We start from the raw sequence: 1,115,694 nt of genomic DNA, 5'->3' as shown, positions 1-1,115,694 counted from the left end.
CATTTATTTATTTTCGGGACAGAGAGAGACAGAGCATGAACGGGGGAGGGGCAGAGAGAGAGGGAGACACAGAATCGGAAACAGGCTCCAGGCTCTGAGCCATCAGCCCAGAGCCCGACGCGGGGCTCGAACTCACGGACCGCGAGATCGTGACCTGGCTGAAGTCGGACGCTTAACCGACTGCGCCACCCAGGCGCCCCTATTTTTTTTATTTTTGAGACAGGGAGAGACAGAGCATGAACAGGGGAGGGTCAGAGAGAGGGAGACCCAGAATCTGAAACAGGCTCCAGGCTCTGAGCTGTCAGCACAGAGCCCGACGCGGGGCTCAAACTCACGGACCGCGAGATGATGACCTGAGCCGAAGTCGGCCGCTTAACCGACTGAGCCACCCAGGCGCCCCGCAAAGGTTTTTTTATACAACAGCAAGAGTGGACTGCTGGGTCATAGGGAAAACACATGGTTTATTTTTTTAGGTTATGCCAAGATAGTTGTACCAATATACACTTCTACCAGAAATGCCTAAGTATTCCTGTTATTCTACATCCTTGTATTCTCAGACTTTTTACATTTTACAAAGGAAAGGGCTTTAAAATGATTATCTCACTATGGTATTAGCATTTCTGTGATTACTAATAAAGGGGAGAATTTGCTATATTTTATTCAACATTTGTCCTCCCTTTACAGCACCGGTCAAAATGAAGCTCAGGCTTATACTTCCTCCTGGAAGCCTTTCCTGACTTCTGATCTTCTGGCTAGGGTAAGTGCTACTACCAATACTGTGCATGTTTCCATCATAACATTTTAACAAGCCATCCATTTTTCAAGGATACGTGATCATCTCTTCTTTATAGCCCAAAGCATAGTCCATGGAAAATTGCCTTTTGTGGGGCACCTGGGTGGCTCAGTCAGTTAAGCTTATCTAGTTTGAGAGCCAGCACACGTGGGGCTGCCCCTCGGCAGAGACAGAGAGAGAGAGAGAGACAGGGAGAGAGAGAGAGAGAGAGAGAGAGAGATGGAGACACAGAATCCAAAGAAGGCTCCCGGCTCTGAGCTGTCAGCACAGAGCCTGATGCAGGGCACCGCCCCCACAAACTGTGAGATTATGACTTAAACTGAAGTCAGACATTTAACCGAGACACCCACGGCATCCCCATTTTGCTACATTTTAAAGATATGCTGTGATTTAAAAAAAAAAAACACTAATATTTTGAATATTGTGTGTCTAGCTTGCCCATTTAAAGGTGAATAAACACATGCTCCCTTCCTTGAAAGAACTCGGTGTCTAATATACGAGAAACGGACTATCATACAGTGGGATATGTCCTGAACGATGACGCAGGGGCTGAAGCTACATGGCTGGGCTTTTGGGAGATTAGATAGCAGGATATTGCTTTAAATCCAGCAGTTCTGATGACAGCTCAGGTGCTTGACAAGAATTCCAAAAATTTCCTCCTCTCAATCTAGGGCACAAAGGTGCCTATTCTAGTGACTTTTTGTTTTTCATATGATTCACCTATGTTATCACCTATAACTAACTACATTTCCCTTTTGCTGTCAGTTAATTGACTCCTCTGCATCTCTGGTTCAAATTCTTGGGAGGATATGTGTGTGCCAACTAAACAATGTTTCTCTCAAAAGTCACAGGCTATGTTGCTGACCAGCTGTGGCCATAGGAATAGGGTCAGAATGCACATAATGTGGTCATCAATATCCGAATTAATTATCTCCAGTCATTTTCCTCAGCGAGGGCCTATGAGGAAAAACTCCTCAGGAGGGGGAGGCCTGTTATTGCAGGTGAATGGCCCGACCTATTCTCTACAAGTGACATACAAGTGAATTGTTTAGGGCGCTTTCTGTTGAGGGGATAGAAAACTCCATTCAAACTGATTTCGGAAAAGGAATCTATTGGCTTCCACACTGAGAAGCCTAGAAGCATCATGGTTTCAAGAATGGCTGAATCTATGTTCTCGAATGATATTGTCAAAAATCTCGCACCTTCTCTTAACTCCGCTTCCTTCTGTGATTGTTTCATTCTTACCCCCACTAGTTCTAAGGTGAAATCCTCCCAGATTTAAGTTAAGTAAAAAAGATAGAGTCCCCTCCCCCAGCCCCTTTTAGCATTATTCCTGCTAGATGAAGCAGCATAATGTGATGGTTGAGACCATGGACTCAGGAACCAGATCAGCTCCATCACTTAACTGGTATTGTTTTGTGTTTGAAGTAGGCTTCATGCCAAGAACAGAGACCAACTCAGGGCTTAAACTCATGACCCTGAGATCAAGACCTGAGATGAGATAAAGAGTCAGATGCTTCAGCAACTAAGCCACCCAGGCACCTCCATCACTTACTGTTCTTAGAACTTTGGACAACTTACTTTACCTCTCCAAGCCTTGGTTTCTTCACCTGTACCACAATGGTTCCTACGTCAGTGGGTTGAAGTTTAAAGTTGTTGATACTTGCAAGGTGCTTAAAATAGTGCCTGGTACAACAGAAATACTCAATTACCAGGCTCTGATTGGGTTGCAACTTTATCCCTGTGCTCTAAGGTTGGGATGTTACATCCAAATTACAAAGATCTAGAGTAGTGGAAGGATGGAAGTGGAAGTACAAGTAGTGGAAGTACAAATTTCTTGTAAGAAATTTGGAGTGTCATTACCAAAGGCAGGGGAATGGCTGCCAGGTCAATATAAGCAACAAATGTCTGCTACAAAAAAGTTGGCAAACTTGGTGGAGACAACCCTCTAAGGTTTTATTTTATTATAAAGTAATACAGGAATTTGTATAAAATGGTTCTAGCAAAACAAAGAGATATAGAATAACCTGAAAGGATTTCTGTTCATGCCTGTAGTTGTAAAAAAAAAAAGGACAATTGATTTTTTTTTTAAAGTTTATTTATTGTTTGTGTGTGTGTGTGTGTGTGTGAGAGAGAGAGAGAGAGAGACAGAGAGAGAGACAGAGAGAGAGACAGAGAGAGAGAGAGAGAGAGAGAGACTGAGAAAATCCCAAGCAGGCTCTGAGCTGTCAGCACAGAGACTGACCAGGGGCTCAAGCTCATGAACCCAGAGATCATGACCTGAGCCGAAATCAGGAATTTGATGCCCAACTGACTGAGCCACCCAGATGCCCCAACAATTCGCTTTTATTTGCGAAACGTAACTAGCGTTTGACTAGCACGTCACTGAAAAAAGCACTTTCACATGCATTAGTTAATTTAATCCTTGCAACAGCTCTGGGGAATAGATATTTTAAAAAAGTTTTTTAGTGTTTAATTTAAAAAAATTTTTAACGTTTATTTATTTTTGAGAGAGAAAGCGCAAGTGGGAGAGGGCCAGAAAGAGGGAGACAAAGGATCTGAAGCAGGCTCTGTGCAGCGAGCGCAGACCCTGACGCAGGGCTCAAACTCATGAACTGTGAGATCATGACCTGGGCCGAAATCAAAAGTTGGCCACTTAACCAACTGAGCCTCCCAGGCACCCCAGTATTTATTTTTGAGAGAGGGAGAGAGACCAAGGGCACAAACACAAGGTGGGCAGACGGGAGGAGCAGAAAGAGGAGGAGAGGGACAGAGAGCGAGGGAGAATAAGAATCCCAAGCAGGCTCCCTGCTGACCATGCAGAGCCAGACTTAGGCCTTGATGTCATGAACTGTGTGATCATAACATAAGCCGAGATCAAGTCAGAGGCCTAACCCAGTGAGCTACCCAGGCACCCCTGGGGAATAGATATTATTAGCCCTACTAACATTAAGAAAATCTAATGAGTGGAAATACAGATGGATGTAAATTTAACAAATGGTAGTAATGTTATATAGCCTTTCCTGTTAGTGTTCCCATTGCATTTTAGGTTCTGTTGGTACTCATGTATAATCATTTTTTCTTTTTATTTTTAATGTATAATCCTTTCTTTCATTCAACAAATATTTATTGAGCACTTGCTATATGCCAAACCTTGTCTTAGGCACTGGGCACTGGGACACAGCAGTGAACAAAACAATCCCTGTACTCCTTAAGTTTATATTATGATGGGGTAGGGGAAGACAAACCAGAAAATAAATAAGAAAAATATAAAGTTAGTAAGTGGTGATAAACGCTGTAGAGTAAAATCCAATAGGAAAAGCAGATAAAGAAAAGGAGTGTGTTTCAGTTTTACACACAGTGGTCAGTCTATCATCTGATGTTGTTTGTGGCTCTTCCCAAACAAGGATAAAATCTTACTTGCATTTACCTTCCAACACTCAGGGAGCCAACAACTTTATGTCCAATAAATGATAAGCCTGAGAAGAGTTGGGAAACAAAGGCCTGTAAAAAGATATTGACCGTAAAGGGCATAAATTGAAGAATCATTTATGACTAGTTTCACTTAGTTGCATTAATTTAGTTTCATTTCCATTAATAAGTGAATTTCTTTTCAGCACCTTTGCATTACAGAATGAAAGTTGTGTTCAAAGTTCTTACAGGCTATTTTAGGTATTTCAAGTATCTTTAGCCCCCTCTTTGGCTCTACTAGTGAGCACAAGGGGTGTGCGCGTGCACTTAAAAAAAAAAAAACAACACACCACGCCCTCTGGCAGTTATTTCTTGGTATCAAGAATAGCTGTTTTCCAGGGGAAAGTTAGCATTTGGGAGTTGGCACTAACGTGCTAGGTGAAGCCCCGTTAGCAGTCCATCCCACCTCAACGAGCCACAAAACAAGCCTGTACGCCCGGAAACACAAACTACAAAAAGTGAGAATCTAACAACCCCAGCGCCCCGCGCAGCGGAACCTTGACCTCAAGATGGCGTCTCGTAGTCATAAGATTCAATCAGCTCCAATCAAAAATGGCAGGGTGGGTCGTAATTTACAGTTCGAGCCTTTCTAGTCTCCACCAGGCTCTCCTTCTCTATGGTTATTGGCCGCTGCGTGGTGATTCAGAGCCAAAGGGAAGACTATCTATACACGTTCTTCTCTATGATTCTCCTCTTCAGTCGGCCTGGCCGCAGTGCATGCCGGGCAAGAGGAAGACCTCCAGAAGCTCCCCGCGCAGCGCGGCTGTGTTTGCGGCCTGTGCGAGTAGGCGCTTCGGAACCAGTCTCCCGGCGAGCGGTGCGCAGAAACCTCGAACCGGTGGAGCCCACTCGTAACCTGGAGCCCGGAAGGCCGCGAAGACCGTACTGTTTTCTCAGCGGCGGTGAGTCCACGCCTCTGAACGCGTGTGGGAACCGGGAGACCCGGGAGACCGGGAGTAGGGGAAACCAGGGAGGGTGCGAAAGGGCCGGGGTGGGATTGGGGGTGAAGAGGTGTTGGGGTGGGGGAGGGGGCTGGCACGAGGCTTGGGTTTCTTCACTTCTCTAAGGCCTCGAAAACCAGTGGGCCCAGCAGGAACCCGTGGAGGCCGGGACCTACTGCCAGAGCTTTCCTCCTTGCATTGTCGCCCACTTTCTCTTTCCCTCCCACGGCCCGTCACTGAGTGGATCGCCTGGGCCTTTTCTGGGCTCCACGTTTGCCACAAAACGATCGGTCTGCCCCTGGGGAGCCCTTCCCTGAGGCCCCTTTCTAACCCGAGCCTGGGGAACCTTACTGTAGATTTTCCGGGCCTAGGACACTCTTGCCCCAGGCTTTGCCCACAAGCCAGAGAGCAGCCACCCGTTTTAGCGAGGTGCCGGCCACCAACGGATTTCTTTCCCTTCCTCTTTGGTCATCCAGAGCCCTCCACCGAGTGCACTCCCCCACACCCACTCCGGATTCAGCTAATGCCCACCTTTTTTGGCACCCTCTTGGTTTGCTTGTCTAAGATTGTGATGAGTATTGTGGTCCTGCCCCCTTCCTCCTTTGGAGGTTGCAGTAAACTATATCCCCATTCATTCTAGGCGATGACCAAGCTCCACATTAAAATGTGTTACTTCTTTCTTACTCTTCTTTGGTCTTCAGTACTTTTTAAATACGTTTTTCGAAGTAGATCTAGGAGTACGAAGATTATTTTGAAGTTATGTAATGTGGATATTTATATTGCCATGGAAAAGCCATTTTGATCCTGGGCAGAGAGGAGCAGACCAAAAGGAGGGAAGAGATTGGACTTCTCTTGTACCAGACTGCTCTAGTATGAAGTACTGTGAATTAGGTAGTTGGCAGTGGAGTATAAACAATTTTTATATGGTCTTGGGAACTTTGATTTTTAAAAGCTTTCCAAAAACATTCAGGGGCCTTGAAAGACATTCAGTTGGTCCTCATGATTCAAGCAGATACTATACTATTCTAATCAATCTAACTTTTCTTGAAGCTTTGGTTTTTCTTCATCTGTAAATTGAGGATTATAAAAGTATCCACTTCATAGGTTATTGTTATTAGGGATTAATTGAGAAAGAGTATGTAAAATCCTTAGTGCGATGTCTAAGTCACATAGTGTTTAGTTTGCATTAACTGATACTGTTATTTAAGAGATTTCAGTGAAGTACAAGAGCCTGATCCTGACTCTTAACGTTTCGTCCAATGTACTCTGAATAGACTTTTCTAAATAAAATCAAAGTTAACCCTTAATAAAAAGTTTCTTCTTGGTATGTTATTACTAGAAAGAGGCATTGTGATACAGTGAAAACAGCCTTTGGATTGGTAATTTCAGGATAGTGGGGACCTTGGAGTCCCCACTCACTTATTGTGTTTCCATGGACAAAATAGCTTCTTCATCTGTAAAAGGACAATAATATATCTACACCAGGTAATTTGGGAGATTCAGTGAGATAATGTATGTTGAAGGCTTTTGTAAACAGAAATAAATAAAATGTTAGTTAATACTTTTATTAAATAATAATTCTTCTTGGAGTTACCGGATTCCCATTTCTGGTCTCCAAAATATGGTTTTTCCTGTATGTATGTATGTATGTATGTATGTTTGAATGTTTGATTCCAAAACATTTCTAGTAAGAAAATGTTTTCATTGTCCCAATGTTGCATATAGGCACTATATGTTAATAATAGTTTGGGCCAAGTTGTTTTTTTTTTTTTTTTTTTTTTTTGTGGTTTGGTATCTTTTTATTTTACTGTGTTAAGGCTTTAAATCTGTTATTAAAATAAAATGAGTTCATTTTAATATTGGTAATTACTTCAGACCCGATATTAGTTTGGGATTTTCAAGTAACTTCTTGGGTCACTGATTAGCTATATAGTTTTTTCATTTATATACGATTTAAATTTTTTTTTTTTTTTCAACGTTTATTTATTTTTTTGGGACAGAGAGAGACAGAGCATGAACGGGGGAGGGGCAGAGAGAGAGGGAGACCCAGAATCGGAAACAGGCTCCAGGCTCTGAGCCATCAGCCCAGAGCCTGACGCGGGGCTCGAACTCACGGACCGCGAGATCGTGACCTGGCTGAAGTCGGACGCTTAACCGACTGCGCCACCCAGGCGCCCCTCATTTATATACGATTTAAAGAAAAATTGTATTGACTATTTTGTAACTTTGGAAGCAGAAGTAGTCATCAAATCTTTTAACGTCTTACAAAAACATTCTGTGTATTTTGTTGAACCTCTTGATAGTCTTTTCTGACAATTACCACTGCCATTCCTAAGAGGATTTCGATTGATTATCCCTTAAAGTTTTTGAATAGCTTTTCTCTTGCTTTTTAAAAAAATTTTGAAACTTCAGAAAATAAAAAGAACATAACATTTACACCACCAGAATTACTGATACTGCTTTTTAGAACTTAATCAGCACAATTTCAAACTTCAAAAAAGTTGCAAGAATAGTAGAAAGAATTCTTAAATAGCTTTTCACCCAGATTCCCCAAATGATAACATTTCACAAATTTACTTTATCCTCTCCTCTTTTTCTTCATAGTTTTCTTCTGAAATGTTTTGCTAGTAAGCCACAGATGAGGTGTCCTTTAGCCCTTAAATACTTAAGTGTATATTTCTTAGAATAAGGGTATTTTCATATTTAATAGCAGTACAGTGAACAAAATCAGGAAATTAATATTGATTCAATATTATCTAATTTACAGGTCTTAATTGGATTTAGCCTGAACTTGTTCTGAATTGATATTGCTTTTTTTTTTTTTTTTTAAATTTTTTTTGAACGTTTATTTATTTTTGGGACAGAGAGAGACAGAGCATGAACGGGGGAGGGGCAGAGAGAGAGGGAGACACAGAATCGGAAACAGGCTCCAGGCTCCGAGCCATCAGCCCAGAGCCCGACGCGGGGCTCGAACTCGCGGACCGCGAGATCGTGACCTGGCTGAAGTCGGACGCTTAACCGACTGCGCCACCCAGGCGCCCCTGCTTTTTTTTTTTAAAGCAACTTTACTAAGGTGTAATTGATACATAAAATACACTTGTTGTAATGTGCAATTTGATGATTTTTAGTAAGTGTTCAGAGTTGTGTGACTGTTACCCCCAAAAGGATCCTTCTTTCCGGTTTGCAAGTCACTCCCTGTTCCCACCTCAGCTCCAGACTACCACTGATTTTTCTCTGTAAATAGTATCGCTTTTTAATCATTGAAAATGGTAAAACCGCAAAGTGGAAAGCTAAGAAAAAGATCACGTCCCTTTTTTGGAGACTTAAAACACGAGTATTTTCATACCTCTGAAAAGCTTTCCTGCAAAAGAAACATTTTGTTAATCAAGCATTTCCTATTCTTCTTTGGATATGGAATACTCTTTCCTAGGAATAGTTCCCGAAGACCACTTCTGTAGAAATTCAGTTTGAGATGCGGTTTTGAGGGGCTTGCTTTCCTTAGGCTGGGACGGGTATGTCAGTCCATTGTATCTTGTAGGCTGTAAGCAGAGCAGGGAACAATACACGCTACAGTATTGATCACTTATATTCAATGAAGAGCTACTGGACTGGCAGTGTAACTGTAGGAAAATAATGTTTAGAAAAGAATCTGACACACAATTGGAGCTAGATATTTGTTGAATGAATGAGTTGTATAAGTATTTGTTCAGGAGAATCTGTTGGTTCATTTGCCTCTTACCATTTAGAAATTTGGCACACTGGGTCTGGATGGGGTTAGCCAGTAAATCTATTCTGGGTGAAATATTTTTTCTATTGGGATAAATCTGCAATGGAGGAATGGTTATTAGCAGTAAATGGTGTGAGAAAAGGAGTGATTTAACAGCATAAGGAGAAAAAAAAACATAAAGAGGAAAAAGTGAAAAAAAGAAAAGCAGAATGCACGCGTATGTTGAGTGGTAGGGGTACATGTTATTTAAAGTTTTTTTTTTTGGACAGAGGAAACTAGATTTATTGAGATAAAATTTACATACAATAAAATGCACCCATTTAATTTCAGTGAATTTTGACAAACGCGTAATAAATCTGTATGACCACTGCCACACTAAAGTAGGCACTAAAGATAGGGAATACTTGCATGATAGGTGCTCATTTTGTTACTTTGGGCTATAAGGTTTCATACTGAGCCGGTAAAAATGCTTTGAGCCTTCTAGGGGCGCTTGGCTGGCTCAGTGGGAAGAGCATGTGGCTCTTAATCTCGGGGTTGTGAGTGTGAGCCCCACGTTGGGTGTAGACACTGCTTAAAAATAAAATCTTACTAAAAAAAAAAATGCTTTGAGCCTTCTAAAAGTGAAGCCCTCCAGAGTGAAAGTGAAAAATACAAGTATTTTGTAAATGTTACCTAAATCATTTCAGTGCTAATAAAATAACCTTTGCAACTCTCTTTTTCTTAAACTCCTTGTGTGATCCCTCAGCAATTGGCTACACTTGAAATACGTACATCCAGAATCTAACACTTTCACCACCTATTCCAGACCACCCTCTCCTGTCTGTATTATTATAGTAGTCCTTTGCATCTCCACTTGTTCTCCAGTCTCATTAACACAGTGGCCAGTGACGCTATTAAAATGCCAGTCTTACTAACACAGTGGCCAGTGACGCATTTAAAGTGTAAGTCAGGTCAAAAGCCTTTCAAATGTTTTCCATCTCAGAGTAAAAATCAAAACCGTTGCAGTGGCCTACTAAGTACTACATTCTGTGAGCCCGCTCCCCCAAGTAATACTTGGCATTTATCTTTGCTTTCCTCAAGTACTCTGCTCCAGCTGTTGGCCTTGTTTTTCCTCCCACAAAACACTGCATGATCACCTCAGGCTCCTATATTTGCTGTTTTCTTTGCTTGGAAGGCTGTTGCCTCCATATATGAGGCTTCCTGTCTTGGCCTCTTTGGAGTCTTCGTTCAGTTTGCCTATCTTCTTTGTGAGGCCCAACCACCATATTTAAAGTAAAGTGCTCCCATGTTCTTTTCCCTACTTTATTCTACAACGTACCTACCAACTTTTTGTTGTTGTTATTTTATTTTTTTAACTTACATCCAAGTTAGCATATAGTGTGTCAATGATTTCAGGAGATTCCTTAATGCCCCTTACCCATTTAGCCCATCCTCCCTCCCACAACCCCTCCAGTAACCCTCTGTTTGTTCTCCATATTTAAGAGTCTCAATGTTTTTTCCCCCTCCCTGTTTTTATATTATTTTTGCTTTCCTTCCCTTTCCTTGTGTTCATTTGTGTCTTAAAGTCCTCATATGAGTGAAGTCATTTGATATTTGTCTTTCTCTGACTAATTTTGCTTAGCATAATACCCTCTAGTTCCATCCACATAGTTGCAAATGGCAGGATTTCATTCTTTGTGATTGTTGGAGTAATACTCCATTGTATATGTATAGTATATCTTCTTTACCCATTCATCCATCGATGGACATTTGGGCTTTTTCCATACTTCGGCTATTGTTGATAGTGTACCTACCAACTTTGAATCTCCATATAATTTATTATGAGAATGTTATAATTTATCAACTGTAGGTAAAAACTGATCAGCTTTGCTTACGGTTATAAAAGTATTCTTAGTCATTTTCACACATGCCAAAACATAAAAGTTTATGTTGAAAAAAGTGGTTGATACTCTCACTTTAGGGTGTTTAAAGTGAACATTAATATTGGTCAGTGATCATCAGAATTGTTTGTTTTCTGACCATAGGAGGGACCATTATCTTATTAAGATACCTTTCTTTACCTTTGAAGTTTCACCTATGAATAAGCAAGTTTTGGATGGTTTTAAATGAAAGGGACATATAACAAAAATTAGAAGTGAATAGAATGCATACGTTAGCATAAAACATATAATCTGGTTATTCTTACAGAATGAAGTATACATTTAAGAGCCACGAAATACAATTGAAACACCAAGAACATAAAGGGTTTTAAAAAAATGGTTACAGCTTAATACTTGGCAATAAATTCATGCTCCGGTCTTTGTAAAAACATTGTGAGGCTAGACACTGGGTCATTGCTAGCATAGAAATTGGCACATGGGAGCTTGTTAATAAATTTGTTTACTGATTCATTCACTAATTTATTTATTCAACAGGTATTAATACCAACTGCCCTCCTAAGAAAGTGCTGAGATAGAGTATTATAATGATAATAGAAGAGCTTCTGTAAGTAGGACAGTAGCCCTCTTTTGAAAGGAGATACACTTCTGCCCCCTCCTGTAGAATGTTTGTTTTTATTTTTGGGCAAAAAGTATTACAAAAAGATTAAAAATTCAACACATTTATAATATTAAATTAGTTCCATTTTTCCTTTTTAATTTATGCTGATGCTTAAGATTTTAAAGCATTTTCCAGTACCTTATTTTCTAAGTGTATGAAATTGTAGGAATTTGTTTTACCTGTAAAGCTTTGTAAATATTTTAAGTGTACTGTGTTTTCTGAAATGGAAGTTTAGACTTTATAGAATTATCCTAAATAATCCTGTATTATCCTAACTTATTAAGTCAACACTGAGGAAGAACAGCTGTGAGCCTGAAGGACATGCTTATCTAAGACTGTTTTAAAGAAAAGTCTAATAAACAGGTAAAAAGATACTCAACCTCATTAGTGATTAAGGAAATACATATTGAAATGAGAGTATTTTTTACCTATGAGACTGTTATAATTTAAACACTGATTTACTCCAGTGATGTTGAGGATCTGAGGAAAGGGCATACATACCCATGTATTGGTGGTGAGGATATAAATTTGTACGTTAGTTTTGGAGGATGATTTGGAGGTAAAGTGTAGATGCATACAGTACTAAGCTGTGTTATAAAATTATTTGCACAGGTGCATAGATTTATATATCCAGTATGTCTAGGAATGTTCAATGTTATTTGTAAGAGGCAAAATGTGGAGCCAATCATCCTTGTTGATTGAATGATTATTGTATACCTGTATTATGGTAGTTTACTGCATTATAAAGGTTGGGATAGAACTTTGTGAACTGATATGAAGAGATGTTAATGATAATGAAGGAGAAATGCACGTAACAATATAGTATGATTATACTGTTTGCAGAAAAACACAAATAATTATATGTTAGTTTGTGTATAGAAAGCTATTTAGAAGAATACAACGGTATATACCAAACTGTTGGGATTAGGGGGCGAGGAAGTGGAAGACATGCACTTTTTATCTTCTCTCTTCTGAAGGGTGAGTAAATCAGTGTATGAAATACACACACAGAAATAGTACAAATGTTCTTTAAAAGCTTCAAATAACTCTAGACCCCTTCAGTTGTAGAGTGTAGGTGAAATTTTTCCTAGTATCCAACAAACATCCTGTTCATTAAATTGCTACTATTTAGTGCCATCACTGATACGGGATCACTGATTTTGGCTGCTTTTTAAAATTGGTACATGTAATCTTCCTAGGGCATCACATTTTCTTTCTACTTTTTCTTATAGTTCTGGACACTCAAGTATGTTGATGAAAATATAAAATTTGGTCATAAAGGAGTCTTAAATACATTCATTTAGCTAAAACACAAAATTAAATTTCTTTTAAGTAATATAAATCAAATGAAGCGATTCAGTGTATTCTTACATTAAATCAAATGCTAACATCTGATTCTTGAATTTCATTCATTCATTGAATTTCATTCAAGAATGGTTAAGAGTTTTGCTTTTATCAAAAATTATGACATCTTTCTCACTGTCACAAATTTTATGTTCTTTATATCTGAATGGTTACCATGTGACCTGATGTCAGGCGGTTTCTTCCCCCTCAGGTTTATAGTTTACTGAGACAGTCATTTGTCCTTGAGGAACTGGCCAACATTGAGTCAACAAATACTGCGTAACTTTGTACATTTAGTTTTCAGGGTGCTGATGTGTGTAAAAAATGACTGCGTCAGAACACCTGAAAAAAAACTGTTAGATAACCTTCCTGGATTCTGAGTTTGGTTTAAAAAGATTCGTTGATGTTTGGTTTTTAATTTTTGGATATTAACTGAACCTCAAAATTTTTTTCTTCCTTTATATGTATTCCCACATGATTGTAGGAGTCTATCCTGAATTTAGATCGTGTACATTTTGGGAACTTATTTTAGAAAAGATCTAAGTTTTAAAAATTCTCAATGGACAGACAGAGAAAAGAGGGTCTTTGCCAACTACTTTGGGTAAGAAAACTTTAGAATTTTGCAGATACTCTAAAAATGAAGGCCAACAAACCAGGCATATCAAATTGCAAAGATTTCAAATAAAATGATTTGTCATGATTTTTTTCTTTAGACCGCTGCAGTAAGAATGTCTTTTCCCCCTCATTTGAATCGCCCTCCCATGGGAATCCCAGCACTCCCACCAGGGATTCCACCCCCACAGTTTCCTGGTTTTCCTCCACCTGTACCTCCAGGTAAGTTTGTGGATATTGTTGTTTCTTTAACCTGCAGTTTCATCATTACACTGTTAACTTTAGGAAAATGATATGTGTTAGTAGTAAAGATGTCTGTTAGCATCCTTTTGTAAATGTGATGTATCATTTTCCTGTGGCAGTACTTTTCATCTCTGGGTGAGTATCAAATTCATCTGGGGAGGTTAAAAAAAAAGAAAACCCTTTATTTAAAAAAAAAATATAGGGGGGTGTCTGGGTGGCTCAGTCAGTTGAGCGTCCGACTTCAGCTCAGGTCATGATCTCTCAGTTCGTGAATTCGAGCCCCGCATCAGGCTCTGTGCTGACAGCTCAGAGCCTGGAGCCTGCTTCAGATTCTGTGTCTTCCTCTCTCTGCCCCTCCCCCACTCATGCTCACTCTGTCTCTGTCTCTCTCTCTCTCTCTCTCTCAAAAATAAACATTAAACAAAAATTTAAAAAGGCAGTACGTTCGTATGGTTCAGTCATCAAAAAGGTATACAGTGAATACTTTTCCTTGAATTCCTACATAACTTACTACTATCTCTTACCGAAAGAGGGAAACTTATTTTTATTTAACTTTTTTGTATTTAAAAAAATTTTTTTTAACATTTACTTATTTTTGAGAGAGACAGAGACAGAACGTGAGTGGGGGAGGGGCAGAGAGAGAGGGAGACACAGAATCCGAAACAGGCTCTAGTCTCTGAGCTGACAAAGCCCGATGCAGGGCTCAAACTCGTGGACTATGAGATCATGACCTGAGTTGAAGTCGGATGCCCAACCGACTGAGCCACCCAAGCGCCCTGAGAGGGAAACTGTTTTAAACAGTCATTAGTTTCTTTATTCTTCTAGATACTTTTTAGTACATATTACATGCCATCACAAGTATATATTCTTTTATCCAATGTTTTTTTTTTTCTTAATGTAGGTGTATAGTAGCATCCTATATGTACTGTTCTACCCCGTTTTTTATGCTTGATAATATATTTTGGAGAGCTTTCCAGATAAAAGCTTCCTCTCTCCAAAGCTCTTTGAGGTCCAAAGAAAAAGAATTTTTTTTTTCAGGCCCTACTCCAACCCACTGATTCAGATCCTCAAGGTAGTGGGGCCTAGGAATGTTTATTTTCAGTAAGTTCATAGGCGGATCCTAAGGATCTATTTAAGCAAAACTAAGAGAACCCACATTTGAGAACCATTATCTTTTTATTTTTATTTTTTAACATTTATTTATTATTGAGAGACAGACACAGAGTGTGAGCAGAGGAGGGGTAGAGAGAGTGGGAGACACAGAATCCGAAGCAGGTGAGAACCATTATCTTGAGGTACATTTTAACATTGCTTGGCCTAGAGAGCAAGAGTTTTCCTTTGGTTTATGGGCAGTAGTTCAGATATTTTTAACAGGGCTGAAAAAATTTTATACAAAATCACCTTCTCTTCCAAAAGACAGTATCTTAAGAGCTGTCCTTAATTTGTATGTGAAAAGTTTTGCTTTTCTTATGTTTGCTTTTTTGCTGAAATCAGCAAATGATCCTGTAAATAATCCAGAAATATTTGAGGAAAGCTTTTTTTTTAATTAAAAATTTTTAAAATTAATTTATTTTGAGAGTGAGTGAGTGCATGCAGGGGACGGGCAGATGGGGAGAGAGAGAATCCCAAGCAGGCTCTGTACTGACAGCACAGAACCTAATGTGGGGCTCGAACTCACAAACGGTGAGATCATGACCTGAGCTGAAATCAAGAGTCAGATGCTTAACCGCTTAGCCACGCAGGCATCCTGTTTGAGGGAAGCCTTATATCAGAGACCTGTTTTTAACTATTGGATTATCTATTTGAAATTACAGTGTTTTACTGTTGAGAGATCAACAGTACATTGAAGTTGGCTCATAAGATGGGTTGTTAATTCACAACACATTCTATGGACTCAGTTTTGAGGCCTCCTACTCCTAGGGCAAGTATATAGCAGTGTTGGAGTAGGTATGAAAAGCCACAAGATAAACATGGCTGAGAGAGAGACAACGCGAGTGGGGTAGAGGCAGAGAGAGAGGACACAATCTGAAGCAAGCTGTCTGCACAGAGCATGATGCTTGAATCTACGAATCTCTAGATCATGACCTGAGCCAAAGTCAGACACTTAACCAACTGAGCCACCAGGTGTCCCCCATGATACATTTTTTTTTAAACAAAACCCTTGTGTTATATAGATTTATAGGAAAGAATAGTTTACTTTTTAAAAAATTTCTTTATGAAGAAATTTAAGGGATTGGGAATGAAGCATAATCACTTATTCAGAATCAGGAAAGATGACTGAAAGATCAGTGCCTTAATATCCCTACTAGTAGATTGGTTTTATAGAAAAGATTTAAATTCCTTTGATGGGGTACCTGGGTGGCTCAGTCGGGTTGAGCTTCTGACTCTTGACTTTGGCTCAGGTCATGATCTAATGGTTCATGGGTTTGAGTCCTGCATTGGGCTCTTCACTGACAGTGTGGAGCCTGCTTGGATTCTCTCTCTCCCTCTCTATCGCTGCCCCTCCTTGCTTGTGCGCACGCGCTTTCTCTCCGTGTGTGTGTGTGTGTGTGTGTGTGTGTGTGTGCGCGCGCGCGTGCGCGCTCCCTCCCTCAAAATAAATAAACTTTAAAAAAAGTTTAACTCCTTTTTTTTTTAAAGAGCAAATACTAAATTTAACCTTTTCTGATGAACATTATACCAAATTATTAAACGGAAGTAGAAGATAAATGAAACCTGTTTCTCTTAAGACTACTTTCTGCATATCTTTTAAAATGGGTCAGCAGGGGGCACCTGGGTTAATTGTCCAACTGTTGATTTTGGCTCAGGTTGTGATCTCACGGTTGGTGGATTCAAGCCCCGTGTGGGGCTCTTTGCTGACAGTGTGGAGTCTGCTTGGGATTCTCTGTCCCTCCCCTGTTCATGTCTTCTCTTTCTCTCTCTGTCTCTCTCTCAAATAAATAAGTGAACATTTAAAAAAAAAAAAAAAAAAAAGGTGGGTCAGCTGCTCCTGAAACCAGATTGTAAGTGTTTCTTCTTGCCTGTTTGGTCATTGCCATACTAATGTGGGCATTTATTCAGAATAACACTATTAATTCTGATTCTGTTTATAATAGCATACAGTATCATTTCTGTTCAGGGAAATATACTTGGGTGATAAATCAGACTTTAGTTGCAACTCATTGTGCATTCTTTGTAGAGCATCAATACTTTAAAAGGTAAATAATAAAGTAGTATGCTAAACTCGTGTAGTAATTCAAGACCACACATAACCCATGTTCATGAATCATTTTCTTCTCTTGCTTATTAATGCAATTAATTGCACTTTTAAGTGTGATGGTCAAATTCTATATTAAATTAGAAAATAAATTTGAAAAATAACCGTAATTTTTCCCTAAAGAGTAATATATGCATATAGAAAAAGAAAGTTTTTTCCCCATAGTTCTTGAGAATTCCCTTCCCCAAACATAGCCTTTCTTACCAGTTTGTAGTGTGCATGCTTCAGAGATGAACTATGCGTATCCTGATGTGTTTGCTTATGTATACTCTTTCCCTGCTTCTGTTTTTCTTTATTTTCTTTTAAATTAAAAAAAATTTTTTTTTGAGAGAGAGCAAGAGCATGGGCACACATGCAAGCCAAGGGAGTGATGGAGAGAGAGGGAGGGAGAGAATCTTAAGCAGGCTCCATCCTCAGCACATAGGGCTTGATCCCACAACCCTGGGATCATGACCTGAGCCAAAATCAAGAATCCTACACTCAAGCGACAGAGCCACCCAGGTGCCCTCCCTCTTATTTCTGTTTTTTAAAAACAGCATAGTATTGCACTGTTCACGCTTTGTATACTTAGCATGTATATATAGATCTTTGTAATGAGTAGTAATACATTCTCTATTATGAATTTCATACTGCATGAAATTTAGTAAGTTGGGCTAAGAAATGTATTATTCAGGGGTGCCTGGGTGGCTCAGTCGGTTGAGCGGCCGACTTCGGCTCAGGTCATGATCTCGCGGTCCGTGAGTTCGAGCCCCGCGTCGGGCTCTCAGAGCCTGGAGCCTGTTTCAGATTCTGTGTCTCCCTCTCTCTGACCCTCCCCCGTTCATGCTCTGTCTCTCTCTGTCTCAAAAACAGATAAACGTTAAAAAAAAAAAAATTTAAAAAAAAATGTATTATTCAAATTTTAGTAACTATTAAAAAGGAACAAACAATGGGGCACCTGGGTGACTCAGTTGGTAGAGCATGTTACTCTTGATCTCAGGGTTGTGAGTTTGAGCCCCGTATTGGGTTTAGAGCTTACTTTATTATTACTATTTTTATTTTTAATGTTTATTTTTGAGAGAGAGACAGAGCCAGAGTGGGGGAGGGGCACAGAGAGAGGGATACACAGAATCTGAAGCAAGCCCCAGGCTCTGAGCTGTCAGCACAGAGCCGAACTAGGGGCTTGGACTCACAAACTGTGAGATTGTAACCTGAGCCGAAGTTGGATGCTCAATCATGGGAGCCACCCAGGCACCCCTAGAGCTTACTTTAAAAGAAAAGGAAAAAACATTTTTTTTCTACTATGTCTTTCTGACTTTTTCTTTAACAGCTTACCTATGGAAAAGGTGCCATATAGATTACAGTTGATAAAAAGGGGGGAGGATTTATTTTTTTGTTTTACAAAGTGAAAACTTTAGATAGGTTGATGAATTCTCGTTTTGAGCATCCACTGTATTTAAGTGCTGCACACAAATGATCTCCGTAAGTCTCATAGGTACTCCGAAGAAATGATTACCTTACTACAGTTTAGGAAACTAGCTTAAGAGTTTGGCCATGGTGCATAGTTAGGCATGACATAACGATGAGTTGAACCCAGGTTTGATTCCGAAGTCTTTTATTTTTTTTTTAAGTTTAATTACTTAATCTCTACATTCAGTGTGATCTCACGACCCTGAAATCAAGAGTTGCATGCTCTTCCCACTGAGCCAGCCAAGCACTTCTGTGTTTTTTCCGTTTTTGTAATATTCTTTTGGTGTATTGATAGGAATCCTGATTTTTCTCATTTAAAAGTTATTTTAAGTGAGTTATATTGGAAGATAAATGGATAATGTTAAATGTTTAAGAATTTATTACCAGTCTTAGCTGGAGGATTCTTTTAAGTTGATGTTAAATTTGAACTGAAGAGCGACTTCGGAACTTCTTGAGATGTATTTAGAAGCATTTTAAAATTTATGTTAGAAAACTGGACAAAATCTTTCACTGATTTTTGCCCTCATTACATTCTTTTTCTTAGTACTCACATGGTAAGATTTCATTAGTTATATACACAAGGACACTTTATATAGTAGCCATTGATTGGTAAACAATATAGTTAAAAATGCAGATTTCACTACGATGTCAGTAATAGCCCATTAATCTCTCTTAAACCTTCAGAGCAGCAGATACTTGTCTTAGAGATTTTCTTTGACACTGACTGACATTCCTGGTCATATTTTTTGCGTGATTTATTTTGAATTTTTTTAAGTAATTAATTTATTTTTAATTTCTTTAAAGTAAGCTCTATGCACAACGTGGGGCTTGAAAACATGACCCCGAGATTAGGAGTCTCATGCTCCACTGACTGAGCTACCTAGGCTGCCTTATTTTTTTAATTTTTAGAGAGAGTGTGAGCAGAGGGGCAAAGGGAGAGAGAGAATCTTAAAGCAGGCTACACACTCAGTGCAGAGCCTGACTCGGGGCTCGATCCCATGACCCTGGGATCGTGATCTGAGGTGAAATCAAGAGTCGGACACTCAACTAACTAAGCCACCCAGGTGCCCCTGATTTTTGTTTTTATTAAAGAACCAGCAATAACACGATTCTATGTAGGTTTCCAGATTCGTTTCTCATTTGATACCTTTTTTTTTTTTTAACCTTTTGAAGGATTCATTAATACTGTTGTTTACCCATAAGTGAACTTGTATTTGTGTAAGTTACTGGCTTTCAGGATGTACTGAATCAGATGAACACGAATCAACAACTATAGAGTTTTTTAAACTTCTGAGACGAAAGCATATTGTGGCAGCCTTTTTGCTTTTTGAATAGCTTTTTTTTGTTGTTATGTAAGTTTATATGGACTGGTCTGATGCCCCATTGCTTTTGAAAATAAGGCATTCATCAATATCTCATTGTCATTAGTCCTGCATTTTTATCTGTTGGTATGGCACGTAGTTGATATAGAATGTAGTCTTATATACTTGTATTCTTACAATTTATTATGCTTTTTTCCTCAGGGACCCCAATGATTCCTGTACCAATGAGCATTATGGCTCCTGCTCCAACTGTAAGTACAATTTTAAGGAGGAATGAGGAGATACAGTAGTAATACTTCTTTTAAAGCTAAACAACTTGATAAAGTATTTTAATGTTTAAAAGAATGATGGGGAGTGAGAGCATCCATGTATTTGAGTATCATTTTCACTCAGCTATGCATATTATGCAGTTGCCCCTAAAATAGGCTCCTTAAATAGTTTTATGATTTCCCTCGTATTCTCTACACTCTTCATTTACTTGTTCTTTCAGATTTAGGACATTGGTTTTTTTCACCATTCTCTCATTTTGTCTTGGTCCTGGGAGATAGGAGAATGATCTGACATGCCTAATCTCATAAAAGAAAGAAAAAATACTGTAGGAATGATCTTAGCAGAAATTTAAATTCTGAAGTGAAATTTGAGTTGAATATATTTCCATTCTTTCCTCATAGCTACCTAATTTTTAGCCCCTTCCAACCTATTTTTTCTCTGTTGTCTGTTATGGTATCTTTAAGCTTTGTAAAGTTTTATTGAAGCCTTTACTCTGCTAAACTGTTTCATTTTCAGTCTTCTTAAGCCTTAATTCTTCACATTCATCAAAGCTTTTGTACATTCTCAGCATCTTCATTAAGAATGCTAACATGCTACTACACATGAATAAATAATAATGCTCTTAACTGTTATTTAGCCAGAATTTTTCTTTGAGTTAACTGGTAGAATATGAAGCTTCATTTGGAATTCTATGAGGGAGGGTAGATCTCATTACTTTCAACTGTTTCTCTACCTGTGGATTTTGAAATGGGAGGGAGAAGGAGGTGTTACCTATATTAAAAAGGAGATGGTAACTCTGTGGGGAAACAAATCTGCTGTGAGGCCAACCACTAAGAAGATACGGTTCTTCAGACCAAGGGGAGGTCTAATTTTTCTTGGATCAGATACCCATTGTTGGGGTATTTTGGAAAACCTCCACCTGACAGGTACTTACTGTCTTGCATTTCAGCCTAGGAAAAGGTGGGACTTGGGGTTTGGAGCAGCTCCCTCAGTTCACCACTCTTTATTCAGTGCCTTCTGTGGATGTTTTGCTAAATTCAGTTTCAGATGTAAAAATGAGTAAGATTGGTTCTCTGGGAAGTTGAAAGTTACAAAGGAAAAGTAAAAAATGCAACTGATAAAGGTAAAATTTAAGTTTTGGAGAATGCTGTGAGAGTATTTGAATACTCTTGTCAGAGGATTAGCAGGGATAATTGAAATTTGCTTTTATGTTTGTACAGAGTAGAGTTGTGACGGATCTCCTGGATATATTTGATAATTTTAAATGACTTATGATATCGTGGACATTTAAGAATTAGGTCTTAAATGTAAAGAAATTTCCATCCAAGTTATTTTTATTTTCTTTTCCAAGTTGTTTTTAAAAGAAAGGTTATCTAATAGTAGAACTTGTCGCAAATAATTTTGTGTTAATGAAAAATGATAGGAGCTTTAGATTAGGTATGTAGAACCTTTACTAATTGCTGTGTATGCACTACTTAAAAATTGTTGTTAGCTTAATGTTACATTAAACGTGATGGGAATTTAATTGCCAGGTCCAATTTTACTGCCTTTTTTTCACTCTAGGTTTTAGTACCCACTGTGTCCATGGTTGGAAAGCATTTGGGAGCAAGAAAGGATCATCCAGGCTTAAAGGCTAAAGAAAATGATGAAAATTGTGGTCCCACTACTACAGTTTTTGTTGGCAACATTTCTGAGAAAGCTTCAGACATGCTTATAAGACAGCTCCTTGCTGTAAGTGTTAAACTGTTTTTCATTTTTAAGTTTTATTATCGATTTCAAATTTATGAAAACGCAGAAAGGACTGAATAATCCTTTTCTGCTTTTTATTTTGAAAAATGTTCAATCCTGCAAAACAGTTGAGTGAATAGTATAGTGAAACACAATTTTGTTTTGCCACATTTATTTTCTACCCGCGCGTACACACACACCCCACACACATTTTTTCTGAATGATTGGAGATTAAGTTGTGATGTGATGTTTCATCTCTAAATACTTCCTGTTTTTCCTAAGATGGAGGACATTCTCCTATATGATCACAAAACCGTCATCATACTTAAGAAATTTAAGGCTGGGATACCTAGGTGATGCAGTTGGTTAAGCATCTGACTTGGGCTCAGGTCTTGATCTCAAGGTTGGTGAGCTCTAGCCTCACTGGGGATGAGCTCGAGCCCTCCCACTCCCACTCTCCCTGTCTTTGCCCCTTGTGGAATTCTCTCTCTTTCTCTCTTTCTCTGCCCCTCGCTCACTTGTGCGTTCTCTCAAAAAAAAAAAAAAAATTAAAGGCTGATACAGTATTTTTTCCCCCTGATATAATATTGTTAACTGAATGTATTTACAGTTCATATGTAATTTTCCCAATAATCTCCATAATTGCTGCATTTTGTTTATCTATGATTCAGTCAAGGATTATACATTGTACTGAATTGTTGTACTTTGTTGGCAGGGCAGAGACTGACATGAGGCTCATAAGAGCATAAGGTCACGACCTGAGCCTCATGACCTGAGCCAAAAATCAAGAGTTGGATGCTTAACCACAGAGCCACCCTGGCGCCCCTAGACATCTTCTCTAATACAGAATAGCTTCCTGTCTTTTGCTTGTTTGCTTGTTTTGTTTTTGTTTTTCATGACATTGACATTTTTTTAAAAAGGTTTATTTTTGAGAGAGACAGAGGGAGAAGCGCGAGCACAGGGAGGGGCAGAGACAGAGGGAGACAGAAAATCTGAAGCAGTCTCTAGGCTCCAAGCTGTCAGCGCAGGGCCCAGCTCAGGGCTCAGACTCACTAATTTTGAGATCGTGACCTGAACCAAAGTCAGATGCTTAACTGACTGAGCCACCCAGGTGCCCCTGACATTGATGTTTAAAAAAAATTTTTTTTAACGTGTATTTATTTTTAAGAGAGAGAGCATGGACAGGAGAGGGGCAGAGGATACAAAGTGGGCTCTGTGCTGACAGCCTGATGTGGGGCTTGAACTCATTAACTGTGAGGTCATGACCTGAGGTGAAGTCAGACACTTAACAGACTGAGCCATCCAGTTGCCTCATTGGTTTTCTTTTTTTCTTAGTTTAAAAATTTTTATCCTGGGACGGGTGGGTGGCTCAGTTGGTTAAGCTTCGGACTTTGGCTCAGGTCATGATCTCGCTTGTTAGTGGGTTCGAGCCCCATGTTGGGCTCTGGGCTGACAGCTCAGAGCCCTGAGCCTGCTTCAGATTCTGTGTTGCCCTCTCTCTCTCCCCTTTCTGCTCATGCTCTGTCCCATGCCCTCTCTCTCTCTCTCAAAAATAAACAGAAAAAAAAAAAGATTAAAAATTTTATCCTGGTGATAAATGCACTTTAAGTGAAATAATAATGATTTTATAATAAAAAACAACAGTGCCTGTACTCTCTCCCTCCATAATCTCCTCTGTTTTTTAAAGAAGTGATTTTAAAATCTTCTCCTTTTTGATTTTATTGCCATTTCTATTTTGTAGAGTGTATGATCCTTGAATTTAAAAATGTTTAGGAAATAAACACCACAAAACCTAGCTTCGTCAGATTCAATATTTTGTGATACTATCTCTAGATTTTTTTCTTAAGAGATAAATCATTACAGTTGGCCCCAATTCTCACTTCTTTTTTCACAGAGGTAATTATCAGAGGTAAACCACTATCCTAAATTTGGTGTTTATCATTCATGTGTGTATTTCTTACTTTAATTACATATTTATACATTCAGAAAATTTATAATTAAATTTTAATTCTATACTATATAACTTGTTTTTTTCACCTAATATATATATACCTTTAGTTTACTTATTGCTATGTACCATTGGATTGTAGTAATGTACCATGAATTTTAAATTTTCTTTTTTTCTTTAATTAATTAATTAATTAATTTATTTATTTATAGACAGGGAGAGAAACAGAGCATGAGCAGGGGAGGGGCAGAGAGAGAGGGAGACACAGAATCCGAAGCAGGCTCCAGGCTCTGAGTTGTCAGCACAGAACCCAATGTGGTGCTTGAACTCACACACCAAGAGATCATGACCTGGAATTTAAAATTTTCTAATGATAGTCTTATGGATTGTTTCTATTTCTTGACACTATGTTTTGCTGTATGATTACTGGTAATGTCATGTCTTCAGTGAACATGAAAAACTTCTGTCATGTATTCTCTTAGAAGTGGAATTTCTGAGTCTTATAGCATGTTTATCTTCAGTTTTACAAGATAATGCCAACTTTTTTCCGAAGGAATGTTGGGAGGACATTTTTAAAAAAAACATCTCTATTGTGACATAATACTTATACTTTAAAATTCACCCTTTCATAATAATTCAGTTGTTTTTAGTATATTCACAAAGTTGTACAAACATCACCACTAACTTCATTCTAGAACATTTTCATCACCCCAACTACAAAACCTGTACCCTGTAAGTCACTTCCCATTCTCTTCTCTCCCCAGCGTATGGCAACCACTATCCTACTTTCTGTCTGTGTAGTTTTGCCTATTCTGGGTATTTTACAGACAGAGAATCATAGGGTATGTGTGGCTTTTTGTGTTTTGTCTTTTCTTTTTTACTTAATGTTTTCAGGGTTCATCTACATTGTAGCTTATATCAGTATTTCGTTCCTTTTTATGGCCAAATATTCCATCTGATGGACATACCTCATTTTGTTTACCCATTCATTAGTTGATGGGCAGTTGGGTTATTTCCACTTTTTGGTTGTCGTGAATAACGGTGCTGTGAATATTTGTGTACAAGTGTGTGGAGATAATGTATATATTCTATTTGAAACATCTTTTTATTTTTATTTATTTTTAAAGTTTGTTTATTTTGAGAGAGAGAGAGAGAGAGAGATTGAGAATCCCAAGCAGGCTCTGTGCTATCAGCACAGAGCCTGATGCAGGGCTCGAACTCACTAGCTGTGAGATCATGACTTGGGTCGAAGTTAGATGCTTAACTAACTGAGCCACCGGGGCTCCCCTTTAAGTTTTTTTTTTTTTTTTTTTTTTTTTTTTAACGTTTATTTATTTTTGAGACAGAGAGAGACAGAGCATGAACAGGGGAGGGGCAGAGAGAGAGGGAGACACAGAATCCGAACAGGCTCCAGGCTCTGAGCTGTCAGCACAGAGCCCGACGCGGGGCTCAAACTCACGGACTGTGAGATGATGACCTGAGCCGAAGTCGGATGCTTAACCTATCAAGCCACCCAGGCGCCCCTCCCCTTTAAGTTTTAAGTAGGCTCTGTGACCAATGCAGGGCTCAAACTCACAACCCTGAGATCAAGTTGCATGCTATACTGAATGAGCCATCAGGGTACCCCTTATTTTTCTTTTAAGGCCTTAAATGTCTAGTGATCCTTGATTGTTTACATTTAAGAGTTAGGGATTAAAAGTCTTTTTGTGTGGAAATGCTGGGTTTGTAAAATGTTGAACATCATTGTAGGGTAATTTAGCCATCAGTTGATTGGTTTCATGCCTAGTGAGTATATGATTGGCTGCCCTTGTTACCCATTCTGTGTCCCTTCCTGATCTTTCATATCTGTTCTGTTCACTTTCTTCATAACTTCATTCTGTCTTTACCTGAGGATGGGGATAGTATAGTTTCTTATAAAGATAGCAGGCTATCTTCTCTGGGGGTGGAGATTAGAGTAGTTGCTTGAAAAGAACTCTGAAGCTTTGATTGTTCCCTATTCATATTGTCAGGCAAGCACCTGTTTTTATTCAGCTTCATTCTGCAACTCCATTCTCTACTGTACGCACCTTTTACCTCTAGTCTAGGTCCACTTGGCTTTGTAGTATCCATTAACCTAATTCTTTCTCAGTAGTATCTTCATCTGTTAACACTTGGGAGTTATGGCTTTCTTTGATAGACTGAATGAGTTCCCATCCTTCCATTTGCCTTTTGTCTTTTAAAATTTTTTTTAATGTTTATTCATTTTTGAGAGAGCATGAGTGGCGGAGGGGCAGAGAGAGACTCTGAAGCAGGCTCCAGGCTCTGAGCAGTCAGCACAGGCACAGGCACAGGGTCTGATGCAGGGCTCGAATTCACGGATGGGCAGATCATGACCTGAGCCGAAGTTGGTCGCTTAACCAACTGAGCCACCCAGGCGCCCCTTGCCTTTTGTCTTCTTAAAATTTTGTTGAATTCTGGTGCTGTTTCCCCCTGCAATGTTTGATCTCCTGGGTTTTTATCTTTTATATTCCTTGATTTTCATTTTATTGGTTTCTGTGAAGGAAGATGTGAAAAATACATGCATTCTCTTAGTTTTGACAGGCAGTCTTCAGTCACCATTTTCCACAAATAACTTTTTTTTTTTAACCTTCTAGCTTTTACTTTAATAATTAGAAATAATGTTGGGGCGCCTGGGTGGCGCAGTCGGTTAAGCGTCCGACTTCAGCCAGGTCACGATCTCGCGGTCCGTGAGTTCGAGCCCCGCATCAGGCTCTGGGCTGATGGCTCAGAGCCTGGAGCCTGTTTCCAATTCTGTGTCTCCCTCTCTCTCTGCCCCTCCCCCGTTCATGCTCTGGCTCTCTCTGTCCCAAAAATAAATAAACGTTGAAAAAAGGAGGATTTAAAAAAAAAAAAAAAGAAATAATGTTTAAAAACTTTGCAAGTAAACAAAATAATGTTCTACTCTTCAGGTAACCTGCTCCACTCATATTTCTGATTTATCGAAAATTTTTTTCATTGCATAAATTCTTACTGTATATTTGCAATTTCATGTCCCATGTTATTTTTGTATCCTTATCAAGCATTTCCCCCTGTTACTAAAAGACTTTTATGATATAGGGGCGCCTGGCTGGCTCACTGGGTAGAGCATGCAACTCTTGATCTTGGGGTTGTGAGTTTGAGCCCCCACATTGGGTATAGAGATTACTTAAAAAAAAAATCTTTAAAAAGTTGTTTATAGTATATACATGTGTTTTAAAACATAATTTTTATGGACTAATTTACTTGAATTTTTTATAGTTTATTTTAAATACTATGATATTGGTAATTTTGGCGTTTTATATATTTTGGATAAGGTAAATAATGCTGTAAAATTTCTATATTAAAAGGTAGCCAATTTTCTGCAAATAAGAGAATCTGTAAGAATTTATTATTTTTCTTTTAAATGATGTATTATATATTTCTTTTATATAATAAGCTTGTGGGAATTGAGAGAATGTTAAGAAATTTAATAGCTGGTAAGATTTTTTTCTTTTTTCTTTTATTTTTCTCCTGGTGGAAATATGATTGTGTTCTTATTTTTATTACAAATTAATTTATTTTATTAAATGGTAATGATCATTTTTTGTTTTTTATTTTGAAGAAATGTGGCTTGGTTTTGAGTTGGAAGCGAGTACAAGGTGCATCTGGGAAACTTCAAGGTAGGTAATTCTTTCTTATTAAGATCATTTTAAGCTATATAGATAGCTTCTTACATGTTTGACTCTCATTTCCCTTAACCATGGAGTATTCTGTTAGCACTCTTTGTCTTCCTTCTTACTGGAATAGGATTAAAGGTGGTTGGAAAGATTTAGCTGGGAGTTGAGATTAGAAAGTGGAAAAGCATTAACAGGAAAGAGGTAGGAGAGAAAAAAATATTCAGGTTTTTTTTTTTACAGTATTGTCTTGAAAAGTCTGTTTTTCTCGGAGCAGGAGTGTATGATTAGCATTCAACACTTAGGAAGGAAGCAGGAGAACTGATGGTGAGATGACCTGTTTGTCTTAGAAGCAGGCTGTTCTTTCTTCTTGGTAAAAGCACCTGTTTGGTGTACATTATTCTTTTTTTTAATGTTTATTTTTGAGAGACGGGGTGGGAGTTGGGGGTGGGGGGACAGAGGATCCGAAGTAGGCTCCACATGGTGACAGCAGAGAGCCTGATGTAGAGCCAGAACTCATATACCATGAGATCATGACCTGAGATGAAGTCAGATGCTTAATGACTGATGTACATTCTTTTTTAAAGATTTTAATTTTTTTTTAACGTTTATTAATTATTAAAAGAGAGAGTTAGAGCGTGAGCAGGGGAGGGGCAGAGGGAGAGGGAGACACAGAATCTGAAGCAGGCTCCAGGCTCTGAGCTATCAGCACAGAGCCCGACACGGGGCTCAAACTCACAAACCGTGAGATATGACCTGAGCTGACGTTGGACGCTTAACCGACTGAGCCACCCAGGCACCCCGACTGATGTACATTCTTGAAACACTTTTTATTATGGAAAAAATCATGCGTATATAAAATTAGAGTAGTGTGATGAACTTCCACATACTCATCACCTAGCTTTATCAACTCATGGTCAGTTGTGCTTAACCTGTACCCTATCCATTTCCTCCTTATGTTATTTTTAAATTTATTGTTTAATTTCTTTTATTGTTTTAAAAATATTTTTGAGAAAGAGAGGCAGAGGGGATAGAGGGAGACAGACTCCCAAGCAGGTTCTGCACTCTCAGAGCAGAGTCTGATGTAGGGCTCAAACTCACGAACCATGAGATCACAACCTAAGCCGAAATCAAGAATCAGATGCTTAACCATTGAGCCACCCAAGCACCGCCTCCTTATATTATTTTTAGGCAATCCCAAGCACCCATCACACCCCCTCTTTATATATTATTTTTAAGCAATCCCAAGCACTCATCCTATTTTAGTGTGTATCTCTACAAGATAGGAGTTTTTTTAAAAATTTACTGAAAATACTATCATAAGACCTTCAAAAATTAACTATTTTTCTTAATATTGTAAGTCAGTGTTCAGATGTCACAAATACCAATTTTTAAATATTTTGTTTAATTCAGGATCTATACGTAGTCAGCATATTGCAGTTGGCTGGCATATTTTTAAGACTTTTTAAAAATATTTTAAGTTCTCGCTCTCTTTTCCTTTGCAGTTATTTGTGGAAGAAACTGTGTCATTTTCCCAGTAGTGTTTCTTTAGTCTAGATTTGCTGATTGCAGCTCCACGCAGAATAATATGCCAGTGCTTCTCTGTCTTCTGTATTTATTTTATTTATTTATTTATTTAAAAAATTTTTTTAATGTTTATTTTATTTATTTATTTTTAATTTTTTTTTTTTAACGTTTATTTATTTTTGAGACAGAGACAGAGCATGAACGGGGGAGGGGCAGAGAGAGGGAGACACAGAATCGGAAGCAGGCTCCAGGCTCTGAGCCATCAGCCCAGAGCCCGACGCGGGGCTTGAACTCATGGACTGCGCGATCGTGACCTGAGCTAAAGTCAGACGCCCAACCGACTAAGCCACCCAGGCACCCCAATGTTTATTTTTGAGACTGAGACAGAGCATAAACGGGGGAGGGTCAGAGAGAGAGGGAGACACAGAATCTGAAGCAGGCTCCAGGCTTTGAGCTGTCAGCACAGAGCCCGATGCGGGGCTCAAACTCATGGACCATGAGATCATGACCTGAGCCGAAGTCAGATGCTTAACCGACTGAGCCACCCAGGCGCCCCTGTCTTCCGTATTTTATGTAAACTGGTTGGTAGTTGTATCTTGAGACTTCGATTTGAGTTAATATGTGTTATTTTTTTGATGCTTTTATTTATAAGAATTTTCTAAAGGTATTGTTCTTCCATCATCAGACACTGGATTATTATTTTTTTTTTTTTAATTAAAAATTTTTTGTCGTTTGAGATGCAGCTGTTGATTATCTGTTCCTGGATTGATTTATTCATTGGAGGATTGCAAAATGCGCTAGTCTAATTTGAGGACTACTATCATTCATTCATTGAAAAATAAATCTTCTTGTGGTGCCTGGGTTGCTCAGTCAGTTAAGCGTCCCACTTGAGTGTCCGACTTTGGCTCAGGTCATCACCTCACAGCTCATGAGTTCAAGCCCTGTGTCAGGCTCGGTGCTGATAGCTCAGAGCCTGGAGCCTGCCTCAGATTTTGTGTCTTTCTCTGCCCCTTCCTGCTTGCCCTGACTCTGTCTCTCTCTCTGTCTCTGTCTCTCTCTCTCTTAGATATAAATAAGCATTAAACAAAATTTTTAATACTTTTTTTCAAGTTTTTATTTATTTTGAGGGAATGAGTGAGAGAGGGGCAGAGAGAGAGGGAGAGAATCCAAGCTGGTTCCACAGTCATTTCAAAGCCTGATGCAGGGCTTGAACTCACCAACCATGAGAACATGCATGACCTGAGCTAAAACCAAGAGTCGGATGCTTAACTGACTGAGCCACCCAGTGACCCCCAAAACATTAAAAAAAAAAAAAAAAAGAAAGAAAAGAAAAGAAAAGGAAAATAAATCAGGCACCTGGGTGGCTCAGTCAGTTAAGTGTCTGTCAGCTCAGATCATGATCTCACAGAGCCTGTTTCAGATTCTGTGTCTCCCTCTCTGCCCCCCTTCCACTCACCCTGTCTGTCTGTGTTTCTCTCTCTCTCTCTCTCTCTCTCTCTCTCTCTCTCCCCCCCCCACCCCCGTGTCTCAAAAATGAATAAATGTTAAAAAACATTTTTAAAAAGTCTTTATTAGACTACTGCTGTAAGAATAAACCTCTATCTCCATCTAGTATTTGGTTAGAGGTATAATTGATATAAGGAAAACAGGGTAAATGCTTTGGTTCCTTGATTTTTTTTCAAAACAATGAGTTTGTGTCCTCAACATTCTTTAGCAGTGACTTTTTTAATTTATTTTTTTATTTTACTAAAAAAATTTTTTTAACCTTTATTTTTGAGAGAGAGTGAGAGAGCATGAGTTGGGGAGGGGAGAGAGAGGGAGACATGGAATGTGAAGCAGGCTCCAGGCTCTAAGCTGTCAGCACAGAGCCCGATGCGGGGCTTGAACTCATGGACCATGAGATCATGACCTGAGCCGAAGCCCAATGCTTAACAGACTGAGACACCCAGGCGCCCCAGCAGTGACTTTTTTTTAAAGAACCATCGTGAACTTAAGGATTGAAACCTATTTGGTTTGTTGTTATACTTAATAAGAATTTATTATCGTTATTGCTAGTGAAGCTTAAATTGCTTAAGTCGCCTCTGCAAGTTGGATTTCCAGTGGTTTTGTCACCAGCCTGTTTTTAATAGTTACCTTGTTATTTGGAATCTGGAATCTAAGCTTATCTAGTAGTTTTTCCGTCCTAGACTTAGGGTCAGCCATTTCTTTAAGGAACTCTGGTTTTTTTTAGTGGTAAATTGCTTTAAAAATCACAAGCTGGCAATTAGGTATATTCATTACAAGACTTGTTTATTAGTCTTTGCTTTTACATTTTTCCAATGCACGTTAATTCACATTCAGGACTAAATGGTTTTTATTTAAGCTTTTCTGTTATATCTGTATTCCCATACTGAGAATTTCAAGGAGTTTCAAGGACATTGGGATGATAGACTGTTAAATAATTACTGGCTTGGTTCATCTCATATTTCATATACAACAATGTAAGACTAATAACATCAGCAATATAGTGATAGAAGTTTTCTGTTGACAGGTCTTTTGTCTTTATGATATATCACACTAAAAAATCTAGAGTCAAATTTACTGCTTTAAAGGCGCTCAGAAGATGGGTGCCTGGATGGCTCAGTCGGTTAAGTGTCCAACTTTGGCTTAGGTCATGATCTCATGGTTTGTGAGTTTGAACCCTGCATTGGGCTCTGTGCTGACAGTTCAGAGCCTGGAGCCTGCTTCGGATTCTGTGTCTCCCTCTGTCTCTGCCCCTCCCATACTCACTCTGTCTCTCTCTCAAAAATCAATAAACGTTAAAAGAAAAAATTTAGGGTCACCTGGGTGGCTCAGTCGGTAATTGTCCGACTTCAGCTCAGGTCATGATCTCACGGTTCGTGAGTTTGAGCCCCGCATCAGCCTCTGTGCTGTCAGCTCAGAGCCTGCAGCCTGCTTCGGATTCTGTCTCCCTCTCTCGCTGCTCCTCCCCTGCTCACACTCTGTCTCTCTCTCAAAAATAAACAAACATTTAAAAAAAATTTTTTTTAAAAAAGGAAAAAAGTTTTAAATCACTCAGAATAGTTCCTTTCTGTGTGGTTATTTCCTTAACTGTATACGTATTTGGATTCGTTTGTTTTTTTACTTTAAGTTTTTAGATTACTCTTTTAAAATTTATGTTTTAATATCTCTGGCTTAAAGTCATGGTAATAATGCTTAGAGTAGTTACTAAAATGAAACAGAAACAGAAAAATTAGACTCATAACTAGGATAAAAGTTCAGTACTTTTGTAGTTTAACGACTCAGAGTTGAAAAGAGCTTTAACAGGTTCAAGCAGCCTGATGTCATATAATTGTCGCTAACTGTTAGGAAGTCTGGGTGGAATGAATTCAGGAAATAATTAAAAGACTCCATTATGAAATTTGCTGGTTCTGCTAAATATTTTATCAGCACTTCTAATAAGTAAGAATTTCCCTGATTAGAATTTTTCTTTCCTGTTTTTCTTTTTTTCTTTCGGTTTGAGGGTGTTAAAATAAATCAAAGGTAATTGAAGGAAAGAGAGGAGTGACAATGTGAAAAATCTTGGTATTAAAAACATTTGGTCTCTAATTATTTTAATTTTCCATAAATACTGTGTTTTCATAACTATTGATATTTGATGAATTCTTTACACCCATTTTTAGCCTTTGGCTTCTGTGAGTATAAGGAACCTGAATCTACCCTCCGTGCGCTCAGGTTACTGCATGACCTGCAGATTGGAGAGAAGAAACTACTTGTTAAAGTTGATGCAAAGACAAAGGCACAACTGGATGAATGGAAAGCAAAAAAGAAAGCTTCTAATGGGGTATGTTTTTTATAGTGCTGTCTTTTTAGGCTTACTGTGCTCTTTCAGTGTATGTACTTCTTATAAGGGAATCTAATATGGAGCTTCACAAGATCATCCTCATCATAATATGTACTTGTGGCTAAAAGCAGGAGGGTATTTTTGCAATTTATCGAAGTCTTTTATCTACCCATAGGGGGTAGATGATGGTTGGTTTGCTTGTTCCAGGTTAGGATAAAGGTAGTGAGGGAGGCTGGACAAGGTTAAGTTGCCAGAAAAAACACTGGTACAGACTGTTCCTAACAGCTAATTCATTAAGGTAGCTTTGTAAGTAAGTACAGCAAAATATAGTTCAGCTTACACAATTTTAATTAGTTGCCCTCTGTTTTAGAAGTACACAGGTTCTGGGGCACCTGTGTGGCTGTCAGTTGGGCATCTAACTCTTGACTTTGGCTCAGGTCATGATCTCACAGTTCATGAGTTGGAGCCCCACGTCAGGCTCTGTGCTGTCAGCACAGATTCCATCTCCCTCTCTCTGTCCCTCCCCTGCTTGCTCTCTATTTCTCTTTCAGAATAAATAAAAATAAACTAAAAGAAAAAAAGAATCACACAGGTTCTGGGTGCCTGGGTTGCTCAGTTGGTTGAGTGTCTGACTCTTGATTTTGGCTTAGGTCATGATCTCAGAGTCTTGGGATTTAGCCCCGCTTTGGGCTCTCCGTGCTGGGCGTGGAGCATGCTTGGGATTTTGTCTCTCCTTCCTCTGTCGTCGCCCATATGAGTGTGTGCTCTCTCTCGCTCTCAAAAAAAAAAAAAAAAAAAAAAAAAAACAAACCACAAGCTCTAAAATAAGTGAAAATAAATCTTACTACTTTCCTCAGTTGGGTCCCATATTAAGTGAAGCTAAAGTAAAGGAAATTTTCATGTGTTGTAATGTATTCATCATTGCTCCCTTTCAGCAAAACAAAAAATAGCTAAAACCTGAGTATATTTCCTATTTCCTTTTGGCATCTCAAACTTGAATGGATTTAAAATGGATTTATTGTTACCTTCATTCTTCTACAAAAGCAAAAATGCCTTTTTGCTCTTATGCTTTCATTGTCATTCAAAATAGAAATAGCTTTCGTGGTATTACTCTTCCCTCCTTTACAAAAACACTGTATATTCTTTGTCAAGCAAACAAAACCTCAGAAAATGTTATTAAGAAAATCGTGGGGGGAGCCTGGGTGGCTGTTGGTTAAGCGTCTGGCATTGGTTCAGGTCATGATCTCACGATTTGTAGATTCAAGCCCTGTATCAGGCTCTGTGCTGAGAGCCTGGATCCTGCTTTGGAGTCTGTGTCTCCCTCTCTCTGCCCCTCCCTTGCTCACGCTCTGTCTCTCAGCAATAAATAAACACTAAGAAAAAATAAATAAAATCTTGGGGCACGTGGGTAGCTCAGTCAATTAAGCATCGACTTTGGCTCAGGTCATGATCTTGCGGTTCGTGAGTTTGAGCCCCACATTAGTCTGTCTTGTCATTGTGGAACCTTTTTTGGATTCTCTGTCCCTCCCCCCACTCATGCATGCTTTTTTTCTCTCTCTCTCTTAAAAAAAGCGTTAAAAAAAACCTTTATAAAGCAAACTGTTATTTTAAGTACATGCCGTCATTTATTGAAAATGTTTTTTTTACGGTTTAATCAGCATTTATTGTGAGTTCTGCCTAGACACATCTATTTACTTTTTACTTTTTAATTTATTTAAGTTCAAGTTAGTTAATATACAGTGTAGTATTGGTTTCAGAAGTAGAACTTGGTGATCCATCACTTTCATATAACACCCAGTGTAAAGCAAACTATTTCAAGAAGAAATTCAGTAGCACCCATAATCCTAACACCATTGGGAGCCCCTGTATATGTTTTTGTTGCATATTCTTCCAGACTTTTTTCTCTGTATGGATGAATATAGTTTTAATTGGAATATGTGAATTTGTTTTTCTTTCATAAATAGAGATTGATTCTCAGTATTCTGTAAATACTTTTTTTTATTTCTGTCTTTTCTTGGACTTTTAGTAAATTTCAACTGATTTCTCTGGATTTCATTCCTCTCATCTGATTATTCTAGCACCGCCTATATTTCTAAAACATAAGTATGTCAACTGTGTGCTCGTACATCCTTAATGGTTTTGAATTTCTCATAGTATAAAGCCTGTCTTCTTAGTATGGCATTCAAGGCTTGTTCAGTCTACCTTTCTAGCTTCTCTCATCAATCCTTCTGCTCATGTCAATCCTATATCTCCATGAACTTCCTTTGTGCTTTGCTTTTTTTTTCTTAATTTTTTTTTTTTTTAACGTTTATTTTTGGGACAGAGAGAGACAGAGCACGAATGGGCGAGGGGCTGAGAGAGAGGGAGACACAGAATCGGAAACAGGCTCCAGGCTCTGAGCCATCAGCCCAGAGCCCGACGCGGGGCTCGAACTCACGGACCGCGAGATCGTGACCTGGCTGAAGTCAGACGCTTAACCGACTGCGCCACCCAGGCGCCCCTGTGCTTTTCTGACATCTCGTGTCCTTGTTGTCCATCCAAGCTCCCTGTTGCAGTTCTATCCAGATCTAATTGCAATGTTACTTGATTCATACAGTCTTTGTCAGTCCTATCCTGGATTTCTCTCAGGCAGAATTAATTCCTCTCTTCCCATCTGTTTCCAGGTTTTTACTGGTGTTAGGACAGTCTGCTTTGTAACATATATTGTTGGTATCTGTCTCTCATCCCCCTTGTGCCCTGTTTGATTTCCATGTCTCTGATTACAAACAGGAAGGACAATAAGCTCACAGACTGTGTTTCTTCCTCTTGTACCTCTGCAGAACCTAGGACAGTATGTTGCCCATAGCAAGAATGGGATGCTCATTTATTGAGTGGCAGTTGCAGTTACATTGCTCACCTGGTAATCTTACTGTCTTCACCTAGTTTTGTAAAGAAATAATAAAATGCAGCTTCTCTGGAGTAGAAGCTGTATTTCACTGCAACAGTCACTGTTGCATCAGTCACTGTCACATCAAAAAACCAACTCTGGGGAGCCTGGGGGCTCAGTCGGTTAAGCACCTGTCTCTTGATTTTGGCTCAGGTCACGACCTCACAGTTAGAGTTTGAGCCCCACTGTCAGCATGGAGCCTGCTTGGGATTCCTTCCCCCACCCCCTCTGCCACTCCCCCGTGGGCGCCCTGTGTTCTCGCTCTCTCCCAAAAAAACCCACAACTCTAAAATAAGACTTTTTAGATTTTCCTTGCAGTGATAACTGAATTCTTAGTTAAAATAAAGCATGGATTTAATGTCTTCACAGTTTTTATATAATTCCCTGGGTGTCTTTCTTTTTTTCCCTGTGTTTAATCATTAGCTGGTGAGGTGGTTTAATTTATAACATTTGCAGATTGTGTACTCTGTATATGAAGCAAATCACTTTATTTGTATAAGGAAATGCACAGTTGTGACTTTGATTTAATTTGTAATCACTATTAGTGAGAGGAACCATAATTTAAATCTGTTTGTATCTTTAAGAATAGAATTGTAGCCACCTCCAATAAAAACAGAACAATTATTTCAGGTAAGATGAAATTTAAAACATTCACAGACCTGCTGTCTGGGTGGATTTGGCATAGTGCCCAGAGATACTTGAAGTCACAAGACAGGGCATAGTTTCCTAGAATGGCAACTTACTCAACAGTATTGGTGAAAAGAAAAAGCAATGCTGATCAGATAATTTTTGATCTTCTCAGATATTTTTATCAGATCATTTTTTCAAATAACTTTTAAGTAAATGTAACTTATGGAGTAGATTACAGATTTGTCATGATTTTTCAAGGTAAAATATGAGAAGGGATTTGTTGTTCTTCTTTATTGTTGATTGTTGTGGAGAAGTGTAGAAAACTGACCTAAGATGGATGATAACAAGAATGAGACATGGAGTGGGTGCCTGGATGGCTCAGTTTTTAAGGATGGCTCAGGTCATGATCTCACTGTTCTGAGTTCGAGTCCCGAATCCAGTGAAGCTTGAGCCCCACTTTGGGCGAGGTCGTGCCCCGCTTGGGGTGAGCATGAGCCCCACTTCGGGGTAGCCCTGTTTCTCTCCCCGTCTCCCTTTTTCTCTCTCTGCCCTTCCTGGGATTCTCTCTCTGTCTTTCTCTGCCCTTAACTCACTTGTGCTGTCTCTCAAAAAAAAAAATGAGACATTGAGGAACTCATGATAATGTATTCAGGCATTTTCCTGATTCCCAAGCAGAAGACAAAGCACAATTAGTTGTATAGTTCTTATTGGGTAAAAAAGAAAAGAAACACAAGTTTGTCTAGAAAGAGAGAGATTTTTCTTGACCCAGAATTTTAGTATATGTGCTGCAGAAGTAAGCACTTTCACCCAGAATTTCAAGAGGAATTATGTGTGTTGTCTAACAGCTTGATTGAAAGTTTTCATATAGATTTTGCAGAATTTGTAGAAGCAATCTTTGGCCATTAGTAAAAGTCTTCCTTTTGGGGTAGCCATACTGGTGTAGTTCATGCCCTGTTGCTTTCTGGCTGTTCAGGAGTAGCAATTAGGAGTAGAGAGATTTGCTTGATCGTCACAAGTAGTGGTTGTTAACCACACATTCAAGAATGACTTCTGGAGGTGCCTGGGTGGCTCATTTGGTTAAGTGTCTGACATTAACTTAGGTCATGATCTCATGGTTCGTGGGTTCAAGCTGTGCATTGGGCTCTGTGCTGACATTTCAGAGCCTGATTGGGATTCTCTCTCTACCCCTTTCTCTCTTGCCCTCCCCCACTTGCTCTCTCTCAAAATAAATAAACTAAAAAAAAAAAAGAATGACTTCTGACCAGTGTTGGAAGTACAGATAATCTCTGGACAGAGCCTCTTGGCATTGCATTTTAATTGAGGATGCATGCTGCAGATAGGGACATCTTTAATTTTTACATCTTTGCTGGAGATTAGTCTGGTTGAATCTACATTTTCTCAAAAGAAAGTGCTCTGCTTTTACTTAAGTTCCCAAAGAAGTTCTTGTTTTGGACCCTAGAGTCAAAACCAAGTCAGTGCCAAAGAGTGAGTCTGGAAGAGGTGTTTTTCAGCTTTACTACCAGTAGCTTTACTATTGAAGCTTTTAATTCCTCTGAAAAGAGCTAAATAGGTGGGCCACATAAACCTCTCAGATATTCAGTTGGTTTCTGTGGTCCTCTTGTACTGCTAACCCCCTCATCTTTTGCTGCTCAGTGTTACTGAACGTGCTTTCTGTTTCTGAAGTGAAGAAAAAACTGGAAATCAGAAAATTGTGTATTGTTGAAGACCCAGAAGTAGGCCTTAAGTTGAAACCAAAAAGAACTTTTCCTTCCATGATATGTCTGGTTATTTTTGGTTTTCTTACATTAACAATTGGTGAAGAGATTTGGGCTAATAAGCTTTCCTTCTAAAAATACACATTAAAAAAAAAAATTTTAACTTTAGGGGCGCCTGGGTGGCTCAGTTGGTTGAGCATCCCGATTTCAGCTCAGGTCATGATCTCACAGTTGTGAGTTTGAGCCCCACGTCGGGCTCTGTGCTGACAGCTTGGAGCCTGAGCCTGCTTTGAATTCTGTATCTCCCTCTCTCTCTGCCCCTCCCCCGCTTATGCTCTGTATCTGTCTCTCTCTGTCAAAAATAAATAAATATTTAAAAAAAATTTTTTTTTTAAAATTTTAACTTTATTTGAGATAGAATGAGTGAGCGAGCATGCGAGCAAGTGGGGGAAGGGGCAGAGAAGGAGGGAGATAAGAGAATCCCAAGTAGGCTCTGCACCATCAGCATGGAGCCTGATGTGGGGTTCGAACCCATGAACTGTGAGATCATGACCTGATCTGAAACCAAGAGACAGGTACTTAACTGACTGAACCACCCAGGTGCCCCTAAAAATGTACATTTTCTCTGTAGATCAGAGGACGGTAGTCGTTCATAAGGTGTGAATTCATTTCAAATGCTTTACTCCTAACTTAGGTAAGACCAGCTATACTAATATTTAAATTTGATTTGGGATGGTGGTGGGAGGGACCTCAGGGGCTTCTGAGTATTTTTAAATGACCAGGCCTTCAGATTTATAACCCTACTTCTAGTCTTATGCTTAGGAAAGCATGGAGATGTAGAGGGTTCGTGGAAAGGAGTTTAGAATGTAGGGGAAATGCTAAAGACAGACTTGATGGTCTCTCAGAAAGTGTGTTTTCTTTCTTTCTTTTTTTTTTTTTTTTTTTTAAGTTTATTTTGAGAGAGAGAGAGAAATAGGGCAGGGTGCACGCATGTGGGAGAGGGGTAAAGGGAGAAGGGCTCAAATCTGTACTGTCAGCGTGGAGCCTGATGTAGGGCTCAAACCCAAGAACTGTGAGATCATGACCTGAGCCGAAGTCAGAACTTAACCAACTGAGCCACCCAGGCACCCCAAAGGTATTTTCATAATACAGAATTTAGGTCTCAGCAGTTGAGGATTTGGGTTGAAATGGTTCATGTGTGTCTCCGGACCTACAGTTTCAGTGGCAACTTACTGGCAGGTTAATTATTTAATTTAAAACCTGTGGAGAGGGCACCTGGTGGCTCTGTGCTGACAGTGTAGAGCCTACTTGGGATTCTCTCTCTATGCCCCTCCTCTGCTCATGCTGTCTCTCTCAAAATAAATAAATAAACTTAAAGAAATTATTAAAAAAAAAAAAAAAAGACCTGTGAAGAAGCAGAGCATTACTGAAGGGATTTTAGTGAATGCTGCACAGAGACCTTATTGCCATATATTATCGATTTAAAGTAAAAACACATCACCACAGTTATAGATTACAGTGTTTTTGGTAAATAAATTTTAAGTTTAATTACTGTTCTTGCGTAAAGCTTCTTTATCCAAGATAACCAAGTAAAAAGTTGGTGCAAGATTGGATCAAGAGGCAGGTTTGGGAAAGTGAGGAACTTCGAGTGGTTAGTTTTATACCACACTTTATAACTTAACTTGAAGTTACCTGTATCGTAACTTCTTATCCTATTTACTAAATACTTAAGGGCAAGGTCATTTCTTTTCCCCATATTGGATTTTTTGCCATCTAGCCTAGTACCTACCTTGCAGATAGTAGTCTCTTAATTTCTTGAGCCAGGGGGCGCTTGGCTGGTTCAGTCGGTAGAGCATGCAACTCTTGACCTTGGGGTTTGAATTCGAGCCCCGTTTTGCATGTAGAGATTACTTAAAAAATTTTTTTCCTAATGAAAAAAAAAAAATTTGTTGAGAAAATTAAGAAATAAATGCCTGTTGGGTGCCTGGGTGACTCAGTAAGTGTCCTGACTCTTGATCTCAGCTCAGGTCTTCTTGATCTCAGGGTTGTGAGCTGTTAAAAAAAAAAAAAAAAAAAAAAAAAAAATTGCCTGTTGAAGAAGTATCCATTGAAGGTTGCTTTCAGAATTATGAAATCTGACATCACTAAGTTATATTAAGGAGCCACAAGATGTGAAACTTACCTTGAATAGTTGTATGCAGTGTGACAAGAGCCAGCATTTATGCAGAAGAGCATTGTTCTTATTTGAATCTGAAAACACATAACAACATGTTTACCAAGTAAATAGATGATTACTTTGAGGCATGTGTGTGTACAGTTTTAAATTACAAAAGTTTTTTTATACATCTTTATGTTTTTGCTTGTCATACTTTTCTGTTTTTCCTAGTTTTAAGAAAAGACTGAGAGTAACGAAATTACCCAAAATTTTGAGGTCATTCTCTAAGTTTTGTAGTTTGGGAACACCTGGCTTGCTCAGTTGGAAGAGCAAGTGATTTTTGATCTCGAGGTCATGAGTTCGAGCCCCATGTTGGGTGTAGAGATTACTAAAAAACAAACAAACAAAAAAACTTAAATATATATGGTTAAATTTTGTAGTTTGAATTGAATTAATTCCTTTACCAGGTGCCTTTTAAAATAGAACTAAGATAAAAACAAAAAGAATTATAGTACATTAGAAGTCAGTAATTTTTTTTTTTTTCACATCAACACAATTAGTCTAGTTTTCTTTTAAAATATAATAGAGTCCTAGGGGCACGTGGGTGGCTCAGTTGGTTAAGTGTCCGACTTTGGCTCAGGTCATGATCTCACAGTTCGTGGGTTCAAGCCCTCATGTCAGGCTCTGTGCTGACAGCCCAGAGCCTGGAGCCTTCTTCAGATTCTGTGTCCGCCACCCCCCCAACCCCCCCAACCCCTTCCTGTCCCTTCCCTGCTTGTGCACACTCTCTCATAAATAAATAAATATTAAAAAGTAATAAATCCTGCAAATAGTTACTTGCGAGAAGCATTACAACATGAATTTTGTGTTTTTATTTTTTGTAATACTACATGTGCAAGTCATGGGAGAAAGACTTACGTAGTATTTAGAGTTGGTTCCTTCTTAGACTATAAGTACCTGGTTTTTTTTTTAAGTGGTATTTCCACATTCTAGAAGGCAGAAGGGGAAAAGAGATGCAGTTGTTTCAGCCCCTGACCTATCTGATGCTTGCGTTTTGTTTTGTCTTTTTTTTTTATGCTTGCATTTTGTTGTATATAGCTACCTAATGTTTTTCATTTGTTTAACCTGCACATGCTTTTGTTTATTTTATTTTTATTTTTATTTATTTTTTGCTTTTGTTTATTTTAAATGGTGTCTGTAAAGGTGGCTGTCATAGTGTGCGTACAAGTGTATTTTGTTTTTTTCACATAATTAAATTTTCAAGTCTTAATTGGTTAATGTAGTAAATATCGTTAGTTTGTGGAAGTATTTGAGCAAGACAGTCTGAAAACCTGAAAGCTTTGCAGATGTATTTGTGTACTATGTTAGTCCTGTGGTTTAATCTTCCTGTAACTGGTTGGGGGTCAGAATATTAGCTATTAAAGGAAGAAAGCAAAAGAAAATGATAAAGTATCAGTATCTGAGAAAAATCAGTAAGTCAAATGAAGTTTAGTTTTGTGAAGTTAAGAACAAAACCAAATCTGCATTTACTCGGACTACAGAGATGCTCTTTTGGAGAAAAACATGTTTGTTTTGTGTACTACCTTGTTTTAGAATGATTTTAATTTTCTTGTTTTTTTTTAATTTTTTTTCTGCCTTCCTGCCCCTGAATTTGCCTTTTTTTTTTTTTAAAGAATGCAAGGCCAGAAACTGTCTCTAATGATGATGAAGAAGCCTTAGATGAAGAGACAAAGAGAAGAGATCAGATGATCAAAGGGGCCATTGAAGTTTTAATTCGAGAATACTCCAGTGAGCTCAATGCCCCCTCACAAGAATCTGACTCTCACCCCAGGAAGAAGAAGAAAGAAAAGAAGGAGGACGTATGTGTTATTTGATTTCTGACAACAGAGTCATTTCTACGGTTTACTTTTTATGGTGTCACTCTTGTGCTTTCATTTCATTTTCACTTTCAAGGGGAAAATAAAATGACTAGCATTTATAACAATACACAGTTAAGCCTAATTTGACCATGGTTAATCAAGTAACTCATGAATTTTTTTACCAAAATGTTTGTTTTGTGTGTTTGAAATGCACTGGCATGGATGCTTGTATTTATCTGTGGATTCAAATTTCATAAAGAAAAAACCTTAACTCACGAAGTAGAAGCTGGTACTAAGGGACAAAGGAAGTTTTTTTGTTTTTGTTTTTTCGGCCGTGAAGGGGCTGGCTTTGCTTTGTCTTACTCCCTGATATTGTTCTATCCCTGCTCTAAGCAGGATACCAGATGTCCTTCACTGAGGATTTTCACCCATTCTTTGATTCTTAGCCATGTTTTCTTATAAACTACTGCTTATTTCCCTCTGTGGACAGTAACACCATTGAACTTCTAACTGGAGGACTGTGAAAGAATAGTACAAGATGAAACACTCCTCCCCAGGGTATTCTAATTTACCACTCTTTGCCTGCCTAAGCTAATTAAATAGTAAGGAGTCCAGGTTGAAAGAAAATGTTTGGTTTTTTTTTTAATATTCATTGCTTTGGATAAATTTAGAGCATTATGGGGAGTATTTTTTTGAAATATTGGAAGTATCTTACATGCATAGATTATATGTGCCATGAAAGAGTACTGTGAAACATACACTCTAGTTTTTATTTTTAAAAAAAAATTTTTTTTTTCAACGTTTATTTATTTTTGGGACAGACAGAGACAGAGCATGAACGGGGGAGGGGCAGAGAGAGAGGGAGACACAGAATCGGAAACAGGCTCCAGGCTCTGAGCCATCAGCCCAGAGCCTGACGCGGGGCTCGAACTCACGGACTGCGAGATCGTGACCTGGCTGAAGTCGGACGCTTAACCGACTGCGCCACCCAGGCGCCCCAACACTCTAGTTTTTAAAATGAAGGGGTAGTTACAGCCATTTTATTTTGAATTTCAATGCCTTATTTTATTTTGAATTTCATTTTCAATTAGCTTTCTGGACAAATACATTTTTATCACTTGGCTTGTTTTTCCTTATGTGACCTTAAAAACCTGTCTAGTGAAATGCCAGTTGTTGGGAATGGGAATTGATAGTCATAGGGTAGTTGATGTTTTAGAGTTTGTTCTTCCTCTTCCAGCGTTAATGGGAAGGGAAAAAATTACTAGACATATTTGTTTGTTATGGGCTGGGAGGAAAGAATCAAATCCTGCTGTATGGCAGGAATTATGGGTGAATTTTGTTGGTATGATTTTTTCCTGGGTTTGGAGGAAAAAATCCTGCTAGTGAGACTTTGCTTATTCCATTGCCTGGGGGAATTGGAGGGTGAGGAGGTGGTAGGTGACAGGAGGGATTAAAGAGAGTGAGTGAAGTCTTTTTTATTAAGTAATTTGAAATCAAGAAAATGTCACAGAAATCTTGCATTGCTTATAGTATAAACATACAGAGCATTGTTGTGCAGAGTAATGTTAACTCATTGCTTTTTTTTTTTTTTAATCTTTGTGGATTTTTCCGCAGATTTTCCGTAGATTTCCAGTGGCCCCACTGATCCCTTATCCACTCATCACTAAGGTTCGTTTACATTGACAATGACTGTTTACTGCTAATGGCCAGATTTGTGATTCTTGTTCATCTGACATCTCATTATTTAACTTAGATCACTAGATTTCTTACTATATAAGTTCTGTTTGTTTAGTTACTATCTGTTTGTAAGGTGTACAGAATATCTAACTTCTAGTTTTAATATATTTGTATTGCTAGTTTTAATATATTTGTATTGATGTAGATTGATCTATAATGCGTTCTCTCCTATCCCCCCCTATCTTTTTTTTAGGAGGATATAAATGCTATAGAAATGGAAGAAGACAAAAGAGATCTGATATCCCGAGAGATCAGCAAATTCAGAGACACACACAAGGTAGTATTCTTGTTTTTTCACTTGATACCAATCTAGACTTTTTACAGAATCCAAAGCAAACAGACAAAAAAAAAAAAAAATCAACCTTACATTAGAATATAATTTTAAATGCTTTTTATAGGTTAATTAATATCTAGATAGAGACAAAGAAACAGAAGACCATACCATTTTAAAGTGGTCCTTGACATATTGTGCTTAGTTGTTGCAGTTACTGACTACTCTACAGTCACCTCACTTGAGTATGAATAAAAGCTAATTTTACTTTTAGATTTTAACATAAACATCAAGATCAGATTTAAACTAGATTCAGTGGGGCAGCAGGATGACCTACACTGTAGTGTATTGCTGGGGGCATTTATTTAACTTAATCGTAGGAAAACCTTTGCTTTAGGGCCGAGATTGAAATTTAAGATTTATATTTGTGTAGATTTAAGTTGAGAGGGGGAGATTTTAAAAAGTAGGTCAGTGGTTACCAGACTTACCAAATTTTAGATGCATGGAAGAACTGTAAATTCCCATAAAGCTAATCTATTCATTGACCCCCACCATTATGATAGAGATCATATGGTGACTAATGCAAGATGAAACTCTCAGCTTGGAAAGTAACAAGGAATAGGATGTAAGTATGAGCTTCTGTTTTTTATTATATTTATGGATGCCCCCTCAGAAAAATATGCAAAGGGGTAACTGGCTTGGAAATGGGTATTTGTGCATAGTAAATCCCACTCACGAGTTTTGCCTATTGAAAGCTTCTCTCAATGACAGTGCATCTGTGAGTGTTCGCTGGTGTTGAAGGTGATGCTTATGGACGGTAAAATGCAAATATCGCATGAAATGTATTTTCATGTTAGAGGAATAAGATGTTACTGGTTATTACTCAAAATACTGAGTGATCTTTAACTCAGTGAAGTGTTAAGTGTTCATTTTTTCTTTTATACGATCTTCTTTTTTCTTACTGCTTTCCAAATCCCAAGTTGACAATTAATGCTATTGAATCAGTGCTGCTGAACACTTATTATCCAGATGCCCAGCCCTAGCTCACATACACAGTGCTTTTCCGGGAACTAAGTATCTAAAAGCACAAATAAATTTTTCCCAAATTAATTTTGAGTTTAAATGGTAGTCTGTGGGAAGTCATTAGTTGGGATACTTTTGGGATACTGTGGGATACTTTTGGTTAGGTTCAATACACAAATTCAGGGCCTGAGTAAGCTTGAAAATGGTATACGGTTGTGTGTGTGGTTTACCCCCTTGTTGTTATTTGTTAAACCCTGTCATGTCATTGGTAAAGTATGATGAAATTGTGTTTTTAACAAATTAATTCAAAAGATATTTGCTTCAGAGTTTGAGAAGCTGTCAGGCATTTGACTGCCTTAGACTTATTTCACTGTTGTTGGGGGTGGGGTGGGGATGTTTTGAATTTCCAAAATGTATTTTAAAAAAAGATCAAAATGAAAACAAAATATAGTTCTTTTTGTTGGGTGGTATGGTTAAAGGGGACATTTGAAACTCCAGTAACAAAAAATGAGCTCAGTGAACCTTTGCATGTTTTGGTATGAGTTTATTAAATAACCACGGACTGTCAGGGTATCAGCGTGGCAGGGGGCGTCCATTTACAGCACGGACGAGTCTGAAGAGAGACTAAGGTAAGATTTATGATTTTTTTTTTCCTGTCCTTTCCTCTTCATTATTTCATTACTTTCTTACATCCTTTTAGACTCACTTCCATATTCTCTTTCTCTAGTGTTTGTCTTAAAATATATATGTGTGTGTGTGTGTGTGTGTGTGTGTCTACCTACTGCATATAGATTGTTTTAGAAGTGCATTTAGTATGGTCCAGATTCACTCACTTGTTCATTTACTTAGAACAAAACTTTTGAAATGAGTTCTGAAACAAATTATTATTTACATTAAGTGGAACTATACATCTAAAAAAGAAGTAGTGCAGTGAATAAGCAAAAGCAAAAACATTAAATCCTACAAAAGAGATTATTATTGGAACAGCTAAAATAGATCTGTAAGTATCTATTATCTCAGAAATAAACATTTCTTTATAAGTGTATGACACTGAGGTAAGTTTTGTGTAGTCTAGCCTCATTTTACAATACAAATTTTTATAGTCCATTAGAACTGTTTCAGACATTCTAATTTGCCCCTTTAAATAGTTTTCAGTTTCTGTCCTCTTTCTACCATTTCTTTTCTCTTCTCTTTGTAACTTCAGTGTATTCAGTCTTGGCTTTGCCTACGTTCTCCTTTGATATAGACTGGCACAGCAGCTGAATATATTGATTTCTCATGCATTAGCTTCTCTTTCATAATCCTCTGTCAGTTCTCTGAACCATGAGCGAGAGAAAAAGAGTATGACAGGTAAGATTGCTTTTTAAAGTTGTTTTAAATGCTTTACATGACTGAGAAAAGACAAAAAAAAAATGCACATTTTATTGTTGCAGTTTAAATTTCTTTTCGGTGACACTAAACATGGAACCAAAGGGATAAATGTATTCTGTTTTTGTTTTGTTTTTCCTGTTTGGGTTTTTCTTTTTTTTCTTTTTTTCGGAGTTTGTGTAGAAACCGTGTGGTACACTGGTAATCTTGTCAGGGTACAAACTTGGTCTGACTCTGTTATTTGGTTTATTTGTGAACCATGTACTTGCTCTTCCTCCCAGAAACATAGCTTGTAGGCAAGGTTAATCCAGTGTTGGCGATCCATGTCCTAGCACAGCATCTGTAAGTTCATATGCAATCGTTCCTTCCAAGGATGGATTTATCACTGTTGATGTATTTTTATTGTCTTATAGGCATAATGGGCATAAATATGTTGCTTTTAAAATTAAGTGAAATGAGACTATTACAATTATGTACATTTTTGCTTGAAGTGAGTGTATTTTCAAACTTTTTGTATTTGGTGGGCTGTCCATCTTGTAATGGTGGGAGTAAATGTTTCCATTGAGATAATAGGGCAAATCTTGGCTGAATTCAGCTTATCTTTTGGAGGGTGGGCAAACCAGAGGGTAGAAGATTATTTGTATTACAGTGACCTGACTCTCCTCCCCCACCTCCCCTTTAAAACCTTGAAGTAGTAACCTTTTACGTAATGGGAAGTCTGGGGGTTATATTTAGTATCAGTAGTAAATCAGTAGTTGCACTGGTTTACAGAAATTCATAATGAGAGGAATTACATTTTAGCTAAGTGATTGTATTTCTAGATGTTATTTTTAATCACCACATTCCTCATGGTCATTTTAGTTGTTACGTAATCATTGAGTGGCCAGCCACACTTGACGCAATCTCCCAGCATCCAAGATTGGAGATTCCTGGTCTGTGTAGAGTATCTGGGTTTGCACGCAATCTATATAGTCTTGTGATTGCTTCAGTTTAATTTGCCAAGTAAAACCACAAGTACTTAATATTAAAGTACCAGTGGTTTGGTTATTTTTGTTCCCCATATTGGGCATTGCGCCGGGAAATATCTGAATACTGGAGCTACAGAGTTAACTCTAAAAGTACTTTTATTGGTTTCTAGAAACTGGAAGAAGAGAAAGGCAAAAAGGAAAAAGAAAGACAGGAAATTGAGAAAGAACGGAGAGAAAGAGAGAGGGAGCGTGAAAGGGAACGAGAAAGGCGAGAACGGGAACGAGAAAGGGAAAGAGAACGTGAACGAGAAAAGGAGAAGGAACGGGAGCGGGAACGAGAACGGGATAGGGATCGTGACCGCACTAAAGAGAGAGATCGGGACCGAGACCGCGAGAGAGACCGGGACCGCGATCGGGAAAGGAGCTCGGATCGGAATAAGGACAGGAGTCGATCAAGGTAAGGTTTGGTGGAAGTCACTGTTTGCTGATTGCTTCAGTAGAACTGTACGTTGTTACTCTCCACACTGTTTATGTTTCTGTGAGGAGAGAATTTTCTTAGCCACAGAACGTGCCTGGCTTCCTGTCTCACGCACGTAAGCATTGGTTCAAGTAATGGTTTTCAACTTCAGAGTTAATTACTGTCTGAAGCCAGGATTTACACGGACCCAGAATGCAGCCACTCTCCACCCGGTGTTCTGGGAAGACATGAGTCCCTGTTGTCTCCCTGGGTCGGTGGGCATCTTTTCTATTTACCGTTTCATTGAGGTCCCATGTCCTGGGAAATCAGCTCTAGGACCACTGCTTTTAGCCACTCATGTCTGTATGTGGTCCTGTAGCCTGCTGTATGGCCACAACTCCCCCTGCCCGGCCCAGCTCTCAATTTACTCTCTATTTAGGACTTCTAGTTAATTTCACCTTGTTTTATTATTTTTCTCCTTAATTTTGTTGAATTTGATGAATCATCTTAAATTATTTAGGAATGAGGTAAAGAAAAAATGAACAAAGGAAGCAAGTAGGGAAGGATGAAAAACTCACCTTTTTTCCCCAAGCTGGTTTTCAGATAATACATCTCTGTGTTGTAGGTTTTAACCTGATTGTAACCAAAAGGAGGTCCACTTTTAGTCCACCAGTTGCTGAAACTAGAAATCCAGTGTCCTTAATCTTTAGTGGGCATTAAAATCTTTTAACTTCCTCTGCTGGAATAATCATTATCCTCTTGAGTAACCGTTATTGAGAATTTGACATGTATACAATAGCATACTTTTACTACAGATATGAATACATAAACTATTGTTTTATGTACTGTGTACATACGTATATTTGTATTTAATGAGATCCATGGCATCATACTACATATATTCTGCAATTTTTTTTTTTTATCACTTTGACTTAAATATTGGAGGACACTTCATTGCTGGTAGATACAGTTATGATTTATCCATGCAACATGCCAAAGTGCTCTTCTCTCCACATCTTTGCCAACATTTGTGTTCTTTGATCACTAGTGGGGTAGACTATCTTTTAACTTGTTTGTCAGTCCTTGGTATTTCTTATATGTGGGTTTGTCTGTTTTCTGAAATACTGATAAGCATTAACGCTGAATTTAGAATGCAGTTTAGAATTAGGGACTAGAATTATATTGTGTCTTTCTGGCGAATGTAGAGGAGTTTATAATTCTGCAGAAATCAAATGCTAAATTCTGGCCTGTGATTTTGTGTATTTTGTAATATACGTTGTCCTCCTTTCCCTCAGTTTTAAAGGAAAACAGGGATTGACAGACTTTGTAAATCTTTTGTTTATATAGAGAAAAGAGCAGAGATCGTGAAAGGGAACGGGAGCGGGAAAGAGAGAGAGAGAGAGAACGGGAACGAGAAAGAGAACGAGAGCGCGAGAGAGAGCGAGAAAGGGAACGGGAACGAGAGAGAGAGAAAGACAAGAAGCGGGACCGAGAAGAGGATGAAGAGGATGCTTATGAACGAAGAAAACTTGAAAGAAAACTCCGCGAGAAAGAAGCTGCTTACCAAGAGGTAAATTGAGGAAATGCTTTAAATTTTTTTTAATTAATTAAAAAAATTTTTAACGTTTATTTATTTTTGAGAGAGTGTGCGCGTGCACACGCGTGAACAGGAGAGGGACAGAGAGAGAGAGTAGTGGGGGACAGAGGGTTCAAAGCAAGCTTTTTGTTGACAGCAGAGAGTCTGATGCGGGGTCGAACTCCCAAACCTTGAAATGCTTTCAGTTTTAAAGCTTTGCTAGTCAGTAAGCTAGTCAAACATGTCGGGGCCCTTTGCTTACATTTGTGAAGCTTTGGCAATTTATTTTTTTAGCGCCTTAAGAATTGGGAAATCAGAGAACGGAAGAAAACCCGGGAGTATGAGAAGGAGGCCGAAAGAGAAGAAGAAAGAAGAAGAGAAATGGTAATTATTCTAGGTTGATAAGTGATTTTTCAAATAAAAAGCAGATCAAATTCTTTACCATTAATTAGAAGTAACTTTACCAGAATTTACCAGATTTACCAGAATTAGAAGTAACTTTATAATTAAAATGTATAAGCTCTCAGTATAGATAACTTAATTTTTACATATTTCAAATAATCTTCCGACAATTCCAGACCACCAAAATCTTTCTTACTCTTATTTTTCACATTTTTGCTGCCTATAAACAAAATTACCTTTTGGCAATACCAGTGAAGTGAATCTGTCATAGAGGAGGAATGTGTAAAATGATTAGTTATAGAACATTCTTTGATTAAGAATCTGCAACATTTTCAATTTGAAGAGGCATTGATACTGTTCTGTATTGGTGTAGTATATGTGGGTGAAGGGAATCGTGCCATGAGAAGACCTGTTTTTTTCCCTCTTGATGTTTTTATTTAAATTCCAGTTAACATACAGTGTAAAGAAAGACCTCTGTTTTTATAAATCAAAATTATTGTCTTCAGTATATAGTATTTATGAATTACTTTTTTCCTTATGTTCTGTTTCTTTTAAATACATGATAATCATAAAAATGAACCTTACATTTTGCATTCACGCTATTTGATAAACGATAACAGTAAAGCAGTTCGCATAGGCCGTTACTAAGTAGAATGACAAAAGATTTTATGTAGTATTTGTTTTAGTGGCATGTTCCATGTGTTCTGTCTTTGCCAGAATTTCATGAAGGTTTCTTTATCTCCAGTTTGGAGATTATTCTTCCAAAAACGTCACAGAACTTAGGAATTTTCAAATAGCTTTTGAACATGAAACATAGAGGGAGTATTTGTAAGTAACCAAAAGAGGGTGCATGCAGCAACTAGATAGGTAGTATGGGTTTTCTGTGTAGTAGATCCATAATGCCAGAGAATGAACGTAATTTCAGTTGTCCTGAATTGGTGCTCCCATTCTGGAATTTCTTTCTCATCGCTAGGTTAGAAAATAGGAAGAGAATAACGTAGTGAGAAACAGTTAAAATAAGAAATGTTTGCCACGAACAACATGGTGGAATAGATTTGAAGTGATTCTGCTTCTTAACAAGCAAATCTGAAATCTGTCTTTCTAGAGAAAAACTTCCTATTATTCTTTGAGAGCTTTAAAAAAGTCCAGTTACAAAAGCAGTTACGTGCTCATTATATAAACATACGCGAGTAACAAGTATATGATGTAAAAAGTGAAAGTTTCTACTCCTCAAGACTGGTAACTTATGTTTGTATTTTTAGTATGTGCCTCATGCACCATCCTGTGTTTTATTTAGATATTTGTAAATTTTGTCATTTCTACTTGACAGCCTGTTTTCGTTTATTTGACCCATTTTGTGTGTACATTATATCCCAGCCTTGGGCTTGTGCTGGGTACTGGGCACACAAGAGTAACTATTACTTCTAACTTTAGGTAGGTAGTTACTGTAGTGTGTGCGTGAGTGTTTAAGGTATGGTAAATGTGTGTTTACAGTATTTAGGGAGTACAGAAAGAATGACTAATTCTGTCTGGGGGTAGGAATTTGTGACGGATAGATGGTTAGGTTAGGGAGGTTTTTACAGAGAGGTAACATTTGAACTGGATGAAATTATTAAAATTTTACTTTAGTCGGGGCGCCTGGGTGGCGCAGTCGGTTAAGCGTCCGACTTCAGCCAGGTCACAATCTCTCGGTCCGTGAGTTCGAGCCCCGCGTCGGGCTCTGGGCTGATAGCTCGGAGCCTGGAGCCTATTTCCGATTCTGTGTCTCCTTCTCTCTCTGCCCCTCCCCCGTTCATGCTATGTCTCTCTCTGTCCCAAAAATAAATAAACGTTGAAAAAAAATTAAAAAAAAAAAAAATTTTTACTTTAGTCAAAATAATGAACTTTTATTATATTTAGAAGCCTAGCATTATCTGCTTTGTATGTAGATACAAAAGTTGTTGATATAATAGATGAGAATATAAATTCTAAGTAAATATTTATCTACTTATATTGTATAGCTTTATGTAATTGTTACCTGTAAGTGCTATTAAATATAATAATTATATTTGAAATTCCAAAAATAAGAGAGAGTCCTATACTTTAATGGTTTGTGCACTCAGAGTTAGATAGGTATTACATTGATTGATTTAATTGAGGGAAAGCGTGCGCATGCACAAGTGGGGGAGTGACGGGGGTGAGGTGGGGAGAACCTTATGCAGACTCCATGTCCAGCACATAGCCCAATGTGGGGCTTGATCTTATGAACCTTGAGATCATAACCTGAGCCAAAGTTAAGAGTTGGGCGCTTAACTGACTGAGCCACCCAGGCACCCCTAGATTTTTATGCGTGAACATGATTTGGATTTTCAATTCTACATTTTATAAAAACTGCTTTCTATAGCATAATACCCTACAAATGAAATGTAGAATTTTTTTTTTTTAAGTTCATAGATTCTATAAAATAGCTTACAATTTTGTTTCTTCGTATGCTCAAGTTACATTACCATATGTTGAAGATTATATTCAGGGAGTAAATACTATATGTGGCATACTGTATGTGCTTTTTGCAAGGATAAGTCCTTAATCTGACTTGTTTCAAGAGTAAAGGATAGAATATATCTAATGTTATTTAAATTAAATATATCAAGTACATGAGAATTACAGTATTCAAGTGATATGGATGAGAAAAATCTATTTCCCAATAAAGGAGGAGGGGCTAACAAATATGACCTTTTAAGGGGGTAACCTAACATTACCCACATGTTAATTTTGTACACTTTGTCTTCAATTTTCTCATAGGCAAAAGAAGCTAAACGACTGAAAGAATTCTTAGAAGATTATGATGATGATAGAGATGATCCCAAATATTACAGGTAAATAAGCCTTGCTTTATGAGCTCATCTTTTAGTATTAGCCTTATGTTCCCTACCAGAGCAGACAGGTTCACTCAGTGGGATAATAAAGAAAATCTGCATGTTCTACCTTGTAATCACCCCCATATTTGATATGTTGTTTTGGGGAGTACAGGGGAGAACTGTTGGCAAGAGATCAACAATTCTATCTTTTTTGGGGGGTGTCCATAATAGTATTAAAACCGCTTAACTTTTTTCATGTGTTTTAAAGTGGTCCAGTTTTTATAACAAGTTATAACTAGTTTTTGTTTTTTAAATTTTTTTAACATTCATTTTTGAGAGTGAGACAGAGCATGAGTGGGGGAGGGTCAGAGAGAGTGGGAGACACAGAATCAGAAGCAGGTTCCGAGATGTCTGTACAAAGCCCGAGGCGGGGTTCAAACACAGGAACCACGAGATCATGACCTGAGCTGAAGAAGTTGGACACTTAACCCACTGAACCACCCGGGCGCCCCAATAGCTAGTAATAACTATTTAAGGTGGTCTAAAAATTTTTGTCTTCAAGGATTTCAAGAATGTTACAAAGCCAACCAAACACCATCCCATCCACTGCCCAGTTGACATATTTTTCTGAAGTGAGCGTTGTAAAGCCTACCTTTCCTCCTCCTGTAAAGTCATGTTCCCATGGCATTTCTAAACTACTCTTACTTTAGGGGCGCCTGGGTGGCTCAGTTTAGGGTCCGAATTCAGCTCGGGTCATGATCTCACCGTTCGTGGGTTCGAGCCCTGCATTGGGCTGTGTGCTGACAGCTCAGAGCCTGGAGCCTGCTTTGGGTTCTGTGTCTCCCCTGCTCTGTGCCCTCCCCCACTTGTGCTGTCTCTTTCAAAAGTAAACATTAAAAAATAATAATAAACTACTCTAATTTTAGTGCTGTGACAGTAGTGTAAATTTGTTTGCTTTGTTCCCCTTCCTCCATCCCAAACTATAATTTCCCTGAAACTATGGACAATATTGTGATTTTTTTTTTTTTTTTTTATCTCATGTACCTGACGTGATCCAGGCATGTAGGGAAGGCATTTAATGTGTAATTTTAATATACTCACTGCACATAATTAAAATATTGGAATTAACAAATTTTTTTTTTTTTTTTTTTTACATTTCATTTTATTTATTTTTGATAGAGACAGAGCATAAGTGGGGGAGGGGGGCAGAGAGAGACAGAGACACAGAATCCGAAGCAGGCTCCAGGCTCTGAGCTGTCAGCACAGATCCCAATGCGGGGCTTGAACTCACATACTGAGAGATCATGACCTGAGCCCAAGTCGGACGCTTAACTAACTCAGCCACCCAGGTGCCCCTGGAATTAGCAACTTAAGTGCACGCCAAGGATTTGACTTTTTAGAAAAGGGGAAAAAAGTCAGTAAATTATTGAATTGTAAAATCAGTATTACAGAATTTCAACATTCTGGGATATATAATAAACTGCTGGGTAGGGAGAATCTCTTGTTTTCTCTTGATTCTGCACTACTTCCTTCTAGGATGTTTTCCATTATGGAAAGAATTGATTTAAATTGAAGATAAAGAACGGGGCGACTGGGTGGCTCAGTCGGTTAAGCCTCTGACTTCAGCTCAGGTCATGATCTCATGGTTCGTGGGTTCAAGCCCTGCATCAGGCTCTGTGCTGACTGCTCAGAGCCTGGAGCCTGCTTCGGATTCTGTGTCTTCCTCTGTCTCTGCCCCTCCCCCACTCACGCTTTGTCTCTTTCTCTTAAAAATAAACAAACATTAAAAAAAAGAACTATTCTTCATGGTATTACTACTCCTTGTATTAATTTTTCACAACTTGGCATCCAAAAGAACACAGGTTATGTGTCAGGGTTTCTCTCTGTAATAAGTACAAAATGAGAGCTTTCTTTCATCTGAAAACTGCTTTTCTACTTGTTTTAGATACTTAATTTAAAATGACTTGAGGCATCTGAGTGGCTCAGTCAATTAAGTGCTGACTCTTGATCTCAGCTCCAGTCGTGATCACATGGTTCCTGAGATCGATCCCCGAGTAAGCACTGAGCCTACTTGTGATTCTCTCTCTTCCTCACACACTGCCCTTTCCCTGCTCTTGCACTCATGTTCTCTCCCTCTCAAGATAAACTTAAAAATGAACAAATAAATAAAATGACTTAAGAATGAGTCATGGTGGTAAATGAGAAGACAATGTTTCCTTATTAAACATTACCAGGTGGCACATTGTCTTGGGTGTTGGTGTTCTGCAGATAAAGAACAGTAACACATTTTTCATTCTTTTATCATATAGCTTTTAGTATTTAAAGAAGATACCTCTGGAGAAGATACTTCTGTTAGGTTTATTGGCTGATGTGAATGTTAAGGCCTGTTATGTTTTACTTTTGCAGAGGAAGCGCTCTTCAGAAAAGATTGCGTGATAGGGAAAAGGAAATGGAAGCAGATGAACGGGACAGGAAAAGAGAGAAGGAAGAGCTAGAGGAAATCAGGCAGCGCCTTCTGGCTGAAGGACACCCGGATCCAGACGCAGAGCTCCAGAGGGTGAGATAATATAACATTCACAACAGTATTCTTATAAGGGAGATGCAGCTTATGTTTCATGTATCTTACTGGTTTTGGGGAGGATATTGTCTTTTTCTTTATTCTGTCATACAAATCACCAGTGTTAGTTGATTTACAACTTTAATTCTAAACATCTTCCAGCTGTTTTCTTCCTTAATTTCTGTGAATATTACCTAAGTTAAAGGAATGTCATCTAAGAAAACATTTATAGAAATCTGTCCTTCCTGTAATGTGCGTTGACACTTCCTGACTTTTGTGGGTTGAGTTCCTTCTCTCATTGCCACCTGAAATCTTTTATTTCTTAAATAAATTGAAGATGTTTTCATGAACAACTTTTCACTTTAAAAGGAAAACAGGGGTGCCTGGGTGGCTCAGTCAGTTGAGCATCTGACTTTGGCTCAAGTCATGATATCACAATTTGCGAGTTCGAGCCCCATGTCGTGCTTTGTACTGACAGCTCACAGCCTGGACCCTGCTTTGGATTCTGTCTCCCTCTCTCTCTCTGCCCTTTCCCCATTCATGCTTCGTCTCTTTCTCTCAAAAATAAGTAAACATTAAAAAGATAAAAACATTTTAAAAAAGAGGAAATGACTTTGTTATAGGACATAGCATATCCCTTTCTTTTAAGAATAGAGTGTGTTGGGCACCTGGGTGGCTCCATCAGTTAAGCGTCTGACTCTTGATTGCAGCTCAGGTCATGAGCCCAGGGTTGTCAGATCGAGCCCTGTGACCTGATCCGCACAGGGCGTGGAGCCTGTTTGAGATTTTCTTTCCCTCTACAGCTGGTGTTCTTTCTCTCTTAAAAAAAAAAAAAAAAAAAGAACAGTGTGTCACTTTAGAAAAGTGCTTAGTTCTTAATATATTATGAAGCTAATAGTATTGTAAACTTTTTTTTAATGTTTATTTTGAGAGAGTGCATGAGCAGGGGGAGGGGCACAGAGAGAGGAGAGCTAGAATCCCAATCAAGCTCTGTGGTATCAGCGTGGAGCCCACTCTAGTCTCGAACTCACAAACTGTGAGATCATGACCTGAGCCGAAATCAAGAGTCAGACGCTTAATCAACTGAACCACCCAGGTGCCATGATTTGTGGTTGCTTTTTAAATGTCATCACACTGGCATATATATATCCTACTCAGATAAGTTTTGTAAATGGGATTATAATTTACATGCTATTTTCTAATGTGCCTTTAAATAGAGTATAATCTACCACCCAGAATTTTGCCAGTGTATAGCCTTTATGTCTTTTTTTTATACCTTGACCATCGTAGTGTGTTAGTCTTTTAAGTCCTTACTATTGTAACATTCAGATTAGGTGTGTTTTTATGTTTTGATTCTCTGTCAGTGAGTTTGAATGCCTTACATTGTTTAGTTGTCATTGTCCTACTTTGTGAGTTGATAGTTTTATGGCGTTGAGTCATGTCATGCACCAATTATTAATTGTTACATAGTTAAGGATCTTTTTGCCCTGTTTTTCTGTTTCATGCTTAGAGAAATTATTGATCTATTCACTCAAGTTTTTATAATGCTTTTAATGGTTATTGTGTGTGTGTGTGTGTGTGTGTGTGTGTGTGTGTGTGTGATCTTTCATGATTTCAGGGAGAGTGTTCATTTTGACATATAGGCTTTATTTTTACTTATTTATTAAAGTGTGGGTTGGGGAGGGGAAGAGAGTCTTAAGCAGGCTCAACTCCCAGCTTGGAGCCCGATGCAGGGCTTGATCTCGTGACTGTGAGATCATGACCTGAGTTGAAAGCAAGAGTTGGACACTTAACCAACGGAGTGACCCAGGTGCTCTGTTAATAGGCTTTTAACTCCAAAAAATGTTCCCCATTTTTTTTTTTTTTATATGTTTAGATTTGAGAGAGGGAGGGCAGAGAGAGATGGAGACAGAATCTGAAGCAGGCTCCAGGCTCTGAGCTGTCAGCACAGAGCCCAACGTGGGGCCTGAACTCACGAGCCGTGAGATCATGACCTAAGCTGAAGTTAGATGAGTAACCAAATGAGCCACCCGGGCGCCACCCTCTCCATTTCTTTTCCTGTTCGTGAATACAAAAGTGACTACCGCCCTTAGCCATGACCTAGAAAGAACAAATAAAAAATCTTTTAAGATTTTATTTTTAATTGATCTTTACACCCACTGTGGGGCTCAAACTTACAACCCCAAGATCAAGAGTTGCATGCTATACTGACTGAGCCAGCCAGGTGCCATGGAACAAATGAGTTATGACCAAGCTAGGGTTTGAGTTCCCTCTTATGTATTATCTATACTGTTCTAAAATAAAACTTTGGGGGGTGCCTCGGTGGCTCAGTCAGTTGGGCGTCTGACTCTTGATTTTAGTTCAGGTCCTGATCTCATGGTTGGTGAACTTGAGCCCCGCGTCAGGCTCTGCACAGCGCACAGCCTGCTTGGGATTCTCTCTCCCTCTTTCTTTGCCTAACCCCTCCAGTTCTCTCCCTTTCTCTCTCCCTGTCTCTCAAAATAAATAAACATTAAAAAAAAAAAAATGAAACTTTGAGCTATAATTTAACAAAAATATAAAAACCTATCTTTTCATTTTGAATTAGCCACCTATTATGTATTTACCTTTGTTTTATCTGAAGGGTATAAATAACTGTATATATAAATGTTAAAAATGAAAAAACATTTTGCAGAGTACCTAACATACAGATTTATGAAGCTTTCTGATTATAGAAGCAAGCAGTGTTTCATTATTCCTAGTGAGAAAGAAAAAGATTTTTTTGAAAGATAATATAAAATAAAAAGCTGGTTGAGTATAGTTGTGATCTGTTAAAGTTAGTCACGTTATCTTTTGGTTTTAGATGGAACAAGAGGCTGAAAGGCGCAGACAACCACAAATAAAGCAAGAACCAGAATCAGAGGAAGAGGAAGAAGAAAAGCAAGAAAAAGAAGAAAAACGAGAGGAACCCATGGAAGAGGAAGAAGAGCCAGAGCAAAAGCCCTGTCTCAAACCAACTCTGAGGCCCATCAGTTCTGCCCCATCTGTTTCCTCTGCCAGTGGCAATGCCACTCCCAACACTCCTGGGGATGAGTCTCCTTGTGGTATTATTATTCCTCATGAAAATTCACCAGATCAACAACAACCTGAGGAACATAGGCCAAAAATAGGACTAAGTCTTAAACTGGGTACGTTAGCATTTTCTTCCTTCTTTCCTTTATTTTTCCCCCCTGTATACACTTAAATTTTGCCTTAAGGAAAAAACATAAGTAATGTGCTGCTTGGTAGGTAGATAGAAAAATACTCAAAAATGCTTTTCTAGCTCACGATTGTTTTCGTAGTTCTACTAGTGCTCCTATATCTGCAGCTGCCTCAAGTTCTGAGAAGAAGTGAAAAGTTAAATTTTCTAGCACTTGTGAGTAGTGAGTTATTTTTTACAGTTGGGATCTTTCTCTGAGATTTGTGAAAGTATATTATGCAATGCTCTTGAGGGATGGTGGGTTGTAAAATGAAATGAAAGTTGAAGAAGTCATCATGCTAATATAGAATTTTTACTATAGGTGCTTCCAATAGTCCTGGTCAACCTAACTCTGTGAAGAGAAAGAAACTCCCTGTAGATAGTGTCTTTAACAAATTTGAGGATGAAGACAGTGATGATGTACCCCGAAAACGGAAACTGGTTCCCTTGGATTATGGTGAAGATGATAAAAATGCTGCCAAAGGCACCGTAAACACTGAAGAAAAGCGCAAACACATCAAGAGCCTCATTGAGAAAATCCCTACAGCCAAACCTGAGCTCTTTGCTTATCCCCTGGATTGGTCTATTGTGGATTCTGTGAGTAGCAAATTGTATTTCATTTTTATTGGAAGTAGTTTTTGATCATAGCATACAAACTCAGTTGATTCTATTAATGCCAAATACCGATGATAATTTGGCTGGCATCTTGACCTGCCAAGGAATTTAGGTAGACGATTCAGGAAATTCTTGGTGGTACTTAAAGTCTTCATAAACTAGAAGCAAGTAATTGTATCTTGATACCTACCTGTCTTAGTTCAACTTGTGAATGATAGCATGCTATAATTTAGTCTTATGAAAAATCACTAACATATTAGACTTTTTAGTAAATGTAATAAAAAGTTCTTTTAATTGAGTAACCATGCTTTATTTTGCAGATATTGATGGAACGACGGATTAGACCATGGATTAATAAGAAAATTATAGAATACATAGGTGAAGAGGAAGCTACATTAGTTGATTTTGTTTGTTCTAAGGTTAGTCTTTTACTCCCTCCATCCCCAACATTTGCGTTATCTTTGAAATATTAGACACTTTCGGGGTGCCTGGGTGGCTCAGTCAGTGGAGCATCTGACTTCAGCTCAGGTCATGATCTCACAGTTTGTGGGTTCAAGCCCTGCATTGGGCTCTGTGCTGACGGTTCGGAGCCTGGAGCCTGCTTCAGATTCTCTTGTCTCCCTCTCTTTCTGCCCCTCCCCCACTCACGCTCTGTCTCTCTTTCTCAAAAATAAACAAACATTAAAAAATAAAATAAAATAAAATAAAATATTAGACACTTTTTAAAATAAAAAAGTCTAGGGGCGCCTGGGTGGCGCAGTCGGTTAAGCGGCCGACTTCAGCCAGGTCACGATCTCGCGGTCCGTGAGTTCGAGCCCCGCGTCGGGCTCTGGGCTGATGGCTCAGAGCCTGGAGCCTGTTTCCGATTCTGTGTCTCCCTCTCTCTCTGCCCCTCCCCCGTTCATGCTCTGTCTCTCTCTGTCCCAAAAATAAATAAAAAACGTTGGAAAAAAAAAATTAAAAAAAAAAAAAAAATAAAATAAAATAAAAAAGTCTTGCAAAATTAAGTCTATGGTAGTTTCAGGTAAGAGATTTCATGGCCTCCACCCTATCTCACACCCTTATGCCATATGCTTTCATTTCAGAGGGTCAAGGAGAACAGATTTGCTGACTGCTGCCACTTTTGCTCTCTTCTGCCCCCAAGAATGCCTTGCCACCACCTTCTTGTCTTAACAGTTAGAATGCTGCTGAAGTACAGTTGAGGAAACTTTTTTTTGTTGTTGTTTATTTATTTTTGAAGAGACAGCACGAGCAGGGAAGGGAAGGGGCAGAGAGAGAGAGAGAGAGGGAGGGAGACACAGAATCTGAAGCAAGCTCCAGGCTACAAGCTGTTAGCACAGAGCCCGATGTGGGGCTTGAACACCTGAAACATGAGATTATGACCTGAGCTGAAGTCAGATTGCATAACTGCCTGAGCCACCCAGGCACCCCAAGTTGGGGAGGTTTTTGTGGAGACAGCTGATAGGTTATCTCATCAGTTTGTCAGTCATCCGTCCTTAGAAAGAGGAGCAAAATAGTTTCCTTCATAGAATGATAATGGTCCTTTTTATTGATTGATTTGCTGTGTGCCGAGCTGTGTTCTTTGCAGGTACTGTGTTAAGCATCTTATGGGAGTTTATGTTCTTTAAACCTCCCAACAACCTTAGGAAGTATAAATTACTATTGTTATCTCCATTTTATACATGAAGAAATTGAGGCTTAGGGGGAGATTGTATCTTGACCATGGTTACATAGTAAGAGCCAAGTCTGTATAACTTGTAGTTTTAATACTCTTAACCACCAAGGTATACTACATCCTTCTGTTGTCTCCTGGAGGCAAAGCTTTATTATTGTTAATAAGCAGTTACTATAGTAGAAGCACTATATTTCTGTTAAGGAATAACTAATTACATTTCAGGGAGGTGCTTATTTTTCTACCACTACTGTTCTAGCAACCTTAGGCTGCCCTTTCCACTTGTAATTATTGTAGCACTGAAATTTGTACTCCAGATTTGAATTAGAACACATAGTATAATGATCGCGATCCCAAGTTCTGGTGGAAAACTTCCATTGAAGAGAATGGGGTTCTGGGAATTAAGAAATTTATAGAAAGTTTCTTTAGTCACAAGAAATTCCCATATTAGTTTGAGGGCACTTTAAAAATTTCTTGACTATATTGCTAATTTTGAATTCATTTTCAAAATGATGATTATTTGTTTCTTTTAGGTTATGGCTCATAGTTCACCTCAGAGCATTTTAGATGATGTTGCCATGGTAAGTCACATTTATTATTAGTACTCTAATCAATATCTGTAAACAGACTAACCTTCTCTGTATTTGGTTAAATTTTTACCTTTGTTGGCTCCAGAATCTTTCTTTTTAGAAGTCTGAATTAAAATGTGAATCTACATTAAAAGAAGTTAAAAAGTACTCACGTCAAGATGTCATTAGACAACATTAACAGTCTTCTCTCCCTCCCTTGCCTTTGTTGTTTGTATGTATCGTAAATATAAATCCTGGATCTATCCATACCTTTAGAAAACATTCATTAAGTGCTTACTGGGTCTGTTCTTAAAGAAGTAGCAGGGAGATAGGTATACTAATTCGGATACTGTAATATACTTGTTATCATGGGGATATGTAAAAAAAAGATGTGGGGACAGAGGAGATGGAGCAGTTAGGACAAGCATCACAGGAATTACCATCTAAACTGAGACTTGAAGGGGTGCTTGGGTGGCTTAGTTGTTTGGGTGTTTGACTTCGGTGTAGGTCACGATCTCAACGATTCATGAGTTTGAGACCCACATCAGGCTTGCTTCTGTCAGTGCAGGGCCCAGTTCGGATCCTCTGTACTGTGTCTCTCTGTCCACCCCCATTCCCCTCTTGTTCTCTCTCTCTCTCTCAGAAATAAATTTTAAAAACATTAAATAAATAAAATAAGCAGACTTGGAAAGACTTCTGTAACTTTTGTCACTTGGACAGGTAGTAGTTAAACTCAAGTCCGACTTACATGTAATTTGAATATTAGAATCAAGTCAGTAGTTGCATTTATTTCACATTGTGACTTTGTGAGAAAACAAAGGAGGAGCAGAACTGATGGTGGAAGTGAGAATGGTTGAGTGGACTGTGAACTCCAAGCTAGGAAGAGAAGGCAGTAACATCGGAATGAAGCTGGTGGTTGCATGAATGAAGGGCTGGTGGTTCCAGTGACACTGTGGGAAGAGCGGTTATAGTGAGAGAGCAGAATGTTTAAGAAAGAAGTGATGTATTCAGACAATCAGACAAGTGATCCAGACAATGGTGTGTTGCAAATATTGCCATGAGAGACAGTTTCTGGGGTCAAGCTGATGTCCTGGTTTAGACTATACGTGAATTTTCTGCCTGGGTCATACACATAGAAGTGGAAATTCCTGTGTGTTTGGACAGAGATTGAAGAGAAATACAGGAAGCAAAGCTAGAGTGTTCCATCTGTTGTGAGTGGAAGACTAGGTATTTGCTAGATGGCTGTTATCGGAGTGGGAGGTAGCGTAGTGAGAGCTCGTGAACCTCGGTCAGAATAATGTTTGCAAAGAGAAACAGGGAGGCCCCAGCAGCTTCCCCTCTCTGAGACTAAGGCTTCGAAAGTAAGGAACTTCCTGAGAAGGCTACAGGAATGTCAGGGTCTTTCAGGGACACACCAGGTTTACAGTTAAGGTGAATAGGTGAAAAAACTAATTAAAGAATTTGAGAGTAGTTAGTAGAAAGAGTAATGGAGTCCAAAAGGCAGAGTGGGAAGGCAGGAGTAGAAAGATGAGTCGGGGAAGAAACACCAAGCATGTTCTTAGATGACAGGTCCCTGGAATAGCTCATATTTCTAGCTGCAGAGTTGTCAGGAAAGGGCGTAGGGGGTGCCTAACCAAAGGGAGCTCTCAGGTCGAGCTCCTTTGTGTCTGGGCACTATGTGATGTCTAAAGCCAGGTAACATTAGTTTTCTGTTATCCAGCCAGCCTGATGGCAGCTGTTGTTTAGAATTTTTTATAAACTATTTGTGAAAAGCTTGTTGACTTCATAATGCTGATCCTCAGATGAAAGGAGAAATGTGAATAGATCCCTCCTTGGGGATAGATAGAATCTGAATTTCCCTGACCTTCAGGCCTCTTTAAAAGGTCATCCTTGGGGTTGAGAGAGGGATTTTATAGTTGGGTCTGAGTTAAGGAATTAAAACAAACAATGTTCTAGGGGTGCCTGGCTGCCTCAGTCAGAAGAGCATGTGACTTTTGATCTCGGGGTTTGCAAGTTGGAGCCCCACATTGGGTGTAGAGATTATTTTAAAAAGTAAAACTTTAAAAACAAAAAAACTGTTGTAGTATTTGCCCTTGGCAGAGTTGCAATCTCTGTCAGAGAAGCTGTCGTGTCAGTGTCCATCCATTTTGATCTGTTGAAATATTTTGATATTTGGAGTATAATTAGGCTCTTTTTTTTTTTTTAAAGTTTATTTATTTTGAGAGATAGCAAGCGTGAGCATGAGTTGGGGAGGGGCAGAAAGAGAGGAAGAGAGAGAATCCCAAGCAGGTTCTGCAGTGTCAGCATGGAGCCTGATGCAGGGCTCAAACCCATGAACTGTGAGATCATGACCCAAGTCGAAATCAAGATTTGGATGGTTAGTCCCCTGAACCACCCAGCTACCCCCGGAGTATAATTAGACTCTTCACTGGTCAATTATTTATGTTGTTTTAATTTTCTGGCTCATTGTTGATCAGAGTAGGAAGCAGCTAATTGAGCTAGTTTTGTCAGTTGGTTCTGCAAAAGCTCACCCTCTAAATATTTCCTGAATAAATGCAATTGAATTTTTTTAGCTCAAGTAGTATTTTGTTCTTATTAAAAATCTGGCTTTTTCAAACTGTACCTTTCCTCATTATACATAAACTAATGAACTTTGGTTGTATTTTGTACCTAGTTCTATATTATTTCTAAGGTATATTTTTCACATTGATTAGTGTTGGTGCACATTTCTCTTAAACTGTGGGACAAGTCTGGCTCATAGGAGTCTGACTAAGTTTTCTTATTATTATTTTTTTTAAGAATTGACTCTTTGGGGCACCTGGGTGGCTCAATTGGTTGGGTATTTGACTTTGGCTCAGATCATGGTCTTGCATTTTGTCAGTTCGAGCCCCACGTTGGGCTCTGTGCTGACAGTGTGGAGCCTGCTTGGGATTCTCTCTCTAGCCCCCTCTCTGCTCCTGTCCCACTCTCTCAAAATAAACAAACAAACAAACAAACGAACAGAAGTATTTTTAAAATAAAAATTTTTTTTTTTGTATTTTAGGGTGGGATAGGGAAGAACAGAGAGAGAGAGAGAGAGAATCTTTTTTTAAAATTTTTTTTTTCAACGTTTATTTATTTTTGGGACAGAGACAGAGCATGAACGGGGGAGAGGCAGAGAGAGAGGGAGACACAGAATCGGAAACAGGCTCCAGGCTCTGAGCCATCAGCCCAGAGCCTGACGCAGGGCTCGAACTCACGGACCGCGAGATCGTGACCTGGCTGAAGTCGGACGCTTAACCGACTGCGCCACCCAGGCACCCCAGAGAGAGAGAGAATCTTAAGCAAGCTCCACACTCAGTGCAGAGCCTGATGCAGGAATTGATCCCACAACCCTGGGATCATGACCTGAGTCAAAATTAAGAGTCAGCTGTTAACTGACTTAGCCACCCGGGTGCCCCAGGAGTTCTTTAATTAATTGTCATCACTGAAAAATTGAAGGGAATTTTTAAAAATTTTGTGTGGGATTTTTTAAGGGAATTGACAAAGTATTGTGGTGTTAGTATTTGATAGGCCATGGAATTTTCCTGAATGCATTGCCTTTTCTTGTGTGTGCAATTTAAAAAAAAAAATTTTTTTTTTTTTTACACATTTATGTATTTTTGAGAAACAGAGTGAGACAAAGTGTGAGTGGGTGAGGGGCAGAGAGAGGAGACACAGACTCTGAAGCAGGCTCCAGGCTCTGAGCAAGCGGTCAGCACAGAGCCTGATGTGGGCCTCAAACCCACAAACTGTGAGATCATGACCTGAATCGAAGTTGGTCGCTCAACCGACTCAGCCACCCGGGCACCCCTTGTGTGTGCAATTTATTTGTACTACTTAATACACTTCTCACACTAGACAGATTTCCTTCAAGTCATTTTAATGAAAGTAAATGTTTGTCAATGTATAAAAACCTTTAAAAAAAAAAAACTACAGTCACCAATGGGAGATGCTGATGATTGCTTTATATCTGTTACTGTCTTTTCAGTTTTTTCTTTTCCTTTTCCAGGTACTTGATGAAGAAGCAGAAGTTTTTATAGTCAAAATGTGGAGATTATTGATATATGAAACAGAAGCCAAGAAAATTGGTCTTGTGAAGTAAAACTTTTTACATTTAGAGTTCCGTTTCAGATTGCTTCTTCTTTCCCACCCTTCAGAGGACTTTGACTTTTTCTTTGTCTTCAAAGACATTTGTGAGATCTGTAATTTTTTTTTTCAATGTAGAAAATGTGAATTTTTTTGTCCTCTAATTTGTTGATGCCCTGTGTACTCCCTTGGTTGTAAAGACATCTGAATCCTACCTTGGTTCTCTTTATACTCACCAGGTACAAATTACTGGTATGTTTTATAAGCCGCAGCTACTGTACACAGCCTATCTGATATAATCTTGTTCTGCTGATTTATTTCTTGTAAATATTAAAATGACTCCCCAATTCTTTTGCAGAATTGCACTTAATGTTGAACTGTACTGTATAGGAACCTACATGAATGATTTTAATTGAAAGAATACCCATCATACCTATTACCTTTCCCACCCCTTGATCAAAAATGGCAAGCCCTCCTGAAGGCATGGAATTTAAAATTAGAGTGCTAAGATTAGCAGACAATCCATTCCTGCTGTATCTCTGTATGAATGTGTTCGTGTGAATGTGTATAAATGTCTTACTTTTCCCTAATTTTCTTTGGAGGGCTCCCTTAAACATTTCCTTATTGAAGAGTAGAATTCTAAAGGAAACGTGGTATTATGCCAAGCCAAATGTCTGGGATAATTAGGTTATTAGTGTCCCAGAGCATGGTATTCTCTTGTGGCCAGCAACAGTTTGGTGAATGGAATGGGGCTTTCCTGTTGATAGCTGGCTGCTTCAGCCTGTCTTTTTTAAGGGAACATGAATCATAATGGTTTTCCCCTTAATTTCATTGTTCAGAAATGAGGCAGATCCTTACATTCTGGAGAACGTTATTTGATGCATTTTTGCACTAATTGGTCCTTAGCTTTATTTTGGTGTATTCTTTTGTTTAAAAAAAAACAAAAACAACAACAACAAAAAACCCTTAATCTGCAAAGCATAGATGAAAAAAATCATTTTTAAAAACAAAAGGTAAAATTAGGTAATTTTACAGACTAGGAAAATCTGGAAAAAAGACCAACAGGAATTGAGCATGGCAGTTTGCAAAGTTTACATCTTATTTTTAAGGGTGTAAAGTAAATCATTTATGGCAGTTACCACTAATTTTTTGTTTTCACTTTTGTAAAGGTTTATATCTTATGAGTGTATATGCACGCACACACCTCGTTTACCTCTGCTCACCAATGTTTAAAAAATATACTGATGGTGTTCTTAGAGACATATTATGGGGCTTTCTTTATTGTAGAACAGAATTTCACCAGGGAGCAAAATTACCTGAAAATGTAACAGGTTTTAAACAGTTCTTAACACAAATTAGGTGCAGTTATTCCCATGTCTGAGTATTTATTTAAAAGAAAGATAAAAATTGGGGGTAGTGGGGTTTGTTATAAAAGCATAACTGAGCTTGAGTTACTAGATTTTTTTTTTTTTTTTTTTTACATCTTAAAAGGAATTTGAAACACTGTTCTTAACATTGAACCTTGAGGTGGTTCCATTATGTACATATTTCCAATATTAAAACTGTATATATTTGATCTTGGGGACCCATTCTTTCAGAGTCTTGTTAAATAAATGGTATCATGTTGTAATTGTGCAGTGCATACTAGAAACAGAACTTGAAAATGTGGGCTGAATTTTTGATGTACTTGATTTTTATGAGTATTAGTAACTGAAGGTCAAAGGGGCCATTTGCCTTATTTTGGATTAATCTATACATTTGTGGAGAATACAGTCTTTTAGTATTACCATTTTTAAGTTCTGGTTTCTCCAGGGAAAATTTCAGAAAGTTCATGCTCCTTGCCATCTACAAATTTATTTATTAGCCTTTTCTCAGATTAATCCCTCCAGCTTTGTACCTTGTTCAAACAGTTTATCATTCCTCTCTATCTTACTGTGTTACTGCTTCTAGGGCATCATATTAGGTTGTGTTTATTTAGCCAGCATTAGCATGAAGGTTTATTCAGATAGGTTTAATTTCTTTTGCTTTTATCTTCTCCAGCTCTCTCACTGTATTTATCTTGAGGGTCCCTATCTGCAATTCTTGGGGCACATACCATATACTGTTTCACATCTCCACTAAGATTTGTGTTGCGATCCCAAACTCATACATCACATTTCTGCAGTGGGACAGGAGTGATCACAGTCACTGGGTTAAAGATCATTTATAATGGTTTCCTATCCACTCAAGACCAGGTTTGCCACCAAGCTTAAACTTTAAGGTTTTCAGTTTCTTGTTTTTCAGATTTGCATATAAAGAATCGGACATGTATAAACTAGTGTATTCTAGTGTTTGGGAGAATACATGTAAGAACATTTCTAATAAATTACTTGAGCTTTCTGGGTTATCTTTACCGTTTGCCCATAGATTAATTTCAATTTGGAAATCTTTATAGTGCCCATTCATTCAAGTTGTTGTAAAATTACATGAAAATCTTGAGAATCATTCTTGATCTGGCAGAAAATAAATCATGCTTTTTCCTCATTTGATCCTATAAAATTAAATATGTACATTTGTTAATGGAGGAAAGATCATTTGTTTGAAGTAGTTTTTCCTCAAACTTTAATGTGTACCTAAATCAGCTAGGGCTCTTATTACAATGTAGACTCTGATTTAGTGGGGCTAGAGGGGGGCCTGAAAATTTGCATTTCTGACCAGCTTCTGGGTGATGCCAGTGTTAACTGACCTAGGGACTACATTTTGATTAGCAGTTTAAGGTATGTTCTCAGTACAGGTTTCCCGTGCTATTGAAGTTGAGCGTTCCTGTGAAACATTTGATGTTTGTTTATTTTTGAGAGAAAAAGAATGCAGGCATCCGCGTGAGCAGGCGGGGTAGGGGTGGGGAATAGAGGGAGAGAGAATCCCAAGTACAGAGTTCTACACAGAGCTCAATCCCAGGAACCATGAATCATGACCTGAGCCAACTGAGCCACCCAGGGGCACCCTTGTGAAACGTTATGAAAGCTGAAATGGCATAAAGTAAAGACACAATAACCATTAATTTATATGGAGAAATTATTTTGAGTATTTATTCCTGGCCCAAAGGTAACCTCTGTCACACTTATCTGATATCTTAGAATACGTCTTGCTAACAGACACACAAAATATATCCAGATAAATCAGGGACACAGTTCAAAGCTGTGGTGGCCCTATGCTGAGTGTGGTCCCCCAGGAAGGAACTTGGTGGCACTTCTCTTGCTGCCTCTGTAAGGGCTCACTGTAAAACAAACGCAGATTGCTATTTTTGCTGTATGTTCCCTTTTCTCGTAAAAGCGAAAATCCTGTTCAGATTTCTTTTGGTTGGGACAAAAAAGGTGCTAATGTAGGTCTATGTAGGTCTTGCGTAAAAGTGGAGTAACTTGACTTCTGAAAAGCCAGGGAAACCTGTACTAGTATTTTGTCCTAACAGTACACAAATGCAGTGTAATTTTCTTTTTAAGTGGACTTTAAAGAGAGAAACATTTTTTTTTTTTGAGGCAGATAGATGCACGTTATGTATGTTCATGAACATAACATAATCTTCCAAAAGTGGTGCCTGAGACTGACTGTAATATTCTAGGCTTTATTCCCAGCTAGTCCCAGAACACTTTCTCCTTAGAGAACTGTTTTCACTTATTCTGGTTCTTACCATAACACTTGCATATGTAGTAGAGGCAAATGATTTTGTAGAGAGTGCTGTTTCTAATCAGGTACCAATCAGGCACCAGTGCTAGATATATGCTGGACAAATTGAGAAACAGCTCGCAAATCATATGAAACTAAACACTTACTGTCTCCTTCCATATGAAGTAAAAAAAAGTTGTAATGCTAATAAATAGTAGTGTGTATATGAGGCTTATTTACTCAGCTTTTCCTGATGAGTTCTGTAATCGTTTTTACTTTCTACACAAAACTACTGAAAGTTTTTATGTCAGAATGGTTACAGATCTTTTCAGGTCATATATCAGACTTCTTTTAACAATATGAAATTGAGAAATAGTATTGCTCAACAAGGGATGTTGAAATTGATCTCTGAATGCCACTGCATATAAAAAGTATGAGATAGAATCCCAAATAGGCAGAGAAACGGTCAGTCTAGGTGTCAGGAAGGAAACTGGGAAATTCACATATATGTATTTCAAACCCAAGAACTATTACTATAATATGCATACTGTGGGCCAAAGTGAGCTTATAATTTTTGATAAATGGTAGAATTTTTGAAATGTGATTATGTTGAATTATTGATGTAATTTGTTTATTTACATTTGAGTGCTTACAGTTTCATCTTTATTCGACAGTATTTTTGCCTTTCATTTTATCACTTACCTCGTATGAAGGCCAAGGTTAGGAATAGCAATCTAAAATGCCCAGGAAGAGGGGCGCCTGGGTGGCGCAGTCGGTTAAGCGTCCGACTTCAGCCAGGTCACGATCTCGCGGTCCGGGAGTTCGAGCCCCGCGTCGGGCTCTGGGCTGATGGCTCAGAGCCTGGAGCCTGTTTCCGATTCTGTGTCTCCCTCTCTCTCTGCCCCTCCCCCGTTCATGCTGTCTCTCTCTGTCCCAAAAATGAATAAACGTTGAAAAAAAAAAAAATTAAAAAAAAAAAAATAAAATGCCCAGGAAGAAAATAATTTCTATAAACAAAAGTAAATAAAAGTTTTTTTCAAGCCATGTTGTCTGCATTAAATGACACTCCCACATCTACCTACTTTGCCACATCACATAGTAGTTGGATTTATGACCTAGCTTCTCGTGTCAAGTGGTGGCTGAATTGTTAAGAGGCAGTCCTTTTGCTTTTTGGTGTATAACTTTTTATTTAGCCATTGAAACACAATATGTGGCATTCATGTTAAAAGGTAGGTAGACTGATAGACATTAATAAGACAAGATTCCTCTGCTAGCAGACAGTAATGGTGAAGAAGGAATAATGAGAGGAATGCTAATATACACACAAAGTACTGTCTGAACTGTTGAACTAACTTCATGGTTGAGAGGAAAGGGACATTAGATTCTTAGCAGAGGTAGTAATATGTAGAAGGGAACTTAGAGATCACATAGTCTACCCAATGCAACAGTGTTCTTGACAGATAGGTGTCTAGAGGCCTATATATGGGATTCTAATTCACCATTTAGATCTGCACTATCAAAGATTTTACGTTTGTTAAATAATTTTGAAACTCAGTTCTTCAGTAACACTAGCATATTTCAAATGTTTGAATGTCACGTGACTAAAAATATTTTTTTTTTTTTTTTGGCCACACTATATTTCAAGTGCTCAATAGCCATATATAGCTAAGTGGCTAGCAATACTAGATGGACTGCAGATCATAGAACATGATTATGATTGCAGAAAGTTACATTGGACAGATCTGGTCTAGATGTTGATATCAACCTAAGGAGAGGGAAGTGCTTGTTAATAAAATTCCTCCACATGAAACATTTTTCGCAAATCTTTGAAGCAATTAAATAGTTCTGAACAGCTATTTTTCCTGTTTTTTTAATAACAAAAGGAAAAATTAGTGAACACTACGTTGTAGAATCCAAAAACTACAAAGCTTCATTTCTTTCTTGTCAATTGAAAAATACTAGTAAATACACCCTAGTGAAGAGACTAGTTGTTACTATAGGTGAAAAGTCTATATATTAAAGTTTAGTTTTTAAGTATTTTATTGAGGCACATTTTTTAAAAGGAAGGGCCCAAGTTCTTGGTTAAGGAGGAGATTAGGGGTGCCTGGGTGGCTCAGTTGGTTAAGCATCCAACTTTCGCTCTGGTCATGATCTCGCGGTTTGTGAGTTTGAGCCCTGCATCAGGCTCTGTGCTGACAGCTCAGAGCCTGGAACCTGTTTCGGATTCTGTGTCTCCCTCTCTCTCTGCCCCTCCCCCACTCACGCTGTCTCTCTCTGTCTCTCTCTCTCTCAAAAAAAAAGAAAAAGATTTAATAAAATACAAACATACACAAGAACTGAAGGCTAAAAATACAAGATAAGATAACTAGCCCTTGGGGAGCCTGGGTGGCTCAGTTGGTTGGGTCCCTTGATTTCATCCCAGCTCATGATCCTAGGGTTGTGGGATTGAGCCCCATGTCAGTGTGGGCTCCACTCAGTGTGGAGCCTCCCTAAGCTGTCTCTCTCCCTCTGACCCTCTTTGCTCATGCATTCTGTTTCTCTCTAAAAAATAAAAAGTAAAGAGATGACTAGCTTTTTATCTTCATCAGGTCCAAGTCTCAGGAGATGTTCCTTGCAACGAATAAGACTGATGTGAGAGCTAATGAGATAGTGGCCAAGCACGAAGCTCTGATGACAATTTATTCTATTTCAATTCTTTATTCCCATAGGAAACGGGGCAGTGACATTGTATAAATAAAGGGCCACCTGCGTAGGTCAGTTGGTGGATCCAACTGACCAACTGGTGACTCTTAGTCTCTGGGGTCATGAGTTCAAGCCCCACGTTGGGCGTAGAGCTTACTCAAAAAAAAATGGCAACTTGCTTTTGTGTAGAAAGTGTTGAGTAGGATTGCCTTGGAATCAGTGGCATAAAGAAATGGTGTTGGTTCTCTGACCAGGTCTTAACTTTACGTGCTAGTGACCAGTGACTGCTCTAGCCTCTAATCTGTAATAGACTGTTTCCACCAAGTGGTTCTAATAGATCTGGCACTCTGGATTTCCATCTGCCTCATCTTTCACCACTCACTACTGTGGGTTTTCATTTTATTTTTTTAAGTTTATCCTGAGAGACAAGAGCTCAAGTAGGGGAGGGGAAGAGAGAGAGGGCAACAGAGAATCACAAGCCGGCTCCTGGCTGTCAGAGCAGAGCCCTACATGAGGCTCGAACTGAAGAACCTTGAGACCATGACCTGAGTCCAAATCAAGAATTGGACACTTAACCAACTGAGCCACCTAGGCGCTCCACTTAATACTGTTTTTTGCCACCCTTCATATTATTTTGCTTCTCCATTCCTGTCCCCAAGTTCCAAACCCTTGGGAAAATATAAATGCAGCACTGCAGATATTTTGGATCCTCGGTGCTGTATTTCTTGTTCTTTTACTGAACTTCAGTTCCTTTTCACAAACATTGCAGCTTTTACTGTTTTTGAACTTCCAGTACTATACAGTAGGTGTGGAAAAAATATTCACTGAGTACAAGTCATTTGATTCCCCCAACCCCCACCCCCTTACTCAGCAACTAAGTCTCAAGTTTAATAAAACCTTATCTTTAAAAAAGTCATTAGGCGGGGCACCTGGGTGGCTCAGTAGGGTAAGCATCTGACTCTTGATCTCATTGCAGATCTTGATCTCAGGGTCATTAGTTCAAGCTCTGAGTTGGGCTCCATGCTGGGTGTGACGACTAAAAAAAAAAAAAGAAGGCATTAGGCATATTCTCTAGTTCTAGCCTTCCAGTTTATGAAGATATGCGTCTTAAACCTTATTTTCTGTAGATAATTATAGATACCTCCACCTATCCTATCCAGGAGATCTCCACTGCCCTACTTTCTAACTATATTTTGCAATTTCTTGAGCCTTGCTCAAGTATTCCATTATTTTCTTTCTTCAGTCTGGACTAAAAGTTTTAAAGAACACGAAAACTTAACCTTTCCTACTCCTTTCCACTATTGAGATTCCACAAAGAGTAGCTTATAGTTATATGTTCCCTCCAAATGCCTCAAGTCTCAAATGTTTATATCACCATCCCACTGATGACTGGTGATAGCCTAAAAGGAGACTCTGATGTGATAGGCTCTACCCTAGTCGATCAGTTAGCACCATGGACGTTTGCTCCTTATTTGGGACTCTTCTTCCTTGATGCCTAGGATTGTCATTCCCAATGTCTTTGCTTGCTTTTCGTCAGCAAATCCTGGATATGTGTATTTTTTTTTAAAGATTTATTTACTGAAGTAGCCTCTACACCCAACATGTGGCTTGAACTCGTGTCCCAAGATCAAGAGTCACACGCTCCATGAACTGAGCCAGCCAGGCACCCCAAAAATGTTTAAATTTCTTTTTTAAATTTTTAAATGTTTATTTATTTTTGAGAGACAGTGTGAGCAAGGGAGCGGCAGAGAGAGAGAGAGAAACAGAGCTCGAAGCAGGCTCCAGGCTCTGAGCTAGCACGCCCAATGTGGGGCTCGAACTCTCAAACTGCAAGATCACGACCTGAGCCAAAGTCGGATGCTTAACCAACTGAGTCACCCAGGTGCCCCAGGATGTTTATATTTCTAAGATGAATAAATCCCAAAAACGAAAGGAAAAATTATCTGTGGTCCAGTTACTCAGTCACTGGTGGCTGTTTTTAAAATAACCGTTTTGTTTCTTTTTGCAGGATTATGTTTTGACATAGTTGTATTTATACATACGCATAAATCTTTTTTAAAATGTTTGTTTATTTTGAGAGAGAGCAGGAGCAGGGGAGGGGCACAGAGAGAGAGTGAGAGAGAGAATCCCAAGCAGGCTCTGTGCTGTCAGTGCAGAGCCCAATGTGGGGCTCAGTCTCATGAACTGTGAGATCACGACCTGAGCTGAAATCAAGAGACAGAGGCTAACCGACTTAGTCACCCACATGCCCCCATATGCATAAATCTCATGTCTGTTTTTTTTAACTTAACAGAATCAGAACATTTCTGTTACACATAACCTTCATAAACACTTTTAATGGCATTTTGTGAAGTGGATGAACCATAATTTGTTGTAAGATGTGAATAATAATTCATGAACATCTTTGCACAGATATTTTGAGATTGTTTCTAAAAATAGTTTACCAGCATTTTAAGACTTTCTACACATATTACCAGATTGCATTCAGTGAAGATTTTAAAAAATATCTTTGGGGGGTGGTGCCTGGGTGGCTCTGTCAAACATCCAGCTCTGGATTCTAGCTCAGGTTATGATCTCACAGTGTGTGGGTTCAAGCCTAGCATTGGGCTCTGCTCTGATAGGATAGCTCTGAGCTGATTGGGATTCTCTCCCTTTCTCTCTGCCCTTCCACCCTCTCTCACTCTCTTTCTCTATATAAATAAATAAACAAACAAACAAACAAAAAACCAAACTTAAAAAAATATTTTGAGGGGGCACTTGGGTGGCTAAGTCGGTTAAACATCAGGATCTTGATTTCAGCTCAGATCATGATCTTGCAGTTTTGCACTGAGACCCGCATTGGGCTCTGTACTGACAGCATGGAGCCTGCTTGGGATTCTCTCTCTCCCTCTCTCTCTCCCTGCCTCTCCCCTGTTCATGCTCCCTCTCTTTCTCAAATAAACTTAAATGTTTTGAAGGGGTAGTGTCAACATTTTTATTCCTCTAACATATCTCTTTCCTGTTCATGGAAAAACTTCTAAATCTGTCAATGTATTGCGTGGGGAGAGGAGGGAGGGATTGGGGACCCATGCTTTAGGAACATGTAGGGCTATATTGGGGGACGAATTTAAAAGAAGCAAAAGATATCATTTGACCAGATGCCATGCATCATTGATTTCATTGTCAGTTTTCAGATTACCTGTGAATTTGAGCATTTCTCTATTCTTCACCTTTGGTTTTACATGGTAGTACTAGTTTTACTCTTAGCTTTCAGATGAGTGTCTGAGTATGCCATACTACTTAAGGAGTTAGTTATTGGTACTGTCTTTATTGCAATTTGGACGAAAAGCTGGCAGACGCGGAGATTAAGTGACCGCTGAGCAATTCACTGTGTATGAAATACTCTGGGCATTTCAAAAATAGACACATTTTATGCTCTCTGGAAGCCTATTATCTAAGAAGACTGGATTTTAACTTTGGAGCTTAAGAATCCCGGGCTGTTTAATTTTTTTTTTTTTTAATGTTTATTTACTTTTGAGAGACAGAGAGGCAGAGTGTGAGCGGGGGCGGGGGGGTGGGAGTGGCTAGGGGCAGAGAGAGAGAGGGAAACAGAATCCCTAGCGGGCTGCAGGCTCTGAGCTGCCAGCACAGAGCCTGAGGCGGGGCTTCAACTCGCCAGCCACAAGATCATGACCTGAGCCGTAGTCCGCCGCCCTTAACCTACTGAGCCACCCAGGTACTACCCGGCTATGTTTGTTTAAAATGCAGTTTTTCAGGTTCCACCCCCCTCCTCCCATAAGTTTTGATTCATTGGGTAGGGTGTGGAGGGCACAGATGTTTACAATTTTAATTAGTATCCTCTTGACTGTGGTGCAGCTGATTCGCATTGAGAAACACTATAAATAGGTACTATAGATAAATGAAAGAAACGTTAGATTTAAGTTGCCATCACTTGTAGGCCAGAAGAAGCACCCGCTGGGCCCAGGTGAGGTAGAAACGTTGATCCTCAGCTCAAGAGCAGCCTCGAATCCCTGACAATCTCAGACTCAAGCTAGCACTCTGGGCGGGTTCCTCTAGTTCCCTGGGCCGGCTGGAGCGCAGGGTTTGCCCCGCAATCTGCACTCGCGCTACCGGAAGCCCCACCCTCTTTCTCTAGGCCCCGCCCCTGCACCGGTGGGCCCTGCTCTTGCCCTTACAGGTCCCGCCCCTCCCCCGGCGGGCCGCCAACGACGCCAGAGCCGGAAATGACGACGCCAGTGAAGCCTTTTGGGCGGGGCCTAGGCCGAGCAGCTCCAGAGGCTGCGATTTCACATCGGAAACAAAACAGCGGCTGCTCGGGAAGGAGCCTCCCCTGCCAGGGGCCGGTGTCGGCGGCGAGGGAAGAGTAGGTGCGTGACGGGGACTTAGGGGAGAAGGGAAGGTGCCCCTCACACGGTGCAGACACGGGCGGTCGCGGGCAGGGCCCGGCCCTGTGTCGCTGCCCGGGCCGTGGAGCCGGTGTCCTCGAGGATGAGGAACGGGGCGCGGCCGAGCGGGGACTGAGGAACCCCGAGTGGGGAACGAGGAGGGGCGGCCCGTTTCTCTTGCTCCCGGCGCAGCACGCGGTCAGGTTGAAGAGATTCCCCTCCGTAGATTTGTTCCGGAAGTGCTGGTTTCCCGAAGACGTTTCAGGGCTCAGGTGCCCTGGGCCGGGATTGCCGGTCTTGAGTGGAGCAGGAGAAAGAGGAAGCTCCTTGCCCTCGGTCTGGTTGAGCAACTAGTGAAACTCCACGCCTCATGCCCTGAGTGTGTCCTTGTCTGGGGAAGCGAGTGGCACTCAGGGCTAAGTTCCTTGTGTCTGACGCTCGAGGAGGAAAACAGGGTCTGATGCTTTTGCCTTGGTTGGAACTGTCGCGAGGCATGATATTCATTGCTTTGCATGTGTCTTGGATATTTACGTTTTGTTCCCGTTCGGATTCTTTTCAAATAAATATGTTTTTTGTAAGAGAGAATTTTAATAATAATTTTAAAAGCACTACTTGCCTGCTTTGGGCAAGATTAATATAGTATTCAGGATTTTGGGAGATAAGGATAAGATGCAAATAACTGTGGCATATATAACTATATGACAGAGCACGCTGTAAAGCTTGTAAGATTCTCTGAAGTTTCAGGCAAGTAGAAACCACATCTGGTTAGGGAGTCTTGTTATTTGAGTTTCTTTTTTAACAGTGGAAAGGGAAAGGTTTTCACTCCTGGAGTTAAAGTGGGAAGGGTATTATAATCAGGGTGTATCACAAACAGGGATTCTCTGGATCTTAAGCCTCTAGTGACCCACTCTGACCATTAAAATAACTGTTATGAAGGAGAATAAAACAGCAAAGTAGATTGGAGCTTGTTGCATTCGGCTAATTTCAGTCATCTGCAAAAAAGCCTGTTTGTTTCATTTCTCCTTAACTCATTTGCAGAGTTCAACCAACTTAAGCCCTCCCCCCACCCCCATTTAATAATAAACCCTTAACAATGAGAAAAAGATCATATATATTGAGTGCATGGATTCTCTCCCTACCCTCGCCCAGTAGATAATAGAAGTGGCATCTAGTATCTGGTTTTCCATTCTTCTGGTCCTAGGTATACTTTCTTTGAATGGATGTGATTTTTGCTGAATTTTAAGTTAATGGCTGTACCTGTCCTAGACTGCTGCAAGGATTTTCATTTAGGGGAAACTGAAGATTGAAGTTGGTCTCTGAGAACCACCCTAGCAGGAAAGTACAACATATGTTACCAAAGCTTATGTGATCCTGTTCCTCTCTCAGATCCAGGCTTCCTCTGCTCCTGCTTTCCCACTAATATTATTTTATTAAAAAATTTTTTTAACATTTATTTATTATTGAGAGATAGACACAGAGCGTGAGCAGGGGAGGGGTAGAGAGAGGGGGAGACGCAGAGTCTGAAGTAGGCTCCAGGCTCTGAGCTATCAGCACAGAGCCCGACTCGGGGCTCGAACTCACAAACTGTTGAGATCGTGACCTGAGCCGAAGTCGGACGCTTAACCAACTGAGCCACCTAGGTGCCCCACTAATATTATTTAAAAAAAAAAAAAAAAAAAAAAATTTTTTTAACGTTTATTCATTTTTTGAGAGACAGAGAGAGACAGAGTGTGAGTGGGGAAGGGGCAGAGAGAGAGGGAGACACAGAATCTGAAGCAAGCTCTAGGCCCTGGAGCCCGATGTAGGGTTCAAACTCATAGACTGTGAGATCATGACCTGAGCCGAAGTTGGATGCCCAACTGACTGAGCCACCCAGGTGCCTCTCCCACTAATATTATTGAAGATTATAGGGAGAGACTTCTTCATGGTATATTCTGAAAAACCTTTCAAAGACCTTTAATACTGACTCTTCATGTGATGTTAGGCAGATTTGGAATGTGTTTTACGAGTGACACTGTTGTGGTCAGAACTTTAGGCACATTAATAGTGGGGGCTAGAATGGATAAGAGAATTGAGGTGGCTTTTGCATAATTCAGGTGAGATATGATGGGAGTTTGATCTTTGGTGATGACAGGGGCTTAGAAAGGAGGAAAAACATGAACAGGACATGGCATCCAGTAGAGAAGGAATAAAATATAAAGTTGAGTAGGAGGTTTTAAGTTTGGAGAAAGGGGGAAACGATTGCAGAAATAAGGAAGTAGGAGCAAAGAACTAGTTTAGAGAGGAACATGAGGAAGTGGTTTGGAAGTATCACTTTGGAAGTGCCAGCAGGTGAAGATGTCCCATGGACAGACCTGGAGCTGTAAATATGAGAGTCACTGAAATAGACTCTCTAGTTGATGTTGGAGCAATGCCTAATGAAAGGAAGGGGACAAGGAGGCCCACGCAGACCCTAGGAACACTTAGAATGAAGGAGTGGAAGAAGGGCGAGGAACCACCTGAGGAGAATGAGTGGCGGGAGGAGAACCTCCAGAGTTCAGTGTCACAAAGGCTGAGGAAGGGAGGGAAGCTTCGGGAAGAAGGCTGTTAGGAATTTTCAGTATCTGGCCTGGTATAGCAGAAGGAGCTGAAGATTTAGAGCAGCACTGTCTGGTAGAAACAGTATGAGGTACAAATGTTAATTTAAAACTTTTTTTAAAAGTTTGTTTATTGGCAGAGAGGGGCAGAGAGAGGGAAAGAGAGAATCCCCAGCAGGCTCTGCGCTTGATCTTACAAGCTGAGATCATGAAATGGACTGAAATCAAGAGTCAGACGCTTAACCCACTGAGCCATCCAGGTGCCTCTCCCCTAAAACTTTTTAATGAACAAGTTTTATAAAGGTAGAAGGAAATAGATAAAATTAATTTTAATAGCCTATTTTATGTAACCTAGTACATCTAAAAGTTTTTATTTCAACATGTAATTAATATAAAAATATACTTGTCTGACTTCTCCTCTAGCGAGTTAGCCCCTTAAGGAAACAGAAGCATTATCTGATTTGGTAGCATCCCCAACAACTATCACAATGTCTGGTTTTGTAGAAGAAACCCTGAAAGTGTGTGTTGATTAAAGGGTATTAATGTTTGGTTTTCACACTGCCCCATACAGTTCCTTAAATTGATGTAAAGCAAAAGAGAGAATGCAAGGATTGCTGAGTATAACCACTGATTTACAAATTAGTTAGATGTGAGTAGTCATGTTTTCATTAAAGATTACTTGTATTCAACCCATTTCCACAATGAATTTGAGACAAACTGGGAGTAATCATACCTTCCATGTAGAGTTACTGAAAGTAAAGGTTTCTTGGGGAAAGATTCTTTAAAATGATTACAAATATTGATAATATAAGACCATAGTCCCATGTCCACAATTATGAAATCCAAAAGCCCCTGAAAAAACCAAAAGGCTTTGTGTCATTCATTTGATAGAAAAATCTAACCTGAACCTATTGTTGTAATTTAAGACTACTTATATGTTTCACTATATAATATATATATTTAAAAAAAATTTTTTTTAACATTTATTTATTTTTTGAGAGACAGAGACAGAGCGTGAGCAGGGGAGGGGCAGAGAGAGAAGGAGTCACAGAATCCAAAGCAGGCTCCAGGCTCTGAGCTGTCAGCATAGAGCCCAACACTGGGCTCAAACTCACGAGCTGTGAGGTCATGACGTGAGCTGAAGTTGAACACTTAACTGACTGAGCCACCCAAGCGCCCCTCACTATATATTTATTAATGTGTTTATTTTGTGATTCTAAGACTTTGAGGGAGCACTAAAAACATACAGTATTTGCATTGTACTACCTTTATAAAATCTGAGAAAAATACGAATTCCAAACACATTTAGTCTTAAGGGTTTCAGGTACAGAATCCTGGATTTGTAAGTCTTTTTTCGTTTTCAGTGCATCTTCTGAGCACATGTAACCATTATTATTTAAAAACAATTATAGTAACTCTATATAACAGACCTCCCCAAAACCCAGTGCCTTAGAGTATTTGACTCCGTATTTGCCTCAAGTTGCAGGACTGTGGATCAGCTAGGGTAGCTCTGCTTTGCATGTCTTATTCTGGGGCTCAGGCTGAAGGGGCAGTGGCTATCCATGGTAAGCTCTTCTCAAGGCAACAGCAGAAGCAAAAGAAGACCAACTCCACAAGCAAAATTCAGCAGTCTGCTTGTGTCACATCTGCTGAGATCCCTTTGACCAAAGCAAGTCAGATGATTGTGCACAAAGGCACAGGGTGGCTAGTAGGCTGCACCCACCTTGACGCCAAAGCAAGTCACAGAGCCTAGCTCGATATCCCGGGCGTGGGGAAGTCTATTTTTCCCTGGGAGATGCTGGGGAGGGAGTGAATATTTGCTGAATAATAATCTAATCTACCACAGATGGCTCACAGAAGTAGAGTGGGACGGAGGAGGGAAAAAAATCACCAAATAGATATATCACTATCCTTGCTCTTTTTGGAGTCTACCACCTTCACAAAGCCTCCTGTAAGACTGAGGAAATTGTTTGCTCCCAGTCTCTTAAAATTCAGAGTCTTTCCAGTATATATATATTCTTGAAGTTTTAAGTTAATTTCAAATTATTTTTATTAAATTTAATTATGAATGCAGTTTGGAGATTGGTTACATTTATTGTTGGATGTGAGGTTTTGAAAACTCAAATAGAGGCTCTCCCAGCCCAACCATATAATCAGAACTTGGGTGGCCTGTCCAGGAAGAAGCTGTCAAACTAACATCAAAGCTGATAAATAACTTTTGTGGAAAATAAATCACAGTCTCATTTGGCACTTAAAAACTTCTGGGGCGCCTGGGTGGCTCAGTCGGTTGAGCACCCGACTTCGGCTCAGGTCACGATCTCGCGGTCCGTGAGTTCGAGCCCCGCGTCGGGCTCTGGGCTGATGGCTCAGAGCCTGGAGCCTGTTTCAGATTCTGTGTCTCCCTCTTTCTCTGACCCTCCCCCATTCATGCTCTGTCTCTCTCTGTCTCAAAAATAAATAAACGTTAAAAAAATTAAAAAAAAAAAAAACTTCTTAGCATCACGATACAAAGGTACTTAAAAAAATACTTTTGGTGGGTTTTTTTGTATTTTTTTTTTTTAATGTTTATTTTTGAGAGAGAGAGAGTGCAAGCAGTGGAGGGGCAAAAGGAGGGAGGGAGACATAATCTGAAGCAGGCTCTTCACTGTCAGCACAGAACCAGATGCAGGGCTGGAACTCATGAACTGTGAGATCATGACCTGTGCTGAAGTCAGATGCTAAACCAACTGAGCCACCCAGATGCCCCTATTTATGGTGGTTTTCTAAGTGAAGAAGAAACTAGTCAATTGACTAGAGTCATTAAACCACCAACTCTTTGTGCTGGACAAGATGGTGATAAATTTCACGGAGATGTTTGTTTATGTGGAATACAAATTTTGTTGGAGTGCCTGGGTGGCTTGGTCCGTTAAGCATCCAACTCTTGATTTTGGCTCAGGTCATGATCTCAAGGTTTGTGGGTGCAAGTCTGGAGTCAGGCTGTGGGAGCCTGCTTGGAATTCTCTCTCTCCCTCTCTCTCTGCTCCTTCCCCAGCTTGTGTATGTGCACTCTCTCCTCAAATAAATAAATAGACTTAAAAAAAAAACACAAATTTTTACGTTTATCTCTGACAGCGAAGAAAGAAATATCAGTAACTAAGTAAGCTTACTGTAAGAGTTTGAGGTTTAGTTGTTACCTTGAGATGGAGTGAGAGACAGAAATGTATGTTTCTGTTGGTGCTTCCTTAAATGGGACTTTTAATAAACTTATTTTTGGGATTCTAAACCTTTGCTCTAATGATACTTTTTGAAGTGCTGATGGATAGGTTTTCTGATTAGATGGACTTTTGTTCAGCATATGTAAGCTTTGAGATTATTTGTATTCTTCTGGGGTTTTTTAGTATCATTGTGTATAATGGAAATTTTAGTTGCCCATCAGAGGATTTCTTTTTCCTTTTATTTGATTGAGCAGGTGTCTTGAGAAAAAGGAAATGGATGGCAGTGAATTCAAGTGCTGTGCTCTGTCAGTCTCAGAAAATCTTTAGCAGGTGGCCAGAGAGAGAAAACAGCAAAATCTACTTCCGTCCCCTTGCAGTTCGGGTCACAAGATCTTCACTTCCCAACAGCTATCTTTTGGGGTTTTTTTTTTGTTTGTTTTTTTGTTTTGTTTTGTTTTTTGGTTCTCAGGGCAAGAATGCTAAGAATGTTATAAAATCAAGTAGTGTCCTTTGCCACACTGCCTGGACAGTTGGACAGTTGGGTCATTGGCCTTCTTCATGCAGTACTCAATTGTTTTCAGCTGTTACTGGACCAGAATCAAATCAGGCTTTGCCTGTGCCTTTCTTTGTACCAACAATGTTTGTTTGTTCACCAGGCCAGGCTGGTGCTTGCCTGTGCTTCCTGCTGAGCTCCATGTAAAGAGCAGCCTTTCCAAGAAGGGTCACCCTGTAGCTTTGTGATCTTCTAAGCATCAGTGGAAGCATGAGCTTTCTCTAAGTGAACTGGAAAAGACCTGGTCTGGGCATCAGAATACTTGGGTTCCGGAACCGGTGTTACTTGCCCCATAATCATGCACTGGCAAATTCTTTCACCTTTCCTGACCCTTAATTTTTCACATGTAAATACAGGATGTGCCTTTGAAAGTGATACTGGGATATGCCAAAGTGACTACCACATTATTGATGCTTCTTACAAGACTTGTCTGAGAAATCTCCAGTGTGATAATCAGTTTGTGTGGTTTCTTGTAATACCTGAACAGACCCTATAAACCTAAAGCTACTAGTAGAAACTACTAAAATTAAAATGACCAGATATGGGGCGCCTGGGTGGCGCAGTCGGTTAAGCTTCCGACTTCAGCCAGGTCACGATCTCGCGGTCCGTGAGTTCGAGCCCCACGTCGGGCTCTGGGCTGATGGCTCAGAGCCTGGAGCCTGTTTCCGATTCTGTGTCTCCCTCTCTCTGCCCCTCCCCCGCTCATGCTCTGTCTCTCTCTGTCCCAAAAATAAATAAACGTTGAAAAAAAAAAAAAAATGACCAGATACAAATACTAGGAGTATATATTGGGAAAACTTTTGACACTTCAATTTTTAATTTAGAGTTAGATCAGTAATTGAAGTTTAAGATCTCATTTACTAGGTTTTTTTTTTTTTTTTAAAGATCTCATTTACTTCTAAGCAGCAGTTCTAGTAGTAATAAAAATCAGCTCACTATAACTTTTTTTGTTTCATAATGTAACTTAATGCTTATTGTAAACTCCCAAAGGGCAGGGATGGAGTTTGTTGCACAGAGGCAACATAATGTAGTATGTGAGCCGTTGCTTTGCTCCTTTGCTTACTGGATGTGACCTTGTGCAAGTTAGTAGACTTCTGTGTGCCACATGGCTTTCATATGTAAAGTGGATGAAGTGAATGCAATTAAGTAAATCCCCTCAGTGTCTGTCTCTGAGTTTTGGTGTAAATAGATAGCCAGTAGGGGTGCCTCGGTGGCTCAGTTAAGCATCTGACTCTTGATTTCAGCTCAGCTCGTGATCTCACAGTTAGTGAGTTTGAGCCCCAGTTGGGCTCTGTGCTGACAGCGAGAGCTTGCTCTCTGCCTTTTTCCCCGCTCGCGGCTCTCTCTCTCAAAATAAAAAAATGAACGTTAAAAAAAAAAAAAAGCCAGTAAACTACTATTTAGTAAATAGACAATCACTTTTCTTTTCCTATTTTATCTGGTAATATACTTTACTTACTTTTTATTTATTTTTGCCCGCATGGCCCCTTCTTGTATTTTGCTTTTTTCATTTGGCTAACACTCTCTTATTTATTTGTTGTTTTGTTTCTGAGGGATTATATGAGAATATTAATGACAGATTTCTGAAGGTTTTTCTGTAATAGAGCTATACTTCAAATGATCTGGTATAGCAGGCAATCAGTGGAAGTGACCAACTTGTAGCTTTTTCTGTTTGCCATCCTCTGGCATTTCTGGGTTAGCTGAGGTGATAGGTACTATACTGGATGTTTTTGTGGGAAAGAAGGGAATAATATGTGCTCTGTTTGCTGATCATTAATGCTACATTAATGTTAAAATTTCAATGAGATAGTCAACTTTAAAATATCTTAGAAGCATAGATCAGAATATTTACTTTGAATGTTTATTGGACTTATAAAAAATATATCTGTTCTATTGGCATGCAGCTCTCTTTTAGGTAAGCTAACATACATGTTGCCAAGTCTTAATTTTATTCGTTTTAAGAGACAGGACCAATGGTATGAATAACCATAAATGTAGGTTTACTTCCACAAAAATCTCTGAATTTTTAAATTGAAGCATATAGAAATGTGCACACATCATAGGTACAGAGCTGAGTGCGTTTTCACAGACTGAAATCCCTGTGTAACTAGCACCCAGATCAAGAAACAAAACATTACCAATACTCGCAAAAACTTCCCAAATATCCACTTTGAGTAAATAACCACCATAAAGGTGACTGTTGTCTCTATTTGTATGTTTAACCTTATTTTTAAAACAAATTTACATTAGTTATTTCTTATTTAGTTAATATTCATTTGCAGTCCCCTGATTTCATGTCAGCTACCCATGGGCTGAAGCTGGAAGGGAGGACAAAGGTTGGCATGGTATTTAAAAGTATGTAGGATAGGAGGGAAGCATACCTTGATTAAAAATTTGTCATGATTTAAATGATCTAGGTATAGGTAATTAAGGGTTAATTTGAACTCAGTACTAGAGGAGAAAATTACTTTCTGTGTGTGTGTTTTTAATCTGCCTTCGGTGTTTTTGATGAAAAATCACTAGAATGTAAAAAGTAGAGTATTTACAGGGTAGAGGATACCCAAGTTGAAAGTGAAAATGAAACCGGACATTGACAAAATACTTTCGTGTGAGTGTGTAAGTGGTAATGTCTTACTGTGTGTAAATGAGAATACTGCTTAGGTATACAAACAGATTTTTTTTTCCTTCTGTATTTCTGAAGACTTTCTATGAAAAGGGAAGTTGAAATAAAAATATTGGCTGATGGAAATTAAGGCAGACAGGCAAATGGGAATGTGTCCCCACCCCCCCTCCCCCCAGGGTGAACTCTGGGAGACCGAATGGAATGTGTAAATAAGGCTGGGCCTGGATGCAAAGGAGAGATCTAAGGCTGGGAGTTAGTTAGGAGTCTGTGATTTTTGTCCTGGTCTGCCCAGTTGTGTGATTTTAAGCAAGTCGCTGAACTTAGGTCCTCTTCTGCATTTGTAAAATGGGTATGTTACCTGCTTCCCCTGGCTTGGGGGCATTGTGGTAAGGATAAATGAGACGACAAAGAGAATTTTGCAAAATTAAAAGCCCTAGACAATTTTACAGAGATAGAAAGGTTAATTTGGATTAGTCATCATAGGAAAAGGAATGTTGAAGAGAACATTCTTTAATATCATTTAGGTCCCTTTGCTCTAAGTCTGAAATCATTAGATATATTTGTGATTGAAAATACTTGGTTTCTCAAGTAGATTTACTCATTACCAAACTGACAAAAGTTTGTCACTTGAAGTTGATGGCAGATTAATACATTTCTGGTTTACAAATTGGTATTATAAGTGTTTGATTCATGTGAATAGATTTACAAGGGTTTGATCAACTCTGGGTGACCTGGTAAAATCCTATTTCAGACCTGGTCCGGGAGCCTGCAAATGACAGCAGCCTGAGAGGTCCTTAGAAAGCTTGGCTTGGAGGAGAACACATGAAAGAAAGGTTTGTTTTGGCTGAATGTAATTTATGGAAGTGTTTGAAAATAAAAGTATAATTGTAATGCACAAAGGATTGTTTTCTTTTTCCTTTTTCAGAACCCCAAGAGGTTTTGTTTTCTGTGAAAAAGTATTTCTATACGCTTGCTCCAATGACAGAGTTACCTGCACCTTTGTCTTACTTCCAGAATGCACAGATGTCCGAGGACAACCACCTGAGCAATACTGTACGTAGCCAGGTACAGTGTCAACCCCTGAAACTGCCCTTGCCAGACTATGGATTCAGTGACCACCTTCCCTCATTTCCAAGAGAGGCTGAGGGGACTGAGCATGCTTTTTCTGCTTTATCAAATTTACCTGTTTGCTGAACTTCAACTGAGGGCAAAGCATTGTACCATTTAGTGCTGGGGACACAAGGCTGTGTGAGACGTAGGTGTTAATATAGTTTCTCCCTGCCTCAGATATCGCCTCCTCTATTAAAGCCTCTCCAACTTCCCCAGCTATTTGTTATTTTACATTAACTTACTCTTACTCTTCCATGGGCCGAGTACATTTTATTTACTTTTATTTTTTCAGTACCCGGCATGGTTCCTGACAGTGCCCAGTAAATGCTCATTGGGAGAATGCACAGTGATGAATGCAAGACTGAGTGTAGAAATCCTAAGAGAGTTCAAAGGAGGGGCACCTGGGTGGCTTAGTCGGTTAAGCATCCTTCTTTGGCTCAGGTCATGATCTCACAGTTCATGGGTTTGAGCCCCAAGTTGGGCTCTGCGGTGACAGCTTGGAGCCTGGAACCTACTTCAGATTCTGTATCTCCCTCTCTCTGCCCCTCCTTGCTCATGCTTGCTCTCTCTCTCAAAAATAAACATAAACATTTAAAAAAAGAGTTCAAAGGAGAGAATCAAGAAAGGGGTGTAATTAGTGTTATGAGACACAGATGTCCAACCTGCCTGCAACTCTGTTAGCTAATCATTACAGATTGAATGTAGATCCCACAGATGGACTGTGAGATAGCTGGGAAATTGGTAGGATTTTTAGAGATGGAGCCAGAATGGGGGAACATAGAAGGCCAACTATAAACTATGCAGGCTGTGAGGGGTCAGGTCGGGTGGGGTGGGATCAGACTTTCCCCTGTTAGAACCAGAGAGCAGAACCAGTGGTGGAAGGAAACAGGTTCTGGGTCAATAAAAAAGAATTATCTCATAATTTGTTGTACATCTGAAAGGGTGCGGACTGCCTTGTGGCTTATTGTGTTTGTCACGAAAAGCAGTTCCAGAGAAGGCTGGAAAACTACCAACCACATCTGCAGAGAGTTAGTCTGTGGAATGAGCAATGAGCTAGAGCACTAACTAGATGGCCTGGAAGTGCCCTTCACACTAAGATTTAGGATTCCAATTAAGGGTCAAAATGTGAGGAGGAAGGCTTCACAAAATGTTCTTTGATGAATGGGTAGGATTAGAGTAGAGCAAACTTCTATCATCACTGATAGAAGAAATAACACTAGTGGAGGAAGAATTTTCCTAAAATATAAATAGACAGGGAAGCTGTATCCAGAGATATGTCATCAGAGGCAGGTCACACTGTACTGCCAGAACATTTTTAATCAAGTGAGATCAAGTTAAAATAATTATCAGGGGAAGCCCTAAAAGGGAACACAAGCTGTAAAGGGTAGTATGTAGTCCGAGGGGTGTGTGAAGGAAGGGAGAGGAGAAGAGTTTTTACCTCAGTTCTTGGTTGATAATGGGTGTTACAAAGACTCGTTTTTGTGGAAACATGTTTCTAACAGCAGCTCGATATGCTCCTTTTTGCTATTTCCCTGGAATGGATTTAAACCAAAAAAAATTTTTTTTAATGTTTATTTATTTTTGAGAGAGACAGAGCATGAGCCAGAAAGGGACAGAGAGAAGGGGAGACAGAATCTGGAACAGGTGCCAGGCTCTGAGCTGTCAGCACAGAGCCTGACGCGGGGCTCGAACTCACCAACTGCGAGATCATGACCTGAGCCGAAGTCGGAAGCTTAACTGACTGAGCCACCCAGGCGCCCCTCCCCGGAATAGATTTTTGAAAAGTTAGCATGAGACCAGATTATGAAGTTCCTTGGTAGTTTCAATGCCACAGACTTTGTAAAACTTTTACTTCAGAGTAGGGAGAGGGAAAATGGGGGACAGTCCCAACTTAGTTTCTGGGTACCCCTTCCTTAACTAGAGCAGCTCCTATTGTATCTTTTTACATATTGATCTTCTGTGTATCCATTTGAACAAAAGATTCCACCACTAACAAATTTTGGGGAAAAACAACAACAACAACACAGTTATATGTCACCTATTTGTTCCAAACCTTCCAAAGGTATCTCATCTCAGAAAAAATCAGGTCTGAGGTCTTGACCGGATTCTTCTCCTTTGCCCCCATCTCTGTCTTATCTCTTATTAACCTCTCCCTTACTCACTGCTTCCTCATTTCTGTCTCTGGGTCCTGGATTATTCTCCCATTCTTCTCAGATGGCTTTCTTCACTTGCTTTATTTAGGTCACCTCATGAGTCACCCTATCAGTGAGGCCTTTCCTTCCTCTACTCCCCTTCCCCACCCTACTACCCCTTATACCCTTCCGTGCTTTACTTGTGCATAGCACATATCAGCATTTCTACCATACTGTCTACTAACTTGTTAATGTGTTTATCTGCCTCCCTTTACTGTGTAACCCTGTATCCCCAGCTGTGGGAATGGTGCTTGGCACATAGTTAGCTCTCCATTGTTAATGCAGTATTACTTACATCCCTCACACTCAGGTTTTGTGGGGCTTTCATGGTATATATATATATTTTTTTGTCTGCCTTGTTTTATACCTTAGTAATTGATAAATTGAAATAAAGGGTGCTGTAGAGGAGTTACAGTTGACATGGGATTTTTACTGATAATTACATATACTCGTGTAATTTTAGCAAGTCTTAGTGCTAATGTTGTCAATGGTACCTTCCAGATCTTTTAGGGGACCACTGCCTAGAAAACCAGGCCTGATTTATTTAATTTTAACCCTGCCATTGATTATGGGATATCAAATAAGTTTATCTTTTGTTTATCTTCTTAAAAGTGTCTTCTGCAGCTTACAGATATCTTCTGTATACATTCTCATACTTTCCAGTTACCATGGGATAGGTATTATTCCCATTTTGCAGTTTAAATGCTTGTCCAAGATCACATAGAAAATTATAGGACAAACCTGGTACATAAAACATAAAACCTGGTACCTGCTTTCTAATGTCAAGCTTCCTCCAGTGTTCTTTCTGTTCTTACAACTATCTCTTACCCCAGGAAAATGTTACAATACTAAAAGGAGATATTGTATGAAAAAATTCTGGGGAAGGAAAATACGAAGTCTTGTGTATTCATTTTGCACCAGTGTACTTGAAACAAAACAAAACCAAAAAGGAAAAGAATCTCATTGTTAAGTTTTTTTTTTTTGCTATAAAGAAGCCATTGTGTACATGCTTTGGTTGGTTATGAAAAAATGGGGGTAAGTCCAAATTTAAATTGAATGTAGATGACTGTTTTTGTGGATTAATTGAAAGCAGCTCTTTTATTTCCCCTCTCGGAGAGTGGATTTGTTAGATACAAGCACATGAAGACAAGCCTCTGCAGGCATCAAAAGTCCTTATCAGGCTTATTTCTTTATTTGCTCAGTGGCTAGTTTAGAAGAATCACAAGGAAATTGAGAGATGTGGAAAGTTTCAGTCTTTCCATGCTGCTCAGGAAAGGAAACTAACATATTGAATGTCTTCAGTGAGTTAGACCCTGTGCTAGATACTGTCACAAACATTATTTAGTTTTAGGGCCATATATTTAGGGCCTCTGAATTAAAGTGCTATTAAAATGTTCTGTTAAGGTGCTTATCTATGACAATATATCCCCTAGAGTGTGCATATAGGTTATTTTAAATATTATAAAAATAAATGAACATTCATTTAAACATATTTTTGAAACTAGAAGGAAAGTAACTTTCTTACAGAATTTATTCAGATATCAGTGTAAAAAATGGACTTCTATTCCTTTACTCTGTCTCTTCCTCCAACGTCAGGAGCATCTGTAGTCTTGAACTTATGGGGCAATCCTTTGGGTTTGGGGGACCTATGAGGATTCAGGAACAGTGATGAATTGGCAATTAGCGGTTGTGGCTGAGTGACCTATAAATAGGCCCTTTAAAGGAAAGAACTCTCATCCAGGTGTAATTTGAAACAGCTGTTTGTAAGTTGGTTTAATTCACTTAATTTCTTAGTACCTCATTTTTCCCATCTGTATAATTAAGATGGTTTATTAGACAAATTCTCTCTCCTAAGTTTCGTTGTGACAAGGAGTTAGGGTGGCCAGCTGTCCTGGTATGCCCAAGACCGAGAGGTCCCTGGAACACAGGGCTTTCAGTTTTAAAACTGGGACAGTCCTGAGAAAATAAGATCAAGGTGATTACCCTATGAGAAGTATAATGAAATTAAAATCATTTGGATCTGATTAACCCAGTCTTACTCAGTTAGATGACTTTGTTGTGTAACTTCAAGTATAATTGCAATGGTATATCGTTAGTGTTCAAGTAGAAGATAACATTTAAAACATTTCTGTCTTTCCAGAAACAAAATGTTGCCCATGACTTCATTCCTCCATCCTTAGCGGATAGATGATGGGCTGCCTTAGCCCAGAAAAGAGGTTTTCCTTTTGTCAGCTATGGGTAATCTCATTCACAGTGAAGGGAGTTAGAGTTTGATGAGATTAGTCAAGAGAGCTGAAAAATTGTGGTCTTGTTTTAATCCAAATGTTTATTTCTGAAATTTTTAATATGAAATATTTTAAGCGTATGCAGGAAGTATGACAAATAATGTAATAAGTACCCATTTACCTACCACCCAACTTTATTAAACTTTAATGTCTTGTCATGTTTGCTTTGTATACTTTGTTAATTTTGAAGAGTATTTTCACTAAGGTTTTTCTGTTTCTGTTATATATTGATCGTACGTGAAATGAAATCCTCACCAAACTAAACAAAATTTGCAATTAATTTGGACAGATGGTCTAATTATATAACAGAAAGAAATTAAAGATAAAATTGGAGCCTCTCTCCCATATTCCCTTCTTATTTTCCTGGCCTTTAGTTCCTATCCTGAATTTAGTGTTTGTCATGCTTACTATATTTATGAACATAAGTGATATTTAATATATCACCACTTTGCAGGTTTTAAAACTGTGTATGAAATATATGTGTGTATGTGAAAGTTGTAGAAGAAAATTCCCACATTTTTGAAATGCATAAGTACATGTTGCAGAAGAGACCTGTTTTTGGAATTTATGTATATATAGATGCATAAAGCTCTAGTTCATTCGTTTTTTATTTATTTTGTGAACATATAAAAATGATCTAGTTTTTGTTTATAAATATTTAATAGTTTCCAGTTTTTCACAGTAACCAGCAGTGTTGCAATGATACTCTTATTCATTAATCCTTCTGCACATGTAAGAGCTTCTCAATGATAATCACTATGATTGGGTATATGGATCTTACATTGTATTAGAGTTTGCCAGTATGTTTTCTGAAGTGGTTATATATCAAGAGCATACAGCAGTTTTCATTCTTTTATATCCTGGCCAGTTTTTGGTATTGTCTGACTTCGTGTGTATCAGTTGGATGGGTTTGAAATGACTCCTCAGGTTACTTTAATTGTATTTTCCTAGTTTCTAATAAGGTAGAACTTTTTTCCTTATGCTTATTGGCCATTTGCATTTCCTCTTCTGCGAATTGCCTGTTTATGTTCTTTGCCCATTTTTCTACTAGTTGTCTTTAAAAAAAAAAATTTTTTTTTAATGTTTATTTTTGAGGGAGAGAGAGAGAGAGTGAGACAGAGTATGAGTGTGGGAGGGGCAGAGTGAAAGGGAGACACAGAGTCTGAAGCAGGCTCCAGCTCTTGAGCTGTCAGCACAGAGCTCAACGTGGGGCTCGAACTCACGAGCCATGAGATCATGACCTGAGCCAAAGTCGTACGCTTAACTGACTGAGCCACCCAGACGACCCTAGAAAATTATTTTTAAAAGAAGTTTTTGAATGTGAAGAAAAGTTGCAAGAGGACAGTGTGCTATTTGAGGAATATCTATGGAAAGGGGAGAAGCATTCAAGGTTCTCTGTGATGAGTGAGGAAGAGTAGTAGGAGAGTTAGAGCAACTGATGTAAAAGAAACTAAAACAGCATGCTAGCATTGGGTCTTTGAAAGCGCCTGTATTGATCGCCATATATTACATTATGCCCTCGAGGTATGTTTGTCAGTCTCCAGTTTAAAAGACTGAAATGTTTACAATGCATTTTAGAAAATTTTCCTTAAAAAATAGTAAGTTTTGGGGTGCCTGGGTGGCTCAGTCTGTTGAGCGTCTGACTCTTGATTTCAGCTCAGGTCGTGATCCCAGGGTCTCCTGGTTCGCATGCTCAAGGCCTGCACTGGCGCTGTCAGCCGTACTGTAAACACGGAGCCTGCTTGGGATTCTCTCTCTCCCTTTCTCTCTGCCCTTCTCTCTCTCTCTTTTCTCCCTCTCTCTCTCAATAAGTAAATAAACATTAAAAAAAGGTAGTTTGGTATGTCACAGGAGCTAAGTGGAGAATTCATTTTATTCTTTTTCCCTCAAGAAAGTTTGCCTTGCTTACTTAGAGGTGGCATTCTATCAAAAGTTTTTACTTTTTTTCCATTAGTTTACTCACCATCTCTAGAAGCTAGCTAATGAGTCAACTATTTCTGACAGAGGCCAAAGCTTACAAGTTGTGAAATAGTTGAAGTTCTTGGTTTCCTAAATGTATTGTATAGTTTGGATATTAAAGTAGCTCTAACAAGAACATTATTTGGGCCTTTTTCTGTAGTTTGTGATCTGTCATAATCCTTAGGTTTACTTTTACTGTACCTGTTAAAATAGTTTGTAATGTTTTTTCTGGTGCAAAATTTTGATGAGTAGAGCTCTTTTTCCTTGACTTGTCATCGTTTTTTGCCAGAAGCCTCCATTTCATCTGATGTGACAGGAATATACTGGAGCTAGAGGAAATTGAAAGTATAAACTTCAGAATAGTGAAAATTCATGTTTTGAGTTGGTGTAGATTTACATCTTTTATGTGGATTAGCTGAGACCTTAGTTTTCTAAAACATAGAAGAATTTTTTAGAGTAAGTCTAGGATTTTTTTATATTGTTGATTAGCCTTTTTAAAACATATATTAGAGGGGCGCCTGGGTGGCTCAGTCAGTTGAGCATCTGACTTCAGCTCAGGTCATGATCTCACACTCCATGAGTTCGAGCCCCCACATCTGGCTCTGTGCTGACAGCTCAGAGCCTGGAGCCTGCTTCGGATTCTGTGTCTCCCTTTCTCTCTGCCCCTCCCCTGCTCATGCTCTCTCTGTGTCTCAAAAATAAAATTAAAAAATATTAAAAAAAATTAAAATGTATATTGGAGCAGGGAGTTTCAAACCTTCTTGTGCATTGGAATCCTCTGGAAGAACTGTTAATAAAAATTATTTGACTCCCAACCCCAAAGTTACTGATTCTGTAAGTCTGAGATAGGGTCACAGAGTTTGCGTTTCTGATCCATTCTCAGAATTTGCCAGTGCTTTCGGTCTGGGGTTTGAGAACGAATTATTTAGGTAAAGAAATGAAGGGAAAGTGACATCAGAGAAAAATGATAAGATTCATAAATGGGATTTTGGAATTTTTATTCATGTTCCTTTATTCTGACCTAAATTTTCTAGACCTTAAAGAGATAAATTGTCAACAGCCTTTTTGATTTACACTAGAAAATGTCAGTCCTTTTAAATGAAATAGAAATAAATAAAATAGAAACCTTAAAGTAGTAATCCATTGAAAGATCAATAATGATTCTCTATATAAAGCAATTGCTGAAGCGTACTTATGTGAGTCCAATACCTTCAGTTGCTAAATTTATAAAATTACAGCATGTTTAGTCTTTAAAAATAAAGGTTTTCTGCATTATCTTTTTTAAATTCAAAACATTAAATGCGAAGAACTTTATTAAGTTGTTAGCAAATCATAGACTGATAGAACTAACCTCATTTCTCTTCTCTTCTCTTCTCTTCTCTTCTCTTCTCTTCTCTTCTCTTCTCTTCTCTTCTCTTCATGTTTATTTTTGAGAGGGATAGGAGAGAGAGGGAGACAGGATCCAAGCAAGCTCTGTGCTGTCAGTGCAGAGCCCAGTGCAGGGCTCGAACTCTCGAACTGTGAGATTGTGATCTATGCCAAAGTTCGACGCTTAACCAACTGAGCCACCCAGGCGTCCCAGCAATATAAAATTATACACTTAAGTGTGGCAATAACTGCCATGAATAAAGTAAAAAAATAAACTGGGCAAAACCAAAACAAATAGAAACAAACAAAAAAAAGAAAAAAAACTGGACAAATTATTATTATGCTGATAATGCATAATGACAGATACACCTTAATGTACAAAGAATTCTTATGAAGTCAAAAGAAATATGAACAATTCAGTAACAGCATGGCCAAAGGATTTGAACAATACTAATATAAGAAGAAATATTAATGTTTGTAAATATATGAAAAGACTAGTTGATCAACCTTAATAATAAGAAACACAGAAGTGAAAACTTTTCATTTTTCACCTATCAGTGAGCAAGGATTGAAACCCACTATGGGGTGCCTTGCTGGCTCAGTGAGTAGAGCATGCAACCCTGGGTTGTAAGTTCAAGCCCCATGTTGGGGGTAGAGATAACGTAAAAAAAAATAAAAGAAACTCCTTGCTACTAAAGATATGGGGAGATAGGCATTCTCATGTGTTGCTCATGGGAGTTTAATTTGTGTTTATTTGGTTAAATTTTTTGATGTTTATTTTTGAGAGAGAGAGACCACATGCAAGCAGGTGAGGGGCAGAGAGACAGGGAGGCACAGAATCTAAAGCAGGCTCCAGGCTCTGAGCTGTCAGCACAGAGCCTGACATGGGGCTTGAACTCATGAACTGCAAGGTCATGACCTGAGTCGAAGTTGGATGCTTACCAGATTAAGCCACCCAGGCGCCCTAGTTTCTGTTTATTTGGAAGCAAGTTGTCAATTGAGTCTGCAAATACATAGGCCTTTTGGAGATAATTTGGCAGTTAAGTCTAAAAATGTACACACATTTTGACCTAGGATTTCCACTTTTGGAAATTTATGTTATACAAATATTACCATAAGAGTGCCAAGAAATGTAGACAAGCATATTTGTTGAAGCATTATGTGTAACAGTGAGAATTTTGAGATAATTTCAATCGTGTGTTACTTATGGCTTATCCAATCAGTAGTGTAAGGTAATGGTTAATAGTAGGCTTTTTTTTTTTAAGTTGATTTATTTATTTTTGAGAGAGAGAGCACGTGAGTGAGCACACAAGCCAGGAAGGGGCAGAGAGAGAGGGAGACATAGAATCCAAAACAGGTTCCAGGCTCTGAGCTGTCAGCACAGAGCCCGACATGGGGCTTGAACCCAGGTACCCTGAGGTCATGATCTGAGCTGAAGTTGGATGCTCAGCCGACTGAGCACCTAGGCACCCCCTAAGTATAATCTTTTAATTACAATAGTAAAACTTAAAGAAAAAAAAAGCAGGGGTGCCTTAGTTGGTTGAGTGTCCAAGACTCTTGATTTTGGCTCAGGTCATGATCCCAGGGTCATGGGATTGAGCCCTGTGTTGGGCTCTGTGCTGAGCCTGGAGCCTGCTTGGGATTTCCTCTCTCCGTTGGCCCCTCTCCCCTGCTGGCTTGCGCAAATGCTCTCGCTCTTAAAAAAAAAAAAAAAAAAAAAAAAAAGGCAGACAGAAAACAAGGTTCAAAACAAAACAAGCACTCCACTGAATTAAAAATACCTCCACAATTTTTGCTGCTTGAGAAGTATTCTCCCTGTTTGAGGATTCACATGCCTTGGGTGGCTGGACTTGTACTTGCATCCTGTTCTGAAGTAAGGAGAAGGGAGAAGGAATTAAAACAAAGCCTCTGAGTTTATCGTGTAGGAGATGTGGGGAATCTGGCTTCATAGGAACTCACTTCCCACATACTTACCATTTCCCAAAGGACCCCACCCTCCCTGACACTTACAACATTTATATAGTGAGTAATCCTTCCCTCTGCCACTGAAATGAAAGCATTTATAATGGCTCTAGCACTTGTTTTTCTGAACCTTAAAAATAGCTTAAAAAAATTTTTTTTAGCACTTATTTATTTTGGAGAAACAGAGCACAAGCAAGGGAGGGGCAGCGAGAGAGGGAGTCACAGAATCTGAAGCAGGCTCTATCTAGGCTCTGAGCTGTCAGTCAGGACAGAGCCCGATGGAGGGCTCAAACCCATGAACCATGAGATCATGACTTTACCTGAAGTCGGACGCCTAACTGACTGAGCCACCCACGCCCCCCCGAAAATAGCTTTTAAAGGCAAAACTATGGAGGCGGTTAAAAAAAAAAAAAAAAAATCCGTGGTTTCCCAGAGTTGTAGTAGGGAGAGAGAGATAAATAAACAGAATATAGAGGATTTTTAGGACAGTGAAACTATTCTATATGATACTATGGTGGATACATATTATTATACATTTTTCAAAACCCATGGAATGTGTGACACAAGACTGAACCTTAATGTAAACTATGGACTTTGGATGATAGTGACATGTTAATGTACATTCATTGATTGTACACTCTGGTATAGGATGTTGATGGGGTAGAAAGGCTGTGTGAGGGCAAGGGGTATATGTAAACTCTGTACTTTGTTTTTTTATGTTTATTTTGAGAGAGCATGTGTGCACCGGCACATGGGGGCTGGTTGGGGAGGGACAGAGAAAGAAGGAGAGGGAGAATTCCCAGCAGGCTCCACGATGTCAGCATAGAGCCGACCTGGGGCTCAATCCCCTAACTGTGAGATAATAGACCTGAGTCAAAATCAAGAGTCAGAGGCTTAGCCAACTGAGTCATCCAACGGCCCTATGAACTCTGTACTTTCTGCTCAGTTTTGCTGTGAACCTAAAATTGCTCTAAAGAGTAAAGTCTATTTTTAAAGATAGAAATGACCTACCAAGCTACACATACAAAAGGCCTATATGTTCTTTATCTTTTAGAAGTCTGTGCTAAAATATCTCTGAATGAAATGATGCATCCAAATTTGCCTCATACACAGGCGCAGGATGTATGGGAAAATAGATGAAATAAGATTACCCATGAGTTAATAACTGAAGCTGAGTGAAGGGCACATGGGACTTCATTTTACATTTCTGACAGTATTTGTTTTAACTTTTTTCCATAATAAAAAAGTGTTTTTTTTTTTAATTAATGCTAAGTCATCATCTTAATATTTAGCTGCGAAGATTTTTCATTTTGGAAATCTATTAGTAGTTCTAGTGTTACTCTCCTTATTTAACACTTTGAAAGCACCTACACACCCCTTTGAGAAAGACCCTTTATTTTTTAGAACAGCTTTATCGAGGTATAATTGGCATTCAGTAAACTACCCATATTTAAAGTATGCGATTTGATAAGTTTTGACATGTAAATTTATCCTTGAAACAACCACCACAGTCAGTGAACTTAATCACCCTCAAAGTTCCTCGTGTTCCTTTGCAGTCTTTGCCTCTTGCCTCTCCGCAGCTACTCCTCATCCCCAGGCAAGTACTGATCAAATTTTTGTCACTATACTCTAGTTTTCATTTCCTAGACTTTTGTACAGATGAGATCATACATACAGTACATACTTTTTTGTCTGGCTTCTTTTTCTTTTCTTTATTTTTAAATACTTATTTTTGAGAGAGAGCAAGCAGGGGAGGGGCAGAGAGGGGGACAGAGGTTCCGAAGTGGGGTCTTCACTGACAGCAAGCAGAGAGCCCAAAGCAAGGCTCAGACTTAGGGAACTATGAGATCATGACTTGAGCCGAAGTTGGATGCTTCAGTGGATGCTTGGTGGCCAACTGAGCCACCTAGGTGCTTTTCTTTTCTTTCTTTTTCTTTTTTTTTTTAATTTTTTTAACATTTATTCATTTTTGAAAGGCAGGGAGAGAGAGCGCGAACGGGGGAGGGGCAGAGAGAGAGGGAGACACAGAAACAGAAGCAGGCTCCAGGCTCTGAGCTGTCCGCACAGAGCCCGATGTAGGGCTCGAACTCACGGACCGTGAGATCACAACCTGAGCCGAAGTCAGACGCTTAACCGACTGAGCCACGCAGGCGCCCCGTTTTTATTTTCTTAACAGAGTTTTTTGAGAAGTGGAAATATGTTGGTTTAGATACTGATGAAATCTTTTGTATCAGTTTTTTCCTTTGTAGACCTTTTTTTGGGTGTCATATCTAAAACATCTTTGCTTAACCCAGGTTCTCAAAAGTTTGTACGTTTTCTTCTGGAAACTTGACAGTTTTAGGTTTTATATTTAAGTCTGTATAGTATAATTTTTTTGTACATCATATGAGATATGGAAAAAGTTCATTTTTCTCCATTTGGATTTCCTATTGTTTCAGTACCATTTGTTGAAAAATTCTCCACCAAATTGCCTTTGTACCTTTGGCAAAAATCAGTTGTCTATGTATCTTTTTATTTCTGGACTTTCTGGTCTGTTCTGTTGGTCTGTTTGTCGGTCTTTGTGCCACTACATTTTCTTGATTATTGTAACTGTATAAGAAGTCTTGAAATCAAATAGCATTAGTTCTCTAACTTTGCAAGTTGTTTTAGATAGCATAGGTCCTTTGTATTCCCATATGAATTTTGCAAGCATTTCTACAAAAAAGCCTGCTGGAATTTTGATTGAGATTACATTGAATCTATAGATCAGTTGGGAGTGAGGTATTGGTATAATTGACACCTTAACAGTAATGAGTCTTGGGGAGCCTGGGTGACTAAGTTGGTTAAGCATCTGCCTTTGGCTCAGGCATGATCTTGTGTTTCATGGGTTTGAGCCCAGCACAGATCCTGCTTGGGATTCTCTCTCTTTGTCTCTCTCTAACCCTCCCTCACTCACGGTTTCTCTCTCAAAATAAATAAAATTAAAAAAAAAAAAAAAAAAAAAAGATGGGAATGCAAGCTGGTGCAGCCACTCTGGAAAACAGTATGGAGGTTCCTCAAAAAACTAAAAATAGAACTACCCTACGACCCAGCAATTGCACTACTAGGCATTTATCCATGAGATACAGGTGTGCTGTTTCAAAGGGACGCATGCACTCCCATGTTTATAGCAGCACTGTCAACAATAGCCAAAGTATGGAAAGAGCCCAAATGTCCATCCACGGATGAATGGATAAAGAAGATGTGGTGTATATATATACAATGGAGTATTACTCGCAATCAAAAAGAATGAAATCTTGCCATTTGCAACTACGTGGATCGAACTGGAGGGTATTATGCTAAGTGAAATTAGACAAAGACAAAAATCATATGACTTCACTCATATGTGGACTTTAAGAGACAAAACAGATGAACATAAGGGAAGGGAAACAATATAAAATCAGGGAGGGGGACAAAACAGAGGAGACTCATAAATATGGAGAACAAACTGAGGGTTACTGGAGGGGTTGTGGGAGGGGGAATGGGTTAAATGGGTAAGGGGCACTAAGGAATCTACTCCTGAAATCATTGTTGCACTATATGCTAATTTGGATGTAAATTAAAAATAATTAAAAATAAAGAATTAAAGAATTAAAAAATTAAAAGAAACAATAATGAGCCTTTCAATCCATGAACACAACGTATCCATACATTTATTTAGGTCTTTAAAAATTTTTTTAAAAATTTGTTTATGTTTATTTTTGAGAGAACGTGAGCGGGAGAGGGGTTAGAGAGAGAGGGAGACACAGAATCTGAAATAGGCTCCAGGCTCGGAGCTGTCAGCACAGAGCCCGATGTGGGGCTCGAACTCATGAGCCACGAGATCACAACCTGAGCAGGAGTTGAACACTTAACCAACTGAGCCACCCAGGCACCCTCCCAAAAACATTTTTTTTTTAAGTTGTGGTAAATAATATATAACAAAATTTAAAACTTACTATCTTAGCCATTTTTAAGTGTCCCGTTCAGTAGTGTTAACTGTACCCACATTGTGGTGCAACAGAGCTCTACAAATTTTTCAACTTGTAAAACTGAAACTCTACACACTGAAGAACAACTCCTCGTTTCCCTCTTCCCCCAGCTCCTGGCAATTGCAATTATGCTTTCTGTTTTTTCGAGCTGATACTTGATACTTCAACAAGTAGAATTGTACAACATTTGTCTTTTTGTGACTTGTTTCACTTAGTATAATGTCCTCAGAGTTTCATCCATGTTTTAACATGTGACAAGATTTCCTTCTCTTTTAAGGCTGAATAATATTCCATTATACATATGTACCACATTTTCTTTATCTGTTGACGGACATTTGAGTAGCTCTGTCTTGGCTATTGTGAATAATGCTGCAGTGACCACTGGTGTACAAATATCTCTTTAAGATATTGCTTTCAATTATTTTGGATATATACCCAGAAGTAGGGTTGCTGGATCATATGATAATTCTGTTTTTAATATTTGTCTATAAATGCCATGCCATTTTACATTCCTACCCATAGTGCACAAGGGTTTCAGTTTCTCTGCACCCTAATATTTGTTACTGTTTTGTTAGTAGCCATCCTAATGGGTATAAGATGATATCTCATTGTAGTTTTGATTTGTATTTCCCTAATGATTAGTGATCTTGAACATCTTTTTTTTTTTTTTTTTTTTTAAGTTTATTTTTCAGGGAGAGGGCAGAAGCGGGAGACGGTCAGGAGCACCCGGGTGGCTCAGTCAGTTGGGCGTCCAACTTCGGCCCGTCATGATCCTGCACTTCGTGGGTTCAAACCCCGTGTCGGGCTCTGCTGATAGCTTAGAGCCTGGAGCCTGCTTCAGATTCTGTGTCTCCCTTCCTCTCTGCCCCTCCCCTGCTTGCATTCTGTCTTTCTGTTTCCCAGTAAATAAATAAATACTTAAAAAAAAAAAAAAAAAAGCAGGGAGGGACAGAGAGAAGGAGAGACAGAATCCCAAGCAGGCTCTGTGCCTTCAGCCCAGAGCCCAATGTGGGGCTTGAACTCATAAACTGTGAGATCATGACCTGAGCCCAAACCAAGAGTCAGACACTCAACTGACTGCGCCACCCAGGCACCCCAAAAGCTATTTTTTAATGTTTTATTTATTTTTGAAAGAGAACGTGCGGGGGGGGGGGGGGGGGGGGGGGGCGGGGCAGAGAGAGGGAGACACAGAATCCAAAGCAGGCTCCAGGCTCTGAGCTGTCAACACAGAGCCCGATGCAGGGCTTGAACTCATGAACCGTGAATTCATGACCTGAGCCAAAGTTGGAAGCGTAACCGACTTAGCCACCCAGGTGCCCCTTGAACATCTTTTTATGTGCTTGTTGGCCTTTTGTCTATGTTGTTTGGAGGAATGTCTGTTCAAGTCTTTTGCCCATTTTAAATGAGATTATTTGTTTTTTGTCGTTGTTGCATTACATCCAAATATATTCTGGATATTTACGCTTTATCAGATACATGATTCGCAAATATTTTCTCCCATTCTCTGGTTCTTTTTTACTCTGTTGATTGTTTTTTTCATGCAAAGAAGTCTTAAAGTTTGATGTAGTCTCATTTTTCTATATTTGCTCTTGCTCTTTAATTTCTCTGAGCAAATATTTTGTAGTTTTCAATGCACAAGTATATTTGGGGCTCCTCAAGATCATGCTCATGTTCAGTGATTAGCTAGAAGGCCTCACAGAACTCTGAAAAGCTATTATACTCACTGGTTATAGTTTATTATAGAGAAAGGATACAAATTAAAATTAGAAAAATGCATGTAGGGCAGAGTCCAGGAGATACCGGGCACAAGCTTCCAGTTGTTTTCTCCCAGCGGAGTTGGAGGAGCAGTACTTAATTCTTCCAGGAACAGCATGTGACAACATGCAGAGTATTGCCAACCAGGAAGCTTACTTGAGCTTTGGTGTCCAGGAGTTTTATTGGCTGTTGGTCGTGTAGACATGACTGACCATAGTTCTCCAGCCCCTCCCAAGGTCAAGCAGATACCTTGTGGCCCAAGACTTCCACCATAGATCACATTGTTAGCAATGTGACCCAAAGCTTCATGTAAATAAAAACACTCTTAACAGGCAGGATATTCCAAAGGCTTAGAGGTTATCGCCCAGGAACTAGGCCAAATCTTTCTTCGGTATGTACAGGGGTTGGACACCCCTTGACCTGCTGAGTTCATCCTTTACAGTAGGCCTTTCATATCTTTTCATCCTTCAGGTCTCAGCTCAAATACCACTTCCTCAGGAAGATATTATCTGACCACATTATCTAAAAGTAGTCCCATCCCACGTATTTTTTTATCACATCACCCTGTTATAGTACCATCCCACATTTATTACCTCTCTCCCCCTGTTTGAAATCAGTTCATGAGAACAAATACCTTATCTGTCCTTTGTCTCCTATATATCTGGCATTCACTTTTTTTTTTTAATTTTTTTTTAACGTTTATTTATTTTTGAGACAGAGGCAGAGCATGAACAGGGGAGGGGCAGAGAGAGAGGGAGACACAGAATCTGAAACAGGCTCCAGGCTCCGAGCTGTCAGCACAGAGCCTGACGCGGGGCTCGAACTCACAGACCGTGAGATCATGACCTGAGCCGAAGTCGGAAGCTTAACCGACCGAGCCATCCAGGCGCCCCGAGCATTCACTTTTTAAAAAATTAATTAGTAAGTGTAGTAATTATACCTAGAAACTAAAACAAAGTACCAAATATGGTTCTAAGTAGCATAAGCCAATGGCAAAGGATATGAATACTTAGTTAATAGAAAAAAAATGCTCATCTTTCCTAATAATAAAAGAAATAGAAGTTAAAATTATACTGCGAGCCCATATTTAACCTATCAAATTGGTAAAAAGCCAAGCATTTCATAGTTTACTGTGTTGACAAGGGCTTGTTGAGATAGGAACTCTTCTATACTGTTGAGTCTTTAAATTGGCACAACCTGTAGGGAGTGGGGTTTGGCAATTGTATCAGGACTTCAAATGTGTTTGTACTTTGACCCAGCAGTTTTAGTTCAGAAAACTTACCTGCAAATAAATATGTTCCGCACATGTGAAATAACTTGCAGGGGGACTTCATTGTAGCAGTGTTTGTAAATGGCAAAAAGTTGGAAGGAAGTTAAATGTCCGTCTTTAGGGATTGGCCTAATAAATTACGATACATTCATACACTAGTTATGTAGCTGGTTTAAGTTGTTTTTTTTTTTCAAGGAATGAGGATGTACTTTATGTACTGGTGTGTAAAAAAATCTCTAAGATCCGTAGTTAAGCAAAGAAATAAAAATACAGAGTGCATTTATTGTGCTACCATTTCTGTGTTAAGGCAGAATGAGAATATATATTGTATTTGCTTGTATATACATAAAGAAACTTTGAAAGGATTTGCAGAGAACAATGACTGGTAACCTGGAGGATGAGACAACTAAGTAGAGAGTTACTGGGAGATTTTCTTACTTCTTATACTCTTTGACTTTAGAACCATGTGAAAGTTTTACTTGTTTAAATAAATTTTATTAAAAAAATTTAAAACCTATAGTCAGTTTTAAGAATAGTATCTGAGGTACTATAAAGAGGAAGGGTTCATTAGACAGTGCTCTAGCATCCCATATCAGCTTCAAGGGCAGGGCAGGGTGGGGTTGGCGTTCATTATAAACTGGAACATCCAGTTGAGTACTGTGAAAGAACATATTATGATTGCCTCTTTCATGCTAGACTTACCCAATTACACTGTTCATGGAGCCTAATAGGACAGCTGTGGTGCCCTAGAAAGAACAGATTTCAAAAGCAAGAGACCTCAATTTGATTCCTGCCTCTGCTGTTGGACTTGAGATTTTGAACAAATTGTTTTAGTGTTCATCTACCAAAATCTTTTTCAACATAGGAAAAGAATAAATGAGATGATGTGAGCATGTTTTGTAAATGATCAAATACTATATAGAGAGAGCTATTATTATTTGTATTTTAGGTTTTTTTTTTTTAATGTTTATTTTTGAGAGAGAGAGAGCAGGCTGGGGAGGGGCAGAGAGGGAGACAGAGAATCTGAAACCGAGAGGGCTCTGCACTGACAGCAACAAGTCTGATGTGGGTCTCTAACTCAGAACCTCAAGATCATGACCTGAGCCAAAGTTGGACGCAACAGACTAAGCCCCCTAGGCACCCATATTTGTATTTTAGTTTATTCTGCACATTAATCGACCCATTAAGTTGGTTATAATTGTATTGCTGAACACTAGTCACAAACATAACATTCTTATCAGCATATGACTTCATCACCTCCTTTAGAGAAAATAGAAATATGAATTCCCTCAACTCTTTGCTCCTCAGCTACTTGTCACACTGTGTCCCTGTCTTCCCGAGCCTTCATTTCCTTCCTACTGGACTTGGTCACTCCAGTGATGTGTGTTCAGCAAAAATTATCTTTCTTGTTGAGTGGTATATATATTTCTACCTTTGGTGCTTTGGAATAGTTTCCTTCCCATTCCTCATAGGGTTTGAGAGTCTTCATAAATACTTTCTCTGTGAGGTCAAAGAGTTACTTCCTGACCTCCAGGCTGAAGTAGAGGGCATCAGTTCCTTTGTAAGGCCAACTCCTCGATCCTTTGTTCCCCCCATTTATCCCCTACCCTATTCCCTGGCTGATATCATCAGTCTCTTCCACTAGTCCTAACTCTTTACTGTGACTTGATAAGTACATTCAAATCTCTAACACCCCTAAAATGTTTTCAAATGTGAATCCCTTCTGTTGTCACATCTTTTAAAAATTTTTTTGCTTCAAAGAATGATTGCCTTTAATTTCTCAGTTTCCATTCATTCCCCAGTTTATTATGATTTATGATCTGACTTCCCTTTTTATTACTTTTGTAAAAATATTGGCCAACTTCCTGCTGCTAAATTCGGTGGCTTTTCATTTCTCATACAGCCTGACTGTTGATGACACCTCTGAAATGTACTTCTCCTTTGGCTTCTGTGATGTATTGGTTCCTGGAATTTCTGGGTTCCTGGGTTCCTCTCCCCTATTCTTTTTTTTTTTTTTTTAATGTAGCATTCTTTTTTTCTTTAATACTTATTTACTTTGAGAGAGCTAGAGTCAGAGTGTGCATGAACAGGGGAGGAGCAGAGGAGGAGCAGGAGAGAATCCCAAGCAGGCTCCGCACTGCCAGCACAGAGCCCAATGTGGGGCTTGAAAACCCACCAGCAGTGCGAGCGTGGCCTGAGCTGAAATCAAGAGTCAAACACTTAACTGACTGAACCGCCCAGGCTCCCCCCTATTCTCTTAATCTCTTTGGCTGGTTTTTCTCCTATCACCTGCTGCTGAAGTTTAGAGGTTATTCACTTTTCTCCTTGGTCGTCATCCCCCTTTGTCTGCCGGCCCCCCCCCCCCCCCCCCCCGCCTTGTTGCATTACATAATGACCAGCAAGTCCATACTGTTCCTGCTTTCCATCTATACACTGTCCCTGAGATTTCATCCATTTACATAACTATAGAAACTAATGACTTCCCCCAACTCCCTTCTGAGCTTGGAATTTTTTTTTAACTTTTTTTTTGAGTTTTTTTATTTTGAGAGAGAGCGTGTGATCTCTCACACGGCAGAGAGGAGAGAGAGAATCCCAAGCAGCCTCTGCGCTGTCATTGCAGAGCCTGATGAGGGGCTCGAACTCAAACCTGAGCCGAAATCAAGAGTCAGACATTCAACTGATTGTCACCCAGGTGCCCTTGGGCTTGGTATTCTTAACTACCCTTGGACTTTGCTGCCTGGTTGCAGGTGCCTCACATAAACCTTTCCTCCAGCCTGCCCATCTTCTTGTGTTCCTTGCTCTGTTAGTGCCATTACCACCTTCCTAATCCCTTATGCTAGAAACCTCTAGGATCATCCTTGACTCCTTCCTGACCATCCACATGGAATTTGCCACAAAACCTGGTCAGTTCTGCTTCTGAAATACCTCTTATACATCTGTTTTTCGTCATCACTCTACCAGGTTTCTCCAAAATGAAACATAATCTAATGTGTCGCTTCCTCAACCTTAACAATTTTTATGACTTTTTAAATTAATTTTTAAAAATTTATTTGTGGTAGATGGGGGGTGGGAGGTAGGGGAGGGTGGGTGATGGGCATTGAGGAGGGCATCTTTTGGGATGAGCACTGGGTGTTGTATGGAAACCAATTTGACAATAAATTTCATATATTTAAATAAAAATAAAAGACATGAAAGGAAAAAAACCTAAACCTAAAAATAAATAAAAATCCAAAAATAAATAAATAAATTTTATTTATTTATTTATTTTTGAGAGAGCAGGGGAGAGAGAGAGAGAGAGAGAGAGAGAGAGAGCAAGAGCTAGGGAAGGGCAGAGAGAGAGAGGGAGACACACAATCCGAGGCAGTCTCCAGACTCCCAGTTGTCAGCACAGAGCCCTGCGTGGGGCTCAAACGCACAAACCGTGAGATCATGACCTGAGCTGAAGTTGACACTTAACTGACTGAGTTGCCCAGGCACCCCAGCAATTTTTATGACTTTTTATTGTCTACAGGACAAAGTCTAAAGACCTTGGGCATGGCAAATGAGGTTCTTTACAACCTGTTCCTAACCTTTTCCTGCAAGCAGCCCTGACAGACTGTTTCCCAGCCAGCTCAGGCGTACTCACTGGTTTTCTGTGTAGGCCTTGCTCTTTAACTTCACACCTCAGTCCCACAGTCATGTCTGCTTGGAGCCCATTCACCTTCCATTCACCACAGTCACTCTTCTGCTCAGGAATTGTATATTTACCTTGCCTTTCTTGACCACATGGAATGATCAGTCCTGCAGCACTTTGTTCATGTCTCTTTTGTAATAGTTATCCTGTATTAAAGCTAACTTTATGATCTTTTTGAGGACAGCATCTAGATCTTTTTAATTTCAGTATTGCCACAGTATAGTACCTAGAATATAGAATTTTGATAATTACTTAAGGGATGAATATATCCAAATGAAGTAAAAGAGAACTCAGCCCACACTGAGTCTGCAGAGCTCCCATGTTGTCTTGTGAACAGCACATTGAGAGGTGGTTAAGAGCTTGTTTTCTGGGGGGCTCCTGGGTGGCTCAGTCCATTGGGCATCTGACTTGGGCCAGGTCATGATCTCGTGGCTCATGGATTCAAGCCCCATGCTGGGCTCTGTGCTGTTTGCTCAGAGCCTGGAGCCTGCTTCAGATTCTATGTCTCTGTCTCTCTGCCCCTGCCCACTCAGGCGCGCGCACGCGCTCTCTCTCTTTCTCTCTCTCTCTCTCAAAAATGAAAATAAAAAAAAAATTTAAAAGAGCTTGATATCTGTAGTTGGGCATGCCTGGGTTCAAACCCTCTCTGTAATGCTTCCTAGCTATGGCCATTCCCCTGTCTATAAAGTGGTGATGACGAGAGGCTGTGAGAATTTAACATAAAGCACATATCACAATCTCCAGTACATTGTAATAATGTTGAGCTGTTATTAAGATTATAATGTATTTTTAATGAATAACAGTAATACTTAGTCAAAAACAAGGTAAAAGTGGCATGTTCTCACATGATTTTCCCAAGGGAACCTGTTCTTTCTTTATTTTGAGAGAGAGAGAGAGCGCGCACACGTGCACATATGTGCAAGCAGGGAAGGGGCAGAGAAAGAGGGAGAGGGAGGATCTTAAGCAGGCTCCACACATGGGGCTCAATCCCACACCCATGAGATCAATCCCATGACTGTAAGATCATGACCTGAGCCAAAATCAAGAGTTGGTCACTCAACAGACTGAGCCACCTAGGTGCCCCTAAGAGAACCTGTTGTTGTTGTTGTTGTTGTTCTTCTTCTTTTTTTTTTAAGTGTATTTGTATATTTGGAGACAGACTGACACAGTGTGGGTAGGGGAGGGGCAGAGAGAGAGACAGAGAGAGAGAGAGAGAGAGAGAGAGAGAGAGAGAATCCCAAGCAGGCTCCAAACTACCATCACAGAACCTGATGTGGGGGTTGAACCCACGAGCCGCGAGATCATGACCTGATCTGAAACCAACAGTAGGGTGCTTAACCAAGCAGATTACGTTTTACCAGCAACAGTGACTATCAGTCTGCTTTCATCTCCTATTCTGTACTTATCTGGGAAGAGGAGTGTTGTTCTTTTTCTCCTGTTATTTATTATTTTTGTTACTGTTGTTAATACTCTTGGTATCCACTCTCCCCTTTACAAAAACTGAGTTTTAGATATGAACAGTGATAAGCGAAGTAAGACAGAGAAAGACAAGTATGTGGAATTTAAGAAACAAAATGGATGAACATAAGGGAAGGGAAGGAAAAATAAAATGTGATAAAAACAGAGAGAGAGGCAAACCATATTAGCCTCTTAAATACAGACAAGAAATGGGTTACTAGAGGGGAGGTCTGTGGGGGGATGGGCTAAATGGGTGATGGGTATTAAGGAGGGTGCTGTTGGGATGAGCTCTGGGTGCTATATGTAAGTGATGAATCACTGGTTTCTACTCCGGAAACCAATACTGCACTGTATGTTAACTGACTTGAATTTAAATTTTAAAAATATATGAACAATGATAACAAAAAGGAAGTTGAACTTGAAGAGTAAGAAAGGGTAAACCCAGGGCAAGGATGAAAATAGTGTTTGGATTAAGAGACTGAGGAAAGTAGAATCTAAGGAAGGTTCTAGTTTTATTCTGTCATTCATCAAATATTTATTGTTGCCTCTAATACAGGCAAGGTGAGGGGTATCAGAATTGTATAAGGCCTAATTTTATCTCTCTCTAAAGATTTTTAAGAATCCTTTAAATAATTTTTGTACACTTTTTTAAATGTTTATTTTGAGAGAGAGAACACAAGTGGAGGAGAGTCAGAGAGAGAGGGAGACAGAATCTGAAGCAGGCTCCAGGCTCTGAGCTCAGCACAGAACCCAATGCAGGGCTGTAACTCATAAACCATAAGATCATTACATGAGCCAAAGTCAGACGCCCAGCTGACTGAGCCACCCACATGCCCCTAAGTAAATTTTTTGAGAGAATTGTAGATTTACATGAAATTGTAAGAAATAGATCCCTTGTATATCACTATAAGGATTTTGTTTATTTTTTAACTTTTTTTAATGTTTTATTTTTTGAGAGACAGAGCGCCAGCAGGGGTGGGGCAAAGAGAGAGGGAGACAGAATCCAAAGCAGGCTTCAGGGTCTGAACTGTCAGCACAGAGCCCAATACTGGGTTTGAACCCATAGACATGAGATCATGACTTGAGTCAAAGTTGGACACTCAACGGACTGAGCCACCCAGGTGCCCCCAGCACAGGGATTTTAAATCTTATTAATAATGAAGGTGAAGGGTGCCTGCCTAGCTCAGCGGTGGAGCATGCTACTCTGGATCTCCGGGTCATGAGTTCGAGCCCCACATTTGGTGTAGAGCTTACTTAAAATTAAGAAGGTGAGACAGTTCCTTGTAAAACTGGTATGAAAGAAACCTCAGATAGAAAGCACTTTATAATTTTGAGAAAGGTGAGATTACTGTGCTTGTAAGCATTAGCAAATAAAGTTTTCACACAGGTGTCAGTTTTTAAGCCAAACCTCAGAGGATGAGTACAATTGCTTTAGGTTGAGAATGGAAGGTGAGAATGAGGTAACCTAAGAGCCAGGTGAGAGAGAGGACCTGGGTTCCTTCACTGGTCAGTGGCGAATAAAATCTAGACTTAAACTGCACATCTCTTGTGAATTGATTCTTTTTGCCTCAGACTTTCAGAACTCAAGTAATGATGGGCCTCTTCTTAATCTCAGGTCTAATTGTTATGTTTTCTGTGTTTAATATAGAATACCTTGATTCTGGGGAGTCTGACTTACTGAAAATAGTTCCTCTTGTGCTTTTAGAATGACAGTAGAGAACGGCTTGAGCATAGCAGTGAAAGGCGGAGGCGTGGCAACCCTGAGCTATCTAACGGACGACCCCAGGGTAACTCACGGCAGGTGGTGGAACAAGATGAAGAAGAAGATGAAGAGCTGACGTTGAAATATGGCGCCAAACATGTGATCATGCTCTTTGTCCCGGTGACCCTCTGTATGGTGGTGGTCGTGGCTACCATCAAATCAGTCAGCTTCTATACCCGGAAGGATGGACAGCTGTATGTATGAGTGTTTTGTTTTATCATTCTCAAGGCTGATACGGCTTTTCTTCATTCTGTGTCATTATCACTTTGGTGGCCTCTGCTCTGAAGGGACACAAAGGCTAGAGAGTTCATTCTCTCTGACAGCCAGAAGCAGTTGAGATAATGAGGGGTGATTATTACTTGATGCTTTAAGTAGAGAAAATGAGAGCTACAGAATTTTATTTCATGTATGGTATCACTGGATAGAGCTGAATTTATTTGGAATTGAGCAGGTAAAGAATTGAATACTGGTTTTTTTCCACCTCAGGGCCATTGGTCCCATTGTTCTGCTGGAAGGTTCTTTCCTTTTCTGGCTTTTTAAAAAATGTGTATTTATTTGAGAGAGAGAGAGGGAGGGAGCATATGTGTGTGTGATTGGGGGAGGGGCAGAGAGAGAGGGAGAGAAAGAATCTCAAGCAGGCTCTGTGCTCAATCCCATGAATCACAAGATCATCGTGACGTGAGCCAAAACCGAGTCAGATGCTCAACCTATGGAGCCACCCAGGTGCTCCTCCTTTTTAACTTTGATGGATTAATTCCTCTCATCTTTCTCATCTTCCCTTAAATGTCTAAGTACTCAAAGATAATTGCCCTGATCCTCATAAGAGAATTAGGTCCTTCCTGATGTTCTTTCTCATAGCAACCTGTTCTTTTTCACCTGTCACAAGATGCAAATCTGTTACTTATTTACAGTATTTAAAGCCTGGTTTCCTTCTATACTGTAAGGCTTATGAGGGCAACTAGTGTCCAGGGCTAGTTATGTAATAAATGCTCAGTAAAAAGTCATTAAATGAAAGGATGAAGAATTAATACAAGCTGGCATTCTCTAGACTCTTGGGAGACTGTTGTGTTGATTCTCTGGTGCTGTTGGTACGACCCCTTTGCCTTTAAGAAAAATGCTTTCAGATTCACCTAGTTCTGTCTCAGGGACTCCCATTGGGCTCAAACAGAGTTTTAAGTGAATTTTAGAATTTGAAATTAGCGAACTGTGTGGTGTTCTGAAAGCCAAACTTGTAATGATTTGGAAGAAACGCTAAGATAATGAGTAAAGGGCAGGGATTGGAGACAGTAGCCAAAAGAGACTAGGTAATATTATCTGTATACGTTAGAGTTAGTTTGGGCTACATGTTATAGAACAAGGGTTAGTAAGCCATAGTCCAAAGGACAGATCCGCCTGCCACCTGTTTTTATAAATAAACTTTTACTGAAACACAACCATGTTCATTCATTTATATATTGTCTATGGCTGTCTTCATACTGACTTCACACTACAGTGGCAGGGTTCAGTGGTTGGAACAGAGACCATATGGCAAAATTTAAAATATGTACTCTCTTGGGGTGCCTGGGTGGCTCAGTCAGTTGAGCATCCCTACTTTTGATATCAGCTCAGGTCATGATCCCAGGGTTGTGGGATCGAGTCCTGCATTGGGCTTTGTGCAGAGTGTGGAGTCTGCTTAAAATTCACTCTCTCTCTCTCTCTCTTTCTTCTCCTCCTCCTCCTCCTCCTCCTCCTCCTCCTCCTCCTCCTCCTCCTCCTCTCTCCCACCCATGCCTGCACTCTCTCTGTCTCTAAAATAAATAATGAAATAAAATAAAATTTAAAAAATGTGTACTCTCTAGTTCTTTACAGAAAGTTGCCTGACCCTGTTACAGGAAATGAAAACAAGTGGTTTAAATGGTATACATATTTTTTCTGTTTCCTAGAGAGTGGTATTGGGTACTCAGTCCAGATTGGTATAGTGACTTCACATTTTTCAAGGATTCAGTCTTCTTTCCTTTTCCTTTAGCTTCTATCATTTATGTTATTCAAGGTTCCTTATTGGTACTGGAGCTCTAGGCTTCAAATCAGACAACAGGAAGGAAGGAGTGGCAGAGAAGAGGATATAAGACATCTCAGCAGAATTAACGCCTTTCTTAGAAGTTCAGCACAACATATCCGCTTATAACTCATTGACCATATTTAGCCTCATGGCCACACCTAACTGTAAAGAAGTCAGAAAAAAGTCTTTTAGCTGGGAGACTGAGGACCTGGAATAAAAACATGTTTATGTGAATGAGAAACCAAGGGGAAGATGGATATATTATATCAGAACAGTTCCTATAGGTGAAAAAAAATAATTGTAAGCCACTGTATTATAAGCCCTCTTCCTCTGACAACTGTTTGTAGCCTCGGTATATGGCAGAACCCAGTTCTTTAACAAATTGCTAATAAGCTATGGAGAAAGAACATTTGAGGAGTAATTATTTCAATATAAAGCATCCACTAGGTGGAGCCAGTGTCTGGTTCACGGAAGTCCACCTCTCCATATTTTGGATATCTCTTTTTATCTTGAAGCACTTTATTTATTTATTTATTTATTTATTTATTTATTTATTTATTTATTATTTTTGGAGTTTATTTATTTTGAGAGAGAGACAGCAGGAGTCATGGAGGGGCAGAGAGAGAGGGAGAGAGAGAGAATCCCAAGCAGGTTCTGCACTGTCAGCACAGAGTCCAACGTGGGGCTCAATCTCATGAACCATGAGATCATGACCTGAGCTGAAACCAAGAGTCAGATGCTTAACCGATTGAGCCACCCAGGCGACCCTAAAGCACTTATTTTAAAGTATAGCTAATTTTCTTAGCTAAAATTCTTGGCTAGATTGCTGAGATGGAAGAAAGGTCACTTAAAGATACCGGTTTGAATCAAAGAAACAAGACAAGGAGAGGGTATGTGGTTTGACCTGGGGCTTTTGTGTTTTGTTTTATTACAGAATCTATACCCCATTCACAGAAGACACCGAGACCGTGGGGCAGAGAGCCCTACACTCAATTCTGAATGCTGCTATCATGATCAGCGTCATTGTTGTCATGACTATTCTCCTGGTGGTTCTGTATAAATACAGGTGCTATAAGGTGAGCGTGAGATATGGAGCTTTGGTTTCTACCATGTTCTTTTTGTGATTGGGTTTTCCTGTCTTGTACAAAAGGGTCTTATGTTGTAGAACTGATTTGATTTTGAGTTTTAATTTTTTTTTAATTGTTAGTTTAACTTTAAAAATTTGATTTTTAATTTTCAGATTTTCTTGAGTACAGGCCAGTGGAGCCTCCTTCAGACCCTGGTGTTAAACTCATTGGTGACTGGTTATATTCCCACTTCTGTATTGGGAGCCATCCATCCCTTACTGTCTCTCCTGCAGGAGCACTAGTTCTTTCCTCGGGAAATAAGGGCAGGGGAGATTGTGCGGGAAAGACACAGGCCCAACACTCCCAGCCTCTGCCCACTTAGCTCACCTGCTAGCTAAGGGATTCACTCTTGAATTTTTGCCACCTGGCACATATTTCAGATGCGTGCCTCAGAAAAATCACAAATTATTATAAGTCATGAGCCTTTAGGGTCTTTCTCAAAGAAATGAAATGAATGATAACTTTCCAAATATTGAAGTCTACTCGATTTCCTTCTATTTATTTCTGTATATTCTTTAACATGGTTAAGATAAAATGTATAATCAGTATGTGTCCTTTCTTAACTTTCACTTTGGGATAAGCATTTTTCCATATTATAAATTCTCAGAAAATATGTCTAAAGGCTACATAACATTTGACTCAATGAGCGTATTGTAATTTACTTTCCCTAATCTCCCTGATGTTGGACATTTAAGTTGTTTCCAGTTTTTTGCTATTCTAAACAATGAATGTCTTTGTGGAGCTTTTTCAGTTTTTCACATTATTTCCTTAGGGTAAAATCCTAGACACAGAATTTCAGGGATGAATTATCTACATATTTTTAACCATTATGGTGTGCAAAATTCCTTTTTCAAAATGATAGTATCAGTTTGTACTTAACACTAGTAGAGAATGAGAATGTCTTACCCTACATTTACCAGCATTGAATTTTAATTTTTATAGATGAAACAAAATGCCTTAATTTGCATTTGGCTGGTATTTAGTAAGATCAAATACCTTTCCAGTGTTCACGAACTTTAAAATTATGCAGAATTTAACCTTGCTTGTTGAAAGTTTGAGTGGGTGGGAGTGTTAACCTAAGTGTTGGCCATCTGTAGTCTTGACATTGTTAGTAAGTGGAAAAGATGGAAGACAGGTGTGTATGATGATGGCAAGTGTCATTAATACTCAGAAAACCAAAGAGCGAATGATGTAAACCCTTGCTGCAAAGCCTTCTCCTCCCCGTTTAAGTATCTTCATGACAATAACTTTGTCTGCCTGTGTTTACTTACTAGGTCCATGTTTCTGCTCTGCTGGACTCACTTTGTGACTCTTATCTAGATTACATGCTACTTTTCTTCTTTGTGTTTTATGGGGAGTCTGTATCCTGTTTAGGGTCATAACCACACCTGTACACCTTTAGGAAGGACCAAAAGTTCATAACAGCTTTAAAAGTTTGCTTTCCTAAGCTTCTTCCTTTCTGTGATCTCCCTGGTATTTTTTGGGTTTTTTGGCCTCCCTTTTCCATTCCTCCAGCTAGAAATGACTTTATTTTACCAATGACGGGGCTTTGTTTTACCAATGATGGGGCCATGAAGTGGGAGGACAGAGAGAAATGAAAGAAGTGCAGTGTGCCCCACTCTCTGGGAAGTACAGCTCCTCCAGGTTACAGAGGAAACTTCCCCTCTGAAATTTAGGCTCCTGCAACCCCCACTGCCACCCCCACAGGATTCTTTGGGGGCTGAATGTGAGAGAATGGTGAAAGGAAAAACCCAAAATTGATATTTTTGCATTCTCTTTTTTGTTAGGAGACCTCTTTCCTGTTCCTTTCCAGAACTAGGCTTCTAGAGCTCTCACTGTCTTGCTAATGCCCAGTCAGAGCTGCATTGAATTCTAATGGAGGAGGATAGTACTGGAGGGGAAAAAGTGATCAACTTATTTCTCATTCCCCAGCCCACCTGACTCTGTTCACTTTTCAGAGTCCTCACCTAGCAGCTGCATGCATTCTCTCCAAGTTTTATGGTTGCGTTTGGCAGGAGAGACAGGATAGGTGTGCTTTTACTCCATGGCACCTCGAACCTCTCTTGATACATTTTTGGTCAGTTTTGTGCATCTTTTAGTTACATCTCATATAACTCTTTTAGAAAGTATGCAAGGGTTTATTTTCAGCCACATTTCTACATTTATTTGTTCATGGGTGTTGCTTTGTTTTGCTTTTTAACATTAAGTTCAAGTCTTAGCAGGCACAGCCAATTCTATAGGAACAAGTTGTTTACTTTGATTCCTAGAGTAAAATAAAAGGAGCTTTTGAGTCAGAAATTCAGAAACTTGCCAGGACCTGTTTGGAAATAAACCCTGAAGATTTGTTATGTCAGTGGTTGGTTGTGCAATGTCTGTGAGAAGCACAAGAAGCTAAAAGACCAAACAAACTTTTAAAAAGGTAGAGACTGAAAAGGCAGTTAATTATTACATATCAGGTTATAGATGAAACTATATAACTTACCAAAAGCACATGATTTCCGGCCTGGCTAGTTCAGGGTTTAGAGGAGATGCCTGCTGTTCTACACTGAAGCATGGCTCTTTTCTTTCAGAACATTTAGCACAGGAAAGCTGAACTAGGGATTTTTGCAAGATGAGAAAAAAAAGCCTGTTTTACCACCTGATGTTCTAGAAAAAGGGCAAGTGCTATTTAGTCATCATCAGAAGAGGCTTTGAATTCAGGTAATAATTCAGAAAATCATAACATTAGTGACAAAAAACCATTATTACAGACAAAGGGCTAATATCTTTACAATATGAAGAGCCCTTTCAAACTATTAAGAAAATTATGAACATCGTAGGGGCGCCTGGCTCCTACGTAGGGGCGGCTGCCTTGGTTGGTAGAGCATGTGGCCCTTGACCTCTGGCTTGTAAGTTTGAGCCCCACATTGGGTGTAGAGATTACTTTTAAAAAAATGAAATCTTTATAAAAAGAAAAAAAAATTAGGAACATCCTATAAATTTTTAGAAACCCAAGCCACAGGAATTACAAAGGAAATGTAGATGGCCAGGAGAGAAACAGAGAGATGTGTATATATGTTTCCTCAATAGAAAAACAAGAAACATTAGAATAACAAATTGATACATTTCACCTATTGACTTGGTAAAGATTAATACAGGCTTTTTTGTGTGTGAAGTCACTAAGCCAATATATATCAATAGTCAGTAATAAGAGTCTGTACACTTTGATTCCATAATTTTCCTTTCATGATATATCTGAAATAAAGAATTTGAAATGCAGGAAAATATGTGCATGCTAAGATATTTATCCTAGCATAAATTACAATTGAAAAAAAATTGGAAATTGTAATTCCCTAAGAAATTGGGAATAAGAAAAGGTTAAGGGGCACCTGGGTAGCTCAGTTGGTTAAGCATCCGACTCTTGATTTCAGCTCTGGTCATCTCTCACAGTTCATGAGATCAAGCCCCTCATTGGGCAGAGAGAGAATTCCAAGGAGGCTTTGCACTGACAGCACGGAGCCTCCTTGGAATTCTCTCTCTACCCCTCTCTTGCTTGCTCGCTCTCTCTCAAAATAAACTAAAAAAATTTTTAAAAGGCAGAATATTAAACTATATATTACTTGATTCTAATATTGTTAAAAGGTCTTTATACATGTAGACAGAAAACATACCTGAAAAAAAAAAAAAGTTAATTAACAACTTTGTCCCCAATCAGTGGGAATTGTTTCCTTCTTTTAGTGTTTATCTTCTCAATATTATGCGTGTATGTTGCTTTTCTTTTCAGATAAATGCTTTCTTAAAATAATGCCCCCATGTTCCCTTGCTGAAAAAACAAAGAGCTTATCTCAAGAAAGATGAGAATTTCTAGTATTCAGTGTTTACTCCTGCTTTTTAATTCAGCACTTAATACGGGGTACCAATGTACATCTTCCACTTGTTAAAGCTCTTCTGTTTTGTAATATTTTATATAACTTTTTAGTTTTGTAATGGATTATTTCTGTAGCTGAGATTTGGGAGCGAGGGACTGGGAAGCCCTCAAGGAGGTTGCTTTTTGCTCTTTCAGCTTTACTGGGTTTTCTGCAGACCAACCAGAGGAAGGGCTCCCTTTAGAATATTTTGCTAAAGTTGAAGTATTCAGAGGGAAGTGTATAGGTGTCTTCACTTTACTTTGATATGTATTAAAAATAAAAAAGACTAATAGATGGCGAACTGGATAGAAATGCTGCAAAGCCAAGTATAGCAAAATGTGAATGGTAGCTGGATATTCACTGTGAAATTCTTTAAACTTTGCTGTATGTTTGAAAAATTTTTTATAATACATTGTTGGGGGAAATTTTTGTGAAAGAACACTAGAAATTAAGTTTGTTGTATTCAGGTAGTCAGTTTAGAATATTCAGATGTCCAAGGAATACCAGCTTCCATGTAAAGCCATTCTTTTGACTTTTCCCCAAATTGTACCATTTTATAAAGTTGTTCTAAAGAAAAAGAGACAGCAGAAATCTTTCAAGACAATCATAGATCACCTTGGGTAATCAAAACAGAACCACAAGAGAAAGAAAAACTAACATACATTTTAATCACAACTAGATTTTGATAGCTTAGAGCCTGATTATTGGAACAACTGGATCTGGGAGGTGGGTGTGGGAGGTTTTTTTTTTTAATGAAGACAAAATAATACTCTGGTAAGAGACTATGTTTGGAAAATTTACTGGTTAAGTAACTTCTGTCATTAAACAGTAAGCTTCATTGAAAGATTGAAGCATATGGGGCGCCTGGGTGGCGCAGTCGGTTAAGCGTCCGACTTCAGCCAGGTCACGATCTCGCGGTCCGTGAGTTCGAGCCCCGCGTCGGGCTCTGGGCTGATGGCTCAGAGCCTGGAGCCTGTTTCCGATTCTGTGTCTCCCTCTCTCTCTGCCCCTCCCCCGTTCATGCTCTGTCTCTCTCTGTCCCAAAAATAAATAAACGTTGGGAAAAAAAAAAAATTAAAAAAAAAAAAAAAAGATTGAAGCATATAATGGGTGTATCCACCTCAAAATAATTTCAATTTGGTTAGAAATTACTTGACAGTTTTTTTTGTGCTTCTCCATTCTGTTCTTAAAATCTCCAGGCTCCCTGGGTTGTATTGTATTTTCCCAAATACACCTGTTACATAAAATTAACATTTAAAATGTTCATCTTGTGTAACAGATGAGAAAAGTCAAATTCTGATTCTATCATATTCATAAGCTGTACATGAGTAACAGTGACTAATATTTGTATAGTGCTGTTTGAATTGTGCATGATGATGGACTTAGAAGTGTTCCAAAGAATTCGTAATATTACTACTTAGTAATGAACCATGTTAAATAAAATAGAAAGTGTTCTAATACTTACTGAAACTTTAGATTCTGAATATTTCATCAAATGGTTATATAATTTAAAGGCTTATTTTTGTTAATACAGTTAATGTATGCATATACAAGTCACCTAATGGAATATCTGATTTTCAATTTTATTGTATTCAGTTTTTTCTATTTATTTCAGAAATACCACGAAAAATTTCCATTGAAAATATTGCTCCTTTAAAGTTTAAATGTGGACCTTTGGTTCCCCAAAAGTCAAATGAATTGATAATTCATTTTAGACTGTATTATTTTTAAAATTTCACATATTTCTGGGGCACCTGAGTGGCTTAGTTGGTTAAGCGTCCGACTTTGGCTCAGGTAATGATCTTGCAGCTCGTGGGTTTGAGCCCCACGTTGGGCTTTGTGCTGACAGTTCAGAGCCTGGAGCCTGTTTCAGATTCTGTGTCTCCCTCTCTCTCTGCCCCTCCCCCACTTGCACTCTGTCTCTCTCAAAAATAAACATTAAAAAAAAAATTTTTTTTAATTTTCATATATTTGTAAAGGAACAAGGTCTGTATATGTCTTGCTGAATTTTCTCTTCTGCAGTAGTTCAGCACCAAAGAGTTCTAATAGAAGTATGCACTGATCCCAAAATCAGTTTGAGTTCTGCCATTTGAAAAGCATAACACATACAGAAATAATACATTATTTTTGAAGTAAGAAATTTGCCTTTTTGTAGGGTTATGGTATCTGTCAGTTACATTGAACTGCTTTCTTTTCTAGGTCATCCATGCCTGGCTTATTATTTCATCTCTGTTGTTGCTGTTCTTTTTCTCATTCATTTACTTGGGGTAAGTGGTGAAATATTTGGTCTGTTTTTCAGGAATTAAATCTGTTTGATCTATATAACTGTGACTTAAAGCCACGTACTTTGTTGATGAATTACTCTTAAATTATAATTGTTTTTATATATAGTTTGTACCTGGTGTATATAAGGCTGGTTAGTATTGTAAAATATCTATGTATATATATATTTTTAATGGCTACACTAAATTTCTTGATAACATCATATGTCCTAGCTATAAAATTTATTTTGCGTGTTTAATTTTATTATTATCATTCTTTATTTTTGAGAGAGAGTGCGCACGAGTCGGAGAGGGGCAGAGAGAGGAGAGACGCAGTATGCAGAGCAGCTCCAGGCTCTGAACTGGCAGCACAGAGCCCCATGCAGGGCTTGAACCCACAAGCTGTGGGATCATGATCTGAGCCGAAGTCGGACACTCAACTGACTGAGCCACCCAGGCTCCCCACATGTTTAATTTTTTAATTAATCTATTTTAGTTAAATATTAAAGTTTATTTTTATTTATTTTGAGAGAGAGAGATCAAGGAGGGGAGGGGCAGAGAGAGAGGGAGAGAGAGAATCTCAAGCAGGCTCTGTTCCATCTGTGCGGACCCCAACACGGGGCTCGAACTCATAAACTGTGAGATCATGACCTGAGCCTAAATCAGTATCTCAGCTTGGGGCACCTGAGTGGCTCAGCTGGTTAAGTACCTGACTCGTGATTTCGGCTCAAGTCATCATCTCATATTTGTAAGATCAAGCCCCATGTCAGGGGCTCTGTGGTAGGTGTGGAGCCTGCTTAAGATTCTCTTTCTCTCCTTCCCTCTGTCCCTCCCCTGCTTGTGCTCACTCTCTCTCTTTCAAAGAATTATAAATAGGGGTGCCTGGGTGGCTCAGTCGGTTAAGCGTCTGTGTCTCCCTCTCTCTGACCCTCCCCCGTTCATGCTCTGTCTCTGTCTCAAAAATAAATAAACGTTTAAAAAAAAATTTTTTTTTAATAAAAGAAAAATAAATAAGCTCAACTTGAGGGGACAAGTGAACTAATTTAAAGGAAACTATTAATAGCACAGTTGATAAGATATGAAAATATGAAGGTGAGATAGGAATATCTAATTTGGAGGAACCATAGTTCTAAACAATGCTTTGATGAAAATTACTATATATAAATCTTTTTAGATTTCTGTTTAATTTTTTTCAGGGAAGTGTTTAAAACCTACAATGTTGCCATGGACTACATTACTGTTGCACTCCTGATCTGGAATTTTGGTGTGGTGGGAATGATTGCCATTCACTGGAAAGGGCCGCTGCGACTCCAGCAGGCATATCTCATTATGATCAGTGCCCTCATGGCCTTGGTATTTATCAAGTACCTCCCAGAGTGGACAGCATGGCTCATCTTGGCTGTGATTTCAGTATATGGTAAAACTCAAGACTGACATTTTGTTCATCACAGAAGTACCTCACTGGTGTGTTTCCCTTCCTTTTCCAGTTATCTTGACTTAGGAAAGTGATAACTGTTACATCCCATAGCTCTTCAGTAAATAAGTAATTAGCTATAGTATCTTTTTCATATAAAGATCTCCATTGTTTTGAGGTTAAGTTCTTTAAAAATGTTTTCTGAGTGCCCCCCAGTTGAACCCAGTGATGGATTAGTGGAAGGATCCATAGACTTCTGGTTAGAAGTCTATAGGACTCAGATTTAAGTCCCATCTCTAGCACTGAGTATCTTTGTGACATTAGGAAAGTGCCTCAAACTCTTTGAGCTTCCGTTTCCTCATTTGGAAAATGGGAACGATGCTTCCCAGAGTTGTAAGAGTTCAGAACATATGTTGAAAAACACTAGCAGAGTACTTTATACACATAAAATGCTCAGTTGGTTTTTAAAATCAAAATTAGGTTACCTACTTCTTATAAGGTAACCTGGGTAGAATTATTCTTTTAAAAATAAAACGTATGTGGGCAGTGTGAGATTCAAATTCATGAACAACCAGTGTGACATGGGTGCTGAACAGTCAGAATGTGCCGTTGCCATGAATAACAAAAGCAGCTGTATAGGTATGTACTTCGTGGCTGTCACCCTGCACGAAAGCCAAAAAGAGATCCATTTTCAGAGGTCAGCATGTGGTCTCTGATTATAATTAGACAGTGCTCTTTTATTGCTATTCAAATGCTTATTAAAATGTTAGGTGACCTGTAGTAGGAATCCTAACCATCCCCACTTGATTAATAAAGAAAAAGTCTGTGGAAATAGAATTAATTTGGTTCTGTTCTCATATTTGAGCAGTCCTAGAACTATAGAAGTCATATATTGTTTGTGCTTTTCGTGATGATCTTAGGTTGTACAGTACTTGATGGTTTGCAGAGTACTCATCTATTATTGCATAGCTGTGTTCTGGCCAGTTCTGGCCCCCATCTAATCAGCAGCTGGTAAATACTTTGCAGAGATTTTACTAATATGTTCTTCAGTGCCTTTTCAACAGCTGCAGTTTGCTTTCACCTTCAAAGGGACACATGCTAGATCTTTACCTAGTTGCTCATGGAATTCTTCAGCAGTGCAACCGTTGCGTATTATTTTTGTTGTCTAGATCTTAACCACATCCAGCTTTCTCCAGGAGCACAGATACAACATCACACTGATGATATTATCCTCTGAAGAGATTCATTTGACATACTCATTGGAGATATACAAATAGTCACAAAGGAGCTAAAAAAAATGGGGTGGGCATTGCCTATACATAGTACAAGGCTTTGCCACCCCAGTTGAATTCCTGAAAATTATTTGGTGCGCTGAGGTGTAGCCGCGCACTGAAGAGAAAGTTCTCAGATTGAGTGGATGTGCAGGGCTGCCTCTACCGGTGAAACAGCAGCAGCACCAAACTGCACATAGTCTTTATTTCATGTTCGCCAGGTATAGACATCAAAGAATGTGAAAACATGGGAGGAAAACCCAAAGAGCCTCCAGACGTAGACGAAACACACATCTGGTGTTTACGGGAAAGCATGTAGGGAAGATGTGCAGTTTCGAGGACTGCTAGGCAATTAGAGGGGTCTGGTTCCCTAACTGGCTCCTGGGAGATCAGGGGGCTCTGTTCTCATTGTGCTATCGCATTTGACAGCCTTGAGACCAGAACATTGCTGATGTTTCAGCAGTTACCCCATTCACTTACCCAGGGCTTACAGTACAGTCTCTGGAAATAACTCCACACTGAGGCCTTCTACATCTCTGACACTGTCAAGAAATAGCAACAGAGCCTCCCTATATCCACAATGTTAAAATAAGCCCCGTATTTTTTTAGGCGTTTTTGGGATCTGGAGGCAACCTATCACTCATTTACAAATTTTACTTAAGCCTGTTTATACTGTTAATAACAAATTGGCCCATCTTGAATTGGGGCCTCCTACAATAAAGGGCTCTAAGAATCTCCAAATTGTAATAGAACAGTCACTTCCCTTAATGTCCCCTCTCCCTACCTCCAGAGAATCATTCACTGTAGGAGCTCTGGCAGCCTCCTTTCACACCTGAAATCTCTGGACCACTTATGATCAGAAGTTGCCCGTGGATTCTGGTGTGAGAAACTGCCCTCCTCAGTCTCCTGCTATATACCATTAGAGTGGCAGTTGGAGAGTACATATTGAGCTCTCCTGGAAACAAAAGTTTTTCACAGGCCCTGAACCTGTGGAGCTCCATATCTTTCTGTGTGTCATGGAGGCAGCATTTTGCAAGTTCAAGACAACTACCAGGGCCTCCCTGCTAAGACAGAAATGTTACCTACAGGATAGAGCCAAGTCTGGGCCTTCTGGAGCATTGCACCTACAAGAGAGGTGGCCCCTTCTATCCTTAGTCCCCTGCTGGTTGACAGGGTGCTAGAAGAGGTCACCCCTCTCTCAGACCCGTGGCTACCTGGGAAGCCCTTTGGGAACAAACGAGTGGACGGCAGTGGGAGTTTGTACACCTTATGGACAGCATCAAAGTTACACGTAATGAAACTTACTAAAGAACTCCTTCTTTTCGTTCCCTAACCCAGACATCCTTGATCAGAGAGTGGGATCCAGAGGTCAGCAAAATTAGCTGAACTTTAGCCAATCATCTTATCCTAGCCAACAAGTGACTTCATCTCTGCATTTTTACAGACGCCTGGGCCATTGCCAATGGTGTAGTCATCTGGTTCCACCAATGGTAGCAACAGCGATTACTTATCCAAGGTTTTCCTCTTTAAGGAAAATAACTGTGAGAATCTCTGGCCTCACAGATAACCAGAATATATATCAAGGTTACACATGTCTCTGTACAAATTAAAGCCACAGTCTAGGCCTCACTTTATCCACTGTGGAGTTCCAGACATTGTTAATAGTGACTATCTCACCTGTAAAAGTACACAATGCTGGGCTCTTGAACAAGGGTTTCAGTGGGACTTTCACCATCCCTACCAGCCCCAGGCTACAGGCCTCACAGAGCACCATTGTGACATACACAAGCAAGTTAAAATTTAATTAAATGGAACGTGGCATTTTCTATCAGTAGACATTACAGGTGAATTGTAATAATGAGTCTGGTGCTATTTTTTATGTCCAAAAACAAAGAGTGCCACTTATGGAGGCAGCTGCCTTCGGTTCAGAACCAGGCTCCTCTCCTATCAGTTATTGGCCGTCTGTTATTAGTCACAATGCTCAACCCCTAAATCTTAGTTATTGTGAAGAGTAAATGAAAAAATACATATAATATATTTAGAACAGTATCAGTAAATGTTAGCTGTTATTTTTCAAAATATAAAATCCCATAATCAAGGCAGTAATTCCTGTTTACTGCTAACAAACCTGAAGTTTAGAGAAGTAAAGTATTTGCCCAGGCTTACAGTGTTTGATCTAGAATCTGAATCCCAAGTCCAGTATGCTTTCTACTGTGTTACATTATTTCTCCCATTTACCCCTCTTTCTACCATACATGATACAAATTATTTCTACAGAGCTTTGAGTTCCTTTAAGAGATTGTATCCATCGTTTAGTGATTCTCAACTCCCTTTTTATAAGGTCTGAAGATTTTTTAATTTGTCACACAGGTTCTAAAAATTCTTAAACAAAATTAAGTCACTTTAATTGTTCTAAAAATAAGGGAGTTTATCATTTAGCGATTCTGTAAGGGGCAGCATGTCATAAAACCGAGATAGTTACAGGACACAGCCCCTTCAAACAGGTTGAAAATCTCATTATTTCAGAGCACGTCAAATTTCCCTTTTGTCATTCAAAACAAATCAAAGTGGAAGCAGTGAGAGCTGAGAATTCTTTGTGTGATTTAGTATATTAGTGGTAGTAGTATAAAAGGAGACATGACCACTTGCTGGTGTGAGGGTTTTTTTTTTTACTTAAATGCATCTGAATGATGACAGTGTCAACACAAGCTGTCAAGTCTTCCTTGACAAATGTAGCTACCCATTTTAATAGTGTTAAATATTTGAAATTTTCTGTACTTCTGTGTTTTGAATTTTTATGGCAATAAAGAAAATGTAAGAAAAATTGCAGTTGATGGAAAGAGATAGAATTAAAAATAGCTGAGGCAAATCTCCTCCTCTCTGAGTTGCTATTTTTATGAAATAGGCCACTTTTCAGATCCACATGCATTCTAAGGCTTGCATATTGTGAAATGCTTTTGACAGGAGAACAAAAGAAATACTAAAGTTTCTCATGCAAAGATTTATTATTTTGTTGTGTTTAAATTTACTTCCCTCTTACTTCAAGTATCCCTAAGTAGTACCTATACTGTTTTTAAAAAGGTGAGGGAATGAATCTTTTACTCTCCATATTTTGAAAAATGGAGTAATCCCCTCTATTAAATTCCTCTCAGTATAAAGCTTCCATCTGTGGCTCCTGATAAGATTTGTTTGGAAATGGCTTGTCTTTGTTTCTGCTTATTGGAAATTGGAAATTCCAATAAACAGAAATAATGATCTTGTCATTATCTCTGCCTCTTTTCTTCAAACTGGGAAGACTTATTCAGTAATGATACACTGTTAACCAACTAGCAGGAAAAACCAAAATGAAATTTACATGGATCTTCTGTATGGTTTTGTGTATCTTGTTTAGGTTGTCCCTCCCCCACCCCCCCCACCAGTTTACCTGCTGTTTATTTCATATTCATTCAACATCTTCCCCTCTAAATAAGACCTTACCCCTTTTCCTTGGTTAATTCCTCCCTAGCAGACCCATTTACAAGTTGAGCTGATATATTTTTCCAGATTAAAAATAATTTTTTTTTCTTTCTAGATTTAGTGGCTGTTTTGTGTCCAAAAGGCCCACTTCGTATGCTGGTTGAAACAGCTCAGGAAAGAAATGAAACTCTCTTTCCAGCTCTCATTTACTCCTGTAAGTATTTTGGAATAATGTTAAGTTAGTAATCAGCTTAGAATTTATAGGAACTCAAACACAAGTGGTTGTGGTCATTATCGTCATACTTTTTCTCATTTTAAAAGCATAGATAACATTAAGGGAACTTCTACACATTCCTGTTTCCTTGGTAACTATTGTCTTCCATTTGAATCTAGTTCAAGACAGTTTTCAATAGATACAGAACTAGAAGAAATAGGGGTGTGCCTGGGTGGCACAGTCAGTCAAGCATCCGATTCTTGATTTCACCTCAGGTCATGATTTCATGGTTCGTGAGTTTGAGTCCTGCATCGAGCTCCATGCTGATGGTGCAGAGCCTGTTTGTGATTCTCTCTTTTCTCTCCCCGCCCCTCCCCAGCTCACCCTCTCTTTCTCAAAAATAAACTTAGAGAAGAAGAACTATTTAGAGAATGGGGAGCCAGTGTTCTCATTTAAAGTCTCGTATGTCAAGAATGAGCATTTGTTATGTACACTTACTGCCAGTGAAGCTTGCCCTAATTCATTGAAAGAATGGTACTGTTCCTTCACAATCTGTTTGCCCCTCTTGTTGTTATTTTGGGGTCATATTCTTCCTAATAATTTGGTACATAAGCATTTGGGCTTTGACCAAACCTGCCAGAGCACTGTGGGGGACATAAAGATGTTTAAGATACTTTGCCTTCCTTAAAGCTCCTTGGCTTACAGTTTAGAGTGTATAAATAAGCAACATCCAAGGCGTTCTTACCTGATCCAGAAGTGGCACAAAGTGTCAAGAGAATTCGAAGAGGGAAAAACCTGGCTGGGGGATCAGGAAGGCTTCATGGATGTGATAGCATTTGGATTGATTGAACCTTTTAAGGATGGTAGGATTTCTGCAAACACAGATGGAAGAGTTGATTCCATAAGGGGGTTTATCACAAGACTGTCTTTGAGACATAAGAATGGGGCATCTTTATCAGATTTCAGATGTTCAGATTGACTAGAACACGGAGTACAAATTGGAAAGGCAGATTAGGGCAAGATCAAGGATAGCTTTGTGTGTCTGGCTTAGATATCTGTATGTGATCACTGAGGAATCACAAAGGTTCTTGAGCACAAGAGAAATGTGATCAGAGCTGTGGCTTTATAAGCTTGCAGCATTGTGCAAGATGAATTGGGGGCAGTGAAAACTGAGGTAATGGGAAGCATAACTAAACGGATAATGCTGTAATTTAGGTGGGAGATGATGAAGGTCTGAATTTTGGTGTTGGGAATGGCAGTCAAGGGAGAGGACTGACAAGAGGTTTTGGAGGTAGAATTAGTAGGTAATTCCTAGCAACCGATGAGAGAAGTCTTAAGCCTGAAGGAAAGGTGATGATGAAACATTTCTCTTGTGTGAGGAATGTTTAGTTTTGTCTGGGCACATATCTTATTTAGTTGATGGGACCTCTGAGTCATCCAGGGAGAAATTTCCACCAGAAGTGTAGAAGCAAAGTGCTAGTTCTTGGGGAAAGGTTGACATTAGAAGTGCAGAACTGAAAGGGTCATTGTGGCGGTGGTAGTTGAAGCTTTGGGAGTGGATGAGTGGTTCAGACAGAAGTGGATGAGGAGAGGTTGTCAAGGAGAGAACTTTGTCAACTCCTGTGTTTAGAGAGTGAGAAAATGAAGAGACAACAATTAAAGAGAGGAAAATATCAGACAATTGGAATAGCCAGGACTTTCCACTTCAAAAACCAGTATCAGGACTTGTTTTCCTAGTCAGTGTGTGAAGTGGCTACATAGTATTCTCTTACATAGATGCTCAGAAATAGGTGTCCTTATTGGTAGACCTGTAGATCATTTCCATTTCTTTTTTGTCACAAACAGTGCTTGCAGAGAGCATACACTTTTGTGAATATTTTTGTAAGATGCATTCTTAAAAATGGAATTGCTGTGGCGCTGGGGTGGCTCAGTCGGGTAAGCATCCGACTTTGGCTCAGGTCATGATCTCACGGTTTGTGAGTTCAGCCCCACATTGGGCTCTGTGCTGACAGCTCAGAGCCTGGACCCTGCTTCATATTCTGCGTCTCCCTTGTTGCATCCACACGACTCCTGAAACAGAATGCTACGGGCACCAGTGACAGTCACAACAAAGTTTATTGCAATGAGAGGCAAGGCTGTCCGTTCGGGACCAACACTCTTGATCAGAGTGCAGCCCCAAACAGCCGGGGTACAGAGTTTTTAAAGCCGATCACATAGTTTTATCATTACCTGGGAACAGAACAGAGAAACAGTTCCCAGATGAGTTAGAAACAGTTCCCAGATGAGGTGATTATTTCAGACTTTCTTCGCTAAGTTGCAACCAGTGGATCTCCTTGACGTTGCCTCTGATGCTCTTTTCTTTGAGCTTTTGTTTCCTTCATTGGTAAAGCCTGATTTACAAGAGTACGAAGCATAATTTACAAGAGTAAAGCAAGGCTGTTATCTCTTGACCTTCAGTGTCAGAACAAAGCTCTTATTTTTCAAGCTACGAGTTAGCCCTATACTACAACTTAACCCTTACACCCTCTCTCTCTACCCCTCCCCCCTCATGTGCGCGCACTCTCTCTGTCTCTCAAAAATAAATAAACGTCAAAAAAATTTTTTTAAAAAATGGAATTGCTAAGTCAAAAGATGTATGCCTTTAAATTTTGATAGATCCAAATTGCCTCCTAAAAAGGCTATACCCGTTTCTATTTCCTTTAGTAGTGTTAAAGTACCAGTTTTGTTATACCTTCATTATTACGTGTGAGTGAAACAAATCGGCAAAAAATAACCTCTTATTTATTTTGCATCTTGGGTTATTAACTAATAACTATTAGTGATTATTTGGACTTTTTTTCATGTTTTTCTTAGCTATATATATTTCTTATTTTGTGACTGGGTATAGTATTGTTTTACATGTTTTCAAAAGTTTTAATTGTGCAACTGATTATGCTGGAAAATATTAAATATGGTAGATAAAGCAGAATTTCACTGTAACTATCATCTCCAATCATAATACCTTACTAGCAGTTACCCCTATAATCAATATGATACATATCCTTGTAGGCTTTTTTTTTCTTGCCTATTATTCTGTTGGGTTATTAGAAAAGCAGTTTTAAGGAGAGAATGTCAAATGCTACAAAGAAGCCAAAGATAATGAGGACTAAATAAACCATATAGATTTGGGTGCCTTGGACATCTTCAGTGGCAATTAAGAGAGCATTTCAGGGGCGCCTGGGTGGCGCAGTCGGTTAAGCGTCCGACTTCAGCTCAGGTCACGATCTCGCGGTCCATGAGTTCGAGCCCCGCGTCAGGCTCTGGGCTGATGGCTCAGAGCCTGGAGCCTGTTTCCAATTCTGTGTCTCCCTCTCTCTCTGCCCCCTCCCCCATTCATGCTCTGTCTCTCTCTGTCCCAAAAATAAATAAACGTTGGAAAAAAAAAAAATTAAAAAAAAAAAAAAAAAAGAGAGAGAGCATTTCAGTAGAGTGATAGGACCAGAGGCAATAGCTCCTAAGGGAAGGAAGTGTGTCTGCTTTGCTGTTGCCGATCCTGGCAGTGGAATTGATGGTGTGGCCAGAGAATGGGTGGTGCAGGAGGGTTGGGACAGTGCACATCACCTACTGCTGCAGATTCCTGTCTCAGAGCCAGGGCAGTGGTGACTTGAGAGGAGAGCAGCTCTGAGGAAAGGTGTTGGCAGGAGACAGAAGATGTAACTGTGTTTCCAGGGTTGAGAGGAAGGAGCCTGTGGAGAAAGCCTTTGAAACGACCAGCAAGAAGGAATGATTAATGGAACAAGGTTATCAACAAAGCAGGTAGAAATTGCTCTAGGAGTTCAGGAAGAGGAATTAGATGAGAACAGGGAAAGACCTGGAAAGAAGGAAAAAGGAAGACGGAAATGCAGAGGGTAGTGAGACATAGTGAAAGATACAGGTAAAGTTGAGAGCACGTGTTAGTTGACCTTAATCTTCTTGTGAACTCGATGTGAAGTCACTTGCGGGAGGTGGAAAGGTGGGGACTGTGCTTGTAGCTAGAGAAGTCTGATAAAGTGTTAAGAAACCCATTGTCTGGAATGCAAGGATCGTTGTGTTACTCTTTCTCCAGTATAAATTTATTATCATCTGCTTCCTGTGTTTTTTAACAGAAAAGAACAGATGACGTTTTGAACATTTTACTCCTAATCACATTTGGGTGTGAGCTTCTTATGTGTTATTCCTGGAAATAAAAATCCATTTATGTTTTTTATATTTGTGCATACAGAATGTTCCACCAAATGTTAATAATGAATGCTGGTTGGAAGTAACCTAAGTATCCATCAAAGGGAACACTTGCAAATAATTACGGTACAATCATAAAATAGATAACTGTACAGCCATTAAAAAGAATGAGGCAGTGGGGCACCTGGGTGGCTCAGTCAGTTAAGCATCTGACTCTTGATTCCGGCTCAGATCATGATCTCAGGGTTGTGAGATCGAGCCCAAGTTGGGCTCTGTGCTGGGGCTTGGAGCCTGCTTGAGATTCTCTCTCCCTCTCTCTTAGCCCCTCTCCTGTTAGCATGCTCGCTCGCTTTCACTCTCTCTCTTTCAAAAAAAAAAAAAAATGCAGTAGCTCTGTATATGTCCAGTTGTGTTTTTTTTTTTTTTAATGTTAAAGATGACATACTAAAAACAGAAAGCAAGATTGAAAGCAGTAATGCAGTGTCCTGTGGGAGGAGTAGGGGAAAGGAGCTGTCTATGGAAGTCTGTATACATGCAATCCTGATGATACTTTTTAAAAACTGACAAAAGGCTAGTAGTGTTTACCTCTGAGAAGTGGGATTTAGAGATTTGGTAGCTTTTATATTTTTCTTTATACCTTTCTCCACTTGTAGAGTTTTAATTGTCCCTTGTGTTTTTTAAAAAGTTAATTATGGATGTCAAAGGGGAGGGATTTTGAGTTTTTAAATTATTATTTGTGTTTTCATAATTTTACATTGTTTTACTGTTCTGTCTACTGTTAGCTTCTGTCACAATAATGTGGTGACACATTTAAGGTGGTTTAAAACTGAAACCTTAAAACTTTAAAACTCAGTGCCTTAAAAATACGAGTCACTTATCACCGCCCTGCCCCCCCCCCCCCCCATATCTGCAGGTGGTTTGATTCACTGAGCTGATCTGAGTTGGCTGTTCTAGCCCAGCTCCACGTGCTCCCTTTCTTCCAGCAGTGGGCTCCTGGAAGACCTGTTCTTACTGGCTAGAGGAACGACAGAGCAGCAGCAAGGCCTTTGAAGGCCTAGGCTCGATGTTAGCATGCCATCACCCCTTCCACATGTCATTGGTTGAAGCAAACCACATAGCTGAGCCCCAGGTCAGGAAGAGGAGGAGAACGACATGCCGTTCACAGTAGCCATGGCACGAGCATGGGTGCAGGAGGGGTGAAGAATTGGCAGTGGTTTTTCAGTTTGCCACAACATTAAACATACATACTGATTTTATACAGCAAATAAGCATTTACTTTGTTGTTTTAAAATATCATTTGCATGTCACATTTTTAAAAACTCAAGTCTGCATAACATTTGACATTCTAAGATATTTTAACAGTAATTCAACATATGTGGAAAAACATTAAACATAAACCTTTACCTTCTGTGTATATCAGACAGGTCCAAGAAAGCATCTGTTCTATGAAATACTAAATCTGGGGGCGCCTGGGTGGCGCAGTCGGTTAAGCGTCCGACTTCAGCCAGGTCACGATCTCGCGGTCCGTGAGTTCGAGCCCCGCGTCAGGCTCTGGGCTGATGGCTCAGAGCCTGGAGCCTGTTTCCGATTCTATGTCTCCCTCTCTCTCTGCCCCTCCCCCGTTCATGCTCTGTCTCTCTCTGTCCCAAAAATAAGTAAACGTTGAAAAAAAAAAATTTTTTAAAAAAAAGAAATACTAAATCTGTCATGAGGATTTTATAAATCACTGAGTTTGAGAGGGCTTCTTTTTTTTTTTTTTTTTTTTTAATATTTGTTGTTTTATATTAGAGTATGAGTGAAGGAGGGTCAGAGAGAGGGAGACACAGAATCCGAGGCAGGATCCAGGCTTCAAGCTGTCAGCCCAGGGCCTGATGCAGGCTCAAACCCACAGACCGTGAGATCATGACCTGAGTTAACCAGTTGAACCATTCAGGCTCCCCTACTATTTGCTCTTTAAAAATGCTGTCCTTTGGGGCTGCTTGGGTGGCTCAGTTGGTTAAGCATCTGACTCTTGATTTTGGCTCAAGTCATGATCTCACGGTTTGTGAGATCGAGTCCTACATCAATCTCAGGCTGCACTGGCAGCTTGGAAGCTGCTTGGGATTCTCTGTCTCCCTTTCTCTCTGTCCCTCCCGCCCCAAAATAAAAAACGTTAAGAAAATAATTTTAAAAAAAGCAATCCTTTTTTGCATTTCTATACTCTTCCCCAGTTAATGATAATTTGGTTTGCAAAAGCATCTTATCCTCACAAAATGTGAGCAGCATTTTTTGTTTTCTGTTTCCATCATTCTGACAGGAAAAAATGTACACCTGGCTTTGGAACTAAATCATTCTTCCCTAGTAGAGGTGGTCTACTCTGGTAGCTTATCAAAAACTGAGGCTAATAGTTCCTTGAGGGTAGATCATTTCATTCAAAGCATTTCTTTGATTTCATATCAGTTTGGGGGAGTTTAGATTATGTTAATTTTTAAAATTGCATATTTTTCTAATCTGAGATGTTTGGTGTTAAAAGATTCAGAAGTGGGTTTTTAGATATTATTTTAGTAGTATTAATTCATTCAACAACTACATATTCTGTTCATGATAAGTTACATCAGTGGTTAGCAAATTACTGCCTGTAGCCAAATCTGGCCCACAACCTGTTTTTGTACAGCCTGTATGCCAAGAGTGGTTTTTACAGTTTTAATAAAAAAGAAAAGAAAAGAGAAGAGTATGTGACAGAGATTAGATGTGACCCATAAGCCCAAAACATTTATTATTTGGCTCTTTATAGAAAAAGTTTGCTGACGCCTGATTTCCATGGTACTATTAATTTTTTTTTTTAATGTTTGTTTATTTTTTGAGAGAGAGAGACAGTGCGAGTGGGAGAGGGGCAGAGAGAGAGGGAGATACAGGATCCAAAGCTGGCTCCAGCTCCAAGCTGTTAGCACAGAGCGCAATGTGGGGCTTGATCTCACAAACCGCGAGATCATGACCTGAGCCGAAGTTGGATGCTTAATTGAGTCACCCAGGCGCCCCTCCATGGTACTATTAAATGTTAAAACAAAAGAGTTTGTTGTTATATTTTTTCATACTTGAATTGAGAAAATCAAATAAATACTTGCTACCTTCATTGCCAAGAAGGCTACAGAAATTCATAAGCCTTATACAGAGTTTCTCTTCTTTGGGTTTGAATTTAAGAGTGTATTGCATACCTGGATTATGTTGACTTTGACCACTTATTTGGGTTATCATACAATGAAACTTGTTTGACCTTAAAATCCTGAAGCCTCAGTAAACAAGAAAGTGTAGCTGTTATAGAATTTTCAGCTTCTTGGGGCGCCTGGGTGGCGCAGTCGGTTAAGTGTCCGGCTTCAGCCAGGTCACGATCTCGCGGTCCATGAGTTCGAGCCCCGCGTCAGGCTCTGGGCTGATGGCTCGGAGCCTGGAGCCTGTTTCCGATTCTGTGTCTCCCTCTCTCTCTGCCCCTCCCCCGTTCATGCTCTGTCTCTCTCTGTCCCAAAAATAAATAAAAACGTTGAAAAAAAAAATTAAAAAAAAAAAAAAGAATTTTCAGCTTCTAGGGGCACCTGGGTGGCTCAGTTGGTTGAGCATCCGACTTTGGCTCAGGTCATGATCTCCTGGCTTGTGGGTTTGAGCCCTGCATCGGGCTCTGTGCTGACACCTTGGGGCCTTGGGCCTGCTTTGGATTCTGTCTCCCTCTCTCTCTCTGCCCCTCCCCTGCTCATGCTCTGTGTCTGTCTCTCAAAAATAAATAAACAGGGACACCTGTTTATTAAACAGGTGGCTCAGTCGGTTGAGTGTCCGACTTTGGCTCAGGTCATGAGTTTGGCTCAGCTCATGAGTTCGAGCCCGCCGTCGGGCTCTGTGCTGACAGCTCCGAGCCTGGAGCCTGCTTCAGATTCTGTGTCTCCCTCTCTCTCTGCCCCTAACTCACTCACATTGTGTCTCTGTTTCTCTCAAAAATAAATCTTTAAATAAATAAACAAACAAACAAACAAACATACATTTAAAAAAGGTAAAAAAAAAGAATTTTCAGCTTCTTTGGTTGTGTATTTGTTTCATAAGTTATTCAGAAAGCCTAAGGGTATTAGGAACATGGATATAATTATAAAATCAGTGATAACAAGCCAGAAATTCATAGATGCCAAGTGTCTTATTTAAAATTGCTTACTGTGACCATAGATTAGACTCAGGTTGCTGCTAGCATTTGGTTTCTGCTATAGCCCTATATGCACATGTTTATAAGTATTTTTGTATTATTGTTAGTGTATTTTGGGGATATTTCCCAAAAGTGGTATTCCTGAATAAAAGGGTTAATGCACAGGTAGTTTTTTTTTTTAATTGAAGTATAGTTGACATACAATATTATAGTAGTTTCAGATGTGATTCAGCATTTATGCACATTATGAAATGCTCACAGTGGTAAGTATAGTTACCATCTGTCACCTTACAAAGTTCTTATATTACTGACTTATTCCCTGTGCTGTACTTTACATCCATATGACTTATTTTATGACTCAAAGTTTGTACCTCTTAATACCCTTCACCTGTTTTGCCCATCCCCCGTCCACCCTCCCCTCTGGCAACCACCAGTTTGTTCTCTGTATTTATGGATTTGCTTCTGTTTTGTTTTGTTTATTCATTTATTTTAGTGTAGTAGCATAAACATCTAGGTTCGTCCATGTTGCAACTGGCAAGATTTCATTTTTTTTTGGCACATACAGTTTTATTAGAGGTTACCAAATTCTCTTTCAACAGGAGCTATATAAGAGCTATACCATTTTTTTTAACCCACCTGCAATGTAGGAGAAGCACCATTTTAAAGTATTCATGTTGTCCTTTAACTAAAATGTGACAGAGATGTGTGTATATACCTAGATCTATATAGATATATATGTTATTTTTATGGAAGGGACATAGAATAAGTCAGTTGACTATCCCCTTTATGTTTGTTGCTTTTAACCTTTTTTTAATACTTGTATATCATGTAATTTAGCATTATTGAAAATCCAGAAGTGAGGCATAATGTGAAAGAAACTTATTCAGTCATCCTTAGAATCATCATGATCAACTGATGCTTTTGTGAGCCCTGGTTTGTTCTTTGATTTAGTTCCAATAAGTAATTTTCATCAGTGATTTCACACTGTTTTAGGAAATTCAGCTAGTCCAGCTTGAGTCTGACTGGCCTGAACAGTTTTCTCTCTGGTTACTTTGCAGGGACTGGAAATAATGAGGAACTGTTTTACAATAGCAGCTGCAGTTGGGAAGCTAGAGTAAATGCTCAGTTTTAGGATTTTTTCTTTAATCTGCCCAAATCAAAGAAAACCTTTTATGGTTTTTAATCTGCATTTATTTCTGATTGTTAACGATACTTAAGGCAACATTAAGAAGATTGGTGATTTGTGTAGGAAGATAATGGCCTGTTCTCTAGTCACATACTTTCTGTGTTTAAAGTTCTTATCTGGACTTTCATCTTTCCCAACAGCAACAATGGTGTGGTTGGTGAATATGGCAGAAGGAGACCCAGAAGCCCAAAGGAAGGTATCCAAAAACTCCAATTGTAATGCACAAAGTAGGTGACTTTTATTTGGTAATTTCCTGTTTTTTCTGGGTCATTGTCCTGTTATATTGGCCGACAGTGAGCTAAGAAGCAATGATTTTAACCTCTGTCTTTGGTCATGGACTCTTGAGCACCTCCTGAAAGCTGTGGTAATATCCAGTAAATACAGATAAATATTTAAGGAGTTCAGACACTCTAAACCCAACTGCACACCCAAGGCACCCTAGGTGAAGAACTTCTGCCATTCAGTGCCCTTAATACCAGTATGGAAAGGTTCAAATTGAGGCTATGATTTAAAAAAGGAAAAATAATCTTGGTTTCCAAACCTGTAAAAATGAGAGCCTCTTATCTGATATGGCCAGGGTAATTTAAGTATAATTTGACTTGAGATGCAATCATGTTTATACCAAGAAGATAAAATATTCCAGGTGGACAGGACTTTCTGGAGGAGAATAAAAGCAATGATCCAGGGTGGGAGATCAAAAGGCCTCTGTGGGTACTACCGAAGATGTTAAGGAGAACATAAGGTAGGAGTTGGTGGAGAGAACTGGAATAATAGCACACCATAAATAGTCAAGAAGAAAGGAAAGTTATTTTTAAAACAAAAAGAGCTAACCTCATGAGGAAGCTGAAAAACAGGCAGAGTAAAGATTGGTGAGAGAAGAAAAAAGGGCCTTAATCGAGTTACTGTTTGTCAGGAAAAGGGAAGTTGGGGTTTTATGGAGCCAGGAGATCTGCCGAGTTGGTGCTGCAAGGAGGGCACTGTCCCCTGAGAACCCCACAGCAGTCCAGGTAGAGAAGTAGGAAATACGTTGGAAACAGTTGTTACAAGGCCAGTTATTATGTTAACCTGTGTGAAACTAAAGAAAATTAAAAGATTGTTATCTATGAGTTATATATGTGAGTATGAATGTGGTTTTGGTACATCAAGATTTTATTCTTCTAACAAATAGTGATTGAGCTCCTGTGTGCCTGGTATTTTTCTGGGCACTGGGGTACAGCCCTGAACAAGATACCTTGTCCCTGTGGAGCTTCTAACCTATTTGGAGAGATACAGATGTTCAACAACTAATTCCACAAATAATTCATACACTTGTGATCAGCCTACAAAGGAGATGTATAAGTTGGTATGAAAGTTTATAGAAGAGGAATTTCCTTTACTTTGGAAAATCAGGAAGGCTTCCCTGAGGAAGTGACAGTAGGTGATGAACCAGCTGAAGATTTGAAGAACTTTCTAGAAGAGGAGACATGGGGAGAGGCCTTGTAGTTAGAAGGACCTGGCTGAACTTCAGAGCTCCTCAGCGGGAGTGCTGTGGTATTTTGGGTGGGCAATTCTTCATTGTGTGGGACTTCCCCTCACTGCAGGATATTTAGCATTCCTGGTCCTCCACTCACTAAATGCTAATAGTGGCTTTGAGGTGTTGCAGTAACCAAAAGGCCTCCATCCTGGTTCTTCAAACACCCCCTGGAAGGGAGGTGCTACCCCCTCACTAAAAACCACTGTGTTAGAAGAACTAGAAGTTACATTGGAACAAAAAGACACAGGGCTCCCAAGAGGGATGTCTGAAGGTTTGGAAGTAGGAGTGAGGAGGGATGGGGCAGAGCAGGCAGTGCAGTTTTTATTTATAAAGCTTATGTTTAGCTTATGTTTATATGATTCTGTAAACTCCAAACCATAGAAGATTCAGGTTTTGTGAAGACCTGGTTAAGAAAAAGAATACAAATTACAAATACAGAATTGCTCTGGCCCCTCCCAGAATTCCATGCAATTGAGAGGCTTGAAGGATGCAAGCTTTACTTGTTCATGGTAAACCTCCCTCTGCTATGAGCATGTTTTACCTTTATTAGAAATAATAATAAAGGAGAGAAAAGGTATTATCAACTTCACATGTATTTTAATTATTTTTAATGTATGGAAGTTTCTCAGGACTTTCATGTTATGCTCACAGTTTTCAGTAAGATTGATCATCGTCACAAAATGACTGGCCCATAAAAAAAATTCACCCCCACTTTCCTACCTCACCCCACCTCCCATAATGGTATGCTTTTTATCCTGGTCACTGAAGCCACTGGTGAGCGCCATCATTTAGGAAGCTTTGGGCAGCCGAGATCAGATCTTTGTTGCTTTAAACAAAGAAGAGTTATGTTCTCTCTTGTGTTAACTTAGAGTTGAGTCCTAAGGTGTAGGCATTTGTGGGGTTGGGGAATTTTATGGTTCGTTGATATCATCAAGGGCCCAGGTTCTTTTCTTCTTCTGGTTCCGTCATCTTTAGATACAATCTAGGTCCTCAGTCTACTGCTTCTCATGATCAGAAGATGGCAACTGCAGTTCTAGGCATTTTATCCAGATAAGACCTCACCCAGGGTTGGAAAGGGGCTGTTTGTTTCTTCCTTGAGTCTCAAAAGAGTGAGAAAAACTTCCCCCCAAATTCAGAGCAGACTTGGCCTCAACACACATTGGCTAGTACCAGCCTCAGCTTTAGAACTGTCATTGGGAAGGGGCGCCTGGGTGGCGCAGTTGGTTAAGCGTCCGACTTCAGCCAGGTCACGATCTCGCGGTCCGTGAGTTCGAGCCCCGCGTCGGGCTCTGGGCTGATGGCTCAGAGCCTGGAGCCTGTTTCCGATTCTGTGTCTCCCTCTCTCTCTGCCCCTCCCCCGTTCATGCTCTGTCTCTCTCTGTCCCAAAAATAAATAAACGTTGAAAAAAAAAAAAAAATTAAAAAAAAAAAAAAAAGAACTGTCATTGGGAAGAGTCATGTGCAGGATAGGTGGAAACCCAAACAAATCCGGACTCTGCCCTCAGGAAACAAGGAGAGAAATGACTATCGGGTAGGCAACCTCCAGGTACTTTTAGAGCTTGTGATTTGTGGTTTAGGAGCCAGCTAACCTAGTTGCAGTCAGTCGGGTAGTTACTGTTTCCGTGTAGTTTTCTTAAAGGTATTAACATTTTTTTCTAAGTATTACAGAGCTGTAATTTCCACTTTCTCTTGAAGGCACAGAAGGTGAGTCCCAAGACCCTGTGACAGAGAGCGATGATGGTGGCTTCAGTGAAGAGTGGGAAGCCCAGAGGGACAACCGCCTAGGGCCTCATCACTCCACGACTGAGTCACGAGCTGCTGTGCAGGAACTTTCCAGCAGCATCCTAGCCAGTGAGGACCCAGAAGAAAGTATGTGTGTTACTCTATGTTGAAAAGTCATGAGTTCCTTTAGGTGCTACATTACCAAACTCCTCAAAAATAAAATGGATCAAGAGTGGTACAGTCTAATTCTGAATAACAGAGTATAGCATTTAGTGGGAAATATTAATAGTTATTGCTTTTCTCATAGTTACATTTGTTAATGGGCCAAATTCTGCCCCTCAGATTTTTGGAAATGGCCTTTTACAGCCTGAACTTTGGCATTTGTTTTAAAAGGTAAAAGATTTTTTGGAAATTAGTATTCCAGTAAGACTCATGACTACAATATTTATGTACAAAAATTTCATTAGTATATTTCCTCTTTGCTGTGTAGAGACCTGTGAGTTTGAATGTTTCAACCTTTTACATCATTATTCCCTTTGCGGGCAAGCACTGTACTTTATTAATTTTAAAGACAAAAGGATTTTGGTTATTGGGAGAAATGCAAGCATTTGTTCAGTGTCTAAGATATGTTGTCACTTAGACTTTGGTTAGCAGTTGGGGTTTCTTGGGAACATTATCAGCCAGTAGAGCCCCTCCCCGCCCCCCCCCCCCCCGCCCCCGCCCCTGGTTAGGGCTCAGTCGTCTCTTCAGTCTTAGAGATGTGATTTATTAAGAGATTAGCACATTTTCCAACTAAATTATTCTCTGTGGGTTTTTTTCCCCAGAAAAGTGAAACTTGATTGATTACAACATTACAGTGAAAATATTAAGTACTTTTAAAGAAACAAACACCTAAATTTCTTAGCTTCTTTACTCACTAATCACTAATTGTTATGATCTTGACATTATCCTTGAGCTTCAGCAGAACACTTCTTACATACAGTCAGCTCAGGTTTAGTCTTTTAACTGGGTCAGAACTTGGCACATACTTAACTTTGGTGCTTGGCTGAGTTTTCCAGATGTTAGAGTCCGCTACAGTCTGTGACTTTCACACTCCAGGGAAACTAGACACAGTTGCCTCGTCTTACAGCCAGGCTTAAGCTTGCCTTTGCTGATATATTCTCTGCCTGCAAAGTTACCACCATAATGAGGTTGCATCTTCTTTTCTCTTTTCTCAAAGGTGCCTACAGCCAAAAGAAAGAAGTAATACAGCTGTTGAGTATATAGCAGTCTTTCATGACTGACCTTGCAACTTGAGTGCTCTCTCCTGATCATCTCTCATGTTCTCTTTTTCTCTACTTTTTTTTTTTTTTTTTTAAAGGAAAACCCAAGTATTGCCCCTCCTAACTTCAGAATGATATTTTCTTTATCTGGGACCACTATAAACTAATAATTGACATTCTTTCATCATCTTAGCATCTGATAACGTAACCATCTCTGAACAACCTTTTAAAATCATTTAATCGAAAACTGAAGAGTTTTTTAATTAGAAATGTAAAATATTAAAAAAAATTTTTTTTAAACATTTATTTATTTTTGAGAAACGGAGAGAGACAGCATGGGTGGGGGAGGGGCAGAGAGAGAGAAGGAGACACAGAATCTGAAGCAGGCTCCAGGCACCCCTAAAATATATTTATCCCATGTGAAGGCTGTTGGTCTTCCTTTTAGTGAATTTCAGAATATACTTCCCTCAAACATCATGCCAGTAGCAGGCTCATCCTAAGTGTACTACTAATCAGTAGACTTAAAATTTATCAACGTAGTAAAATTAGCCTGTTGTTTTCAGGAGTGGAAATTTGAGTCTACAGATTCTTTTCTGTAACCTCAGGGGAAGTGAGGGAGAGGAATTTTACTATTCAAGTAGAAGAAGAGATTTTAGTAGTAAAAAGGTAAAATAGTACATTATAGGCAGGTTGTTTTTTTTTTTTTTAAGACTTTATTTTTGGGTAATCTCTGTACCTGACATGGGGCTCGAACTCACAAGCCCAACATCAGGAGTTGCATGCTCTACCAACTGAGCCAGCCAGACACCCCACGGTTAATTTTAAAACAGTCTCATTACTTCCAAAAGAAATCCCACAATCCTCAGCTGTCCAGCTCTCCAGTCCCTCCCATCCCCCCCCCCACTTAAAGTACACAATGCAGTGATTTTTACTGTATTCACAGAGCTGTGCAACCATCACTACAAGTGAATTTTAGAACATTTTCATCATCTCAGAAAGCAAGTCTATACTCATTAGCTCCCATGTCCCCCCTACACCAGTAAATATACTATCTTAGATTTGCCCATCCTGGACATTTCATATAAATGGAATCCTACACTATATTATCCTTTGTACTAGTTTCTTTCACTTAGGCCAATGTTTTCAAAGTTCATCTGTGTTGTAGTGTCAGTACTTCATTTATTTTTGTAGCCAAATAATATTACATTTTATGTATATACCACATTTATCCATTCATCAGATAATAGACATCTGAGTTGTTTCCATTTGGGGCTGTTATGCATAATGTTGCTATGAACATTCACGTACCAGTTCTTGTGTGGACATGTTTTTATTTCTCTTGGGTATATACCCAGGAGTAGAATTGCTGGGTCCTATGGTAACTCTGTATTTTACCTTTTGAGAAACTGCCAGACTGTTTTCCAAAGCAGCCATACTATTTTACATTCCCACCAGCAGTGTGTGAATGCCCCAATTTTTCCACATCCTCACCAACACTTACTATCTTTTTGATTATAATCTAGAGTAGGTATAAAGTGGTGTCTCATTATGGTTTTCAGTTGCATTTCCCTAATGGCTAATGATATTGAGTAATTTTTTGTGTGCTTATTGGCCATTTTTATCTTTTCTTTGGAGAACTATATTCAGATTCTTTGACCATTTTTATTTGCCTCTTTATTGAGTTGTAATGATTCTTTGAATATTCTAAATACATATTTGTTTTCAGATAACTGCAAAATTTTTTCCCTGCATTATTTTAAAAATCTCATTTCTGTAACATTTTTTTTCTGAAGAACTTAGTTTTAGTTTCTTACAGCATTTAACATTTGAAATTGAAATCTAAGTCTTTCTAAGGCTGTTATATATTTTAGCCTTTATATGTGCCAAGAACGTTTCCTGTATTATTTTTTAACTCATTTTTTTAAATGTTTATTTATTTTTGAGAGAGAGAACGTGAGCAGGAGAGGGGCAGAGAGACAGAGAGAGAGAGAGGGAGGGAAATGGGGACATGGACACAGAATCCAAAGCAGGCTCCAGGCTCTGAACTGTCAGCACAGAGCCCAGTACGGGGCTTGAACTCATGAGCCATGAGATCATGACCTGAGCCTAAGTCAGATGCTTAACCGACTGAGCCACCTAAGCATCCCCACCCCGGCCTTTTTTTTCTTTTTGTTTATTTATGTTTGAGAGAGGGAGACAGAGCACAAGCAGGGGAGAAACAGAGAGCGAGGTAGACACAGAATCCGAAGCAGGCCCCAGGTTCTGAGCTGTCAGCACAGAGCCTGACACGGGGCTCAAAACCACAAACTGTGAGATTGTGACCTGAGCTGAGGTCAGACACTTAACTGACTGAGTCACCCAGGTGCCCCTAATTTTTAATTCTTGATAACAGCCCTATGTAATAGCTCATAATCCCCATCTTAGAGCTGAGGAATTTGAGGATTAAAAGAAGTTAATCAACTTGCTCTGGATCATACAAGTACTTAAATAGTAGCACTGGCCTCTTCTGTACATGTGAAACTGGTGTGTATATTCATCAGTCTGGGAAGGTTAGCAAGTTAAAGGGTAGCTGACCCAGTAATTCATAGCATTGGATTTCATGGGTCATATGTTTATCTTTTCCACTAAGGAAGACTTCACTCTGGCTCCCACAACTCAAGAACACTGGTTTCTCTGTAATATCTTATTAACCAGCCCTCTGCTTATTTCTCACCCACATGTGGAACACACTATACTTCTCAGGGCCCTCTGCCTCTCTCCCCTGGAAGTGGTTTGTCTAACCCAGGCAACTGAACGTTAAAACCAGGGTCAAACTTCAGTTGGGAATAGTTACTTAACAGAAAAATGAAAGCCACTTTTAGTATATGTGCTGCCGAAGCGAGCACTGAAAGCCACTTTTAAAGCTTTATGGATGAATAATGGATCCCAAGTTAAAACATATCTTTTGAATCCATATTTTAGCCTTTACTTTTTTTTTTTAACGTTTTATTTACTTTTGAGAGACAGAGCATGAATGGGAGAGGGGCAGAGACAGAGGGAGACACAGAATCTGAAACAGGCTCCAGGCTCTGAGCTGTCAGCACAGAGCCCAACGTGGGGCTTGAACCATTGAACCATGAGATCATCACCTGAGCCAAAGTCAGATGCTTAACCGACTGAGGCACTCAGGTGTCCCTAGCCTTTACTTCGTTGTATATTTTTTTGAAAAGAATTTGAAGGGAAAAAATGTTGGATAACAGAAAACCTATAGCCTTTGCATTTCTTGTAAGTTTTAGGATCAGCGTGTCAATGTCTACAAGCTACATTTCAAAAAAATGGGAATGTAAAGAATTTTGAATACCCAAAACAATTTTGAAAGAGAAGGACAAATTGGTGGATTTATACTATGTGATTTCAGAACTTACTGTAACACCATAGTAATTTGGTACCTGGGTGGTTCAGTCGGGTAAGTGTTCAACTTCAGCTCAGGTCATGGTCTCATGGTTCATGAGTTCAAGTCCGCATCTGGCTCTCTGCTGACAGCACAGAGCCTGCTTCGGATCCTCTGTCCCCCTCTCTCGGCCTTTTCTCTGCTCATGATCACTCTCTCTCCTTCAAAAATAAATAAACATTTAAAAAAATTAAAGCCATAGTAATCAGTTCAGGCACAAGGAGAGGCATATAAATCAGTGGAACAGAATTGCTAGTCTAGATGTAAATACTTACATTTATGGTCAATAATTTTTTTTACGAAGGTGCTAAAATAATTCAGCAGGAATAGGGTATGTAATCTTTTCAACCAGTGGTGCTGGGACAATTAGATATCCACATGCAAAAGAATGAGTGGAAACTCCTGCCTCACCCTATCCATCCATCATGCCCACAATCAAAAATGAACTCAAAATGGATCATAAACTGAAATGTTAAGTGGTTAAAATAAATTTCTAGAAGAAAACAAAAGAGAAAAACTTATGACCTTGGGTTGGGCAGAGTTCTTCAATACAACACTGATACATAGAAGAAAAAATTGATAGATTGGACTTCACCAAAATTAAAAACTTGCATTCAAAAGATACCATTAAGAGGAGAAATATTTGTACACCCAATTTCATAGCATTATCCACAATAGCCATGAGGTGGAAGCAATCCAAGTGTCCACTGATGGATGAGTGTATAAATATGTATACACACAGTGGAATATTATTCAGCCTTAAAAAGGAAGGACAGGGGCGCCTGGGTGGCTCAGTCGGTTGAGCGCTGACTTCGGCTCAGGTCACGATCTCGCGGTCCGTGAGTTCGAGCCCCGCATCGGGCCCCTGTGCTGACAGCTCAGAGCCCGGAGCCTGTTTCAGATTCTGTGTCTCCCTCTCTCTGACCCTCCCCCGTTCATGCTCCATCTCTCTCTGTCTCAAAAATAAATAAACGTTAAAAATTTAAAAAAAAAAAAAAAAAAAAAAGGAAGGACATTGTAACATGCTGTATAACATGGATGAACTTGAGGACATTATGCTAAGTGAAGTAAGCCAGTCACAAAAAGACAAATACTGTATGATATGAAGTACCTAGAGTAGTCAAACTTAGAGACAGAAAATAGAATGATGGTTGCCAGAGAATGGAGGGAGAAAAGGAGGAGGAGTTTGTGTTTAATGCGTACAGAGTTTTAGTTTTGCAAGATGAAAAGAGTTCTGTGAATGGATGATGAGGATGGTAGTACAACAGTGTGAGTTTACTTAATGCCATTAAGTTGTATATTTTGCTATTAAAAAAAATTTTTTTTAAAGATACCATTAAGAAAAGGAAAAGAGGGGTGCCTGGGTGGCATCAGTCAGTTAAGCATCCAGCCCTTGATTTCGGCTCAAGTTATGATCTCACAGTTCCTAGGATCCAGCCCTACATCAGCCTCTGTGCTGATAGTGTGGAGCCTGCTTGGCATTCTCTCTCTCCTCCTCTCAAATAAATAAACATAAAAAGAAAAAGAAAAGAAGACACAGACTGTGAGAAAAGCTATACAAACCACATTTCGAGTCTGTTCAAGACTTGTGTTAAGGATATATATATGTAGAATGCTTACAACTCAATAATAGGAGATTACCCATTTAAAAAATACAGACATGCTTTGGATAAACATTTCAGCAAAGGAGAAATATAAGAGGTAATAAACACATGAAACTCTGCTCAACACCATTATTCAGAATGGCTATAATCAAAAAGGCTACCAATATCAAGCGTTGGTGAAGGAAGTAAAGAAACTGGAACCCTGAGGTCTTGCTGGTGGCAATGTAAACTGGTGCAGCCAGTATGGAAAACAATTTGGCAGTTTCTTAAAAAACTAAAGATAAACTTCCCATATAACCCAGCAATCCCATTTGTAGGAATCTACCCAATGGAAATCAAAACAATGTCCACACAAAGATGTGTACGCCTGGTCACAGCATGATGTTCATAGCACCATTATTCATAATAGCCCCAAAATGAAAACGTTCCATTGTCCATCAACTAGTGTATTCACACAGTGGAAAACCGACCAGTAAAAAGAAAGTGCAGACAAGTGCAATTTCATGGATAAACCTCGAAAATACATTATGTGAAAGAAGCCAGTCACAAAGACTACATAGTGTTACGTGTCCATTTTATGAAGTGTCTCGAAAAGCCAAATTTATAGAGAGAGAAGACATCAGTGTTGCTTAAGGCCTAGGGTGATGGAAATGTGGATTGTGGTGATGGTTGGACAACTCTACATCTTTTACAATAATTGAACAATGGGTGAATTTTATGAAGTAAATTATAGGGGTTCTTGTGAAGATTTGTTAGAACAAGTGCCAGGTGTAAACCAGGCAGTCAATAGATGACTGCTGTTATTTATTGTTCCTTGTTATATGTAACAACAGCATCTCAATGTTGAAGACCCCAGAGCAAGTCATACAGAATCTGAAACTCATATTGGAGGAAAACAAAAAAGAAAGAAAACCTAGCTAAAGCCAAAATTTATATGTCCTTTACTGCTTTCTCATTCAATACAGGATGGAATATGGCAGTGACACTTTTGAATTGATGGCAAAAAGTAACATTTATATTCATAATCTTTCCTTTTTAGGGGGAGTAAAACTTGGATTAGGAGACTTCATTTTCTACAGTGTTCTGGTTGGTAAAGCTTCTGCAACAGCCAGTGGAGACTGGAACACAACCATAGCCTGTTTTGTAGCCATATTAATTGTAAGTATACACTAATAAAAACATGTCTGAAATCCTCACCTCAGAACTCTGATTATGCTGTCCCTTTAAGGTAGCCTGTTTTATTTTTTGTTTTTTAAAGTTTATTTATTTATTTTGAGAGACACAGAAGACAGCACAAGTGGGAGAGGGGCAGAGAGAGAGGAAGAGAGAGAATCCCAAAAAGGCTCCGCGCTGCCAGCACAGAGCCCGATGCGGGGCTCAAAACCATGAGACCACGAGATCATGACCTGAGCTGAAACCAAGAGTAGGACACTTAATGGACTGAGCCACCCAAGTGGCCCTAAGGCAATCTGTTTTCACCCTAGCTGGGCTGAGTGTGCCATTCACCTGGAGAGCTTTTTAAAAACAAATTAACTGAACCTCACTAAATAGTTTGCCACCTGGCCACCCATTAAAATTACCCATTAAAATTGTGCATCCCTGCCCTGAGATATTTAATGTTTTAATTATGTGGGTTTTTTTAATTCCCTGGAAAGTTCTGATAAGCACCTCTGATTGGGAACAGCTGCTTCAAGCCTGGCAGTGTAGACATGTAGGAAAATAGCTGTGTTAGATCAGTCTTAAAGGGGTACTCATCCTCACTTTGTTCCTGAGTCTGGTGGTGGTTTTGCCTTTAATGCCACAACCTGCAGCAGGCAGTATTCCAGGGGCAGCAAGTCTGAGGCGAGAAAAGCTAACACAGTGCACGATGCCACATAGGTCTTGCTTGTAGCACCACAACATGAACCCCGACGCTTTCAAAACTATAAGTAACTCTTAAGGTATTTCTTACTGGTATTTTTGCTAAAGATGTGATGTCTGATATGTGTCCATGAAGTTAGATGAGAGGTGAGTTGAGAGCCATTACTTACGAGTTTATTTTATGCTGACCTCTGTGGTTTATCATGATCATTATAAACAGTTAGAATTTTCATGTGTTTTATTTTTCTTTATTTTTATTTACTTTTCTGGATGTGTTGTATCTTTTAAGAGGAAAATGACTTATTTTGGATAAACTTGAAATGCTCAGTTTTCAGACATTGTCTTAGTAGTTAGGGTAAAAAAACGGACAATATTATATGGCTGCTCTGTGTTTACAAGAAAGCAACACAAGTGTTCTCCTGCCTTCTGAAGGTGCATATTACACCACTTTGCTGTTTTCGATAACAGAAAGAAATCCAAGGAAGATTTTTGCTTTTACAAAAAGGCTGTTATCATACTAATGAAGGTCTTTCATTAAAAAAAGTGGCATAATTGGAACTTTCAGGAAGTGGGGATATGCTTCGCTTTATGCTGTTTTGGCTTACAAAAGGCTTCATAGGAACGCTCTACTTTCAGATAGAGAAACTTGTATATGCTTCATGAACTTGTATTGGTTTATTCTGTGAGCATCTCTTTGCCCCCGTACAACATAAAGGATGCTTCTCGCCTCCAGGACTTTAGTCAGCCAAACTAAACTCACAGTAGCCAACTCAATATTTTAAGTAGAAATTTCAGTATTATTTAATTTTTTCTTTTTTTTTTTAACGTTTATTTTTGGGACAGAGAGAGACAGAGCATGAACGGGGGAGGGGCAGAGAGAGAGGGAGACACAGAATCGGAAACAGGCTCCAGGCTCCGAGCCATCAGCCCAGAGCCTGACGCGGGGCTCGAACTCCCGGACCGCGAGATCGTGACCTGGCTGAAGTCGGACGCTTAACCGACTGCGCCACCCAGGCGCCCCGAGTATTATTTAATTTTTAAAAAATAGTTTTATTTTTAGATTCTATTCCTTACCTAGAATTAAGTGTGTGCATAATGAACTCTGTATTGTAAAGGAAAATAAATGTTGTTTCCAAACGTAACGAAAAAAATTGCCCTAAATTTTAAGCTCAAAGGATAATATTCAGTGAACTAAATACTTGTGATTGGGTTGTTTTTGCATGAAATACTTTCCTAATTTTGCCTGAGTTTGTGTCTCTCCCCTCTTGTCCACAGGGTCTGTGCCTTACATTATTACTCCTCGCCATTTTCAAGAAAGCTCTGCCAGCTCTTCCGATCTCTATCACCTTTGGGCTTGTTTTCTACTTTGCCACAGATTATCTTGTACAGCCCTTTATGGACCAGTTAGCATTCCATCAATTTTATATATAGTATATTTGCAATTAGAATCCCATGGATTTTTCTCCTTTGACTATAATTAAACCTGGGGAGGACAAAGATGATTTTACTGTGTCCACATCTAACAAAGGCAAGATTCCCAGCTGGACTTTTGCAGCTTCCTTCCAAGTCTTCCTGACCACCTGTACCATTGGGCACTGGAAGAAGATGTCTACAGAAAATGGTTTTGAACACACGTCATCGTGATGGACTGAGTCCCTCGGTGCAAAAACTACCAGATTTGAGGGACAAGGATGAGGAGGAGGGACGGACCAAGAAGTTGCTGTGCTCCCACCAGCAATTTGACCCTTGGTCACAGGTGGATTTTACCAACACTGCAGACTCTCAGGACTCCCATTACCGAGAAGTTAAATGACACGGTTTAAACCAAACAGGACTCTTCATCTTAAACTACATGTTGAAGATCAACCTAATAAACCTGTATTGAACTCTGAACCTTTTCAGGAGGTACTGTAAGGAGAGCAGGCACCAGCAGCAACACGAAAAGGTTTTTGAAAAGGGGCTCTAACTTTCACTTTCAAACCTTTCTGCTGCAGACTTATCATTTTTAAATAAGACTTTTTTTTTTTTTTCACCTTGAGTCAAGTCAGATATGTAGGTTGATTTTGAAAATTTTTGTTTTCAAGCACTGAAACTCATCTATGGTTGCATTTCTTCCCATGGCCAGTCTGAACTTACTTGCTTTATCCTAAAAGTCTTAACCTCAGGTTCCAAATTCAGTAATTTCTGGAAAGAATGGAACTATATCTAAACGGTTTCCTGTCAGCCTTAGGTGAATTCTGGGTTTTCCACCAAATTCTTTATTTTTAGACATACTTGTAGGTTTACTTGCCCTGGTTGCTTCCATTGTTCCCATCTCTCTCTGACTCCCCATAAGCATTCTCTTCTACAGCAAATGAGACAGCTCTGTTGTGGTAGCAGATGATCCGGTTATTCTAGGATTTTACTCTTTGTGTGGTGCAAAGAATGTGTTAATGAATCAGTGCTGTCAGCCTCACTGTCATAATTTCTTCAGTAGCAAATACAATGTGTGCCCAAAGACAGTAGAATTAAAGAAGAGTAAAATGGCTGGTGAAGCACTTCCTGTCCTGTTTTTTCTTTTTTTTTACTACAACCCATTCATTGTCTCTGACACTAGGTCAGAATTTAAACCAATAGCCAAAAGCTGGTGGATTATAAAGTCAGTTGTATCAGTACAAAGTAAGAATTTGGAGAAAGCCATGATTTTACTCGGTGAGCCACGGGAGAACCAAGGGTCAGGAGGCGAACCAGATGCCGAGAAGAGAAAAGATGGGACCACTAACAGCCAATGGGACAAAATGAGTTAATGTCCCGTGGGCAGATCTTAAGGAGGAGAACCAAGTTATTCCTCAGGAACCTCACATTGGGTGTTTTGTGCTTTCCCTTCTGCCTTACCCTTCATTTCAGTGTACCTTTGTACCTTTGAAGTGGGCAGTGGAGTTGAGGTCCTGCGCAGTTCAGCTGGACAGTGCACATAAACGGAGCCATCAGCCTGTGGGCACATGACACCTTTAAGTGGAGCTTTGCTGGGCATAGCCCTTCTTTTACCACTGACCACCTTTAGCCACAGTGATCAGATTATAAGCGTTTGTGAGACATTTAGTCTCCCCCTATGGCTGAAGAAAGGCCAGCTTTTCTTCCTGTTCCTGCTTTCTCTCCAGCCTATCATATGATCTAGTTTGCAGTTCCCTTTGGAGGTTATTTTTGTTTTTTAATGTTTTGTTTTATTTTTTTGAGAGACATAGAGCACCAGCTGGGGAGGGACAGAGAGAGAGACACACACACACACGGAATCCGAAGCAGGCTCCAGGCTCTGAGCTGTCAGCACAGAGCCCGATGCAGGGCTCGAACCCATGAACGCGAGATCATGACCTGAGCTGAAGTTGGATGCTCAACCAACTGAGCCACCCAGGTACCCCGTCCTTGGAGTTTAGAATAGTTGTTTTCTGTCACAGCATATTTTTTTATAAGAAACTAAATTTAGCAGTAGTGTGCTGTTGGAGTATAACTGGAGTTATAAGTAAAAACTGGCTCATATTAGGTAGTTGAGAAATGCAGGAAAAACAAGTCAATGCACAGAAAGAGTGGGGCTTAAAATAGGTTCTCGCATCTCTTTGCTTAGCCCCTTTTTTCCAGGATTCTTTTTCCTCATATATAGCAATGTGGGTATTAACTTCTAGAAAGACACATGATTGAACCACTACAGCAAAGCCACCTGAATATGTTCATGATTTGAGGCAGTCTTGAGGGAGCCCTGATCTAGACTAGTTATTAGTGTGAAGGTCCCAAAAGTACTGTATCTTTCACGAAAGGTTTTATCCCAGAAGAGGGTATGTGGGGGGGTGTGTGTGTGTGTGTGTGATTTAATCCATCCTTTGTATCACTGTCCTATGTAGAAAGATGGCAATAAATCTCGCTTTCTGCAGGACGGACCACAGCTCAGCATAGAACTCTTTTCTTTAAATCGCCAATCTCAGATACAGAACTTTGAACTTTCTTCTTAGGGTCAATTCAGTTGTTTTTGAAATGTCAAAATGCTAGTCTTCCACCATGAAAACTAGATTATCACCAGGGAAAACAGTAGCAAGTCCACTGAGGATGTGCCCTCACACAGGGCAGGGGTGGCTGTGGAGCTGGCCAAACAAAGCAGGATCAGCCCAGGCAAACCTGCTTAATGAAGAGGAGGAAGAAGAGTGACCACTAATGTCTGGGTCTGACTGGCCTACGGAACCAAGAGTGTGTACATACAGAAGGTTGCTACAAACTAGCCTGTGGGCATACCAACCATATTTGGAAGATGACGGACCTTTTTCCAAAGAGGAAGAGCGTGTTTTCCTGTTATTGATTCTCACGAGGTTAGTGTATGGTCGGTCCTAGGATCACCGCTCTCACTGTAAATGATTAAATTTCTTGATTAGAAAAAAAAGCTTTCTAAGCAACTTGAAAGAACAATCATAAGTGAATGATTTATTGATTTTGCTACAGAAGCATGGGCTTTTCACTTTTGAGTTCTTGAATCCTCACTTTTTAAAGTGTCTCTTGTTTTTAAAAACCCTTCTTCCATAACCAGTGTCCATACAGTAAGTTTAGTACTTGGCCTTTACTTGGCCTCAGAAAACTATATAGTCATCCTGGTCATAATTTGTAGAATATGAGACAAAGGTTAAGCTCCCACATAAGATCTTCCAGGGTCAGCGTCTCGAGGAAGCCTGACCTCCAGGGCCTGGCGTTGCACATTTGCCTCATTCATGATCTAGCCCTAGAAGAGAAAGAGCTCAGAGGCCACTATGAAAACATTTATTCAGTGTCTTCCATGTTCCTGGCATGGTGCTCGAGTCTAAATATGTGAAGATGAGTAAGACCTATCCTCAGAATACATCTATAGTTTCCTGTTTCCTGATACACGCCATCTTGAACTTCTCTAAAATATTGGGTACTTGTCAGTAACCCCTTCTTATGGTTACCATCACTTGAGGGCTTATAAAATTGATGTTATAAAGGTGATCTTGATTCTTCCAGAAGCCAACCCTTTCAATGAAGGACTCCTTTTCCTCTATCTGCTTTTGGATAGTCTATAACGGCCTGACCATTCTCCTCACCTCCGGGGGTGTCCACAAAGCTGACTCTGCAAAGGGAACTTGAAAACTGGACATTTGGTCTTGCCCTGGGATGAAACTGTATCATCATCATGAGTTTGAGACCAGAAGTGATCCTTAACGATTTTCTTGCTTCTCTTTAAATGCCCCCAAACACAGATTAAAAACAATGGTTTCAACTCTTCACAGGCTTCAGTGAAATTGCTGAGCAGTGTACTAACAAGGGTGTCGTCATGCTCACCTCCTGAATCCTCTGGATGGCATCATCTGAACCATCCTCTCCTCTGGCAGGGAACACCTCAGATGCGTGCATTAAAAATCAGCCTGGTGCTGAAACAAACCCTTTCTTTGAATGTTTACCAGGGCCTTGGATGCCTGCAACAGTGCCCTCAGGAAGTAGCTGGGTCCACCCTGGGCCCTGGAACGTGGTGTTAGCACTTGAGCCTGGTGTGCGTAGCAGGAAAGATTTCCCAGGAAGCAGTTTTTCTTTGAAGATAAATAATCGTTGCAAGAGGGCAGCTTCGAAATCAATCAGCTGTAGAAAGTAGTACAGGATTGTTCACTGCGGGATTGGAGGTGCCGGTTGCAGGCTTCAGCGGGAACGTTGACATGTTTGTCTTCTCGCTTTTGCTTCTACAGGCACTGCTTTGTACATGATTCAGACAGACTGTGAATACGTCTTTTTTAAAATACCTTTCAGATTCTTGGTGAGATATAATTTTGATAGATTGCAGGTTTTCCTGTGTTTGTCAAATTAATAAAGACTGCATGAATCCAGCTGTGCTAATTTTCTTACGTGAAAGTAGTGTAATGTGTAACTGGGAACTGCTGAACCTTTATCAGGACACAGTTAAGAAACATAAATGCGTTGTTCCTGTTATTCACTCAAAATGGAAGGGTATGGACCATAGCAGGCCACAGCTCTGAAGGATACAGTATTAAGTCCATGAAAAGTCTTGAAACAACTATTCTGAATACTTGGCTTCTGAAAAAATTTTTTTCTAGAAAATATCTAACTCAAATTGATGTAAAAGCTGTCAAAACAGGAACTCACGGGACGTGTATGCTGTAGTGCAGTGCAGATATTTTATGTGCTGGAGGGTTATCTTTTTAAAATCATTATGGGAGTGCCTGGCTGGCGCAGTCAGTAGAGCATGCAACTCTCAGGGTCATGAGTTCAAGCCCCATGTTGGGTGTAGAGCTTACTTAAAAAAAAAAATATCATGTAGGTCACATCAATGGAAAAAAACATTACTTTTATTGATTGTCCTGTCACTTTCCTAAAACTCTCCAAAACCTTTTGTTTCTAAATAGTGAATAGCGTATAAAATGTTGGGAATGATTGATCAGAAATAAGATCGTGGCAAGAAAACGAAATTTGGCCATTGTCCTCAGAAAGAGCATATGGGTGCCTTCCTGGTTATATTGGCTAAGGGCATCAGGAAGCATGGAAGGTGTTCATTGTTCATTCCCTCCTTTGGGAATCGCATCATTTGCTTTTTTGAATCTTGTAGCAGTGTCAGGAAAGTTTGCCACAGAACTATCATGATTTGTCATCTGCTGGGAGAGGTTTCTGGTTTTTAGGGGTACTGACAACAGTGTTCTTAATGAGATGAAGAATGTCCTCTGGCAGAGTTGAGAAGCAAGAATAATGACGCTGGAGTTCCTGCATCACTTGGTAAGTACCACAGTCTTCTGTAGCCCAACCATTCTCTCTGGGTACTTTTCTGTGTGCTCTGCATGTGTGTGTGGTGGGGGGGGGGGGGGGGGAGTGCTTACTTAGGATCTGGTTAGAAGTGAAATGACAGCTTCCATAAGTACAAGCAAGTACAATGTTGCCCCCTTATATTTGGGAGTCCAGAGCAATGGAAGGATCCGCAAAAGGGTTTAAGATGGGAATGTTTTCCAGAAACAAAGTTCGAACCAAATTTGAGAAAAAGGGAAGAATCAGAATTGGCACAAAGACAAAGAACATATGCCAAAAACAAAATCAGGAAGGAGGAGGTATATGAGACACCCAAGGATAATTGGCTTCTGAATTAAAATGATGATTTATCCAGAGGAAAACCCATTTAGCTAACTAAATCTTCCATAGGTACTTAGAATATATCTTCTTCATTAGATGATTTGTAGAAACCATGGAGGATGTGACCTGACCTGCTACACGGGCCTTTCAGCACAGGGGACCTCTTAAAATTTTTTTTTTTTAATGTTTTTATTTATTTAAAAAAAAAATTTTTTTTTTTCCTCAACGTTTATTTATTTTTGGGACAGAGAGAGACAGAGCATGAATGGGGGAGGGGCAGAGAGAGAGGGAGACACAGAATCGGAAACAGGCTCCAGGCTCTGAGCCATCAGCCCAGAGCCTGATGCGGGGCTCGAACTCACAGACCGCGAGATCGTGACCTGGCTGAAGTCGGACACTTAACCGACTGCGCCACCCAGGCGCCCCTGTTTTTATTTATTTTTGAAGGAGTGAGAGAGACAGAGCATGAGCAGGGGAGGAACAGAGAGAGGGAGACACAGAATTCGAAGCAGGCTCCAGGCTCTAAGCTGTCAGCACAGAGTCCGACACCTGACGTGGGGCTCAAACCCATGAACTGTGAGATCGTGACCTGAGCTGAAGTTGGACGCTCAACTAACTGAGCCACCCAGGCACCCCCGGGGGACCTCTTAATCTTGACCAAGATTCATTCTCTTACACAGGCTTGCCCTTCTGTGCCTTGTATGCCACACCCTCTAAAGGGGAGAAATGAAAGGGCCTCAACCCAGGTTTGTTGGAGTCCTAATTTTTTAAGATTTTTTTTTTTTTTTTTTTTTTTTTTTTAGGTAATCTCTACACCCAATGTGGGGCTTGAACTCACAACCCCTGAGATCCAGAGTTGCATGTTCCACTGACTGAGCCAGCCAGGCACCCCAATGGAGTCCTATTTCTTAGGATAAGGGGTGACATACTCTTGCTGCCACTGTTTGCCCTCCCCCCCCCCCAAAATTAACTGCATGGTTATGCCAGGTCAATTCCCTATGCAAAAGAGGAAAGGATTTTGTTACCCCTTTACATAGCATACCTTGAGGTGGAATGCACATAAGATTCTGATTGTGATTAGTTTTCTTGGGTAGCAGACCTAGTCTCAGAGATAGGTATAAGGAAGATCTAAAAGTAGAAATAACACCGGGAGCTAGGTCAGTATATTTATACTACATTTAAATACCCGAATTTATGTGAATTCTTTAAGGGCTGGTGCATCCCCTCTGGACATGGCTAGCACAGTGATGGACACACAGTAGTCTCTCAAATACTGGGAGACACTGAGGAGAGATTTGGGGGACTTTATCCTGCATCTAGATTTTTAAAGATTTTGTCCACCAAGTACCGTAGCCTATTAGTAGTAATTTGTTTTTCTATTTACTAATTAGATTTACCTACACATGCTATAAAATGGCATTAAGCTTGTTTGGTGAGGTGACTGGGTTTTACTTGCATGAGCCAGACAGATGTGAATGTAGGATTTGTTAAGATTTTCTGAAACACTGAAAATGACCTCTCTGCCAATTCTTCTGCCATCGCGGGAATCTATCTGCTTGGGAAGCCTTGGTTTCCCAAGCTTTCTTCCCCTGCCCCATTCCCTCCTAGTTCAGGAGTCTTCTCTGGAATAACCCAGCCAGAAGGTCATCAGCAGACATCATCAGGGGTGCCTTGGTGGCTCAGTCATTTAAGCATCCCACTCTTGATTTCAGTTCAGGTCATGATCTCATGGTTCATGAGATGGGGTCCTGTGGCAGGCTCTGTCCTGACAGCACAGAACCTGCTTGGGATTCTCGCTCCCTCTCTCTGCCCTCCCCTGCTCATGCTCTCTCTCTCTCTCAAAGCAAACAATAAGAAGACATCATCAGGCCTGAGGACTGTAAAGTCCCAGTGGAAGGGGAAGGACTCTTATGTCCTGTCTGACCTCTGCCTTCACTCTTGTCTCTTTCCTGTCTGCTTTCTAGGGCAGGGCTGGTAAAGGCAGAACGGACTTCACATTTTCTTTCTATGGCTACTCTGGCACTCAAATGGCTCTCCTGGCCCTTCAGAAGGGAATTCCGTGAATGTTAAGGGCCTTCAGCCTTTGTGGGAATCCCACAGTGCAACCAGCTAGCTTAGGGGTGAGTGTGTTGACTCTGGTGATGGAGGATACTGCCCCCGAACCGAGGTGCCCCTGTGTCAGATGGGCCCGTAGCAATGACCCCGGAGCAGCCACTGTAGGGAGACCTACGGACCGTCTTCTCCCCACCCCTGTCCACATGTAGCAGGTTATCCTTTGAGGGACTCTTTCTGGCCATCAAGGACCAGATTTTCCCCTTTCCCTCTTGTGCCCTAGAGAAACCGATGAGGTAAATAAATAGACGTGTTACAAGTGATTATGCAACTTTGGTCATTAAAGATGTGACTCACCAAGGCACTCCAAGCCTGTGATAATTGCACGGATTGATTTTTGTTTTTAAGTCAAATGCACTGGTAAACACTTTTGTGAGAGGAGGCAGGTGATCTGACCCAGAGAGGCCGGTCTCAGTGGGACGTCGAGGTGAGCAGGCGGGGCTGCCTGGCAGCTGCGGGCTCCCTGCCCACCTGCTGCTTGGTTAGGGCCCTCCGTCTCCCGCCTCCCCCAGCAGCGCCCTAGCCTGGCGGGCGAGGTGGAGGAAGAGGAGGAGGGCGAGGCCTGGCCACCCCCGCACGGGGCTCCTGCCCCGCCCCGGGCCCCGGGGCCCACCCCCCACGGGGCTGGCCGGCCCAGCTGGTTTCGCAGCCGCGTCCCTAAATCCGCCCCTCCCCGGCCGCCGCCACCGCCTCACCCCTCCCCGGGATCCGACTCCCTCCGTGGGGGCCGCGGGCCTGCGGCCTTGTTCCGTTTCCCGGGGGTCTGACGCTCACGCGGCTCCCCCATCCGCCCGGACACACGCCTCTGTTATTTTGTCGCGGCCCGGTTCTCTGGACAGGGAAGCCAGCAGAGAAGGTCTCTCGTCCACCCTGGCGCCTCTGGCAGGATGAGGGGAGCCAGTGCGGGCAAGTGCACGCAGACCGCGGGGCTGTGCCTCCCAGCTGGCCGCCAGCCCCCCACCCCCCACCCTGCACCCTCTAGCGGTGTGGGGACCAGCGGGCGGAAGCGGTGGAGGGAGCTGGGTGCGTGCACTCACCGCCCCATCCCAGGCCTCCTGGGAGGTAGTTGCTCAACAAGTGTTTGTGAGCCAATGAAGTAATGGTGGATTAGGGGTCCACAGGAGGGGATTTCCATGCAGGACGACGTAAACAGGTCTGTTTAAACAGGGAAGATGTTTTAAGTAGGAACAAACATTTACTAATTTTGCCCTTGTTTATAATGGAGAATGTGGAGACCGGAGGCCAATTAGCCTTATCTGCTTAAGGGACCCTGCATTTTATAGGGGGTGTTCAGAGTTGAATCCAAACAGAATTCCTACCCCAGGCACGCTTGTGATGTTGAGAAATAAATATATGGGTTTGTCCTGGGTCAGTGTCACCACGTTGAATGCAGGAGGAATAAAGGACAGCACAGTTCTTAATACTTGTACTTACCCCTCATTCAACCAAGAAAAGCCCCAGAGGAACCTAGTTGCCTCGTGAAACCAATTCCACTGAGCATTTCCTATCAATGTGCCTCAGACACTACACCCAGCCCATCACAAGCAGTCTCAGGTCGACCACATCCCACCCTGTGAGAAGGGAACCCTCCTCATTTCACAGGTGAGAAAATGGAAGCTTTGAGATGGCGAGGAACAGCCCAGACTCATGCACAACAAAAAGGTGGGAAAAAATAAAAATAAAAGAGGGGCACCTGGGTGTCTCAGTCATTTGAGCATCTGACTCTTTGTTTTAGCTCAGGTTATTATCTCACAGTTCATGGGTTCGAGCCCCATGTCAGGCTCTGTGCTGATGGTGTGGATTCTCTCTCTCTCTCTCTCTCTCTCTCAAAATAAATATAAACTTAAAAAAAAGAAAAAGAAAAAGCAGGTGGGAGAGGCGGCCCAGCCCAGAGCCTGTGCTTCTTAGCTCCAGGATGGAGGGGCACTGGAGACCTGTTTCTGTCAAGTTGGATCACCTCTCTGGGACTCTGTTTTCTCCTCTGTAAAATGCAGAGTCTGACAATGTTTCTGGAAAAAAAAATTTTTTTTCCAAATATAATGTGTTGTCAAGTTGGAAATTTTCTAACTAAAGCTCAACAACAGGGGAACACGAGACCCTGAGCATCTAGGACACTTCCCAAAGTAGCAGCCCCGTGCAGAAACGTCTGGAGTTGAATATACATAAAAGTTACCATCGGAATCATTTTTAAGTGTGCAGTTCATAGGTATTCAAGCCGTTCATAATGTTGTGCAGCTGTCACCACCACAGATGTCCCGGACTAACCAGCCCTCCACCCCGCCCTCCCGGCAGCCCCTGACAACTGCCGTTCTACTTTCTGTCTCTATGAACTAGACTGCTCTAGGGACCTCAAATTAGTGGAACCATGCTGTATTTGTCTTTTTGTGTCTCATTTATTTCTCTTGGCACAGCGTTCTCAGGGTTCATCACGTTGTTGTAGGTTCGTTTCAATAGAAAGATAACCACAACACCATCATAAACCATTACCCAATATATTTCACCCCTCCCCCCCAACATAGCACACTCCCAATCTTAAAGTTGATGTTCCCCCAATCCATGCCTTGTGCTGTGTCTTTGGTGTCTTTCTGCAAACCCTGCTTTGAGAACTTCCTCCCCTACTCTAGCCACCAGTGCAGCCCAGTCACAACTGGAATTCAGGGTGTGTGCTGAGTGGAGGCCTGTGCTGAGAGCCTTCAGGGTCCCCAGGGCCACCCCCATCTCTCTGCTGCCCTCCTTTGTTCTCAGCCCCTGGGGCGGTTGATTCCTGGGAAGTTTCCATTTTAACATTGATTTTTGTTTAATCTATGGTCTTCCTTTTATATTTTTAAATTTTTAAATTTTTTTTCTAATTTTATTTTTTATTTTTGAGAAAGAGCGGAGAGAAAGAGTGCTAGCGGGTGAGGGGCAGAGTGAGAGGGAGACCCAGAATCTGAACCAGGCTCCTGGCTCTTGTCAGCACAGAGCCCAATGGGGGGCTCAAACACATGATCCACGAGATTATGACCTGAGCCGAAGCTGGACGCGTAACCGACTGAGCCACCCAGGCGCCCTGTATTGTCTTCCTTTTAAAAATGAAGAAATTGCCATGCAGGAAGGTTAACTTGCCGGACACATCCCAGCCAGTGAGTACAGATGCCAGATTCCAACCCAGGCCTGGGGACTACATGGACTTAACACCTCTTCCAGCCCCACCGTCTCCCACCGCCTCCCCCACGATGGAATTCAGCAGGCCACCGGCCTCTGTCACCGTCATTAACATTGTGCTAAAGTTGTGAACCCCATTTGTAGTCATGTTGTGTTTAATTTGTGCAGGTCTACAATCCCTTATTTGCAATTATGAAATTCAAAAGGCTCTGAAAACCAAAAGGTTTCTCCTAGGCTTGTGAGTAGGTGTGGCCTGAGGCTATTCAGAGTCTCAGTTTAGCCTATTTAGGTGAATATTTGTATGTTTTGCTGCAGAGGTATCAGTGCATGTAGTTTTGTTGTTGATTTTGGTTGGTTGGTTTTGATTAAAGAAAGCTTCCAGAAAGTACTGGAGGTAGTACGTCATATGCAGTTTAGTAACTTCTAAAATCTGAAAAATGCTCAACCCTGAAACACATTTGGCCCCGAGAGTTTCTAATAAGGAATTGGGGCCTAGACATATGTAATAGGATTACAGTTATATACAGCTGTAAAAATAAAAGGCTTAGACCTAGTTTTATGTCCATGCATTTTTAAGTGGTATCATGCTCTAAAATAAGGGTCAGGATAATAGGTTCACAAATTACTGAAGTTAGAGAAGCTCCCCACCCCACCCTACCCCCCCGACAAAGTTAGTAGAATTTCCCCTTTCATTTAACTTGAGCATTGGGAATTGCGTTTCTGAATTGAGAGGTGCTGGTCCTCTGACTTTGTGAGTAATGTTTCTAGGCCTTTGGCACAAGGCACAGACACTTGTCAGCTTCCAGGCTGAGAATTATCCAAATACAGAGGCTGAAGCGGCAGAGGAGATGAGCCGTGCCCTGAGCGTGCAGTGGAGAGAGACAGAGAAGAAAGGATCTGAAGAGCTTTGGCAGCTGGCCTGTGGGGGTCCCAGTCCCCGGCCCTCCCTGGCAGCCCACAGGGGACAGCAGCAGCAGAGCAGGGGATGCTGAGGCAGAGGCACAGGGGTCTTCAGAGGGGGGAGAGAGGACCTGCCCTGTCCCTGTCACTGCTGATAGGGGCACCGAGGCCACTGCCACTCAGCCATGGGACACCCACCCTGAGCTGAGGGGGACCCTCCGGGCCTGCATGCTGCAGACTGGCCCCACACCCCACATTGACCTTTGTGGGGGCCTGAGCTCTGAAGCCCCCTCCCACTTAGGAAGCAGAGGGTGGGCAAAGTGGGCTCCTCACACCTTCTTCCTTAATGTCTCCAGGAGTTCATGCAGTTAGCTTCTGCAGGAGACTGTAGGCCGACCCTTACGGTGTGTGTGAGCGTGTGTGTGCACACACACGTGTGCAGGGGTGAGTGTGTGTGTTCCCGTGTGGAAGGAAAGGGATGAGATTGAGGCTGGAGCTGCTGGGCAGAAGCCAATCAGGAAATATTTTCTGGAAAGCCCCCTACCTCCCTCCGTGTTGCTGCCCTAACACCAAGCGTCTTCAAATGGCCTCGCCCTCCCTCCTGGTGCCCTGTCCCGGGATCTGGACTGAGGATGGGGCAGATGGGGTGGGTCTGTGTCAGGCCTGATGTCACTGAAGGACATCCCAGGATTTGTTCTTTCTCTCTGGGTGGCCCTCGTGTCTGCAGGAAGTGTCGGGGAGCTGTATTTCTGTCCCACCTTTGAGCATAAACCTCCCCTCTACAGGTCAGGTGGCTTATCTTATGACAGCACTTGTCAGATATACTGAGCTTTGGACTTCTTCTCATGGTCTTGCTCGGTGTTTCAAGGTCCTGACCTGGACATGGCAGCAACAGGGGGAGGAAGACAGATTAGTGTTGGGATCTGAAAGCACAGAGTCAAGTTGAGGGGCAGACTGGCAAGGGGCATTTAACGCTCCCCTCCCCCACCCACCCCCAACTTTGAATGACTCCAGCAAGGGAAATGGATAGATGCATGGGAGGGGGAGGGAAGAAAAGGCAGAGAGAGAAACAGAGAAATCCTCTCATGTGAAGTGTTCTTTTTCCTTTTGGATTTCCTTTTGCAGATAGTTTTATTCTGGATTAACACATAGCGCTAGAATGCAGTGCCCTACTAGAAGGTAAACTCCCCTAGGGCAAGACGGTCTGTGTGTTGCGACAGCTTGGGACAGCCGACCACATCTCTTCCCAGCTGTGTGCTTAGCGACATAACCTTGGTAGCCTGAAAACAGCCATGGAGTATTTACCCACGGAAGTTGATAAAGGCTACTGGGCAGCACTTTTTCCCTCCAGAGAGCTGGGTGTTACTTACGCGTTTGCCACCACTGGACAGGTCTCTCCGCAGCTTCTGGAAGAGGAGGCCTTCAAGTGTCCCTGGAATGAATAAACAACCATCAGCAAGAGAGGGAAGAAGAGAAGCAGCATCCTCTCCAAGTCCAGTTAAACAAGCGCCGTGTGCCAGCAGCTGCACATCGGAATGAGGTTCCCATCCGGGCAACCTGCCGACTCTTGCTTCGTAGGTCTTGGCGGTCAGGGTGCAGCCGTGCTCCTTCCTGTTGGGGTTGGCATCTACGAGGACTATTCAGGGTTTTCTCTGGGGATGATATGGGTCATTGTAACCTGAAAGTGGTGGTGGCAGCTTCCAGAGACCAACAGGACAGTCCTAACCAGAACTGCTCCTGGGCCATGGTCTATGGCATTGGTGGGGACTCTGGCCCTTGTCTGTGCCTGATTCTCCAGGCTTCCTGTCCGTTCCATGAGCTCTCAACGTCCTTACTTAAGCCTCAACTTGCTCAGCTGAGCCTCGCACAGAGGGTGGGTAGAGTAGGGAAGTAGCCGCTATAAAGCGGCTTCCACTTTCCCTGACCTTGCAAGATTCACAATTTAGAGGGAGGAAAGGGACACATTCGTATCACTGTAGTAGTTCCAAAGTGCAATCCTGGCGCCGTGGGAGCACAGAGGTAGGCTTTAAGGGAAGGCCTCCTGGAAGTGGCCTATCCTTGGAGCCTGGAATGGGTTTCCATTCTAACCCAGCCTTACAAGAAGATCTGGCCACTTATTTCTAGGCTGTGTCCCTGGATCTGCAATCTGCTGAGATGATCCAGATGTAAAGAACCCAGGAAACAGGCAGAGGGAGCACGGGGCAGAAGGAACTTTTGCTGAGCACGCACTTAGTAGGAGCTTTATAGCGGCTAAGTACTTCCCTACTCTACCACGCTCTGTGTGAGGCTCAGCTGAGCAAGTTGAGGCTTAAGGAGGTGACATGATTTAGTCCTAAGTTCACACACAGAGCAGAACAGGTTCCCAGTCTAGGTCTGTCTGCCTCCAAGGGCTGTACCCTCTTCTGCACCCTGGGCTTCTCAGACCAGCAGGTAGAAGGGCCAGGCAGAGGGGGATTTACAATGAGAGGGAAGGTCTCTGGTCTCACCCCAGAATCTTCTTTCTAAATCACCATTGTGTGTGTGTGTGTGTGTGTGTGTGTGTGTGTGTGTGTGTGTGTGTGTGTACCAATTGTGCACACAATTTTTGGTGAACAGTTATGTTCTGGGCACCGTGCTCACACATCCCTCTGGGGTAGAGAACTTGAGGCTTGGGAGAGGACTACTTACCCAAGCCAGGAACTGCTCGAGCCTGGCTCCTTCACGCTGTGTGTTGACTCTGCTTCCCTACCTTCTGGTTCTTCTTTGCAGCGGGGGTGGGGAGCAAGAAATCATGGGCCTGGGTGCCTGAGAAGGGATCACTGAGGAAAAACAGGAGCAGACCAGGAAGGTGCCTCAGCGGCCCCACCCCCCAGAGCAGGAGAAGCAGCTTCCTCCCACTTAAGGGACCTTTGACCAAGCCCAGAAAATTCCTGGCTGATGGGGGCAGGGAGTGGGGCTTCTTGAATGGAAGATGCTATTTTCCTTTTCTGGACAGGCTTTGGGTAATTCCACTCCCTTTTCTCTGCCAAGCTTTATCTTTGCCTAAGAATTCACACTAGTCCCGAGGGGCCCCTGCTACACAGCTGCTGCCGCTTCTTTCTTCACTGATGGGTAAGAAATGGGACAGATGTAAAATGCTTATGTTTTAATAAGCGTTTTGTCTGAGCATCAGTGACAACTTAGAGAGTTGATCTACAGGGGCTGCCGCTCTCAATGGGGGCGGGGAGCTTCCTACCGGTGTTTCTCTGCCCGAAAGGAGGCCATGGGAGAAATGACCAGTGCTCAGGGTAAGTAAAGGACGGAAGGTATAAGAAAATGAGGGAGGGGGGCTTGGGTGGCTCAGTCGGTTGAGCATCTGACTTTGGCTCAGGTCATGATCTCGCGGTTTGTGGGTTCGAGCCCCGTGTCGGGCTCTGTGCAGACAGCTCGGAGCCTGGAGCCTGCTTTGGATTCTGTGTCTCCCTCTCTCTGCCCCTGCCCTGCTTGCACTCTCTCTCTCTCTCTCAAAAATAAAAAAAATAAAGGAGATGAGGGAAAAGGACCTGCTGTGTGAACTCCCCACCTCCCATGTGGCCCAGGGCCAATGCTATTTACCTGGGGGTAGGTGATTTTCAGTCAAAAAGGGATGGCAGGCAAGAAGTGCCTTTGCTGAGAAAAAGGACAATGGGGAAAGGAAATGAAGTGTATCACATGTATTGAGTCCCTACTTTGATCCTAACTAGTGCCTTGGGCACAGGTGATGGGGAGGCAAGTTTTGTCCTCAGCCTCTTACAAGGTGAGTCAGGGAGACTCGGGTTCCCACAGAGTGATGCACCATAAACTACAGCAGACAGGGACAGAGACTGAGGGAGCGGGGCGGGCACCAATTCTGCCTGCTACGGTATGGGGAAGGCTTCTAGAAGAGGTGACATTTGGTCAGGGCCTTGAGGGATGAGTAGTAGCTTGCAAGGTAGAGTGGATTTTCAGAGTGCATTCTAGGCAGTGTGAAAAGCTGGCTGGGAGGGTAGCAAACAGCAGCCTGTGTGAGGAGAAACAGCTGTGGCTGAAGAACAGGCATACTTTGGAGATACGCTAGGTTCAGCCCCAAACCACTGCAATAAAGCGAATATCACAATAAAGTGAGTCAAATAGATTTTTTGGTTTCCCAGAGTATATAAAACTTAGGTTTACACTATACTGTAGTCGATGAAGTATGCAATAACATGTCTAAAAAACTAATTAAATTTTTTTTAATGTTTTTAAATTTATTTTTGAGAGACAGAGAGAGAGAGACAGCACGAGCGAGGGAAGAGCAGAGAGAGACTGAGACAGAATCTGAAGCAGGCTCCAGACTCTGAGCTGTCAGCACAGAGATTGACACGGGGCTCAAACTCATGAGCGGTGAGATCATGACTTGAGTTGAAGTCAGACGCTTAACCCACTGAGCCACCCAGGCGCCCCTAAAGCATTTTTTTTTAAGTAAACTGTATGCCCAGCACAGGGCTCAAACTAACAACCCCTGAGATCAAGAGTCGCATGCTCAGCGGGTTAAGCCGACCTTTTGATTTCGGCTCAGGTCATGATCTTACAGTTTGTGAGTTTGAGCCCCACAGGGGGCTCTGCACTGACAGCACAGAACCTGGTTGGGATTCTCTCTCTCCCCCTCTCTCTGCCTTGCTCCCCTCTAAATAAATAAATAAATAAATAAATAGATAGATAGATAGATAGATAGATATTTAAAAAAGAAAAAACAGAGTTGCATGCCCTACCAACTGAGCCAGTCAGGTGCCCCTAAAAAAAACATTTTTTTCTAATTAAAAAAGACTTCATTGATGAAAAATGCTAACCGTCATCTGAACTTTCAGGGCATCCTAACCACTGATCACTGGTCACCATAACATATAATAATGAAAAATTTTGAAATATTGCCAGAATTACCAATATATGACACGAAGTGAGAAAATACTGTTGGAAAAACGGGGCCAGTAGACTTGCTCTAGGCAGGGTTGCCACAAACCTTCACTTTGTAAAAAATGCAATAAAGTGCAATCAAGCAAATTACACACACCAAAAAACACAACAAAAAAACAAAAAACCCCAAAACACAAAACCACGCAACAACCAAAAACCCTCAATCCTCCAAACCAACAACCCAAGGAGGCACAAGAAAGTGAGGTCTGTCTGTACAGAATTCAAGGGCGGAAGAGGCGGACGGCTGGACGCAGAGGTGTGTTGTATGTAAGGTGAGCATGGAGCGGGATGATACAGAGATGGATGGCTTAGAGGAAGTGGGACCGGGGTGGTGACTGGTGCCCCCCCCCCCCCCCCCCCCCCCGTAGAGGAAACACAGAATGGAGGGCAAGCCAAGCTCTGGCACAGACCCAAGGGGATGCAGCACGGGTCACTGCAGGGGGGCGGGGGCTTTCCACTGGGATCGGGGATGGGTGTCCGCAGGGCTGGCTGGGGCGGGGGGAGATGGGGCGGGGAGAAGCCAGCCAGCGGCAGGGAGAGAAAGTCCAACCTCCGCAGGCGTTCCGCGCCGCCAGGCCAACCTCCCATTCCAGGGGCGGGCACCGACGGAGCAGCGCTGCGTGCCCCGCGCGCCCGGAGACCCAGGTAGGAAAGCGGAGGGACAGTGCCCCGGGGGCAGAGGCGGCTCGCTCCGGGGCTGCTGCAGGAACGTGCCCCGCCTGGCCCGCAGGAAGAGCGGTATCGGAGGAAGTAGGGGGTCCCGGAGGGGAACCCGCCTCCGGCTCTGTCCACCGAGGTCACCGCTCCGCACCGCACCTCGGGCGGGGCCGGGAGGTCACCGGCGGGCGGGAGACGCCGGGAGCCACTGGGGCTAGTGGTGGGCGGGCGGACGCAGCCGGAGCCCCGCGCAGACGCCGTCCGCCCCCTCGGACCTTGCCTCGGTGGGACGCCTTTGCCGCGCCTCCCAGGCGCCGGGCCCGGGAGACCGAGCGTGCCCCTCCCGGAGGTGCCGTCAGGGCCAGCACGTGCCCGGTGGCCCTGGCGCCTCGCGTGGGAAGGTCACCTTTCCACTTTGGGGGGGTCTGCGCCCGCGCGTTCCCGGGCGGGCGGGTGGGGGGCGCGGGCACGTCCCCGGGCCGGGACTGCGGACCGCGGGCGCCTCCTCGCGACCGACGTGGGGAAGATTCTTGCGTGGGAGGCAGACGGGGAAGGGTGTCGCACCGGCCTCGGGCGTCTCCGCATCCGCTGGGGACCCTGCGGACACGTGGCGCCTGGCGCGCAGGGACCCCAAGTACGGGTCGCGGGCCAGCCCCCGCGAGGAGGAGCAGACGGGCTTGGCCTCCGCTTCGGCCCTGGTCCGGCACCGCCGCGTTCCTCGGGGACACGGTGTGAAAGGAGCCCCCACTGTCGGGCGGGTGCGCAGCGGGCCCTGCCCTCGGGCAGTTGGGGGAGCCCCGCAGAGTAGTCCGGTGCCCAAGACCCAAGGCTGGTCTTTTCTGCGTTTTTCTCCCAAGTGAATTGAAATAGCCTTCCAGGCTTTCCAGGACCTTGGGATTGCATATGTGGGCCTTGATCTAGTGTAATTGCAGCCGTGGTGGTGGCACCTAGTAGCAATTTTAAGTCCAGTCTTTCTTCTGTCCTTCCGTCTCTCCCTTGGCTCTGCTCACCTCCGCCCCTTAAGGCAGCCGGCTTTAGAGGAGCATCTCCCCAACACTCATCTTGGCATGAGCCCTAGAACAGTACGGAGCTGTTACAGGAGCTGCGGGGCGGGGTGCGCAGAGCAGAGGTCGTCCTGGGCGGTGGGGTGTGGGGAGAGAAGGCCGTCCCCCCTGCCCCCCGCCTGCAAGCCCCAGGAACCTCTGATTTGACTGTGAAAATAACGACCAAATGAATCAGTGTTTGTGCTAAATTAACGAAGCATGTACGTCGCTAAACGTGCCAGGTTACATTTTGCTGAACTTGGCTTGTGTGTGCTCTGTTTTGTCCTTGTAAAATGAAGTCATTTTATGCTAAAAAAAAAAAAAAAATTAGAACATTGGTAGAATTACAGATTTGTAAATTTGAACTTACAAGTCAGTACTCGCTTGCTGTTTTGTACTGAAGGAGCAAATTGCTTATGTCATTCTTTGCTACAGTGCACAGACTGAACACACACACCACACTGGGGTCTACTTGTGGTGACTTTCTTGTGCAGAGAAATGCTGACTTGGGTTTACAGTAGGGTTACAATTGACATTTTTAAAGCATTTGAGCTTTGAAAGCATCTTGGGAGAGTTTTTTAAATGCAACTTTTAAAAATGTTTATTTTTGAAAGAGAGTGCGTTGGGGCGTCTGGGTGGCTCAGTCGGTTGAGCGGCCGACTTCGGCTCAGGTCATGATCTCACGGTCTGTGAGTTCGAGCCCCGCGTCGGGCTCTGTGCTGACAGCTCAGAGCCTGGAGCCTGTTTCAGATCCTGTGTCTCCCTCTCTCTGACCCTCCCCCGTTCATGCTCTGTCTCTCTCTGTCTCAAAAATAAATAAACGTTAAAAAAAAAATTTAAAAAAGAAAGAGTGCGCTGCCTTCGCATGAGCGGGGGAGGGGAAGAGAAAGGTAGACAGAGGATGAGAAGTGGGCTCTGTGCTCATAGCCTGATTCTTTGGGGCTTGAACTCAAACCTGGAGATCATGACTTGAGCCCACGTTGGGTGCTTAACTGACTGGGCCATCCAGGCGCCCCCAGAGAATTTCTTTAAAAAAAATTGTATATATATATATTTTTTTAAGATTTTATTTTTAAGTAATCTCTACACCTAACCGTGGGGCTCAGACTCACAACCCTCTCATGAAGAGTTGCATGCTCCACCCACTGAGCTAGCCAGGTGCCCCTATATTAACAAGTTTTAGAAACAACTGGTGTGATGGATTAAAAAAAATTTTTTTTAATGTTTATTTATTCTTGAGAAAGAGAGAGAGAGAGAGAGAGACAGAGCATGAGTGGGACGGGGCAGAGAGTGAGGGAGACAGAATCTGAAGCAAGCTCCAGGCTCTGAGCTGTTGGCACAGAGCCCGACACGGGGCTTGAACCCACAAACCTGGAGATCATGACCTGAGCTGAAGTTGGATGCTTAACTGAGTCACCCAGGCATCCCTGTAATGGATTTTTAAAAAGCAATCTCTTGGGGCGCTTGGGTGGCCCAGTCAGTGCAGCATGCAACTCTTGACTTCTGCTCTGGTCATGATCTCGGGGTTCTTGAGATAGAGCCCTGCTTGGGCTCTGCGACCTGAGCGTGGAGCCTGCTTGGGATTCTTTCTCTCCTCTCTCTGCCCCTCCCCCACTCATTCTCACGTGCTCTCTCTCTCTCTCAAAAAAAAAAATAAACAAAAATTTAAAAAGCAACCTCTTGCTAAATTAAAAATAGGCTGATTGCTTTGATTCTGAACCGGTCTTTCAACAAGAAGTATTTTTTTAAACGCTTACTTATTTATTTTGAGAGAGAGATGATGTGAGCAGGGGAGAGCCAGAGAGAGAGGGAGAGAGAGAGAATCCCAAGCAGGCTCTGTGCTGTCACCACAGAGCCCTACGTGGGGGCTCCATCTCACGAACCACCGTATCTTCACCTGAGCGGAAACCAAGAGTCCGACACTCAGCCCACTGAGCCACCCAGATGCCCCTCAACGAGAAGTATTTTTAATTGCCCTCTTTTTTTCCCCTTTGAATCGTGAAAGAAGATACTCTTGGACTTTTAGAAGCCAGTAGTAGGCCTTCTCCACTTCCACCCCCCCTCCCCGCCGACATGAGCGCCACTGAGCCCCATGGCCTTCCCTCTGGTCCCCCTGTGGCTCTCTGGTCACCTGTGGGCAACAGGGAGGGAGGGATGCACCCCTGCCCACCCACTGACCGGTCCTGACCCCTGCCCTGCTCACCCCGGCCTCTCCCACAGGCTGAGATGCAGGCCGAGATCCGGATGTTCCTGCTCGTGCCCCTGCTGCTGGCCCCGGCCCCTGGGTCCTCGGTGAGTGCTGCCCTACCTGGCCAGGCTCCCAGCTTGGGAGCAGGGAATGGGGGATGGGGAATGCCCCAGGGTTTAGGACCAGGGAGGAGCCACCCCACCGCAGCTCAGAGCCCTGTCCCTGCAGGGAAGGCCAAAAACAATAAAGTTCTTTTAAAAGCGGATGGCACCTTGAAGGGGTCTAGTCAAGGTGCCCGGAGCTGCCCGCCAGGCTGCAGGGTGCAGTTTGCAGGAATGGCAACTTGCCACTGCCCTCCCCCCACCCAGTAGTCTTCCAGGGAGGAAGGAAGGGGAGGGGGCTGTGCTGGCACAAGCCAAGACGCAGGCTAGATGGCTCATCCCATCTGCAGTCTGCCTGGGACAAAGCGGGCTTCCCCTCAGCTTGACTGTTTGTGCTTCGAGGTTTGTGGGTGCCGGTCATTCCTCCTCGCTGGGGGCTGGCATCCAGGGCAGGGATGGCCAACAGACCTCTCTGAGATGATCGACGTCCTGAATCTGTGCTGTCCCGTAAGATGGACACTTGGTTACTGAGTGGCTACACGTGGCTACTGAGCGCATGACATGTGGCTAGTGCAGCTAAAGAACTAAGTTTTTTCTTTGATTTGATTTCTTTAATTAACTTAAATAGCCACACGAGGCTCATGGATATTGCATTAGTGCAAATTTAGAGGACACAGGAGCCCACTGGTGATCAGTGTAGCTGTTTTGTTAACAGGGGCCCGAAGAACAGCTTCCTGGAGAGCAAACCTGGGGGCCTGAGGTTATATGAAAAATCTTCTAGATGGCAGGACAAACCTCCAGGAGAGGAGGGGCCACAGAGCTGGGCTTGGTCCTGGGAGCTGCTCCTGCCAAGCTCCTGCTGGCATTGACTGGGTGGAAGGCACGGAAGCAGCCAGGTCCCATCCTGCCCCCGGAGAGCTCTTCGCTAGGGGGACCCCCACATCCCTGTCCACCGTCTGTGAGACAGACAGTCCCTGGGGAAGGAGGGGAAATGCCACCTCTGTAGAGTGTGAGTCAAGGTGAGAAGGGGCAGGGCCAGGCAGCATGGGCCACAGTCAGAGTGATGGGTGGGCTAGAGGCCACCTGCCCACGGCCACCTCTGCCACCCCATGGTCCTTGCTCCCTAAATGTCACACCATGAGATCCTTGGCACAGGCTTTCTCTGGTGCCTGGGCATGAAGCCATCGCTCAGGTGGAGGGGCTATGTTGCCAGAGTCAAGGCCCCGGGAGGAGACCCAGAGCCACCCCCTAACAATTGTGTGACCGTAAGCAAATCATCAGGCCTTAGATTCCCTTTAATTGGGGGTTATAATACCCACCCTCAGGTTCCTGTGCAGGTGAAGTGAGTCAAGGTGCACAAAACGACCTGGGTCCTATTAGGTGCTTTCTGTCTTAGGAACACCTGAGCAACCTTTTCCTGCCTCCTCCTCCCCACACCATGTGAGCTCAGGTGGGGCCTAGAACTCTCCTCCGCCCCTCCACTGCACGCACCCAGCTCAGCTGCCTCCTATTTCTGGCCTCCGCCAGGGGCAGAGCCACCACGGGGTCCCCGAGTGCTTCTTGGCTCTTCTCAGTGCTGACAGGGGTTAGGGATGAATAAAGCGGATATGCACCCTGGCCATCACGCCCAGTCACTGCCTGCCAACCCCAGGCTGGTCAGGAGTGGTTTCCTCTGTCTCCGTTTCCACCCACTCACACCTTCTCTCACCCCCACCCCTGCACGGCACAGCACAGCCCTGGGAAGAGCGCAGCAGGAAAGGGGGCCCCTGAGTTGCCCTGGGAGGAGGAAGTCAGAGCAGGAGAGACTGGGTACTGAGAGCAGGAGCAGGTGAGGACAGGCCAGCAGGAGGACGGGCTGGACCCGCTTATTCTGGCTCCACACCATCAGCTTGTGGTTTGAGTAATTATAGAGAAACAAAACATGCCTGTGCTGCCCGTGGCTGAAGCCAAAGCCAAATGTGCTTTCGTTCCTCGGGGAGACAGTGTGGAGGGGTAGGTAGCCCGGCTCTAAGATCTGGCAGGCTTGGTCCCTCCCTCCCATCTGCCGGGCAAGTGGATGTCTGCTTCGTGGGTGCTGGGCACAGGAGGCCAGGGCATGCTTGCAGTAGGGCTTTTGGCCCCTTATGGTGAAAGCTGGTGAGTTCTGTAAATGAATGTTCAGGGTGCCTGGTGTTCTTGCCGAGTCCTTGAAGGGCTTTGGCTCCCAAGGTGAGATCGGGGAATGTTTTTAGGCAGGGGTCCTCTGGGGACCCCCAGTGCCCTTGTGGGGGGCTGAGTGACTCACACTCCTCTGCGTGTCTTTTCCTCCAGGCTCCCAAGGTGAGGCGGCAGAGTGACCTCTGGGGCCCCTGGGGCCCCTGGGGCCCCTGCAGCCGGACCTGCGGAGGGGGCATCAGCTTCCGGGAGCGCCCCTGCTACTCCCAGAGGTAGGGGAGGCTGACCAGGGCCAGCCTGTTAGAAGAGGGCAGGGGGAAGGCTGGTCGGGGAGTCCGCTGGTCCTGAGCAATAGGTTTGCTCTGGGAGCAGCATCGGTGGAATATTTGGAATCAAGTCCATTTCCCACGTACGTACACTCTGATTCCAACAATCAACCTGATTTCAGGGGAACTAGAGACAGGCCTGCCTCACGTGCCGAGTCTCTAGTTCCTCATGCTTCAGGTGGCAGGTGCAGTAAATTCTTGGTGAATTACTGAACGATCTTCAACAATTGCTAACCTGTGCATTTTCTCCACCTGCAGCCTCTTTAAGTATACATGTCTCCCACTTTAATAAGTGAGAGATCAAGCGCCTAGGTGCCCTGCACTCTGATAGGTGCCATGGCGGGTGGGGCACAAAACAAGGGGGTGACCCTTTGCCTGTTGGTGCGTTACCTCACTATTCTTGAGAACCTTGCGTGAAGAGGAAGAGACATGAGCTATTATTCTAAGCACCTTATGCTCATATACACCTTAAATGGCAGAATAACCTTACCAGATGTGCATATATTCCGTCTTATTTTATCTCCAAAGGCAGAATTGGGGTCTTCTTTGGAAAGCTGCTTTAAGAGGCCGAGTAGCCCCGAGTTAGAGAAAGTCCAGAATAGGCTGCTGAGTCCAGCTTCTTCCAAGTATAAACTCGGGGCTCATTACACCTACCTGGGGGAACCTGTGCGTGCACAGGCATCCCTCCTCTGTCCAGCGGGGCCTGCGGGGGAGCCCCAGGAGGAGGAGGGGGTGTTGGTTGGCGGGGTCCGGGCCTTCCCGGTGCGGTGTTCTCATCCTCAGGACAGACGGAGGCTCCAGCTGCGTGGGCCCTGTCCGGAGCCACCGTTCTTGCCACACTGAGGTAAAGCTCTGGGACCCCCTACCCGGCTGACCTCCCAGTCCCCGGGGCGTCCTCCCACTGGTGCACAGCCTGGGCTGCGGGAAGCCCCTTCCTCACCCCACACCGCAAATGACAGCCTCCCCTCCAGCAGCCCAAGGCCCCAGCAAGGAGGTGCTCTGGAGCTGCACCAAGCAGCAAGGAGGTGTGGGGGGGGGGGGGGAGGAAGCGCCCACCTGCCCCTCCCTTCCCTGCTGGCCCCCCCGCAGAGCTGCCCCACCGGTGCCAGGGACTTCCGGGCCGAGCAGTGTGCCCAGTTCGACGGCCAGGACTTCCAGGGAAAGCGTTACAAATGGCTGCCCTACTATGGGGGTAAGTGGCGGTCCTCCGCACCGGTGCCCCTGCTGCTGCACCCCGCCTTGCTCTGCACTGCGCCCCACCTGTTTGGGATCTCCTCCGTACATTGATCTTCCATTACACAATTCCTACCACCATTTTACAGATGCTCTGTCGAATACATTCAACAACAACAACAACCACCTTACGGTGCCACCGTTCTCCCGGCGTGTGCCCACTGCAGCACAACAGCCGGGGTCATTTTGAGGTCTCTCCATCCTTTTTTCCATCTCTGTTTTTCAAACAAAGCCATGAAGGCCACGTCCTTGCCATGTGAAGCGCGGCTTTGTTTGGCCTGCTCCAGAAGTATTCCTCATGGTGCACAGAGGTCCTCAAGGTGCACAGAAGCCTTGGGGAGGAGGAGTGCTGGTAGGGTGGGTCCATGTTTGGGCCAACTGCAGGCTGGGGCTGCAAGGGGCTTGGTATGGCAAGAGTCCATTTACTCAGGATCTCTGGCCCCCAAGGGCTTGCTCTGAAGAGCTTTGAGGAGAGTGGTTAATTTTTAGAGCAATACGGTTTCAGAAAAAACACTTGTAGGTAATGAAAACATTTTAGAGGCGTCAGAAGATTCCTTAGGCTAATCCTGAGTGTTAGTTTTTACTGCCCATTGCAAATGACTCCTGGGAAGTATGGTACTCTGGATTCCGAATCAATGAGCGTTTATATCCTGTGTGTACCAAGGGATGGGGAAGAGGGTCTTGGCTAGAGGAGTGGCCCCAGGGGAGCCTGTTGACATTCTTTGCTCTGCCTGGATAATTTAAATGTATCCGTATTATAGAAAAATAAGGGGGCACCTGGGTGGCTCAGTCGGTTAAGCGTCCAACTCTTGATTTCAGCTCAGGCTGTGGTCTTGCGGTTTGTGAGTTCGAGCCTTGCAGCAGGCTCCGTGCTGACAGCGTGGAGCCTGCTTGGGATTCTCTGTCTCCCTCTGTGTCTCTCTCAAATGTTTACAAAAATTTTTAGAAAGAAAAAAATTGGAACACAGAGGAAAGGTTAGAAAGGGTCATGAAAGGGATGCCTTCTTTGGTGTTTCACAGGATTGGTCTAGCATTCCATTTTAGCATTTTTCACGTTATTTTCTCTATATACATTTACGCATTTATAGTTATTACATAGCACCATTTTGCATCGTGTGTTATAAGCATCTTCACACGTTACCGCATAGTCCTTGTAATTCTTTATAGCAAAGTCAACGTGCATAGTATTCTATGAATAATTTCCTTAGAATAGCTGACTGTTAACACATGGGCTTGTCTATAAGGATGAGGTAGACCTCTTCAAGTGGCTGGCTTTTTATCTTGGGGTTTTTCTTCAACTTGGTCCCCAGGAATGCAGCAATTTTGTGGCCATCCCTTCTCCCTGGGGTGGGGCGGGGTTCTGAGCCACTGGGGGAACTGCTGCAAGGGCTTTCTCTCTCTGCCATCTGTGTGATTCTGGCCCCTGCCCATGCTTCCCTGTTCCTAGGGTAGGACTTGGTGCTTGCCCGGGGTCTCAGCTTTTCCCTTTGCCTGCTCAGCCCCGAACAAGTGTGAACTGAACTGCATTCCCAAGGGGGAGAACTTCTACTACAAGCACAGGGAGGCTGTCGTGGACGGGACGCCCTGCGAGCCTGGCAAACGGGACGTGTGTGTGGAGGGCAGCTGCCGGGTGAGTTGCGCCCCTGCCCACCTCCCACCTGCTCCCCGCCTCCCCCCATGCTGCCCATCCTGGCCTTGGGCTTATTGAAGGATGTCCCCCTGCCCACCCCCCACCCCCACACCCCTGTTACTCAGCCTGGGGCCCCACTCAGGCTTATTGCAGGATGTCCCCTGCCCCACGCCAGCAGGGCCAGTGGCTCTCATGAGCTTGATGTCTTACCATGACCAGCTTCTAAGGTGTCTTTGCATTGTAGATGCCCTAGGACCTTTTTACCTTTGCCCTTTGAAAACTTGAGCACCCTGATAAGAGCAACCCTCTGGGTGGCAAGTTACAGAAGCCCAACTAAAACTGACAAAGGCGGGCGGGGGGGGGGGGGGGGCGGGGAAGCCATCGGGGGATGGGCTGGCGACTTCAGGTGCCTGGATGAGATTGCTGGAAACGTGAGGTGTGTACATGGCCACCAGCAGCTCCAAGCTCTGGCTGGAGAGGGTGCCCTCTTTCCTGGAGTTCCAGTGAGCTGGGGCTCCCTCTGATTTGTCTTGGCTCGGGGCGTCCCGTGAACCACTCTCTTTGAGCAAGGCGTAGAACCTGCTGATTTGCCCACACCCACCGTTGGGGGGTTCTGAGGTGTTGTTGCCAGAGGAGGGGAGACGGGTGCTGAGCCGGCAGAAGAGGTAGATGGCCGGCCACAGGCTAGATCCAGTGGTTACTCGGCCTCAATGGCTGATGAGTACTCACTGCTCTTCCCTGATCTGACCAGCGACCAGCGTTTGGATCCTGGTGTATCTGTGACTCCCTCTAGTCTTTTTCATCTCCTCCTCTGCCCGGTAGGCCGTTGGCTGTGACCACAACCTAGACTCATCAAAGGAGGAGGACAAGTGTCTGCAGTGTGGGGGTGATGGCACCACCTGCTACCCTGTCACAGGCACCTTTGATGCCAATGACCTCAGCAGAGGTGGGGGTTCTCTGGGGGCCCACAAGCCGTTGAGACGAGGGTGTGTTGCCTGTCCCTTCCTCTCCTGCGTTCCATTCCATCCAAGTAACCCTCATGGCACTGGGAGGGTCCAATCTGGCAAGTGTGATCTCACACTGCCACCAGCTGGATGCCCCTGCTCAACCCTCCCCCACGGTCCCCATTTCCTCCCCCCTCCCCCCAATCCCCAGTCAGTTTGGACACCCAAGCCTGCCGACCCTTCTCGCCTTTGCGGGGCCACTTTCCCTTCTGGAGGACTCTTCCCCAAGCTGCCCAGCCCTGCCTGTCCCTGACCCCGTCTGTGCTGCCGGGGCGTGGGTGGGCCCAGAGTATCCTTGCCCCTGCAGGCTACAACCAGATCCTCATAATTCCCTCGGGGGCTACCAGCATCCGGGTGGAGGAGGCGGCCGCCAGCAGGAATTTCCTGGGTGAGTGGTCCGGGGCGAGTCTGGGCTGTGGCAGGGCGGTGGGTCCTGCCCCAGCTGCTGACCGGGCGGCTCACCTCTGCGCAGCGGTGAAGAGCATCCGTGGAGAATACTACCTCAACGGGCACTGGACCATCGGGGGTGCCTGGGCCCTGCCTGTGGCCAGCACTGTCCTGCACTACGAGCGAGGGGCCGAGGGGGACCTGGCGCCTGAGCGGCTCCTGGCTCGTGGCCCCACCTCAGAGCCCCTAGTCATTGAGGTGAGGGGCTGCCAGGGAGCGGGGCCACCTGCTCCCCGAGAGGCGAGGTGGGGGCCACTGTCCTGCTGATTAGGAGGGATCCCACTGGGGGCAGGCCTCAGTGAGGACCCTCCCGCACAGCTCCTCAGCCAGGAGCCCAACCCAGGCGTGAGCTACGAGTACCACCTGCCCCTGGGCAGCCCCCAGCCCGGCTTCCACTGGAGCCACGGCTCGTGGAGTGACTGCAGCACCGAGTGCGGTGGAGGTGAGGGCAGCCCCGGGGAGATGGACACGTACGTGGGACATTTGCATGTCTTGGGGGTCACCTGGAGGAAACCCAGGGGTTGGGGACTCCATGAAGGGTCCCCCCCCCCTTCTAAGCTAAGAGAACCAAAGAAGGCTTCCCCGAGGTGGCAGCAGAGGCTGGGCTCGGAGCCGATGACCATGCATCGTAGTAGGGTTCCATCACCAGCAGATCATACTCCTCAAACCTCACTTTCCTCATCTGTAAATCGGAGATGACGATGGCACGTATCCCAGGGGGTCAGCTGAGAATCAAGATGACACTTGGGGTGTGTCCAGAATGATGCCCAGCCCAGAGAATGCGTTTGGTGGAGGCTGACTGACCCCCCGCTGCCCGCGATGGCCGGGCCTCTACAGGTCACCAGTCCCGCCCAGTGTTCTGCACCACTGACAACGAGGTCTACCCTGACCACATGTGCCAGCCCCAGCTGCGGCCGACTGACCACCGCCCCTGCAGCACTCACCCCTGTCCGCAGACCAAGCGGTGAGGCCTCTGCCAGCCCCCTCCACCCATGGTGGGGCCCGGGCCCTTGGATAGGAAGGCAGTGTGGTCTCTAGGCCACTTGAGCAAACAGTTGGGTTGGTCCAGGTCTCCCTACAGCTGTGGCCAGAGTGGGGCAGAGGCAGCTGCCACGGGGGGAAAGCAGTAGAGGGGCACGGGCATGAGATCCAGGGCTGTTCTGTCCATTCATGTGTGCCCAGTGCTCAGAATGTCCAGGCCGGTGGTGGGAGAGTGGGGAAAGGTACTGGAGGCCCTGTCTGAGCCAGCAGGGGACTTGGCAGATGCCAAGAAGTGGGCCAGGGATCGGGCCAGAGGGCCTGTGGGCATCAGCCATGCCTTTGTTCATGCACCAAGGACCTCTTACCTGCACCAGCCCAGAGCGTGGCACCTTGCTGGGGCCCAGCGTGCCTGCAGGAACAGGTAATCTGCAGGCCACAGGCTCCCTGCCACGTTGGTGCAGTCCTTCCACTCTCATGGCCTTGGTGGCAGCTGGCCTCTCGGGATGGTGGTGGGCTTGGCTTTGCATGGTGCACTCGGGGCTGCCCTGTCCTCTGGTCCTTGTGCCGCAGGGCTGGGCGGTACCACTCCACGAGTGGGTGAGCACGACCCCTCTGGGAGATGTCCCAGCTAAGGTCAGATGCAGTGGCAATGGAGTCTGGCTGGGGACGACAGGGCACCTGGTGAGAAGGAGAAAGGGGGATCGAGTGAGGACAGGAAAGCTAAAACGGGCAGCTAGGCTCCGTGCTGTAGGGACCAGTGCTCGGTGGTGGGAGATGGCAAGTGGAGGGCTTGGCCTTTGGTGCAGAGCTTTCTGCTTCCCCTCCCCCCTGCACCTGTCAGGCCTAGATTGGGGCCGGGTTGGGGGATCCCCAGTCCACTCTGCGTGTGACAGCCGGTGCCAGCTTGGGCCTGGGCTCCGGCTCCTGCTGCTGGGCCAGTCTGACTGGATTCCTGCTCCCTGCCAGCTGGAAGACGGGGCCCTGGTCACCCTGCTCAGCCTCCTGTGGCGGCGGCTCCCAGTCCCGCTCTGTCTACTGCGTCTTGTCCGATGAGGCTGGCGTCCAGGAGGCCACTGAGGAGGCCGGGTGTGCAGGCCTGCCCGGGAAGCCCCCCACCATGCGGCCTTGCAACCTGCAGCGCTGTGCATCCTGGAGCGCGGAGCCCTGGGGAGAGGTGAGGCCCCTGCCTAGAAGGGGCTGGGGTGGGGGTGGAGGGAGGGGAGGAAATCAGGTGCTGGGCCTTGGGGGTCTGGGCGGCAGCAGAGTCTGACTGGGAGGCTTCTCCTCTGCTGGGGAAATAGATCCGGGGAGGTAAAGTGACCTGCTAGGCGGTCTTGGGAGCTGTGGCCAAGGTGGGGGCTAGGAGGAGCTTCTTGGACTCTTCCTCCTTCTCCAGGATCCCAGACAGGGTGGGAAAGCTTTGCCTTGGCACAAAGAAGCAGCTGAGCCCATTGTTTGGGGGCGAGGGAGGAGCTGGTACTGTCTGGGGCTGCTGGTCAGCTGCTTCCGGCACATATATATGTCCAACTTTTGAATGAGGGTTGTGGAAAATGTACCTAAGCTTGGTGTCAGCAGCCCTGGTGTAGGCTGTGTGGCCTCAGAAGAGTGACTCAGTCTCCCTGAGCCCGGGAACCGGACGTGGGCAGTAGAGTGCTGTCCACCCTCCGTGCCGGCAGGTGCGCCTCCAGCTGTCTGCCCTGGCATGGCTCCTCCGGGCGAGGACGAGCTCCTGCTGACAGCCTGGTCCTTACAGTGTTCTGTCAGCTGTGGTGCCGGGATCCGGAAGCGGAGTGTCACTTGCCGGGGCGACGAGGGGTCTCTGCTCCAGGCGACAGCGTGCTCCTTGGAGGACCGCCCCCCCGTCTCTGAGCCCTGCGCGCATGAAGACTGTCCCCCCGTCAGCGACCAGGCCTGGCATGTGGGCGCCTGGGGTCTAGTGAGCACTTGCCTCCTTCCCTTCCATGGCTGCTGCCCAATCCCGGCCCCTTGGGTCTCTGACAGGTGGCCGGACACTTGACCATGCTTGGGTCTGATCTGCATTACCGGGCGTGTTCCCCCTCCCTTCCTTGTGGGGACCCCCAGCCTCAGGGTCTCTCTCCTTCTGTTTGCATGCCTACCCCGCGGGCCCCAGTGCTCCAAGAGCTGCAGCTCGGGCACTCGGCGTCGCCAGGTCGTCTGTGCCCTCGGGCCGCCCAGCCGCTGTGGGAGCCTGGCGCAGTCCAAGCCTGGGGAGGTGGAGCCCTGTAACACACAGCCCTGCCACCTTCCTCCAGGTGAGGACGGGGTGGGGGTGGAGGGGGTGTGGAGTGTGCCTGGCCTGACCTCTTTCCCCACCACGAACCAGCCAGCGCTTCCTAAGTGCCACACGGGCACCGGCGGGGCTCCTGCGTCTCTGTCTGCTGAAGGCTTTGCCGCCCGCAGCCTCTAACTCTGTGCAGCCCCGTGATCAGCCCGGTTTCCCCATCTGAGGCCGTGTCCCCATCCCACCCCCCAAAGCCCACGTAACTGCCGTCACTCTTGGGATTGTTTCCTTGTGCCGCAGTGATTGCATACGGCTTGTCAGGCCTACTGGCTTCCTTAAGTTCCCCCCCCCAGAACTTACCACGAGGTGGGTACTCGGTAAATGTTTATCATCGAATGACTGCGTGATTGAGTACAGAGGAGGGAGGTGGTCCAGGAGAGCTTGTCCTCACACACTGCTCCTGCCCTTGTCTTCCCCTTCCCCTCCCCCTCACCCCCATCCTGACTGGGAAAGACGTCCCAGGTGCGAGGAGCTGCAGGACAAAGGGCCCAGAGGCCGGTACTTGCTCGGTGTGAGGACGGGATATAGAGGAAGAATGTGGGTTGGGGCTCAGCTGGGAGGAGGGGAGTGTGGGTGGCAGCCCCTGATACCGTAGGAAGGTGTGTTTGGCCCTGACGTGCTAGTGGTGAGGGCCCCGTGAGCCACGATGGTAGACCTCCAAGGGAGGCCCCTGCCACGGTGACTAAGAGCAAGTTGTCTGGAGTTAGCAACTAACCTGAGTTTAAGTCTCTACTCTCTGTTGCTGACCAGCCACGTGGCTCTGGGTGAGTGCCTCTCCTCTCTGATTCTCGATTTGCCCACCCGTACAATGGGGTTAATAAGGGTGCTTTTCTTACGATGGTAACTTGGCACTCTGCAACACACAGAGCTTGATAAGCAAAGGGTCGGAAGCAGTGGTGGTGAGGCCGTGTGGGGGCCCCTGGGCCAGGCTCCTGGGGTGCCTCGGCCTGGCCTGGCCTTTGTGGTGCATGAGCAGGAGGGCCCTCCAGCTCCTCTGAGTCCAGCCCCCTGGAACCACTGACACCTTCCTGGAAGAGGTGGCCCTGAGCCTGCCCCAGAGAGGCATTCACATAGGTAGAAAGGAAGGAAACAGAAAGCATTTCAGGCCAGGCTGAAGTGCAAAAGAAATAACCTTCACTGCTACTTTTATAAAAATTATCTGTGTTCGTTGTAGAAAATTGGAAGATATTAGGAAAGTGGCATATAGACAAGTGGGATTGCCTCGATCCCATGCGTTAGTGCGATGAATCGAGTGTGTTTCCTTGTTTTGTGTGTGGGATTTTGTGCATGCTTTCCCCCCTTACAGCCATTTGGTGTGTGAACGTTTTCTCATCTCCTGACTTCTCGACAGAAGTCCGTGATGGGCGGGAAGTTAGAACTTAGGTGGCTTCTGGGGTGTAGGTACTGTTACTAACGCTGTGGTGCTAACTGGTGTGTCCAGGGGAGTCCTGCGGAAGCCTCTGCTCCTTCTCTTTCTAGAGCAGCACTTGCTGGCAGAAATAGAGGGCAAGCCACATCTGTTACTTAAAATGTTCTAAGAATCGCATTTAAAAAGTAGGAAGAAGGGGCGCCTGGGTGGCACAGTTGGTTGGGCGTCTGTTGATCTCAGCTCGGGTCATGATATCAGAGTTCATGAGTTTGAGCCCCACATTGCGCTGATGGTGCAGAGCCTGCTTGGGATTCTGTCTCTCTCCCATTCTCTCTCTCTTTGCCCCTCCCCCTCTTGTGCGCCTCTGCTCACTCGCTCTCTTTCTCTCTCTCTCAAAATAAATAAACTTAAGAAAGGAGAAAGAAACAGGTGAATTTATATTAAATAATGTTTTGTTCAGGGCGCCTGGCTGGCTTTGTCAGTAGAGCATGTGACTCAATCTCAAGGTAGTGGGTTAAGCCCCATGTTGTCGGGTATAAAGATTACTTAAAAATTTCCTTAATTTAAATAGTGTTTGGCAGGAGGCCCCTGGGTGGCTCAGTCGGTTAAGCGTTCGACTTCGGTTCAGGTCATGATATTGTAGTTCGTGGGTTCGAGCCCCACATCGGGCTCTGTGCCGACAACTCAGAGCCTGGAGCCTGCTTCGGATTCTGTGTCTCCCTCTCTCTCTCTGCCCCTCCCCTGCTTGTGCTCTGTCGCTCTGTCTCTCCCCCTCAAAAATAAACATTAAAAACATTTTTTTAAAATAATGTTTTATTTAACCCAATTAAATATTTTTAACATGTAAGCATTATAAAAAATGGCAGGATATTTTACATTCTTTTTTTCACAAGATTAAAAAAAATAAATCTTCTAAATTCTGTGCATCACTCAGACAGCATATCTTAATTCAGTTGCTAAAATTTCACTGGCATACTTGATCTATATTTAGATTTCATAAAATGTACAGTTGGAAGAGTAGACTCGCATACTGAAGTTGTTCCAAACATACTGAAGCATTTTCCACTAAGTGAATCGAGCATCAGTTTTTAAGTGTAAAACTAAGTTAATTCTAATTAGAATAAACGTAAAACTCAGTTTCTCGGTCACTCTGGTCACATTCCAAGTGCTCAGTAGCTAGCTCTGCCTGAGGCCAGTAGGGCCCCAGAGCCAGCCCTCAGCCAGCCTGCGGGGGTGGTGGCAGGAGGTCTGTCCAGGGTAGGTGGGGCTCTTAGGGCTGGGGACCTCAGGCCGGGACTGCCTATTAAATTTGTCCGATAGGGGGCGCCTGGGTGGCTCAGTGGGTTAAGCGTCCGACTTCGGCTCAGGTCACGATCTCACTGTCCGTGAGTTCGAGCCCCGCATCCGGCTCTGTGCTGACTGCTCAGAGCCTGGAGCCTGTTTCGGATTCTGTGTCTCCCTCTCTCTCTGACCCTCCCCTGTTCATACTCTGTCTCTCTCTGTCTCAAAAATAAATAAACGTTAAAAATAAATTAAAAAAAAAATTTGTCCGATAGGCCCAGGGGAGCCATTGAAAGCTTTGCAGGTTGATAGTGACACCGTGAAAGCTATTTAGGAGGACAGTCTGAAGCGGAGCCTGTGGGAGCAGGACCCTGGCGGGGAGCAGGCTGCAGAAACGCAAGCGCTCACAGGGCCCCTGAACAGGAAGGGCCAGGCACTTGCCCAGCAGAGCCTGGGGCCCAGATGGTGCGTGGGAAGGGGCCCCGGACTCCAAGTTAAGCGTGAAAGGTGGGTGAGAAGAGGGGAAGCCGGGGCAGGGTGGGCTGGGCAGAAAGGTGTTTTTCAAGTTGAGCTGACAGAGGGGCCTGCTGGCTGGGGACTGTGAATGCGGTTCTGGGGGTGCCCGCAGGAGATGACGGAACTGGGGAGAGAGAGTGTGAGTCTGCCTTCTCCCGGGGTTCGGCCTGGGTGGGAGAGGCCATGAAACGAAAACAGATTTTACTGCGTATCTGCTAGGGTCTTCCGGCCCTAAAGTATTTTTTGAATATTCCCTGGGGGCTGGCAAGAGCTAGTCCTTGTGGAGATGGAATTTTCACTTAGTTTTTATAACTTTGTTCCATTATGTGGTAATATGCGTATTGTGGAAAATTTGAAACACACAGATAAATAGAAGGAAGTCCCCCACTCCCATCCTGCCACCACACCCCCCCACACACCCCCCCCCCCCCCCACGAAGTGCTCAGAACCTTTCACCAGGAGCATTTTGGGGTGAGTGCTGTTATGCATCATAAAAAAAATATTCCTGTTCATACTTACTCAGCCTTTTGTGGTTTTCTCCATTTTATGACAAAAAATCTTTTTGATAACTCTGAAGTGGTTAAGTATATACCATAAAATTCACCCACTGGAATGGTATAATTCATGATTTTTCGTAAGTTTATTACCAAGTTGGACAATAAGGTGGTGAAAAAAATCTCTCATGTTTCTGAGCAGACCCTCATCTGCTCAGGAAGACAGGCCTGGTTGTTTGTTTAATTCCAGTATATTTAACATATGGTATTATATTAGTTCGAGGTATACAATGTAGGGATTCAACAATTCTCTACTCCGTGCTCATCGTGGTAAATGTGCTCTTAATCTCCTTTACCTATTTCCCCCACCCCCCACCTGCTGCCCCTCTGGCAGCTATCAGTTCTCTGTGGTTACAAGTCTGTTTCTTTCTCTTTTTTCTTTGTTCATTTGTTTCTTAAATTCCACATATGAGTGAAATCCTAGAGTATTTGTCTTTCTTTTATTTTGCTTAGCATTATACTCTCTAGATCCATCCATGCTGTTGCCAATGGCAAGATTTCTTTCTTTTTATGGCTGAGTAATATTCCATTGTGCATATGTACATCTTCTTTATCCATTCATCAGTCGATGGACACTTAGGTTGCTTCCAAATCTTGGCTACTGTAAATAATGCTGCAATAGACATAGAGATACATACATCTTTTTGAATTAGTGTTTTTGTATTCTTTGGGTAAATAGTAGTAGAATTACTGGGGGTCATGTGGTAATTCTACTTTTAATTTCTTAAAAATCTTTATTTTTGAGAGAGAGAGCGCACAAGCAAAGAAGGGTAAGAGAGAGAGAGAGAGAGAGAGAGAGAGAGAGAGATACAGAATCTGAAGCAGGCTCCAGGCTCTGGGCTGACAGCACAGAACCCGATGTGGGACTCAAACTCATGAACTGTGAGATCATGACCTGAGCCGAAGTTGGACGCTTAATGGACTGAGCCACCCAGGCGCCTAGTTTTAATTTTTTGAGGAAGGCTGGAGAAGAATTTTAAACATACAGAATAGTTGAAGAACTGTATAGCAAGCAGCCATGTACCCACACTTAAATTCTATACCTGCTATTTTGTTATATGTGCTTTTTCATGATTTACTCCCATCCCTTCATCTGTCAATCAAATTGTGTGTTTTTTTTTTTTGAAACAAGTGTTTTTAATATGGAATTTTTTTATTGAGGTGAAATTCACGTAACATACCGTTAACCGTTGCAGTGTATGCTTTGGTGCTGTGTACTCACAATGTTGTACGATCACCCGCTCTCCTCTAGTTTTAAAATATTTCATCACCCATAAAAGCATCCTGCTGTACCCCCTTAAGTAATCACTCCCCGCTAACCCTAACTGCCTTCCCTGGTAAGCTGATATGCTTTCTGTCTCTATGGATTTGCCTGTTCTGGATGTATCGTATAAAAGGAATAATACACCTTTTGTGCCTACCTTTCACTCAGCAGGATGTTTTTATTTTTCTCAATTTTATAATTTTGAGAGAGAAGAGAGTGCGGTGTGGGGGGAAGGGCACAAAGAGAGGGGGAGAGAGAATCTTAAGCAGGCTCCACCCCCCCCCCCCAAAAAGGGGTCCGATCCCGTGACTGTGAGGTCATGAGGACCTGAGCTGAAATCAAGAGTCAGATGCTTAACCAACTGAGCCACCCAGGCAGCAGAATGCTTTTAAGGTTCATCCAGGCTGGAGCACACATCAGCACGACCTCTTTCTTATGGCTGATAACAATTCCATGGATATGCCACAACCTGCTTATTCATTCTTCTATGGATGTATATCTGGGTTGTTTCCATCTTTTGGCCCTAACAGATAAGACTACTATAAATGCTCATGCGTAAGTTTCTGTGTGGACATGTGTTTTCATTTCTCTTGGGTGTATGCCTTAGAAAGTGCTAGGCTCTATGATAATTCTATGTTTAACTTTTGGAGGAATTGCCGAACTGTTTCCATGGTGGCTGCACCAATTTACATTTCCACCCGCGGTGCCTGAGGGTTCCGGTTCACCCACGTCCTCACTGACACTTCTTACTTCAGCCTTTTTTTTTTTTTTTAATTTTTTTCAACGTTTATTTATTTTTGGGACAGAGAGAGACAGAGCATGAACGGGGGAGGGGCAGAGAGAGAGGGAGACACAGAATCGGAAACAGGCTCCAGGCTCTGAGCCGTCAGCCCAGAGCCTGACGCGGGGCTCGAACTCACGGACCGCGAGATCGTGACCTGGCTGAAGTCGGACGCTTAACTGACTGCGCCACCCAGGCGCCCCACTTCAGCCTTTTTGATGACTGCCATGCTAGTGGGTGTGAAGGAGTATCTCACCATGGCTTTGATTTGCATTTCTGTAATGACCGATGATGTTGAACATCTTTTCGTGTGCTTATTGGCCATTTGTATATTTTCTTTGGAGAAATGTCTGTTCAAGTTCTTTGCCCATTTTTAAAATTATTTTAAGATTTTCGTTTTTTAAAAGTTCATTTATTTTGAGAGAGAGAGAGTGAGCAGGTGCACAAGCCGGGGGGTTGGGGGTGGGAAGCAGAGAGGAGGAGAGACAGAATCCCAAGCAGGCTCTGCACCATCAGTGCAAAGCCCGATGCGGGGTTCGAACTCAAAAACTGGGATTGTGACCTGAGTAGAGATCAAGAGTAGGATGCTTAACGGACTGAGCCACCTAGGCACCCCTTTAAGATTTTAAAGTCATCTCCACACCCAGCGCAGGGCTCAAACTCACAACCCTGAGATCAAGAGTTGGCTGCTCTACCAACTGAGCCAGCCAGGTGCCCCACTTTGCCCATTTTTTAATTGGATTGTTTGTCTTTTCATCAGTTCAATCTAAAAGTATCATTGCTTTGTTTTACGTAGTTGGGATCAAACACCGATGCTAATTTTATATCTGGCTTTTCTTTTTGCGCAACATGTAACATTAGTGTTTTCTAGGACTAAAGACTCTTGAAAGAGGGGAAGGGTGTATTAGGAAATCACAGGTCTGCTCGTTCTCGCTTCTGCTGTCCTGGGTGCCCCAGGCGCTGCCTGAGTGGTGGGGTGGGACCACGTGGTGGTTAGCGTGGCCACGGCGTGGCCTGACCGCCCACTCCCTGCAGGCGTCCCCAGCATGCAGGACATGCACAGCAGCCCCAGGGATCCTCGCATATCTCTGGGGCCTCAGGCGGCCCCCACCTCAGGTGAGAAGCTCAGTGGAAGCCCCCAACACAGGGCCCTGGAGATGGAGGTTGGGGGGGGGTAGGTGGTTTAGGGGGGCTGGGGAGAGGTAGGTCTGGTGTGGACATAGATGGAGAGGTGTCCAGGCGGACACCTCATGTGTCTTCTGCTTCCTCTTCTTTCTAGATTCCAGAGGCCAGTGGTGGGCCCGTCAAGAGCAGCCCTCGGCCCAAGGAAACCCCACAGGAGCCCAGGGCCTCCACCTGCCAGCCCCAGCCCCCTCTTTTCAGCAATCCCCACACAGACAGTCTGGCTTGGCACCCCACGACTGCAGACTCAGCCCCTATGGGTGCTGTCCTGATGGCCACACTGTATCTCTTGGGCCACAGTGGCAGGGCTGTCCTGGGGCCTCATGTCAGCAGAGCAGGTAGGTGCCTCTTCCTCTTCACCAAGTCAAAGAAGGGAGATGGGGCCGGGGGATGGTATCTGATGGGCAGGGCAGCGACTCCGAGCAGAGAGGGGGTGGGGTTTGCAGAGCTCAGAGATGGGACTTCCGAGGTTGTTATCTCCCAGCTGCCCTGATTGTGCAGTCTTGGGGACTCTGCTTCCTGTCACTACCTTCCTAATGTGCAGAGTGGGGGTAAGAATTTCCGCTTTCGCTACCGAAGTCAGCCCGTTGAGGTGTAGCCTGAGGCTCTGGGAAGGCACGTGGGATAGAATTCTAGCTTCCAGATCCAAACCAGGCTACCGGTCTCTCCGGGGCTGGGGCGCTGAGAGCCCAGACTTTGGGGCCAGCAGCCCGGTGGCGATCTATCCGCTGTGTGCTGCGTGATCAGGGCAAGTTATTCCTTTGGTCTTGGCTTCCTCTGTGAGACTGGGAACAGTGACAGCCACAGGCCGGGTTGCCGTGAGGATGGAACCATCCCAGGGTGCCTGGCACACGGAAGGAGCTCTGATGTGTTCCTCTTTCCCCTTCCTTCCCGTCTTGTGGTTGACAGAGCTGAAACAGGAGGAGGGCTCTGCTCACCCCTCTTTTCCCCATCCCCCATCTACTGCGATTTTGTAAAACCTACCCGGGAAGCCAAGATTTGTGCAGGCTTAGTGAATTTTCTCCTCGGTTAGGGGTTTCCGCCTTGGGTAGGAGTTGAGGAACCGTCAGGTATCAGGAGACACGGCCCTGCTTATCGTGTTACTGCTGTGTCCCTGGCTGCCACTGAGTGGTTGGTGGATGTGGCTTGGCATGCAGAATGGTATGCCCCACGTGGAAGGACATGGTGTCTTCCGTTCGGATCCTCAACTGCTCAGCTCCCAGCATAGGGAGCCTCAGAGCCCAGTTTCCAGGATGCTGGAAGCTCGGGGGATCCCGTGAGGGTGGGGATCAGGGGTTGGGTGGTGACGAGACTGCTGTGTGATGTTTGTCTAGGTACGGGTGCTGCCCTGATGGGGTGTCTGTGGCTGAGGGGCCCCATCAAGCTGGCTGTGCAGCATCTTACAGCAGTGATAAGACCGGGAGAAGGCCGGTGTCGAGAGCAGTGGCTTCCACAGTAAGTGTCTGGTTCACATGAGTGGGCAGGAGTCCCGCACCTGTTCAGCGCCACTGTGATCCAGACTCTCTGCACTTGGGCTTCAGATACGGGCCTAGGCTGGAGTGGGGGTGTGTGTGTGTGCAGGGGGGTCCATCTGACCTTCCCCTGAGGCTGAGGTACTGCAATTCTGTCCCTCCCTCTTCCTGTCCTCCTTCCCCAGGCAGCCTAGAGTCCCCACCAAGAGCCAGACCTATTCCCAACTTTCCCAGTCTGGGTTTCCTCCGCAGGCTCCCAAGGCCCACCAGCCCCAGGCTCAGCAGAAGGAGCCCAGTGAGTGCCAGGGCTCCCGGTTTGGCTGTTGCTATGATAATGTGGCCTCTGCTGCTGGTCCTCTTGGGGAAGGCTGTGTGGGCCAGCCCGGCTATGGTGAGTGGATGCCCCTTCATCCTTCCTGGTGAGTAGGCTGTGGTCCCGCTTTGCCCTCCTTAACCACCACAGAGCCCCACCCAGATCTTCCTACCAGCTCAGTTATTCATTCATTTCTTTGACAAATATTTACTGATCACCTGCTAGGTGCCAGGTCAGAGAACAGTGCCATATTGTTCTTGTTTCCAACAGTTTGCATTTGAAACCATCTGACTGCTTGTGGGAGTTGGGGAGAATTGTAGGCAGGGCGCCCACAGACAAGGAAGGCTTGTCACAGACAAGGAAGGCTTGTCCTGCCCTGCCCCCACCATGGGGGCTCAGCCCCTTCCAGAGGCAGAGATGGTATAGGGTGGTCAGAGCCCAGATGGACAGGGATGTCCCCACCCTGCCTGGGATGAGTCCTAGAGGGAGGTCATTGAGACTGGAGTATGGGATATGTGGGTGGCACCGGCAGGGACCCTCATGGGGACCTCAAAAGCCAGATGGGCTGGTGGTCAGAGTCTGCAGGAGGCTGGTCCCTGGATGGGACCCCCGCAGGGGCCAGCCACAGTCACCTCTGTGTCTGTAGAGAGGCAGAGCAGGGCTGTGCTGGGAAGGTAGGCCATTAGAACAGGCTGGCTGGGGGCTGGAGGCGGGTCCAGAGGCTGGGCCTCTTCACAGATGTCCCTGCGAGCTGAGGGCTGGGTTCTTATCTCGAGCTAAGTACATCAAAGCCAAGCTCGGTGCGGTGCGTGTGTATTCTAGGGACCTGGGTCAGGCATGGGGAGGGGCATGAGGGAGCCAGTCCAGGTTGCTCATGGCCCTGACCTTCTGGAGCGCTCTAGTTCTGTGGGTGGAGGTGGACGGGCTGATCCCGGAGGCTGCTGGTGATCCCAGCCCAGGTAGGTCTGGGCAGTGAGCAGACTGTCCCCAGGGCCAGGTCAGGGGCCCAGACAGGGGTGTAGACCCGCTCTGTGATCTTGGGAAGAGCCTGGCTCCCACATCTGAGGCTGAGGGGGCGGTGGGCACTTCTTGGCAGAGCTCTGCCGGGGCAGTATCTGCAGCCTGATGACCTGCCCCCTCCCTGCCCCTTCCCTGCCCCCTCAGCCTACCCTGTGCGGTGCCTGCTGCCCAGTGCCCATGGCTCCTGCACGGACTGGGCCGCCCGCTGGTACTTCGTCCCCTCTGTGGGCCAGTGTAACCGCTTCTGGTATGGCGGGTGCCATGGCAACGGCAATAACTTTGCCTCCGAAGAGGAGTGCGTGAGCAGCTGCCGGGGACGTCAACAGGAGCCCCCCGGACCTGAGCCTGGGGCCTCTGGCCAGAGCACCCATAGAGACGGTGGTGGCAGCGGTCCTGGAGGCCAGCAAGAGGCCGGCGGGCACAGGACGGGGGCCACAGTCCAGACGAGGCCCTTGCCTTCTGGTGGCCTCTGGTGGCGAGACCGAGAGCCTGGGCCTGGAGAGGAGGGCCACGCCCAGGCCTTTGGAGAGAGGCCCCTGGGCCAGGAGCTTGGGCCCAGTGCCCCTGGACTGGGCGGAGATGCCGGGAGGCCAGCGGCGCCCTCCCACAGCTCTTCCTACAGGTGAGGCCTACCTTCCCCAGGTCAGGAGCTGCGCCCATTGGAGCTCAAACCCTGAAGTCCGCAGATCCTCCCGCCCCATCCCTAACCTCAAATCCTCCAAATGGTCTTGCCTGGGGAGGGGCCTTCGCCAATAGATGGTGGGTGCCTGGGTCTGATCTTGCCGGGACGCCCCGGGGCCTGTCTAGTTGGAAAAGCTTGCAGGCTTCGTGACATTTGGCAACTCATCCAACTTCTCCAAGCCTCCGTTTCTTGACCTGCAAAATGGTGATATTCTCTCTTAGATTTAGTATGGGTTCCACAGTCTTGGGACTATGTCCTATTAATGAGACTTTTGGGGAGAATAGAAACAAATAAGTAAAACTTGAAATTCCAAAGGGATCAAGCAGTGGTTTAGTTCTACACGGGAATCTGGTGTGAGCTCTCTCTCCCGACCTCTCCACGCCCTGGGCTCTGTACCTCCCTTGCTGCTGTTGCAGGACCAGGTTGAGGTAGCTACGTCCAAGGGCATGGTGGGGAGCCAGGGTGGGGGTGGAGTGAATTCCTGAGGCCACGGGCTTCTAGAGCTGGGCCTCCCAGGGGACCCTGTGACCCCAAAGGTGCCTGAGACAGGATGGGCACCGAGCTCTCTGTGGTGGGACACTGATGGAGGGGGAGTCCCTGGCCCTGGCGCTTGTGTTGTTAGTGCAGGTTCTCACCCCCACTTCCCAGGATCAGCTTGGCAGGCTCAGAGCCAGCCCTGGTGCAGGCAGCCCTGGGGCACTTAGTGCGCCTCTTCTGTCAAGACGACACCTCCCCGGAGCCCCATGCCAGGTGGCAGAAAGATGGGCGGCCCATCTCCTCTGACAGGTGATCTCCCCTGGGATGGGAGGGTGCAGGCAGGGTTATGGTAGGAGCACTCTGGTAGGAGCACTGGGGCCTGAGAGGGCCTGGGCTCACTGTCCTCCTCATTCAGGCACAAGCTGCAGCCCGATGGCTCCCTGGTCATCAGTCCCCTGCGGGCAGAGGACACTGGCACCTACAGCTGTGGCAGCAGCAGGCCAGGCCGTGACTCTCAGAAGATCCAGCTTCGTGTCACAGGTCTCTGTCCCCACCCCACGCCCAGCGGATTGTCATGGCCCCAGGTGGGAGGCGCTGGCTGGGAGGGCCTGAGCCAGGGTGCTCCCACGCTGGAGGGGCCCCTTCTGCTGGCAGGGACCACGTGCTCCAGTTGGGCCAAGGTGGATGTCTTCCCCCTTGTGACCCTCATTTTTCCACATGTCCCTGGCCAGCCTCGTGGCCCTTCCTTCCTTCCACTGCATTCCCCCCACAGCTCACCCCTTCTCCTGGCCTCATGACAGGGGGTGACGTGGCCGTGCTGTCTGAGGCTGAGCCAAGGCACTTCCCTCAGACCAGGGACCCAGCCCAGGGCCACAGTCCTCGGGAGTCCAGCCTAGTGGGGAACGCGGGGGGCCTGGGGGCTGTCTCCTCCTTGCAGATTCGGCCCACGACCAGGTAACAGTGCAGCAACGCCATTCTGCTCTCAGCCTACCCCACTGGAGGGCCAGGGCCGATGGGGGCCCCAGTGGTGAAAGGAAGGGAGAGTGGGTGGGGTCACAGGGCTCTGCCGGGCAAGGACTAGGGAGGTGGAAAGGGAGCCCTCTTCCCTTCCCCAAACAGTTGAGACTGGCCCATGGCCCAGGGCACAGGAGCTGAGGGAAGGGAAGCAGAGCAGGAGCTGGAGAGCCTGAGATGGCCTTGATGGGAGTTTATAGAGGGGTTGCAGAAGGCTGGAGGGGCCCAAGTCAAAGTGCCTTGTGCAGGGCAGATGTGCAGGATCTCAAAGCAGATGTGCAGGGCAGGGAGCAGACAGTCGAGATTCTGGGGTGGTGGTTGGGGGTGGGGAAAGCGAGAAAGCTGGAGGTGGCTTTTAGACTGCCCCGGGTAGTTATTGGTGATGTCCTGACCAGCACAGAGCAGCTTTCTTAGGAAGCTGAATGTGGCTGGAGAGGGAGAAGGGGGTCAGATGCTTGTGCAGAGTCCCCCCTCTCATGGCTGTGGGGTGCTTGTTCTGCAGGCTGCTTCTGGACAGGAACCAGCCTAGGGTGGTGGACGCCCATCCAGGTCAGCGGATCTGGTTGACCTGTCGTGCTGAGGGCTTCCCACCCCCAGCCATTGAGTGGCAAAGAGATGGGCAGCCCCTCTCTTCCCCCAGGTTTGTTCAGCTCCTCTCTTCCCCTTCCTGTCCCGCCTTTAGCCCCTGACCCTGTCCAGGCCTGAGGGGAGGGAGCTGCCAGGTGCCACCTCTGGTCAGTCCTGAGCAGGACTCCAGGGGCTCTTGAGAGAGGATACCGCTGGGGGTAGGGCTCCTTGGGCAGACCAACATTTGGGTTTCTGGGTCTTTCCACTGTGGTTAGTGGACAGAAGTAACAGGCTAGCTAAGGAGAGGTGATGGCTGAGGGACAAAATGGAGGCAGACCCATTTCTGGCTGTAACCATAACAGCATGGGCATGTATCGTGCCCATTAGGAGTATGAGGCTTGTTCTCTATCATACAGTCTTCAGGAGAGCCATGTGGAGGTAGGTGCTATTTTATCCCCATTTTACACACAGGAGTTTAACACGCCTTACAGCTCCTAAGTGGCAGAACCAAGATTTGAGTCTACTGAATGAGCACAGCAAGAACTAGAAACCCAAACCAGAATTATTTTGTAATTGGAGATTGGAAATGGTTTATTGCCAGGCTTAAAAGTCAGGTACCTTCAGGTAAACGAGAGAGCTCAGCATCTGGAGGACCTCAGGGCCTAAGGTTAGATTTGCTCAGACCCTACTGAAAGGGCCACTCAGCCTCTTATGGGGAAAGGAAGACCCTGCCCCACCCCCATTTCTTCCAGCCCCTTGGGGGAGGAGCTACCTGACTGTGCTTTGTCTCTAGACACCAGCTGCAGCCCGATGGCTCTCTGGTCATCAGCCACGTGGCTCTGGAAGATGGTGGCTTCTATGCCTGTGTCGCTTTCAACGGGCAGGACCGAGACCAGAGATGGGTCCAGCTCAGAGTTCTGGGTGAGGTGGCAGTCCTGAGGGTCAGGTGGCACAGGTGGGGCAGGACTGGTGTGGTGGCTGACAATGCCTCCTCCTTGCCCTAGGGGAGCTGGCCATCACAGAGCTGCCCTCTACTATGCTGGTGCCAGAGGGTGACACGGCCAGGCTGCTATGCGTGGTGACAGGAGAAAGTGTAAACATCAGGTGGTCCAGGTAAGGCTCTATTCCAGGCAGGCCTGGCCCTCAGAGGCTTGTAGTTTGGAGAAGACACTCACCTTTCTGCAGCGATACTGCTGTTCCCACTGCCCGCAGCCTTCATTCTTCAACTCCTACCCGCAGGCCTGGTGGCAGCTCCCCCTTCCCTACACAGCGGGGCCCCACAGGACTGCTCTCTTTCTTTTGGTTGGGCTACACCAGGGTCTCTCAACCTCGGCACTCTTGACATTTCAGACCTGATAACTTTTGGTGGTTGGGGCAGTTCTGTGTATTGTAGGGTGTTCAGCAGCATCCAGGCCACCCACCCACTAGATGCCAGTAGTACTTCTTCCCAAGTCATGACAGTTGACAGTATCTGGAGATGGGGGTAGAGAACCACTGGGTATACTCAGCTGTGGGGACTTCAATGTCGTTTACACCAGATCAGTTGCTCTTTTATTCGTTCATTCCTTCTTTCAGCAACTTTTTTTTTTGGCCCCCTTCCTCCTTGCAGTGTGTCAGCAATAGCCTAGGCTCTGGGGGTCTTGGGGGTAATCTGAGCCCCCCAGATACTCCCCAGGCAGGAGATAGCCCTGTGTCCCCTGAGCTCTAGAGGTCTGCCATCAGTGCTATCTGTGCACAGAGCGCTGAGGCTGCCTTCTATCTGGGGGAATCAAGGGGTGGCAATGCAGGTGACTTTGGCTGAGCCTTAAAGGCTGAGGAGGGGAAGGATGTTCTTGATCAAGCCTCAGAGGTGAGTACTGGAGAGATGATGTCAGGATGGGAAGGGGCCTGCACGCAGGAGGGAGGCAGGGAGCCTCCGTAGGCTTTTCAGCAGTTGTTCTTGGTGCAGGCCTACCTTGATCAGGTCAGGCCTCTGATTATCCTTTCAAGCTTCTGTCTTCAATTTTGCTTCTCCTTGATCTTACCAGCAGCAAACATGCTCAGGAGCCCCCGCTTTCAAAGCATAACATAAAAGATACCCTCCTCTGACCCTGTATTTCCCTGCAGACCCTGGCCTCATCTGGAGTCTCCCCCTCACAGTATGGCTGTTCATACTGGGGGTCTCCACCTGTTCACCCCCTACTCACAGCTCAGTCCTTGCACAGGGGCTCACATCCACCCACCACTCCAGGATACTGACCTGTTCCTAAACGTTCTGGACGTGATCTCAGTCCCCACATGACCTGAGAGGTGTTCTTCTGCTGACCATTTGCACCTCCTGACATGCTCCCTCCTCTTGGCTCCAGGAAACTACTGTTTTCTGGTGTTCTTCCTTCTCTGGCTGCTGCTTCTGTTTTCCTGGCTGGTTTACCTTTTCACACCAATGTCTCGGAGGCGGATGCACCTCAGGGTCTGTCCTTGGTCCTTGGCTTGTCTAACTTCACCTTGGGCAACCTTGTTGACACGTGGTTTCCAGGGCCACCCAGTGCTGATAGACTATCTGGGTCCAGACCTCAAATCCAATGCCTCTTTGTATCTCATGGGCACCCAGAATGCCAAATGGTGGAAAAGAACACTCACCGTTGACCTGTCCTCCCCACCCTGGATCTCCCCATGGTGGAGGGGCACCGCCATTACCCAGCAACCCTGAGTAACCACTGTGGTCCTTCATTTCTCCTCCCTTACCTTGCACATCCTCCCCTTACCCATGTGTGCACTTCTGTAGGAGTTACTTTCCTGCTCTCTGCTTTCAGGCTTGTCTTAGGCCCAGTCATCCAAGGGCAGATACTCTGTCAGTCCTGCTTAGTTCACACTCTTCCATTCCCCCCAGGGTCCAGTCCAAACTCCCATTGAGGCCTTGTCCACTTCTCTCCCTGCTCTGACCATGGCCTCTGCCTTCCAGCTCCCAAGTCCCTTTGTTCTTCCGTTGCCTGGCCAGCTGCTCCTCCTCATTCTCAAGTCGGGTCTCAGCTCTGTCTTCCTCAGGGAGGGTGCCCCTAAACACCTACCCCAGTACCCTCAAGGCAGAGAGCGGTTACGTCGCTTGCCCAGCACAGGGCCCGGCATCACACAGCTGCTGGAAAGACTGTTGTTGATAAAAAGTGAGAGTGGGGCTTCCCTTGTGGGTAAGAGGCAAATTCATGGTAATTTAGACCAGTGTGCTCAGTTGGGATGAGTTCCCTCTACTTTTGAGTTATTTTGCTCTGATAGTGTTCTTTTTGGCACCTGGCCCATCTCTTTCTTGAAGTGAGGGTCCTCTGTCCACAGTGATTACCTCCTCCCTTTGTCTCTGGGCTCTGGGGCGCTGGGAGTGGCAGCATGGCCTCCTAGGGCCTCAAGACCAGAGGCCGTGGACGGCTCTCCCAGTGTCCTGTCCCCTTCAGGAATGGGCTGCCGGTGCGGGCCGACGGGCATCGAGTCTACCAGTCCCCAGATGGCACACTGCTGATCCACAACCTGCAGCCCAGAGACGAGGGCTCCTACACGTGCAGTGCCTACCGTGGAAGCCAGGCAGTCAGCCGCAGCACGGAGGTGAAGGTGGGCCCGCCGGGTAAGAGGCCCACCCCAGGGACTCACTTGTTCCCAAAAGCCGGCTTTGTGCTGCGCAGGTCTGAGTGACTCTAGTCTGAGTCCTGGCTCACTCTGCCGGTTCCTGGTAGTGTCACCTGTGGCAAGGGGCTCTCCTGAGCCTCCCTCTTCTCACATATACAGAGGGCTATTCCACCACCTGAGAGGGCTGCGGCGAGGTGAGGGAAATAATGCAGATGATGGGCATCTGGTAATAGCTTAATAGATGACGTTAAATATTTAGATTTACTGATCTTGAGAAGTAGGATATGTAATACTTAAGGCAGACCATTAAGTCTGTCCATTCTAATTAGGGTGGCAAAAAGTGCTCCTATGATTGAGAAGTGCCTTCGTGGCCCTTTGACCATATAACTCAGAAAGGGAAGGGCAACTATTAGTATCGTCATCTTACAAATGAGACAGATATCCAGAGACCTTACGTGATGTCTCCACAAGTCACACGGCAAATTAGTGGCCCAGTTGGGACTACAACCTAGTCCTCATATTTAATTTTCTTTTCCCTAAAGTATCACACCTGTTACTGGGCAGTTTGATATTTTAGTTTTATATTCTCTAGCTCTTGCTCTGAGTTACATTTCAATAAACCTAAGCACCATATCACAAAACAATTAGTTTCATACCACTAAGAAAAACATGCTGTTAAAGACACAGTGCTAAGAGACCATCAATTCAGATGCAGTCTAATTTCAGAGGTGTTAATTTGGAGATGCACTTATTTTCACACTTTGAGAAGATGGATTCATAAGAGCCCTATATTCAAATAAGCCAGAGGGAAGGGGGCAGAGGAGGCTCTGCCCTGTGCCCAGCCTGCCCTTCCACGTGTCCTTGGTCTGGGTTCATGGATTGCCTGGACAGCAGGGCAGTGCCCCAGGCTGAGCCACCAGTTCTCAGGAGGCCTCCAGCAGGCTTGGGGGAAAGGTGCCAGGGCCTTTCCTGTCCGCCTGGACGTTCACAGCAATCAGGGCTGCAGCACTGCACCAAGAGTGTTGTTTTAGCAAGGGCTGTCAGGCCTGGCTGCCGCCTGTCTGCTACGCCGAAGGTGGGAATTGGCCAGTGCTAGAGGATGAAGGTCTGGGGTAGAAATGCTGCTTAGTGGATCAGACTGACATGTAGGCTTCCAGTTTGTGAGCTCCTTAGGACAGCCACTGGGATTCGAGTCCTTAGGCCCCCAGGTCAGTGCCTGGCATCACTAGGTGCTCAGGCTTGGTGACTGAGTGCATGAAGGCATTACTTTGGCAAAAACACTGTGCTGCAGGGGCCGCTTCTCATCTCTACTGTGCCCAGCATACTGATCTCTTGTCTACATACCAACCAAACTTAACAAGACTCTAGATAAACCAGAATGCGGATTTATGTGAGAAAAAGAGCTGTCAGAGGAGCCAGGTGTTCATGTTTGTGATTAATTGTAGATCTGTCTACAGGAGAAGCCGAATTATAATCAGAACCTTGTTTGAGGGCAAAGTCTGGTGGGGCTCCTGCTGATGTGTGGTTGTAAGCTGAAATGGTCTGGCATGATGGGCCTCCAGGACAGGACAGGAGCCGTCGGAGTCAGGCTCCTGCCCTCTGCTGGAAGAGTGTTGCTAATCTTAGATATTTTGTGGGCACCTTTCATGCTTAGAAGCGGTCTCTCCTTTGTATTCATTCTGATTAGGCTGCAGACTTCTGCTCTCACCTGTTTATGCTTTTTGTAGGGTCTCACTGCTTGAGGCTGCCTCATGCCTCACTCTGCCCTATTCATGGTCTGGTGGCATACTGCAATTAACGGTAGCATCAGAGTAGGGGGTCTTGACCTAGTCTTGCTCTGGTGTAAGGGACATACTTCTTTTGAGGACCTCTCAACCTTCTTGCCTAAAAGACTTGCCTAAAACACTGTAAGGATAGAACATAGGGCATCACTCACTTTTTTGAATGAGAGGGAATGAGGCTATGGAACAAAACACGGGTAAGCACTCAAATTTTAGCCACAGTTACTGTGTGCCCAAGGTGCTATTATCATCTCCATTTCAGATGAGGAAACACAGGCAGAGAGCTTAAGTAACTTGCCCAAAGTCACCCAGCTGGGGAATAGGAGAGCCAGGATTGTGCTCAGGCCTTCTGGCTCCAGAGCTGGTGTGCTTAACCATCATGTGGGACCCCAAACCTCTGGGCCCTGTGATAGGCCCCCGGGCTGCAACTGCTCAGAGAAAGTTGATGCCAGAGTGACAGATTTCTTAATATGTACGAATGGTTTGCTATTTATGTAAATGTAGGTACAGTTGATGCTTGAGCAACACAGGGATTGACGTGCCAATACTCTTTGCAAAAATCTGGGTATAATTTTGACTCTCCAAAAATTTTACTAATAGCCTGTTGATCAAAGCCTTACTGATAACACATATTGTATATGTATTATATAGTGTATTACAACAAAGAGAAATTGTTGAGAAAATCAAAGGAAATACAGTACTGTATACAGTATTCATTAAAAAAAAAATGTGGACCCATGCAGTTCAAACCCAAGTTGTTCAAGGGTCATCTGTAGTTTGTATTCTTATTATACTGATATACCAAAAGTCATTCACTACTCAGATACAGTCTGTTAGTTGTATTTTTGGGAGGAAGCAAGGGGAGAGAGAAAGATTAAGCCTATGAGGTCTGACTTTAGGGAAGGTGTCACTCTGGCTTAAGCCAAAAGCCCCGTCCAGAAGGGAAAGGGAAGTTAACTAGGTAAGGCCACTTCAGTCCTATAAGGAAGAAGCAGAATGAAACACAGGGGTTGTTTTTTCAATAGTCCTGTTTATTTTTAAAGTAGTCTCCATGCCTAACGTGGGGCTGGAACTCATGACCCCAAGATAGGTAGTTGTGTGCTGTACCAACTGAGCCAGCCAGGCGCTTTTTTTTTTTTTTTTTTTAATTTCTATGTCCAACGTGGGCTCAAACTCCTGACCCAGTTATTAAGAGTCACATGCTCTACTGACTGAGCCAGCCAGGTGCCCTTCTCACAAGGATTTTTAAGATACAGAAGACCCTGGCACATTTGGCGGTGGGTGGGGGTGGGGGTGGCAACCAGCATTTTTGTGCTCAGTGCAGTATTAGAGCCATAGTTCACAAGGCTGTTCTAATCACTTTGCCTAATACTTGCTCTCTCTGGGGGGCGGGGGAGTGTGGGAAAATTGGGAAGATGGGGAATGAAGCGACTGAGACGCACTGGGGCTACTGAAGGCACAACACATTAAATCAGCAATGAGAGGACAGCTCTTGCCAACTCAGAATTTTACTTAGCTTGATCCTACTCCCTTCCCAGTCCAGGGGCTAAGGCAGCTGTCATTCAGCTCTTCAGGTCACAATTGCAAGGGTAGGAGTTAACTTCAGGAGATGTTTAATCATCCGGTCAGTCACTATTTGGGAGTCTGCATTGGGCTGAGTTTGCAGGACAACCGGAGGACCACTGCATGCCTAAATGAGGCCCATGGCGGGGGGTGGGGAGGCACTGTAGACACACGTGTTAAAAGGTTCCAGAATAACTGTACTTTTTGGGAATCTGGCAGATCTAGTGTTGCTTTCCTTTAAGGCAAAGAAAGAATAGGTGGGACTTTTCAGCGTACACAGCTTCCTTAACCACTTTCTCTCCCTTATTTCACAGCACTGGCAGCCCAGTCCAGGGACCTCAGCAGGGCGTGTATGGATCAGCCTGAGCTGGCCAACTGTGATTTGATCCTGCAGGCCCAGCTCTGTGGCAACGAGTATTACTCCAGCTTCTGCTGTGCTAGCTGTTCCCGCTTCCAGCCTCACGCTCGGCCTGTCTGGCAGCAGGGATGAAGGCGAGCTCCAGCCCCAGTCCTGAAGCAAGTCTCAGGCTGCTGTCTCTAGCTGGCAAAGGGAGCGATCTTCTAGAGAATGGGCTCTTTCAGCCCCCGACCCCCTGACCCCCCCAGCCCCCCCCACCCCACAGTGCTGTGCCTCAGCAGCAGACAGCACCTGCCTCGCTTCCGACACTACGGGCAGCGGTCAAGAGGAGTCTGCTTGGATAAGGACACCCTTTACTTTATGGCTTCCTTCTATAATTTCTGTTATACAGGATCAATTCACTGGGTTCTAAAGCAAGCTACCAGGGTTCTCACTTCATTTAAAGCTGGGTGGGGAGGTGTGTAATGGGTTCAAAGTTAACACCTGTCTCACACGGGCACACTAACTCTTGCTGTGTCAGGCAAGTTTCTTTGCTAGAACTCCATCTCATCTAGTGTCAAACAGTGGTCCATTAGTCAACCTCCCCCTTCCAGGTAGTGTAGCAACCAGCTTCAACTCGCATCTGTACATACAGTTAATGGCATGTTTGTGAAGCTCTTGCCAAAGTGGAACACGACATGTAAGGCTCAGTACAGGGATGTGGGATGAAGGAGCGGCAGCTGCGTTATTGTGTGAGCATGACAGGATGGGGTCGGGGGGAGCTCCTTACTTTCATCAGAAGCTGGTGCCTGAAGCCCTCCTCCTGAGGCTGACCTGCAGAGCCTGGTGGTGAGGACTGCCTCACACCTGCATCAAGCTGACAGACCTGTTCTGTACAGTGACCAACTGGGAGCCTCTCCTCCCCAAGCAGGAATCTGTGAAGCAAAATGTTTGCTTCCAGATACAAATCAGACTATTAAAAACAGGCAGCAGCAGGATAGGGGACCAATGGAGGGGAAGGCAATGTATTAACAATGAAGGGATTTCAGTTGGAAGAAATCCTTCTCCATCCCTCAGAACCTCCGGTTCCTTGCTGCTAAACAAGAGGCCTGGATTCAATGAGCTTCCAGGTCCCTTTCCACTTTAACCTTCTACCCATCCTCCAGTAGACTGGCTGGGCTAAGCCAAGGCTAAGCGACAGGTTATTCTGGGACACAGGAAAGACAGGCATTATAGGGAAAGCTTTTATTACCAACGCACTGGCTGGAAAAGAGACAAACTGCATCATGGGTGAGTGATACTTCTTCGTCTACCTCTCATTCAGCACAGGAAACATGGGTTAGGGGCAGAGGTATTTTTTTCTTTCCATTTAAAAAAAATACAGAGGAGCATCCCCTTTCATTTATCATGGCTGGTTTTGCTATACAAATTGGAAACTAAGGGCTATTTTCCTGGACTCCCCAATTCCTTATTTGCCAATTGGCAACGTAATTTAGAAGGTAAGCCTGAGGTTAGCTAGCTCTTCTTAGAACTAGTCACAGAAGAGCGGGCCAAGGTTAGGGAAACAATAAAACTCAATCTAGACAAGTGGTTCTCAACCCTCTTCCATACTGGAAGCTTTTTCTTTAAAAAACAAAACAAAACAAAAAAACACCCTGAGCAGCACCTGGGTGGCTTAGTCAGGTTAAGTATCTGACTTTGGCTCAGGTCATGATTTCACAGTTTGTGAGTTTGAGCCCTTCATCAGGCTCTGTGCTGACAACTCAGAGCCTGGAGCCTGGTTCAGATTCTGGGTTTCCCTCTCTCTCTCTCTCTCTCTCTGCCCCTCGCCCACTTGCACTCTCTCTCTCAAAAATAAATATATAAAAAATACCTGAATGTGGGTCCCCACCTGCTCCCCAACATGAGAATTTTAAAAGCTTCCCAGGTGGTTCTAATACATATCCAATGCTGAGACTCACTGCTTCAGTCAGGGCCTTCTCAGAATGTGAATCTTGTTCTGATTACTAGGTCGGGGGGGGGGGGGGGGGGGTCAGGGGTGGGGCTGAGAGTCTTCACTCCTAGGTGAAGTCCATGCTCTTGTTCCAGACCACACTTTGAGCAGTAAGGATCTGACATCAGAGATATGCTTAGGATGAACCAAAGCCTAAAGTATAAATACAAAAGTGAATTTTAAGAGTAGACTAGTCCTGATGGGCACAATAGATAAAGGGGACTAAGAGGTACAATCTTCTGGTTGTAAGTCACAGAGATGAAAGGTATAGCAGAGAGAATGTAGTCAACAATACTGTAATAACATGTGTGGTGACAGATGGTGACCACACTTATTGTGAGCACTGTGTAATGTATACAATTATCAGATCAATATGTTGTACACCTGAAGTTAACATTGTATGCAAATTATACTTCAATAAAAAAAACGTCCCAATAAAAGATTTTCTAGACATCAAACTGGAATTCAGCAGAATGGAGCAAGAACAGACCAAAAAGAACTAAAACACATTTACTAATAAAGAAAAGGGGAAAGACCAGCCCTTCAGGGGCAAAAGCTTCTACCACGAACATTTATTTTTGTTAAAGCAGATTATAAATTCTCATCAGTACAAATATATATAACTTACATTTGATTGTAAGGCCAACGTTCAAAAGTAAAAATGAGATGGGATCTCACGTCGTTACCAGAGGTCAAGTGGCTACAACTGGCAACGGGATGCTCTCACCACAAGTGGGGGGACCGGCTCACACACAGCTATTAAACCAGAATCTCCATCCCCACAAAGCTGGTGGGGACAAAATCTAAAGGACAAAACAAAACCCGAGACCCACATGACAAATCAACACAGTAACCTGTGCTCCCGTCCATGGATATGATTAAGTCATTGTCACCTTAGTGTTAAAAGTAGAGGATTAACATAAGGAAACTGCAGCAGTATATAAAAGAAAATACGTATTCTCTGTAGAATGTATTCAGACTGATTCCATTAAAATTACATTAGGATTTCATCATAGGTTTAAAACCAGGACAATACTGCTCTTTCATTTTTGTTAAAACTACCACCTAGGGACTGTATTGGTCATACGCATGATTGTTGCTGCAAGGTGCTACTTACAACGAATGATACCAAGTAATAGGGATCCCATCTGCAACTCTCAACCTCTCCTCTCTCCACATCAATAGGCATCACTGATAAATCAATCTTATGTACAATTTCTTACAGCTAACCCTTTTACCTTTGGCAAGATTACTTACAACTCATACAACTTTTTAATATTGAGAACTATTTAAAATATTCTAAATGCATAAAAATAAAGATTTTGGCTTTTTTGATATATATTTATAATATTTATTCTTACTCAAAGTGGAAGCTCAACTTTACCCCTAAAATATAGCTCTGTTGGGCAGCTGCTGTGCCCTCCTGGGAATTCTGGCAGCACGGCCTGCCTCTCGTCCCCAGCCCAAGCACAGGCCACCATGTTCTTGATCTCTAAGACAGGCCAGTGAGAGGCGGCAGGTGAATGGCCTGAAAAATGAAGGGTGATTGTTTTGCTTCCCGTTGTGTTTTATATTCCAGTAAATGTGCTTTGAATACAGATTCCTATTCAGATACTCTGCCTCTCTGCTGCCAGAGATTTTTAAGGGGCTGAGGGAGTAGGAGGGGGACAGAGGGCAACATTTCCTTGACTTCTTTAGCCCAACTGCAAGACAACTCTTCTCTAGGAATGTTTCTTCCATTTTTTTCAAAATCACCTCTCCTAGCACTCTGTGCCTGGACATGCTCCTTAAGACCTTTGGGATTAGTGAAAAGTATACTGACTGGGAACACAAAGTTCCCTTTGCTTCTTTGACCTCTGCCCCTGCCCTTGCCTAAGTATGGGCAAAATACATAAGCCATAGAGACTACTTAAAGTTCAATTTCAAACGTTTTCTGTAAGTCACTGGAGAAAGGGTTGGTGGGAGAGGGGTTAGTACGCTGCTTGGACTTGCTTTCTAATGCAGCCCACTGGGCTTCGAAGGGATCCACCGGGCAGGCCCCTGCAGGAACCTCTGTGTGCTTATCTCCCGAGGCTAACCTGCCATCGTCTACACCATTGAAAGCTGCAGAACCGTTGAGGTGCTGAGCAGGAGGCTTAAAGAAGGGACTGGCAGTAGCACTGCTTGTCTCATACTGAGGGAATGTCTGCTGCTTGACCAGGCCGGGAGACTGATGGGAGTGGGCAGCCTGAGGGTGGCCTGCAGTGCCAAACACGTTGGCTACCATCTGGGAGGGAGTGATGCCCACCACAGGCACATTAGGGGCTGGATAGGGCATCCCATTGGCCACAGGATAGGACTGGGCAGGGACAAAGGCTGGTGGCAGGGGTGGGACCACACCCACTGGTACGGGCTGAGAGGTGAGGAATGCATTCCCTTGGAAAGATGGCGCTGGCTGGGTGATGGCAGTGGGTGGAGGAGGCTGGAGAACTGGCTGCAGAGAGGCAGCTGAGGCCTGGGGCTGCTGCGCCCGGACACTCTTGGACACCTCTTCTAACCAGCGGTCAGCCTCAGAGGGAGTGCGTCTGTGACCAGCCTGGAAGAGACCTGGAGATGCGGCACCAGAAGACTGACTCCACTCGGTCCCTGAAACCAATGAGATCAAGAGAGACAAAAGAATCAGAATCGTTAGGGGCTTCTTTCCTTACCTGATAACCTTGGTTACCTGAATGATCCTAACATGTGGAACAAGTGCCCCTAATGGGACACTTTGTAGTTCTAGCAGGTGTGAGAAAAGTCTCTATTACCAGCTGAGGAGGTTTTGCTTTAGGACAAAGGAAACCTGTCAGACCATGCTGCTATCGCAGCCACACTGAGGAGCTGTCTAGATAGGGCTCAGACCCCATGGAACTAAGGCAGCTGGCTGGCATCTGAAACCCCTTCCTATTGCTGTGGCTCCTCCGTGCTACAGAAATTGGCCTGCACATGCTCTAAAGAGCCCAAGGTGATTCACCTTTTGCTCTAACAGAATAAAAAGAAAATAACCAGGGACATGGTGCTGTACTTTGTGGCCCCTGTCTTGCTTCGAGAGACATGTTATCTTTCAGGTGAACTGCCTTTATTACTATTAAAATTTGTTTTGATTTTATAGTTAACAAATGTTCATTACAGAAAAACTAGAAAGTAAAGCAAAGCAAAAAACAAAGCTTTTTCTGTAGGCCTGCCATTGTAAGAGGCAAGGTTCCCACCCTTGTTACGGGCATATCCATTTATCTCCAAATCCAGTGGTCAGCTCAGGGTTGGGCCCAGGAATCTGTATTTTGTGAAAGTTCTAAGGGGTAGTTGTGTTCTGTAGCCCTAGAAACTATCAGTCTAATCTCTTGAGTTCCTCTCCTTCACCATCCTTTCCTAATAGTTTATTTCCAGGAGGGAACACACTTTTCCTGAAAGGATTCCTCCCCGGTTCCCACTTGGGTAAATGGCTGATTTCTGAATTGGCGTCACTTATCTGATCCCAGAATCCTCACCACCACCCATGGCCACCTTACCCGAACGTGTGGCTGCAATTCCCTTGTTAGCAGCATCAGGGGCATGGGCCCAAGGGTTGGTTTCACGCACAGGCATTGCTATGGGTGCTAGAGCAGTATGGGCTGGCTTAGCAGCAAGCACATGGAAGGCTGAGTCAGTGCCATTAGCTACAATGGGAGCAGACAACATCGATGGAGTTAATTCATGCAGGGTGAATGAGTGACCCCTTGGAGCTCGGTCAGGCCGATGTGCGATAACGGTGGAACAGATAAGACAGAAAAGTTGGTGTTGGGATAACCATGCCATCTTGCAATGGATACACAAACCTTTGGGCAAAGAGGGAATTAGAGGTAATTAAAATAGCTATACTGATAAAAAAGTCAAATGACTGTTCTAGGAAAATATGTGAACAGGGAGAGAGGGAATGAAGCCTAGAGAAACAATTTCCAATTAAGTTGAACAGAGCTGCTCTTTCTTACAAGCAGCAAAAATCAATTCTAGGTATAGCTTAGCCGTTGGCATAAGATGTAGACAAAGCATTTCCTTCTCCTACTACTTTTCCAAAAGATCAAATTATGCCAACAATAACAATGTGTTAAATATAATGATCCTCTATGATGTGCCAGACACTATGTTAACAGTACTTAAGCATTCATCATCCTATTTAATTCTCTCAAAAATCCCATAAGGCTGGTATCCTCATACTACAAATGAGAAAACAAATTTGGTATATATTTTCATTTGCTTAATAAATTTTTATATTTTCATTTGCTTAATGTTTAATTCGCTACAGAATTAATTTCATCTCTTTGAAGTTTTTTTCCCTCAGTAATGTTCATAATATCTCAAAGCACTATTATTCTTTCCTGTCTCTCTTTATGAAAATCTCTTAATCCTTGCTCCTTTACTCCAGACATCTTTTCCATCAGTTTCTATTCCTTATCCCAGCTCTCTATCATAGTTAGTATGGAGCAAGCACCTTCCCCTGCCCTATACTTCAATCACTCCCTCTTCAAGATGGGCAACCATGCTTATGGCATTGGTATTACTTACCCCAGGGCTTGTCTTAAAAGACTAGCTCACTCATAGACTGGGAGCCGCTTGTGGGCAGGGAAAGGACTACGTTCTATTAGTTTTGTACATCCCATTGTAAATAGGCACTGTAAATTCAGAAATAGGTAGCGGAACATAACAGATAACGATATTCAGAAAGACCTGGGTTTAAATCCTGTCTGTGCAATTTGGGAAATTTATTCAACCTCTCTGAGCCTCATTTTCCTGATTTGTATTGCTTACCTCAAAGGGTTGTTGTGGGGATTAAATGAGAAAATGCTGAGTCCTCATCATGATGTGGCAGGCACTGTGCTAATATCTGCTCAATAAATTGTGCCTATCGTTGGTATTATAAACATTTGTTAGATGAAATGAAAAGCCATTTGGTGCACATGATTATAATAGATTTTTTTGTTTTTGTTTTTAAAAGAGACTCTCTGAAGGAAAAGCATTGGTAGCTTCCTCAGAAAGGAATGGGGTACTGTCTCCCCGTTTTGAGCTCTTTCTCAAAAGAAATGAAGAAATGGCGATTATAAGAGTTCAAATTCTAGGGGCGCCTGGGTGGCTTGGTCGGTTAAGCGTCCGACTTCAGCTCAGGTCATGATCTCACGGTCTGTGAGTTCGAGCCCCGCGTCGGGCTCTGTGCTGACAGCTCAGAGCCTGGAGCCTGTTTCAGATTCTGTGTCTCCCTCTCTCTCTGCTCCTCCCCTGTTCATGCTCTGTCTCTGTCTCAAAAATAAATAAACGTTAAAATAAAAAAAGAGTTCAAATTCTAAAAGTCTATTATTTAAGTTATATATAGACTCTTTGCTGACTTCAGAGTCAACACCAAGTATTAACTCAGTATCCTGGAAACAACAACTTTTAGTTAGTCCTCAATGCCTTTACAAAGGTAAATTTTAGGACACTTGTTACAGAAGATGAAATGAACTAAGAAGCCAAAAGAAGTGCCTTTTTCTTTATGAGCCTCTTGTGGTAGGATGGAGATGAGGTGAATCCAAGTCTTCTTAACCTTGGCACTACTGATAACTTGGGCCAGAAAATTCCTTGCTGTGAGGGCTGCCATTGTGTGCACTGAAGGATGTTTAGTAGCATCCCTAGCCTCAGCCCAGATGACAGTAGCAACCACTCCCTACCAGCTTGTGACACCCCAAAATGTCACCAATGAATGCCAAATTTTCCCTGAGAGGGGCAAAACTGCCTCGGGTTGAGAGCCACTCTGCTAAAGAAAGCATATGCTGGAACCAACTCTGATGACTGCTGCTTCTGGAGAACTGGCTGGATACTCTGAATAGTTAAGTGGGAAGTAAAGCAGTGGGTTGGGACTACAGAAGCTCTTAACAGAATGGGATCAAAGACAGAAAGGTACATGCAGTGATGAATGCAGACATTCTAGGAAAAAGGAACGGGAACAAAGCACAAAGACATTGTGGAAAAGGGGTATTAACAAATCTGAGACATCATCCAACAGGGAAATTAACAGGTCCGACCAGCTCTTGGGAAGCTCAGAATGCCCACCGAGAGTCAGTGAGCTGTGCCATGAAAGTACAAGCTTCACAGAGAACAGCTGAGCAGGCTCAGAGGGCACCAACCTTGAAAGGCAGGAGACTGTGGTGCTAGCACTGTCACCGGTTTGGTCATTGGGGCAGATGAGAAGGGATCCTCCGTGGGTGTGCTGAAGGCATTGGTGATCTGTGAGCACAGGGAGCTGATACTCTCTGCCTCCCCTTCTACTTCTGGCACTGCAAGGCAAACAGAAAATGGTTCCAGACAGAAAAACTAATCCTGAAATATAACAGTATGACACAAGGTGGCATTTTATAACACATCCCTTATTTGCGAAAGGAAAAGTCTCAACTGTCAAGTGGGGCTATAAAAGCAGCTTCAAAAATTTAGTATAAAATGTCAACAATTTATGTACCAAGGACTATCTTCCTCCCTGCAAATCCCCAGTTCTTTATTTCCTTTCCTGTGTGAAACTACTGAGAAGTTGGTATTCTTTTTTTGTGTCAGTTAGCTACATTTTTCTGGAAGACATCTGCAACCTGTTTGCCTTCCAACTAATTCCCAAGGCTGTGATCTGCATAGAGTTCTGGAGCCACTTAGTAACTCTATCAGAAGATGGGTTAAAATCAGGGGCACCAGTGGCAGCTTAGTCCTTCTCTCTGTAATAAGCTACAATAATATCATCACTCATTTTTTTTTCCTGAAGTAGCAAGTATGTGAACTGTGATAACATGAAAAAGTAAACTGAAATCCAGGACTCTATAGGCTTTGTTCTTTAAAAAAAATTTTTCTTTAATGTTTATTTTTGAGAGAGAGAGACACACACAGAGTGTGAGGGGGGCAGCAGAGAAAGAGGGAGACACAGAATCTGAAACAGGCTCCAGGTTCTGAGCTGTCAGCACAGAGTGCGACGCAGGGCTTGAACCCACGAACCATGAGATCATGACCTGAGCTGAAGTGGGATGCTTAACAGACTGAGCACCCAGGTGCTCCTAGGCTTTGTTCTTAATATTGACTCTGGGATACTTCTGTCACAGGGGAAGCTGATAATGTGTGGTGAACCTTTGGTTTGCTCAACTATGAAAAGAATGGTTTTTGTTTCCCATCTGCTCCAGAAGAAGACTGAAGACAAGGTATTAGAAGCATCTGGAGTTTCCATTTTTATAGGTGTTGAGAGCTGGAAAGACCCTCAGTAATCATCCAGTCCAACTGTTGTTTAGGCCTCCTTTCATCCGTCAAAAGAACTTAACACTCTGGACTTTTATACCATCACTGGGAGTGTCTTATTGAAACAGTCTTCCTCATATTCTGTTATAGCACTGGCTTGTCATGTCTCAGAGTGAAGTAAAATAGAGCCCAATAAAAGCACTGACCAGATCTGACACTTTAGCTCTGGATCTTACGATGAGGATAGAACTACCAGGGCTGGCTCAGCTGTACAGGGGCCACACAAAGGCCTGTGTGGCAGTTCTGAAAGGTAATGAATATATGTGAGCAAGCTCACTGTCTCTGATGAAAAACAGATTTTTGATTTAAACAGGAGACCCGTTTTGAGTTTCCTCCGTACGGAGTCAACCAGCCACAAGGACAATGAGCACTTATCCATTTCTTCTGGTACATCTGAGAGTAATGCTATTTGAATAGATGTGTTTCCAAAGCCTTTTAAATTAATTCTCTGTTGGGTCCCAAATGGCAGGATTAGAATGGAAACTCGAGACCCTTGATGTCTGGAAGCAGGTTGGCTGAGAGGTAGCACACTTCCATCAGGACAAATCACAAACCTTGTAGCTCAGTGTAGGAATTTCCATCATGGCTCTGATACCTATCTGTTGAAGAGAAATGAAGGATTCACGACCCTCTCCATGAACCTTACTTTTCTCTCAATGGGAAATGACACAAGATACATACAACCATCAACCAGGCTCAGAAGAGAGGGTGGCTAGTTTGATGGGTTTAGTGTTACCACTGGAAATAACGATAGTGCTTCAGTGCAAAGCACTTATGAGTCAGGTGGATGCTGCATTACCTGCATTTTTTATGGGGAAATCAGTCTTCCTCTGCATAGTGGAAGGCAACTCATTGATGCGCAGGGATAGTTGGCGTTTAAAGGGTGACATCTTCTGGCTAAGAGCAGGAAATCCTCGGAAAGAGCCTTGGCGAGCAAGTTGTTCAATGGGCGCATGCCGGCGTGGGATGGCATGAGGATTGTTCGTCTCCAGAGAGGCAGTGGCATCCGAAGTGGGAGAGGTGGGAGAGGATGGGGATGGGGCAGTGTTGCCAGGAGCCACTGATGAGCCAACAGCTGTCTTATCTGTTTCAGCTCAAGAAAGTCAAGAGAAAGAGGACCTTAGCAGTCTTCAAATAATTCCGGCTTATACAGTCAAGGAACTCAAAACCTTCTTATGTCCTTTTACCCATCTGCTTCCCAAAGTCTCTTAAAGGGCAGGTTACAAGCAGGGCTCAGATCTCCTACGTTTCAAATAAAAGGTTTAATATCCTACTACGTGTCACATGATATATCTACTAAGACACAAATATCAGATCTTTGATTCTCATGCAATGATTCATAACTTAAGATTTTCTTTAAGACACTGACCAAGATTAAAAAAAAAACCCCAGCACCTATGAACTCCTAATGTGAGATCGTTTATAGAATGATGATTCATAGTTTTCAATGTTTGCTTGTTTTTTGGGAGAGAGGACTTTGGAAGTGGCAGAGTCAGAAAGGTCTAAACAAGTGTAAGTTTGATTAGATATTAAAGAATGTCAAAAGGCAGTCTTTAAATCACAAACAATGTGCATTTGTGTCTCATTTGAATAAAAGCATACAGAAGCAAAATTTTAAACTTTTTTTTTTTTTTAATCTATACCCGACGTGGGGCTCCAACTCACCACCGTGAGAGTTGCACGCTTCACCAACGGAGCCAGCCAGGCACCCCCATAAGTAAAAGTTTAAACTGGATTATACCTAAATACAAAACTATTTCCATGTAAGTACCAGCTGAGTCCCATTCTGAATGTGGTAAATCTCTACCTGCCTCCCCTCATAATGCTCTAGATGTTAGACTCAACCACTTCGGCAGCTGCTGTGTGTAGCCAAGAGTATTATTTGATGGTATTAAAGAATATGCTTCCAGTCTGAAAAATCACTGTAGCACACTGAATAATAGCTATGCATATTAAATTTTCTGATAAAAATAGCATGGTATTTTATTCTTTGGTATTCTGGCACAAATGTTTATAAAAAATAAAAAAAAATTCACAATCAAGAATTTAATTTCAAATAAAATGTGTACCCTTTTTTTACCTTAAGAATTAGAGTTGTTTGGGTCAATTCAATGAATGGCATTCTTTAGTGGCTGGTTTAGAACTAAAAGCATACAGTAAAAAATGAGCAAGATTTTTATCAAATCTTGTATATTTATACTGAACTTTTTAATTCCAAAATATTGCTTGTGGGTTTCAACTCTAGCTGCACACAAGAATGCAAAGCATTTTCCCCCAAGCCCTATCATTTAGTTTTACAATACACTCAAACCCAACTTTACACAAGAGACTTCTGAGTGACCTGAATTGTCCGCACAGGTATTTCTGCTATGCTGCCACGTGTATCTGCAAAAAAATCACACTTTGCAAAATCACACACTAAAATTTGGCTATGGGAAAAAGAGGGGTTAGCTTCTATGGACTTTTTTCACTAAAGCACTAAAACACAGTAATAATCTAATAAGAACAACATCACTGTGAAATTTCTACCCACATTTGTACCTAGCATCACCATCAGTGGGTCCTTTGTAGCCTAAACCTGCAACTTGTACTTCTTCCTTCAAGAATGTAGGTCCTTAGTAGCATGTACCTCTCACAGAGATCAGATACATCAAAATTAGAAGTCTGTTCCAGGATGTAGATTTCCCCAATTTTGTTTTTAAACATGGGGGGTAATGTCTTTGCAGCTTCTTCAGCTGCACTCTCAGCCTCCTCAGACAGCTTCTGGTAATGGAAAGAGTAAATACTTTGGAAGCCACTAAACCACTTACTGTAAAGGAAAGGCCTTTGTTTAGGTTTTCAGCTTTGTTCTTAAAGTCTTCATATACTGCTAAGAGTTCTCTTTGTGAGAAAGCTTGCCCCTGAGAGCTTCCAAATATTAACCTGCTGGGAAAAATGGCTTAAATAAACATAAATTGTAATAGAACAGATTGTACCTTTCTTGGCATCTTGGATTTGTTTCATAATCTCCTCTCTTTCTGCTTGCTCTGTGGCTGTTGTGACACGGAATGATCCTTCTCTTGTAAAAGTGGTCCGACTGGCATCAAAAGTAGCAGTCACTCCACATTCCTTCTCCCGCTTCTGTTTCCGTTCCAAACAGGCTGCAAATGCACAGCCTACTGCATGACTCAATCTCTCACCCTGTATATAACAGAAGGTTTAAAAAAACTTTTTTAGAGTTACAGTACAATTACAAATAAGCTTGGACCACAAATAAGTCTGTTTTCTTAAATTAAATTTTATTTTTTTAATTTACATCCAAGTTAGTTAGCATATAGTGCAGCAGTGATTCAGGAGTAGATTCCTTAATACCCCTTACCCATTTAGCCCATCCCCCCTCCCACAACCCCTCCAGTAACCCTCTGTTTGTTTTCCATATTTAAGAGTTTCTTATGTTTTGTCCCCCTCCCTGTTTTTATATAATTTTTGCTTCCTTTCCCTTGTGTTCATTTGTCCTGTGTCTTAAAGTCCTCATATGAGTGAAGTCATACGATATTTGTCTTTCTCTAATTTTGTTTAGCATAATACCCTCTAGTTCCAACCACGTAGTTGCAAATGGCAAGATTTCATTCTTTTTGATTGCCAAATAATACTCCATTGTATATATATACCATATCTTCTTTATCCATTCATCCATTGATGGACATTTGGGTTCTTTCCATACTTTGGCTATTGCTGATAGTGCTGCTATAAACATTGGGGTGCATGTGCCCCTTTGAAACAGCATACCTGTATCCCTTAGAATAAATACCTAGTAGTGCAATTTCTGGGTCGTAGTTGCACCCAGTTCTATTTTTAATTTTTTTGAGGAGCCTCCATACTGTTTTCCAGAGTGGCTGCACCCATTTGCATTCCCACCAGCAGTGCAAAAGAGATCCTCTTTCTCCGCATCCTCGCCAACATCTGTTGTTGCCTGAATTGTTAATGTCAGTCACTCTGACAGGCGTGAGGTGGTATTTCACTGTGGTTTTGATTTGTATTTCCCTCATGATGAGTGATGTTGAGCATTTTTTCATGTGTCAGATAGCCATCTGGATGTCTTCTTTGGAGAAGTGTCTATTTGTGTCTTTTGCCCATTTCTTCACTGGATTATTTTTCTGTGTTGAGTTTGGTAAGTTCTTCATAGATTTTGGATACTAACCCTTTATCTGATATGTCTTTTGCAAATATCTTCTCCCATTCCATCGGTTGCCTTTCAGTTTTGCTGTTTCCTGGATGTGCAGAAGCTTTTTATTTTGATGAGGTCCCAATAGTTCATTTTTACCTTTGTTTCCCTTGCCTCTGGAGACATGTTGAGTAAGAAGTTGCTGCGGCCAAGATCAAAGAGGTTTTTGCCTGCTTTCTCCTTGAGGATTTTGATGGCTTCCTGTCTTACATTCAGGTCTGTCATCCATTTTGAGTTTATTTTTATGTATGGCGTCAGAAAGTGGTCCAGGTTCATTCTTCTGCATGTCGCTTTCCAGTTTTCCCAGCACCACTTGCTGAAGAGACAGTCTTTATTCCACTAGATATTCTTTCCTGCTTTGCCAAAGATTAGTTGGCCATACGTTTGTGGGTCCATTTCTGGGTTCTCTATTCTGTTCCATTGATCTGAGTGTCTGTTCTTGTGCCAGTACCACACTGTCTTGATGATTACAGCTTTATAATACAGCTTGGAGTCCAGGATTGTGATGTCTCCTGCTTTGGTTTTCTTTTTCAAGATTGCTTTGGCTATTCGGGGTCTTTTCTGGTTCCATACAAATTTTAGGATTGTTTGTTCTAGCTCTGTGAAGAATTCTGGTGTTATTTTGATAGGGATTGCATTGAATATGTAGATTGCTTTGGGTAGTATTGACATTTTAATATTTGTTCCTCCTATCAAGGAGCATGAAATATGTTTCCATTTTTTTGTGTTTTCTTCAATTTCTTTCATAAGCTTTCTATAGTTTTCAGTGTATAGATTTTTCACCTTTTTGGTTAGATTTATTCCTAGGTTTTTTATGGTTTTTGGTGTAATTGTAAATGGGATCGGTTCCTTGATTTCTCTTTCTGTTGCTTCATTGTTGTATAGGAATGCAACCGATTTCTGTGCATTGATTTTATATCCTGCAACTTTGCTGAATTCATGAAATCAGTTCTAGCAGTTTTTTGGTGGAATCTTTAGGGTTTTCCATGTAGAGTATCATGTTATCTGCGAAGAGTGAAAGTTTGACCTCCTCCTGGCCAATTTGGATGCCTTTTATTTCTTTGTGTTGTCTGATTGCTGAGGCTAAGACTTCCAATACTATGTTGAATAACAGTGGCGAGAGTGGACATCCCTGTCATGTTCCTGACCTTAGGGGAAAAGCTCTCAGTTTTACTCCATTGAGGATGATGTTAGCGTTGGGTCTTTCTTTTTTTTTCAACGTTTATTTACTTTTGGGACAGAGAGAGACAGAGCATGAACGGGGGAGGGGCAGAGAGAGAGAGGGAGACACAGAATCAGAAACAGGCTCCAGGCTCTGAGCCATCAGCCCAGAGCCCGACGCGGGGCTCGAACTCCCGGACCACGAGATCGTGACCTGGCTGAAGTCGGACGCTTAACCGACTGCGCCACCCAGGCGCCCCAAGCGTTGGGTCTTTCATATATGGCTTTTATGATCTTGAGGTATGCTCCTTCTATCCCTACTTTCTTGAGGGTTTTTATCAAGAAAGGATGCTGTATAATGTCAAATGCTTTCTCTGCATCTATTGAGAGGATCACACGGATCTTTTCCTTTCTTTTATTGATGTGACAAATCACAGATTGTTTTGTGGATATTGAACTAGCCCTACATCCCAGGTATAAATCTCACTTGGTTGTGGTGGATAATTTTTTTAATGTATTGTTGAAACTGGTTGGCTAGGGGCGCCTGGGTGGCGCAGTCGGTTAAGCGTCCGACTTCAGCCAGGTCACGATCTCGCGGTCCGTGAGTTCGAGCCCCGCGTCGGGCTCTGGGCTGATGGCTCAGAGCCTGGAGCCTGTTTCCGATTCTGTGTCTCCCTCTCTCTCTGCCCCTCCCCCGTTCATGCTGTGTCTCTCTCTGTCCCAAAAGTAAATAAAAAAAAAAAAAAAAAAAAAAAAAAAACGTTGAAACTGGTTGGCTAATATCTTGAGGATTTTGCATCCATGTTCGTCAGGGAAATTGGTCTATAGTTCTTCATTTTATTGGGGTCTTTGGTCTTGGCTTCATAGAAAGAGTTTGGAAGTTTTCCTTCCATTTCTATTTTTTGGAACAGCTTCAAGAGAATAGGTGTTAACTCTTTCTTAAATGTTTGGTAGAATCCCCCTGGAAAGCCATCTGGCCCTGGACTCGTTTTTTGGCAGATTTTTGATTACTAATTTGATTTCTTTACTGGTTATGGGTCTGTTCAAATTTTCTATTTCCTCCTGTTTCGGTTTTGGTAGTGTATATGTTTCTAGGAATTTGTCCATTTCTTCCAGATTGCCCATTTTATTGGCATATAATTGTTCATAATATTCTCTTATTATTGTTTTTATTTCTGCTGTATTGGTTGTGATCTCTCCTCTTCCATTCTTGATTTTATTTATTTGGGCCCTTTCCTTTTTGATCAAACTGGCTAGTGATTTATCAATTTTATTAATTCTTTCAAAGAACCAGCTTCTGGTTTCATTGATCTGTTCTACTGTGTTTTTGGTTTCGATAGCATTAATTTCTGCTCTAATCTTTATTACTTCCTGTCTTCTGCTGGTTTTGGGTTTTATTTGCTGTTCTTTTTCCAGGTCTTTAAGGTATAAGGTCAGGTTGTGTATCTGAGACCTTTCTTCCTTCTTTAGGAAGGCCTGGATTGCTATATACTTTCCTTTTATGACCACCTTTGCTGCATCCCAGAGATTTGGGGCTGTGGTGTTATCATTTTCATTGGCTTCCATGTACTTTTTTTTTTTTTTTTAAATTTTTTCAATGTTTTTATTTTTTGAGAGGCAGAGAGAAACAGAGTATGAGCAGGGGAGGGGTAGAAAGAGAGGGAGACACAGATTCCAAAGCAGGCTTCAGGCTCTGAGCTGTCAGCACAGAGCCCGATGCAGGGCTCAAACCCATGAGCATGAGATCATGACCTGAGTCAAAGTCGGACACGCAACCGACTGAGCCACCCAGGTGCCTCCCATGTACTCTTTAACTTCCCATATACTTTCTTTAACTTCTTGGTTAGTCCATTCATTCCTTTAGTTCTTTAGTTCTTTAGTCTCCAAGTATTTGTTTCCTTTCTAAATTTTTTCTTGTGGTTGATTTTGAGTTTCATAGCGTTGTGGTCTGAAAATATGCATGGTATGATCTCGATCTTTTTGTACTTGTTGAGGGCTGATTTGTGTCCCAGTATGTGGTCGATTCTGGAGAACATTCCATGTGCACTGGAGAAGAATATATATTCCGCTGCTTTAGGATGAAATGTTCTGAATATATCTGTTAAGTCCATCTGGTCTAGTGTGTCATTCAAAGCCATTGTTTCCTTGTTGATTTTCTGATTAGATAATCTGTCCATTGCTGTAAGTGGGATGTTGAAGTCCCCTACTATAAAGGTATTATTTTCAATGAGTTTGTTTGTGATTGATTTATATATCTGGGTGCTCCCACATTTGCAGCATAAATGTTTACAACTGTTTGGTTTTCTTGGTAGACAGACTCCTGAATTATGATATAATGCCCTTCTTCATCTCTTGTTACAGTCTTTATTTTAAAGTCTAGATTGTCTGATATAAATATGGCTACTCCAGCTTTCTTTTGTTGACCATTAGCATGATAGATGGTTCTCCATCTCCTTATTTTCAATCTGAAGGTGTCCTTAGGTCTAAAGTGGGTCTCTTGTAAACAGCATATAGATGGATCTTGTTTTCTTATTCATTCTGTTACCCTTTGTCTTTTGATTGGAGCATTTAGTCCATTGATGTTTAGAGTAAGTACTGAAAGATATGAATTTATTGCCATTATGTTGCTTGTGGAATTTGAGTTTCTGGTGGTGTTCTCTGGTCCTTTCTAGTCTTTGTTGCTTTGGGTATGTATGTATGTATGTATGCATTTATTTATTTATTTCATCTTTGCTCTCCTCAGAGAGTTCCCCCTTAAAATTTCTTGCAGGACTGGTTTAGTGGTCACAAACTCCTTTAATTTTTGTTTGTCTGGGAAACTTTTAATCTCTCCTATTTTGAATAACAGCCTTGCTGGATAAAGAATTCTTGGCTGCATATTTTTCTGATTCAGCACATTGAATATATTGTGCCAATCCTTTCTGGCCTGCCAAGTTTCTGTGGATAGGTCTGCTGCAAACCTGTTCTGTCTTCCTTTGTAGGTTAAAGACTTTTTCCCCCCTGCTGCTTTCATGATTCTTTCCTGGCCCGAGTATTTTGTAAATTTGACTATGATATGCTTTGTTGAGAGTCGTTTTTTGTTGAATCTAATGGGAGTCCTCTGTGCTTCCTAGATTTTTATGTCTGTGTCTTTCCCACGTTAGGAAAGTTTTCTGCTATGATTTGCTCACATAACCCTTTTACCCTTTTTCTCTCTTTTCATCTTCTGGGACCCCTATGATTCTGATGTTGTTCCTTTTTAATGAGTCACTGATTTCTCTAATTCTTAAGTCATGCTCTTTTGCCTTAGTCTCCCTCTTTTTTTCTGTTTCATTATTCTCCAGAAGTTTGTCCTCTATATCGCTGATTCTCTGCTCTACCTCATCCATCCTTGCTGCCATGGCATCCATTCGAGATTGCAGCTCAGTTATATCATTTTTTATTTCATCCTGACTAGCTTTTATTTCTTTTACCTCCACAGAAAGGGATTCTAATCTATTTTTGACTCCACCTAGTCTCCTTATTACCATGATTCTAAATTCTGGTTCAGACATCTTGCTTGTATCTGTGTTGGTTAAGTCCCTGGCTGTCGTTTCTTCCTGCTCTTTCTTTTGGGGTGAATTCCTGCTGAGTTCTGTGGTTCAGGTTGTGCAGATTGTTGTGTTAATCCTCAATCAGTTTTCTAGGTCTGCAGGATGGTTTAGTGTTGATCTGGCTGTATTTCATGGACACAAGACGCAAAAAATACTTTCATGCTATTCTGCCATCTTCAAATAAGTCTGTTTTTACACAAGGCAAAATGTTGGCAAGTCCAGCTTAAAATTATATTTTATTTTTGAAGCTTATTTATTTATTTTGAGAGAGAGGGAGAGAGATCACACAAGCAGGTGAGGGACAGAGAGAAGGAGAGACAGAATCCCAAGCAGGCTCCGTGTTGTCAGCACAGAGCCCAATGTGGGGCTTGAACTCATGAACCGTGAGATCATGATGTGAGCCGAGATCAAGAGTCGGATGATTAACTGAATGAGCCACCTAGACGCCTCTAAAATTATATATATATATTTTATTTTATTTTATTTTATTTTATTTTATTTTATTTTATTTTATTTTATTTTATTTTTATTTTTGGGACAGAGAGAGACAGAGCATGAACGGGGGAGGGGCATAGAGAGAGGGAGACACAGAATCGGAAACAGGCTCCAGGCTCTGAGCCATCAGCCCAGAGCCCGACGCGGGGCTCGAACTCACGGACCGCGAGATCGTGACCTGGCTGAAGTCGGACTCTTAACCGACTGCGCCACCCAGGCGCCCCTAAAATTATATTTTAATATATATTTTTATTATTAATATAATAATAATATATTTATATTTTATAATATTTATATTTTATATATTTTATATTACATATATATTTATATATTATATTTTATAATAATAAAATAATATATATTTATATTAAAATAATATATTTTAATATATTAATATGGCAAATTAAATGAATAAATTACCTTAGGTAATGCTAATGATACTTTACTGGAGTGGGCACTGGGTAAAGTGACCATGAGTAACCTGTACTTTTGTGACCAGCCACTGAGACCTTCCCAGTCAGGTTCTCTTTGTTACTCATATTAGCTTTAGAGACACTGCTCAAGGTTTGAGGCCCTAAGTCTTGACACAAATCTTACATTTGCCAATTAAGGGAACAGTGGTAATATGTACCAGCATTTCTAAGAAACTACTGGAAAGGCAGGCAAGTTTCAGGAGCTTGAATAGACTGTCAACATATCTAGGACAAAATGTGCAAACCAAGAACAAAAGGTACAAACCTAAGACTTTGGATAACTAATACAACTCCAGCAACGACAAGGGAATTATGAAAAGGAAAGCTTAGCTTTCTCAGTCTCCTCTATCCAAATGCCACACTCCCCTCCCCAACACCCTACCCCATTCTAGACCCTCACTGCTTTGATGCTGTCCCCCTTTCCTATCTTCTAGCTCTCTCACAACTCTCCCTCTCAACCACACACAGGCAAAAATTAAAGTAGGTTTTCACCCACACTGTACACTTAAAAAGGAATTAGATAAAACTGATTTGTCTGTGTGAGAAGAGAGCTTATATAAACTTAACATTATTATTTTTTTTTTTTTAATTTTTTTCAATTTATTTTTGGGACAGAGAGAGACAGAGCATGAACGGGCGAGGGTCAGAGAGAGAGGGAGACACAGAATCGGAAACAGGCTCCAGGCTCTGAGCCATCAGCCCAGAGCCTGACGCGGGGCTCGAACTCACGGACCGCGAGATCGTGACCTGGCTGAAGTCGGACGCTTAACCGACTGCGCCACCCAGGCGCCCCAAACTTAACATTATTTTAAAGAAATGCTGGATTACCTAAATTTAATAAACTCAATGGATTATTTTCAACAGGGTTATCTGTATTTTAAAGCATATCCCTAATTGTGAAATAACAAAGTTAGAGATGATATAGTAACTTTTGGCATCACTAATAGTAAGAAGAGATATTTGACAACAGAGAGCCCTTTGTGGAGTTTTCAAAATCACACCATGTAGATAGCTGTAGCTGCTCCTACATATGGTTCAAGTAATTTCCCTGAATTTTATATGCCAATATCAGATATCATAAGGAGGAGTAATGTCGGAAATGCCTTTTGTCCCTAAAATATCACACAAATGTAAACTGTAATATTTCACATAATTGCTTATTGCTTATTAAAAGAATGAGTTACTTTTTATGAGTCCACATGAGTTTCCATCTACCTTCTTAGGAGGATGATACAAGGGTAGGGCACTGAAGCATGAAATAGGAAAGAGAACCGGAGTTTTAGAACCTGTCTGCTTTTGAACACAGCTCTATTACAAGGACAGAGCTATTGTCCAAAGAAGTTTAATATTGCTCCTAGGCCTAGGGCAGAAGTTCTTGAAGACAGACCCTCCCCAAGGCCCATCTGAGACCCACTGAATGAAAAACTCTTGAAGGTGGGGCCTAGCAAACTGTTTTTATCAAGCCCTCCAGGTGATTCTGATACAGAAGAACCATTGGCCAAGGAGATTCAAACAGCCTGAAATGAAATACCAGGATTTGACAATAAAACAGTTTTTAAATTAATATAAGGAAACTCTTGAACTCTTGATTTTGTGAGTATAGTGATAGCAAAATGCACTGCTTTATGGCTTAAGATCTGAGAGACAAAGGAAGAAAGTGTAGTTTATTTACCTCAACTCATTAACACACTGTGTCAAACCAAGGAGGTACAGCTTTGACAATATTAGCCACGGTTTTCAGAGCAGTTAGCATGTGTCAGACTCTATACTAAGAGTGCTTATATCAATTATCTACTTTAATCTTCACAATTGTTATCTTCATTTTATAGAAGTGGAAACTAAGACTTAAAGAATGTCAAGTAACTTTCCCTAAATCCCATAGTTATAAGTACCAGAACAAGGCCTGAAACCCAGATCTGAGTCAGAGCCTGGACTCTTAACAGTTTATAGCGCTGTCTCCAACAGCTTTGAAAAAACATTTTGGTGAATTTTAGAGTACAGCCACCACTTCCCTTTTAGATTAAACACTGGCAAGATTTTATCGAGTTGTAGCCTTCAGGAATGACTATACTGCCTTATTCTGTCTGGCCTCACAAAAAACTCAGTAAAATGGGATGGGTAGGTGGCTCAGTCGGTTAAGCGTCTGACTTTGGCTCAGGTCATGATCTTGTGGTTTATGGGTTCTGCCTTGCGTCGGGCTCTGTGTGGACAGCTCAGAGCCCAGAGCCTGCTTGGGATTCTGTGTCTTCCTCTCTCTCTGCCCTCCCCTGCTTGTACTTGGTCTCTCTCTCTCTCTCAAAAATAAATAAACATTAAAAAAATTTTTTTAAACTCAGTAATTACAGGGGTGTCTAGGTGGCTCAGTCAGTTGAGCATCTGACTCTTGATATTGGCTCAGGTCATGATTCTAGGGTCATGGGATTGAGCCCTGCATCAGGCTCAGTGCTGAGTGTGGAGCCTGCTTAAGATTCTCTCTCTCTCCCTCTGCTCCTCTGCGCCACTCATGCTCTTTCTCTCTCAAGTAAAAAAATATATAAAACTCAGTAATTACAATTACACATTCAATGCTCTACTGTAGTTAAGATCATCATCATCTGAGAGACTTGTCTTTTAAGTCAGAATTTTGGGTAATTTACATGAAGGATAATAGGTTAATTATTCTCCATTTTTAAACAAAACCAAAAATTTCTACTATGCAACAATTTCTGGCATGCCAGAAATTCAATGTACCATAATTTAGTTTTTTTTTTTTTTCTTTAAATTAATCTCTACCCCCCAATGTGGGGTCTGAATTCATGACCCCGAGATCAAGAATCACACGCTCCACTGACTGAGCCAGCTAGGTGCCCCAATATTTTTATTTCTTAATTAACTGAAAATATACTCCAACTCAGCTCTTTCATTTATAGAATTTCTTTGCAAATAAATTTATAAGTGCCTTTCAATGTCAGTATCTATACCCAGATGTATTAGCAAATAAATACATGTAAGAATCTTGAACACAGTTCTAATAATGAAAAGTTTCAAGTAAAGTTTAGCAGCAACCATCACCAGAGCACTTTTACTTTCCTTTAATGACCTTGGATCTCAGCTAATTATGGAGCTCTGTGGGCTCAGGGTCACACCAAGAGTGTGAACTACTTGAATAAAAGGAGTAAAAGCAGGCTAGTTTGACACTTCCAAGTGCTGTAACAGCAGGTACATGTTAGAAATGTAGTGGAGGGGCACCGGGGTGGCTCAGTTGGTTAAGTGTCTGACTTCAGCTCAGGTCATGATCTCACTGCTCATGGGTTCGAGCCCTGCATCTTGGGATCTCTGTCTCCCTCTCTCTCCGCCCCTCCCCGCACTCATGCTTGTGCACACGCTCGCTCTCTCGCTCTCAAAATAAATAAATAAAACATTTGAAAAAAAAATGCAGTGGAAATTTCTTGGCCAACTGAGGCTAGTCATGATGAAATCCACACTGTTGGACTCACTGTGTCCTTGACAGCCATGAAGCAATGACAGATCCAGCGCCGAGTGGTGCCGTCACGACATATGTAAGAGAAGGCTCTATCAAAGTTCCTATCCGGAGCACAGAAAGAAACTTTTTCTATTGTCTGGTCAACTATGAGGTCCTAGAAAAAGGGAAGCACAAAGGAACAGAGGACTTATCAAGTTATTCAAGCTTCTCAGAATAAACACAGGATGTTCACTTCACAATAGAGTCTCCACAACAAATGAATTGAGACTATGAAATAGCTAGATCTGAGGCCAGCAGCCTGAATACTAAGAATTTGACTTAGGAGAAATCCCAAGAGGCACTCTGCCCAGATGCCTCTCTCACTTCATCTTCTGTTCTAAAACATATGCTTGCTGCTTTTAGTTTTATCATGGTATAGTCCATGCTCAATTTGATAATATATGTAAATCACTATATCTCATTTGATTCCCATATAACTTATATTAACTTAGTGATCATTTAATTTTAACTATAACTTTTTTATATACTTGCTGAATGGCACTGTATACACACAGTATAAACATTACACAGAATGTTTTTTAAAATCTTGAGGCTCTGAGATTCTTCGATGTGATATTCCCAGTCTAGAATCCCTAGATGCTGAGGTGGGGCTGTAAGAGCTAAAACATAAAATCAAACAAAATAGTTTTTATAAAGCATCACCATAATGGCTCATTATGATTTTATTTTGCATAACGTGCTTACTATGAATTTCCTCTTTAGCAAAATGATTCTTCTTTTGGATTGTCTGTCATTTTTCTTATCGATATGTAGGAGTTCTTTATATATTCTAAATATGAGCCCTTTATAGACTATATGCACTGCAAAATTTCTTTTCCATTCCTGATGAGTCCAAGGGTGAAAAGCCACCAATTACTATTATCACTAAAGGTGGAAAAAGAACCAATTTAATACCAGTGCTACAAGTAGCCAGCAGGGGGCAAAATCACTTTCTAACTGGTATAAAACAATTAAAAACATAGCCTCCATGTATAACACATTTCATCCAAAACATTAAAAAAAATACATAAGTTCTTAACAATAAGTTTAAATGATCATTGTTTTCAATAATAATGTACATTTAAGAGTACCACTTCTTGGGACGCCTGGGTGGCCCAGTCGGTTAAGTGTCCTACTTTGGCTCACATATTCCTTTTATGGCAAGCATATAAGAGCAGGGCAGAGGACTACAAAACAAATTTTAAGAGGGCAGTACATTTAAGCTTTTAAAGCTTTAAAAGATGTGTAGAGGGGCGCCTGGGTGGCGCAGTCAGTTGAGTGTCCAACTTCGGCTCGGGTCATCATCTCGCAGTTCGTGAGTCTGAGCCCCGAGCTGGGCTCTGTGCTGACAGCTCAGAGCCTAGAGCCTGCTTGCAATTCTGTGTCTCCCTCTCTCTGCCCCTCCCCCGCTTATACTCTGTCTCTCAAAAATAAACATACATTAAAAAAAGGGTACCACTTCTCTTGAAATTAAAAAAAAAAAAGCCTTACATGGAAGGTCAAAAGAACTCATGCAGCTGTATTAAGTCACTTAAAATGTATCAGACAAGTTACCCATCAAAATTGCTCTTTACCTGTAGACTCCCCCCCCCAACCCTTCAATAATACATGATTTTTTTTTTAGAAAAATTGCCTTCATGTTAAAATTTCTCCAGGCTTTAGGTCTCTTAGGAAATTTTAATTAATGATTAAATGTGCTTATATAACACTTTTATGGTCTCTAAGGTCAGAGTCTATGTCTCTCTCTTTTCTTAATATAATTTATCATCAAAGTGGTTTCCATACAACACCCAGAGCTCATCCCAACAACTGCCCTCCTCAATGCGCATCACCCACCTGCCCCTCTCTATGTCTTTATTCTTTATGCATGTAGGATCATTTTCTTTCAAATGATAAATGCCACTTATGATTTGAGATATTACGTAGATTCTAAGTAAATGTTAACCAAATAAGCCATTTACTAGTCCTTAAGATTTCACTTAAATTGGGTGTTTGGTTAAATGGCAGGTTAATCATTTCAAATATCACTTTCTAAGAATATAGTTCCCTTTATTAAGGAACAAGAAGAAACTTCAGGTGTGGTCTTTTTTTTTTTTAATTTGGTAAAAGGTCCATCATCTTTTACACCAAATCTGTGGGGCTAAACATTTTCTTAAAATGTGTAAGAACGAAATCTTAACATTAAGTTCAAATGCTTACTACATAAACATGCTGTCATGTAGAGCAAAATACTGAGAGAATTGTATTTTTTATAAGGTAAATGAGTAACTAATTTCGTTTCCTGAACACTAGTATCTCAGAAGACTGTACTTTGGACAAAGTGGAAGGATAGAGTGAGTGCAGCAGCTTAATGGCATTATATCTGATCATTAGGGATAAAATTTAAACAACATGAGCAGTAACACATTAAAGCATATAAAATGTTTACCTTAGTTTTTTCATCCACAACTCTGAGTCCATCTGCTGATACCCACAGGACTGCCTTAACTGCTTTCTTTCCAGTCTTTTAAGAGAAACCAAAAAGGAAGGGGGGAGACACACAGATATATAATATTTAAAAAAAAAAAGTCATCTTCAATAGAAAACACTGACTTCTGCCTTCCAAAAGTCACAAGTACAGATGGAGTCCGAGTTCAGGAGGGGTGCCCAAAGCCAGATACTCAAACCAAACTGCAGAAACATTCAGGAAAAAAACAAGCCAAAGCCATTATTGTAGAAACACAAGGCAAAACAATAAGATAAAATTAAGTAAGGGGGAAGGGACAGGTGGACTCAAAACCATGATATCACATTCCATAAAGGGCAAAGAATTCATAAGTAGATTCTTCACCCCTTTAAAAAAATCAACCAAGAAAACCAAGAGTCAGGTAAATATTAATACATAAGGAGTTACACCACAAGTATCTTCTACAAACGTATTTACAGTAAAAAGCAATATACATAGGTCTAAATTGAGATGCTGACCTATCCTCTGACTCCAATGTGTACAGCAGAACCCTTGGTCATCTGAAATTTTCATGTTAAATACCCAAGAAGTCTTCATTATTTCTATAATAATCTTTAAAGACCATTATTTCTTCTCTCAGGATTAACACAGAACTGGTTTAGTTTTTAATTTGACATTAAATGCATGGAGACATTTTGGGGACATAGGAGGATTTAAAAAATTAAAAAAAAAATACTATTATTATTACATGAATTCTTTTTACTGGCTGAGAAAAGACTTCTTTTGGCACACAAGAATCATGTGAGAACAAGCTGATGTAGGATTTCTCTTGTGATGGAATGAAAATGAGACAGTGGGACTTTGTAATAGTAATTTAACAGCTTCCTGTCTTTTCAAATGCTCCAAGGATACAAGCAAAATAAAACGAACGCAAAATAAACGCTGAGAATAGGTGTTAGAACATCATTAAAAAGTATAAATTAAAAGGAAACTGGTAGTAAAAAGTTGCAGCAGCCTCCAGAAGGGACAGAAGAGGATAAAGAAATGTCTACCATTCTCCTCTGTATGTGTCCAAGCCCAGAGCTCCTCCATATGGAAGGCATGGCCTTATTTAAATGAACTGTGTGCTTTACTCTGGGCTCATCATCTCCACTATCAACACACATCTGATAAGAGCCTAGCACATGCCAGGCAGCAGAAACACTTAAAAGTTTACAGCCCACTGAAAGGTGATGATTAAACAAAAGATAAATAATATAGTAGGAAGTGTTATAGTAGAGCTGAAAAATGTATAATGATGTCAGCAAGGAGGCATGGTCAAATCTATTTGTGGAATCAAGGAAGGTTATTCAAAGGAGAAGATCAAACTAGGTTCTGAAATAGTTTCTCTAGATGCACAAGGTAGGGGTAAGGAGTCAGGGAAGTGACAGAGGTTGTGGACATGGCAGGCAAAAGAAACAGCAGCACAGGCTATGGAAGCAAACAACATGGCAAGTCTGTGCTCTTTAAAAGCTTGAAAGTGGGATGGGTAAGCGAGGAGCAGTGGAAGATAAAGCATAGGAAAGGCCTAGCCATGGAGAGCCTTGTACACTTAAGAATTCTATCTTACTTACATAGGCAATTAGGAGCTACTGACTGAATTTTTAAATGCATTTAAAAAATATCACTGTGGCAGCAGTATAGATGGGTTGGAAAGAGACTGAAAAGGAGGCTGAAAGACTACAACATGATTCCAGATGGCAGAAAATGAGGGTTAAGCTCTTTTCATTGAGATTGGGATACAGATGAGAAAGTTTTAAATGGAAAATATAAGAGAGAAATAGGAAGATCCCTCTCAGGTTCCTGACTTGGGTAATTAGGTAAAGATGGTACCACAAACTAAGAGAAAAGAAGGGATGCAAAAACAAGTTTGAGAGGGGAAGAACAGGATTTCAGTTTTAGACAAGCAAAGTTTGGGATGCCTATGCAATATCCAGGTAGAGATAAACAAGAGGTTATTGGATATTTAGGTCTGAATCTCAGTAGAGAATTCTAAGATGGAATTTTAGTTTGGGAAATATCAATCATGGGAGTAAAAAGAGGGCCAAGACCTGGAGAGAATATCAATAATTAAATAATTGGGAGAAAATGAGTCTCTGAAGCATCAGAAAAAGAATAGCCAAAGGGACAGAAGAATGGAGAGACTAGGGTTATTGAAACTAAGTGAGAAGGGTTTCAAGAAACAGTAGGCGGTCCAAAATGTCAAGTGTTGCAAAGTGATTAAGCAAGAAAAGATGTGAAAAGTGTCCACTGGATTTAGCAATGAAGAAGATGTGGTAGAGTGATAGAGTTGTAAAGGTTAATTTTGTGTGTCAAATTGGCTATGCTATGATCACACAGTTTTTTGGTCAAACAGTAGTCTAGATGTTGCTTTGAAGATATTTTGTAGATGTGATTAATATTTACATGCAACTGACTTTGGATAAAGGAGATTACCCTTGATAATATGGGTAGGACTCATCTAATCAGTTGAATACCTTAAGGGTTAAAAACAGGCTTCCCTGAGAAGAGATTTCGCCTCAAGTCTCTAATACAGAAATTCTGCCTGAGCATCCAGCCTGCTGGCTGGCCCTATACATTTCAGACTTGCCTGCCCCAATTCTTAAGCCCCTCCCTCTTTATATATGTATAGATATAGATATCTAAATATATACATATACATATATGTGTATATACATGCACACAGAAAGAGAAAACAGACGGTGGTTCTGTTTTTCTGGAGGTCTTGACTAATACAGAAGTGGAAGTCAGACTAGGTTGGGTTGAGAAGTAAATGAAAGGCAAGAAGAATCTGTAAATGTTAAATACTCTCTTCAAAAAACCTTTCCTAAGCTTTTGCACAGCAAAGGAAACCATGCACAAAATGAAAAGGCAACCTACTGAATGGGAGAAGATATTTACAAATTATATATCCAATAAGGGGTTAATATTCAAAATACTCAACACCAAAAAACCCTAAATAATCTGATTAAAAATGAGCAGAGGACCTGAATGGGCACTTTTCCAAAGAAGACATACAGATAGCCAACAGATGCATACACAGATGTTCAACATCACTATAGTAGCAAGGAAATACAAATCAAAACTACAATGAGATATCACTTCAGACCTGTCAGAATGGCTAGAATAAAAAAGAAAAAAAAATAACAAGTGCTGGCGAGGATGTGGAGAAAAGGAAACCCTCACGTACTGTTGCGGGAATGTAAACTGATGCAGCCATTGAAAAAATTAAATAGAAATACCATATGATCCAGTAATTCCACTACTGGGTATTTACCCAAAGAAAATGAAAACACTAATTTGTAAAGATACATGCACCCATGTATTTATTGCAACATTATTTACATCAGCCAAGATATGGAAGCAACCCCAGCGTCCATCGATAGATGAATGGATAAAGAAGGGTAAAGCACACACACAATGGAATATAAAAAAGAACGAGATCCTATCATTTGTGACAACATGGATGGACCTAGAGGGTATTATGCTAAGTGAAATAAGTCAGATAGAGAAAGACAAATATCATATGATTTCACTTGTAGGTAGAATCTAAAAAACAAACAAAACCCCCCAGCAGAAACAGATCCATAAATACAGAGAACACACTGATGAGAGAGGGGAAGGGGGGAGGAATGGACTAAATAGGTCAATGGGAGTGGGATATACAGGCTTCCAGTTATGGAATGAATCAGTCATAATGACAAATATAGTCAATGGTACTGTAATAGCATTGTAGTGACAGATGGAAGCTACACTTGTGGTGAGCATAGCATAATGTATAGACTTGTTGCACCTCTATGTTGTACACCTGAAACTAATGTAACATTGTGTGTCCACTATACTTCAATAAAACACAATTTAAAAGTTGACAAAAAAGATAAAAAATAGGTGCTGGGACCCAGTATCCACATAGTAGCAGGTGCCTTTACAGAAGAGGTCTGAGTGGGGCTCGGACAGTCACCCTAAGCTTTTGCACCATGGATTTGCTCCATGAGGGCAGGGATTTTTTCCATCTTTATTATTTACTGTTGTAACCTCAGAGCTTAGAAGAATGCCTGACACAGTACAGGAGTTTAAGAAATATCTGCTGGGAGTGCCTGGGTGGCTCAGCTGGTTAAGTGTCCAACTTTGGCTTAGTTCGTGATCTCACGGTTTGTTGGTTTGAGCCCCACATTGGCTCTGTGCTGGCAGCTCAGAGCCTAGAGCCTGGAGCCTGCTTTGGATTCTATGTCTCCCCCTCTCTCTGCCCCACTCCCGCTCACACTCTGTCTCTCTCAAAAATAAACATTAGGAAAAAAAAAAAAAAAAGAAATATCTGCTGAAGGAATAAAGTTGCTAAATATCTACTAAAGGGAATAAGGGAAAGTTGATCAGTAACACAGAAGACTGACAAATGACAGTGAAAATCCTGTGTAAGAAATTTAAATTTGCAGCTTTATCAGTCCACTGATTGTTCAACTGTAGTCTGCAGTGTTCAGCATCTGAGTCAACAGATAGGACTACTTCCAGGTTGGGAGACTGAAAGCAGAAAAAAAATCAAAGGTCATTATTTAAGTAATCTCTACACCTAACGTGGGGCTCAGACTCATGATCCCGAGAACAAGAGTTGCATGTTCCTCTGACTGAGCCAGCCAGGTGCCCCTCAAAGGTCATTTTAGAATGGGATTGTTCCTCATTTAGTCTCCTTACCATATGTAGCAAAATATAAGATTTTCTTGGCCCAATTACACTGTTATGAAAACATCTCTGCTTTTTGAGGTATGCCTATATAATAAATTTTATGGTATTGTACTAATATATCACTGAGGCACTGTATTTATCATATTCCATAGCCTTTGATCTTCTAAATAGGGGAAGAAAACATAGTATGAGTTCTTCTTGTATTTGTTCCCACATTTGGGTGCCGATTCTTGGATACATATAGTTACTTCAATCAGATGTTGAGATATTAACACTCAAAGACACCTGTAGCTGAATTTAAGTCCAGACTTCATCATACATATTCTATGGTAGCAATGCTCCTGTAGTATTTGTGCATTTTATAGTCTTCCATTCTGATAATATAAACTAAGATCGCCAAGCACTTTTCAGAAAATGATAAAAGTCATAGAAGATCAAAGTTTTTGCTTTTATGTGCCCTAAAAATGTCTATTCAAGCCAATATCCTAGGAGGGAAGGTCAAAGTTAGCTAACCGAAAGACTGAAATACAAAGATAACCCAGAACAAGTATGAAATACAGAATTTAGGTACATCTTAGTGATGCAAACACCCCTTAAAAAAAGACTACATAATACTTCATTAACCATTGTTCCAAAACTATTTTTTAAATAATTTCAAAGTTATAGGTAGTTCACATTGATTAGTCACTTATGAAAAACATGGTTTTACAACAAAAAGAAAATTGCTTATTCTTCAAGGAAAGAAGATGCGTTTAATAACATGGACGGAACTTAAGTAACTTCATATTTAAACTGGTAAAATCTGAGAAATCACACTAACCTATGAGTGAAACATGACAAATGTCAAGTATAACTGAGCTAGAAACCATGCAACTCTCTGTAAGTCCAACTTAGAATTTTAAAATTAACATCTGCCATAAGCACTTTTTTATATAGGTAGACATAAGCCAATACAGAAATTAAACAGACTCTGATATTAAGAGAAAATGATAGCAGTTAGTGGATCTATTACAAATTATTGAATTAAGAAACTTGTACTGCAAGTAAGAGAAATGCACAGGTAATGTTCAAATGAAAATATAAGCGAAGAAACAAAATGATTGCAAAACTGACACAGAAATAGTAACTTTAGCTAAGTATACTAAAAGATCACTTTCCCCTAAATATAAAAGCTACTCACAATAAAAGGCAATTGAAATAACTAATTACAACAAAGAACTGTTATCTACCTACCTATCTCCAAAGACTGTTCGCTTGTTTTTAAAAAGTAGATATCACTTAAAGAAAGAAAAAGGATGATGATCACATATTGGTGATAGTCTTGGTAGGCATATCCTTATGGTTGCTCTTTAATTTTACATATTGGTATTATCTAGGGAAGTACTTCAGACTTCCAGTTGTAGAAATACGTTTTTAAACTGTTTAAATCAGAGATTGGCAAACTTTCTGTGAGGGACAAGATGTCAAATATTTAAAGCTTTGCAGGTTATAGAGTCTATGTCACAACTTATTAACTCTGCTACTGTAGTGGAAAAGCAGCCACAGACAATATGTAAACAAATGGGCATAGCTTTGTTCCCGTAAAGCTTTATTTATAAAAACAGTGGGCCATAGTTTGCCAACCTCTGATGTAAATCATCATAATCCCTGAAAAGTAACCACTAATTAAATCTTTTTGGAAAGACAATATTGAAATATTAGACTCATTTGGAATTATATCTCTGAATTATCCTTATTCTTTTTCTTCCCTTTCTTTCCCTTCTCCCTTCCCTTCCCTTTTCTTTCTTTTCTTTCCTTTTTCCTTCCCTATCTTTCCCTTCTCCTTTCCTTCTTTCTTTTACAAATGTGCTTATATGCTATCTATTGTTTCAAAATGCAACTCAGATCTCAGTGCTGCCCAACTCCAAAGTTCTGATTCCCAAGATCACCAATGAGATAAGAACGTGCAATTAATCAACATAAATAGAAGTGATATTTGCAGGCAAGACAATTCTGCTAGATGTATGATAGTAGATAAGAGCAAAAAGGTTAAACAGCTGTTCTAATGTTTAAGCCAAAGCAAATAAATGCTGTAAAGACACGCAGGAAGCATAATTTGGCATAAATGAAATGTTAAGAAGCAACTGCAGCAAACAGACCACTTTGGGCAGGAAAGGCAGAGCAAGTCATTCTTTCTGAGCAATAGTAATTTGCCACTCTATTGTGCAACGTTCTTTCTCTACAAACCAAAATGATCTTCGAGTGTACCCAACATGTAAAGAATCACTGGTCAGTCTTTCTGTCACACCTACACACAGAGATAACCCAGTCATTACAGAGTAATGACATGCTAACAGGCAACTATAACATGGTATGCCTTGTAATAAATGAGTAAGAAGCTTTTGTTTCACAGAAAAATGGGCTTCATTTTTTTTTTAAATCTGAGAAAGACCTTAAAATGATATTTGAATTTACGAACAGAACTGTATAAGGAACAAATTTTGTCTTATAATTCCAAGATACAGTGAATATTCCCTAAAGGACAAAATGGCAAAGGGAAAGAAACACAACTTTCACCAGTATTTGAGGCTGGCATTATCTCTAATGGCTGTTTCACTAACACTACAGTAACCCTTTAATCTGGGACATTAAGTTACACTATATTTCCTGCATTATAAGTGAGAGGAGCCTTTAAAGGTAGCAAACAGCATGAAGGTTGAAACAAACAGCAAAGAAAGATTTCTGGAGGCAGTTCAGCTCTTCCAGTTTGCTAAGTCACTTTTAATTGTCAGAAGGGGGGAACCTAGGGATTATTCTAATACTATGAAGATTCCATAGGTATCTCAAATTCAACCTGTCTAAAACCAAATTCATCATGCCCCTTCTCACAATGAACAATTCCCCGATGCTTGGTCAACCATACCCAAAGCTTGGGGCATCTGTTTCCTTCTGCATATCCCTAGCTTGAATGAATGAGTGAGTAGGAGAGCATGTTTCTCTCTCATCCCAGTGGTCCTGTGAATGCTGTTCCTTCTGTCAGAAATGCCTTTCTCCTCTTCGTTTAACTGGAAGTCATTGTTTTACATCTCAGCCTTAGGTGTCACCTCCTCTTAGAAGCCTTCATCACACTCTCACATTCAATCTTCCTCTCTGCTCTAGTAATACCTGTTTCTGTCACATGATTTGGTAACCATTTCTTTACCTGATTCCTTCCACTACAGGCTGAACTTGAAAGCAGTGCATTTGTCATTCATTCATTTATTCAGTCACTAATTCAAATATTTTGGAGCAGGTCCTATGGGTCACATACTATTTTAGGCATTAAAGATTCAGCAGTGAACAAAATAAATGAAGATTTCAGTCTTAAGAGAGCTTATGTTTTAGCGAAGAAAAGACAAACAAATAAATAAACTGTATGGTATGGCAAATGGTGATAAGCCCTATCAGAGAAAAATAAAGCAAAGAGGAAGAACACAAAGTATGTGTATATAGAGGAAGGTGGTATTTGGAATTTAAAATGAGGTTCTCAGTGAATGCCTCACTGAGAATGGGGCTTTTGAAGAAGGAATGGAAAGAGATGAAGTGAGCCATGCATATATCTGGATGATGTGTATTCCAGAATAGAGGTTACAGCAAGTGCAAAGGTCCTGAAGCGGAAGCAAAGCTAGTGGGTTCAAGGAATATCCAAGAAGCTAGGGTGGATGGAACTGAGGGAGAGTAGAAGATAGGAGAAGGGACAGTGGGAATTCATGTACTATGGCCTAGAAGGCCTAAAAGACTCTGGCTTTTATTCTGAATAGGGCAAAAAGCTACTGGAGGATCTGGGGCAGTGGAACAACACAATGAGCCCTCTGTCTTAAAAAGATCACTCAGGCTGATACCTTGTGAACAGATGGTAAGGGGAACAACAATGAAAGCAGAAGTAGAACACCACTGCAATGACTCAGGTGAGAGGAGAAGATGGCTTGGATCAGGGCAGCAGTGCAGAGGTAATGAGACAGAAACTGTTGATGGAATAGATATAGGGTACAACAGAAAGAGAGGAGTAAAGATTAGATCCAGGATTTTTAGCCAGAGCACAGGTACAGAGTTGTTGTATAGTGAGATGGGGAAGATTAGGGGAAAGTAGTTTGGGAGGAAAAGATTAGGAATTAGGTCTGTGACACGGGAGTATGAAATGCCTCATATAAAGTGTTTGATGATGATGATGATGATGATGATGATAACAATACCTAACAGTTGCCCACTATCGCAGGCTGTTTTGTGCACTTTGCTAATATTTACTTATTTAATTTTCACAATAATCACATGAGGTTGGTATTATTATTATTATTATTATTATTATTATTTTTTATAGAGGGGAAACTGAGATACAGAATAGTTAAGAACCTTTCCCAAAGTCACAAAGCTAGTAAGTGGCTGAGCCAAGATTAAATGCAAGAACCTGACTCTTCAGAGTCTGTGCCCTAGCCCCTATGCTATATTGCTTCTATGATGGAAACACCACTATGAAGTCAAGAGGCAATGTCAAGATAGAAATTTCAGTCATTGGCACAGAGATGGTATTTAAATCTATGACACTGGATGAGATCATCAAGGGAGAGGTGTAGGTAGAGAAGAGTCCACAGACTGGGAAGTAGGCAGCAATATGAGGGAAAACAAGAGCAGGATCCCTGAACTCCAGATGAACTGTGTTTTATAGCAGGGGAGGAATGGACTATGAGAGATCTGCTGATAGGTCAGGTAAGGGGGTAGGTAGGACCTTTAGAATAATGATACAGAAAAAAACTTGACAAGAACAGCTTTGGTGGAGTGGTGAAGGTAAAAAGACTGATTAAATAGGTTTAACAGAGGAAGGGAGAGCAGAAACTGAAGGCACCAAGAAGAAACATTTTTTAAATAAAGACGATTTGTTTTGATCCACTATAAGAAAGAAAAACTGATATGGAAAAGAGTGTGGGGAGCATTGCTGGAGTAATAAAGAACTGGAATAATAAGAATCTAGTGGAGGAGATGGTCTCGGCTAGGAGCTCATACAGTTCATCTCCTGAATAGGAGGGAAAACAGAGCATATGGGCATGGATGTAGGTAGGTGAGTAGATGCGGTGCCAGCGCATGCTAGAGTTTTCTTCTGATTGATTCTATTTTTTCAGTGACGTAAGAAGCAAGGTCATCAGCTGAAAGAGAACAGAGTAAGAAATTCTGGAGGCTTAAGGAAAAAAGAAGTGTCAAATAGTTACCTAAAAATGAGAAAGTAAGAGCTAAAAAAAAAAAAAAAAAAAAAAAAAAGATTGTCTTGCTCATCTTTATATCTAGATAGCCTAGCATACTCCCTAGTATGTTTTACATAGTGTGATTTGAGCTCAAGAACCACTGTGTTTTCATGAATACAAATTAAAAAAGATGACTCCAAAAGTTGATGAATTTGTTTGTAATCTAGAAGAGGTCAGTGTTTGACATATTAGTTGATCATGTTATAGGAAATAATGAAACCAAGGATAATTGGAAATCTTCTGATAACTCTTGAGATTGTCTTTTTTTTTCCCTTCAGAAATTTGTTACAATGGACTTCAAAAGGGGGAAAAAAACCCAAATCATAAAAGGTGCATCTAATAAAATACAAAAGAAGGTAAAATTTACATAAGGGCATGGGAATTTAAAAAACAGGAAGACAAGGAAAGAGGCAGCAGATATTCCCTCTCTCTTAAAGAAAAGGATCCAGAATGAAGGTAAGCAGTAAGTATGATTTGTTACAGAGGAGAAAATCTGGGAAATCTAAAACAGAATGTAGATGTTGAGTACACTGACTTGAAGAGTAGTCATAAATACCACAAAATGTTTTCTCTCAACAATTAGGACTGAAAGTAATATAACCACATATTACTCTTCAACCATGCATTCTCTAAAAGACAACCATTTCTAATTATGCCATTTAACAACTGAAAAAGCAAAAGAACATGAAAAAATATATTTGGCAGGACATTAACAGGATCTGCTAAGAACAGATATAGTATTTTTGGTGATTTTTACACAGTTAGAAGTGCCCTCCCCTCTCCGAATTCAAAGTGACATAATAGCCCAAGGAGGAGTTCATAAACTCAAATATCTATGGGGAGCAGTTCATAAACTCAAATATCTACGGGGTTAAAAGCAGATAACAAATGAGTGAAGCAGGCTGAGTGCAAGGACATTAGGGAGTTGCAGGGATTATGGCAAATAGGCAACCAAAGGGTACACTGGCTACTCAACTCAAGCCACTGCTGCCACATAGAAAGCATTGTTTTACGAGATCTTCCAATTCTTAAGATATTCTAAGTTTCATGTGAAAACTCTCATGTTTGACATTTTGGCAACTAATTCAAATTTATAAACTGTGCAAGGCATACAATGCATGTTTGTGGGAAACATTCAGGCCCTTGTGCTATCTAGCGTACTTCTGAGAGAACATCAATATGGAGTAGGTGAAAAACTCTACACCAAGTTTCAGAAAACCTTGGTTTCAGGGTAGGCACTGCTCTTTACTACTAACTGGGTGACTTCTTTGAGCTTGGTTGTAAAATGTAGTTTCATGAACTATCCTAATTCACTGAGTGGTTGTGAACAGTAAATAAGAAATTAGGTCAAAGCATATCACAAACTATAAAGCTCTATATGAATATAAGCAAATCGCTTTGAGATAATGGAAAATATATACTGGTCTCTGCCCCTGGTTCTGGGCACAAAGTTACTGCAACCCTTGTAACTTCCTAATTTCCCAAGTGATAAGAGCACTATGAGCATCTCTTGTTCTGATATTTGGTCTGTGACTCCATCCCTGACACAGAACTCCTAAAACCCTTGTAAATTCCTAAGAGATAAGGACACTGATAAGGAGCATCTTTTGTTCGATGAGGCAACTTTGGGTAGGCTCCTAGATAAGGGCTGATCAGCAGAAAGAACAAGCCATGATGAGAAGCTTGTTCAGCCTCACCTCAGATCCATCCTCCAGGGAAGGAAAGGGGTTAGAAATCATTAATAATTGATCACGCCTATGTGAGGAAGCCTCCATAAAACCCCAATAGTACAAGGCTCAGACAGCGTCCAGGTTGGCAAACGCATCGTACTAGGAGAGTGACACACTCCATCTCCACAGGGACAGAAGCTCCCGGAACCCTCCCAGACCTCACACTGTGCAGCTCTTCTTCTGTTTCTTTTATCGTATCTTTTAATAAACTAGTAAACATAATTAAGTATATCCCTAAATTCTATGAGCTGTTCTAGCAAATTAAACCAGAGGAGGGAATTGTGGGAACCTCCAGTTTTTAGCCAAACTGGACAGAAGTTGTAGGTAACGTTGGGACTTACTACTTGTGACTGGCATTGGAAGTAGGGTAGGGGAAGTCTTGTGGGACTGAGCCCTTAAGGTGTGGGATCAGACACTATCTCCAGGTAGACAGTGTTAGAACTGAGCTAAAGTGTGGAATAACCAGCTGAAGTTGCAAAAAATTGGTTGGTGTGGGAGAAAAAAAAATCTCTACATATTTGGGGACCAGAAATGAATATTTTATGTGAGTAGTAAAGGAAATTCATAGAAGAGAGACTCACAGGAGGTAGACTGACTGGAATTTTTCTAATACAATAGCCTAAGAACATTTCATATCTCTATTCAATCAGTTCCTCATAAAATGGGAATATAGTTTACCTAGCTCAGAGGGTTCCTCAAATATATTAAAATTATAAAATCCTTTTCAATCAAATGTTAAGTGCCATGTAATCACTTGGGTTAATCAAGTATTTATTTGGTATGGCCAAATACACTAATGAAGCTGTATGCAGTACATCCTAAAAAGTTGAGTACATTCTTGGCTCTCCTAACAATGGTGAGCAATTTAAATTTTTTTTTCAACGTTTTTTTAAATTTATTTTTGGGACAGAGAGAGACAGAGCATGAACGGGGGAGGGGCAGAGAGAGAGGGAGACACAGAATCGGAAACAGGCTCCAGGCTCCGAGCCATCAGCCCAGAGCCTGATGCGGGGCTCGAACTCACGGACTACGAGATCGTGACCTGGCTGAAGTCGGACGCTTAACCGACTGCGCCACCCAGGCGCCCCAATGGTGAGCAATTTAATGTAGCTAGTTTGGAAAATGGTTCTCGGGGTTTTTTTCCTTCTTTCTAAAGACGTGTGTAAGCTTGGGGCGCCTTGGTGGTTCAGTTGGTTAAGCGTCTGACTTCGGCTCAGGTGATGACCTCGAGTCCCACATTGGACTCTCTGCTGTCCTCACAGAGCCTGCTTCAGACCCTCTGTCTACCTCTCTGCCCCTCTCCCACACGTGCCTGTGTTCTTTCTCAAAAAAACAAAACAAAAAGACCCAAGAGGCATATAAGCTTACAATGAGCTAATAATACAGTAACAGACTCAGGTTTATCTGTTCCCTATTGCAAAAGCTTGTGGAGACACTGCTTCCATTAACTGGTGATGCAGGAATAGGGAAGTGACCCATTGGTCAGGTTCAGGAAACAACTTAGGAAAAAGAGGAAGCAATCCTCCTGGCGATGATCTATAAATCCCGATTCAGGGCTAATAATCCTTTCATCTACCTACTTTTATGCAAATGTGCTTGGTGGACACCCCTCTTCCTAACTGTTGTTTTCTTTATCTTCGACCACTAAACCATACATGACATGAAGGCTAAGAAAGTGTCAAAATTTATGAGAAACTGTACTGGATTAAAAACTCAATAGTTAAAAATATTGTAGTAGCATTGTATGGTTACAGAAGATAACTACCTTTATCATAGTGTTTCAAAATGTAATTAACTATAAAATCACTATACACCTGAAACTAACATGCTATATATGTGAACTATACTTTAATTAAAAAAAAAAAAACAAAAAAACAACCCCCTCACCCCCCCCCCCCCCAAAAACCTACCAGGATGCCTGGGTGGCTCAGTCGGTTAGGCGTCCGACTTCAGCTCAGGTCATGATCTCACACTTTGTGGGTTCAGGCCCTGCGTCGGGCTCTGTGCTAACAGCTCAGAGCCTGGAGCCTGCATACAATTCTGTGTCTCCCTCTCTCTCTGCCCTTCCCTTGCTCATACTGTGTCTCTCTATCTCTCTCAAAGGTAAATAAGCAATAAAAAACAAAAACAAAAACAACCCCCCAAAACAAAAAACCTACCTATCATATACCGTTCGATGAGATTCTTCATTTTCAGCTTTCATTAAGTCACAATTGACCTGGCAAACTTGACAAACCAAGTCTCTTCCGCCAGGCAATTTCTTGTAGATTAGTGTGCAAGTGGGTTGAGTAATGGCAATTTGAAAGATTTCAAAGGCTCCAAATTAAAGTTTTTCATTTAAAAGCACATTTCTGCTGAGATTATGGGTAATGCTTCTTCCCCATTGGTTTTTATAATTTTTTAAATGACTTACTATAACATAAAAAATTATACATTAGAATAAAATTGTCCTGCCATAAAAAGAATTCTCCCTTCAATAACAAAAGAATTCTGACAGTCACAATGGTTCACAGATGCTAGTAGGAGATTGTTTAGTATCTTTTTTTCCTTTTTAAAAAAGTTTTTATTTAAATTCCAGTTAGTTAACATATAGTATAATATTAGCTTCAGATGTACAATTTAGTGATTCCACACTTCTATACAACACCTACTGCCCATCTGCTGAGCGTCTTTTAAGGAAATTCTGTGAGAGTAAAACTCACTAGTATGATTTAAATATCTCCAAATAAGGGGCTCCTGTGTGGCTCAGTCAGTTAAGCGTCCAACTCTTGGTTTCAGCTCAGGTCATGATCTCATGATTTGTGAGATCAAGACCCGAGCTGGACTCTGTGCTGCCAGTGCAGAGCCTGCTTAGGACTCTCTCTGCCTCTTCCCCACTCATGCTCTCTCTCTCAAAATAAATATTAAAACAAATTAAAAATAAATAAACATCTCCAAATAAATACAATGTTGGTTTGAACCACTGAAAAAACCTCTTTAAAGCCTTAATAAAAAAAGTGAGTTGAGGGGTGGCTGGGTGGCTCAGTCAGGTAAGAGTCTGACTCTTGATTTTGGCTCAGATCATGATCTCATTTGTGGGTTCTAGCCCCACATCAGGTTCTGCACTGACAGTGCAGAGGCTGATTGGGTTCTCTCTCTCCTTCTCCTTATGCCCCTCACCTGCTTACACGCTCTCTCAAAATAAATAAATAAACAAAAAAACATAAAGTGAAATAAGTTTATAGGAAGCTACTTATTAGCACCTTTTAAGGTTAAATCTTTTTATTTTATTTTAAAGATTTTATTTTTCAGTAATCTATATACCCAATGCGGGGCTTTAACCCACAACCCTGAGATTAAGAGCCACACACTCACCAACTGAGCCAACCAGGCACCCCAAGCTTCAATCTTTAAAACTTTGGTTGTAAATAATAAGAAAATAGAGTGACTGTATAGCATAGTGACTAAGAATGTGGGCTTTAGGGGCACCTGGGTGGCGCAGTCGGTTGAGCGTCCGACTTCAGCCAGGTCACGATCTCGCGGTCCGTGGGTTCGAGCCCCGCGTCGGGCTCTGGGCTGATGGCTCAGAGCCTGGAGCCTGTTTCCGATTCTGTGTCTCCCTCTCTCTCTGCCCCTCCCCCGTTCATGCTCTGTCTCTCTCTGTCCCAAAAATAAATAAACGTTGAAAAAAAAATTTTTTTTAAAAAAAAGAATGTGGGCTTTGGAGTCAAATTATCTGGGTCCAAAATTTTAGCTTCTACCACTTATCAGATCTGTGAATTTGGGCAGGACACCTACCTCTATAAACTTTAGTTTCCTCACTGTAAAATAGGGAGAATAATAATTTCAGGGTTATTTTAAGGATTGAGATGATTCTTAATTTTCTTTCTCATGCCATATAATCATGTTGCAAAATGCAACAGTGTGACCCAGTTCAGCTATACTGTAAGTGCACCCTGACTCCATTCTATATAGCAATGAATATTGCCACTTTGGGATGATTTTGAGTTGAAAGCTACCTTTGTTCCCTAACAGCATGTTGTATAACCTTTTAACAAGTTTTTTCTATAAACCAAATCAATATTTTCTATAACCCAGCCTTCTATGCAAGGTCTATACAAGGTTATTATTATTTATTTTATTTATTTGAGAAAGAGAGAAACCCAAGCAGGGCTCAAACCACAAACCATGAGCTCATGACCCGAGCCAAAATCAAGATGCTTAACCAACTGAGCCACCTAGGTGCCCCAAGGTTGTTTTACTAAAGTAGACATATTAAAAACTGATCACTTGGAAGCTAGTTTAAATTGTATAATAATTATGGTGATGTAAAATTGCTTTGAGAAATTCTATTTGGAAAAGAATAAATATCCACAAAAACTTCCTTAACAATTATGCCTATTTATATAGTTAACCTTTGAATACTGAACTGTGTAAATCCACTTATGTACAGATTTGATAAATACAGTACTGTAAATGTATTTTTTAAGATTAAAAAAATTTTTTTAATGTTTACTTTTGAGAGAGAGAGAGAGAGAGAGAGAGAGAGAGAGAGTGTAAGCACGCACAAGTGGAGGAAGGGCAGAGAGAGGGAGACAGAGGATCCGAAGCAGGCAAAGCAGGCTCCACACCAAGAGCAGAGAGCCCAATGTGGGGCTCGAACTCATGAACCGTGAGGTCATGACCTAAGCTGAATTCAGTCGCTTAATCCACTGAACTACCCAGGTACCACAAGATTTTCTTAATTAACATTTTCCTTCCTCTTGCTTACTTTATCATAAGAATACAGTATATAATACATATAACATACAAAATATGTGTTGATGGGGCGCCTGGGTGGCGCAGTTGGTTAAGCATCCGACTTTGGCTCAGGTCATGATCTCATGGCTCCTGAGTTTGATCTCCACTTAGGGCTCTCTGCTCTCAGTGCAGAGCATGTTCAGATCTTCTGTCTGCTTCTCTCTCTGCCCCTCCCCCACTTGTGCTCTGTCTCTCTCTCACAAAAATAAACATTAAAAAAATATATATGTGTTGATGGACTGTTTATGTTATCGGTAAGGTCAACAATAGGCTACTGTAGTTAAGTTCATGGAGAGTCAAATATCATACAGGGATTTTCCACTGCGGAGAGGGATGAAGGCCCTGATCCCTGGCATTGTTCAGGGTTAACTGTAATGATGCAGATATCTATAGGATTAGTTCTTTCTAGATATAGACTTGTTAATTTAACTCAAACTCAAGATGTCTACTAAGAAATTTTATTGTGACATATGTGGGTAAATTATATGACTTTCTATTTCAGATTCACAGCAGTAAACTGAATCAAGCCATTCAAGCTCTTCAAATTTGTTTATAGACAAATTTATAGTATAAAGGTGACCTACATGAACATGTAAAAACAAGTTACAACTAAAATATTTACTTAAGAAATGGAAACTATTTGTTCTTTAAAACAAATTTCCAAGGTAACAAAACCACCTTGTAAAAAAAAAAAAATTGTGATGGGATTTTTATATTCACATTAACTTTTTATAATTTATAGTCAGTTATCCAATGACAGTAGTGTTTTCTTATGCTGTCTCAGTCTGAATTATTTTGTAGCACTTACTCAAAACTAAACAATGATAAGCTTTGACACAAAAATGTTAGAAATGTATTTAGCTATTTGTATATATATTCTTAATTTTAAGAAACTCTGAACATTAAATAATCATTACTTGAAAAGCATGTACAGAAAGAATATCACACATAATGATAGATATTTGGTAGACTGCTAATTAAGATAATTTTTCTTAGATTAGCAGCCCAGGTTTAAAAAAAAAAAAATCACAGTAAAACCCACTTGCTAAAAACCCAGCTAATATGCTAGTATGAACAGCTTTGTAAGATCAAATTAAATTTAATACCTAGCTTTGAGGAAATAATCCTCTTTTAACTTATCTGCTTTAATTATTAGATTTTAGTATCAACAGACACACAGTTAACATCATAGATAGCAAGTTTCCAATTTATTAATTTCCCTCTATAGTCAAATCATTTCCTGTATTATGAAGAAACCAATGTCAGTGCTATACTAGGGGTGTAACTCCTTATAAAGCAAGCACGAATGTGGCATCAAACTTACTTTTCCAAAGAAGCCTTTGAAGAACTTCCTTTCCTGGAGGAACAGGGGGACAAGTCGAGCGCTATTATTGTATGGGCTAAATGTCCCAGGGTTTCACACCAATAAGCACATACAGAAGTTGGGTAAAGGGCAAAGTAGGAGAAGGGGAGGGAGTGAGAGTTTTAAAGAGTTATCCATACCAGGAGTGACAGGGAAAAAGGAAGGGTGCATGAAAATGCAGGGAAACATACTATATGGCCTAAGAATCCATGAAAGGAGTGAGAAGAAATCAGAACCTGTGTATCCATGCAGAGCAACTAGTTAGTTTAGTATTCTGTATTTACTTTTGAAACAGAGATTATCCAAATTTGGCAGCAGAGAAAAAGATGAACACATATTGGTTTGGCAAGATTTGCATTTTAAATTTCCTAATAGTGAGTAGTAAATACATTTTTCAATTTCCATATACATTTTTTTCAATGTAAACATCAGTGGTCAACTATGTGGAAGTCATGAATTAAAAAAACAGTCCACATTTGAATAACCACATAAAAAATGCAACACATAAAATTAAATTATGAGTATGTAGCAAGAATCCTTGTCAAACTTTTTCTTACTGAGTTCAAGAGGTTACTTAGAGAATCCTTACTTATGCATTAGGATCAATTTGTATGTTATATCTGGGCTGATCAATTCCACAACAATCATGGGGGAAATAATAGATATGTTCTATTCCAAAAAGAGAATAAATCAGCTATAAAGAACACAAAGCTAATGTTTTCATTGCAGCTGAAAAAACAAATATATCTGAGAACCAAACAAGAACCACAAAAGAAATTTTAAAAATAGGGTTTTGTTTTCTTTTAAAATGCTGTTTTAGAATAAAGAAACTTGCATTGACAGTTCTAAGTATACAGCTCTGAAACTATGTAGATAAGAGAGAGCTAACTATGGTCCCAGCACCAATCTTTAAGCATGTACAACTTTGAAAGCTGGCTACCATTTAAAATCAGAACTTGAGGGGCGCCTGGGTGGCGCAGTCGGTTAAGCGTCCGACTTCAGCCAGGTCACGATCTTGCAGTCCGTGAGTTCGAGCCCCGCGTCGGGCTCTGGGCTGATGGCTCAGAGCCTGGAGCCTGTTTCCGATTCTGTGTCTCCCTCTCTCTCTGCCCCTCCCCCGTTCGTGCTCTGTCTCTCTCTGTCCCAAAAATAAATAAACGTTGAAAAAAAAAAATTTTAAATCAGAACTTGAATGCAAAGTAGATGGGTTCTAACCCAAGCTGTCTCAACTTTACATTTCCTAACTCTGGTTGAACTATACGTTAAGCTTTTTGATTTTAAAATCAGCGTTTAATGTTGGATAAGTATCTAGAAAAAGACAAATGTACTGAAATTTTGCTCTCTCAAACAATTTATAAACTCATTCACTACTCTCAAACACTGAATAGTTTGTTTTCTACCTAAGTTTTGAAAATCACAAACAGCATCAAATATTTCCAAAAAATGTTTTGAACTTAAGCTGGAAAAACAATGAAGTAATTGAGGTAGTTATTGTAATAAGAGTAAGTTTATTTCTACTGCCAAGTTTGGTGACCCTAGTTTTGTTAGACTGTGAGTAACCATCAGCTTTTAAAGATGCAGCCCAAGTTAAAAGATTCACCATTCTTGAGGGCTAGGGAGGAGAGGGAAGGAGATCTGTTAATATTTAATTTAGCTCCCAGGAAAGCTCTTGTTAAACATGTAGTTTGCCCTCTTCATAAAAGACTTCAGATGTTAACAAAAAAAGTTGACGTGCAAATGCATTAAAAGATAGCTATCAGAGAATATTAGTGTTTTTTTAAAAACAAGTTATGATTCTTTTACCTGCTAAAACAAGAACATATATTAAAGCAAATATATCAAATAGTGAATAAAAAAACAACATATTAGAAACTGTCAGTATAATGAAACTAGTCTAAAACCCAGACAGAGAATGAGAGACATTCAGAGACAACGGGAAGAAAAGACCTTTAAAAGGAAGAGTGTATTGAACTAGTGTCAAGCAAGATAACCAAAGGCCCTATACACTTTTTACAAAATAGACTGATAAATGACATTACTACTCATCCTGAAACTGCCTATGTCATTAAAGGCACTGAAAATGGGCAATAGTTGTTTCTATTATTTATCCTATACAATCTAAGTCCCAATGCAGCTAATTTGTGCACTCATGTCACAAAATAAATGAGTAGAAAAATACCTTTAACTAACTTTATCATACAAAGTAAAAAGAATTTAAACATATTTATGCTCTTGAAAAGCATTTTGAAAATTCAATTTTGTTTAGTTACAGTATCTTTTTGTTTGAGAATATTAACTATGCACATAACTTCTAGTTGATATTAAAGTAATCCTAAATTATAAGAGACTACATTGAGGAAAAATAGAAACCATACTTGCAAATTATCCAGCTTCCTAAATTATTTATAAATTTAAGAAGCTCTAGAATGTCACATTTTTAGTTCAACTATCATCCAAGTAATAAGTTTACGATGTTTGTTTTGCTACTTAACTGATATATTTGAGCTATATAATTCTTTAAATTTTAAAACTCTGGCATTCAAACTAGTTACATATTTCTTCTTTAATTTTCTTTTACATTTACTTCCATTTATTTGAAAGTCTAAGAAGGAGACATAGCTTTTGGTACAATATAACCATCTGGCACAGCAGATTATAGATGTTTGATGAATGTTTGATAAGGGGCAGGAGGCAACCAGAAATTTCTGCACAGTAAAACTATGAAAAGAACAGAAAAATCATAAATATTTGTGAACTAATATGGTCTAAGAAGAACAACATCCTGAAGAATTCCAACTTACTGCAAGCCTCTCAGTATAGAATTAGAAAGAATATTTGTAAGGGGGAGTTTTATTGACTATAATAAATAGGAAATTGACCCCGATTACCCAAAAATTCAATCTTATTTGTTAAATACATGTTTATCTATCTGAAATTATACACAACATTTGCCCCAAGTCTCTTGGATAGCATTAGTTTGAAAAACTTTAAAGAACTTCTTGAATGAAAAGTTCAGAAGTGGTCAACTTCCCCTGAAAGTTTAAAAGTTTAAGTATATCCAGAAAAGCAATTGACATATATAAAACTTTGTATTAGTCATAAACGACCATAGGGAAATCAGGATATTTTAGAGATACATAAAAGGGTTTCATAAACTTTAAAACACTAAATGTAACATATGGTAATGATAATTGTTAGGAGATTTGATTTGACCACATATTGAGGGCCTAATTATTTTCTGTATACTCATTCTAGAAATATTTTTTGAGTGGCTACTATGTACCAAACACTGTTCCAGGCATAGGCATAATTTTTTAAATGGCAATTTGGTTACTATTTCTGATGAAAATAAAACCCATTAAATTTTATTAACTAAATAGTCCCATACCTCAAATAATCATGTTTATAGTTTATAATCTTCATGGTTAAAAAAAAGGTAAAAATTTCATTTGATTAAAAAAATTAGTTTTTTTTATTAACTTTATACATTTAAGTAATTTCTACACTCAACATGGGGCTTGAACCCACAACTGAGATCAAGAGTCACGTGTTCTTCTGACTGAGCCAGCCAGTTGCTCCTAAAAAAATTAGTTTTAAAACTAGCTGGTGAAGGGGCGCCTGGGTGACTCAGTTGGTTAAGCGTCCAACTCATGATTTTGGCTCACGTCATGATCTCATAGTTCAGTTTGTCAGTCCAAGCCCTGTGTCAGGCTCTGCACTGGCAATGCAGAGCCTGCTTGTGATTCTCCCTCCCTCCCTCTCTCTCTGTTCCTACCCCACTTGTGCGTGCGCGCGCGCTCTCTCTCTCTCTCTCTCTCTCTCCAAATAAAAAAATAAGCTTTAAATAAAAACAAAAATAAAATTAGATGGTGAATAATGGCCATCTCTGGGATTGCAAGAAATTTTATGTACTGTTTTTATTCATTTGTATTTTACACAATTAACTTATGATGTATATAATGAAGAGATGTTTCTAATGAAAAGTAGGCTTAAAGAAAACACTTAAGGAGCACCTGGATGGCTCAGTTAGTTAAGTATCCGACTTCGATTCAGGTCATGATCTCACAGTCTCCTGGGATCGAGCCAGGCCTGGAGCCTGCTTTAGATTCTGTGTCTCCCCCTCTCTCTGACCCTCCCCTGCTCAAGCTCTCTCACCCTCTCTCAAAAAAACCACTTAAGCGGATTCACTACTCATTAAACTAAATACCATTTCTTAATATATTCTGTACAAACTGAAACCATCCCTAGTTTTCCCTTATTTAGAAAGTGAACATGAAGCCACACTCTGAATTAAAAGACTAGCCTTCTAAGTGTAAGTTATATAAGTTATAAGATTTAATAACTATTTGTAGTTTGTTTCAGGTCTACGTAATATATTCACTGATTTGTCTATTGTTTTCGATCATTAGTATTATGATGCTTAAAATATTCTTTAATGACTAGTAGGGCAAATCATTGCATTACTTTAAAAATTTTCTAAGCTAAACTTATTCTTCTAGTGAACTTAGAATTATTTTGTTAAAGAAGAGACTGAATTTATGTTTCTTGGAAAATTACATTACTTAGGCTGTATGTAACTGGAGAATAAACTCAAGTGGACATGACCAATCTATAAATTATAGTTTCACATACCATAATAGATGAATATAATCCCTTTAACATTAATGATGATTAGACTAGGAAGGGCTTCAATCATTTAAGAATTTAAATGACCAAAATCTGAGGTAAATGTTATGTATGTGTGTGTATATGTACATGTGTCTACATATTGGTTTATTTTTAGTTTTTTGCATACTATAATCAGTTATTTTTCTCCTTTCCCTTCTACAATAGATTCACAGACATTTGTTCCAAAATATAATAGACCTCTCTAAGTTGGTTGCTTCTTTTTTATTGTATCTTTTATATTGAGGGATTACAGAAGAGGTCATATGAGATGTACCAAGAAGTAGAAAAGTTTTGATTATTAAGCAAATTGATAAAAAAAAAAGCACTCACTAGTAGCCAGACTTGTGACAGCCTACCATACGAGCAAACCTAAAGCAACAAGTATTTAATGCTGTCTAGGGCAGGGCATGCAAAAGTAATGGTTAATGCTTTCATAGCAAAAGGGTAAAAGGCCACACATTGGAGAGAAGGAAGGTTGCGAAGAGGATTGTCAGAGTTTATGAAACATTCTTCAAATCTATCCACAATATGATATTAACACTTTACTGCAAACTTTTATGAATTCTGAATCCATTCTCTCCTTTTACTAAATACACAGGCCTGTGCCTGGGATTTGTTTTATGGTATAATAGGCAAAGAAAACATTATGTATCCTGGAAAAGGCCTCTCCATTTCAAGTATGCTCAAGTTTGTGCAAAAGGCAGGGGAAATACACTGTTTATGTTAAAGGAGTATATAGAAGGAAACTGGGGAGTAGTAGCCAAAATAGTAAGCCCTCCCCCCAACTGTAAACCTCACTAGCCATCATCACAGGTAACTCTATCTTCTACTTTTTCCTGGAAAGCTGTTTATTGTAGTAAATTTAAAGTCAGTAATTAAAACCCAGTTATCACAGTTAAGACACTAACTCTAATAGTTTTCTCTTGGTTTTAGAACATTATTCATCTGTAAGATTTCATACCACTTGTTTAATTTAGGTTCTGAATCAAAAGTAACTTTTGGATAATGTCTGGCCTAAATTGGCAACATTGGTCTTTATTATTGACATCTTTGGATGACAACATGAGATGCTCTTTATTAGAGAGCCCACATCTTTTGCCTTAAAAGAAATACTGTTATTGGATAGCGAATCATTAAAATTTATTGAGCAAAATCTTTAAAAAAAATATTTCAGCATATAGATCAACCCTGGCAACCATCAAATACATACAGCTTTCAATCTTTTTACAGCATCTTCACAGATGTGCATTCCTCTTGACTCATCAACTTCTACATGGCCGAGGTACTGTAGAAAAGAAGAAAAAAGTTAGGGTTATTGCTATGCTTATTGAGTAGCTACTATATGGCAAGTATCAGTTGGTAGAAAATTGAATATCAAAATTTCTGCACGTAAGAAACCACTACTACAGAAGAGTTAAGATAATGTTTCTAACCCTCAGTGTCCTCATATAAATGAGATTTAGAATAAATGTCTCAAAGAGCTGTTATAGACAAGTGAAAAAGTACATGGTAAGCACTAAATGTTACCTAAATCTATTGGATCTGAACATAATAGCCTGTGCTAGACACAGTTACTGTGTCTCTGAACACAAAAAATAATCCTAAAATCAACTGTGTATGTATACATATATAAATACATGTATGTATATGTATACACACATATTGAAAAAGGCACAAATAAAAAGAACAGTTACTCAAAGGATGAAGAGATCACATATTCCTTTTATGGCAAGCATATAAGAGCAGGGCAGAGAACTAAAAAACAAATTTTAAGAGGGCAGTACATTTAAGCTTTAAAAGATGTGTAGAGGGGTTTGTCAGTTTGAGCCGTGAGCTGGGATCTGTGCTGACAGCTCAGAGCCAGGAGCCTGCTTGGGATTCTGTGTTTCCCTCTCTCTCTGCCCCTCCCCCACTCACACTCTGTCTCTGTCCCTGTGTCCCTCTCAAAAATGAATAAACATTTAAAAAAATATTTATAAGATGTGTAGAATTTGAAGAGGCAAAAATTGAAAGGCTAGAAAACTATTTCAGGCCAAGAGAATTTAACAAAAGTTATAGGTGTAGAAAAGCATAACTATATATCTGCAAGTATTCCTGTTTGGCTAGAACATGAGGTATATACAGCTGGGGAACTTTAATGCTGGAATGTGTCTTTATTTTTATTTATTTATTTATTTATTACAAATGTTTATTTATTTGGAGATAAAGAGAGTGTGTGTGTGAGTGAGGGAGGCGTAGAGAGAGGGAAAGAGAATCCTAAGCAGGCTCTGCACTGTCAACGCAAAGCCCGACAGACGTGGGGCTTGAACTCACACAAGCCTTGAGATCACAACTGCAGCCAAAATCAAGAGCTGGATGCTTAACCCACTAAGCCACCCATGGGCCCCGAGTCTCTCTTTAATCCTAGAGTCCATAGAGAGCTAATAAAGCTTTTTTTTGCAAGGTTACAGTAATGTAATTCAAACTGTACCTTAGCATGGGAATAGGTAAGAGAAAACAGAAGGGATGGTGGGAATATTACAAAAGTACTCTTATTTATGTATTTATTTATTTTGTGACAGAGAGAGAGAGAGAGGGAGGGAGGGAGGGAGGGAGGGAGGGAGGGAGTGCGAGCCTTGCAAGCAGGGGAGGGAGAGGGAGGGAGGGAGAGAGAGGGAGGGAGGGAGGGAGGGAGGGAGAGAGGGAGGGAGGGAGGAAATCTTAAGCAGGCTCCATGCTCAGCACAGAGCCTCATGAGCTCCTACAACCCTGGGATCACGATCTGAGCCAAAATCAAGAGTTGGACACTCAACTGACGGAACCCCCTTGGCGCCCCTGAAAGTGCTCTCTTTTAAAAGGAAATTTATGGTCTGGTTCTGGGTTAACATTGAGTAGACCCACTTTTCTCTGTCCAACCCGCTGAATGAAACCATAAAACCTGGACAGAATGCATGGAGCACCTATCTGAGGTCTCTTTTGTAAAGAGTAGAAAAGAAATTCAAGAAGAATACCAGGATCTTAGATATATATTTTTAAAAAAAAATTTTTTTTTCAACGTTTATTTATTTTTGGGACAGAGAGAGACAGAGCATGAACGGGGGAGGGGCAGAGAGAGAGGGAGACACAGAATCGGAAACAGGCTCCAGGCTCTGAGCCATTAGCCCAGAGCCTGACGCGGGGCTCGAACTCACGGACCGCGAGATCGTGACCTGGCTGAAGTCGGACGCTTAACCGACTGCGCCACCCAGGCGCCCCAGATATATATTTTTTAATATTTATTTATTTTGAGAGAGGGAGAGAGAATGAGTGAGCAAGCATGGATCTGGGAAGGGGCAGAGAGGGAGAGAGAGAATTCCACACAGGCTCTGGGCTGTCAGCGCAGAGCCTGATGCAGCGCTTGAACTCACAAAACTGTGAGATCATGATCTGAGCTGTAATCAAGAGCCAGACTCTCAAGATGCCTAGCCGACTGAACCATCCAGGCACCCTAAAGTACTTCTGAACTGGCAGGGAGTTTACCTCCCATTCTCCTCCTCCTTTTTTCCTCCCTCTCTTTTTTGATGCTTCCAGTTTGAACTTAACACAGCCAGAAATCCAAAAGTGAGTGCTGTGGCAAAGAAAGAACTCTGAGGGAAATAAAAAAGAACTCTGGGAAAAGCACTCTAGCTGTGGCTCTAAGATCAGGAGAGAGTATAGGAATCATACTCCCTTTTATTTATCTCTCTTAATTCTTTGTTGTCTCACATCCCAGCTCCCCAAAATATCCTGTGGTGGTGGCGCTGATGGCAGCAATGGAAACCTGCAAGAGCCACACTTCTGAGGGAGGGGAACTTTCCTCCTGGTTAGTGAAACTGTGATTCCAGGAAGATGGGACCAACACCCTTTCTGCTTTTTTCCCCCTTTGTATATCTCCCACCATTTGGCCCTGCATAGAGGTGAAATAGTGGGAACGTATGGAAGAGCAGAACAACAAGAACCCCAGGAAACACAGGCATAGAGTTTAAGTAACTTGCCCAAGGTCACTGAGCTAGTGAATACTCAAACCCAAGCAGCCTGACCAAGAACCATCTTATAATGCTCATATGTATGGAATTTTTCATTTTTACTCAAATCTTTCCAATACTGCATAAGTGCATAAAACCAGTGTATTACAATCAATTTAGGAAACTATTTGACTTCAAGTAACTTGAGGCATCAATCATAACGATCATTACCTAAGACCAAAATAATTAAATGTCTGAAGAATTTTAACAGCTATAATTTTGAGTGAACATTATATAAATAGGAAGAATCCTCACTTTTTAGTGAATCAAATGATGTATTATATATAGTTCCAAGCTGAAGGAGTCTAACCTCTTTAGGCCAAATCTGAATAATATGAAATCCAACAAGATAAATCTTTACATACTCTATTTTAGATTGTCAAGTACAACAAATTTTGGCTACAAATTTTATTTTCTAAACACTTTCTACCTAGATCCACATTTAGTTCCACTCTTTGGTTTTATAGATGAGAAACAGTGGTAATGTTTTCTCAAACTCAACATCACTGAATCCATTATGGATACTCAGTATATACAAGGGCTTCAAATTTTAGAGAATTTCTAAACTACTACATTAAAAACAATACATAATAGTGTTTCATATCAATAAGAAAGGATGCTGGTAGCAAATTTTCATGTGTACCTTTGTCTGGCTCAACAAAGGATAACTTTAAGACAGATTCCATATTTCGTCATCTTTGCTTACCTCTTTTTTCTACTAAGTTAGAACAATTTTACCCCCAAATTATAGGCTATCAGAAAAGTCAAATGTTTGGTGGCTCTGAACTAGCTCTAGATGTTCAGATTGACTCACACTCAGAAATAATAAAGTACTCTCTCACTGAAGACTGTTTTCATCATTCAGTTAGATGCAATAGTGATAGGTATATTACACTCAAATTCTGGAAAGCTCTATTTTTCAGCTTAGAAGACAATGATGAATGGACTTTTAAATACCTCCTTAGTTGAATTCAGCTCTAGAAAGGATTGCTTTATTTTCTGTTGATATTTGGCCTTTTTCAAAGTCCAAAAACATAATTTTAATTTTGTGGTCCAATAAGCAAAGAAAATAAAGCAGTGGGAAAGAGTAAAATCTTAGCAACTGAACTATTTGCATCATTGTTCTGACATTTTAACAAATTCTGGCAGCTCATTCTTAGTGCCTTGTGACATATATTAAGTTCTTTTTGTTTCTTTACCCTTAATCACTGACTTGAAATGCCAAGTATATATTTTTTAAAATTACATTATCCTGGACTTTCTATTTTGTTCTACTGTTGTGTCTTCCTATTGTGGCACTATAACATGCTATTTTGATCAACGGTTAATTTAAGAATGCATTTTAACATGGTTTAGCATGGTCACTTTCACTAATTTTTCTCCCACAGAATTTTCCTGGTTATTTCCTATGTTTAATTTTTGGTATCAACTTTGGAATAATTTTGTTCAATTCCTGTCCAAAAAAAACTTTGGTGTTTTAATTAAGATCACCTTAAGTTCACTAGTTAATTTGAGAAAAACTGACATTATAATACTGACCTATTCCATCTAACACTATTTATTCAAGTCTTTTATATCTCTGAAGTTTTATAGTAGCCTTCAAATATACTCTTGTACATTTCTTTCTAGATTAATAAGTATATTCCATAGCACTGCACCATTTAACATTCCCATCAAAGTGTATGACGGGTTCAATTTCCCTACATGCTCATCAGCACTTTATTTTCTATCATTTTTTAAATTATACCATCCTTTAATAGGTAGTATTAAACAAGTAGTATCTTGTGATTTTGATTTGCATGCTCCTAATGACTAATGATACTGAGTATCTGTATCTTTTTGTGTGCTAATTAGCCATTTGTATATCTTCTTTGGAGAAATACCAATTCATATCCTTTGCTCATTTTTTAAAAATTGGCCTATTTATATACTTTTTAAGTTTTATTTAAATTCCAGTTAGGAGTGTAATATTAGTTTCAGATGTACAATATAGTGATTGAACATTTCTATACACCACCCAATGCTCATCACAAACAAGTACACTCTTTCATCTCTGTCATCTATTTAACCCACCCCCCACCCACCTCCCTTCTGGTAACCATTAGTTTGTTCTCTATATTTAAGAGTCTGTTTCTTCATCTGCCTCTTTTTTTTCCCCTTTGCTCATTTGTTTCTTAAATTACACGAGTGAAATCATACGGTATTTGTCCTTTTTCTGACTTACTTTGCTTAGCATTAATACTACTCTTTAGCTCTATCCACGTCCTTGCAAATAGCAAGATCTTATTCTTTTTTATGGCTAAGTAATATTCTATTGCATATATACACCACATCTTTATCCATTTGTCAATCGATGAACAGTGGGCTGTTTCCATAATTTAGATATTGTAGATAAAGCTGCTATAAACACCGGAGTACATGTATCTCTCCGAACTAATATTTTTGCATTCTTTGGGTAAACACCTAGTAGTGCAATTGCTGGATTGTAGGGTAATTCTATTTTTAACTTCCTGAGGAATCTCCACTCTGTTTTCCAGAGTGACTGCATTAGTTTGCATTCCCAACAGTGCAAGAAGGTTCCCTTTTCTTCACATCCTTGCCAACACCTGTTGTTTCTTGTGTTCTTGATTTTAGCCATTCTGACAGTTGTGAGGTGTTATCTCACTGTAGTTTTGATTTGCATTTCCCTGATGATAAGTGAGGTTGACCATCTTTTCATGTGTCTGTTGGCCATCTGTATGTCTTCTTTGGAAAAATGTCTATTTATCTCTTCTGCCCATTTTTAATTATTCATTTTTGGGGTGTTGAGTTTTATTTTTTTTTTTTTCAACGTTTATTTATTTTTTTTGGGACAGAGAGAGACAGAGCATGAACGGGGGAGGGGCAGAGAGAGAGGGAGACACAGAATCGGAAACAGGCTCCAGGGTCTGAGCCATCAGCCCAGAGCCTGACGCGGGGCTCGAACTCACGGACCGCGAGATCATGACCTGGCTGAAGTCGGACGCTTAACCGACTGCGCCACGCAGGCGCCCCAGGTGTTGAGTTTTATAAGTTCTTTTTAGATTTTGGATACTAACCCTTTATCAGATATGCTATTTACAAATATCTTCTCCCATTCCATAGGTTGCCTTTTAGTTCTGTTGATTGTTTCCTTTGCTGTGCAGAAGACATTTATTTTGATGTAGTCCCAACAGTTCACTTTTGCTTTTGTTTCCCTCGCCTCAGAAGACGTACCTAGAAAGAATATGCTATGGTCAACATCAAAGAAATTTACTGCCAGTGTTCTCTTCTAGGATTTTTATGATTTTACATCTTACACTCAGGTCTTTAATCCATTTTGAATTTGTTGTTGTGTATGGTGTAAGAAAGTGGTTCAGTTTCATTCTTTTGCAGGTAGCTGTCCAGTTTTCCCAACACCATTTGTTGAAGAGACTGTCTTTTCCCCACTGGATAGTCTTTCTGGATTTGCTGAAGATTAATTGACTACATAGTTGTGGGTTCATTCTTGGGTCTTCTATTCTGTCCCATTGATCTATGTGTCTATTTTTGTGTCAGTACCATAGTATATTGATTACTACAGCTTTGTAATATAACTTGAAATTCAGAATTGTGATGCCTTCAGCTTTTTCTTTCATAAGGTTGCTATGGCTATGCAGGGTCTTCTGTGGTTCCATACAGATTTTAGAATAGCTTGTTCTAAGCTCTGTGAAAAAAGTTGTTAGTATTTTGAGAGGGATTCCATTAAATGTGTAGGTTGCCTTGGGTGGTATAGACATTTTAGCAATATTTGTTATTCCAACCTATGAGCATGGGATGTCTTTCCATCTGTTTGTGTCATCTTCAATTTCTTTCATCAGTGTTTTATAGTTTTCAGAGTACAGGTCTTTCACCTCTTTGGTTAGGTTTATTCCTAGGTATCCTATTGCTTTTGGTGCAACTATAAATAGGACTGATTCCTTAGGTTTTCTTCCTGCCGCTTCATTATTGGAGTACAGAAATGCAACAGATTTCTGTACACTGATTTTGTATCCTGAGACTTTACTGAATTTGTTTATCAGTTCTAGTAGTTTTTTAGTGGAATCTTTAGGCATTTCTATATATAGTATCATGTCATCTGCAAAGAGTGAAAGTTTTACTTCTTCCTTGCCAATTTGGATGCCTTTTCTTTTTGTAGTCTGATTACTGTGGCTATCACTTTTAGCACTATGTTGAATAAAAGTGGTGAGAGTGCACATCCCTGCCTTGTTCCTGACTGTAGGAGGAAAGTTCTCAGTTTTTCACCATTGACTATGATGCTAGCTTTGGGTTTTCCATATTTGATACTTGGCCTTTTTTATGCTGAGGTATGTTGCCTCTAAACTTGCTTTGTTGATGGTAGTTATCATGTATGGATGTCGTACTTTGTCAAATGCTTTTTCTGCATTTATGGGAATGATCAAAGTTTTTATCTCTCTCTTTTTTATCTTTCTCTTATTGATGTGATATATCATGTTGATTGATTTGTGAATACTGAACCACACTTGCAACCTAGGGAAAAAAATCTCACTTGATTAGGCTGAATATTTTTAATGTATTGTTGGCTTCAGTTTGCTAGTATTTTATTGACAATTTTTGCATCTATGTTCATCAGGGACATTGGCTTGTAGTTCTCTTTTTTAATGGTGTCTTTATCTGGTTTTGGTATTGGGGTAATGCTGGCCTCACTGAATGAATTTAGAAAATTTCCTTTCTTTTCTATTTTTTGGAATAGTTTGAGAAGAAAAGGTATTAACTCTTCTTTAAATGTTTGGTAGAATTCACCTGTGAAGCCATCTGGTCCTGGACTTTTGTTTGTTGGGAGTTTTTTTTATTACTAATTCAATTCCTTTGCTGGTTATCAGCTTGTTCAAGTTTACTTTCTGTTTCAGTTCTGGTAATTTATATGTTTATAGGAGTTAATACATTTCTTCTAGGTCTTCGAATTTGTTGGCATATAGTTTTTCAAAATATTCTCTTATAATTTTATTTCTGTGGTATTGGTTGTTATTTCTTCTCTCTCATTTGTGATTTTACTTATTTTGGTCCTTTCTCTTTTCTTTTTGGTATGTCTGGCTAGAGGGGGTGCCTGGGTGGCTCAGCTGTTTAAGTGTCCAACTCTTGATTTTGGCTCAGGTCATGATCTCACAGTTGGTGAGATCGAGCCCTGCAGTGCCTGCTCAGGATTATCTCTCTCCCTCTCTCTCAAGGTTTATCAATTTTGTTGATTTTTTTCAGAGAACCAGTACTCCTGGTTTCATTGATCTATTGTTTTATTAGTTTCTATATATTTTTGCTCTAATCTTTTATTATTTCCTTCCTTCTGATGGCTTTAGGCTTTGTTTGTTGTTCTCTTTCTAGCTCCTTTAGGTGTAGGGTTAGGTTGTTTATTTGAGATTTTTCTTGCTTCCTGAGGCGGGCCTGTACTGCTATACACTTCCCTTCTTAGGAAAGTTTTGTTGCACCCCAAAGGTTTTGAACTGTTGTATTTTCATTCCTTTGCTCATTTTCTAATCGGGTTGTATGCCTTTAAATTGTTGAGTTGTAAGAGTTCTCATTATATTCTGGGTATTAAGCCTTTATCAAATACATGATTTCCAAATACTTTCTCCTATTCTGTATATTGTCTTTTCACTTTCTTGAAAACATCCTTTGTGCAAAACTTTCAAATTTTGATGAAGTTCAATATATCTATTTTTTCTTTTATTGTTCATACTCTTGATGTCCTATTTAAGACTCTGCTACCATATTTAAAATCATGAAGATTTGGGGCGGCTGGGTGGCGCAGTCGGTTAAGCGTCCGACTTCAGTCAGGTCACGATCTCGCAGTCCGTGAGTTCGAGCCCCGCGTCGGGCTCTGGGCTGATGGCTCAGAGCCTGGAGTCTGTTTCCGATTCTGTGTCTCCCTCTCTCTCTGCCCCTCCCCCATTCATGCTCTGTCTCTCTCTGTCCCAAAAATAAATAAACGTTGAAAAAAAAATTTTTTTTTAAATAAAAAAAAAAAAATAAAATCATGAAGATTTACCCCTGTGCTTTCTTCTATGAATTTTATGGTTATTACTCTTATATTTAGATCATTGATTCAGTAAGTTAATTTTTTACATGGTTTAAGGTAGAGCTCTAACTTCATTCTTTTAAATGTGAAAATCCTAGGGCGCCTGGGTGGCTCAGTTGGTTGAGTGACCGACTTCGGCTCAGGTCATGATCTCACAGTTTGTGAGTTCGAGCCCTGCGTCGGGCTCTGTGCTGACAGCTCAGAGCCTGGAGCCTGCTTCTGATTCTGTGTCTCCCTCTCTCTCTGCCCCTCCCCACTCATGCTCTGTCTCTGTCTCAGAAATAAATAAACATAAAAAATTTTTTTTAATGTGAAAATCCAGCTGTCCCAATGGATGCATGGATGACAATTCTTTCCCCCTTGAGTGGACTCTGCACCCTTGTCAAAAATCAATTGAACAAAAATATATCAGACTATATTTAATCTATCTTATTTGCTTCTTCAATCTGAGGATTCAAATACTGCTTTAAATGAATTCATCTTCCTCTCTCCTCCTGTAGCTCCCATTAGGCCTGGAAGTTCTACTGGCCTTTTTAATTTGTTCATCCATGTTTCCTCATCTCTTTTTCATATTTTCTCTTTATCATCTTGTGCTGCATTCTGGGTAACTTTATTAAATCTACCTTCCAGTTTGCCAATTCTCTTTTCAGCTAGGTCTAATGCACTATTGAATCTATCCACCAAATACAATCTCAGTAACAGTATTTTTCATTTTAAGAAGCTCAGATTTGATTCTTTGTCAGATTTAATTCCTTTTTTTCATGTCTTATTTTTTTCTTATGGTTTGAATTTTTGTATGTCTCTAATGATTTTATATATCCATATTTTATAGTGTCCTCTATAGTCTTCAATTCAAGTTCTTACAGAGCTAATCTTGTCCTTTATTGTATAATCCTTATTATATCTGCTGATCATTTCCATATATGATTTATAACTTACTTTTTAAACTGTAAGTTCATCCTCACTGAAGCTCAATTTCACTGAGGGAAATTCATGCATTCTGGAATATGGAGTGGTTTTATATTTGCTTCTAAAAGATACCCCAGGTGTATCAGTAGCCTAAGACCTATTGTAATTAATTTGAGGATTCTTACACCATGCAGGTTTTAGCATCTGAAGTCCAAATCCACAGTTTCAATTTTTCCTTAGAGACTCCTTTTTTTCACCCAGGATCTGAGCAGAGGCAAGATTCTGCTTTTTAATTTTTTTGTTTTGTTTTTTGCTTCTTCTCTTAGTTCTCTATTTCACTGATTATAAAGCCCACTGAAGTTTCTGGTTCTATGCTGGGTTCTCAGTTCTGATGCTCTGGTTTTTATAAGTCCAGGACTTTTAGAATGAATGTTAAAACCAAAGGCTCTAGCTCACAAATCTTCTACCTCCTAGGTTGTACCATGCCAGCATAATTACTGCTGTGTTTGCAAATTCCCTCTTAATTTCTAGTAACTGGAGAGATCGGTCTTTATTGAAAGCTCAGATGTGTTTTAAGAGAAAAAGGTTGTTTATAAATGTATTCAGCATTTCTAGATATTTGTATTGGGAATATTTCTATGTTAGCTTAATACACTTTTTGCAAGAATGAAAACACCTGTCATATTTTTCAACAAAACTGTTTTTGCTATCTATTGGTTTCAGTATATCTTGTAAGTAGCCAAAATACTGGAGTTTCCTATAATTTTAAGCAGTTTTTTGGTTGATTCTCTTGGTTTTTCAAAGATAACATCTGCAGAAACAAATAAGACACAAAAAGTCTTGATTTCCCACTTTTATAACTTTTCTTTTTTTTTTTAATTTTTTTTTAACGTTTTATTTATTTTTGAGACAGAGAGAGACACAGCATGAACGGGGCAGGGGCAGAGAGAAAGGGAGACACAGAATCGGAAGCAGGCTCCAGGCTCTGAGCCATCAGCCCAGAGCCCGACGCGGGGCTCGAACTCACGGACCGCGAGATCGTGACCTGAGCTGAAGTCGGACGCTTAACCGACTGAGCCACCCAGGCGCCCCTGTAACTTTTATTTTCTTATCCAAAGGTACTTATCACCTTTTCTAAATCAGTGTTGAATAACAGTCCTATCTAAGAGCAACCTTGGGGTGCCTGGTTGGCTCAGTTGGTTAAGCTTCTGACTCTTGATTTCAGCTCAGGTCATGATCTCATGGTTGTGAGATTGAGCCCTACATCAGGCTCCACGCTAGACATGGAGCCTGCTTAAGATTCTTTCTCTCCCTCTGCCCCTCCCCTACTCACTCTCTCTAAAAAGAAAAAAAGAAAAGAAAAAGAAAAAAAGAAGAAAAGAAAAAAAAAGAGCAACCTCATCATCCTCCCAAATTCAATGGAAATATTTCACCATGTATGACCCTGGGACAGTTTTTTACTCATTTAAAGAATGTATTATTCTATTCCTATTTTGCTAAGAAGATTTATTGGGATTGAATAATATTTTAAACTGTAAAAAAAAATTGAGATGTAATCCACATCACATAACCATTTCAAAGTGAATAATTCAGTGGCACTTAGTACATTCAGTGTTGTGCAATCACCGCCTTTATCTAATTCTAAAAGAAAAACCAAAAGAAAAACCTGTACACATTAAGCATCTACTACCTGTAGCAGCACTTTCCCGAAGCCCCTTAGCAACCTATAACCTGCATTCTGTCTGTATGGATTTACCTAATCTGGATATTTCATATAAACGAAATCATACAATATGTGATCTTTTGTGTCTGGAGTATTTCACTTAGCAAGTTATTTTTGAGGTTCACACATCGTAGTATATAGGAGAACTTCATTACTTTTTATAGCTGATACATACAATATTCCACTGTATGTATGTACCATAGTTTGTATATCCATTCTTCCACTGAGGGATATGTGGGCTGTTTCTACCTTTTGACTTTATGAATAGTGGTGGTATAAACAAGAATGAATGTACACGTATTTATTTGAATTTTCACTTCTTTGAGGGTATATACCTAGCAGCAGAATTGCTGAGTCCTATGATAACTCTGTGTTTAGCTTTTTGACGAACCACCAAACTACCATCCACAGAAATTGAACCATTTTACTTTCCCACTAGTAACGTATAAGGATTCTGGTTTCCCCACATCCTTACCAAAACTTATTTTCCTTTTTTTTTTTTTAAAGGAGAACCATCCAAGTGGGTGTGATGTGGCATTTCATTGTGGTTTTGATATGTATTTCCCTAATACCTAATGATGTTGAGTATCTTTTCATGTACTTGTTGGCCATCTGTACATCTTCTTAGGAGAAATTTCTATTCCAATCCTTTGCCTATTTTTAAATCATGTTCTTTTATATATTCTAAATACTAGACTCTTATCAAACATGTGATTCCCAAATATTTTCTCCCATTCTGCAGTTTTTTAATCTTCTTGATAACTTCCTTAGTGCACAAAAATTTTACATTTTAATTAAGTCCAGTTTATCTATTTTTTCTTTTGCTGCTCATGGTTTTGATGTCTTTTCTAAGAATCTATTGCCAGATCCAAGGTCATGATAATTTACCACTAAGTTTTCTTCTACGAATTTTATGGTTTATAAGACTTAATAGTCTTATATTCCTTAAAATTTTTTTTTAATGTTTATTTATTTTTGAGGGGGGGGCGAGAGAGAGAGAGAGAGAGTGAGAGAGAGACAAACAGACAGCACCAAGTGGGGGAGGGACAGACAGAGAGGGAGACACAGAATCCGAAGCAGGCTCCAGGCTCTGAGCTATCAGCACAGAGCCCGATGCAGGACTAGAACCCAGGAACAGTGAGATCATTACCTGAGCTGAAGTTGGACGCTTAACCAACTGAGCTGCCCAGGTGCCCCTATTCTTATATTCTTATATTCAATTTTAAGTTAATTTTCTGTACATAGTGTAAGGTAGAGGTCTGGCTTCATTTTTTTTCAATGTAGAAATCAAGTTGTTCCATCACCATTTGTTGAAGAGACCATTCTTTCCCCATTGAATGGTCTTGGTACCCTTCTCAAAAATCAATTGGCCACAGATGTATAGGTTTATTTCTGTACTCTCAATTCTATTACATTGTTTTATACATCTATCCTTATGTCAGTATGACATTGTTTTGATCACTATAGATTTGTACTAAGTTCTGAAATCCACAAGTGTGTATCATTCAACTTTGCTTCCATTCAATGATGAAGTCCTTTTCTTAGGTTCATCAATGTGATGAACTATATCAAATTTCCTAATACTGAATTATTTGTGGATTCTTAAGTTAAACCCTACTTTGGTCTTTATTATACTTTTAGATCCTACTTGTTCTATTTTTCTGCCTACTTTTTTATCCATATTTATAAGTGGAACTGGTCTGTGGTTTTCTTTTTCTTTTAGCTATCTTTGTTATATCAGGATTCTGTTAATGCCATAAAAAAATCTGGAAACCATTCTTTTCTCCCCCAACCCCCATATGCTCTGGTATAGTTAAAGAGCAGAAGAATTATTCTTTGAGGTTTTGAAAGAATCAACCTGTGTAACCATCTATAATCTTTTTGGGGAGATAGTTTTGGGTTTTAAAAACACTATTTCCTTCATGGTTACAGGCCTATTCAACTTTTCATTTTCTACTTTAATTAATTTTAGTAATATATGTTTTCCTAGAACATTCTTTTTTTAAAAGAAGAGGAGGGAGGGGCAGAGAGAAAAGAGGAGAGACCTGACGCAGACCCTGTGCTGACAGTAGAGAGCCTGATGTGGGGCTCCAACCCACAAACTGTGAGATCATGACCTGAGCCAAAGTTGGACACTTAACCTACTGAGACACCCAGCGCCCCCTTCCTAGAACATTCTTAATCTAAAATTTCAAATTTATCACCATAAACTATATAATGTTCACATAACTTAAATCTGTGATTGGGTCTCCTCACTTTCTTATCTCTAGTATTATATATCTGTGTTTTCTTTCTTTTTCTTTATTAGGACTCATTCCTAATACTATATCCAAGTCACTTAATCCCTGTTTCCATTTTTTTTTTTAATTTTTTTTTTCAACGTTTTTATTTATTTTTGGGACAGAGAGAGACAGAGCATGAACGGGGGAGGGGCAGAGAGAGAGGGAGACACAGAATCGGAAACAGGCTCCAGGCTCCGAGCCATCAGCCCAGAGCCTGACGTGGGGCTCGAACTCACGGACCGCGAGATCATGACCTGGCTGAAGTCGACGCTTAACCGACTGCGCCACCCAGGCGCCCCTCCATTTTTTATTAATAATAAAATGACAAAGTAGGGTTTTATGGTCGCTGAGATATGAATATAGGTTTCCAAGTGTTTCCAGAGGATTTTATTCTATCATTGTGGTGACTTCAACTGATCTCTTATGGGTATTTATCCCGGTAAAAAAAAAGGGGGGGGGGGCAGGGAGACTTAATGGAAAGGAGAGAACAAAAATATCTCATATATGGAATGACTCTTAGCTGCAAAATCTATTTTGGAAATGTGGAGATGGAAATCAGTGTTGTGCTTTACTAGACTATGAGAAAAACATGCCCATTGAAAAAAACATTATTAAAGAGGTCTCTTTTCTTTTCTGAGACACTATCTCACTGAAGAATTGCAGCTGACTTGTGTTTTAATGGCTAAAATATTTGACACTGGGACTTCTTTTGTCTGTATGCCTTTTCCAAACTCCTTCTGAGTAAGGGACTTTTATTCACAAAAATGTACTTTAGAAAAACTAGTATGTGGAATTTCATTCTTGGATGAATTAGGTCATTTTTCCTTTTCTTGAAAAAATTATTCAAATAGATTTCCCCCCTTATTTTTGGTAATGTTAGCTATGAGAAGAAATGCAGAGTTCTGATGTGAAAGACTACGTAGTCAACACTTCCCAACATTAGCAAAAAGTAACATAATGATTAATTTACAAGAAAGTGTAAGGCACATTATCAGGTATACATGTCCAGTATTATATAGCAAATATAGGATGTAGATGTGTAGAACATGATATCAAAACTTGTTTCAGGCCTTTAATCAAAGGAGAGTAGTTAAGTCAAATTAAAATGGGTTACTTTTACATATAATTTTGGAGTACAATTACATTTGAACAAGTCATCTGACCTAAATATATGCATTAAATCTAATCACAGAAGTTTAAAGCTGAAAAGAACTTAAAGAGATTCAGAAACTTTACCTTTCAAATGTGGCACAGAGTGTCAAAAAAGTTAAGTGATTTACACAAAGTCATATAACTAGTAAATTAACAGAGCCAGGAATAGAACTTTGATCTTTTCACTTCTAGATCTTTCTTCTTTCAACTATCTCACTATCTTCTGTTTACTATCTCACATTACCTCTGCAACTTTGCTATTCAAATAATGGTTTATAGTTTACTGGTCTTACATACATTAACTTAATGCTAGTCTACTTTAAAAAAAAAAAAAAGGAAGAAAGAGAGGTTGATCAAATAGGAATATCATCCATTTTGGCAATGTTGTTTATGGTTGAAGTGGGTGGGGGGCATTCTTCCTCAGAGCTCAATATTTCCTTCATAAATGAAATTACCCTGACTTTCCTAGTAACACTATTGTACTGCTAACCAAAGAGTAGATATGGGGGATTTTGCTTTATAAAAATATTATAGCTGATAAGTAAAGAAAGGATGACAGAATTAAAGTATCACCATTTTGCAACTTAATGATTTAATAATCCCAGGCAATGATCATGAATGGCTACTGATATCACAAAAAGATAATCAGCTATTGTGCGTCTCCTGATCATAGCCCACAACACCAATGCAGTATTCCTGGAAAAACAAGCAAGCAAGCAAGCAAGCAAGCAAACAAACACAATCTAAGCTAAATCTGATCAAGCCTTTAAGAACCAACCCACAAAAATTATAGGAAACAGGGGCGCCTGGGTGGTTCAGTCGGTTAAGCGTCTGACCAGCTCAGGTCATGATCTCAGGGTTCATGGGTTAGAGCTCTGCATCTGGCTCTGTGCTGACAGCTCAGAGCTTGGAGCCTGCTTCGAATTCTGTGTCTCCTTCTCTCTCTGCCTTTTTCTGACTCACACTCTGTGTCTCTCTCTCTCACAAAAATAAACAAAACATTAAAAACATTTTTTTTTTAATTACATGAAACAGAGGAACATGTTACACAGAATGAATTTTTGGCATTTTCAATTTGCTGAAGAGTGAAGAATTAGAGTTCCAGACCAACTAGATTAACACCAGTGAACACCAAAGTATCTCAATTCAAATGCCAAAAAGAATTCCCTAAAAGTAGAAGTAAACCCGAAGTAGACAGAGCCTTCTTAAAACTGTAATCCAGCTTCTCTTAATATAAAACCAGACAAGGACATTATGAGAAAGAAAAATTACAATCCATTCAGGAGCAAAAGTATAGATGTGAAATTTTTGAACAAAGTATTAGCAAAGAGAATCCAGAAATATACTCAGTAAACTCAACTTGATTGAGTACCTCTAATGATCAAGTTGAGCTTATTCCAGGAATGTAAGGTTAACTATTCAAAAAATCTACTAAGTATAATTTACTACCCAACAGAATTAAAGATAAAGATTATATAATCTCTATAGGTACAGAATACACTTCTGATAAAACCTAGTTTCCACTCATAATTTAAACTATTTTTTAACCAAGAACAGAAGGGAACTTGTTTAATCTGATAAACTGTGGCAAGATTGGGAATGAGGTAAGAATTCTTGTTATTACCAATTCTACTCAGAGTTATATATCAGTCCCTGACCAATGAAACAAAGGGACAAAAAAACTTTTAAGTATATATAAGAAATACAACAATAATTATTCAGAGATAATATAACTGTATTAGTAAAAAACCCAAAGGAATATACAAATAAATTATTAGAATTAATAGATGAGTTTAGAAGGATTGTAGATATAATTTCAACATACAAAAGCCAATTGTATCATTTCACAGTATATACAAATATTGAATCATTATGTTGTACATCTGAAACTAATAAATGTTATATGTCCATTATATTTCAATTTTTTAAAAAGTCAATTGTATTTCTATAACAGCAATAAGCAGAAAATGAAATTTTGAAAAAGACACCAATAACAGAATCAAAACTAAATGCCTGATGTTATCCTTCATTCATCAATCTATTCTTCTAACCACGTCTTTCCTAAAATAATATGGCAACTCTACCCTTCCAATTGCTCAGATCAAAAACGTTGGCACTAGGGATGCCTGGGTGGCTCAGTCAGTTAAGCATTGGATTTCTGATTTCAGGTCAGGTCATGATCCCACAGTTCGTGAGTTCAAGCCCTGAGTGAGGCTCCTTGCTAACAGTGGGAGCTCACTTGGGATTCTCTCTCTGCCCCTCCTGTGTGAATGCTCTCTCTCTCTCTCTCAAAATAAACAAACAAACTTAAAAAAGAAAAAACACCTTGACACTATCTTTGATTTCTCTTTCTCTTTGTCAACACTTCACAAATTTAATAAATCAACAAATACTACCAGCCCTATCTACAAAATACATGCAGAATCTAATCCCTTCTCACCACTTTCAGTACTATCACCCTGATGTAAGCCATCATCATCTTTCAGGTCTGGATTTTCATAACAGCCACTTAACTGGTCTCTCTGCTTTCACCCTTGCTCTTCTCTACAGTAGATTCTTAGCACAAGAGTCAGAGTAATCCTTTTACAATCTAAGTTATATAATGTCACTCCTCTGCTCAAATTTCTCCAGTGGCTTCTCATTTCACTCTAAATAAAAGCCAAAGTCCTTAAAATGGTCTTATAAGACTCTATACCACTGGTTTTTTCAAAGGGGTGTGTTCAGGAAATATATGGAGGCATTTTTGGTAACAGTGACTTGGAAAATTACTCATAGGTATTGTGCACAGATGATACCCTGCTTCCTGTATGACATCTGACTGTGCTACTGGGCATTAGTATCCATTTTAAGTGAATGGATAAAAACTTATTTGTAATTATTTAAATCTAACTCCATTTTACATATATACACAATATTTTTTGCATAATTGCAATTGCTATGTCAATCGAGGAAAGAATTTTACTTTGATAAGAATTTTACCAAAAGCTGTTCACCATTTCAGAAAATAACATCACCACTTACAATCCACTTGTGGTATATGAGTTATCAATATATCGTATCAGTCTACATTTGCAGCTCTCATCCACAGTGATTCTAAGGTAAAGGTTTACTACTTTAGGTCTTCTAGGGTAATTATGTCCAAGCACTCACACACTGGTTTAATTTTATTAACGTTTTTTTGTTTCTTCTTTATATATTTAATTATGTAAGCATAAGTAGGTTATACTATGTATATATTTCATTTAGGATAGTATAAGAAGTATTATAAGATATTTGTAGTAAAAATATAGATGATAGATCTGACCAGTGTGAAAAGTATTAAACTACATGCATGATCAGGCACTCTGCTACTTAGCTGATCTTACCTCTACTTGTACTACCTGCTCTAAATACACTGGCTTCCTTGCTGTGTCTCCAACATACCATTCTCCTGCCCTAGACCCTTTGCACTTGTTGCCCTTTCTGTCTACAATCTGCCTCTTACTTTCTTTGAGTCTTCACTGAAAAGTCACTTTTGCAGTGAAGGCTCCCCCAACCATCTTATTTTAAATTTCACTATCCTTATCACCATGCACTTCCTTCAAACCTAGAACCCTTTTGATATACCAGGTACTTCATACATTTTTATTTTTTCATTGTTAAAACCAACTAGAATGTATACACTGTGCAGGAATTTTGTCTGTTTTGTTTGCTATACTACCCATGCCTAGAACACTGTCCGGCAAACAGCAGGCATTCAGTAAATTGAATAACTTTTAAATGAATTAATGAATTACTAGACTCATAGAGAAGAAAATGTAACACATTACTTAGCTCTACATTAAACAATTAAGAATCATTATACTGAAACCTCTTACACTAAACTTGACAAAGAAAGGGGGACAGGGGCACCTGGGTGGCTCAGTCGGTTAAGCATCAGACTTTGGTTCAGGTCATGATCTCATGGTTCTTGAGTTTGAGCCCCCCCAATAGGTGAGCAAGAGCCCCACTTCGGGTGAGCATGAGCCCTGCGTCAAGTGAGCATTAGCCCTGCTTCTCTCTCTCTCTCATTCCCTTACTAAAAAAAAAAAGAAAAGAAAAGAAAAAAAAGGAAAGAAAAAGGAAAGAAAAGAAAAAAAGAAAGGGGGACAATTTATGGTTGTAGGACAAAATGTAAATGTTACTGACCTTATAATACTAAAAAGAAAAGCACAGTTGACATAAGTTTGAAGAGAGGGGTTTTAGTATTTTTATTTTATATGGTAGAGAATCGAGACATACCATCTAAAATTAAAGAAGAAAAAATTTATGAGTATAGGAAACTAATAGAAAAACCAAAAATAATAATTCCAAAAGTCTGGGTGGAGAAGAGACAAAGAGAAGATGGAAGGACAGGATATGTGGGTTAAATGATCCTTTGTCACCTTTACAGTGGAGAACCAATGATAAAACTGGTAAGTTAAGAACAGACACTAAAATGATATTATCTAAAGAAGGTAAAATATTACCAATTATAGAAGCAGAAATAAAAATGGTTAAATGTCCCTGGGAAGTGGGATTAGTGGTAGAGAAGGTGTTGTTTTCTCACCACAAGCACATATTACTTCAATGAAAAATTTTAAGTTTAAATTAAATTCAACACCATTTTAATAAAATTTTAATTCACATATCATGGTTATAAAATCATAATGTAGTCCTTAAGAACACAATCCTCTAGGGGCGCCTGGGTGGCTCAGTCAGTTAAGAGTCCAACTCCAGCTCAGGTCATAATCTCGTGGTTTGTGAGTTTGAGCCCCATGTCAGGCTCTGTGCTGACAGCTCAGAGCCTGGAGCCTGCTTCGGACTCTGTGTCTCGCTCTCTCTCTCTCCCCTGCTAATACTCTGTCTCTCTCTCTCAAAAATAAATAAACTTTTAAAAAATTAAAAAAAAAGAAAGAAAGAAAAAGAAGACAATCCTCTAAATCTAGACCACAGGAATTCAGTGTTGGCTTCAAATAATCAGATATCACCAACTATTCACTAGCACTATCATGTAACAGAAATCTCACTGCATCATATTATGTCATAAACAAAATCATCAGCTCTTAAGAGATTCTGAATAGAGCTAACACTTCCTTTCAAAATGCACAGCAAATCATGAGTAACTGAAATGCTTGGGATTCATAAACCAATAACATTTCACAGTTTATGTTAAAAAGTTATCTGAAACAAGAAACATTTTTCCCAAATTTTTAATGTTTCAGTAATCTCTACACCCAACCGGGAGCTTGAACCCACGACCCTGAGATAAAGAGTCCCATGCTCCTCTGATTGAGCCAGCGAGGCACACCCAAATTTTTAATGTTTCAAACAGAAAACCAGATTATGATGTATAGTTGTCACTGTTAGCAAGCTAGAGAACTAAGAAATGAATACAATGTATCTATCTATTAACCAACTGGTCACTTCGATTGATTTATTTCATTGGTACCATATATGTGAACCTTACGTTTGGATCACTACCAATCAACTGGAGCATCTTCCAAAAAATTACAGTGTGAGGCAGCTATGAAATGAAACATTATTGCATATGCAGAAGATTGTCACATTCAGACAATAAAATTATAAGTAGCAATAAAAGTCCCATCCCTTGGGATAAATAGAATTTTTAAAGCTGTAAGAGATTGCTGCGACCAATGCATTAAGTCCTCAGGCATCAAACATCTATCAAAAGCTTCTGACTCCTATTCAAGAGAAGATATTTAACTTACAGTGTTAAAAATTCAATTAAGGAAAAAACCCAAGAAATAAGAAATGCAGATTTAGAACTCCAGTATTCAGTTGGCATCTAACAAATAACAATAACAGCAGCACCAAAATTTATTGTATACTATGTGCCAGCAGTGTTGTGTTTTTCATGTACCGTATTTGCTCATTTATTTCTCAGAACACCTATATTAGATAAGTACTATTTCTCATTTTACAGCTGAAGAAACAGAGGTGGAGAAAGTTTAAGTAATTTGATTATGGTCACAGTTAATAATAACTGGCATAGCACCAATACAAACTTGGGTAGTTTGGCCTGAAAGCATATGCTCTAAATGGATAAAGAAATTGTGGTTTATATACACAATGGAGTACTACGTGGCAGTGAGAAAGAATGAAATATGGCCCTTTGTAGCAACGTGGATGGAACTGGAGAGTGTGATGCTAAGTGAAATAAGCCATACAGAGAAAGACAGATACCATATGTGTTCACTCTTAGGTGGATCCTGAGAAACTTAACAGAAACCCATGGGGGAGGGGAAGAAAAAAAAAAGAGGTTAGAGTGGGAGACAGCCAAAGCATAAGAGACTCTTAAAAACTGAGAACAAACTAAGGGTAGATGGGGGGTGGGAGGGAGGGGAGGGGAGGTGATGGGTATTGAGGAGGGCACCTTTTGGGATGAGCACTGGGTGTTGTATGGAAACCAATTTGACAATAAACTTCATGTATTGAAAAAAAAAAAGAAAGCATATGCTCTAGATGCCTCTCTAAAATTTATTACAGAGCCAATGAAGGACAGAAAGCAGGCAAGTGACATAGTCATATCTGCAATTTAAGAAGATCACTATTACAGCCTTAAGAGAATAGTTTGAAAGGGATTAGCCACAAGAAAAACAGTCAAGAGAACTATAATGGTCTAGGGAGAAAAAAAAGCTGAGGACTCGATTAAACAGTAGCAGTAGGAGAAAGAACAAAAAGGCAGAGGATAGATATTTAAGAAGTATAGATATAATGACAGTGACTGACATTGTTAGTTGCCTACATGTCAGCCAGTCTTTCAACGGATTTCCCCTGCCAAAAGAGCCTAACTCCTTGGTACAGGCTGAAAATAGCAAATAATTGCTTTCTTGGCTTTCCTTGCAACTATAGCATGGAAGTTTAATTCAATCCTAGCCAAAGGAAAAGCAGTAGGAAGTCTCTGTGTGTATGTAAGGGGCTGTCCCATTCTGATATAAAAAACATTTACTCCCTAGTCTTTATCTTTAGATAATGATGAGTGAGGGTATAAATTATTCTTTTTTTAAAAAAGTTTATTTATTTTGAGAGAGAGTATGTGAGAGAGAGCAGGGAAGGGGCAGAGAGAGGGAGAGACAGAATCCCAAGCAGGCTCCACGCTGTCAGCACAGAGCCTGATGGCAGGGCTCAAACCCACGAACTGTGAGATCATGACCTGAGCCAAAACCAAGAGTTGGATGTTCAACTGGACTTGGCCAGCCAGGTGCCCTACTTTAAATTAGGTTGCTGGATTCTGTCTGTTAATATTTTGTCAAAAGTTTTGTGTTAATATCTATACAATAATTTAGTTTGTAGTTTCCTTCTCTTATGCTGTCAAGTTTTAGAATGCTACACATATAAAAAGAAATTTCTAAGTTTATAAAATGAATTTGGAAGGCACTGATGAACAAATAAAGCATGACATACTCTCTCTCTCTCTCTCTCTCTCAAAATAAATGAGTACACTTTAAAAATATATATATATTAATAGTTCCCTTGGTATGTTAGGGTTGGAAAGTAGAAAAAGGGAGGTAGGTAACTTTTACATATTACGATATTTCTTCTACAGGAGTTGGTCTTTTTATATTTTGTTTCTTTGGAGTTAGTTTTGGTCATTTATACAACCCAAGAATATTACCAATTCTATCCATGTTTTCAAGTTTATTTGCCTATATTTTTTTTAAGAGAGAGAAAGAGAAAGGGCAAGAGTAGGGGAGAGAGGCAGAGGAAGGGGGAGAGGGAAAGGGGGGGGAGAGAGAGGGAGAGAGAGAAGGAGGGAGAGAGAGAGAGAGAGAGAGAATATATATATGAATCTTAGGCTCCATACTCAGAGTAGAGTCTGATGCAGTGCTTGATCCCATGACCCTGGGATCATGACCTGAGCCAAAATCAAGAGTTAGATGCTCAACTGACTGGGTCACCCAGGCACCCCTATAGAATCTTAATTTTAAAAATGCCATTGGTATCTGTGATTATTTTCCCATTTTATTTTTTTTTTTGTGCATTCGTGCACAAAACTATATTTAGTAACTTCTAATTTAGTATTAACATTGTACATCAAAATACACGTTACATGGTAGGTAAGCCACTGGATCAGAAATACTGAAATAGCAAGAGCCCTACTTTCTGTACCATGGCTATATGCTTACACGCAAAATAAAAAAAGCCTGTGTGATACTGTGATTTATAAGAAACACAGATTTGGTCATTCAGATAACCACAATATATTTCTCATATATATTTGGTCTTCATCCACAGTTCCTAACTCACAGCTCCCAAAATCTTTGGAATTTCCTGAGTATTGAGAGTGATAAAGGCGTCTTTTGTTTCATAAAGGAGGCAACTTTCTCGGAAAACACCTAAGGATGGCAGCTGGTTGCCAGGAGGACCAACCATGTGAATAAAGGGTTGGATCTGTCAGTCTCACCTCCCAACCCCTGGAGAGGGGAGAGGGGCTAGAAACTGAATCAGCCAATGACTTAGTCAATTATGACTATGTAATGATACCTCATAAAAACCCAAAAGGACAGTTTTTTGGCTTTTATTTTTGGAGTGCTTCCATACTTGGGTAACCAGAACATTTTCACATGCCACCAAGCCAGTCCCCAAGCTCCATGAGGCCAGAAGCTACTTTGTTCAAAACCTCACTCTATATATCTCTTTATCTCACTGTTGATTCATACCCTTTATCATGTCCTTTCATCAACTATTAAATGTAAGTGTCCCCTTGAGTTCTGTGGGCAGCTCTAGCCAATCTCTAAGGAGATCATTGGATCTCCAATCTGTAACTGGTTACTCAAAAACACAGGTTAACAGCCTGGGGCTTGTGACTGGCATCTGAAGTAGGGGGTGAGAGGAAAGTCTTATAGGACTGAAGCATGAAACTGGAATCTGATGAATTCTCAAACACTACGCTGGTGTCTAAGAGCTGCTTGGTGTTGGTAGGGCAGGGGGTGGGGAGATGATCCCCCTCACCATGTTCTAATGGACAACACAAAAAACCCTATTATTAAAATACTACCTCTGAAAACTTCTAGCACAATGGCAATCCTTATCTTAGAAAGAAATGGGGCCCAGAACAACTTGGCAGATCACTTAATATAGCAAAATGTTGGTCCAGGAGGTAAACACATCCAATTCCAGCCATTCATGTGCTCAATTCTCCATTTGGTCTATCCGATTTGTACATACCAGCCCACTTCCTGGTTCAGGATTATAACCTTAAACCAATGGAATGAAGTCCTTCCATCTCATTTAGCAGTGAATTGAATTAGATTCAGAATTGAATTAGATTAGATTAGATAAGCATAAATCCTGTATCCAGCCCCTCAAATCTCCCAAATTTGAAGGTAATGAAATCCAGAATCTATCCAACAGAAGGTCCATTTTAGCTTTCTGTATGTATTCTACATAACTAGAGAATTAAGATTTTAATTACAAATCAAAGGACTGATGAATTGGCTTAGATTCCAGCAACTGATTTTAACTGAAAATAACACTAGCATTTTAAAATATAATGTTAGTACGCAATTACAAGTAAACTTAGTATATTACTTTAACTGATGAAGCATACTGGTTTTTTTTGTTTTTGTTTTTTTTTTAACGTTTTATTTATTTTTGAGACAGGGAGAGACAGAGCATGAACAAGGGAGGGTCAGAGAGAGGGAGACACAGAATCTGAAACAGGCTCCAGGGTCTGAGCTGTCAGTACAGAGCCCGACGTGGGGCTCGAACTCACGGACTGCGAGATCATGACCTGAGCCAAAGTCGGCCGCTTAACCGACTGAGCCACCCAGGCGCCCCTGAAGCATACTGTTTTAATCAACGGTTCTCAAAATTTTTGGTCACAGGACCCAATTACACTGAGGACTCCAAAGCATTTTTGTGTCAGTTATATCTATTGATAATTTTACTATATTAGATATTAAAACTAAGAACTTTTAAAAATATTTAATTCATTGAAAAATAATAATAAATGCATTTATATGTTAATGTAAATGGCATTTAATGGAAAATAACTATATCAAAATGAAACGATTTTGTGAGAAGGGTGGCACTGTTTCACATTTCTGCAAATCTCCCTAATATCTAGCTTAATAGAAAACTAGATTCTCAAATTTGGCTAATATCTGGCTTAATAGAAAACTAGATTCTCAAATTTGCATCTAGATTCAATCTATTGGAATATGTCGTTTTGATACATATTTTCACACACAGATATATAGTTGGAAAAGAAAGTACTTCAGGATCTCACGAAAAGATTTTGGGGACCTCACTTTGAGAACCACTACATTAAGTTTTTATAGGTAATACTTCACTTGTAACATTAAAATTCCTCCTCCATTAAAAAAATTATTGGGGCACCTGGGTGGCTCAGTCAGTTAAGTGTCTGACTCTTGATATGTGCTCAGGTCATAATCTCACGGTTCACAAGATTGAGCCCCACGTCAGGCTCTGCACTAAGCATGGAACCGCTTGGGATTCTCTTTCTCCCTCTCTCTCTCTCTCAAAATAAACACTTAAAAAAAAAGATGATCTCTGTTACACTAGCAGAATTGCAAGACAAGGTTTGAAACCTACTTTAATTAATTACTAATTAAATTGTAATACTAAATTGTACTTATACAGGCACCAGTATACTTTAACATACTTGGCAGAGATCAAACTAGTTGCAGTTTCACTTGATTACAGTCTAGTAATCACATTTCTATTTCCAGTAATTGCATATTCTGTATCTCCCATTCTCTGGAGTAGCTATTCTAATGTCTTCAAATCTAATTCCACAACTCTCCTCACTCTTCTACAGATGTCTTCACTTCCTATTTCCTTGAGAAAATATGCCTTTAAACTCCAAATTTAAGCCACCAACACCATAAATGTAAGGCATTTACACTCTGTTTGTTACCTTTGCTACTATTAAAATAGAAGCAGCATCCTTCCTCCATCTAAAACAAATCCACTTTCTACATGCTTCTTAAAGGCCCTTTAGTTATGCTCAAGTCTCTCCTACCTTAAAAACAAAATTCAACATAAAATCAAACTACCAGTGATTTATAGACTTTAACTGAGTAAACTTTATGGTATGTAAATTATATCTAGTAAAACTGGTAAAAACAACAATAACACACAGCTTTTCAACCTCACACTCCCTTTGCTACTCTGCCTTTCTGCTCTCCTTTGAAGACAAACTTTTTCATTAAAAATTTTTTAACTACCTTATTGAGGTATAACTGACATATAATGAACTATATATATTTAAAGTTACAATATGCTGAGTTCTTGCATATACCTGAGAAACCGTGATCACAATCAATATAATAATCAGCCATCACCACTAAAAGTTTCCTTGTGGGCTTTGTAATACTTCCCTTTCTCCCCTCCCCATCTTCACACAACCTTGTCTGACGAACTTCTCGAATTAGTAATCTCTAGATTTGTCATCTTCTTTCTTATTTTGCATCCATTCACTCCTCAATCTAGACTCCATCCTTATGACTCCACTGTAAGTGCTATCATTAGAATCACCAGGACTTTCAAATTTTTAAATTAATGAAGTTTCATTTTCTCCTCGATAGCACTTGACCACTTTCTCCTTCCTTGAAACTTGGCTTCTGAGATCACACTCTTCAGGTTTCCCTTATACCTCTCTGGCTACTCATTCTTATTCTCCTTTGAAGATAACCCATTTCACTGCCTGTCCCTTCTATGTTTGTCCTAGGCCCCCCTCTCCTCTCACTTCTTCTAGGCAATCTCACTTACTCATGACTTCAATGATAATTTATATATAGTCAACTCTCATTATTCAAGGATTCCTTATTTGCAAATTTGCCTACTTACTAGAATTTGTTTGTAATCTCAAAATGAAAACTCATGGTGTTTGTGGTTAAGTAGGTATCTTCATGTCCGTCTTTCCTAGACACCTCAAAAGGAATTCATCTTCCCTACCCTCAAACGTGTTCTTCCTCAGTGAGCATGCTCACCACCTTACTAGCTGTCTACACGGGAAACTTTTTATACCAACTCATCAGTAGTTCAGAATTCAGTAGTCCCCAAGGCAAGGCCAGATAAGACATCATTTGTCCAGCTATATTTGAGGAAATTCATCTATTTTTAGGCTATAGAAAATAATTCAGGTTCTGATTCTCCTATCCAACCATATGGCATTTGTACTTAAGTGCATGGGGTGGGAAGGGAAAGCAGATAAGGGGTGGGGAGCCACAACGTAGAAGAGGGGATGAATGTTTTGTCAAAAGGATTTCAAAACACCATTTGGAGAAGATCATACAAAAAACGTCCTAAGTAAGGTGTCCTGCCTGCATAAGATGTAAATCTTACATCTTAAATGTTTATCTCTAAAGCACATCTAATCAGCTGTTTCTTATGACAAATGACAGTACCACTGAATGATAGTGAACCTTATTTATCACACACAAAACACTTAAAAGTTGTATATTTCATAGCCAATTGGAAGTGCTTCGATTAATTTTACTTCAGTTATTTCAGTACTATATACCAGCCTCTCAGAACCCTGTGAATGAGGTTTTTAAAAATATATATATATATATGTTTATTTATTACAAATATAACATGTTCATGACAAGAAATGTCACTAGTTCCAAAGGATACATAGTGAAAAGTAAAAAGATCCCCAAACCTTCACACCATTCTGTAATTCATATTTATTTGTGTCTTCTTAACAGGTTTTTCTTATATATATAAGCAGATATATAGATTTTTTCTTTAAAAAAATTTTAACATTTATTTATTATTTTTGAGAGACAGAGCACAAGTGGGGGAGTGGCAGAGAGAGAGAGAGAGAGAGAGAAACAGAATCTCAAGCAGGCTCCAGGCTCCGAGCTGTTTGCACAGAGCCTGACGTGGGGCTCGAACTCACAAACCATGAGATCACTACCTAAGCTGAAGTCAGACGCTTAACAGACTGAGCCACCCAGGCACCCCAGATTTTTTCTTTTTAACTATAAACAGAATCATACTATGTATACTATTCGTGCCCTGCTTTTATCACTTAATAATACACTAAAGTCATCTTTCTGTATGAGCATGTCAGAGAATATTCTTTCAGTGTTTCCTCTGTCAGTCAATGATCATCACCTCTATCAGTCTGGGACAAGAAACCAGGTATCAGCCTTAACACCATTCTTTTTCATTCCCTAGGTTCAGTCCATTTCCAATTCCTATTGCCTTTATCTCTTAATTATCTCTCAATTTACTTCATTTCTTTTCGTCTCCACAGTTACCATCTTAGTCCAGACTAAACATGATCTCTCCTCTGGATTATTGTAATAATCTTTCACCAGACTCTTTGCACCTACTATGGACTACCTCCAAACCACACCACACCCACAGTCCCAGTTTGGGAAGAGGAAAAAGTTCTGGAGATGGGTGGTGCTGATGACTGCATAACAATATGAATGTTACTAATATTAGTGTACTATGCACACAGAAATGGTTAAAATGGTGAATTTTATGTTACATATTTTACCACAATAAAATGAACAAAAGATGAAAAAAACCCACACCATTTAGTGGCTTCCAGTAACTCTTAAAGTCCAAAATCCTTAACATGGCCTACAAGGGCCCCACCCTATTTCTTTCCAGGTTCATCTCATATAACTTGTTACACCATAGCCTTCCCTTTTTAAAAAGCACTTATCGGGGCGCCTGGGTGGCGCAGTCGGTTAAGCGTCCGACTTCAGCCAGGTCACGATCTCTCAGTCCGTGAGTTCAAGCCCCGCGTCGGGCTCTGGGCTGATGGCTAGGAGCCTGGAGCCTGTTTCCGATTCTGTGTCTCCCTCTCTCTCTGCCCCTCCCCCGTTCATGCTCTGTCTCTCTCTCCCAAAAATAAATAAACGTTGAAAAAAAAAATAAAAAATAAAAAGCACTTATCTCAGTTTGTAATCATATTAATGCAAATATCTAATTAAAGTCTGTCTTCCTACAAGGACACTATCAACTCTACAAGAGCAAGAACTGTCTTTTTATTTACCACTTAGCATATGTCTGGTGCACAGCAGGTATTCAAAAAATTTTATTAAATGAATACAGACCTACCTTATTCTTTTTTTTTTTTTTGTAACGTTTATTTATTATTGAGAGAGAGAGACAGAGCATGAGCAGGGGAGGGACAGAGAGAGAGGGAGACACAGAATCCAAAGCAGGCTCCAGGCTCTGAGCTGTCAGCACAGACGCTTAACGGACTGAGCCACCCAGGCGCCCCTCTTGTTTTTTAATAGTGGCAAAGAATTCCACTTAATGGGTTCCTAACGTCTTTATCTAATCCCAGAATGATGGGCATTTAACTTGTTTCCAGATTTTTGCTATCAAACGATGCTAAGATGACCACTTTTGCCAGTATATCTGTGAATGTACTTAAATGTAATTCTTTTTTTTAAGTTTATTTTTTTTTAGTAATTTCCATACCCAACTTGGGGCTCAAACTCATTACCCCAAGATCAAGAGTTGCATGTTCTTCCAATTGAGCCAGCTAGGTGCCCCTTAAATGTAATTCTTAAATGTAAAATGTCTGGTCAAATGAAAAGTGCATTTAAAATTTTAACTGATATTTCCAATGCTCTCCTAATAGGTTATAATTTATATTCCAAGCAATCAACAATGTGTAAAAGTACCCATTTCCACACTACTCGTATAATCAAAATGAGCCTATTTTGGGGGGTGAGGTTGGGGGAAGTGAAGAGTGTTAGTTTTTGTATGAGAGGGTTTTTTTCATATCTTAATATCATGCCAAAAATTTTAAAATAAAATATTTAAGTTTATTATCCCTATAAAAGAACTCATTTCAGCGAATAAGTAGCAAAGCTAAGTGATTAGGATTTCTTTTTTTTTTTCTTTGAGAGACTGTGTGCACAAGCAGGGTAGAGGGACAGAAGGCGGGGGAGAGAAAGAGAAAGACAGAGAGAGAGAGACAGAGAGACAGAGAGAGACAGAGAAGAGAGAGAGAAGAGAGAGAAAGCAGGATCCTTACTAAGTCTGGAAACCTATGACCCTGGGATCAATACCTGAGCTGAAATCAAGAGTCAAGACACTTAATCAACTTGAGCCACCCAGGCACCCCAGAAAATGCTTAGTAATTGACAGACTGTGGAAAAATTTGTATATTTTTCATGTATTTATTTAAAACGTATATTCTATAAATCACTTTTCTGTCATATAGATTTTTTTCCTTTCTGAAGCTTCAGGCTATGTTTCAATCAATGGTAGAAAATCACAATAAGACTATGTATACATAAGAATATGTAGAAAATAGAGAAATATGTTAACATTTTATATTAGACTAAATTTTTTTCTGGAAGATATTAACATTTTGGTCTAGTTCCTTCTATTTTTTTATATCCACACTTAATACACCTCATAGCATGCTTATATAATTATAAATTACTTCTTTTCACTAAAGAGTATAACATGTACACTTCTTTCATGACCTTAAATGTGACCCTTCTTCGGAGTGTCAAGTAATAGTAAGAAAAAACACCTATATGGCACCCCCTTCTCTAGATCTTCATTATGTTATTACTTCTTTGAGCTTCCATTTTCTGATCTTACAGGTGAAGGCATTAGTTTAAATGACCTCTGTAAGATTAACAGTTATAAGATTAAAGAGAAAATTCCTTTTGATTTAACTCTTTTAAGATTTTCTAGAACACACCAGGCCTGTATTTAAGAAAACAGACTCCCTATTCCCTCTGCTCCACCACTTAGTAAACATTTACCACTCAAAATAATTTCATTTGTAATAATTTGGGACTTGGGAGCACCTGGGTGGCTCAGTTTGTTAAGTGTCCGACTTTTGGCTCAGGTTGTGATCTCTAGGTTTGTGAGTTCAAGTCCCACATCAGGCTCTCTTTTTCAGATCCTCTGTCACCCTCTCTCTGTCTCTCCCCTGCTTGTGCTCACTCACTGTCTCTCAAAAATAAACAAAACAAGGAAAGCTATCCATTCAAAATTGTTATCAAAAATAATAATAATAATAATAATAGTAATAGTAATAATAATAATAATTTGGGATTTTTAGATATTTCAGGATTAGTTTTTCATCAGAAATAATCTTATTTGTAGTGATTCTAGAGTATATATCAGAAATTCCTATTTAAATATAAAGAGAAAAAAATCACTAATTATAATTGTTTTCCTTATTAATTCTACCTTGAAGCAGAAGATGAAGAGATTCATTTTTAGAGGGTTCTCTTTTAATTGTCCTAATTAATAGGATTTCACACACAATAGACTATCAATTCTTTTCCACATCTAGAATTACAGAAGCATGAGCTCTTACCTTAACTGGGAAGCTACATTTTCCAGTACGAACCCCTTCTTCATCTGTCTGCCACTGATGTGGACGACTGGCCTCTGGAACATAAACATCTTTCTTTCTCCTAAAACTTTGCCGTAGTTTATTCATTTTAATTTTTACAACCTGCAGACAGAGTAAAAGAAATAGGAAAAAGAAGTTATTATCTTCTCATATATTTAAACTTTGGATTACTATGCTGATAAAAAACTAATGTTCCAAATTAAACATTTTGGTTTAATAGAAAATGAGCAATTAGTATCCCTCTTCTTAGAGTAACTCTAAGCTCAAACAAATCATTTCATTTTTCAAAAAAACAACTATAATACTAATTCAAATAACTTCTATGATTTGAAGAGATGTTATTCTAAGAAGTTTCAAGCATTTTAATTGTAATAATCCAATGAATATTCCTATTGATCTACCCCTCAAATCCATTCTAATTCCTGAATAAGGAAATCTGTACATGTAGGTCAAATTATAGACTGCTAACGATTTCTGAAAACATTTTGAAAACTTTCATACTTATTAGGAAAACAACCATTTCTAAACACTAAAATTTAGGACCTTTTTGACTTACTATTAGAAAACATTAAACAAAGTATGGACTGTAACCACCTTTTCATAAAGATGTTTTATAAAAAGGAAGAAAATAAAGTTTCCTTTAAACATACTTAAAGAAGAAGTTCTACTAGGATTAAATTATTCTAAAGAAAAAAAATTCTTGCAAGTAGTATAACATCAGAATGTACTTTCATATCTATAATTATTACAGAATGAAAGTAAACTAATAGCTTTCCATTATAAAGGTCCAAGTCTCATCATTAACTCTGTAAATTAAAAGGGATTAAACTATAGTCATTTTTGGTTTTGTTACTAGAAGAGGTACCTCTCTAATGCCTTCAGTAGAAATCACAAAACTACAGGGAAGGAAGGCCTAACTGATAAAAAACAACAGGACATTCAAGAACCTATGAATAAATGTAATGAATAAGTGTCCCTTTACAGAGCAGGTCTCAAAATCTGAAACCAATATCTCCAGTTTTCTGTTAAGGAGCATAGCATTGTTCATTCTTTCCTTGAAGGGATTTAACCACCTCAACCAGCCTCAAAGAGATCTTAACTTTTGAAAATGATGTGACAAAGGTATAAAAGGAAACATCTCTGTCAGAGTGTTAAAGAGCAAGGAATTGAACATTAGTTCCCACATGACACCAATGAAAAGCTTCAAAAATCAAAGTTAGCATTCTGAGGAAAATAATTTTGTATTTTAAAATGCATAATGCCACACCAGAACTATTACTAAATTAGCTAATTTGCACAGACAAGCCAATCTTACCACACATCTTCTTAAAAGGTAAAAATTCTGACAAATGGCAATGTAAAAACCCCTGGGTTTTCTAAAAATGAATTTATTTTTTCTCAAATCACAATTGATTTGTAGAGTATATGAAGTAGATACTAAATAATCACACGACTGGACAAAAGATAGTCCACTCTTTTGCCTTTAAGTAGATGACTCATTCCTAAACTACTTTAAATAAGAGTCTACCTTAATCTAATAGGCTCCCCTCATTCCTCCCCAAAATTCCACCACCTTTCCTGACAATACATCCTGTTATTACTTCCTCGTATCGTACTTTAAAACATATACACAAATATAAGAAAATAAAAAAAGACCTATATCCTTGCTCAAGTTGGCACTCTGAGAATCTTGAGGTAAAAAGCCCAAGAGCTTCCTTTCTTCTTAATTTCTTTCTCTTAGCAAAAAAAGAGGTGTAGGGGGGTAACCTACACTCAGTTGTCCTGGTCAGACACCTGAAAGTCATCTCCTCATTCACTCTTTCTCTGACCAACAATTCTGCTGCTTTTGCCTCCTTAGTATATCTTGAATTCATTCCCCCACCCACCACATCAGTTCTATCCTCAGACATTTTTGTGTAAATTATTGCCAAAGTCTATTACTTAATGGTTGCTTTGCTTCCAAGAAAGGTCCATTCTAATCTGTTCTCTTGATTACTGCCAGAGTGCTTTATAAAACACAAATCTGACCATGCAATTACTCAGCTTAAAATCCTTCACTTGCTTCACAATACTTTCCAGATAAAGTCCAAATTCCTAAACTTGGCAAAACACAGTCCTTTTTCATCTGGCTTCACTCACCAATCCCCATTGACATGCTAAGCTCCAGCCACACTAAACTACTTACAACTCTCCAAACAAGGCATGCCCTCTTTCAGAGCCTATTTGTGTGTTCCTCCATCTGCCTAGCAAGACCTTTCCCCATTTGCCTCTGATTAAAGTCTACTCATCTTTGGAGAGTCAACTTGGGAGTCTTCAGGGAAGCTAGTAGCATTGTCTTCTTGACAAGCCCCTAGCTGGATGGGGTTAGGCCCTTCCATTTCATATGATTCCCATTAATATCCTTGGATTACTTCTTTTACTGCACTCATCAAACCTAACAGCAATTTTCTATTTCCTTAATAGTAAACTGTATCTTATTTATTTAAATACTACCCCTGCATCTTAACACAGGATCTCTCATATACATGGCACACTATAAATTTGAAGAAATAAAAGATAAAATAGACCCCCATCATATTAGATAATATTTACCAGGTAGGATAAATGTAGACATATAGGAGCAGAGAGAATCACCGGTGTTGGAAGAGACTGCAGAGATAATGGTAGGCCAGCCTCCCACTGACAAAAGAACCACCTTGACAACTTCCCTTAAAGGAAGACATACGGTCTCTGTCTAAATAACTCTAGTATAGGTTTATTTCATCTTTGGGCAGTTACTTATTGTTGTACATTCTGCTGACCAATAAGAGAACAGAATAGAAGTGTCAAGATTTGGAATCTAAATATCTTGTGACTGGGGCCCGAGTGGCTCAGTTGGTTAAGCGTCCGACTCTTAGTTTCAGCTCAGGTTATGACCTCATGGTTCATGAGTTTGAGCCCTGCTTAGGGCTCTGTGCTGACAGTGTGGAGCCTGCTTGGGATTCTCTCCCCGCCCTCCCCCCCCGCCCCCCCCCCCCCCGCTCTCTCCCTGTCCCTCCCCTGTGCATACTGTATCTCTCAAAAATATAAAAAAAAAAAAATCTTGTGACTTTCAGTACTAAAATCATTATCAGCATTTCTACAGAGAGTATTACTTATCAGTGATTTTCAAATTATGCTTTAAGTAGCCCTAGGATTTCCAGGGAGGAGACCCAGGTGCCACTGGTTGGTTGTGGAAATAAAGAGAACAAAGTTAGAAGACTACACTCAATTCAGGAGGGACATCAGGTCCCTGTCACAGCTTCAAACAAACTCCACTTTATCTGATTCACATATTGGGATTCCATATATGTTTAAGGAAAGGGTTTCATGGCTGAAAATTTTTTGAAAATGAGTGATATAATCATAACAGTTCTAAAATGAACTTGGCAAAATGAAAATATAATATCTTGCTTGTTACTTAATGAGTAACTACCAATGGTTTGTAAATAACCAAGGGAGAGACCAAACATTCTGTTTTCAAGTAATCTATATATAATGATTTTGCTTACAAAGACAAAAGAGACAACAAGAAAAAATACAAAACCTGTTAAAATAAAGTAACATTTACTACAGGCCCTCCATAAAGTTAAACTTTACTACCAAATAAAGAAAATCATACCCCTCGAGAAAGTCCTGGTTGAACACAGGTATATATTTTTGTTAGTATAAAAAATGAGAACAAAAAGTCTTACTTTGGGGGCACCTGGGTGGCTCAGTTGGTTAAGCGGCCGAGTTCGGCTCAGGTCATGATCTCATGGTCTGTGAGTTCGAGCCCCGCGTCGGGCTCTGTGCTGACAGCTCAGAGTCTGGAGCCTGTTTCAGATTCTGTGTCTCCCTCTCTCTGACCCTCCCCCGTTCATGCTCTGTCTCTCTCTGTCTCAAAAATAAATAAACGTTAAAAAAAATTAAAAAAAAATCTTACTTTGTACCACAAACTAAATTAAAAAAAAAAAAAAAGTCATCCCCATTGTACTAGCTAGACATAATTGCCAAATGTAGAAAATCTCTTCACAGTTCTCATTCTTAACTGCTCTGCAAAATTTGACACCATGATTCCAGCTCTCCTTTGTACACTTCTTTCCTTGTTGTCTCTCCCCACTCCAATACCCTACACCTCTGGTTTATCTTCTTCACCTCTGTTGCTGCCGATACTCTGAGGGCTTCCTCTACTTTTTCCCACCCACTGAGGGTAATTCCCCAAATATTGGTCCTCAATTTGTACTTCCTTGTTTATACTATCACTCTTGGTGAAATAATCAACTTAAACCATCACTCCAACTGTGATGATTTCCCAATAATAATAATCTTACTCTTGTATTCAAATTCCTCTATTTAGGTGCATTGGTGTTGCCTCAAATACATCAATTTAAAGTTAAATCATCACCTCTTACCTCCCCTTAAGTCCTCCCCTTCTTTCTGACCCAATTTGTTTGGGTTAGTAAAAACTGAGAACTTACTATGTGCTGGGCCCTGTTGCAGATGCTAGTGGATACAGAAATTAATAAGACAATTTGCCTTTAGGTGGCTCTCTCCCCTCGTGAAAGGTTAATGTAATAATAGCACTATGCAAAGTATGCTCTGGAAGCACAATCAAGGTTCAGGAAACATTTCCTATAGAAGATATTGCCCGAGTTAACTTTTAAAGGAAGAACAAAAATTAGCCACATACAATAGGAGGGAAAAGATATTCCAGGTAGAGGCAACAGCATCAACAAACAAATAGATGCAGGAAATCAAATGCTAGGCAGCAATTCAAGAAGAGTGCAGACAAAGATCAGGTACTGATTTCATCCTACGGACAACCAGAAGCCACTAAAAGGTTTTACACACGTCAATGACATGGTCAGAATTGCAACATAGTTAGATTATTCTGGTGGTAGTATGGAAAACAAATCTGAGGGCAAAAGACTATAAATGAGTTAGAAGGAGTTTTAAATAGTCTAGGCAATTTATGAAAACAGCTTGAACTAGGCCAGTGGTAGTGGTGTAGCTAGAAAAGGGGAAAGGAAAAGTTTAAAAGTAAGAGTAGCAAAGAGAATTGAGTCAACATGATATATCTGCTGCAGGAAATTTTCTTTTGCCCAGGGTGATAAGACTAAACCAGTAATTAGCTTCACTGTTTGCTCCAAGAAATTCTTGCAAACTAACTTATCTGGGCAAACAGTGTGTGCATTAGAGCAAACAGGTCTCCTGACAGGATAACAAATTGCTTCAAGACCCTTTTCTTATTATGTCCACTAATTCTAAATATCACGTCAAAACCCCGCCCATCCCAAACAGTTCCCCATCTTGAAGGACGTGCCTTAAAACACATGAGTACAAATCTCAAATCCCTAGAAATACTCTTTCCTGACTTCCCCTAACTACCAAGACTCTGTCAAAGTGGTGCTTGCCCTTGTTGCAGTAAGTTTAATAACCTCAGCTTTGCTGAATCAACAGGATTCTTTTGTTGGGGAAAGTCAATGGCAGGAATTGGTGACAGATTATGGATGTTAAGGAAGAGAAATAAATCCAAATATGACTCCTAAGTTTTAGTTAGGCCTCAGCAAAATGAATTGTTGAATTTGAGGGGGATGCTGATAGGGCTTCCACGTAGGGATGTGTAAAGGCTTCTCTTGGGGGAGAGGTCAGGGCAATGATAGACAGTCACTATAGGTGTAATTTTTCCTGTGAATGTCTCTTCATTTTCCTCTTTTTCCCTAATAGAAGGTAGGATGCAGTAAACAGAATTAAACTCAGCTTACCGAAACATGGTAAGAAGTGCACGCACTACATAATTGGCCAGTATGTACTAATACATACAGCCATACCAGTGATTACATTTTTGCTATGCTTACATTCTAGACAGTAAATAGCCACTGTGCTAGATTTCTCTCCTATCCATCAATTCACCTTCCACAACTCAACAACTAATAGGTTAATACCCAGTTTAACAAAGTACTAAGGCCAGTGAAGGTTTTGATTGGCCAGTAACAATACAAGTCAGATTCCAAAGTCCCATCTCTCCCAGGCACACCCGTTGGCTCCCTACATGGTTCTCAGAGGGTTGCCCTCCCTTTGTGGGCAACTGCCTGGTCCAAAGAGGAAGATGCAATAACTCTCCATTCTGTCCACCATGTGGGTCCCCATCTCGAAATATTCCAGGTGAGATCAGGAATAGACGAGTTAGAGAAGACAGCACCGTAAACAGTGACACTAGCTATCCAGTAGTCAAACAGACCAACTAGCTCTTCATTAATGGATAAAATAGCAAGATCCAATTATATGCTGTCTCCAGTAAACCTACTTTTTTTTATTAAAAAAATTTTTTTAATGTTTATTTTTGAGAGACAGAGCATGAGCAGGGGAGGGGCAGAGAGAGAGGGAGACACAGAATCTGAAGCAGGCTCCGAACTGTCAGCACAGAGCCCAATGCAGGGCTGGAACCCATGAACTGCGAGATCATGACCTGAGCCAAAGTGGGACGCTTAACCAACTGAGCCACCCAGGCGCCCCTACAGTAAACCTATTTTAAACATAAAGACACAAATAGGTTAAAAGTAAAAAGACAAAAAACAATACACCACATTAATAGTAGTCAAAATAAAGCTGGAGTGGCTGTACATTCCCTTCTCAATAACCAATAGAATAAGTAGGCAGAATCAGCAAGTATATAAACAGCAAAACTTGAACAACAGTATCAACCAACATGATCTGATTGACATTTATAGAATTCTTCTATCCAATGATAACAGATTATACATTCTTCTGAAGTGCATGTGGAACATTTAGCAACACAGACCATATTCTGGGCCATAAAACAACTCTCAAATTTAAAAGGAATCGTACAAAGTATGATGTCTAACAACAATGGAATTAAATCACCAAATATTTGTAAACTACATTTCAAAATAGCCCATGGGTCAAAGTACAAATCAAAAGGGAATTCAGAAAGTATTTTGGACTAAATGAAAACACAATCTATAAAAATTTACAGGATGCTGCAAAAGCAATACTTAGCAAGATAGCACTAAACTAGTGCTTTTCAACCAGGGACATTCACTGCATATCTGGACACATTTGGGAATATCTGGAAATATTTTTGGTTGTTCCCAGGGAGGTGTTATTGGCATCTAGTGGGTATTGGCCAGGGACACTGCTAAACATCCTATAGGACAGCCCCACAACAAAGAATCATCTAGCTTAAAATGTCAATAGTGCCACTATTGAGAAACCCTGCACTAAATATCTATTTTTATAAGCTTATTTATTTTGAGAGAGAGGGAGGGAGGGAGGGGAAGGACAGAGAGAGAGAGAGAGAGGGAGAGAGAGTGAATTCCAAGCAGGCTCTGCACTATCAGGTTCTGCACTTGAACTCATAAACCATGAGATCATGACCTGAGCCAAATGTGGACGCTTAACTGACTGAGCTCCCCAGGTGCCCCAAAATGTCTGTACTTTTTGTTTTTAAAAGAAAGGTCTTACTTAACCATGTCCTAAGCTTCCACCTATAGAAACTAAAGGGACAAAGAAGTGCAAAGTAAGCAGAAAAAAAGGAAAGAGCAGAGATCAGAACAGAAAGCAGTAAAAAGTAGGAAAATAAAAACAGAAAAAGGGAAACCAAAAGATTATTCTTTGAGAAGATCAACAAACTGATAAACCTGTAGCCACACTGATCAGGGGGTAAAAAGATACAAATGATCAATATCAAGAATGAAAGAATGTCATCACTATAGAAAAGAATAATAAGGGAATATTATGAACAAGTTTAGGCTAACAAATTCATTGATAACATGGAAAAATACCTTGCAAGTGCCAAACCACCACAGTTCACTTAAGATGAAATAGATAACATAAACAGTCCTATACCTAACCTATTAATGAAATTGGATTTATAGCTAAAAATCTTTCCACAAAGATAACTCCTGGGCTATGGATTCACTGATGAATTCTACCAAACATTTAAGAAATCATACCAATTCTATGGGGCATCTGGGTGGCTCAGTCAGTTGGGTGTCCAACTTTGGCTCAGGTCATGATCTCACAGCTTGTGAGTTCCAGCCCTGCGTCAGGCTCTGTGCTGACAGCTCAGAGCCTGGAGCGTGCTTCGGATTCTGTGTCTCCCTCTCTCTGTGTCCCTCCCCTGCTTGTACTCTGTCTCTGTCTCTCTCTCTCTCTCAAAAATAAAGATTAAAAAAAATTAAAAAAAAAAAAAAGAAATCATACCAATTCTATGCAAACTCTTACCAAAATATTGAAGGGCGGGGGGGGGGGGGGGGATGAATATTTCTCAAATTCTTCTATCAGGTTAATAAGAGTCTCCTGCTTTGGTTTTCTTTTTCAAGATTGCTTTGGCTATTTGGGGTTTTTTCTGGTTCCATACAAATTTTAGGATTGTTCGTTCTAGCTCTGAGAAGAATGCTGGTGTTATTTTGATAGGGATTGCATTGAATATGTAGATTGCTTTGGGTAGTATCGACATTTTAACAGTATTTGTTCTTCCGAGCCAGGAGCATGGAATCTTTTTCCATTTTTTTGTGTCTTCTTCAATTTCTTTCATAAGCTTCCTATAGTTTTCAGTGTATAGATTTTTCACCTCTTTGGTTAGATTTATTCTTAGGTATTTTATGGGTTTTGGTGTAACTGTAAATGGGATCGATTCCTTGATTTCTCTTTCTGTTGCTTCATTGTTGGTGTATAGGAATGCAACCGATTTCTGTGCATTGATTTTATATCCTGCAACTTTGCTGAATTCATGAATCAGTTCTAGCAGTTTTTTGGTGGAATCTTTAGGGTTTTCCATGTAGAGTATCATGTTATCTGTGAAGAGTGAAAGTTTGGCCTCCTCCTGGCTGATTTGGATGCCTTTTATTTCTTTGTGTTGTCTGATTGCAGAGGTTAAGACTTCCAATACTATGTTGAATAACAGTGGCGAGAGTGGACATCCCTGTCATGTTCCTGACCTTAGGGGGAAAGCCCTCAATTTTTCCCCATCGAGGATGATATTAGCATTGGGTCGTTCATATATGGCTTTTATGATCTCGAGGTGTGCTCCTTCTATCCCTACTTTCTTGAGGGTTTTTATCAAGAAAGGATGCTGTATATTGTCAAATGCTTTCTCTGCATCTATTGAGAGGATCATATGGTTCTTGTCCTTTCTTTTATTGATGTGATGAATCACGTTAATTGTTATGCGGATATTGAACCAGCCCTGCATCCCAGGTATAAATCCCATGTGGTCGTGGTGGATAATTTTTTTTAATGTATTGTTGGAGCTGGTTGGCTAATATCTTGTTGAGGACTTTTGCATCCTTGTTCATCAGGGAAATTGGTCTATAGTTCTCCTTTTTAGTAGGGCCTTTGTCTGGTTTTGGAATCAAGGTAATGCTGGCTTCATGGGATAAGTTTGGAAGTTTTCCTTCCATTTCTATTTTTTGGAACAGCTTCAAGAGAATAGGTGTTAACTCTTCCTTAAATGTTTGGTAGAATTCCCCTGGAAAGCCATCTGGCCCTGGACTCATTTTTTGGCAGATTTTTGATTACTAATTTGATTTCTTTACTGGTTATGGGTCTGTTCAAATTTTCTATTTCCTCCTGTTTCGGTTTTGGTAGTGTATATGTTTCTAGGAATTTGTCCATTTCTTCCAGATTGCCCATTTTATTGGCATATAATTGTTCATAATATTCTCTTATTATTGTTTTTATTTCTGCTGTATTGGTTGTGATCTCTCCTCTTCCATTCTTGATTTTATTTCGGTCCTTTCCTTTTTAATCAAACTGGCTGGTGATTTATCAATTTTATTAATTCTTTCAAAGAACCAGCTTCTGGTTTCATCGATCTGTTCTATTGTTTTTTTGTTTTTTGGGGTTTTTTTGGTTTCAATAGCATTAATTTCTGCTCTAATCTTTATTATTTCCTGTCTTCTGCTGGTTTTGGGTTTTATTTGCTGTTCTTTTTCCAGCTCTTTTTTTTTTTTTTAATTTTTTTTTCAAAGTTTATTTATTTTTGGGACAGAGAGAGACAGAGCATGAACGGGGGAGGGGCAGAGAGAGAGGGAGACACAGAATCGGAAACAGGCTCCAGGCTCCGAGCCTCAGCCCAGAGCCCGATGCGGGGCTCGAACCCACGGACCGCGAGATCGTGACCTGGCTGAAGTCGGACGCTTAACCGACTGCGCCACCCAGGCGCCCCTTTTTCCAGCTCTTTAAGGCGTAAGGTTATGTTGTGTATCTGAGATTTATGCTTTCCTCTTATGACCACCTTTGCTGCATCCCAGAGGTTCACAGTTCCTGAGATTGAGCCCCAAGTCAGGCTCTGTGCTGACAGCATGGAACCCACTTGGAATTCTCTGTCTACCTCTCTTTCCACCCCTCCCCTGGCTCACGTGTGTGTGTGCATGCTCTCTCTCTCAAAATAAACATACATTTAAAAAAAAGCTATAGACCAGTATCTCTCATGAGCATACATGCAAAAATTCTAAACAAAATTTTAGCAAATCAAACCAAACAAAACATTGAAAGGATAATACATCATGACTACATGGAGTTTTTCTAAGAAATGCAGTTAAGTAACATTCAAAAATCAATGTAATTCACCTTATTAGCAAAATTTAAATGTCCCTGTCAATATTTAAGTTTGAAGCTATGTCTTTTCTTCCTTGAATTCAAAGATTATACTGAGATTTTTTTTTAATGGGTTAAAAGTCAACTAATTTTAAGCATAATATTTATATATATCATAGAAAGTTAATACCTAGCCCTGATTTTTTGGTGTGAATTACAGTCATGTACTCCCAACTCCACCTCAGATGTCTTCAAATCAAATTCATGTTTCCTTTCAATCAAGCTCTTCCCCCTGATTTTCCTATTTCTACGTAACATTTTTACAACCATCAAAGCTTTACAATTGTAACAGCAAACTCTGGGTGTGGAGCCTGATGCTGGGCTCATTCTTACAACTGTGAGATCATGACTAGAGCTGAAATCAAGAGGCAGGTGTTTGCGCGCCTGGGTGGCTCAGTTGGTTGAGCGTCCGACTTCGGCTCAGGTCATGGTCTCGCGGTTCAGTTCGTGGGTTCAAGCCCCGCGTCGGGCTCTGTACTGACAGCTTGGAGCCTGCTTTGGATTCTGTGTCTCCCTCTCTCTGCCCCTCCCTGGCTCGCGCTCTGTTTCTCTCTCTCTCTCAAAAATAAAGAAACATTACAAAAATTTTTTTAAATAAAAAAAAGGGTAAAATTATAAAAAAAGAGAAAAGAGGTTTCACATTTATTTGAAGATAAGATTTGTTTTACTCAGCATCCCGTAGACATTCGTTCATGTAAATTTTAATTTACATATTACAAAACCTTGAATATTTTAATTAAAACTTATTAATAAGTATTTATTAACTATCTACCATGGCATAAAGCAATAAAAAGAACAAAAAAAGCCTGCCTCTATGAAGATAGAAAATAAGTAGGCAGATGATTTACAGATAAGATCAAATAAGTTTTCAGCATGTTTGCAAACTGGGTATTAAACACAGCCTTTATTAAAAATTAAATTATACACCATATAATAAAATATATTATTAAAAAATTTTAAAGTTTATTTCTCTTGAGAAAGGAGAGAAAGCACACAAGGGAAAGAGAATCCCAAGCAGGCTCTGTGCTGTCAGTGCAAGCCCGACTCAGGGCTCCATCCCACAGACTGTGAGATCATAACCTGAGCCAAAATCACAAGCCAGATAATTAACCAACTGAGCCATCCAGGCGCCCCTAAATAAGTTATTTTATTTTATTATTTTTTATTTTTAAAAATACAATTTATTATCAAATTAGCTAACATACAGTGTGTACAGTGTGCTCTTGGTTTTGGGGGTAGATTCCTATGATTCATTGCTTATATATAACACCCATGCTCATCCCAACAAGTGCCTCCTCAATGCCTATCACCCATTTTCCCCTCTCCCCTGCCCCCCACATCAACTCTCAGTTTGTTCTCTGTATTTAAGCATCTCCTATGGTTTGTCTCCCTCCCTCTCTGTTTTAACTATTTTTTCCCCTTCCCTTCCCCGATGGTCTTCTGTTAAGTTTCTCAAGTTCCACATATGAGTGAAAACATATGATATCTGCCTTTCTCTGACTGACTTATTTCACTTAGCATAATACCCTCTAGTTCCATCCACATTGCTGCAAATGGCAAGATTTCATTCTTTCTCATTGCCAAGTAGTAGCCCATTGTATATATAAACCACTTCTTCTTTATCCATTCATCAATTGATGGACATTTAGGCTCTTTCCATAGTTTGGCTATTGTTGAAAGTGCTATAAATATTGGGGTACATGTATTCCTATGAATCAGCACTCCTGTATCCTTTGGATAAATTCCTAGTAGTGCTATTGCTGGGTCATAGGGTAGTTCTATTTTTCATTTTTTGAGAAACTTCCATACTGTTTTCCAGAGCGGCTGCACCAGTTTGCATTCCCACCAGCAGTGTAAGAGGGTTCCCATTTCTCCACATTCTTGCCAGCATCTGTTGTTTCCTGGGGTGTTAATTTTAGCCACTCTGACCAGTGTGAGGTGGTACCTCCATGTGGTTTTGATTTCTATTTCCCTGATGATGAGTGACGTTGAGTATCTTCTCATGTGTCTGTTGGCCATCTGGATGTCTTCTTTGGAAAAGAGTCTATTCATGTCTTCTGCCCTTTTCTTCACTGGATTATTTGTTTTTTGGGTATTGAGTCTGGTAAGTTCTTTATAGATTTTGGATACTAATCCTTTATCTGGTATGTCATTTGCAAATATCTTTTCCCATTCCATTGGTTGCCTTTTAGTTCTGTTGATTGTTTCCTTTGTAGTGCAGAAGCTTTTTATCTTGATGAGGTCCCAATATTCATTTTTGCTTTTAATTCCCTTGCCTTTGGAGACGTGTAGAACAAGAAGTTGCTGTGGCTGAGGTCAAAGAGGTTGTTGCCTGTTTTCTCCTCTAGAGGTTTGATGATTTCCGGTCTCACATTTAGGTCTTTCATCTATTTTGAGTTTATTTTTGTGTATGGTATAAGAAAGTGGTCTAGTTTCATTCTTCTGCAGGTTGCTGTCCAGTTCTCCCAGCACCATTTGCTAAAGAGACTGTCTTTTTTCCATTGGATACTCTTTCCTGCTTTGTCAAAGATTAGTTGGCCATAGATTTGTGGGTCCAATTCTAGGTTCTCTATTCTATTCCACTGGTCTATGTGTCTGTTTTTGTGCCAATACCACACTGTCATGATGATTACAGTTTTGTGGTAGAGGCTAAAGTCTGGGACTGTGATGCCTCCCACTTTGGGTTTCTCCTTCAATATTACTTTGGCTATTTGGGGTCTTTTGTGGTTCCACACAAATTTTAGGTTTGTTCTAGCTTTGAGAAGAATGCTGGTGCAATTCTGATTGGGATTGAATTGAATGTGTAGATTACTTTGGGTAGTATTGACATTTTAACAATATTTATTCTTCCAATCCATGAGCATGGAATGTTTTTCCATTTCTTTCGGTCTTCTTCATCAATTTTCTTCATAAGTCTTCTATAGTTTTCAGCATACAGATCTTTTACGTCTTTGGTTAGGTTTATTCCTAGGTATTTTATGGTTCTTGGTACAACTGTAAATGGGACTGATTTCTTCTCTTTCTATTGCTTCATTATTGGTGTATAGAAATGCAATTAATTTCTGTACACTGATTTTGTATCCTGTGACTTTGCTGAATTCATGTATCACTTCTATCAGCTTTTTGGTGGAGCCTTTTTCGGGTTTTCCATGTAGAGTATCATGTTGTCTGTAAAAAGTGAAAATTTGACTTCTTCTTTGCCAATCTGGATGCCTTTTATTTCATTTTGTTGTCTGACTGCTAAGGCTAGGACTTCCAACAGTATGTTAAACAACAGTGGTGAGAGTGGACATCCCTGTCATGTTCCTGGTCTTAGGGGGAAAGCTCTCAGTTTTTCCCAATTGAGGATGATATTAGCTGTGGGCTTTTCATATATGGTTTTTATGATGTTTAGGTATGTTCCTTCTATCCCAACTTTCTTGAAGGTTTTTATTAAGGAAGGATGCTGTATTTTGTCAAATGCTTTTTCTTCCTCTATTGACAGGATCATATGGTTCTTATCCTTTCTTTTATTCATGTGATGTATCACAGTGATTGATTTGCAAATATTGAACCAGGCTTGCAGCCCAGGAATGAATATCACTTGATCATGGTGAATAATTCTTTTTATACGCTGTTGAATTCGCTTTACTAGTACCTTGTTGAGAATTTCTGCATCCAGATTCATCAGAGATATTGGCATCTAAATCTCCTTTTTAGTAGAGTCTTTGTCTGGTTCGGGAATCAAAGTAATGCTGGCTTCATAGAATGAGTCTGGAAGCCTTCCTTCCATTTCTATTTTTTGGAACAGCTTGAGAAGGATAGGTATTAACTCTGCTTTAAATATCTTGTAGAATTCCCCTAGGAAGCCATCTGACCTAGGACTCTTACTTGTTGGGAGATTTTTGATACCTGATTCAATTTCTTCACTAGTTATGGGTCTGTTCAAATATTCTATTTCTTCCTGTTTGAGTTTTGGTAGTGTGTGGGTATCTAGGAATTTGTCCCTCTCTTCCAGGTTATCCAGTTTGTTGGCACATAATTTTTCCTAATATTCTCTGATAATTGTATTTCTGAGGGGCTAGGTGTGATAAGTCCAGTTTCACTTGTGATTTTATCTATTTGGGTCCTCTCTCTTCTTTTTGAGAAGTCTGGCTAGGGGTTTATTAATTTAATTTTTTTTTTTTTTTCAAAAAACCACCTCTTAGTTTCATTTCATTCTTAGTTTAAAATCTAGTTTTTCTGATATTCATTGATCTGTTCTACTCTTTTTTTTCGATTCTATATTTTTTATTTCTGCTCTAATCTTTATTATTTCTCTTCTTCTGCTGGCCTTGGGGTTTATTTGCTGTTCTGCTTCTAGTTCCTTTAGGTGTGCTGTTAAATTTTGTATTTTAGATTTTTCTTGTTTTTTGAGATACGTCTGGATTGCAATGTATTTTCCTCTTAGGACTGCCTTTGCTGCATCCCAAAGGGTTTGGACTTTCATTTTCATTTTCACTTGTTTCCATATATTTTTTAATTTCTTCTTTAATTGCTTGGTTTACCCATTCATTCTTTTAGTAAGATGTTTAACGTCCATGCATTTGGAGGTTTTCCAGGCTTTTTCCTGTAGTTGATTTCAAGTTTCAAAGCACTGTGATCTGAAAATGTGCATGGTATGATCTCAATTATTTTATATTTATTGAGGGCTATTGTGTGACCCAGTATGTGATCTATCTTGGAGGATGTTCCATGTGCACTTGAGAAGAATGTGTATATTCTGCTGCTTTTGGATATAAAGTTCTGAATATACCTGTCAAGTCCATCTGGTCCAGTGTATCATTCAGGGACACTGTTTCTTTATTGACTTTCTGCCTAGATTATCTGTCCATTGTTTTAAGTGGAGTATTAAAGTAAACTGCAATTACCGCATTCCTATCAATAAGATTGCTTATGTTTGTGATTGTTTTATATATCTGGGGCTTCCAAATTGGGTGCATAAAAATTTATAATTGTTAGCTCTTCTTGGTGGATAGACCCCATAATTATAATATAATGCCCTTCCTCATCCCTTGTTATAGTCTTTTAGTTTAAAATCTAGTTTGTCTGATATAAGTATGGCTATTTCAGCTTTCTTTTGACTTCTAGTAGCATGTTACATGGTTCTCCATCCCCTGACTTTCAACCTGAAGGTGTTCTCATGTCTAAAATGGGTCTCTTGTAGACAGCAAATAGATGGGTCTTGATTTTTATCCATTCTGATACCCTATGTCTTTTGATTGGAGCGTTTAGTCCATTTACATTCAGTGTTATTATTAAAAGATATGGATTTAGTGTCATTGTATTATCTGTAGGTTTCATGCTTGTAGTGATTTCTCTGGTCCTTTGTAGTCTTTGCAACAATCCAAAGAGTCCCCCTTAGGATCTCTTGTAGGGCTGGCTTAGTGGTGATGAACTCCTTCAGTTTTTGTTTATCTGGGAAAACCTTTGTCTTTCCTTCCATTCTCAATTGACAGTCTCGCTGGATAAAGGTATCTTAGCTGTATATTTTTCCTATTCACAACACTGAATATTTCCCGCCACTCCTTCTGGCCTGCCAAGTTTCAGTAGATAGGTCTGCTACTTACATTCATGCGGCTACCCCTGTATATTTTATTATTTTTTAAAGGTTTATTTTTCAGAGAGATAGAGCACGCATGCTCACATGAGCATGAGCAGAGGAGGGGCAGAAAGAAAGGGAGAATCCAAAGCAGGCTCCAGGCTCTGAGCTGTCAGCCCAGAGCCCAATGTGGGGCTCAAACTCACAAACCATGAGATAATGACCTGAGCTGAGACTGGACGCTTAACTGACTGAGCCACCCAGGTGCCCCCTAAATAAGTTATTTAAAACAAAGGTAATAAATACTAAAAACTTATCACTTCCTGATCATTTTATTACATTTTATTATTTATGCTCCTGAAGTTATTTATGATTTTGTATCTGTATGTGGAAAAAGTATGTAATGCTAGGCTATTCTGTATCTCCACAACATCATATTCAGTGACTTCATGTTGGTGGCTTGAAATCAGCCATAGTGGAAGTATCTACACCACGGAATTTGGCAAAACCTACTAATCATAGCTTGAGTGATTGTTTTATTAATGTCCGGATCTAAGAAATTGATGGAGAAAATGTTAATGTTGACTAAATTCAAAGCATGTGCTGTCTAGAACCATTACATTATGAACTACACAAAAATGGAGAACATATTCTTCTAGTAATTGAAAACTACTATCCAATTCAGCAAAGAAGTTTCTCACATCATCAACATGCCAGGGAAATGTTGACATACACCTTCATTGTTTCACTTTGACCTTAGTCATTAGCATAAACCGAAACATCAACCATCCTTCAAGCTACAACTACACAGAGAACTAGTAGCGACACATTTACTAGCACACCACTGACTAGCATGTTAGAAGATGGTAAGTGCTATACACAAAAAGATGAACAGCGTTAAGAGGGGGATCAGAAGTGCTGGAGGCAGGGATAAAGTTTTAAGAAAGTAACATTTGAGCAAAGAATTAAAGGAGCTAAAAAAGTGAGCTATATGAACAGGATGAGAGTTCCAGAAAAAGAAAATAATCAGTGTGAAGCTCCTGAGGGGCTGGCTTGTCTCAAGTGTCTGACAAAAAGAAAGGAGGTCAGTGTGTTCAGTGCAAAATGAAGACAATAGAGTAGGAGAGAGGAGACCAAATGGTTACACAGGGCAAAGTCATATAGGGTCCTGTAGGCTAAACACTGATTCTTCCTCTGAGAGAAATGGGAAGTCATTCAAGGTTCTAAAAATAGAATTTGTTTTGCAATTGGCTGCTGGGTTAAGAATGGATTGAAGAGGGATGCCTGGGTGGCTCAGTCAGTTAAGTGTCCGACTTTGGCTCAGGTCATGATCGCACAGTTTGTGGGTTTGAGCCTTGTGTCAGACTCTGAGCTGTCTTCAGATTCTGTGTCTCCCTCTCTCTCTGCCCCTCCTCTGTTCACACTCACTCTCTCTCTCTCGCTCTCAAAAGTAAACAAAAATTAAAAAAAAAAAAAGAATGGATTGAAGATTTCCTTTTTGATTTCTTGGTGGAACCATTCATTGTTTATAGCATGTTCTTTAGATTCACGTATTTGGGATCGTTCCAGTTTTTTTTTTTTCTTCCTTGTGATTGATTCCTAGTTTCATAATGTTGTGATCAGAAAAGATGCATGATGGGGCACCTGGGTGGCTCAGTCGGTTAAGCGCTGACTTAGGCTCAGGTCACAATCTTGCGATTTATGAGTTTGAACCCCGCACTGGCCTCTGTGCTGACAGTGTGCAGCCTGGAGCCTGATTCAGATTCTTTGTCTTCCCCTCTACTCCTCCCCTGCTCGTGCTCTGTGTGTCTCTTTCTCTCTCAAAAATAAATAAACGTTAAAAAAAATTTTTTTAAGAAAAGATGCACGAATAGGATTTCAGTTTTTTTGAATCTGTTGAAATTTGTTTTGTGGGCCATCATAATCTATTCTATAGTACGTTCCAGGTGCACTTGAAAAGAATGTGTATACTCCTGTTTTGGGATGGAATGTTTTGACTGTATCTGTTAGATCCATCTGGTCCAATGTGTCAGTCAAAGCCACTATTTCCTTGTTGATTTTCTGTCTGGATGACTACTATCCATTGATGTAAGTGGGGTGTTAAACTCCCCTACTATTATTGCATTACTGTTAATTTCTTCCTTTATGTCTGTTAATAGTTGCTTTATGTATTTAGGTGCTCCCATGTTGGGTGTATAAACATTTATAATTGTTACATTCTCTTGTTGGATTGTTCCCTTTATGATTACAGTATCCTTCTTTGTCTCTTGTTACATTCTTTGTTTTACATTCTATTTTGCTTATATAAGTATTACTACCCCAGTTTTCTTTCTACTTCCATTTGCATGAGGAATGTTTTTTCACCCCTTCCCTTTCAATCTGCATGTGTCTTTAGGTCTCAAGTGAGTTTTATAAGTAAACTGCTACAGCCACTGTGGAAAAGAGTATGGAGGTTCCTTAAAATGTTAAAAATAGAATTACCATATGATCCAGTAATTCCACTACTGCAAATTTCCCCAAAGGAAATGAAAACATTGGAGTGCCTGGGCAGCTCGGTTGAGCATCTAACTCTTGATTTCAGCTCAGGTCATGATCTCACAGTTCATGGGATCAAGCCCCACATCAGGCTCTGAGCAGACAGTACAGAGCCTGCTTGGGATTCTCTCCCTGTGCCCCTCCCTGGCTTGCACGTCTGTGTGTGCTCTCTCTCAAAATAAATAACCTTAAAAAAAAAAAAAAAAAGGGAAATGAAAACACTAATTCAAAAAAATACATGCACCCTTATGTTTACTGCAGCATTATTACAATAGCCCAGATAATGGAAGCAACCCAAGTGTCCATGAATAGATGAATGGATAAAGATATGGTATATGTGTACAATGGAATACTACTCAGTCATAAAAAAGAATGAGATTTTGCCATTTGCAACAACATGGACCCTAGAAAATACAAAGCTAAGTGAAATAAGTCAGTCAGAAAAACACAAATATCATATTATCTCACGCATATGTGAAATTTAAGAAAGAAAATAAACCAAGAAAGAAGAAGACAAAGAAAAAACCTTGTCTCAAATACAGAGAACAAACTGGTGGCTATCAGAGGGGAGATGGTAGGGGGATGGGTGAAACAAAGGGGATTAAGGGTACACTTATCATATTGAGCACTGAGTAATGTATGGAATTGCTGAATCAGTATACTGTACACCTGAAATTAATATAATATGTAAATTATACATAAAAAAAATAAAATGAATGAATAAAAAATGTTTTGGAAACAGAGGTGGTGGTTGTACAACACTGTGAATGTACTAATAAATACCACTGAATTATTCACTTAAAAACAAAAAAGAATGGATTGAAGGGAAAAAGCATGAGGTTAGGGAGACAATTAGGAGGCTACTATAATAATACAACAGATGATGGTGAACTGGATCCAGATGGTTAATAGTAGAAGTGCTCCTGAATCTGATTTCCTTAACAGCTCTAGAAAATGCACTGTTCACTGATACAGTATCTGTTGAAATCACATTAAGTCTATTTAAATGGGAGACAGGTATAGGAGATCCCACTATTAATGCTGAAATTAAACACAAACAGATCAACTGTTTCAAACAGGAAGTCTTATCTACAGTATCAATCAAAAGATCAGCTGAACTGTCCTATTTTTCATGGCAATTTAACTTCATGCTTAACAAAATAAATAAATTTCTTCAACACTGCCTAAGTGTATGAATGTATGATGGATTACATGCACATTTTAGAGTAATTTGCTCTACACAGGGAAGAATAAAGAACAAGAAGATATAATAAATATCAGGCATCCACTGTGTGAATAATACTATAGTAAGAGTTTCATGTGCAAGTTTACAGATTGTTAAGAAGTAACTGTCCCTAACCACAGGAAGCCGGCATGAAAGGGAAGAGACTAATTATAGGATTAACTCCTAAATACCCCCTAAAAACATCACATACAGAGAATGGCAAAATAAAACCCCAAATAAAGGAAAGCATTCTAAACCAATTCTCTGTTAAGAAAAACTTAACTAGTAAGCTAAAGTTCTTTAAGCTAAAAACTTAACTAGTAAGTAAAGTTCATCTGACATGTTCTCAACAACTAAGGAGGTTAAAATTCCTAAAATAATCTTCTATGGCCAGTTCAGTCATGTAAGGTATACTACTATTATGTCTTTAAACAAACAAAAATTCTCTAATATACAATAAGGAACAATAATTGATTCACATGGTGAGCCACAAGCTGGAAACGGTCTTATCTGTTGGAAAAACGTAATGAAACTAAAAAGACCAAGAATTAATGGCACAAAAAGTATAATTTCTAACAATGGCTTAACAATGTGGCATATGTAGTTAGTTTTACGGTAATGAAGTTGGATTATTTTAATATAAAAATATTTTAATAAGAGTAACTATAATAATACAAGACTTTCTATAGTGGTTGTTTACATTAGAATGGACTACTCAGAAAGACTGCATAAGTATCACTTTTCTGAGTAATCAGGAATATGCAAATCAAAACACCATATGTCATTTTACCTCTGTCAATTTAGCAAATATTAAATAATCAAATAATAAAACATGGAGCAAAAGCATTCTTATTCCCTTAATAGGAGCATAAATTGGTGCAACCATTTTGAAAAGTAATCTGGCATTGCCTAGGAAAGTTGAAGACACATATTCCTTTACAATTTACTAATTCCATTTCTAGGTCTACATTCTAGAGAAACTCTCACACAGGTGTACAAAAAGGTATGCAACATAATATCTACGTAGCACTGTTTGTTGTAACAGTAAAATAACACTAGAATCTAATTATCCATTCAGAGAAGAAATACAGAATACTCACACATTAGAATACCCTGCAGAAGTAAAAATGATACCTTGATAAAAAATAAATCTCAAAAAATAAATTAATCAAGAGTAAGAGAAGTAAAAAGGAATGATCTACAGCATATAACATGGATGAATCTCACAATCACAATGTTGAAAGAAGGGAGCAAATTGCTTATAGTATGATTCATTTATATACATACTAACAACACTGAGAAAATATCACCTATATAACAGGCATTGTACACATTGCAGGTAATGATTCATTTAATCCTCAAAACAGCACTATCAGGTAAATTCTATATTTTTTAAGATTATTTATTTTGAGAGAGAGAGAAAGAGAACATGCACACACATGCGGGGTGGCAGAGAGAGAGACAATGTGAGCTGACAGCGCAGAGCCAGATGCGGGGCTGGGGGCTCAATCCCTTGATCCTGGGATCATGACCTGAGCCAATATCAAGAGTCAGATGCCCAGCCAACTGAACCACCAGGTGGCCCAAGTAAATTCTATTTTTAATCTCTTTTTTCATACATGAAGAAGCAGGCACAGAGAAGTAATTTGCCCAAATTACATGGTGGCAGAACCACCTGGCATAAGAATCTGTGTTCTTAGTTTTCTGACAATACACTGCCTCTCAAAAATATGCAAAACTAAACAAGATAACATCAAGGATACATACATAATTAACAAAACTAAAGAAAATAAGAGAATGATAAACATAATTAAGAGCAGTGTTACTGAGGTAAAAGAAAGGGGGACATAACAGGGAAAAGTTCACATGGGGACTTAAAAGTTTTAGTAATGTTCTAATTCTTTATTTTGTTTTTATTTTAATCCCAGTATAGTTAACATGCAGTATTATATTTGCTTCAGGTGTACAACATAGTGATATGACAATTCTATACATTATCCAGTACTTCTCATGGTAACTGTACTTTATTTCTTAAGTTTATTTATTGCTTTTGAGATAGAGTATGCAAGTGGGGAAAGGGGCAGAGAGAGAGAGGGGCAGAAAATCCCAAGCAGGCTCCACACACAGCAGAGAGCCTGACTAAGCTGGATCTCACCAACTGTGAGATCATGACCTAGGCCAAAATCAACAGTGGGACATTCAAGTGACTGAGCCACCCATGTGCCCCAGTAAGGACACTCTTAATCCCCTTCTATTTCACCATCCCCTCTGGTAACCATCAGTTTGATCTCTATAGTTGAGAGTCTGATTTTTAAATCTTTTTTCTTTGTTTCCTTCATTTCTTAAATTCTACATATGAGTGAGATCACATGGTATTTGTTTTTCTCTGACTGACTTTTTCACCAGCATTATACTCTAGATCCATCCATGTTGTTGCAAATGGCAAGATTTCACTTGTTGTTCTGGCTGAGTAATATTCCACTGTGTAAAACGCTACATCTTCTTTACGCATGCGTCTATCAATGGACACTTCCATAATGTGGGCTGCTTCCATAATTTGGCTATTGTAAATAATGCTGCAGTAAACACTGGGGTGCATGTCTCCCTTGGGATTAGTGTTTTTATATTCTCTGGGTAAATACCTAGTAATGGAACTACTGGATCATAAGGTAATTCTATTTTTAACTTTCTGAGGAACCTCCATGCTGTTTTCCACGGTGGCTGCACCACAGCATTCCAGCAGCAGCAGAGCACAGGGGTTCCTTTTTCTCCACATCCTCACCAACACTTGTTTCTTGTGTTGTTGGTTTTAGCCATTCTGACAGGTGTGAGGTGATATCTCATTGTGATTTTGACTTGCATTTCCCTGATGGCTAGTGATGCTGAACATCTTTTCATGTGTGTGTTGGCCATCGGTATATCTTCTTTAGAGAAATGTCTGTCCAGACATTTAGAGAAAGTGGTCTAGTTTCATTCTTTTCCATGTAGCTGCCCAGTTTTCCCAATGCCATAGGTTGAAGAGACTGTCTTTTTGCCATTGTACATTCTTGCCTCCTTTGTCAGAGATTAATTGACCATATAATTGTGAGTTTACTTCTGGGCTCTCTGTTTTGTTCCATTGATCTATGTGTCTGTTTTTTTGTGCCAGTACCATATTGTTTTGACTACTACAGCTTTGTAGTAGGTCTTGAAATCTCCGTTTGTGATACCTCCAGTTTTGCTCTTCCTTTTCAAGACTGCTTTGACAGTTTGGGGTCTTTTGTGGTTCCATACCAGTTTTAGGATTATTTGTTCTAGTTCTGTGAAAAATGCTGTTGGTTATTTTGATAGGAATTGCATTAAATCTGTAGGTTGCTTTGGGCAGTATGGCCATTTTGACAATATTTGTTCTTCCAGTCCATGAGCATGGAATGTCTTTCCATTTCTTCGTGTCGTCTTCATTTCTTTCATCGGTTTTTCAGAGTACAGGTCTTTCACCTCTTTGGTTAAGTTTATTCCTAGGTATTTTATTATTTTTGGTGCAGTTGTAAATGGGATTGTTTTCTCAATCTCTCTTTCTGCTACTGCATTATTAGTGTCTAGAAATGCAAAGGATTTCTGTATACTGATTTTGTATCCCATGACCTTACTGAATTAATTTATCGGTTCTAGTAGCTTTTTGGTGGAATCGTTGGGGCTTTCTATATGTAGAGTCAGGTCATCTGCAAATAGTGAAATTTTTTACTTCTTCCTTACCAATCTTCCTTACCTTTTATTTCTTCTTCTTGTCTCATTGCTCTGGCTAGGACTTCCAGGGCTATGTTGAATAAAAGTGGTGAGAGTGGATATCCTGGTCTTGTTCCTGATCTTAGGGGAAAGGCTCTCAGTTTTTCACTGTTGAGTATGATGCTAGCTCTGGGTTTTCCTTACATGGCCTTTTTTATGCTGAGGTATGTTCCTTCTAAACCTGCTTTGTTGAGGGTCTTTATCATGAATGGATGTTGTACTTCGTCAAATGATTTCTCTCCATCTACTGAAATGATCATGGTTTTTCTCCTTTCTCTTGTTGATGTGATGCATCACGTTGATTGAGTTGTGGATACTAAACCACCCTTGCATCCCGGGAACAAATCCCACTCGATTGTGTGATTGTGGTGAAAGATTTTTTTAATGTATTGTTGGATTCGGTTTGCTAATATTTTGTTGAGGATTACTGCATCTGTGTGCATTAGAGATACTGGCCTGTAGTTCTCTTTTTCTGTAGTCTTCATCTGGTTTTGGTATCAGAGTAACGCTGGATTCACAGAATGAATTGGAAGCTTTCCTTCCTCTTCTGTGTTTTGGAATAGTTTTAGAAGAATAGGTATTAACTTTTCTTTAATTGTGTTGTATAACTCACTTGTGAAGTTGTCTGGTGCTGGACTTTTTGTTTCTTGAGAGTATCTTTATTACTGATTCAATTTCATTGCTGGTAATTGGTCTATTCAAATTTTCTATTTCTCCCTGATTCCGTATTGGGAGGTTATATGTTTCTACGAATTTGTCTATTTCTTCTAGGTTGTTCAATTTGTTGGAATGTAATTTTTCATAATATTCTTTATAATCCTTTGCATTTCTGTGCTGTTAATTCTCCTCTTTCATTTCTGATTTTCTTTAAGTCCTCTCTTGTTTTTTTCTGATGAGTCTGGCTGAAGGTTTATTAATTTTGTTGATCTTTTTGAAGAACCAGCTCCCGGTTTCATTGATCTGTTTTACTGTTTTTTAGTTTCTATTTCATTCATTTCTGCTCTAATCTTTATTTCCTTCCTTCTACTGGTTTTGAGTTTCATTTGTTCTTTTTATAGCTCTAATTTTAGGTGTATGTTTAGGTTATTTGAGATTTTTCTTGCTTTTGGGGTTTGTCTATACTCCAATAACTTCCCTCTTAAAACAGCTTTCGCATCTCAGATTTTTGGATCAATGTGCTTTTGTTTTCATTTGTCTCATTGTATTTTTTTTTCACTTCCTCTTTGACTTCTTGGTTGACCCATGCAGTGTTTAGTAACATGTTATTTAAGCTCCATGTATCTGTGTTCTTTCCAGGTGTGCGTGCGCGTGTGTGTGTGTGCGTGTGTGGTTGATTTCCGGTTTCATAGTGCTGTGGTCAGAAAAGGTGCATGGTATGACTTCAACTTTTTGAATCTGTTGAGACTTGTTTTGTGGCCTAACATGTGATATATTCTGGAGAATGTTCCATACTTCAAAGGAATATGTATTCTGTTCTTTTAGGATGGAATGTTCTGAATGTATATCTCTTAGCTCCATCTGGTCCAATGTGTCATTCGAAGCCACTGTTACCTTGTTGATGATCTATCCATTGATGTGAATATGGTGTTGAAGTCCCCCACTATTATTGTATTACTATCAATTAGTTCCTTTATGTTTGTTATTAGCTGCTTTACGTATTTCAGCGCTACCAGGTTGGGTCATAAATTTTTACAATTGTTATATTTTCTTGTTGAATTATTCCCCTTTAGATTATGTAGTGTCCTTCTTTGTCTCTTGTTACAGTCTTTGTTTTAAAGTATATTTTGTCCTATATAAGTATTGCTACCCTAGATTTCTTTTCACTTCCATTTACATGATAAATGCTTTTCTATCCCTACCCTTTCAATTTGTATGTGTCTTTAGGTCTGAAAACAGTCTCTTGTAGGCAGCTCTTACTTTTTTATGCATTCCACCACCCTGTGTCTTTTGATTGGACCATTTAGTCCATTTACATTCAAAGTAATTGTTGATAGGTATGTACTTACTGCCATTTTGCTATTTGCTTTATGGCTGTTTTTGTAGTTCTTCCCTGTTCCTTTCTTCTCTTGCTCTCTTCTCTCATGATTTTTGCTTTCTTTAGCCATATACTTGGATTCCTTTCTCTTTATTTTTTGTATTTCTATTACAGATTTTTTACTGGTGGTTACCATTGGTTCATATATAACTTCTTAGGCATAGAGCAGTCTATATTAAGTTGATGGTCACTTAAGTTTAAACCCATTCTTTACTACCCACCCCCACCATTTTTTAGGTATATGGTGTCATACTTTCTTATATCCTTTTATTTTGTGAATCCCTTGACTGATTTTTATAGATATACTTAATTTTACTGCTTTTGTACTTCCTAACTTTTCTCACTCCTGCTTACGGTCTTTCCTTTCCATTCAAAGACTCCCATTTAACATTTCTTGTAGGGCTGGTTTAGTGGTCATGGATTCCTTTAATTTTTGTTTGGAAAACTCTTTATCTCTCCTTCTGTTCTAAATAACCTTGCTGGTAAGAATAATCTTGGCTGCAGGTTTTTTTCTTTCAGCACTTTGAAAATATCATGCCACTCCTTTCTGGTCTGTAGAGTTTCTGCTGAAAAATCAGCTGAGAGCCTTATGGGATTTCCCTTGTATATGGAGAGTTGTGTTTTTTCTCTTGCTACTTTAAAAATTCTCTCCTTATCAGTACTCCTTGCCATGTTAATTACTATGTGTCTTGGTATGATTTTGTGGCTCTCTTTGTGTCCTGGATCTGGATTTGTTTCCTTTCCCAGATTTGAGAAGTCTTCAACTATTATTTCTTGAAATAAATTTCCTGTCCCCCTTTCTTTCTCTTCTCTTTCTCGGATCCCTATAATGTGAATGTTAAATAATGTTCTAATTCTCCTTCTTCTTTTATTTTTTTTATTTTTTTTTATTTTTAAGAGAGAGACAGAGCATGAGTGAGGGAGGGCAGAGACAGAGACACAGAATCCAAAGCAGGCTCCAGGCTCTGAGCTGTCTGAACAGAGCCTGATGTGGGGCCTGAACTCACAAGCTATGAGATCATGACATGGGCTGAAGTTGGACACTTAACTGACTGAGCCTCCCAGGCACCCCAGTAATGTTCTAAATCTTTAAGAAAAAAATTTTTTTAATGTTTATTTTTGAGAGAGAGAGAGAGAGCGAGCAGGGGAGGAGCAAAGAGAGAGGGAGACATAGAATCCGAAGCAGGCTCCAGGCTCTGAGCTGTCAGCATAGAGCCTGATGCAGGGCTTGAACTCATGAACCATGAGATCATGACCCAAGCCAAAGTTGGACGCTCAACTGATTGAGCCACCCCAGGTGCCCCTGTTCTAATTCTTTTTTTTTTTTTTTTAAGTTTTTTTAATGTTCATTTATTTTTGAGAGCGAGTGAGCAGGTGAGGGGCAGAGGCAGAGGGAGACAGAAGATCGAAAGCAGGCTCCACGGTGATAGCAGAGAGCCTGACATGGGGCTAGAACCCACCAACTATGAGATGGTGACCTGAGCCAAAGTCAGATGTTCAACCGACTGAGCCACTCAGGCACCCCACCCCTGTTCTAATTCTTAAACTGAGTTGTAGATACACAAGTTTTCCATTCATTATGCTCTATACCCCACATATGTTATATATATTCTTTTGGATAGATCAACTATTTTATAATTTTAGGTGAAGATTAAGGTGGAAAATCCTTTCCTGAAACTGAGGATTAAGATGGGGAATGTAGAAATATAAATACATACACACACATAATTAAGAGACATCTAACAAAGAGTAAGAAAAATAAATCACACATAGTTATAAAACTTAAAAGACTTTCTCACTTTTATTTAAAAAAATAAAGTCATTGAAATTTAGTCTGTCCAGCCAAATCTGGAATGAACCAGAAGCCTTTAGAGGTGCAACTCTTAGAGAAATGGGAACTTTCTAGAGTTTTTTCCCCCCTACATTATATTTGTTTGCTTTTATTTGTTCTATAGTCACAACCACACCTCTAACTTTAGGCCTCTCTTGTATATAAATTATAAGGACGAGTGGAAAAGACAGGAGTATGCTTCAGAAAGTTAACTATGAGGAGAAAAAACCCCAAAACTATAGCCCAAATTTGATATACATAGGAGATATAAAAGACACACTCAGGAAACTTGACCCTGACACTTAAGATTGCTTCCTTGTAAGAAAAAGAAACAAAGCCAAAATGGTATGATTACTCTAATTTTTATAAATGTATTAACTAGTACCAAATGTAACCATATATAAAATAAACTATTAAACCATAGGTACCATTTTGAAAACCTGAAAAAAAAAAACTCACAAATTTCCTTAAATTAGCTAAACTTTTTTTCAGGAGACTCTAATCCCACAAGGCTATTCCAAAGATAGCACTAAAAGCAAAAATCACATAAATTGATAATTATCTTGGGAATACCTCAAATCATCCACAAAGTATAGTATTACACTATCTTGCAATAAATCCAACACAAACAGGATTTTTCTAGTATGGAACAGTTTGCTACTTTCAACTGAATACAGTTAAAGTAGCTGCCTTATGCTTAGGAACTATGCCATGAGAAAAGCTTCTATCTAGCACTAGAATCACACGGTATGCTCACACTGTGGGAGGCACAAAAACACTGTAGAGAAGAAACTTGCTGAGTAGAACAGCAAAGAGAACCTAAATTTCATTTTATTGCCTTTAACTTTATTATTCTCTAAACAAATATGGTTGGATGTGAAAATATACAATCCTACTATATTCTTCCTCACACTTCTATTCCAGAATTCTACAGGGAAAGTTATGAGAAAAAAAAAATGCACTGACTGTCCATCTGCCAAAAACATTTTTTTATTCACTCACTAAAATTTAAGCTAAAAAGGACATATTAAATAATCATTACATTAACAAAGAATATTGTACCACAAGCAAAAAGTCTTTCATCTCTGAGTTTTCTTTGATTTCTACTATTTCTTATGGTGTGTAATATGCTTTCAAGTCATAAGACATTTAAAGTGAAAAAAAAATCTTTTTATTTCATCAAGTTAAGTAAGTTTTAAAAATATAAGGAATCCTAGACTTTCCACATGGCCAAAGGATTCAGCAGTAGGTCATCTAGTCAATCTCCTACTGAATCAATGAATTCTAAGAATTCTGGATTACATTAAATATTGGCCTAACTGGCATAATTTGCCTAACAGGAAACAATTTATAACTTATTAAGTTGTATCACTGGCTCAGTGTTCCACTTAGGCACGGAGCCAAGTGAATTGCAACAAAGTACAGCTTCATCATCCACAGTAAAATTAAAATACTCAATATTAAACTTACAGAATTAATAAAATTCATTTTATTTTATTAATATTTATTTATTTTTGAGAGAGAGAGAGTGAGCAGGGAGGGACAGAGAGAGAGGAAGACACAGAATCCAAAGCAGGCTCCAGGCTCTGAGCTGTCAGCACAGAGCCCGACACAGGGCTTGCACTCATGGACCTCAAGATCATGACCTGAGCTGAAGTCTGATGCTCACCCGAATGAACCACCCAGGTGCCCCAATAAAATTCATTTTAAAAGCTCAGTCACTTTTATGATAAAAATTAATTTACAAACAGATTCATAGAAAGGTAGAAAGAATAAAGGGCTGGTTTTGCTTTTTTTAAAATTTACTTCTCAAAAGAAACATTCATTTAGTTCTTGTATATACACAGTTGTTGGTTAATTTAAAATTTGTTTCTATTCCAGTTCAAATTTATGAGTTACGTATGTTAGGATATCCTGAACACAATATTGTCTTATTTCAGAAAGTTCTGCCATCTACAGCATTTTCAAAGAAAAGATTTTAAGAACAGATTATTCTAATTTTTCAATAGCTAAAACTAAAAGTTGTTTTGCTATCAGCTGTCAGACCAGAGGTTTAAAAACAACAAATTAATCTTGGTTGTCCTAAAGATTGGTATTTGAGAAGGGAACACTGTCACAGTTTGAATGCCAAAAGTCTTCAGCCATATACTCCCTCACCCTGACTGCCTTTTAGACCACATGTTCTTGACCAGGGCATCATGCATCAGGCTCTTAAGATTTGGCAATGCCCTAATATTACACACAAACTTGAATGTGCAATTGTCTGTGCACTTTCTGGGACCAGATTCTTCAACTTTCATCAGAATCTCAAAGGATTCTGTAACTATCGAAAATTTAAGTGGATTTAAACAGTATTTTGTGATCCTGATCTATCATCAGCGTTTAATTTTCAGTTTCTACCTTCCTTTTAATCTTCCCACTCATCTTGTTTACAAAATTATTTCTTTTGTTTAGATAAAGAATAAAGAAGCTCTGGCTTCTTTATTCACTCTTAAAAGACTGTAAGAGAAAACTAGAGCTTCATAAAATGAGTAAAGAACCTGTCTACTTAAAACTGCAGTCAACAGTGGTTTCAAAAGCTGACCTTGTAATATTTTAAAAACCTGCAATATTAAAGAAACAAAACTATCTCTTCTGAAGACTTTTTCTTTCGGTTAGTTACACAATCAATTTTATCTTTTAGTTGATCTCTTGCCTTTCAATTGAGAAAACAATCGGTGAACTTAATTTGCAATTCAGCTATACTCACCTCTATCTTTTAAGGCATGTTAAGACTGAACATATAAAAATATGACCATCACCCCTAACCTCACAATACAAATATATACAACTGACTTCATTAAAATGGTGTTCCTTCAAAAATTAAACCGTACTTATAAAACAAAATGGTTTTCTCTGATATAGCAAGGACTGATTTAGCAAGGAACATCCTGATGAAAAAGGGCAGAACTGCTGAGAATGCTAGCCTACTTTTACACTGACTTCCCTCCTCTAAGCATCTGTTAAGTGTGGGATGAGAAAAAGGTGCTGAATCTGGAGAGGCAGACTAGAAAAAAAATATATTTGGTTCCAAGAATTTAAAAGAGAGACAGAAATGTCACTGGAAAAATTATAGAAATAAGAAGGTTAAAAACAGCTCTGCACTCCTTTCCTCACAAATAACTTCACATATTATCTACAGACATCATCTCTTCAATTCTTTAACCCTCTCCGCTCTGTGATCGGACTCCTTTTCCCTCACAATCCTCTCCCCTTATCCAAACCATTAACAAAAGACTTATAAAATATTATCTTAAGTTTGTCCATTGCTCTTTATCTCCACCATCAGAACCATGGTCCAAAACAACTTTCCCTCTTATCTTACTAGTATAAGCCATCAACCAGTATTTATCTTTATTTCCTCTACTGTCCCCCTCTGATCAACTGTGTACAAGGTAGCCAGTGTAATCTTTAAAAACGTAAAATGAATCATGCACTGCATAATAGTTCCATGGCTTTCTAATGCACCTTCAAATTAAATCCAAACTCTCAGCATTTGGGAAGTCAGTATGGCAGAATAACTGACAATGCCCAAGAAATGCTTGGAACAATGCCCAGAACATCACAAAGGTTGAGTAAATGTTAACATATAAGGTATAGCTCCTGCCTGCTTCTCTTACCTTGAGGTGACACTCTCCCCAGCTATGAGCCTTTCAGTTAACTAAAAGCTCTCTCCCACTTTGGGTTGGCTATTTCCCTGTCTGAAATGCTTTTCTTTCAGACCCTTCAAGAACTTCTGTCTTTCATTCATATCTCAAGTCTCAACCTAAATATCTTATTGGGGAACCTGCGTGGCTCAGTTGGTTAAGTGTCAGACTTCAGCTCAGGTCACGATTTTGTAGTTTGCGAGTTCAAGCCCCGTGTCAGGCTCTGTGCTGACAGCTCAGAGCCTGGAGCCTGCTTCGGATTCTGTGTCTCCCACTCTCTCTGACCTACCCCTGCACATGCTCTTTTTCTCTCTCAAAAATAACCATTAAAAAAAAATATTTCTGGATGTGCAAGTATTTAAAAAAAATATATCTTGTTGACGAGGCCTTCTTTTTTCCTCTAAATACCGTTCTCTATTATTCTGTATTATACCATTCTTTTTATTTCCTACAGTGTTTATAGTTCATAATTTTTTTTTTTTGTTTCATTGGTTAAACCCTTGACCATCATATGACTAAGCATCGATCCAATGAATTCTCAAAGTTGCTTTATATAGGAATCATTGGGCTCTGTTCTTTCTATCCAAAATGTACATGTTTATCTTCTCTTACTAACAAGCTAAAAAATTGATCACTAATATAAATATATCACAGCCCATGCTATGATTCGTTATATGTACACATTTCCCTTACTTGTTTAAAACCCTGTGTCCAACAACATATTATGCTAGGTGCTGGCAGAAGAGGAACCAGCATGAAGTACTAAAGATTATTTCTACCCTTAAGGTCTTGAATGATATAAGTAAGCATAGGATAGGAAGGACAAAAAAGGGGATGCATTTCAAGCAGGGGATGGGTTGGAATGAAGGAAGAGTCATGATACGTATAATGTATATTTCGCCAAAACTAACATGCCAGAGATTGCAAGATATGTTGCACTAAGAAAAATTCCTGCCAAAATTAATTATTAATAACTGTTCATTAATTGTGAAATATCATGAGTAGTAAGATGCATACCAATATGAGATAGATCCCAGTTTCAGAGATGTTAAAGTGTAAGGAAAAGAGGAAGTAGGGAAGGGAGAAGAGGGGAAGGAAAGGGGCAGGGGCAGGAGAAGAAGAAAGAAAAATGACCATTCAATTATTAATATAAAATCAATCTTCCAAGAACTTCAAAAAGTCTCAATGATATGGAATACTGGTTATTCACTAAGTTTGTTATCAGGAAGGGGAGAAAAATCCCTAAAAAGAGTGGTCACAGAGCAACCCATACTTTCATATTGTTTTCATTTGCTTTGCATATCTTTGCCTTTCCCTTTATTTTTAGCTTTTCTAAATCACTTTTTATATCTCTTACATATAGCACATAGTTGAGTCTTGCTTTGTGAACCAAACTGAAAATCATGAATTTTTTTTAGAGGTGAGTTAAATATAACAAAAAAGATAAATCTTTTAAAATTCATGTATTTCAAAACTCCTAATTGACTTGAGGATCATAGGTCATGGCTTAAAGGAGCAAATATACCTAAAAATTATAATAGCAAATGAAAAATCTTAAGTGGATATAGTTAAAAATAATGAAAATATCCCATTTCAAACCTTATTACGTCACTTATAAATGTATAATTTTTTTAAATGTTTATTTTTGAGAGGAACAGCATAAGCAGGGGAGGGGGAGAGAGAGGGAGACAGAGGATCCAAAGCAGGCTCAGCACTGACATCAGAAAGCCCTATGCGGGGCTCAAACTTGTTAACCATGAGATCATGACCTGACCCGAAGTCAGACACTTAACCTACTGAGCCACCTAGGTACCCCTATATTAATTCAAGTTAGTTAACATACAGTGTAGTCTGGCTTTAGGAGTAGAACCCAGTGATTCATCTCTTACGTATGATACCCAGTGCTCATCCCAAAAAGTGCCCTCCTTGATGCCCATCGACCATTTAACCCATCCTCCTACCCACCTCCCCTCCAGCAACCCTGTTTGTTCTCTGTATTTAAGAGTCTCTTATGGTTTGCCTCCTTCTCTGTTTTTATCTTATTTTTCCTTCCCTTCCCCTATGTTCATCTGTTGTGTTTCTCAAATTGTTGTGTTTCATGACTGAAATCATATGGTATCTTTTTCTGACTGACTTATTTCACTTAGCATAACATACTCTAGTTCCATCCACGTTGTTGCAAATGTCAAGTTTTTTTTTTTTAAGTTTATTTATTGATAGAGACACTCAGGGGAGGGGCAGAGAGAGATAAGGAGAGAGAGAGAATCCAAAGCAGGTTCTGCACTGTCAGCGTGGAGCCCAAGATGGGACTAGAACTCACAAACCGTGAAATCATGACCTGAGCCAAAATCAAAATCAGATGTTTAAGTGACTGACCCACCCACCCAGGCGCCCCACAAATGGCAAGATTTCATCCTTTTCCATTGCTGAGTAGTATTCCACAGTATATCTATATAGATATAGATACACACACCACTTCTTTATGCATTCATCAGTCGATGGACATTTGGATTCTTTGCATAATTTGGCTATCGATGACAGCACTGCTATAAACATTGGGGTGCATGTGCCCCTTCAAATCAGCATTTTTGTATCCTTTGGATAAATTTTGTACCCTTGGGTAAAATTGCTGGGTCATAGGGTAGTTCTATTTTTAATTTTTTGAGGAACCTCCATATTGTTTTCCAGAGTGGCTGCACCAGTTTGCATTCCCACCAACAGTGCAAAAGGGTTCCCCTTCTTCCGCATCCTCACCAACATCTGTTGTTTCCTGAGTTAATTTAGCGACATGCAGAAAAATGAAACTGGACCAATTTCTTACACCATACACAAAAATAAATTCAAAATGGATGAAAGACCTAAATGTATAATTTTAAATGCTTATATGAGAAAAAAGCCTAGTAATTGGCGAGTTAAGCATCTATCTGAAGGAATCACAAAAAGAAAACACAAAGAAATTAGAATAAAATTCCACTTCCAGTAATATATCAGGCTAGATTTTCACCCAATTATCTCATTGAAAACAGCTAAAAGTGATGGGTAAAATTTTATTTCAAAAAATATTAAAAGCACTGAAGCATGAAGAGTTGACAAGATCATAAAGGAATAACCAGACCACAATCTATAAGAAAGCAGAAACTCAAAGAGAGCAGTGGCATAATGAAAGAGTTTTTATCCTGTATACATCTGCATAACTCACCAAGTTGAGCTTCACTTTTGATGATCTCTTGGGAGAAAACAGAAATCAAAGAATAAGACCTACCCAACATGGAAATGTAACAGGAGACCCTTTCTGCATAAAACTGAGACCTGCCCCCCCACACACACCCCAAAAGTTTTATGTTCAGGAAAAGAGTGAACAGGAAGTAAATCCAGTCCATCTCTTCCCACATCTCATCACTGAAGGACAAGGAAATTTGTCTTCTTAATGCAAAGAGAACAAGGATTTCTAAGAGGTTGTGGACAAGAAGGCTCATACACATATTTGCAATCCACAGTCACCCCATTAGGGTGGCACAAAACCTCTAGGGATAAATTTAGTCACCATGTTGCAGTACCCTGAGGTATCTGGGGGAAAAAAACTAAAGGTATATACTCTTGAAGCAACGCATTTCATTCTCGGGTCTCAAAGAAGAACCACAAATATTTTTCCAGGGAAAAAAGCAATTCACAGTAAAAGTCTCACACAGGAAAAATAAAAAGAAATCTATACCTAGGCACAGCATATGAAAGTTCAGGAAACCAAAAACATAAACAGTACAAAAGCAGCCAGAGATAAAAAAAAAAAAAAAAAAAGACACATTCACTTATATTAACAACTATTAGGCAGCTGATTTATCAATATAAACAATGGAAACCAGAAGGGAGTGGAATTATTTCTTCCAATGACTAAAATAATACTGCCAGCCTGTAATTTTATACCTAGTGAAATATCTATCAAAAAAAAAATAATACACTTTCAGACAAAAACAAACAAAAACAGAGTTTACTACAAAAAATCTCATTAAAGAGAATTCTAAAGAAAAAAAAATCTTCAAAAACAAAGTGATCCAGATGGAAAAATCTGAAATCACTGGAGGAATCAAGAGCACACAAAGTTGGGAATGACATCACACTCAGAGGCTCACTGTCACCATTTTCTGCCATGTAGACCGAAGAATAGAAAACCCAGTTGACAATGAGACAAAAGAAACAGACTCAAAGGAAAGAAGTAAAGTCCTAGTAGCACTGTAAGCCCCTGGGTGCAGCTGTTCTTAAGGCCGACTGAAATCCTGTACCTGGGGGGCACCTGGGTGGGCTCAGTCAGTTGAGCATCCGACTTCAGCTCAGATCAAGATCTCACAGCTTTTGAGTTTGAGCCCTGCATTGGGTTCTGTGCTGACACCTCAGGGTCTGAAGCCTGTTTCAGATTCTGTGTCTCCCTCTCTCTCTCTCCGCCCCTCCCCTGCTCATGCTCTGTCTCTCTCTCTCAAAAATAAATAAACATTAAAAAAAAATTTCTTCATGAAATCCTGTCCTTGGAAAATATGAGATACTCTAATGCCCTTATATTAGATTCTGCTTTTCACTTAAAAGGTATGTAAAGGAAAATGGCCAAAAATTAATAAACAGAAAACATACAATAGAGAAAATCAAAGTCAAGCACTAGTTTTTGACACAGCTAAGAAAATATATAAACGCTTTAGCAAGATAGATGAAGAAAAAAAGAAGTCACAAAAAATATTAGGAATAAAAAAGAAATACTAAGCAGAAATTTAAAAGATAATAAAACAATGCTTTGAATAACTTTATGCCAAATACTCTTAAGTTTATTTATTTATTTTGGGAGAAAGAGAGAACACGCACATGCACATGAGCAAGGAGGGGCAGAGAGGGAGAGAGAATCCTAAGCAGGCTCAGCATCGTGAGTACAAAGCCCAACACAGGACTTGAACACATCAACTGTGAGATCATGACCGGAGATGAAATCAAGAGTAAGATGCTTAATCAACTGAGCCACCCAGGTGCCCCTATGCCAAATACTTAAAAAACAAAACAAAACAAAACAGACAAAACAGAGCCCCATGCAGGGCTCAAACTCACAGACCGTGAGATTGTGACCTGAGCTGAGGTCAGATGCTCAACTGACTAAGCTACCCAGGCGCCCCAAAGAAAAAATTTTTCTAAAAACTGACGTAACTACAAACAGAAAATTTAAATAAAACCATTAGAAAACTGAATACATGCCTACCAAAAAAATTCTAAGCCCACTCACTCCCCCCAAAATACTAAGCCCAGACAGTTGAACAGAAGTTTGGCCAAATGTTCAAGAAACAGGAAACAGATCATTCTAGTCTTTTGTTTTGTTTTGTTTTTAATTTATTTATTTGAGAGAGAGAGAGAGAGAGAGAGAGAGCGCACTAGGAGGGAAAGGTCAGAGACAGCGGGAGAGAGAGAATCCCAACCGCACTTTTTTCTCAGCCCAACATGGGTCTTGATCCCACAACCATGAGTTCACGACCTGAGCCAAGGTCAAGAGTCTGACATTCAACGACCAAGATACCCAGGGGCCCCAGATCATTCTAGTCTTACATAAACCGTTAGTGGCGATGGGGGGACCAGAGTGGAGGGGGGAGGAACAGTTCTCAACTCATTCTTTGAGGCTGTTATAATCTTTTTGACATTTGTTTTTATTAATTTACTTTTTTAAACTGAGATTTATGCCCCATATGGGGCCTGAACTCACAACCCTGAGATCAAGAATCACATGCTCTACCGACTGGGCCAGGTAGGCACCCCAAGGCTGGTATGATCTGAACACCAAAATCAAACAAAGATAATGTAAGAAATGAAATTATGGGCCAACATTACCCATGAACATAGATATAAAAATCCTAAATGAAATACTAATAAACTAAATCCACTTGTATGTATAAAAAAAAAAAAAAGACTATCATGATTAAGTTTGGTTCATTCCAGCAATGCAAGGGTAATTCAATATTAGAAAATATATAAATGTCATTCACCACCCTGAACAGAATAAGGAAGGACAACATATGATCTCACAAGTACAGAAAAAGTGTCTGATAAAACTTAATACTCATTCTTCACACACAAAAAAACATCTTAGCCAACTAGCAACAGAAATGTCTTTAACCTATAGTATATCTATGAAAAACCTACAACAAACAGTGGGGCATCTGGGGCTGAGTTGGAAGAACATGTGCTCTTGAACTCTGGGTCACGAGTTAGAACTCCATGTTGGGTGTACCGTTTACTTAAACAGAGAAACTTAAAAGAAAAAAAATCTACTGCAAGCACTATTCTTAATCATAAAACATAAGCACCCACTTTGTTTTTTTTTTTTTAATGTTTATTTTTGAGAGAGAGAGAGAGAGACAGAGACAGTATGCAAGAAGGGGAGGGGCAGAGAGAGAGGGAGACACAGAATCCGAAGCTCCAGGCTCCAGGCTCTGAGCTATCAACACAGAGCCCGACACAGGGTTCAAACTCACAAACCGTGAGATCATAACCTGAGTCGAAATCGGATGCTTAACCAACCGAGCCACCGAGGCATTCCATGAAGCACTTGCTTTTAAAAATTAAGTGCAACATGGGGCGCTTGGGTGGCTCAGTCAGTTAGGTATTCAACTTCGGCTCAGGTCATGATCTCATAGTCTGTGAGTTCGAGCCCTGTGTTGGGCTCTGTGCTGACAGTTTAGAATCTGGAGCCTGCTTTGCATTCTGTGTCTCCCTCTCTCTACATCTCCCCTGCTCACACTCTATCAAAAATAAATAAACATTAAAAAAAAAATTTTTTTTAAGTGCAACATAAGAATGCCCACTATTAACACTTGTATCGAATATTATACTGTAAGTCCTAACTAGTATAGTAAGACAAAAAAAGGAGAAAAGATGTAAGCATTGCAAAGGAAGACACAATTTGCATTCACATTATTTTAATAAAGTAATTTAGTAAGGTGATTGAACATAGATCTGTTTACCAAAAAAGCTTACATCAGCAAATAGAAATGGAAAGGAAAAACAAAAGAGGAAAAGTATACTATTTATAATAGTAACAAGAAATAAGGCATCTAATAATTCAAAGAGAAGGTTTGAGAGACATTTAGAGAAAAATAAAAAACTTTACTGAGATATTTTTAAATATTTAAAGAACTAGAAAGACATACCATGTTCAAGGATAGGAAGATTCGGTATCATATAACAGAATTAATGCACGTGTAGATTAAAAGTTACAAAGATCTTTTTTAAAAAGTTACAGAGATGTGGGGCACTTGGGTGGCTCAGTTGGTTAAGTGTCAGACTTTGGCTCAGGTCATGATCTCGCAGTTTGTGAGTTCAAGCCCCACATCAGGCTCTCTGCTGGCAACACACAGCCGGCTTCAGATCTTCTGTCCCCCTCTCTCTCTGCCCTCCCCTGCTTGTGCTCACTCTTTCACTCTCAAAATAAATAAAAAACCATTTAAAAAAAAAAGTTACAGGGAGATCTTGGGCTCATACACAAGGCAAGTCCCATTTTATGTATTTATTTAATTTATATATACCTATGTAATATATATATAACATACATACATAATATATATATATAATATACACACACACACACACATATATATATATATATATATATTTTAATTTTTATTTGAGAGGAAGTGCAAGCCAGAGAGGGGGCAAATGGGGAGAGGGAGAGGAAGAAGAGAGAGAAGGGGAGAAAAGGGGGAAAGAGAGGGAGAGGGAGTGGGAAAGAGAAAGAATGAATGCCAAGCATGCTCCACGCTCAGTGCAGAGTCCAATGGGGCTCGATCTCACAACCCCAGGATCATGACCTGAGCTGAAATCAAGTCAGACGCTCAACTGACTGAGCCACCCAAGCACTCCTGGGCAAGTCCCATTTTAAAATAACAGCTTTGGAATATTTGCAGAACTTGACCCAAAATACTCCCATTTATGCATATATTTGCAATTGGTATAAACTTCTTAGTCACTGATCACATATTTTACTTTAAGCTATAGTAAGAGTGGATGTGGCACTTCAGAATTCTTTTTTTTTTTTAAATGTTTTTTAATGTTTATTTATTTCTGAGACAGACAGAACATGAGTGGGGGAGGGGCAGAGAGAGAGGGAGACACAGAATCAGAAGCAGGCTTCCAGGCTCTGAGCTGTCAGCACAGAGCCCGACGCGGGGCTCGAACTCACAAACCGTGAGATATGACCTGAGCCAAAGTCGGTTGCTCAACCAACTGAGCCACCCAGGCGCCCCAAGAATTCTTACAGCTGCAATGAACAAGTATTAGTAAAGAGTACGAGATCAGTGCGTGGATGAGTTCTAGCTGAATGTGCTGTGGCCCCACCAGTTCAAAGGTCAATCACTGTGCACATTCAATACAATGTTAAGTTCTGGTAACTATTCCTGCAAATGATGAAATGTTGCCAACATTTTACATAACACATAAGGTTTTGGTTATTTGTAATTATCTACAAATATTGCCAAAATATCTCCTTAAAAGCCACCTAAAAATGTAAACATTTATTCTGAATATAAATTGCATTTATAAGGAGAAAACAGATAAAACACACTCATAATACAATGATCATATAGGGCTCAAAGGGTATTTATAGTGGAACTATGTTTGGTCCTTATACGTAAAATATTCTTGTACTTGTGAGGCTCATAAGCAGTTGCCCAGTTTGTTCTACCACAGATGTGAAATTGATTAAATGTATGATTTTCCCTAGGTCTAACTTATTCAAATTTAATTTTAGCTCATGTGAATTTTATGATACCTTATATTGGTGCTTAAACTTTCCTTATTCAGTTTCCTAATATAGAAATAATGATCATTTGTTTTACTAACTCCTAGGAGATGATTATTGATGGCTTACTATGTGTCAGGTACTGTTGTAAGTGCTTTGGTACATATTATATAATTTAATCTTTACTTTATCAGGTGGATAATATTACTATCACCATTTTACAGATAGAAAAACTGAGGTACAGAAAAAGTTAAGTCACTTTCCTAATGTCACACAAGTAGAAAAGCTTAGGGATTCATAACCAGGAATCTGTCTCGAGAGCCCAGACCCTCAATTACTATGTTACACTTCTTTTCACAATATTTAAAAGATACATAAAATTATCATGGACAGAAAAACTCACCATTAAAAAAATTATTAATAACAGTTAAACAACAGTTAAGCAATATTAATAGCAATATAACTTATCATAGGTTGATACTTAACAGCTATTTCAAAGTTTCATGGCTACAATTAAGAGTTCTGAAGTTGGACAGACCTGGCTCTGAATCTTGGCTGTGCCCTTTACAGTAAGCTGTGTGACTTTGGACAAGTTTCGTAACTTCACCAAGCCTCAGTTTCCTCATCTGTAAAATGAGAATAATAAACATCTCACAAAATTGTTGTTGTAACATAATTACTGCTATGTTACAGTGATAGGGTAACTCCAAACAAAATACAGGTACACAAAATACAAAGAGGAGATTCTCAATTTACCCCAGAGAACAGGACTTTATTCTAATGATGTAAAATGACCACTACAAGTTACCATAGAAACTATAAAATCCACACACTGGTGTAGAAGCAAAATCTCCTCTAATTCATAACAAATATTTCCCCTAATTACAAGTCAAATGCCTGAGAGGTAAAAGACTGAATCTGTAAAATATAAAATACTATATAGACACAAAGAAAGAGACGAACAGAACAGACACTGTTGTTTGCTGACAACTCGCACAAATTCCATTCCGTACATATCCTTTCTAAGACTGGTAGTATTCGGGGCACCTGGGTGGCTCAGTCCGTTGGGCGTCCGACTTCAGCTTAGGTCATGATCTCACAGCCTGCACCAGGCTGTGCTCCTGTGCTGACAGCTCAGAGTCTGAGCCTGCTTTAGATTTTGTCTCCATCTCTCTCTGTCCCTCTCCCACTCATGCTGTCTCTCTCTCTCAAATATAAATAAACATTAAAAAAAAAAAAAAAAAAAAGACTGATAGTATTCAAGGGGCCCAAAATGTGAATAGCTGTATCGACAAGGAGTGATTCCTAGCTATGGTAGGAAGAAATTTTTGTAAGAAAAAGACAAAGAAAGAGGCATGTCATCAAAGCAGGGTATTAGTATATTACTACTAAGGAATGATTATTTCATTTATAACTAGTATTTTATGGGTCAAACAAGTTTAATTGTCACTATTGCTGCCTTTAGAATCTCAATAAAATAATTTTACAATAAATAAACACATTTCTATTAATATCTGCATTTACCAATAAATCATCTGTAACATTATCTATTTGTGATAAAGTTAGTTGTTTCTTTGAAGGGGGAAGTTTTAGTAATACAATATAAAAACCTGTTTTTAAAGGAATGATAGGAATAATATTTTACAAAAGCCCTATAGGATAATTTTGTTAAACAGCTCATCAATAATATTATCAGGGTGAGTTTTTATGAATGTCACCAGTCTAATAGCAAGAATTCTACTAAGTATTAAAATAACTTATTACATAAAAATAATTATTAAAATGATTGTTCATTGTAGCTCAAAGATTTATTTGTTTTTAATGTTTATGCATTTATTTTGAGAGACAAAAAGAGAATGGGTGGAGGAGGGGCAGAGAGAGACTGGGACAGAGGATCTGAAGCAAGCTCTGTGTTGCAGCAGACAGCCTGATGTGGGTGGGGCTCAAACTCAGGAACTGTGAGCAATGACCTGAACTGAACTTGGACACTTCAATGACTGAGCCACCCAGGCACCCCTAGCTCAAAGATTTAATACAGAACGCCCATTCCCTAATATATTCCCTTTTAACAAATAATTGCAAAAACATCAACAGACATATGAAAAGATGCTCATCATCAATAATCATCAGGGAAATGCAAATCAAAACTACAATGACAAATCACATCATCTTTGTCAATGACTAAAACCAACAACACAAGAACAGATGTTGGCAAGGATATAGAGAAAAAGGAACACTCATGCACTGCTGGTGGGAAAGCAAACTGCTGTAGTCACTGGAAAACAGTAGGCAGGTTCCTCAAAAATTTTAAAGTAGAAGTACCCCATGATCCAGCAATTGCACTAGTAGGTACTTACCCAAAGAATACAAGAACACTAGTTTAAAGGGATACATGTGCCCCTATGTTTATAGCAGCATTATTTTTAATAGCCAAGATATGGAAGCAGCCCAAGTGTCCATCAATTGATGAACAAAGAAGATGTGGTAAATATATACAGTGGAATATTAGCCATAAAAAATGAAATCTTGCCATTTGCAACAACATGGATGGAGCTAGAGAGTATTATGCTGAGTGAAATCAGAGAAAGACAAGCGCCATATGATTTCACTCATACGTGGAATTTAAGAATCAAAACAAATGAGCAAAGGGGAAGAGAGACAGAGACATAAACCAAGAAAAAGACTCTTAACTATAGAAAACCAACTGACGGTTAACAGAAGGGAGATTGGGGGGTGGGGGATAGGTGAAATAGGTGATGAGGATTGAGGAGGAGTGCACTTGTTGTGATGAGCACTGCATTTTATATGGAATTGTACCACTAAATTGTACATCTGAAACTAATATTACACTGTATGTTAACTGGAATTTAAATTAAAACTTTAAAAAACTAAACAAAAAATAATTCCAAAAATAGCCTTCAAATTTTCTTAATAAATTTATAAAGGTTTTTGTCTGGAATATGGCAATCTGTTTTCACAAAGCACCCTTTTTAAAGAAAACTTATTAGGGGCGCCTGGGTGGCGCAGTCGGTTAAGCGTCCGACTTCAGCCAGGTCACGATCTCGCGGTCCGTGAGTTCGAGCCCCGCGTCGGGCTCTGGGCTGATGGCTCGGAGCCTGGAGCCTGTTTCCGATTCTGTGTCTCCCTCTCTCTCTGCCCCTCCCCCGTTCATGCTCTGTCTCTCTCTGTCCCAAAAATAAATAAATGTTAAAAAAAAAAATTTAAAAAAAAAAAAATAAAGAAAACTTATTAGTTAAATAGGAAATCCTTAGGAAATCCTTTAAAAACCTATTGTAAACATATCAAAGGAAATGAATATAGGAAAATAAGGTGCTTGAGGTAACTTGGCCATTACAGAACTCCAAACAAAAATTCAAGTCCTTCTGCTCTGTATCTTAACAATTTGTAATTTTTCAACTTGATAAGCATTTCCTTCACTACTTTACTTTCTCTAAGTGATGAGAATAATTTTTGTCCTTTTTGTGACTCTATTAATAACCAATAAAATCAAGTTGTTCAATCACAACTCACAAATATGAAAAATTGTGACTTAGGAATTTTTAGGGAGCTTTTTATTTTATATAGCTTGCAAATACCGCTGGTTATTTACATTTCCCTCATTTGCTTTGTCATTCTTTCACACTTTTTTTTTCCTGAACCATGTGAGTGAGTCGCAGACACTGTACCATTTTAGCACTCGATGTTTCTTTTTTTATTATTAAATGTAATTTATTGTCAAATTGCTTTCCATACAACACCCAGTGCTCATCCCAACAGGTGCCCTCCTCAAGGCCTATCACCCACTTTCCCCTCTCCCCCACCCCCCCATCAACCCTCTGTTCTCAGTATTTAAGAGTCTCTTATGGTTTGCCTCCCTCCTTCTCTGTAACTATTTTTTTCCCCTTTTCCCTCCCCCATGGTCTTCTGTTAGGTTTCTCAGGATCCACATATGAGCAGCACTCAATGTTTCTATGTATTTTCCCAGGAAGACAGATATGCACTTAGATAACCACAGTGTAGCAAATCAGAGCAGTATTGTATCAATGTTAAAATTTCTGTTACATAATTACACTCCATGTTCAAATGTTTCCAACTGCCTTAAAAATGTCCTTTAAAGCTACTGATTTCCCCAGTCCAAAATCCAATTCAGGACCGTGCATTACATTTAGTGGTAATGTCTCTATAGAAACTTACCATCTGAACAGTTCCTTAGTCTGTGTCTTTTAAAACTAATATTTTAAAAGAATATAGACTAGTTATCTTGTAGAATGTCCCTCAATCATGTTTGTCTGATGGTCTCTCATGTTTAAATTCAGGCTATGCATTTTTTACAGGAATGTCACAAAGTAATGTTGGGTCCTTCACGCACATATCAAAAACTCCAAGAGGCTAGTGGGTTCTATTATCAGTGATACTAACTTTGATCATTTGGTAAAAGAGTCTCCTGCCAAGTTTCTCTACTGTAAAGTTACTAATTTTCTCTTTGTAATAAGTTAATATTTTGTAAGGAACTATCTTGAGGCTATGTAAATATCACGTTCCTTATCAAACTTTCACCTAATAGTTTTGGTACCTGTAAATTATTCTTGCGTGAAAGTACTATTTAAATTGTTCTGAAATAGTCATTTTTTCTTTTTTCTTTTTTTAATGTTTATTTATTTTTGAGAGAGAGAGAGAAAGAGAAAGAGCATGAACAGGAGAAGGGTAGAGGGAGACAGAGACACAGAATCCAAAGCAGGATCCAGGCTGTGAGCTGTCAGCACAGAGCCCAACGTGGGGCTCAAACTCACAAACTGTGAGATCATTACCTGAGCTGAAGTCGGACACTTAACTGACTAAGCCACCCAGGTGCCCCTAATCTTTCTCAGTTGTGCTAAGTCGTATCACTCACATCTTAAACTCAGTCTGAATCTAAGTACAAAACTGCATAATAATAACAGGTATCATTTAATCAGATCTTACTATGTGTAAGCTAGTTCCTACCCTTCCCCTATGATCATCTGTTAAGTTTCTCAAATTCCACGTGAGTGAAATCATATGATATGTCTTTCTCTGACTGACTTATTTGCTTGGCATAATACACTCTAGTTCCATCCACATTGTTGGAAATGGCAAGATATCATTCTTTTTCATTGCCAAGTAGTATTCCATTGTGTGTATATATACCACATCTTCTTGATCCATTCATCACTTCATGGACATTTGGGCTCTTTCCATAATTTAGCTATTATTGATAGCACTGCTATAACCATTGGGGTGCATGTGCCCCTTCAAATCAACACTCCGGTATCCTTTGAATAAATTCCTAGTAATGTAATAGCTGGGTTGTAGGGTAATTCTATTTTTAATTTTTTGAGGAACCTCCACACTGTTTTCCAGAGTGGCTGCATCAGTTTGCATTCCCACCAACAGTACAAGAGGGTTCCCCTTTATCCACTTCCTCACCAACATGTGTTGTTGCCTGAGTTGTTAATTTTAGCCACTCTGACCAGTGTGAGGTGGTATCTCACTGTGGTTTTGATCTGTATTTACCTAATGGTGAGTGATTTTGAGCATATTTTCATGTGTCTGTTTGCCACCTGGATGTCTTCTTTGGAAAAGTGTCTACGGGCACCTGGGTAGCTCAGTCAGTTAAGTGTCTGACTTCGGTTCAAGTAATGATCTCACAGTTCATGGGTTCAAATCCCACATCAGGTTCTGTGCTGACAGCTCAGAGCCTGGAGCATGCTTCAGATTCTGGGTCTCCCTCTCTCTCTGCCCCTCCCCCACTTGTACTCGGTCTCTCTCTCAAAAAAAAAAAAAACTGAATAAGGGGCACCTGGGTGGCTCAGTTGTTTAAGCATCTGACTTCGGCTCAGGTCATGATCTCCTGGTTTGTGAATTCGAGCCCCTCAGTGGGCTCTATGCTTGACAGCTCAGAGCCTGGAGCCCGCTTAAGATTCTGTATCTCCCCCTCTCTGCCCCTCCCCTGCTCATGCTCTGTCTCTCTCTGACTCTCAATAATAAATAAATGTAAAAATATATATATTTAAAAAATGAGCACATACTAAAAAAATTAAAAAAGGAAAAGTCTATTCATGTCTTCTGCTCATTTCTTCACTGGATTATTTGTCTTTTGAGTATTGAGTTTGGTAAATTCTTTATAGATTTTTGATACTAACCCTTTATCTGATATGCCATTGCAAATATCTTCTCCCATTCTTTAGGCTGCCTTTTAGTTTTGTTGTTTCCTTTGCTGTGCAGAAGCTTTTTATTGTGAACAGGTCCCAAAAGTTCATTTTTGCTTTTATTTTCCTTGCCTTCGGAGAGAGACATGTCAAGTAAGAACCTGCTGTGGCCAAGGTCAAAGGGGTTGCTGCCTGTTTTCTCATGTAGGAATTTGATGGTTTCCTGTCTCACGTTTAGGTCTTTCATTCATTTTGAGTTTATTTTTGTGTATGGTGTAACAAAGTGGTCCAGTTTCATTCTACATGTTGCTGACCAGTTCTTCTAACACCATTTGCTGAAGAGAGTGTCTTTTCTTCATTGGATACTCTTTCTTGCTTTGTGGAAGATTGGTTGGCCATATATTTGTGGGTCCATTTGTGGGTTCCACTGATCTATGTATCTGTTTTTGTGTCAATACCACACTGTCTTGACGATTACAACTTTCTAATACAGGCTAAAGTCCAGGATTGTGATGCCTCCAGCTTTGTTTTTTTTACCCCCAACATTACTTTGGTTATTCGGGGTCTTTGGCGGTTCCATTCAAATTTTAGGATTGTTTGTTCTAGCTCTGTGAAGAATGCGGGTGTTATTTTGATTGGGACTGAATTGAATGTAGCTCTGGGTAGTTTTGACATTTTAACAATATCTGTTCTCCCAATCCATGAGCATGGAATGTTTTTTTTCCATTTCTTTGTGTCTTCTTCAATTTCTTTGATAAGCTTTCTATACTTTTCAGAGATCTTCTACCTCTTCGGTTAGGTTTATTCCTAGGCATTTTATGTTTTTTGATGCAATTGTAAATGGGATCGATTCGTGATCTCTCTGTTGCTTCATTATTGGTATATAGAAATGTGACCGATTTCTGTACATTGGTTTTATATCCTGAGACTTTGCTGAATTCCTGTATCAGCTCTGGCAGTTTTTTGGTGGAGTCTTTGGATTTTCCATGTAGAGTATCATGTCATTTGCAAAAAGTGAAAGTTTGACTTCTTCTTTGCCAATGTGTATGCCTTTTATTTTGTTCTGTTGTCTGACTGCTAATGCGAGGACTTCTAACACTATGTTAAACAACAGTGGTGAGAGTGGACATCCCTGTCACGTTCCTGATCTGAGGGGGAAAGCTCTCAGTTTTTCCCCATTGAGGATGATACTAGATGTAGGCCTTTCATATATGGTTTTTATGATGTTAAAGTATGTTCCTTCTATCCTGACTTTCTTAAGGGTTTTTTTTTATTAAGGAAGGATGCTGTATTTTGTCAAATGCTTTTTCTCCATCTATTGACAGGATCATATGGTTCTTATCCTTTCTTCTATTAATGTGACGTATCACGTTGACTGATTTGCAAATATTGAACCAGCCCTGCAGTCCAGGAATGAATCCCACTTGATCATGGTGAGTAATTCTTTTTATATACTGTTGAATTCGATTTGCTAGTACCTTGTCAAGAATTTCTGCACCCAAGTTCATCAGAGATACTGGCCTCTAATTCTCCTTTTTAGTAGAGTCTTTGGTTTGGGAATCAAGGTAAGGTTGGCTTCAAGCTTTCCTTCCGTTTCTGTTTTTTGGAACAGTTTGAGAAGAATAGGTATTAACTCTGCTCTGCTATAAATGTCTGGTAGAATTCCTCTGGGAAGCCATTTGGTCCAGGACTATTATTTGTTAGAAGATTTTTGATAACTGATTCAATTTCTTTGCTGGTTATGAGTCTGTTCTATTTCTTCCTGTTTGAGTTTTGGTAGTGTGGGAGTGTCTAGGAATTGGTCCATCTCTTCCAGATTGTCCAGTTTGTTGACACATAATTTTTCATAGTACTCTCTAATGATCTGTTTTTCTGTGGTGTTGGTTGTGATCTCTCCTCTTTCATTCATGATTTTACTCCGGTCCTATTTGGTACCATTTGGGTCCTCTCTCTTTTCTTTTTGAGACATATGGCCAGGGGGTTATCAATTTTGTTTATTCTTTCAAAAAAAACCAGCTCTTGGGGCGCCTGGGTGGCGCAGTCGGTTAAGCGTCCGACTTCAGCCAGGTCACGATCTCGCGCTCCGTGAGTTCGAGCCCCGCGTCGGGCTCTGGGCTGATGGCTCAGAGCCTGGAGCCTGTTTCCGATTCTGTGTCTCCCTCTCTCTCTGCCCCTCCCCCGTTCATGCTCTGTCTCTCTCTGTCCCCAAAATAAACGTTGAAAAAAAAAAAAATTTAAAAAAAAAAAACCAGCTCTTAGATTCATTGCTCTGTTCGACTGTTTTTTGGATTTTATATTGTTTATTTCTGCTCTAATCTTTATTATTTCTCCTCTTCTGCTAGCTTTGGGCTTTTTCTGCTGCTGCCTTTCTAGCTACTTTAGGTGTAAGGTTAGGTTGTATATTGGACCTTTCTTGCTTCTTGAGATGGCCCTGAATTGCAGTGTATTTTCACCTTAGGACTGCCTTTGCTGCATCCCAAAGGATTTAGACTATCTTGTTTTCATTTTCATTTGCTTCCATATATTTTTTTTAGTTGTTCTTTAATTTCCTGGTTGACCCATTCATTCTTTAGGAGGATATTCCTTAACCTCCATGCATTTGGGGACTTTCCAGGGTTTTTCTTGTGATTGATTTCAAGTTTCATAGCATTGTGATCTCAAAATATGCATGGTATGATCTCAGTCTTATTATACTTATTGAGGGCTATTTTGTGACCCAGTATGTGATCTATTTCGGAGAATGTTCTATGTGCACTCGAGAAGAATGTATATTCTGCTGCTTTAAGATGAAAAGTTCTAGGGGCGCCTGGGTGGCGCAGTCGGTTAAGCCTCCGACTTCAGCCAGGTCACGATCTCGCGGTCCGTGAGTTCGAGCCCCGCGTCAGGCTCTGGGCTGATGGCTCGGAGCTTGGAGCCTGTTTCCGATGCTGTGTCTCCCTCTCTCTCTGCCCCTCCCCCGTTCATGCTCTGTTTCTCTCTGTCCCAAAAATAAATAAAAAACGTTGAAAAAAAAATTTAAAAAAAAAAAAGATGAAAAGTTCTAAATATATCTGTTAAGTCCATCTAGTCCAATGTGTCATTCAGAGCCATAGTTGCCTTACTGATTTTCTGCCTAGATGATCTGTCCATTGCTATAAGTGGAGTATTAAAGTTCCCTATAATTACAGTATTATTATCTATACAGGTGTTTATGTTTGTGATTAACTGATTTATATATTTGGGTACTTTCATATTGGGGGCATAAACATTTACAACTGTTAGCTCTTCTTGATGAATAGACCCCGTAATAATGATATAATGCCCTTCATCTCTTGTTACGGTCTTTGTTTTAAAATCTAGTTTGTCTGATAGAAGTATGGCTACTCCAGCTTTCTTTGGCCGTCCAATAGCATGATAGATGGTTTTCTATCCCCTCACTTTCAATCTGCAGGTGTCCTTAGGTCTGAAATGAGTCTCTTGTAGACAGCACATAGATGGATCTTGGTTTTTTATCCATTCTGATACCCTACGTCTTTTGATTGGGGCATTTAGTCCATTTATATTCAGAGTGATTACTGAAAGGTATGGATTTAGTGCCATTGTGTTAGCTGTAGGTCTCATGGTTGTGGTGATGTCTCTGGTCCTTTGTAGTCATTGCTGCTTTCCACTATCAGAATACCCTTTAGGATCTCCTGCAGGACTGGTTTAGTGGGCACGAACTCCTTTAGTTTTTGTTTGTCTGGGAAAGCCTTGATCTCTCTTTCTATTCTGAATGACAGCCTTGCTGGATAAAGGATTCTTGGCTGCATATTTTTCTTATTCAACACAGTGAATATTTCCTGCCACTCCCTTCTGGCCTGCCAAGTTTCAGTGGACAGTTTGCTACTACCCTTATGTGTCTACCCTTGTTGGTTAAGGCCCGTTTGTCGCTAGCTGCTTTCAGCTCTCTTTATCTTTGTATTTTGCCAGTTTCACTATGATATGTCATGGTGTTGACCTGTTTTTGATTTTGAAGGGAGTTCTCTGTGCCTCGTGGACTTGGATGTCTGTTTCCTTCCTCAGATTAGGGGAGTTCTCAGCTATAATCTGTTCAAATAAACCTTGTTCCCCTTTCTCTCCCTCTTCTTCTGGAACTCCTATATATGGGTATTATTTTCGTTTCATGGAATCATCAGCTCTCTAATTATCCCCTCATGATCCAGTAATTTTCATTCCCTGTTTTTCAGCTTCATCATTTTCCATAATTTTATCTTCTGTTTCACCTATTCTCTCCTCTGCATCCTCCATCCTCGCTGTCCTTGTATCTAGTTTATTTTGCATCTTATTTGTAGCATTAAAAAAAATTTTTTTTAATGTTTATTTTTGAGAGACAGAGTATGAGTGGGGGAGGAGCAGAGAGAGAGGGAGACACAATATCCAAAGCAGGCTCCAGGCTCTGAGCGGTCAGCACAGAGCCCAACATGGGTCTCGAACTCACCAACAGTGAGATCATGACCTGAGCCGAAGTTGGATGCTTACTGACTGGGCCACACAGGCGCCCCTGTAGCATTTCTTAATTCACCATACTTCGTAGGTCTTTAATCTCTGCAGCAAGATTCTCTGCTGTCTTCTTCGTTTTCAAGCCCAGCTATTAGTCTTATGTTATTCTAAATTCTTAGTCAGATATGTTGTTTATATCTGTTTTGAGCAATTCTCTGTCATTTCTTCCTGGATTTTCTTTTGAGGAGAATTCTTCTGTTTCATGATTTTGGCTAGGTTTCTGTCCTTTACGTGTTTTAATAGCTTGTAATGTGTCCTGCACCTGTGAGTACTACTATATTAAAAAGGGATCATACACTGTCCAGGGCCTGGCACTTCAGGAAGTGTTTTTGGAGTGTGTTGCCTGCATTCTGTTGTTGCACATTTGGCTGCTCTATCCCACTGCTCAGTCCTCTGCAAAGCTCCTCCTTGCCTGTCATGGTAGAGTGTCTGGACCTTCCATCAGGTGTGCTTTGTTAATTGAGATCCTGCCGAGCTGTCTCCTCTACCTGTGGAGATCCTTCTGCCACTCTGCAGATTAATTTCCTGGGTGTTCCAAGTGATCTGACCTCAATACAGCTGTGTTTGAGGGTGAGGGAAATCCTGGTCACCCTATTTCTCCATCATCTTAACTCCTCTCCACACTTTCTCTCTACACTGGGCACCCCACTCTTCTTCACTCCAGCAGCAGCAGTGACAGGGGTGGGGTTTCTGGGAGTGGAAAATCTCACTAGGTTATATTTGAGCAGACAGGTCTGAAGATATTGAGTAGTAAGAGGGAAAACCCAAGTACACAGGTGAGAGAGAGCATTCTGGGTCAAAGGAACACCAAGTGCCCAATTCCTGAGGCAGAACTATGCCCAGTGTGTTTGAGGAATAGAAAGGAGATAATGTAGCTATATATAGCTTTCTTAGTAAAGGGAGAATGGGAAACGAGGTCAGAAAGGAAGCCAAGTTCTTCATATGGTTTCACAGGATATTATGAGGGGAGAAATCAGGAGTTTGGTTGTTAAGCCCAATAAAATGTAAAAGTTTATGAGTAAGATAGCTATATGTCAAATTAACTTTTGAAAATGGCTAGCTCCAAGTCTACCACACGTAATATTCATCATTAAACAGTCCTAATTATTCCAAGTCTGGAAGCAGTATCTCCTTCCTCTGAATCACTGCTTTTTCAAAAACTTCTGGTAGCATTTACTACATTTTACATATTATAACTATTGGTGTAGATCATGTCCTATAGAATTTAAGCACCTTGAGAGTAGAATTCATAGTTTATAGTTGTTTAATAGTAATAAAGGGCCACTGTTGGGATGCCTGGGTGGCTTAGTTAAGCATCCAACTCTTGATTTCAGCTCAGGTCATGATCCCAGGGTTGTGGGATCAAGCCCCATGTTGGACTCTGCTCTGAGCATGGAGCCTGCTTAAGATTCTCTCTCTCCCACTGGCCCCCTCCCCTGCTTGCACTCTCGAAAGAAAGAAAGAAAGAAAGAAAGAGAGAGAGAGAGAGAGAGAGAGAGAGAGAGAGAGAGAGAAAGAAAGAAAGAAAGAAAGAAAGAAAGAAAGAAAGAAAGAAAGAAAAGAAAAAGAAAATAAAAGAAAAAGAAAAAAAAGAAAAAGAAAAAAAGGGCCACCACTTACTGAGGATATTTATCAGTCAGCTCATTTAATCCTATTATCACTTCCATTAGTATTTAGCGCATCAGAAAATTCAGGTTTAGAGATATTAAATAACTGATGCAAAACTATACAGATAATTAGTAGGGTAACATTTTAACTCAGGTTTGTCTGACTCTAGAGCCAATGTTCCATGTTGTCTTTAATCAACTTCAGCATCTAATTTAGAACCTTGTTTTCAAAAGGCACCTAATATATTTGTACCAAATAAATAACTAAAATAAATAACTCTGTTTAGGGACAGAAGATGAATTAGAGTCAGACCAATGATCAGACCAGAATTGGAAAAAGCAGGGAAAAAAAGATAAAATCCTTAACAAGGCTTGTAAAAAGTTTGGCATAACTTTGGGCTTGCCCATTGGTCCAACTACACCTGTCCTTTGATATCTTAAACCCGCCATGCTTCCTTTCACCATAAGGTCTCTCTAATTGATAGTTTTAACAATTGCTTACTTTTCCCTAAGTTAATTCTACTCATTCTTTTTTTAATTTTTATTATTTTTGAGAGAGAGAGAGAGAGAGAGAGAGAGAGAGAGAGAGAGAGAGAATGAGCCAGAGAGGGGCAGAGAGAGAGGGAGACATAGGATCTGAAGCAGGCTCCAGGCTCTGAGCTGTCAACACAGATCCTCATGCAGGGCCTGAACTCACGAACCAGGAGATCATGACCTGAGCTGAAGTTGAGACGCTTAACCAACCGAGCCACCCAGCTGCCCCCAATTCTACTCATTCTTCAGAGCTCTGTTCAGATATCACTTCCTCAAAGTAACTGTCCTTGACCACTGCCTCTCTCACCTGAACTAAATCTCTATAATAAGCAAGTAACATCCTGCTTCTCTTTTACACTTTATCACAATATAAATAAATGTGTACTTAATACGTCTCTTCTCTGCAAGAATAAAAACAGCATGAGGGCAGGATCCTCATCTGTCAAGTTCACTGCAAATGATTAGTAAATGCTTAAAATTGTTTATAATATTGCCTTATTATTATAAGTTATTATTTAGGAAATGATTTAATAAGAGACATCCCTTACAAATTATTATAGAGTAGACTGTGTCTGATCAATTCTCCTGGCAACAAAATCTATAAAAATAGGATTTAAAAACAAAAAAATATACACAGAAAGCAGATTAGATATGAGAAGCCAAAATACCAAAGGAAAAGAAAAGGCAGAGCTAAGCCTGACATTCACTACTTTTTCCTCCTGAGGCAACTAGCTGCATACTAGACCTTTTGGCCGTCTCACAGGACTGCAGAGACAGAAATTAGAGCTCAGGGCGTATCAAGACAGGTAGGATTTGAGGGGCTGAGATTCCACATAAAAGGCAACCACAGAAAAATGAATCTGGAAATTCTGTACCACATTTGCCCTTAGGGTATTTACTGAATCCTAACCTGTGCATGGAGCAAGAGGGCTGGGGGGAGGGGGGGGTGCTATTTTAAAGCCAAAAAGGTAAGTAGAACTTCTGGTAGGTTCACAGTGCTGGGAAAAGAAAAATTACAGTTCAGGGCCTGCCAAAAAGGACAGCCTCTGGCAAATACCCCAGGATTCCATTTGATAGCTCTGAAGGACAACACTCTTCAGAGTAAGGGGAAACTGGATTTAAACCAGCTCTTAAGAAGTCTAAAACAAAGCCTCAAGTCATCTCAAGCCTGTATTGGATCAAGGTCATTTGCTCCTACTTTTAAATACCACTACAAGAAAATTAAATCCTTTCTAGAGAACAGTATCATTAAAACCCTCTATAATTTTTTATACACAATATCTGACATTCATTTTAAAAATTACTAGAAATGCTAGGAGACAAGACCAAATGACTGAAAGACAAGAGAAAAAGCAGGCAATAAAAAAAGACCAAATGGTGATCCAAATATCTTAAATCACCAGACACAGATTTTAAAAGAACTGTGATTAATATGTTCAGGAAAATAGATGAGAATTTCACCAGAGACTTGGAATCTATACAGACAAATAAAAAATCATAAAACTGAAATTCTGAAACTAAAAAATAAATATAAAATTAATTAGAAAAACATGCTTAAACAGATTTGACACTAAATAAATTAGAAAACAGATCAATAGAAAATATCCACATGAAGGACAAAAAAAAAAAAAAACAGATGAAAAACAAGAAAAGCACATGAGAGGCATATAGGCTACAGAGAAAGATAGAACATACAGTTCTGCAGAATCCCAGAAGTAGTGAATGCAACTGGGGCAGAAACAATATCTTAAAAATATTCCAAACCTGACAAAACACATCAAGCTACAGATTCAAAGGGGTCTATGGAATCCAAGCAACTTAAATACAAAGAAATCCACCTGGAAGAATTATTTAAAACTGAAGAAGGGCACCTGGGTGGATCAGTTCGTTAAGCATCCAACTTTTGATTTAGGCTGAGGCCATGATTTCATGGTTTGTGAGATCAACCCCTGCATTGGGCTCTGTGTTGACAGCATGGAGCCTGCTTGGGATTCTCTCTCTCCTTGTCTCTCTGCTTCTATTTTTCCCTCAAAAATATATAAAAAGACTTTTAAAAATGATAAATTAAAAAAAAAAGCTAATGGAAACCAAAGACACTGCTTCCCTAACAACAACAAAAAGTGGAATCAGAAGACAATAGGATATATTTAAAATACTGAAAGAAAATAACTGCCAAGCTGGAATTCTATGCCCAATAAAAATACTCTTCAAAAAGCCTCCAAATTTATCCTATGAAGCCAGCATTACTCTGATACCAAAACCAGATAGACACTACAGAAAAAAAGAACTACAGACCAATATCTCTAATGCACATAGATGCAGTAATCCTCAACAAAATATTAGCAAACCGAATCCAACAATACATTAAAAAAATCTTTCACCACAATCACACAATCAAGTGGGATTTGTTCCTGGGATGCAAGGGTGGTTCAGTATTCACAACCCAATCAACATGATACATCACATCAACAAGAGAAAGGAGAAAAACCGTGATCATTTCAGTAGATTTAGAGAAAGCATTTAACAAAGTACAACATCCATTCATGATAAAGACCCTCAATAAAGCAGGTTTAGAAGGAACATACCTCAGCATAAAAAAGGCCATGTAAGGAAAAACCCAGAGCTAGCATCATACTCAACAGTGAAAAACTGAGAGCCTTCCCCTTAAGATCAGGAACAAGACCAGGATATCCACTCTCACCACTTTTATTCAACATAGCCCTGGAAGTCCTAGCCAGAGCAATGAGACAAGAAGAAGAAATAAAAGGTAAGGAAGATTGGTAAGGAAGAAGTAAAAAATTTCACTATTTGCAGATGACCTGACTCTACATATAGAAAGCCCCAACGATTCCACCAAAAAGCTACTAGAACCGATAAATTAATTCAGTAAGGTCATGGGATACAAAATCAGTATACAGAAATCCTTTGCATTTCTAGACACTAATAATGCAGTAGCAGAAAGAGAGATTGAGAAAACAATCCCATTTACAACTGCACCAAAAATAATAAAATACCTAGGAATAAACTTAACCAAAAGGTGAAAGACCTGTACTCTGAAAAACCGATGAAAGAAATGAAGACGACACGAAGAAATGGAAAGACATTCCATGCTCATGGACTGGAAGAACAAATATTGTCAAAATGGCCATACTGCCCAAAGCAACCTACAGATTTAATGCAATTCCTATCAAAATAACCAACAGCATTTTTCACAGAACTAGAACAAATAATCCTAAAACTGGTATGGAACCACAAAAGACCCCAAACTGTCAAAGCAGTCTTGAAAAGGAAGAGCAAAACTGGAGGTATCACAAACGGAGATTTCAAGACCTACTACAAAGCTGTAGTAGTCAAAACAATATGGTACTGGCACAAAAAAACAGACACATAGATCAATGGAACAAAACAGAGAGCCCAGAAGTAAACTCACAATTATATGGTCAATTAATCTCTGACAAAGGAGGCAAGAATGTACAATGGCAAAAAGACAGTCTCTTCAACCTATGGCATTGGGAAAACTGGGCAGCTACATGGAAAAGAATGAAACTAGACCACTTTCTCTAAATGTCTGGACAGACATTTCTCTAAAGAAGATATACCGATGGCCAACACACACATGAAAAGATGTTCAGCATCACTAGCCATCAGGGAAATGCAAGTCAAAATCGCAATGAGATATCACCTCACACCTGTCAGAATGGCTAAAACCAACAACACAAGAAACAAGTGTTGGTGAGGATGTGGAGAAAAAGGAACCCCTGTGCTCTGCTGCTGCTGGAATGCTGTGGTGCAGCCACCGTGGAAAACAGCATGGAGGTTCCTCAGAAAGTTAAAAATAGAATTACCTTATGATCCAGTAGTTCCATTACTAGGTATTTACCCAGAGAATATAAAAACACTAATCCCAAGGGAGACATGCACCCCAGTGTTTACTGCAGCATTATTTACAATAGCCAAATTATGGAAGCAGCCCACATTATGGAAGTGTCCATTGATAGACGCATGCGTAAAGAAGATGTAGCGTTTTACACAGTGGAATATTACTCAGCCAGAACAACAAGTGAAATCTTGCCATTTGCAACAACATGGATGGATCTAGAGTATAATGCTGGTGAAAAAGTCAGTCAGAGAAAAACAAATACCATGTGATCTCACTCATATGTAGAATTTAAGAAACGAAGGAAACATAGGAATGCAAACTGGTACAGCCACTCTGGAAAACAGTATGCAGGTTCCTCAAAAAATTAAAAATAGAACTACCCTACAACCCAGCAATTGCACTACTAGGTATTTATCCAAGGGATACAGGTACACTGTTTCGAAGGGGCACATGCACCCCAATGTTTATAGCAGCACTATCAACAATAGCCAAAGTATGGAAAGAGTCCAAAATGTCCAATGCTGGATGATGGATAAAGAAGATGTGAGATATATATATATATATATATATATATATATATATACACACACACACACACATACACACATACATATATATACACACACACACACATATATATACATACATATGTATATACATACATACATACATATATATATATATATATATATATATATATATATATATAATGCAGTATTACTCCATATATATATAATGGAGTATTACTTAGCAATAAAAAAGAATGAAATCTTGCCATTTGCAACTATGTGGATGGAACCAGAGGGTATTTTGCTAAGCAAAATTAGAGAAAGACAAATACCATATGACTTCACTCATATGAGGACTTTAAGATACAAAACAGATGAACATAAGGGAAGGGATTCAAAAATAATATAAAAACAGGCATGGGGACAAAACATAAGAGACTCTTAAATATGGAGAACAAACAGAAGGTTACTGGAGGGGTTGTGAGAGGGGAGATGGGCTAAATGGGTAAGGGGCATTAAGGAATCTACTCCTGAAATCACTGTTGTACTATATGCTAACTAACTTGGATGTAAATTAAAAAAATAAAAAAACTTAAAAGGTTAAAAATTTTTAAAAAGGCAATCAAATGAAGGAAACTTAAAAAAAAAATGACCATTTTGCCAGTTAATAATAATGTTATTTTCTGATGTGTGTGGTTTTATGAGCCTTTTTAAAACCTGTAATGATTTCTCATTCTGAATATTCACTTTATTAAGAGAAAATATGTAATAAACACCATGAGAAAACCAAAACAAACAAACAAAAAAATGAAGTAAAGAAAAGAGATTAAAGAAAACAGACTCTTAACTACAGAGAACAAAAGAATGGTTACCAGAGGGGAGGTGGGTGGGGGATGGATGAAATAGAAGGAGATTAAGAGTACACTTACCATGATAAGCACTGAATGATGTATAGAATTGCTGAATCACTATATTGTACACCTGAAACTAATATAACACTGTATGTGAACTATATTAGAATTAATATTTTTTAAAATATGTTTAAGCATAAAAATATTAGGATAAATTCTCTGAGGAAAGGAGAATGAAAATACGAGTTTAGGGAAAAAATGGGAAGAAGTAAAATTTCTCATTATTAAAGAAGAAGAATCCTTCAAATATAAAGACAAAATAAAAAATGCTTTCAGGTAAGAACAGAACATTCACTACCAGTAGACCCACAGTAAAAGAAAGGAAGTATCTATGAAGAAAGGTAGTAATCTCAGATGGAAGCATGGTAACATAGGAAAAAAGAAAAAGTATGTGAGTAAAATTAAATAATTACAGATTTAAAACAACAAAATAAAAACAAAGCAAAAACAAGCAACCAAGAGGAAAATGATAAATGTAATGAAAGGGTAACAATGTCCTTGTGTTGTCCAGAAAATAATAGCAGGAAATTTTCGCAAAAATGGCCATAGGGGTGCCTGGGTGGCTCAGTAAGTTGAGCATTTGACTCTTGATTTCAGCTGAGGCCATGATCTCCCAGTTCGTGGGATCTTCACTGATGGCATGGAGCCTGCTTGAGATTCTCTCTTTCCCTCTCTCTCTCTCTCTCTCTCTCTCTCTGTCCCTCCCCCACTTGTGCATGCTCACATGCATGCACACTCTCTCAAATAAATTTTTTTTAAATGGCAACAATTTCTTCATTCCTTATGTACACTCCTTTATACTGTGACTTAGCTACCTTCCTATCAAGAGGTGGAATCTATTTCTTTACCTCTTTAATTTGCATTTTGTCCATGTGACCTGCTTTGGCCAATGGGGGTTAGAAAACATGATACAACAGATCTTTCCAACAGAAACTTTCAACACAAGTTTCTTCAGTGATGAAAATGTTCTACATCTGTGTTACCCAATATAGTAGCCACTAGCCACATCCGGCTAGTAAGCACTTAAAATGTGGGTAGTTTGACAGAAGAACTAGAGTTTTTATTTTATTCAGAATAATTTTAATGTATTAAAATTTATGTAGCCACATACAGCTAGTGGCTTCTGTACTGGACAGCACATCTCTAAAATTTAGATGCTAGAGATACTGAGAGTAGTGAAAATTAGATTGGATAACACTGGAAAAGCTGAGTTTGACAAAGTTAAGGCCCATAGTCACTTGCTACAAATAAATATTCCAAACATTCTTTTTTTTTGTCTCAGTACCCATAAACTCCAAAATGTACTACACACTGATAAAACAATAAACTGAAAAAAAAAATAACTTCACCATATCCTGCAAAAAAACAATTATTCATCAAATGTTGGCAGACAACTTTACCTAGAGGGCTTTCCTAAATTATTAGCATAAAATCCCCAGGAATTTCCTATTTTTTTTACAGTTTTTTTTTAAGTTTAAAGTTTTTAAGTTTTAGAGGCCTTCAAATTCTACCAGATGAATAGCTTTTAATTAAATAACTTCAGGTAATTATTCATTTACTACATTACTTACTTCCCTGCAGCAGTTCACTATCTTTTCTTATCCTCTTCTCTACCCCCACCCCATTCACCCTAAGAGAAGGAAGAAGTTGATCCAATGCTGGTACAATTCCACAGATTTTTTTTTTTCAACTTGTCAGCATTAAGTAGGTCAGTTTTCTGCTCTACTGGGTGTTTTGGCAATAGGTTTTCTTACTAGAATACCATGGCTACTCTGCCTGGTAAGCACATACCACAAAGGAAAAAAGATTCTGAGTAACTCCTAAAGAGTGAACAGGCTGCATGATCTCTAGAAGAAAATCCCTGAGTCCTAACTGAATACCATCAGGAAGTTCTGACAGAAAAACAAAAAACAAAAACAAAAAAACAGGAAAAAAAACTCCAAACTTTTTCCTATATTGTACAATCTAAAGGTTTTAAAGGTCCTTAGTATCTAGCAACCACAAAGATTTCATTGATACTCTAATATGTACCCAGCCTAATCCTAACCAGTGAGATTATAAATCAAAGGGAATAAAGGACACCTAATCTATCAGATGCTTTAAGAATTCCAATAGAAGAAACCTTACCATTAAAACTAAAATTCTGGAAAACATCTCCGTGGTAAGATATAACTTCCTTGTAAAGAAAAAATTTTTTTAATCAGAAATGAAACTTTTAGGGGCGCCAGGGTGGCTCAGTCAGTTAAGTGTCTGACTTTGGCTCAGGTCACGATCTCACAGTTCATGAGGTAGAGCCTGGGCTCTGTGCTGACAGCTCAGAGCCTGGAGCCTGCTTTGGATTCTGTGTCTCCCTCTCTCTCTGCTCCTCCCCTGCTCGTGCTCTCTCTCAAAAATAAACATTTAAAAAATTATTAAAAAAAGAAATGAAAATTTTAATGACTGTAGTACAGCAGAAAGCAAATTTGGTAGAAGTTTATTAGAATAAATGATTTATACATATTTTATTACTTCTTTTAAAAATCAGTATTGCCTCTCTGTTGTGGGTCTGAGTACTCAGTTTCACATTTTTCATCATTTGTAAATCAAGTATTAAAGAAGAAACTTGACAGGTACATATTCACCAGTTTACTTCATACTAGATCCAAAGTTCTTCAGGGGCAAGATTAATATCCCCTATTAAGAATAGGGTTTCAAATGAAAAAAAAAAAAAAAAAAAAAAAAAGGCTGAAACAAATGTATTTACTGGATTTGTTTCCCAGAAAATTCCAAGAATTTTGACAAATTTAGTAAAGGAAAATGTACATCTTGCAGGCCAGATCACTAATTGATGTGACTATAGTGTACACTTAAGTTCACCAGGAATAAATTACATGAAAAAATGCATTGTGGCCCATATTCATATCACCATAACTTATGTTGATGTTCACAATCTACAGGGGTGGTATGGGTGGGTGGGTGGGTGTGTGTGTGTGTGTCCAAAGTCAGCTCCATCCTGGAGACCAATTATCATCTAAAGAGAAATCTCTCTACCTAAGGATGAAAAAAAGTTTACTTGGAGACAAAAAGTCACTGCACTAACAGTATTCTTATTTTCTAATATTTCCATTTGTTTATATCTTCCTATATTCCAATATCATTTAGGTAGCCATAGTTCTTCCAGCTATATACTATCATTTCTATAATTTTCTCTTTTATTATCAGTAATCTACCCATCTCAGAATATATTCTTCTGTTCATTTAAATTCCATCTGAATCTCTCATCAACTTGTTTGGAACAGAAAATGGAATTCAAAGGCATGTGGTTTTTTTGTGTTTTTTTTTTGTTTTTTAAAGGCTATGGTATCATGGGAAAAGCTAACAGATGGTTTGATGTAGCATATGTACTTTATTTTCTATAGTTCTTTTGCTCTATATACCATATCTCTAATAGGGCTGTAACACAGGTGAGAGAATATTGGACTTGAAGTCAGAAGACCTGTGCTAAAATCCTCACTGGCACTTTCAAACTATATGACTTTAAATATGTCACATAATGTCTGTGGCCCCCACTTTATACATATCTTTTCTTATTTTATAAGATAGGCAAAAACAAAGCTAATACTATTCCTGTATCTTGGATAGGGAAATACACAAATGACAAAAATAACTTTAAAATCATATAATTGGGTCACTTTGTTGGCTCAGTTGGTTGAGCATCCAACTTCAGCTCAGGTCATGATCTTGCAGTTCATGAGTTCGAGCCCCACCTTGGGCTTGCTGCTGTCAGACGGTCAGCACAGAGTGCATTTCAGATCCTCTGTCCCCCTCTCTCTAGCCCTCCCCTACCTGCGTTCTCTCAAAACTAAATAAATATTAAAACAATAAAATAAAATCATATGATTAAATAGCCACTGTTTAAGATGTGACCATATGTACATTGTGATTTCTACTGGCATTCTTTCCTCTTAAGTGTACTACCTTAAACTATATTAACAGAGACAAACTGCTTATGTGTATTGCCTTACTTTAACAGGCTTACATGCCAAAAGATCACCAGAAATTAACTACGTTTATCTACTTATCAACAAAAATGAAAAACAAGTGTACCAAACCCCTAAAATATAACTCATGTTATGAAGGCATAACATATGAAGAGTATTTTAAATTTTTTTTTTTCAACGTTTATTTATTTTTGGGACAGAGAGAGACAGAGCATGAACGGGGGAGGGGCAGAGAGAGAGGGAGACACAGAATCGGAAACAGGCTCCAGGCTCTGAGCCATCAGCCCAGAGCCTGACGCGGGGCTCGAACTCACGGACCGCGAGATCGTGACCTGGCTGAAGTCGGACGCTTAACCGACTGCGCCACCCAGGCGCCCCTAAAGAGTATTTTAAAAACAAACAAAAAAAGGCAAATGACAATGACAGATGACAAAAAGAGGAATATAAATGCATAATACAAATATTTGGTCCATTAATTCTATTTCTAGGAATTACAATAAGGGCATAATACAAGTATACAAAGATGAATGTAAAAAACATTCACCATAGTACCATTTATAACAGTAAAAACTATAAGCTTAAATGTAAAAAAAAAAAAAAAGTTGGGGGACTGGCTGAATAAATTAAGGCACATCTACCATGGCATACGATGTAGCTTTTAAAATTATGAAGTGCTAGGGGCGCCTGGGTGGCGCAGTCGGTTAAGCGTCCGACTTCAGCCAGGTCACGATCTCGCGGTCCGTGAGTTCGAGCCCCGCGTCAGGCTCTGGGCTGATGGCTCGGAGCCTGGAGCCTGTTTCCAATTCTGTGTCTCCCTCTCTCTCTGCCCCTCCCCCGTTCATGCTCTGTCTCTCTCTGTCCCAAAAATAAATAAAAAACGTTGAAAAAAAAAAAAAAAAAATTATGAAGTGCTAAAACAAGCCCCTCCTTCAAGGACACGAAAACACATTATGATAATGGGATAAAAGGCAAATATTGTTTGCAAAAGCATTCTAAAGTTAACATTGCTCTCATTTGCTTTTAGAAAAAGTAATTTACTTTAAAATTTCATTAAACATGAAAGTAGAATGAGATTTTTGTGCTTATCAAGGAATTTTTAAAAATCTTTTCTCATTTTATGTATTTTAGAGAGAGAGGGAGTGCGTGAGCAAAGGACAGGGGTAGATGGAGACGGAGAATCCTAAGCAGGCTCCACGCTCAGAGCAGAGCCCGACATAGAGCCCAATCCCACAACCCTGAGATCACGACCTGAGCCAAAATCAAGAGTCAGAAGCTCAACCGACTGAACCACCCAGGTTCCACTATCAAAGGAATTTTCAAAATGATGTCTACTTAAACATCAAAGCTCATATCCTTTTTTTTGAAATTTTCTCCAATCCTCCAAGCAAAGTTGGAAGCTCCCTTGACAGTGTACAAAATCACTCTTTCAGTATCTTTGTTATCGGAGTCATTACCCTGCACTCTGCACTGTCTTGTCTTCCTTATGAGACTAAGTTCCTTGAGGACAAAAATAAGGTCTTAAGCAGTTTTGTATCTTGATACTTAAAACAGGTCCCAGCACACAGCAGACACTCTATAAAATGCTTGTTGAATGTCTACATTCAAACTCTACTTTTCTGCTGATGAGATCCACAACTTGAGGCTACGTCAGACAAATCTCTCTCAGCCTCAGGTTTTTTGTTTGTTTGTTTGTTGTTGTTGTTGTTGTTCTTAAGCAACAATGGGGATACAAAACCAGGACCTATTTTAGAGAATTGTGTGAGGGACTCAAGACCTGTGTATAAACATATTTGACCTGACTGGTATATACATGGCATGCAAATAATGTTACTCTGCTTTGCTTTTTTCCTGATGACAGTGTATCATTAAAAATTAGAGAAACTCATCTACTTAAAGAGAATTGAAATGCTCAAAATGAATTGTACAGACCGTAATCCTGCAGAAATTTAAATTTTAAAAAATCATTCACCGGCACTTGTTAGGGAAAGTAATAAAACCATTAATTATTCCAAAGGTGAAGATTCTGCTTCTCTATTTCAGACAGCTGTTGATATTGATACTATAGTTCAATGGTTCTCAAGTTTTTGCATGCATCAGAAATCACCCAGAAGGCTTGTTAAGGCACAGATTGCTGGCCCCTAACTCCAAGGTTTCAGATTCAGTATAACTGGGCAGAAGGCCCAGAATTTACATTGCTCATAAGCTCCCAGATGATGCTGATAATGCTGGCCCAGGGACCACACTTTGAGAATCATTTATATAGGTAATTTAGCAATCAAGTCCACAGTCTTTCCCAGGATTTTTTTCTGATACTAGAGGAAAGTTACCTCTCTTTCTCTAGGATTGAGGTTATAAAACCAATATAAACTGGGCCTGCTTGCAGCCTTCTTCCTTGACTACATACATAAATAAAGCTACCTGTCTCAGAAGGAAAAGAAGTAAAGAAAAATAGAGCTGAGTAATAAGGAATAAAAGTGGGAGCCCCTAACAGTCATTTGAGCCCCTAAATCTCTACTAAATCAGATTTGACTCTAATTATCAAATCAGATTGACTAATTATTCAATTACTTGGGCCAATAACTCTTCTTCCCCCTTAAGTTGGGTTTCTGTCCCCTGCAACTATTAGAGTCCTACCTAAAACTGTGGGGAGAAGAGATGGAAGAGATGAAGGCACAAGGCTCTAATAACATACAGCTGTCCATAATTCTTGGCAGTGAAATAGCAAATTTTCAGGTGAGATTACATTTTGGCTATAACCTGATGGTCCGAAAGAAGCTACCACATTTGAGGGGTTTCCTGGAAACTCATTCCCTCACTAGAATTTGTGACCAAAACCTTTTTCACAAGTTCACACTTAAGTGTCAATGGATTCCACAAGAAATGAGACAGTTGTGCCTAAATCAATACATAACCTCACTTAACTTTATTAGCCGTAACTTATAGTGAGGAAGATCTCTAAAACTAGCCACATAGAGCCATAATTTATTTGGCCTATATCAACAATTAAAATGTGTGATTATTCCTCCATTCACTTATTAAGTCTCTACTACACAAGGATATCATGATCAATCTGTCCAGCAAGTAGAAGTTCACCAGACAACCAAATTTAGGAGCCACCTATACTGAGATGACAACTGAATCCAGGAAACTGGAGAGTCTGCCTAGGAGATGGTCTACAAATATCCTCAACCTGGTTCAAAGATGAGCTCTGGGAAAGGTGGGGTGTGGTGGGGGTCCTATAAACTCCCCAAACTACAGGTAAAGTTTAATAGGCAAATTTTTCTGATAAGAGAGAGCATTCCTTATACTAGATTCTGAAAGGAGGACAAGTTAAGAACTACCAGTATAAGGAGAGGAAATATCAAAGGAGAGAGCTATGTATGAGGAATGCTTATATCAAGAAGAGAAATCGTGGGGTGTCTGGGTGGCTCAGTCAGTTGAGCATCTGACTCTTGATTTTGGCTCAGGTCATGCATAATCCCAGGATCATGGTATCAAGGCCCACATCAGGCTCTGTGCTGATTTTGTCTCTTCCTCTGCCCTTTCCCTCTTTCTCTCTAAAACAAACAACAACAACAACAACAACAAAATGGAGAAATCAAAAGGCATCTACTTATTACTAGGTACCTATGAGAATTATGCTGTGCACGTTACATATATTGTATTTAATCCTGATAATAATCTTGTGAGATGGGTATCAGCAGCTCAGTTTTACAGATAAGAAAACTGAGGCACCAAGAAATCAAGTGACTTAATCCAGGCTAAGCAGCTATCCAAGCTATCACACTGTACTGGAAGGTAAGATGAAAAAACAAAGAACTGGGGGCTATCATTTCAATTCCAATCTTCTTTTTTCCTTCAGAGCAGAATCTCTGAGAACTTAACTGTTCAGGTCAAGAACATAAACTTTGGAGAGACATCACTTCAAACAGAACTATTTAAGCTTAATCTGCCTAAATTAAGGCATTAAATTGTTAAATAATAAAATCGTTTCTGAGGCTGTATAATCTGGAATATTGGCAATTTGGCAGACCCTATTAATGTCATCATAAAATTAAGTTTTGAATCCAAAGCACTCATTCTAGGGGGAAGAAAAAAAAAGTCCCTTAAGGATGAAGCTTGGGATAAGGGCCAGTTTTGATGTTTGCAACTCTTCTTCAATAAAAGTTCAAAATGAAGAAACATGGGTGCCAAAAATCAGGGCCAATGAAATATAGCAAAGCTGCTTAAATTATCCTCTTTTAGCCAATACTAATAAATTCTAGCTCCTAACCTAACAAAAATCTTTTTAAGTTTATTCATTTATTTTGAGAGAAAGTGTGCATGTGCATGCACAGTGGGGGTAATGGGTGGGGAGTGGGGCAGCAGAGAACCCCAAGCAGGCTCCACAGTCAGGGCAGAACCCAACTCAGGGTTCAATCTCATGAACCGTGAGATCATGACCTGATCTGAAATCAAGAGTTGAACACTTAACCAACTGAGCCACCTAGGAGTCCCTAACAAAAATCTTTAAAATAAAGTATTTACAAGAGGAGTCACAAGCTCTTGCTAGGATATTTTGCCCCTTTCTAACAGCTTATAACCATTAATAGCAACTTTCACAGCAAGCAGGTCTTAACACACTTTAAAGTGGTGTTTCAGAACAATGTAATATGCCAAAGGTAAGGAAAGAAGCATGAGTTAATCATTCACATGGGGATTAAAGGTAGGTACTCACAGGTATAGTCACACATGATGCTAGATGTGTTCTGCAAGCAAGGCATAGTTTTTTTTCCCTCTGTCTGAACTGTCCTCTTTTTGAAAGTATAAATAACATTAAAACACTTTATTGTTGAAGACAATGCAAGTGAAATGAGTTCCAGGATGGATACATTGATATAGATGCAGCTAGAAAAGAAGATCTTTAACCTGTTTTTCTCTCCATGGAACTAGAACCTAAAATGAAATTGATGTAGACTTCATGTGGTAATGGAAACTAGTAGTCTTTTTAAAATACAACTTGGCTATCCATCTACAGATTTTTAAATGAGCATATATCTAGAAATTTATCACACAAAAATCATCAGACCAATCAGATAATTTATGGTATTATCTATACCACTGATTCTCATCAGTGATTCTACATCAGAGTCACCCTCAGAGCTTGTAGGACCATAGACTGGCTGGGCCCTAACAGAAGAGTTTGTAATTCTGTAGGTCTGGATGGAGGCTAAGAATTTACATGTCTATAATATTTCCAGGTAATCCTGATACTGCTGCTCCAACGACCACACTAAGAACCACTGATCTATACAACGTACTTCTATGAAGCCATTAATAGTGAAGTAGATCTATATTGATACTATATACATATGTGTGAATGTGAGTTTGAGTGTGTGTGTGTGTGTGTGTGTGTGTGTGTGTGTGTGTGTGTGTGTATGCAGTAGTGTGCTGATAACTGGCTCTGGATGGATTTAGGCAGAGAGAAAGAAGCCCTGATTTATAGCATTTGCCAATTTCTGTGGTGTAACTATTCCCACTATAGCTAATATCAAGTTACCAATGATTTTGGCTTGCATAATTCTTTAATTACTGGTTCTGGTAAGCCAATGCACACCATGTAGAAAAATATCTAAAAGGATATAAGGTAAAACTGTAATAGCAATTATCTTTGAGTAGAAGGATTATGGGAATTTTATTTTATCATTTTCTGTTTTCTCAATTGCTTTATAACATTCTTACTTTTATAATAAAAAGCTATTAACAGTTTAAAAAATAAAATGGAGTTATCAATTTAGATTAGAGTTCTTGACAGTTGAAATTTAGCAGCCCCTCTATCAGAAGGGACAAGGATATTTAAATACAGATCTATCCACTATTCTTCCACTATCCTTTACTAACCAGGCCTTGCCAAAGTGAGAAAAAGAGAGAGCAAGCAAATAAGAGAATAAGGCCTAAATGGGAATTCTTTAAAGTCTAGTCCTGCAACATCGAGGTGTTAATAGCAACCATAGAATTCAAGCGGAAAATAAACTGAGACAGCTGCAACTTACTACTATAAGCCCAGTTTCACAAAGGGAGTAAGAGCATAATCCCTCTAGCCTTGCCTCATCAAAATGTAGGCTTAGGCTTGATTAACAGTTCACCAAAGTATTGTTAATGGCAAAAAAAAAAAAAAATAGCATATATATCCCACAATATAAGATCAAATAACTTAAAGCCATAAAATGAAATGATATGCACCTATTACATGGTAATATAGATACATTTCCAAAAACACAGGAAAATGGTCATAAATCATTGTGGAATGGAAAGTGTACATTACAAAACTGGGTATATGATCCTATTAATGAACAAAAATACACATTTGTGTATAAATTTATATGTGTATGAATATTTAAAGACCAGAAAGATATAGCCAAAGTTAACAACAATTATCTCTGGACGAGGGTATTATAGATGATCTGCATTTTCAAAAATATCTACAACAGGGACGCCTGGGTGGTTCACTTAGTTGAGCACCCAACTCTTGATCTGGCTTCAGATTATGATCCCTGGGTTAGGCTCGGCACGGAGCGTGGAGCCTGCTTAAGATTCTCTCTCTCTCCACCTCCCCCTCCCCGACACAGGTACACACTTGCTCACTCTCTCTCCCCCTCTCTCTTGAAAATAAAAAATAAAAAATATAAATTAAAAAAATACACCTACAGGGGTGCCTGGGTAGCTCAGTCAGTTGAGCGTCTGACATCAGCTCAAGTCATGTCTTTCAGTCTGTAAGTTGGAGCTCCATGCTGGGCTCTGTATGGACAGCTCAGAGCCTGGAGCCTGCTTTGGACTCTGTGTCTTCCTCTCTCTCTGCCCCTCCCCTAGCTCACTCACTCACTCTCTCTCTCTCTTAAAACTAAACATTAAAAAAAAATTGGAGGGGTGGCACCTGGGTGGCTCAGTCGGTTAAGCATCCAACTCTTGGTTTCTGCTCAGGTCATTATCTCATGATTCAGGAGTTCAACCCCCGACATTGGACACCATGCTTACAGTGAGGAGCCTGCTTGGGATTCTCTCTCTCCCTTGCTCTCTGCCCCTCCCTTGCTCATGCTCTCTTTCTCTCTCTCAAAATAAATAATAAACTCAAAAAATTACAAAAAATACTCTATACAAAAAATTGTTTTAATACATCTACAAAAAAAAAACAATAACAAAAAGAAAAAAGGCAAATTTAAAAAATATCTACAACAAATATGTATGATTTGGGTAAATTTTTTACTCAACATGCAGGGGAAATGCAAATGGTATCAAGTAAATAAAGAGATGTCAAATCTCATGCTCAATCACAGAAATATAAATTAAAACAAAATACTACTTTATACGCATCAGATTGCAAGACTAAACAGATGGATAAGACCAAATGCTGGTAAGGATTTAAGGAAATGGGAACCCTTATACAGTGCTGGTGGGAGCATAAACTAGGCAACCATTCTAGAAAACAATCTGGCAATATTTAGTAAAATTAATTATGTATACAGACCATATGTCAGCAATTCCTTTCCTCAGTATATACCACAAAGAAACCTTTGCACAAGTCAAAAGTATAAGGAAATGCATAGCAGTACTTTTGTGTTAGCAGTTTCCAAGCCACACCTAAAAATCCACTAAAGAAACAAATAAATAAAATGTAGAAATGTGCATACAATGGAATATTATACAACTGTCAGTAGTTATAGATTTTTGTTTTTTTAAGTAGGCTTCACACCCAGCATGGAGTCCAACGCAGGGTTTGAACTCATGACCCTGAGACCAAGACCTGAGCTGAGATCAAGAGTCAGACTCTTAACCTACTGAGTCATCCACGTGCCCCTAAACTAAATTTTAAATATGTTTAAATCTTAAGAGAGCACTGAGCAAAAAAGAACAAGTGAGATTCACAGCACAACACCATTATATCAAAGTCCCAAAATTCATGCCATTTTACCTTGCATAAGCAAAAGCTCACCTTCACAACTAAATTTAGAAATCTTTTTGCTTCCAAGAATAATAGTGTCCAGTTTCTGCAGCTGACTGATGTTTTTGAACAGATGAAACATTTTCACTACTAATGAATATCCCTTTTACTACAAATAAAGTAAACCTCACATAAATTTCTAAAGTAAATTCGATGACTGGTTCCCTATTATAATTTTATAAGTAATAACTAAAAATAGTAAGAACAGATGCTTTAATTTATTTATTTATTTATTTTTTTAATTTTAGAGCGAGAACATGAGCAGGGGAGAGGGGCAGAGGGACAGAGAGAGAGAATCCCAAGCAGGCTCCGCACCCGGTATGGAGCTTGATCATCAGGGTTTGATCCCATGACCCTGGGATTATGATCTGAGCTGAAATAAAGAGTCAGATGCTCAACTGACTTAGCCACCCAGCCACCCCCAGGAATAGATGCCTTTTACTGAAAGCCTACATGGTACTGCACAAATAGCCTACATGGTAATGCACTATACAAATAGAATCTCTAATCCTTCTAATAATCCTGAGATAAACACAGCACATTAATAAACTATCTCAGAGAGATTAATTGATTTGCCTAACACCACACATTTATTGTGTAGTGAAACTAAGAATCAAATCAAGTCTGTCAACTATGAAGTCCATGCTCTTCCACTCTAGCACAACGTCTAATAACATCTCCTTGTCACACTTCCAATACAGCAGGCACTGTAGTAGGTACTTACATAAATTATCTCCTTCACACTTGACAATTACCCTAAAAGTCAGGTATTATTAACCCCATTTCACAGATGAGAAAACAGATGCTTACATATTTATTTTTTTTAATTTTTTTTTTAACGTTTATTTATTTTTGAGACAGAGACAGAGCATGAACAGGGGAGGGGCAGAGAGAGAGGGAGACACAGAATCGGAAGCAGGCTCCAGGCTCTGAGCCATCAGCCCAGAGCCCGACGCGGGGCTCGAACTCACAGACCGCGAGATCGTGACCTGAGCTGAAGTCGGACGCTTAACCGACTGAGCCACCCAGGCGCCCCCAGATGCTTACATATTTAAAACCATGCCCAAGGTCCCAAAATTCAAGCTAAGGTTTGCCTTGCATAAGCAAAAGCTCACCTTCACAACTAAATTTAAAATTCCTGGGGCGCCTGGGTGGCGCAGTCGGTTGAGCGTCCGACTTCAGCCAGGTCACGATCTCGCGGTCCGTGAGTTCGAGCCCCGCGTCAGGCTCTGGGCTGATGGCTCAGAGCCTGGAGCCTGTTTCCGATTCTGTGTCTCCCTCTCTCTCTGCCCCTCCCCCGTTCATGCTCTGTCTCTCTCTGTCCCAAAAATAAATAAACGTTGAAAAAAAAATTTTTTTTTTTTAATTTAAAATTCCTTTTGGGGCTCCAGAGTGGCTCAGTCGATTAGGCGCTGGACTCTTTATTTCAGCTCAGGTCATGATCTCAGATCGTGAGATCAAGCCCCCCATCAAGACCTGCACTGGGCATGAAGCTTGCTTAAGATTTTTCTCTTTCTCTCTCCCCTGTTCACATGTGGGCACCCTCTTTCTCTCTAAAAAAAAAAAAAAAAAAAAAAAAAAAAATCAGAGATGGAAACTGGTGCATTCTGGAAAACATTATGGAGGTTCCTCAAAAAATTAATAATATAACTACCCTACGACCCAGTAATTGCACTACTAAGTATTTATTCAAAGGATACAGGAGTGCTGATTCAAAGGGGCACATGCCATGCACCCCAATGTTTCTAGCAGTGCTTTTGACAATAGCCAAAGTATTGACAGAGCCCAAATTATTACTATATGTTAACTTGGATTTATATTTTAAGATATATATATAATATTAGTAAAATTCCTTTTGTTTCCCACAAAACCCAGTAAGATGTTACTATATATTCATAAAGTACCTATGTACCAAATATCATACTGAAGTCAAATGAATTTTTGAAGGAAAATGAATGCAATCATATAATTGTGACAGATTCTATTAACTGGCTGCCTAAAAAGCCATTCCCAAATCCTTCCTTCCTCCTTGCCTCTCACTATAGAGGCCAAAAGCTACTTACAGTTAGAAGTGACTATATGACCCAATTTGGGCCCAGGAGACATTAGAAGTAACTTGCTAGAAGCACTAATAGGAAAGCTTTTGCTCAGCCTGGACCTTTTGCCTTCCTCCTTAAATGTGGGTGGAAGGCTGGAGCTGGAGCTGTCTTAGGGCCATGAAGGCCAAGCAAATCACAAAGATACGGGCCCCAACATTGTTAAGCCACTGAAACAACATGAGCAACTGCCTACTTCCAGAATTATGTAAGAAAAACAGACCTTTCTTTGTTTAAGCCTTGTAGTCAGGTTTTCAATTACTTAGAGTTGAATACAATCCTTATACACCACCATATCAGAAACTCTACCACAACTTTAACTGTAATTTCCTGACAAATAACTAAAACTAAAGTTACTTGCTAGTCCTAAATCAGCCTGACAAAGTTATAATCTCCTGATAAGGACTATTCTAAGTATTTGCTCAGACAGCTTTAGGAAGTCTGAGCTGAGGGAAGAATGACAGAAAACAAGAATACAGAATCAGGAAGATCCAGGGGCTCTGAATTGCACACATGGTAGGAGCTCAGACTCTCAAAACAATTACCAAGAGTATATCATCAAGAGGGCCATCCCCTCAAATAATAACTTAAGCCTTCAAGAGTAAACTTCAAAACAAAAACCTGGGAACATTAAGACCACTGTCTCCCCAAATTCACATTGCTAATATTCTTAGGTATGATATGGTATTGGGAGTTAAATAGAAAAATAATTTGCTTTTATTACATATTTATTGAAGTATAATGACCTTTTTTTTTTTTAGAAGATGGACACTTAAGTACTTAGGGATGAAGTATCATGATGCCTGCAACTTTCTTTCATGGTTCACAGAAAAAAATACACATGTATTAGAATATATATATAAAGCATATATATAAAGTATGACAAAATATTTAAGTTACTGAATTATCAGAGAGATACAAATGTTCAACGTACTCTTCTTTCAACATTCTTACACACTTGAAATGTCTCATAATAAAAGTTGGCATTAATGTTAGTTTCCTGGCTTGGGTATTTTGCTATAACTATGTAAAATATAACCACTGGGGAAAACTAGGTAAAAGTCACACCAGACCTCTCCTCTTTTTACAACTTCCTATGAATCTAGAACTATATCAAAATAAAATGTTAAAACCAAAGTACTGAGAAGACTTCTTGTTTGGTAATAGGATAAACAAACACCTCCCTTTATCTCTCACTGAACTATAAAACCTGGACAGTATGCATCAACAACTATTTGAAGACCCTGAAAAGTAAATATTACAGGTGGATTTGGGAACAGCACCAGAATTCAAAGTATCACTGAACCTGCTGTGAACTTAACATTTCTTTCCTCTAGTATTTTCCAGCCTAAACTCAACACAATCCAAAACTCAGAAGTGAGCACTATGGCGCAGGTGGTGAGAAATACAGAAGAAGCCCTCTAGCTCTCGCTCAAAGCTAGAAAAGGGAACGTGTGACGCTCAGAAAAAGTGAGGATTCCCAAATCCTTTGGGAATTTTTCCTCTCTTTCTCCCCATCCTTTCATGTTCCAGTCCCCAGGTCTTCTGTGGTGAGTACAGCAAAGCAGCAGCAGCAGCAGCAGCAGCAGCAGCAGCAAGAGTATCTGAAAATAGAAAGCCTCCAGGGGTGAAAATTTAGAGGGGAACCTTCCTCTCCATTCAATGGAGGAGCCCTTGCCTCCAAGTGGACAGGACAAACTCCATTTTTTTTTCCTTTTCTCTGTGTCCTCAGGGAAATGAGTCCATAAAGTTGTTTATGAACTCTGAGCTCACCCTCAACTTATGTAGGTATGGACCCAATGTAATACATAACAAAAACTTTGAAAACTGAGATAATGGGTAGAGCTCCCAGAAGTAATCACTATCAGGTCATCCAAGTGCCTCATTCATAAGGCTATTCCATTCACTTAAGCAATAAGTATTGGATGAATAAGGCCCCTTCTTTGTCCTCAAGGAGGTAGCAGTCTAGGATAGGATGTAGTAAATAACTGCAATTTAGTTTGAGAGCTGCTATAATAAAGGTACATACTAGATACAGAGTTATTGCAGAAGATGAAGCAATTCAATGGACAAGCTAGGGAGCACTTCAGAGAAGTGATTTAGCTGGAGCTTAAATGATATATTGTGGTACCCCTAAAAAGACAAGGTGGGCAGGACACAGCATTCTGGGAAGTAGGAAGAGCTGGCAAAAGCTCAAAGGCAGAAGAGCATTGTATATTAAAGGAACTACAAGGAATTTGGTGAGAATAATCTTAAAGGAAGCACTGAAAAAAAAAAAAAAACCCGTAAAAATAAACAGAAGCACTGAGCTGTAAGATTGAAGTGTAGCTAGAAAACAGATAAAAAGTGTAGGTCCATAAAGGTACAGCTCCTTAAACATCACATTAAGAAATTTACCTTTTCTTCACAGATAGCAAAGTATAATTATGAATGGTACAATCAGACCTGTGACTAAGGATAATTCTAGATGTTTTCTATTTTCTGACTGTTGTGGACTAGAACAGTGACTTCCAAACTTTTTTGATCCCATACCCATTACTAAAAACTTTTGAGTATATCCCCTCAATATATGTATATTTATTACATTTAGACATTATTATGGTCAAATATATTAAATGTATACATATATTAAATGTACAAAGTAGAAAGTGTTTAAATGATGACATAATAAATAATAGATGAAAAGTAGAAATAATTCAAACGCCCATCAACTGATGAATTAACTTTTTTTTTTTTTAATTTTTTTTTTTTCAACGTTTATTTATTTTTGGGACAGAGAGAGACAGAGCATGAACGGGGGAGGGGCAGAGAGAGAGGGAGACACAGAATTGGAAACAGGCTCCAGGCTCTGAGCCATCAGCCCAGAGCCCGACGCGGGGCTCGAACTCACGGACCGCGAGATCGTGACCTGGCTGAAGTCGGACGCTTAACCGACTGCGCCACCCAGGTGCCCCAATGAGTTAACTTTTTAAATTGGTATATCCAGCATTAAATGGTATATGCCTGGCTGGCTCAGTCAGTAGAGCATGTGACTCCTGATATCAGGGTTGTAGGTTCAAGCCCCATGCTGGGTGTAGAGATCACTTAAAAATAAAATCAGGGGTGCCTGGATGGCTCAGTCAGTTGAGCATCCGACACCTGGTTTCAGTTCAGGTCATGATCTCATAGTTTGTGGCTTTGAGCCCCACATCAGACTCCGTGCTGACAGTGCAGAGCCTGCTTGAGATTCTCTCTCACTCTCTCTCTCTGCCCCTTCCCCACTCACTCTCTCTGTTTCTCAAAACAAACTTTTAAAAAATTTAATAAAATAAAATCATAAATTTATAAATTCATAAATAAATAAATAAATAAAATTGGTGTATCCATACAACAGAATACTACTCAATAATAAAAAGGAACAATGCTGATACATGCTACAATATAATGGCCCTCAAGAACATTAAGGTAAGTAAAAGAAGCTGGACACAAGACCACATGTTGTATGATTACATTTATATCAAATCTCCAGGAAAAGCAAATTTTTAGAGACAGAAAGTAGATTTATGATTACCTGAGGCTGGGGTTAGAAATAAGAATTGACTACAAATAGGCAGAAGGGATTTCTAGGAGGTGATGAAAATGTTCTAAAACTGAATTGTGGTGATGACTATACAACTTTGTAAATTTACTAAAAATCACTGATTTGTACCCTTACAAGTGAATTTTATGTATATAAATTATTTGTCAATCAAACTGCTTGAAAACAAAAAACTAAACATAATGTGAACATTTTAATGTAGAAATCTATGCAAAGTAAGTTCCTAATTGCCTAGAAAACAGAAAGGTGGAAGTAAAAAGGTTGTTAAGGGGCCTAATTGACAGTCAAAAGACACCATGGAGACCTAAATGTAAGACAGTGATAGTGAGAACGCAAAGAGGACTTGCTTCAAGTTAAAATGCAGAGTAAGGCTATCAAATTATCACATCAAAAATTACTGAGATTACATATTTAACAGGTACATATTACATCAATAAAATAAACAATATTCTTATTAATCTTAAAATTCCAAAAACCAGACCCAATCAATACAATCTCAGCTTTGCTCTGGTGAAAGAATTTTTTTATTTTTAAATGTTTATTTATTTATTTTGAGAGAGAGAGGGAGAGAGAGAATCCCAAGCAAGCTCAGCACTATCAGCACAGAACCTATGCGGGGCTCAAACTTGCGAGTTGTGAGATCATGACCTGAGCCAAAACCAAGAGTCAGATGTTTAATTGACTGAGACACCCAGATGCCCCAAGAGTTAATTTTATTTAGTACCCTGAGATCTGAAAAATTCCTTCTTATGGCATTGTCATTACTTTACAGACTTAGCTCTGTAAGGTGCTCAAGCCTCTATTCTTCTTTACTTCTTAATCAATGTGTCACAAATCAGATAAAATGCAACATGCTGGACAGTGGTACAGTTTTATGATATGTATAACCACTTTTTCTTATATGATTAATAGACTCTGAAAATAACACATTTTTCATTCCATTATGTTTTTCTGTTAAACAGAACTTTTTAATATATATAAACTAGTATTAACACATAATACTCAAAAAGAGGAGATGTGACTTAAATACCAATGTCAAAAAACCTGGTTAATCTTTAACTCACCCCTCACTGCTCATTCTAACCCTGGTTTTATTAAGCACTGATTTTTTTTTTTTTTCAAAAATTTTTTTTAACGTTTATTTAAGACAGAGAGAGACAGAGCATGAACGGGGAAGGGTCAGAGAGAGGGAGACACAGAATCTGAAACAGGCTCCAGGGTCTGAGCTGTCAGTACAGAGCCCGACGTGGGGCTCGAACTCACGGACTGCGAGATCATGACCTGAGCCGAAGTCGGCCGCTTAACCGACTGAGCCACCCAGGTGCCCCTTAAGCACTGATTTTCTAATTTACCTCTAACTACTGTCAAAATTGGACTTTCCTGATATTTATCCAGTTTTAAGACTTTCAAGAGATTCAAAGATGTCAAAATTCTTAAAGTCTCCTTTTTCCAAAGATTAAATTATCCCAGTGGGAGGGGGAGTTCTGATTTCCTCCTGCTATAGTCAGAAAAGGCTTTTAAGATTCATCTTTCTTATAGTTTTTTCTTATAAATTCAAACAGTTATTTGAAATTCAGAATTAATGAACAAGTTTTCTTTTCCACAGATAGATGATGAAAGAAAAACATCTCTGTAAAATATCTCCATTAATGACAGCATGACTTTCTTCCAATCAGAACTCAACAATTTTCCTCACCTGTTCACTTCTCTTATCCTTAGATCACTAATATGAATGTTTACTGATTAACATACAATCTGTATCCTAATGAACAGGGACCTAGGAAGTTTTTACTGTCAATCCTCTGACACAGACTCCTCAATTTGTAAATTTGTAAAAGTAACTTGGAGTTAGTAAACTTCCAAACTTTCTCAGAAGCTAACATTTCTTTAAAATATTATAATCAGGGGCGCCTGGGTGGCGCAGTCGGTTAAGCGTCCGACTTCAGCCAGGTCACGATCTCGCGGTCCGTGAGTTCGAGCCCCGCGTCGGGCTCTGGGCTGATGGCTCAGAGCCTGGAGCCTGTTTCCGATTCTGTGTCTCCCTCTCTCTCTGCCCCTCCCCCGTTCATGCTATGTCTCTCTCTGTCCCCAAAATAAAATAAACGTTGAAAAAAAAAAAAATTTAAAATATTATAATCAGGTTAACGGGGCGCCTGGGTGGCTCAGTTGGTTAAGCGTCCGGCTCCAGCTCAGGTCACGATCTCGCTGTCTGTGAGTTCGAGCCCTGCATTGGGCTCTGGGCTGACGGCTCAGAGCCTGGAGCCTGCTTCCGATTCTGTGTCTCCCTCTCTCTCTGCCCCTCCCCCGTTCATGCTCTGTCTCTGTCTCAAAAATAAAATAAACGTTAAAAAAATTTTTTTTAATATTATAATCAGGTTAAAATCAAGATAAATCTATACTTTTAACGATACCTTATAATGTAAAATAATCTTGTCTTGATGAACGATTAAGCTATTACAATATTACTGAATTGACAAAAAGAAAACTTAGTACTTCACGTAACATGAAACATCATCCTATGCGTCAAAAGGCAAGACCTCCTTGGCAAAATGCAGAAAATAAGCCTAGCTCTATTAAACACTATAAATAGTTATGCATTAAGGGTGCCCAGGTCATTCAGTCAGTTGAGTGTCCAATTCTTGATTTCAGCTCAGGTCATGGGTATGGGACTGAGCCCTGAGCCAGGCTCCACACTCAGTGTGGAGCCTACCTAAGATTCTCTTTCCCTCTGCCCCTCTTCCCTGCTTGCATGCTCTCAAAAAAAAAAAAAAAAAAAAAAAAAAGCATTAAAAACAATGTCCTATTCAACACTGTACTAGACATTCTAGCTAGAGAATTAAGAAAAAAAATAAAATAAATCCAACTTGGAAAGGAACAAGTGAAACTATTTTTATAGAATGGATAAAAAAATGTGGTATATACATATAATAGAATATTATTTAGCCTTAAAAATGAAGGAAATTCTGGGGCGCCTGGGTGGCTCAGTTGGTGGAGCTTCCGACTTCAGCTCAGGTCATGATCTCACAGTTCGTGAGTTCGAGCACCGCATCAGGCTCTGTGCTGACAGCTTGGAGCTTGGAGCCTGCTTCGGATTCTGTGTCTCCTTCTCTCAACCCCGCCCCCACTTGATCTTCCCCTCCCCTCAAAAATAAACAAACATTTTTAAAAAATTTTAAACAAAAATGAAGGAAATTCTCACATATACTACATCAAATGTCCTTGAGGACATTATGCTCAGTGAAATAAGCCAGTCACAAAAAGACAATACTGTATGATTTCATTTATATGAAGTACCTAGAGTAGTCTAATTCATTGACAGAAATAGAATCCTGGTTGCCAGGGGCGAGGGGATGGGAGTATAGGGAGTTGTTTAACAGGTATCAAGTTTCAGTTTCACAAGATGAAAAGTTCTAGAGATTGGGTTGTACAACAATGTGAATGTATTTACTGACATTACACTAAAAAAGAGTTAATATGGTAAATTTTATGCAATGCCAATCACTTCCTTACCACAAATTTTACACACTTTTGTTAAATATTTCATACACAAAAGGTGTTATACCTTTTTTAAAATTTTTTAATGTTTATTTTTCAGAGAGACAGAGCACAAGTGGGGGAGGGGCAGAAAGTGAGGGGACACAGAATCTGAAGCAGGTTCCAGGCTCTGAGCTGTCAGCATAGAGCCTGATGCGGAGCTCGAACTCACAAGCTATGAGATCATGACCTAAGCTGAAGACTGGAAGCTTAAACAACTAAGCCACCCGGGCACCCCAGTGTTCTAATTTTTAATAATGGGGTGGGGAGTTCCAGAGAAGAAAGTCACACAACTTCTGTTTTGCCAAAAATCTGTATAAGCATGAACTGAATGTCATTTTTCAATGGAGTGTCACTGTAATTTTAGAGATGGGAATACTAAAGAAAAAAAAAAGAATACTGATGAGTAGGATAACCAGTAACCCCAAAGAAATATAATTTCTGCCTTCCACAATTATTCAAATTTTTTTGCATGTTAAAAGAATATTTACATATTCATCTTTACAAAAGAACTTTTATCATTTACCTCCTTCCATGGATTGAATAAAATGTCACAGAGTAAACACAATCATATTTGCAATTTCTATAGGGTTTTTTAGAAGTTTTTATTGTTGTGGCACCTGGGTGGCTCGGTCGGTTAGGCGTCCATCTTCAGTCTTCGGCCTAGGTCATGGTCTTGACGCTCCAGAGTTAGAGCCCCACGCAGGGCTCTGTGCTGACAGCTCAGGGCCCGGAGCCTGTTTTGTTTTTTAAAATTTTTTTTTTTTTTAACATTTATTTATTTTTTTGGGACAGAGAGAGACAGAGCATGAACGGGGGAGGGGCAGAGAGAGAGGGAGACACAGAATCGGAAACAGGCTCCAGGCTCTGAGCCATCAGCCCAGAGCCCGACGCGGGGCTCGAACTCACGGACCGCGAGATCGTGACCTGGCTGAAGTCGGACGCTTAACCGACTGCGCCACCCAGGCGCCCCTCCGGAGCCTGTTTTGAATTCTGTGTCTCCGTCTCTCTCTCTGCCCTGCCCCTGCTCACATTCTGACTCTCACACTCTCTCTCAGAAATAAATAAACATTAAAAAAAAATTTTTAATGCTTAAAACAGGGGCACCTGGGTGGCTCAGTCGGCTAAGCATCTGACTCTTAGTTTTAGCTCAGGTCATGATTTTGTGGTTTGCGATCAATCAAGCACTGTGCTGGGCTCTGCGCTGACAGTGCAGCCTGGGATTCTCTTTCCCTCTCGACCCCTCCCCACTTGCACACACATACACACACACTCTCTCCCTCTCTCTCAAAATAAATTTAAAAATGCTTAAAACAAAAAATAAGGTAAGTTAATGACAAAAGGTTTTATATATGTTTGTGTATATATGCATATATTGTTGTTACTGTTATTTAATATACAATATTTTACACTAACCATTATTCCCAATCTATGTCTACTGGAAAACATCTCATCTTGTTTTTAAATGAAAAATGAAACAGAACAGCTTTCCCATTTATTACACTTTGAACTAAAATATATTGTTTCAAAGAATGAAATCATTTACAACAATGTGGATGGAACTAAAGGGTATTATGCTAAGTGAAATAACTCAGAGAAAGATATCATGATTTCACTTACACATGGAATGAGAAACTCAACAGATCAACATAGGGGAAGATAAGGAAAAATAAGATAAAAACAGTGAGGGAGGCAAACCATAAGAGACTCTTAAATACAGAGAACAAACTGAGGATTGCTGGAGAGGTGGGGGGGGAATGGGTTAAATGGGTGATGGGCATCAAGGACGGCACTTTTCAGGATGAGCACTGGGTATCATATGTAAGAGATCAATCACTGGGTTCTACTCCTGAAGCCAAGACTACACTGTATGTTAACTAACTTGAATTTGAATTGAAAATAATAAAGTAATATAAACTATATTATTTCATAAACTCAGTCAATTCTGATTATTCACAGTAAAGAGCAAACTTCTGAGATTACCTCTATTGTCACAATTGCTGGCTCAGTCATTTTCCACTGTAGGATATCTACCTGTGAGTACCTAGGAAATAGGACTGAACCAATGCTGCCAAATTAGGCTCATATCTAGACAGCAAAAAAATTTCCTCGGTCTAAGAAATAATGAGTATATGTATATATATAATAGTACATATTAATTATAGCTTATTTCCCACTTATAGTGAACAACATCTCCATGTAATACTTAGAGGATAATCTAAAAATATTACCCCATTACATCCAGAAATTAAGTACTAGCTATATTCAAACCTGCGACAGGTAATTTATATAAATGGTGAGTAAGTGTGATTAATACAACCAAATACTCTACAACTTGGTAAGTTTTCTTGTTCCATTGGAAAAAAATGTTTAATTACCAGAAATTTAGCAAGTAAAATTGTACAATCCAAAAAGAGCTTACACAGTTTTCCTCAAAAGCAGCAGAAAAAACAAACTTGATGCATACAATAACACTGGCACTAGTTTTCTTAAATCTACCATATTGGAAACCAGTTTCCCAAATAATTCTCCAATTATTAAAATAAGGGGGGAAAAAACAAGTAGCCTTTGAACTAAAATAAAAGAAATATAAACTACATTGTTTCATAAACTCAGTCAATTCTGACTCAAAAACAAAAAACCGAAGATGCAGATCTTATTTTTTAATATTTATTTATTTTGGGGTGGGGTGGGGGAGACAGAGAATCCCAGTCAGGTTCCATGCTGTCAGCACAGAGACCAATAAGGAGCTCGAACTCAAACTGTGAGATCATGACTTGAGCGGAAATCAAGAGTCAGACACTCAACCAATAGAGCCACCCAGATGCCCCCAAATTTTATTTTGCATCTTGTTTATAAATTTTTATCTCTATTTTTGATTATGTTGCTTTGTTGATACAAACAAAAATTCAAAATCTATTTCACCTCTTCCTGTTTAGGCATCTTATTTTCAGCATCATACTCTACTCAGACAGGAAACGCATGCAAAATTCTTACTGGACTCAGACACCATAATTTCCTGCCAATATTCCTCTTTTCATATATTATACATGTTGTTTATATTCTTCATCTTAAAAGTAATACAAACTGTGCCCCATTATATTCTTCCAAGATAGCTACAATGGGAGATTCCATCCCACTGTATCTCTTCTTATAATGAGATGTTGATATTCCTCCCTTCAAGTGGTGTGGTCTATGTCCACCCCCTCCTCTGAACACAGGTGGGCCTTACTGACTACTTCAACCAACAGAAAAAAGCAGATTTAAGACTATGTGACTTCCAAAACTAAGTCAAATATGCCATGCAACTTCACCTTGTTCTCTTGGGATGCTCTCTCTTGGAACCTAGCCACCATGCTGTGAGGAAGCCAAGCAGCCAAAATGAAAGGTCATGTGTAGGTGTTCTGGCCAAGAGCCCAGGCTGAGGTCCCTGCCAATAGCCAGCGTTAACCACCAGACATATGAGTGTGCAAGCCTTCAAACGATTCCACCGCCCAGCCAATCAAGCCACCCCACCCTTCCAGCTACTCCACCTCAGGCTACATATTAACGGAGACAAACTGTCCCCCCCAAGTAAGTCTTGACCAAATTACAGAAACATAATCAAAATAAATGACTGTGGTATGTTTTGAACCACTAAGTAAACAATAGATAACATAAGCTCATAAATAAAATTTGAAAAATGCACAAAAAGAGGAAGAAGAAAACCTTTAATTACACTAAGTTTCACCACTGTTAACATTTTGACACATATTTTACCATCAAGAAAATATTTTGCCCCACTCACCTAAGATTTCAAATGCTTTATTTTTACTGGAATAAAGGGCCAAGTTTTAAAGGTAGTCAACTGTTTGTATCTAACTAGAAATAGGAAGGGAAAACATTATAGTCATTCTACTTTTCTTCTCTTTACTCTTTCACATACCTGTCCTTAGTGAGGTATCTGAGGATGGCTGGTACACCAATATTCCAATCTATGGATGTGAATCAAGACCTTGGGTTGCAACAGCAGCTGTACTGGACCTCCTCCCTGGAAGAAGTTGCTGAAGCCCCAAATCTGAAATTTTAAGGAAAGAAAATACTAAATATAAACATTTCCTTTCAATCACTTATAATTCCATCTCCACAACTAAATGGGTGCTGGCAGAGTAGGTTAAGATTACATGTAAGTGAACACACAGGTTTCACTAAAAGTGGAGTAATGCGGATTCAAGATCCAGCTCTACTTCTTACTAGATATATGATCTTACTGAAAGAACGAATTAGGGCACCTGGGTGGCTCGGTTGAATGTCCGACTTTGGCGCAGGTCATGATCTCCCGGTTCGTGAGTTTGAGCCCCACATTGGGCTCTGTGCTGACAGCTGGGAGCCTGGAGCCTGCTTCGGATTCTGTGTCTCCCTCCCTCCTTCTCTCTCTTTCTGCCCCTCCCTTGCTCACACACTCTCTCTCAAAAACAAACTTAAAAAAAAAAGAATAAATTCTCTGTGCCTAAGTCCCACCATGTAATGAAGACTGTGGTGACTGGATCAAAATCTTGGGCTAGGAGTTAGAAGATCTAGGTTCTAAACTCAGTTATCATTCTGCCTTGCTGTAAGAATTTTGATACTTCTCTGGGTTCAGATATACCATCTCTAAAAGGAAAGGGTTGTTTTAGATAATAGTTCCTGAAATCTAATCCTTAAACAGATGCCAGCCATGACTAAAAAATGGGTGTAAAGTTACCAACTGTGCTTACTCTGAGATTGTCTTTCCTATTTTTTGTTATTAAAATGGTTTCTTTTATGAGATGATGTGATAGACAGTAGTATAGTTTTTTAAATATCTTGAAGAGTCAAAATCAAAAGCCTATAGCCCTATGTAAACAATATAGAATTCTTTTTAGAAATTCTTGTATGTATGCAACTTACATGAGCTCTAAAACCCCCTCTACTTCTAACATTCCACATATTTACTATTCAACTAGCATTTTTTAGGTACCTAAAATGTGACAGACACTCTACCAGTTGCTGGGGAAGCCCCAAAATAAATAAGATTAGTCCCTGCTCCTAAAAACCTCCCAATCTAATAGGGAAATAGACACATAAACCTCAAATACAATTTAACAGGCTAAGTTTTGTAATAGAGGCTTTACACCTTGCAACATACAAGAGGTAAAATAGCGGAATGAATGAATTTTTAAATTAAGTAGGATTTTTTAAATTATTACTTAAGATTTTATTTGCAGGGGGTGGGGGCACCTGGCTGGCGCAGTCAGAAGAGCATTCAACTCTTGATCTCAAGGTTGTGAGTTCAAGCCCCACAATGGGTGCAGAGATTATTTAAATAAATAAAACTTTAAAAAATGAGATTTTATTTCTTTAAGTAATCTCTACACCCAATGTGGGCCTTGAATTCACAACCCTAAGATCAAGAGTCACACACTCCACCAACTGAACCAGCCAGGTGCCCCAAATTAAGTGGGATTTTAGAGCTGTATAATTGTATGAAGAATTACTCAACCTCTTTAAATCTCAATTTCCTTACTTGCAAAACAGGAATGATTACAGATAACACAGAGTTGTGGGAAATAGGTAAAATGTAAAAACAAAGGACAATCCACCCGAAAATTTGCCTTATATACTTTCCAGAAGACAAATTAAAAATGTATCATATATTAATGACCTGGCACAAAAGGGATTATTTACAATACTGATTTACACTCAGAGGTACCTTTGTACACTAACTTCTAAACATCTGAAGGCTTACAACCAAGTTTGCTCCATTTATATTCCTAGCACCTAGTACAATTCCTTAATAATGGCAAGTATTAATAAATAGTTTATTAGAAAAAAGGACTGAATGAACGAATGGCTTTTTTAAAAAAACAGGAACTAAAGTTATAATAGCTGAAAGTAAAAATTCTTAAGTTTTCATTCAAAACTAATTTTAAGTGTGTATTTTAAGTACCCAGACCTGTCATATTAGAACCTGGATACGCAGGCCTGTTTTAAAAAGCAAAACAGGGGTGCCTAGATGGCTCAGTCGGTTGAGCATCCAACACTTGATTTTGGCTCAGGTCATGAATCTTAGGGTTATGGGATCAAGTCCTGTGTCAGGCTCTGCACTAACAGGTTGGGGTCTACTTAGGATTCTCTCTCCCCTTCTCTCTCTCTGCCCCTGCCCCACTTGCATGCACACACGCACAGGTGCACACACACACACACACACAGGTGCACACTCTCTCTCTCTCAAAAATAAATAAACTTAAAGGAAGGAAGGAAGGAAGGAAGGAAGGAAGGAAGGAAGGAAGGAAGGAAGGAAGGAAGGGAGGGAGGAAGGGAGGAAGGAAGAGAAAGAAAGAAAGAAAGAAAGAAAGAAAGAAAGAAAGAAAGAAAGAAAGAAAGAAAGAAAGAAAGAAAGAAAGAGAGAGAGAGAGAACTCCCAGGTTGGTTTATGTTCCAAGTAGCTGTCCCTAGAGGAACGGATCGGAGAAAGAAACTTAAGCACAGCATTTAAGCTTTATTCAGACCTGGAAGACAAAAATCTGACATACTTCCCACAAAGAACATGCCTATGGAAAAAAACTACAGTATCTATTTTAAAAAAAAACAACAAACCACTTATTTTTACTTTTTTTTTTTTTTTTACTAGAATTGCTATGCCCATTACAGTGATCATAAAGAGGAAACCTTCCCAATTACAAATTAAGACCTCCTACTCAAAACTTAACTCATAAATTCTGTTTATCCTAAATATTTTATCCTAAATATTTACTTTCATCATACCCAAAGATCCTCCTTTCACTTCCCAGTATCTGTTCAAAGGTGTTAGAACCAATCACCATCCAATCTCAATTCTGAATGACTTTCAAAAAATGGGTGATTACCTCCTTAATATCATATCCCTTCTTAATATGTAACCACTAACAGCTCTCATAACTACATTTTGCCAAGGCCAAGTGTGATGTGCTACTCACAACTCCAAGCCTGTGCTGCATGGCTCCAAACCATTCTTCTCCAAAGTAGTAGCATGCTATTCTCTTCTCTTAATTACATACGAATTCCTTGTACTCAAAATGTGGTTCATCAACTGGTACCATCTCAGGCCCTACCTTATACCTACTAAACAGGTTCTGCATTTTAACATGAACGTCAGGTGATTCATACAAAGAAAATTTTGAGAGGCACTGTACTAATTCAGGGTCCCTTCCTCCTGCCTTACAGTTTTTGAATTGCGATTTGCCATATAAGGAAAGAGATCCTTTTTCTTTTGAGCATATTAAGACCCACCAGGGGTGCCTGGGTGGCTCAGTTGGTTGAGCGTCTGACTTCGGCTCAGGTCATGATCTCAGGGTTTGTGGGTTCAAGCCCCGCGTCGGGGTCTGGGCTGACAGCTCAGAGCCTGGAGCCTGCTTCCGATTCTGTGTCTCCCTCTCTGCCCCTCCCCAGCTTGCATTCTGTCTCTCTCTCTCTTTCTCAAAAGTAAATAAAACATTAAAAAAAAAAAAGACCCACCAAAATGAAGTGAGGAATATTTAAATAAGATTACACAGTTTCTTCACAACCTTCTTTTCATAAAAGACTGTAAGTTTTATGAAGCCAGAGACTTCACTGTATCCTCAAGACTAAAACAGTACCAGGTAAATATTTGTAGAAGAAACAAAATAGACAACAGATGATCCCTAAAGTCCTCTGACTTTTAAATCTTTGGCTCTTCCATTTGCCATGTAAACAAAATTCTATCTAAGGAAAGGGAAGCTAAAAGATCATCTAAATTTACAAAATAAAAAATATGCCACCTTAAATGACTTGGTCACAAGGTCACAAGGCAGGTTCACTATTAAGTTCATAAAGCTCAAAAACATTTTTATAATATCATATTTTTTTTAAGTTTAAATTTATTCATATTAAGTAACCTCTACACCCATCATGGGGCTTAACCTCACGACTCCAAGATCGAGAGTCACATGCTCCGGGGTGCCTAGGTGGGTCAGTAGGTTAAGCATCTAACTTCGGCTCAGGTCATCATCTCGCAGATCTCGATGTGGGGTTTAGGCCCCACATCAGGCTCTCTGCTGACAGCTCAGAGCCTGGAACCTGCTTTGGAATCTGTGTCTCCCTCTCTCTCTGCCCCTCCCCCACTCATACTCTCTCTCAGGAGCACACACTCTCTCTCAAAATAAAATAAAACACTTAAAAAAAAAAAGTCACATGCTCTTCCAACTGAGCCAGCCAGGCACCCCGGTATCATTGTATTATAAATATTAATATATTTTATAATTATATTTTAGGTCAAATGACAATACTTCCTCTACATGTACACTATCATCCAAGTAGCTAGCAAAACTCAAATATCCAGAAAAGTTGTACACTCAAGGGTTTAAGGAAACCTAAAATGTACACATTGTTGCAAAGTATCTGTACATAAAAACTGAAGATTTCATAGTATGATTAGTTTCTTCAAAGCCAGAAGTAAAGTGCTTCCAATCTTTACTGCACTTTAAGTTGAAATAGAGGAAAGAAACAAAAGGGATAGAAAAAAATAAAAATACAGAAAAGAAAAAAAAAAAATAGGGACCAGATATGGCAACCGGATAGAGAAGTGAACAGAGGTAAATAGCAATCAAAAGTCTCAAGGAATGTGATTTAGGGACTTAGAAAAGGAAAAATGGCTATAAAAGCAAAAAGCAGAGTATCAATTGAACCAACATCCATTTCAGGAACTTCTAACACATAGTGCAAGAAATTCTGGGAGCAAGTAAATTCTAGAATATCTCTGGGGTTGGGGTGCCTGGCTGGCTCAGTTGGTAGAGCACCTGACTCTTGATCTGAGGATCATAAGTTGAAGCTTCACATTAGACATGGAGCCTACTTAAAAAAAAGAGAGAGAGAGAATGTTTTTTAATTTTTATTTTAGAGAGAAAGAGCGCAAATGGGGGAGACGGGCAGAGGGAGAGAGAATTCCAAGCAGGCTCCACGCTCAGCACACAGCCCATCACGGGGCTCAATCCCAGACCCTGGGATCATGACCCCAGCCAAAAATCAAGAGTGAGAGGCTCAACTGACTAAGCCACCCAGGTGCCCAGGGAGAGTCTGTTTTTAGAATATCTCTAGGATCCAGGCACCTGGTGGCTCAGTCGGTTAAGTGTCTAACTCTCAATATCGGCTTAGGTCACAATTTCACCCTTGTGGGATAAAGCCCTGTGTGGGATTCCACCCTGGGTGTGGAGCCTCCTTGGGATTCTCTCCCTTTCTCTTTGCTTCTCCCCTGCTCATGCTTTCCCTCTCTCTTGCTGTCTCTCAAAATAAATAAATAAACTTTTTTAATTTTTTTTTTTTTTTTGAGAGGGAGAGAGAGGCAGAGAGAGACAGAGCACGAGCAGGGGAGGAGCAGAGAGAGGGAGACACAGAGGCTGAAGTAGGATCCAGGTTCTGAGCTGTCAGCACAAAGCCCAACATGGGGCCCAAATTCATGAACTGCGAGATCATGACCTGAGCAGAAGTCAGTTGCCCAACCGACTGAGCCACCAAGTCAACCCAAAACAAATAAATAAACTTTTAAGAAAATGTTTAGAATATCTCTGGGGTTGGTGGATCATTTCTCCCACCTACCATAGCCTACATAACTAAATTAATAAGGAACAAGGAAATACATCCCTAACCTCTTCAGAGATTACTAAAAAGCAAATTAGGTTCAATATGTACTTTGTTTTCTATGGCAAGCGCAGGTCTAGAAAGTTTTCATTAATCTCTATGAAGATTTTCATTAAAAACAAAAAAAAAATTAAGTTTTGATTCCTCACCTACCTTCTACACCTCATTTTCCCTATTTATGATATTAGATTTAGTCCAAAACATAGATATAATCAGTTCATGCAGAGATTTCTATTTCTAAAAGACATTTTCTAGAAATCTATTATATGCAAAACAAACAAAAAACAACAAAAAAAAAACCCATAAATGTTAAATTAGGGTGAGGAAAGACCACCAGAACAAGGTACCAAAGTAGAAATCATAGACTGACTATAAAAATGTAAAACAGGGCTGCCTGGGTGGCTCAGTCAGTTGGGAGTCCGACTTTGGCTCAGGTCATTATCTCACCGTTCGTGCGTTTGAGCCTCACATCAGGCTCTGTGCTGACAGCTCAGAGCCTGGAGCCTGATTTGGATTCTGTGTCTCCCTTTCTGTCTCTCCCTGACTCACGCTCTGTCTCCCTCTGTCTCTCAAAAATAAATAAACGTTAAAAAAAAAATTTTTTTTTTAATGTAAAACATCTATGAGTGCCTGACTGGCTCAGTTAGAAGAGCATGCAACTCTTGAACTAGGGGTCCTGAGTTTGAGCCCCACACTGGGTGTAGAGATTACAATCAATCAATCAACCAATAAATAAATAACTTTATTTTAGATGTAAAACATCTACACTGCAAAAGTCATCATGAAGGAAAGTTAAGACATGAATGACAAATTAGTAAAGTATCTACAATATAAAACAGAGATTTAATGCCCTTAATGTATAAACAGCTCCTATAAATTAATAAAACAACATGGGTAGAAACACATGAAAATATAACTTATGAAAGAAGAAATAAGATCATAAGCACAAGATGTAAATTTCATTAGTAAGAGATACAAATTATCATTTCAGATTGACAAATACTAAAAATATCAGTAAGATCCATACTGTTCTATAAGTTATGTGTTATAATCATATAACACATCAGTAAGATGTGAATCAGTAAGATCCATAAGTGTTCTATAAGGCATATAAAATCTGGCACTCCTATTCACTACTATTGAGATTCTACCTATCAACAGTTTATCATTGTAAGAGCTTTCAAGAAAATAAAGACATTTCAAAATATGCCCATCCTTTGACCCAACAGTCCCACTTGTAAAAAATGTATTCTAGGGATGTAAAATGTAAAAAATCCCATTCTAGGGATGCCTGGGTGGCTTAGTCAGTTGAGAGTCTGACTTCAGCTCAGGTCATGATCTCACAGTTCATGGGTTCGAGTCCCACATTGGGCTCTGTGCTGACAACTCAGAGCCTTGAGCCAGCTTCAGATTCTGTCTCCCTCTCTCCCTGCCCCTTCCCCCTCTCAAAAATAAACAAACATTAAAAAAATTTATTCTAAGTAAATGGATGTGTTTAAATATATATGTACAGAAGAGCCATTGCATACGCCCAGCACGTAGCCAGTGTTCAATTAGTATCTGATGAATAAATAGTACTGTTGAATGATCATAGCATTGTTATAATAGCAAAACTGTTACCATTACAGAAGTATCTAATAAACCATGATATATCCATACATTGAAATCCTATACAGCCATTAAAAATGATAATGCAGGGGCGGGCGCCTGGGTGGCTCAGTCGATTAAGCATCTGACTCTTGATTTCAGCTCAGGTCATATCTTGTAGTGAGTTTGAACTCCGGGTCGGGCTCTGCGCTGATAATGTGGACCTGCTTGGGATTCTCGCTCTCTTTCCCTCTCTGCCCCTCCCTGACTTGTGTGCACACATGCATACTCTTTCTCTCTCTCTCTCAAAATAAACTTAAAAAAAATTTTTAATGATAATGCAGATCTATAATTATTAATTAGGGGAAAAAAACAGTAAACCATATGGTGGTTCCTCAGAAAAAGTAAACACATAATTACCACATGATCCAGCAATTCCATTTCCAGGTATATAACCAATAGAATTGAAAGAAGAGACTCAGATATTTTTTACAGCAAAGTTCATAGCAGCATTGTTTATAATAGCCAAAAGATGGAAACAACCTAAATGCCCACTGAAAGATTAAATGACAAGCAAAATGTGGCATATACATACAATGGAATATTATTCAGCCTTAAAAAACAATGTTCTGACACATGCTACACCATGGATGAACCTTGAAAACATATGCTAAGTGAAATAAAACCAGATACAAAAGGACAAATATTGTATGATTGCATGTTTTTGAGATATACAAAACAGTGAAATTCAGACAGAAAGGTAGCATGGTTGTTGCCATGGGCTGGGGGAAGGGGAGAACAAGCTGTTACTGTTTAATGTGTACAGAGTTTCAGTTTAGAAAGATAAAGTTCTAGAGATGGATAGTGGTGATGGCTGCACAATAATGTGAATGTACTGAATGCCACTGAACTGTACATTCTGAAATAGTTAAAACGAAAAAAATTATAACGTGGTTAAAATAGTAAATTTTATGTTATGTATATTTTATTACAATAAAAAATTATAATGAAAACAATAACACATCTTCTAGACTGGAATAAACACTGTTTATTATTTTTGAGTTGTATTCATAAAAAGTGAGATTTAAAAAATGCATTACTTTGGTTATTTCTGTTCTATTATTATTATTCAGTATCCCCTACACAAGTCATCAAGAATAGTACCGAATGCACACCTGTCAGAATGACTAAAATCAACAACACAAGAAACAACAGGTGTTGGCAAGGGTGTGGAGAAAAAGGAACACATGTGCACTGTTAGTGGGAATGCAAACCGCTACGGCCACTGTGGAACACAATACGGAGGTTCTACAAAAAGTTAAAAGTAGAACTACCCTACCATCCAGTAATCTCACTACTAGGTATTTACCCTAAGACTACAAGAACACTAATTCAAAGGGATACATGCACCCTATGTTTATAGCAGGATTATTCACAATAGCCAAGATGTGGAAGCAGCCCAAGTGTCCATTTATTGATGACTGGATAAAGAAGATGTGGTGTGTGTGTGTGTAATGGAATACTATTCAGCCATAAAAAGAATGAAATCTTGCCATTTGCAACAACATGGATGGAGCTGGAGAGTATAAGGCTAAGCAAAATAAGTCAGAGAAAGACAAATACCATATTTCATTATATGGACTCTAAGAAACAAAACAAACAAGGGGAAAAGAGAGAAATCAAGATACAGATTCTTAATTATAGAGAACATACTGATGTTTACCAGAAAGGAGGGGGGTGGAAGATGGGTTACATAGGTGACAGAGATTAGAGAGTGCACTTGTCATGATGAGCACAGGATGAGGTATGGAACTGTTGAATCATTATACTGTACACCTGAAACTAATATAACACTGTACATTAACTGGAATTAAATTAAAAACCTAAATATAAAAAAATAGTACCAAATGTAAATATTCTTCATCTGAAGTTCAAAGCATAGCTCTGTAAATTACAGTTCACATACCTATTCTAAATAATAAGACACTAAATCAGAGTTAAAACATGTAGCTTCTGTGCTTTTTACAAGTTACTTAAGATGAAAGTCAAATAAATTCCCATGTAAACTAACTCTCATCCTCTTCAGCAAAAAATCAAGCTACCTAGAATATAGCAAAGAACTCCAGTAAGAGGAAAGATCTCAAGTATCTGCATATGCACATTAGAAAATCACCAGAAAACTGAAGAATAAACTACCGAGATGTGATCCTTTGAGAATATACAGCTTATGGTCAAAATAAGCAAAAAGAAGGGCCAAGTGGGACATCAAAGTAAACATCAAGAATAGAAAGCTCCAACCAATCCCATCTTGCCCCTTGCATCCTCTGAGAATGGTCTGACTCTGGTATAACTCACATATTTGATTAGGGTATACCTAAGTAATTCATTCCATAAAGGAGTGAAAGGTATGTAAGGGGTGAATCCAAATTTAGTCCTATCTGAAACTTTATTGAGCTCAAGTACCAGAAGTTTCCAGGTGTGGGAGCAGTGCTCTGCTTATCCAGGTGCACTCTCACCTCATGAGATGCTGCCCTCTGGCACACTCTATAGGCAAAGTTAAGTCAAGTCAACACACTGCTCTCCACAAGAAACCAAGACACCTATTTTAAACTGCGAAAACATTTGGGTCACAATTAGCACTTAAAGAGGACGAGAAAAGTAGGGGCACCAGGATGGCTCAGTTGGTTACACATCCAACTTTGGCGCAGGTCATGATCTCGCGGTTCGTGGGTTGGAGCCCCCACATCAGGCTCTGGGCTGACAGCTCAGCCCAAAGCCTGCTTCAGATTCTGTCTCCCTCTCTCTGCCCCTCCCCCACTCACACTCTGTGTGTCTCTCTCTCAAGAAGAAATAAAACATTTTTTTTTAATTTTTTTAAAGAGAGAAAGAGGGGCGCCTGGGTGGCTCAGTCAACTGAGCATCTGACTTCGGCTCGGGTCATGATCTCGCAGTCCATGAGTTCAAGCCCCACGTCGGGCTCTGTGCTGACAGCTCAGAGCCTGGAGCCTGTTTCGGATTCTGTGTCTCCCTCTCTCTCTGCCCCTCCCCTATTCACGCTCTGTCTCTGTCTCAAAAATAAATAAACGTTAAAAAAAAAATTAAAGAGAGAGAGAGAAGTAAAATGGAAGAGATGAGTGCATCACCCATATTAAGGATGAATACCAATCTCATTTTTCTTTCAACTCTGTGTATGGGGGGCAGGTCACCATATCAAAAATGTTTAAAATTCACTGCTGTAAGGAAATGCTTGTACGTTTACACCTGAAGACAAGCAAAAATATGTGTGCAATACCAACAAAATGGAAATAAAACAAATGTCCATCTTTAGAAGAAAAGATAAATTGTGGTACAGTCTTACAACGAATACATATATCTGAGAAAATGAATCATGGTTACACACACTGATATGGATGAATCTTAAAAACAGAATACTGAGGTGTGCCTGGGTGTCTTAGCTGGTTAAGCGTCTGGCTCTTGATTTTGGCTCAGGTCATGATCTCACAGTTCGTGGGTTTGAGCCTCACATCGGGCTCTGTGCTGACAGTGCGGAGCCTGCTTGGGATTCCCTCTCTGTCTCTGTCTCTCTCTCTCTCTCTCTCACTTTCAAAATAAACTTAAAAAAAAAATACTGATTAGCCAAAGCAAATAAAAATATATACGTAGTATATGTATATATGTGTAACATGGTTCCATTTTTACATCTAAAAAATAGGCAATACTAAACAATATAGTTTTGAAATACATACAAATGCAGTAAACTTAAAAGAAGGGAATAATAAAACCAAAATAAATTTCTGAATAGTTTCATCCCCAGTGGAGAGGCAGGTGAGTGGAAATCAAGGAGAAATATACCAACAATATTGGTGATGTTCTATTCCTTAACCTGGGTGATGAGTTCACAGCTATTGGTTTTATTACACGCTTCATTACTTACATACACAGTACCATATTCTCGTCTGCGTATTAAATACTTCATAATGGGAAGGGAAAACAGAAAAGGAAAAGAGAGGGGAAGGAAAAAGAAGGATGGACACCTATAACATAGGTCAACATGCACCTCCTATCTCTCCCTGGGCAGGCAATGTAAAGTCCCATTAAATATAAGCTTCGTTCTGGGAATGCCAGCTGGTGCAGCCACTCTGGAAAACAGTATGGAGGTTCCTCAAAAAACTAAAAATAGAACTACTCTACAACCCAGCCATTGCACTACTAGGCATTTATCCATGGGACACAGGTGTGCTGTTTCAAAGGGACACATGCACCCCCATGTTTATAGCAGCACTATCAACAATGGCCAAAGTTTGGGAAAAGCCCAAATGCCCATCAATGGATGAATGGATAAAGAAGATGTGGTAAATACATACAATGGAATATTACTCAGCAATCAAAAAGAATGAAATCTTGCCATTTACAACTACATGGATGGAACTGGAGGGTATTATGCTAAGTGAAATTAGTCAGAGAAAGACAAAAATCATGACTTCACTCATATGAGGACTTTAAGAGACAAAACAGATGAACATAAGGGAAGGGAAACAAAAATAATATAAAAACAGGGAGGGGGACAAAACACAAGAGATTCTGAAATATAGAGAGCAAAGAAAGGATTGCTGGAGGGGTTGTGGGAGGGGGGATGGGCTAAATGGGTAAGGGGCATTAAGGAATCTACTCCTGAAATCATTGTTTCACTATATGCTAACTAATTTGGATGTAAATTTTAAAAAATAAAAAATCAGGGGCGCCTGGGTGGCGCAGTCGGTTAAGCGTCCGACTTCAGCCAGGTCACGATCTCGCAGTCCGTGAGTTCGAGCCCCGCGTCGGGCTCTGGGCTGGTGGCTCGGAGCCTGGAGCATATTTCCGATTCTGTGTCTCCCTCTCTCTCTGCCCCTCCCCCGTTCATGCTCTGTCTCTCTCTGTCCCAAAAATACATAAAAATCGTTGAAAAAAAAAAATTAAAAAAAAAAATAAAAAATCAAATTAAAAAAAATATATAAGCTTCATCCAAAAACCCCACTAAAACATAAGATTTTTTTTTTAAGAACACAAACCTGAAATGAAGGCAATTTTTCTATCCTCAGTTTAAAAAAAATTTTTTTTTAACGTTTATTTATTTTTGAGACACAGAGAGAGACAGAGCATGAACGGGGGAGGGGCAGAGAAAGAGGGAGACACAGAATCGGAAGCAGGCTCCAGGCTCTGAGCCATCAGCCCAGAGCCCGACACGGGGCTCGAACTCATGGACCGCGAGATCGTGACCTGAGCTGAAGTCGGACGCTCAACCGACTGAACCACCCAGGCGCCCCTCTATCCTCAGTTTTTAAAAATTAAGATGATACCTGATGTAATATAAGAAAAAGGAAAGTAACTTAAAATAATACATTATAATATGTAAATGCTCAGGTATAACCATCCTAGATTTCATATTATTAAGGAAATAGACACTGGCACATATACACAGAAATGCCATGCACACATCTACAAAGTAGACTGACACAAATGAGTTGTACTGGAAAATCAGATGCCAAAAGGGGCAATGCCATCGGTAATACGATTTTCCAAAACAGTTAACAACTCATTAAAGTTCTGAACAAAACAAAGTACAATGTAAGACTAAGTAGTTGCATTCCTGGAAAATTTAGTGTCTATTAAAACCATACAAAATACTACTTTGTTTAAATGTGTTTAAATGTGTTTAAATGTGGGGTGCCTGGGTGGCCCAGGCTGTTAAGTGTCTGACTTCCACTCAGGTCATGATCACACAGTTCGTGAGTTCAAGCCCCATGTCTGGCTCCGTGCTGACAGCTCAGAGCCTGGAGCCTGCTTCAGATTCTGTGTCTCCCTCTCTCTCTCTATGCTCCTTCCTCACTTGCGCTCTCTCTCAAAAATAAACATTAAAAACAATGTGTTTGGGGCGCCTGGGTGGCGCAGTCGGTTAAGCGTCCGACTTCAGCCAGGTCACGATCTCGCGGTCCGTGAGTTCGAGCCCTGCGTCAGGCTCTGGGCTGATGGCTCAGAGCCTGGAGCCTGTTTCAGATTCTGTGTCTCCCTCTCTCTCTGCCCCTCCCCCGTTCATGCTCTGTCTCTCTCTGTCCCAAAAATAAATAAACGTTGAAGAAAAAAAAAAAAAATTTAAAGATTTTTAAGTAATCTCTACACCCAACATGGAGTTCAAATTTATAATCCCAAAATCAAGAGTCACAGGGGTGCCTGCGTGACTCAGTCAATTAAGCATCCAACTCTTGATTTCAGCTCAGATCATAATTTCACAGTTCATGGGATCAAGCCGTGCATCAGGCTCTGTGCTGTCAGATTCTCTCTCTCCCTCTCTCTCTGCCCCTCCCCCCACTCATATGCGCCCGCACCCTCTAATAAATAAATATACTTTTTTTAAAAGAGTTGGGGTGCCTGGGTGGCTCAGTCGGTTGAGCAGCCAACTACAGCTCAGGTCATGATCTTGCGGTCTGTGAGTTCGAGCCCCGCGTTGGGCTCTGTCCTGAGAGCTCAGAGCCTGGAGCCTGCTTCCAATTCTATGTCTCCCTTTCTCTCTGCCCCTTCTCTGATTGCTCTCAGTCTCTCTCTCTCTCTCTCTCTCTCTCTCTCTCTCAAAAATAATGAATAAAAAATTAAAAAAAAAAAAGAGAGAGTTGCATGCTCCACTAAGCCAGCCAGACACCCCAGAAAAAAGTAAAATTTTAGCAATTACCATGATATATAGTATGTAATTACTTCCTAACAGCGAAAAGGTTCTGGATCGCAATTTTAATCAATCTTCTACTTAATCCAACATTCCAGAACCACACCATTGATTCTGAGAGTTAAAGGGTTAACAATGTATTTTTTTAAAACCTTTCCATTTGGGGAGACATGCATAACCATTCAAAACTTTATAAAATCTCGGCTTAACCACAGCACCTCTAACGTAGTTACTAGATCACTCCTTTCAGAATAAATTCTCTGAAGTTCATTTGAGGATAACAAAATGATGAGATGGCATATTGAATTAGTTCTCATTCATGACTGGTAGATTACTTTAAAACTCTAAATAGTATTGTGCTATGCTTCTTAATTGATAATACACTTTCATAGATCCAAACACTCATGTGCATACAATAGTTTACAATATAAGACAAAAATAAAAGCAAAGGCATACTCAGAGTTTGATGTAAAAGGAAAAAGGAAGTAGTATATCTTATTATTTCAACTGAAGTAATAAGGAAGATCACTTATCAGCAAGCACAATCTTCTTAGACTCATCTCTAAAGGGCAGAATAATGTAGTCTTCCTAAAAAGTAATAGACAATAATCTACAAGACTCAACTCTCCACTAAATTGAATCCAAAACCCAAGAATAATAATTTGGCATTTCTATTGTATGTCTTTTAATGTTTATTTATTTTGAGAGAGAGAGAAAGAGAGAGTGCATGTGTGGAGAGGGGGTTGCAGAGAGAGAGGGAGAGAGAGAATCCCAAGCAGGCCCCATACTCAGCATGGAGCTTGATGCAGAGCTTGATCCCACAACTGTGAGATCACAACCTGAACCAATATCAAGAGTTGAAGGCTTAACCAACTGAGCCACCCAGGAACCCCTTGACATTTCTTTTTTTTTTTTTTTTTAATGTTTTTATTTATTTTTGAGACACAGAGTGTGAGCAGGGGAGGAGCAAAGAGAGACAGAGAGGGAGACACAGAATCCGAAGCAGGCTCTAGGCTCTAAGCTGTCAGCACAGAGCCCAACATGGGGCTTGAACTCATGAGCAGAGAGATCATGACCTGAGCCAAAGTCAGAAGCTTAACCAGGTGAGCCACCCAGGCGCCCCTTGAATTTCTATTTTAAAAGAAACTATTTCTTTTCATCTATACTTCTAAATTCACAGGTAAAGTTTGAGTAGGGTGAAGACTTTAGGTAGTGAAAATATGCAAGCATATTAGTTATAAACTACACACATGCTGTCTTATAACATACTTTTTAAGATTTTATTTTTAAGTAATTTCTAGACCCAAACATGGAGCTTGAACTTACAACCCCAAGATCAAGAGTCACATACTCTACAGACTGAGCCAGCCAGGAGCACCTGCCTTATATTTTATCTCACCATTTTGTTCCTCTTTCCCAAAGAAGAGTTATACTCAGTCATAACTATGATTGTTTAAGCCAAAAACTCTACCTCAAACAAAACCCTAATTTTCTCCCTCATACACATGGTCACTTCCCTTTTCCTGACTTGAAATTCACTCCATTACAACTTCCATAATCTCTGTGATATCTATACATACTGCACCGACTTTTTTTATTAGTAGCTAATGGAAAATATATGCAATAGAACTTAATATCAATTGTTTGAATATTTTAAAATGCCAGCACAAATACAAAGAATTAAGCACTTAAGCACTTTATTATATTGAAAAAAATTGCAATTCATCTTGAAAAACCTCAAATTCAAAGTTGCTAAGACACACATTAAAATTAGATTTAAATGTCTTACCCAAAAGCCTCAAAACATGCCATAATCCCCAGACATATTTGCAGAAATTTCAAATACTGATTGACCAGTGTTTTGGGGTCATTATACATATAGATATGGATATGGAAATGGATATAGATATAGATATCTGTCTAAACACAGAAACCAAAAAGGAATTACAGGACTTACTTGAAAATTTAAGAGCTACCATATATAAAGCACTTATATAGGCTAGGCATTGTTCATAGAATTCAGATACAGTATGTATATAATCTCATTTCATCAGCATAAAAAACAAGAGGTAATGGCTATAATTCAAATTTCGTTTTTATTTTTTTAATATTTATTTTTGAGAGAGCAACAGAGTGCGAGCAGGGGAGGGCCAGAAAAGGTGGGGGGGTGCATAGAATCCAAAGCAGGCTCCAGGCTCCCAGCTGTCAGCACAAAGCAGGACACAGGGCTCAAACCCACGAGTGGTGAGATCATGACCTGAGCTGAACTTGGACGCTCAACTGACTGAGCCACCCAGGAGCCCCTATAATTCCAATTTTAAAGATGAAAAACTGTGACTTTGAAAGATTAAAAAGATTTCTACGAGGTGCAGTAAATTCACCCAAATAACAATATACAAAATATGTCAAATACATAAATAAACAATGCATAACTAGCTCAAAAATGAACATAAATCTCTCTCAAGCAGCACTAAGAAACATAAATGCAAATTGGCAAGCAGTGCTAAAGCCACGAACCCACTAGGGTCGTAGTCCAGAAACAGTGGCAGCTGGAAGTTTGGCTTCCCTGGGGAACAGGGACTAAAAGTGCTCCATATAAGACAGAGGGTTTATCAGAGCTAAGCCAGAGCAAGGGCTGGGGTAGGGCTCCCTCATAAAGAAAACTTGGGGTGCCTGGCTGGCTCAGTCAGTGGAACATGCGACTCTTGAGCTCAGGGATGTGAGTTCAAGCCCCACAATGGATACAGAGATTACTTAAAAATAAAATCTTTAAAAAAAAAAAAAAAAAAGAACACAACTTGCCAACTCTGCCTGGAGGTATGGTTTATACTAAATCACTCCAATGAAGGTTGCAGGACACAGACCCAGCTTCAAAACCAAAAAAGTAACCAGGCCACCTGCTAGCTCTGTGACTAGATCTGCAATATCCACACTATCACCAATATCTCTGAAGGGCAAGAACTCTAAACCCGGTTCTAGAATTGGGGTCCACAGGCAAACATAAAATTTCTATACAAGGAGGGAGGTGAACACAGAGGGACAGTAAAAGCTCACTACGTCTCAATAATATTTGCAAATGGTATATCTGAAAAGGGGTTAATATTCAAAATATATAAAGAGTGTATATAACTCAACGCTAAAAATAAACATAATAATAATAATCTGATTAAAATGGGCAGAGGGCCACACCCAAAAAATAATCCAGTGAAGAATGGGCAAAAGACATGAATAGATACTTCTCCAAAGAAGACATCCAGATGGCCAACTGACACATGAAAAAATGCTTAACATCACTCATCATCAGGGAAATACGAATCAAAACCACAATGAGATACCACCTCACACCTGTCAGAATAACTAACATTAACAACTCAGGCAACAACAGATGTTGGCAAGGATGCAGAGAAAGAGGATCTCTTTTGCATTGTTGGTGGGAATGCAAGCTGGTGCAGCCACTCTAGAAAACAGTATGGAGGTTCCTCAAAAAACTAAAAATAGAACTACCCTACAACCCAGCCATTGCACTACTAGGCATTTATCCAGGGGATACAGGTGTGCTGTTTCGAAGGGACACATGCACCCCCGTATTTATAGCAGCACTATCAACAATGGCCAAAGTATGGAAAGAGCCCAAATGTCCATCGATGGATGAATGGATAAAGAAAATGTGGTGTATATATATATATATATATATATATATATATATATATACACACACACACACACACACACACACACACAATGGAGTATTACTCGGTAATCAAAAAGAATGAAATCTCGCCACTTGCAACTATGTGGATGAAACTGGAGGGTGTTATGCTAAGTGAAATTAGTCAGAGAAAGACAAAAATCATAAGATTTCACTCATATGAGGACTTTAAGAGACAAAACAGATGAACATAAGGGAAGAGAAACAAAAATAATATAAAAACAGGGAGGGGGACAAAACAAGAGACTCATCAATATGGAGAACAAACTGAGGGTTGCTGGAGGGGTTGTGGGAGGGGGGATGGACTAAATGGGTAAGGGGCATTAAGGAATCTATTCTCGAAATCATTGCTTCACGATATGCTAATTTGGATATAAATTTTAAAAAATAAAAAAGTTAAACAAAAAACAAACAAATAAATAAATAATAAAATGGGCAGAGGGCCTGGGGCGCCTGGGTGGCTCAGTCAGTTAAGTGTCCAACTTAAGCTCAGGTCATGATCTCACAGCTGGTGGGTTCAAACCCCCCGTTGGGCTCTGTGCTGACAGCTTAGAGCCTGGAGTCTGCTTTGGATTCTGTGTCTCTATCTCTCTCTACCCCTTCCCCACTCATGTGCATGTGCTCACACTCGCACTCTCTAGCTCTCAAAAATAAACAAACATTTAAAAAAATCTTTTAATGGGCAGAGGGCCTAAATAGGTATTTTTCCAAAGAAGACATACAGATGGCCAAGAGACACATGAAAAGATGCTCAACATTACTAATCATCAGAGAAATGCAAATCAAAACCACAATGAGCTATTACCTACACCAGTCAGAATAGCTACTATCCAAAAGAAAAGAAATAACAAGTGTTGGCGAGGATGTGGAGAAAAAAGAACCTGCATGCACTGTTGGTAGGAATGTAAATTGGTGCAACCACTATGGAAAACAGTAGGAAGGTTCCTCAAAAAATTAAAAATAGAAATACTATATGATCCAATAATTTCACTACTGGGTATTTACCAAAAGAAAGCAACACTATTCAAAAAGATATATGCATCTTTGTTCACTACAGCATTATTTACAATAGCCAAGACATGGAAGCAACCTCAGTGTCCATCGACAGATGAATGGATAAAGCAGATGTGTTACACACACACAGACATACAAGAGGAATATTACTCAGCCATAAAAAAGAATGAGGTCTTGCCACTTGCAACAATATGGACAGACCTGAAGGGCATTATGCTAAGTGAAATAAGTAAGACATCAAAAGACAAATACCACATGATTTCACTTATATGTGGAATCTAAAAAGCAAAACAAAATAGAAACAGACTTATAAACACAGAAAATAAATTAGTGGTTGCCAGAGGGGAGAGAACAGGAGATAGGCAGAATAGGTAAAGGGGATTAAGAGGTATAAACTTCCAGTTATAAAATAAATAAGTCATAGAGATGAAAAGTACAGCATTGGGAATATAGTTAATAACACTGTATGGTGACAGATGGTCACTATATTTACTGAGATGAGCATTGTATAATGTATAGGATTGTCTAATAACTATATTGTGCACCTGAAATTAATATAACATTGTATGTCAACCATACTTCAATAATAAAAACTTAAAGAAAATAATAGAAAATAATTAAATTATACTTTCCTTTAAAAAAAGAAGACAAATCTGTTATATTCTGGACATTCCATTCTCTATTTCCTGAATGTGTAACTAATTAAGACTTTCTGGTGCTTCCTCATACCCATGGGTATTTGTAAGATAAATCCTCATTACTTAAAATAACCAGAAAAAACCTACCACTTAATAATCATGATAATCTGAAAAGGGTTGTTTTTTTTTTTAATGCAATAAAGTTACAAAAACCTATTTCTAACTGGTAGCCTTTGACAACTTCAAAACTAAAGCATACAGGTTGCCACAACTAAAGAAAAGTGTCTTTATAACTAAACTTGTTGATTATGTCTAAGCAAACTTTAAGTGATGCAGGATCTCTCAAATTTAGCCTTCCTATTATCAACCAGACACAGTCCTATTATCAACCAGACACAGGACTTTCCTACCACTAGGAAGGGAGTGGTTTCCAGCTTTAGGATGACACAATTGAAAGGTTCCGAAAAGGAATTAAAAATAGTCTCTAGAAGGAATAACTCAGAATAAAAAGTGTGTTTTAGTAAAACAAACATCAAATTAGTAATCCGTTACTTAAATTCTAGACCTACCTCTGTCACTAACTAGTTGTGTGACTTTGGCTAACCTAACTTAGGCTTCAGGTTCTTTTTCCCTACTAATTCTAACATAACATTCTTTAAAACACCTGACAGGAATGTTTGCTCCACATAAACAATTCCAAATTTTCATGTTTTCTAAAGTTTCAAAGAACTTTACAAATGCTAATGATGCCTATCACTCTCTCCTCCCAAAAAAGTCACATAAGTAGAATCTAAAACATTTCCTTGAGGGGCGCCTGGGTGGCTCAGTCAGTTAAGTGTCCGACTTCGACTCAGGTCATGATCTCACAGTTTGTGAGTTCGAGCCCTGCGTCGGCTTTATGCTGACAACTCAGAGCCTGGAAGCTGCTTCGGATTCTGTGTCTCCCTCTCTCTGCCCCATCCCCACTCATGCTCTGTCTCTCTCTGTCTTAAAAATAAATAAAACATTAAAAACCATTTTTTTAAACATTTCCTTGAGAGTTTTCCAAAGTACTTTAATATTTTTTAATGTTTATTTATTTATTTTGAGGGAGAGAGAGAGAGAGCACATGCATGCACATAGGGTCAGAGAAAGAGGGGGAGAGAGAATCCCAAGCAGGCTCCACACTGTCAGCAAGGAGTCCAACGTGGGGCTTGATCTCACAAACCATGAGATCATGACCTGAACCAAAATCAAGAGTTGAATGCAACCGACTGGAGTTACCCAGGCACCCTGAAATTCAGTTGTTTTTTTTTTTTGATGTTTATTTTTGAGTAAACGAGAGAGAGAGACAGCATGCAAGTTGGGGAGGGGAAGAGGGAGAGGGAGACAGAGAATCTGAAACAGGCTGCAGGCTGTCAGCACAGAGCCAGACATGGGACTCAAACTCACCAAATGTGAGATCATGACCTGAGTCGAAGTCGGAGACTTAACCGACTGAGCCACCCAGGCACCCCCCGAAATTCACTTTCAAGTATATACTTCTGAGTTTGAAAAATACATACAGTCATATAACCATCACTACAATCAAGACACAGAATAGATACAGGCAATGTAGAATACTTCCCAAAAAAATTCCCGAATGCCCCCCACTCCCTGGCAACCACAGTTTTCTGTCCCTTTAGCTTCACTAATTCCAAAATATCTTAAAATACAATCATACAGTATGTGGCCTTTTACGTCTGGCTTCTTTCACTCAGCATAATGCATTCGATATCCACCTATGCTGCTGTATGCACTACCAAATAGTATTCCACTGTACAGAGGTACCAGAGTTGATCAATTCACAGTTGAAGTACATTTGAATTTGTTTCCAGTTTGGGGCATTAGCACAGAGGTTTCTGCTTGACTGTAAATTTTCCTTTCACTTGAGTCCTAGGAGTGGAACTACTAGATCACTACAGTACGTGTGTGTTTAACTGTATATGAATACCTGCCAAACTGTTTTCTAAAAAGACTGTACCAGCAATGAATAAGAGGTTTCTGGGTTTTTGGGTTTTTTTTAAGTTTTTATTTTGAGAGAGAGAGAGAGAAAAAAAGAGAGAGAGAGAGAGAAAAAAAAGAGAGAGAGAGAGAGAGAACACACAAGGGAGCACAAGTTGGGGAAGGGCAGAGAGGAGAAAGAGAATTCCAGGTAGGATCCACAAGACCAGCACAGAGCCCGACATGGGTCTTGAACTCACAAACTATTGAGGTTGTGACCTGAGCCAAAATCAAGAGTCAGACACCTAACCAACTGAACCACCCAGGTACCCCTGAATAAGAGCTTTTTAATGGTTTTAAGGAAAAATAAATTTATATCTTATGTTACAAATTTCATAGAAAGATCCCACATAGGGTGCCTGGGTGGCTCAGTCGGTTAAGCGGCCGACTTCGGCTCAGGTCATGATCTCACGGTCCGTGAGTTCGAGCCCCGCGTCAGGCCCTGGAGCCTGTTTCAGATTCTGTGTCTCCCTCTCTCTGACCCTCCCCCGTTCATGCTCTGTCTCTCTGTCTCAAAAATAAATAAATGTAAAAAAAAAAAAAAAAAAAAAGATCCCACATAGATCCAGATATTTATCAGAGGAAATTTTCCTGTGTGCTATATATATGTAGAAAGCAGTTAACAAAGGATGTTGATTTGATAAATATTCATATTTATCAAATAGATATTTTTTAATAGGCTTTAAAATGTCATGTTTGAAATCATACTCAGGTCGTGATCTCACCGTTTGTGAGTTCAAGCCCCACATCGGGCTCTGCAGCAAGAGCTCGGGGCCTGCTTGCAATTCGTTCTTTCTTTCTTTCTCTTCCTCTCTCTCTGCTCCTCCCCCATTTGTGCTCTCTCTCTAGATGAATAAATAAACTTAAAAAAAAAAAAAAAAGATGCTCAACCAACTGAGCCACCCAGGTGCCCCCAAATAAATGTTGGTTTTAATGAGACCACCTACTTATGAAACCCTCCACTTCCACTTTCTCCCTATCATTCTCCTGGTTTCACTTGTCTTTTTTATCCAATACAGATTTCACAGTTCAATTACTGCTTGCACCCAATTTAATGTTTCCCACGTCTCCTTCACACTCTCCTACCAAAACTCCTGTTAACCTTCTCTATGACCAAAACAGAGCAGCCAAATAGTGACAAAAATCACATATCCACTCAGACTGATTACTGTCCTAAATTCACAATTAACAACTTCAACCACAGCAATATTACTCTAAAAGCTCTCTGTAGTGGCTGTTGTATAACTTGTCCTCAATCCTTAAACATTTCACCCCTCCTCTCCATTTCTCCTGCTCCTTAGTTTACAATACTTTTATTAAGAAAATAGAAGCCATCAGATGAAAGCTCCCTATTTTTCCACAACCAAATCTATAACATACCCCCCCCCCAAACTGAACCAGTCATCTTCTTTTCCCCTACTTTAAAATGAGTAAGTATCTCTGATTACTATTAAATGGCCACTGAAGTTTGCTCTTTGTAGTATCTTTCACTTAAAGATTTCCTTCCTTTCATAATTCACTCTGGTATCATCAATTGTTCCTCCTCTACAAGATCATTCTCATTTTCATGTAAACATGTACCATTACCTCCCATAGTTACAGGGTTTTTTTACGAGTACCCCATCATTCCCTACACAGCTATGCCCCACCTCCTCCCCCATTCCTCAGTTGACATTTATAGTCACATTTCTCAGAAAAGTATCAGCTCTCACAGTCTCTAATTCCCAACCTTTCATTCACTATTCAACCTGCTCCAAACTGATCCACCTTCACAAGTTCATTGAAACTGCCTCTTAAACAGCACACTTAAAGGAATAAATGAAGAGAGCTTAATGGACAGACTATTTAGAGAGCTATTAAGAAGCTATTACCTTCTCTAAACACCTAGAAAGTACAGGGGTACAAGTTCTCACCTCTCTGTAACCTTAAGTTACTGGAACCAGAAAAGGCTATGGCAGTGGAAAAGGTACTTTGCAGCTAAGCAGCCACAGGTGGAGGTATGCAGTTTTTGCCTAAACTGCAGCCACACAGGGAAGAGGAAAAGGAATAAAAACCCTAATCTCTTTTTCCTTCCACTGTCCAATCTCCTGTCAATTGTACCTCCACTGGCAGAACACAACATGAAGCTAGAAGGCAAAGAAGCCTGGGTGATATAAACCATGGAGGTCAGCCTTCTGAAGCACAAAGCAGAGAAGAAAAGGGCAAAAACAGATCTGGAGAGACATACAGAGATGGCCAACACAAGATTGTCAATAATTTCCATTTTGATATATCAAATTGGCACGGTTCCTCTCTCCTCTCTTGGCTTCCATGACATGACAAATCCTAGTTTTTCCCCATATAAACTCCCTCCTCGCCCTTCATCAGATAGCATATTTGGGGTTGCTCTGAGCTCAGTACCAGACAGCTGATCTTACCTTTTCCTCATGCCTCTCAATCCCATCTATATAATGACAATTCCCAACAGCACCTTTCCTTAAGCTCCAGCCGCCCATATCCCAACATTATCATTTCAGATGTCACTTGGAAATTCACAGATCCAAAACAATCATTCTCATCCTCTTAAAATAATGTTCGGGGGGCGCCTGGGTGGCTCAGTCGGTTGAGCGTCCGACTTCAGCTCAGGTCATGATCTGGCAGTCTGTGAGTGTGAGTTCGAGCCCCGCGTCGGGCTCTGTGCTGACAGCTCAGAGCCTGGAGCCTGTTTCAGATTCTGTGTCTCCCTCTCTCTCTGCCCCTCCCCTGCTCATGCTCTGTCTCTCTGTCAGGGATGGGTAAACATTAAAAAATATTAAAAAAAAAAAAAATGTTCGGGGTACCTGGGTGGCTCAGTCAGTTAAGCATCCAACTCCGGCTCAGGTCATGATCTCACTGCTCGTGGGTTCAAGCCCCGCATCAGGCTCTGTACTGACAGCTCGCAGCTTGGAGCCTGGAGCCTGCTTCAGATTCTGTCTCCATCTCTCTGCCCCTCCCCTGCTTGCACTCTGTCTCTCTAATATAAATAAAAAATATTAAAAAAGATTTTTTTAAATGTTCTTTTCCCACTCCACCTATATCTCAATAAACGCCAAGCCAGAAATTTGGGAATAAGCTTTTATTCCTTTGATTTCTTTTTCTCCTTCACATCTAATCCATCAGTAAATCTTGAAAACTCTACAGCTAAAATGTATCTTGAATCCATCCACTTCTGTCTCTACTTCCAACACCCTCCTAAATTGCTCTTCCTGCTTTCTTTCTTGCTTCCCTACAATCCAATTACCAGATAACAGCCATTTATGTTTTCAAAATGTAGATCATATTTATCTTATCCTCTGCTTACCATCCTTCAATAGTATCCCATTACCTTTAGAACAAAATCCAAATCCCCTACAGCAACCTACAAGGCACTTCATGATCTGACCTCTTTATACCTATCTAAAGTAGCATCTTAAAAGCTACTTTTCCTCACACCTAGGAGGTTCCAGCCTTACTTCAGTTCCTCAAAAATTCAAGCTCTTTCCCACTTTAGTCTTCTCACATGCACAGAATACCTCTAGCTCTGTGCATGATGGCTCCTTTTAATTCTTCATAGCAATTCAAATGTCAACCCTAAGTGTGGCCTTCTCCAACAAGATCAAAACTAGTTCCCCCTTTATTCTCCCATCACAGCATACTATTATTTTCATTGCATATTCTAAAATGGCAATTTTCCTGTGTACTTATTTATCTTCTTATTGTGTATCCCCTTCCACTACATTATACGTTTCATGGGGGCAGAGATGATTAAGTTAACTCAAGTCCAACACCACTGAGGATCCACTACATGCAAAGAACTATGATAGGCAACTGTGGGAGTGACAAAGAATAAGTCAAAGTGACAAAGATCCTGTTCCCAGTATGTACATTATCTACTTAAGGAGAAAAATGTATATTTAACTATAAATGCAAAGCAGAAAAATAAATAAATAAATAAATAAATAAATAAATAAATAAATAAATGCAAAGCAGATACTATGCCATATAATTTTGCTACAAAGTGGTATGGGATCAAAAGAGAAAGAGATAAAATGTAGAAAAAGTGATGAATAAGAAAGCCCTCATATAAGAAGATGGTTCTATTATGGCTTAGAAGGATAACAGGAAAAAAAAAACATTCATTCGAAGCAGAGCAAACAGCCTTAATAAAAAGACAAAAAGGGCAAAAAGTGAAGGACACACAGGAAGAGGAGGCTAAAAAGATCAAAACAGCTACAGCATAGAGAAACTGTAGAATCCCAATGGAATATTCAATGATGGGGGCGCCTGGGTGGCGCAGTCGGTTAAGCGTCCGACTTCAGCCAGGTCACGATCTCGCGGTCCGTGAGTTCGAGCCCCGCGTCGGGCTCTGGGCTGATGGCTCAGAGCCTGGAGCCTGTTTCCGATTCTGTGTCTCCCTCTCTCTCTGCCCCTCCCCCGTTCATGCTCTGTCTCTCTCTGTCCCAAAGAAAATAAATAAACGTTGAAAAAAAAATTTTTTTTAATAAATAAATAAAAAATAAAAAAAAGAAATATTCAATGATGTTAGTTAGGGAACAGAAAATTTTCAGTGAGTGTGCTACAGAATTCAACCTCACCCACTATAAAATGAAAATATAAGGTATTTTCTTTTCTTTTTAAAGGTTTTTTTTTTTTTTTTAATGCTTATTTATTTTCGAGAGAGAGTGAGCAGGGGAGGGCAGAGTGAGAGGGAGACAGGATCCAAAGCAGGCTCCACGCTGACAGCAGAGAGCCTGATGCAGGGCTCAAACTCATAAACCATGAGATCATCACCTGAGCCAAAACTAAGAATTGGATACTTAACCGAATGAGCCACCCAGATGCCCCAAGGTTTATTTATTTTTGAGGGACAGAGCACAAGTGGGGGGAGTGCCACAAGAGGGGGGACAGAGGATCCTAAGTGGGCTCCATGCTGACAGCAGTAATCTGGATGCAAGGCTCGAACTCAGGAATCATGAGATGGTGACCTGAGGCAAAGTCCTACACTCAACCTACCGAGCCACCCAGGTGCCCCAATATAAAGTATTTTCAAGTAAATGAAAACTAAGGTCCTTTCCAGATCTAAATTTCAAATGATGGAGCTCATATACACAACTAGTTTTAAAGTAAAAAGTGATCATGCTCGGGGCACCTGGGTGGCTCAGTCGGTTAAGCGTCCGACTTCGGCTCAGGTCGTGATCTCGCGGTCTGTGAGTTCGAGCCCCGCGTCGGGCTCTGTGCTGACAGCTCAGAGCCTGGAGCCTGCTTCTGATTCTGTGTCTCCCTCTCTCTCTGACCCTCCCCCCATCCATGTTCTGTCTCTCTCTGTCTCAAAAATAAAAATAAACGTTTAAAAAAAAATTTAAAAAAAAGTGATCATGCTCATTGAAAGAATGTTTCATCAATTTCACATGGAATTTAACATGACTTTTAAGGTGGTTTTAAACTAACTGTCTAAACAATTTTGGGGGGCACCTGGGTGGCTCAGTCAGTTAAGTGACTGACTTCAGCTCAGGTCATGATCTCATGGTTCACGAGTTCAAGCTCCACACTGGGTTCTGAGCTGACAGCTCAGAGACTGGAACCTGCTTTGGATTCTGTGTCTCCCTCTCTCTCTCTGCCCCTCCCCCTCTCATGTGCGCGCGCGCGCGCGCGCCCTCTCTCTCTCTCTCTCAAAAATAAAAACACTTAAAAAAATTAAAAACAAAAGATTTTAAATAACAATTTTTCAAAAATCTTACTCCTTCCAAAACTTTAATCCAAAAGGAATATGGAAAGAGGTGGCAGGCAGGGGGTAGGGGAGTATGACCACTCAAGATATTTAATATCACACCCACTCAAGATATTTAATATTACACCCACTCAAGATACTTAATATTACACCCAGCCCAAATCTGAGAATAATTTAATTAAAAACGTCTGAAAGACAAAGGCAAGTTTTTTAGCAAAATTCTCAAAAGTCGTAATTTACGGATATTAACTTGTAACACTGTTGTTCATAAGCCTTTAGACAGTAACTGGCTGTTGTTCACTATATTCATTCAATAAGAATGTACGGATTACTGATAAAATACCTAGGGAGTCTAAACAGTATACACAAAAATCATAGAATTTTAAAGGTTAAGAGAGATTTAGAAGAATAATCAAGATAATTTTAAAGAAGAACAACATGGGGGTATGAGGCTGACTCACCATACCAGACACCTAAATTTATTACAAAGCTACAGTAAATAAAAACAGTACAATACCAGCTCTGAGATAGGCAAACAGAGCATAAAAAAGGCCCACATGTAAATAGAAATGATATATGACTTACAATCCTTAATGAAGATTGGTGACAAATGGTTGCTACTCTATAAACAGCATTGGCACTTATTTTCTGTTTAAAAAACTTAATTATATTCATATATTATTCATTATAATTTCAGAATAATTTGAATATTTCAGCAGTAAAAAAACTTTAAAGATCATTAAATACCATCACTTCATAAAAGAAAAACAAAGACCCAGAGAGATTAAAACATTTAGGCAAATCATAGCGTGGCCACACAGGAATTAAACCCCTATCTCATGATTTCTTTATTGAAGAGTTTACATCCTTTCATTCAATACACACAAAATGCTTCCCATCTACCCCAATTTCTTTAAGTTACCCATGATATCAACAACGTCAAATCAGAAGTGGAGAAAGATACAAAAGGTGTGGCAACATAAAAAGCCAATACATACTTTCATTTCCTTCCTTAACCTTCTTTCAAAGAAATTCAAAAATCTACAGGGCACATGGCTGGTTCAGTCAGTGGAGTGTGCAACTCTTGATCTTGGAGTTATGAGTTCAAGTCCCACATTCGGTATACAGATTACTTACTTAAAAATAAAATCTTAAAAAAAAAATCTAGGGGGTGCCTGGGTGGTTCAGTCGGTTAAGCATCCAAGTCTTGATTTCGGCTCATGTCATGATTTCACGGTTTGTGGGTTCAAGGCCCACACCGGGCTCTGCGCTGGCAATGCAGGGCCTGCTTGGGATCCTTTCCCTCTCTCTCTGCCCTCCCTACCCCCTCAAAATAAATAAATAAAATAAACTTAAAAAAAAAACCTAGCCCTACTCTAAAAGATTAATCTTATCTAAATCCAACATGCGAGAGATTCAGGAAGAAAATAACTTTAATTTTGTTAATGTTTTTATTTTTTGGAGAGACAGAGAGTGAGAGTGGGGGAGGGGTAGAAAGAGTAGGAGACACAGAGTCTGAAACAGTCTCCAGGCTTTGAGCTGTCAGCAGAGAGCCAGACACAGGGCTTGAACTTGTGAAACAATGAGATCATAACCTCAGCTGAAGTCGGACACTTAACCAATTGAGCCACCCAGGCGCCCCAGAAAGAACACAGCTTTAAAAACAGATTCTTGGGTCAGCATGTTATAAATATCTATAAATATCAAGTGTTTAGGGAGTGCTGTTATTAGGCCCAATATTTTTCAGTCACAAATTCCATCAACCTCATATCTCACTCAGTTTGTTTCCAGAGGATGTTAAACATTTACATTTAGAGATTTTTACAAAGACCAGTTAAACAAACACTGCTGAAGACTGTCTGAAAGTAGTTGCTCCAATTCCAAGGCTCAATTAAGGTACAAACAGAAATGACATCTTCTCTAGGAAAGCACTCAATCTCAGGTTACTAGAGTTGTTCACCATCTGTTAATTCAGATAAAACTTTCCTTCCATAAATCACCCCCACCCTGGGATATATGACAGGAGTATTAAGAGTGAAGTGAGAGAGACTTGCAGAGAACCTATTTGCAAACTTTGAAATCCCAATTTGGGACGCCTGGGTGGCTCAGTCACTTAAGCGTCTGACTCTTGGTTTTTCGGCTCAGGTCATGATCTCATGGTTTGTGACATCAAGCCCCGTGTGGGGCTCCGCGGTGAGAATCCTTGCTTGGGATTCTCTCTCTCTGAAAATAAATAAATAAACATAAAAAAGAAAAGAAATCCCAATTTAAACAATGACCACCACTGCCACACAAGGATAGTGCTCTATAAAAAACTAAAAATTGACTGCATTTAATCACTTAAGCACTGAAGGGTAAGAATATGACCTCTGGAGCCAGATTATCTATGTCTGAGTCTACCATTTGCTCTGATTTTGGGCAAATTGTTTAACCTCTGTGCCTCAGATTCCTCAACAAGAAAACAGGATAATAACACCTGCCTCATAGGAGTTATTGCAAGAATTAAATTAGTGCATGTAAAGCACTTAGAACAATGCCTAGAATACAGCATTAGCTGCTGCTAGTATTATTACTACCTGATCCCATTACTAGATATCAGTTCTCACATGTGGCTCAAATACAGACTAGTTTCCTAGCTAGATTATGCAATTTTAATGTTCCTGAATCAGCAATTCAATGTACCAAATTCAAAATAAGCTCTACAAAACACAGCCTCAAGTCTTCCTTTTGAATCATTTACTATCAAACAAAATTCTCACAAATAATAAACAGCCAATTTTTTCTTAACTCCAATAAATCTGTATGAATTATCACTACAATATGTAACTTGTGAAAAATCATACGCTTGAAATAAATCCTTCTCATTTTACTTAAAAAAAAATTTTTTTTTAATGTTTATTTATTTTTGAGAGACAGAGACACAGAAAGAGTGTGAGCGGGGGAGGGCAGAAAGAGGGGGAGACATGAATCCAAAGCAGGCTCCAGGCTCTGAGCTGTCTGTCGACACAGAGCCTGATGCAGGGCTCAAACCCACAAACCATGAGATCATGACCTGAGCCAAAGTCAGACGCTCAACTGACTGAGCCACCCAGGCACCCCTTCATTTTACTTTTAATTACAAATTAAGCTCTGATCTTACAAATCAGATTAATAAGTCTAGATCCATATGTAGTAATAAAACATCCTGAACTTTTTATTAAGATATTTGATATTAATCTGCAAATTTGCTTTGTAAAGATTTAAAAAAAAAAAAAGTTCAACATCTTTATTCATCTGGAAAATGCAAATTAAAACCATTCTAACACATCACTTTGTACCCACGAGAATGGCTAAAAAAAAATCAAAGAAATTAACAACCCAAGTGGTGGCAAAGATTGGCAGCAACTGGATTCATACACTGCTAGTAGATTAAAAAAAAAAAAAAAAAGAATTTGCCAAATGGTTAAGTTTATTTATTTTGAGAGAGAGAGAGAGAGAGAGCGCGCGAGCGAGCAAGCAAGCAGGGGAGGGGCAGAAAGAGGGAGAGAGAAGATCCCAAAAGGTTCCGCGCTCTCAGCGCAGAGCCTGAAGTGGGGCTCAACTTTACAAACCATGAGATCATGACCTGAGCCGAAACCAAGAGTCAAAACCAAGTCACGCACTTAACCAACTAAGCCACCCAGGCACCCCCAACAATTTCTTATAAACATACATGTACCCTGTGGCCTAACAATTCCCCTCTTAAGTATTCAACCAAGGGAAATGAAACGTATGTTCCCAAAAAGACGTGTACAAGAATGTTTATAGCAGCCTTATTCAAAGCAGGCAGAACTGGAAATAACGCAAATGTCTATCAACAGAAGAATGGAAAAACAAAGTGTGATATTCATAAAATGGAATACTGTACGACCTAGGAAATTATCTGTTGTTTAAAATAATATGAATTTATTATTCAATGAGGATGTCTTATTTTCTTCAAATTCTGTCTCATTTTAAAATGCATTTTTATCCCTAGTTGAAAATAATTTTTATTCTGAAAATAATCTTATTTTTTGTTTAGTAACTCACTTGAGGTTTTGTGCCATAATATAAACTTTTGAAAATTTTTAACTTGGTGCTCTTAAGAGCCAAATAAACCCCAGGGTCTTATTAAGTGATACTCCTTTTATTAAGTGATACTCTTAAAGGTATGTACACATATATTTTCTTTTCTTATGCATTCTTGGTGCATGTTCATCCTAAATGCTCCCTCCAGAAATTATCCATGTATAAAAAGATGGCTGGCTTAAAATGGCTACTATGATGGAAACAGTGTCTTAGGGAGATACAACTTGTACTTGAGATAAACTGAATACTCAAACCATGGTTTAGGGCTTAAATGGCATTGTATTTAAAATGCATTTTAAATACTATTGCTGTAACTTTCCATTTCCTTAATAAAAAAATATAAAACAAAATTAATCTCAAAAGTATGTTACGCAAAAGAAGCCAGATAAAAAGAATATACATAGTATTATTCCATTTATATGAAATTCAAGAACAGACAAAATCAGAAAGCAGTTGCAAGGAAGGAGGGCAAAACAGAATTGAAAAGGACATTAAACCACTTTTGCTGATCATTTACATAAATTAAATCACAGCTTTGAATATTATCCATCCCTAGATTCCACATAAAAATTAAAGACCATGTGGGGCGCCTGGGTGGCTCACTTGGCTAAGCATCCAACTCTTGATTTTGGCTCAGGTCACAATCTCATGGTTCACAGGTTCAAGCCCACATCAGGCTCTGTGCTGACAGCACGGAGCCTGCTTGGGATTCAATCTCTCCCTCTCTCTTTGCCCCTCCCCAGCTCATGAGTGCACACGTACTTTCTCTCTCTCAAAAATAAATAAACATTAAAAAAAAATTAGAGATCACTCAAAAAGAGAAAAAAAAAAGACAAAGAACAGAAACATAACTTCACTTGAAGGAAATACTTAAAGGTTAATGATCACATTGAAAATATTCCACTAGTGATAAAATATGAATTTCAGAGACTAGTTACTCTTTTCTCCCTATCAAATTAGCAAATATTTTTAAATGATAACACTGCTGGCAAAGATATATATCTCAAGCTCATACATTGCTAGTGGGAATGTAAATTTGTACAACCTTTCTAGAAAGAAATTATGCAATGTTTTGCTCTCTTGAGAACCCTTAGAAATGTAAACCTGAACTTGATAATTCTTATGGGAATCTATCTTAACAATATAGAAATGTGGATAAAGATTATATGTTTAGCAATATAAATGAAGATTTGTTTATAATTTTTTTTAATGTTTATTTTTGAGAGAGAGAGAGAAAGAGAGACATGGATCGTGAGTGGGGGTGGGATGCAGAAAGAGAGAGGGAGACACAGAATCTGAAGGAAGCTCCAGGCTCTAAGCTGTCAGCACAGAGCCCAACACAGGGCTCGAACTCATGTGCCGTGAGATCATGACCTGAGCCAAAGTCAGACACCTAACTGACTGAGCCACCAGGTGCCCCAGATTTGTTTATAATAATTGGCAATTAATAAGCAATCTGAATGTGAAAACTATGGAAACTCGTTGTATAAATGATGATATATCCTTTAATAGAATTTTCTTCAGCAGTTTGAAACTGTTTTCAAATAATTGTAATGATATTAAAATGCATGTTAAAAAAAAAGCAGGTTCCAAGGGCTCCTGGATGGCTCAGTGGGTTGAGCATTTGACTCTTGATTTCTGCCTTAGGTCATGATCCCAGGGTCGTGGGATCAAGCCCTGCATAGGGCTCTGTGATGAGTGTAGAGCTTGCGTAAGATTTTCTCTCTCTCTCTCTCTCTCTCCCTCCCTCCCTCCGCCCCTTACCCCGACTCAAGCACACACTCTCTTTGTATATAGAGTAGAATAGAATAAGCAAGTTCCACAATTATGTATATAGTAAAAACTTGCATAAGGTAAACACAGACATAATAAATGTTAATATCATTTAAAAAATAATGAAGGGTCAATATCATAGAGACTTTGATTATATTTCACAAGTATCTGGGCTTTCTTGCACAAGTGATATCCTACACTGATTAGGTCCACTAGAGGTGGGGGAAAAGACCTAAAGAATAAGAACATTCATTGAAGGAACACACCATTAGTATTACTTGGCTATACAAACAGCCAACTTATCAAATGAAGTCAAAGACCTTCAAGGTATGTTAAGTCTATAACAAGAAAAAGTTACAGAATTCAATATGATGCAAATGTATACCAATCATGTTTAATTTGAGCTAAGGAAAATAATTAGGTGATTTAGTTATTTTCCACAGAAGTAAGCCCAGCTCTTTTACAAAGCAATGAAAAAGATGAGAAAAGCACAGTAAGAAGTCAAGCCAGCAACCTAATTTCCCAGGACATTAGTTCTTACTTGGCAAAGTACTGCCCTCAGAACTCTACAGAGAGGAAACACATAAAATTCAAATACCATGTAAAAGATGTATACTATACTTTGCTTTTAAGATCTCCAAAAAGAAAACAATTAATGCATATTAAAACACAGAAAAAAAGAGCTCAATTTAGAGTTAAATGTTCTTAAAGCAAAGAATTGGTTTATCTCAGGGAACCTGGGTGGGTTGGTCAGCTAAGCGTCCGACTCTTGATTTCGGCTCAGGTCATTGTCTGGAGGTTCCTGGGTTTGAGCCCCTGCATTGGGCTGTGTGCTGACAGACGGAGCCTGGTTGGGATTCTCTTTCCCTCACTCTCTCCCCTCTCCCTGCTCGCTCTCTCTCTCAAACAAAAAAGAATCAGTGTATCTCAAAAGGCTAAGTAAATCGCACAAGTTGTAAAAGAACTATATTTTTACTATACTTTAAATGAAAAGGAAAATAGCATGCTATTTCTCACTTTCAAGTAGGATTACATAGAAAACCTTGATATTAAAAAAAACTTTGATATTAATGATGTTAATTCTTGATTGTGAATTTACCTCGGCTAATTAAAATCCTTATAATTTTTCTCTATGTTTTTAAACATCACTATAGAACATTTCCTTGAATTTCCATAAAGAATAAGGCTTTAGTATTTGATCATCCCTCAGAAAAAGGCTATATGTTTAATCCAAAAGAAGTGTCTTCTTTAGATAAAAAGATACTAGGTAGGTGAGTCAAAGAGGGGAAAGGCAGGGAGAGAGGGGAAAAAAGAAGGGGTATAATAGAAACTATTGTTCCTTTAAGTAACATGTTTAAAAAATCTGACCCTAATTTCCATTAAAAGTCCAGCAGGGAAGCTTGCCTAGAACTACAGACACAAGGTTGCCCTGTAAGCAGAAAAATGATACCTGAACTTCATTTAATGTTCAAGTATAAAGTAACATAAGGATGGGGGCGACTGGATGGCTCAGTCGGTTGAGTGTCCGACGTGAGTCAGGTCATGGTCTTGTGGTTCGTGAGTTCGGGCCCCATGTCAGGATCTGTGCTGACAGGTCAGAGCCTGGAGCCTGCTCCGGGTTCTGTGTCTCCCTCTCAGTCTGCCTCTCCCCTGCTCATGTCCTCTTCTTTGTCTCTCAAAAATAAACATTAAAAAAAATAAAGTAACATAACAATGAAATCATACAACCATATATTTAAATCAGTGGGTTCATTTATAACCCATTCTTGCAACTCTAAACTGCTTCCCTCAGCACCATGACCCCAACTGCCACAGCAGACCAAAAGGCCAACAAACTACTACTTGGAAGAATTAATAACAAGACAGAATATTTTATTAAACTTTTGTAACAGGGGTGCCTGGCTGGCTCAGTCAGAAGGGCATGCAACTCTTCATCTCGGGGTCATGAGTCAGAGCCCCACGTTGGGTGTAGAGGTTACAAAACAACAACAACCTTCCCCCCAAAAAAGAAAATATTTGCAAATCACATATCTAATAAGGACTTATACCCAGAATGTATATTTTTTACAACTCAAACTCAATAATAAAAGGCAAATAACCCCATTTTTTAAATGGTCAAGGGATCCTAAAAAACATTTCTCCAAAGATAAACAAATATCTAATAAACCCATGAAAAAATTCTCATCATTAGCCATCAGGGAAGTTGAAAACAATACCACAGTGAGTTATCACTTCACATCTACTAGGATGGCTATAATAAAAAACAGAAGTAAAAAAAGTGTTGGTGAGGATATGGAGAAACTGAAATATTCATTTCCCACTGCCAGCAAAAATATAAAATGGTATAGCTGCTTTAGAAAACTGAGTTACCATATAACCCAGCAATTCTACTACTAGATATATTATCAAAGAAAAATGAAAACACATGTTCATACAAAAACTTATACAGGAATGTTCACAGCAGCTTTATTTGAAGACAAAACTGGAAACAATTCAATATCACAAGAGAATAGATTTTTTAAATTGTGATATAACCATATATTGGAATACTACTCAGCAATAAAAAGGAATAAATTCTTGATGCACAAAATAACATGGATAAATCTCAAATAAATTAGGTAGAGTGAAAGAAGCCAGACCTATCAAAAAAGCACACACCATACAATTCTCTTTGCATAAAATTCTAGAAAATGAAAACTAATCTATGATGACAGCAGATTAGTGGTTACCTCTGTGGGTAGAAAAGGAGAGATAGATTACAAAGAGGCATAAGGAAACTTTTAGAGTGGTTAAGTATTGTCCTTATCTTTTTTTTTTTTTTAACTTATTTTGAGAGAGAGAGAGTGCACACACACACAAGCAGGGAAGGGCAGAAAAAGAGAGAGAGAATCCCAAGCAGTCTCCGCACTCAGCACAGAGCCCAATGCAGGGCTCAAACCCACGAACCATGAAATCATGACCTGAGCAGAACCCAAACGTCAGACACTTAACCGAATGAGCCACCCAGGCGCCCCAAATGTTCCTTATCTTGATTGTGGTGGATAAATAGGTAAAAACTCATCAAACTGTATAAACATGTACAATTTCCTTGTAGTTGATTATGTCTGAATATATCTGTCCAAAAAAAAAGAAAGACAAAAAAAAGAATGTATTTGCCATGTTAGGGGTAACAGAAGTATACTAGTGTTTCTGAAATGGCACATTTGGGTAAGTAAAAGGTAGAAAAAGTAGGCTGAGAGCTTTTAAGGATGAACCTTTGAAAAGTTAAAATAGTAACTGATCTCTATATGATAATAGCTGAATATATTCAACATCGACTGACAGAGCAAACAGTCAACCAAAACTACTATGAATTCAGTCTAGCCTTCAAAATAAAAAATTTAGTTCATCTCAACATTTATACATATGATATATATGTATAAATGTATAATACATGTAATATGTATATATGTATGAAAGTAATAAGTTCTAAAAATACATGTTTTAGCTATACATATATTTTTAGAACTTATTACTTTTGTCTATGATAATATTTGATGAGAAAATGGATTAACTGTAGAAAACATCCACTCCAACTCAAAGAGTTGCAGGTAACAAATTGAGAACTGCTAATAACGATATTCAATGCCAGGGAGACCCAATACTTAAATATTAGCTTAAATAAAATACAAGTCAAGTCTAATGAAAAATGTGTCTAATCGGTTCCATAGCTATACTTCATAACCCAAAATAATTTAGGGATTAATTATCACACTGCCAATCTGGGTGGAAGTAATTAAGAATTTACTGTGACTTAAAGGCAAAAAATATAGTTGAATTAAAAGAGAGATTCAAGTTATTCCACAGATAGGACTAAAAATAAGATAACTGGAGTGCCTGGGTGGCTCAGTTGGTTAAGCGTCTGACTTCGGCTCAGGTCATGATCTCACCGTTAGTGAGTCTGATCTCTGCATAGGACTCTGTGCTGACAGCTCAGAGCTTGGAGCCTGCTTCAGATTCTATGTCTCCCTCTCTCTCTGCCTCTCCCCCACTCATACTCTGTCTCTCAAAAATTAATAAACATTAAAAAAATTTTAATAAAATTTAAAAAAATTATGTACACTAACTAAACTTAAGGCAAAGTCCATTACATCATGAATGTTATAGAAATTACACACCTGCTTTCATCAGAGGTAATTTAAGAAATATAGCTTTTAACAGCTTTCTACAGATACAGATTTTTCTTTCACCTTTGACCAAATCCTTAACAAAGGAAGCTACTTAAATAGTAAAGAAGACTGTATTAACTGTAGGGGAGGATAACTAATTCCTTCTAACTGGCATTTAAAACTAACTTAGAACCATTCAATCTATAATGTTTAATAGTTTTTCTTGAAGTAGGGTTAAGGGTTCCCACTGCTAACAAAAGCATACAAAAACTCATACAACAATACATATTTGGAAGAGGATCAGGTAATATGCTAGAGCCCATGACCACACAGTAAAATATGAGCCTCATTTGCCCCATGTTTTAGTCTAATCTACCAAACTAAACCAACCACATAAACAAACTAAGATGGTAAATGTTTAAAGTACATATAAAAATTTTAAGTAAATTCTGGTTTTCCTAACTGCCAAATTGTTTATACTCACACTATTTGGAATATTAGCCCTTCTAAACAGAGAAGTCAACAATAGGCTTAGTACTGTTATAATTATTAATAATTAACATCACCATGTGTTGACTGCCCACTATTGGCAAGGCACTAAACAAAATGATTTTCATTTAATTCTCATTATAAGGCTGGTAAAGAAGCTATTATAAGCTCCATTTTATGGATGACAAAACCGAGGCTAAGGGAGGTTCAATAAAATGACAAATTAGTAAATAATAGAGCCAGGAATCAAAAACATGGTCATATAATTCTAAAACCTGGATTGTGTCCATTCTATCATGCTTCCTCAGAACACAATGCCTTTTTCAATTTCATAATATAGTAGTTACAAATATCCTTCTGTCACCATCAGGGTATTCTATGGTTCTGTAAGATTCTTTGAAAAAAAAATTATATTGATTAAAGAATACTGGGAGCGGGGCGCCTGGGTGGCGCAGTCGGTTAAGCGTCCGACTTCAGCCAGGTCACGATCTCGCACTCCGTGAGTTTGAGCCCCGCGTCGGGCTCTGGGCTGATGGCTCAGAGCCTGGAGCCTGTTTCAGATTCTGTGTCTCCCTCTCTCTCTGCCCCTCCCCCGTTCATGCTCTGTCTCTCTCTGTCCCAAAAATAAATAAACGTTGAAAAAAAAATTTAAAAAAAATAAAAAAATAAAGAATACTGGGAGCAAAAATTCCTTATAACAAAGTTGGTTATATTAAAAATATTTAAATAAACCTTCATAAATCATGCAAAACAGCACAACATGACACAACTAAAAAGCACCGAAGGTATACTTGTACACGACTGACCAGGACAAAGCATCACTAACTTTTACTTCTCTAAGGTCAAAGATAGCCAAGGTCAATCTTAAGTAAGTTACAAATTTTGCTTTTCTCAGTGTTGCTAGCTTCCCTGACTTTCCCTTTATTCAGGAGCCAAATAGTGTTCTACAGCTTTCAATCCCTCTTGCTCCCTAAATAACTCAACTTTGGTGGTGAGAGAAGGGGAAGTCACTGAACATTAATTATTAACACACTAGCTCCTTGGTTAACCCATTTAAGATGGCTGGGGGTCTCTTCCTACTGCTTAATCCCAGACTCCACCAGAGAAAGACAAATGGTATGACTTGCCCTAGTTATGACTGCTAGGGACCTATTCCCAAGAGTTGCAGAAGCAGAGACAAGTGTCCAGCCTTCTAAATCCACATGGTACTGCCCAGGCTCCCATCCTCTAGGACTAGCAATTCTCAGTCTATTCACTTGCATTCTGACCTGCTTTCCTGAGTGGAAGATAACAAAGGAAGAGTTATAGCAGGCAGTGGAAACTGCACAGTACAAAAAATATGTCCATGGGAGAATGCTGCAAATAGGATCATCCTCCTTTACATATGTCACCCTAGGAAAACTGCCAAGAGGGGCTCACTACTCTAGACATACTTCCTACAGATCCTCCAGACTCCTCCTTAAACACATGTCAGTGTTCTCCTCGTTCTCCCTTAGTTTCAATCCTCCTTTTGCTCTAAGATTTCCAAGTGTGTATTTTATATTCTCAAAAATATATAAGCAGTATCATGAGGACATCCTATTTATCAGAACCTGTGGCTCAGATGTGAACAAACATCCTAAGGTTTTTTATACAGTACTCGTAACTTTAATAATGAAAATCCCAATAGGTTATATTACTGAAACAAATTTTCTTGGCAAATAATTTATCATGTCAAGATTAAAAAAATTAGATAGCAAATTTATTTTTTAATATTTAAGGAGTACAATTGTTTCCTTTCTCCCTAGCCCTATCAAGGAAACATGTATCAGAATTCAGAAACTGGAATTCAGAATTCAAGAGTCATTCTGTGGAAATCACAATCTATCAAACATAATAGATATGTTTTGGCAAGCTAAAAATAAAATGCAGGTTTTCAAGTACTCTACTAAATAAACAAGGGGCGCCTGGGTGGCTCAGTCGGTTAAGTGTCCAACTCATGGTTTTCGGCTCAGGTCATCATCTCACAGTGTGTTAGTTAGAGCCACGCACTGGGCTCTGCGTGGACAGTGTGGAGACTGCTTGGGATTCTGTCTTCCTCTCTCTCTCTGCCCCTCCCCTGCTGACTCTCCCTCTCTCTCAAAAAAATAATAAACTTAAAAAAAAAAAAAAACAACACCTTTTTTTTAAGGTGGTAACTTTCCCAAGGGATCTTTTCTGATAAAAGTAATTCTCTCAGCAAACTGAAAACCAGACATAGGTTTCTGTACCTTTACACTACTAAATTCTCAGGCACCAACATTTCCATCAAGGTTTATTATATGGGTAGTTGAAGGCCAGCAGCAGAGAGAGCAGATCAGAAGCTATTTATAAAAGAAGATAAAATGCTACTGAAATAGAAAATAAACTTAATTAACTAGTGTTAATTGAACTTCTTTTCTAAATCATTTACTTGAATTTTCTTTGATATGTGAAATTAAGTCTCACCAAATTGTAGTCAGGAACACAGTTTCTTTGGGACTTAGAAACCACCATTCATTCAACTACAGATTACTAAATCTCACTATAAAATGAGTTGAGCAATCAGAGCTATTCATAGGTAAGTGTGATTAGATTATGGATGAATAATAAGTCAACTGAATAAAGTCCATTTATTAAAAAGCAAGTAATCAAATTGGTCAATGTTCACAATTACGAACAGTGAACTTTTATATTTTTCCCCCACATTCAATTATTAAGGTTTTACATTCCTCCATCAATTAGCAAAGAATTGAATGATCTATACAAATGTGTCCACCAACTGCACAATGACTTAAAGAACAACCACTGTGGTGGCAGGGATCCTCCATTTAATGCAATGCAAGGAATTAAAAAACTTTCATCCTTGGAACCTTTGTTACAAAAATCAGTAAATTTCTTTTGTGAAAAGACTGCTTATTTTTTTCAGTTCAAAAGTATAATGATTATATATTTTGTAGTCTTCCAAACAAAAATTTTAATGAAATATAAAAATCTGAGAACAATTATTTTTGAGAGAAAAAATTATGTAAAAATCCTAATGCAAAGCTACACCAAGAGTTTCTTCACAATTTCATAAAACATTAATGAAAGGGCCACATAAATCCCTTAGATTAAAGATTTTAAAGAGAGCTGCAAGAATCTCTAAGTTTTCAATACTTTCTCTGTTCCTGTAGCCACAAAAATTAATATAATCATCTCTTCCTAAATATAAACCATCTAGGTTTTTACAGAAGAAAAAGGAAACCAAGAACAGCACAGAAAATACACATATTCTTAATATAGCTGTAAAAAGGTATTGTAGATTGTATTTAGGTCCCCAAACAAGTTAAGTTTACAACATGTGGCACATCCAGTTCATTCTCAAGGGAGAAAATCATCAAAACAAAAGCTCCTGCTTAATAAACTATTTGCTTTGTAGTTAAGCCTCTATCCCAGGTACATTTTACTGTGAATTATTATCACTTTCTTCTCTCTTCAAAAGCCTAGAAATCTAAAATACACAAGTATATCTGATTCCCTTAAAAATGCTTTCATATTAGGGGCTCCTGTATGGCTCAGTTAAGCTCCGGTCATGATCAATCCCAGGGTCCCATAGGGCTCCACACTGACAGCAGGGAGTCTGCTTGGGATTCTCTCTCTCCCCATCCCCTGCTCATGGGTACAATCTCTCTCTCTCAAAATAAAATAAACTTAAAAAAAATGCTTTTATATGTTTTGTATTAGTGTAAGGCCATGAGAAGCCTTATATTACTTTCACTCTCTTTTAAAAAGGAAACACTCCTTTGCTTTTCTTCTTTGAAATGTGTCTTACCTGGTTTTTACTTATTTTCTATACATGAACTGTTCTCAAACCAGTCCATTTCAGCGTTAGTTGTTTACTGCCAATATGTCTGTGCATACTTAGGTTTTTTTACAGACAATGGGTTACCATACCGTGGTATAAAAAGAAAGGTAAACAAGAGGGCACAAGTGAAACACCACTCAATTTCATTTCTCTGACTCAAATTTCCTTAAGTCCTCATGCCAAAGATTCTCAATATCTAAAAAGAGGCACAACGCAGTATGTGATCAGGCAAACATAGGAGAAACCAAATTGGAGGCTAAAGAAATTAAATAGAATGTACGACCACCTGAGACAGAATTACCAGAAAAATAAAAATAAATAATAAACTCAGTCCCTAGAAAGCCCTACTGAAGGGCTACTTTTGCTGCACTGCATGGCTCAAAACAGTTTTTCAAACTCCTTTGACTAGAAGAAACAGATTTTACATTGTGACCTAGTACACACACAAGAAAATTTTCCCAAAACAACATTTTTCTTCACCAAATGCAATGCTAGTCAATTCTGTTCTATTTCATTTTATTTTCAATGCTGGTGGTAACCCACTAAACTGATTTTATAAATTACTAATAAATCACAATCCACAGTTTGAGAAACATAGGGCTTAATAGAGGATATCCCTTATATTTGGATCATTTTTGCAATCTGCCTCTACTTGTCTCTAGCAGGGTAGACAGTTTGAGAAGTTTAAACATTATTACTGTTTTCATTGAAGTAAGTGGCTTTTAAGGTGGGATCCTCTGACCATCACCTGAGATAAATGCAAATGCTCGGGACCCACCCCAGATGTACTGAATCAGAAACTCTGGCCAGCAGTCTGTATTTTACCAAGCCCTCCAGGTGATTCTGGTGCAAGCTAAAGTTTGAGAATCACAGCATTAAAAAAACTCGGGTCTTTATCCTCTATTTAACAATCTAGTCAGTAAGTACCCACTGCTTACTCGATGCCAGTCACTATTCTAAAAGTTCTACAAATATTAACCCATGTGAAAAAACAACCCTATGAAATAGGGACTATTATTATCACTATCGTACAGATTAGGAAACTTGCACAGAGAGGTTAAATTATCCAAGCTAAGTGGTGGAATTTATTTTAAATTTGGCCAGAGTATGTCTATCCTTTCATGACTCCCCTCTTTCTGATCAAGTCCCCAGTCCTTCCTACTCCCTTAGTTTCAGCTACTCCTCACCTCCCCTTTTTCCTTTCAAATTCCCCATCCTGTCAATGTCCTCATTTTCTAATATCATTGGTGTCATCCTAAAACAAAAATTTTTTTCTAAGCCACTAGAATGCAAGTCACTTAACCCTGCTTTTAGGATGCTCTTCTCTTCCACCTTAGTATTATGAAGCCGAAGTTTGTTCTATGTCTGAAGTCCTTAGAATCTACTAATAACTACACTGTAAATTTCTCATATCTGCTGTTACGGCCAGTTTCCACAAGACCACCACTCTCTTCCAGAGCAACCTTCTCCTACTGCGTCCTATCTACGCCCTATCTACTTCGCGCTTCCCACAAGGAAATTATTTCTCCCCGCCCACCCCTGTGTCATTTTGCGTGACTACTCTCCAACTGAGAGAACTTCCACTCCCCGGTAGACCCCCTCAGCCCAGTCTCAAATCCGAACTACTGCTCCAGGTCCCATGGTCCCCCGCGGATTCTCAGACCCAGGAGCTCCCAGTCCAGTCTTGGGTCTCCCATCCCAGACAAGCGGTGGGGGCTGGGAGCTCCTGTTCCTCCCCAGCTGTTCAAGGTCTCCACAGGTCCCACCCTCCTAAGACCCGCTTCTCCTAGACTCCCCCGGAGTCCTCCACCCTCGGACAGCCGCCTTTCTCAGGAGAGTCCCCAACCCCCTCTCTGCCTTTCCTCGACGCCCCTCGCTCAGACCCAGGCCGCTCACTGTCACCCCGGACCCCGGCCGCCCTCGGTGTCTCTTCTCCCTCGGACCCGGGCCACTCCCAGTTTCCCGGCCCCCCAGCTCCCTCCGCTCGGGCCGCTCCTGGGTTTCCCGGGTTCCTCTGCTCTCTTCCCTCGCACCCCAGCTGTCCTGGGTGTGTATCCCCGAGTCACCCGGTCCTCGGACCAGGTTGTTGCCGGTCACCCCGGGTCATCCCCCCTCTCCGGGACCCCGTCCGCTCCCGTCTCCTCAGGGAACTTACCGCTCACACACCGGCCGCCGGTCAGCGCCCAAGCAGCGGGACGTCCCAAGGGACCTCCCGGCACGAACCGCTTGGGTCTGCCCCCAGCCTATGTTGCCAACGCGAACTCCGCCGCCGGGAACCGGGCCATTCTCCCACCAGCCCAGTCGGAGCGAACTCGCCGCAGCCGCCGCCGCCGCCGCCGCCCTGGCCCCGGCCCGACCCGGCCCACAGTCCAGGCCCCCTTCCTCCGGCCTCCGCCTCCGGAGCTCCGAGCTGGAGTTTCCGCCCCGCGACGGCCCCCAGACCTCAGGCCCGCGCTACCGGCACTCACCTGCCGCTGCCCCCAACCAACTCCAGCGCCACTGCCTTTACCTCGGCCGCCAGTAGCCATCAAGCGCCACCACCTCCCCCATGACAACAGGCCCACCCCGTTTCATAGTTCTTACCTCTCCATTGGATAGTGGGGGGGCGGCTCTCTATTCTGATTGGTTTCACTTACCCGTCTGTCATAGCTTCCTCACCGCCCCTTTTCCTGGACCCGGTATTAGCCCCCTCCCGGACTCACAGCGTCCTGGACCAAGCTTTCGTTGTAATTGGTTGATGGTAGGGCAGTTCGAAGTTATGATAGGCTACCGAAAATGTCTGTTAAATCAATTGGCAAGGGATGTAGCTCCAGGGTTGGTTCAAACTTGGGCACAGTTTGGTTGCGCAGTAGAAAGCAAGGAAGGGGCCGATGTTCACAAGCGAGGTTACCGGGGAAGGGTTAACTCTTTGTTGTAGAGTTCATTCTGTAAACTCATCCCTTTCTCCAGTTCCCTCCCTATTAGGAGAAGTTTATCACTGATAGTTTAGAGGGTAGTACTTACAAAACACCAACATCAGAGGTTGTGTTTAAGGAGTGTTTTCCAACTCCTTGGGAGAAAAGCACTTACACAGATAAAAATGTCCTCTTCTTGAAGTCTCAATGCACCCTATTTCCTTGAAGTTCTTTCCAGAAGTCTTCATGCTAAAGGGCAAAGCACAACCATTTATTTAGTAGAAATCAGCCCACTTTGGTTGCAGTTACAACGTCGTTAATAAACTGAAGTGGCATGTTGAGAGTTCTCCAGACTCACCCCTGGCTCCTGCCAAGTGACCAAGCAGCCATGAGCAAGTTTGGACGAAATGGGCCACATTTCCCCGTGTGATGCTCTGGAAATGAGAATTCCGTCCCTCCCCGCCCCTTCTCCCAATTTGATTTTTATGTTCAGCAGTTCATAAATAGCCCTACTAGATGTGTGTCAGATATTTGAAAGCTTGTCTTTTCCTAGCATTCTAAATTAGGACCGTTGAATGAATTGCAGTTCTTTTCTCACATTAGCACAATGCACGAGAATAAATGATTGCATTTTTTATTCATTTGGGTACAAGTCACAGTACGCATTTTTGAGAAATCTGGTGTTGCTATAAAAACTCTTGTGCTCCTAGAAATATATCCATCCTTAGATTTTGCTTTTCTTTTTAATTTCCACCCACTTTTCATGCTCCTAAATAACAAAACGTTTGCCTGATTACTCTTTAAATTTCTAAGTCAGATTTAAATATACCTTTCTCACAACTCTACCTATAATACACAAACCCATGGACCATGAAACAAACCAGAGATGGATTGGGACAGGTCAAGGAGGCACCCCCTCACAAGCATTACCTTATGGTTGGGAACTTCCTGTGAGACTGAGAATCTGGACTTCAGAAATTTTGTGCTTTGCCCCTTTCTTCTTCCAGCTAACTCTTTGTCCCATATCTCTTCTACTCACCTCCCTGTCCTTTGCAGAGCAAGCTACAAGTAGTCTAAAACTTCACTGTTTGTTATCCAGGGGGAAAAAAAAAGTCTAATTTCTAGCTTATATTTTTAGTCAACTTTGAATAAACTACATATCACCAAACTAAGCAGAAATTATTCCTCCAGTAACTATAACAATAAGGTGTCTTTTCCTAGTTATTTTCTGGAACTTTCCTCCCCCTTCCCTCATCCTCACCTTCCAGTTTAGAAATAACCTCCCCTTCAATTCAATGACTCATAAAAAGCCTGTAAAGGAAAGTGGAAAAGTCAAAATAACTTCGGAGATGTCTGAATCATTCAGTCAAAGGAAAGATCAGACATTGACCATGATAAGATGGAAGCCAAGACATAAGGCAAGCCTGAGCTAACATCCATAACAAATGAAGTAACATGCAAATGTGGAGATTCCCCAATGAGAAGGAGGTATCAGCATATCCTTTACACAGCCTTTTATTATATTGCCAGCAGCTTTCTTCTCTCTAGTCTTGGCAGTATGCCCTATCTACCGATTTTAGAGCAAGTTAGAAGGCAATTAATGTCCTGGCAGATAGGAAACAATAACGTCATAGGAGGGCATGGGCATTATTATGGTACTTGGGGTAATAATGGCTCTTGTACAGCCATAGTGATTTGGTGCCATAGAGAACATAGAATTAGTCCAGCCTCACTAAGAGGACTTGCCATCTAAGTCCAGGAGCTCAACAAAATAACTATCACAAAACAAGGAATACTTCCACAAAGGTCAGCTATTCATTCCGTTCCGTGAAAACAAAGTACTCACAAATGTTTTCACTCATACATGCATATATACATTTTACCACTCCTGTTCCTTATGGAAATCAGTTAAGAAAAAAAAAGTAAAATAAACATGTTCAGTCCAGTAAGAAAAGAAAAAAATCTTAAAGAAGGAAGATTTTAAGGAACATTCTTTGATCCAACAGAAAGCTATTTATTATGTTATTAAAGTCCACACAGTACTAGAAAGTTTATTGCTTGTGCCCCACGTTTTGATTTTGCATGAGCCTTATCACATAACCTTACCACATAATTCATCCAGCCTCTCTTTTCTTTCCTGTGTTATGTCTTCACCACTCTTAAGACCCCATCTTAGAAAGCAAGAACACTGGAGTCAGGGAGTCTGTAGCTTTGTGTTGTGTGGCTGGCTGTGGAGGTGGTGCAGATGGTATCTGTTCAGAGGCACTTGAGCAAGACCAGGATAGCAGGTATATTAAAGGCAAAAATAGCCTTTATAAATCCTGATTACGTAGAAAATGAAGGACTTGCGGCGATGTCCTGATGTCTAAGGCCTCGGGCTTCAGCGAATGCTGATGCTACTTTCTGCTCTCTTTTCATCATATCACTTTTCAAGGGAGCAGAATCCAGGTTTCCTGTCATTTCTATTTTAGTCCGGGGTGGGGGCAATGTCACTAGGGAAAGCTCCTTTTCTGTTTGTTTATTTTTGGATTCCCCTCCCCCAACACTGGATTCTAGACACAATTCCAAATGGATTAGCGAAACAAACAACTGGTGGGGAAGAAAATCATTCTGATAGTAGACAAGAGCCAGAGCTGCCTGTTTCTAGCAATTGGAAGCAAGCCAAGATATTTGATAAGAGGTAGTTCCCTGAGTCAGGGATCCCTGAAGATGGAGACTGATGGGATGAAGGGATTAGAGAGGAGGGGTTGGGATAGGGAGGGTGGGGGGCAGGGCCAGCAGAGAAGAGAGTAAGGAAAGCTAGACAAAGTCAAGAGGCCACAGAGTTCTGAGCCAGCTTAGAGTCCTACCCCCATCCCTCTGGCTGTGGACTTTATACCAGCTTGCACAATTATACCAACAAAGTGTAGCCTGTCACTGGTTGAAAGGAGAACCATGCCAGAACTTTACCCTATGGGATCTTTGCTCCACTGCCACCTGGAAAGCCTCCCTGAGCTCAAAGACTGCTGCTCTGGCATCAGGGCAAAGCTGACAAGATTCGTGCAGCCACCTTTTATAAAGGTGATCACTGGCACAAAGCTCTGGATGAAGGAAGGGAAACCGTCTGGAAGAAGATGTTTTCACCATCTCAAACTGCGGAGATTCCAACACAGAGAAGTGCCAAGCTGCCTTCCCTGCTGGAACAAAGCACTGTGGTTTCAAAGTTCAAAGCTGTCTCCCATGGATGGGACGAAGCTTAAAAAAAAAAAAAAAAAGGTGTGTGTGTGTGGTTTTTTTTAAGTGAAAAATGGTGTTCCTACAGGTAGAACCATTTGCTTTCTAATGCTAGGGCTCATATGATCTTTAAATAGCACATCAGATCGCCTCATTATGTAATGCATGTATTTTCATCCTCAAGAAAAATGTGTACTACCCCTTTACCCACCTTGCATTTTATAGATAAGATAGCTTGAGTGCTTGCAAAATGGATGGGCTGCAGCTCTTAGCTCTGCCATTATGCTGTTGAATAGAGCCCCTGGTTACTATCACTAGATCTATGGGTGGACCAGCCATTCTTCCGCAGCAGGGAGTGGGCTGCTCAAAGCACCAAGCACCATTTAAACTTTTGTCCATCTCTGTTTTACACACAAAGAGTTTCCTGGAAACATGGCTGCATTCCAAGGATTTCAGAGAGTAGAATGCCTTCTAGAACTACAGTTTGCCAAGCACTGGAATTACGTAAGAAAGTAGACTTGAAATCAGTCTTGAATCTAAATGTGTTCAAATCCTGACTCTGCCATTTACTAGCTGTGTGGCTTTGGGAAAGTTGATTTATATCCCCAAGCTTCAGTTTTCTTCATCTACAAAATGGGATGCGTTAGTTACAAATTACCCCAAAACTTAGTAACTTAAAACAACATTTATTATCTCCATTTCTGTGGGTGAGAAATCCCGATGGAGCTTAGCTGAGTCCACTAGCTCTGGGTCTTACAAGGCTGTAATCATCTCAAGGCTCAGTCGGGATGGATCTGTTCTCAGCTCATTCACATCATTGTTGATAGAACTCAGTAGCTCACAGGCTTTAGACTAAGGCCTTAGATCTTCAGGAGCTATTGAATGAGGCCTCCCGCAGTGCCTTGCCATGAGGGTCTCTCCACAAAGCATCTCAAAACGTGGCAGCTTACATCATCAGAGTAAGCAAGCAAGAGGGCAGGCCAGCAAAAGAGAGACTTCTGGCAAGACAGAAGTCAGTCACTTGTAATCTAATCACAGAACTGATATCGCATCACTTTTGACACATTCTACTACTGAGAAACAAGACATTAGGTCCTGCCCACGCTGAAGGAGAGAGGATTACTCGAGAATATAGACACCAAGAGGGGGATCACTGGAGCCACTTTAGAAGTGGCCTACCTTAGGAAATAATAACAACACCTCCTTGTAGGTTTCATTTAAAGATTAAATGAGAGGGCTACTTGAGTGGCTCAGTCGGTTGAGCATCCAGCTTCTGCTCAGGTCATGATCTTGGTCATGATCTCATAATTCGTGGGTTCCAGTGCCGCATCAGGATCTGTGCTGACAGCTCAGAGCCTAGAGCCTGCTTCAGCATCTGTGTCTCCCTCTCTCCCTCTGCCCCTCCCCTGCATGTGCACATGCTCCCCCTCTCTCTCCCTCTCTCATTCTCTCTCTCAAAAATAAACATTTTTAAATAAATAAATAAATAAATAAATAAATAAATAAATAAATAAAAGATTAAATGAGAGAGGGGCATCTGGGTGGCTCAGTCAGTTAAGCATCTGACTCTTGATTTGGGCTCAGGTCATGATCTCACGGTTGTGAGATCGAGCCCGGGGTCCGGCTCTGCGCTGACAGCACAGAGCCTGCTTGGGATTCTCTCTCTCTCCCTCTGTCTTTGCCCACCCCCCCCCCCACCCCTGCCCTGCGCTTTCTCTCTCTCTGTCTCAAAATAAATAAATAAACGTAAGAAAAAAAAGATTAAATGAGAGAAAATATTCAATTTAAGCCCTGACATATATAACTGGCTTATATAATAATTATTATTCCTATTTATGTTATTATTGAGTATATAATGGTTTTCTCCCCCTTCTAGCTATTAGAACAAAATCTTCATGAGGAATAAATGAGATAATCTACATAATTCAGGAAGCACTGAGCACATGGTATGTGCACAGTAGCCATTAGTTATTATTAACTTTTATGAGTATGTGATATCTGTTTTCCTCTCCAAGCTACTGGATATGCTATGATTATAGTAACCTTTCCAGGATGATCTTATTTTCAAATGTTTTGTCTCATTTATCTATGTGTATCGTATACTTGCCAGAAGGTAATGGCAGATTTGGGATTCATAAAATATGGCCAACAAATCTAAACTTCAGCCTAATTTCCTGCCTGCCCTATGCTATGGGGATGTGCTCAAAGAAGATATGCTCAAAACCTGCAAGGTGGGCTCATTATGGCAGCACCTCCTTTATGCAGAAATCTGAGCTTGGCTCCATGGAAGTTCCCGGGGGGAGGGGGGACGGGGGGGGGGGCAGGGACTTGGTTGTGTGGTCTTTGTCCCTTTCAAAAAAAAAGCTGGTCACCGTGCAGTCTGCTAAGTCAGTCCTCAACTGAGGATAAGAGAAAGGGTAATTCCCACACAGGTTCTGTGGATACAGTAAGGACACTCAAGAGAAAGTTTCCATACCTGGATTGGGAGCAGCAAGAACCAAGAGACTAAAAGAATAGCAATTTTGCAATTAGAAAGTGGGAGGAAGAGGGGCACCTGGCTGTCTCAGTCGGAAGAGTGTGCAGCTCTTTATCTCCAAGTCATGAGCCCCATGTTTGGGTGTAGCAATCACTTAAATAAACTTAAAAAAAATTTTTTTTAATTAAAAAAAAAAAAAAGAAAGGGGCACCTGGGTGGCTCAGTCGATTAAGTGACTGGCTCTTGATTTCAGCTCACGTGATCTCCACGGTTTGTGAGTTTAAGCTACGCATTGGGCTCTGGGCTGGGCTCTGGGCTGATGGCATAGAGCCTGCTTGGGATTCTCTGTCTCCCTCTCTCTCAGCCCCTCCTGCATGCTCTCTCTCTCTCTCAAAAGTAAATAAACTTTAAAAGATAAAAATAAATTTTTAAATTTTTAAATAAGAGAAAGTAGGAGGAAGAGAGTCTAGTTTGCAACATGAAAGAAAGATTACTAAGAGGTTGGAGTGACTGGGTCGAAGCTAGGTTCCTTATAAGGAAGGAGGATATGGAGGGGTGGCCTATGGCCAGAGAAAATGAGGAAGTATAATCAAAGAAACCCCATTATTTTGGCTCTGAGTCATTTCTCAGGGTTCACTCATGATTATATGAGAAAAATGAGGGGGGTTCTCCTAAAGTATAAATAATCTTTAGACCAAAGACACTATAGAAAGACAAAGGTTCAAGTACTCATCTGATCTCATCTTTTCAGGCCAGAAGTATCTATCCCCAGTCTCTCTTTATCCTCCCAATGCCTTCTTCCCCTGCCCCATTTGTGTACATGTTCTTTCCTTCTGTCCGTGTTCCATGCAGAAGAAAAAAGCTCCTCACAAGGAAATGCCTTAGGATCCTTTAGACTGGAATTGTTTCTCTCTCTCTCTCTCTTTTTTTTTTTTTTTTCAAGATTTTATTAAGCAATCTCCACACCCAACATGGGGCTGGAACTTACAACCCTAAGATCGAGAGTTGCGTGCTCCACCAACTAAGCCAGCCAGGAGCCCCTGGAACTGTTTCTTGCTGCAGAGTCACCTTCTCAAGCAGTTTCTGCTATGGTGCTACACCGTTAGAGCTCAATAAATATTCACAGATGATGACAGTTTACACCTCTGCCTCCAAATCAGGTCACCTGCCCAGCGGTGATTTTAACAGGCCCATGGATTTTCTGAGATGCACTAGCCCTAGGCTTTTCTCCTCCTGACTTGTCTCCAGACATTACCAGACTTGTGCACAGAAAGGTTCAAAGCAGAAGTTGCTGAAAAAGTTCTGTGAGGTTAAAGGAGAGGTGTGTAGCAATATCAAGTTCCTCCTTCTGTGAGTCTTGTCTTCTCTCCTTCTAACTCTGTATTTTCTCTGTGTTTGGAGACTTGTAAGTTTCAATACCTTTCAGTAGCTGGGGAAAACCTCTGCTCCTCTGCAGGATGGCCAATTTTAGAAGGGAAAGAAGAGGCGGGGAGATGAGGACTTGCCCCCAGGAAGTCTGACTACACAATAGGGATGGTTGTATTTATTTATTCAGCCCTTTCCTACAGGCAGCCAGGGCCGCAGCCATTTCATTTTGCTCTCAGGAAGTGTATTTAGTGGTAGGCTTTCTTTCTTTTCCTGTCAGTTTCCTGCAAGAGGACATCAGTGTCTTCTCAGTGCAGCAGCTGATAAGAAGGATGTTGTTGCTCAAGGAGAGACAGACATACCAATTTCCCATCACAGACCCAGACCCTTTCAAGGGCACAGAGAATTGGGCTTGGGTGTGGAAATAGAAGACTCTGATTTCTGCACCTATTTCCCTGGTGCCATTTTCCTCGCTGAAAGACTCTCTTTAGTGGGATACAATAATAACATCTTCCACCTGTGTAGAATTTCACACTTCCACACTTGTCCAAGGTAGTGTCCCACTGTACAGAAGCGGAGTTGGAGGCACTGGTATTTGGCATAGCCTGGGAGTTACTTTGTAGGGTTAACATGAGGAGGCAGCTTTGGTGTCAACGTTATGTTCTGGGGAAATTCAACAAACAGTGTAGGCCTACCCTAAGCTGGATTCCATGACTAGCTTCTACTACTACAGCGGAACCTTCTGACATTCCCCTCTCCCAGCCACCATTGGGTGGGGTGTCCCTCTTATACACACGACCCTTCCACGTTGGATACACACATCCCACATGTAAGCTTCCTTAGTTCCTATTCCTCCTGCATTGTGTCAGCATTGTGATACCAAGAACCACATTCATGCTGCTCGTAGCTGCCCAGCACAGGGCCTGGCCCACTGTAGTTCACTACATATTTAGTGAATGAATGAGTCAGGAGTTGTCTCTAGGAGCAGCCTTGCCACCCTACACCATCACTTATTTTGGGGTGGTGCTCTGGGAGTTATAAAAAAGGCATGTGCTAATTATCATATAATGATCACTAGTGGTTATAGTAATTGGTAGGTAAAAAGCACAGGAGTGGAGTATGACTAAATAAAGCCCTCTGCCAGTGTATAGGGCCCATCCCTGCATTCTGAATTTGGAATCCCACTGCCTGTCTTTGTTAGATTCCCCAACACAGAGGTACTCCTTTGGGGAAGGCCCAACACTGGGGACAGGAAGAGTTCAATTTCTTCCGAGACCATTCTGGTCTGGATATTAAAATACAGACTGGACATTAAAATGGCGGCCCTCAGACTCTAAGACGGATTTCCCTTTAAGGGTCTGCACTGAGCCATCCCTCCTCCAATCAATCAATCAATCAATCAATCAATAAGAACCTAACTCCCTCAGGATGAGTGATAGAAGCCAAAACTCATCCTTCTAATCCTTTCTTCTTCCCATCGAGGCCAATATTCATGGCCTCAGTCCCTCAGTGGGAACAAGAGGGCAATCTGAGAGGAAAAAAAAAAAAAAAGACATTTCCCTCCCTTTCCTTCCTCTGGGCCTGTGGCTTCCTGTTGCTGAGGGGAGGTGAGACTGGAGATAGGGAAGGAGGAAAAATAAGCCTAAAACACAGTACTGTGATGGCCTCGAGTCTGTGGGAGGAGGTGCAAACTGGGATAAAGGATGACAAGACATGAAGAATCCCTGTGGATTCTTCAACAGTTCCTGCATCCCCGATGTGACCATGGCACAGCTCAGTTGCCAGGACACTAGGGAACCAGAAATGCAGTCAGTAGGAGGTAATGACAGCAAAGAAACAGGCAGATCTGATATGTAGGCCCCTACAAAGAACTACGCCCTGTGGGAGTACCACAAACTGCTCAAGACTGGGTAGCAAAGTGGAGTAGGTACTGAGGGTGAGACCTTGAGTCAGGAGGCCCACACTCTTTTCAGCGTAGTCATCAATTTATGGGAGGACCCCAAGTGAAAGATGAATGTCAGAGATGTGGCTTAATCAGCTACCTAGGGGATGAGTAGGTGTTGGTGAGATGCTTTGAAATCTCTAGATGAAAAGAATTGCCAGGAGAAGTTATTATTATTTTGAATGTGGAGTTATTATTATTTGGAGTGTTGATCATACGGAAGCCAGAGCATCTTTGAGCAACCGTATTGGAATCAGAGGCCACAGTTTTTTCACCTTGGGCGGACCAATCCCAGTTTCATAGCTGTAGAAAATAGTGATCTATTTTCTAATAACCTTAGCTTAGAGCAGGGTCATTGTTGAGGGCCATAAGGAATACAACCAGAAATCTCATCTCTGGAGTATTAGAAATTTCCAACCACGCTCTAATAAATTTTCTGTGCAGACAGATGCTGGCCAGGTCTAACTTGCCTAGAGGGTTGTACAGGCTGTGATTGGATAACACTTCTCTCTCTCAGTATCTCTCCAAAGCCTACTTTCTCCTCTCTTTCTCTCTCTCTCTCTCTCTCTTTTTTTTTTTTTTTTTACATGTACATAAGGCTACTTAGAAACTTGGATTCATCAAGGGACAGTTGGAGATCCCCAAATGATCACCCCAATTGTAGCTCTCTACCTACAATCACTCAGTGTTTTTGTTTTGAAGAAAGTGGTTAAATCAGACCTTTTTCCTTTTATTTGTCAGGTATGTGAACCTGGTATTCTTCTCTATTCAACCCCTTGTGTGTTTTTCTATAAATACTCCCACTCCACTCCCTTCTCTGGTTTCTTTCTGCAAACCATTCAGGTTGTCATTCTGAAGGAGTATGTTAGTCTTTGAACAATTAAGTAAAAGTATAAGCCCCTTCCCGGTCTCTCCAAAGCTAGCAGGCTGACTAGACTCATAACAAGACTTTAACCCAAATCTGCAACAAGTGCTCACCTGTCCTGAGTGACCTAAAGCGGCAGCCATCCCAGGTCACAATTATCACAGGAACAGATATTATTTTTCTGCTCTTGCACAAAGCGGGCAAAGGTTGTCTACCTGATGCAGAATGGATCACTTGATAAAGCCAGAGCTGCTTGTAAACAAACAAACAAAAAATCACAAGAATGGGCATGTGATTAATAGGCCCGCTTTAGGGGGAAAGCGGACCCAAATCCACAGTACCACAAAAAGCATGGGTTAAATGAACACGGACTCATCTCTGAAATCCCTAAATCTTAGGATTTCAATGTTATTTACAAACTTCCAAAAGAGATAAGCTTAGTACTGATAAAAAGGAATATTACTTCACACTGTAAGTGATAAATGCACGAAATTCTTACCCAGGGAAGGAATATAATCAGAATATAGAAAGTACATGAATTGCAGAGCCATTTATGAGTGAACCAGCCATTTTTCAACCCTGATTCTATATTAGAATCCCAGGATCTGGAGCACCTGGGTGGCTCAGTCAGTTAAGCGTCCAACTTCATCTCAGGTCATGATTTCACGTTTTCATGAGTTTGAGCCCCAAGTCAGGCTCTGTGCACTGACCTCTTGGAGGCTGCTAGGGATTCTCTTTCTCCCTTTCTCTCTCTCTCTGCCCCTCCACCACTCATACTTTGTCTCTCTCAAAATAAAAAAATAAAAAAAATTAAAAAAAAAAAAAGAGGATCCCAGTTTCCTCTCTTAGTTCCAGGGATTTCACTTCACTAGGGTGGAACAGGGTCCAGGGATCTGTATCTCATTTTTGCAAAACTCCCTCAAGTGATTCTGATTCATAATCAGGTCTACATTCCACTACTTAAATAACCTTTTCTCCAGAGAGACTACTGAATGGCCTATGGGTTTCACCCAGCCTAGTAATCCCTATGATCCTAACTGTCAAAAGGCTTGGTTAGAGACAAGCACAACTGGTATCCTTGTGACATGGAACAAACCCTAAAGCAGCCATCAGACTCTGGATGCCCTGATCAAATCTAGTAGTATAACAGTCCAGTGGTCCCTGACTCATTTAGAAACTTCTCCAAGATCTGAGACTTTCCTGCCACAGGGATGAATCAGTTGGGGCTTCTTAGAACATTTCCTTAGAACTTTCCTTTGGAAGGAAGTATTCAGATTTGCTTACCAGAATAAGGTGCAGACTTCTTTAAACATTTCCCCCTCTCTTTTTTGTAGCGTTTAGCAGAGTACTGGGCATTCATTTATTTATTCAGCAATATTCATTGCTTAAAAATTAGATACGTACTCTATGCTGATACTTTGTTAGTGAGGATATAAATTAAGCAAATACCACAGTGTTAAAACAGGCCAGATGTGATCTCTAGCCTTTTAGGAATCTAACAGGCTCTCAAATTTTTAAACTTTTATTGTAATGGCTGGGTACAGTGGAACAGCTATTCCAGGAAACTCTACCTAAGGGTCATTCCATCCTCTTAGGATAGCAGCATTTGAGTTCTTCAGAAGATATAGCTATCCCAAGGCTAATAACAACTGTAAAAGAACATGCCCATCTTTTCTTCCTAAATGTACCTAGGAATTAAGGGTAAAGATGGACTTCCAGAGGATGAAAACTATGCTTTATTCACCTTTGGATCCCCAATAGCAGATACATACAGTATGTTGTGTACACTAAGTGTTCAGTGGTTTTGACTGAGCAAATAGATTAATGAAGCTTGAATCTCAGTTCTGCTACTTACTGTGACCTGTACAAGTAACAGAATCATTCTGACCCTTGGCTTCCTCATGATTGGGACAACTACCTTGCCTACTTGATATAGGATTAGAAATCCCATGTTTTAAGAGTCATTAGCACTGTGACTGGCATAAGGTAGGTACTCAACAAATAGTTGTGTAATAGTACATAGTTGTTACCTGGACAACAGATAATCAGAAACTCCTAACCAATATGTATGGCTCTTACCGACACCTAGTGGTGCAGTCTTAGAACACATACCAAAAATCTATAAACCGCTCACCAAACTCCACACCCAAAAAGCAAATAATCCAGTGAAGAAATGGGCAGAAAACATGAATAAACACTTCTCTAAAGGAGACATCCAGATGGCCAACAGGCACATGAAAAGATGCTCAACGTCGGTCCTCATCAGGGAAATACAAATCAAAACCACAATGAGATACCACCTCACACCAGTCAGAGTGGCCAAAATGAACAAATCAGGAGACTATAGATGCTGGAGAGGATGTGGAGAAATGGGAACCCTCTTGCACTGTTGGTGGGAATGCAAATTGGTGCAGCCGCTCTGGAAAACAGTGTGGAGGTTCCTCAAAAGATCAAAAATAGACCTACCCTATGACCCAGCAGTAGCACTGCTAGGAATTTACTCAAGGAATGCAGGAGTACTGATGCATAGGGGCACTTGTACCCCAATGTTTATAGCAGCACTCTCAACAATAGCTAAATTATGGAAAGAGCCTAAATGTCCATCAACCGACAAATGGATAAAGAAATTGTGGTTTATATACACAATGGAATACTATGTGGCAATGAGAAAGAATGAAATATGGCCTTTTGTAGCAACATGGATGATGGAACTGGAGAGTGTTATGCTAAGTGAAATACGTCATACAGAGAAGGACAGATTCCATGTGTTTTCACTCCTATGTGGATCCTGAGAAACTTAACAGAAGACCATGGGGGAGGGGAAGAAAAAAAATGGTTAGAGAGGGAGGGAGCCAGAACATAAGAGACTCCTAAAAACTGAGAACAAACTGAGGGTTTATGGGGAGTGGGAGGGAGGGGTGCGTGGGTGATGGGTATTGAGGAGGGCACCTGTTGAGATGAGCACTGGGTGTTGTATGGAAAGCACTTTGACAATAAATTTCATAATAAAAAAAATCTGTAAACAATAAGAACTAATAACGAGTTCATTAAAGTTTATGAATATCAGAAAAAAAAAAAAAAGAACACATCCCAAACATATCAATTGCTGGTTTGAAACTTAAACTGGGGACTAACTAGGAACTGCTGAGTACCTGCTTTACACAAGTAACATTATTTAAGCCGCACCAGTTATTTTCAATCCTCATTGCATATTAGAATGGGTTGTGAAGCTTTTATTTTTTTTTTTTTTAATTTTTTTTTTCAACGTTTATTTATTTTTGGGACAGAGAGAGACAGAGCATGAACGGGGGAGGGGCAGAGAGAGAGGGAGACACAGAATCGGAAACAGGCTCCAGGCTCTGAGCCATCAGCCCAGAGCCTGACATGGGGCTCGAACTCACGGAGCGCGAGATCGTGACCTGGCTGAAGTCGGACGCTTAACCGACTGCGCCACCCAGGCGCCCCGGGTTGTGAAGCTTTTAAAAATTTGTTGGTGTCTGGGTTTCACCTTCAGAGATTCTGACTTAATTTGCTGGAGGTGTGGCACGTGCTGTGGCATTTTTAAAAAGCAATTTTAAAAAGCAACCAGGTTGAGAACCACTGTAATCGACCCACGAGATAATTATTATTCTTTCCATGTTACAAATGATCAAAGTAAAATTCAGAATGATAAAGTAATCTGCACAGAGTCCTATACTTATTAGTAGCAGAAGGAAACTCGAACTCAAGTGTACCATTTTTCTACCACATCACATAGCCTTTGCAAAGACTTTTGGAAGTCGGGTGTGCTCCACTTAGCTTTTCAAACTTAAGGGCATTAGGGAATTCCATGATCCAATGGGGTGAAGTACTCCAAACAACAGTTTGCTGTTGATGGGATAGTATGGTCCAATGAAGGCACTGATTTCCTGAATCCTCTCTCTAGACTCCCTCTTCCCGGAGTTCAAACTCAAGTGCTACGGAGATAGATAAATGAGCAATGTGAAGTTGTTTGATTGTGAATTGAAGAGCTACGAGATAAATTTAAAACTTTTCTTTTCTGAGATCATGAATATGTTAGAGAATTAAAACAAATTAAATTAATCATCTATTATTGAGTTTCAGGAAAGAGCTGCCTGTACTGTTACTGCATGCTTACAGGTTTGGCCAAAACAGTTGAGATGATAGGTATCAGCAGGTAAAAGAAAATGAAAGGGTCTAACATGTGAGACTGTGTCCTAAACTGGCCTCCCACAGAGGTCCTAAGAGGACAGATGGATGATCTGGAAAGGCATGCAAAGCACAATCTCTTCCAAATCCATCCTATAGAACATACCAGCTCAGCCCAGGCATGCAAAACAAATGGGACCTCATTGAGTCAGTGAGGAAGGCTGCAGCATTTTGTAGAGATGGGATCCAGGCCACTGCTTGGTTCAATTACTTGCTAGGATGATTTCCCTGAATTTTGAGAAATGTTTCTTTGGTTGGTGCTGGGCAACATATGGGAACAGGCTGAGTGCCAAGGTTCAGCCAAGTGGGCAATATTCTAGAAATTTACCACGTGAAAAGTCTGTATCAAGAGTCACAAACTATCAGCCTAAGGGCAGAATTTGGCACATAGATGTATTTGGCACAGTGTTAGCTTATGGTAGTCTTAATATTTTTAAATTAGTTGCCATTATTTAACATCAGAGAGATTTCATGTAAAAATCTCAATTTTTTTTTGTGTGAGATGTAATATACAGAACCTTGACTGTCCTGGTCACCTACTGTATCCCCAGAACCTAGAACAGTGCCTAGAACATAATAACTGTTTAGGACATATTTTAAAAATAAATGTTATTCAGAAATTAATTAATTAATTAATTAAAAAGTAATAAGAATAAAATAAATGTTATCCAAAAACAGGCTTATAAGAGGAACTGTTGTCTTCATTTTACAGTAAACAAAAGAAGTATCAGAGAATTTAAATAACTCACCTAAGGTCGCACAATTGGTAAGTAGCAGACTATTTGGATTCGGATGCGTTTGACTTCCGAACTGGTGTTCTGTCCATCGTGCCACACTGCTCAGCATCCTACACTGGTGGGCCTTTTGTAATCATAAAAGGCTTTCAATCTAGACTTTTTTTTAAGTTTATTTATTTATTTTGGGGCAGCTGGGTGGCTCAGTCAGTTAAGTGTCCGACTCTGGCTCAGGTCATGATCTCACGGTTTGTGAGTTCAAGCCCCTTGTCAGGCTCTGTGCTGACAACTCAGAGCCTGGAGCCTGCTTCAGATTCTGTGTCTCCCTCTCCCTGCCCCTCCCCTACTCATGCTCTGTCTCTGTCTCTGTCTCTCTCTCAAAAATAAATAAACATTAAAAAAATAAAGTTTATTTATTTATTTTGAGAGAGGGAAAGAGAGAGAGCCAAGGAGGAGCGGAGAGAGAGGGAGAGAATATCCCAAGCAGGCTCCGCACTGTCAGCGCAGAGCCAGAGAGGGGGGCTAGAACTCATGAACATGGAGATCATGACCTGAGCCAAAACCAAGAGTTGGAAGTTTAACCAACTGAGTCACCTGGGCATCCCTCAATTTAGACTTTTTAAAAACAGTTTTATTGAGATATAATTATATGCCATACAATGCACCCACTTAAAGCATACAATGCAACGGGTTTTTTTTGTATATTCACAGGGTTGTGCAACCATCATCACAGTCTAATTTTAGAACATATTTGTCTCTCCTGAAAGAAATCCCATTAGTAGTCAATTCCTTTTCTCCTCTCCCTCCCCATTCCCACCTTTGTCAGTCCTAGGCAACTACTAATCTACTTTCTGTCTCTGTAAATTTGTCTCTCTGGAAATTTCATATAAATCATACAATATGTGGTCCTTTGAAACTGGCTTCCTTCACTTACTTGAACATTTTCAGGGTTCAGCCATGCTGTAGCCTGTATCAATATTTCATTTATTATTATTTTTAATACCTCATTTATTCTTACTGAAAAATAATATTTTATTGTACAGATACAGCAAATTGTATTTATCCATCCATCAGTTGATGGGCATTTGAACTGGTTCCACTTTTTGGCTATTATGAATAATGCTGTTATGAATATTCATGTCAATTTAGATTTTTGACATTCTTTCAAAAGTTAGTCATTGTAATGTTTTGTGTTAAAAGCAGTGATTTAAGTGTATATGTTAAAAAAAATCTACCATCATTTATTAAAATTCAGTTTGGGCACTTTATTTATTTATTTTTTTTATAGTTTAATGTATTTTAATAGCAAACTTACAGGAACAGCACAGAAGACAGACAACATTAAAAACATGTACTTGCATGTAGGACAACTCAGTTAGAAAAGTATAGTGAATGGATGGAATCTACCGTATGATAAAAATGCTACAAACACCATTTAGTCGCCGTCAATAAGAAATTTACTTGTTTTAAAAAAAAATCCAAATGCTGGCATTGTCCAGAAAAATTTAACAGGTTTATTTATAATTGTTATAAAGTTGAACTGCTGAAACGTGTTCACTGAAACATTCTGACTTGCATTAATGCTTTATGTCCCTGCATTTATATTAAAAATTCACACACAAATGAAAACGGAAAAACTTGCCAATACCTGATTTGTGTCCCCGATGTTTCCATTTGCAATCATATACTTCGGTACCTTTTGACCCCATGGAAAAAAAAATATCTAATGTTCAGAACTACAATAACAGGAAGAAGAGAATTTTTTTTTTTTTTAAAGCATGAAATGTTTTCCATCAGAGCGGATTCTTAACCACGTTCTCCACGTATGCGGTGCGCTAGCTGGACGTCTTTCGGCATAATTGTTACACGTTTGGCATGGATAGCGCACAGGCTGGTGTCTTCGAAGAGGTTCACCAGGTAGGCCTCGCTTGCCTCCTGCAAAGCACTGATAGCCGCGCTCTGGAAGCGCAAGTCTGTTTTGAAGTCCTGAGCAATTTCTCGCACCAGACGCTGGAAAGGAAGTTCGTGGAACAGAAGTGCAGTGGACTTCTGGGAACGTCTAATTTCGCGGAGTGCCACGGTACCAGGCCTGTAACGATGAGGTTTCTTCACCCCTCCAGTAGAGGACGCACTCTTGCGAGCGGCTTTTGTAGCCAGTTGCTTCCTCCGTGCTCTATCCCCAGTGGATTTGCTGGCAGGCTGCTTTGTACGAGCCATGGTACTGAGACTTTCTCACTTACCCCCCTTCTCCTTCGGCTGGAGCTCGGTGAGCTAGAGGCGGCGCTGGCGTTAGCGAGCGACAGCCTGGGCACTTTATTTTTTAAAGTACTTCTGGAGGGGCGCCTGGGTGGCTTGGTCGGTTAAGCGTCTGACTTCAGCTCAGGTCATGATCTCACGGTCCGTGAGTTCGAGCCCCGCATCGGGCTCTGTGCTGACAGCTCAGAGCCTGGAGCCTGTTTCAGATTCTGTGTCTCCCTCACTCTCTGCCCCTCCCCCTTCATGCTCTGTCTCTCTCTGTCTCAAAAATAAATAAACGTTAAAAAAAAAAAAAATAAAGTACTTCTGGAGTCTCAAAAATGTTAAGAGTATCCAGCTCATTCTTGACCCCTGAGAGGGTCTGATGCTGCCTCTAAACAGACAAGCCTATTTTATCCAACTGGATGACAAATTCCTCAAAGTAAGAGAAACGGTCTTATGCTTCCTGACATATCCATGATGAGTAAATAAATACATGCATTTTTAAAAATGTTTTATTTGTTTATTTTGAGAGGGGGAGAAAGGGAGGGGAAGAGAGAGATGGAGAAAATCCCAAGTAGGCTCTGCACTGTCAGCACAGAGCCCAACACGGGGCTCGGTCCCATGAACTGTGAGATCATGACCTGAGCCGAGATCAAGAGTTGATCTTAACTCTTAACCCACTGAGCCAGCCAGGCGCTCCAATAATACATGCATTTAATAAATGTTTGCTGACAATACAGATCATCAAGAAATGATGGGGGGTGTGCCCGAGTGGCTCAGTTGGTTAGGCATCCGACTTTTGATTCCGGCTCAGGTCATGATCTCATGGTTCATGGGTTTGAGCCCCACTTCCGGCTATGCACTGGCTGTGAGGAGCCTGCTTGGGATTCTCTCTCTTCCTCTCTCTGCCCCTCTCGTGCTTGCGCGTGCACACTCTCTCTCTGTCTCAAAATAAACGTTAAAAATTTTTTTTTCTTAAAGAAATGATGGTAGAGCGAGAGGATTAAGTGATAACCAGGAGGAGATTGTGAAGAAGAGGGAGTAAATTCTAACACAGATGCTTTCCTTCTGACCCACAAGCCCCACTTTGCTGTTGGTCTTGTCAAGAAGATTGCTGTTGATGGTAATTCACTAATGGATACTAACTTAGCTGGTATGTGTAAACTGATAAAGACATGAATCTTGGTTGAAAAATGGAAGTTTTCTCTAGATCTCAACCAAGAGAAGGTTGGCACTTCATTTCTCTCACATGCTGGGCCAAACAGAAGCTTCCTTTTAGGGTAGGATAGGGAGCTGTCACTTGTTTAATCAGCCAGTGGAGATAATGAAGGTCTGTGGCAGAAGAAAGGGAGAGGAAAGAGGAAAAGAGGAACAATAAAAAGGAGACAACTGAGAAGGGCATGTCCTACAGATGTTTCAGTCGGGAAGGACAGGCAAGCCTCTTTATAAAGGGTTTGGGATACTCCTGGAGTATTTTGTCAGTATAATATTTTGTTTATATGAACAGATTAACAAAAGCAAGCTCATTCCTTCCTCCAGCCTTTTCTCATATCCTTCCCCTCATCTGGAGGGTCTTCTCTCTGTCTATCCAAGGCCTGTGCACTGAGATCCAAACAAACTCCTGTGTCTTCATGACTATTCCAGCACCTCCCACCTCCACCCCGACTCCTACAGCACATCTGCTGGGTGCCACACATTTCCTACTAGATTAAGCATATTGTCTTTGAAAGATTCTTGTATGTATGTCTTATAAAACCCCTTGTAAACTCCTTGAGCACAAGGGTCATTTCTTCTGCGGCTGCTACATCTCCCACAGTGCAGACCTTCTACTAGACCTTCTGTCTGGCCTTGCTGACTGACTGAAGTGTTCATTGGGCCCTCTTGTTCTGGCCAGCAATGCAGAGTGCACAATAAAGTCCTTTCACTATGAAATGACAAAGTCAAAGATAGAGGGGCTGAGAAAGTACTTGTACAGAATTATTTATTGTCTCAAATGCCTCATGGTAGCCAGATTCCAGAATCCTCGGGTTTGATAGAAGTGGAAATAACTTTGATATCCATGATGATACTTTTTGAATCAGTATTTCACTTGGAGGGAATGTATAAACGAATAAATAAAAACATGGGTTACATGAGTCAGGGAAAGGAAAGATTTTGTTTTGTGGTTAGCTGATATTCCCCCAAAGTCCTTTTTTCCCTGTGTTCCATAGCTGTGAGGCATTCATGGTGGAAATTACTGCTTTTTATATTTCTGGTGATAACAGTGTCACTGGAAGAGAAGAAAAAGGGAAAGATTCACTTATTTTATAGTTTATATTTTCACCTCTAAATGTCCCAAAACTTTGTCAGTTATAAATAGAGATCAGTATTTAGGAAAGAAAGCTGGAGTCACACTACTTTGAATTCTGGGTCTCTCCTCTTCCATGGGGATTTATTTTATTTTATTTTATTTTATTTTATTTTATTTTATTTTATTTTATTTTTTTATTTTTTGGCATTGTGTTGTGAGACAGGGAAACTGAAGGGACCCCATGAAAAAAAGCTGTTTTTTTTCTTTGCTCCTTTTCCTGCTTCTATTTTTGCTAGGACCTGTACTCCCACCCTGCATCAGGGCTTATGGTACAAACAATGTATGCCCTCCTTGTAAAGGTCAAGGGGTTAATGAGTTCTTTGGAGCCTTGCAGCACAATAGATGATATCTAAGAAGTGACTTCGTGGGGTGGTCACGAGGTTTTCCAAGACCCCTGGCTCCAGGGACATAAGTGACTTATGGAAGACACCTGAGCACTCACCCATGTTTTGACCAGTTCCTGGATCCCTGAGAAGACGTACACTAGACCACAACCCTCTGGAAAAACTCTAGACCCAAGCGAAGATGAGACTCCTGTTCCTTTTCCTTTCTCGAGTCTCCCTAATGTTCCATCTGTATCTACTCTCTCTGTATCTTCAATAAACCCTGGTCTCATTTCCAGTTGGTTCAAGTTTGATTTCTATCCTGCATGAAGCCACAGACCTTCTTGGTTGGTCCTGCAGGAGCCCCTCTGGGTTCTCGACCTGGCCGGCCTGCATCAGTGTGCTCTTGCAGACTCCCATCTAATGACACATACATGGTTTGCAACTCTTTCATCATGCGTAAAGCTTTAAAGCCATAGGGTACTGTTGAGGTTCATGAGAATTGTTAATCAGCCTTGTGAAACTGCATCAATGTTTCCAAGGGATCTAAAAGTGTTCATGCCCACCTGTGTGGTGCAAAGGGAAAATGATTGCACCAGCTTGGTTTTCTTACTACACTCTTGTGTTGTTCTTGTTGTTTTTAATTTTTAATTTATTTTTTAAGTAATCTCTATATCCAACGTGGGGCTCAAACTCTCAACCCCGAGATCTAGAGTCATATGCTCTTCCGACTGAGCCAGCCCGCCACCCTGATTTTCTTGTAACACTCTTGTAAAGAACTTGCTCTAGAACAAGACTAGACTTGTAGATTAAAAAAAAAAAAAATTACGAAAGCTGTCTCTTTCCTAGACAAATGGTACTCTAGTTTGGGTTTCAGAGGGCTCTTTATATACCTTGCAAGAGATGATGGGTCTTTCAATATTTCTACTCTAGTAAAATTTGGAGCTCTGACCTATAAATTAGTTTGTAACCTATCGGTGGTATGGGAAAATATGCTCAATCATGTAATGTGATGTCAATTTTCTTTAACCTTCTGGGTAAATGGTGCACATTAAAAAAACAGGACTACTGTTAAATAGATTTTTCTTTATATACATAACGACAAGGAGACTGTACGACATCAATTAAAGAACCAGGATGTGACTAGGTCCACTGCTGCCTGTCTTGGAGCAAGAGAAGGGATCGTCCTAAAAATAATCACCTTTCCTTCGGGGGGAAGAGGATATGACCCTGGAAAAAACTTCTCTCTGAGTATTTACCCAGCTAGAGATCTGGATTGTCAGATCCAAATGGTCCCATCATGATCCTTTTTTCCCGGGCAGTGCGTAGATCTTTCACAGGTGATGGTCGACCTCTGCTTCTTGTGTTTAGGCCCAGGACTGGACTCTGTGACCACGGATTTGGTGTGCGGGGCCTGACAGGCTGCAGAGAAATATCAACACATGAGTGCATATGCCAAACATGTGGTCTCACATAAAAGGTAGACCCAAAGAGAAAGCCTCATGAGCCACAGTTTATCAGAACAGCTCTATTAACTACTATAATAACTAAAAAAACAGATCATATGAATTCAAGACCTGTCTTTCCTTGTCCCCAGTCAGAAGCCTAACGTGGCAAATATGCCTGAATTTTCTGCCCAAGAAGTCTTGGGTATCTGTGTGATGTTTGGGGTTAGCCTACATTTTCTGTCTTTACTACTATCATGCAGAAGCAGCAGCAGCAATGGGCCACTCTTGTAGCCGTGAATAAAGAGACCTGCTCCAGGGGTGTGCCGAGGAGGTGTGTTCACTCAGGGTGAATAGTCCCTGGGGACGCAGTCCTGTTCTATTTCAACCCATAAACCAATATAGTGATGGCCAGGATTGAGCCTGTACCTAGGTTAAAGCATCCTCAGAAATCTAGATACTTCTAATATCAATTTTCTGTATTAGTCCATGAAATAATAAAGAGAGAGATCCTCTGTGGAGAAAAAAAGAACCCTTATGCACTGTTGGTAGGAATATAAATTGGTACAGCCACTGTGGAAAACATGTATGGAGTATCCTCAAAAAGTTGAAAATATAAATACCATATGATCCAATAATTCCACTACTGGGTATTTACCAAAAGAAAACAAAAAACACTAATTTGAAAAGATATATGCATCCCCATGTGTATTGCGGCATTATTTACAACAGCCAAACTATGGAAGCAAACTAAGTGTACATTGATAGAGAAATGGATAAGGAAGATGTGAGAAACACAGTCACATGAATATTACAGCCATAAAAAAGGATGATATCGTGCCATTTTTCAACAACATGGCTGGACCTGCAGGGTACTACGCTAAGTTAAATAAGTCAGATTGAGGAACACAAATGCCATATGATTTCACTCATATGTGGAATCTGAAAACAAACAAACAAACAAAAAACTCAAAAAAACAAAAAATGAAGGGGCACCCAGCTGGCCCAGTTGGTGGAACATTTGACTCTTGATGTTGGGGTCATGCGTTCAAGCGCCAAGCTGGGCCTAGAGCTTACTCAAAAAAGAAAAAATAAGTAATAAAGAATTTTGAAATGAATAAACAGGAGCACCTGGGTGGCTGCATTGGTTAAGTGTTTGACTCTTGATTTCAACTCAGGTCATGATCTCATGGTTTGTGGGATCGAGCCCCGCATCAGGCTCTGCACTGACAGTGCGGAGCCTGCTTGGAATTCTGTCTCTCCCTCTCTCTCTGCCCCTCCACTCCTCTCTCTCTCTCTCAAAATGAACAAATAAATTTTAAAAAACAAACAAAAAATATACCAACGTGTAAATACTGAATATGTAAATGTTAAAAGTTAGACCATTTGCCTCTATTTAAACTTAAAATGAAAACACTTATCTTTGTAACGATTTTTTTTTTATTTTGGGGGCACGTGGTGGATCAGTCTTGATCTTGGCTCAGGTCATGATCTCACAGTTTGTGAGTTCAAACCCCACATTGGGCTCTGGGCTGGTGACACAGAGTCTGCTTGGGATTCTGTCTCTCCCTCACTCTGCCCCTCTCCCCCATCAAATAACATTTTTTTTTTAATTTTTTTTTTCAACGTTTATTTATTTTTGGGACAGAGAGAGACAGAGCATGAACGGGGGAGGGGCAGAGAGAGAGGGAGACACAGAATCGGAAACAGGCTCCAGGCTCTGAGCCATCAGCCCAGAGCCTGACGCGGGGCTCGAACTCACAGACCGCGAGATCGTGACCTGGCTGAAGTCGGACGCTTAACCGACTGCGCCACCCAGGCACCCCTCAAATAACATTTTTAAAAAGATTTTTTTTTTTAAATGAGCAGCAGGCAAAAGTTTAATAGAGTATAAGATCAGAAAGTGTGAATAGCATGAAAGCTGTCTTTACAGAGAGCTGGCATTCAAAAATGAATGCCCCTAAAAAAAGATTAAAAAAAATTTTTTTTTAAGATTTTATTTTTGAGAGAGTTAGAGAGAAAGAGAGAGAGAGTGAGCGAGAGAGTGTAACCAGGAGAGGGGCAAAGGGAGAAAGAATGAATCCCAAACAGGGTCCACACCCACTGTAGAGCCCAATATGGGGCTCCATCCCACAACTGTGAGATTATGACCTGAGGCAAAATCAAGAGTCAGAAGCTTAACTGACTGAGCCACCCAGGCACCCCAAGGTTTTATTTTTAAGTAATCTCTACATCCAGCATGGCACCCAAACCCCCAACCCTGAGGTCAAGAGTCACACGCTTCTGGTGCCTGGGTGGTTCAGTTGGTTAAGCGTCCGACTTCAGCTCATGTAATGATCTCACGGTTCAATCATCATCCCATGGGAAAGTAGCCACAGGCAGTTTATAATGAATGAGTGTGGCTGTGTTCAATATAAGTTTACATGTGGGCACTGAAATTTGAGTTTTGTATACATTTATGTTGCAAAATATTATTCTTCATTTAACATTCAAAATTATAAAAATCATTCCTACTCCATGGAGTGTTTAAACACCAGAGACAGGCTGGATTTGGTCTGAGGGCCACAATTTATTGACCCCTGAATTATAGTAATTTAGTAAGTCTTAAAAACTAAAAGTCAGTAGTCTCAAAGTTAGACTGCAATCTGTCTCACATTGGACGAAGCAAAGGCTTATTCCTTGAGGCCTTAACCAAAGTAAATCAAAAATATATGACGTAAAACATGAAAAGTTCTTCTATTGCCCGTAATCCCATTCCCAGAGAAAACATCTGTCTTCAGTTTGGTATATATCTTTCCTGATATTCACCTGTGCAAACACATATACATATGCACACAACATATATGGTTCTAAAGAAACCATATATAGGGGCGCCTGGGTGGTTCAGTCGGTTAAGCGTCCGACTTCGGCTCAGGTCATGATCTCATGGTTCGTGGGTTCGAGCCCTGCATCGGGCTCTGTGCTAACAGCTCAGAGCCTGGAGCCTGTTTCAGATTCTGTGTCTCCCTCTCTCTCTGCCCCTCCCCCACTCACGCTCTGTCTCTCTGTCTCAAAAATAAATAAACATTAAAAAAAATTAAAAAAATAAAGAAACCATATATAAATGTATGAATTGTGTTTTTTTAACAAAAAATAAGACAACATATATATTGTTTGGCGATTTGGTTTTCCAATTTACAATATATTTTAAACATCCTTCCTTGTCATTCTTGTTAACAATTGCCTATCAACAGGCATTTGCATCATTTCCAATTTTGAAATTAGAAGCAATGAACATCTGTATGTGTGTATCTTTGTACACATGAGTGAATATTTCATTTTTTTATGTTAAAGGTTTATATTAACTAATTTATTTTTTAAAGTTTATTTATTTATTTTGAGAGAGAGAGTGTACTTGCATGCAAGTCGGGGAGGGGCAGAGAGAGAGGGAAAGAGAGAGAATCTTAAGCAGGCTCCCCACACTGGGTTTGATCTCATGACCATGCAATCATGACCTGAGCCAAAATCAAGAGTTGGATGCTTAACTGACTGAGCCACCCAGGCACCCCATCACATGGGTGAATATTTTTAATTTTTTTTTAACATTTATTCATCTTTGGGAGACAAAGAGAGAGCATGAGTAGGGGAAGAGCAGAGAAAGAAGGAGACACAGAATCTGAAGCAGACTCCAGTCTCCGAGCTGTCAGCACAGAGCCCAACGCGGGGCTCAAACCCATGAATCATGAGGTCATGACCTGAGCCGAAGTCAGACGCTCAACTGACTGAGCCACCCGGGTGCCCCACAGGTGAATATTTTAAAGGATAGATTTCTAAAAGTAGAATAATTCAGTCAAAGACTTCAATTTTTTTATATTGGTGAAGTCATCCGAAAGTTTATACTAGAGTTTCTCAATCTTGATTCTATTGACATTTGGGTTGAATAATTCTTCGCTGTAGGGCTGTACCATACATTGTAGAGTGTTTATTAGCATCTCTGGTCTCTGCCCATTATATGCCAGTAGCAACTTCCTGCTGTGACAACCAAAAAATATCTCTAGACAATGCCAAATGTCCCCGGAGGGCAAAATCACTTTGGGTTGAGAATCACTGCCCTGGACATTTGTTTTCTTTTATTTTCCTTTTATTTCTCTTTTTTCCTATTCCCCTTTCAACAACTTCTCATATGATCCTTCCTTCATGAAGGAAAAGTACTTAAAGGAACTTGTGATTCAGTATATATCACCTGTGAGATAATAGAAAAAATATGTGTTAGTCTCCTCCACCACCCATTCCTGGCACAGAGCTCCTGAAGCTCCCATAATTTCTTAAGAGTACTAAGAGCATCTTTTGTTCTCATATTTGTCCTTGACCCCTTCCCTGACACGGGGCTCTTAAAACCTTTGTAAATTCTTAAGTGATAAAGAGAAAGTGGAGCATATTTTGGTCTATTGAGATAACCCTGGGTGGGCTTCTGGGTGGGAGCTGGTCACCAGAAAGACCAAGCCATGATTAGAAGCTTGGGATTTTCAGCCCATTCCTCAACCTTTAGAGAAGGTAAAGGGGCTAGAAACCAATAATTAATAATTAATTATGCCTGTGGGGGGAAGCCTCCATAAACTCCCAATAGTGTGGAGTTCAAAGAATTTCTGGTTGGTGAACACATTCACACCAGGAGTGTGACACACACCCCAACTCCATAAGAACAAAACCTGCTTTCAGAACCCTCCCAGACCTCCCCCTATGTGGCTTGGTCTGGCTGTTCATTTCACTTGTCCCCTTCATCGTATCCTTAATAAACTGGTAAACATGTCTCCCTGAGTTTTGTGAACTACTCTAAGAAATTAATTGAAACCAAGGAGGCGGTTGTGGGAACCTCAGATTTGTAGTCAAATTGGACAGAAACTGAGGGTAACCTGTAGACCTATTACTTGTGATTGGCATCTGAAGTAAGGCAGGAGCAGCCTTGAGGGCCCAAGCCCTCTTAATCTGTGGAATTGGACACTATCTCCAGTGTCCAATTCCACACTAACTCCAGAATTGAGTTAAATTGTAGGACCCCAAGCTGGTGTTGCAGAGAATTGCTTGTTGTGAAGAAAAACCTTCATGCATCTGGGGACCAGAAGTGTCCAAGTGAAGTGTTGTGAATGTTTTGTATGTGAAGGGTAAAGGAGACACATAAGAAAGACACAAGAGGAGGAAAGAACTGGCTTTTCCATATACAAGAGGGAAAAACTGAGGTTGTTCTAAGATATCACCCCCCTGTTATTGAGACAAGGAAACTGAAGGGACTCCATGAAAAAAAAGCTGATTTAAAAAAATTTTTTTAATGTTTATTATTATTTTTTTTTTGAGAGAGAGAGAGAGAGAGAGAGAGAGGGAAAGTGGGGGAGGGGCAGAGAGAGAGGGAGACACAGAATCCAAAGAGGGTCCAGGCTCTGAGCTGTTAGCACAGAGCCCGATTCGGGGCTTGAACTCACAAACTGTGAGATTATGACCCGAGCCAAAGTTGGATACTTAACTGACTGAGTAACCCAGGTGCCCCCCAAAAGCTGTTTTTTAACTCCTTTTCCTGCTTCTATTCTTGCTAAGACCTGCACTCCCACCCTGCATCCGGGCTTATGGTACAAACAATGTATGCCCTCCTTGTAAAGGTCAAGGAGTTAATGAGTTCTTTGGAGTCTTGCGGCACAATAGATGATATCTAAGAAGTGACTTCGTGGGGTGGTCACAAGGTTTTCCAAGAACACTGACTCCAGACACCACTAACTCCTGACACCGAGACCCCTGGCTCCAGGGACATAAGTGACTTATGGAGGACACCTGAGCACTGGCCTTGTTTTGAACGGTTCATGGATGCCTGAGAGGATAGTACATCAGACCATCATCCCCAAATCCCAGATTGGGAACAAAGACAAGACTCATTCTTCTTTCCTTTTTTAAAAAAAAAAAAATTTTTTTTAATGTGTATTCATCTTTGAGAGAGAGAGAGAGAGAGAGAGAGAGACAGAATGTGAGTGGGTAAGGGGCAGAGAGACAGGGAGACACAGAATGTGAAGCAGGCTCCAGGCTCTGAGCTGTCAGCACAGAGCCTGATGCGCGGCTTGAACCCACGAACCGTGAGATCATGACCTGAGCCAAAGTCGGACGCTTAACTGACTGAGCCACCCAGGCGCCCCTCATTCTTCTTTCCTTTTGGAATCTCCCAGATGCTCTGTCTGCATCAGCACTCTCTCTATATCTTCAATAAACTCTGATCTCACTTCCTGCTGGCTTGAGTTTGATTTCTATCCTGCATAAAGCCAAGGATCCTCTTGGCTGGTCCTGCAAGACCACCTCTGGGTCCTCAAACCCAGACAGCTTGTATCACTATGGGCTGAATTGTATGCCCCTCCCAACAAAATTCATATGTTAAAGTCCTAACCTCTAGTACCTCAGGATATGATATTTGGAGATAGTCTTTAAAGGGGTAACTAAGTTAAAAGGAGATCATTAAAGTAGACCCTAATCTAATATGACTGGTGTCCTTTACAAGACAAGGTGCCTTTCACAAGACAAGGAACAAGGTCACAGAAACCAGCTCCATCAATACACTGACCTCAGACTTCCAGTCTCCAGAACTATGAGAAAATAAACTTCTTTTGTTTAAGCCTTCAAGTCTGTAGTACTTTGTTATGACAGACCTAGCAAACTAATACACCTTCCAGTGTATTTGAATTTTATTTATTTTTTTGTTTATTTAGTTTGAGAGAGAGCAAGTGCAAACACTCAAGTAGGAGAGAGGGAGAGGGTGAGGGAGACAGAGAATCCCAAGCAGGCTCCATGCCATCAGCACAGAGCCCGATGTGGGGCCCGAACTCACAAACTATGAGATCATGACCTGAGTCAAAATCAAGAGTCAGCCACTTAACTGACTGAGCCACCCAGGTGCCCTAATTTAACTTGTTTTCTATAGCAACTTCTCCGATAAGCAATTATTAACTTCTATAATCTGAATGTCAAGTTCCTTTGATTTTCAAAAAATTTTTAAATTTATTTATTTTTGAGAGAGAGGGAGAGAGAGAGAGAGAGAGGCAGAGCAAGTGGGGGAGGGACAGAGAGAGAGGGACAGCGAGGATCCCAAGCAGGGCCTGCACTGTCAGCACAGAGCCCAACGAGGGGCTCAAACTCACGAACTTCAAGATCATGACCTGAGCCGAAATCAAGAATTGGACTCTTAACCGACTGAGCCATGCAGGGGCATCTCTCTTTTTTAAAAGAGAATTCTATTGACTCAAAAAAAACAGAAAAGCAAGACAAACAATGGCTAGAGATCGAGAAAAATGAGATGAGTTTGGGAAAGTAAAGTTTGTTACTTAAGAGTTAACTGGCTTCAAGTTAACACACTCCTTGCTTGCTGGAGATGAAGGACCTTCATCTGTAACAGAACCAATTTGCTTTCTTTGAGATTTGCTGGCCACTGGCCTTGTGGAATAGAGGACCACAACGTTCGAAGACCACAGAAGCCAGCAAATCTGTTTGAAGTCCCCTTAGCTTTCTGATTAGCTCAGATACCTCTTAGCAACATGTTTTTCATTTTTAAGGTCACACAAATGACTTTACTGACCTCTTTGCACATATGTAGACCTTGTCCTCCTTTGCAGAAAGAACAGACTATTCTTGCACAACCCTTGGGTACCAAGGAACCAGAACTTGTTGCACAACCTCTGAGTAGTACCAAGATAACTGAGGCTGGCATCATGGAGTCTGCAGCGGGCGCCGGCTGGCTCATGATCTTTCGCTCGCGAACGCACGCGCGCGCGCACACACACACACACACACACACAATTCTGGAACAGGCAGAAACCTGGGAGTTCTCCTTTGGACAAGAGTCTGCCTTCTCCCTAGATGGCCAGACTCCTGAATAAAGCTCATATTCCTTTTCAGTCAAAACTTATCTATTGTCTTTTGAGCATTCGCCTTTCAAGTGACCGGCAGCTGAACTTGTGTTTCATTAACAGTATGTTTTATGTGGAAAACCCAGAACATACAAACAACCAAAGAAGATAAAAATCACCTGAATCCCACTATACAAAGGTAATCACGTTAAAAAAAAATTTTTTTTTAATGTTTATTTATTTTTTGAGAGAGAGAGACAGAGAGTAATCAGGGTAGGGGCAGAAAGAGAGGGAGCCACAGATTCTGAAGCAGGCTCCAGGTTCTGAGCTGTCAGCACAGAGCCCAACGCGGAACTCAAATTCACAGACCGTGAGATCATGACCTGAGCTGAAGTGGGACACTCAACCGACTGAGCCACCTAGGCGCCCGCAAAGGTAATCACTGTTAAATATTGTGGTGCAAAGATCATGACCTGAGCTGAAGTGGGACACTCAACCGACTGAGCCACCTAGGCGCCCGCAAAGGTAATCACTGTTAAATATTGTGGTGCACCTTACCTTTGCGGTAAGCTACAAAACTTTCTTTAGTAGCATGTTTTCTTTGAAATAAACAACAGGCCCCAAGGGAGTCACTTTTGCTAAACCCCATCAAGACTCAACATTTAAACATAACTGCACTTCCAGCCTCTCCCAACAGTGGAACTTTAAACCAATCAGTCTGGAATTTCCAGATCTGCACCGCTAAGGTAATCCGTATGATAAGACCCTTTGTCTTCCCCTATGGGAAGGTAACCTCCACTGAAATATCCCATTCTTTTAACTTCTTTGTCCCACCCTCTTTCTGCCTATAAAATGCCTGCCATTTTGTACAACTTGGAGCTCCTTTCTAATTGCTGGATGGGATGCTTCCTAATTCATAAATTTGTTGAATAAAGCCAATTAGATCTGAAAACTTACTCAAATGTTGCTTTTTAACAGTATGTATGCCTATATGGATAGGTAGGTATACACATACACATCACACATACATAAATGTCCCCCCACATGGGATCCTACTGGAATACTTGTTGTGTCTGCTTCTTTTCCCACCCAATGATACATTAAGAACATTATTCCATGTCATTCAATTGTATTTCTGAAGATGGTTATTAATATCTGCTTTTATAGTGAGAACTAAGTAGCATTACAGGAAAAGTGATGAAATTTTTAAAAAGTCAGGCTCCAAAAGATATCTCTCAGTCACAAGGGAAACTAGAAGACAGATAGCAACAACACTCTTTGCGGAAATCACAAAATGTTGAAAAAGCAAAGGATGAGGTCACAGGACACACTGAGAGGAGATGTTTGTACCGGATGTGGAAAATATAAATTTAGAGCTCTCCTCTAGCTGAATTTCTTCCCAAGCTTTGTGAGCCCAGAAGCACAGCCCATCCCCCTAGTTCACTGCAGGATGTATCCCTAGTCTACTGAAAACTATTCCCTTTGAAAAGGTAGTTAAATCTCCCAGTGACAAACTAAACTACCTTCTTCAACACTTCCCCAGGGATCTGATATTTTGGCCTTGCCAGCACACACAACCTGTGTGTCAATTAAGAAGAGGGATCCCGGGGCGCCTGGGTGGCTCAGTCGGTTAAGCGGCCGACTTCAGCTCAGGTCACAATCTTGCGGTCCGTGAGTTCGAGCCCCGCGTCGGGCTCTGGGCTGATGGCTCAGAACCTGGAGCCTGCTTCCGATTCTGTGTCTCCCTCTCTCTCTGCCCCTCCCCCGTTCATGCTCTGTCTCTGTCTCAAAAATAAATAAAACGTTAAAAAAAAAAAAAAAAAAGAGGGGTCCCTTTCCTGCTGTCCCTTCTTCTGTACACTGAAGCCCTAAACTAGACACAGGACTTGGGAGGATATGATACTGCCCCCCTGCCACCCGCCCCAGCTCATACTTTGACCCTTGGTCTAAACTGCAGAGTAGTTCCTTACACAATGGCCTTGTCTGATATGGTCCCTGTAGATTTACTTAAACTTCCATGGAACATATGCAAAAATAATCTTAATCTCCCCATCCCAGCTGTCACTTTGCCCAATTCAAGAACTTCCTGTCTTATCCCACTCCAAGTTCCTCCAAACCAGGCCAAGGGCACACAAGCCATGTTATAGGGCTTTGCTCCATAATAATAAATTATTATTATAGCTACCATTTTTTAAGTGTTTAGTTCTGTACCAGACCCTGTGCTAAATGCCTTATATGCATTATTTTATCTTCACAACTCAATGAAGAAGGAAGTTTAATTATTATTCCCATTTTACAGATAAGATTGCTGAGACCTGAGAGAGTAACTTGACTGGGCTAATAATGCCACAGATACTAATGAGTGACAAGGAATCAATTCTGGTTGGTCTGTTTCCCACAAACATTTCCCATGCATCTCTTGTATGAAAGGCAGTTTGCTAAAAGCAAGAGAAAAAGGCATAAGGAAGACCTTTCCTTGAAATCCCACCATCTTTGAAAGAGTTTACAGTTTAGGAAGTTTAGGAAGGAATATGACAAGCACACGATACACCAATACAAGGCACAAGGTGCTAAGCTCGTGCGAAAGGGTCAAAGTTCTCTTAGAGAGATGGGAGAGCCTTTGGGGAGGAGATGGAATATGAAATGGGCTTTAATAAGGGTTTTCGCAAAAGATGTTTGGAGGACAGCATTTGGGGGAAACAGCGTGAGTAAAGGTATGGAGAACATAGGCAAGGAACAATAAATAGTTTAACTTACAGAAGTAGAGCTTGGGAGAGTTGTGGCTGATAAAGCTGTAGCATTACATGACTTCGGTACCTAGCTAAGGAACTTGGATTGGTGGATGGAATACCAGATGGGTTTTGAGTGGGGTGATGGCAAGTCTGGGTATACAAACCTGAGAAAATTAATGTTGTAGCTACCTGTGTTATAAATTAGCACAGGGAGAGATCAAAGATAGAGATCAGTTGGGAGGCTACTTGTAATAGACCAGGAATTCTTGGTCTCAGTACTATTGACTTTTGGGTCAGATAATTATCTGGGTGTGTGTGTGTGGGGGGGGTGTTCTTTGCACTGTAGATGTTTAGCAGCATCTCTGGCCTCTATTCACTATATATTATAACATTCCACCCCACCCCCAATTGAGGCAAAATCGCCCCCATTGTGGGCCACTGTAATAGACCATATTACAGGCAGAAATTTTAAAAGGTGGATGTGACACATGGGCAAGGGTAAAACCTAAAAGCTTTGGTAAGTGTTTGGAGTCCAGAGGACTGGGGATCAAATAGAACCAGTGAAAAGGCCCTATAGGCCATGTAGTCTAACATACTCCTAATTGCTTGCAACACTAAACTCTTTAGAAGGGCAATTTGGTAAACCCTTTTGAAGGTAGTTTGGTAAAACCTTCTAACAATAACAAAAACTATCTTGCCTTTTGGCCCAGCAATTCAGTTCCTGGAAATTTATCTTAAATGATTCAAATGAAGACACAGAATCTTTGTGTACAAAGCAATAATACTTACATGGAATAGTGACCATGCCGTTCTCAACAATTGCACCCTCATACCTACATACATTGAACAGTGCCTGCTAAATGAGAGGCTCAGATTTAAGAAGTCAATTTAAGATTCAGATGTGTGATCCAAAACTCTGGAGAAGTCGTAGCTAATGAAACAAAATCCCAGATGGGGTGAAAAAGGCAGATATCAAGAATCCAAGTATAAAAGCTCATAACTTTCTTTTTTAACTTCTTTCTCATATCATAGAGAGAGAAATGACTGGAATTTTGTCTATCCGTGCTTTTTTTTTTTTTTTTTTTTCTAATGTGAGGTTGTGTCAAGGAGGGATTTGAACTTACAACCCCGAGATCAAGTCATATGCTCTACCAAATGAGTCAGCCAGGCTCCCCCCACCCTCCACAGTTACTGAGATTGTGTATTGGCCAAAGGAGGAGGGAAGTTATGGCGTCAATCAATGACGTCATCTGCTCAGAAAGACCCGGTGCGCCCCCCATCCCCACTCCGGTTTGAACTCTGCCTGAGGAATCTCGCTCTTTGCCCGAGGACATTCCTTTAAAATAAGAATTTCGAGACTTCCCGTGCAAAGTTGCTGGGAAACACGCTGTTCAGGAATGAGGACGTCCTGGGGCACACTCCAATGTACAGAGATTAAAGAGTTCCCGGCAACTTGGTTTTTAAATTGCCCTGCAAACATGAAATCCTAGCTGATCTGGCAGCTACTCCGCTATGGTGGCGAGAGACAGCCTACCAGCCGGGCGAGAGGGAGGCGCCGGGCGGAAGAATGGCAGGCGTGGCCAACCCGGAGGCGGCTGGAGGCCGCGCCCCCTTCCCAGAGTGCCCCGCAGCCGCTCCCCGCGAGATCTCTTTTCTAGCCCGCCCTGGCCCGGCTCAGAAGGCGCTCCCACCATGGATGGGCTTCGGGCTAGCGCAGGGCTGTTGAGGCGCGGGCGGTTGAGACGCCGGCGCCAGCCGCAGCCACACAGCGGGTCGGTCCTGGCCCTGCCCTTAAGGCCCAGAAAGATCCGAAGGCAGCTGAGGAGAAGCGTGGCGTCCCGCATGGCCGCGCTGAGGGCCCAGACACTGCCGAGCGAGGACTCGGAGGACTCGAGGGTGGAGTCGACGGTCGACGATCCTGGAGACCCGCTGGCTGGTGGGGCAGCGACCATCCCGGATGCGGCCCGGCGAGAGCCGTACGGTCACCTGGGGCCTGCAGAGCTGCTGGAGGCCTCGCCCGCGTCCCGCTCCCTGCAGACCCCCCGCGCGCTGGTGGAGGCGCAGACCCCGCCGGCCCGCCTGGTGGAGGCTCAGACCCCGCCGGCCCGCCTGGTGGAGGCGCCCGCCCTGCCCGCGCGCCTAGTGCCGGCTCCCGCGCCTCCCGCGCGCCTGGTGGAGGTGCCCGCTGCGCCGGCGCGCGTGGTGGAGACCTCGGCGCTGCTGTGCCCTGCCCAGCACTTGGCGGCCGCCCCGCCATCCGTGGCCCCCGCAACGCTGTCGGGGCCGCAGGTGGATAGCACCGGCGGGGAGTTGGCCTGGGACTCGCCGCTGCAGCGCGTCCTGGCGGAGCTGAACCGCATCCCCAGCAGCCGGCGGCGGGCCGCGCGCCTCTTTGAGTGGCTCATCTCGCCCATGCCGCCAGACCATTTCTACCGGCGCCTGTGGGAGCGGGAGGCGGTGCTGGTGCGGCGGCAGGACCACGCCTACTATCAGGGGCTTTTCTCCACCGCAGACTTGGACTCCATGCTGCGCCACGAGGAGGTGCAGTTCGGGCAGCACCTGGATGCTGCTCGGTACGTCAACGGGCGGCGCGAGACCCTGAACCCCCCCGGCCGCGCGCTGCCTGCCGCCGCCTGGGCCCTGTACCAGGCTGGCTGCTCCCTGCGCCTCCTCTGTCCGCAGGCTTTCTCGACCACAGTGTGGCAGTTTTTGGCCGTGCTCCAAGAGCAGTTTGGCAGCATGGCAGGCTCCAACGTTTACCTCACGCCCCCCAATTCGCAGGGTTTTGCCCCCCACTACGACGACATCGAGGCTTTTGTGCTGCAGCTGGAAGGTAGGAAACTCTGGCGTGTGTACCGACCCCGGGTCCCGACCGAGGAGCTGGCCCTGACATCCAGTCCCAACTTCAGCCAGGACGACCTCGGTGAGCCGGTGCTGCAGACTGTGCTGGAACCTGGAGATTTGCTCTACTTTCCTCGGGGCTTCATTCACCAAGCCGAATGCCAGGATGGAGTGCACTCTCTGCACCTCACCTTGTCCACGTACCAGCGCAATACCTGGGGCGACTTCCTGGAGGCCGTCCTGCCCCTGGCAGTGCAGGCTGCCATGGAAGAAAATGTGGAGTTCCGAAGGGGTCTTCCCCGAGATTTCATGGATTACATGGGGGCCCAGCACTCAGATTCCAAGGATCCACGAAGAACCGCTTTTATGGAGAAGGTGCGAGTCTTGGTTGCCCGCTTGGGACACTTTGCCCCTGTCGATGCTGTGGCTGACCAGCGAGCCAAAGACTTCATCCACGACTCTCTGCCCCCTGTGCTGACTGATAGAGAGAGGGCACTAAGTGTTTATGGGCTCCCAATTCGCTGGGAGGCTGGAGAACCTGTTAACGTGGGGGCCCAGTTGACAACAGAAACAGAAGTGCACATGCTTCAGGATGGGATAGCTCGGCTGGTGGGTGAGGGAGGCCATTTGTTTCTCTATTATACAGTGGAGAACTCCCGTGTTTATCATCTGGAAGAGCCTAAGTGCTTGGAGATATACCCACAGCAAGCTGATGCCATGGAACTTTTGCTCCGCTCCTACCCAGAGTTTGTGAGAGTAGGGGACCTGCCCTGTGACACGGTGGAGGACCAGCTTTCCTTAGCGACCATGTTATATGACAAGGGGCTGCTGCTCACCAAGATGCCTCTAACCTGAACTAGTTTCTTCTTGATTGTTGGAAGCAAGACAGTGGTGATTCTCTCTTAGCCACCATTACCATCTTTTTGGCAGGGGGGTGGGGTAGGAGGGACTCATGTTCTTACCTTGATAACCATTTACCTTTATGACTGCTCACATTTACCTTTATGACTGCTTTAATGTCACAAATTTCAGATGGTTTTCCAGGAATCACCACTTCATCTAGGCACAAAAGTAAAAGCAGAAGTTGGAGGTGGAAAAAAGGAGCAATTTTTGCAGAAGTAACTTTGATCCCTGATCATTTCAGAGCACCAGCTTCATCACCCTCAGGCTTCAGCGTACTGTGTAGCACTTGCTGTGTCATTCTGCTTGAGACATTAGAAGTTTTTATTTGGAATTTGCATCCTTCATTTGAGTTCTCTTCAGTTTGGGGGGAGGGTTGGGGTCAGTATCTTGTTTGCTACTGTGAGTTTGTATGAATGTTAGAAAAGTTATTAAAGTGCCAAAGAATGTTTCTCTTTTTAAAAGCTAGATTATTATGAAGGAATTGGGTTGGGGGGTGGGAGATAGGAAAAATCTATAATGACTGATGTGAAAGGTAACTTGGGGTGGTTGTAGGATTGAGGCCAATTCTATAACTTTGGGGGTAATTTATTCATTTTAATCATGCTACTTGAACCCCAAACAGCACAATCCTATTGGAAAAGTTAAGAGTGCATTATGTTTTTGCTCCGTGCTTGCTTGCATCAGTGGCTGGCATTGCTCCCCAAGGGACAGCATATCACCTAGTTGTGCTATCATAGGCCTCAGTCAACCAACTTATAGCAAGCTGGCCATGAAGGGAGGCTGGTGTTCAAGTTACTTTCCACTCTCATTTTTTTCTGGCAGTTGGAAGAATCTTCCCCAAACCTGGAAAGTGAATATTTTCATGGTTGGTGGAAAAGAGCCTGGTGTACCAGAGAGAGCACTGGACTTGGAACCAGAAGACCTGGGTTTGGGGTGGTGGCTGGTAGGCAGCTGGCTGAATGATCTGAGGCTGCCGCTACACCTGGGCACACAGATTTTGTAAGTATATTTTGGTACAGCTTGATGTCTGCACTTCATTTAGCTTGTGTCTGGAACTTTCAGAGCCTATCACCATATCTGATAGGTGCAGTTCTATATAAGGTTGAGAACTTTCTGAGGTCTTTTTTTTTAAGTTGGGAAAGCATGGATGTACATAAAATAAAAATGATAGCTCTCTCTCCAGTTCTACTTTCCAGAGGTAACTACTATTAAAAGTTAAACTCACAAGGCTTTGTTTGGATGCTTAATCAAACATACGGTAGTTTGTTTGTTTTTTGGTTTGTTTTATACCCTTGTTTTTCTAATCTGTCAGTTTTGGACCTAACTTTTCAAATCAGTTCAGTTAGAACTACCTCTTTTTTTTTTTTTTTTTTAAAGTGACAAAATAGCAAATAAAACCCAGGGGACAGACAGAAAAAAAAAAATAAAAGGACTAAAAGGATGGCAGCTAAGAAGGAAAGGTAGTAACCTTTCCTGACTCATCCTACCAGGCTCAAAACTAAACTCCCCAAACACCAGATCCCAGAAAAGGCTGGTTAAAGGAGTCACGTGATAGTACTCACCCCTAGGGAACCTACCCTGAAAAGTTTGTTGTAGAAAAGTATGGAGTTTCAATGGTTTATGCCCTTCCTTGGGCTGCCAGTAGACACGTTTTGCTTCCTCCTTCATTTTTCCTATGGCCCTCTCCATCCTGAATATTTTCTGTGTCAGCAAGTCCTTTTGGCTTAGTGTTTGAATCTAGATCAGAAGAAATGATGTTGAAAAAAACAATTGTATTAGGCTGCAAATCATCAAAAAGCGTTAATAAAGTAATGTATTGTGCCTGTTGGTGTTAGGTGGTGGTACAGTGCCTCAGAGCATTCTCTTCTGATGTTGGTTTTACACTTGTTAATGAGAAATTTACTTTAGCTTTTTGGGCATGATGAAAGGAACCTAAGAAATGCTTGCTTGATGTGAAGCTGGTTTTGTGAATTATATGAAGAAAGAATCTTACATTTTAAAGTCTTTGTCCCTCTGTTTCTTCATCTCCTCTAACAACTCTGAAAAATTAGAACCACCTGTTGAACTAGAATGTTCTTTGGTAAAAGCCCAGATTCGGAGGTTAAAAAGGAAAAGGAAAATCTAGGGGGCTAGCTCTAGCCACTCAATCCATCTCTAGGTCTACTTGTAAAAAACAACTTGGGTTTACTTGATGGTGGGCAGAAAATGGGAGGGGAAGGAAATATATTTCAGAAACAACAACCCTGATTTTGAGGGCTACTTGATAGGCTGATGCGGTGATTGTTTTTATTTTTTTATTTTTTATTTTTTTTTACTAATAGGGTTTTATAGTCTGATCTTGCATAGATGTTTTTGTATCTTCAGAAAATATGTATCTGAGGGGTTGTAGAAAGTATTTCTGTGATGGTGAAAAGGGTCTGAGGAACTCTTGAAAACATAGCTTGCACTTAACTACCCTGTTCTTGATCTCCTGAAGCATTTCTTGGTTCCCTTCATTTTCTAAGTTGAGTATCTTCATGGCCTGGTGAATTTCCCTGAAAGATAAGAGGTACTTCTTAGATTGTTTTTATCCTCAAAAAAAAAAGGTATCAGGGTGGAAAATACAGGAGTAGGAATCAGACAGGAATCCTAAATTCCAATCTTCACTGCATTTTGCTGAGCCTTATCTGCAAAACTGGTATGGTGCTTAGCTTATAGGGATGTTGGTGTAGTTTCTAGGAGGATATATTCAAAGATACTAATGGTACCATTTATTGAACACCTTAATGGTGGGTACTAAACATGTCATCTCTTTAATTATTACCACAGACCCATAAGGCAGATTTATAATCTGCATTTGGTAATGAAAAAACAGGCTCAGAAAGTTTAAGTAACTTACCCATGTTCACCTTGCTAGTATATACCTGAGCCTGGGATTCAGACCCTGGTTTTTTTGACTCTAAAGCCTGTCATCACAGTAGGCACTTGATAAATGTTAGCTGGATAAATGAATAACTTAAAACCACCTGGAATGGAGAACAGGTGTGTGAACTTCATGACCTATCTAATTTAGGCCAGTTTTTCTGTTACCCACTTAGATAGGTAGGTAGGTAGGTAGGTGGATGGCACAGGTGAGCCTGTGCTTTTACAGCCATTAGACAGCCTAGAAACGCAGGGATGTATTGTGTTAACAAGGATGGGACAGTGGGCAGTATAAGAGGTCACGGCAGGAGTCAGGTTCAGAGCTTACTTTAGAACAGTCTCATGGTTCTCTAGGAGCAGCACATCTAGGAAGGTGTCCCTGACCCGGTCCCCTTGGAGGTTGAGGGCTAGGATGCTACGGCAAGCTTCTAGTCGTACACCTGGTGACTCTTCATAGTGGATGGCCCAGAGCAGGAGGTCTGTCAGCTGGGGACTCACTTGGCCAATCTGACCCAAAGCTGCAGACATTAGAGGGCAGTATGTATGTTCCACTGTCACTTAAGAGGGAGTTGGCTATATATCCTAACATCCAGAAACGGCCTTATTAATAAATAGTAATAACATATAGACAGCTACCTGCAAAATTAAGTATTGCAAATCTTTTTTTTTTTTTAACTTTTTTTTTTCCAACGTTTTTATTTATTTTTGGGACAGAGAGAGACAGAGCATGAACGGGGGAGGGGCAGAGAGAGAGGGAGACACAGAATCGGAAACAGGCTCCAGGCTCTGAGCCATCAGCCCAGAGCCTGACGCAGGGCTCGAACTCACAGACCGCGAGATCGTGACCTGGCTGAAGTCGGACGCTTAACCGACTGTGCCACCCAGGCGCCCCAAGTATTGCAAATCTTAAACTAAGTATTTTGTTGGTATCTTTTTCTGGATGACAATTATCATTAGAATTTTACGGATGGGTTAAAGTAGGACATTGTCTCCAAAGGATTCCTGTGGGGATGGGGAGGGAGGATCCATCCCATCCTTACCCCTTACAATATGAAAATAAACTAATTTACTTATTTATCTAGGGATGAGATAATGGGGCAGATAACTCAGAACACTGGCCTCATCAAGTCAAGATGATGGGGAAAGGACACACAATTACTTCACAGGTTTACCTTGGGCAAAGATTGTCCAAGAGAGAAGCAATGCCAAAGATCCTTAAAAAGGAACCCTGGGAAAATTTGAGGGCAGGGTTTTAAGTCTGTAGCAGTCTTGAATCTGGTCTTTTACAGAGTCCTATAGTGGATACCTACTTAATTCTATTGGCAGGGACTGTCTTGTCAGCCCTTTGCCTTAACAAGTTTGACAGAGATCTAGACTTGGGATCTTTAACTGAAAATTAAAAAGAAGAAAATAGTCTTTAATTTCTCAGGCAAGAACTTCTGAGAAGGTGTAATCATCCCTTCAGCTATACCTTATCCCCTTCCTAGAGAGATTCTGGGGATCTATACTAGCATTTGGGAGGCTATTTGAAGTTGAAGAGCTGGGGCCACTCCTGTCATACCTTGAATGGCAAAGGCCTTGATTTTCCAGTAAGGATCTCTCTCTATCAGGTTCAAAAGGCATTCAAGGACCTGGGATGAATAAAAGGGCAGTGTTGAGTGGAGAGGATCAGAGGAAAAGTGAACCAGAGACAGGGACCCCTCTTATCTCTAAAATGTGCTATAATTGGGCACCTGGGTGGTTCAGGTTCAGTGTCTGACTCTTGCTTTCAGCCCAGGTCATGATCCCAGGGTCATGGGATCGAGCCCCACATCGGGTATGCACTGAGTGTGGAGCCTGTGTGAGATTCTCTCTCTCCCTCTGCCCTTCCCCCTTGCTCACATGCACACGCTTTCTCTCTCAAATAAAACAAAAAATGCTCTACAACTGAAAAATGGGCTTCTGTCAATTCTAGTGACAAATGAGCTGGAGGCTGAAGCACTGGTCTACACACACAGTGCAGTAGCTGAATTATCGCTTATCTAGATTTTCCTCCGCTCACAGTTCTGTGGTCATACAGGCTTCTTTAGAACACCTTGAATCAGGTTTCCCCCTAATAATTAGGGGTTATAACTCCATTCACTGCAGTTGATCATAAAGCCCATAACTGAGGTGAGAACAGGATTCAGGGATGTGCTCAAGAGTTAAGTCTGGGCTGGCTGGGAGCAAAATGTGGTTCTAACTGATTGATGTGGCCAGTCTACCCCCTAACCTTCCAGTTTCTGATCTTTCGTTCTGTGTCCCCACAGAATGGTGAGTGTAGTATGCACAACAAGGGAAGCTCAGGTAATGCACTCTTCAGGTTAATCAGGTAAGATGGCAACATGTTTCTTTGACTCACCATCTTATCACGGATCTGCAGGGCACCTGCTGCCAAACAGGCTGCCCGCCGAACTACCATGAAGTCATCAGAGAAGCAATTCAGGAAACTTGGGAGAAGCTTGGCGGTCATGAGCTTGAGCCCACCAATAAGGGAGAGAGCTTCCACACGCTCCTGGATATTTCCTTGACTCAGCTTGACTCTATAAAGCATAAGTGCTTTTATTTTCTCTCCTTAAACTTTTGGCATCCCCACCACCAATGCCCTCAAGATAAAATCCAACCTCTGTAGGGTCTCCATTATCCATTCCCACCCTTTCCTAGTCAGCCTTATGCCTGTGAGGTTGAAGTTTCACTGAGTAGAGACCTCCATTATTTACTTGGACCCCTATTACTAGCATATGCTAGGCACTAAACTATGTTGAATGACTGAATAAAGGAAACTTTCATGTACCTGTTGTTACAGTCTAGTTCTCTCCACTGCCCTCACACATGCCATCCTCATTTTGCACATTTGGCTCCCAGCCTGGAAATGTCTTCCCTTCTCTTTGCCTACGTAGTCTTTTTTTTTTTTTAACGTTTTTTATTTATTTTTGGGACAGAGAGAGACAGAGCATGAACGGGGGAGGGGCAGAGAGAGAGAGGGAGACACAGAATCGGAAACAGGCTCCAGGCTCCGAGCCATCAGCCCAGAGCCCGACGCGGGGCTCGAACTCACGGACCGCGAGATCGTGACCTGGCTGAAGTCAGACGCTTAACCGACTGCGCCACCCAGGCGCCCCTCTTTTTTTTTTTTAAGTGGTTATTTATCTTTGAGAGAAACAGAGCAGGGGACGGGCAGAGAGACGGGGAGGCAGAGGATATGAAGCAGGCTCTGTGCTGACAGCAGAGAGCCTGATGTGGGTCTGATGTGGGTCGAACTCATGAACAGCGAGATCATGCCCTGAGCTAAGTCAGACACTTAACTGACTGAGCCACCCAGGCGTCCCTGCCTGTGTAGTTTTCTTATCCATCCTCTCTGAAAGCTGACCTTACTAAGCATTTGTAAATTATGCCTGGCCTCTACAATCAGAATCATGTCATGCTTTTGAACCCTCAAACATCCAAAACACCCTCACCTAGTGGGCACTCAATTAATGATTCTTTCCTTAGGCACATTGTTAGTGTCCATAGGGACTGGTAATTTTTATTTTTAAGATAATCCTGCAGTGGGACCTAATACAATGCCAAGCATACAAAGCAACTCAGCAGATGCTGGCTGACTGGATCCCAGGCTTCCTAAACACAAGAATAGAAAAGTTACTGTGTGCGTGTTAACTGTACATTAACTGTGTATGTAACTGTGCGTCTTACCTGATTGTGTCGTGCACCTCTTTCCCAAGGCTCATTTGCCCCAGAGCTCGGGCCGCTGCACGTCTCACTTCCTTATTCCAGTCACTCAGCATCAGCTGGATCAACTTATGTTTCATATCCTATAAAGAGGTATAATTTAGGTATAAAATAGCTGCCATTTATTGAATGTCAATTTTGTGCTTGGCTCTGTGCCAGGTGTTTTTACCCATCACTTAATCCTCCCAAACAATCCAGTGAGGCAGATTACCATTTGCAGATGACAAAATAGTCTTAGGTTTACTTGCCCAAGGTTAACCTGTTGAATGCTAGAACCTGGACTCAGACCCAGTTTGCTAAGCTTAGGCTCCAAACTACTATGTTGGGGTCAATGTAATCTGTACTTGAAGGACTTAAAATGTGATGGTGATACATTAATAGGGTGACCAACTCATTCCACTGTGCCTGGGATTTTTCCAGGTTTAGTACTAAAAGTCCTGTGTTCTGGACAAAGCAGTACAGTTGACCTGTATATGTTACTATATATATTAGTACTTCATTCAAAAGGGAAGAGACAGGGGCACCTGGGTGCCTTCAGTTGGTCAAGCATCCGACTCTTGATTTTGATTTCGGCTCAGGTCATGATCTCACAGTTGTGAGGCCCTGAGCTGGGTGTGGAGCCTGCTTGGGATTCTCCCTCTCCCCACATGACCTCTGCCTGCCTGTCCCTCTCTCCCTCCTTCTGTCTCTCTCTCTCCCCACTCCCCTCCTGACCTCCTCCCTCCCCCTCTCAAAAAAAGGAAGGGAAGAGACAAAGATTACTACAGTTGTAGTTCATGATTGTGTAAATATGCCCAAGCTATTCTCCCTGTTTGAAACCTCTCTTTTAGGATTTAGCTCAAAAAGTATCTCTGAACTCTCCTCTGCCCTCTGCAAGCATAGGAAATCCCTGTAATGCTTTACAGTTGCTTCTGTTGTAGCTATTTATAACATTTATCAAGAAAAGACATAATATTTTTGCATCCCCAGTGCTGGCATAGTGGCTAGCATGTAGGATGTGGTCAGAAACTGCTTGCTTACTGAATGAGTGAAGGACCAATACACATAGTGCCTTTCTTCATTCCAGCAATCTGACATGAAGCACTCATTTTTATCTGGTCAGTCCCCTGCCTGCTCTGCATGTCTTTTTTACTTTTAGTTGGCAATCTTGAGTGCCAAGTTCTAAGGAGGTGAATGTGCAAATGAGTCAGATTTAAAATGCAGATTCTGACTGAGTTAGCCTGAAGTGACATTTTGCCCTTCTAACAAACCCAGGTCATGCCTGTGCTGCTGGTCAGGACTTTAGAGGAAGGGTACATGGCAGCTGGGGCAGAATTAACCCAGACTAAAACATTTTCAGGTGATTTTACTGAATTCTACCAGGTTTTGGGCTTTCCACTCAACATGCGAGGGCCCAAGGGTGGAAGGTGTTCACTTCTCATGGGTATGGCAGTGTTCTGGGCCATTTTGGAAGTGCTCAGTGTTACAAGGAAAAGATACAGCGCCACACAGGAAGAAGGGGATATCCCCGTTTGGATAGCTGAAGATGTTTTCAAAAATAATGGCAAGAAGCAGGTCAAGTGAAAGCCCAAATGATGGTCAGGGTTTACCTTGCCTGGAAGTCCCTCTTCAGTTCTGTCCAAGTCTAGTCCATCTGTCCCACACTCCTTCCCAGAACTTAAACTGATAGATTCAGCCTACAATAATGTTTCTCTGAAAACTAAGAGCGTATCTTACATTTATCACTTGTTCTTGAATCATTTGTGTTTAGTCTTATTTTAAGAGCGAAAGCAAGTGAGGAGGGACAGAGAGAGAGAGTGAGCATCCTAAGCAGGCTCCACACGGCTAGTACAGAGCCTGATGCGGGGCTTGAACCCACGAACTGTGAGATCATGACCTGAACGGAAACCAAAAGTCAGACGCTTAACTGAGCCACCCAGGCGCCACAGTAGTGACTATGTTTTATACCTTCTTTATGTGAACACTCAGAGCCAACATAGACACTAGTATGGTTGGGTTGTTGGGTAGTTTAAGTCCATACTTCTCAAACTATTTGCTGAAGGACCAGTTGGGGGGGGAGGGAGGTGTCACTGACTGATACTTAATGGTAGATTAATGTTAAGGCAATGTAAAAGTACTATAAAAGTTTCTAAATTCTCCTAGGTTGTTTTTTGTTTTTTTGCTTATTTGTGGGTAGATTACAGTTTGTGGTTTGCTACCATGCTAAGGAGCAGGTGGCTTGAGTCAGACATGGTGGCATATGAAGATAATCCTGGGTTAAGGACTAAGGTCGCAGTGTGAAGACAAAGACCTGCTTGGTAAGAATGGGATACTAAGCAGCAAAACATGGAAGGGCTCCCAGCCTCCTTTTGCTTAGACTTTCTGTCCTGGAAACACAGCAGGCTTACCAAACTGACATTTCCACTGATCCGCCCAAGAGCCTGGCAGGCCACAATCCGGTCCTTCCACTGGTGGCTGTTCAGCTCCACAGCAAGCATGGTGTGTATCAGGGTCTGAGGAATGGAAGACTTATGTGGATACTTATGATAACTTTGAGAGATGCTGGAGCCTTGAAGAAGTTCTATCCTAACATGGCATTCAGCATAATTAATGTCACAATTACATGAGATGGCCATCCCTCCAAAAAGGAAAGAGTAGTTTATAAGATACAGGGTACTTTTCTATCTGAGCCCCCTGACTTCTGGAATCATAAATCTGAGAACAAAATAGAGATTTAGTGACTTGAACAGAGACTCCTGGGGCCTTCTCTTTAACTATCTTTACTCTTAAAGTGATTTGTATATGCCTCAGTCTTTGTGAGTTTCACATCTCTACTGAAAGTAAACACACTTGTGGGCCTGTGCAGTTTTCAATTCTAAACTTGTGGCAGAAGCAAATCCTACATATCACAACTCTTCTTGCAAACACAGAAACCGTCTGCAACCTACTTTTCTCACCTTTCTCTCAGGTTGCAGGTGTCCCTATTCCTTGTATACACACCTGCATACCCCAGTTCACCCACACGCTTTTTCCAGCTTTATGTGTGAGATCGTCTTACTCAACCATCTGCATTTTCGATTCCTTACACGTACTGACCTCAAAGACTCAATTGTTCCCCACAACTTGGTTTCTTTCTTTGACCCTGTAATGGACACATACTGTCTCCCCACTGAGATGGCTCAGGAGCATATAAGACTGATGCTCAGTGTCCTCATTCTTCTTGTTAAACAGCTGCTGGAGGATCCTCTTAATCACGGGGTATGTGGCAGCACCTTCCAGAGCCAGGCACTGAGCTGCAGCCCAGCTGTCCACGCTGTTACCTGTCAGGTGGGGTAAAAAAAATGGTGATCTGCTCTCCCACAGAGTGAACAGTCAGCCTTCAGCATTGGTACTCAAGGCTGTTGCCTGCCTGGTATCTCACTTCCTTGTGCCCCTCCCTGTATAGAAGTCAACGCCTATATTTAAATGGATCACATCAAGGTTTTCAGTATAGACTGAAAATCTTAACCTGAAAAGTCAAATCCTAAAAGGCTTTTACTGGGTAACAGCAACAAGGCTCTTATGACCTGGGTAAGAGATACAATTATTCATTCCCCTAGTGATTGGGAAGGCTAGAGTGGAGGCTTTCTTAAGACGATGAATTAGGTTTTTGAAGGTCTATATGCAGAATGCCAAACCAGTCAGCCAGTTGTCCTTGTCTGCTCAGGCCCCCAGGAAAGGAAGAAACATACTTTTTCAGAGAGGGGTCAGCCCCCTTGGGCAAATCACCTGACAACTTTTTGCTTTATGTGGACAATGCCTGTAAGTTAATGTAGAGAATGGAAGCATGATGTGTTTGAACAGGGGTGATTTTTTTAGAAAGTATTCTTTAGTATTTACATCTTTTCAATTAAAAGTAAATCTGTGGGGGCGTCTGGGTGGCTCAGTCAGTTAAGTGACTGACTTTGGCTCAGGTCATCATCTCACAGTTGGGTTTGAGCCCCACATTGGGCTCTGTGCTTACAGCTCAGAACCTGGAGCCTGCTTCAGATTCTGTGTTTCCCTGTCTCTCTCGCTCTCGCTCTCTCTCTCTCTCTCTCTCTCTCAAGAATAAACGTTAAAAAAAAAAAAAAACGTTAAATCTGTGGTGGGGTGCCTGAGTGGCTCAGTTGGTTAAGCATCTGACTTCGGCTCAGGTCATGGTCTTGCAGTTTGTGAGTTCAAGCCCCACGTCGGGCTCTGTGCCGACAGCTCAGAGCCTGGAGCCTGCTTTGGAGTCTATGTTTCCCTCTCTCTCTGCCCTTCTCCTGCTCGTGCTCTGTCTCAAAAAATAAATAAACATGAAAAAATTTTAAAAAAATAAATAAATAAAGGAAATCTGTGGTGAGGCTCCCGACTGGCTCAGTCCAAAGAGCATGTGACTCTTGATCTCGGAGTCCTGAGTTTGAGCCCTATGCTAGGTGTAGAGATTATATACATACATACATATACACACAAACTTTTTTCCTTTTTTTTTTTTTTAAAGTTTATTTATTTTGACAGAGTGTGAAGGGGGGACCGGGGGGGGGGGGGGGGAGGGGATTGAGAGAGAGAGAGAGAAAGAGAGTCCCAAGCAGGCTCCATGTTGTCAGCAAAGAGCCCAACGCAGGGCTTGATCCCACAACCCTAGGATTGCGACCTGAACCAAAATCAAGAGTCAGATGCTTAACTGACTGAGCCACCCAGGTGCCCCTACATTTGGTTTCTAGGCAAATGTATCCATGAAATATTTAGGTACCACTAGGTGGCAATGTACCTATTTTGGAAAAGTACCCTAAGAATAGCTATCTCTGGATGTTCATAAACATAAACCCAAACCCTCTAATACAGTAGACATCACAAAGCATGATATTGGAGAAGAAAGGATCAGGAAAAGCTGATGGTGAGATGTCCTGTCTTTACCCCATATACCCAGGTCAGAAGTGACAAGGAGTTACTCACCCTTTAAAAGGGCAGTCTGCATGATGTCCCGGGCAAGGGGATTGTGTGACTGTATGGCATATTGGCATACTGCTGCTGCCATCCGCACATTGGCATTTTTATCACAAAGAGCAGCTTCCAGGGCAGGCTGTAGAACCTCTGGCAAGTCCTTGATAGATGGGGCCTTCACGGTCTCTTTGTCTATGTTCAAGAGAGACCCAGGTAAGAAGTGCTAGCCACGTTGATTTTCCCTGAAACACAGCTTCCTTCCCATAGCCACACAGTGGTCGGCCTCAGTCTCAGTTGCAGATGCTTACTGCTACTTAATAAGAGTTTAGCTGAGCCCCTGCAATGGGCAGGCTTTTATGGCTCACTTCTGTGCTGGGTATGCCAGTTCCCAATCCTTTATCATCTGGCCTCTAAAGAGTTGGATTCAAGCTGCAGAAGGTTTCTAGCTAGATGATGGTGACCTTCACCATTAGTTTTAGTGATGAAAATCAACCTATTTACCACGTATATTTTTTGTATTTATAATAATAATAATAGCAATTATATTTAGGTAGTGCTTTGCCAATTACAGTGTTTTCATGTTATCCCATTCAACCTTCTAGCCCTCATTGACATAGGCAAGGCACGTATTAACTGTAGAGCCCACCTGAAATGTGAGTTATTTCAGGAGTCTTTTTAGGTCTAAACAGACTCACAAGACTCATAGGCCACACAAAGCACCAGTCTTCAGAAGAATATAAGATAGGAGCACAGTTTGCCAACAGGGTAGCAGCAGGCATTCCTTTTGGCCAGAGTTCATGATGCAGTTTGTACAGCATTCCACACATCCTTCTGGGGACAAGTGCTATGTTCCACAGGAGTTAGTATGTCTTAGAACAACTCCATAGATATAATTCCAGGGTCCACAAAGGGTATGCCTGTTATTAAGTGACAGCATTCATGGAAGCCCAAAGGATGGTGCCCCTTTAAAGTATTTATATTTCACTTACAGTTTTTTCCAGTCCAAATGTGATTTATCAGAGTTTATTTTTATCATAAACAATGTTGCCTATAAAGATAGTTCCTATCCTGATCAGGTTATCTGGGCAACAGGTAGGCATTTTAACCAAAGTTCAAATTCTCAAGTAGAAGGGGAAAGGGCCTGTTAACCTTTCATCCACAGTTATCCTCATTTTAGAGATAAGGAATTTGAAATTCAGATAGGCTAACTGACTTCCCAAGAAGAAACAGCTGGACCTGTGACGAGGAATTTTAAGATTTCTTATCTGTCCAGTTTTATTACTGCTGTGGGCTACTCTGCCATTTGTTAAGAATAGGCTAGATGGAAACATGTATTTTAGGGGAATATGTAGAAGTAGAAGTCAAACGAGTATTTCAAGAAATAATGAGTAAGACAATTTTCTTTGAGAATGTATGGGGAAGAAACAAGACAAAACAAATCAATCTAGACACCAACATGTGAAAGGGATCAAATGGAAGGCATAATTCGGAGCAGACAAAAGTGTTCTTTGTATGTATGTGGAAGATCTGGGGATAAGATTATAATAATCAGTTGCTGCCTACTGAAGGTTTTATCTGTGCCAGGCACTGAAAATACATTATCCATTTAATACCCAAGGAAATAAGTATACAATAAAAAATGTATATGTGGGGCACATGCAACTCTTGATCTTGGGGTCGTGAGTTCAAGCCCACATTGGGCATAGAGCTTTTTAAAAAAAAGTATATGTGTGGAAGCATGTAGTGGGGAGAATGAACCAAGTCTGGGTAATGGGGCAGGGAAGACTCTTCAGAAGAGTTGATAGCTGAAAATTGAAGGACAAGTATAGAAGTTAATCAGGTAAAGAGAAATGAGGAGTTTTCCAGCAGATTTAAAAACCGGTAGCAGAAATGCCCTTTATCTGGAACTTGGTAGATAGAAAATAAGTGAAATGAAACTTTAAAAAACCTAACAACTTCGTAGAAATAAAATTAGTTCCTGCCATTAAGGAGTTCCTTGTCTGGTAGGAAAGGCAAAAAAGCAAACAGACTATTATGATAGACTAATAAATATTAGGACAGAATAATATTAGGATGCTACCAGCAGCAAAGAGGAAAAAGTGCCAGTCCAGGCTTCACATAAAATGTGAGGGCATTTGAGAAATAAGTCAGTTGGTTTTATGTCCTTTCAATAGCACTTTATCATTTGGGTCCTTCTGTCTTGTTAAACTGGCGCTTCAGCAGATTACAATTCTGGCTGTTGTACATGGGAAATGTTCCTTTTTCAGTGCTTATTACTACTAAGGAAAAAAGCTATTGACATTGCTTTCCCAAGAGATTAAGACCATTGGAAAAAATGGCTGTGTCCTTAGTTCATTTTATAAAGCTAGCAAAAACTAAAACTTAACAAAAGTAAACTACCAAATGTAATAAAACATTTTAAAATATTAACAAATCAGGACACCTAGGTGGCTCAGTCAGTAAAGTGTTGATCGACTCTTGATTTCAGTTCAGGTGATCTCATGGTTTGTGGGATCAAGCCCTGAGTCAGGCTCCACGCTGACCATGCAGAGCCCGTTTGGGATTCTCTCTCTCTCCTTTCTCTGACCCTCCCCTGCTTGTGCTCTCTCTTCTCTAAATAAACAAGCAAACAAATAAATAAAATATTAACAAATCAAACCCAGTGGAGTAATAAAAGAATAATATATCATGATCTGTTATAGCCTAACAAGAGAATTCATCGTGTGCACAAATTAAAGGAGAAAAAACTAGGGAATGGCTGATAAAATTCACTCATTTTTATAATAAGTAGAAAAGCCTACATGCATGTTGGCATATATTTGGAAAAGCACAAAGAAAGATGTGAAATGCCAAACTAACATTGGTGACTCGGGAGTGCCATGGGGTGGGACTAGGACTGGGAAGTGAGTCGGGGGAAGAGAATCCCTCTTTTTATATTCATCTGTTGACTGATGAATATACAAAGAGGGAAGCAGAATGAGTAGAATCTATTGGTTATGGGAAGAATAAGGATTTGTCTAGGACTCCCAGGGCCCTGACTCAGCAAATAGATGTATTGTAGGGCTGCTGATTGAGATCTGGAAAGTGGGGAGGGGTCTATGGCGATTAGTTCAGTTTGGATTTCAGATGTGCTGTCAAAAGAAGTGCTAAAATAGAGTCAGGAGGGGAAAGTGAATTGTGTGTGTGTGTGTGTGTGTGTGTGTGTGTGTGTGTGTATACACACACACATACATGTATGTATATTATACCCAACTACAGTTTCTTTTGATGACTACAATGTATACACACACACACACACACACACACACACACACACACACACACACATAATTTTTGGCTATTACAAATGGGATCTCTCAAGGGGGAACAATGTGGACTTCCATGAAACTGCTGAGTAAATAAAAGGTAATGAAATGTGATGTAAAAAGCACTGGACCATAAGTCAGGAATTTTAATTTCATCTCCGTTGATGATAAGCTGTGTGTATTCAGGCCACTGTCTGGGCCTTGGTTTCCACATTTGTAAAATCTCAGATAAGGTTGAAGGTCTGCACCAGTTAACATTGTGGCTGTGTTGAGTTGCTTATATTCTCAAACAGTTCAATTCTGGCTCTGACCTGAGTCCCCTTGGCTGGTGGCAATCCGGGGCCTTTCTAAAGCAGCTGTAGCACATGTGATGATGGCTCGGATCCGAATGTCATCATGCATGTCCCCCAAGCCCCGCAGCAGGCCCTCTACTGTCTCATGGTGCCACTCAGTAACTATGCCACAGGGAGGGAAATGAGAAGAAAACCATCAGGTTAGAGTTAGTCTGCTTTCTCCTAGCACAATTCAAGCAAAACATTAGCTCAGACAAATAAAGGGCTCCAGGGTTCTTTGGGAAGTTACTTCTCTGATAATCCATGGGCCCTCTGGGGCAGTTCCCAAACACAACTTCACCCCCCCCATCCCATTTTATATTCTATCTCTGTTTAAATAGCTCTTCATTGTTACCATATGGAAAATAATAGGGGTGATAAAACATAGTGATTAAGGGTACTTTGTTGTCAAACATACCCAGTTTGACACAGTTATTAGCTGTGTAACCTTGGATGAGTTACTTAACCTCTCTGAGCTTAATATTTCTCATTTGTAAAATGGGAATGATACTAGAACCTACCATATTGAGCTACTTTGAGTATTAAATGAGTTAACTGGACAAAGTATTTAGCAAAATGCCTGACAAGGGCTCAACTGTTAGTGGTTGTTGTTTCCCTGCCTTTGAGGGTTCTTCTAGCTGGCTTTCAGGGTCTTCCTCACTTTATTGCTAACTTCTCTGCAAGAATCAAGTAGGTTTTTCTCAATCTCTTTCAACCCTTTTTTGTTTATCTAATCTAGTATATGTGATGGATTGCCTGTTTGTCCCACGCTAATTAAACTAGTCTCGTGTTTTGCAGGCCAGCAGCCCTGAGTCCTCAGGTCTTCTAGCTTTACACAGTCCTTGCTAGGCCTTTACTCTGCCCTTAGGCACTCAGCCTTCTACGCCCATATCTCCAAAGGCAGAATGTACATATGAGAATCCCAGCCTCACATACACATTTTAGAAAAGGATTATTTATACCGCAGCCAACTACAGTTTCTTTTGATTACTACATTTCCATTGCTTGGGCAGCATATTTCGTCATTCCCTTCTTGCATCATTTATTGAGCATGAAGTTTCAGAGGTCATGAGACAGGCCCTGTCTGAGAAGAGTCCTCGATTTAGTGATAGTGAGTATACACAAATTTCTGAAGTCAAACCTGCCAATGCAAAGAGCCTATACGTCAACTATGATTGTGTAAAAGGCTCTTCTCTATTGTAAACTTGAGGAGGCAACCAGATTTGTATGTTTTGCAAGGAATGGATTTTGAGAGATTGAGAAACTAGTCCAAGGTAAGAACTTCCTCCCTAAAATATATACTGCTATCTCTGGACCCACCCCCACCCCTTCACTTACTCAGAGCCCAGGCAGTCTTCCATTCCTGCAGCATCCGCTGCAGCACCACCAGTTCCCAAGTCATAGCCTTCTCCTGGGATTTTTCCTGCTTCTTCAGCCTCCTGGTCTTAATGGGCACATCCTCCTCATCCACCTGGAGCAGCAGATCCTTGACTGGGGTGGGCAGAGCAATCCAGCGCGGGACTCCTTGCACAGGCCTGCAGGCTGTTCATTAGGGCAGTGTGAGATAGTCTTACCCCAGTGCCCTAGACCCTGTGTTCCCAGCTAGCATTAAGGCGAAACAAAACTCTTGAGAGCAGACTTTCCCATGATTATAGAGAATTAGGAAAAGTCCTGATGGCAGACATGATAAAGCCGTGCTGATGGAGGGGTGGGGTAGGGGGGGATTGAGATCTGTGCAAACCTTTTTATAAGTTTAATCTTTAGGAACATAAATATGTTTATATGTAATAAGATTTTCTCATAAAATCCAGTATCTGATATATTGCAGTTTAGGTAGAGTGTAATTGTCCATTCCTAGTTTATGAGGTTTTCTTTTTTTTTTTTTTTTAAGTTTATTTTAGTAATCTCTACAACCAACATGGAACTCGAACTCATGACACTGAGATCAAGAGTCGCATGTTCTTCGCTGGAGCCAGCCAGGTGCTGGTTTTATGTTTCTTTTTAATGTTTTTAATTTGGGAGAAGGAACATTGCTACAAGCTGCTAAGTTTGAAAGGTTTTAGTATGTCTGAGTTTTTCCTCATTCTGACCAATAACAGCTGGAAATTTGAGGACAGAAGAGCATATTATATAAATTTGGTTAGATTTTCTAGACTTGGTGATCTCCCTGGTGTCAAATTCAGAAAGCCTCTTCCTAAGAAGAGCAGTTGTGTGGAGAAGGCAAAACAGATAAAAACTTTTCCAGATTACCAAATTCATTATCTGCTGCATCACTTATCAGTCTCATGCTCTAATCTGTCACTACCAATGGTTTGTGTTTCTTCCAAGATTTCATTCTAACACATTTAGATTTGTTCTGAATCCATTCTTCCCTTTGAGCAAGGAAGGCAGTACCATTTCTTTCTTCTAATGTAAAGAGTCTTGTGAGACTCGAGGGCAGTTTAGTTCAGATGCCCATACAGAGCATGCCCTCCGAATGGTTCTGCCGCAGGTTGGTCATACTGGAGGAGCTCAGTCACCCTGTTGAGGGCTGGCTTCCTTTCAGTATAGGGTGTGCAGCCAGAGTGGTAGAACCACATCCAGACAGGTCAGCTCCCAGGGAGTCGATACTTTGCCACATGACACTCCACCATTTCTTTCCTCTCAGCCTGCTTGAAATCCCTCCCAAGAAAGTGAGACATGGCTGGATTAGTTCCTTTCCTCCTCTGTCCCCCTGCTCAGGGAGTTAAAAAAGATGTGGTGAGAAAGTCTTGAATCTCTGGTATTTAACCTCCATGGGAATAAACATGCACAACTGCCAACACTAATTCTACCTCTGGTCCTTTAAGTTCTAGGCAGGTTAAAACACACCCATTAGCCACGTTCTATGTCAAAAGTCCTCTGAAGATGGGACGCCTGGGTGGTTCACTTGGTTGGGTGTCTGACTCTTGATTTTGGTGCAGGTTGTGATCTTGTAGATCGTGGGATGGAGCCCTGCATTGGGCTCTTCACTAATGGTGCAGAGCCTGCTTGGGATTTTCTCTCTCTTCTCTCTGCCCCTCCCCTATGCTCGCTCACTCCTCTCTCTCTCTCAAAATAAATAAATGTAAAAAACAAAAAAGTCCTCTGAAGGGAGCACATGAAGAAACAACCTTTCTGTGGTATAAAAGGCACAGTATGCTTTTTAGCAGAAACAAATGGTGCCTTTGACTTTGTACCATAAGACCTATACTTAATATATTATAAGAACTGTAGTGATCTTGTGGGCACACTAGAGTTTTATATCATGATTTGGGGGAAATTAAGGCTATATAGCAGTAAGTACACTTTGTATCTTGAGAATTTTTGTCATTTTAAAGAAATTATCTAAGTTTTTCAATTCAATCAAAATGGAGAGTAAAATAATCTACCCACATCTAACTCCAGGAATTTTCCTATTTTTTTTTTTCAGGTTCTCTCATACCTAGTATTTCCTGAGATAAGGAGTAAAATAGTTATAAGAAGGTGTATGTATATTACTATTCTGACTTGCCTTCTCCCAGAACAATTTCAAATACTATTTACTTAAAGTAGGCTCCACACCCAACGTGGGGCTTGAAACTCATGACCCTGAGATCAAGAGTTGCAGGCTCTACCAATGGAGCCAGTCAGGTGCCCCCAATTTCAAACACTATTTAAAAAAAGGAGTTTGGGAAAGATTCCACAGCTTCTGTTCATTAAATATTCTATGTTCTAGGGAAGAAGAGAGCAGGCATCTAGCACACTAGGGAAAAAATGCCTGTGAGGCAGGTGGTGAGGCATCTGAATGCAGCAGGGGGGTTTCTTTTTTTAATAACATCTTTGTGGTAGAATTCACATACTATAAAATTCATCCTTTTAAAATGTATACATTTCAGGGGTGCCTGGGTGGCTCAGTTGGTTAAGCATCAGACTTCAGCTCAGGTCATGATCTCATACCCTGTGAGTTCAAGCCCTGCATCGGGCTCTGTGCTGACAGCTCAGAGCCTGGAGCCTGCTTCAGATTCTGTGTCTCCCCCTCTGTCTGCCCCTCCCCTGCTCATGCTCTGTCACTCTCTGTCTCAAAAATTTAAAAAAAAAAAAAAAAAACATTAAAAAAAGTTAAATGTATACATTTCAGTGGTTTTTAATATATTCACAGAGTTGTAAACTATCACAACGTCTAATTTTAGGCTATTTTTATCCCCCCAAAAAGAAACCCTGTGCCTATTCCTCGCTTCCCCCAGCAACCTGATCAACTTTCTGTCTCTGTGGATTCACCTCTTTTCAGAGGGGAGGACATAATCCAGTTGGCTTCTGGGAAGGTAGTATACTAATAATAAATCCTTGAGTTTGTATAGCACTTAATGGTTTACAAAATGCATTCACAAAGTCCCCTAAGTATCAATAAATATCACAAAAATCAGTATTACAAAAGTGCTTTGCTGTAGGGACAATTAGTAGCTCTAATGAAGCTAGTGAAGCCCCAGAAGGTGATTTGCATAGACCCAATCAAAAGTTTTGTTGGGGTGCTTTCTCCACCACTACCATTAGTTTCTGTGCGCCAGGAGGCCCATTGGAGCAGTGACACTGCAAAGGGAAGGGTCATGGGACATGGAAGCATAGTCCCTTGGAGGATGGGCACTTTTTGTTTCATAAGCTCATTTCCTAGCCATCTCTCTTCCCTCTCTCTCTCAGAATCAAGAATGATACTCTCTTTTTGAAGATTTTTTTAAGTAATCTCTACACCCAATGTGGGACTCTAACAACCCAGAGATCAAGAATTGCATGCTCTGGGTTCCTGGTGGCTTGGTTGAGTGTCTCACTCTTGATTCCAGCTCAAGTTATGACCCCAGGGTCATGGAATTCCCCCCCCCCCCCCCGGCATTGGGCTCTGTGCTGAGCATGGTGCCTGCTTAAGATTCTCTCTTGGGATGCATGGGTGGCTCAGTTGGTTAAGTGTCTGACTCTTGATTTCAGCTCAGATCATGATCTCACGATTTGTGGGTTTGAGCCCCTAAGTCGGGCTCTGTGCTGATAGTGAGGAGCCTGCTTGTGATTCTCCCTCCCCCTCTCTCTCTCTCTCTCTCTCCCTCCCAAAATAAATAAACTTAAAAAAAAAAAAAAAGCTATAAGAAACCTGTAGCAAAAACAAGAAAAAATTTTTGAAAAAGATTCTCCTTTTTTCATGCTCTACCAACTGAGCCAGCCAGGCACCCCAAGAATGATATAAAACAATTTTAGAACAGAGGATGACCCTAGTACCTGAGGCAGGTATGGGTCTGAGAATGGAATGGGACGGTAGAGCCAGCCCAAAGGGACAGGACAGTGCTGGATCAAGGGTTCAATGTACTTCTCCTGGAAGTAAAGGAAGAAAATGGACCTGCCTCATTGGTAATTACCAGCCCTAAATCTCTTGGTTACATCTAAATTTGACCTGATTTCAACTGAATGGATGTTCCACAAAGGTTCTTCCTAGTTACAGTTAGTGTTTTATAATTTTATGAGATGATTTTTAGTTGGCAGGAAGCGACTCCGCTACATGCTGGTGATGCCCAGCCTATAAAACAGGGTCCTTAAAGAAATAGCCACACTTCCCTCATCACCCCTATTATCCACTTCCCGCTTACGTGCTTCAGGAACTGGCTGGGAAGTCCACCTTTCTGGGGTTTCAGGGAAAACTTTGGAGAGCTGCTTCTTGTACCTATTGAAGTTTTCCAGGAAAATATGGTCTCTCTTTGCACCAATCTGGTGGATGACCTGGACTTTATCTGTGAACAGATAAATAAGGAGTCCTTAGTACCACCCTCCTTCCTGTCTTGCTGGGTTTTCAGTCACCAGGATCAGACCCAATTTCCTTTTGCTTTACTCTAAGCTCTTAGGACTTACGACTACCATGATGTGGGGGCATGCCTTGAAGGTGACTGTTGCTTGGAAATATGAGCTGGTGGCTTCATAGAGGCTTGAAACCAAAGCAGAACCTGTCTAACTTACAGGCATTGTCCCCTATTAAAAGTTAAGTACTAATAAAGGGAGATTTAATTCATTTCCTACCATTCATAAATACTTTCATCTGAATAATTCTGTTAAATGCTTTAGGAAGACTTTCAGTTGACAGTTTAGGAAGAAGATGGGTGCAAGGAAGAATAAACAGCTTCGAACATACAGACCTAGATCATGTATCTTGGAAGCCCAAGCGTCTAAAGGATAGCAAGATGGAAGGGGAAGGTAGTGGACATTTATTGAGCATGAGCCAAGAAGCATTATAGATGCTTTCTTGTCTGTTCTTTACTTGAGGTGTATTTTTGTTAATATCATTTTACAAATAAGGTCCATAAGGCTCAGAGGGATTACATAACTTACTGAAGGTTAGTGGAAAGGTGCTAAGCCAGGCTCCACTAGACTCCAAATCCCACGATTTTTTTCTAACATAGCACCTCAATGGGGGATTATCTCAAAGGGAAAGAAAGAAGACAAGAGGTAGTTGTTCTCAGAGCCAAATCTGTTTACTTTATGACCCCACCCTCCACAGCCTCCTTAGTAACAGAAAGGGATAGAGAAAGGGGAAGAGGGAAAACAGTTTCGCCTGCACCAGATACCTGCCTGCCCCTCTTCCCCCCCACCCCGCCAAAAAAAATCTGTGCTGGTAACTAGGGGATGTTGCCATGAACACCTTGGTCATCCAGAGCCTCTTGTCCACACTCATGACTGTTTCATCCCCTGGCTACTTTCCACCTCCCTGCTCCATGTCCACCCAGCCCCCAGCACGGCACCCCAGCTCTATTACCAAAGTATATTTCCTGTTCAAAGGTGTTGTCTGTGGAGTAAGCAAACTTTCCAGCTCGAGGATTCACCTGTCGAAAGTACCTCTGGTTCGGGGGCTGGCAGATGTTCTTTCCTTTGATACCCTCAGCAGTCTTATTGTTGCCAGGCATAGGTTCACCTGTCTGCACTTGAGGCAAGTAATTGGGCAATCTTAGCAGGAGGGAGAGAGGGAGAGAAGGGAAAGGTGGGAGATGGACCTTCTGCTTTCCATCAGACCCACAGCTCCTCTTTAAGCTCACCTCATACACACATGAGCATCTGGAAAACACCTATGTTTAACTATTCACTTTGCTCCCAAGATGCCCTATGAAGGTACCTATCAGCAGCCAACTTCTCTTCCTCTAATACAGCCACTCCTGTAGCCACTGGACAGTATGACAGAGTGGCCATGCTCCCAGCATTACCCTTTTTAAAAACAAAAACAACAACAACATTGGTGCCTTTAGAGATTGCACTGATGTGGGGAAGGGAACCAATTCTATATTATTTCACTTTATTATGTATGTGCTTATTTCATGCCTGTCCACCCCGTGAACATATAAGCTCCTTAAAGGTTCCATATCTCTCGTTTACAGTGTATTCCCAGCACTTTGCAGAGTACCTGGCAAGTAGTGGGAATGCAGTTTATATTTATCTAATAAATGGACAAATTAACGGATTCCCACTTTTAGTTCGCTTTTGGGAATCAGGGACATTAGACTAGCTCCAGTCTTCCATCTAGCTATAAATGAGAAGGAAGCAACCAGAAATATGCAGTAATCTTCCCTCAAATTGTTTAGTTCTCTGTCCTGCTGCCAGTTCGTTTTTGAGGCACTGACACATTGGCTCCTTAATTCAAAGCGAGGCAGGACCAAACCTTATTTTCCCCATGGATACATTTCTGGGAGCACCTGGATAGTAACTGGATCAGCAGAATCGCTCAGTCTGTTAGGAAAGGCCCAAAACCAACCCCTTTACAGGCAGTGGTTCTCAACTGGGAGTGACTTTGTCCCTTAAGGGGACATGTGTCAATGACTGGAGACCTCTCTGGTTGTCACAACTACAGAGTGTTACTGGCATCCAGTGGGGTGTTACTAAACATCTTACAAGGTATAAGGCAGACCCCCACAACAGGATTATCCAGTCCAGGATGTCAGTAGTGCCTAGGCTGTGAAACCTTACTTGAAGGAGATCTTAGAGAGTAGGTTGGCAGTGGAGAACTCCAAGAGGTTGATGGGACAGCACATTCTGAAATAAGGAATGTGAACTAACGCAGGAGTCCTGGAAGGGGAGCCAAGCATTCTCAAAGGTGTGCCAGAGGCCTCAGCCAGTCTACCTATAGTAAACAGGAAGCAGCAGCTCTGGCTTCTTTTTCTCCTGGATTGGCAGGATAACACTTCGATCCTCAAATTCTGCTGTTTCTTCTTCTTCCAGCTGTTTCAAGAGCTCCAGGTCACTGGTGGAAGAAAGCTCATCCCGGATGTGGCTCCAGTCGTACTGCTGGTGCAGAAAGCTCTGCCACTTGTTGGGGGATACCCGAGACCTTAGGGGACGCTTGCTCTGGATCCATCGGGCAGTGCGCTTGTTCAGCTTTTCCAGCACGATAGCTTCCCAGGCTCTGGCCTCCTTCTCAGGAGGTGGAAGCCAGGCTTCCCTCACTTCCAGGTTCACATCTGGAGAAAGTGACAGACCTAGCACATCCGGATCCCTGAAGGAATGAGGGATGAGAGGGCAAGGTTTTTCCTGGACTACACTTGCTGGCTTTGATTCCTTCAGCTGCTTCTTAAGTTCAGCAGAGCTTTCTGTCTTCACAGCCTGGGAGGTGACCCTTGCTGAGGGACCTGAAGAACCCAAGAACTTGAAGCTGATAGGTTTCTCATATTGGGCCCTCCTGATCTGGGTAGGCTGCATGATGTGGTCTGCATTATAGAGATGGTCAAAGTTGTACTGGCTAAAAGGGATGCTGGAAAGCCCTCGCTGCCACACCACCTCCTCAGAGAAGGTAAGGTTTGTAGCAGCTTTTTTCAGATATTGGTTCTTGAGGTGCACACAGCGATGTGGGCTAAAGTGGTAGACTGGAGGTACACTGGAGACAGAGGCACATTCCTCCTTGTTCCTTGGTTTCGAAGGGGTAAAGATCATGCCCCATCCCAGCCGTGGGGGGAGTGACTGATGGAAATGGTGGGAAAGAAAGGTCTTTCCATGTTGGGTTCTGGTCATCCTTTCCCAGCAAAGGCTTCCTTCCATACTCCCTGGTCCAGATGCAGGGTTTGGAGGTGTGACCAGGTATCTGTTGAGGAGATGGGAGGAACTGGTGAGAGCTCTAGGTCAGCAGAAATTGGTAGGCCACAGCAATACAGAAAAGGAAGAAATGGGAAGACAGATAAGGGGAGCAGGGGTGGGTCCAAGTGGGGAGAAGCCATGTGAATTAGAAGAGGGACAAAAAAAAAAGAAGAAATGGTGAACATTCTAAATATTCTTTGTATCAGCCCCTTGCTTCCAGTTCTGCCATTTGTTCTCAAATCTCAGCCCTTCATTTTTCCTCAAATATTGCTTTATGTATGTTCAAAAGGCTTATTTATAGCATAAAGTTCAGATACCTCAGCCTGGCATTCAGGGTTCTCCATGAGTGTGACCCCAGTTTATGACCTTGTCCGACTGTAACCTCTTGAGTCTCTTAGCTCATCTCCACCCATCGCTCCCTCCACAGAGTGGAGCTTCCTTCTGTGCCCACTGTGTGTGTTAGCACACTCCATCCTTGACAAATTCTGTCCATTCTTCCAGGCCTAGGTCAGTTCCTACCTGCTCCACAACTTTCTTGACCTTATCCAGGCCTCCATGTCCCACACAAATTTATAAATCACTCCTACTCTGTACCAGTTTCTTATCTGTGTTTTTAGTTCCAGTATAGTTAACATACAGCATTAGTTTCAGGTGTACAATTCACTGATTCTGTACCAGCAATTTTAACTCTCAATCCTGTGACACCTCACATTGTTAAATATTCGGCTAACTGTACTGTCCAAGGATCATGTCTTCTGTCTCTGCTGCCCTTCCAAAGCCCCCAGTACTTTACCATCTTACTACATAGTCCTCACTGTTAAAGTGTCTAACAGCTACAGGGTATTTCACCAAGTAGCTAAATCACCTCCTCCTTAATTACTGGGGCAAGCTGTTTCCATGTTTTAGCTAGCTTACATTTACTGCTTTTTTAAAAATTTTCCTTCTGGGGTGCTTGAGTGGCTTGGTCAGTTAAGCATCTCTGACTTTTGGTTTCAGCTCAGGCCATGATCTCACGGTTTTGTGAATCTGAGCCCCACGTTGGGCTCTATGCTGGCAGTGTGGAGCCTGCTTGGGATTCTCTCTGTTCCTCTCTCTCTGCCTCTCCCCGACTTGCACGGTCTCTGTCTCTCTCAAGGTAAATAAACTTAAAAAAAAATTTTTTTTTTAATTTTTTTCCTTCTGGGGGCACCTGAGTGGCTCATTCAGTTAAGTGTTGGACTCGATTTTGGCTCAGGTCATGATCTGTTTTCACGAATTTGAACCCCACGTCAGGCTCTGCGCTGACAGCGTAGAGCCTGCTTGGGATGCTCCCTCTCTTTCTGCCCCTCCCATAAAAATAAATAAACAAACATTAAAAAAATTTTCCTTCTGAATTCCTTCATCTAATAATGATAATTGACAATAATGGAGTACAGATGTACCTCAGAGATATTGTGGGTTTTTTTCCAGACCACTGCAGTCAAGCAAATATCATAATAAAAGTGAGTCTAATGGATTTTTTGGTTTCCCAAGTGCATGTAAAAGTTAAATTTTAATTGACTGAGTATGCAATAGCATTATGTTTAATAAACAACGTTCAGGGGCGCCTGGGTGGCTCAACTGGCGAGGCGTCCAATTTGGGCTCAGGTCATGATCTTACAGTTCATGAGTTTGAGCCCCGCATCGGGCTCTGCGCTGACAGAGCCTGCTTGAGATTCTCTCTGTTTCTGCCCTTCCCCCACTTGCTCTCTTTCTCTTTCTCTCTCTCAAAATAAATAAATAAACTTAAAAAAAATGTTCATACCTTAATTAAAAAATGCTAACCATCATCTGTGCTTTCAGTGAGTCATGATCAGAGATCACCATAACAAATACAATAATAATGAAAAAGTCTGAAGTATTGCAAGAATTACCAAAATGTGACACAGAAACACAGAGTAAACAAATGCTGTTGAAAAAAATGGAAGTGATAGACACAGGGTTGCCACAAACCTTCAATTTGTAAAAAATGCAATCTCTGTGAATTGCATTAAGGTAAAGCACAATAAAATGAGGTGTGCCTGCAATTTGCTAAGGGCTTTACATGGGGAAGATATTACAGTCTTGAATGTGAATGGGAAGAAGTTGAGGCTCAGAGTGGTTAAGTAAATTGCTTCAGGTCACACAGGCCATAAGAAGAAGAGCCAGGTTTTAAACCTAGTTGCCAGATTCTAACTTGAGAGCACTTCACCTCCATGCCACATTGGCTTCCCAGGGCATGATTGATGATGATGATGATGGTGATGATGATTGATTGATTATTTTTACTTTCTTCTGTGTATGAAATCTGACCTATTGGTGTACTTCTTTTTGTTAAGAGCCTGCTGTTATCTAGATGTCACTCAAATTAAGTCATACGTGATTAATATGATATCCCGCCAGGATTTTTTGCACATAAGACTAAATTTAGTTGTTCCATCTCTTCACAACCATGAAGGCAACATGGCCATGAGGGCACTGAGTATTTTATAAGTTAATGTAAAAAAGTTATGGCAAGGTTAGAAGGTGGTCACAAGTGATACTTTTCCTGAAACAGTGCCTACTCTTACTGGTTGAAGATGAATTGTTAGATGAAAACAATATTAGTGTTCTTGTGCCTTGTGTATTGCCTAATAGAACATTTTATCATTCTTAACACGTCAGTGTGTCAATATCTTGCTCCTATGATAGGAGGCATTTGATCCTAAACACCTGAAAAACAGATAAGGACCAGTTTTGCCCCAAGATGACTATATGGAATGATTTTGGATGTCCCAAAATACATATATATACACTCTTTGGCCTGTGACACACAGAATCTTTGGTTACAGTGCCAGCATCCCAGAGAGAATACCATGTTAGCATTGCCATTTTTTGTAAATTCTCAAGGGATAGTTATTCTCATCTAATAAGGCAGATTGGTGAAAAGAGGAATAATACCTGATGTGTTTTGAAAAGAAATGAGGACAGGACAAAATGTTGAAGGGTTTTGTCAAAAGCAACTTGTCCTAGATGGACACTGGGTCAGAAGACAAGTGTAAGGCCAAGTTCTGCACTTCCCAGCCATGTTACCTTGGGGATGTGATTTAATATCTCTAGTTTGTCTCAGTTTGCCAATCTGAAAATAGAGTTTGATACCTAATTTGGTGTAGATATGAAGCTCAAAATTAAGGAGCAAGTATGAAAGGGTTTTTTTTTTGCAAGCTTCAAAGTATTACACAACTAAGAGGAACTGTTAACTGATTTACAGTATGGACTATTGCCACCAGAAGGCAAGTCTCTGGGGTTCCACAGTTAGATGGTGCATTGGGCACTTAGGCTACAGGTTAGGATTATTGGGGCCCTAGGCAATTAAAAGAGAAGGTGGATAGAGAGGGAAGAAAAAAACCTATGAATGGAGTTTGGAGGCTCCATATTATCCAAACTTAAATGTTACCTAGACCAACACTGGGGCACAAACATCCCCTTAAGAACCAAAAGCAGGGGGAGCCTGGCTGGCATAGCCAGTAGAGCATGCGACTCTTGATCTCAGGGCCATGAGTTCGAGCCCCACGTTGGGCATGGAGCCTACTTTAAAACAAAACAAAACAGGGTGGCAGGTCCAGGTGCCTTTGTATACTGAGAGCATAAGAAATTGAATACATGGCATCCTGTAGTCAAACCTGGGATAACTGCAGACCAGGCCCCACAATCTGGTAAACAGCAACATTATCTCTGTGCCTCTCAGAACCAGGCTAGACAGGCAGGAGTGGGGCTGGAAGGGCTAGGCCACGTGCCTCCAAGTAAAACCTAATAGAAGAATCCAGATTCAAAATGAGTGATATCTCAGAGGTTCCAAATTTTCCCCTACCCTCACCCCCTGGTGAGGGTACCTTTATTCTCCAGAAATAATTAAAGTGGGCTGAATGATTCATGTCAAAAGGAGTAATACCTTGCTCATGCTCTGTCTCTGTCTCAAAAATAAACGTTAAAAAATTTTTAAAAATGAGGAATCCTGTGTGCTACACCCCAGAATATTGATTGAGTAGGCTGCAAGTGAGGCCTAGAAATCTGTATTTTAACCAGCTCTCACAGGTGTTCATACACATTAAATTGAGAGAAGCCATAGCCCCAAGAGCTAATTTTTTTTAACGTTTTATTTATTTTTGAGACAGGGAGAGACAGAGCATGAACAGGGGAGGGTCAGAGAGAGGGAGACACAGAATCTGAAACAGGCTCCAGGCTCCGAGCTGTCAGCACAGAGCCCGACGCGGGGCTCGAACTCACGGACCGCGAGATCATGACCTGAACTGAAGTCGGCCGCTCAACTGACTGAGCCACCCAGGTGCCCCCCCCAAGAGCTATATTTGGGATATTTGAAAGAAGCTTGGTGGTGGGGAGAGCAGGATCAGGGAACACAGCCTCAACTTGGCTTGACTCACACCCCTCTCTCTGCTGCCTCTTTTTCATCAGAAAGTTCCTTCATTTTTTTCCCCTCTACTTTCTAATAACTATTCCTTGCCATGTACTCACACAGATATACTGCCGACTCCTGAGATTACTAAGGTAACTGCCAGAAAGATGACTCTGTTCCAACTCTTATATCTTGCAAATATCAAAACTGAGGCCCAGAGAGGAAAAACATGACTAAGATAACAGTAGTGGTTGATACCTGAAGTAATACCCTTTTGACGCCTAATCAAAATCTTTTCAACTACTTCAGGCTGTCTTATATCATTCAGCTGACGAAAACTCTTTTCAGGTACTGGTAAAATAGAAGTGTTTTGAAATTACCTTCAAAATGGCCTCCTACAACACAGTCATCAAAAAGCATCTTAAACCTTCTGTAGTTTCTTAGGTTCCAAAGCTGTTTATATTGGTTACCAGGCAACCACCTCTTTACAATTCCATGAGTCTACTCACAGAATTTGCAGGTTCAATCAGTGGTATCTTCGACTATTTATTTAATTTCCTTTTGTAAACAACTTCGGGAAATTGCCTTGTATTTACTGATTGATGCCACAATGGATTCCTTAGTCATCCTTTGAAAATAAACCCCTAGATGTGTGCTGCTCAATTTTTTCCCCCACTAGGCTTCATAAGTACTGCTGAGAAAAGGCAAAGCAGTGAACACATGAACACCCAGCTCTGGCATGAAGATCACTAGGCTGATAGAACAAACCGTAAAGTAGAATGGGTCTGTCTTTGGGGTCTTTTCTGTTCCCCTTTCATCACCACCCCCCACTGAATCCCCTTCCTTCACATAGTTCAATTCCATCTCCCCTGGTCCCCAAATCCTGGCTAGATTATCAGCTGATGACACTATTTTTACAAAGGGATTCTTCAAATCCCCTATTTCTAATAGTAAAATCCCAGACTTCCAGAATACTAGTCTTCAGGAGTTCCTTTACAGAACGAATTTGTCCTGACGGTAGGGAAGATTTCTGGGCATAAGGTTCTGTCTGTTGTGTTGACCTGGGGCCATGCTATCCAGGTGGTTACCACTGAGAGAAATGAGCACTACCAAGTGAGAAAATGAGCACTCACTTCAGTGCCTGGGCTCAAGCTGTGCTCAGACCCTGGGACCCTTACAAAAGGGTGAAAAGACATGGTCTCTGAGATGAAAAGACTGAAAGACTTAAAAAAAATTAAACAGAATTTGGGCACCTGGTGGCTCAGTCAGTTAAGCACCTGACTTCGACTCAGGTCATGATCTCACGGTTCGTGATTTCTAGCCCCGCGCTGGGCTCTTTGCTGACAGCTCCGAGCCTGGAGCCCGCTTCGGATTGTGTGTCTCCCTCTCTGCCCTGCCCTTGCTCACATTCTGTCCCTCTCTCTCTCTTAAAAATAGATAAAAACATTTTAAAAAATTAAAACAGGGGCGCCTGGGTGGCTCAGTTGGTTCAACTTCGGTTCAGGTCAAGATCTTACAGTTCGTGAGTTCGAGCCCCATGTCCGGCTCTTGGCTGCCAGCAAGGAGCCTGGAGCTAGCCCACTTTGGGTTCTGTGTCTCCCTTTCTCTCTGCCCCTCCCCTGCTCACATTCTGTCTCTGTCTCTCAAAAAGAAATAAATGTTAAAAAAATTTTTTTTAATTAAACAGAATTACCATGTGATCCAGCAATCCTACTACTTCTGCATATATACCCAAAAGAATTGAAAACAGGGGCTCTTATACAGGTATTTGTACACTCATGTTCATAGCAGTACATTCACAATAGTAAATGTGAAAACAACCCCATATCCATCAGTAGATGGATAAACAAAATGCGTTGCATACATGCAGCAGAATATTATTCAGCGTTAAAAAAGAAGGAATTTCTGATACATGCTACATATGTGGATGGACCTGAAAGACACACTAACTGAAATAAGCAGACACAAAGGGACACATACTGAATGATTCCACTTATATGAGGTAACTAGAGCAATCAAATTCCTAGAGACAGAAAGTGGTTTCCAGGGGCTGTGGGGGGTTTTCAGTTTGGGTGATAAAAAAGTTCTGGAGATGGACAGTGGTGATGGTTGCACAACAATGTGAGTGTATTTAACTATACACTTAAAAATGGTTAAAATGAGGGTGCCTGGGCTCTGTCCATTGGGTGTCCAACTATTGGTCTTTTTGTTTTTTAATTTTTTTTAACATTTTATTTTTTGAGAGACAGAGAGTGTGAGCAGGGGAGGGGCAGAGAGAGAGGGAGACACAGAATCCAAAACAGACTCCAGGCTCTGAGCAGTCAGCACAGAGCCTGATGTGGGCCTTGAACCCACAGACATGGTATCATGACCTGAGCTGAAGTCAGACACTCAACCAACTGAGCCACCAGGCACCCCTCTGCTTGGGTCTTGATCTCCAGGTCACGGGTTTGGGCCCTGCTCTGGGCATGAAGCCCACTTAAAACAAAATGGTTAAAATGGCACATTTTATGTTGCTATATACAATTAAAAAAATACTGTTTAATTATAAAAGCCATGTTATTTCTGATAGAAATTATGGACAAAGAAGAAAATTAAAACTACCCAAAATACAGGACACCTGGGTGGCTCAGTTGGTTAAGGGTCCACCTTGATTTCAGCCTAGGTCATGATCTCACAGTGATGGGATCATGCCCCACATCAGGCTCCAAGTTGAGCCTGCTTGGGATTCTGTCTCTCCCTCTGCCCTTCCCTCGTGCTTGTGTGTGCGCTCCCAAAATAAACTTAAAAAAAAAAAAGACAGGGGCGCCTGGGTGGCGCAGTCGGTTAAGCATCCGACTTCAGCCAGGTCACGATCTCACGGTCCGTGAGTTCGAGCCCCGCGTCAGGCTCTGGGCTGATGACTCGGAGCCTGGAGACTGTTTCCGATTCTGTGTCTCCCTCTCTCTCTGCCCTTCCCCTGTTCATGCTCTGTCTCTCTCTGTCCCAAAAAAAAAAAAAAACGTTGAAAAAAAAAGAAAACTGTTGTGCTGTTTTAAAAAAAAAAAAAAAAAAAAAAAAAAAAAAAAAGACATTTAAAGCATAATGGTTTAGAGCACAGACTCTGGAATCTGATTGCAGAGATATAAATCCCAGTATATCTAGTTGCTTGATCTTTAGCAAATCATTTCACCTCTCCAGGCCTTAATTTTCTCATAAGGTTCTTGTAAGGATTAAGAGCTAGCTATTATTATTTACTTTCTTTAGTTTCTGTGCCCAAAATACACTGAAATATCCCACAGAACCAGTGCAAAAGTAATTAGAGCTATAGGGAGTTGCATGATTAATGACCAGCACGACAGAAGAACATTCAAAACTAAGTAAAAAGTCCTTGGGTGGCCTTATTGGGAGCAGTGGCAAACACAAATTGTGGGCTTGAAATAAGCTTACACAATTTGCAGGTTTCTCTAATAAAAAGGATATGAAAAATCATGAATGTAAAATCAAATACAAGGCCTTGGAAAGGGCCTGAAGTTAAGTTTAATGAAATATCCACTCCTGGGTGGATTTTATGAAAAAGTGGGGAGGGGAGCCTGGGTGGGTCAGTCGGTGGAGTGTCTCATCTGACTTACACTCAGGTCATGCTCTTGCGGTTTGTGGGTTTGAACCCCACATGGGGCTCTGTGCTGTCAGCCTGGAGCCTGCTTGGGATTCTGTATCTCCTGCTCTCTGCCCCTCCCCCACTCGTGCTCTAGCTCTCTTTCTCTCTCTCTCTCAAAAATAAACATGAAAAAAATTTTTAAAGACTTGACTTCAAAAAAAAAAAAAAGTGGGGAAAAGGTGAAATGTCCCGGATGAGAAAGAGATCACGTTTGCCTAAATACAGCAACTTGACAATGCAGTATAATCTCAACTGGCTATTTTTACACCTACAAGGAATGAGGTTGAGGTCACACAGCTAGTAAGACTCCAGGCCCCTAAAATGTAGGATAGTGTAGAAGATAAGCATATACACAGGTAAATATACAAGCAAAACACCATGATGCACACTTTTAGTGAAACGCCCTATAATTATTAACGGGAGTGAATCAGTCAACAAATTGATAAGACTCAATTCCAGGCCTGCACTCGACAGCCAGCAGCCAGCCCCTGTGCAGCCAACACTGCACAAGCCAAAAAGCTTATGAGAAGCAGAACTAGGAAATTCTTATCCCACATAAAAAGTGCAGGTTTTTCAGTATATAAACCAAGTTCATGTATATCTATTTTCGCTCTTTCTTTTATTTTTTATTTATTTATATTTGAGAGAGAGAGAGTGCGCCAGCCGGGGAGGGGCAGAGAGAGAGAAGGAGACAGTCTGAAGTAGGCTCCAAGCTCTGAGCTGTCAGCATAGAACCAGACTTGGGACAAAATCACGAGCTGTGAGATCATGACCTGATCCCAAGTCGTATGCTTAACCGACTGAGCCACTCAGGCGCCGCTTTGGCTTTTTTTTTTTTTTTTTTTTTTTTTACAAGTAAGCTACTGACCTGATGTGCAAGAGTCTGGCCCTCCAAGCTCAATTTGGCGTCCTCCTTGGCCGCACAGGGCTCTCAGCATGCAGCTGAGGCAGCCTGCCACTAGAGGGTCTCTACTGGTTTCAAACTTTCTCCACGGCGTTCATTGAAACGAGGTCAAAAGTCAAAACACAAAATGGTGGCCTCCTCTGCGGCTATACTGCGAGCTTCTGGACTCCGCCGATGGGGTCAGCTGCCAGGCTCTCCAAAGCTATGGTCTGGTGGCCGGGTCTCGTGGGCACCTGCCCGGAGGACAGCGACCTGGCGCCTGGAGCCCGCGGGCCGCTGCGGCTGGGACGAGCCCGTGCACATCGCGGTGCGGGGCCTCGCGCCGGGACAGCCCGTCACGCTGCGCGCGTCCCTGCGCGACGAGAAGGGCGCGCTCTTCCGGGCCCGCGCGCGGTACCAAGCGGACGCCGGCGGCCTCCTGGACCTGGCGCGCGCGCCCGCGCTGGGCGGCAGCTTCACGGGGCTCGAGCCCATGGGGCTGCTCTGGGCCCTGGAGCCCGAGAAGCCCTTGGTGCGGCTGGTGAAGCGGGACGTGCAGACGCCCTTCGCGGTGGAGCTGGAGGTGCTCGAGGGCCACGAGCCCGACGCCGGGCGGCTCCTGGGCCGGGCGGTGCTGGAGCGCGAGTTCCAGCGGCCGGGGATGCGGCGGGTGCCGGTGCGCGCGGGCCGGGTGCGCGGCACGCTCTTCCTGCCGCCTGGTGAGTGCGTTGCGTCCCAGGCTGTCCTGTCTGCCTTTCTCTGGTCTCCTGCACGTCTACCAAGAGTAAGGATGTAACTCCCAACATTGCAGAGGTCTGTGGGGACGTTAAAGTGTACCCTGCCTGGGGAGGTGGCTCTGTTGCTCCAAAACTTAGAGGTCAGTTAGAAGACATCATAAGGAAATGGAAAAGACAGTTGTAAGTAAAAGCAAAAACATTTTATAGGTAGTTCCAAGTCTTTAACGACTTTTAAAATAGTTTCTCAGTATAGCAAGTTTGCTTCTAACTCCCACAGTATATCAAGGTTAAGAAAATTGGTATAGGGCGCCTGGGTGACTCAGTCCATTAAGCGTCTGACTCTTGGTTTTAGCTCAGGTCATAATCTCAGGCTTGGTGGGTTAGCAACGCCTCTGCGCCTCTGCGCTGACTGCTTGGGATTCTCTCTCTCCGCCCCCTCCGCCCCCCCCCCCCCCCGCCCGCCCTCCTGCACTCTCTCGAAAGGAAGAAAGGAAGGAAAGGGAAGGAAAGAAGCTGTTTCCCTAAAAAAAAAAAAAAAAAAATCAACATGGATGAATTTCAAAAGAGTACTGAGTGAAACAATGAAGTCCCAGAAGAACACATTCAATATCATTCCATTCAGATAAATAAAACTCAAAAAATAGGCAAGATAAAATACTGTTTAAGGTACATGTATAAGTGGTAATACTGTAAAGAAAAATAAGAGAATGATAAAATTCAGCATAGTGGAAAGGGAGAGAAGGGGCACACAGATACTCGGGGCTTGGATAGTTAGTACTGAGTTATTTCTTAAGGTGTTGGGTGTAAAGTGTTTGCCTTATCATTTTTTCAGATTTTGCATGTTAAGTACAAACTTTTTGTGTAAATGGTGAAAATGTCCCATAAACAGAGTCTAGTTTAATGCATTTGAGATTCATTCATGCTCCATATATCCAATCGTTTCTTCTTGTTTCTTAGTAGTACTCCATTCTATGGGTGTACTTCAGTTTTATTCATTCAACAGTTGAAGGACTGGGGTTTTCAGGCTGGGTTTCAAGTCTTTAGAGATTATGAATAAAGTCACTGCAAACTGTTGCATACAAGTTTTTGTATGAACACCAATTTTCATTTCTCTTGGGTAAGCACCTAGGAGTGAGATTGTTAAATCATATGATCAAGTATATGTTTACCTTTATAAGAAATTGCTCAACTGGGGCGCCTGGGTGGCGCAGTCGGTTAAGCCTCCGACTTCAGCCAGGTCACGATCTCGCGGTCAGTGGGTTCGAGCCCCGCGTCAGGCTCTGGGCTGATGGCTCAGAGCCTGGAGCCTGTTTCCAATTCTGTGTCTCCCTCTCTCTCTGCCCCTCCCCCGTTCATGCTCTGTCTCTCTCTGTCCCTAAAATAAATAAATGTTGAAAAAAAAATTAAAAAAAAGAAATTGCTCAACTGTTTTCCAAAGTGGCTGTATTGTTTTGCATTTCCACCGTCAATGTATGAGGGTTCCATTTGCTCTACATGTTCTCTGGCATTTGGCATTGTCACTTTTGGGGGGGCAGTGGGCAGTGGTTTTGCTGTTTTCATTGTCTACTTGTAAATTATTTTTAATTAGAAAAGTGATGCATACTTACTGTAAAAAATCTATGGGGCTTTGAAGCTCTGGGCATAGGGGAAATGTGGATTGAGCCTGTGCCACTGTCTGGATCTTTGAAGGCTAGACGTCTTCTAACATTTCTGATTGTCAATAGAAAAGTTTGACATCACCAAGTAGACAACACATGGCTTTTGACACCACTGCAAAGAGTTTAAGAAATAGTTCAGTTTTGTGTTTTGCTTCTTCCAAAGAACCTGGGCCCTTCCCTGGGATTGTGGACATTTTTGGAGTTGGAGGTGGCCTTCCGGAATATCGAGCTTGTCTGCTGGCTGGCAAGGGTTTTGCTGTGATGGCTCTGGCTTATTATAACTATGAAGACCTCCCCCAGGGCATAGAGACCCTCCACCTGGAGTACTTTGAAGAAGCTGTGAACTACCTGCTGGATCATCCTGAGGTTGGAATGTCTCTAGGTTTTGTGATCTGTGTATCAGGTGTTCTCCTGACTGCTCTTGGTTTTGATACAACTTGACAAATTCATAACAGCTACTCCCAGTACCCAACACACATTACCATTTATAGTTACTTCATGTAGACAGTTTGTCTGCAATTATATGTTATCATATATTCTGCTACTAAAGATGTTCTTCTTCGGCTTGGAATTTTAAATTCCAGTATTTTGTAGTTTATTATATTCAGCTCAAACACATGTGAGAACCCTAAGTTCGATACAGGAAGGAGAGGGAAAGGGGAAGGTAATCACTTATCTCCAGAAGGCCGTAGGTTAAATGTTTGTGTCTAACAATGCTCCCTTCTTTGTGGCCCTTCTGAGAACACAGTATTAAATGAAGAACTGGGCCGCCAAAGAAGCTAGTTATTAGGAAGTGCTTTGAGGGCTTTATAGGTTCAGAGTATCAGAGGATCAGAAGATACACCTTACTTATTTTACAGTTCAGAGCTCACAGTGGATGGGAAGCTGTGGAACTCTTAGAAAAGGTGATAGGGTGTAATGGCACCAGCACAAGATGTAGACAGACAAAAGTTAAAGTTAAATGTAAGTTTGATTTCACCAACTAGTAACTAGTTCCATGACCTTGGGGCCTCCCTTTCCTCCGAAAAATTGGGATGGTAATAACATATCATTTAATTCCTAGTACTTTTCTTTTATGAGGAGTAAATGGTTGAAACCAGTCAAGGGTGCTATTGGAGAAGTCATAAGGAAAAAAAAGACTGCTGTTGACAGGTGACTCAAATGGCCATTTGGTTTTTTGTTTGTTTTGGGTTGTTTCTCTTTTTAAGTTTAGTCATTTGTTGAGAGAGAGAGACTTAATCAGGCCCCACGCTCAGCACACAGCCCGATGTGGGGCTTAAACTCAGGACCCTGAGATCATGACCTGAGCTGAGATCAAGAGTTGGATCCTTAATTCTGGAGCCACCCAGGCGCCCCTCAAATGGCCACTTGTAATAGAAGATTTTGGTAACTGTGGCAAGAGCAGTCCTTGTGGAATAGTGCAAACCCAAGCTACCCTGAGGGGATTAGGTAGAAAAGGGAAGACGAGAAGAACAGCTATAGACAATTTTGTCTCCACAAATTTTGCTGTAAAAGAGAGTAGAAAACTAGGGCAGAGTGGATGTGAGGTGGAGGGACTGTTGTGAAAATGGAAGAGATACTAGAGCATTTAAGTACACTGATGGGAATGGGCCATTTGAGAAGAAAGTTATGAAAGAGGAGAGGGAGATGATGTAATTGTAGGAGTGAAGTCCTTGAGAATGAGAGCAGAGGAGATCCCAAGTACAAGCAGCAGGGGGCCTTTGATAAGCACAGAGATGCTTCTTTGGAAACAGAAGAGAAGGTATAGAGCTTGAGTTCACATGGCACTAAGTAGATCTCGCAGGGGAAAATGAGGAGCAGTTCCTACTGGGCTATTTATTTTCTCCACCAAGTAGAAGAGCTGAAAGTGAAAGAAACAAGGTTAAAGGTTAAGGGGCTTGAGGAGGTAGGAGGTGTGACACAGTCTTTTACAGAAGTGGGAAGCGCACATAAGTGAAATGTGGCAGGATAGATGGGAAATATGGATGCTTATCTGAAATTTGCGGTCATGAAATGAAAGTAAGCTCTGTCAGCATAAATGTGTAGTTTTTTTCCAGCAGTGTTCACTTGCACAAATACAGGCCTGGAGGAAGTGAATAGGGGGGTTTAACCAAGGTTAGTGTTTTCCCAGGAAAGTATGACCAAAGGCAGAGAGATCTTAGAGTTAAGGGTGGTTACAAGGAAGTGATAATAACAACGAAGCTTGAAATCTGAAGTGAGAGGCAAGTAAGAACACAAGAGACATACTGATAGTTAAAACAACAGTGGCAGTCAAGGCCACCGAGAGGTGGAAATGGGTGGTACAAGAATGGTTAGCCTGGAATTATTGAAGATGGTGATCAGAGAGTGGAATGCTTGAAGCTGAGGTTTTAGAGATGAACTACTCACTGATGATGACTCAGTTTAGGTTATGACAGTGGGAGTGGATGGCTGAGACAGGGTAGGGAAAAAAACATTGTTTAAGTTTGAGGTCAAGGAACTGAGAAGCCAAAGTATTTACTCTGTCCTCCACATGGTTGTTGAAGTCACCCAAGAATGATGATGGAGAGACTGTAGAAAAAAAGACAGAGAGGAAGAAAAGTAAATACCCCAAGGTTGTAAAATTGGCAAATGGTAGAGCCCAGATTCTGACTCAGTTCTGCCTGGTATCCAGTTCCAGGCACTACAGATCATGCTGCACTGTTCATGGACTCGTTCTCCTCTCTCCTCTGTTCTTTTCTCAGGTAAAGGGTCCGGGAGTTGGGCTGCTTGGGAGTTCCAAAGGAGGTGATCTCTGCCTCTCCATGGCCTCGTTCCTGAAAGGCATCACCGCCGCCGTCATAATCAATGGCTCTGTGGCCAATGTGGGGGGAACCTTACACTACAAGGATGAAACTTTGCCTCCTGTGGGCTTCGAGCAAAGTCGCATCAAGCTGACCAGAGACGGCTTGGCAGACATTCTGGATGTGCTGAACAGCCCTTTGGAGGGACCTGACCAGAAGAGTTTCATTCCTGTGGAAAGGGCTGAGAATGCCTTCCTGTTCCTAGTAGGTCTGGATGACCACAACTGGAAGAGTGAATTCTATGCTAATGAGGCCTCTAAGCGCTTACAGGCCCATGGTAAGGAAAAGCCGCAAATCATCTGTTACCCTGGGGCAGGGCACTATATTGAGCCTCCTTACTTCCCCTTGTGCCAGGCTTCCCTACACACCTTGGTGGGTGGTCCTGTCATCTGGGGAGGGGAGCCCAGGGCTCATGCCATGGCCCAGGTGGATGCTTGGAAGCAGCTCCAGACTTTCTTCCACAAACACTTGGGTGGGGGAAAGTTAGGCAGACTCTCTTGAAAACATAACCCAGTATTTGAAGGTTGTGAGTGTGAGACCAATATATGCTAAAAAGTATCCGTTAAAGTCAGTTCATCTGAGGTATTATGCTAACGCTTTTGGGTTTTTATTCCGTTCTCTTTAAATAACATTACTGTTAAAAATAGTCTCTGTGGGGGCGCCTGGGTGGCGCAGTCGGTTAAGCGTCCGACTTCAGCCAGGTCACGATCTCGCGGTCCGTGAGTTCGAGCCCCGCGTCGGGCTCTGGGCTGATGGCTCAGAGCCTGGAGCCTGTTTCCGATTCTGTGTCTCCCTCTCTCTCTGCCCCTCCCCCGTTCATGCTCTGTCTCTCTCTGTCCCAAAAATAAATAAAAAACGTTGAAAAATAAAAAATAAAAATAAAAATAGTCTCTGTGGGGAATAAGTTTAGGAATTCCCTGAGCTTGCACCAATGGGTTAACAAGGTTTAGGATGAAAGTATCCAAGAAAAGGTAAACAGGGCGAAAGCGCCTCCAGCATAGTACAAAAGCATAAGAATGGGAAGCCACAGAATGAAAGCGTCCAAGATGAGGTCAACAGGGAAAAGCACTCCCAGCATAGTACGAAAGCAGAAAGCTGCTTTCACAGGAAGGAATGTCCAGAATAGGTCAACAGGGCTATAGACAGCAGCAGGGTGAAGCTGCCCAGAGTGGAGCTAATTAGCCAAAGAAAGGTGCCTTGTTGACCCTGAGCTAGCCTGCTGTATCTGTCTTCTCCCTTAGGCAAGTTAAGATAAACAGACACAGCACCTCATGCCTGTGTAAACAACCATCTGCTCAGCGGAAAAGATTTTGTTTTGTATTGACCCAAACCCTTAACACTACATATCTTTGAAACCCCCTTTCTCTCACACATATGAGGTTAATGTTCATGGTTTCACGGTCTCTTTCTGCATGTTCATCACATTTGTAAGCGTTCTGATCCTAATAAAAACAGAGCAAAGATCCTTACTCAGGGTTCTTGTCTCCTCCCAGACATTAGCCTCTCTCACATTTAATTCTGCATCCACTCTCTTGCTGGACAAGAGAGAACTCCAGACTCAAAGTCCGCAACAAGTCTCCATACAAACAATGTCAGGAATGAAAAGAGAGCCTTAAGTATAAGCAACTTTTATTAAAGTTTAAAACTGGGACATTACAGATAAAGTTGCTGTTTCCTTTCAGTGCTCTCAGCCTTGTCTCCACTGTCGGGGAGCAAGAATTCCTGTCCTGTCATAAGTCCTTCTAGCTGGACTAAGAAGCATATTGACATAAGACAGATTAATAGGAGAAAATCAAATTAAATAGCATATGTACAGGAAATCCACACAGACATGGAAATATATTTACAATTATAGAGAAAGAAAAGGAAGATTATTAAAACTTTTTAAAAATGTTTATTCATTTTTGAGAGGGAGGCACAGAGTCCAAAGCAGGGCTCAAACTCACAAACCGTGAGACCATGACCTGAGCCAAAATCAGATGCTCAACCGACTGAGCCACCCAGGTGCCCTGAGGAAAGGAAGATTATTAAGATGTAAACATGGCAACGTGATCTTTTTTTCTTAATATGGATTATGATTTATATTATTTATATATCCCTTTCTCTTCTGTTTTTTCATTGAATTTTTCTAAATCGCTACATTACTGAGAATCCTGCCTCAGATTCAGATAGCACCTAAATAAATAAAATGTCATTTTGAAAAACTCTAGTAAGGGTGCTAACTTGAGGCTTGTGGTTTCTGGCTCTGCCAAGTCAGGACTAAAATAGAAGAAAATTGAGAACTAAAAGAAACAAAAAGCAGGATGCCTGGGTGGCTCAGTCAGTTAAGCACCCGACTCTTGATTTTCATGATCTCTCAGTTGTGGGATCAAGCCCTGCATCAGGCACTTCACTAGCTGTGGAACCTGCTTGAGATGCTCTCTCTCTCTGTCTCTCTCTCTGCCCCTCCCTCCCCCTCTTGTGGGTGCGTGTGGGCTCTCTCTCTTTCCTTCAAATAAGTAAACTTTGAAAAAAATAAAGAAGCAAAAAGCGATGAAAGACTCGAAGATTTTGTTTTCTTTTTTTCACATGAAGAAAATGTGCTGCTTATATAGTTTCTAGTCCCCACTAACCTCAGTGAGCTGAGGGATGCCTCTTCCACCCATGCCCAGGAATGTAATAGCAGGTAGGTAGCTTTCTCTGCACTGCTGATTGTGCTTTCTGCATGCCTTCCTAAGCACGTGGGCAAGAAAAACCAGACTGGTTTGACTATACTCTCCAAGGCAATCTCTTCCCTTGTTCATCATGCTGGAATACTTAGCATCCTCAGAGATTGTGGAGCAGGTTCCTGAAAGAGCCTCAGGACAGAAACAAAAAGATGTTAAGAGTGTGGATGGCCAGGGACACCCGGGTGGCTCAGTCGTTCAAGGATCCAACTCTTGATTTCAGCTCAGGTTGTGATCTTGTGGTTTGTGAGTTCCAGCCCCACATTGGGCTCTGTGCTGACAGTGTGGAGCCTGCTTGAGATTTTCCCCCTCTCTCTGCCCCTCCCCCCACTTGCACTCTCTGTCTCTCTCAAAATAAATAAACTTAAAAAAAAAAAAAACTGTGGATGACCATGTTCCTTGACTGGGCCTTAGAGCACAGACACGGGGAGGTGAAGAGACCCTCCTTTAATCCCTTCTGAAATAAGATGGAGGTATAAACAAGTGGGGGAAGTAACATTTTAGTGTAGAGGTGAAACAGAATAAAAGTGCCATGGAGACAGTATTATATAAGGATGAGACAAACCACCTCCAACATGGTAGAGAGGTGGGGAGGACTTAAGAGAAGTGGCATTTCAGATGGGACTTGAACTATAGGTAGGACTTAAAATTGGGGGTTATTGGCCTTTTTTAAAAGGTAATGTATGTTTATTCTAGAAATCCAGAAAATACTGAAAACTATGAAGAAGTCAAAAGGCAGGCAGCTGTACTTAGTTACTCACTACCAAAGTGTACAGGATGGAAAGGGGGACAGGGAGTAACTTTGTGATGAGGAAGCTTGACAAATGCTACCTTACCCAGGTAAACATCAGTGATAAACTGTGTTGATACCACGTACGCTTGATGTGACTGATGTGTTGAAAGTGGCACTTTAAGTCCGCTGTCTTCCTCCCAAGAACCCATAACCCTAGTCTCAAGTATCAAGCAAGCCCGAATTAAGGAACATTCCGCAAAAGACCTCACCAAAATACTCAAAACTGTCAAGATCGTGAAAAACAAAGTCTGAGAAACCATCAGCCAAGAAGCAGCTAAGGAGACATGACTGTAGAAGTGGCTTTTAGGCAAACAGGCTTGAGCAATGGGATGCAGAAAGGGCCCAGAGCGACCACCTGGCTGAATACAGACAGGCCCATCAGGCGACCCACCTCAAAAATCCACAAACCCTAACTAACCAATGCGCTACCTTTTTTTTTTAAAGTTTTTTTTTTAATGTTTATTTTTGGAGGAGAGAAAGAGCATGAGTGGGGGAGGGGCAGAGAGGGGGGAGACACAGAATCTGAAGCAGGCTCCAGGCTCTGAGCTGTCAGCACAGAGACCAATGGGCTACTTATAACTGGGCACAGTTACCAAAAAGGGAGAATTCCATACATCACTGTCCCTCCTCATCTTCCCCCTTTAAAAACAGAGCCCACCCACTGCCTTTGCAGACACCTCTCCTTTGCTGTCCTGCCTGCAGCCCACTTGCCCAGTATTCATTAAACATCTACGCCCTTTGTTCTGCCTCAGGTGAATTATTTTACCTCCTGCACCACCAGCTTCCAACTGATTGTCACCCCACATTTGGGGGCCCCTCTCGGATCGAGAGACACCTCATTTAGACACCACAATGACTAATGTAATATGGTATCCTAGATAGGGTACTTGAACAAAAAAACGACATTAGGGAAAAACTAAGGAAATACGGGCACAGTATGGAGTTTAGTTAATAATGATATATCCGTTGGTTCATTAGTTGTGACAAATGCGCCATAGTGATATAAAATGCTAACAAAACTGGGTGTTGCATATCCAGAAGCTCTCTTATTTTGGAACTTTTCTGTAAATTAAAAACTATTTTAAAATAAAAGTTTTAAGTATTTGAAAAAGGAAGCACACTGGGGCGCCTGGGTGGCGCAGTCGGTTAAGCGTCCGACTTCAACCAGGTCACGATCTCACGGTCTGTGAGTTCGAGCCCCGCGTCGGGCTCTGGGCTGATGGCTCAGAGCCTGGAGCCTGTTTCCGATTCTGTGTCTCCCTCTCTCTCTGCCCCTCGCCCGTTCATGCTCTGTCTCTCTCTGTCCCAAAAATAAATAAACGTTGAAAAAAAAAATTAAAAAAAAAAAAAAGACAATATGTGATTTAGGTCACATACCTGGAGATCTGAATGTTCTCTCTCCCACTCAACATGAATGAAGAAGCCTGAAGCCCCAATCATTCTGGCAGCCGCCTTATCACATCAAGAATGGCAGAACAGACAGAAAGAAATCGTTCTTGGTGTCGTCACTGAGCTATTGATCAAACAAATATGAAACCAGACTTATTCTTGATTTCCATGCAATAAATTTCCTTATTTTGTTTTTTTTTTTAAAAAGACTTTTTAGAGCAGTTTTAAGTTCCCAGTAAAACTGAAAAGAAGGTACAGAGACTTCCTATATGCCCCCTGCCCTTATACATGCACAGCCCCCCTCCCCCCCAATACCAATACCTTCCACTAGAGCTCCACATTTGTTACAACTGATGAAATGACATTGACCCATTATTACTACCTGTCCTTAGATTACATTGTTTAACTCTTGGTATTGTACATTCTATGGGTTTGGACAAATGTATAATAACATGAATCCACCATTATAATATACAAAATAGTTTCAGTGCCCTAAAAATCCTCTGTGTTTCACCTGTTCACCACTCCCTCCCCTACAACCCCTGGCAACCACTGGTCTTTTTGCCATGTTTGCCTTTTCCAGAATGTCAGAGAGTTGGAATCATAATGTATGTAGCCTTTTCAGCTTGGCTTCTTTCATTTAGTTCCTCCATGTCTTTTCATAGCCTTTTCATAGTCTTTTCTTTTTATTGCTGAATAATATTTCATTGTCTGGAAGTACCAAAGTTTGTTTATCCATTTACCTACTGAAGGACACCTTGGTTGCGTCACGCTTTGGCAAATTATGAATCAACCTGGTATATAAATATCTGTATGCAGGTTTTTGTGTGGATATAAGTTTTTATCTCTTTTGGGTAAATACTAAGGAGTACAGTTGCTAGATCATATGGTAAAGTATGTTTAATTTTGTAAGAAACTGCCAAATTGTCTTCCCAAGTGGTTATACTATTTTGCATTCCCAGGAGCAATGAATGAGAGTTCCTGTTATTCCACATCCTTGCTAGTGTTTTGTGTTGTCAGTGTTCTGGATTTTGGACATTCTAATAGATGCTGTAGGGGCCCTGGGCAGAACACCCCTAAATGTACCACAATGACAAATTGATTATTTCTAATTAAAACTATGTAAAAAAAAAACCAGCCTGTGCAAGGACACTCAGAACTCCCTCTGTCCCCCAGAAAGAAGGAAATAAATCTTTCCTGAGAAAGGCACCCTCCCTGTACCAGAAGGGAAAGAGACATCCTTATCACCAGATATAGGGAATTTAGAGCTGAAAAGGCTGTATAAACCAACTATAGAGGCCACTTTTGGGCAGTAGACATGAGCAATGGAAACCCGAGTAAGGAAAAGGGTCCACAGTGACCACTGGGCCCATTAGGCGACCCACCTCAAAACACCCATAGACCCTAGTTGACCGATGGGCTACTTAATAATCAGGCACAGGTAGTAAAAATGGAAAATTCCATAAGTTCCCATACCTCCTCACTCCCCCACAAACTCAGCTGGCCGCCTCCCACTCCCCAAATGCCTCCTGGCAGACAGTCACTCCTTTGCTGTCCAGCCCTCTGCTCCCCTGCACTGTATTCCATAACTTCTATCTCTTCTGCCTTGGGTGAATTCATTCACCACCCACCCCAACTTTGCTATCTTTTACTAATTTACTACTTTAGCCCAAATTCTGTTCAGAATTCCTTACTAATTTAAGTTCCTAAACACAAGTCTTTTTTTGTACTGTTAATTCCTCACAAATGTACTGTATCTTTGTCTAAAATGTATAAAGACTGCTTACCATAAAAATAATTTTTTAAAAACTGCCTGCCTTGGTCATTGCTTTGGGTCTGAATTTCACTATTGGGCTTCCATGTGCACATAATACAACTTTGTTTTTTCTCTCCTGTTAATCTGTCTCCTCATGTCAATTTAATTCTTAGACCAGCTAGGAGACTTTGAAGGGTAGAGAGAAATCATTTTTCCTCCCCTACAATGTATAATTCCCATAATTTCTTTTAAACCAGTTTGAGTTTGTTTTTCTTACTTGCAATCAAAAGAAGCTTTACTATAATGTCACTAACATGACTAAAAAATTCTTTTTTTATTTTTTTTTTTAATTTTTTTTTTCAACGTTTATTTATTTTTGGGACAGAGAGAGACAGAGCATGAACGGGGGAGGAGCAGAGAGAGAGGGAGACACAGAATCGGAAACAGGCTCCAGGCTCTGAGCCATCAGCCCAGAGCCTGACGCGAACTCACGGACCGCGAGATCATGACCTGGCTGAAGTCGGACGCTCAACCGACTGCGCCACCCAGGCGCCCCAAAAATTCTTTTTTTAAAAAATGTTTATTTATATATTTTCGAGAGAGGGGGTGGGCAGATAGCAATCCCAAGCAGACTCCATGCTGTGGAAGCAGAGGCAGACATATGCAAATTCACAAATCGTGAGATCCTAATCTGTGCCCAAACCCAGAGTCAGATGCTTAACCAACTGGGCCACCCAGGCACCCCTGTCTAAAGAATTCTTAAAAGACCAACTGAATGCTGGAAGGAATAAAAGTTTAACTGTTGGGGCACCATGGTGGCTCAGTCTGTTAAACATCCGTTTTTGGCCCTGCCCTGCGCTTGCACGCTCTCTCTCAAAAATAAAATAAACATTAAAAGCAAACAAAAGAAGAATGACAAATCTCTGGGTATGCCTGTGATCTGCCTTCATTAACTCATTGAAGGGAAATAAACACATTAAAAATGTTTAACTGTTAAAAAATAAAGCCATACAAGTAGGAGATTAGGGAAAAATATAAGAGAGAAAATGTAATAATCATATATAGGGAAAGGTATTCCTTAGCATGACACAAAACCCAGAAACTGTTAAAAACAAAATCACAGGCCTAAAATGGTGTCATTTAGGCCAAGTCACCAAACCTGGGCTTAACCCCCAATTCCAACCTCTCCCATAAACAGTCTTAACTGGTCAGTCAAGAATTTTCTGTCGGCATCAATTACTGAGGAATCTGTCCTGAGGCCCTAGCCATTCCCCAAAGGAAGATGAGGTAATCTGCATAATAAGACCCCTTGATCCTCTCCCTAAGGAAGGGTGACCTTGCTAATAACGTCTTGCCCCACTCTCCCTCTAAAAATCTTCCCTTTTGTACAACTCTTCACAGCTCCCCTCCACTTACTAGATGGAATGCTGCCCAATTCATGAATTACGATTAATAAGGTCACTTAGATCTTCAAATATGCTTGGTTGAATGTTGTTTTTTAACACTAAAGGAAAAGACCAAGAGATTGAACATTATAAAATGTGAAGGTACGGCAAAAGAAAATTAAAAGATAAATTACAGAATAGGAGAAAATATAATACATAACACACAGGAAATATATAAAGGGCTTCTATGAACCAATAAGAAACTTGGCCAAAAGATATAAAAAGACTGCTCTCAGAAGGTAAAATACAAATTGATAATAAATATAGGAAATAATATTGGCTGAACTTGATGGACTAAATTCATCACTCTTCTTCTTCCAAATCCCTTCAAATGAAAGATAATACTTTTTTTTTTTTTTTGAGATTTTATTTTAAGTAACCTGTACACCCAATGTGGGGCTAGAGCTCACGACCCTGAGATCAGGAGTGGCACATTCCAACAACTGAGCAGCCAGGTGTCCCAAGGCACATTAAAAAAAAAAAAGTTTTTTGTTTGTTTGTTTGTTTATTTATTTTGAGATTGAGAGAGACAGAGAGAGAGAGAGAGAGAGAGCACAAGCAGGGGAGGGACAGAGAGAAGGAAAGACAGAATTCCAAGCAGGCTCTGCACCATCAGCACCACCCAGGTGCCCGGCCCCTACCCCAAGACATACTTAAAAAAAATAATAAATCCAGTGGTGCCTGGGTGGCTCAGTCGGTTAAGCATCCGACTTCGGCTCAGGTCATGATCTCACAGTCCATGAGTTCGAGCCCTGCATCAGGCTCTGTGCTGACAGCTCAGAGCCTGGAGCCTGCTTCAGATTCTGTGTCTCCCTCTCTCTTTGCCCCTCCCCTGCTCATGCTCTGTCTCTCATAAATAAATAAAAACATTAAAATAAATAAATAAATAAATAAATTAATTAATTAATTCATAGTGCCTGGGTGGTGCAGTCAGTTAAGCATCTGACTCTTGGTTTTGGCTCAGGTCATGATCTCACAATTCATGGGAAGGATCTCCCTCTCTCTCTGCCCCTCCCTCACTCACGCTTGCTCTCTCTCTCAAAACAAATAAATAAATAAATAAATAAATAAATAAATAAATAAAACTTAAAAAAAAAAAAAAAAAGAATAAATCCAACAGGTGCCTGGCTGGCCCAGTCCATACATCCATACAGCACATGACTCTTAACCTCAGGGGTGGTGAGTTCAAGCCCCACATTGGGTATGAAGCCTACTTAAAATAAAAAAAGAAAAAAGAATAAATCCATAACAATCTTAGAAAATTAAAAAAGAGTGATATTTAAAGGTGTAGAGAATATAAAGATTTCCTAGAATATAAAACACAGAAGAAATGGGATAGACATGAATGAAAGAAACCATAGGCCAAATATGGGGAGACTATTCAAAAATGAACTGCTCAAAAAAAAAAAAAAAATCTTACTCAAAATGAACAAACACAAAGAACATGAAGACTCTCTGGACCAATTGCCCTGGGCATGGTAAGAATTATTTAGGTTATGCTAGGTATGCCCTGGTAACTGAAATCTCAGTGGCTTAAAACAACAATGGTTTGTCACTATCCTCACAATTTGAAGCAAGTTGGGAACCAAACTTAAGTAGCTGTTATTTAAGCATTGATTTATGGATCCAGGCTTCTATGATGGAGCCCTGCCATTTGGAACATCTGGGTTGGCTTCCAAAATTGCCATGTGAAGGAAAGAGAAAAGGAGTCGTGTTTTATGACCAGCCTAGGGTGTATAATTTTTGCCCTCATCCCATTAGTACTTAGTTGATGGTGTTTTGGGGTGATGATGGGGTGGTCTGGAGCTGACAGCCAAGAAAGAATCTTTAAGACGTCTTTCGTGCAAAAAGGTGATTTTATTAACGCACGGGGATAGGACCCTTGGGCAGAAAGAGCTGCACTGGGGTTGCGACAGGGTAACTGATTATATGCCTTCAGGTGGGGAGGGGGTCAGGGATAGAGTAAGTCTCTAAGATATTTTGGAGGCAAGGTTTCCAGGACCTTGAGGGTCCAGCTGCTATTAGGAAAACACCATTTATTACCGTTTAGTAAAACCTCAGTCATGAGACCCTTCAGATGTATATCAGGGAACCATAAGCTTGGAGTATGACTGCCAGCATATATCTTGGGGGAGTTGAGATAAAGGAAGTTTCCAAAGGAATTTTTATGTGTTAAGGTAGATTTACAGAATCCTGGGGGGTCAGGATAATGTTAAGCCAGATTCCCTATTGCCCCTAGCAAAGTGTCATCATCAAGGCAGCTGAACTTCTAGAGGAAGGTCACTCTGCCTGTTTCAAGGACTTGTCATTGGGCTGTAGTCAGTAAGGGAATTTAATTTTTCATTTGCCTTTGTCTCCCACATCACCATGGCAAGCACTTAAACCTCCTTACATCTTAATGAGAGTGATATTAGGGCTCCAGGAAATGGAGTCTATATAGATTTCTGGAGATTAGGCTATGGATAAGATTGCCCTTTTCTTGCAGTTTACTAAGTTATCCATAAACTGAAGGAAACTCCCGTCCTGCGTGACTGTGATCTCTATCAGTCAACCATGTTTTCTTTCCTTTCCCTTGTTCTTGGGTAGCCAGGAGTGTCTGAGGAATATCACACATATCCCATGTGTATGTGGGAAGGGCGGGTGCTGTTAGCCTGCACTTTGCCCTCAGCTTGCCTCACACTCCCTCATCATTAATCATTCACACCCAACAGAACTACAGAGGAGGCTGGGAAATAACTGTCATACTGTTTGTAACTGGGGGTTTACTCTCTCCGTTGAGGAGTTGAGGAGAGAGGCCTGTTGAGGAAAAAGACTCCTGCAACTGCTGAGGGAACTTGCAATCTACCTATACCAATTAGTCTAATCCTTTGTTTATAAATATAAATGGATCATGAGGAAAACCAGCAGCACGAATCACAAGGACCACATTGAGCAAACAGAACCACTGACCCGAAAGTAAACACAGATGATCCAGTGAACCATATATAACTTAGAAAAAATTCTCCGCATCCTCAGATTTGGCATTTGAAGATATTTCACATGAAAATGAGAAAAAATTGCAATTTAAAAAAGGAATCAAAGAATTCATTGGAAATTACAAATATAGGGGTGCCTGGCTGGTTCAGTTGGTGAAGTGTGCAACTCTTATCTAGGGGTTGTGAGTTTGAGCCATATGCTGGGTGTAGAGATTACTTAAAAATAAAATCTTAAGGGGCTCCTGAGTGGCTCAGTTGGTTAAGCATCTGACTTCAGCTCAGGTCATGATCCAACGGTTCGTGAGTTCGAGCCCCACATCGGGCTTTGTGCTGACAGCTCAGAGCCTGGAGCCTGCTTCAGATTCTGTGTCTCCCTCTGTCTGCCCCTCCCCTGCTTGCACTTTGTGTCTTGCATTGTCTCAAAAATAAGTAAACTTTAAAAAAATTTTTTTAGTCTTAAAAAAAAGGGAAATTACAAATATAATTGCTGAGATAAACAATTCAGTAGATAAGCTGAAAAACAAAATGGCTATGGCTAAATAGCCAAATTAGGAATTTGGAAGGAAGAGTTTAAAAAACCTCTCATAATTTTGCTGAAACAGTAAGAGGTGGGAAATGTACAAGAAAAAATTAAGGTATGGAAAATTCCAGTGTAGAGGCCACTTCTAGGCAACCAATTTTAGCAAAAGAAACCTGAGCAAGGTAGAAGGAGCCATGGTAATAACCCCTGGGCTGACTACAAATAGGCCCATTCGGCAACCCACCTCAAAATAACCAGAAGTCCTAGCTGACCAGTGGGTTACTTACCTTCGGACACAGTTACCAAAGTTAAATTCCATAGGTTCCCATACCTCCTCACCTTCCCCCTTAACGACAGCCCCCACCACTGCCTCCTGGCACGTAGTCTCTCCTTTGCTGTACTGTCCTCTGCTCCCTTGCACTGTATTCAATAAACTTCTACCTCCTTTGTTTGGCCTTGGGTGAATTCTTTCATCATCTATGCTGCTGGTCTCCACCCAATGGGAGGTCCCCACGTCCAGCAAACACTGTCTTAATAGCAATCGTCTTGGCTTTGGATTACACAAATTTAGGAAACAAATAGGCTTTACTCAGCACCAACTTTACTTAGCTTTATTTATTTATTTATCTATATTTTAAACGTGTTTATTTATTTTTGAGAGACAGAGAGACAGGGTGCGGAGCAGGGGAGGGGCAGAGAGAGCGGGAGACACAGAATCTGAAGCAGGCTCCAGACTCTCAGCTGTCAGCACAGAGCCTGAGGCGGGGCTCGAACTCACAAACCTTGAGATCATGAACTGAGTGGAGGAAGTCAGACGCTTAACCGACTGGGCCATCCAGGTGCCCCAAAGTTTACTTAGCTTTAAGAATTCAGGATAAGGGGCACCTGGGTGGTTCAGCTGGTTAAACATCCAACTCTCGATTTCAGCTCAGGTCATGATCCCATGGTTTGTGAGATCGAGTCCCCTGTTGGGCTCCGTGCTGACAGTGTGAGGCCTGCTTGGGATTCTCTCTCTCTCCCTCTTTCTCTGCTCCTCCCCTTCCCCAAATAAATAAATATAAATAAATAAATAAATAAATAAATAAATAAATAAATAAATAAATAAATAAATAAATAACATTCAGGATAAGAGAAAACCCACAGCCACAGTATAAAGTCCTCCCACACTCAGAGTACACGTGGTCACATGCCTAGAGGGTGAGTATGTGCGGCCAACTTCAGCCTTCAGATTAAAAGGCCTCACATTGGGACACCTGGGTGGCTCAGTCGGTTAAGCACCCGACTTCAGCTCAGGTCATGATCTCACGGTTCATGGGTTTGAGCCCTGCATCAGGCTCTGTGCTGACAGCTCAGAGTCTGGAGCCTGTTTCAGATTCCATGTCTCCCTCTCTCTCTGCCCCTCCCCCCGCCCCCATGATAGAAACTTCCTGGACACATCTTCCTTTGGCTGATTTTAATCTGTACTTTTTCCTGTAATAAACCACAATATGAATATAATAGCTTTCTGCCTGTTCCCCTCCCCCCCCCCCCCCCCCCCATGATAGAAACTTCCAGGACACACACCCTGGACACATCTTCCTTTGGCTGATTTTAATCTGTACCTTTTCCTGTAATAAACCACAATATGAATATAACAGCTTTCTGCCTGTTCTCTGGGTCATTCCAGCGTATTATTGACTCTGTGGGTAGTTTTGAGACCCCTCCCCCATGCCAAACTTGCAGTTGGTATCAGAAGTGAGGGTGATCTCTTGTAAGGACTATTTCTTCTAACTTAGTAGTTTGCCCCAAACTCCCTGCACCAATCATAATGAAAGGGGTAATTTATCATTTCTTTAGCTGCCTAACCTCTGAACCTCCTTTCTAAATTAGCAGAAATTCCTATCAGTCTTAAGAGTCTTGCTGAGACCCAACTATCAGCACAAAAGTTAAAAAGAGGATTTAGGGTTAGAGTTGGTTGCTAGTGACAGAAAAATCCCCCAAGCCGTGGTGTAAACAACATAGATATTAATTTCTCTCACACAAATATTCCAGGTAAGCGGCACAATGCAAGGATTATTTTCTGCAATGTCAGGGACCCAAGCTCTGCTGTCTTTACTAAGTGGCTTCAATATCATAGTGATCTGGTAGGGGAGATACCATGATCACTAAGTAGCTCCATATCATGATATAAGCATCATGAGCATGCTATGAAAGCGCACACATGATTTGGATCTTTCCACAATGTCAGCTTTATTCAATCATAAAGCAAAGTAAATCATAATTATAAAGCAGGTTCAGGAATTCCAAACTCAATGACATTTTACCATGTGATTAAACTTGGCTTCTTACAAGCACACAGAGCAGAACATAAGACAAGTAACACAACAGGATAACAGAAGGATGTAGGAAGTTAAGGAACCAAACATGAAGTCAGTCTGTGGGCAGGCAGTGGAGACAAGGCCTTGGTCCGGTCCAGGTTGGCTCTCAGCACTTGCTGCCATTCGGGCAGTGAAGGATCTCAGTTCTGTTCCAAGATCAACTGGGCAGGGCCTTCGGTGGCAGCTGCCTTTTTTAAGTGGTCAGACATGAAGGGGTCATGTCTGAAGAGCCTGACAGTTTGCTGCAAAAATCTTCCCCTTTTTAAAGGGATTTAATTGATCTTGGGTCTCTGCAGACCTCCTCTACTCCTGCTTGTTATCAGTTCTGGGTGGTCAGCTGATGCAGGTCCTAGCTGTATCTCATAGGTGCAGTACCTTTAACTGCTTGCATCATTGCTTGACACAGTCTCCTGCTTAACATGGGAGACTCCATTTTGCTCTCTAAGATAGGGAAAACTAGCCGCCTCAGCTCTAGTATTATATACAAATCCAACCAGCAGGAAGAAGAAAAGCGCAGAAGGGCACCCTCTACCTTGGGAATAACTTCCCAAAGTTTCACATTCCACTTCTGCCTATATACAATTGGCCAGAACTTTGTTACACGTTCACTCTTAGCTGCAAAGGAGGTGAAAATATAGTGTTTATTCTTGGTGGCCATGTGTTAAAAAGATAGGCAATTCAGCAAGACAACAGAAGAGTCACATTTATATACCTATTTAATAAAGTTTCAAATACATAAAGCAAACATTTTAGAAATACAAGAGACTTACAGCTCTCCAATAATCGTTTATGTGTTTCAACCATTAAGAAACTAATAGATCTAAGATAAACAATTAGTAAAGATATAGAAGATTTAAACTACATAATTAATTAATTTGTTTAGAGAAAGAGAGAACTTTGTTTGCAACAGACAATATATTTTTCTCAAATACTCCTACAATATATATAAAAGTTGACAATGTACAGAACATAAAAAAGTTCAAGAAAATCCTGAGAATAAAAATGATGTAGACTATAATATATACATATATTTTTTTTATAAATATTTTTATTTATTTTTGAGACAGAGAGAGAGATAGGGCATGAGCAGGGGAGGGGCAGAGAGAGAGGGAGACACAGACTCCGAAGCAGGCTCCAGGCTCTGAGCTGTCAGCAGAGAGCCCGATGTGGGGCTTGAACTCATGGACCGCGAGATCATTACCTGAGCCGAAGTCAGACGCCTAACCGACTGAGCCACCTAGGCGCCCCAATATATTCTTTTTTTTAATGTTTATTTATTTTGAGAGAAAGAGAGCATGTGTGAGTGGAAGAGGGGCAGAGAAAGAGATAGAGAGGGAGAGAGAGAATCCCAAGCAGGCTCCATACTGTCAGCACATAGCCTGATGTGAGGTTTGATCCCACAAACTGTGAGATCATGACCTGAGTTCAAATCAAGAGTTGGATGCTTAACTGACTGAGCCACCCATGCACCCCTATAATATATTCTTTAGGGGCGCCTGGGTGGCTCAGTCTGTTAATTGTCCGACTTCAGCTCGGGTCATGATCTTGCAGTCCATGAGTTCGAGCTCCGCATCCAGCTCTGTGCTGACAGCTTGGAGCCTGGAGCCTGTTTCAGATTCTGTGTCTCCCTCTTTTTGTCTCCTCCCCCACTCACACTCTGTCTCTCTCTTCTCAAAAATAAAATAAAAACGTTAAAAAAAAGTTTTTTTTTAAATAAACACCAAGCAAGGTGTTTAGTCAGAAATTAACAAGAAATTTGTTATCTACATGGAATATTAACAGCTCTCTGGGAGAGAAGAAAAGTGAAAGAAAACATTAAGGAAAACACAGAGGTTGCCTAAAGTCTTTATCTTCAAAAGTCATATCTTCAAAAGAACCTGGGTGGTTCAGTCAGTTAAGCCTCTGACTTTGGCTAGGTCATGATCTCAAAGTTCGTGGGTTCCAGCCCCACATCAGGGTTGCTGCTGTCAGCGCACAGCCTGATTTGGATCCTTTGTCCCCTTCTCTCTCTGCCCTTCCCCGGTTCACGTGTGTATGTATGCTCTCTCTCTCAAAAATAAATAAACATTAAAAAAAAAAAAGTCGTAGATCCAATGGAACTAGAAATAAAGACTTAAATGTAGTATTTAAAATTACAAAAGTAATCAACAGAATAGTCAAAAGTAATAATACATCTGTCAAACACTGAGAGGGGAAGAAAGTACGTTGAACACTCATGAGTCAATAGATAATTCTAAAATGTAAAAATTAAGAAATAGAGGTATAGGCATAGTATCTAGTATAATGGAGGTAACCATAAAAGCAAGTGAAAATAGAAACAGTTTAAAAGAGATTGCCGGAAGGACACGGAACTTTATGATAGAAGAGGCGTGGGAAAAAGATTGTTGGTTTCCATTTTAAGCTCTTTCCTACTCTTAGACTTTTACAATATACAAAATTACTTGGGGAAAATTTTTAACTTCTTTTTAATATTTACTTATTTTTGGGAAAGCGCAAGCAGGGGAGGGGCAGAGAGAGGGGGACAGAGGATCTGAAGGAGGCTCTGCACTGACAGGCTAACAGGGGGGCTCAGACTCACAAACTGGGAGATGATGAGCTGAGCCAAAGTTGGATGCTCAACCAACTGAGCCATCCAAGTGCCCCTAAATTTTCAATTAAAATGAAAGCTCCTTCTAAATACTCAGATTTAGAAAATAAATAAATAGATTAAAAAGGAGTTGTAGAAAGTTAGGGGTGCCAGGGTGCCTTGGGATTCTCTCTCTGCCCCTCATCCACTCACATACGTGTGCTATCTCTCTCTCTCAAAAATAAATAAACATTAAAAAAAAAAGGAGCTATAGAAAGTTAAAAACTAGTAAAAATTATGATGAAACAATACTGAAAAAGTCCACATCAAACCCTCCTGTACATAGCCATATTGGTATTCAGAAGAAAAGCACAGGCCCAAATAGACTCATTGGAATATAATAAAAAAAAAAAAACAAATAAAAGAACCAATCATTTATCTCAATAACTTAGATAAAAAATATAGCTATATAAACACAGGAAAGAAGGCACTGATAAAATAAATAAAAGCAGATAATAAATGGAAACAGAAAGCAACAAAAATATGAGAGTTGATGAGAGTTAAAAGTATTCCAAGATCGTCGTCATTTTCTGACAGAAAGGCAAAGAGTAACTCTTCACTCTGTTAAAGTTTTAACAGTAACCATTAAAATAGTAACTTTTTTTTTTTTTTAAAGTAGGCTTCTTGCCCGATGTGGAAACCAATGAAGTGGAGCCTGAGGCGAAGCCTGAGGTGGGGCTTGATCTCAGATCTCAGGACTCTGAGATCATGACCTGAACCAAAATCAAGAGTCCTAAGCTTAACCAACTGAGCCATCTATGCACCCTAGAGATAGGACCTCTAAAATGGTAATTAAAGTAAGTAGGGCCATATGAATGGGCCCAAATCCAATATGGCTAGTGTCCTTATAAAAAGAGGAAATTAGGACACAAACATGCATGAGAGAAGACCATGTGAAGACACAGAGATGGTCATCTAGAAGCCAAAAAGAGAGGTCTGTAAACAGATTTTTCCCTCCCAGCCCCCTGAAGGAAACAACCTTGCTGATACCTTCATCCTAAATTTCTATCCTCCAGAACTATAGGAAATGAATTTCTGTCATTCAAGCCACCACAAATCTGTGGGATTTGTTATGGTCACCCTAGCAGACTGCAAATTGATTTATAGATTCAATGCAATCTCCATCAAAATTCCAGCTGGCTTCTCTGCATAAATTGACAAGTTGATCCTAAAATTCCTACGGAAATTCAAGGAACCCAGAATCTTGAAAAAGGGTAAAGTTGTAAGATTCGTAATACCCAACTTCAAAACTTAGTACAAAGCAACAATAATGAAGACAATGTGGTACACACCGAAGGACAGACATAAAGATCAATGGAACAGAATTGAGAGTCCAGAAATAAACCCTCATATTTACAGTCAACTGATTTTTGACAAGGGTGAGAAGAAAATTCAATGGGGGAAAGATCTTTTCAACAAATGGTCTTGAGACAACTGGATATCCACATGCAAAATAATGAATTTGGATCCCTAACTCAAACCATACATAAATTGATTCTAAATGAATCAAAGACCTACATGTAAGAGCTAAAACTACAGAACTCTTAGAAGAAAACACAGGAGTAGGGGCACCTGACTAGCTTAGTCAGTGGAGCATGCAACTCTTGATCTTGGGGTCATGAGTTCAAGCCCCACAATGGGCATAGAGCTTACTTAAAAAATAATAACCAAAAAAAATCTAAAAACTTTCATGCATCAAAGGATACCATTAAAAAAATAGGGGCACCTGGCTGGCTCAGTGGGTAGAACATGTGACTCTTAATCTGAAGGTCATGAGTTCAAGTCCCACATTGGGCATGGAGCCTACTTTAAAAATTTTTTTTATTTAAAAAAAATAAAAGAACAACTCACAGAATGGGAAAAATATTTGTCAATCACATATTTGATAAGGGACATGTATGTAGAATATATAAAACCCTTTCAACTCAATAATAAAAAGACAGCCCAACTTAAAAAAAAAAAAAAGGACAAGGATCTGAAGAGACATTTCTCCAAAGATATATAACGGTCAATAAGTACATGGCAAGATGCTTGACATCGTTAGCCATCAAGGAAATGCAAATGAAAAGTACAAAGAAACTATTACCCATTAGGGTGTTTATAATGAAAAAGACAGATAATAATGAGTGTTGGCAAGGATGTGGAGAAACTGGAAGTCTCATGCACCGCTATGGGACTGTAAAATGGTGCAGATACTTTGGCAAACAGTCTGGCAGCTCCTCAAAAGGATAGAGTTACTATACGGCCTATCAATTCTATTCCTGTATATACAGAAAAATAAAAACATAGGTCTGCAAGTTGCAGAACATAGATTCAGTATGTTCACACTTCCATATGCTTACACACTGCAAACATTCAGAAAAAAATTAAGATGTATGCACCCATCTTTCGGGGAAAGGGGGAACTGGAAGAAGAGATTCTATCACTTCACATTTTAAACTTTTCAGTATTGCTTACATCTGTTTCAAAAAATATGTATTTTTGGGGACACCTGGATGGTTCAGTTGGTTAAGCGTCCATCTCTTGATTTTGGCTCAGGTCATGATCTTGTGGTCATGACCCGGCGGTTCCTGAGTTTGAGCCCCGCATGGGGCTCTGTACTGGAGCCTACTTGGGATTCCTTCTCTCTCTCTCTCTCTCTCTCTCTGCTTCTCCCCTGCTCACTCTTTCTCGCAAAGATAAATAATCAAATTAAATTTTTTTCTAATGTATTCTTTTTCTCTAAAAAAGAACCATGATTTTTCTTGTACAGAGCAGTTTAAAAAGCAATATACAAACCTTTGGCAATGATCTGCAGACCAGGAGAAATGAAACACACATGGGCTCAGTCTCTGGCAATTATGAAATCAAACATTACATTTTGCTTCACACATTCTAAGACTTTCACATACAGTATCATGTTTCATCCTCTATGAGAGACTTTTACCATGTTACACACAAGAACTCTGAGACCTAGAAAAATAAAAAAAACTTGCCTAAGGCTACAGAACTAGTTAATGAAGCCAGAGGTAGAACTCTGATTATACCTCACCACCATGCTGCTTCTCACCTTTGAGCTCCACATTTGGAATTGGTCAAAGCTCTGTCACTTATTAGAGAGTAAACTTCGTGGCTTCATATTCTCCAAGCCTCAAGTTCTTCCTTTGCAATATTTGAAACATAATCCCAGTGTTTTGTGAACATGCTGAATTTTGTATGTAAAGCATTTGGGCATTGATAAAGCATAGCTGTTATATGTATAAATAAAACGCTGGGCATCTTTGAACCTTATGCTGCTTCAAGGGTCACATTCAAAAAGTTGGCTTTTAGTATCTACTAAGTTTGAAACCCATGCATTCCCTACCATACAGCAGTTCCACTCCCAGGTATATACTTCACTGAAAAGCACATATATGTCCATCAAACAATAGGTTCTTGAATGTTCATAGCACTACAGTCCCAATCTGAGAACTATCAAATGCCCATTGATAGTAAAATTGACAAATCCTTTCCTATCACAAAATGGAATAGCATTAAGCAGTGATAATAGACCATCTGCAACCACGCCTAACGATATACATGAATCTCAAAAACATCATGTTGGGCCAAAGCGGAAAGCACTAAAGACGACGCATGGAAGGATTCATTTCCATAAAATAACCCATTTTGTTGGAGTAGGATAGAGTACCTGTGGGGGCAGGGGAGGTGCTTAGAGCAGGAATGAGGGTAGCTGCTGGAGTGCTGGTGATGTTTCTGGATTCGTGTGCTTGGTTACACGGGAACGTTCCGGTTGTGAAAATTTCCGACTCTTAGGGTCGGTCTGAGCGCTTTTTGTGTGTACGTTATAATGTACTGAACATTAAAAACCAAAAAAACCCACCCCCCCCCAAAAAAAAAACCAAAAAAAAACAAGCAGCCCTTTTCCCTGAAGGGGCTGGAATTTTTGGAATTCTGCCTAAGCTCATTAGGCTATGGTTTCACCACGAATCAATTACCCAACAATTTTCACTTCAAGTGACAATGGCCAGAGGGAGACAAGTGTTCTGAAGGCGGGTTCGACGCTACACCCAGATTTCAGGACGCCCTGCGCGCGCACCGCCCAGGCCCCGGAGAACGACCTGCTGCTTTTCCTTGAGACGAGTCCCGGGCGTGCGGTCCACGGGTCTGAAGCGCCCTGACGCCTCCTGACGCGGCTCCACCACCTACCGTCGGGTGCCGGGGGACGCCTGATCCCTTCGGGCCTCCAGCGCGCTCTCCACGGCCTAGACGCGACTGCAGCCGAGCGCTATACGCGGATCTGGGCAGGGATGGCGACTGGGATCCTGGTGCCCGCGGGCCGCTGCGCGTGGGACGAGCCCGTGAGCATCACCGTGCGCGGCCTCTCCCCGGCACAGCCCGTCACGCTGCGCGCGTCCCTGCGCGACGAGAAGGGCGTGCTCTTCCGGGCCCACGCGCGGTATCAAGCGGACGCCGGCGGCCTCCTGGACCTGGCGCGCGCGCCCGCGCTGGGCGGCAGCTTCACGGGGCTCGAGCCCATGGGGCTGCTCTGGGCCTTGGAGCCCGAGAAGCCTTTTTGGCGGTTTGTGAAGCGGGACGTGCAGACGCCCTTCGCGGTGGAGCTGGAGGTGCTCGAGGGCCACGAGCCCGACGCCGGGCCGCTCCTGGGCCGGGCAGTGCTGGAGCGCGACTTCCTGCGGCCGGGGATGCGGCGGGTGCCGGTGCGCGCGGGCCGGGTGCGCGGCACGCTCTTCCTGCCGCCTGGTGAGTGCTAGGCACGCGGGACAGGGTGCCCTGGTGGCCGTGGTTTCCGGTACTGCTTTAGGGAGAATTTAGGTCGTCCCTAAGGACAGAGAAGCTGATGATTGCTAAACCAGTGCACAAACCGGGGTGTGTATTTTGAGATGTTGGGCTCTGTGTTACGCGTTTTGCTGGCATTATCTCTTTTAATCTCCGTAATATCTCAATGAGGTGGGTATTGTTCCGAAGGTAAAAACAAAAACAAAAACAAAAAAAAATGGGTAGGCATGTTGTCCACCTTGCAATTAAAAACTACTCTGTAGATCTCATCAGCCCGACTGGTCTTAGGGAAAATGATAACGATCAAGGAAGGATTGCCATGTCATCCTTCTCTAGTGTCCTGGGTGCATTAGGCGTTTTCCCCACTTCTTCATGCCCCTCGGTGCCACAGGTCACACTTAAGACTCCCCTGCTTTTCTCACCTGAAGTCATCTCTGGGTATTTATTTTTCTTTCCTCTCTCTGGATAGACATCTGAAATATCAGTACACACACACACACACACACACACACACACACACACACACACACGAAAGCCAAGGGTCGATGCAACCCAACATAAAGCTTTATTTCAAGATTCTTAATTTTATGTCCAATACCCTAACAGGACACTGTGTATCAACACTGTCTGAAACATGAAATTCCTCCTTCCATGCTGCAGTCATTAATGACAGACTTTGTTACTCTCCTGACAACCAAAAATTCTTAGAATCTTGTGGATAATTTATAGAATCGTATGGAGGATAAACTCATCACTGAGAAGGTACTTTGTAGATTTTCCTCTTTCCAAGGTACTTGTGTTCCTTTGCAGTAGTAACTTGGGGAGCAGATTTTTGCCTTTGATTCATAGGAACCCACTAAGTAATTTAGAAAGATCTCTAAAAGGAAAACAAATTCATTAAATGTATAATGCCTTTCCTTTATATTATTCTATTCTCTAGGACCTGGACCTTTCCCAGGGATCATTGACATCTTTGGAATTGGAGGGGGCCTGTTGGAATACAGAGCCAGCCTTCTGGCTGGTCATGGCTTTGCCACGTTGGCGCTAGCTTATTACAATTTTGAAGATCTTCCCGAGGAATTGGATAGCATAAACCTGACCTACTTTGAAGAAGCCGTGTGCTACATGCTTCAACACTCCCAGGTTCTCCTAATGTCTTTTATTGTATCATTCTTTCCAGAAATACATCCAGAGATGGTGTCACTTTGCACTCACCTGTACCAGGTGCCCTGATGCTGCTCTAGTCTTCCTTCACAGAGATTTCTTTTGGAGACTTCCTTGGCTTTAGGTGCCTATTTACACTTTCTCTGTCAGATGGCTTAGTAATGCGGAATTAATCATAAAATCCATATGAGATTTTATTTAAAGGAATTATTCAGGGACATTAAAATTCCTCTTGTTATGCAAATGGGGTTTCTAATTTGTTAGTTTTGCATGCTTTTTTCAATTAAGTTTCTTTTAATGTTTATTTATTTATTTTGAGAAAGAGAGCAAGCAGGGGAGGGACAGAGAGAGGGGGAGAAAGAGAATCCCAAGCAGGCTCCCTGTTGTTAGTGCAGAGCCCAACATGTGGCTCCAACTCACAAATCATGAGATCGTGACCTGAGCCAAGATCAAGAGTTGGATGCTCAACTGGCTGAGCCATCCAGGAGCCCCTTTAATTAAGTTTTGTAATTTTAATTCCAGTATAGTTAACATACAGTGTTATATTATTTTCAGGTGTGCAGTATAGTGATTCAAGGCCCATCACAACTGCAGCCTTAATCCCCAGCGCCTATTTAACTCCACCCACCTTCCCCTCTGGTAACCATCAGTTTGTTCTCTGTAGTTAAGAGTCTGTTGATTTCCCTCCCTCTCTTTTTCCCTTTGCTCATTTTGATTTTTAAATTCCACCTATGAGTGAAATTCTATGGTATTTGTCATTCTCTGACTGACTTATTTCACTTAGCATTATACTCTCTAGTTCTATCCATGGGGTTACAAATGGCAAGATTTCATTCTTTTTTATGGCTCAATTATGTCTATCTATCTACATGCATACACATGCGCGCGCGCGCACACACACACACACACACACCACATTTTTATCCATTCATCTATCATGCGTACTTGGGGTGATTCCTAATTTGGCTATTGTAAACAATGCTGCAGTAAACATAGGGGTGCATGTATCCCTTTGAATTCATGTTTTTGCATTTTTTGGGTAAATACCCAGTAGTGCAAATACTGGATTGTAGGATAGTTCTATTTTTAACTTTTTGAGGAACCTCCATACTGTTTTCCACAGTAGGTACACGAGTTTGCATTCCCGTATATGTGTGTTCCTTTTTCTCCACATCCATGCCAACACTTGTTTCTTGTGTTACTGATTTTAGCCACTCTAACAGGTGTGAGGTGATATCTCATTATAGTTTTGATTTGCATTTCCCTGATGATGAGTGATGTTGAGCATGTTTTCATATGTGTGTTGGCTTGTATGTCTTCCTCTTCTTCTTTTTTTTTTTTTTTTTTGGCGTGTATGTCTTCTCTGAAAAAATGCCTATTCATGTCTTCTGCCCATTTTTCTTTCTTTCTTTCTTTCTTTCTTTCTTTCTTTCTTTCTTTCTTTTTCCTTCCTTCCTTCCTTCCTTCCTTCCTTCCTTCCTTCCTTCCTTCACTGTTTTTAAGTAGGCTCCATGCCCACTGTGGGTCTTGAACTCAGGACCCTGAGATTAAGAGTCATATGCTCTACTGACTGAACTGGCTAGGTGCCCCTGCCCATCTATTAATTTGATTATTTGGTTTTTTGCATGTTGGGTTTTATACATTCTTTCTATATTTTAGATACTACCCTTTATAAGATATGTAATTTGCAAATATCTTCTCCCATCCCTTAGGTTACCTTTTAGTTTTGTTGTTTGTTTCCTTCACTGGAATCTTTTTATTTTGATTTTTTAATCTTTAACTTACTATGTGTGTTCCCAAATTTTGACCAGAACTTGCTCACGCATTTCAGAAGCTAAGAACTACTTAATTTGATTCTGAAGTCTTACTTTGTTTCTATAGAGTTAATTATTTGGTAGTGTATTTAGATGGTGTTTGATGAATCTTTCACTTAATAGAACAGAACTTGATTCCACACAGTTAGATACCTTGGCCCATTGAGACTTGATTGTGCCTACCTGAATGTGGACCTGAATTTCACAGGCTCCATGATTGGGCATTCTCTAGTGGATGATTCTCTGGAACATTTGTAAATGATTCCCAGACTTGCCAGTGAGGTTAATCTTTGATTGCCATGAAAAAAAAAAAAAAAAAAAAGAATTGTTTGCCATGTGTTCAGCCAGATATGTTTAATATGGGAAAGAGGTTGAGGTTGAAGTTGAGCTGAAGTTGATACTCTTGTGGCCAATTCACAAATTAAAGGTAGCAGCATCTCTAGTTACATTCCATTTTCTTTTAATAGGTAATACCTTTATTTATTTACTTTTTGAAACTAATCTCTATGCCCAATGTGGGGCTTGAACACAGGACCCTAAGATCAAGAGTCATGTGCTCTACCCACTGACCCAGCCAGATGCCCATTTTCTTCCTTCCTTCCTTCCTTCCTTCCTTCCTTCCTTCCTTCCTTCCTTCCTTTCTTTCTTTCTTTCTTTCTTTCCTTTTTTTTTTTTTTTTGTCAACCTCTAATAGGACAGCTACTTCTTATTTTTCCTCTACCCTCAGCTTCACTAAGACTGAAAGTATGAACACTCACTAGGTGAGCTGCTATTGACGAAAAATGCTGCCATCATTGTAGAACATTTTTCTATTAGATACATTCTTGATGCTTCTTTCTTCTTTTCTTCCAGGTAAAGGGCCCAGGCATTGGGCTTCTGGGCATTTCTTTAGGGGCTGATATTTGTCTCTCCATGGCCTCATTTTTAAAGAACATCTCAGCCACAGTTTCCATCAATGGATCTGGGTTAAGTGGAAACAAACCTATATACTACAAGCAGACTTGCATCCCTTCATTGGGCTATGATCTGAGGAGAATCAAGGTCACTTTCTCAGGCCTCCTGGACATTGTGGATACACGGAATGATACTGTAGGAGGCTATGAGAACCCCAGCATGATTCCAATTGAGAAGGCCCAAGGGCCCATCCTCTTCATCGTGGGTCAGGATGACCATAACTGGAGGAGTGAGGTATATGCCCAAATAGCCTCTGAACGGTTACAGGCCCATGGAAAGGAAAAACTTAAGATCATCTCTTATCCTGGGACTGGGCATTACATTGAGCCTCCTTACTTCCCCCTGTGCCCAGCTTCTGTGCATAAATTATTGAACAAACCTGTGCTCTGGGGTGGGGAGCCCAGGGCTCATTCTAAGGCCCAGGAAGATGCTTGGAAACAAATTCTAACCTTTTTCTGCAAACATCTTGGAGGTCCCCAGAATATAGCTTCTCCCAAATTGTAATGTGTTGGGTCTGTTGTCTACACGAGAAATTCAAGGTCAGATTCTGGTGTTTAATAATCATATGTGAATTGGTTGTCCCCTGGATAACATTAAATTCATGTCATGGGTATTAATGATGTGTTTTAGGTAACAATTTGAATAAATTATTTTTTCATTAATTTTACTAATGTAATACATGCATATTACAGAAGATTCAGTTAGATGTATACAACACACACACACAAATAAAAAGCATTCCCTGTTAAAATTTATGTTTTCTTCCAGATGGTTTTTACTTACCACTTTGAGCTGTGGATGAAATTTAAAGTTGAATAAATACTAGGTTACTTTTTTTTATCTCTGGGAGAATTGCCATCCAATGTTTGCTACTGGTTCAAATACTGGTAGCAGGGTAGAATTTTCATTGGCCAAAACTGTATAGAGAGGTGTTGATATGAGGATAGCCAGACTGACCTTTTCCTCACAGATATCAGAGATGAATTCTTTGGGAGGAGGAGTTGAGGTAAGAAGGGGAGCATCTGTCCCAAGAATAGTTAAGTCTAAGCTCTGTTCCAAGGATGAATGACTGTGACTTATTTTCCTGCTTCCTGGCTTTAAGAATAGAGTTTGGAGGGGTGCCTGGGTGGCTCAGTCGGTTAAGCATCCGACTTCGGCTCAGGTCATCTCACAGTTCACAGATTCAAGCTCCGCATCAGGCTCTGTGCTGACAGCTCAGAGCCTGGAATCAGCTTCCGATTCTGTGTCCCTCTCTCTCTCTCTGCCCCTCCCCCCCTCAAAAATAAATAAACATTAAAAAAAAAGAATAGTTTGGAAAATCATAGTGTGACATTCTTAGAGGCATCATTCCTCATTTTCCTGACATCAGGGCTACAAAGCATTGCATAAATGTATTTGAAGAAATAAGGGTTGAGAATTTTCCAGAACTGATAAGGACATCAAGCCACAATTCAAGAAGCACTATGTCTTAGCGTGGGCTGTTGTAACAAAATACCATAGGCTGGATGGCTGAAACAACAAGATACTTATCTCATTCTGGAGGCTGGGAAGTCCAAGATCAATGTTCCAGCAGATTTAGTTCCTGATAAGGGCTTTTATCTGGCTTACAGATGGCTGACTTCGCCTTGTGTTTTCATGTGGCAGAGAAAGTGAGGTCTGGTTTCTCTTCCTCTTTTTAGAAGGGCACTAATTCCATCATGGGGGGGGGGTCTCACTTTCATGCCCTTATTTATTTATTTTTTATTTATTTATATTAAATATAATTTATTGTCAAGTTGGTTTCCATACAACACCCAGTGGTCACCCCAACAAAGTGCCTCCTCAGTGCCCATCACCCACTTTCCCCTCTCCCCCACCCCTCATCAACCCTCAGTTTGTTCTCAGTATTTAAGAGTCTCTTATGGGGGCGCCTGGGTGGCTCAGTCGGTTGAGCGTCTGACTTTGGCTCAGGTCATGATCTCACAGTTCGTGGACCTTCTCCCTGGCTACTTGGGCTTGGATCCAAGAGAGCAAGGCAAAATTGCATGCCATTCTTTTGATCTAGTCTTGGAAGCTACATGGCATCACTCTTGCCCTACTCTCTTGGTCAAGACAGTCACAAAGACCCACCCAAGTTCAAGGAGAACATAGAGTTCACCTCTGAAAAAGGGGAGTGGCAAGATTCTAGAAGAATGTGGGATGGGAAACATTGTAACCATTTTTTGAAAATCTGCCCCATGAGTTACCTTTATTTTCCATAAGAAAACTTGAATTAGTAACTACAAAGCCTCCTCAATCTGCTTCCTAGATGAAAAATATTAGGAGTCCAAAGTTCTTTTTTTTCTTAATTTTTATTTATTTTTGAGAGAGAGTCAGATAGAGCATGAGCAGGGGAGGGGCAGAGTGAGAGGGAGACACAGAATCCAAAGCAGGCTCCAGGCTCTGAGCTGTCAGCACAGAGCCCGATGTAGGGCTTGAACCCATAGACCATGAGATCATGACCTGAGCCAAAGTCAGACGTTTAACTCACTGAGCCACCCAGGTGCCGCCCTCCCCCTTTTTTGGGCATTTTTTTCTGTTTTAGTTCAAATTTGTACTTCTACCAGAACAATTCTCTTAAGAACTATGTGGGTTTCCTAAAAACCTTAGTGAGATTCACCTTATTAGATAAAACATACCACTAGAAGTCTATTTGAGATAAGAACTTCCCTACCTGGGGCTTCCTGTGAGGATGCTGCAGGATAATACTCTTTTAATTTTTTTTTCAACGTTTATTTATTTTTGGGACAGAGAGAGACAGAGCATGAACGGGGGAGGGGCAGAGAGAGAGGGAGACACAGAATCGGAAACAGGCTCCAGGCTCTGAGCCATCAGCCCAGAGCCCGACGCGGGGCTCGAACTCACGGACCGTGAGATCGTGACCTGGCTGAAGTCGGACGCTTAACCGACTGCGCCACCCAGGCGCCCCAGGATAATACTCTTAAGATTTGTAGAAGCTCTGTTATTTGATAGGATCTGCTAGGGACACCTTAAAATCTTCAGAGGGCCTTTTGTCAGTCTGAAATGTTCCATGAAGCGCTACCTTGAATCTCTCTGAGGTCTTTACAACGATCTTCCACAGACCCATTCCAGGTTTGACTTTGATCTGAGGTCCTGTCTTACTTAAAGACTAATTAACACATGGGAAGGCTGGGAAGGAGAAACAGTATTATTGTCAAACTTGGCAAGTCCTGCTTCCTTCATATTTAACAGAGCATTCTTTAATTTGTCCTCTTGCATTTTATCACAGGCAGCAAGAAGAAGCCGGGTGGCCCTGTGGGTATTCTGCTGGGAAATCACCTTAGCCAGATTATTGAATTCATTTAGGTATATTTTCCATTTTTCACCTTACTGTGTCATTCTTGCCTTCAGCTTCCAGTCAGTTTTTATTGCTTTCCTTTAGCCCTCAATAATAGTCTCCATGCGGCCCTTTAGGCTTCTTGAAGTCCTTCCAGCTTCCACCTGCCACCTAGTCCTAAAAGCAGTTGTGATTCCTGTATATATAGGTATGTCCACAGGCTGCTTGAGTTTTCTCACAGCGTAATACCGGAGGTTCAAGAATGAATTTCCCAAGAGAGGATGGCAGAAATACATGGCATTTTTTAAGATCTAGCTTTGGAAGTCACATAGTATCATTTCAACTGTACTCTATTGTTTGAGGTGGACACAAAGACCTCAAGTGCAAGGAGAAGTGGCTATAGACCCTCATCTCCTGATAAGGAAAACAGCAAGTTTCCTAGAAGAGCATCTGAGATGGGAGTTCGTGTTGCAGTGATCTTTGGAAAATGCAGTCTTCCCACAGAATTGTTTGTTATGTAGGAAAACTAAAAAGAAAGATAAAGATTAGAAACTTAACCAGCAGGGCGCCTGGGTGGTTCAGTGGGTTAAGAGTCTGTATTTTGGTATGGGCTCAGGTCATGATCTCATGGTTTGTGAGACTGAGCCCCACATTGGGCTCTGTGCAGACAGTGTAGAGCCTGCTTGTGATTCTGTCTCCCTTTCTCTGTCTGCCCCTCCCCCACTTGTGTGTGCAAGGGCACTCTCTCTCTCTCTCTCTCTCTCAAAATAAATAAATAAACATTAAAAAACAAAAAACAAAAAACCTTACCAGCAAGGTGTGTGTGTGTGTGGGGGGGGGGGTGGGTGGGTGGATAGGCTAAATGTGTTGATAGGCATTAAGGAGGGCACTTGATGGGATGAGCGCTGGGTGTTATATGTAAGTGCTGAATCACAAAATTCTACTCCTGAAACCAATACTACACTATATGTTAACTAATTTGAATCTAAATCTAAAAATATGTGTATAAAAAAAGAAAAATATGGGAAAAAACACCTTACCAGTAGCCACAGAAAAAAGATAACCTTCAAAGGAAAAACAATAGATCTAACACCTGACTTAAAAACAGCAATAATGGAAAGGGAAACCACTGGAATAATATCCTCAATGTGATGACAGAAAATACCTGACAACCTAGAAGCCTATAACTAGCAAAATAGATACTGCAGTATGGAAGCATGTATTGTTCATAAAGTTTATTGAAAACAATTTAATGAAATCAAAATAAAATCATTTTTAGAAAAATATGAATTTAGATAATATAGCCTACCTGCAATAATGGAAAAACTAAAGAGTATTCTTCAAGCACAAGGAAAATGATTCTAGGGGAAAGCAAGTAGGTGAAGGAAGAAATGGAATATGATGAAAAGTGTAAATATATAGATAAATCTAAAGAAATATTTACAAATAATATACTATGGGTTTCAAATACACAAAGAATTAAATAGCATATGTAGGAAGGAAATAAGTAGAGGTTATTGCATTTTTCACAAGGTGATACAAATATTAATTTTTATTCAATGTTAATAAATCAGGAAAGTTATTACCATAAGCTAATATAGGAGGCAAATGGAATAATTTTTAAAAATCTAAAAGAAGATAAAAACTATAGAATAAGCAGGAAAGAAAATAAATAATAATTTAAGCTCAAATAGATCAGTAATTACATTAAATGTAATTGCACTATACATTTCAGTAAAGGGCAAGATATCAGGTTCATTTTCCTAGTGTGTTCAACCTTGTGCTCTAAAAAATGCTATAAGATCATATATAGTATTGACTTCCTTCCAGAAAATAAGAGATGGACACCTTAACCTCAAGTGACAGTAGGCACATGTATAGGGTATAAAGTAAACATATAAGGTAACAGAATTATGATAGTTAAAAGTTGTTCTAAGAATTTTTTCAACAAGGAAGAATGAAATAAAATCTCCATGAAAATTAGTCAGTTTAACCAATCTGTTTATTTTTATTTTTTTAATGTTTGTTTGTTTGTTTATTTTTAATATATGAAATGTATTGTCAAATTAGTTTCCATACAACCCCCCAGTGCTCATCCCAAATGATGCCCTGTTCAATGCCCATCACCTATCCTTCCCTCCCTCCCACCCCCCCATCAACCCTCAGTTTGTTCTCAGCTTTTAAGAGTCTCTTATGCTTTGGCTCTCTCCCACTCTAACCTCATTTTTTTTTTCTTCCCCTCCCCCATGGGTTTCTCTTAAGTTTCTCAGGATCCACATAAGAGTGAAAACATATTAACCAATCTGTTTAAACTCCATATCTCCTATGTATATTCAAATGGATTTATATTAGGTCTTACTAATATGGCATTTACTTTGTCAAGGTGAAATAAACCTGTGTTTATTCAACCTTTGTTCAAAGGAACTCCAAAAGTAACAGAAAAGCTTTTTTTTCTCTCCTGTTGTTGCCTTCAGTCATCCCACTTCACTCCACAAATATTTATGGGAAGCCTACAGTGTGGCAGGGAATGTTCTAAGCTCCTGGCAAAGATGAACAAAGATAACGAAGTCTTTGCTGTCAAAAGCATTTACTCTAGTTTGGAGGTAAGAAAATAAAATGATGAATGGTGTGAAGAATAAAAAATATAAGATGAGAGCCTGAGGGAGGTGATACCATTTAAGATATCTATTTAGGGGCGCCTGGGTGGCGCAGTCGGTTAAGCGTCCGACTTCAGCCAGGTCACGATCTCGCGGTCCGTGAGTTCGAGCCCCACGTCAGGCTCTGGGCTGATGGCTCAGGGCCTGGAGCCTGTTTCCGATTCTGTGTCTCCCTCTCTCTCTGCCCCTCCCCCGTTCATGCTCTGTCTCTCTCTGTCCCAAAAATAAATAAACGTTGAAAAAAAAATTAAAAAAAAAAGGTATCTATTTAAAGACTGGTGAGAGAAGGCATATTCGAATAGGTAGTGTTTGAGCAGAGACTTGATTGAAGATGAAAGAGTGAGTGGAACTTCAGGCTGAGGGAATTTAAATAGTCAATGATATGAATAGTCATTTCCCCAGAGAAAATATACAAACTGCCAATAAGCACATGAAACGATGCTCAGTACCATTAGGCATCAGGAAAATACAAATTAAAGTCACAATGAGATACCACTTCTTACCCACTAGAATTGCTATAATAAAATAGACAGAGCGACGCCAGGCTGGCTAAGTAGGTAGAACATGTGACTCTTGATGGTGGGGTCGGGAGTTCTAGCCCCATGTTGGAGTGGAACCTACTTTTTAAAAAAAGATAAAAACAAGTGTTAGTGAGGATGTGGAGAAGAGGAACCCTCATACACTGCTGTTGGGATTGTACATGGTGCAGCTACTTGGAAAGTCTGGCTTTTCCAAAGGGTTAAATACAGAATTGCAATGACCAGCAATTCCAGACCTAGATTATATCCAAGAAAAGCAAAAATATACATATGCATAAAAACTTGCACATGAGTACTCACAGCAGAAATATTCACAATAGCCAAGAAATATTGGCAATATTCACAACAGCCAAGAAGCAGATACAACCCAAGTGTAAATCATTCAACAGAAAATTAATTTAGTACAGCATATCCACAAAACAGAATATTGTCTTGCAATAAAGTAAGTACTGATACATACTACAATATAAACCTTGAAAACATTATGTGAAGTGAATGAAGCTGGTCACAAAAGACCACTATTGTATGAGTCCATACAATATCCAGAATATCCAGAATAACCAAATCAATAGAGACAGATAGTAGGTAAAATATATCAATAGAGACAGATAGTACGTAAGTGGTTGCTTAGGGCTGGGAGTGGAGACACCTGGGCGGAAATGGAGAGTGATGCTAAGAGGTACAGGGTTTCTTTTTGGGGTGATGAAATTGTTCTTGAATTAGTAGTGGTGCTGGTTGCACAACCTTGTGAATATACTAAAACCACTGAATTGTATACTTTAAATAAGTATACATTTAAATAAGTATACATTGTATGGTATGATCTACAAATCATACTACACAGAGATGTTATTCTTTTAAGTAGAATATACTCATAAGATTTGCATTTAGTGGTGCCTTGGTGGCTCAGTCCATTAAGCGTCCAACTCTTGATATCGGTTCATATCATAACCTCAAATTTCTAAACATCACGCCCCATGTCTGGCTCTGTGCTGACAGGTTGGAGCCTGCGTGGTGATTCTCTCTCTTCCTCTTTCTCTGCCCCTCCTCAGTTCCTGAGCATGTATTCTCTCACTCTGAAAATAAACAAGTAAACATTAAAAAAAAAAAAGATTTGCATTCAGCTAAATAAAAACTTAACTTTGATCAAGAAAAAAAATAAATGTATTATGTAAGATTCAAAAATTGGTAAAAGTAAAAAATATTGTTCAAAGATACAAACACAATAAAATTATAAAGAAAGCTAAAAGGTTAATAGACACAAAATTGAAGATGGTGATTACCTTTGATTGGGATCAGGGTGCAGCACACAGGGGCTTCAGAAGTAAAGACAATGTTTTATGACTACTACTAGATAATGGTCATTATTTTTCCTTAAAGTCTCACATATTTTTCAATTATTCTTCTGATGTACTCAACATTTAACTTTTAGGGGCGCCTGGGTGGCGCAGTCGGTTGAGCGTCCGACTTCAGCCAGGTCACGATCTCGCGGTCCGTGAGTTCGAGCCCCGCGTCGGGGTCTGGGCTGATGGCTCAGAGCCTGGAGCCTGTTTCCGATTCTGTGTCTCCCTCTCTCTCTGCCCCTCCCCCGTTCATGCTCTGTCTCTCTCTGTCCCAAAAATAAATAAACGTTGAAAAAAAAAATTAAAAAAAAAAATTTAACTTTTAAAAAAATCAATACAGATTTAAAAAGAAAGAAAACTCCAGAAGAATTGCCTGCCTTAGGTTAGGACCCTCTGTGTTCCTTGCACATCTTCGTTGCCCACCAGTATTTAGAACCACATTAGGCATCCCGAACTGATTCACATAAAGGGAGCAGTGTAGGTCTATTCCAAGGGATGGGTGCAAATGTACTTCTGTAGTGTTTATCTGATATGCGATAACCTATCTACTTTATATTTCTACTACATTTTTCCATTTTGCTCTTTTATGACAGAAGTTAATGATATAGACTTCAAGAAGAGTCACTTGTCTCTACTTTTTCTGAGCTCCTTACCCAGCTTCTCAAATGTATTACTGAGATCTTCTTAGCTAGACTGATTTCCCCTGACCATTCTTACCCAACATAAGACAGCTTAAGATGACTCCCTGGGTGTATTTCATGTCTTAAATCGGTCTGAACCCAATATACTTACATACCACAGCAACAATATACAAATACTAAACCAGTTTCATTTCAAAAAAGAGCAACAGATAATGGTCTTCAGTAAGTAATACTTCCTTTCTGATGCTGGTTCTTTCGGAAAACCTTACTAATCAGATGAATATGGACCAGTAATTTAAATTCTGTACACATATTCATTATAATCTCATAAATTAGTGATGTGCTACAGATTGTTAGGCTTTGGGTCTTTTTGTGGTTTTCCTGAGATTCTTCTGCATAAAATCATTCACTAGCATTGCAATTCCTCTACATCTTTTTTTTCTAAATTTTTATTTTATTTTTTAAAAAATAAACACTCAACACCCAACATGGGGCTCAAACTCACAACCCTGATATCAAGAATTATATGCTGTACTGACTGAGCCAGCAGGAAATCCTACCTCTTCCATTTTATCTTAAGATTTTATTTTATTTCATTTTAATATTTATTTATTTTTGAGGGCAGGGGCAGAGAGAGAGGGAGACAGAGGATCTGAAGCAGGCTCATTGCTGACAGCAGAGAGCCAGATGAGGGGCTCAAACTCAAGAATGGCGAGACCCTGACCTAAGCCAAAGTCAGACGCTTAACTGACTGAGCCACCCAGGCACGTCTCTTAAGATTGTATTGTATTGTATTGTATTGTATTGTATTGTATTGTATTGTATTGTATTGTATTGGAGAAATAATTTTTATTTTATTTTATTTTATTTTTAATTTACATCCAAATTAGTTAGCATATAGTGCAACAATGATTTCAGGAGTAGATTCCTTAATGCCCCTTACCCATTTAGCCCATCCCTCCTCCCACAACCCCTCCCGTATCCCTCAGTTTGTTCTCCATATTTAAGAGTCTCTTATGTTTTGTCCCTCTCCCTGTTTTTAATTATTTTTGTTTTCCTTCCCTTACATTCATCTGTTTTGTGTCTTGAAGTCCTCATATGAGTGAAGTCATATGACATTTGTCTTTCTCTGACTGACCAATCTCGCGTAGCATAATACCCTCCAGTTCCATCCACGTAGTTGCAAATGACAAGATTTCATTCTTTTTGACTGCTGAGTAATACTCCATTGTGTGTATATATATATATATATATATATATATATATATATATATATATATACCACATCTTCTTTATCCATTCATCCATCGATGGACATTTGGGCTCTTTCCATACTTTGGCTATTGTTGATAGTGCTGCTATAAACATGGGGGTGCATGTGTCCCTTTATCCCTGTGTCCCTTGGATAAATGCCTAGTAGTGCAATTGCTAGGTCATAGGGTAGTTCTATTTTTAGTTTTTTGAGGAACCTCCATCCTGTTTTCCAGAGTGGCTGCACCAGTTTGCATTCCCACCAGCAGTGCAAAAGAGATCCTCTTCCTGCTCATCCTTGCCAACACCTGTTGTTGTCTGGGTTGTTAATGTTAGCCATTCTTTTTTTTTTTTTTTTTTTTTTTTTATTTATTTTTTTTTTTATTTATATATGAAATTTATTGTCAAATTGGTTTCCATACAACACCCAGTGCTCATCCCAAAAGGTGCCCTCCTCAATACCCATCACCCACCCTCTCCTCCCTCCCACCCCCCATCAACCCTTAGTTTGTTCTCAGTTCTCAACAGTCTCTTATGCTTTGGCTCTCTCCCACTCTAACCTCTTTTTTTTTTTTTTCCTTCCCCTCCTCCATGGGTTCCTGTTAAGTTTCTCAGGATCCACATAAGAGTGAAACCATATGGTATCTGTCTTTCTCTGTATGGCTTATTTCACTTAGCATCACACTCTCCAGTTCCATCCACGTTGCTACAAAAGGCCATATTTCATTTTTTCTCATTGCCACGTAGTATTCCATAGTGTATATAAACCACAATTTCTTTATCCATTCATCAGTTGATGGACATTTAGGCTCTTTCCATAATTTGGCTATTGTTGAGAGTGCTGCTATGAACATTGGGGTACAAGTGCCCCTATGCATCAGTACTCCTGTGTCCCTTGGATAAATTCCTAGCAGTGCTATTGCTGGGTCATAGGGTAGGTCTATTTTTAATTTTCTGAGGAACCTCCACACTGCTTTCCAGAGCGGCTGCACCAGTTTGCATTCCCACCAACAGTGCAAGAGGGTTCCCGTTTCTCCACATCCTCTCCAGCATCTATAGTCTCCTGATTTGTTCATTTTGGCCACTCTGACTGGCGTGAGGTGATACCTGAGTGTGGTTTTGATTTGTATTTCCCTGATAAGGAGCGACGCTGAACATCTTTTCATGTGCCTGTTGGCCATCCGGATGTCTTCTTTAGAGAAGTGTCTATTCATGTTTTCTGCCCATTTCTTCACTGGGTTATTTGCTTTTCGGGTGTGGAGTTTGGTGAGCTCTTTATAGATTTTGGATACTAGCCCTTTGTCCGATATGTCATTTGCAAATATCTTTTCCCATTCCGTTGGTTGCCTTTTAGTTTGGTTGGTTGTTTCCTTTGCTGTGCAGAAGCTTTTTATCTTCATAAGGTCCCAGTAATTCACTTTTGCTTTTAATTCCCTTGCCTTTGGGGATGTGTCGAGTAAGAGATTGCTACGGCTGAGGTCAGAGAGGTCTTTTCCTGCTTTCTCCTCTAAGGTTTGGATGGTTTCCTGTCTCACATTCAGGTCCTTTATCCATTTTGAGTTTATTTTTGTGAATGGTGTGAGAAAGTGGTCTAGTTTCAACCTTCTGCATGTTGCTGTCCAGTTCTCCCAGCACCATTTGTTAAAGAGACTGTCTTTTTTCCATTGGATGTTCTTTCCTGCTTTGTCAAAGATGAGTTGGCCATACGTTTGTGGGTTTAGTTCTGGGGTTTCTATTCTATTCCATTGGTCTATGTGTCTGTTTTTGTGCCAATACCATGCTGTCTTGATGATGACAGCTTTGTAGTAGAGGCTAAAGTCTGGGATTGTGATGCCTCCTGCTTTGGTCTTCTTCTTCAAAATTACTTTGGCTATTCGGGGCCTTTTGTGGTTCCATATGAATTTTAGCATTGCTTGTTCTAGTTTCGAGAAGAATGCTGGTGCAATTTTGATTGGGATTGCATTGAATGTGTAGATAGCTTTGGGTAGTATTGACATTTTGACAATATTTATTCTTCCAATCCATGAGCAGGGAATGTCTTTCCATTTCTTTAAATCTTCTTCAATTACCTTCATAAGCTTTCTATAGTTTTCAGCATACAGATCCTTTACATCTTTGGTTAGATTTATTCCTAGGTATTTTATGCTTCTTGGTGCAATTGTGAATGGGATCAGTTTCTTTATTTGTCTTTCTGTTGCTTCGTTGTTAGTGTATAAGAATGCAACTGATTTCTGTACATGGATTTTGTATCCTGCAACTTTGCTGAATTCATGTATCAGTTCTAGCAGACTTTTGGTGGAGTCTATCGGATTTTCCATGTATAATATCATGTCATCTGCAAAAAGCGAAAGCTTGACCTCATCTTTGCCAATTTTGATGCCTTTGATTTCCTTTTGTTGTCTGATTGCTGATGCTAGAACTTCCAGCACTATGTTAAACAACAGCGGTGAGAGTGGGCATCCCTGTCGTGTTCCTGATCTCAGGGAAAAAGCTCTCAGTTTTTCCCCATTGAGGATGATGTTAGCTGTGGGCTTTTCATAAATGGCTTTTATGATCTTTAAGTATGTTCCTTCTATCCCAACTTTCTCAAGGGTTTTTATTAAGAAAGGGTGCTGGATTTTGTCAAAGGCCTTTTCTGCATCGATTGACAGGATCATATGGTTCTTCTCTTTTTTTTTGTTAATGTGATGTATCACGTTGATTGATTTGCGAATGTTGAACCAGCCCTGCATCCCAGGAATGAATCCCACTTGATCATGGTGAATAATTCTTTTTATATGCCGTTGAATTTGATTTGCTAGTATCTTATTGAGAATTTTTGCATCCATATTCATCAGGGATATTGGCCTGTAGTTCTCTTTTTTTACTGGGTCTCTGTCTGGTTTAGGAATCAAAGTAATACTGGCTTCATAGAATGAGTCTGGAAGTTTTCCTTCCCTTTCTATTTCTTGGAATAGCTTGAGAAGGATAGGTATTATCTCTGCTTTAAACGTCTGGTAGAACTCCCCTGGGAAGCCATCTGGTCCTGGACTCTTATTTGTTGGGAGATTTTTGATAACCGATTCAATTTCTTCGCTGGTTATGGGTCTGTTCAAGCTTTCTATTTCCTCCTGATTGAGTTTTGGAAGAGTGTGGGTGTTCAGGAATTTGTCCATTTCTTCCAGGTTGTCCAGTTTGTTGGCATATAATTTTTCATAGTATTCCCTGATAATTGTTTGTATCTCTGAGGGATTGGTTGTAATAATTCCATTTTCATTCATGATTTTATCTATTTGGGTCATCTCCCTTTTCTTTTTGAGAAGCCTGGCTAGAGGTTTGTCAATTTTGTTTATTTTTTCAAAAAACCAACTCTTGGTTTCGTTGATCTGCTCTACAGTTTTTTTCGATTCTATATTGTTTATTTCTGCTCTGATCTTTATTATTTCTCTTCTTCTGCTGGGTTTAGGCTGCCTTTGCTGTTCTGCTTCTATTTCCTTTAGGTGTGCTGTTAGATTTTGTATTTGGGATTTTTCTTGTTTCTTGAGATAGGCCTGGATTGCAATGTATTTTCCTCTCAGGACTGCCTTCGCTGCATCCCAAAGCGTTTGGATTGTTGTATTTTCATTTTCGTTTGTTTCCATATATTTTTTAATTTCTTCTCTAATTGCCTGGTTGACCCATTCATTCGTTAGTAGGGTGTTCTTTAACCTCCATGCTTTTGGAGGTTTTCCAGACTTTTTCCTGTGGTTGATTTCAAGCTTCATAGCATTGTGGTCTGAAAGTATGCATGGTATGATTTCAATTCTTGTAAACTTATGAAGGGCTGTTTTGTGACCCAGTATATGATCTATCTTGGAGAACGTTCCATGTGCACTCGAGAAGAAAGTATATTCTGTTGCTTTGGGATGCAGAGTTCTAAATATATCTGTCAAGTCCATCTGATCCAATGTCTCATTCAGGGCCCTTGTTTCTTTATTGACCGTGTGTCTAGATGATCTATCCATTTCTGTAAGTGGGGTGTTAAAGTCCCCTGCAATTACCACATTCTTATCAATAAGGTTGCTTATGTTTATGAGTAATTGTTTTATATATTTGGGGGCTCCGGTATTCGGCGCATAGACATTTATAATTGTTAGCTCTTCCTGATGGATAGACCCTGTCACTATTATATAATGTCCTTCTTCATCTCTTGTTACAGCCTTTAATTTAAAGTCTAGTTTGTCTGATATAAGTATGGCTACTCCAGCTTTCTTTTGGCTTCCAGTAGCATGATAAATAGTTCTCCATCCCCTCACTCTCAATCTAAAGGTGTCCTCAGGTCTAAAATGAGTCTCTTGTAGACAGCAAATAGATGGGTCTTGTTTTTTTATCCATTCTGATACCCTATGTCTTTTGGTTGGAGCATTTAATCCATTTACATTCAGTGTTATTATAGAAAGATACGGGTTTAGAGTCATTGTGATGTCTGTATGTTTTATGCTTGTAGTGATGTCTCTGGTACTTTGTCTCACAGGGTCCCCCTTAGGATCTCTTGTAGGGCTGGTTTAGTGGTGACAAATTCCTTCAGTTTTTGTTTGTTTGGGAAGACCTTTATCTCTCCTTCTATTCTAAATGACAGACTTGCTGGATAAAGGATTCTCGGCTGCATATTTTTTCTGTCTAGCACACTGAAAATCTCGTGCCAATTCTTTCTGGCCTGCCAAGTTTCAAAAGAGAGATCAGTCACGAGTCTTATAGGTCTCCCTTTATATGTGAGGGCACGTTTACCCCTTGCTGCTTTCAGAATTTTCTCTTTATCCTTGTATTTTGCCAGTTTCACTATGATATGTCGTGCAGAAGATCGATTCAAGTTACGTCTGAAGGGAGTTCTCTGTGCCTCTTGGATTTCAATGCCTTTTTCCTTCCCCAGTTCAGGGAAGTTCTCAGCTATTATTTCCTCAAGTACCCCTTCAGCACCTTTCCCTCTCTCTTCCTCCTCTGGGATACCTATTATGCGTATATTATTTCTTTTTAGTGTATCACTTAGTTCTCTAATTTTCCCCTCATACTCCTGGATTTTTTTATCTCTCTTTTTCTCAGCTTCCTCTTTTTCCATAACTTTATCTTCTAGTTCACCTATTCTCTCCTCTGCCTCTTCAATCCGAGCCGTGGTGGTTTCCATTTTGTTATGCATTTCGTTTAAAGCGTTTTTCAGCTCCTCGTGACTGTTCCTTAGTCCCTTGATCTCTGTAGCAAGAGATTCTCTGCTGTCAGCTATACTGTTTTCAAGCCCAGCGATTAATTTTATGACTATTATTCTAAATTCACTTTCTGTTATATTATTTAAATCCTTTTTGATCAGCTCATTAGCTGTTGTTATTTCCTGGAGATTCTTCTGAGGGGAATTCTTCCGCTTGGTCATTTTGGATAGTCCCTGGCGTGGTGAGGACCTGCAGGGCACTTCCCCTGTGCTGTGGTGTATAACTGGAGTTGGTGGGCGGAGCCGCAGTCAGACCTGATGTCTGCCCCCAGCCTGCCGCTGTGTCCACAGTCAGACTGGTGTATGCCTTCTCTTCCCCTCTCCTAGGGGCGGGATTCACTGTGGGGTGGGGTGGCCTGTCTGGGCTACTTGCACACTGCCAGGCTTGTGATGCTGGGGATCTGGCGTCTTAGCTGGGGTGGGTAGGCAAGGTGCACGGGGGCAGGAGGGGCAGGCTTAGCTTGCTTCTCCTTAGGTGATCCACTTCAGGAGGGGCCCTGTGGCAGCAGGAGGGAGTCAGATCCGCTGCCGGAGGTTTGGCTCCGCAGAAGCGCAGAGTTGGGTGTTTGTGCGGAGCGAGCAAGTTCCCTGGCAGGAACTGGTGCTCTTTGGGATTTTGGCTGGGGGATGGGCGGGGGAGATGGCGCTGGCGAGCGCCTTTGTTCCCCACCAAACTGAGCTCTGTCGTCACGGGGATCAGCAGCTCTCCTTCCCTTTGTCCTCCAGCCTTCCTGCTTTCCGAGCAGAGCTGTTAACTTATGACCTCCCAGACGCTAAGTCGCGCTTGCTGTCGGAACACAGTCCGTCAGGCCCCTCCGCTTTTTGCAAGCCAGACTCGGGGGCTCTGCTTGGCCGGCGTGCCGCCCCTCCGCCCCGGCTCCCTCCCGCCAGTCCGTGGAGCGCGCACCGCCTCGCCGCCCTTCCTACCCTCTTCCGTGGGCCTCTCGTCTGCGCTTGGCTCCGGCGACTCCGTTCTGCTAATCCTCTGGCGGTTTTCTGGGTTATTTAGGCAGGTGTAGGTGGAATCTAAGTGATCAGCAGGACGCGCGGTGAGCCCAGCGTCCTCCTACGCCGCCATCTTCCCTCTCCGATCCAATGTTAGCCATTCTGACAGGTGTAAGGTGGTGTCTCATTGTGGTTTTGATTTGTATTTTCCTGATGATGAGTGATGTTGAGCATTTTTTCATGTATCAGTTGGCCATCTGGATGTCTTCTTTGGAGAAGTGTCTATTCATGTCTTTTGCCCATTTCTTTACTGGATTATTTGTTTTTTGGGTATTGAGTTTGAGAAGTTCTTTATAGATTTTGTATACTAACCCTTTATCTGATATGTCATTTGCAAATATCTTCTCCCATTCTGTTGGTTGCCTTTTAGTTTTGCTGCTTGTTTAAGATTTTATTTTTAGGTAATCTCTACACCCAACATGGGGCTCAAACTCACAACCCTGAGATTCAAGAGTTGTATGCTCTACTGCCTGAGCCAGCGAGGCACTCTTCTTACCATTTTAATCTCGTAAGTACATGAATGGGTGGTGCTCTTATTACAGAATGATTCTCTTGTCTTATGATGGGGTTCTCTACTGTCTTGCATCTTTCTGTCTCTCTTTATCTATCTATCTATCTATCTATCTATCTGTCGAGTACAAGATCTTGCCCACTACAATTGTAATTCCAGACACCTTTGACTTTTAATCACATAAAGACATGAGAAGGGATGATGGGGTTCATCAAGAGTGTCTCCTATATTGTGCCATCCCTAAGATCTTCACCAATCACAGAAATGTCAATCAGTTTCTTTATATCTACCTTACTTCATGCTCATAAAGAAATGAAAAGGCATTGTCCACTCTAAGATGAACTATATATAATCTGCATGAAGGTATCAACTTTCTGGATTTTCTTCATAATCCCAGGATTCTGATGTAGCTTTTGTTTGGTCTCAGGTATGTCCAAAGCCTGGAACTAAATGAACTTTGGCATTGGTTAAAGTAAATATTGCGCAGTCACTGTGTATCATAAGCCAGTATTGAGGTTTCTACTAGTTCCCAGTAATTCTTGCTGGTAGGGCCAAGTTCTTACATGTTGTTCTTGATGATGTGAACATACAACATTCTTCTAAGACCCTGCACATGCCATTCATTTTATCCAAGGATATTATCTCCTCCTAGACAAGTTCAAGGTCCTATGGTAGAGATTTCAAATGTCCAATTGGGGAACCACACTCCAGATTCAAAGCACCACCAGTGGAAACAATACTATGTAGTCTAAATCTATGTAGTCCATGGGGTATGCTAGAATTAGGTTGTGCACCTGGAAAAAACACTGACAGGACATTAGGCAGCAAAGACAATTCCAGCTAGCAGGACCTGGGTCTGACTTATAATGACAATATTAAAATAGAAAACTGTGATGTTATGAGAGGAAAGTCTATTTGGGGAGAAGATTTGGAGTTTAAAGCTTAGGGTAAAAAGATGAGGGGATGAGAGTACTATCTCCTGGGCTTTCAAGAAATCAGAGCAGCAGGGAGCATTCAGCTGGTCTCTTGAGACAAGATTCTCTGACTTCTCCTCATGATGTTGAAGGGCAAATTTATTTAGTCCTTCTCCATAAATCACCTCAAACTTTCCCAGTAATAAAGGTAAAAGAAGAAGGCTTCCAAGGGCCAACAAATAGACACACTATTGAGAAGAGACCTACTGACTCACCAAGAAATCCAGCTCTTACTATAATATAGAACCGGACTTCTGGAAAATCTATGTTAAATTGGCTACTAGGATCAGGCAGAGGACATTCAGATTGACCAGGCTGAATTGGGGGAGAGAGGGTCTCACAGTGAGCGCTCTCCTCTGAATATGATATCTAAGAGTTAGATGCTCTGTTTCTGTGTTTGATGAGCTTATGGAGATTACCACGATCCTACTTATGGGAAGTTGGAAAATAACTGCAGTCATGAAGAGTTATAACAGAAGGAATCAGGAATAATTAAAGAGACCATCTGAATCAGCCTGAAGCAGGCTGCCCCAGTTGCCCAAATAATCTGCTTTCACTACATTGCAAATAAACTGGCATTCATATTTTCTCAAGGATTTACATCCTGCTCTTCCAAATGGTTATAAGCAGAGCTATTGCAGGGCACGGATGGTGCTGGTGGTGAATAGCCAGAGAACTGGCAAATAGAAAATACATTTTTAGGGGGTATCTGCCTGGCTCAGTCTGTACAGAATGCAACTCTTGATCTTAGGGTTGTAAGCCCCACGTTGGGTGTAGAGCTTCCTTAAAATATTTTAAAATTGTATTTTTGTGAACTAGTGTTTCATTCTGTTCGCACAATAGTTTCTGGGTCAAACTATCTCGTCATTGATTACTAGTGATTTAATACAATTACAAAAGTAGGGGGGCCCTGGGTGGCTCAGTTGGTTGAGCATCTCACTCTTGATTATGGCTCAAGTCATGATCCCAGGGTGATGGGATTAAGCCCTGTGTCTGGCTCTGTGCTGACCACGGAGCCTGCTTGGAATTCTGTTTCTCATCTGCCCCTCTCCCCCACTCATGCTCTCTCTCTCTCTCTCTCTCTCTCTCAAAAAAAAATTTTTTTTTAAATTACAAAAGTAAATGATATAGCACCTGAAAGAGTTAATCTCTCAAACTCCCCACTAACAGCTCCAACTAGGGCAAAACTCCTGGCAAGCACTCACCTTGGTAACTTCTGTAATTCAAAGTTCTGGGAACTGAGCCAAGAGCAGGCTTACCAGGCTAAGAGTATAGCTGTTTTTGTACCCAGACAGCAAGTGTTTATTTTGAAAACTATGCTTTCCGTTTAATCAAATCTCTCTGAATGTAAGGAGACTTTCCTTTAAGACTCCCTCAAAGGGGAGACATGTGGCCCTAATGCCCTTTCTCTCTAGACTTGTTACAATATCAGATTCCTCCGGAGAAATCATATGCTTAGGTCTAGATGCTTTAGACAAGGGAAATATTCAAGTATTTCAGCGGATTTTTAGACACAGGATCAGAGATAACACAAGCTCCTGGAAACCTCAATCAAATGGGAAAGACTAAATGTTGAAAGATATGGAGGAGGAAGGATCTGAGGTGGACAGGTTTTACCAACCCTACAAGTGGGGCACAGAAGATCAAAGGTATCCTTTTTGGTGATTTCATCACTCTTTGATATTTTTCTTTGTTGTTTAAACCTTTCATTTTGAAATAATTTTAGACCCACAAAAATGTGGGTCAAAAATAGTACAGGTTCCCTATATAATTCCTCCCCTTCCCTTAATGTTAACATTTTACATAACCATACTACAAATATCAAAATCAGGAAGTTACCATTGATACAATACTATGTAACCACGAGAGTATTATTGAAATTAAGTTATCACTATCTTGGAGAAGGGACTTACTCAAATGGGATGTATACTGGCTGCTAAGAAATGGAAACTTGGAGCTTTCTTGTCCCACAAAAACTGTAAACAAGAAATAGACCCAGGCAGGATCATGAGTGAAATCATAACCAATACTGGAGTTAACTGGGAGCCCATCCCACCTCCAACCTTTTCTCCTTTAACTCTCACTCAGATTTTTGGAAAAGTAAATGGATCTCAGATGTCAACGAAGGATAAAAAACCCCAAAAGAATCTGTAACTGTGGTTGACACTATTTCTCTACAGGAAGATCTTTCTCAGTCATCTCTGATTGTTATTTTATTAATCTTACTATGGCATTGTTTTTGATCCCCATATGTATATATGTATGTATGTATGTATTTACATTTTAGACATTAACAGCAGTTTGCTCTCACTTGACAGCCAATGATTTATCTTGCCTCCAAGATATTTCCAGTTCTCTAACATTTGACATAATCTGTTTAGGCAATATTTAAACAGGTGTCCTAAGTTTAATTCAGATAGTGAAATTACTCATTGATGCTATACTGATCAGAGATAACACTGAAATAATTCTTTCTGAAACTCAACCTTTCCATATTGAATTTATAATAAAAGTCAGTGGGCTATTAAGCATGGAAAAGTTCAGGGGCCTTTTACAAGATACAAACATTTCTGGGTGTGTAATTATCTGGGGGTAACCAGAGAGATCCTACCCTAAATCAGGCAAAGGCTTTTGTCTATCCATAAGTCCCTACCCTTAAAATAGGGGCACAGAAATTAATTTTTTATGTTTAATATTGGAGATAATATGCCACATATTGGGGTATTAATCTACAGCTACTTCAAGTCACTAGACAAACACTGGAATTTGTATGAAGTCGCTCCTCTCTTACAGCAGCTGATTCTTTTTCAGATTGTGAGCAAGCCGCCCTGGCAGTTGGCCTGTACAATACTTATTTCTTCCATGGAGTTCCTACGTGCTGAATTCCCTACAGGAAGGCACTTTTGAATGACCAACGCAAGGCCTCCTCCTTAGCTGCTTTCCCCTCATGTGCCTGGGAGCCATTTCTGTGTCTCTGCACAGCATCCTGTGTATCAGGGAAGGGAGAGGGAGAAGTCACCTTTCACCATGGCTTTCTGAAATCTGAGTGCAGATTTCAATTGTGCTGGCGGCTGTGACAGCCCACGAAGTCTTTGTAAGCTGAGTGTCCTTAGATTGTGCACAGCCTGTAACTCTTTAAGCAACAGGTGTTTAAAAAACCCTGCAGCAGTTACTCGGGAGATAGAGTAGTCAAAGCTCACCGAACTCTGAGATCTGGGACCTACTCTGGCTTCTTTTTAATCAGCTTATAAATATTTATTGAGCTTGCCCTCACTGGGCATCTTCTGTATGCTCCATCCACCCTGTTGTGTAACCTAGTAGGCTGAGCTGATTGGCTGGGTTCAGCTAAAGAAACACACTCAGGAATATGAAGGGCAAGAGGAGAGTGAGGTCAAGGCGTTTATTCTCTCCACTCCTACTATCTCACAGTGGACTGCCTGCCTCCCACCACCATAGCTACAACTCCTGCCAGGCAGCCCTCTCGCTTGAGACTTCAGGCCCAAGGGTCTGCCGCCAACCTTGTTTGTTTTTTAACCTTGCCAATGCCTTTGGGAATAGTCCCTTTATGAAACTCTCCACAAACTACGCATTTGGAATGTGCCACTTGATTCCTGCCAGAACTCAGACACAACTCAACCCTCACACTGCCAGTGTCGAGATTTGCGAATGAAGAGCAAAACTCTTACTGAGCACCCACTATAGGTGGATTAGTGCGGTGCTTTTACACGTTAGCCCGTGTAATCATCACAATAAACCTTTTACAGATAAGGAGACTGGATTCAGGGGCTTCATTACATATCTTGCTAAAGATCACCAGGCTCTTAAGGAGCAGGATCAGACCGGAACCCAGGTAGATCTCACCCCAGAAACATCTACCTGCTCTGGAAGCCACCCTAGGTACTCTTAACTCTAGAAAAAGACTTGGTAAAGGACTGAGAGGCAATGGAAGGATTAGGACTGTTTCTCCACTGATCATCTGAATTACAATCGCCTGGGATGCTTTATAAAACTCCAGGTTCTCCGAACTACTAGTATCTTTCCCAATCTCAGCGGTCTTGGTACGTCTATTTCCACACTCACTGAGCTGGATTGCATAATAATGGACTCTTATTTTGGCAGATACTTCCTTCCAATTAGACACTAGTGGATTTTCACAAACTCTAGCTGACTTCACACAGCGGCTTAGCGTGTCCAAGCGTCCAATCTGAATATCGCAAAGTTTCCAATTGCAATTGCTTCCCCGGGAGGTGGAGGGACTCCCGGCCGGACACGTGACTCTGGGGAGCCGGCCTCGCTGTTCCGCAATAATCAGGATGGCGGCTACGGTGACGCTGGAGCCCGCGGGCCGCTGCGCGTGGGACGAGCCCGTGCGCATCACCGTGCGTGGCCTCTTCCCGGGACAGCCCGTCACGCTGCGCGCGTCCCTGCGCGACGAGAAGGGCGCGCTCTTCCAGGCCCGCGCGCTGTACCAAGCGGACGCCGGCGGCCTCCTGGACCTGGCGCGCGCGCCCGCGCTGGGCGGCAGCTTCACGGGGCTCGAGCCCATGGGGCTGCTCTGGGCCCTGGAGCCCGAGAAGCCCTTGGTGCGGCTGGTGAAGCGGGACGTGCAGATGCCCTTCGCGGTGGAGCTGGAGGTGCTCGAGAGCCACGAGCCCGACGCCGGGCGGCTCCTGGGCCGGGCGGTGCTGGAGCGCCACTTCCTGCGGCCGGGGATGCGGCGGGTGCCGGTGCGCGCGGGCCGGGTGCGCGGCACGCTCTTCCTGCCGCCTGGTGAGTGCCTTGCATCCCAGGCTGTTCTAAAGAATTGGTAACTGAGACCCACATTTCCTAAACTTACCGCCGCACTCCAGAGCTTGTCATACATTCTGGATGGAAGTTTTTCCTCTTTAAATTTCATGCCACTTCCCGTATGCTAAAAAGTGGTTTCTGTCTTTGGGGCTCTCCACTACCCAGGGCGATGAGCGATCTTATCCATGCCCATTTCTCAGATGGGAAAACAGGCTGCTCGGTGGCTAGCGGGCATGGCCGGGCCAGGGTCACAGGGCAGGTGGGAGCAGCGCGGGGATCAGGCAGGGCGGACCACGTCACCCTGGGCACCCACCACCCTTCCACACAAATAACCTTTATGTTGGACGAATGCCACTGAGCTGTATGCTAAAAAGTGCATTCAACATACTCACAAAGTGCATTTCTTTTAAGTGCCAGCCACGCAGCTGTATTTCAAATACCAGTGTTAGGTAATGAGTTATGCTGCTGTGCAAGAGTGATCTTTGCCTCTTCTCACGTCGAACTTCCAAGGGAGCTAATCTAGAGGCCGTCCCCTGTAATCCTAAAAAAAACCAAACTGATTGTCCTCTTCCCCCATCATAAACAGTCTGTCGGTGATTCTCAATCTGGGTTGATTAACCCCTACTCCTGGAGACATTTTTGTTGTCACAACCAAAAGGTGGGGGAGGATATTATTGGCATCCAGTGGGTAGAGGCCAGAGATGCTGCCAAACATGCAGAATGCACAGGACAGTCCACACAACAAAGAAATATCTTACTCAAAATGTCTGTAGTGCTAAGGTTGAGACACCCTAGTCTAAGTAAAAGCAAGGTGCTTACTAGGTTAAAGGGGCCCAGAAACAAGACCCCCTACCCCACCTTTTACAACCAAATTCCAGACTGAAACCCCTCCAGTATAGAAATGCTGGAGTTGCCATATCTCAGAGAATCCCTAAACTGAATTCTGTCATTCTCCAAAACAGGAGGCTCTTCTTTATTCTTACAGCTCGTCAGCAATTCACAACCTTAGCCAGTGGCTGCACAGTCAACTGAAATCCTGTGGTTGGAATTGGATCTTATACATCTCTGTATGTCCAGATTCCTAGAGGCTTGCCCAGGGATATAGTAGGAGCTCAATAAATCATACTGACTGAATCAGTAAGAATCCCCCCACCCACCCAAAAACAAACCAAACAAACAAACAAAAACCTTTTACCACCCATATTGGCACCTGATATTTCAGTCAAGTCAATCTTGTGTTAACTATTTCAATGTCTACTTTGTGGCCCATTTAAAATTTGTTTTCTGTCTCAAAGACTTTTGTAAATAACGTAGAAGGGTTCAGTCATTTAACAAATATGTATTAAGCCAATGACTATGCTACATAGTGGGATGCGATAGCTAGCGAAGTCAGACGTGGTCCTCACTGTACTTACAGCCTAATAAAGGACCCAGGTAACTATACTTGTATCTGTAAACTTGATAAGTGCTATGATAAGGGAAATACAGGCCCAGGGTGCTGATGGAGACATAAAAGCGTATCTGACTCAACCCAGCCTTGGGGGAGATCTGGGAAGTCTTCTGGGAAGGGAGATCTAAACTTTGATTTGAAAACTGAAGGTCAACCAGGTGATAAAAAGTGGAGAGGGGAGAATAGCATATACCATTTTCAGGGGCCAAAGAGAACAGAGCATATTTAGGGATAGTGTTCTTTAAGGTTGGAGCAGAGAATGCAAGGAGGTGGGGAGTATATCAATACCCCTTATATGTGTAGAGCATTGTACAGTTCTTCAAGCATTCTCAAGTAGATTTTTTTTTTGAGGAAGATTTTGTGGAAAATGTACATCTCATCATATGCTACTTATAATTTGAAATATATATTTCATTTTTGAAAATTATGTGAAAAATTCTGGAGAAAATAAAGCATTTTGTTCCGCCTTCCTTCTCCCTGAAGGTTACTAAAAAGGAAAAAAAAAAAGGCAACATTTTAAAAAGGGTCCTTTTTTCCACTTGCTCCTCCACTCCCAGGCTTCCTTGCTTCAGAAACTTGTCTTTACTGACTGCCAAAATCTGAAACTCCAGAATGTCTCTGGAGAGTGTAAAGCTCCTTATGATCTGTGGTGCTTTCCAGGTGCAGGACCCTTCCCTGGGATCATCGATTTGTTTGGGAGTGGTGGTGGCCTTTGTGAATACAGGGCCAGCCTCCTGGCTGGACATGGTTTCGCTGTGCTTGCTTTGGCTTATTTCAAATTTGAAGACCTCCCTGAATATTTGGATGATGTGCACCTGGAGTACTTTGAAGAAGCTATAGACTTCATGCTGCAGCATCCAAAGGTGAGTTCTGGTGTTTGCTTGAATGCAGGGGAGAGAGGGTAGAGCCAACACAGGACTGGATCTCAAAACCCTACCAGGACACTGGGGGCTAGAAATATGTCATGAGACACAAAAGTTCCTTCCAAAGTTATTAGGATTATTATTTCACTTCCACCCATCTCTCTCCAATCCCTAAGACTTAACTGACAACTCAGAGCCTGGAGCCTGCTTCAGATTCTGTGTCTCCCTCTCTCTCTCTGCCCCTTGCCCGCTCACACTCTGTCTCTCTCTTTCCCTCAAAAATAAATAAACATTAAAAAAAATTTTTAAAAAAGAGGAAAAAGTTTGACTCTTAAGAGACATTTTTAGGACAGTCGGTGACATTTGAATAGGGACTGTGCTGGATGCTATTAAGGAATCATTAATTTTGTTAAATGTGATAATGCTATTATGTTTTTATAGAAAAAGTTCTTATCTAAGACTGTAAAAAATAATCAAAACATTTTAGTGTGATTAAAAGTGGAATACATGCTCTGCAACTATCTAGATTTAAAGAAACCCAAATATTCTAATGTTAAGTAATAAACGTTAAAAAATGTTCTACAAGGTCTGTAGGGTGATCTAAATCTGTCAGAATTCAGGGACTGGTCTGTTAGCAGAGCTGCTAGAACCTCAATGGCCTTCAACTGTGATTATTGGTTTATTAGGGGAGATAAGGCCCCAGGGGAAAAAGAAGAAACCAATATATCCTATCAGTTCTGCCCTTAGACCTGGGCAAGAGGGGCTTCTGTCCTGGACAGAAGCCTTAGGTGGCCACACTCCCTGCCCACAGGGTGAGGAGTCCAAGGGACCCAGGGAATGTATCCACCTGGAACCCATGTGCCTTACATACACACACACACACACACACACACACACACACACACACACACACACCCCATACCTTTGTGATCTGGAATACCAGAATTCTTTGCCAAATAGCACTGATCCTGCTTCCAGGCCCTATGTCTTTTCTCAGGGTCTGTCAATGTGAATACGCCTAGGCCTTAAATATGGAGACTGGGGTGTCCATATACATGTGTGAGAGGCCCCTCAAGGTACATGATGGAGCCAGGGATGGGAAGAGAAGGAATGGGGGCCAGGGACCAAGGACTGGGGCTAGCTCTCCCCCATGCCACATTCCAGTACAGAACTTCAAGGAGTTCCAAGATTTCAAATTTGAGCCTGACATTATAAACTGTTATGAAGGTATATTTATCAAGGTGGGTCTATCAGCATAGACCCGTTGCGGGGTTCAAACTCACGGACCGTGAGATCATGACCTGAGCTGAAATTGGACGCTCAACCGACTGAGCCACCCAGGCTCCCCAAGAAAATAATATATTTTAATAGTTTATTTGTTTAATAGCTTTTACATGTTTAAGTATGGGGTACATGGGTCTCTGTGTCTACTCTTGACCCAGTTGCCACAAATATTAGTGGAAGGCCTGTGTACTAGGAAGTCAATTGATTTGCTTATTAGAAAACACACTTGAGCTTTGTGGATTGTTGCATAAAAAAAAGAAAGCCAATGACATTTAAGAAAGCTAGCTAGAGAATATAAAATCACTGTTTATGTCCTCCATTTACAAATTCTAGGCTTGTTCTCTCTTTTTCAGGTGAAAGGCCCTGGTGTTGGGCTTCTGGGCTTCTCCAAAGGAGGTGACCTGTGTCTCTCAATGGCCTCTTTCTTGAAGGGCATTACAGCCACTGTACTTATTAATTCCTGTGTGGCCAACACAATATCTCCTCTGCATTACAAGGATATGTTTATTCCCAGTCTTGGCAGTGACCCAGGGAAACTTGTAGTTACTGAGTCAGGGGTTTTAATTTTTTTGGATGTTTGGGATAATCCACTGGAGGAACTCAACTATCAAAGTATTATTCCATTGGAAAGAGCCCAGGGGCCTTTTCTGTTTCTTGTTGGCTTGGATGATCATAACTGGAAGAGTGAATTCTATGCTCGTATAGCCTCTGAACGGTTACAAGCCCATGGGAAAGACAGACCCCAGATAATCTACTACCCAGGAACTGGTCACTGTATTGAACCACCTTATTTTCCTCTTTGTAGAGCTTCTGTGCATACAGTGTTAGGCCAAGCAATACTCCATGGAGGTGAGCCAAAGGCACAGTCAAGGGCACAGGTAGATGCCTGGCAGGAAATTCAAACTTTCTTCCATAAACATCTCAATGGTAAAAAATCTGTGCCGTCCAGCAAAATGTGACATTGTAATCATAGACCAGATACTATGAATAAAAATCTAATTCATACAACATGTATTGGGTTTTCCAGAGCACATAGGAAACTTTTTTTTTAAGTTTGTTTATTTTGAGGGGCTTTGGGTGGCTCAGGTTGGTTAAGCGTCCAACTTCTACTCAGGTCATGATCTTTTGGTTCGTGGGTTCAAGCCCAGTGTCAGGCTCTGTGTTGACAGCTCAGAGTCTGGAGCCTGCTTCAGATTCTGTGTCTCCCTCTCCCTTTCTCTCTCTCTGTCCCTTCGCTGCTCACATTCTGTCTCTCAAAAATAAATAAATATTTAAAAATTTTTTTTGATAAAGTTTATTTATTTTGAGAGAGAGAGCGCATGAGCACGGGAGGGGCATAGAGAGAGCGAATCCCAAGCAGGCTCCACACTGTCGATGTGGAACCTGAAGTGGGGCTTGAACTCACGAACCGTGAGATCATGACCTGAGCCGAAGTCCGACACTTAACCAGGTGCCCCTATGCACATTCATTTTAAATGGTCTTTGGACACTGGAAGATAAAAGCTTGTGGAAGGCATTCTGTTTTTTCAGGTGGTATGTGCAGTGATGCACAAAATCCAATATTCGTGGCCACTATAACGTTGGATTTTGTAGACAGAAGTAAAAATTCCTTGAATTCTTTTTCTTTTTTTTTAAGTTTTTTCTTTATATATATATATATATATATATATATATATATATATATGTAATCTCTTTATATATATATATATTTATTATTATTATTATTATTATTATTATTAAGTAATCTCTATGCCCAGGGGCACCTGTATGGCTCAGTTGGTTAAGTGTCCAACTTCGGCTCAGGTCATTGTCTCACAGTTTGTGAGTTTGAGCCCCGCATCAGGCTCTGTGCTGACAGCTCAGAGCCTGGATCCTGCTTTGAATTCTGTGTCTCCCTCTCTCTCTGCTCTTCCCCTGCTCATGCTCTCTCTCTCCTTCAAAAATAATTAAAATATTAAAAAAAAAAAAAAAGTAATCTCTATGCCCAATGTGGGCCTTGAACTCACAGGCCCAAGATCAAAAGTTGCATGCTCTATAGACTGAGGCAGCCAGGTGCCCCACTTGGGTTGTTTTTCTAAAGCTGGAGATCTTCAAAGATAGAGGGACTTTAACAAGTACTTTTCAAAGAACACACGGTTATTGTATGGCTCTAAAGCAGAAATTCTTGGTCCAGTGGCCATTTAGTTTCAGTGGCAAATATTTTTGAAGCCATAATAGGACACATGACAGTTATGATCTTTAAAAAAAATTTTTTTTAACACTTATTTATTTTTGAGACAGAGAGAGACAGTGTGAGTGGGGAAGGGGTAGAGAGAGAGGGAGATGGAGACACAGAATCCAAAGCAGACTCTAGGTTCTGAACTGTCAGCACAAAGCATGACGTGGAGCTCAAATTCACCAACTGTGCCCTGAGCCAATATATTATATTATATATATATATAATATATATATAACCACAAGTTATACAATATAATATACATTATATTATATATTATATAATATGTTATTTTAATACACATATTAATATTTATATATTATATAAATATATAATATACAATGTATAATATAATTATATAAAATATTAATATATATGATATATATATTCCTTGACACAGCAGTTTAATGGAATGTTTTCACCTGGATTAATTCACCTCATTTTACACGTGTTTTAATTAAGATAGAATTCTACAGTGGAAAACATTTTAAATTATATCAATACATTTTTCATCGTAAAAGATTCGAGTAATACAGATAAAATTCAACCCTCTTAACTCATTACCCAATTCCAGGCTTTTCTTAGGGCTAATTACAGTTGTTAACTTGAAGCATACATTTCCAGGGGCACCTGGGTGGCTCAGTCCGTTAAGCCTCTGACACTTTTGATTTCTGCTCATATCAAGATCTCACAGTTCATGAGTTCAAGCACCTCCATCAGGCTCTGCACGAAGAGTGCAGAGCCTGATTGGGATTCTCTCTCTCCCTCTCTCTCTCTCTGCCTCACCACCACTCTCTCTCCAAATTAAATAATAAAAAAAAATATGGTTACAGAATCATATTATTTGCATGTACATACATATATTTGTATTAATGGAAAAATATGATTTTGTGAATTAAGCACCTTTTTATTGGGGAAAAAAAAGTCATGATGTAAGTTTTTCTGCACATAAAAACATACGTTTTTATTACTTGTGCCAGGCCACAAGACAATAGGGATCATTTCCATAGTGTATAAATCTGTACTGCCTCATCTAAAACGTTTAAACTTTAATTTTGGCAGTCTTTCTTAATCCCCGCAAAAATAATTTCAGGGAAGGAAAGGAGTCTATTACACGGAGCCTCCTTCAGCAAGGTTTAGGGAATTGTGACCCCAGGTGGCCAGAGAGGGATTTTAAAGAAAGAACGACGAGGATTTTCTGTCAAAAGACCTTTAACTTTTCCTTCTCGCCAAGTCCAGCGTAGGCTGGGGATGAGCTCCTGCCTCTTTTAGGCGGTCTTACTAAAAGGACCCCAATACCGTGACCGACCCCGGGCCCTCCTAAGTTGCCCCTTCTTGCAGCCTTTTGCTGAGTAGCGCGGGAACAACCAGCTCGGGTTCTCTGGTCCGCTCAGCCACCTCTGGCCCCACTGGGCCCCGCCCCCGGCCCCGCCCCTCTTGCCCTGCTTCAGCCGCCCGGCCCCGCCCCATTCGGACAGGCCCCGGCCTGCCCTGCGTGGCCCCGCGGAGAGAGCTGACTCCCTCCCACACGAACCCGGCCGCGTGTGTTTGGCCTGAGTCAAAGCCGCGAAGATCCGGAGCCATGTGGAGGACTGTCCATGCCGTGCTCCGGACCCCCGGAACCCCACTCCTGCTCCGGAGGTCAATGTCCACATCTGCCCTTCTCGCCCAGAAGTCTGCGACCTTGACCGTCACCCCCAAGACTGGGCTGGCCGACGAGCTCCTGGATATTAAAGTGGAGGGCTTAGGTCCCAGGGAGCGGGTGACCCTTCGGGCGTCGGCCGTCAGCTACCGAGGCCGCCTCTTCCGATCGGTGGCCCACTACGAGGCGGACGGCCGCGGGGGGTTGGACCTGGCCAGGGACCGGGCTCTGGGCGGCGACTTCACGGGCGTGGAGCCCATGGGGCTCCTGTGGAGCCTCACGCCGGTCGGCTCGGAGGATCCCTGCTTCAGCCAGATGCCGAGAGGCGTGATGAAAACCCCCCTCAAAGTGGAGGTGACCGTCCACCACGCGCCGCAGCAGCAGGCGGTACCGCTGGGCCCGGCGCTGGCCTCTGCCCAGGTGCAGCGCTGGTTTTCCAGCCCGGAGCTGAGCCGCGCTCGCCTGCAAGCCGGCCGCCTGCGGGGCGTCTTCTTGCTGCCCCCAGGTGCGTGAGGTCTTTTCCGCAGAGGGCTTTGCATGGATTTAGGAAAAATGATTTATGAAAGCCGGCTTGCTTTGCTAGCTAACTTATCATCTGAAAAACAGAGCGAGCGCCTCAATTATTTTGTCGCCTAGACACAGGTGGGACAGTCACTTTGCTAAATGGTGACTGGGATTTAAATGCAATTTGCTCGGGAACCTCTTTTCTGCAGGCTGCCCACCCTTCAGACTCCCAGTGCTGCAGCTGCTATTACTTGTGACTAAGCATATTCTAGTAAGCATAACATTGTTGTAAAGTTTCTCCCATAAATATTTGTTTACCTGTCTAGTAGGCAGAGCTTTGTGTTAACTTTTTTAGTTATCATTTCTTGTAAAAATGACGAGAATAGTGGATACAAATCTATCTGTCACTGGTATCTGCTCAAACCCAACATAACGGAAGCCCTATTACATATATTGTTCACTTTTTAAATTCTGGTTTCACGTTAGGATACTGATGACTTTGTTGTTGTATTTTCTGACATACTCTAATTCCTTAGAGACCTTCATCATGATGAGGACACTTCTGTTGCTCATTTCATAGATCAAAGAACAATTTATTTTATAAATGAGTAAGCCGAGGCCTAAAGTGTTTTAACCAAATCACACAGCTAGATGGTGCTAAAATCAGGGTGCAGTCAAATTCTTTGAGCTCCAAACTCAGACCTCCACAGTAACATGGGCTGAGGAGAGAATGAGTGAAATAGGTTGGTGTTTTGTTTTGTTTTGTTTTGTTTTTGTTTTTGTTTTTTTTTAAAGCCCAGTCTGGCTTATCTTCTGCTCTCAAATCTCAGGGTTCTTAGGAACAACTAAGAGTCTTTCAAATGAGAGATTTAAAACATTTTCAGGAACACCTGCGTGGCTCAGTTCAGTTAAGCGTCTGGTTCTTGATTTCCTCTCAGGTCAAAACCTGATTCTTGATTTCCTCTCAGGTCATGATCTCACAGTTGGCCAGTTGGAGCCCCACATCTGGCTCTCAGCCTCTCAGTGAAGAGCCTGCTTAGGATTCTCTCCTCTCTCTGCCCCTCCCCTGTGCATACACACACACACACACACACACACACACTCTCTCTCTCTCTCTCTCTCTCTCTCTTTCTCTCTCTCTCTCTCCCTCTCTCTCAAAATGAATAAATAAACATTAAAAAAAAAACATTTTCATAGTTGAGGGTGTGGAGGGGTTTTTTAAGATCCTATAAGGTCCTAGCAAATTTACATCCTGAGGATCAAAGTTCTCAATTGAAACAAAATAAACAAATTCTCAGTTATTTTAATGTGATAATCATGTTAGTATCTTGAAGGCTGTGGTTGGAAAAATCTATTGCTGGAATAATTTGAGGAACTGTATGTTGTCTTTTTCATGGCTTGCTTTAGGGATTTTGGAAGTAATCTTGAATCCAGAAATGCATGAAATTTATCTAATTTTAAAAAGAGCAGATCAAGATATGCTGAGATATCCAAATGTTAAGAAATCCACCATCTAAAAATCACTATCTTAATATGTATACTCTAGCTTTCACTTTGGTGGCCAGATATCCCTTAACTTATTTCTAGATTTGAAAATTTAGGAACAGCTTCTGGCACTGGAATTTTAGATTTCTTGTTTAGTTTATATTCTAATGTTCTTGCCTCTTATTTTGTTCTTATAAATTTATCTAGCGCTTTTAGTTGGAATAACACAAAAGAATGTATCTGAGAAATACTAGGAGTCAATTGGCTGAGAAATTCTTCTCTTGGAACGTTGAATGAATAACATAAGCTACAATAGGAATGTTGAAAGAGAAATAACAGATCAACATTAGAAGGAAAATAGTTTGACATTTTACTCCCTTTCCACTGCCAGGGAGCAAGAATTTACTGTCCCCTTCAAGGTCCTTCTAGCTCCTAGCTGGATTAAGAATCAAATTGACAGGAGACGGATTAACAGGAGAACATCAAATTTAATTCTGTATGTATGGGAAATCCATACAGACGTGGAAATTCCAAAGACAGGCAAAATGAGGTATATATGTCATCCTGAACTAAGGAGAAAAGGTTAAGGGTCTAAGCCTTTGAAAGGAAGGAATGCATTTCATAGGGCAATAAGATGAACAGGTGTTTGGAAAGTTGATTTTTGCCCTGCCATACAGTGGCCACTCAGATAAAATTTATCTCTGGCAATAACCCTCATTCTGGGAAAGACCCCCAATTGAGATTTTTCCATGTAGTTAAGGGAGGAACAAAATCATTCCTCTGAGCTCACAGGATCTCAGTTGCCTTCAGCTCAAAATAATCCACATGCCCAAGTAGCATATTCTAAGTGGAACTCCCCTGATCCCCTTCAAACTCAAAATAATCTTTATACTAAATTGGTCCATCTAGGGGCAGCCTGCCTTTGGCCCCTATACTACACATATTGTTCATTTTATATTACACCATCATTAGACCTTTAAAATAGCATAGGCTTTGTTAGGGATTTAGGTAACTCTGTATCTGAAGCTCATTGAGAACTCAAACGGCCCTTTAAAGTTGGATTTTTTAAAAGTTTATTTATTTATTTTGAGAGGGAGAGAGAGAATCTCAACCTGTTGGCACAGAGGGCATGATCTCATGAACTGTCAAATCATGACCTGAGCCAATATCAAGAGTCAGACGCTTAAACGACTGAGCCACCCAGGTGCCCCAAGTTGCCTTTTTTTTTAATGTTTATTTATTTATTCTTTTGAGACAGCTTGAGCGGGGGAGGAGCAGAGAGAGAGAGGGACAGAGGATCTGAAGCAGGCTCAGTGCTGACAGAGGAGAGCCAGATACAGGGCTCAACCTCATGAACCGTGAGATCATGACCTGAGCTGAAGTCTGTTGCTCAACCGAGTCACTCAGGTGCCCCGTGGATTTCCTTTTTTTTTTTTTTTTAATTAATTTAATTATTTTAATTTACATCCAAATTAGTTAGCATGTAGTGCAACAATGATTTCCGGAGTAGATTCCTTAATGCCCCTTACCCATTTAGCCCATCTCCCTTCCCACAACCTCTCTAGCAACCCTCTGTTTATTCTCCATATTTAAGAGTCTCTTCTGTTTTGTCCCTCTCCCTGTTTTTATATTATTTTTGCTTCCCTTCCCTTATGTTCATCCATTCTGTGTCCTAAAGTCCTCATATGAGTGAAGTCATATGACATTTGTCTTTCTCTGACTGACCAATCTCACTTAGCCTAATACCCTCCAGTTCCATCCACATAGTTGCAAATGACAAGATTTCATTCTTTTTGATTGCCGAGTAATATTCCATTGTTTACATATACTACATCTTCTTTATCCATTCATCCATCGATGGACATTTGGACTTTTCCCATACTTTGGCTATTGTTGATATTGCTGCTATAAACATGGGGGTGCATGTGTCCCTTTGAAACAGTATAACTGTATCCCTTGGATAAATACCTAGTAGTGCAATTGCTGGGTCATAGGGTAGTTCTATTTTTAGTTTTTCGAGGAACCTCCATCCTGTTTTCCAGAGTGGCTGCACCAGTTTGCATTCCCACCAGCAGTGCAAAAGAGATCCTCTTTCTCTGCATCCTCACCAACACCTATTGTTGCCTGAGTTGCTAATGTTAGTTATTCTGACAGGTATAAGGTGGTATCTCATTATGGTTTTGATTTGTATTTCCCTGATGATGAGTGATGAGCATTTTTTCATGTATCAGTTGGCCATCTGGATGTCTTCTTTGGAGAAGTGTCTATTCATGTCTTTTGCCCATTTCTTCACTGGATTATTTGTTTTTTGGGTGTTGAGTTTGAGAAGTTCTTTATAGATTTTGAATACTAACCCTTTATCTGATATGTCGTTTGCAAATATCTTCTCCCATTCTGTCAGTTGCCTTTTAGTTTTGCTGATTGCTGTGCAGAAGCTTTTTATTTTGATGAGGTCCTGATAGTTCATTTTTGCTTTTGTTTCCCTTGCATCTGGAGTCGTGTTAGTAAGAAGTTGCTGCAGCCAAGATCAAAGAGGTTTTTGCTTTCACCTCGAGGATTTTGATGGCATCCTGTCTTACCTTTAGGTCTTTCATCCATTTTGAGTTTATTTTTGTGTATGGTGTCAGAAAGTGGTCCAGGTTCATTCTTCTGCATGTCACTGTCCAGTTTTCCCAGAACCACTTGCTGAAGAGACTGTCTTTATTCCATTGGATATTCTTTCCTGCTTTGCCAAAGATTAGTTGGTCGGATTTCTTTTTAATGAGGTATTATAGTTTCATAACTCAAAGACTGCCAGAATTATTTGTTTAGATTAATCAGGACTTACAGTTCAAACCAAAACATTTTCCATATCTTTTTTTGCAAATTTTCATATTTTTTTCACCATTTTCCAGTGATATCTCACAGGGAAAAATATAAAAACATTTTTACATTTATTCAAAATAGCCAAAACAAGTATCTATTTCAACCACAAGAATAAAACTATTTCAGCCAAAACAGATGTTTTCTTTTCAAGGCAAATAGGTGAATGTTTTATTTCTTTTTTAAAGTTTATTTATTTATTTTGAGAGAGAGAGAGAAGAGAGAGCTCAGAAGAGGCAGAGAGAATCTCAAGCAGGTTCCACACTGCCAGCACAGAACGCAACATGGGGCTCGAACCACAAACTGAGATCATAACCTAAGCCGAAACCAAGAGTCAGACACCCAACTGACTGAGCCACCCAGGCACCCCTAGGTGAATGTTTCAAAACAGAAAAAAAATTAAAATGTTTTTGAAGTTAAAAAATAAAAACATTTTTAAGGAAAAAATATAAATTGTACAATTAGAATTTGATTTAGAAAATGTTAACTGGGTATCATGATCCATTAAATGTCCTGTTGTCTAATCCCAGATTAATCTTCTTTCCTGGTTTATAGGAGATGGTCCTTTTCCTGGTTTGATTGATATGTTTGGTGATGGAGGATTAAATGAATCTCGAGCTAGTCTCCTGGCTTGTCGAGGTTTTGCTACTCTGGCTTTGCCATTTTTTGGCTATGAAGATCTACCTCCAATCATGAAAGACTTAAATTTAGATTACTTTGAAGAGGCAGCTAAATTTGTGCAAAGTCACCCAAAGGTGAGTGGGATTGTAGAGAGAAATGCGTTTAAAATGAACTCCTTAGGGCCAGGAGAGAGTGAAAAGAAGGTGGTACTAATGGGTTGGAAAATATCTATAACAAATACCTGTTGAATGAATTCGTGAATGGATAAATAAATACATAAGCTATCTGATGAATACATATTTGCTTTTTCTTTATTGAGTGCTTTGTGACTTCATTAACAATCATACTTTCTCTCTTTCTCTCTCTCCCTCCCTCCCTCCTTCCCTCCTTGTTTGTCTTCTTTTTCTTCAATGTCTAGGTTAAAGGTCCAAACATTGGAGTGATTGGTTCTGGCAAAGGGGCAGAGTTGGCATTTTCCATGGCTAGCTTTCTCCCAAATATAGCTGCAGTTGTGAGCATCAACGGCTGTGTCTCTAACACAGCTACTGCCCTTACATGTGGTAGATCAATCCTGCCAGGACTGCCTTTTAACCTAGACAAAATCTCTGCCATGGATTCAGGGGCTTATGATGTTAAAGAAGCGCTGGAGGACCCCTTGGATCCAGCCTACAGGGAAAGTCGTATCCCCCTTGAAAAAGCCAGTGCCCATTTCCTTTTTATAGTCGGAGAGGATGACAGGCATTGGAAGAGTTCTGTTTACGCTGACATAGCTGTGAAGCATCTCACAGAGCATGGGAAGACAAATTTTACTCTCTTAAGCTATCCTAACGCCGGCCACAGAATAGATCCCCCTTACAGCCCTTTTTTCTCTGTATACCTTGATCCCGTGTTGGGAGTGCCTGTTTTGGGAGGTGGGCAGCTAAAAGCTCATGCTGTCGCTCAGATTGAGTCTTGGAAGAAGATCTTGGAATTTTTGCACTTGCATCTAGGGTAAAGTCTAACAAACTAAGTTTAGAATATGTGCAGAACCATTTAAGGGATTGATTGAATATTTTTGACAAATGACTGAAATCTAGATCTCTCATGGGCATCTGCAAGCTTTTAAAAGAAGTAAAAATACTTGCTTCAAGTTTATCAGAGCCTGTAACTTTGGTGACTATCCATGTTTCTCCATGGTTGGTTGGTTTGAGCTTCAACTCAAGGTAATTGCTAAGTGAAAACCAGTTTTTAATCTGCCATTTACCCAGCCTTCTCACTTACCCTCCCTGTCACCCTGTCACCCGTACTTCCAAAGGTTTTTTTTAAAAAAAACTGGCATATGATAATTAGTTTGCTATTATCTGTCCCAGAGGTTATAAAACTGTTTTAAACAGGGGTGAATACATGAATATAGGCCCCAGGTTTTATGGTGAGCAACGACTGGGTTATGATAACTTTCTCATAAGAGAATAAGATGCTGGACTGAATTCTAACACGATGACCCAGAGGCTGATTTGTGGTAGACTGAAGTCAGAATCCTTTCTGTTGTTAGTCAGGTCTTGATTTTTTTTTTTTTTCTAATTGTCACCTGTTCAAGGATCTTTAAAGAAACTTAGAGAGGCACCTGGGTGGCTCAGCCAGTTAAGTGTCTGATGCTTGATTTTGGATCAGGTCATGATCCCATGGTTTGTGAGTTTGAGCCTGGAATTGTGCTCCATGCTGACGGCGCTGAGCCTGCTTGAGATTCTCTTTCTCCCTCTCTCTCTGCTCCTTCCCTGCTCACACTTGTGTGCTCTCTCTCTCTCTCTCAAAATAAAAAACTTAAAAAAAAAAGGGGGGGGAGAAAGTTAGAAATCCAAAAATACTTACTTGCTTTAAAACTGCCAAGCAATTACTAAGAAGCACTGAATCTTTTTTTTTTTTTTTTAACATTTATTTATTTTTTGGGAGAGTGCAAGCAGGGGAGGGGCAGAGAGAGGGGGACAGGGGATCTGAAGCAGGTTCTGCACTGACAGGCTGACAGCAGTGAGCCCAATGTGGGGCTTGAACTCACGAAACAGGAGATCATGACCTGAGCTGAAGTCAGACCTCAACCGACTGAGCCACAAAGGTGCCCTGACACACTAGTTCTTTATAATTCCCTTATCTCTGTTTGTACTTTAAAAAACTTTTCTTGGGGCGCCTGGGTGGCGCAGTCGGTTAAGCGTCCGACTTCAGCCAGGTCACGATCTCGCGGTCCGGGAGTTCGAGCCCCGCGTCAGGCGCTGGGCTGATGGCTCAGAGCCTGGAGCCTGTTTCCGATTCTGTGTCTCCCTCTCTCTCTGCCCCTCCCCCGTTCATGCTCTGTCTCTCTCTGTCCCAAAAAGAAATAAACGTTGAAAAAAAAAAAAAAATTAAAAAAAAAAACTTTTCTTAACACTTTGTTTCAAAAATATATTTAAAAATAGACACATTCCAGTTCTCCTCCCAAGTTGATAATTGACACAAGTAGACAATGTAATTATCTGAGGGAAACAGAGTTCATCCCTTCTACTTTCCGCCACCTTCACCAAAAATGTAATTACAATTTGTGGATAAGCCTTAATTTATTAAAATAATTTTAATGCAAGTTCTGAGCTTTGATCTTAAACTTTAAAAATATGTGTGGAATTAGAAGATATTAAAATTCTGGCCTTCTCATAATTTAGTTAATTTTTTTTCTTCTGCATAATTGGAGAGAAAGATTATGGTATTAATTATTAGCGTTTGATTTTGGTTGATCAGTAGATCTTGCAGTCAGAACTATATTTTGGGCTCTTCTTGGCAGAGGATGAGGTATTGTCACCCTAATTTGCAGTAGTAACGCTATCTAAAAATTTTTTTTTAAGTTTATTTATTTATTGTGAGAGAGACAGAAAGTGCAAGTGGGGGAGGAACAGAGAGAGGAGAACAGACGATCCAAAGTGAGCTCTTCGCTAACAGCAGAGAGCCCAATCAATGTGGGGCTGGAACCCATGAAGTGAGAGATCATGACCTGAGCCAAAGTCTGATGCTCAACCAACTAAGCCACCCAGGCGCCCCCACTATTTAAATTGTTTTTGAAATGTTTGTTTATTTATTTTGAGAGAGAGAAAGAGTGCTAATGGGGGAGGGGCAGAGGGAGAGAATCCCAAACAGGCTGTATGTAGTCAGCGTGGAACCTGATGTGGGGCTCAGTCTCAACTGTGAGATCATGACCTGAGCAAAAATCACGAGTTGGATGCTTAACCGACTGAGCCACCCAGGTGCCCCTATTTAAAAAAAAAAAAAAAAAAAAAAAAAAAAAAAAAAAAAAAAAAAAAATTAATACAAGTTTCAAATTATTAACATCAACAAGAAAGCATATGTCATACTTTATATATATGTGTGTGTGTTTATATGTATTACTTCCAGATTTTGGGGTTATTCATGTAAGATTTTTAAAAGATTGTTTTCTAAGTTTGGTTTATTTAAGTAATCTCTACCACCCAACATGGCCTCAAACTCACGACCCTGAGATCAAAAGTTGCATGCTTTTCCTACTGAGCCAGCTAGACATCCCTAAATGATGTTTTTTAAAAAACAGACCAAAAACATAGGGGAGAAATTGGCTTTTTACCAAATAAGTATAATGAGAATAATAATCTGGGAAGTGGACTATTGAAAATTGCTACATTGCTCATTCTAATTTGAGCTGATAAACTTTTTGACTATATAAATAACCTAAATAATTAATGACTCTCTCAGGCTTTAAGTTTTTTTTTTAAATTTTTATTTTAGGGTATACAACTTTTAGCTATTTTGCTCAATCTCTAATCAGCTGTTAAACATGATGATTTTTCTTTTATTCAACCCACATTCTTGTTTAGAACATTAAAGTTTCCTTAACATTTGGTTTGCTATCATTTCACACTATTTTACTGTTCCTTTTCAATGGGTCTGGTGATTTCTGAATTTGGGGAAACTGTTTCAATAATATTTTTAATCTTTCTCTTATCTTTCTCCTAGGCCTGCAGCAACAAGTAGATCCAAAGCCATAGTTTCTGGTGAACAGCTTTTGGGATCTATTTTGCCAGGATTTAAGAGAACAAAGAAAGGATCCAAAGTATATAATTCTTCATTCTTTTCCTGTGTGAATGTTTTAATTTTTATTTTATTTTTAATTTTTTTTAACATTTATTTATTTTGAGACAGAGAGAGACAGAGCATGAACGGGGGAGGGGCAGAGAGAGAGGGAGACACAGAATCGGAAGCAGGCTCCAGGCTCTGAGCCATCAGCCCAGAGACGGACGCGGGGCTCGAACTCACGGACCGGGAGATCGTGACCTGAGCTGAAGTCGGACGCTCAACCGACTGAGCCACCCAGGCGCCCCTGTGTGAATGTTTTTAACCTTTGAGAATCTGAAACTCAAAATGTACTTGATGGGAAATGTTGCATGATATTATAAATTAATTTTCAGAGACCAGTAAATTTTTGCTTATATATTGGTAAATAGTTTATATAGAGGTAAATAAAACATATTCATGGTCAAAGTTTACTCCTCCAATGACAAGAAGTAAAAGTAACATTCTGAGCAAGTATGAAGATAAAATTAATTTGCTAATGATACTTCACAATTAATGCAATGCCTTATGATGTAATCCACAGTTTTGAGTAAGAGGCATACTCTGTTATGAGATCTGTTTGAGGATTAGATTCCCCTTTCAACCCCATCAACAAAACTGGCAAAGATTTTGGCAGCCAAGAAAAATTCTAGTTTGGAGACATGTAGAGGTGTGGAGATCTCAAACAAACAAACAAACAAACAAAAACAAAACAACACTACAAGAAAAAAGGCTGCATATGTTATAAATATTCATTTTAATTTTCTTTAATACACATTTTACTTTTTCCTATTTTTAAATAACTATGGTTAAATTACCTTTTTCAAAATGAAATTTGTTATTTCAAAATTTAAAATAGCCACATTATAGAATAACCAGAAAATAAGCAAAATGAACACTTTAGTCTGCTAAGGCTGCCATAACAAAATACCACAGACTGGGTGGCTTAAACAACAGAAATTTATTTCCTCACAGTACTGGAGGCTGGAATTCCAAGATCAAGGTGCCTACAGTGTTAGTTTTTGGTGAGGCTTCTTTTGTTGGCTTCCAGGTGACCATCTTCTTACTGTGTCCTCAGATGGCCTTTCTTCTGTGACCACCACTCCTGGTGTATCTATTCCTCTTATAGCGACACTAGTTATACTGCATTAGGGCCCCATTCTGATGGCCTCATTTAACTGAAATTACCTCCTTAAAGTCCCTATTTCCACAAACAGTCGCATTGGGGTTAGAGCTTCAACCCATGAATTGCGGGGGTGGGGGGGACACAATTCAATCTGCAGCAAACAATAGACCCTCATAATATTCTTTAAGATATAGGTATGTATAAATGTGTGTTCAGTATACAATTTTTAAGAAGATTATACCAGCTGTTTTGTTTGATAACTTGCATTTTAAATTCAAACATCATGGCTGCCTGCATGTGAGCAGATGCATTTCAGCAGCATTTTTAATGGAAGAATATTATTTCATCATTCGGAAGTTCAGTAATACCAATTCGTTTTTGTTTACATTTGGGTTGTTTATCTTTCTGCTATTAAAACCTTGAACATAAATCTCTGCACTTGTCTGATTATTCCTTCAGGATGAAGTCCTAGAAGTCGAACTACTGGGTCACAGAGGTGCACACGTTTTTAAAGCTTTTTATACTATTGCCAACAGCTCTCCAGAAAGGCTGTGTCATTATAAACAGGTATATACGCGTCCCCATTTCTCCATGCCCTTAGCAACTCAGTATTTTTACCATTTTTGTCTAATTTAATAAGAGGAGGGGAGGGGACAAAGACACTTCGGTTTTAAATTTTTTTTTTTCCAACGTTTTTATTTATTTTTGGGACAGAAAGAGACAGAGCATGAACAGGGGAGGGGCAGAGAGAGAGGGAGACACAGAATCGGAAACAGGCTCCAGGCTCCGAGCCATCAGCCCAGAGCCTGACGCGGGGCTCGAACTCACGGACCGCGAGATCGTGACCTGGCTGAAGCCGGACGCTTAACCGACTGCGCCACCCAGGCGCCCCGACACTTCGGTTTTATAAAACCAGCATTTTATGCTTTCATTCTCCTCTGGAGGGGCTGGGGGAAGGTAACCGAGGAAATTCTGCTGAATATAGCCTCAATCGGATGCCAAGGTGAATTACAGAAGGTGATAAAAAGAAGGATGCGAGGGGCGCCTGGGTGGCGCAGTCGGTTAAGCGTCCGACTTCAGCCAGGTCACGATCTCGCGGTCCGTGAGAGGTCACGATCTCGCGGTCCGTGAGTTCGAGCCCCGCATGGGGCTCTGGGCTGATGGCTCAGAACCTGGAGCCTGTTTCCGATTCTGTGTCTCCCTCTCTCTCTGCCCCTCCCCCGTTCGTGCTCTGTCTCTCTCTGTCCCAAAAATAAATAAACGTTGAAAAAAAAATTAAAAAAAAAAAAAAAAGGATGCGAGGGGCAATCTGCAGGGGAAGGGAATTTTATAGCAAGGTTTTAAAGTTTTAAACTTAGGCAGGTACATCACTTCAGATTAGCTGAAATTGCTTTCGGCAAAAAGCATCTCTGGACCACTCTGCGCCGTTAAGCTCTCACGTCCCGCACGCCACCAGCAGCCCCACCACAGCGACCGGGAGGCGAGCTGCAGCCCTGCGGGAGGACCGAAGCGGCCGCCGCGCCATCCCACAATGCCCCGCTCACGCCACCGGGGGGGCGGGGAGAAAGTACCGCTGCCAGGGTTGGGATCCGCGGAGGGTTCCGAGAAGTGCGCACGCGCACTGACCTCGGCGGGCCCTAGCAACCAGAGCAGTGACAGTAGCAACGGCCGGAATGGTGAGTACCCTCTAGGCCTCGTAGCCAAAGAGGAGAAGGGATTGGAAGTGGAAAAGGGTGACTGTGGCGTGTTAAGGGTGGGGGGGTCCTCGATCAGCGGAAGGAAGCCGGTAACCGACGCTAGCTAGCTCAGGAATCAGAGGCCTGAGGCGAAAGAGAAGCCCTGCCACCGGGTGGTCTGGAGTGAGGGCGGCCTGGGGCGGATTGCAGGTTGGGTTAATATGGTCGGACTCTGACAGAGAAAAGGAGGGCAAAGGACAGGAAATGCTCGAAAAAGAGCGGACGAGAGTGGGAAAGGTGATGGAAGGCAGAGTGTGTGAATAAGGATTTTTCTGTACATAGAAGTAATTTTCTCTCTGGCGAGACGGGGCGCGGGGAGCTAGTTATGAGAGGAATGTGGGTAACACCGAGTGCAGCAGTATTCCTAACCTGTGATGTGCCCAAGTTGCCCTCTGAATGACTGTAAGTGCAGTTATTAGGTAGCATTGGAAAGCCCACTCTGATAGAATATATTAGGATAGCGTTTCTCAAATTTAAGTATGCATAAGTATAGGCGGCCCAAGATTGAGCTTGTTGGAATGCACGTTATGAATTTTTAATATGATGGGGTTCGGGAATGTCCATTTCAGCAATGCACCTCAAGTGATTCTAAAATTGAAGGGTGTCCCCTCACATTTAGCGAAGTACCACTACCTTGGATTTGAAATCTATCAGTGGTCTATCCAATCAAAGCTCTTTCCGAAGTAGTGATTTTACCTACTGATGTTCCTCAACTCCTACTTAAAGTATGCACTGTTTTGCTTACAGATTTGGTAGATCCAGCTAGTAGTTTGAAAAGGAATGTTGTTGGTTGGTTACAGACCCAGTCAGAGCTGTTTAGCAATGTATGTGATTGTCCTGCCAGATGGAGATGTTTATGAAGAATAAGTATAATTAGTTGTCTTTTTTATTTTCAATGTTTATTTTTGAGAGAGAGAGAGAGAGACACCGAGTGTTAACAAGGGGCAGGGGAGGGGCAGAGAGAGAAGGAGACACAGCACTCCAAGCAGGCTCCAGGCTCTGCGCTGTCAGCACAGAGCCCTTGCAAGGCAGGGCTTGAACTCCCGAACTATGACTCCCGAACTGTGAGATCATGACCTGAGTGACCTGAGATGAAGTTCATGCTTAGACTGAGCCACCCAGGCATCCTTAATTAGTTGTCTTCTTTTTGTGATTCCAGTGCTGTTTAAGTGGGGAGAAATTGAGCCCAGGAAATTGAAATGATAACGAATTCATGCCTGCCCTCAACCACAAGATTAAATACTACTCTTTTAAAAGTAGTTTTCTCTGTGCTTTCCTTACTTTATTCCACAGACATGTAGCTGAAAACCACTACCAAAGACAGTAAAAAGTTCTGGAACCTAGGTTTTTGTTTTGTTTTAAGTTTATTTATTTTGAGAGAGAGAAAGAGAGAGAATCCCAATCAGGCTCCACACCACCAGTGCAGAGTCCGATGTGGGACTCGAACTCACAAACCACAAGATCATGACCTGAGCTGAAGTCTGACACTTAATGGACTGAGCCATTCAGGCACCCGTGGAACCTAGGTTTATGTTCAGGTGAAGAAATAATCAGCTCTAAATAATTCTGAAAGCATGTACCATGAGAATTATTGAAAATCTTCAAATAGAGAATCAGGAAGCTAGCTGAGACTGGAAACTGGTGGTTCTAGACTCCTCCAGAAATCAGGCCCACATGGTTTTTTAATTAAAAAACACTAGCTTCCAATGTCTTTAAATGATCATATTTCACATCAAAACCCAGATTTATGGCCTCTCTGAAAAATCAGAAATATCATATTTCCCCATTGGATATATTTTTACACCCATTTTTGTATTACTAAAATATGGTGGTGTCATATAATTGGCAACATCTTTTATTTATTTATTAATTTAATTTATTTATTTATAGAAAGAGAGTAGAGGAGAGGGGCAGAGGGAGAGAGAGAGAATATTAAGCTAAGCTGAGCTGAGCATGGAGCCCAACCTGGGGCTTGATCCCACTACTCTGGGATCATGACCTGAGCCGAAATCAAGAGCCTGTCACTCACCCGACTGAGCCACCCAGGAGCCCTGGCAACATCTTTTCTCTCTTACTGGTACATAAAATAAGGGTGTTTTTTCTTTAAAACTTTTTAATGTTTATTTATTTTTGAGAGACAGAGAGAGCACAGGCAGGGAAGGAACAGAGAGAGACCGAGACACAGAATCCAAAGAGGCTCCAGGCTTTGAGCTGTCAACACAGAGCCCCACATGGGGCTCGAACTCATGAACCATGAGATCATGACCTGGACTGAAGTCGGATGTTTAACTGACTGAGCCACCCAGGTGCCCCCAAATAAGGGTGGTTTTTAAAAAAATGTTTATTTGAGAGAGTGAGTGAACAGGGGAGGGGCAGAGAGAGAGGGAGAGAGAATCCTAAGCAGGCTCTGCGCCATCAGCACAGAGCCTGGCACAGGGCTCGATCTCACTAACCATGAGATCATGACCTGAACTGAAATCAAGAGTCAGACACTTAACCGAATCAGCCACCCAAGCACCCCATGGGTGTTATTTTCAATAATGGAGTTTTAATATTTGAAGAAATGTGATATTAGGGTAAATCAAGTCCCACCTGCCAATTGTTTTCTAGAACTAGAGTAAAGGTTAACATCTTTATATGGCCACTTTTACCCATTTATCCATTATCCACTGGTCCTTTAGGCGTTTCTGTTTTTGACTCCTGCAATCTATAGAGGAATTAGTGACCTTATAAACCAATTTGTAGACTACTAGATTGCTTCCAACTTGAAAGTATTCTTCTGTGTGTTTTTTTCATGGGCCCATGTAAGGATCTCTCTGGGAAATGTACCCAGGAGTGGGATTTCAGAGTCAGAGGGCCTGTGCATATTTAATTTCCTTAGGCACTGTCAGATTACTTTCCGTAATGGCTCTGCTAGTTTGGTTTGTTTTTTAAGTAAGCTCTACCCCCAATGTGGGTCTTGAACTCACACCCTGAGATTGACAGCTGCATGCTTTGCGGACTGATCCAGCCAGGCACCCTTGGCTCTGTTAGTTTTTACTTCCTTTAGCAATGCATGAGAGTTCTTCTGTCTCACCAAATTTCTAACTTTTGCCAAGCTGAGGATGTATTTTAGTATCGCATTGTTTTATTCTGCATTTCTCTGATTTTCAGTGAGTTTGAATACCTCATGATATTGTTAGTCATTTGGATTTCAGTTTCTGTGAATTCTGTTTATATTTTTTGTAAAATTTTTCTAATTTTCCTTTTTGTTTCTGAATTTTAGGAGTTTCTCCTACATTCTAGATATTAGTCTTTTGTTGGTTTTATATTGAAAATATCTTCTCACAACTTTTCTCTTAACTTTCTCAATAGTGTTCTTCACTTACTGAACTCCATTTGTTCTAATATTTGTCAATTTATTCTACTGTTCTTAATGTAGATGATCATCTGCCAATAGTGAGTTTTATTTCCTCCTTTTAATCATTCTAATTTGTATTTTATTATAACATTGACAAAGATCTCTTATACCATGTTAAACAGTAGGAATGATAGTAGGTATCTTTGATGTATTGGAATCTTAAAGAGAATACTTTTAAAAAATAACCATTTTTAAAAAACTTTTTTAAAATGATTATTCATTTTTGAGAGAGAGAGACAGAGAGAGAGAGAGAGAGAGACTGAGCATGAGTTGGGGGGGGGGTGGGTGGGTAGAGGGAGTGGAAGACACAGACTCCAAAGCAGGCTCCAGGCTCTGAGCTGTCAGCACAGAGCCCAACGTGGAGCTTGAACCTGCAAACTGGGAGATCATGACATGAGATGAAGTCGGAAGCTTAACCGACTGAGCCACCTAGGTGCCCCAAAATATACTTTTTTAAAAGTTTATTTATTTTAAAACTTTTAAAATGTTTATTTATATTTGAGAGACAGATGCAGTGCGCAAGTGGGGGAGTGGCAGAGAGATACCTAGACTGAATCTGAATCAGCCTCCAGGCTCTGAGCTGTTAGCACAAAGCCTGACCAGGGGCTTGAACCCATGAGCTATGAGATCATGATCTGAGCCAAAGTCGGATGCTTAACCAACTGAGCCACCCAGGTGCCCCAAAATATCTTTTTAAAAAAATTTTACTTATTTATTTTGAGAGAGACAGCATAAGCAGGGGAGGGGCAGTGAGAGAGAGGGAGAGAGAGAATCCCAAGCAGGCTCTGAGCTGTCAGTGCAGAGCCTGACTTGGTACTTGATCTCACTATCTGTGAGTCATGACCTTAGCTGAAATCAAGAGTTGGATGCTTAACCAACTGAGCCACCCAAGAGCCCCTAAAATATCTTATTTATTTTATTTAAAAAACATTTTTTTTACATTTTTTTTGAGAGACAGAGAAAGACAGAGCACAAGTGGGGGAGGGGCAGAGAGAGAATGAGACACAGAATCCTAAGCAGGCTCCAGACTCTGAGCTGTCAGCACAGAGCCTGAAGTGGGGCTTGAACTCACAAATTGTGAGATCGTGACCTGAGCCAAAGTCGGACGCTTATCTGACTGAGCCACCCAGGTACCCCTCAATCCCCTTACTTTCAATCTGAAAGTGTCTTTAGGTCTAAAATGGGTCTCTTGTAAACAGCATATAGACAGATCTTGTTTTCTTACCCATTCTGTTACACTATATCTTTTGATTGGAGCATTTAGACCATTGACATTTAGAGTGAGTACTGAAAGATATTAATTTATTGCCATTGCGTTGCCTATAGAGTTGGAGTTTCTGGTGGTGGTCTCTGGTCCTTTCTAGTCTTTGTTGCTTTTGGTCTTTTTTGTTTTGTTTTGTCTTTTCTCCTCTCAGAGAGTCCTCCTTAAAATTCCTTGCAGGGCCAGTTTAGTGGTCATAAACTCCTTTAGTTTTTGTTTGTCTGTGAAACTCTTTATTTCTCCTATTTTGAATGACAGCCTGTCTGGATAAAGAACTCTTGTCTGCATATTTTTCTGATTCAGCATATTGTATATATCCTGCCACTCCTTTCTGGCCTGCCAAATTTCTGTGGATAGGTCTGCTGTGAACCTGATCTGTCTTCCCTTATAGGTTAAGGACTTTTTTCCCCTTGCTGCTTTCACAATTCTTTCCTTATCTGTGTATTTTGTGAATTTGGCTATGATATGCCTTGTTGATGATATGCCTTTTCGTTGAATCTAATGGGAGTTCTCTGTGTTTCTTGGATTTTAATGTCTGTGTCTATCCCCAGGTTAGGAAAGTTTTCTGCTATGATTTGCTCACATAAACCTTCTACCCCTTTTTCTCTCTCTTCATCTTCTGGGATTCCTATGATTTGGATGTTATTTCTTTTTAGTGAGTCATTGAGTTCTCTAAATCTTATATCGTGCTCTTTTGCCTTAGTTTCTCTCTTCTTTCTGCTTCATTATTCTCCATAATTTTGTCTTCTATGTCACTGATTCGCTGCTCTGCTTCATCCATCCTTGCAGCCATGGCAACAATTTGAGATTGCATCTCTGTTATAGAATTTTTAATTTCATTCTGACTAGATTTTGCTTCTTTCATCTCTGCAGAAAGGGATTCTATGCTTTTTTTCAACCCCAGCTGGTATTCTTATTATCATGACTCCTAATTCTAGTTCAGACATCTTCCTTATATCTGTGTTGATAAGTCCCTGACTGTCATTTCTTCCTATTCTTTCTTTTGGGGTTAATTAATTAGTTTTGTCATTTTGGAGGAAGAAAAAGAATTAATAAAATAAAAAATTAAAATTAAAAAGATTAGAAACAATACCAAAAAATCAAATAAAGGAAGCTAGATCCTAGGTATGTTTGACATGCTGATCCTAGATCCTTGAAAGAAGCTTAATTTCATAGAGAAAAAAGGAAAGGAAAGAAAAGAAAAAGAAAAAGAAAAAAGTAAGAAATAATTTAAAAATTAAAAAAAGGTATACAATAAAATACAATGAAATGAATTGGAGAAGGTAAAATAGAATAAAAAAATAAATTTCCAAAAAATGTAGTAAAAATTTTTTTTAAATTATATAACAATGGAGAATAAAAATATTTTTTTTCTCTTTCTGTATCCAAGAATAAGAAAAGAAAAGAAAAAACACAAAACAAACAAAAAAAACCCCAAATAGATGGACCAGTGAACCGAATGAATTCTGAATGAAATTACATCTGGTTTCCCCTAGAAGTCAAACTATGAAGCACTTTATAGTCCGTAAGCTAATCAGGTGGAGACTTATGGTGTTTCTCTAGGGCTTGGTTTGTGCAGTTGGACAGGTTGTGGTGTAATGACTCTGTTCTCCGCTAGGTGGCGCTGCTTAGCTTACTGGAGCGGATCAGTGTGGCCCACGTGCACGTGTTTGTGTGCATGTGTGAGAGGTGAAAATGGCATCCAGCTTCTCCGTCTCTACTATCAGAACTCTGCTCTACCCTACTGGCAATCAAGCACAACTTGTTTCTGGTTTCCATCCACTCCCTATTTCTACACTGTCTGTGTCCAAGCCGTCAGCTTAGATGGCACCTCCCTCCTGAATTTTATCTCAGATGGGGCTGTGTTTCCAAACCCCTCACTTCTGAGGGCCCTGCTGCTTAGACCTGCTCCAACCCTCTGAGGAAGGGTCTTGCTGAGCAATGGCCGGATGCCTGCTTGCCCCTGGGGACATTCCTTGTGATCATGCTGCTGTAGAGGATGAGAGGTTGTGGCTGGATGCTGGCTTGCCCCAGTCTAAGTTCATCTGATGGCATAGTGGCAGTGTTTCAGGGATTATGGTAAATCACAACACACAACCCACACCAGGTTTTACCACACTCTGGCATTTTTGTTCCAATACCAGCAGTCATGTCCTCCGGGGTCTGCTGGGACCTTTGCGTCCCCTGTGGGCAGACTGCATGGCCTCTACCAAATGCCCTCCTAGCAGGGTAGCAGGGGAACCACTTCTCCCTGTGTGGCCCATGGACTGCTCAGACCTCGCTGCCTGCCTCTGGGGATTTGCCCTTCCCACCAGACCACCTCCAGGTATTGGGCTGCAGAATTTCTGATGCTACTCTGCCCTATTTATAGAATCCTAATGATATTGAAACCCTCTTCCCTCTTCTTTTCTTGTTTAGGTACTTGTGGGTGCTTTCACTCTTTCTCTTTCTCTCCAGCTACTTTCTTTTTTTTTTTTTTTTTTTTAATTTTTTTTTCAACATTTATTTATTTTTGGGACAGAGAGAGACAGAGCATGAACGGGGGAGGGTCACAGAGAGAGGGAGACACAGAATCGGAAACAGGCTCCAGGCTCTGAGCCATCAGCCCAGAGCCTGACGCGGGGCTCGAACTCAGGGACCGCGAGATCGTGACCTGGCTGAAGTCGGACGCTTAACCGACTGCGCCACCCAGGCGCCCCTCTCTCCAGCTACTTTCAAGGGGAGTGCTTTTCCTGTACTCTCCCCCCCCCCTTCTCTGTCCTCTCTCCGCAAATACCACTCCCTACCCTCCACAGATTCTCTCTCCCCAGTTCACCTCTCCATCCCGAATACCTGCCGAGTTCTGTGGCTTAAATTATGCAGATTGCTGTGTTAATCCTCAGATTAATTCTCTGGGTGTGCAAAGTGGTTTGATGCTGATCTAGTTGCATTTCAGGGATGAGAAGCAGAGAACTTTGATGCTGCTTTGCCATCTTGGACCCCTCCTCTGATTATATACTTTTTGATCTTTCCAGTGTGATCCTCCTTAACCATCTTATTTAAAATAAACATACTCTAGGGGCTCCTGGGTGTCTCAGTTGGTTAAGCAGCCAATTTCCTTAATAACTGTCACTTTCTAATATACTATATAATTTATTTATTAAATATATTATTTTTCATCTGTTTCCTGCCAATAGATGTAAGTTTCAGGAAAGCAGCAATCTTTGTTTTGTTCATTGATATGTCCTAAGCATGTAAAAGAATGTTTGGTACATAGTAGATAATAAATATTTGCTAAAATGAATGAATTTCTTCATAAAATATGGCATTTGCTTTAGGTTTTTGGTATGTAGCTTTTATTAGATAGGCAATTTCCCTTTAACTCTTAGTAAATTATATTTATAGGCTTTTTTGTTGTTAAACAATCCTTATGCTCCTGGGATTAGCCATTCTTGATCACGATTATTATTCCCCATTGGCTTTGGAGATCTGTTGTTGTAGCTAGGATTTTCAAATCTATGCTGAGAAGAGGAGTCCTTATCTGGTTATGGCATCAAGGTTATTCTAGCCTCATAAAATAAATTAGCAGTTTTCCCTCTTTTTCTGGTTTATGAAACAACTTTTATAACAGGGAATATCTGTTCCTTGAAAACTTGGCAGAATTTACTTGTAAAATTATCTAGGCTTGGAGCTTTAGGAAAGGAGAATGAAGGTAAATCTCTGATTATCTTTTTTATTTTAATGTTTTTATTTATTTTTGAGAGAGAGACAGAGCGCAATCAGGGGAGGGGTAGAAAGGGAGGGAGACACAGAATCTGAAGCAAGCTCCAGGCTCTGAGCTGTCAGCGCAGAGCCTGATGCGGGGCTTGAACTCGTGAACTGGGAGATTCTGACCTGAGCCGAAGTCGGATGCTTAACCGACTGAGCCACCCAGGTGCGCCTTTGATTATCTTTTTTTTTCTTTTTAATTTCTTTTAATGTTTATTTATTTTTGAGAGAGAGAGAGAGAGAGAGACACACACACACACACACACACACACACAGAGTGCAAATGGGAGAGGGGTAGAAAGCAAGGGAGACCCAGAATCTGAAGCAGGCTCTGGGCTCTGAGCTGTCAGCACAGAGCCTGATGCGGGACTCGAACTCATGAACCCTGAAATCATGACCTGAGCTGAGCTGGACACTTAACCGACTGAGCCACCCAGGTGCCCTGATTATCTTTTTAACATTTAAAATAGTTATTGGCCTATTCAGGTTTTCTGATTCTTCCTGTGACAGTTCAGCACTTTTGTGTTTTTTCTAAATATGCATTCTTTGTTTAGGTTTTCAAACTTATTACCACATATTTGCTTATAAAATTTTATTTTCACTTTATTTATTTATTTATTTATTTATTTATTTATTTATTTATTGTTTACTAAAAATGTTTATTTTTGAGAGAGTGCAAGCTGGGGAGGGGTAGAGACAGGGGGACAGAGGATCTGAAGTAGGTTCTGTGCTGACAGTAGTGAGCCTGATGTGGGGCTGGAACTCACAAACCATGCGATCATGACCTGAGCCAAAGTCAGATGCTCAACTGACTGAGCAGGCACCCCTTATTTATTTATTTTTTAATGTTTATTTATTTATTTTGAGAGAGAAAGTGTGTGAGCAGGGAAGGGGCAGAGAAAGAGGGAGAGAGAATCCCAAACAAGCCCCACACTGTCAGTTCAGAGCCAGACTCAGGCTCTATCTCATGAACCGAACCATGAGATTGTGACTTGAGCCATTATCAAGGGTTGGATGCTTAACTGACTGAGCCACCCAAGCGCCCCAGTATTTTACTTTTAAATCTTTACGGTATCTATATTATTTCCTCTGATTCTATATTTTTGTTCTATAGCTGTCTTTTTCTTAGTTAGGCTTGCTAGAAATTTAGGAACCAACTTTTAGTTATGTCCATCTTTTTTTCCTCTGGTCTGTTTTCATCAACTTCTTCCTTTGTATTTCTTTCAGCTTTCTTTGTGTTTGCAATGATGTGCTTATTGAAATGTCTTGAATGCTTAGCATATTTGTTTTGTGTCTCTTATTTTTCTCTTATTTTTTAAAATATAATTTTTTGTCAAATTGGCTAATGTAAAGTGTCTACAGTGTGCTCTAGGTTTTGGGGGTAGATTCCTATGATTCATTGCTTGCATACAACACCCAGTGCTCATCCCAATAAGTGCCCTCCTCAATGTTTTCTCTTATATTTTAATAAATGTATTTGAGGGCACCTGGGTGGCTCAGTTGGTTAAGTGTCTGACGTCACCTCAGGTCATGATCTCACGGTTCATGAGTTCGAGCCCTGTGCTGACAGCCCAGAGCCTGGAGCCTGCTTTGGATTCTGTGGTCTCCCTCTCTCTGCCCCTCCCCCATTCATGCTCTGTCTCTCTCTCTCAAAAATAAATATACATTTTGAAAAAAAAATAAATGTATTTGAAGCCGTAAGTCTCCTTTTAAATGTTATATTCCTTAAATTTTAATATTTTTTGTCTTTAGTTTTACTTTAATTTATAGTTTACTTTGTAACTCAAGGGCTATTTATTACTATGTCTTTACTTTCTAGACATAATGGCATGTATATGCCATTGTGAGGATATACATGTTGAGCAACACTGCACTGGTCCACTTATGTAGATTATTTTCAGTTAAATACACTGTGGTACTATAAATGTATTTCCTCTTCCCTATGATTTTCTTTTTTTTTTTAATTTTTTTTCAACGTTTTTATTTATTTTTGGGACAGAGAGAGGCAGAGCATGAACGGGGGAGGGGCAGAGAGAGAGGGAGACACAGAATCGGAAACAGGCTCCAGGCTCCGAGCCATCAGCCCAGAGCCTGACGCGGGGCTCGAACTCACGGACCGTGAGATCGTGACCTGGCTGAAGCCGGACGCTTAACCGACTGCGCCACCCAGGTGCCCCTGATTTTCTTAATAACATTTTCTTTTCTCTAGCTTACTTTATTGTCAGAATATAGTATATAATACATATGACATACAAAATATGTGTTAATCCACTGTTTATGTTATTGGTAAGGCTTCTGGTCAACAGTAGGCTATTAGTAAAGTTGTGGGGGAGTCAAAAGTTATACTCAGATTTTTGACTGTTCAGGGGAGAGAGGTTGGTGTCCCTAAATGCTCATCTTGTGCAAGGGTCAACTATACTTTAACATTTTTCCTTTTGTTATTGTTTGGGGTTTTGTTCTTTTTTTAATTAACTCTAGCAATAATTCAAAGGATGTCTTCCTTTTCTCACATTTATTTATTTATTTTTAAAAAAAAAATTTTTTTTTTCAACGTTTATTTATTTTTGGGACAGAAAGAGACAGAGCATGAACAGGGGAGGGGCAGAGAGAGAGGAAGACACAGAATCGGAAACAGTCTCCAGGCTCTGAGCCATCAGCCCAGAGCCTGACGCGGGGCTCGAACTCACGGACCGCGAGATCGTGACCTGGCTGAAGTCGGACGCTTAACCGACTGCGCCACCCAGGCGTCCCCTTTTCTCACATTTAAAGTTGTGTCATATTAAATTGAATCTGAGATACTATTGATTATAAAGTGCAACATTATTTTATGTTCTAAGAAAGAAAAATAAGAAATTGGAATTAAACCCTGACAGGTAATTTCCTGTCCTTTAGAATTTTTATTTTGTTCTTATTAACAGAGTTCTTTTAAATATATTTGGGGGGCACCTGGGTGGCTCAGTTGGTTAAGCATCTGACTTTGGCTCAGGTAGTGATCTCACAGTTTGTGAGTTCGAGCCCCCTGTCCAGCTTTGTGCTGATGGTTCAGAGCCTGGAGCCTGCTTCAGCTTCTGTGTCTCCCTCTCTCTTTTGGCCCCTCCCCTGTTTGTGTGCACTCTCTCTCTCTCTCTCTCTCAAAGATCAATAAATAGACATTAAAAATTTTTTTTAATTGTATTTGGGCATGTAAATTTTTATCATATATCATTCTCTACAAACATAAAAAGGAATATAAATATATGAAATAAAATGGTTAATATTTTTCTAGATATTTACCACTGCCACCTGGCCACAGTAATTGTAAATTGTTCCTGGTTGTAAAATGCATCCAACTTTCAAAGATGTCAAAATGTAAAAGATGTAGATCTTAGAATCAGTGAAATAAGATATATTTTAATATCAAATGTTAAAAGGTATATCTTTTTTGTAAAGCAAGTGGAGTGAAGTATATGGGTATTACACCATGATTTCCTTAATTTATCTGAGAAGTATTTATTTTTTTTAATGTTTATTTATTTATTTTTGAGAGAGAGAGCATGCGTGCAAGTGGGGGAAAGACCGAGACAGAGAGGGAGACACAGAATTCGAAGCAGGCTCCAGTCTCTGAGCTTTCAGCACAGAGTCCAATGTGAGGCTTGAACCCACAAACCATGAGATCATGACCTTAGCTGAAGTTGGATGCTTAACTGACTGAGCCACCCAGGTGTACCTCTGAAAGGTATTTAAGTAAATCATTCTGATTCCAGGAAATTAAAACATGCTTGTTTGCATATAAAGTCTGAAAGAAAGAAGTTAATCTTTTCAATAGTAGATGCCAAGGCTAATAATTACTGCATAAAAGTTGAATCAACAAATCATACCAATAAAGACACTCTTGTTTCTTCTCTTTTTAAGGCAAAAGCAACAACAATCAAAGAAGCTCTAGCCAGATGGGTGAGTATATGAATTTTTACCTCTTCTAGAGACCATACAAGGAGAGTTTTTGGATAGGTATTTAAATCTGATCATTCAATACAAGGAATCTTTGTGGTACAGGAGCTATTTAGCTATTTTGACTGTGGGGGTTGGTACATGAACCTACACAGATAAAATTGTATACACTTAATACACACATACAAAAGCATTTATACTCATATATAAATGAATACTAGCAAAATTGGGAAAATCTGATTAAAATCAGTGGGCTATATCATTATCAGTATCCTAAATGTCTATCAGTGGATAAATGGATTTAAAAATGTATATATATACAGAATGGAATATTATTCAGCCACAAAAAGGAAATCCTGCCATTTATGACAACACGGATGGACCTTGAGTGCATTATGATAAGTGAAATAAGTCAGACAGAGAAAGACATACTCTATGATCTCACTCATATGTGAAATGTAAAAAAGCTGAATGCACAGAAACAAAAAATAGAATGTTGATTGCTGGGGATTGGCATGTGGGGGACTTGGGGAGATGTTGGTTAAAGGGTACGACTTCTAGTTATAAGACAAGTTCTAGGCATCTGATATACAGCATGGTGACTATAGTTAATAATATTGTATTATATACTTGAAAGTTGCTAAGAGAGTAGATCTTAAATATTCTCAGCACTAAAAAAAAAATTATGTGAGGTGATAGATGAGTTAGCTAATCTTATTGTGTTAATCATTTTGCAATATATGCATGTATCAAATCATCACCTTAGACTTATACAATGTTACATGTCAATAAAGCTGGAAAACATACTAAAGCAGATACTAACATTAGAAAGGAAACTGCATTGTAAAAAACATGCATTAAATATAAACTATAAATATTTTGAATATAACATTCTATAAAGAATGTTGAACAGTTGTAATTCAACATTATAGATGTTTGAACAGTAGTAATTCAGCATTATAGATATACTTTCCACAGAGTATAGAGATGGCTCCTCAATTTCTATGCCCTGTGATAGCTTTTTTGTCAATGTTATCAATAGTTTTTTTGTATAACAATGCATCTTTTGCTTTTGTAGCTAGGCTTTGAATAAAAAGTCTTTCAGGAGATGGTGTCTAGGGAAAATAGGGTGGATAGAATAAAACATTCTTGAATTCTTGTTTTAGTGCTTATAAACTTCTTTGTACTCTGCCTTTAAAAACCACATTTCTGGTGGTGCCTGGGTGGCTCAACTGGTTAAACATCCAACTCTCAATTTCAGCTCAGGTCATGATCTCACAGTTTATGAGTTCGAGCCCTGCATCGGGCTCTGTGATGACAAGCTTGGAGACTGCGTGGGACTCTGTTTCTTCTTCTCTCATTGACCCTTCCCCACGCTCGCTTGCATGCTCTCTCTCTCTCTCAAAATAAATAAATAAACATTTAAATTAATTAATTGATTGATTAATTCATTTCTGTTTGGTTAATGAAAAATCTGGAGTTTTGTTTGTTTGTTTTTTGTTATTTTAAGAAGGCTCTGTGTCCAGCATGGAGCCCAATGCAGGGCTTGAACTCATGACCCTGAACTGATGTCAAGAGTTGGACACCTAACCGACTGAGCCACCCAGGTGCCCCAAATCTGTTTTGTTAAAGAAAAAAGTACATATGGAATAGGCTTGTTATTAGATTAGATTTTCTTTGAATCAGATTTTAGGACTTTATTTACTTATGATAATAAGTAATTGCTTTTTTGGTTTGGGTTGTTGGTTCTATTTCTAGATCATATTGTGGCCATAAATCTTTGACTTTAAGATTATTTGAAGACATTAAGCTCACTCTTTCACTGATTAATCTAACATTTATTGAGGGTCTATTAGGTATGTGTTTCTGTTCCCCTAACCTACAAATGTATGGCACAAAAATAAGTACCAAGTGGATGTGTATTAGATCTTTTTTTTCAACTGATCGTATATTTTCTAGTATTGATATCTTATTATCTGACTTTTAAAAATAAGCCTCTATGTGTCTTATATTGCACTATGTTATAGAAAACATAGGAAAGCAAAGGAAATGGTCCCTGCACCTTAGGAGCTTCCTGTTTTGTTGGAGAGAACTGACTTTAAGTATTGAGGTAGTTAGAAAATATTATGATGCAGTATATATTGATAATTAAATTTTAAATTGTGTACATAGTACTGAAATTAAACTTTATGGTAGAATTTATTTTAAAGCTTTTTTTAAGTTTATTTAGGGGTGCCTGGGTGACTCATGTCATGATCTCATGGTTTGTGAGTTCAAGCCCTGCATCACGCTCTATGCTGTCAGCACAGAGCCTGCTTCAGATCCTCTGTCTACCTCTCTCAGCCCCTCCCCCACTTGCTCTCTCTCTCTCAAAATAAATTTTTTAAAAATTGAAACAAAATTATTTATTTTGAGAGAGAGAGAGAGAGAGTACATGTGCACTTGTGAGTTGGGGAGGGGCAGAGAGAGAGGGAGAGAGAATCCCAAGCAGGCTCCAAGCTTGTCATCACAGAGCCCAACTCCTTATGAATCGGGAGATCATGACCTGAACTGAAATCCAGAGTCGGTTACTCAACCTACTGAGCCACCCAGGAGCTCCTCTAAGGTAGAATTTAGTAGTAAATTATTATAGAGCAAACAGCTTTGACCTCAGCTGTGTTGTAAAGATTTCCAAAATTCTTGGTATCTGGGGTTCTATCTCAGACTGAACCATGTATAGCAAAAGATTTGCAAGAAGAGATGCAAAATAGTTGAATCTTCCAGATCTACATCTGATATTTAAGAAAAGGGTGATTAGCCACAAGGAATTCTTCCCAAGAAAATGTTGTCGTGTTTTGTTTTTGTTCATTGATAGACTCTTAAAGAATTTTAAATGTTACAGAAATAAAAGTTATTTTCTTTCCTCCTCCTTTCATTCAGTTGGAATCTAACAATTATCTGAACGAGCCATGTAAAAGCCTGGTGATCAGGGTTAGTTAGTAAATCTCATTAAGTGAACTGTAAAGAATGCACAGAGTTACAAAATTCTGATAATTGTTTTGAAATAAACATTGAAAAGCCTTGCAAAATTCTGGACTTTAGTTCTGTATTATAATCAGGGATCACTTTCTTCCAAATTAATTTTTATCATAGGAAGAGAAAACCAGTCAGAAGCCATCTGAAGCCAAAGAGATAAAGCTTTATGCTCAGATTCCCCCTATAGAGAAGATGGATGCATCTCTGTCCACACTTGCTAATTGCGAGTAAGTTCTCTTGTGTTTTTTCCCCTTCCTTTTTAACATACATAAACTAGAAAAAAAGTGTTTGTTTTCTGTGATCTTTGTTTCTTTTTGTTTGTTGGTTTGGTTAATATAATTCTCCCTTTGGCAAAGCCAAACATAAAAGATTATTGGTTTATGGGGGACTAGTAATAAAGTAACCCTGAATGATATAGTACTTTTTTTTTATGTTTATTTATTTTTCAGATAGAAAGTGCCAGCAGGGGAGGGGCAGTGAGTGAGGGGGACAGAGGATCCAAAACAGGCTCTGCTCTGACAACAGCGAGCCCGATGTGGTGCTCAAACTCACAAACTGTGAGATCATGACCTAAGCCGAAGTTGGATGCTCAACTGACTGAGCCACCTAGGTGCCCCAATATAGTACTTTTTTTTCAGTAAAATTTTTATAATGTGCCTGGAAAATAGAATTTTTCTTGTCTCTTGGGAGAAACTAAATAACTAAGTAATACAATAAGACTTTTATAAAAGCTAGTATTTCTCTTGTAAAATTAGCCAGTCAGTACTATACAGACTAGAGGCCTAACAGATACTGCTTTAAATTTTTTCAATTGTAAAAATGCATTGTTAAAACATCTAGAAAATATAAAAAGCACAAAGGAAAGGAATTAATATCAACCAAAATTGCACCATCTTTTGAGAATCAGTGTTAGCATGTTGATACAGAGCCTTCTAATTTTTCTTTCCTTATTGGGATCAAATTATACTTATCATTTTATAATCCTATTTTCCCATGACTTTAAGTATCAGATCTATATTAATTCCTCTTTTTTTAAAAATTAATTTATTTATTTTGAGACAGCATGGGTGGGGAAAGAGTGGGGAAGAATCCTAAGCAGACTCTGTGCTGTGCTGTCAGTGCAGAGCCTGATGTGCTCAAACCAGGAGATCATGACCTGAGCCGAAATCAAGAGTTAGATGCTTAACTGACTAAGCCACCTAGGCACCCCTATATTAATTCCTCTTAAGTTATTTTCTCAATACTCTACATACTTTTTTAGCAAGGTTCTGTGGATAATTTGAGGCAATTATACCATGACACCTTGTGACCATGCTCTCAGGCTGCAGTGTCTTGTTGGAGCTGTAGATTGTTATAGAATCACTTGGGATTCTTCCTGATTTCTTTAGTCTGTGTTTTTCTAAATGTAGCGCACTAACTACCTACATAAGAATTTCCTAATGCAGGAGGTAAGCCCCACACCAAATATATAGAAATAGAGTATCTACTGATGAAACCTAGGAATCTATAATAAGCAGCTTGAGTGACTCTTCTATGCATATTTGTGAACCCATGCATTAGACTAATATCTGTCTTTGGAATGAAAGGGAGAAGCAAACATATTTAGTTATTGTATGCAACTTGTCCTTTATGATAAGAGCACTGTGTATTATATGAAAATCCACCCTAGATTTTTTTTTGGCTTTAAAAGCATGATTCCAAAGAGCACTGTTTCAAAGTGGTCAAATATCTTTTTATCATAAAGCCATCTCAAAGGCAAATGTTTGGGAAGGTTTTGTACCTGGTACCAAATTATCTTGGAACTGCTTGGAAGGAGTCAGCCTGTTCATACTTTGGCTGACAATCTCTTTGGGCAGATTGCCTAAACAACAATTAAAGAATTCATCCCAGTCATATTCCCAGATTTAAGGCACTCCATTTTTCACTGGGAGTTGTCAGGAATTGGGGATGGCTAGAAAATATACAGATTTGATCACTAATTTACACTACAGTAATTGCTTTTGTAAAAAAATGAGTAATTCTTTTTCAAGTCAAATCATAAAGGATAAGATCACATGTTCTAGAGTCAGTTTTTGGAGAGTTTTAAATTTGGCTCTGCCTCTTTATGGCTGTGTAATATTAGGCAAATTGCTTAACATCTTTGTACCTCAGTTTCCTCACTTGTAAAATGCAGATAATAATACTTATTTCACAGGATTGTTGTGATGGTTAAAACAAACAAAACCGGTTTATGTAACAAGTACTTAGACGAATACTGGGCACACGTGGTGTTCAATAAAATTAGCTTTTATTACATTTTTTGCATGAAATGTACTGAAATATTAAAACTTTTGTCAAGAAAGGAAGACTAAGAATGTGTAGTTATGCTCCCTTTAAAATTTTTATATAGTTAAATTATGAGTAGAAAAAACCTAGAGAAATATATACAAACCATTAAAAGTAGTTATCTCTGGGGATATCTGTGGAATGGTTAGCATTACATTATGACTTCTTCAGCATACATTTCTGAATGATTTAACACATGAGCAGATAAATATCTTCACACATGCATATAATATAGTTCTGCTTTTTATCAAAAGGGATCACATAAAATGTTTTGTTCTGCTAGATGGTTTTTTAACTTGACCACATATCATAGATGTCTTCCCAAGCTGGTATCTGGAGCCTAATTTCATTTGTTTTAGTGACAGTATAGTTTTTCATTATCTATCCCTCAGTTGCTAGATGTTTAGAGATTTTTCCCTATTTTTTGCTATTACAATAATACAATAAATAATCTAGCTTATATATCTTTTGGCATTGTATTAGTATTTCAGTAGGATTTATTCTTAGAAATGAATTACTAGGTCAAAGAACACATGCATTTAAAAAAATTAATAAATAATACTAAATTACCTTCAAAAAGTTTTTTTTTAATTTTCTGCAATGAATATGTATTAACTTTGTGATCAGAAAAAAAGGATGAGGATTTCAAAATGAAAGAATACATGCCATGTCTGAGGGGGAAAAAGATTTAGTATAAAAAGAAAATATGACTTAAATATTATCTTCTATGGGCACTTGAGGAATAATTTCTGATAAACCATTTATTTATTTTTCTGATACATCATTTAAAATTGTTTCATATTAATTCAAGTTTTCCTTTGTTCTTTTCAAGGAAGCTTTCACTGTCTACAAACTGCATTGAAAAAATTGCCAACCTCAATGGCTTAAGTAAGTGATCCACAGTAACAGATGGTTCTTGGGTTTTCTCATTATTGGAATAAACATTCTAGAGACACTATGTAATACCAGAAGCTAGCACCTGTTTTAACCACAGTAATTGTCAGATGACAGAGAAAATATATAAACCATGTGTCTTAAATTTGGTTATCCAAAGAAAATCAGAGAGAACAAAAGACCTAAACATTTTAAAGATGTTTTAAAGCTTTTATAGAGTTAGAATTAAATATAAAAATGAGATTTTTTTATTATATGTATTTTGTTCAAATTTGTCTTGTCTTTCTTTCTTTCTTTCTTTCTTTCTTTCTTTCTTTCTTTCTTTCTTTCTTTCTTACTTTATTTTTAAGAATTCCAGGTGGTATTCTGGAACTTTTTATTTATTTATTTTTAAGTTTATTTATTTATTTTGGAGAGAGAGAGAGTGAGTAAGGGGCAGAGAGAGAAGAAGAGAGAGAGAGAATCCCAAACAGGTCCTGTACCATTAGCAGAGAGCCAGACATGGGGCTTGAACCCATGAACTGTGAGATCATGACCTGAGCTGAGTCGGACCAAGAGTAAGAGGCTTGGGGCGCCTGGGCAGCTTAGTCGATTAAGTGCCTGACTTCGGCTCAGGTCATGATCTCATGGTTTGTGAATTTGTGTCCCACGTCGGGCTCTGTGCTGACAACTCTGAGCCTGGAGCCTGCTTCGGATTCTGTGTCTCCCTCTCTCTCTCTCTGTCCCTCCCCTGCTCATTCTCTGTCTCTCTCTCAAAAATAAACAAAAGAAAAAAAGCCAAAGTCTTAACTGACTTAGCCTCTCAGGTGCCCCAATACTTGTTATATTTAAATTTTAATTCCTCACCATCATTTTTCTTGTGTTCCTTATCTGTGTTAATGATGTTGCCACCATCCCAGTTGCCAAGGCTTCTGACTCCTGCTAATTTCCTATGTTTGGTGAAACTTGGTGGTTTAAAACAATAGTTCTGAAAAACAACAGCAAGAACAAAAACAGTTCTGGAGGCCAGAAGTCTGAAATTGGTTTTAGTGGGCCAAAATCAAGGTTTTGACCAAGCCACACTGCCTGAAGGCTTTAGGGGAGAATCTGTTCCTTGTTTCTTTTAGATTCTGATGGCTGCCACGTTCCTTGGCTTGTGAGGACATCACTCTAATCTCTGCCTCTGTGGTCATGTTGACTTCTCCTCTTTCATCTGTGTCACATATTTATTTCTCTGCCTCCTTTTTTTATTATTAATATTTTTAAATTTATTTTTGAGAGAGAGCATGAGCAGGGGAGGGTCAGGGGGGTGGTGCAAAAGATCCAAATCAGGCTATGCACTGAGAGCAGCAAGCCCAATGTGGGGCAGAAACTCATGAACTGCAAGATCATGACCTGAGCCAAAGATGGATGCTCAACTGACTGAGCCACCCAGGCACCACTCTCTGCCTCCTTCTTAAGAAGATATGTGTGGGGGCGCCTGGGTGGCGCAGTCGGTTAAGCGTCCGACTTCAGCCAGGTCACGATCTCGCGGTCCGGGAGTTCGAGCCCCGCGTCGGGCTCTGGGCTGATGGCTCAGAGCCTGGAGCCTGTTTCCGATTCTGTGTCTCCCTCTCTCTCTGCCCCTCCCCCGTTCATGCTCTGTCTCTCTCTGTCCCAAAAATAAAAATAAAAAACGTTTGAAAAAAAAAAAAAATTAAAAAAAAAAGAAGATATGTGTGATTACATTTAGGGAACACCTGGATAATCAAGGCTATTCTCCCTAAGATCCCTAACTTGATGACATCTACAAAGTACTCCCTGCCCCCCCCCCCCCCCCCCCCCGCCCATAAAGTAACATTCACAGGTTCCGGGGATTAGGATCTAGGTATCTTTTGGTGGGGAATTATTTAACCTACCATGCTCCTCCTTTACTTCCCTTAAGACATCTGAGTTCATCACTGAGTCCTGTTTACTCTTTGAGAGAGCTCTTAAATAATTTGTTGCTTTTCCATTTCCAGAAGCTATGGTTTTATTTAAGACCCACATCATCTCCCCCTTGTATTTTCAAACATTTTTTTTTACCACTTTTCCATAGTAAGGAATACATTTGAATTCATGACTCAGTACATATATTCATATGAATATACATATCAAATACATACATACACATGTGAAGTGGAATAGGTTTGTAAAACAATATTTACCCTTATAGCATAGGTTCCAGTGTAAGTTTTTAAATTATTTTTAATGTTTGTTTATTTTTGAAGGAGAGAGAGAGCATGAATGATGAAGAGGCAGAGAGAGAGAGAGGGAGACACAGAATCCAAAGCGGGCTTCAGGTTCTGAGCTGTTAGCACAGAGCCCAACACGGGGTTCAAACCCAAGAGCCCTGAGAAGTCGGATGCTCAACCAACTGAGCCCCCCAGGCACCCTCCAGTATAAGTTTTTTAAAGATTTCATATTTTAAAAATGCTTGTCACAACCCATTAAGTTGATTTCATATCACCTATAGTTTGAGAAACACTGCCATGGGGTGCCTGGGTGGTTCAGTTGGTTAAGCATCCGACTCTTTTTTTTTTTTTAATGTTTATTTATTTTTGAGAGAGAGAGAGTGCAAGTTGAGGAGGGGCAGAGAGAAAGGGCAACAGAGGATCCAAAGCAGGCTCTGTGCTGACAGCAGAGAGCCTGATGTAGGACTCGAACCCATGAACCACGAGAGCCAAAGTTGGACACCTAACCACCTGAGCCACCCAGGCGCCCCTAAGCATCTGACTCTTGACTTTGGATCAGGTCATGATCTTAGGGTTGTGAGATCCAGCCCCAAGTTGGGCTCCATGCTGGGCATGGAGCCTGCTTAAGATTCTGTCTCTCTTTCCCTCTGCCCCTCTCCCCTGCTTATGTGCTCTCTTTCTTGAAAGAAAGAAAGAAAGAAAGAAAGAAAGAAAGAAAGAAAGAAAGAAAGAAAGAGACAGGAAGGAAGGAAGGTAGGAAGGAAGGAAGGTAGGAAGGAAGAAAGAAAAGAAAAGAAAAGAAAAGAAAAGAAAAGAAAAGAAAAGAAAAGAAAAGAAAAGAAAGAGAAAAACACTGCCTTATGACTTTTGTGATAGCCTCCTAATTGATCTTTTTGTCTCCTTTCACCCAGTTGACATTGAACATTGATAGCAGGGGTTTCTTTCTAAAAATATTATTCTTGGGGCGCCTGGGTGACTCAGTTGGTTGAACATCTGACTCATGTCCGTGGGTTCAAGCCCTGCATGGGGCTCTGTGCTGACAGCTCAGATCCTGGAGCCTGCTTTGGATTCTGTGTCTCCCTCTCTTTCTCTCTGCCCCTCCCCTGGTTACACTGTCTCTCTCTCTGTCTCTCAAAAAATAAAATGTTTAAAAAAATGTTTTTTTATATTATTTTCATTATCATTCCTCCAGATCAGAGACCTTTAATGGTTCCCCTTTGCCTAGTAAAGACCAAATGCCTTAATGTTGCATTCAAAGTCATCTAAAATCTGTGCCACCCTATTCACACCTGAATACATCATTCTTTTTTATGACTTTATGCATTTGTTAATGCAATGCTTTTTTCCTTTGAGAATAGCCCCTTCCTCAACATGAAAATCCTGCAAAAAACAAAATTAAGATTAAGAATGTCAAGTTTAAATGTCATTTCTCCCTCTAAAGACTTCTCTAGTGATTGTCATAATTATTCTTTCTCTTTTTTTAATGTTTATTTATTTATTTTTGAGAGACCAAGAAAAAGCACAGAGGAGGGGCAGAGAGAAAGGGAGAGAATTCCATGTGGGCTCTGTGCTCATAGTGCCACCCAGGCACCTCCATTATTACTCTTTCTTTAGGAATATTAATAACTGTCTTGGATTATAATAATAAATACCCACTTCATATAGTTATTGTGAAGATTAAATGAGTTAGTATATATAAAGTGTTTTGAATAGTGCCTGGTACATATAAGTGCTCAAGAAATATTAGCTATTATTATGGTTAGTGAAGAATATGTTCTGTCTCTTCAGATAATGAGCTCCTTGAGTGTAAACATCACATCTTACTATCTTATCTTCCAAATCTCCATCCTCCTCCCAGGACCTTACCTAAAGTTGGCATTCAGTATTTATGTAGTCCTGGAGAAGAAGCATTTACTATTAGAGCTGTGCATAAGATGACTCAGTATATTTGTTTTTCACTGACTCATTAAACAATTTGAGATGTTTCACTTTACCATTAACCCTTGAACAACATGGGTTTGAACTGTGTGGGTCTATTTACATGCTGATTTTTTTTTTACAGCACTATAAATTTATTTTCCTTTCATTCTTGAATGTATTTTCTTTCTTTTATGATTTTCTTTTTTTTAAACTTTTTTTTTTTATTTTTGAGAAGAGAGAGACAGAGCATGAGTGGGGGAGGAGAGAGAAAGAGGGAGTCACAGAATCTGAAACAGGCTCCAGGCTCTGAGCTGTCAGCACAGAGCCCAATGTGGGGCTGAACTCACAGACTGTGAGATCATGACCTGAGCCGAAGTCGGATGCTTAACCAACTGAGCCACCCAGGCGCCCCTCTTTCATGATTTTCTTAATATTTTCTTTTCTCTAGGTTTATTGTAAGAATATAATATATAATACATATAACATACAAAATGTGCATTAATGGACTGTTGACCAAGGCTTCTGCTCAGTAGCAAGCTATTAGTCATTAAGTTTTGGGAGAGTAAAAATTTACACTCAGATTTTCAACTGCCTGGGGGTTGGCATTCCTAACTCCTATGTTATTCAACAATTATACAGACACTTTGTCTATAATTGAAATAACTTGCTTTAATGAGATTAAATTGATGATATTTTTTTAAAGTTTGTTTTCAGAGAGAGAGAGAGAGAGAGAGAATCCCAAGCAGGCTCCATGCTGACAGCATGCCTGACGCGGGCCTCTATCTCACAAACACTGAGATATGACCTGAGCTGAAATCAAGAGTTGGGGGGCACCAGGTGGCTTAGTCGGTTAAGCGTCCAACTCTTGGTTTCAGGTCAGGTCATGATCTCATGGTTTGTGGGTCCTAGCCCTGCAGAGGGCTCCTCGCTGGCAGTGAAGAGCCTGCTTAGGATTCTCTCTTTCTCTCCTTCTCTCTCTGCTCCTCTCCTGCTCTCTTTCTCTCTCTCTCTCAAATAAATAAACTGAAATCAAGTGTCGGATGCCTAACCAACTGAGCCACCCAAGCACCCTGATGATGTATTATTTATCAATACAGATAACATGCTTTTCTTTTCATTAAAAACATGACTCTGACAATAGTGAAAATAGATAACCTCTGTACAGGGCTGGCAATAGACTTTAACTTATAATCTAACTTTGGTCGATTGGTAGTGACTCTCAGAAAAACTTAATTAATTAATAAGAGTACCAAAAATTCAGTAGAAAGAATAGCTTGATCAGTTATTGATGTCTGATGTAGACATGGATTGAGACAGTATAAGCATTTGTACCATACATTTGCTATACTTGATTCACCTCATTTTAGTTGTGCTTACAACAAATAGTACTTCCATAGTCTATAGCCGGTCACTGGGGAATACACATCATCTGTGACTATAAAGCAAAAAGACACTGCTGATCCCTATGAAGGATTGAATATATGACTGTAGCCTGTCTCTCACCCCTTCCCTTTCATGAGCACTATAGTCTCACTTGTTAAACTGTGATGACAGGATCTGGAATAAAAAGGGATTCCTATTTAACAGGGGGTTTATAAGGCAGAATAACCCTAATGGCAACTTATGTTTATTGTAGCAAAACTGTGGCTAGAAAACTGCATACCTGGACTATGTTGAAAACTGTGACTAAAAGGTTGTACAATATGAATATTAATAATCTCATACCAAATATTAGAACATAAATTTTGTTGCCTTGTATCTTTGGTAAAAACTTATACTTTTCTCCTTCGGTTTACTAAATAAACACAGAACTTTCGAACACTTTTGATTTTCACCAGGACCCTTCTTGTATGAAGAAAAAAACAGTGTTTTCCTTCTAGTGGTGCTCTACTTCTGTACCACCTTCTACTTCTGAAAAATATATCATTGTGTTATGTCAGAACATTTAATTTATTAACTTTGATATAATTTATGTCCCTATACAGTAATCAGTAAGATCTTTTTAGCTTTCCATCACCATTTTCGTGTGTATTTTTTTTATTTTATTTTATTTATTTATTTATTTATTTTTTTAATATATGAAATTTATTGTCAAATTGGTTTCCATACAACACCCAGTGCTCATCCCAAAAGGTGCCCTCCTCAATACCCATCACCCACCCTCCCCTCCCTCCCACCCCCCATCAACCCTCAGTTTGTTCTCAGTTTTTAACAGTCTCTTATGCTTTGGCTCTCTCCCACTCTAACCTCTTTTTTTTTTTTTTCCTTCCCCTCCCCCATGGGTTCCTGTTAAGTTTCTCAGGATCCACATAAGAGTGAAACCATATGGTATCTGTCTTTCTCTGTATGGCTTATTTCACTTAGCATCACACTCTCCAGTTCCATCCACGTTGCTACAAAAGGCCATATTTCATTTTTTCTCATTGCCACGTAGTATTCCATTGTGTATATAAACCACAATTTCTTTATCCATTCATCAGTTGATGGACATTTAGGCTCCTTCCATAATTTGGCTATTGTTGAGAGTGCTGCTATAAACATTGGGGTACAAGTGCCCCTATGCATCAGTACTCCTGTATCCCTTGGATAAATTCCTAGCAGTGCTATTGCAGGTCATAGGGTAGGTCTATTTTTAATTTTCTGAGGAACCTCCACACTGCTTTCCAGAGCGGCTGCACCAATTTGCATTCCCACCAACAGTGCAAGAGGGTTCCCATTTCTCCACATCCTCTCCAGCATCTATAGTCTCCTGATTTGTTCATTTTGGCCACTCTGACTGGCGTGAGGTGATACCTGAGTGTGGTTTTGATTTGTATTTCCCTGATAAGGAGCGACGCTGAACATCTTTTCATGTGCCTGTTGGCCATCCGGATGTCTTCTTTAGAGAAGTGTCTATTCATGTTTTCTGCCCATTTCTTCACTGGGTTATTTGTTTTTCGGGTGTGGAGTTTGGTGAGCTCTTTATAGATTTTGGATACTAGCCCTTTGTCCGATATGTCATTTGCAAATATCTTTTCCCATTCCGTTGGTTGCCTTTTAGTTTGGTTGGTTGTTTCCTTTGCTGTGCAGAAGCTTTTTATCTTCATAAGGTCCCAGTAATTCACTTTTGCTTTTAATTCCCTTGCCTTTGGGGATGTGTCATGTAAGAGATTGCTACGGCTGAGGTCAGAGAGGTCTTTTCCTGCTTTCTCCTCTAAGGTTTTGATGGTTTCCTGTCTCACATTCAGGTCCTTTATCCATTTTGAGTTTATTTTTGTGAATGGTGTGAGAAAGTGGTCTAGTTTCAACCTTCTGCATGTTGCTGTCCAGTTCTCCCAGCACCATTTGTTAAAGAGACTGTCTTTTTTCCATGGGATGTTCTTTCCTGCTTTGTCAAAGATGAGTTGGCCATACGTTTGTGGGTCTAGTTCTGGGGTTTCTATTCTATTCCATTGGTCTATGTGTCTGTTTTTGTGCCAATACCATGCTGTCTTGATGATGACAACTTTGTAGTAGAGGCTAAAGTCTGGGATTGTGATGCCTCCTGCTTTGGTCTTCTTCTTCAAAATTACTTTGGCTATTCGGGGCCTTTTGTGGTTCCATATGAATTTTAGGATTGCTTGTTCTAGTTTCGAGAAGAATGCTGGTGCAATTTTGATTGGGATTGCATTGAATGTGTAGATAGCTTTGGGTAGTATTGACATTTTGACAATATTTATTCTTCCAATCCATGAGCAGGGAATGTCTTTCCATTTCTTTAAATCTTCTTCAATTACCTTCATAAGTTTTCTATAGTTTTCAGCATACAGATCTTTTACAACTTTGGTTAGATTTATTCCTAGGTATTTTATGCTTCTTGGTGCAATTGTGAATGGGATCAGTTTCTTTATTTGTCTTTCTGTTGCTTCATTGTTAGTGTATAAGAATGCAACTGATTTCTGTACATTGATTTTGTATCCTGCAACTTTGCTGAATTCATGTATCAGTTCTAGCAGACTTTTGGTGGAGTCTATCGGATTTTCCATGTATAATATCATGTCATCTGCAAAAAGCGAAAGCTTGACTTCGTCTTTGCCAATTTTGATGCCTTTGATTTCCTTTTGTTGTCTGATTGCTGATGCTAGAACTTCCAGCACTATGTTAAACAACAGCGGTGAGAATGGGCATCCCTGTCGTGTTCCTGATCTCAAGGAAAAAGCTCTCAGTTTTTCCCCATTGAGGATGATGTTAGCTGTGGGCTTTTCATAAATGGCTTTTATGATCTTTAAGTATGTTCCTTGTATCCCGACTTTCTCAAGGGTTTTTATTAAGAAAGGGTGCTGGATTTTGTCAAAGGCCTTTTCTGCATCGATTGACAGGATCATATGGTTCTTCTCTTTTTTTTTTGTTAATGTGATGTATCACGTGGATTGATTTGTGAATGTTGAACCAGCCCTGCATCCCAGGAATGAATCCCACTTGATCATGGTGAATAATTCTTTTTATATGCCGTTGAATTCGATTTGCTAGTATCTTATTGAGAATTTTTGCATCCATATTCATCAGGGATATTGGCCTGTAGTTCTCTTTTTTTACTGGGTCTCTGTCTGGTTTAGGAATCAAAGTAATACTGGCTTCATAGAATGAGTCTGGAAGTTTTCCTTCCCTTTCTATTTCTTGGAATAGCTTGAGAAGGATAGGTATTATCTCTGCTTTAAACGTCTGGTAGAACTCCCCTGGGAAGCCATCTGGTCCTGGACTCTTATTTGTTGGGAGATTTTTGATAACCGATTCAATTTCTTCGCTGGTTATGCTTCACTGTTCAAGCTTTCTATTTCCTCCTTATTGAGTTTTGGAAGCATGTGGGTGTTTAGGAATTTGTCCATTTCTTCCAGGTTGTCCAGTTTGTTGGCATATAATTTTTCATAGTATTCCCTAATAATTGTTTGTATCTCTGAGGGATTGGTTGTAATAATTCCATTTTCATTCATGATTTTATCTATTTGGGTCATCTCCCTTTTCTTTTTGAGAAGCCTGGCTAGAGGTTTGTCAATTTTGTTTATTTTTTCAAAAAACCAACTCTTGGTTTCGTTGATCTGCTCTACAGTTTTTTTCGATTCTATATTGTTTATTTCTGCTCTGATCTTTATTATTTCTCTTCTTCTGCTGGGTTTAGGCTGCCTTTGCTGTTCTGCTTCTATTTCCTTTAGGTGTGCTGTTAGATTTTGTATTTGGGATTTTTCTTGTTTCTTGAGATAGGCCTGGATTGCAATGTATTTTCCTCTCAGGACTGCCTTCGCTGCGTCCCAAAGCGTTTGGATTGTTGTATTTTCATTTTCGTTTGTTTCCATATATTTTTTAATTTCTTCTCTAATTGCCTGGTTGACCCACTCATTCGTTAGTAGGGTGTTCATTAACCTCCATGCTTTTGGAGGTTTTCCAGACTTTTTCCTGTGGTTGATTTCAAGCTTCATAGCATTGTGGTCTGAAAGTATGCATGGTATAATTTCAATTCTTGTAAACTTATGAAGGGCTGTTTTGTGACCCAGTATATGATCTATCTTGGAGAACGTTCCATGTGCACTCGAGAAGAAAGTATATTCTGTTGCTTTGGGATGCAGAGTTCTAAATATATCTGTCAAGTCCATCTGATCCAATGTCTCATTCAGGGCCCTTGTTTCTTTATTGACCGTGTGTCTAGATGATCTATCCATTTCTGTAAGTGGGGTGTTAAAGTCCCCTGCAATTACCACATTCTTATCAATAAGGTTGCTTATGTTTATGAGTAATTGTTTTATATATTTGGGTGCTCCGGTATTCGGCGCATAGACATTTATAATTGTTAGCTCTTCCTGATGGATAGACCCTGTAATTATTATATAATGCCCTTCTTCATCTCTTGTTACAGCCTTTAATTTAAAGTCTAGTTTGTCTGATATAAGTATGGCTACTCCAGCTTTCTTTTGGCTTCCAGTAGCATGATAAATAGTTCTCCATCCCCTCACTCTTAATCTAAAGGTGTCCTCAGGTCTAAAATGAGTCTCTTGTAGACAGCAAATAGATGGGTCTTGTTTTTTTATCCATTCTGATACCCTATGTCTTTTGGTTGGAGCATTTAATCCATTTACATTCAGTGTTATTATAGAAAGATACAGGTTTAGAGTCATTGTGATGTCTGTATGTTTTATGCTTGTAGTGATGTCTCTGGTACTTTGTCTCACAGGGTCCCCCTTAGGATCTCTTGTAGGGCTGGTTTAGTGGTGACAAATTCCTTCAGTTTTTGTTTGTTTGGGAAGACCTTTATCTCTCCTTCTATTCTAAATGACAGACTGGCTGGATAAAGGATTCTCAGCTGCATATTTTTTCTGTTTAGCACACTGAAGATATCGTGCCAATTCTTTCTGGCCTGCCAAGTTTCAAAAGAGAGATCAGTTACGAGTCTTATAGGTCTCCCTTTATATGTGAGGGCACGTTTACCCCTTGCTGCTTTCAGAATTTTCTCTTTATCCTTGTATTTTGCCAGTTTCACTATGATATGTCGTGCAGATGATCGATTCAAGTTACGTCTGAAGGGAGTTCTCTGTGCCTCTTGGATTTCAATGCCTTTTTCCTTCCCCAGTTCAGGGAAGTTCTCAGCTATAATTTCTTCAAGTACCCCTTCAGCACCTTTCCCTCTCTCTTCCTCCTCTGGGATACCAATTATGCGTATATTATTTCTTTTTAGTGTATCACTTAGTTCTCTAATTTTCCCCTCATACTCCTGGATTTTTTTATCTCTCTTTCTCTCAGCTTCCTCTTTTTCCATAACTTATCTTCTAGTTCACCTATTCTTTCCTCTGCCTCTTCAATCCGAGCTGTTGTAGTTTCCATTTTGTTTTGCATTTCGTTTAAAGCGCTTTTCAGCTCCTTGTGACTGTTCCTTAGTCCCTTGATCTCTGTAGCAAGAGATTCTCTGCTGTCCTCTATACTGTTTTCAAGCCCAGCGATTAATTTTATGACTATTATTCTAAATTCACTTTCTGTTATATTATTTAAATCCTTTTTGATCAGTTCATTAGCTGTTGTTATTTCCTGGAGATTCTTCTGAGGGGAATTCTTCCTCTTGGTCATTTTGGATAGTCCCTGGAGTGGTGAGGACCAGCGGGGCACTTCCCCTGTGCTGTGGTGTATAACTGGAGTTGGTGGGCGGGGCCGCAGTCCGACCTGATGTCTGCCCCCAGCCTACCGCTGGGGCCACAGTCAGACTGGTGTGTGCCTTCTCTTCCCCTCTCCTAGGGGCGGGATTCACTGTGGGGTGGCGTGGCCCGTCTGGGCTACTTGCACACTGCCAGGCTTGTGATCCTGGGGATCTGGTGTATTAGCTGGGGTGGGTAGGCAAGGTGCACGGGGGCAGGAGGGGCAGGCTTAGCTCGCTTCTCCTTAGGTGATCCACTTCAGGAGGGGCCCTGTGGCAGCAGGTGGGAGTCAGATCCGCTGCCGGAGGTTTGGCTCCGCAGAAGCACAGGGTTGGGTGTTTGTGCGGAGCGAGCAAGTTCCCTGGCAGGAACTGGTTCCCTTTGGGATTTTGGCTGGGGGATGGGCGGGGGAGATGGCGCTGGCGAGCGCCTTTGTTCCCCACCAAACTGAGCTCTGTCGTCCGGGGGCTCAGCAGCTCTCCTTCCCTTTGTCCTCCAGCCTTCCTGCTTTCCGAGCAGAGCTGTTAACTTATGACCTCCCAGACGCTAAGTCGCGCTTGCTGTCGGAACACAGTCCGTCAGGCCCCTCCGCTTTTGCCAGCCAGACTCTGGGGGCTCTGCTTGGCCGGCGAGCCGCCCCTCCGCCCCGGCTCCCTCCCGCCAGTCCATGGAGCGCGCACCGCCTCGCCGCCCTTCCTACCCTCTTCCGTGGGCCTCTCGTCTGCTCTTGGCTCCAGCGACTCCGTTCTGCTAATCCTCTGGCGGTTTTCTGGGTTATTTAGGCAGGTGTAGGTGGAATCTAAGTGATCAGCAGGACGCGCGGTGAGCCCAACGTCCTCCTACGCCACCATCTTCCCTCTCCTCCCTGTATTTTTTTTTAAAAGGTGTTTAAAAAAAAGAGAGTTTTATATATTAACTTAGATACTATCTTTGGAAGAGCTACATATATTTTATATTTGTTATATTCAGTTTCTGAGGTTGTTTCTCAGTCTTCATCTTAGTTGACCTAGCAGCATATTTTGACATGAATGATTTAGTTCCTCTTCGAAGTAATTTCAATGTTTGGCTTCTAGGACACTGTGCCCTCCTGATCTTCCTGTCTTTCTGGCTGCTCCTTCCCAGTCTCCTGTCTCCCACTTTTAAGTATTAGAGTGCTCTAGGCCTCAGTTCTTGGATCTCTTCTCTGTTCTGTCTTCACCTATTCCCTGGATTATCTCATCTAGGTCATGGCTTTATCATCTATATGCTGATGGTTCCCACATTTGTATCCCTAACCCAGGCATCTCCTCTGAACTCCGGATTTGCACAGTCGGTTGCCTGGTATTTCCATTGGATGTCTACTAGACATCACACACTTAACATTTCCGAAACTGAGTACTGATATCCTTCCCCAGCCCCAGCTAAACCAACTTCCTATGTGTCTTTCTCAGATAGCAACAACTCCATTCTTCCTGTTGCTTAGGACAAACTCCCTGGTAATTTCTTAACTCCTTTCTCACACATCCTATGCAAGACCTATTATCTTTCTTTCTTTCTTTTTTAAGTTTTTTAAATTTATTTTCAGAGAAGATAGAGAGTCAGGAAGGGACAGAGAGAGAGGGAGAGAGAGAGAGAGAGAGAGAGAGAGAGAGAGAGAGAGAGAATCCCAAGCAGGACCCACGCTGTCAGCGCAGAGCCCAATGCAGAGCTTGAACTCACAAACCGTGAGATCATGACCTGAGCTGAAATCAAGACTTGGGTCACTTAACCGAATGAGCCACATAGGTGCCCCAGTATCTTATTTAGTTTATTATCTGGCAAATTGTTAGCTCAATGACAGCAGGAATTTTTATCTATATTATTCACTATTGTATTATCATATAGTATATTTTAATCACTGCAAGTGATTATAGCTGTTCCTGGTGTATTGTAGATGCTCAATAGTTATGTGTTGAATGAATAACTGTTTGAATAAGCTTTTCAATCTGCATGGAATAGACAAAATAAAATGGCGATCTTTCCATATCAAGAAGCTTTAAAGAATAATTGATTATATGATTTTCTTAAATATTTAATTTTCACACATATATTGTTATATGGGGTGTATGAATTTGCTAGGGCTGTCGTAACAAATTCCACAGACTAGATGACTTAAGCAACAGAAATTTATTTTCTTACAGCTGTAGAGGTGAGAAGTCCAAGATCGAGGTTTTGGAGGGTTGAGTTCCTCTCTCCTTGGCTTGTGGATGGCCGTCTTTTCCTCTGGTCTTTTGTTTTTTCTTTCTAATTTTTTTTATAGTTAAAAAAAGTTTTTTTACATTTATTTATTTTTGAGAGACAAAGCACAAGTGGGGAGGGGCAGAGAGAGAAGGAGACAGAATCCAAAGCAGGCTCCAGTCTCTGAGCTGTCAGCACAGAGCCCAAAGTGGGGCTCGAACTCACAAACTGTGAGATCACGACCTGAGCCGAAGTCGGACACTTAACTGAATGAGCCACCCAGGCTCCCCTCTTTATAATTTTTTTTAACATTTATTTATTTTTGAGAGAAAGAGACAGAGCGTGAGTGGGAGAGGGGTAGGGAGAGAGGGAGACACAGAATTGGAAGCAGGCTCCAGGCTCTGAGCTGTCAGCACAGAGCCCGATGGGGGGCTCAAACTCAAGCAGTGAGATCATGACCTGAGCTGAAGTCAGACACTTAACCAACTGAGCCATCCAGGTGTCCCTCCTTTGGTCTTTAAAGGTCTTTTCTCTGTTTCTGTCTTCTGTGTCCTAATCTGTTCCTATAATTCTTATACGGGCAGGAGTCATATTGCACTTTTTTTTTTTAAGTTTATTTATTTATTTATTTTGAGAGAGAGAGAGAGAGAGAGAGAGAGAATGAGGTAGGGGTAGAGAGAGAAGGAGAGAGGGAATCCCAAGCAAACCCACCAACCGTGAGATCATGACCTGAGCCGAAATTGAGTTGGATGCTTAACTGGCTGAGCCATTCAGGTGCCCCAGGGTACCAGTCATTGAATTTTACCTAAAATGATCACATTTACTTTAATTCACTCTTTAAATTCCCTATCTTTAAATACAGTCACATTCTTTTTAAAAAATTTTTTTTAAATGTTTTTTTATTTTTGAGACAGAGAGAGACAGAGCATGAGCAGGGGAGGGGAAGAGAGAGAGGGAGACACAGAATCCGAAGCAGGCTCCAGGCTCTGAGCTGTCAGCACAGAGCCCGACGCGGGGCTCGAACTCACAGAACATGAGATCGTGACCTGAGCCGAAGTCGGACGCTCAACTGACTGAGCCACCCAGGTGCCCCTAAATACAGTCACATTCTAAGGAACTGAGTGTTAGGACTACAACATATGAATTTTGGAGTCGGGGGACACAATTCAGTCCATAACCAGGGGACTGGTTTCAACAGTTAAAACATTTTGCATGAATTAGATCACTCGTAAAATACTTTGTCCTGAAAGTTAAGTGTTTCTCATAACAGAATTTGAAATCATTCATTAGGGGTGCCTGGGTAGCTCAGTCAGTTGAGCGTCCAACTCTTGATTTCAGTTCAGGTCATGGTCTTGCGGTTTGTGGGTTTGAGCCCTGTGTTGGGCTCTGTGCTGACAGCCCAGAGCCTGCTTGGGATTCTCTCTCTCCCTCTATCTCTGCCCCTCTCCTCTATCCCTGCCCCACCCCTGCTTGCCCATGTGCGCGCACTCTCTCTCTCTAAAAATAAGTAAACATTACAAAAATTCCATTGTTTAAAAAAATAAAATAATTAAATTAAATAAATTAAAACAAAGTTTATATAGCCATATATGTCTGATCTCTCTCTCTCTCTCTCTCTCTCTCTCTTACACACACACATTTATTGTGTACGTACATGGATTAAGCATTATGTTGAATATTTTAGACAATAAATCTCATTTAATCTTGATATTCTTATAAGTCAGATATTATATTTCCTCATTTTATGTATAATGAAACTGTGATTCAAAGAAGTTTGGTTGCTTCCTTAGAGAGTTGGGATTGGAACTCAGTTAATTGAATTTTTGTTCTTAACCATTGAATTATGGATGTCATAGAACAGTACAGTCCAATAGAGCTGTCTGCACTGTCCCAATAGAGTTGCCACCAGCCACATATAGCTATTAAGCTCCTGAAATGTGGCTAGTTTGATTGAGAAACTGAACTTTAAATGGTATTTAATTTGGGGCGCCTGGGTGGCGCAGTCGGTTAAGCGTCCGACTTCAGCCAGGTCACGATCTCGCGGTCTGTGAGTTCGAGCCCCGCGTCAGGCTCTGGGCTGATGGCTCGGAGCCTGGAGCCTGTTTCCGATTCTGTGTCTCCCTCTCTCTCTGCCCCTCCCCGTTCATGCTCTGTCTCTCTCTGTCCCAAAAATAAATAAAAAACGTTGAAAAAAAAAATTAAAAAAAAAAAATAAATAAATTGTATTTAATTTTAATTAATTTAAATTAAATAGCCACACATGGGTAGTAACTACCATATTGGATAACATAGTTATAGAAGGTTAAGTTGTGAAAACTAAATGTATAACTTATAAATAAGTAATCAGCAGTTTTTTTAGAACAGAAATGAGGTTTCCTGTGCTTTGCTAGAATCTTTTTTTTTTTATTTTCAAAAATAATACATGCACATGGTTTTATGCAAACAGTACAAAAAAGGGTACAGTGGAAAATAAATTTTCCTCTGACCATAGACTCTCAGTTCCCTAAAGCAACCACTGTTTCTACTTTCTTTTTTTCTTCCAGAAATAGCTTATAGATACATAAATAGAACCAACCTTTTAAAAAATACAAATAAGCATTTTTAAACCAAATCACAACCTAATTTTTTAAAAGATTGCAAGCAAAAGATTTTTAAAATACTAATTCATTTTATTTCACTTTAAAAAAAAATTTATTTTTTGAGAGAGAGAGAACACATGTGAGCAGCGGAGGGGCAGGGAGAGAGGAGGACAGAGAATCTGAAGCAGGCTGTGTACTGGCAGCCTAAAGCCCAATGCAGGGCTTGAACTCATGAACAGTTGCTTAACCAACTGAGCCACCCAGGCACCCCTGATTTCACTTTTAATCCTTTTTGGAGTGAGGTGTGCTATGCATAAATATGTTCCTATTTTCTAGCGTGAGTCTTCATACTATAGTAGATTTGAAATATATATATGCTTCAAAAATTTTAAGTTCAGAGCTTCTTGGGGCACCTAGGTGATTCAGTCGGTTGAGTCAGACTCTTGATTTTGGCTCAGGTCATGATTTCACAGTTCATGAGTTCGAGCTCTGCATCAGGCTCTAAGCTGACAGTGTGGAACCTGCTTGGGATTCTCTCTCCCTCTCTCTCTGTTCTTCCCCCACTTGTGCTCTCTCTCTCTCTCAAAAATAAATAAATAAATGTAAAAAAAGATGAAGTTAAAATATTCTTTAGTCTTATTTTATCCCTATAATATTTATACTAGCCAGCTATTTATTTATTTATTTGTTTGTTTGTTTATGTTAATTTTTTTAATGTTTATTTATTTTTGAGAGAAAGAGACAGAGTGTGAGCAGGGGAGGGGCAGAGAGAGAGGGAGACACAGAATCTGAAGCAGGCTCCAGGCTCTGAGCTGTCAGCACAGAGCCCGATGCAGGGTTCGAATTCACCAATCGAGAGATCATGACCTGAGCCGAAGTCAGATGCTCAACCGACTGTACCACCCAGGCGCCCCACTTGCCAGCAACTTAAAACCATGTGTTCCAAATAGCTAACCATTTGTAAATTTAATATTGTCATGATGTGAAATTATAGTGTTTACCTTAGATTATAGGTCAATGTTATTTCCTACTTGATCACCACTTTATTAATACAGCCTTTCTAACTCATTAGATCAGTATATTTATTATATAAAAGTTATTAACACTTTATTTTACTAGATTTACAACAGTTGTAATATGATTCTCATAAACAAAAATTGTTTTTTTTTTCTACTACAGAAAACTTGAGAATATTGTCTTTAGGAAGAAACAACATAAAGAACTTAAATGGACTGGTAGGTTGTTATTTATTTCTTTAAAAAAAGCATGCACTTTTCCCCTTAATATACAAGTAATATTTGTTCATTGCAGAAACTTTGCAAAATCAAAAAGCAACTATAAAAAGTACCTATAAGCCACTGACAGTGTAAATATTGTTAACATTTTGATTGATATCTTTCTTGTCTTTTTTCTATTCTTTGATGGGTATGTAGAAAATGAAATCATACTATACATATTGTTTTGCTCTCTTTTTTTACTTAATATGTAAAAATCATTTTTTTCATGTCATTCATTCATTTAACAAAATCATTCAAATATATTTCCTGAATGCCTACTTTAAGCCAGGCACTGTTCTAGGCATTAGGGATACAGAAGAATATGTAATGAAGTCCTTGCTCTCCTAGAACTTCCATTACAGTAGAGGTAGACAGTCTAGAAAATATTTGTATAATGCATATGCAATACATTGTATAATACAGGTGGTGATAAATGCAATGAAGAAAAGCAAGGCATATACGAGAACATAGATTGACAGGAAATGAGGAAAAAAGCTATAGGGCTGACCAAGGGACAGGTACTCCGGACTGAAGTGGGACGAGTGCAAATGTCCTGAAACTGAAGCTGCTCCATATGCTTGAATTAGAGCAGAAGAGTTGAATGAGGGTAGGGAATTGCCCTCAGTGAGCTTGGAAAGGGAGCCAGGAACGAGGCTACATTGGGTCTTACAGGTAATGATAAGATTTTAGATTTTTTTTTCCAAATGGCTTACAAAGCCACTGGAGGTTTTTGATCAGAGGATGTAACTTAAGTTTTTAAAATAATTTTCAACCATACCCCTTTTTTTATGATAGCATAATATTCTGTTTTAATATTTATACCATAATTTTTTAAATCAGTTACTTATTACTCATTATTTATTTCCAGTTTGGAGTTATTATAATCAATGCTATTATGAATCTCCTTTTAGCTATATTATTGCACACATCTATGAATAATTCCTTGGATAAATTCCTTGAAATGGAATTGCTGGGTCAAAAGGTATGAATTTCTTTTAAGGCTTTTGTGGCATATTACCAAGTTACCCTTTGGAAAGTTTTAACAGTTTATATTCCTACCAGTAATGTATGAGGGTTCCCATTTCCCCTTATCAAACTTGGGCATTTAAAAATTTTTTAAGTTTTTGACAGGGAATTTTTTGGCCATTTGAATTTCCTTGCAGAGAAGTTGAGATGAAACAATATTGTAAAATTAGGCAGTTTTGGGAATGACAAAGCTAATGTCTTTTTCTTGTATTTGTTCCCAAACAGATAATAATTTTTTAAAAAGTGTATATTGTTAAATAATTTTATAAACATTCCCAATGTTTTTATGACTCTGGCCTTCTCCCCACTCCCAGCCCCACCCCCAGTAAGCCTAGGTTGTGCTTCCCAAGAACCAGTGGGGTTGAAACTGCAGTGCTTCTCAACAGTAACCTCCCAAATCACACAGGCTGAAATAGCCACCCCCTCATTACAGAGGCAGCTGTAATAGCCAAATAGGAGGCAGTGTTCAGCTGCCTGAAACATGGAATGTAAAATTGAAGGACAAGGGTCTATTTTAAACTACTTAGGAAAACTGACGGGATACATTGCAAGCCCATTTGTGTATATGATCTGGCCTCTGCCTTCCTTTCAGATGTCATTCCATGTTACTCTTCTTCCTAGTTGGTAATCTCTAGCCACTGGTCTTTCTCCTCCTTGAGCATGCCAAGTCTGTTCCCACCTGAAGGACCTTTCTACTTCCCATTTCTTTTGCCTTAAAAACTCTATTACCTTGGACTTCTACGTTACTGACTCCTTCTTAACCTTCACACTTCAGCTTAGATGTCACTTCCACAACAGTGTTCCAGCTGCCATATATCTAAAGTAGCCCTCTGGGCAAAAACTCTTGCCACTTATAATTTTTTTCAACTTTCTTATTACTATCTGAAATTCTCATTTATTTGTTTTCTGTCTTTGTCTCTTTCTGTCATGTCACACGCATGCACACACACACACACACACACACACACACACACACACACACAAATACACACACACAAATCCTAATGAGTACTTTAGTTTTGTTCATGAACATATACATTAGTGCTTGATATATGTAATAGGCACTCTGTAAATAATATACTGAGTGACTCAATATATTACTAATTACAAAAACTATCAATTCTAAGTGTAATACATGTTAATTATAAAAAACAAGTCAAGCATTTCATAAATATATGCAATACCCTGAAAGTCTTTCCTCTTTTTACCTATAGATATCTGTGTGCATGTGTATGTATGTATATATATGTTATATATGTTTGTACTGATAATATACAGGCCATATTTTTTCTGCTTTTTCATTCAGTAGCATATCATAAATATCCTTCCATGTCAAAACATGCAAATTTAATGCATTCTTTTTTATATAACAATGTATTTAACTATTCCTATACTGCTGAGCATTTAGATTATTTTCTTGCGGAAGGTGTGCCTCTCTCTCTTTTTTTGCTGTTACAAATCATGTTGCAATGAACATCTTCACACATATAACCTTCATTAGTTATTTGAATGTTGATAGAGGCTAGATTGCTAAAAATAGAAATGGTGAGGATATTTGCATGCATTTAAATTTTTGATGGGTGCCTCAAATTGCTCTCACAGTGCTAATTCTAGTTTCTACTTCCATCTATGGTATATGGATGAGGATTATTCCCTCCACCCTCAATACCCATTTATCCATATTTTTTAATCCATATTTTTACATTTCTTTTTTGGGGAGAGAGAGAGAGTGGGGGAGATCGGGAGTGGGAGACAAAGAGAGAAAGAGAGAGAGAATCCCAAGTAGGCTCCATGCTCAGCGCAGAGCCCACCGTGGGGCTGGATCCCACAACCCTAGGATCATGACCTGAGCTGAAATCAAGAGTTGGATGCTCAACTGACTAAGTCACTCAGGTGCCCCTTTAATCCATATATGTTTTGATTTTTTTAGTGTGTATTTATTTTTGAGAGAGGGAGAGAATCAGCGTGTGAGTGGGGGAGGGACAGAGAGAGAGAGAGAGACGGAGGCACAGAATCCCAAGCAGGCTCCAGGCTTTGAGCTGTCAGCACAGAGCCTGACGCAGGGCTCGAACTCACAAACTGCGAGATCATGACCCAAGCCAAAGTCAGACACTTAACCAACTGAGCCACCCAGGTGCCCCAATCCATATTTTTAATATTTGCCAATATGATAGGCAAAAATGGAGTATTGTGTTGTTTTAATCTGTTTTCTTCAGTTGGTTGTGACCTTGAATGTCCTCCTATATATTTGTTATACGTTTCCTCTTTTGGTAATTGACCAAACATAGTTATTACTCATTTTTCTATTGGCTTTATTTTTTCTTACTGCATTCTAGGCGCTATCAATATTCCTAATAATTATCCATTGTTGAGAATATTATTACTATTATTGCTGTTGTTAACATTTATTAGCTATGTAACAGACTCTTTACATGCATTGTTTCATTTGAAATTCACAAGTAGATAATGTCCTCATTTAAAGATTTAAAAAAATCCTCAGTTCAGAATAAAGATACTCGGGCTCAGGTAGTTATCTAAAGTGCCCAAGTATAGTGAACAGGCACTTTTAAATATTGTTGCTGAGACCAGAAGTTTGTCAATAGCTATCACAGTCTTCAATGTGTATTTACTTTGTACCAACTATTCTATATCTAGGACTTTTTCATCCTCACATACATGAACAAAGATGTTGGACCAAGTATGTTCATTGCAACAAAGCTTGTATAAAAAACGTCAACAATCTTGGGGTATATCAATTGTAGAATAGCTAACTAAATAAATATAAATAAATAAATAAAATATATCAAGAGGAAAAATGAGGTAGGACGTACCTATACATGCTGGATGGAATAATTTGCAAGGTATGTTGTTAAGTGAAAAAAAAAAAGCAAAGTATATAAGACTGGAAGTCTTATAATTCCACTGAATTTATAGATTGATTGGAGAAAATTGAGGTCTTTATAATAATGAGGCTTCCCTTACAGGCAGATTTATTCAGATTTTTTATGTCTAAACTTTAAGTAGAATTTTATAGTTTCAATTCCTGTAAGGCCTGTACACTTCTTATAAAAATGTATTCCTAAGTAATTTATAGTTTTTGTTGCTATGATGAATGAAATAATTTCTCTCTAATGACTTCCTGTTTATAATATAAAATCTATTTGTTTTTGTATGCTTATAATCAACTGCCTACAAACATTTCTTAACTGTTTGTGAATCAGATCTTCCTAAAGACTTTCAGCAACATTATGATATCTGAATTCATTACTTTATACAAAAGGCAAACAATAACAATAATCATCATTTTATGTGGTCCAAAATGGAGGTTTTACAGCACTCCCTTAAACCTTTCCCACTCCTATAACCTCCAATGTAATATTATTTACAGAACAGACACTTTTTTATTTTTTTTGTTTTCAATATTCATAATGGTTTGTTGACCTCAAAGAATCATAAACTTTAATAGCTGAAAGGGATCTTAGAGAACTTCTTGTCTAGCCTTCTCATTTTTGTTCCTTTATTTTTTATTGTGGTAAAATACACATAACATAAAATTTACCATGGTAACCATTTTTAAGTACAGTTCCATGGTATTAAGTATATTGTATCATTGTACAACCATCACTGCTGTCCATCTCCACAACTCTCTTCAGCTGGTAAAACTGCACCTCTGTACCCATTGAACAATAACTCCTTTGTCCCATCCCCTCAGCTCTAGCACCACCATTCTACCTTTTGTCTCTCTGAATGTGATTACCATAAGTACCCCATGAAAATGGAATCATATGGTATTTGTCTTCATGTGACTGACTTATTTCACTTAGCATAATGTCCTCAAGGTTCATTCATATTGTAACATTTATCAGAATGTCTTTCTTTTCTCAGGATGAATGATATTCCATTGAATGTATATACCATATCTTGTTTATCTCTTCCTCCATCAATGATCACTTTGGTTGTTTCCACCTTTTGGCAATTGTAAACAATGCTGCTGTGAACATGGGTGTTCAAATCTCTCTTCAAAACTCTGCTTCCAATCCTTTTGGGTATATGCCCGGAAGTGGGATTGCTAGATCATATATTTTTAATTTTTGAAGGAACCACCAATTTTCTGTAGCAGCTATACCATTTTACATCCCATCCCCACCACTAATGCACAAGGGTTCCAATTTTTTCATATCCTTGCCAACACTTGTTATTTTTTGTTTGCTTGATAGTAGCCATCCTAATGAGTGTGAGATGGTATCTCAATATGCCAACCTCCTCCTTTTACAGAGTAAAAAACTAGGAGGAGGAGTGATTTGTTCATATGCAGAAGCAGACCAGTTTGCTAAATGTCTGTTTACTCAATGTTCAGTTCTCCAAAGGGCCAATTTATTATTTATTGAATGACAGATTTCACTGAACTGATTTACACAAACTTAGCCAGGTTTTACTGATTGATAGTCACCATATTACTTCACCAAAATCTTATCTTTATTACCTTCTTAGAAATATATAAAAATTGTGTTGCTTGGAATGGTTTCAACACCTTTAAATTTTTTCTTTAAGGTTTTATTTAGTGTTAATTTTACTGCAGCTGTTTCATCCCAGCTTTGGATTTGTTGGTCCATCTTGGTAGAATCAGTTTCATTTTTTTTTAGTTTATTTATTTATTTTTAGAGAGAGAGAGAGAGAGCATGCAAGTGGGAGAAGAGCAGAGAGAGAGAGAGAGAAAGAATCCCAAGCAGGCTCTGCACTGTGAATGCAGAGCCCGAGTGGGACTTGAACTCACGAACTGTGAGATTATGCCCTCAGCCAAAATTGGACACTTAACCGACTGAGCCACCCAGGTGCCCCTCATATTTTAGACACTAATCACTTCTCAAGTGATTAGAACACATAAAAATAGTAATCTAATTAAAGTGGTTAGGGAATCCTTACATTTAGGGAAGTACAAAAGACCGTGGAAGAGATTGAAATGTATTGAAAGAACTACGCTCTGGACATCCAAAATGTGTACATTTGTAAGTTAGCATACATAAGAAATTCTCATTCCACAAAGTCATATTGCCAAGTGAAGAAAGTCCCCAAATGCACTGCAATTTGGCAATGGCAAAACAGCTACATCCAAATGGCTAAAAATGAAACTAAAACTAAATTAGTACTCAGATGAATGAATAAAACATCACAGACATCTTCAAAAGTTATCCTATCTAAAGGAATTTCTATCCTGTTTTATCTTATCCTATCCTATCTAAAACAAACTGCTATAATTTGTAAGTAGTTAAACAGTTTTTCAGTAAATCAGTGAAAGAGTAAATTCAGCAAATTGGCTATTTGGAGAATTGGTGAAATTGGTTATGTGAAATTGACCAAGAGCCCCATATATACATGTAAAACAGCACTAAGTGGCAGACCCAGAATTGAGTCTAAATCTTCTAATCCATGTTTAATCAGTATTTTCCCTGCTACCTCACACTTTCTAAATTTGACACATGAAATGGATGGGGATGCAGTGAGTTAAAATGTATGTAATAAAGTTTAAATTATCTGATGCCTGATTCCCCTCTTCTGAAAGCTATATAGGACATATTAATTAGATCCTTTGGGAGAAGATATCAGAATAGTAGATGAGAGGGTTTGATAAAGTCACTAAGTTCTGATATATGAGTGCTAGAATGGACTGATATAAAAGGTTTGTTTTTGTTTTTTTTTTTACTTTGAAATCGTTTCTTTTATTCAGAAAGTTGAAACTATGATGAATTGTGGGAGTTGGAATGACACACAGACTAATTCAGGCCACTCCCTTCTCAGCTTCCCCTGGTTCCACCAGTATGGAAAAGGTATTAAGGTTCTTTGTCCCGGTACACTTATTCTCTCTATGGTCTTTGAAAGGACAGTTACCAGCACATAGACCTAGGCCCCACATTCTAGATGTTACCATGTGGATATAGGTAAATTCTTTAGACTAAGAGGGGATTGAGCATCTAATTGATCCTGCCTAGCATTCTTTTGTTTTTTAAAAAAAGAAATAATCATTTCATTATGTCTTATGTCTACAAAAGAAGGAAGAATCTTTGTACCACCATTGATCATATCCAGCATTTAAGAGCCAATATGATACAATCTTTATACTGTAATGGCAAAACTATGGGTGTTTTTTTTTTTTTTCATGTTTATTTCTGAGAGAGAGAGCTTGCTAATGCAAGCGGGAGTGGAGGAGGGGCAGATAGAGCGGGGAGAGAAATCCCAAGTAGTCTCCATGCTGTCACTGTCAGCCCGACTTTGGGGCTCAGTTTCATGAACCCTGAGATCATGACCTGAGCCGAAATTAAGAGTCAGGTGCTTAACTGACTAAGCCACCCAGGTACCTCAAGACTATGAGTTTTAAACTGAGTTTTATACATCAAAAAAATAAGAGGACTTGATAGATAGCAGATGGATAGATGGACAGATATATGATAGGAAAAGATAGTAAAATGTTAATGGTAGAATCTAGGTAGAACATATATAGATAGTCATTGTAATACTCTTTCAACTTGTTATGTGTGAAAGTTTCCATAATAAATATTGAAACAAAACCCCTGAAATTTAGACTTAGCTCTATTACTTGATAGCATTGTGATCTTAGAAAATGCCTTTAATCTCTCTATAATAGAAATCAAATTACCTGCTTTACCTGTCTTTAATGTTATAAGGATCAAACCATATAATGTATAGAGACATAATTTGAAATCTATGCCATTCAATAAAAGTGATAAAATAGTGCTATTGTTTCCCCTTTTGGTAATTTCAGTAGCTATTTTAGTTCAGATCAGTTTGAAGAGAGGAAGAAAATGTTCTATTTGCCTTTCTTTATGAGAAAAAAACTCCCACACAACCTGCAGCTCTCCTGCCCGTAAACAGGTGGGTTTCGGTTCTCTCGAAGGCCATTGTTTTTATAAGGAAAGGGGACAGAAGGAAAAGTTTAAAAATAAGCTTATAAACCAAATTGCTTTCTTTTTCAGGAAGCAGTAGGGGACACATTAGAAGAACTGTGGATCTCCTACAATTTTATTGAGAAGTTGAAAGGGATCCATGTAATGAAGAAATTAAAGATTCTCTACATGTCTAATAACCTGGTGAAAGACTGGGGTAAGCCGAAGCTGGCTCTTTGTTAACCTTCTACCTCCTATTGTAGAAAATAAACAGAATGAGATGCAAAATGGGGACATTTCTTTCTAAGCACACAGGGAAATAGCTATAGGAGTTCCTATATTTATGCTAAATGCTTGAAATTTACATTTAAATATTTACTTAGAATGATTATAACTGAATAGATCCTGGTCTTATTATTCATCATGAAAAAAATGTAAATTATTGTCCAAAGGCTGAAAGGAATCAGGTTTAATTTAATAATCTTGCGTGGAAGATGTATTTGCCATTTATATTACTTTGCTTTTTTATAATATATTATTCATTCAGCATTTACTAAAGTCCTATTAAGTGTTATGAACTATGCCAGGCTCTTAACATACATAATTGAATAAGATACTGTCTCTGTTTTCAAGGAATTCACAACTTAGTGGAAAAGAGTAGTTTATAAGCTAATAACTATAGAACGTTGTAATGAGTTCTTCACTAGAGGTGTGAATTCATTAGGAATTCAAAGATTAGGTGTGTCTGGCTGGTTCAGTCAGTAGAGCATGTGATCCTTGATCTCAGGCTCATGAGTTCAAGCCCCATGTTGGGTGTGAAGTCTAATTAATTAAAAAAAAAAATTCACAGATGAGGGAATGGGTAGAGACAACAGCAGTTTGGCTTAACCCCTACTGTACAGCATAGAGAAGCCCTATCACTGGAGAGTTTGTTCTTTGTGATTCTGAACCTCATTTCCTTTTCTTATCCCACCTCTAGCCTAGCATAAAGGTTGAGGAAGTATGTCTTCTTTTTCCCTCCCTTTCCATATTGTCTTCAGAGAAAGACTTCATATGGGATAGCTTGCCTTATTACTTCTTTCAAAATCTTAAATAAATTGTTCTGAATAGTCATAAATTGAGGGCTACTGGTACTGGAGTTCAACCCCTCAATCCCAAAAATTATAACAGGAAAACTTGCCATCTTCATATGGAATGTATTCTTTGTACTTATAGCTGAATTTGTGAAGCTGGCCGAACTGCCGTGCCTGGAAGACCTGGTGTTTGTAGGCAATCCCTTGGAAGAGAAACATTCTGCGGAGGGGAACTGGATTGAAGAAGCAACCAAGAGAGTTCCCAAACTGAAAAAGCTGGATGGTGAGTGACCCTGAGCCAGCTTGGGGCAATGATTTCTAAGCATAAGAATTGAATTTGTGACATGGAATTATGAAAAGGAGCACAACTGAAAAAAAGATAGGTTGTCTCTCATCTCCAAAGCCATTTCATTCCATAGGAAATTTTATAGTCTGAGTTTGGGCCAGGGTGAGATGAAAAACTCCTGGGATACTTAGACTGGTGTAAGATCATCCCTAGACCAAAAACTTTTAAGAAAGCCAGGCTTTTCTCAAGTCACAAGGGTATTATTTTGCAGAATAATTAGACATAAATGGTAAGCAGTTGCTTTTTCACAGCTGTATCAAAATTGTCATTTTCTCTCTATACCCTCCCCCCACACCTAATTTTAGTTAACCAATATTTAAGATAGGTGTCAAAGTCAGTAGATATCCCTGACTAGGTTCAAGTTCCAATTCTACCACTTCGTAGACTTTTGTCATTGTGCTAGTTAATGAATGTCACCAAACCGTGTTCTTTTGTATCTAAAAACTAGAAATGATAATAGTCCCAGACTTCTCGGGATCTTACCTCCTCCTAGCAGTGCTATCAGGAAGCCAGACTAGGATCCCAAATGTTCCAGTACCTACAGATTTCTCTCTTTTCTGCCAACCCAGAGAAATAACCTTAATAATCTGAGGAGAATCCCTATCCCCCTCCTTCTTTTCCACATCATTCTGCATCTGCTCACAAATTGTCTTCTCAGTGATCTTCTTAGGCTTTTCAGAGACAAAAGCTAGTAAGTCTGATGGTCTTTTTCTGCTTTCCACATTGCTCCTGAAGCAGTGATCCATAGAGCTGACTAGGCTACCTGACTGAAGAAGGGAAAGGAAAATATTTAGAAGAAACAAATAAGTAATATCCAGCTACATGATCATTATCATTGTCATCATCACTTACCACACACATATTTGCTCTACTTTCTTCATCACCATACTCATACTGATATTCACATCCAAAACAAAAGGCTTAGTTGTCTGTGGTTTAGGCTTCCTTGTCCCTCAAACCTTCTCTTCTCTCTTCACCACCCCTGCTGCATTGTCATTCTATCCTTCCTATTCTTTGTCTCTCCATCTCTCTCTTACCAACTCTTTCAAAGCCTCAGTACACAATTCTTTTATCCATTCCAGCTTACTGCAGTGGTTGTTCTTAAATGGGACTGCACCCCTATGGAGGGATGGTTTAGAATCTCTGGGGAGAGGGGAGCCTGGGTGGTTCAGTCGGTTAAGCGTCTGGCTTTGGCTCAGGTCATGATCTCACGGTCTGTGAGTTAGAGCCCGGTGTCGGACTCTGTGCTGACAGCTCAGAGCCTGGAGCCTGTTTTGGATTCTGTGTCTCCCCCTCTCTCTGCCCCTCCCCCACTCATGCTCTGTCTCTCTTGCTTTCAAAAATAAATAAAACATAAAAAAAAAGAAATTAGAATCTCTAGGGAGAAAGTGAAGCAGTCTCTGTAGTTTGAACAAGTTTCATAGGTGATTCCAATTGCCTCCCTAGGTATGTGCTCACCTGTCCTCCAGTTGAGAATTATTGATGTAAAAAGCTCTTAACTATCTACTTTCCTACACCAAAAAATAGCTTGCTTGAAGTATAATTGACACAATTAATTGCACATATTTAAAGTGATAATTATTTTATATGTTTTGATATACACAGACACCTCTGAAACCATCACCACAATTAAGATAGTGAACATATGATGGTGACTGTAGTTAACAATACTGTCTTAATAGCAACTTGAAAGTTGCTAAGAGAGTAGATCTTAAAAGTTCTCACCACACACACACACACACACACACACACACACACACACACACACAAGTAAATATGTGAAGTGATCGATGTATTAATTAACATTGTGGTAATCATTTCATAATATATATGTATATCAAATTATCATGTTTATACCTTAAACTTACACAATGCTATCTCAGTCATATCTCAGTAAAGCTGGGGAGAAAAAGATAATGAACATATGTATCACCCCAAAAAGTATCCTTGTGCCTCTTTGTAATCCTTCCCTCCTGCTCCTTGCCATCATCCTTCCCAAGGTAATTAGTGGTTGCTTTCTGTCTCTATAGATTAGTTTGAATTTTCTAGAGTTTGGTATTAATGGAATCATGCAGAATGTTCTTTTTTTTTTTTTTTCCTGGATGCATATTTAGGGGTAAAATGACAGCAGATTATCTCTTATGGAGAGGTATAGGAATAATTGGGAAGAGGCAAACAGGTTTCTAAAATACTGGTAATGCTCTCTTTCCTAAATTGGTAGTAGGTATAGAATCATTGGCTTTGTTATTCCTTAAATTATTTACACTGTATTTGTATGAATGAATATTTCACAATTAAAAAATAAAATAGAAAAAAGTGAGTGGGAACATTAGAGTCTTGGACTTCAGCTTTTCTATGTTCACTTTTGGTTCGATTGTAGAACCATTTAAAGTCATTTGTCTTATTTCTTTCAGCATTGCACACAGGAAGTAAAACCCTTCCCTTAAACATGGACCCCTTATGTAGACCCTGAATAGACCAAGCCACATTATAGCCTTTTGGACCAAGCATTGACCTCAGACCAATCTGAACAGCCCCAAAAGAACCATCCTGCTAGTTAGGATACCAGGACAGAGATGGCTACAGCTGCTAACTTGCCTACTTTTGCTTCTTTTCTGTCGCTTATAAGCAAAACTGGGGAATCTTAAAAAGCTAAAATGGGGATGCCAGGGTGGCTCAGTTGGTGAAGCATCCGACTCTTGGTCTCAGCTCAGGTCTTAATCTCAGGGTCATGAGTGCAGGTCCTGCATTAGGCTTTGTGGCTGGGCATGAAGCCTACTTAAAAAAAAAAAAAAAAAAAAAAAAGCTAACATGAAAAAGACAATACCAAATATTGGTGGGATGTGGAGCAACTAGAACTCTCAGACCCTGCCAGGTAGTAATGTAACTTGGTATGACCACTTTGGAGAACTGGCATTATCTGTAAAAGGTCTACATACATATCCATTATGACCCAGCACTTTTTCTCCTAGCTACAGACCCCAAATAAAAGGATATATCTGTTAACCCAAAGATAGGTATGAGAATGTTCATAGCAGCGCTATTTTAATAGCTATAAATTGGAAACAACCCAAATGCCCATCAACAATAGAATAAATTATGACATATTCATACAATGTAATATTAAACAGCAATGAGAATGAATGAACTACAAATTTCACACAAATAGATGAGTCTCGCAAACATAATGTTGAGCAAAAGAAGCCAGACACAGAGTGCATGTTACACCATCCCATTCATATCAATTTCAAAAACAGGCAAATACCCTATGATGTTAGACATTAGGATAGAATATACCTTTTGTGGGGGGATAGTGACTGGAAGGGGGCTTGAGGAAGTTTTGGGGGGGGTTTCTAATAATGTTCTCTACCTAATCTGGGTGCTGGTTACCAGATGTGTTCATTTTGTACATATTTATCAATCTGTACACTTACATAATTTGTGTACTTTGTATGTTATGCACTCTCCCCCTGTGAAAAGATGCTGTGCAGAGTACAGAGAGGTGAAACTCTAGTCACTACTGTAAAGAACATAAATGTTCATTTCGCAAGGATCACAGAGGAAGAGGCACTGGAGTTGGTTCTTTTTAAAAAAAATTTTTTTTAACAATAATTGAGACACAGAGAGAGACAGCGTGCTAGCAGGGGAGGGGCAGAGAGAGGGAGACACAGAATCCAAAACAGGCTTCAGGCTCTGAACTGTCAGCACAGTGCCCCACCTGGGGCTCGAACCCACAAACCGTGAGATCATCGTTTGAGCTGAAGTTGGACACTTAGGCAACTGAGCCACCCAGGTGCCCCTGGAGCTGGTTTTTAATTAAGGGTGGGATTTAGATGGAAGGAGAGTTGGTAGGGGGCATTCCAAAATGGAGGAACCCTTGACCAAGGATCCAGAGATAAGAGTGTGCAAGATGAGTTTGGTAGACCATGAACTGATCAGTTTAGCTGGTGCAGAAGGTGACTGGCTGAAGAGTTAAGACTGAACATGGGACTGGAGTCAAATTGTGGGCAGGCTTCAAATGCCAGTGCTCAGAAATGTGTGGCTCTTGGCCCAGTGATAGCCTGCAGATGTGTTTTGTTTTCTGTGTTTTGATTCTTTTTATTTTTATTTTTTCAAGTTTATTCCCATTGTTTAATATTTGGGAGAGTAAAATAAAAATTCAGATTTCTGGCAACACTGGGATTGCATATTTTATTGTGAAAAATGAAGAATATTTCTCTGTGTTTAACATATACAGTTTTTAGTGTGTATATAGAGCTTTATTTTTCTGCCTGCCACCTGTAGGCACTTTTATTTGCAACTCTGCATTTGGGGAGCTAAATATTCACAAATACTTATATTAATCCATTTGAGAAGTTTCCTGAGAAGCTTTTTGGATAATTTGAAATCAAAGAGATGATTTTATGAGATTATTTTTATTATGGCACACTTCCTGGTATTCATAGCGTCTCTGGTTAACAGAACAATATTTTCATTTAGAATTTAAAAAATATGTTTAGAATGACCAGAAATAATTTTCTTTTTCATTTTAGGTACCCCAGTAATTAAAGAGGACGAGGAAGAAGATAACTAACACCATGTTTTCCGCTTCATGTTAACTTATTTAAATGTCATAAGAACAATAGATAAGTTTTGTATAATTGTCTATTTTAAAGATTCTGTGTGGGGCAAAAGATTATTAAGATAAAACAAATCTCTCATTCCTATCTTTTTTTAAACCTATTTAGTGTTTCTCCCCCCAAATAGTAACAGTAACACCAACTTCATATATTCTAGTACTTTTTTTAGAAATTCAGATTTTCAATTTTTGTCTTTAGTCCCAGTTGTGTACTTCGTGGCCCCATCTACTGAAACTTTTTATAGACTAGTCATTTTTAACAAAAAAGAATAACAAATACGGTTCTTTATTCAATTTAAGTTGTTGTTTTTTTTTTTTTTAGACCAGGCATTTAAATATATATACTTAACCTTTGAGTCTGTAGACTATCTTTCCTGAAGGTCCATGTCCTTATGATTCAGAAGCACAAATATGTGACGCCTTTGGTTCAAAAGGCAGCACAGTGACAGGAAGAGTTCCTCTTAGAAGAAATGCAGAGCAGCCCTAGAACCAAGACTCCCAAAGTCCAGTTGGAAAAGCTGTGGTGAAAAAAGGAAAAATTAATATCTTGGGGGCCTTATAGCCCATGTTATATTTAGTTGTTTTTCCAAAAATGTGTGCAATGTCAACTGGAATTTAGGTTGTGTTTACATGCCTGGCCACTTGAGTCACTGTGCACAGTCAGCCATTCTGTGATCCAGGTCAGTGGTTGAAATGACTGCCATGATCATTCCTTTAACTGGTACTGTGGTCATGTTACTCATGTGGACCTGATTTTAGGCACACTTTTTGGTTTATAGTCCCTTATATGTTATATAAGGAAATGTATGTAAACAATAGTTATGTTTGAATTACTAGCCTAAATGTTGGCCATTCATATATGTCAAAATTTTCCCTAATAACTTTGTTCTTTTGACCCTCATGTTGGGAGAAATGATTGCTATAAATAAGGATATAGAACCTAAAGACTGCATCTGATACCTTTCAATAGGTTAAATTTAGAATTTTGAAATATATTTTTAGAATGTTTCTGAGTTAAACAGCTCTTAAAATGAATTATGTAAGTGATTGTGGAGGGAAAAGAGAAGAGATATTTCATTATGGGATTGCAGGCAAATGGCAATATTTTTAAGGATTGCCTTCTCTATGAAGGATGGTAGGTGATTTAACCTTAAAATTGCAAAGCAATAGTTGGAGACAGAGCTTAGAATTTATCATATAAGAAAAAAAGTCTTTTTGGAAAGTACAAGATATAGTAGTCAGTAACCATATGATGATGAAGTCCATAGTAGGCCATGACTAAATCACTGACGGATTTCAGAAAAGAAGTTAGAGGCGCTCTGCCAAATTGTGCCTAAAGTCCCTCAACCAGAGACTGATTCTTATTTCCCCATTTACTTGTGTAAAACCAGTCAAAGAGGGGAGTGTCGTTTTGGTTTGTTTTAAGTGATTGCATAAATACCCCTGGGCTTCAGAAATTTTCAGCTATCATTTAAGTAGGAATTACATGATTTCTCTGAGTCACTCTGATCTAAAGGGACCACTGCTTTGACAATCAATTCTGAATACAAACAGCAAGAGGAAAAATTAGTCCAACACTTTTTGCATCCTTTTAGTTCTTCCTTATAATCTGATAGGAAGAAATCTTTACTCTGGCTTACACATTCAAAGCCTTTGGGTATTTCTCTTGTGAACTGTAGGCAATGAGTATTCCCCTTGGTGATGTTTAAATCTTCAAAACTAGGAGGGAAGATGATCTTCTTCACTTGTAGTTTGCATGTCATCCAGTAGGAAAGCTTGAAGCCATTTTGCTATGTATGGATATATTTTCTAAAAGTTACTCTGGAAGTGAATATAATAGGGAATGAATAACTTCATATTGAATCTTAAAATGGCTTATGGTGTTGGCATTTGGTTTTCTGAATTCTATAATATAGAAACATTTTCTCTGCTTCTCCTTGTTTCTTAATATTTTTAAATCACTGATAGTTCTCAGAGATTGGGATGGATTCTCTCTGTGCTCTTGGTTTAAAGCATTATGCCATTTTAGTGGCTCATCTAAATTTTTTCTATTCTTGTAATGATGGTAGAGCTCTGGAATCCATCCAGTATTTTAATTTTCCACAGGTAACTTGATTTTAGTCTGCAAAGGAATTCAACTTTTCTGTGTTCCCTAACTGTAAGTTTATGGCTAGATTACCTGGTCAGGCCTTGAAAGGTTTTTGTGTTCTGTGTTCATAGGAGTTTGTTCCTTTAGACCAGAGTTTCTCAGTGTTGGCACTATTACCATTTTGGGTTGGATAATGTTATCCTGTGTGTTATAGGATGTTTAGCACTATCTCTGGCTTCTACTCACTAGATACCAGTAGAATCCCCAGTTTCATTCTGACAACCAAAAATGTCTTCAGACATTACCATCTGTCCCCTCTGGCAGTGGGGTAGGAACAGATTTGTCCCTGGTTAAGAACCAGTGCTTTATACTAACATTCCTTTTGTCCAGGTGCATTTATTTTCACTCTAGCCATATATGCCTCCTGAGTTGTTGTATGAGAGAAGGTGATGTATTTAATAATTATGGATGGAAGGAAAATGGTCATTGGTGTTTTGCTTTTTTGTAATGCTCATTTTAATAATTGTCATATAACATTAGAAACTCAGGGCTGGAAGGTTCAACTTACGTTTTTCAGCAGGGTCTCAACTTTTATTTCTTAGTATTCCTGCTTATCTTAGGACAGTGATTGTTAACCTACCTCTCTCTTACTATAACAGAATTCAACTTTATGATAGATTTTGCTTTATCTTTGAACATTTTGAGTGTACTTTTAGAAAATGGATCATTCTTTAAATGTTTGTTCATTGTCCACTAATGCATAGATTTTCCAGACTCTAGCAGTCATTAAATACAGAAAAATATTGTATAAAATTTGGAAAAATTTGGTAATCATATGTGAAAGTTAGCTGGTGTAGACACCAATTTTGGATGTGATCAGAAGGATGTCATGATAATTGGTCATTAACTTGGTATTACTTGGTATGGTTATTAGACACTTAAATGTGGTTCTTGTGTGGAAAAAGAATTTTGACTTGAATAGATTCTTCTTTTACCAGTGGTCTGAAGTAGAGTAAGGAGGAATAAAAAATGAATCTTAACTGTTGACTTATTCTCAGAATTGGTGATGTGTAAGTGGAGTTGAAGGTAGTTATCTCTGTGACCAAGAATCTTCCACCTGGGTTTTTCTTAGGACTAATGGAAAAAGTGTAGGGTCTAGGAAGGTTGGACTTAATCATTAACTTTTAAAAATTGGTGTGTTGGGGGGTGGGGAGTGTCAAAGTATTGATCACGAGTAGTGTCTCTTTAACTGCAGTTTGTCAGTTTGTGAGGACCTTACATTGTAATTGTTGGTAAAGGGAGAAAACTAACTGCTGAACTGAAAGTTATCTTTTAACTGAAATTAATCCCTTCGGCACATGTTTTCTTTATTTAGGCTGCTTAATATGTCTGTGAATAATTAAATATAAAACACGTTTCAGTGTAGCAGAGTTGGTGCTTCTGACACAGCTAACTTGACCATATTCCTTTATCCTCACTCTAGCATAAGGTTTTGGTTTTGGTTTTTGTTTTTTCATAAAACCATAAAATAGGTGCAATAAAAAAAATAGAGTATGTCTTAAAAAAATCACTGAACTTTTAGAAATCCCACATCGAAATCTCTGTTGCTACCTTTTTATAACTGACTGCAAAGGAAGAAAACTGAAAGTCAAAATGAGACTGAGTCTTACTTTTTTCTAACCTAAGAAACATTTTCACTTGCCACTTGGAGAAGTCATAACTGGATTCTAGTTACTTCCCATATTGGGCAGATTAGAGGGGAACCAGCCAACCAAATTATGATCTAGCAAATTTAACAAGGGGATGGGGGAGAGTAAACTATTTTGCCATAGATTTGCACTTTAAAATTATGAACTGGATGTTGGTAGACAGGACTCCCAAAGGGCAGATAGGTAAATACCTAGCCTGCATGTGGATATTAGAGAATCAGACTTATCCTTGCTCGTTCTAAGCCAACCTGAGCAATAGTTGTCTGTTGACATAATCAGAGTCTGGATTTCCCTATTTCCCTCCTTTTTGTCATCTTCCATGTCTGCTACATTGACAGTCATCCCTCTGGGGAACGTGTCATGTAGAATTCTCTTTCTCAGAATAGAAACTTTGTGCGTTAGTTATCTTTCCCACGTCTAGATTTTAACAGTTAATTTAGATGTTGGTTAAATTAAGCTGTGGCTAATGTGACAAGGGTGGGAAGTTCTTTGCTTCTTTGATCTGCAGGATACCTGCCTCTGAGGTGCTATTGCCTGGAGGGATCAATCCCATCAAAAGACTGGTGGTAGAGAATATACATACAGCTAGCTGCTTCTCCCAGGGTGTCAGTCATGATAACGAGCATCATTCCAGAATCTTTGGCTTCTAGAACCAACTCCATTCTAAAGAACATTTTAACATCTATTAATACTTTGATAATAATCTTTTATATGCAGGAATTTTGTAGCATGACTTTATGACTAAACTTATTGTGTTAACTTATTTAGAAATGTTGAGTTTCTGAATGTTATTTTGTGAAACTTGTTTTAAAATAGTAATAAATTGTGTTATTTTCTAAAAAAAATTAATTCGTATCTTTTTTTGGTTATGTGGCCATTAGCTTTAGCTAGTATAGAGCAACCATGTGCACTTCCAATCACATTCAATTCTGAAGAAATTTGGCCTTTAGATCAAACATTCGACACAGCTTGTGTGAGTGTGTATGAGACAGGGAGAGAGCCTGACTCATTTCTTTATGCCATTTTTTCCCCCTGTAGTTCACTACCAGTGATAATCTCCTCTTCCAGGTTTGTAAGTCTTCACTAGAAGGCCTCTGGGCACCATTCCAAATGATTGGGATCCTTCCCGGAACCGGAAGGACTATTCCTAGTCCTCTCCTTACTGGTAGTATACGAGTTTAAGGTTGATTGATAGGCCCCTGATTTGTGGTCTGGAATAACCTGACACTGGCCAGCCCCTTTTTGATCCACAAGAAACAAGATAGCCTAGTAACAGCTGTAACATTACACATTGTCTCAGCACATATTCTGTGCTATCAACCAAATATAATTTTGGCCTCAGAATGGGACTGTGGTGCAGTTTCTACTTGTTTATTCCACAGTTCTTTGGTTCTAAGGATGTTTCTTGCTGCTGTCCTCCTTTAAAAAGCAGATTTTAATTTTTGAGCCTTTTATAAAGAGAAACCCTTAATTCAGATAAGAAATAGCTCATTATTTTTAGTTTTCTAGAATAAAGGATGGACATCTAGAATCCTTACATGTGTACCATATATATGTAATCAAATACATATGTAAGTATATGTCGATATATAACCGTTACATAGAATAAAAGAATCTGAAGTGATAACCCTCCTTCCTAAAATGCAGTTCTGCAGCTATAAGAAGGTAGATCTCTATGTACAGACATTGAAGGAGGCCTCTGACATCGGGTGAGAGAAACCCACTATTTTCGTTATGAACGTAACTTGCGTGGAGTGAGAATGTGTGTGTATATGTGGCTGGCTGGTGTGAGGTGGCAGTGGGAGCATGTGTGGAGAAACAGGATTGTATGGTTGGGATGGGAGACTGCTGTAGTGTGTGTGTTTGTGTCCGTGTGGGTCTGCGTGTGTGTGCATGTGCGCGTGTGGTGGGAGGAGGGAGTGTGTTTATGAGAGTGTCAGGGGGAAGGTGGGAGTGAATGTGTACAGATAAGAGTCTGAGAAGTGAGGGGGGCGTGTACCCGGTGCCATGCTGTCATGCCAATGGCGATGGAGAGGGAAGCTATGTGAGTTGGGGAGTAGAGGAATGAGGACATGTTTACTGGGGGAAGCAAAGACTTGCGTATCTGTTGTTGAGAATCAAACATTTGGAGATGTGTGTGTTAAGCGTGTGAGGGTGGAACAGATGACATGAGTGTACAGAAAAATGTTTGAATGTACACCAGTAGTAGCCTTTATAAATAAATTTTTACCTGATGATTGTCAAATAGGTTGGCTGTAATTTTAAAGCCTTGTTACTAGGGGAAAACCCCACTGAACTCTTATGCTCATGTAACCACTTCTGGATTTACTAGGATCTCAAGACACCTTTGGTCACTAAAGCTCTGAAGTCAAACATGTTTTTAAACTGTTTCCCTATTTGTACCCTCTTGATATCAAATGGCTGCTATAAATCTGAAACCTTCATTTTAAGCTGAGGAATTATTCCTCAGCAAAATAAACACCTTTAGCTGAAAAAGGATTTAGAAAGGGGAGAGAAAGCATTGCTAGATGACATCCTGAGCCCCATTTCAGGATTTTCTAACATTTTACAGTAAGTTAATATTTACGTAGGTCTTTTTAGCCTTCTAACACTTGCCTTGTAGAAAACATGCAAAAGTTGAAAATACCAAAAGGTTCTGCAATTTAAACTCGCATAGTATGACATGAAGTTTAAAGATAAAATCATTGAAGTCTGATTTTCTTAGCAGCATGGGGAAGTCTTCCTAAGAGAACATAGAGCTTAATTACACTTAAATTTTGTATATGTGTCAAAAAACAAGACAATAGAATTTTTAAAATATTTTTATTCATATACATGTATTTTGATAACTTGAAATTTAGAACACTTAGAATCAGCATGAACAAGAACTACTATTCAATGACAGACTTGAAGTGGGGAACTAGATACTGTAACTGGTTCTTTATAACCTTCCCATGCAGTTTGTATCTTGTACAGGGAAAAATTGATTCACGCAGTTCTAGAATTGTTTCCTAACACCCCATTCCATAGTCTCAGAACACTTGTCAATTAAACTGATCCAGACGTTTCAAGATGAAAAATAAGAAATTTGCTTTGTATGGTTGAATAACTAGTAGTATCTAATTAAGTCACATTTCTTTCCATTAATATAAATTAGGAACAATTTACTGTGAACACAGAACTATTCACGATATTAGTAATAACGGCTCATCATTTTTACTGAACACTTTTTGTGTTTGCCAGGTTCTGCGCTAAACATCAGAACATGCAATTTCACACTTAATTACCTCAATGGGAAGTGTCACAAATTCACATGTTTTACAACTCATGATTGCCACAACGACAGCTTGCACTGAGCACTGGTGCACAAGTCTTTACCTGGCATTGCAGCTAGGTACGACTCACTTATAGTAAGTAGCTCAGGGTGCTCATTTGCACGATTGTACTAATGTTACATGAATACCCAGGCCTGCTGCCTCCCTGCTCTCAAACCCCCTCCCCCCCAGCACATGGCTAAGTCTTTACTACTAAGAGACACCTGTAAGATAGCATGGAGACAAGGAAAGCAGCTGTGATCTAGATCTGCAGTACAGCCTGTTTCCTGGGCCTCAGAAGTGCCCCTCCAGGCCTAACTGCAGGAGGGCGGCCTCAGCCTCCTCCTCCTCCTCCTTGGCCTCCTCCTCTCGGATCTGCACCAGCAACTGGAAGAGGTTAGGGGCAGGCCCTTCCGCAGCCCCCGTCAGCCACAGCTGCCTTCGGATGGCCCCGCTGTGGTTGGCCCCGGCAATAACCTGCTCCAGGCGGGCCTGGTTCACGTTATCTTTATCTATAGCCCCCTTCTCCACCACCTTCTGCAGAAGAGGCTCCAGTCGAATGACATATGCAGATAACTTTTCTCCCGGGTTCTGGTAAGTGTTGAGAAATCTGACCTGCGCATCCCTAGAGCTCTCCACGCTCCCAAACACCTGCTCAAGCGCCTTCAGGCATTCAGCAGTGGTTATTGCAGGGTTGTTAGTCTTGAGGATGCGGATGACATCAGCGGCAGGGCCTCTAAGACTCTCCATCAACCGCCGCCTCTTTTCTACATCAGACACCTGCCACTCCTCTATGACCTCATTAGTGTGTTCCAGCCAGGGATCAAAGGTCTCCTCCCCCGGCCCCGGGATGTCCCTCCCAGAGAACAGCGTCAGCTTCTTGTACCATATGGACTCAACAAGAGGCTGAATAACATTATCCAAAATATAGTTTAGCATCTCTGCCGGCATATCTGGGCCTGGGGCCGGAGCAGGGTTCTGAAACCCAAGGACGCGGGCAACATCTTGCACGGTCCACCCCTCTCTCGCCAGGAAGAGGTGCAGCCTTTCTAAAAATTCAGCATCGGAAGTCGGGGGTTTAAAGACCACTTTCCAGACCCCTCCTTTACCCGGCATCTCCCTGGGGATCGCGGCGTAATCGACAGCGCCAGTGAGCTCTAACAAGGCTGCTTTTGCATTCTCTTCCCTCCAAAACATTCTCCCAAGTACTCGATAGGGCACCTGGGGCATCGCAGCCTGGAGGGTCTCTTCGATTTCAGCCTCATCACAGTTCACTGGGATCCCCCAGACCAGCAGGGCTCTCTGGGAGTTCACATCCATCCCCCTGCACCAGTCTTCCAACAGTGTCATCGCCATTTTCCCAACTGTCAAGGGCCCCAACTCTACAAATAAGGATTAGACTGTGGCTCCCTGTGCTCTGGGACTTAGGACAGCAGCAGACACTCCCCCCAATATGCCCGAGGGAGGCAAGCTTCACGCGATCACAATTAACAAATGACACCAGAGTCCTCCTCTTGTCCTTTCGCTGCCCCGCAAAGTCAGTCCTTCGGCTGGTTCTCCGAGCGAAGCCTCTGGGATGCTCTGGCAGTCAGTCACGCGTCCGCCGCCATCTTGCGTCTCCGGTCGGGGTCTGCAGCCCGCGTCTCCCACCCGCAGGCAGGGTGTCGTGTCGCAGCGCAGAAGGCGAGGAGCGACGGCGGGTGGCGAAGCCTGGAGCCGCGGGGCTGAAGAGGCGCCGGGGTGTGGTCGCGGGGCGTGGCCGCTTCCTCTCGGCAGCTGGGGCGTCGGGCACCCGCTGCTTGCTCCCGCTGTTGATCCGGCGTTCGCGGTCGGAGCCCGGCCTTCAGCTGGGCGAGGAGCGGCTGCTTTGCAGACGAGGGCTGCGCAGTCCCCGAAGGAAGAGATTGTTCTGAGGTCGCGGCGGCGGGGCCAGTCCGCAAGTGGCTTCTTTGCAGACCTAGTGATGGCTCCAGGCGGCGAGGTGGCCGAGGAACGACGCCACGGGCAGCGGAGGCGCCAGCAGGACGGAGAAGCGAGGCAAGGGCGGGCAGGAGTGGCGGTGCGCCGGCTGCGGCGGGCTGCGGCGGTGTGGCGCAGCTCCGCTGCCAGGTCCTGGGATCCGCAGCCCGCGAAGGCGTTACTGCCGCAGTGGGGAGCGGGGCAGGCCCAGTGAGCTGCTTCCGCCCCGCCCCCGTGGCGGAGCGTAACCATGGCAACGGTGGCCTTGACTACCTGAGTTCCTCGAGTTCCTGTGGTTCTCGGGGTCGAGCGGTTGCCAAGGGGCTAGCGAGGGTCTCCAGGCGTTATTTTGATGGCGCGTTTCCTTTTTCACGTTTTCCGGATTTTTTTTTTTCTAACAAAGCACCGTGTTTAAAAGGTAATACAATTCTGGAGTGAAGTTAAGGTGATATTGTTGAAAATGCATCCAAGGCAAACTTGGCCTACCGCTGCATAGGAAAATACCATCTTTAGCCCCGCGACTTCCCTGTGCCACCTGATGGCATTCTGCACCCTCCATACTTTAGGTCAATGAAACTAACACGTTGGAAGTGTGCCGTGTACATATTTTTGTGTGAGACACTGAGTTGAGACTTTTTCTTGTCTAAAAGTTATGTAAAAAGATCTGTGTCTATTCAGTCATCCTTGCAAACAGGCAAACACTAGCGTGTTATTTTTCCTCTCCCGGCATCACTGACAAAGACCTGATGAAAAGAGAATCCTTGTGGTTCCAGATGTCAAGTAATACATTGCAAGCAAAACAAGGCCTACTTAGTCGATCCCAGATGGTGAAAATCTCCCCAAAAGAACACAGCCTTCAACTCTGAATTTTTAAAACCTTATTTAATAAAAGGTTTAAAGATACAGAAGAACATTCAAAAGTAAATAAGTTACATAGGTACATTACAATCACATCCGCAAGATTTACTTTAGTGTGTTATTTTTTTTTTTTTATAAAAAGCACACAAAAAATAAAATCTTCAGTCTGGTCTATCACAACTGTACAGCAAAAGAGGTAATATATATATATATATATATACACACTATTTTAATATGTAACAGTCTTTAAAAAAGGGTGCCACAGGCAGCAAACACACAAAAGGCAGTGTCTGATGTTTTTTCCCCAAAATAAAAGGAATATACTTATTTATATGCTATTAAAATATCTGTACAATAATTACAGACTGTCAAGGCTGTTCCTGTGCTGTCCCCTCCAAACAAGGCCTTCAACTTAGAGACAAACAAGGAAAAGGTGAAACAGCTGCAAACTGTTAGAGGCAAATATTAACACAGCAAAATATGGGGAGGACATACAATTGTTTTATAAAAATATGCATACTTCCTGTAAACCTAAGGAGTTAGGCTTGCTAGTCTGGTAATAAATACCGTTCGAAAAAAGAGAGCCCCAGAGAAAATATATTTAAACAGCTGAGGCTTGAGTATGTGTTGTATTCCTCCTTCATCTTAACATCTGGCACATGAGAAGAAAGAGGTTAGGTCACTGAGGCAGTTAAATATAGGGGATTTCTTTTAGACATAAGCAGCACACGACCTCTGTGCCAGGGGTGGAGGTGGGGAGGCAGAAGGGATGAGGGTGTACCTTAGCTGTGAGGGGGGCTGCTGAAGGCATGGAGGCCAGTGCACTGAAGCACAGACTCCGTGGGTGGGTAAGAGACCTCAGAAACGGTCTGGAACACAGGCACTAGGTTAATTTCATGCCCTTAGCAAAGTGTAGATGGAGACTGGAAAATGGCTATGTGAAATGGTGTGGGGAGGGCATAATAAAGCTGGAGGTGTTTGTCATTTAACTTCTTAAACAGCTCTGAACAGAAGAAAAAAGGAAGAAAAACAAACAAGACGAGCCTAATGTGTTCACAGGGAGAAAGCACCATAAAGGATATACCTATCCCAGCTCCTATGGCTGCACCTACTTTATTGGCAGGTCACTTGGAACAATTGCATCTGCCCTCTAAACATTTTAACTTTCACCTTATATTCTAGATATAAATCCATCCTGGAGCATGAACGCTTCTAAAATACAGGGTCTGGTGGAATTAATACAGAGGTACCACCTTGATTTTCTCCACCAACATTTCACCTAGTCTGATTTCTATGAGCTTAGAAGAGGAGAATCACTCTAAACGAAGGAGGTTCCTGTTACCATGTGTCCACAGAGGGGCCTGAAACTAAATTATATTTAAATAGAAAAAACCTTGGGAAACATAAGTAGCACTTTGGGGCAAAGCTGCGAAGGCACTCTTATTACATAAGTGATTTAGCAGACAGCCTAAATTTGCTACCCTTCTATTTCTGGAGGGTATACCAGATTTCTGCGATCTTGGGACATTGAGTTTGTAGAAGCCTTTGGAGGAAACTAACTGGGAAGTTGAAGATGTAGCGGTCCTGGAGTCTGGCGGGGAGAAAGATGTTGCTCCCATATCTGGGGTCCTGAAGAACCATATTAATGCATAAATCAATGCTGAAAAACACCAGTTAGTGCATAGTTTAGAAACAAAACTCCCTCCCCACTCTTAGCTACCAACATGGTGCCTTTAGGCTATCTTGTAAGAAGAGTAGTAGAATTTTTGGCTCCTTCCTAACATGCTGATCTGCATTCTTGCAACATACTTGCATTCACTTAGAACTTCTAACACAACTAAACTTGAGTAGCAAGATCAGAAAAATAACTCAGCCCTCTATGGGACTGGCAAGGGAGGCCTCTGGAACCTTCTAGCACTTCACTTCAGTGACTCCATGCCAAATATGGCTTCTTCAAACTAGAAACAGAACTAGAATTCTGGCTTCCAGTCAATCCCCTCAGGCAATCTGAAAATACAGCCAGAGAAGAGGTAGCAATAAGAACTGCCTTTGATCTCCCTTGCTCCTGCTGGTCTTTGTGTGGCTTTGGTGACACCTTCCACCTTTCCACCCTCTTTCAGTGCTACTAATCACTCCTACTGGCAACAGCTTCCAGAGCAATGAGGTGAGGGACCTTAGGGTCTTAGGAATGGGGGGGGGGGGGGGGCGGATGCCAAGAAGGTGCCTTATTTTGGGATAAATGCACTTGGGCCTCTGGAAAGCAAGAGGCCCCTGGTCCCTGAGAGGATGTTAAAAATTAAATATTAAGAATAAATAAATAGCTCCCAAATGACACAAGTCGAGGAATGAAGGCTCCTGTCCAATCTGGTTAGGAGACCTCCCCCTCCCAGGGAAGGATCCAGAAATCTCCAGCATGTAGGACCGGGGGCTGGGTGGTGGATATCCACGCTAGACCAGGTGGGATGGGGTGAGGAAGCAGCTGCCAAGGGCAGGACATACACAGGCAAGGAACCTGCAGCAAGAGGGAACAGGCTGGGCCCAGGATAAGCCCCCTTAGCAGCCTTCGGGGACCAAAAGTGTTTGGCAAAAAGGTGGGAAGCAGGAAGGGCCAGGGCTTATCAAAAGTTCTCTCCAGCCCAACCTACAACTTCCACCCTCTGCACAGTTCCCTTCCTTCCAGCAGACTGAGAGCTTGAGACCCAACACTGGCCCCTTCCCCAAATATCTGAGAAAACTTCAGAGCCCTAGCAGGCCGCTAGCAAGCAGCAAAGGGACAGGTACCTGTCCTCTGCCCTATAGGCATTCTGGTAGCTTTCCTCCCATAGGTGGTGGCCTGAGGACAGGGTCACCGGAGCAGCTTAGGCCTGGACATTGTCGTGTAGGGGACAGCACAGGTACCAGGCTGAGCTCCTTCTCGGAGACGGCCACCACAATCCCTCCAGGGGAGTTCCTCTTTTGGGGGCTTGGGGCAGGGCCTGTGCAGCCTTTGAGGTCCTCTGGGGGGGGGGCGGGGAATAATGCTGCAAGGAGGGTGAGCTTGTGCTTGCTTGGCTCTCCATGGTGACCGAGGGGGAGCAGGGGGAACCAGGAGGACAGGAAGAGGCTGCGCGGCAGCAGCGGTCCCAGCGTGGGAGGCAGCAGTGGCGGCGCTGGAGCCCGTCCGGAGGGGCAGCCCCAGCCAGCAGGGGCCTTCGCAGTGCAGTTGGAGGAACGCGCAAGGACTACTTCCGACAGACAGAATGCAAAGAGAACTGGATCCTGCAGCCTAGACGACTGCTCCTGGGGCCTTTATAAATAAAAGAGCCGTTTATTTTATTGTCTTGTTCTTCAGAGAAAAGTCCACGTGATCTCTCCTCTCTCCCTCTGGAGGTTCCAGGGTGCTCGCAGGAGCTTGGGCAGGCTGGTGCAGGGAGGGCCGGGGGTCCAGGGCGAGGGGCGGGCCCCTGAGCCCCGGCGGAGTCAGCCCCTCTCACCCGCGCCGCTCTCCTCGCGCAGCGCGGGCTGGTGCGGAGAGGCGGCGGCTGCGGTTGCCGCGGCGGCAGCGGCCTCCTTCTCCTTCTGCCTCAGGGCGGCAGCCTTCTTCTCCTGTTCTGCGTGGCTCTTCATGTGGGCGCTGCGGCTCTTCACCTTGTAAAACACCCTGCAGCCGGGCAGGAGGGGCTCCAGTAAGAAGACCGTCCCCACCCCCCACCCCCTACCCCCTACCCCCTACCCCCTGACCACCAGACCAGAGAGCGTGCGTGCGGGTGCGCTTGTGTCTGGGCAGTGTGCGTGTGCGCGCCCGTGCACAGGTGCGTCTGTGTGGCGGGCGGGTCCCCGGCCCCGCCTGACTGGCTTGGGCCACACGGCCGGCTCTACCCTCCACCTAGGGAACTGAAGGGTTCCGGATCCAGTGCTGTCACCCCCTGCTCCAAGAGCTGCCAAGTGACGTCACTGCCCTAGAAACCCTCGGAGCCAATCAGATGACAACGCGAAAGCTCCCCTGGAAAGCACACTTCCTGGCCCCCAGCCGTGGCCACCCTGCTGGGTCCCCGGGGAGGCAGGGCCTAGCATCTTACCTGCCACACTTTTTACAAGGGAAAGTGTTCTCCTGATTCTGGGTCTTGTTAAATGTCTCCGGTTTTTTCTTCTTCTCCGAGAAAGGTAGTGCCCTCCGAGACTTCCCTGCCCCCTCTCTTGGCTTCTCTGAGGCTTGGCCACCAGCAGAGCCAGGGGCGTTAGACTCATGGCTTCGGAGGATGAGGATGTCATTGGCCTGGAGAGGATCAAACAAGGAGAGGTGAGAGATCTGGGGAAGAGAGGTTCCTGAATTCTGGCATCTCAGGAACACAGGGCTCTTAAAGGTCAGATGCTCCTGCCAAACGGTCCTCTAGAATCTGCTGGAATCCTTTCAGTGACAAGGTACTCACTGCTTTTTGCCAGCCCATTTGGGTCTTTGGCCAACTTTTTTTTTTTTTTTAATGTTTATTTATTTTTGAGAGAGAGAGAGAGAGAGAAAGCACAAGCTAGGGAGGGGCAAAGAGAGAGGGAGACATGGAACCTGAAGAGGCTCCAGGGTCTGAGCTGTCAGCACAGAGCCGGATGCACAGCTCAGACTCAAGAGCCACGAGATCATAACCGGACCCAAAGTCAGACGCTGAACCAACTGAGCCACCCAGGTGCCCCTGGCCAACTGTATCTTTACAAAGCTGTTGGTACAGTAATCCTGTGGGACAGCCCAAGCTGCCAGAAGACGTCTCCATGCATCTATCTGAAGGGGGTCTTGGTGTCTCAATTGATGTTTTCACGTCTTCATTTAGTCCATCCATTCATGCCTTAATTCCATAAATCAGATTCAAATCCATGTGACGGTGCCATATGCTGGGGATACAGAGGGGACAGACAGGAGCCCCTGCTCTCAGGGAGCTTGAAATCTAGTGAAAGGGACAGACAGCATGAATCACCACAAGAAATGCCAAGCAGATGATGGAGAGTGGAGGACACCTGGAACAGACCTGGAGAGGTGCTTGGGAGGAATCACAGGCCTTGGGTTAGGGGAGCCTCAAATGGCCGCTAGGAGTCATAAGTACGTGCATGGGGTTGACCCTCCTAGGGAAGTATTCCCAAAAGTCAGCAGGACTTGATGAAGCTTGCGCATAGAGCACAGCTCTGGGAGAAAGAGCACAGCCCAGGCTCAGAAGGGAGCAAACAGTCTGGAGTCTTCCTGCAAGCCTAAGTGTACAACACACAAAAAAATTTGTAAGGCTCTCATAGTAAGCCCTACTGTCTTTGGGGGGACATCTCCCTGACAAGGAACACCTCTGGTGGTATGTCTTGTTTCTTGGTCTATGATATGGTGGACAGAGGACTTCACTACGAGGACTGCAGGCAGGAATTCAGGCAAGTCACATATCATCTCTGAACTCAGTTGCGTCTATCTTTGAGGTAGGGGTTAACACTTTATGGGGTTATTGTGAGGAATTAATGAGATACTGGAAAGGAAGGCACTTTGCAGAGAACCTATGAGAGGGGCCATTGTTATTATTCTCATTGTTTCAGCCCTTTTTTTTTTTTAAGTTTATTTATTTTGAGAGAGAGAGAGAGAGAGAGAGAGAGAGAGAGAGAGAATGCAAGTGGGGGAAAGGGAAAGAGAGAGAATCCCAAGCAGTCTCCACACCAACAGCACAGAGCCCAATAAGGGGCTGGAACTCACGAACCACTAGATCATGACCTGAGCCAAAGCTTAACCGACTGAGCCACCCAGGCACCCCAATGTTTCAGCTCATTCTTGTCAGATATTCTTGTCAGGGACACAGCTCTCTTATGGAGAACCTGCCACAGCTACAACTCATAGATGCTTCTGCCACGTCCCACACACCTTTTGGGTTTTCACAAAGCCTTCTTCTTCAGTCTCAGGTACAGAAGCAGTATAGTATAAAAACTTAAGAGCAGAATTTTGGAGTCAGGCTACCTACCAGCTGTCTTATCTAGGGGCCTCCATTTCCTCATATGTAAAATGGGAATAATGACAGTACCTACCGCATAGGGTTATGAGGATTAAATAAGTTAAAAACATAAGGTACTTAGTACATTTCCTGCCATTATGGCGATGATCATCATCACCATGTTCCTGTTCTGCCCTCCCTCCCTCACCCCCAGGCCCAGCTCCAGCCCTCCTCCTGGCCCTGGGCTCCCCTAGTGGAGGTCACACTTACCGACTCATTGGCCTGTAGTGTCTGTGTGGCTTTGACAGCCGCTGCCCTCCGGCTTCGCTCTCGCCCCTCTTCCTGCTCTCCCTTCTCCTGGATCTCTGGCACTTCCTCCTCCCCCTCCTTCCTGGGCTCCTTTGCTTCTCTCTTGGGCTCCAGCCTCTCTTCACTTGGAGACTCTCTTCTGGGAAGAGGCATCCTTGGGAACTTCTGGGAAGTCTATGGGGGATAAGAATGAGGGCAGTGAGCCTGGAGCTCTAGTTACACAGCCATACTGCTCAGATTCTGACCCAGCCGGGGACGACTAGTCCCTGCTCATCCTGCTTGCCTGGCCTGGCCCAGCCAGCCTCCTGCACTACATAATTCTATCTCCTCCCCCAGATAGTCGGCCTGGGAAAGAAGAGGGAGTCTTGAGCTCTGAAAGCCCTCAGGAAGAGACTGAGCACTTGAGATTGAGCTCGGGGCAGGAAGGGAGCATGCCAGTCCAAGAGACAGACACATCCTTCGGCAAGGTGGTCTGGAAGAGCAGACAGCAGCCTTAGCTCCAGTTCTAAACTGTCTTTGTAATGCTTCTGGGAACTCCACCCACTTCCCCGTCTGTAAAAGAGGGACCAAACCACTCCCTGTCTTCATGCAGCATGTCAGCAAGTATGGAGTTATAACCCCAACATGATGTTAGATGGATATGTGGACACAGAATTAAATAGCATTCTCTTTTCTATCCTGATTACGTCAAACATAAAGTTTTGAGTTAGGTCTAAATGTGTCTTTTATACTTCTCCAGACTTTATTATTATTTTTTAGAGATTTTTTTGAAACTTCTGCTTGTCTCTATTTAATGCTTCCCTAATAATTTTTCCTGTGATTCAGATTTTTTTTAATATTTATTTTTGAGAGCGAGAGAGAGAGAGCGCAAGCAGGAGAGGGGCAGAAAGAGAGGGAGACACAGAATCCAAAGCAGGTTCCAGGCTCCGAGCTGTCAGCACAGAGCCTGACGTGGGGTTTGAACTCACAAACCACGAGATCACAACCTGAGCTTAAATTGGATGCTTCACCGACTGAGCCATCCAGGTGCCCCTTAAAGATTTTATTTTTAAGTAATCTCTACACTGAACGTGGGGCTCGAACTCACGAGCTCAAGATCAAGAGTCGCACACTCCCCAGAATAAGCCCCCAGACTTACTTAACCAAAGGTCAGGTCTGAGACTCAGAGCCCTGGCAGGTAACAGTATCTACCTGGATTTTAACAACACTGACTCTCATATATATTTACTTTTGCTAGTGCCTTCTACGGCAAACAGTACTGGTTTTCTGTTTATGATTGGGACGTAACATTTCCCTTCTGAGTAAAAACTGAGTTGACTTAAAGAAAAATATGAAGTAGTAGCCCAGGTGGTATGCGGATGTCGTAGAAACAGTAACGTTGACATGTGGTAGGATGCAGAGATAACACATTCATGATGGTTGTACAAGAATGCCTCAAGTTAGGGCAACAGTATTAGAGGTGTGCTATGAGGAGACAGGAGGTCAGTGCTCATGCAGATATTGTGGGAAAATTCCCCAATGTTCTGCATCAACACAATGTATTATTACCTTGACGCTGACAGACAGACAGGGGGACCTAAAGGGCTAGGTCCAGTGCCCAGGACATTAGCTCCTTGGGGCTGTCAGGGACACTGCCTTGCTCTCTTTACCCTCCAGGGGCTTCCAGAGAGCTTGGCCCCAGGCTCTCAACTCAGCCCTCGGCCCCAGACACAGTCAGGACTCTAAGCAGCTGAGGCTGGGAAGGGAGTCACCTTAATATCCACTTCAACCTCTTCCTGGGCCGACTTCTCGTCACTTGTATCCACATCCCCGAAGGTTAGCGTCCCGTTGCGACCAATTTTCACCTGCTTCTTGTAGGTGTAGTAGAATTCCACGCATTGGGCCACGGTCTTGGTCTGGATCTGATTTGAAGCCAAAACTGAGGTCAGAGTTCCTGGCTCAGCTCATCTGCCTGGAGATTCTCCAGCCTTTCCCATCCATGCATGTCCCCTCCTCCCCAAATGCTAAACCCAAGAAACCCAAGAAATACAAGCATTTCTCCAATGCCTTCCCTGAACAAACCACTGACATTCAATTAAACAACACTTCAGCACTATTAGGAAGGGGGAAAAAAAAGCCAAAAAGGACCACATGGAGCCATTGGGGAGATTTGAATAGGGACTGCATATTAGAGAATATTATTAGTTTAAATTTCTTGGGTATGATAATAGTATTATGGTTTTGCAAGAATATATAACCTTGTTTTTAAGAGATATTTGGATCAAGTCTGTAACATACCTTTAAAAAAATTTTTTTTTAAGAGAGCATGAGCAGGGGAGAGGGGTATAGGGAAAGGGGGGGGGGGCGGCGAGAGAGAATCTCAAGCAGGCGTCATGCTGAGCACAGAGCCCAACATGGGTCTCAATCCAAGATTCTGGGATCATGACCTGAGCTGAAATCAAGAGTTTGTCACTTGGGGCACCCTGGTGGCTCAATGGATTAAGCATTCAACTCGTGGTTTTGGCTCAGGTCATGATCTCACAGTTCATGGATTCGAGCCCCCCATCAGGTTCTGCACTGACAATGCAGAACCTGCTTGGGATTCTGTCTCTCTCTCTCTGCCCCTTCCCTGCTCTTGCTCTCTCAAAATAAATAAATAAACATTAAAAAAAAAAAAAAAGAGTTGGATGGTCAACCGACTGAGCCACCTAGGGACCGCTTGTAACTTACTTTTAATGACTAGTTAAAACACAGAGAAATGAAATAAGCGTGTATATAAATTTAAGTATAGACAGAGAAAGGGAAAGCAAGTGTGACCAATGTTAACAATTGGTAAATCTAAATGAGGAATGTGTGGGTGTTTACTGTACTATGCTTTCAATTTTTCTGTAAGTTTCAAATTTTTCAAAGTAAACAGTTAAGGGTGAAAAAGTCTGGACACCATCCCCATTCAGAGCCAGCCCAGACCCAGCAACACAGACTCCCTTCATCAATCTGGGCAACATTGTCATTCCTCCCAGGGAACAGCAAGTGACAAGTGAGGATAGAAGAATGTTAAACTGTCCTAAATCACAGAGGCACTCAAGGGAGACTAACAAGAAAGCTCTGGAAAAACCTGAAAAGGAAGCAGAAGGCCTAAGTCTCACTCCTAACTCTGCCACTAAATGTGTGACCTCAGGCAAGTCTCTTCACGAGTAAGATGACTTCCAAGGGCCTCCCAAGACCTGAAATCCTAGCGCTCCCGTTTCACAAATCCATCTGGCTACTGGGTTTAGTTTCCGGACAGATTTCCCACACACAGAGGCTCTTTGCTCTGACTCTGCCCTTTCTCCCCCAGGCTCCCAGACTGCTCTGCCAACTGCTGGGCTGCAGTGGGAGCTGGGAAGTCTGTCTACAGAGCCCAAGGGGTCAGTGAGTTCTCTGCGCCTGAGGAGAAAACAGATACGCTGTATCTCACAGGAATGGCCAAGTCACAGATTTACTAATTAGATCCTGTTTACACTTTTGTTGTCAATTCTCTCTGATCATCTGTGTGACTAACAGTCTGCTCTTCTCATTAAGGCGTTAGGGGCACCACAGTGAATTTCACAGGCGGGTACTTCGCAGAAATATTGCCCAATCAGGGAATGGAATGTTACTGAAACCCAGCAAATGACTGTCCTCACAACAGGGCCCTTGTAGAAGAATTCATCCACACTTTGCCCAGTCCCCAGAGCTGTCCTGACACAATCTACAATTCCAGGAGGAAAGAGCACATTCTTGGAAACCCCATTCCCTCGGTGGTCTGTACAGCTGAGATTTTATGAGACAGGGCTGCTGGAAAGATGCAGGTCCTTGGATTAGCAAAACAATCTTCTCCCAGAAGAACATGGGGAGAGGCAAGATAAATTCAATCTAGGAAAAGTCAACTTGGCCTCCTCTGCTCGGTCAGCTGAGTTACTGGAAGGAAGCCCTGGGTCTGACAGGAAGAAGGCAGTGGGCCCCCCCCACGCAGCCCGGTCTGTTATACAGTCACTTGTTGGCTCTCAGTTCCCCTCATCTTTTTTTTTTTTTTTTTTAATTTTTTTTTCAACGTTTTTTATTTATTTTTGGGACAGAGAGAGACAGAGCATGAACGGGGGAGGGGCAGAGAGAGAGGGAGACACAGAATCGGAAACAGGCTCCAGGCTCCGAACCATCAGCCCAGAGCCTGACGCGGGGCTCGAACTCACGGACCGCGAGATCGTGACCTGGCTGAAGTCAGATGCTTAACCGACTGCGCCACCCAGGCGCCCCTCAGTTCCCCTCATCTTAGGGTGACCTCTCCTCTACATACTGATTGTGGCTTTTGAAGTACTCTAGCCCCCTGGGAAATGGCTCACCTCAGTCTGCAGCCTTCCTTCTCTTCCTGTTCTGCCTCAGGCAAGTCACTCTCTGAAGTCTGACACCACTGGGTCCGCCCACTCAGGCCTCCTTCTGAGACCACCCCCCCCCACTCCCCACCCCCACCCCCAGAATGGCCATACTACCTTAACATGAGGGAAGAAGGCTCGGAACCAAGGGGAGGAAAGGCCCAATCTTCTCCCCTTGTTTTGTTTAGAAAATTCTCTCCGACAATACTTAGTGGCATTAACCTGTTTTTTTCAGAGAGACTGCAGGGCCACCACCGGCAGAGGGAGCCCCAAATCACACAGCCGGCCCCTGGCTGCCTCTTGCGCCTGAAACAGAGCCCCAGCTCACCAGCTGCTGCACCAGGAAGAAATCCTTCTTATAGATGGCAATGCCCTTGTTGAACAGCTTCCTCTCAGCCATCTTCCACTGGTCAGAACCTGTAAGGCAAAGCGGGAGCCAGGGTTAGTGAGGTGGATGGGACTGTGAGTGACCAGCAGAAAAGTGTGAAGTCATCCGTCCACGGTCTCTGCAGCCATTCAGAGCTTGATCCATATTTCTGCTTCCGCCACTTACTAGCCTCTGACCCTCAATCACCTCACTTGGGAACTGGGACCTGGTCACACAAGCCACCTCACCAGTTGTGGTGCAGACTCAAGGAGATAATGCACATGAAACCCTTGCTGCTCTGCCTTGCACACACAAGAGGTACCACTCAACAGGGATCGGTGGCTGCTGTGATTATGCCATTTGGTCACTGTCCCTTTAAAAGCACAGTGCCCAGGATGGGACACGGCACCCCAGGGGTTGTCTAAGTTCCAAGCACCGGATGCCAATTGGGATGGCACTCCCCAGATTCCTGTCCCTTGCACCTTGCCATGGACTTTTTTGCCTGCATGGGCTCCCACCTGCCCACGCCTTTCTCTCTGCCCCTTCAGGGCACAGGAAGCCCCTTGAGAACTACCCCATCTTTGGTGTTAGTTCTTTCACTCCGGCTCTTGGCTTATCTGCCCCCGACCTCCTCACCCCCATCCAGGGCTGTGACTCAGCACCAAGCTTGGCCCCGCTGATGCTGGAGACCTTGAGGCTCCAGGTCCCAGGCTCACCTGTGTAGTGATAAGTTGCCAGTGGGTGGTTATGGGGCCGCAGGGGCTTCTTCAGTAGCAGCTTATTCAGCGTTTCCTGAAGGGGAAGTGAGGAAAAGGTCAGTGCCCTGCAGGGGTCTCAGTGGTAGGCTGAGCCTCCTAGGTGCCAGGCACAATTCAGAAGGCCTCTTCAACCCTCTGAGTAGTAAGGTGGGCATTTATTTTTACCCTGTGTAACTGCTGAGGGGCAAGAGGTTTGGCAGGATGGCAAGATCACGGAGGGTGGAGCTGCTCAGGAACCAGGCCAAGGGCCTCTTAAGAGAGAACATGTGGCCCCCAGGACAGACAGCCACAGGTGGAGAAAGCCCTCAGTGACAGCCTTTCTGAGGGCGGGGACCCACTGACCCAGAATCAGGGACTAGGGTAGACAAGAGGACCCTGTGCAGCGAAGTCTGGAGTTTGGAACTACGACTACCTTCGGTGGAGCCCCTACAACCCCCAACCTGGTCAGACCCTCCTGCCTGCCTCCAATCAGTAGGCCAGCAGCCCTGGCTCCTGGGCAGCAGACATGGATCCATGCCAGCCTCCCTCAGGGTCCCTCCCCCCACCAGGGCCATCGTCTCACCAGGATGTCTCCCCTGGACTCATGCAGACAGTGCAGGGCCAGCTCCTGGTTGGTGCCAGCTCCAGGGAAAATACTGGAGCAGGCGGCTGTCAACAGGTCTTCCACTGGAGCAAGCGTGGGAGGGGAGGAGAAGAAATCTCGTTCAGGGCCTAACCCACCCACCTGTCCAACAGCCCACCTTCACTTGCTGGTGCAGGCCCCCTCTCACCTTGCCTCTGCTTCTCCCGGCTGCTCTCTAGGTCCTCCCACGGCTGCCACACCAAGTCGGCCTTGTGGGGGTCTGCAGCTGCCAGAGCACGATCCCTTATGGAGGGGATTTCCGCTTGGAACCGGGAGCCCACGTTGATCCGTCTGCAGGGGTGGAAAGGGCAGGGAGTGAGGCCTCACCTCGCGGGCACAGGGAATCTTTCTCTCTGGGATGGGAGAAGATGCAGGGGGTAGTCCGCAGACGCTGAGCACAGCAAGACCTCAACTGAGTGTAAGGAATTTGGCTTCCGTGAGAACAGCCTGGCAAACGGGACCTGGTAGTGCCAGAAAGACAAGGCCCAGAGGTTGGAAAGGGGAGAAGCTTCAAGTTTACAGATAGGGAAAGAGTCTCTTGGACTGCCCTGCCGATACTCAGAGGCAAATTCAAACCGAGCTGGTCCTTTCCTTTAGGGTGGGGACAGTAAAGCCCAGAGCCAGTTGCAGAATCTCAGAGGCTGTTCAGCCCTCTGTGGGCCCCACACAACCCTCCTCTTCCTCACAGGGCCTGCGTGCACTGGACCCCATCGGCCACCCTCGTACCATAGGCCAGAGGAAGGGCTGCACTTACGGCTCGATGCTCACTGGGGTGGCCTCTCCCATCACAGAGAGGACAGGTGGGGTGACTTCAGCGCTATCTATGGGACAAAAGGCACATCGGTGAACGGCACCCTCCTGCCTTCAGCAAGCCGCCCCTCCCCCACCCCACCCTACATGGCTGCTCTGTTTGCACAAGAGCCATGGCAGTGACTCACAGAGACTGGTACTTGGAAATCAGGCACGGTGAATCCTGGCTCCTCAGCCTGCAACTGTGACGACTAACTGTGACTTTGCCAAGCACGTGGGTGCTTCTGTTTTCACACCTGCTGCAAGGGGCTATTACTACCTACCTCCTAGGGTTAATGCGAGGACTGAATGAAATCATGCACAAAGCCTCGCCCTCAATAAATATTAGCTACTACTACTACTACTACCACCACCCAAAGCTGGGTCCCTGCCCCAGGAGCTCCCATACTACAGAATTAGCTCCAACATTAAACTATGCTTGCTCTAGTAAAGAAGCTGAAACGTTTGGCACACTAGCAAGGCAGTGAAGGAGAACCCTGTTTATATCTCCTCACTTCCATGCTGGATTCTCTGCCTCAGTTTCTCCTGAACTAATCTTAGTGCCCCACATGGAGGCACTCCCTTGCTCCAAAAACCTTTGCTGACCTCCCCCCCTTTGCAACTTGCAGCTCCTCAGCTCGGCTCACTCATGCAGCTCCCCTTTCATCTATGCCTCCCACCACCCCCTTGCCCGGACCCTGGAACCTAGCTGACTGCTTACTCATGGCTCCTTGCTCTTCCTGCACGGTCCTACCTCCAGGCCTTTCCACCACTCATTCCGGTGCCGAGTATGCCCTCCCCACCTCCTTCCTAGTTCAAGCTCTTAGCTCTAGCCCCACCCTCTCCTGGAGGCTTTCTCACCACCCCAGGCTAGTAGGCTCTGCAGGCTTTGGAGGTTAGGGTCTCCCTCACTCACTGGCTGTTGATCCCACTGTGCCCAGAACCTCTGCTTTTCTGTCTCCCAGGTTTCCATGTCAACTCCCTAATGACCCTGTACTCTCTTTAGAACTGACAGACCGGTGCTGTCCCATACACTACTGGAGCCTTCACAGGACCCAGTTCAATGCTTTACACCCAGGTACTCGATAAATGCTCATGGATGGACAGGCCTCTCTTTGTTGCCAGTCTGGTCTCTACGGTGATTTCTTCCTGCGCAACCCAGGCACGGAGAGAAGCTTGGAAGGTACGTGGGAGGGTGGAATGGAAGGCCAGCCAGCCAGCCCAGAGTGAGCCATTTCTCACCCACAGACACCAGGGGGCACCAGAGAGCTAGGGCATGGGAGGTCAGGGTCAAAGGGTAATCTAGTGATGGGAGGCTTCACCCTTGTTCTACTACCTCTGGAGGTGTTTACTCCCACTTAATCCTCCACCACACTACGAGATAAGATTATCCCATTTTTCAAAGGAAATGGATCTTTTTGTGGAGTGGCCCACATTTTTCAACAGTTCACCACCCGGGCCAGCCAAAATGTCTGCTCTTGGCCAAAACAACTATTTAAGAGCCCCAGGAGGCAGGATCTACCACATAATATTAAGAGCAAACATGATGCGTCAGGCATGGTGTTTTAAGTGCTTTACGTTTGTTGCTGCCTCTGAACCTCACCACAACCCCGTGAGTTGGCTATCAGGTTGAACATAGGAAACTGCTATTTGTGGATCCAGAAATAGATTAAATTGGCAATTTCACCAACAACCAAGTACTACTAATATCCTCAATTAAATACTAAAGAAACTGAAGCGCAGAGAGTTTCAATGACTTGCACAGGGAACATAACAGTAAATTGTAGAATTGGGATTTGAACCCAAGCAATTGGGCTGATACCCCCTACCCCATCCCTGCCTGTTCTTGAACCAAGACAACCACCTTTTCTCTCTCAGAGAAGAGACAGTGGAGCCCCTTTTCCCAGTGTTCCAGCCAATCCCCAGCAGCCTTATCGTCAGAGTCTCGTTCCTGCCCATTGCCCTCCCTCCCCACATTCCCTGCCCCCATGGCCCCTGAGGGTGGGTCACTCACTAGACCGGAGCAGGGTGCGATGGGCACTCTTTGGCGTGATGGGAGGAGGGGCTGGGATGCTGCTGGTTGACATGATGGCATTGAAATAGAGGCCGGAGCCTTCCCGCACAGGACTGAGGATTGGGGGAGGGGTGTAGGGGGGTAGCTCAAAACTCCGCTCAGAGGGGTGGTCAGCTAGGCGGACAGGAGAGCGCAGGTGGCTCTGGTATGGGGTGATGTTGGAGTAGACGGGAGGGGCAATGAAAGTGCCCGCCTTGGTAGGGATGATCAGGGGCTCAGGCCGTGGCCGCTGCTTTGGTTTTCGCACTGAAGGTTCCCCTTCCAACTTGACATTCATGTCATCAGCCTGGAGAAGGAAACAGAACCAAGATAGCTCAGACTCTTATGTGCTGGGAAAACTGAAGTCTTGACCACTGCTGGTCAGTCTCACCTTTCGAACTTAGCCTGCCCACCACACCCACCAACGCAAGCCTGAGACAGGGAACAGGTCCAAAAACCCTTCTTACTGTCTCCACTAGGGCAGGGGTCAGCAAACTGTTTCTGTAAAGGGACAGATAATAAATGTAGGCTTTGTGGGCTGCACCCAGTCTCTGTTACATATTCTTCTTCTCCTCTTCCCCACTCTTTTTAAATAATCCTTTTAAAATGTTAAAAAAAAAAAAAAGATACAAGGTAAAATCTATTCTTACATCTGGATATGGCCCACAGGCCATAGTTCCCAATACCTAATGTGAAGTATGCTATTGGACAGAGAACTGTAGTAGTTAAGGGCCCGGGCTCTGCAGCTAGATTGCTTAGAATGGGCTCTACCCCCTTTACTTATCACTTAAAATGTCTTAACTTCTCTGTGCATCATCATTTTTAACATGGGAACAGTAAGTACCTACCAAATGGATTAGCTATGAGGACTAAATGAATTAATATGTGGAAATCACTGAGAACAGTAACTGACATGTAGTAATTACTCAATAAATACTGGCTGCTATCAAGCTGTATATTAGATGGAGGTCCCTACTATGTGTCAAGACCTGAGCTGGGCATGGGACCACAAAAGGAAGAAGACAGTCCTGTCCTTGCAGCACTTTTTCTCATAAAATTAGTCCTACGATAACAGACCAGCCTACTTATGCTGTCAAAGGTTAGCCCTCCTAGCTTACACTTCTCCCTGCTCGATATGCCTCATGGGTCTCCATGTAGAATAGAGGGTAGAGCTGTAAGGGAAGAGAAGCCTTTCTCTGCTCCATCCCTATCCTCTCAAAAGAGAATGGAACCCTATGAGGGTGAGCAATATCCAGATCATCTCCCTGAGTACAGAGCTGGCCCATAGGTGAGGTTGGCCACATTGACTAAGTAGACCTGGGAAGAGTAGGCTTTCCCCCTCTCCCCGTGTCCAGCTCCCACAACACCTTTCAGCAGAGGGCACTGACTGTCCATGAGGTCTTGGCCATGTCCTTTACCCACTTGTGCCCTCTGGAAGAAATGAAATTTTTCATTCTTTCTCCCTTAGGGGAACAAGATGATTGCACAGAAAAAAATGCAGTGGAACCAAAGGCCCCAAACTTGTTAGACAAGAAATCCAATATGAACTCAGTTAGCCGTAATGATTTGTAATTTTGTAATAAGGGAAATGGAATTAAACTATTTTGAATATTTGACAATATTTTTTGTATTCATTTTTTTTAGGTGTGATAATATTGAGGCTATGTTGAAGGAAGGAAAAAAGGAAGGAATCTTATATATAATGTACTTCAGATATAAACCTAAATATTTATGAACTTAATGATATGATGTTTGGGATTTGCTTCAAAAAAAAAAAAAAAAAACCAGTGGTAAGGAAAAGTAGAGATACAAATAAAAAATGATTTGGCTATATTTTGAAAACCATGAAATCTGGGTGATGGCTAAATATTTAGGTTCAATTTACCATTCCCTATACTTTTGTGCAAGATTGAAATATCTATAGTACAAGGAAAAACAAATAACTAAATAAAAAAAGTAACCAAAAAAATAAACATCTTCCTAAGCCTGGTGTAGTGTAAGTGCTCACAGGCGGGAGTTGCAGGAGATCCAAATTCCAGGGCTACCTCTGTCATTACTTGGCTGTATAAACATAGGTAAGTCTCTGGCCTTTTCTGGACCTATTTCCTCAACTATGAAATGGGTATGTTGAGCTGTGTAGTTATTCAGGCTCCTTCCTGCCATCCTCAGGATAAACTGAGGCCTCTAGCCTCCAACCTCTATCACAACCAGAGAATAAGACCCCAGAGAGTAGAGACTGTGCTGTTCATGACAATCTTAAAGCTCCCCTTTTTGTTACAGAGGACAGAATCACAGGCTAACTCTCCGGCTGAGAATAACTAGAAAATTCAGGCTCAATATAAAAACCACATTTTTGAAGGTATCAGAGAGCAAATAAGTTGTCAAAGACCTGAAGAGCCAAGATACAGGAAATGAAAGAAAGTGAAAAAGTGAGCCCAGCATCTGGAGTTGTGCTTTCCCTAGAGGTGGGTGCATTACTGGAAGAGGTAAGTGGGAAGCTGAGCAACTAAATGGAGTTTAGGGCTTGCCAGGGAAGGAGAGCCTGATAATCCCCCAGGCTTTGGATTGGGACTCCAAAGGGCTATATCCTCAGAACAAAGGTGAATCAGAAATAGATTAGTCCACATGTGGAATAATGCCCAACTTAAAATCATCTCATTTCAATCTCTGATTAAATTAAAATAATTCAGGATTGCTAATGCCCTTTGCTACCTGTCAGATGCAAAGATAAGTCCTCTCTGGAAGACAAGAAAAACATCCAGAGTCTTTAATTACTTCAACAATTTTTCATATATGTCTGACATGCAATTAAAACTAGCCAGATATACAACAGAACAAAATGTGATTTAAAAACAAGAAGTAATGTAACAGAAAGAGACCCGTGGGATCCCATTAATGGAGTTATCAGACATAAACTTTAAGAAAACTATGCTTAGGTTATGCAATAAAATAAAAGGTTGAAGTTTTCATCAAAGAATTAGAAACTCTAAAAATGAACCAAATAGAAATTCAGTAACTGAAAAAAAATAACTAGAAATAAAAACTCAGTGAGTTGGCTTAACAACATATTAGATACAGCTAAAGAGAGAATAGGTAAACTAAAAGATAGTCCAGACTAAGAGAAAAATGGAAAACACAGATAAGTGCATAACAGACAAAATAGGGGATATGGTAAAGAACTCTTACAAATGTGTAACTAGAGTCCCAGAAGGAGAGAAGAGAGGAAATAGGACAGAAGAAATATTTAAGGAAGACTACAAATTCTAAACAGGATAAACACAAAGAAAACCAATAGGTATAACAGCAAAAACTGGTGAAAACCAATGACCAAAAAAAAAGAAAAAAGTTTAAAAGCAACAAGATAAAAAAAAAAAAAAAAAGCTTGGAGCACCTGGGTGGCTCAGTTCGTTAAGCATCCGACTTTGGCTCAGGTCATGATCTCACGGTTGGTGAGTTCAAGCCCCACATCAGGCTCCGTGCTCAGAGCTCAGAGCCTGGAGCCTGCTTTGGATTCTGTCTCCCTCTGCCTCTGCCCCTCCCCCACTTGCACTCTGTCGCTCCAAAATAAATAAACGTTTAAAAACTTAAAAAAAAAAAAAAAAGCTTAAATGCAAAGAAGCAACAATATGGCTAATGGTGATTTCCCAACACCGTAACTACAATGGAAGTCTGAAGACTATAGAATGACATATCCTTTTAGTGCTAAGAGAAAAGAACTACCAACAACAGAATTCTCTACCCAGCTTCAAAAATGAAGAAATAAAAACATGTTCAGACAATCAAAGACTAATAAATTTCATCATTAACAGACTTGCACTAAAGGAAATACTAAGGGATATTCTTCAAGCAGCACATAAATGATCTGAGATAGAAGCTTGGAGATATGAGAAGAAATGAAAAACAACAAATACATACAGTAAGTCTTTCAGGCTAAAATGGACAACAACTGAACAAAACAATAATGTTATCACTGAGTAATGTATAGAATTGTTGAATCACTAGACCGTATACCTAAAACTAATATAACACTATATGTTAACTATATTGGAATTAAAATTTAAAACTTAACAAAAACAATGATGTTATACCATCCTGGTGATGTTAAAATATTTAGAGAATGAAAATACATGTTAATAATTCTATAAGTGAGCGATTAGTGGAAAACAGAGTTAAAGTGTTGTAAGAACTTTGCATTGTTCTAGAAGAGGTAAAATATGAATTTACATTAGATTTCAACAAGCCAAGAATGCATATTTTACTCTCTAGTAGCTCTTCTCAACCAGAGAATTAAGGCCTAATGTAAGTTTTCACGGTATGTAATGACTTAGCTTCTTGCCTGTGCATCTAGAAAGGGTCCGAGCTATGTGCCATCCTCCAGTGAATTGCAAAACTAGTCACTCAAATTCCTTATTGTGGGGCTTAGTTCCCTCCAATTAATCCAGGTAAGAAAGGCTGCTTGGGTAATTACTAAAGGAGTAATAATTAAGTAAATAAATAAGAATAAGGAATAAACAAGTATATAAAGAATATATTAGTAAAGGGGGGAAATGGAATGACAAACCCAATCAATCCAAAGTGGGAGAAAGGAGAGGTAGCGAAGAACAGAAGAGGCAATATGGAATAAATAGCAAAAAGTAGAGGGCAGAGTTAAACCCAAGTATATCAGTAATTGCATTAAATGTAAACTGTATCAATGCTCTAAAAGACAAAAGTTGTTAGAACAGGTAATAACAAACACCAATTATATGCCACTTGAAAGATACACCTTAAGGGCTAAAAGTAAAAAGATGGAAAAGATACACATCGCATCTTCCTCCCCACAACACTAACCAAAAGAAATCTAAATATTTCACAAAGTAGGAGCAGCTGGGTGGCTCAGTCAGTTAAGCATCCAGCTCTTGGTTTGGGCTCAGGTCATGATCTCATGGTTGGTGGGATTGAGCTCCATGTTTTGTTTTGTTTTTTTTTTTTTAACGTTTATTATTTTTGAGACAGAGAGAGACAGAGCATGAACGGGGGAGGGTCACAGAGAGAGGGAGACACAGAATCTGAAACAGGCTCCAGGCTCTGAGCCGTCAGCACAGAGCCCGATGCGGGGCTTGAACCCACGGACCGTGAGATCATGACCTGAGCCGAAGTCGGACGCTTAACCGACTGAGCCACCCAGGCGCCCCTCGAGCTCCATGTTTTGAACTCGGAGGCTGCTTGAGATTCTCTGTCCCTCTCTCTCTCTGCCCCCCCACCCCTTCCCTCCACTCATGCTCTCTCTTTCTCTCTTGAAATGGAATGAAATAAAATAAAATATTTCACAAAGTAGATTTTAAGAGGCAAAAAGAGGGGCACCTGGGTGGCTCAGTCGGTTAAGCATCCGACTTCGGCTCAGGTCATGATCTCACAGTTTGTGAGTTCAAGCCCCACATTGGGCTCTCTGCTGTCAGCACAGAGCCTCCTATGGATCCTCTGTCTCCCTCTCTCTCTGCCCCTCCACCACTCACGCACATGCGCGTGCTCTCTCTCTCTCCAAAATAAATAAACACCAAAAACAAAGAGGCAACGGGGTGCCTGGGTGGCTCAGTCAGTTAGGTGTCGGACTTCGGCTCAGGTCATGATCTTGCAGTTAGTGAGTTCAAGCCCTGTGTCGGGCTCTGTGCTGACAGCTCAGAGCCTGGAGCTTGCTTCAGATTCTGTGTCTCCCTCTCTCTCCGCCCCTCCCCTGCTCACGCTCTGTCTCTGTCTCTCAAAACATGAATAAACGTTAAAAAAAATTCTTCTTAATAAAAAAAAAGATGCAAAAAGACTAGTAAAGATAAAAAGAAACATTTCACAATGATGAAGTGTCTAATCCACTTCTAAATGAGTATGCATTGCATCAAAATGTGTAAAACAAATACTGACAAAAAACTAAAATAGATAAAACCCCAACCTTAGATTTCAACATATATATGTTTGTATTGACAGGACAAGTAAACATCTCTATATCCCAATGCCTAGCACAAAATCTGACCCATATCAGAGGTGACAATTTGCTGACCTAAAATGAAAGAGATTCACACATCCTAGATTTTCATAAGCAGTCTCAATTTCAAGTATAAAACTGTCTCATTGTCTCCCCTAAGTGCATTTATCCATAAGTTTGGCTTGGAAAATATAAACAGTATCTCGCAGGTTGCTTGAATCCCTCCTATACTACCATGACCTCCTTTTCCCATAGGGTACTAGGCCCCCGGGAGCACACAGGTACTATAGGTGTTTGCAGGGGGAACCCCCTCATACCTGAGCTGGAGCATCAGCCCCAGGAATACGGGTGGACCGCCTGCGGGTGACAATGACTGACGGCTTGTGTTCAGCGGGGTTCTGTTCGGGACCCTTTCCATCCTCATCAACACCTCCAGCTTGGGCTGCCTCAGTTGGGTCCACAGTCCGCACAGGCACAGACACTGGGATGATGAGGGGTACCATCCCGCTGTCCTCTCGTGCTCGCTTGGCAGCTAAGGAAGGCTCAGAAAACTCCACCCCACACTTGGTGGTTGAAGCCAGCACACTTTTCCGCTTCTCCTCAGAGCCACTGGCATCCTGGAGAAGGAGAGGGAGGGGGAATGAAGGTAAGACTTAGAAGATAAGTCCTAATAAGCCCAGGACCCCTAGTCGCATTTGATTCAGGAACCCATAATGGTTCCCAATGGTCTTTCCCTAAATACCTTTTCTCTCATCGCACTCCCAAATACTCTCCATAACCTCCCTCTGCCAGGTCCTCCAATCCTGGCCTGGTGCAGCGGTCTTCAGATGACCATCTTGGGCCACAAGGGGCTTACAGATGTGTTTCGTTTGACCTGCACAGTGTGTGGCACATGCAATAGTATCTAAATTCAAAACCTATTTCTGCAGGGGCGCCTGGGCGGCTCAGTCAGTTAAGCATCTGACTCTTGATTTCGGCTCAGGTCATGGTCTCACAGTTCAAGAGTTCGAGCCTTATGTCGGCCTCTGTGCTGTGTCAGTGTGGAGCCTTCTTGGAATTCTCTCTCCCTCTCTCTGCCCCTACCCCACTCATTCTCTCTCAAAATAAATTTTAAAAACTTAAAAAAAAAACAACAAAAAAACCTTATCTCTGCAAAAGAAAGTAAACAAGGAACTTTTTACAAGGTAATGATGGTCTTTGTATCTTTTCCCCATTGGAAACTGCCTGAAGTCAAGTTCTGTAGCTTCTGACAATCCAACCTTGCTGTAGGCATTGGGGGTGGGGGGGGGGGTTGAAACCTCCAGTGAAGGAGGGGAAAACACTGGCTTTGGAGTCAGATGCCAGGCCTTTATCTTAGCTTTATAACCTTGGAAATCCTCCATGGGCCTCAGCACCCTGTCGTAGGGTTTGATGATAAATTACTTCTCTGATCAAGTGTAAGAAACTCCACGTACAAGAGAGGTGCTCAAATTCTATTCATTCTTCTTCCCTGTTGTTACTGTCCTTTCTTTTAAATCAGCTTTATTGCCAGTAAAATTCACATACAACAAAATGCACCTATTTGTCATCAGTTCGATGCATTTTGGCAAGTATCATCACCTGTGGAAACCACTGCCACTGTCTCATTTTAGGATACTGGATCCGGCAATGGTTTCACCTTCCTCAACTCCCAATCCTTCATGTGCCCAATGAAGAAGCCAACCCATGACAGTGTTTTGCACCTTCCTGCCTGCAAACCTTTCATCTTTCCTTCAGGTATGAATGCACCTACGTAGAGATTCTTTGCATGGAGGGAGTTTAGAACTTCCTGAAGCATATGGGTTCTTTCATTTCCTTCAGTGAAGAAGAAAACCACCCCGTAGACCTGGAGTCACTTGCTTGCCCCTGGCCGCAGACACAGCTCACCCGGCCCTCTGCCAGGCCAGGCCTCCATCCCACGCCACTCTCACCTTTGCGTTCTGCAGTGAGGCCAGCTCCACTGCCTTCTGGGCCAGGGTCAGCAAATTGGCCTCCTGGGATGCCCGGCGCCTCCGTCGAGTGCTCTGGATCACCCCACCCCGTAGCACCTGCCCACAGTCCCCCGTGCCCACTGCCCGCATGCCCTCTTCGTTGCCCATCGTGGGAGCCTCCCGCTCCCGACCGTTGGGTGCCAGTCTCTCCCCATCAGACAGCAACTGCGACTCCCTCAGCTCCAGCGGGAATCCCAGAGCTTCAGAATGGGGGTGCCCCAAGGGCCCGGGTGGTGGCTGCTGTGGGGGCCAGTGATGTAGGAATAGGTTGCTGGTGGGCTCCTGTCCAGGCTGGGTGCCAGCCACATCCAGAGGGGCAGAAGGCAGGACACCCTCCTTCGAGAGGCGGCGGGAGCGGCGGGGGAAGGCGATCTGGGACTGAGGTAGCACAGGCTGTGGGGCTGACTCCTGCAGGAGGGCCTTGCGCAGTTCTGGGTTCATATCAGGGTTGGGGGGGAAGGGGTAGGGCGCCATGCTGTGGTGAGCCAGGTGGGATTGCCCCAGGGGTCCGGCCGGCTGCAGGCCAAAGTCCTGGGGCTGCTGAGAGGGTGGCTGCTGCATGGGATAGAAGTTCTCAAAGAGCTGCATCTGGGGAAGGGCGGCCTGTTGCTGCTGCTGCTGTTGCGGCTGCTGCTGCTGCGGCTGCTTCTGCGGTGGAAAAGCCGCAACGGGATTGGGGGGCGGTGGGCCCTGCCGGAAGACCTGCCGGTTCACCTGGTGGCCGAACGCCAGCTGGAAAGGTTGCAGGGGCAGTGTCTGGTTTGGGGGCTTCTTGGCCACATGGAAAGAGTTCAGGGGCGTCTGGGGCCGCCCTACCTCCAGCTGCACCTTCTGTGGCATCATCGGCCGCACGGCATTTCCGTAGCGGTCCAGCTGCGGTCCGCCTCCTTTCTCCCGCTTCAGTGCCTCGGGGTGGCTGTAGTAGGTAGAGACCCCCATGCCAGGATGAGGGCTCCCCTTGGGTCCGCTGTAGAGGGGCAGGCTGTGGCGGTTCCATGTCGAGTGGGGTGGAGGCTGGCCTGGCTGCTGCTGCCAGCCACTGTCACTGACACCCCCACCGCCTCCACGCTCAGGGCCCCGCCCTGGAGCCATCACAGAGTTGGGCCACTTGACCGAGCCCACCTGCTGGGACAACATGGCCGCCGTGGTCCGCTCGGAACCATACACCACAGAGTTCAGCAGGGCCAGGCTGTTCGGAGGGGGTAGCTCCACAGGCTGGGAGACAGGGGCGGCCCCTGCCGGACCCTCGTGCCCAAAGTAAGGCTCCTCCTTCACTCTGGTGGACTGTGGAGGGGCTGGGGGCTGCTGTGGGGCCTGCAGGGATGGGGGCTGCTCCTTGGGAGCTGGCTCCTGGTCCCCAAAGAGGCAACGCTTCCGTTTGTTCTGAGCCTTGGGCTGGGCCTGGAGGTTCATGGTGTGGCCAACTGGGCCCCAGCAGTGAGCCCTACTTCACCAGCTGCCCATCCCCTGTGGGGATGTTCTGCTGGAAGCCCAGCTCTAGTCCAGGAGCCAGTGGGGGCAGAACAGGGGGAGGGGAAAGTGCTGGGGGGTGAGGTCAGGCACAGGGCGAAAGAACTGTTGGCTCTTCCTTGCTCTTTGTAGGATGGCTCTTGGGCTCCTCTACTCTTCCCAGTTCATGATGTTCCACAGGACCCTGGAGCCTGCAGACAGAAGAACAGGGACAGTGTCAGCCATAGCCTCCCAGGATGCTCCGGATGTTAGCACAGGTATGAGAGATGGACCCAAGTTCACAGAGCAGCACAGGTGAGGCAGGAGCCAGAACCTTGGGGGAACTACCAGAAGGCAGCGCTTTGTGACTCTCTGTGTCCCACCACCTCACCCTGCAGCATTTGGTTGTGTAATCTGTACCCGGCACAAAGGCACCACCCTGGGAACAAGTGGGGCTGAGATCCAGTCAGAGCCCCTGTAGCCAAGATGGGAAAAGGAGTGACAAAGGCCACGTTGAGCTCCCATCTCAGTTGACTCCCCTTGCCCAGTTGGTCGAGCACATCTGTCCATGCAGTAGCCTCCCCACCAGACCTAGAAGGAGCTTTATGCAGCCAATGCCTCCTTTGATGCTCTGAGCTTATCTCAAGCACAGGAAGTAGAGACAACAGGGGTCATTCCTAACTAACCATGTGGCTCCAGGGTGGGAGCCCACCAAGTCCTTGCAGAGTCCAAGGCCCAGGGCTAGGCTCACGTCCTTTGCACTGAGGCATGTAGGTGAGGCCCTAGAAGGGTATGTGCAGTTCTAGCCCCACCCCTGGGAGGAGCTGCAGGGTGGGACCGTGGCTGCCAGAGCCTTCCCTAAACCAGCACAGAACCTGTTTTGCAGCCCTGGCTGGCTGGAGGCAGGATCCAGCCTGGTAGCCGGTCAGCAATCCCCACCTACCCTCCTCCTCCACTGCCAAAGAGCTCCCGATCAAAGGACTAGAGTAACTACGATACTGAGGGGATGCAGATTGCTAGAATTTAGATCTGGAGGGATTTTCCTATGACATAGTGTGAGTTAGAGTGCTCAGAGTGTCTGTGGTTATTTTCTAACTTGATTTAAAAAACAAAACAAAACACGTTGCTCTATTTATCCTGCTACAGGACAGTCAAAATGAAGACCAGTATTTTATAACTTACATGTATTTTCAAAGACTTTGTCTTTCTTCAGAGAGGGTTTTTTTTTTCCCCCTCCCTGGGAAGTTGGTGAGGGTGGGAGCTACATGGCCTACTTCTTCCCCACGAGATTCTGGTCCCGAGCCAGTCAGGCCAGGAAGGGAAGGGAGGGGAGCTCAGGAAGCCCTGGGGAATAAATCTGCAGGTCCGGACCAACCTCAGACCTCAGACCCTAGAAGCTCCAGGTCCTAGTTAGCAGTCCCAGGGGTTCCCAGGAAATCAACCCAGCCAAGAAGGGCCGGGCGGTAAGAGCAGGCTTGCAGTGTGAGGCCTCCTATCACCCGTTCACAGGCTTCCGCAGCTCCCCAGCCCTTCCCCTCCTGAGCGGCTGTGACTCACTCCAGCCCCACCACCACCTGCCTTTCACTTTCACCAGCACCCAGAAGGGGAGGAACTTCCTCCTCCATTTCCTTTCTCAGCTCTGGGCCCTGAAGTAAGTGAGAGAGAGAGAGAGAGAGAGACAGACAGACAGACAGACAGACTCTTCCCGCTAGCACCCCCTTTGTCTTCACTTATGCGAGCCTGGGGAGGGAGAGAGACTAGGTGGGCATCCAAGAGGTCCTGGCCCTGGTAGCAGGGGGACAATTTGGAGCAGTGGGAGCTCAGAGGACCAGCTTTAGAACAAACTCCTTTTTTTTTTTTTTTTTTTTTTACCTTTAAACTCTCATTCCCTGACGGCCAACCCAATTCAGAGCAAAGACCCAAAAGCCAGGCCCCCCTCAATGAAAATAATAACCCCCGGCACCATGGTGAAGCTGCAGGCTGGGACTGTCCTAGCTACGGGAGTCAGGCTCTGCCTCGCCCAGCAGCAAGAACAAACTAGAAGTATGTGTCTGCAGAAGCAAGGCAGAGGAAGGAAGAATGTGCTGAGGGGAGGGCACTGAGGGGGAGCTGGAAGGTCCATGTGCCTCCAGGGGACCTGAGAACCCCTCAGGTGCTCACATGCACTTGTGCATCCCCTGGTCCTACAGGCATAGACTGCCCTCCTACCCCAGTCACAGCCCTCTTGCCTTTGAGCCACAGCAATGGGCTCGGAGACTGGAGGAAGGGAAGGACCACGTGGCAGATGAGCCTGGGTGTACGTGCGTGCGAGTGTGCACCTTGTGGAGGGTACCAGGCACCAGGCGCGGGGGGATGGCCACTCAGAGCCTGGGGGAGGGGAAGCTCTGCACACTGGGTTGGGTGAGATGGAAGCGGAGTCTGTGAATAATGCTCCAGGGCAGGGCTGCTCCTGCCCTGGGCCCCACGCTGGCTCACCAGCAGCTGTTTGGTGAGGCTGGTCTGCCTCCTCCCACCCTGCACCCTGTGCAATGAAGGACGATCACTCAGGACACCACAGTAGGTTTCTAAAGCTAGGCTGGGAACTTGCTTATAAGAAACCAAGGGGGCAAATTCTGGGGAGGCTGAATCACCCCAGAAGCTTCTGCAGAGTCCTTTCCGTCACCCCTACTGGAAGGCTAAGAGTGCCAAAAGCACAGAGACCCAGACCTGGGACCCACAGAGCAGAAAGGTCATTATCTGGGGTGATGAGGAGAAGAGTTAAAGATGCCTGGGACTCCTAGAGGAAGGTGGGGAAAGGACACACCAAGGCAGCAGGGCCCTAAGTAGTAGTAATAATAGTAATAATAGTAGTAGTAGTAGTAGGATGATGATGATGATGATGATGATGATGATGATGATGATGATGATAAAATGCACCTGTGCCAGGTCTGTCCTAAGTGCTCTGCATATGTCCAGTTCCCACAACAGCACTGTAAATCAGCATGAAGCCCAAGCATGAAGCATTGTTATTTTAACCTCCTCTCCAGCCCCTGCAAGCTCACCCCTGCCTCAGGTCTAGCTGCTGCTGGTGGGGCTTCCAGCTCTCATACCCTACGCGTACATCACAGCTCGCAACGCTGGACAAGACTGAGCCACTTCCTCTCATTTCTTGTGCCCCAGCCCCACTTCTCTGTTCCTCAGGTGGAAGTCGGCCTGTCCTTCCTCACAGCGAGGAAGAGGAAGGACGCCATCTGTTCCGAAGGCTGCAGACCTGTGGGCCAACTCCCTGAAGGTGCAGGGAAGAGGGTGTAACGAGGAACCTCTGTAGGCAGCTCACCCTGGGACCAGCTGCAGGGTCTCTAACAGCGGATGCAGGAACACTGCAAAAGGAAACCCACAGTCACCAAGGGGCCCCAGACAGTACAACCCACTCTTATCAGTCTGGTTGTCTGTCCCGGCTGTATTCACTCTCCTTTCCGCTGGGCACTGCACTGTTGCAACCAATCCCTAACCAGACCCGGTGATATACCCCTGGACAGAAGACAAGGCAAGAGTCTGACATCAGTGACCAGGAACCTATGAGGCTTTCAGGAAGATCTGTGGTGGAAAGCACTTTTTCTCTATAGAAGAAAGCAATGTGCACCAAGAAAAGGAAACAGTGCTGAACCCACATATGTATTTTGCAGACACGTGAGAGAAGGTGCTGGAAAGGCCTCTGGGAGTTCTATGCTGATGGTGACACCATACCCTCCAGGGAGGGCAACTAGAACACATACAGCTCCCTGAGTACCCTCACCAGCCCTGCCACATGCCCGCAGAGGGGACCAAGGCCACTCCCAAGCTGGAGATACTGCATACTGCCATCTGAGAGACAAGACCGTTGTGAGTCAAGGTTCCACAGGCCAGGACTAGCTTGTCCCAGCAGCTGCAGGGGCTCAGCTCTGACCCAGGGATCAGAGTTGACTGCAAGTCCCTCCTGACCTTTATTGCTAAAACTCCTCGCTGCTGCTCTTACAACCGAGGCCACTTCCCACCCCACCAAGTCAGCACTAGGAAGACGGGGAGTCAGAGCTCATGCATCCCTAACCAAGGCAAAACAGACCTAAAAACAGCATCTAACAAGGCTCCAAATCTCTAGGCCAGCCAGTTCCCAGAGCACCAGACAGGCTATCTTAGGACAAAGTCTAAACTATCCTGCCCACGAGTCTTGCAGACTTTGGCTCCTGCCAGCTCTCTCAACCTGCCATGCTTGAGCCGTCATTCAGTGCTGTTCCTGCTTTGCTTCCGGGTCTTTGGCCAGGCAGCACCTCTGCCTAGGACACCTTCCACCCTTTCATCTGGCCAGGTCCTACTTGTCCTTCAGGTCTGAGACACTGCTTCCTCTGGGAAGTCCTCCCTCACCCCAAGGCTTAGCCAGAAGCTTCACTATGAGCCCACAACACCTCCCAACCACCCCCCCCCCCCCCCACCAACACTCAGCACACTAAATTCCAGGTGCCTATTTCTATTTCTTTGTCCCCAGCAGACTGCAAGCTCCATGGAGCAGAGTTTGCAGACTGTTGTACCTTGGCATTTAGCTTGTATCTGCCTCTTGGGATGCTCATTCAAGACTGCGCCCAAGGTGAGTCAGAGCTCTGCCCGGGCAGAGGCACGACTCATGGCCCGCACGTCCACCCTGGGCTCCTGCTCAGCCCTGACTTCCAGTCTCTCTCCCTGATGCACATCAGAGATCTCCATGATGCTGAGATGAAGTGAAAAGGTCCCGCCTCCTAACCCCATCCCACCCCATCCCATCAGTCGCCTCAGGCCCTCTCCAACCCTTCTGAGCACAAATTCTTCTCTAATTGCTGGCCCACAGGCTACTTTGCCCCTTGACTGCCACTTGCTGCCCCACACCACATGCAGGTCAACTTGGGAAAGTGCCAGCCCCTCTGTTGTCCCGTCCAATTTTTCTTTCCCCATGGCTTCCCACCCTTACCTAGACCACAGCCAGAGAGAGACATGAGCCTGTGGATCTGTTTACCTCCTGCCCTGACATGGCTGGGCTTAAGACACCAAGGTATCTGGCTAGGATGCCAGGGGGTGAGGAGCCCTCCCTTCTTAGAGGAGCCCAGCATGGCCCAGCTGGCCCTCCAGCCCACACTCATATCCTGGAAAGTTCTCTCTCAGATACTCTGGGGACTGTGGCTACAACCACACTGAGCAAGTAGTCTGGAACTGACATCCTGGGCTAGCTAGAGTTGCCCAGGCCCTACATAAGCCTTCCCTCTGGACACAGTGCAATCATCTGCAGTGCTGTATGCCCTGCTCTAACTGCAAGTTCACACCAGGCTGAAGGGCCCCATTTCTCCAACCCACTGGACACATAAGTCTTGTTTATAAAGGAGTTTGCAAACCAGTAAGGAAGGAGACACCAGCAACAGGGACAAGGACTTGCCTCTGATATGCCCCTGGGGGCGTGAGAGAGCAGGCCCTATGCTCTGCCCATTCCCCATCCAGAGAGTCCCCAGATTAGCACTTCTCCAGATTCAACTTCAGCTCTGAAATGCAGAGCCCATGCCAATAGAGTCTCAGGGGTCTCAGCCACCAAGCTGGTCAGGCTCGGAAGGTTTGGCCAGGGTTTGAGCTGGCAGCAGTCTGAGCTGTGACCATAAAAATGCTAACACTGAGGGGCGCCTGGATGGCTTGGTCGGTTAAGCGTCCGACTTCGGCTCAGGTCATGATCTCGCGGTCCGTGAGTTCGAGCCCCGCATCGGGCTCTGTGCTGACAGCTCAGAACCTGGAGCCTGTTTCAGATTCTGTGTCTCCCTCTCTCTCTGCCCCTCCCCTGTTCATGCTCTGTCTCTCTCTGTCTCAAAAATAAATAAACGTTAAAAAAAAAATTTTTTTTTAAATGCTAACACTGAGATGCTTTTAAAGGGATATGTGTGAGAGAAGACTCCTTTGCCTTCTGAGCCACCCTCAGGGCTTCATTCAGGTATCTACCTTTATTGTCCCTCTCCTCTACTTCCAGCAAACACCCTCAGGAAGTCCATAGGAAGTCAGGATGTCCATGAGAGGCCAGGATAACCAGATCTGTTTTATAGGGGGGAAGCAAAGAGTCTCAGGCAGAGCCAGGAAAGGATCGAGCCTCCAGGCTCAGATTTTGCCCACACTAAGGGGACTGGCTGCCTTCCTCCTAGTCAAGGGCCACAAATAATCACAGGCAGCCCAGGAAAATCCCCTGCAACAGGATTTGGGAATCCCAGGGGAGTAAGGTAAAAACTGGCAGAAGAGATACAGCAAATATCCCTTAAGTTCCTTAAATAGCTAAACCTCTGGAAAGGGCCTCATGGGGATGGGTGGGGCCCTTGGTCTCCTTATAAATTTATGCCCTAAGGGACTCACACCACCGGAGGCTGCTCCAACCCCTCCCTCCCTTTGGAAAGGCAGGGCTCCCAGCAGGTCTCGGGCAGAGCCCTCTGGAGTCTGTGTCTGAGCCCCAGTGCCAGACTCTGCCCGAGACAGGCCAAGACACAGAGGAGCTCTCTCACAGGGGCATGGCCTCACCCTGCCTAGCTAACAACCCCCCCCCCTCCTCTCCTCATACACAACACCTGTGCAGCCCTCCAGGCTCTGGGAGACACAGAACGGGCACAGTCCCTACCCGCACAGAGCTCCCAGTCTCATGGAGGAGAGACACAGAAACACACACTGATTATAATGCACAGTGGCCCATGCAGGAGCTAGAAATACAAGGAACATGTAACCTGGGGAGAGTTCCCTGACTTTGAGCCTTTGCCGCAGCTGTTCCCTCTGCCCGGAAGCCCTGCCTCCACTCTGACAATCTACCTTTCTTCAAGGCCTACCTCCTGCAGGCAGCCTCTGGCACACACTATTCTCACCCCTTCTGAATCTTCATGCTCTTATTCACAGTAACCACTGTCCCACAAGGCTTCTTCAATTCCTTGTGTTTCTGCACCAAGACTGGGGAGGATCAGGGCCTGGGCCCAATGGAGAGTGCAGTGGGCTGGTTGTCAGATCACCAGGTGTCTGGTCCAGGAGCTGCGGCTCACTGGTTCCTGCCTTTGAGGAACTTAGGAGCTTTGGGCTGGGCAGGGGGGACACGGCAGGACTAAGAAACACCTTTGTAACCAGCAACTGCCACATGACATGTTAGCCACCAGCACTGACCACATGCCCAATGTGTGTGAGTACTGCTCACTTGTGTAACCACTATTCCCATCTGAGAAATGAGAAAAGGTCGGCTCTGAAAAGTACCTTGTTCCAGGTCACAGCCTAAGGACACAAATGAGGAGCCAGGATTCAAATCCAAGCCTGCCAACTCCAAACCAGATCTCTATCAGACCCTGCTGCCCAGCTATGGAGAGCAGTGGTTCTCAAACCTACCCTAAGCGATCGAAGGGCTCCCGGGTCTGGTGAGGCCTCGGGGGGAGGGCCGTGGAAATATGCAGTGCTTCATAAGCAGCCCACGTGTTGCCCAGATGCTGGAGTAGGGGAAGACTAGAGGGTCAGGGACTGGCACAGTGTGGTTTCCAAGGACCCACTGCTCCTCCCTCCTAAAGGAGCTGACTGCCAGAGGGCCATACCCTGCCCAGGAGATAGGAGGAGTCCCATGGAGCCCTGGATGGACTTTGCTCTCAGTTAGCCCTAGGGCTGACCACAGCTCTTAGAGCACCAGAGGCCCAGATGAATGCCCTGTCTACTGAGCACATACTATCTGTCAGGCATAGTGCTAAATGCATTGCTGGCAACATCTCATTTAACCCTCGCCTTCTTGGTCCCATTTTATAAGTCAGAGACGATACACTCAAAAATATCTATTTAACACAAAAGAGGACAGTAATGGAGTAACAGAGAAACAAACAAACAAAAAAAGACACAAGACAGAAATCAATAGCAAAATGGCAGACGTAAACCCAAACTTATCAATAATTATTTTAAATGTAAATAGATTGAACACTACAATTACAAGGGAGAGGTTGGGAAAATGGGTTAAAAAAATAAAAAACAACCCATTGATCCAACTATATGCTGTTTACAAGAGACAACGCTTTAGATTCAAGGACACAGGCAGGTTGAAAGTAAAAGGAAGTCAGAAGATAGACCATGCAAACAGTAACCAAAGAGCTGGATCAGCCATGCTAATATTATGCTTATAGACGTTAAGACAACTGGAGACAAAGAAGAGCATTTTATAATGATCAAAGGGTCCAGCCATCAAGAGGATATTACAATCATAAACATATATGCACCTAACAACAGAGTCCCCAATATACGTGAACCAAAAACTGTTGGCATGTTAGGGAGAAACAGACAACTCCACGATACTAGCTGCAGACTTCAATACTCCACTTTGAATGATGGACCGAACAACTAAACAGAAGATCCACAGGAAACAGAAGACTACAACACTATAAAGCAACTAGACCTAACAGATATCTACAGAACATTCCACCCAACAACAGCAGAATTCACATTCTTCTCAAGAACACATGGAATAGTCTCTAGGATAGATCATAAATTAGGCTATAAAACAAGTCTCAATAAATTTAAAAGAGTTGAAACCATACCAAGCATGTTCTCCAATCAAAATGAGATAGGATTAAAAATCAATAACAGAAGGAAATTTGGGGAAGTTACAGGAAATGAAGGTTATAAGTAACTTGTCAAGTTCTCCCAGCCCAGAACTGCCACTCCCTCAGACCATGGTCTCTACACCTTCTCCACAGCCCTAGGAAACTGCAGAGCTCAGATTTTTGCAAATGCCTGGGTAGCCCTCCTCCCATCCCCCACACCGGACACACACTGAACCTGACCCCAAGCTTGACCCCAGAATCAAAACAGCTGTGGGAGGGCGAGGCCTGTGGGGCTGTAACAGTTTGTTATGCAGCCTGTTTCTCCCCGGGAAAAAGGCCACAGGCAAATATTTTCACTCCCCCTGCCTGTCTACAGAATATCCAAAAGAAGGAAGCAAACATTTATAGAGCACTTCCCCCCACGCCAGGCCCTTGACATACCCCGAATCCATGCTTACAAACTTCCCATCTGGGCATCTGACTGTCTGCATTCTAGAGGGAAACCGAGGCTCTGCCGTTAAGAAGGCAGAAGCAAGATTCAAATCCCTGTTGTCAGCCTTCAAAGTCCCTGGTCTTCCCATCATTCTTCCAAAAAAATCCCAATTCCACACTTGCTGTGGGCCTCAGAAGGAATGCTACACAGGAGAACCCCACTCATATGGGCACCTCCCCCCTTCCTCTTGCTCCCTCCCAGCTGCTGCTTTTCCTGGGAGCACTTCTAAGCAGAGCACAGTATAGAACACTCCCACCAAGACATAATCCCAGCCCCAGTCCGTCAGAAACAGGCTCCTCGAAAGACTGGGGGTATCTGTTAAACCCCTGGAAGCCCATGGGGTTTTGAGGTAAGGGGGCAGGGCAGCAGAGGTGAGTTGGGAGCTGCAGGGTCAGTAGGATCTCACTCTGGAACAAGAGACTCCGTTCCACAGGGAGAAAGGTGGCTTGTGCCTCTCTTCAGAGCCAACCAGCAAAGCGGGCCCAGCTGGGGAAGCTGAACAGATTCCAAATATTAAGGCATACCCAGTGTTCACTCAGTCCAATTCCTCGTTCCACAAAGCAGCCCAGAGAAGGAAAGAAATTAGCCTGCAGATGCACATCCAGAAGCAGAGCAGGGCCCAGAACCAAGAATTCCAATAACAATGTTTCGTGCCTCCACTTAGGCCACACCTTTTGGCAAGACACTGAGCAGGCTTGGAGCCAAGGTGAAATCCCAACATCACAAAAAATAAGGCTTTCTCCTTCACCACCATCGCCATCTCCAACACTTCCAGAGGGTGCCACTACCATGGTGCTAAGCCCATGGCACTGTTTCACCTTCACGAGGTAGGTATTAGTACTCTCCCCCTTTTTCAATGAGGAACTTGAAGGTCCAAGGGGTCAAATCACTTGCCACAGGAGTACAGAGGCAAGACAGGGACTGGAACCCACAGTCCTTTTTGCCAACTTCCTCCCCAGGGCTTCAGGCTCAACGTCTTGCTTAGTGGCTGGGACAGATGGCAGCAGCCTCTGGACTGCTCACATCTTCTCCCTGGAGAAGCAGCTCCAGCTGGCCTGAAAACCACCATGGTGTTCTGTAAGCATGGCTGGTCAGGTAAGGTGGTGGCTGAGAGAGGCCTGGGGAGGGGATGGCTTTGAAGATGAAGAGGCTACTGGTGATCACCACCACAGGGGACAACCTGTGGAAGGCTCAACATTTTCTGCTCAAGAGGAAGCCACACCCCTCCCATACTCTCCAACCCCACACCCGCAGTTGACAAACAGCCTTTTACAAATAAAGACTTGACTCTCCCCTGCTTCTCAGACATCCTAAATCCCAATGGGGCTCAGGCTCCTGTCCCTTCCTGGCACCCTGAAGTCTGGGTCAAGTCAGCTCCGTGCCTGGGTTCCTACTAGTGCTGATGGCCTCCACCCAGGGCACTGAGCATCAGCCCCAGCCCTAGCAACCCACCTCTCTGCACAGGGCTCTCTGAAAGGTTTCCTCTCAAGAACTTGAATTTCTAAATAAGGGCTATTGCCTGCACGTACTAATTAAGGGAGACAGATAGTGCCCACCCCCTCCAAAGATCATTGGTCCAAATCTCTATTTCATGACTGATAAAACTAAGAGGTGAAGTGACTTGCTCAAGGACATGCAGCTGATTCCTTGGGTGGAGGTGTGATCAGGGCCTCCCCAGGTAGGTGTTCTTACACTCAGCACTCCCTGGCAATGCCAGGTCCTTGATGTTTGGCTCATGCCCCCTCGGTAGGGAGGCAGAACAGGGGGGGTCTGGCATGTGTGGTGTCCTTATCAGCCCAAGGTCTCCTGCGTGGTCAGCTCCAGAAGTGGCCAAGACCTACCAGGTGGCAAGGGGTGGGCAGCGAGGGGGTGTCTTGCTGGTTTGGAGCAAAAGAGTGGGGACAATATGGCTCCCCAATATCTGCTAGTGACCAAGAAGCACAAAAACTTGCTGTCAGCAGAGGGGATGTCATCATGGCTGCCTGGGCCTCTTGGATGAACTACAAGGTGGGCACAGAGCCGCCTGCCTCATCTGCCCAACCATCCAGTCAATGCCGCGCCCTTTCTCAGGCCCTGGTCAAGATCCAGGGCCTCTGCCAAGTGCTCACACATTCCTTGCGTTTCTCCAGTCTCTGAGCAGCTGCTTCGGGGCCTTTTTTTCCTGTGTTGATTTATTCTTTATTGTTCCTGAAATACACCCAGAGGCCTTTGGCACTAGGCACCAGCAGAGCATCCAGCCCAAGCCCCAAGTCCACACCAACCAGATTCTCTGAGACCTGGGCCAAGCCAGCTGGAACGATGGACCCCAGGGTCAGACCTCACAGCCAGGAAGGGAGACCCAAGTCCTAGAACCGATGTCAGGTGTGACTACAGAGGCTGGCATGTTTGGGGAGGAGACACTTGGAAGGTCTCAGGGAGGCCAAAACTAAACCTTTCTACTCCTCCCATGCATGAACGACTCCCCCAGCAACCTCCCTCCCCCCACCCCCAACACACACACACACACACACACACACACACACACACACACACACAGCTGACCCTCATGTGCCTGTTGCCCTCCACAGGAGGGCCTCGTGGCTCAGGCTCGGCTTCTGACTGCCTTGTGCAGTGTTTGGAGAGGGAAGCCTCAGAGTGGTCTTCCCCACCCTTCCCAGCCCAGAATATCTCCCTAATCAGCCAGTCTAAAGGTACCTGAATTCCCAACACCAGTCCTTCATTCCAAGGGTCAAAACACTGTTCCCTCTGCACATGAAAAGAGCCCAGAAGAGTGTGAGCTGCATGGTAAAAAAGAGACAGGGCTTTAGGGTCTGACAAAATGTGCCTGGGCTTCTCCAATCACCAGCTTCTCTATGGGTCTGTTTCTCTGTCAGTAAATGGGTACACCATCTTCACCTCATAGTTACTGTGGGATTAGATGAGGCTGATATATACACAGAGTGCCCGGCACAAAGTAAAGGCTCAAGAAATGTGCTTTCCTTTCCCCTCTGCTGGGCGGGAGTAGCATCATTGTCAGTCTTCAACACCTCGGGAGGAACTGAATGGTGCGACTCAGTTCTGCAGCTGGTTGAGTACAGGGCTGGCCAGCATGAGCAGGACAAGGGGATGAGGGGTCCCAGCAATAGTATGGGGCTCTGCAGGCAGGCAGGGCCTCTGGCCTAAGGACCCAGGAGGCGCACACCCAGCACAGGCCTTGCCTGGGCTCAGCTGTCCCAGCAGGGCCTGCAGGGACATGGTGAGACGAGAGTCCCCACATAATACCTGGCAGAGCTTCCAGGCCCCTAATGGAGCTGCCACCCTCCTGGGCTCACTCTAAGAAGAGCATTCAAAGGGAAAGTGCCATCACCTGAGGGAAGCTGGGGAGGGGGTGGCCAGAGGACAAATGAGCAGGGACGCCTGCAGAGAGCAAGTCAGCCTGCCCCAAGGCGACCACAGTGAAGGTCCCACAAGTGGAAGTGCCGCCTGGTTATTTTTGGCACCTCTTCTGCCCAAAGCCAGCAAGGAAAGGCAGCTGCTAGCAACATGGAAGGGCTGTTTATGCTCAAGTGTGCAAGCACTGATGCAGGGACAAAAAGAGCACAGCAGCCACTGTGCAGAGGGGGCCTCTGCCCCCTTTCTTCCTCTCCTGACTGTCCCTATTAGGTCCAATCTGCCCACCACATAGTTGACATAGCGTGGGTACTTCTGCTTTCACTCAGATCCAGTCTCCCAACCACAGAACTCAAACACACACACACACACACACACACACACACACACACACACACACACAGACAAATAAATAACTATGGAGCCAGCTGGGGACTCAGCCACACCCAGGAGCAGGGACAGTACTCCTCTGGGCTCTTCCTGCACCGAAGCAGCCCTCCCACCTTCCGAACTGGGAGGGGCAGGGGCCAGGGGCCAGGGGCCGGATGGACACTGGAGCAGCTCCTCTTCCTACCCGCCTCAGGTGAGAGTGGGGGCATGGAGGGGAACCTCAAGGAATTCACTGCCTCTCTGCTTCCCCATTTGAAACGGAAAGAGTTGGGACTAGATGTCCCAAAGTTCCTTCCAGCTCTGGGATGACTCCTGGGAGCTGGGGAGCCCAGGACTGTGACCCAGTGCCAGCTAGGGAGGTCAGAGCAAGATCAGGTGGGGAGAGGGATCTGAGCGGCAGTCAGGCGGTCAGGTACACTCCCCAGGAGCTGCCAGAAGGCTGGGAGAGGGAGGAGGAGGTAGAAGGGAAGAAAGGGGGAGAAAAGCCAGCGGTACACGCACTCTCAGGGTGCCAGTTATCACGTAAGCAATTCTGAGCTCTGGGGCCCTCCCCTTCAAGGAACTGACAAATTCTGGCAACAGCAGGCTGGATGGGGCCTCTGCCTGCCCAACTGCTGGAAAAAGCTGGGAATCAAAACCCCTCACCGTTTTCCTTCTTCTCTGGACCCTATTTCCCCAGAGAAGTTGGGCAGCCTCACAGGGAACCCCCTTCTGGATGCAAGCCTGGTATACTTCCCCCTCTTCAAGCTCTGGTGTGGACAAATCTTGCCCTGGTTGCTCCCCTCCCCCCTCCCTGAGACTCCTGGAAGCAGCAGCACTGCCTGGAAAAAATAACCCACGAGCTCCCTGCGGCTGGAGAGAAAGGCAGAGAGAACAGGGAGCACCTTCCCCAGCTGGCCACAGCACCGGGCTGCGTTCCAGGAAGAGCAAGAGCGAGAACCACTGCCAGGGAAGCCTCAGGCCCCCAGCCCCTCTCCTCCCCACCAGCCCCCGCAAACCACAGCAGGCAATCAGGTCCCTCGGGGAGACCCCCACCCCCGCCCCAGCAAAACCCCAGCTCTGTCTTGACATGTGGCAACTTCTTATATAATATGTTGGTGTCTCCCCCCTCCCCCACTCCACCCCTGCTATTTCAATTGGTGAAAGAGCCAAGGCGCTCTTTAGAGGGACGACTCCCACCCTCAGCTCCACCCAAACCTCCACTGAGGTCACACTGGGAGGCTTCAGGTGAAGCAAAGACAAGGGGACTTTTTCCTGGGCTGAGAAAGCAGCCTTCCTCCCACCCACGTGAGCAGTTCTGCCTGAGGCCTGGGCGGGTAGGTTCCTGAGAGCACCATCTGATCTCTGGGAAGCTGAGCCCTTAACCCTGGGCTGCAGGGACGGAATCCCTAGCAAAAACACACAGGCACCAGGATCCGGGCCGGTCTAGATGACGGAGGATCACACAGCTATACTCACGGCCTAGGGAGTTATAAAATGAGCTTCATTCACACAAGCCCCAATGCCCTGGAGGAGGGCCCTCCTACCACAAGCGGGACAGACTTCATTTCCTCTTCCCTGGGAGGAGCAAAAGGCACGCAGCTGGACTTGGGGGGAACCAGTGAAATGACAGCCATCATCTGTTGAGTACCTACTGTGTGCCAGGCACTTTGCATGCATGATCTTGTTTAAACTTCACAGCGACCCTATTATCATCCTCATTTCACACGTGAGGAAACTGAGGCTCAGGAAGTTAAGCAATGCCCAAAGCCACACAGGAAGTAAAGAAGCTGGAGTAGGAACCCACGTCTGCCCAGTCCTCATCCCTGTGCACCTGCCAGGCTTCCTTCACAGTCACTGCCCGGGGTTAGTGTCCCCACACCATCCAGGAATGGTGATCTGAGTACGGGGGCGGAAGTGGGTGTGGACAAGTTTTGCCTGATGGCTCTGGAATCTGAACTGATGCCCCACTAACTGTCATCACTCCCAAGTGTGTGACTGTGAGCGCCCCTGTAAGTGTGCAAGTGTTGGGGTGGAGGGAGGGTGATCTGGATTCCAAATAGAAGTTTCCAACACAAAATTATGCTGTAATGCTTCTGATTCATAAAATGAGCTCACAGTCTCAGGGTATCCTGAATGTTGCCTCAAATGCAAATGCAGATCCCTTAAGTAAGTGGAGATTTCAGCACACTCCACCTAGCTCCAGACCTGCGTGCAGTTTATTTAGTTCAGCCCCACATAGTCAGTCTCTACTGTGTAGGAGCAACCCCTCTATCGGAATGCAACCACTAGCTGCGTTTCCTGCGTGCACGAGTGTGCGCGCATGCGCACGCTCACACTCACACACACACACACACGGTGCCAAACTGGCCTGGCCAAAGGAAATGCCCAGGTTAGCAGATTCCCAGGCAGGAGGCTTCACACTCTCACCCTGAGGTCCCACTGGGGTCAGAATGACCAGACACATTCTGTCTGCCAGAAGACCAGCGGCAGGGCAGGGCCAAGAAACTGGGTTCACCAGCACCTGAATCACTCATGGACCAACCCCTTTGAAACCAAAGGTGCACTATGAGTCCCGGCAGCAGGACTCCCTGGGCGCACCACATGCAAGCCCACAGTTTCTTGATGGAGATCTTTCATTCGTTTGTTCAACTAACATATACTAAACACCTACTGGAAGCCAAGCATTGTGAGAACAGTAAGTAGCCCACATTAGAGCAGAGGCTAGGGTGATCCTGAAACGTACTTGCTGCATTTCAGAATCCTCACTGCAACTGTTTGAAGGCGGGACAGAGATTCAGAGTTTATGTTTTGAGCGCCACGGTGCAAAATGTACACAAATGACTACATAAGGTGGAAATGAGTGTTCAGAGAAGACTCAAAAGAAGTGGCATTTGAAACAGGCCTCAAAGGATCAGCAGGAATCTCCCAGCTACTTGTAGCCATCCCTACTCCACAGTAAGCAAAGTTTCCATCTGGGACACCCAACTGCAGGAGAGGGGCTATCAAGGCCAGATTCCTGGACTGGGACCATTCCCCTTCCAAGACACTGTGCTCCATGTGGCACCCCCCCCCCCCCTCCCCGGCCGCCTTCTTCCACTCCTCTTTTTCCTGGCTCTACTGGGCAGCCCTTGCCTGGATTCTGCAGTCATGGGCAGCCCTTACCTGAATGTAACTGTATCTTTTCCTTTTTCTTCTTTTCTCCATTTATTACAAGCAGCAGCCCACAGGGCTAAACAGTTGGGTTATTTTTAAATCCCACATTTAAAAGTTGAATTCTCATCCCCATGGACATTCCAGGGCACCCTCTCCTAGCATAGAGTGAGAGTTTTGCCTGCTACTTGGAAAAGCCACACTGGCAGTGGGCAGACTGTCCCAAAGCAAGCTGTACAGTGGTGGGGGGCGGGGGGGAGGACCTTCTAGGTTCTTCACCACCTTGTCCCCTAGGAGCTACTCAGACCAGAGATCGATCCAATTAGAATGGAGACTGGGCCAGGGCCATGCAATGAGATGGTTTATCACAGTAATTGAATGTTTACACCCCTCTTATTCAACGTCCAGAGCAGTAGGAAAAAGAGGACCCGTAAATTCTCAACCTGGGAAGGTTTCTCTTTTTCCCCTTAGTCCTAAAGCTACCTAACTACCTGTGGAAAGGGTGCATTTCTTTGATCATGTGCCACATCATCCCTGGGAGGTTCTGGAGCAAAGCAGGTGGCTTCCTCTCCTCAGCCGGGGCCCCACAAGAGAGGAGAGGTTTCTCCTCAGAACAGCAGTTCTTCCACCTTCACCAGGCCTCCAGTCTCAATCCTGAAGCCGCCTGGACAAGGAGGCCAGGCCTCCAGGCCACCACCAGGCCAGGCTCCCCCTGCTGGAGCCAGCCAGACTTCCCCTCCCCCCAGCCACAACTGCCAACAGGGATCCCCTGCACACACGTGCCTGGGTGGCCTCCACAGTCAGCCTTGGCCAGCCAGCTCTTCTCTGATCCCACCGGTCCCCCACCCAGGCTCCACAGGCAGGCACACAAATCCGATGTGGGATGGTGGAAGCAGGAAGTTGCCACCAAAGTTGTGACCAACAAAGTTTTAAATGGGGCGAGTAACTTCCCCTTTCATCTTTCCAGCAGCTCGCTCTGGAGGCTGGGCTGGAATACCCAGTGGCCACCACTTTGAGTGGCAGGTACCTCCTCCAGACTGGCCTTCCTTGGGGCTGAGGCTTGAAAACCCCAGGGCGGCACCACGCCCTGATCCAGAGGCTTGTTTCGATGGGGGCCCTCAAGAGGGGCAACCTAGTGCACACGCTCCTGTAAGCATGAGTTGGGATGGGGGGGGGGGGGGAGAGTCAAACCACCTCCACCAAGCCGGCCATGTGCAGGGTCCAGACAAAACCCGGGCCCCCGAGTTCCGGACGGGCACCCCCAAACAGTACACGATGAGGTGTGCGGAGAGCCCCGCAGGCCGCAGCGGCGCGGGCGTGCGGGGGCGGCCGAGAGGGATGACAGATCTTAGGTGCGCCAGCAGCGCAGAGGAGCGCGGGGTGAGGCCGCCTGCCCGCCCTAAGCGCTCCAGCTTAGGCCTCTGCTGCACTTGCCCCAGCTCCCTGCCGCCCCTGCACGTCTGTCCCCTAAAGTCCCGGCGCGGGCACAGCTTCCAGGTCCACTTTGCCGTGCACACTGGCAGGACCAGGGGAAGGGGCTCCCGCGCCAAGTTCCTGCAGCTCGAGCGAGCCCCTCCCGGCGCCTCCCGGGCCTGAGCTCGGTCACGCAAGCCGCTCCCTGCGGACACCACGTTTCTCTCCGGCGGGAGGAGCAGCCGTATTCCTGCGCGGCCACCGACCCGGCGGCTCGGAACGGGGCGGCGGGAGGGGGGAGGGGGGTCCGACCGGGGCCGCGCCCGGGTGGGCGGGGGCCGCGCGCTAGCTGCGTAGCTGCACAAACACGGCGGGCTGGCGGGGCACACGCAGCTGCGGGCTGGCGGTGCGGGCCGCGGACGCGCGGGCTGCGGAGCGGCGAACGCACGTACACACGCACACCCCGCCCCGGCCGCCCAGGCCGCAGAAGTTGACGCGCCGCGCCCCCCGCAGTCCCGCGCCCCCGCTCCCGGCCGCGCCTGCAGAGCTGCAGCCCGCGCGCCCCGCCGCCACCGCCTGCGCGCATTCCGGGGTCCCTGGGCCGCCGCCGCCAGGGCGGGCTGCTTCTCGCCGCGTGCAGGCCTCGGCCGCCGGCCGAGCACCCCACTTACCCGGCTCCTGCCCGGGCTCCAGCACCGGCTGTCCCCTTTCCGCCGCGGGCCGCCGCCTTCGGTCGCCTCCCAGGCTCCAGCCGCCTGCACGCACTCCCGGATTTTAAAAACAAACAGGCGCCGTCGCCTCCCCGCGGCGCTCGCAGAGCTTCCGCCAGCCCGCGCCTCCCAAGGCTGGGAAGTTTGCTGGCAGGGCCCGGGCGGGACGCGCGGGCTGTCACCCCTCGCTCACGGCGCAGGAGCCTCGGCGCACCCCGCGCCCGCGGTGTCTGCCTCGCGATCGCTCTCCCTCCCTCCGTGTCACCCCCAGTCCTGCGATGCAGTGTCAGGATTGCACTGCTCTGACTCATCGGTTGAGCTCACAGCTTGAAAAAAAAAAGAGAGAGAGAGAGAGGGCGAGAGGCAACAGCGAAGGAGGAGGACTCTCTGGCGTGCTACAAAGGATTGCACAACTCCGGGCTGGGAGCGCGGAGCGCCCAGCGGCCGGCCGGCGCGCGCGGCACGGCGGCGAGCAGGAACCAGCTCCACCACTTCATCAGCACAACTGTCTCGGGTCGGCCTCGCAGCCAGCAGGCCTAGCGCCGCCTACTTCCTGCGACCAAATAAGGCCGGAGAAGGCGTCTTCAAACCTCGGGCGGCTGTCCGGGCTGGGGATTTCCAGCAGACCTCACCTCCACTCCCGAGTGAGTCGCCCTCCTCCCTCAGCCCAGGCCGGCGCCCCCGATGGCTTTGCTGGAACCAACAGGCCACGCGGCTCGTTCCTTTCACACCAAGGTCAGAAGGAGACGGTGACGAAATGCTTGGAAACCCATCGGGCCTGCCAGGAAAGTGTGTATGTGATGTTAGGGGAGGACACAAGTCGCTTTCTTCCACAAAGAAAACTCTGGCTTGGGATACGGTAAATCATGCACAGCCCTCTCCCAGGCCACTTCATTAAGTTTCCCCAAGTTTCGCTTTTAGCTCACCAGGATCCTGGTGGTACAAAGGTTATTGAGAAACTGGCCCCAGCCCCTATAAAAGAGCCACTTGCTTAGGTAATGAAGAGCTCCTGGGTTTAACTCTGGCGACTGAGGGCACAGTTGGGGCAGCTTTTCACTGCCTGCCCACATTTCCCCTGCCTTCCCAGCTAACCGCCCAGGCCCCCTGGCTGGTGGGACGATGAGAAACATTTCTGCTGCTCTGGAGATTCTTGTCGGCCCCCACATTCAACTGAAGCTCCAGGGCCAGGAGAAAGTCCAAGGGAGATTCTTTCCATTTGTTTTGGGGTTTTGTGTTTCCCAAAGAAATGGGTCAGAAGGAACTCTGCCCTTGAAGGAAAAAACACTGAAGAATACACTCTTTCCTGGCTGCTGCTTCTCCCTGTGACCAGTCCTCAGAAGCAAGTGAATCTCTTGCTGTCTCAGGGAGAAGGGGAGAGGCAGCAGAATGGGATTCTCACACCCTCTCTGAGCCTGCAGGGCAAGGGCCTTTGCCCCCAGAAAGCAGATGACAGAGACCTACCCCCCCACCCCCCTCCTAAGAAGCACTCCTGTCTCTTCCTAGGCCACCCCTTTGCTGGCCGAAGCACCTGTGTGCATCTGGAGCTCACACCTCACCCAGGAGGAAAAGGGCTTATTCGTGTGCCATAGTAGGATAGATATGTCAAAATAATGACACCTTAACACAGACTTATCTTCAAAATAAAGGTACTTATACCAAGGGACTGGATCAGATGACCTCTTAAAATCCCTTCCAGTTTAAAACCCATGATTCTGTGATTGTAAAAAGTGAATGGAGGAGCCAGGGAAACCACCTCCAGCAAAGAAAAGCCCAGGCTCTCGGATATAGCATCTGATGTGACAGTACTGTTCCTGACAATTCTCAAAGCACGTCCCACACACAGCCTCCTCAACAACCCTGTGTGTGTGAGGGTTTTATCCCCCTTTGTTTTATGGATGAGCACGCTGAGGTTCAGAGAGGTTCAGTGACTTGCCCAAGATCACAGGGCAAGCCAATCATCTGTCACTTCTCTCTTCCTCTTCCCATCTCCCCGAGAGGAAGACAGTGAGCCATTGAGGGACTGGGGTGCTCAGGTATGCAGGCCCCTAAGTAGAGGCTAGACCTTCAGGACTCCTGGCAGAGATTCAGTGTAAAGCCTTTTTGTTTTTTCCATTTGTCTCATTTCTTCTTCCCCACTGACACCTCATCCAAGTGACGGAAACAAAAGCAAAGCCACTTCGTGTTCAGTGCCCACTGCTGCCAGGTTTCCTCTGCAGGCTTGTGGCCATCCCGTCCCTCCCCCTAGGGCCTCCCTAACCCCTGACTCTGGAGGCTTGTGGCCTCCTCTGCAGGCTTGTGGCCATCCCCTCCCCCTAACCCCTAACTCTGGCTTCAAGCCAGCCTTGAGCCAGCCCCTGAGAGCCAGTGCAGATCAGCCCAGGGATGTTCCCAACCAACCAGAAAACCCAGCTGGGGAACACATTCCTAGAAGAGCCTGCCACCATGGAGCCAGGGCCCAGCCTCCAGGGAGTAAGTGGGAGCCACTCCAGAGGGCACTCCCCACTCAACCTTGTCGCGCCAGGACTTCCTCCCTGTCCCACGCTGCTGCTGCTGCTGCTGCCGCCGCCGCCGCCGGCTGCTGGGCCTGGCCCAGGAAGCAGCAGGAGGAGTAGGGGAAGGTGGCAGGGTGCATGAGAAACAGAAGTCAGTGACCTGAAGGGGTCCTGCTCATCTTGGAACAGCACATCCTTTCACCCAACTACACTAACAAACTCGGGCTACTTCAGAAAGAAGAGAGGAAGGAAGGGGGCATATGTGCAAGAGAGGAGGGCTCCAGGCAGTCTCAGATGGCCCCTGCCTATTAGGAGAAGCCTGCCTCCCACAGGCAGGCAGAGGAGGGTGTGCACAGCCAGCTGCAGCTCTTCCAGAAAGCCCTGGAGGTCGGTTTTGCTGCAGATATGACAGTGCAGAATCACTGACATGTGAAGTGAAAGTTTTGGTTTTAGAAGCTCTAACCTCTGGGGCAGCCAAGAAGGATGCCCTTTAGAGAAGAAAAAAAGAACGTGTTCCAGGACCTTCCCCATAGAGTGGGCTCTTTTCCACCATGGACCTTTACCAACTGCATGGGAAGAGAGGAGCACAGAGCTCCAGTTCCCAGTGAGTGCGTCTGCTGAGAAACACTCCAGGAAATAAAGCACCCTTGACAGGATTCCAAACTCTGAGTCCCAGTGAAAGCAGAGGCTTCCTGGGACTGCATCAGCTCTCTGGACTCAGCTCAGAGTGAGTGATCCATCACTGCCCTGAGTGGCCATCAGCAATGTCCATCTCTGGGACCATTAACAACCTTCCAAGGGTGGGGGCGCCTGGGTGGTTCAGTCGGTTGAGTTGTCCAACTCTTGGTTTCAGCTCAGGTCATGATCTCACAGTTTTGTGGGTTCAAGGCCTGCATCGGGCTCCACGAAGCTGGCAGTGCAGAGCCAGCTTAGGATTCTTTCTCTCTCTCTCTCTCTCTGTGCCCCTCCCTGACTCGCACTGCCTCTGTCTCTCTCAAAATAAATAAACTTTAAAAAAAAAAAAATTTCCCAGGGGCGCCTGGGTGGCTCAGTCGGTTAAGTGTCGGACTTCAGCCAGGTCACGATCTCGCGGTCCGTGAGTTCGAGCCCCGCATCGGGCTCTGGGCTGATGGCTCAGAGCCTGGAGCCTGCTTCGATTCTGTCTCCCTCTCTCTCTGCCCCTCCCCCGTTCATGCTCTGTCTCTCTCTGTCTCAAAAATAAATAAACGTTAAAAAAAATAAATAAAAAAAAATTTCCCAAAGGTGAATTTTGTGGTATATGAATTATATTCCAATAAAGGTGTCGCTAAGGAAAAAAATTAAAAGGTTCCAAGGAAGCCAGGTTCTTCCTCCACCTACCCAGCTCCATTAACTTTCTGCTGCCATCAGTCACTATCTAAAAACAGGTTTTCTCCCCAAGCCCCATGGCTGCATTCCTGTCCTTTTTCCACTGTCCGTTCTCTGTCAGGATCTTTCTGTGGAGGCCAGCACACATGATGTGTGTTAGTGAATAAGCAACCTTTACTAGAATGTGGGGAACTGAGGGTACGAATACAGTTGGGGAAATCACAAATCCACAATACTGGGTTCCTTATGTTCCTTATGTCTTCGTTGTCTTTTCCCTTTGCAAGAGTAAAGGTACTACCTCTAAGACCTCTTTACCTACAGTCTCAACAGAAGAAAGAGAAGTTGTTTAGAGCACCTGGGTGGCTCAGTTGGTAAAGCGTCTGACTCTTGACTTCAGCTTGGGTCATGATCTCATGGTTCATGGCTTCGAGCCCCACAACGGACTCACACTGACAGCGCAGGGCCTGCTTGGGACTCTCTCTCTCTCCTCTCCATGCCTCTCTCATGCGCTCTCTCTCTCAAAATAAGTAAATAAACTTTTAAAAAAAGAAGAAGAAAGAGAGGTTGTGGAAAAAAACAGTGAACCAGGACAGAGTTGGGGTTCTGCCTAACTAAAGCTAACACCCTGTGTGATCTTAGGAAAACCAACACCTTCTCTGAGCCTCACTTTTTTGGCCAATAACGGATGTACTGAATTTTGTTACATCGACAGTGAAAGAGTGCCCACCTTCTCAGGGCTTGGGAGAATCACAAGGGCAAAAAAAAACCCCGCTTTATGACTATGTCACGCTATGTTCACATAAGGGGTTACAAGTGTTACTATTTTAACTGTTTTAGCCGATGTCCCCTTCTAAAACTAGCTTCTTCCTTTCAACAACCTAGTTCAGGCAAGATTTTTTTTCCCCCTGAGAAGGCCTTTGGATCCACCCCCTGCCAGCCTCAGGGTGGGCTCTGCCCAGACGCTTTCCAACAGTGACACCGAGTTCCATCCGAGTGTCCTTCCAAGGCTTCTCTCCCAGTCCCTCTTTGTGTCCTTTCCACCAAACTTCGTCCACAGCGCCACCCACCCAGCCCGAATCTTTTGACGGCCATGGCTTCTCCTCACCGCTTTTTGTGCTTTCTGAGGACAGGGTGCTCAGAACCACCCCAGCCATTAAGTGAAACCAGCGTGTGCTGAGAAGTCCCTGCACCGTCTTCTCTTTCACCCTTGCAAACCCAGGGGACCCACCTCCTCAGTTCACATTTACTTCACCTGTTCTGGGGCAGGGCCACACCAGCCCACAGCTGTGCGCAGCCTCTAGCCCTTCCACCTACCCTCGCCTCCACCTCTCTCTCTTGCAGGCCCGAGCCAGGTTCTGAGAGCCTTTGTCAGGCCTGAGAGGGAGCTTCCGCAGATGTCCCCAGTTGCTGCTGTCACTCTGGGAGAGCCGTCTGGCTGGGTGCAGGGAGAAGGACAAAACAGGTGTGGCTGCCAGGGAGGGCGGGCCAGCAGGGCCACGGGGGCAGAAACACCCTTTCTTCACAGAGCCCAGGCTGCCAGCTCCCCAAAGGTCTCCTTTGAGCACAGTGCCATGCCTCCCGCAGAGCCAGCCGCAGACAGACTCCCTGACTGGCTGTTCTCTGGAGCTCAGCCTCCCCACCCTGTGGCAGTGGGCCAGGAGGAACGGGACCCACAAGATCTAGTGTGTGCAATGGGGTATGCTTTGGAGCATCATTTTTAAGTGAAAACAAATACTGATACATCATGGACTAGAATCCCAAATTCATGTTCATGGGAGAATACAGGTTAAGAGCAAAAGCTGAGCCCTGAATCCAAATCATGCCTCACGTGAGCTTGATGACCTTCAGCGCGTTATTTAACCACTTGGTTTTTCCATCTGCTAAATGGAGATAAGAGCTTAACAGTATCTGGCACATATGAAGTCTTTTATAAGTGTTGGCTATCATCTTCCCTCATCTCCTGATGGATCTCCCTGCTTCTAGTCTTGCACACTTAACCATCCGCACTGCCATCAGAGCGATCACATCCCTTTGCAACAGTTCCCAGCATCCTACTGCAAAAAGCTGAGACCGTTAGCCAAACTGTTAGGTGTATACACTTCAGGCACAATCCAGCCCTGCCCTACTTCCCAGCCCCAGGGCCACACAGCCAAGCAACTTGAAGTGCTCCAAGATGCCTGCTAGCTCACACATGCTCCTCCTCCCCCCACCTTCATCCACAGGTAAACCCACACCCCAGTCTCCCATTAGACTTGAGCTTAATGACAGCTCTTCCAGGAAGCCTTCCTTGATCCCTCTAAGCAGAGGAAGGCCACTGGAATGTATACTGCAGGAGCCCTCCCAGATCTCCTTTATCAAGCCTGTGTTGGCTACTAAGGGCTCACAGCCACCCCCTTTTCTTTTTTTTTTTTTTAATTTTTTTAAATGTTTATTTATTTTTGAGAGAGACAGAGAGAGACAGAGAGAGCGAGGAAGGGAGAGAGAAAGAGGGAGACACAGAATCCGAAGCAGGCTCCAGGCTCTGAGCTGTCAGCACAGAGCCCGACACGGGGCTCGAACCCACGAACCGTGAGATCATGCCCTGAGCCGAAGTCAGATGCTTAATTGACTGACTGAGCCACCCAGGCACCCCTGGCCACCCCCTTTTCAAAGGGAGCCTTTGGGGGTGCCTGGGTGGCTCAGTGGGTTGAGCATCCGACTTTGGCTCAGGTCATGATCTCGCGGTTCATGGGTTCATGGGTTCGGGCCCCGTGTCAGGCTTTGTCAGCTGTGCTGACAGCTCAGAGCCTGGAGCCTGCTTCGGATTCTGTGTGTGTGTCTCTCTCTCTGTCCCTCCCCTGCTCACACTCTGTCTCTCTCTCTCTCTCTCAAAAATAAAGATAAAAAAAAAAAAAATCAAAGGGAGCCTTTGTTACCAGAGAGCACTGCAGCCAATGATTGACTAGGGGGTGGGGCAGGGGAATGGGTCCAAAAGGTCAGGCCCCTTGCCTCAAGGTGAGACCAATTCTGTGCTGGTGCAATTCACCCTTCTGGGATCCCTGTGGGGTCTGGCTGAAGCTAGCTCCAGCTGCAACACATCCTTCCTTGCATAGCTTCCCCCCCAGCCCTAGCCTGGGCTAGCCTGGGCTAGCCTTCACTCCCCTCCTCCTAAGGACACTTCCTAAGTCAATCCCAAGCACCCCTAACTGTCTCTGTCTCTGCTCCTAAGAATCAGAGTGGCCACTCCCTCCCCTAAACTCCCATGGTATGCCCTTGTTCATCTTTCCTCCATCCTGATGCATTGTTCTACACATCGTGCTGCTTACAGAGCTTATCTCCCTCCTAGGATCAGAGCACAGCCTAGGTCTTCATCACTTTGGATCCCTGGCACCTACACAGTGCCTACATATGGTGGGTGCTCGGTAAATGCCTGTTGATCAATGCACAAATAAAAATCATATATGTGAGAATTTGATGTAAGCAATAAAATGTAACATTATCATTATGACTTTTATTACTATTTCTTCCATTCCAAATGCACATTTAACATCTCTGAAATCAGGACGCGTCTTGTAAGTGATAGCACGTCGTGGTTAAATCAGTAGCATTTTCTCTTTCTTAGTTGTACATAAAATAATGGTGCAGCTTATAATTACTGGTTTCTTAGGTTCAATACTACTGCTACCACAACTACGACTACTGAGGCTCAGTCTCCTGGGTTCTGGAGCCTGCAAGGTGAAGTCCACAGAACTGAGAGACCCCGTTACCTGAGCTCAGTAGCTGTCGGGCAATCAAGCTTTCATAAAGTGACTTACAATTTCCCAGGGATCAGAAGGACCCCTGTTCCAGATGCCTCCAGAAACTGCCATGGACGCAGGCCAACGTGATATGGAACAAGCTCTGGACTGGGAGTCAGGAGGGCAAAGTGCCAAGCCTGGTTCTTCCTCTAGTTTTCTGGATGATCCCATGCAGGCTCTATCAACATGTTTATTGAAGATCTACTAAATGCTCGATGTGATGTGAGCCCACTGGATCCACCCAGCACCCAGAGAGTAAGCCATTGTCCCCATTATACAGATAAGAAAGCTGACTTTCAGAATGGTGAAACAGCTCTTCCAAGGTCATACAGATGGAATTCAATCCCTGGACTCTCTGAGCCCTTCCCTCTGCTCTATGAGCAGATGTCTCTGAACTTATGTTTTCCCAGTAAGGAAGCTGAATAACGAGGAGTTACAGACTGGAGGCTCACAATCCATCCTCACACCCAGATAGGTTTTATTTGACCCATATAATAATGCATTTGATCTGAAGTGGATTACAGTTGCTACCAACATTTTTTCTAATCAGGAGATTTAAACGAAAAATCAGGATTTCTGGTTTGTCGTGAAAAAGACTGGAACACTGGCCACATCGAGCCCCCCTTCTTGGAGTCAGAGCAGAGTAGCTCCATGAGGTGAATAGCATAGCGTTATGAGAGAGCAACACCGGGGTAGGAGCAGAGCCATGGTGGGACTCATACACCGTAACTCTCCATCCCTTCCCTGGCCACTGACCACCTCACTTGTGCTGTTTTCTTATACCCAGCCAGCCTTTCCTATTGACAATGCCCCTGTTCCCTACGGGCCTTTGAGTGGGTGACCCTTGAATCAGATGAACTCCAATGCCCTCTCCAGCCCTGACAGCCTGTGTGTGGCTCCTCCCAGAATCTCCCCAGCAGCCCCCTCCAAGGAGGTCACTGTATGAACCTAGTTTGGAACCACTCAGGCAGGCCCCTGTCTCACACCTACCCCCTCTTTAGCTTCCATCACTGGGCCCCCAGTGCCTGTCCCTCTCCATTTCTCCTCCCTCCACGCCCAGAGCATCAGTCCCAGTCAGCAAGGGGGTGAGCCAGGCCGGTGTGCAGACGGGTTAGCCCAGGCCAGGGGTGGAGCCCCACCCAGGAGGGAGGGAGGGAGTGAGGAAGGCAGGGTTTTGTGTCTCCCAATAGGAAAGTAGTCTAAGGAGACGGAAGAAGGTGGGGAGGTTCCGGCAGTCACGGAAGATGAACACAGGTTGACACATGAGGAAACACAAACAGTAAATCATCAAGAGAAAGAATGTACAGATCTCAGCAGCAATTTAAGATACGCAAATTAAAACACCATTAAGGACCCATCATGGCCTGGAGTCCACGTGCAAATAAATAAATAAAACAAGAAAGCTGCTGATGGCAGGGCCATTAGGAAACAGCTGCACAGACATTGCTGGGCCACTATAAGCTGTTCAGACCTTGCTAGAATGTGATTTGGCATTGTGTTGCAAGAGTTGAAGACCTTGATCAGGTAATTACGGTTGGGAGACCAGATTCCATGAATATAATTTAAAATGCCATCACAGAGGAGTTTTTACAAGAGAGGCTCATGGCACCTGTATATAGACCCAAAACATGAAATCCATTCAGATTATGGTAGGGTAACAGAAGGAAACATGAAAAGGCTGGCACATGGAAACAATCTGATGAAAACACTTGATGAAATCATGCTACGGTGACAAAATAAGCACAAGGAAATAGTAAAGGTGGACCCACAAACTATGTTAAAACATCCCCAGGAACATTAGCAGCAATCAGAAGAGGACTCTGAACAACATAAATTGCTAAGGTGTAATGTTTATTCTAACTTGATCAACGTGGTTTAAATAACAGTGATGGCGATGATGATGATATCGATGATGTAAGGACCACTGAACAGGATTTAGTCACCATAAAAATACCCCAGCCAAACTCCCTAGAAGCGGGTAGGCCCAGGTTCCCAGCTTGATGAGGAAGGAAAAAGGGATGGAAATTGGGAGGGAAAGGGCTATGTCTGTGGGCAGGGGGCCCGCCCCAGAGCTTCCCTTACCAGGTCTCTGAACGACATCTCTCTCTAAAGAAACAAAATCACACAAATAAACCCACACCATTTAACCTCTAACGTCCTGGGTGCTAGCTCTTAGTGCTGCGTTTTCACTCTCAATTTTACTAATACCTTTTTTCAGCAACTCCAGAGGTGACACCAGGGCTCTTTGCGGGCTAGCCTAGGAACCCAATCGCCATTTATAGCATTGTTTCTATGGAAATGTGTTTCAAGCTTCAAGAAGTCTAGCTGCTGACAACCCTGGGGCACGCACGTGGTCTCTAAATTAGGGAACTGAGACGAGCCCTACTTGCTGGGTCCTGGGCTCAGGAAGACAGCTTGTTACTTAGATTCTGTGGTAGTTAATACACACACCACCAGCAATGACCCCATTAGAGCAGGCTCTAGGTCGCTGTAGGGGGTGGAGATGGGACCACGGCATCTAGGAATGTACCTAATATTCTAGGGAAGCATGTGGACATTCTTTACCCCCGCCTCCAAACACACGGCGGAAGACTGGAAACTGGCCTCAGTACCCCTCATGAGAGTCCAGGTGAGCCCTGAGCCCACGTGCTGTCCAATTTCTCCCTCACCCTGGCAAACCTCTAGCCACAAGGCCCACTTTAGTCTGATCTCAGAACAAAGAAACTCCAAATCTTTGACAGTTCTGGCATTTGGTTTTAGCAGATCGGTGCTTGAGATAAATCACCAGGGCCCCGGCAGGGCCTGGACATCTCTCCACACGTGCACTGCTATGGTGGCTTCTGTTCTAGCAGGCTCCAACCTGCCCGCACAAGGTCTGCCCAGGGCTCTCCAGCTCCCACCCACCTCAGACTCCAAACAACACCGAGGAGTCTCCATTTCCTGCCCTGAACCACACTGGTCACAGGGAAAGGAGGATTGCAGGCCCTCCAAATAGACACTCCACATGTCAAGAAAGTTCCCCACTAAGAAGAAATGGCTACACACACACACACACACACACACACACACACACACACACACACACGCAAGCGCGTGCGCATGCCGAGAGGCAAAACCAAGGGGGAGTGTTGGAGTACCAAGGTTCTGAGATGCCAGAGATATGAGAAGGTGGTCAGAAGAAGGTCAGCTGCTCAGCCACAAGGCCACACCTGCAGCTGCGAGTCCCAGCAGAGCTCATGGCAAGATGGGGGTTCAGAGGGCCCTGACTGCTAAGCCAGAGGTAGACTGGATAAATGTGGGGGGGGGGGGGCTTTATGAGGCTAGCAATAAAGGGCAACTCAGAGTTTCAGTACTTTAATAAATATGTGCAATACTGTAAACACCCAAGACACTAACTCACTAGGGCTCTATACCTGGGTGAGGCAGGGCTGCAGGAGGTCAGTGTGCAAAGCACACCCTCCCTGCTGCCTGCTGGAACTGCAGAAGAGAGAACAGGCCTCCTCCTTCTGTGGCTGAGACCGGGCAGCTTAGAGGTGAGTGGGTGGCTCAGAGTCGGGCCTCAGGGCCACACATACTCATGGGGCTGGTTCCCTGGAAAACCAGGTGTGAAGAATCGTCTGGGGGCTCTGAGGCCACTTGGGCGGGGGGGTCACCTGCATCAGGCAGAGTCCATGCCGGGAGCCCCAGAGTTATACAGTCAGACAGTCTGTGAAGTCAGGCCTTCCATTACTAAAAGACTCCGTTAGGGGCGCCTGGGTGGCGCAGTCGGTTAAGCGTCCGACTTCAGCCAGGTCACGATCTCGCGGTCCGTGAGTTCGAGCCCCGCGTCGGGCTCTGGGCTGATGGCTCAGAGCCTGGAGCCTGTTTCCGATTCTGTGTCTCCCTCTCTCTCTGCCCCTCCCCCGTTCATGCTCTGTCTCTCTCTGTCCCAAAAATAAATAAACGTTGAAAAAAAAATTTTTTTTAATAAAAAAAAAAAAGACTCCGTTAGCCAATCTGAATTCTCCAGCCCCTGCAGTGCAGGTGGCTGATAAGACACAGCAGTTCTGTCTTCCCCCGTGGTAACAGATGTGAGGCTTGGAGGTTCCTCCCCCTGGCCTTCCCACCCACATCCAAAGTCTTTGCTACCTAAAGGTCTTTAAAAAAAAAAAAAAAAAAAAGGTATATAAATTACATACATTACTAAAACAATTGCAAACACACAAATACTCTATTCATAACCACTTCACCTAAATCCAGTATTTACCTTATGCCAATTTATACCATGACCAATGTAATCAGTTCTTACCCACTGAAGTATGTGTGCAATTTTGCCTGTTAAAACAGAAACCATTTTCACCGAAATTCATCAACATTTTCCTGTGAATTAAGATCACCTTCACATTCATTTAACAATGGCACAATATTCCACTGGATCTAGGTGTCATGAATTCATGAATTATATAGCCATGTGGAACATTTAGGCTGTTTAAACAGCCTAATTTTGCTATTTTAAACAATGTTGCTATAAATATCTTTATGCCTATAGCTCTTTTCCTCTTTAGAATCATTTCCTTAGAATTAATTGCCAAGAGTAATACTGATAGGTAAAAGGAAATTGACATTTTTTAACAGCTTCAAGTTCTACTTTTTAAAAATATATTGTTGTATGTGAGTTACCGGGGTTGCCTATTTTCCAAGATAGTTTTCCTGACAATATCTCTCAATCCTAGCAATCAAGTTCTACTCTTAAAATCTGCTTTCCCTAAGTCCCCAGTGGGTCTGGCATCTGGAGTACACATCCTAGGATTGAATGTTGGAGGTAACTCAATCAATTTGCTGTGGAGTATGACGAAGGAGGACAGAGAGATGTAGGTAGGAAGGTAGAGAACTGGGATGGACAGGAGGGGGGAGCAGGTCCCGTGGAGGCAGAAACAAAGGCAAATCCCACATGCTGTCCCTTCCAAAACAAGCCAGTACTTCCCTAGACATCAAACCCGCTCCAACACCCAAGCTCCTCCCCAGGAGCCAAGAACAAAAACACATTTCGATGGATTCCTAAATGACATTTTAGAAATACTACGTGCTTCTAAGTTCTGGAAACATATTCTGCAAACAATATAAGTCATGCACTCATCACTGGTCAAGCAGACCCATGCACGTGTGGGCTCAGCCCTAAGGGTGGTTCAACTTTAAGAAAGAAAGTCCACCTCGTCTGCCGTGGCAGGAAGATGCTGCTCCACAGAGCTCTCTAAGTGGCAGACCCCAGACAACTGTTGTGGAATTTCTCAGCGGGAAAGAACCACATGTAGTTTAAGTCTCTCATAGACAAACTGAGACCCCAAGTCCCGGCTTTGGGGCTCCCACTGTATGCTGCAATCATAGCCAGGAGGATCTGTTCCTCTTCCCCCACAACAGGAAGAGCCATGGCTGGTCCTGTCACCAGATTAAATAAGGCGTTTATTTTAAAGAGCCTCAGTCTCTTCTTTCGTGGTCTGCTGACTTGTTTTCCCTAGTTCCTTCCCTGTGCAAAGCCAGAAGACAGTGCCAGCCAAGGAAACTAAGGAATCCTCTAAGGGAAGCTGGTATTGATCCTTTTCTTACGGGTTGGGACCAGTGAGGAGGGTGTCACCTTTAACCATCTCCTTCTCACAGATGCCTCCTCAGAGTCCTTCTCAGGGTGAGGGGGACCCAGAAGCCATGCTTTGTGCCCCTAGATCCCCTTCCCACCCTTCACCAGGGCCTAGTGGGCAGGCTCAGTGGAATAGCAAAGCCACCAAAGCAGTGGTTCCACCAGTAGGTGCAAAGGGAGGCTTCCACGTAGACAAACAGTTCACCCACCACACACGTCCACGCCAGGCCCTGGGCCTGCCCACTGCTCTCTCACATCCCCTCAGGCTGTCCTTCCAGCCCCATCATGGGACACCTACTGTGTGCCAGGCACAGTTCTGCACCAGCGAGGAGCCACGCACACCTGCAGTGGATGCCAGTCTTACCGCGGGGAAGTTCCGCTGCCGACGCTAAGGTGGAGGCTCGGGAAAGCGGTAGGGAAGTAGGTGACTTCTGGTGGATCCTGTGGGCATCTGCCAGGAGGAAAAGGCCAGGGAGGACATTCCAGGGAAAGGAAGCAACAACACACAAGGCACAGAGGAGCAAAAGTGCATAGAGAGAACACAACCGGCCACGCTGGGAGGGCGGAGGGAATGGCAGGAGAAGAGGTGGAAGGGTGGACGAGGCCTCCAAAGTGGGCCTCGCACGCCATCCCGAGCTTTCTCCTGCAGGACCTGGCAGCTCTCAAAGGTTTTTAAGAGGGGGGACGTGTTCACAGCTGTGTTTCAGTAAAATAACCAGGTCCTTCAAGCCCGCTTTTCCATTTCGGTGTTGCTTGTAACACGATTTCATTTCATCGGGACAAAAATGCACAAGTCAGTATCAACTCTAGTTCCTGCCAGAGTACTAGCCAGGGACACCCCAGCTTGTCCTTCCCAAGGGCCATCCTGACCCCACACTGGTGACCAAGACCCCCTTGGAATCGCCTCTACTCCAGGTGTAAGAACCTAGCCCACGATACATCCAGCTTTGTGGAAGCAGCAGGCTCCCACTTCTAGGCATCAGGAAAGAGACTCTTAGAAGGCTGGCAGTCATCACAGCCTGAGCCCAGTAAGTCCAAAACTACATTTTTCTTTTTCTTTTTCTTTTTTTTTTTTTTTTTAATTTTTTTTTCAACATTTATTTATTTTTGGGACAGAGAGAGACAGAGCATGAACAGGGGAGGGGCAGAGAGAGAGGGAGACACAGAATCGGAAACAGGCTCCAGGCTCTGAGCCATCAGCCCAGAGCCCGACGCGGGGCTCGAACTCACGGACCGCGAGATCGTGACCTGGCTGAAGTCAGACGCTTAACCGACTGCGCCACCCAGGCGCCCCTTCTTTTTTTTTTTTTTTTTTAATGTTGATTTATTTATTTTGAGAGACGGGGCAGGGAAGGGGCAGAGAGAGAGGGAGAGAGAATCCCAAGCAGGCTCTGCACTGTCAGTGCAGAGCCCGACACGGGGCTCAATCCCACCAACCGAGAGATCATAACCCGAGCCAAAATCAAGAGTCTGCTGCGGCAGCACACCCGTAATCAAACTCACTAGTTTGGATTTCTGCAGCAAAGCATATGCGTATTCATACTAAAAGGGATAAATAGGGGCGCCTGGGGGGCTCAGTCGGTTAAGTGTCCAACTTCGGCTCAGGTCATGATCTCACGGCTGGTGGGTTCAAGCCCCCCCATTGGGCTCTGTGCTGACAGCTCAGAGCCTGGAGCCTGCTTCCGATTCTGTGTCTCCCTCTCTCTCTGCCCCTCCCCCGCTCATGCTCTCTCGCACGCGCGCGCGTGCTCTCTCTCTCTCCTCCAAAAATCAATAAACATTAAAAAAAAAAAAAAAGTCGGGCGCTCAACTGACTGAGCCACCCCAGTGCCCCTTTTTCTTTTTAAAGGAAATTAATTCCTTCGTCTAAGCCTATTGGAACTGAATGACCAAGATTTCAGTCAAGGTGCCCTTGCTTCAAAGAGCTACAACCAGAGGATTTGAGGATAAGAAGAGAGTCAGTGCTCCCCTAACCCAACACGCTCTCATTGTGTGGATGAGGAGACCCAGCAGCCCCCGGCACATGAAGCCCTCGCTCCTTTAGCTCTCTCTCTCTCTCAGGCAGGATCCTGGGTAGAATATCTCAACGGGGTTGACATTTTCAGGACTGGAGAGGTGCCCAGTCTTGTTGCTTTGGACAGCTTGGGCACCAGGGACCTCAGTCATTCCACAAACCAAGCCTGAAGCCAGAACTCCAACCTCCACTCTGAAAAGCAAGGTTGGACCTCCCAAATACCTCACGGCCCTGAGAGTCTTGCCCAAGCCCAGAGGAGAAACAGAATTCAAGCTGTAACTGCCTGTTAGCCAGCGAGAGCCAAGCCTTGGACTCTGTCCTCACAAGGCAGCGCTGAAGTTTTCCAAGTGGAATCAAATGTGCAGGGAGGACCCAGATGCTGGGATGACCTCTCTTTTCCACTGGAATCATTCAGACTCCAGAGGGGAAATCCAATCGCTAATGAAGTGCTTAGTTCTCCAGAGCATGTAAGAATCCTGCAGTTTAGCTGGAGGCCAAAAGAGTCAGAAAAATGTCAAGAAAGATTAAGATCAAGATGTAGATATTTTCAGTGGCCTAAGGGGGAGGCTCTGTCTCCCCCTCCCATGTCCACTCTCAGGGATGTGGCACTGTGAATCCTGGTGGGAGGCAGAGTTCCACCTGCTGCTAGGGAAGCTGGAACCTCAGGGCCTCATTCTTCAGTACCGCCCAGCAGTGAGAACATGGGCATGGGACCTGAGCTGGACAGCCAGACGCTCAGCCTGGGTTCTGCCAGTGGAGTGAGCGGCAAGGAGACTTCAGAACTCACTCCGGAGGGGGTGGCAGCGTCCAGCTCAGCCGGCAGCAGTGATGCCTCCACTTTGGTGCCAGCCACCCAACTGCCCACAGGTCCCGATTGATTTCTGAGCCTTTGTTCTTCAGGCTTTCAGGGAGCCACCACGTACCCTTCCAGTTCATTCTTTTTCTCCTTAATGTAGCCGAGTCCTGAGACCTGGACCGCCCCACCATGTTCACAATGCTTCCTCTGCCCCGCCCCCCCCCAATATAACACCTACACTCAAGCTTCTGTCTTCTCTGTGAAAAGAGTCTAACTTAAATAGCCACACATCCGAGAGGACTGCAGCCACCTAGTAGTCACAAATACGGACAAATGCCATAAATGCTGAATGTTAACAGCCTCCCTGTCCCTGGTTCTACTGGCTTGGGGCATTAATATCAGAAATGAAAGGCGCTGATGCTCCCTTGGATGCCTCCCTATTTCTCTACCCAGGTGGATGTGGAGGCAGGAAACCTGGGTTCTAGAACTTGCAAGTGCCACTGCAACCCTGCGGCAGGTGACGCCCACCCTGCCAATCTCACAGGGAGGTGAGACCAAATGAGAAGCCCCCATGGCACAGCCCCATTAGCCCCTAATTCCCAAGTCAATCATTCTTTTCAGTCTTCTCTTTCTTGATGCCAACAGTCGATGGATTTCAACTCAATTTAATAAATACTTATGGAGAACTTTTCTATGTGCCACATGCCATACTAGGTGCACAAAATCATGGTCCCTGTTTTCATCAAATGCAAAGTTCCGTCTTCCCTCAGCTTCTATGACACCGTGCTCTCCTGGGGTTCTTCCTCCCTCACCATTGGTTCCTTCTCAGTCTCTACTGCTGATTTCTTTACACCGTGCCTCTTCAATGGTGATCCCCTCACCTCCTACTGTGTCTCTCCATGCTGCCATCGGCTTCCATGATGCCGTCAGCTTCCCTATCTCCAAGTGCCTTCTATGTTCCGGGGATCCCCAAATGTCTGCTCCAGAAAGTCTGACAGACAGAGGGGTTGAAGGGAGGTAATCGGGTTTGGAACTTGTCTTGAAGTTGACACAGTAAGTCATCGTTTTTACTTAAATGACATTTATTTGGGATGGCTTAGTTAGGATTCACAGAGGGCAACACCCTCCATCGCCATCACTTGGGGATCTCCTGCCCCAGACCTGTATGTCCAACTGCCCGCTAGACATCTCTCTCGGATGTCCCAGAGTACCTCCAACTCAACATGTCTGAAATTAGACTCATTGTCTCTCCCCAAAAATCTGTTCTTCTTCCTATGTCTCAAGTAGAAACCTGAGCAAACACTTCAACTTCTCCCTTGCTCTATACATTTGATTGGTCCTCACGGCCTGTCCACCCAACTCCCTGATGCCTTCCTAATCCAGCCCCTCCCTCCTGCACCACTCTGGCTTAGACTCCTCCATCTTGCCCCAATGACTGCAGTGACCTCCTCACTGGTCTCTTTGCTGCCCATCTTCCCCCATCTCCAGTCATGCCTCCACATCACAGCTGAATGAATGATCTTTCAAAATGAAAATCTCTCTCTCTCTCTCTCTCTCTCACACACACACACACACACACACACACACACACACACACACAGCCAGTCCTCTGTGGCTCCTACTGCCCTCACCTAAGGTCCAAACCTCTTAGCCGACACAAAAGGCTGGCACATGACCCGGCCCCTGCCTGCCCCTTTCAACACTGTCCCACCAGTGCTCCATCACACCCTGCTGCTTGCAGTTCCCGAGGGGACCATGTCATGCGTCTACTGCACTTGCCTGAGCTGCTCCCCATGTCGAGAATGCCCTGAGTCTCTTTGCTACCTGGTGGATGCCTACTCATTTCTTAGGACTCCGCTCACAATCAGGTCCTCCAGGAAGCTTCTCATTCATTAATTCCACAGCATTCACCAAGCACAGGTACCATGAGAGGCACCGGGGCCGCCCTGGACCTTTCTTAACATTCCTCTCTCCTCTGGCCTGGAAGAAGTGACCAGTTCCTCCTCTAAGCCCAGCAGACCCCTGAGCACATTGACAGTGACAGCGTGTCATTAATTGCTCTGGCTTTTGCACATGTCTGTCTCCCTCACAAACCATGAACACCTTGAAGGGGGAGCCTGGATCTTCTTCATCTCTGCATGCCGAGTACCTAGCACAGAGCACACAGTAGGGATTCAATAAATGCATGTCGCACGAGTGAGTAAAAGAATCAAGAACGTGAGGTAGGGGCGCCTGCGTGGCTCGGTCTGTTAGCTGTCCAACTTCAGCTCAGGTCCCACGATCTCCCGGTTCGTGGGTTCGAGCCCCATGTTGGGCTCTGTGATGACAGCTCAGAGCCTGGAGCCTGTTGAAGATTCTGTCTCTGTCTCTCCCACTCGTGCTCCCCCCCACCTCAAAAATAAAATAAACATTAAAAAAAAAAAAAAAAGGAACGTGAGGGAAAGTACCCTGTAAACCACACTGGGCACAGTTACCTCTGCTACTGCTCTGGCCGGTTTTCTTCTTCTCTGTCACTGGACAAGTCAGATCCTAAATGCCAGCTGGGTGGTTCAGCACAGCCTCCCTGGAGAGATGGTGGAGGAAATGCTGAGCCTTTCACCATGTCTAGTGCAAGTGGAAGTGGGGTTGGGAGTGGCTGTTGACTCCTAAGTTGTCACAGAACACCTGCGATTGGCAAGCCACAGAGGAAGTGGACATGGGCTCGTGTGGAATGTCCCTTGCAGGCCCCTTACGATGGCCCGTGATAGGGAGACTGGGGAGGGGACAGAGGAGAGTGGCTAGAGGGGGCTAGAGGGCTAGTGCTTAGGCCAGAGAAAAGTGCATTCCTGGGCCTTCCCCTGGGTCCCTCATGGGATCTTAGGAACTGGGATCTTAGGAACTGGGAGAATTCCTCCATTTCTGTAGTGTTAACTCAACCCACTTTCTGCGCTTTGAAAATACTAAGTAATCTTATTGACCAAATGAGTCTGGTTAGGAGTTTTTAGGGACTCAACAGGTTGATAGCCATTAAGATCAATTAAGATTATAATAACATAATATAATGGCAAGAAGTCTATTCAAAAAACATCCCACTCTTTTCCAAAAGACCTCCCGTCTCCCACTGCTTATTGTTGTTTGTAAGTTTCTTCTTTTTATATCTTTGTGTACTGCCATAAGGAAACTGAAGAGACGGGAGTCCTTGGCTTACAGAGAGACTTGCTGGAACTAATGATTATGATGATCCATGCAGGATGGCAAAAGGAAATGGAATAATATGGGGTTTGTGCCCTGACCCTTCCATTCAGCAGCTGTGTGACCTTAGAGAAGCCACGTATCCTCTCTGAATCTTAGTTAAAAATGAGAGCGTTATTCTAGGTGCCCTTCCTAGCTTTACATTCTTTTTTTTTTTTTTAATTTTTTTTTAACGCTTATTTATTTTTGAGACAGAGAGAGACAGAGCATGAACGGGGAGGGGGGAGGGCAGAGAGAGAGGGAGACACAGAATCGGAAGCAGGCTCCAGGCTCCGAGCCATCAGCCCAGAGCCCGACGCGGGGCTCGAACTCACGGACCGCGAGATCGTGACCTGAGCTGAAGTCGGACGCTTAACCGACTGAGCCACCCAGGCGCCCCAACATTCTTAACTTCAGGATTCTCTGAGATGCTGTTACTGCAGTTACTATAAAACAGGGACTGGATGAAAACAGTCCCTGAAGTCCTAGTCAGCTCTAAAAGTTGACTGTTTAGTGAAACAGCAGATTCTAGAAATTATTGGTTTATTAAATGTGGTTTACACATAACTTTTCAGAAATAGTTTTCTTTGTCAATTCTAGTTTCACCCATGTATGTTCTTCAAAACTTTCAATTAAAAGTCCATTCGTTATTAACTGCAATATTGTGTGTAGTTGCAAAAGACTGGAAGCAGCCCAAATGCTCTCCAGTAGGAGACTACTTAATTAAATGAGGGTATTTTCCTACAGTGGAGTACTAGCCATTGGAAAAAATGAGGCAGCTCTACGTGAGTTGTTGTAGAATAATCTCAAAGACACATTGAGTGAAAAACAGAATGCAGAACCCTGTGTATAGTATGCCAGAATTTGTTTATATATTCATACTTTCCTTAATCTGCAGAGGCTACATCTGGAAGCACGGCTGAAAAATGACAAACTGTAGCTGCCTAAGACAGGGACACTGAAGGATTGAAAAAATGGGAACATTAGAGACTGGGAAATTTATCTTTTCAAAGTTTCAGGTTATCAAATTTATCAATATTTTCTTATGGCTTCTGCTCTGTATCTTTCTTAAGAAGGGCTTCCTTCCCTCAAGGTTAAAATAGATATTTATTTCTCTAATTCTATTGCATTTGTATATGTGGGCATAATATGTATAACAATCTCTTTTCTATGTTGAAATGACTTTCGAGACTAACTTTATACTCTACAACATCTCTTTTGAATTTTCAACCATATTTATACCTTTTTAAATAGAAAGTTGGGATGGGAGTGAGAATCTACCAGATTTCATTTTTATAGAAAACAAAATTTTTAAGGAATCTATTTTATAGAGTACATCTTATGGTTTGTGAATTGTAGCTCAATTCAAAAAGAAGGCATCTAGCTTATATGGCAAGGTTGAGGTTAACAGCATGAGAACTGGGTGGAGACAGAATCCTCCCAGTCAAGGCCAATATTAGGGTTTAGCCAGGATCTCCCAGAGACTCAGTTTTATAGTTTAGCCTAGTTTTATAGGTTCAATGCCTCTTTGTGCACAACAGACCTGCAGCTAACCGGGAAGCATCTCTCTGTCTTCCTCAAAAGTCTTGCCTGAGAGTTGGCCCCACCTCCTTCTAACAGTTTGGTTCTCTTGGAAGGACAGGCCACCCAGATGACAAATGCTCTTCCCTAAGAGCTGCCGTTCAGGCATAGGACACTGTGGGGCAGGCAGGTCAACGGGGCTCAAATCAGGACAAGGAGGAGCCAGTGTGGAAGCTGGACAGATACCATCTGGCGCCCATGGGGAAGAGGTACTGGAAATGGAACAGAACGATGAAGTGCAAAGCCAGGAGGCGCCAGAGAGGCTAACGGGCAGGAGGAGGCAAGGCTGGGGAAACGTTTAGAATACAGACCAGGAACATGGTCCTTGGTGCTTGGCGTGGCTGTGTGTGTCTACACACAAACGGACAATATTTGATAGCCGTTGTCATTTTATCCTCATCACCAAATATTTACTGGGACTTGCTGTGAGTAGAGCACCAGCCCTGAAGATACAAATAGATTTAAAACAGGGACTTCCAGTTTAGTTAAAAAGGGATAAAAGTGATCCACACAAAGGCACATTGAAGGAGCTGAATGAAGGGTATGAGTGAAGGCCAAAGGAAATGTTAAAAATCCTTTAGGCCAGGTTTCAAGGTCTTCTTCAGTCCAGAGGCCCAGTGGATGTTACTGGAGTCCCTGGGGGATGCCCCGCAGGACGGGACAGGGGAAGTTCTTGAAGAGGGAAACATGAACAGGGCTAGAGGGAAAGCAGGAACCTCTGTTCTGTTCTGCTTCTCTGTTCTGAGCCAAGCAGAACAGAAGAAAAGGGCATTCCAGGCTTCCAGGGAAGCATGAGAGGTAGGAATGCTTGCCACCAGCAGTTTGGACAAACACACAGAGTGGGTCACTGGGTCAGAGCAGAGGGTTAGGGCAGGAGATCAGCAGAGGCCAGACCCCTGTGTGGAAGGCCCTGACTGCCAGCCTAGAAGTTTGATCCTTACCATGCAGACAGTGGGGAGCCATTGAAGGCTGCTGAGCAAGAGGGTGACTCTTGCAACCAGGCATCTTAAGTGACATTACAGAGAGCCTTTTATCCGAGGCTTATGCAAAGCCTTGTGTATATTTCAAGGAGCACTTGGTGCAGAAAGTCAGAAAGCCGTAAAGCAAGGCCCTGTGTCACGGAGATGAGGAAAAAAAAAGGTTTAAGGGTCTTACAAAGAGATGCTTCACTGAGTGCGAGAAATGAAGGGGGGAACATTTTAAAGAAGGAAACAAATTTGCAGGACAGAACTGCCAGGCATCTGGAAAACTGTAGCACTTTCTTCAGAGTCGGGCATGCCCTCTTTTAGCTGGGGGTGTTCTGCCTCCTTTTTTGGAGGTTAGTTGTAGTGTCAAAACACTGGGTTGTGGTGTAGGGAGTGAGGCAGCTGGGAGGAGGCAGATGAACAGAAATATATATATCAGGCCTGGAGAGCATAAAAGGCCTTCATTCTGAGCCCAGCTTCTTGCAAGGGACTTCATCTGCCTCTCTCAGTGGCACTTGGGGGTTTTCGCCAGAGTTGCTGAGTTTGCTAATTACCTCCAACAGTTTGTCCTCTTAAAACAAAATGATTTTTAAAATCTGTCGGGTTCCGATGCAGAGCTTTTTCAATATTGTTCCTCGTCGTGCATAGTGAGGCAGCAGGGCTGCTCAGGGGCCGTGAACTGGGCAGCAACTTTAGGCCATAAATCAGCATTTACATAAGGTGGGAGAGGAAGTCGGGATTATGTTTCCGGTCCTACCCTGGGCCATGTACAACTCCAGGCAAGCCAGGAGAAGGGCCTGAGTTAGGCACAAAAATCAGCCAGGTTGAGCTGAAGATGTGGGCAGGCAACTAACGCCTGGTGGGGCCACAACTCCAGGAAATCCGCTTCCTTCTTCCTCTGGCCTTTGCAAGGGGTCCCTCTCCTCTGTTCTCCTGCCCACACTCCTAAGGTCCTTCGGGCACCTTCAGTCTCTGCAGGTTCTAAATTAACACTAAGTACTGCAACTCAAAACTGTCTTTTCTTTGGGGTCAGAAGGGAATGCTCCCCTCCTCTGCCCCTCAGGGCTAGCGCTGGGCACCAGTAGGTCCCTACTAAAGCAACCACATCGGGTGATGCAGCTTAACCAGAACCCTGACAGTCAAGTTCAGTAAAAACACAAATGTACCCAGAACAGAAGGTTGTGCAACTCAGGAACTCCTACCATGGTGGTGTTTTTGCGCTAAACCTCATTCCCCTGTGGCAATTGTGCTTGTACGTCCCAGACTTTCTAGAAACGTCCTGATTTCATATGTTTTTCCTCGAGTCTCTGGAAGCACATAGGTGTCTGCCAGGGACTGTGCCCTAATGTTTTGGTTTGACAACTTGACACTGTGCCCATGACACACAGCTGGCATGAGGCTGCAAAACAGCATTTTTTCCTTCAGGTGAAACTCAGTTACTGGGTTGGGGAGAAGGCCAGGCATGGGGAAGCTGCAGTGTGCCTGCGCTATCAGTACCTGGCACTCTGAGCGGAGAGGCAGCCCCAGCACTGCGGTGGGACGGTGCCACAGGGTCACACAGCACCCCCCCACCGTGGTGCAGGGCTGAGAGGTGCCCCCTGACAGTCCTCCACCTACGCCATGGGGAGAGTGGGTTAAGATACGGGGTAGGAGGGGCGCCTGGGTGGCTCAGTCAGTTGAGCGTCCGACTTCAGCTCAGGTCATGATCTCGCGGTCCGTGAGTTCAAGCCCCGCGTCAGGATCTGTGCTGACAACTCAGAGCCTGGAGCCTGCTTCGGATTCTGTATCTCCCGCTCTCTGCCCCTCCCCCTCTCATGCTGTGTCTCTCTCTGTCAAAAATAAATAAACTTAAAAAAAAAAAAGATATGGGGTAGGAGCAGAATGGCCCTGGTTGTATCCTGTACAAGCTTTTTGACTGTTTTTTACATCCCTCTTACTACAGTTAGCACATCTGAGGCCCTCAAGGAGAACCTGTTTGCCTTCTTTCCACACTTGCAGGCCTGGCTCCCTTCCTGCAGCGCAGAAGCTCAGGAGGTATGAGGACCCCCATCCTGCTCTGCGCTGCAGACCGGGCTCAGGAAATGGGCCAGGGGGCTCTTCTGGAGAAAATGTCCTTGAGGCACCCCCCCTGCGGGTGCTGCCCCACCCACCCCAGACACCATCACAGACACACAGTCTCAAAGCCCCAGCACTTTTCCCTTTGCCCAGAAGACAATAAAGGAATTAGGACCCACCTACTAAGTTTCTGCAGCTGACACTTCAAGGCTCAAAGTCGAGCTCGCCAGCTCAGTCACACATGTCTGACGTGTCCTCTTTGCAACCAGGCCCCACTCCAAAGCGACCGTGCAATTTTGCTAATTCAAACTGCTTTCCCGTTTAGGGAGGCTGATAGCCATCTCCCATCTCCTTTTCCTGCTGACGTCATCCCACATTTTCTACAGACACAAATAAGGGCACAGTTCCCGGGATAGTTTTCAGGCTGCCTAAGGTGGAAGTGGAGGGGTCTGCCCTCCTGGGTCCCCTTCACTTCTCTGGTGTTTGGCAAGTTGTCGGAGGTTAAGGGAGAGGCAAGGAAATAAATCACCTAGCTAAGGCTAAAGGCCAAAAAAGAACTTGGTGACTGCAGATCAAGCCCAGATCTGTCCTGGGCATTTGCAATGCAAATCTGCGTTTTGTTCCCTGCCACCAAGGTCTTGCACAATAGCCTGTGTATAAACATCCACGCCAACAATGCCTGACTGTGCAATCACGTCGTAATTACAGGCCGGCAGGAAGCTGCTGCTAGGAACTGCACCATTCACCCTCTAGACATCCCATGTCGGAGTCGGCACGGCACCGACGTACATTCCGGCACACCAACGCCGTCCCGCCGCTGCCCCGGCTGGGCCGCCGCTGCTACAGTCGCAGTCTCCAAGCCCGGGAGCCTGGCCGCCACCCGCCCGCCCGCCCGCCCGCCCGGCCTGCCAGCCCTGAGTTACTTTGCAGGGATGTCATAAACTTCTCAGCTGTTCTTTAAAAAGCCCTGCGCCACGAGGCTACCGAGGGCGGCGGGAACCACCAGTAAAGTTCACAAGCACAATCCTGCAGCCCTAGCAGTTTTAGAAAACAGAAGAGAGCTGAGATGCCACAGAGTCCACTGGAAGCGGGTTTCGGAGTTTTATATAGAAAACATTCACATATGTACGTAGGCGTGCTGACAGTTTTTATGGCTAAATTGCAAAGTGTTAGGCCTTAGGGATTACTGTCAGGTTCGGGACGAGGTGTGGGAGGAGAAAGAGTGGGGGAGTCAGGAGCGATTTGTTGAAAGGGGGCTTGGGGGCAATTCTGGTTTTGCTTTTTTGGAAAGGAGCAGGGTTGTTTTCCCAAAAGTCCGAGTTGCTCTGCTCTTCGTCACTGGAGGGCCGAGCAAAAGAAAAGTGGGGGGAAAGTTTAACTTCCTTCCTGCAACCTCACCGAAGGCTGCGAAGAGGAAGAACACGTCCCCCTGGGAAGCACCGGGCAGGGCTGGGGGACGGCTGCGCCCAGCCTGTGGGGGTGCGGGACGCTGGGCGGACGACTAGCCCCGCACGCAGGCCGCGGGCAGCCCCTCCCCGCACCCCTCCTTTAGCACACGGGCCGCCCGGTTGCAGCCCCGGCTGTTTTAACTCCCGCGGGAAACCGGCCACAACAGGGGCGCAGCCTGGGGCCTCCGACCCCGGCCACGGAGCGTCCGCCCTCCCCCCTCCCCTCCCCCCTCCCTCCTGCAGCGCCGCCCGCACCCCAGCGCCCGGCGCGGCGGGCCCAACCCGGCCCCCCACATCCCCGCCCGCAGGGCCAAGCCCGGACCCCACGCGTTTCCGAGCCCCACGCCGGCGCCCCGGCGGCAGAGGGGGCGCCCGGCCCGCGGCTCACCTGCACGCTCGATCCCGGGGCCGCTCGGAGGGGCGCGGGGCGCTGGGCGCAGGCGAGCGCGGCCCGCAGACTCAAACTTTGTTGCTCTCGGGACGGTGCAGTCGTCACTTCCTCGCGGAGCGGGCGGCGCGGCCCGGGCTGTGACCCAGCAGCTCGCGCGGTGGCGCGCCGGGCCCTGCAGCCGCCCGCCCGCGCCCCCGGCTCTTGCGCGCCCCGGTTGCCCCGGCGCCGACTCCCCAGGTCGGCTCGCCCACGGCTGCCAGGGCCCCGCGTCCAGTCGTCCGCCGAGCTTGCACCCCTGCGGGTCGTTTCCGCGCCGAAGAACTGCGACCGAACCTGTGTTCTCAGGCTGGGTCTGGAAGGCGGCGTTGGGGTTCAGGGACCCCGGCGAGCTGGGGTTCCAGGGGAAACACACCCACCGCACAAACAAAAGGGGGGAGGAGGAGGAAGAGAAAGTTTTTCAGTTTCACGTTGAGGCTAGAAGGTGCTGTCAGAAAGCAGAATGCTCTTGTGTTTTGCCAAATAATGCCTAAGCTGGGCCTTCAAACGCGGGTTTCCTCGCCCCACATTCCCTCCAAAGGTCTGCACGCTCGTCCTTCGACATTTCCACTCGTTGTAGGCGCGCAGGACGGCTACCATATCTCACACCTCAGGGGGCTATTTCGGCGTCCAAGTAGGGGCTGCAAAATGGTTTCTGTTCTAATCCTCCCCCGCGATTTCCACCTCTTCCTTTACCCTCAACTCACAGATCTCTTTGAGGCCTGATGCATTCCGCGTTTCATCACGGGCCAAAAGTGACTTAGAGGGTAGGGTGGAGTCCCGAGAAGAGGAGCATCAGGCAAGTCATTTTAAATTTATCATTCCCCAAAATAAGTTCGCTCGCCGTATTAAAAACTGCAACAAAAAGCCACCTTTTGGGTTTCTGATAAATAGCAACAAAGTAGTTAAACAGCAATCTTTAGGGAAGAGTTCTCTCCAGCAAAGCTGGAGAGAAAACCGGGTTAGCCTTTGCTGTGGTTAAAAAAAAAAAAAAAAGCAGACATTTGAAACTGCAGTGGAGGGCTTTCATAACAGAAACATTAGCTTCATTGTAGCTTGTTGCGGAAAACAGGGAGCTTTTTAAAGGTGGTTCAAAAGCATCGGTTGGGGCTCAACAATTTTCCCTTTTTCCCCAAATGCTGCTTCTACTAGCACGTTGGCCAGATCATAGAATCTCCCATACTAATGCTTCATCTTTTTACTAAAGCATAGGAAACCCTAGAGTAAAGGCTTTGTCCAGAAAGATGGATGTGAAACTGATGGAAAGTGACATCTGGGAAATGATCCCCAGTTCTGCGTTCATATCTAATGGGAAGCCACAAATGCAGAATCATCCTCCCAAGACTGGGAGTATGCAGATGAGGCTCTCCTAGCAACGTGAAATCCCCCACACTTCAGCCCGTATGTGCTAGTTCTGACTTCTACCCAGACATTATTAATGGCACATTATAAATACAAAATGTACCACGTAAGAAAAATAGTGTCGCTTTGAGAAATACACATGCATTGTTAGACTCTTAATAATGACAATTTTCTGAAATTTTTACTGCATCATACTATTGTGGGGGGATGGTGGAGGGATTGCCCACTTCTGTTTTGGGATAGATAGAAGTAATTCCTTAGTGTATTCTCCTTACGGCAAGCAATGATATAATCAAGGGGAGTAGAGCGAATATGTCACCCAGACTTCTAAAAACAACCATGTGATACTCCGTATTTGCTAGGACAAGAGCAGAGTATTTCTTTGTTCGGGATTGTGATTCTGAATTCTCAGTCACAATTTCATGAATATTCAGGATTTCTGCATGCCCAGGAATAATTAGCAGATGGTGTAAATGTGTGAAGGCCTGACACTTATATATGCACACACATGCATTGCTTTTCCTCTGCAGAGTGGCATTTGCTGGAGGACCACGGTGTGGAAGCTGTGGTAGGTGGTCTCAAAGACAGTCCCCTGCTAGTGATCCCCGGCCTCCTGGTATTCACACCCTTGTGTAATCCCCTCGCCTTGGGTGTGAGCTGGACTAACTGATTCGGTTCCGACAAATAATATATGGCAAAAATCACGTGATGTCTCTGCTGAGATTAGGTTATAAAAAAACTGTGGCTTCCATTTTAGGTGCCCTCTTTCTCTCTCGCTCTCTCTTGGATCACTCACTGTAAGGAAGCTAGTAGCTGCCATGTCCGAAGGCCGCCCTGTGAAGAGGAACTGAGGCCTGCCAACAACCACATAAGTTAGCTTGGGATACTTCCCCCTTGGTCTATGTTAATCGAGCCTTCAGATGAGACCTTCAACCCCAGCCAGCAGCTGCCTCAAAGAGAGCCTTGAGGAAGAAGCATCCAGCTAAGCTGCCTCGATTCCTGACCCACAGAAACTGTAAAGTAATACATGTTTGTGGTCTTATTGAAAACTAAAAAAAAAAAAAAAAAAATTTTAATTTTTATTGTTTATTTTTTAAAAGAGAGAGACAGAGCACGATGGGGGGGGGGGGGGCAGAGAGGCAGAGAGAGAGAGGGAGACACAGAATCTGAAGCAGGCTCCAGGTTCCAGGTTGTCAGCCCAGAGCCCAACATGGGACTAGAGCTCACAAACTGTGAAATCATGCCCTGAGCCAAAGTCAGACGCTTAACCGACTGAGCCACCCAGGCACTCCTGAATGTTTATTATCTTAAACTGCTGTGTTTTGTAGTAATTTGCTACATAGCCATAGGTAACTAATTCACAGAACAAAAGAGAAGTCAGTGTGGGCCCAATGACAACCCTGCCCAGCTTCCTGGTCTCTCACCTGGAAAGCAGAACATGGAGGAAGGGGCAGACCTAAGGGTAACACATGAGTCCTAAGAACAGACAGCCCAGCCTTCACCTCTTTGCAGAGCAAGGGTCACCCTTGAATTTAAACAAGATCAGGGGGTGTGGGCTGCTGCTCCTGAGTCCCAGGCAGCCCTGGCGTTGGGCGTCACCATCCTGATAGTGCATGCAGATATTTTTTGTTGCACAAGAATCGACATCTGTCCAGGTGTCCTATTCCTCTTCCTCAGAGCATCTATCCTGGTCCTGAGGCCTCAGCACACGCAGGGGCGGTGGGGTCCAACCTCGGTCCTAGAAGAAGAGGTGGAAAGAAGGGCTTTCGAGCCTGACAGCCGGAAGAGGTAAGTGATTTCAGTGCAGGTCTGAAACTAGAAAGAAAGGCTTGTGGTCCTGCTGTTGAAGAGCAAGTCGTGGACAATCCCCGATAAGAATCACCTCCACACTGCTTCCAGGGCTACAAAGAACATTCTGTCCACGTGATGGTATCTCTCTCTCAACATCATTTCCTCTCTGACTGGAGCAAATTATTTACTTTGAAAACACAAAACAAAGTTTTATGAAGCGGGAGAGATGTTACACTCCTGCATCCCTAACTAGGGCAGGCGTCTACTTGTGGTTGCCCCCCCCGCCCCCGCCTCAGCCAGTCACGTACAAGCTGGCGATCGTAGAGCCCATTTCTGTTTTCTCTCCAGAGACACTCGGCTCTGATTTTTCTCACGTGCAGTGGCCACAGCTGCTGTGTTGCCATGCCGTCATCCGGTTGCTATGACTTGTGAGGTTGCGGATGTGCCAGAACGTGAATCTATTAATTTAACAGGAACTAGGCTCAGCACATATATTCCTTGTTAGGTCATTTGCTTTGCTACCTAAACCACATCCAATGTGTTCAGCAACGGGAACATTTCCTAGAGCCTGGCTTTGCAAAAACGCCGAGTGCCCTGGATTTTTGAGTCTGCAGCAGTCAGTTTTACGGCATTAAATTACTGTGGAGGAGAACACAAAGGCATTCTGGCCCCGGGATGCCAACAGGTCAGCTTCGGAGAAAAATCAAAGGAGGGGAAATAAAGTCTCTGGTCTTCATTCTTTGCCCACCGAGGTCCATTCTGCGGGAGGTATATGAACTAACTTCCACAGGGATCCCACCCTGAGCCCAGGTCTCTCACTGACAAGGTCCAAGCTCTCCAACCCCAGAACTAGGGGACGTGTGCCATGAAAAGAGAAACCACTGGCCTTTTTTTCCTTCACTCCTTCGATGAACACTTCCTGGATGTCTGCTGGTAGCCGTGCTAGGAATGCGGAGATGAAAGGGACAAAGTCTCTCCCTAGTGGGAGAGAAAGACATGTAAATTACAGTGTGACATGAGAAGCTTCACACAGGGCACCGTGAGATCCCAGAGAAGGAAGCAAGTAAGTCTGCCTGGGGACAGGAATGATGGGCTGCCACCAGTGTTCTTCCTTTTCTGAAAAAAAAGACTACGTTAAAAATGATCAGATGCATTGTACCAAGTAATAAGTGTTGTTTGTGTAGCTTTTGGTTTGGTTGTTTGTAATATATATGTACATATTTGTCTGGGTCACAGTGTAAAACATATTCCCTATACACAGGCAAAGAAGCGTGAAAGTTCTAGGTTTAGAGAGTAATAAATACCCCCGTACACAGGGGACTTATGACGGGCTTGGCCTCAAAGTGTTGTCCCGTTGCGTAGTTGAAGGAACTAGCCGTGACTCAATCCTTCCAAATTCTCCTCCCTTAGTGAATCAAAGCCAAGCCTGAAGGACCAGCTCCCAGACCCCTTCCCCCCCAGGACTGTTAAGCCAGCTCTAAGGCAGTGAGAGAGTACCCACCCCCTTTCCATCGGGTCAGATGGTAGGAAGGAGAAAGAGGAGAGAGAGGAAGGTCAGAAAGGCATCATGCTTTTCCTCCTCTTCAGGTCTTAGAGGAAAGCAGGATAGGTTATGTCAAAGTGACCCTGGTGATCAAGCCTAGGTCAGCAGAGAGGCTCTGAGGCTCAGCATTCCTGAGTCCCCATTCCCACATGGCATGGATGTCACATCGTGAGCAAACAGCCTGCTGTGTGACTGCCCCGGTGGGGCAAGACTACCTGTGGCAAAGCTCGGGGGAGGATCATGGGTCTGCACCACTGAGAACAGAGGGAAATGAGCAGCAAGTTGCAAATGGGAGAAGCCAGGGCTGGGGGTGTTGCTGTAGACCACAAGGCCACCTACCAGAGCTGGTGGCAGCAGAGGCCTGGGGACAGGTGGAAACCAAGAGGACAAGGCAGCTTGGCATGGTGGTCAGGAACAAGGGTTCTGGACCGCACAGACACTGCCTGGCTTCAAGTCCCACTTCTGCCACATACTAGCTGCGTGACCTTGGACAAGTAATTTAGCCTTTCTTTCTTTCTTTCTTTCTTTCTTTCTTTCTTTCTTTCTTTCTTTCTTCTTCTTTTTTTTTTTTTTTTTTTTTTTTTTTTACTGTTTACTTATTTTGAGAGGTAGAGAGAGCTGAGGAGGGGCAGGGAGAGAGAGAGAGAGATAGAATCCCAAGCAGGTTCCACACTGTCAGAGCAGAGCCTGACACGGGGCTCAGCTTCACAAACCGTGAGATCATGACCTGAGCCAGAATCAAGAGTCAGATGCTTAATGGGCTGAGCTACCCAGGAGCCCCTACTTAGCTTTCCTATGCCTCAGTTTCCTTATCTGTAAAATGAGGATGACATAACAACTTTACCCACTTGATAGGTTTGTTGTAAGAATTAAATTAGTTTGTAAAGCTCTGATATATGTGTTAAGTGTCAGTTAAATAACTAAATCATTCACCAACAAAAAGGATTCTGTATGGATATCACAGGTCTCCGAGACCTCTAAACAGGACACTCCGTTATAAATTCCCCCAACCATCAGCTCATGGAGAGAATCAAATCAGCTATACAACGTTCATTTAAGATGAAAAGGTTTGACCCCTCTATACAGGCCAGCTGGGAAGATAGACACTGAGCAAACCTTTTCATTTCCTCACCACTGATTGTCCAGATGTAATTCAGCAGGGGATAATAGTTGTCCCCAAAATGTCCGTGTCCAAATCCTAAGAACCCGTGAGTATATTAGGTTACACGACAAAGAGGAATTGAGGTTGAAACAGAATTAAGGTTACTAATTGGCTGATCTGAAAATAAGGAGATTATCCTGGATTGTCAGGATGGGCCAATGTAATCGCAAGGATCCTTAGAAGTGGAAGAAGAGGAAGACAGAAGAGAATCAGTCAGAGGAAGATGTGACTATGACTATGGGAGAATGGCCAGAGATGCAACATTGCTGGCTTTGACAATGGAGAAAAGGGGTCATGAGCCAATAAATGTGGGTGGTTCTGGAAGCTGGAAAAGGCAAGGAAACAGATTCTCTCCTAGAGGCTCAAGAGAGGAATGCAGCCATACTGACACCTTCATTTCAGCCTGTGTTGTCTGAAGCCACCAATTTCGTGGTAATTTGTTACAAGAGACATAGAAAACTAATGAGGTGGCATTTTCCAAATGTGTGTTTTCTGGGAAGTAACTTTGCATCCTGTATTAGATGCATGTGCTACATTGTGTATCAGGAGTTTCAGTTTTCAGATTACAATTTGAAAAGGAAGGCTGGCTGGCTGGGGCTAGGCAAAGTCCCATGATAAGTAACAGGCCACTAGATACTCAAAGACAGTACCTTCAAAGTTCAATCTGTATGCAGTCCTCTCGCTTAGTGATGAACTCTAATTCACAAACCATTCCTCAGAACTTCTTCTCAAGACTTAATAACTGTTGATGCTAACAGGCCACAATGTGGAGGCCAAACAGAAAAGTGGTTAACAAAAGTAAACCGGAGTTGATTGTGAAAAGCTGCTGTGGAAATTCTGTGCGTTTGATGACCACAGTTCCCCAGCAAGGCTATACCACCACCCAGAGTTTGTAAATGAATCTTTCTTTTCACAAGGAAGAGAAAAACACAAACCCAAGAGTCAAGGCAATGTGCACAGCATTCCTGGGATCCAGGTTGGCCAGCAAGGTCAGAGTTCAATCACCCCGCACAGGTTTCTTTTTCCTGTTTGAGACAGGTGACTATTTATTGGCGTGCACAGCTCAAAGGTTGAGCTCACTGCATAGTGGGGAGGAAGTCCTTACACAATCGTCTGCCAGTAATATATATTGGCCCTTGGGACATCAGTCCTAGCACTAACATGGGTGGTGTCATTTGAGTTCTCAGGCCAAGAAGTTGCTAGACATTTATGACATTGCTTTGGGACTCATGACTTCTTATGAGAAGAAGGAAGTCCTCCTCTCCTGGGTGAAGTAATATCTAGGGATAACAACAAGAGACCATATACTGTGGCAGTATATCAAGTCCATAGGGAGCTACGGCTCTGTGAGGATCTTCACAAACTAAAATTCTTCACAGCAGCTCCAAGGAATTGTGTAAAGTTGTAGTTCGTGGATTGCTTGAACAGTGCAGAAAACCCCATGGGCTCTCCAATTTATCCCCTTCTACTTCGTAATTCTAAATAGAGTTCCCTAATGCAGTGGAAGGACCACTTTGCATGGCCAGCTCTAAATTATATTTATATCACATTTATATTTAGAGCAGCCCATCACCTCAGCTGGATCATCTGTGGTCCCTCTAGCACTCTTTTAGAATCACTCTCCAAGGCTAACCCACTTGAATGGCCTTTGCCCTTATTGGGCAGTGTTGGGCTTTGCTTGGTTTCTTGACATAATTTTTGCCCTTTGCCCCTAGTTAGAGGATGTTGTCACTGACTCACCTGCCAGGCTCTCACTGCCTGATTCCGGTTGATTGGTTAACTCCCATCTGATATGGTTGCAAAGAGCCTGAGGACCAGTGGAATGCCACAAAATCCCTCTGTGGACCTTATCCCAGGTCCTGATGTGGTTCTGACAATGACTATGAGCTCCTGTCCTGAGCTGCATTGTCCTTCCTTTACCCTCGGAATTCGTCCTCCTCTAGGCAGAGGAAAAAACAAAAAAAACAAAAACAAAAACGAGCTGACTTGAGGCCTGTCAGTCAGAGGCCTGGAACTCTGGGTCTTGGCTATAGATACAAAATACCTGCCTCAGATATGGAGCACACATGACAAATAAAGCCTGACTTGGTGACCCATCTAGTCCTGGTTTCAAATGAGAGGCTAGACCGAGTCAGGGGTCTCGCTGACTGCATCACAGTGGCAAGCAAACCTCACCACATTTACTAGGTATAGTAAATATCCATAGGTATAGACGGATAGGATACAAGAAATCGGCGCACGTCCCCCACACGACTGCAGTGTGGCCACCATGGGTTTGCCCAGCATACACGATCTCCTGGAAGCAAATAATGTTTGGAAGGATGCACCCTTCTCTCTTCTGTGGAGTTTTGGAGCTTCTAGAGATTTCTAACAGCTATGCAAAGAAATGATTGGAATTGGGTAAACCCTGTCAAGGCAGTGAGTTGAAAGCTATATTCGTCAAAACAGGAAACGTGCCAAACACCGCAAATAGGCCTCCGGGTGCCCTTGCCATAACTGACACCAGTAAAGAATCGATGTAGAAAGGACAGGATTGATTCGCCTCTGCTTCCATTTCCATCTTCCCCATCTTTTGTCGTCTGATGTAGCTGGAGGACTGTGAGCTCACTTTCCACGGTTGTACTTAACACTTGTTGGGAGATCATTCTCCATGGGTCTATCACATTTCTGCATGCCTTGTGAGCAGAGTCATTGAATGCTCTTTGTTTCAGACTATCTTTTGAAGATAGTATCTTTCTCAGATACTGTCCATTATTTAAGATCTGGCTGCCTAGGCTTCTGGGTCCCTCTCTTGCAATGGGCCGCACCGTGTGTACAGGCGTTAATAATTGGCCCTCTTTGCATTGCCTTTGGGAATTGGGAATCAGGAAACCAGTACAACGAAATGCCAATACTCTTGCTGTTACTATTGCTGTGAGTAAAGAAGTCCTTTGTTTCTGACCCAGAAGCTTCCATGAAACTGTGGCAGGCTACCTTGTCAGCTTGCAAGTCGGGTTAAGTTTTAGAGCCTTCACAGTTCTTGACAACCCCTCATTTCTTTCTCATATGACACACACCCTTGACCCACTAATTCCCCTTGTGCCTGTGATCCTTCAACCCATCTTGGTAGTTTGGGCCAAGGGGAAACTACGCATACAGAGATCAGGACAGACCAAAGGAACAAATTAAAGAGCAGAATAAAGTGAGGGCAGGACTGAGATATCAGGAAGTTTGGCTTAAGCCTGAAACCAGAGGAGAATTATTATAATTCTGGACTATTTATAGCTACATTTTTGGTTATATGTTCAACTGATTGGCAGGCAATTCTAAACATGCTTAGGTGAACAAACTCACTGGTTTTCTCATATATGAAATGAAATGAGTTGGCTTAGATTATCTCTGAGGTTCCTTCTTAGCTATAAAATATGTGCTTTATTGGGGTGCCTGGGTGGTTCAGTAGATTAAGCAACTGACTTGTGATTTTGGCTCAGGTCATGATCTCACAGTTTTGAGTTCAAGCCCCACATCGGGCTCTGCACTGATGGTGCGGAGCCTGCTTGGGATTCTGTTTGTCTGTCTGTCTCTCTCTCCACCTTCCCTGCTCACTCTCTATCTTTCATTTCTCAAAATAAATAAATAAACATTTAAAAAATGTTTAAATATGTGCTTTATGAGTTTGTAACATATCTGTCCAACACACAAATTAGGCACTTGACTACATTTAAAATACTGATTGCAAAGAGGACTACAGTGTAGTTGAAACCGGTGCGGGCACCCTGGAGAGCAGTATGGAGGTTCCTCAAAAAATTAAAAATAGAGCTACCCTATGACACAGCAATTGCACTGCTAAGTATTTATCCAAAGGACACAATATGCTGATTCAAAGGGGCATATGCACCCCAATGTTTATAGCAGCGCTATCGACAATAGCCGAAGTATGGAAGAGCCCAAATGTCCATCGATGGATAAATGGATAAAGAAGATGTGGTATATATACACAACGGAGTACTACTCAGCAATCCAAAAGAATGAAATCTTGCCATTTGCAACCACGTGGTTGGAGCTGGAGGGTATTATGCTAAGCGAAGAAAGTCAGAGAAAGATAAATATCATGTGATTTATTCCTATGTGGAATTTAAGAAACAAAACAGATGAACATAGGGGAAGGGAAGGAAAAATAAGATAAAAACAGAGAGGGAGGCAAACATAAGAGACTCTTAAATACAGGGAACAAACTGAGGGTTGCTGGAGAGGTGTTGGGTGGGGGGGATGGGCTAGATGGGTGATGAGCATTAAGGAAGGCACTTGTTGCCATGAGTGCTAATGATGAATCTCTAAATTCTACTCCTGAAACCATTACTACCCTGGATGTTAACTAGCTTGAATTTAAATAAATTGAAAAGAAAGAAAGAAACAAAGAAAAGGAGATAGCATTATTCGTTAAGAGGCCTGAGGGCGCCTGGGTGGCTCAGTGGGTTAAGCCTCCGACTCTTGATTTCCTGATTTTGGTTCAGGTGATGACCTCATGGTTCATGAGTTTGAAATTTTTTTTTTTTAACGTTTATTTATTTTTGAGACAGAGAGAGACACAGCATGAACGGGGGGAGGGGCAGAGAGAGAGGGAGACACAGAATCGGAAGCAGGCTCGAACTCGCGGACCGCGAGATCGTGACCTGAGCTGAAGTCGGACGCTCAACCGACTGAGCCACCCAGGCGCCCCAGGTTCATGAGTTTGAACCCCACCTCGCTCTGCTGCTCTGGGCTGATATCATGGAACCCCTCCTCTCTCTCTGCCCCTCCCCCGCTTACATTTACGTGTGCATTCTCTCTCAAAATAAATAAACAAACTTAAAAAAAAAAAAGTTAAGAGGCCTGAATTCTGGACCCAGTGTCTGCTACCACCTCGCTGTGTGACATTGGACAAGTCACTTACCTCACCTAGAAAAGACAAGTGTGGGAGGTATGCGCAAGATGATTTTTGGTGGCTCAGGGATGTGGTATGAAATTACACAGTGAGAAAGTAAGTTTCGCTTCAATTACCTTTTTATTTTTCCGATTATGCCAAAGAGAGAGTCTCGATTTAAAGTGTCTTTAACAACGCTGTAATATCTGCCAATCTCCTTTTTTGGCAAAGAGAAAGACGTCTGAAGCGTAGACACTTAACAGGCAGCCCTAACTAGAGAGCAAAAACATGACCTAGCTGTTGGTTGTTGCTCTGCTTATGTTTGTTTTGCCTTCCATTTATGGTAAATAATACAAGTTTTCCATTTATGGGAATGACAAAAGTTTCCTTTAAAAGTAAGTTAATGATGGGGCACCTGGGTGGCTCAGTTGGTTGAGCTTCTGAATCTTTTTTTTTTTTTTTATTTTTTTTTAACCTTTATTTATTTTTGAGACAGAGAGAGACAGAGCATGAACAGGGGAGGGGCAGAGAGAGAGGGAGACACAGAATCGGAAACAGGCTCCAGGCTCTGAGCTGTCAGCACAGAGCCCGACGCGGGGCTCGAACTCACAGAATGTGAGATCATGACCTAAGCCGAAGCCGGATGCTTAACCGACCGAGCCACCCAGGTGCCCCGTAGCTTCTGAATCTTGATATTTGTCTCAGGACATAAATGGGATCCAGCCCCAAGTCAGGCTGTGCGCTGGGTATGCTTGAGATTCTCTCTCTCTCTCCCTCTGCTCCTCTCCCCCACTTGAGTGTGTACTCTCTCTGTTTCTCTCAAATTAAAAAAAAAAAAGTAAATTAATTATGAAAATGTTCGAAAATTGATTGTGGTAGTGGTTGTACAACTCTGTGAATATACTAAAAAAAATGAATTATACACTTTATATGGCTGAATAGGATGACATACGAATTAGTATCGCAGAGCTGTTTTTAAATTATATTAATTACAATAAATAGGAAGACTGATTTAAATAAAATATTAAACAAAAAAATAGGATAGGTGGTGAGTTGGTACAGAACAAGTTGTACAGAGGATGCAGACTAAACAAAACAGTACCAAAACAGTAGTGGGCTTTGGTGAAAAATAAGTTTGCTAGCAATGTGATCTCGGACAAGTTTCTCAACTTTTCTGAGCCTATTTCTTGGCCTACAAAATGAGAATAGGAATATCTCCCTTGATTTGTTAAGAGGGAGAGAACTTAGGGGCTCTTGGGTGGCTCAGTCGGTTAAGCCTCCGACTTTGGCTCAGGTCATGATCTCGCTGTTCCTGAGTTCAAGCCCCGTGTCGGGCTCTGTGCTGACAGGTCAGAGCCTGGAGCCTGTTTCAGATTCTGTGCCTCTCTCTCTCTCGCTCTCTCTCTGCCCCTCCCCACGTGTGCTCTGTTTCTCTCTCTCTCAAAAATAAATAAAAACATTTTTAAAAAACTTAAGAGGGAGAGAACATAGCACCTGAAACCCTCAGCCCAGGGTCCAGCACACAGATGACTTCCGATAAAGGGGATGGTTGACAGCTTGACTAAGCGTCCACCCTGGTGCCAGGCCTGATCTTTCATGTATTAACTGCCACATTCTTACAATAATTTCCTGCAGTAGATACTGTCATTCTTATTCAGTAGGCCTGTGGAGTAGATATTCTTATCCTCAAGTTGCAGACGAGTGAGCTGAAGCTCAGGGAGGTTAAGTAACTTGCTTTAAGTCGTAGAACTAGTAAGTGACTCCAGATGAGGTTTGAACCCCATTCTCTCTAATGGCAAAACTCTGCCCTTTCCCCTTCACCACATGTCCCTTCCCCACAAACTTTGAAGCTGAATCCGACTAAATAGGATCTACCTAGCTAGAGACGGAGTGAGGCAGACACAAGGAATTCTGCACCCCTGTCTCATAGATGAGCATCCTAGGTCCTGCTGCCAGTCCAGGACAGCTATGGGTACCCTGGTTCCTGATTCTGATTTCCCATTATCTCCCTTTTCAACCTGCCCAGTGGAAAATTCTCTTTCTTCATCTGGTTCTCCAGGGACCGGGGTTCTTTCATTGGTCTCTTATTTCTGTTGCTGAGTCCCCACCACCTGCTGGACTTATTTTCTTTCTTTAATGATTTTTTTAAAACTATTTTTAAGTAACCTCTGCACCCAACATGGGGCTCAAACTCACAACCCCGAGATCAAGAGTCGCATGCTCCACCAACTGAGTCAGCTAAGCGCCGCCCCTCCCCCCCCCCACCCCCCGAACTTACTCTCTACCATCCACTTCCTGGTGAGACTTTGGCCAATTGCCTAACATTGGACCAACACTAACTGTTTACCCTCTGAGGCTCGCCTACGTGTCTAGGTCCCCACAATCTTCCGGTTTGATGATGACCTCCCCTCCAACAAAGTCCTCAAAGTTCTTTCACATGTCACTGCCAATCCCCATTTCAGGTCGCCATCATCTCCTGCCTGGACAACCCAAATGCCCTTCATTCTTGCTTGACTCCAATCCTTCTCCAAAGTACCGTTAAAAATGAGCTTTCTGAAGAGCAACCTGATCATGAAACTCTCTTGCTTATCCTTCCATATCTCTCCACTGTCCCTTGGATAAAGACATGACCCCTTAGCCTGGCCTTTAAAGATCTTTGTGAACTGGTGCCTGCTGAACACTTCAGCCTCTTCTCCCTCCAGTCTTCTCTCCACTCACTATGAGACAGTCACGTTGGCACTACTTACAGTCTCTGAATGCCTCTAGATATCCTTGGCACACAGTCGATGCTCACCAAACAGGAATTAATGTACCGTGGCCTCTTGTCTCCAGTCTTTGCATGTGCTGTTCCTTCAGTCTGATATGCACGCCCCCGCCCCCAATTCTCCCAGCTAATTCTGACTGGTCCTTTTGGACTCTGCCTACGTGTTGCCTCCTCAAAGAAGCCTTCTATGCCCTCTCACGTTAGGTGCAACTTTATGTGGTCTGACAGTATCCTCCGCTTTCTTCTGTCATGATGAAACAGAAGTATGGTGGAGGAGCTAGAAGCACAGGCCCTGGAGTCAAACTGCTTGGATTTAAGTTCTAGGTATGTCGTTCATCCCAGCTGTGTGACCTTGGACAAGTCATTTAACCTCTCTGTGCCTCCATCTTGTCATCAGTGAGATGGAAATAATAATGATACCTACTAAGAGGATTCCAGTGAGGAGTGCCTGAAATGCCGCATAACTAGGGCAGAGTCTGGAATATAGTGAGCACTCAATAGATATTAGCTATTGTTATTTCTGCATGCATCATAATCCGATGTAAGCACAAATCCCCTGCTTTGTCTTTCTCTAAGCATCTTTGTCCTCTAAGCATCTTGAGGACATGGAATCTGTCTCATTTATCATAGAATCTCTGGGTGCCTAGCATAGAACCTGACACATGGTACTCAATTCATAATGAACGAATGAAAGAATGAATGAATGTTTTGCCCCCTGGTTTATCTCAGATGATTTTATCTGATCCTGGGGCTCTTTTTGGACTCCCAAGGTGCTTTCCCCTGCTCTGGCCTGGATAGACCAGAGCCCAAATCTTGTCTATGGTATTGTGATTTCAGATAGTAATAACGCGTCAGTACAAACCAGAAATACCCCCAGGTAGTATAGAAGGAAAATCTCTCACAGTGTGTCCACTTAGCACCTCCACCTCCCTTTGTTCTAGTTTGTCACGACTAGGTGTGGGCAACACCCAAATACAGCAGGTCAATCACCTCTTCAACAAGGGTTTGCTGGGTCATGCCCTGTTGGGTGTTGAGGACGCCAGAAGGGGAGGACATGACCCCTGCTTCCCAGGAGCTTCCTAAATGGCCAGATCTGGCTGGCCAGGCAAGGAGATGGGCAGTTCCATTGCAAGGTGCATTCAGCAGATGTCAGGATCTGACCTAGCCTCACTACTGGGAGCCAGGACATGAATGCAGGACCAGGGCATCTGGCTGCCAGGATTTGAAGCAAGTCCAAAGTTAGGGCAGGAGGTTAGCCACACTGAAAGGAGGCAGAATAGAGACCAGCAAAGGTCAGAATCCAGCAGTGTGGGGGCTATTGTCTGCTTGCACTTCCTCCTCCTCCTCCTCCTCCTCCTCCTCCTGCTTCTTCCTTCTTCCTTCTTCCTTCTTCCTTCTTCCTTCTTCTTCTCCTTCTCCTTCTCCTTCTCCTTCTCCTTCTCCTTCTCCTTCTCCTTCTCCTTCTCCTTCTCCTTCTCCTTCTCCTTCTTCTCTCCATGGAGAAGACTGAAGGCAGAGAGAAAGCCACTGGGGGTTTCCTGCTCCAGAAAGTAAGGGCAAATAAAGCAGCAACAACAGCCACAAGCCAGTATTCGAAAGCCACTTTGGGTCTCTTCTCAAGACCTGCCTCAGGAAGGAAGTGACTGTGGGGCTGGACAGCTGTGTGGCCTTGCATAAGTCACTTCACCTCTTGGGACTCCATTTAGAAAAGGAAGGTTCAGGGGGAGGGCATCTGGCTGGCTCAGTTGGTAGAGCATGCAACTCTTGATCTAGGGTTGTAGGTTTGAGCCCCATATTGGATGTAGAGATTACTTAAAAATAAAATCTTGGGGCACCTCAGTGGCTCAGTTGGTTAAGTGTCAGACTTTGGTTCGGGTCATGATCTCGTGGTTTGTGGGTTCAAGCCCCACATCGGTCTCTGGGCTGGCAGTGTAGAGCTTGGGATTCTCTCTCTCTCTCTCTCTGCCTCTTCCTCTGTCCCTCTGCATTCTCTCTCTCTCTCTCTCTCTCTCTCTCTCTCTCAAAATAAATAAATAAACTTTTAAAAGAATCTTAAAAAATATCTTAAAAGGGGTGCCTGAGTGGCTCAGTTGGGCATCTGACTTAGGCTTAGGTCATGATCTGGTGGTTCTTGAGTTGAGCTCCATGTCAGGCTCTGTGCTAACAGCTCAGAGCCTGGAGCCTGCGTCACATTCTGTGTCTCCCTCTCTCTCTGCCCCTCCCCCTCTGGCACTCTGCTCTGTCTCTTAAAAATAAATAAACATTTAAAAAATCTTTAGGGGCGCCTGGGTGGCGCAGTCGGTTAAGCGTCTGACTTCAGCCAGGTCACGATCTCGTGGTCCGGGAGTTCGAGCCCCGCGTCAGGCTCTGGGCTGATAGCTCAGAGCCTGGAGCCTGTTTCCGATTCTGTGTCTCCCTCTCTCTCTGCCCCTCCCCTGTTCATGCTCTGTCTCTCTCTGTCCCAAAAACAAATAAACGTTGAAAAAAAATTAAAAAAAAAAATAAAATAAAAAATCTTTAAAAAAGAAAGAAAGAGAAGAGGAGAAAAGAGAAGAAAAGAAGAGAAAAGGAAAGAAAAGAAAAGAAAAAAGAAAAGAAAAGAAAAGAAAAGTTTGGGACAGTGCTAAGGGTTTCTCCAACCTTCAAATATGAAGACTTTTTTTTTTTTTTTTTAAGTGAGAGAGAGAGAGCAAGTACAGGGGAGTGGCAGAGAGAGAGAGGGAGATAAAGAATCCTAAGCAGGCTCCAGGCTCTGAGCTGTCAGCACAGATCCCACTGTGGGGCTTGAACCCACAAACTGCAAGATCATGTCTTGAGCCATAGTCAGTCCCCTAACCAACTGAGTCACCCAGGCACCCCTAGGCTTCTTTTTCAAAGCAAACATGTCAAAGACTCCACAGGATGACAATGGTAATCTGGCACCTGTTGATCAAAAAAAACGCAAAATGACAAAACCAACCACTTTTAAATCCTTTAAAGGAATTTGCATTTTGTTAATCACAGGAGCATCTACTGTCGCTTATAAAAACGTCCTGTGAGGATTACATCCTGTGAGGCTCAGAATCACAACCTCCATGAAAAACTCCTACCCAAATCCAACCAATAGCTTTTATCTTCCTTGGAACTCACAAAAATCAGTCTCTTATACCTCCAGCTTGAAAAATATAAGGGGCACCAGAGCACTGGGCCAGTGTTTTTCAAACTTTTACTTATTAGAAAGTCCACTGAGGCTGTTACTATGATGGAACGAAATCTGAAAGCAGAGTTGATCGATGGCCTTTGTCACTTCTTGGCTGTCCAGCTTCAGAATCCCTTCCCAGGTGCATGGGAGACACCATCTTATGAGTCTTAGTGGAAGTTAAAGTCTACTGCTCACCTCTCACTATAGAGACTGAAATCATGACACTTGCTTCCCAGCCTCTTTCATTGGCAGGACTCAGACATGTGACCTGGGCTTGGCCAATCAGGAGCACCACCTGGATCCTGAATCAGAGATCACAGAGAGAACCCCTTAGAGAAGCTTCTCTAGTGGGGACGGCAGCAGCTGTGGCAGCCAGGTCCAGATTCCAGGGTAGTGGCAGCAGCCTGGTTATCTTTCAGGCCCCAGTCCTGGTTGTGGCACAAGCTTTCCAGGGTTCTGAGGCCAGGGCAGGGCTCTGGATAACTTCTGTGCCACAATTTTGGCCATGCTCTTAGCTACTTCCCAGCATCCTTTGTTCTCATTCATGCCCTGTGCCTGGCTCTCAGGCCTTCCCAGAGATTCCACGGGCTACCCAACATCCTTTCCATAAATTCCTCTTCAGCTTTACTCATCCAGAGCCAGTTCCTGTTGTGCTTCTAAATCAAAGCCCTGGCTGATTCACAGTCAGTCTCGGCATCCAACTTATTTTTCTATTTGGCTTTGGTCATCCAGTTCTGAGAAAATTCTGATCACATAAATGGGTGGTATCTCAGTTCATTTGGGCTGCTATAACAAAATACTGAAGAGTGGGAGGCTTATAAACAACAGAAATTTATTTCTCACGGTTCTGGAGACTGGAAGTCCAAGGTCACAGTGCCAGCGTGGTCGACTGAGGGCTTTCTTCTGAGTAGCAGACTTCTCATCAGATCTTCACATGACAGAAAGGACTAGAGAGCTCTGTGGGGCCTTTTTCATAAGGGTGCTAATTCTGATCATCAGGGCTCTGTCCTCATGACCTAGTCACCTCCTGAAGGCCCCCACCTCCTAATACTATCACCTTGGGGATTGGGATTTCAACATATGTATTTGGGGGCCGGGGGGACATAAACATTAAGGCCACAGCAGATGGTTATAAGTAATGATGATAGACACCATTACATAGCACTCACTACGTGTCAGGCCCTGTTCCAATCACTTTACATTAATTAACTCACTTAACAAGCCTTTGAAGTAAATCTATCATTAACATTCCCCTGTTATAGGTGGAAAAACTGAGGTACAGAGGAATGGAATAATTTGCTCAAAGTCAAGGGTTTAAATCAAGGCAGTCCTACGGTAGGGTCTGTGCTCTTAACTCCTGTTAATTTGTCTTTTGAGATTAGAATGGTCTTCAATTAAACCAATCTAGACACTAGAGAAATAAGTAATACAAATTTTTGTTTCAAAGTTGAGTGAGGGGGTGCCTGGGTGGCTTGGCCAGTTAAGCATCTGATTTTAGATCAGGTCATGATCTCACAGCTCAAGGGTTCGAGCCCCCCATCGGGCTCTGTGCTGACTGACAGCTCAGAACCTGGAGCCTGCTTTAGATTCTGTGTCTCCCTCTCTCTCTGCCCCACCCCGCTTGCTCTCTCTGTCTCCTTCAAAAATAAATAAACATTAAAAAAAAAAAGTTGAGTGAGTAACTATCATAATATCCAACAACTGCTCTTTATCCTCATCATAAACATAGAAGTTGGGCAATACACAAGTAAAACTTAGAGCAAGTACTGAACAAACAAGACACTTTTATCACTTCATAGTCACTAGGATAAGCCTGGTGGTTTATGGAGCCCAGTGCACCCCATGCGGGAAGTACTCTGCCCTCCGTAAGGAGACATGCCCAGGCTGGCGCAGCACTGAGCCTCACAAGGCACACCCACTATCCATGCCAACCTGGGCTCAGAGCTGCCAGGAGGAGCTTGTGCCAAAGTCAGTACAAAACACAAAACTGAGTGTACAAAAAATACTATACTTACGGGAATATGTCACAGGGGCGTAAGTGTCAACCAAAAGCCCTCCCGGTGGTCAAAGCTAGGACAATTTGAGGAGCAAAATAAAGTAGCATTAGATTATAGCCCAACGTATAACGTAAATATCTGTGAATCCATACTTACATACATTGTTTTATTTATTTATTTTTTATTTTTATTAAAAAAATTTTTTTTTAACATTTATTTATTTTTGAGACAGAGAGAGACAGCATGAACAGGGGAGGGCAGAGAGAGGGAGACACAGATTCCGAAACAGGCTCCAAGCTGTCAGCAGAGAGCCCGACGGGGGGCTCGAACTCACGAACTGTGAGATCATGACCTGAGCTGAAGTCGGACGCTTAACCGACCGAGCCACCCAGACGCCCCTACATACATTGTTTTAAACAAGAAAACTTTACAGGGGGGAAATCTGGCAAACGCTACTTTAGCCAGGTGATCACCATCTGCATCAATAATCATAAACCATGTTGATAGCATGTATCTCTGTACACTACATATAATGTGATGGAAATGCCACTTTACATCTGTGATCTTCCTCCCCCACACCTACAACCCCAGTCTACATGTGAGAAGAGCATGGGACAAATCCCAATAGAAAAGTATCCTACAAGGGTGCCTGGGTGGCTCAGTTGGTTGTGCGTCTGGCTCAGGTCATGATCTCACAGTTTGTGCGTCCGAGCCCCGCATGGGGCTCTGTGCTGATGGCTCAGAGCCTGGAGCCTGCTTCGAATTCTGTGTCTCCCACTGTCTCTGCTCCTCCCCGACTCATGCTCTGTCTCTCTCTCTCCTCCAAAAATAAATTAAAAAAAAAAAAAAACATTAAAAAAAAAAACAAAAAAAAGAAAAGTATCCTACAAAATACTCAACCTGTACTCGCAAGATCATCAAAAAGGAAAGTCTGAGAAACTGTCACAGCCGAGAGAAGCCCAGGAAGACATGTGACTTTAATTTAATGTGGAATCCTGCTTGGGATCTTGAAATAGAAAAAGGCCATTAGGTAAAAACTAAAGAAATTTGAAAAAACTACAGACTTTAGTTGATAGCAATGTCTCAGAATTGATTCACCAATTGTGTGTGACTCATGTACCACATTAATGTACGATGTTAATAATAGGAGAAAGTGAGTGCTGGGGAGGAGGAAGGTAATATGGGAATTCTGTATGATCTGCTCAATTTCTTTCTAAATCTAAAATTTGTCTCTAAAAATTTTTTTTAATTCATTTATTTTGAGAGAGACAGAGACAGTGTTTTGAGAGGAGAGGCGGGGGGTGGGGGGGGGGCAGAGAATCTGGAGCAGGCTCTGGGCTGACAGCAGTGAGCCCAACTTGGGGCTTGAACTCATGAACCATGAGAACACGACCTAAGCCAAGGTCAGACACCAAACTGACTGAGCCACCCAGGGGCCCCTAAAATCTTTCTTAAAAATAAAGTCTATTTGGGGTGTCTTGCTGGGTCGGTATAGCATGAGACTTTTGATCTCAGGCTCATGAGTTCAAGCCTCACGTTCAGCAGGGAGCCTACTTAAAAAAAAATAATAATAAAAATAAAGTCTATTAATTAAAAGGAATAATAATATCAACTGCTCTCCCCTCAAAGTTAGTTCACTTAGCAGTGCAACTTAAACCACTGAGGTCTTGTGGGACTAAAAGTGTTTATTTAATGCATTCACATTGTTACACCCTAAACATTTTTTAATAGAGTTTTTAAAATACTGAAATATTGTTTCAAATGAAATTCTAATCTTCACATTGAATCCTTGAATCGCCTCTGAGTAGCTGAGTACAGTCTGAGCTGCTCTGATGAAGGGAAAATCACAGATGATGTCCTTTGTCTCTATCCCTAGACCTCTCTGGATCTCTAAAATGGGGGGAGGGGGACTCCATAACCTCAAGGCAAAGCAGAACAAAATAGCTTCCCTTCCCCCATGCCACCCAAGACTGCAGCAACTGTCGGAAGCCAGGGCTACAGTTGTCCTGGTGCTGTGTTTGCCTGTCCAGCCCAGCGCTCCTCGGCGGTGGGAAGGGCAGAAGGCTGGTATGAAATGGGGCAACAGATGGCTGGGACACGTCCTCTTGAGGCTCAGCTGCCCTGGCCAGCCTGCCAAGCTGTGTACATTTCAAAAGTTTGAGGTTCAAGCAAAAGAGACGAGTAATGATTTTCAATCACTTGCTGAAACACATGGCTAATCCTTGGGTAGCTAGAGAAGAGCACTTTAAAAACACACTTAAATCCAGCGGGGGAAACAAGGAAACCCTGTGTGCCTTCTCGGCTTTGAACCCAGATCAGGCCTTCCTGGGGGCAGTCGGGCATTTGTCCAGGATCCCAGTGTGTATCCTGCTTTCTCTGCTTTTGGAAAGGGTGTGATGTTTTGGTCTGTGTGTTTATCTGGGGGTGAGGAGGGGCAAGGCTGTTGAGCAGGCAGGTTTGGATCCTGAGAAATTCTGCATCCTGACATTTGCACCCCCCCCCCCCCCCCGGTCTGGAATCGGGAGATCTCTAGTCAACCCGCTTTATAAGTTCATTCAGTGTTATTTCCCTGTCCTGGTTCAGGCCTTTATTTCTTGCCTGGGTTATGCCAAGGCTCCTATTGTCCTGGCTTCCCAGTCCTGTATCATTAGAATCTTCCACTGTGCAAGGTCATTTCTGTTATTACACAGCGTCTCCCATCTTGAACATACCTTTTCCTTGCCCCTGCATCTCCCTCCGGCTACTGCTCCCATGTCTTCCCTTCCACAAAGCTTCTTGAACTAGTAGTCGGCTCTCCCTGGCTCTTGTCTTCCCTTGGTTCTGATGATGATGCTCTCTCCTGGTTTTCTCTCTATCTCTCTAGCCTCCTCGTCTCTGTTCCTTGGCAGGCTCTTCCTCCTTCACCTGGCTGCTCCATGTTGGGAGTACCTTAGGATTGGTCTTGAAACAGCTTCTGGTCTCTGTCTGAAACTCTCAAGATGATCTCATCCAGTCCCAGAGCTCTAAATACCACCTGAATACTGATGACTGTCGATTTTATATCTTCTTCCCTGAGCCCAGACTCATCCCTCCACTTGGCTGTCTAATAGACACGGGAGCCATCTTTTTCCAAGATGGAGCCCTTGATTCTCTTTATCCTCAGACCCTCCCCCTTTATCTTTCCTCTCATCCCTTTAGCATCGTTATCCATCTATGTGCTCAGGCCAAGAACCTGGGAGTCCTCTTTCATTCTGCCTTGACCCTCGTCACCCATCTCCAGTCTGTCCCCGTGTTTGGTCAGTTCTACCTCCACCCAACCTTCCTCTCCATCTCCATGACCCACTCATGTGTTACCTGGATGACTGAAATAGACTCTCCGCTGGCCTCCCTGCTTTACAATGGTCTCTCCCCAGTTCACTCTCTACCAGCAGTGAGAATGAGCTTTTCAAAATACAATTTGATGGCTTTCAGCCATTCTCTTATTCAAGAAATGTTTATTAAGTGTCTAATATGTACCAGGCCACGAACAGATAGACAAAAGTCTCTGCCTCTGAGGAACTTACAGCCTCATGGCAGAAGATGGGCAGTAAACATAATTAAACTAAATGATGCGATATGTTAGAAGGTGATAAATGGTAAGGGGACCTCCGGGAGCATATGTATGTGTGTTTGTAATGAGGGTTGTTATGACTTTATTTTATTTTTTAAGAGTGTTTTTTTAATGTTTATTTATTTATTTTTTGAGAGAGAGAGAGAGAACAAGGGGAGGGGGGAACAGAGAGAGGGATTAGGGGTTCTAGCTCCAGGCTCCTAGCTGTCAGCACAGAGCCTGATGTGGGGCTCAAACCCATAAACCGTTAGGTCATGATCTGAGCCAGTTGGACGCTTAATTGACTGAGCCACCCAGGCACCCCAAAGAGTGTTTTTAAAAAATGTTTATTATTTTTGAGAGAGAGAGGACAAGATGGGGGAGAGCAGAGAGAGAGGGAGACACAGGATCTGAAGCGAGCTCTGAGCTGACAGTAGAGTCCAACGTGGGGCTCGAACCCATGAACCGTGAGATCATGACCTGAGCCAAAGCTGGACGCTTAACCAGCTGAGCCACCCAGATGCCCTGGGGGTTGTTACGATTTTAAATAGCAAAGTCAGAAATGTTTAATCTCTGAACATCATCTCCCACTACAGAGGTTCCTAAGAGAAATGTTTGATTCCAAGTCTGGGCTAGAAATGTATAAGATGCATCTGGAACATCTTGTTACACCAGAAAGCAAGGAAGGTAACACCGACTACCGGGGTGGCATCAAAAGGACTCAGAAGCCATGTCTGGGGCACTTGGCCGGCTCAGTCAGTAGAATGTGTGACTCTTGTCAGGTTGTAGGTTCGAGCCCTATGTTAGCTGTAGAGATTACTTGAAAATAATAAAATCTTAAAAAAAAAAAAAAAAGGGACTCAGAAGCCACGTTCAAGAAGTTCCCACTGACCAAGGAGGAGGAAGTTTGAGAATCAGAGAGAATAACGGTAGCATGGATCAAAAGATGTACACGTCAAAATCCCTGAATGTAAAATGATACCTTTACAATTTTGCTTTTAATTTTATTTATTTATAATCTGTACACCCAACATGGGGCCCCAACTCACCACCCTGAGATCAGGACTTACACGCTTCTCTGCCTGAGCCAGCCAGGTGCCCCAATGATACTTCTGAAGGAAAGAATACAACTCATTGGTCACTTTTGGAGGATGCATTTTTGGAGCATCCTTTCCTGCCTAGATTACTCCAATAGTCTCCTACAGCCCTGGCTTCTCAGTCCTGTGTAATTAGAATCCCTGAGGTCATCTCTGTTCATTACACAGCATCTCCCGGCTTGAACATACCTTTCCTTGCCCCTCCACCTTTCCTTGCCCCTCCATCTCCCTCCAGCTACTGCCTTATTTCTCCCCTGGGAGGATGTTTTATTCTGAAAACTGGCAAAGAAAAATAAAGAATGAAACACGTATCCTACCTTTCCTCCATGAAAGTGACCAGGTAAACCAAATAGTTGATGAGGGAAAACTCCCCTTTATAGACATATTCCAGCTAAGAAATGAAGAAGAAAAAAAGAAAAAGAGAGAGAGAGAGAGAGAATTAGAGCATCACAATTTTACAGCCTCTAGGGAAATAACCAATCCAGGCCACGATCACCAACAGCTGCTAACATCCCAAAAAGAGAGAGCAGGATCGTTCTATGCCTCCTCATGGATAGGCATAATATCTCTTACGAAGTAGGATTGAATTTCAAATGAATATCAGATAATGTTTAGTATATCTCAAATATCCCACGAGACATAATAAGAACTATTTATTATATATCTGAAATTCAAATTTAACTGGCATCCTATATTTTTATTTACCATACCTGGCAACCCAGAAGTTGTCTAGCCAAAAAAGTCAGACCTGAATCTGATTAAGTCTTAAAATCTAACTACCAGGAAATATGGGAGACAGGAGACTATGTTAAAAATGCCACCACCGTGGATGGCAGTGTCATCAGCAATGTGCAGACTGTGAGGACAGACCACTCAATTTTTTCAACAAAGAAAGAGACAAGGGGAAGGCAGGGGGGAAGCCGGGGAGGCTTGTTTGGTTTCTGTTTCAAAAGGTCAAGGGTAGGTGCAGCCACTAGGAGAAATGGTCTGGCTTATGAAGGCCACATGACTCTCACTCCAGGGCTTCCTCTCTGCTCTCCTGCCTCCTGCCTTACACTTCACGGTCCTGCAGACACATCGAATTGAGGGTCCTTAGGAGCAATCTTGAGAGACACTTGAGATCAAGTCTTGTTTTACGAAGCCAGGTTGCAAGCAGAGGGGTATTGTGGGCAGGAGAGAAAAGGCTAAGAGCCTGCTTTCCGGGTGGGACCAGATGAGAGCTGAGATGTGGCAACTGCAGAGACACTTGGAAAAGAGGGCAAGGAGCACCCTGCTGGCTCAGTCGGTGGAGCGTGCAACTCTTGATCCTTGGGGCTGTGAGATCCAGCCCCACGTTGGGCAGCCTAGAGGTTACTTAAAAAACAAACAAACATGGGGCGCCTGGGTGGCGCAGTCGGTTGAGCGGCCGGCTTCAGCCGGCTCACGATCTCGCGGTCCGGGAGTTCGAGCCCCGCGTCGGGCTCTGGGCTGGTGGCTCGGAGCCTGGAGCCTGTTTCCGGTTCTGTGTCTCCCTCTCTCTCTGCCCCTCCCCCGTTCATGCTCTGTCTCTCTCTGTCCCAAAAAAATAAATAAATAAACGTTGATAAGATATACTCAAATATGGAAAAAAAAGTTTAAAACAAACAAACAACAAATAAATAAATAAATAAATACCCCCCTCACCCTTTGCAGAGGTGGTAGTCTTCTCATGTAACAAAATACGATTATTAGATGTATGATTGCCTCCTGAAACACCGACTTTAACCGTTGCTGTCTCAATACACCATAAAGGAATATTCTAGAGTTAGAAACAAGGGTCAGCTCACTGCGGCAGAAGTCATTTTCCCAGGCATGTGGAGACGTTTCTCTCTGCAGTGGAAAGCCCAGCTTGCTTCCGGTTTTCATTTGCAGCTTCAACTCTGAGTGCCTGCCATGTGCATGTCTTGTGATGTGTTATGGCAGCTGTGATGAGGCTCGAGTCACAATTCAGTGACAACCTTGGAAGAAGATCCCTGGTAGAGTCGGGCAATCGAGAGTCTCACTCTGGGAGGGCACCTGGGTGGCTCAGCCGGTTACACGTCCGACTTCCCCTCAGGTCGTGGTCTCGCAGTTCGTGAGTTCGAACCCTGCATCAGGCTCTGTGCTGACAGCTGGGAGCCTGGAGCCTGCTTCGGATTCTGTGTTTCCCTCTTTCTCTGCCCCTCCCCTGCTCATACTCACTTTCTCTCTCTCTTTCAAAAATAAATAAATAAACATTTAAAAAATTAAAGATTAAAAAAAAAAGAGTTTTACTCTGGGAAGCACTGGCTGTTTTGAGAGACCTGAGCCCAGCACCATTTCTTTACCCAAGAGTAAGATAAAAAGAGAGAAAGGAGATGATCCTGCTCCTTCACCTGCTCCCCTCTCTAGAGCAAAGGAAACACAATGTAGAAAAAGGTAAGGAAAGGCTACTGAGGCTTGAACTGGGTTTGAGTTGAAGGGGTCTCCCCAGGGGCACCTGGGTAGCTCAGTCAGTTAAGCGTCCGACTCTTGGTTTCAGCTCAGGTCATGATCTCACAGTTCTGGAGTTCGAGCCCTGCGTGGGGCTCTGTGCTGACCGTGTGGAGCCTGCCTGGGATTCTATCACCCTCTCTCTCTGTCCCCCCACCCCCCCGCTCTTGTACACATACACACTCTCTCTCTCAAAAATAAATAAACATTTTTAAAAATGTTTAAGTATCCCATTGGTGTTGCTATTAAAATATTTCAGGGTTTTTTTGAGGTTTTTGGAGGAAAAACAAAGACCTAAACTTTTTTTTTTTTTTTTTTTTGCAGCTTAAGCATACAACTTGTTCCCCAGACATGGCTCTGAAGGACTCTGGGTGGTCCAAAAACTCATCTCTTCCTTCAGAGATGGAGGTGTGTCACCACTGGAAAGAAGCCATAAGTTAGCCAAGCATGACTCAGTGAGGAGACCTGGAAAGGTTCGAGGCAATATCTCCATGGGTGGAGTGGTGGGATAGTGTGAGGTTGCCTCTAGGCTGGAGGCTCAGGGAGGGCAGAGGCCAACACACTGCAGGTGCACAATAAGGGTTTGTTGACTGGGGCGCCTGGGTGGCTCAGTCCGTTAAGCGTCCGACTTCGGCTCAGGTCACGATCTTGCGGTCCGTGAGTTCGAGCCCCGCGTCGGGCTCTGGGCTGATGGCTCAGAGCCTGGAGCCTGCTTCCGATTCTGTGTCTCCCTCTCTCTCTGCCCCTCCCCCGTTCATGCTCTGTCTCTCTCTGTCTCAAAAATAAATAAAAAACGTTAAAAAAATTTTAAAAAAATTAAAAAAAAAGGGTTTGTTGACTGAATGAGTAAATGAGAAAGACCATCAATGCATACAAAAGTGTAAGTGGTGCAATGTGTGTTAAAAATTAGAAAAAAGAAGCCCACTTTTTTCATTTATGCAGGCTCACGTAGGATCTGAATATAGCCTTTCCAGCTCAAGGAAAGCTGAGCCACAGGAGTAAGAGGTATGAGAGCCAGCCCTGGATACCATCAGCACTCTTAAGAACAGCACCAGAGTCCCAGGAGATTTGAAAAACATTTTTTTTTTTTATAAAATAGAAACAAATGCCAAAATTCTGCCCTTCCAATAAAGACTACAGACTTTTTTGTGCATGCCAATAAAGCCTCAAGGTTGGGAGACTGTATTATTAGTTTCCTTGGGCTTCTGTAACCAAGGACCACAAATTTGGTGGCTTAAAATAACAGAAATTATTGTCTCACGGTTCTGAAGGCTAGAAGTCCAAAATCAAGGTGTCAGCAACACCACGTTCCCTCTGAAACCTGTGGAAGAATCCTTCGTCGCCCTGCTTGTGGTGGGTTGTTGGCACTCCCTGGCATCTCTTGGCATGTAGCTGCGTCTCTCCAGTCTCAGCCTTCAATCTTCACATAGACTTCTCCCCATGTGTCTGTCTGCATGTGACCGTCTGCTTATGAGGACACTAGTCACATTGGATTAGGGGTTCTTCCTACTCCAGCATGACTTCATCTTAACTAATCATCTATTAGTTAATAGGTGTCCTGAGCTGTCAGCACAGAGCCCGACGCGGGACTCGAACTCACGAACTGTGAGATCATGACCTTAGCTGAGGTCGGACGCTTAACCAACTGAGTCACCCAGGCGCCCCACGAAATGACCTATTTCTAAATAAGGGCAGATTCTGAGGGACTAGAGTTAAGATTTCAACATATTTTTTTTCAGGGGAACATAATCCAACTCATAACAGAGGCAGTTTTGGAGCATGTTACAATTAAAACAGGGTTCAGTGACCCAGTTGACCCAGAAAGTCAAATTGTTACCTGCTTAGTTACTACCTTCTGAAAGTTGATATAAACCATCAGGCTCCTGTTGGGCAAATTTCCCAATGTATCAAACCAATCCTGTCTGACCAAACCTTTCCAGCCTGCTGTTTTCTAGAACTTGAATCCAAGGGTCATGCTAACTGTGGGTAACTCCTTTCTGGGACACTCATTTCCTGCCTTTTCTTCCAGAACAGACACACAACAATCAAGAGGCATCACTAGGACAAAAAAGTTATTTACTCATCAATCTCTGGCCCTTCATGAGCTCCGAGGCTGGCAATCCATGGCTGCTAAATCAAGGCTCTTCATCCTATTTATATCATGGAACACAGTGGGAAAAAAAATAGTAGCGTTTGTAAAGTACTAGGGAAAAGGGACAGAGCTTCTCTAGCAACTGCAGGCCCTTTCCAGATTTCTGAATGCGAGGGACGTCGCCATCTCAGGCCACCAGACACCTACCTCTGGGCCCTGGGAGGAATGTGTAGGGCTAGACAATTGCACTCAGATGTCAATCTAGAGGAAGTACTACTAATCCCACTACCCCCTTCAGGGGTCTCCATTTGGTGACCCCAGACTTTTTCTTCCCATGCACATGCACACAACTCGCTTATAGAAAGGGAAACAATTAGCCTAAACTACCTCATCTCCACGAAGAACCACCACGGTTCTAATTCTTTAGCAGAGGACATTTTCAGTTTAGATTTAGAATAGATCTAAAGTGTCTCAGATCACAAGGCAGTCCAGCGAGTAGTTCGGGATGAGAGCTGGAAGCTGTGGAAGATGAAGGTCTCAGCAAAAGGACATGGCTGGCTTGGGAATGGGCTCTTGTCTGGCCTCTGTCTTGGATTACCTGAAGGGATTTAGCCAGCTTCCCTAGGTTGCGGTTTCCCGAAATGGCAACGTCTCCTCAAAGGCACAGATTCTTCTCAAGTACCGCCTCCTCCAGACAGCCCTCCTCGGTGATCTAGCCTGAATCTGGTGACCCTTCTTCACTCTGACACCTACTTTCGCCATTGCGCCTATTGTACTATAGAGTAATTTATTGTCGTTCTTAGCAGGCTGCAAGCTCCTGGCTCTTAGTTTCCTTTTATTGCCCATGACTAGCACCCGGTTGGCACACAAGCTTACTGAACAAAATGAATGTCACAAATCACTTAGGGGACAATGGATGACTACTTCCACAAGTCACACACAATTTCTTTTTTTCTTTTTTAAGTTTTTGTATTTATTTTTGAGAGAAAGAGAGAGTGTACACATGCCAGGAAGGGGCAGAGAGAGAGAGAGAGAGAGAGAATCCCAAGCAGGCTCCCCGAGGCGGGGCTTGAACTCATGAGCCATCAGATCATGACCCGAGCCAAAGTCGGACACTTAACCAACGGAACCACCCAGGCGCCCCCGTCACACACGATTTCTGCTTGGTGCCCTTACCGTCTCCTTCTCTGCTCACACCTGCTTTCAGGAAGCTATCAAATTGGCTGTATCTTACTGGTTCCTCCTTCTACCTTCCTGCCACTCCCTCTTGCTCAATTCTGGTTTCCTCGGTTTCCACAGGCTGCCACCTACCAGGATTTTCCCACTGAGAAGGGACTAAGAGGTGTCGGTCACACTTCTGCCGTGGGTGTCTCCTGATTGTTCTTCACTCCTTCCTTGGCAGCTCGTGCATGGGCCACAGCTGGCCACCTGACCCAGATCAATACCTAGAGCCCCAGGCTCCCGTTAATTAGGGAGAAGGGATCTGGCTGGCTGTGACCTTCATTCATTCATTCACTCACTCATTTATGCTATTTATTTATTTATTTATTTGCTGTGATGGCTTTATTGAGATACAGTTCATACCAATACAATCCATCTTTTTATTTTTATTTTTATTTTTTTTCAACATTTATTTATTTTTGGGACAGAGAGAGACAGAGCATGAACGGGGGAGGGGCAGAGAGAGAGGGAGACACAGAATCGGAAACAGGCTCCAGGCTCTGAGCCATCAGCCCAGAGCCTGACGCGGGGCTCGAACTCACGGACCACGAGATCGTGACCTGGCTGAAGTCGGACGCTTAACCGACTGCGCTACCCAGGCGCCACAATCCATCTTTTTAAACTGCGCAAATCACTGATTTTAGTATATTCACAGAATTGTGCAACCGTCACCAATTCTGGAACATTTCATTATCCCCCCAAAGAAACCTCACACCCCTCGGCCATCCTTCCTCATCCCCCTCCCCCCAGGACTTGTCAACCATCAATCTACTTGCTAGCTTGCGTGGATTTGCCTGTTCTAGATATGTCATATAAATGGAATCATATAATACGTGGCCTTTTGTGTCTGGCTTCTCTCACTTAGCGCAATGCTCCGAAGGTTCATCCGTGTAACGGTAACACGTATCCGTAGTTCATTCCTTTTTAGGGCTGAATACTATTTCATCTTATGGACATACCACATTCTATTTATCTACTCATCGGTTGGTGGACGTTTTGGTTGTTTCCACTTTTTGGCTCTTTGGGTAATGTTGCTATGAACATTCATGTTTTTGTGTAAATATACATATTCAAGTATCTTGGGTATATACATACCTAAGAGTGCAAAGAAACTTTCTTTGTAACTTTTGGAGGAACTGCCTGCCATTTTCAAAGAGGCTGTACCATTTTACAGCCCCACTGGCCATGTATGAGGATCCAGTTTCTCCATATGTTTCTCAACACTTGGAATTATCTGTGTTGTTTTTTTTTTATCTTAACCATCCAGCGCATGTGATGTGGTATCTCATTGTGGTTTTGATTTGCATTTCCCTGCTAGACGATGATGTTGACTATCTTTTCATGTGCTTATTGACCATTTGTAGGTCTGTTCAATTCCTTCGCCCCATTGAAAACTTGAGTTATTTGTCTTTTTATTGTTGAGTTGTAAGAATTTTTATATATTCTGGTGATAAGCCCTTTATCAGATATAAGATTTGCAAATATTTTCTTCCAGTCTCTGGATGGTCTTTTCACTTTCTTAATAGTGTTCTTTGAAGCACAAAATCTTAATTTTAATGAAGTCCAATTTATCTATTTTTTTCTTTTGTTATTTGTGTTTTTGACGTGATAGCTAAGACACTATTGTCTAATCCAAGGTCATGAAAATTTGCTCCTCTGTTTTCTTCTAAGAGCTTTATAGTTTTTAGCTGTTACATTTAGATTCATGATCCCCTCTCTTATTTTTGGTTTATGATCTCCTGAGGACAAATGCTTTTCACAGCAATTTGGTAATATTCTCAGCATCATCTGCTGCCTTTACACTGGGATGAGACACTTCCTTAATGAAGTTGTTCATAGTCGGTTGTTCTGGGAAACAGACTTTTGTACCTTAAACAAATTTTGGCTTCCATCGTGTCAAAAACAAACACATATGTAATGAAATCTGCTTTTCAGACTCCAATCAGGCTGATATTCCAGGCATTTATTTGGAGGTGGTTTGAAACTTGGTAGTTTAAACCAGGACAGATCGTCTCCTGTGACCTCAATCCTGAGGAAGAAGGAATACAACTACAAAACTCAACAGCGGGGGACCTTGATGCTTGGCAAGCTGTCACCTCACCACAAGCCAGACCACCCAGGTCCCTTTCTGCATCTGTGGCTTATTGTTCCCGTGGTTTTGATTATTCAATTCAGCCATTGTCTGGACCATTGTCTGCAAAGATGTTTGGGCTTGGAAATCTTTCTTTATGCCTCTGAGCAAATGATACCACATTTTCTCTGAGCCCTTCATTCCGTGGTCTTTGAAAGTTGATGACAAAATAGTCTTAGCTTCCTTGGACATTGGTTTTGTACGGTTGTTGGTCCTCTCCAAATGGTATGTTCTTTCTCCTACTTGTCAGCCAATCCTTCAACTTTCTATTTATGTAAATCCCTTCCAAACCAAGAAATAAATTCATTAAAAAAAAAAACAAACTCAATTTTTCATCTGGCTAAGTCTCCTAGGATTTAGATTTAGCACAACTAGAAGAACAGTGCTGGAAAATTTAAATCTGATATATCTTTACATATGAAGCCATTACTTTATCCTTTTTTTGAACCACACCCGCCCCCCAAACAATGGAATGAGCAAGGGCTACATTTATAACTTTCTACAATGAGGTCATCACCTTCCCTGTGGGTAAGCAGCTAGAATCTGGCCATCCAAAATCTTCACTTTCTAGTAAGCCAGTCCACACAATATGCAGATAGATAACTCAGTCACTCTTCCAAGAGAGATTCTGAAGCTGATCTGTGATTATCTTTTGTCATCCAATACATGGAAATAACATCCACTGTCCAGGAAGCCACTGTGTAGGGAAACCTACAAAGGACCACAGAGCACATAAGCTCTTGGCTGTCAAAACTCCATGCCATTTAGAGGTGTGAATCCAAGGATGGACTTGGCTTCCTCTGCTGCTGATTTGCTCCTCGAAATGCTAGGCTCTTGCGGTCAGGACAACTACAGATCTGAAGCCCAAACAGTGGCATGGGGTCTTGGCCCATCTCACTCAATGTCAGGATGCCTTTTAATGGAAATAACTGGATTAATAACACACATGTAGAATTCATTTAAAATTGAGAGCTTAAGGGGCGCCTGGGTTGCTCAGTCGGTTAAGTGTCCGACTTCAGCTCGGGTCACGATCTCGCGGTCCGTGAGTTCGAGCCCCACATCAGGCTCTGGGCTGATGGCCCAGAGCCTGGAGCCTGCTTCCGATTCTGTGTCTCCCTCTCTCTCTGCCCCTCCCCTGTTCATGCTCTGTCTCTCTCTGTCTCAAAAATAAATAAATGTAAAAAAAAAAAATTAAAAAAAATAAATAAAAATAAAATTGAGAGCTTAAGAGATGGCTATGAGATTTTGGTGGTCTAGTTGAAAAGAAGCAACTATAAAATGGTATGATGGCCCTGTTGGTAAACTGTTTATACGTTTTTAAGTCTGGAAAAGGGATATATTAAAGTGTTTTCTCCTGGGGCACCTGGGTGGTTCAGTCAGTTAAATGTCCAACTTCGGCTCAGGTCATGATCTCGTGGTTTGTGGGTTCAAGCCCTGCATCTGGCCCTGTGCTCACAGCTCAGCACATCTTACCCGGAATTCAAATGCATGTTCTGAATTTTAAAATTTTGCAAACATTTTTATTTATTTATTTTGAGAGACAGAGAGAGAGAGAGAGAGAGAGCGTGTATGCATGAGATGGGGAGAGGCAGAGAGAGGGAGAGAGAATCCCAAGCAGGATCCACACTGCCAGCAGAGGGCCCTACATGGGGCTCAATCTCTGGAACTGTGAATTCATGACCTGAGTGGAAACCAGAGTCTGATGCTTAACAAACTGAGCCACCTAGGTGCCCCTGTTCTGAATTTTTTTTTTAAGCAATCTTTTTTTTGTTAATGTGTATTTATTAGAGAGAGAGAAAGAGCACACATGAGTACAAGCTGGGAAATGGCAGAGAGAGAGAGAGAGAAAGAGAGAGAGAGAGAGAGAGAAAGAGAGAATCCCAAGCAGGTGTCGAGCTGTGAGTGCAGAACCCAGCTACAGACTGGAACCCATGAACCTTGAAACTATGACCTAAGCTCCTGACCTGAATGGAAATCTAGAATCTGACACTTAACTGACTGAGCCACCCAGGCTCCCTTCAATTTTTAAAATATGTAGCCAAGAATACGTATTTGAACCTGCTTCTCTGCAGGAAAACTTAAAAATAATCACCCCTTAATGGTGGAGAAGCAAGGCCAAACGTCCGCTGCTGGAGAAGGCTGGCTCAGCCCTAAATTCCAGGTCTCAGGACTGCCGACTCATGGTGCTTCTGCCCCCTGCTGGATAAATCAAGAAAGTGCAGGCTCTAGCTCAGGGACTTTCTCTGGGGAGACCGGAGAGATGAGAGTTTATGAACCTGGTGACACTCAGAAAAACTGGCCTTATTGCTCAAAACTATTCTGGAAGCTCTTGCCAAGGGACACTAATCATGTAGCAATCCTTTCATGCTCCCTATCCCTTTTAAAAACACATATATTTATTTTTTAAATGTCCCAGGACTTTATTTTAGGTATTTACATATGTATAGGATGCAGATAAAAACATAGATGTTTTTGTGCCACACCCTCATTTTATAGTATAAATTGCATTGTATTTCACTTGTAAATTAATGCAATAATTTTATTCTCTGACTTGCTTTTTTCACCTATCAATACACCTTGACCCAGGGTCAGTGCCTGGGTGAGACAAGTGAGACCTGCATGACATTGAGAATGGCCTTCTTGCATGTTGTGGCTTTTGTCATTACATACAGGTCAGCTTTGTTCTTTCTGAGCTCTGAATAGCATTCTATGCTATGAGTAGGTCACGATTAACCATTTCCCTCTCAATGAACCTTTAGGGCATTTCCAATTTTTAACTATGACTAAAATGCTGTGTTGAAGTCCTTAGAGATGCCTCCTTGGGCATATAGCCAAAGTTATAATTTCATACTTTTGGTTTGTGTCTTTTCTTACCTGTTTAAAAGGCCTTTCCTACTCTAAGGTTATAGTAGTGTCTTACTATGTTTCCTCCTCTTCCTCCTCCTCCTCCTGCTCCTCTTCCTCCCTTTTCTTCTCCTTTTCTTCTTTCTTTCTTCCTTCCTTCCTTCCTTCCTTCCTTCCTTCCTTCCTTCCTTCCTTCCTCCTCTTCCTCCTTCTCCTCCTTCTCTCATTTTGGACCTCAGGTGCAGAGTTGAGTTGATCACATTCCTTGGCTCCTCTATATGAACTCCACACAGTCATCATTGGTCCATGTAAGACCCTTTTTTTAAATTCCTTTTTCCTGCTCCCATTCCCCCTGCCCTCCATAGATAATCACTCTGATGTATTATATAGGTATAATAGCATTTGTATGCATCCTTATAAAATATGTAGTATATATATATTCTTATATATATGCTTATATATATATTCATATATATAAGTATATATATATGCTTATATATATTCATATATATAGTATATATATTCTTATATATATGCTATATATATTCATATATAGTATATATATTCTTATATATATGCTATATATATTCATATATATAGTATATATATTCTTATATATATAGATTCTTATAAAATATGTAGTATATGTATATATATGGAATATTTATGTAAATTATGTAGCGCCATAGACCTTAATCTATTTCTTACTATTTTCATTCAACACTCTTTTGTAAGCTATCCACATGACCGTGGTACATGCAGTTTCTCGCTGACTGCTTCTTTTATCCCTTCTCCCAGTGGTGAGCCCCTGGAGCCTGCAACTCCCATAACCACAAACAGCCCTCCCATGAACAACCGCATGTACAAGTACCGTCAGTCCCATGTGAGAGGCTCTTTAGTGTGTGTTTCCAGATTGCTTACGTTTTCTTCTAGTACTCTATAGTTTGTTTTTTTCTATTCGTATGCCCGTCCACATTTGATGAGTCTATCTCAGCACATTGAGCTTTTGCTATGATCTTGATTCTGTTCATTCTTGAAATTTTCCTAATTCCCAATTTCCATTTTGACCATGTTTTTTCAACACCGTTTGAGCTAAAGTTTGGGCAGGGGTTAGGCTTTTGTTTTGTTTTGTGGGAATCTCAGCTCCCAGATTTACGTTAGATGGTAACAACTTAGTTTGGGTTCCTCCTAAAGCAGAACTGAGGCAAGGACTTTGGTGACCATCATTTATTTGTGAGGATATCCCAAGAAGGCAGTGAGGAAGAAGGGAGAGTGACACAGGGAAGCCAATGAAAGATGCATTATTGAGCTGCTTCTCACTGCGGACAACTAACTGGCTCGATCTCCCTGGAGACCCTTTGAAAAACCACACAAGAACCTAGAAACGCCCCCTCTGAAGTATGGGAGGTTGGGACACTTAGCCTCCCACCTTCATCCTCCATTGGTTGAGAGTTGCCCCTGGGTGGCACCCCCACCCCCACATCCACGCACACTTTCCTGCTCCAGCCGCCTGCAAGTCGAGGGAGCAAGCTTCCAAGCTAGGAGAATTCTTGAGGCAGAAAAGCTGCGTGACTCCTTGGTGCCTCAGATGGAAGCCGTCAGCGTGCACAGGAGCTGTTGACTCCTGGCTGCCCTGTGAGTATGCACATCTTTGTCTGCCAGCTGCCGCCTGACCCACTTTTTTTTTTTCCTGTACCTTGCTATTCATGTACTGACTACATCTGACCTCTCCATCCTGGCCCAACGAGACCTGCTCAAACCTCTCCCTAGGCTGGATCTATTACAGAGTCTCCTGGGCTGCCCTGGCCCCAGCCCCCACTCCGCTCATCCCTCTGGCTGGCCTTCAGCAGCTCACCTCTGGAAACTGGGCCTTTTCCTCCTGCGCAGTGCATGTGCCCCTGTCATATCTCTCTCTGCCTTTGGTGTTACTTTCTTCCCCTCTTCTCTCGAATTTAAGCATTAAGCCTGCCGGGATCCCCCACAGCATCAGTGAACGCTGCTCAGATCGTCTGTTTGCCTGTCCTCAGAGAAAGTGCCCACACTCAGCTTCAAGTAATAAAAATAAGCAGGATGATACCGAATACCGTTTGAGCACTTACCAGTGGCAAGCACTGTGTGAAATGCAGCTCAGCCATTTCCTTATGTTTTCTTCACAACAACCTCATGAAATACGTGCTGTCAGCATGTCAATTTCACAGAGGAAACCAGCTTGGAAAAGATGACTGTCTATTTAGCTGATGGAACCAGGCCTCAAGCATGTGTGGGCGTCTGGTCTTAAGGATTTCCTTTTGACCACTCCAGTTATCTTAGCCATTAGCTGCCGACTGACCCTTGGAGAAGGCTTCATCTCCTGTGCCTGGTTTCTGGCCTGTCAAATACAACAGCCTTTATGGTATCCTTTTTCTTTTTCTTTTTTTTTTTTTCCATAAAAGATGTTTGAAAGTATGAAATAAAACATTTTCAAAACAACTAAATATAATAGCTTGGCTATTTTTTTCTCTTGCTTGTTTTGTTGTGGTTTTGGTTTTCTGGGGTTTAGTTTTCTTGGTTCATGGTCTTACTGTTATGTGATACTTTTTACTCAGGGCCAACCCGGATGAATTTCTCCCCCGCCCCCCCCCCCCCCAGTACCAAATAACTGAGATTCTACAATTAGAAATTAATTCATCTGATGTCAGTTCACGATTACATGGGAGAGGGTACATAGTACTTCTCAGCCATTCCCACCTTAGCATGAGTGAACTTACGGTCTTTTCTGAGAGCTGGTTTGAAAGAGGAGACAGGGAGAAAACATGAACACACTAAGCTTGGATTAAAAGGAAGCCACACTCTAGGTCATCACCCTAGAAAAGCTCTTGAACACGTGCACCAGGATTTACGTGCAAGAATGTTCTTGGCAGCATTGTTTATAATAGACTCAAACTGGAAACCACCCTATGCATCAAGAATAGAATAGAAAAATGCATGATAGGGTATTCATACAATGGAATACAACGCAGCGATGAAAATGAGTGACCTACAGCTATAGCCAGTGACTTGTTTGAATCTCACAAACATCAATGTTGAAGGAAATAGTGTTGACACAGAAGAATGTATTTTTAAAGTTTTTTTTAAAGTTTATTTATTTATTTTGAGAGAGCAAGCAGGGGAGGGGCAGAGAGCGAGGGAGTGAGTGAGAACCCCAAGCGGGCTCCTGTGCCGACAGCAGAGGGCCCAGTGTGGGGCTAGAACCCACGAACTGTGAGATCATGACCCGAGTCGAAACCAAGAGTCAGACGCTTAACCGACTGAGCCTCCTAGGCACCCCCAGGAGAATGTATTCAATAGGAATCCGTACACGTAAAGTTCAAATGGGGGTAAAAGTACAAAGAATACAAAGAAAATATTATGAATGACAGGATAATAGTGGTTAATTCTAATAAGGAGGGAGAGAGTTGTGATTATTCAGGGACCCGCAGGGAGTTTCTTTGATGCTGATACTACTCTGCTTCTTGATCTGGGTGTTGATTACACAGAGGCTTGCTTTGCAATTTTTTGTTAAACTGTACAAATACGTCTTATGCATTTTTTTTAACGTTTATTTATTCTTGAGACAGAGAGAGACAGAGCATGAACGGGGGAGGGGCAGAGAGAGAGGGAGACACAGAATCGGAAACAGGCTCCAGGCTCTGAGCCATCAGCCCAGAGCCCAACGCGGGGCTCGAACTCATGGACCGTGAGATCGTGACCTGAGCCGAAGTCGGACGCTCAACCGACTGCGCCACCCAGGCGCCCCACGTCTTATGCATTTTAAGGTATATGTGTTTTATCGCACTCTTTTGAAAAACTAAAAGGAAGGAAGGGCAAGGAAGCCAGTCCCCCAAACCAGACCACATTTTTTTTGCATAGCTGATCCAGACCGGGTTCTAGGAGAACTGGAAGAGAAGTGGTCAGGTTTGGGACAGGTAGCAAAAAGTTCTGTGCATAGCATCTGTGGATATTCGGAGTGTCTCTACTAGATGCTGCTAGTTTTCCAAAGTGATTGAACCAATTTATTCTCTCACCCGAAGTGTATGATTCCCATTGTTTTACATCTTCGCTATCGTTTGATCTTGTCAGATTTTTAAATTTTGCTGCTTTTGTAAGGTGTGTAAAGTTCTCTCATAACTGTCTTAAGTGACACGATTCGACTAACTAATGAAGTTGAGCACCTTTGTACCTATATTTTTTGTCTTTGTGAAATGTCTAAGTCTTGCCCATTTTTTTTCCACCGGGTTATTTGTCTTTTTCTTATTCATTTCCTGGAGTATGTATACCTTCTGGATATTAGGGCTTTGCTAGTTGGAAAATATCTTTTCCCCTTCCATGGCTTGCCACCTGTATTTTCTAGGTGGGAGGCACAGAGGCAGCAAGGGTTTGCCTACTGCTTGGATGCCTCAGGGAATTTGCTCAGCCTTCATAGGCAGTGGCTGCCCTTTCTGACCCGCCTTGGAGTTCCTGGCCCCACAACCGCTGGCCCTTCTCTCCTCTCCAGAGGCAAGCTGTCCAGGAAGCAAATGCGCCCAGTGAGAATGATGATGTTAGCCCTGTGCAAATAGAGCCTGTTTTGTGTTTTCTCATCTCCTACTCTCTTGCCATTAGCAGAGAAAATGGAGTTTTGGCACTCTCTCAACCACATAAGCTTCTACTTTATACATCTGTGCTGAAAAGAACAAAATGGGAAAGGACACAGAGGTTGGCCAATTTCTAAAACCCTTTGTACCAGCCTGGATTTTACTGTCTGGACAACAGTAAATGCTACTTGAGAACTTTGAGCCAGACGGTGCCAGGGCAGACAGAGAGATTCACATCTTGCCAGGGGACAATGGGTCACATTACCTGCATCAGCATTTGAAGCCAACATAAACCATGTTGCTAATGGGTGTGGAGGTCATTAGCAACCCTCCCTGCAATACCTATTTGAACTTGAGACTAGCTTCCAGGGGAAGGGAGAGGTTAATTGCGTTGTAGATACACTATTATTCTATGCTAGTTCTTGCTGAGAGGAGGCCTGACTCTCTAGTGAGGAGGGTGTGGTGGATCCTGAATTATGGTCAGTTTAGACACTTCATTTTCACATGGGCCCTGGACAAAAATTTTTGAAGTGTAGTCAGTCTGCCTTCCCCACCCCCAACCCTACCCCTTCACTCATCCCAACCTTTTGAGGACAGTCTTGGTTTGCGTGACACAGCTGATGGGCCAGCGGGAGACGGTGGGAGAGAAGCCACGGCAGCCTGGAGCCTTTGGAAAACTGAAGATTTAAGCAACTGCTTTAAGGGTGGAGATATTTACTAAAGGCTTTGTTACTTTCAAAGCTCTGGACTCAGACTTAATGTTTCTTTTGACCAGGATGCAGAGCTAAGGTAGGCTTTAAGGAAGGAAGTGGGGGCTCAAATGTATCTGGGTCACACTCACATGCTTCCCTTTATCTGCACCGGCAGCATCCTATGCACAAACAACACGTATTCTACTGGTACAGCTGTACAGGATATAAAATTATTGAAAACCTGGGACCCCAGGGACCCCCTGGACTTCCTCACAGGCACTATCGACAGCTGCTCTGGTGGGAGCCCACGCTGAAGCACTGATTAGACATTGGAAGTATCTCCCCTGGAGCCTCAGAGATGTGGTTGTTGAAAACTTGGGGCACACCTTTACAATGAACCTCATCGGGTTCAGTCCATTCTTCCATCCAATGAGGTCTGTTTTCAGGTTGGGTTTTCTCAGAAACCAATCGGAGATGATTTGAGTACAAGTTATTTATTTGGGAAGCATCCTAGGGAGCACCAGTGGAGCTGGAGGAATTGTGGGCCCAGCTGCTGTTCCTCACCAGCAAGGTGGCCCAGGAGGTCAGCGACGGCAGCACCCAGGGCCCTAAACGTCCTCCAGAGCCTCACGGCTGCCGCTTCACTTCTGCCTTCCAAATCTCACGCGATCTTTCTCTTGTGGCCAAGCCCAATGTGTACAATACCAGGGAGGGAATTCTGGAAAATGTAGCTCCAGCAACATGGTAAAAACCCTCCACAATTCTCCCAATGAATGTGCAGAGAATACGATTCTCAGTCTACAGAGTCCGACTCGCAGAACAGCATTTTCTTTGTTTTCCACATCAATTGAGTTTCTGCCTCTGAGCCCCATTCTGACAGACGGGCAGAATATTTACTTCCGTCATTCCTGGTGTTTCCCCTTTGGGATCTGGTGAAGATTTCACAATCCTACTCAGTTCCCAGTAGGAGGTACCCTACTGTCATTGGGTCATTTGTGACACAGACATTGCATCTTTCCCAAGAGCACCTTCAGGTCCAGTGACACTTGTTTCCATGCCCCACTTGGGACATGGGATTTGTTTGCAAGGCTGAGGGCCCCAGTGCTTTTCTTTTCTGGAGTTTTATCACATCTCTGGGGCCTTGCCAGGAAGCCAAGAGTGCAGAAGATCTGTTCCCTCAACTTTTTTAAAGACATTCCACTGTAAAACTCTTGAACCTTTTTCTGTTTTCTTTCTTCTACTTCTTTTTTTTTTAAGTTTATTTATTTATTGTGAGAGAGAGAGAGAGAGAGAGCGAGCACACACAAGCAGAGGAGGGGCAGAGACAAAGGAAGAGAGAGAGAATCCCAAGCAGGCTTCATTCATACTGCCAGTGCAGAACCCAATGTGGGGCTCAAACCCACAAGCCATGAGATCATGACCTGAGCCAAAGTCAAGAGCTGGATGCTCAACCAACTGAGCCACCCAGGTGCCCTAAGGTTCTTTTTTTTTTAATGTTTATTTATATTTTTTGAGAGAGAGAGAGAGAGAGCATGTCAATGGGGAGGGGCAGAGAGAGAGGGAGGGAGAGAATCCCAAGGAGGCTCCGTGTTCAGTGCAAAACCCGATGCGGGGCTTGATCCCATGACCCTGGGATCATGACCTGAGCCAAAACCAAGAGTCAGTTGCTCAACCAATTGAGCCACCCAGGTGCCCCTAAAATTCTTGATAATTTGCTCAGGATACTATAACTTCTAACACACAAAAATGCTTACATCTTTGTTTACATGTTCATCTACCCACTTTTGCTGTGTATCCGTCATTTAGCTGTTTCTCAGGATGATGTTAAGTACTCTGCTGCGTAGCAATCCTTTTCCACTTGAAGTCTGAAAATAGTGGCTTCGTTGAATGTTCTAAGAATAATTTCATACTGTTGCCAAGGATTTGGTTGCACATTGTGTTTTAGATGAGTTGCACTTGACACTCTTTTGATGTTACTTTCACTCCTGATTTTATTATACATACCCCTTCTCCTTGCCCTTCGCTAGGTATGTCCTCCACCCCCCCCCCCCCACCGCCACACACACTCCAACACATCTATTCAGTGGCATTGCACTGTCAGAAGATATTCTCGTAATGCTGGTTTAGTGATTTTGTGTTCAGGCTGATGAAATGCTGAAATCAACTAAAGGAGGTACGCTTATCAGTGATATCAGAAAAAATGGGGGATGGCTGTAGTTGGGAATTGATTACTGATGAAAAACTCGAGGTTGCTGCTCGCGTGATACATGTGCTGTTCACGTGGGCACTGGTGAGCATCTATGGGCTCTGATTATGTTTCCCTTGTGAATAATTATGCTCACCTCTCTAAAGAGAAAGACCCTATGCGATGACTTAAACGCAATCTTCAACTATGTTTACTTCTATATAATCTCTTCATCTTTACATCTTTGGGGAAACCATTTCTTGCTATGATTAATACCCAAGCAGAGTACTCATGGCAGCACCACTGAGTCTGGTTCTGAGGAGAATGCGTGCCGATGTGTGGCCCAGCAGCTGCTACACCATTAGCTCTTACCCACTATTTCCTCATAGGAGGAATAGCTGGGGTCAGGTAGTAGGAAGTCATCTCTGGAGTATCCGAAGGTCCGTGAGAGGAGCCTCATAGGATTGGGGGAGCAGGTGGGGGAGAAATGAGAGCTATTTAAAAGAAGTGTTTGAGGCCCTCTGATGTTGGACTCTCAAAAATTGAATGCGGAAACAGAAAAAGGAAAAAAATATGCAAACAATAGCACGTAAGCTTATTCATACAGCACATGGCTTTTCTCTGAAGGTCTCTCTTCTAAGCAATAATTCAGCTGAGCTCCTGTTTTAAGATTCTTGTGAAATGACAAGATCACAGTGAGGGTGTTATTACTGCAATAATGTATGCTTCATTTTTCCATTACTGAAGGAGAAAACTCTCTGGGGAGTGAAATTGAACACTCAATTTAACAGTAGCACTGCATACTAATTCATGTTGAAATGTAAAAGCAATCCAGCTAAAAAAAACAAACAAACAAACAAACAAAAAAAAAACCGTCCAGATAAAATGAAATGGGCCATGATAATGGTGGAGTCTTTCAATTATATGGGTCTCATGTTATAGAGATCACAAATTCTTTCCTAAATGTTAATTAAGGTTCTCAAAATCTCTGGTAGTAAATATGAAGGTGGTCACTTCCTGGATGAGAAAATGAAGACAAGAGTTTCTGTGACTTGGCCCAGAGATAAAGAAGAAGTTTCAGGGAGGATACAGATATTGGATTCCTGGTTTCAGCTCCTATCCTCAGTTGCTTACCTAAGGCTTCAGACTCTGACCACAGAGCTTGGAGGTTTGCCTGAGAGACTTCAGACAACTTGAATTTGGAAGAGAGCATCTAGACTTTTTATTAAATCATAAATACGTATTACATCTTTTATATATGTCAAAGACTGTGCTAGCCACTGGCATTTGAAAATTGAAGAAGATGCAATTCCTAGGTTCAAGAAGCTCAAGTCTAGTAGTAAGAAAGACAGGTAAATAATTGTTAAATGGGACAACAATATACTTATACAGGATAGAGAGGCAATCAATGCACATTTCTGATGACAGCAAAGCAAGTGTCAAAAAATAGTACCATCATTTCGCTCAATGATTGCAATCACCATTTACCATGTCATTGAAATGCTCTCACCATGATCAACAGTGAGTTTCCTGTGGTTAAATGATCTGTAAGGGAAGAAAATTAATTTTCCGTCTATTCTCCTGGTTCTTAGCTGAGATGTCTATAATGAGGAGATTAACAAGAGAAAAACAAACAAGTATATTATCACGTATACCTCATGTACACAAGGGAGATACTCAGGAAAAATGAGTAACTCCCCAAGGTAGTTTAGAATTCAGGATTAAATACCATCTTAATAGGGAAAGGAGAGGAGTGTTATAGGCCTCTAAGGAAGATGAGTGGGTCTTTAGAAGAACAGAGATATGATGGTTTGTGACAAAGTTTGTCTGGGTGTGATGTCAACTTCTAGTCTCCTCTCCTATGGTAAGCATCAATCTTCCCTCCCTGGTTGATGAAACTCCAGGGGAGGGGATCTATGACAAGTGAATTCCTTTCATAGGATCTGTCTTTAGGCATGTAGGGGAGTTCAGAAAAAGTCCCTCTCTGCATTTGCTGTTTTTCAAGTGCCTACAGCTCAGAATAACCAATAAACCAAAGGTGCATGTTTTGGGGTGACATGAACTGAACTCCCATGGTCATATTTGGGGGGTAGCATATTCTGCTCCCCTTCAGATCTGAAAGTTACAGCTCAAGTCTCATGTACTTGGCCTTTCTGCAGCTTTAGACACTGTTGACCTTGTCTTTGTTTCAGAAGCCCTCTCTTCCCTTGACCTTTATGGCATTTTGTTATTTTGGTTTTCCTTCCACCTCTCTGCTTCTTTTCAGACTCTTGCAGTCCTCTTCAGGGCTCTGTCATGGGCTTTCTTCTTATTTTTCTATTACTCTTTCTGAACAATCTTATCTCATTCCAGGAATCCTGACTCTCCACTCTATCTCTAGTTCAGTTGTCTGTCTTGAATTCCATATAGACCCATGTATCTCTACCTGTTGGCTATCTCCACTTCAATCTTTCATCAAGTCCTGTTGATTCTAACTCCTAAACACCCCATAGTCTGTGTTTTTCTCTCCATTTCCACCACCATAACCTTTATTTAGGTGATCATTATCTTTTGCTTAGTCTCCTTACCTTTAGTCCTCCTGCCCCCCTCCACTTTTGCTCTCTCTCTTTCAAAAATTAACAAACATCTAAATAAAATAAAATACAATCAGGTCCAGATTTTTAAAACAAAATAACAAATTTTTAATAGTTCCTCCATTGTTCTTAGGATTAAACAGAAGTACTTTAACACTGCTAACAAGGCTCCGTGTAATCTGATGGTCCCTTCCTGCTTCTCTTACCTTATCCTTTTCCGCGCTCAACTCCTTGAGTTTTCCCCTCAAACTCCTTGCCTGAGCCATACTAAACTTCCTTAAGTTCCCTGAACCTGCTTTGCTTTTTCTTACCTCCAGACTTGAATATGCCATATTCCCATAGTTTGGATTGATTCCCATCTACACCCCATTCTGCTCCCCTTAGCCCACTCCTGGCCTAATTTGGCCTAAGATCTTTCCAATCTCAGTTTAGATAGCTTTCCAGACACCCCCAAGTCAGGGATTAGTTTTCCTCCCGTGTGCTGCCACAACATCCTGCACTTTCCTATTGTAGCCGTGGCAATGCAGTATTGGAGCGGCCCAATTACTTGTCCTAGGTTATGCTTCGTGAAGGGTGAGTCTGTGCCGGTCTTTTTCACCATTGCATACCACAGCACCTGCATGTAATGGGCAAGAAATAATTATTTGCTCAGTGGATGAATGAATGAAACATTTATTGCCAATCTCACTCCGTTTGGTACTTATCATATACTGCATACATTGCTATTTCCTCGCCTTCCCACCAATTTCCTTGGGTCAGGGACTTGCACTTAGCATTTGATATGCCACTTAGCGCCTAGGTGGTGTTAAGCACACAGTAGGCATCCATTCACTTGTTTATTAATTTAATGAGCATACAGAGTGTGTTTACAAAGCTAAAGGTAGCCGTGAAGTTTGGGAAGAGGGAGGTTAGTGAGAAGGAAGCTGGGAAATGAGTCTGATTTAAACCTAACTGCTTCCATTTTTTATACTATATAGGAGTTGTCAATATGGCCTTAATCACAGAGAAAACCTTATATGTTACCAGCTTAGAAAGGAAAATTGTTATATTTACAGTTGCCAAGGGAGCAAGGCATCAAGGTTTAAAAATAGATTTTTTTAAAAGTCCCTAACTTGGAGGAGAAAAAAGAAGGGAGCAGGAGAAAAATAATAGCACTAAGTAATCTGAGGGGCCATCGTCTAGAGCCAGGAAGGAGTTGCCTCATATATTGTGCAATATATGTGGTTTGGCAGAAATGAGGTGAAAGAGTCCTCTTCCCTCCCGTTAAAGGATAGTTATTTTTAAAAAGTAAAATCATGACTCATACAAATATGAAATTAACACGTGTCCAAGATTTTATTTAATGCATTAATTAATGAGGGAACCGGTAAGATATTATAACTGATTCAAAAGATAATCCAAAGAGCGGACACATATATAGACAATCAGCAATGCTGAAGTTAATTTGCTTCATAGATGCAACAATGGCTTCTTGGGTGAGGAGGAAAGAGATCAAGTGTATTCTGGAACACTTTGCATTTGCATTTCTATGGGCAAGAATCTTCTGCACAGCTCTCAGGGTTTTTTTTTTTGTTTGTTTTTTTGTTTTTTTGTTTGTTTTCATAGAATCTTTTATAAATATACAAAGTTTGTAGAATGATATAGCAAACATCCAGATACTCACTACTCTGTCTAAGAAATGCAATTGTATTTGTTCCCTCCTCCCTGATGTTATTTCTGTCTCTCTAGGAGTAACCATTCTCAGTACGGATTGGGAGTTTATCATCCCTTTGGGTGTGTTTATGCAGCCTGAATGCTGTTGTATGCTTTTACAACACAAGCTGTATTCATAAGCAACATACAGTACTGTTTTGTGCATGTTTTTAAACTTTATACAAATGGAATCCTACTGTTGTTTCCTTCTGTCGCGTGCTTTTTCCGCCCATCATTATGTCTTTAAGATTTTAGATCTGGCATTGTTTTTGTTAAAAATGGTGACTTAGAAACGAGTGCTTGGTTGGTAACATGAATAGGAACCTGGTATAATTTTAATCTATTATTCATTATTATAGAGTTCTTTTTTTTTTCTCAAGTCTATTTATTTTTGAGAGTGAGAGAGACAGAGCATGAGCAGGGGAGGGAGAGAGAGAGAGAGGGAGACACAGAATCCCAAGCAAGCTCCAGGTTCTGAGCTGTTAGCACAGAGCCTGACGTGGGGCTTGAAGTCACCAGCTGTGAGATCATGACCTGAGCTGAAGTAGGACACCCAATTGACTGAGCCACCCAGGAGCCCCCATTATTCATTATTATAAAAGTCCTGGTCATAATTACCATAGAAACAGTACGTGAAAAGAAGAACAGAGGTGAACAATGGATGGCAATATTTTAAAGAATTTGGAAAAAATTGTTACAGAAAGGGTAACTTTACTCACCACTATTTAAATAAATGGTAGCTTAATTTACCACTATTTTAAAAACTAACCAAGTTATTTGATTTGAAGTACGTCATATAACTTTTCTATCTCTTTTTCTTCCTCTTTTATGATGAGGGAGTTGTGTTAGATCGGGCTCCTTAAATGTAGTTTTATTTGGGTGGTTGGTTGCTAGGTCTTTTTGCCTATGCCTCTTTTGATGCACACAAAAATCTCAAGTCCTTTTCTAAAATTATTTGGAATTTAAAAATAAACTGGGGCGCCTGGGTGACTCAGTTGCTTAAGAGTCCAGTTTTGGCTCAGGTCATGATCTCACGATTCCTGGGTTTGAGCCTCGCGTCTGGCTCTGTGCTGACAGCTCAGAGCCTGGAGCCTGTTTTGGATTCTGTGTCTCCCTCTCTCTCGGCCCCTCCCTTCCTCACGCTCTGTCTCTCTCTGTCTCTCAAAAATGAATATACGTTAAAAAAATAAAACAAAAAGATCAAAATCAAAATCAATAGACTTCCAGTTATGGCCAAGTGAGAAGACTGGCAAATCTACTCCCCCAAAAAGCAACTATAAAGCTGGACAAAATGAGCATAAACAACCATTTTGTGCCCTGGAAATTGACCAAAGGCGTACAACAATCTGAGAAGCAGTTACGCTTGAAAAACTGTTGAACTTTGGGGTAAGAGCAGCAGGAATGTGAAGTGTTCTGTGGCCTGGGTTTACTCCTCTTCGCCACCACCACACCAGCTCAATACTGCAGGTTCTGCCAGGATGGGGCAGGCCCTGAGGACTGGCAGCTTTTCCGAGGTAGTTGAAGGGAGATGCTTTATCTGGAGCAGTGTGCAATACCCACGCCCAGGGGCCCTGCTGGTAGACACGAATCTCATGCAGGTAAGCAGGGGGAGGCTAACAGCTTGGTTCTGCTCGCCTGAGGCTGCAGCTATAATAGGGCAGATATTCCTGGCTGAGGTTGCATACATGTGTAGTGGAGACCAAGGAGGGCACAAGCTATTCACACATGTCTGGCTGAGCCTGGGATTCCACATATGCACACAGGAGACTCAAAAAGGCCCTGTAGAAGATAAACCCTGGGGCATACATGCAAACAGCCTGAATTTTCAATGTGTTCCCCTAAACATACACAGATGTATCACAGGAAAAGAAAGACTTACTGGTTTAAAGTGAGCACATTTCTTTTTTTTCTTTTTTCTTTTTCTTTCTTTTTGAAAAAGAGACAGAGAGAGATAAAGTATGAGTGGGGGAGGGCAGAGAGAGAGGGAGACACAGGATCCGAAGCAGGCTCCAGGCTCTGAGCGGTCAGCATAAAGCCCTATGCGGGGCTCGAACCCACAAACCGCAAGATCACAACCTGAGCCCAAATCTGGCACTCAACTGACTGAGCCACCCAGGCACCCTGACTTTTCTGTTTAACCATTAAGCAACCACTGTCCAACCATTCAGCTGTGAGACACAGGATTGAGACCTCCAGGAAGCCAGGCTTAAAAAAAAAAAGACAAGAATATTTAACATACAAACAAAGGAAAAGAACATCAACAATAACAACAAAAATGAGCAAAGACATCAGTGGTCGCAGATTGCAGGGTAGACTGGTTTCACAAATTTAGCCCAGGCAAAACAAATGCAAGCGAACAAGAAGGAAGGAAGGGAAGAAGGGAGGGAAAAAAGAGAGGAAGGTAAGAAGAAAAGGAGGGAAGGAGAGAGCAATAAAACAGCCGAAACAAACTTTAAGGAAGAAAATTTCAGAATCTCTATATTTTACAATATATTATCTAAAACGTACCTGGCTGCTTCAGTCGGTGGAGTGTGTGACTCTTGTTCTTGGGGTTGCGAGTTCAAGCCCCATGTTGGGTGTAGAGGTTACTTAAAAACAAAATCTTTAACAAATAAAAATAAAAATAAAACGTAAAGTCTTCAACAGAAAATTACATGACCTGTAAGTAAACAGGAATAGTGTAAGCCATACTCAGGGGAAAAAAAAAAAGCAGTCAATAGAAATGGTCTTTGGATATCCCCAGAGGTTGAACTTAGCAAAGACTTTAAAGCAGCTAGTATAAATATATATACAAAGAACTAAAGAAAACCATGTCTAAAGAATTAAAGGAAAGGATGAGAACAATGTATCAACAAATAGAGATTCTCAGTAAGGATACAGAAAAATTTTTAAATAAAACGAAATGGCAATTTTGGAACTGAAGAGTACAATAACTGAGAAATTCACTAGGGGGCTCAACAGCAGATTTAAAGTGGCAGGAATGAACTGGAAGATAGATCAATAGAAATGATCCAGTCTGAACACAGAGAACAAAGATGGAAGAAAAATGAACTTCAGAGACCTGTGAGATATTAGCATACTAACATACCTGTAATAATAGTTCCAGAAAGAGAGGGGAGAGAGAGAGGGGCAGAAAAAAATATCTGAAAAAATTATGGCTGACAACTTCTTAAATTTGATGAAAAAGGAAAGGAAATATTATGAAAAATTTTATGCTAGCAGCTTCTTTCCAACCTATGGTGACAGGTAATTGCAGCATAAAGCAAGATGGTTCTTTCTTGGAATAAAAGCCTTTATACTCATTAGCTGAATCCAGTTTAAGAAAAATTCAAACAGGGGTGCCTGGGTGGCTGAGCTGGTTAAGTGTCTAACTTCGGCTTGTTTCATGATATCGTGGTTTGTGGGTTGAGCCCCATGTCAGGCTCTGTGCTGATAGCTCAGAGCCTGGAGCCTGCTTTGGATTCTGTTTCCCTCTCTCTGTCCCTCCCCTGCTTGTGCGTGCACTCTCTCTCAAAAATAAATAAATAAACATTAAAGAATTTTTAAAAAATGCAAACAAAATTATTTTCTTCTTTAACAAAGAAGATATTAGGGCATACACAGCATGGAACATAATTGAATATACTGACTTTTAATCTTAATGTGATTATTTTTGTGTTGATAATGTTTTCTTTAAAAGATGATTTCGGGACTCCTGGCTGGCTCAGTCAGTGGGGCATGCAACTCTTGATCTCAGGGTTGTGGGTTCAAGCTCCATGTTGGGCATAGAAATTACTTTTAAAAAGATGATTTAGATCATTTTTTTAAATAGAAATCTCTTTTTTTTAAATTTTTTTTAACGTTTATTTATTTTTGAGACAGAGAGAGACAGAGCATGAATGGAAGAGGGTCTGAGAGAGAGGGAGACACAGAATCTAAAACAGGCTCCAGGCTCTGAACTGTCAGCACAGAGCCCGACGTGGGGCTCGAACCCACAGGCCACGAGATCATGACCTGAGCCGACGTCGGCCGCCCAACCGACTGAGCCACCCAGGCGCCCCTAGATCATTTAAAAAAAATTTTTTTTAACGTTTATTTTTGAGAGACAGAGAGAGACAGAGAGACAGAGCACAAGCAGGGGATGGGCAGAGAGAGACACAGAATCTGAAGCAGGCTCCAGGCTCTGAGCTGTCAGCACAGAGCCCAATGGGGGCTCAAACCCAGTGACTGTGGAGATCATGACCTGAACCAAAGTCGGATGCTTAACTGACTGAGCCACAGAGGCACCCCTAGATCATTTCTATATCGAGTACACATACTCTACATCTAATATGGTATTTTGTAGCATATTTTTTGAAATATACTATAGTATACTTTATCATATCTAGAGCCATTCAATGTCCATCTGTCCTTCACTGGTGATGTTAATTTTGATTACTTGGTCAAGTTATTGTTGATTTTTGTACTTTAGGACCAAGCAAATACCTTGTTCCTTAACACAATGTCTCTGTTATTTTGTGATTTATAATAAGGAATAGATATTTGGTCTTCTTCCATTTCTGGCACAGAGTTCCTAAAACCCTTGGAACTTCCCAAGTGATGAGAGTGATCTAGGTGTCTTCTGTTATGTTAATGAGGCAAATTTTAGGGGTGCCTGGATGGCTCAGTTGGTGGAGTGTGCCACTCTTGATCTCAGGGTTGTGAGTTCTAGCCTCAAGTTGCATGAATAAATTACTAAGAATACATACATGCATACATAAACTTTTGAAAAAATGGTGTAACTTTTAGAAAGCCCTAGGTAACCTAAAGATGGGTGCTGGTACCCAGGGCAACCAACCAAATGATTAGAGGGTTTGAACTTTGAGTCTTCCCTCCATCCTACCAACAGGGAGGGAAAAGGGGCTGGAGATCGAGTTTAATCAGCAGTGGCCATTGGTTTAATCAATCATGCCTTTGTAATGAAGCCTCCATAGAAACCCAAAAGGATGGGGGTTTGGGGAGCTTCTGGGTTGGTCAACATGTGGAGATGAAAGGAGAGTGTGGAGCTTGGAGAAGGCATGGAAGCTCCACATCCTTTCCCCATACTTTGCCCTATGTACCTCTTCCATATGGCTGTTCTTGAGTTATATCATTTTATAATAAACTGGTAATCTAGTAAGTAAAGTGTGTTTCTGAGTTCTGTGAGCTACTCTAGCAAATTAATCAAACCCAAGGAGGGGGTTGTTAGAACCTCTAATCTATAGACATTTGGTCAGGAGCACAGGTGACAACCTGGACTTTCAATTGGTATCTGAAGTATGTGTGTGTGTGTGGGGGGGGGGGTAGCAGTCTTGTAGGATTGAGCCCTTAACCTGTAGGATCTGATGCTGTCTCCAGGTAGATAGCATCAAAATTGAGTTGAATTATAGGACAACCAGCTGGTGTTGGAGCATTGCTTTGTGGTGTGTGGGAACACCCCCCCCCCCCCAATTGGCCTGGGTGTGGAATCTTAGTCCTCTTAGATTTGGCATCCATTGATAATTCTCATCTGATTCAATCTTTACTATGAAAACTATAAAATGCCAATTTTCCAACTCTAAGACTCTCTTTTACCTTTATTAGTTGGTCTCAACATACTATTGTAAGCAAAACTTCTCCATTCTCTGTTTATTATTCGTACAGATACATGAATTTCTAGTTCTTCAGTGTTTATAAGTCATTACTGTACTTAATTATTTTGGGGCTCAAGTTGTCCTAGATTTGGCCAGTAGGATCCCCTTCAAGCTGGCTTCTGTCCCCCTGTGACATGCCTCATCATTTTTTTTTCTTTTTTTTTTAAGTTTGAGAGAGAGAAAGAGAGGCACAAGCAGGGAAGGGGCAGAGAAAGAGTGAGAGAGAGAATCCCAAGCAGGCTCTGTGCTATCAGCCTGGAGACTGACTTGGGGCTCAATCCCACGAACCGTGAGATCATGGCCTGAACCGAAATCAAGAGGCTGATGCTGAACCAAGTGAGCCACTCAGGCGCCCTGCCTCATCATTTTTTCATCACTTCCTTCATTTCAACCAAAAAGATGTTCTAGGCTCACCTGCCCCAGCCCTGGAATCAGCCATTTCTCTAAGAGGTGCTAATTCTCTTTAAGTGGGCATATTAGTTTTATCTATTGCTACCTAACCAACTACCCCAAAACTTAGCTTATAATACCAATTGTTATTTCACACAGTTTCTGAGGTCAGAAATTTGGGAGAGGTTTAGCTAGGTAGATTCTGGATAAGTTTCTCTCCTTTTATGAGGTCATAATTAAGAATTTTGGGGAATGGGAACTCATTCTGGGGAGACAAATCACACTTTTTGCAAGGAATTCATAGGCTCCAGAATCGAGACAGTAAAAACTAATACTGTAGAGTTTCTTTTCTACTTTGAAAGACTGTTTCTTTTAAGATCAAGTTCTAAACTATCATTACTTTATGCTATTACTTTTAATCTGTTAGAGCATTTTTTTTCATCAGTTGGTTCAAGTTATAAAGATAAAATGTTATACTAAAAAATAAAATAAAATAAAATAAAATAAAATGATATTGAAGATCTACCTGTACAAGACTGATAAGTGATAAGCTCCTGCTAGACAGAGTTTGCAAGGTAGTATAATCCTTCTAGTCCTTTCCTGAAGCTTTCTCAAAGAAGTAAAAAATTTCAGAGATGACTCTATCAGAAGCTCCAACCTGTTGAAAGATTCTCACCCCTTTGCTCACTACCCCAGTCATCATTCAGCTACCGAATACCATCATATATGCTGAGCTATTAGCACTGACATGAATACAATGTAAATAGCAATTCTCAGGATGGTCTCTTAGGGTTTAAAAATCCTCAGGGATCCAAGCTGTCCTAGGAATAAGCCTTGCTCAACCCAGTTCAACACAAAAAGCAATTAATAATTAATGAAATTGAGAAATCAGTCCACACTGTAGCAGGGGGGCAGGAGTGCAAGGGCACCTGGCTCTAGGGGTCCCAAACAAAGCGGGTTTGGTCACTACCGCTGGTACGTGCAGGTAGGCAGTGAAGGTCAAATGGGTCATGTCTTGGCGTCACTCAGGGTCTTACTGGTTTAGGACAGTCTATTGCTTGAGGGGATGCTTTGCCTGCAGGATTTTTTGCCTGCGTTAAGAGATAGGCTGGAAAGAATTTAATCAATTACAAAGTTTGAGATCAAAAAGGAAGCAGTTGAAGTCCTCTTTCAACACTAAGTAATCCATCTTTGAGGAAGCTGGGATTGTGTGTGTGTGTGTGTGTGTGTGTGTGTGTGTGTGTGTGTGTGTGAAAGAAAAGGCAGCCCCTCGTAGGGGAAGGGATCATAGCCCAGCCTCTGGAGAGGCGGTTTTAACCGCAGCATTGCCCCTAACCAGCGAAAAAGTAGGTGGTTCAATCACATCAGCTCTCCGAGCCTCAGTATCCTTGTCTATAAAACCAGAGGTACGGGCCGCCTGGGTGGCGCAGTCGGTTAAGCGTTTGACTTCAGCCAGGTCACGATCTCGCGGTGCGTGAGTTCGAGCCCCGCATCAGGCTCTGGGCTGATGGCTTGGAGCCTGTTTCCGATTCTGTGTCTCCCTCTCTCTCTGCCCCTCCCCCGTTCATGCTCTGTCTCTCTCTGTCCCAAAAATAAATAAACGTTGAAAAAAAAAATTAAAACCAGGGGTAGGCTTGATGGGCCCCGTCTCGCTGTAATTTTCCACTCTGAGGCTTATGGAGAAGTCCATACAACGAATTAAATTCCTTCAAGGACTGCTGGAAGTGAACTCAATGGTCAAGGCTGAACGATTTGCTCTTTTGGTCCAGTATGGGCGGCCATAGAGCACCAGTCCTGTTTAACTGATTAATATACCTTGCCCAGACACGTGACGATCGTTTAAAACTCCGCATCTTCCCCACTTCTCCCAGAACCCAGGGATCTGGGAACGTGGGAACCCAAGGATCTCGCTTTAGCTGCAAAACCCCGCTCCTGGAGGGGAGGGGGCAGGGAGGAGGCGAGGGTGGGGGTGGGGGTGGGGCAGAGGTCTAGCGGTGCGCCTGCGTGGTGGGGTGGGAGGACAGAGGTCTCGCTGCCTGCAGTTCGCAAGCTCTGAAAAGCGGGCGGTTTCCTCTCGAGCTGCGTGCTGGTGAGTGACGCGAGACGGGCCGGCCCCGGGGCTGCTGGGTCAGCCAAGCCCGAGGCTGGCTTGGGTCTTCCGGGTGAGGGAGGATCTAGGAATCGGGGTGACTTCCACTCTTCCTCTCGGAGCTGCCACGAGGCTGGCATTATTGCCTAGGTCACTATGTAGCAGGGTTCTCGCATAGAGAGTCGTGACACCACGGCTTTTCTTAACAGGAAGTAACTTTATTCCTGCCGGCACTGCTCAGTTGGGCTCGTACCCGAAGAGCTGAGCTCCGAATGCCACCCGGTGTAATTTTTTACATATTTTCTACTTTTTTAATCTCCCACATGTGGTGATAGATACAAACATGCTGTCTGATTAAGTGGTCTCATGTTACAAGGTCATGAGGGTTGTGGTCACCTACGCGCATAGCCAGGTTACCTTGAGGGGTTTTTTTTTTTTTTTTCCTTAGGGAGGGGGGACCCTACCACAACTAGGTTAGGCAATGCTCTAGAAGAAACGGGGGCAAGTCTTTGTTTTTGGTTGTTGTTGTTTTTTAATGTTGGGTGTAAGCAACCTTAAGTTTGCACGTAATTGTGTTTAAGGTGCATCTGGGAGGTTCATTTAATAAATATTTATTGAGCACCTGCCATGTGCCAGAGGGTGATCATGAATCATTGAACAAACAGACACAAATCCCTGTCCCTTTGGCACTTGCAATCTGGGAAGCCAGTTTGAAATTTGGGCTGTAGATGCAGATATTTAGTAATGTCCATGTGAGTGGTTGGTAGTGGGAGCCAGAGAGGAAGGTGAGGCCAGTGGGAGAAGGGAAGAGCCAGGCAGGAATCTCCCAACCTGTTAGACTTGGGCAGAGGAAGGAAGAAACCAGAAGAGTCAAAGGAAAGGGAGCGACAGGCCGGCAAGAGTGGAGGAAATCCCAGAGATTTCCACCTTTTATAACAAGGCCAGGGTCTGCAGAGCCATTTGGGCAGAATAATTGAACAAGATCAGGATGGGGAAGAGTTGTTTGTTTGTTTTAAACATGTTAGGAAGCTCGTGTTATGGAAATGGTTATGTGTTGTGTTTGAGTGTGGGTTCTGGTCTTTCTTTTGGGCAAGGTCTTCAACCTGTCTCTTCCTTTTCTCCATCTAGAAAAATGGGGACAGATGACAGTACCATCCTCATAGGGTTGTTGGGTAGAAGGGGTTCGAGACAATGATTATAAAAACTTTAGCCCCGTTCCTGGCACTTAGTAACATTCAGAGAACCTGCTGAGAGAAGGGCCTTTCCTAAGATCCCACGTGATTAGAACCAGGACGTGTCCTCTGCTCTACCTAGTTCAGTACTCTTTTCTAATGCTAAGCTACAAGGTAGATTCTCTGATAACACAGTCTTTATGAGCAGCACCAGAGTGAATTTTTCAGTTGACCATTGATTTGGTGTTATTTTGGGATATTACTTATCACTAATTGGGAATCCATTTAATATCATAGCAACCAAATATGGTACGCTTAACATCAGTCAAAAAAGAGTTGAGTGTCCCCCCTACTCCTTCACTGGGGGTGCATTTAACATCACCACCGCCTGTCCTCTCAGATCTAGAACTTGGTGTGTCATATTTTAGGATTTTAATTTTGTAACCCAATCAATTCTTTATCCTTTAAATGTGTTGTTTGTTGTGCTATCAAGGGATATTGTGCAATTATCTTAACCTTAGTTAAATCTAGTGTTTGACAGTTGAAAAATTTCTAATTTAATACAGAGGGAGAGAAATTTAATGGTGTGCTTTTCATGCTGATAAAAAGTATTTGGACAAATCTACAGTGTGCATATTTTAGAGAAAGCACACATAGAAAGTAATCAGAGAAGAGGGCAAAATATGAAACTTATTTGGGAAGAATTCCTTTGATTGAAAATTATGATGCTGTTAATAACCTCTCTGGGGCAGTTATCTTTGGACCCAGCATCAATGGAAAATTTTGCTTTTTAATTCTTCCATAATTTACACACAAGGTGATTCAGTGAAAATTTCCTTTTAAAAATATGTTTAGCCCTACAAGACATTTTGGACTTCTTGATGTGAGGAGATAGGATGCACACAGTAACATCTTTAAAGATTCTTGCTTAAAAAAATTCAACCTGTGTCTAAATCGAATCTCTAGATCTAACTACCAGTCAAGGATAGGGAGGCGGGGGTGGCGGGGGGGGGGGGGGGGGTGGGGGGGTGGAAGGGTGGGGATAGAAGAATGAGGTAAATGACACCCTGAAGAAGCAATCAAAGGACATTACATAGACAAAGGAATTTAGCAACAAATGTTTCTTCAGCATTCAATGGCATGAAATAAAATCTGTAAAATGGGGACAATAATACTTAATAGAAGATTAGGAGATACAGTGCCAACACCAGAATTTCATTTTGCTTCTTTCATTAGCTCAAATTGTAAACCCAGAATAAGCTGATCCTTTACTCTTTGGCTATTTTGTATTTCAGAATTTCCTATAAGGTGAGAATTTAAAAATGCTTTTAATGTTTTACTTTTTTTTTTTTACGTTTTCTTTCTTTCTTTTTTTTTTTTTTAATCCCTCCACTCAACATGGAGCTCAAACTCACATCCCCAAGGTCAAGAGTTGCATGCTCTTCTGACTGAGCCAGCTACCACTGATGTTTTGCTTTTGTATAAATAAAACTATTAACGTAATTTCCATTTTGACCAATGAATAAAAGAATTGTTGAACATTTGGTTACATCTCAAACAGCTAGTGTTTTTGTTTTGCTACTAGATTAACTTCTAGCTCTGGAGGAATATATCATGTTTTCTTTTAATCAAGTCACAGTAGGAGGCTTAATCAGGACGGTATAAAAATGAATGTGCCTGAATTATGAAGCCAAAAACATTCGTCTTACTCAGTCTTTTGAACTTGTTCCTATTAGTCAAAAATTGTAACTAGATTTAGTCTTTCTTTGCATATTTGCTTTACGAGGCCAACTCTGACAGGGAACTACATCTTTTCTGGATCCCAAAGATGGTTTTTTTCCTCTCCTTGTTCGGAATCATAAGTGTGCTTTCTTTTTTTAATTGTTGACTATTTTAAAACTTTGTGATTTAAAAACTTTTCTGTTTATAGGAGTTGCTCTATACAGAAGTCTTGTGAGACCACTGTGCAGCAAGGTGATGATTATACAAAGAGTGGTATTGAATTCCCGACCTGGTATGTATTTGTATCAAAGACTTGGTCTTTGATAATTATTAGTGAAAATGAAGGAACAAAAAGTAATAGTTAATGTGGTAAATTAAGGTAGGAAGATATTAACCCTAGTAGAGATATTGGAAGAAACTCTTTAAATAATATAGTATTCAGTTTTTTAAGTGATCGCTTATCAAGGCTATCTGTTGAAGAAAAAAGGTATTTTAGAATTATTATACTTAAAATGCTATATTACCCAGGGCACCTGGGTGACTCATTTGGTTAAGCATCTTGACTCTTGATTTTGGCTCAAGTCATGATTTCACGGTCATGAGATCGAGCCCTGCATTGGGGTCTGTGCTGACAGTGTAGAGCCTGCTTGGGATTCTCTGTCTGTCTGTCTCTCTCTCTCCCTCTCCCTCCTCTTTCTCTGCCCCCACTTGGACTCTCTCTTTCTCAAAATAAATAAATAAATATACTTAAAAAATATTATAGTACAAATATATATGGCTTTTGTTTTTTATTTGCAGTATGTATTGTTGATTCTTAAAATTTGTCTTTCTGTTCTATGTGAAAAACACTGACCTATGTCTGTGCTGACATCTAACCTGAATCATAGAAACTTAGGTATGAAAATAACCTGAGAGGTTTGGGCCCATGCTGCTTTGGTTTTACTGTTTACTTACTGTGTGGCTTAGAAAAATCACTTACCTTCTTCCCCCCAGCCCCTTACCTTTTCTGACTTCCATTTTAGAAAAGTGAGATGTTAGATTAAAGTGTTTATTCTTTTTCCACCTTAGACATTTGATGACTCAATCAGTAGGAAGTTTGCTTATGTTAACATAACTGAGTAAGAATACACTTCGATGACATTTTCTGCTTACAAATTTTTCTTTCTATATTTCAAATTTTCTAATTTCCTAATTTTCAAGACTTTATTTTAAAGTAGGCTCCACACCCAACCTGGGGCTTGAACTCACAACCCTGAGGTCAAGAATCACATTCTCCACCAACTGAGCCAGCTAGGCACCCCAAGGCTTTACTTTTTAAAAAAATTACATTCATCCTCATGGGCCCCTCCAGCTCAAGCCCATCTCCGCCTGTGGTGTTGCTTTCGTAACCTTGCAGCATCCCTTGTCCACAAATGCCTGCCTATGCCTATCCGAATGCTGGTGCCCTCAGCTGGGATGCCCAGTGATAACAGCCTGCACGCAGCCCCTCCTGCAGAACTTAGCAGCAAGACAATCCCTGCCTGCCACCTAACCCTGATGGGAGATGAGAGAAGCTGGGGCTAGGTCTCTTCTCCATCATTCAGCATATCGCATTTGGAGAGAAATCGCGTTAAAGTGAAGCTTTTGACTCTCCTACATAACCTATCTAAAATTGGATTTGGGAAATGGCTTTGATCAAAAAAAATTTGATGAGCAAATTGGACATTTGAGTCCCATTCTATGTAACACTGTCACATACAGACACGGGCCCATATCAAACTTTCCTAAGACACTAGTACATTCGGAGTCATCTCATAAAGTTAAATTTTATTTTGGAAAAAAAAAATTATGGGGTGCCTGGGTGGCTCAGTCGGTTGACTGTCCTACTCTTGATTTCAGCTCAGGTCATGATTCTAGGGTCATGGGGTCGAGCCCAGAGTCAGGCTCAGTGCTGAGTGTGGAGCTGCTTGGGATTATCCTTCTCTCTCCCTCTGCTCCATTTGCACACGCTCTCTCTCTCTCTCTCTCTCTCTCTCTCTCTCTCAAAAAAAGAGAGGGCATCTGGTGGCTCAGTCAGTTAAGCATCCAACTCTTGATTTTTGTTCAGGTCATGATCTCACATATTGTGAGTTTGAGCCCTGTGTCAGGCCCTACGCTGGCATCATGGGGCCTGCTTGGGATTTTCTCTCTGTCTCCCTCTATCTCTGCCCCTTCCCCACTCGTACTTTTTCTCTGTAAAAAAATTTTAAAAATTATATTCCAGTTTCCATTTCTTCTTAAGATGAGGAAGGAAAGTTTACTTAGCTATTTATTTTGGCTGATGTGTTTCTGTTATGTTGTAAAATTTGATTTTCATAATTAAAAAAGATGGCTGTGAGTTTTTACTTTTTGAAATCTTACAATTTTACAACAGATGAGGTGATTTACCTGTAATATTCTTTAAAAAGGAATTTTGAAGTTGATGGCAATATTTTATAGGAACTTCTTGGAGAAGATAAAGAGCAACTAAAACTATTTGAAGAATTTATGCTGAGTTACAGAGAAATTACAGAACAATATAGATTTATTCATGTCTGTATTAAAAGGGAGTTCTCTGAATCCTAGAGTTACCTTTTAAAGAATAATAAATACACTTTGGCTCATGTCATGATCTCATGGCTTGTGAGTCCGAGCCCTGCATCTGGCTCTCTGCTGTGAGTGCAGAGCCTGGAGCCTGCTTTGGATTCTGTCTCCCTCTCTGTCCCTCCCCTACTCACGCTCTGTCTGTCTGTTTCTCTCTCTCAAAAATAAATAAACAGTAAAAAAAAAAAAAAAATCACAAGGACATACATTTAAAAAAAGAGAAATAATTACATAAGAAAGTGGCTTTTTGATTTTATATTTTCCTTAATATTTTAGGAAAAAATGGTAATCCAGTGGCAGAAAATTTCCGAATAGAAGAAGTAAATTTACCAAATAATATCAATGAAGGACAAGTACAAGTGAGAACTCTTTATCTTTCTGTGGATCCTTACATGGTAAGAATCAGGATTTTGTGACTTGGTGAAGATTAATTGTATTTTCATATTTTTTATGTTGCATCTGAATTTCATTGTGCAATCCTCATGATTAATAAATATTTGAGCAATTATATCTTGATGCCTGGGAATTACAGGTTGTCTTTGTTTTTATTCACTTGTGTTGTGGAGGAATGTTGTAGAAGAAATGTTTTCATCATAGTAGTACATGTTAATCCGATTCTTTCAAATGTCCAGATCACTTCCCGGTTGTAAATAACATAGTGAATTAGGCTTGGAAGTTCTCTCAGATTGATCTAGTTTACAAGGCAGGCTCTGAATAAGACCTTTATTCTAGTTCGTTTCTTTTTGAAGGAACAGACTCATGCTATTTTTAGATAAAGAAGATTTATTGAAAGATATTGTGAAGGACTACAGTTGAGAAGTCCTTAGGCACATGGACTTAGTCTCTATAAAGATAGATAGATTTGGGGGCACCGGGGTGGCTCAGTTGGTTAAGCGACCAGCTCTTGATTTTGGCTCAGGCCATGATCTCATGGTCGTGAGTTTGAGCCCCACATCTGGTTCCGTGTGGAGTCTGCTTGAGATTCTCTTTCTCTCCCTTTCTCTGTGCCCCTCCCCTGCTCATGCATGTGCTCGTGCTCCCCACCCCCCCCCCCCCCGCCTCTCAAAATAAGTAAATAAACATTAAAAAAGAGAGAGATAGTTTTTTCTTCTTTTCCTGTATGAATGCTTTTTATGTTATTTGCCTGCCTGATTCGAACCTCTAGTACATTGTTATATAGAAGCGGTGAGAGGGAACATCTTTGTCTTGTTCTTGATCTTAGGGGGAAAGCATTCAATCTTTCGCCATTAAATATGTGGGATGTAGATGCCCTTTGTCAGGTTGAGGAGATTTCCTCTTATTCCTGGTTTGGTTTCTGATTTGTTGAGTATATTTATCATAAAGAGGTGTTGGGTTTTTTTATTGTGATAAAATAGATCTAACAGTATGCCATTTTAACCATTTTTAAGTGTATAAATTCAGTGGCATTAAGAGCATTCGGTGTTGTGCAGCTGTTACACGCTTTCCATATCCAGTACTTTTTCATCATCCTAAACAGAAACTCTGCCCTTTAAATAATAAAATCCCCATTATTCCCTTCCCCCAGAAGCAGTTTTAGATTTTGTCATGTGCATTTTCTGCTTCTATTGAGATGATCATGTGGTTTTTGTTTTTTAGTCTATTTATGGTTTGTTATATTAATTAATTTTCAGATGTTAAATCCGTCTTGCATTCTTGGTCCTGGTGTGTTTCCTTTGATACGTTGTTGGATTTAGTTTGCTACTATTTTCTTGAGGTTTTTTGCATCCATAAAGCTGTGAGACTATATTCATGGTCTATTGTTTCCTTGTGATGTGTTTGCCTGATTTTGGTATCAGGGTACTCTGGGCCTCAGAATGGGCTGGGAAATGTTCCCTCCTCTTCTGTTTTTGGAAGAGTTTGTGAAGAATTGGTATTCTTCTTTCAAAGATTGGTAGAATTCACCAGTAAAGCTATCTGGCCTGGGTTTTTCTTTTTGGAGAGTTTTTAAATGACTAATTCAATGTCTTTTTTTTTTTTTTAATTTTTTTTCAACGTTTTTTATTTATTTTTGGGACAGAGAGAGACAGAGCATGAACGGGGGAGGGGCAGAGAGAGAGGGAGACACAGAATCGGAAACAGGCTCCAGGCTCCGAGCCATCAGCCCAGAGCCTGACGCGGGGCTTGAACTCACGGACCGCGAGATCGTGACCTGGCTGAAGTCGGACGCTTAACCGACTGCGCCACCCAGGCGCCCCTAATTCAATGTCTTTATTTGTTGTAGGTCTACTAGGCTTTTCTATTCCTTTTTGAGTTGGCTTTTGTAGTTTGTGTTTTTCTGGGAATTTGCCCATTTCATCTAAGTTGTGTAATCTATTGCCATCGGTTCTTAGTATTTCCTTGTAATCCTTTTTTATTTCTGAAAGATAGGTAGTAATGCCCTTTCTTTTATTCCTGATTTTAGTAATTTAAGTCTTGTTTATTTTTCTCTTGGTCAGTTTAGCTAAAACTATGTCAATTTTGTTAATTTTTTAAAGGACCAACTTTCGGTTTTGTTGATTTTCTGTATTGTTTTCCTGTTGTCTATTTCATTAATTTCTGTTCTTTGTACTAGTTTTACAGCTTCCTTTGAGTCTTTATTTATGTAAAACAAAGTTAAAAGAAAATCAGGATAGCTTATTCAATCCAACTGGGTTGGATCAGTTAGTTGACTATGTACTTTGGGGCAAAAATTACATTCTTAGCTCAACCCCTATACCAGAATAAATTCCAACAGATAATAAAAAAAAAATTTTAAGTGAAACTATAAAAATTTTTAGAAAAAACATGGATAAACAATTGAATGATGTTGGGGAAAGACTTTGTAAGAATGACAGCAAACCCAGCTAATATGAAAGAACATGATTGATAAATAGACCTATTTTTAAAAACATTGTGTTTTGTAAAACACAATAAAACAGGATGTACAAAATCAAAAGATCAATGGCAAACTTAGGCAAATTTGCAATAGAAATAAAAGATAATAATGGCTAATATGCAGAAAGTTTGTCTATATTAGCCTGTGAAAAGTTGGGCAAAGGGACAAATAAGCAATTTAGAATCTCTTTATATATTACTGTTCTTGTACATATGCTTGCTTCCTGCTTTTGGCTTTTAGAGTGCCCTGGTAGGGCACAGAGAACATCCTGGCTGACCTCTTCTCAGGCTTCATTTACAGTGGAGACCCAATTGGCAATACCAATTTTCTGCCAGGATAGTTGTAGCCTTGGGAAGGCTCCTCTTCCCTCTGATCCAGGAGTGTAATTTCAGGCTCTGTCTTCAAGTAACACCAGTCTTAGTTGATTATGCTTACCACGGAAAACAGTTTGACGACTTCATTCAAAATTCTTCCCAGGGTAGCAAGAAATTTTTCTTTATGGGCTAGGGAAATGAAGTGGTGACTGGTCTAGAACATTCTAAAGAGACAAAAGACAGATACCGAGGGATAAATTAGGGCATTGATTTCCCGTAGATCTAAAGATGCTCCACCTTTCAGTGGAAGCCAAGACAAGCTCAGTCAGGCTATCAGCCTCAATACTCTAGACTGTGCTGAGCAAATCACATGAGGAGAATAATTACCCCCAATTCAGGAGAAAAATGGCAGTGCACTATTTAGTATTCAGGGTCAATTCTTGATGATGATTGGTGTGGAGTTCTTAAGACTTCAACACTTCAATGTATCAATAAGACATAGCTCAGGGCATCTAAGGATTACATATGCCCTGATGAACAAAATGTAAAGCATATCATTTAAGCCCAGGATAATAAATACAAAGTAAATTAGGAGAACACAATTTACCCAAATAAAACCAAGGTTCAGGGTTAGAAGGGTTTTAAAAATGAAACAGAACAGTCAAAAAGGAATAGTTGAAAACAAGCAGAAAGGGTATGTTTTTCACAGGATTCTCAAAGTTGGAACAAACTTCCTGTTCAGCAGAATTCCCTCTGAGAGACTTATAGTGAGATAAATTTGTGACCCAAGGATTTTAGGGGTGGAGAGATGATGAAACAATTAAGATTATGACAGGAACTGGATTCATGATCTTCACTTCTAAACACCCCCAACTTCAAAATAACAACAAAAAACCTCTTTTTCCTCCAGGAGAGTATATAGCTCCTCTGTCCACTCATTTCATGCCAGAAAGCACTGAGTTTTTCTTGAGACCGTCTCTTCGTTCTCTGTGTTCATTCTGTATGTCAGTCTCAGGTCCTGTGGATCCTCCTTCCTAAGTACATCTCAGTTCAGTCCACTTCTCAGTAAACTTCAAGGACGTGTATTCAGTCTGAGTCATCATTGTTTCTTTTTCTCCTAATGGAGTATCCTTGCAAACACTCTTCACCCCCTTAGACTGTCTTCCACACTGCAGCCAGAAGTGGTAGTTGTATAATAACAACTAATCACGTCACCTTTATGTGTAATGGCTTTCTTTTAGTCTTGAGATAAAGACTAACATTTTGGGCATGGTCTAAGATGCTAGATAGTCTGGTCACTGTTTGCCTGCCCAGCCTTACTATATCCTACTTTACTTCTTCCTCTTGGATGCTGGCCTCACTGGGCCTCTTTCTTGTGTAACACACCGGTGCCTTTTTTGCTCAAACCTTATATTGATCATGTTTTTCCTTTGCTGTATTTTTTAATGCTTTCGTATCTTAGGAGCTTTCCTAATCCTGGAGAGACAGCTCCTCCCAACATATTTTAGAGATAACAAACAACTTGCCTGGAACACACCAAACTGCCTCCTTCATCTAACTCACACAGGTGATTTTCCCTGCCCCAAATCACCCCAGGGCCTGGTACCAGACAACTAGGGACCACCCCTCTAAAGCCAGATCCCACTGAAATTATTCAAGCTGTCTCTTCCTAAACTTACTCAAATTTCCCTACCCTGTCTTGTCCATTTCTTCCCCCTGAAACCATAATAAAGACTCTGGGCCATGCTCTCCTGTTGCTATTTTTTCTTCCTGACTAACTCTGGTGCTTCCCCCTGTGGCCCTGTGTGGTATGGTGTGCTCCTCCTCTTGGGACTTGTAAGTAATAAACTCTTCTTCTTTTTTGTAATACTTGTATTTTTGTTTTTTTGTTTTTTGTTTTTTTTTGAGGGAGGGTGCAAATGAGTGAGGAGCAGAGAGAGAAAGAGAATCCCACAAGGGGCAGAGAGAGAGAGAGGAGGAGGGAGAGAGAGTGGCGGAAGTGGGGCTCACCCAATGCAGGGCTCGAGCTCACCCGAAGCGGGGCTCTAACTCATGAACCATGAGATCATGACCTGAGCATCATGACCGAAGTCAGATGCTTAACCAACTGAGCCACCCAGGCACTTTAAACTCTTCTTTCAAGGCGGGTGTCTCTGTGTCTGTTGTTCTTCCATACCTGACTACAACAAAATCCTGAGTACAATTAAAACAAGCCTTTATACATGTTGTCCCTCTGTCTCCCTCCCGCTCCTTTCCTGTTACCTGGCCAGTCCCTATTACTCTCTTAAAGCCTGCATTAAAAAGATTTGCTTTGGGGCGCCTGGGTGGCGCAGTCGGTTAAGCGTCCGACTTCAGCCAGGTCACGATCTCGGCGGTCCGTGAGTTCGAGCCCCGCGTTAGGCTCTGGGCTGATGGCTCGGAGCCTGGAGCCTGTTTCCGATTCTGTGTCTCCCTCTCTCTCTGCCCCTCCCCCGTTCATGCTCTGTCTCTCTCTGTCCCAAAAATAAAAAATTAAAAACGTTGAAAAAAAAAATTAAAAAAAAAAAAAAAAAGATTTGCTTTGATAAGTCGCCTTCCACCCTCAGACTCATCTTCTCTGGTATATTTTCTCAAAAAAGTACCTTGATCTTCAGCATTTCTTCCGGTTGTAATGAAGAATGAATGATCTGTGTAGTTCTTAGATGCCTGTCTTCCCTAATAAAAAGTAAACTTAGGAAGACAGAGGTCTTATTTGTCACTGTATTTCCAGTGACTGGCATGGCGTTTATTAAGTATTCATTAAAGGAAGGAGAGAAGAAAATAATTTTGGTTCTTTTTACTAGACATTGTTCTTAAAAAAAAAAAAGAACGTATCCAAATTCATAACTCATTTTAATCCCCATGTTTACATAGTATTTTCCATGGTTATATTTAATGTATTATACTCTTTTTATTTTATATTTAAGTGACTTTATGTATATTTTCATATGATAAACGAGTCCAAATATTATTTTGGTGGTTATATAACATTCGATTGTGTTGACATCATTTGCTTACCTATAGAGAATTACTGTTTGTACTTTCTCTGTTAGCCTTATTTAAGAGTCAGGTCCTTGGTCCGGCAGTATTCAGTGGCTGCTGCGCTTGCTTTCCAAGAATACTTGGAGGGGCACACTAGCAGAAGTGTAGTTAGTATATTCTCATAGAAGCTTCTCCCTCAATTCCCTGTTTGGTCATTTACCCTGGTGAACTGAACCCACACAGTCAAGTAGCCTTCTATCTTTTCTATCTCCTGGACCACACTGTAGGCCTCTACGTCTTGGCTTTCATAAGTGGGCAAGAGTGAGCCACAGAGAGGAAGAGAGCCTTGATTACTTCCCAGAGAAATCTTCAGCTCTAGTCCCATGGAAGGGTGTGGTGCCATTGTGACATTTTGCCTTTGTAGTAGACGAACATCCACCCAAAGTTATGGGGTATGATGTAGGGCTTGGCCTGAAGCTGTGATGAACAACTGTGTAAAAATTGTTTCACTTCTTTTGGGTTATTTCCACTGGGGAAGCAGAATTGCTAGGCCAAAATAAATGAATAATCTTACAGTCTATATGTTGGTAGTTTGCTTTCTATAAAAATTGGACAGTTTTATAATAGCAACATGTTAAGTGTAGCTAATGCGCCATAATCCATTGAAACCATTGACACATTATTTTTGCTAGCATAATGTAATATTAAATTTGTCTAAAAATTTTAACAGCTTTGTTGGACTATTATCACATATCATACAATTTATACATTTAAACTATACAATGCAGGGGTGCCTGGCTGGCTCAGTTGGAAGAGCATGTGACTCTTTTTTTTTTTTTTTTTTTTAATTTTTTTTTTTCAACGTTTATTTATTTTTGGGACAGAGAGAGACAGAGCATGAACGGGGGAGGGGCAGAGAGAGAGGGAGACACAGAATCGGAAACAGGCTCCAGGCTCTGAACCATCAGCCCAGAGCCCGACGCGGGGCTCGAACTCACGGACCGCGAGATCGTGACCTGGCTGAAGTCGGACGCTTAACCGACTGCGCCACCCAGGCGCCCCCTCTTTTTTTTTTTTTTTTAATGTTTGAGAGAGAGAGTGAGTGTGTGTGTGCACGTACACACTCACGAGTGGGGGAGGGGCAGAAAGAGAGGGAGACAGAGGATCTTCAGTGGGCTCTGTGCCGACAGAGGCTCTGGACACTTAACCGACTGAGCCACACAGGTGTCCCAAAAAGAGCATATAACTCCCGATCTCAGGGCCATGAGTTTGAGCCCCAGTTTGGATGCAGAGATTACTAAATAAATACATTTTCAAAAAATAAAGTGTACAATTCAGCGGTTTTTAGTCTGTTTACACAGTTGTTTAACCATTACCGCAATCTGATATTAGACCATACTTAAAGTCCTTTCTAATTGTACTTATTTTTTAAATTTATTTAAAAAAATTTTGGGGGCGGGGACACCTGGGTGGCTCAGTTGGTTAAGCGTCCGACTTCATCTCAGGTCATGATCTCCTGGTCAGTGAGTTCAAGCCCTGCATCGGGCTGTACTGACAGCTTGGAGCCTGGAGACTGCTTTGGATTCTGTGCCTCTGCCTCTCTCTGCCCCTCCCCCACTCACACTCTGTCTCTCAAAAATGAATAATCGTTAAAAAAAATTTTAAATAATAAAATAAATTTTGATGTTTATTTCTTTTTTGAGAGAGAGAGAGAGTGCAAGCAGGGGAAGGACAGAGAGAGAGAGAGGCAGAATCTGAAGCAGGCTCCAGGCTCTGAGCTGTCAGCACAGAGCCCGATGTGGGGCTCAAACCCATGGACTGCAAGATCATGACCTGAGCTAAAGTCAGATTCTTAATGGACTAAGCCACCCAGGCGCCCCTCTAATTATACTTCTTTACTTGTTAGAGAGGGGATACATTTTTTTTAAAGATAAAGAATAACTGAAAAGAAGATAGAAATTAAGATAAATTTAATTTGTTTAACACTTTACTTAACATTACTGACTATATACCTTTCTTTTAGTCACCCGATAAATTAACAAACTGGCCAGTATTATCAGGCAGAATTATCCTCATCAACATTTTCTTTTTTTAGCGTTGCAGAATGAATGAAGACACTGGCAGTGATTATATAACACCTTGGCAGCTGTCTCAAGTGGTTGATGGTGGAGGTATTGGGATTGTAGAAGAAAGCAAACACGTACATTTTACTAAAGGCGATTTTGTGACTTCTTTCTATTGGCCCTGGCAAACCAAGGCTATTCTGAATGGAAACAGCCTTGAGAAGGTGATGTATAATATACAGTACAGTAAAACCTTGATTTGCGAGCATAATTCATTCCAGAAACAAGCTTGTAATCCATAGCACTCGTATATCAAAGGGAATTTCAAGAATCGTTGGCTTAGTTGCGATCGTGTGACATTTGACATCATGTAGTACTCCTGTTGCAAGACATCGCTCATTTATCAAGTCAAATAAATTTTTTTAGAAATGTTTACTTGTCTTGTGGAACACTCGTAGAACAAGTTACTCACAATCCAAGGTTCTACTATCTGGGTCTTCCCCTCCCTATAAATCATTGTGCATTTGGCATTTGGTTCAGTGTGTTATCAGGGAAAAAAAATAAAAGCAGACATTTTCTTTTAGATGGCTGCTAAAATGTGGAAAACCTTTGTTTCTTTTCCACTGTTGGCCATAACTATATGACAGTTCTTAGATTATTAGTGAATAGTGTTGTTTTTCATATTTAATTTATTTCTTGACTTTTACATATATAAAAGCCATAGTTGTATGCTTTAAAGTTTCCTACGAAATTGCCATTTGACTTAAACTCATTTGGTTTGTACTTAAAATTCCATTTTGTATCAAAAGTCCTGAGTTCAGTGTCTGTTGTTAGTTGAATTATGTGAAATTACCAATACTTGTCTGTATTGACCTATAAAACCTGGCAGCTTCATGTAATGCAACCCAATTTATGTCATCAGGGAAGTTATTTTATGTCTCTGAACCTTAGTTTCCTCATGTGCAAGATGAAAATAGTAGCTCTTTCACAACTGAATGTGGAAATTAAATGCTATGATAAATATGACTAACGCTTTCTAAAAAGCTTTATAAAATTTTAGTATTTTTTATTAGAAATTCTTTTTTTTTTTTTTTTTAAGTTTATTTATTTTGAGAGAGAGAGAGAGGGTGTGAGGGGGGTGAGGAGAGAGATCTCATGAACCATGCATGAGATCATGACCTGAACTGAAATCAAGACTTGGATACCTAGCCATCTGAGCCACCTGGGCAGCCCTGTTATTATGAATTCTTATAATCAGTTAAAGGTGACTGTTAAAATACAAACGATAGGTGGGAGATGTTATACAATAATTTTCAACTTAATGATACCAGTAAAATATATTTAACAAGAAACTTCTTAGCAGGAAGAAATATTCAGCAGGTTCTGGTTTTTCCCTGTCATTTTGCTATGGAGGGAAATGGGGCAGTTGGGGAGAGCTTCAGAATGCTTTCAGCACAGTTATTAGAAATGAAAAGGAATTCAGAAGGGATGGAGAAAGGATATTTGCTAAACACAAACCTGTCTCCCAAAGTTTCTATATTGGATTTACCAATAAATATTACCTACATGATATATTTTTGTGTACTGTAGACCTAAGTATTGTTGACTTTAATACCTTGATTGCCTTTTTGTACACACTAGATCTGACGGCCATTTAAGACTGCTGAATACAAACTGCCATTTTGTATCAAATCAAATCAAATCAAATCAAATCAAATTAATGTGGTGAATCTTCTTTCTTTGAATTTTTTTTTTCCAACGTTTATTTATTTTTGGGACAGAGAGAGACAGAGCATGAACGGGGGAGGGGCAGAGAGAGAGGGAGACACAGAATCGGAAACAGGCTCCAGGCTCTGAGCCATCAGCCCAGAGCCTGACGCGGGGCTCGAACTCACGGACCGCGAGATCGTGACCTGGCTGAAGTCGGACGCTTAACCGACTGCGCCACCCAGGCGCCCCAGAATCTTCTTTCTTTGAAAAAGCTTCTTTACATATTTTTGAGAGAGTGAGCAAGAGAATCCCAAGCAGGATCCGCACTGACAACCCAGAGCCCAAAGCAGGGGCTCTATCTCATGAACCATGAGATCATGATATAAGCTAAATCAAGAGCCAGATGCCCAACTGACTGAGCCACCCAGGCCCCTTGGAATTGCTCAGAGGTTTTAAAACCTTCCTACTTTGCCTCATGTTTTCCCCTTAAGTGTTTCTTTCTTTCTTTTTTTAAATATACTTGGCGGCATTGATAAGAAAGAATGGTAAGTGTCTTTCACGTAGAATTCTTTAAAGTTTTTGTTTTTTACTATAAAGAGAAGTAATACTTATTTGTTTTTTACTTTGTACAAGTAAATTATAGAATTTTCACAAGACTGAAGAATGGTTCACTGTTCTAGAAACCATATCAGGTTGTTTATTAAAATCTGCTTGGAATGCCATTACAAAATACTATAGACTGGGGGCTTAAATGACAGAAATTTATTTTCTCACAGTCTAAGATCGAGGTGATGGAAAATTTGGTTTGTAGTGAAGTCTTTCTTCCTGACTTGTAGTTGGCTGCCTTTGTGCTGTGTCCTCACAGGGCATTAGCCTTTCTTCTGTGTATGTGCGGAGAAAGACCTCTGGTGTCTCTTCCTTTTCTCATAAGGATGCAAGTTCTGTTGGATTAGGGCCCCTCCCTGATGACCTCATTTAACCATGATTATCTCCTTAAAGGCCCTGTGTCCAAATATAGTTATATTAAGGTGTAGGTCTCAACATCAGAATCTGGGGGAACACAACTCAATCCATAACAGGTTTTTCTTTGCCTTGTTGATTTAAAATAGGAATTTCTAGTATTATTTTTTAAAGTTAGATATTTTATTTTAGGTAGACCCACAACTTGCAAATGGACACCTTTCATACTTTCTTGGAGCTATAGGTATGCCTGGTTTGACTTCCTTGATTGGGATACAGGAGAAAGGTCATATAACTGCTGGATCTAATCAGACAATGGTTGTTAGTGGGGCTGCTGGTGCTTGTGGATCCTTGGCTGGGCAGGTAAACTTTCTGAGAACTATTTGATTTTCTAAAAACTTGAATTTCTGGATACATGTATATAATTTAAAATATAAAATTGAACAAATGTATAATATTATATATTTCTGGTAGGAATGATGTTATTACCTGCTTAGACTCTCTTCATAACGATATGGAAAATGATTTTTGTATCTTGTTCTCTGTTAACCAGAAATAGACATGGTAAATGCTAGAGCATTGCTCTAATCAATATAAGGAAGAAACCCATAGAGTACCTATCTGGAATTCCATGACATGAATTAAAAGACAAACTCATATTTTTAAAAGGAATCTTCAAGTAAGAGAGCACTTACTGGGTTCTAGAAATACAGTAAAGATTATAATAGAATTTTAAAGTATATTGTTTTATGACTAACAGTCTTTATTGAAACAAAATATTTTATCATAGGCCTGAGAAATATTGAATTGCAAGTTAGTGACATTTTGAGTCTACTTCTTTTTTGAAATCAGCTTTAAATTGTGAGATTTTAACATTCAGACTAAGTCTAATTTTAGTCAATCCTAATTTGTTTTTTAGCAGTGGCATTATATCTGGTCTTAATTCTTTTGGTTTCAAATTACTTTTAGCCAAAGTCCTGTAATCTAACTTAAATTGTGATGAACACTCTCATATACTTGTGATATCTTGTATACTCACATTTTTACACTTAAATGTAGCAACGGAAAGTTTACTTTTTTAAAATCTCCCCCCTAGATTGGCCATTTGATGGGCTGTTCCAGAGTGGTGGGAATTTGTGGAACACAGGAGAAGTGCCACCTTCTGACCTCAGAACTGGGCTTTGATGCTGCAATTAATTATAAAAAGGGGAATGTGGCAGAACAGCTCCGTGAATTTTGTCCAGCTGGAGTGGATGTTTACTTTGACAATGTTGGTGGTGACATCAGTGATACAGTGATAAGTCAGGTTGTTTGCCAATTTGTTACAAATTTGAATGCTACATTTTATTTGCTGTGTTTTTTACCTGATACCGAAAAAAACCTATAGAATTGTAGGGTTTATTGTGAGAAATAATGTTAATGATCAGTATTGTAATTTAGTGATGCAGAAGAGCTTGCTGACAGCTACTTCCATTTGCTTGCAGATTTGCATATGAGCATCAATTTCAGTTCTTTGACAGCAGTATTGTATTTTTCACCTGCAATTTATTTTTATCAAAAATTATAGGGGCGCCTGGGTGGCGCAGTCGGTTAAGCGTCCGACTTCAGCCAGGTCACGATCTCGCGGTCTGTGAGTTCGAGCCCCGCGTCAGGCTCTGGGCTGATGGCTCAGAGCCTGGAGCCTGTTTCCGATTCTGTGTCTCCCTCTCTCTCTGCCCCTCCCCCGTTCATGCTCTGTCTCTCTCTGTCCCAAAAATAAAATAAACGTTGAAAAAAAAAATTAAAAAAAAAAATTATAGTTGTAGGTAGGTGTGCCTAGCTGGCTTGGTTGGTCAGGCACGGGATTCTTGGTTTTGGGATTGTGAGTTCTAGCCCCACGTTGGGTGTTAGAGATTACTTAAAGATAAAATCTTAAAAAAAAAAATTACAGTTGTGTTGTTCAAGTGGTGAAGTTTTGACCCTAATTCCTCATCAACTAACTCACAGCCATGGCCTCTGACTTTGGGTAGGGAAACGATTTTCATAGATTATAGTTATTTACATATTTAAAAAAAAAATTTTTTTTAACATTTATTTATTTTTGAGACAGAGAGACAGAGCATGAACGGGGGAGGGTCAGAGAGAGGGAGACACAGAATCTGAAGCAGGCTCCAGGCTCTGAGCCGTCAGCACAGGGCCTGACGCGGGGCTCGAACTCACGGACCGCGAGATCATGACCTGAGCCGAAGTCGGCCACTCAACCGACTGAGCCACCCAGGCGCCCCAGTTATTTACATATTTTTATTGACAATGTTATAAAATATCAACATTAGCTATTAGCACGGCATTGTCCTTTACTATGTATACACACACACACACACACACACACATATATTGCAGTTGAGGTTAAATTATTTAAAAATTCTCTTAACATTTATTCATTTTTGAGAGTGAGAGAGACAGAGCATGAGTTTGGGAGGGGCAGAGAGAGTGGGAGACACAGAATCAGAAGCAGGCTCCAGGCTCTGAGCTCTCAGTACAGAGCATGACGTGGGGCTCGAACTCACGGACCACGAGATCATGACCGGAGCTGAAGTTGGATGCTTAACCCACTGAGCCAGGCACCCGAAGGTTAAATTATTTAAATGCAAGGAAATACTTTACTGCTGCTACTAACAGTAGCAACAACAGTGATGATACCGGTGTAATTCTTTTGTGCATTACCAAACTCTCAATTACCTCTGTTCCTTTGGAAGGGACTTGTTTCCTGGCTAATTAAAACTCTTAAATACATATAAGGAGTAAATCTTCAAAGCAAAATCAATTAATTGGCACCAAAGGGTTAAATTACAGTAGTCAAGGAGGCTTTCGCTGAGGCAGCCATAAAATCAGTAAACATAGGAAAGGCATATATCTTAGGGTATAATCATCAATTTTTCCTGAACAGATGAATCAGAACAGCCATATCATCCTGTGTGGTCAGATTTCTCAGTACAACAAAGATGTGCCTTATCCTCCTCCACTACCCCCTGCTGTAGAAGCAATCCAAAAAGAAAGAAACATCACAAGGTATGGACCACCCTTTTCCCCTTACTACCAGATTCATGAGTTTAAAGATCATAGATGTATATGAAATGGTAGTGTTTTTCATATATAATTCTTCCTTATTAAGTAAAACTTGAAAATGGACATTTTTTTCAGTATTTAGGTTTTTGTTAACTAGAGCCCTGGCAAAAACTTTTTTTTTTTTTTCACATTTATTTTTGAGAGAGACAGAACATGAGCAGGAGAGGGGTAGACAGAAAGGGAGACACAGAATCAGAAGCAGGCTCCAGGCTCCGAGCTGTCGGTACAGAGCCCTTCACAGGCTCAAACCCACAGACTGCAAAATCATGACCTGAGCTGAAGTAGGACGCTTAACTGACTGAGCCACCCAGGCGCCCCCTGGCAAAAAATTTTCTAAAAAACATATTGGTTCTATCAATCTTTCGCAAGTCTTTTTTTCCCCAAGTGATAGAAACTCAACTCACATTGGCGTAAGTGCAAAGGTAATTTATTGGCTCACGTTTCTGAGCAGTCCGGTATTAGTATTGGCTGGACATAAGGTTTGCATAGTGGCATCACCAAGTTTTTCTCTACCTTTGGGCTGTGCTTTCTTTTGGGTTGGCTCTGTTCCTTTGCAAGCTCTTCTCTTGCAGCAGATCAAGAGGATGACTGTTATCTCTAGTCTTACATGTTACCAAGTTAGTAACCCAAGCAAAAACAGAAAGCTCTCTTCCTCTCAGGTTTATCAAAGCTGATACTGGCTCCGACTGGCCTGGCTTTGGTCACAGGAGAGTGGGGAAAGGATATTACCCACAAAGTAAAATCACAGTGCTAATTACCAAACAGGGTTTTAATGCTAGCCAGACCAAACAATAGAAGCCCGCTACACTTACACATGTAACTACACCTAAAACTGTATCTGGCCTGATTCTGTGTGATTAAGTCCTCATGTTTGAAAGACTAACAAATATTAGAGTTCTGGAATGATTTGATTTTGAGCTCTTTAACCCTCCATAGTCTCTGATCATTATCCTTTTCTTCCCCACTACAGAGAAAGATTTCTGGTGTTAAACTATAAGGACAAATTTGAGTCTGGCATTCTACAGCTGAGTCAGTGGTTTAAAGAAGGAAAGCTAAAGGTAGAACTTGCCTCTATTCTTTTATCAATATCATTGATATTGACATAATTATATACTTTTGTGTTATTTGAATTTATTATAGTGAACATATTAGCTTTGTAATAGGAATTCCTACAAAATTGCACTGAATATTGTAAATTAAGTTTACTCTCAGGTGAGTATAACTTCCTAATTGAGAAACCCTCTACTGTCAGTCGCTTTATCTAAAATTTTATTAACCTTTACTTTTCTTAGATTATAATACAAGACAAACAGGTGTTTTTTTTCAAATTTTAATATTCACTAATTTAACAAATATTTATGGAATGCTACTATGTGTTAGAAGCTGTGCTTTTTTTCTTTCTTTCCTTTTCTTTAAAGTTTATTATTTATTTTGACAGAGAGAGAGAGAGAGAGAGAGAGAGAGAGGGAGAGGGAGGGGAGAGAGAGAGGGGGACAGAAGATCCAAAGCAGGGTCCATGCTGACAGCAGAGAGCCTGATGCAGGGCTCAAACTCACAAACCACTAGATAATGATCTGAGACAAAGTTGGTAGCTTAACCAACAGAGCCAGCCGGGTGTCCCTAGAAGCTGTGCTTCCTCAAAATCTTTTAAGCACCTCCCTGTACCCCTATCTCACCATCACTATACTTCTTTCCTGCCATCCCTGATAGCCTGATACATTTCTTGGTTGCTGGCTGAAAATCAGGAGTTATTCATCTGGGGTCTAGAGACACTGACCTGGGATGTTCTTGAAACTTGCAAATGACAGGCAAAGTTACATGTGCGTGTGCTTATGTTCATATACCTTGTTTTCTGAAAAGAGGGGATAGCTTGTGATGTTGCCAGTTGAAGATTAGACAATGGGAAAAGAGGATTTTCTTTTTTTAAGAAGATTTTATTTTTAAAAATCTTTCAATAGGAAACTTCTGTGCTATGTCCATGAAATGAAGAATATCTATTTTTAGACAGAAAGTGCTAAATAGTATTACTGCTCTTTGCCAACATGGAGAATATTACAGTTGACCTTGAACACCTCAGGGGTTATTAAGGGCGTTGACACCCTCCATGCAGTTGAAAATCCCATGTATCTTTTGACTCCCCCAAAACTACGAGTAGCCTACTATTGACCAGAAGCCTTACTGATAACATAAACAGTTGACTAACACATATTTTGTATGTTATATGTAATTTATACTGTATTCTTACAATACAGTAAGCTAAAGAAAAAATGTTATTAAGTTACAAGGAAGAGAAAATACATTTACAGTACTTATTTATTGAAAAAAAAATCTGTGTATAAATGGACCTGCACAGTTCAAACCCGTGTTGTTCAAATGGTCAACTTTAAATAGACATGATGAAGTCTAAAGAATACTATATTTGGTTATTTTGACTTACAGATTAAAGAGACTGTGGTAAATGGATTGGAAAACATGGGAGGTAAGATGAATGTAGGTTTATTTATCATATGCATGAGCTTAGCACAAATATTCCCTTTTTTCCTTTACTTCTACTTCCCTCATTTTTTTTTTTCTTTTTAAATCATTTATTTCTTTCCTGTAAACCCATCCTGCACGTTTACTTAAATATGTTAATCAAACTCCATTAAAGTTCAGCTTAATGGTATTTAAGAAAGTATTGTTTTCACGTTTCAAGTCATCAAATAAGTATTTCTTTGGTTTTGAAACAAGTTATGAAAAAAAATACAAGTATCACAAAAGTCATTTACCTTCTAGGTAACTTTTTCAGATTGAATCGTTCTAAGACATCATAAGATTATATTAAACAGATTTTCAATATTTAGGGTTTTTTTTTTCCCTAACATACACAGATTTCAACATTCTTTTGTCTGTTTAAAATGAAAGAGATTAGATCAAACTTTTTTTTTTTTACCTTTTTAGGAAAAAATATTTAATACATTTGGTCAATATGTTTACTAAACAACTTAAATTTTACTCATTTTCCTGGCATAACATGCATATTTTACTTAGTAAAACTTTATGGTTAGATTTCTATTATTTTTAATAGTAACTGAAAAATTGTGCTGGCATTTTATCCACATACTTATTTGCTTCTAGTCTTCAGATTCTATAAACAGTGAACACTGAGGTAGATACCAATTAAACATTTCTAGTTTGGGTAAAAACACATTTTTAAGATGTAAATTGAGTTAGTTTAGTGGCTTTGCCAATATTTCACTTCAGGTTCTCTTCATGAAAATTTCCTTCTATAGTTAATATTAAAATAATTGAAGAAATTATTCAAATTAATTGCATGTGTTCGACCTACTGATAAACATGTATGATAGTGACATTTAGGTTTTCATATAACCTAGTTTGTTTGTTTGTTTTCTTTCTAGTTGCATTCCAGTCCATGATGACAGGAGGTAACATCGGAAAGCAGATAGTTTGCATTTCAGAAGAAACCTCTTTGTAATATGTATAAGCATCTTCATCAAGGAAATACACAGATTTCTTTCCATTTTACTCAAAGATTTTTAAGATATTTCATAAAAAAAAAATCTTAGACTACAGATAGCTTTTTTTTTTATGTTGATTTTTGAGAGATAGAGACAGAGTGTGAGTGGGGAGGGGCAGAGAGAGAGAGGGGGACACAGAATCAACGCAGGGCTCAAACCCACAAGCCATGAGATCAGGACCTGAGCTGAAGTCGGATGCTTAACTGACTGAGCCAGCCAGGTGCCCCGAGTACAGATAGCTTTTAATTTGAAAATGTGATCATAGGTAGTATTTTCTAGTTGGATAACATTTTTTCCTTTATCTTCAATATCATATATGTTCTCTGCATCCAACATGAGTATTTACAATAATAGACTGAAGTCAACATGACATATTTTTCTTTCCTTTACCAATATTACATATGATGTTTTGATTAGACAGTCTGAAACCCATAGAGATTTGATGTAACTCTTTAGCAGATCATACAAAATAAACAGATTTTTACAGTTAATAACTTTCACTTAAAATAGAATGCTTGAGGGGTGCCTGGGTAGCTCAGTCGATTAAGCATATGACTCTTGATTTTGGCCCAGGTCACGATCTCCCGGTTCATAAGATGTAGCCCTGTGTCAGCATTGTGTGCTGACAGCGTGGAGCCTGTTTGGGATTCTCTCTCTCCCTCTCTTTCTCTCAAATTAAAAGAAATATATATAGAATGCTTGAGAAGACACATTGTAAATATACGTTGACCTGGAAATGCTTTACGTAACTCTTGAACTGTAATTTGGTGTAAGAATAGAATTGGGATGGCCTTTCCATGTGGAGATGGAGATGGCAGAGTGTGTGTAGGGGTTTTGGGGGAATCCAGAGCTTGTGGAGCAGTTTTTAGCATACAGAGCAGAGGCTTTGTGTTGAGAAGATAAATAACTGAGGTCAGTTAGGTCGATGGAGACAGTAGTTTACTAGAGGATGATCTATTTGTGTTTTGCTAAATAATTTACTGTATAGTCTAAAAACTCATATATTGACGAAAGCATGTTTGTTTTAGGTTAGCAGGCACACACTGTCACATAGTGTAAAGATTTCGAGGGCAAATAGATATAAACATCACTTGAAGTCTTAGGTGATTAGAAAGATTAAGACAACAAAGACAGTTTTAGCAAATGACAGGACTTAAAAGAAAATGACAGGACTGACTGAACAAATTAACAAATGGTTCTGAACATGAGTTTCAAGATCTATTAATGAACCTCTAAATAAGAGGGTTTGTTTCATTAATTTAATCAACCATTTACAACAATAAAATCGAGGATATTTTTCTAAGTGTTGTGCTGGTTTATGGTCACCTGTTTACACCCTGCAATATACTTTTGTCTATAACATTTGTAGAAAGTGGATTGAAATTTTGTTAGTAATCAATCACTCCAGTTGACTTCAGTGTTCTCTTTCTTGTTTTATATACCTTTCCTGGACTGTTTCATCTCCAGAAAGGTCTGTATGTTGATAACTCCTAAATCTACACCTCTATTTCTGACCTTTTACTTGAGCTGGGGACCTCCAAGTAAAATATCCTTTTGACACCTGGGATAAACTCTGTTTATCTAAAGTGGAATTGCCTTTCTCTTACATGTTTCTACATTGTTTTTAAATCACCATAGTTTGTGCACCCAAACTACTACTCTCTCACCCATTCAGATACCTGTTACGAAATCAAGGCTTGTGTTTAACCTTGAGAATACCCTTCTTAGAGAACTCCTTTAATTCCCACTGCCACGATCTTGAGTTCCTCGTCCTTTGGCACACAACAAGTATTCAAAAATTAATAATTTGAAAGTCTGTCAACCCCATTAAGCTCTAACACGTGGTGGCATCCAGCCTGGAACTCAAGTGTTCTGTTGCGGTGTGGATATCCGAGAGCTCTTTCCATCCCAACATAGGGAACCCAGACTCTGGAGAATTCATATTACAAAAAAAGTTATACACCTGAGTCTCAATTCTTACCCCGTCCCGTATGCAATGCAGAATCTGATTCTGCAAGTTCCCTTCTCAGTCAGTGAAGCTTTGAGATCCTCTTCACTGATAAATGTTTAAGTAGGGCTCTCTTCCTCGCTTGCCTCCGTCGTAACTAGTTCTGATCTCAGCTGACAGGAAAAACTACCCCTTCTGTTGCTGCAAGGAAGCAGTGACGTCACGGCTGGCACGAACTGACCCCCTTTCTCGGGTTTCGTAGACCACGGGGCCCCAATGTCGGGAATGAATAGGAAGCGAGAGACCTCCTGGCGTCCGGGGGCTCAGCCCAGCGCGGACAGCCCGGCCCCAGCCCTCCATCAACGCCTTGGGGAGACCCCCACGCGGGGCGGCAGCTGTCCAGCCTGGGGCGGCGAGTGGGTGTGAGCCTTGGGGGCCGGCCAAACTTCCTGTCCCGCGCTGCCGCTGCTTCCGGCGGGAGCCGGAAGACGCTGTGTGTGGACGGAATTCGGGACCGACTGACGGCTAGCAGGCTGCCCGGGACGGGGAGGTGAGCTCCGGGCTGGGCCAGGCCACAGCGGCACAGCTAGGTGGTCGCCGAGAGGGAGGGAGCCAGTACCGGTCCCTCGGGGGCTCGGGCCGAGTTCGACTCAGGAGAGGACAGGGAAACCGCCCCCCCCTTGGGCACCCCTCCCTTATCTGGCGGGCCCGGGAGCGGCCGGTCTGAAGCCCAACGGCTTCGGCCCTTCCCCTCGAGGCGTTTTGGGGCCGGTGTTTCGGCTCATTTGCTTGGTTTTGGGGGCCGGGGCTTGGGAACAAGACGGTCCTGAGAAAGCTAGGGTCAACGAGTCCCTAGGGCGGGGGCTCCTGGACTGCACCCGCAGCCGAGCCCTGCCCGCGGGCTTCGGGGCCTTACACTAAGGCCGTTGCGGTGGGGCAAAGAGGATGCCGAGGAGACTCTGCCTTCGGTATTTCAGCCCAGAGCTACCCCTTCTTTCATACGTCCACTTACTTTCTGGGTCTAGAAGAAGGAAGGCTGCCGGCTCTGAGGGGCTTTGGCTGCTAGCTTCTCCTTCGCCTGTCATTTCAAGGCGAGGCTGTGGGCTGTGGGTGTTTACAGCCTTGTAGGCATTCCAAGGTTCAAGTTCTCCTCCTCCGTTTCTTCAGAGAAAAGAATGCAGTTCTTCGGCTGTTAAAGTTTATCCCACTTGCTCATGAGGCTTTGAAATGCATTTAGGCACCATTTGGAAGTTAAACATTACTAACTTGGGCCTTAAGAATTTGTACTTCTTCACTTTGGCGCATGGGTCAATGCAACATATTTGCGAAGTGAATAGAAGAAACATTTTTGAAATAAAGCCGGTGGCATTTTGTTGTTAGGGAGTGAGAAATTTCACCTGTTTTATCTTACTTAGTATGGACAGAGTAAAGTCAGCTAAACCGAAGATTTAGGTTCTAATTTTTAAAAATTCTGCATTTAAGTAGATGTCTGGTTTTTGGCAAGTTACTTAATCTCTACCTTTTTCCCCCCTTCTTTGTAAATGAAGAGGCTTACCTATTTATTCAGCGGGTATTTCCTGAATGCTTAGTTTGTGCAAAGCATAATACTTAGTTAATGAGAGTAGAATGAATAAGTTCAACCACTTTAACCAATGAGAAAGTTATACATGTAGACACCTAACAGCCTAGACAGGATAGAATCATTGCTAAAATGAGGTGAAATAGCGTGTTGTGACAACACTATGGAAAGGACAGATTTGTTTTCACTGGAGGGAAAGGATCAGAGTCTTAGTGGAGGATGGCATTTGAGTTGGATATTAAAATCTGGAAAGGAGGGGCTCCTGGGTGGCTCAGTCGGTTAAGCATCAAGCTCTTGATTTTGACTCAGGTCACGATCTCACTGTTCGAGGCATGGAGCCCTGTGTTAAGCTCTGTGCTGTCAGCGGGAAGCCTGCTTGGGATTCTCTCTCCACTGTCTCTGCCCCTTCCCACTGCTGACACTGTCTCTCTCAAAATAAATAAATAAGCATTTAAAAAAATGAAAAAAAAAAAGTCTGGAAAGGATTTCAAAAAATCACAGCTGGATAGTGCTTATTATTGGTTGAAGAACTATTCTAAGCAAAGATGTGGAACACTGAAATAGGCTGGTGTGTTCATTCAGTAGCCAGTCCATGTGGGTTGGAGCAAAGGGTTAATTGAGGAAGATGGACGTGCTGTAAGTGAAACAGTGTTTGAAGATAGATTGCAGGATATTTGAAATGCCATAGTTAGGGATTTGACTAATATTCTGAGGCACTGAATTTTGAGTGAGTGAAGTAACAAGCATTTCTGTGTTTTGGAAAGATAATTTGAGTGGCTGCATAAAAAGATGGATTGAAGAAGGGAATTTTGGGGCACCTAAACTACTCAGTCGGTTGACTCTTGGGTTTGGCTCAGGTCATGAGATGGTTGGTGGGAGTGAGTCCCACTGCTTGGGATTCTCTCTGTCGCTCCCCTGCTTGCTTTCTCTCTCTCTCTCTCTCTCTCTCTCTCTCTCTCAAAAATAAATAAATAAACTTAAAAAAAAGGGGGGGGGGGATTTTTAGGGAAGGATGACCAGTTAGTAGTTTCTTTTAATAGTGTAGTTGAAAGATAATGAGGCCTAAACAGGGCATTCCAGGGGGAATAAATTTGGGGGAATTAGAACTACTGGGGTTATTTAAATATTGAAGATGAGAGACATTGTTAAAGACCTAGAATTTATGGCTGAGTGGGAAGAAGATTGGGCAATAATTGAAATGGATAATACAGGAAGAAGAACAGGTTTGGTGGTAGAGATGATTATCTGGATTGTGAACATTGTTAGGTTTGAGGTGGATATCTGTGTGGAGATACCCAGCAAGCAGTTAGAAATGAAAATTTGGAGTTGAGGAGAGAGGTCAGGAATAGAGGCAAATATTTTGGTATTATATCCAGGTCATTCATTCATTTATTCAGTGCCTACTAGGTGCTTGCAGGGAAGTTTGTATAGAAGCCCTTTAATCTCATAGTAAAGACAGCCTTGGAGTTTCACAGTATCAGAAATGACTCTTGGAGACCTAAATTCCTTATGAATTACATAAAGTACTTTGCCTGGCACTGTGCTAGGTAGTGGAATGTAAAGTTATAAACAAGACAGACTAGTTCCTGCCCTTGTTTATGGAGCTTACAATTTAGGGGAGTAACCAGACCAAAAAAAAAAAAAAAAAAAAAAAGGAATATTATATAAAAACAAAGCAATTAGAAATAGTAGAGATAGAGAACAAAGGTGGAAGTGTGGGGAATCTTCTTTGGATAAGGTGACCAGGCCAAGCGTTTGTAAATGAGTTGATAGTTAAACAGAGCCCAGAAAAGTGAAAAAGAGGTAACTAATGGAGAGGGAGGTAAAAGCATTCCAAGGCAGAGGAAAAGACGTGTGCACATCCCTAACATCAGAAAGAGCTTAATGTGTTGAAGGAACTAAGATGATTGGAGCTTGGAGAGCAAGTAAGGGAGAGTGACTCTGGAGTGTGGTTGGAGGAACAGGAATGGATCACATAGGTTCTTACGTGCCAGGACAAGGAGTTTAAATTTTATGTAGGTGCATTGGGAAGCCGCGTAAAGAGTTTCAAGCAGGTGAGTGATATAATAGGAATCATTTTAATTTTTTTTAAACATTTTTATTTATTTTTGAGAGACAAGAGAGAGACAAGTGTGAGCAGGGGAGGGGCAGAGAGAGAGACACACACAGAATCTGAAGCAGGCTCCAGGCTCTGAGCTGTCAGCACAGAGCCTGACGCGGGGCCCAAACCCACCCACCAACCATGAGATCATGACCTGAGCCAAAGTCGGATGCTTAACTGACTGAGCCACCCAGGTGCCCCTAAAAAGATATTTACTACTGGAAAGAGAATAGAATGGAAGGTAGGCAAGAGTAGAAGCAGGGAGATGAGTTAGGTGGCACTAACAGTAGTTTAGGGCAAGTGTTAATGGTGGCCTGAAATAGGGTGGTGGATAGAAGTAGGTGGATTTGTTATCTTAATGGGACTTGCAGCTGGACTGGATATTGGGAGCAAAAGAAAGAAAGTAATAAAAATGATTCCTAAATGGGGTGCATGGTGGTCCTGTCTTAAGTGGAGGATTGTGGTGAGTGGGGCTGGCAGGGCATGATGGAAAACAGGCTTGAGAGAGAATTAATTTTAGACACATTAGAGATACCAAGTTTCAAACATTAAGTACAGGTACCAAGTAAGCAATTGTATATGCAGGTCTGCAGCTCAGGGACGTATCTGGGCTATAAATAAAAATTTTGGTGATTAGCACGCAGTGTTGTATTGAAGTGTTGAATTACTGTATTGTGTACCTGAAACTAATATTATGCTGTATGTTAACTAATTGGAGTTTAAATAAAAACTTTAAAAAATTTTGGAGACTATCATTTAAAGCCATGAACTTATGCTAAGAGGAGAGTGTAGCAAGAGAAGAGGTCCTGAATACTATCCTGAGGAATATTAGTATTTAGAGGCTGCGTGCAGGAAGAGTATAGAAGTTACCAAAGGAGGGACACCTGGATGGCTCAGTCAGTTAAGCTTTCAATTTTGGATCAGGTCATGATCTCAGTGAGCTTGAAGACCTACATCGGGCTTTGTACTGACGGTGCAGAACCTGCTTGGGATTCTCTCTCTGTCTCTCTCTCTCTCTCTCTCCCTCCATCTCTCTCTTTCTTGCTCTTTCTCTCAAAGAAAAAAAAAAGTTACCAAAGGAAACTGGAGGAATGGCAATGACAATAAGAGTAAAATGAGGAACATGTATCTTTGAAGCAAAGACAGTAAGTGTTTGAGGAAGGAGACAGTGCTTCTAAGGGATAATACCAGTTATGGCTCTGATTGCTTCAGAAGTAACCAGTTTGCTTCAGAAGAGGAATTTATAACAAGGATGTGGGCAGCTCATAGGATCAAAGGAAATGATGAAGGCCTTGGCTTCATAAAGGACAGGAATCTGAGCAGCCCCAGGGGAGGCTGCTAGCTGCATTACCGGAATGAATGGGCTGCTGCAGCAGTTTTCAGCCTTTTGTTACTTCTTTTAGAATTCACGTTCTGAGGAAAAGTGGCTGATTTGTTCAGTGCAGGTCAAGTGTCCAACAGTTGGTCAGTGAAGGAAAGAACACCTTAATCTGCAGTCTCACCAAAGGTGTATCCAATGGGGGAGGGGTACATCCCCAAACTAATGTAGAACCTGTCACCTAAGCAGGGGAAATGAATGTAGGACAATTAAAAACAATAGTTGTTCATTGCAAAGGTCAAATAAGATTAGGACTGCAGAGTGTCCATTGGATTTGATAACATGAAGATCTTTGGTACCCTTTACAAGAGAAGTTTTGGTGAAGTCTTGGGATTGAATAGTGACTGGAGATGAGAAAGTGGAGACAAGTCTTTTGATAAATTTGGCTCTGAAGGTTTGCAGAGAAAGGAGGAAGTGACTAGAATAAAAATGAGAGCTGTGGAATAGAACACCTCAGCAGATCCTGGGAAGGAAAAGGGAAGGCCCCAGATAAATCCTGTATCGCTAAGATTCATTCTGGCTTCACACTTCTATGTTCCAATTTTTTTTTTCATTAGTACCTGTTACCACTTAACTATTAGAATTTAATCAACTTGCATAATATACTAGATATGAATATAAGAAGTTACCTGGTTTTTCTTTTCCTAGGGCTAGTATCTTATTAATTAATTAATTAATTAATTAATTATTTTGAGAGAGAGAGTGTGTGAGCATGAACTAAGGAGAAGGGCAGAGAGAGAGAGGGAGAGAGAGAGAGAGAAAGGCTCTCTACTCAGGAGCCCAACGTGGGGCTTGATCCCACCACCCTAGGATCATGACCTGAACCGAAATCAAGAGTTGATGCTTAACTGACTGAGCCACCCAGGCGCCCCTACAACTACCGTTTTATACCAAAATTTAAACTACTCCTTTTTAAATTTTAATTTTTGGCCTTGTAATTCCCTGCCATTGGTAGGATTTTTGATGTAGTATTTTTCAGCTTTAGTGAAACATCATTTGGGTCTATATCTGTGGTCAGACATAGGTAGAAATGGAGGGAGCCAAGAAGCAGATTGGTGACCAATCGGGAAGAACCATGGTGTTTCTTAATTTCTTCCCTTTTTTTTCTTACCCCTTCCCTCCCTTCTTTCTGAAACTGGGTCAAGGTCAAGGCATTTTCTACCTCCCTCAAATAAGTACAGTACTGATATTCCGGACTTTGTTTTCCTAGGGTAGAATCACATTACTTTTTAGAAGCTGACACAATGATGTTCTGTTTCTTTCTTGAGCAGAGTAGTAAAAGCCCCTGATCATCTTTCCCTTTGGAATGCACTCCCTTCTGTACAGCAGTCAGAACTGAGGCAAGAGACCTGTATCAGTTATGTTCCTCTGTTGCTTGTTTAGTTTATTTTGGCTTGGTTTTTCCTCCCAATATTTCTCTGTGTAGCCTGCATTGATTTTAGGCCATCTCCACCCTCTGGACACAGTGTTACCACTAACTAATTCCTGTCTTGTGTGAGGATTCAAGTAATTTCAGTTTCCCCAAGACTCTTATCAGTGATAATTGCTGACTTGTAATGTATATTTATAGCAGGTTTATATCTATGGTTTTATGTTTTATGGCTGAGTCTGTGTTTAACATATGTATTTTAGACTTTTGAAGATACTTTATAGTGTTTTTCAATCTGTGGGACATAATCTGTTAAGTAGTTTGTGAGATCACTTTAGTGGGTTTTATTTAAAAAAATTCAGAGTGCATGAGATTAACATAGGTTAGTATTGTTTCATGAAAATATGTTATTTGCATCTCAGCATGTGTTTCATTCTCTGAGGTATCATGGAAAATATATCTTACTGTGGGTTGCAGTCAAAATGTTTGAAAATCACTGCTTTATAGGAAATTTGGGCTCTGTAATAAAGGCAGATTTCTTAACCTTTTATAGTATACAATGCATTTGATAGATTTACTTGTCTCTTAAGCACTTATGCAGAGCTTTGTTTTTGAAGAATTTTGTAAGCGTTTCTGTTGACTGATAGGTAAATAGTCCTAGGTAGATTTGTTTCATCTGTATTTCAGATGAGTTACTTAGGGCCAAGAAGTTGAGTAGCTTGCCTAGGTCTCAACCAAAAAGTCAGAGGCAGAATTTAGATTTTTGCTTTAGAGACCTTGGATTTTTTTTTTTTTTAATAAACATCTCAGCTTCTTTATTTAACTTGTTTAGCTACTTAGTATTAATGAATAATTTGCTGGATGATGTTGAGTGTACTGTAGAAGAATGCAGTTTATCAGACTTCAGTTCTCAGGATTTGTTTATTTGGCTAAAAACAGAAGGAGAATTGTTTTCAGGATGGTCTAGATCATAGAGATCTCTTTTGTCTTAAATCTGCTTTGCTTTTGTTATGAGATCTCTCATTACCGATTTACAGAAGTTTTCAGGCCTTCCTGTACTTTGCTTTGGTTCATTGCAAAGATATCTATTGCCTGCATTCCTTTTAACCTTTAAGCTGACTATGGGATAGCATATTAACATATTCTGCTATTATTAACTATTAATATAATAGCAGTGGTAGGGCAGTGGATTTCTAAAAAATATAATTTGTGCTGGACCAAGATTGTTTTCTGTAAGCAGTCTAATATGCTTTGATGGCCAAAAGGAGCAATGCACACAGTAAAATTCAGTTGTTGGCATGGGTAGAGGGAGAAAGGGTCTATTATTTCGTATTTATTAGACTTATCCCTGGGTTTCTGAGATCAGTTTGTTTTGTTGTGAACTCTATCCAGAACCAAGATGCCTTATTTATGACTTGTGAAAAATATGATTTGATGGGCCTATCCTTGGTTTGATGATGGTTAAATGTCATCATCTCCTTTGTTATTTAAAATGGGCTGAATTAGTAATTTTTCCAATATAAAAGGAAATAAGAATATAAATTTTGCCTGTCTACCAGGTAAAGATACAAAATAAAAATGAGCAACTATTAGTGTTCACATTAAAGAATTTGGGAGATGGGTCACCTGTGTGGCTCAGTCAGTTGAGCATCCGACTCTTGATTTTGGCTCAGATCATGATCCCAGGGTTGTGGGTTGAGCCCCCATGACCGGCTCTGTGCTAAGTGTGGAGCCTGCTTGAGATTCTCTCTCTATCTCTCTCTCTGACCCTCTCTTATGCTCGTGGGTGCATTCTCTCTCTCTCTCTCTCTCAAAAACAAATAGTAATAAAAATACAGAATTTGGGGTGATGTATGTGACTACTTGGTATTGCATTTCTAGTATCTTAATTAATAAGAAAGCCTGGGAAGAAATCTCTTTGAGACCCATAATTACCTTGAAAATAGCTTCCTTTTGAGTAAGTGCAGTCCTAGTCACTCCCGTGTCATGCAAATTGCATTAATAAAGGAAAAACATTGCATTGCACACTATAGTGGCCCCCATACTGCCAAATTATTTTTATTATGATTACATTAAATATACTCAGACATAAAGCTATGTAGTAATTCTTATCCCTCCTACATTGAAGATCCCAGTAGCTCTTTTTTTTTCAAGTTTTCTTTTTTCTTTTTTTTGAGAGAGAGAGAGAGAGCATGAGCAGGGCAGGGGCAGAGAGCGCGAAGGAGAGAGAGAGAGAATCCTAAGCAGGTTCTGCATCACCAAAGCAGAGCCTGACACGGCGTTTGTGAGACCATGACCTGAACTGAAACCAAGAGTAGACAAAAACAAGAGTAGATGCTTAACCAGCTGAGCCACCCAGGTGCCCCTATAGATTTATTTTTAATTGATGAATAGTTGACATATAGTGTTAAATTAGTTTCAGGTGTACAACATAGTGATTTGACAGTTTGATACATTACCACAATTTGATAGACTATTCAGTAAGCCTAGTTACCCACCTGCCACCATACAAACTTATTACAATATTAGCAGTCTAATATGTTTTGATGACTCTAAGGAACTGTGTACTTAGTACAGTTTAGGTTGTTACGATTATATCAGTTGTTGCCATGGAGTTAGATCTTTATGAGTAAGTATACAAATGTAAACTACACCATAAAACAAAATTCAAAATACCATTCATATTGTATGGTAGAGATGTTGTTTTGCTGAAATGAAGTACTTAATGTTGAACTTAATAGCGGAAAGATTTAGCCTTGGATTCGGGAATATATTTCATCGGTTTCTACATTTACCTTTAGTAATACTAATCCAGAGAATATCATACAAGGTAGTATTTATAGTGTCAAGACATTGTTAAGTAGCTTATGATAATGGGATATCACATTTAACTAAAACTGACTAGAAGTCCTTGAATGACAGTTTTAATGAGGTTTTGTTTGATAACTGTAGAGTTAGAGTTGCCTTGTTCAAATGATGATAAGATTTGCATTGCAAATGAGAAGATAACACAGAATGGGAAAAGGTTTGTGCAAATCATTTATCTGATAAGGAGCTTATATCTAGAATATATAAAGAACTCTTACAACTCAACAATAAAAAGACCAATCAATTTAAAAAATGAGCCAACAATCTAAGTATTTCTCCTAAAAAGATGTACAAATGGCCTATAAGCACATGAAGAGATGTTCAAAACCACTAGCTATCAGGTAATGCAGTTCAGAACCACAATGGGTCACCATTCACACCCATTAAGAGAGCTATAATAATGTGTTGGTGAGGATGTAGAGAAATCCACTGCTGGTGGGATTGTGAAATGGTGCAGACACTTTGGAAGACAGCCTGGTAATTCCTCACAAGGTTAAATAGAGTTGCCATGTGACCTAGCAATTCCACTTCTAGGTATATATCCAAAAGAGTAAAAATACATGTCCGCACAAAAACTTGTACATCAATGTTCATGGCAGCTTTATTCATAATAGCCAAATTGTAGAAATAACCCAATGTCCATTAACTGTTACTTGGATAAATAAAATGTATATAGAATATTACTTGACAATAAAAAGAAATGCTGATACATGCTACAGAGGAACCTTGGAATCATTATGCTAAGTGATAGCAGCCAAGCACAAAAGATCATATGTATAACTCCCATTTATATGAAATGTCCAGAATAGGCAAATCCATACAGACAGAAATAGACTAGTGGTTGCCTAGGCCTGGTCAGGGGAAGGTTTGGAAGGAAATGAGGAGTGATTGCTAATGGGTACAGGAGTTTCTTTTTGGGGGTGATAAAGTTGTTATAAAATTGATTTTGTGGGGCACCTGGATGGTTCAATTGATTAAGCGTCCAAATTCAGCTTAAGTTATGATCTTGTGGTTCGTGAGTTTGAGCCCTGCGTGGGGCTCTGTGCTGCTGACGGCTCAGAGCCTGGAGCCTGCTTCGGATTCTGTGTCTCCTTCTCTCTCTGCCCCTCCCCTGCTCATACTCTGTCTCTTTCTCTCTCTCAAAAATAAATAAACACTAAAAACATTTTAAAAATTGATTGTGGTTGTAGTTGCACAACTCTGTGAATATACTAAAAACAATTTAACCAAACTCTTTAATTGAGTGAATCGTGTGGTATATAAATTATACCTCAGTGAAACTGTTACTTAAAGACTTACATTGCAGTTTTTGAAACCTGTTAAATGGATGATGGGAATTAAGAATACAAACAGATTTAACTGCATATTTGCCATCACACTTTCAGCTAATAAACATAGCAGGTTGCTGTGTTAAAGATGAGATTCACACAGTACACTTGATTTGGTACTGAGTGCTCTAGTACAGATTCTTTTGAGGTCAGCCTGTCTGTTCTATGCTACTAGTCTCTCTTTAGTTCACAGTGTACATACAAACCACAAACTTGGGCACCAAACATAGGCAGAACTCAATTATATATACCCTTTTGTTCTAGAAAATGCTTATGTTAATTTTTTTAAAGATTATCACTGAAATGAGGGGCACCTGGGTGGCTCAGTCAGTTATGCATCTGACTCTTGGTTTTGGCTCAGGTCATGATCTCACAGTTCTTGAGATAGAGCCTGGCATCAAGCCCTTCCTTGGGCTCTGAGCTGACAGCACAGAGCCTGCTTGGGATTCTCTCTCTCTCTTTCTCTGCCCCTCCCCTGCTCACATGCACAGTTCTCTCTCTCTCTCTCTCTCTCTCTCTCTCTCTCTCTCTGTCTCAAAATAAACAAAACAGAAAGATTATCACTAAAATGAAGACACTAAAATAAAAAGATATCATGGATAGCCATGGACCCTTGAGAAATGGTGATCTAGAGGTGGCTCTTAAACTAGAAGAGAGGTGGTAGCTTCCCTCTTTAAATTGTTATTACAGCTTTGCCAAACTATCTAAGATCTAGTATATGATTTTTCTCTTGTTCAGTGCACATATTCATGAACTTCATTTTTTTTTTTTTCATTTCTCTTTAGGTAAGGGTACTAGAAATGCAGCTAGCACCATTCTTTTCTAAGAACCTTAACAAATATAAAGGAGAGTGAATAGTTGTGTAGTTTCCTAGAGATTTTACAATCCTGTAAAATCAAAGTTGGAGGAACCTTAAGGATAACTTAAACATTTGGTAATTTCTTGGCTTCTTGAGATGAGCTGGAATTGGGGAAAAGGAATTCTTAAATCCTGGTGTTCCAAGATCAGATGTAGATAGATGTAATCACCATTCATGCCAACCTGCTCTGTAGGTGTGAGTTCTGGTTCTGCAACTCCATAAGTGATGTACTGAGCCTTGGTTCCTTCTTCTGTGAAAAAGAGAGATAGATAAATCACATTGAACTATTATGTATAGTCATTGCATAAGAAAAAACACATGTGAAAGGAAAAGTCAGGAATTTATGATACTTGATTTTATGTGGGAAACTTAAAAGGACAGTTTCACTTACATCTTGTGAATTATTTTTTTACGGTGAAAATGAGGATTTCTGGAAGCTAGCAAGGGGGAGGGGAAGGAACCAAAAGGACAATGAACAGAAATGAAAATTTATTCAGGTACTTCTATATGTTCTTTTTGTAGAGTAAGTCTGCCTTTTCTAACCTTCTAGTCAACCTTGGTATTCATTGAAAATTCCCATCCTGGGTACATTTTACGCTGTATGGTTAGTTTGTATATAGCAGTGTTCCCAATTTTAGCAACAATTGTACAAAATAAAGTGGACTCATTTGTCAAAATTCTGAAAAAAAATTAAGCTATAAGAAAATAAGAATTTTAATTATGGGGGAAAACAGCTGCATCGGGGTCCCAAGGGTACTACTTTTGGGAAACACTGTTCAAATTTTCACTGTGTAACTACTTTTAGAAAGATGGGGAAATTGAGAAAAGAAAAATAAGTCACACCAGCCTATACCACCTAACATAGCTACTATCATAGTTGTGTAAATTCCCTTTTACCTTCTTAACTAGTTTTAATAATAGCAAGTGTATACTTCTGAATTTTGTTTTTGTAATTTAACATGTCATTAGCATTTTTTGTTGTTGCATTGTTTTCATAACCGTATTTTTAAGTGACAGTGCCATAACCTAATTAACTATTCCCTGAATGTTGGGTATATATGTCTATATCTTGCTTGCAGTTGTTTGTTATCACAGATGCTAACAAGAAATTCTTTGGGCACATACCTTTTTCCATTTTTAAGAACTTTTCTAAAATAGATATTAGAATTAGGAATTCTCTAAATACAACTTTTAATGGATTTTGACACCTGTTGGGTTTGTTCTATTTAAAACAAGTGTTTGGGCTGAATTCGTTATTTTTTGCTTGTTGTGATTTTTGGATACGTGGAGAAGTGCCTTTGTTTATTTAGCTGCATTTTTTCACTACTCTAATTCTCTCTTTCTCTCTCTTATCTTTTTTTAGGCTAAATTGATTATCCACTCAGCACAGCATCTTACAGGAAAAGCATAGCATTTCCTAAAGGAATATGAGCATAGCAGGAAGGTGTCATTGACTCTGAATTAAATTTTTAACCTGTCCCCTCAACAGCTATAGGATTTGGAAGCTGAATCAATGTTATCAGATGAGTTAGAATCCAAACCAGAGGTGAGCCAAGGCAGCACTTTTTGTTTATTTATTTATATTTTTTTGTGGGCTATTTTCCAGAGTTCGTCCTTAGTTCAGGAGTCAACCAACTTTTTCTATAATGAACCAGATAGTAAATATTTAAAATAGTAAAAAATAGTAATAATTTTAGTATTTACTATAAAATAATTTACTATAAAATAGTAACAATTTAAAATAGTAAAAAATAGTAAAAAACCATATGTATGGTTTTGATTATAACTACTAGTTTGTTATTTTTTCTGTCACTAAGTACTTTAAAAACTTTGTTTTTACCTATCACTTTTTATATTTATTTAAGTAAGTGTAAGTTAGTATACATCTAGGTAATTGCATAATGACCAAATTTTTATATAGATGGTGTATATGTGTATGTGTATATACATATGTAAATTTTTACTGCCACAACCATTTTTAAATTAATTTTGTATATGTCTGAAAGTGTTTTCTTCCTAAATGTGATTAGATGATTTAAACATTTTTTATTTTTATTCATTTTTCTCACATAATTTTAGTATATCTGTGTTGCATAGTGGAAAGTTCAATGAATTTGGAATCAGGGTACATAAGTTGGAAGACTTACTTCTCCTAAGTAGTCATGTGATCTTAGACAACTTATTTGATGTCTTCAACTTGATTCCTTGTCTTTAAAATACATGTTCAGTCTTAACTGAATTATACTGATGATTAAATGAGCCAGTACTCAAAAAAGTGCTTTGTAAAATGTAATCAGTACAATGCAGTTGACTTCTTAATAGCCTTCATTTAAAAATAAAATTATTTTTGTATTTTCTCTGATAGAAGGTGATAGAGGTTAACTTAATTATATAATTCAGCTTTTCTTTAGAACAGTGCACTTGATAAAAATAACTTTAAATGTTATTTTATATAGTTAATCTAGTTTTTCTATGAATGTGGTTGAGACTAGCAAGCAATGAAGACTTAATTACATTATCAACTTTTGGTAAATTCAACGGTTTAGATTCATTCCTAACAACTTGTATTTTTCAATATTGTCTCCCCCACACCCTCAGCTCCTGGTACAGTTCGTTCAGAATACATCCATCCCATTGGGACAGGGGCTAGTAGAATCAGAAGCTAAAGACATTACTTGCTTGTCCCTCCTTCCGGTGACTGAGGCCTCAGAATGCAGTCGGCTAATGTTACCAGGTAAAAATTAAGATCACAAGAAATAAGCAAGTCTTAAGAGCTTAGCCTGCTCTGTGATACTGGTGAGATGAGATAACTGACTGGTAGCAACTGTAAAAATTAGGAATCATAGAGAATAAGCAGCCACGGAAGTCACAAGTGCATTGGTAATTTAAGCTATAGTAATGGATAGGATCATTCATAGAATGTGAGAGTGAGAAGAAAAGATCAAGGTGGAATTCCCTATTCAAGGTACAGGGTAAAGCAGGAGAGCCTGCTGTAAAGCAGGAGAATCAATGTGTCAGATGCTTCTAAGAAGCCCATGAGATAGGGACTATCCCAATGAGATAGGGCCAACAAGGCCATTGTTGACCTTGGCAGGACCTGCTCCATGGAAAGAGAGTGGCAAGCCAGGCTGCAGTGGGTTGAGGTATCAGTGCAAGCTAAGTGTAGTTGAGGAAGTAACTACACTTTCTAAATTTTTTTTTTTTCAACGTTTATTTATTTTTGGGACAGAGAGAGACAGAGCATGAACGGGGGAGGGGCAGAGAGAGAGGGAGACACAGAATCGGAAACAGGCTCCAGGCTCCGAGCCATCAGCCCAGAGCCCGACGCGGGGCTCGAACTCACGGACCGCGAGATTGTGACCTGGCTGAAGTAGGACGCTTAACCAACTGCGCCACCCAGGCGCCCCAAGTAACTACACTTTCTAAAGGCTCTCTTGCTAGGGGAGGAAAAAAGGACAGAAAGTAGATGGCAGAATTCTTTTTTTAAGGTCTGAAATATTTGAAGATGGTTTTATGCTGAGGAAAGAGCCAGTTAGAGCAGAAAGAATGGATAATTAGTGGGGAGTCTCTAGGAGAGGTAGGAAGAGGCAGAATGCTGATCATGGGTAGTGAGATTAATTTTGGATGGGGAAAAGGAGATCCTATCACTTGACTATTAGAAAGAAGAACATTATTTTTGGATGCAGTGAATTCTTTATTTTCTGGAAATTGGAATGCTTAAAATTTGGAATGCTGTAAAACCTTGGTTTGTGAGCATAATTTGTTCTGGAAACATGCTTGTAATCCAAAGCACTTATATATCAAAGTGAATTTCCCCATAAGAAATAATGGGAACTCAGATGATTCATTCCACAACCCAAAAATATTCATATAAAAATGATTATAATACTGTAATATAATACAAAATAATAAAGAAAATACAAAATATAAAGGAAAATAAACAAAGTAACCTGCACTTACCTTTGAAAGCCTTCGTGGCTGGCGTGAGGGAGACGAGAGAGCAGGGTTATTATGTACGATGACTTTCACTATCATTAATGGAATCACTGCTATCTATTGGCTCAGTGGAGTCTTTTTCTTTTTCTGCAACTTTAACAAGGAACCTATCCAATGACCTGGAATTGAAGCAAAACATTCTTAAGCTTACTTGTGGATGGAAAAGCAAAGGACTGACTGTCCATAGGTGCTTTGAAGTGACAAAAAATACACTAGTGCTAGCTGTGGTCACCTTCCAATGTTCTGAAAAGTCACTGATTTCTGACAAACACCATGGCCTGAGACCAAGCATGTGAGCATGGGAGGCCATCACCCACCCACAATCCCACAGTGAGCAAGTGAACGAGAGACAGAGAGAGAGAAGAACCACTGGCTTAGTTGTGATCACGTGACGTTCGGTGTCACATATTACTCATATTGCAAGACATTGTTCATTTATCAAGTTAAAATTTATTAGAAATGTTTGCTTGTCTCACAGAACACTCACAGAACAAGTTACTCACAATGTATTGATATTAAATCGGGACGGTCACCTGTTGGTGATTAGTGATAGCTTGTATGTTACAAAGTCTTCTGGTTACTATCCTCTAGTGGTATTCTTTTTTGATTTTTTGAAGTGACTTTAAAATCTTTTTCAATGTTTAAAGATTCAAGAATGACAGATATATTCAACCAACCAATGTTGACTTAAGGTTTCCATATCTAGCTGGCTCCTAGCTTTCCCATATCTTCTATCATTCAGCTCCTGTTTTTCGACTGGTATGTAGGAGTTTTTCCAAATCCTTGTGGGTTTTCAATATGTGTAAATTTCCATGTGCTAATAAATTTTGATCTTCATTAGGCATAAAAAATTTTTTTCTCTCCTAATTTAAATTTACGTTGTAAATTTGTTGAATATTTTAACAGTAATGAAGTGAAAAGAGGAACAAAAGCATCTACATTAACTTTTAGTTTTAATTTTGATTAAAATTTTTTTATTTATTTTATTTTTTTAAGTTTTTATTTATTGGGGCACCTGGGTGGCTCAGTTGGTTAAGTGTCCCACTCCTGATTTTGGCTCAGGTCATGATCTTGTGGTTCGTGGGTTCAAGCCCTGTGTCGGGCTCTGTGCTTGCAGTGTGGAATCTGCTTGGGATTCTCTCTGTCTCTCTATCTCTGCTCTTCCTCTGGTCATGCTCTCTTTCTCTTTCAAAATATATAAAACTTTAAAAATTTTTTAAAGTTTTTATTTATAGATTCATTTAAGTAATCTCTACACCCAATGTGGGGCTCGAACTATGACCCTGAGATCATGAGTCATGTGTTCTTCAGATTCAGCCAGCCAGGTACCCTGGTTAAAAATATTTTAGATAACCAGGGCGCCTGGGTGGCGAAGTCGGTTAAGTGTCTGACTTTGGCTCAGGTCTGATATCACCATTTGTTAGTTTGAGTCCCGCATTAGGCTCTGTGCTGACAGCTCAGAGCATGGAGCCTGCTTTGGATTCTGTGTCTCCCTCTCTGTCTTACCCTCCCCCACTTGCACTCTGTGTCTCTCTCTCTCTTAAAAATAAATAAACATTAAAAAATAAAAATATTTTAGATGACCAATTATCAATAATAATACATGAAAATCCATGTACTCACCTCCTAGTTCATGAAACATAATATTACAAACACAAACATACCTGCACATACCTCCCGAACCTTATTCCCCTCCATCTTAAACATATATGTATCATTCCATGAATGATGTTTTCTTTTTAGTTGGGATATGTCATAGATACAGAAAAATATAAAACCCTATGCTTAAGCATTTTGAAGAATTATTATAAAGAAGATACCTACCACCCAATCAAGAAGTAGAACCTTGCCAGCTACCAAGCCCTCCTTGGGTTCTTCCCTCATAAAGACAACCTCCGTTTTTCAATAGGTCACCACTATCCTCAATTTTTTGACCATTATTTGTTTCCCAAGTTCAGCCATCCAAGTCTAAGCAATGCAGTTTAATCTTAGGTGTTTTCAGACTTTAAATGAATGAAACTGTACGTTGTTGTACCTTTTTTCCGTTAACTGTAGTTGTGAGATTAATCTTTGTCTGTATAGTTGTGGTTTGTTTGGTTTCATTGCCGTATAGTGTTTTGTTATGTGAGTGTAACCACAACTTCTTTATCCATAACACTGTTGATGTATATTTAGTTATTTTCCAGCATTGTACTATGACAAACAGTGCTGCTATGAACTTAAAAAAATTTTTTGTGTGTATGGTAACATATACGTAACTTAAGATTTACCATTTAAACCAGTTACCCATTTTAACCACTTAAATCTACCATTTAACCAGTTCTGTGGCACATTCATATTGTGCTACTTCATTAGGTTTTGAAATGGCAACACCATCCCTAGGCTTCCACTTTCATTCCTATAATCTTATTTGTTATTTCCTTTAAAAAAAAAAAAGGAAAAAAAATTACCTGCCTTTTATAAAGATGAATGAAACCCCTGAAGACATTGGATGCTTTGTCACTGTAGTGCAGTTGCTCATTTCATTGCAGCCAAAACCTTTGGAAATTCATCCCTGCCCTTAGAATAAATTTCTAGAGAGCAAGTCTTCTGAATTACTTCTTTACATTTCAGTGTAAATCTAGAGGTATAATAAAACATATTGGTGATTCTATAAAATTTCAATTATTTCTCAGGCTGTGTTTTTTTCCCCTAATGACTCAACAGAGCTGTCACATACATGCTATAAAAATTAAAGGGAGGGACTTCTTCCCAAGAAAAATAAAAATTTAGATCCTATTCTTGAGTTAGTATTCATTGTATAACTATATTTTTCAAGGGAAAAGTACTAATTTCTGACCTCAAAGACAAACGTTTGTAATGTCCAAACGTGGATGGTTGGTTGATAGTTACTGCCGAGCGTCAGACAAGTCTATCCTTCACATTTCAGCTGACTCCCTTTAAAACTTAAAGTTATCTCTTTGTTCTTTCTTGAGGCAAATTTTGTATTTGTAAAATAAAAATGCTGCTGCATAAGGGATGTTATAAGGGTATTAGAGGCTACGTTTGGTGAGCTCCTTGGAGATAGGTGCTATGTAAAGCCATGGTATTTTCCCTTTGCTAGATGATACTCCAAGTCATACAAACTCCTCCAAGGAGGTCCCTTCCTCGGCCGTGTTGAGAAGCCTTCAGGTGAATGTGGGTCCAGACGGAGAAGAGACGAGGGCTCAGACTGTACAGAAGTCCCCGGAGTTTTTGTCCACTCCAGAGTCTCCTAGCTTGTTGCAAGATCTACAGCCAAGTGATAGCACTTCTTTTATTCTTCTTAACCTAACAAGAGCAGGTATCCTTTATCCTTTTCTGAACTGTGCTAATGCTTAAGGAAAAAAACTGGGGGTGGGGCATATTTAATTCAGTCATACTTAAAAGAAGCCTTATTATTTTAGAGAATTGGTATAGTCTGGTGATCAGTAGAATGTGTAGAGGGAGAAGGCAGACTCTAGGATGACTCAGAAGTTTCTTGTTTGGGAAATTCGGTTGTGCCATTCAGCAAGATAACCCAAGAACAGAGTTGTGGGGAGGATGATTAGTTCCAGTTGTGCTTGTTGATGTTGGGATCAGAGGGACATTCATGAGGAGGTGTCCTTTAGAGAGTTAGAAACAGGAATCTAAAGTTCTAGCATGGTCTTGTGTGAAATAAGTTGTTTTGGTGCTTATCAGCATTCAGGAAATATATGAAACAACGAACATGGATTCTTTGACTCAGGAGCATAAACAGAAAAGATGGCAAATCTGGGATCCTGGAAAAAAAAAAAAACACTTAAAAGGGTAACAGAAGAATGGGAAGAAGTTGCTAGAGAGGGATAAAGAAAACAGAAGGAGAGTGGTGTGGGAGAAGCCAAGAGAGGGAGAAGTCTTAAAGAAGAAAGGTAGTACAAATACCACAGGATGGGATAGTGAGATGAGGGCTGGGAAGTGTGTGTATCTGGTGACCTCTGCAAGAGCACTTGTTATTGAGGTGATGGAGGTATGGAGGCCAGGGTTAGAGGTGGGGAGTGGATAGCAGATGAGAAAGTGGATACAAAAGTTAGAAGTTACACTTGTTTAGGAAACTTGACTGTGAAACAGTGAATAGCTACAGAAGTACTTGGGATTTTTTCTTCTCGTTAAAATAAAAATGGGCGAGACAGATTTAAAGGCTATAAAGGGAGATTGTAACATGGCCAGTAGGGAGGAATGGCTCACAGATGGCCGAGAGGAGATAACTGAAGGATAGGGTCAGCATACTAGAGGTGAGGGTTAGCTTGTTTGCCAGGGAGGACAGCTTTGCCTCAGAAACAGGAGGAGGTAAGAAAAGTCTGTTGGCTGGGAGTGAAAAGGTGATAAACTAATGTTGTAGGAGAACAGAAGCCTAAGGTGAGAGGTGAAAATCTGGAATAGCTGGTTTCAGGACACATGAGGCAGGGCCAATAAAAGGATTACTTGATAGGTATCTTTCACATATCCTCTTTTTTTCTTCCAGGTCTGGGCTCTTCAGCTGAGCACTTAGTATTTGTACAAGATGAGGCGGAGGATTCAGGGAATGATTTCCTCTCCAGTGAGAGCACGGATAGTAGTATTCCATGGTTCCTCCGGGTTCAGGAGTTGGCTCATGATAGTTTGATTGCTGCTACTCGCGCACAACTGGCAAAGAATGCAAAAACCAGCAGCAATGGTGAGTCCCCTGTGGTGGGGTTTGTTTGTTTTTTTTTTTCATTTTCAGTATTCTGTGTGCAGATTTTGGTAATGCAATGCCTGTATTTCGAGTTGACCATAATCCAAGTTATTTTATTGGTGAGAGCAGAAGGCTAGAAATGTGTAAATTATCTTATTTTCTATAAAATAACATAACCATGTACAAAATGTAGTTACACTAGCATCCTCAGTTGTCAGCTTTAAATAACGTACAGAGCCCTTTTAAAGGGAAAACATTTCCCAGATCTTGATGTTATCTTGAATTGTTTTTATTATAATGCTCCCTATACTTAGAGCTTTTATACCACTACAACATCAAAACAGTTTCACCAATTAATAGACATAAAATTACAAAACCAGTGAAAACAAAGTTAATAGTCAGTGTGGCAGATAATGGTGTTTTGCTGAAACTGAATTGCTACACGTTGCAATTTAGAAATTTTAGTAACTACCGCTGCCTTTTTTGGCAGGGGAACCAGTTCATCTCATGACCTCTAAATATCCAAACAGGCTGTAGTGCTATTTCTTTTGAGTTCAGCATGCCTGTACTCCTTACTCTGTGCCACTTTTCTCTATCTAGTAATTTTCAAATGTGGTCCTTGAACCATCAGCATCACCTGGAAACTTAGAAATGCAAATTGTCAGGTTCTCGTCCTACTGAATCAGAAACATGCAATCTTTTAGTGAGCCCTCTCTGTGGTTCCAGTGCATGTTAAAACTTGAGAACCAGGACTCTATTTAAAGCACTCCTAAACCAGTGCACAACCTTTGCTTATGCCATAATAGTTTTTGTTTTAGAGCTGCTTCTATATTTCTCTCTAATCTGTGACAATTAAGGTACTACAGCAAATTATTAAGGTGCACACTATCATTATCACAAACCAAACTTAAGCCCTGAAATCTTACATTGGTACCTAGCTATTTAGAGCTCGTGAAGATGATCTAGAATATGCTTATGATTATTTTGTGATCAACATGCAAGTGAAAATTAAAAACTTTCTCATACAGGGGTGCCTGGGTGGCTCAGTCATTTAAGTTCGTGAGATAAAGCCCCACGTCGGGTTCTGTGTTGACACTGTGGAACCACCTTGTGATTCTCTCCCTCTCCTCTCTCTCTCTGTCCCTCCCCCATGCTTGGTGTGCGCGTGTGTGCGTGCACACGCTCTCTCTCAAAATAACTAAATTAAAAAAAAAAAACAAAAAAACTTTCTCATACAGAACTGAAGGATTCCTGAGAATATTTCAGAGTATTCCAGTTTTAGAAACATTAACCTAAATCTTTCCTGTATTGACAACTCCAGATTACTTTTTTTTTTAAAGTTTTTCTTTAGATTCCAGTTAGTTAACATAGAATGTAATATTAGTTTCAGGTGTGCAGTATAGTGATTCAACACTTTCATATGTCACCCAGTGGTCATCACAATAAGTGCCCTCCTTAATCCCCATCCCCTGTTTCACCCATCCCCTTACCCATCTCCCCTCTGGTGACCATCAGTTCTCTATAGTTGAGAGTCTGTTTCTTGGTCTGCCTCTCTCTCTTTTTCCCCCTTTTGCTTTTTTGTTTTGTTTTTAAAACTCTGTGAGTGAAATCATACAGTATTTGCCCTTCTCTGACTTATTTCACTTAGCATAATACTCTTTAGCTGTATCCATGTCATTGCAAAGAGAACTTCAAACTTCTGTTAGGTTCAAAATAATTAGCTCTGCTTTGACTACTGTAGTGCTGCTTAGCTTGGTCCCTTTTACTATTTTGGGGGGCTCTAAAGTTCAGATTCTTCCTGAGATGCTTTTCCTAATCTGTGGATCCCAAAACCTTCAGCATCTCTTTGTTGCACTACGGAAGTAGTGTTGTACGTGCCATTAAGAAGCTGTGTAGGGAGGGAACTTGGGATTTGGAATCTGGAGACCTGGGATCCAGACCTGGTGCTGTCATTAACTAGTTCTCTGCCTGGGGAATTTAAACTCCTTACCTTCAGTTTTCTCTTGTTCAGAACATAGAGATCAAGTAGCTTACCAGATTTGGTTGTTTTAGATATTTAAATAAGATTCTGTCTGGGAAATGCTTTATCATTAACAAAGCATTTTGTGATATTTTCATTACTCTCAAAATATGTTAACTTACTACCCAAACAACTACTTTGTATGCTAAAATATAAAGTCAGCCCAAATATATGACCATCTTTTATTTTGTCAATGAGATGATTTCATAAAACCTTTTTGGGGGGCTAACTTAGATATATAAACCTTTAGGCATGTAGTTAAAATTAAACATTGAAAGTTTAGTTTTTTGAAAATTTTATTGTTTGTTTGTTTGTTTGTTTGTTTGTTTATTTATTTATTTATCAAATTAGCTAACATACAGTGTTGTCTTGGCTTCAGGAGTAGATTCCCATGATTCATCACTTACATACAACACCCAGTGCTCATCCCAACAATTGCCCTCCTCAGTGCCCATCCCCAGCCCATTTTTTTTTCCCCAGCCCCCCCAACCCCACCCCCATCAACCCTCAGTTTGTTCTTTGTATTTAAGAGTCTTATGGTTTGCCTCCCTCTCTGTTTGTATCTAATTTTTCTTTCCCTTCCCCTATGGTCTTCTGTTAAGTTTCTCAAACTCCATATACGAGTGAAATCATATGGCATCTGTCTTTCTCTGGCTTATTTCTCTTAGCATAATACCTTCCAGTTCCATCCATGTTGTTACAAATGGCAAGATTTCATTCTTTTTCATTGCTGAGTAGTATTCCATTTAATATATATACCACATCTTTATCTATTCATCATTGCTGAGTAGTATTCCATTTAATATATATACCACATCTTTATCTATTCATCAGTCAATGGACATTTGGGCTCTTTCCATAATTTGGCTACAGTTGGTAGTGCTGCTATAAACATTGGGGTGCATGTGCTCCTGTGAATCAGCACTCCTGTATCCTTTGGATAAATTCCTAATAGTGTTACTGTTGGGTTATAAGATAATTCCATTTTTAATTTTTTGAGAAATCTCCATACTTTTTTCCAGAGTGGCCGCACCAGTTTATATTCCCACCAACAGCGCAAGAGGATTCCCTTTCTCCACATCCTCACCAACATCTCTTGTTTCCTGACTTGTTAATTTTAGCCACTCTGACCAGTGTGAGGTGATATCTTAATGTGCTTTTGGTTTGTATTTCCTTCATGATGAGCAGTATTGAGCATCTTTTCATGTGGTTGTTTGCCATCTGGATGTCTTCTTTGGAAGTGTCTATTCCAGTCGTCTGTCCATTTCTTCACTGGATTATTTGTTTTTCGGGTGTTGAGTTTGGTAAATTCTTTATAAATTTTTGATACTAACCCTTTATCCAATGTGTCATTTGCAGATATCTTCTCTCATTCCGTAGGTTGTCTTTTAGTTTTGTTGATTGTTTCCTTTGCTGTGCAGAAACTTTTTATTGTGATGAGGTTCCAATAGTTCATTTTTGCTTTTATTTCCCTTGCCTTCAGAGACATGTCATGTAAGAAGTTGCTGTGGTCAAGCTCAAAGAGGTTGCTGCATGTTTTCTCCAATAGGATTTTGATGGTATCCTGTCTCACATTTAGGTCTTTCATCCATTTTGAATTTATTTTTGTGTATAGTGTAAGAAAGTGGTCCATTTTCATTCTTCTACATGTTGCTGTCCAGTTCTCCCAGCACCATTTGCTAAAGAGACGGTCTTTTTTCCATTGGATATTCTTTCCTGCTTTGTTGAAGATTAGTTGGCCATATATTTGTGGATCCATTTCTGGGTTCTCTAGTCTATTCCACTGGTCTTTGTGTCTGTTTTTATGCCAATACCATACTGTCTTGATGATTACAGCTGTGTAATACAGGCTAAAGTCTGGTATTGTGATGCCTCTAGCTTTGATTTTCTTCTTTAACATTACTTTGATTATTTGGGGTCTTTCCTGGTTCCATACAAATTTTAGGATTGTTTGTTCTAGCTCTATGAAGAATGCTGGTGCTCTTTTGATTGGGATTACATTGAACGTGTAGATTGCTTTGGATAGTATCGACATTTTAACAATATTTGTTCTTCCGTTCCATGAGCATGGGATGTTTTTCCATTTCTGTGTGTCATCATCAGTTTCTTCAGCTTTCTATAGTTTTCAGCATACAGATATTTTACCTCTTTGGTTAGGTTTATTTCTAGGTATGTTGTGGTTCTTGATGCAGTTATAAGTGGGAATGTTTCCTTGACCTCTCTTTCTGTTGCTTTATTATTGTATAGAAATGCAACTGATTTCTGTACATTGATTTTATATCCTGTGACTTTGCTGAATTCATGTATCAGTTCTAGCAGATTTTTGGTGGAGTGTTTCTGGTTTGCCACGTAGAGTATCATGTCATCTGCAAAAAGCGAAAGTTTGACTTCTTCTTTGCCAATTTAGATGCCTTTTATTTTGTTTTGTTGTCTGATTGTTGAGGCTAGGACTTCCAAGACTATGTTAAACAACAGTAGTGAGAGTGGACATCCCTGTCATGTTCCTGATACCAGGGGGAAAGCTCTCAGTTTTTCCCCAGTAAGGATGATATTATCTGTGGGCCTTTCGTATATGGCCTTTATGATGTTAAGGTATGTTCCTTCTGTCCTGACTTTCTTGAGGGTTTTTTATTAAGAAACGATGCTGTATTTTGCCAAATGCTTTTTCTTCATCTGTTGACAGGATCATACGGTTCTTATCCTTTCTTCTGTTGATGTGATGTATCGCATTGATTGATTTGTGAATATTGAACCAGCCAGGAATGAATCCCACTTGATCATGGTGAATAATTCTTTTAATATACTGTTGAATTCAATTTGCTAGTATCTTGTTGAGAACTTTTGCATCCATGTTCATCAGGAATATAGGCCTGTAATTCTCCTTTTTAGTGGCGTCTTTGTCAGGTTTGGGAATCAAGGTAATGCTGGCTTCATGGAAGGAGTCTGGAAGCTTTTCTTCCATTTCTATCTTTTTGAACAGCTTGAGAAGAATAGGTATTAACTCTGCTTTATTTTTTTAATTATTTTTTAAAAATGTTTATTTATTAAAAAAAATTTTTTTTTTTAACGTTTATTTATTTTTGAGACAGAGAGAGACAGAGCATGAACGGGGGAGGGTCAGAGAGAGAGGGAGACACAGAATCCGAAACAGGCTCCAGGCTCTGAGCTGTCAGCACAGAGCCTGACGCAGGGCTCGAACTCACGGACCGCGAGATCGTGACCTGAGCCGAAGTCAGCCGCTTAACCGACTGAGCCACCCAGGCACCCCATTGTTTATTTATTTTTGAGACAGAGACAGAGCATGAGCAGGCAGAGGCAGAGAGAGAGGGAGACACAGAATTGGAAGCAGGGTCCAGGCTCTGAGCTGTCAGCACAGAGCCCAACGTGGGGCTCGAATTCACGAACCACAAGATCATGACCTGAGCTGAAGTTGGACGCTTAACCAACCGAGCCGCCCAGGCACACCTTAACCTGCTTTAAATGTCTGGTATAGAATTCCCCTGAGAAGCCCTCTGGCCCAGGACTCTTATGTGTTGGGAGATTTTTGATAATTTTTTCACTGGTTATGGGTCTGTTCAAATTTTCTATTTCTTCTCCTTTGAGTTTGGTGGTGTGTGGGTGTGTAAGAATTTGTCCCTTTCTTCCAGATTGCCCAGTTTGTTGGCATGTAATTTTTTATAGTATTCACTAATAATTATTTGTATTTCTGTGGTGTTGATTGTGATCTCTCCTCTTTCATTCCTGATCTTATTCTATTTGGGTCCTCTCTTCTTTTTGAGAAGTCTGGCTAGGGGTTTATCAATTTTGTTTATTCTTTCAAAGAACCAGCTCTTAGATTCATTGATCTGTTCTACCGCATTTTGGATTCTATATTTATTTCTGCTCTAATCTTTATTATTTCTCTTTTTCAGCTGGCTTTGGGCTTTCTTTGCTGTTGTCTTTCTAGTTTCTTAGGTGTGAGGTTAGGTTACGTACTTGGGACCTTTCTTGCTTCTTGAGATAGGCCTGAATTACAATGTATTTTTCTTTTAGAACTGCCATTGCTGCATCCCAAAGGGTTTGGACTATCATGTTTTCATTTCCATTTGCTTCCATATATTTTTTAATTTCTTCTTTAACTTCCCAGTTAATGCGTTCATTCTTTAGTAGGATGTTCTTAAATTTTTTTTTTTAATGTTTATTCATTTTTTGATAGAGACAGAATGTGAGTCGGGGAGGGGCAGAGAGAGAGGGAGACACAGAATCCGAAGCCAGCTCCAGGCTCCGAACTGACAGCACAGAGCCTGACGCGGGGCTGGAACTCACGGACTGTGAGATCATGACCAGAGCTGAAGTCGGACGCTCAACTGATTGAGCCACCCAGGCGCCCCTAGTAGGATGTTCTTTAAACCTTTATGTATTTGGGGACTTTCCAGATTTTTTTTCTTGTGGTTGATTTCAAGTTTCATAGCATTGTGATCTGAAAATATGCATGGTATGATCTCAATTCTTTTATATTTGTTGAGGGCTGTTTTGTGACCCAGTATGTGATCTATTTTGGAGAATGTTACATGTGCACTTGAGAAGAATGTGTATTCTGGTGCTTTAGGATGAAAAGTTCTGAATATATCTGTTAAGTCCATCTGGTCCAGTGTGTCATTCAGAGCTGTTGTTTCCTTACTGACTTCTGCCTAGATTATCTGAGTGGAGTATTAAAGTCCCCTATAATTACAGTATTATTATCTGTACATGTGTTTATGTTTGTGATTAATTGATTTATATTTTGGGTGCTTCCACATTGAGGGCATGAACATTTATAATTGTTAGCTCTTCTTGATGGATGGATCCTTTAATTATGCTATAATGCCCTTCTTTGTCTCTTGTTACACCTTTGTTTTAAAATCTAGTTTGTCTGGGAGCACCTGGGTGGCTCAGTTGGTTAAGCGTCCGACTTTGGCTCAGGTCATGATCTCACAGTTCGTGGGTTTGAGCCTCACATCGGGCTCAGTGCTGATAGCTCAGAGCCTGGAGCCTGTTTCAGATTCTGTGTCTCCCTCTCTGTCTCTGCCTCTCCCCCACTTGTACTCTGTCTCTGTCTCAAAAATAAATACACATTAAAAAAATTTTTTTTAAATCTAGTTTGTCTGATACAAGTGTGGCTACTCCAGCTTTCTTTTTACCTCCAGTAGCATGATAGATGGTTCTCCATCCCCTCACTTTCAATCTGAAGGTGTCCTCAAGTCTAAAATGAGTTTCTTATAGGCAGCATATAGATGGATCTTGTTTTTCTATCTGTTCTGATACCCTATGTCTTTTGATTGGGGCATTTAGTCCATTTACATTCAGAGTTATTATTGAAAGATATAGATTTAGTGCCATTGTGTTCTTTGTAGGTTTCATGTTTGTGGTGACATCTGTGGTCCTTTATAGTCTTTGCTGCTTTTTACTCACAGAGTCCCCCTTAGGATCTCCTGCAGGGCTAGCTTAGTGGTCATGAACTGCTTTCTTTTTGTTTGTCTGGAAAAGCCTTTATCTCTCCGTCTGTCCTGAATGACAGCCTTGCTGGATAAAGGATTCTTGGCTGCATATTTTTCCTATTCAGCACAGTGAATATTTCCTGCCACTCCCTTCTGGCCTGCCAAGTTTCAGTGGACAGGTCTACTACACTTATGTGTCTACCCTTGTAGTTTGAGATCTGTTTGTCCCTGGCTGTTTTCAGAATTCTCTCTTTATCTTTGTATTTTGCCAGTTTCACTATGATATGTCGTGATGCTGATTTTGATTTTTTTTTTTTTTTTTTTTTTTTGAAGGGAGTTCTCTGTGCCTCTTGGACTTGGATATCTGTTTCCTTCCCCAGGTTAGGGGAGTTGTCAGCTATAATTTGTTCAGATAAACCTTCTGCTCCTTTCTCTCTATCTTCTTCTGGAACTCTTGTGATATGGATATTATTTCATTCCATTGAATCACTTAGGACTCGAATTCTCCCTTTATGGTCTCGTAATTTTCTTTCTGTCTTTTTTTTCAGCTTCATCATTTTCCATAATTTTATCTTCCATTTCACCTGTTCTCTCCTCTGCTTCTTCCATCCTTGCTGTCACTGCATCTAGTTTATTTTGGATCTCATTTATAGCATTTCTTAATTCATCAAGACTATTTCTTAGGTCTTTGATCTCTGTAGCAATAGATTCTCTGCTGTCTTCTATGCTCTTTTCAAGCCTAGCTATTAGTCCTATGAGTGTTATTCTGAATTCTTGTTCAGATATATTATTTATATCTGTTTTGAGAAATTCTCTGGCTCTCATTTCTTCCTGGAATTTCTTTTGAGGAGAATTCTTCCATTTCATCATTATGACAAGGTTTCTGCCTTTTATGTGTTTTAATAGCTTTTATTATGTGTCCCGCACCTGTGAGTGCTATATTAAAAAGGGGTCGTACACTGTCCAGGGCCTGGCACTTCAGGAACTGTCTGGAGTGTGTTGTGTGTACTCTGTTGTTGAGTATTTGGCTGCTCTATCCCACTGCTCATAGTGGTGGATTGTTTGGACCTTCCACCAGGTGTGCTTTGATGTGTTTGTTGAAGTAACCTTGGAAAAGAGGAAAGTGGGGGAGGGAGGGAGGGAACCTTATTCCATACAAAGAAATGGAAGGGGTGAAAAAAAAAAACAGGCAGAGAGTCAAAGAAACTGTAAGGCTTAATCCAGAGAGAGAGAGGAAAATAAAGAAGAGAGAAAGAAAAAAAGAAAGAAAAAAACATTATATATATATATATATATATACGTATATATATACACGTATATATATACGTGTATATATATATATACGTATATATATATACGTATATATATATATAAAGATCGATCAGAAATCAAATCAGAAACTGTGAGCCTGATTTCAAAAGGGGAAGAAAAAAAAAGAAGAGGGTAGGAAGAAAAAGAAAGAAAAAGAGAAGGAAAGAAAAGAAAACAATAACAGACTGACATACAAAACCACAGTCCAGTTGTCTGTTGGGGCCTGGAACAGGTGGCTGTGCTGGTCTGCAGGAGAGGCCATCTGGTTTGGTCAGTGTCAGTTCCACTTTGGTAGATAAGCAGTTGCCAGGCACAGAGGGGTGGGGTTTGGTGTAAGCCAGTGGCCTCCACTGCAGGCTGCTCTCCTGTTCCCTGAAGCCCCACTGTATTGGTGATGGGGAGAAAAACGGCAACACCCCGGTCTGTCCTCCCCAGACCAGTGTCTCAAACCACACTGTTTAGGCAGCCCTCACAGAATAGCGCCGTGGGCGGCTTGTCCTGTTCCACAGTCTCCCATGCCTCCTAGGTGCTCGGCTGGCATTCAGAACCCACTGTCTTAAAGGGTCCCGCTTCGTGCAGACCTGGTTCTGGGGTAGTACCACTCCGCCCAGCCGACACAGGGCCTCTGGCTGGCAGGTGCCTGCAGGATCTTTTGTCCTTGGGGGGGCAATAAACCCTCTTCCCACAGTACTCGAGGGAAGGGACTGTTCTCTCCCAGTGCTCCCTGAGGTCGCTACTGTGCCCCAGGGCTGGGCTCCCCTTTCCCCCCAGACTTGTGCACACAGGGACATGTCCAGGCCAGTGCCGGGAAAGTCATGTACCCCTGAAAACTCTGATCTTCACTTCTAAGGCCGTTTGCAAAGTAGAAACGGCAAAGTAGAAACTCCTTTATTTCTTGTTCCCCATTCATGCTCTTGAGAGGTTTTTCTTTTGTCCAAACACAATACTATGCTTCCTTCGCCTCTCTTTCTCTTCCTTTTGTCTCTCCACAGAAGGGGTCTCCTCCCCTCCATGCCTATGCTGCCCACCATTTTATCTTTCTCAATTCACAAACACACACCTCTGTCCCACCAAGCTGTCTCTGTCCATCTGTAGAGATTTTTCTGTTATTCTGCACTCTGTATTCTGTTCTAAGTGTTCTGACCTCAGGACAGCTGTATTTGAGGCATGAGGGAAATCCCAGTCCCCCTACTTCTCTGCTTAATCTTAACTCCAACCTGAAATTTTTATTGTTTTGATTACAAACGCATTTAACATTTTTTAAAAATTTATTTTGTGAGACAGCGACAGTGTGAGTGGGGGAGGGGTGGAGAGAGGGAGAGAGAGAGAATCCCAAGCAAGCTCTGTGCTGTCGGCACAGAGCCAGCCCTGCATGGGGCTCGAAGTCATGAAACCATGAGATCATGATCTGAGCTGAAACCAAGAGTCCGATGTTTAACCGACTGAGCCACCCAGGTGCCTGTACACATGCATTTTAAATCATGAAATATATTAATTTAATATTGCTTTTTACCCACTAACATATAATGAAATGATTTTATTCAGTATTTAAATGGATTTGTAAGATAAATATCTTTGTTGTTACTAAAGCCACTTTGAGAGTCCTGTAGCAGTTTTTTAGAGCACATCTTCACTTCCATCTAAGTTGACTGAAATACAGAAATATTTACATTTTGTATATGATGCAGTATATCAGGGGTTAGTAAAGGGCCAAATAACCAACCGTTGTGTAAATAAAGTTTTGTTGGAACACAGGCATACATTCAAATTGTCTATGGCTGCTACAGTGGCAAAGTTAAGTAGTTGTGACAGAGACCATATGGTCCTCAAAGCTGAAGATATTTACTGTCTAGCTCTTTACAGAAAAAATTTATTGAGCCATTCTATATATGATACTGTCACTGGAAATGTTATCCCAAATGCAGAGGCCTTTCTCACATAACTGTGGGATCTTTAAAATGTTTACAGTGTTATCTGACATGCTCAGTATGAGGTGTTGAATTTCCTTGTCTTTCTCTTTTTTAGTGGGGGAACCGTTCATCAGAGGATCTCTAGCCAAAACTAAAATAAATAGATACATAAATAAATACATAAATAAATAAATATCCAAAACTATCATTGGCTGAGGTCCTTTTAAGCTTATCCGTCTTCTGCAAACAGTGCTTTAGTGTTTTTAAGGGAGTGGTTTTATGAGGACTCAAATACAAGGCAACCCACTATTTTCTGAGCAATTTTTAAATTTCATGATTATATCAGTGTTCTCATTGTATCTATAACATTGAATGCACAAAGCCCCAAATGTTACTGGTTTAAATTTCTATATTAGCATGGGATTTCTACAGACCTTTCATCAGACATTAATTGCCTGGAGCTCTGAAGTTGGTGGGAAATTTCCTGTTGCAGGAAATTTTAAAAATTTACCTATGTGCAGGTATTTTTCAATTAAATTAAAAAACTGTGGGACAACATTAAGAAAGAAAAAGTTAATATTAACTAGCAAAAGCCATCTTAGTTGAAGTGTATAGCAAAGGGAATGTAGGACAGGAAGAGAATAAGATTAATAGACGGAATGGAAACTGATCAGTTGTCAGGTTCCAGGGAGTGTGATGGGTACAACATTTATTATCCCTCTTCTTGGCTTTTGAGAGGGAAATTTGGAAATATAAATCTTATTCCCGAGGTATGTATAGTAGAAAAATAAACTCCATATACTTGAAGAAAATGAAAGAAAAGGAGTACCACCTGTGAATCTGGGATTTATATAAATTTTTAATTAACTGATTTTCTTAAAATTAAGGGAGGAACCTCCCTACGTGCTCCTTTTCCCTCCTCCTTTTATTCTATTGAACAAAAAACTTCAGTAGATGTTACCTCTAGCTTTTTAAAATGTGTTTAGAAATTTTAAAATCAGCTGAGTTCTTGCATTCTTAAATTCTTGCATTCTTTAGTTTTATAACTAAAAAGAGGTAGCACAGGAAATTGGAAGGTTATTCTAATTCTCTACAATGATAGAAACAGCCAAATTGACCTCAGAAGATAGAAATCTAAGAATGATCATTTACAAAAGAAAGCACAACCTTAAGTCCACAACTAAGCCAGAATGGCTGCTCCTCCTAAAATAAATATAAGCTTTGTAATACCTAGAACTTGAAGTCATCTTTAGCACCCCACTCCGGGTATTGATGTATCTGCTACCCTGCCAATTTGTGTAATACAAAATAGGTTTAACTCTCCTATTTTGATACAAAACCATGTGGACATTTGCCAGAGAGGCCTAGTCTTGTGAAACAAAGCATGATGGCTTTTGATAATTCTCTGGATTAAAGGGTTAGGAACAAATTGCTCACTCACTTCTGTTGTTAAATGGATATAGAGAGAGCTAAGGAAGCTGAAGATAGATATCTGCCTGCTGATCATTAGGAGTAAAATACAGGAGCTTTATGGTTTGAACCAAAGTACCTCAACAGGTTCCTTCTCTAGATTACAAATATGTGACTCTGTTACAGGAGAGAATGTCCACCTTGGTTCTGGAGATGGGCAGCCCAAAGATTCTGGGCCCCTTCCTCAAGTGGAAAAGAAACTCAAATGTACAGTTGAAGGCTGTGACCGGACATTTGTGTGGCCAGCTCACTTCAAGTACCATCTCAAAACTCATCGGTGAGCATATCTGAGGTTCCATGCTTAGAGGTCAAGAACGGTGATGCTTCTGGAGGAGCTTGTCCCTCAATTGACAAAGGAAAGCAGGGGCTCCAGTTTACTCGTGATTAAGATGTCTTTTGTTCTTTAATGGAAAGATTGCGTTGTCTCATTTACCTCATTCTTTACAGATATTTAGTAAGACATTTGGCACTTAAATGTGCCAAAACATAAAACATAATTTTTGGGGAAACTTAAAAAAAAAAAGTAAGTGTGGGCCCTACTCTCAAACCTATGAAAATCAGTATTCAACAAGTAAGGTGTGGGCGCCTGGCTGGCTTAGTAGGTAGAGCACGCAGCTCTTGATCTTGGGGTCGTAAGTTCAAGACCCACATCAGGCGTAAGATTACTTTAAAAAAAAAAAAGGGAAGGCAGTCCTGGGCATCTGTAGTTTTAGCAGACATCAGGTGATTCTGACATACCTAGGTTTGGGAGTTACTGTCTGCTTTGAGAGGCAACAGGAGCTGTGACTTGCCCTTTCTAGCAAAGAGCATTTTCAGGTATTGGTGCTTATGTGATTTGTTTTTGTTTTGTTTTGTTTTGTTTTGTTGTTGCAGAAATGACCGCTCTTTCATCTGCCCGGCGGAAGGTTGTGGGAAAAGCTTTTATGTGTTGCAGAGGCTGAAGGTGCATATGAGGACTCATAATGGGGAGAAGCCCTTTATGTGCCCCGAGTCTAGCTGTGGTAAGCAGTTCACTACAGCTGGAAATCTGAAGAACCACTTGCGCATCCATACAGGTGTGTGCAACCCCAACATTCCTGCAGGCAATCTACCACTTGGCTCAGGGTTTGCTTGCCTATCCTTAGAAAGGCTCTGAGGTGGAAATAGAAATGAAGGTCTAGGGTTGTTGCTAGAACTCGAAAAGTGGAATTTCTTTTTTTCACATGCTTCGTGGCACTTTTCAATTAATTCAGTCACATTTATTGACTTTTCACCTGTGTGTGAGGAATGGACAGTGTTAATTTCTGCCTCTAGGAGCTTAAAGTGTAGGAAGGCATATAAGACCTTCTCTGATAACAATGATATGATGAGATATGGACAAAATTAGTATTGCTAAATTTCTTCAAATGTTACTTGGTTGTAATTTTGGTCAGTAATATTTATTGAATTATACAAACCATACAGAGCCTCTTCTAGCCACCAAATGGGGTAAGGTGGGGGGAAATACAAAAGCTAATTTTAACCCCTGACTTTGAGGAGTTTGCTTTCTTGTTAAAGCCTCACAACATGAGAAGCAAAATGGAAAAGTGACTTGATTTGGGTCCAGTGGCATGTTAATACCAAAGGACCACGATAAAAATACCTTGACTCTCATTCTGAGAGTTTAAGGGCGACTTTCCAAGCCTAAAATGTGCTAAGTCTCTTGTCAGAGTTTAATCACTGAACCAAGACTGGTCTCTGAGGATGTGTAACTGTTCTTCCCCCTCTCTTGCCACTTTCTTTGTCTCTTCTTTATTCTTGCATTGCTAAAACAATAGCAAATACAATTAAAGGGCATTAAAAAGTGAAACTTGTTCCAGGTATGCCCCTGTGATTCCTGCTAGAGTGCCATTACCACTGGATATGTTTTAGGGCAGAATAGCTGTGTTCTCAGCTCTTTCTTGAGAGAGTAAACTGTACTTGCTCCAAGAAGCAGTTTGAATGAAAGAACAAGAAAAACATCTAGCTGAATAGATTAGGGAAGAAGTAGATAGAGTTCACCGTACTTGATTTTTGAATTCATTAACCCATTCATCTTCGTGCTGCAACTTATGTTTGTAGATTTGATAAAACTGAACATCTTAAAATGCTTCCTTTTACTTTGGGGCATGACCTTATTTTCTCTCTTCATTCTAGCTCTTTCTAGCTCTCCCTTGTTAATCTCCTCTAATTGTTCATCATTTTCAGAATTTCATGTTTCTCCCATTTCACTCAGTGTGCTCTCTCATTGCAGTCTCAGGGCTCAATGTGATCATTTCTCCCTGGATGCCTCACAGATCTGAGTCGCCATAATTAATATAATAATAAAAGTTAGCATTTATTGACACAATTTAATATGGGTCTGGCACATACACATTATCCCATTTAATTCTCAAGGATACTTTATGCATGAGATACTGTATTTGTTGATGAAGAAACCAGAGATTAGAGTTAAATAACTTGCCCAACATTACACAGCTAGGAAAAGGCAGGGTTGAGATTTGAATTCTGATCTGACTCCAAAGCTCTTACAAGGATTTTGATTTCAAATGCTGATAATTCACATTATCTCAAATGTCAAAACTGAGCCACAGTTTTGGTCTTTATTAGTAGTAACGATAGTAATTAAAGCTACCAATTTCAGTGGCTTACCATGAGGGCTGACTATGTGCCAGACACTATGCTGAAGATACTTGTAGTGTCTCAGTTCTCAAAATAATCTTTCGAGATTGTATTGTGTTAATTTTATAGAGAAAAAGCTGCTTCTCAGAGAGGTCAGCTATCTTCCCTGTACTAATAAGTGGTGGTGTCAAGATTTGAACTCAACATTAATGGACTCATGCTCTTAATCATTACGCAGCATTGCCTCTTGACCATCCTCTTCTCCTGTGTCTTTTCCTTTCAGCAAAAATCACCATCCTCTCAGTTTCCAAATGCGAAGGCCATCTCACCTAAGCCAGCTTGATGCAGTGATTCATGCCACTAGATTCTGATGAGTCTTGTTCTAAGGCTGTAATAACAAGTATATTATTCATTTATTTGGCCACTTTTGAGTGCCTAGCATTTTGGGGTAGGTGTGAGTATATAAACATGTTTTCAGAAAAGTTACAGACCACTCACTGGAAAGTCACAAACATTAAACTGTGGTACAGTCTGAAAGAACAGTATAATCTAGAGCAGTGTTGTCCCCCCTTCCATGCCCAGCTCCCCTGTTGTCACCGTGTCAGCTTTAGTTGCCGGGTAGGGAAACTCGCTCTTCCTGGGTTTCTCCTTTACTCTCACACTGCTGCCACACTGACAACACTTCTGACACCAAATGTGTGAGGATTGTTCCCATACCAAACAATTCTCTGCAATACCAGCTGGGTGTCCTACAATTTAACTTAATTCTAACACTGTCTATCTGTAGATAGCATCAGATCCCACAGATCAAGGGCTCAGTCCCACAAGATTGTTCCCATGCTGCTTCAGATGGCAGTTGCAAGTAGTAGGTTCCCACGTTGCTCACAACTTCTGTCTGACCAGGCTACAAATCAGAAGTTCCCATGATCCTCCTTTGGATTCAGTTATTTGTGAGAACATCTCATAGAACTCAGGGAAACACTTACTTACATCTACTAGTTTATTGTATAATAAAGGATATGCTAAAGGATACAGATGAATAGCCAGACAAAGAGATATATAGGGCGAGATCTGGAAAGGTCTGAAGTACAGGGATTTCTGCCCGCATGGAGTTGGAGTGTGCTACCCTTCTGGCGTGTAGTTGTGTTCACCAACCAGAAAGCTTCCAGACCCTGTACTTCGGGAATTTTATAGAGGCTTCTCCATGTGGGCATCATCGGTTATTAATTTCCATGTCCAGCCCCTCTTCCCTCTCTGGAGAGTAGGGGATGGGGCTGAAAATCCCAAGCTTCTAATCATGGCTTGGTCTTTCTGGAGAGCAGCCCTTATCTAGGAGCCCACCCAAGAGTTACCTCACTAGAATAAGAGACACTACTATCACCTAGGAAATTCCAAGGGATTTAGGAGCTCTGTGTCAGGAACCAGAGGCAGAGACCAATAGGTATACTTCTTATTTTACACTTGCTATTTTCTGAACTTGTCCTGGGCACTCTTAGTTTCAAGGCTGTGCTCACACTGTTCTTTGTGCCTGAAATTCCCTTCCTTCCTTGTCATCTTTTAAGATCAGCTTAAATTCAGCTTTAAAAAAAAAAAAAAAAATTACCACAATTAGAATTCCTCTCTTTTCTAAATACTTACAGTACTTTTTTTGTACAGAAACTTACATTAAAGTTATGTATGAATACATTTCTTTCTCTCATACTAGTCTGTGACCTTCAGATAAGAACTGCATCTCTGATTTTTTTTTCCACTTCTTATTTTGTTTTTTTTTGTTTTTTTTTTTTAATTTTTTTTTTCAACATTTATTTATTTTTGGGACAGAGAGAGATAGAGCATGAACGGGGGAGGGGCAGAGAGAGAGGGAGACACAGAATCGGAAACAGGCTCCAGGCTCTCAGCCATCAGCCCAGAGCCTGACGTGGGGCTCCAACTCACAGACCGCGAGATCGTGACCTGGCTGAAGTCGGACGCTTAACCGACTGCGCCACCCAGGTGCCCCCTCCACTTCTTATTTTGAAATAATTATAGACTCATGAGTAGTTGTGAAAATAGTACAAAGAGGGGTGCCTGGGTGGCTCAGTCAGTTAAGCGTCTGACTTCGACTCAGGTCACATGATCTCACGGTTCATGGGTTCAAGCCTCACTTTGGGTTCTGTGCTCACCTCTCAGAGCCTGGAGCCTGCTTCAGATTCTGTGTGTGTGTGTGTGTGTGTGTGTGTGTGTGTGTGTGTGTCTCTCTCTCTCTCTGCTCCTACCCCACTCATGCTCTGTCTGTCTCTCTCTCTCTCCCAAAAATAAACATTAAAAAAATTAAACAAAAAAAATAGTGCAAAGGATTTTGTTGTGTGCTTCACCCAGTTTCCCCAAAATGTGACATCTTATGTAGCCACAGTACAATATCAAAACCAGAAAGTTAATAGTACTTTCAGTCTACAGACCTTAATTAGTCTTTACCATGCATCTTTGATTTTTAAAATAACAAAGTAATACTGTAAACAATGAAACTTCCAGAAAAGCACAAAGAAGAAAGCAAACCATCCATAATACCACTGTCAGGATATAACTACCTTTAGCATATTGTTACAGGTTTTTCTTTATACTTCTGACTGAACACCTGTTTTTGTTTGCTTTATAGAAAAGGACTATGTAATACCTATTTTGTAACTTGTAGAAATCTCTACTTTTTAGTGGATTTAGAAACTGAATCATAAAGAGAATTGATTGAAAGTAAAAATCCTGATAGCATATATGGTGTTGATCTTGATACCCTCAAAAGGGATGGGATTACTGAAGAAGGTAGGTCATTGTAGCTTGGGGTCAGCCCTTGAGCCAGGTGGGAGAAAGAAGTATGATGCTCAGAGGTAGCCACTCTAAAGAAGAGGGCAGGACTATATGGTGGCTGTCCACTAGGAGATCATTGAGAGATGACACTTGCTGAATGGCCCAATTGAAATTATATAGCATGAATTCAAGAAATCAGAGCAAGTCATTGGAAACAGAGTAAGATTAATGGGAAAAGAGAGTAATAGATAGTCAATTCATCAGAAGACTGAGTCTTTAACTTATTTTCTGTCTCTAGGAGAGAAGCCTTTCCTTTGTGAAGCCCAAGGATGTGGCCGTTCCTTTGCTGAGTATTCTAGCCTCCGAAAACATTTGGTGGTTCACTCAGGTACTAGAACTCTGGCCATTCATAGATTTCAGGGAAGGTGGAGAACCAAAAGTGTAAATGTGTGGGAGGGGGATGGTATAAAGAAATCTAGAGGGGGCGCCTGGGTTGCTCAGTCAATTAAGCTCTGACTCTTGATTTCAGCTCAGGTCATGATCTCATGGTTTCTGAGATCGAGCCTTGCTTCAGGCTTCATGTGCTGAGCATGTGGAGCCTGCTTGGGATTCTCTCCCTCTCTCTGCGTGTCCCTCCCCTGCTCCCACACATGCGCATGTGCATGGCCACACTCAACAATAAATAAATAAACTTAAAAAAAATAAAAAGAAATCTAGAAAGTAACAGACTGTTCAACATAAAGTTGGCTTCTCCTCATGACAAAATTAAAAATCAAGGCTCTTAATGATTGAATTCAAAGGGTTGTATAATCAAAGGGGAAAAAAACTGATTTTTCTTATTTTCAGCTTAGCCATTGACTGAATTGCTTTCTAATTCAGAGCTTTTCTGAGGAGATTTATTTGCAAATTTATTTGCCACTGTGCTAGGTGCTTTATAAATTATATCAGGTATGGACCATGGAGGTCATTCAAAGCAGAGACTTGCCAAGGCAGAAGTGAACTCAAAGTGGAGAGATTCTAGAACAGAATCAAGTAATTATTCAAATCGTTAGCCACAGGAAGTATAGGGAAGCCAGAACAGGAGGAGTGGAGAGAAGGAACTGGAAGCTGTTTACGATGAGGGCAGTGAAGCAGTTCAGTGGGAATGAGGGAGTTGGAAAGATGTAATCAATCAGGGACATGAATTTCAGAGCTGAGCTTGTAGGAACGGAGCAGTTTTTTATATGATGACAAGTTCTAAGCAGAGGTGGCAAATGATAACCTGTGGCTTAGATGTAGACTTCTACGTAGGTTTTGCTTGGCTTATAGAGTGTTTTTATTTTATTTTACTTAATTTTATTACATAAAATTATTTCAGACATACATAAGAGTAAATAAAGATATCTTCTTATATAACAACAATACTATTATCATACCTTTCTGGACTAACAATTTCTTGGTTTTATCTCATACCCAATCCGTGTTTAGTTTTTCTTCACTTTTCTCAAAAGTGTCTTTTAAAGTGGGTTTGTTTAAATCAGGATCCAACAAGGTTTAATTATTGTACTGAGTAAGTCTTCTCTAAATCCATCTGTACTCACTTTTTTTCTTTCATGTCATAGACTTACTGCATAATGGAGTTAGTTGGGTTTTATAGAATGTCCCATATTCTGGATTTGTTGGTTTGTTTCCTTTTATGTCATTTAACTTGTTCCCCTAGATTTCCTATAAAAGGAAGTAAGCCCTAAAAACCTCAAAGGTTCAAAGATTTAGCATGGATATGTTATAGATGTTCATATGTGTTTCATTATTTATGACATCAGGAGGCACCAAGTGCTTGGTTACAGAATTCATCAGTAGGTTCAGGTGGTAACACCATGATATTCACACTGTAAATTTCCCCAGCAACCTTTTGCTTCATGGTTTCATCGCTGAATGATGCCTGAATTGGTTATTTCATTAGGATATTAAAGTGGTAGGTTTCTAATTCTGTTATTTTGTTTACTTCGGCTGGAATTCTGTGTATAATAGGTCTCTTCTCTATGTAGTAGGGCTATTTGGTAATCTGTACAGGAATGGAGAATAAATATGTCATCTTTTTCTTTTAATTTCTTTTGATTATGAGTTTTCAAAATAAGAAATTGGTGCTCTTGTTTCTTCTAGTAGTGTCAGATAATTGCCTTTCTTTCTCATTAGTATTAGTTTGAATTCATGGGTTTCTGTATAGTCACTGTATGTCAATCCATTTTAGTTCTTTTTTAACAGCTTTTTTTAAGACTTTATTTTTTTAAATTTTTTCTTTTTTTTTTGTTTGTTTTTTGTTATGGTAGGAAAGGCCTTTATTGTTGGCAACGGGAAATTAAAAGAGGAGGGGGACATGACAGCTCTGGCTCCAGGGGTGGCTCCCCAGACCTACTCTTTCGCTGTCCTGGGAGAGCTTAAGACTTTATTTTTAAGTAATCTCTACACCCATCATGGGGCTTGAACTCACAATCCTGAGATCAAGAGTCTCACGCTCCACTGAGCTAGCCAGGTGCCCCATCAACAGCTTTTTTGATGTGTAATGCATGTACCTTGAAATTCATCCATTATAAGCATACAAATCAGTGATTTCTAGAAAATATATAGAATTATACAGTCATCACTACAATCCAGTTTTAGAACACTTCTGTCACACCAGAAGGTTTCTTTTTGCCCCCCTCGTTGTCAGTTTCTGCTTCCGCCCCCAGATCCAGGCAACCACTGGTTAGCTTTATGTCTCTATAGATTTGCCATTTCTGGAAGTTTTCTGGCCATTTCACTTACTTTTGTCACAGGCTAGTCCCTTGTAGGCATGTGTTTCTGACCCTAGCTCTAAGTGTGATTGAGTAGGTGGAAAGCCGACTGAGAGTTTTGGACTCGAGGACACAGAGGGTAGTTCAGATCGCCATGTGGAAGAGCCATCGGTGTAAACACTGAAGACTGTGAGAGTGGTGGCGGGAAGTGGAATAAGGGGGTATTATGAATGCAGGGTTGGGATCCTTGAGGATGGTACGTGTTCTGGAGGTCCATGGAAGACTGTATCTGGAAAGGGAAGGAAGTATTCTACATGGCCGCCATGACCTGATACCAGAGGTTGTGAAGGCAGCAGTACAGCGGGTGTGGGAAGGATAGGGGCTGGGAGCAGTGAGCGTGCCAAGCTCTCCTGGTGAACTCTTCCTGCCTTCTCTGGTGTACTGAAAGTTTGGAGGCTGGGTGGAGAATGGGAGAAGGAAAAGCCTCTTATGTTTAGCTTAACATTCTCTGGGCTTCTCTGTCCTGGTCTTGAATCCGTTCTCTTGCTGTCAGGAATGTACCCTGTCTTTTTGGCTACCCTGTCTTAACCTGGTCTCTGTTTCAGGAGAGAAGCCCCATCAGTGTCAAGTATGTGGGAAGACCTTCTCTCAGAGTGGGAGTAGGAATGTGCACATGAGAAAGCATCATTTGCAGCTAGGAGCAGCTGGGAGTCAAGAGCAGGAGCAAACTGGTGAGAAGAGAGGGTGTAGTGGAGGGCTACATCTTCTGGTTTCAAAAAGCCAAATGACTGGCATGTCTGGTTGTTTGGAAATTTTCAGATTCTGTGTTGGGGAGAAAGACCTGGTCTCACTGGATTGACTACTGGTTTCCAATGTAGCTGTACAATAAAATCTATAAGCTTTTAAAATGTATATATTTGTATTGCTTGTCCACTCTTCATTCCCAAATAAAACAATACAACCTGATAAATGAGATTATTTGGGAATAAGATCCCAGAATCTGTAGTTTTTAAGTTTCCCTAGTGAGTTTGGTGGTAACTCGTGCTGATCCATGAACCAGCATTTGAGCATTACTGTGATAAAGATTTCTATAAGACAAGGTTTTAAACATTTTTTATGTATCAGTCATGACTCCCTTTTTACCCTAACTTAAATTTGATAACTCATTTTTATTATTTTTTTCCACGTGTTATTTTAATCAATTATTTTATTCCAAATACTCCTTTCCAAGGACACATCCATCCCATTTCATACCTTAATTCTCCACCTGCTGATCACAGGCGAGGATATTTATCTATGAGGCTCCACCCTTCCCTTCTAGGTTTACTCTTGCTCCCAAAACTAGGTAGCATCCAAGATACAGGTTGGCTTCCACTTCCGAAAGAAAAAGTCAGCTTCCCATGAAGGGAAATGGGGACCAGGCACAGCCTTGACCGCTGCATGTCTCTTACATCCTATTCTCTGTGCAGCTGAGCCATTAATGGGCAGTAGTTTGCTTGAAGAGGCTTCAGTAACCAGTAAAAACCTGGTGCCTATGAATTCCCAGCCCAGCCTTGGTGGAGAGTCCTTGAACCTACCAAATACCAATTCTATCCTAGGAGTTGATGATGGTAAGACTTTCAACTCTCCTTTATTTGGGGAAAATGGGCTGCAACTAGGGACTAAGGAATGGGGTTGTCTCCAAAATGGAGGTTTTAATTAATTTCATTTCTTGTGAGTAGCTGTGGTATGACTGAGTAGCATTTGTATTCTTTGTCTCTGGGATGGATAAGTGAATCTGTTAAAAAAAATTTTTTTCTTTTTCATTGAAGAGATGATGTAACAAAAGAGTAACAAAAAATTTTAAGAAGAAAATTATCCATAATCCTAGCATCCTAGCCCAACTATTTCTATCTTTCCTATTGCAGTTTTGGAAGAACTTAACTTTTAAAACATTTAAACAGAACATAACCAGGTTTTACAGAGGAGATATAAAGCAATTTCTCCATACCTTCAAAAGCCATATCTTCTGGAGAAAAGAAAGGGCTCTCTAGGAAACAGTTGCTCCTCTCTGGTATAGAAATTTCACCCAAGTTACACAGGCCAGGCCCTCTTCTCTGAAAAACTTAACAGGTGAGGTCAGCATGCATTTATTCAGTGCCTACTGTGTGCCTGGCACCATGGGAAAGATAAAAGTAGAAAGCAGGGACCTTAAAATGTAGTTGAGAAGTCAAAATTTACATACGGGAGACAACAGTGAACAGAAAATAGTATATAAGCAAATGTTACATTGCACGGTGCAGTCTGGAAGAGCAGTAGGTATTGAAAGCCCCCCTGGAAGAAACTTTTAATTTTTTAGGGGGCTAAGTAGTTTATGTATGAACTGTTTCCAGAAGATTTTTCTGGTGATCTCACTTGATAAAGTTTGAGATCCTGTGTTTTAGTTACTCCTCATATCCCATTCAGTTTTGTATATAGGTGACCATGTTTGTGTAACTTCTGTGTGGAGTCTACATGGGCCAGAGTGTGCTTCCACAACAAGCCTCCTCGGTTTTGTAAATGATACTAGTGGATAACCAAAGTGTAAGACACAGAAATTGCATAGAACTACTTTGCCATTCTTAAGGAAGAAAGTCTCAAGGGAGGAAGGGACACTGAGTACAGGAACTTTGAAGCCAGACCTAACTTCTTGACTTGCTCATATTATGCTGTTTCTATCATTGGTGGCTGCTTTAACGGTTGGCTCTGGTCTCCTGATTTGCCTGCATAAGCAGATTTTGCCCTGTTTCAATGCACGGTTAATCCAGTTAACAGTGCTAAAGCTATATTACTTTAAATTGGTATATTACAAAATGGTCAACTCTTACATCAGGATTTCTTGCCTTTCCTTCCCATCCCCCTTTTGTCGTACTTTCTAAATTCACTGGTAATGATTATCAGACAGGAATTAATTTGGAAAAAATATAGGAATATGGGGTTTTCAGGGAACAGTTTTTAGTGTTCTTAATGAGGCTTGATAATGCAGGTAGGTATAACTGTGGATTCACTTTTCATTGAGACATTTTCTGCTGTTTCAGAGGTGCTTGCTGAAGGATCCCCACGTCCCCTGTCTTCAGTGCCTGATGTGACACATCACTTGGTGACCATGCAGTCAGGGAGGCAGTCATATGAGGTTTCTGTCTTAACTGCCGTAAATCCACAGGAGGTAAATTTATCTCTTGCCCTTACTTTGTTTCTGTAGAGACTAATGTGGACAGTGGTTAGAGATCTAGTTGAGAAAATCTGAAACTGACTCCAGTTTCCCTTTCCTGGAAACTTTGACTAGAAGATCTTCCTTTAAGCTAAGCATGAGACCAGATTTGAAAGAAACTTGATTGTTAGGGTCTCCTGGATTGGGAGATTGGTCACTCACGGCTGGGTCTCTCAGCTTTAATTTCCTTTGTATACATACCTTACTGAATGATATCTGCTCCTACTGTTCTCTGCCTATGACATAAGGGTATTGCTTTTATTTTATAAGGAAAATAATATCCTGGGACAAAGTGGTCCTTGAGCAAAAAGAGTAGTGACAAAATCATTGAAAGTAATCATTGTTCATTTTGTACCAGGCTGAACCAACTGGACATACAGGACATGTTCACTTGCTTGTGGAATGAGAACCATTATCTAAAGCAGGGAAAGTTTTAAGTTTATTCTAAGCACTCCCATCTTTATGGTCTTGGCTCCAACCCAGAAAACAGAATGAAAACTTGTCAGGCTTCTAGAATCTTAGGATATTTTATTGGTCTTTTGTCTTGGGAGTAAATGACTTCATCATGAGCTCATTTCATATGTATAAACTTTTGCCAAAACCTGGGTATCCCGGATATCTTCATATTACAGTATCTCTTACAGTGCTGTCCCATCTTTTTCCCCTGTCCTTTCGATACCACAACTGTTGCAGTATTCAAATGACTGCATCCTATATTGAATATTCTTGATTATTCTGTAAGCTTCCTGGGGATCCTCAGGATCACAGGGCTTTGGCTATGCATGTTCATGTTTTTGCCAGGATCTTTCCTTGTATGTCATCATTATGACCCATTGTCTGAGTCTTGCTTGTATTATATTGAAAGTTTTTTTGCTATTGGTATCATTGGTTTTTCCTAATCCACTTTCTCCTGGCTACTGCTTTGGAACATATCTCACCTATGAAGACTTCCCTTGTTATTTCCCTTGTTCATTTATGTGTTTTAAAATTTTTGTTATAGAAGTTTTCATAAAGTACAGTGAGAGAGAGTATAGTACTCATGTACCTATCACCCAACTTCAACAGTTAGCTTTCTACTGTTCTTATTTTCTCTCTTCCTACCTACAATTTGTTGCTGCTGTTCTGTTTGTGCTGGAGTATTTAAGATTTTTTTTAACATTTATTTATTTATTTTTGAGAGACAGAGCACGAGTTGGGGAGGGGAAGAGAGAGAGGGAAACAGAGAATCCGAAGCAGGCTCCAGGCTCTCTGCTGTCAGCGCAGAGCCCAATGGAGGGCTCGAACCCATGAACCCTAAGATCATGGCCTGAGCTGAAATTGGACTCTTAACTGAGCCACACAGGTACCCCTGTGCTGGATGGAGTATTTAAAAGCAAATCACAGACATACCATTTCATTTGTAGGTATTTCAGGATATACCTCTAACAGGTAAGTTTTTTGGGGGCGCCTGGGTGGCTCAGTTGGTTGGCATCCGACTTCGGTTCAGGTCATGATCTCATGGTCCATGAGTTCGAGCCATGCATGGGGCTCTGTGCTGTCAATGCAGAGCCTGGAGCCTGCTTCAGATTCTGTGTCTCCCCCTCTCTCTGCCCCTCCCCCTCTCATGCTCTGTCTCTCTCTGTCAGAAATAAACATTAAAAAAAATTTAAAAAACAAACCTGGTTTTTTCATAGCTGTCTTTATCACACCCAATAAAATTAACGATTTATTGATATCCTCAAACAGTAAGTCTATATTCCTTTTTTTTCTCAAAATGTCTTTTAATGGTTGGTTGGTTTGAATTAGGATTCAGACAAGCCCCATTCATTGCATTTGGTTAATAATTCTCTTAATTCTCTTTATCTCTAATAGTCTCCCCCTCTTCCCCCCTGTCTTTTTTTTCCAGAATGGCTGTTTAAGGAATTGGGTTATTTGTCCTATACAATTTCCTACATTCTGGTTTTGACTGATTGACTCCTTTTGCTGTTTAATATATTTCTCTATCCAGAGATTTTCTAAAAACTAGTAGTTAGGAGCTTAGATTCATGTTTTTTTCCCCCTTCCTTGGCAAGAATATTTTATAGGTGGTACTCTTGCTGTTACAGTTCATAGGAGACATATGGTATTCAGTTGTCCTCTTACTAAGCTTAATGATTGACCAATGGGTTACATAAAAATTTTGGTAAACATTACTGATCATGGCCTAGATCAGTTTTTTTTTTTTTTTAAGGCTTGCAAAATGGTGATATCCTAATTCCCTTTTTCTTTCTGCTTTTATGAACTGTGATCCTTCTGTCAGAGAAAAGCTTTCATCAACTACTGGATCGCTCTGCAATAGTTCAGAAAAATTATTTCTTTTTTACCTACTAGAAATTGTCATTCTGACAAGCCAGTCCCCAACACTCAGCCTTTTCCTTTTTTATATTTGAAACCTTGGAGCTTTTCTCTCCTGTATTGCTAAATACCTTTTTCAATGAATCATTCCAAGTTTCCTCAAATAAATACCAGATGTATAAAAACTTAGTCAAGGGGAGCCTGGGTGACTCAATTGGTTGAGCGTCTGACTCTTGATTTCGGCTCAGGTCACGATCCCAGGGTTGTGGGATCAAGCCCCATATTGGGCTCACGTTGCGCTCAAGTTGGGCTCCACGCTGAGTGTGGAGCCTGCTTAAGATTCTCTCTCTTTTCCCCAGTCCCCTCTCCCCCACTCGGGCACTCTCTCGCTCGCTCTTTCTGAAATAACAACAACAAAATGAACAGAAAACCTTAGTCAACAGGGTGCTATATACCTAATATGTGCAAGGCCCTCTGCTGGGTACTAGTTATACAATAGTAAACAAAGTACAATTGTTGCCTTTTATAACTGTGCAAATGGTGCCCCTGGAGTTGTACTGTACAGAGAGCATGGGAAGGGTGACAGATCAATAAACTGGCAATTTTTATATGGTGTAGTAAGTGCTAGCCTTGGGGGAAGTCAGGGAATGAATTCTAGGTTTGAGACCTGAGGAATGAATAGCAGTTATCTTGATGGATAAGTGGGAGGGATTGGAAGAAGATAACAGGCATAAGGGTAGCAAGCAGTGTGTACAAGGGTAGAAGGTGAGAGGGAACAGGGCATACAACTATGGAATCAAAAGGGTTGAGTAGGATGGGATGTGGAATGGAGAGATGGGCTGGAATGAAAAGTGAAAGCAGGAAAGTTATGCTAGTTTCTCTCTTGAAGGGCCTTAAAGGACATGATTTTATCCCAGGGGCAATGGGGGGCCACTGCATGGTTTTAAGGCAGGTATGACATGGTCAGATTTGTGTATGCAAAAAGTCCAGCAACAGCACATTTTTTCCCCTTGGGCCTAGGCACATGGGTCTTGGAATTGGCTTCATTGTGTCCTTGTCTAGGTGATGCTCACTCATAGTCTCAGGCAGACCCAGTAACACAGATCACCTATAAAAAAAAACAAAAAACTTGGCCTTCCCTCCAGGAGGACACTGAGGGTCTGCAGGCCCTAAATACCCAGTTTCATGGTGGAAACCCCAAACTCTTAATAGGAAAATATTAACACAAAGGGGAAAGTGCTGCCCTTAGTGAGGCTGAAAGTCCTAGATTATCACTTTTCCCTCACAGGTCCTCGGGTCCTGTGTATTTACGAACACACCCTCTGTCTGAGCCTCACTTCTTTTGTTTCCTTCACTGTTACCTCGATTATTTCTCCTCTTACCACAGGCATTTCCACTGCTCTTCCTCTCCTTTTCCTTATCGAGACAGGCTTATCACGTCATCTGATACCTTCATTTTTAAAAGCTACAAGGCCCTCAAGCCTCCAGGTTTAGTTCTCTTCCTCATCCAAGGTCCTGGTACTAACTGACCTTCCTCCAGTGAGTGAGGAATGTTGGGTCCTTAGAGATTCTCAGATAAAAGGCTATTTGCAGTCCTTAAAACAACAATGCTTATTTCAAATTTTTGGAGATAATCACACGCTGTAGATCAGACCTGTAAGAATCTACTTGTGCACTTCTACTTGGACCCCTGTAAATAGGCTCTAAAAGTAAAAACGTAACAAGAATATCAGAATAACCAAAGCAATTATCAGAAATTATCACGGGAGGGGTGCCTGGCTGGCTCAGTTGGTAGAGCATGTCACTCTTGATGTCGGGGTGGTGAGTTCAAGCCCCGTGTTGGGCATGGAGATTACTTAAAAATAATTAAGTAATTTTTTAGCACTACTTAAAATTTTAAGCACTACTTAAAAAAAAAACAACTCTTCTTAAAACATAAAAGAAATTATGGGAAATATATCAAAACTACATCTTATTCAAATGGTTCAGATTGAACAATTTTTATTTGCCCTCGGTGTTACCCAGCCTTCTGCAAATCAGATAGAGGACTTATTGTGCAGGCCCAATTGGGACCCCAGGGCTTTGGGACCTCTGCTGACTAAAAGGCATCCCAAGGGGGTTCTATAGCCACACTGAGCTCATATTCTCGAATGCAGGAACCAGTATAAATGCCACCCAGCCTTCAATAAATCAGAATGTCTTCCAAAAAAGAAAGAAACAAATTACAAATTCTTTAAGATTTCTCATCAAGTGTCATTGCTAATTTGAGTGCCAATATCTGGATCTTGACCTGGATTTAAAAGACACCATTCTTACATCCTAACAATACAGCATCAAATGAAATTTGTGGTTTAAGTTTTTACATTTTTCTTTAAATTTTGTTTAAATTTCTTTAAATTCCGTATTATTAAATTCTACTGTATAAATTACCTTTACCCAAATTGAGATCACCAAGTAAATCTATCCCCAGCTCAAGAATTTGTCTGGTTATATTTTTACTAAGCCATTTTTATTCTGAATTTCACTGTGTTATTCCCATCTCATTTTCATAACAAAATGGAACTCCGTTTCATCAATTGTACAGAACAACACTTTCAACAGAAAGCCTTGAGTGTAGGGTAGAAAGTCTGTTTTGGCTGCCACCCTCTTGGAGTCTCAGGCTTTCTCCCTTCATCATAGGGAAGGCATTCTTTTGGAACCTGGGAATCCCTGGATTCCTTACGAGTGGGAACTCATATAGAACTCACTGGGGTAGCCTCCCATTCCTCTTACTTCTGCTTGAGCTTTCAGCCTGTACTTGGACTAATGCTGCCTGACAGGAGATTTGGGATTCCACCATTTCCGATATATCTGTTAAGTTCGGCATGCCTCAATCACTGACTAGTGAGTACATGACTACGCAAACAATAGTTTGGCTTAGGACTCGGGATACCTTATTGTCATAGTGAAAATGCCAGCATCATGGGCCAAAATGCTGTCCCAAGGCCAGGATATGAAAGAGATCTATCAGTCTACGTATGTCTCTTGCTTTGGAACTAGATACCCTTGACTTACCCCTGTAGTACATTCCCCACTCCCACTTAAACCTTTTCCTTAGTATGAATTACTTTTCCTATTATTCAGTGGTAGCCTATTCCAGATTTGGTTTTAATCTTTTACAGTTACTAAACCAAGGAGATTTAACTGAAAGACGGACATGAGCATGGGTGTCAACTCCTGGAAGAGCAGCCCTGTCTGATCCCAGAGTGCACACAGTGGGAACAGGATGCTTACGGCTCACGATCTGCCAGAACCAAAATGAATCTGTGAAAGACAGGACCCCGCTTTGGCCTCTGTTCATCTTTCCTGACATAGAAGATGAATGTAGGAGAGCTTCTCTTCAAACTACATCTGATCCAGACAAGGAAGAAAGCAGTGAATGTGGGCTGGGTAACTGTACCTACCTCTCTTCCCACTATAAAATTTTGGGATGGACTTCTCCCAAAAGTGAATTTGATTATGTGTTGGCTGAAATTTCTTCAGTATGACTGTTGAGAAGGGGTTTTCCTTTGAAGAATTTTCATCCCAGACTCAGCTGTCTTTTCACATGGATAAACTAAGCCCTGCCACCAACCATAAAACTTCACCAAGAAGCTGAGCTTTCAAGATGCCTTGTTGCTTTGGAGAAGGGAGTGATGTCAATTCTGTTGTGGCATACTCCCTTTAGCAACCTGAGTAAGAGACTCTCTGCCACTGGGCTGCAAAAAAATAAATTACTTGAATCCCTACTTGGCCCAGGCTGAGGTACTATCTTGTCACATCCACCTCTACGTGGCCACTTTGCTTTCTTTGTTTATGGAATATACGATAGCATGTTAAAAGGGTTTTTTGGGGTTTTTTTTGTTTGTTTTTTTTTTAAAGTTAACTATCACATGATTCAGAGCTTCAGTTGTTTTCCCTTTAAATAAACAAGACAGCCCAGTAAGTTCTTTGGCTCCTTGTTTTGGACAAAATTTGTTTTCTCAGAGAGGAGATTAAGAAAATAGTTCCGTCTTTCTCTTTAAGACAGGGCACCGATTTACCCTTTGGATTCCATACAGGTAAAACTGAGCCCAGGAGTCTTGGGGAACATGACATAAGCATCTTCATGTCTAATTAGCAAACCTAGATAGTAGTTGTTGTAGTATCGCTCCGTCTTCACCAGAAAGGACCATGTCTGAGTCTGGAAAAATAGCAATAATATACTTTTGAATTTTCCAGAATGTTAAAACATGAGAAATTGGGGGCTTCTGGTAAGAATAGGCACTATTGCTATCATCCACAGCTACTGATAGAGAATAATTATCACTGGTGAGAAGAAAAGTATTTAAAAGACCGCTTACTAGTAGAAAATCATGGCTGTCAGAGAATTTTCACATTTATTGAAAATGAACCTCAGGCTTACACACATACCATGCACACAGTGGCATATTTTAAGCAGATAACAGGAAAAATTAACTGCTGTTTTAAATTCAGTAGTTATAGTTCTTAAGTTGTTAATGACAAACATAATCACCCTTTGTTATGTAGATTGAGTTCATGTCAATATCTTGTATTCTTAAAATGCCAATTTTTATTTTCTGTAGTCCTTACTTTTATACTAGAGCAGTGGTTCTTAACTGGGAACATTTTTGCCTGCCCACTGCCCCACATATGGCAATATCTAGGGACATTTTTGTCATAACTGGAGAGGGCATTACTGGCATCCAGTGAGTAGAAGCCAGGGATGCTGCTAACGTCCTACAATGTACAGGACAGCTCCTTCTCCCAACACCCAACACCGACACACTCATCTGGCCCTAAATCAATAGTACTGAGGCTAAGAAACCATGTACTAGAAGTTGCAGACTTGTCTTCCTGCAAGTGTTTTTGTTTTCCCACACAATATTTCTAAGTAATGTTTTAATTGGTTGCCAACAGGACATTCCTGGCTTCTGTTTGAAAACTCAGTTGCTGATCTGGCAATTCTGGGCCTGGGTTCTAGCTATTAATAGTGGACCTTATACCCAGCCCATGTGATCCATTTGTTTCCTAACTGGCCCCTGTAGGCATTTGGGTGTGTGCTCCTTTTTTAAGTAGGAAGCCCAAGAAGCAAGAATGCTTAACTCTGCTCTGAATCCTCCACCCTGAGGCTTTTCACTTTGATCTGCTTAAACCATTCCCTGTTTGTTACCTGCTACTTTTTTTCTTGCTACTTTTCTTATCCTCATTCTCCAAGACTAGCCATTGGCTCAAAAGCCAAGTTTTGCCTGCCTTGACTCAACCCCAAGTTAGTTACTTAATATTGAAAAGCAGTAATTTTAAGTGTTACTGATTAAGCAAGTGATTTGAAATTATCTAGCAATTCATGAGACAGCTCCTCCAGTTCTTTTTTGGGGCTTGTAGGCTGTTGTAGAGATTCTTCTAAATCCTGCTGTGGATTTCTGGTGCCGAGTTTTGTAGTTTCATGGGTGCTACAGAATAAATTAAAGCATTATGAAATAAAATGTTTGTAATTAAAGCATTTTGTAAGGCTTAAGGATGGTTTCAACATTTTCATTATTTTATATGGGGTGTAAAGGGAAATTTAAATTTCTAGGGGGAGAACTGGGATAGGAATTAGGGGAGGAGCCATTAGGATTTAAGAAACAAAGTTGAGAATAATGGCAATAACTATGCTTTTCTTCTCCCTTTTGATACCAGTGGAGGGGTGGTGCTAATGAGTTACTTTTTAAAGAGTGCTAGATTTCAACAAGCCACGGTGATCATGCTGGGGGGGGAAGAGACAGGCTTTGCTTGTTTAGGATATTATACCTTTTATTATACCTTTTATTTTGCATCTTTAAAGGTTTTTACTTTCAATTACCCAAACAAAATAAAAAGTGTTAGAAAAGCAGTTTTATCATTTTATAGTAAGTAAAAATATATATGTTTGTCCCTCAAAAGTGAAGTAAAAATATTCTTGACTGATGGCCCTAGAACTAGAATTGGAAAAATGATCTGTTTCAAATCGAAGGAACCTAAACCTAATATACAATGGTTATATTTTATTAACAATAACAACTGCACTTATTCTCCCAATTTAAATATATTATCTGGAGATCTCTGGCTTAGTATTCTATAAATACAGGATTGTGATCTCAAAATATGTGTGGCTGTTCTAAAGGTCCCTCCCAGTGGCATTACTAGGGATCGTAATCTGAGAGCCACAGGGTGACAGGAGCACGTGAGATTATTACCTGGGACATTCAGGGACTTCTGACTGCTCCTTCCATTGTACAGCCCTGGTGCCCTCACCCTTGTTCCTCACAAAGTCTTCATCCAGCCCAGCCTGCTTCAGGGTGTCTCGATACCGTTGTTCTGCTTCTTTCCTAGCAAGGTCCTGAGGAATGGAAACAAATCTGCTGTAGCTGTCTTGTGAATTACAAGGTAATTCTAAATCACTTGCTTAATCCACATGCCTAAAATTGTCCCCATTAGTGCTAGGCACAGATTTACATGAAAATTACTTAGAGCCTGTTTTCAAGCCTTAAAGAGCATTGGAACTACCTGAAGATCTTGTTATAATGTAGATTCTCATTTGGTAGGTCTTAGATAAGGTTCGAAACTCTGTGTCTAACACTCCCAGGAGATGCCAACTGTGAATTTGGGAGCCACACCTTTGAGAAGCAAGGATTTAGATTTTTGGACCACCAAGTAAGACTCAGATGAAAAAAGTGGACTAAAAATGTTTTAAGATTTAAAAGCAACCACGAGCACCTGGGTAGCTCAGTCAGTTAAGTGTCTGACTCTTGATTTTAGCTCCGGTCATGATCTTACAATATGTGAGCTCAAGCCCTGTGTAGGGCTCTCTGCCGGCAGTGCAAAGCCTGCTTGGAATTCTCTTTCTCTCCACCTCTCTCTGCCCCTCCCCCGTGCTTTCTCAAAATAAACTTAAAAAAAAATAAATAAATAAAAGCAATCAAGCCATCATCAGGAACACTAATATATAACAAATAGAAAATAAGCTGCACTAGTAACACTCTTAACAGGATAGATGGTCTGTATGTGGACCAGAAAAAGGTTATTTCTTTGTTTTAATTTAAATGTTTAGTAGCAAAATCACATAGAGCACTTTGTATTTTTCCTAGAGTGGTGAAAGATCTGTTGAGATCTGAGAGTGAGCTTTGCTGGAAAGAATTAACATAAAGAGGAGAGATCATTATGAGAGATTTTGAACAATGCAAGTTGCTAAGTAAATCCAGTCCAGACAGTCCAGCATGTGTGCAAGTGTGTGTGTGTGGTATGTATGGGGGTGGGGAGGGGTGGACTCAGGAAATGCCTAGATAACACACTGGCTGTAAGATGGAGATAATGTCCAGCAGTTGGAACCAGGTTACTAGGGAACTCCAACTTTTGTCTGAAACTAGAGAGAAGAGGGATCGACAGCCTGATACAGCCCAAAACTTCCAGGAATAGTGGCCTTTCTAAGGCTGTTCAGATAGCTCCAGAGCTCCCTTAAGGAGATCTCAACTGGATCCAACTTCCCTAAAAGTCTAGAGAACATCTTAAAATGATTCTTTCATCCTGAAAGCCACTTAATCTGAAAAGGGCTTGCTGGGGTGCTTGTGAGCATCCCAACCTCTGGGGACCTATAAATGTGCCACAGCTCTAGAGGCTGGGGATGCCCAGGGCACCAGCACTGCAGGGGAAGGGATGATGTTAGTAAATTAAAGATATTCTCACTAACACAGCCAGACTGTTACTGTGTATGTGGCATCTAGCCCTCAGTCTAGTGAAAGCTAGACTGTAGCGAACACTCCCAGAAGTGAAACACTTCACAGATGCCTCTGGAGTCTAGTCTTGGGTGAAATCAGTCCAAGCAACATTCACCATTGCACTACTTCTTTGCGTGGAAATTGGTAACAGGCTCAATTTTGAATCTTTCTGATCCTCAAGGAAATGTTTAATACCCAGATATTAAACTTTTCCATCATTTCTTTTTTTTAAATGTTTACTTTTGAGAGAGAGAGAGAGAAAGATAGAGCATGAGTGATGGAGGGGCAGAGAGAGAGGGAGACACAGAATCCAAAGCAGGCTCCGGGCTGTGAGCTGTCAGCACCCAGCCTGACATGGGGCTCAAACTCAAGAACCATGAGATCATGCCCTGAGCCGAACTCAGAGGCTTAATTGACTGAGCCACCCAGGTGCCCCTCTGTTCCATCATTCCTAAAAGCACTTTCATCCAAGACTGAGAGAGAAGAATGATGGCTTAGTTTTACCTTGGTAACTTGTTCAAAGAGATAGGGCCTTGTTTGTATTCTCTTCTTCATTTCTTCCAATTCTTTCTTATACTCTTTTGCCCTTTTACGGTCATTGTTCCTGGAATTAACAAGATTTTTAGAATGAATTCTTTTTCCAACCCTTCATTCCAGTTAAGCAGAGTAATTCCCAAAGACATTGTAAATTCCTAACTGCCTAGCAAAACTAAATCCTTGACTGTGTGCGATTATAGGAGCCTACTTTCAAGGGCAATGATCTGTTGGATCCCAAGACAGATACCCTTTGGCACATGGAAGACACTGACCGATTCTCTTTCAGCTTTGCTTTGAACACTTCCTCCAGGCTTTTATGAGGATCCATGGCTTTTGCACGCAAGGTCACAGATTTAGACATCGCTTGACACTTCTTTTTGTGCATCTCCAACCACTGAGTACTCTCATCTGTTTTGTCCTTTTTTTCAAGTGAACTTCTGAAGAAAGGAGGCAAAAAACACACAGATGACCAACTTGAGTATATTAAAAGCACTCTTAGTAACCTCTGGAAAGTGAAATGGTGTTTTCTATGAGTGGGGTAATTTACCACACTGGCGCTTCAGAAAGAATAGGATTCTGAGATTGGCAAATGAAGCCTTCCCAGCACTATGGACACGGTGATTTTCTGCCCCAGGGGAAGTTCAATAATTGAACTGAAATACAATATCCTTACACTAAGGCTTCTGGCCTGTCTGGAAACAATACTAATAGTTGCCATTTGCTGAGCTACTCTACTCTGAACCAAGAGCAGAAAAGAATCAAGTGCTTTATATCAATTATCTTTTGTAATCTCCAGAACTGCCCCATGAGGTAAGAACTGTAAGCCCCTCTTTTTATAGGTGAGGAGAGCGAGCCTCGGAGAGGATAAGCCACTCACTCAAAGCTACCCAGCATGCCAGTGGAAAAGCCAGGATTAGAACCAGTATGTCTGACTCCCAAGCCTTTGCCCCTGACCACTGCACTGTAAACAGTGGGCTAGAAGGTGCCTGGTTTCGTGGTCCTTTGGGACCACAGAGAACTGGAAATAGGCCTCTTTCCATGCACAGTTTGGGGTTAACTTATAGCAAGCACTTAGTCTGCGTAAGTATCATTTGACAAGGTACTAGAGAGGGAAAACAACTGGGCGCCTGGGTGGCTCAGTCTCACGTTCCAGCCCCGCATCAGGCTCTCTGCTGTTAGTACAGATCTCGCTTTGGATCCTCTGTCTCCCTTTCTCTCTGCTCCTCCCCCACTCATGCTTTCTCTCAAAAATAAACATTTTTTAAAAAAAGAAAAAAAAACACCAAGATTCTTGCTTGAAGGCATGAAAGTTTAGTCTGCTATTATATCAAACTCCCCACTGCTGGGAAGCAAATATGGATATCCCCTCGGGGGGCCAGCCTCTGGCCCATAAGGCCTACCTTATTGGGACCTCAGGACACCGATGCATTTAGCCTTGATTTAGTAGCTCTGACTATGACATTTGAGGAAAAAGGGAGTATCTCTTGGATTCTAAATATATTTCTAAAATCCCTGTTGTGGAGCCTAAAGAGCCAAGTTGGTTAGCCCCACAGGAAAGCACTAAGATGCTCGTCCTCTCCCAGCGCTAAACTGCTTGTTACACCACAACCTTTCGTGCTGACCTCAGCTCAGAGGTCTAGTGGAGGAACTCTTGCTGGGGTGCTGGCTCGTCGAGAACAACACCATGACAGAGGCCAGTTAAAGAATGAAAAAGTAAGGAGGCTCCTGCTTCCCGACTCTGCTAGTTCGGTTGAACTAGCAGAATCTCAGAGAATCTCAAATCTGTGCAGTGGATGCCTTCTCTTTGTGACAGGGTCAGCCACCTGCCAACAGGTTTCTCTGAATTCCTATTCCTAATGGCTTCCTCTCTTCACTTATGTTGTTCTCTCTGGAACTTTCTTTCTTTCCAGCCTTTGGCTAATTCCTCATTCTTCAGACATCTATTAAAGAGAACCCTGCCCCAGGCTGCCCAGAGCCTCCCAGGTCCCCTGTATATCCCTGTCATTGCACTACTCACAAAGTAGTAGTTCTTTGATTTTCTATATTTCATACTAGCTATTAAACTATGGGCTCCATAAGGTATCTCCAGCCTTAACATTGTGACTGGCACAGAGTAAGTCCCCCATGAATGATGGCCAGATGTTCTCCATCACTACATGTGGAGAGTTACCTGTATTCCTGTCCTGATCAGAGAAATCCCTTCCACCCATTTAGGTCTCTGTAGTAACAGGAGAGGAGGCCCAGCAGCAGGATGGTTTCTAGCATTTGGGCCAGAATCCGAGCACTGACCACTGAACTTGGTCCTGGGCCAAGATCTCGAGCCTGACCACTCACCTGACTGCAGACTCCCTCCTCCTGGTGGCATCTGTGATGTGCACAGGGAGGGTGTTGGCAGAGAGAGAAGCAAGGCCACTCAGAGAACGACTCCTTGGCAGGGGTGTGGCTGGTGACTGTGGAGAGTCCTAGAAGAAACGAAGGCTGGTATTGGTGGGACAGCAACGTGTGATTAGTTTCTATCGTAAGGAGGATTCAATTTCAGTGAAGGACTAGTCAGACCAGGAATCTTTTTTTTTTCCCTGGGATTAAGGAAAGAGTAATGAGTTCCCAAGTTTATTACCAGGCCAAGAGTTGGATATCGATCCAACAGCTGAGCCAGTGTTTTTAAAAAAACAAAAATGTCATGAGAAGTGCCGTATGTTGAGACCTGGCCCATTCCTGTATTTTGGGTCTCAGGCCAGGACCCTCCCGTAACTGCCCAGGGCTCTCACCCTCCTCTCTCCAGAGGTGGTGGTGTCACAGGGCCGCTGAGCGCGACGCAGGCTGCCGGTTCTCAGCAAGAAGGGCTTGTTGTGAGTCACCTCTCTGGTGTCCCTTCCCTTGGCAGCTCTTCTCTGGAAGGCCTTGTAAAGGCCCTCGTAGTCAGGGACGGCAGGATTCACACGAGGCTGGAATCCAAAGTCAGTCTGCAGAAACCCAAGCTTTTCCTTCTGGGTTCGGGTAGCTGTTCGAGGCTGGGGGTCAGCCCGGCTGCTGGAGGACATGATGGGGGAGGAGGCCATCTGGAGCATGTCTAGGGCTCGCATCTGGATGCGAATTTTCCTGAAGAGCTCCGCTTCTGTGGAGAAAAGGTCAGGGTGGTGATGGGTGACAGGGGACCCTGCCTCACACCTAAAGGTTTGGGGAAGGTTCCCTCTAAAGCTCCAGTGCAGTATTGTGCTGGAGCCGATTGCCAGCTTTGCAGGATTTTGTGAACCAGTTGACATCATATGGGAAGCTCCACCTTGGCCAGAATAGGTGTATTTTTACCAGGGAAAGTGGCAAACACTACAAATCAGCTTGCTTCTTCTTTTCTGGAGAGAGCTCATTCCTAAATGTTGACCAGGACACCCTGCCATGTGCCAGCAGGCTGCAGAGGCAGCCACCATTTACATTTACTGAGCGCGCTCTGCGGTTCCTCCTTCAGAGGCCAAGCCAGAGGGGTGAGCCGGTCTCCTTGGCTCAGGAAGGGCCCCGCCATCCACCCAGAGGCCCAGGTTATTGCCCAAATCATTCCTGCCTGCCTTCTCTCATCAGTCCCCCGTCCTGCAGTCTCCTCCTCTTTATTTTTTTTTTAATTTTTTTTTTTTAACGTTTATTTTTGAGACAGAGAGAGACAGAACATGAATGGGGGAGGGGCAGAGAGAGAGGGAGACACAGAATTGGAAGCAGGCTCCAGGCTCTGAGCTATCAGCCCAGAGCCCGACGCGGGGCTCGAACTCACGGACTGTGAGATCGTGACCTGAGCTGAAGTCAGACGCTTAACTGACTGAGCCACCCAGGTGCCCCAGTCTCCTCCTCTTTAACCATGTTCCGGTCTGGCCTCTCTTTACCATCCCTGCTGCTAATTTCAGTCTCTCCGCTGAACTGGTGACATAGTGTCCTATAGATCAGCATCCCTCCGGTCCTGTCCCTCCCCCTTAATCATCTCCACAGCATCAGAGTGATCTTTCCGAGCTGCAGATCTGATCCTGAGCCACCCTGTTTGAAACCCTTCAGTTGGCTCCCCAGTGCCCTTGGGATAAAGTCCAAATTTCCTCCCCCTCCCCCAGGTCTGGCCCATGCCCGCCTCTCCCTCCCTGCTCCCTCTTCTCTACCCTCCATCCTCCTCCCATCCCTTGAATGTGTTCAGCCTCCTCTAACCTCCACGCTGCTCTCTCTGATGCACTCTTCCTCCGTCTTCCCTGAATTAAACACACTGCTCATCCTTCAGGGTCAGCCTCAGTGCTCACTTTCCCTGGGGACCTTCCCTATCTGTCCCCACCGCCTCACCATGTCCTAAGTTAGGTCCCTCTGTTATGTGCTCTATATGACCCTGGAGGCTCCCACCTCTAATCCTTGCAAATGACTCATCACATTTGTAATTTTTTGCCTGTTATCTGTCTTCCTTCCTCCCTTGTCCACAAACTCCATGTCTGTTTATTGAACACAGAGGAGTGCCTGGGGCTTGACACATTACTAAATGAGTAAAGCCTGAGTCCTTTCATCGAACCACATTTCTTGAAATGTGCAGGTCACCAGGATGGGGGGGTGGGGGCAGGCGGTAGGAGCTTCCCTCAGGGGCAGCTGGTGGTAGCACCGGCCCAAGCTGGTCCCTGGATGCCTCCCTGGTTCTCTGTTCTTGTACCTGTGCTGCTGCAGACGCCTTCACACCCACTCTCTGAGAGAGAGGTCATCAGGGCAAACTTGGAGAAGGCTGCATGACCTCTCACTCTCCACTCTTTACAGGGCTCCCCCATGATACAGACGGACCCAACCGGCAGGGAGCGTGGCCTTGAGGCCCGTCCGCCCGAACAATGAACTTATCCCCAAGCCAGGCTGACCCCCCGAGCCTAAGTCTCCACGGCACGTCTTGGTACTCCCCAGGTAGGAGGCAGCAGGGTGGGAAGGATGTCTTTACCTTGGAGTTTGTCCCCGAGGGCTGGCTCCAGAATGGACTTGGGGATCCTTCTGGTGGCATTCTGCTTGGGGACGTTGGCCTTAGCTGTGGCAGCCAACTCCCTCTGTTTAGCAGCTTCTTTTCTCTGCTCCTCCTTCACGAGGAAGCTGAAGGGCTTCAGGGAAGAGAGGAGCCGTTCCTTCCTCTTCTGGATCCCTGCCTGCCTGCGGGCCTCACTGCGCTCCACGATCTCCTGGTAGAGGGGCAGGTAGATGTGTGCTGGCACAGGCTGTGCCCGGAACTGCCGCTGGCACTCGGCCTCCTCCTGGGCCTGCCTCTGGGCCTGCGTCCTCTCCTGCTCAAAGGAAGCAGGTGAGGCCAGCCACTGCGCCTTCTTCCGGGCCTCACGCAGTGTCATGCGGAACGGCCGTGGGACGGTGATGGTTGATGCCCAGGAGCTGATGCTTCTGTGCTGGGAGGGAGGCCTGGAGCCTGAAGGTGGCTGGGGCTGAACCTTGGGAGTGTCGGAGGGAAGGCTGCTCAGGGAGCTGCAGCACCATGGGGAGCTGCACCTGGGGGGAGAAAGCAGCTGTGCGGAGGCCAGGCCAGGCTGGAGGCCCTTTCCTCCTCCTGCTCCTTCCCACACCTCCCTCCCAGAAGACGGCAGCTAGATCCTGAGCCTAACACAGCCCTGCAGGCGTCTGGGCCTGTGCCTCGCTCCTTCCTTCAGGCCATCTAGCAGCCCTAGTTGGAAGTCCTTCCTCAGAATTGATTCAAGATTTGCCACTTTGCATTCTAATATTTTCCTTTAAAGATTTAATTTTTTAATGTTTAAAAAATGTTTATGTATTTTGAGAGAGAGAAGAGTGTGAGTGGGGGAGGGGCACAGAGAGAGGGTGAGAGAGAATCCCAAGCAGGCTCCGCACTGTCAGGCCAGAGCCTGACTCCGGGTTCAGTCTCACGAACCGTGAGATCACGACCTGAGCCGAAATCAAGAGCTGACTGTTTAACCGACTGAGCCACCCAGGTGCCCCTTAAAGATTTTCTTTTTAAGTAATCTCTACACCCAATGTGGGGCTCGAACTCACAACCCTAAGATCAAGAGTCTCACGTTCCACCGGTTGCCCTGCATTCCATTATCTTCATATGGGAGAGAGAACAGTGCAATGGTGCAGAGCAAGGCTTTGGAGTCAGACCCAGGTTCAAATCTTGCTTCAAACAATTACCAGCTGTGTGACCTTTGGCAGGGTTTGCTTGGAACCTCAATTTCTTCATCTGGAGAATGGCAAAAATAATAGCTACTTACAGGGTTAGTGGGAGGAGAAAATAAGATACGGTGTAGGCGCATATAACAGGGTTGGGCCAAGGTAAACGTACCTTGTTGCCATTCTCAGGGAGGTAGTGACAAAGGCATCCCTTTAATCAATTCGAGTGCTTCCAATGACTAAGGGTTATCCAAAGTGATTTAGGACTGCTGGGTAGGAATCAGAACGTGTTTGGCTCCGAAGGCCTGATTCTGAGCTGGAGCCTCGGTAAGGGACAACTTTACTGAGGAAGAGGATGAGGCCCAGAGTCATGAAGCAGCTGTTGAACTGCAGGGCCTTCCTTACCTCGGAGACACAGGGTACTGGGCCTCGGGCTTCCCCCTGCCTTTGTCTTGGAAGAAACTCTCCAGGTCCTCATCGTCTTCAGAGAAGTCCTCGCCACTGTCTGGGTTGTTCTCATAAAGGGATTCCAACAGGCACCACCTGCCTTTCGGCTTTAGTACCTGTAGGGTCTCATAAAAGCTCCCAGTGGAGTCCGAAGAATTAGAAACCGTCTCCTCCTCCGGGCTGAGGAAGTCATCGAGTGTGCCAGCCCTGGGCAAAACCAGCCCATCCCCAGACAGCTCTTCTTCCGTCTCTGTGTCTGGGGAGGATTTGGGGGGAAATCTCTAAAACGAAACAGAAAAGACTGTGGGTCAACTATAATTTCAAATTTTCTCAAAGCCTAACTGTTAATTTCACTTTGAATAGGTCTCTGTATATTAGCGACTGGGAAGGAACGAAGAAGAATCAGATGTATTCCTTGCTTTAAAGACATTTCACAAATTGGTATGTGGGCATATGCTTGGTTGAAGGGCAGGAAAGGGAAGCAGACCGCTAACGTTGGTTCCCTACTTCATGTGCAGTGAGCATTTGCAGAGTACTTACTCTGTATCATGCATTCTGCCCCCGGCACTCCAGGAATCCTACCCATGACCTTGGCCACACTCTGGGCCTTGCCCTATTTGGGTTTCACCTACTTTTTTCCAGTCTTCTTTTTCCTGCTTCCTTTGTCTACACCTCTGTTTTCCTAATAGTCTACCTAATATCCCACCTGTTACTAGGAATGAGTAATCAACAGGACAGATAATGTGGTCTAGCTGAAAGAACAATGTCGTAGAAAGTGGAAACCCAACTGGGTTTAAGTACTCCATTCACTTAGAAAATAGTTTTTGGGTGTCTTATGTGCACGGAGCATTAGGCCGAGAACGAGTCAAGCACATGAAGCTTACATTCTAATGAGAGGGAGAGAGACAAGTATATGATAATAAATTCTCAGTCCTGGGCTGATCTTTACTTTCTCGCTGTGGAGGAGTTTTGGACTGACATCTGATTGATGAGAGGGAGCCAGCCTTGCTAAGATCTGGGGTAAGAGGGTTCTGAGTTCTAAGGAACAGCAAATGCAAAAGCAGGGACCTGAGGCAGGAACAAACTTGACTCTTGGAGAGTTAGAAAGAGGGCCAGTGTGACTGGAGGTCAGTGGTATTCTCGAGATACCCTTAGAGAGGCTGGTGTGGGGCCAGGATTGGACTGTATACAATGACTAGTTGCATCTAGGAAATCAGTGAGGCGTAGGCTGCTGCAGGCCTCCAGGTGATATTGGTGATGGTTTTCCTGGGTTCTCCAAGGTCCAGCTCTAATAGTGAAAAGAACACTAGATTCTGAGTCAAAGGTGTGTATGTGCTCCAGCCCTTGCTCTGCTACTGAGGAGCATGTGATCTGAGGGAAAAATTTTTAAAACGACTTTATTGAGACACCGTACAGTTCACACAACTCACTTACTGAAAGAGTACAACTCAGTTTTAGTACAGTCAGAGTTGTGCAACCGTCACAATTTTAGAGCATTTTAATCACCCCTCCCCCCCAAAGAAAGCCCATACCATTTAGCAGTCATTCCCTATTTTCCCTAGTCCTTTCGACCCTTCCTTCCCAGCCTGCCCTAAGCAACCACCAATCTACTTTCTGTATGGATTCTTCTGTGCCTCAGTTTTCTTTTCTACCAAATGGAGACAACAATAGTACTATTAGTCTTAGGGTAGTTGACAGGATAAGCGAAAACCGAGGGCCACTGCTGTGGGTCTATGAAGGGCCTAACATAACGCTCAACCCGTTAGAGAGTCCCTTGCGGGTCCCCAAACGCTGCTGATTTTAATCCCACACCTCTCCGCGACACGCCCCTGACGTCTGTCTCCAAGGCAATGACAGTTTCCTCTCTTTAGAGACTCCGTTCCGGGCGCAGACCGAATTCCTCTCCTTCTCTTTCTCTCTCACCTGCCGGCTCCACTGAGCGCCGCCGGAGGCTCCCGCAGGCCTCCCGACGGTCATCTTCTCCGCGGGGCAGAAAAAGAAGCGGCGGTGACAGCGGCGTGCTACGCTTTGGCTGCGGTGGCTGCACTAGCTACGCGATCAGGTCTCTGATTGGCTCCCAGGCGGATGCCTGAACCAGTCCCGCTTCCCAGGGAGCCTCTAATTCTTCCCGCCCAAGTTGGCAAGGATCGTTTTCTGATTGGCCTACTCTTTGCGCATTCTATATCCGGTTCTAAAGCCGCAACTGAAGCAGCTAGTGATTGGAGGGCTCTGCTCCGGAAGTGCACCAAAAGGAGGGCCTAGCGGGGAGCCAAGTACATTGCGGGTCAGCGTCATGGCGGCTCGCCTGGCTCTGAGCCGGTGGAGGGCTGCACCTGCAGCTGCCGGGAGAGGTCCGCTGCTTTCCTGCCGGCGGTGGTCGGGCGCCAAGGCAGACACCGTGTACGATGTGGTGGTGTCGGGCGGAGGCCTGGTGGGCGCCGCCATGGCTTGTGCCTTGGGTAAGCGCATCTCCAGGCAGGTAGTGGGGAGGAGCGGGACCGTGGAGGAACTGTGAGGACCGTGGGAGCCCTGCGCGACGCGAGTTTTGTGGTCTTTCCCCTATCCAGAGGAGCCCCAGGGCAAGCGTCAGGTCCTTCAGGATTCCGAAGGGTCAGAAGTGGGAGGAGGATCCTTAGGGGTCATTCTAAATCCCGCCCTTTGTAATTTAGGAATGGGCACAGTCGGAAAGTATCAGGCCTTGTATGGGGCTAGGCATTTTGTTTCTTTTAAAAAATAGCTTGAGATATAATTGCATATTATAAAATTAACCCATTTAAAGAATGCGATTTAATGGTTTTTAGTATGTTAACAGATTGTGCATCCATCCCCGCAGTAAATTTTAGAACATTTTTATTACCCTCCACCCTGCAAAAGAAACAGGAAGCACTTAGTCGCTGCCCACTTCCCCCCAAACCTCCTCAACCCTAGGCAACCACTCCTGAACATATTGGTCTCTCTAGATTTGTTTTTTCCTGACATTTTTATATACATCGATTTTGCTTAATGTTTTAAAGGTTTATCCAGGTTGTATCTGTACCAGTACTTTTTTTTTTTTTTTTTTTTTTAGTTTATTTATTTTGAGAGAGCCAGCTCTCGAGCAGGGCAAGGGCAGAGAGCGAGAGGGAGAGAGAGAATCCTAAGCAGGCTCCGTGCTGTCATTGCAGAGCCCAATGGGGGCTCTGTCCCACATACTGGGAGATCATGACTAAAGTCAAGAGTCACTTGACTGAGCCCCCCAGGTGCCCCATTAGTACTTCCTTTTTATGGTTGAATAATATTCCATTGTGTGAATGTATTTATTACCTTTGGTTTGTTTGTTGATGGGCATTTGGGTTGTTTCCACTTCTGGACTATTACAGATAATGCTATTTTGTGTACAAGCTTGTGTGTAAACATATTTTTGGCTACTTGGTTCTATTTCTAGGAGTGGAATTGCTGGATCACATGCTAACTGTTTTGAAGAGCTGCCCAATGGTATTTCAAGGTGCACATCCTGGACGGCACTTGATACTACCAAGATACTGTAGTCTTCCTAGTGGGTGTGAAGTGGTATTTCCTGGTTTGACTTGCATTTCCCTAGTGAGTGAGGATGTTGAAGTATCCTTTCATATGCTTATTGGCCGTTTGTATATCTTCTTTGGAGAAATGCCTATTCAGAACCTTTCCCCATTTTATTTCTATGTATGTATATTTATTTTTTAAGTTTATTTATTTTTAAGAGAGAGAGGGAGAGAGAGAATTCCATCCAGGCTCCATACTGTCAGTATGAGCCTGAAGGATGAGATCATGAGCTGAGACAAAGCCGGCTGCTTAACTGACTGAGCCATGCAGGCACCCCTCATAATCTTTTTTTTTTTTTAATTAACTATTTATTTATTTATTTTTTTAAGAGACGTGTGAGCAGGGGAAGGGCAGAGAGAGCGGGACAGAGGATCCAAAATGGGCTCTGTGCTGAGAGCAGTGAGCCCCGATGCAGGGCTTGAACTCCCAGACTGAGATCATGATCTGAGCCAAAGACGCTGAACCAACTGAGCCACCCAGGTGCCCCCCTCATAGTCTTTTTTCATTGACGTGTAGTTGATCCCACGTTGCATCTTGATTGTAGGTTGTGCAGATAAGGAAGGTAAAACTCAGAAAGGTTAAGTAACTTGCACTCAAAAGTCAGTAATTAGGAGATACAGAGCCTTTTTGAGACACAAAACTTTCTGGCAGGTATATATACCTTTGCTTTCTAACCGTCATTTTGGTTGTACCTATTGGTAATTGGGCTAAAGTAGTTGTTCTCAAGCTTGAGTGCACTTAAGAATCACCTGGGTTTTTGTTGTGTTTTGTTTAGAGGTTTTGAATAACTAAGGCACAAAAAGGGACTTTGAGTTTTGAAATACAAAGGATATAGGGCATACGGTGTAAAGGATATAAAGTAAAACTTCCATTTTTGATTTTTAGCTTGAATATAGTCATTGAATATACTCATTGTTACCGGCTTGTGGGGCATATTTTTATTATTTTTGAGAGAGAGGCGGGGGGGGGGGGGGGGCAGAGGCAGAGAGGAGGGGGACAGAAGGTCCGAAGCCGGTTCTGCTCTGACAGCAGAGAGCCTGACACAGGGCTTGAACTCATGAACTGCGAGATCATGGCTGAGCTGAAGTTGGACATTTAGTCGACTGACCAACCCAGGTGCCCCTGTGAGGCATATTTTAAAAATGAGGATTCCAAGTTTCACTTCCAATGACTGATTGAGTTTCTCCAGGCGGAGCCCAGGAACCTTTATTTTTAACAAATACCCGCAGAGGTGGAGGCCTGGAGACCACACTTTTGAGAGTGAGAAGCACTGGGAAGAGCTTAATCTTGTAGTGACTTTAGCTTTTACACTTGATCTTAGCCAAAAAATCACCGAGAAGCGATTGGTGACTTTAGCTTTTAAGTTTTCATAGAATTCTGTATGATATGTACCTGAAAAAATTTCTAGTCTTACTAACACCTTAGTGTTAATATTTGTATTTAACTTTTTCCCTTCCTATTTTGTTCTTTGTCTTACCATCTCTCCCAACACCTCAAGGAGGGAGAGCAGCAGGGCTTTCTTTTATCAACCTTAAACAGAATTCTGTATTGTAATTATTTATTTTCCTGTCTCTTCCACAGAAGTATAAATTCATAAAGTCAGGACTGACTTTAAACATTCACAGTACAGAATTCTCTGTATATGTCTACAAAAGAAAGGTCAAGGGCCCAAATACAGCAGGTTGTGAGAATCACTGCTCTAAGTTAAGTCAAAACTACCAAACACAGGTTTACAAAAGAAAAATTTCACACACCGACTAATTTCCTTAAAAAGCTCAGAGAAAAAAGTAAGTGCTAAAAGGTGAAAGCTGGAGCTCTGGAAGGTTTGGAAAATCTCTCATGCAGTTTATTCAGTGAGCAAGCTGCTGCTTTTTTCCTGTAAGCAGTTGGGACGCTGGCAGGCGCTCAGCCTTTTACAGGCAGGTGTGTGTGGGATTGTTTTCTCCTGTTGAGTCAAGTAACCTACCAAATTGAGAAAAGTCTCAAGCATGCTAATATTTCCCCTTGATTATCACAACTTGTATTCCAGAGAATACTGTCAGTAGTTTATGTGGCGATCAACCTTTTTATTTCAACATCTACTTAATTTAATCGTTTTAAGTGTATTTATTTTGAGAGAGAGAGAGAGAACATGAGCACAAGCAGGGGAGGGGCAGAGGGAGAGGGAGAGAATCCCAAGCAGTGTGGAGCCCGATGTGAGGCTCAAACTCAACGATCCCATGAGATTACGACCTGAGCCAAAACCAAGAGTTGGTCACTTAACCAACTGAGCCACCCAGGTGCCCCTCAGAATCCACTTAATTTTGGGCAGCTGCTTTAAAAGTGAAAAATTAAAAAATAAATGAATAAATAAAATAAAATAAAAGTGAAAAATTTTCAGTAGGCTCTTCATTTTCCCCCTTAAGTCAGTTTTTCCTGGATTCTTCTTCAGACTCATATTAGTTTTTGTTTCAGTCTTGAAATATCTGTATTTTCCTCTCTTGTTGTTATTTGTAAATTGTATTCTCTAGTGTTTTTTTTTCCAAATAAGTTTTCAAAAATGTTAGTTTAAATAGCTAAAAGATAAAATACTGAACCTATTTTATAATGTGTTTGGAAATATACTTTTTCTGTTAGTTTCCTTGTGTCTTATTTAACAAAAATGTGCATTGTATATTTTGTGGATTGAGAAGATACAGCATTTGCTGCTTGGGAATATTAGCCCTAAGAAGTGGTTCCTTGCCCCCAAGGAATTTAGAATCTAGCTAAAGAGAAAGATTTGTAAATAATAGAAGGAAGAATAAAATGAAAGCTCCCTAGAGGGACAAGCAGCTGACCTATGCTGGGGGAGCAGGTGAGGAGGTGAGGCTTGAGGGAGCCGGATCCAGAGGGAAGAGTTGGCCAGGTGAACATTGGGGTGGAGCAGCTACTAGAAGGCATAGAGGTATGATGGACCAGAAGGCAGTCCTCGGAGGAGTGTGGCTGCCCTCAACCTCCAGTGCAAAACAGCAGCGCAGCAAGGTGGGGGGCAGGTGAACGTGGCAGTCTCTCCATGCTGCTCACTGCCTGTTCCACTGGCAAGGAGCGACCTTGATTTTCACACTCCTCAGTTGAATGTTCCAATAATGCCACTCTTCTAATTTAGATTCCAGAGAATGTGGGGTTTTTATCATTACTGAGTAAAATCTCCAGTGTTTCTTCTCTGGTAATCCTAACACATTTTTTTTTCCTTTCCTTTTTGGGCTGCAGCAACTCCCTGCTTCCTGTTTCCATGTCTTTTTCTGGGATATTGTGGCGGGACTGTATCTGTGCTGCAGTTGCCCAGTAACAAAATCCCTTTTTACTTCCCTATATAGATGTTTGAGGACCAGAGTTGGAGGCCCAGTTGATGTATTTTTTGGGCTCCTTTTCTTTTACAAACTAATTCTTTATTCTTTTTTTTATTTTATTTATTTATTTATTTTTTTAAAAAAAAATTTTTTTTTCAACGTTTATTTATTTTTGGGACAGAGAGAGACAGAGCATGAACGGGGGAGGGGCAGAGAGAGAGGGAGACACAGAATCGGAAACAGGCTCCAGGCTCTGAGCCATCAGCCCAGAGCCCGACGCGGGGCTCAAACTCACGGACCGCGAGATCGTGGCCTGGCTGAAGTCGGACGCTTAACCGACTGCGCCACCCAGGCGCCCCCTAATTCTTTATTCTTGATTTAATCTTGACGCCACAATAAATTTTGCTTGTTGAATATTCCATTTTTCTGTTGAGCAGGATTTGTATATTTTTAGTGACTGAAATAGTTTCAAGATTAGGAGTATCTGGTGTCTAAGTACTTCAGCCTTTCTCTGTTACTTCTTCCTCTCTAAGGAATTCTGGCTCATTATGAATTTTGCCATTATTTGTTTCTGTGCAAATGGCAGGTGTTGGACTGTCTAGAGAAACCTTAAAGTCATGGGCAGGGTAGTTCAGATGGCTTAAATAGTGGTATGTGTTCTTGCTTAGGATTCTGCGTGGTGTTTCCTTTTTGTGTGCCCTGTGAGAAATATGTATCCTAAGAGCGAATGAATTAGTTAATCTGTTGTTTCTCTTGGAAACAAGAAAAGGAAGAAATTCTGATATGATGTAAAATGTTGATTTTTTTTTTTTTTTTTTTTTTTTTTAGGACATGATACTCATTTTTGTGACAAGAAAATCCTGTTGCTAGAAGCAGGTCCAAAAAAAGTATGGGAGAAATTGCCAGAAACTTACAGCAACAGAGTCAGCTCCATTTCCCCTGGCTCTGCAACCCTTCTCAGTAGTGAGTAGATGTTTCATAGAACCGGTCTCTCGTCTCTCTTGGCTTTCCAGTGTGCCTGGTAGGGCAGTGTCTCCAGAGCATCTGGTGAGGAGGGAGCTCATTGTGGGGGCGGTGGGGGGGGGATGGTGTAGGTTATCTAGTTCATCGTTGAAGATGAGGACCCCTGACACTGTTAAAAGTGTACCTAGTCTGAGAAAGACCTCCTTGGGACTTGTGGGTCCATCATGTAGGCTTCCTTTGTGATGTTGGGTCATTATGAATTGATGGAATTGAAACTATATGAACTAATTATGACCATTCACTTCTGGTAGGAGCACCCTCTTCATTCCCAGAGTCAGCCCTCTGGGGAGCTAGGAGTTTGCATGCTAGATGCTTTTGGAGTGTAGATGGATGTGTGCACATGGAACACATTAGAAAACTATCTTTAGGGGGCGCCTGGGTGGCTCAGTCGGTTAAGCGTCCGACTTCAGCCAGGTCACGATCTCGCGGTCCGTGAGTTCGAGCCCCGCGTCAGGCTCTGGGCTAATGGCTGAGAGCCTGGAGCCTGTTTCCGATTCTGTGTCTCCCTCTCTCTCTGCCCCTCCCCCGTTCATGCTCTGTCTCTCTCTGTCCCAAAAATAAATAAAAAAAAAAAAACTATCTTTAGGTTTCTGCCAAATGTTACTCCCTCAGGCTATCCTATCTAGAACCACCCTGTCAAAAATTAGACTCTTCCATCATTCTTTAGCCTCTTACACTGCTTTATTTTTCTTCATAACACTTAGTACTACCTGACAATATATTATGTATTTTTTTACCGTCTGTGTCTCCAGCCAGAGTGTTAGCTGCAGAAGGGCAGGAACTTTTTCTGTTTGGTTTCACACTTTATGCTCAGTACCTAGAATTGTGTTGGGCACATAAGTAGGTGCTCAATAAAGAAAAAGTCTTTTTTTTTTAAGATATTACTTTTAAGGAATCTCTACGCTCATTGTGGGGCTCGAACTCATAACCCCATGATCAAGAGTCACACGCCCTGAGTGAGCCAGTTGCCCTCCCAAAATAGTCTTTATTCAGAGAGTTTAACTTCTGTAGGATGGTGAAAAACAATGTGGGTTTGGTTTCCTTTTTTATCCCCCCCCCATTTTTTTTTTAAGTTTACTTATTTATTTTGAGAGAGTGTAAGTGAGAAAGGGGCAGAGAGGAGAGTGGGGTAGAGAGAGAGAATTCCAAGCAGGCTCCACACCACCAATGCAGAGCCCAATGTGGGGATCGAACTCCCGAACCATGAGATCATGACCTGAGCTGAAGTTGAATGCTTAACCGACTGAGCCACCCAGGCACCCCCCTTTCCCCTAACTTTAATGTGATTTGACTTTTTGATTATGAAAGCTGTGCCTTTTTTCATGCTATATAATCTGAACTGGGGAGCAGAGTAGCTTAACTCCTAGCATCAAACAGGAAGAAATGGCAAGTATTTTCCAGTTTGTCATTGGAGAACACTGAAAACAACCTCTTACTTCAAAGGTTAGAAAGACAAGTGGAGACTAGGAAGGGTGTGGTCCCATAAGGTTGCTCTGGCCTATATATAGATCCTTTCTTTTGTAGGTTTTGGTGCCTGGGACCACATCTGCAACATGAGATACAGAGCCTTTCGGCGAATGCAGGTGCCTTCTTTATCACTTTTGGCAAGATCTCTTGGTTGTCTTGGGTTAAGATATTGAAGTCCATATTCTCCGTATTTCCTGTGAAAGTGGGAAGAATCAAAGTTCTCACTCAGTCTAAGGAGTCGGGGGAAGCATTCTCGAGAGAATTTTCTTCTTACCTTCTGTCTCCTGCCAGAGGGACTGACATTGTGATTTTTCTGGTTCTGTCACTTGGGAAAGCAGTAGTTTCTGACTGGAGTAATGCTTTCTTTTCCTTGGGTTATAATACAAGTTTCCCTTTGTGTTTTCCAGGTGTGGGATGCCTGCTCAGAGGCCCTGATAATGTTCGATAAGGATAATCTGGACGACATGGGCTATATAGTGGAGAATGATGTCATAATGTGCGCTCTCACCAAGCAGCTGGAGGCCGTGTCGGGTGAGGCACCCACTTCTTACATCTTCCTTTTACTCTGGAAGGTGAACTACTTTAGAATTATCAGAGGACTTACTGGAAAAAAGGACGCCTTTTACAGAGACTGAACATCCACCATAAAGAAATCCTCTGATGGGTATTTTAGGGTTCTTCCCTTTTCTTTTTTTTTTTTTTTTTTAATTTTTTAATTTTTTTTAATGTTTATTTACTTTGGAGGGAGAGAGAGAGAGGGAGTGTGTGAGCAGGTGAGGGGCAGAGAAAGAGACACACAGAATCTGAAGCAGGCACTGAGCCCGACACGGGGCTTGAACTCATGAACCGCAGGATCATGACCTGAGCCACCCAGGTGCCCTGGGTTGTTCTTTTCTTTCTTTCTTTTTTTTTTTTTAAACAGTTTTACTCCGGTATAATTTACATACCATAGAATTCACCCATTTTAAGTGTACAATTCAGTGATTTTTAGTGTAATTATAGAGTTATGCCACCATCACAATATCATTTTAGAACATTTCTGTCACCTCAAAAAGAAACCTTATGTCCATTTACATCCATTTCCCATTCCCAACCCCAGCCCCTGGCACCATTGATCTACTTTTCTGTCTCTTGGGATTTGTCTGTTCTGGACATTTCATATAGATAGAATCATACAAGACATATGTATGCTTCTGTGTCTACTTCTCTCACTGAACATATCTTTGAGATTCATTCATGTTGCAGTTCCATTCTTTTTTATTGCCAAGTAGTATTCCATCATGTGGATATACCACATTTCATTTATTCATTCATGAGTTAATGGACATTTGGATTGTTTCCACTTTTTGGCAATTGTGAATAATGCTATGAACACCTGTGTACAAGTTTTTGCGTGGACATAGGTTTCTGGGTAGATACTTAGGAGTAGACTTGCTGGGTCATATAATAATTCTGTGTTTAACATTTTCAGAAACTACTAAACTTTTTCAAAGAGGCTATACCATTTCCCTTTCCCACCAATGATATATAAGGGTTCCAATATCTCCACATCCTTACCAACACTTACTTTTCACTTTTTATTTTATTTTTTTTTTATTATAGCCATCTTAGTGACTGAAATGGTATCTCATTGTAGTTTTGATTGTATTTCCCATCTTTTCCTCTGCTTATTGGCCATTTGGAGAAATGACTATTCAAAATCTTTTGCCCATATAAAAACTGGATTGTCAGGGTGCCTGGGTGGCTCAGTCGGTTGAACATCTGACTCTTGATTTCGGCTCAGGTCATGGTCTCATGGTTTGTGAGATCGAGCCCCACTGTTAGGCTCTACGCTGATAGTCAGGAGCCTGCTTGGGATTCTCTCCCTCCTCTCTCTGCCCCTCCCCTGCTTGTGCACTCTCTCTATAAATATAAATAAACATTAAAAAAAAAAAAAACTGGATTGTCTTTCTTTTTGAGTTACAAGAGTTTTTTATATATTCTGAATATGAATTCCTTATTAGATACATAATTTGCAAATATCTCCGAGTTCTAGCTTTCTGATATGGGATAATAACTTATCCATGTAATCAACTTATGTGCAACTTTTTTAAAGATTTTTTTTAAGTTTATTTAATTTTTTTTTATGTTTATTTATTTTGAGAGAGAGAGAGTGAGCACGAGATGGGGAGGGGCAGAGAGAGAGGTGGGGGGATAGAAAGAATTCCAAGCAGGCTCTGTGCTGTCAGTGCAGAGCCTGATGCAGAGCTCCAACTCACAAAATCATGAGATCATGACCTGAGCCAAAACCAAGAGTTGGACACTTAACCGACTGAGCCACCCAAGTGCCCTTTTTTAATTTATTTTGAGAGAGTACCAGAGTGAGCAGGGGAGGGGCAGAGAGAGGAGGAGAGAGAATCCCAAGCAGGCTCCATACTGTCAGCAGGGTGAAGCCCAGTGCAGGGCCTGAACCCATGAACCACAAGATCATGACCCAAGCCAAAATCAGGAGTCAGACGTTTAACTGTCTGAGCCACCCAGGCACCCCCAAAATTTTAAGTAATTTCATGCTTTACCGACTGAGCCAGCCAGGCATCCCACTTATGTGCAGCTTTTAAAGATAACTTAGACCTAATATTTAGTCACTTAGAAACATGTTCCGTAATATATTGGTGGAAAAAGTATGTGTCATATCCTACATGTGCACTGTGTCTATATGCATAGGAAATCATCTGGAAAGCTAGATGGCAAAGCTTTAACTGTAGTTGCCTCTGAATGATGAGATTAAGGGTGATTTTTCCCTCCTTTTTAAGTCTTTGTTGTTCAGACTTCCAGTAGGTGTATCATTTTTATGATCAGAAAAGTAAAACGATTTCCAATGGCAAGAAAAATCTTATGAAATCTAGAACTTACCTGGGCCCATGGGATTCCCACCCTGTTTATTCTGAAAGCACATGTGGATTCGCTTAGGCACAGAGGGAAACTACAAGAGCAGTGAGTGTGGAGATGAGAAGAAAGAATCCCTGGTGCAGGCTGGTAACTCAGAGTTGATTTTTTTTGACACTGATTCATCCCTGTGACTTTTGTCATTTATCAGCTCTCAGACCATAGCATTAATTATAGGAGTTATTTGTTAGATCTTTTCTTGCTTAGGGGTAAATGATAAGAGACAGCTGTCTTGAGAGCTTGCTTTAGATCTAGTTAGGGCTTTTTTCTCAGCCGTGTGGACTGCCTTTCTAATGTTTTGTTTTCTCTCTTCTGACCTCCTAGACCGTGTGACGGTTCTCTACAGGAGCAAAGCAGTCGGCTATACCTGGCCTTATCCATTTCCCATGACAGACTCCAGCCCTTGGGTTCATATTACCCTAGGTGATGGCAGCACCCTCCAGACTAAATTGTTGGTAGTTGAAAATTCTTATTTTGCCAGGGGTCTTGCATATCCATAGCTTATTCTAAACTCTAGGGCCTTTAGTTTTTAGATCTAAGCTATAGTTGAAGTAAATTTTTGGCAGAGCTTTTGGTTATAAGGACCAGTACCCACCTAGGCCAACTCAAGTTAATATGGTGTCATTGTAAATCCTGTATAGGAAGCAGTCTCCTAGACTATCTTAGGTCTGGAAATAAAACAAACCTGTCCCTGTGAGGGACAAAAACCGGAAATTGAGGTTCTTTTTTCCCTCACAGGAGTCCTGTAGTCAATCCATCTCATTGTATTCCCCCCCCCCCCTTTTTTTCTGCTTGCCAGCTTCCTCTTTTACTTGACATCCATTCCTAACCTTACAACAGGAGTGTTCAGCTCCAGTGCCTGCCTTATTGATTTCTAGTTCAAACATCAAGAGACTTTGGCCAAGCTAACCTCTGGCTAGTACCTCATGGAGGACACGTCCAGCTTTGGTCCATTAGCTGAGACTGGGGTCACCTAGGTAAGGCTACCCCTCCAGGGGCTGTGAGTGAGGCAAGCATGGTCACAAGTTGTCTGCTACAGATGGGCTTTGAGAACAGGTGGACCTAGAGAAAACTTGAGACAGAAACAAACCTCTGGAACAGTTTCATGTATTAAGAAGTTATAAGACTTAACAGGCTCTTGTTTCCATGCAGATTGGTGCAGACGGTCACAACTCAGGAGTGCGGCAGGCTGCTGGGATTCAGAACGTCAGCTGGAACTATGATCAGTCTGCTGTTGTAGCTACTTTGCATTTATCGGAGGTAAAGTCCTGAGCTCACCATCTGGGGACCCTGCTCGTGTTTAATGGGTACTGAGTACCTCTCGTGAGAACTCTTCTTTCAATTGTAGGCCACAGAAAACAATGTAGCTTGGCAGAGATTTCTTCCCTCTGGGCCCATTGCTCTGCTCCCGGTAAGAAGTCCTTCTGGGTACTCTGCTTAAACATGCCCAGCCTTCCTCTTTTAGGGCTTCACTTTCTCTCAACCTTTTTCTGCTTTCTAGGGAATATGCCCAAGCTAACTTTACTTCCTTTATGCTTGAGAGCTCCCAAGAACAGAAGTTTTAGCCCTTAGCATTGGTGTTCTTTTGACACAGCTCTCAGACACCTTGAGTTCCTTGGTTTGGTCCACATCCCATGAACATGCAGCAGAACTGGTGAGCATGGATGAAGAAAAGTTTGTGGATGCCATTAACTCTGCCTTTGTGAGTATGAATTTGTCCAGCTGATGACGTGTTGCAGGGTGGTAGATACAGAAAGGTGTTTTGATGAAGGAAAAAGGAATAACCAACCAGCTGCCCCTTTGTAAGTGGGTTATGTGAAGAGGAGGGCATTCGGGGAAATGAAAAACAATGGAAATTAATAACTTCTGTGGTTTTTTGTGGTTGTGGGCTGTTGTGCTGACTGAAACAGCTGCCTGGGCAGTAGTTAGCATTGGCCTTTTTTTTGAAGCTGTAATATTTGGCTAGTTTTGAATAGCTATGAACTTTGGAAGCCTGATTCATTAGAAGTGTTCTGGAGAGGAGCTGAGCACATTTCAGCAGGGAGCTAAGTTTTGTAGAGGCACCTGGGTGGCTCAGTCAGTTAAGGGTCTTGACTCTTAATTTCAGCTCAGGTTAAGATCTCACAGTTCCATGGGTTTGAGCCCCACATGGGGCTCTGTGCTGACAGTGTGGAGCCTGCTTGGGATTCTTTCTCTCTCTCTCTCTCTGCCCCTCCCCCACTCACATGTGTGCTCTCTCTCACACATGCTCTCTTTCAAAATAAATATAAACTTAAAAGTTTTGTAGACAGACATGGATTCAATACTGTTATGGTTCTGTTAATCTCCTAGAAAAGGGAAACAGTATCACCAGCCTCTCAGAGTTTAATAATAATAAAAAGTCTAAAGACTGTTTTAGTTTATTTTTGAGAGTGTGTGTGTGTGAGAGAGATTGAAGCCCGATGCAGGGCTCGATCCTACAAACCATAAGATCGTGACCTGAGCCAAAAAAAATAGCCAGATGCTCGACTGAGCCACCCAGGCACCCCAAAAGTCTAAAGACTTAAAAAATGAGAGAATTTATGTAAAATGCATAGAACATACCTAGTACGTTGTAAGTGCTCAACAAATGGTAATGATTATTCTGGAGCAGATACATAAAGCCTTTAATAGTACTGACACCAGTGGGGTAACTTGGTGGCTCAGTCGATTAAGCGTCTGACTTTGGCTCAAGGTTCGTGGGTTCAAGCCCCGCATCGGGCTCTGTGCTGACAGCTCGGAGCCTGGAGCCTGCTTCAGATTCTGTCTTCCCCGTCTCTTTACCCCTCCCCCACTCATCCTCTGTCTCTCTCAAAAATAAACATTAAAAAATTTAAAAAATACTGGCACTAGTAATTTTGGAGCCTCAATACCACATTTATCTAAAATTCACTAATAGTAATAATCAGCAACATTTATGGAGTGCTTACTGTGTGCCATGTGCAGGTGAAGAGTATTACCTGCATGTATTTAATGCAGTGAACCACTGAGGTAGGTACTATTATCATGCTCATTTACAGCTAGGTTACTTGCCTAACGAGGTCACAGAGCTAGCGGTAAAGCTGGTTCAGAAATCAGGCTGGTCCTTGAGCCTGTGGTTTTAACTACCAAACTCTCTACTACTTCACTAGTGACTTCACAGTAGTTTTACAGTGAAGAACTTAGGCTTCACTGCTCTGGAGCAGCAACAGGAGTAAAAGGGGCAGAGTCTTTTAGGCTAAAGTGCCTTCCGAAGTAAATGGTGAACTCTACCCCTCCTCTGGTCATTTAGCATGTATTCCTGGCACAGACGTTTTCAGTGCATTCATTTGGCAACAATTACATGTGCCTTCTATGTAGAAGAGTCTGGAAATGGACAAATGAGACACAGTCCCCGCTTTCGGGAAGCTCACAGACAAGTGAGGGAGAAAGATACTTAAGTGACAGTTTGGGAACAGTGGTACAAGTATTTATAGGGTGTTGGAGCACAGAAGAGGGTTTGCAGGGAGGTTCACAAAAAGTGGTGACAGCTTCCGGATGCTATGAGGGTTACCCTGGTGAACTAGGAGGACATTCTAGCAAAGTGGGGAATGCCAGAAGCAAGAGGATGTTGTAGAATGAGCTACGCTGTGGCTAGTGTGTGGTTTTAAGGGTTAAGGTGAAGTGAAAGGTGAAGTTCAGAGGTAGACGGGAGCAGCTCACGAGCAGTTTGGCTTGAGCCTAAAACCTGGGGGAAGTTGTGTTCTGTATTTGTTTAAGGGGGCTTGTCACCTGCGGTCTAGATCAGTTTGGCATGTGAGGTACTATTAACTCTTGGCTGTAGTTATAAAATGTATTTCCTTGCTGATTTAATTCCCTGTTGATCACTGGTGAATTTTCACGGTTTGTTTACGGCTGATACTACTCAGTGGAGTGATGCTAACCACACCGACTTCATCGACTCGGCTGGCACCATGCTGCAATATGCTGTTGCCTTTCTGAAGCCCACTAAGGTCTCAGCTCGCCAGCTGCCCCCAAGTGTAGCCAGAGTGGACGCCAGAAGCCGAATGTCATTTCCACTTGGGTTGGGACATGCTGCTGAATACGTCCGGCCTCGGCTGGCGCTCATTGGGTAAGACGACAACACAGCAGGGCTGCTGTCTTCGCACTCTGCTGCAGAGGCCGCATCTGAACTCTGCTTTCTTTTTAGGGATGCAGCCCACAGAGTCCATCCACTTGCAGGACAAGGTGTCAACATGGGCTTTGGGGATATCTCCAGCTTGGTCCATCACCTCAGTGCTGCAGCCTTCAATGGGAAGGACTTAGGTAAGGGTTCAGGTACCTCAGAGAAGTATCCAGAGATCATGTGGTTAGGAAAGGTCAGGACCCCAAAATGTCCCTCAGCAGCCGGATATGGTAGACTTCAGTGTGTCTGGTTTGCTGGCAAAGAACTTCACTATTGCTTTAAGGATTTATACCTTTCCTCCAGGCTCTATGAGCCATCTCACAGGTTATGAGACGGATCGACAGCGTCACAACACTGCTCTTCTGGCTGCTACTGACCTCCTAAAAAGGCTCTACTCCACCAGTGCCACTCCACTTGTGCTGCTCAGGACGTGGGGCTTGCAGGCTACAAATGCAGTATCTCCACTCAAGGTAAGGTCACTCATGGCTCTCCACGAGTCCTGCTCACTGAGGAGGACTTTGCCAATTATTCTGAATTTCTTTGAATTTTTTTCTGAATACCTTCCCCATTGGTTATGAGCAAAAAAGTCCTTGCTGGGCTTGGTGCTAGAGCCCACATGTAAGCAGTAAACTTCATATGAGGAAAAATTGTGAATAGGAACTTTTAAAGTTTTAAAGATGTTTTAAACTCCTTTTGCTGCTTGGCCAGCTGCTTTCCTGAGAAACTTCTCTTAAAAGACACTTTGGAGGGACTCTTGGGAGGAGGATCTATCTGGGACTTCTGCCAATGTTTTGCTTTAATCACTTTGGAGATTTATATATAAAAATTTTTAAGAAATATTTTAAACTATTTTCTTCACTTGCCCCCATGCTTTACAGTGTCTGTTTCATTTTTCTCCAGGAACAGATTATGGCCTTTGCAAGCAAATGAGTGCTCCTCTTCTGGAGATTATGGTGATGAAAAATGAACATCTTTTCCTAAGACCATCACATAGTTTCAAGATTTAATAAATTTACTTTACATTAGAATTCTCTAGTCTCTTTTTCTCCTCTGCTTAATGGGCCTGTGGAGCCCAAATAATGAATGACAGATAAATTCAGTGTGAGAAGGGCATATCAATCAAGCCAAGAAAAAACCTCAAAGGAAGACTATTATGATTTGGTTGAAAAGACTTTTTATTACTAAGAAAAATTGCTAAGGGGCTGTCTCATCCATTTCGCTTGTTAATTTTAGAACTCTTAAGTTGCTGTCAACTTGAAACAGACTACTAATTTACATAGCATATTTTATGTGAACGTCATGGTAACCACAAGGGAAAAACACAGTAAATACACAAAAGAAAATGAGAAAGGAATTTAAACAGAACACCAGAAAGCCATCAAACCACCAGGGAAGAAAGAAGAACCCAAAACTACAGAAACAGCCAGAAAATAATGAACAAAATGGCAGTAAGGTGTGTATTTACCTATAATTACTTTAAATGAAAATGGACTAAGCCAAATGACAGAGTACGTGGATTAAAAAACCACACATCTACATACTGCCTACAAGAAACAATGAAAATGGACTAAATTAGCCAAATGACAGAGTGGGTGGATTAAAAAAACCACACATCTATATACTGCTTACAAGAGACACTTCAGTAGGACACAACGCAGGCTGGAATTGGAAGGGACAGAAAAAGATATTCCATGGAAATGAAAACCAGATAAGCTATATACTCCTATCAGACAAAATCGACTTGAAAACAAAGGCTGTAATAAAAGACAAGGGCATTACATAGGATAGAAAGGTCAATCTAGCAAGAAAAGAGAACATTTATAAATACACGTGCACACAATGTAGAACACCAAAATACGTAAAGCAAATACTAATGTACCTAAAGGAAGATACTGAAAGCAATTGTAGATTTTTTTTTCTTAAACTATTTTGAGAGACAGCAAGCGTGAAAGCAATAGGGAGGGGCAGAGAGCGGGAGACAGAATTCAAGCAGGTTCCACACTGCCAGCACAGAGCCTGACCTGGGGATTGAACTCACAAACCGTGAGATTGTGACCTGAGCTGAAATCAAGAGTCAGATGCTTAACTGACTGAGCCACCCAGGTGCTCCAGTAGGAGACTTTACTATCCTGTCATCAATGGATTGGTCATCCAGACCAAAAAAATCAATACAGAAACACTGGGCTTAACACATTAGACCACAGAGACTTAATATATTCAGAATATTCCATCTAAAAGCAGAATACAAAGGTGGCTGGGTGGCTCAGTTGATTAAGCATCTGACTTGGGCTCAGGTCATGATCTCACGGTTTGTGAGGTTGAGCCCTGTGTTGGACTCTGCTGACAGCTCAGAGCCTGGAGCCTGCTTCAGATTCTTCATCTCCTTTTCTGCCCCTTCCCCTCTTGCTGTCAAAAATAAACATTAAAAAACATTCTTAAAGCAGAATACACATTCTTAAGTGTACATAGAACATTCTGCAGAATAAATCACGTTAGGCCAAAAAACCAAGTCTCAATAAATTAAAGAAAACAAATCCTATCAAGCATCTTTTCTGACCGCAATGATATGAAACTATAAATTACAAGAAAACGGGAAAAACCACAAAAAGTTTAAATGTGTTATTGAACCACCAATGAGTAATCCAATCAAAGGAGAAATACCTATAGACAAAACAGAAATATGACATACCAAAAGATATGCAATGTAGCAAAAGCAGTTCTAAGAGGGAAGTTCACAGCAATACAGGTCTACCCAAAGAAACAAAATCTCAGACTGACAATAATTTATACCTAAAGGAACTTTCTAGAAAAAGAACAAGGCCCCAAATTAGTAGAAGGTAGATCAGAGTAGAAAGAGAGACAAAGATATTAAAAAAAAAAAAATCAATGAAACTAAGTTGGTGTTTTTTTTTTTTGTTTGTTTGTTTGTTTTAAGTGGGCTTCATGCCCAGTGCACAGCCTGACATGGGCTTGAACTCATGACCCTGAGATCAAGAGTCAGATGCTTAATGGACTGGGCCACCCAGGCACCTCAAGAGTAGGGTTCTTTGAAAAGATAAAATCCACAAACCCTAAGCAGACTAAGCAAGAAAAAACGAGAGGACTCAATCAGAGATCAAAGAATAGTTACAACTGATACACAGAAATACAAAGGATCCTAACTAAGAGACTCCTGTAAAAAATCACATGCCAACAAGCTGTACAACCTGGAAAAAAATTAATTCCTGGAAACATACAATCTTCCAAAACAGAATCGAAGAAACAAAATATGAATAGACCAATGACTAATAAGGAGCTTGAAACAGTAAATAAAAAACCTCCCAATAAGCAAAGTCTAGAATCAGTTTCACTGACAAGTTCTACCAAACTTTGAAGGAAGATTTACTACCTTTCTCAAACTCTTCCAAAAGAGGAGGAATAGCTTCCAAACACATTTTACAAGGCCAGACATTACTCCAGAAACCAAAACCAAGACAACACAAAAGGATAGGCCAATATCCTTGATGAACATAGATGCAAAAGTTCTAAACAAAATACTAGCAAATCTAATGATACATTAAAAAGGATCATACACCACAATCAGGTGGAATTTATTCCAGGGATGCAAGGATAGTTCAACATACAGAAATCAATCAATGAGATATGTTAACAGAAAGAAAAATAAAGTCATCTGATCATCTCAATAGATGCAGAAAAACCATGTGACAAATTCAATACCCATTTATGTTAAAAATTCTCAACAAAGGGGCACCTGGATGGCTCAGTTGGTTAAGCATCTGACTTTAGCTCAGGTCACGATCTCACGGCTCGTGGGTTCGAGCCCTGCATCAGGCTCTGTGCTGACAGCTCAAAGCCTGCTTTGGATTCTGTGTCTCCCTCTCTCTGCTCCCCTCCCACTCGCATGCTCTCTCTCTCAAAAATAAACAAACAATGAAAAACAAAATTCTTAATGAAGTAGGTACAGTAGGGAACGTAACTTAACACAATAAAGGCCATATATGACAATCATATAGCTAACATCATACTCAACAGTGCAAAGTTGAAAGCTTTTCATCTAAGAACAAGAACAAGACAAGAATGCCCATTCTTACCTCTTTTTTTCAATACAGTACTGGAAGTCCTAGCCACACCAATTAGTCAAGAGAAAAGGCAGCCAAATCAGAAAGGAAGAAGTAAAACTATTTGCAGATGACATGATACTATACATAGAAAACCCTAAAGACCCCATCAGAAAACTGCTAGAACTAAAAAAATTCAGTAAGGTTGCAGGATGTAAAATCAATGCACAGAAATCTGTGGTGTTTCTACACACTAAGAATAAAGCATCAGAAGAAGTTAAAAAAACAATTCCATTTGCAATTTACAACTGCATCAAGAAGAATACCTATGAATAAATTTAATCAAAGAGGTGAAAGACCTAGACACTTATGACTATAACACTCTGATGGAAGAAACTGAAGACACAAAGGGAAGCTGTTCTGTGCTTATGGATTAGGAGAATTAATACTAAAATGCCCATACAACTCAAAGGCATCTACAGATTCAATGCAATAGCTCTTAAAATTCCAATGGCATACTTCACAGAATTAGAACAAATAATTCTAAAATTTGTATGGAACTACAAAAGATCCCGAATAGCCAAAGCAATCTTGAGAAAGAACAAATTTGGAGGTATCAAGCTCCCTGATTTCAAACTATTTCAAACTACAAAGCTGTAATAATCAAAACAGCATGGTATGGGTACAAAAACAGACACAGAGATCAAATGGAACAGAACTGAGAGCCCAGAAATAAACCCACACATATCGGGGCAATTATTTTACCACAAAGGAGCCAAGAACACGTATACTGGAGAAAAGTCAGTTTCACTCGTATGTGGATCTCAAAAAACAAAAGGGCAAACAAAATAAAAACCTTATAGAGAATAGACCAGTGGTTACCAGAGGAGGAGGTGGTCGACGGTACGGTGACTAGGTCTGTGGTGGTGATCACTTGGTAGTATACACAGATGAATTATAAAGCTACACACCAGAAACTTACATAATAAAGATTTATGTAATTCTTTTTAATGCTGGTCATAAATTTACACAATTGCTTTCTGATGAAGATAAAAATTAAAAATACCCAATTCATGCATTTTTGTTACAACTGCTGTTTCAGAATCCCTAACAATGCAAATTAAACATAAATTGCTTTAACCTTGGTTAAAGGTGCACACTGGACTTCCTGAAAAAAAAAAAAAAAATCTTCTTAATGTTAATTACTTCCTTATCACAGCACCAGAATTCAATTTTATTTATGGTTCCTCTCTGGGACACCATTGTCTGTTCAGTAATAAAACAATAAATAATTGCACAGGTTTGAAGACTTCAGGAACCAGGTCAAAGGGGAAAGTCGATTAGCAGCAGAATCACATACATGTTTGGTTGTAGACTAGTGGGTGACCTGTGGGAGAAAGGGTGTCTTGCTCTGGGTTTTTGAAAAGCTCACTTCATGGTCCCAGAGAATCCTTTTATAGATTTGTGCATCCATTGTATTTGTACACTGTAAAAAATATCTTGCCCAAAAGTCCGATTTGAAGATGAGAAGAAACCGTCTGCTTTTGAACCAAACTAAGCTATTCTTGGGAATAATTTTTGAAGGGATGAGAAACTTGTTACCACAGGGGGAGCTTTACAGGCGAATGCAGAAAATTTGTAAAGATACTAAAGAAAGTGACAGTCATGAAACTTCCTGTAATCTCAGGAAAAATATGGCCAGAATGGAATAGGGCAGTTACTGTGAAAAGCTGTGTGAGTACTAGCAGAGTCCAGAAAGGTCACCATAGGGAAAAAAGATCATCTTTCACAAAAAATGGAAAGGTAGCTCAGGTAAGGAGAACGTGGACTCCAAAAATACACCAACCAAATCAGGCAGGACAGGAAGAATTTTAAGGCACATCTTGCAAACCTCCACGACCCACAGAAGATGTTCTTCATATGATGATGATGTAACAACACAACATTCATTATGTGCCAGGCCATGTCCTTAGTGTTTGAAATCTTACACGTTTAGAGAAAGGAAACTTAACCAGCAACATTTAGACTCTATATGACCCCTCAATAAGAGGCCCAAAAGGTACACTAAGGGGCAGAAAGGACATTATAGAAAATTTTTTTCTAAGAAATAAGAATTCTTATTCCAAGTTGCTCCTAAACTGGATAAATTAATTGTCCAGATGTTCTCATCAAGAGAATCAGAATATATGTAGATACACTTCTGGAATACTACTGCTTCTACTGATTTCTACCTACAGATTTCTGAAGGTATCTGGGATGACCAAAGGAGTTGGGTGAACAATACTTGGCTCCTATTTATAAGCCTCACAGACAAGCTGTGGTGCTAAAGACCATGGAACCTTACCTCTCCAGACCCATCAAGCTGGATGAGTCTAGTGAACACAGCTTACCTCTTGGGAAAACTTGGTTTCTACTAGAGGAAACAGTCTCTCTCCCTAATTATATGGAACAACATTTAGTGTATGATGACTGGTTCCAGCACCCTGTTTTTTGGTTTTTTGTTTTTTTGTTTTTTTGAAAAGAAGCCATATGGTATGTTAAAGAAGATACCATAAAGGACTTGGAAGTTTTCTCCGAAGATTGAAAGGCTGTAGAAGGAGAGATCAGAGCAGAACTAAGACCACTGAGAAGATAGGTAATTTCAGCTCAATATAAAAGAGATTTTCTTTTAACATCAGCAAAGTCCAAAAATGGAATAAGCTATCCAAACACATGCCTAAACAGAAGATGAATGATAACCAACTGGAAATGTTCAGGGAATTCTGCAATGGGCAGAAGACTGGGTTTTATCTTTGGTAGTTTTCAACTTTCTAAAGATTCTATTTAATTATGTAGCATCTTTTGAGGAAGACAGTAGGTATAAAAGTGACCTCAGTATAATAAAAGAAGTATCTGAAGAAATTCCACATTGAATTAAAAAACAAAATTTGGGGGATGAGGATATAGAAATTTGCCTACTTGCACATATCAGATGTTAAATATTTATTGACTCAATGGAATGACTAAGAAGTAAGTTTCCCCAGGAACTAGTGTGAGGGGCAGGTATATTTAACACTTGTTTGAAAGAGCTGAAAGAGTCTACTGTGAAGACTACAAGTTTGGGGACATGCAAACTTTGTTAGAAAGAAGCTGGAGGCAAAGAGCTAAGGTAAAGGAGCCAGACTATACAAAGATCTTTGAAGTCTAAGAGCACTTGAGTGGGTAGATAAGAAGCAGATGATGATCCTGTAAAAAAAAAAAAACAAAAAACAACCCCCCGCCCCACCACCACTACACACACACAAAAAAAGATAATTAATTTTAGGGGAAATAATTCACAAAATCAAGAGCTCTCAACACTCAAACAAAAAGAGAATCCACCGTACTGATGTGGGCCAAAATGGCCAACCTAATCAAATATTAGGTACCATCAAGAAAGGTACCAGACACCCTGGAACTAAAAAATAATTTAGAGGAAGTTAGCTAAAATTATCAGGGTCAGAGCAGAAAGAGATATGACTACAAACGGAGAGAATAAAAGGGCAAACTGCAAGGAGCTGTGACCCAAATCTAGAGACCCTTGCACAGCACAGCCAAAGGCATCTGAGCACAGACCAAAGCCAGAATAGATGAATTTCTTAGAAATACAAAGAAAACTCATTTAGGATGAGAAATTAACTATAAACACATTTTCCTGGGAGGAGGAACTGGCACTGAATACACATACATTCCTATAAAGTTGGATATGTTAATTAATCCCAGGATTGCCTGATTAAGAGAAGGTCTATTCAAGGGAGCCACACTCTCCCAAACCTTGTCCCTAGAGATCAAATAGACTCCTTTTTTAGGCTGGGGTCTGCACAGTGAGGAGTTGCTCTCTATCTTGCCAAGAACTGGCACAAAGCAGGATCACACAATTTCAGGTATGTTACCTTTTCTCTCCCTTGGAGTTACACATGAAAAGCATAAACCAGGTTTTTGTTTTTGTTTTTAGGGGAGGTGAGTGGAAAGAGGGTGGGACGTGGCAATGTGTAGGGAGGAGGAAAAATTACTAGTGTTGATAGGTCATGGGATTGCAATCAGTGGGCTTAGTGTAGCGTGTTAAGAGGAAAATTAACATGTTCAAAGGAATGAGGCACTCAAAGGGCTGAAATGAGATTTTTCTTTGGTTCCCAGGGACCTGTCCCTGGGCTCTCCAAGGTTAATTTCAAAGTTTTTCCTTTTGGCTGTGACACACAAAGAATCTCAAAGATTTAGACTCTGGTGCCAGCTGTGCAAGCAGAGCGGTAAGGTCAAGAGTTCACATTAGATATACAGAATTAATTAGACCCAAATCTCCAGACTCAAGGGCAAGACCTGTCTCCAAAAGCTCCTTCCTCCTGATGAATTGAGCTGCTGGGCTTCAGTCCAGGCTATCCTCAGACTAGCTCAGAACATGACTGAGTCCTCTCTCCTTCTACCTTTAAAAAGGTTGTTGGCAAATGCAATCCTCAGAAGAAGGGCCTGGCCTCAGTGGGAGATCCCCAGAGACTGCAGCAGGTGAAAGGTGGCCCCCAAGGCCCAGCCTGTCTCTATGTTGTTCACTTTCTTTGAGAGCTGTTGAGTAGAAAACAAAAGTTCACATTTTTATTTCATTTTCAACTCTGGCAAGCATGACACAGGCAGAGAATATCTACAAAGATCACACATGGCCAAATCAAGGTAAAATTTGGAGTAGCCAGTCTTTGGAGGCTTCCCACTACCACTCTCTATAACGGTTTCCCTCTTGCTATGGCTTATTGCCCCTACACCTGCCAATCTGATCTCTGAATCTTCTGGCTTGGAAGTGGTCTTACCCAGGCCTTCTAGACAGGACCTTTTAGACAAACAGGCTTCTGAATTCTTTTCCCTAATCCCGAAACAAAATACAACAGGAGGCAGGAATCAATTTAGGGGTAGGAAAGAACATATTAAACTTCACAATTCATAGTTTATAAACAACTGAATTTTCTTAAGCACTAATTAATAACCAACCAAGGCATTTAAGGCATTCTAGGCCAGGTTGTGTCTCAATCAGTTCAGTGACTTTGGGCAAATGTTTAAACCTGATTTCTTCCAATACATAAAAAGAAGATCAGATTAGTATTTATCAAATTGTTTTCTTCAGAATCTTAGGAGTTCTTGGAAGTGCTTCAAAGGAGAAAAGGAGGCCAAATGCTGATCCTTCCAGGCCTCATTCCTCCACTTCAACCAGACAGCTCCACTTTGATTAGTTTTACTGGCATTCTGTATCTTTTGTTAAACAATAATGCCACTACTGATAATACCACACACAAAAAAGTTTGGAGACCAGTGGATTGGTTTTAGTCTTTTTTTCTAGGACTAATTTCTTATGACACAATACTTCTTTGTTGACCAGATGAAATCTACATTCTACTAGCAAGTAATTCTTTGTTAAGTACCTTAAATGCCAATATTCTTGTCAGATACAACACATGAAATCCAAATACCTTCGTACAAAGTTTATGAGTTTATGAAATTTGTGTAACACAAGAAATGGGGCAATATAAACTCATCTGGAATTGAGGAAACAGGAAGGGGAAATGATGCAAGCAAGGGTACTTCAATGTTTATTTATTTTTGAGAGAGCGTGAGCGTGCATGCATGTGAGCAGGGGAAGGGCCAAGAGGGAGACACAGAATCTGAAGCAGGCTCTGGGCTCTGAGCTATTAGCACAGAGCCCAACGTGCCGCTCGAACTCACGAGCTGTGATATCATGACCTGAGTCAAAGTTGAATGTTTAACTGACTGAGCCACCCAGGCACACCCGCAAGGGCACTTCAAAAACAAAGTACGACCTACTTATTTGACCCCAAAGTACAAAGTTGCCTGTGCCGTACTTATATTTTTGTCACATCTCCTTTAATAGACTATATGCTATTTGAGGACAAGATTTCATTTTAATCATCTTTGTAACCATAATGTACAATTATACAATTATGGTACAGAAGACAAGAAAACAAATGGGATGGATAAAACATGTAAGATGTGTTTAGAATAGATAAATAAGTTACTACGAAGTGGAGCCTGCATGTACCTAAACAAATGGACAGAGACAGCAGGACAAAAAGGGACACAAGATTCAAGAGGCACTAAATATATGAGGCACACATATAATATATAGGACATACTACATATACACAAGGCATTCAACATTAATGAGAACTTGAATAAGCCACTCACTGGTGACATCCTTTTGTCCTCTGCCGAATAAAACCATCTAATAGGGTAATGAGTGAGTGAATGCTACTAGCCATTGTACCTGCCCCTCTGCCTCTCCGAATAGAGCAAATTTGTGTGACAGACCCAGGCACCTTCTGTCCTTGTACCCCCTTGATCAGCTCTAGTACTTATAACTGCACTATCAGCAGAGAGAGAGAGAGATGCAGGACATATGAACCCAGGAATTAAGAAGTATGGCATTTCCAGCCTGCCCATTTCCACCCTATCCTATATGTTCTCACCTATCCTATTTCTTTCCCTTTGCTTCTTGCCCTGAGTTTTGAATTTGATTCAATAAACCATGTGACTTGGGCATCTTAATTTGGGATGCACGCCTTTCTGCTCTGTGACCCCTAGGATAGCTTGCCTGGGAATATACTTAGAAGTTACCATTGCATCAGGGAGCCTGGGTGGCTCAGTCGGTTAAGCGTCCGACTTTAGCTCAGGTCATCATCTCACAGCTCATGGGTTTGAGCCCCGCGTCGGGCTCTGTGCTGACAGCTCAGAGCCTGGAGCCTGCTTCAGATTCTGTGTCTCCCTCGCTCTCTGCCCCTCCCCCGCTCATGCTCTGTCTCTCTCAAAAATAAATGAAAACATTAAAAAAAAAAAAAAAGTTACCATTCCATCAAGCTAATTTCCCACATTCATGGTGTCTTGCAGAGTGCCTTGTCCATAGCCCTAACAAAAACACCTTATAATTCCACCTGCAGCCACTTTTATTACTAAACAAGTTCTTAAATCTTCCTAATTCCCAAATAAGTAGACTGTTACATGATTTCAGTACCATCTCTCTTACCTGTAAGACAGTACTGTCTGCAAAGCCAAAGCCATCCTTCAACAAGGCTGTGATGTAACTGAGATCCATGCATAGGAAAGGACTGCCTGAGGCGAAGTTTTCCAAGTTATCACACACTGAAAGGGAGAGAGTGAAGAGTGGAATTCAAGTTTGAGGCTAACTGACAAGTGTAGGATTTTCTCAAAATACACACTTAGGATAAGCAAAGCAGAATACTCCATTTGGCTAGCACCTGGGAGTCTTAAAGACTACAACTGTGCACTGACAACCTCTGTAAGGCCATGGTGTTTAAGAATTTGCACATTTCTGATGTCACATCTTCTTTACTCAAAGGTGCCTGGGATCCTGGTTTATTTGCTAAATTTCTATTATCTGTTGTTGGGGCTTAATTCAACTAAGTCCCTTACCTATTATTAATGCTAAGGCCCAGAAGACAGAGAAATACCAGTAGCCCTACTTTGGGGCCAGTGGATAAGAGCATTTATCTGTATTCCCATGGATGCTCTCAAAGAAGCCCTTGTGGCTATTTCCCATATATTTTGGTGCTCAGTATTTCATTAACACTGATAGCACTATTTCAATTAAAAAAAAAAAAAAAAAAAAAAAGAAGAGCGCCATACATAAAAATAAACTCAAACTAGATTAAATACCTAAATGTGAGACCTAAAACTGTAAAACTCTTAAAACAGACAGGAATCTCTTGGACATGGGCCTTAGCAACATATTTATGGATATATCTCCCCAGGCAAGGGAAACAAAAACAAAAATAAACTCTTGGGACTACATCAAATTAAAAACCTTTTGCAAAGCAAAGGAAACCATTGACAAAACAAAAAGGCAACTTACTGAATAGAAGATATTTGCAAATGGTACGCCCAGTAAGGGGCTGTATCCAAAATATACAAAGAACTTACACAACTCGACACCAAAGAAACAGACAATCCTATTTAAAAATGGGCAAAGGCACTCCATTTATGGTAACTTGATATCACAGCAAGAGAAAACTGATACAACAGGGTTCTTAGGTGGCTCAGTGGGTTAAGCATCCGACTTTGGATCAGGTCATGATCTCCTGGTTCTGAGTTTGAGCCCTGTGTCAGGTTCTGTGCTGACAACTCAGAACCTAGGGTCTACTTTGGATTCTGTGTGTGCCTCTCCTCTGCCCCTCCCCTCCCCCCTCTCTCTCAAAAATAAACATTAAAAAAAAAACCAGATACAGCTTATTTTTCTTTAGTGATGATTTAATACAGTTTGACATTAACTTTTATATATAAAGTGTTCATAATTTTAGGACTGTTTTATATGCTGGTGTTATTAGCCTTTACCTATTTTATTTTTATTATCTATTTATAATGCTGCAAATAATGTTAAGTTTATTATTCCATCCATTAACTTTATAGATGATGCCTTTTCCCATATACAAATTTTGTTTTATTTTCAATCACGTCAACCTCTACCATCATTTTTAATGCAGTCTCAATCTTAAAACTTGTCTAAATAATCTAATTTTATCACATGTAGTCATACTTCCATATAATTTTCAAATGTTTAAAATTTATGTTTTAGTATTTCATGCAATATGTGAATTGTACAAAAAAGTATAATTTGCTTATATTATCCACTTTAGGAGAAATACATCTTTACTAAACTATTTGAAAAAGAAAATGGGCAAAGGAACTGAATAGACATTCTTCCAAGGAAAACATACAGATATCCAACAGACATGTGAAAAGATGCTCACTTCTTACTAGACATGTTGCAAGAGGCAAGGGAAACAAAAGCAAAAATGAACTATTGGGACTTCATCAAGATAAGTGAAGGAAACAATCAACAAAACTAAAAGGGAGCCTACAGAATGGGAGAAGATACCTGCAAATGACATCCCCAATAAAGGGTTAGTATCCAAAATCTATAAAGAATTTATCAAACTCAACACCCAAACACCAAATAATCCAGTTAAGAAATGGGCAGAAGACATGAATAGACATTTTCCCAAAGAAGACATCCAGATGGCTGACAGACACATGAAAAGATGCTCAACATCGCTCATCAGTGAAATACAAATCAAAACCATGATGAGATAACTCACACCTGTCAGAATGGCTAAAATTAACAACACAAGAAATAACAACTGTTGGCAAGGATGCAGAGGAAGGGTGGGAATGCAAACTGGTGCAGCCACTCCGGACAACAGTATAGAGGTTCCTCAAAAGGTTAAAAATAGAACTACCTTATGATCCAGCAGTTGTACTCCTAGGTATTTACCCAAAGAATACAAAAATACTAATTCGAAGGGATACATGCACCCCAATCTTATAGCAGCATTATCTACAATACCCAAATTATGGAAACAGCCCAAATGTCCACTGACCTATGAGTGGATAAAGATGATGTGAGATATATATATATATATATATATATATATATATATATCTATATCACACACATCTATATAATAGAGTATTACTCAGCCATCAAAAAGAATGAAATCTTGCCATTTATAATGACATGGATGGAGCTACAGAGTATTACGCTAAGTGAAGTCAGTCAGAAAAAGACAAATATCATAGGATTTCACTTATACGTGGAACTTAAGAAACACAACAGATGAACATATGGGAGAGGGTAAAAAAAAGAGAGAGGGAAACAAACCATAAGAGACTTTTATGGGTCAGAGGGTTGATGGAGGGAGGTGGGTGGGGGATGGGCTAGATGGGTGATGGATACTAAGGAGGGCACTTATTACAGTGAGGATGGGGTGTTGTATGTAAGTGATGAATCACTGAATTCTACTCCTGAAACCAATATTGCACTGTATGTTAATTAACTAGAGTTTAAATTAAAATTTGAAAAGAAAAAAGAAAAGATGCTCACATAACTCATCACCAGGGAAATACATATCAAAACCATAATGAGGTATCACTTCACACCAATCAGAATGGCTAATATCAAAAAAGAAATAAGAAGTGTTAGCAAGGATGCAGAGAGAAGGGAACCCTCATGTACTGTTGGTAGGGATGTAAACTGGCAGTGCTACTGTGGATAATATATGGAGGTTCCTCAAAAAATTAAAAATAGAAATACCATATGATCTAGTAATTCTTTTACTGCTTATTTACCCAAAGAAAATGAAAACACTAATTCAAAAAGATATAAGCACCCCTGTATACTGTAGCATTATTTACAACAGCCAACTTATGGAAGCAGCCCAAGTGTCCACTGGTAGATGAATGGATCAAGAAGAGGTGGTGTGTGCGTGCACACACACCAATGGAATATTACTCAGCCATAAAAAAAGAATATCTTGCCACTTGGGACAACATGAACAGACCTAGAGGGTATTATGCTAAGTCACACAGATATGATTTCACTTACATGATTTCACTTATATGTAGAATTCAAAACAACCCAAGACAAATGAACAAATAAAGAAAAAACTGAACTCTTAAATAGACAGAACTGGTTGTTGCCAGAGGGGAGATGGGTGGGGGAATGGGCAAAATAGATGAAGGAGATTAAGAGGTACAAAATTCTAGCCGTAAAATAAATAAGTCACAGAGATGAAAATTACACCACAGGGAATACATTCAACAGTACTGTAATAATGTTGTACGGAGACAGATCATGACTATGTTATCGTGGTGAGCACTGGGTAATGTACAGAATTGTTGAATCTATATGTTGTACACCTAAAACTGATATAAAATTGTATGTCAATTATATTTCAATAATAGGGGGAAAAAGGAAGAAAGGAAGAAATATAGAAAGAAGAAGGGGCGCCTGGGTGGCGCAGTCGGTTAAGCGTCCGACTTCAGCCAGGTCACAATCTCGCGGTCCGGGAGTTCGAGCCCTGCGTCAGGCTCTGGGCTGATGGCTCAGAGCCTGGAGCCTGTTTCCGATTCTGTGTCTCCCTCTCTCTCTGCCCCTCCCCCGTTCACGCTCTGTCTCTCTCTGTCCCAAAAATAAATAAACGTTGAAAAAAAAAAAATTAAAAAAAAAAAAAAAAGAAAGAAGAAAAGGTTTTCATCATTTCCCCAAAGCTTCTTGTATTCCCATGGTTTTCTATGCCACTTGATGCTTTTAACTCCTGGCAGAAACATGAAACCAGCCTTCTGAGCGGCTTTCTGCTGACTGTGGTGCTTTGGGTCACTTTAAGGTCATTAGAGTTGGCAGGCACAGCCTCATGGACTCGTCTTCAAGGGTTCCCACTGGCACTTACCTTCCCTTGCTTTTCTTTCAAAATCTTCAACTTTTAAAACACCCCCTGTTTCATAATCTAAAATGAAACAGTAGCTGATGTCAAAAAGCCTTCAAGGAAACATAAGGAAATTCATCCTAGTGAAATTTATAATAATGAAAAACTAAAGTAAATTTTTACTAGAAGTAAAATTTCCAACATTACAAGATGGGATAAACAAACATGACATATCCATACAACACAATCTATGTGTCTAATTCATTTATAATTATTCTATGTATATTTAACCACAATAAAAAATGACCTATTAAAAAAACCCAGAAAATAGGAAATTAACTCATATCTCAGGCCATGACAGATCACATACATACATTCATTCACAGAACCAACAAAAAGCAGTACTATTGTGATACGAAAATAAAAGTTATAAAGGGGGAGGAGAAAACTTTTTGGGGTAATGGATATATTATTTTGAATTTGTTGATGGCTTAATGGGTATACACATATGTCAAAACAAATTATACACTTTAAATATTCACATTTTATGTTGATTATACCTCAATAAAAATGTAAAAAAAAAAAAAAAAGATTTCATATGTATTTGCTTAGGCCACTTTCTAGCTCCAAAAGATTCTAAATCATATTCATCCTTCCATTGCAGTGACTAAGGTCATTCAATAGCCAGCAATGGAGAAGAAGTAAGGTGATCACTCATAATGAAGCATTTAAAATTCTCCTTTTCTCCCTTTCCCTTCCCCACCACAGGTTTGCCCAGCTTCCTCCCTAGACTGATACCTGGAGTAAACTTACCAATCATGTCTGTGTCAACAGCACGATCATAATAGTAAGAGAAAGCATAGAAGGAACTTCTCTGGACCTCATCTGGCTGGTGAAGTTTTCCTTGGACCACCCTCAGCACTTCAGTGTAGCAGGGCTCAAAGCCCATTTCCCCTGCCAGGGCAAAAGTGTACAGGCACAATGTGAGAAAAATAAGAGCTCTCTGGAGCCAACAAAGAAACAGCAGGAGGATCAATGAAAGCAGATGCTGGGGCTGAGGACAAAGGGCTTACAAAGCTGAGCAAACTTCCACAGTCCTGTCACTCTGGAGGAAAGGTACCTGCTTCCCCATGGCAGCTCCCCTCCCTAACCCGTGTTCACCAAAATAGCCATACCTAACCTGAAGCTACTGCCTAGCCTTACATGCCATGGTATTCATGAGGAGCATCCAGAAGGCTCACCTGCTTCCTTCACTGGAAAAATTGAGTTTTTTATCTTGACTTTAAGGTCTCTGCTTTTTATAACACCTGAGATGAATTCTTTTTCTCATGGTCTCAGTTTTAAATGTATATAATATTATTTAAAAAGCTAAACAATGGGGCGCCTGGCTGGCTCAGTTGGCTAAGAGGCTGACTCTTGATTTTGGCTCAGATCAGGAGATCAATCCCTGCATCAGGTCCTGTGCTAACAGTGTTGAGCCTGCTTGAGATTCTCTTTCTCTCCTTCTCTCTCTGCCCCTCTCATGCTCATGCGGTTTCTGTCTCTCTCAAAATAAATACACTTAAAAAATAAACTTTAAAAAAGTAAAAAAAGGGGCTCCTGGGTGGCTTAGTCGGTTAAGCGTCCGACTTTGGCTCAGGTGATGATCTCGCGGTCCGTGGGTTCGAGCCCCACGTCGGGCTCTGTGCTGACAGCTCAGAGCCTGGAGCCTGTTTCAGATTGTGTGTCTCCCTCTTTCTCTGACCCTCCCCTGTTCATGCTCTCTGTCTCAAAAATAAATAAATGTTTAAAAAAATTTTTTTTAAGTAAAAAAATAAAATAAAAAGCTAAACATTAACTGAATTTGAAATAGTGTTCCTCCTTGCTGAGGGCATCAGACCTAGGTTAAGAACAGGCTTCTAATGGGTCTACAACACTTGGGCAGGGAAAGAGCAGGACAGAGAGACAGTGCCTTGTTCACTGTCACTTCATACTATTCCTTAAAGGCATACCAAGATCTATTTGGAATGAGTCCCTGCAAAAGACAAGCTTCTCTTAAGTTCTGAAAAACATCTCCTGTGGGACTTTTCCAGACTTCTACTGTAAAGGTAATTTCAACCAGTGAAAAAACATCACTTGCCTTCTTTGTTGCCACCATAATGGTATTTCACGCCCCCAAAGATCCACTCTGCTTCCAACCATCTTGGTAGACAGGCACTTCTGAAAGTGTGTCCATCAATCCCTGAAAGAAGCCAGACCACGAAGTAAGAAGCAAGGGTGTGTGTATGTGTGGGAGAGAGACAGAGAGATAGAATGTGTGAAAGACACATGCACACACAAATGCAAGAAGACAGTAAGGTTGAAAGGAATTACCAAAGTAGGTAGTTCCATGACTGGGTCCTATGACAGGAATTCTTAACTCAGGGTTCATAGATGGGCTTTGTGGGGTTGGTGAACCTCCTGAAACTATAAATTTTTGTGCATATGTGTATTTGGCAGAAAGGTTCATGGTTTTTATCACATCTCAAAGAAACCCAAAACCTACAATGGAATATGTTCCCTCTTTTCTAAAAAAAAAAAAGGTAGGGGCACCTGGGTGGCTCAGTCAGTTAAGCTCCGACTTCATCTCAGGTCATGATCTCATGGTTTGTGGGTTCTAGCCTTGTGTCGGGCTCTATACTGACAGCTCAGAGCCTGGAGCCTGCTTCGGATTCTATGTCTCCCTCTCTCTCTGCCCCTCCCCGCCCCCAAATAAATAAACATTAAAAAAAGAATTTTTTTAAAAAAAATTTTAAAAAGGTAAAAAATACGCTTCTACTTTTCTCACAGTAATAGTTTACTGCGAGCCAGGAAGGCACCATAGAAAGCACATTAAATGCAAAATCTCAGATAAAGGGAGGAAAGAGGCACAGAAAGGTTAGCTAACTTGCCCAAAATCAAAAGGCTGGCTGAAGCCAGTTCTACCTGACCTCAAAAGCTGAGATCTTAAATGTTCAACCACGTTGAAAGAGATGAATAAAGTTGTTCAGTTATTCCATCTTGCAAGTGGACTGCACCCTTGCAGTGGGTGCTTCTTGCAAGTGGACTGCTTCCTGCACCCCCCACGTAAAACTAACGGCTTGAAAAAGCTTCTGCCAAATTCACTCTTCAAACCTTGAATTTCTGCACACTTCAGCCTTCTGGTCACAGGCTGTTCCCCCTATATATATAGCCTTCATTCCAGAAATGGCTAATAATATATACCAAAACTACTGAACACAACATAAAGTAGAAAAGAAATTTGCTATTATTAGGTCCAGTATACAACACATGCTTCCTAATTTGGCGTAAAGCTTTCCTCCACAGAATCACTGTCAAGAAAGGGGAAAGGCAAGCTGAATACTGATGTCATTCTCACCATACCCCAACCAGCATAGGTACCCAGACGAACCTTCTGTTTCCAGGGCTCCCAGGGTTGCTAGTCTTGCAGCTTTTAATCCAAATCCCAAGTAACTGTAAAATATAGGATTGACTAATTTCATGTTGGTCCTGAAGCTCTCCAACCTAAAGCTACCTCTTTCCAAAGTAGCATGGTTTCTGTGTCTCCCTCTGAGGGAGGAAAACCTTGTTCTCTGCAACCTCTTCATCTTGTGTGGACAAGTGGTAATTTCTGCAGTTTAGATCAAGGCCATCCAGAACTTTCCACGCCTATGATTTAAAGGCCAGAGATAGTGACACTTCGTACAGTCCGACCTTGGGAACCATCCCCAGAAAAGCTCTCATTATCTTAGCTTCCAGCCCCAATGTGATCAAATCCACGGCCAGATTTAGAACATCTGAAAGCAAACTCAAAGGAATTGGTACAGAGCTTTGGCTGAAGTTTCTCCAAGTGTTCTCTCTACAGAAAACTTTTAACTCTTTAAGTTATACACTTCTGAGGCCAAGAATGGAGAAATCTCTTGGGTCCTTGAGCTATGGTTTCAGTTATTAGACCTTTGCGGATTGGCAAAAACTTCGTGAGGCTGGTCAGATGCAGTAACAGATGTGAAAATGCTTTGGAAGGTTAGGAGAATCATACAACATGAAATATTATTCCTCCATGTCCCCCTCCTCACCTATGTGTATAGAGCTTATAAGTGCTGTTAAACATCTCAAATGAAGTGAGGTAGCCCCTAGGGGTTTGTTCCAGGGTCTTCTGCAAATCAGAAAAAGCAAAAAGACTATTCAGGATCTGCAAGCGTTTGGAGGTGTTACCACCACGATCCCTGTCCCTCCCCCAAGAAATCAGAAAAGAAACACAGACTAAGCTGCTAATCTCAAAGGGATGGAGGAATCAAAGGGACTCTGAACAATGAGAGAGCAAGGGGAAGTACACCCAGTTATTAACTGACTCCACTCAGACTATTTGTGGTAGAGCTGCTGTCCTAAAATGGGGTACCACTTTCTTGGCACCATGATATGTTTGCCAAGTGGGTTGCTAACCAGGCCTTCATATAAATGACTCACCTTAAACTGGGGTAGGAATGTGATTTGGGTGGAGGCCCCCCCGAGGTCCAGGGTCCCCACAGTTTCCCGGCTCTGGCCATGCAGCTGACCTGTGAATGAGAGCCAGCTCTGAATATCTTCTGCTTCCTGGACAGCTCAACACTCCTCTGTCCGCAATCTCTGTCCTGCTCTTGTATATTGCAGGTGTTTCATAAGTATTCCACTGCTCCCTGGTCCCGAAGGGTATAGGTGAATGCTAACCTAGAAGGATTCTTGCTGTAGCTGAGGCCTTGAAGACAGGTATAAACAGTAACTTCTTATAGTTTCCTTCCTTCCTTTCTTTTTTTTTTTTTTAAAGCACAATACAAGCAAAATGAGATTTTTTTTGCTCGGACCCTCATGTGAAACCCAGTTAATATCTTAGAATAAACTTGAGAATGTATTACCTGTCAGAAAATTCACAGTAACCCAAGCTAATATACCTGAAAGACAGAGAAAAACAAGGATTACATCTCAAGAGCATTTTTCCCTAATCTTCCTCGACCCCAGTTTTGTTTTTTTTTCTCTAAATTTTGTGTCTAAAACACGTATTCCTTCTCCCTGTCCTTCAATTTCCTGTTATCCCATCCCTCCTTGTGTGTTTCTCCTCATTTAGTTCCTTTTACTTCAGCACCTCCACCTCTGTTCCCAGTTCCTTTAATCAAAATATTTATTAACCCTGGCCCGCTCCCCCCAGAACATGTACTAACACCTCTCCCACCTTCATAAGATCCATCCATGATGCTAACACTGTCATTTGGTACCAGGAAAGGTGACTTCTTGAAGATTTCTCTTACCTAAAGAAAAAGGGAAAAAACCTGGATTCCCTAAGGCAATAAAGATTTCCATACTTTGGCTATATCGTATAAGGTTTAGAAAACTACACTCTTCATTTCCCTAAATAAAATTTTAGAACACATTTCTTTCTTTCTTTCTTTCTTTCTTTCTTTCTTTCTTTCTTTCTTTCTTTCTTTCTTTCTTATTTATTTATTTATTTATTTATTTAGAGAGAATGAGCAGAGGAGGGGCAGAGAAAGGGGCACAGAGGATCAAAAGCGGACTCTGAGATCGGCTCTGTGCTGACAGCAGAAAGCCCAATGTGGGGCTCGAACTCACAACCCCTGAGATCATGAGCTGAACCGAAGTTGGACGCTTAACTCACTAAACCACCCAGGCACCCCTAGCAGAACTCATTCCTTTTCTCTAAAAAACCAGAGAAGGGAACTACACAAACCATTGTCGGTTTCTTGTAAAAACAAAAACACAGGGATTACTCTGACTTTAAAGTAAATCTCAACCACTGGGTGGCTCAGTGGGTTAAGTGTCTGACTTCAGCTCAGGTCAGGATCTTAAGGTTTGTGAGTTTGAGCCTCACATTGGGCTCTGTATTGACAGCACAGAGCCTGCTTGGATCCTCTGTCTCCCTCTCTCTCTGCCCCTCCCCTGCTCATGCTCTCTCTCAAAAAAAACATAAAAAATTTTTAAAAATAAATAATCTCAACCGCTGTCTACATTTATAGGTGAACTGGACCTAAGAAAGGGCATACATCTGACTCTTTCAGCTCAAATTAGGATCCTGTAATTTTTTTAAAAAAACACCTTATTAATTTTGCCTGGGCACACTGGAGGCTAAGAGGACTTTTTCCGACTTCATTTCTTAGATGACAAGATAAACGGATGGTAGAGAAGAGTTGGGCCTGGGCAGCTCCTGAGGCTACAGAAACATTTCTTCTGCTCTCCCATCAAATTCTGCAGGTCTTTGCCCTTGCGGGTAAAGAGGACTCATGTCCATGGGCTGGAGTACTCTGCTCTCAGCCCCTGTTAGATTCTGGAACATGGCTGAGGCCTCAAGAGTCCAGAGACCCCAGGTCTAGACTTATTTATCCTATTTTAGGAAATGGGAATTAATATCTTTCACACACTCTTGACTCTCCACAAATAGAGGTCAATTATATGGGTGTTATGTCTTATATATATTTTTTTTATATGATTATCATGAGGCAGAGGGAGACTTCCAAACAGGAATAGAAGGAACTCTGGTCTACTGGCTGTTTTAATTCCTGATAGGATGAAACACTTCATGTGGTGACCTCTGGACCCTGTTTCATCCAGGAAAACTCAGTGATCTATAAACAAGTTTTTAAAGAGAAGATAGATAAGCAAACAGTAATAAACACAGAGAGTTTCTACTCTTGTCCTCTCCACTCTTCTCCCCTGCTCACAGTTTATTCTCAACACAACAGCCACAGTGTGCTTTTAAAACAGATGTCAGATGCTGCCTCTCAAGACCCTCCAATGACTTACTTCCTGGAGAAAAAGTGAAAGTTCTTACACTTGCCTTTAAGGCCCTACATAATAAACCCCTCACACCTCTCTGATCTCATCTCCTACTTCCATCACTCACTCCCTTCCAGCTACATTGACCTCCTGGATGCTGTTCCTTGAATATACCAAGCATTTTCCCTGATTTAGGCTTTTCACCTGCTATTGCTTCAGCTTGGAATATTCTTCTACAAATGTCTTGTATAGCTTGCTTCTTTACTCTTCTCAGGTCTCTGATCAAATGCATCTTATCAACAGTCTTCCCTGACCACCCTATTAAAAATAGCATCCCTCCACATGACTACCAGCATTCCCTAGCTGCCTTCCCTTGCTTTTCTTTCTCCATAGCATCTACAGCACCTGACATACTTTGTAGTGAGTTGTTTAGTTGTTTACTTTCTGTCTCCTTGCAACCAGAATGTAAGTTCCATCACAGCATGGACTGTCATTTTTTGCTCCAGGCAGCATGTCCCTGGTAACCTCACCAATGCTCAGCACTCATATGCTGAATATAAATGAATACATGAATAAGGAATCAGGATTCAGATTCTCATGCAAACATGCTAGGCAGCTTGTCCTTGGACAAGGGACTTAAATGCTCTGTGTTGACAGTCAAAGGAAAATGGATTTTGAGCTCTGAATTACACACCGATAATATAGAATAATTTTTTGTAATTTTTGTTATAATGGGATCCTACTTGTAAATATTCTTCATACATAATTTAAATCTTATTAGTCTGCATGTTTTTAAAAATAATTTTTTATTAAAACATTTTTTTTTTATTTTTTAAAATGTTCATTTATTCCTTTTTGAGAGACAGAGAGCGCACAAGCAGGGGAGGGGCAGAGAGGGAGGGAGATACAGAATTGCAAGCAGGTTCCAGGCTTTGAGCTGTCTCCAGGAGCAGAACCTGATGTGGGGTTCGAACCTATGAACTGTGAGATCATGACCTGAGCCAAAGTCGGACATTCAATCAATTGAGCCACCCCAAAAAATTTTTTAATGTTTATTTTTGAGAGAAAGAGAGAGCATGAGCAGGGGAGGAGCAGAGAGGAGACACAGAATCTGAAGCAGGCTCCAGGCTCTGAGCTGTGAGCACAGAGCCTGATGCAAGGCTCAAACTCACAAGCTGTGAGATCGTGACCTGAGCCAAAGTTGGACACTTAACCAACTGAGCTACCCAGGCACCCCCCTTCAATAATTTTTTTGAAGTTGATTTTTTATTTATTTTGAAAGAGAGAGAGAGAGCAAGTGGGAAAGGGGCAGAAAGAGAGGGAAGCAAAATTCCAAGCAGGCTCCGCACTATCAGCACAAAGCCCGATGCAAGACTCAACTCACAAACCACGAGATCATGACCTGAGCTGAAATCAAGAGTCGGATGCTTAACCAACTGAGCCACCCAGGCACCCCTAGAGTTTGCATGTTTTATGCAAAATAAGTATGCACAATAATGCTAAAAATACTGAGTTTAAAAAAACTTCTCTACTTAAATTTTTTACTTGAATAAGAAATTTAAATGGATGATCTTTAAAAATCTCTCACACTTAAAATTCCATGATTCTTCTCAAAAGCTTTATGCTGAGATGCTACTAAACAATAAATGAGTCAACCAAGAAATCAAAGAAGAGGGGCACCTGGGTGGCTCAGTTGGTTGAACATCTCTTGATTTCGGCTCAGGTCATGATCCCAGGGTCGTGGGATTGAGCCCCACGTTGGACTCCATGCTGAGTGTGGAGCCTGCTTAAGATTCTCTCCCTTTGCCCCTCTCCCCCTCTCGTGTGTGCTCTCTCTAAAATAAAAAAAATAAAAAATAATTTAAATTGAAAAAAATCAAAAAAGAAATAAAAAATTACATGGAGACAAATGAAAATGAAAACCCAACAGTCTAAAATCTTTGGGATGTAATAGGGGCACGTGGGTGGCTCAGTCGGTTAAGTGACTGACTTCGGCTCAGGTCATGATCTCACTGTTCATGAGTTCAAGCCTTACATCAGGCTCTGTGCTGACAGCTTGGAGCCTGGAGCCTGCTTTGGATTCTGTGTCTCCCTCTGTCTCTATTCCTTCTCTGCTTGCTCTCTCTCTCTCTCTCTCAAAAATAAAGATAGATTAAAAAAATTTTTTTTAATCTTTGGGATGTAGCAAAAGTGGTCTAAGAGGGAAGTTTACAGCAATACAGGCCTATCTCAAGAAGCAAGAAAAATCTCAAATAAGCAACCTAACCTTACACCTAAAGAAGCTAGAAAAAGAACAAAAACCCAAAACCAGCAAAAGGAAGGAAACAGCATTAGAGCAGAAATAAATGATATAGGGAAAAAAAAAAACAAACACATCTATGAAACCAGGAGCTGGTTCTTTGAAAAGATCAACAAAATTGATAAACCTCTAGCCAGATTCATTAAAAATAAGAAAAAGAGAGAGAGAGAAAATTCAAATAAACAAAAATACAACGAAAGGAGAAATAACAATTGATATCACAGAAACACAAATAAGAGATTATAAAAAATTATATGTCAACAAATTGGACAAAGAAATGGATAAATTCCTAGAAACATATAACCTCCTAATACTGAAACAGAAAGGAACAGAAAATTCAAGCATATGGATAACCAACAAAGAAACTGAATTAGTAATCAAAAAACTCCCAACAAGCAAAAGTTGAGATCAGATGGCTTCACAGGTGAATTCTACCTAATATTTAAAGAAGAATTAATACCTATTCTTTTCAAACTATTCCAAAGAATAGAAGAGGAAAAAACCTTCCAAATTCATTCTATAAGTCCAGCATTACTCTGGTACCAAAACCAGATAAAGATACCACAAAAAAAGAGAACTACAAGCCAAAATCTCTGATGGTGCAAAAATCCTCAACAAAATACTAGCAAACCAAATCCAACAATACATTAAAAAAAAAATCATTTACCACAATCAAGTGGGATTTATTCCCAGGATGCAAGGGTGGTTCAATATTTGCAAGTCAATCAACGTGATACATCACATCAATATCAGAAAGGATAAAAACCATGTGATCATTTCAATAGATGCAGAAAAAGCATCTGACAAAGTATAATATCCATTCATGATAAAAAACCAGCAACAAAGTAAGAAGTTTAGAGGGAACATACCTCAGCATAATAAAGTCCTATATGAAAAACCCACAGCACCACACTCAATGGGGAAAAACAGAGAGCTTTTCTCCTAAGATCAGGAACACGACAAAGCTGTCTACTCTTATCACTTTTATTCAACATAGTACTGGAAGTCCTAGACATGGCAGACAAAATAAATACATAAAAGGTATCCAAATTGGTAAAGAAGTAAAATTTTCACTATTTGCAGATAACATGAGACTACATATAGAAAACCCCAAAGACTCCACCAAAAACTGCTAGAACTGACAAATGAATTCAGTAATGTTATAGGATATAAAATCAACGTACACAAATCATATTAATGCATATTAGTGTGCATTTCTACATACTAATAATGAAGCAGCAGAAAGAGAATTTAAGAAAATAACTAACTCCATTTACAAATGCATCAAGAGGCACCTCGGTGGCTCAGTCGTTTGAACATCCAACTTCAGCTCAGGTCATGATTTCATGGTTTGTGGGTTTGAGCCCCACATCAGGCCCTGTCTGTGCCGACAGCTCAGAGCCTGAAGCCTGCTTTGGATTCTGTGTTTCCCTCTCTCTGCCCCTCCTCAGCTTGTGCTCTACCTCTGTCTCTCAAAAATGAATAAAAGTTAAAAAAACAAATTAAAAAAATAATAAGGGGGCACCTGGGAGGCTCAGTCAGTTGAGGATCTAACTCTTGGTTTCTGCTCAGGTCATGATCCTGGGGTCATGGGATCAAGCCCCAAGTTGGACTCCATGCTGAGTGAGCATGGAGCCTGCTTAAGATATATTTTCTCTCTCTCTCTCTCTCCCCCCCCTTCCCCTCCCCCTTCTCTCCCGGTCACACTCTCTCTCAAATGGAATAATAATAATGATGATAATAATAATAGATACCTAAGAATAAACCTAACCAAAGAGGTGAAAGACCTGTATAGTTTTCAACTGTAAAACACCGATGAAGGAAACTGCAGGTGACACAAAGAAATGGAAAGACACTCCATGCTTATGGATGAGAACAAATATTATCAAAATGTCTATACTACCCAAAGCAATCTACAGATTTAATGTAAGCCCTATCAAAATACCGATGGCAGTTTTCACAGAACTAGAACAAAAAATCCTAAAATTTGTATGAAATCACACAAGACCCTGAATGGCAAAGCAATCTTGAAAAAGAAAAAACTGGAGTTGGCACAATTGCAGACTTCAAGTTATATTACAAAGCTGTAGTAAAACAGTATGGTACTGGCACAAAAACAGACACATAGATCAACAGAACAGAATAGAAAACCCAGAGGGTGTCTGGGTGGCTCAGTCGGTTAAGTGTCCAACTTTGGCTCAGGTCATGATATCATGGTTTATGAGTTCCAGCCCTGCGTTGGGCTCTGTGCTGACAGCTCAGAGCCTGGAGCCTGCTTTGGATTCTGTGTCTCCCTCTCTCTCTGCCCCTCCCCTGCTCATGCTCTTTCTATCAAAAATAAATAAACATTAAAAACAAAAAAAGAATAGAAAACCCAGAAATAAACCCACAATTACATCGTCAATTAATCATTTGTCATGACAAAGGAGGAAAGAATATGCAATTGGAACAAGACTGTCTCTTTGACAAACAGTGCTAGAAAAACTGGACAGCTACATGTAAAAGAATGAAACTGATCACTTTTTTACACCACACACAAAAATAAACTCAAAATGGATTAAGGACCTAAATGTGAGACATGAAACCATAAAAATCTTAGAGCACCAGCAGTAATTTCTTTTGACATCAGCTGTGGCAACATCTTTCTAGATGTGTCTCCTAAGGCAAGGAAAACAAAAGGGAAAATAAACCATTGGGCATCAAAATAAAAAGCTTCTGCACTGTGTAGGAAACAATCAACAAAACTAAAGTCAATCTACTCAATGGGAGATGATATTTGCCAAAACATATCTGATAAAGGGTTAGTATCCAAAATATAGAAAGAACCGATACAACTCAACACCAAAAAACCTACAAATAATTCAATTAAAAAATGGGCAGAAGACATGAACAGACATTTCTCCAAGGAAGACATACAAATGGTCAACAGACACATGAAAAGATGCTCAACATCACTCATCATCAGGGAAATGCAAATCAAAACTACAATGAGATATCATCTCACATCCATCAGAATACCTAAAATCAAAAACAAAAGAAACAACATGTTGGCAAGGATGTAAGAAAAAAAGGAATCCTTGTGCACTGTTGATGGGAATGCAACCCCTGTGGAAAACAGTATGGAGGTTCCTCAAAAGGTTAAAAATAGAACTACTTGATGATCCAGTAATTGCACTACTGAGTATTTACTCAAAAAATTCAAAAACACTAATCCAAAGGGATATATGCACCTCTATATTTCAGCATTATTTACAATAGCCAAATTATGGAAGCAGCCCAAGTGTCCATCAATTGATGAATGGATAGAGAAGATATGGTGTGTGTGTACATATGTGTGTGTGTACATACACACACACACACACACAATGGATTACTTAGCCATAAAGAATGAAACCTTGCCATCTGGAACAACATGAATGGAGTTAGAGAGTATAATGCTAAGTGAAATATGTCAGAAGAAAGACAAATACCAAGTGATTTCACTCATATGTGGAATTTAAGAAACAAAACAAACGAACAAAGGAAAAAACAAATAAAGGAGAGAGACAAACCAATCTTAACTATACAGAACTGATAGTTACCAGAGGGGAGGTGGGGGCAGGGGGAATGGGTAAAATAAGTGAAGGGGATTAAGAGCACACTTATCATGATGAGCATTGAGTAATGTAGAGACTTGCTGAATCACTATATTGTACACCTTAAACTAATGTAACACTGTATGTTAACTATACTAGAATTAAAATTAAAAATTTAATTTAAAAAACCTTTATGCTGAGAGAAAAAAAGACATTAAAAAAAGAACATAAACTGTATAACTCCATTTATATGAAATGTAAGAACAAGCAAAACTAATCTACAGTGATAGAAAGCAGATCAGTGGTTGTCTGGCTTCACGGGAGGAGGAAACTGACTGCAAAGGTATATAAGGAAACTTCTGAATTTGTCAAAATTCATTTAACTGTACACTGAAAACGTATACATTTTAAGTTATACTTCAATAAAGTGGGCTAAAAATAATTTTTGTGATTCTGTTTTAATAAGTTAGAAGAGTTAAGACTATCATGGACAGGAAATACTTTAAAATTCTTTAGGAAAAGTTGTATAAATTCAAGAGTAACGTTTAAAAACGTGAGTAACTAGAACAAGAGACCAGTTACCAGAGTGCTTTAGCGATGGTGGAATACTAAAGGTAGCAGTCACATTCCAAAGAGCTAAACACCCCTAAGGCAAATATTCACAGAGGGAAAAATAATCATCTGTGATGCAAAGGACTTCGAAGATTACCTCAAAGAGCAGAGCCTGGGCTTTCTGTTCGGGCAATAAGCGCAGTCCTGCTGTTGCCTTCAGGACCACTGGGGTTCTTTTCCAGTGACTTCGGGGGATGGAATCTTTGGCCACCTCTAAGAGTCCTTGAACAGTCTCAGCACCCTTCAAAAGAGATGACCTACTCATACAGTGAACAGTTCATTTAGTGGCAACTGTCTATTCCCTCAACATGCTCAGGGGGATAACAGGAGTGAGGGAGCAGGGGGCTCCAACCACTCTCTGCTCTACAGGAGAAGAAACCTAGATAAGTAGGCTTCTTTGAAGGAAAATGCATTTAATTTTGGTTGAATGATAACAAAAATTATTCTTATATAGCATGGTCATTTTAACTGATTGTTATTTTGTGTCTCATAAATTAGCTTCAGGCTAGAAAGTTGGGTACAGTGAAAAAAACACCGGATTTGGAGTTAGAAGACTTGCTTGCTAGCTCTGTGGCTTCATATAGGGACTTGGTTTCCTCAACTCTACGATGGGAGATACGCCTCATCCCACTGAAAAACTGCTGAGTGCACTGCATGCGGCAGACTGCATGTACGTGCACACAAAGGCTGGTGTGGCTATTACCATGCTACAGGTTTTATGATCTCTGGAAGGACAGAACCTGCCAGGTACATTTTTGCATCATACCACCTACACGCACAGGACAGAGTAGATACTCAATTTATGAAATTAAAAACCATTATTTTAAATCCACTGTTTCCCTGAGTGAACATCTGACAACATGCTGCTACCTCTAAATCATCAGAATTATTAGCAACCACAACAAAATCTTCTCTAAATGTCAAATCAGTTTTTGACACCTCCCAATTTTCTGACGCATTTACCATTTCATATTAGTGAGCTGAGAAAAAAAAACATCTTCACAGGTCTTCAAGTTCAAGCCATTCTTTTTTCTAAGATTTTATTAAGTAATCACATGCTCTACCAACTGAGCCAGTCATGTACCGCAAGCCATTTTTAATAGAAGTTTTTCCTTTGGTTAATGACTATGCTTGTAACAATATCTTTACATTTGCTACCAAATGGTCAATATTCTGCCTTATTCTATTTTGGTATGTCCTCTGACACACTGGGTATGGCATGTTATGGGTGCTCAAATGTGAAATACAGTCATGACAAAACTCTCTATACATCCTTTAATACCAAAGATTTTTGTTTTCATGAGTTCTTCCCTAATTTCTAGAGTATAGGTATACATGATCTGTCCTATATCAGGGTACTTTGAAATGAAGTTCATTGGGTCTACAGTTCCTCAACTGCTATGTTTATACCTCATACCTTATAGAGAACTCCATGTCTATTTTCTCCATCTACATTAATCAATGCAGTTGATGGCTTCAACTCAAAAATCTTAAACAGTAAATACAAAGGGAGCAATCTGCTAAAAAAAAAATGGTGTCATCCCTGCATATCCACAATCTATTCTTGCTTTGTTCTGCCCAAGCCCTAGTGAGCTTGGGATGTACAAGTATAGCTGAGTATATCTGAGGACAGAAAATTGATCTTACACATGACTCAATATCAGTAGTGAACAGCATGAGGTATTTAACAGCAGCAGCGTGGTAAAGTTATTAAAGCATTGAGAATCTGAACATCTTGTTATAAAAAACGCACCTGCTTAGGTTGATCTACAAAAGCAGAAAGTCCTGGCTTCACAGAATCAAAAATTTCCCCTTCCAGAATCGGAAGCTGACCTTTTTGTCCATGGAAGAAAACAGAAGACAGATGGCTGATTACCAAAAGCTAGACTGTTTCTGATAGTGGGTTCTGTATCATATGACCTACTAGATTAACCTATTCCTCCAAGCCATCCCAAGTAATCCCACCTGTGAAGAGTGGCTTGTAGGAGTATTGAGTAAAGGGACAGAAGATGACAGGCAATTCTTGAGAGTCCCTCTGCCATTTGTTGGGGTGGACACCTAGCTCCTACTCCTGCTCTTAGGCTCTATATGTAACCTGAGAACACTGGAAATTCACAAAAAGTTAATCCTCAGGGTCGTTTCATCTCCTCCAAGGATGACAGTGATCCTCTCTCAAGACCACATCCAATATTCTCAATATTCTGGATCCGAAGTATCAACTACCTTTAGAGAAAAGGACAAATTACAACTATATTTCTTGGACATATGGGTTTTAGACTACAGGCAACCCAGATCTCTTTAATTTCACACTGAATTAAACTATATGCTCAATTATCGTCCAAAATCTTCTCTGAAGAAAGACATTCAGTAGCATTAAGATTCTGTTATTCATATCACATACTCTCAGCACATTCATTTCTAGAAGGAGAGGCTGAAGTGTAGATTAATAGGCACCAATGAGGGTACGAGTTGCACTTACCTGGTATTTTCTGCACAAAGGTATAAACATGAATTCGTGTTCCAGTGCTCCCTGCATCAAACATAATTCCATACAATGTGCTAGCACTGACATTGATGGGGCACATGGAAGACAGGAAGACACCCTCAAACCAAGTCTGCTGGTCTCTGTGGAAGACAGTACTGCAAACACAGGATGTCACCAGCATGAGAAAGGCTGCCCCCCATGCAGTGGCCATTCTCCTCCCAAGATGTGGTGAGTCTAGGCTTTTGTTGCAGAAGCAATGCTGTTCATACACCTGCAGTGGCTTATAGGACAAAAGACAAACATAGACCAACTCGTCTTTTGTTTAAACCTGTAAAGGAAGAAATACCTACTACAGAAATCCCACGCCCTTCCCCAAGGTGCTCTTTCTCTATTTTTTATAAGCAGCACAACAAGCTAGACCATAGTAACATAGGCTTTTGGCACCTTTTCCTTTAGAGTATCTTGTTGCAATAGAAAACTAGGATTTAAAATATATTTCCTCATTCTCTGCTTTCATTTGTAAGGTGGATCCCTCATACTCAAGGCTCTCTCTGCCACCCTGCTCTTATTGTTGAGTCTAATTGTCTTCTTTCAATTTCAACGATTTTGTCTTTAGATCATATAATAACCCTCCCACTTTCCTTCTCTTTTGTCTTTTTTCCTATGTTTCAATTTCTGAATTAAAGTTATAAATTTACATAGAAGTTATAAAGTCACTAGCATTAGGGTGTCCACAGGCTTCAAAAATCAGGCTACTGGACTGCTACCTGTGACCAATAATATTGCCAGGGTTTGCACATATAATCCCATTTTAGGGAAATCAACTTAATTTAAAAACACTTAAATGGACCATTATAGGTTTTTCTTGTTGTTGTTTTTAAGTTTCTTTAAGTAATCTCTATACCCAATGTGAGGCTCAAACTCGTAACCCAGAGATTAAGAGTCACATTGCTCTTCCAAGTCCAACTGAACCAGCCAGGGGTGCTGACTGTTACAGTTTTAAAAAACATCTTTCATAGGTTTCAGGGTTCCATGTTATCCCTGTAAGAAGTTAAGGCAAATGAGCAAATTAAGCCAGAGAAGCTCAATGACTTGCTGAAAGTCATAAAGCAGGTCATTGGTGAAATCCTGATCAGAAATCAGTCTTCACTTTTGCCAATCTTTCTTTTTCTGATTATTCCCAAAGCCTCCCTTACGGCAAGTTCTTGCCTATATTTCTTTATATGTTTGTAGCAAAGACAAAAATCTTAGCATTAGTGCTCAGCATTATTTGTTTTAGATCAGTATATTATAGCAGGTTGAATACAAATGATGCTGAAAACCTACAGTAGGGTTACATGAAACAATGTCTCTTCGATAAGCTATATTTTCTTTGCTCTAGGCTGTATTTTCTCCTGGTATTCATGAACAATGCTATCCTCTAACATGTAAGGCTTCCTTAATGGCCCTTTATGCACTTTGCTCAAAAAAGTTTTGAGAGTCCTGTTCCAGCCTTCATCTCTGGACTTCTTCTTATGTAAGTCACAGTAACTGGTTATATAAGATCTAATTCTGAAGTTCCTATTGTTCAGTCCCCTTATCTCTAACAGAATACTCAGTATATTTGGAGCATAGATTGAGGATTCTCAGTCATTCTCAAGTTTGTTGACCTCCTAGGGTTCATTTTATCAAAATGCTTCTCTTCCCACAGGTGGCATATTGTATAAAATTATGCAAATTGAGGGATGCCTGGGGGCTGAGTTTGAGCCTGCATCGGGCTCTCCTCTGACAGCACAGAGCCTGCTTCGGATCCTCTCTCTCTCTTTGCCTCTCCCCTGCTTGTGCTCTCTCTCTCAAAAATAAGCAAACATTTAAAAAAATAATACAAATTGAAGTTAATTGCATTCAGAGTTTAAACTTTTAAAAATAACTACGGTAGTTCTGAGATACTAAAAGGCAGAGTTAGAATTATCAGTTTGAACACAATTCAAGGCTGGACTTCTATTCCATAGTTAAGAATAAAGGTTTCGGCTAGGGGAAAAAAAAACACAACTTTGAGTCTCAAAGGAAACTTTATCCCAGGAAAACAACACTGAAATAGGGCAGCTGCTTGGCCAGATTCATACTCACATCTTAAATCACTCCCTTTGGCTGATTTTTCTTTTACAGCAAACAGACTGGACATGTATATCAGTCTAAATAACTGAAAACAGAAACAACCATTTCAGATTCTTGGAGTATTAATGGATCCTTGCCTTGTCCAGATTTCAAACCATATCCAGTCCTTGGTCCCTCTTCTCCCTCAAGAAGAACATTTAGGGCTCTCCAGTCACCAGCCTTCCTCTACCTCTGTAACTAATTCCAGAGCAGCTTCTTAGGGCTCATTTTTTCTCTATTATTGTGGTTTCTGAAAAATCTCTCCAGCTTCTATTCCCACTAAGCAAACATTTGTTTTTCTGCCAAAAGAGATTTCACATGGAAAAAAATGCATGCTAGGTTATCTGTTCTCATGAAGTGAAAAAGTGCAGAGTCATACCAGGTGTTTAGTGTGAAACTAAACAGATCTTAGAGAAAGCAAAGGATGAAAACATAAAATGCCCCTTCTGCTTTTAATCCCTACCTTCTAACGCCACTTTCAATCTCATTTTTCTTTAAGATTAGTTAAGAATGGCTTACAATTTAGAGTGTATAGAATGGGATCCTCTTTTACACAACCGCAGCCTGAAAAGCTTGCTCATTCACTTCGTTAGTCTTTGCTTAAATGTCACCTTCTTGAAACCTTCCTTGTCGACTCAATTTAAAATTGCAGCCCACCTGGCCACATGCACATCTTCTACCTTCCTTCCCTGCTTTTTTTTTTTTTTTTTTTTCCATAGCACTTTCCATCTTCTATATAGTTTACTACTTTTGTGGGTTTTTTTCATATTCCTTGCTCTCTGCCATCCTCATGTGAGCTACATATGGGTGGGAATTTTTGTCTGTTGTATACACTGATGTGTTCCTGGCACTGGAACAGTACTATCACACAGTAGGTGCTGAATAAGTACTCTGAGAAGATGAATAGTGATCCAATAACTCAGGCATTGGATCCTACCCATTTAGCAATATAAGAGCTGACCTCCTAAAAAGGAGGTTAATTACCTTCCACTGGAAGATCACGATTCCAAACTTCCAGGGCAAGATTGTTTCTTCAAACATGTCAATTATATGTTTTATATGCTACTCAAAACAAAACAGATAGTCAAGTTTACTTTCTACAGACTGGGGAGTATACACATCAGTATACTGAAATTCACTCCTTTCAGAACTGACCTTCTCAAATATCTCTTGCTCACTTTCTCCTATTCACCCCCATAAAGTCTCCTCTTCAATTCTTTTGAGACCCTGGTGCCAGCTAGTGTTTGTCACTATTCTCATTTTCTTCCAAGGTCTTTTCAATATATCTTTGTCTCTATAGGAAACATTAATACTCCCTAGTCAGCCTCCCCAGAGCTTCACACTCCAGATTCCCTTCTCCCATGTCACCCAGACAGACCACAATCCCACAGAACCCAGGCCCCATTTGGGTGCTCACCAACTCATGTCTGCCTGTTCCTGTGAATCCTTGCTTTCACTGTTGGTTGCCTTTTGCTCTTTGATCCTATTTCAAGAATCAAGCTAGCTTCATGAACCACGTTCACCTTTGTGCTAGCTTGCAACTAACTACGTGGCATTTTACTAACTCCCTTCTTGATCTTTCACTCCTCCCTTATCCACCTTTTTTCTGGGTACACATGATTGTCTGGTTCATCTACTTTTATGATAGTTAAGTGTCAACTAGTAGAATTGTTTATAGGGCAGAAGTTGATCAGGAACTGACTTCTCTATTTTTATACAGGATATTACATGTTCTATTTACAATTACAAAATATGTAACTATGTAATAATGTTATTAATCCCCTCCTATTTCATGTTTTTACAACCTTAGTCCACTCCTTGGTAGCTTCTATCCTTGAGATGAACTTAGAAACCTGGGCATTGGATTGTTTACTTAATAAGCATTTACTGAATGTGGGGCACCTGGGTGGCTCAGCTAAGCATCCAACTCTTGATTTCAGCTCAGGTCATGATCTCTTGGTTCGTGGGATCAAGCCCCATGTTGAGCTCTGGGCTCACAGCTGCAGAGCCTGCTTAGGATTCTCTCTCCCTTTCTCTCTGCCCCTCTTGTGCACATATGTGCACACTCTCTCAAATAAACTTTTAAATAAATAAATATTTTTTTAAAAATTAAAAGTAAATAAATAAATTAAAAGGTCATATATTTAAAAAAAAATAAGTATTTACTGAATGTCTGATATATGCCAGACACTGTGCTATCTCCTAAATACAAAAGAGGGATTAGATATAGGCTCAGCTCTTGGGGAGACTTCAACTTACTAGAAGAAACAGACAAGTAAACCAACAGCTATAATGCACATACTGTGGTAAGTTCTTTTATGGGAATATGCATAGAATGTTATAGGAATGGACCTACGAGGCAAATAACTCATCTCAGAGTTACCGAGTTACATCTCAGAAGAAGGATGGAGTTGGGAAGGAAGAGGGTGGCTCCTTAAGGGATAAGAGGCCTAAGCTGGGTCCTGAATCAGAGGTAGGAATTAGCCTGGTGAAGTGACACAAGGAGAATCCTGAGAACTTTAAGTATTAAACAGATGAAGTATAGAGAGCCAAAATAGAGAACAGGTGTGAGAAACAATGGTTCTGTAGGCAGTGAATCATATTTCAAAGAATGGACTGGTTTTCCTTATACAGTTCCATGAGAACACCTGATTGTTAATTTAAGTCCTTCTATTCCTTCCCTAAACAAATATAAGTATTGACTGACCTGAATAAAATGACACAGGATTTCTCAACAGTTTAAAATAATGGAATGGGGGCGCCTGGGTGGCGCAGTCAGTTAAGCATCCGACTTCAGCCAGGTCACGATCTCGCGGTCCGTGAGTTCGAGCCCCGCGTCAGGCTCTGGGCTGATGGCTCGGAGCCTGGAGCCTGTTTCCGATTCTGTGTCTCCCTCTCTCTCTGCCCCTCCCCTGTTCATGCTCTGTCTCTCTCTGTCCCAAAAATAAATAAAAAACGTTGAAAAAAAAATTAAAATAATGGAATGAAGTAGGTAACTGGAAAGGTCCACCAAAAAGTCTTAGTGAAGCTCCCACTGCCAATTCATCTGAGCTCCACAAAAAAGCTAGCTTTAACAAAGTTAAAAATTAAATACAAAGCAAGTTTAAAATGTAACCAGAGTGAAAAATTTAAATAAGCTGAACTATGGAAATGGATTAGCCAAACTACTCAGAGCAAAAGTTAGTCAAGTAAAGCAAAACGAAAACTGGTCTAATTTAAGTATGAAATAGATTCAGTACGGTGAGCAATGCCTCATTTGGGAATATAAGTTGGGACCTACATACCCAACACCAAGGGCCAGAACTCTGGAACACTTTGCTATTTGAAGAGTGTCTAAGGTGAGGGAACATGGTATCTTTTGTATTTCCAAACCCAAGTACTGAGCCTGGAACATGTTAACATCAGTAAATTTCCTTTTTTTTTTTTTTTTAATTTTTTTTTTTAACGTTTATTTATTTTTGAGACAGAGAGAGAGACAGAGTATGAACGAGGGAGGGTCAGAGAGAGAGGGAGACACAGAATCCAAAACAAGCTCCAGGCTCTGAGCTGTCAGCACAGAGCCTGATGCGGGGCTCGAACTCACTGGCCGTGAGATCATGACCTGAGCCGAAGTTGGACGCTCAACCAACTGAGCCACTCAGGCGCCCCAACATCAGTACATTTCTAACCGACTTGGTACAACTGAACTGATAATATCTGCAGACAAAAGCATTAGGGAAGAGGGTACCACCTTTCCCAGTGTCTTACTATGGCTATCACATACCCAACTCCCCATGCCCCTCAAAACCAGCTCATGGATAGTAATGCTATTCCAGGAATTCTATTTATTCACAAATTCATTCATTCATTTAGGCATTCCAGAAATTATCAGCTGCCAATGCTACTTACAAGTATGTCATGCAAAGATGAATCATCTTAGACCTGGCCTTTAAGAGACTACAGTAAACAGGAAATAAATACATGTCCATTAACTATGTCTGTAGAGTTAAAAGGTGACAAGTTGCACAGTTGCACAGTTGCCATGCTCTGAGACTTTAAAACAGGGAGATATTATTTACAGCTGAAATAATTGAGAAGGCTTTATAAAAGAAGTGGCATTTGAGGAAGGTCCTGAGAAGGGGCATTAAGATAGGAGAGGAGTACTTTTCAGGAAACAATGATTCAAGACATGGATATACAAAAGGGATGGAAGCCCCTGGGGAATAGTGAACACATCAGTTTGACTAACTGTCATAGGAAATAAAGTTGGAAGGGCAAATTCAATTCAGACAGGAGAGCACACCAAACACTCAGCTGAATTCAGACTAAACTCTGTAGGCAACGGGAAGCCATTGAAGATTTTGAGCAAGGAAGTGTCACAAATATGAATCTGGCCATTACATATAAGAAAGACTGAAGTGGGAAGCCTTAGTAGGCTCCATTCCGGTGTCTAATTCTACAAATGTTCACTGATGCCCATCAAGTGGTAGTTGCTTGAGAATTAAACATGAATAAACAGACTTTTTTATTCAAGATTCTCAGAGTCTGGCAGAGGTGACAGACATAGACACAAATAACCACACTTTCAAGTTAATCATAAAAACACTAAAAGAGCCCAGGGCCTTAAGGACTAACTCTATTGATAGGATTAGGAAAGGCATCATGAGATGGCATGTGAACTGTTTGTGAAAAATGAATAGAACTACAAAAATAATATAGACATGTGGATAAAAACCAGAGGGACTATAAAAAGATGAAACAGGTAAATATGAAATAGGTAAATTGTGAATGGCTTGATTTCATTTTTTATTTCCCCAAAAACGTGTAATATGGATTTCAGAAACAAGAAAGTACACTATTAGCAGAGGAGGGTATAGAAGAGAGGGTTAGCACTTAATGCAGGGGACTGTGGCCAAAGGAGCACAATCTGAAGTAATAATAATAATAGTGGCTAGTATTTATTGAAACCTTAATACTAGCTAAGCACTATGTTAAGTATTTTACATGCATCATCTCATTTAATCTCACAGTACCACTCTGTGAGGTAGGTTTATTTATAACACCCCCTTTCTAGAAATGAGAAAACTGAGTCATAGGAAGCTAGGTAATGTAAGACCATATAGTAAGTGAAGAGAGCCAGAAACCAAACCCAGATGGTCTAATACCAGAGCCCACAGTTTTAACTACTAGGTCACCCAGGAAGGGTCACCTAGAATGACTCCAGGGAAAAATGGATTTGAGGGTGGGAAGAGAAGGTAGAGCAGAGAAGAATGATCAGAGATGAAGCTGGAAAGTTAGACTGGCATCAACATGCAAAAGTCTTACAGTAGTTTGATCTCCTTCCTATATACGACCAAGAACTTTTGATCTGTTTCCTGCCGGTTAGAACCAGAACTTCATTATATTTCCACGATCTGACCACTTCTGATCACTCAATGCTACCACCTTGGCCCAAGTCACCATCATCTCTCATGTGATTTACTCTGTCTTAACAGAGCTCTGCTTTTTAAAAAAAAATTTATTTATTTTTTAATGTTTATTCATTTTTGAGAGACAGAGAGAGAGCGAGCATGAGTGGGGGAGGGGCAGAGAGAGAGGGAGACACAGACTCCAAAGCAGGCTCCAGGCTCTGAGCTGTCAGCACAGAACCTGACGTGGGGCTCAAACTCACAAACCATGAGATAGTCATGATCTCATGAGCCAAAGTCAGATACTCAACTGACTGAGCCACCCAGGCACCCCAGAGCTCTGTTTAAAACAAAAAATTGTTTATGTATTTTGAGAGAGTGTGAGAGTGAGCACATGTGAATGCAATAGTGAGTGGGGGGAGGGGCAGAGAGAGAGGGAGACACAGATCCCAAAGCAGGCTCTGTGCTGTCAGCGCAGGGCTCGACTCAGGGCTCTATCCCAGAAACCGGGAGATCAGGACCTGAGCCAAAATCAAGTGTTGGATGCCTAACTGACTGAGCCACCCAGGTGCCCCAACATATCTCTGCTTTTACTTTCACTCCCCGAGAGCCTTTTTTTATTAAAAAAAAATTTTTTTAACGTTGATTTATTTTTTAAAGAGAGAGGCAGAATGTGAGCAGGGAGAGGGGCAGAGAAAGAGGGAGACACAGAATCTGAAGCAGGATCCAGGCTCTGAGCTGTCAGCACAGAGCCTGACATGGGACTCAAACTCATGAACCATGAGATCATGACCTGAGCCAAAGTTGGACACTTAACCAACTGGGCCACCCAGGTGCCCCACCTACAGTCTATTTTTAACAAGCAAATAAAGTCATCCTTTTAAAATGTTACATGTCTCCCCTCTGCAAAATCTAGCAGAGGCTTCCCATTTCCCCCAGAGTAGCAAGATTCCAACAAGTTTTCATGGATCCACCTGTTCTGCCTCCCTCCCTATTACCTCTCTCACCTTATCTAAGTTTTAATCTTACTCCCCCGCATCACAGACCTCTGCATGCTTACATGTCAAACATGCTCTGGCCTTAGGGCCTTTGCTATAGCTGTCCCCACTGTCTGAAATATACATCCACTTGATAAATTCCTACAACTCCTTCAAATCATTGTTCAAATGCTACTTTCTTATTGACACCTATCTTTAATATTAACTTCTCTCCCTCATGTGGCCTTACCTCTGCCTGCTTTCTCAATCCCCTTTACTCTGATCTTTTTTTTCCATAGCACTTATCACACTGTAACGTATTAGACAGCTTATATATTATGCTTATGCTTATTATGTGTGTTCCTCTAATGGAATATATGCTCCTAGAGAGAAGGAATATTTGTTTACTGATGTAGCCCAAGCACCTAGTGGAGTGTCCAAAGTTCTCAAAAGACACTGATAATAGGAAACTACAAAGTGACATAAGAAGGGAAAAATAATACTTTCATAGATTTGTAAGAGAATAAAATGAGATTTTAAGAGAATAAGATGAATACCTGATCTAGTAATAATGATTTGTTTTTAGGAGAAACTATAATTTTATTTTTCTGAATCTATTAATTCTATAGCTATATTGCTACACTGAATGTCAGTCTTTAACCACTGTTAAAATCTTGATAAACTGAAGTAATTTTCCAAAAAAAAAAAAAAAAAGAATCTAAAGGATACTAAACTACTAAACATTTACATTGTCCAAGTTTTATCAAACCAACAAATATTTAAGATGGTATACATTAGTTACCTACTGATGCATAACAGATAATCTCAAAACTTAGTTGCTTAAAACAATAATAAACATTTATTATCTCACAGTTTCTGTAGTCCAGGAATTTGAGAATTGGATAGTTCTGGCTCAGGGTCTCTCATGATACTGGAGTCAAGATGCAGGCTCCCCAGCCTGCAGTTAACTGAAGGCTTGAATGAAGCTGAAAACCCCACCTCCAAAACGGCTCACTCGATGGCTGTCAAGTTGATGCTGGTTGTTAGAAGGAAGCCTCAGTTGCTTCCAAGTGGACTCTCCAAAGAGCCTTGAATATCTTTACCACATGGTGGGTGGCTTCCTCCAGGGTGGGCAATCCAAGAGAGAACAAGGCAGAAGCAGTGATGTTTTTTAATGACTTAGCCCTGCAAGTCATATACTATCACTTCCCCCATATTCCACTGGTCATGCAGACCAACCTAATAAAACGTATGAGAGTGGGAATGCAAGTTGGTACAGCCACTCTGAAAAGAGAATGGAGGTTCCTCAAAAAACGAAAAATGGAACTACCCTACGACCCAGCAATTGCACTACTAGGCATTTATCCATGGGATACAGTTACACTGTTTCAAAGGGACACACGCACCCCCATGTTTATAGCAGCACTATCAACAATAGCCAAAGTATGGAAAGAGCCCAAATGTCCACTGATGGATGAATGGATAAAGAAGATGTGGTATATAAATATACAACGGAGTATTGCTCGGCAATCAAAAAGAATGAAATCTTGCCATTTGCAACTACGTGAATGGAACTGGAGGGTATTATGCTAAGTGAAATTAGTCAGTCGGAGAAAGACAAAAATCATATGACTTCACTCACATGAGGACTTTAAGAGACAAAACAGATGAACCTAAGGGAAGGGAAACAAAATAATATAAAAACAGGGAGGGGGACAAAACAGAAGAGACTCATAAATATGGAGAACAAACTGAGGGTTACTGGAGGGGTTGTGGAAGGGGGGATGGGCTCAATGGGTAAGGGGCATTAAGGAATCTACTCCTGAAATCATTGTTTCACTATATGCTAATTTGGATGTAAATTTTAAAAAATAAAAAATTAAAATAAAAAAAGAAATGTATGAGAGGATGGGCATGAATACTAGAAGGTGAGAATCATTGGGGGTCATCTTGGAGGCTACTGCAAGTTATAACCAGTATTTGCATAATATTTTGTGTTCAGCTTTTTTTCCTCACTTATACATATTTCTATCAACAGAGCTTACACACTTTAAAAACATTTTTTTAATGTTTATTTATTTTTGAGAGTGAGAGAGACAGAGTTTGAGCGGGGGAGGGGCAGAGAGAGAGAGAGACACAGACTCTGAAGCAGGCTCCAGGCTCTGAGCTGTCAGCACAGGGCCCAACGCAGGGCTCCAATCCACAAACCACAGGATCATGACCTGAGCCGAAGTTGGATGCTTAATTGACTGAGCCACCCAGGTGCCCTGACCTTATACACTTCTTGTTTGGAAAACTACATGTTATTCCAATAATATTAACTCTTCTTTTTTAAAATTTGTAAAAATGTTTACTTATTTTGAGAGAGAAGGAGAGAGCACATGCTGGAAGGGCAAAGAGAGAAGGAGAGAGAGAATCCCAAGCAGGTTCCACACTGACAGTACAGAGTCCAATGCGGAGTTCAATTTCACGAACCAGGAGATCATGACCTGAGCCAAAATCAAGAGTATAATGCTTAACTGATAGCCACCCAGGTGCTTTGCCTCATTTTTTTTTTTTTTTATGTTTATTTTTGAGAGAGACAGAGCATGAGCAGAGCAGGAGGAGGCGGAGAAAGAGAAGGGGACAGAGGGTGCAAAGTGGGCTCTGCCCTGACAGCAGTGAGCCTGGTGTGGGGCTCGAACTCCCAAACCATGAGATCATGACCTGAGCCAAAGTTGATACTTATAAGACTGACTGAGCCACCCAAGCGCTCCATTTCTTTTTTAAACGTTTATTTATTTCTGATAGAGGGCGTACAAGTGGGGGAGGGGCACAGACAGAGAGAGGGAGAGAGAGAATCCCAAGCAGGCTCCATGCTGTAAGCACAGAGCCCAACATGGGGCTCGATCTCACAAACCATGAAATCACATCCTGAGCCAAAATCAAGAGTCAGACACTTAACTGAGTCACCCAGGCGTCCCTCAATGATATGAACTCTTAAAAACTAAAAACAATAATGGACTTTTAGTTTCTCTGAAAATATCACATCCCACCACTTGATGCTTTCCATTGTTTCTGTTATAGTCCCAATATTTTACTTAACATCATTAAAGTCAGAAAAACTACAACTCATACAAACATCCTGCTTGTTCCTAAGGGTGAAAGGAATTTAAATACTTCAAAAAAGTCAAATATATTTAGGAAAGAGTAGGAAAAAAGCAAACAAGTCACTATATTTGTTAAAATTATAGGTATCCATTAATAACTGAATACTAAACCTAACAGTGAAATGAAATACTAAATCAAGGAAGGTATAAAGTGAAAATATTTATATTAACTTATATTGTTTAAATGTAAATATTTAAAAATATTTGTAACAAATTTCTTCATGCTATATACAGAAAGAAAATTTCTAATCAGACAATAGTAGCATTAATACTTAGGTACTGAGGAGATATTTGGTAGAAAGGGATAAGACTAACAACTGGCACAGATACAAAATCGACTGAAAAATTCTGTAACAAGCATTTTTCAAGTGTCAACAAAATAAAAAAGTTATTAAATAATCAAATTATATTAGATCCCTCCAAAAAGTAAGACCTGTATAACATAATAATAAACCATAATAAGAGCATGGAAACTACAAGAGGAGAGATTGGACAGGAGGAATTTTCCAACATAGGAGTTGTGCTGACAGAGGAGAGGAGTCTTGCCCCAAGGGCTCAGCTCAAATCTGACCACACTGTCCCAAGTGGATTCACAGATCAGAAGGGGGCGTTGAATGAGATCTTTTAAGGTCTCTCCAACCCTGAGATCAAACACTCCCAATGAATAAATTAAGATTGATACATTGGTAGTTACCAACAAATATAAAATTCTTTCCTATAAACAGATCACTTCTTTCTGTATTTTATTCCATTTTATTCAAAACATTATTAGACAAGTGTCAAACAGGCCCATTCTATACAATGAAACCATTTGGGTGTTATACCAAAATGAGATCAGGCAGTGCCTGACTTCATTCTTCATTGTTTCAGGCTTGACTTAGCTACGATAATCACTGCATGGGGAAAGCTGTTGCTCTTGCTGCCTCTTTCTTCACGAGTCACAGGCCTTTTCTTACCCATTCATTAAAGTGAAAAACCTTTAGATAGGAAGATACTACCAGTCAGGAGAGGGTTAATATTGTCCCAATGAGCAAATATATTGAAAACCTAAGGAAATAACTATCTCTGCCTTTGAACTCCTATCCATTGTGGGAGGCACTTATGTGCAGAAGAGTATCTGCAAGGATCAGTGCCCTTTGTCACTGTTTACACTGGAATTTGTGGGAAGGGAAGTGAAAACCTATTTTCCCTTTCTTACTATCAAATGAAAAATAGCTACTGCTTTAAAAACATTAAATCAAAATGAAAAAATGAGAAAGACTGAAATATTAAAGGATACCTTATATATAAAGCAAGGAATAGGACTTTCACATAAATACATTTCTTCCAAATGTGTCTGAGATGCTTCCCCTTTAAGTAACATTTTTATTTTAAAAATGTTTGCTACCAATATTTTTCTAAAATTTTTTTATGTTTTGAGAGAGAGCAAGTGTGAGTGGGGGAGGGGCAAGAGAGACAGAGAATCAGAATCAGTCTCTGAGCACTATCAGCATGAAGCCCCATCCCCATGTGGGGCTCGATCTCATGAACCATGAGATCATGACCTGAGCTGAAATCAAGAGTCCACCACTTAATCGACTGAGTCACGCAGCTGCCTCTGCTACAAATATTTCTCAAGTGACTTATGATTTAGGGTCATGATTATCATCAGCAGTTATATTTTTCTGTAAACTTGGGATGCCTCTAGGTGCTAGAGTTCTATAGGATTGTTTGCCTTTCTGCCACCAAACAGTCCCAGAATGCTATGCTTTTTGAGCTAGTTTCCCTGGACATGATGCTATGTTATCACTGATTAGTGTTGCCATGGGCCTGATTCCTTCAATAAACTGTCATCATGTAATATTTTAAAATCTTTAAAATCATGGGGATGTAAACCAGAAAGCCATAATTATTAGACTTTTATGTCAACTTATGCAAATGAGGGCCTAAAAGAAAAAGGGTTTGTGACAAAAGAATAGACTTTGTGACAGCGCTTTAGTGGCTCATAGATCCCTTTCCATTTACTGTAAGCTCTCAGCTAGGAACAGAAAGCAGAATGTACAGAAATCTGACCTATGAAAAAGTGGGGTATTACTTTATATTGGCTACTTACCAATATTTTCTTCTTCTTCTTCTGGACATTCCCTTGTTTCCTTCAACTAATGTGCCATTTTTTCAACCTGTAGAAGATGGACGTGGATAATCATAAGAGCAAAGTTCTCTCTTTTCTCTCATCAGCATGCTTATTTTTGATGCAATTATCTCTTTCCACACTTGTTTCCAACTATTCAGTCTTTGGAAACCAGATCACCATACTCATCACCTGACTTGCAGTTTAGCACTCTTGGGCTCTTTCTCCTCTTCCATACTTTCTTCTTATTCAAATTACAACCACAGCCACTCTTATAAAGTCACTTGTTTATAAAATCAGCAAAAGCCAAGGGAGGCAAGTCACACTCCCTCTAAAACGTAGTGTATATTTTTGTATAAATGTATGTGTGTAAATGTATGGGAGGCAGTGACTAAGGAGCTAATCCATAAAAAAAGTGGATAAAATCTAGCTTTGCACTTTGTCGAGTCTTTTTTTTGGCTGTAAAGAATTCAAGTAAGAAGTTGTATGGAGTGCCTGGGTGGCTCTGTCAGTTAAGTGTCAACTCTTGGTTTTGGCACAGGTCATGATCTCAGTTTCGTGGGTTCAAGCTCTGCATCAGGCTCTGTGCTGGCAGTGTGCAGAGCCTGCTTGGGACTCTCTCTCTCCCTCTCTCTCTGCCCTTCCCACACTTGCGTTGTTCTGTCTCTAAATAAATAAATAAATAAATAAATAAATATTTATTATAAATAAATTATAAACAAAAAAAATAAAGGTTTAAAAAACAAAACAAGTTGTGCGTTCCACAGTGTGATCAAGAGCAGCCACTTACTATACACGTATGAGTACATGGTTACAAGGGACCAAGCCAATCCTGGTCCGAGGTACATATCCACAAGAATTGAAGATAGGGACTCAAATATTTCTACACCAATGTTTCTAGAGCACTATTCACAACCACCAGAGGTGGAAACAATCCAAATGTCCATCAATAGATATGTAAATAAAACATGACCATATATCCAATAAAATTTTATTTATCTGTAAGAAGGAATGGGAAGGAATGGGGCACCTGGCTGGCTCAGTCAGAAAAGCATGCAACTCTTGATCTCGGGGTCATGAGTTCGAGCCCCACACTGGGTGTAGAGATTAGTTAAATAAACTTAAAAAAAAAAGCCAAGAATGAAATTCTGATTCATGCTACAAATATGAATGAATCTTAAAAACATTATGCTAAGTGAAAGAAGCCAGATACAAAAAGACATATATGATTCCAATTATACAAAATATCTAGACGAGGTAAATTCAGACAGACAGAAATTAGATTAGAGGTTATCAGGGATTGAGGGGAGGGGAGAATGAAGTTACTGCTTAACAAGTCCAGAGTTTCTGTTTAGGGTGATGACAGAGTTTTGGAAATAAGACAGCAGTGACGATTATAAAACACTGTGAAGATAATATCACTGAATTGAACACTTAGAATGGTTAAAATGGCAATTTTTATGTAATATATTTTACCACAATAAAAACTTTTTATTTTTAAAAAATTTTTAGTGTTTATTTATTTTGAGAGAGAGAGCTCACACGCACATGTGAGCAGGGGACAAGCAGAGAGAGAGAGAGAGAGGGAGAGAAAGAATCCCAAGCAGGTTCTAACACTCAATTCTTGGAGCCTGAGATGTGGCTCCATCCCAGGACAGCAAGATCATGACCTAAGCCAATATCAAGAGTCAGGTGCTTAACTTACAAACCACCCAGCTGCCCCGGTAAAAACTTTTTTTAAAAAAGCATATGGGAGGTGCCTGGCTTGCTCAGGCAGTAAAGCATGCAAGTCTTGATCTCAGAGTCATGAGCTCAAGCCCCACATTGGGCATAGATTACTTTAAAAAAAAAGGCAGATAGAACCAAATATAGGATCATAAGAGGAAAAACACTGGCTACTAGTTACTATTTTAGTGGAGCAACAGTTATTACACTTCATTCTTGGTATATCTCATGGGTACGCAGCCAATTACGATTTAAACTCTAAGGGTAGTACTGATACTCAGAATACATATTTAAGCTTTGAATTTATAAAGTATCTTCCATTCTTCCAGAAAGAGAAACTTACCTATGCAACATAAATCTGAAAATTATACATTCAAGAGAGGATTCAAACAAGGTTGAAAATATAGGGCCCCCAAAACAAAACGTTTTTAAGAAAGGTCTTCATACATTTTGTTGACTATAACTTAAAAACTTCCCCCAGTATGCTCTTGGAATCCAAGGATGGAATGAGTGGTATCTACTTATAAGCAATCTTGGGGCTCCTGGGTGGCTCAGTTGGTTGAGCATCTGACTTTGGCTCAGGACATGATCTTGTGGTTCGTGGGTTCAAGCCCCCCATTGGGCTTACTGCTGTCAGCCTGTCAGTGTAGAGCCCAATTCAGATTCTCTGTCCCCCCTCTGTCCCTTCCCTACTTGCGCTCTCCCAAAAATAAACACACACAAAAAAAAATTTAAACATGCAATCTTGACATTTCAATTAAGTTCTCCTTTTAAAAACACTTAATATTGTGTGTATGTCAATAAACTCAAAACAAGAGACACTTCAAACTGGCATCTCCAAATGCCCCCATTCCTTGGCACCCTTGTACCATATACATAGAGAGGGTTAAATAGACACTCTTATTTCCTTTTCTGTTAGTGGCATCACAGATTTCCTAATTCACAACTCAAAATCCTCATCATCTTTGAATTCTTCTCTCTTATACCTTCTATATTCCAACTATCATCAAGAACTGGTGATTTTTCCTTTACAGTATCTTTCTCATCTTTTTCTCTTGTTTACCTCCTAGTCCTCCTGTTAATATCTAAATTCTGGCCTTTATTACTTCAGACTTGGACTATTACAGCTTCTTAAATCGTCTTCCAATCACCGATGTCTCTGTTCTCAAATATATGCCAATGTTTTCCTAAAATGTTTTCATCATCTTCCCACTAGATTTTAAGCCACAGCATGTCAGGAATTCATTGACCTTTGAACACTATCCAACCTGGCATATATGTTTAACTAACCAATGTTTGTTGAATAAATACATAGTATCACAATACATAAATCACCTCATTTTCTTTTTTTCCTTGTTGATTTTTAGAGAAAGAGCACATGAGCAGGGAAGAGGAGCAGAGAGAGAGAGAGAGAGAGAGAGAGAGAGAGAGAGAGAGAGAGAGAAACTTAAGCAGGTTCCATGTTCAGTGTGAAGCCCAACTTGGGACTCAATCCCACAACCCTGTGATCATGACCTGAGCTGAAATCAAGAGTCAGATGCTCAACTGACTGAGCCACCCAGGCTCCCCTCCTCACTCTCTTTAAAACTTTCATTAATTTCCCACTATGTATTACAGAAGGCACAAACTCAAATACCTAAATACTTACTGGGGCCAAGCAGGAAATGTGAGTAAAGTTGCAAACCAACAGGAAGTGGTGGGGACAATGACAAACTAGAGAGTACATATCCTACCTACGCTGGCAGCTGCTTGCTGCTGCCACAATGAAAGATAGGTCCAGTACTTCCAGGTCTTCTGATTTTTCAAGATAAGCTGAAAGTACACATTTCTTTGTAGAATTTGGTTTTTAAATAGTGACAACTAATTCCATTTAAAAATTTAAAAAACCCAGAAGCCACTGTGCAGGCCAGGCAAAGCACATCTATGAGCCAAATCCAGCCATCAAGTTACAAGTTGGTGACTCTGCTCTGTAGGATAAAGGACAAACTCCCTAACATTTGAAGTCCATCACTGTGAACCCCAGGCTAACTTACCAAAGTCTTTTGCCCCTATTTTCATATAAGAACCCTCTGCTCTAGTCTAGCAGTTTTCAAACTTTAGGCTGTATCAGAATCACCTGGAGGGTTTGTTAAAACACAGACTGGTGGGCCTCACTGCCCGTTCTGATTCAGCATGTCTCAAGTATGGCCTGAGAACTTCCATTTCTAATCTGTAACAAGTTCCCAGGTGATGCTGATGCTACTTGTCCACGGACCACACTTTGGGAACCACTGCTCTAGTTAAACACTTCATTGTCTCTAATACACACTGAATTTTGCTCACATGATTCTACCTTTCCAGAAAGCCTTCCCTCTTCTTTTCAGCCCACCTCCTTCTGCAAACTTTCTCTGAATATGACAATCTTCCATACCACCAAATTCCTACAGCACTTATTGTCCATGCCACGTTCCCCTTATCCATCACTGCTTGGTGGTTTTTTGTTTTTTGTTTTTTGTTTTTTTTTTTATTGTTAACTGTTTGTATATAGGTGCCAGTGAAGTTTTGTACTCTCGGAGATCACTGTTTGGGTCACTACTTTATACACTCTTGGAGATCACTGTTCAGGTCACTACTTTATACACCTGACTGTAAGCCACTTGAAGGCTTGTAGCCCTCAAGCTATCAGGTAGCATGGTATACAAGTTGGTACTCATTAAACATTTCTCTTTAGGATTTTATTTTTAAGTTAGCTCTACATCCAATGTGGGGCTCAAACTTACAACATTGAGACCAAGAGTTACATGCTCTATTGACTGAGCCAGTGAGGCACCTCCTCCCTAAATGTTTCTTTCTTTTTAAAAAAAATTTTTTTAATCTTTATTTTTTTTTAATATGAAATTTATGGTCAAATTGGTTTCCATACAACAGCCAGTGCTCATCGCAACAGGTGCCCTCCTCAATGCCCATCACCCTCTTTATTTATTTTTGAGAGAGAGACACCATGTGAGCAGGGGAAGAGCAGAGAGAGAGGGAGACACAGAATCCAAAGCAGGCTCCAGGCCCTGAGCTGTCAGCACAGAGCCCGACGTGGGCCTCGAATTCACAAACTGTGACACCATGACCTGAGCCAAAGTCAGACACTTAACCGATTGAGCCAGTCAGGTGCCCCTCTTTTTTTTTAATGTTTGTTTATTTTTGAGAGAGAGAGAGAGAGAGAGCGCACAAGGAGGAGGGAGAGGGCGACACAGAATCCAAAGCAGGCTCCAGGCTGTGAGCTGTTAGCACAGAGCCCAATGCAGGACTCAAACCCACAAACTGTGAGATCATGACCTGAGCTGAAGTCAGATGCTTAATGGACTTAGCCACCCAGATGTCCCGTCACTAAACGTTTCTTAAATGAACATCTAACAGATCCATGAAATCAAAGTACAGATAAGTGAGCCTGAAATTTTGGTGTATTATTTTTCTTAGAGAACTTTTAGTCCTGTGTAATGGCTTTGTCAGAATGGACAACTAATAAAAATTGGATATTTTGCAAATAAATTGCCAGTGGTAATAATTCTGTAGCAACACATTTTGTATAAAAATAGAAGTCAATGGTAAAAAAAAAAAAAAACAACAAAAACACACAGATTTCAAAATTGGTAACAGTAAATATTTGATCTCAAGGATTCCTTATCCCCTGCAAGGATGCGAACTAGTCCACATCACAATATAATACCTATTTAATAGAATTCTGTATTTGTACAACGTGCAATAAAAAAGATGAAAGTAAGTCACTCCCCATGATATTCAAAAATACTCGTCAGTCACTTCAGACATAGTTTGGATAATATATTTACGCATGATTCTAAATGCTAAGTGAAAACAAAATCAAAAGCTGTTTGTTCACCTACTCACTTCCACCTAGAGTCACATCTGCTATCATGTGATTTCAAGGATGAATTAGGCGTATAAACTAGGGTCTTCAGGTTAAGCCAGAATAAAGCCACAGATGACTTTACAGAGTAAATCCTATTTGGGAACTACTAGAAGAAAAAATCAGAAATACCATATATTCTGATACATAGTCCTATGTTATTTGGCTTTTTTTTTTTTAACAACTCCACACTTGATATTACCATCAACAAGATAAAAGTTATCATTTGGTAAAGACAGAGAGTCCAATTCAGAAAGAAAAACAACAAAAACCACCCAGAAGTCTATGAAGTACATTTACAGCTTTAAGATAGCAGAGATGTTACCTTCTATCAGGATACTTGTCCTACCTACTAGGACCATAATGATCTTGTCTGCATGAGGATTCAGCCAAGACACTCCACACTTCTATGTTGAGTAGGTACTACGCAAACTGGGGGAAAAAGAATTGTAAAGCCAAATCAACAAAACATTAAGTGGACTATTCCAAGTTTTAAAAGCATTAGTATTCTAAAAACAAAGAAAATTTATTCAGCAAGATAATCCTGAAACTTCACAGTAAACCTACCAGAAATTATGGAATACTACCAGATTAATTGCTAAATAGCAACTTCCTACTCTACTATCTGTATCGTCAGATGTTTCTTACTAATAGATGACTGAATAACATCAAGTTCTTTGGCAGAGAATGCGGAGGTTCAGAAGACTCTAGACCCACTTCTACTGTAGTATAAATATAGGCCTTTCTCTTAGCCATATTCATATCACAACAGTTTTAACTACAAATCAAACTTATGGTCAATAAAAATGTATGATTAAATAACTACAAAGTGCATGCAATTAAAGTATGTGTCTATCAAGAAATCTCATTACAATCAAATTTTCATTTTATAAATGAGTCTATAGGCCTGTGTTCAAACAAGGAAAGTCTTGGACTGACTTGCGTATTGTACAGTAACCAATTTTTAGAATGAATTCCAAATATACAGCCCATGATAGAAGATGCCCTAACCTCTGTTTTCTGCCAGTTATCAATAGGGTACATCTTCAGAACCTTAGACAAAAACTCATCATAACTTTATGAATTCCATATCAGAGGAAACCCCTTCAATGCATGGTGATTCCACCAAGGACCCATCAGAGTGAGGCATACAAACAGAAAATGCACCAGAAATACAGTAAGCTACCAAAGGGCAGGGGGTGGAGGGTTGGGCAAAACAAGTGAAGGGGAGTGGGAGACTCAGGCTTCCAGTTATGCAATGAATAAATCATGGGAATGAAAGGGACTTAGGGAATAAGTTAAGGCATAGGAAATATAGTCAATGATACCGTAATAGCACCATAGTGACTTATGGTAGCTACATTTGTGGTGAGCATAACGCATAGAGAAAATGAATCACCTGAAACTAACGTAGCACTGCAAGTCAACTATACTCAAAAACAAAAAAGAGAGAGAGAAAGCTAAGATGTTAACACACAGTAAGTCTAAAAAGATTTTCAGGGCCCCTGGGTGTCTCAGCCGATTAAGCGTCTGACTTTAGCTCAGGTCGTATCTCACAGTTTCTGAGTTTGAGCCCGCCTCCCCCCCCCCCCCCCCCCCCCCCCCCCCCCCGCCCACTGGGCTCTGTGCTGACAGCTCAGAGCCTGGAGCCTGCCTCGGATTGTCTCCCTCTCTCTCTGCCCCTCCCCCGCTCACACTCTTGTCTCTCTCAAAAATAAAAACATTACAAAAAAATTCTTAAAAGGGGCGCCTGGGTGGCTCAGTCGGTTGAGCGTCCGACTTCAGCTCAGGTCGCGATCTCACGGTTCGTGAGTTCGAGCCCCGCGTCAGGCTCTGGGCTGATGGCTCAGAGCCTGGAGCCTGTTTCCGATTCTGTGTCTCCCTCTCTCTCTGCCCCTCCCCCATTCATGCTCTGTCTCTCTCTGCCTCAAAAATAAACATTAAAAAAAAAATTTAAAAAAATTCTTAAAAGATTTTTAGCGCTTATTGCAAATCAGCATGTTCCCTCTATCCACACAATTCAAAAACAAATTACATAATCAAAGAGGAAAAAAAAAAAAAAAAGGAGGGGGACATTAGGCCAAAGACCCCTGGAAGAGGTGTAGGGAATAAGTTCTCCCTAAAGATATGGAGAGGGAAGATGTACAAAGAAGTCTTAAAAGAAACTTTAAATTCAATTTGAAATGAAGAATGACGCAGAGCAGAGCTTCTGCAAATTTCCTAACCGTTGTCTTGGCACCCAGAGTTCCGATCGTCCTCAAAGACTAACTCTCACTGAATGAAGGCATAATTACAAAGGTCCTCTGAAAAAGGAGAACAATACTTTTGAGTACTCCTTTTCATTCGTGTGCCCAGGGGAAAAAAACACCAAAAGGCAAGAGGTTCCAACTTTAGGCAACCTGCAGAAAAGGGGGCTGCGGACGAGTCAAGCATCAGCAAAAGGGAATCAAGGGCTGTTCTGGGTGGGCAGCCTCGGGCACATGGAACGGAATGGGGCGGAGGGCCTGCCCCCCCGAGCTCTCCTCGTGGCCCCGCCGCCTCTCCCACCCCAGCTGACAGCACTTTTCTCCTCGCGGGAGCCTCTCCCACCCCAGGTGACAGCACTATGCCAGCCTCACTCCCCACCACCGCCCTGGGAAAAGTCCTCAACGGCCTCATCGAAACGTGTTTGGCCTCGGAAGTCCGCCGGATGCGCCGTCCCTTACATAATTAGCCAGAGTTAGAAGCCAGGAGTGGGATAAGGAAACCAAGAGTCAGGGCAGCTTCGGGAGAGGCTGAGGCGGCGCAGGCGGCTGCAGCCACGCTGGCTGTGGTGTGAGGCAAGGGACGGACGCGCCTGCAGGACGCGAAACGCTGTAAAGCCGACGCGGGGTGGCGCTCGGAACACCGCGGCGGGGAAGCCAGGCCCGCAGGGAAGCAAGCCTCCTGAGGTGAGGGCGCAACGACCGTCGCGCCGCCGGAAACGCCCGGCCTGCAGGACGCCACGCCGCTGCCCCGGACGGGCCCGCTTCGAGCCCCCTCTAGGCCACCCAGCCCCTTCCCGGGGCCGACTCTAGCGCCTCTGCGGCCCGCACACTCACCGCGCGCGCGCGCGCCGCTCGGCGCGGCCGCCCGCCCTCCACACGACCTCCGCCCCGCCCCCCCCCGCGCCCGGCCCGCAGACGGGGCCCGTTTGCGGCGGCGGCGTCGGGGCTACGTCACGGGCGCGTGCGCTCTCCGCGCGCACTGGCAACGGCTGCGGCGGAACGTTACCCGCTTGGCGTGCTGGTTTCCTTAGAAACGGAGCCGGCCAGGCGGCGGCAGAGAAACGTCGGTTACAGTGGGGTCCCTGGTGAAGCCAAGATGCCGTCTAAGGGAAAGGACAAAAAGAAAGGCAAGAACAAAGGCAAAGACAAGAAGTAAGGAGAGGCCACCCGGGGTTCCTGTCTCCCTGGGCCTACCCTCCGATGATTCGGAGCTGGGAGCCGCCTGCACGCTGAGGCTGGCCAGCTGGCTAACTGCCGTCCTCTTGCTCTCCCCGCTTCTGAAAAGGACAGCCCGCATTGTTCAGAAATTCCCCAAATGCATGCCAAACCATACTGCTCCAACCTAGACAATGGAATGTGAGATTTGGGACGCTGAATAATTTAGACACAGCCTCTGCCTATGAGTAATACGTTAACGGTGGAAGCAGATACATTCCCAAAGAATACAGTATAAGACCAAATGAACTAGGTGGGTGCTACTGGAGAGAAAAAGATCTGGGAATGAGGAGGAAGGATTGGTTCTGACACTAGAAGTGAAGGTCAAACGTCAGAATAACATTTCTTGGTATATTGAAGGTCCTCCAGACCAGCGCTGTCCAATAGGGTAGTGATCAGCCATTTGTGGCTACTAAACTAAAATTAATTAAAATTAAAACTTCAGATCCTTAATTGTATTGGCTACATTTCATATGCTCAGTAGGCTACTGGTGACTGTTTTGGACCGCCTAGGTATAGTACATTTCCATCACGACAGAAACTTCTATCAGACTGTATTGCTTTAGAACAGTGGTTCTCAACTGGGGGCGATTTTGGCTCCCAGGGGACATTTGGCACTATTCTAGAGACATTTTTGGTTGTCACATCTAGGGATGTGTGCTACCGGCATCCAGTGGGTAGAGATCAAGGATACAGTTAAACATCCTGCAGTGCCCAGGCCAACTCCCACCTGCACCCCAAACAAAGAATCATTTGGCTTAGGATGTCGGTAGTGCCGCGACTAGGAAGCCCTGCTCAAGCCTATAAGCTTCTCTTGGGACGCCTGGGTGGCTCTGTCAGTTAAGCGTCTGACTTTGGCTCAGGTCATGATCTCATGGTTTGTGAGTTCAAGCCCCACATCAGGTTCTGTGCTGACAGTGCAGAGCCTGCTTGAGGTTCTCTCTCCCTCTGTCTCTGCCCCTGCCTTTCTCACACTTTCTCTCTCTCTCACAATAAATAAATAAATGAAATGAAAAATGAAAGACTATAAGCTTCTCTAGAATGGGCACTTAGCATTATTCCCATATCTCCAGCTCCTAGCAAAAAGTCTAAAACATAGTGGATGCTTATTATTTGTTAAATAAAAAAAATTAAGGTGTCTGCCTGTGTATACTGCAACTTGAATCTTTCCTTTTTTCCATGGGAGCTATGCTCTGGGTTTGTTTTGTGTGTGTTTTTGTTTTTTGTGTTTTGTCTTGCCCCTAGCCTGAGAGATCTCTGCTTTGTTGTTGAGAATATCTTGAACATCTAGAGAATCTCTGAGTGATTGAAGTAGTTCCTTGGGGCTTTTGAAGGATTCCTTTTGGTTCAAAGGAAAACCTAAAAGATTTGACCAAATAGGGTAATTGTTCAGATTTCCCCAAACTGATCAGAATGCCTGAAGTAGGTATTGCTCTAGCAGGCTTGGAGTTGCTGCTGGATTGCCACTAGATCTGTTGAGTGACTCTACTGGTTCATTGGAATCATACATGGTGTCTAGCATCACTATGTATGGGACCATCAGGGAATCCCCCAAACTTGTAAAGTTTATGTGTACTCAGTACAGAAAGTTTAGGAAATGTGGGTAGTCAAGGCGGAAAACAAAAATCACTTGTAACCCCAGTATCCGAAGATAACCACTAATATCCTTTGGGATATTCTTTTTCTTCTTTATAAAATGATAGCCCACAGTACCTATTTACTTGTAGCTCCCCCACTCCATGTATTAATATAAGTATTCTTCTGCAGTGTTATTTTTTTCTTTTTTACATAATTGCACAGTCTAGTACATTTTAAAAGTGCCAAGGGATGGGACGCCTGGGTGGCTCAGTTGGTTGAGAGTCAACTTTTGATTTCGGCTCAGGTCATGATCCCAGGGTCATAGGATCCAGCCCCATGTCGGGCTCCGTGCTGAGCATCAAGCCTGCTTAAGATTCTGTCCCTCTGCCCCTCTCCCCTGCTCACATGCACGCGTGCTCTCTCTCAAACAAAATTTAAAAATTAAAAAAAAAATAGGGACGCCTGGGTGGTTCAGTTGGTTAAGCGTCCAACTTCCACTCAGGTCATGATCTTGCAGTCTGTGAGTTCAAGCCCTGCATTGGGCTGTTTGCTGACAGCTCAGAGGCTGGAGCCTGCTTCAGAGTCTGTGTCTGCCTCTCTCTATGCCTCTCCCCCTCTTGCGCTCTGTCTCTCTCGCTCAAAAATAAAATAAACATTACAAAAAAGATTTTTAATAAATAAAAATGCCAAGGGCTTATCGCATTCTCAAATTCTTGGAACTCACTAGCATATGTTTTCTATTTTTGACCATGCATCTACAGTACATCTTTCAGCAATGAGAAATATTGAGAGTAACAGACCTCTTATTCCTTGGATTTTTCCATGACTCAATTTGAGAAATACTGCTTTGTTTTTACAGTCAGTATTAGTGATTCTCTTATGAGAAATCCTATCTGCATCAACTGTTCTGTGCAGCTTAGACCTGATAACCTTCAGGAAGCAACTGGATGATTATAGCAAGGCAATCTATCCCTACTGCCTAAATCATGTTGGAAAGGGAGGTCAAAGCTATAACAAGCTAGGGAGTTGGAGGTGGGGCTGGCCTTAATTTGGAGAGAACAGTGGGACTGGAAAAGAATGGAGAACCAGGAGTAGGGGGTTGGGGATGGAGGGTGATAGTATAGAAAGGTCCACATATACCTATATATGAAAATATTTAGAGTTCAAATACTGAAGTCTTTTTTTTTTTAAGTTTATCTTGAGAGAGCACGTGTGAGCACACACACAAGTGGGGGAAGGGTAAAGAGGGGGTGAGAGAGAGAATCTCAAGCAGGCTCTGCACTTGGTCAGAGCAGCACCCAATGCAGGGCTTGAAACCATGAACCTTGAGATCATGATCTGAGCTGAAATCAGGAGTCTGATGCTTAACTGACCAAGCCACCCAGGCGCCCCCAGGTGAAGTCTTACTTATTATCTGAATATTTATATATCCAGTGCCTACTATATATAAGGAATATTGTTTTGTTATTCCTTGTACAACAAATCTTTGCTTTGAAAACTCTCCTTTAATCTTTGAAGGCATAGATTAATCACCTTAATCTTGAAGCCATACTTTATTATTATTATTTTTTAATTCCCTCTTTACCTCTGTATAACGATTATGGTTTGTTTCTCAACCATCCTTGAAGCCTGGTGCATGTGACACCAGCTGATAAAAGTATTTAACATACTTGTTCAAGTGACTTGATCTTTTGTCAAAGGCCCAGCCAGAAAATCCCCCCAAAAAACAACCTACAACTCAACCAAAACTAGGTTTGGGGTGGGTGGAAGATTACAGAACAAGGGACTTAGAGTTATAGTTACACTATGCGTGTATCATCATAAAGAAGGGGAACTAAGGTAATGGATTTGCAGTACAAGAATCAAGGTCTAAAACTGGGTGAGTAGGAATAGAAAAGACCGTTCAAATATGAGAAAAAGGAGTAAGGGGCACCTGGGTGGTTCAGTCAGTTAAGCAACTGATTCTTGGTTTTGGCTCAGGTCAAGATCTCACAGTTCATGAGTTCTCCCACCCTCTCTCTGCTCCTCCCCCACTCACACTGTCTCTGTCTCTCTTAAAATAAATAAATAAACTTAAAAAAATTTTTTTTAAGTAAATGAAAAGATATGGAAGATTTATGAAATGAATTTGACTTACCATGTCTTTCTTCTTTGTTTTTTCAGTCTCTCAGAGTTATGCTCCAAAGCTCCCCTCTTCCAAGAAGAGTCACCCAATTAACTCCCTTATCAAGCAAATGTGTATTTCCTATTAACTCATTTATCCAACAATATTTGCTTATATGTGCCAGGCAATGCCAAGCAAAACAAAAAGTAATAAAGAGAAAGGTATAATTCTAATAGAGTAACTGTTATATGCTCTCAATGTCCTCTTCCCACGCAGGAAGATAATAAAAGCTGATGAATCTGCAGTGGACAGAGCCAAGGCCAGTGCCTCCCTCTGGGAGGCCAGGCTGGAAGTCACAGAACTCTCGAGGATTGAGTATCGTGATACTTCACGGAGACTGGCAAAAAGTAATGAGGAGTTAAAGAAACAGCAGTATAAAATGGAGAAAGACACAATGTCTGTATTAAGTTACCTGAAGAAGCAGGATCAGGAGAAAGATAATATGGTATGTAGGTAGAAATCCTCCTGAGCCTCAATAACTACCTCTATTATACTTGAAGCAGGATGCTAGTTCTTTTTTTTTTTTTTTACTTTATTTATTTATTTAAATCACATTTTTTTAATTAAAAAAAAATTTTAACATTTATTCATTTTTGAAAGGCAGAGACAAAGTGTGAATGGGGGAGGGGCAGAGAGAGAGGGAGACACAGAAACAGAAGCGGCCTCCAGGCTCTGAGCTATCAGCACAGAGCCCGATGCGGGGCTCGAACTCATGGACTGTGAGATCATGACCTGAGCCGAAGTCGGCCACTTAACTGACTGAGCCACCCAGGCGCCCCTAAATCACATTTTTTAAATATATAATTTATTGTCAAATTGGTTTCCATACAACACCCGGTGCTCATCCCAACAGGTGCCCTCCTCAATGCCCATCACCCACTTTCCCCTCTCCCCCACCCCCCATCAACCCTCAGTTTGTTCTCAGTATTTAAGAGTCTCTTATGGTTTGCCTCCTTTCCTCTCTGTAACATTTTTTTTCTCCCTTCCCCTCCCCCAGGGTCTTCTGTTAAGTTTCTCAGAATCCACATATGAGTGAAAACATATGGTATCTGTCTTTCTCTGCCTGACTTATTTCAGGATGCTATTTCAAAATGACTTTACTATTAGAATTGGCTGTTATTTTCAGCCCTTGTCCTGTTGTTTTCTTGTCTGAAACAAAGATTGATGGTCATAAGGGAACATTAAGATCCATTTTATTTTAAGAAGAAGAACATATGACCTATGTGTTTTTGATATTGATAAATACTTTTAATGATTTGTAGAGGAATTCACCTTTAATCCGTGATCACATGATTATGAACCCAGCAAGTTGAATCTCCTTTTTTTAGCCAGTTGAATCTTGAATTTATCTTTCTGTACTCTAAGTGTTGAGGGTAAAGCTACTATTTTAGATCTGGAAGCAAAAGGGAAGGGAACCAATATTTTGGAGCCCCTATTTTATGCCAGGCACTATGCTAGGAAGTTTACCTCTTTTATCTCATTAAGGACTTTTAACAACTGCATGTAGCTACAATATTGTCATTCTCGTTTTACAAATTGACTCTCAGAAAGGTAACTTGCCCAAAGTCACACAGCTAGTAGGTGTTAAAGTGGAATTTAGGTGTAATTCCAAATTCTTCTCTTTCCCATTTGCCTCTATGAGCCCCATGGAGACCTAAGGGAATCTCTACCATGCTGAGGATGGTGTGCTCATTCCCATGTATGGTTTTGTACTTTAACTATTGATCATGCATTCTCAACATATTTTTTTTTTTACTCAACATCATGTTTTTGTGGTATATTCATTAAAATCACCTGATTCAGTTTATTTTGTAAAAATTTATATTGGGGCACCTGGGTGGCTCAGTCACTTAAGCACCTGACTTCAGCTGGGGTCGTGATCTCATGGTTTGTGAGTTCAAGCTTCTTGTCAGGCTCTGTACTGACAGTTCAAAGCCTTTAGCCTGCTTCGTATTCTCTGTCTCCTCTCTCTGCCCCTCCCCTACTCAGGCTCTGTCTTTCTCTTTCTCAAAAATAAACATTAAAAAAGTAAAAAATAAAAGAATGAAAATTTATAATGAGCATGCTTTATTTTTTCTTTAATTCTTATCTGCTTTGTAATATTCCAGCAAATAAATAAACCAAAACTTATTTATCCGTACCCACTGTGAGTCAGACTCCCATTTTTTCATTATTACAAATAGACTTTCAGTGAATATTCTTGTGGATGTCTGCTTGTGTCCATGATGGAGAGTTTCTCTAGAGTAGACACTTAGAAGTTAAATTACTACATTATGAGGTTATGCATTGTTTCAGCTTCACAGGAGTTTAAATTGAGCTCCAAAGGGGTTATACCAATTTATGCCGTCACAAGTGATGTATTAGAGTGAGGTCCTGTTTGACCACGTTTTTGTCAAAACTTGATATGTTACTTAGTTTTTGTTCAGTTTTACAGGTGTAAATTGATATCTTGTTTTAATTTATATTTTCCTGATTATTAGTCATTTGAGCATCTTTTATATGATCCTTCACTCATTCTTAATTGTTTATGCATTTGCTTCAGTACACATTGGAATTAATGCTGGTGTGATGCAAAACTTGGCTCCAGCATAAGGATGACATACAAATTCATGCCTCATTTCATAGCTTTTTCAAATACCACCTTTGCAGTGACACCTTTCCTCACTACTCTCCTTAAAGTTAAAAACAACCTCCCTTGTTTTTTCTCTGTAATATTTACTATCTTCTGTCATATTATATGTATGATAATTATATATTTGTTTATTGTCTCTTTTTCTGATTAGAATGAAACCTCACAGAAGTAAAGAATTTGGGGGCTTTTTTTCTTCCTCAATGCTACATCTCCAGCATGTAGTGTAGGCCTAGCAAATAGTAGGCATTCATTAAAATATTTTTGCATGCATGAATGAATGGCTTGTGACTATACTGATACTTTGAAAAAATTAATAACAATCAAAACTAAGTTCAAGATGATAGTGAAAGCCATTACAGAAAGACTACTGAACATTTGTCTTGATTTTATATATTAATTTTTTATGCATTACTGTCATTTTTTTTACCTTCTTTCATAGGCAACTTCCATTTTTAAAATTACTTTCATTAGTAGGTATTAAAATTGTCTTCTATAAAGTATTATTCTAAAATAAGTTTTTAGGTCAAATAATTTTCCAAATTCATTACATAGACGCTTTGTGGCCTGCATTAGCTAACTGATACTGATTTGTGAGTATCATTTATATTTCCTGATTTTCATCTGCCTTTGTGTATCAGAGGTTAGCATCTGGCTATAGCAAATAACATAATTTTCTCACAATTATGGTTGACTACTGAAACCAAAGAGACTACCTTGGGAGGAAGAAGTATAGTAGATTCAATATATCCTAGTTAAGTAGCTCTCCTATAGTTTTGTTACTCATTCTGCCATATCCTAGAAATGTGTCATTAAGCTTTATATAAACTGTCTATAATCTTATTTCATGTTAATTATAGAAATAATAGAAATGAGGGGTGTCTGGGTGGCTCAGTCAGTTGAACGACCAACTCTTTTTTTTTTTTTTTTTAGTGTTTTTATTTATTTTTGAAGGAGAGACAGACAGAGCATGAGCGGGGGAGGAGCAGAGAGAGAGGGAGACACAGAATCCGAAGCAGGCTCCAGGCTCCGAGCTGTCAGCACAGAGCCCAACGGGGGGCTCGAACTCACGAACTGTGAGATCATGACCTGAGCTGAAGTCGGATGCTTAACCGACTGAGCCAGCCAGGTGCCCCTGAACGACCAACTCTTAATGTGGACTCAGGTCGTGATATTGAGATTGTGGGATCAAGCCCCACATCAGGCTCTGTGCTGAGTGTGGAGCCTGCTTGGGATTCTCTCTCCCTCTCTCTCTGTTTGTCCCGTTCACTCTCTGTCTCTCAAATAAACAACAACAACAAAAAAGAAATGAAATGTTTTTTGGAAACATATCTTGAACAAAATTAGGAGATTTTCCTTAAGAGTGTGTTTTTGTATTTAAAGGTTTGTTCAATCACAAAATAAATCTCATTATATTTCACACCTGTCCTATATAATTTAGGACTGTCTCAATTTATCTTTCAGAATTTTTAGGTTTCCCTTAAGCTAGTCTAATTACAATATTTCACTTACGTATCCTCTGATTCTATAACCATGTCAAGGGGTTTTTAGTTTAAAAAGCTACTCAGGGGGCACCAGGGTGGCTCAGTTGGTTGAGCGTCCAACTCTTGTTTTTGGTTCAGGTCATGATCTCACAGTTCATGATTTTGAGCCCCGCGTTGGGCTTTGCACTGACAGTGCAGAGTCTGTTTGGGATTCTCTTGATCTCTCTCCCTCTCTCTCTGTCTCAAAATAAATAAATAAACTTAAAAAAAAAATAAGCTACTCAGGTTTCCTACTAAAACATACTAGAATCTTTGGACAAATGATTGATTCCAAGGCAAGCAGGGAAAGTAAAAGATGAGCCTGGAATATTTGTGCAATAAAGTAAGTAAAATAAAGGGTGGGTACCTGGCTGGCTCAGTCAGTGGAGCATGTGACTTTTGATCTTGGGGTTGTGAGTTCAAGCCCAAAATTGGGTGTAGAGATTACTTAAAAATAAAATTGTAAGAAAAAAAAAATTAAAGGACACGGGTACTAGTTTGAAGGGGCTCCCACTGCCAAATCTGAGACAATCAAAATAAACAATGACAGTAAAACATAATCCATTGAATAAAATATGTCCATACAGTAGAATATAGAAAATCACTAAATTTCCAAAGAATGGTGGAATTGAAAAAGGCACTATTTGGTGCCATGGGGTTAATTGATCCCATCAAAAATCATCAGTGGATGCTAAAACTAGTGGTGAAAGTTTGATGAGCAGAAGGATATTTGCATAGTCTCAAAATATCTGTCCTAAATTTGTAAATTAACTTAATTAGAAAAGGAAAATTGTAACTTTTTAATAGTCTCAAAATATCTTTCCTTAATTTGAAAATTACTTAATCACAAAAGGAAAAGTTGTAACTTTGTAAAAATTTTAAAGGAAAAACCTAGCAGACACAATCTTAACCAATTGATGAAAACATCAGTTACCTTATGATATAATGCACTGAAAAGAATACATCATCACTTAGACAGTGTATGCCTGCCAAAAATGCATAACCTGAATCTGCTCATGGGGAAACATCAGATAGCCCCAACTCTAGCTGGTATTCTTGAAAACTGTTGATGCCATAAAAGACAAAGACTGAGAAACTGTTCCAGATTAAAGGAGACTAGTACACATGGCAACTAAATGTAATGCATAATCAAGGATTATATCCTGGACCAAAAAAAAAAAAAAAAAGTTGCAATAAAGGACACTACTGGGACAATTGGCAAAATTTCAATATGGACTATAGATGAAATAATAGCATATCAATGTTAAATTTTCTGATTTTGATTACTGTGCTTCTAAAAGAATTTTGGGGCAAATGTGTGGCTCAGTTGGTTAAGTGTCTGACTCTTGATTTCAGCTCAGGTCACGATCTGATCTGCCCTGTGTGGAGCCTGCTTAAGGTTCTCTCTCTTCCTCCCCCTATGCCCCTCCCCCCCACCCAATAAATAAATAAATAAATAAATAAATAAATAAATAAATAAAAGAATGGAAATACATTCTGAAGTATTTAGGGGTAAAGAGGCATGATATCTTAAACCTCCTCTCTCATCGTCCAGAAAAAAAAAAATGTATATCATCTCTACATATTTTAGATAGATCAATCTATACATACATAGAGTGGGAAAGCAAATCGGAAAAATTGGGTGAAAACTATATGAGAACTCTTTGTACTCTTGAAACTTTTTTCCAAAAGTTACCCTGATAAGAGAAATACAAATAAAAACTACAGTGAGATATTACCTCACCCCTATTAAGATGGCTATGATCAGAAAAATAGGAAATAACAAGCCTTGGGAAAGATGCAGAGAAATTGGAGCCTTGTGCATTGTTGGTGGGAATGAATGTAAAATGGTGTAGCCATGATGGAAAACAGTATGTAGGTTCCTCAAATAATTAAAACTAGAATTACCACATGATCCAGAAATCCGCTTTTGGGTGTATTTCGAAAAGAATTTAAAGCAAGAGCTTGAAAAGATATTTGTGCACCCCCTTCATTGAAATATTATTCACAGTCAAGAGGTGGAAGCAACCCAAATGTCCATTGACAGATGAACGGATAAAGAAAATGGATATATACATACAATACAATAATATGCAGACTTAAAAAAAAAGAAAACCCTCATTTAAAAAAAATTTTTTTAAAAAGAAGAAAGTCCCGTCACATGCTACAACATGGATGAACTTCAAGGGCATTATGCTAAGTGAAATAAGCCAGTCACAAGAGAACAAACTATGATTCTACTCATACAAATTATCTGAAGCAGTCAAAAGTCAAAAGCATTGGGGAGGGGGGTAGGTAGGAGAAGAAAGTAGTGTTTTATGATATAGAGTTCCAGTTTTGCAAGATGAAAAAGTTCTAGAGATCTGTTGCACAACAATGTGAATATACTCAACACTGCCGAACTATATACTTAAAAATGGTTCAGATGGTAAATATAATGTGGTTTTTACCACAAGAAAAAAAAAAATAGTTACCCAGGCAATTCTGATGATAGCCAGGTTTTAGAAACTGGCAATAGCAGGTTAAGGGCATGGAATTATGCCCCCTTTTCTCTTCTTTCTACCATACTCTACCTCTCCAACCCTATTGGTTTTAATATCATGTGAAAACTAGGCTACTTAATAAAGATAAGACACAGAGCAATGTTTTTTACCTTCCTGATGGTATTTCCAACTTCTACAGATTGAAAAACTAAAACAGCAATTGAATGAAACAAAGGAAAAAGCCAAAGAGGAGAATGAGAAATTGGTGAGTGTCTAGGTACTACTACTGTTACTTACTGGGTGGTCAGGTTTCTGGCAAGCTCAGATATTTAAGACACAATATGAGTAAGTGAATAGGTCCTAAGAGCAGCCTCAGTGACCTTAAAGCTCACACACTTGATTGTGCAGAAGCTCAAAAATAGCAAAACTGTTTTTGTAGAAAATGATCTGGTAGTCGTGGTGCTCCTGAGTTTGTCCTTTCAATGGCTTTTCAGTGGATGGAGGTAGGAAATATAAATTCAGATGCAGGAGTACAGGGTTTTTACTTGATCCAGTCTCCTTTCTCTCTCACCAGAAATTCTGGTTCTTAATATCAGGTATGATTGAGTTATTGCTTCAAACCTCAGTACATCAACAGTCACAGAATAACTAACACCAACATAGATTAGTGGAAACAGTTTAAGATTTTAGGGGGCACTTTTCCCCTCTGGATATATACCAATAGGGATCTATGATCAAATTACATTACCATTTGAAATAATTTCTTTCTGTGTGATTATGCCACCAACTCAAGAACACATTTTGTTTTTGATTTTGGGGAGTTGCTTTTTAAAATTATGGAATTATATAAAATTATGTAATTTTAAAGTTCTGTAATTACATAATTATGTAAAATATTTATGTGGCTCCAAAGTCAAATCAAGCATGTTATATTCTGAGAAATCGAACTATCCATGTCTTCACAATATACCAGAGTATATTGTCAAAACTGATTTTTGTCAACATGATAGGTGAAAAAGGGTATTCCAGTGTATTTCAATTTGCATTTCTCTTATTTTGAGATAGGTTGAGCATTTTTTCATGTTTGAGGGTCATTTGCATTTCTTTTTGACAACTCATTCATTTTTTAAATTGTTATTGGCCCTTTTTTCCTCTTCCTCTTTTTTTCTCTTCTCTCCTTCTCTTTCCTTTCTACTCCTCCACTTCCTTTTCCTCCTCCCTCTTCCTTCCTCTTTGTTTTCCCCACCTTCTCCTTCTCTCTTGATTTATTAGAGATACTGGCCCTTCCTTTATCTCTTAGCTTACTAATTTTAATTTACGGTTAGGGCTGTTACTTCTCTTTCTTACAAATTAAAGATTTGTTTAGTCTTCTCAAACCTCTTTTTAATAATTAACCTGCATTTTCTAGATAAGATCAGCTCATTCTAGAAGTTTTTTTTTTATTCAAGGCACTTGGTATCTTCTGACAAAAAGTAAAACTTTATGCAAAAACAAAAAGGGAACATTTCTTCAAAGAAGATAGACAAATGGCCTAAGGTTTCAAGGGAACACAACTTTGTGGGACTTCTGTTCTTTTTCCTAATTCATTTAACTGTTTGGGTTTTTTGTTTTGTTTTGTTTTTGTTTTTTGTTTTTTTGCATATAGGAACAAAAGTATATTGTGCAAATAAATGAGCTGGAGGGAGAGTTCCAGCAAAAAGCCAAAGAAATTGGCATGATTCAGACAGAGCTGAAAACAATAAAACAATTCCAGAAGAGAAAAATCCAAGTGGAGAAAGAATTAGATGACGTAAGTTTCTTTCTTTCTTTAAACATAGGAGATTAGAGGGGCACCTGGGTGGCTTAGTCGCTCAAGCATCTGACTTTTGGTTTTGGCTCAGGTCATGATCTCACGACTTTGTGGGTTCAAGCCCCACATGGGGCTCTGTGCTAGCAGTGAGGGGCCTGCTTGGGATTCTTTCTCTTTCTCTCTCTCTGTCTCCTCTCTGTCCCTTCCTCGTGCTTTCTCTCTCTTAAAATAAATAAATAAATAAATAAATAAATAAATAAATAAATAAATAAATAAATACTTTAAAAAAAGGAGATTAGGATTAACTACAAGCATAATTCAGAGATACTGCAGGTTTGGTTCCAGAGTGCCACAATAAAGTGAATGTCACAATACTACGCTTTTTTTTGTTGTTGTTGTTGGTCTTTTTAAGTAGGCTCCTTGCCCAACATGAGGTTTGAACTCACAACTCTGAGATTGAGAGTCCTATGCTCTACTGACTGAGCCAGCCAGGTGCTGCTCACAATACTATACTTATGTGTGCAAAAGCCTTCATAGACATTTACTCCTGTGAGATGGTAAAGGACTCCCTTTGGCATTTTAGAGATTATTTGAGAGAAAGTAGAAGACATCATGAGTGTAGCACTGGGTGCAAAAAAAGTCTTGGTTAGACTTTTCTAAGCATTGATTTCTTTGTAACTTCACCAAATCTCAGCCAACACACCTGCTTTTATCAGTAATTAAACCTTTGGAGTCACTTCAATAAGAAACACACTACAGTTCTTGGAAAACAGTAGGGGAAAACAAAGTAGAAAGTCCCAAAGGAAACTAGGTTGAGACTGATGAGAGATAATTTTAGAACATTTTAGAAGGTTCTCTGGGTAGGGGTAGGTGGGGTGAGGAAAACCGTACTTTCAGAAAGTTTCTCTGACTTCGCTATGCTTTTTCTCTTTCCATTCCCTCAGCTCGGAATATAGTTTTATTGCATTAATAATAATGTAGTAAATGGCACAGATGAGTGTTGGGCATAGTAGCAGAAATCAGCTTTGTGACTTTGGGCAAGTTACTTAACCTCTCTATACCTTGATTTCCTGATCTGTAAAATGAGGATAGTAAGAGTTCATCACAGGCTCATAGGGTTGTTGTAAGGATTAAATGAGTTCATATAGTTACAGTGCTTAAAATAGCATTATGTCATATAAGGGACAATTATATTTACACTAGTATGTAGCGCTCTGCAAACAGAAGTCCTGATTTGTAGCATTTGCTGGTTTCCTTAGTATAAATACTCTTATTATGGCCAATTTCAAGCTACCAACACCTTACACATGCTAACGACATTCCTGGTGTGAGTCTGCTCCAATGTGCAATTAAATACTGCTGCTGTTATTAGTAATAGCAGTAGCATTACCGCCTAAGATAACCATATTTCATATAGTGGAGGGGTTGAAAGTTGGTGCTCTAAAGTCAGACTGCTAGAGTATAAATACTGTTTTCACTACTTGAATATTATCTTGTTAAGCTTCTTCATCTAAGCCATGGAGCTGGGAATAATGGTACCAACTTTAAAGGGTCATTGTGAAGACTAAATGAAATCATCTGTTTTAAATGCTTAGCACTGGGTGGTAAATATTACCCGCTGTTGCTGTTTCTGCTGATAGTATTACTACTGCTAAAATTATGATTATAGAAATTAGTATTATTTAAGGCCCTTCCACCATCCCTTTTGGCGCCTCTCATTCTTGGTCATGGTATTCTCCAAGCATGCAATGTCTCTCAAGCAGTCCTTGGGCTCCCCAGAACCCTATTGAGCAAGAACAAGGTCTGATGGGAAACCAAAGTTCCTGCATCCTATTTCTGTTTACCTCCCAGCTAACTGCCAAATTGCAAGGGTGTATGAGAAATGAATAAGTCAGACAAGATACTGTAGTGGTTGAAATCAGGGACTTCATGTCCTGGCTCTGCAGCTGATAGCTATGTGGCCCTTGGATAGTCTGTTAACTTCTCTGAGTCTCAGATTCTTCATTTGTAAAATGTGGCTATAATATCACGTGTCTCCTCTTAGAGATGTTGTGTCGATTAAATAAAGTAATGTGTGTAAAATATTTAGCATATTTATTCCTACTAGTCTCCAGTAAGAGGAGTAACATCATAATTGTTGATATTTACTTGTTATGATTATATAGCTTTAAAAATCGTAATAGAATACTCTTAAAAGCTCTAATTAAAGGAATGAGTTGGCACATTTTAGGCAAAGTGGGAAAGTCTAAGACACTTTCTTAAATTGGAGGAATGTATAGGAAAGTGTTTTAACTCTTTCTGTCATAATTGCAAAGTTATCTCCCAACCTCCCTGCCTGGCTGACTTTGTGAACTTGATTGCCTGTTGCTTTACAACTGTCGTTCTGTTACTTTAAAATTGTTCTTAATTTCAGTAGCTCATCTTTATACAAGCTCCTGTGCAGTATTTTCTGAGGAACTCTCTCCTTCTATGTGTTTCCAGACCTTTAAAGTCCTTAAGGGGAACCAGGGTGGCTCAGTCCATTAAGCATCTGATTTGATCTTAGATCCGTGCGTTGGGCTCCATGCTGACAGCAAGGAGCCTGCTTGGGTTTCTCTCTTTCCGTCTCTCTTTGACCCTCTCCCACCTGGTCTCTTTCTCTCTTTCTCAGAACAAAACAAAACACAACAAAAACAACAACAATAACAAACCACATTAAAGTCCTTAAAATAGCAGTTATATAACTGTCTTCTCTAGTTATTTTATGTTTGTATTGTTCATTAGTTTTGTAAACTGAGGAGAATAAAAGGAGCCAGATCATCTACTTGTGAATGTCTTTGTCACTCCTCACTAGTCGCTAGACTGGTACTTACCAATAAAATTTGCTAAGTGAGTGATATAAGGCAACCATCTAAAATGAAATCCTTTCATGGAATTCATAGAATCTTAGAGCTGAAAGAAACTTTAGGGCCAATTTAAGCCATTCTATAGATGAGCAAAACTGAGACACAAAGATGTTAAGTGACTTTCCTGGTAACTTGTAGAGCTGGTAGCAGAACCCTGTTGATCTGAATCCCTGCCCAGTACTTCTAGTCGTGCCCTCTCTATTTCTTCACCTGCATTAGTTACCTATTATTGAAGAAAAATTACCCTCAAATCTAGCAGCTTAAAACTACACTAAACATTTGTTAAAAACATAATTCCCATGGGTCAAGAATTTGGGAGCAGTTTGGGGCACCTGGCTGGCTCCATAGAGCATGTGACTCTTGATTTCAGGGTCATGAGTTCAAGCCACACGTTGGGTGTGGAGCCTACTTAAAAAAAAAAAAAAAAAAAGAATTTGGGAGCAGGTTAACTGGGAAATTCTGGCTCAGGCTCTTCCATGAAGTTACAGTCTAGGTATCAGCCAGGGCTGCAGTCATCTGGAGGCTTGATTAGAGCTTCAGGATCTGTTTCCGAGTGCCAACTAACATACTGTCAAGTTGGGACTAGTAATTACTGGGAGGCCTCAGCATCTTCCCACATGGGCCTTTCAATGACTTTACCCAAAGTGAATAATCCCAAAGAAAGCCAGACAGAAGCTATCCCTTTCTTGACTTAGGCTTGGAAATTGTACAGCATTACTTCTGTCATATTCTATTAGTTAGGAGTGAATCCCTAACTCTGGCCCACATTCTAAGGATGGAGAATTAGGTTCCATCATTTGAAGGGAGGACCATCAAAGAAGTTGTGGATGTATTTTAAAACCACCACATCACCACAGTCCAAAGTATGTACCAATACGGAAATGTTCTGATTAACTCCCTGAAGAATCTTCTTTAGTATTTCTCTTTTGTAAACCCAGTATTGCCCAGATGCCTTGATGTGAAAGTCAAGACCCAACACCTATTTTGAAACATTATTTTCTCCTTTTACTTCCTCATGCACACCCCCTTTAATTCATCCAAACTGGATATTTACTCATCCCTGAAGTCTTTTTGCCATATTTTTTAAAGTTCATTTTTGTTTATTTTGAGAGAGAGAGTGAGCAAATGGTGGAGGGGCAGAGAAGAGGGAGAGAAAGAATCCCAAGCAGGCTCTGTGTTGTCAGCACAGAGCACAATGTGGGGCTCGATCTCACAATCCATGAGATCATGACCTGAGCGGATATCAGGAATTGAACGCTTAATGGACTGAACCAGGCATCCCCTTTCTGCCATTTTTTTCATAGTTCAAACTGTTTCTTCTATCCAGAATATACTCCCAATAGATCTCTATCCATTAAAATTTTACCAATTCTTCAAAGGCTCAGCTCAAATGCATATCCTCCATAAGGCTGTCCCCAGAGTCATGTTTAAAAGTCATAATTTTAGGGGCACCTGGGTGGCTCAGTCGGTTAAGGTCTGACTTCAGCTCAGGTCATGATCTCACAGTTTGTGGGTTTGAGCCCCATGTCGGGCTCTGTGCTGACAGCTTAGAGCCTGGAGTCTGCTTCAGATTCTGTCTCCCTCTCTCTCTGCCCCTCCCCCTCTCATGCATGCATGGTCTCTCTCTCTCTCTCTCTCTCTCTCAAAAATAAACATTAAAATTTTTAAAAAATAAATCAAAGTAATAATTTTCTATGAAAAAAGTATTTATTTTCTTCCATTTGTGACAGCTTGGATGAAACTTGAGGGTGTTATGTTAAATGAAAAAAATCAGAAAGATAAACATTATATGATATCCCTTATATGTGGAATCTAAAAAAGAGCTGAACTCCGAGCAACAGAATAGAGGTTACCCAAGCTGGGAGGGAGGAGGATATAAGGAGATATTGGTCAAAGGATACAAACGTCCAGTTATAAGGTTGACAAGTTCTGGGGATTCTAATGTATAGTATGGTGATGATAGCTAATAATCCTGTATTATATACTTGAAAGTTGCTAAGAGAATAAATCTTAAATGTTCTTACTACAAAAAAGAAATGGTAATTATGTGACAATATGGAGGTGTTAGCTCATTATTTATTTATTTATTTATTTATTTATTATTTATAAATTTTTTTTTTTTTAATGTTTATCTTATTTTTGAGACAGAGAGAGACAGAGCATGAACGGGGGAGGGGCAGAGAGAGAGGGAGACACAGAATCGGAAACAGGCTCCAGGCTCTGAGCCATCAGCCCAGAGCCTGACGCGGGGCTCGAACTCACGGACCGCGAGATCGTGACCTGGCTGAAGTCGGACGCTCAACCGACTGCGCCACCCAGGCGCCCCTATTTATTTATTATTTATACCATGTTATATGTTATACCATTTTATATGTCAATTTTGTCTCATCAAGCTGGAAAAAAGAAAAAAGATTATTAGCAAAAAAAAAGTAATACTTTGTGTGTTTTCATAGCATTTTTTATCTCTTTTATACCACTTAGCTCATTTACCTTGACATATTCATTATTTGCCTTATCTCCCCTGCTAGTTACAAATTCTTTGAGGCATGAACACCATTGTTCATTTGTATTCATCAAACACAAGATAACACAGTAATGCTCAATAAATCTTTGTTAAATTCTGAGTAGGTCTTTTCATTAAAAAAATGTAATTGAAGATTGGGGCACCTGGGTGGTACAGTCGGTTAAGTGTTCGACTCTTGGTTTTGGCTCAGGTCATGATCTCACAGATTGTGAATTCAAGCCCCACATCATGCTCTGTGCTGACATGTGGAGCCTGCTTGGGGTTCTCTCTCTCTCTCTCTCTCTCTCTCTCTCTCTCTGCCCCTCCGGCTTGAGCTCTCTCTCTCAAAATAAATAAACTTAAAGAATGTAATTGAAGGAATATCAAGTTTTCTACTAACTAGATGGGAGAAATCCTTTCATAATGTATATGTATATTAAATCATTGCAATATATACTCAAAATACTTTACAATTAATAATTTCCAAAAAAAAGCTTAAAATTTTCTAGAAGGAATATCAAATTTTTTAATATGAAAATACTGAAGATTGAATCAATTTAAGATTGATAACTTTTTAGGAACTCTCACAATAGCTATCTTAAGTATAGGTATACAATCTGAATCAAAATGAATTAACTAGTGGGTATTCTAGAGGTATGATTTCTTTTTTTTAAGAACAATATTGCCACCTAATGGAGAAATAGATTTCGGACTTTTCAAAAGGGACGTGGGCCAGGAAGACTTAAAATTCAGGCAAAAGATACTGGTTTGTGAGAAAAAATAAGGTGGTTCTCTGAAATCCAAAATATGGAAGATTTAGGGCAGGTGTAGAGGCCCGTGAACTTAAAATGAGGGGAGTATACAGATAAAGGAAGAAAATTAATTATACTGTGTATATGGAATTCACTATACAAATGAAAAGAGGCTAGTTAAACTTAGATTATCAAAAAATATTCAAAGCAATTTTAAATTTTTTTAGAAATTTTAAATTTCTAAATTTTAAAGAAAAAAATGATTTCTGTCTATGTAATTAACAGAAGGAGCACACATTGGTAGGTTGCAGTTATTTTAAAATAATTTGTTTTAGCCTATCTTCTTTTGACAGTGATAATACCCATTGCAGCAAATTTAGCTGATAAAAAAGAAGAAAATTAAAGTCCCTCTCCTCACAGTTATACTACCTAGAGATAACCATTAAATATTTTGGTCTATTTTCTTTCTCTTTTTCTTCCTCTATGTAGAGACGTTTAAAAATACATGGCATTTTAGAGGGCGCCTGGGAGGCTCAGATTGTTAAGCATCCAACTCTTGATTTCAGCTCAAGTCATGATCCTGGGGTTGTAGGATCGAACCCCGTGTCCGACTCCATGCTGAGCATGGAGCCTACTTAAGATTCTGTCTTTCTCCTTCTGCCTTTCTCCCCCATCTGCCTTTCTCTCCCTCTCTTCTGCCTTTCTCTCCCTATGATCCCCCTCTTCTCTTTCTCTCTCTCTCAAATAAATAAATAAATAAATAAATAAAAGCCATCTTTCAAATATATATATATGCTATTTTTTAAAAAATGAGGTTATTATGTACAAACTGTTACCCTGACTTTTTCACTTTTATTGTGAACATTTTTCAATGCCATTACATATTTTTCTTTTTTCTTCTTTTTTTTTAAAAAGGTACTGTTTTTTAAAGTTTATATTTATTTTGAGAGACACAGAGAGACAGAGACAGAGAGAGAGAGGGAGGGAATCCCAAGGAGACTCCATGCTGTCAACGCAGAGCCAGATGGGGGGCTCAGTCCCACAAGCTGTGAGATCATGACCTGAGCCGAAACCAAGAGTCAGACACTTAACTGAGTGAGCCACCCAGGTACCCCTCAATGCCATTACATATTTTTCTATAAAATCTTTTGACTAGTCGAGGCATATGTATCATGATTTATTAGGTAAGATGTATCATGGGTAGATGTATCATGATTTATTAATTAGTCCCTCATTGTTAGACATCTGAACTTTTTTCTAATTTTCCACTATTATAAACTGATGAACACCTAGGTAACAAAATGTTTTTCTACATCTGTAATTAATATTTAGGATGACTTCTCTGAGGTGGAATTTGTAGGTTAAAGAACATAAACTTTTAAAGGTTTTTGATAGGGGCCACCTGGGTGGCTCAGTCAGTTAAACATCTGATTCTTGAGTTTGGACCAAGGTGGACCCTGTGTCTGCCCTGGGTCAGGCTTCGTGCTGAGCAGAGCCTGCTTGGGATTCTCTCTCTCACTTCTCTCTCTCCCTCCCCTGCTCGTGTGCTCATGTTTGCTCTCTCTCTCTCTCTCTCAAAAAAAAAAACAACTTAAAAAAGATTAAAAAAAATTTTTTTTGAGAGAGAGAGAGAGAGAGACAGAGAGAGAGCAAAGCAGGGGAGGATCAGAGAGAGAGGGGGACAGTGGATCCAAAGTGGGTTCTGTGCTGACAGCAGTCAGCCTGATGCAGGGCTCAAACTCAAGAATCACAAGATCATGACCTGAGCTGGTCAGTCGCTTAAACAACTGAGCCACCCAGGCACCCCAAAAAGAACAGTTTTTGGTAGGCATTACCTAATTATCTTTAGAAACATTTGTTAATTTATGGATTTTGAAAGGTCCATCTTCCCACACACTGAGATGATAGACATTTCCATAAACTTAATGTACACTGACATTAATTTTCAGTCTTTAATGATATCAGAAGCCATTTTTAAAAAAAAATGTATGAAAAATACAGAGAGAAAGAATATCTGAATGAGATCATATAAAATGGAGATTTAATACACTTGGGACAGAGATCACAGGATAATTATTAAGTATAAGGGAGGACAATAGTAGATATAATAATAACTAGCTGGTATATTAAATGGTTACTATTCTAGCTAGGTACTTTACGTGTATTGTTTGTTATTTAATCCTGGCCACACCCTATGAGCTAGTTACTATTATTATTCTCTTCTTATTCCTGGAAACCTGAGACTTGGAGAAGTGATTTGCCCAGAGTCAAACAGTTGTCTCATGGGACACTCTACTACCTTTTTTATGGATTAGATGGAGTATGCTTATTTCAGCCTGACTGATTGCCAGTAAATGTAGACTACAACATAGCTTTAAATTAGCTTACTTTTCTTTGCCTAGAAGAGTTTTATGTCCTTTTTATTCCATGTATACATGTTTTTAGGACAGAAGGATCCATCTATGAGAATCATAGGGATATGTATTTTAGATTAATACTAGGGAGGATTTTCTAAAAATGGGAACTATGAAAGGCTAGTCTAATGAATTAATGACATTTGAATTCGTGATACTTCTGTCTCTAGATATTTTTCTCATAGAAAGAATCCTATATTAAGTGGGAGATTGTCTGGTGTGACTTTTAAGGTCCCTTTCAATTCTAAAATATTATGTTTTTAAAGTGTAATCTCTACACCCAACGTGGGACCTGAACTCCTGAGATCAAGAGTCACACACTCCTCCAACTGAGCCAGCCAGGTGCCCCAATTCTAAAATATTATGATTCTATGAGTCTACATGTTTAAATGAAGATATTTGGCAAATATGATTATGAGAACAACTTGTCTGTTCTGGGAACTGTTGTTCATGAATAACTTTTTAGAAACTCAATACTGATCTTGTAAGTCTATAGACGATTGGTGGGAAATATGGTACTCACGGGTAGGGACATGGAATTTTCCTGTGTGTTCAGGATTAAGAAATAATGTATAACAGAAAATGTTCTTTTTATTGAGAATTTTCCAGGAATGTGCCTCAGTCACCCCCATTTCTTATTGATCTTTTTTTTTCTTTTGTTATTGTAATTATAGCTCAAGGAGAATTTAAGGAACACGGAGCGGAAACATCAGGAGACTCTTAGAAGATTGGAGGGCAAGTTTTTTGAAGAAAAGGTACAACACTTTAGTGTTAATTAAGAAATATTTTGTTTTTAAAAAGAAGAAATATTTTGTTTACTAAAACATTATAAGTATCTATATGCACTCTGAGACATGTCAACCTTTCTTTTGGTATCTTATTAGAGGATTGTTTATCAAATGACAGCAGATAAAAAAAATAGGGAAAATGAAACCTGTTCTAGATATCTCAGTGTCTAGTCAGTTAGAGATTCTTGAAATCCTAAAGAGGGATTGTTATCTTACCGAAGCTTCAGGACACAGTCCCTTCAGCTTGGTGTTCCCCTAGTGGAAGGAAAGCTGCATGTAGCACATTATATAGGGGGATGAGATGGGAGAGGTCATTCTGGTACACATGATGGTGTTTCCTTAGTCAAGCCAAGCTAAGCTAAGGGTGTTAATAAAAAGGGGGCTCAAAAATGTTCCTTAGCATATTACAAACTTCTACATTTCTCTGTGCCTCTGACATTAATTCTCCAAATCGTGGGAAGTGCATTGGAACACTTCTTTGCGAGCTTTTCAGAGGACCCATGGTTTTTCTTTAAGTCTTCTAAACTTTCCTTTAACTGTTCATTCTTAGGGAAGAATTGAACAGATTTCTTTCAGAAACTGGTAGGGATGTAGGAAGTTGAGGGTGGGGCAAATAAGTACTCATATCAGGTTTAGATAAAAAATTTGCCGTAAAAAGTGGCTCTAGATTTCCCGTTTCTGTATTAAATAACCTAGGAATGGGGCAGGAGCAGCATCTTGGTGCTTTCCTTCTCAGGCACTTCCTGGCACTGTTAGGAGTGGAAGTCCTCAGGAATGGGCTGCTCTCACTTGCCTTTTTCCCTCTATCCCACCCCCTAAGCTTGTTTGTTCTCTTCTCTGCTAAGTGCAGCATTTCCACAAACAAAGGTTAGGAGCGCTTCGTCAGATTGCAGCATACATGTCTGACAGTGCCTATATAAATAGGATTTTTATGTCTGGAAGTAGGTGGCTGCTGGCCTTTCCCTCATAGTTGCAAGATGGTTAATGCAGCTCTAAGATTTGTCTGTGTTTAAGGCAGGAAGAAGGGAAAGCTTTCCCAGAAGCTCTTAGCAGATTTTGTCTTACATCTATCTCATTGGTCAGAGCCATGTTATATTGGATGCTGGGAAAGTAAGTGTTTTTTTCCAGACACTAGTGAAAGCTGGAAAGGGAGGATGGGAATGAGTATTGGGATGGCCAGCCACAGCAGTAGCTGTCTCACTATGTTCGGTGTAAATTTCATGGTTAGGTACGAACTCCTGTGCTGGTTTGAACCCCAGTGCTGCTGGTTTATGGCAGAGGCTTTCCGGTAAGCCTTGTTTATTCGTCTCTTACTATAGTATGCTCCACCTGGTCATATAAAGGACATCCCTCAGGTTATAGGTGTTTTGTTTCCCTATTTAATCCTTTCTGTTCCTTGAACCACCAAGCCCTTTCCCAATGACATATTTTTGTACTTGGTGTTCCTTTCTGGAATGTTCTTCCTCCAGCTCTGGCTCTTCTCATTCTTAGGAGCTCAAATGTCATTTCCTCAGAAATCGATTCCTTAAACCCCAATCTAACATAATCTCCCCCAGTTACTATCTATCTCATTACTCCATTTATTACATTTACAGCATTCATCACAGTTTGTTAATTCTCTCGTTTGTTTGCTTGTTAGGGAGCAAACAAGCATCACATTGCCTGCATATGAATCTCTGCTCTGCCACTTACCAGCTATCTGATTTTGGGCAAGTCACTAACCTCTCTTTCCCTGTTTCCTCAGTCCTTGTTCTTGGTGATAATAATAGTGTCTAATTTTGAGGGTTGTTGTGATAGGTAAATAATACACATAAAGCTCTTAGAACCATGCCTGGCACATGGTAAAAGCTCAGTGCACTTTAATTATTATCGTTGTTTGGATCTCACCTAGAATACAAGGTCTGTCAGAACAGGGACCTTATCTGGTTTTTTTCACCACAGAATCTCCAGCATCTAAAAAATCTGATACAATACTAATGCTCAATAGGGATTTGTTGGATAAATAAATGACTCTAACCACATTGTATTTAGCAGAAATTTATCCCAGCTCCACTTTCCATTATTGATGTGGACTTTTTTTTTTTTCTATTTATGTGTCATATTGCTTCTTTAATGGGGAGATCAGATGGTACCCTGAGGTTCCTGTGTTCACACTATCCTCTTTGCTAGCTATTCCACCAGTACTTGGAGTTCTTCACACTAGGTCATGGGGACAGGAGCATTTTGTTTGGCATTATAAAATAAATACTTCACTTTTTGATGTGTAAATTTGTTAGAAATATAACTCTATTAAAATAGCCTACAGGCACCTGGGTGGCTCAGTTCGTTAAGCATCTGACTCTTGATTTCGGCTTAGGTCATGATCTCACAGTTAGTGAGATTCAGCCCCTTGTTGGGCTCTGCCCTGACAGCTGAAGGCCTGTCCTTCAGCCGCCTGAAGGCGGCTCTCTCTTGCCGCCACCACCCCCAAAATAAATAAGTAAACTTAAAAAAAAAGTCTGTTTTCTTTTTTAGCATCGACTAGAACAAGAGGCTGAAAAGAAGATAATAATGCTGGCAGAGAGAGCTCACCATGAAGCTATCGCGTAAGAGACTGCTGCCTCCTTTTTCTTTTTCATAGCTTTTCTTAACTTTTTGCTGGTCTGTTTTGTTCTCATCATATTGTCTTCTCCCTTCTCTCTTGGTTTGCTTTCTTCAAATTTTCTTGTTTACATTCCCTCGTTATTTCTTTCTCTTTGTGTCCCCGCCCCTTTTTCACCCACCCTTTCTGCAGCAAGGTGGTGTGGAGGAAATAACCCTGGCTTTGAAGTTAGACTTTGGTTCTCAACATGTATACCGACATGACTGTTGGAAAATTTCTTAACCTTTTTGAAATTAAATTTCTTCGTCTAAAAACGGGGTTAATCATAGCAACTGTATAGAGTTGTCATGAGGTATGTTAGTGAAAGTAACATTTAATTGTGTTAATAAATTCCGAAGTCTCAATGGTTTAGTTCTTGCTCGCTTAACAATCCAGTATAAGTCTGATCGCTCTACTTGAGTGGTGATTCAGGAACTGGGGCTGTTTCTATCTTGGACTTCTTCCATCCAGTCATATGGACAGGAGAGAGCATGGAAACCCATCTGCTCCTAACTGCCTTGGACTGGAAGTAACACGTAACTTTTCACTTTCCATTGGTGAAAACTTAGTGACATCCCCCACCTCTTTTGAGTCCCTACCATAAACTAAATATGTCGTGGTCATTATTTTTAATGTTGGGGGATAAGGCAGTCATTGTTCTAGTTTAAAACTTAAGTCTAAAACTTAACACCTGTGTTTTGGGATCATATATCTATCTATCTATTTCAGGCAACTGAACCATGCTGGAAGAGCCGTTTTTAAAGAGAATGTTTATCTCCAGAAAGCCCTCGCATACCACCTGAAGGAAGCTGAGGCTCTACAAAAAAACTCCCAGAAGTTGCAAGAGACTCAAACTTTCCTTTTACATCAGAAGGTTCCCACTCCATTTGGACTTTCTGGGTTTTTTGTTTGTTTGCTCGTTTGTTTATTTAAGGATTGGGTTGGTAAATATGAAGAATTGAGTGTAATAATGATACATGAGGACTTTGGGACCATTTTTATTCTGTCTGGATGATGTACCTTTCTTATTTGAAAGGATTAATTATGAGAATGACATAAGAAGTATTTGACTTGGGATGCCTCAGTGGCTCAGTCAGTTAAAGAGTCCAACTCCTGATTTCTGCTCAGGTCATGATCTCACAGTTCGTGGGTTCAAACCTCATATCAGGCTCTGTGCTGATAGCACGGAGCCTGCTTGGGATTCTCTGCCTCCCTCTCTCTCTCTCTCTCTCTCTCTCTCTCTGCCCCTCCCTGAGCATGTGCTCTCTCTCTGTCTCTCTCAAAAATAAATAAATAAATAAATAAATAAATAAATAAATAAATAAACAAACAAACAAACAAACATAAAAAAAGAAGTATTTGACTTGGCTTTATAAAGAATATATCAGAAACATAAATGTAAACCCTATCCTCTACTACCTTAGAATACTCATTTTACTTTGCTTAGAGTTGGTCTCTGAATTACTGGTTTGGAATAGGTTCAGCTGTAACAGCCCCGACAACAGTGGCTTTACCATGTAAGGGTTTATTCTCTCCTCTAAATGAAGTCTGGAGGTTAGCAATCCAGAGCTGGAAGGGTAGTGCCACAAAGTCAACAGAGACTCAGTTTCCTTAACTCTGCTGGGCAACGTATGGCTTACATCCCCAAAGTTACTTCATGGCCCAAAGCAGCTGCTAGATCTCTAACCATTACCCAGAAAGCAGGAAGGAAGAAGGACAGGAAGGAAAAATTATGCCCCCCCTCCCCTTTAGAAGTCTTCCTGGAAGTCCTGCAAACACTTCTACTTACATTTCATTGACCAGAACTTAGTTACATAGCTTTGCTGAACTGCAAGGGAGACTGGGAATTTTCAATTGGGCTTCCTGCCTTCCTGAAAAAAAAAAAAAAAAAAATGGAGTTTTATTACTAAGGAGGAAAGGGAAAATGGAAAAGGGATGGGCCACTAGCCTATAGGCTAGGATAGGCAACATTTTCCAGTATATAGTTGTTAATGTTTTACTGTATAATCTTATTGATTTTGAAATTACCCATTTCGATAATATAAAATATTTAAACTATTGGAATTTTAGAGAAAGGAAAGTTTCTTAATCAGCAAAATTAGTGGCCTTCACAAATCCAGAGAAGAACCCTGAGATGTTTTTTCTCTCGGTACACAGAATACCAAATATCATCATCTCAACCTGGTATCAAATTTAAGCTAATGATGTAATGGAAACTAGTGAGGAACTTTTAAGTTTTGAAATTGATTAAAGAAAATCAACTCTCTCATCTTTGTTTTTAGGAAATCAATGATCTGTTGGTTAAGGAAAAGATAATGCAGTTTACCCAGCAGAGATTACAAATCCAAACTCTTCAGAAAAAGGTGGTAAGCTTGGAGACTGCCCTGAGTTGTATGACCAGAGAGTTTGAGGCTGAAGTTCTAAAAATGCAGCGACAGGCAATGATAGAGAACCAAGCAGGTCAGGTTGAAATTGACAAGCTGCAACATCTTCTCCAGATGAAGGACAGGGAAATGAATCGAGTGAAGAAGCTGGCCAAGAACATACTGGATGAGAGAACAGAAGTGGAAAGTTTCTTTTTAGATGCTCTGCACCAAGTGAAGCAACAGATCCTACTTGGCAGGAAGCATTACAAAAAGGTAGCACAAGCTGCTTTCAATTTTAAAATGAGAGAGGCATGTGCAGGAAGAACAGAATATCCCCAGATCCGAACGTTCGATGGCAAAGAGCACAGCACCAATAGCGTAACTCAAGATCTTATGGAGGCTGAGAAATGGTACTAATCATGGCTTTAATATTTTATCCTTTGTGCAGCTATTTTTGTGCCCTTTAGAGAAATAAGCACTCTGAGGAGTTCAGTTACATAATATCTAAGTATTGAATAGATTACTCACTAAGTTACTCGAAGATAGGAACTGTCTTACCTGTCTTTATAACCCCTGTGCTTAGCACTGTGTGTGGGGCTTAGTAGGTATTCTTAGTAGATTTCCTTTTTTCAAGACAGAGACTTATTAAAGAGACTAGATCATTTGTTCCATAGACTGTCATTGTAGTATCTTTGAACATGTTCCTTTATTTTCTTTTCTGTAAATTCATTATAAAGGTGTGATCAGATTCAGGTTAAACATTTTTGATAAGCTTACTTTTACAAATATTTTGTAACGTTCCTTTCACTGAGATGAAATTCATAGATAATATCTAACTAAACATATAATTTAAGAAATCAATATAACAGTTCTTTGTAATAATTCTTTGTTGCACAGAACTGTTCTATGGGTTGGAGGACATCCAGGAGTGGGACCCCATCATTGTACTGACCAAAAGTCCTTGCAAGTTTCCAAAATACATGCTACAGATCTACTGCCACCATAATAAAGGTAGCAGGATGCTTGAGACAGTTGTAGACTTTATACAATGACTGTTCCCTGTTAGCATTTCTGTCTGTCAGTGCACTCTTAACTCCTATGAACCATAAATTAGAGTGCATTTTAAAGATTATTCTGAAAAAAAAAAAGTTTTATCTCCCAGTGCAATTAGGTTCTTCAAAGGCCTTAGCTTGAGAAACTTAAAAGGACTCCCTACTACTATGTACTGAACACCTTATTAACAGTGCTTCCAAATGTGTTTTCTGATTTATTTTTTAATGGGTTAATTAGTAGGTTCTTTTAAACTATGTATCTGTTGGGAAGGTTGGACATGGTCAGTGGCTTCTGAAAGATAAGACTGTCTTCTTCAAAATGTCCATACCATAATTTTTTAAAACCTTTTTGCCATATTTAGAAGTCTATTACTTGTATTACCAGTAATTTCTCTGTAATTTCCTCTTTTTAAAAAAATTTTATTTGAGGGGCGCCTGGGTGGCTCAGTCGGTTGAGCGTCCGACTTCAGCTCAGGTCATGATCTCACAGTCTGTGAGTTCGAGCCCCGCATGGGGCTCTGTGCTGATGGCTCAGAGCCTGGAGCCTGCTTCGGATTCTGTGTTTCCCTCTCTCTCTGCCCCTCCCCTGCTCATGCTCTGTCTCTCTCTGTCTCAAAAATAAATAAAAACATTAAGAAAAAAATTTAAAAAAAATTTATTTGAGAGAGAGAGAGAGAGAGCATGCGAGTGGGGGAGAGGGGGAGAGAGAGAGAGAGAGAGAGAGAGAGAGAGAGAGAGAATCTTAAGCAAGCTCCACGCTTAGCACAGAGCCTGATGTGGGGCTTGATCACACGACCCTGGGATCATGACCTGAACTGAAATCAAGAGCTGGATGCTCAACCAACTGAACCACCCTGGTGCCCTATCCTCTTTTTAATTTAAATTTAATGTTTTTTTTTAACGTTTATCTAACCCTAACCCTAACCCAGGTGCCCCATGTCCTTTTTTTAATTTAATACGTCAAGGGGCGCCTGGGTGGCGCAGTTGGTTAAGCGTCCGACTTCAGCCAGGTCACGATCTCACGGTCCGTGAGTTCGAGCCCCGCGTCGGGCTCTGGGCTGATGGCTCAGAGCCTGGAGCCTGTTTCCGATTCTGTGTCTCCCTCTCTCTCTGCCCCTCCCCCGTTCATGCTCTGTCTCTCTCTGTCCCAAAAATAAATAAACGTTGAAAAAAAATATTAAAAAAAAAAAAATTTAATACGTCAAGCAAGTTGAGTCCCTAGCATACATATGCCAGTCTATTTTACATTTTTTTGTCTGCAAAGTGGTATTTCAGAGAGAGGTATATAAAATGATTCTCCACATTGTTATTGCAGAAACTGGACTCTTCCTCTTCTGCCCTGTGTGACATTTTTGCTACTGAACAACTTCTCACCTTAACCTCAGTGTTCTATTGCCTGTACCAGCAGGGCAGAAATGGTGATTAAAATATTACATCATCTGCTTAAGAGGCAGATTGGGGAAGGACAATTTAAGTATATGGTGATCATAAGGCAAAACCTAAACTTTTAAAGAAAACTAACCCAACTGATGTATATGCAAAAACATTTCTTACATTGTGAAACACAGTACTCTCTACAGTGTCAGCCAGCTTTCATAAATAGTAAATAGACTACAAATCTTCTGGGAAAGTTATAGTATAGCCAAAGACCTGCCTGGAAAGCTTAGCTGCAGCCTTATTTGGAAGTCGGTAAATAGACTAGATAAGTTACGTGTTATTTTCTAAACGTACCTCTTGTCACTCTGTTTTCATAGCAAAATATCTTATACAAAAAGAAATGTTAAAAGGAATTTATCAATAATCTCACCTTGTAAACAACCAGTTTTTGTTGTATTGTTCCTTTTCTTTTTGTATCTGGATGCATGATGTTATATTACAACTTTTTGCCCTTTTGCTTAATGTTTGAGCACACATTTTTTTGTGTTATAGTTTTTCTTATTTTTATCGTAAAGACTACATAGCATTTCAGAATGGCTAGCATATTGATATCCTCTTCAACTTCGTGATTTTGTAATGGACACAGTTTGCTTTGTAGTCATCATATTTGGAAACCTCATAATAGTTATGGTTTGGAAATTTTCTTTTCTCATATTTACATATTTTAAATTTTAAAAAGGAGAGATGCTTACTTTGGCCATTTTGCCTTTGAAATTCTCCAGGACGGATATTCAAGGAAATGTGGATATTGAAGATTTGACCTGGGAGCAAAAGGAGAAAGTCTTGCGATTGCTCTTTGCAAAAATGAATGGTTTTGTTTCCAGGTAACTCCTATTTCTGTAGTGAAATACCAAGGTGTTACCAAACCTAGAAACCATATAGGAAGAATGAACTTATTCTCACTTAGAATTAAAGGAATGGGAAAGGATCAGAAAATGGAAAAGGATCATGCTGCTTAGCACCTGTCACTCCCAGAGACGAATGATGGGAGATGAATGAATGAGCACAGAAATGAAAGATTTATTAAAGGGGGGAGAAAAGAGACTGATCTTAGATGTTTAAGGTAATGCTTGCTAGGAAGGTACAGCATTGTTCAGCTGAATGAGTGGTCACTGAAGAGAAGCAAAATAATTATTAAGATTTTATTGGTAAAAAAAGATTTTATTGGTTTGCAAAAACAAGTAAGTGATTTTTAAGCTGATTATTGATTTAGAGACTCTCTAATACCAAGATAAAAGACCTAGAGAGGAAAACAAATTCACAGATACTCCAAATCATTCTTTTTAATGATTCGTTTCATTCTCTTTCTCCACTATGCTTTACTGGTACTGAACTATAAAGTGGCTAAAATAAATCAACCTCTTATTAATTGCTTGTTACATGTTTGGTACTGTGTTAGGTACTGTGAACATTTGCAGGAATTAAGAGACATTGCCTTTGATTACAGTTTCTAATCTAGTTGCCCAAACAAAACCAAACATAGCAAAGAAAAAAATCAGGTGGCACAATAAAGTATCACTGGAGTTCAGACAACATGTCAGTGTCCTACAGCAGTTAGGGAAGACTTCAGTGAAGAAGACTGAAAGAGTGTGACGCTGCCGGGTGCCTTGTAGGAGAGTGGAATAGTAGACAGAGTGGGAAGGGTACATAAGGGGCTTTGTAGACAGCCTATGCAGAAGCCCAGAGGTAGGAATAGAGGTGGGGTGTTTGAGGAACATTGAGGAAAACTTCATGGCTTGAGGAAAATGGTGGCAATGAGAGTAATTAGTAATTAGAAATAATGCTGGGGCGCCTGGGTGGTTCAGTCAGTTAAGCATCTGACTTTGGCTCAGGTCATGATCTCACAGTTCATGGGTTTGAGCCCCACATCTGGCTCTGTGCTGACAACTCAGAGCCTGGAGCCTGCTTCGGATTCTGTGTCTTCCTCTCTCTCTGCCCCTCCCCTGCTCGTGCTGTCTGTCTCTCTCTCAAATAAAAATAAACATTAAAAAACAAATTAAAAAAAAGAAACAAGGTTGGATCTATAGATTAAATTATGATGAGCCTTAAAAACCACGCCTGGGTGGCGCAGTCGGTTAAGCGTCCGACTTCAGCCAGGTCACCATCTCGCGGTCCGTGAGTTCGAGCCCCGCGTCAGGCTCTGGGTTGATGGCTCAGAGCCTGGAGCCTGTTTCCGATTCTGTGTCTCCCTCTCTCTCTGCCCCTCCCCCGTTCATGCTCTGTCTCTCTCTGTCCCAAAAATAAATAAATGTTGAAAAAAAAATTAAAAAAAAAAAACAAAAAACATGCTGAAAAACCTTAACGTATCCCACTGTTATTCTAAAGTAGTATAACATACTTTCCTTTTCTGCCTTGAAGGAATACAAGAGCGATAAGCCCTACTCTCATACTGTCTCACTGAAAGGGTTCATAAGCCACTGTTCCCAGAGCTGACCTTAACCTAATGCAGTGACACATATACATAGGATGGACTGCAGGACAAAAGTAGAGTTGGGAACCAGCAGAAGCTGCCATGTTACTCTGGACGTGCGGCAGTGGAGGGTGTGGGCAGGAGTGGAAAAGGGGAGAAACTGAGGCACTTAGGAAGGAGAGAGAGGACTTAGTGATAAAAGGCAAAAGAAATCAAGAAAACAAAGTATAAATGTTTAAGGCGTTTAGCTTAGAAGTGCACGACTGGTGGTATGAAAGGCAAGTGAAAAACCTGGAAAGCCAATGTGAAGGAAATGTTTACATTTTATTTAATCCATCCATTAATTCATGTAGCATATACATATTGAGCGCCTACTATTTATTGAGGATATAGTGTTGAGCAAATAAAGACATCATTCCTAATCTCAGGGAGTTCATCGTCTATGTGGGAAGAAAACATTATTCAAATCATCACACAAATATTAAAGGACAACTATGAGATTGGCTCAAAGAAGTGGCATACAGTGGTAAGAGAGGCTAGATTAAGGGACTATGACCCAACTGAGGAGGTCAGGAAAGTTTATGAGGAAATAAAAGCTTGAGCTGACCTCTGAAAGGTATATAGGAAGAGAGGGTAGAGGAAAAAACATTCTGGGCAGAAGAAATAGCAAGGAGTGTTTTCGATGTTGAACTGGAGATGATGGCAGTATATTGAAACGAAAAATACTCTTTGATTCGAGTACAGGTGTTTAGAGAAGGAGATTTGAGCATATTTAGTAAAAATTGGTAGTTGAGTGTAGGAGGTTGTATGAAGGTAGAAGGGTAAAGGGCCAAGGCTAGAAATAACCACAGCAGTGAATAGGAGAACAAGGAAGAGGACAGCCAAAAGAGAAGAGTTTAAAGAATTTTAGGCTAAGTGGAAGATGGAAGACTTTGAAATGGTCTTTTGTCTCTGGGAGCCTTCCAAAGAGTCTTATTTTATTTTATTTTATTTATTTTTTTTATTTAGAGGGGGAGGTAGAATCCAGACTATAGCTACAGAATGTCTGTCTCATTGTGAGTTGACTTTTCTGTGCTCCGAGAAACAACCAGAGTTCTAGGTCTCAAGTCCCATACTATGTTGTTTTCAATACTGCAGAAACGAAGAAATGTGAGTGAAATCTTTGCACCAAAGCAATGAAGTTAAATCTAGCTGCAATGGAATGATGTCTAAGCCTGTTGGAATCTCATATCAGAGCTGGTTGAAGGGAAAAGAAGATGGGAATCGAATAGTGAAATGTGTGGTGAAGATGAGATTAAATGAGAAAGCTCAAACCAGACTGGGGAGAGATTAGATGATAAATGGTCTACCAGGGCAAGCAGAGCAGTTAGGAAGTTCATTAAGAGTTCAATTGATTGTATGATTGTGAATCTAACAGTATGCTATTTTTGTGATTGGACAAAGTCAAGGAGTATAACCAATAAACTGCACTCTTTAGTGCACCAGCAACCACACTGGCTATAACTCAGGTACTAGTAGTATCCGAAGTACATTTTTAAAAATTAAATGTTTATTTATTTATTTTGAGAGTGAGAGAGACAGCGCATGTGCAAGCACATGAATGCAGGGGAGGGGCAGAGAGGAGGGAGGGAGAGAATCCCAAGCAGGCTCCACATTTAGCATGGAGCCCGATGTGGGGCTCAGCCTCATGACAGGATCATGACCTGATACCAAGAGTCAGACGCTTAACCAACTGAACCACCTAAGAACCCCCAAAGTATATTTTTCTCATGCATAATTATTAGACTATTTAATACAGTCATATTTTGAATGGGTTTATTCTGCTTTCCTATGTACCAACTTGAGGACAAGTTTTAGAAGTGGAGCATGTGTCCTTACCTGCTGGCAAATCAACCTACTATGCCTTTTTTTTTTTTTTTTAAGATTTTATTTTTATGTAATCTCTACACCTAATGTGGAGCTCAAACCCACAACCCTGAGATCAAAAGTCACATGCTCTACCAATTGAGCCAGACAGGCACCCCCCTACTGTACTTTTTATAATCCTGTTCAGCTCACTTTCCATTAGAGTATTCAATCAGTGATATGATTACTTCCTGTTCTTAAACCAAACTTGCCAAAGTATGAGGAGAAATTTTCATACTGGGTCCATCACCATTGGATATTTTTTCTATGTTCTGAGGTTCTTTTTGTGGGAAGGGAATTTCTCTGGCCATGTTTTTGGTCAGTACTCTGGTTCAGTCTTAAGCATCACCGTTAATAGCTATTGGAGGAATATCATCATCATGATTATTAGTTAAGCATTCGACTCTTGATCTTGGTATTGACTCAGGTCATGATCTCACAGTTGATAGGATTAAGCCCCGAGTCGGGCTTTGCACTCTTAGCGTGAAGCCTGCTTGGGATTCTCTCTCCCTGCCCCTCCTCTTTTCATGCACATGTGCGCATGCTCTCTCTCAAATAAATACACTTAAAAAAAAAGCACAGTTGAAATATGGGACAAGAGGAGACACTGCCTCATTGTTAACTTTTATCTACCACAGAAAATATAGCCAGAGCTCTAGGCCTTCAGTTCCAGACTATGTTGTTGCTGATGATGGAGAAACAAAGGAATTTGGGTAAGAGCTGTCTTGACAAGGTAATGAACGTGAGCCTGATCACAGTGGTGGTGGTGGACATTTTATATGTGCCAGAACTGACTGGGAGTTGTAGGACAAGTCTATTGCTCTGAACCAAGTTCCATGTATATGTGGTTGTTGACAGGTCTGTCATTTTGTCGTCATTGCAGGGATGACAGTAAGCTTCAAGATCAAACCTTCATCACCCAGCAAGTACCAATCTCAGACTCTTCTGGTGAACTGATGATACCCAATATTCAGAAAGAATCACAAGAGTCTGATATAGTAAGGAGTCTATAATCTAAACACTTCCTTTCCCCCATGGAACTTCTTGCTAAGTCATAGTGCTTTTCTCTACTAGCCAAGAGCTCTCAGTGATCAGTGAAATGAGTAATAACACATGTATAGCATGTCTACACTATGGCAGGCATATTATACTTAATGCGAATGCACATTTGTGCCTCTTTTAGTAAATGTGGAAAAACCTATAAATTGTCTTGTGAAGTATAAAGGCTAGCCAAAATATGTACTTTTATGTAATAATAAGCATAATGACCATATTATGTAATAATAAACATAATGGCTTTGAACAGAATTGGGAAGTCTGAATCCCTATAAGCTAGGGACAAAGGAATTATGTAGGAAGGCATTATTAAAAACAAAAAGCCAGGGGTACCTGGGTGGCCCAGTTGGTTAAACGTCCAACTCTTGATTTCGGTTCAGGTCACGATCTCACAGTTCATGAGCCCACATCTGGCTCTGTGCTGGCAGTGCGGAGCCTGCTTGGGTTTCTGTGTCTCCCTCTGTCAGATCCTCCCCACTTGCACTCTCTCTCTCTCAAAAATAAACATTTAAAAACAAAACAAAAAAGCCAGGTTTTCTTTTTAAGAGCTTTTTATTTGTAATTTTTTATTCATAATCAATTAGTACAACATAGGATCTGAGAAATTTCAAATGAGGCCACACTAAATTTTTAAGATGCTATTAGCATGAATATAACTGCATATTTTTTTCCATATAAGAAACAAGAAACTCTTTTGAGTAGCAAGTAGCTAGACAAATGAGTTGATTCCAATTAGAGCAACACAATTCTGATGAGTCAGTATTTTTACAAAAGTGATTCCCTTAAATATAAGGAAAACATAGGAATCTCTGGGATTATATTTAATTCCAGTTGGAATTTAGACAATATGAGCTTTCATTCAACCCAGCCTATAGCTGTTGGATTGGATTAAGTATCACTATTAGTTGTCAGCTGTGATAAGTAGAAAGAAAATAAAGGGCATTCTATTATCAAATTATAAATTTTTATTGCCTCACATTTAGGAAGGCAAATCCAAAAAAAAAAAAAACAAAAACAAAAAACCCCCCAAAAACCAATAAACCCATTAGGGTCATAAATGTATTTTATTAAGGTTCCAGTCACCTTAAGCGATTGAAGATTCTGACACTCTATCCAGCAGTGGTAGTATTAAAATCCACAGAGTGCACAAATGTTTTCAAAGTTTTCATATCCTTAGTTCACTGAATCACTGCCATGGAGCAGATTAGCATTATCCAAGTGACTCATGAGGGAGCAGAAAAAATAAATGACCTATATCATCTGGCTGAGGACCAAAGATTATTCTATCAGAGCCAGCAGCCATCTCCTAGTTCACTGGGTAAAAACTATATCCGAAAAGACTTGATTCGGTTGGGAATCTGTTTTTTTAGCTCATCAGTTTCTGTTCTGACATAAAGTTTAGCTATATCAAAAGAAAAGGCATAAAGACACTTGAATATAATGGTTGCAGAAGAATCTGTCAAAGCATTTCTTTTTTACTATTTCATGTCATGAAGAGCCTTGAAATTTCTTAGGCACCAATGAATTACTCTACATTAAGAGTTCTTTCGTTAAAAATTATCACTAACGAGAAATGCAAGCAAGAAGAAAGAACAATATAAAAAATTCAACAAGTAATACCTGGTTACACTTACTTAAGGCAAGAGTCTTGCACACTTTCATGGCTGGAATACCCCTTGATTTCTGGCCCTAAAAACCTTTTGAAATAGTTCTCTTAAAAAACTCCATTTGCATCTGAATTAATGACTGAAGCATTAATGATTGTTGGAGCCAAATGTGAAATTTAACACTTGGCACACACAACAAAAAGTTGATTTATCCAGTACATACTGAGGTATCCTTGAGAAGTGATTTTAAGAAGTAGGAACAGTGACAATGATAGAATTAGTAATTAGTGGTCATGAATCACTAGGACAAAGTGGCATTTAGCAGAAAAGAAAGCAGTTGTCACAACCACGGGATAAGTAGAAATGGATTATGTCCTTCATAGTGTGGGATAAATGACAGGCTCAGGAAAGCTTGGCAGAGGGGTCTCCCCCCCCACTGCCATTTATGTAGGGCTGTGTTTGAGGATCAACCAAAGGGTGAATTAATTTCTGTCCTGTTTCCCCATCCAAGAAGTCCTCTTCCAGTTATTGGAAGATCTTCTTTACATACACTATCTTCCCTTCCGCAAGTCATCAGAAAAGGGGAGAACTTTTAGAAAATAACCTAAGATCTCATTCCATATAAGTGTTTCAGAGTTAACAACAGTTCCCTCAAAAACCAAAGTAAGGAGCAAGTGAAAATCTGTTTTCAGAGTCAGACTAGGAATCTCCCCAGAACAACTTTGCAGGGGCCAATGGTCTTGAGAAAGGTTTTAATTACCAGGTATTCCAATCCTAGAGATCTGATCTGAGCAGAGTTGGCAACTGAAGTTGGTCAAGAACAGAGGGAGATTACTCAGGGTGGACTGAATCTGGAACAAACTTGTTTCTAACGGCCCATGGTAGGCATGACTACGGCAGGTGAGGAAAGAGTAGCATCTTCTTCTTTCCACTGAGAAGTGATGGTTTTTAGCTGAGTGTAGAATTGGATGCCCTAAAGAGAACAAAGGAAAAAAAAGAGCATATATTCCTGGGGGTTTCATGATTTCTCTTTCAATCAGCTTTTGAAGGAGGTGCTGTAAAGCGTTACTAATGTTGCCACTTGAGGAGCTGGTGCAACCAAAATCCAACATATTGTTCATGAGATAATCTATTTAACACATTTAGCACAATGCCTGGCATAGTAAATAAATAGTCAAACCTTACCTATCATTATGCTGAAACTAGTCAAGAGGATCTAAATGGAAAAATTGAACAGTGTAATCTGTTAAACTTGCAGTTCATTCTATTCCTAGAGCTGAATGTGTGCTCTGAGATATTAGGACCTGGCTCAAATCCTGCCTCTCCTCCTTATTGACTGCCATGTAACACTGGGCCTTATCTGTGACCTGTGGCTCACCTCGCTGTGAGGGGAAAATGAGATGACCTTCAAATGTCCTAGCAAAGTAACTGCTGTTCAATAACTGTTAGTTTTTCTCTCTTTTCTGTGAAGAAGAAAAAGGCATGAAGGGATAGAATACATATTAGGCCATTTCTGACAACTGTCAGTGATGCTAAAGTAGTAAAATCCACAATATCTTACAAATCTAAACTGTCTGATACTACACACATTCACTTCTAAAGCACCTGTAATGTGAACCAAAAAAATTCATATGTAAGGCTTTATATACAGTTTATTTTGTAAGAATAGGCTTGAGCAAAGGAGAATAGACTGTGCAGATCTAACACAAAAAAAACTAGCAAGCTAGAAAGATAATGTTAGAAAAAACCACAACAGCTTCTTTAAAATACTCTTCTAGAATTATTTGACAAAATCTGGGCCATGTTAATATATATATTAAGGGCTTTAGAGTTATTATATACTTTCAATATAACTAAAGTTGTCATTTTATTATGAGAATGATTCTTTCTTCTCTATTTTCCCAAAGAATACAAAGTAGCAATTTTTTGAGAGAAGGAGAATATGAAGGGGGGAGGGGCAGAGGAAGAGGGAGAGGATCTTTTTTTTTAATTAAGCTTTTCGTTTTTTTAAACTTTATTTATTTATTTTGAGGGGGAGGGGCAAAGCAAGGGAGAGAAATTTTTTTTAATTTTTTTAAATGTTTATTTATTTTTGAGAGAGAGAGAAAGAACATGAGCAGGAGAGGGGCAGAGAGAGAGGGAGACACAGAATCTGAAGCAGGCTCCAGGCTCTGAGCTGTGAGCACAGAGCCTGACATGGGCTCGAACCCATGAACTGTGAGATCATGATCTGAGCCAAAGCTGGACACTTAATTGACAGAGCCACTCAGGCGCCCTGGGAGAGAGAGGATCTTAAGCAGGCTCCACGGCCAGGGCAGAGCCTACTCAGGGCTTGACCTCATGACTCTGGGATCATGACCTGAGCCAAAATCAAAAGTCTGATGCTTAACTGACTGAGCCACCCAGGCACCCCAAAATAGCAATTTGATTACCTAAGAATTTAAGACTTCAAACTGTATGGGGTCAGTCTTTGCCTCTAAGAAACCTCACTTACCAGGATGACTTAACAGTAATTAAACCAAGACAGGGAGAAAAAAAGCAAGAGTTTTACTCTGCTTCCCTCAAAAGAAATTTTTGTTAATAGAATCAAAGTAATCGATTATGCAAAAGCTGTGACTAATGTGCAAACTGAATAATCTGCCTCCAAATAACCAAAATGTTTTCCTTTTTTTTTTTTTAAAATGTTTATTCTTTGAGAGATAGAAAGAGAGCGAGCAGGGGAGGGGCAGAGAGAGGGAGACAGGATCAGAAGTGGGCTCTGTGCTGACACCAGTGAGCCTGATGCGGGGCTCGAACTCATGAACCTTGTGATCATGACCTGAGCCAAAGTTGGCCGCTCAACTGACTGAGCCACCAGGTGTCCCCCAATATGTTTTCTTAACCAGCTGGTCACACTGTTACATTCTGCTATGCAATGCTACTGTTAATTTTTTTTTTTAATTAAAGTATAAAAGAGAGTCCTGTATAGAAAACATGTAGTTTATTACTGAAGGTTCCAAAATGGCTGTATCTCTGTGGGGTTACAAAGAACTTTCACTAGCCCATTTGTTAAACACATGTTTGGGCACCTGCTCCGTGCAAGGTACTGCAGTTAAGTAAATAATTACAATGTGATGTGTTCTTATCTTGGCTTACACAGCCCTACAGGATTCCCCCTGCCTCTCTAACCTCATCTCTTACCACTCTCCTTCTCATTCACTCTCTGTGCCCCAGCCCATTTCTGCTATTTGAACCTGCCATGCCTCGTCTTAGGAAATATGCATCTGCTGAAGGATGTGGTAACAATGGTGATTTGATCTTCATAAACTTATGAAATATAAGTACTATTGTTATTCTCATTTTATAGATAAGAAACTTGAGACACAGGATATTCCTCAAAGTCATGCAATTAATAACAGGCCAAGCTGGAATTTGACCCCAGGCCATTCTGTACCAAATCTGCTTTATTTTTTTTGTTGTTCATAATGTATCCATAATGCCTAGAATAGTTTTGGTACAAAGAAGGTATTCAGTAAAATTTTTGTGAATGAAGGGGTGCCTGGGTGGCTCAGTCAGTTAAGCACCCAACTTTGGCTAAGGTCATGAGCTTGCATTTCGTGAGTTCAAGCCCTGTGTCTGGCTGTGCTGACAGCTCAGAGTCTGGAGCCTGCCTCGGATCCTAGGTCTCCTTCTCTCTCTCTGCCCCTCCCCCACTCACACTCTTTCTCTCTCTCAAGAATAAATGAACATTAAAAATTTGTTTTGTAAGTGAATAACTTACAGGAGAAAAATGTGCAGTGGGAGGACATGGGGGCATTCCCAACCCAGCACTGAGGAAAGGGGTGGTGATAGTCAGAGGTGATTTTCTGGAGGAGTCAGTCCATGATTCAAACTTAGACAAGACAGATGATTAAGACTTAGATGAAAGAGGAGAGGCAGGAGGAAAGGCTCTCAGAGGAAAGGACATACGTAAAGGCTTGGACTTCCTCATGCTCTTTCCCCAAAACTTTGCTGCCTTGAGTTAGTCAGGGAGCAGCAGCTTTGACGGAATCTTGTTGTATTTTAAATCTTCTCTAGGGAACATCCTGATAAGCATGGCTGAACAACTTATGACCCAACAGAAGCTAATGTCAGGGCCTTCCTTTCAGAATCCTTGTTCCTGAGTATATTCAAGAAAGTTTCTTAGAGGAAAACAATATTTTCTTAAAGTTACCTGTTTGCCATAGAAATTGGTGTCTCCTCTGAAGGAAGATCGAGAACCGGTGAATGAGAACATTGGCAAAGGCACTGGAATAGGGACATTTACCCCCACCTAAAGCAGAACAAATCCACATAAATAAAAGGACTCAAACAAAGGAACTTTCCATTTAGAAGCACAAATGCTTGGCATCAGACAAACGGATTTTAAATACCCCAACTTCTATCCCATTCCTTCCTGTATCCCATGAACTGTGATTCCTGAGGAAGAAATGGGGCACTGTAGGAAATCAGAGGCGCAACAACCGATCACTTTGCTGTTTCCCTTAGATAGTAAACAGTATATGAGTACAAGAATCTCCTAAGAACTCTGTTCACAAACCTGTCCAACATCCACCAGGTGGGAATATTTCCGAGCAGTGGCTCCATTGGTGGTGAAGATGGCGGTTCCATTTCCATATGGATTGTCATTTACAATCTTGATGGCTTCATCCAAAGTGTCTGTCTCCAGAACCACAAGAACTGGACCAAAAATCTCCTCTTTGTAACAGGTCATAGTTGGCTTCCAGGAGTGATGCATCCAGAAAAGAAGTCAGTATTTTAGGCTTATCTGGTACTTTATTACCCACTGTTTACATGGACAGTTTTCATGTTAGTAACCTCTCTTCATTTTAAACCACCTTTTAAAAAAAAGTCCTTTCTTGCTGTGTTCCATCTTTGAAGCTACCAATCATATAAACAACTTGAAATTCCTATTAACTACAATTACACTCCTGCCCTTTGAGCACTGTATTTTTAGGTCCCATGACCCATCACTAGCTTCCTCTTTTATACCTGTATAACTTGTTTATACAATTGTTGTTATGAAAAGTTACATGAAAATTCATTTTTTATAAATCAGATATATATATATATATCTGATATATATATATATATATATCAGATATATATATATATATATATCAGATATATATATATATATATATAAAATTTTTGTTTAATGTTTATTTCTGAGAGAGAGAGAGACAGAGCACGAGCAGGGGAGGGGCAGAGATAGAGGGAGACACAGAATCCAAAGCAGGCTCCAGGCTCCAAGCTGTCAGCACAGAACCTGAAGCGGGGCTCGAACCCACAAACTGTGAGACTGTGACCTGAGCCTAAGTCAGACACTTAACCGACTGAGCCACCCAGGTGCCCCTAAATCAGATATTGAAAATAACACAGGAGAGTGTTTCTGTTTAAAGAAACCCTGTACTAAGTTTTCTGTAACATAAACAATTCATTCTCATTCATTCCCTTGCCTCCCCAAATGAGTCTGTACATTTATATTTTGATATCAGGTCACATTAAACATTCAAAACATCCTTCACCACTGTAGCTGGTCAGCTGTGTTTGTTGCTATTAAGTGGATTTTTCCTCAATGGTTCTGTGGCAAGAGATTTCATAATTTCTACTATACTTACATTCAATTCTTAATTATTCAGGATTATAGTAGGTATAGTGGGGACATAGGAACTTCAAAAAAAAGCTTCCTCACCTCAATTTAGTCATTAATTTTAGCTGAGAGATTTGTGGAGTTTTAATAAATAAAAATTGAGAGATCAATTATTTTTCTTTCCTCACTTTCTAGAGAAGAGACAGCTAAATTTGGGGCACAGAGTAGGTACTCAGTAAATATTGGGTGGTCAATATGTTGATGGAGACACTGTAATAGCTATAAACTAGACAGCAAGGAGCAGAACGAAAAATTAATATTAAACAGATAAGTAACAAATACAAGATAGGGTTGGCAAAATATAGCCAGTGGGCAGAATGTGGCTTGCTGCTTATTTTTGTACAGCTCACAAGCTAAGAATGGTTTTTATGTCTTTTAAATGGCTGAAAAAGAAATCAATCATGACATATAAAATTATTTAAAATTAAAATTCCATTGTCCAATAAAAGCTATGGAACACAACCATATAATGTTAATGTGCTTTCTCACTAAAATGCCAAGAGTGGGTAGTTGTGACACAGACTGAATATCCTTGCAAAGCCAAAAATGTTTACTATCTAGCCCTTTATGGAAAATCTGCCAACCACCGGTATAGTGGAAGGAGGCTGGGTGTCAGGATAAGAGGATCATTCAGACTCTAAATAAAATAACTGACTAATCCTGGCAAGAGATGAGGTCTCAGTCATTAAATGTCTTCATTTGGAGGGATGAGATTCCATCCATAGCCTTCAAGGTACCTTTAGTGCTTGTATGTGTGAAATAAATGAGCCAGAGTTATTCACCTTGACATTTGAGATGATGGTTGGTCCAACAAAGTTGCCATTTTCATAGCCTTTCACTTTAATTTTTCGACCATCAAGGAGGATAGAAGCTCCCTCCTTTGTTCCACTATCAATCAGATTACAGACTCGCTCTTTGGCCTGGGGGGTGATCAGAGGGCCAAGATCAGCTCCAGGCTGGTCTCCTGTAAAACAACACAAAAGTATTTAATGTTTTCACTAACATATATTATGACTGCTAACTATGACAAGTACACTATAAAGAGAGGAATGGTTAAAGAGTAGACATGATTACTCCCACTGGTCAAAGCCAACACTAAAACCAAGAGCTTAGTGCCACAGATGCAAAGTCTAAAGGAGCTAGGCAGATAACTGATTACCTGCATTGACTCTCAGGTTTTTGGCACGCTCCACCAGCTCTGGCAGCCACTTCTTAGCTTCTCCTACAAGGATTGCTGTGGAAAGAGCCATGCAGCGCTGACCAGCAGCTCCAAAGGCTGCCCCAACCAGCTGGTTCAGGGTATTCTCCTTATTGGCATCTGGCATGACTACTCCATGGTTCTTGGCTCCCTAAAGGAAATACAAAAAGTACATGGATCTTCCTTGGCAAAATACAACGAGGCTAAGAAACTAAGCAAAATCTGAGATTTCAAATAATTTAAGGAAAGAGAGAATTTACCCTTTGTTGTTCTGAGGCTAGATTTATTATCATTTTGATACTGTGAAATCTTGATAGCATAGAGTAAGTCTCCAGGTTACTTTTTTTCTACTTTCTTAGCTGATAAGCTGTTATATGTTTATTTAGATCAAAATCATTACCAACAAGACAAAACCAAACCTCCAGTCACATAATCACATTCAGTCAAACTGACAGACTAAATACTGCACCCAGGAACCAAGAAGAACTCCCTTCTCTTTCCTAAGTTAGACAGGAAACAGTCTATTGTCTGCTGGGATTTCCAGCTATAAGAAGAGCAATGTGAACAAAGAGCTGCCAGTATAATACCGGTGGTCAGCTGAATGGCGAAATAGGTGGACTTCTTGATACACCATTTCTGGAAAGAGGTTCCCCAAATTGGCTTGCTTCTAGATACATAGCCTCATAAATTTCTTTACTAGGTAGGATAACATGGTCATTTCTAAACATATGTTTCCAAATACAGTAATCTCCCCTTATCTGGGGTTTCACTTGCCATGGTTTCAGTCACCCAAGGTCAACTGAAGTCTGGAAACTATGCCTCCTAACACTTTGCCACAATGCCCACGTCATTCATCATCTCACTTCATCTCATAAGGTAGGCGTTTTATCATCTCACATCATCATCATAAGAAGGGTGAGTAAAGTATAATATGATAGCTCAAGAGACCATATTATTAAAAACATTTTTTTTTTGGGGGCGCCTGGGTGGCGCAGTCGGTTGAGCGTCCGACTTCAGCCAGGTCACGATCTCGCGGTCCGTGAGTTCGAGCCCCGCATCGGGCTCTGGGCTGATGGCTCAGAGCCTGGAGCCTGTTTCCAATTCTGTGTCTCCCTCTCTCTCTGCCCCTCCCCCGTTCATGCTCTGTCTCTCTCTGTCCCAAAAATAAATAAACGTTGAAAAAAAAATTAAAAAGAAAAAAAAACAACATTTTTTTTTTTAACGTTTATTTATTATTGAGAGACAGAGTGACACAGAGTGTGAGTAGGGGAGGGGTAGAGAGAGGGGGAGACACAGAATCTGAAGTAGACTCCAGGCTCTGAGCTGTCAGCACAGAGCCCGACGTGGGGCTCGAACTCACGAACTGTGAGATCATGACCGTGCCGAAGTCAGTCGCCTAACCAACTGAGCCACCCAGGTGCCCCATCAAGAGACCATATTATTATAGTGTATTGTTAAAATTCTATTTTATTATTAGTTATTATTAATCTTTGTGCCTAACTTATAAATTAAAATTTATCATTGACATGTATTTATAGGAAAAATATAGTATAGAGTTCAGTACTATCTACAGTTTCAGGGATCCACTGGGGGTCTTAGAAGGCATCCCCCACAGATTAGGGGTGACTACTGTACAACTATAGTTGAGTGCATGGATACCATGTTTGCTATTTAATTTTATCCCATTACACATAATATACTGTTAGACACAGAATAAACTCAATAAATATGTAATGAGATGGGAGTGGCTTAAGTCAAATTGTCCAAAACACATTCACCAGGAAAAGAAATAAGTGAGCATATCAGGAACTGTTTCTAGGCCTGTGCATAGGTGGCTGTCCTTTCAGCAACATTAACCAAAGGGAGAAAGAGGCAACTGGATTTACATTTAGTATCAAAGAATTACTATGTACTTGGCAAGGAGCTAGTAAGAGAATAGTAAAACTACGCAAACAAGTAAACCATACTCACATACAGGGTATTTGGCTCCTTCTAGTACCTTAGATAGCATGGACTCTTAGGAAGAGCATATCTGACATTATAGTAGTTGGGATATGTGTTGAATGGAAGGAAGGAGAAAGGGCTAGAAAGGTATGAAGGAAGAAACAAGGCCAGAACTAGAATTCAGCTGATACTGCTAAAGCCAAAGAATTTGAATAACATTCTTAATGAGAAAGGTGCTCTTTGTCACCAAGATAAAGTGTCTAAGATAAAAAGTAATTAAAGTGGCTTAGGATAAAAATCATTACCAGGTTCATGGTTAAAAGGAAGACATTCAGGATGAAATGGGAATAAAGACACATTGGCATGACAGTGGGATAGTAATGCCTCGGCTGAAGGGCTGTTTGTAGGTAATTTTATTATTATTTTTTAAAGTTTATTTATTTTGAGAAAGAGAGAATGAGCAGGGGAGGGGCAGAGAGAAAGGGAGAGAGAGCCCAAGCAGGCTCCATGCTAGCAGTGTAGAGCCTGACACAGGGCTCAATCTCACGACCGTGAGATCATGACCTGAGCAGAAATTAAGAGTCGGACGCTCAATTGACTGAGCCACCCGGGGAACCCCTGTAATTTTAATACATATAACAGATTTGGGGGGAAAAACGAATAAGAAGTCACCATATTGGCTTGAACTCTCTTGCCATGTCTTGACCCTCTCTCGAAGATGTACTCTCCTGCCTGGTTGGATCCCACAAAGCTGATTGCTTTGATATCCGGATGATCACAAATAAAGTTTACAGCTTTAAGAAGAAAAGAAATGATTACCACAAAGGAGCAAATGGCTGTGGGCTTCTCAACATGGCAAATTTGCCTTTTTCCATTGCTATGAATGAGAAGTTTCTATACTTCTATTTTTCTAGTTTCGATTCCCATTTTGAAGTTCTTTCCTTTCTCTTAAATTCTTTAAACTACTATTTCTATTTAGCCTCTTCCCTTTCATTATTTTTCTCATTTGTTATACCTACTTCTAACTCCAAAGGCTACAACTCCTGTCTTCCTCCAAAATAGCAGCCTTTTAATACTCAACTCTTCCTTTTATCCTTTAAGAATGTGATATTTCTTTAACTGTTACTATATACTGGGACTCTCAGATACTACTGTGCTGTCATGTGAGCAGCAAGATAGCATGATTTAAAAGTAAAAACCAGAGTTTTCCTGGGTACTGACAGTCTGGCTTTGATTGTTTCTAGCAAATGACTTCATTTCATTAAGCCTCAGTTTCCTTACCTGTAAAATGGAAAAACAATAGTATCTACTGTTTATAGATTTCATAAACCTAAGGATTGTTTATAACACTCCTTAAAGGAGTGTTATAAAGATTAAATGAGATAATATATGAAAAGCACTAGAAACTGCCTGAAACACAGTAGTGCTTTTTAAGTGTTAGCTATTACTATGTGAATTAGAAGGCCTTCAGTCTCTCTGAGGTCTATAAATTTTTCAGTATCGAACTGAAAACATTCTCTTCTATCTCTTTTGTCTTGACCTAATCCGTATTTCTTTGTCCCAATGTATTCTGTAGGGCCAGAAGCACTGCTATTCCCCAGTCAGTTTCCTTAGCATACAGGGATGGCAGTCAACAAACATTACCTTCAAACATGGAGGTTACTATCAGTAAATCCCTTCCTCCCTAGGTTCCTCATCCTAAAATATTCCTTCACCACTCAACACCTTGATTTTTTTTGGTAGCCAGATTAAGTGCCATGTACAGAAGGGCAGTTACCTTCATGTTGTCCATGGATGATATTTAGTGTTCCATCTGGGGCACCAGAGTCCTGGAACAACTTAGCAAGAAGCATGCTTGCTCCAGGAACTCGCTCTGATGGTTTCAGTAGGAAGGTATTTCCACACACTATGGCCATTGGAAACATCCACAGGGGGATCATGGCAGGAAAATTGAATGGAGCAATGCCTGCACACACCCCCAGAGGCAGACGGTAGGAATAAAGGTCCATGTCTTTGGTGATGGATGGCATAGTCTCTCCCAGCAGGAGGGATGTTACACTGCAGGCATGCTCAACCACCTCTGCAACAGAGAAGCAGTCAGACCACCAGCTCTCCACCGGGCACTACTTAGCTTTGTCCTGCTCTAGTCATCCCTGAGACAGAGAATGGCTCATGCCAAAGACACACGGCAGAAAGATCGACTTGCCCATCCATGTGAAGGGGCTGAGCAAAATGAGATTCTCCAAATAGGAAAAAAAAAAAAAAAAAAAAAAAAGACAGTGAAATGCATATACCTACTGGACGATCAAGTAAAATAAATGAAATAAACTGATCCCATAGGTACCTAAGAAGTATTGCCATTTTCCACAAGTATTAAAAAAGATCATGGGATAGGAAAATCTACATGGAAGAAGCAACTTCCTGTCCCGAGATCTTTGCCTCCCATCTTCCTTTGCTCCTTCCCAAAGGGTTCCTGAACTCCCCGAGAGGGACTCCCAGCTTACGAAGGCCTCGGAATACATCTCCTTCAGCATCAGCAAGGGTCTTCCCTTGTTCCAACGTGATTAACTTGGCGATTTCTTTCTAGAGAAAACACACACAGAAACCAAGGCAAAGATGTGCCTCCTTTTAGTTCTTAGGTAGCCAAAGAAGAACAAAACTGGGGGAGAAGTAGTATAAGGGAGAGAGCCATGATCTCTGTCTCTGCATGGTAGAGTTACAAGGGCAGCTAAAAGGCCTTCTGCATCCTAGGCAACAGCTTGGAAAATAATACCATTCTGATTTCTTACCAAGTTTTCTTTAATGAGTTGTTGATAGCGGAGCAGGATCTGCTGGCGGCTTAATACTGAAGTGTCCGCCCATGCGGGAAAAGCACGTTTGCAGGAAGCAACAGCCGTGTCCATTTCGGCCTTGGTGGCCAGAGGAACATGACCAATGACCTCATTGGTGGCCTGATGGGAAAGAGCAGCACATCATATTTTGCCCCTTGCCTGCCTTGTCCATTTTTCACCTAGTCATAGAGGCAGCACTATGTACCTCACGACAAACACCCAAGTCCCTAATTTCCCACCACGTTCCCAGAATTCTAGGCTAGTCAGTTTAAATCCCAAAGTAGCTTTGCTTACTGGGTTGTGGATGTCAATCCATTTGTCACTTTTGGATTCAACAAATTTCCCATCAATGAAGAGCTTTACAGTTGGCTGGAAAATAAAAACCCCACAAAACTTGTATTAGTGAATTGTTCCTCTCCCTTTCACAAAGAGGAAGGAATTCAGGGTTGATAGTGAATCTTCTGTTCTCTAGAAATGCTAACACTAAGAAAGAGATACACAATGTACTTGTCTATAGTGTTAAGATGTGGCCGAGCCTCTCAATACTGTGATTTCTCTGAGGAAAAGTCCCTGCTAATCACACAGTGGAACTTTATGTTACTGTGAAGCATCGACTGAAAAAGCAGCAGATTCTGTATTAACAAAGATTAGCTAGTTGACTTGTTTACCCAGCTGACTTTTTATCATGTCACCATGAGCATGAATTACATTTATGATTAAAAGACTAGAGCCGAAGTCAGACACTTAACCGACTGAGCTACCCAGGCACCCCTCTGTGTGTGGTTTTTCTGAGAAGTAGCTTCCTTACATTAAATTTTCAAAGGAGGCTGTGGACCAAAAAAGGCGAAGGACTACTATGTTATAGTGTGTCCATGCTTTTAAATAGAAAGGATTTCGAGCACCTGTCCTTATGTGTTAGATTTTAGGTACTGCAAATGGCTGACAATTCTATGAAAACAACTTTAAAGATTGTGAAGAAGAGGACAACTATCTGGCAGGATCAATAAACCCTCTAGAAGCCATGAAAATGTTTGTATTTTTTGACACAGTAATCCTACCTCAGAAGGACAATAATCTAAAAGAAGGAAAAAACTATATAAATAAATGTTTGTTTTAAAATTTTTTTTTTTTCAACGTTTATTTATTTTTGGGACAGAGAGAGACAGAGCACGAACGGGGGAGGGGCAGAGAGAGAGGGAGACACAGAATCAGAAACAGGCTCCAGGCTCTGAACCATCAGCCCAGAGCCCGACGCGGGGCTCGAACTCACAGACGGTGAGATCGTGACCTGGCTGAAGTCGGACGCTTAACCGACTGCGCCACCCAGGCGCCCCAATAAATGTTTGTTTTATAATATTGAAAAAGTCAATCAGTTTAGGTGTTATATGGGAAAATTTTTAGTTAATTCAGGCTACATATACTTGATGGAATATTATGCAGCTATAAAAATCATAACTGTAGGGGCGCCTGAGTGGCTCAGTTGGTTGGGCATCTGACTTCAGCTCGGGTCATGATCTCGCAGTTTGTGGGGTTGTCGGTTTGAGCCCCGCATTGGGCTCTGTGCTGACAACACAGGGCCGGCTTTGGATCCTCTGTCTCCCTCTCTCTCTGCCCCTCCCCTGCTCACATGATCCCTCTCTCTCTATCTCTCTCAAAAATAACCAAAAAAAAAAAAAAAAAAGAAATCATACCTATATGGGACCTGTGTGGCCCAGTCAGTTAAGCATTCGACTTTGGCTCAGGTCACAATCTTGTGGTTTGCGAGTTCAAGCCCCGTGTTGGGCTCTGTGCTGACAGCTCAGAGCCTGGAACCTGTTTCAGATTCTGTGTCTCTGTATCTCTGCCCCTCCCCTGCTCATGCTCTATCTCTCTCTCACTCAAAAATAAAAATAAAACATTTTGAAAATTAAAAAAAAATCACAGCTATAAAGAGCATCTTGCAATACTGAAAATGCTTACGACATATAATTAACAGAATTTAGATAAGAAAACCAAGATAGAAGGTTTCACATATACTCTGATCACAATAATATAAAGAAGATAAATGGGAATACCCCAAAATTATACTGTATTCCTTCTCAGAAGTAAAACTTTAGTATCCAATAAACTTACCACTGAAGAAGAAAAGGAGGATGCTGGATACCAAGTGGAATTCACCTTGGAAGAGACCTGTGAGGTAAAAGAATGATTATTTTGATAAATGAGAGCAGAAAATTATTAAAACTTGGAATGGCTACCATATGCTTAACATTACACTAGTTACTATGGGCATACGAAAAATGATTTGGTGTTTGCTCCCAAGGGTCATATAGTCTTTAAGGAGACAAGATAACAGACGATGAGGTACGGCAAACTATAAGAAAATAATAAACCATAATGATCATGTCCTCAGTGTCCAGGGAAGTCCTGATTTAAAAAGTTTTGGTGGCTCAGTCAGTGAAATGTCCAACTCTTGACTTTAGCTCAGGTCATGATGTCACGGTTCATGGGTTCGAGCTCCACATTGGGCTCTATGCTGACGGTGCGGAGCCTGCTTGGGATTCTCTCTCCCTGTCTCTCTGCCCCTCCCCTGCTTGCTCTCTCTCCCTCTCAAAATAAAGAAACTTAAAAAAAGTTTTTTTATTGGACCATATTTTCCTAATTTTTGGCCTGGAAAATGTAGTCACCACAAATCTTAACAATATGAAAACTCTTAAATGGTATCCAACACAATCGGTGTCGAATATAAGATAGCATAGAACCAAGTGTCAAATGTAAGTGTAAGTATTTACAGGCCCATATAAATACTTGAACGTAAATGTTTATAGCAGCTTTGTGAAAGCCCCAAACTTAGCAATAACCAAAATGTCCACCATTGGATGGGTGAATAGGGAAACTAATGTGGTATATCCATACATTGGAATAGTACTCCGCAATGAAAAGAACTATTACACATGCAGCAACTATAGCAATTATAACTGGGTAAACTGGATAACTATAGCAATTATACTGGGTAAAAGAAGTCAGACATGCAAACAGTATACACTTTATGATCTCATTTATATAAACTAGAAAATGCAAACTAATCTATAGTGTTAGAAAGCAGATCAGTGGTTGCCTGGGGATGATAGAGGAAGTGGAGAAGATGGGATAGGAAGGTAACTTTTTGGGATAACAGATATGCCCATTATCTTGAATGTGATATTTCCACAGGTGTATATAAATATAAAACTTGGGGTGCCTGGGTGGCTCAGTCAGTTAAGCATCTGGCTCTTGGTTTTGGCTCAGGTCATGATCTCTTGGTTTGTGAGTTTGAGCCCCACATCAGGCTCCATGCTGATGGTGCAAAGCCTGCTTGGGATTCTCTCTCCTTCTCTCTCTCTGTCCCTCCCCTACTCCTGTGCTTTCTCTCTCTCAAAATAAATAAAATTTAAAAAAAAACCACGAATATAAAACTTATCAAATGGTATACTTTAAATATGTAGAGTTTATGTCAATTTTATTGCAATAAACTTGTTTAAAAAATGCCACATGTACCTTATAGGAAAAGAATGTGTTGTATAGGTAACATTTGATAGGGTATAATCAGCAAATTGGGGAGAGGGGCCAGTTACAATAAAATAACTTCATTTGTATATATGCTATAGAAGTTGATTTAAGAAATATTCAAGTCAATTAGGAATGGGAAGTAGAGGAAAACTGTATTCTAAAAATCTTTTATCTTGTCTGAAGACAGACATGTTTTTACTTTTTATTTTTAACATTTATTTATTTTTGAGAGACAGAGTGTGAGCAGGGGTGGAGCACAGAGAGGGAGACACAGAATCCAAAGCAGGTTTCAGGCTCCAAGCTGTCAGCACAAAGCCCCACACGGGCTCGAACTCGTGAACCATGAGATCATGATGTGAGCCAAAGTCGGCACTCAACTGACTGAGCCACCCAGGCGCCCCAGAAGACAGACATGTTACTCAAAGGGTTTGGGGCTGCATGAAATGCAAGAATTTGTTTGTGTTCCTGCAGTACTATCTAGGGGAAAGGGTGCCAGTCCTTTGGGCCAGCAGAAGATTCTTCCAAATGACTCATCTACTTCCTCTCCCATTCCCCACAAAAATTATTTCAAACCATCCACACTCTTCTAGAGCCCACCATGTTTTATTTATAGGCATGTTCCCAACATCAACATGGTACCTCGTACATAGGAGGTGTTTAATAAGTATCTATGGAACAAATGAAAGGTCTACTGGGTGGCTGACTGCCCCCAACCAAGACTTGGTTAGGTGTCCCTTTTTGGACTCCCATAGCAGCCAGTACTTCCCCTATCAGGTTTATCTGTCTGTGCTGTAGTTGCCTGGTTACTTGTCTGTTGCCCAAAAGACTTGAGTTCCATGACGGTAGGCACTGCATCTGTCTTGTTCACCTACTTTACAGTTATTGTGATCAAGATTGTCCAGATATGGAAAATAGCAAGTTGTTGGTGCTCATTCAACGTTACTATTATATTATTATAAATACTTTTTGCTGTGACTCCTTGTTATTTGGAAACTTCTCTTATCTCCTATTATGTCTTTGCTCCTTGCCACAACTCTGTCTTCTCACTACTTAGTTGTTCTTACTCCTTGCTATTTCAAAACTTATTCTCTTAAAACTTCCAACCTTGCTGCTTCCTCTCTCATTCTCAAAAGCTGACCTTTGTTTTTCCTACTTCAGAGGGAACAGAAACCATCAGATGAGAACTTCAACTTCCTACTAGCAACCCTACAAAACTGACCTATACCCATCCTTTTTCCCTCCTTTTCGCTTATAAGGGAGAAGATAGTCAATCACAATCACAAGCTCTGTGGGGACAAAGTGACTGGGAGACTGAAGCATACAACAAGTATCTATGGACTGACCAATGAGGCACCTGTCCTCCAACTGAAGGCTAATCTCTGCGCCTGTGCTCTAAAGCCAACTTTTCCCACTACCCCAGACACATCTATCGATGATCCTTTCTTTCCTGAAACTTAAACCTCTCTCCATCCAATAGCAAGGATTCTCTATACTAATTACCTTTATTTCCTCATTTCCCGCTAACCCTTCAATCTACTCCAACCTTCATGACTAAACACCAGTGACTTCCTACATCCCATGGGCTCTTCCCAGTTCTTCTGTACTTAACCTTTTCCCACCCTTTTCACCAATCTTCAGTATGTCCTGATATCATCCTCTGCTCCCTGGCCGCTAACAATTCCATTTCCTCAAGACTTGGTCCTAGGCCTTCTTTTCTCATTCTGCACATTCTCCTCAGGTGATTTCATCAACTCCTGTAGCTTGATTATCTAGATTCTGATGATGCCCAAATCTAGTTCTTAGCCAGCTTCCTCTTCAGATAATAGCTACCTAATTGTCTTCACCACACCTCTATGTGGATGTTATTTAGGTACATATTGAGAAAGCTGAACTCCTCATCTTCCTCTCACCAAGCTGCTCTGCTTTCTATATCCCGCTTTTCAGTGAAGGGGACCACTATTTACCTTGTTGCCCAAGAAAAAACCAGCATGTCACCCTAACTCCTCCCTCTCTCTCCACAGTGAATCAAATCCTGGCAATCATTCCTCCTAGAAGTCTCTGGAACACAGAGACTTTTTTTCTCTATGCTGCCTGTCATCACTACAGTCTATACCATCACTGTCTCTTACCTGGACTTCAGTAACTGTTTCCTTACAGGTTGCCCAGACTCCAGTTTTAAGCTTTCTGAATCTAGCTTCCTCCCCCATGCCAGAGCGGCTTTCTAAAACACAAATCTGGGCAGATGACTCCCTTATTTAAAAAGCTCCAATGGCTTTCCACTGTTCTTAAAGGCTAATCTTGATGTTGCTTAGAAGACTTCCCATGGCATCTTTACTTTTCATAGCTTGCCACTTTCCTCCTTGCTGTCTATGTTCTAGGCATTTGGAACATGTTTTGTGCTCTTTTTGCCTGTATACATGCTGCTGCTCCTTGCATGGAATTCTGTTTGCTTGACTCACTCCTATTTCTTATCTCCCTACTTAGCCATCACTTTGGGTATCAGTGAAGATCAGTTTTATGTTTGCCAGTAGGAAGTTGAGGAAGTTCTCAACTGACAGTTTCTGTTGCCTTTGAAGTAGGGAAAAAAAAAGGTTAACTTCTGAGAGTGAGAGGGGAAATAGAGTCAGAAGCTTTTAAAGTCACAATCTCAAGTTTAGGTCAAGCACCTGATTATACAGCTCTTACAACACCTAACTTCCTCCATTTCTTATATCATATTATGGAATAACAGATTGTTTAATTATTAAGTCTCTTTCCCCTTAGGTCACTAGATGGCTGTGTCCTCAGATCCTGGCATTGTTCCTGGAATAGAGTAAGCATTCATTAATACATTTGCAGAATGAAAAATTGAGTACTGGCCAAGCAATCATTTGGTATTCATCATGTTTCATGTTTACTCTCTTACAGGGCAGAAAATGCACAGATCAGTCAACTTGAGGATGCTAGGCCACTTAGTTTTATTTTTTTACTTGCACACAGCCTCCTTGCTGTCAAGAGGGCATAAAAGGCACTGCATCTTGCATAATAAAACATTAGCACATAATTTTTGATGGGTTGGATCTCCTATCTTTTCTTCATTTCCTAAAAAAACATTCATTACCACTGTTGTTAAACTATCCTGCTTCCAGTCACACCAAAATTCTTCCTCTCTAGACATTTACTACATACTTGTTTCCTTCTTCAGTCACTCCCTTTCCCCTTGGCTGAAGGCCTGCTAGTCTTGCAAAACTCAAGCTGGAGCCAACTCCTTTTGGATTTTTTTCCTCAATTGTACAGATTGAGTATGAGATAGTTTCCCTACACCCCTGCAGTACTCTGTGCACTCCTACTGTTAGTGCTTACTATTGCATTACAATAGGGGAGCCTACAGTGTGTGTCTTACTTAATCTCTCCTTTCCCTTCCCAAAGCCTGGGGACAGTACCTGACATAGAAAGAGATACCAAGACTTACGTCCTGAATTCTCACCCCATCAGTCACTAGTTGGGAGATACTGGATCGGCTTAAGTGTCAGGTATTTATTTCATTATATTCATGAATTCCAATCTTCACAAATATTCTTGAAACTAAAAAGTGGTGTTGTTAGGATAGAATGCAAGCATGACTGTGAAGTCTGTACTCTTTAAACCACATCACCGAGGCAAGCCACTGAGTGTCTTTAAGACTGGTTTTCTTGGGGGGTCTGGATGGCTCAGTCAATTAAGTGCCTGACTGCTGATTTTGGCTCAGGTCATGACCTCACAGATCATGAGTTTGAGTCCCACATTGGGCTTTGCACTGGCAGTGTGGAGGCTGCTTGAGATTCTCTCTCCCTATCTTTCTGCCCCTCCCCTGCTCGTGCTGTCTCTGTCTCTCTCAAAATAAATAAATAAACTTCAAAACAAAAAAGACTGGTTTTCTTTACCTCTGAATATGCTAAATCCATCATAAGTTGAAAATACATTTAATATATCTAACCCACCAAAAGAACATCATAGCTTAGCCTAGCCTACATTAAATGTGCTCGGAACACTTACATTAGCCTACAGTTCTACAAAATCATCTAACACAAAGACTATTTCATAAAAAAGTGTTGAATATCTCATGTAATTTACTGAATGCTGTTCTGAAAGTGAAAACCAGAATGATTGTATGGGTACAGAATGCTTATAAGTGTATCAGTTGTTTAACCTCGTGATCATGTGGCTGATAGAGAGCTGTGACTCCCTGCTGCTGCCCAGCATTCCTCAAAAGTCTCATACTGCATTTTGCTGGGGGGTGGGGACGATAAAAATTCAAAACTTGGAAGTACGGTTTCTACTGAATGCATATTGCTTTCACACCATTGTACAGTCAAAAAGTCTCAAGCTGGGGTGCCTGGTGGCTTAGTTGGTAAAGCGTCTGACTCTTGATTTTGGCTCAGGTCATGATCTCACAGTTTTGTGGGTTTGAACCCCAAGGACAGCTCTGTGTTGACCCTGCAGAGCCTGCTTCGAATTCCCTCCCTCCCTCTCTCTCTCTCTCTCTCTCTCTCTGCCCCTCCTCTACTCACACACTCTCTGTCTCAAAATAAATTAAAAAAAAAATAGTCGGGGTGCCTGGGTGGCTCAGTTGGTTAAGTGTAGGACTTCGGCTCAGGTCACGATCTCATGGTTTGTGGGTTTGAGCCCCACGCCGCGCTCTGTGCTGACAGCTCAGAGCCTGGAACCTGCTTTGGATTCAGTGTCTCCCTCTCTCTCTTCCCCTCCCTCACTCACACTCTGTCTCTCTTTCTGTCTCCCAAAAATAAATGTTGAAAATTTTTTTGTGATTAAAAAAATTTTTTAAGTCTTAAGTTGAACCATTGAACATCAAGGACTATCTATACTTAAAATTACTGAAAACAAGGGCACCTGGGTGGCTCAGTCAGTTAAGCATCCAACTTTGGCTTAGGTCACAGTCTCATGGTTCATGAGTTCGAGCCCCGCATTGGGCTTTGTGCTGAAAGCAGGGAGCCTGCTTGGGATTCATTCTCTCTCTCTCTCTCCTCTTTCTCTGGCCCTCCCACACATACTCTCTCTCAAAATAAACTTTAAAAAAATTACTGAAAACACCAACTCTTTCCTTTACAGACCCTTTTGATGATCCTCTGAAATTCATGACCCCCAGAATCTAGACTACCTTTTTTTTTTTTTTTTTCAGTTTGAGAGAGTTAGAGAGAGAGGAGCACAAGCAGGGGAGAGGGGTCAAGGGAGAGAAAAACAGAATCTTAAGTAGGTTCCACAGTCAGCATGGAGCCCAATGCAGGGCTTAATCGCACGACCCTGGGATCATGACCTGAGCTGAAATCAGGAGTTGGATGTTCAACCAACTGAGACATCCAGGCGCTCCTAGACTACTCTTTTTTTTTTTTAATTTTTTTTTCAACGTTTATTTATTTTTGGGACAGAGAGAGACAGAGCATGAACGGGGGGAGGGGCAGAGAGAGAGGGAGACACAGAATCGGAAACAGGCTCCAGGCTCCGAGCCATCAGCCCAGAGCCTGACGCGGGGCTCGAACTCACGGACCGCGAGATCGTGACCTGGCTGAAGTCGGACGCTTAACCGACTGCGCCACCCAGGCGCCCCTAGACTACTCTTTATCAAAGTTTCATGTTATAGTAACTCCTCTTTGGCTAAGAATTACTATTTATGTTCTTTCCCAGGTCAACTCGGAAGTTTCTTCAAATGAATCAGAAAATAGTGTCTGTTTCCAAAATAAAATGCATAGAAAGGGAGATTCCTCTCCTTGATTCAAAGCACAAAATACCTTCTTAAGGCCATCATGACTCACTGTGATGGTGGGGAAGCAAAGGAAAAAAACCAATTTTAGTAAAAGATTTCAAGGATAAATTGGTAATGGAAATTACAGGGTAGAAACTTTGTATCCCTACTATAAAAAAAGGTCCTAGAAAAACAACTAGGATCACAGCAAGAAATAGATGAGTGAAGCCAGACTATCTGACAAACTTTTCCGGCCCATTCTCCTCACTGTCCCGTTAAAAAGCATTTAAACATGAACCTTTACTGACTTTGCTAAGAATTTAAAAAATGCATTAAGTTTCTGCAGTAGAACTCAATGCAACCTGGTAAGTGCTAATATTATCTAAAAGCCCAGCAATATAGAGGAAGAAGTTCCCAGGCTGGATGTAACAAGTAAAAAGGGCAAAGCTGTTTCTTGTAGGTTGGAGAAACTTTGCCTGCAGTAAACCTTGCCTAAGTACTTGCTGGGTTGTGAAAACTGGGGAAAGGCTATAAACAGAGTTAGAAACCACCCTCAGGCACGCAGAACGGACCCAATCCCCACCATGGACAAGTGTGAGGTTGTGTTAGCACACTCAAAGCTGACTTTGGGTTAGGACCTTGGAATTAACACTTCTTGTTTATTTTCTACCACCCATTTTAGAGTTGTTTATCACCTCATTTTCTATCACTTTTTTAAAGATGTTTAGTCCCTTGCATATGCTTGGAACATCTGGTAGTATAACTATGTGTCCTTATTTACCACCAACAAGAATACTGTAACTTTGCTAAAAGTTTAAATGAAACTCTTGGCAAGAAAAGGGACAGCCTACAGCCTGTGGAAAAAACAAAGAGCCATAGCTAGGTTAAACAGCTCAGCAAATAACTGCTTTGGGGAAAACCTAGTGTACGTCTTCTAGAAGGATATTCGAAGTTCATTCACGGACCCTCCCCCTCGTGTGCTTCCTTTACCACGGATTACAGACAGTGAAGTAGGGTGGGGGGAAGGGAACAATCTGGTCGCTCTGGGCAGGAGAAAGAGCTCTAAGAAAGGTGACCAGAAAAGGGAGTTTCTGGAAAATAAGGTGAGAGAGGTGACTGGCACAGAGGTGAAAAGGAAACATGGTGAGTGGACCAAAGTAAGTGAGGGCACGTGAGCGACTGCAGGGACGGACAGGGCTGGGGGGAGGAAAGTGCGCCAGAGACAGAAAGGGAGAGCCTCCAGAGTAAAAGGGCAGAGAGCCAGGGGTGACAGTCCAGGATCCAACGAGGGGGGATGAGAAGTGAAGACTGGGACAAGGCCTCACGCGCCGGGTGGGAACTGGAAGGTCGGCTAAGAAGGGGTTGGCTCAGAGAGTGGACGGAAAGGACCCAATTCCTAGCTTCGCCGTCCCTCGGTAGCACCCTCACTTGCCTGCAGGATCCGGGTCCGCACTGCTGCCGCCGCCGCCACCGCCGCCGCCATGGTCCTCAGCTGCCTGCAGTCGGCCTCCACGAGCCCCTACTGCGGGTGACTCCCTAGAAGCGCCACGGCTGCCAGGCCCAGCCCTTCCAGCCTGCCGCACTTCCTCATTGGTGGAGAAGACTATTTCCTCTAGCCAATCACGCACCCTAACACCTTACTGCACTCCTCTCAGTCGCGGGCTTGGGGCTACGCGATTGGTCCGAAGTGGAAGAGCCCTAGCCCCCTCCCAGCTCATAAAATTCCGTTGGCCGAGGTAGGAAAGTCGCCACTGACTTGAGTACTCTGTATTGAGCACACGGAGAAGACGCCCCCTAAACGGGAACCCCGATTGGCCACAGGTACGACGGCGGTCCCACCCCCTCACCGAAGAAAGTAAATAAGACCCTTGAAGAACTTTGCAGTCGCCGCACCTCATCCACTGCGCGAGGGGGTGTGGCCAGCACTGGAGGCGGGGCTAGGCAAAGCTTGCCCTATGGGGCGGGGAAATGAGACGGGGCTGCAAGTTGGGGATAGGGGTTTCTCTCTGGGGGCGTGGCTTATGGAGCCTAGCTTTCCCGCCGACGGTTGGCCACGTCACGTGACATGGGTTGGAAGATGGCGTCTCCCACAGACGGTAAGAGCCGGCATAGAGACCTTTCGGCTGCAACCTGCTTTACTCTGCTGGTGACTTCCATTCTCTGCCTGCCCTTCGAACTTACACTTTTGTTCTTGAGCTCCAACCCTTTCCTTTAGGCTTCTTTTTCTTAGGATGCGGGTGCGTCTTCAAGCTCGCCTGTTCTTCACAGTAGCTCCGGAGGTGCCCCGTTTCCCCTCTGCGTACCAAGCGGGTGGAGGAGGGCACCCTCGTGGGGCCCATTCCAGGAGGAAGGTCGGGGTCGCTCTAGCCCTCCCTTCGCCCCATTTGGGTGAGGCAGGGCCGAGGAGGATATACTGCTGGGGGGAAATGTGATGCTTTAGTGTAGTTTTCTTCTCAGGGCACCCCATGGAAGGGTCGATTCTCTTCTTTTTGAGCATCTGGGAAGATTCGTTCAAACCCTAGCTGGGGTTGGTGGCTGACCTCATTCCCGGAATTAAGCCACAAGCAAAACCTGATATTCTCCTGTCTCGGTAGATTGGGACCGTTGCCCTGTTTTGGTCCCTTCCGTCTTGGTCCCTTCCCAGAGAAAGATGAGAATTGAGCTTTTCGTAGTCATGTACTTATCTCATACTCTCTTGCTTCTTCTGTATGTATTTCCTCAGGCCCAGTGAGTGAACGATTTCTGTCTATATGTTGTCTAAGATACAAGTCACTTCAGATAGCAATTAAGTGGTTTTGGTATATCCGCATTCTTCTGCACTCCATTCTGCCTTATTTATGATTTTGCAGTCATTTCTGAACTCACTTAATTTTTGCTTCTACCGCCCCCATCCTCACGTCCGTTTCATTGATGTGTAGTTTTCTCTTCTCAAACACATTTTGTGTTTGGAAGAAATCTTGAAAGTTTATTTCAGGAATGAGGAAATTGAGGCCAGGAGAGCTATTACTGAGTTTCCACTGTATGAAAGGCAAAATGTTAGGTGCTTTGGGGGAAGAAGAGATTCATCAATCATGTAAATGCTTTTGTACTTTAAGGTCTCATTTTAATCACTTCCCAGAGAAGGCTTCCCAGAACACAGTATCTGAAGTTGCCTCTCTTCACTGTTACTCACTACCTCACTACCTTCACTGTCAGCATAATTAGTCTGTTAATTTTGCCCCTTTCATGCTAGATTATAAATTCCAAGTCTGTCTGTTCATGGTTGGATCCCAGAGTTTAGCACAGTGTCTGGCAAGCAGTAGACCTTCAATTAACATTTTATTTTTAATCAATAATTTACTAGTCTTGGGTTTCAAGTTTAACTTAGTCTTAAGTTTTTTGAGCACAGGTGCATACTGTATAAGAAATGATGGGTGTTCAGCGTCAAAAAATATTCCTTCTGCCTGGATGCTCTCTTAAAATGTCTTTCTTGCCAGAAAAAACAAAAAAGGACATTTATAAAGTCAACTAAGGGAATGGGTGGTTATTGTTGAATAGGGTAGAGAGTTTCAGTTTAGAATGGTGAGAATATTCTGGAGATGGATGGTAATGATGGTTACACAACAGTGTGAATGTTTTTAATGCCACTGAACTGTACCCTTAAAAATGGTTAAAGTGGTACATTTTGTTATGTGTATCTTACCAGAATTTTTAAAAAATCAGGCAAGTGATAGAAGTAGAAGTAATTGCTATTAAAATTTTTAGTTTATGGGGCGACTGGGTGGCTCAGTAGGTTAAGTGTCCGACTTTGCCTCAGGTCATGATCTCGTGGTTCACGAGTTTGAGCCCTGCATCAGGCTCTTAACTGACAGCTCAGCACCTGGAACCTGCCTCAAATTCTGTGTCTCCCTCTTTCTCTGCCTCTCTCCCACTCATACTCTGTCTCTCCCCCGCTCATGCTCTGTCTCTCTCAAAAATAAATAAAAATCATTAAAAAAAATTTTTTTTTTAGTTTATTACTAAGTTGTTTTTATATTTATAAATTTGGAGATTTTAGAATTGTGTTGCTTGTATTTTGTTTTTTTCTTGTGTTCTCTATTTTTTTTTTTCCTTTTTTTGGCTAGGAAGAATATTGGAAACATTGTTTTCCCTTGATCTTCTAGCCATCTCCATAGTCACTCTATTTGCACACTTGATTTTTCAGTTTTCATGCTTATCTTTTACAGAATTGCATTCTTCACCTAATCTTTTCCTTTTAATCTGACAAAATCAAGTTGAGCGCTTTGAACTTAAATACAGCTTCTAAATAAGTATCTCATCCTAAAATATTCCACTGCCTAGCTTTCTCACTATTTTAAAAGTTTATTTATTTTGAGAGAGAGAGTGCATGTGTGAGAGAGTGGGGGAGGGGCAGAGAGGTTGAGAGAGAATCCCAAGCAGGCTCCACCCTGTCAGTGCAGAGCCCAATGTGGGGCTCGAACTCATAAACTGAGAACTCATGACCTGTGCCAGAGTTGGATGCTTAACCGACTGAGCCACCCAGGTGCCCCTAGCTTGTATCTTTAGTGTTTTACCTGTCTCTTTCTGTAAGATTTAATTCAAATCTAGGTCATTTACTCATTTGTCTTTTTAATGTTAAATTTGCTTAGCACTTCTTTAAAAAGGAGAACATTGGAATTAATGAATGAGAGTAGCACTCACAGCAAATTCTCAGTTATGCCCCAGACCGTGGGATCATAAGACCACCCTTGTTTGTTACTGGATCCTATTCTCAGTAAGTTCACTTTTGTTGTGATTGAGCTTCCCATCAGTAACATTCCTTGGGAATTTGAAAATTGGCATTTTGTGTGTTACACACAGCTTTTCTTTGTTACCATTTTTGGATGCTTAGTTAAGACAATTTATTAGGGTTGAGTTCTTTACCAATTAGAATGCTGCTGGAAATTCCCGTAGAATATTTGGGGGGGGGGGGAATCCAGTTTAGAGAAAAGCACATGTTTGTTGTTGTTTTTTTTTTTTTTTCAACGTTTATTTATTTTTGGGACAGAGAGAGACAGAGCATGAACGGGGAGGGGCAGAGAGAGAGGGAGACACAGAATTGGAAACAGGCTCCAGGCTCTGAGCCATCAGCCCAGAGCCTGACGCGGGGCTCGAACTCACGGACCGCGAGATCGTGACCTGGCTGAAGTCGGACGCTTAACCGACTGCGCCACCCAGGCGCCCCTGTTGTTGTTTTTTTAATTAGGCTTCATGCCCAGCATCCAGCCCAACACAGGTCTTGAACTCACGACTCTGAGATCAAGACCTGAGCTGAGGGGCGTCTGGGTGGTTCAGTTGGTTGAGCGTCCAACTTCGGCTTATGTCACGATCTCGTAGTCTGTGAGTTCGAGCCCCGCATCGGGCTCTGTGTTGACAGCTCAGAGTCTGGAACCTGCTTCAGATTCTGTGTTTCCCTCTCTCTCTGCCTGTCTCCCGTTTGCACTCTGTCTCTCTCCTCTCTCTCTCTCTCTCTCTCTCAAAAATAAACATTAAAAAAAAAAAAAAAAAAAAAAAGACCTGAGCTGAGATCAAGAGTCAGGCGCTTAACTGACTGAGCCACCAGGCACCCCAAGGAAAGCACATGTTGAAATTTTATACATACGTACGTTTTCCAGGGAATGAATCCATAGCCCTTTTTTCCCCAGATTTCCAAAGATGTGACTCACCCAGAAAATGTTAAGAACCACTGTTTAGACCATTAAAGAACTAATTTATGCAACTGTCTATCATACTGAGCACACAATGGATACTCAACAAACGTTAATTGTTATTAATGTTGAGCATCTACTGTGTGCCAGGGCAAGAGTAGTGAAGGAATGGTACGTATCAAATGGTATGGAAGAATTAGGCAGGGGCTGGATCATGTGTGATGTTTTTCTAGGGCATGGCAGATACAATATACATTCATGAACTTAGCTGGGAAGAAGTCCCTTAAGCCGAAGAGTCACACAAACTGATTGACATTTTTTTAAAAAAGTCAGTTCTGGCTACTTTGTGAAGAACAGATTTGGGTAGAGAGGGGAAGAGGTAAAAATCGAAGCAGGGAGAACTGTTGAGAGGCTTCTGAATAGTCTGGGAGAGAAGTGATGGTTCCTTGGCTAGTTAATTTGGTTTCATGGTATATTTTGGAGAGGGAAACTACTGGACTTACTAATGGATTGTAATGGATGAGTGAAGGAAAGGGAGTCATGAAGGATAGATGACATCTGGATTTTGGTTTGAGAACTGGGGTTCATGGTGGTTCTATTTCTTGAGGTGGAGATGATTTTGAATGTATTAGACTTACGGTTTTCACACATGTAAATAGAGACAGATGTCAGGAGTTATTAGAGCTGTGGCAGAGGAGTTTGTTAAGTAGCCTCCTAGCTCTTCCTCTGAAGTTCTGGGTAAGATTGGGACTGGAAATATAATTATGGAGTTATTGACATATAAATGATGGTAAAAACTGTGAGGCTAGATGAGATCTCCTTAGGAGACTTCAGGTAGAGAGTGAAGCCAGCCTAGGGTGGGACCTGTGTGGTGGAGAATGAGGAAGGAGTCAGTGAGGTAGGAGAAAAATCAGCATCATAGAGGTTTTATAGAAGCTGGAAGTGGAGTTTTTCAAGGAGAGTGGTCAGTATGTAAGTGCTGCAGAGAGGTCACATAATAGACAACAGAGAAGTGACTGCTGGATTTAGCAACATAGGTAGTCATAGGTGACCTTGACCACAACACTTTCCATGTATGCAGGAGCAGAAGCCTGATTGTGATGGGTTAAGGAGAGAATGTGAGGTAAAGGAAGTGGAAATAGCAGGATAGACAACTCAAGAACTTTTGAAATGAAGGAGGAAAAAGGAGGTAATGGGGTCATAGAAGAATTTTTTTCAAAGAAGGAGAAATTCTAGAACAGGCTCGCTTGCTGTTGAGGATGAGCCAGTAGAAAACATAGAAATTAATTGTGTAAGAAAGATTATTCAAGATGATATCTTTGACAAAGCAAGAAAAAAAATGGCATGTAGAGCTCTGCAGAGGAGTTTGTCTTTCTTGGGAGCAGGGACACTTAATTGCGGGAAAGTCTAAGAGTATGAGTGAAGATACAGATGGGTTTGTTGTTACTTATTTTTCTTAATACCCCACTAAAATATTGCTCCCAGTTTATAGATCAGAAAAGTGAAGTTTGATGAAGGAGAATGATTTATTTTTATAACATCATGGCCTGGTAGTGTCAGTAGGTCTAGAACTCGGATTTCTAGACTTCCAAGAGAGTGTCCCCAGTTTGTTATGTTCTTTGAGTTTGAAGTGTTATAAAATGTGAATTAACATGTTTTGTGTCTTCTTGGCTCATGTGGGTGTTTTGTTCTAGGGACAGATCTGGAAGCATCTCTGCTAAGTTTTGAAAAACTTGACCGTGCCTCGCCAGACCTTTGGCCAGAACAATGTAAGTTTTTGGTTTCTTGATATCAGAAGTAATACAGGAGAATCAGTGCTACTTTGAGAGAGAGTTTTGAAGTTATCATTTAACTGTAATGGTTAAAAATTTGATTTTACTTCACAGGGAAGAGACTGAATTCTGTGGTCTGATGTTAAGAATAGCTTTTTGGTGGTTTAACTTTTTCAGGACACAGTGTGACTCAGGAAATGATAGACAGCCTTAAAAAAATTACATCTGAAATAAGTTCAGACAATTCAGGGATACATAAAGTATTTCTTCACTTCCTTCACTCACTCTTGTAAAATCACTATTAATAGTTTGGTACAAATCTTCTTGGCTTTTATAATGATTATATAGATAAACAAATACATATTTTTAAAGTATACAGCAGGGTTGGCACAAAAACAGACACATAGACCAATGGAATAGAATAGAAACCCCAGAACTAGACCCACAAACGTATGGCCAACTCATCTTTGACAAAGCAGGAAAGAACATCCAATGGAAAAAAGACAGTCTCTTTAACAAATGGTGCTGGGAGAACTGGACCGCAACATGCAGAAGGTTGAAACTAGACCACTTTCTCACACCATTCACAAAAATAAACTCAAAATGGATAAAGGACCTGAATGTGAGACAGGAAACCATCAAAACCTTAGAGGAGAAAGCAGGAAAAGACCTCTCTGACCTCAGCCGTAGCAATCTCTTACTCGACACATCCCCAAAGGCAAGGGAATTAAAAGCAAAAGTGAATTACTGGGACCTTATGAAGATAAAAAGCTTCTGCACAGCAAAGGAAACAACCAACAAAACTAAAAGGCAACCAACGGAATGGGAAAAGATATTTGCAAATGACATTTCGGACAAAGGGCTAGTATCCAAAATCTATAAAGAGCTCACCAAACTCCACACCCGAAAAGCAAATAACCCAGTGAAGAAATGGGCAGAAAACATGAATAGACACTTCTCTAAAGAAGACATCCGGATGGCCAACAGGCACATGAAAAGATGTTCAGCGTCGCTCCTTATCAGGGAAATACAAATCAAAACCACACTCAGGTATCACCTCACGCCAGTCAGAGTGGCCAAAATGAACAAATCAGGAGACTATAGATGCTGGAGAGGATGTGGAGAAACGGGAACCCTCTTGCACTGTTGGTGGGAATGCAAACTGGTGCAGCCGCTCTGGAAAGCAGTGTGGAGGTTCCTCAGAAAATTAAAAATAGACCTACCCTATGACCCAGCAATAGCACTGCTAGGAATTTATCCAAGGGACACAGGAGTACTGATGCATAGGGGCACTTGTACCCCAATGTTCATAGCAGCACTCTCAACAATAGCCAAATTATGGAAAGAGCCTAAATGTCCATCAACTGATGAATGGATAAAGAAATTGTGGTTTATATACACTATGGAATACTACGTGGCAATGACAAAAAATGAAATATGGCCTTTTGTAGCAACGTGGATGGAACTGGAGAGTGTGATGCTAAGTGAAATAAGCCATACAGAGAAAGACAGATACCATATGGTTTCACTCTTATGTGGATCCTGAGAAACTTGACAGGAACCCATGGGGGAGGGGAAGGAAAAAAAAAGAGGTTAGAGTGGGAGAGAGCCAAAGCATAAGAGACTGTTGAGAACTGAGAACAAACTAAGGGTTGATGGGGGGTGGGAGGGAGGAGAGGGTGGGTGATGGGTATTGAGGAGGGCACCTTTTGGGATGAGCACTGGGTGTTGTATGGAAACCAATTTGACAATAAATTTCATATATAAATAAAAAAAAAAAATAGAAAGAAAAAAAAAAATAAAGTATACAGCAGGGCTTTTTGGGTTTTGGTTTTTGTTTTGTTTTGTTGTTTTTGCTATAATGATGTGTCACATGTACAGGTTGGGCTAATATAGCTTAACTTATCCCACCTAGTAATTTATTAATGCATCTTTCCATGTTAGTAGGTCTAGATGTACTTCGTTCTCCTGAAGTATTTCATTATGTAGATATACTGTAGTTTATATATTCCTACCCTATTTGGAAACTTTAGTCCACTGTTTGATATTACAAACAACTTAACATGTACCTCTAACATGTACCTTTGTACACAATGTAGAGGATGGCTGTGTGTGAGTGCCCATTTACCCAGATACTAGCCATTATTGGACGTTACTGATATTTATTATCTTTAGTTCATGTTTCTTTATTAGTGAGGTTGAACAGTTATTTCATTTTATTTTACTGTATTTTATTTTATTTACTGTTTATTTTTGAGAGAGAGAGAGAGAGACAGAGTGCGAGTGGGGAAGGGGCAGAGAGAGAGAGAGAAACACAGAATCTGAAGCAGGCTCCAGGCTCTGAACTGTCAGCACAGAGCTCGATGCAGAGCTCGAACCACGAGACGTGAAATCATGACCTGAGCCAAAGTCGGATGCTTAACTGATTGAGCCACCCAGGCACCCCAACAGTATTTTATTTTTAAATATCTGTTTTTATCATTTTGTTTTCTAATGTAATTCTTCTTGTGCGGCATTTAAGTAACAACTGGATTGATAGAACAGCATACCTAAAAAAGTAAATTTAAATTTTTTGGTAAGACATATTGTATCTCCCTGTCCTTCCAGCTAACTCCTGATCCTTCCAAGTTCAGTTGAGGCATTATTTTCTTTGAGAAGCTTTTCTTCCCTCCCCTCAGTCAGATACAGATTTCTTTTTTTTCTTTTTCTCTCTTTTTTTTTCCTTTTCTTTCTTTTCTTTCCTCTCTCTCTCCCCCCCCCCCCTTTTTTTTTTGTCTTCCCATAGCACCTGGTATCTTTCTTGGAGCACTTAAAAAATAATTACCGAGTTTCTCTCCTTTTCCAGACTGTAAGCTCCTTGAAGACAAGGCTGTTTTCTTCTTCTTATTTGGCTCCTCTATGTCTGGGACCCTGAAATATTTATTGAATAAATAATATGTTTTTTTCTTTTCAGTACCAGGTGTTGCTGAATTCGCAGCTTCCTTTAAAAGTGTAAGTAATATTTTATTTACCTAATGACATTTATACAGTGTTTTACTCCTTAGTAAAAGCTTAAATATCTCCTGTTTCTTTATTTTCAAGAAAAATGTCATAGGCTTAAAATCAGTTTGTAACTACAGCCCTGGAAATCTGTTTATATCATCATCATGTTGATAATAATGTCTTCCTCTGTCCAAATGCTCTATTTTGGCATTTTGACCTATGTCTATTAGCCACTTTTCTCAGCGTGAAAGCTCTTAAGGCAAGGCAGATGAAATATTTAATGTAACACTAATATTCTTTTTGACCAAACCATGATTTTGAAACTTTTCTCTTTTGTTTATGAGATGCATTATGATCTTAGCTTATACTTCCTTACAGGAATTTGAAATTTCTCAGTGGCTCATTAGAAGGCAAAGTAAAGCATCCATTAGAGCTACAACTTTCCTACTTTCAAGGCAGCAGGCCCTAAAACGTTCTGTTACCCTTTTTTGTATGTGTAGGGTCCTGAAATGTTTTTGAAGTTAAATAAACGGTACATTAGAATCTACCCCAAAAACCAAGAGCACACTTTACACACTATGTTAGCCAATTTGACAATAAACTGTGTTAAAAAGTAAATAAATAAAATGTATCCAGAGTTGAAAAAAAAAACAACAAAAAAATACATTGTAATGTCGGTTGCTCTGTTCTCTTCACTGGACCCTTTCCCCACCTCTGATACTCTACATCAGTGCATCTGGAGTGTGTCCACATCATCTGTATTTTTTTGTTACATAGATGATTCTCATGTGCAACGAGGCTTGAAAACTGTTGCCAAAAGTTATTCCAAGAATGGGCTCTCTTCCATATTTTGCAAGTTTACTTTTCATAGTATACGCGAAGCGAGCATGTAAGTTTACTTTTCATAAATGAGAAGATAAAAGTTCTAAAGTTTTCTAAAATGTTATAGTAAAGTGAAATTTGAAGTGATGATCATGATAGTCTTCTCACAAATTGAGGACTACTTCTTTAAAAAAATTAAAAAAAATTTTTTTTAGTCTTTATTTTTGTGAGAGAGAAGAGCATGAGCAGAGGAGGGGCAGGGAGAGAAGGAGACACAGAATCTGAAGCAGGCTCTGAGCTGTCAGCACAGAGCCCGAAGCGGGGCTCAAACTCAGGAACCACAAGTTCATGACCTGAGCCGAAGTCGGATGCTTAACCGACTGAGCTACCCAGGCGCCCCTCTTTAAAAAATTTTTACTTCAGTTATAGTTGACATATAATATATTGGTTTCAGGAGTATAGCATAGTGAATCAACAATTATATATATTACATTATCATTGACTATATTCCTTATGCTGTACTTTTTGTTTCTGTGACTTATTTACTTTATAACTGAAAGTTTGTATCCCTTAATCCCCTTCACCTATTTTGCCCACTCCTCTCCCAACACAACCACCAGTTTGTTCTCTGTATTCATGAGTCTGTTTCTGTTTTTTGCTTATTCATTTATTTTTAAGTTTTATTTATTTTGTGAGAGAGAGAGAGCATGTGAGCACGAGTGGAGGAGGGGCAGAGGGAGAGAGAATTCCAAATAGGCTCAGTGCACTATCAGTGTAGAGCTGAACATGGGGCTCGATCTCATGACTGTGAGATCATGACCTGAGCCAAAATCAAGAGTTAGATGCTTAACCAACTGAGCTGCCCAAGCTCCCCTCATTTTTTTTTTTTTTTTTTTTAGGTCCCACATATAAGTGAAATCATGTGGTATTTGTCTTTCTCTGACTTATTTCACATAGCATAATACCCTCTAGGTCCATTCGTGTTGTTACGAATGGCAAGATTTCATTGCTTTATGGCCGAGTAATATTCCTGTGTGTCTCTGTGTGTATGTGTATGTGTGTGTGTGTGAGAGAGACAGAGACATCTTCTTTCTTTGAATCTTCTCCTGTGCCAGAGAATGTTACTTGCTGATTGTCTCGAGCAGTTCAGTTGGAGTCTTTTGCCAGAACTGGATTTCAAGTAATTTCTTTCATTGCTTTACTAATCTCTTACGCATGAAATAGTAACAGTGGTCAGACCTTTCTTCTTCTCCTTCTTCTTCTTCTTCTTCTTCTTCTTCTTCTTCTTCTTTTTCTTCTTTTTTTTTTAATGTTTATTTATTTATTTTGACAAAGAGATCGAGGTGGGGGGAGGCGCAGAGGGAGAGGAAGAGAGAATTCCAAGTAGTATCCACACTGTCAGCGCAGAGCATGACATGGGGCTTTTGGCTTAATCTCATGGACCATGACATCACGACCTGAACCCAAATCAAGAATCAGAGGCTTAACTGATGGAGCCACCCAGGTGTCCCCAGACCTTTCTTCTAAGATAATTTCTCTGAGACCAACTATAAAGATGAGCAGTATTATTTTGTAAAGTAACTCTTTGCAGGCCATATCTGAACCTAGAGAAATCTGAGCTTTTGAAATTATAATTTTCAGTAGTTTTGAACAAAAGCCTGAAGGCTGAAGACTGTATGACAATCTACTTTTCTTATAAGAAGGAAGATTACGATCTCTTTACATTTTGTATGCATCTGAGTGGATGTATTCTTACATTTTGACAGCCTATTACTAGTTCTCCACCCAAATGGATGGCTGAAATAGAACGTGATGACATTGACATGTTGAAAGGTAAGCAATGCTGGTGACTTCTAACTTTTAACCTGACGTTTATGCTCTTCCACAAACCACCTTTCCAATTTTTCTCTCACTATTCCCTTATGGGTATTCTCTGCTGCAGTCAGACCGCCTGCTTAACTAAGCTGATTCATGATTCTTCATGTCTGAATGCTTGCCCCTATTTTTTCATATGTATAAATCCCTTCAACTCAGGACCAGTCATGATGATTTCTGCTGCTGCTAAATTCCTTTAATATTAACTTTATTTTGTATAATGCTACAGTCAACAAAAGCTCTCACATAAAAATTTCCCATTTAATTCTCATAAAGGTCCTGTGAGTTAGGTATGATGGTGTCTAAAGTTCAGAGGTTAACTTAACCAAGATTTATTAGAATTAAAATTTAAACTGATCTTTTAAGTCTAGTCCTTTACCACTCTAACACAAGTGCCTTATTTAGGATTTACTGCCATATATTGTTGTCATACTATTAATTGATAACCTCTTAGTGGGTTAAGATCTGTCTTTTAGTTCTTTCTATGCCATCAATTTCTTCCATAAAGAATACTAGAAGTAGTGAATATTGTTGTTTGATAAATGACTTGGAACTCAACCACAAAGTGGAAATTTAAATTAAAAAACATTAATTTTCCTTGATTTTGCTCTACTTTATTTAATTTTTATCATCCTTCTGGTGATAAGATTCATGATGGTTGTGAAGTAATAGACTGAAATTAAGGTAAAAATCTGGCTTTCTTGAGCTATTCAAGAGCTGAACAGATCACGAAAGTCTACTTATGCCAGATGTGGATAATGAGTGTGGCATGATAAGTGGGAGAAAATAGCACCTTTATTTGATTTCAGAAGTAATTCATTGTTCTGCATGAAATGCTTAAATGCAGATCCCCTCCTCCAACCATGGAAAAATTAAGTCTCAAGGGCATCTCGGGTTCATTGTTGTAATGTTCCAAACAGACATTTATATGATGTCCCATCAGTATGAATTTCCTAAGGAAACTTTACATTTTTAGTAAGGGATTATAGCATCATGTTCCATTCCAATTGATCTGTATCTAAACATAAAAGGAATTGTGTGCTATTTAAATGAAAATCTGGTAAACTAAGTTTTTATTTTAAGTATACTGTCTTTTTATCTAGTATACTTAAAAAAATTTATAGGATTTTGGTTTGAAGGTAGTTTGGATTAATGTTTAGTCTCTGTTTACTAACTTAGGGGAATGGGGAACAGTAACTGTTTTGTTGCTATTTTATTATTATTTGGAATAATGGGGACTTATAAATGATAGTGGAGACAGTGCCATTTTGTAAGACAAAGATCTGTCTGAGACTTTCTCAGTGTTGTATCAGATCACAAGGTTTCATATTTTAATGGTGTGTTTATTTTGTGTGATGGGTGAAATGAAAGTTATAAAAGGATCTTTAGAATAAAACATAATTTACTATGTTTTTATGCTATTTTCATCTGAAGCATTTTGCAACAGTAGGAAAAATTCACTGATTTCTGTGTGTGTATGTGTGTGTGTGTATAGAGAGAATGCTTGGATGAGAAGAGATCCGTTTTCTATTTATTAGATAAGAATTAAGCTTGAAAAGTTTTATAAGAAAGATTTCTAATCTGAATGGATTGTCACTAGAGAACAGTAGAAAGAAATGGTATTGAAATAAATTACTCTGTTTCAGAACTGGGGAGCCTCACCACAGCTAATTTGATGGAGAAGGTACGGGGCCTGCAGAACTTGGCCTATCAGCTGGGGCTAGATGAGTGTGAGTACCCATACGATCACATTTATTCAGGGTTGCAGGTTGTACATTTCATGATGAGTTCTAGCTGTAACTCAGAAAGTATCTTTATTAGGCATTCTGAAGGTAAGGAGTCACTATAATCTAGTGTGCCTTTTGTGGTATAATACACTGGAACAATTATGGTGTTTACTCAGTAACAAGTTATTTTTCTCTATACAATAAAAGTATATTGGAAACCCTTTGAGTTTGAAGCGATAGAATGTCAAATCAGACTAGCTTAAGCAAAAGAGGGACTTTGTTCGTGCAAATCAAAATTTCAGGAGTAGAAATAGCTTTGAGGGTATCTAGATCTTTGACTTTTAATGGGATGTATTCTTGTTCTTGGCTTTTGTTTTGCAGCTCAAGGCTCTTGCATTAGCCTTATTCTTTGAACTAGCAGTGGGGAAGGTGGCCAAAAGGAGCTCCAGTTTATATGTCTTTAAATCTTGTAACCCCAAAATAAAGAATATCTTTTATGAACATTCCAAAAGAAAGATCCTGGGGAGGACTCAGACTATACCATCTTGACTTAGACCTATTTTAGAACCACTCCTTTGGCCAGTTAGCATGGAACATTCTGATGGGCCAGGCTTGAGTCCTGGATACAGACACAGTTTAGAGGGATTAGTCTGACTCAGATCACATGGAATTGGAGGAAAGATTGGTTCCCCAAAGGATAGCCCATATAGATTATATCTCTTTCCATACTGTATTCATTATAAAACTGGGAAAGGAATTGTAGAATTTCTCACTTTTTAAGTGAACGAGAAACTCAACATAATACTGTGGTTAGAATTTCCTGAGACCTTCCTGAATCCACAGTTGTAAGAGGCTACAGTAGCTTATAATTTTCTTCACACATGCAAGTTTTGCACTGATTGGAATAATCCCAAAAATAGTTTCATAAATTTTCTTATTTATAGAGCATATAGAGGATTCGTTCCCATTGTTGTTTTAAATTAGTGCCAAATTCAATATGTCACTTTAAAATTTAATTTAAAACTTCTGATTGATTGATTGGTTGATCGATTGATTTACAGCGAGTGGGGGGAGGCGTAGAGAGAGAGGAGAGAGAGAATCCCAAGCAGGCTCCATATGGTCAGCACAAAGCCCAACACAGGGCTCTATCTCATGAACTGTGAGATGATGAGCCAAAATCAAGAGTTGTTCAACCAACTGAGCCACCCAGGCACCTATAAAACTTTTAATTTTTGACTAATAGTCATCACTTCCTTAGGTCTCTTTATCTTTTCAATATTTCCATCACTGTCATTAGCAGTTGCTTTCTTTTCCCAAGAAAACATTTTAACCACCTCATGAATCAAGGAGCAGGAAACAACAAACTGCTTTGAAATATGGTTGCTAGTTGGTCTACTAGGTTTACTCATTTTTATCTAACTTTCCTCTGTGTTACTGGTCATTTATGTCTCATGATTAAAATTTACGTCTTGGCAAAATTACTACTTAGCACGTATATCATGGACTTCCAGGGTTTATAATGAAAAGGCAAATGTGTGATTATTAAATTCATGAATGCAAGGTTGGTATCATATAGAAGTTGATTCTTTTACTAGCTCTGGATAGTAAATGCTATAATAATCATAATAATCCTTTACCTCGGGGTGCTGGGTGGGTCAGTCGGTTAAGCATCCAACTCTTGGTTTTGGCTCAGATCCTGATCTTGCGATTTCATGAGTTTGAGCCCCACATCGGGCTCTGTGCTGACTGTGCAGAGCCTGCTTGGGATTCTCTCTCCTTTTTTCTCTGCCCTTCCTCCACTCAACACTGTCTCTTTCTCTTGCTCACTTGCTCTCTCTCTCAAAAATAAATAAACTTAAAAAAAAAAAGATTCTGTCTCCCTCTTCCCTTCTCCCTAGCTCATGTTCTGTCTCTTAAAAAAAAAAAAAAAGATAATCCTTTATCTCTCTGTCAGTTTTTTAGATGAAGTTTTATGCTTATTATATTAAGAAGACACTATATTGCCAAATGTATTTATCAACATTACTATCTCTAGTTAGTTGTAGTTGAAATTGCTTTATTTCTTCTAATTAGTTTTTCTGCTTTCCTACTGAGAAAGATAATATTTTTCCCCATTTTTAAAAAATGTTTTTTATTTATTTTGAGAGAGAGATTACACGTACATGAGCAACAGAGGTAGGGCAGAGAGAGGGAGAGAGAATCCCAAGCAGGCTCTGCACCTTTAGTGCAGAGCCTGATGTGGGGCTCCATCCCATGAACCCCAAGATCATGACCTGAGCCGAAATCAAAAGTAGTTGGATGCTTAACTGACTGAGCCACAAAGTAGAAAAAATAGAATAATGGTCTCATGTTCCCAAGACCCAATTTCAATAGTCCATACAGAGCCAATCTGTTTCACCTATATAATTTCCCATAATTATTTTATTTATTTATTTATTTTTATTTTTTATTTATTTTTTTTTTTCCAACGTTTATTTATTTTTGGGACAGAGAGAGACAGAGCATGAACGGGGGAGGGGCAGAGAGAGAGGGAGACACAGAATCGGAAACAGGCTCCAGGCTCTGAGCCGTCAGCCCAGAGCCTGACACGGGGCTCGAACTCACGGACCGCGAGATCGTGACCTGGCTGAAGTCGGACGCTTAACCGACTGCGCCACCCAGGCGCCCCTTCCCATAATTATCTTAAAGCAAATCTTAAGCATCCTATTACCTCATCACCCAATAGCTTCATACATAATTCCAAAAAACTAGGTCTGTCTCCCTCTTCCCTAACCTTTTAAAATATAACCACCATTCCATTACTGTGCCTAAAAATTTTTAACAAACTGTTGTCAAATAGCTAATTGGGTTTCGGATTTCCCTTGTTGACTTATAATTGTCTTTATCAATTGGTGGTTTACTTGAATCAGGCCCTGAATAAGGTTCATGCACTGTATTTAATTGATATGTCCCTTAAGTCTCTCTTAATCTGTCATAGTTCCACTTCCCTTTTATTTTCCCCCATTTATTAAAACTAGTTATTTGTTCTGTAGAATTTTCTACATTCTGGATTTTGTTGTTTACATTCCTATGGTAGTGTTTAATATGTTCATTTATCCCTTTTTTATTCCCTGGTAGTTAGATATAGAAGCCTGCACAGATCCAGCTTGAACTTTTAATTGTTATTTTGGCAAGAGTATTTCATAAATGGTATTGTATACATCCATCAGAAGGTACATCATGTCTGCCTATGTCTCTTTGTGATGTTAAAATTAATTAGTTGATAAAGGCATTATTAGCCTGATCTATTATTCATTGTAAAATTCTCTGTCAGCCTTACAGCAGAGTTTCAGTAGCCTTTGGTAACTGCCTCGTTACCCTGTTTTATTATAGGTTGCCAAATGGTGGTTGTCTAATTCTGTCATTTTTTTGTTACTAGCTGGATACCTTCTATAAAGGACTTTATCAACTATTTACTATTACCTTGAAAGCTGTTTATACAGAATGAATTATTCTTTCGCTATTTCCGTTTTTGGAACAGAGTTCCCTAAATATCAGTAAGGATTATTTTAATGGCTTTCCACAGAATGAGAAATTTGGTGTGGTTTGTTTTAGTTTTTGATCCACATAGTTAAAAACATTGTTACTATTAAGTATTTGTATTTCTCAAACTTAAGACTCTGGAGGTAGAGATTTGCAGTCACCTAACATAGCCACCTTAAGCACTAAACCAAAATTCTGAAACAAATGCTCATTTCTGCTATATGAGTCCCATGAGCACAGCTGAAATTTTTCAGAATTTTTTTCTGGTTCAAAATTCAGCCTTATTTCAGTTTCTGTATCAGTGCTTTGCAACTTATTGTCATTTTCCCTGATCACAACAAATTAACTGACATACAGAAAATAGTTTCAAAATTTAGAATTGGAAAGATTTATATTGGTATGTATTGGACTTCTTGGGTATAGTCAATCTTTGTTTTATCATATATGGTGTATTTGCATAAAAACAAGATCTTTTTTTTGTCCTTACAGATTATTCATCTACTCTAAGGGTTGACATTTACTTGACACCCTAATCTGGTGTTTCGATGTCTCAATCCTCTTTCCTGCATTAATTGAGAGGATGACATGGATGAAAAATAAGCAGTAGGAACTGATGAATCCCCAAGGACCAGTGATCCTGTTTTCATGCAAATATCTGCACTGATAAAGATGATGGAAAGAAAAAAAATGCAAAAAATATTTGTCCTCAAAACATGATTGTTTGTCACTTCCCTAGGGCATTGTTAAATGTTAGTATAGAAATAATGTGTACCTTCTAGGGTTGATAGTAACTAGATTGTGTCTTTTGGAAGATGAACCATGCCCTTTGATTCGTTATGTGATTATGTCTCAGATAACCCTTTTGGTATGGAGATTTGGGAGTGTAGTAATTTTTTGTGTAGGCATTTATAGCTTGTCATGATAGAAGTCCCTTGGCTTCATTTGAGCAGTTAATTTATATGAAATTCTCATGGAATATATAGAAAGATGAAAAATTGTAAACTACCTTACCATATAAAGAATTTATTTCTCTTCTTTCTGAGTTCAGGATCCCTCTTATTTTGCTGGTACTATTGCAGTCACCTAACCAGTCTCCCTACCTCTTAACCACTGCATTCCAGGCCATCTTGTTTACTCTTAATCAGATTAATTTTTCTAACGTATCACTTGTTTCTTTTGACTTTTGCTGTTAGTCTTTAGTAGTCCTTTACTGACCATGTGGTCAAATTCATACTCTAGAACGGCACTCAAAATCCTTTTCACTCTGGTCCTAGCTTAATGTCTAGTTTGCTTACTTACTTTTTCTCTACCAAAACACCATACACTGTTCCTGTTTGAAATAGTCACTCTTCCTGAAACACTTGCCCTTCTTAATTCTATCCATGCTATTCCTTTTTCTCAGAAAACTTCCCCTGACCTATTTCTAATGTTAGAACTTTTATTCGTCCTTCACTATTTAGACCCAAATTTACCCCTTTCGTTAGTCTTTCATTCTCATTCCTGATCTGAAAAGTGAGCTCTCTTTCCTGGCCTCCTAAATTGCTCTTAAAACAGTTCATTTGTTTCATTCGTATAGTACTTCTACCACTTTGGGAGATTTTTTGTACATGTTTTATCCCTTAGATTGATTATAACTCTTTTAGGTAAGAGTTATAATTTGAGCTGTCTTTCTAGAGTACCTGGCATATAGTAAACGTGCATGTATTTGCACAGTAAAGAATTTGCATAGTAAGTATGCAAATAAATATGATTGAGTGAATGATAACTGCTGATGACTTCAAGTGAAAAGATGGAATTTCTCTAATGAAATCCACTGACTTAAAAGTGAAAAGGTGGAAGTCTCTGGAAATTGTTTTTTCTGGATAGTTGGAATTTTAGTGATAAGAAGTATTGTTTAAAGGTCTTGTAATGTCTGGAATTTTTCCTCTAATGGCTGGATGATCACATGTAGTAAAAATATGATGAAGCTTATTGGTGATGATTTGGTTTTATCTTCTACTTGGACTTTAGTCCATCACTATTATTATCTGGACATGATCCTGATTTAGTCTTTTCAACAGTCCTTTGCTTGGACTGTTGGAACTAAGACCAGTGGAACTAGGGGCGCCTGGCCGGTTCGGTAGAGCATGCAACTCTTGATCTTGGGGTTGTAAATTTGAGCCCCATATTGGGTATAGAGATTACTTAAAAATAAGATCTTAAAAAAAACAAAAAACAACAAACCAGTGGAACTATTGTGAATCCTATTGAACACTGATTCTCAACACATGTTACCTTTTAAAAAATTTTTGTCTCTTGTCTCTGAAGGCTAGAATCCTTTTAGTAGTCCATGCAGATGAGCTAATTAATGGCTATATTCAGAATATTTTTAAATAGAATGTGAAAGTGGGAAAGCAAAGGATCATGCCATTTAAAACAATGCTAAAGCTTGGGACTCTGATGCATTTGTTCTTTTTTTTTTCTTTTTTACATAACAGCTTTGTTGAGATGTAATTCACATTATACAATTCACTTATTTGTATTGTACAGTTCAGTGGTTTTTAATATATTTAGAGTTGTGCAACTATCACCACATCTTATCTCCAGAAAGAAACCCTGTACCCATTAGCAGTCATTCCTCATTTACCCCCTAGGCGCACAGGTCTAGGCCACCACTAATCTACTTTCTGTCTATGAATTTACCTATTTTGGATATTTCATATAAATGGAATCATACAATATGTGGTCTTTGTGACTGATTTTCAGTGTTTATGTTATAGCATGGATCAGTACTTAATTTCTTTTCATGGTCAAATAATATTCCATTCATAGATATATTTATCCACCAGTTATCCACATTATACTTATCCCCTACTTGATGGACATTGAATTTCTTCTATTTGACTAGTATGAATAATGCTGCTATAAACATTTACTTACAAGTTTTTGTGTGGATTTGCCTTTTTGTTCTCTTGGGCTTATAACTAGAAGTAGAATTTCTGAGTCACATGATAACTCTACATCTGATGTTTTGAGGAATTGTCAGACTGTTTTCCATACTGGCTGCACCATTTTACATTTCTACCAGCAGTGTATGAGGGTTCCAATTTCTCTATATGCTTTCCAGTACTTGTTTTTGTCTTCAAAAAATTATTATCCATCCTAATGAATGTGAAGTAGTATCTTATTGTTTAGACTCATTGTTATTACATTTGACTAATAACTAATGATATTGAGCATGTTTTCATGTACTTATTGACCAGCTGTATATCTTCTTTTGGAGAACTGTTTATTTAAAACCTTTACCTATTTTTATTTGTTTTTATTTAAATTTATTTATTTATTTTGAGAGAGACAGACAGCGTGAGATGAACTGTGAGATCATGGCCAGAGCTGAAACCAAGAGTCGGACACTTAACTGACTGAACCATCCGGGGGCCCCTAGATCCTTTACCCATTTTTAAATTGGATATATTTATTATTGAGTTGTGAGAGGGTTTTTTTTTTTTTTAATGTTTATTTATCTTGAGAGAGAGAGAGAGTAGACAGTGAGCAGAGGAGGAAGGGCAGAGAAAGAGGGAGACAGAATTCCAAGTAGGCTCCACACTGTCAGCACAGAGCCTGATGCAGGGCTCAAACTCACAAACTGTGGGATCATGACTTGAGCTGATATCAGGAGTTGGATGCTTAGCCAACTGAGATACCCAGGCACCCCGATATTCTTTGTATAGTCTGAAAACAGGTCACTTATCATATATATGATTTGCAGAAGTTCTGTCTCATTTTGTGTGTTGTCTTTTTACTTTCTTGATGATGTCCTTTGAAGCACAAAATTTTCAAATTTTGTTTAAGTCTGGTTTGTCTTTGTTGTTGTAGCTTGTATTTTGGTTTCATACCTAAGAAACTATTGCCTAATCCAGTGTTGTGAAGATTTATGCCTGTGTTTTCTTCTAAGAGTTTTATACTTTTAACTCTTACATTTAGGTCTTTGATCCATTTTAGGTTAATTTTTTAGTATATGGTGTGAGGTAGGGATCCAAATTCATTGTTTTGCATGTGGATATATCCAGTTGTTTCAAACACCATTTGTTGAAAAGACTTTTCTTTTCCTATTGATTCTCTTGGCATTTTTGTCAAAAATCAGTTGGCCATAAATGTGAGGGTTTATTTCTAGACTCTTTGTTCTGCTTCCTTGATCTTATGTCTGTCCTTATGCCACTACCCCATTGATTTGATTACTGTAGTTTTGTAGTAAGTTTTGAAATTGGGATGTGTAAGTTTTCCAACTTTGTTCTTTTTCAAGATTGTTTTGGATACTCTGGGTCTCTTGAATTTCTATAGGAGTTTTAACTTGTTGCAAAGAAGTCAGCTGGGATTTTGAGAGAGTGCATTGAATCTGTAGATTAGTTTGGGGAGTATTCTCATCTTAATAATATTAAGATGATAACTGAATGTACTATGTCTTTCTATTTACTTAGGTCTTTAATTTCTTTCAATAATATTTTGTAGTTTTTGAAATAATAAGTTTTACATTTTATTTGTTAATTCTTAAATATTTTATTTTTTGATGTTACAAATGTTATTGTTTTCCCTTTTTTTTAAAGTTTATTTATTTATTTAGTAATTTCTATACCCCAATGTGGGGCTTGAACTCATGACCCCAAGGTTAAGAGTTGTGTGCTCCTCCGACTGAGCCAGCCAGGTGCCCCAATGTCATTGTCTTCTTAATTTCATTTTAATTTTCATTTGCTCATTAGTGCTTTATTTTTTTTCCAAGTTTTCATTTAAATTGCAATAAACATACAGTGTAATATTAGTTTCAGGTGTAGAATTTAGTAATTCATTACATAAATACAACACCTGGTGCTTATCACAAGTTCCCTTCTTAATACCCATCACCTGTGTAACCCATTCCTGCCCTGCCCCCTCCCCTCCAGCAACCCTCAGTTTGTTCTCTATAGTTAAGAGTGTTTCTTGGCTTGCCCCTCTCTTTTTTAACCCATGTTAATTTGTTTTGTTTCTAAAGCTCATTTGGTACTTTAGAGAAATACAGTTGACCTTTGAATAATGGGGCTTGGGTGTCAAACCTCTGTGCATTTGAAAATCTCTGTATAACTTTGACTTCCCCAAAACTTAACTACTATTAGCCTACTGTTGACCAGAAGCCTTACTGATGAGATAAAATCAATTAACTCATATTTTTATGCTATATGTCTTATATACTGTATTCTACAATAAGGTAAGCTAGAGAAAAGAAAATATTAAGAAAATCATAAGGAAGAGAACAAAGGTACAAAGGTAGTACCAAAGAAAATTTTCTGCCTCCAAGCTATCCTGTGGTATAGTAGACTTCTCTATCCTCGAGGCATATTGTTTTTGAAAAAATGGCCACTTATATCTACAAACTGTTTCCCATCTAGATAAAATTCTAAAGAACAGTTAGCTCTGTTCTTTACATTTTTTATTTTAATCTGAAGGAAGAGAAGGAGAGCAAAACTGGCTCTTACAGTCTGGATATTCTTCTTTGTGGCCTGACAGAGATATTTGTCTGGCTTACTTTGTAAGGCCTGTTCAGTCTCCCTCTATAAAAAAGTTAAATTAACTGCAGTTGATTGATTGAGGAGGAAAATTGTCTTGCCTTTAACCTCTAGATGGCAGCATGAGTCTTACTGTACTACCAGCTTTAACTCTACTCCCATTTCTTGAGCTGGGTTTCTGATTTAGGTAAAAAATTCTTGTGACTTTACCAGACTATTTGCGTAACTTTTGTTGATGCCTTGCTTGATTTTTTTAGCTTTTTGTTTTTCCTTTTCATCTCCCTATTGTTTGAATCCCTTTTTAAAGTAACATGTTTCTGATGCTCAGAGTCCTTTAGATTCTCTATCGTCAGAAAGAATATTTTGTTTTTGATTAAGGAGATTGGTAGAAAAAAATTCTAAAAATGTGGTAGTTTAATTCAGTAGCTTTTGTATCTGGACATAATTCCCTCAGAATAGGCTCAGTTGTCTCATCTCAGCTTCTCTTGTTCTATCCTTTGAACTTGCAGGTTGCTGTGTGATATTAGACAATGTCTTATTAAGTTAAGGTGGGAATATTGGCTAAAATTGAGGAAATGAACTTGGACTCTTTAGTTGTTTTTCAAGAAGAATTTAATTGTTTTAAGAAAACTTTCAAATATTTAGCCATTTTGAGTGATAAGATAATCTCAAAAGAATGGAGTATTCGGCGACTCTTTGAGTGCCAACTTCGTGCAAGGCTCTGTAGGGGATGTGAAGTTAAATAAGACGTAATTACTGCCCTTGTACAGATTAAAATCTAGTAGGAAAAGGAGATAAGACAATTAAGTAAATGATTGTTAATAGAAGGTAGAGGAGATAAGCTCCGTTAAGAGTACAAAGACCTATGGGCTGGGGGAGAAGAGGGCAATTATATCAGATTGTTACAGGAATGACAGATATATTTCATTTTGTATGTTAACATGGATTGGTTAGTAAGGATTGTCTAAGGCCATAGAATTGAGGATTTTGAGAAGGAGCCTGGAGTCAGAGAGACAACTTAGTGTTGTCTGCTGTGGATAAGGGGAAGGGGTGTAGTAGTATTTGCTGTTTCTGGAGCATTGAAAATAGACCTTAAAGAACACATAGGAGCTTGTTAGGTGGGAGTGAGAAGGGGCCATATTCCAGGTGGAGTGAATATTCAGAGCGAAACAGTTTGAGAAGCAGCTGTGCTCAGGGGATGGTGGGAGTGATCTAATCTGTTGTGGTTTTTTTTGTTTTTTAACGTTTATTTATTTTTGAGAGAGAGGGAGACACAGAATCTGAAACAGGCTCCAGGCTCTGAGCAGTCAGCACAGAGCCCGACTCGGGGCTCGAAATCACATACCGCGAGATTGTGACCTGAGCCGAAGTCGGACGCTTAACCGACTGAGCCACCCAGGCGCCCCTAATCTGGTTTTTAAGAAGCCCAGGTTACATCAAGGTCCATAAGAACTAAAACAAGGAGGGAGATAGGGGCTGGATTGAGGCGGACCTTGAATTCTAGGGGATGAGGAGTTAGGCTTATAGGTAATGGGAACATGTGAAAAGTTCTTTAAAAGGTATTTTAATGGCTATAACATTAACTGTGTGTTCATTATAGATGGTTTATAGAGACACTTAGCTAAAAGAGACTTTACCATAAATTTGTTACTGTAAAGATAAAAAAAGAAAGTAAGAATTATAGCCTCACCACTATGCAGTAACCACTTTTAACATTTTGATGTGTTTTTTTGCCCCACTCTTTTCTCTTTGTGTGTGGATGTCATGTATGTGTTTCTGCTTGTGCTCATACATATACACAGACTTGCTTTTTAACATAACTGAGACTATAGTATATGTATATAATTTTAGCCTGTGCATTTTAAAAATTTATTCTATCTTAAGCATTTTTCTGGGTCATTAAAAATTCTTCACTGAAGATCTCTGAGTAGGGAGTTCACTTGGTTAGGAGGCATTGGTGCACAGGATGGAATGGAATGGTAGAGACAGGAGGCTGGAAACTACTGTGGGAGTTCTGCAAGAAGACTTGAGGGCTTGAATGAATGGTGGCAGTGAGAATGGTGAGAATGCAGAGAAGTACACTGGCAGGAGATGTTTCAGCTGTATCATTTCCAGCACTAGGTAACTGGATGGATGGACCTGAGGGGGTAAGCTGAAGTTAGAGCCTACTGTGATGCTTTGAGCCTGACTAATTACAGGGACTTCAGAAGAAGGAGAAAGATCCAGCTAAAGAAAAACATCACCTAACTCTTCTACAGGTCCCTTAGGAAGCAGGTACCTTAATCTTTTTTTAGATATAAGTAACATCCATTTTTATAGGTGGCTGTTTTTAGTAGAGTGACAGCAGTGCTCTTATCTAATGTTTGGGCAACAAGTACTGTTTTGAATAGATATTTTTATCTCAGGGAAATCAACACGTGAAACAGGGTTCTGAATCCATAACTTCAGAAATGGATTTGTGGATTTCCTCTACAGTACTCATTGGCAGGTGATCGGCCTCTGTGTTAAATAAATTACTTGTGTATACTTTTCTTCCACAGTAGTGCTGTTTTACTCACTTAGCTTGCCTGTAGTTATTCAGGAAATTGGTTTGGCTTTATATATAGTTGAGGTCCAAATCTTTGGATTCTGGAAATGAATTTCAGAAGTTTAAATTTGAAATAACATGGTGACTGCACTTACCGTGGTGAGCATAGTATAGACTTGTCAAATCACTGTGATGTACACCTGAAACTGATATAACATTATATGTCAACTATACTTCAAAAATAAAGAACTATGTTTAAAATAACAGTAATCGGCCCCAAATATTTGATGTTGACACATCTATTAATTACAGCTATATTTGGATTATATCAGCAATAGGGTCAGTTCTTCCCAGAAGTGAAGACAGCATTTTACATGTAACTGGAAGTTTGTGGGATCTCTGACAGAGAGGGAAATACACTGCCAAATTGTCTTCTAGAAAGGCGCTTCCTACCCATACATCCTTGTGAACACCACATATTTTAATTTTTAAAGTCACTGCTAATTTGGAATTTGGTAGGCAAAATATTAATGTCTTGTTTTAATGTTTATGTCTTCACTTGTAAAGATGAACTTTTTTTTTTTAATGTTTCTTAATTATATCTGTTGAAAGGGAAATTCAAGAAGGTATAAATTTAATTATTTTAACCTGAAAAATAAAGCCAGGGAACTTGATTCAAAACCACCTTAAAGGCAGTGCTGTAATCCACTTTTCTCAAATACCAAATGAAATTCATCTTTGTTTTCTTTGTTTTGGGCATTGCCCTGCTCTTCACCATTGTCATTAGCATGGCATCCTATTTAGGTAGTAATACAGTATAAAATCTAGAAATCCCACTTTGAAGGGATCAAGGTTATTCCTCACAATTAGAAATTGTCAGTTTAGCCTTAAGTATTTTGTTTTTAAAAATGTATTATGATAATGGGAAATAAAACATGCCATTATTTCTCATTCTTCTCTTGGTTAACAAATTAGGATACACAAAGCCTCAAATTGCCTTTAAGGTTTATAAGCATTCATATATTTTATCCATTAGTCAAGTTATTTTATAAACCCAACATTGCCTCTGAAATGGCTTTACACACAAAGAGGATTTTACCATAAAATGCTTGTGGTATTTTATTCTCTTCAGATTTGGGGGGAGGGAGAGGGAGGCAAGGATAGAGGAAAGAAAGCAGGGCATACATTAATTTGGATGGGATTGGTTTTAAAGTACCCTACAAAATGTATGGTAGGGAAGATATACGTAGTGAAACAATTTAAAGTTCAACATTAAGGGAATAACCAAGTGAATTATAGTACATCTACACAGTATAAGACAGTGTAGCTGTTAAAAATGTTAAAGTATTTAACAGAATTTAAGTACAGAAAATTGCTCATTATATGTAAGGATAATTGTGCGTGAAAAAATGATAATACAAAACACAAAATCAAGTTGTTTTTTTTAAATTCTTTTTTGCTTTTTGTTTTGTTTTATTTTGTTTTAAGAACATGGATGTAGACAGATAATGGGAAGGAAATATACCAATATCTTCTCTGTGTTGTTTGTTTTTCTGTCCCAGAGGAAGAGACATTTATTCTGTCCCATAAGCACCAGAAATACACCAAAAAAGTTTTAATGGCTATCTCGAGTGACTTTTTTTGTGTTTAAAATTTTCTGAATTTTCCTTATTGCCCACAACGAACACTCTTCTGTTTAGAAAAACTTAATTAAAAAAAAATTTTTTTTAATGTTTGTTTATTCTTGAGGGAGGGAGAGAGAGACAGAGTGTGAGTGGGAGAGGGGCAAAGAGAGAGGGAGACACAGAATCTGAAACAGGCTCCAGGCTCTGAGCTGTCAGCACAGAGCCCAACACAGGGCTCAAACTCACAAGCTGTGAGATCATGCCCTGAGTCAAAGTCAGGTGCTTAACTGACTGAGCCACCCAGGCACCTTGAAAAACTTTAAAAAATAGAGAAAAATTATTCTATTCTAGAAACAAAATTATAGTTAACTTGAAAGTTACTTGAAATCTCTTGATTTCCTGTGCAGTTAAAAACTTAAACTCTTTTATGGACTGTTTCTAAATAAAAATGACTGGATCCATTAATGACAATTGGTCATTTTAAGTAAGTGACATATAGAAAGGAGAAAGTTGTGATACTTCATTTCCCATCCTTAGCATGTTCTTCCGAAAGTAGAAATTTGGGAATAAATAGAGTAGTAACTTGCTGGGTCAAGGGCAAGAGATGACCTAATTGGCAAAGAGGCATCTTTTCATAAGCAAACATTGGCCAACATTTTGTCCACCTGTATGCTTTCAGCCCTTCTTTCTTATGGTTAGAAAACTATATTTCTTAGTATTAACTACTCAGTAGGAACAAAAACCTGTTTGAGTGTATGTCAGTCTTAAATGAAATTGCAGCTCTTTCGTTGGGAAGTAAAATAAGACCTCAGATTCAGGATATGAAAATATTCCAGGGGCACCTGGGTGGCTCAGTTGGTTGAGCGTCCGACTTCAGCTCAGGTCATGATCTCACATCACAGCTTGTGAGTTCGAGCCCCGCGTCGGGCTCTGTGCTGACAGCTCAGAGCTTGGAGCCTGCTTTGGATTCTGTGTCTCCCTCTTTCTCTGCCTCTAACCCACTTGCATTCTGTCTCTGTCTCTCTCAAAAATAAATAAACATTAAAAAAAAAAATTAAAAAAAAATTCCACTGTGACAATTTTTGTTCTTTAATAAACTTTTTATTTTACTTAAAATTAAAAATTATAATGTTTATCTTTGAGAAAGAGAGACAGAGTGTGAGTAGGGGAGGGGCAGAGAGAGACAGAGACACAGAATCCGAAGCAGGCTCCAGGCTCTGAGCTGTCAGCACAGAGCCTGACTCAGGGCTCAAACCCACGAACCATGAGATCATGACCTGAGCCAAAGTCAGACGCTTAACCGACTGAGCCACTCAGGCACCCCTAAAAAATTTTCTTTAAGTTTATTTATTTATTTTTGAGAGAGAGAGAGAGCATGAGCACTAGTGGGGTGGAGCAGAAAGAAAGGGAGAGAAAATCCCAAGCAGGCTCTGAGCTGTCAGCACGGAGCCTGATGTGAGGCTCAGACTCACGATCTGCGAGATCATGACCTAATCCATTATCAAGAGTCAGACGCTTAACCAACTGAGCCAACTAGGTGCCCCTAATAAACTTTTTAAAATGGAAGTATAATATACATACAGAAAAGTACATAAATTATAATTTACTGCTTAACGAATGTTCATAAAATTAGTATTTCCATGTAGCTACAACCCGGAACAGATGACGAAATGGAACTTCTCCAGGGCACCTGGGTGGCTCTGTTGGTTGAGCTTCTGACTCTTGATTTCAGCTCAGGTCATGATCTCTCAGTTTATGCGTTCCAGCCCCATATTGGGCTCTGCATCCCGCTTGGGATTCTCTCTCCCTCTCTCTCTGCCTCTCCCCTGCTCCCTCTCTCATTCTTTCTCAAAATAAATGAATAAACTTAAAAAAAGAGAGAGAAATGGAATCTTTCTACTATGTAAAGCCTTCTTCATTCCTCTTCCAGTGACTACCTGCCCCTTCCCCAAAGGCAAGCACTATTACATGATATTGTGAAAGAATTTTGTTTGTTTTTGAACTGTATGTAACTGAAATTACAAGTTACATACTCTTTTGTGTCTGGCCTCTTTTATTTATTTTCATTACTGTGTAGTATACCACTGCAAGGATACAACACACTGTTTTCAAGCTGCTGACCATGAACATTTGGAGTGCTTCCAGCTTTTGGTAATTATAAATAAATACTCTGAGCATTCACGGTATATGCCCCTTTTTGGTATATGCATTTTTGTTGTATATATAACTAGGAGTAGAATTGCTGGGTTATGGGTATAGATATGTTTAGATTTAATAGATACTACTTCCAAACAGTTTTCCAAAATGGTTATACCAGTTTACAAGCCATTGGCAATTTCAGCCCATTGGCAACTTCCAAACAGTTTTCCAAAATGGTTATACCAGTTTACAAGCCCATTGGCAATAAAATCCTTATTAACAGGCATATTCTCAAGCCTTTTAAATTCTAACCATTCTAATAGGTAGAATGGCATCTCACTGTATCTTTAATTTGCATTTCCCTAATGATCAATGAGGTTGAGCACCTTTTCATATGTTCATTGGTCATTTGGATAACCTTTTCAGTGAAGTGTTTCATATCTCTTGTCCATCTTTAAAAATTGGATTGTCAGTCTTTTAAAAATTGATTTGCAGGTATTGCTAACATATCCCAGATATGCATTCTTGTCAGTTACATAAATTACAAATATTCCTCTCTGAGCAAAAGCATAAGAGACTCTTAAAAACTGAGAACAAACTGAGGGTTGATGGTGGGGGGGAGGGAGGGGAGGGTGGGTGATGGGTACTGAGGAGGGCACCTTTTGGGATGAGCACTGGGTGTTGTACGGAAACCAATTTGACAATAAACTTCATATATTGAAAAAAAATTTTAAAAATGTTGACTTTAAAAAAAAAGAAAAAGAAAAAATATTCCTCTCTATGGCTTGCCTTTTGATTTTCTTTTTTTTTTTAATATTTATTTTATTTTTGGGGCAAGCGCAAGTGGGGGAGGGGCAGAAAGAGGGGAACAGAGCATCTGAAGCAGGCTCTGCGCTGACAGGCTGACAGCAGTGAGCCCGACGTGAGGCTCAAACACACAAACCGTGAGATGATGACCTGAGCTGAAGTCGGACACTCCACTGACTGAGCCACCCAGGTGCCCCTGCCTTTTGATTTTCTTTTTTTTTTTTTTATGTTTTTTTTTATTTTATTTTTTATTTTTTAAAATTTACATCAAAATTAGTTAGCATATAGTGCAACAATGATTTCAGGAGTAGATTCCTTAGTGCCCCTTACCCATTTATCCTATCCCCCCTCCCACGACCCCTCCCGTAACCCTGTTTGTTCTCCATATTTATGAGTCTCTTCTGTTTTGTCCCCCGCCCTGTTTTTATATTATTTTTGTTTCCCTTCCCTTATGTTCATCTGTTTTGTCTCTTAAAGTCCTCATATGTGTGAAGTCATATGATTTTTGTCTTTTCTGACTAATTTCACTTAGCATAATACCCTCCAGTTCCATTCACGTAGTTGCAAATGGCAAGATTTCATTCTTTTTGATTGTCGAGTAATACTTCATTGTATATATGTACCACATCTTCTTCATTCATTCATCGATGGACATTTGGACTCTTTCCATACTTTAGCTATTGTTGATTGTGCTGCTATAAACATGGGGGTTGCCATTTGATTTTCTTCATGGTATATTTTAATGAACCGAAGTTTGTCTTTTCCTCCCAATTTTATATTTTGTCAAGTTTCAAATCTCTTTAAAATATTTCAAGAATAGTACGATACTTACAATACCCTTCACCTATTCACCGTTTAACATTGCTTTGTTTTTCCACATATAATTTTAAGTTTATTGTTTTATTCTTGAACTGTTTGAGAGCTAGCTGCAGACACTATGACACCTCATAAATACTTCAGTACTATTTTTAAAGAGTGAGGATGTTCTCTTATGTATCTGCCATATAATTAACACACTCAAAAAATTTGACATAATACAATATGATTATCTGACATATAATCCATATTCATATTTCTCCAATTTAAACAGAAGTTTTGAATTTTAGTATAGTTCAGTCTAGCAGTATTTTCCTTTTTTGTTAATGCCACCCCTGCCATTTTAATTTGGATTGTGATAATGTCAAAGCTGCAGTATCTTAGAAATAAATATTAAATTAATAGTGTGACTTGGGCTGGCTGAATTCTTTTCTTCCCCTACTTCTTCCTCACGAGAATACCAGACTATCATTATTGGTTACATAATGGAAAAAATTCAAATGGACAAAGCGAACGTATGTTTTCTGCAACTCACTGGTTTCCTGATTTGATGTGTAAGTTTTCTGAAAACCTTATTGAGTGGTGCATTTTTATTTTTTAAAATTTTTTTTTCAACTTTTTTTTTTTTTTTTTTTTTTTTTTGGGACAGAGAGAGACAGAGCATGAATGGGGGAGGGGCAGAGAGAGAGGGAGACACAGAATCGGAAACAGGCTCTAGGCTCCGAGCCATCAGCCCAGAGCCCGACGCGGGGCTCGAACTCACGGACCGCGAGATCGTGACCTGGCTGAAGTCGGACGCTTAACCGATTGCGCCACCCAGGCGCCCCGAGTGGTGCATTTTTAAATGTGTTATCACTTGTCATGTGAAAGTCCTTGGAAAACCACTTCTCTTGAAAAACCAAAGCATTTTTAACTGTTGACTAACTTGGGCACTATATGACAAAAAAACTTGCATAGATCGAATAACTGAGTTGATGTGTATAATTATTTTAGAATTGGAAAGGAAAGGATAAGGAAGATTTTAATTTCACGTTAGTAATTAAAACTTGGGTACCACTTAAATATATAAGCAGAAGACATCCTTTTGTATGTGTGTGGAAACCATTATGGGTAGTGATATAAGAAATCTAGAGTGAATTCATCATATAAAATGGAAATAGAAGATCTAAGCAATGGAGAATTACTAGAATAGAGAAAAGTTGTTTGGGTGGGATGTGGAAACCATAGGGAATTATACTGGAACCATTGATTTCAGTTGGATAATGAATGACTTAGATGAGGGCTGTGCTTATAGACCTTACAGTTTGGCCCTGAATGGGCAATCTACCCTGTGCAGTGGATTATATTTAGAAACAGTGGAGTCTACTAGATAGGTTTCTTCTGAGAAATAGTTTTAAACATTAAAAAAAAAAAATAACTTCATGGGAATTGGAACTACATCATGGGAAAATGAATCTTTGTCTCATTCCCCAGTCATCTAGAAAGAAAAGCCAACATGACGAGGGAACTGCATTGCTGTGAAGATGCCTGAGGAAAAAGAGCTTGTCTGGGCATCTTTGTTGTGAAGGTTTAGGTTATCACTGAAGCCCCATACACAATCTTTAGTGGCTCACTGTCCAGCATAGTTTTTCTTTTTCAGTTCTTAGGCCTTTTGTAGAAATGAATATATTGTAACTAAAGTAAAACACGTGAGCAATGACTTTAAGTCCCTGTTTCATGGTTCCAAACATGTACCCTGGGAAATTAGTATAATCATTGGCATCACTGTGGATATTTTGTGAGGTTTGTTTTTAAGAAGTTCTTAAGTCAGATCCAAGGAATTATATCTGTATTTGATAGGTTGAAAAGTATAACTTTGGTTTAAAGAAAGCTTTGGGAGAGTATACTGTCTTATTGTAGTGAACAACTTGCAGGAATTGCTTTTTCAAAATATAGCTTAAGAAGGGCCTCTATTTAAGGAAACTAAGGCTAGTAGAAAGAAATGATGGCCTGAGAATAATATAAGGGAAAGAACATTAACTTGGAAATAAGTAGGTAGGAGCCAGATGATAAATAGCTAACAGGTGAGAGCAATATAGTGGTTAAGAGCTTGGGTTCTGGGGGTCATACAGATTTATTATGGACCTCAGTCTACCACTTAGGCAAGTTACTTAACTTTCTAAGCCCTAGTTTCTTCATTTGTAGAATGGAGATAATAACCTTAGAACAGTGGTTCTCAAACTTCTTGGAGTCAGGACTTTTTTTTTTAAGTTTATTTTTTTATTTTGAGAGAGACAGAGACAGCTCAAGTGGGGAGGGGCAGAGAGAGGGGGAGACAGAGAATCCCAAGCAGGCTCTGTGCTGCTAATGCAGAGCCCCACACAGAGCTTGAACTCATGAAACCACAAGATCATGACCTGAGCCAAAACCAAGAGTCTGTTGCTTAACCAACTTAGCCACCCACGTGCCCCATGGACTTCTTTAAACTCTTAAAAATTCATGGTGACCCCAAAGAGCTCTTGTGTGGGGGGGTTAGGTCTATATTTACTGTTGCAGAAGTTAAAACTGAGAAAATTTAAAAGTATTTATTAATGGGAGCGCCTGGGTGGCTCAGTCAGTTGAGCATTGAACTCTTGATTTCAGCTCGGGTCATGATCCCAGGGTTGTGGGGTTGAGCCCCATATTGGGTTCTGCACTGAGTGTGGAGCCTGCTTAAGATTGTCCTCCCCCTCCCCCTCTGCCCTTCTCCGCCTTTGTGCTCTCTTTCTCTCTTAAAAATTGTATGTTTTAATTTTTAATATTTTTTACCATTTATTTATTTTTGAGAGACAGAGAAAGACAGAGCATGAGTAGGGGAGGGGCAGAGAGAGGGAGACACAGAATCTGAAGCAGGCTCCAGGCTGTCAACAAAGAGCCTGATGCAGGGCTCAGACCCATGAACAGTGAGATTATGACCTGAGCCAACTTAGTTGGCACTCAACCAACTAAGTCACCCAGGTGCCCCTAAAAAAATTTTTTTTTAATTAATGAATTTTAAAATAGGAATAAATCCATTACATATTCACATAAATAACATTTTTTTTTTAATTTTTTTTTTCAACGTTTACTTATTTTTAGGACAGAGAGAGACAGAGCATGAATGGGGGAGGGGTAGAGAGAGGGAGACACAGAATCGGAAACAGGCTCCAGGCTCTGAGCCATCAGCCCAGAGCCCGACGCGGAGCTCGAACTCACGGACCGCGAGATCGTGACCTGGCTGAAGTCGGACGCTCAACCGACTGCGCCACCCAGGCGCCCCTGAATAACATTTTTTATGAAGAATAACTATTTTCCAAACAAAAACTATTGAGAAGAGTGTGGCATTTTTGTATTTTTTCCAATTTCTTTACTGTCAGCTTGATAAAAGCTTGAAAAAAGATTTTCATATCTGCTTCTGCTTTCATATGTTGGGTAAGCTCTAGAAAACTTCATTGGTCCCTTGTGAGAGAATGAGTGAAAAAGGCATCTTAGTATTGTACGTATAGGTTTGGATTCATGGACTCCCTGAAAGATGCTTAGCGATCCCTAGGATCCTTAGGAGTTTCCTGACTACACTTTCAGGGCTTTTACCTCAGAGTGTTGTTTTTATGATTTGACACAATATTGTTTATAAAAACCTTAGCGTAGTGTTGACACTTAAAAAGTGCTTAAAAACTATTAATTGTTATCATTATGGGAGCATATGGGAAATTTTGTGTGATCATATTTACATTCTTAAAAATATCTCTTTGCCAACACGGTAGAAGATGCATTGGTAATAAAAGGAATAAGGTAGAGACAGAGAAACAAGTTAGGTTTCTTTAATAAGCCAGACTAAAATGGTAAGCCCTTGAACTAAGAGAGTGGAAATGAAAAATGAAGGATAGCTCCTAGAAATCTGAGTTAGTAGAATGGAAAGTCTTAGTGATTGATTGGTTATATTGGGGTCAGGGAATTCTGGTCAGTAAGAATGAGGAGTCAAGAATGACTCTTGGTGTACACCTTAAATTTGCACACTGATATTGTCAGATACATTTCCGTTTTTAAAAAAAATGACTCCGGTTTCTGGCTTGGATAAATATAGGAAGAAGATCACCTTTGAGAAGAAAGATGGGAGAGTTCAGTTGTTTAAGGGTATGCATAGTCAATTTAGGAGGACATATGCAGGAGATAGTTAAATATGTGGATCTAGTGCTCAGGAGTTTTGAATATCATAAGCTTATAAATTCTAGTTAAAGCCATTAGTGAGAAGATCACCCAGGAGGGATATGTGATGTTACAACAGGACTCTGGTGTGGTAGGCAGACTGAGATGGTCTCTCTGATCCCTGCTGCTTGTATTTATGCCCTTGCATGATCTTATTCTTTTGACTGTGGGCTGGATCCACTGACAGCAAAAATGGTGGAATGCTGCTTCTGTGATTAAATTACAAAAAGGCCATAACTTCTGTCTTGTTGTCCCTCATTCCCCTTTTAAAGAAGCAAGATGCCATGTTGTGAGTATGGAGAGAAAAACTGGCTTGGGAATTGTAAGAGCCTGGACATTGGAAACAGACTTGTTCTAATACTTACTAAACTTGACAAGTTATCTCTCTAACCTCATTTTCCTTGTCTTTAAAATGGAGTTAATTATAATATCTTCTTAGGTTGTTGAGAGGATTAGATTGGATGATGATTATAAAATGCCCAGTATGAATCTTCATGACCTTGGATCTGGTTACAGATTCTTACATATGACACCAAAAATACAAGCAACAAAGTAAAAAATAGATAAATTGGACTTCATTAAAGTTAAAGACATTTGTGCATCAAAGGACATTATCAAGAAAGTGAAATGACAACCCACAGAATGGGAGAAAAGTTTTGTAAATTATATATCTGATAAGAGGCTAGTATCTACAATATATAAAGAACTTTTACAACTCAACAACAAAAAGACAATCCAATTAGAAGATAGGCAAAGGACTTGAATGGACATTTCTCCAAAGAAGATACACAAATGGTCAATAAGCACATAAAAAGATGAACATCATTAGTCATTAGGGAAATGCAAACCATGGCCATAGTGGGATATCATTTCACACCCACTAAGATGGCTATAATAAAAATAGTTTAAAAAAAATTTTTTTTTACATTTATTTATTTTTGAGAGACAGAGAGAGACAGAGCACAGCAGGGGAGGAGCAGAGAGAAAAGGAGACACAGAATCTGTGAGCAGCCAGTTGATGCAGGCTCCAGGCTCCGAGCTCACAGCACAGAGCCCAACGCGGGGCCCGAATCCACAAACCATGAGATCATGACCTGAGCCAAAGTCGGACGCTCAACCGACTGAGCCATCCAGTCACCCCAAAAATAGTTTTTTTAAAAACAGAAAATAACAAGTGCTGGCAAGGATATGGTGAAATTAGAACCCTCATACATTGCTGGTGGAAATGTAAAATGATGTGGCCACTGTGGAAAGTTGGTGGTTCCCTAAAGGTTAAACATAGAATTAGTGACCTAGCAATTCCACTATTAGATATATACCCAGTAGAATTGAAGACAAGACCTCAAATACCTGTACCTGTATGTTCGTATCAGTACTATTCATGTTAGCTGAAAGGTGGAAACAAGCCAAATATCTGTTAACAGATGAGTGGATAAGAAGCACAATATAGTATATATACACAAGGGAATATTATTCAGCCATAAAAGTGAAGTACTGATACATAGTACAACGTGGATGAATTTCAAAAACATTGTACTAACCAGGAAGCCAGACACAAAAAGATCACATGCTGTATGATTCCATTTATATGAGACATCCTGGGTAGATAAACCCATAGAGACAGAGCAGATTGGTGGTTGCCAATCAGGAGAAAGGACAGGAGATGAAGGGGGAAATGGGGAGTGATTGCTTAATGGATACAAGCTTTTCTTTTGGAGTGATGAAGATGTTTTAGAATTTGATATAGGTGGAGGTTACACAATATTGTGAATATACTAAATGCCATTGACATGTACACTTAAAAATTTCACGTTAAAGCAGTTTTAGCTCCAGGGGTAGTTGGGTGGCTAAGTTGGTTAAGCATCCAACTTTTTTTTTTTTTTTTAATATAATTTGTTGTCAAATTGGCTAACATACAGTATGTGCAGTGTGCTCTTGGTTTTGGGGGTAGATTCCTGTGATTCATCGCTTGTATACAACAACACCCAGTGCTCATCCCAGCAAGTGCCCTCCTCAATGCCCATCATCCATTTTCCCCTCTGCCCCTGCCCCCCTCCCCCCCCCCCATCAACGTTCAGTTTGTTCTCTGTATTTAAGAGTCTCTTATGGTAAAGCATCCAACTTTTGATGTCCACTCAGGTCATGCTCTTATAGTTCAGTTCATGAGATCAAGCCCTGCATTGGGGCTTGACACAGCAACTCTGTGTCAGGAGCTAGGGTCAAAGATTAAATATTAGAACAAAAGATGCTCCTAGGGTTCGTACCACTTAGGAAATCACAAGAGTTTTAGGAGCCCTGTGCCAGGAAGCAGGGGCAGAGAATTTGTTATTATCTCACATTCATACAGCATATATTTATTGTGTACTTTCAGGGTACTGTGCTAGGTACCAAGGACTTAGCAGTAAATAAGACAGAGATGGTTCCTGCTGTCACACAGCTAACATTCTAGTAGAAAAGGCAGTACACAAATAATTGTTTGCTGAAAAATTGTTTTAACCACACTCTGGGGCAGGGGTCAAGTGGGCAGTGATCGTTCTCCTGAGAAAAAGGTAGTTAAGTATGAAGAATGAGTTGGAGTTAATTGAGTGAAGGAAAGGGAGATGAAGGAAATTGAGTGAAGGAAAGGGAAGGAGCATAGTGCCTTTGCAGAACTGAAAGAAGGCTAATATGCCTGGAGTTCAGACAGTGACTGCTGAGAGAGACAGAGGCTGTATCATGTAAGACTTCTCAGGTTGTAGTAAGGATTTTGGATATTATCCTAAGAACACTGGGAAGTCACTGAAGGGGTTAAACAAGCCACATTCAGTTTCTGGCCATGTGGAGAATGGTTTGGAGGGGGGCAGGAGGGGAACTGGGGACACCAAGTAGGATGTCATTGTAGTAGCCAAGACTAATACCTAGAACCAGGGTACAGATAGTGGTCAGGGAGAGAAGTCATTGAATTTGAGAGTAATTTAGGACAAAGTCTTGATTGATTGCCTGTGGGACATGAGAGAGGGAAGAGAGGTGTCAGGGTTGAGTCCCAGATTTCTCCCTTGAGCATGTAAGTCAGTGGCATGTAAGGACCACTGGAAGGCTTTCACTTCAGGCTGAGATGAAATAGCAGGGACTAGATTCACCTTCCTTCCCACCTGAGACAATTTTTTTAAGTGACAAAATTTATGAAACAGTGGTTTTATGACACTGACATCAGGCAACAAAGGACAGTGATCTCTGAAAGGTAAGAAGTAAATGCAGTTGAGCCCTGTGATTGTCCCAACTCACTGCTGTGAGAGTTTCCACGTTGCGGTGCAGGGAGGGGGAATCCGGGCAGAGGTTGGCAGACTCCCTGAGTTGAAGACACAGAGCTGAGAGTCTGGAGAGACCCAAACAGCCGGCGTTCACAGGAGAGAGTTGTAGAAAGGTGAAAGCTGCACAGGAGCTCTGGAGAGCTGCAGAGGGTCCTCCTAGCGTCTTCAGCTGAGTACCAGTCAGTGCGTTCATGCAAGGAAATGAGGCTGAAGAGAGGACCATCCCAAGGGATTAGGGGCAACAGTGGCTGGCACCACAGGCCAGTACAAGCGCCTACGCCTACCAGCCACACTGACAAAATCTCATGATTCACAGAACTCAGAAGAGTTTTGCCTCAGTAGTAGTGAATACAGTTGTCAAAACTTCCCAGACGATACACTTCAAGTATGTGCAGTTCATCATATATGAATTACATCTCACCAAAATTTTTTAAATTTTTAAAAAATGTCTGTTATTTTGGAGAGAGAGAGTCTGAGCATGCGTGAGTGGGAGAGAGGCAGGGAGAGAGGAGAGAGAGAGAGAGAGAGAGAGAGAGAGAGAGAGAGAGAGAGAATCCCAAGCAAGCTCTGCACTGTCAGCACAGAGCCCATCTCGGGGCTCAGTCTCAAACCATGAGATCGTGACCTGAGCCAAAATCAACAGTTGGAGGCTTAACCAACTAAACCACTCAGGCGCCCCAGTTTCTTATTCTTAAGTATACTGGTTTCTTTGCCTATTGAAGCCATTCTACAACAGATAACCAGCCCAGATCTTATACCCATTATGCAGTGCGCTTTGTTAAATACCACTCTTATGTGCTTTTCCTGGGTTCTGGTAATCTTGAGTGTATTCCTAGTGTCCGCTTAGAATTCCTAAATGTAGCAGTGTTTCTGAGATTTGGAGGATAACCAAGAATAAAATTTGTTTGTATTTACAAAGTGACATTTAAAAAAAAGTAAAGACAGTTTTCTGGTCTTAAAGATCTCAGTTTGGGGTTTCTTATGCTTTTCAAAATAATATCAGTGTGGGGAAAACAGCTTCTAAAATGTAAAAGCCCTGCTGGATTTTAAGATAAAAGTGGTTTTACAGCACTGTAGAGAGATTAGAGAAATGGCATGTGTAAAGTGCTTAGCATAGGTGTAAGTGAAGCAAATAAAGTGTAGTGCTTATGATTTAACTACATACATGTTAGATGTCAAAGACTGTAAGAACAAGAGATACCGCTTATCTGACTGAAAATAATTGTTAAAGCCATGGAGTTTGTTTTGTTTTGTTTTTTGGAGTATGTATTTTTAAAAGTTAAATATGAGCTTTATTTTTTGGCCTTATAAAGCAATACATATTCATTATAGAAAATACAAAGAAAGCAAAAATCAGGCAAAATCACAGCATCCCCAGATAGTCACTTTTAACATTCTTCTAAGTAATCTAAACATCTCTAAGAGATATTATATACATATATGTACACACACACATATGTGCATATAAATATAAATTTTATATGCATGGCATCATGCTATTCTACAACCTGCTTTTTCAACTTAGTTCATTGTGATCATCTTTCAGTGTCCATGAAAACGTAGCAAAATCATTAGTTTTATGAATGTGAAGAATACCATTATGAGATTATTTATCATATATTTTATTAATTCTCTCTTAGTGGACATTCAGGTTGTTTCTAGTGTTTCACTAAAGTAAATGATGCTGCAGTGAGATCCTTTGCTGGATCAAAGTGAATGGCACATTTACAGTTTTTATACATATTAACAAAGTGACCTTTGTTACTTTGGACACTTGTCCAAATTATATTTCTGAGAGTGGCAAATGAAAGCTCTTGTAGTCCTCTAACTTAGCCAAGCCTGGATATTGTTAAACTTTTTAATACTTGCCTGTTTTATAGAGAAATTATGTTTCAGTGTTTTTTACATGCATTTGATTGCTAATAAAGTTGTGTTCACTGGCCAGTTTGTTTTCCTTCTTTCATGAATTTCTTGTTATCATCCTTGTCTACTTTTCTGCTTCTCTTATTTAAAGGTGAGGATGGGGCGCCTGGGTGGCTCAGTCGGTTAAGCGTCTTGACTTTGGCTCAGGTCATGATCTCACGGTCCGTGGGTTCGAGCCCCGCGTCGGGCTCTGTGCTGACAGCTCAGAGCCTGGAGCCTGCTTCAGATTCTGTGTCTCCCTCTCTCTCTGACCCTCCCCCGTTCATGCTCTGTCTCTCTCTGTCTCAAAAATACATAAACATTAAATAAAAAATTAAAAAAAAAATGAAGGTGAGGAAAGTGAGATCTAAAGAAAGGAAGTAACTTTCCCATGGTCAGCCAGTAATTTAGTGCCAGAATCAGTAATCATAGCATGCTAGAGCTGGAAGGGGATCTTAGACATCATCGAGTCCCAACCCTCTAATGTTACAGATGCAGAAACAGAGGCCTAAAGATGTTAGGGGACTTGACTAAGGACAGCTACCCAGCTCATTAATGACAACCAGGAATCTGAATCATGTCTCGTGAAGAGGGAAAGGCAAGTAACATTTTTGAGCCTGCTGTATTTCTTGTGTTTTCTCATTTAATTCTCACTATTATTTTACCATAATTAACCCTTGAACAATGCAGGGGTTGGGGCGCTAACCCCATGTGCAGGCAAAAATGGTTCATAGAACTTTTGACTCCCCCCAAACTTATTTACTAATAGTTAATTATTGACCAAAAGCCTTACCAATAACATAAACAGTTGATTAACACATATTTTGTATATATATTAAATACTGTAGTCTTACAATAAAATAAGCAGAAAAAAGAAAATGTTATAAAGGAAATCATAACAGAGTGCCTGGGTGGCTCAGTCCAGTTGAGCGTCTGACTTTAGCTCAGGTCATGATTTCACGGCTCATGGGTTCTAGCCCCGTGTTGGGCTCTGTGCTGATAGCTCAGAGCCTGGAGCCTGCTTTGGATTCTGTGTCTCATTCTCTCTCTGCCCCTCCGCTGCTCACTCTCTCTCAAAAATAAATAAACATTGAATAAAAAGAAAATCATAAGGAAGAGAAAATACATTTATAGTACTGTACTGTATTTATCAAAAATATCCACGTGTAAGTAGACCCATGCAATTCAAACTTGTGTTGTTCAAGGGTCAACTGTAATCCCATTTGAACAGATAAGGTGACTGAAGTTCAGAGAGCTTCCGTGATTTGCCCACACACCTAGTTATTTGCAAACCTGGACTAGAAATCAAATTTTCTGATGCTTGATCCAGGGGTATCATTGCCTCTTAGAATAGTAATAGTAGATATGTTTCTTGACTTCACTCAAATACTCATTTGATAATATATGATAATTTGCCTCTTGGAAACTTGTAAATAAAACTCTGCCTGTGTTTAACAGTTCTTATTTGATACTGGACACCGATCTAACACTTAGGAGCTTTAGTAACTCTTCATTATAAGCAAAAACAGATCAGATACCATGTCTTACATCTTATGGGTGAATAGATTTGAGATTCATGAGCTAGATATAACCTAAGTTTTTAATGGTAGAGATGTCTGGATTGAAACTCTCAGTATTTTCTTAGAAGCATTTTTATTCCATTGAGAGTGAAATCTTAACATATAAAATGAAAATGACATTTGGATTCTCTGAAGTGTAAAATGGACTTGAAATCATCAAGGGGTCAGTAGGAACAAAATCGAAACCATGTCAATTGCATCCTCCGTATCTGCAGGAAAAAAAAAAAGTGCCTCTTAACTTTGATTTCTTGACAGGTCTCAGAATTTCAAAATCATATAGAGCTAATTTGGTTGTAGCTTCATCCTACAAAGAGGTACAGAGATTAGTATTGACTTGTGTATAACTGTTGATACTCTTGGTTTGGTTCAGACATGTAGAAGTTAGCTGGTAAAATCTGTGTTCTGCATTTCTGCTTTCCAGAGAGATCTTGTAAATGTTTGGGTTGATGTTTTTTAAACCTGCTGGTTTCATCTAACTATGTTGGGGGAAATGGAAGAATGTAGCATGTGATAGACTCTTCCTTTTCTTCCTTTACAGAGGATTTTGTAGGCTTATAGAATAGGGGAGCCAACCGTTAACTCACATTCTAGTCTTTAATCATGTGGGATCTGTAAGTCTCATTATTTAAGAAATAGACATTATTTCTTTAGTATTTTTCTGATTTACTCTATTGGAATAAGAGTTACACATTAGTTAGCACTTATAGATTCTGGTAAAGTCTAGGATTTTTGATTTTGCCTTTTTCCCCCCTTTTTGTTTTTTTTCCTCCCCTCCTGGAGCCTTAGTGACTAGAAGAATGTAAAAAATAAAAGTTGAGTGGTTTAAGGCAGTGCTAAAGCTAAAGCACATGTTAGCTCATGCTGAGATGGTTACCTAAGAGTATGGACCTTTAAGCTCAGTCCACTACTGAAAAACAAGTATCACCAGAAGTAATGCTTATTCTAGTATCAAACATAACAGTCCTTTAAAATCTCCTTTGGAATGTTGAAAAGAGATCAAATGAAACCGTCAGAATGGTTATTTATTGAGGAAGAAGAACCCTCCAATTTCATTCACCCGTCGTAGCTCCACTTTCTCATTTTAATGCTCGGTCCACATTGGTGATGGTAAAAGAGGTCCTGTACCTACAGAGATGGCGGTGGGAGAAGGGACATCACCTTTCCATTTACTGCTTGTTGCAATTTGGCCTGTTTACAGACAGAACTGCTTCATGGGTGCTTCTGGTAGAGAGCAAAGGAAAGCAAGGTAGCAGCAAGAAGTCAGCATTTACGCATGACCAGTGAATTGGCTAATTTTTAACATGCAGTTAGTTAAGAAATGATTACAGCCTGAGGAGTCATGACCTCAACTTTTCATCAGCTCCATTGGATTGTGCCTCAGTTTGGAAATGAAGGAGGTATGCGGGAAGTTTTAATTGTACCTGTGTGATTTATCCCTAGTCAGCTCTTTAATTTCTTCTGGCTGTCTGAGGTTTCCGACATGCTGTAAATTTCCCCAACTTTTTCATTATCTGCAATTTCTTTATGACTCGTGAATCGGAGTGGAGAGAGAGTATGGATTTACAGCGGAGATAAACATGTCCATAAAGTCTGTATCTGTGTCAGTAATTGTACTGCTGTCAGTGACTGTCCTGTTTTACAGGCCTCTCTTGGGAAAGGAACAGGCTTCACTACCAGCAGCACTGAAATGCTTGCTTTGATTTGCATTAACTTGCTGGGAGACTAGGTAGGAATGGTGGGATAGGAATTGATACTGGACCTTGGCCTCTTGTTTGTTTAAAGTCAGATGACATTGTGTTGGATAACTGTGTATTGAAAATAGAACATAGACAACCTTTGCTTCCTAAGTGAAATGCAACTTTATTGATACAGATGTGAAAAAATCTCTTCTAAGTTGATGTGCTTTTAAGATTACTTCCCATTTTCTGTCCTTGTTGTTAATGAAACTTCCATCTTTCCATTTATCTTTTATTTGAAGTAAAACACAGGATTTCTCTTTCAGAACACTCAGCCCTCAAGAGTGGGGCAGCTAGAGTTTTCATGACGTTCCAGATTTTCCATCTGCCATGTCTTAATTCTCAGCTGGTAATGTCTCTTTGCTGATTGCTTGAAGTAGGGTGCACTCAACCATTTGCCGTGAGAAAGGAAGGCTTAAAACAGAGACAAATTCTTAATATTCCGTCTTTAAGGACGCTTCAGGATTTCTCTAGTGTTTCCTTAGAGCAATTGTGAAAGAAACCAAAGAGAACCCTTTAAAAATAGGTGGAGAAGCAAACACACAGAATTTTCTTCTAGTACATTTGATACTGGAGCACACCCCTCAAGAATCAAAACTGTTCTTGCGTACCCTGAACCCTCTGCAAGGTAGTTTAAAAGAGTAGTAGGTGGCGGTACAGTTCAGCAAAGAGAGGATAAGATGCAGGATAAATCTCAGTCCTTAGTCATCCCGCACATCCAAGTAATGTGGAGAGTTTTCTAGTTGATTTTTCCAAACCTTTCACTTCTCTTCCTTCTTCTGCTTGCATTCTTTTTGCCATCTTTCTACTAGTAGATGGGAGAGGGAAGATTAAAGGAGATGATATGATACAAGATTGTTTGGCTTCTTTCCAGAAGCTGTGGTGAAAAAGTATGGCTAGAGAAAATTATAGCTAAAATGAGATGTGAAATTGTCTGTGTTTTTGATTCTCTGTCTCTCCTGTTGCCATAATAGAGTTTCTTCTTACTCAACAAAGGGTCAACTACTTTCTTTGGGTGAGAGAGATAAGTTGCTGAGGCCCCTTTGGAAGTCAGCCCTTGCCTTTCTTTAGACTAGGAACCCTTTGTCACTCACTCTCTTCTTTCCCATCACACCTAGCAGTGCTCCTCATGGAGTAAGTTACATCGTTAACCTGATTCAAGTTTGGGAAAACTTCTAGTATATGGCTTACTAGGTCTGGTTTAAAAAACATACACAATAACCTGAAAACCAAACAAACAAAGCCACAATTTAACTTGGTGCTGTAGCTTCCAGTTTTGTTTTATGAACTTAAAAAGTTTTCTTTAATGAATGCCATATTGGAAGTGTTCAACATCCATTTTGGTGTAGGCCTTTATTTTTCCTTTTGTCTTTTATCCATTTTATACAAGCTGGTTGTCAGCACAAGTTTGGGCTAAGTTAAGGACTTTCACCTATATGCCTGCTCCATTAGTCAGAAGGAGATAGCTCTGTAAAAATAAGCTTTTTTTTTTTTTTTAAGTTTATTTATTTTGAGAGAGAGAAGGAAGAGTGTGTGGGGGAGGGGCAGGGCTAGAGGTAGACAGAGGATCCCAAACAGGATCTGTGCTGTCAGCACAGAGCCCAACATGGAGCTCAATCCCATGAACTGTGAGATCATGACCTGGAGTGAAATCAAGAGTCAGACAGATGCTTAACCAACTGAGCCACCCAGGTACCCCTAGAGTAATAAGCTTTCTGATTGCTCAGATTAAGAGGCTTGTTATCACTAAGACTATTACTGCCTCCTAGAAAATAGTTTTATAGGTGGGGAGAGTATGGTGCACTAGCTTCCTGTGCAAGGGAAGCACTTTTCTTCTGGTTGGAGAGAAATAGTTCATGGTTGTCTGCTTCTGTTTCTGCTGCTGTCAGCTGTCAAATTCAGTAAAAACAAGGGTCTAATTAGCCAACAGTCTCAGTGTTGGAGGATAATAGCATTGACAAAGAAGAGAGCAACACAATAAAAGATTATTTGAATATGAATTTGTGTACCTGCTCTTCACTGAAATGGCTCCACAGTGGGAATTGATAACTTTGTATTAAAGGGTTAATAAACAAAGACACTGGACAATGATTCCAGAACATGTCTCCAGATTGAAAAACGACTGGCATTTCTTCCTCACTGTCCTTAATCAGGCTGAGAATGGAATCCAAGAGTAGCCAGGCTTGAAACTAAAGGGAGGGCTGGAGTATTGATCTGTTAACTGCTTGTAGAAGGGATCATTCTTGGGTGAAAATCCTCAAGTGGTAGTTTAGTTTTTAAGATCCCAGACTTCCTTGGCTCCATATAGATTAAAAATAGCTTATTTCAGGGGCGCCTGGGTGGCGCAGTCGGTTAAGCGTCCGACTTCAGCCAGGTCACGATCTCGCGGACCGTGAGTTCGAGCCCCGCATCAGGCTCTGGGCTGATGGCTCGGAGCCTGGAGCCTGTTTCCGATTCTGTGTCTCCCTCTCTCTCTGCCCCTCCCCCGTTCATGCTCTGTCTCTCTCTGTCCCAAAAATAAATAAACGTTGAAAAAAAAAAATTAAAAAAAAAAATAGCTTATTTCAGGTTATCAAGTAAAAGAATATGAATGCCACAAATAGGTCAGGGAAGAAGTTCCTCTTCACTAACTTAGGAAGAAATGCCGTTAAGTCTTTTCCTCCTGCAGTTCATCTTTGTATGAAAACATTTTAAATACCCCGTAAACCTCCCCCGACCACATACATGCATACATATATGTGTATGTATGTACATGTACGTGTGTGTGTGTGTGTGTGTTTAAATTTTTATTTCTCCTTGAACTATTTGGAAGTAAGTTTTAGGTATGAGGCACTTTACCCCTAAACACCTGAGAACACATCTTCTAAGAATAAGGACAGTTTCCTGCATAATACTGCTTACGTCCTGTAGCTGCAAAATATCTAATATCCTTTCACATTCAGAATTCCTCAGTTGTTCCTAAAAATCTTGTGTAGTTTTTTTTTTCTTTTTAAACCAAGATCCAGTCAAGAGTCAAGCATTGCAAATGTCAGTGCATTCTTGGTAGAACATTTAGTACTAAATTCTACACACCAGCTCTTTTAATAAATATTTACCAGAGGCACCTGAGTGGCTCAGTTGGTTAAGCGTCTGACTTCAGCTCAGGTCATGATCTCACGGTTCGTGGGTTTGAGTCCCGTGTCAGGCTCTGTGCTGACAGCTCTGAGCCTGGAGCCTGCTTGAGATTATGTGTATCCCTCTCTCTCTGCCCTTCCTCTGCTCATGCTCTGTCTCTGCCTCTGTCTTTCTCTCTCTCAAAAGTAAATAAACACTAATAATAATAATAAATATTTACCAGTTTTTTCTATGGTGAACATGTATTTACTCAAATGACTATCATTTTCCTCTAGAATATTGAATTTCAAGCTCCCTCTATAGGGGGGCCGGCTTTATCAAGCTTCTTTAATCTGTTTCTGGTATTCTCCCCTTCTGCTAACCAAATTAGCTGTAGAATTGATCTCTCTCCAATAACTACTCCATTCTGCAGTCAGAGTAATGTTTTTGAAACACGATTGACATGTGACTTTATTCCCTTCTTAAAGCCCATCAATGGCTTCTCAATTGCTCTTCAGAAAAAAATAAGAAATCTTTAACTTGGCCTTGTTGCTCTGTGTGATCTGGCCTTTCTCACACCATGCACATCTCACACCATGCTTCCCTCTCTTACCATGGGTTCTACAAATTCCTCGTGAGGCAAAAATTAAGTAACGAATCCATCCGGGGAACACATCTTGGGAGAGATGAAGCTTGGAAGTACACCTTGATGGCTAATATTTGCATATGAGAGGAAGGAAGACACTTCAGACTGGAAGCAGTTTTTGAGTATGGGTTGGTTAGAGTACTAGAAAGTGTGGAGGAGCTAAATTGGAAGACCTGAAGGACCAGGCTGAGGGATCATTAGAAGTCTGATAGCTACCTCCAAGGAGAATTGAAGGGCGTGATGATGGGTCCCAGAGACTAGCTAGGAAGCTGTTGCAGTCTAAGAATACAGTGCTGCTTATATTAGATAGGACAGTGTGAATGCAAAAGACAGGACAGTTGAGAGATATTGGGGAGGAAAAATAGGTATTAAATCGTAACAAACTGGAAGGACACAAGAGTCAAAATGATTTTAAGATTTTAAGCCCCTGTGACCAGGAGAATACAATTCAGGCTGGAAGTGGGGTACAGAGTGTCAAGGCATCATCGAAGTGAATTACGTAAGCACCTATCACTATTATAAGCTAGAAGATTCTGGATATCAAGTCTGTTAGTTAGGATAAGGTTCAACTATGTGAACTGTGGCTTACACAGAGTAGAACTGTTTTCCACAAAAAAGAAGGCTGGAGGTTGACAGGCCCAGGCTGGTAGGACACAGTCAGAGTGTCATCAAGGACCAAAGCTTCTTTCTTTCCACTCCACTTTCTTAGTGGTTTTCAGCTAAAGGATACTTCAAAATACAGGGTGACTACTAGAGCTCTAGCCATCGGGCCTGAGGTGTAGGCCAGGAGAAGGTAGGAAAGAAGAAGGGCAAAGGGCGGTGGGAGGGGGTCCCACACAGCTGACTTCTTTTTTTTTTAAGCAGCTTTCTAGAAGTGCCATAGAACTTAGTTGTCTGCACCAACCTAGCTGCAAAAGACTGTCATCTTTTATTCTGGGCTATGGTTTTGCTGGCTAGAAATTAGGGGTTTTGTTAATAAGGAGGAAGAGAATAATAGGTATTGGGATAAGCAATCAACATTCTCTGTCACAGGTAACAAGACACCTGTGCAAGAGCAATGACTGGTCAGCAGAAGTAGAAGAATGTGAGGTGATGGCCATGTTGAGAAAGCTCAGAATTAGTGATTTTAGAGGTGTATGAATGGTTGTTCATCTGTGAATTAGGCTTCATTCTTATACTTTACTGATTATGTTGTATGAATTATAAACAAAAGTTAGGGATTGATTGTGTTTTCTTTACCATATGGTATGCTTGGTATTCCAAAAGTCAGTAAATTCATACCCATGAGTCCTTTTAAGGGATCTTGCAGAGCTTTTCTGGGGGGTGGGGGTGGGGACAGCTATTTTTCCAAGGAAGTAAACAGAAAAATCTCAGCTTTTTAAAAAATCTTTAGGAGGCAGACCACTCAAGAAATGGTGAGCTTTTAGTAGTGACCCTTTTTATGGTCAGTTTATTAATATGTATATCTACTAAGCAGGTTCTGTGTAGATATTTCTAGTTATGAAGTGAAACACTTGGTTCTCTGATTTCCATATATTTATCAAAGCAGATTCTAAGAGATTTAAAAAAAAAAAAGATTGTTTCAGTAAAATTTTCTTTTTACTGGCCTAGTGATAGTGAATCCAAGTGCTGATTTTTATTTTTGCTGTGTCTCACATAGCCTTGATTATAATAGGGCATCAGTGTTGTTGAGTGGATGGTTGAGTTACTTCTGAAGCCCAATATGATGTAAGCTCTGGTAATATTTAGAAGTTAAAGGCAGTCTTTATTGTTTAACATAATCAAATTTACTTTATAGCCAGTAAAAAACCTTTAATATCTTTTATTAATATATAATTATATTATTAGTATAATTATATATTAATAAATTACATATTAATATAAGCTATATTTACAATGGCTTGATTGCTAGTTTTAACAAAAACTAACCCCAAGAATACCTTTCAGCAAAATACATGAAAATAGAGTCATTTAGAAGCATTTTCTGAAAACTTAACCCAAAATGCCAAATAAATCTTTTAGGTTTATGCTGCTTAGAATAGTAAAACTTGCATTTTACTTAATATTTAAAGATGACTTCTTAGCACTTTGTCTATTGCAGAATGTGCATGATTTTGCCCTACTTCTGGTGACTGGATTCTCATCCTTTCAATAGGATCAATATTAAGCCAGCCTTCTTTACCTCCTCGATCCATATTAAACCTGTCTTGGAAAGAGTTCGTTTATTGGATAATATAGCTACACCGGGGCTCTATGACAATATCTTTTGCTGCCTCATTAACTCTGGAGCATTAGAACAAGATAAAAATGCCCTAAAGCCTCTTATCTGATGTCTGGTGTAACCTGCTGAAAGCAGGAGTGCCATTAGTTTATGTTAGAAATCAAATGGCCCTCTCCAGTGCAGGAAGTACTGATTAAACCTGAAGTGTCCCTGGAGGACTCTACAGCTGTCACAGGGGTGGTGGCTGTCCCTCACCAAAAGAGAAATCTGGGCCAGAGGTCCCAGGGGGGTGGTGCTTTAAGAACTAGCACGTGGCTGCCCCAGCTGTTCTGCTTTGCCTAATGAATTGTTTTACAAGAAGAGGCTGGGTATTGTCATCACAAGCTGCCTTCCTTAGAGACTGGAGCAGGCCAAATAATAAGTAATGTTAGTGATGGTAATTGAAATGTGATGGCTCTCCTGGGACCATCACAGCCCTAGAGCTGGTTGGCACTTGTGGATTCTTGTGCTACCAAGGCCCTATTTGAAGTGTGCCTTATTTTTTTTTTTTCAATTACATAATAATGTGTGAGTTTTTTTTTCTCTCCTCCTCACTATAGAAATTCATTGACAGAAGCAGTCTTAGGAACATTACAGTAGTGGCTTTAAGTACAAAAAGAACAGCTTTGACTTTTTCATTTAAATTATCAACACTGCAACAGTTAAGGACTACCACATATTCTTAGTCTCTTGGAGATCACTGCAGAAATCTCTCTAGGCTACACTTTTGATTTAAAAAATTTTTAAATAGCATAGTAGGATATAAAGTGGAAAGTAAAAACCTTGCTTGCTGAACTTACCAGAGGTAACCACCAAAACATTTTCTATGCATAATCAAGTTTATTTATGTTACCACATACAGATGAGATCATAATATATGTACTGTTTTGTGCCTTACTTTTTCACCCCGCAATATATCTTGGATATCTTTCCACAGCGATACAGATAGATCTACCCCATTGTTTCCTAATTGCTGCATAGAATTTTATTGTATTGATGTACCAATTCTAGACTCTTACTGGATAGTTTGACCTGGACCCATGGGTGAATATTTATTGTACCAACTGGTTGCACTCATTGATTTGTATTCTATGGTTCACCCTCTCACATCAGTGATTTTCCTTTCTTCAAGGATGTTCCAGGACATTTAAAATAGGAAACAGTGGAGGTAAAACTTTTGGGGAGGGATAGTGTGAGTCTTGTCATAGACCACCAGCTGGACATATGTGTAGTGATATGTGCCCTACTGCATATTTTAAGTTTTTTGCTTAGTCCAGATAGGTGAGGAAAACAAATAGCCTTTAATGGATGTTGTCTAAGGCAGCGACTGGAGGCTTCCTCTCAAATTGAATGAGTGTTTTCTTCCCTAATTTTCTACTTCAGATGTTCCAAGTATCAAGTTATGAATGCATTAATGGACTTGGGAAATGATTTGTCAGCACGTGAAAATGAGGACTTAGGTTTATTGTGTTAACAGCTTGGCTAACAAAGCAAGTTTGTACCTTGTGAACTTTAGGGGCCTTGCTGGGAGTGGCAGTGTGATGAATGAAGCAAAGCAATTTTCCAAGAATATTTCAGGTCAGTGACGGAAGAAATCACTTGTCTTCTTGGGTAAACCAAAACCTAATTTTAGTTGCATCTGCCTTCAATAGGACCTTTGCAAATCGATAGAAATTGGCACTTCCATCTAAAATGGGAACATTATGTGTCTTTTAACTGAAAGCCCTTTAGTCTCATTTTCTCACCTCTTCAAAGTTCTGATTTGCCCAGTCGTTATTGAAGAGATGTCATACTTCTAAGTTGTGAAATGCCAACTAGTTTTGTTTCAAGTTTCTTCTACAGTGTTTTCCTCTCCTTGATGCATTCGAATTGATGCACGATGCTTAACTTAATAATTGGAGGCTATTAATAACAGTTACTATTTATACATGATTTACCTCTTGTCCAAGCCTTCAGTAGATTCTTGGGACATATGGGTGTATACTGAGATTTCAGGGGCTCTTGTGGGCTATTGGAGATTCTCTAGACTCATGCTGTTCAGAATGGTAGCCACTAGCCACATGCCATTTAAAGTTAAATTAATTAAAATAAAATAAAATTAATTTAATTTCTCAGTCACACTAGTAAATGCTTAGTAGCCATGTGCAGCTAGTAGCTACCACACTGGACAGCACAGAGAACATTTCCATTAACACTACTCTAAAGGTTGGCGAACTATATAGCCCACAGCCTGATTTTGGGTTCCCTGTGAACAAAGAATGGTTTTTACATTTTTAAAGGGTCATAAAATAAAACAAAAATCAGAAAAATATGAGACAAAGACTGAGTGTGGCCTGCAAAGCCTAATGTATTTACTACCTGGTCCTTTATAGGATAAGTTTGCTGACCCTTTGACCTGTGCCTCCTTCTCTTAATAACATTTCAGCTTTCTGATCAAGTTAAGGTTAGGGGTTTCCCTAAGTCATCAGAAGATTGTGAATCTATTAAGCAAATTAGGCAAATTGAGGCACAAAGTTTTTTACTGTAGATAGACCACAGAATGAGTCCAGAGCTTACACAAATCAGTTCCCTGGAGCTAGCACAAGTGGGATGAGCTTTGAAATAGGTAAAATTCTTTGTAGTATAAATGATCAACTCGCAACAGCTTTTTGAATAATACCTACAGTGTAACAGAACAACATTCTGATTTTGTACACTATCTTGTGACTTTCAAGTATTCCTCCTCCCATCTTACTCTGAACGAAATAGAATGAATACATTTCAACAGATGCACTTGACCTTTCAACAAAGAATTTACCATGAAGATTTTTAACTGTTCAAATAATTTTAACTGTCAAATTATTTCACCCAGTCTCTCCTTGGAAGAATGAAGCAGAAAGATGCATCTGCTGGTATTCTCTACATCTGAGAGATAATCTTCCCTTGCCAAATGTAGCTAGCAGTTTCTCATTAAATGTAAAGCTTATGGGGCGCCTGGGTGGCGCAGTCGGTTGAGCGTCCGACTTCAGCCAGGTCACGATCTCGCGGTCCGTGAGTTCGAGCCCCGCGTCAGGCTCTGGGCTGATGGCTCAGAGCCTGGAGCCTGTTTCTGATTCTGTGTCTCCCTCTCTCTCTGCCCCTCCCCGTTCATGCTCTGTCTCTCTCTGTCCCAAAAATAAATAAACGTTGAAAAAAAAAAAAATTTTTAAAAAAATAAATAAATAAATAAATGTAAAGCTTATGAAATCTGCTATAAAAGTGAGCATCTGGCACTTCTGTGGAAAATTATAGAGTCAACTTGTTGCTGTCAAGATAGGACCTTGGTATTCATGAGCGGACTTTGTGATTTCCCAAGTTTGTGCTAACCCATACTGTTTTTCCTCTAAAATGCATTAAGGTTCATTTGAAAAAAATTAAGGTATCCCTTTGGCTTTTTGATGTGAATTATTCCATAATTAGAAATAACTCAAGTAGTGCTCCCACTAAAATAAATGTTATACTACAATACATTGAATTATTGGTAGAAGCATTAATTTGAACTTGCCTGAATCTTCAGATTTAAGATAGTGATATCACATTATTATGGATTGTGTGATGAGATCATGAAACGTACTGAACCCCAGAAAAAGTCACATTTCAACATTAGCCTTGTCAAAAAAAGCAAGTGGTAAAGGAGATAAGGAAGAGAATTGTGAGATAGTAGAGAGGAAACCTTGATGAAGTCTATCTTCTTTTTCTTTTTAATGTTTATTTATTTTTGAGAGAGAGACAGAGTGTTAGCAGGGGAGGGGCAGCGAGAGAGGGAGACACAGAATCTGAGCTTTCAGCACAGAGCCCAACACAGGGCTCGAACTCACGAACCGCGAGATCATGACCTGAGCTGAAGTCAGATGCTTAACCGACTGAGCCACCCAGGTACCCCGAGTATGACTTCTTTCTAAAGGACAGTAAGAATGGTAGCTATGTTTTGCTTTTATTCACTGGTACAAAATCAGTGAAAATTTTATTACTTAAGGTTGTATTCACTGATCATCACTGGTTATGGTTTCTAGTAGCAATTTCCCATGGTAGAACTTTGACTACATTTATGGAAACTCCCCAGATTTGTTCTAATCTTTCAGTGCCATCCTCTTTGCCATTCTTTTTTTTTTTTAACTTTATTTATTTTTTAGTAATCTCAACATCCAATGTGGGGCTCAAACTCAATGATTTCGAGATCAAGAGTCACAGGCTCTTCCATCTGAGGCAGCCAGGTGCCCCCTCTTTGCTATTCTTTGCCAAATCATCTCTAAGTCTTCTTGTTCTTTCAGTTCTTCCATGTCACTTTTATGTGTGCCCTCCAAACCTTTGCCATCCTCTTGTCTCACTAGTATTAACAGCATACTCCTCTTCGTTGCCTGTGAAAATAAGCTGCTTGAAGCCATACACTGCCTTCTTATAAGGCATGCTAAGTAAGAATCCAAAGATCACCCAGTCTCCAGTAAGAGATCCCATGATACTTTTTTTAATATTTAAAATTTTTTTTAATATTTATTTATTTTTGAGAGAGAGAGAGAGACAGAGTATGAGTGAAGGAGGGGCAGAGAGAGACGGAGACACAGAAGCCAAAGGAGGCTCTGGACTCAGAGCTGTCAGCACAGAGCCAGACATGGGACTCGAACTCATGAGTTCGACTCAGCCACCCAGGCGCCCCATAATATTTCTTATGTAATCAAGGATGTATCTCTACTAAAGCTGGCTGTTACCAAGTTTGAGATCTTTGTCCATGGCATTTTATGATGCCAGTCAAAGTACGGCAAAGACATATACCATGGGCTTGTATTTTACACTCCAGCTGAAAAATCAGAAACATTAAGAGGAGGGAACATCGACTTGAGATTTAGAGTTGCAAACCATAGCCATTAACGATGGCCTTGCACATTGTCCATGATGAGGAGAAACTAAAATCTAAATTTTTTTTTTTTCAACGTTTATTTATTTTTGGGACAGAGAGAGACAGAGCATGAACTGGGGAGGGGCAGAGAGAGAGGGAGACACAGAATCGGAAACAGGCTCCAGGCTCTGAGCCATCAGCCCAGAGCCCGACGCGGGGCTCGAACTCACGGACCGCGAGATCGTGACCTGGCTGAAGTCGGACGCTTAACCGACTGCGCCACCCAGGCGCCCCGAGAAACTAAAATCTAAACTTGAGAAATTAGATAGTTCTCCAATCCTGCCATAAAGTATTTATAAGACCAATCCCAAAACGACCCTGTATCTGAGGCTTTTATATTGACCTATCCATATTTGGAAAGGAATTCTTTTTATGTCCTGAGGTTCTCAGATTAGTAGAACAAACTTAATTTTTGCACAAAGTCTACCCATTACTGCAAAGTAGATGAGGTAGCCTGATCTTAAACTCTGCAAACTATAAGGATATCTGGGCATCTGGGTTTTTCCACCACCGAATTCCCAGCACTTCTTACAGTTGGTACATTATAAATGTCTCTTGTCCAATAATTAGGTGTTTACCTTTCCTCTTTCATGATTCATGTTTACAAAGGCATTTTTCTTTTCATATTTGTGTTAAACAATTTCTTGTTATGATTGATTAACTCTTCCTTTTTATGAACCTTTAACCTCACATTTTCTCCCAAATCACATTGTGGTCATGAGTCCTGTGTTTCCTGTACCATCCTCACTGCCTTTTCAGCTTTCATTTTTCTCTTTTCTGATGAACATTTTTGGTAAAAGCTGGTGCACTTGCTAAAACATTCCCACGTGCCGCTGAATTTGTGATGGAACTATTTGTGTCATAGATGTGAGCCAACCCAAAGAAGTATAAAAATAAAAGATGGGTATCTTTTATTCCAAATTTGTAGAAACTTCTAATCCTCTCCAGTTTGCATAGTGTTATCTTTACTATGTATAAGAGTACCGCTAGGGAATGTCGCAGTCACAATGGGATGCTGGTGGTAAGTGGACTGCTAGGCCCACTAACTAGCTGAATGTTTTGTGTGTTGTTTAGATTCGTTTAGATTAGTTCTTCAGCAAAATTGCAAGTAAATGCCTGTGTTATATTGGCTTTCATGCGTTTATAGTTGAAATCCCACAGATATTAAAGACTTAGATTCCTATACTGGTAACAATTATGAGTTGTATAGAATAACTTGTTTTCCGCCTAAGTATAAAGTATAAAGAAAAATTCAATTCTTGTGTAATGGAACTATTCAGCATTGTATATAATATTGCTGTCTGCTTTTCTCTGGAATATTTTGTAACACTGTTAGAAGAAGAATAAATGGTTTTTTGCCTAAAAGGAGACCTAACAATTCTTTAAATTAATAACTCTGTCCTTAGAGATTATATTTGATTCTGTTTTTATTGTTCACCACCAATGTGTGAAATGGTCTGTTATCACTTACATTTGCCTTGATATTTGTAGGGCTCAAACAGTGGGGAGATCCCAGTTTGCATGATTAACCTTGTAAGGACTGTGGATCCTTCCAAATGTAGGAACTAGTCCTGTACTTTATTTAGGTCAAGAATGAAGCTGGTTTTGCAGAAATTAACAAGCATATCCTAAAACTCACATGGAAATACAAGAGACCCAGAATAGCTTAAAAAAATAAAAAATCTTGAAAAAGAACAAAGTTGAAGGGCTCACAGTCTCAAAATTTTAATACAAAGCTAAAATAATCAAGACAGTGTAGTATTTGCATATGGATGTCCTTATGGATCAATAGAATAGAATTGAGAATCCAGAAACCCTCATATTTATAGTCAGTTCATTGTTGACAGGGGTGCCAGACCATTCAATGGAGGGAAAATAACTTAACAAATGGTGCTGGGAAAACACAACATTCACCACAAGAACCTAAAATTGAACCCCCTACATCACACCATATACAGTTATTAACTCAAAATGCATTATTGACCTAAATGTAAGAGCTGAAACTGTGAAAATCTTAGAGAAAACATAGGCATAAATCTTTATGACCTTAGATTAGGCAGTGGTTTCTAACACATGATTCCAAAAACATAAGCAGAAAAAGAAAATTAGAAATTGGACTCCATCAAAATGTAAAACTTTTGTGCTTCAAAGATACCATTAAGAAAGTGAAAAGACATGGAGTGCCTGGCTGGCTCAGTAGATAGAGCATGCAACTCTTAATCTTGGGGTCATGAGTTCGAGCCCTACATTGGGAGTAAAGTTTACTTAAAAAGAAAAAAAGAAAGTGAAAGCCCACAGAATGGGAGAAAACTTTTTAAGTTTGTTTATTTATTTTAAAAAAGAGAGGGGCGCCTGGGTGGCGCAGTCGGTTGAGCATCCGACTTCAGCCAGGTCACGATCTCGCGGTCCGTGAGTTCGAGCCCCGCGTCGGGCTCTGGGCTGATGGCTCAGAGCCTGGAGCCTGTTTCCGATTCTGTGTCTCCCTCTCTCTCTGCCCCTCCCCGTTCATGCTCTGTCTCTCTCTGTCCCAAAAATAAATAAACGTTGGAAAAAAAAAATTTAAAAAAGAGAGAGAGCACAAGGAGAGAGAGGGAGAGAGAGAATCCCAAGCAGGCTCTGTGCCTTCAGTATGGAGCTCAGTGCGGGGCTCAGACCCACAAATCATGAGATTATGACCTGAGCTGAACCAAGAGTTGAATGCTTAACTGACTGAGCCACTTAGGCACCCCAGAATAGGAGAGAACTTTTAAAAATCATTTCTGTATTGTTTGATAAGGGGCTTGTATCCAGACTATATAAAGAACTCTTACAGTTCAACAATAAAAAGACAGTAGCCCAGTTTTTAAAGTAGCAAAGGATTTGAATAGACATTTCTGCAAAGAAGATATACAGATGGCCAACAAGCACATGCAGAGATCCTCAGCATCATTGATCATTGGGGAAATGCAAATCAAAATCATGAGATACTACTTTGCACGCACTGGGGTGACTATAATGAGAAAGATGGACAATAACAACGTTTATTTATTTTTGGGACAGAGAGAGACAGAGCATGAACGGGGGAGGGGCAGAGAGAGAGGGAGACACAGAATCGGAAACAGGCTCCAGGCTCTGAGCCATCAGCCCAGAGCCTGACGCGGGGCTCGAACTCACGGGCCGCGAGATCGTGACCTGGCTGGAGTCGGGCGCTTAACCGACTGCGCCACCCAGGCGCCCCAAAGATGGACAATAACAAGTGTTGGCAAGGAGGTAGAGAAATTGGAGCACTTGTGCACTATTGTTAGGAATGTAAAAATGGTACAGCCATTGTGGAAAACAGTAAGGTGCTTCCTCAAATACTGAAAATGGAATTACCTATGATCCAGCAATTCCACGGTTCTGTGTATATATACCCAAAAGAATTGAAAGGAAGGACTTACACAGATAATTGGTGTGCCCATAGCAGCATTATTTGCAGTTGCCAAGAGGTGGGCACAACCCAAGTGTCCATTGATGGATGATTAGATAAACAAAATATGGTATGTACATACAGTGGAATATCATTCAGCTTTAACAGGAAGAAGAATCTGACATATGCTACAACATGGATGAGTTCAAGCATATGCTAAGTAAGACAAGCCAGTTATAACACAAACAGACAAATACTGTATGATTCTGTTTATATGCAGTACCTAGTCAAATTCATAGAGGGAAAAAGTAGAATGGTGGTTGCCAAGGGTTGGGGAAGGGAGAATGGGGAGTTATTATTTCATGGATACAGAATTTCAGTTTTGCAAGATGAAAAAAAAAGTCTAAACATACATTGCACAACAGTATCACTATACTTAATGACATTGAAATGTACACTTAAAAATGGTTAAGATGATAAAATGTATGTAATGTGTATTTTGTCACAGCTTAAAGGGGGAGCAATTTATGGTATATGAATTCTATTTCAATTTTAAAACAAATCATTTAAGAAAAAGAAGAATACAAAAATACGAAACCAGTCTAGGAAACCCAAAAGGATTTGAAGAAGTCCATTATATGCCTGCTCCTAACTGAAGGCCTTTTTTTTTGAAGTATAATGATTTTGTATTCCACTTCCTTCAATTCATGAATGAGTCTTTTCTACCTCTCACCTTCTTTTATTCTTTCCTGAAGTAGATTTGAAATAATCTCTTGATCATCCTTGGTACTTATTGTAACATCCGACTTTACTGTGGGGTCACATATATTTCTTAGGATTTAGATATTATAATAAATAAACATTTATGTATGGCCTGCGATGAAAAGCAATGTGCCAGACCCTGGATGTCAAAAATACATAAACTCTTGTGTTTATAATCGATTAGCGTGACAAGGCAGGTATATCAAAAGATCACCGTATGAGAGAACATGTACTAAATGCCATGTGAGTACCATAGGAGTTCAGAAATGAGAGATCATAGTGGGATGAAGGTGGTTGGGTAGCGTCTTTTTATTTACTTATTTTTTTACCTTTTTTAATGTTTATTTTTATTTTTGAGAGAAAGAGACAGAGTGCAATCAGGGGAGCGCCAGAGAGAGAAGGAGACATGGACTCCGAAGCAGGCTCCAGGCTCTGAGCTGTCGGCACAGAGCCCGACGTGGGGCTTGAACTCATGAATCGCGAGATCATGACCTGAGCCTAAGTCGGACGCTCAACCGCCTGAGCCACCCAGGCGCCCCAGGGTAGAGCCTTTTTTTTTTTTTTTTTTAATTTTTTTTTCAACGTTTTTATTTATTTTTGGGACAGAGAGAGACAGAGCATGAACGGGGGAGGGGCAGAGAGAGAGGGAGACACAGAATCGGAAACAGGCTCCAGGCTCTGAGCCATCAGCCCAGAGCCTGACGCGGGGCTCGAACTCACGGACCGCGAGATCGTGACCTGGCTGAAGTCGGACGCTTAACCGACTGCGCCACCCAGGCGCCCCGAGCCTTTTTTTTTAAAAAAAAAAAAAAAAAAAAAAAGGAAGTGGAATTTAAACTTGAATGAAAGAAATAAATTTTATATATTAATTTTATATATATCATCGGCAAATTGGTTTCCTCCTCACTGTAAGATTCTATGTAAAATGCAACATTCCATGTCGCAGTTACTATTTGATTAGCCTGCACAAATCCTTTTTTCTCATATTCATTTCCCTTGCTGGTTGCCCAGACTTTCTAGCACAGTAAAAGGCATTGCCTGTCTGTCTATTCGTTCACATACAGACCAGTAATTAAGTGTGCAGGGAGGCAAAGTAACCTTACCTCATAATTTGGCCACCGAGCCATGCAGTAGCCTCTCTGGGTTTACCTTGTTAAGCCTGTAAGTGGTAACAAAGAGATAAAGTAGCCACTGTCGAGCATCTTTGGCCTAGGATGAGTTTGACCTGCACTTTGACAATGATTTTGATTATTTCTGCTTTCTATGTTGAATGGATTTATCAGAGTCTCAAAGACCCTTAATTTAAAAAATATATTGAGTTTTTTTGTTGTTGTTTTTTAGTCTTCTACATGCTGAATGTTAACCTCCTTATGGCATGCAGTGATGATTTCTGAATTTTGATTAGGCACAACTCAGTGTTGAAGCACTGAAGCAGTTGGTTACTACTGCAGCTAATTCTTGGTTAAATAAACAAGAGTCCTGGGGTGACTGGGTGGCTCAGTCGGTTAGGTGTCCAACATCGGCTCAGGTCATGATCTCACGGTTTGTGAGTTCGAGCCCCACGTCGGGCTCTGTGCTGACAGCTCAGAGCCTGGAGCCTGCTTCGAATTCTGTGTCTCGCTCTCTCTGCCCCTCCCCTGCTTATGCTCTGTCTGTCTCTGTCTCAAAAATAAACCGTTAAAATATAAAACAAATAAGAGTCCTTTAAAAAGATTAGCCAGGGGGCGCCTGGGTGGCGCAGTCGGTTAAGCGTCCGACTTCAGCCAGGTCACGATCTCGCGGTCCGTGAGTTCGAGCCCCGCGTCGGGCTCTGGGCTGATGGCTCAGAGCCTGGAGCCTGTTTCCGATTCTGTGTCTCCCTCTCTCTCTGCCCCTCCCCCGTTCATGCTCTGTCTCTCTCTGTCCCAAAAATAAATAAACGTTGAAAAAAAAAAATTTAAAAAAAAAAAAAAAGATTAGCCAGAACAGTTTTAAAACCTACAGCAGCACTGATGTATATCAGTTTTGGCTTGGCATACTTTGACCCAGGGCTGTGCAGTGTTTTATTACCCTCAGCTACATAAGGACACATACTTCTAGCACCACTTTTGTAGCATATATTTTTATAACTCTACAAAATGATTAGACTGACGTAGAGCAATTCTCTAAATTCATAGGTATTAAAATATTCTGGCAGCTGTCTCCTTTTTGCCTTTAAGTTGAGACATCATGATGAGATAAGACTGTACCAGTGCTGATAGGTACAAGAATGTAGTTCAGCATGGTATTCTCACATTATTGACAAAAGTCTTTGTCACTGTAAATAGGAGAAATCTTGGAGGAAGTGTTCCCATTATAGTAATTCCAGTTCAATTCTACTAATAGTGTTTTTCAGAAACTTCTTTACATTAAAACACATTCCATGTAGTCAGATAGGAAGGATGTTATAGTATTAAAATGTGTCTGAATTCTAACTAAAACAGCTTGTGCTGAAAAACATACAATATCTGGGAGTTTGAGGTATTTATTAGGGTTTAGAGAGTGTTTAAGAGAACCTGAATGGGAGAAACTTCCTGGTAAATTGTTACTAGGGTACAGTGACATGGGATACAGACTCAAAATAGGCTTCTAGCATTCTGTGGACTATATAGGTCATAGTCCACAAGGGGGAACTGAGAGTCTGGGAAGGTCTCAGTTAATGAGACCTCTGGTAATGCTTTCCAGTGAGCAACCCTGTGGCCTCTCTTCCCCTAAGTAGTCCCGAACTGCTTCCTGGTGTCTCAAATTTTTCTAACTGGGAACAGTTTCCTTTTTTTTTTTTTTTTAATGTTTATTTATTTATTTTGAGAGAGAGAGAGATCATGAGTGGGGTAGGGGCAAAGAGAGAAAGAGAGAGAATCCCAAGTGGGCTCCGTGCTATCAGTGCAGAGCCCGATGCAGGGCTTGAACTAGCAAACTGTGAGATCGTGACCTGAGATGAAATCAAGAGTCGGATCCTTAACTGACTGAGCCACTCAGGCGCCCCGGGAACAATTTCCAATTGAAAGATTCGCCCTTTGCTAGGAAGTGTGAGACTTTATTTATTTATTTATTTATTTTTTTAAGAAGTGTGAGACTTTAAATGGCAAATGATTGTGGATACAACCATTGTGAAAAACAGTGCAGCAGTATCTTCTAAGGCGGATGATACATATACCCTGTGACCCAGTATTTCCAGTGCTATATATATATATATATATATATATATATATATATATATATATATACACACACACACACACACTCTAGAAATAGAAATGCTATACCAAAACATGTATAGAAAAATATTCAGAACAGTGCTATTCATAATAGACCCAGACTAGAAACAATCCAAGAGTTCATTGACAGTAGAATGAATAACTAAATTCTGATGTATTCACATAATAGAATACTATATAGCCATGAAAATGAACATGTTGCTACATGCAACAACATGAATGAGTCTCAGGAATATAACACTGAGTAAGTGAAGATAAACACAAAAAGAGTACATATTATACAATATCATTTGTATAAAGTTCAAAAACAAGCAAAGCTAATTTATGTGATATAAATCAAAATAATGATTACATTGCAGGTATGGTGTTGGCTGGGAGGGGCCAGGAGGAGGGAGACTTCTGGGGGGCTGGTAATGGTTCTCTATAAAGATCTATATTGTTGTGTGTTCATTTTGTGAAATTCCTCACACATATACCTCTGATGTTTCCTTTTTTCTGTGTATATGTTTATACTTTAAAAGTTAACTAAAAAAATTTTTTTAAGGCAAATAGTGGCTGAAATAAAAATTGAAAGTAATTCACTCAAGTCTAATAGCTAGTCGAATGTTAAAATGAAATGCTTGCTCTCAAAGCCATTCTGGTTTGATAGGGGAAGCTCGCAAAGAAAGTTCTCAAGCATTAGTAGTATTCCAGCCAGATTTCAAAATATTGCTTAAAGCAGGGCCTTACATTATTGGGTAAGAATAATAGCACTTATTTTGTAGGGTATTTTTGTCATGCGTAGCTGACATATACAACTTTTTGTGCCTTCAAAGTTGGCTTTTATAAACATCTTTAGTATTAAAAATTTTGTTTCCAGAGAGTCACTAAATGAGGTATCACTGTAATAGAGAAAGAACAGTGATAAATGTGATTCAGTAGATGGCAGTATTCCCTTTGTAGGTGTTAGTCAAAATGTGGATACATGGGGGTAACTCCAAGAAACTTTCTTCAGTAAGAGTGGTAAAGGGTCACCTGCTGGGACAAGTAGACCAGAAAGAACATTTTAATATTTTTGTTTATTTGTTATTTCATATATTACTAGGAATATTTTGAATGGACCCATAAGATGTGGAGTCCACAAATGTAGAGGACATATTTTTCCACATAAATCCTAGAATGATAGCCTGCAATTGGTAGTTTGTTTGATGTAGTATGGCTTTAAGTGGGTGTTAATGCATAGAATATTCAGGAAGGATTTGAGCAGTGTCTTTTTTTTTTTTTTCAGTCTTGTATGTGGGAATATTTATATGTCAAGATTGAGATAATGACTAACTGCCTTGGACAAAGATGTCAATGAAATTTATTGATGAGGAGATTAGGGTGCACTTGAGCATAAATTAAAAGAAATATTAAAGTGATTGGACAGTCTGTTTTTGTTGGTTATTTTAATACAAATCAAATGTTTTTTGAATAGTCTCTTTTTTCAGATTGAAATTTTCTTAAAATGGTAGCGCTTGATGAAAGCAGTGGGGTTTAAGAAATCCTGTGGCATTATAAGGGTTTTAGTTGTAAGGAGTTTGACATGGATTAGAGTGATATGACAGAGAAGTCAAGATTTATCAGCCAAAGGACAGAACGTGCCTGTGGTGCAGAATGGAAGGCCAGTGAACAAACTAGCCAATGAGAGTCAGAAGAACTACATTCAAGTCCTGACGTTGCTCATTATTAGCATTGACCTTGGACAGGTCATTTAGCATGCCTAATTTTTCTTATCTGAAATATAGGTGATAAATAACTGCTGTACCTTCCATACAGGTTGTTAAGTGCATCAAGTAGGTGCAATGTCTGTAAGGATGCTGTGTTAACGTTAATGAACTCTGTAGATGGACTCCGCATTGTTTTTATACTGTTCAAGTAACTTTTTGTCTCCTCAGGTTTTTCTGCCTGTAGTCATCAGGTGCCAGCTGAGAAACATTGATAAGCATAGCTTCAACAGCCATCATTATAGGAGTACCTACTAATAGGTACTATGCTAAGTGCTTTAAATGCATAGTTTCCAAAGCCTCACAACTGTGCAATGAGTAAGTTGAACCATTGACTCCATTTTATAGTTCACAAAGGTTTGGGCTGACCCAAGAGCTGTGAATCACACCCATGTCGTCTGACTTCACAGCAGTTGTTTGTAGTATGTGATGCTATACCTGCCATGATGCACTTTAGTTTTTGCTTTTCCCTACCTAGTATTTCAGAAGCCAGGGCCACACATAGTATTTTTATGTATTGGGCAGTTCAAGTAAAGACATCCTTAAAAGAAAATTTTATTACGTTTCACTTTGGAGATATTAACAGAATCCTAATGTATGCGGTTGTTAATTTGGGAATGGAGAGGGTTGGTGCTGTTGACTTGAGCCTGTTTCATCTTGAGCCAGAGCACATACAAATCATTTCTTGATGGTTCAGACTCAAGGAGAGGAATAGTAACATCAACACAACCCAAAGTAACATCAGCACAACCTAAAGAGTGTTAATAGTTGGTTTGAGGATATATTGATTTTCTTTGCAAACACCTCTCCCAATTACTTATTTTTTCATATGACAGCTGCTGTGTGTTGTTTTTGTTTTTTTGGGTTTTTTTGGTATATTTTTCTGTGTGTGTGTGTGTGTGTGTGTGTGTGTGTGTGTGTGTGTGTGTGTATTTTAGGGGGCTTTCCATTTCTTGTAATTATAATACTGATATTTTGCATAGAGATAACATTTTTGGGAGAATCGTGATAACTAAATATACTAATAACTAAATACGTTTTTGGTGTTCCTATCAGGTAAAGACAAATAAATATGAATATCTTCATTTTACTTACAGTGTTTTTAATGAAAAATGACTTTGAGAGTATATCTTCAACTTTCTCTTATAAAAATATAAAAATTACTTATTCATGTTTTGGCCACCTTGTAATTTAGTTTATAAATTATCACTTTCTGTTTTTTAGATCAATTTTTGAATTTCAGAATAGTTTTAGATATTTATGGGAAAATTACAAAGGACAGCTTCCATATAACCCACACACAGTTTACCCTATTATTATTATTATTATTATTATTATGGTACATTTGTTACATATTTGTTAACAATTAGTGAACTTTTTTGGTTTGTTTAACATTTTTCCCTATACTTTATTCCGATTTCCTTAGTCTTTCCCTAATGTTCTTTTCTCGTTCCAGAGTCCAATCCAGGATACCATAATTACGTTTAGTAATCATACCTCCCCATAGGCTCCTCTTGGCTGTGACAGTTTATTAGGCTTTCCTTGATGACCTTGACAGTTTTAAGGAGGACATACTGGTCCAGGTACATTGTAGAATGTTCCCCAATTGGGGTTTGATGTTCTTCTTACAGTTATGGTTTGCCTTTCACTGCATATACTAGGTTATGCAGGGAGGCTGCTCTTAATCATAGTGAACTCTGAGGAAGGCAGATTGGGATTTGAAAATATTGGCTGTGGATAACCCACACAGAGATAAGCATTAATATTCTTTGTTGGCATTGAAACATTGGCTACATTCGTTATATTTTTTGTATTTTATGCTTTTTCAGAAGAAGTCAGTCCTAATTCTGGCTGAAAACGAGTCTAGGTTGCATGATCTGCTCATGTCCCTAAAACCATTTCTTTTCTAATTGCACCTGTTGGGGCAGTTAGCATTGGTTTAAATGTTACTCTTTAGAGCTTTATTTACTCTGAATTGGCCTTTTAATTAGTAATGGGCAATTTTGGGTGAATTGTTAATTGATTAGAATTGTGGAAATCATCTGAAAAGCTGTTTTGTCACGACAGCCTAGAATAGTAGAAGATTAAAATGGGGTATGGTTTAGTTACTATTCTAAGATGAATGCTTGAAAAGTATTATTTTCGTGGTTTAGGTTTGTTGGTGTCTTAACTCTGCTGAGAATGATTGTCTTTTAACTCACCGAGGTCCTCAATTCTACTCCATTAAGGGCCACTTTTCTGCCAATCAAAAAGCAGCATCCCTGAGATTGATTTTTGTTACAGTGGATAGTAATAGCTGCCTGGTGACAACATTTCAAACTCTTTTATGTAAACAGAAAGCAATCAAATAAGTACTAATCCAAGGATTATGTGGACCCAAATCCCGTGGCCAGGAGAAGAATCTCTGCAGTGTATGTCCCTGGCTCTTTGCCTTCTGGTTGCCCCTCTTCTTCCTGGAAAGCTTCCCTGCTGCTGGTGTGCTGGTGCTGCCTGTTAGATTGCAGTATGCTGCGACCAAAACACTCCTGCAGCTCCTGAATGGAATTCAAAAAGACACTTGCATTTCCATAAATAAATTAGGAATTCAGTGGTTTCTTCGGGCTAATCAGGGCAGGCTGATAAACCTTGCTAGCTGTTTAATAAATGAATTGTGACTGATTACCTATTAATATGGACGCCTCAGGAATTCACCCAGGGGGAAGCAGAGCAGTGAAATAGAGAGGGGCATGGCCCCTTGGGAAATCAGGGCTTCATGTTTGCAGCTTAAATATCTCTGTGAAGTATCAATAAGGAGGTAATTGAATTTTGAACACAAACATGAGCGCCGGATGGATGAAAGGGGGAGGGGGGATCTGATCATCTCTTCTCTGCCCCTTCATTCTCCCCTCCCCTTTTCCTTAGAGACCACTCTAGTAAAGATAGATGCTAAATCCATTAAATAAAGATTAGACTCTGTCGTAGTAGAAAATGGCAGCTTAGCTAGATCCCTGGGCAAATTGGGGCCTTTTGCAATACAGAAAATTAAAATATACATTTTTAACAAGTATGCTATCTTCCTGCCATTAATGCCAGGCTAGCTTGTGGGGTTTGCTCCTCCTTCAGATTGGCTTTTGTTTGGACAGATCACTTTCTCTTGTATTAATGCCAATCTTTTCTGTATTCCTGGAGCAGAAGGGGCTGGGTTTATTTATTTATTTTTAAAGCTTCTGTTGAGGCCTTTCCTCTACCATCCTGCTTGCTTGTAATCAGAAGAGTGGGAAGGAGATTAGTGTCCCATGAATTGACGGTAGATAAATGTTCCCTCCCCTTAACTGGTGGGTCCAGAAGAGCCCAATCACTTGTATTTCAGGGATGATTGGAGACTGTACAGCCAAGCAAGAAAAGGGCTTACACACTGAAATAAAAATTGATGTTTTAGATGCTATTTTATTTGGCATTATTTCCTCTAGATAGGGTTATTGATTTGCTTTGTTTTATCTTAAGCCAGATAAAGTCATATTAATGTAGAAAAAGAAGAATTGGCATCATTTGGTTACAAATCATAATACTTACTACCCCTTTGTGAGCAGTATCAGAACACAGGCATCAAACCCTAAATACTTTTGTTTTTGTAGATAAATACCTTGTGTTGGCTTTTTGGACTAACCTTTGTTTATATGTCAATCTACGTATTCTGATAATTCTTTCATAAGGCTTCCGTCAGTAAATCTATCAACAAGTATTAATGGAGCATCTGTTAGGTGTGTGGCATTGTTAGTTGCCATAGTCAACAGTGAGGAAGTCTGTCCTCTGCTACCACAAATATTTCTTTAAAAATGAAGCTAATTATGTCCTGTTCCTGCTAATAAAAGTTCTTTGGCTCCTCGGGGTGCCTGGGTGGCTCAGTTGGTTAAGCATCCAACTTTGGCTCAGGTCATGATCTCACGGTTCGTGGGTTCGAGCCCCGCATTGGGCTCTGTGCTGACAGCTCAGAGCCTGGACCCTGCTTTGGATTCTGTGTCTCCCTCTCACTCTGCTCCTCCCCCACTCACACTCCGTCTCTGTCTCTCAAAAATAAATAAACATTTAAAAAAATTTTTTTGAAGTTCTTTGGCTCCTTGGGTATTATGTATAAGGTAACATTCAGATTCCTCAGGCTTTCACAAAAGGGCTTTCTTAACACCAACCTAGTTTTCTCTCCAGTATAAGCTGGAAAATATACTTATCCTCCAAGGCTATTTCAAATCCCACTCTCTCCCTAGGGATGTAGTGTCTCCCTATCCCCTAGGCAGAGTTACATTTTTCTTATCATTCAGTGTGGGTTCTACACTTGACTCTGAAGATTTCTGATGGAAGAAAAAATGTACTTCTTAGTCTTGGTAATTAAGGACTCTGTCCATTATTTGCCAGATGGTTTTGCAGACATTCCCAATTCTTTGTTTCAACTTCAGAGGTATCTTGATGATCAAAATTTTAATGAATTGTCCTTCTGCACTTCACTTTAAATTTAACATAGATTTACAGCAATCTTTAATGGTAAGAAGGAAAGTGTCTATTTGCCATCATTACTGCTACCTTAAGTTATTTACCTCTAGAGAGCAGAAATCAAACTTATTTAATCTGATTGCCACAGTTCAGAAACAACCCTTAATGATTTTGAATTTGAATGCTCCTGAAAGTCAAATAGCACAAAATTTCAGAATTTTCTAGTACCGCACATGTTGCAAGTTACACTGATGTTGCACTTGGATGGTTCTAGTTTTCCTTCCAGTTCTTCTCTCTAACTTTTGTTTCCTGCCATTTTTCTGAGCTCCAGAGTTCCTTCCAGCCTTACTGACAATACAGGTTTTCTGGGACCATGGAAGCAAGCATTTTAAAGGCTCTGTATTTCCATTGGTTGGATCTCAATTATTTTAAGTTTTAAGCCTTATTTTAACATTAACAGATTTATGCAATAAAATGTGCTTTCTTTTTGTATTAATAATTTTCAGTATTGATTGTGTATTGTCATTTAATTATAACAAAAATTTAATGCTAGAAATTCTGAGGTTAGAATTTACCCAAATAATCCCTAAAAATTTTAAATAAAATAAAGAATTTTGACTTTATCCCTTTAAGAGAAGACTCTTGGTAACTTCCATTCCTAAAGCTTTCTAGTGATCTTAGCATAACGTTCACTCAATAAAATATCTCTTTCCTGCCTTTGTAGATACGTAACACAGTACCCTTAGAATTACCTGCATTATAATGCATTATACTACCTAGGCAATTACTGATTTCAGCTTCTGTACATGTGTAGTTAATGCCCAGGTATTTGTCTTGTTCAGGAAGATACAGTAGCTGTGGTTCTTAACCTAAGGGTCCCTGGATCTCCTGAAATTATAAACAAAATTGTATGTTTGTGCTTGTACATGTATATTTCTCTGCTGAGAGTATCAGTAGCTTTCACTGTGCCCCTAAAAAAGATATGTCAGAATCCTAATCCCTAGTACTTCAGAATGTGACCTTATTTGGAGATAGGGTCTTTATGCAGGTAATCAAGTTAAAATGAGGTCATTAGGGTGGGTCCTAATCCAGTATGACTGGTATCCTTATACAAGGGAGAAATTTAGACACAGATACAGATACACATAGAGGGACGATGATGTGAAGAGACACAGGGAGAAGACAGTGATTTTAAAAGCCAAAGAGACAGACCTGGAACAGATCCTTTCCTCACAGCCCTCAGAAGGAAGGAACCCCTCGACACCTTGATCTCAAACATCTAACCTCAGAACTGTGAGACCGTAAGTTTTTGATGGTTAAGCCACTCACTTTGTGATAGTTTGTTACAACAGCCCCCAGAAAACTAATACACTCTCTATTGATTAGGATGCTTTTGTCTGTAAATTGCAGAAAAACCCAACTACAGTGGCTTAAAGGATAAAGATGTTCCATATAACAAGAAGTCCAGAGGTACTTCATTTTTAAGGTTGGTTAATTAGTGACTTAACATTATTACCAGAGACCCCTGTTAGTTCCATCTTTCTGCTGTTGTCACCTTCAGTGGGTTGGATACCCCCCCCACCTTAGGTTGGTTTCCATCATATTCAAGATGGCTGCTACAGTTTTTGACATCACAGGATGACAGCAGTATCCTAAGAAAGGGAAATAGTTTTCCCTCTGTGCTTCTTCTTGTCAGTGAGAAAAAGACCAGAAGCTCTGAAGCAATTTCCCCTTGCATGCCATTGAACAGTTTTGGTCACATTCCTATGCCTAAACTAATCGTTGTCAAGAGAAGTGAGACTAGCGTGATTAGTTTAAATGGACTAATAATGGCTCATCCTTGGAACTGGCAAGGAGCCAAGTCTCCCCTGAGTACACGCTCACTCTTTACCTGAATAAAACCAGGGTTTTGTTAACAAAGAGTGAGTGAGGAAATGGCTATGTGTAGACAGCTACCTGTGTCTACCAGTCTGAGCCCTCTATAGAAGGTTAGGAACCATTGTTTTTTAAGACAGGCAGTACTTTTTTTTCTTTTTTTAAGTATTTCTAAAGATTTTTTTTTTTTTTAATATTTATCTTGAGAGAGAATGGGGGAGGGGGCAGAGAGAGAGAGGGAGAGAGAGAACTCCAAGCAAGCTCTGCACTGCCAGTGCAGGAACCCGGCATGGGGCTCAATCTCACAAACCATGAGATCATGACCTGAGAAAACAGGCAGTGCTTCTGAAGACACCCAATCAAGGCTCAGCTCTGCTCAGATGTCAGAATAGTGACTCATGTTTAAGAGTTTCTAAGTTAACAGTAACTGTGTTTTTGTTTTCTTTTTAACTTAATCATTCAGTAAATGAGTGACTGCCTCGTATATGCATATAGTCTGCTGAGCATGGGGTTATAGAGAAAAAGAACGCTCTTGTCCTTGAGATTACAGTTTATTAGAGAGCACTAGGGAGGGGTACTTATCTCAGACGGGGTCAGAGGAAGTAATCCTAAACAGTCTTTACGGATGGACAGTGAGCAATGAGGGTGGTGATTGCTGCACAGAGAATGGGTAAGGTAGTGTGGGCGTGAGCAATGGTGAAAGCAAAAGGCATGCTGTGTTTGGGGGACCGCTGAGTAAGCAGTTCGGAGATGAGGATGGAAAACCAAGAAGGAGGGGCATCTGGGTGGCTCAGTCGGTTAAACGTCCAACTTTTGATTTCGGCTCAGGTCATGATCCTCAGGGTCATGAGATCGAGCCCTGTGTAGGGCTCTATGCTGAGCCTGGAGGCTGCTGAAGATTCTCTCTCTCCCTCTCTCTTTGCCCTTACCCCGCTCTCTCTCTGTCCGTCTGTCTCTCTCTAAAAAAGAAAGAAAGAAAGAAAGAAAGAAAGAAAGAAAGAAAGAAAGAAAGAAAGAAAGAAAGAAAGAGAAAGAAAGAAAGAAAGAAAGAAAGAAAGAAAGAAAGAAAGAAAGAAAGAAAGAAAAAGAAAGAAGTTAAAAAAAGAAAACTAAGAAGTAGCCTGATTGTGCACATAAGCCAGGGTATTATCCTGAAGGCTCTGTGTGGCCACTGAAGAATGGTAAGTAGGGAGGTCAGTTGACCTCTTGTTAGGACGAGTACTCTGATAGTTGAGAGCAGAAGCTGTTGACTTGTTCTTCACTGTATTTCTCTCCCTCTCTTCTTAGTGTCTGGCACATTACAGGTATTCATGACTGATAGACCACTAGAAGCAGCGAGATCAGTTTTAAAAGATACAGTGATGCAGGTGTTTTGGATAACTCTGTTTCTAACTTGAGTAGTTTTTGATTGGTTTTATTAACCAGAATAGAGAATGCAAATAAAAGTACTGATTGGGGCTGGGAGATACTTGCTTTCAACCTGTTCTGTCTTGTTTGCCCATGGGACATTCTAAGACATCACTTTAACTTAGCTAAATTGTTTAATAAACATGTCTATCCTTCTGCTATGTATAGATATACCCCACATATGCAGATATATTCTTGTTTATTATTGACATCAGCAACCTACATTTGCTGACGTGTGACTGGTGCTCTGCTCAGTTCCTTATCGATATCTTGATACCACTGCTGTGGGCTGTAGCTACTGTTATTATCCTCACTGTACAGATGAAGAAAGAGGGGATCACTTGCCCAAGGTACTGAATGATGGAGCCCAGTACTAGAACTCAGGCCTGTGTGATTGCAAAGCCTCTGCTTCTAAACTTGTCTGCTGAACATGGCCTAAGTCCTCTGACCATGGTAACTAAGGAAGGCCTTTGGTCCTGGCCCTGGGTGCTCTTCTGAGGACTGCTTAGCACTGCCATGAATGTCACTTCTTAAGGTCAATACTTGTCTTCCGCCTACCTAGCTAACTGCTAGAAAGAAACATGAAGCATACTGTATCTGTATGGGTTTAGCTGGAGGAAGAGCTTAATCAAGGCTTTTCCTGGCTTAATTGTGACTTGCTACCATTTTTAGAGCCCTGAATTTCTCAAGAAAAATAGACACTGGGACCCCTTTTGACTGGATGATGGCAATTTGAGAACAAGCCCCAGACCATCTTCTGTCCCATTGCAAGATATTAGCATTGACAACTCCTTCCCTTGAGAAGGAGTCCACATAGTGAACTCCAGGCTTAGCTTAAATGTCAGTTCCTTTGGAAGGCCATACCTGATTGCTAGACTAGGTTATTCCTGCTTTCACTCCCATGCTCATCTCATGGTAAACGTTCTACCAGCAATATCTACTTCCCCATACTCTAACTCAGTATTGCATTTACTTGTTAGAGTGTCTGATTTGTTCTCCACTGGGTCCCCAATACCTGACACATAGGTGCCAGGAAGGTAAGCAAAGGAAGAAAAAGCCAAGAACACTTCTGAGCTTAGGCAATCTCTTTATTAAAGCATCAGTGATATCTTTATCTACAAAAAAATTCAATTTGGCTGCTAGTGTTATTGCTGCTTTTACTTCTCCTGTTTTGTCTCTGCCTTTGTATATTCGTAAATCTACAAATCCACATGGAAAGGAAATTCTGGCATTAACTCAAGCTGCTGTATGATGTAGCTATGCAAAGGATTATTTATAGACCCAAACACTCTTCTCTCCATGAATTTATAATCTCTATAGAATGAAAGGAATTAGGTCCCCCAAGGTGTTGCTGTTCTTAGTTAGCCCAGATTAAAACCTCTGATTCTTTTCTGTCAACTATATGTAGTCCCACATGCGTATGGAAGTTTTGAGATCAGTGGGTGAAAATTGCTTTTTATATTATTTGTAATAAAGGGAAAGAGCTTACCTTTTGTACATCTTTCCCACTTTTCTAAAACTTTTATACTTGAGACCATATTAGTTTTTACAAATCCCTTCTAGTTAATGTCTACTAAACATTAATTAACTTACTCTTTACTTTCCCAAGCACTAATGGAAATACTAGATTATAACCAATCTAATACTCTCTGGACATTTTACCAGACACTTTCCTCAATGTGATTTAAGGCAGTTTATAATCACTCCTTGCGGTCTTGAGGCCAGTTTTCAATTCATGAGACTCATATATCCTGGCTAGTTTTAATTAATTTTGCAAGGAAGATGCCAGGAGAAGCACTATTAAATGCTTTCTTATAATCAGGTTCTTTCATCTATTGGGTTCTTGTCAGCCACTAATCTTGTAATTTTATCGCAACAAAATCTAAAAGTTTCTCTGACATAGTTGGTTCTTTACTCTTGTTCTTCAGTGGTAAGTACTCATGGTTTGGGTAACCTTACATTTACGGTTGTCTTATTCAGACTTGATGTTGGGGAATTTGTCTAGATTTATGATAGTAATTTCTAGAATTCATTTTTTAACATTAGGATTTGGGAATTGACTTTACTTGGTATCATATGTGTTCTGTTTATTTGTTTTTTTGGGGTGACTGTATCAGCCAGAATCCAGTGAGGAGTTACTCGAAAAGGGAAATTTTTAAAGAATTGTTAAATCATTAACTAGGTGAAAGGGGTAGAAGAAGACTCTAAAGAGTGCAGAGGTAGAAGCTGCAGAAAACTACTTCTCCCATGGCTGAAGGAGAGTGAACCATAGGGAAGTCAGAAACTTAAAGGAGATCCCCACAAGGCTGAGATTCAGACCTCTGGAGAGCGGACATGGCTGCCTCCAGAACGTGCTGCCCACTGCCCGAGGGTACTCTGCTGGTGAATTACAGGAGGAGCCACCCTGGGATGGTAAGTAATCTTCAGCTGGAGGGAAACCCCGCCACTAAACTGAACAACAGTTAGCAAGGTGAATAGTGCTGGGACCCTCACATGCCAGCCTGCTTGTCACCGTGGAGAAAAACCATACACTGTAAAAAGGAGGAAAAAAAGTTCTTTCTTTCCGCTTCAGCCTTGCAGTCTCCCACCAGTACCCTCTCTATTGACAAGCTTAACATGCAGCCAGCTGACAGGAGGAATGTAGCCTACTGCAAAGGTCCAGCTCTAGTATCACAGAGCAGGGCAGAGAAAGGTGAGTTAGGAGCTGAGGCAATAAATGAATAATTGGCACAGTGAGTAAAAGTTTGTGTAAAGTTAAATCTTGCAAATTAAACACTTTCATTTTGCTTCATGAATAGTTTTTGTTTTGTTTTGTTTTGTTTTGTTTTGTTTTGTTTTGTTTTGTTTTTTAAGTAGGCTCCATGCCCAGTGTGGGGCTTGAACTCAGGACCCTGAGATCAAGAGTCAGATGCTCTACCTTACCAACCAGGTGCCAGGCATCCAGCACGCCTCATTTTTTTTGTAATAGATGTTTATTTTTCTCAAAGCAGATTACTCCTGTAACTTTTGCAGTTGGCTAACTAGCATTCACCACCTTGGCAATACAGTCTGAGCCAGTGATTGACTTAGCTATAAATGTCCCTCAAAACTTCTGTTGGCTTCTTTACACAAAGGGGTTTAATAACTGTTATTTAATCAATAAGTTTTAACAAATATTTAAAATTAAGGAAAAATCTGATTATAATCAGAAGACAGAGCATGAATGTGGATAGAAGGTGGCTTTCCTAACCTCTGAATCCCATTGAATTCTCATTTCCTTTATGATTCTCTCTTCTAACCATTTTATTTTTCTTGAAGTGTTGGGTTTTTTTTTTTTTTTTTTTTTTTAGCCACATTGAGCCTTCCTGTTCCTAACTTCCTTTAGTATTCACCTGTTATTTATGCTTGTATTCCCAGCTAAATTTTAAGACCCTTGCTGTTAGGGACCATGCTTTATATTATTTTTGTATATTATAAAAATAGTATTGTTCAGGGGCATCTGGCTGGCTCAGTCAATAGAGCATGGGACTCTTGATCTCCTAGTCATGAATTCGAACCCCACATTGGGCTTAGAGATTGCGGAAGGAAGGAAGGAAGAAAGGAAGGAAGGAATAAGGGGAAAAGAAAAAGAGAAAAGAAAGAAAAAGAAAATCAAGACCCAACTATATGCTGGCTTAAATAAATCCACTAAAAAAAAACCCAAACAGTATTGTGCAAATGCCTATTGAATAGATGGGACTCTTTATGTTTACAGAATAAGAAATGGAAACAGCCTTTAAGGCAATCAGAGAACAGATATGTACTTACCCATTCTTTTCTCCGTTGCTACTTTTTCAGAAACTATCCACTGTCTCTTACTCTTTAGAAAGACTATAACTAACATTACAAGTGTAAAGGCAAAACCAAAACCAAGATAGGACTAGGGAGGCTGACAAAACTGTCAAAATCATGGAGAAAGCTGGAAAGTATCTATAGTGAACAATAAATTTGGGAAGAGAGTGCTTCCAGGTTATGATTGTTTAAATGTATACATGTGCTTTTCTTCCCTTCCCAAACCCTACTACAACAATTTTTTTTAAAGAAAGGTAAAAGCTCTCAAGGAGAGTAAAGCAAAGAGGACAACAGCCACAACATTTTGGAGGCTAGTATTTTTATGAACCTAGCAGACCTAAGAAAAACAATCCTAAAATTTGGAAAGCCAAGAACAAGCCAATTCATATCTCACAATAAAAAGGCTGAAGATTGTTATCTGGTGGACAGGGAAGATAGTTTAAATAAGGAGGATTCATTAAAGTCTGTTTAAGAAGGGGTCAGATGCCCAGATTGCCTGCTTTATTCTACCCCACAAAAGACTGGAGCTTTATTTTCTAAAAAAAAGGTAAATTAAAGTGATTCCTCAACTGGTGGATACAGATCACTGGAGGATGGGATTTCTATACTAAAAATGTAGTAAATTATGCACACTTTGTGCTGAGACCACCCCGCCCTCCACGACTGGGACTTCGTCCTCTAATCAGGAAGTTGGTAGAGTGGAATCTGACCAGCCCAAGAAGAGTAAAAGCACTGACATTGGAAGTTCTACAACTAAACAGCTTGGTCATACTGCAGTGAAGTTCACAGTCAACAAGCCTAACTTCTATACTCTGAAGCAGCCTTTCAAGCAGCTTTTTAGTCCCGTGTTCTTACATATGAAAAAACAGTGAAAGGTTATTAACATCTGAGAAAAGCCCCTGACATAGAAAATTAAAAAAAAAAAGGCAACAAATGGAAAAAAATCAGCTCAGAGAAAACAGACTATGCAAAACTATTCTATTAATATACTCAGAAGAAGATATTGCAAACATAATAACAGGATGCTATTAAAAAGGACTATACGGAGAATAGGAAGGAGGTCATGGAAATTAAAAATATAATAGAAATGAAAAATTCAACAAAAATTGTTAGAATTGAAGTCAAGGAAATAGAGTAGAGCAAAAGGACATGAACAAAAGAGAAAAACAAAGAAAAGAGAACCAATCTGTCAGAACCAAAAATCTGGTAAGAGTTCCAGAAAGAAAAAAGGGGAAATAGAAATCATTAATGAAATACCTTAAGAAAACTTCCCCAAATTGAAAGACCTATGTTTCCAGTCTGAAAGGTCTTGACAGGTGCAACCAAAATAGATGAAAATAAACCTGCTCCAAGGCACATCATCATGAAATTTCAGAACTCTGGGGAAGAAGATAAGATCTTAGAAGCTTCCAGAGAAGACAGACAAAAAACAGGTTTCAAAGGATGAGAATCAGAATGTCTTCAACATTGGAGACCATTGGAACAATGCCTTCAAAATTCGGAGGGAAAAGTATTTTCAACCTAGGATGCCAACTCAAGTGAAAAGATGAAATAAAGACACATTTGGACATGGCAGATCCAAAACAATTGACCTCCCATAGATTCCTATGAACTATTGGAAGTCATGCACCACACAAATGAGGGAATAAACCAAGAAAGAAGATGACATGGAATATAGAGAATAGGAGCTCCCCAAGGTGAGAGAATAGAAATCTCCAGGTGATTGTTGTGTACAGGCACAGAGGAAAGACCATATTGGAGACTTTTTTAGGAAGATGAAATTGATAAATTATAAGACATATCTCAATATCTTAAGATTTAGACACCAGGCAGACATACTCTGAGGTTGAATTAGAGATAAGTACCTAGAAAACCAAGCAGATTATAAAACCCAGAAAAGGGGCACCTGGCTGGCTCAGCTGGTGGAGCATACAGCTCTCTTGATCTCAGAGTTGTAAGTTCGAGCCCCACTTTAGGTGTAGAGATTACTTGCAAATAAAAGACCCAAGCAAAACAAAAAATATGCAAGAAAGGAAAGGTAATCCTAGTTTATTACGTGACTTAGCTATAAGTAACATTTATATAAGCATAATAATGTGGAACATGAATATCAATCTAAGTAAATTTAGAGTACATAACAGGATAGGAGAGGGGATGCTTGCACATGTATTGTGAAGAATTTAGGTGGAGGTGGGGAAAGGCGCTAAATCATCACTTATATTAGGGGAAGTCAACAGATAATGTCCTCAAATTAAAAAATCAGGAAATAGTATAAGTGTGTTATTTAATCATGTAGAGACATAGAGGTAATATAAAATAACTAAACAGGGTCAAATGGTTACCACTGAGGAGTTAAAGGTGAATTATAGATTTTCTTAACCTTATAGAATGAATGTTTGAAACATGTACATGTATAACTTTAAATTTAAAAATATACCTTAATTGTTAAAAATAGGTGAAATAGGTAATTGGAAGGACAGAAAGTGGCTCTTGTAACATTTAGAGAAGCAAAGCTAAATAATGTTCGCTAGGAAAATAAGTGGAAACCAAAAGGGAAAATGTGTATGAATAGGCCAAAAATAAAAGATGTCTAACTCTCCATATGAAAAGGAAGCTAACTACTTTGAATTAAAATGTGATTGGTTATGTATTTTCAGTTTTGTTTTAGAAAACCCGCTTGCCCAAACTTACTATAATCCAAAATAAGTAATTCACAGTTTTGGGATAGGAAGCAATTGTATTTCCACCCTGTGATGAGAAATGGAACCCCAAATCAAGCCCTTAGCAGTATGTTGGTGACTGAATTTGATTAAGGAATTTCATTCCTTCCCATCTTTCCTCCTTTGATATAGGTGGTTCTTTTTTTTAACTATTTAGTTCAATTGCAGTTCAGTTGGAAAAAAAATTAAATTCTATGTTAAGTTGATCTCTGGTAACTGGTAGGTTTTGGTGGATGGAATTTTACTTTTTAACTTGGCACTGAACTGTACATTTAACACTAGGTCTGGGTGATCTCTCTGGGGAGAGTGGAATTGATGGATCCTTTTGCTGCCAGTGCCGGGTGGCCTGTCAGGAGAGCAGGTGTTGCTGGGATGGCTCATGCATTCAGGAGTCATAGTGCAAATCTGATCAAGGCATATATTCCCAAAACCACTCAGGCTAGTGTCTCTCCTGGGGAAGAAGCCAACATTGGCCTCCTATGCTTTTTTTAAAAAAAAGAAAAAGAAAGAAAGAAAAACTAATTATCAACCTACAGCAAATGTCATTCAACTCAAATCCCTGAAGGATAAAGGCGTAGGTGACAAATGTTCCTGGAGAGAGGGTTGAGCTGTCACTTGTCTTTTTAATGGATCGCCCATGTTTGGCTATAGAATCACATGCTATTTCTCCTTATTGTGTGTTCCATCTGAAGAAATACTGAATATCTGCAAGCACAAAAGAAATGTACAATTTCTATAAACCCTTTGGGTTTGAACAGAATCCTAGTGTCAAGGCAGATGTGAGGGGCTTCATTTTATTGCTCTTAAAGTATTCAGGGAACAGTTGTCTATTGACTTAGTTGTCCCCTAACACTTCCCCTATTTTTCCTTACTTTTGATTAGACCCATTACATCCCGTTTTGTCTGCATCGACTAACCCTGGCGCATTTATCCATGCCCTGTTCCAGTGGACAGAGTTAAGAAAAATGGGGAAAAGTTAGAGGTTTTTTGGGGGTGTGGGTTATGTTTTGTTTTGTTTTTTTGCCACAGTATTAAGGAAGAACTTTCCAAATGGACTCTCAAAAAATACCAAGTTCCCTATCACTGGGAATGCTTAGTTGGACAAAGCTCTTCAACCAGCTCTGGAATGTTACTAAGATGCTGTTTGGAATTAGGTGGGAGCTTAGATTAGGTGATCTCAAATATTCTTTTTAACCAAGAGAGTTACAGAGCCTATTATTTTTGCTTTCAACACCAAAATAAACAGCTGCTCTCCTTGTTCAGTTGCCGTAGTGTCAAGAATGGTTTTGTGAAAGAGTAAAGTTGAGACTGGGAGATCAGTTAGGTTATCACTAAGAATCCAGGGGCAAGATGGAGACCTCAAGTAAGGCAGTGGTGAGGCAGAAAATGGGACTGATATGAGATATTTGCACGAGAGAATCAACAGGATTCAGTCACCAGTTCAAGATGAGAGTGAAGGAAGAGACCCAGGATGATCTTTCCCAGGTTTCTAAGTGAGACGACTCAGTGGATGGGCTTCCATTGCCTAGAATGGGGATACAGACGATAATGCAGGCTTGAAAGGGAAAGATAGAAGTAAATAAAACCAGCATTGTCATTAACTTCCTGTTATGGCAGTAACCATTCTGGTTGCCTTTCTTTAGATAAAGATTCTAATTTATCAACATTTTCCTTAAAATATGACAATGAAAATTGGATATAGCACTCTGTGGACCGATTCCTGAGCACTACAGTATTGTTTCCTTTGATCTGGAAACTGCTTCTACTAATGGAAATTAAGATTTGTGTTTGTTGGTTAGCACTTACATCTCCCAGAGTTGGCTCATACTGAACTTAAAAATCAACTAAAAATTCTAAGTTTTTCTATTATCAAATCATGTGCCTCTTCCCATCCTGCACGGTTTTTAAAAATTAAACATCATATTTTACATTTATCCAACAGCCCTTTCTAGCTTCATTACTTTTCACACTTCTGGGAACCTGTACTTCTAGGCCGTATACCTTCCTCTGAATATTTATCTATGAGGATTTCTAAATGTTATACCTCATTTCTCTCCTGCAAAAGTACCCTATGTCTTGTCCTTTTCTGTGCCTGCCTTCTAGAATGCCTTGTCCTTCCTTTCCACTTGTCTATATCTTATTCACACTTCAGGCCCAATTCAGGCATAGTGCTGTGAATTTTCTAGTCCTTAGTAGTGCTCTTTCCATATGGGGGCTTCTGTAGCACTTAATTTTTCCCTGTCTTATGGTCCTTAATCATAATTTGTCGTAATGTTTTTTTATTTGTTATTTTGGTCTGCTATAAACATTCTTAGAATATCTTCTGTATTACTGAAATACAGTCTTTGAAGGAGGGATCAAATATTTATGTTATAGGTAACTTGCCTTGGTAACATAATAAACTCTTGTAAAGGCAGATGAACAAGTTATAGGACTTACTGAATCTTTATCAGCTTTGTGTTCATAAGGTTTTTACAGATTGCCCTAATAATTATATACTGGCTTGAAATTCCATCATACCTTTCAAATAGGACTTTCATTACACTAAAAAGTTTCTTGCTGCCCTCTTGTGAAAAGCTAGGTAATATTGCCAATTAACAATGCTCAGAAAAGTTAAGTATAGTTGACTCTTGAACAACACAGGTTTGAACTGCCAGAGTCCACTTATACATGGATTTTTTATAGTACAGTACTGAAAATGTATTTTCTCTTCCTTATGATTTTCTTAACAACATTTTTTCTCTAGCTCACTTTTCTGTAAGAATGCTATATTTAATACATATAACATACAGAATATATGTTAATTGACTGTTTATGTTATCTGTTAAGGCTTCTGGTCAGCGGTAGTCTATTAGTAATGAAGTTTTGGGGGACTCAGAAGTTATACATAGATTTTTGACTGCCTGTGGGGTTAGCACATTGTTCAAGGGTCAACTGTAATTTTCATCTAAATTTTACTAAGACTAACCTTTCTCACATTTTTAGGATTTTTATGTCTTCAGATTCTCAAGTCACTTCATAAACACTAATGAGCATTTCTTCACTTTTTGTGTATATCTAAGGTGAATATGAAATATAAATGTATTTGATTACCTGCCAGAATTCATAGTGCTACATTTTGCCAAATTACCAACCTCAAAGTAAAATAAAAATAAAAATAATTCTTGGTGATGTGAACTCTATAGTATCTTATTTAACAGTATCTTATTTTAGAAGTGGTTTTGGAGTTTAAATGTTCCATTTTCTTTCTGACTAAAAATAGAAGAGAGGTTTTTTTTTTTTTTTTAATTTGATGAGACTTGATAGTACAAATAAGATGATGAGTAGTCCATACTCTGAGCTATGCTTCTCTTCATTCTCTCCTAAAATTGAGCAATCTTTAGTCCCTTTCCTTTTCTGAAAATTCAGTCTTTCTGCTACAAACCATAGGGAAGATAATAAGCATTTTGGACTTATACCTGTTGTTAAAATCTATATGATATGCAAAAAACATCTATCATCTTACTTAGTCATGAAAGACTGAGTACTTTCTCCCTGAAACTGGGAACAAGGCAAGGATATCTGCTTTTAGCAATTAAAAAAGTTTGTTTCGGGGCGCCTGGGTGGCGCAGTCGGTTAAGCGTCCGACTTCAGCCAGGTCACAATCTCACACTCCGTGAGTTCGAGCCCCGCGTCAGGCTCTGGGCTGATGGCTCAGAGCCTGGAGCCTGTTTCCGATTCTGTGTCTCCCTCTCTCTCTGCCCCTCCCCCATTCATGCTCTGTCTCTCTCTGTCCCAAAAATAAATAAACGTTGAAAAAAAAAAAATAAAATAATAAAAAAGTTTGTTTGTTTGTTTGTTTGTTTGTTTTGAGAGAAAGCACAAGCATTGGAGGGACAGAGATGAAGGAAGAGAATCCCAAGCAGGCTCCACACTCAGTGCAGAGCCCAACATGGGGTTCAGTCCCATGACCATGAAATCATGACCTGAGCCAAAATCAAGAGTCAGACCCTTGACCAGTTGAGCCACCCAGCTGCCCCTGCTTTTAGCATTTTTAATTGATGTTTTACCAAAGATCGTAACTGGTAAAATAAGGAAAGACAGAGAAATTAAAGGTCTATAGATTGGGAGAGAAGCGAAACCATCTTTATTCAAAGATGATATTATTATTTACATGGAAATCTAAGGAATCTACAAAAAAAGCAACTAAAACTAATAAGTGAAATAAAGCAAGGTTCCAGGACACAAAATCAAGATATAAAAATCAATTTTACTTCTATATACTAGCAGTGAACAATAGGTAAGTTCATTTTGGTAGAAAATACAATTTATAACCTCAGAAACCATGAAATTCTTAGGGGTAAAATTTAGCAAAGTATGTGTAGGACATATATACTGAAACCTACAAAGCATTGCTGAGAGAAATTAAAGATCTAAGTAAATAAAGATACATACCATGTTTATGTATCAGAAAGCTGAATATTGTTATATTTGTTCTCTCTAGACTGATCTATTTAAATGTTTATTTTGAGAGCGAGTGCAAATGGGGGAGGGGTGCAGAGAGAGAGAGAGAGAGAGAGAGAGAGAGAGAGAGAATCTTAAGCAGACTCCACACTCAGCTCAGAGCCTGACGCCATGGGGCTCAGTCTCACAACCGTGCAGTCATGACCTGAGCCGAACTCAAGAGTCAGATACTTAACTGACTGACCCACCCAGGTGCCTCTTAGACTGATCTATTTATTTAATGCAGTCCAATCAAAATCCTACCAGGCATTCTTGAAATTGAAAGCTGAATGATTCTAAAATTTATATAGGAAGTGCAATGCACTTAATAACCAGAACAATTTTGAAAAAAAACATGTTGGAGAATTTACACAACCTAATTTCAAATCTTATTGTAAAGTACAGTTATTAGGACAGTGTAGTTTTGACAGAAAGATAGACATAGAGATGAATAGAACAGAGTAGAATCCAGAAATAGACCCATATATATGTGGTCATTTGGTTTTTGATAAAAGTACCAAAATAATTAAAGGAAAGTCTTTTAACAAATAATGCTAGAACATCTGGATATCTTTGTGGGAAGAAATTAACCTTGACCCTTACCTCATAACATGAAAAAATGAACTCAAAATGGTGACTGATGTCAATGTAAAACCTGAAGCTGTAAAACTTCTGGTAGAAAGCATGAGAGAAAATCTTCACATCCTTGGGGTAGCCAAAGACTTCTTAAATAACACAAGCAGCATAAACCATAAAGCAAAAACTTGATAAATTGTATTTCTTCAAAATCAAAATCTTCCGCTCTTCAGAAGATACTGTTAAGAAAATGAAAAGACAGGGGCGCCTGGGTGGCTCAGTTGGTTAAGTGTCCGACTTCGGCTCAGGTCATGATCTCGCAGTCTGTGAGTTCAAGCCCCGCATCAGGCTCTGTGCTGACAGCTCAGCTCAGAGCCTGGAGCCTGTTTCAGATTCTGTGTCTCTTTCTCTGACCCTCCCCCATTCATACTCTGTCTCTCTCTCTCTCTGTCTCAAAAATAAATAAACGTTTAAAAAAAAATTTTTTTTAAGAAAATGAAAAGACAGATCACAGAGTGGGATAATATATTTGCAATACATATGTAGTTGATCCTCATTCATGGATTCTGTGTTTGCAAATTCACCTGTTCGCTAAAATTAAAACCCCCAAATCAGGTATTTGTGGTGCTTTCATGATCGTTTGTGGACGTGTGCAGGGTGGCAGAAGTTTTGAGTTGCCCTACATGAGTGCTCCCAGCTGGCATCAAACAAGGTGGTGCTGCCTGCCTTCTTGTTCTAGTTTCCATACTGTAAACAAGTGTCATTTTCATGGCCTGTTTTGTGCCACTTATTTTGCATTTTTATTCTTTTTGTTGATGATTTTGCAATTTAGAATGGCCCCCAAAGCACAATGCTGAAGTGCCATCTAGTGTTCCTAAATACAAGGTTATAATGGTGCCTGATGGAGAAAATACATGCATGAGATAAGCTTCATCCAGGCATGAGTTATAGTGCTGTTGGCTGGGAGTTAACGAATCAGCAATAGGTATTAAACATATTAAATGTCTTTAAGCTGAAACAAATGAGGTTATGTATTGACTGGTTGACTAAAATGTTGTGAATAGAGCCCGTCAGGAACCTAGCCCGGTATGTCCCGTAGGAGTTCAGTATTTGCTAATTCACTGTTCACGATGACGTCATAGAATATAACTACCCAGAATAATGAGAATCAAATATACTTGATGAAGGACTTTATCCAAAATAATATTCTTAAAAATTTATTCGATAATAGAAAGATGAATAATCTAAACATGTAAGATTGATGATGGCTAAGAAGCATGTGAAAATATGCTTAATATCATTAGTCATCAAGAAAATTGTGCACGTTAAAAATCACAATGAGGTACCACTACATGCCCATTAGGTTAGCTAAAATTTAAGGTGGATAATAGCAAGTGTTGGGGAAGATGTGGAACAATTGGAACCTCATACATGGCTAGTGGGAATGTAAAATGATATAGTCACTTTGGAAAAGTTCAGCAATTTATTATAATGTTAGACATATATTTACCATCTAGCCTCACAATTCCACTACTAATTTTGTACTCAAGATAAATGAAGAGACGCCTGGGTGACTGAGTCGGTTAAGTGGCTGACTTCAGCTCAGGTCATGATCTCTCAGTTTGTGAGTTCGAGCCCCGCATCAGGTTCCGTACTGACAGCTCAGAGCCTGGAGCCTGCTTCGGATATTGTGTCTCCCTCTCTCTCTGCCCCTCCCCTGCTTGCACTCTGTCTCTCTGTCTCTTTCTGTCTCTCTTTCAAAAATAAACATTAGGGGCGCCTGGGTGGCGCAGTCGGTTAAGCGTCCGACTTCAGCCAGGTCACGATCTCGCGGTCCGTGAGTTCGAGCCCCACGTCGGGCTCTGGGCTGATGGCTCAGAGCCTGGAGCCTGTTTCCGATTCTGTGTCTCCCTCTCTCTCTGCCCCTCCCCCGTTCATGCTCTGTCTCTCTCTGTCCCAAAAATAAATAAACGTTGAAAAAAAAATTTTTTTTTAAATAAACATTAAAAAAATTCATAAAAAAAGATAAAACGTGCATCTGCACAGAGAGTGTGCAAAATATTCATGACAATTTTTTTTCATAACCATAGTTGGAAACACCCCAAGGGCATATCAACAGGTGAATAAGTAAACAATTTGTAGCATATTCATACAATTGAATACTACTTGGCACTTTGCTATTGATACATACAGTATGGATGAATATAAAAAATGTTATGCTGAACATACAGTACCTACTGTATGATTTTATTCATATGAAATTCTAGAAAAGGCAAATCTAATCTGTAGTGATAGAAAGTAGATCAGTGATTGCCTAGAACTATGGTGATATTGGGGTTGATTGCAAAAGAATGCAAGGGAATGATTTGGATTGATGTAAATATTCTGTATCTTGATTATGATGACAGTTATACAGTTTTAAACATTTGTGAAAACTCATCCAATCGTATGATTAAAAATGAGTACAGTCTGTTGTATGTGCATTATATCTCAAGAAAATTACTTTTCAAAGAATGAGTTGGTTGAAATTTTCCTGATGTGACACATTTCATAGAACCAGTACTTGAGTGAATATATCTGTTATCTTTTATGTGCTTCTGAAAAATTATAGAACTATTTTTATTAGTTTTAGTAGGAAAAACTAGGGTGCATTCTATCCCAACCTAAGATACCCAAACAAATTTCATGGGTAGAAAAATACATAAACTGAACAATAAAAATAGGTTTAAGTAATAAATAAGAATTTGAAAGTACATAAATATAGGTCATATAAAAAACATAATGACACTTGATTGTGTTTACCAAGGGAAGAAGAGATTTGATAGGGGGTGGTAGTGGAGATGGGGTATGAGAGAGTTACCTTTTGGAAGATGCATTCTTCTTGCTGCACTGTTTTCTTCACCAATTTTGCAACCTTTTGGGGGCTCAAATTATCTTGCGCTCAGACTGCACTTGAAGTCATAGCATAAACATGAGAATACTTTAAATCACATGGAAATAGTGCAAGTGCAAAGTGATTATAGAGTTACAAATGATGTGGGGCACCTGGGTGGCTTTAAACATCCGACTCTGGATTTTGACTCAGGTCGTGATTACACAGTTCATGAGCTGGAGCCTCTCGTTGGACTCTATACTGACAGCACGGAGCCTGCTTGGGATTCTCTCTCTGCCTCTTTCTGCCTCTCTCTGCCTCTCTCTCTGTCTCAGTCTCTCTCTCTCAAAATAAAGAAATTGAAATTAAAAAAAAAAAGAATTACAGATGTGTTATCCCATCGCCCCTCTTGCTTGGCATACATACACAAAGCAGATGTTTGGTTCATTCAAATATGGGCACACAACACAAATGCAGTCCATGTTCTCTGACTGGAGAACTGGTGTTGTTGAATAGAATGCACCATATGAAATAGCACTTTCTGTAAAACCATTACATAAAAACAAAAGTCTGTTGTAGTTTATACACCAGAAACAAGCAGAATATAACATTTTTAAAACATAGCCTTCTCAATTTAAGAAGAATTTTAAATAATTAAGGGTTTGACCTACCAAAAAGCTTGTAAAACCTTCATGGAGACACTTTATTGAGAGACATTAAACAAATCCTAAATAAATGTCATAAACTAGAAGGAAAACAAAAGGCACTATACTAAAAACTTTACTTAATTTTTTTCAAGTTTATTTTGAGAGAGTGTGTGTGCATGTGAGCAGGGGAGGGGCAGAGAGAGAAGGAGAGAGAGAATCCCAAGCAAACTCTGTGCTATCAACGCAGAGCCCCATGCGGGGCTTGATCTTAAGAACTGTGAGTTCATGACCTGAGCCAAAATCAAGAGTCAGACACTCAACCGACTGAGCCACCCAGGCGCCTGAAAACTTATTTGAAAGTACCTAAAAAGTAGCAAACAGGCATTATGTGAGTAAAGAGTACCTTTATGTAGACCTGGAAATTGGAAAGTGAATTTAGATCCAGTATTCTTATATGTCTTTCACTGTAATTCTTTTTTTTTTTTTCAGATTTTTAAAGTTTTTATTTAAATTCCAGTTAGTTAACATACAGTATAATATTAGTTTCAGGTGTACAATTTAGTGATTCAGCACTTAACATACACACCCAGTGCTCATCACCACAAGTACGCTCCTTAATCCCCATCACATATTTAACCCATCCCCCCACCCACCTCTCCTCTGGTAACCATCAGTTTGTTCTCTATAGTTAAGAATCTGTTTGTTGGTTTGCCTTTCTCTTTTTTACCCCTATGATTGTTTTGTTTCTTAAATTCCACATATGAGTGAAATGGTATTTGTCTTTCTCTGACTGATGTATTTCCCTTAGCATAATACTCTAGCTCCATCCACGTCATTGCAAATAGCAAGATTTCATTCTTTTTTATGGCCGAGTAATTCCATTGCATATATATACCACATCATCTTTATCGACCCATCAGTCAGTGGACATTTGGGCTGTGTCCATAATTTGGCTGTTGGAGATAATGTTGCTCTAAATGTTAGGGTGCATGTATCCCTTCGAACTAGTATTTTTGTATTCTTTGGGTAAATACCTAGTAGTACGACTGCTGGATCATAAGGTAGTTCTATTTTTAACTTTTTGAGGCGCCCCCATACTGTTTTCCAGAGTGACTGCACCAGTTTGCATTCCCACCAGTAGTGTAAGAGGGTTGCCCTTTCTCTGCATCTTCACCAACACCTGTTGTTTCTTGTGTTGTTAATTTTAGCCATTCTGACAGGTATGAGGTGATACCTCATTGTGGTTTTGATTTGTATTTCCCTGAAGATTGATGAGTGATGTTGAGCATCTTTTCATGTGTCTGTTGGCCATCTGTATGTCTTCTTTGGAAAAATACCTATTCATGTCTTCTACCCATTTTTTAATTGGATTATTTGGTTTTTGGGTGTTGAGTTTTCTATCACTATAATTCTTAGGACAAATCTAATTTATATCTGTTAGGAAATTTATACGTGGGATGTTTGAAGTACTGAATGGTGTTTCTTATCCCTGGAAAGATTTGTCCGTTTCCCTAGCCCTTTTGCTGTGCTCCTCCTGTACATTGCTCTGTTACATTCAGTACCCAATTAGATTATAAATGATGTCTGTATCTCTGGTCTGTGAACTTCTTTAGGTCAGGAACCATCAGGAGATAACTGCAGCAAAGTGGCTAAGGGTACAGGCTCTAGAGTTAAGGCACCTGGGTTCTAATCCTGCCACTACCACTTATTAGCTGTATAAACCTGAGCAAGTTATGTAACCTCTCTGTGCCTCATTTGTAAAATGGGAATGATGATAAATGGTGCCTATTCATAGGGTGTTGTGAAGATTCTAAATAATGATCACACATATTAAGTGCTTTGAATAGTACCCAACATATAGTCAATCACCACTCAAAAATGTTAGCAATTGTGGTTCTTAGCCATTCAGCAGCACAGACTACTTCACTGGGGGTGCTCTAAATTTTGAACAATGTGTAATAGACACATTAACATTACAGTAACGCAGATCACAGGTCGCATGAAACTTAGGACCAAGCTGGTTGTTATGGGATATGTGGAGTAGGAATAAGGAAGTTCTAAGTAAGAAGTCAGAAACTAATGTCAAGTTAACAGCAAGGAAAGATGGCACTTACTAGAACAAGTGAGAACTTTGCCTCACAAATATATTGGGAATGTAAGAATGTGGGGTGCCTCGGTGGCTCAGTCAGTTAAGTGTCTGACTCTCCATCTCAGCTCAGGTCTTGATCTCGGGGTCGTGAGTTCAAGCCCCACATTGCGCTTTGTGCCACAAAAGAACGTAAGAACGTGTTGAGATCAGAAAATGATTCTACTCAAATAGCCGCACAGGACTGAAGGGCAACCAAGTGACTAGTGTGACAATTATGGAAATTCTTAGGGACGCTGTGAGACATTTACCATAGAAATAATTGTGTTAACTTGTGTCGTGATTTCCTGAATCTTTTAATCTCTTCAAACTGTGAATGCAAAAAAGGTGAACATTACAAATCATACATGAGGCTGTGTTTCAGTAAACACGTATTGAATGAACCAATTTTTAAAAAGAAACTATCAGTATTATTATTCTTAGTATTTTCAGAAGATGATAACACTATAATGAGCACATAGAAAGTCCACAATTAAATGCTTTTGTGCAAATGAAGTTATTTACTGAGTGAGGATTGCTAATTCAGTTATTACATTTAACCAATTATTTACATGTACTGAGGATTACTTAGTTTTCATAGCAACCTTAATCTTTCATTTCATGGATTTTGATATGTTTAAATATATAGCTTTGTTAAATGTTTTTGCATTTAATGCATTTGCATTAATCTAATCTACTTATATTAAATCTAATTGCATTCTGACTTCCTGGGATGAATATTTAGTCATTAAACAAAAGGAACATTTTTCAAATAATTATTCATAGTGTCTAAGTAATCTAAGTACTGCAGTTATTTTAGTTCAAAATATAGTTTCTTTGCTTTCTAAAAGTGCATCATAAATACAAGTTCTGATGTTATCTGAATTTAAACAATTGAATTTATGAAGTATATTTTCTCTTGAAGAATATGACAATAATGTTCCAACGCCCAGATCTTTTATCAAAAACATTGATTGGTTAGATTTTCTCTCTTTTTTTTTTAAGTTTACTTATTTATTTTGAGACAGAGAGAGAGATTGTGTGTGTGTGTGTGTGTGCGCGCGCGCGCACATGAGGGATGGGCAGAGAGAGAAGGAGAGAGAGAATCCCAAGCAAGCTCTACACTGTCAGCACTGAGCCCAGCGCAGGGCTTGATCTCATGAACCATGAGATCATGACCTGAGCAGAGGTCAAGAGTCAGACGATTAACCAACTGAGCCACCCAGGTACCCCGATTGGTTAGATTTTCAGTCATTTCTTTAGTAAAAACAAAGCCAGAGGGAAAGGGCTATTTTCCTTTGTGCTTTAAGATACAGGTAAGATCTGGATGCCTGTGTCTTTAGTGTTGAAACTCAGGTTCTGTTGCCTTGGAAATTCTCTGTGTGAAGTCTTTCTATGAAGGATTTCACGTGAGCCCAAGGAGCTTTTTACACTTGTGTGTTTAATTTTGACACAGCTCTACATATCAGACTTATTGAGATATGTTCCTCATACTGTAAAACATACCTATTTAAAGTATGCAAGTATACAAGTCAGTGAGTTTTTAATACATTCACAGATGTGTGCAACCATCATGACAATCTAATTTTGGAATATATCCATCACCCCGAAAAGAAACCCCATACCCATTAGCAGTCACTTTCATTCCTCTGACCCCACTCCTCCTCCCCAGCCAGCCCTAAGTAATCACTAACCTACTTTTTGTCTAAGAGTTTCATTCCTTTTTATTGCCAAATAATATTCCATTACATGGATATACCACATTATCAATTAATTGATGGACATTTGGTTATTTCCACTTTTTGACTATTAGAAAAATACTGCTTATGTATATTCATGTACAAGTTCTTGTGCCATTTCCATTTTAAACTTTCTCTTGATGTGGGGATGTGTTTTTATATTTTATCATAAGATTTGCATTAGAATTTCTTGGATATAGTTTTAACTTAGTATGAGTAGCACCTATATCACCCAGTGATCTAAATACATTTTGCTAAACTTGTAGGTAACTCACCATTTAGTAGTCTCTCCTTTGTCTTTTGGAGTCACTTAGAAACTGAGTGAGTGAAATGCCCCGTTTGCTTTCATCATTCTCTGTATTGGATTCCATTTCAAAGGACCCTCTCTGGAGTTTGGTATTTCATATCCTGAGCTAGACTTGGAAAAGAATGGCTTATTGTGAATCCATTTACAGTTGGTTGGCTATTTGGGGATATGAAAAGCTGAATGACAATATTAGATCATATCCTCTGTTTTGTTATTTTTAATCTTACATATTCTTGTTTCATTTTTGCTCAGAGTGAAACCCTGAAAGAATCTATAGACTTGGAATGCTGGATAGCTTCTGGCATATAGAATTTAATTTCTCTGTTGACATTAACCTCAGAGACACATCATTGATTGTACAAATGAAGTGAATGCACCCAGTAACTCAAGCTGAACTTGGACAGTCTTTAAGAAACTACTTCAGAGAATGTGATTAATAGTAGGAATATTTAAGTGTGTTATTCACATTGTCTTCTGGCCTTTGACTCACTTCTGGATCTGTGGGTTTATTTATTAGAAATAGGATCCCATAATCAAATCAGAGCTAGATTACTGGGGACTTAATACGTACTTTTATTAAAATAAACCTTTTTTTGCAAATTATGAGAACTAGCTTTTAAGTCTGTCTACCTTCCAGAAACATGAGGTTCAGTCAGATATGTTTGGTTACAGGAATACTGGTTTGTTGGCATCAACATAAGTATACAGGGAAAAACTGATTTAAGATCTGGCTGTTTCACGGAATTAGATCCAGTTGATCTTACAAGCCTACAAGCCGAAGGATTTTTAGTTCATTAAGATAGCATTATCCAGCCTGAACTTTATAAAGCATCTATTTCTTTCAAATAAAAAATAAAAGTATTTAAAGCTTTTTATATAAAAGCATGATAGCTATCTTCATTTTTTGTAAATCTGGTGAAAACTTCAATCTTGAAAGGAAACTAGACTTAGGAGCGTGTCACTTAATTGTGTTCTGGGTTGACTGTCACAGTTTTTTGTTCAACAAAATACGATGAAGAATAGCTATAATTGCCTTGGTTTCTGCCAAATTTTAGACAGGCCAACTTCATTATTTGTAGTTTCTGCCAAATTTTGGATAGGCCAAATTCATTATTTGTGGTTTAATTTCTTAAAAGTAGGGCCATGTCTTATACTACTTTGGTAGCTACAAGAAATCCCAAACAGTGCTGGGAATTAAGCAGGTACTTAGGGCTTGTTTTAAGATCTATTTCTTTCACTTGCATTTTACGCCAACGGCCTAGTGGAAGGTTTTCAAAAAGGAGCTATACTTAGCTTGTCTAGGTGTTCCTAGATAGTACATTCCTAAAGGCTCAGTGAAAACGTCACCCTTTCACTCAAGTTTTCTCTTGTCCATCCAAACCAAACCTTCTGCAGAATTAAGTATGCCCATTTCTTCTCCTCCCAATGTGTTACATACTGCTCTTATAGCTTTCATGCCATTGTTTGATAATTATTTATTTTCCAGTCTGTCTTCTGTCAAGATTGCCAAGGTTAATAAGGATTGTATGGTAATCTTAACACTAAATAAGCACAATCATGATAATAGAGGTAGAGCTAAAGTTTTAGTATTTCTAATTCTTTGGGGTCACCTGGCTGGCTCAGTAGAGTATGCAACTCTTAATCTCAGGGTTATGAGTTCGAGCCCCATGTTGGGTGTGGAACCTACTTAAAAACAAAATTCTAATCCTTCGTCTGAATGTTTTAATTTTTCCCCTTTGTTGCTCATATTTTCTAAAAGATAGTCTCTGTCTGTCTGTCTGTATGTTTCTCTCTCTCTCTCTCTCTCTTTCTTTTTTTTTTTTTTTTATTTTAAATTTTTTTTTTTCAACGTTTATTTATTTTTGGGACAGAGAGAGATGGAGCATGAACGGGGGAGGGGCAGAGAGAGAGGGAGACACAGAATCGGAAACAGGCTCCAGGCTCTGAGCCATCAGCCCAGAGCCTGACGCGGGGCTCGAACTCCCGGACCGCGAGATCGTGACCTGGCTGAAGTCGGACGCTCAACCGACTGCGCCACCCAGGCGCCCCTCTCTCTCTTTCTTTTAAGGAGGCTTCATGCCCAGCATGGAGCCCAACCTGGGGCTTGAACTCATACCCTGAGATCAGGACCTGAGCTAAGATCAACAGTCAGAAGCTTAAGAGACTGAGCCACCCAGGTGCCCCTAAAAGATAGTTTCTTAAGCTTTCAACTTTTTTTTTTTTTTTTTTTTTTAGCGTAAGATCACAATTCTAATGTAATAAAACTCTGCTTCCTCTTTGGGTAATGAATTGGAACTGCAGAGAACTGGAGACAAAAATCTAAGAGCCTGGATAATATAGATTGTGGTTCTCATACTTTAGCATCCATCAGAATCACCTGAATGGCTTGTTAAAACATGGATTCTTGGGCCCAACCTCTAGAATTTCTGATTCAGTAGATCTGGGATGAGGACATAAGAATTTGTATGTCTAAGAAGTTCCCAGGGTAATGCTAGTGTGGTTGCTCCAGGGACCACACTTTGAGAACCACTGATACAGGTTACAGATTCTAACTAAACTGTCTGAAAGACCTCCAGTATATTGAAATAGGATCTGTTCCTGATCTCCCCACCTAGCCCTCTCTTTATGGTCTTCAGGGAAAAGTACTCCATGATTGCAAACTCTACACAGAGCACAGTTAAGCTGTTGATGAGCAAAGTTTGGTGCCCACAGGAGCCGGGAGGAGTTTTCTAAGGAAAAATGGTTTTCTAAGATTGGTTGTTCATGTTGGTGTCTCATCATCTGCAATTATAAGAGTATATGATGAGCACACAGTGAGAACTTGTTGGTGAACGAAACTGGTTTAGACTCTAACCTGATTTTGAGGCCAGGGGTCTAGTATCTATAAAATGCTTCTTTTCACTTTCACTTCTGTATTGGTTTGATTCCAATTAAAATTAATGAAAAAGATATTTAAAAAAAATTTTTTTTTACATTTATTTATTTTTGAGAGACAGAGCACAAATGGGGAGGGGCAGAGAGAGAAGGAGACAGAATCCAAAGCAGTCTCCAGGCTCTGAGCTATCAGCACAGAGCCGGATGCGGGGCTTGAACTCACAAACTGTGAGATCATGACCTGAGCTGAAATCGGATGCTTAACCGACTGAGCCACCCAGGCACCCCTTGAAAACAGTATTTTAAATGTAATGACTAAGGGAGTTCCTGAGTGGCTCAGTCAGTTGAGTGTCTGACTCTTGATTTCAGCCCAGGTCATTATCTCATGCTTCATGAATTCTCAAGCCCTGCATTACACAGAACTGGACACAGGGTTCATACCCATGAAGCCATGAGACCGTGACCTGAGCCAAAACCAGATGCTTAGCTGACTGAGCCACCCAGGTGCCTCTCATAAATTGTTTTGTTTCGTTTTTTAAGTTTATTTATTTATTAAGTAATCTCTATACTCCATGTGGGACTCCAACTCATGACCCCAAGATCAAGAGTCACTTGGGGCGCCTGGGTGGCGCAGTCGGTTAAGCGTCCGACTTCAGCCAGGTCACGATCTCGCGGTCCGTGAGTTCGAGCCCCGCGTCAGGCTCTGGGCTGATGGCTCAGAGCCTGGAGCCTGTTTCCGATTCTGTGTCTCCCTCTCTCTCTGCCCCTCGCCCGTTCATGCTCTGTCTCTCTCTGTCCCAAAAATAAAATAAAACGTTGAAAAAAAAAAAAAAAAGAGTCACTTGGTCTTCTGACTGAACCAGCTGGGCGCCTTGACCCATAAATTGTTTTTAAGATCCTAAATTATGGGGGCACCTGGGTGGCTCAGTCGGTTAACTATCTGACTTCGGCTCAGGTCACGATCTCACGGTTCATGAGTTCAAGCCCTGCGTCAGGCTCTGTGCTGACAGCCCGGAACCTGGAACCTGCTTCAGATTCTGTCTGTGTCTCCCTCTGTCTCTGCCCCACTTGCAGTCTCTCTCTCTCTCTCTCTCTCTCTCTCTCTCTCTCAAAAATAAATAAAACACTAAAAAAAAAAAAAAAAAATCTAAATTATGACCTGTATTGTCAGAGTGTTTTCTTCATTCAGTCCATGTTTGTTGTATGTTAACTATGTATTAGTCAAGCTCTTGAGTTTCAGATAATACACACTGTGGAGCCCCTGAGTGGCTCAGTTGGTTAAGTGTCCAACTCTTGATTTCCGCTCAGGTCATGATCTCGAGGTTTGTGAGATTGAGCCCCGCCTCCTCTGTCAGCATAGAGCCTGCTTGGGACTCTCTCTCTCTCTCAAAATAAATAAATAAACTTTAAAAAAAATGCACACTGTTGCACACAGTATAATATAATTTTCTGACTGAAGATATTTTTGTGCCATAATTATTTTAAATTAATAATTCATGAATGTTGTAAATAAGATTATTTGGTAACATCAAAATCAGATATTCTGAAGAAAAAAAAATGGGTTAACTGGCTGTTATTTCTAATTGGAAGGAAAATAACCACTACCATATGACTTCCTAAGTAGACATGTCATACAATCAAGTTCTTACCGGATTGTAATGTGGTTTTAAAAGAAATTCATAATCAAACAAAGGCAGTAATTATTGTACCTTTGTATTACTGCATGATTTTAGAGGAAAATGATATTTTAAATGAAGGCTTACTGGATAACTCCTGTATGTTGTGCATTTTTTCTAAGTCCATCAGGGAAATCATTTTTTTTTAATTTTTTTAATGTTTATTTATTTTTGACAGAGAGAGAGAGAATGAGCAGGGGAGGGGCAGAGAGAGAGGGAGACGCAGAATCCGAAGCAGGCTCCAGGCTCTGAGCTGTCAGCACAGAGCCCGACGCTGGGCTCGAACTCACAGACCGTGAGATCATGACCTGAGCCAAAGTCGGACGCCCAACCGACTGAGCCACCCAGGTGCCCCAGGGAAATCATTTTTAAAGGTCTCTTCCATTGATGAATTTATTGTCTGGTCAGGTTGAGAATGTGAACCGTATGTACAGGAAACCACAGTGCAAACAAAAATCAAATTATCACCCAGAACAAGTCATTTGTTTTACATTGTATAAGTCATCTGTGAAGTAAAAGGGTGTTCAAAGTGAAGTGGGATTGGTGAGGTCATCATTTATTTACACAGTTGTTGACAGTATGAGGGCAATCTAGTTGAAATTTCACTGGACTAGTGAAAGTTTAGATTAAGCTATTACTTTTTGTAACTTGTTAGCTATTGGACTAACCTACGCTTAAAGTTAGTCTTGCTACTGACCTCTAAAGCTTTTCCGGAGAAGATTCCATAAATGAGTAACCAAGGTTTTATCCTCTCCGCCTCCCAGAGAATTATGTAGAAGCAGGATGTCGAGCCAGACAGCTTCTCTCATAGCTATTTTTTTCTGAATAAGTTGAAAACCGTGCTCTTAGATATGTCAATATGATTTCTTAAATAATTAAGAGAGAGAAAGGTTGGGGGGCAGCTGCTCCTTATTATTAGGCTTAACCTGAGTTAGATTTGATAGACTTTAAAAAATAGATAATCTGCTTTTGATTGTTTGGTCATGTGTAATTTGTTGCTCATCCAAGGAATTTAACGATGGAAATAAACATTCATGACATGAAAAGTCACCTCCTTTCTACAGTATTCCCTGTCCATCTATTTCCAAGCCTTCTGCAGAATTAATTATCCCGGTCTCTGTTCCCTGGCCTTCTCTTCATTGTATTATGATATGTAGTGATAATGAGAAAAGGCTGTATTTCCAGAGAAGTGTTTGGTGAGGTTTTCTTTTTATGGTGGAGATTTTCCAAGTATATAGTAAACTAAAGTAGAGAGAAAGCTATAATGAACCCACATACCCATCTCCCTACCTTCAGGAATTGTCAACTTTCTGCCATTCTTGTTTATCTCTACATCCTTGTATCACACTGTTGTGTTCCTGTTGTGGCTGGAGTAAAATAGATCCTACGGAGAAGGATTTTTTTCTTTTATTTCCTTTTTTTTTTTTTTTTTTAGAGGAGACCTTTTCTATAAAAGAAACACCATTATTCCACCAAACAAAATAAAATAATAATTCCTTAGTAACATCTATAGTCCATGTCCAGTTTGGCCCAAAATTGTGTCTTCTAAAATTAGTTTGTACAAATCAGGATCTTGATAGGATCCCACACGTTATTTGGTTGATGTGAATCCTCAGTTTCTTAATCTTCTCTATAACTACACTCCTGACTTCCTCCAAGTCTTTCCCCCATGCTACTGAAGAGAACTGGGTTGTTTGTCCAGCAGGATTTCGCACTTTGTGTGTGTGTGTGTGTGTGTGGTTGGGGGGGGGGGGGTGTCTGTCTTTTTTTAAATCCTCTGTCCCACATTTTAAATTTTGGTGGTAGCATTCCACATGTACCCCTTTTCCCCCATATTTCCTATAATCTGATAAAGTTAAAGAATAAATTGAGTTTGGATTCAGTCTTTTTGGCAAGAATGCCAAGTGGTACTGTGTGCTTGCTACTGCTTCACATCAGGAAGCACGTGACCTCCATTTGTTCTAATTTCAGTGAAGAGTAGTGGATTTAGGTGGTATCAGTCTGATCCTTTTTATGATGATGATGGTGATGATGGTGATTCTAATAAATCACCAACTATTTGGTTTCCCTGAAATACAGTCCAAATAGGAATGGCAGGAAAAATGCTAGATTTTCCCCTCCTTTTACTCACTTTTTTTAATGTTTATTTAGGGGGTGCCTGGGTGGCCCAGTCAGTTGAGTGTCCGACTTCGGCTCAGGTTCGTGGGTTCATGAGTTCAGGGTCCACATCGGGCTCACTGCTGTCAGTGCAGAGCCTGCTTCAGATCCTCTGTCCCCTATCTCTGCCCCTCCCCTGCTCACACACTCTCTCTCAACATGAATAAACATTAAAAAAAAAAAAAAATATATATATATATATATATATATATATATATATATTTATTTTGAAAGTGAGAGTGTCAGCGGAGGAAGAGTAGAGACAGAGGGAGAGAAAGAATTCCAAGCAGGCTCCATACTGTCAGCGCTGAGCCCAACACAGGGCTCAATTCCACAGATCATGAGATCATTACCTGAGCCTAAACCAAAAGTCAGATGCCCAACCTATTGAGCCACCCAGGTGCCCATCCCCTCCTTTTATTTATCAATTTTCAGAACGTGAAATGAGTTGAAGTGACTGAGCGCTTTTAAAAAATATTATAGATGTTTATATTTGATGTGTTTCAGTCTACTATAATCAGTATTCTTTTTGACACTCAGAACTGTCCCACCCTTGGTTAGTGGATGCCCTTCAGGTTGCTTCCTGTGTCATTTGACGTGACCCTTGTAATCTTTGGTAATTTTCTTGCTCTCAGCATGTCAAGTTAGCCCTGATTCATTTACTTCTTCATTCTTCAGACTTGGGATCGCATTCATTTCTCCAAAGAGCTCCAGTCCCTTTTAGTAGAAATCTAAGTACTAATAGTACTCATTGTTACTAAGCTGTCATTGCTTCTAGGCCTTTTCTGTGGACAGGGTTGGTAACTAAGTTTTCGGTTTGGTTTTTGAAAAAAGAAAAGGAAATTAATGTTCCTACCAATATGCCCAGTTCAAATTAAAGATGTTAAAGGGTTTTTATTTAATGTATTTGATTTTATAGTGATATCTCTCTTCTCTTAATGCTGAAAGGCTTGTTTCCTAATAATTAATGTAATTATTTGCTTCAACCTACAGTAAAGCTAGCATCAAAAGAATTAACTACATGTAACAAGACTGCTGGGTGCAATTTAAGATTTCTCTGCTTCTTTTATATCCTAGGATATATACTCATGGGGGTGTATAGTCAGAATGTCTTTTTTTCTTTTTAAGTTTATTTATTTATTTATTGAGAGAGAGAGAGAGAGAGAGAGAGAGAGAGAATACACGTGAGCAGGGGAGGGGCAGAGAGAGGGATTGAGAATCCCAAGCAGGCTCCATGCCATCAGCACAGAGCCCAGTGCAGGGCTTGATCTCACAGCGTGAGATCATGACCTGAGCCAAAACCAAGAGTCAGACCCTCAATTGACTGAGCCATCCAGGAACCTCAGAATATCTTTTAAAATTAGTTAATTATGGGGGCGCCTGGGTGGCTCAGTCAGTTAAGCGTCCGACTTCAGCTCAGGTCACGATCTCACGGTCCGTGGGTTCGAGCCCCGCGTCGGGCTCTGGGCTGATAGCTCAGAGCCTGGCGCCCCCCTCCAATTCTGTGTCTCCCTCTCTCTCTGCCCCTCCCCCATTCATGCTCTGTCTCTCTCTGTCTCAAAAATAAAAATAAACGTTAAAAAAATTTTTTTAAACTCAAAAAAAAATAAAATAAAATTAGTTAATTATGTTGGAATTAAAATAACTTTAAAAAAATAATAAAACAGTTTAAACTTTTGTACTGTGAGGTTATGCAAACTTTATAAATTCAAGTTATTTTATGTCAATTTTTAGAGATTGCCTTTTTCTAATTAATTTTGTTTTTCAATATATAAAATATTAATATGGCGTCCCAAAGAATGAACTTATGAAATAAGGTACAAAGTATCTACCTTCCATCTCTATCCCTTCCCCCTCTCATTTCTGTCCCTGAGGTAACTGTCTTTATTAGTAAAAATGAATACCAAACCTGATCGTTCCATAGTTTCTTTTGAAAATATAAGTAAATATGGGGCTCCTGGGCGGCTCAGTCGGTTAAGTGTCCGACTCTTGATTTCAGCTCAGGTCATGATCTCCGTGCTGGGTATGGAGGCTACTTGGGATTCTTTCTTTCTCTGTCTGCCATCCCCCCACTCATGCTCGCTGCTCATCTCTCTCCCTCCCTCCCTCCCTCTCTCCCTCTCAAAAAAAAAAAAAAAAAAAAAGAGAATGTAAGTAAATGTGCATATGTGTTTTCCCTTTTTCCTAATTTTCCACATAAGGTAATACGCTATATATCGTCTTCTGCACCTTGCCTTTTTTTGTGTGTGTGGCCCAATACTTCTTTTTTTTATTTTATTTTTTATTTTTTAAAGTATACATCCAAATTAGTTAGCATACAGTGCAACTACATCTTGCTTTTTCTTCACTTAACAATATGTCCTGAAGATCTGTCCATAACAATATATAGGTAACTTCTTTATTCCTTTTTATAGCTGAACAGTACTCTATAAAGAGGAGTCCCCTCCATAAAGATAGGTATTTGGGTTGTTTCCAATCTTCAGTTATTACAAATAGTGCTGAAATGAATGGACATGTGAATACCCTATTTAATATTTCTGCTGGTATATCTTTAAGATAGTTTCCTAGAAGTAGAATTGCTGGGTCAAAGGGTAAAATGTATACGTAGTTATACTAGAAAAAAAAAATTTCTTGTACACAGTGTTTAAGAATTGAAAAGGAAGAAGAATTCCTTTTTCTTCATATATGAATAAGTTATTTCAGTAGACATATAGTTGGCCTCCTACTGTGTGCCTGGTATCATTCTAATTGATGGGGATACAGCAGGAGGTTCTACAGAACTTCATGGAGCATAATTGCAGATTTGGATAAGTGCTATGTAAGAAGTGAATGGGTTGATATGAAAGAGTAGAGTAAGAGGATTCACTTTGGATAGGGTAATCAGGGTAGGCCTCTCTGAAAAGGTGACATTTGAGCTGAGACATGAAGGATAAAAATGATTAATGCCGCCATTTATTGACTTCCCTACTATATTTTCAGATTTTCAGACTTTTGCAAAGTCTGCTCTATAATTCCTTTTTTACAGAGAAGAAAACTCAGAAAACGAAATTACTTGCTCAAGACCTTGAAACTTAGAAACAGGGGATGGGATTTGGATGAAATCTAGACCTAATTCCAAAGCCAGATAAGATAAACCTTTTTTTACTGCATTGCCTCTCTTAGCCAGAAAGAAAGCAGTGATAAGTGATTTAACATAGTAAATGGCTTAGACTCTTATTTTAACCTGGCAGAAAGACAGTGTTTTGCTTTTTTCTTTTAAAAAAACATTGTTCACATTTATTACTGATTACAATTTCACAACACATAGGCTCATTTTATTTGGGAGTATTTGTTATAAGAAAATAGAACTTCTTGTCCAAGCTAAAATTTCAATATCTGTTTTTATTGCTTTCAATTTAATGGTGGTTGTATGTTTAAAATACCATCTCAAAAATATCCCTCAGATATTTCTAGCCTATTAAAATGATGCACCTTCTAAGTATCCTATTTATTTCATAAATATTTGTTAAAATTTTTATTAAAGGTACTTTAAAAATTTTTTTTAATGTTTATTTTTATTTTTGAGAGAGAGAAAGACAGAATGTGAGTGGGGGAGGGCCAGAGAGAGGGGGAGACAGAATCTGAAGCAGGCTCCAGGCTCTGAGTTGTCAGCACAGAGCCGGACGTGGGGCTTGAACTTATGGACCGCGAAGTCATGACCTGTGCCAAAGTCAGACGCTTAACCAACTGAGCCACCCAGGTGCCTCTAAAAGGTACTTTAAAGTGTTTGTGTGACTTTAGTAAATGAAATAACCAAATTGTTCAAGGTTCTATAAATAGAATAACCACAAAATTCATCTTAGGGAGAAATTTTTTTCTTGGTACAAGCACTTATTAAGCACATAAAAGTATTATTTTAAGTGTTAAAACAACCCAGTCAGGTTGATACTGATCGCCATTTTATAGACGAAGGAGCTGAGGCACAGAGAGGCTACATAATTTACTTGAGATCGCCTTCTAATAAGTGATAGGATTTAGACCTAAAGTTCAAATCCTATGCAGTCTTTGGTTTTGTATCCTAAGTATTAAAAAGGTCATCTCAAACAGTAAGAAAGTTGGGAACTAATATTATATTCTTCCTTGCTGGTGAGTTAAGTCCATGTTATTGTCCAATGAACCATGCGTGAAGATTCATAGACATTTCTTTTAGTGTCTTAAGCTAGAACTAGCTGCAGTTAAAATGCAGATTCTAATTTTATAAACAAGGCCACCTCTAACAATATTAAAGTGAAATGATATTATTTCCTGGCTTAAAGAAAAATTCTCCAGCAACTATAGGAATGCTGTGGCATGAAGACAGCATCTTAAATCTCTATGCAAGTCATACACAAAGTGTTATTGCGATGAAAAAATAGTGGCGTGAATAATACCTGCTCACAGCCCAAGACACTTGATGTATCTTGGGCCTCAGTGTTTGTTGGATTTTGTAATTTCATGAGCAAGATTTGTATTTTTTTAAAGTTCTATATTTCTGTGTGTTCCACTCGATGTCAAATCTGTATTCTTAGATTGTAGGGTTCCATTAAAAAAAATAAATAATCTCAGCTCCTCCTCCCTCCACTCCCCCTCCCCCCACACGCTCATTTTGTATAATATGGTAATGATATCACCGTAGCAGTAATTACGGGTCATCTTCATTTCTTTCATCTCTGCCTGTTCTGATGGCTTCATTCCTTTGACGGAAAAGATTTGGCTCTGGGTGCTATGATTATTTTGTTAAGCGTTATTCGAATAGACAGGAGTGAGAGAAATTAATCAATCCAAATGCAATTAGCATCATGTTTAACCCAGTGATGGACGTCTCAAGGTGAAACAGCTAGGGGAGTTTCAGACATTATTATTCAATCCAATGGTTCTTATCTAAATTATAATCAAGAGAGGTTTTTATTGGCTTCTCAGTGTGAAGATGTAACTCTTTCCCTGCCCTGGGGGTCAAGAAGACCGGCCTTATTCTCTGTAGACTTTAGTTACTGCCAGCACCTTGAAGTAGAGATGTTCCAAGCAGAAAGTTGTCTTAATGTCCAAGTCATTTGAAATTTATCTATACTGTGATCTTGCTCTGATTTTCCTGAGAGTGGAATAGAGCCTATGGATAAAGTACTCTAACTTGAGGCAAAATATTTTGTGTACCGATTAAGTCACTTTGACTAGTTGTTGTTTTATCTTAACCTTCCATGATAGATTTATTGCTCTCCTCATTTTGTGGATGAGGAAATTAAGACTGTGTGAAGCTGCTAGCCTTTGGTCATAATAAGTGTTTCACCACGATGTATTACTATGGATGCCCTGAAGCATGAATGTTCTGCACAGATTTATAAGTGTTTAGTAAAAGTTCTCACCCCAAGAGCATTAATTCATTGCTTTGATCTCATTGCCTTTCATTCAGGTGAGTTTTACCCTTGAAAAGGGAACCAAATGCAACTATGAAGTAGGCCTCTGAACCCCTCTGAAAAGGAAACAAAATACAAATAACTTGTTAGCTCTCATTCCTGGGCACAAATCTTTGGGGTTTTTGTTGTTGTTGTTGTTATTTTGGTTTTTTTGTTCGTTTGGTTGGTTGGTTTTTTTGTAGGGAGAAGGATGATAAGGATTGAATATTTGAAATCTGGTCTTGTTTTGCTCTTAAAAGAGGGCAGGGCAAGGAGAGTCAATGGAGAAACACGGGCTTTCCACCTGAATACAACATTTTTCAAGGGCCTGACAATTAAGATTCTTCTACTTCTGCTTTCAATCTTCAGGCATCATGGCTGACACTTCCCATATTTTATGTTCCTGCTTGATGTTTTATACTCTGAGAATAAATCTGTTGGCTGGATATTTCTGTCCTTTTTTTTTTTTTTTTTTTTTGTCGTGAAAAGCCATTAAAATTATTTTCCATATTGGAATTGTCCAAATTTGTTTACCTGTACATTGAGTACTGGTTTTTCTTTTTTATATTATGTCTTGGATAAAACATTCTCTAGAAATTGGACTTAATGTGAATTGGAGGGGAAATGTCTGATATAAAATCATCTTTGTCTGAATTCCCTGGAGGGAACACTCTTCTCACTCATCCCACCCTTTTGGAAGAAAAAAGTCCTGTTAGAGAGACAAGACACCCAATAGAAAGAGAATCTGGAAAGGGTGCCCAAAAAAGGCTTTTTTGAGAATTGTCAGGATGGAGATTTTCACAGTCAGTGATAGTTTGGTTACAGATGTAGCATCCAGACTGTTCTTTTCTCAGGTATATATTTTAGTCTCCTTTTTGAAATGCTTATTATGCCCAAAGAATAGGCCAAAGCCTCAAGGCTGTTCTGCTTACATTCAAATGCTACATCTATATTTTAGAGAAAGTGAGGTTTCTACTAAAGACTCTTACTTGCGAACTCTACCATGGGTTGATTGAGAATGGTCAGCAGACCTTCTTACAATTACACCACCTTCTGAGGGCCACCGAGTGTCTAAACGAGGCTCCAGGAGACCCCTCCTCATCCATGACGCTATACTCAGTTCATAGCACCTTCTGTTCTTGACAATGACACCAGCACCAGCTGCTCTTGTGTTAGAGGCATTAAAAAGTGTTTAGCCTTTGACTTGAATTATCGATCACTTACTGGTACGTTTTGTGCGGGCGTCCGAACTGGAGCATGGTGAAGAATCTCCATCTGGCAGACCGCCCCGGTACTGGTCTGCTCTGCACCGGCTGTATGCCAGAGCAACAGAAAAACCTTCCACGTTCCTGGGAGAGAGAAATCAGAATTCGAAATGCCGTTGGTTTCCTTTTATTCCCTTCTAATGTATCAAGATAACCTCTGAACAACTAGCTCCATCGCAAGGCCACTTCTGACTTATTTGAATCTTCCCTAATATCCAGCACATGGTGGTCACTTCATGTGACTATTCATCCAAACTATTCATCCTCCCCCCACTTCTTGCTTCTCTCTCCTGCACAGCACACAGTGATGACTAGGAGATCCCTCTTGTCATAGTTATTAAAATGCATTCGAGGTTTCAAGGACGAAAAAAGTAATTTTTAAAAGAGTCAAAACCATAATTCTAACAAATGGCATCATTTCTGTGAAACATCTTTCTATGAAGCTAACTAAATAAATAGCTTTTTAGCACACTGATTGAAACTAAACTAGGATTTTATGTGTTCCTCTTTGCTGGAAGAAGCCCCTGGTGTAGTTTGGGAAGGTAGCTGCCTCTAATACCCAGCATTACTCCGGCAGATTTGATTCTCCAAATTATGTGTGTTACACAGAAGCAAAACATTCATGTGTCCTTTTGTTTTGCATTTGAGATCTTTTAAAAAGTAAAGTTTGACCCCCTTTGCCTATCACGATACTGCCTGAACACTGATTCGGTGCAGACCTGGGACCTCTTGTGAAATGGCAGCTGAGGAGCTCCAGCGCTCACCTTGGCCAGTGAAAAACCCAAGGAAGGAAGGAGTCTAGACTAAGAACGGTAGTCATATTAACTTGAAGGTGGCAGGGCGGGATTGTTCTGTGGTGCAATTTAAGAGGCGTATGCCACTGAGTAAACTAATGAGGGCCATTGTGCACAACAGGGTTTATCAGTGAGGCAGTTCAGATACCAGTTTGATGGGCAACCAATTCACAAAAGAGACACACATGCACAGTTGGAAGTAGAGTTTGAAGATACATTCCAACAGCAGACTGCAGTTTGGTTCAACCACATCCTGACCACTGCAGTATGATTTCTCTGTTCTTTCATTTTCCCCTTCCTCCTTCCTTCATTGTACATAAAGCAACTGGTGTATGTACACAAGCATATGGCCTTTTTTAAAAAAACTGAATGGCCATTACTGTCTTTTGATCAACATTGAATGGATATGGAATGGGGTGAAATACTGGTTCAGTGAAAATATTCCCTTTCCCCATTAGTGGCATGCTCATTCAGCTCTTATTAGCTTGTATTTCCGTAAATTCTTTTGCTCTCACTTTAACAACAACAAAAAATCCTTGCATACCTTGTTCATTTGGAGAATTTTAATGTTTTTCATTTGTTATCGTAAAACCAAGGACAGTCATATCACTTTTTTGTACGTAGCTGTTGCACGTAGGACAGTTTGTCTTTAAGTAGAGATAAATTGCTCTAAAAAGAAATGAATCCTAGATAGTTGTCCCATCAAGTGTCTCTTTGCCTAAGTAAACTCTTGTTTGAAATGAAAGAAAGAAAAAGATAGTTATACAGTAGCTAGCATTTACTAAATGCCTATGTGACCTGTTTATTAATTTCACCTGGAACAAATGAAGAACCCAAGGGGGCCCTGGCTGGCTCAGTTGGTAGAGCATGCGACTCTTGATCCTCAGGGTCGTGACTTGAAGCCCCGTGTTTGGTATAGAGCTCACTTTAAAAAAAAATAAAATAAAAGGAGTGAATTTTATTAAAAAAAAAAAAAAATGAGGAAACCGAAGCTCGGAAAGATGTCTTCAGTGACTTGCCTGCAGTGGTCATTGTAGGAGCTGGGGCTCGATTCCAAGCCTGTCCGGTGCTAAAAGCCCTGCTCTTTCCACGGTGGTATGCCATTTCCTTTGTTCCCTGCCAGTCATATTAGAGTCTCCTGAAAACAGCCTGTTGTACCTTTTCTCCGCCTCACAATGTTTTTAATTATGTTGAGGCACAGAAATATTTAAAGTAGTTTGCATTGGAATTGAAAACCAAACATTATGAGTTTCTCCCATTTCATTAAAAAGTTACTTAATCTTTACATTGTTCTCTACATTAAAGCCGAGCAGAATTTTATCAGGCAATTGCCTTAAAGTTATAATCTGGAAAATCTTTCTGTAATGAAACCCATATGTCATGGGCGAAAGGTGCAAAGCCCTGGCAGAGAGGGTTGGTCTCATGAGAGATTCTGCACCCAATCTCGTTAACCAGGGTGCCTCTGGTAATCCCTCATCCCCTCGCTGGTGAGAAATCAATCTGTACCACTGAATCTTTTTCAACCAGCCACCAAGAAAATTTACTGCAGAGAAGGCAGTTTGGGGATAGTCATTGTGGAAGGGGAGCCAGAGGCAAGGCTAACTGTAGATGGAGGGATTGGAGAAGCTAAAGAAGAGATTGTATTAAGCCACACGCTACCTTCAGAGCAGGCAGGATGCAGTCCTCCCTTCAGCCCTGACCTCCCTAAGTATACCCAGGTATTTACAGCTGCCAGAACCTGACAGCCCTAGGGAGGCCATGAAGGGGGTAATAGAAACTGCATAAACCTGGAAGTCACTTGTAGTTTATCCATTTGCTGTCCTTAAATGTGTACAAGTGGTCTCCTCTCCCACATTCTCCACAGCAGTTCACGCATTCACGCTATGGTGACAGTCTATATTGTGACTTTCTCCGTTCATGGTCTGTGCACTGCAATAGAAGGGCCTGTCAATCATGACTTGACATGGAGGTCCTGCTCCTCTTCTGAAAAGCATACAGTGTGGTAGCTAATGATCAGTGCATCCCTCTTGGCATAATTTTTGGAATGTGGTAGCAGGGTTGCCTTCCTATTGAACCTCATCATCCTAGAGAATTAATCTAGAATTTAAAAAATAGTTAAGAAATGTTACTAACTCTAGGTAAAACTCTAGCAATCTTATTGTATCTAGGATTGTCTTATAACACAATGTTGAGAAAGGAGAACCAGGAGAAGAGAGGAACTAGAAGCATGAAGCTGGGAAGCACGTACTCTTACCATGGCCATTAATGCAAGAATCGTATCAATCTGTAACTAATGGGAGAAGAAGGGATGGAACGAGGCAGGGAAGTAGAAATGTCTTCCTCTCTTCTGTAAGCAAGCCAGAGACATCTCTAAAGGTTTTTCCCTAAAGAGATTTGAAATCTCTAGTGGAAGTTTTTTAGTGAAATACATTTACATATAAAACCCTGCTGGAAGGGGTGTGTGTGTACGCATGCGAGCGTGTGTGTGTGTGTGTGTGTGTGTGTGTGTGTGTGTGTGTGTGTAAGAGGAATACAGAATAGTAGCAGAAGGCTGTCTTCCTACTCCTAATGGGATTTTGTAGCAGCATGTGCGAGTTTGTTTCAGAAGTCAAAAATGAACAGATGTTGGTATAAATTACCTCTGTGTCTGATGTCTTGCAAATTAAAAGCGCGGTTGGCATCACTAAACAATTTCACTAGGTTTAGGGGGGTGCGGCTAGCAGGAGGTGATTACTATAGCAGGTCGGTAAGAATCTTCACACTGCAGCAAAGCAGGAAGGCAAGGATAAAGAAATGAATAAAATAAAGGGTATGTGAATTAATCAGAGATGTTAACATCTCTGAAAACAAGTGAACAGGAGGGCTCATGCTCTGAAGCTGCCCCTAACCCACAGCAATTTCTCTGTGTGCAAAGAGGGGTTGGTGCTTAGGATGTGATTTATAGGGCACAGCCCTGTTTTAGGGAGCAGCTATGTCACGAATTCGTATATCTCCTATATGGGACTGGCGAGTAGGAAAACTTTCTCCCCTCCCATGTAGAAGATGAAGTCTTTGAATTACTTCTACTTTTACGGTGGTTTCTGCAGCTCTGTGTACTTAGATTAGGTTGAAGGGGGAGGAATGATTGAGTGGGGAGAGGGTTGTTAAAAAGGATTGGTTAAATTCAAGGAGAGCTTGCCACTGAGAGACTTTGGAATCTGTTTATTTTGCCTTTTAAATCCTTTTGATCCCTCAAATAGATTGGGTCTTTTTAAATTTTACATCTTAAAATATCGGTCATTCTCCCATTTTGAGAAAAAAAAAAAAAAAACAGAAAAGAATCAGGGGGTGTGAAGGGCAGCAGGTAGAAATAATTGGCAAGATCAGTACAGTGCTCCTGGCCCAGGATTTTTAGAGCAAGGCTCTGCTCTACCCAGCAGAGTTTTGTAATACCCATGTTTGGTTCCCAGAGTACCTGCTTCTAGCCATGTTGCAGGATCATTTGATTCTATGTAAAACTCCTTAATAAGCACTGGAGAGTAGGCAGAAAATCCATCCAATAGAAATAAATGATGAGACCCACTCTGGCCAAAAGTATAAGTCAGTTCCTATAGGATCAGGCTGAGGGAAAAGATTCCAAGAAATGGGATTTTTTTTTTTTTTACATTTATTTATTATTTTTGACAGACAGAGATAGAGCACAAGTGGGGGAGAGGCAGAGAGAGAATGAAACACAGAATCCGAAGCAGACTCCAGGCTCTGAGTTGTCAGCACAGAGCTGGACACGGGGCTTGAACTCACAAACTGTGAGATCATGACCTGAGCCGAAGTCGGTCGCCTAACCGACTGAGCCATCCAGGCACCCCATGGGATTTTTAACATTGATAGCCTCCCTTATCACAGTTCACTCATTCATTCACTCTGGAAAGGTGGAGTGTTAATGGTGCCATTAATACCAAGCATGTTCCCTGCTGAATACCCAAGAGAAAAGCAGGGCAGGTGGCATTAGTATGCTGCTCGTTTTACAGATATAGAAACTGAGGCTCAGAGGTCTTGCCCAGCCCAAGGTGTCACCCAGCTGCTAAGCGCTAGAGCTGGAACTTAAACTGAGTTCAGGTCTCGTGTTATCTGAATGAAAGAAGTCCATGCTGCCTCCCCTGGGCAAGAAAGTACTTGTTAGGACTTCTCTAGGGTAGTTAGTCCTTGCCCCCCACCTTCATCTCTCCATTAATCTGGCATTACTTCCATCAAAGGAAATTATTTTTCTTGCCAAATAAGTAAAGTAAATTTAGAAGAAAAAAAAATCCCACAGTGGAGAGAATGAAGCACTGAGGGCGATTAACAAGTCTTACCGTTTGCCTCTAGAAAGGAAGGAAACTAACATTATTGTGTTCCTACTTGGAATAGTTCTTTTATATATTATCGTTCACCCAGCCAACATTTATTTAGCAGATACTAGGTCTAGCTGTGTACTAGCTGCTGGTAATATAAAGAATAACGAGGGGCGCCTGGGTGGCTCATTCGGTTGAGTGTCTGGCTCTTGATTTCGGCTCAGGTCATCATTCCATGGTCATGGAATCCAGCCCCGCATTGGGCTCTGAGCTGAGCGTGGAGCCTGCTTAAAATTCTCTCCCTTTGCCCCTTTCTCCTGCTCGTGCATTGTCGCTCTCTAAAAATAAAATAAATAAAAATAAATAAGAATAATGGAACAGAGTCTCCGCCCCCAATTCTTAACCTTTAGTGCAAGAAGACAAGCATATAAACAAATACTTGCAGGTCTTACAGTTACTTTGTAGGTATAGAGTTTGGTATAAATCCACCAAGGAAGTTTGATTTGAGCCAGGATTTATGGGCACGTGGGGAATGGAAGAATGGGCACATGGGGAATGGAAGCACTGGGGCTTCCATTCCTAGGTAATGGGATTTCCTTTCCCTTCGTGGGAGCTTCAGAATTTGTGAGAGATGAGGAATATATGGACTGCAGTTACCAGAAGCTTTCCTATGGCTACAGAGTTTGTATTGTTTTATTTCTCTGTTGTACAAATAAACCAGGAACTACTAAATGTTAGTAGGGAGGGGGAGTAGAGCCCATTCATCTAGCACCATCTCTGGGCTTAAATAAAGCAGCAAAGAGGCTAGGGTGAAGGTCCTTCTCATTCTGCAGGTGCCTCTCCAGCCACCTCACTGATTGGCCAGGATGGGGACATATTCTTAGGAGGCCACAGGCACAGCCTGCTGTGTGCCCACTGCATGGTTGCAGAAGACTTCTGGCCTCCACGACCAACCATTGGACACTTTCAGCACTGCTAAATCTATTTAAGAGATCCCAAAAGACAATTTTGTGGGGATGAGGATAAAGGGGTTATTATAATACATACGCTTTTTGAGGATTTGCTTGACGGAGCTAAAACAGCGGGCTTCTGGAGTGGCCCTTGTAATTGAGAAATGTTTTACTTTCATTTCGAAGCCTCATATGTAGGAAAGTAGCTGTATAAACCCTCTTGTAACTACAGCATTCAAAGATTGATGGTGCTGAAAGTCAGAGAAAGACACATAAACCTTGCCTGGCTATATTAAATATCTAAGGACTGACAATGCCAAGAGAGAGAAGACCAAAGCTCTATAAACCCTACTTTATTACACCATCCACAGATGAACTGCACTGAGGGAATATAAACTCCGTTATACTACAGCATCCAGGGACTACCACTGCTGGGAGATGGGGTAAATGATCTCTCATTTTGATTTGAGATTATAAATGTCCAGAGACCAACAATCCAAAGAAGACTCTAATCTTGGTTGGATTGTAGTCTCCAAGAGCAACCCCCCTGACATAGTGAACATGAGTATTAGGTTACATTCTTTTTTTTTTTTTTTTAATGTTTTTATTTATTTTTTGAGAGAGAGAGACACACAGAGTGTGAGCGGGGAGGGGCAGAGAGAGAGAGGGAGACACAGAATCCGAAGCAGGCTCCCGTCTCCGAGGTGTCAGCACAGAACCCAATGCGGGGCTCGAACTCACAAGCTGTGAGATCATGACCTGAGCCGCAGTCAGATGCCTAACTGACTGAGCCACCCAGGCACCCCTATTAGGTTACATTCTTGAGAGAGAGGTAGGGTTGGAGGAATTCCCTGGAGACTTTTTAAAAATTTATTTATTTGGGAGGGGGAGAGTGCATGCAAGCTGGGTTGGGGGGTCGGGGGGGGAGAGAGAGAGAGAGAGAGAGAGAGAGAGAGAGAGAGAGAGAGAGAGAATCCCAAGCAGGCTCTGCACTGTCAGCACAGAGCCCAGTGCAGGGCTTGATCCCACAAACTGAGATAGTGACCTAAGCTGAAAACGAGTCCAAGGTTTAACCTACTGAGCCACACAGGGGCCCCTCCCTAGGGATTTTTTTTTTAAGGTAGATGATAAAGTCTTCCCTGGTTGGCCTGTGTCTTCTAGCAATTGTCAGCTTCAGAAGAGCTTTGTACAGTTTTAGTAATTAGTAGTTGTTCATCTTTCCCTCTTTTTGGAGGTTAGTGGTGACTGAGTCTGTTATGGTCACACCTTTGTATACAATTTAAATCAACCTGCATTTGGGGCGCCTGGGTGGCGCAGTCGGTTAAGCGTCCGACTTCAGCCAGGTCACGATCTCGCACTCCGTGAGTTCGAGCCCCGCGTCGGGCTCTGGGCTGATGGCTCAGAGCCTGGAGCCTGTTTCCGATTCTGTGTCTCCCTCTCTCTCTGCCCCTCCCCCGTTCATGCTCTGTCTCTCTCTGTCCCAAAAATAAATAAACGTTGAAAAAAAAAAATAAAAAAAAATAATAATAATAAAAAAAAAAAAATAAAAAAAAAAAAATAAATCAACCTGCATTTTTAAATTACATTTTCCTGAGATCTCCTTTCCAGATTTTGGGTTTTCATTGATCTTCCATTTGTTGTGATTCCAGCCAGAGAGATGACAAGGGGGAAATTTCTCAACATTCTGGAGAAGCCCAAGAAGTAGCAGCTGCTTGTGGACGGGATGTCCTGGGGACCGGAACCATGCTCCCCTCCCAGTGCAGCTGTGACGATGTGCAACTCTCTGCTCCCTGGCGAGAGGCCGGAGGGTACACCTCCAGGACTGACCCTCTCCCCCTGTTCCTGGCATTCTGCGTCTCGGAGGACATTCGGCGGCAAGAGAGGAATCTGCTTTACAGATTCTCTACAGAAGGATCAAGTGCAGTTATTCAATCAGCTTCCAGACTTTGACCGGCTCAGCCTTGGATGTGGGGAACACCAGGGGGCGTATCATTCTTAAAGGTCAAAGTGCTGCTCTCTTGTTTGAAGAAGTCAGTCAGGAGCCCCAGGATCTTACAATTGATTTGATTTGGTGATGGCAAAGTCAGTTGTGAACACGTTGTTTGGATGGGTTCTTTTGACTTGTACTTGATATCTTAGGAAGTATTTATGGTGAGGAGACCAAGAGACCAATCAGATTCTGAAACAGACCAGGCAACCTGACCTGTGAACTCTCCAGTATATACTGGGTTCCAAGAATCCCTAGCTGGAGAAGCCAGAATCTTTTTGAAATGCACACCTGCTTTAAAAGTTCTGTACCTCCCACGATAACCCCATCCCCCAGTGCCTTTCATTCCCCACCATCCGTTCTGATTCTAGGAAAAGGGGATCCCTGTGTATCAAGTCCCTACTGGGATTAGCTAGTGAAAGGCTCATACAAAGTTGTATTGGATTCTAGACCTCAAAGACTGAGTTAAAGATGAAAGAAAGGACTTTTGAGTTCTAGCTCATCTGTTACAATTTCAAACAAGATTCAGTATGGCCTAAAAGGTAGGAGAAGAAGGTTGTTTGCAGGAGTTCCCGTTTGATGAAAAACTAGAAACTCTACTTGACGTGAAAGGAATGTGCTGTGGAACGGTGGCAGTGTTTTGTCCCCTTGTCCCCTCTCGTGGCACGTATCAGATATTTCACCAACGTAACAGAAACACACACACACACACGAAAGGAAAGGGAGAATTTCCTGACTTAAATACAACTCTTATGGAGCTCTTTGCCAGTCATCTGTCCCTGTGTTAAAACCTGAAAACCTAACCCATGCGTAAAATTGATTACACACGTTCTCCATATTTTGTCTTATAAGGCAGCCCCCAGCCTCTAATGTTCTGTGAAGTACATGAGGTTTCCTAAACTTCATGCAGAGAACATCCATGTGGCAGTTGTCTGATGGTGTTTGGATACAAGGAAAGTTGTGGGTGAACTGTTGGTCCTGAGTGTCTGTGCTAGGGTGCAGCACTGTTCAGTTTAATAGCTGGTCCGTTAACTATTTCTGGCATTTGTGCCTTGTTTCCCATGCTAGAATTAGTGTTGGATTTTTTTCTCTCATTTTTGCCATCCATGCAATTTTATGTATTGATAAGGGAGACAAACTGAACACAAGTCACAAAGGGTAAGTATGAGAAAAGACATTCTGCCTGGATGCGATATAGAAATTCAGTCTGGAGAGGCATAGATTTTAAGTTAAGCTTATTATTGGCATTCCTTTTTCCTCTAAATACGGTTGAAGTGGGAGAGGGAGAAATAGAGAGTGGGAGGGGAGGGGAGGGGAAGACAAAAAACAGTGCCATAACGTCACATTCTTCCTTTGCTCTGTTTTTGAGAGTTGATGATATCAGGCACTTTTAAGTGCTTGGGGAAATTGAAAAATATATGGAGAATATGAGGATACCTCCCCAAAACCAACTCAGGTCTGTAACCCGAGGCTTTGTAGTTGGTTTTCTGGTCTGCTTTGGCCTTTCTTTTACTGTCATCTTATTCACCAGCACTTAATGTAAGTAGATGTTTTAGAATTGCGATATTTATTGGTTTTGTATTTGTCGTCCTTAAAAATGTTAATGATGTATTTTTATATTGATATTATAAATTGATGTATAGTTGTGTGTGTGTGTGTGTGTGTGTGTGTGCGCACGTGCGCTTCAGGGTGTTAGACGACTGTGCTTTGTATATGATGGTTTCTGTGTTGTCATAATAAATACGTCCCTTTTATAGGAGAGTGAGTTTTTCCTCAAAGGGCCACATTGCATATTTAAAGCATACGCTTCATCAGAAAGTACAACTGTAATGATAAATAACCTGCTGGTTTCCCCTCTAATATCACAGTGGGTGGTGTGGGGCTTTATGACCATCTACTACTTGGTCTCCCAGCTTCCAGCCTATTCTACCAGCCATCCAAGCTCATTACTACTCAACTCCTTAAAGTAGTTTTCTTTTTAAGTTTTGTTTAAGTAATCTTGGCACCCAACATGGGGCCCAAACTCACAACCCAAAGATCAAGAGTCACACGCTTCTCCAACTGAGCCAGCCAGGTGCCTCTCAACTCCTTAAAGTACTCCTTAAAAACCTTTAATACCTCCTCATGTCAAATAATAAAGTCTGGGTGTCTTATCCTGGCATTTAAAACTCTCTGCATGTAATCCTAATCAACCCTCTTCTCCAATATATGAAGTCTCGGTTCCAGTTAATCTGAACAATTCCCACTTCCTCACTTGAGTGTCTTTGCTCATGCCATTTGAGTTCCTAGAAAGTCTCGAATCCCTTTTGCACATATCAGACCTACCCTTCCTATTAACACCTGATGAACCAGCTGGAAATAATCCTTCCCCTTCCCCCCGCATTCCTACAACATTTATGTATAACATCCTTACAACTCTTCCCAACCTAGCCTTATATTTAAGTGATCTGAGTGCATATCTAGTTATTCTTCTGTGTCTTCTTTGAACCGGAGGGGTCAATACCTGCCTGTGGACTTCCAATTATACATGATGGGCTGAAAACAAATATTTCTCTGCCACCTCCTAAAACTCTTAGCGTGACTTCCTTTTCAACTCCGCTCAAGAACTAGAGAAGAGCAAGTATTTGTACAAGCGCTGTCCCCCATTGATAGTTTACCTGCCATAGAGCAGAGCATCATGCCCTTTTAGAGAAACATTCTGTTTGAGAGAAGTAAATTGCGTGGCATCATTGGCTCATCATTGATTTCCAAGAAAACAACTGGGTGGGCAGTAGGTTTCTTTGATCTGGAAAAGCACGGCTGGCTGGCTGACTGACAACAGGGACAGCATTCAGACTGTTCTGTCCTAAATCTTTATAGAAAGTGGGGTGCCTGAAGTGGCTCAGTCGGTTAAGTGTCCAACTTCGGCTCAGGTCATGATCTCACAGTTCATGATTTCAAGCCCTGCGTCGGGCTCTGTGCTGACAACTCAGAGCCTGGAGCCTGCTTCGGATTCTCTGTGTCCCTCTCTCTCTCTGCCCCTCCCCTACTCGTGCCCTGTCTTTCTCTCTCAAAAATAAACAAACATTTTTTAAAAATGAAAAAAAAATTAAATCTTTAGAGAGTATTTTCCCAGTAAACAATTATGTATCATTTGCCCACAGGTTGGTTTTGCCTTTCCCTTTGCCATTCTGAATGCCTTCCCTGTAGAAGCACCTGTTGTTGACTGAGCAGCACTGTCTTGAGAAGAATAGCATCGGTGCGTGGAGGCACGTTTCCAAATTCTTATTCAAGTCTTTGCTCATCAACCGTCTTACTGCTTCTTGCTCACTTCAGGCTCAGATTCTTGGCCTCTGCTGACTTGCTTGGCCTTCCTTCCATCATTAGAGCACTAAAAGTTCACAGGCTATTAACTGTATTAATATCAAGATGCCATTATTAATTTTTCTTTATCTTTTTGTTACCCATTTGTCATATTTTTTAAATGGACACTTGGTAACTGCTGCTTGTTTGTGGCCCTCCAGCTGCAGCTTATTGGAGCTCCTCTGGCTTCCGGGCCACGAAAACAGAGCTGGTGAGTCATTCCATTGCCTCTACACTTATGAAGGGTGTTTGGACTTTCACAGGAGCTCTGCAATGAAACCGAGAAATTACCTTCCCAGTGCGATGCTCTGGGCCCTCTGTTTCCTCCAGGATTCAGGCATCACAGAAAAGAAACAGGCAGAACAGGAAGGGAGGAAATGGGCTGGTGGACTGAGGTGAATGGGTGGTCCCAGTGGTCACAGGACACGATTTCTTACCAGCTTTCAACTTCTACGCAAAATCTACCTACAAGCATTTGGTTATGTCCTCCAGTTCCTGTTCATCCTCTGCCAGCTATAAGGCCCATGCGTGGGCTTCATTTCACCAGAGAGCCTTGTAGCCCCCACCCCAAAGAGTGGCCTCTCCGAGTTTGTAAGTTCTGACTGACCTGAAACTGACTTTTCCTACCTGTGTAGGCTTTTTGGCACTTTGGAGATGTGTCCCCGACTGTGCCCAAAGAGGCCACCAGCCTTCCCACTCTTTGCCCAACACTTTTTCTTCACGAGCAGGGTCATTTGGGGGCTTCAGGTGGCACCAGGTGCAGCCGGGAGGCTCATGGTTGGCTCAAGTGCTGGCAGAGCCTGTTAATTAGCACACGAACACCCCAATGCTCCATTAGCCAGGCCAGGCATTCGGAACCTTCCCCTCCTGTGGGCCCCTTCCTCCTAATGAGAGCTGGAAGAAGGGCCCTCACAAAACACTGCCTCAGAATAATATTCCGCTTTGTCCCCACCAGTAACCAGGGCTGACAGGATCACTCTGTCCATTTCTCTTCTAATTAGCACAATTCCAGCATGGCCTGAGCCAGCAAATGGAGAAAAGCGATCAAAAGCGATCGGACAACCGTACCGAATCACAAACACAAAGAGGGCCATTCCCTGTAATTAGGTGAGACAATTCCTCAGTCTTTTCTCGGCTGGAGTTTGCCGCTAAGACTCTTGCTGTTTGGGTCCCAGCAACACAAGTTACATGTCTCCCTGGGACACTAATAAGCCCCAAATTGTCTTCCGCTTCACACAACTCTAACCAGAGGACAGATGCCAGGGGGAGGGGGGACACACTGAGGGGACAGGGTGTCTAAACAGCTAAGCAGCTGCTGCAATGTCTCCCTGACTCCAAAAGGCAGACGCTGGGGCTGTGGGCAGAGAGGGAAGAGGCCGTTGGTTTGAGAGAACTGCTCTGGGTGCAGCCTGGTCCCATTGCCTGGGCGGCTGTCTGCAAGTGCTGACAATTCCAGAACCTCTGGAGAGACCCACCCTCTGCTACTTGCCTCGCCCTGTTCATTCGCCACCTCTTGCCTATTGTTCCCTTTTGGTCTCCTCATCCCCACTCCCACATGTCCCCACTGGTGGCATCGTGGACAGCTATAACTGTGGCACCATCCCTGGCCCTGCACTGAAGGCTTATACACCTGTAGTGCATGATCTCAAGGCTGGCCAGCGTGCGGCACCCCCGTGTGCATTCTGGTCTCAAAGAGTTCGTGACCTGGAAGGGGCCCTCGCTTCCAGCACCCATCGCTTCTGGGTCTTTGGCTCTCCCATAGCCCCTGCTTTCTATCCCCATTCTCTCTCCTGAAAGATCCCTGTTTTTCAAAACAGAAAAGTGGCTCATCAACTGCCAGGGCAAGAAGCCACAACTGGCCACACTCCATATGGCTCAGAAGTTGGCCACTTAATAAACAGAAATTGCTCCCCCAGGACTACAGCCCATTATGGGGATTACGAGGGGTGATACAGCCATGAACTTGGTCATAGCCAGGGACAAAGGAATGCAGGGAGAGTGGCAGTTTGGAATCTCAATTAAACTTGAGCTCTGAGCTGAGTTTGACTCACACATATTTTCATCTTCTCCTGCTCTCCGTTTTCTGTTTTGATCTATACTCAATGCTGCTGAAAGTGACCTCCAATACCAGAAAACCATTATCTAGAATCCAAGGAGCCAGAAAGCTCAAGTAATCAGAGTTACTTTGTTGTTTTTCCATCTTCCCTGTCTGCGACACACAGAGGTAACAATAAGATTTGACTTTTTAAGTAACTTTTAGGAGATGTCAAAGAATCTGATCCAAATTTGTTCAGTCTCTTATAGTTTCTTTGGTTATAAACAGAGCTTAGAATAGTAGCTGGCACATAATAAGCACTTAATAAGAATTTGTTGGAAGTATGAATTGCACCATGATACTCAGTGTTCATAACTTTGTTAGTCTAAGGTAAGAGCTTGGATCTTGAGAGAGAGGCAGGGTGTGGTCATACAAGTCACTTCTCTCTGTGCCACAGCTGTCCTTGGGGCGTTTTCTACTTTAAAGAGGCAGGCAAGCATTATGCATAAGGGCATACACCCTGATGTCAGACTGCCTGGGTCCAAATCCTATTTTTGCCATCTGCTAGCCATGTGGCCATGAGTAAATTGCCTAATCTCTCTGTGCCTTAGTTTACCCACTTATAGAGTGGGTCCAACAATAGCATCTGACTCCTAGGGTCACTGTAGAGATGAAATTAGTACTTGGAAGTGTCTAGAACAGTACTCGGGTCCTATCTTCCCCATTATATAAGAGCTTGATGGATAGATCTTTAAAACTGGATTCAGTGTATTATTTAATTATTTTATTATACTCACATTTGGTAAAAATTGGTATGTCTTACAGGGAACATACAGTAACTTTTGGTTATGTTGAATCATTGAAATAGGCTAAGCAGAGAACCCATTTCTCTCACTCTTCAGGAGGGCTGACAGTCCACTGAATACTCTTGCCCCCATCCTTCCACCCCCTGGGGCAGCCGGTGCTGGCACGGACACGCAGCAAATACCACTGTTGACTCTGCAGACGGTGGCATTGAAGACTATTTATTGCTAACGAACAAGGGAAGGAAAGGTGTTCTGTGTGACAGTCAGTGGCAGATTTCTGAGCTGACACTGAGGTCGGCATTAGCCTCAGCTCATTGTGCTTCACTAGTCTTGATGGTCCTAACAGTTGCTGGGCATTCGTACTATTCCAGTTACTACACAGGAATGCTCTTCTCTGTCTTGTTCTTCCCCCTCTCCTCACCCCACCCCTACCGCAATCCCTCCATCCTTCTTTCAGATACTCCCTTCTCAGGACTGAGCAGGTTTCACTTGGGCCTGGGCTCCCCCCCTAGCAGCCTCCTCTCAGCTTTGCCTCTTTGGGAGCCCATGGAGAGCAATCAGCCTGACCTGACTCTGCAGCCTGGGGCCTCGGGGTCAAGCAGGGCTGAAGGTCACATCCCAGGCCCTTCCCGGATACAGCCAAGCCCCAGGAGCCAAGCGGCCTGAGCCAGCGGCTTCACACAAAGGAGCAGCTGAGAAGAGTCAGGTTGGAAAAGTCAGTGACTTTAGGCTGAGTGGAAATGAGAAGCATTGGCTACGGCCACCATCAAAGCCCTAGGCAGGGCCACGAGGGATGTGCAGGGGTCAGAACCATGAATGGTCTCTGAGGAATGGGGTGGTTCATGGGAAAGCAAGCTCCCCAGAACTTCTTCCTTGGCCTCCTGCTCCCCTCCATCTGTCTCTGCTGTCACACTGCCTCTACCTTCTTCCTGGTTGACCTTCATCCCTTGCTTTTCTCACAGTGCCACTTGCCTCAAACCAGCTGGCCCAAAGGTCCTTCATACCTCGAGCTATCGATTAAATTATGGGACATTCACATAGCGAACTTTTATGCAGCCAGTTAGTACGTTTGCAAAAAGGCTCTAATTCCGTGGAAGAAATGGTTTGTCATAAGGGTAAGTGAAAATAGCAAGATGTAAAATTTAAATGCGAAATGATGTCCAATATGGGGGGAGGGGAAATTGAAAGGAAATAGACCAAGGTGTTAGCAGTACTTGCTGCCTGATGAGAGGATTGCGGGTAATATTTTTTTCCTACATTTCCAGACTCTTTACAGAAGCATGTGTTGTGTTTATAATATGGGAGGGGAAGCCTCTGGAGCTGAGGATAGAGGGCTTCAAGGGTCCTGCCTATCCACCCAGCCTATTTAACATGCACATGTACGTGCGGACACACAGAGCTCATCAATGACATTTGTTTATAGTAATGAAGTTTGTTCCTGTGTATGAAAATGTCTGTCAATCTGTAAACCTCGAAGTATTTACTGAGCACCTACTGAGCATCCAGCCCTGCCCCAGACCCTACTCCATCGCGTGCAATATGGATGAAATGACTTGTACCCTAAACACACTTAGTCCCAGGGCCCAGCCCTCCTCACATGCCACAGAGCCTTTGCTCAGGAACAGAGAAATGTTCTCTCAGTACATGTTCAGTGTTGCAAAATAGCTCTTTTTCCTCAGCTCCCCCACACAGAAAAGTTTACCTCACCGAATTTTGCTGTGGACTCTTAAGGCTGAAATTTCCCCAGCTCTGGGGCATGCCAAATATTATCTCGGACCTTGTGCTTGTGAGAGTTTCCTTCACTGCTTTCTTCCTGCTCATTTTCCTCTTCCCAACTGGGAGAGAAGGAAGAAAAAGAGGACCTAGGAGCCAGGAGCAGGCATGGGACAGGGCGCTCTGGAACGAGACTCCTCTATTTTCATCCCACACCACCAGGCAGAGAGGCGCTGCACCCTCAGGAAAGAAAATGAAATGTCTTCTGTGCAAGTTGGGGTCTGAGGGACACAGGGGGTGTGCAGGGGCCGGTTGTCACCTTTATTGGGAACAAGTGTGTGTCTGGTCCGTTTCCCTGCGAGACAGGAAGCAGAGCCACGGAACACTGATAAAGAAGGGATGAAAGCGTCGAGCCAGGTGACAGGAAAATCATGCAGAAGAGCGAACTTTGTCCTCAACAAATGGCTCGTCCACCCCAGACCCAGGCACCTGGAATACACAGGCCCAGGCATCCGACTGGGCCTTGCAGGGCCTTTGGGAGGCTTGGTCCTCATTTTCCTTCAACAGAAACAGGTGTCATGATGAGTAAGAAAAACTCTGTGCCTGAGACACCTGCCTCCCCCTCCAGGTCACCGGTATGTGCCCTTGTCCATCCTGTTTCCCAGAGAGGTGCTCCTTTCTGCCCAGTTCAGGATAGCAGAACAAAGGGAAAATATCAGCCACACACAGCCCCGAATCCTGCCTGACCGTGAGGGGCTTTCAGCCTGAAGAGGAGGGGTGGCCAGGTCTGGTCAGCCCTCCAAAGGAGAGGGGAACATGCCAGAACAGACAGCCGAAGCAGTTGTTACAACGTGAGGATTGCAGGGCAAGCGACACCTCACAACATCACCAAAGATTGATGCAAATTGGTTTGGTTCTGACCCTGTCACGCCAGGAAGGATAATGATTCCAGCCGCGCGGGGGCATGGGAGGGGGCACGTGGTGGGGGCCGCGAGGATTGGTGTCTCACTACGCATCTTCATTAATGATCTGAAAGACAGGGGTAAACAGCATGCTAATGAAACCTGCAGATGATTGGTGTTCCAAACCCCAGAGAGGACAGAGAAATAGCCCAGCGAGACCCAGAGAGCTTAGAAATATGGGCAGGAGATTGTCAGATGAGGTTCGTCCTAGGAAAATGAAAGTCGACATGTCAGGAACGAATGATGAAGGTGCCTCTGGGTGGAGGCCTGCAAACCTGGAAAGCAGAGATGGGTGATGGGGCAGGCTGGGGACTGAAGGGATAAGGTTTGGGGTGTGATGGGGGAGGTGGTGAAGCTGGCCTTGAGGACCCAGGGGACAGATAGCCTTGTACATGCCTGGCAGGACTGACGGCAGCAAGAAGACTGGAGCCGGGCTATGGGGCCAAGCAGGTTGCCGTGGCCCCGTGGCCCGTGGCCCAGTGGCCTGTCATAAGCTGTGCCTATCTGCACCCAAGTCATTGAGGCTAAAAATGGCATTTTGACCTGAATTACTAAAATGGAACAAGCCAACACACATGTTTTTAAAATGTTGCTCCAAATTATTGGGACTAGTTTATTCAAGAGGAGAGGAGGGGCGCCTGGCTGGCTCAGTCGGCAGAGCATGTGACTCTGGATTTTCGGGTTGTGAGTTTGAGCCCCACATTGGGTGTGGAGATTATGAGTAAATAAACTTTAAAAAAAAAGACTAGATGGGTAAAGAAATTTTTTTCCCGTCTTCAGTGGTTTCCCATTCAGTAAACATTGCCTGGTGGTATAACTCATTTACAAATAGTAAGTGTGCAAAGAGTAAGTGAACAGCTCAGTGTATTAAGCAAATCACTTGACCTCACCAAGCCCTGATTTCCTCATCCAAAATGGGCATGACAGCAGTACATATCTCAGAGCTATATTGTGAGGATTAAATGAGATAGAATATGTAAGGCCCCCCAGGGCACGATGCACACTCAGATGTGCGTGATCTTTATTCCTGTTTATTACCCTCTAATTTTATTCTTTACACTATACTCTTAACTCTCCAAGTAAATTATAAACTTCTTGAAGTCAGGGACTATCTTAAAATTTTTTTTCAATGCACAGATGCTTAATAAATCCTTGTTTGATAGATTGATATGCTAGAATTCCCTTTTCTCCCTTTTAATAAGAACAATTTTGTTCTTGCCCTACCCAGATCTACTTCCAATGAAATCTTTCTTTAAAATGAAACAAAACCAAGAAAGAAAGAGAGACAGTGAGAGAAAGCAAGCAAGCAAGCAAGCAAGCAAGAAACCCAAGTAAAAAGCTTGGTTTTTTTGAGATTTTTTTGAGACAGAACTTTCCCCATGAAATTGTGCTAACAACATATGCACCTTTGCGTGAAATCTTAAGCCAAAAGAAACCAAAGGAACCCAGCTTTTGAGTCCAATCCATGTCTGAATAGGGTGGCTCACCATCCAGTTTGCTTAGGACTCGGGGGTCCCCAGGGGAAGCAACAGTCCTGCTAATGGGACAGTTGATCACTCTAGTTTGGATCCAAGCTCTGCTACTTAATAGTTTCCTGGCCTCAGTATTCTTGACCTTGTTGAACTTGGTTTTCTCTCAAGTTAAGGGGGTTGTTGGAAAGAGCAAATGAGAAACTTTGATCGTTTAGCAGTGTGTTTGACACATAATAAATGCTCAGTAAATGTTGACATAAACTGTCAGATTCCATGTGAGTAAACTTTGGAAACAGGCACAACTAGTTTATGACGACAGAAGTCAGAATAGTGGTTACCTTGCAGGGGACGAACTGAACTCGAAGGGGACTTCTGCAGGGCTAGAAATGTTCAAGGGGCACGTACTGAGCTTTATCATCTCTGGGAAGTAAACATGATATCTGGGTCACCAAAAACACTTTTATTTACTCTGTTGGTCATGTAAATAAATGCAGAAAGAGAGAGAGGAACTTAAATTTATTTTCCATGGGGTGAATTAAAATAAATCAGAATCTAATGAGAACTTTAGTTGTTCTTGCTTCTTCCGTATACATGCCCCACCCACCCAAACAGAAGCTTCTGTTTTCCTATGCTCATCTGTCCTACCAGCCTCCATTCATGTAGCGCACTTTTGATGTCATTGTCATGTGGCCTTGATTCGAGAACCATGTCATGCTTCTCTGGCTCTCTCCCTGATTCTTTTCTAATAGCTATTCTCCCCCATCTACAGCCAGTGGGGGCATATAGTTCCCCAAGAGGACTCTCAAAGCTGACTCCCCATCCCTACCTTAAAGCCTCACTGCTGGGAATGTGGAGTCACCAGGTCTATGTGACCTTGAGGAATACACAGTCTTTGTTCATTCCACCTCTGGGTATATACCCAACAGAAATGAGTGCTGGCGTCCACCAAAAAACATGTGCAAGAATGTTGATAGCCACTTTATTCATGTGAGTCAAAAAGTGGCAAAACCCCAAATGTCCATCAAGAGAATGAATAAACTTTCTTATATTTATACAATGGAATGCCAATCAGCAATAAAACACAAACTACTGTACTTCACACCGTAACATGGATGAACCTCGCAAACAAGAATGAGGAGAGAATTAAGGCAGGCACAGAAGTGCATACCTGTATGATTCTAGAATGGACAACACTAATCTGGGGTGGTAGTGGTCAGAACAGTGGTTACCTTGGGGTATTGGCTGGGAAGGGGCACGAGGAGCCTTCTGGGGTGTAGGAAATATTCTCTATCTTGATTGTAGTAGTGGTTCCACAGGACTATATGTATGTGAGTGTGTGATAAACATTCATCAGGCTTTGCATCTAAGAGTCATATGCTTTACTGTGTGTAAATTGCCTCGATTAAAACAAGTGAATTTAGAGTCCTGTGAGCCTCTAAAGGGAAACTTTAAGGAAAGCTATCACAACCCCCACGGAGCTGACTGGGACAATAATACGGCAGAAACTAGGGGATCTCAGACCCATCCTGGCTTCCAAGCTATGGAGTCAGAGGGAAGGATAGAGAATGTTGAACGTATTCCTTTGGCAGCTACTTTCCATGCTTCACCAGCAACTGAGCATAAGGGCTGGGGGGCCCCGTTCTGTGCTTTCATGCTAAGACCTTGGAAGGGGGAAAGCTGTGAGCCAGACTCCAAGGGTACTAGAAACTCTGATGCCTGGGCTCTCTTGTGAGGGAGGATCAGTCTGTATCTGCCCTCCCCTATGAATTCAGTCCTGAGATTGTGGGCTGCTTGAATGCCAGGACCTGGGCTATGCTTCCCTGTTGCTCCAGAGCCTGACACTTCATAGGTGCCCAGTGCATCATTGGCAATCGGATGCCTGAATCCATGGCCTCGGGTCACAAAGGCATTATTAAATTCTTCCCAGCTGGCACTGACTACTACTGATCTCAAAGCCACAGATGTGCTTTTTGACTCCAGGGTCATTTAGGGGATCATCCTAAAAGAACTGGCAATCTAGGTGAGCTACTGCTATCTCTGACTTGCTTCTGTCCAATGCAGTTCTGGTTCTGCTAGAAAAGACCTCCAGTTTTCTCTACAACCAAGTCTCCCAGGAGCATTCTAAGGTTCCAGCACCACCCGCTCCTAGCAAAGAGGTTGTGTATACACTGAAGGTATGTCTTGGGTTTGTCATTCCTTAGACGGAGGCTAGGACAGCTGGGTTGTGTAGTCCCTTGAAGAGATTTCTGTGCTACCCAAATAGGTAGCCATTAGCCACATGTAAAGAAAATGTAAAATGCATTTCATGATCACATTTCTGTGCTCAGGAGCCACATGTAGCTACCGACCACCATACTGGACAGTGCAGAACTACATACATTTTCACCATCATAGAAAGCCTGTTGTGGGATGCCTGGGTGGCTCAGTCGGTTAAGCATCTGACTTCAGCTCAGAAGTCACAGCTCACAGTTTGTGAGTTCAGGCCCCTTGTCAGGCTCTGTGCTGACAGCTCAGAGCCTGGAGCCTGCTTCTGATTCTATGTCTCCCTCTTTTTCTCTCTGCCCCTCCACTGCTCTCTCTCTCTCTCTCTCTCTCTCTCAAAAACAAACACTAAAAAATTTTAAAGAAAGAAAGCAAGCAAGCAAGCCAGCCTGTTGGACAATGCTGATTCTAGATGATCTTCAAACCCTTTTGAAACCTTTGGAGGAGAGGAGGAAGGAACTGAGTAGGATTGGACTCCTACCCCAAGTTCAACCAGAGCCACTCTGCCTATGAGTTCAGATTTCAAGTTAGAATTCATTTGGGGAAAAAAAAAATCTCTATTGCTTTTTAGTTTTACAGTGCTTTTTGAAAAGACAGTAAATATAAACCGTATTTAAAACAAGCACATTGTGAAAAACACATCTCCCCATTCCCTGACTCTCAGGTCACCAGTTACCAGCTTGTGGGAGCCACACGCCGTCCTACATCTTGCTTTTTCTCCCACTTCATTTATCTTGCATCTCGTACATATTGTTCACACAGATTTCACAGCTGCATACCATCCCACTGTATGGATATACCATAATTTATTTAGCCAGTCCCTATGACGGACATTCTGCATTGTTTCTGGTCTTTTTCTATTACAAACTACAGTTGTGATGAACAAACATCCTCGTATGCAACTCACTGTGCACGTACAAATATATCCGTAGAGTATGTTACTAGGGAGGGAATTGCTGGGTCAAAGGTTGCATGCATTTTTACTGTAATCTACAATGTTTAATATATGCAATTTAATATATATTGCTGAAGCGTCCCCCTAAAGTGGATGTAACAATGAGATCTTTTCCCCACACCCTCAGCAATGCTGTTAGCAGGCACGCAGGCTTCCTGCAGAGTAACAGTGGCTTCTCTTCGGAGAGGGCTTCCATTGTCTTCCTGCAATCCATCCCACCCTCCCGCCTTCTCTTCTTGTCACTCCTGCCTCCTACCAAGAGCAATTAACATTTATGTATTTCTTTGAGCATTCGGCAGGCTCCTAGATACTGGTCTCAGTCCTTCACTTCCATGTCTCGAGTACTCTTCACAATAGTCTCATGAGGTGTAGGAACTATTCTTATTCCCATTTTACAGAGGAGAAGCCTGAGGCTTAGAGGTTCACTGATTCGTTCACGGTCACCTAGCCGGTTGGTAGCGGAGCTGGGATGCAACACCAGGTCTATCTCACTTCAAAGCCTATGCTTACTGCCAATAGGCTCCCCCACACACCTCTCTGTCCTTGCCCCTTCTTTCTGCACGGACACCAGGTGTGCCCCTCCCCATTAATAGCCACCCTCCTCCCTTCAGTGCCTTTGCCTCCATGCCATGAGCCCTCCATTGCTTCTCACTCCCTCCTTCCTAGGGTCAGGGCACACACCTCCTCCTTTGCTGCCTCGGTTTCCTCTATTCTTGGCCTTGGGACTGCCCCACCTGCTGGCTCTGCCCAGCCTTCCCCCAGGTGATCACCTTTGCCCACAGGGCTGGGGAGGGAGAAAGCAACGGCTTCCGTCACCTGACCCTACTCAGCCAATTCGCGAAGACAAGATGTCAAGTTAATGAGCCTGTGGGCCTCTAATTAGCTGTCAATTACCTCAAATTAATCAACTCCTCGCCTAATTAAGCATTATCGGCAGGTGGGCACAAAGCAGACCATTGTGTGGGAGCCATGAGAAAAGCTGGGCTGGCAAACTTGGTTAGGATCAGCGCTGTGCACTGTGCCCGCCTCCCCACCGCTCTCAGCAGCCCTCCTGTCCCAGAGGCACTGGGGCCCTCTGCCCACCATGGTCCCCACACCCTGGGGACCCCCGGGACCTCTGGGCAACTGGGTGGACTGTGCCTCATGAGAGGGAAGTACAGAGCTTGGAGGCAGGTGGGACAGCTGAAGTAAGGCAGTAGAAACTGTGGCCAGGCGGAGGAAGGCCATGGCCAAGGGGAGGGCTTCAAGACGGAGGTACCAGTTCCCGGCACTTGTTAGAGCTGGGGCAGGAGCTGCGCCCAGAGCTGGGACAGAGCAGAGGCCAGGTCGTGGCTGGAAGTTCACGCCTGTGCGGGCAGGAGGACTGGTTTCCTCAATCTGGCCCTGCCACTCATGAGCTTTGTGACCCCAGGAAGTGACTTCACTTCTTTGATTCACGGTTTCCATCTCTGAAAATAATGAGGATGATTTTTAAAGGCACCCTATTGGATCTTTGTGAGGATTAAATGAGATCATGCCTGTGAAGCACCTGCCATGTGGTAAGTGTTCAATGGGTTTTACTGGTGACTAAAGGAGGTAGGTGGGTGCCTCGTCAGAGAAGCATTCAAACTATGTGATAGGTCCCCAGATTCTGCAGGACACTCCTAAAGAATGTGAGTGGAAGCTGGGGTGTCCTGGCTACAATCTGCTCTCTACCCTCCCCATGTCCAAGCATCTTTGAGGGTGCAAACGAAGAGCCCTGGGTGCCATATGAGGTGCTCACCAGGTGCTAACCACAGGTCTCTAGTGACCAATTAGAAGACAGCAAATGAGGTCCCCTCCCTACTTGGGTCTTGGGGCTGCAGAGCCTAGAGAAGAAGGCGTCTCCTGGCAGCCCCTGGGCACCCGAGCTCATGCCCCTGACCATGGTCCTAGAGGCCGAACAGGATGCCCACTCTGCTTAGCACAGAGCAAGATGAGGCGGGGGGCCACTGGGTAGATGCGTGCCTCCACTGATGGTCCACACCCATCCAATTGTGCCCCCTTATTCCACTCCAATCATCCCTTGAAATCAACCCACCAGATTTCTCAGCTGCACCTCCCATCTTGACCCTGGCACAGGACACTCCCTGCTTCTTGGGGCAGCAGGGGTCCTCAGCCTTGCCCCTGAACTTGCAAACATCTTCCCCCTCCCTGGTTAAATCACTCAGTCATTTAGCAAACATTTATTTTGCCTGCTAATTAAAGCTTGTAGTGTAAAGGGGAGATGGTTGGCTAAACACTTACAAATCAGTAATGCACGCTCTGGAGATGTGAGGAACAGAAGGGAGCTGGGATTTATTAAGTATCTCCTCTTTGCTGGTGGGAGTGGCAAAGCCAGATGTGGGTGCCTGTCCTTCTGAATCCTAGCCACCTCAAGCGATCAGGTCTGTGCCCAGGGGTGAAGATGGAAATGAGGGGGTGGTCAGGTGGATGGTACCTCCACCCAGGCCTGGGCAGGTGAGGCCTCTCATGGAAAGGGAAGCTTGAGTTGAGCTTTGAAAGAGGCAATGTATTCCAGACAGAGGGACCAGCAAATGTGAAGGCCCAGAGGCATGCAAAGGGCATGAAAAGTTGAGGAAATAGAGAATATTTCCTGAGTAAGCTAGAGGAACCACAGTAAATGCTCACTGCCTGGTAAGCAAGAGCAGGATCTCAAATGGGCCTTTCTAGTAGGAATCTGGGGAACCTTTGGAAGACTTGCCTAAACGCTCACCTCTCTTAGGGAGCTGGATTCCACAGGGATTGGATCCATTATTTAACCAAATGAGGCTGCTTGAGTGAATCTCCAGAGGGAGAGGGAAAGATCTGGAGGAGAGGGGCCTTCCTAAAACCCATGAAATCACATCATTCTGTAGTCCGCCTCCCAGGAGAAAGGCTTGCTTCTCTCTTTTGTGCCCCGAAGCACCTAACCTGGTGCAAGGCTGGCGAAATACCTGGGGAATGTAATATGTTTCTCCCTATTTCATACTGCCACGTACAGGGATGCCTGAGCTTGCGTTAAGCCCAGGCAGATTTATCCCTCTGGAAATTTTGGACTTGAGACTCTTCCACCTGGGCTTGAATGGGGTGGGATGTAGGCCTGGGAGCCGAGGTGCAGCCATGGGGAGGAGGAGCTTAGGCAGCCAGACTGCAGGGGCGGGAGGCAGCAAAGAGAGCTGCAGTCCTATCTTTCTGGATCCATCCTGTCCCAGATACCACAAGGCCCCCGCGTCCGTGTGCTTTCTTCCTTAAATAAGTCTAGGTATCTGTACTTGGACTCCCCTCCCCACCCCCGCCAGAATCCTCCACCCCAAAGCACTTGACATACACCCGACACACGCTGGCCTGGAACAGCCAGAGGAGCCCCAGTCCGTGGGTGGAAAGGCATTTTACAGACCAGCTCCAGCCAATGGAGCCACAGGAGCACCCGACTCGAGGGACACCCTCACCAACAGTACAGAGCCCAGTGAGAGTCTCAGTGAATATACTATACCCGTCTGTACCGTTATGTTTAATGTTGGTGTTTACCAAGATAGATAATGCATACACACAGTTTTTATTTATTTTTCACTTCTTAAAGATTTTAAGTAATCTCCAAACCCAACGTGGGATTTGCCTTCACAACCCCAAGACCAAGAACTGCATGCCCCATCAACTGAGCCAGCCAGGTGCCCACATACACAGTTTTTAAAACCAAAATTAATACAGGGGCACTTGGGTGGCTCAGTTGGCTAAGCGTCCAACTTCGGCTCAGGTCATGATCTCTGGTTGGTGAGACTGAGCCCCACCTCGAGCTCTCTGCTCTCAGTGCAGAGCCTGCTTCGGATCCTCTGGCCACCTCTCTCTCTCTGCCCCTCCCCTCCCCTGCTCAAGCATGTGTTCTCCCTCTCTCAAAGGTGAATGAATAAACATTTAAAAAAATAATAAAACCAAATTAATACAAAAGGGTGCACAGTAGAATGTAGGCTTCTCTCACACTCTTGTTCTCAAGTCATCTGATTCCCTTTCCCACAATCAACCCATAACCATTCTTTCAGATACCCTTCCAGAAGTTTAAAAATAGCTAGGGGCGCCTGGGTGGCGCAGTCGGTTAAGCATCCGACTTCAGCCAGGTCACGATCTCGCGGTCCGTGAGTTCGAGCCCCGCGTCAGGCTCTGGGCTGATGGCTCGGAGCCTGGAGCCTGTTTCCGATTCTGTGTCTCCCTCTCTCTCTGCCCCTCCCCCGTTCATGCTCTGTCTCTCTCTGTCCCAAAAATAAATAAACATTGAAAAAAAAAATTTAAAAATAGCTATAGGGGCACCTGGGTGGCTCAGTCAGTTAAGCCTCCGACTCTTGATTTCCACTCAAGTCATGATCTCATGGTTCCTGAGGAGGAGCCCCAAGCCCCTGAGGAGAAGCTTGGGCTTCTGTCTCTCCTCTCTCTGCCCCTCCCCCTCCCTCTATCTCTAAAAAAACACATTTTTATAAAGTTATATAATCAGTTGCCTTCTCATACACTAATAATGAAGCAACAGAAAGACAAATAAACTGATCCCATTCACAATTGCACCAAGAATCATAAAATACCTGGGAATAAACCTAACCAAAGATGTAAAAGATCTATATCCTGAAAACTATAGAAAGCTTATGAAGGAAATTGAAGAAGATACAAAGAAATGGAAAAACATTCCGTGCTCATGGACTGGAAGAATAAATATTGTTAAAATGTCAATACTACCGAAAGCAATCTACACATTCAATGCAATCCCAATCAAAATTGCACCAGCATTCTTCTCGAAGCTAGAACAAGCAATCCTAAAATATGTTTGGAACCACAAAAGACCCCGAATAGCCAAAGTAATATTGAAGAAGACGACCAAAGTGGGAGGTATCACAATCCGACTTTAGCCTCTACCACAAAGCTGTAATCATCAAGACAGCATGGTATTGACACAAAAACAGACACATAGACCAATGGAATAGAAGAGAGACTCCAGAACTGGATCCACAAAAGTATGGCCAACTAATCTTTGACAAAGCAGGAAAGAATATCCAATGGAAAAAAGACAGTCTCTTTAACAAATGGTGCTAGGAGAACTGGACAGCAACATGCAGAAGAATGAAACTACGCCACTTTCTTATACCATTCACAAAAATAAACTCAAAATGGATACAGGACCTGAATGTGAGACAGAAAACCATCAGAACCCTAGAGGAGAAAGCAGGAAAATACCTCTCTGACCTCAGCCGCAGCAATTTCTTACTTGACACATCCCCAAAGGCAAGGGAATTAAAAGCAAAAATGAACTACTGGGACCTCATGAAGATAAAAAGCTTCTGCACAGCAAAGGAAACAATCAACAAAACTAAAAGGCAACCAAAGGAATGGGAAAAGATATTTGCAAATGACATATCGGACAAAGGGCTAGTATCCAAAATCTATAAAGAACTCACCAAACTCCACACCCGAAAAACAGATAATCCAGTGAAGAAATGGGCAGAAAACATGAATAGACACTTCTCTAAAGAAGACGTCCAGATGGCCAACAGGCACATGAAAAGATGCTCAACATCACTCCTCATTAGGGAAATACAAATCAAAACCACACTCAGGTATCATCTCACGCCAGTCAGAGTGGCCAAAATGAACAAATCCGGAGACTATAGATGCTGGCGAGGATGTGGAGAAACGGGAACCCTCTTGCACTGTTGGTGGGAATGCAAACTGGCGCAGCCGCTCTGGAAAACAGTGTAGAGGTTCCTCAAAAAATTAAAAATACATCTATCCTATGACCCAGCAGTAGCACTGCTAGGAATTTACCCAAGGGATACAGGAGTGCTGATGCATAGGGGCACTTGTACCCCAATGTTTATAGCAGCACTCTCAACAATAGCCAAATTATGGAAAGAGCCTAAATGTCCATCAACTGATGAATGGATAAAGAAATTGTGATTTATATACACAATGGAATATTACTTGGCAATGAGAAAGAATGAAATACGGCCTTTTGTAGCAACATGGGTGGAACTGGAGAGTGTTATGCCAAGTGAAGTAAGTCATACAGAGAAAGACAGATACCATATGTTTTCACTCTTATGTGGATCCTGAGAAACTTAACAGAAGACCATGGGGAAGGGGAAGGAGAAAAAAAAAAAAAAAGAGGGAAGGAGCCAAAACATAAGAGACTCTTGAAAATTGAGAACAAACTGAGGGTTGATGGGGGGTGGGAGGGAGGGGAAAGTGGGTGATGGGCCTTGAGGAGGGCACCTGTTGGGATGAGCACTGGGTGTTGTATGGAAACCAATTTGACAATAAATTTCATATTTAAAAAAATGACATAAAATCATCACAGCCAAAAGGAGCCTAAGGAGACCTAACTGCTAAATGTCATATGGTGTTCTGTGGGAGATCACGGGGCAGAAAAAAAGGACTTTAAGTAAAAACTAAGGGAGACTGAATAAAGCACCAACTTTAGTTAGCAGTGTATCAATCTTAGTTCATTAACAAATACACTCATGCCAGATGTTGATACGGGGGAGAGAAGGGGTTTTGTATCAAACTCTGCAATCTCACAAATCTTCTGTACGGTTAAAGCTGCTCTAGAAAAATAGTGTTTACTTAAAAATAATTAAAAAACCTGTATCACTGCTGCGATTAATAAAATATCACTTCATGTAAGGGCATTGCTGAGTGTCTAACAGCGTTGGGTCACCCTGTAGGTTTCTTAGTCAAACGGAAGAAGGAAAAGTACATCCCCGAGGAACTCTGGATTTTTTTTTTTTTTACCTTTTATTATTATTTTTTTAAATATGAAATTTATTGTCACATCGTTCCCATACAACACCCAGTGCTCATCCCAACAGGTGCCCTCCTCATTTAAAAGGTTGTTCGAATTGAAAAGGGGGAACCACTGGCCTGGCCCCACCGTCTGTTCACCGCGAGGAAACTGAGGCTAGAAAGGGGGATTCCTCGTGCCTCGTCGCACACTGTCACCTGGGGATCCTCCAGGTCCCGCGCTGCCAGCCTGGGTCAATCAGTGCTCGCGGGTGCCTGGGCTGCGGGCCGGGTCAACAAGAGGTAAGACCTTCTCGGTTCAACAGACCGGCGTGCAAGCTGAAGGAAGGTCGCTCCCACGATGGAAGTCAGGCGCTGGTGGGGAAGGGAAGCCTTTAGGATCCTCGGCGCCCCTCCGCCCGCCGCTTGGGAGGAACGGGGCCGGGGCGCGCCCTCCGGGAGCCCCGCGGCCCCAGCCGGGCCTTCCCGCCGGCGCCCGGCCCGGAGGGGGCTTCCTCGCCTTCACCGCTAGAGGGAGCCGGGAGCCGCCCGCCCTTCACCGCCGCGGGCTCCGCGAGGCTCCGGTCCAGTCGTTAGGCCTCAGGCACCTCGCCCCATGGCCTGGCCCTCCCCTGTGAAAACGCTGCAGTGCTCCTGCCCCGGTTTTCTACATTAGGACACAGAGAGGCCAGCAGATGCGTCCGGGGTGGCACAGCTAAGGCTCAGCCGACCCAGGGGGTCCGATCCTCCAACCCAGGGGGTCCGATCCTCCACGAGTCAGGGGCTCTCCCTCAGGGTCTCGAGCACCCTCACTGTCTGTAGCCTCCTGTCTAGATGGGGAAACCGAGGCACAGAGCACTGCTAGGGTATACTGTGTGTGGGTGGCCTAGTCTGTCAGGGGTAGGCAGGAGGCTAAGACTAGGAGGCCAGTCCCCCCCCCCCCCCCATAGATGATCACAGCAGGAAAGCCTGTTGGGGGCAGAGGGTGCCAGCCCGCCTTAAGGTGGGGGTGGGGGCGCTGCTAGTGACTCTCTCCTGGGGATGGGTGACAGCTGCAGCCTCCCGTGGGGAGCCAGAGGCCCCACACACTAATAACTTTCACTCACTGCCTGAAGGCTAATCCCATTACTCTGCTGGACCCTCTGGGACCACCCTCCCTAACTCTCCATAATCCCCTGCCTCCCTCTGGGAATGGTCCAAGGCCCTACCCACTGGCCTTGCCAGCCCCATATACTTGCAGACCTCATCCCCTCAGGCCCCGTCAGACACCTGTGCCTACCCACACCTGATTCCTGGGGGCCCCAAAGAGACCGCCAGGGGGGCCGGAGGCCCAACCTTCCTGACTTACCTCCCCTGTCAGCCCTGTCCCTGTCTCCCAGTCCCCAAGGCACCTTCCCCAAATGGCCTCAGGCTGGGCTCCAGGCTTTATGAACCTCCTGTCCCTTTGTAAGCAGGCTTCGGTCTTAGTTTTGTTGAAGGAATCGTCAGGAGAGAGCTTGGGTCCACGGTATTTTTATCGCTAAAGTGGAGACAGGAGCACCTACTTTACGGTCGGTCTGCTGATTCATCGAGATGCGATATAGCAAGTGTTTAGCGTAGCACGCACAAGGGAAACACTGAGGTGTCAGTGGCCTCTGGAATTATTATCAGCAGGACGGACAGGTCAGATATGCAAAGGAAGTGGATTTAGTCTGTGTTTCCAGAAGAAAGCCTCATGGCCTGAGACAAATGTTAGTCGGGGGTAGATTGGACTCACAGAGAGTCCTCACCCTGGTGATAGGAGCCACTAGGTAACCAGACTCTTCCTCTGCTACTTTTCCATGCTCTACCAGCATGGCTCAGAGGTTCTTGAGCCTCAACATCCATCCCTTCATGAAGCAGACTGGAAACTAAGGTTAAGAGTCAGCTACACAGTGGTGGAGCTGGAATCAAACAAAGCTCTGACTCTGGAATTCTCCGGGACATTTATTTCACTGCCTCTCAGGATCCACTTCTAAGGAGGAGGACCTGATGGGCCTGGGAGCTGCCCCCCAAAAAGTAGTGGGCTCCCCACTTACCAGAAGCATTCAAAGTGATGCTGAGGGACAATCTAACCAGTCGGGAGCCCTGAGGTCCCATGATAGGCCCCAATCCCCTCAGCGTTCCCCAGTCACCCGTTTCCAGGCAGGGCCAGCTCACTGCCCCCCTCCTCAGCCTGGGCACAGGAGGGGCCCCCTTTGGCCCTCAGCCTCCCTCTCCCCTACCTTCTGCTATTCCTCATTTACATAAATTATCTCTCCCCAATTATCCATCCAGCTGTCCCAACGGTGATCTGTGAATGAATTAAAAACGGAATATAATTTAATAATGGCTGATTAGAAGGAGATTAGTTGTTATATAAAAAGGAAAAGCCAAGAGCCAGCTAGTTGCCCTTAATCTCAGCCAATACCATCGTTATTCAGGGGAGACTACCCTGGCCACCATCAGGCTAGGCAGGCCCGGGGGGCAAGCTTTAGAGGAGAGCCCAGGTGGGCCCAGACCACCCCAGAGAGGAGATCAGGGCACTGGGAGCCTGAGCTTGAGTCCTAACTCAGCTGTGGGCCTGGGCAGCTCCTATTACTTCCCTGGGCCTTACTCCTTCCTTCTAGGTGGTCTCTGGGCTCCTTTCTTGCTCTGAGTTCTAGGTACCCTCAAATAAAACACCTTCTCCCAAGGCCACAGGGACAGATCCTGCCTGACCCCTGCTAGGCATAATACCTGGGTGTTCAGGAGTTTGGTGTTCAGGCCCTGCCTCCCAGGAACACACAGGAGTTGGGGATGTAGACCTCAGGAGGGCATCTGCCTGCCTGGGGTAGGCAGTCAGAGAAGAGATGGAGGTTGCACCAGGAAGGCTCCATGGAGGAGAGTCTGGCCAAGAGAAAGAAGAGTGAGTACCCAGCAGAGCCTCTGGGCCCCCTTAACCTCAGCTGAACGACTGGGCCTAGTGGAGGGGACATGTCTCTGAGATTCCCATTCATTCTTCCACTCTCAGCTCACATACACCTCCTCCAGGAAGCCTTCTCTGACCTTCCCAGCCTTGGTGTCTCCACAGTGCTCCCATAATGCCCTATGCTTTCTCAGTGCACTTAGCACATCTGCGTACAGGCATTCATCTCCTAGCCTGTGAGCTCCTGGAGGACAGGGACCATGGCTTTTTTCATCTCTGCATCATCAGTGCCAGGTACACAATAGTTCCTCAACAACTGAGCAACTATTGAATAAAGATGCCTCCTCCAAAAAGCCTTCTGTGGCTGCCCTCATGTAGGTTTAGTGAGCCTTTCGATGCTCCCCAAACACTCTATGATTATGCCTTTAAAAACAGGGCAAGCCACTTACAGAGAAGGAATATACATAAACAAAGAGTTACAGATAAAGACGTACAGCAAAGTGGTTCAGAGGACAGGCTCAGTCAGACTGCCTGGGTGTGAATCCCAGGTCTACCACTTATAACTGTGTGACCTTGAGCATGTTACTATTCTCTCTGTGCCTCAGTTTCCTCATCTGTGAAGTGGATGTGCTCAATAGTATTTCCTACCTCTTAGGGTCTTTATGAGCTTGTCACACCGTGTTGTTTTCTCCCCAGCTGTGGGCTCTCTGAGGACAGGACTCTTCAGCTCTCTGTCGATGGTACTGGATGGACAGACCGGCCCATATGGGGCTATCTCAGCAGTCCCAGCTGCTGCTTTCACACCAAAGGTCCCAAGGGGGCGCACTGTGTGCAAGAAGGACCAATAGGTCTCACCCAACACTGATGGAGGCTTGAGGCCAGACTTAGAGTCCCCACCCTTCTCGAAGCAGCTCACGGATTCCTGGGGGAGTAACATGCCTGTAAAAGGGGTCTGACCCCCACAGCTTGTGTCTGGGCACCGTGTCCCGTGTGGCTGACATCCAAGGATGTCTGCCGGGAAGGAAGGAAATAGGCACACTGACCTGGGAGGGAAGGCCGAAGAACCCTCGAGCAGCAGCCCACTCAGGCATTTGGGGCCATCGCGGAGTAGCGGGCAAAAGGAACATGGTCTGCAGTGCCACAGGTTGGGGACGGATGGAGTGGATGCCAGAGGAAGCTGATCACCTCAAAACATGAGGTGGTACAAACTGTGTGCACACTAGGTAAGTATTTGCTGATTGGCTAACCAGGAAGCTCCAGAATTTTTCAAACTCTCCTAATTGTAAAAACCTTGATTCCTTATGTTCGGAGAGGGGCCTGGGAACCTGTATATTTGACAAGACACACCCCCCCCCCCCCCCCCCGCCCCCAGGTAAGCCCCATGAATAGGAGGTTTCCGCTGCCCTCCCATCCCCCAGGCCTGGGAGCTGCCGTGCCCTTGCCTTCCAGCACCCTCTGACTCCCCCTGGTGCCCCCACTCCACGCACACCCAGCCCAGGCCAGCCTCACTCACTTGCAGAACAATCTTCCTGGAGGAGCCCAGAGCATGTCTGTCCATATTGCGGCAGGAGGCCTCCCAGGCTAGCCTGGGCTGTGGGATAATTTGATATTCAAATCCTGGCAAAGACCTGCTTCAAGTTGCTGCAAATTAAGCTGATTTTGTCCCTCCGAATGAGGGATTTGCTTCTGTGGATCAACCCTTCCCAGGACTTGATGAGGTCAGGATTAGAGCTGGAGGGACAGAGAGAAAAGCCCGAGGCAGGAGGCTTGAGGTCTGGAGAGGTGATGGGAGGGGGAGCCCAGGTCCCAGGGGCCTGTTACCGACCCTGGAGTTCAGGAAGGTTCCCAAGGTCTCAAAAATCAGCTCTTCCTGGTGATGGCAGGGCCTCTGGGCCCCAAATGGGCTGACCTCACCCCTGTGTTCCCAGGAGAGCCCAGCCCCATCCCATTCCCGAGGCCATTTGTGGACCTCATCTAATCTTTCCAAGCACCTGTGAGCCAGGGCACCACTGATCACCCCATTTCACTGATAAGGAAATGAAGGCTACAAGAGGTAAGAAGAGGCTCCACCAGCCACAGATAACCTGGCCTCAACCACTGCCACCAGCGTGCTGTGTGACCTTGAGCATGAGGCCTCTCTGCGCCTCCTCGGAAGGATTATCGACAATGCATGCACAGTGGCGGGCACATGGCAAGCAATCCACCGAACATCAACCAAGGTTACTACCCACAGAGTAAGCACTCCATAAATGTCGGCCAAGGTTACTAGTCAGAGCAGGGATTGGAAGCTAGTCTGTTCTGGGCCTCGCAGACAGTCGTTCCCTGCCTTCTCCTGCTCCCGACTCTACCTCTCCTGACAGGACCCCCTCCCTGGAAGAACCTCATTTCCATCTGTTTTATCAAGGCCTGTACTGTATATTGCAGCCATTTCAAATTGCACCATTAAAGATTTTATGCTGGAGACGTTAAAATTAAAAAGATCTATGTGCAAAGAGTCACAACGAATTTAATCAACTTGATTTAATAGAAAACAGCAAATGGAATTTATGATGCTCCAAAAGACAAGGGAATTTTTTTTCAACAAAAAATAATAAAAATCACTTTGTGGAAAACAGAAAGTAGAGTGGGGTGGGGGGAGCTCCCCATCTGAGAGTTTATCAGAACCTAATCCGCAGTGAACAAGCCCAGTTGGGGCTGTTTGCCCACTAATCCCAGCTGCCATTAAAATATTAAAGATAAATCTAATCGTCTCTTTATCCAAAATAAGCGACTTTTGTGTGGGGAGAAAACATCTAACCCTTTGGGAGGAGAATTAGTCCTAATGCATCAAATGGAATTCGGTCCAGGCTGGGGCGAAATAGGGTTTAGAGGCAAATGAGATGGTAATAGAAATAAAACCCAGAATAACAAATTAAAAACCCTCATTTACACGAATTAAAAGGGCTCACAAAAGGGCTGGAAGCCCAGCCCTACCCTCCTCAGCCCCCTGCCCACGCCCCCCTCCCCTGGTCTCACAGGCCTAGCTTGTCACCCGCCTGTAGGCCCAGGGAGAGGACCCATGGTCTGACCTCGCCCCCTCAACTTGTGCCTCACACCTCTCTGCAGCCCTCCCCAGCTTCCCTCTCCAAGCCCAAGCTGGGCTCCAGAAGGCTCTGACTGAGCCTGTAGTCAGCTCCCCACACCCCCTGCGTGGGCTTCTGTCCCACTGCTGTCTCTCGCTACATGAGGTCGTGGTTTCATTTCTGAAACTCCCTGGGCCCCTGTTTACTTCCTAAGAAAATGGGGATAATACTAGCCTCTCATCCTCTGGCCTTAACCCCTCTGCTCTTCCCTGGATTCAACAAGATGACATCAGGACAGCCCCCAGCTCTGTGCCTGATCCATGGTGACCACTCAATTGTCAAGTCTGGTCAAGCTCCCCCTCGAGGCTCCCCAGGCAGCTCAAGCACTTTCAGGACCCTGGGGAAGTCAGGTCTGTGCCCCAGGAGGAAGGAAACCTTAGCAGAGAGTCAGCTAGGGAGGCAGAGATGGGCAGACAGAAATAATTTTGAGTAACTAGGTGGGGTCACCCCCTGAGTTGTCATTCAAGAGGACTGAGGCCACCCCAGATCATCAGACTTCTCACTAAGCAGCTCTCTGTCCCTTAAGGTTGCCCTAGCATTGGCTTTGTGGCTCCCCCTTCATGGTGACATTTCAGGGGCTCTGATATACCTGGGGACACCTACTCACCTTCTGGTCTAGGTCTGAATCCCCTACATTAAAATCACACTCTCTGCCTCAGTGGCTGGATGCTTATTGAAGGAGATAGAGTCTCCTTCCAGCGGGGTCAAGGGCCCCTCTGTGAGTCATCACGGGTTGACAGAGACAGACAAGTGTGACAAACCCCTTCCTGGGAACCTGTTTGGACTGCAGTGGGGAGGGGTGAGAAGGGGGCCTTCATGCCTGAGGTACCCCATCACCCCACTGGTCTCTCCCCCAACCCCAGGAGAGCCACAATGCATCTCTGACCTCCCCCAGCCTTCTTAACAAATCCACTTGAACAGGAAACTCATGTTGACAGCATTTTATTATGGGATATTAAGTGGAATTGGATTGCAGGCTAAACCTTCCCTGGCTGGCTTTCTGTGCTCGGCTGGCCTCCTCCCCACTGTGCCCACCACAGTCCCTCCTCCCTCTGGTGTGTGCTGGGAAGGGGTCTCTCCTCCCATCCCCTTCAACACCTCCCCCTACCTCAACCCTTGGCGGTGCCAAGTGGTGATTCTAAGCAAGAAGAAATTGGTATGGGTGGGAGGGTGGAGAAGACGACTTTCTCCACGAGATGATAAAGGGACACATAAGGAGGTGTTGGGTGGGATGAGATTCTTCCAGACAGGCATCCTAAACCTGGGTTTTGATGGGAATGCACTAAGAGGAGATGGTCACAGGTGAAGGAGTTGGGAGGTCCATTGCTGCAAGCTGTCTTAGGACCTGGGCAAGGAGGTGGGTTCCTAGACTAATACACGGTTCTGGTTAGCAAACATTAAAAAATCATCATACAGGATTAGAAAAAAGTAGAACATTTGTGAGTGCCTACCATGTACCAGGCACCATGGCCAGTGTTTTACATACATTGTCTCATTTAACCCTCAAACCCTGTAACGTGGATTCTTCAATTAACCCTATTTACAAAAGAGGAAATTGAGGCTCCCAGAGGTCAAGTCAACCTGAGATGGCATAGCTCGTAGTATTGAAGCCAGGTCTCACCCCAGCCATCTGACTCCAGAACTGTGCTTTTGGCCACTCCACCATAATACCTCCTATCAGGTGCTGTACCAACCACTTATGACAAAATGGGCAAGGTATAGTCTTTGGTGCCAGATGGCTGGCCAGACAGTGGATGCATTTGTCCACGATTCTTCCCTCTCTCTCCACTCTAGGCATAAACTTCCCTTGTGAAGGGAATTTTTTGCCCCGCTCCATTGCCTTCCGCCTTGGTCATGTGACTGGCTTCAGCCAATGGAATTCGGCAGATATGACCCAAGCAAAAACTTGAAATGGGCTTGTGTGGTCTGGCTGTCTCTGCTCCTTATGACCTTGGCCAGGAGAAGAGTACGGCTCGGTAGCCACCGAGCCTGAGGTGAGATGTATGAAGCAGGACTGGACCAACCTGCAGTTCAGAGCCAAGCCTAGCTGTGCCTGGACCCTAGGACCCTGAGCAAGAGATAAACTCCCTGAGATGCAGATGTTGTCTGTTACGCCAGGTATGCAGAAGCTATGGAGTTGAACTTGGATGGCCTTTCAAAGAAAGACTACCTATTCAGGTGCAAGAGTGTGGTTAGCAGACAGCCTCCAGCTGCAGCCTCTTAGAGATCCACACAGTGCCCTCCCCCACATTCCAGCTTTATTAAGATATAATTGACATATAACATTGTATAAGTTTGAGGTATACAACATGATGATTTGATACATTTATAAATTGCAAAACGATCATCACCATAGCCTTAACTACCACCTCCATCCCATCACATAATTATCATTTCTTTTTTGGTGGTGAATACAGTTAAAATCTCTTACAACATTCAAGTATATGGCACAGTATTGTTAGTTATAATCCCCCACTGCAGTGTTTGAGGGAGTCTGCCTGGCAGGGTGGGCGGGACTGGGGCTTGGCTATTTCTGCCCAACTCAAGGATCCTTTACTGGGCAATCTGCTCCAGAACTCCCTGTTAGATTGGCTGAGACTTTGCGAGATCTGCATCATGGTCTAAGACTCTTCCTGTCCAGCCCTGCTTCCTCCCCCTTACCTTTCACAGGTGTCACCCACCACCCAAATAAATCACTTGCACTCGTAACCCTGCCTTGGCACGTGCTTCCTTAGAGAACCCGAACTGTCTTATTGCCACAAAGCCTAATCTGGGTTCAAATACTGACTACCCAATTTACTAGCTGCTGGACCATAACCATACTGTGACTCAGTTTCCTCATCTTTAGAAAGAAGGTAACAGTAACACCCATCTCATAGGTTTTTTTTGTGAGTATTGAATAAGATGATTCAGGTACAGGGCTGAGCAAAATGCCTGGCACATAGTAAGCACTCAATAAATGTTAATGGAGATTGCCAGAGGTGGTTGTAAATCTCAATAAATAAATGCTATCTATCTATGAATTCTATATAGTAAAATACCAAGTCAACAGATATAAATCTAGGGTGGGTCTTAAAAGACTGGAGAGTGAGAAAGGTGGGCAGCTGAGTTGCAAGTGAGGACAAGTATAAAGCAGAAAAAATGAAAGCTTACAAATGAGACGGTTGATATATTCTGAGCCATCGTTTAATGAAAAAAGATGACCGGAAAAAAGATGACCAGATTTCTGTATGATCCTTCACCATCTTCTAAACACTTTCATGCATACTTTTCTTTGAGAGCTCTCTAACAAAGCCAGGATAGGCATCACCGTCCCCATTTTACAGGTAAAGGAACTGAGGCACCGGGAAGCTTCCTGTGAGTTAGAGCACACAAGCAAGTACCAGAGGCAGGAACAGAACCATGCCTGTAGCTTTCCCTGCATAGAAGATGTATGGAAAAAGCACCAAAACAAAAAAGTAAGGGGCTTCCTGCAGCAAATCAAAGTTAGATCACTGCACAAGCCACCACTCAAGATGCTGAAGGTGGTCGTCTAGATGGCAGGAGAAAGAATAGGATTAGTGTGCATCAAGGTCTATAAGGTTGGAGACGAGTGACAGATCCAAGAGATCCCCAGCTATCAAAACTCAGGAAAAGCAGATCTCTGCTCTGATGGCAAGCCCTTCAACTTTTCCCCGGGTCAAAACGTTTGGTTTCAAATGCGTCTTCATTCTATCAGTGAGGAGTTGCTTATGTGATAGACCAGAAAACAGTGGTTTAAACACTGGTAGAAGATAGGAGATGGAAATTTATTTCTCCCTATGTAAAAAACAAACAAACAAACACACAACCTCACCAGGGCAGCGCAGGGTTGATACGGTGGCATGGTGGTTCTGGGTCTTCGGGCACCCAGATTCCTGTTCTTTAGTCCACTCTCCTAATCTTAGCTTCCATCCTCAAGGTCACCTAATAGTCTAAAACAGCTCTTGAGGCACTAGCCATCATGTCTGTGTTCTAGACAGGAAGCTAGAGGAAAGGTAGAAAGAGCAAAAAGGATGTTTGTGAAATATCTTAAGGTTTTTGCTCACGTGTCGTTGGCGAGAACTTTACCAAAGGGACCCTCCTAGCTGCAAAGGAGGCTGGGAAATGTAGTCTTTTAGCTACAGACATCACCACTCTGAATAAAATTAGGGTGCTGATGCTAAGGAAAAAAGAGAAAAGAGAAACTGAGTGGGCAACCGTCAGTCTCATCCATACCATAGACCCATAACTTATGAAGAGACCTCTCTTCAAACCCTTCTGTTTGTAACCCCTTCCTAATCACAGCTCAAATGTGGCCCAAATAAGATTATTAAGGGAAACGAGTTCCCAGGCTGGATGGCACTGGGGAGCAGAGTTAGGTACTATACTCACATCTTATAATAGCTCGGGATCTGGGTTATAAACGACTCTCTCTGGTTTGACTCAAAAAGGAATTTACTGCTCGTCTCTCTTCTCCACCATCATGGGGTGTGTGGTTGCCTATTCCTCACTATGTGTTTTCACAAGACTTGCAGGATCAAACGATTCCTGGCTAAGAAACAAAAGCAGAATTGTCCCGTTCCCTGGTGGATTCAGATGAAAACTGGTAATGAAATCAGGTTAAACTCCAAGAGGAGACACTGCAGAAGAATCAAGCTGGGTATATAAGGGGTCACGCATGAGATGGTACACATTTATGCTGTGTCGAGGGCCCTGGCTCATACCATATCACACCGTAAACATCGCTACTCCTGAACAATTGGATGTGTTGTATTGGGAACGTATTTTTTTTTCTGTTTCTCTGCTTCTGCACTAGCAGGTTGGTTCAGTAATAAATATATAAGAACTTTTCTTTTTTTTTTTTTTACAGAAAGAGAGAGAGCATGAGCAAGGGACAGAGGCACAGGGAGACAGAGAATCCCAAGCAGGCTCCATGCTCAGCATGAAGCCCAACACAGGGCTTGATCCCACGACCCCGGGATCAAGACCTGAGTCAAAATCAAGAGTCAGACGCTCAACTGACTGAGCCACCCAGGCATCCCTTCAGGGTTTTATTTCTAAGTAATCGCCACACCGAACGTGGGGTTTGAACTTCTAGCCCCAAGATCAAGAGTCACGTGCTCTGCTGACTGAGCCAGCCAGGTGCCCCAAATATGTAAGATTTTTTTTGTTTGAAAAAAAAAAGAAAGAAAGAAAGAAAAACAATAAGGCCTTTCCTAGAAAGATAATGGATAGTGCAGAGATTTTCCAGGTCTGGAACTAGAGTCAATGTAGTTACTGTCACCTCACCGGACCCTAGGTGCTGGAACTTCCACTGACCCTACCACTGACCCCGAGCAAGGAAGTCTGCTGCCAACCTGTTACCCTACAACTTGATCTTACAGCAACCACTACTGCTATCATAGGGGCTTCTCTTGGGTTCTTGCTCCTTTGTGTCACTGGCTCTCAACACAGAGTCAGGGAGGACTGCTTCTGCTTGGTAGAGCTCGGGTCACATGACCATGTTCTAACTGCGAAAGCAAACGTCTGGCATTTCCATTTTCATTGAGGCTTCGAGGGCTCTGTCTTCCTTGGGGACTCACCAGTTGGGGAATTCTCCCGAATAGGAATCAAGTTCGGATGTGGGACAGCTCACAAAATAATGAATGTCTGTTATAGGTCTTTGTAGATGTTGTTTCACATCATCTTCATGGTCACTCACTTTATGCACAACGAAATTGAAGCTCAGATAAGAGAGGAACTTGCCCAAGGTCATGCAACCAATGACGGTCAAGCTGCCCGCCTCAGAGGGCCGAAGAGTAAGGAATTCTTCCTGGGATCAGCCCTTGGTGGTGTCTCTGCTCCCCCACCCCTCGCCCATCCTTCACTGGATGCAGCATTGCCATGGTTCCCTCACTCCCCGCCGTCTCCTGGGTCTCTGGTAACGCTACTCATCAGGTCATATGTCCATTGCCTCCCTCTCCTCCTCCTCCTCCTCCAGACCCTCCTGCTTTTCCACCCATTTACAACAGCTTTATATCAATGGCTGTGGCAGGCTGCTTCACTGATCACTGGGATCTGCTTGGATCAGAGCCTTGCCCCTGAAGATGATAAACAGATGGAGGCTGAACTTCTGGACACAGGGAAGGAGAAAGGCCACAGGGACCCTTTGGGCAGGTTTCCTGTGGATCTCCCGGGAGAAGCCTGGGGCCTGCTGTGTGCACTGTTGAGACTCTATGAGGAGAACATAGAAACGGCTGCCAGGGAGACCTGGGCTCCAAGATCTCTGAACTTCAACAACTGCACTCTACCTTGGGAGAGCCTTTGCTGCTTTCCAATTTCTTTTGTATTAATCCCTCTCCTCTCCATCTACCCTCTACTCTCCATCACGACTACCACCTTCGGCCCCTCAACCAACCAGTAGGGTCTCTGGCCCGGACCAAGAGCTACCTCCTGACTGGCCTCCTATTTTACAACTGCCAGCAGCTTCCCTTCACGCTGAGGATGACATCCAAAGTTCTTCCCCTGGCCCACGAGGCCTTGCAGGGCCTGACCCCTACTGACCCGCTACATTCCTGTCAAAGGCTCACCTGAGCCTTCAGCTGTCCCCTCCAGTTACCTTTGCCTCCTCACTGTTCCTCAGAACTACCTCCCTGGTTCCTCCCCAGGACGCGAACACCAGCTTTCCCCTTAACCTTGCCACCTGCCCCAGCCCCTCCCCCCACCCCCCCCCCCCCCCGCCCATGGCTGTCTTCTCATGACTCAGGTCTCTGCCCAGATGTTGACTCCCCAGAATGTCCTCCCTGTTCTTCCAAAAGAGACCCGTTCTGTAATCTGTCTACAGCCCCCCACCCTGCTTTGTTTTCTCAATACTTTCGCCTTCTTAAATTATCTTGCTTGTTCCTTTACTTGCCTGTTAACTATCCCCCACAACCAGAACCTGAATTCTACGTAAACAGGGGCTTTGCTTTGTTTCAGCCCACAGTATTCCCACCTACAGTATCTGGCACAGGTTAGGTACACTATATATACTTTTTGAAGGTACTGGGTTAAGTTGTCATGAAAAGTCCTGTGGGATAAATCAGAACAAACACCCTCTCAGGGCATCAGGGATGTGGTCATTCCTACCACCTGAGACTGAAGGGAAACTGAGACACAGCCAAGGGGCATGCAGCAGGCTAATGGAACGAGTCCTCTAAGCTTTTTTTCCCCCCTCCATTGTTCCACACTGCCCATAGTGAACACTGGGGAAGAGACAAGGGCACATGAATGGAATGTTTTCCTTTTCCCTTGGGAGCTAAAGAAGGAAGCTTTCATGCTGAGGGTGGGAGGGCGCAGGGGTTATGGGCAGCTGAACCCTGGTGGGTGGTGTTCTGCTGGGATAAGATCCTCAGGGGAGCTTCAGGTGGCACCTAGAAGGTGACTGACGGGAGACAGGACTTTCTACAAGGCTGGCTTGAAAGCATTGTCCAAAGTGTGTTCCTTCCTTCCCACTCCCTGAGACCCTCCAAGAAAAGTCCAAAGGGCATTGTTCCCTGGAGAACTAGGAAAAGAAAACGGGCCCAGGTGTGTGAAGTAAGATGTTCTTAGCAGCCCTGACTCTGGGGATTCACCCTCCTTTCCCTCAGTGGCCCTTCCTTCCCTGTCCCCCATTCTCAGTGAGGCTGGATGGTGGCTCAAGCATTACTGGGACTCCATTCGCCTCCTTATATCCAAGGTCCCTTTCTCTCCTTGAGGCTCTGATTCCATCTTCAGGAAAACCAGAGGGGCAGCTGGCTGGCTCAGTGGTAGAGCATGTGACTCTTGATCTCGGGGTCATGAGTTTGAGCCCCATGTCGGGCCTAGCGCTTAAAGAAAGAGAGAGAGAGAACAAGAAAGCAGTGGGTCTAGATTCCACTCGGCCCTTGGTGGCTGCATGTTCCTGGGGAGGTCACCTGGCCTCTCTGAGGTTGCTTCCTCACTTGGAAAGCATTATGATACACGTCTTTCAGGGTAGCTGGGAGGATGCATTGAGACGATGTCAAAAAGTCCAGGAATTAATACATGTTCACCGTACATCAGTTAAATGTGAATCAGAATCTCTCTTGTTTTTCTCCCAGCATCAGCCCCTTGACTAAACAAAGAAAGTGGAATGTCGAGTCCAATGTCTGATGACAGGACGGTGATAGAGGAGGGCCTCTGAGGCTCTCTGAGGAGACCCTCAGGAGAACTGGCCAGCACAACAAAGGAGAAGGCTTACTCTCCAGGGGTAAGCCCAAAATACACAAGAGCATTTAAAAAAGTGAAACACGTTTATGGGTGACAGATTCATAATGGGATTATTGATTCAAACACACATCCTTTCTCTTCCTTGCATTTCCCCCCTCCTCCCTCCAAAAATTGTTGCTGACGGCTGGGTAGTGACTCAGGGAGGCGGCTTACGGGGGAGAAAAATGACTTGGCTACAGCCGGTGCTGAAAATGACCAGCACTACGGCAAGGGAGAGGGGTAGCCTACTCCCGGATCTCCCTCCTTGAGCCTTATTGTCTTATTTGTCACAAGGGGGACAAAACCCCTGACCTGTCAGAGAAATTGAGTGGATTCAGTGTGGTAAGGGGTCTGGCACCCATTAATAATAATACTAAGAGCTATGATGTATTGAGTCCCCAGGGTCAGTTACCATGCTAAGTGTTTTCAAAATATCACCTCCTGGGCACCTGGGTGGCTCAGTGGGTTACATGTCTGACTTCGGCTCAGGTCATGATCTCGTGGTTCGTGGGTTCAAGCCCCACATCAGACTCTGTGCTGACAGCTCGGAGCCTGGAACCTGTCTCCCTCTCTCTCTGCCCCTCCCCTGCTTGCATTCTCTCTCTCTCTCTCTCTCTCTCTCTCTCTCTCTCTCTCTCAAAAAATAAATAAAACATTTAAAAAATTAAACAAACACAAAATATTACCTGCATCAGTCACTCCATGCAAGCTGGGACTGGATCTGTCCTGTTCCCTACCATATTGCCAGGTACAGTATGCTCCTGCAGGATGATAATAGAAACGAACACTCACAAGAAATGTATTTTGTACGTTCACAGTATAGCTTTTTGCACCTTTTCCAGCACTGTACATGTCTAATCTTCCTGACAATACTAAGGGGTAGTTACTACCGTTATCCCCATTTTATGGATGAAGAAACTGAGGCACAGAAGGCAGAAAGAAGTTGGGTAACTTTCCCAAGGTCACCAAGTAAGTGATAGGGCAATGAATCTGAACCCAGGCAGTCTGGCTCTAGAGTCCATGCCCTCGGCCACAGTGCTAATTCAGGGGACCAGGGGGTACTCACAAGTCCCAGTACCAGGCTGTTTTGTAGGCAAAGCAACCAAAGCTAAGAGAGAATTTAATGGTTGGCTCAAAGCCACAGAACTGCGAAGCAGAAGACCCAGGATTTGGATCTGGTGTGACCTAGCTAGATGTCTCCAGAAGGGTACACTTCACTCCCCCCCACCTCCAACCTCCAAATTCGGACACCTGTCCACCCCTACCAGGAATCTGTCAGAAGTTCACATCTGAGGGTGGGACTGGCTTCAGGCTGACACTGGGCCCTCCTTCCACCTGTAGCCTCTGGAAGGGTGCCTCCCAGAGGGCATGGGGTTGCCCCCATCCCCAACTTCTAGGTCAAGGTGGTAACTATCTCCCTGAAGGCAGGAACTAGAAGCTTCAGATACAGGGTTTGGTCAAGAGATTTTTCATCCCCATCTCCTGGCAAGAGCTGAGCTTCCATCACTCACATCCTTGCCCATCGGGTGACATCTGGCTTATCGTGGATGTCCTGTGATAAGTTAGTGACATGACAGATGCCATTAACATAACATCCCCATTCATCCTTCCAGGGTAGGCTGACATGGAGAGGAGGCCAAGAGAGGAATGAAGTCAAAAGAGAACAGCTTTTGACACCAGACTCCCTTGAGGTGGAGTCTGGTCTTTGCCGCTTACTAGCTCGGTCACTTGGGACAAGTTACCTAACCTCTCTGGGAACCTAAGTTTCCATATTCATAAAATGGGAAGGGAAAGCCACTGCTTTGCACAACTCCAGGGGGCACCACTTATATTGTTATCTATGTGACTGACGCCACATGGAACCCAAATCCATAGAATACAAGGTGGAGGTTACCTCAAGATTGCATATCTTTGAATCTGCACTTTGCAAGTGAGAATATCTATGCCACGTGTATCAACTATACGAAGAAGAAGAAGAAGAAGAAGAAGAAGAAGAAGAAGAAGAAGAAAAGAAAAGAAGAAAAGAAAAGGAAAGAAAAGAAAAAAGAAAGAAAAGGAAAGGAAAAGAAAAGGAAAAAAAGAAAGAAAAGGAAAGGAAAAGAAAAGGAAAGAAAAGAAAAAAGAAAGAAAAGGAAAGGAAAAGAAAAAAATAAGAAAAAAAAACAAAAAAACAAAAAAAAAACAAGAATAGCTATGTCAACTTTCAGTTGTGGATCCAAGACACTAAAAGGGTTCTTGTGAGGACAGATTATGTTGCCTAAAGGGAATGAGCAAGATAGACGCACAGTAGGAATGACATTATTATGGGATGAGGAGGCAGGCCTTGGAGTGAACAGTTTACTTCTTCCAGACACTTCCCTCACTGAGAAATACCCCAATCTAATTCCAGCTCTTGTGTGGACCAGGCCACAGTGAGCGGAGACCCATCTCATAACAGCCCTGATAGCAAGACCTCAGTTTCCATACCCTATGGGGTCTCCTCTTACCTCTCAGTTTGGTCTCATGCCAACCACAAAGGGCACTAGACACCCTGGCAGTAGGCTGGGTTAGGAGGTTTTGATTTATTTGGGGGGTTGCAGCTGACTGGCCAAGAAATCCTGAATGGAATCTCTCCCCCAGCCTGGCTTTCCAGTCTTGGCCTAAGGAAACTAACCCTGTCTTTATCTTGCCTGATAGGGTGAATTTGATTCAAGAAATATTTAAAACAATCAATTCAACCAACTTTATTTGTGAAGCAAGGAAATAAAGGCTTACTTCTCTTAAAAGGGAAAGAAAGAAGGAAAGAAAGAAAGAGAGAGAAAAAAAGAAAGAAAGGAAGGAAGGAAAGAAAGAAAAGAAAGGAAGGAAGGAAGAAAAAGAAAGAAAAAAGAAAGAAAAAGAAAAAGAAAGGAAAGAAAGATTTAAAACCTAGTGTATATTAGGCACAGTAGAGGGGGATGCCAACGTAGATAAGACAGTCCCTGGCCCCAAGAATGTTACAGAAGAATTAGCTGAGCTGGTGTAATGCAGGGGCTCAGAGGTCCATGGCAGGTGTCTGTGTGTGTGTGTGTGTGTGTGTGTGTGTGTGTGTGTGTGTGTGTAGAATCACCTTCACTTCACATTTGGGCCCAAGGGGATCATGTTCCCTGCAGAGCCCTCAAGCAGGAAACCAGTGGCTCCACTGCCCACTTTTGGAATTCAGGCTTTTCCCCAGATAAGGCTCCTGCCTCTCACCACTTTTCACCTGGCCCAGTTGGTGGCAATTCTGCAACTTCCAACACAGGAGTTAGTCAAGGGATCCCACTCAACGAGAGACACGATCTCACCTTTTAATGGCCTCTAACGCCTTCTCGCCACCCCTCTCCTCCCCACCAACAATCCCATCCTCTTCGTTCTGTGTGCTCAGTGAACTCTAAGGGATAGCCGATCCCTTGTGTTGTCTATCTGAATTACTGCAGAACCCCTGGCTCCTAGCTCAGAGCTGGTAAGGTGCTCAGTCCGTTTTAGTCGAATGAATGGATGGAAGAATAAATGAAGTCCTTCCATGGAAGCTGGGCACACGTCATGCTTACTCTAGGAAGATGTTCAGATGGCCATGGTTGTTCTCCAAATGAAATCACCACTGTTCTCTCCTACCAGAGACTCTTACTCTGGACCCCTTTAGCATTCATTTATTCATTGGGCCAATGTTTACTGAGTAGCTCTTCTGAACCAGGCACTTTATCCTGTGCCGCAAGGCAAATGTGGAGCCCTTCCCACCCACACATCTCCCTCTTCACACCCTGGCCCCCTCTTTTCTCCCATGCCACCACACACCCTGCCCAGCCCACTTACCCCTCTTCCTTGTTCTGCCTTTTACACAAGGATCCCATATTTGGGCTTCTCTGACCCTGTCAACCTGCACTGGACACAAAGGAGGGAGGAGGACTCCCAGCCTCTAGCGCCGGCCCTCAGCCCATCCTCCCACCGCACCCCAGGGACCTGGCCCAGCCAGGCTCTGCCCAGAATCCCAAGCCACCCAGCCTCCTGGAACAGCCCTGAACCTTGTTGACTCGTTTCAGCCCCTGGGGTCCCTGCCCATGGGCGTCCTGCCGAGTCCACCCGGTGCCCGGCCCCCAGCGCCCTGGCCCCTCGGTACTGCCTGCGGCGGGAGCTGCCAGCTTTTTGGAATTCCTAATGCTCCTGGCCCCGGTGATTGGCTGCTCAGCTCTGACCCCACTTGGGCTGCCGCCTGGTTGGATAAAAGGGGAATCTCCTTGGGGCTCCAGAGCATTAGACACCGGAGGGGGCACCTGGGACCAACTTCGCGAAGCGGGGAGCCCGGCGGGGGGGTGGGGGGAGCGAAAGACCTGCGGCCTCAGCCCCTCCAAAGAACCGGGAGATGACGGGGAAAGCGGGGGAAGCGCTGAGCAAGCCCAAATCCGAGACTGTGGCCAAGAGTTCCTCGGGGGTCGCCCCGGCCAGGTGCACGGGGTTCGGCATTCAGGAGATCCTGGGCTTGAACAAGGAGCCCCCCAGCTCCCACCCGCGGGCTGCCCTCGACGGCCTGGCCCCCGGGCACTTGCTGGCGGCGCGCTCCGTGCTCAGTCCCGCAGGAGTGGGCGGCATGGGGCTGCTGGGGCCCGGGGGGCTCCCCGGCTTCTACGCGCAGCCCACCTTCCTGGAAGTGCTGTCCGACCCGCAGAGCGTCCACTTGCAGCCGCTGGGCAGAGCGTCGGGGCCGCTGGACACCAGCCAGACGGCCAGCTCGGGTAGGTGAGGGCGAGGCTGCCAGGCTGCCTGACTGGGGGCAAGAGCCGGAGCTCCACGCCGTCGGCTTTCGCTGGCACCGCAAGGCCTCCCCCGGGCGCAAAAGTTCGCGCCTGGCCGAGGGGTCGCAGCTCCGGCCTGGGGCTGGCGCGCCCGGGGCAGGGGCCCCGAGGATGCTCCCGCTGGCCGCCTGGTTTCGGCCCCGGCGTTTCCGGCCTCCGCGCTGTTCTCTCGTCCCCTCGTCGGGCCCCGCTCTGCCCCGGCGCCAGGTTGGGGCCCCACCGGAAACCGGGCTTGGCGTGTCGGAGCCCGTGGGGCGGGCTGCGGGCCCCCAGCTCCGCTGCCCCACTGCGGCCCCGGCCTCCCGGAGGACCCTCGCTCTGTTCCGTGTGCTGGAGGCCCGGGGAAGCGGGTGCCCGCTTCGGCCCCAGCCCTGGTATCCAAAGTTGTTGTTCCTTCCTCTTTTTTCTCCGTTCCACAACGCCCACGTTGGTCAGCTGGGGTTTATTTTTCACCCCACGCGCTCGGACAACCTGGCCTCTGCTGCGGCCGAAGCGGCCGCCGTTCAGTTGCTCCTAAACGCCACAATATATCCGATGCCGGCGCCTGCCGGCTCGGGGGGGGGGCCCCCGGGACGACCCCACCGCGCCCTCCCTGGACTGCTTTCCCGGCCTTGCGTCCCCACCCGCTCGGGCTCCGGCTCGTGCTCTCGCTCGGCAGTTCCCCCGATTTTTCGTTTATCTTTTTATTTATTTATTTTTATTTGGAGGGGCAACGAAAAGTGGCGCGTCGCAGTCTCTCCAGTCTCGAGCGGGGGCGCATTCTGCAGGCACGGAAAAAAGGGGCTGTGCCCGGGGAGACCCCAGCCCTTCCCGGCGCCCAGCTCCCGGCGCCTCGGCTCCGCTCCTCGGGGCCAACTTTAAGGCCCGGGGCGCCGGCGCTGCCGGCGCGGGGCAGGGCGCAGCGCGGGGATCACCGCCCGCGGGCCCCGCGACTCCCTGAGGCTGCCTCGCTCCACCGCCGTCCCTGCCCCAGGCGCGTTGGGGCCTTTGCCTCTCTTGCAACGAAATCTGTTCAAAATCTGCGGATTGGGGCGCCGGCGCGGGTACAGCCAGCCGGGGCTTAGGGATGGGGTCGCCCTCTCGGAGGGCTTCCGAGGCGGGCAGAGCAGGCCCCCGGCGCTTCCGCAGGCGGCCCGGGGTGGGGCCCTCGCGGGCTTCGGGCGTCTCAAGTCCCCGGGCGCCGGCGAGCGCTCCCCCCATCCTGCCGCATGTGCCTCCGCCCGCTTTTCAGATTCTGAAGATGTTTCCTCCAGCGACCGAAAAATGTCCAAATCGGCTTTAAACCAGACCAAGAAACGGAAGAAGCGGAGACACAGGTAAGGCCCCTGCGGCGCCTTCTGCTACCTCTTCTGCTCACCCACTCCCTGCCGTGTCCTGTGTGGGGGTCGGGTCGCTCCGACCCTGTTTTCGCCGGCTCGTGAGTTGAAACCTGAGGCTGTGCCGGGGCGGGGAGACCGAACGTTGTTTGGGGGCATCCGCCCGGGACCCCGGCGTCCAGCCACACGGGGCGAGGATGGTGTGTGGCCTCCGGGGAGGCGGCACGGGGCGGGCTTTTCCCTTCGGGAGAAAGGAAAGGCCAAACCCGAGCCGGAGAGGGGCAGACGGCCCCCAGATTCGATCCCTGCACCAGCACCTTCGGAAAGCCGCGCGTACCTCCCGCGCACGCCGGTCCCTCTGCCCTCGGCCCCCGGGACCGCCTTCCTCTCCCGCGGTCCCTGTCCTCTCTGCCACACCCCCCCAGTCTTCTGCTCCCACCGTTCCCCAAATCTTGAGCGTGATACCTGCACTGATGGGAATTTTTCGTTAGGCTTCTGCTCTTTTGTGATCCTGAGACAGTCTCTTCCCGTCCCCCAGCCTCGGTTTCCTCGTCTGTAAAATGGGGAGGGAAGGTGTGTGGACTGGCTGACCCCGCCAGCCCCAGCTGGAGTGGAGTGGGCTGCATTAGGGCACAGCCTAAAGGGAGAATTTTAAAAGATATGCCTTCAAACTGGCATTACTGGCACATTTTTGCAATGTAATAGGTGCTGAAAGGTAATTCCTGAAAAGTAAACCCTCTCCGCCCCCACCCCAGACTCTCATTCCTGTCCACATCCACTCCACAAGCTACCCGGTCCTTGTAGGAATTTATGGGGAGGTTTTTAAGGAAATAGAGAAGCAAGAACCAGAAATCTGCCCGACTGGCTGCAAGCGCTGCCTCCAGACTCCTTCCCAGTGCTCACCCTCCGGTGTGTTTCCCCAAATCTCTCTCTGCGCACCAGTCTAGGTGGGATCTCCACAGGGTTCCTGCTGACTCTCCCAACATTTCTCCCCTGCGAGTTCTCCCTGCTGCATTCCACCCCATCCTCTTCTCCCCAATTCGTTCTCAGCCTCTTGGCACCCTTTCTCTGGGTACTTTTTTGCATTTTCCTCTTCCTTAGCCCCTGAAAACCCCTCTATTGGCTTCCACCTTGTAAAATGGCTTTTCCTGGCCTCTAAGACCCCAATAGGTTCAGGCTGGAATGAGGCTGAACTTTGACTTGGTTTCTCAGTAACCCCGGCGGTGGTTTTGTTTTGTTTAGCTTCGTTTTGTTTTAAACGGAAGCATTGATCCTGGGTCACTTTGGACATTCATTCATCCAACACATATTCATTAGAACATTTTTTAGTGCGCCCATCTCGTGCTGGTCCCAGGGTGGGCAATCCTGTCAGCCTCCCCGAGCAGGGACAGACGCGGGGACCATGGAGGGAGGACAGTTCAGAGTCCGGGCTGAACTGCTTCTGTGCTGGTATGGAATGAGAAGCAGGGTTCACATAGCAAGGAGAGTTCTGGAAAAAGCATCCCCTGCATGCCAGAACAGTGTTTCTGTTCCAGGACATGTCCTTGTGTGGCACCTGGAGCTGGCTGACCCATAGCCCAAAGTCTATGCTTAACGCTCCCGACTGTCCTCCTCTGACACTCTCCCCTCTGAGGAGATGGTTGGGAGCTTTGGAGGCTTCTCTGTGCGACAGTATAACTCACCACCTGCCCTGGGTTTCAGGTTATGTCTGGTGCACGAAGGGAGCAGATTATTAGAGATATTATTAGAATGGCGACTGATTGCCAGTGCAGCTTTTAATTAGTAAAAAATATTTTTTCCTGAACTTCTCTCATTTGAGGATTTCAGGTAAGAGACCCTAGAGTCTGGTGATGAGAGATGGGCATCTCTTTTTCTCTCTGAAATATGCTGGGCTTAGAGAAGGGAGGAGGGATGGAGCAGAAGCCTTGGGAGTCTCTCAGATTTTGCACTTCTCTGTACTGGGAAAGCTCAGCTCTGCAGACAGGATGCAGTGGGCACCAAAAGGGGCTGGGGTTCTGCGCAAAGCCAGGAGCAGGGTTTGGATCCCACTTTGGGGATACAGGAGGCTCCCTGGAGGGCACGTCGGGTGTCAACACAGGGATTCGCTCTGAGGCAGGACTAAGGGAAAGTTTGGGGGATTTGAGGTTTTATTTTGTTTTATTTTTCAATGAGAGCTCTCCCATGCAGAGGCTGGCACTTGAATGGTTCTAAATCTCTAAATGTCTCTTCTTTGGCTTTGGCCAAACTACAATACCTGTGTGACTTTGTTTCCCTAGTTTTGAAAACGGCTTGCATATTTTGATTGTTTATTTGGACGATCTCTTCCAGGGGCCCTTTAGTAAGTGACAAGAGCAAAATAGAAACCAGCAGATCTTCAAAATTCTGAAGAATTCACTTTCTGTATACATAAACATTCCATTCCCCCCTCCCAGGAGAATAGGAGAAACGATTTAGAATCAAGCCAGTCATTTTCTATAAAGGGCAGAATCTTTCTTCCTCACACATCCCTTGCATCATCCCCCAAGATATTAAAGCCGACACACCAGCACAAGGACCTACTGGGGCTTACACCTATACTTTTCCCTTGTGTTGGGTAAGGGTGAAAGTGAGGGCCGTCAGTGAAGGATTCTAACCACCCCCCACCCCCCACCCCGTGCTGGTCCCAGGGTCAGATCCCAGAGGCTCAAGCATGGAATGTACCATTTTTACAAATGGGTTTGTGGAATCTGGACTATAAGGTCTGAAAAGAGAAGAATTTGTGCCTTTAAGTGGATGTGTATAGTTCATGGAAAAAAAGATGGGCTCCATGAAGCCCCTGATATTGGAGGTAAAATTTTGTGTTGGACCATATTCATTTGCACATTGGCCCAGGGCGAAAGAAAGGCTGTAGCTTGTACCAGATTTTTAAAACGGATCAGGACCCAAACAGGTCAATGGAAACTGCTCTGTGGGGAGTGGGGGTTGTGTAGGTAGGCTCTCTCAGAGTGAGAGTGACCAGAATGGACCGCCCCGAAGTGGAGGGGGTCTGCAGGCAGCTCTAAGGAGCTAGTAAATTTGGATGCTGGCAGAGGAAGGGCCGATAAGGAGGGCAAGGTGTTGGGGTGCATGCGGAGGTGGGAGATTCAGTTCTCAGCTGTACAAACACTGGGGTTGCAGTTGCATTTGACTTTCTGGTGGGTCTTTGAACTTGGATGTCATTAAAAGGTCAACGACCAAATAAAAAAGGATCGACTATTATACTACTTGTTGTCTGTGAGAGGAAACTGGGAAGCAGGTCCCAGGGGGCCAGAGGCTTTAAGTTATCTGGTGAGTCCCTCACTCTGTGCTTAGAAGGAAGAAGAAGGGCTTTCTACAGTTTTCTAAAATTTCTGAACACCCTTTCCCCCAAATCGCTTCTAGAAAGACTCCCACTATGAAATGTCACCGACATGATGAAATAATGTCCTCCCGAGAAGGGCAGGGTGGATCTTCAGTGTTGAATGAAGACGAGTCTAGAGTGTTAAGCTATGAGTGTGTGTGTGAAGGAGTTTATGTCGGATTGTGCTGAGCCAGCCTGTATTTGGGGTCTGTCCAGGTGGCATAGAGGAGGTCCATTCTATCCTCTCTGGAACAGTGTCTTTCAGTTGCTGGATCCTGAGTGTGTCATTTTGCTCCCCTTAGGACAATCTTTACTTCCTACCAGCTAGAGGAGCTGGAGAAGGCATTCAATGAAGCCCACTACCCAGATGTCTATGCCCGGGAGATGCTGGCCATGAAAACGGAGCTACCAGAAGACAGGATACAGGTAACAGAGCCCCAAGTCCCCCTCTCTCTCTTTCCCCACCCTCGGAGGCATTGACTGCCCCAGGCTCCCGGACACCTGTGACCCCCATCTCCCACCCCCCTGCTATGGGTCCTTATGAATAACAGTTCATTTAAGCTGACAGGTATTTGCTGAACACCCACCATGTGACGTGGGCACTGTTGGGGACAAGAGACTTAGATGACGTAGCCTGGCCTGCTGTTCTAGACCCTAGGCTTCCTGAGGCGTATGTCAGGCAGACCGTGAAGGGGGCTGTGGTGGAAAAGGAGTGCTGGGTGGGTCATGGGCTCTCAGTGGGGTCTTTGTTGTGGTCAATATCTCTTAGGACAGCTAAATGTCTGCTCCAAGGCCAGAGGTGGGGAGAGGGGGAGAGTGGCTTCTAGCCCTGACCCCATTCTGTTTCCCTTTCTTCCACTCCCCTGACCCATGAAGAAAAGGTTGCCCCCTCCCTTTCTGTCTACTCCCCACCACGTCCATCCACCCATCCACCGGAAGCTTCTTCTTCCTCTCACACGTGAACAGCTGGCCCTGCCCTGGGATGTGGCTGGGGACTTGTGCCTGTAAGTGTGGCTCATTGTTTTGTTTTTTTAAGATTTTATTTTTAAGTAATCTCCACACCCAACATGGGGCTTGAACTTACAGCCCTGGGATCAAGAATCACATGTTCCACTGACTGAGCCAGCCAGGTGCGCCTCTCCTAGAGAGTTTTGCGGCATAACCGGCCATGGGTCTGGACAGGAGTGTTCTCAGCTGTGGTGGGTGCAGGGCTTCCCTTCATCAGCAGGAAGACCTTCCCAAGGCCAGAACATCGCTAGCTGGGCAGGAGTGTGGCTGCTTAATGGTTTCTCTGGGAGGAGATGAAGTCGGATGGTTTTCTAGGCAGGGCCTCCATGAGGCAGAAGAAGTGAGTGTGGTAGGAGGAGAAACATTTCCAGATTTGGATTTGCCTCAACTGGATCACATCCTTAAATGAAAGCTGCTCCCGTCAGTGGAATGGTCCAGAACAGTTCACTGCTAAGGCTGGGAAAAGTTGTTGGTAGGGGGTGTCCTGACTTCCTGAAACCCCTCCCAGTCAAGAACCCTGGGTCTCCAGGTGGGATATGTGCTGGGGGGAGAAGGAACCAGATAAGTTGTGGGTTGTTTTGTGTTCTCTCATTGGACAACCCGAGAATTGGAAATGAGACATGAGCTACGTTTCCAGAAGAGTCTTCCTCTCCCCTGGAAAGTGATACGGAATTTCAGCCGGTAGCTTTAGACGTTGGCACTAACAATGAGCTCAATTACTCATAAGCAGATTATCTGTTTGGTACATTATCCATGGTGGCCTGGATCCGTCATCCCCCACCCAACTGGGTCCAGTGGGGTAAGCCTGGGTGTTGATTCTGAATCGTATGTGTGCGCGTGTGTGTGTGTGTGTGCGTGCGCGTGTGTGTAACCCAAGGCCCGATCCGGTCAACGTGCAGTGGTAACCCATACCTGGCCCTTCCTTAGCACAAAGTTGGCTATTACGAGCGGCTAGGGTGGACGGCTGAAAAATTCCCCTGTTGTCAGGCCTCACTTTTGCACCACTGACCAGTAGGAAGGAACAGCTAACTGTCGCTTGTGGTAGGTCGTCCTAAAATCTGTTTGGCCATGGTGGTGACGGTGGTGATGGTGGGTGGGAGTGTGTGAGGGATATGGGGGAAGGCTCTTCGTCAGCTGTTACTGCGGTTGCCACAGATGCCCCCCCCCCTGCTTCTCTAAGTTGCCTGGGGGCGGCGGGGGGGGGGGCATCTATCCGTGGCCTCTGAAGCTGCAGGAACCAGCAAGGAGGAGGGTGTGGAGTAAATTGATTGCCCTTGGGACTGTGAGGACTGTAGAAATGGGAGAATGGAGACCAGAATCTCTCAGTCTTTGAGCACCACAGGGTTCTTTGGCTAAATGCTGCCTCCAGGAGGTGTTTGTGAGCTGTTAAATGTCCTTGCCCCAGGTGGCGCTGGGGGAGAAAGCCTTAGCATGTGTCAGTGACAATCACAGCTGTCATTTACAGAGCAGTCTCCATGTGCAGGTGTTCTGAATACATGACATGCACAGGGCAAGGGAGTAGGTAGGGTGATTAGGGGCACTGTTTCGGAGCCAAACACATCCTGGCTTCACCATTCCCAGCTGAGTGACCGGACAAGTTACTTCACCTTGCAGAGCCTCTGGTTCCTGTAAAATGGGGATGATGGTGACACCTGCCTGTTGTGCAGATGCTATGCGCCGTGCGTAATGAATTCCGCGTGATGCCGGGGGAAATGCCCAGTGCTCACTCTATTTCAGCGCTGATCTCATTAAATCCTGGTGACAACTGAGGAAACGGAAGCACAGCAACTTGCCCAAGGCCACACAGCTAGCAAGTGGGGGGCACAGGGTTCGAACCCGGGTCTGCGTCTAAAGCCCAGAAATTCACCACCTCCTCTTGAGCTTGAAGCCTGCGCTTTGACTTGAAGCTGGGGGAACAGAGATGGTTTGAGGTCAGGTGGGGACCTATATCAAACCTTTATAGAAATAACCAATATTGGGCACCTGGGTGGCTCAGTCAGTTAACGGTCTGACTCTTGATTTCAGCTCAGGTCATGATCTTGCGGTTTCATGAGTTTAAGCTCCGCGCTGGGCTCTGCGCAGGCAGTGTGGAGTCCCACTCACGCTGTCTCTCTCAAAAAAAAAATAACCAAAATTTGTTTGAGTACCAGACATTATTCTTAAAGAAAAAAACCTCAAAAACACACTCTCATAAAAAAAAATTTTTTTTTGGAATGGGCACATTCTTGTATATAAATTCATGGTTTGGATTCTCTGACTAGTGCTGTTCCATTCTGACTTTTTTTTTTTTTTTTTTAGTTTTATTTATTTTGAGAGACAGAGAGAGCAACCAGGGGAGGGGCAGAGAGAGAAGGAGAGAAAGAATCCCAAGCAGGCTCTGCACTGAAAGTGCAGAGCCTGATGTGGGGCTGGAACTCACGAACCATGAGATCATGACCTGAGCTGAAATCTAGAGTCGGATGCTTAACCGACTGAACCACCCAGGCGTCCCCCATTCTGCCTCCTTTAAAGGGATCCCTGCCCAAGGATAGGGAACAAAGTTTTAAGGAATTTTACTCCAGAAGATAGAAGATGTACCTTGACAGAAGGCTGCAGGGTGTCTCAGCCTGGAACATTTATTAGCATCCCAGGGCAGCTTTGGAAGACACCCATGCTGGGCTTCCAAGCCCAGCCGTTCTGGTGTGAAACCTGGGCATCTGTATGTTTTTGAAGCTCTCCAGGTGATTGTGGGCAGCCAAAGTAAAAATGCTGGGACAGAGGCTCAGGAAAGGAGTTTCTGCATTTCAGGTGGGTTCATATGAGTGGAGGGAAGTAGAGTTTGGGGTGACAGGGCGGGATGAGGGACAAGATGACCTGTCAGGTGTGCACGGAAGGATGCTGCCTGGGCTACTGGGAAATGTGGGCAAAGCCGCCCCCTACTGGACGTCAGAGGCTGCAGCAAGGCCCAGCTTCTCTGAGCTTGAAGCTGGGACAGGAAGGGAGACGCTGAAATATGGTGTCAGGAATGCTGAGTGCATGTGGAGTGTTAAGTCATTAAATCACTGCAGCAACGAGCCCAAATTAATCAGCTTCCAGCCGGAGGAGAGAGGAAAGAAGCTGGGTGAATGTGATGGGAACTGCCACATGGCCGACAGAGCCAGGCCTGACGGCAGGAAGACAAGGTTGGAGGGCGGGGCCTGGGGAGGCAAGTGCCCAGAATGTGCAAAGAGCATCCATTGTACAAGATGTCTCCTTTAGGGGGGACAGTCCTGGGAAAACCACAGAGGGTCTCCTGGGAGACCTTTGAGGGAAGGAGCCCTGGACATGTTGTCCGGTGGGAATGCAAAGATGGGAGCTTCCAGGACAGGAGAGAAGCCATGGGCACAACCACAGCTGCTCACGCTGGCCACACGCACAGCGAGAGAAATGGCTGACAGCCTTGCCTGGTCTGCTCCGAGTGCGCCCTATGGCAGAAGGGCACCTGTTTGGCAAGTACCCCTCCCCAGGTCCAGTCTATCAATGGAGGCACACACTCTTGGGACCCTCTCTGCCAGTTGTGGAGGCACCTGCCAGACTAGCTGTTGACAGCCAGAGGCATCCTACTGGGCTTTCTGAGTGCTGCTGGGGCACCACCTCTGAGGGGAAATGCACCAGGAAACCCAGATCCTTTCCCAAGCCGGAAGTTCTTGCCTGGAGTGCCAAATCCGGCGACTATGGGCGTCACTTTGGGTCCCTGCTCAGGCACTCAGAGCCCTGCAGTGTCAGGCAGGTGAGGACCATGACCTTTACACAGGTTCTGCTGAAGAGTTCCAGACCTGACCGTCGCATGAGAGGGGCAGTCTCTTCTAGAAAGTGGGCAGCCAGGAAACTGAAGGAGTGAGCAACTGAAGGAGTATTCGGCGCTTGCTAGAACCAAGAGACCAAGTAGGGAAAAAGATCTAAATGCTTAGAAGGAACCTCAGAGGTGGGAGCGGGGCCAGGAAGGACCTGGCTTTAGGTAAAAAGTTTTCCACTGAGCATTTTCTGGAAAGCGGAACCTCGTCTTGCTGCACATTTATCCACAGAATTCATCCAGCATCAGGCCAGGGGTCTTGAATTATTATTACGTGCCAGGCATTTCCCATGCACTGCTACATTTCATGTTTATAACAAACCTTCAAGAGGGTGGTATTACAGGACAGATGAGGCACTCAAAGCTCGAAAGGCTAAGAAATGCACCCAAGATCACCAAGACCGTTGGAGGCAGAGCAAGGATCTCCAACCTAGGCTTCCTAGCTTCTGATCATGGCCAATTTGCAGGGCCTAGGCTTCCTCGCTTCTGATCACGGCCAATTTGCAGGGAGCGTTGGGCACCTGCATGGGTGTTCTCTTGCATTTGAGCCTCAAGGGCCTGCAATACCTTACACATGTGCTGAGAGCGGCAGGGAAATCCGTTGGGCCCTCTGGATGCCTAAGGGGAAACCAGAGGCTGTCTGTATTAAAATAGCATGGTTTGAAGGTTGGTTCTGTCTCTCTGCCCCTCTTCTGGAGTTATTATTGTCAGTCCAGCCTTGCTAAAGGGCATGCAGAGGAGGCCAGAGGGGCAGGTAATGCTGTTGATTAACGTTCCCTCTGGGCAGACTCCCGCTGCTATTCTGTGCCTCCATTGAAATAACAAGTAGCACTTCCTGAACACCTACCTTCTGTGTGATGAGCATGGATGTTCGAAACTTTCACTTCTGTCACCAATCCTCAAACAACCCTGAAAAATAGGTATTGTTTTATATTTGAAGAGATGGAGACTGAGAGAAGGCAAGGAACTTGCCCCAAGTCACACAGCAGTCGTTGTCACAGCTGAGAATTCCCGTTCAGGACTGTCCGCCTTCAGTGCTTCTCGTACACTTCAAAGTTCTGTACACATGCTGGTTGCTTCCAGGAAGGGAAGAGAAAGGCAAATATGAAGAGTGGTTAGGGTTAATGCTCATTCCTTGTCCACTTCCCTCCGAGGCACCACCGCCACCGCGTCCCTGCCAACTGTCCTAAAAAGAAATTGTTTTGGCTGTCCAGGTTTCCTCCATAAATTGGAGCAGCATCTGGTCTTTGCAGAGAGCCAGGCATTCCAGGAGCCCATAACCGAGGGTCCGGATGACTCCTGGTTTGAACGACCAGCTGGCACCAACTCCCCTGGGAATGTCTGTGGGCTAAGTCTGATCTGCAGACCGGTTATTCATTTGCCCAAATTAGGAGACCCAGGAAAATGGTTCTGTTTATAGGCCCCAGAGATAATCTGAATCCCAAGTCTGTACCCCCTTCTTTAGTGTTCCTATAAAAATGCTGGTTCCATGTGAGAGCCCTGCCCCCCGCCAGCTCTCTGCCCCCCGCCCCCCACCCCAAGCACCAGTGCTCATGGAATCCAGAGGAAGTCAGAGCGCTGCATCTTCCCAGGCATCCACACTGGGGCGGGTGGGGTGTCTCTGCCTTTGCATACTCCACAATCCCTTCTCCAGAATCCATAATGCCAAACCATGCTGAAAACAGGGTTCTTTCCTACGTGCGTCATCCAAAACTCACTAATGGCAAAAACCAGACCCAACTTTATGCTCTTTATTATTCCCTATGCTTTTATTTATCTGTTTTATTTTATTTTTTAAAATGTTTTATTTATTTTTGAGAGAGAGAGAGAGACAGAGCCTGAGCAGGGGAGGGGCAGAGAGAGGAGACACAGAATCCAAGGCAGGCAGGCAGGCAGGCTCCAGGCTCTGAGCTGTCAGCGCAAAGCCCAATGCGGGGCTCGAACTCACGAACCATGAGATCATGCCCTGAGCTGAAGTCAGACGCTTAACCGACTGAGCCACTCAGGGGCCCCTATTTATCCTTTTTAGTATGAATATGCATATGCTTTGCTGCAGAAATCCAAACTAATGAGTTTGATTATGGGTGTGCTGCTGCAGTAGAATGCCATGTAATGGTGGTATTTACATCACATTTTCTTTCTAAAATCCAAAACATGGTGGAGTCTGGCTGCATGGGTTCCAGTTAGGAGGTTGTGGTCTTGTTGTTTTATAATGCACTATATTCAAGCAAGAAGGTTAGCTCCTGACCAGGAAGTAAATGTCTTACTTAGATTCATAAAGAAAGCCTTCCCAACTCTCTGTGGTCAGACTCGGTGCCTCGCTCCATCGCCAACGGCTTCATCCTTCTGCCTTCTCTGAGAGGTGGATGAAACCAGAAGTCACTTACATTTTTATGTGAATTAGTCCTTTTAGATTTATCCTCCATGGAACAAGGCAGCTTGAGACAAGTGGGTACTTATAGAGGGCCACCGAGGGCTATTGGGAAGGAAGACAGGACAAGACAGAGGTCTCACAAATCGCAGGCACTGGGGTTGGCAGATAGTCGGGCAGAGCGCCTGCAGGACAGACAGGTGGCGCTGGGGAGGGATCTAAACAGCTTAGAGCCAGGCCAGGACGATGGGCGAGGTAGCCTGGGCTTGCATTGCTGATCTCCGCTCTGTAGCACACGAAGCGCAGCCATCTAGTGGCTTTCAAACTGCATAAACCCTTTCCTTGGCAGGGGCCCTCCTGGCGGTCCTGGGTCCAGACCAGGGGAAAGGTCCCGCACATTGGCCCCGCAGCTCTCCAGGAGGGCCCGAGCAGGAACGGCAGGTGCCAAACCCGGTGGTGGCAAAAGTGCAGGTGGCCGCAGGCGGCTCCACCCAGGGTGGAACGAGAGACAGTTTTCTAATTGCGGGTGGCGAGGCCCAGGGCGTCTTGGGCCTCTTCTCTCCCGTTTTTATGGGTTCCTGGTTGTTTACAAATGGAGATGTTTCAAAACAGGGTCACACACATTTGGGTCTATTTAAAGGTGTGCGTGGAGCGTGCGGTCTTTCCGCAGCCCCGCAGAGGGTGTCTGTGACCACGGGGCTTTGGGGAGGTTGTCAGGAGGCGAGGCGGGGCTGCCGGGGCGCCCTCTGCTGTAGGCGGCCGACCGCGCGCAGCCGTAGACTCGCGGCTACCTGGGGCCGTCGGGGCTCTCACTGCGCCACATAGCGGCGGCGGCGGGAACGGCGGGGGCGTGCGGATCCGAACCCCCGCCCGGGGCCTCCCGGCGGCGGAGACAGCAAAGGGTTAAACTGTCAGCGGCGCGATGTTAAACAGGTGTCAAAGGCGCCCCATATATCTGCAGATTGAAATCAAATTCTTTGCCGTATAAAAAGATAAATTACCCAGGCGCTGCCGCGCGTCCCACTCATCACGCCAGCGCCAGACGGCAAGCAATTTTTTTTTTTAATGTGCTAACGACCTAATCAAGCAATCAAGTCGGAGAAGATTGCAGAGTGACCCGGGCAGCCATCTGCCGGCGAGCCCCGCATTCATTTCCCGCGCCCCCGCGCGGGGTGGGGGCTGGGGTGGGAGCTGCCGGGGGGAAGAGGGGAAAAAATCCTAAACAAATTAACACCCAATTTTCCCCGTCTAATTAGTTAAATGAGAAGTGTTTGGGGTCCCCCGGGGAGGGGGAGCGGCTCGCGGCGCGGCTCGCGCTGCCTCCCCAGCATTAATTAGTGCGGGTCAATGCCGCGGCTCCCGAGAGAGCAGCCGCTTTAATTTCCCGTGATATTTCAGTGCCTGAGGCCCATCGATTCAAACAGAAATTAACTTATTTTTCAATCAGCCCAGGGCTGCCCCTGGGGGTGACTCTTCTTTTGCCGCCTCCTGAATAGAGCTGGAGCAATTTTTCATCAAAAGCTGAAACCTCCGCCTCCGGGGGAGGGGGAGGGGCCCGGAGGGAAGGGCGGGGGACCCCGCGCAGGCGAGGGAATGGAAATCGCAGAGGAAACTAATAGATTTTCCCGGAACCCGCCTCTGCCCTCCCCCTCATCCCCCCACTTCCCGGGGCGTCTCGGCCGTCTCGCCATCCCGGGGGTGAGGGCCCGGAGGGGCCGTGAGGGGGCCAAGAGGGGGCCGTTGGCCGGGCCTGGGATCCTAACAGCGCCCACTGGTTTCTCCAGGGCCTCTCACCTGCTTGAGGGACAGTGCAGCTGTCCCTAGCGCTGACTCCTGGCAGCTGCCGGAAATCTCAGAAAAGCTGCTTTGGGAGACCAAGGAATCTACCTTCCCCCAAGCACCGGCTTGGAGTGCTATGGACACCCCGAGGGTACCCCATGCCCTGTACCAGTCAGCTTTGGGGCCAGAGAAACAATCTCTAGGGTGCCCCCCACTGCACCTTCCTAGGTCTGCACCCCGCTTTCTCTGCACACCAGGAGAATTTTGTCTTCTAACCTGAGGGATGGATGCCCAGCTCCCCTAAATGTCATTCAGGGTTAGATCCAAAACTGTGGGGGAGAGGGTGAATGGAGGATGGAGGGCAGAGGAGGGCTTAGCCAGGATACGGCAGAGAAAGGGGGCTGACTCAGGCCTCCTGGGAGTGTGTCCCCCGGCTTCCTGATCCCTAGGTGCAATGCCCTTTGCTGCCTGGGTCCACCCTTGCTCGCTTCCCAGACAGCTCTGGCCCCTGGAGTTGTGGTGGAGAGGGAGCCCTGAACAAGAGGTGCGGTTAGTCCAGCCCTTGGAAGGCATTTGTCCCTCTGCGAGTCACAAAGAGATTCTGTTTATATGCTGGAGGCATGCACACTTGCAAGAGAGCTATCCAGGTGGGGCTTCTCAGAGGCGAACTGAGGACCATGCTGGGGACTGTCCACCTGCAAGACCCTGTCATGAGGCCTCTATTCCATCACCTTAGAACTGCTTCGATTTAAAAAAGAAAAAGGGGCGCCTGAGTGGCTCAGTCTGTTGAGCGTGCCGACTTCGGCTCAGGTCATGATCTCACAGTTCGTGAGTTCGAGCCCCAGGTCAGGCTCTGTGCTGACAGCTCAGAGCCTGGAGCCTGCTTCCGATTCTGTGTCTCCCTCTCTCTCTGCCCCTCCCCCACTCACAACGTGTGTCTCTCTCTGTCTCTCAAAAATGAATAAACGTTAAAGAATTTTTTTAAAGAAAAAAAGAAAAAGAGGGGCACCCGAGTGGCTCATTGGGTTGAGTGTCTGACCTCAGTTCAGGACGTGATCACCTGGTTCTCAGGAGTTCTAGCCCCCCCCCTCCCCCCCCAGGACTCTCTGCTGTCATTGCAGAGACTACTTCGGATCCTCTCTCCCCATTGCTCTCTGCCCCTCCCCTGCTCGCACTCTCTATTCCGCTCTCAAAAATAAAAAAGAAAATATTAAAAAAAAAATTCACCCATCGTATTCTTACAGGACTGGGTGTCCTCATTCTGGGCACTTGGAGCCTGGAGGAACCCCAGGGGCACCGTGGGGCGGGGGAGCTTAAGTAAGGACACCCTGCTGGAGAGACCAGCCCTCACAAGGGGATGCGGCTGCCAGCAAAGGGGTGGGGACCTTCCCAGTGGGCACACTGAGGTAAGGGCCTGGCCTCAGCGTCTCTCAGAACACGCCCCTGACCTGTTCATCCTCACTTGCAGGTCTGGTTCCAGAACCGCAGAGCCAAGTGGAGGAAACGGGAGAAGTGCTGGGGCCGGAGCAGCGTCATGGCGGAGTACGGGCTCTATGGGGCCATGGTGCGGCACTCCATCCCCCTGCCAGAGTCTATCCTCAAGTCTGCCAAGGATGGCATCATGGACTCCTGTGCCCCGTGGCTGCTGGGTAAGAGCCCGCACCCTCCTTGGGGCCCTGCCCCTGTGGTGAGGAGAGCGGGCTCCCTGGAGGAGGGGACAGAACCCAGGAGCAGGGAGACCTGGCCACAACAGCCTAGCAGGACACAGGCACTCCAAAACAGCCCTCCTCGTCATCCTTAGGAGGCTCAGAGGGCAGGTTGGGCCCAGGGCTCGGTGTCTATCCCTTGTGCCCCCCTGTTGGGTGGCTAGGACTCTCATCCCTGCCAGGCCCCGAACTTGGGTTCTTTTGTCTTCTGATAAGGGTGTGGCTGTCGCCCCAGGGTCTGTACCTTCCTCCCCCCTTGGCCAAAGGTGGGCTTGTGGTGAGTGAAACCGCCCCTCTTGAGGGTTCAGGGGACCCCTAGGTCCCTGTGGCCACCATTCTGGTTTTTCCCAGAGGACTTCTTCCCCCTTAAATCTCTCCTGCCATCTTCCCCCACCTGCCCTCAAGGCCTATGTCTGGTAAGCAGCACCAGCCTATCGTGGGGTTCTAAGATCTGGAATCCTGGGAGGGAGAGATGGGGGTGGGGGGCAAGTGCTATGCTTAGGAAGGGACAGAATAGGCTGCCCAGTGCCCAGGTGCCGGGGAACCTGACTTGAAGAAGCCCTCTGCAGGCCTGGTGCCCGGCTGCTGGTCTGTAGCCCCATCCCCTGGCCTCCCTCCCGCTGCCCCAGCCCCAGCCCCTGGGACTCGCGTGACTGCGGTGTGTGAAGTAAGGCTTTCTGCTCGTCCTTAATTCTGGCCTCTCTCTATCTTTGCTGTTTTCAGTTCAAGATGGCTTTCCCAGGCGCTTTTCTAAACCCGAATACCAACAATTCTTTTTAGGGATGCACAAAAAGTCGCTGGAGGCCGCAGCGGAGTCGGGGAGGAAGCCCGAGGTGGAGCGCCAGGCCCTGCCCAAACTCGACAAGATGGAGCCGGAGGAGCGGGGCCCCGACCCTCCAGCGGCCATGTCCCAGGAGGAACTGAGGGAGAACAGCATTGCGGCGCTCCGAGCCAGAGCTCAGGAGCACAGCACCAAAGTGCTGGGGACTGTGTCTGGGCCTGACAGCCTGGCCCGGAATACCGAGGAGCCAGAGGAGGAGGACGCCATGGAAGAAGACAGGCCAGCGGAGAAGCTGAGTCCACCACAGCTTGAGGACATGGCTTAGGTCAAGGGCACGCAGCTACTGGAGCCCCAGGACTCTGCTCTCTTCGGGGCCTGTGGTGTCGGGAGGTGTTCTCTGAGGCAGGGCCCGGGCCTGGCCTCTGCGCCGCCCCCCCCCCCCCCCCCCCCCGGCCCTACAGGCCCTCCATGACCCCCGGGGTGACTTCAGGCACAACTCAGTTCTGGCCGAGGCTTTGGGCCACACGGAGACACCCCCTATCTGGTCTTGACCTCTCCAGCATCCTCCCCTTCACCCCAACAGCCCTGCCTCAGAAGCTTTCTTGCTGTCCCAAACCACCCCTTCAAGCCGCTTTCACTCAATCCCTTGGCGACTCTCCCTGCCCAAATCCACCCCTTACTCTCTGTTCTCTCCCGTGAAAGAGCCTCCCCTTCCCAGCTCTACACCCGCTACGGATCCTGCTCTGGCCGGGCCCAAAGCCCACTGCTGCAGACTCATTGCCTGCCACAGCGGTGACAGGGATTGAGGACCTGCACTCTGGCACCAACGTCCTGAGCCCCCCAGTCTTCAGTAAAACTGCGCTCGCCAGCCTATTCCTTCCTGAGGGCCCGGGCCTGGGCCTCTGCGGTGTGGATGTGCTGCCCCGCAGGTCCAGCTACAACCTCTGCCCACGGTCCAGGTTAAACTTGGAAGGTCTCAGCCTGAGCCCCTCGGCCACCCTCTGTCTCATGCCCTCCACGGTCACCCTTAGGAACCTGCCGGCCCTCTCCACACCCAGCCCGCCCCACCGTTCCCCCCAGCATGGGTCCCAGCACTGCACGGGGCCATGTACAATATCTGTAGAGTCCTGGGCCTGGGCCCTGCAGCCAGGGGGTACACGTCACAAATGCTGTGGTCATGGCACTGTTGGGGAGGCTGAACTCTTACCCGGAGCCCTGGGGCCTGCGTTCTGAAGCATCCTGACCCCCCTGGTGTGATGCCTGTGACCCTGACTTGCCATGCAAGACACCCTTCTAGAGCTTCTTGCAATTTATCGGTTCGCATGTGTCCTGCCTTGGAGCACCCCAATCCAGCTGTAAAATGAACCCATAAGAAGCCACAGATCTCGACTCCACTTGATCCAGACCATCCTCGGGAGGCCAAGCTTGGAGGGGGCCTGGGGCTATTATAGGCATCAAGGAGTGGTCACCAGAAGGGTGAGAAAGAGAAAGGGCTCAAAGGAGAGCAAAGCAGGAGCCGGTGTTTAACTCAAACCATGCCCGGTGTATGCGTGTTGTCTGCCCGCTAGAATAGGAGGGACATAGTGACCGTGTAGGAATAGGTGACAGGGTGCTTCTTCCTGTCTGCGGATGAGAGGAACTGTCCATACGGGTGGCCTCCCTGCAGCTGCCCCCGGGACAGACGCAGGTCTCCCTCACCCCCCTGACATTTCCCTCTGCCATGCCACCCACCCTTGCAGGGAATACCTCGCAAGAGGAAGGTCTGAGACAGTGAGTTGGGGTTTTAATTCCGTATCAACAGTTGATTTCTTCCTCATCCCGTTCATGGAACTCCCCCCTCTTCTTCTTCTTGTCTTTGTCCCCAGTTGGTTTGAAGTGTTAGACTGTAGCCCCTGCCGTGTAAATACTGTACATAGAGTGGGAAGAAAGAAACTTGATATTGAGGTGTTCGAAATACGGAACTGTAATAACTTCTAGCTCTTCCAAACCTGTGATTTCTGTGCCATTTTCTGTAAAGACACAAGTAAGAATAAAATTGATGTAAAAACGTCAGGGGAGGAGGGATCCAGGAATCCTCCGTGGGTGAGGATGGTGTACTTCATGGGTAGCCATGAAGGCATTTTTAAATCCAAATTACCAGATTCCTCTTTGAAAGTACTCCAGCCGCACTGACACCGTGGCCTGCCTTTCTCCACTGAGCGGACGCCACCTTCCAGGGGCACTTGTCACCGTGATTTGGGACCCTCCTCCACTGCAGACACACCTGAAATATCCCAATCCCGCCTTGCCCCCCACCCCCACCAGAGTACCGACTCCCTCCTTTTGTGTACATGTGTGCACTCTTAAGATCTTGCCTACAACCCAAACACAACGGCAACATGTGGGAAAGGCAGCGGTCTCTGGAAGTAAAAGTCAAACAAACCTGAGCTAAATCCTGTTAAAGAGACAGGAAGTAAACGTGGGAAAGGACTGCATGAAATTGTCCACAGACAGCTGCTACCCGGTGGCTCCACGATGTGCTGGCTGGAATTGCAAGCTGCGAGAGAGGAGGGAGCTGGCCGGATAGCTTCTCTTTGAGCTTTCGGCTTCAGAAATCTCATAAGACTGTTTCAGATTGCCTCAGATGTGGAACTCCCTCCCAGAAGAGATCTTCCTGGCAGGCCATCGTCAAAGGAGAATGACAGGGAGCCAGTAGTCCCCGCACCCTGTCTTGGGAGTGGGTATAATCCTCCCGGACCCCGATCCTTGAGGGCACATGTGGGAAATCTCCAACTGCGATGTGGTGAAGGGAAAGATCCAAGAGCCTGGCTTCAAGTCCTGCCCGCACAGGCTCCCCTGGGCCTTTTCTGAGAAAGTCAGGTCCCTGTAGGGCCCACTGTGGCCCCTTGGCCTAGGAATGCCCTTCCTCCACCCTGCCCACCCCCACCACTCCAGGAGAGGCACTGCCACTTACCCTACAAGCCCCCTCCTCCCCAGAGCCTTCCTGATCCTCCAGGGAGAGTTTATAGGAGAGTTCTTTCCTAGCACTTGAACACGCCTAGACATCCCTCCATTACGGTATCGTGTGTAATTTCGTGTAATCTTTTGTTTTTAAGTCTATCTTCCTCACAAGACTGATTTCTTCAAGGGTGGGGATTATATCCTGTTCATCTTTTAACCCCAGGAACCATCAAAGGGCCTGACAATCTGTCGTTGAATGCACGGATGAATGTTCTCCCTCTAACTCATCCATTTATTCAATCATTTAAAAACATTTATTGAGAATCTCCTGAGTACCAGGCAGTGGGGCAAGGCGGTAGGGATATGGTGGCGGCCAGAGCCGTCTTATTTGGAGGGAAAGAGAGAATTCAAGGAATCACAGTAATCAGTCAAACACAGAATTGCCAATGTTCTAAGGCCTTGGAGGCGTGAGATAGGGGGCCATGAAAGCATATCTGTGGGACTTGAGTCAAGGTGTTGACCTCTGTGCCTCTCTCCTGGGACTGAAAACGTCTGTCCTTCCAGTGTCATAGTGTTGTGAGGAAGCAGCAAGGAAACTGGCAAAGGTGCCACACGAGCACAGGGGAAGCGGGGGAGGGAGGGCGCACACCCACATAGTCTTCTTAAGCCCAGGGGCCAACCTTGGCAGCTGCCCCCCGCCCCCACTCGGTTAGATCCGGGGGACAACTGGGATGCTCAGAGATGTGGGAGATGACAACCGCCCCAGGGGTTTGTCTTGAGAAGAGGCATGCTGCTTTCTGCAGAGGGACCCATAGACAAACCCACAGGCGATCAGTGAAGGGAGAGGTGGGGACACTGCGGAGAGAAAGCAAGGACCAGGAAAGGAAGGGCTTGGACAGCCAGGGGCTGAACGAAGGGAAATCCTGCTCAGTGCCGACTGCGATCCTGGGAGGGACTTTTCCCCAAGGATCCTGCAACCCAGCACCTGGAAGAAAGACTTTTTTGCAGGCTTCCCAGGCCCAACAGGCTACCCACAGAGGGCTGCATGTGCCAGGAAGAGCCTGGCGGGGATAGATGAGGAGTCTGGCTGGTGGCAGGAGGTCGGATGGACCTCTGGGGCCTGGTCCATTCAGCTTCCTCTGTCTCCTGAACCCCCAGATCACCAGGGGCCTTGGAGTCTTCCTTCTGCTCCCACCAGAGCTGCAGGGCCCTCTCCTCCCCGACTGTCCTGGGGACCTGGGGGCATGGCACCTGGGTCATCAGCTGTAGCAAAGGTACACGTACAAATGGCAGATGTGAATCATCGGGGAAACCGGCGACGGGTTTACGGGAACTCTCTGTGCTATCGTCACCATTTTTCTATAAATCTAAAATTATTGCAAAAAAAAATTAAGTTTATTAACAAACAAAGAAACAAACAAACAAAACAAAAACTATGGGGCACCGGGGTGGCTCAGTCGGTTGAACACCCAACTCTTGATTTCGGTTCAGGTCATGATCTCACAGTCGTGAGATCGAGCCCGGAGTCCAGCTCTGTGCTGACAGCACAGAGCCTGCTTGGGATTCTCTCTCTCTCCCTCTCTCTCTCTGCCCCTCGCTTGTGCTTGCACTCTTTCACTCTGTCTCTCAAAGTAAATAAATGAACATGAAAACCAAAATTTTTTAAAGACCAACTAGCTTGTTTTCTAGAGGGAAAACAACAGATGGCTCCTTTGGGTTAGAACAGGTACAGGGGTGCCCCTTTCCCTCTCTCTGCCCCAGGGTTCTGCT

At 41.7% G+C, this 1,115,694-nt stretch overlaps 23 protein-coding genes, 8 long non-coding RNA genes, 1 other non-coding gene and 1 pseudogene across 94 annotated transcripts; 18 read left to right on the top strand and 15 right to left on the bottom strand.

Annotated features, from left to right (window-relative positions):
• The first annotated feature begins 4,983 nt into the window (after positions 1–4,983).
• Positions 4,984–65,684, top strand: RBM25 (RNA binding motif protein 25). Of its 2 annotated transcripts, none has more exons than XM_086709346.1 (19): positions 4,984–5,167; positions 13,528–13,648; positions 19,898–19,947; positions 21,530–21,697; positions 27,262–27,319; positions 32,503–32,663; positions 41,763–41,948; positions 43,563–43,616; positions 43,879–43,962; positions 47,486–47,772; positions 49,120–49,342; positions 49,643–49,732; positions 52,532–52,605; positions 54,994–55,144; positions 57,987–58,311; positions 58,684–58,958; positions 59,297–59,395; positions 61,182–61,229; positions 65,248–65,684. In XM_086709346.1, exons 2-19 carry the CDS (start codon positions 13,543–13,545, stop codon positions 65,338–65,340), a joined length of 2,532 nt encoding a protein of 843 aa, XP_086565472.1. In that variant the 5' UTR covers positions 4,984–5,167; positions 13,528–13,542; the 3' UTR covers positions 65,341–65,684. The 2 variants fall into 2 exon arrangements, with proteins under 2 accessions (XP_086565472.1, XP_086565471.1); XM_086709345.1 differs by lacking the exon at positions 4,984–5,167 and adding an exon at positions 11,626–13,415.
• Positions 65,685–75,870: 10,186 nt separating this feature from the next.
• On the top strand, positions 75,871–148,903 carry PSEN1 (presenilin 1). 3 transcript variants are annotated; one of them, XM_086709343.1, is made up of 12 exons: positions 75,871–76,015; positions 85,731–85,812; positions 85,905–86,032; positions 109,706–109,956; positions 112,735–112,876; positions 119,014–119,081; positions 120,272–120,492; positions 125,332–125,430; positions 135,116–135,202; positions 138,184–138,357; positions 145,546–145,664; positions 147,642–148,903. In XM_086709343.1, exons 3-12 carry the CDS (start codon positions 85,958–85,960, stop codon positions 147,795–147,797), a joined length of 1,392 nt encoding a protein of 463 aa, XP_086565469.1. In that variant the 5' UTR covers positions 75,871–76,015; positions 85,731–85,812; positions 85,905–85,957; the 3' UTR covers positions 147,798–148,903. The 3 variants fall into 3 exon arrangements, with proteins under 3 accessions (XP_086565469.1, XP_025775399.2, XP_086565468.1); XM_025919614.2 differs by having other exon boundaries at positions 85,905–86,044; XM_086709342.1 differs by lacking the exon at positions 85,731–85,812 and having other exon boundaries at positions 75,884–76,015; positions 85,905–86,044.
• Positions 138,961–153,205, bottom strand: LOC147579847 (uncharacterized). The gene is made up of 3 exons (XR_015252214.1): positions 150,652–153,205; positions 142,901–143,063; positions 138,961–139,433 (listed from the first exon to the last, which is right to left on the bottom strand). It is a non-coding gene; the product is annotated as an uncharacterized LOC147579847 (long non-coding RNA).
• Positions 153,206–155,832: 2,627 nt separating this feature from the next.
• LOC147579846 (uncharacterized) lies at positions 155,833–162,589 on the bottom strand. Of its 3 annotated transcripts, XR_015252213.1 has the most exons (5): positions 162,291–162,589; positions 160,994–161,055; positions 160,382–160,499; positions 156,617–156,734; positions 155,833–156,458 (listed from the first exon to the last, which is right to left on the bottom strand). It is a non-coding gene; the product is annotated as an uncharacterized LOC147579846 (long non-coding RNA). The 3 variants fall into 3 exon arrangements; XR_015252211.1 differs by lacking the exons at positions 155,833–156,458; positions 156,617–156,734 and adding an exon at positions 159,122–159,583 and having other exon boundaries at positions 160,168–160,499; positions 162,291–162,559; XR_015252212.1 differs by lacking the exons at positions 155,833–156,458; positions 156,617–156,734 and adding an exon at positions 159,122–159,583 and having other exon boundaries at positions 162,291–162,526.
• Positions 162,590–165,068: 2,479 nt separating this feature from the next.
• Positions 165,069–198,820, top strand: PAPLN (papilin, proteoglycan like sulfated glycoprotein). Of its 5 annotated transcripts, none has more exons than XM_086709316.1 (28): positions 165,071–165,197; positions 168,473–168,544; positions 170,852–170,967; positions 171,805–171,865; positions 172,111–172,213; positions 173,754–173,884; positions 174,707–174,830; positions 175,196–175,276; positions 175,361–175,533; positions 175,654–175,777; positions 176,173–176,299; positions 176,672–176,737; positions 177,283–177,490; positions 178,070–178,252; positions 178,448–178,589; positions 185,419–185,499; positions 185,663–185,903; positions 186,900–187,020; positions 187,272–187,428; positions 188,515–188,992; positions 189,701–189,838; positions 189,945–190,069; positions 190,330–190,483; positions 191,046–191,183; positions 191,904–192,031; positions 192,115–192,223; positions 194,533–194,699; positions 198,360–198,820. In XM_086709316.1, exons 2-28 carry the CDS (start codon positions 168,479–168,481, stop codon positions 198,533–198,535), a joined length of 3,918 nt encoding a protein of 1,305 aa, XP_086565442.1. In that variant the 5' UTR covers positions 165,071–165,197; positions 168,473–168,478; the 3' UTR covers positions 198,536–198,820. The 5 variants fall into 5 exon arrangements, 4 of the variants coding, with proteins under 4 accessions (XP_086565442.1, XP_086565443.1, XP_086565445.1 ...); XM_086709317.1 differs by having other exon boundaries at positions 165,072–165,197; positions 187,290–187,428; XM_086709319.1 differs by lacking the exon at positions 176,672–176,737 and having other exon boundaries at positions 165,072–165,197; positions 187,290–187,428.
• Positions 198,821–200,932: 2,112 nt separating this feature from the next.
• NUMB (NUMB endocytic adaptor protein) lies at positions 200,933–405,766 on the bottom strand. 11 transcript variants are annotated; one of them, XM_086709335.1, is made up of 13 exons: positions 405,675–405,766; positions 361,770–361,901; positions 319,092–319,179; positions 278,500–278,640; positions 247,243–247,317; positions 241,326–241,358; positions 223,504–223,578; positions 221,050–221,190; positions 210,644–210,848; positions 208,468–208,761; positions 206,528–206,677; positions 203,903–204,049; positions 200,933–203,000 (listed from the first exon to the last, which is right to left on the bottom strand). In XM_086709335.1, exons 4-13 carry the CDS (start codon positions 278,623–278,625, stop codon positions 202,285–202,287), a joined length of 1,962 nt encoding a protein of 653 aa, XP_086565461.1. In that variant the 5' UTR covers positions 278,626–278,640; positions 319,092–319,179; positions 361,770–361,901; positions 405,675–405,766; the 3' UTR covers positions 200,933–202,284. The 11 variants fall into 11 exon arrangements, with proteins under 11 accessions (XP_086565461.1, XP_086565462.1, XP_086565463.1 ...); XM_086709336.1 differs by lacking the exon at positions 405,675–405,766 and adding an exon at positions 405,362–405,559; XM_086709337.1 differs by lacking the exon at positions 319,092–319,179.
• LOC147579845 (uncharacterized) lies at positions 355,452–358,583 on the bottom strand. The gene is made up of 2 exons (XR_015252204.1): positions 356,457–358,583; positions 355,452–356,221 (listed from the first exon to the last, which is right to left on the bottom strand). It is a non-coding gene; the product is annotated as an uncharacterized LOC147579845 (long non-coding RNA).
• A 16,910-nt stretch (positions 405,767–422,676) lies between the features above and the next one.
• Positions 422,677–423,203, bottom strand: LOC112855820 (histone H3.3A-like). The gene has a single exon (XM_086709315.1). It carries the CDS (start codon positions 423,119–423,121, stop codon positions 422,711–422,713), a length of 411 nt encoding a protein of 136 aa, XP_086565441.1. The 5' UTR covers positions 423,122–423,203; the 3' UTR covers positions 422,677–422,710.
• A 1,903-nt stretch (positions 423,204–425,106) lies between these two features.
• HEATR4 (HEAT repeat containing 4) lies at positions 425,107–465,893 on the bottom strand. The gene is made up of 17 exons (XM_025919619.2): positions 464,917–465,893; positions 463,564–463,751; positions 462,407–462,547; positions 458,139–458,342; positions 456,780–456,923; positions 453,176–453,355; positions 451,376–451,536; positions 450,625–450,729; positions 448,202–448,320; positions 446,871–447,051; positions 446,052–446,121; positions 444,819–445,008; positions 444,045–444,123; positions 443,167–443,326; positions 441,687–441,745; positions 427,075–427,237; positions 425,107–425,411 (listed from the first exon to the last, which is right to left on the bottom strand). The coding sequence occupies exons 1-16, from the start codon at positions 465,825–465,827 to the stop codon at positions 427,079–427,081; spliced, it is 3,051 nt and encodes a 1,016-aa protein (XP_025775404.1). The 5' UTR covers positions 465,828–465,893; the 3' UTR covers positions 425,107–425,411; positions 427,075–427,078.
• RIOX1 (ribosomal oxygenase 1) lies at positions 439,475–447,301 on the top strand. Of its 4 annotated transcripts, XM_025919621.2 has the most exons (3): positions 439,475–441,967; positions 442,412–442,588; positions 446,779–447,301. In XM_025919621.2, exon 1 carries the CDS (start codon positions 439,538–439,540, stop codon positions 441,539–441,541), a length of 2,004 nt encoding a protein of 667 aa, XP_025775406.2. In that variant the 5' UTR covers positions 439,475–439,537; the 3' UTR covers positions 441,542–441,967; positions 442,412–442,588; positions 446,779–447,301. The 4 variants fall into 4 exon arrangements, with proteins under 4 accessions (XP_025775406.2, XP_086565456.1, XP_086565454.1 ...); XM_086709330.1 differs by having other exon boundaries at positions 439,475–442,588; positions 446,892–447,301; XM_086709328.1 differs by having other exon boundaries at positions 439,475–442,588.
• An 8,297-nt stretch (positions 465,894–474,190) lies between the features above and the next one.
• On the top strand, positions 474,191–480,551 carry LOC112855821 (acyl-coenzyme A thioesterase 1-like). The gene is made up of 3 exons (XM_086709344.1): positions 474,191–475,495; positions 477,335–477,537; positions 479,895–480,551. The coding sequence occupies exons 1-3, from the start codon at positions 474,925–474,927 to the stop codon at positions 480,492–480,494; spliced, it is 1,374 nt and encodes a 457-aa protein (XP_086565470.1). The 5' UTR covers positions 474,191–474,924; the 3' UTR covers positions 480,495–480,551.
• A 20,013-nt stretch (positions 480,552–500,564) lies between these two features.
• ACOT4 (acyl-CoA thioesterase 4) lies at positions 500,565–506,018 on the top strand. Its single transcript, XM_025918938.2, has 3 exons — positions 500,565–501,299; positions 502,276–502,478; positions 505,166–506,018. The coding sequence occupies exons 1-3, from the start codon at positions 500,846–500,848 to the stop codon at positions 505,769–505,771; spliced, it is 1,263 nt and encodes a 420-aa protein (XP_025774723.2). The 5' UTR covers positions 500,565–500,845; the 3' UTR covers positions 505,772–506,018.
• LOC112856706 (small nucleolar RNA SNORD56) lies at positions 505,043–505,113 on the bottom strand. Its single transcript, XR_003223252.1, has one exon. It is a non-coding gene; the product is annotated as a small nucleolar RNA SNORD56 (small nucleolar RNA).
• A 20,843-nt stretch (positions 506,019–526,861) lies between the features above and the next one.
• Positions 526,862–532,117, top strand: ACOT6 (acyl-CoA thioesterase 6). Its single transcript, XM_025918886.2, has 3 exons — positions 526,862–527,492; positions 529,621–529,823; positions 531,461–532,117. The coding sequence occupies exons 1-3, from the start codon at positions 527,036–527,038 to the stop codon at positions 532,064–532,066; spliced, it is 1,266 nt and encodes a 421-aa protein (XP_025774671.1). The 5' UTR covers positions 526,862–527,035; the 3' UTR covers positions 532,067–532,117.
• Positions 532,118–534,904: 2,787 nt separating this feature from the next.
• Positions 534,905–600,355, top strand: DNAL1 (dynein axonemal light chain 1). The gene is made up of 12 exons (XM_086708521.1): positions 534,905–535,469; positions 535,678–535,739; positions 540,539–540,570; positions 544,421–544,517; positions 546,102–546,209; positions 559,678–559,716; positions 562,846–562,955; positions 565,886–565,941; positions 583,147–583,202; positions 591,260–591,386; positions 592,385–592,525; positions 597,121–600,355. Exons 1-12 carry the CDS (start codon positions 534,905–534,907, stop codon positions 597,159–597,161), a joined length of 1,434 nt encoding a protein of 477 aa, XP_086564647.1. The 3' UTR covers positions 597,162–600,355.
• Positions 600,356–603,810: 3,455 nt separating this feature from the next.
• PNMA1 (PNMA family member 1) lies at positions 603,811–605,674 on the bottom strand. The gene has a single exon (XM_025919854.2). The coding sequence runs from the start codon at positions 605,672–605,674 to the stop codon at positions 604,613–604,615; it is 1,062 nt and encodes a 353-aa protein (XP_025775639.1). The 3' UTR covers positions 603,811–604,612.
• Positions 605,675–607,140: 1,466 nt separating this feature from the next.
• MIDEAS (mitotic deacetylase associated SANT domain protein) lies at positions 607,141–676,167 on the bottom strand. 7 transcript variants are annotated; one of them, XM_086709324.1, is made up of 14 exons: positions 675,490–675,852; positions 668,317–668,405; positions 630,233–631,953; positions 628,601–628,900; positions 622,289–622,634; positions 620,240–620,306; positions 619,634–619,776; positions 619,426–619,529; positions 618,822–618,897; positions 618,067–618,155; positions 615,120–615,269; positions 613,330–613,542; positions 611,194–611,390; positions 607,141–610,775 (listed from the first exon to the last, which is right to left on the bottom strand). In XM_086709324.1, exons 3-14 carry the CDS (start codon positions 631,703–631,705, stop codon positions 610,595–610,597), a joined length of 3,339 nt encoding a protein of 1,112 aa, XP_086565450.1. In that variant the 5' UTR covers positions 631,706–631,953; positions 668,317–668,405; positions 675,490–675,852; the 3' UTR covers positions 607,141–610,594. The 7 variants fall into 7 exon arrangements, with proteins under 7 accessions (XP_086565450.1, XP_086565448.1, XP_086565446.1 ...); XM_086709322.1 differs by lacking the exon at positions 668,317–668,405 and adding an exon at positions 635,058–635,100; XM_086709320.1 differs by lacking the exon at positions 668,317–668,405.
• A 369-nt stretch (positions 676,168–676,536) lies between these two features.
• On the top strand, positions 676,537–680,714 carry LOC147579844 (uncharacterized). Of its 2 annotated transcripts, XR_015252206.1 has the most exons (4): positions 676,537–676,929; positions 677,648–677,910; positions 678,568–678,678; positions 679,030–680,714. It is a non-coding gene; the product is annotated as an uncharacterized LOC147579844 (long non-coding RNA). The 2 variants fall into 2 exon arrangements; XR_015252205.1 differs by having other exon boundaries at positions 678,568–680,714.
• Positions 679,565–699,268, bottom strand: LOC147579843 (uncharacterized). Of its 2 annotated transcripts, none has more exons than XR_015252208.1 (3): positions 699,193–699,268; positions 694,229–694,283; positions 679,565–679,659 (listed from the first exon to the last, which is right to left on the bottom strand). It is a non-coding gene; the product is annotated as an uncharacterized LOC147579843 (long non-coding RNA). The 2 variants fall into 2 exon arrangements; XR_015252209.1 differs by lacking the exon at positions 679,565–679,659 and adding an exon at positions 692,285–693,179.
• A 29,058-nt stretch (positions 699,269–728,326) lies between these two features.
• Positions 728,327–753,818, top strand: PTGR2 (prostaglandin reductase 2). Of its 6 annotated transcripts, none has more exons than XM_086709307.1 (10): positions 728,327–728,371; positions 732,578–732,661; positions 735,247–735,365; positions 743,255–743,446; positions 746,085–746,255; positions 746,989–747,198; positions 748,819–748,940; positions 749,968–750,055; positions 751,437–751,476; positions 752,396–753,818. In XM_086709307.1, exons 2-10 carry the CDS (start codon positions 732,625–732,627, stop codon positions 752,470–752,472), a joined length of 1,056 nt encoding a protein of 351 aa, XP_086565433.1. In that variant the 5' UTR covers positions 728,327–728,371; positions 732,578–732,624; the 3' UTR covers positions 752,473–753,818. The 6 variants fall into 6 exon arrangements, with proteins under 6 accessions (XP_086565433.1, XP_086565432.1, XP_086565438.1 ...); XM_086709306.1 differs by lacking the exon at positions 728,327–728,371 and adding an exon at positions 729,366–729,475; XM_086709308.1 differs by lacking the exon at positions 728,327–728,371 and adding an exon at positions 729,617–729,759.
• Positions 737,847–755,626, bottom strand: LOC147579842 (uncharacterized). Of its 2 annotated transcripts, none has more exons than XR_015252201.1 (2): positions 755,476–755,626; positions 737,847–738,383 (listed from the first exon to the last, which is right to left on the bottom strand). It is a non-coding gene; the product is annotated as an uncharacterized LOC147579842 (long non-coding RNA). The 2 variants fall into 2 exon arrangements; XR_015252200.1 differs by lacking the exon at positions 755,476–755,626 and adding an exon at positions 754,497–754,778.
• On the top strand, positions 754,875–804,460 carry ZNF410 (zinc finger protein 410). Of its 6 annotated transcripts, none has more exons than XR_015252197.1 (12): positions 754,875–755,013; positions 767,309–767,491; positions 768,544–768,679; positions 773,045–773,263; positions 774,443–774,634; positions 786,928–787,078; positions 787,675–787,856; positions 792,500–792,589; positions 795,560–795,685; positions 796,424–796,564; positions 796,862–797,066; positions 798,011–798,133. XR_015252197.1 is itself a non-coding variant. In XM_025919448.2 (12 exons), exons 2-12 carry the CDS (start codon positions 767,459–767,461, stop codon positions 803,694–803,696), a joined length of 1,437 nt encoding a protein of 478 aa, XP_025775233.1. In that variant the 5' UTR covers positions 754,875–755,013; positions 767,309–767,458; the 3' UTR covers positions 803,697–804,460. The 6 variants fall into 6 exon arrangements, 5 of the variants coding, with proteins under 5 accessions (XP_025775233.1, XP_025775235.1, XP_025775234.1 ...); XM_025919448.2 differs by lacking the exon at positions 796,862–797,066 and adding an exon at positions 803,658–804,460 and having other exon boundaries at positions 798,011–798,138; XM_025919450.2 differs by lacking the exons at positions 773,045–773,263; positions 796,862–797,066 and adding an exon at positions 803,658–804,460 and having other exon boundaries at positions 798,011–798,138.
• Positions 804,461–804,874: 414 nt separating this feature from the next.
• On the bottom strand, positions 804,875–817,452 carry FAM161B (FAM161 centrosomal protein B). Its single transcript, XM_025919952.2, has 9 exons — positions 817,278–817,452; positions 815,313–815,635; positions 813,724–814,274; positions 811,556–811,902; positions 811,122–811,249; positions 809,060–809,224; positions 808,755–808,854; positions 806,733–806,875; positions 804,875–805,967 (listed from the first exon to the last, which is right to left on the bottom strand). The coding sequence occupies exons 1-9, from the start codon at positions 817,329–817,331 to the stop codon at positions 805,829–805,831; spliced, it is 1,950 nt and encodes a 649-aa protein (XP_025775737.1). The 5' UTR covers positions 817,332–817,452; the 3' UTR covers positions 804,875–805,828.
• Positions 817,453–817,591: 139 nt separating this feature from the next.
• On the top strand, positions 817,592–832,828 carry COQ6 (coenzyme Q6, monooxygenase). Its single transcript, XM_025919532.2, has 12 exons — positions 817,592–817,813; positions 823,052–823,186; positions 824,771–824,829; positions 825,121–825,244; positions 827,963–828,093; positions 828,791–828,898; positions 828,987–829,049; positions 829,233–829,340; positions 831,544–831,746; positions 831,825–831,940; positions 832,104–832,270; positions 832,701–832,828. The coding sequence occupies exons 1-12, from the start codon at positions 817,648–817,650 to the stop codon at positions 832,728–832,730; spliced, it is 1,410 nt and encodes a 469-aa protein (XP_025775317.1). The 5' UTR covers positions 817,592–817,647; the 3' UTR covers positions 832,731–832,828.
• A 4,013-nt stretch (positions 832,829–836,841) lies between these two features.
• Positions 836,842–885,473, bottom strand: ENTPD5 (ectonucleoside triphosphate diphosphohydrolase 5 (inactive)). 12 transcript variants are annotated; one of them, XM_086709297.1, is made up of 17 exons: positions 885,454–885,473; positions 882,527–882,633; positions 876,561–876,627; positions 864,929–865,001; positions 862,814–863,099; positions 862,088–862,167; positions 860,432–860,575; positions 852,293–852,368; positions 851,979–852,014; positions 851,554–851,642; positions 851,163–851,242; positions 850,499–850,560; positions 849,209–849,310; positions 847,903–848,043; positions 847,114–847,170; positions 842,895–843,010; positions 836,842–840,433 (listed from the first exon to the last, which is right to left on the bottom strand). In XM_086709297.1, exons 5-17 carry the CDS (start codon positions 863,028–863,030, stop codon positions 840,347–840,349), a joined length of 1,287 nt encoding a protein of 428 aa, XP_086565423.1. In that variant the 5' UTR covers positions 863,031–863,099; positions 864,929–865,001; positions 876,561–876,627; positions 882,527–882,633; positions 885,454–885,473; the 3' UTR covers positions 836,842–840,346. The 12 variants fall into 12 exon arrangements, with proteins under 12 accessions (XP_086565423.1, XP_086565421.1, XP_086565426.1 ...); XM_086709295.1 differs by lacking the exon at positions 885,454–885,473 and adding an exon at positions 885,282–885,356; XM_086709300.1 differs by lacking the exon at positions 885,454–885,473 and adding an exon at positions 885,282–885,356 and having other exon boundaries at positions 862,814–863,090.
• On the top strand, positions 885,394–934,312 carry BBOF1 (basal body orientation factor 1). Of its 6 annotated transcripts, XM_086709289.1 has the most exons (13): positions 885,404–885,599; positions 889,621–889,849; positions 896,239–896,304; positions 897,685–897,828; positions 907,057–907,137; positions 909,685–909,755; positions 910,520–910,664; positions 912,073–912,156; positions 912,289–912,566; positions 915,368–915,469; positions 919,599–919,673; positions 919,844–919,958; positions 934,187–934,291. In XM_086709289.1, exons 1-13 carry the CDS (start codon positions 885,544–885,546, stop codon positions 934,208–934,210), a joined length of 1,470 nt encoding a protein of 489 aa, XP_086565415.1. In that variant the 5' UTR covers positions 885,404–885,543; the 3' UTR covers positions 934,211–934,291. The 6 variants fall into 6 exon arrangements, with proteins under 6 accessions (XP_086565417.1, XP_086565416.1, XP_086565415.1 ...); XM_086709287.1 differs by having other exon boundaries at positions 912,073–912,566; positions 934,187–934,290; XM_086709288.1 differs by lacking the exon at positions 934,187–934,291 and adding an exon at positions 925,680–925,955 and having other exon boundaries at positions 912,073–912,566.
• Positions 911,676–916,697, bottom strand: LOC147579841 (uncharacterized). Its single transcript, XR_015252202.1, has 3 exons — positions 915,338–916,697; positions 912,715–912,874; positions 911,676–912,336 (listed from the first exon to the last, which is right to left on the bottom strand). It is a non-coding gene; the product is annotated as an uncharacterized LOC147579841 (long non-coding RNA).
• On the bottom strand, positions 920,550–944,099 carry ALDH6A1 (aldehyde dehydrogenase 6 family member A1). Of its 2 annotated transcripts, none has more exons than XM_025919085.2 (12): positions 943,947–944,098; positions 935,380–935,436; positions 933,562–933,636; positions 933,226–933,387; positions 932,941–933,019; positions 932,214–932,516; positions 931,109–931,230; positions 928,454–928,643; positions 928,077–928,258; positions 926,182–926,361; positions 925,816–925,914; positions 920,550–922,596 (listed from the first exon to the last, which is right to left on the bottom strand). In XM_025919085.2, exons 1-12 carry the CDS (start codon positions 943,995–943,997, stop codon positions 922,492–922,494), a joined length of 1,605 nt encoding a protein of 534 aa, XP_025774870.1. In that variant the 5' UTR covers positions 943,998–944,098; the 3' UTR covers positions 920,550–922,491. The 2 variants fall into 2 exon arrangements, with proteins under 2 accessions (XP_025774870.1, XP_086565412.1); XM_086709286.1 differs by lacking the exon at positions 920,550–922,596 and adding an exon at positions 923,054–923,086 and having other exon boundaries at positions 943,947–944,099.
• On the top strand, positions 939,673–942,528 carry LOC147579840 (uncharacterized). Its single transcript, XR_015252203.1, has 2 exons — positions 939,673–940,307; positions 942,457–942,528. It is a non-coding gene; the product is annotated as an uncharacterized LOC147579840 (long non-coding RNA).
• Positions 944,100–944,456: 357 nt separating the features above from the next.
• Positions 944,457–1,057,307, top strand: LIN52 (lin-52 DREAM MuvB core complex component). Of its 4 annotated transcripts, none has more exons than XR_015252198.1 (7): positions 944,457–944,610; positions 949,875–949,949; positions 952,906–952,943; positions 955,523–955,589; positions 957,278–957,361; positions 1,007,235–1,007,381; positions 1,055,171–1,057,307. XR_015252198.1 is itself a non-coding variant. In XM_086709314.1 (6 exons), exons 1-6 carry the CDS (start codon positions 944,580–944,582, stop codon positions 961,411–961,413), a joined length of 339 nt encoding a protein of 112 aa, XP_086565440.1. In that variant the 5' UTR covers positions 944,458–944,579; the 3' UTR covers positions 961,414–963,801. The 4 variants fall into 4 exon arrangements, 2 of the variants coding, with proteins under 2 accessions (XP_086565440.1, XP_086565439.1); XR_015252199.1 differs by lacking the exon at positions 1,007,235–1,007,381 and adding an exon at positions 984,198–986,682 and having other exon boundaries at positions 944,458–944,610; XM_086709314.1 differs by lacking the exons at positions 1,007,235–1,007,381; positions 1,055,171–1,057,307 and adding an exon at positions 961,370–963,801 and having other exon boundaries at positions 944,458–944,610.
• LOC147579839 (small ubiquitin-related modifier 2-A pseudogene) lies at positions 1,041,006–1,049,261 on the top strand (annotated as a pseudogene).
• A 29,043-nt stretch (positions 1,057,308–1,086,350) lies between the features above and the next one.
• LOC112856334 (large ribosomal subunit protein eL39-like) lies at positions 1,086,351–1,086,554 on the top strand. The gene has a single exon (XM_025919906.2). It carries the CDS (start codon positions 1,086,351–1,086,353, stop codon positions 1,086,504–1,086,506), a length of 156 nt encoding a protein of 51 aa, XP_025775691.1. The 3' UTR covers positions 1,086,507–1,086,554.
• A 7,775-nt stretch (positions 1,086,555–1,094,329) lies between these two features.
• Positions 1,094,330–1,113,036, top strand: VSX2 (visual system homeobox 2). 2 transcript variants are annotated; one of them, XM_086709285.1, is made up of 5 exons: positions 1,094,330–1,094,794; positions 1,096,086–1,096,170; positions 1,099,831–1,099,954; positions 1,109,966–1,110,146; positions 1,110,927–1,113,036. In XM_086709285.1, exons 1-5 carry the CDS (start codon positions 1,094,425–1,094,427, stop codon positions 1,111,307–1,111,309), a joined length of 1,143 nt encoding a protein of 380 aa, XP_086565411.1. In that variant the 5' UTR covers positions 1,094,330–1,094,424; the 3' UTR covers positions 1,111,310–1,113,036. The 2 variants fall into 2 exon arrangements, with proteins under 2 accessions (XP_086565411.1, XP_025775632.1); XM_025919847.2 differs by having other exon boundaries at positions 1,094,338–1,094,794; positions 1,110,984–1,113,036.
• The last annotated feature ends 2,658 nt before the right edge of the window (positions 1,113,037–1,115,694 follow it).

This window comes from Puma concolor, chromosome B3 (assembly GCF_028749965.1).
Source record: "Puma concolor isolate L17-30 chromosome B3, mPumCon1.1.hap2, whole genome shotgun sequence".
NCBI lineage: Eukaryota > Metazoa > Chordata > Mammalia > Carnivora > Felidae > Puma > Puma concolor.
This window is presented reverse-complemented; position numbering and strand designations above follow the sequence as displayed.

Coding starts and splice junctions, on each gene's coding strand:
- RBM25 (XM_086709345.1), top strand. CDS start 13,374: ATGGACAGACAGAGAAAAGAGGGTCTTTGCCAACTACTTTGG. Junction 49,733..52,531: donor AAGAAAGAAGAAGAGAAATG/GTAATTATTCTA, acceptor ATTTTCTCATAG/GCAAAAGAAGCTAAACGACT. Junction 58,312..58,683: donor AGGACTAAGTCTTAAACTGG/GTACGTTAGCAT, acceptor TTTTTACTATAG/GTGCTTCCAATAGTCCTGGT.
- PSEN1 (XM_025919614.2), top strand. CDS start 85,958: ATGACAGAGTTACCTGCACCTTTGTCTTACTTCCAGAATGCACAGATG. Junction 109,957..112,734: donor ACCCGGAAGGATGGACAGCT/GTATGTATGAGT, acceptor GTTTTATTACAG/AATCTATACCCCATTCACAG. Junction 145,665..147,641: donor GTTTTGTAGCCATATTAATT/GTAAGTATACAC, acceptor TCTTGTCCACAG/GGTCTGTGCCTTACATTATT.
- PAPLN (XM_086709316.1), top strand. CDS start 168,479: ATGCAGGCCGAGATCCGGATGTTCCTGCTCGTGCCCCTGCTGCTGGCC. Junction 175,277..175,360: donor CGCCAGCAGGAATTTCCTGG/GTGAGTGGTCCG, acceptor ACCTCTGCGCAG/CGGTGAAGAGCATCCGTGGA. Junction 185,904..186,899: donor GCCTCATGTCAGCAGAGCAG/GTAGGTGCCTCT, acceptor ATGTTTGTCTAG/GTACGGGTGCTGCCCTGATG.
- NUMB (XM_086709331.1), bottom strand. CDS start 405,734: ATGGCTACTGGCGGCCGAGGTAAAGGCAGTGGCGCTGGAGTTGGTTGG. Junction 208,762..210,643: donor AATCCAAGATGCCAAGAAAG/GTACAATCTGTT, acceptor GACTTTCTTGAG/CTGAAACAGATAAGACAGCT. Junction 206,678..208,467: donor TTTCCCCATAAAAAATGCAG/GTAATGCAGCAT, acceptor TTTGCCTTGCAG/TGCCAGAAGTAGAAGGGGAG.
- LOC112855820 (XM_086709315.1), bottom strand. CDS start 423,121: ATGGCTCGTACAAAGCAGCCTGCCAGCAAATCCACTGGGGATAGAGCA.
- RIOX1 (XM_025919621.2), top strand. CDS start 439,538: ATGGATGGGCTTCGGGCTAGCGCAGGGCTGTTGAGGCGCGGGCGGTTG.
- HEATR4 (XM_025919619.2), bottom strand. CDS start 465,827: ATGGAAGGAAGCCTTTGCTGGGAAAGGATGACCAGAACCCAACATGGA. Junction 463,752..464,916: donor CTGCTTCCTGTTTACTATAG/GTAGACTGGCTG, acceptor CCTCCTGCTAAG/ATTGCCCAATTACTTGCCTC. Junction 458,343..462,406: donor CCAGCCAGTTCCTGAAGCAC/GTAAGCGGGAAG, acceptor CCTAATGAACAG/CCTGCAGGCCTGTGCAAGGA.
- LOC112855821 (XM_086709344.1), top strand. CDS start 474,925: ATGGTGGCCTCCTCTGCGGCTATACTGCGAGCTTCTGGACTCCGCCGA. Junction 475,496..477,334: donor CACGCTCTTCCTGCCGCCTG/GTGAGTGCGTTG, acceptor CTTCTTCCAAAG/AACCTGGGCCCTTCCCTGGG. Junction 477,538..479,894: donor ACCTGCTGGATCATCCTGAG/GTTGGAATGTCT, acceptor TTCTTTTCTCAG/GTAAAGGGTCCGGGAGTTGG.
- ACOT4 (XM_025918938.2), top strand. CDS start 500,846: ATGGCGACTGGGATCCTGGTGCCCGCGGGCCGCTGCGCGTGGGACGAG. Junction 501,300..502,275: donor CACGCTCTTCCTGCCGCCTG/GTGAGTGCTAGG, acceptor TCTATTCTCTAG/GACCTGGACCTTTCCCAGGG. Junction 502,479..505,165: donor ACATGCTTCAACACTCCCAG/GTTCTCCTAATG, acceptor CTTTTCTTCCAG/GTAAAGGGCCCAGGCATTGG.
- ACOT6 (XM_025918886.2), top strand. CDS start 527,036: ATGGCGGCTACGGTGACGCTGGAGCCCGCGGGCCGCTGCGCGTGGGAC. Junction 527,493..529,620: donor CACGCTCTTCCTGCCGCCTG/GTGAGTGCCTTG, acceptor GGTGCTTTCCAG/GTGCAGGACCCTTCCCTGGG. Junction 529,824..531,460: donor TCATGCTGCAGCATCCAAAG/GTGAGTTCTGGT, acceptor TCTCTTTTTCAG/GTGAAAGGCCCTGGTGTTGG.
- DNAL1 (XM_086708521.1), top strand. CDS start 534,905: ATGTGGAGGACTGTCCATGCCGTGCTCCGGACCCCCGGAACCCCACTC. Junction 535,470..535,677: donor CGTCTTCTTGCTGCCCCCAG/GTGCGTGAGGTC, acceptor TCTTTTCTGCAG/GCTGCCCACCCTTCAGACTC. Junction 583,203..591,259: donor TAAAGAACTTAAATGGACTG/GTAGGTTGTTAT, acceptor TTTCTTTTTCAG/GAAGCAGTAGGGGACACATT.
- PNMA1 (XM_025919854.2), bottom strand. CDS start 605,674: ATGGCGATGACACTGTTGGAAGACTGGTGCAGGGGGATGGATGTGAAC.
- MIDEAS (XM_086709324.1), bottom strand. CDS start 631,705: ATGAACCTCCAGGCCCAGCCCAAGGCTCAGAACAAACGGAAGCGTTGC. Junction 618,898..619,425: donor AGTCCAGGGGAGACATCCTG/GTGAGACGATGG, acceptor CTTCCCCTTCAG/GAAACGCTGAATAAGCTGCT. Junction 615,270..618,066: donor TCTTCCTGGTGCAGCAGCTG/GTGAGCTGGGGC, acceptor GCTTCAAATCAG/ATCCAGACCAAGACCGTGGC.
- PTGR2 (XM_086709307.1), top strand. CDS start 732,625: ATGATTATACAAAGAGTGGTATTGAATTCCCGACCTG. Junction 735,366..743,254: donor TTTCTGTGGATCCTTACATG/GTAAGAATCAGG, acceptor TTCTTTTTTTAG/CGTTGCAGAATGAATGAAGA. Junction 743,447..746,084: donor ATGGAAACAGCCTTGAGAAG/GTGATGTATAAT, acceptor ATTTTATTTTAG/GTAGACCCACAACTTGCAAA.
- ZNF410 (XM_025919448.2), top strand. CDS start 767,459: ATGTTATCAGATGAGTTAGAATCCAAACCAGAG. Junction 795,686..796,423: donor TCAAGAGCAGGAGCAAACTG/GTGAGAAGAGAG, acceptor TTCTCTGTGCAG/CTGAGCCATTAATGGGCAGT. Junction 798,139..803,657: donor CTGCCGTAAATCCACAGGAG/GTAAATTTATCT, acceptor AATCTTTTACAG/TTACTAAACCAAGGAGATTT.
- FAM161B (XM_025919952.2), bottom strand. CDS start 817,331: ATGACCGTCGGGAGGCCTGCGGGAGCCTCCGGCGGCGCTCAGTGGAGC. Junction 814,275..815,312: donor CAGTACCCTGTGTCTCCGAG/GTAAGGAAGGCC, acceptor TTCTCCCCCCAG/GTGCAGCTCCCCATGGTGCT. Junction 809,225..811,121: donor AGGAGGGAGTCTGCAGTCAG/GTGAGTGGTCAG, acceptor TCCTTTCTTCAG/AAGTTCACTTGAAAAAAAGG.
- COQ6 (XM_025919532.2), top strand. CDS start 817,648: ATGGCGGCTCGCCTGGCTCTGAGCCGGTGGAGGGCTGCACCTGCAGCT. Junction 817,814..823,051: donor CGCCATGGCTTGTGCCTTGG/GTAAGCGCATCT, acceptor TTTTTTTTTTAG/GACATGATACTCATTTTTGT. Junction 832,271..832,700: donor ATGCAGTATCTCCACTCAAG/GTAAGGTCACTC, acceptor ATTTTTCTCCAG/GAACAGATTATGGCCTTTGC.
- ENTPD5 (XM_086709297.1), bottom strand. CDS start 863,030: ATGGCCACTGCATGGGGGGCAGCCTTTCTCATGCTGGTGACATCCTGT. Junction 848,044..849,208: donor TTATGGTGGCAACAAAGAAG/GCAAGTGATGTT, acceptor TTGCCCTGGCAG/GGGAAATGGGCTTTGAGCCC. Junction 840,434..842,894: donor CAGACAGTACTGTCTTACAG/GTAAGAGAGATG, acceptor TCTACTCAACAG/CTCTCAAAGAAAGTGAACAA.
- BBOF1 (XM_086709287.1), top strand. CDS start 885,544: ATGCCGTCTAAGGGAAAGGACAAAAAGAAAGGCAAGAACAAAGGCAAA. Junction 909,756..910,519: donor GCTCACCATGAAGCTATCGC/GTAAGAGACTGC, acceptor TATCTATTTCAG/GCAACTGAACCATGCTGGAA. Junction 912,567..915,367: donor CTTATGGAGGCTGAGAAATG/GTACTAATCATG, acceptor GAAATTCTCCAG/GACGGATATTCAAGGAAATG.
- ALDH6A1 (XM_025919085.2), bottom strand. CDS start 943,997: ATGGCGGCGGCGGTGGCGGCGGCGGCAGCAGTGCGGACCCGGATCCTG. Junction 933,020..933,225: donor AACTCATTAAAGAAAACTTG/GTAAGAAATCAG, acceptor TGTTTTCTCTAG/AAAGAAATCGCCAAGTTAAT. Junction 932,517..932,940: donor AGATGTATTCCGAGGCCTTC/GTAAGCTGGGAG, acceptor TCTCTGTTGCAG/AGGTGGTTGAGCATGCCTGC.
- LIN52 (XM_086709313.1), top strand. CDS start 944,580: ATGGGTTGGAAGATGGCGTCTCCCACAGACG. Junction 944,611..949,874: donor GATGGCGTCTCCCACAGACG/GTAAGAGCCGGC, acceptor GTTTTGTTCTAG/GGACAGATCTGGAAGCATCT. Junction 955,590..957,277: donor TGACATTGACATGTTGAAAG/GTAAGCAATGCT, acceptor ACTCTGTTTCAG/AACTGGGGAGCCTCACCACA.
- LOC112856334 (XM_025919906.2), top strand. CDS start 1,086,351: ATGTGTTTTCACAAGACTTGCAGGATCAAACGATTCCTGGCTAAGAAA.
- VSX2 (XM_086709285.1), top strand. CDS start 1,094,425: ATGACGGGGAAAGCGGGGGAAGCGCTGAGCAAGCCCAAATCCGAGACT. Junction 1,094,795..1,096,085: donor CAGCCAGACGGCCAGCTCGG/GTAGGTGAGGGC, acceptor CCCGCTTTTCAG/ATTCTGAAGATGTTTCCTCC. Junction 1,099,955..1,109,965: donor TACCAGAAGACAGGATACAG/GTAACAGAGCCC, acceptor CCTCACTTGCAG/GTCTGGTTCCAGAACCGCAG.